Genomic DNA, 1,131,688 nt, shown 5'->3' with positions numbered 1-1,131,688 from the left:
CCAGTGCTTTCGTCAGTTTGTAGCTTGGCTGCACCATTCCTGCCTGAAAGTACACTTGTGCTACAGAATACACAACGGAAGTCTCTGTTAGGAATGGCACATCAGAGAGAAGCAGGCTTAACCCTCTCTATTACGAAGGAAGTAGATTCATAACAGGAGTGGTTGTTTTAATCTAAAAGCTGTTCTCCAAGCTGGAGAGGAACTGCACCCAGTTCTTATCCTTGCTCAGTGTCCTGCATAAAGGCTGAGGGCAGCTTTGCATTCCCCCATCCCTTCTACTTCATTTTTTTTAGCTCAAAACAACCCAGAGCAGTGTGACAGAGCCCACCCTCATGAAGTGGAATAGAACCAACTGCAAACATGCATCAACTTTTAGATTTCCATAGGGCTCAGTGTGCACTTGAAACTCAGCTGCTTTCAGTAGCCATGAAAGATCCACATCTAGCATAGCATGCAGGCTCATGCTTCCTTCCCACCCTCAAAAGTGAGGAAACAGGACAGAGAAAGGAAGAGGACAAAGCCCTTTTGCGTAGAAAATGCCTCTGTATTGTTACTGCTATTTAATCAAATGCACATCTGATGAGATAGAGCCCTAAGCACAGGCCATGAGGAGGCACAAATGCTTCTAAATATATAGACAGACTATCTTCTCTCCCCTTTCCCTGCTTTTTTTCTTTGTTCATTTATTCACATCAGAAGAACAACGCGTCCTCCTCCCCCAGCAACGCACTGCTGGAAGCGATGCCTTTCCACTGAGACAGTAGCAGCAGGATCCGGGTCTTCTGTCTGCATTCGCAACATTAAAAGCTTTTGCAGGAACCTTTTGCTCAATGAAATATTTACTTCCTCCCGCCCAGCATGGAGGCAGGGATACTTGGTCAATGAGGACATATGGTGTAAAGGGCTATCCAGTATAAATTACCATGATTAGCAAAGCAAGAAGCAGAGCAGAGGAAGCCTGGTGCTCATCAAAAGTCATCTTTGGCTTATTGAGTTTGCTAACTAGTGCTGCTCTCTTAACCCTTTCACTGATGCAAGAAAACACAAGTCTCCTGGCAACTGCTGCTTTTAACCTGCAAGTGCTAGAACATGGATGACTACTACCTGAGAATGCTTTAAGTTGGCACCACTGTTGCCAAAAAACGTCATTTCTCCCAGTTGCTTATTCCTACCTCTGTGATACCACCTCCTTATACTGGATTAGATTAGCAGGGAAAATACAAAATTCATTTTAACCAAGATAAGCTCCTTGATCAGCACACAACTCCATGAAGAAAGGCACAATTAGAAGACAAGATGCCTCTTTTGGTAGTAGTACTGGTTCACAGCAGCCTGAGCCATCCTGTGCACAAACAATCCCAGGGCACAACTTCACATTCACTTCAAGCTGGCATAACCACAGGCTAACATGCACCCTCGTTACCAGTGTTTTTTGGACATCTGGCAGCTGCCTGACACGTGGAAACATCATCAGTCAGAGCAGCAGGCAGTTATGTGATGAGATCACCACATCTTGCACAGGAGACAAGGCTTGCGAAACTGAGCAGAGGAAGTAGCAGAATAGAGATCTCAATTTTGCTCTCCCAAGCTCTAAGCCCATTGCTCGCTCTCCAAGCAACCAAAACACAGGACTACACAGCCAACACAGGTCAAGACCATTGCATTGGTCTCCCTTAAGCAACTTGAGTTTGTCACATTTTAGTTTTTACTTTAGCCCCTTAGTTTTTCCATGAACTATTCTGCTTAGCATCCAGGAAATACTGCACTGGCTTACCACAAAGTCTCTCCTACCTGTTTGGAGTAGCCTCCATAGATGATTATGCTGCCCTCAGGAGTGGTTGCCATGTGACAGCCGGATCTTGGAGCAGGCCCAATCCCCGATGGAGCCAGCTTGTTCCAGGTGAAACAGTCCAAGTTGAAGGCATACACATCGTTGTAATAGATGTAATCTCTAGGGAGAGCAAATCAGCACACCACAGGTTTTTGTAATGGTCACCATTTAGGACAAGATAAAATACCACTTCAGGAACAGCACCAGGAACCCCTGAAGAGGCGCAATGCCTTATTTAACTCCCTGCATTTACGGCTTTTCTCCTGCCATAGCAATGTACAGAAGATTTACTCGGGTGAAGGTTACTTCTTCAGTGCAACAATTTGCATTTGACAAAGCTCATTTAAGCAAGGCCTCTCGGGATTCTTTTTTACCTGTCATTCCTTACTACAACTGAGGTTTGATCAACTCTATCCAGTTAACACGATCCAAGGTAACTTAAACCAGAACACAAAAGATCAAAACAGACTGGAGTTACGTCTGTCTCATGGGCTGGAAAGAAATATACAAATATCCCTGCTCTCGTTCTACTAGCCAACTCATATACTGCTAGTGGAAAATACTCTGCCCAGGTTAAAATCCCAAGGACACAACCAAATCTAGGGCGGGCTTTGCAACTTGCACTGTGCTCTCAGGGACCGTGGTTATGCTTCTTACTGTCTCTGAGACAATATGCAGCTCAGTTCGCTTCACAGTCCCCATGACAGTGTAGCTGTGACCTCATGTAATATGCGAGAGCCTACTGGAGAAGATGTTTCTAGGAAGACAAAGCTCTTTGACAAGATTCAGAGGCCATAAGTGATGTACTGAGCTTTAGCTACAAGGACGAGTAGCTACTTCAGTGATTAGCTAAGTGGTAGGATGGCTTCTCAAATACTTGAAGACGTTAAATCAAGAGGACTTGTCTTTCTAACATAAAAGTGTAGATGAGTAACAGTACTGCTGAGGATAATCCTTGTACTAAAGCCCAGCTTTCTGTTAGTGGTGGAATTCTGTTGTCTTTTTTACAGACGATTCAATACCACCCGCCATCCTTCAGTAACTCACCTTGCGCTCTCATGGAAACCTCCAAAGATGATCAGCTGTCTTTTGCAAGCAACCATTCGATGTCCGCTTCGTCCAGAGGGACCTCCTGATGCCCTGAAATGCAAAGAAATTCCACTTATCAGCAACACTCCCTTTCCTGTTAGTGTGTCAGTCCATTTTTATTGTGTCATTGGCAGCTGGGCTGGTTGAGTTCAGCTTCTGTCCTCCTGGAATGGGAAACCATGGGGAACTTTGTTGCCTTAATCCATATGTATGCTTTTCTCCAGAACAGTATGTGTGCTCTTCCTGTTAATTCTTGGTATTTGCAACACAGGCATTTTGCAGTAACAATTTTATGCCTAGTGATAAGCCATCTAGTCTTTAACAGCACCTAAAGTCTTGAAATCTTTTCTGCTATGACTCAAGAGCTAATTTTTCAGGAGAGTTTAATGAACAGCAGTCAACTCCCATAATCGCAAGAAAGGCACTCCAGACAGAGATGTTTTCTCCAAGTACCAAAGTAAGAGCCAGAGACTGGCTCTGACATCCACTCTCCTTCAATATCTTAGGAAATCACATACCCATTGTGTCTTCACTCATCCATCTGCAGTTAGGATATAACACCAAACTAGTGAGAAGACTTTGTAAATTACTTAGATTTCCTCAAGAACAAAGGCATTGCAGCAAAAGAAGTGATCATTATTATCTTACACATTAAAAAGCAGCTATGCATCACAGTTCTGCTCTTTCAATCCTTCCTGACCTTTCAGTTAAATGTGCCACTTCCATTTCCAGGAGCAAGCAACAACACCCCATCTGTCACATCCAAAAGCCTCATGCGAAGCCAGGCAGCTGGCAACGACATTCCTGAGAGGCAATGAAGATTCACCTTCCTTCATGTTCACCCACAGACTGAGCATTGTATGAGAGAGAACAAAAACAAGAACTCTCAAAACAAAGGCAACTTTAGGCCAAACTGCAGAGAAAACAGGGTTTTGCTTTGTCTGTTCTCTGCCCCCGTGGATTAATCTATCACATTTTCACTTTCACCAAGGAGTCTCCCAAAGTGCACACAGCACCACTGAACTCAGCAAGACTTCTCAAATAGGCAGTGTTAACATGTGTTAAGTGGTTGCAGAATCAGGGCCTAAATAAATGAGAAACCTGCTCACCGTTGAAAACAACAGCAAAACCTAAACCCACAACCCTACTGCTACTTTAACTGGCAGCAGGTAGCTCTAAAGTGCGGTGATAGATTTCTGTGGAGAGAGAAAATGAGGGCCCTTATTCACCATCAAAAATGACAATCTCACACCAGTCATAATTAAAAACTCCAAGCAGAACAGCAGCGTTTGGGTAAGAATGAATTAATATTGATTGCTTGGACTTTTTATTGTAACAGAGAGGGGGGTTTTCTAGGCATTTACTGGATTTTTAAGTATCACCCTGCAGAATAGCACCTCTAGTATTAATTTCATCAAGATCCGAAATCATTATTTTCTCTTCTGTAACAAAGCTCCCTTGTTACTATTCCAAAGGATGGCACCTTTTAAAATCTTTTTCTTTTTTTTTAAAGGAAAGAAGGAATTAAAAATCAACATTAACAACAAAATCCTTCTCTCAGAGAGTATCTTGCTTCTCTAACAGGTTTCCTCCAAGTCAAAAATCAATTCTGAGCAATAAAAAGTTTATTCATTGATGTGTGTGTTTTAATAAACAAGTTCCCACAAGTGTACAATTCACTCAAAGTCACTAAGGAAAACATCCAGTCTGGGGCCTGATCCGAATTCATAGAAGTCTCACTGGCACCAGCACCACTTGCTCTCAATCACAAGGCTGGTCTCTCCTTCCTTTAGACTAGCAATACAAGCTACAAGAAGAGATGCTGAAACACAGTTCCAGGAGGCCTTACTCTGCACAGTACTGTATCATCTCAGCTTCCTTGGCCTTTGTGTTACACATTGCAGGAATCAGCTACAAAGGAAAGTTTATAGCCTTTGATGTAAGGACATGCTCTCCTAAGCTTGCAACAACTGCTCTTAGAAAGTATTTTTACCTAGAGCTATTCATACAGCCAAGGTCCTTTGTCCCCAGTCTCCAAACACAACATGGAAAAACCAAATGGCATAGTCAAGCAGGACCGGCAGTAACGTATAACCATGCTGCCACTCCAGAAGGCGGCTGCTGCAAGCTTGAAGACTTGTTTCCCAAATGCAAACTGTCTCCTTTTACCTGTATCATTGCTCATGGTGCAAAACAAGCATTTTGGAAATGGTTTCACAGACTTTATGATTAATACTCTACTTCATGGGGTTGACACCAGAAAGCAGACATGTGGGAGGGAGCTGTAAATTCTCCAGACTTTTTTTAAAAATAGATTAAAAGATATGTCTGGATAAGGACTGGCTCTACACATGTACAGCATAAGTCTGATCAGAACTGCTCCATAAGGAATTTGCTTTTGCTTGTAGAGTTACTCTGGGACTTATAGTAACATAACAGACCTGAATTCAGCCCCCAGATTCAAGAATTAAAGACTTACATGTCACAGTGGCTACAGACTGCATAAGTTCATTCCTTCATCCAGAGGATGCTCCCATGAATCTCGGAACCTTTCCATAATAATAAGTGATGATGCATAGAACATCCCATCAAAGGGGCATTTCAGGACAAAGCACTTTCTTCTTCCAGTACTCAAGGCAGCTGAAGGCCAGGACTTCAGTGTTCAGTTTTACACCTTACACTTGTGAATGCAAACAAGCGTTCTGTTCAATGGCACACGCAGATAGTGTATCCATGTGTTTGTATACTCAGTTAGAAAGCACACAAGTGAATACGCAATTGCCACAACGCACAAAACCCTCAAATCAAATCCCTTGCAAAGTCCATCAATGGTTGTACATTTGGATCCTGATCTGCCAAAGAACAAGCTCACAAGGCTCACTTCTGGGCTGACAGAGGAAGTCTACTCAATGGTACGCCAAAATAGCCTTCTTTTCTTTAAGCATCAATGCACCTTTCTACCTTGTGTTGCAGGACCTGATCTTTCCGGTGACAGATAGCACATGAGCAAGAAAAGCTGTCCATCAGAAACAAACCTGTGCTGAAAGGCATCCTGCACTGCAGTGACTGCTCTAGTTCTCTCTGTAAACAGCGTTAAACATACGCTTGTGAAACGCTACCCTGAAATATTTATAGCACTGCATCTCACAAATCTGTTATGGGAAGTATCATTAACATTCCAGTATTAAAGGGAAGAGAGCTATACAGGCTCAAAAGCAAGACAGAGGAGGGATCTGCCAGTTCCCAAGCACAACCCCAAAGCATGATGCTCCCTGTCTCTCTTTGACAGAGTGCACTGGGCCACAGAGACCTGAATAAGAACATTCTCTCTAGGAAGGAATGAGACAATCAGGTTAAAATATTGCTTAGCTCTAAGGCAGAGTAACAAACAGTTCATGCACTGAGGCAACCTTATGCATCACACAAATGATAAGGTGGTTCCAATAAGACAAAGTCATTGCTGGCAGGTCTTCTAACAGGCTGAGATTTGTTGTGTTTGGACCATCTTTGTGCATGCAAAATGCAAGTAAATATAGCTAAATATTGCTAAATATAGCAGTTTTTAACTCTGTCAAGCAGACTGGCACCACTGTGCTCTGTGCTAGGAGATAATAGAGATCCACTTCCCCAGCAGCCTTTGCAGACACAGCACAGGGGTGTTATTCACAGGAATGAGTTACTCAAGGTTTTCTCTTCAAAAGCATTTTACAGTCAAGCCTCTTACAGCACCAAGATGGTCTGTGGCATGAACTGCAAGCCAGGAAGGACAACATAATTTTCTGGAATCTAAACTGTGGGGCTGGAATAACTAGATTTCCTAGAACTGCAAGTTCAGATCACACCAGCGTCATCTTAGCTATTTAATCCACACAAGCCAATACATTCAAACCCACCTGAAATGGGGCACATGTGATTCCTCCCACGTGGAACAGAAACAGAAACTTCTGCCTCTCTTGTCCAGACATTTGTTAATGAATAATTCTGTTACTCTATCTTGCATTAAAATGACGTCTTCTAAACCCAAGTGAGTTTACTCAATACCAGTCTGTACCCCAAATATCTATCACCAGGCACTTATTCAGGCAACACTGCTACCACTTTGGACACATGGAACCATTGCTTGGCCTGCTATGTGAAGGTTTTTGTACCAGGGCTGCTGCCCCACCATGACCCAACAAACCTACACAATCTGCCCCCTCCATTTAGTCTTTCCAAACATGTCCACTCTCCCAATACCACTAGCCCCCAAGTTGACCCCCACTGTCACCTGCCCCCCCCTGCTTGTTAACAGCAATCCAAAATAAGCAAGTGCTTGACTTCAGACAGACATGAGACACCTATGTGGAAAAAATCACAGCAGCAATGGGGTTCCTGGCAAGAAAAGCAAAATGCTGCACAAAAGGGAAATGCAGCACGTGTTATGATCATAGTTTTAAAAGAAGTAGGAAAAAAATCCCTCATACAACTCAACAATCATCTCTGCCCTTTCCTCTTCCCCTTTCCAAGCAGACTGTAATCAAGATGCCATATGGAAAAGCAAAGAGGCAGCAGAAACTTGATTTTCACACTCAGTCAGGTTAGCATTAAAACAAAGACATCCCCTCCCAGCCTCCTCCACCAGATGCCTCATTAATACAGCTCTTGGAGCTCTGCCCAAGGATGGGGAGGAGATGCACTTTGTTTTACTTGAACACTGGGACCAGGGCACAAGCGTTTTCAAAATTCCAGCAAGGCTGAAAGACAGACGTCCACCCAAACACATCAGGAAGCTCGAATGGAGTAGATCCTGCATGAGGCAGGGAAAGAGAAAATATCATCTTTCCAGGGCACTTTCACCCATATAATTTATGATGCTCCCTTAGAAAATGGCTATCCTTTTATCTACTAAGAAACAATTAAGTACCAATGTCTCCAAATGCATCCTCCCACTGTGGCATGGCAGCCAAGGTGACATGTGACAACCAATACCTGGGGATGAAGGGTAGCTCTGGGCGGCTTGAAGAGCATGGTACCTGGAACTTGCTCCCTAGGTGGAACTAGGAACTCATCTTCCCAATCTGGCTCCCTCCTCGCTAACTGTAACAACTCATCACAACAAAATCACTCGCCACAGTTTTAGTCCACTCGGGGCCTGGGACTGCTGGGGGCATCCTGCAACTCGCAGCACGTGCAAACTTCATGCTCAGCTCCAGGGAGGGAACAGGTGCTTTTGCAGTGTAAGTTACACTCAGCATCCCCGAGGCTGCTCTCCCACATGGGATAAGATGCAGGACGAGTAGAGCCTCATAACCATCTCATTTCCTCTTCCCAGGCAGGTCAGGTACTGCAGCATTTGTTTTGGGAGAGGAAAACCCTAAATCAGCTCTACAGCAACGCATCTGCAAACCCACGAGAGAACAATTTGCGCCATCAGTGGTGGAGCTAACGAAGCCTCATCTGGATTCTCCGATGGCTCACAAAAAACAATCGCCCGCCCTCGCTCTCCCTGCAGCTGGGTGTTAACACTGCTCTCCGGTGAGGATTTTTTCAACCAAGAGTTTGGCTGAAATGTCAACCTTTTCTCTCAGCAGGGACTCTACGGCGAGCATCACTTCCTCCCCGCTGCCCGCTTACATGAAACCGGTAGGGATGTAATGCATTTGAGTTCATCCCCTTTATTTGGCTGAGATTGAGCAAGGGATTCAGAAGTTATTTTGGGGGAGCTGGGAGGGGTACAGTCACAGTCATTACGTCAGCTTCTGCCTAACAACAATAGGCAGATCAGCCTGCACAATGACAGGTCTTTTTAATCCTTGCACCTCTTAAAGAGCCCTCCATCATTTTGGAGGGTTTCTCTCACCCCCACTTCCCAAAGACAAGCAGGGCTCACTGGAGTAAACCTGGCTTCTGGAACATGACAAATTACAGCTGTTATTAGATTAACACTACCAGGTCTGGAGCCAAGAACCACACTTATGGACAGGAACCAGCTGCTTACGAATCCAACAGTTTTTCCTCAGCCTCCCAGAGCTACTCAAAAGGACGATCCTTGGATTCTTACAGAGCAGTCGGCTGCCGGGATCCTGTGCTGTGAAGCGTCCTTCTAACCCAGCCTGTTTTGGGCTCCTTGGGATTTTTGCATTTTGGCTCTATGTGCCCCCCCCCCAACCCCTGCACCTTCCACACCAGAGTCCCTTCAGCACTACATTAACATTAGTAAAATTAAATTTTCAAACTTCCCCCTTGTCAGGCAATATCAATGCAACCATTTTCCAGGGAGGGGAGAAAAGGCAGACAGGTGCGATGACTCACTGTGTGGCCTCAGGCATGTGCCAAGGCAGAGCCAGGGTATCCATCTCTGCACAGCTCAGTCCTAAACCACCCTCTCAATTACTGTGCAAAAAGAGGCAGATACAGACAACAGGCACCCACACTCTGTAAGCAGGGCAAAAAGTGATCAACCTAGGCAGATTTAGAGCTTCCCACCTGCAGGAAGGACATGGAGCTCATAACCAGGAGCTCGACAGGTCAAACAGCAGATGAGCAAGTGTTCAAAAGCTGCTGCTTTCCCCAGTGCCACCTCGAGGGTCAGCTGCACGGGAGTTCAAGCCCACCCAAAGCTGTGCTCTGACTAATCCCACAGTCAAGACAATTCCAAAGTCCAAGAGAAAGTCTATGTCAAAGCCAGAACCAAAGCCACATCTCCAGCTTCTCAGTCCACTGGATGACCCACCAGACCTCTTCTTCTCTCATGCAAATATAAACATGAGCAGCAAAACCAAGAAGCCAAAGGTTAAGGAAACACTAGCAGAGGGCTTTAGGCTAGATCCCCCAAAGATATTTAGACATCTTAACTCCTGTCAAAAACTACCAGGGCTTTTGGCACCTATTTACTTCGATGGGTCTGAATTATTGGCTTGTTTATCCCAAGGAATCTTGAGGCAGCAAATGCCAGTTATCAGGAGTGAAGTTGGCTCTGTGGATAGATACAACCTGTTTTCTCAAGCAATGGTAAAATTGGGAGATCCTTGTACTGGTCTTGTACAGCCCAGGCAGGAGGAGCCCAGGCAGATGGAGCAACAGGTACTGTTTTGAAGTTGGACATCTACACCCACCATGGTTGGGAGGACAGAGTGCTGTTCACGATACTCTTTCCTTCAGTTAAGTAACACCCAAGCACACCCATGCTACAAAAATCACATAATAAATAAAATAGCTTTGTCCTCAATAGACTTGGAACACCTCTCTCATTTCCACTTCTTTCTGGAGGCTGTCCTCTCCACCCTTTCTAGGATGAGCACCTCTGCACTCAAGGGAGAGATGAGTAGACAGCTGGGAAATCACAGCACTATACCAGGAGTCAAACTCAGATCCTGCTGGCACAGTTCCTCACAGGGTCAACATCATCAACTTCAGAACACATCACAGAATACCAGGTTGGAAGGGACCTCAAGGATCATCTGGCCCAACCTTTCTTGGCAAAAGCACAGTCTAGACAAGATGGCCCATCACTTACTTGATCTGCTCCCAGGTCTTGGTAGCCAAATGCAGAACCCAGAGATCCTTGTAATGATAGAATTGTTCCCCGTTGGGAGATGCAAACTCCCCGCCAAATACCCACAACTGCCCGCCGGCTGTGGGCACCACTGCTGCCTGCCAGGAGAAGGAAGAGCTGGATCAGACAAGGGTTCAGAAACCAGAGACACGAGAGCTTTATCAATCAAATATACAGCTGTCTCCAAACACCAGCGAGCAGACAAGTGGCAGCGGCTGTGGCTGCCTTGCTTGGCAACAGCAGCTCTCTGGGACTGAAGGAAGGGGAATTTTAAATGCAAGTTACTCATTATTGAGCACACCTTCCCTACAGCAAAGGGAAGTTGGTCAAGGAGCTGGGGTCTTCCCACCTCCTAGCATCTTGAGTTCCAGTTCTACAAATTCAAAGTTTCCTGAGAAGCATCTTGAGATTTAGTTTAACAACAATTGTTCAAATCTCTCTGTTCACCAAAAGGAAACCTCTCCACAGCTAAGGCTCAGCAACATTCATGCATCCTTTAGTCACATAAATAGTATCCTGCAGAAGACATACTGGGGCTCATGAACCCTTAGCCATGGGAGGAACAGGGACACTTCCTGCCTCCAAGACATATCTAACATCCCAGCACTGGGCAGGCAGAGTAATGAGGGAAAAGTCTTTTGGAAAAGACCATTAACAGTGCACAATTGCCCTTTGCAGGTTTTGTAGATTATAAAACAATAAACAGTAAAGAAACCAATCTGCAGCACAAGTCCAAACCTGATGCTTCCCAAGACCTGAAAAGCATTACTGCTTCCTCTGAAGAAAAAAACCCAAACAAACAAACAAAAAACCAACCAAAAAAACCCCAAACACAGAAGGAAATGGGCAGCATTTGGACAACAGAAGACTGTTACTGCTCTGATTAGGGCAAGTAGCAGAGAGGAGAGTATCAAAGGGATTTGGGTTTGAGGTTTTTTTGCACAGAGCAGCACCAAAACACTGTTGCGATGCAAGCTGACAGTTAAAAGTAGAGAGAGAAGAGCAAGACTTTACTTCATTGAAATTATCTGTGTCAGGACTAAGGAAGAAGGAAGGAATCCCAAAAAGGAAACTTTGTGACTGTGCAAATTTCTTCCTTGACTGGGACATCTTGAGTTGTTCACACTATAAACAAATTCTTCCACATGTGTTTTTTCTAGGGTACCCATCACAGATCAACATTGGGATAATGATCTCTTTCTTCAGAAGGGCTTCATTACCTGCCTATCTTTCCCAGCAAACAGCAAAGTAGATTTTTAGCATCAGGCACATGACCATGCCCTGACATAAACCAGCCTATACATGCAATGATTAAACACATGAGAAAATATAGGGTGTGTTTGCAAGCAGGATTTGTGGGAACATGAAGTTACCTAAACAAAGGGGATACATGCCTGATTTTCATGAGTATCTAGAGCTTAAAAGCTTAAGGGGAAGGTACATATAACAGCCCGCTCATACTTGTGCATGACCTTTTGAAGAGCTGTCTCGAAATTCATTACCCAGCCAAGCTTTTTCCTTAAACAACTGACAACAGCCATCCATAGCTATTCTCACCTCAGCTCTGTTGAACTGATGTAATGAAGCCAGTGTAACTCAAACAGAGGATCATGTGTCAGAGACCACAGATGACAAATAAGGCTGAAAACGTGCACATACAGACCCATGGACACGCTTCTCTTTACCCTTGAGCTAATGCAGAATATGTGTTAGAAATAGTCACAAGGAAGACAACAAACCAGTCAACTAATGAGGCTGAACTGTCTCCTGTGCGACTATAACTAATTATGAGAGAAAACTTCTTGTTGAAGCAGGACTCCTCAGATAGGTTTCTCATTTTATTTTTGTCGTAATCCAGTTGCAGCTCCCTGATGCGCAGGCTGCCTGCTCAGTTCAGATTCAGCTGCTAGACAGCCACCTGCTGGCTACCAACACCCAAACAAGCACCTCTCAACTCCACACCCACAAAGCAACCTCCTTTTCACCTAGGGAAATGAGTGAATTTATGGTCTCCTTGTGGAATTTGGCCTCTGAAATCAAGTTCTATTTTAAGCACCACAAGGTAGCCCAAAAATCAAGTCAGAACCTTTCAATTCAAGAAAGAACACACAGCTCAGAGCAAGACTGGCATTTAGGCGTAGCATAACAAGGGTATATGAACCTATCCAGGGCATTAGATCTTACCAGGAAGCTCTAAAGAGCTTTGGCCACGGGTAGGAAAATAACACTCCCATCCTGTACGGCAGCTTTTGAAATGTACCAGTCACCCAGCCACTTGCTGCGACAGGTAAGATAATCTATCAGACAGCTGGTGAGGGCCAAAGACCTGCAAAAAATACAAGTCTTTGGTCCAGTTTCTAATGTGCAGGTGTTCACATAAAGTAAACAAACCCAAATTCTTCATCATCACAACCAGCCAGTGACCTTAATGACACAGGCACCAGAGAGGTGAATTCTAGGGGAGTGTCATGGTATCCCAGAGAAAATTTAGACAACTTTCTCCATTGCCTTTGCAGACAAAAGAAAAACAGCCCATCTGCCAAGGAAAAAAAAACACAACCCAAAGGCAGAACACACAGTCAGTGCCAGCAGTCTACTGTGTTGTACAGTTGGGACGCTTGGCAAAGCCCAACTGCTACATGCTCGTCGGATACCCCATAGTAATGGGTCTTTCACATTACTGGAGTGGCAGTATCTATAATGCCCATAGATGTAGGCCTGTGGGCATTAAGGAAATAATCATGCACAGCAACTCTGCCATTCGTAGCACTTTGGTCAAATTCAAAGTTATACCCTGACCAGCATTTTGAAAATTCAGTGCCATCCTGGGATTATGGATGGTTGACCTGGTCCCTGTATAATGCAGCAAAGGGAGTCCACCTTCAGAACATGTCTCCCCCATGAGTCCCGCTTGAGTCCTGCCAACCCAACAGATACAACCCCAAATCTTCATTCCACACTTAATATTTCCAGAGGCCACCCAGTGGTCAGAAAGCACAAGCACCTTGGACAGGCTTGTACAGGCCCCCTCAGCAGGAGAGATGAAGTGACACCATTGGCAGCCCATTACAAGGAGAATGAAAGGAAGCCAGAAACCCTCAGAGGAAAAAAAAAAGCAAACCAACTCCCATCCATCTTTAGCAAAGCATTAGAATAATTCCAACTGCTGCTCTGGCATGCAGTACTTTACCTGGTGAGCACATCGCCTTGGTGGTGGGTTGGGGATCTCTACTTTAGACCAGCTGTTCTTTCGGATGTTGTAAATATACAGTTCATTATACAGGTACGTCTGTTAAGAGAGGAAGAGAAAATACACATCACCACAGCTCTCCATTGGACAGGGTCATTTTGTCCAAGCACAGGCACCCCTGAGGGTTATCGGTGAGTTTGGAGGAGAAGGAGCACAGCACCAGCTTTGCAAAGCAACAGCTCACCTGCCTCATCAGGCAGGGAAGGAAGACAACAACCTCCTCCACTAGATTGGGAGTCAGCAACTTCCTCAGAGTGATCCACTGGACTGGGCTGTTCTTTCCCAAACCCTTGGTTAAGCCTGTGACAGCTTGAGATATGAGGACTTAAGAAGTTGGAGCTTAACACAGATGTGTAGGTTAAAGTTGCCCAAACTGCTGCTCAACTCCTGAGACAGGAACAGCTTAATGTAGTGAAGCAAGCAGAATTAGTTTTGCACATCCCATTGTGTTATCCTAAGGCGGCCAAATATCATTGGCAGACTTGAATTTTCAAGCTATAGTATGTACAGCTTCTTAGGGTCATAAAGACCAGTTTGTCTCCAGGAGCACAATAAACACTTGCAACTTGCAGAAATTCAGTAACAAGAGTGCCCACTTGCAAATATTTGCCACTGTACACATCTCCAAGGCAGGCAATGCCTTGCCAGCAGCAAAACTGCAGAAGTATCTTGTTTTGAAAGGTGGAAGATAGAGATTCTTCAACAGTTATCAAAAGTGAGGGGCAGATATGGCTACAATTAAGTCTGGAGAAATTATGAAGCCCTGAAATATTTATGCTGAGACAATCACTCTAACTCCTTAATGGGTTCTAGCATGTCTCCTTCCTGCCAACTGTTCAGGCATGAGACAGTATCACGGCAGAATTAAAAGGCTATTTTGCTCTCATTCAGGGACAAATACATATTTTATGACTGCTGCCTTGAATTTCGCCTCAAATGAGACTCATGCAAATTACAGTAAAAGCCAGGGAGAGGGTAGAATAAAGAAGAAATGGAAGTATACATTACTTTTTGGCCATTGAAATATTCACCTCCAAAAAGGATCAACTCATCTTTCTCAGGGTGAGCAGAGAGGGAGCCGTTCAGCCTGCAAAAGAAAGAGGGATGGCCAAAACAGTAGATGTGTAAGAGTCTTGTAAAACTCAGAAGCTTGCAGCCTTCAACTTAGCTAGCACTAGCACCTCTGCCCTCTAGCCACAAAGGTCTCTCCATCATCTGCCAAATTACTAGGCTATGATATTCACCCCAGGGCTAAAAACTTCTCAAAGAAATTAACTTCTTAAAACTTCCAGGAAGATTAATTTGACACTGTCTGAAATCTTCTCCTATTTTAGGAGCACACGTTACACTGTCATTTAACATGCCTTTTGACGTGAGCTCTTGAATTTTAATGCTGGTGTGTCAAGAACAAAAATTAGTTTTATGAAGGCACAGAACTATGGGTAGAACTGGGCTGTCTGGTATCAACTTATCTGCGTCATTATTCTGCAGACACCACTGGTCATTGCTCATCTACATACCACCAAAGTGTTTTGCACCATGCAGAGACAGATCCCTACCACTCCCAAGGAGGAACTAACTGACCACTGTAACAGCCCTGTGAGATTAACAGTAGTGTACCGACCTGTCCCACTACAGAGAGAGGAAAGCAGGTATCACAGAGAAAGGCATTTATTTAACAAGCCACAGGGAACAGAAATACAGAACCTGTAAGTATGTGGACAAGCATCTTCTATCTCATGACACATCCTTTTGCCTCTTAAGTCCTTTCAGCTTTCTAGTCCAAATCCAGAACTTCCTCTTAACTTTTATCATTCCTCAAAAGCCTACAATAGAACTCTGCTTTGCCTCCTTTGTGCTGATGGGATGATTAAAACGGGGATTTTAAGGCCAAAAAAAAGCTTTTGGTCCCTTTTTTAACCAAGGACTCAATATACCAGATATTTTGTAACTCCAGATATCAGCTATGCCAGATATCAAGCCTTACACGCTCGGGAAATAACTTTACATAAATAAATGTCACTAAAAGCACCACCAACTGCTGTATAAGTGATAGACAAAGCCTTGTACAATCTCTTACCTGGGCGAGGGGGGCGGACAGGACGACTCAATTACTTGGGTCTTTTTAGCATCTAAACTCTGGAATTCTGCTATCAGGGCTTCAAGATCCTCCTGCAAATAAAAAGCCAGACATAAGTTCCTTGACATGCACAGAGCCAGCTACCTGCACACCACATGAAACCAGTACTCACCCTCACGATTTCCCTTCTTTAAAAAAAATTGTCTGCTTGGGTTCCCTTCATTCAACTACAAGAAATGGATGCTGAGTACTTCCACACTTTAAAGTTTATGCTTTAAAGATTGGTCTCCCCTAAAACACTAACGAGTTGCTCAGAAGAGTCCTAAAAGGATGGTACGCAAAGAGCATTTGCTGCACACCTGCTATTCCTGCAGCAGAAACACCGCACAAATCGGCAAGTAAATGCAAATCGCTTAAGCCCTAAAAGTGATGAAAAACTATATGCCACAATCTAGCTAGTCCTCTTCTTTGTCTGCAATGGAAAAATGCCTAAATGGAACTGGAAACTCTTTTCTATTCCCAGCTTATACTTTAGCTGGCAAGAAACCTGCATGCATTTTTATTCCCTTTCAACTCCTGTCAACTAAAAAGAAAATCTGCCTCCAAAACTGCAGCTACACCAAGTTGCAAGGGCAGAAGCAGGATTGCAGCTATGGGGAGTTTCCGACTCTCGGTCTCTCCTACAACCCCCATTGCTCACCACCTCCTTTCAGTTAATCTTTCTGAAGTTGTGGTCAAAGCAGAGAATTCCACAATATGCGGATTTTGCCCCTGCAGCATGGCATCAGCTCTCCCTGCAACCAGTAGACATGTACGCTGGCACTTTCCATGTCTTAAGCTTTGTATTATGCTGGTAACACCACGTTTTGACCAGGTAAAGGCAGCTATTTTGAGGCCTAAATACAAGCACCCACTCTAGGAGTGAGATAAACAAACATTCTCATTTGCTTTTAAGCAAGAGGAAAGGGATGGGGGGGGAGATGGAAGGCAAGAAGGACCCTTAAACCACATTTTTTCTGTCCTCCTTTTACACCTGCTGCACCCAGCCTGTCAGCGATACAGCAAAATCCTTCCTGGCAGCAGTTTTCATCTCACGCTTTATCCCTTTTTCCGAGTGCCCTCGCACACAGGCGCTGATGGCTTCGCAGCGAAGAAGCGCCGAAACGCCCCAGGGGAGGCCCAAGCCCCGCGGGCCGAGGCTACCGAAACCCCCCCATTCCCGCCACTCACCTCCTCCTTCTTGGCTCTGCGGGACACCTTCCTCTCCATCTTCGCGGCGGTCTTCTCGGCCCCCTTCCCTTTCTTCTCCCGCTTTCCTTTCTTCCCCATGGCTGAAAGGCCGCGCTAGGCCGCGCGGGAAGCACCGCGCTCGCCGCACCGCCCTAGCCGCCCAGGGCGCACGGCGGGGCGGGCAGCGCAGTCCGCTTCGGCCCGGCACTTCCAGGCCGCGGCCCGCCTCCTGCCCGAGCGGCCGTAGCCGCGGGGTCCCTCTGCAGGTCGGGCGGACTCGTCGCGGCCGGTATCGGCCTGCTGCCTTCCCTCCCGTGGGGCTGAGGGAGTGCGGCGGACAGGGGCTACCCCGGCCGGGCCCTGTGATCCCCACCGGGCCGGGGAGAGGCTTTAACGCGGCTCCACACACCGCCTGTCACCCACCCTCAGAGTCTAGACCCCCATTTGACGCGTGTTGCTATTTATTCCTGCCCTGAGGAGACCGCTGAACCCGCAAAATGGCCCCCCACCTCACACAAAATGGCCCCTCCAGGAGAAGCAAAGGGCTTAGGGGTCACCCGAAGGTGTGAGCCAGGCCTGGGAGAGGTGCTGCGCAGAAATAAAAATGAACCACGGGCTGAATAACTGCCTCAGGGATTGGGGGGCTGTGCAAGTGTTTTCATTTTCAGCTGCAGAGTTTTGGAAAGGGGGTTTATCCGGGCCAGTCGCACAGACATGAGGTGGTGGAGAGCTGAAGGGAACGGCGGGTGCTGTGAGGCGATGGCAGACAGCTGCTTTTTTACCTTGGTAGTGGGGAAGGAATGATGATGATTTGGTTTTTTTAAGTGGAATTTCACGCAGCTGCTGAGCCCAGGTAAAATTTCTGGGAGAACGCCTACTTCGAACATCTAACCAGCATGTCCACTGTAAATATGAGTTCAAATACATCTCTGAGGTGTGAGTTTCCTTTCATCCCCCTGGGCTTCAAAATTGCCTTTGTGATTGTCTCTCACTCACAGGGATGGAGTGCAATCATTGTATTTTTCACCAAATTCCCACAAAACCCCACATTGCCTGGAAGCAGGGTGATTTTCATCACTGGCCAACCCACCGCCTAACCCCAAAACCAGCGAGGATACCCACTGAAGGTACAGTTCAACACTCACCAAGTTAACCCAAACATCCAGTACGTGCCCTGGAAATTGCAGGATGGATCCTATGCTTTGAACACCTGCCTACACTTGAACCTCTGATCCTGGAAACACAGCCCTGAAGCATGAAAGGAAGAGATGGGAAAATACTTTGAGGTTGCAGACAACGTACATCCCAACCAGCATTTTGCTTGCCTGGTTGTTCTGAAAACATCGCGGTTACAACTAAAGCTGCAGTGTGTCAATGTTTATGCGCAGGAAGCAAACAGAAAGCTACAGAGAGACCAGGTCAAGTGAATGGGGCAATTTCTCAGCCGACATAAGACGTGGGAGCTCTGCTGAGTTCCCTGGCGCTACTCACAGGCTAGGAAGTCTCCCTGCTGCTTCTTGGTCTTTAACCTCAAAAAGACACCAGTGTGTGAAAACACATCCCATCCTCTCCTTGATATCTACAGGAGTTTGGTCACTGGTTCCTCTCAGGCCAGATCTTCTTCTGTTTTTAGGGGGACTTTGAAATGAAAAAGGCTGCATCTTTGTGAAACCTGCTCTTGAAGTCTTCACCAGGCAGCAGTTTACTGGGGGTTTCACCTCCTGCACACCCTGCCCTACCTGTCCCCATTTGCATCGGCCTCTTCGGTGCTGCATCATTCACGGTTGTTTCCATAACCGAGTATGCAGAGACCCTTAGCTCTGTGAGCTCAAATTGCGTTCTCAAAACTTTATTTTCCATATTTCTGAGTGTAGTTTCAGATGTTCGGGGTCATTTGGAGCTAGCCGCCATGTGGGGAACTGCGTGGGGGTAGAACATTCTTGGTGTGAGTTCTCTGATCTCTTGAACTATATAGTCTAGTTTCTCATGGATTATGTGAAAAAAGAGGATAAAAGGACAAAGAAAACTTTGCACTGCACTTTGAAAATACAAAGCACAATATAAGCATGAAACAGGGCATGAACTTCTCAGGCATAAACGTACCCCTGCTCCACCATGGTGAGGAATCCTGCTGTAGCAATGACGGTAATTGTTAAGAGATGTGTCTTCCTTGAAGGGATCCGATGGACACCTTGACTGTATAGATGAGACTAAGGTTGGTGACATGAGAGCACCAATGCCCCAAAACATGAATTTAAGACTCCAGAACTGACTCGGGTGAGCTCTTTTCACAGGCTTCCCATCACCCTGAACAGGAGAGGCCACTCCACATTCCCACACGACGTGCACGGATGTACTCCGACATGTTCACGCAAACATCTTCACCCAGCTGGGAGACAGATGTGTGCTCCCAAACACGGCCGAATTCAGGCGCACACACACATGCTCCCACGCACAGATGTCCTCACACTCTCTTTTCTGTTACGTCTCAGTTTTTGTTTCCGCTTTGTTTTGAGGAACATAGCATAAGCTCAACTTTGCCTGTGTTTGCACATTTTATTCTACTGCTATGAAGTTGTCCTATGCTGTTATATCTGGCAGCCCATCTCCAGTTCTGACCTATACAAAGAGCACGTGGGTTTACTTTGTTATTTTTTTATAGTCTGGAATATGCTCATTCAACAGGATGGTAAATCCAGCTGTATCAGCAAAGTAAAGAATAACAGGCATGAAAGCTTCAGAAAAGACTCAAAAGCTTTTTCCCACAAGTCTTCTTTGTGCTCTGACTCTTGATTTATTTTTCCCTTGTTAATGCTTTCTGAAGCCAGTAGCAAGGAAGGAATTAATGACACAGATTAAGCGTGAGGACATGCTGACAGCACAGTAACTAAATCAACCAAAAATGCATTGCAATTGTAGGAAGAGCTGGTGTGTTAGTGTTCTGATGCTGTCTGTATAGAAAGATGAGAATGAAGATAAGCCCTGCAAACAGAGAGAACCGTGGGGCTGCTGACTGGGGACCGCTTCAACCATTCTGGTAGGATCCACTGCAATCAGATTTTGGTGTAGGCCTGTGGAGCAAGAGGAAAGCGCTGCAAGGGAACACAAAGTCATGCCAGTGTAATGCCCGGGAATGCCAGTGTGTTGGAAAAGATTTTGGAAGTTTGCTGGGAGGAGGGACAGCTGAATTTAGCAGGCTAAGGGCTCCCGAGTGCTGCATGTGCCCTGGGACACTTCAGGATGCCCAGGAAAAATTACTTTCTTTAAATGCTCTGTGGTGTGTAACTCATGCAGGAAAGCTTCATGTGACAAGTCAAAACCCAGGTGCCTCAGTCTCCTCCAGGCTCAGATTGCAATTTTGCTCCTCTGCTGGTGTAAAATAAGGAAGAGAAAATCACAAAAACTGCTCCCCTGAGCTCTGGTGACAGCGTTTCAAAGTCACTTATCTCCAAAGGCAAATACAGCTGAGGGTCAAGGAAAGCCATATGCATAGCCAAGGCTCGTTTGGGAAAAAGTCCCTCATAACAGAAAGTCTGGGGTTTTATGCTGGCCATGCTCATAGTCCAGCAGAGGCCTCTCAGCCCCAGCTTACGCATGTAGCACCTGAAACTGGATTCGGACCAAGCAGGCAGCTGCTGCAAGTCAGTGACAGTATTTTGCTCCGTTCAAGGCTCATTTATAACCAGAAGCTGATAATATCTCATGGCCATTCAATTGGCTTCCTGAATTTTCTGTTTTGAAACTGGTGCTTTAATATCTTGAAAACAGAGGAAGCAGAGGAAGGCAGAGGCTTCCCTGGAGGGAAGTACAAAGCGTGGCTTTATTCAGATACACATCCCAAGGGACATCAATCGAAATCCATCAGCAAATTGTCACACTTGAAGCCACAAATTCTCAGCAAATCTGTGAAAGCCCTTACTTTTGCCATTCCAGTGGGACTTCATTGGGGTTTTTGTGCCTTTGAAAAGAAAACTGCAGAGAGAGTATTAAAAAGCAAGACAGAGGAGAAGAGTGGTTTAGAAACTCACATTTCTGGTCATGAATAATGATGCATCAATTTTACATATTCTAGATGGGGATGTTATAGGACTCTGGTATTATAGCACTAATTATTAGCATCAGTACCAGTAATAAGGAAGATGGCAGCTACAGTTAACATAGAGAAAACACCTGGAGGAAAAAAACCACAGACACAGTAAAATAAATTCTCACCTGATTCCACCACTGATCTACAGCAAATAAGTAAGAATGTCTCCACCACTGAGCTGGAGGAAATGAGCATGCCTCTCCGCTCTCTGAGCTCTGGTTTTAAATGCAGATGCTTCCGTTTCAGCACCAAAATGAACAGCTAATGCCTAAAATAGTAAGTTTGGGTTTAACATCAAACTGAGCCCCTCCACACCATATTTCTGTACATGGGAAGCTTGCCCAGCCTGGCTGTGCTTGCTTTGTTTTTAATGAATTTACTCACAAAGTGCCAAGACAAGAAGCATAGATACAGAGCAGGAAGCATTAATATGTATTTCCTGCTGCAATGTTTCATTCATCAGCGTCATGCCAGGCTCATTTGTGGGAGATAGCTCTAGGTCTGAAAACAAGGTCGTTTTGCACAAGCACCAGTTCTAGCCTTGAAGATGAAATAGAGGAGCCTTGTCAGGGTAGCAAAATACTCAGCTCAGTGACAAGGCTGATCAGCATTTTAAGGGTGGTCATGCACTGGGAGAAATATATACTTGCTGATTTGTGTAAAACAGCTGAAACTGCCTACAAGGGTGACGAGTGAATGCTGATTGCTTTGTGCTGCCAAGGGATCCTGTTCATGGGGCACGCACCTTTTCTTCCAGCGAGCGGTGCAAGACTGCTGAATTATTTCAGCTGTTCACTGTGAACAGCTGCCACATGAGAAAGGTCTGCTCCCACTGTTTACTGAACATGTCTTTCCAATTTACCACCATGCTTATAAGCACCAGAATCCAGAATTTCTTTTCAAAGAAAGGTTTTGCTAACTTTATACAAGCACACGCGCATGTACACATATGTAAGTAAGCATAGGAGGACAGGACTCTTGGAGGAACTAATGTTTTCATGCTATTTGAGTCAGCCTCTGCAAACTTCCTCATAGAGCAGCCAAATTCTTCTGCGTGTGTCACTGCCTTCTTTTGCTTGTCCTTTTTCAGACATCATGGATTGCTGCAGGGACTGGTCTTTGCCTCCGTTGTTTCATCAGAGCAGCTTTGATGGTGGTATTTCAAGTGTGTAGGGTGTCCGCAGTGTCACTGCGCCATGGCAGTATTTACCAGCCCAGCCGTGAGTGAAGCTGCTCCTGATTAAAATGCTCCAGCAGCTGCACAGAAAATCTCTGTCCAGCTATTGTCACGTCTTTTTGTGACATTGGCCCCCACAATCTGTTTGAGTCAGTGTGCCAGTTCCCAGAACGGTGATGAGAAAGCAGAAATCTTGGACTGTCTTTATGTCTGTCCTGGATCTTCATTAATTAGGCTAGTGAACCATTAATTAGGCTACCTAAGCTTCTTTAGAGATGCTTAATCTTCACAGTGGACGGCAGTAGGGTTCACAATAACAGGGATGGAGTCTGGCTCATACCAGCTGAAACTCTTTTTCCTTATCTGTCATCAGGCTTGTTTTGCTCTATTTCCATTTTATTTATGAAGGTTTTGATATTTTTCCACTCATTTATGTACCAAGGTGACGCAGAGGCACTCCTCTTAAATGCCGATGTCATTGCACAGGTCTCTGACTCACCCCATCCTGAGGTCAGGGTTTTGTAGAGAGATTGGGTCCAGGTGCACAATTTGGGGCTTAGCCCCATTCACAGCACCCCAGGTATCTTTGAATCCACTTTGTCCTTTCTAAAGAAAAGTATAAATAATTGGGTGAACTGGGTAGAAAAGAAGTGAGTAAAAGGAAGACCCGGAAAGCCCGGGGTGAGAAGTGAGTTCTGGACAGAAAAGGTCATATTGCTCATAAGAGCAAAGCAGCCAGAAACACCTTAAAATCCCCAGCCCTTATGTACACGACCGTTTTTTTCCCCCCATTATTCAAATTCTAAGTCTGATGCAACCCAGACTGGAATGTAGTAAGACTTGTAATGGCTTTCGTGTCCCACCAGATGTCAGCTCCTCTGCAGAGAAGGGCCCTGAGCCGGCTCCCACCGCACCATGGTGCAAGAATTGCTGAGACGTTGCATCATCTGCGGAGGTGCAGAGCTCTTGCTCGTGGGAAATGGATAACCAAGCCCAGGGCCAGGCTTCAGGTTGCGAGGAGAAAAGCAGCACAACGTACTTAAGTGAATGGAGGTTGTTTAGGTGAAGAAATCCTCTGTATTTCAGTTTCTCCAGCTTTCACTGATTCAGGTAGTGCCTCCCTCTTCTTAAATCCTCAGGAATTAGGTGACAGAGAAAGTGGTTCCAGCAGGGACTCAGTATTAATCCAGTGTTTTTCTTGCCTAAGAACAAGTCCAAGCACATTTGTTTCACCTAAGGAGACTTATTCTGCCGTGAGGTGCCTGAGCAGCCCACGCTTGGTTATTGAGGTACACCATCTCCAGAGCCAGAGCGTGCAGTGGGGTTTGCAGGTGCTGCTCGCTCTTGGACACAAAGGACTGGCCATTGCATACAGTTATCAGTCCTGTTTCCCCTCAGTAGGCAGATACAAGTTCACTTAAAAATAACCAGTGCTCAATTAACACCTAGCCAACACTCAGTTCCCATTACAAACCCCTTCATCACAGGATCTCAGAATATTTTAGAGGAGAGGAGTGTTTCACTTTAATGGAGAAGGAAATACTGAGGGCAAATTATATCCCCAGCAATATGAAGGCAGGCTGTGGCAGAGCTGGGTTTAGTATCTCACCTGGTTTTTGTTGCAATCACCAGGCTAGATACAATACTCTCATTCAAGTGCTTTCAAGCACCAATTTTCCTCCATCAGTTCGTAAGAGAGCACGTCTGCCAGGTCTCGGTGGCTCCCCTGGCTTGCTTTCAAGGGGGGAGAACTTGTAGTCATCTCATGGCAGGTAGGGTGAGGAGGCTGGCTTATATATTAGCAGAGAAAGCTTTAATGTAGACGTTAGAGAAAACTTACTGACTGCCAGACAAGTGAGGCATGAGAAGAGACTGTCTGGGGTGGCTATGAAATGTCTAAGACCCTGTGAGGACAATGTCAGCCAAAGATGGTTGGAGCGAGTCAACCTGCCTTGCGGCAAGAGTGAACATGGGTCATTTCTCACTGTTCTCCCATGCCCAACTTTTACAGTTTTTTACAGCTGAGGAAGTAAAAGACAATGACTGACTCTTAGTGTTTGTTTGTCACCTACCTCAGTCCTGATAAAAGCGACATTGATGAAATTAATTCTGGTTTATCTTCACAAAAAGCCACCATCCTGATGGGTGAGTAGGTTTTTCCACAACTGATTAGCATGTACTTTTCCTGGTAGTGCTGTGACAGCTATTGGGATCAGATTATCTACTTACTGCCATACCTGCTGCTGTCACCTTGATTTGACAAGGCTTTACCAGCCTGAGCCATGCACTCTGGAGGAATTTGGTATGTTCTCCTGCTTAGTCAGGTTGAGTCTGGTTTTGTTAGCTCCTCAGTAAAGATAGCTCCATATGTCCCTTATCACACTAAACATTTACCCTCAGGAAATGATGACCCTGGCAAGATTCCTTGTGGTTTTGCAAAAGAAAAGAAAATATTTGTTCATTCTCAATGGCTTAAAAAGGTACACTTGGGTATATTAACCACTCTCGTGAGCAGAAATGTTCTCCTAAAGCATTAGCCTTTAGGAGCAGGAGCTGCTGCAGTGGGGTCTGCACTTTAGTTTGATTGTGTTGGTTGTGGTGGGTATGAGAAACCGTGCATGGAGCAGGAGACATGGGAGACACATGCTCCGTGGTTGCAATTATATTGAGTTGCCTCTTTCTCACTTTTCCTTGTGAACCCCCCAAAACATAGTGGACCCTCTGGGGATGGTTAGCAATTTAGGGACCATGAAATGTAGACAAAACTCTTTTTTCCTTCCAGCAGAAGACTGTGTTTCATCTACAAAGCCCACCACCTTATGACAATACTGTTCTCTTGAGTTGAGTGTTTGGATAGATTCAAACTCCAGCAATTAGTATGATTTAGTTTTTAAAAGATGACATCACATCCACTTCTGAACATGTTTCAGGATGTTTTTACAGACATGATGTAGTAGGTGATTGTCCCCTATCTGTCTATCTATCACTGACTCGTTTTTTAAAGAAAAGATTTAATTTTAACCTCAAGCTGCAATCCCAATGAAACTAATATCCATTAACAGTTTTTCTATCACTGTAACATGTACAGTTTTCTCTTGGAAATAACCATCTTGGTTTCCTGACCTATGATGTCATTTCTCTTACCAGAAAAGAAAGAGTCGCATAGGGAAGCAAAAAACAGATCTTGGTGATATGTCACAACAGGCTTTTTTCTGTGCTATTTGAATGGAAAGCACAGCTTTATTACAAAGATAACCATGTGAAAAACAATCTGACACACCACACATGATCCAGTCTGCTGGCGAAGCGGACGCAAATTAGGTCCCATTTGAAAACCAATATTTACTCTGATACCTGCTGCTTGCTCTGCAGCGCTCTCTGGCAAGGATCAGGAGCGTAAACTGGGTTTCTATGGTGGCTGTTGACACTCAGGCCAGCTTCACGCTTTCCCACAAGATAAACTGTCACATTACAGGACCGAGGTGAAAAGCAACCCAGCCGCACAAGGGAAGGAGTGGGATCGTGGCTGCGCGCCTGGGTCTGGTGGGCTGCAGGATGCCCATTCTGGTGCTATTCTTTTTGCCCAGACTGTCTGCTGACCAGCCAGCGGGAGCGGTGGGTTATACTCCCATGCAAAGGGCCAGCTCCGATTTAATACAATTGCTCTTCCCTGCTCTCCAGGTACAAAGTGAGAGAGCAGGACAGGCACCAGGAGGAAGAGCAGGACGCAGGGAATGTATTTGTGCAACATCAGCTGCAGAAGCTGCCCATTCCCCTCTGCTGCCTTCATGGACAGGCTCCTCCTGCTCACTTGTGGTGCTGGGGGATGCTGCTCCACTAAAAAGAGTACACTTATTTCAAGACACCATGAAATAAAGATGCTGCGCAGCCCACATAGGCAACGAGTCCCTCTGTAGGACACTGCTGTCGTGGGACATCCAGCAAAGAGGTCTGCCAGGAAGGTAATTTCTTCTGCACAGAGCTGTTAGCTCACATAAGCTGTATTACAGCTTTTTAGCAGTGGGAATTGGTATGTAGCAAAGCTATCTGGCGATGCTCTCAACTGCAAAGCAGCTACCAGGAGAGGCTAGCGGCTCTCCCCAGGCATAGACTTGCCTGGTGAAGGGCTGAGCTGGAGGCAGGCATGGGCTGGTGCTGGGGTTCCTTATTCCTACCAAATCCCTTACCTTTATCCACTGCACCTGGAGGCCATCGGGGTTTGAACAAGCCTGTGGTTATTTGTTGGGGAGAGGCAATGAGCCGAGCACTGCCTGCGCCTGAGGCCACAAGAGAAACCTCACCAAACCTAGTTGGGGAAAATCCTTTAGCTCTGGATGGTAACTCCATCAGTCTGAAAACATAGGGAACTTCACCCAAATGGTGCAGGGAGTTTGGGTTGGCCTTTGAGCAGCAGGATCCAGAGCCCTTCACTTTCCAAGGCGCTGCAATCCAAACTGAAAGGTTGTGGCCCAATTCCTCCTGCCGCCCCTTTGGAGTTATTTGTACAGGGGAGGGTTGCCAGCTCCTCTGCCTGCCCCACCACCAAACCATGTACCCGGCAGGGAAGCTCTTCCCGACGTGCCTTTTGCTCTTTGATCTAATGCAGGATCAAGATCCCTTTTTCATTCCAGGTCAATTTTCCTCTTTGTCTCCAATTCCCCATCTCTTCCCAAGCCCTGGTTCTGTCACACCCGGCTGGAGTTAACCAGACTTGAGATTAGTTTTTTCCTTTCATCTCTGCGCTCTTTTCTCAGAGATGGGTGGGAAAGGAGTTTCCCCCATGTCTGTGGTTTCTTTCCAACACAGGCCTCGAGAGGGTTTGAACGTGCAGCTGCTGCGGGTTGCTGGTTGCTGCTCCCTGTTCCAGTAGGATTTCGGGAGTGAGGATGCAGCAGGTCAACCCTCATGGCATTTGCGTTGATGCTTGGAGCAAACCACCCTGAAAATGTCATTGCTCGAAGCAAACCACCCCGAAACACCCAACGCAGCACTGTGATTTGCACCAGGACCAGGACTGGCGCCTGGGAGACCGTGGCACACAAAGCAAGGGTGTGCAGCTCCACAGAAAGGCTGGAATTCATTTAATAAGGGCAAGGAAAATCCAATGAAAGCATCCTTCCCCGCCTAACCCCCTACATGAATCAACAGAGCTGGCTTCAGCATCCAAAAGCTCTCAGACTGAAGCCTTTTTCCCAGCACACAGGCAGAGAACAGGCCACAACAAGCGGGTGGTTAAATCACCGATAGTTGCCATAAATTGCATTTCTGCCAGGGATCTTGTTCTGTAGCAAAACAGCCCATTTCTGAGACACCATTACAGCTCTGCACTGGGCAGCCTCGTGGCTGCTGGGTTGAGTATAAGGCCCTTTTCCTGCAAAAAAAGAGCCTCCTGTGAGGAAGGAAGCAGAGCCCGTGGTTTTGTGGGGAGACTGGGCAGGGCTGTGCTTCTGCGGGTGCTTTCCCACCCTCTAGGCTGCGAAATGGCTCCTGCTGTTTTCTTCTTACACAACAGCCTTCGGTAGGGTCTTGCATCAGACACTGAAGAGGCTGCAAGCCCATGGGCAGAATTAGGCGAGTGTACAAGTGGTTTTGCAGGCTTATTTTTCTGTGCTGAGGCCAGGGAAGAAATCCAGATGGTATTTGGTCCACACAGTGAGAAGAAAATCCCATTATTTTGCAAGATTTTGGGGTTTATCTCGTTTGACTTGGGTGCAGGAGGTTCTCTCAAATTTGGTTTAATGAATAAGAAGACAGACAAAACCTGTTTAACTTTTGCTCAGCAGTGATAGTACTGGCTCAGAAACTCCATGAGGTATTAGAAAAAAGACTAGTTTTGCTTAAGTTTTCTATGTTTTAATTTAAAGTATTAATTTTAATTAAATGTGGAAACTAAAGAAAAGCTAGAGAGGTTTGAGGCTTGCAGGCTTTCTAACTTGGTAATGCCAGGCTTCTGGCTTTTTCTGGAAAATATCAGAGGTATATAAAGAAAACAAACATGAACAAGTGACAAAAGGATTTTTCCATCCCCAAATGTTCCTTCTAAAGAAAAAATGTGACCAGCAATAGTAATTTTTGGTTACTCAGAGGGTCTTATCTACACTGGGATTATTGTGGCTTTAAATGGCTTTCCTCTAGGAACTGGCATTTTTATTTTGAAGCAATTATTTTCTCTACCTGAGGAAGGACTGTCCAATTAGCAGCTCATCAGCCCAGACCCTTCCATTTGGCTGCTTTCTCAGGTTCCTGCTCTCCCCCTGTGACCACGCTGTCTAGAGCCAATGCTGATTTCTGCAGTAATTGCACAACCCAACGTGTCATGTGAGAGCTTAAACTCTTTACATTGTGGAAAGCCAGCGCCTCTTTGAAAAGACTATTTCAAGCAACTTTGTCAATCAGGATTAATTTTTTTTTTCCTAATGCAAACACTATGTTGGCAAATAGCTGAATAGCAGGAGCAATGCTGCAGACGGACGGACTGGCAGCAATAGCAGCATTAGGAGCTTCTAACCAGTTAACAGCAGGGAGCTAGGCCTGGCATGAGCGTTCCCAGCCCTGCAATTCCTGCAGTTCATCGGAACATCTGGAAAATCTTTTAAAGATCTGAACAGCCAGCCGACTTCGAATGTGGAAGAAATAGTGAAACAGTGAAAAGGTGGTAATGCCCAGCACGTCGGGCAGCTTCTGGTCACCAAAGCATCTTCCCTTTGGGTCCCTGTGGCATATGGTGGCTTTTTCCTCGATCCAGCCAGCTCTCCCCCAGCAGTGCCCACATCCCAGTGACTTGCAGGCAGCTTTCACGGCTGTCGGTGCCTGGCAGAGGGGCAGGGCAGGGTGGACTGCCAAGTCTGGGCATCCTTTTCGGTCCTTGCAGTAATGTTGGCAAACTGAGCTCCTTCTTGCATGCCTTTGGCTGGCCAGATCTCCCCGTTGGCCACACAACGGCTTTCCCAACTGCTGTTGATACAATCCCAAGAAGTTCAGCTTGATTTTCTCAAGACTCAATGTAGAAAGATTACATGTACTGTTGTTTTTATTATCTATGTGCAGTTGGTCTGCTGACTTTTGTTTAATGAAAGCCAGGGCCAGCAGCAACCTCATTTCAAGTCCTTGCAGGTGCCAGTGTGTTTTGCATATTCTTTTTAACACAGAAACTTGCTGGGCTTTAGTCCCTATCGACTGAGCAGGAGCTTCACCACCCACCCTTCTCCTGGCAGAGGTAACACATCCCCTCCAGACATTGGGGTTTTTTTTCTTTTAACTGATCCTGTGTCTTTGCAGCAACGCTACTCTCAGATATAACATGCACTGGCACCTCCATGCAGCTCGTCACACCGCAAAACCTCCTGAATACCTGAGATGCCTGGACCTGATTTATGAGCTCTGTAAAGCCAAAGGCTCAGAGGGACGAGCTCTCCCGCCCTTGCAGCACGCAGTGGTTACACAAGGCGAGGAGCGGCATGGGGAAAGGGGGGAGCCCGTGCTTTTCCCAGGCAAGTTAGAGCAGAAATGACCTCACTGAAATGCAGAGCCAGGCTCCTGGAGACGTTGACCAAACCAGCCAGAAAACTGGTCCAAAGCGCAGAACACACTCATGTTCCCACCACGTAGTTAGGCTTTTAGGGCTCGTACAGGCATATTGCCACATCCTTAGGATTTATTTGCTTATGGCACTTAGCGTGCACAAAGCTCTGTGCCTTTTATTTTTATTACTCATTTTTGTGATAATACTGTTGACTGCTCTGGAGGCTACGAGATTCTTGATGCTGTTGCAGACAGTGCCTCATTTTCAGAAGTCTGGAGTGGTCTTTGATGATAGCCTGCTCAAAGCTTGCTTTGAATTGTGTGAAGAGCCTGGCACAATGCATAGACGGAGCACATATAAAGACCTTCTACTCGTCTGCTCGGGGGCAGCTACGGACAAATGCATTCCTACCCACCGAGGCTGCTTTGTAACCTGTACATGTCCCTGCCACTGCTGGCGATGTGGTCTAGCTCTGAAGGACACAGTGACAAGTGATGATAACCCATGCAGAGGAGCTGGGAGAGCAGGAGAGGATCCTCGAGCTGGATCATTTCAGTGCTTATTGCCCTGGCTGCAAAGGGGAGGCAGGGAATCAGTTCCAAAAGGAGGTGTTGAAAAGAGCTCTTACTACAGAAAAATAATTATTTTTCTTACATAATCTGTCATCCTGCTTGTTTCCGTTGTCTCAGGCACTGTCCCTCACCCCGGCATCCTTCCCCTGCTCAGTGCATTGCCAGCTCCATCCAAACTGGGCTGCCGCTCGGCTCTTTGCTGGCCAACACCGCTGCCACGGCTCCTGGTGCACACGGTGGGTAATTGGATTGTGCTGAAAGAGCTTTCAGCTAACCCAAATCCGGGGACAAGCTCCCCAAGGCATGTGTTTAACAAGACTAAGGCAACAGGTACATTTTCTGCTCCAGCAAACCTTGACTGCAAGCTGACTTTTGGAGACAGGGTGCTGGCAGAACTCTTCACGTGAACACGAGGTGCCTTGCACGGTGGCCCTAGAAGGACAGCGTCTGAAGGACAAGTTAGTTACTTTAGGAAAGAGAGGCTCAGGCAGGAGGAATTGTCATTTCTTACTTCCCTGGTCTCTTACTCAATATAGGGATTCAAACGTGGATTTATCTTTTGCATTATGCAGCTTGGATGAAGACCAGGGGAATTTCCAGCACTTATTGCCCCACCTGATTCAGGCAGAGCTTTTAATCTGTTCTTTTCAGGTGGGCAAGATCGTTCACAGCTGGGGAAACTGAGGCACAACCAGGCACAGTGGTGGTTGGCTGGAGGAGAGCCTGGACTCCCAGGTCCCCCCCCAACCGCAGCACCATCTCCTGTGCCATCTCTCCCCAGTGAGGGGGGTGGCAGTCCGAGATAGGCAAAAAACTTGTATATTCAGTAAATATGCAGGGGGAAAAAAACCTTATAGGTATCTGTAAAAAAATCCCTCTGTTATATTTCAAGGTCTGGTAATCAGGGGTTTGGAGGCATACTTTTGTTAAAGAACTACAGCACCCACTCTTCTACAAATCCAGTGTCGCTGAGTTCTGACACCTTAAGTAGGTCTCCAGCAAAACCAGGACAGACTGGCATGTTCTGAAGAGACACCTTTATTTTGTGGCTTTGGTACAACAGGTGAAATACTAGCAACTCCTTTCAAAAAAAAAAAGACTTTCAAGCAGAACTTGCATTGCTTCAATATGAGGGGGACAATTTTGTTGTCGGGTGTATTTTGCTGCAAGGAAGTTTGTCAGCATCAATTCTCCTTTTATTAACTTTCCTTATACCTGTATCTCGTTTTCGGTGTATTAATTTATCTGCCTCAGAGGATCCCTTTATTAGTTCTATCCACAATTCCTTGTCAGCTCCTTGCTTTCATTTATGTTTGCACCCTTGAAGCAGTTCCCAGCCCATGTCACACCCCACCCTTAGTGGCTTCTTCCCAACCCAAACATATTTAGTGCCTTTCATCCTTTGCACAAATCTTCAAATAAACAGCTGTTTTATTGCTTTTTGCTGGGCTTGCCTCCAGTTTGCAGAGGCATTTCTACCTGCTGCTTCAAGGGCTCACCCTTCTTTGGTGGCAGACCCCCGTGCCTCTCTCCACTCCACTCAAACACACAGGTGCTCCTGGGTTTGGGGAGAAAAATGTCATGGGTTTGGTTTGAGGGTGGAAAAACGTCAGTCTTGCTGCCTGGGTGTCCTCCAGAAGGGCTGCGTTCCCACGCCTGCCCCCTCCCAGCACCACCGCAACCTCCAGCCGTCAGGACAAAAGACCAGCAGCCACAAGACCGAAGCTGGGGAGATGGGTCTAGACGTCTCAGGGCTGCCTGGGGACCATGCTGGGTCCACATGTGGCTCCCATGCAGTGATTCCTTCCTGGGCAAAGCCCAGCACGAGGCTTCCTCTACCACAGTGGGGTTTCTTCTGCCACCGTTGATGAATTGATGTTCATCCTCCGGGCACGACAGCACGGCTGCTGCAGTGGCACCAAAGGAAAGGACAACTGGGGGAGAGCCAAGAGCCAACACATGGCCAAAGGACCACATCTCCAGCAGCCATCAGTAGTGATCTTTCAGAGAAAACTCACATGAAACATGAGGTCTGATCCCTTCCCGGGTTTGTCCTTCCAGCCTGGGACTCACAAAGACAGCGCTCGAGGCTGAGGCTGCACCAGGGCTGTTGCAGTTAGTAACAAACCCTTTTATCTGAGCTCTTTTTGAACTTTTATGCACACATAAAAGTTGTCTCAACAACATCCCCTGACACCGAGCACATGATTAACACTGCCGTGTGCGATAAAACACTTCCCACCTTTGTTTCGAGCTGCCCGCCTGAGCGCTCGCTCCCTGCAAGGAGATGCCTCGTTGCAATCAACTTTATATTTGATGGGCCTGAAAAAAGCTCGTTCTCCAGGAAACTTTGCCACCCCTGTCCGTCTCTTTTTCCAGATCGTATGTGCTGAACTGGCCTGAACCAAGATCCACTCGCAAGCTCTGCAGACAACCTCCCTCCACTATTAACTACATTTGCCAGTGTTTTCGCTCTCCCAAACAACTACCACTGAAATGAATTCCTTCTTTCAAACCCCGTGGGAAGCTCAGTGAGACCCTGAGCCTGCTGAAAACCCAAGGATGCAAAGCACTGGAAGCGCGGTGGTCTGCTGAGGACTGACCTCCCTGTACAAAAGCTGCATGTTTCTCCCCAGGATGCTCTTCTCTGTCTCTCCGCTCACTGTAACCTCTACAACAGCTTCTTGCAACTGGTCTGGACTACTCCTGGACCCTTTACCTGTACCGGCATCCTGTTTGCCAGCTCCGATACAGCAGGCATCACTGCTGCGTTGTGCAGGGGGTTGCACACGGCTGCTGGTAGCACTTAATCTGATCTGGGACCCTTTGCAGCTCTTGAAGGCCTCTGAATCCCACAGCTGGAGCTTTGCTCTGAAATGGGATGCTTTATCTGGCACCAAATCCTTGGGCTTGCTCCCTGTGAAGAAAGACTCCAGCACGGGAACTTCTCCAAGCAAGCCTGTAGCAAACACGGATGCAAATAACTCATTTTGTTCCTGTGCTACTGCCTTATCTGTCTGCTAAAGCACTTTGCAGCACAGCACGGGGCCCGCTGTGTCTCTGGCAGGCTTCCCACGGGCGTCACAGCCCTTCTCCTCCTCGGGCCGTCAGCGTCCTGCTTGTGAATGTAGTGTTGACTTGTCTTATTGAGGTTTTATATTTAATTTGCCAGAGTTTAGTCTCTCCTCTGTTTTCCTTCTTTGGCCACAACTGTCACTTTTTGAATGATCTCTTTTAAATCGCTAATGGCACAGGCTATTCTGCTGTTTAGCCATGCTGGCTTTTAGAGATGTTTTTCTTAGATTACTTTAATTCCTCCACTAAGAGTCTCTAATGCCATATTGGAGAGCCTCTGTGCCCCTTGTTGCACACATTTTTCCGTGTAACTGCATTCTCATTTCTGCACCTCTGACTTCTTCCTTTTTTTTTTTATATATATATATATATATATATATTTAGGGGTTTGGTCTTACAAGGATGTTGGGCTTAAGCATGTAACACTGCAGAGTCTCTCTTCCAGTGTTACTTTCTGAAACAGCCACAATGCTCGAGAGTAAATCAAGAATTGCCTCTTTCTTGGGAATTCCCTCATTGTTCAAGACATCAGTTGACTGTAGCACCTAGAATGCAGTATGAAATTTGTGTGTAACACCTCTTCAGCCTCTGTAGGCATCACTGAAGTCTCCCTTTACTATTGGGTTTTCTTTGCAGCCTTCCTTTCATGCCTGTTTCTTCCTCTTGGGGGGTGTGTGTGTTTGTCAACAGAATAGCCTGAACACCATCTTCTCCTTTAGGAAGGAAAACCGAGCTCTGCCATCTGCACACCCAGAAGTGCAAATCTTCCAGCAATCCCCACACCTCTGCCTTTCTGTACCCCTGAGCATCCCATCCCCTCCCTGCAGGGCCCCTGCAGACAGAGCATCTCTCCAGCCTGGAAGGACACAGGGAGGAGGGATTGCAGCAGAGGATCACTTTCCCCGCAGAAAGTTTGATACCTTCCTGCTGTTAAGACATTTTTTTTTTGGCTGCAGGCTTTTACCGGCAGCATCTGTCACATAACCATGCAGATACACCCTGGGAATTAGGACATCTGTTGTCTGCTCCCACCTCTTCCCAAACCTCACCCACTTTCCCATTCCCTTAGTTTTAACACATGCAAAACCAGAAACGGTAACTAGAATTTTTAAAAAGAGGATGGTGATAGAGGAATGGCTGCTGTTATTGCTCGGCTATGCTCCTAGACCCATCTGCAAGAAGAATGTTTGGAAACGCAGAGCTCAGGTGCTGCTGGATGTGGGATAAACAAGGCAACCTTTTGCAAAATAGAAGTTTTAGAGGCAAAGACCAACGACAAGAGAGTTGTAATTCAGCTTTCTTTGTTAAAAAAACAAAACAACCCAAAACATAGACCAACTCAAACATTTAACAGATTTGTTAACCACAGACATAAAAGAATCAAGAAATACTAGAAAAAATACATTGCAGGAGACATCTTGTTTTACAAGGCAATTTGATTAAGTTACTACTGGCTGACCAGCACTCAGTCGTGGAATAGCTGTGTTGACAGAACACAAACATTGTAAATAGACAGCGCTTACTGTAGAAGTATTAAGACTAAAAGATATTTACCCCTTCAAATAAATAGAATGTCATCTACAGCAACATTTAAATTAGTAAAATATTTTTAAAGCAACCAAATATAACAAAATTGTAAATCAGATCTAGAATTTCTTCTGTATGTTAAGATCCTTTTTTTATTGTGTTTTTTAAAAAAAACAACAAAAATACAAACTTTAGAAGAAAGGTATCTCTGAAAAGTCACATCATTCACTAGAAGTGAATTTCACCCTCCTTTTGTTCTGCCGGCCAGCGCAAGGTCTGGGTACCACTTAAATTTCTTCCTTTGCAAGGATTTAGGTGGGACATGAACCTCACCCCGTCCTCTGAACAAATAAGGATTTTTTTTTCCCTACATGTGAAATTCATCCCAGTGCAGGAGACGCAGCCAGACCCCGCAGCACCACGTCCCGCTGGCTGGGATGTGGGAGAGCATCCGAGCGCCTGCAGAGCCCCTGCGCCGAGATGAACGTCACCCAACGGGAATAATTTAGGTGTAGATATAAAGTCTCTTTTAGGCCATTTAAAAATTAATTCAATATTTAAAAAAATATTTTTTTTTCCTCATTAACACTTCAACAGCTGGAGGAAGCAACACCCCTTCTCACGCAAGGAACGGGGGGCTAAAAGCAAAGAAATAATCCTCTGGACATCAGTTCCTTAGGGTCGACCTAATCCAAGCCACATTTCCTACGTGCAGCTGAGTGGCACTTGGCTTTGACTCCCAGCAGCATCCCGCGCACACGCACCCCCCCCAACCCCAGCTGCTAGTTCCAGTTCGGACCATGTAAACTGGGAAGAAACTTCTCAAGTACGGGCAAAACCAGCGTAAGGCTGGCAGGCTTTAACTCCTCAAGAAGCCAGCAGAACCGAAGAGCCCCTTGAGCATCCCTCAACGCCTAGGTCTCATGGGATGCCCTGGCACGGGTAAGGTCCCCGGCGGAGGCGCGGGAGCAGATTCCCATCGCCGCAGGGAGCCGGCTGCCGCGCTCCCTGGTCGGCAGCCAAGCGCCGCCGGCTCCAGCCGCGCCGGCCCATCCCGCAGCCGGAGATGATCGCCGGGCTCCCGGGGCCGGCACAAGGCTGCAATTCAGTCCGTGGGGCTCTGCCGAGGTTGTGGCGCCGGCCGGCAGACCTCAGCAAGAGCCCTGGGGAAGGGGGGAACGGGAGCTGTCTCGCCCCTGGGCTGCCCTTTCCCAAGCTCCAGTAGGAAACTTTGTTCCAGCCCTTTCTCAATGGCCAACGTTGCCTTCCCCTTTGATGTCATTAGAAATGGAGTTGCGCAACCGGTTGATGGAAAAGCTGGCATCCCGCAAGAACAGCCGCAAACAGCCAGAGTGTTGCGTAATGACAGCATTTGACCGTTTCCTTCTATTTTTTATTTCTTTTTTTTTTAATTTTTATTTTTTATTAAAGCCCGAGAACACTGTAGCCTCGGCTGAAGGCACGGGTACCTTCCCAGACTGAGAGGAAACCTTCCCTGTGATTCCCCGCAGCCACACCGGGACTCTGCCACTGCAAACATCTCTCCACGGTTGGGAAGTCGCGGCCGTGGGGAAAAGCTCTGCCGCAACACCGCTGCCTCTCGAGGGCTCCGCTCTCAGGCAGACCCACAGTGGAGGAGCCCATGGAGGAGCCCAATTTATTCCCTTGCCTAAGATGCCCACAGGGAGAGGGCTCGGAGAAAAACAAAGCCGCTTCTTACGAGTTTCAATCCAGTTGAAGGGTCTTTAAAGTTTGTTCAACAGTGACAGAGTCCCTTTGAACTTAGTGTCCGCAGAGGGTGCTGTTAAAAACAAAAGCGTGTTTACCAGAACACAGTATCTGAGATGGAAAACACTACAAATACTGCAGGAAGTTTAAAAAAAAAAAAAAAAAAAAGAAAAAAAGAAATATCCACCCAGGATGACTTCAAGCCCCAGTTTTGGCTGGGAGCATTTTGCGGGGCTGGTTCCCCTCTCAGTCGGGAAGGAGGTTTCTCATTTAGAAAGAGGAACCCAATGGGTAAGAAAGCACTTGGCCACCCGCTCCTGCATGCCTCTGCCCTACATTTTAACAATCCCCGGGAGACGCTATTCTGTGAACACCCCTAACAACTGACCGCCTGGGAGTCTAAATACTTAAAAACAAGCTGAGAAAAGCAATAACTGAAAGGGGGAGTTTAGTAGAAGGACCAAGGGACTACTGAGGCACAGCCATCACTTGCAGAAATACGCAGCCACGGCTCCATGGTTGCACTCGATGATCTTAAAGGTCTTTTCCAACCTAAATGATTCTATGATTCTACAATTGCACTAACATGACCGCCCCAGCTGTACTTGCAGAATACTGTCCTATGAAGTAGATTCACGTGGTATCTCGTTTAACTGTAGCTACTGTTAAAAAGCAAACTCACGGTCACTGTGGTTGTACGTGTCCTTTGCGGGAAGGGTTTCTCTCCCTTGGTGGGTTGCAACAGGCATGACTGATCATGGGCTCGAAAGAGCACAAGCGAACAGAGAAACAACAGAAAAATCCCACATCCAGTGCTGGGAATGATGAGAAATTTTCTGTGAAGTCTCTGTTGCTCCCCTCACCCTCTGTGACATGTCATTCCACATTTGAGGAAAACAAGCAGCAAGGAGGTCTTTCACGGGGATGTATTCTCTCTTTTTCCGTACCAAAAATCCAGCTGAACACAGCAAGCCCCCGAGGGCAGCAGACACTCCTGGTTGCTGATCTGAGTTACAAGCTGTCGCACTGGACAGCAGATGCTGTTAGCAGCAGTTTCACCCATTGGAGAAATTACTTTCTTGTGTTTTCTTTATAAAATGAAATGCAGTTTCACCCCCTTCCTCATTATCTCCCTAACCTCCAGGAAAAAATAACCCACCCTCTTACAGCCATGTTACCAAGCTCTGGTGGAGGGGAACTGTCGGGGCCAATGAATTGGGGATAAAAGAAATAAGGTTTTTGCAAGGTAAACTTTGAGATGTGAGCTGTGGCTGACCAAATCCAACATTTTTGTCATTCTGTGCTGGTACCTGGTTCAGTTTCTTCCTATAGCTCTATTGCCAGGGAGATGCTGGCGAGATCACCATGAAACATATGGCAGCAATGCCAGAGCCAGCAGGTTAGTACAAGAGAAAGATCTTTAGCAGCAAGTGAAAAATCATGAAAATTCACAAAGAGCAAGCAAGCGAGTTAAGGATTTAATTGAGATCAGTTAGTTAATAAAAAAATATTTCTCAGTGTGACATCTCCTTTTTAAAACCAGTGTGAAAGGTTCACCACGAGGATATCATGTAGTGATGGTCTTCATCACTGATGAAAGTAATTTAAAGATGTGTCCAAACCAAGCAATGCCCATGCCTTTGGGAGATTTGGACCCATTTCTGAGCTCTCTGTGCGTTGGACTTGAGTGCTAATTTACATTGGATTGAGGTGGCTGAGAGTTAAAATCCCTTTCCTTTGCATCGCAAGTAATTCTGCTGGTATATATTAGCACTGAGAGCCCCTGCGCTGAACCCAGGCCCCGCAGGAAGCTGGCCCTGAGACCATTACAGCCAAAAAAACTGCAGACCAAGTGGAAGGTGACAGACTGAGGTTCTCTCTCCATGAAACAGGTCCAGCATAAGCAGTGATTTCCCATCACTACCCTGCCAAAACATCTCGGCCTTCAGCTGGAAGAGGATTCCAAAAACAGAGTTCAGGTTTTATGGTTCACGACCTTATTTATGCAAATGCCTCTCCACAGGCACTGGATCTGAGATGCTCCAATTCATTGCACATAGGTCCCTGAACAGCCAGGCATTGGCCATAAACTTTGGGTTCTTCTGCACTGTAGATATACCCAAACCAGCTGCAACCCTTCCACAGGTTAACTTAGCTCCAGGAAAGCTCAATGCTAATGCATGTAAAGCGGCACCTGAGCTGGCTTGGGTGTATCAGCACTGTGCTGCCATGGAATAAACAACCCGACAGCAAAGGTTTTCAGCGCGATGATTGTCTCACCTATTCCTCCTGCAGTGCCTCAAAGCAAAGACGCGTGGTTGGCGAAGCAATAGCAAAGAGCTGCACGTAGACGCTTGTTGACATAGCCACTGTCATTGTCACACACACTTGAACAGAAGCTGCCACCTGCTATAACACGCACTATTTTTGCTGAAGAGCTTCTTAAAAGGACAAAGCATGAGCTAGTACCATTGGGGTCCTTAATGCCTCTTCATCCAAAATAAGTCTATGCTACAAGGAGCATCCAATAGAAAGCATTAGCTCTTGGAGGATCCCGGCTTCCACACATCTTAGTTTACAAAAATATTGAGGAGAAAAAGTAGTTCAACAACCCATTTGCACAAAGCACAAGCACAAAGAAGATCTGTAACAGAGACTGAAGCAGCTCACTTGTGGGGAAAAGATGCTTTTGATTTCCAACTGACTATCACCTTAAGCGCAGAGGCATAGTGAGCAAATTGTTCAAGAACTGCAGTTTTGCTGAAAAGGTGATGCTATTGACCAAATAAAGCAACATGTTCCGAAGAGGACAGTTTTGACTACTGAGGAACTAGAGGAATTTGGGGTGGGCTCAGGGGATGGGACTGCACCACCCACAACAGCAAAACAAGATTTCACATGCGGGTCATGCTTTATGCTCAAAGAGCGCTCCCTGAACGGGAGGATGGTGGTGGGGGCATCTCACCAAGCCAAACCCGATGCTGCAGTTTTGCACGAAGAAGGACCAGACCCCTGGTCCCTGCTTCTTACAGCAAAAGAGACTGTCTACGGCAGACCGAGATTAAAGCCAGGCTCCAGCCATCCGGGGACATCTGCCCCTTTCTGCACCCCCAGACCCAGTTGGGCCCATCTCCACTGCATGTTCTAGAAGAGACACAGCATAACGAAGGGCACGGCGACAGGCAATCAGGGAACGAGCCAAGGGAATCCCACCCTGATTTTCTCTTTGCAAATGGTTTAGGGGCAAACATGAATCACACTGCGGGCAATGAACAGGGCCATTGGGAGAGCGTGATGTTGCTCTACCCATGCTGGATGATAGCCTATCTACAGAAAAACACGGAGTGAGCAAGCCAAGGGCTTGGCCTTCTGCTAATTGCAATTCCCTGGGTTTATCAGGAGGAACTCCACCCTCAGGCCTGCCCCAGTGCTAATTCACAGGGCCACGGGATGGGCATTCTGGTGAAGAGCATCCCGGAGGACCGGCTCAATAGCAGGGAGATGGCTTGGATCTGAGAGTTAAAAGCCAGACAGTGGCAGGGGACCCCGAGTGCTCTAGTCAGGAATGCAACAAAAGTCAGACAAGGCCTCCCCACATCGTTTCTCTGACACTAATTCTGCTCTGCCTTGTCTCACCTAAGTCACTGCCAGTGGACAGAGTCCAAAGCATCCAGCAGCACGGATTTTGGTATGAATTTGTGTGTGTGTGAGCGCGTGAGCCAACATCAGCCAACCTTTCCTTCCCAACCACCCCGCCTTGACCAGGTAAGGCAGGTGCCCCAGGCACGTTTGTACGGCTGGCAACACTCAAACCGGGCTCACGAGCAGAACCGCCAGCATCTGGGGGATCCCAGACCCAAACCGAATAAGCCTACACAGATCTGAAGTACAGCCCTCAGCATCACACACACACACACACACACACACACACACACACACAGAGATGCCGATCGGACTCGCTGCTGCCGGACAGGCAGGACCCCTTCGAAGCTGCCAGTGGGAATTCCTCCTCCTGGCCCATGTTCGTACCAAGAACTTCTCATTGCAGCGTTGCTCATCTGCCAGGCTAAAGGTCAGCGACGGAGGGGCTGGAGGAGGCAAGGCAGAGCCAGGAGCACGGTGTCAGACACGAAGCAGCTCTGACGGGGTGCTCCAGTGCCTAGGTTTTGTTTACGAGGGATCAGAAGCGTTTTCTCCTTGTGTCGTCTTAAAATAATATTGTGCGTTTCCTCGAGCTGAATGTCTCTGCTTTTCCTGCTTATGATTCTTGCGGAACCACTTCCATCAGTTTCTGGCACAGGACTGTGGCAGAGACTGTGGGGAAGAAAGCAAAGCACAGGTCAGAGATCGCACGCAGGGCCCCAACAGATATCTTGGTCTCGGTTCACGATACTCTGCCTCAAAAGGGCTGACCCATTTGCCTCCCCACCATGGTTCTGAGCAAGATTAGTCCAAATACAATTTAAGACTTGAAAGTAAATGAGCCGCGGGCTACTCTCTACTCATGTCCAGAACTTAAACGTGCAACACTGGGAGCTTTGCTCCTGCAGCTAGGATGCTGGAGTGCCCCGAGAGAGGCTCTGGTACTTCTTGACACCAGTTTCTAATTGCCTGGTGATTTGGTAACTACGTTTGGATGCCAGAACTGTGCGTAGCCAAAACTGAGTCAGGCACAATAGCAGGAATGGGCATCGCAAATAAGAGCCGATGCTTTTACTTCCAATTTTGCAAACCTCGGCCGTATGTGCACACAGCTTCTTTAAAGGCTCGAGTACCCAGGACAAAACCAGCTCAGCATACTGAACACAAGGCAGAGTCCGCTGCCTTGCACAGAGCAGGTGAAGAGCAAAGGAAGCATTTCAGCTGCAAGTTTGCACAGGAAAGGTGCTAAACTGAAGTAACTTTTATTTTTTCACCCATTAGTTGTGGTGGCTAGCATCCGAACACACCTGTGCTTTCTGTTGCTTCACTGTGTGTTTGGAGATCACAAGATAGTCTTGCCAGGTAAAGCTAACGCTAATTCTAAATGCACACAAAGTCAAACTTGAGTCAGTTGGAGGTGATCAAATTATCTGCAATATATGAATATACACATACGTTTAAAGTTCCTATGTTTCTAACTGGACATTTGCAGGATTATCATTCTGTGTTCCCAGAATATTTTCTATATTCTCCTTACAAGCCTTTGGTGGTAAAAACCAATTAATATGGTAATTTGCCACACAGGCACTGCAAAAATGGCTTTTCCAGGAATTGAGCCTAATTCTCAGAATAAAAAAGGGAGTGTGTGAGAGAGAGACAGGGACAGACAGGGGAAAAAAAAAAAAAGAATAACAAGTGCTGAGCACTGTTGAAAGCCTTTTTCTTCTTCATAAAAAGCATCCAGCTAAGGCTGGGCATTTCTACTTGTCTGCTTTTCTAGGTCAGCCTGTTGTATGAGACCTGGGAGGTAGATGGTAGAGTTTAGTTACTTGGACAACACGGATTGACTTTCTTGATTCAGTTGTTCAGACAGAGGTTGCATGTGCCAAGCACAGCCTCTCCATCCCTTCAAAACACACCGTGGTGTAGTGTCAGCTGTTGGAAAACCTTATACAAACATATCTTAAAAATAAACCTTGTAAGAGAAAACATCCAGGGGATATTCCCCTCCCTCTGCTCTGCTGCTGCATTTTGATGCCAAGGAGAACTTTGACTGGATCAGAAATGTTAGCACTGGCTAAGCGATGGATTGGGACTAATTACAAATTTTCAGCAGTCAGCTTGAGGCCAACTGTGCTCAGACTTTTATGCTGTTACTTCTTTTCCCTTCCTACACCACTAGAAAGGGATTCTCTGCTGACAAAAGGCCTGACCCTGGGCTTTTAGAGGAGGCAGAAGAAAGGCAGCAATGTGCTCGGCAAATTACGCTCCACTGCCTAACAATACCCTGTTTGCTGAGATAAAAAAAAAAAACCACGGTATTTGGCCCAAACTGCGCACTTATCACAAGCCAGGGTGCATTTTGGGTGCTTGGTAGATAATGTAATCATCAGGATGAAACTTGTTATCATTAAAGAAGAACCGATCAGAGCCAAGACACTAGAAGCCTCCACTACACGAAGGAGAGCCAGTGCTACTACATGTAGCATGCTCACTGGGAAGCTCCTATTTTTGGAGAAAAAGCCAAGTCTGCACCCTTGCTCTTCACTGGTAATACTTACAGATGCCTTGGAGAACCCACTTGGGCTTGTTTTGCCACCAGACCCCGAAGAAGTAAACAGGGATCCCACTGAAGATGATTGCAAAGCCAATCGCACATTCCTTTGGCGTCATCCAGAAGGAAACAGCAATGAGAAACAAGCACGCCAGGATGAAGAAAATGGGCAGGCAGATGTTCACCTAAACAAGGACCAAAAGAACACGTTAGAAGTTGTACCAGGGGAACAGGGTACGCTTTCCACTGAAGTTTATCTAGCTGTACAGCCCGGGGAGGGAAGGAGTTCATGTTCCACCCCCAAATGGACGGTGCTCCTGTCTGTCCCAGTGCTCTCAACAAGGGGACCACGATCTTGAACTGCCAGGGGGAAGGTATCAATTTAGGCAGTGCTTTTCATCAGTCCTGGAGAAAACAGATGTAGGCTAACACCTAACACGTACATTTAAAACCAGCAAAACAAAGCACAGAGATGTGGCTTGCCAAAGAGCCATGTGCCTTTCTCAGCACCCTTTTTTTGACCCCAGTTCCATCCTTGAATGATTCCTTATAAGAAGCACCTGTACCAACAGCACCAAATTCAGCAGCAAGCACAGTACAAGCCATAGCACCTTCACGGCAGCGTCTCAAGAGGACTCAGCTACACTGCTCTGAGCAGGGCACCCGCTGCGAACAGCCCAGCTTTTAGAAGAAAAAACAAAAAAACCAAAGGAAACACCCTGCAAAGAGTTACTTTGGGAAGGCACTGGTACAGGTCTGTGAGTTTGTTTCTCTCTGGCTGCCTGTTGCCTGGCAGAGACCTGAGCGTGCTGGGGGATGAGTGAGAAACATGCCTTTAAGGAAGGCAGACACGCTTGTGGCTGACATGATTTTGGCCTCCTCCCAGATGGGACGCAGTACTGCCAAGCTGGCCAAGGACAAAGAGAACAAAGTTCTCATCTCTGCAGGCGTGGGTTTGTCTGCTTTATTAAAAAACTATTTTAAGTGAATTCCACGGTGGTACAGAGTGTTTCACTGAGAACCACAGCCTCTGATTTGTCCTGGGGAATACGTTAGTCATTGAGAGCTTCCCACCGGGCTACCCCACCAGAATACCCTGCATCTCTGACACTCAGAGCCCCCTTCACCCTGATGTCCCCATGCCCATGGCAGTTCTTCATCCCCCCGCACCGATTCGCATTCGGCAGATTTCCATGCAGCAAGGACACCCGCATCAGCTACAACACGTTTCCCCTGCACACTTGCAATTCCAGTCCCTCTTCCATACAGAACAAGCAGCCGTACTTGCTGAACCTTCCCTGGTGCTGAGAAGGGACTCGGGGAGGACCCACCACGCAATGACCACACTGTTCTCACCTTGATGGGCCTTTCCAGCTCTGGCTTCTTGTAACGCAGCCACATCATGCCGATGATGGCCAGAGCCACGCACAGCCAGTTGAAGAAGCTGAAGAAGTTGATGACTGAGAAAATGTTGTTGGAGAAGGCATAGAGCAGGGTCATGACACACTGCGTCCAGAAAAAAAAAGAGCCATTAGCAAAGGGAGTATGCAAACCCACTTATGTTACAACACTACATACAGGTACTTTAGAAGAATTATCTGCCAGGAAAAGAATCATGTTGATTTTTACTTATTTAAGCTATTTACAACTGGTGCCTGGAGCAAGTTCAAACCAGAAGTGGAATGTGAGGATATGATGAGAAGGAGAAGGGTCTATCCTCTCCTGTAGGTGCACGCAGGAATGGCTGTGTCTGGACGTGGTACCCAAGTAGCCCCCCTCCAAGCACCCTGATGGGATCCTACCCCCGACCCGTTTCTCAACACCAGGTCGATGCTCATCACCACAGAGCCAGGTGCTTACCGTAAAGATGAGGGATGGCACGGGAGTGAGAAGCCTGGGGTGAATCATAGACAGGATTGAAGGCAAGTGTCCTTCTCGGGATCCCACGAAGAATAGCCTGAGGTGGGGGAGACAGAGCAGTTATCACCTCTGCAACCTTCAGCCCCGGGCTGGGGTTTGTCTTCAGCACAAAACAAGTGGGGACAGCCCAAGCCTAGACACTGCTGAGGCAGCAAGACTGAAACGTCCAGGCTCCACACAGGTTTTCCACCTTAGTGGTGCCTTGCACAACGCCAGCCGGACCCTTTTGCTAGTCACTGGTTCAGGAGTGGGGCCCTGCAGGATCAGACCCCAGCACGGGGTGTCCTGCACATACACAGTGGAAAGTCCCCGTCTCAGAAGGAAGGCTGGAGACGGACAAAGAGTGCGAGAAAAGATGTATCTATATCCTCCTTTCCAGAGAGAGCAATTAAGTGACTTTCCTAAGACAACCTGGGAGATGTGTGTCAGCGCTGGAAGCATCTCAGTCCCCATCCTGCCCCGTCCTTTCTGTCCTTTCTCCACTTTCTGGAGAGATTCTCAGCCCTGAAGTTTCATAACCTTCTGCTTTTCATTAAAGCCACTTTCTCAGGCAACATCCCTGAGCCCCAAGCCTGTGTTTGTTTATGTTCTAATAACTTCAGCAGGACTTTGCCTGAGGAGAAGAAGACTAAGACCACTGAAAGGGTTTCCTTTAAACTGAATATGGTTTTAAAGCCTGACTGGTGGTTTTTTTCCGCATTCCCCACATGGCCTCCAGACTCTTTAGACTTTGTGTCTACCCACAGCCACTCTTTGGAGGACAACTCCAAAGGAAGGGGCATTAAGCATGACTCGTAAACAAAAACCACAAAATTGAGCAAGAAACCTACCGGGAAGAAGTGAAGAGAGATCCATTAACGGATCCAAAGCACGATAAGCCCACAAAGACGGGTATGATCCAGGACATGACGCCAAGGTGATAGTTCCCAAAATCCTAAGTGGGGGGCAACAAGACAGACATTTCACACCCAGAACGTCCAAAAGAACTCACAGCTGCCTACAAAGACTTAATATTTGTAGAAATCTGAACAAATGACGTGGCTTAGTGCTGAAGCTGCTTTGGAGTTTCCCATACTGCCATTTGCTGCTCCTCCTTCCTGAAAAAGCATATTGTGGAATTGCAAAAAAATCAGCAGCGTGGCCCTCCCTCAGAGTCAGGATGCAACATTTATCAGAACGGCTATCCAAAAGTTCAAGACCAAATGGAAACTGCGAGGAGATTCAGACATGCAAATATTGCCGATGGCTGAATAAGGACCTGGGACTCAGCCCCTTAGAAACGCCATGACCCGGAGTTGTAGTTTTCTATCACAAACTGACGCCGCACTGCTTCCCTGCAGTTTTACGCCAATGCTGTTATATTGATTTCAAGACTTGCAAAGGCACACAACTACAGCAATGCAACACAGGCTGGCATCTTCGATAACTCAGCACTGCGTAGGTGCAGGCTGGAGCGGGGGCTTGGTACTAATCCAAAGGATGCAGCACTGTCACCTGAATGGCCCAGACCAACTTATCCTGGACCGGGAGATTCCCCTTGAAGCACTGAACAATCCTGGTCACGCTCAGTTTGCAAGGTCACACCATGCTGCTCACTTCTGAAGCGACCAGGATTTCTGACCGCAATGGCATTTTAATTAATAGAAGTATTATTTTTCTCTCTTAATTAAAACAAGGAAGATACAGAGAGAGAACAATCTAGTTCAGTATTGACTGAATGACCTTTTCCCATAAATATCACGCTCTGGTAACTGATGAGAAGTCATGAGGCCAGCAGCAACCTTGCATATTTAGGAATTAAGAGCAGCGCTAACTGATTGCCCACCCTTACTACTGTCTGTGATTAAACCCACTTGGTATCACGCTGTTCTTCCCTGCTCCCGTCACAGTTGCTCTTTATCTCCTGTCAAACATCAGCTTTTTTGTAAGCAGCCATGATCAGCCTGGAACAAACTAGGTGATGTATGCAGAGATTGTAAGTCTGATTTAACCAGCCCTGGAAAACAGATGAGTCACATCAGAAATGCACCTATCTTACCACAGCCACGGCTTCGGACGTCAGCATCTGGTCCGTCGACAGGGTTGTGAAGTAAGCCAAGTTTGTCAGCACGTAAACCAAAGTGACTACAGGTAGTGAGATGATGATCGCCAGAGGCAGGTTTCTAGGAAGAAAATATAAATTGTAACGGAGCGCTGCAGTTCAGAGAAGAGAGCTGTTGATGCCAGGGATCGGTGGCTCATGCTGAAGCCCTCCTGCACTCGCTTAAAGTTGGCTTCAGCCATTCTGTTCTTCTTTGGCTCTTCAGCATGTCCAGTTTCCCAGCCATAGGCTGTTCCCCAAAGAGAGGGGCAGATGCCCACACGGGAACAGCCCGGAGACTGACAGATGTAGAGTGAAGGATTATGGCAGAAGGGACTTTTTGCATGGAGAGACTCTGGCTGTCTGGGCAAGCATTAATGCAAGATCACTGCAAAGGCAATTAATTAAAAATAACCCCCCGTGTCTCTTGCTAGCCAGCGGCATTAGCACATGTGTTCTCTTCTGGGCAAAGAAGAAGCATTCGTGCTGGTGGGTTTCTTGTGGGAGATGGAAAGATGAGGGATTTAGTGGGCAGTTTTTAGGCTCTAACTCTGTGCAGCTCGCTGGACTGATGAAACTCAAAGAAAATGGGTTCAGACACAGTCTGAGTGAGTCTGTAAAGACGAGGCTGCGTTGGTATAATTTGCCTTTCCAAATAGTCTAACTTCATTTGCAAACGGAAACTGGAAAAAGAAACCCTGCTTGATGCCATGTATAATTGGTCTAGCGGAGCTCATAGCCACAGGAGGAGAGAGTCAAATACCATGACTGCATTCAGAAGACACGAAAATAATTGCAAACTGCAAAAACCTTTTTATAACTGTGTTTGTCAAGGAAAGGGCCTATCAAACTTTATGCTTCCCAGCAGGCACTAATCACTGCCAGGGTCAGCCAGGAATGGGTTCTTGCACAAGTGACCCTGAAGCTCGTATCGACAGTGCCTCATCCGCACCTTCCCTACGAGCAAAAATGATCTATCAGTGATGTCCTGCCTCGCTGTGGCCCACCCTCACCTCACCAGGTCCCCTGCGTAACCCTGTAAAAGGCGCGAGCAGTGCAGAAAGTGGCTATTGCTCAACAGAACAGGAAGAGCATGTGACAAACACATGTGCGCACAAATACTCTTGCGGGAGTTTATACAAGACAGTAATAAAGCCCTGAGTACTTCTTCCTCGTCTATAATTCAGAGAGGTGCCATGCCAAGGAAGCAGGACTTTCCAACAACACTGATAATATTAGCAGTCCAGGAAAGCAGTGTAAGCAACAGCCCTTCTCATACAGAGATTATTATTCCCCTTCCCCTGTTCCAGGGAGGAACAATGCCATTAATTTATCTCGTTTTGTATTTCCTCAGAAAAAGACCTTGGCTTCTGGGCTGATTAGCAACTCCTGTTACACACACAAAGAAGGGGCTTCCTGAGAACTAGAGGTTTTCCTCCCAGGGAAGTCATCACAGGACACACACCTACCTGTAAGGATTTATCATCTCTTCTGTAACAAAATTCAAGTAATTCCTGTAATGTGAAAAGAACAGTGGTTAATTCTGGTTACTCCATGGAATAAACGAAACCCTTCGCCTTACTCATCTGCAAGGGAATTTCAGGAGGGGTAGAGAGACTGACACCTGCGGTAAAACTTACGGCGGCTGATGTCTAGTTCGAGACCTACAGCACAAAACCTGCAAAGTGCAAGCCCTGGATGGTGCTGGTGGATCTAGCACACCATGCTGCCCGCTTCCTTGCAAGAGGAGGGGTGATTGCAGGTGAAGAGCTGGACCCACGAGCGACAGGGCCACCCCTCCAGGCAATAAGGATGGCTGCAACTGGCCTGTTTTCACAGCAAATTGAGCAGGCTCCTTGTGCTTGCAAGTGCTCGAAGGGGCTGATAAAGAAACCCTCCGGGAGCTTCGGTTTGGTGCTTAAAGTAATCTCTTGGCATGTAGCACACCTCTCTTCTGCTAGCCAAATCCACCCTGCTGCTTTCTCTTAACACCGCGTAGGAGCTGCACCAAGCATCATGGTGCATCATCATCCATCATCTGCCGCTGCTTCTAAATCCCACGATCACCTCCACTTCTCTGTGCTTCCACGTCTTAGCTGGAAATGAGGCATGAAGTATGACTATTAAGATCACTAGGCAAACCCAAAGCATCTGCCTCATTGCCCTGGTTACAAGAAAGATGGAAAGTCCTGGACCTCACTCTTCCTGCAAACACAATCTGGGGACAAAAGAAAGGGACTACAGTATTTAGCATTGAAAAAAAGATAGAGGGCTGCACCTTACCATCCTCCGTAGGCAAAGAGACCACTGTACAAAGCTAACACGATGTTCCCCACGCCTACTTTTGTGCCTTCGAAGGAGTGCTCAGGAGTCAGGTTTGTCACATCACCTGCAGAAAACAAAAACAAGAAAGGATCGATGCAGACGGGCTGTGAACCCCAAGGGCCTTTGTGGGTGCTGAAACAGAGAAACCTGGAGGCAAAAGCTGCTCTTAGGATACTTAATTATCACGCTGATGCACTTCAGGTTATGCTAGAGAGCACATGCACATATTTCTATTGGGCTGATTCCTCCAGTTTTACAGTGTGTAATTCAGCCGGAGTAATGCACCAAGTAATCAGTGCCAAACATACTTGTCTCAAGCGACTAGTCATCATTGAGCGCTCAGACTTTCTCACGCTACAACGTGCTATCGCCAAGGTAATCTCCCAGATATCGCCCTGTGAAGAAAACATTCTGGGGTCCTTCCTGCTGGAAGATGCTATGCAAACAGATATTGTCACATTGTCCTCTCAACTGAAAGCTGCTTTCATTCGATAAAAACCCCAGGATTTCCTCTGCTTCCACCAACCACCCAATAAAGCAGAAACCCAGGATTTCCTCTAGTCCCACCAGCCACCTGATAAAGCAGAGGGTTATGGCAATCCCTTTGATTGTGGGAAGTCAGGTTCTTTGGGGCTTGAATATCAAGAAGTTAGCTTCTTTAGGGCTTGAATATCAAAAGTTCCTGTTATGTACCTGCTTTTGAAAGAAAAAGCCATAAATAGATGACTTGATTGTACCTTTGGTAAGAACTGTCCCAGAGCAGCCTAGAGTTTATTTATTTTGCTTTAAAATGCTCTGCAGTTGTTTTGTTCCCTGCCTTTTGATGTGGAGCCTCTGTGCAGTCTGGGATGGCGGAGCCATGCTCCCCTTCCCGGACCCAGCGCTCCCCTCGGTGAGGATGGAAGGGGGGAACGAGGCAGGATTCGGGACGGCACGTTTGCATCCAGGGAGCCCTGTCGAAGCCCATGTGATTCCTCTTAGGGCATAGATCTTTACTAATCGCTGGAGCAACCGCATCACATGGCAGTCAGCAGGGCCTGGAGCTTAACCCTTCATCTCTTAGCACAAGGTACCCAGGACGTGCATTGGGGGTAAGGAGAGGGATGCTAATATACCAGGCGTTTTTCTTCTGGATGGCCTCTCTTCCCATATCACGTTGGAAAATTCACTCCCTCATGCCACCAAAAGCCACTTTTGCAGAGGCTGGATAACAAATACGGATGCACGGACCTTTTAACGCCTTGCACTCATCTTTTTAGTCATGGGGAAGGGGTACCTTTTATCAGTCTGCTGGTGCATCTTTCATTCATGGGGCTTTGCAAGGGACTGCTCCAAATCTGTGCCAGTGACACGGAGCTGTGCTGCGCACGTGGAAGAGCTACATCTTGTCTTTTTCCCTCACTACCTGACCCTCCAGCTCTATCCCCATCCTCTCCATCCTGGGCATTGCTCCCCTTCACCTCCTTTCTCTCTCCTGCTCCTGCTGAGTCCTAACCAGGGCAAAAAGATATTCCCTACCACGGCATCCAAAATGCTCTCTGCTCACAAAACTACCCAGAAAACCACCTCCCCTCTGCCTTCTTCCCTGCTCGGTTACTATCCCATTTGTAAGGGGATGCTGTGGGTGTGAGCTGCAAAGGCGCCAGGACCACAGCAGCAGCACATGCACTAGGCAATCAGATCTGGGAAATACCAGTTTTCCAAGGCTCTACTTGTCCAGATCCCACTGCAGATAACAGTTCTCCACTGGTGTGGCCTTGTCCTTCTCTCCCAGCAGCTTCCTTGCACTATGAAGGTCTCTTCTGAATCTGTCTTGGGATATGCTGGTTGTATTTAATGCCCCTTTAGCCAGTGAATCTCCTTAGCAAAATGCACCAATTGTTTTTAAAAAGCAAGGACAGAAAATGTACATTAGAGTGTAATAGGAAAGCCAGGAAATGCAAAAAGACTGATATGATGCTGTGAGTTTAACCTTAGTTCCTGGCTTATAGGTTCAGTCATATAATCTTAATTTAGCATTAATGCCCCGGCCTGGCTGTGAATAAAAAAGTTGAGCAGGAGGTGGGTGTGCCCGGTATCACATTCTGCTGGATCCCTCGGGCTCAGCTTTCCTGAGTTTATTTTCTGCCCCTCATGAATAATTACCAGTCTAGTTCTTTCCAGGTCTTTTGTTATGGGACTAAGATACGCTTTTTGTTAACTGTGACTGTAATTAGCTACTGGAATGGCACACGGATGGACTGGGAGAGCAGGAGAGCTCTCCAGGCGTTTCAAACACCCCTCGGGATGTCTCTTCTCAAAAGGTCTGCTCGTGCTCTGCCAGTAGCCCAGCTCCCACCGAGGCCGAGGGATCACCACCTTTACCACGTCAGGAGGATGCTCCGATCCGGGAGCAGCCAGGGCACAAGCAGCATCACACCGCAGGCTCACCCTCCCATTTCTTGTCCACAGCTGGACACCAGCTTCCACCAAAAGCCTCTTTTGGGCAAGAATCTCTCAGGCCAAATGTTCCTTTTTCCGAGGCATCTGCAGGTTTCGTTCTCTGCCTTCCCAAACCTCAGACAGAAACCGTGTGCTGAGCTGCCGCCCTCGCCCAGCTGGCCAGGAGAAGAGAAGAGCATCAGTGGTCCCCAGACTGAAACCACATGCCTTGGTTTCAAGATGTGCCACCCGCTTGAGAACCGCGGGCATCTTCAGCCTCTGGGCAAGGAAGGGTCCAAGCCCAATTCGGTGGCCCGCTGGGCTGTACGGACATTTTGGCTGTGTGTCAAGAGGAGCGCTGCCCTCCAGGACACACGAGCAAAGAGGAGGGAAAGGCAGCGTGGGACCGTACAGGAGCGGCACTGAAGCAAAGAAATAAAAACAAAGCTTGGTATTTCATTGCACTGTGGGTGGGCGGGGGTGGCGGATGGAAGGATGGATGGGTAGGACATAACTAATTACTCGCACACCTCTGCAGCACGCACCTAACCCAGCTCTTGGAAGCACTGAAATCCAGCTACCGGCAAAGGAGTGGCAAGTCAGCGTGGAGGCAGCCAGGAGAGAAGAGTAGGAAGGAAGGAAGGGGCTTTTTGTTCCTCCTCAACCCTTGAGGAGCTGACACCTCGTTGCCCTCTCCCTGCCTCACCTAGCGAGAGTTGTAGCTCTCCAAAAGTTTGCTGCAAGTTGCTAAACTTCACGTCTCTATGCTCCCACGGTAAAATGGATTTAGCAACATGTCAGAACACGATTAAATAACCAGAGGAGCTGAGATTTATCTCTTCCCACTGCAAGGGGGCAAGCTCGCATTCCCAGGTGTCCGCATGATGCTCCTTTGCCACGATGTTTGCTTCTTTCATGCTTTATCGCTTCCTGGTTGCATGAGAGGAGCCTGGGCTCCTTAACAAACACACCCCAAAGATCATGTCCCAGCACCTTAACAAACACACCCCGAAGATCCCATCCCAGCAGAGCAGCTGTCCTCTCCCGCCATCACCGCAACAAAGCTCTGTCCCACCCTGCCGGCCAGCAGATCACCAGAAAGATAATTTGTGCCCACCAGCGATGCCTTTACAGACGTAACTGGTGCCACATTATACGTCTTGGGGTCAAAAATGCCAAGCTCCAGCAGTGATGCCAGAAGGGTATCCCAGATATAGTGGGTGAGCTCTCACTGCACCCGTCTTGCCCTGATCTCGTTAGCAGCCCCACACACAATTAGACAGAGGTTCACATAGTTGTTAGACAGACCCTTGGAAGAGAAATCCATCACACAAAGATACCTCCTCTGGTGCAGAAGACCCAGAGGTGCAGTGGAGGCTCAGAAAATATCCAGAAAGCACCACGACCCCCCTGTTCTTACCCACTGATGCTATTGGCCCCAGCTGGAGACTGGGGATACTGGGTAGATGGTCCAGCATGGTCACTGTTACCTCCTGCCTCTAATACAAACGCTCGTTAGGACCTGCTGTTCAAAATGGAGGTACAAACCTCGGTTCCAGACACCCTGCATCTTCCAAGCCTCAACGTGCAACTCGAGCCTCCGGACTTCGGAGGCTTGAATTGCAGACTTTGGACCAAATCAAGGGTTGAGGCTGCCAAGCACGGCCTCGACTGCTCCCACGGAGCGAGACGTCCGTCAGCGAGAGCATCCCGGGCAAAGCCACGCTCTGCCCACCCTCCCGGCTCCCCCCCGTCCTCCCCAGCCCACGCGGCCACGGCTGCTCTCTAGGCAATGCCCTGCCTCTGCCCGGCACCCCGGTGATCTAAAACCTGGTTTGAACTGGCTGTTCGACTGCACTCTGCTCTACAATTAACCAAATTAAGGTAACAAGCTCTGACATAAACCCCATTTGCTGATCTTGCCAGCTGCCAAGACGCTGGTAATTGCGCCGGCAAGCGCTGGGTCACCTGGGGCTTTTCTGCGGGAGGGACCTATTTTGGGTCCGCACGCTGCATGTTCAGACCCTTTCTTTGAAAAATGTTCATTTGCTCCCCAGTCATGTCCATTCCAGTTTTAATAGCACGGCAATCTTCTCTTGCAGAAAGCATTTAATGATAATTAAATATTTTTAACTTGCCTAAACAGTGAGGAGAGGGAACACAGCCATCTAGAGAGCTCAGCAAGAGAAGGGGGGGCCCTCAGCGCGTCTCGCTCGTGGAAGAAACCGAGCCAGGGAGAAATGTGTTGTATATACAAAAAACCCCAGAGGAGAAGATCCACTCAGCTGTTGAGCCATTTCCTGAGAAAAGCAACAAGTTCAATCAACTGAGTCAGAAAACAAGACGGCAAGAAACACGCAGGGGCTGGGGTTAGGAGAGCATCTCTTCGGCAGCTCGGAGCTCCCTGGGAAACACACGCTCGGTAGCCACATCACCTCTTTGCTCCTCTCTTATTGCTGCCACTCTGCAGACAGCTTGGCATTGAGCAGTCTTGAACAGCAGCTATTAAACTTGGGTCCCGTAGCAGATGAGTTCATGGGTCTGAAAATTTCTTCTCCAGGGTGAAGCCACGGGTCTGGGCTCCTGGATTCACTCTACCCCACACATTACTTGAGCTTTGCAACTCCTCCTTTTGCAATGGTCCACCAGGACACTACTTGGGCATTTTGTTACCTTTCCCACCGCCTCTGCATCTGGCTGGCATCACCAAAAAACCTTGTACCCTCTTCCTCCTAAGCAAACACTTCTCGATTTTCAGAACCTTCCTGTCTGCTGGCATAACATTTGCTGATGAAAAATAAAGAGCCCTGGAGCGATGCACAGCATGCAAAACGCCGTGCCTCCTCCGGGAGCCAGAAAGCACAGAGGCAGCGCAGGGACCCTGAATGAACAGGTTCCCTTTGATCGTTAGCACAGCATGGAAAGGTGTTTCCTGAACGCCCCTTTGTCTATCCCGATCTGGACAGAATAACAGCAAGGAGCAAACCCTAAACAAACCACCCAGTGGGTTTCCAGCCACTTCCATAAACTTATTTTTTCCTTTTCGTATCTGCGCAACAGGTTCAATCCACACCCATAGAAACTTGTGATCGAGAATGACAAACAAGAATGAGCCACCTGACCAGGCTCTGGAGGGGCTAGCCAAAGCCAACCAGCTTGACGTGCAGGAAAGCCAAGAACATTTGGGGAGGGCAAATCCTCCTGCCTGTCACCCACACCTCTAGCACCACAGGCAAGGCCATTAATTTCAGCCCAGCAGTTGAAGGCTGTGGGAAAGGATCAATAAATTGCAAGCAAAAGCACATGTGTACACACACACACAACACAGAGCTATCGACTGCACTGAAACACCTTCGGCGTGAGCGACTGCTTCTGCTGCATCCAAAAACTTTAGAGAGACAGTGAGAGGAGATCCAGACAGAGATGCAAAGAAGCAAATACCAAAGCATTAGCTGCTCTCTAGTTAAATATGTCTGCATTGCTGGGATAGCTGCACTCGGAAAAATGAGAAGCCAACAGAGCCTCTCATGTCAGCTGCCTTAAAACCCACTCGGCCCACGGCAGCGGTGAGCAGGGTCCCCTTGGCACGTCCCAGATGCCCTCCTCAGCCTCCAATGCAAGGCACCTACCTTGATCCAGCTTAGCATTTGGCAGTTCATTCAGGATACCAAATATGAGCAACACGCTACAATCCACAGCTCCTTGGATAAAGCAGTTTTCAGATGTCAAGGCACATTTCCACCCTGAAGAGTTAACGCAGCTATGAGCCTCCAGACGCAATATTAAACAAACAACAGTTCACATCATCATTAAAGGCCAAGCTTCCAGCCTGTGCATACAGACGCACTCCAACTCACAGTGTTCGTAACAAGAAGCACAGGTCACTGACCGACTGCTTCTGTATTTTGGGGGTTTTTGTTGTTGTTGTTATTAAATGCATCCTATTTATTTTCGGACAGGCAACTTTGCACTTGTAAAATGCAAAAGCCCCAGCAGGCTGAACTCTATCCTTGAATCTATAATTGCCAAAAATTTTCTGGGCAGAGAGGGCAAGAAAAAAATTGTCTGAGCAGAAATGAACCGCTGCTCACTCCAAACCAGAGCAGGCAAAACTGCATAGCACGCCAACCTGACATGCCCACCTGGCCTCAGCATTTGCATCCACCTTTGGCTGGAAAAGAAATCAAAAGATCAGAGAGCAAGAGGCCCATAAAACATAATTGTGTTGTATCAACCCTCCAGCGTTAAGACGCCTGATTAATCTCCAACATGTGGCTGATATGATTTAGAGGTGCAGGATGCTGGCAGCTTTCCCAGCTTCCTTGTTCGTGTTCTCCTTCGGTACGGTCTTCCACCTTCCACAAGTTCCCTGAACGAGAAGGTGAGTAAGGGAAGCACAATAGCTTTCCTTCAAAGCTTACTGCTGGAAAATCATGTTATAGTGGCATTTCTGAATGCCAGTATAACAAGAAACAGCACGGGCAGCTGCAGGGCACGCTTTTCTCGCAATCTTTTGTGCACGAGCCTCAGCCCCAACTTGCAGGGACACACTCAAAGCTCGATGGACCTTTACTATCCATAGGCTTTGCCTCTTCTCTGCCAAAAAGGATCTACGGTGCGAGTTAGTCACGGGCTGGCTGGGCGAACACTCATCTAGTTTGGTTTTGGGCTCCAAACTCATCTCAGACACCTACAGCTCCACCATCAGTTGGTTCTTGTGTCCCAGGTTGCGTCCCAGAGCCAGTCCCTTGGGTGAGCTGGTCCCTCTGGGCACAGACACCCGTGCGACGGCTACCCTGCTGCGTACAACACCGCACCGTGTGTGCAAAGGTATTTCCGATCTACCCTCAGTTAGCAAAAAAGCAGGTCATGACTGACGTGACAGGAAACAGAAAAAAAAAAAAAGAATTGAAAACAAACACCTAAACACCGACCTGCCGATCAGGTTCACGCTATGGACATGAGAGATGAGACGGGGTCAAAGGAAAACTTGTGGCAGATTTCTTTAGCTATGCAAAGCGCTCATTCATCTCTGGATGGCCAAGCGTGATTAAATGGAGGTACAAACCCAAGAGAATTCAGACAATGACCACTCTTGTTTTCTCTTAGTATCTGTGTGCCATTGTGCTTTGAGACCTGAGGGAGCCTGAGATTTTAATTACCAGGCACGAAATCAAGTTTTTTTGCCCTGTCAGCAGGACCCCTCCAGAGCAGCCCTGCCCTCCCCAGGCTTACAGCTCTATCCTCGCCTTTGCTGCTTGCAGAGCTCATCCGCTCAGACCCCGGTCCCACTCCAGATCTGGCTCAAGGGGCTTTTTTGGGGACGTTCAGCTGATACACTGGCAGCAGAGAAGAAAATCTGGGAGGAAAGGAAGAGCGAGTAAACTTTCCCTCCCTCTCATCTTTCTTAATCACAGGATTTTTCAGAAAAAAGGGCAAAGAAAAAAGTTTGGACAGGGAATCAGCAAAATAACCCTCACAGAGAAAGATAGAGACCAAATGGTCAAAGGGATTCGATAAATGAAAGTAGTACCCAGATGTGTGCACACACCCACAGCTCCAAGATGTTGCCTCACAGCTGGAGAACTTTTTATAGTATTTTTAGGAGGCTTCACAGACATGCTAAGCATGCATTAATGACTGAAGGTTTGAATCTTCATTTCAGTACTTTCAGAAACTGACTGTCAAGGTTTAACCCCAGCCAGTAACATGTTGAGTTCAGAATTTGCCAGCCACAACTGCACCTCTAAATACCTTTTTACAAAGAGCAAATGACACTAGGGTGGAGGGTGCCAGTGCTGGCTGATACTGTACACATCTATTTAAAGAAAAAACAAGATGAAAACCAAAACTCCCTACCCAGTCTAAGCTCCCCATGGCAAATATCTGGAGCTAAACCTGCCTACTTTGTCCTTAATTCACCCCGTGCTTGTTCAGCACATGCAACTCTGCTGGTCTCTGACAAGCCCAATGAAGGGAGTTAGAATAATGCTGCTGCCATCAAACAGGCACTCGAGGCACCACAGATGAGAAATTTAAGATCAGAAATCAGGCATTAAGAGGGAAAAGGGACGATAAGTTCAATAAAAATAATTCAATAAAACGAGCGTTAAATTTGATTTCCCTAAGTCCCAAATGCCCAATTCTTTTTTTTAAGCAGAACTGCTGGTGAAGAATTGTGGCAAGGGCTGGAGCCCAGCACCGCAGCACTCTCGAACACACAGCAGCCAGGAACAGCACCTCGCTGCTTGAGTTGCCTAAGGGCAGATAAACATTTAAGAAACCCTAGGACATCAACAACAGAAAAGAATGTATCACCTGAAACATGTCTGTCATAAGGGTTTTTTTTAGAATTTTTTGACATTGAAACCTTTCCTGAATTTCCTCACATGTAAAAATCGTGAGCGTGTCCTTAAAAATTAGCACTTTTTTTTTACCATTTCATGCCTAGGTTAGTTTTTAAGGCAGCGTGAGGTGCAGGGTAATCGGGTACGAAGAGCACAGCTGCAGATCTAACCACAGACCTCTGTGTCACACCCAGTGCAGAAAACATCCCTTAAACCTGCCCAGCCACTGCACATCCAAACCAGCTGCACGATCTAGTTCCAGGCAGGTCAAGAATATGGCCAAAAAATACCCAGAGGTGGCTGGACAAAAGGTGATTTGTGAGAGCTGGTAAAACAGTAGAACCAAAAATAAGCCTTGTTTTTGTAACACTGGAGTGAAAAAATCCTGATCCTGTCTATGCTCTAAGTTATTTATACTATTTAAGTGCTGCAGGCTGGTGGGCTGTACAGTTGCGGGTCAATATGTAAGGTTTTACACACCCAGTCCAGGACACTGAACTTTTAAAGCAACACAACTCCAGCCCCACAAAGGCTTTTAAAAGTGTAACTTTTGTCTTAGTAAAATAATTGCATCCCAAGTGGGTCAGCCATACTGAGTCAACTTTCAAGTAGTTGAAAGGCTAAGTAGGAAACCAACTTCTACCCTCCTTTTGAAGTTGCATGAAAGAAGTGATGCAAAACAGCTGTCCACAGAAAGATCACAAGGAAACGCTATTTTCTGTGTGGTAATATTGCCACATATTTCTTTGTCTTGAGATGTTACTGCTTTTCTGAAAATAATGAAAATATCCAATGAAAGAATAAAAAGAAAAAAAAGCCAAAAGCCGAAGGTGGGAGGTCAATACAGAGAAGGACATACTTCTGTGAAGTCTCAGAAGTTTCCGCATTTGAGCAAGCAATTGTGGTGTTGGTCCTCTTCTCTGTTTATGGATACTGTAAACATAAACCAGCAACGGGACAGTAGCCACTAAAGCAAATTAATCAGCACTGCTCAAGCACTATCCGGAGTGTCATGGGAACGCACAACCCCTTCACCACTGAAACTGCAGCCCCAGACAAATCAACTTGGCATGTATTTCACCCCAATAATAGCTGCCGGCTTGGGACTGAATTTCTCCAGCTGGTAGCGGTAAGAGTCCTCTTTGTCCAAAGAGCATTTCAATAGGTATAACAGAAAAAAAGGGCACGCAGAGGAGCAGTAAAGGCAAGGCACTGTGGTTATGTATGGGACTCAGGATCACCCACCTACTCAGAGGTTAAACAGGCTTTTAGAAAAAAAGTTACCCATTTAGAAGCGTCAGCACTTTAAAAGACTGGGTCTGTAGTATTTCGCCTGGAGAAGGCCCAGCAGCTCCGTGCTGTACCACTAATGCACAGCGCAGCCTCAGAGAGCACAGACACGGCGGCTTCCAGGCGCACCGGGTTTGTCCCCCTGCTCCAAGGCAGGTTCGACTCAAACCATTCCCGAGAGATGTTTATTAACCTGTTCTTGTGAAACTCCAGTGAGACAGCCTCTCTGAACAATCTACTTGAGCTCTGTGTTACAGTTAAAAGTGTTTTTCTAATGGCTAATTTAAATTTCCCTTGTCTCACAGCTTGCACCCATTATTTCTTGTTCCAACAAAGACAGAGAACAGTGCAGCGCTTTCCCATTTTCTGTATGCTTTAAGTGATGCTACTGTGCTTTCCTTGAATTAAAAAGAAGAAAAAGGCAGTTTCTTGATGCATCCCTGCTACATAAAAGCATCCAGTTACGTGGAATGATTTAAAGAAAAGTTGAGGAAGTTGCAAAACATATGTGGAAGATAAGAAAGGGCCTATGAAAGGAGCTTGCACATTCTTAAGGACTTACCAGAGAGCTTCCAACTTCCATAAGGAGATTAATAAAATCCATGTCAGACCACAGGCAGAATCCCAGGCAGTATGTTGTAAAATAGGAACTCAGACAAGCAGTAGTGTGCCACTTCAGACAAGGCATACACGTGGGCTTTGGGAGGAGCATCCTCTGTAGATCCCAAGGTTCCCACTCTGAACCAGCTTGCTTTACGTTGAGCTTGGTGTGCACAGGCAGGAAGAAAAGGTCTTTGCCGTCAGATGTTATCATTTAACTATTGCTTTTGATCTTGTTACCGTTCACTCTGAAGTGGCCAGGTGGTTTAGCAAGAAACTAAATGTCACATGAAATGAGCTGTACTGCAAGATGAGCACAAGTCATAGTGGTATCTCTCCAGACCTACCGAAAACTTGAAACTGTAACAGGCTTTATAGGAGGTAAAAAGCTTCTGAGACAGAGGAGCACAGGATGTGGGGTTTTTGTACGGAAGACTGAAACCTCTTATTGGTATAAGATACAAGCCTATGGAAACACCATGTATTTATAGCTAAGGAACCAGGGCAGAAAGTGACTCACCCTCAACAAAAGAACAGTACAGAGGGAGGGAAGGTGATTCTGAAGATGCAAATTAAGATTATCACCTGCAAACAAAGAACAACTGTAAAGACCTTTTATTGCTAAAATGTTAAAGAACTAACAGAGATTTATGTTTTCTTATCCTTTTCCTTCTAAGAGAGAAAAAATGTTCAGCAAAGCAGCCTGGGGAGTTATGAAGAGGAAGGAGGTATATTTTATGATAAGCCCCAAACAATGTTCCTGTTGAGCATAGGCACTGAGCTGGAAGAAAATAAAACCTTTGATAAAGCAAGAAATTCTGCAAAGACAGCACTGGCTCCCATAGCTGAGACAGGAATTAGAAAGATGCATGTGCACACACAAACATACACACACACTTGCCAGTACAGAGACAGGCGGGACTATCTATAGTCTTTTATCCACATTTAACAAATAGGGCCTGTACTGTTCTCTAAGAAAAGTTTATTTTCACAAAACTTGCAGAAAAAAGCACACAGTAAAGCCTATCTGTGTGGATTAGTTAATCAGATGGGCTTGGAACAAAATATCTCCCTAGGTTTGAGAGGATTTGAAATGGGCATGAAGAAAACAAGCAAAAACACCAGAAAATTTGCTTCACCTTCCCATTTTTATCTTCTTTTTTAGATGCTAGTGGACAGACATGCATGCTGGTGTCAGCTGAGAGCCCTAATATCACCGTTCATCACACGGTTTCTGCAGCCTTGCCTTACCCAGGCGTCCCTGTGTGACCCCATGGACTCGATCAAGCTATTCCACACCTGAAGCAGGAAGAAGGGAAATGTACAGGGGCAGTTTGTGACAGAATGAAAATTGCCGGGGGCTGGTTTGCACATGCAGATACTTCTCTACCAGCAAATGGCCATGACCAGCCACCAGTTACAGAAAGACTTCCGAGAGCCATAGCACCAAAATTTTCATCCCCTGTAGACTTGGCAGCTCTGCAATCTCAAAGGGAGAGGCCACACAGCGACTGCGTTAAGTGGAAAAGACCTTGGGTGTTATACGCTGGGTTTTGGTAGCATGAAATCAAGTGCAACTTCAGCAAGGTAAATACAAAATCTCACAAATAAAATGCACAAAAGCACTCAGTCTTTTGCGAAGTGTGAGCTGAAGTATCACCCAAGCATGCAAGAGAACAAAAGACATTTGTAAAGCACTTCTGCTAGCTCTGAAATGCTTAGGTTAGGACTCTCGGGCTTTATCCCCAATTCCCAGATTCTGCTTTAACTGCACACCACCCTCAAAAGAAAAAGGAAATATACTCACCCTTTGCAAGCTGCACGAAGCCAAGAATGATGATCAGAGCCAGCGCCAGCAGTTTTGCCGCAGCAAAGGCATCCTGAACACGAGTAGCAGCTTTCACGCTGTAGCAGTTCACTGCGGTGAGGAGCACTAAGGGAAATGGACAAGAAGAGACACATCAGTTTTCCCGGAAACATTGAAAATGCAAAACAAATTATGACAACTTGGCCTTTGCTTTTTGCTAAAACTTAAGCAAACAGAAAGAGTCTCTTCCTAAAATAGAAATTTTTCAAAAGCAAGGCTCTGCAGCCACACACTTCTCTATTCTGTTTTTCATTTTGGCAACAGGTGGTTTGAATAGCACGTACGCTCCTTGGGACAAGGAACTGTCCTGCTGCACCGGGAAGTACACTTCTGAGGGCATATAAATAAAAGCGCTTCCTGCAACCATTAGCATCAAAGCCCTTGGCCGCAACCCCTGTTAAGTCGATCCAATTTAACGCTGCTGTTGTGTGAAAACACCATAGAAATGTCAGGACAAGCTTCCAGAGCTGATATATAGTTATTTGTATAGCAATAGCACCTAAAAGGCTACGGGGGCCATACCCTGGCTGCTCACTCCATAAACAGAAGGGAAGAGACGTCTCTGCCCTGACGCATTCGCCAAGCTATGAGACCAACAACACCCGCAGGTCAGCGGCACAGGCGGGATCTCGGGAAACCCTCATCCTCTGCTTGCCCCGCTCCACCGGTGGTGCCAGGGATGCTGGCGCAGGCTTTCGGAGATGCTCATTAGGGCTGCCCACCGCGGGGATGGAAGAGGGGGCTGCACAGAGCGGGTCAGCGCAACGGCTCAGATTCGCTCTGGGACTTGATCGTGCTGCCTCCCCGTGCAGCGTTTTGCTTGCCAGGAAGCTCCCGCTACCCACAAATTGCTTGGTGGTTAATGCAACGAACGAAGCCTTATTTCCTACCTTTTTTTTTGCCCTTGTTCCCCCATCATCCTCCTCTATTGCCCACTCCTGCCACTATTCAGTCTGGCACTCCTACCAGGCAAGGGACAGCACAAACCAGGGCTTGGCTAAAGCCCCAAAGCTGCTGACCGGCCGAATTTCACCTGCTTCAGAGAAAATAATGGCTAAAACCTTTATTGCTCTTCCAAGTCACTTACTATTTTTGTGCCCTGCTCGCTCCCCAGAGCCTGTTGCTTGTTATAGAGATGGGCAAATGTCATGCAGAGAATGACAGTGCCCCACATGCTGGATGCCCTCCCCTCCTCCTCCTCTCCCTTGCACCAGGTCACCCCTCACTGCTTCCACACCAGCTTGTCACCAGTGCCCGGAGCCGACCGGTCACCGAGCAGCTCGGGGAGGAGCAGATCTCAACCTTTCTTCTGCAGCTGGAGGCTTTTCCCTGCGGGATCCTTTCCAGGCTGGCCTCTGCCCTCATGGCAAAGGCTCTTTCCCACATCCTGCGGCTCGTTTTCACAGGACCAAGCTGCCTCAGCCAGAGCCAAACAGCTGCTCCCCAAAATATTCAGCTCAGATGCAGATCACCCTCTCCCAGGGTTACGGGCTATATCTACACTCACAGTTTAAAGCCCAGAGCATCTGAGGTAGATATTTCAGCCTTAACGAAACCCCCAGAGATAAGAGGGGGCTCAGCAGCACCTTCACCAGGTCACCCATCTCTCCAGGAGATTGCCAGTGGAGACTCTGGCCGCAAGCCTGACACGGGGCTGAGCTGCATGGGGCCAGAGGAAGGCGATGGATAAAGGTGGGAGGCAGAAATACCACTAGTCAGCTTGGTTACTGCCCAACAGGAGCACTCAGTGCCTTAAGACCCTCAACACATGCTGAGCATCACAGGGAAAACCACGACGCACCCCTATTCTGAAGCAAGGTTACCTCCCGACTATGGACCACTATCCAGCCAAGCGTACACGTGCACGTGAAGGACGCGGGCACCAGCACACCGTGTATTCACTACCTCACCTCCGACGTGAGACGGGTTGCACGGGACTGGCCGTGCAAATCGCCTTTGCTCTCCAGCTTGCAGCAGGACCACGCACCGGAGCTGCTCACGTCTCGTCAGCTCGGAGCAAAGGCACGTTCCCGCAGCCTCGTACCCTGCCTCCCAGCAATAACTGCAAACTAAGAAAACCGTGGGAGGAGGAAGGAATATTTGGGCGTTTAAAAGGGTCTTACTGGCTCGCTGCCACCCTGCATCCTGCCCTGCCTGTGGGAAAGCAACTGCATTAGTAAGAGTTCAGGGAATCGCACACAGAGCCCACACCAGAGCTGGGAATAGCCTTCCTGGAATATATGGCCACGGACAGGCTCAGACGTACCTACGGGCTGGGTTCAGAGAGCTCAGTCTTCAGGGACTGCGCTATCTGGGTCTGACAGCAACGATTAGACTTCACGTTCCCGCTCGAGCGAGCGCCGAGAGGGACAGGACTTCCCGGTGACTCAGAGCACACGCAGGCAAGAAGGGACACGAGTTGCATCGTTCATTCACGGGGGTCTGAGAGCCACAGCACAACGGCAATATGCTTCAGGCCGAGAGGATTTAAGCGGCCATATATATTGCACAGCTAAAGGCTGCTTGTAGGGGATCTTTAGGCAGGGAAGGGCAAAGCCAGTCCCGGTGCAGCAGACTGCACGTCCCAGAATACGATGCCTGCTTTCAGGATCATTGGCTCCCCCACCACCACCCCCAAACCCCTAGGATCTAGTGTCATCTCAATACAAGAGCATCTGAATTTTGGAGAAATGGAAGAGTTGGACGTCTTCGCAAAGAAAAGCACATAATCCGATACATCCTACGAGAACAAAAGCCAGAAGTAAAGAAGGAATTTCAGATTCACTTTTTTTGGTATCAAGCCCCTTTGGCACTTTGGGGGTGTCTGAGCATTTGGAGTGGGTGAGACTGAAATGACCCAGAGCTGTTTTCATTGGGAAGGACAGCCCCGCACAGGTCACAGGACAGCACGAGCTGGGCTTTTGGCTGACCTGCTTCGGCACACGGCCGAAAACAAGCAGCGAGGAGCCGTGCCGGCAAACCTGCCCCACCGCCTTCCCCAAATGTAACCCCCTGTTCAAGGGCCCCTCCACCCCATGCTGTTCAGGGGAGATAAGGTGCATCTAATTAGAAAGACACGGCATGCCCGGGCTTGGAGGCTTTTCAGCATCAAGCATCAAGTCCAGCCCTGTCCAGATATACAGGCAAGGAGAAAATAAAGGGTAGCAAGGTCAACTTACAGGATGTCTATGCTACAGGGGGGAGGTGAGGGGGAGAGAATAAAACACAGTGAAATATCACTAAGCACATATCACAATTCATCTGCTAAAAGCACCTCTAGCGAATCCCAATAGGGAGGATGGGGAGGGAACCGAGGATCCAGGATTCACTTCGACCAGCAATTATGCTAAAAATAAAACTCTCCTTGTTTACAGAGGGATATTTAAAGGATGAGCTAACGCATCTAAAAGCACACTTTTCCCGTTAGTGAAGACAGCCCTTAGAGGTGCGACAGTGACATTCCCTTCCCCATTTAGGCATGCTGTTTCTTTGACAATAGCTGCTTCAGCCTCCACATTAAATACTGACTTTCTCGGGGCTGTTTTTCATGTTCTGGTTCCGTACAGAGTCTGCTGGATGGACTGTGGGACGGTGGTGGTGTACATAAAAGGCAAAAGCTTTCTACACAGTCCAAAACTGAAAAGCAGCAGAAGCGACTGTATTCAGCCCTTAAAAACATATCAGTGCCAGACAAACGGGCTCAGTAAAAATAAGAAAACACTTGGGGTCAGACACTCTGAACCGGGCCGAGAGCTTCCTCCATGCCAGTCATGATTCAGAGCCCTCTGAGTCACAATCTCTCTGCTTTGCTTTTTCCCATCATGTAATAATATTTGTCTTTCCTAAAGGAGCGTGGTGGAGTTACTACACTTACATGCTTTCAACATAGGAAGGGCTAAAAAAAACCCCAGCCTCACCCACCAGAAAGAATCCTACAGACACCAAAACGAAAAGACAGACTGAGTACTATTTCAGTAAAACTCCAAGACAAATTCCAGTGGCTGCTCAACTTCTCAGGAGAGCGGAGGGCTAGGGTTTCTTAAAGCACAAAGTTTTATTCCTTTGATCCGAGATGCCACCCTGAGAAGCAGGGGCTGCGGGACTCCTCCTGGCACCGCTCTGTTCACCTCGGATGAACTGCTCCACAGGAACAACGGGGGAAAGCCGCACAGCCACAGCTTTGCTATGAATCAGGGCAAGGATACGATGCAGGGAAAGATCAGACTGCGCTGCCTTCATTTCTGCCAACACCTTTCCTAAGGCTACAGCCACCGGCTGTTGTCAGACGCCAGCTACGCAGCGAGGCAGACCTTTAGTGTGACCCATCGGAGCTGTTCTCGGGATTCATTCTAGGAATACGGATTTCAGCATGACCTGACACGACAGTCTGTCTGATCCAGCAGCCCCTCTCCAAAGGCTTTACATAATTGGGATAATAGGAGCTAGAAAGCTGCAATGATTGCAGATGTAAGAGGGGGTACTTTTATTTATTTATTTACTTATTACTCCTGGCAGATAGTAGGAAAGATACTGGTTTGTGACTGCTGTAGAGAGAACATGTTCGCAAGGTGCTGCTCACCCCTTCATTTCTTCTGGTGACTGCTCTCGCCTAGCTGAGGGCGAGCTTCATTTCAAGATACTCAGGCCACAGGGGAAGCCAGAGGCTTTGAAAGAGAAATTTGGCTTTCTAAAGACACCACCGGGTACAGCTTCAATTATTTACTCTGTCCTAGTAGTCCCAGCTGGCTTTAGGCATGTCACTTAACCTGCTCCGCTGGCACTCACCTGCACAGTCAGGTAATTCCCCCATTACTGATAGGAGCCAAGGACAAACTGACTAATACAACATAGGATCCAGAACCTTGCCCCTCCACAATTCACATTTTATGGCCATATTTGTCTGAACTCAAGTTCCAAGATCCCTCCCAAACATGATTTCTAGATGACAATAAGAATAAATCCTTACGAAGCAGGCACAGAAAGGGATCATGACAATCCCCACATAGAACGAGTCCATGACAAACACACTATGAGTTACAACAGCTCCTATGTCTACAAAGGAAAGCAGGATGTAGTAAAGCTGCCCTGCAGGCATGTGGTTCTGCCCAAAGAAAACAGTATGTGAATGGAGCCCTAATACAGGTAAACCAGGGCTTGGCATTTAAGGTGCAACAGTCTTGGCAACTGTCCGATAGAAAAAGGCAGGGCTGCAGCTTTCCCCGGGGTAAGGGAAGGTGGCCATGGATCGGAGATGGAGTAAAGACAGTGCTCAGGGAGACTTGTCTGGGGAAACAAAACAAAAAAAAAGGGAAACAAACAAGCAACCAATCCACAGCTCTGCGAACTTGTCCTCAATCACAGGGGAAAAAAGGATCCAATTCCAGCACTGTATGTAACTTGCTGATGGAGTGACAGGAGTTTGCTCAACCCAAGATCTTTAGCAGCTTTTCAGGTGAAACATTTCTGAAATGAGTGTAGGAATTCCTGAGGTACTGACACATAACCTCACATGTGGCATGAAGGCAGCTGTATCTTGGGAGCCTTGCACAATGTCACTTTTGTCCTTTATTTCATCTCCTACAGGTTTTCCCGGTCTTGACCTGTAATGCTTCCTATATAATTCAGTATACACCTCTATAACAAGGATAAATGTGTGTAAATAGCTTGCGTTAAAGAAGTAAACTCAACTAACTTGCTGCACTTTACCCATGGATTCCTATTCGTGGTATTATAGAACGAGAATGAAAATGCATAGTAGGGTAGGGAACTTGTGGAAAGAAAGGGGAAGAACAAAGGGAAATCCTCCACCTCAGCTTCCCCACCAGGAAAACAGGGATGGTAACACTGTCCACACACAGAGGATAAATCATGCAGTGATTCCTATCCGTAACTCACACGTTTCCAAAGCACCTAGCCTTGTAAGATGATGCTTCCATCTAGCATCTGCCGCTGGACCACATCGATTTTCTCTTCACAATTACTTTCAGAACAGTTCTCAGCTCCTTTCCATTTCCCCATCCTACAGCAAAGGCTGCTCCTTTCACTCATGAAGTGCAGGTGATAGACAAGCAGTTTTCTCTTCTACCAAAGATGGTACAAACAGGTTTCACACAGAGACAAGACAAACTGAGCCCATGGCCACCAAGAAACAAACCACAGAGATGACAGCAGTACCTGGCACGGACACAAAATGTCCACATGCTTTAAAGAGAACTGCTGCCTAAGCTCACAAGAGGTTAGACACACTGAAAATAAAGAGTTACTCCACACAGTACAAATAAGGAATTACGCTATATTGACTACACCGGTTTAAACGCATGGGAAAACTCAATGCCTTAACTATTCATTGAGGCCAAAAATTACCCACTTTATATTCAGGTGGCTGTGATGCCACAGCATCTTCCAATAGTCTCAGGTGTCTATTTCTAATAGCACAATCTAATATGAGACATACATATAAGGACATAAACAGAAAATGGTTAGGAAAATTTCAACTTGATAAGTATTGAGTGAAGACTTGTGCCCTGCAAGGTGGTAAAGACAAAAAGCAGAAGGAAAAACTTTGCAGATATTTCTTCAAGGACAAGTCCCTGGAGAAACTTAACAGCCAGGGCAATCAGTCTGTAGAAGGGAAACACTTAGTACCACATGAGCCTGTTGGAAAGGAGCACTTGGCCCCAGAGCAAATGTGTCTCTATTAAAATTAACTTATAACAATAAACATACCTGGCAACCATTTACAGTTTCCTTGTTATTTTTCTTCCCAAAACAGCAGTGCTGAGGAATCAGGGAACGGGGGCATCAACAAACGACAGGAAAGGGTGCCCTACCACTGGAGTGTAAGAAAAGGGATCGCCTCCAGACCCAGCCCCTAACCGAGACCACGAGCTCTGGACATCTCCAACAAACAGCCGTAGACACCCCGAACGTGCCGCAGCTCCGTCTCTCTTCCAATTCCAGGAAGCCCCTGTGCTGAAACAGGCTCCGAGCTGGGAGCCAGAGAAGTTAGTGCAAAGCGGGATGATGCTAGCATTTCATCATGGAACCCAGAAGTACCCACACCCTCAAGTTTCCAGAATTCTGCAAGAATATATTAACAAGCACTTACTTGCCATCTCTCTCTCAAAAGCTGTGCCAACCAGCGCGGCACAGGCAGGGCCAAAAGGCAGCACCAGGACTGCCTGGAGGAAGACCTCAGTGAAGAATTTCACGCTTTGCAGATACTGCAGAGGCTGGATCTCAAGCCTATATAAATGCACCCATCGCTTTGGCACCAAGGTTCTGTAGTGACAGTGATACAGATTACACTATTCAAATTGTGTGGTACATGAAAAACTATGAGGAATTTATTAAGGTTGGGGGAGCTAACTCCCAGCTAATGGTAGGAGTTACTGATTTGTCTCCTTAGAAAGATGCTTGTGTTTTTACTGTCAAAGTTGCTAGATGACATGATGCAGCAATTCCGCAAAACAGGTCATTCTACCACGGGAAGACAAACAAAATACAGACTTAGCAATAAGACAAAGAGGTGTATTTCTTCCATTCCCAGCAAATTAAAAGGACCCCATAACTATCACAAGCTAAACGTCTTGTCTACCATGCCCACCTCATATGAGATATCTTCCTAACAGCAAACAACACTAATATTTTATGCGCACATTAAGCCCCACAGACGTATCGCCACACTCGCCAAGCAGATGGTCAGCTACTGCACCTGCAAAACATGGCATCTTACCTGGCCCACAACGATGTTACACTTATACAGAAGCACCTTCCCATAGCTGTACTGAATTAGGTTCCACAAATCCACAGGAAGGTGGCTGAACTTCAGCATGCAGCGCTAAATCCTGGGTCATGAACTTAGTGAAAAATTCCAGGCAGGTTTTAGTCTGAATGATGCCACCTATGCCATGCAGAGGGTCAGAATTCAGCTCCGCATGCTGGCTGGCAAGAAACTGCTTTCTCATCCATTGCATTTGATCTACTGGCCACATCTGACACTGAAACAATGAGATTATCGGAATACTTGAAATACCTAGTGATGTTGCTTTGAATTAGACTGACCATGGAGAGAGTCTCTGAAAAAGCCTTCCCAATTTGTTCATGTCAGAAAAGAAAGACTCTGAAGGATCTCAGTTGTACTGTAAATCATTCAAATACAATAAAATTTAATGGGACATCTGTTGTGAGAGCCAAGAGAGAGATGCCAAGAAATGCAGTAGTTGCTTGCTGTGTTTCAAGAGTCCTCCAAACCTTCATCCATTTCAGGAGTCCTGCTAGTGTCAGAGACTGTTTTCATTAATGCTACTCTCTCTAATTAAATGCGGATTTAAAAAAGCAACCTCAGTCTTGCAACATTAGCCAGACAGCAGGGATTCTACGAAGACCCGTTCCTTCCACTCTGGTCAAACAACTGCATATTTACTGATACAGCTTAGTCATTTAATCTACCTTTCTGGAGGAGGAGAAAAAAAAAAAAAAGTCTTCAAAGCTTCACACCCTGCTTGTCCTGGCAGATTAATTCCAAGTAGCAATGCTGCAGAATAAACCCATCTTAAACAGACAAGCATAACATGTATTTTGTCTTTGCCTTGCTTACCGTCTAATACCTGATGAGTTGAAAATCTACCCATAGCTTCACTTTAAACAGCTGGTCAAACAGCCAAACTTGTCAGGTTTAAAGTAAAACCTTAATACCAAATAAAGACGTTCCTGCTTTCAACATATGTGATTTCTAGTTGAAATGCTGACACTGAATATTCACTTATGGACTACGGCTATAATTTGGCAAGCGTTCAAGGCATGTGTTCATACACTTTTGCCAAACCCTGGATTTGATGCCATTCTCCTCCTCTAACACACAATGTACTCAGGGGGGTGTCAGGCACTTACGCTTCTGTCTGACATGTGCTATTAGATATGACTCAACTCTGCACTGACTGCTACTAATTCGTCCACTATTAGGCTGTTCATAACAAAAGAGACAAATGGGAAATATGTGATCATTTTACTGGAATTCCGTGCTTGCAAGAGGAGTGCCCAAAATAATATTTCATAAGCAGCAATGGAAGGCTAAAGAAATTTTAAAGAAGATTAAAATACTGTAGCTTTGGAAGTAGCAGATATTGCTGCAGCATTATTGAGATTATTAGTGCCAGATTAGCATATATAATTAACAAGTGATAAAAGGCTTCAGAAGCTAACAATCAAACCACTGATTTGACATTGAAGATCAAGAGTAAAATTACACGCAACTGGCAGGGCTTCTCAAGCTTCTGTGGAGCAGCTTATATTGTCAAGAAATAAGTAAATTACAGAACAACCTGTTATGTAGCACACACGGGGTGTGTGGCAAGCTGCATATAAGAATGTGTATAGAAGGAACCGTTCAGGCACTTGTGAAACACCAAGCAGCGTTATCCCTTGTCCCCCTTATCTACAGGGAATTTACTGTACCACAATTCAAAGACCTCTCGCATGTAGGAAATCTGCAAATTAACAGGCGGAAATAAGGAATATGCACGTTATCTTTAACTGGGCAATTTGAAACTTTCCATCTTTGAGCCATCTCTAGAACATACACTGTGTATTAGGTTGTGCTCTGTGATTTTTTTCAATGATTTTTGTTAAGATTCATCAGTTCACATGTAAGAAATGTTAACACAAGTGGCAGCCAGCTGTAAAAAGAGAATCTGACCCATTTGCACTGTAAGACATCAGGGCTGCATTTCAACTGGATGCTGTTCCGTGTCACTTTTCAGGCTGCTACCTGGACACCACCTCTTCAATGGGAAAAAAAGACAGGATTGAACAGTTTTACATAATCCCGCTTCTGCTATGTGAAGGTGGTCCTGCAACATACACAAACAACAAGTTCTTTCAAAATTACACTTGCTACCTAAATATTTTTAATTCAAAGTCAAAATATATTGTAGAAAATCACAGAAAAAGATACAAGTATGTTGGAAGTGCAGTGCGAATGTACGTTCCACTGTAACGCTTCCTCAGAAAAAAAGAGGAGCCGACAACAAATAGCATGGATTCTCATTTATCTACATAGGTTCTAAATGTGCACCTGAGACACAGAGTACAGAATCCTTAGTAGTTTAAGCCTTTGCTATGTACAATACTGATAATGTAACACAGATGTATTCAAATATGCAAAGTCAGGACCTAGTAACTGTCCCTCCATCCTCTACAGAAGGGGTAAAATTGGTTTAGATGAGATCATACTTGGGGGAATTGAAATTATTGTTGGGTTTTCATGCATATGTACAAATCCTCAGTTTCATGAACTTCAACTTTTTCCTGTTCAAAAATGCTTGGATACCAGGTGGACTTTGTGTTTGTTATCCCTTAGCATTTGCTTTTATGATTTATCAGTTCTAAAAGTATCAGCCACCCAATCTTACAGGTAAAATAACACACTGTTTATGAGTTACCCAAGTAACCCACAGCCTGAAAAGAGTTAAGCCAAACCACCTGCAAATTCTTACAACAAGGGAGCACTGGCTGTTTCGCAGTGAACATAAAATAAGCCATGCTAACGATGAACAGCTTGACCCATCTTGCTACAGGAAGACTTCCCTGTAGTGAATTCCCACACTTTTATTTGGCAACCTTAATAAGCATTCGTGTTGCCTTACGGAAGAAGTAGTCTTGCATACTAACTGTCTGTAGATTACAATCTTGATAGCAGAAAATACCTATTTGTAGTTAAATTCTACTTACCACCCACCTTGTTTTCCTGAGCACTGTAAGAGGAACAAAATTCCCTATTCCAACTATTTTTTCTTTCTTTCGAGACTGTGATTTATTTAGATTATCTTAATGCCTAGGAATTCAATTTCTGTATTTCACAGCGGCAAATAGCGAACAACACATTATTTATTCAACTGTTCAACACCAGTAACACTCAAAGTAGAAACAAGTAACTTTTGTTATTTCTCCACTTGCTAGAAACCATGCAGTCAATTGCATTTTATGTTGAGATACGAATTCTGCAGAGAATACAGCTGGTACTGTTCTAGAGGGCTGGGTTTTGGCTACATAGTAAGTCAACCGTATTCCAGCCTGGGGCCCCAAATTCCCCTATTGCTTGCTAAACTGTTCTTCCCCTCTTTGAGATAACTCGTTCATGTATGCTCTGGAGCGTACGCACAAATAGGCCATTTTTCCTACCCTAGGGCTCTTGAAAAAAATAAGTATCTCACTAGGTAGGGGTATGTTTGGAACAACTATGTAACAAAGCTGCTTCTTAGTCCATAGAAGTTTTGTGTGACTCGGTAAGTCCTTGGTCCAGATTGACTTCATTTATTGTTCCTAGTTCATAATGTGGTTTTGGCACCAGACAGTCAAAAAACTAACTCCAAAAATCAAAGTTACAGAAAACTAACTTGCTGAAGGCAATGCATGATGAACTAACCTTTTGTAGCAAAGGAGACAAACAAAAATTTAACCCAAAGCATAAACAAAATAGTAGCCAGCGGTGTAGGAGGGGGAGTAGAGTTTAAAGAAGAAACACATGGAAATGACGCAGATTTGTAGAACTAGCAACTCTTTCCTTGGCATTTCAAGATAAAGGTTCAAGAACAAGTTCTGCTTCAGGAAAACTACTAATTGCTAGCAAAAGAAAGCTGGAGACACATTACTTACTGGAGAAGCATAAGAGGGAATGAGACCTGGCATCAAGAAATTTCATACTGCAATCCACCCTGTCACTAAACAGATCTCACCAGGGGCAAGTCTACTTCACCTCTGTATTTGTTTTCTGATCAGTAAAATGGGAACACGGACACCCCATCCTACCTGTTTTGGGAAAGGTCCTGCAGGCGAAAAGTTACTTATTACTAGAAACATGTTCTCAGAGGCTTTGCCAACTACAGTATGTTCTTGCACAGCAAAACTTTGACATGAAACAGTAAGAAAAGTCCATCTAATCAATGCTCTAATTCTGTTGGCTTCTCAGCAAAAAATGTGCATGCGTGCATGCATGCATGCCCCTTTTCTCTCTGTCACTGAAGAAACCATATTCCAGACTGGCAGGGAAGCTCTAAAACCAGATCTTTCACAAGACCCTACTTGAAGCAAGAAACCCATCAGCAGAACTATTTTCTAACCCTGCTACAGCTTTCTTAGTTGCATGACTGTATTTCCTTAATATATGCACTCCACTTTGTTAAAAACTTGGATGGAAAGTCCACATGGCTGTCTACTTGCCATTATGTTCTTAAAAATTTATCTGGGGAATGAATAAGTTTCAATCTTGCCCAAAGAAAAGTACAATTTGCTGCCTTGCCTGTGACATGTAGCGTATCTACCAAAAACTCTTGTCAGTTTGTGTATGAAGACATTTACAGACAATATATCTTCCCGTAACGACCATGTGCTGCAACTTTTGAATGCCTGCGATCCTCAGAGGGTGAAGGAATCTAACACAATCTCCCTTTGGACAGCGCGAACAAGCAGACTTCTCTTCACAACCTCAAAATGAAAAAATAAAAAGATCAACTGATTGTAACTTTGTACACCAAATAAATGCTTTATAAAGCCCTCACAAAAAATTATATCCTCTCCCAAGACACATCTTTACAATGGCACAAGAACAACCAGTGGAGTAGAACACAGATGGAATAGGCAATGAGGAGAGTAAGGCTGAAAATGGTCCTGTTATTAAAGAATGAGGAATTTGGAACGGGATGACTTTGCAATCACCGGAGCAATTGAAAACGGGGCTTCACTGGCAAAACCGCAAACCTCAAAATACCAGAGAGACGATAAAAACGACAGCAGAGAGAGCGATCTGTGGGCCACGGCAAACATCAGTAGCCCTAAATTCATCGCAGCCTGACTGAACTTCTCTGCAAGGCGACATCTCGTGAGATGTAATGTTTACTAGCAAAAAAACCCCACCCTCAAACCCCAGGTTTTGAGCGTGGTATGAGCGCACATACAGCTGAGAAACATCTCAAAACTGGTGCTGAAAACAGGCAGGCACTGCAGCACAGGCCACGTTCAGCACCAGCGAGCTGCTCGTGACGGATAACTTCCCAACTGCACGTTATCCTCACCGATGTCTGCACACGAACGCCCGTCCCATCCCAGCCACCGCAGCACCTCAGCACTGCAAGGCGGATCCTACCCTGCCCGAACACACTCCCGCAGGAGGGCACGACAAATCCCGCTCCGGCGCGCGGGCAAAATACATGTTACATCTATCGCACGCCGCTCGCTGTGTTGCCAGAAATGGGAGAGGCTTGCTAGCCCGTAACTGGCGTTTTGGGGTATTTTTTGCTCAATTTACTTGGGATGGGGCCACATTTCCTACTCACGCTGTTCAAAACAGCCTGAAAAACCCCAGTACGCAGCCAGCGTTGCCCAGGAGAGATGGTGCATCTCCGACAAAGCGACGGGCTGGAGGCAGCCAGCTGTTTGGGCAGACTTTTTGGGGGAAGGCGACGGCGAGCAGTCGGAGCCACGTGGGGGTAGCGGGACAGCAGGCACCCGCGGGTACTTACGGACACAGAGACAGGCCACCAGCTTGGCAGCTTCGTCGGGCACCGGGCAGGTGGGGAAGATGGGCTTGAGCAGGTAAGTGGCGAAGACCAGAGCCACGATGTACTGGGAGGAGGGCCGGATGATGAGCAGCTCTATCCAGAGCTTGAGGAAGGCGGGCAGGGAGCCGTACACCTCCAGCATGTAGGCGTAATCCCCGCCGGATTTGGTGATGGTGGTGCCCAGCTCAGCGTAACAGAGGGCCCCCACGATGGAGAAGGCCCCGCAGACGGCCCACACCACCAGCGACAACCCCGGCGAGCCGGCCTCCCGCAGCACGCCGGTCGGGGTGACGAAGATGCCGGAACCGATGATGGTGCCCACGATGATGGCCACGCCGTTGAGCAACGTGATGGAGCGTTGCAGGGTCACCCCCTCTCCCTCGGCGGAGGCGCAGGGCGAGGGCGAGCGGGGACAACCGTTCTCCTGCGCCCCGCCGCCCGCCAGCATCTTCTCCATCGCCTGCTTCTCCTCCTCCTGCGCCAGCGAGGAGGCCGAGCCCGCCGGGCTCCTCTTCTTCACTGCATTGCTGCTGCTGCTGCCGCCGTTGCCGCCGCCGCTGCCCGACATGGCGGCGCGGAGCGGGGCGCGGAACGGAGCGGAGCGGAACGGAGCGGGGCGGGCGCGGCCGGGCGCTCCGCCGCCACCACCATGCGGCCGCTCCTTTTGTTCCGCAGGCGGTGGGCGGCGTGCGGAGAGCGCCTCCCGCTTAGGCGGGGAGCGAGGGCCTGGCCTCCTTTCCGGGAGGAGGAGGAGGAGGAGGAGGAGGAAGGCGGGGTGTTGCAGTGCCCCCGGCAACCGGCGGGGCTCCTTCCAGGCGGGGGCGGCTGGCGCGCCGCACCCCCCGTCCCCGTCCCCGTCCCCGACCTTCCAGCAGACCCCCCCACCGCCTCTACCCCCGGCTCCGGGGTACGGGGGGGGGGGGGGTCCTCGGTGTCAGCTGCCGGGAGCGGGGGGGGGTGGTTGCCATTCATTCTGCTGCCCAGGCTGGGCTGGGTGTTCTCACGAAGGAGAATGGGTCGGTGTGTGCGTGCGTAAACCTAAAGTTTGGCGAAACCTGTGTCTCCCAGTTTCGCCCCAGCCGCACCTGATTTTAGTGCACTTACTGGATGTATTCGCACAAGCACAGGCCAAGGCCCCGTCGCTGCATCGCCTGCATTTCTGCAGAGGCGCTGCAGAAATCTGCCTGTCGTTTTGGATGCCAAGATCACCAAAAAAACTTGTCTGCAGAAAAAAAAAATTAAAAAAAATCGCCAATCTGGCAAAGCGTGCAGGCAAAATGAGCAACTTTCATCGCACTACCTCAACAAAGGCATAGGCTTCGCATCCAAGGGCACTTACTTGGATACTTGACAACAGTGCCTAAGGAGCCAATTCTTTAGCAAATTCAGACTCCCTCTTGCCCTTGCGGGATAGGGGATGCGTTCAGAAGCTAAAGCCTGGAACCTCTGATTCTCAACAACGATCCTTCCCGTTGAAAGGTGGAAGCGGTACCTTTGAGGAGCTGTTTCACAGCAGGTGATCAGTTGGTGTCACACAAGAAGTTGTGCCCAAGCTCTGAAACCCAAGGTCGGCATCCTTCCTCCCCAGACCGTCCTCGTCCTTGCAAGTTTCAGACATGCTTCGGTACAGGCAGTAGGGTGCGCCAGGAGGTTTTCTGCAAGATACCTATGAGAAACGGGAGATCTGCATTCTGGGGAAAGATGTAACATTTTAGCAACATTTTCATTTAGCATTTTCAGGTACCTCACGCTGGTAACTGGCATCATGACTACTTCCAACCATTCCAGGAAGCCTGAGCAGCCCCTTGAAGCACTTGTCAGAACCTGACACCTAGTGGCTAGTAGCCACAACAGCCCAGAGGCTTAAAACGGTGGTGGTTCTCGATTTACAGAAGCATCCCTATTTAAGAAGAAAGCTTAGAATAAAATTACCTTTGCACCGAGCACGTTTTCCTAGTTTTCAAAGAGAAATGGGATCCTGAAGAGATTGCAAAGACTATGGAAATTAATTACAAATAAACAGCAAAACATATTTATCACACAATTTTCCTGAAACCCCCAAAGCCTGTCTTTAGCTTAACAGCTTCACATCAGCCCCATTGCAGAGGCTATATGGGTGTAGTCTAAAATGATTATTTCTCAAAGTAAGATTTACCCAACATTTACTTGTTACTGTATTTAATACTTTATCCTAGGCAAAATGTTCACAGGACCATAAAACCAGAAAAAAACAGGTACCTACAACATATGGGATTGTCTCTGTGTTGGCCTCATTACATCAGAATCCAGCAGACAGGACTGGAATTGAAATAAGATGTATGCTTCAGATATTTTCAGATGAATGCTCAAAATCAGTTGTATAGTTGGGTGAACAAAATCATTCACTGATGGATTTACTTCACCAGTGCTCTAGACTAAGTTCTTACCTTAAGGCAAGTAAATTAACTGCTTGATGATCGGAGTTTTACACCTGGTATTAACCTAATTCACAGAAATTTCCATTAACTTTCACAAGAATGGGACTGAGTTATCTTTTTTCTCTCTGCATCCAATTCTTCCAAAAGGGAATTTCTTAACAGACTGACAGCTAAGAATTTGCAGACTTCGGTCTCACTTTTAACAGCATTTCCATTGGGAAATCCTGGGATCCAGTAGCAGTGGAGTAGCAGCCACCAAACTGCCATATTTAAAGTCAACCACATACTTGACTGTCTTGCAAATTAATCAGAGTTAATTCTTCAACTGTTTCTCCATCTGTATTACTGAGAAAATACCTGCTTTGCAGTCACGGTGTTAGGGTGTGTTCATATCGTGCTTTGTATCTTCAAAGCACTTCACAAATGCTAAGTATTATTATCAGTTCTGACCACGAACATTAACTCTCTTCAGGCCCCCAAGTTATTCTGCAGAATCTTTGAAGACTATTTGATTATACAATCAGTTCTCCATATGCTAATACTCAGGCACTTCAGGTTTGTCACATCAAAAAGAAAGACGGAAAGAATTATTTGTCAGAAAGACAAATAATTACCAGTATCAGAAGTAAATTGGCCATTTGTTAGAAGTAATGTGTATGTTCTTAACCATTTATCAGGAAAGCTGCCTTGATCAAAATAAGACAGCCTGCTGGAACCAAATAAGCCATTTCTTGAGCAGACACCCCAACTATACTAATACACGAGCTTATAAGCTTTTTTGTTGGGTAAATGGAAGTGGTGGTAGCTTCTAGAACTCTTAAATAGTAATAATAGTGGAGCTGGCCTCACTCTTAACCCATGACACTCTTTCTTCATACTGAAACAGCTTGCCTACCACAAAGGGTACCAAATAGCACGGTTTGGGAGGCCTTATATAAAAGTATTGTCTACAGTTATTTTACAGGGAATTCCTTAACCAGGAATGTAATCTCCTACTTTTCCTGTCAAAAGAAGCGGAAACTTGATTGGATGAATTCAGCTGAGCATAACACACCTGTATGATATCTAGACTCTAAACATGGCTAAGCAGTGAGACAGAGAAATTAAAGCTTACCTGAGTAGCCAATTTTTATCAATAAAAGTAATTTATTTTACTCAAAGTTTTTTTCGGGTAAGATTCTTGTAGCCACAACCACTAAATGTGAAACTCTTTGAGAGTTATACCATGCATCAGATCAACGCTCACTTTTATCAAGACCAATTACACAACCGAAAAAGGAGCTTAGTTGACAACTCGAGTTCAATGATCACCATCAAATGAAGTAGTTCAGCAAAGATCATCAAAATTTGGAATCCCGTTTTAGATGGTATGTTGCATCTAGCTGAATGCAACAAATAATTAGATATCCTTCCATCAGTACCGCGGCAACAGAGAAGTCATTGTTCTTTCATTCCAATTACAATACAGTTCCAGCAGAGTCTTTCATAGCTTTTAAGTACCACAGAACGTCTGACATCTGATTAGACTCCACTCACAATGAACTGGTTCATTCTCAAGGAGGAATTGTATTTTTTTTCTTGACAGAAAATCTACTTTTTAACTTGGAGAGCTTAATTACACAATGAGATACAGGCACAGGTTTCTCTGTGTTTCTTTATTGCATAGTCACACACTAATGTAACAGTTTAAAATCCAGCAGCTGGAACTTTCTTTACATCGGGTAAAAACTGAGGAAAAAGGCCTGTATCCTAGGAGCACAAAAGGCATTCCCTGTTACATATGTTGCCCGCAAAGACAATTATTTCAGTAACTTACGATTAGGCAGATAACATACATTACAATACACAACACAGTAACTGCCACGAAAACAAGATGCACAAATCAAAAAAGCAAGGATGTGCCAAGAAATACAAAGACATTCAAAATTAAGGCATTCAAATTTTAAAGCAAATACTATTGATTATGAAGTTGAGCAGAAAAAGGGACCCTTCCTCAAAAGTAAGCCATGTAGAATTCCAGTGCTCTAAAACCCAGTAGATTTTTGTGAGATCAAAGCAATCTCCATTTCTATAGCTTTCAAAGCCAGAAGATACACTCCTGTCAGACTTGCGGTAAAAATACCAATGCAAGCCATTTATGACAGAAGACTGGTCAGGTATACGTGGTGGCGTACACCTGAAGTGCACTGGTGGGAAAGTTCTGGAATGTAGGAATAAGGATCAAACATTCAAACACCAAATGAAGTCGTTCTAACTATGAAGTCACCAAGAATGAGACTTCTGATAAGAGTGACATTTAACAGAAATATTGAAAGGCAGTTGGAAGTCAGACCAACACAGATGCCTATCTATGCTCAAAAACCTTCTCCTCCCTTTTCAGTAAGCTGTCCTCAAGTTTACTTCTATTACAGCCTTTAATTCCTAGTACTTATTGCCACAGAAATGCCTTCCCAGTACAGTAAGTAAAGGAAGTGACTACTATGCAAGGACAAATACAAATGTGTGCTTTGACCCTTTCATATTCTACCATCTAAAAGAAGAGCCTGAAGATTCCCATGCAGACACCTTTCAAATAGAGTTTAACTTAGTTGTGCAAAATCATTACAAATATTAGCTCTAGTCCAACAATCAAATCGTTTTTCCCTGCATGCAACTGAGAGAATAAGGCAAAAGGATTATATCCCACCGCCTCTCTTACATACATGTGTGCAGGCACACAGAATTCTTTTTCTTGACATTAACTTTTGCAAGACCAATACAGTCATTGTAACATAAAAGTTAAAAAACCCCAAACAAACAAAACCCCAAAACCTTTCTGTTCATTTCCAGACTGCTAATTTCAACGACAATCTGCCCTGCAACTGAGATACTGCCTACCTTAACCAGAGATGCTAAAACACCAACACATAAATGCAAGACTCAAAACGCAGCAAAATAACTGTAACAGAAAATCCCATTAAAGCTTATTTTAGTAGCACAAAAGAGTTAATTTTTTCTGTGTTGACCCTGTTTCCAGATATTTAAAACTATCAGTGCTGAAATTGAAATTGATTAATTTTATGTCAGTATACTTAGATATGATTTTATCTAAATATATATGGAGTATAGCTTATTAACTGTATGACTGGGTAATACACCTGTTCTCTAACAAAACTTCCACGACAATACTTTAACAAAGCATGTAAATCTCTATGAGAATTTTAAATAAATCACTGGAAATAGAATATCCAACATCACCTTTGATGGATGCAAGGTGATGAGCATGTTAAAGATTTACACACCTAGGAAGAAAATTTGTTTCAGTGGAGCAAACCTAACCATTGAGAACTCAGCTGGGTATGAGCATACTAGAGCATTATGAAGCATCTGAAGATTAAACATTTACACCACAGCAGTTCCCTAAGAACAAAACATGTATTTTGTATTTGCATATGCTAGGAAAGCTGTATTAATTCAAAACAAGCTCAGTGGATCAGAGGTACACAAAAACTTCATGAAAATTACCAAGGCAACTAAAAAACTTTGAGCAATTGCATTAAGCTTTTTAAAAGACCCATTCATATATGACAGGGATATTGATGCAGGCTACCTATAGCTAGCTTAGTGCTGCTAAGTCACCTGTATTTTTAAATGTGAAGGCAACATTAAGATGTCTTTGTGTTACAGTTTTTCCTAACTGCTAATAATGAGTAGCAAAAAATCTCAAAGATAGACAAGATATATGCCAGTTCTGAATCACTGCCATCTTTCTATGGGGTCCTCCTCAGAAAAGCGTTTGCAAGAACAGCACTGAACTAAAACCTCAAGCTTAGCAATGACTAGATCATGTACACTCAGGCTGAAAGTACAAGAATTCTTTTCCTATTGCTAACTGTAGATATACCTTCCAAAATTATTTTGGAACCTGTCATTCTCTGGCAAAATCATCACTGATGTGATTCTGCAGACCAGCAACATCGTAAAAAGTCTGTCTGATGATGCCAAAAACTGTATAGTTCATCTGAGATAGTATAGTTCAACAAGTTGGTATAGATGGTATAGTTCTACAGAGTTCAACCACGACTGTAAGGTTCAACCAAGCAGTAAGGGCTTTGGAGAGGTAATGAAACCGAAGATATATACTGCCATGCTGAATATACTACACACTAAAAATAAGTATACTAGACTGAGACAGAAGAGAGATTTTCTTACATTTACTATGTAGAGTCACTCTAAGGTTAAGTGGCCACATTTCAAATTGCCACAGGAGAAAGGCACAACTGTTGCAACATAACAACAGCCTGAGGTAGTGCTATTAAGGAAGCAAAGACAGGACCCGGGCACTTAACTGGTTAAGCAAGAATATTCAAAAGCCTTCAAATCATCACGGTCACACTAAAAAGTGTTAAAGTGCTTTTAAACTGAACACTTGGACTTAAAAAAAAAGAGTATCGATTCTAAAGTACCGAATTCAGCATTGACAAGCTAGTGTCCTGGCTTCACTTGTGCTGAACCACATCAGCAACCAGTGACTTTGCTTACTGGCAGAATCAGACCAAGTAGCATCTGTTCTCCAAGAAGACTCATCAAATACAACCAATCAAGATCACATCATGAGTTTAGAGACAGACCTGTTCCTCATCTGAAAATCTGACCATACATTTGGTACGTGAATTTCATGCACAGGCACACTGTTAAATACAGTAAAGCATAAAAAACCAGTGAGAAAGGTGCTTGAGAGAAAATTATGGCTAATAGTAGTATGCTTCAGAGGTAGATAATACGCGTAGCAATTGGACCATAACTCTACGATAAGGCTCCACAGCTGGCAGCTTACACAACAATTTTGTCTGGTCCACAAATAAATTTCAACCACCACTTAACTTTGTTACCATAAGGTGCTATCAATGTAGCCTGGTCCCCAGTTGTCCTGAAGCTAGATAACTCTTTTTATAAGAAAAGTACATCTTAAGACAAAACTTTGAAGAGACTACACTGGCACTCTGTGAGTTACTGGAAAAAATCCTTCAAGTATCTGAATGCTGCATTTTGTCCGTACTCTCCTAGCACTGGATTAGGTTTCAGAAATTGTTTTGTTTTGTTTTCCCCAAATTCCATAGGGAGGGTCAGCTGGGGCTTATCTAATTTTGCTTTCCTTTGATGTGATCAGTTTCCTGGAATCAAATGGACATTTTTGCCTAATTTGCTGCTCTTGCCAATCTTGAGATACTGGTGAATTCTCTTCTGCTCTCTTCTCCGGGTACACTATTAATACAAAAAAGTAAAAGCTGCCAAAGCTAAAAGCTTCCACATTTGTTCTAACGTTTTAGAAAAAGTCTTCTGGCTTGTGGTATAGATAGAGTGGACATTCTGTGGCATCCATATCAAACATGGATCACACAGTCAGTAGAATGGAAAGAGTTAGATTCTATAAGTCTTTTTTTCCTTCTCCTCTTGTCATCCTAAGCACCAAGGAGAAGGGAAGAAGATAAAATGTTTCTGTATATGTGACTAGAGAAGCTAGTTCTCTTCCCAAACCTCTGAAACAATTCCACAAAAGGACCTGATCACTATTAATATTTTTCGCTTCTTCACACTTCCTGCCTGCTAACGTGTTTTTAGTTGGGATTATTAATTCATGCTAGTCACTCACAGAGATACAGAACAATTCAGAACAGACGCAGGGGAAGACATCTCATGCCCTTATTTTTCCTTTAACTGTCAAAATAATTCCTTATTGATCCTTGCTTTAAAGCAAGTCAATTTGTTAAGGGTTAACATTATTTACTTCTTAAAAAAAGCCAAAATAAAAAAACCCCACAGCTTCTCTACTGAAGGTCAAATGGCACTTAGCAGAACTGAAACTGGCTGGCTGTGAAACTGTATGGCATATACACACTGCAGAAAAAGGAAAAATAATTAAAAACTAACGTCAATTATATCCAGGTATTGCAGTCTGGACTGACATTTCCTGGGCCCTCTATGGCCTGATCTGCTCAGCGTGGTCCTTGGGCTGTACTTCAGTATTCAAAAGATGCCTGCTTTGGAAGGATGAACGGACGGTTCGGTTCATTAATGGCTGAAGAGGGCGAAAGTTGTCTACCATTCTCTTTTCTTCTTCACCATCTGAAGTAAAGAGCAGCATCCGAAATGCCTCCAGCTGAGAATGAGAAATGTCCAATTTTGTGACTTTACTAACTGGAGAATTATTGGAGTTCGCGACAAAACACAATCATTCATGCTTGGAAAATATATCAAAGGTACTATTACATTTGTTTTCTGAGAAATTTTAGCACAAACTTCTGGCACTTCTTTGTCACCTGCTGGCAAAGATTACGCCATCGTCCATATCAATGCAGAAGATGAATTGTCAGTCAACTGTCATCTTTAGGCAAACTAAATCTCAAATGTGGCATGTCTCAGATGGAACTGATTCCCATTCAAATACTGGAACATATGCCATCTTTAAATAAACCTCTCCAACCTTCTTAATTTACACCCTTCCTGGAGTTCTGTTACCTTATACAGGTGTGCATATGCTGGCACCCAGGAAAGAGGGAACCTCAACAAGCAACTATCTACATAGTTGTTCTCAGTGGTTTATAACTGGGGATCAAAATAAAGTATGCAGCAGATCAGCTTTTAATGCTCACAAGGGCATTACAATGTTAAGTAAACTATGAGCCTTTTTATGCCATAAAAGAATGAGAGTGAAGAAGAGCCAAGAAAAAAAAAAAAAGAAAAAGTTTCAATTTAAAAGAAGAATGGTACACCATGCATTCAGTTCTCTCTGCTCTGTTAACAATCTTCAGTTCTTCCTGTCCTGTTCCTTTATGTAAACTAAAACATTAAGATCACGTACATGCTTATTCTTCAGAATTACTGTTTGTTTGGAGCATGACTTTCTAGATGGACTAGCTCCGTGCAGAAGTTGTATTTAAAAAAAAAAAAAACAACCAATCAGTATTTTGCCTCATGTTGTTGGACTTATACTTCATTATTAACCAAAGCCTCAAAAAACAGGGACAATGTACAGATAACTTTCAGTGCCTCTTACACCACAAAAAAGTAGTAGATTTTGGGGGGTTGTTCATTTTTACTTGCTTTGCAACAAACTCCAAGACTTGTTCTATGCTGCAATGCCCCTCAAAGTACTCCACTTCTCTGAACAGACAAACAAATCCTGAAAACTTCCAACAAAAACCACAATTCTAGTACAATTCCAATGAGTCCTCCTTCTGACCATTTTCTACTTGTCCCTACATCTACTTCATACTAAGGAATAACATCACATTGAAACATGAAGTACTAATATTAAAAGCAGTAGAGGGCATACGGTGACAAGTTAGGGCTGGTCTCAGAACAGACTATTGACAGCGAACTCCTGCACTTGAAATAACTTCTGTAATACAAACAGTTGCTGAAACCTTTGTTTGTCTGTCCTTTTTAAAGGGGAAAAAAAAAAAAAGGAATTCAAGGACAGCACAGCCACATACAGAGCAAACATGCCTACAAAGGCAAAGGAGAAAACCCAATGGGGACTCAGTCTATCTCTTGCCATCAGAATGACATGTGAAGGACTCAGACCCACCCACAAACCCTTCTGTACCTTCAGAGTCCACCCAAGGGAGGAACAGAGGATTAGCCCTTGCAGACTCTGCAAGATTTCTGTGCAAATGCACATGACTATCAAGAACATGCACAAAAGGTCAGACTTTGGAATTTCAAAAAACGTGCCCTTTCTCCTCCCTCCCTACCACAAAAAGGGCTGCATCCTGGTAAGGAGAGCAAAATTATGCAGTGTTCCAATAAATAACCTTAGAAGATTTCAAGGGGCAGCTTCCAGCATAAGGCACTGTTTATCACAGATCAAGACAAAACTCTATGGGAGAGCTGGAGAAGCATCTTTAACTGCTTGCTGAAGAGGTCTTAAGTCTTTCAATATTAGCTGTTATTAATGTCAGCATTCCTCCCCAAACAAATACCAGGTGCGAATCAGCCACTGTTCCTTGTGTATTCACACAGAATTACTGGTACTGGTAAGCAACTACTTCTGTGCATCTTCCCCTCCATGGCAGCAGGCAGTCAAACAGGTATGGTATGATCTGAAATGTAAGCATGAGATTTACCTGATTCTCATCAACTTCTATTGGCTTCTTCTTAATAATCCATGTGACTGATTCAGTAAGTGGGGGAGTTGTCAAAGAGCCTGCATAGGTCCAATAATCAGGGCATGAAGGTATCAAACAGGAGGGATCAAAGACATCAAACTCGATAACAGCATCCTAAACCCCAGAAAAAATATATTTTTAGAAGTCATATTTTGAGAAAAAAAATGACAGAAGATTTGAAAAGATCTTAACGATGAGATTAAATACTGTACAAGTTATGTATGCCTATACAAAATTAGGTATTGTGAATATTAATAATGATCTACATAGAATAATAATTTAAAACCCCATAAACTTGTACAAAATTGGTAAGCTGGGTTTGAGGAATAAGAGGCAGCTAGTGAGTAGGCAAAATGTAAGTATTTCTGTTGTCCCCACAAGCCATTAGGAATTCAGTGCAGAAGAAACAAGGAGTGCGAAGGAGTAACTGACTACGTCTCTGTGGGAGCTAGAAGCAAACAGGAAAAAGAAAGAGTAAGTGGTGGAATAAGTTCAGGTAGTTCTGCCAGAAATAGACTGCAAACAATAGTGCTTTTACTTTTCACCATGTGATTTTAGGCAGTGGGGAGAGGGAAGAGGACTAAAGTTTTATTTAAATCATATCAGGTACTCATGTCTCCAGAATGTGCACTCCCACAAGTGAGATACCAGACAGCATGTAGGAAATCATGGGCTCTCAAGCTCCTACACAAACATTTTACTCATGGGGTATTTCCAGGATATACTGGCAATGCAGGAAAGGAAGATCCTGTTTTTCTTTAGATAGGCTTTATTGGTTCCCCACTGAGAATGAGGAATATTACAGTAAAGAATTTTTCAAAAATAGGGGGTTGGACAGAAGATTCTAGATGGGGGCTTTCACTCTTCATGTGAGAAGAAGATGCAAGGACATCAGAACGGGTATTATCTGACCTTCCTCCTCCTCCTCACCAGGGTGATGTTCCTCAGGGTTTGGTGCTTAAGTCAGTGATAACACTGGCAAGGCAACAAAGGTTTTCAAACGTTTTAAACCAAGTGCTGATGAGTTGCTGAGTGACCGACATCCTTTGGAAATGAGATCCCTTTCAGAGCAGTCCACATGTAGCTTGATGAGCCTAATGTTTGATAATACTTTTTTTTTTTTTAAAGATCTTGCCTTTATTTTCTTTCAAATTCATATGCTGTAAAATATTATATTCTCATAATGGATGTACCTTCACAGATTTTTGTAGGTCTTTTTGGCACTGAACTGACTTATTTGGCATTTATCTGGCAGAATTTTTTCTGCATTGCCGTAAGTATTTATTTGGATAAAAAAAGACTTTACTGTGATAAATAATGGCACAGCAACTTCAACTGGATGTGCTTACAAGCCACGGAATTCCTGATGTGTATTTTTTGTGTGTACTTTCAAAAAGGAACAGGCACCTGAAGGAGCATGAACTGCTTCTGAGCACTGTCAGAGACGCAGCACTCCCTCTCCTGGCAGAAGTCAGAAATCAGCTATGAAGAAAGAGAGCCATTCCCCTAGCAGAAAATGTACAGTGTTTTAAAAAAAAGCAAACAATAATCTCCTCCTCAAGGATCTGAAAGCCTTAATTCCACAAGAAATAACCTACCACTTTACACAGCACAGAAAGTTCCTTCCAGTTAAACAACATACGAAAACTAATCCAGTGGTATCTGTTTTCATAGAAGCAGAAGGGCAGGCTTCAGTGAGAGCAAGCGTTAAACATGTGCCTACCCTTCTAAGGGGATACAATCTCAAGAGCATCATTTCTTAAACCAAGAGGTTTGGAAAGCTTAAAGTATACAATTCCTCCTTAAAAATTAGCTTCCTCCCCACCTCCAGCATGACACCTCCGGTGAATTCTTGATTAATCAGGGCCCCTACTCACATTTAAGGAAGAAAGCATTTATTAGTATTTTGCTATTCTCAGAGTAATCTTTATGTTGAATGACTGCATTAGCTATGCTGAGTGATAACTGGTGGGACACTTCAAAATACTTACTTTGTGTTTAACTGCCGGCAAGGCATCAACCAGTGTCTGCAGCCCTTCATGATGTGCTCCTAGCTGCAGAAGACGGTCAGAGTTAGAGAATCATTAAGCTGACATTCTGCCTATCTACCTTAATCAATATTTTTTGAAAACAACAACAACAAAAATCTAGAGCTGTTTTGTCCCAAATAAGTTTTTACAAAATTAAAATAGAAAGGCATCATTACAGCTTATTACACAAAGTGAAATTACCTTTAAAAACACTCCAATAACAGCCAAGCCGTTACCTTCCATTACAGCTTCTTCAAAAGTTGGGTACACAACAGCATTCCAGTGTACTAAATGCAACTGAAATATAAATGAATGCGAAATCAACGCATGCACAGAGCACAGCAATGATATCAAGAAACTTCACTTTTGATCTTTGCTACATTTGGTCCTTGCCAATTTGAGACACTGCAGTGAGCTACCTCAGAAATCACACACACCACAAAAATGGGGACCAAAATGTTACTGGAAAATAATGGTAATTCCCTGCTTTTTTTTGCCTTTTTTTAAACAATAGCCAAAGACCCATAAACTGCATTTCACACATATGAAAGGGATTTTGCCTGTGGAAGACTGATTATAGGAATGCTAGTTAAAGGCACAAAAAAAGCTTAGTATACCTGGAACTGAAGGGCTCTTCCATCTCTTAACAGGAAGAACAGAGCATGCTATTCTGCTAAGGAACATTCTCCTGCACATAACATAAGCTTCCTCTGCATTCCTTACAGTCCAATACAAGCATTCCATTGAGGGGTTTTGTGTATTAAATAGATAGCCAGCACCAGCCCCAAAACTTAGTCATACAGTCTTGCTGTTAAGAAATATCTTGCCAAACTGACAGGCACCATTATGAACACATTAACAGGAGATAAACATCTTCTAAAAAATAAGCTATAATAATTTTTCAAATTCTCCATCTTTGGCATATAACTGTGTTTATACCTGTCATACTTTCCTCTCTGAGCAATTTAACCTATATTTTTCCCCACTGGCTCCATCCTTTTTATTGACTCTGCCTTAGTAGTTACTTAATCACAAAAGTTTTGCGGCTTTAATAACTGCTTAAGAGTTGAAAACAGAAAATAAAGTGATCATGATAACCACTATATTACCATAGAACTCTGCTATACATTATTCTAACGACTTAAGAAACGCACAAAAAATTGTTGGTAACTGGAATAAACATTCTAACATTAGCCAAGGCACTGGGGTCACAGACACAAGACAGTTATTATATACAAGGTAAGCAGGATTCTTGAGTTACAGGTACGGCTGTGAGAATTAAATAATCTTCCATTTTCTCTTTAAATATTTTTTTAAATAGTATTTAGTATGTGCTTTGTTTCTCTGCAAGCACTTAGTCAAAATAAACAAAGTTATTTTAAAGCAGTAAGGATTGGGAGATTTGGAGGTCCACTAGAGACATCAGCTGAGATGCAGTACATGTGCCATACTCCCAAGAAAACAGATCATACACCTCATGTGAACTCTTAGCTTGCTGTAGTTCAGAGGTAAAGCACTTAATTTTTTTTTCAATTGAGATCTGAGCTTGCACATTTACCTCAGTATTTGCTGTCCACCTGATCTGCACCACATTAGCTGGGACCTGGGAGTTCATTAAGACCTGATTATGCCCTCAGTCTGCTTTCTGTCTCATCCTTCCCCCCTTTAAAAGAAGGAAGGGCAAGCAGAGTTGTGCCACTCCATCCAGACAGAGCTGGAATACCAATGATACTTTGCTGCCTGCCATTGGCTTGTCTGGCAGCTACCCCTAGGAACATTCAGGGAGAAAAAAACATTACTGAAACTTTCACTAATGGGGCCAATGTTCAATTTTAAGACTGTGTTCTTCTCCAAAAACCACAGTGAATATGAACTTAACTAATAAAACAGCAGATGAGCTGTGGCACCTACCAGGTCTGATCCTTAACAGCAAACTGCAATGCTTCAAATTGGGAGTTTTCTAGCATGCAGTATAGTCACAGACAGCCTGAGACTTAGCCTCCAGTCCCCACAAGTATTTGCACTGTTCAGCATTTTATCTCATACCTCCGCAGGGTAAAATTTACTGTCAACTGTGTGCTCTGAACCCCACTCGTTTATAGCTCCCCAATGGAAGTGGAACTGCTTTAGCCTGTATTGGTTTTCCAAGGGACCTCCAATGATTACTAAAAAACAAAACAAGACACACATTAATAAACACGATTTCGAATTGTCCAGACAAATAACACAGCCAGATCCTCCTTGAAATAAATTTGCACGGGGGAAAAAAAAAAAAAATCAGGTGAAGCAACTATCTTAACTGAAACAGTCCCCTATTGCTGGGCTACTTTTACACTTCACTTTGCTATGACAAAATTGTTCAAGCAAACACATCATTGTTTTTCCCTGCAGTCTGAATCAACTATATCAAATTGAAGATACGCTAAATAGTCTCCTCATCCATCTCCCCTCAAGGGATTTTTTTTTTCCAAGTCACATCAAGTTTGGCAGAGTCACGGTGATTATGTGTTACATTCTATACTCCTTCTCTTTGAGCAGGCATATGAGAACAGCCTTACCAGAAGAAACATGTTATGATGACAATGCAATGAATACATCTATTAAATGACATCCCAACAAAGCCTCAATATCTATAAAAAATATTGATAGTTCCCATGAAAATACAAGACTTCAAAAATGCAATTTTGCCGGAAAAATCAGTACATTGTGTCAAATGCTCAATTCTACTCTTTTTCAAGTTACAAAAATCCAAACGTACTATTCTGCTTCAATGCAGCTTTCAGACTGCATAACCAATGTTAAAAGATTTCCTGCACAGCCAGAAATATGCTAATATTGTGCCTGCTGTAAACTGTTCAAGCTACACTCCACAAAGTATCTAAACACACAGTTTTCCTACGAGCAAGATTCTGAGCTTCTGGAAGCTTTAATGCACTTTTTAGCCATGAGTAAAGGTAAACATTCAGTCCGCTCTCCTGATTTCAGAAGGCCTCTCATCATCTTGGAAATACATAAATGAAAAAGTCAATGCCTAGTTTTCTGTGTACTGTTGGGGTTTACTCATTTCCTTTTAACTGAACCAGAAATATCCTGCAAGGTCTTCTTGCTAATTATTACATCACAGCATCTGACAAATGAGAGACCATAATTACTTCCAAAGGGCTAACAATAAATATGTAGCTGTAGAGACCCATTTGCTGATTTTTACTTAACTATATGTCATGGTTAAATTTTATAGAGAACCACTTTATAAAGTACATAATCCCAACACAACTTTTGAAAAGAAGTTAATCACTTTAATGCTAAGGAGAAAACAATGAGAGGCTTTAAGAGCTTTTCTTGTCTTTTTTTTTTTTTTCCTGAAAGCCAGCCAGCAGTTTTGAAATTCTAACTAGATAGGCCTGCTTGTGATAAAAGAGTAAGCTAAAACAAGCTATGCAAATTGACATTTAATTAATTTCATCCACTGCTGCTGAACTCTTAGCATAAATGCAATAATGACCATCTGTCCTGGTTTTGGCTGGGATAGAGTTAATTTTCTTCTTAGTAGCTGGTACAGTGTGCTTTGGATTTAGTGTGAGAATAATGTTGATAACGCAGTCGTGTTTTAGTTGTCACTAAGTAGCACTTATCCTATGTTAAGGATTTTTTCACTTCCCATGCTCTGTGAGCAAGCAGGTGTACAAGAAGCTGGAGGGGGGGGGGGAGCATGGCCAGGACAGCTGATCTGAACTAGCCAAAGCGATATTCCATACCACAGGACATCATGCTCAGTATATAAACCGGGGGAATTGGCTGAGAGGGGCAGATCACTGCTCAGGCATCAGTCAGTGGGTGGTGAGGAATTGCATTGTGCATCACTTGTCTTTTCTTGTTGTTTTGTTATTTATTTTTAATATTCATTTTCATTACAATTATTATTATATTTTTTATTGTCAGTATTACATTTTATTTTACTCTAGTTATTAAATCGTTCTTATCTCAACCCATGAGTTTAACTTTTTTTTCCCCAGTTCTCCCCATCCCACTGGGACAGTGGGGAGTGAGTGAGGAGCTGTGTGGTGCCTAGTTGCTGGCTGGGCTTAAACCACGACACCATCACTAAAAAAACAAATCATGATGGAGAAAGGTAACTTTCAGGGATGTGATGAAGATGTGGCCCACACTGCCAAGTGTTTCAGAATTAAAGTTTCTGTGCTCTAACACTATCCATTCCTGATTATGTGACGATACAAACCCACAAGTGACTACATTCATGTTAATAATCACATTCCCTTGAATGTTTGCCTCCTTAGTAAAGTTAGGCACAGGCACATGTTACATTGAAAAATCAGGTTCCTACAGTGGACACTAGAAAGTGGCAGGAAACACGTAGAAACTTACAGTCCCTTTACAAGCATTTCTGCCATTTCACTTCCTCTCACTTTACCATTCTTGATAATTTAAAAATGAAATAGAAATTTAAAGGAACTCTAATAACAATCAGGGGAAAGAATCATATTAGCTTTTTATTGTAACCATAGTTCTGTTTCAATTTCATTTCCTTGCAGCAGATGGCATTCATGTACACAGACAGGACCATGTTCTGTACATACCTTCCCCACACCCTCTTTCTTCTTCATCCTCCTGCTCTGCTCATAAGCAAACACCCCATGGCAGCACTACCTTCCTCTTTTGCCCAAGTCTTGTTTTGCCTCATCTCAGGAGTTGGGCATTTTTGTCTATCCTGGATGCACGTTTCATTTTGTCTTTTTCATCTTCTGTTTCAATTTTGCTGGTTTTTTGTTTGTTTGTTCATAAGCTTTCTTCTCTGGATTTCTATTATTGTTAGACAGAAGCTGGCAGAAAGAAAAATCAGAAATAGCAAGAGTAAAGAGAAAGGTGGAGGAGAGAGGCAGGCACTTGAAAACCTGGCCGTTTATACAGCAACATCCCGTGATCCGTTGTTTCTCGGTCTGTCATTTTGGAGTCCTGTTGCTGATAGTTTAATGCCACCCTCCACCAGCCGTCATCACCCTTCATTGACTTTAATTTGAGGATGATGATGATGAAGAAAAGGCAGCCACCCAGAAAGAGGCAGCAAGAATGCTCACACTTAAAGGTTTACCTCAAGTGTTCAGTCTTACAGGTGAAGTGGGTAAGATCTTTCAGAGCTGAATAGCCAGCCTCTGAAAGGCCAGCACCCCTCTAAATGGCAGTCCTGATGATTCCATGCTTGCTTCTATGTCACAAAAACTGTCCTCATCTATTTATTTAAGTGTTGCGCATTTCTTAACCTCCTGCAGGCAACTCCCCTCCATTACCTCAATTCTTGCAGGGAAAAAAATTACTTTGTTATCCTGAACTGCAAACCATTAAACTTTTCAGGAATGCATCCTCAACGGATAGTGGGGTATAGCTGTATAAAGTAAAAGACTGTTAAATTAAAAGCAAAACCAATCTAAAGTTAGTAAGTTAAAATCACTGATGAGCTAACAAGACATGTCTCCATCTTAGTCCATCCTCTAACCCCACCTCACTAACACAATAGCAGTTTGTACTGTAAAAACAGAAGGGCACTACTTGGTTTCTTCATTATGTATCATAGCGCTCCAATGAACAAGGGCAAGAATATTCCCTGGTTGAAAATTAATATTCTGGGTGAACAGTTATAAACAATAAAAACAAAAAAAAACCCAGACGTCACACAAGCCCCTGAAAGCTCCATGAGTTCCACCACTACAATTTTTGCTGCATTCTTTTATCAGCCTCTTTCCAAACATCAACCAAAAATACTGGTATTGCAGAAACAAAAGCATTTGTTTATTAGCATGCTGAAAGCTTCCTTCCCAAGAGCATTACTAAATCCCTTACCCAGTTCTAACATCTCTCATGGTAAAGAGTCACATTAAAAATAAATTACTCTAATCAAACAGGTTCAAACTTGCCCAGGGTCCTTCAATTTTTCCCTCCAGGAGAAACCAAGTAATCAATATGAACCATGTGCTTCACAAAATCCCTGACCAACTGCTACCAGTTCACCTGCCTTTACAGAATATCTTCTTTATACATACCAGCAATGTCCTTTAGTAAAGTCAACTTTTAAAAGGAACAATGGACATGAAATCTGGAATTTGGTATCAGTATCTTGATTTTAAGTCAATTGACTCTGTCAAGCATTTCAGAAACATTTAGCTGCTCGGATCAGTGCACTTATTCACAACAAATTGCTGGAACGCATAATTGGATTTTGCATGTGTGGGCTCCTGCTTATACTAAAACAACAGGAACACATGCACCTGCGGTAGCAGCTCAATATTATTTAATTCTCCAAAAGCTTGAGATAAGTATTTATGCTTTCCAACTGGAAGTCATTTTGCTCCTGATTATTTCAAATGCATTAAATTTATCTGTTAACACTGTAAAAGACATAAGTGGCAGATTATTGAAGTGTAATGGTGGAATCTCATTTAAAATACATATGACTGAAGATTGACTTAGGTAGACGAAGCTGTCACATTACAAGACCTAATCAAAAGGTGGACATTAAGGTTAGTGCAATAAGAATCAATTTCAACCTACACCAGAGGATTTGCGCACAATGTCCATGGTGATATATACATAGTAAAAGTGAGGCCTATGTAGAACTTCCGCATTACAATTCCCATCACTGTAAATTTGCATTTAGCTAAAGCATTCTTCTACTGTACATTCATTTTCAACATTTGTGTTGTTACTGAACCTGAGGTTTTACAACATGCAAATATTGCTCCTCTTAACCATTAATAATACATTACATAGATTTTTCTGAGTTTTGCTTACCTGATCTATCAGTAGAATCATCAAACTCAACCAGGAATGAATATCCATTGTTCCAGATGTGAAGACACGTTGTTGGGTCATAGCTGATTTTCAGAGGCTTCAGAACGGGGTCATAAACACTGTCTCTCCACTGGATATTGATAGGAGACTGTCGGGTGCCCCCAGGAATTGTAAGCGGACTCTGCCAAAGTGGATGCACTGGAAGATGATGAAGAGCGTCAGGCGCTAATGCATGATACAGAACTTCCAACTAAATATTTCAGAACTTTTTGGCAAGAGAAGATGCTTTGGCATATTGGCTCCAAAAGCTAATTCAAGTCAGCTGATGCACAGGAAAGTAAAATAATAACACATTCCAGTTGCATGACTCAGAGCTACACAGGGAAGCGCAGAAATTTGACTTAAACTTTGCTGATACCTCTCTGCATTTGCAAAATGCTCTTCAAAGAAATTCTGTCCCTTTATTTGTCAGAAAATTGTTTTCCTTTTATTGCAAATTGATTTTAAGGTGGCTTTTGTTTCACAAGTTCACCAGAGTCTTACCACACCGCTCCAGATTTCCTTACACCAGTCCCACCAACACATCAGATTGCACTAGACACAGGATAAGTCCCACTACAAAGCAAAAATATTCTCTTGACGGTGCCGGTCTTTCGCCTACGTGTGCTCAGGGGTTACACCACTGCTAAGGGTGTAGTGCTCCCGAAGCTCCCGTACCAGTATTGACCAAGACTACTTTATGCAGTGTGGACCTACAGCTGATCCCCCACACCTGTAAAATCCTAAACTACCAATTTTGGGGGCACCTCGGACATCTCAAACTGGCACCAGCAGGGCAGATACACGAATGTAGTTTCCACAGGATTTCGTTCTGCTTAAAAAAAAGAACTGAGATCTGTGTGGATGGAGAGCACTCGTTCACCTGCAATCCCCTGACACTGAGGACCCACAGAAAAAGGGTTTTTGTGCCCTGCCCATCCACTGAACCCAAAACAGTGAGGCTCTGAATCATCGTGTTACTTGCTGGCTACTTCAGTAGATACAACTCCTCCTGGTCTTTCGCAAGGGGAAAACAAAAAAATAAGTCTTTTAACAAACCACTCACAGGGGAGGTGGCTAAACAACCTTCCCCCCCCGGTGTCCTCAGCAAGGCGCAAACTTTATCGGCCTGCGCAAGGTCACCGCAGGCAGGTAAGGCAGAAGCGGGCGAGCAAAATATTCTCCAAAAGCGCCCCAGCTCTCTGTTATTGTTCCTGCCGCTTGCCGATGTTTCAGCGGAGGAACTGTCGCCGACAAAGCCAGGCTGAACTTGGCGTCCCTACCTCCTTCCACACAAACTTGCGAGGGACCGGCAGCCCCCTCAGCCCGGGGGGAAGGCGGGAAGGGACGGAGGGACATGGACCCCCTCAGCCGGACCCGGGGCAGGGCACAAGGCGGTGGGCAGCGGGGCTACCTCGGGTCGGGGGACGACGAACCGGGCGGGGAGAGCGAGGAGGGGGGTCGGGGCGGCAACCCGCTCTCCTCAGGCGGCGGGAGCTGCTCGCCTCAAGGGGTGAAGGTGTTCCCCCCCCCCCAACACCCACCCTGAGGGAAGCGGCTCCCCACCCTGAGGGAAGGGGCGCGGGAAGGCGGCGGCACTCACGGGCGTCTCGCAGGCGGTAGGAGCAGCAGGCTCCCAGGCTGCACCGTCGTGTCCCCCGCCGTGAGGCAGCGGCCACCCAAGCCCGGCGCAACAGCAGCGGCAACATCGCGGAGGAGAAGCGCGGAGTCGCCGGGCGCCACCGCCCAGCCCGGCCCGGCCCCTTCCGGCCCGGCCCCCCCGGCGCCATGGCTCCCTCAGGGGAGCGGGCGGTTTCTTTGCCTGAGGCGAGGCGGTAAGGGCGGCCGCTGCTTTCTTCAGGGCATAGCTTTTGCCAGCGTTTTGTCCCGCGTTAACGTTAAAGATGAGGTCACGGTTCCCTATGGGTGCGTGTTCGCCATTTCCCACGGTCAGGCTAACCCCCGTGCCTGACTCGGGCCAAAAATGTATTTCCTTTCAGGGTGATAATATCAGGGCTTGCTTACGCACTTACGGGGATTAGCGTTTATTCTTGTCTAGTTCGTTTTGCTCAAGGAGGAGGTTTTGGTTTCTCCCAGCTGAAGGTGGGCTGGAGCGTTATCCCTCTCCCACAGGGATACGGGTGGCCTTGGCGCAACAGGGTCCCTGCCCCAAACTGCACACAGAAAAGTTAGGAAAAAGGTAATGTTATGGCCACTTTACCCAACTGCATCTGTCCCAAAGGCTGGAGGCCAAAATAGGCCCACCCCGGGATGGTAAAAGGGGCCAATTCAACTAGCATTCGTCTGAGACTACTTGAGGCAGGCCTCAGTGAAACTCTGGTTTTTAAAACCTTGGTTACTCCTTGCACCTTTTCTGTGTTACAGCTGGCAGTGAGGAGCACAGAGCAAAAAGGGAAGTCTGTAGAAAAGTGACCGTGTCAGTGAAAGCGCAGAGATGAAGTAAGTGTCCTCATTTTTGCTGGGTCCATTGGGCAGCCAGGAGCATAACACCACACCTCAGCTCCTGGCCTTCATCTTCCCATCTGCTTTGGATCATATTTCTTAGTTACTCTCTTAAAATCATTTTGCAAATCTGTGTTTACATTTTGGGGATCTTTAAGCTTGTTAGGGTGAGTACTTTTCAATTTTCATGAGGAACCTGGCATAGCATTGAGAATGTTTTACTGAAATGGAGACAAGACTAGATACTCAACTAGAGTCAACCAAGAAGTGTTTGCTCTAGTTTGCAACATTGTGTAAGAAGTTTCCATTGCATTCACAGCATAACATATTTAAAGTCCTCCTCAGTTGAGTAAGAGAAGGTTGAAATCTGGCAAGTGATTTGCTTTGAGTGGCTACGTGATCAGAAAACAGGTCATCGGGAGATGTACTGTTAAACTGGGTTTAAATTTCATTTTAGTTCCTCCCTGACAAGATATGCCTTCTTTACAGCACAGTCTTTTTTTTTTTTTTTGTATAGTAGGATTCAATTGCAAACATAATGAATTCTTGGTTTGACTCTGAATGTTTTTCAGGATGGCTAATTTACTATCCTTAACATATGGCTTCCTGTAACTCAAAAAGAAGAGATATGTACTTGATGAAATTGAAAACAGTTACTGCCCATAAACATCATTATTCATTCAGGCTTAATCACAGTTTAATAGCCTATTGATCATGGTTAGGCAACTGTATTTAGCACAGGTCAGATGTGACTGTTGCTGAAGCTGCTTATAAGCAACAGGTAGCTCCTGGTCATGAGGACAGCCCATATGAGCTTCATGCTTAGTTGCAGCAGGCAGCTCAGACGTAGCTTCAGATGTTTTAATATTGAGCATAACCAAGAGATACTGGGTTATATTCTCATCTACTAACAAAACAATATTGTCATTTCTTCACTCTCCGTTCTTCTGTGACATGTCCTCTAAATACAATTGATATTCTCAGGCAGCTTAGAAGTCACATCTACCAAATTAACTAATGTATGTATGCCCTATATCATAGTGTAGATGCTTACTGTTGCAGAGCATAACCTGGTGTCATGGTTTAACCCCAGATAGCCACTAAGCACCACACAGCTGCTTGCTCACTCCCTGCCCTGGTTGGATGAGGGAGAGAATCAGAAGAGTAAAAGTAAGAAGACTTGTGGGTTGAGATAAAGACAGTTTAGTAAGTAAAGAAAAAGCTGCTCATGCAAGCAAAGCAAAACAGGGAATTAATTCACCACTTCCCATCAGTGGGCAGGTATTCAGCCATCTTCAGGAAAGCAGGGCTCCATCACATGTAATGGTTAACTTGGCAAGACAAACGCCATCACTCCAAACATCCCCCTATTCCTCCTCCTTCTACCCCCAGCTTTATATGCTGAGCATGACATCATACAATATGGAATATCCCTTTGATCAGTTGGGGTCAGCTGTCCCAGCTGTGTCCCATCCCAAATTCTTGTGCACCTCCAGCCTACTCACTGGTGGGGTGGGACGAGAAGCAGAAAAGGCCTTGACTCTGTGTAAGCACTGCTCAGCAGTAACAAAACCATCTCTGTATTATCAACACTGTTTTCAGCACAAATCCAAACCATAGCCCAATACTAGCTACTATGAAGAAAATAAACTCCATCCCAGCCAAACCAGCACACGTGATTTCTGTACAACTGTCACTTTTCTCTATGTTAAAAGCAGTTGAAAAAAAACCCCCTCAAGATCCACTGCTTTACACTGTGGCATTAAGATGAAGAAAGTTTGTGAAATTTTTTAGGGATTTGATCCTGCAAGGTTTTGCAAATGTAAAGTTTATTATAGAGCTACTAAGCTGAACAGAATGAGTCATTTCTTGTGGGTTGAACAGCATAACCAAAGGAAAGTTCTTATGGTGTAGGCTTTCGGAAATGATGGGCTGTTCAGGTGCAAAAATAAAGAGAAATAACTTTGACCTACAACACTTTTGTTTCCCTTCTGACTCATTCACAGAATCTGCATCCACTTTTTACACGCACATGCTGTTTTTTCTGAGCATGAATTTCAGTAAAACTTCAGCATTTAATGAAAAAAAACCTTTTCTTCTCTAGAGGGTTAAAGAAAACCCTTCAAAATATGAGCTCAGTGGCAGTGAGATGGTTTGTTTTGGAAACTGCAGACAGAAAGGCAAAAAGTACTTGTACAAAAGGAAACGTAAGCGCTAAACCTTGTTCCCAATACTTCGGGTGTGGCCAAAATATTATCTTTTCTGGACCATTCCAGAACCAGAAACAGGGTTTCTCCTTGGCCATTTGCCAGCTAGAGATGGTGGTTTATCACGCAGCAAGCTGGAGAGAACAGCAGCAGCCAGAATTACAATATCTCTGTCATTCTTGTGTTTTTCCAAAATTGTTATGTTTCTGGACTATCCGGGAGGTTTCAGCTATGTTCTGTCTTGTTCCTGAACTGAGAGTGGTTTCTATGTATAGGGAACACCCCAACCAGAAATCTGGCAATTGACCTACTGGATGAGTTAAAGTGACACAGAATCTGTGTGGAATGAGAGATAGAAACCTCATCTACTGTTTTCAAATGTGCAAAGTTAAAAAAGTGAGAATTAAGATAGCATGCAGTTTGCACCCTTTGCTTTATGCATGCCTCCTTTACGATTAGCTCACTGAGGAAGGGTCTAGTCTAATGTTTATCTTTGTTACATGCATATCTATGGTATTGTCAGAACAGTTGTATATATTGTAATATAACAAGCATGACCAAGATGTGAGTCACCCGTGAAGAGAGATCTGCCACAAATAGACCTAATCTGTGCTTGATTTATTTTTTAAAAAACTTCCAGACAGACATAGTGATGCCCCATTTAATTTTATAGTATTTGGAGGCTTCTTACATTTGCACTGTGTTTTTTTCCTGCCTTTCCCAGCTGAAGTAGATGCATAGAGCCATCCAAATAGTCCCAATCTTTTAATTATTTTCTATAATTAATTGCAGCTGTGGATGCTTTAACAGGTCTGTTTGGAGTAATTATTAGAAAGTTCATTTAGCATTGATATAAGGTTCAAAAGCTTTGGGGTGGGAGTCAAGATCCAGATGAAAATACAGGTTGTGTATATTACTGGATTATCATATTTTATAACACAATTTCCAAGGAAATATTTTGAAGGCCACAGTTCTGTGGTAAAAATCCAAAATAAATTCAGTTAAATGAAGGGATTTACTGCCAATTTACACTGTTGTAAACTTGATTTAAAGAGACAAAACATTTCAATGTTTCATTTTTAAATTCCTTTTAAGTATCCTGGGGAGGAGAGAGTTCTCACCTATGGATTACCAAATTAGAAGAAAGAGTACGAAAATTAATTCAGGTGGCTGTCAAGTAAGAATGAGGGATAAAATGACTCAGCTTCAGTGGATTTCAGTCTTCATAGTTTTGATCTTTAAAAAGAAAAAGACCTGTTGAATAAAGCACTTTTTGATTTGTTTACACAAGGGCTTTCAAACAAGCTTCACCCAGCTCTTAAGTAAAACAAGGAGGACAGCATGGTGGGAACAGTTGAGAAACTCCACCTACTTGAAGGAAGTATGTTTTTGTCCTAAGTTGAGCAGGGGTGCTTTCCATAGCAACACATTCTGAATTAGAAAAATAAAACCAAACATTACTGAAACTCAATAAAGAACCCTTTTAAACTTTAAAAGAGCATGGCTGTGCTTCAGCCACTTGGATTGAATATTACAGAGGAAATCCAAGATAGGTTGATTTCTTTGAAGCTTTTTAGTATGAATCAAGATTTTGGAGGATAACAGTGATGGTTGGCTGAGGTCCATAGTGACAAGGTGTTGAAAGTTCTGCTGAATTGATGTCAGATTTGGACTGTGATGTAGGCCAGTTTATTGATAAACAGACCAGTGCTTTTTATCAAACGGATGTAACTGACAGAGTACTCTAAGCTCAACAGGAAAGCAGCAGCAGATTGTGAAATGCTGAGCTTTTCTCTGCTTCCAGAATGTTTGGCTGAGATAGGAGCCTGGATGAGAAGGCAGTGGCTAAGGCTAAGTCCAGATAAGGAGGAGGTAATTCCAGTTGGCAAGGTAAAGCAAACAGAGGCTTTATCTTTTCTGTATAAAAACATTTGCTAAAATTATGCATGCAGGCTTAGTAACTCAGCATGGAAAGGACTTAGAAGATATCTCATGGACAATTTGTGTAGTTACTGCAATTGTATGCGCAGTCCTGGAGATGGCACACCTGGACTGTGTGTCATTGCTGTACTTACACAATTCTTAAAAAACCTCAAAGGATACTGCTTTTCTTGTAACTTCTTCTAAAAGGATAAGAAAGAAAAAAGCCATTCAGATCTGCTCTGGCAATAATTACTAGGGTGAGGGTATACTCCATAGACTTAAAATCCCTATAAAGAACATTTCCAGCAACTCCCTCTCTATTGTATTAAAAGGTGTCTGAAACCACTGCCTCCACGTATTGTTACAAGATACCACAGAGCTTAGTACAAACATCTGCTGCTGTAGTCCACATCACTAGGAATTTTTTACATATATGCCATGATTCTCAGCAATGTTTCTACAGTTCTTTTCCAGTGAAGTGCAGAAAAATACTTTTGTCCTTGTAGGGACACAAGGGGAATCCAGAAAAGGCACTGGGAAGTGTCAGCCTTTGAATTGTTTAACCTACGTCCTCAGAGCAAACGTCTGAGTTAACTGCCAAGTGAAAGCATCACCACCCAACTTGGTGAGAGACTACTTCTGTGTGTGGAAAGGGTGACGAAAGAAAGACAAGAGATGAAGTTCTGAAAAATGGTGAACTTTACATTGAGGATGCTACCTAAGAGCTCAATAGTCCAATTTTACCATTTCTTTGATCAAGTTTTTGTCACTGAAAGGGCTGTTTGTACTGTCAGCTGTGAATAGCAGAATTTAATTGAATGTGCTTTTTCCTTTGAATGCATATTGCGCACAGAATCTAGCCACCAGATGGAGGAACCCACAGGCTGGCTTATTGAGAGCTAGTGTCTATTCACTGGCAGCCGAAACCAGCCATTCCAAAGATAGTGTTTTCCTGAATCAGTTTGTTTTGGCATTTCCTGCATGAATGTCATGGATTAGAGAAAGATTTAAGTAATAAGTAGCATTGGTCTTAAAGTGAAAAGAGGAAGGTAAGTGAAAAGAGATAGATAGCAACTGTAGTTAATTTAATCTGCAATGGTCTTATGATGCAATAGCCTTGTATGATCTCTTCCTGGAATGTTTGTTACCATGAAGTGGGTTTTGGTTTCTCAGTACAGTTCCCCATGGACAAGTGTCCACAGCAAAAATTACGGCATCATTTAGCCACTTACTGGAAATTGATGGACCATGGGTAATCATAAAATCATTACTTTCTCCATCACATGTGGAGATGTAGAGATCTCAGCTTTTCTCCAGTATACCTTTTTACTCCACTGAACAATTTCAAACAATTTTCCTAGAGTCACACTTTCACTGATGAAACAGAAACATAACACTTAATTGTAATATGTTCCATTCCTGAAGTTTTTAATTTTATAGGCCATAAAGTTTTGTGGTATATTAATAGTGAACAAGCAGAAGAATTAGGAACTGTATAGAGGGATTCTTTCCTGCTGATTCATGGGTTTAATTACTTTTTTAATGAAGGATGTTAACTTATATTATCTGTGTGGCTTCTGAAATTGGAAGTCATTGGACTCGCAATGAATATTCACTTGCAATCTTAATTTATGTTTTCAAATATAAAAGTAATGAATAAATAATAAAAATACAGAATAATGACAGAACTTTTTAACCACAAGTACAGCGGATTCTCTGGATTTCCCCTCTGAAGCAGTAATTCATATCGCTGCACATGATGAGCAGTATTGTATGAGCACAGACATTACTCTTACTGGCACAGGTTTTGGGTTTAGCTATTGAATCTCCAACACTGAAACAGTTTACTGATAAATTGGAGATAAAGGAGTTATAGGAGATAGAGACATTGCTTGTGACTATTAGAATGTGTTCCCTCATATGCATACATCCTTGTGTGGAGTGGGTGTACAGTTGTACAGACTAATTAACACACCTAACTAAGATGATTAATTAGAAAAGCTACTATTACATGCACCTAATTAATATTAATTCTTAGAAAAAGCTACTATTTTATAAGGCTAAATCATTGTTTTTTTTCTAAACATTAGTGCTTTTCTTTGAATAGATGAACAATGTCTTTTTTTCCTTGTTTTAATGGAAAAAAAAATTAAGTTTCTGAGCATGCTTGTAAAGAAAAAACTAGCAGGGAAGGAAGTAAAAGTATAAGAGACTTCTGAGCTGTACTAAGAAAGCTCTACGCAGGTCAGAAAAGGGAAAAATACTGTTGTGGATGCATGTGTGATCATTTGAAATTTCCATTAGGAATTAGGCTCTTTCTTATGGTTGTTTCACTAGTAAAACAATTCAATGCTAATCTTGCTTCTAGAATTAGGCATCTTCTATAGATTTAAAAATGAGGGTGAAGTGCTGTATTAACAAGTTATGCTACTAGATTGAAGTACGCACTCTGTTTTAAGCTTTCAGAATACAACTCATTTTCTATTCTGAGTAGCAGAAGAAAAGGAGAAAATTTAGACTGAGAACTCTGAAAAACACTGCAAACACTGTGTAAGAACTGCTCTGAATTATTTCTGATATGCTGAGTGACAGGGAAGCTTGCATGCTATATATTACATAAAGCTTCCCTACCTAGGAATATTTACAACACAGCACACATTGAACTTGGCAGCTAATCTACCAGGTTTTTTGAAATGCTAGTCACTCAGTGGCAGAAGGTATTTTGGCATCATCTTCAAAAATGCATTTACAAGTGTAGAGCTATTAAACACTGATAGATACTGCGTATTTCTTCTAGCTTTCAATATAAACAAAGCCTTGTGCTTATCTCCATTCTGCTTTGTTTTATATCTGTCACAAAATCATCTATTTTCTCATCATTTAGGTAAATACAAAATTTGTCGTTTGATTAAATAGAAGGGAATCGCATCTTAGTATTCAAGGAGGGATCTGGCTGTTCTTTGGGAAAAGTTAGTAAGCTGAATACATTTTCAGAGAAAAAAGTAGGAAACAAAAGGATTTCCTAGATGTAAAAAATTACTGTTTACTATTGCTCCAGCTGACATTATCTGCACACCAGTGAGTAGACACGCAATCTCTGGCTGGCCTCATCTTATCAGTAGGTAAGCTAATCAGTATTTTAAATAACTAAATCTTTGACATCTTCCAGTAGTATCCTGCATCGTGGAAAGTGATTCATTGTAGTTCTCCTATACACCATATTTGGAGGGTTTTGTGGTTTGTGATTCTATTAGGCCTCATTTTCAAAATTAAACGTTGTAGTGTCTGTTAAATTCAAAGTCACTCAGAATCAATTTGCACTAAATGTGCTTTGAATTACACTTGTAACTACAGTTTTCATTGAAACCAGTCAAAACGTTGCAGGACAAAATTAAAAAGTAATTGTTGTATAGTCTGTTTCTTCATTGTAGTTACAAGTCACACAACCCAATAACATTGACACAGCAGAAATAACAAAGAACAATGTTTTAATCCTGCACCTGGAGATAAATTATGCAATTCAATAAGGTATTTCTATCTGTAGTTTCTCTTGTTCTATTCACTCTTTTTTCTTTAATCTTTCAGTCACATCCTCAGATTTCCCTTTTGGGTTAGCTAACAAATAAGAAAGAGCAACACTTAACTACATTTGTTGTCTTTGTACCTCTGCATCTCTCTTATGCAGGTATCCAGTACTATTTTGATAAAATGAGGTACACTTACATGCATCATTCCTCTTTTTATGAGTGCAGGTGGCCAGGCTGCAGAGTCGTGCTGGCACTGCTGGTGGACTCCAGGTAGTTTTCAGCTGCTTGTATAAATGCACCAGGGTATTTGCCTTCACACTCTTCATTGCTATCACTTTGGCTCTCAAAACCTTCAGTTCATCAAACAGCCAGAGGAGCTTTCCAGAGTCTAGCGACCTATTAACACAAACTAGAAGAAAAAAATCCTCTGGATGTACAGCTTCAAGATAACTTCAGGGTCTCCAGACCTATTTATAAAAAACTTTGAGCGCGCCCTTTCCTGGTGGGAGAGGTGGAGCTAACCAAGTAGTTAATTTTCAACTTGTCCCTAGACTGGCTTCTTCATTGGCTCTACATTTTGTTGGAGGGCTGGCTAGTTGATGATTATTCTACATGTTCTTTCAAGATTCTTTCTTGTCTGGCTCCAGGAACACCAAAGGGTTACAGAAACCACTCTTTTGTATGCAAGGAGAGGTTTCTTATCATTTCTTCATGCATACATGCTTTGAATTTGAATAGTTGTATATTTGAATAGTGATAGCTAAGAATTACTATCGTTAACAGCTGTAATTCTGAGGACTGGTGACTGCTCAAACTGAGGAATTCACAGAAATCTAGTAAATACACAAGGCTTGCCCATGAGAATAAGAAGGCAAGCAGCCCCCTGTAGAGGAGTATTCTAGCTCTGAGCATGTAGTACAGTATCATTGCAGCCTCAAGGTGAGGAATTTGTTCTTCTGCACTATCAGATGTCCCATAAGAGGGATAATTTTGTATAGACTAAAAATAGGAACAGACATAATGAACCATAATTACTCCTCCCACTCACACACCACTTTGACCCAGCCAAAGTGTTTTTTTTTTTCCAGTGGGGAGAACAGATTGAGATGTTTTCCTGACCTGTGCTTCTTAGAGATGAAAGCATGAAGAATGTTACTCTTGCTATTTCCACATGCAATTCCAATAATTTTGTTGGTTTATGTGAAAGATCTGTATAGAAAGCCCACCTTTTCATTTTTTTGGGGGATGTTTGCTCCTCTTCCTATACCTGCAATCAATATAAATGGCACAGATGCAAGTAGCTTCTGAGTTAGAGCTGTAGGTTCTCAGGCCAAACAAACAGAAACACAGGCAAGCAATTCATTCTCTAAAGACTTCTCATAACATTACAGATTATAATAGGCCAAATGGGGATGAAGATGGAGAGCTGTTAGGAAAGGGTCCCTGGGCACATCAGGGAGCAGCAAGGGCCAGCTACTCTCCAAGGACAGGGGAGTGGGGAGCCAGGGATGACCCCAGCACAGGCAGTGCCTGCACCAGCCCAGTGCCACCGCACAGAGGCAGAGCTGGCCACTGGTAAAAGGGTCCACTGAGTCCCAAACACTGCAAGTGACAAAACAGGTCCAAGGTCCAACCAGAGAGCCCAAACAGGAGCAAAAGGAGACAGAGCCAAAGACAAGCAACCACAAGGGTCCAAAGTCCTTCCCAGAGACAGGACCAGAGACAAACCTGAAGACGAGTACCCTAACAACAGAGCTTAAGGGGCCAGGCTTGGGCTTAAATGGGCTTCTGGCCCATGGGCAGGGCTATGGGTGGAGGCTGCAGGTGAGGCTTGTCAGGGTCATTAAGGCTTGTTAGTGGCCTCAGGGTCATGACAGCTCAAAAGTATATGTGGTCTTTAATAATTCTCATGTAAGTATTTGCAAAAACCATGTGATTATTTTCCTCCATTAGATACATAGGAGGGCATATTTGAAAGCTGCAGAATCTATCAGTAACAGAGCAAGCAGAAATGATAAAACTGTTAACATTCTGCCATTAAAAATCACTCCTTTCTTAATCCATATATTTACCCGTGAAATATTTTTAAATAGTTTTTTTTTACTTAACAAATTTTGGTGTTTTGAATTAGAAACGTTTTTGGCAATATTTTCATTAAACATATGCATGCCTGTCATCTCTTATCACACAGGGTGTAAGTGCGAGGCTCAGGCTCAGGGAATCCTCTTTAGTATCCTAAAGTGGCAAGCTTATCTATGCCATTTGCTATTCCAAAACCTACTATTTAGGAGACTCTTAATGCTTGTCATTTATTGCCTCAGCTGCCTGCTTGAGTAGCTAAGAGCAAGCCATTGTCAGCTAGGAGTTCTACCTGAAGAACTGCAAAATGAAACTTCTATTGTTGCTCATAACTGTGGGTAATTACATATGTGGAGTGTGACTGTATACAATGGAAATGTGCTTACTTTGTCTTCACAGAAATTAGAGACGTAAAAATCTAGAAATTTCTGCTGTCACTACCCATCTGACTTTTGCTGTAAGTGCCTCTGGACTAGACTGCGAAGATCAATATTTGTTTTCTTTCTGATGCTTACTAGATGGTTGCTAGCACTTACATTCTGGTTAATTTCAAATGAATGCTGTTACTTGCAGAGAGAAAATTACTTCCTTGATTTAGTGTCTCAAGAAATCTGATTCTCCTGGCATCAGGCTTGCAAGGGTGTTCCTGTCCTAATATAGTCTCAGTTGCAACATTGGCAAGTCAAACTCAACAATTCAGAAAAAACATAGTCTTACAGTTTTACTGTAATTAAAAAGATACAAGGAAAGTGTTTTCATAATTAACATTTTCCTCACCTATTTATTGTTGTATAACAGCTAACAGGATGATCAATCAAGTAGTGGGAAGCTGCCTGAGGTGGCATTCCTGCTGAGGAGTCCATGTGAAACCTTTGTGGAGTATCTAAAAATATCACCTAGAGCAGCTTCCACAAACCTGTCAGGTCATTACTGGGTGGGCTTTAACACTCATTTCTCTGTGGATTGGCTCACACTTCCCATGTTAGGTATCACTTCAGCCTAAGGGAAGCTTTTCTTTGATGTCCAAATTTTGCTAGGACACTTAGTAATGCGACGGAGCTCACCAGCCTGCTAACCACCTCTACTCCCTCCAGTTTTTCATTCTCTCCCTTGTATTAGGGGTTCCCAAACAGGACAGAGTATTCCAGATGTGTCCTCGCAGGTGCTGAGTAGTGGGGAATAGTCACTTGATGTGCCGGCCATGCTCATTCTAATATAGCCCACTACATCATTAACCTTCATCGCTCCAAGGGTGCGTTGCTGATGTGTGTCCAACTTGTCCTCCAGGATCTGCAGTGCTTTTCTCTGGAGCTTTTCACCCTAGCAGTCAGTCCCCAGGGAGTACTGAAGCATGGGATTATACCATCCCAAGTGCAGGACTTGGCATTTGCCTTTGTTGCACTTCGTGAGGTTCCAAGCTGACCTGGCTTGTCAGGACCGCTCCCAATGGTAGCCCTACTGTCCTGCGTACGACAAATGGGGTGTTACATGGAAACTTGCTGAGGGGACGTTCTGTCTCTCTGGCCACTGATGAAGATTTATGCTTAGTTTATTTTAACTCTCACACCTGAAAAAAATGGGGTAACATTGCAAATAATTTTGAACATGTGTCTAGACGGATGCAGGTCCAGAACTAGGAGACGGTCAAATTCCGCTTAGAATAATAGCATTAATGATACATTGATGCTATGTAACATTTTATATCTGGATTTCTGAAAAAAATATATGAAGGTAGGGACTACACACTGAATGAAAAAGCGGTTCTCATGCAACCCGCAGTCTGAAGAAAAGGATAGAATCCTCTAAAATCAGTGAGCGTGATGAGCTCCCCTTCAGGCTTTTGATAATCCCAGCGGATTAAAAAAGGCTGCTGATGATAATGGTACCTGACCAAGTAAACATGGTCTGTGGCAAGCCTGAACAAAGCTGGGCAAAATAGCAAATACTGGGCAAAGATATCAGCCATGTAACAGAGGTAAAAGGGCAGCAGAAACAGCTGTGAGCGTGATCCTGGGAAGATCACAGTTGGGCAAAGTGCAAACACAGGGCTTGTTAGAATGGCAGATTTCTGAGAAGGGGAATAGCCTCCTATCTTTTTTTTCCATGATGGATACAGGGAGATGGAACAGTATGTAAATAAGTAAGAGAACATTTTGATCATGCCTGACCCTTCTCACCTTATTTCTCAGACTGGCAAAAATTGACCTTACAAGACCATGAACTTTGACCAGCTAGATGACCAAATATGTAACAATGTTTTTCTCTCTGCTGTGGGAATTCAAGGCCTTTTCCTCCATCCTCATTCATGAATATTAGGAGTACCTTCATTAAATGAAATGTTTACTCGGCATAAACCAGAAGAAAGATCAGAGTTAGAACAGAAAATGTCTGTGTCTTGCCCTAAGTCACAGAACTAGCTGAAGTAGGTTCAGGAGCAAAACCCACTTGATCCTGACCTGTTTTCTGTAATGAAATCAAACAATTCTGAGAGAATTGAAAATGGACATGATGCCTGAAAAGTAAGTGACAAAGAAGTATGTACTTGGAGGAGGAAAACTGACAACAGATTTCAGAGAAGTTTTCTATTGATAAAAGGAGAAATGCTACAGCAAGTTTACAAATAGCATTAATATTACCTTTGTTTAAAAGTGTATTTTATATGACTTTTAATTAAGCATCACTATGTCACAAGATAGTGCATGCTGTGTTCACAAGGATGTGTTTGTGTCCCTCTCCAGTTGTGAGAGTTAGTATATAGAAAATGAATAAAGTAACTCAAACAGAAACTGAACAAACAGGGGAACTTCAAGTACTCTATTTGTTTTTAGTAGCATAGGATGTGATCACGGATTTCATCCATAGGAAAGAAAATTATTCCTACAGGGTTCTTACGGCAAATACTCTGGAGTTACTTCTGTGCCCAGATCACATCTTCTGTGTTCTTCATGCCTTTGTTTCTATACTCTCATGCTCAGCAGTGAGTATAATTATGAATGCCTGTCACTTGTTTAAACAAATGCTTTGTTTGGCAACCTTTGTTTTCCTGCTGCTGATGCAGCTGCAAAATTGTGTGCACAGTGTGTTAATTTTTTACCTTTGATGCTATGGTAAGTTTTTTTTCCTAACAAAAAAAAGGAAACCAATGAATGAGATACCAATCTCTCTTGATCCACACAAAACATGTGAAAGCAGCAACTTCCTTAGGAAACAATAGTAAATGAATGCTGATACAACGGTAAAATAAGCTAGATATTTCCTGGAACCAAATGATTCTTCGTAACATGACAGAGAAAAGTTAGCACATACATAAAATGCAAAAGAGAGAGAGAGAGACTAAAAAAAGAGGATGAAAAAGGTGAGGAAATAAAACAACAAAGAAATATCTTGTTATTTTATTTGAGACAACAGACTAACAGGGCAATGGGATGTATTTTCTTCTATAAAATTAAAAAATGAAATTGATATATTAGAACCCTGAAGTTCTTACTCATTTTTATAAGGGGGAAGGAAAATAAGAATGGATTTGACGTAGGCACTTGAGCAAGTTACCATGGTTTAAATCAGAATATAACTTACAGTGTATCAGCTTCTTCCTGGTGCTTGCTCATGGGCAGTCTCTTATCCCATGGTGAAGCCTTCATTCACTGGAGGGGTTCTTACACTGAATTTCATTACATTATTGCAGAAATATTCAGGTGAGCACATCTTTGGAAGCTCATAAAGCTTAGGAGATTGCCAAGCACAGGAAACAATTATACTTGGGTAAGTCATTCGTGTGTTGGTACTGTAAATTAAAGACTGAAAGCCAAATTTGGGCCTTCCGATATAAGCACAAAGGTTGTCTCCAACTGTTAGGTTGTGAACAGAAAGATCCTCTTTCTTCTGCTGTTTACCAATGTTTTCTGTCATTGAAGAGTATGTCATACCTGGCTGTGTCATTCTCAAGGGGAACAAGGGATAGGCTGTGATAGCGGGGTCTCTTTATGATTTATTGGTGTCATTCAAAATTTTAAAAGGAAACACCCCCTGCTTTGGAAGAAATGATAGGGGAAAAAAATCTAAAATAATATCTCTGGTAAAGAGGGGAAAAACCCTTACAAGAGGAAGGTTAATTATATATTCCAGATTGCTGTAATGATCAGAGCAGACTGACTCGCTATCAGAAGGTAGTGCTGCAGACTTTCTTAGACAAATTGCTATATTATTTTTTTATTATGTTGCTATCTCTGATCAAAGATGTAGATATCAGTTGGATCCTGCCAGTATTTCCTGTAGTTAGTTTGAAGACTATAGGTGAATAGTGTAATTGATTTATGACAATGGAGGTTTTTCTGTTTGTGGTGTTTTAGCTGAGAAATGATTTACTAACTATACAGAGAGGAGCGGGATCTCACATCCTCAGCAGAATGTGAGTTAATAATCTCTTGGAGGGAATGTACTGATGAGAAAACAGGACACCTTTTACATCGGATTTGGTTTGTGATGGCAAAGGCTTTTACTAGCCACTTTCCACAGCAGGTAGTACACTGATATTGATATCATTCTTTTTCTGGCTGGGACCTGGCAATTGCTTGAGTGCAGCAGAAACTGGCAAATCTGTTGCAGGGCAAATCTGTGCAGCAAAGCATGAAATAATCCTGTGTGAAAAGTCAGTTTATAAGTTTAACCTTTGAACTTCCTAATCTGCTTGTGAAGGAAGAGAACACAATAAATAAATCAACAGACTCAGCTGAACAGTTACAAATCTGGAAGCAGGAGCAAGGGTTTTCCTAACACACCGGTTGTTAATTCCCAGGCTCGTGATGACTTTTTAATACTGAAAACACCAGCTTGAGAAGTCACTACGACCACTTTCTAAGAAAGGCACGGTGCACGTGTCAGCGTAAGTTTCCCTGCCTGAAACACAAAACCCCTCAAGTGCTGTTCTCTGACTGTGTGAATTCCAGATAGATGAGCAGGAGGAATTGCTGGTCCCCTGGGGTCTGAAACGCTTTAGAAACTGGAGCTTTTGTGACATGCACTGTTTAATTTCATACAGGTACAGAAGTCCTGCGGTGGACACCTTGAGTTTGGACATGACAAAGCTACAGTGCCTGAGAACAGCATTTCAAACCACTAGCCCAAGAGCCACGGCAACAGCTCCATTTAGCCATAGGTCTGCAGATGTCAGGGTAGCCAATTACAGGTGAACCAGAGTGGATTCAATTGCACGTTGTGACACTGCAGTACTGAATTAAGCATCTCATTTAAGGAATATTTTTATGTGGAAGTCTGAAAGTCACCGCTAGCTCTGCTGAAGCTGAAAAATGAAGTGTGATGATGGTCTTGTTTGGGCAACACTGCGATATATAAGGATATAGTAAAGTAACCTAATCTCTGTCTTCTTTCAGAGCTACTTGCATACTTCCTCCATGCTTCCTTTTTGTGCTTTTGGATATTTTTATCATTCCTAGGAGGTTAACAGAAGGTTTTCCACCTTCGCCCAGTCATTCTGTTCTCACACCAAATGTAGGAACAAAGCAACAGAGGAATCAGTCTGATGAGCTAATTTAGCAAATTCCCACTTGCTGCCTGTTCTTCAGCTGTGTTCTGAGCACGGTGACGTTTTTCTCCTTAACATGACAGCTCACATTCAGATCATCCCATTTCAGCGATGCAAGCACTCAGGAGCCATTTGAGCAGAGAGAAATTTAATGGAAGGACCAGAGAAAGGAGTAGGAAAAGGGAACGTGTTGCTGCGTGAACGGCTTAGCGCAGGCGGCTCTCGAGGTGCAGATATACGTTTAATCTGCTTGCTGACAACTCCGCCGGCCAAATCCTGCGGCTGCGTCGCCGGGCAGGTCTGGAAACGCTTAATAAAAACGAGATGTGACACTGGAGTTTGCGGTAACCCCGAGACGCTGTCGGAGAAGGAATCGCAGAGCCATGCCCAGCAGGGCGCGACGGCAGGCTGCGGGACACGGCCGCGCAAAGCACATGGCTGCCTCGACCGAAACGCCGGCAAGGGTCCGTCACCCTCCTGGGGCGCAGGGCGAGACCCCGTTGTGGCCTCCCGGTCCGAGCAAGAGGGTTTCGCGGAACCCTCAGGGTTTGTGGCAGGGCGAAGAGGGGAGAGAGCGGGGGACACACACGGTGTGGATGCGTGCGGGTGCGCCGGCTGAGGTGCGGAGGGTGTCGTCTGCGGCGCCTATGGTACAGGACTACAATTCCCGGCATGCACCGCTCCGGCCGCGTGTACTACAGGTCCCGGCCTGCTCGGCGGGGGCGGCGACGAAGAACCGACGCGCTGCCCTCTGGGAATTGTAGTCTCTCCCGGCGGCGCGTCGGTGAAGGGCGGCCGCCGGGCCGAGTCCTCCGTGCGCCTGCGCGGGTTCTCGGGGCGGGCGGGGGCCGAGCGGGCGCAGCGGGGCGGCGCCTGCGCGCTGAGGAGAGGGAGATCTCTCGCGAGGAAGGACGCCATTATCGCAGCCGCTCGACAAACACCACGAGAATTCGGCACCGCACACGGTAACCGCGGCGCCCCGCGGCCGGACGGCTGGGGCTGAGCTCCCGTGGGGGGGCCTGACGCCTTGGGCGTATAGCCCCGGCCCTCACAGCTTTCCCGCTCCTCACAGCGTCTCCCGAGCACCCGGGCCGTGAGGCGGCGGCTCCGGGGAGGGGCCGAGGCGGGGGAGGAGGAGGAGGGGGGGCCGCGGGCCCCCGCCTCCTCACCCGGACCGGGCAGGGGGGCACGGGGGGGAGTGTGTGTGGATGTGGGGGGCGACCGGGGACTCGCCTCTTCCCGCCGCGGAGATGCCGGAGCTGGGCCCTCGGCGGGGGGCTGCTCTTCATCGCCTCGCTCCCCGCCTGCCTTCTCGGCGCTTGGGCCTGGGGAGGGGTGTCACCCCCCCCTCCCCTTACCCGGGGCTCCTCAGTGCCAGCCCCGTCTCTTTCGGGGGGACCGCTGGTCAGCCCTGCGGGGCGTGCGGCGTTTGAGGTGGAAGGTCTGGTCTGTGCCTCCCCCCCCCCCCCCCCCCCCCCCCCCGCCCCGGCAGTGCCCCCGAAGACAGTGCCCTCTCTTTCCCCTCACCTCCCCCAGGCTTGTGTTTTCCCGTTTTGAGCCTTCCCTTCCTCGGGTCGCGCACACGCGGCACTGCAGGCACGTTTTTGGGAAGGGGAATCGCTCAGCGCACTCCCTCCCTGTCGTAGGAGAGTGTAAATGACTGGTGACATTGGTACTGCCTCTTCTTTTTCTCTCTGCTGCTTGCAGGTAGCGGTAATGGAAAGGGGCTGCTTCTTTTCACCTGCCTGCTAGTCGGGGGGGGGGGGGGGGGGGAGGAAATAGTCTCCTCAGGTGCTGTTTTGCGTGTGTGGTCATTTAGGCATAGTCAGGGTTTTTCACATCCATATCGGGGTTGGTATTTTCTAGTCTCTTTATATTAGTGATCCGTTTGACAACACACTCGGTCCTCCCTTTTTCCTTATTGGCAATTCAAGTGTTGCTTTTTTTTACAATTACTCTTTTTTAAATCCTTGTACAGTGGGAAGTTGTGTACTTAACCAAATAGAGTAATTTTATCCTGCTATGGGACATACAGTTTATCTATCAGTTTATTTTTAGAGCTCTCAAGGGAAGATTATTTTTTTTTTTTTAAGTAAACAAGTTTGGAGGGGTATTAGCAACTGAGTGATTGCTGCAGTGGAAGCAGCTTTCAAATTGTAAAATGATAGCTTTGGAACGTTTTTTGCTACTTGTTTTGCCTTCTGTGTGAGGTTACCTTAGGTGTAGTACCCTGTTGATGTTAGACTTTCAAGGAGCAAACATAAAACTTGTAGAATTTTGAGTACTCCAGCAGGATCTTAAAACAACAAACAAAAAATGAAACAAAAAAATGCCTTCGTCTTAATTTCATAGCAGTGCCTCTTGAAACAATGGATTTTCTCTGTTAAAAAGTACTAATATACCTTTAAGATGGATGTCCATAGAAATTGACCAGAATAACGAAAATATGATTCTGAAACTGTATGAGCCTTATTCCATACATTAAATGACATCTTGGCAGTAGTTCAGTTTTCAATAATACATGAAAAGATGTTATGAAGAAAGACTAGTTAGTTCATTGAAGAGAGTGAAAAGATTGAGTTTGGGTTTGGGAAACATTCCATCTCCTTCAGAGGATGGAAATATTTTGTAACTTTTTTCTTTGTTTTGTAATTTATAACCTGTTTTACAATGACAATAACTGGCTTTAATGTCTTAATTATCCAGCCATGTTTAAGTTGTTGTCTGGTTATAGGACAAGTTTTCAGTTTTAAGGTTCTAAAGGAGTAATTGATTAATAACATTTGGAGTAATTGAATAATAACATTAAGAGTATGGTAGTAATATAGTGAGCCCTAATTATCAATGTTCACAGTTGAAAGGGTTCCATCAGCACATGTTCTGCTAAACATGTTTGGAAAGGGTTTTTCTCCTGCCTGTGCTGCTTTTAACACAGTACAACATACTTGTTCTATACTGTTTTGGACTGAGTAGGTGAAGAAGGATGAGCATATAGTCATAGCTCCATGTAACCAGAAGCACTGCTTAGGGTTTGCCTTGATTTTGCAAGGAGTAGTGCTGTGCTGTGGGATTCAGAGCCACGTTAATTACAGTAAAATGCTCACATTTGCAAGGACTTGAGGTTGTCTCTCTGGTCTTTTATCTTGAGCTTTTCCCTAAACTTGTAAAGCATCATTTGTGCAGGAAGAATACATGCCTTTATTTTGTCAGAACTTGAATGTCTTCGTATCTTTCATTGAAGAATGCCTTGAATTGAAATTGCTGTGATGCTCCTTAGAAAGTAAAGACTCTCTCAGTACATTCATTTTGAAAGGAAGAGATGGGTATTTCCCGTTGTGCGCAGAAGCTCTTGTCCCAGAGATCTACAGAAACTGTTTATGTGAATTGAGCAGAACAGCAAGAGCTACTTGTAGGAGGACACAATGCAAGTCTAATGATTAGAATTAGAACAACAAAATGTCTATGTATACTAAACTTTGCCAATAAAATTTTTTTCACAGATTTGATTTCCTTTAGTTTGAAACTTGATATTTAGTTGTTAACTATTGAAGTAATTTTGTTTTCTGTTTTTTACATAATCATTAAAGGGCTAAATCATAATCTTTTTTTTTTTTTTTTCAGGTAAAATAAAAAGAATAAAATGTCTTTGAAGTCATGTCAAACACTTGTTTCCTTGCAGTTCTAGGTTTTTAAAGCTACTGTTAAGTGCTTAGTTTTGCCTACCACGTGTTAGACTGCATGTTAAGATGTTAAGCAAAAGTGAACAAAAGGATTAACTTCGTAAAATCCTTTGCATTTGGGACTTCAAATAAAACAATTTGTAACGTTGTCTGTTGAACAAAATTATTTTATATTGCTTCCTGCTTGTAAAACCCTGACTTAGTCCACTTAAGGGAAAAATAACATTAAGTTCAAATTTTCCTCTGAAAATTGGAGCACCTGTATTTTATGATGAAAAAAGAATGCATCTCTTCTACCCGTGGAGTGAATTCATAGCAACTGTAAAGCTAAACACCCCTTCCTTCCCTGCTCCTTAGACACAAATGTGTCTGTTAACATGTACCAACTTATCTCGCTTTAATGTCCTATGAATATGTGTATATATAGTCTTGCAGGTTTAAAGCTGGAGTTACCTTTTTTTTTTTCCTAGAGGAGGGAGGGGGAATGGCAAAACAGGATCAGACTGTACTGATGTAAGTATTTCAGAATGTGAAGAACTACTCGTTCAACATTTTTCTACTGAAATGATGTTCTTCAGTTTATTTTCATAAGTATTTTTGGTAAGAATTTAAAAATACTAGTATTGTCCCTGTGTTTCAAAACAGTGCTAAAGTCTGTTTCACCAGCTTGAATGTTTCCTTTTTCTAGATAGCCACAGGAGGTAAATCTATTAGAAGACTTTTGAGTAAGCAGATGACTTGTTGTATATTTTATGTTGGCCATCATGCTTTTTGATAGTAGAAGCCTGTGCCAACATTGGGGTCTGTCCTTGCCCCCCTCCCGGAACTGCTAGATCAGACAGTTTTTCCAGCGTCTAGAAGATCAGCAGTGCACATACTAGGAAAAATATAAAATGATTAAAATTATATTATTCCCTTTTGTTGTCAGAGATTCTGTTTTAGGTAAGCCAAACACATAAGAACAAAGCATTTTGCACAAATTTCCCTGGAACTTGAGCCAGGTGTTTGTCATAGTGTATACTGGTCCTGGGGTGTGTGCTGAGTTTAGACTGAGCAACTTTCTGAGGCAAAGCCTCTAAGTGATAGAGCAAAGTCTCTTTCCTGCAAACAGGCAATTAAACTGGGAGGTTACAGTATTAGAAAGTCTTAATTCCTTCTGCCAATGAAAAACGTGCACTAAGCAAGGGTGTCTTACAAAGCACACTGAAGGAGGTCACGTTCGGGTATGTATGTCTTATTCCCACACCCTGCCTCCGTGTTTATTTTTTGTTTCTGTAGAAGAGCTAGTTTTAACATGGTGAAGGAATATGATGGTCAGAGGAAAACAGTTTCTGGCATGGTGTCTGTGCTCCGCTACACAGACCTGACAAATCGTAGATTGTGGGAGAGTGCCCCGTGATGTGCACACAATGTCTTGGAGCTGAGGAGAGTAGCAGCTTTGGAGATGGAACGGTTGAGCCACATGGAAGTGGCTCTCAGCAGTGCTGTTTTGTTGCAAACCAGCATGGGGCAAGACATGTTTTCCTCAGCAGTCTCTTCTGGTTGAAATTTCACTGATGGGGATTTTCATCACACAGTTCAAGTCTTAGCATAGCATGTTGTTGGTAATGCGATGGAGTTATGATGTTGGAGCTATGCTCGTATTTCTCAGGGGTTGTGTGGCTCAAGAGTATAGCTCCAAGATGCAGGGTTTAGTTAGTGTTGCTTTCATTATTATCTACACAGTAACAAGTCATTTCTGCAGTGTGTCAGCCTCCAGAAACACATCCAAGCCATTTTCTGCACTAACTAAAGTTTCTAAATGATCTTTTACTTGGCCTTAAGTAGGGAACTTTCCGATTCTTGATGATTGAAAAATATGGATGTTGTTAAACTTGGAGAGATCTGTGTCAGAGCCAGTTTTTAGTTTGATCGAAGATGTCATACTTACATCTGCCTACAGCTGTGATTTCAGTTTGAAATGTACTCTGGATTTAGTGATATCTTTAACTCTTTAGAGGAAATAATAGTCTTCAACCTAAATCTGGTATTTATGAAAGTGAATAATTAGATATCTTTTTAGTAATTAAAAAGTCCAGTTCTACCTACCATAACTTCAAGAATTATTTTTTTCCATTTGTAATGCTTTTTCCTCAGAAAGCATGAGATTGTTATGGTTTTTTTCCACATTTTGGATAATTTCTAATAAAGAAGAAACTCATTTAACACCCCTCAACCCCAATTATCATACACTTTTTAGCAACATATTTAAAAGTAATCATTTTCTGTTTACACTAAATTGCAGTGTTTGGTCTGTGAAGTGAAGTAATATTTGCTTTGGCAGAGTTAGTAATACAAGATGCCGCTTAGGAATTCAGTAGTTCAATCCTTCAGACAGAAGTCTTATGCAGGTAATTTTTTTTTTCTATATAGTATGGTTGCTAGCTTATTCTTCACTCAGCCTTTCTTCTAGGTCTGTTTATAAACTTGGAATAAATTTTGTTGGAAGGCTTGAAGAATCATGGGCTCTTCTGGTAATGTAACTGTTGGCATGTGGTCATTGATACCAAAATTGGTGGTAAGACTTCCTTTGGAGTCAGCAAGTCTCATGGCATATTGGTGTGCCTTTTCCCACTGAGGCAGAGCCCAACCCCACTGAAGCTTCATGATGGTGAGGGCTTCTGAGAGAGGGAATCTTCATGGAAAATTTAATCAACTCTCAAATTTTTTCTTTGGTAAATGTTTCTTATTAAATAATTGCATGGAGTTAATGGCCTTGCCATTTCAGTGGTCATTTAAAATTTAAAGTACAATCTGTGATACTATTCATTAAGCTGTTTTCTTGAATACAGAGAATTTTTTTTAATGGGGGGGGAAATTACTTTGTGATACTGAAGTGATTGGATAACATAATGAAAAACTGGGCTTTTAGATGTGTAAGTCAAACTATGCTAATTGCCTTAAAATCTCTTTATTTCCCATCTTTTCATCTTGACTGTATACTTTCAGTCTTGCAAAAGGGAAATCAACTTAATATTGCATAGATTTTCACAAATATCAAATGGTTGCATGGTAAAATAGAGATCATTAAAGTGTTAAGCAGGAAGGAAACCTTATGGGATAGCTACTTAATATTGAAATAGTTAATGAAGCAACGTTAGAGATGCGTGCAAATGCTTTTGTTAGGTATAAATTATTATGTAGGTGGTCAGTATTCAGAAGCTGTCATTTATTCAGCAAGTTTTAGCAAGTGTTTTCATATGAAAAAATTTTTTCACCTCCTTCTCTCTCCCGGTAGCATCTGATGTTTTTTTAGAACTGTTATTTTTAGTTGTAACCCTTTTGTTTTGCTGTTTATTTCCCACTTTCTGAAGGGGATTAACATATTGAATAAATAGCTGGTATCTAGATCTGTTATTCTTCTCATACATATATTCCTTAAAAAATCCTTTTGAGTTGAACCAGTAGTTGTACAGAAAGTATCTCTGAGAATTTCTGATCAACACACAGTATTGTTAGCTAGAAAACAGCTACAAACATCATGTAGTCTTAAAGAACTTTTCATCTTTTTGAAGCATCCACTTCAAATGGGAAATTAGAATTAAAATTTCTCAAAATTAATTATTTCAGTCTATGCAATTGAGATTTCAAAATGTTTTAATATCAGAACACCCACCCCACCCAAATGAAGTAATGAAACTCAAATTTGATAGAAATTGTATTCTCCAAAGTCTTCTTTCATATGCAAGTTTAGGGTCAAAGACCTGCTGATAAACCTTGTCCCAGTTTACACATCCTTGCTGGGGGAAAATGTGCTCCCTTGATCCTTCATGAAATAACTTATATTTCATGAGCATAATGCAGATCCCTCTGCTGCAAAGAAGCCTTGTCTGAAAGAGACTGCGTTCTGATGTCTGTAAAATGTGTTTGTACTGCTTGTGCCCTTCCTCCAAGTGTTTGATTCCTGGGACTGGAAGAACACTTCACAGCTCTCCTCTGTCAGCTTCTCAGCTACCTCTGCAGATCTGTTGAATTGCAGTGGTGAAGCTCATTTGCTGTGTTACTTTGTCCTGCTGCTTGGTAAGGTTACAGTGTGGTGCAATAACTTTGGGTGATGCCTGCTCTGAGTTAGTACTGAGTTGATTTCATAGCTGGTAATACTTTAGCTGCCAGTGTTTTCTGGAATATTGGCTTTCCAAAGAAAGTTCCCCTCTTCTTCCCCCCACTTAAGCTCTTAACTCACTTCTCAGGAAAGGCCCTATGAGGTTTAAAAATCACTGTTGTTTCCTCTCTGTTTCCCCTGCAGGAGGAATAATACCAACTCTTTTAAAATAACACCTTTTATTCATGAAGCAGGCAGATATTGCACCTTGGGGTTTTGGGGGAGGATTCCCCCCCCCCCCCCCCCCCAGCTGGGAAAATTGAATTCTGGATAGTGTGTGCAGTGATCCCTTGGTGGACCAGTAGCACACATCATACTAGACCTGTTGTTGCTGAAGTCTGTAGACCACTGTGGTTTCTTTCATGTTAAAAGAAGCATAACGTTTTAATGTCCTTTGAGTTTTGTGATGGAGAATAGGGAACAAAGCACTCAGAATTCAAATATTTAAGTACAATGTTTTGACTGCTGTATAATCCACTTATATTGCAGTATTAAACTTCAAGCAAAGTTTTGCTCTTTCTCATGTATGTAATGTTCTGGTAAGAGCTTTCTGCTTGTGTATAACATGACAATGAATTCGGATGCAGTTGTATTTTTGTTCCATTCATTTTTCCTGTTCGTTCGTGTTTCAGCTAGAAATAGCATTAGTGTAGTTCTTGGTTTTGATTTTACCTGTTTAGCAGGAATGTAATTTTGCTAGGAACATATGAAAGTACTCCTGAATAGGAAATTTACAGGACCAAACTTTCTCTTTCTGAGGATAGTTTCTGGTGTCAACAGGCCCAACGGTACAACTGTGTCTATGTAAAGACATAGGCACAAGTGGGTTAGGTGTGGTGTTTTAAGGTGTGCTTTGGATCTGACATTGTGGAGCTGCTGTCATTAATTGGAGTACACTCTGCAAGTGTTCAAGTCATGCTGATAATCTTACCAAAAATACATCCTTTCCCAACATCTGCAGGATGTTCTGGAGTTTGAGGCACAAAAGAAAAATACTTTTATCAGTGTTACAGTTCTTGTAAAGATCTAAGATCTGCCCCTAATAATTCTGATTGTGTTAGGCAGTGGTTTGAAATTCCTAAAGATATGAAGTATCACAGAAAAATAAATTGAGGTTATTAAAAAAAACCTGTAGTAACTTCTACCTTCAAATGAAGGTGCAGTTACCCAAAATTCAAAGGACATCTGGACTACCCATCTCAGAAAAAAAAATCTAATCATGGGTAGAAGTTCTTTGAGGCTGGGAGACAGTTTTATGTAAATAAGAAGAAACTAATTCTGGAAGTTTGTTGAATTTAAGTACTTGTAGGGTTTTTTTGGAGCTGTTATCAATAAAGATTCTCCATCTAGTGGATGAAAACAATAAAACATGACTACATCTGGTTTTGCATACTGCATTTGCTGTCTGGGCAGTACTTGTTTCCTATTTGATGGTTTTCAGCCATACATACAAATTGTGCCCAGCATTAATGACCTATGCCCTGAATAATTATACCATAATGCAGGAAACTAACCTCTGCCTTATGGCACTGAATCTGCAAACACTTATGTATATCTAGTCCAAATGGGTAGTCTCATTAGGTGCAATGGGTTTACTATATGTCTGTAACATTATATTCAGAGTTTTTTGCATGTCTAAGCACCTGAAAGTGTAGTTATAATAGGTGTTAACATATCCTGCCTAGCTCACTTTGATAATTATATCAAAGATGTGGCAGTGTGGGTGTTGGCACATGACAGCAGCAAGAGCGTTTTTACAGGGTCCACAGAGAATTTGTGCTTAAGTTGCTGGTGTATGTGGCCACACACTCAATGCTGTTGTTCTTGTGCCAGAATGTGTTAAGCTGGTGTGAGTACACTGGAAAGCAGGACAGTGGTATTTCTGTTTTAGTTTGTTGTACATTGTGTTAGGATTGTGGCCAATGGCAACGTATTAGAAGAGTTAGAAAAAGACATCCAAGCAAAACAGTGGCTTGTACCAGGTGGAATGAAAAAAAAAAGGGGGGGGAATAGTTCTAGAAGCAAAACAATAAAACAATAATAATAATGTGAGCTTTTGTAGCACTATTTGAGAATTTCTGTTTCCCTGCAAGATTTTGTACTCCAAAGAAGTTTCAAGTTCCTTTATTCTTGGAGCAGCTGTTTCCTTTTTCCTGTTGCTATCTGTATTTTAAGAATTTGTACTGGAGTCCATCAGCATAGCATCTCTGAGTGGTATTTATTTTATATATCTACAGAATGTTATGGCTGGTGGCCGTGCTTTCACAGATAAGGAATGTTTCTGTTACGTTTTGGGAGGATAGCTTTTTTTTCCTGATCTTTGGCTGATTTAAAGATGCCTGTATATTATTACACTAATTTTTTAATTGTTAAACTGAAATCCTTGTGTAGTTTTACTATGAAATTTACTTAAAACACAATGTTTTTACTTGCCTTCTCAGGTGGATTGAGAATAAGGATGAAAGCTAAACAGATGTTAAGAAAGATTACAATATTCTCTTTTGTAGTTTCTAGTAGTAATAAAGAAGTGTAAATTCTGATATCTCCCCGCCCCCCCCCCCCCCCCCCCCCCCCGAAAATGATTTTCAACTTCATTCTGATAGACTGCAGCTTCAGAGTTAGAGCATAAGGGAGGCTGGTAGCTCTTGTATTTACAGTGCATTTAACCCTGCATGCTGTTAAATTGTTGCTTTTTATTATGTTATTCCTCATCTGTTACAGTGCATTAACATTCGTACTGATGTGGCTTGTTGGGGAATTATTAATTAGTGTAGGAAGGCTCTGTTCCCGCTGCCAACTAAAGTGACTTTCTCTTACAGAAAAATCCAGGCTTGGGGATTATAAAAATGTTGCAAGTCACATAGCAAGACCTAAAAGAACACTGTCAGGTTCGAGCCTTGTAATACCTGTGAACAGCTTCATGTATTGCATTACGTGAACATTTCCCAGTTCTTTCCATGGGACTACTCATAGAGATTGTTTCTGTGAAGACAGGACAGACTTGTCAATGCAGGAGATCTGTTGCCAGGTTAGCCGGGGTTATAACCTGAGCATGCTGTTTTTTTGTCATTAAGACTATCATGTGAAAAATCTTATTTGGTACTTGGAGTGCCTTTTTGCTGGTTTTGCATAATTTGCTTCCAGAGTGGATTTAACTGAGCTGCACAAAGGCATTCTTGGCGTGGATTATTCTTTGCACAGAGACTTAAAGCTCAGTGGTCCTTGTGGGCTGTTTCCCTGAAGGGACAAGAACCCAGGGAAGTTGAACTGACTTAACTAAAGCAGTAGAGTTAATGAGTATTATGTCCTCTATGGATCTTCACTTTCAGAGGGTGGATGATCTTTATATTATAATCCCTTTACAGCATAAGGTCATTTTACTTCTGCACAAAATTGTCCTCACAGAGGATTAATGCACTTGCATGCATGTATCAGATACATTCTTATCATTAGGCTTGCCTTTGTAGTCTAGCTGGTTTGCTGTTTCGGAAAACTTCTATAAGTGTCAGCAAATCATAGCTCTTTGCAAGATAAGGACCTTTGTTTGTCCCATTCATGGTAGATATTAGGCTCAGAAAAATGGGCAGATTGGCTAATAGTGGTTGTATAAAGAAGAATATATATTTCCAACAGAAATGGCATATTTGAAAACTGGCCTTAATTGATTTAAAGGAAAGTGAAATGAAGGAGAAGAAAAACATTTGGGGCCTTTGGGTTGGTCAAAGTAAAATGGCACCCTTCAGGTTTTTTTACACAATCAGAAGTAAATTTTTGTCATACTGCAAGTTGAAGTATGAGGTAAGTTTTCTTTCATTTATCAATAGCACTGAGAAATATTAGCCGGGGGAGTGATTAGCTGCTCAAATAAGAGAAGTTCAATTAAACACTCTATGTAGACTAGAGCTTTGGAATTTTTTTTTAAAATATAGTGTTTACCCTTGCTAATTAGTATGAGAGAGAAGGTTTATGTTTTGTGCATGTTTTTATATGTTAACAAGACATTGGATGTTTTTGATTATACACTTTGGAATGATGCCCTGAGACTTTGTAAAGCCATCAGATATTTCAGTAAATAGGTTTGTTTACTAGGGACTGCTCAGAAGAATTATTCTGAATTAATGTTTTAAAATAGATTAATTAAATTGCATTAAACTTGTGTGTGGAAAAGCTAATCTGGAATTCAGGTGAATTTAATTTAGTTGCTTACAAATATTAATTTCCTTAATTAAACAAAGGCTACTTTAATTCTGTGCTAAATGTATCGATTCTGAGTAACAGTATTGGCAGAGATATTCAGTGCACTTTATCTAATCTGCTTTAAATTTATACTTTCAGTTGTCTCTGATTAGTTTTTCAGAGTGTTCCAGTACTAGAGCCACCTCCCAGTAAGTGGTTGTAGGAATGCTCTAGGCTTTTTGCTCCCCTTTTTGGCTTTGTTTCTGAATATGAGAAGCCAAGAATGGGCAGGAGTGTTCGTCTACTTTCAACTCATAATATGTAATAGGGAAATTAATATCTTTAAGTTTTGATGGGTGATGAAATAGACTGTATTCATTATTAGAAGATTTAGTTCTGTTACTCCATATTGATGCTTGTTCTGCCTTGGAATCAATCTTAGGACTGTTTTCTCAAATTTTGAAAACATATTTTTCCTTTGGGAGGTAAGAGGGAACTAATGCAGTATGTTTGCTATGTGTGATTATTTCCATTATTCACTGTGATTAAAAAGTGAGACAATTTTTAGTGTGTGCTACTTTATAAAACAGGAATGGGTTTCTGGTGGGTTTACTAGGCAAGGGTTACCAAAGTAGGGTCTGGCCTCGGGTGGGGAAAGGGTGGACAGTAAAAGAGCTGATCTGGGAATGGGTTACATGATGCAAGAGGTCTGAAGGGTTAGAAATGTTTGAGGTAACTGAGATTTGAAGGCACCCAGGGCTGAAGTGGGAATGGAGCTGGGAGGAAATTCCTCTGATACACACTGTAACCTGTTTTTCAGTCTTTGCATTGGGTAAGAGTTGAAGCAGTCTCTTCCAACCCTCCAAAAAGCCCTCTGGGAGAAGTGAGGAGTGCAACATAGATCCACCTAAATAAATGGCTCAGCTGGAGTCAGTTTGAGTTTGGCTGGCCAAGACCTCCTGTAGTGTATGTGTTAATGAGATATTTTCCATTGTCTGGTATAAGCTGTCTTCCCATATCTCTCCCCCAGATAATGGCAAATTGACTATAAAATATTACTCTGTTGATCAAACTTCCACATGCTGGCTGGGGGAGTAAAAGTGGGCACATTTTATGTCCCTGATGTAGTTTATCCTCAGCTTCCTGTTAATATTTCTTTCTTATAGCTTAGTATTTGTTCCAGGTAATATTTCAGCTTTGCCTTCTTAATGCCAATGTACATATACTTAATTTAGATTTAATGGGGACTAGGGTTTCAGCCAGAAGAAAGAAAGGAGAAGAAGGCTGTGAATGTATAGCAAACTTCAAGAAAAGAAGTGTTTTTTCTTGAGGAAATGCTGGTAAATACTTCACTGAGTAAAATAGGTGGAAACTACAATGGTGAAGTTATTCTGAATTTGTTGACTGAGGCTTTTTAAAGCTGATAAATTAACTCTAATCCTGTTAAATTTTATAATAAATTTTATAGGCATTTTAATCAAGTTGTGATAGCTGCTGTGGTTGTAGTACCCAATGTAGCTTACTTGGGCATTGCTTTCCTAATCCACACATCTAGTGTCAATAACAAATTTATTTGTTTTCCCCTTATGTTTTGATACAGGAGCTCACTGCATCTGGTGACAGCAGAAGTATATTTTGTTCTGCCTGTTGAGAAGGCAAAAATGTGTTCTGTCAGAGTGTTGGCTAATTGCCTATGAGCTGTTTCTGACTTACTGAAATTGTCATAAAATTTGTTTAAATGGAAATAAATACAAATGTTACGAAGACACATTGCTGTGTATGTGTAGTAGCTGTTCTGCCGATCACAGTTTGGTTGTTGTGCCCTTGTTTGAAGACTCTGTGATAGAATATTTTGGTGGTACTTTTCCGATGTGAGGTTGAATATTTTCAGACTATGACCCATGAGAGGTGGAGACCAGATGTCAGAAGTGTGAAATTATTTTTTGTTTGTGTTGAAGAAAGGTTTAATTTCAGTGATTTTTAATTTTTTTTTTTAAATAATGAATTTTGGAGGGCTAAATACGTGCATCACATGAAGTATTAAAGTGGATTTAAACAAAAGCATTGCAAATCCTTTGGAATGTTGTATAAAACATTGATGTATTTGTAGCTGTAACTGGTTTAAATGCAACATGTGAATTATCAGTGAAATCTTGAATCGTGTAAATAGTTTTAAAAGTTGGTTTTGTTCTAGTTTGTTCTTTTTTTAGTGTTTGGAGTGGCGGATGTCTTCCTTCAGGTTGAGGGCAGGGTTCTTAATATTACTAGCAGTATGTAATATTATGAAACAGTAACTGTAGCACAGCTGGTTTATTATGTTAAGCCTGGCTGGTTACCAGGATTTCTCAGAAATGGCAAATACAATTTGCCAAAATGGCATCCATATGCACTAATGTATTGCCAGTTTTTTTGGGCGTACTGCCACAGTCTGTGCTGTCCCAACAGTTTTTCGCTGTGATCAGAATTTCAAATGACTCAGTATTGGCAGTGCTGGTATTTTGAGTAAACAATTCTGATATGCGAGGAGTCCTCCTTTGGAGATGGGCTTTCACAGTGTGCAGTGGTTGCTCAGGCCAGTCTCAAAATTCTTCTGTAGGTTGTGTCGCTCTCTTCAGAAATTTTTACTCCACCTGTCTGGCTTAATGGCTTTCTTGTGCTCAAGTGGAAGAGGGAAAGAGGAAAATCTTTATGCATCATTGGATTTGATTTAGCGTTAGTGTTAAGGGATGAATTACCATTTCTATTGGTAAACCTCAAATCTCTCTAGTGTTTTTTGCTTCAGGTTATAAAGGAAAAAATTGCCTGATCTCTCAGTATTCATTGTCCATCTCTTTGTAAACTGAGGGAAAGCACAGATACGAATGGTTCCAGTGATTTTAATTCAATTTTACAGGCTGAAGGTTTCTCTTAAAACACTAATAAATAATCTTGACAGAGAATTCCAAGGGAGCAGGGCTGAGAAATATTTTGGCTTTACAGTCAGGACTATATTCTGAAAATAGGTCCATCAGAATTGAGCTGTAGAAAAACCAGGCAAGTTCAAGAAAAAAGGTGAAGTTTTGCTTCAAGTGTAGTTGTAATTAACTGTGAGGAAGCTCCCTGTTCTCACTGAATGTTTATAAAGATTTTAGAGGCCTGTTAAGATTCATACATGTAAGTGTCTTGTGTGCATGTAGATCTGTACAGAATGCAGTAATTGCAAATCTAATGTGGCTTGGGAGCTTCATATGTTTTTGCGACATCAAGACTAAATACTAAAGTCTGATCACTTCCAAGAGCTAAGTAATAATTTGTAAATTAAAACCCTGCAATTTAGGAGTGGTCTTGTATGCTCTTAAAACTTCTAAAACAAAAAATCAATTTAAAAGAAAACATTTTATTTTGTATTTTATACTGGTGAGCTACCAAATCTCTGAAACTAAATGTTCTCTTTATCCATTTGGAAAATGCAGAAAGGTGGATCAGCAAGGAAAGCTTGACCTCTTGTCTCAGTCCTAGTATAGAAAGATTTACTCGTAGAGGCGATGCAGGTAGTTTAGTCCTTTGCTCTTCGATGAGGCTACTGAATAAAGTAGCAGTTAATACCCACTGGATGATCGCTGGAAGTCGGTCACTTCTGTTAGGAACTGCATCTCCTTTTATAGAGGAAGAATGAAAAAACAAAGGTAGTATTGATATATCAAGTATATCTGTATTAACACTCTTCTTGCTGTTTTTCAGGATTGCATGACTTGTAAAATTACTTATTTGGGGACCTGAAGTAGTGTTTGACTGGATATTGCTGCCTGGTTCTGAATGATGTCAGAACAGGATTTGGCAGATGTTGTTCAGATTGCTGTTGAAGACTTGACTCCAGATAACCCAGGTACAGTAGAGGTGGTAGTGATGGTGTGAGAAAGCTCATTTATAGTATTGCCCATTAACAGGGTGGAAATCACTGTTGAGCTTTTCTTAAAAATATAAAGCAGTGCTGCTGATTTTTTTTTTCCTGAGGTGCCTCTTAAGACTACATACCAGGTTTTCAGTAGCTTAACTTGTATATCTTCAATATCCTTTAGATCAGATTTTTTTTTTATTCTACTTTTCTTTTAAAGGCTTTATTGCCTGGGGATTTTTTTGTGCAGGGGTAGACTAGTGCTGAAAACTTTGAATGAAATATGGCATCCTGCAATCTTTTGTTTTTCTCCAGACCAAATAGATGTTTTAGGCTTTCCCTCAAATGAGAGCTATCAGCCATCTATTATGAATTGTTTTACTTGTAAAATAGTTTCTCATACATTATTAAAATTCATATGTATAACAAAATTACAGTAAAAATGAAAACCACTTCTGAAAGCAAGTATTGTGATATCCCTTGCTTAGAACTTGACCTACTCAGTGAAAATGTGTTGAGATCAGCTATAGTCATAGATCCTATGCTGCCTTTACATGCAAGTAAGTGACTGAAAGAACAGTAACTACAGTTATGGAAAACAGAAACACATATCAAAAAACTTTTTTCTGATGCAAAACAAAACAGTTACTTCAGGAATGTTCCCAAAGAGTTGGAGAAGCTGGCACCTGCCTGTCCTAGGCTGGCTGGGAACTTGGTGTTCAGTTTTGTCAGCTGTGGGTGGTATGGTCAACCTTAAACAAGTCTTGCTTTGCTCAGTTTGGTAAAGGAACTTGAACCTTGTCCAATCTTAGGTGATGCTCTGACTGTGAGGCTGTTCAGGGCTCTATCTCTTGATTTTACCAGCCAGGCCTTCCAGTTCTAAATTCAGTTCTTCCTTTTTTTTGTTACTGATTTCTTCAAATTGTTTGCCTTTAGATGAAAGGCTATTAGAACCTCTAGGTCTGCATATCTAAGTAATTATTTTGGAAAGCTTGCAGGATTTTGTTCATCTATACTGGAGAAAAGTAACCCACTACTGCACCGAGTAGTGGGTGTAATTCTGTCTTTGTACAGAACTTCATTAGTACTTTTTATGGTTTTGTATACACATGAGGGTTCAGAAGCCTGTAGAATCTGTCAAAGCAGAGCAGCTAATGTGGCAACTCTGCTACCTCATGGTAAGTTCCTAATAAAAAAAAATCCAAGGTAATGCATGAGCGTTACATCCTCAGTGCATTTGCCACAAAGACTTAGATTTGGATAAATGTTTTTTGAAAAGCAGTAAACCGTTGTCATGTATTTAAGAGAAACCCCCAGTAAGTGTAAAAGAATACACATGTTAATTAAATGCCTTTTACATTTTTTTGTTTTATCCTTTTAATGTATTTTTAATTTGAGCCTTGTCCTCTTATATTCTAAACCGTGGCAATGCTTATTTTTTCTGTGCAGTTGTGTTGGAGAATCATGAAGTGACAGATGATGATGTAGAGCCTGTTCTGAAACGTCAGCGTATAGAAATTAACTGCCAGGATCCCTCTATTAAGGTTATGATAATGCCTTTTTCTGTTTTTATTTGTAATACCAATTAAGTTAGCTTTCTTAGGGAAACATACTAAAAGAAAAGAATGTAAAATAAACTGTTTATACATAATACTGGAATTATTCTTAGCCTTCTTGTAAATGTGTGTTCATTTTTGTGCATAAATTTTAAAATCTGGTTGATTGCCTAATTTTCCAGTGTAAAACCAGTAGCAAGAATTTTATATGCATTATGAAATGTCATCAGAGTTGATTCCAGTGACTCAAACATCACTATTAGTACATTTTTTGATAAAGTGAATAAAGTTGACCTAAAAGATAAACTTGAGCATGTATTTGTATTACAATTTGTTGATACTTTCAGCATGTTTTAAATTATTATTTTAAACTAACAACATTTCCTAATAGTCAAACTGTATTTGGTTCAGGCTCAGGCTTTTCTGTACTTGCAGAACTTCCCCTGCTGTTCTCACTAGTGTGCTTCAGGTTTTGTTTTTTTTTTTGTCTTGGAGCATAAGTATATGAGTAGTATTTTACTGCCGAACATGTTAAATAGTATGTAATTTCGTATTTTTGAAATGGTCATAGAAACTGAAGCTCTGTATTGAAAGAGCACCGGGGGAGGAGTGCTGTAAGCCAGCTTGATTAGGTGTGTAAATTGTAATAGAGGGCCACAAGATGGCATAGTTGCTGTTTGCAAAGGAGAATGTGTGTAATATTACCCTTTAATGGCCTATTTTTCCCAAGAGAAAGCAAGTAGAATATGCTTTCTTTTGAATAAAATTGCTTAGGAAAACAGATTTTTTTTATTTGTTTTTCTTGATTTGCTGCTCAGGAGAAAACTTAAGTAAGCAGCGTTAATTGTGTCTGAGGTTATTTGTGTTGATATAATTCCCACTGTAATCATCTGAATTATCTGTTTGGGCAGGAAAAAAATCTTACTTAACTTCATCCAGGAGGATGCATTCATAGATTTATAATCCTTTTGTTTTTACATGTATCAAATGAAAGGCTTTGGCATGTCATTTTAAATGATTTTGTGGTGTATGAAATCATACTAACAAAGTGCTTAGGTGAAAATGTGTTTGGCTCGGATGCTTTTGGCTTCTAAATAAAGATCTGGAAGAATTTGAGAATGCTAAAATGCTCCTGGATGTCATCAGTTCTGTACGTGGCTGAGTTCTGTGACTAGGCACACTGGTAGTTCCTTTAGAATTGTTTTCCAGTCACATTTATCTGGACCTTCCTTATGTGTATGTTGCTGAAGATAAATGCGTAGGTCTTTAAAATCAGTTTCTTTTGCATTCTCCCCTTTCTAGTCATTCCTGTATTCCATTAATCAGACAATATGCCTGCGGTTGGATAGCATCGAGGCAAAGTTGCTGGCACTAGAGGCTACCTGTAAATCATTGGAAGAGAAGTTGGATCTCGTCATGAACAAACAGCATAGCCCCATCCAAGTCCCCATGGTGGCAGGTTCTCCTCTTGGCGCTACACAGACGTGCAATAAAGTACGATGGTAAGAAAAGATTACTCATCAATGTGCTTTTTAAAATAACGTAAATCCATTTCTTTGGCATCAAGCTCTGCAGCTTTCTGTATAGCTGTCAAGAGCTTGGTATGCTGTTTATGGATGTAGAATTAATTTATCTTGAAGGTAATTTTTGTACCAGTTTCATGATGTTACTTAGAATGAGACAGTGGTCCATGGACAATTTGCAACTATTTCCACACTTCATTTTGACTTAAACCAGACTGATTCATCCATCCTCTGGAAAAGTCTCATCAGCTATTTTAGACAGGTTTTTTTAGACCTGCTTTACTTTTATTTATGTGGCTGTTTTGAGTTAATGAGTTCATCATCGTTCTAATTGCTTCTCATTTTACTTTTATTCACCAGAACTACAATGGAGTTTGTTTTATGTGCTTGTTTTGTAAAGACTCTTGCTAGAATAGTGTCTGGGCTTATTTTGGGGTTAGAAGCTGGAGATGGAAAATCTGTTAAATAATCTAATACACTTTGATGAAAGAGCAGGTTTGACCTACAGTACCTTTATGTATGAATTGCCCAATACGGTTTTAAATATCTAAATCCTGATGTGCCTGTCCTCTTACCATGGAGAGTATTCCAGCCAGAGAAATATGCTTATCAAAAGACTCTTTTGTCTAACAACTTCTTCCTCCTCATTCATATATTTATAGATAGAAAAAACTTAATATTTCTCTAAATAATTACTTTTAATTCTTCATTACAAAGGTGTATAGGCAACTTTCACATGTCATACCATTCTAGTCAAGCTACACTAACTTAATTCATCTTTTGTCAGTCTGTTTTTCCATCTTCTGATCTTTTTCATCACTGTCTCTGAACTTTCTCAATATTTGAAAATTACTTTGAATATATTTTGGTATATTATACACAGTGCAGTGTTTCAGGTGCACTACTCTAGACCTCTATAGAAAAAAATTAGTTCCTTGCTTTATGTTGTGGGACTCATCCAGGTGAGGTAAGGAGAAAAAAGAAAAAACACTACAAATATTACCCTTTTTCTACTAGGCCACTACTTGCTCCCTGCTGGTTTGTTTTTGTTTGTTTGTTTTTTACTTTCAATATTGCTATTTTTATAATAGGTATTTTAAGTTAAAAATTTATCTCAAAGTTGTAAGTGCATTTTATTATGATTCTTTCAGTTCATGCATTTATGAAACAGGATGGAATATAACCTTACTACCATAAGAGTTCAGGGTTGAAGATTTTTACATAAGAGGGATACACTCTGCTCACGTAGCTGTACCTGTTGCATAATGCGGTTTGCTACCTCACAGTTGTTCATTGAGTGTGATTACTTCTGATGAATGTAGTCTGATCTTTTTAAAAAATTCCTTATTTGTATTTAAAAATCTAAAATTATACAGAACCCAATGTGTTTTTTTGATCTCTGTTTTAAAAGTTCATATGTCCTTTTTATTTTCAGTGTAAATTTGAGTACTTTTTGCTGTAACAGTCACCTGTCCAGTTAGGAACAGTTGATGTCCTCAAGCTTTTCCAAAACATCTTTCCTTTTTAGATGTCCAAATACAATGTTTGGGCACCAGTTCAGAATTCCTTTTTTGGTCTTTGTTCTGGTGCTGGTGATGAACATCCTAACCATTGGACATCTTCCATTTCCCTTTTTTAATTGAATTTTTCTTTAAAATAGGTGCTGTGTCTACATTTACCCGTGCTTTTGAAGGCTTCCCAGTCATACATTGAAAAGGTCAATTATAGCTGTTCTATATCCAAAGAAATAAAGTACATGGAATAACTATTTGGATCATAGAGCAAGTAACTAGAATATTACACCAGTGTTTTTGCTAAATGCTCTTTATCAATAATTATTTCTCAAGGAACCTTCTTTAAGCCTGTTACTAATTTTTTTTGTCATTATATTAGAGATCTTCAAGTTCTTGTGCATAAGCTGAACTTCTTATTGTGGTTTGTGCACAAAAGACTTCAAAAATATTTCCAGAAATACATGGCCCCTTTGTGAATCTATTAATTCACGTTCAGTGAATGCTTTCCTCTAAATTGTACTATTTTGAGTTTCTTATGGGATTTGTCAGACCTGAGGTTAGTGTGTTGTGTTTTGTTTTGTTTTAAATCTCTGTAACCATCGGAAATCTGTCCTGTGTGTTAATGGTGAGCTTGGAGTTTAATCTTTTGTTTTGGGTGTAAAAACTTATGATGACGGCTTCTCAGTCTGAACATAATTTAGATAGAAGTCTTGAAGACTGTAAGATTCTCTGCCCCAAATATTTGTTAGTGTTGGTATGAAGTTGCTCATTATGAAATGCATCTTGCCAATAAAACACTAAGGGCTTTTTGTTCTTTTAGCAGTCTGTGGCCTATATGACTCAAAATAGTTAGGGGTGTATGTGTTTAACTTGGCATTAGAAACACTACAATTTCACAGTGATAAAATGCTTCACTGAATTCCCTGTCTCTCATTCATAAAAACTTTTATCACTTGTTGATTATTTCCAATTAAAGCCTGCATGGACTGTTCTGTTGTCTCAACTCTCTGTATCGTTCCCTCTTCCCCTTACATTGCAGATGGCAGTGGAGAGCTGCCAACCAGAGTTAGTATTTTAGATAGTGATTTTCAGGTTCTGCATCTGAATGAGATGCTTCAACCTCCTTCTCCTCCTTCTGCCACTACAATAATACTGGGTTTGCCGCCCTAACAAAAATGTAGTTAGCAAAAGCATGTCAGCCAGGTGGTGCTACACTGCCAGTAAAACAGACTGTCATTCTTTTTTTCGATAAATACCTTAGGGCTTGTGATCTTTTCTCTTCTGCTCTATAGTGAATTTTGTTTACAGTTTTTCTGGTAATTTAGTTACTTGCATTAATTTGGTGCAGATTTAACGTCATCCAAATTTGTTTTACAGCAGTGCACACAGTAAAATGCATGAACTGTGCATTATAAATTCACGCAGTTTGATTGCTTTGTGCTATTTATGCTTTTAAAATTAAATTAATTTCTTAAGACTTGTCAGTTTAAAATATGCTTAGGTCATCATGTGATGAAAGCAAGAACAACTTGGACAGTCGAGCTTTCTTCTGTGTCATCTTGTGGTGGAATTGTGTAGTTACAGCATACCAGATGAATTGACAGCTATGCGCTATGGCCTGCCTTGACTATGATGCGGAATTTTCTGCGTGTGCAGCATTGTACACTGCCCGCTTATAAGATGGAGTGATAAAGTCTAATCTGTCCATATAGCTGCATTAGGGAGGCAGGAGTCTCGCTTTGTAACGGTTGTCAGATTTATGTTCTATGATAAATTGTCTTTTCTAGTAAACTTAACCCATTGATTTATTGGGATAACTCGTACCATTTTGTGCCAAACTGTTGTTTCAAAAATTCTTATTAGGGAAATGAAGCAGAAGTTTTCAAGGAGATTTGCAATAAATTGGGAACCACCCCATGTTATTAGCTCCCAGGACAGAAATGCAGTACAGTTTAGAGTCTCATTCTGCTGTCTTTTTATTAAATACATGAGGAATGATATGTGTGGACATCTTCCAACATCCTTTTCTGGATATGTGATTTTTGAAGGCTTGTGGATGTTTTTTGGAAAACTACAAAATATTGAATTCGGAAATTACGATACTGTCTACTGCTCTTGGTATTTTGTGTAAGTATGTCTTCATGAAAGCTGGATTGTGTTCTCAGTTCTTTTGTTCATATTGTTTACTCTGATCTGCTGTTACGGTACTTCATTATATACAAGCTAATTGCAGTGCAGATAAGAAAGAAAATAAAGGGTACGTGGTGCTGTGTAATGAATAATTTGTACGAACAGTTGAGATATAGAGGAACAATAGGCTAACTTTTAGATCTCCAAGTAAGAAGTTCAAGCTACAGCAAAAACTAACAGGAGAAAACTTCTTTTGCAAGGAAATCATTCCGAATTTGTGAGATCTAAACTGTTTTGGGGGAAACAGCAATAGGGCATAAACAATATGGAAAGACTTGTAGCTGTTGTATTTCACTAAATCATCACATGAAAAGCAGAACTAAACAAGCGTAGTTTCGTATAGGTTTTTGTTCTGTATCCTCTACCTTTTCACTGGACAAGCCTTGTGTTTCCTGTATGGTCCATGTGGGATTTTGAAGTCTTCCATGCTATTCCCATGATAGTAGCATATGCAACTGCTGGAGCTAGCTGTTGTGGGGTAATGGATGAGACCTTTCTAGCTTTCTGTTAGTGGGGTGTAGCATTTGGGCTTGTCCTTATCCCAGCCTCAGATTTTAACAGGTGTTTCATATCTCTCAGACTTCTTTTTTTTGGTCAGATTTGGTTGTAAGAGTGCAAAGTATTAGCTGGGATTGGAGAAACAGCATGATGTTAAATCCTATTTTCTTTGAGGGGGGGGGGAAGAAGAGTTTTAGAAAGTATTTTCTCAGTGTTTAGTGGATGCTGCTTAAAAATATGTAGTTGTTAGGATTACCTACGAAGACACAGTGTTAATAGTTTTTTAAAAATTTCTTTCTTGGGAGAAAGGCTATCGGAAGGTTTCAGAACTTGTAGAATGGATGTCAAAAATCCTTAGACTGCACAGAGTTACATTGAACTATATGAAGCTTGAAAAGAGCCAAGAACAGTAGCAAAATCATGTAGTAAATTAGTAATGGGAATACGTGTATTGTCCTGGTGTTCTGAGCTTTGTCCGTCTTTGTGCAGCATTAGTACAGCCCTGCTTTTCCATCCAGGAAGTGATTGTCTCTATTCCTCTGTCTGCAACATTTCCTGGCAGTATGGCTATTAAAAACCTCTAATTTCTTTTCTTTATGAGGTACCATGCTGGTCAAAAATTCCAGTAGCTGCTGAAAGTTTCTTGGATAGGAGAACTGGTGCAATGCCTGATGGCCTGTCAGTATGGCAGCCTCAAATGATAAGTTTGAAATTTAGCATGTGCCCAGGTCTTGAGATTTATAAATTGTTGAACACGCAGTGTGACAGTGCGACTAAAATCTTTTATCCATGTTTTGAAGAAAATATTTCATCTGAAAGATTTCAGTCCAGAAACAGTGTTATTCTTGTCACCGTCCTTCCATTAATCATATTTCAGAGTGGGTAAACCCAAGTATAAATGGTTAAGGTTGATTGCTTCAGATAACATAGGAATTTGTTTTGGTTTCACAGAACCCTCCATCATTTGTTTTTATGGGTATTTTCTGCAAATACTACGTTGTGCAGTTCTGCTCTGTTATTTTGGAAATTTTTGTTGCGTACATAGGTGTAATTGAGAGCAGTTTTTAAAGTGTACTAATTTTGGAGAGGATTTAAATTTAAGATTGGTGTTTTCTTCATACTTAATAAAAGTGTTTCTGATGAAAAATAGAAATTCATAAGTAAATGGAGTTTTTCTTTTGTTCAGATATTTTCCTTGAGCCTTTGTTATGGTGAAGTTGAAATGCAGACCACATACATCTGGTCCTTTACCATATGCATTTGTGGCGAACCAATTAAGGATACTGATCGCTAAGTGTAGAGATAGAATTGCATATATTTTTGTCTTTAATGGGAACTGGAGAGTTAAATGGAATTGCAGACTTCAATGCACTCAGTTGCTGTGCAAAGACCTAATATGGTATCCTTGAACAAGGCTTGTTAGTGGATTGGACATTAGCTTATTAAAGTGGAGGTGCTTCAGATAGTCTTGTCTGCAGTTAATTGTGGTGTTGGTATGTTCAATGAGCTAGTTTTAGAAAATAACATTTGTCTTTTTTTGTCTTAAGATACAAACCAAGTTTTTTTTTCACAAAAGAGAAGGCTTGATGCAGTTGTGTACTAGATGGTATGTAGAAACTTGCTTTATTTTTGTAGATGTAGATTATTAATATGTTTGTTTTACTGTTAAGTTTAATCAACAGGATGTAATAGGTTTTGAGGAACAGGATTTGACCATCCACTTGTTTGCAGTGTGTCAGTTGGTAAGCCTTTTGGCTCCAGATTTTCTAAGTTCCAGATCTGTGTTTCTGGTGTGTGATTGTTTCTTTGTTTACAAGTGGTTTTGTAGTCAAATAATGCAAAATTGAAAACTAAGATGATTTTAAATGAAGTTGTAAAGCAGGGGGATGTAGGTGGAAAGACTTGTAGGATGACTGTTCTTCCAGATTTAGCATAACTATTGTTGTTCCTGCATAAAGCCTTTAGGATAAAAAAACAAACCAACCTAAAGAAATATAATCAAGGTATTGGTATAAAAACCAAAATAGCTAGAATTCTGTATTTTCAGATACATATTTTTTTCTGTGAGTTACAAATCCCTTGACCAACCTAATTTCATGTTATTAGGTATTGAATAGCTTTTTCATTTTTGTTGCATTTTTATCATAAGGATTTTTATAGATTATAATAAAGTATCCTACTATGCTAATCCAGGCTTTTAAAAAGAATAGTAGTTCTTCAGTTCTTATCGCTAAATAGCGGCTGTTGAGTCTCTGGTGTATACAGTTAACGTCCTTCCCACATTTGCTGCACTTGATACTATCATTAGGTGATGTAAACCACTATCCAAGTTTAATTTATGGCTATTTTTCCTTTCTTTTTTTTTTTTTTTTGTTTTTCATTCGGTGGTAAATGAATTAACATTTTAAACCTTCGGGGTTGTTACTGTCTTCAACTGAACTTAAGAGCTAACTGTCCCTTCCTGGAAACACATGCTCTTCAGGTCTGAAGACCCTCAATTTGCAGGAAGATTTTTTTTTTTTTAAAGTAGCCAGTTAGAAACAAAGCATGTATTGAGGAATATAGTATCCTGAAAGATGTATGGTGTATGGTTTATTTTCAAGTTGCAGGTACATTACTCTGCCTGCTGTGAGCCTGATCTCATGCACTGAACTCTAGGCCTGAAAAAATATTTCCCTGGAAGCAGATTCAGTCCTCAAGACAGCTCAGCAGGCAGCTCAGAAAAGATGTAAAATTAAGCCATGTTTTGGGGGGTGAGAGGGAATGGAGTGTTACAGATAATGTCTTGAAAACACAGCACTTTGGGGTGTTAATCATTAATCAGAATGTATTACAAAGGTTTTACTTGGAGAAGCTTTGGAGTTCATCAGGTTTTCAGAAATTCTTGTCACTTTCTATAAGCAAGCCAGGTTTATTTATCCTTCAGTATATCTTATGTTAGAGTCTCTTTCTGGAGCCTCATCTAGCAGTGTCTTTAGTGCAAACCTTTAAGTCTGGGAGTGGCTGACAAAAACACAGATGAACTTTTGTCATTGTTTTGGGCTGGACCCTGTGGTATCAATAAATTACCAAGCTTTCCCTGTCACTTTCTGTCATCAGTCAATGGTACTGTGTGCAAACATTTATTTTAAATTACCAGTTCAAGTGTCATGTCTGTAGCTTCAGCCAATAAGAGTTCTGTTTAAAATTAATGGGTTTGTTTCATGAAGAATTGAGGATGATTGTGCTGCCCTCATGTGAATAGCTCTTTCATGCAAGTCCAGTCTGTTTATGTCTGGGCATGGAAGGAGTTGAAGGAAAATGGCACAATTGTCTGTGATCTATATTCACCATGTTCATTTCAGGTACACTCACAATTAGGGAACAAAGTCAATATTAACAAAATGTAAAGATCATAATTAAAACTTCATGACTTTAGGTGATTTTACCCCTTTTTATGAATTTAAAAATTTTGTTTAGAATCTCAAGTTTTTTAAAAAGCACATAAATATAAGCAAAATTTTGATAAAAAATTTCTGGTAAAGTGGAAGTTTGAGTAAGGGAGTCAGAATTTTGATTAGATGTCAGCCCCTCTGTTTTATCTAGGGCTGCATAGTGTTAGTTTGTTTGCTGTATGAAAAAACCCAAAACTTGACATCTTTGATTCCCTGAAAAACATGACAATGCTTTCTAAAGTCTCCTAATTTGTCATAAGAACTTATCAGCCTCAATATCTTGAGATTGATTCTGGTCCTTCATAGCAGTAAGAATACCAATTTGCATGTTTCAATGCAGGTAAAATAAAAAGATGTATTTCATGTAGGAGTACATACTATAAATTAAGTGGACTTCTGCAATTCATTACATTTAGGATCAATACAATTGTATATTGAAAATAGCTTAAGAACTCTCATGACTGTGATTTTTATTGTTGTTTGCTGTATCCTGTAAGATCTACAGCAGCAGTGCTGCAAACAATGGCTATTCTTGCTTTGGACGTTTATACTGGAGACTTGGGTATTTTAAAATTAAGCTTACCCTGTTGGCTGTCTGTCTGGAGTTTTTGTTACAGACCATCAGCAAGTGAAGATTTTTTTGTTACAAACCATCAGTTTGTGAAGATTTTACATTTACTCCCTTCACTATTGGGAGTTAAAATTCACACAGGACTAAGGAGAAATGGCATCTTGGATTTAGGAAGCTTGTACAGCAGTGGTCTCATTGGAATTTCACATTCCATTATTGTTGCATGAAGATATTGAGGAGCCAAGTGTTTAGTAATTTGTTGTTGGGATTTGATAAATTCAGAAACAATGTATAACTTCCAGATAGCATTTAGGTTGAGAGTGCGGGGTCAGTTGTGGAATTAAAATAACAATTTAATACCAACATTTCATCTGTGTTTTGGAGAGTTCAATAATTCATGCATGTATGGGATGGAACTTAATCTATAAAACTTTCCAAACTGACCAAGGTTTGAACTGTGTTGATTCATTCTCCCAAGTCCAGTTTTTCTTAAGTTAATGGTTTCTGATGAAATATTGTTTATAATAGTCCAATGATTCAAATGAAAGCCTAGCAAGGAGCAGCTGATAACTTATGTCTGAGAAATGGATGCAAAAAGCGCGGCTTGGATCTTTTTAATTGTGGTGGTGGTGTTTAAAATGTGCATGTGAGGCTTAAAACACTAGAAATAATCTTTTAGAAAAATATAATTTTGAATTCTTAAATATAGTGCTAGCTAAGATTTTCAGGAATATACACTGAAAATAGTCTTAGGTAATAAACTTTCTTCAAGTTTTAGACAAAGGTTTCAGTCTTGTAGATGTGTTACAAGGCTTAATATTTTACTATTTTCCAGGTAATCATACAGTAAGTTTTCCTGGTCACTCTTAGCCCATGACAAGTATGAAATCCTTTAAATTAGGGGGTTTAAAGCATCGGAAGTAATTTGTGCTTGCTCTGAACCACATGTGGGTAAACAGTTTATTTATTCCCACTTAGCTAATAAACAGGAACTTTGTTCTGTGTCTCACACCCTAGTGAATCCTTTGATTTTAATTTTGTAAAGACAAACCTTATGTGAAGTTATGACACCAAAACCAGAAATGCAGTTGTGTGAAGTCCCTTGTGGTGCAGTATATTGCTATTCATAATAGTAAGCTAGGAAATAAGAGAACTGAATGCGCACAGAATTTGCCCCTTGTGCCAAGACATTTTAGAAATCAACATCCTTTAATTGTAAGGGTATCTGAGAATGAAAAAGAGAGGCGTATACGGGGATCAAAAAGGCTTTGAGTTTTATACACAGATTAGGGGGACATTTACTAGTGTAATTAGTGTCTAAGAACATTTAAAACCAATTATAGTAGTATTAAAACGTGGGTTAACCTACCCCCTTGCCAAATCCCATAAGGTCATATTAGATGAATTCTGGGGAAAGCAGAACATTTACTTTAATTCTATGGTTCCCTGAGCGTAGCCAGCTATTGCATTCAAGAAATAAATGTAAAGGGTGCATGACTTGAAATTCGGTTCAGGACAAATGCCTTCATCTGGCTCAAGCTTTTCCTTTTGCCTAAATAAACAATTGAAAAGAATTATTGTGTTTAATAAAAGTGGACAGTTTTTACCTCATGAATGTTGTAAAATGGATGAAAATGATTGGTAGGATTATATTTTAGTGAAACTCTAAAACTCTTAATATATTTGAAGCAGTGCACTGGATTGTGGAAGCATATGTTTTATACTATATATTTTAAGAAGTTATTTATCAAGCATATAATAAACAGAAGGGGGCAGAAAAGCCCTGTATATTCATTTGATTTCCAGTTTTGAGAATGTAAGTATTTTTAATGTTAGAGTCTCTGGAGATGCTTGGGATTTTGAAAATCCGGCAGCCGTAAGCACACCCCCTGGAAACTCTTCCTGTAAATTGGGGTATTTAATTCTGCAAGTACAACAAAATCAATGAAGAGGAGAACAGCTAATCAATTTGTGATTAAAAGGGGCAAGTTTTCATCTTCCTTTGGAAATGACAGAAATTTAGGTTGCATTTCAAAATAATTTGCATACCAGTTTACACCAGATTAAAGTACCAGTAATACTGTTTTTAAAAGTTGCAAAAACAATTGGTCTTGCTTCTTATGGAAAATAATACATAGTAGTATAGTTTTAAAAGAAATAATCTACAGTGGTTTTGGAGAGTCCTAGTTTACTTTAAGCAAGGTGGAAAAGAGCTATAGATGGATTCTGAGCTTAAGAAGGATGAAACAGCCTAACATCTAGCAAGGTCTCGGCAAGGTTGGTAAGATGGCAAAGAGCCAGTCTTCCATCTGCTTTATTTGGCAGCAGATGCTATTTAACTGATACATTTCCAAACGTAAAAAACACACTGTTTGGAATCTGAACGTCTTTCCAAACAGAATTTTTCCTTTTTGTGGAACTGTACATTTTTGCATATCTTTAGCTCAATCTCTTTGTTCCATATTGAAGGGTGGAGTATGAGACAGGAAATCTGCTCCTAATAACTTTTAAAATTGTATTCTTTGTAAAAAGCAGAGAGTGGTGTTTCTTTAATATCTCTTCGGGGTATATGGAAATTAAAGATTCAGTAGCAGCTCTCAAAGTAGCAGCATCCTTGGCCTTTCTATAAAAATGTGTGTGTGCTGGCAAGTGTACATAACTGGGTAATTATGAAAAGCAAGAAAAACAGAGATACATGATGGAAATTATTTACGAACCGGCACTGTACGAGCTGTGTGTTTGAGTTGTTTGCAGAAACTTAATTTTGCATTTATTTGCAGTTTGTTATCTGGTGACCATCAAGGCTTCAGTTACTGTAACTAGTGTCTTGAAAGCCAGTTTATAACGCTGCTTCCTTCACCCCCAAACTTTTAGTGCCACAAAAGTCAGACTTAAAGCTGATATTAGATATTAGAATTTGTAAGAAAATTTAGAAAATAAATCTAGAAGTAGCTAACTGTATAATAAAGGATTCAAAGTCTTTACGTTTGTTTCATACAGTGTTTTCTAAACATACAGCAATTTCTATTTTAGTACTAAGGCTGCAGTAGATAATTTCATTTATAGTAGCTGTGTTCAAGATCAGTCAAGCCTACATGTTTTGTTATGGAAAATGACTGTCCTTCCCTTATAGATCAGCCTTTCTCATTTCATGTTTAATGCAATCTCCAGTAGGCTGCAGTACTGCTACTTAGCTAGTTCAGGAAGTTAAGGCTCAAAGAAGGGTAACAACTGTAAATCTCTTCCTATGCTGTCTGGAAAAAAAAAAAATCTTTGCTGTTGTATTTTTATGAGTACATTTATCTTTAAAGAGGCTTGTATTAACCTGTTAATTGCAAGTCATGACGTGTCCTTTTCTTGTCCATAATCAAAAGTGGAAGACTAATAATTAATGCCATTTCTGTTACAGTATTTTTCAATCCTAGTTATGTTACTTGCACGTGGCCTGAATGTACTGGTTTTTGCTGCTTTTGTATGTCTGCTTAGGCAAAAGGTTCTTTGAAGACTGTGTTTCACTGTGCATTTAATTTTTACAGAGTTTCAGTTGTGTTAGTTGTGTTTGAAATTAGAGAAATTAAAAAAAAACAAACAACCAAAAACCACCAGGGTATGAAGCTGCTTGTGTACCCATACAGGTGCTGTATAGTCCCTGAAGTAACAAGCTTGACTTTTTAAGTGGCAGGTTCTTTTGGTCACTTGTAGTGTTATCTGGCTGTTGGTTAGTTGGTGAACTAGTTGGAAATGGGTGTTGTCATTTATAAATGATTACACTTGATTGTACAGGTGTGTTTAGCTTTTCTCAGAGTAGAATAATCCACAACAGATTTTAACAGCTTTTGAAAGTGGTTGATAAAATTGGTCTCAAAGCTAGTAATTCATATCTTTCTGATTGTCAGCCAATTCAGAGGCTCTGTACATAAGGCTGAGTACAATAAACTCTATATAGATGTGTTTTGTAACTTGGAAAATGTCTGGCTCTTACTTGAGCTGAAAATTTGATGTTAAATGTTCTTAAACTGCTAACAGTATGTTTTAATAAATGTGGCATTTGCTTTATCTTTATTATAAATCGATTACAGCTTTCTCAGTTTTCAGATCCATGAATCTATCTCCAGTGATGGCTGGTGTACTTTGGCTTGTCTTTTTACAGGACCTAATCATTAGTGCTGTCTTGATACTGTCTGCTTTTATGTGATGTTCCAGATGCAAAGAATCCAAAGATAATTTTTGATGACTGAACTCTTACTGAAAATGATGGATAACACTGCTGCTTTACTGGCAATTGGCTGTGACTAGGCGAATGCATGGTTTAGGGACATGAAAACTTTAACTGTACCAGTGCCCATACAGTTCTCTACCCTACAGAAGTGTCCCACTGGTCTTCATCTTGGTGAATGGTTTGGTTGTTGGCAGCTTGCTCTCTCCTGGGAGATGAGGAGCTGCATTCATTTTTTTGGCATAAATCTAATGTAATTTGTGTATGCTTTGCTGCTTTGTGGTTTTGTTCATGTATATCATAGTGTAAATTCCTAAGTCAGTTTTCTCATTCCTGTGTGAATAGGAAATCTTAACTGTATGTGCAGAAGGCAAAGGAAGCAGGTGGTCATCAAGAGGAAGGAGCATTTAACATTATCTTCCTAAATAGTGATGAAAAGATCCAAAGACTAGCTGTTCTTTCAGATGAACACAAGTGTTAGTGAAAGATAAAAAAGAAAAAATGTAAGAAAACACCACACTTCTAAAATGGTATTTTTCTATATAATTTGAAAAACATTTACATTTTTCCATGGTAGGACTAATTATAATGCTCCTTTGGAGCCCCCCCACATGCATGAGCTATACTTTTAAGTCTTCATGTTCGTCGCCAGCCATACACTTTAAAATAGTAGAGTTCAAGGTCTCTTTCCCAGACTTGCTTTCCTTAAGACTGTGTTTGGCTGAAGACCTTTAGTACAAGCAGTCTGCCAGCAGTAACTCTAACTCCTGCCTTCCTGATCTCCTCTCTTTCTGCATCTCCTTCTAATATGTACACTAGAGGAAGATGAGAATGATATCCTCAGGAGCCCTGCCTTCCAGATAAGCAGCACATGTGGGCGTTGTGGCGACCACAAAGTATTGTACAGATGGGAGACAGCCGTTCATGTAGGTGTGGCTAGCCGAATGTCTCTAAGCTGAGCTCTGTCTCCCAGCTCTTATTTACCTATTTGCAGATGTTTGCATGTGCAAAGGAGGCTCAGAAATGGTCTTAACAGAGGACTCTCTTCTTTTCTTTAACTGGTTGAGCACTGCTATAAATAATCCATTAACTGGTCTATATTAGTCTAGGAAAACAAGAATAACTTCTTGTCTGAAAATTTCAGTCCAAGTTTTTCCACAAGTAATTTTCATCCGTTTGGAGAAATGTTTTTGATCTTGTACCTTGTGGAAGATAGAAATGTCAGTTAGTTCCTTTTGCTTTATTTTTCTGTCTTTCTAAATGAAAACCTCATCTGGGAAGAGGAGGAGGTGATGGTCCTGGTATTGCCAAAAGTTCTTTTATGTCATTGGCTGCATTCTGTGTGATTGACAGGTTATTGGCAATGAAAAACCAACAGTTAAGACTAATGATCATATCTGTGACTCACATGTTTTCCATACAGAAAATTACCTTTGGCAGCAATTTTCTTATGCAAAATATAGAAAGTCCTTTTATATTTAAAAAAAACCTAGCAGAGGCTAAATATGCACACTTGAAAATCATTATCTGGTATGTTTATTTTTTTAGAAATATTTTCACTTGTAATTTAACAGATTATGGGGTAAACTGCATTTAAAAAAAATTCCCCAAATATAATAATATCTGTATGTTGCATGCATTTTGAATTTTTTACTAAGTTGTGTCCAAGAATAGGCAAATTGCAGAACCAGTCTCTCCAAGTTCTAATGCTTATGGGGAAAAGAATATGTGAACACAAATGGAAAGTACTGAAGGCTATGCAACAATACTGGGTTTCTGAAGCACTCCCCCTGACCCTTCTTAATACTTTCTTTCCATCTTCTCCATGAGTATAGTACTGGCAGCACTCATAGAAAGAATTGATTCATTTGGGATCTGAGTGAATATCAGAAGTTTTTCTTCTTCGTGATTTTTGTTTTCTGTATTTTAGTACATAAGTAATGATTAAAGTTGATTCATCTTCAGTATGAGATGTATAGACTGAAAAAAGAAATTTGAATAATCCACTATGGGATGCAGTAGGCTGTATAAAGTTTTAATGATTTCCTTGATAGATTTTTGTCAGGTTGGCCCAGTATTTTGACTTTACATAGAATTCCTTGTTTAATTTTGTGTATATTCAGCAGATTTCTTATTGTTGTCTCTTTAAAACAAATAAATAACTCTGAAAACAGAGAGTAGAACACCTCATGGGAAAGTTAATGGGAAGCACATTCTCATATCTGCAGGGAATCTTTTGGATACCTGTCTTTCCTGTGTACAAATTCGAGTCTAAGACAATCCTGTGAAACTCTTTTTTTCAAGCATAATGGCACCTTTTTGTATTGGTCCCAATTGTTATTTTCTTTTTCTTCCAGATAAGTAACACTCAAGTTTCACAGCATTAGCTCTGAAAAATTTCTGCCTCATGATGCCTCACTGTCAGAATTTGTTAGCAACTCTAATTATTCTAAAATTTGTTAGCAAATTCTGTAGCCGCCATTGTTCCATGTAAAACATGGACTAGAGCTGTAGTTTCATGGTTAACATTTATGATGTTTTGAATGGAAAGGTTACCTCATCCTCCTCATATAGACTGCTTTTGAAAGCATCATTCTTGAGGAGTTAAGCATTAAACATAAGAAATTCCTTCTCCTTTAAGACTAAAAAAGAAAAGAGTGAGTTTTACTGGAGTCTTTGTGTTAGTAGATAGAGAACGTAGAAATAATCTTTTATCCAACACTAAAGAAACTTCATTCAGTTATTTTGAAACTAGATGTAGAGTTCCTACTCAGGCAGGTAAATCACAGAGAAAGGTTAATTAGTGGTTGTAGATTTGTTGTGTACATGTGTTCAACATTTCCAACTGTTTATTTTAGCTGTTCTCTGCCACTATGCTTTCTGTGTGACTGTTTTCTCTCCATACTGCCTTATAGATTCTTTGAGTCCTTACAACTTGATAAGTTTATTTCCAAATGTAAAACATTTGACAATTTGGTGGTAGTTGTGGCTTGTTACAGAGGTTTTCCTTGTGTGTGTGGTGTATGTTTTTGCCTTTGTGCTGTATAGCCAGGAAAGTACTTGTCAGTAAAATGGTGTGTTTAGTTAGCAGCTCCTCCCCAAACAACTGTGAAGGTGGATTTTTCCTGTCAATAATCCACTCTATTAACTGGGAAAAGTTAATTCCTAGAGAGGAGCCAGTGTTTTCATGGGTGTTTGTTTAGGGATAAGTTTGGAAAAAATCGTTTATGCATTGAAGTAAGCAAGCTTGAACATTCATTCAGGCATTGAAGAGGGGCTAAATCTGTGCTGGTGGGTTGTATAAAAGTATTTCCTCATTCTAAATTTGCTTAAATTAGCTATATGCCATCCAGCTCACTCTCTAGGTTGTCTTCCTTAAAAATGAGTATTCCTTAGAAAAGAAAAAAATGGGGCAACCCCCCCCAACTTCTTCCTTATTTTATGCCAATTTTTAGTGCTAAGATTTTTTTTCAAATATAAACTTAATATGAGCAAAATCCTAAGCACTTTATAAATGTAATTTTATTGCATTTATCTCTACAGCTGAAATTAATTATTCAGTGTGTTCATTAAAAATAAGCTTTGGTAAGTGACATTTTAAACAAGCATTCAGAAGTGATTGCAAGAAAGATGGTAATACAGAGCAGTGTTGAAAAGGAAGTGTAAAATTCTTGAACATTTTAAGCTGGCCTGTAAAAACTTCAAATGTAGGTATTTGGACAATTTCAGAAATGTAAGGAGAACATGTATTGCTGCTAGACTGGGGGGACTGCCAGCATTGCCACGTATCGGTATTTTCTCAAGTGTTTTGTGTGGTGATTTTTAAAACGTTCAATGTTGGCATTGAGAAAATAGACAGAAGTTGCTTTTTTTATAAAAAATGTGCAGGGTTTTTCCCCTTGATAATGGAGAAAATTTTGGAAAGGTGACGCTGAAAGCATCATAAATCCCTATACTCCTAGATAGCAACTAAAAAAAAAAACCCCAAAAAACCAGAAACCCTCCATTTATTGCTTAATACAATTTGAACCTTGCATGCATGTGAAAAGCTATAGTAGAGTCTGTACTTGTCTATGACTAGACAAACATCTTCCAGACCTTCTCAAGGTGTGCAATCCAACAGATCAGTGGCAGTCAGTGAGGAATCTCATTTTTTGCTAGCAACAGATACAATTACTGTAAGAGGGAGGCAGGGCATTAGACCGTGGGGCTTTTTGTGTCCAAAACCCAGTGGTCAACCATTTTACCTGTGCCAAAGCTGAGATCCATTTATTGTTAGCTCTTATGACAGTTTCTTATCTTTTTGTTAGGTCTTAACGATGGATATTGTGGTGCTTAAAGTCTTATGTAGACACATGAATATTCAAGCAAGCAGGTGCTCTATTACAGCTGAAGTAAACGGAGTTGCTGTCATCAGATTTGTTTAATTTGTGTTTCAACAATTAGCCAAGGAATACAGTTAAGAGAAATAAATGACCATCAGTCATGTTTGAGATGTTGAACCAGTAAAAACAATAGTGGACTATTTACTGTGGGAGGCAAAAAGAAAGAAGAAAGCCTTCTCTGTCACTAAAACACAAATTTTAAGTACTCCCCTTAAGTTTACCATGAGCACAGTGGAAACAGTCTTAAATATCAAAACCGTGCCTTAGAATATTGAGTAATGATGTGGGAATAATGTTCATAATTTCTGAAATCAAATTAAATGATGAGCTGCATGCTAGAGACAATTATTTACTTCGTATTTACTTTTGTATTATAGTGTAGAGTTACTGCTTTTTTCTATGCAACACTTCTCTAGTTATTTCCTTCTACGTTGTCATTATGAGTGATAGAGAAGACTTTCTGGTTTCTCACACTCTAAATGCTTTTCTGTTATTTGTTTTAGGTTTTGGGTTGGGTTTTTTTTTTTGGTTTTTTTTTGGTATGTGAAATAGTTTAGTCTTGTCATTATTTAAAGTTATAGTCTGTCCCTGTTCTGCTCTGATGTCCCTAGTGCCACTCATCTCCCTGCCCTCCACAAGCCCGCAGCCCTGGAAGAAAATACATGCTTTTTAACTAAGCTCATCATCCAATTTTGCAATAAATACTTTTACTTTTTTTTTTCACTAGGAATTATCCTACTAAAAATGTTGCATTACCCTGTAAGTTGACTGTAGTATTTCTGAAAATGCTCACTCTCAGACTTTTCAAAACAAGAATTTGGTGGCTTCTTGGAGCTGTGACTTAGACTTCCTCCTCTGTATCTTGACTTGATGAATTCTTTATCACTTTGCCAGGGATCGTGGACTTTTGTATAATTCCATTGAAGCCATCCCTCCTCTGAAAAAAATTGAATACTTGAAATGGTACAGATGTCAAATTTGGTGGACTACCAGCTGTAGCATTTGATACATAACTGCGGTGCTGGGAGAAAGAGCAAGGCTAGAGGCAGTGTCTGTTTTTAAGTAGACTATTTAAACCGTAAGACTGTGTTAATGTATTATTTAAAAGGTTTGCTCCTTTACATTCCATTTTCCTCTCTGATTTTTGTCTTGTAGTGTTGTCCCTCAGACCACAGTAATACTGAACAACGACCGGCAGAATTCAATTGTAGCCAAGATGGTTGGGCAGGAAGAGCCATTGAGCAGAGCAGCGGATTCTCTGGAAAATATTCTTAGCAAGTTAGTAGCAGTTATGGGAATCCTCCTCCTTCGTTCCCTCCTTACAGATCAATATCAGTCTCTGCAGCAATTTGGAGTGCAAAATGAGGAATGTTCTAGGTTCTAGGGGGGGGGAGGCAAAACATTGAACCAGTACATGAATATTTTATCAGGCTGACAGTTCTGCCTAGGGAAACCTCGTATCAGCAGTAAAGGTGCAGAGCAATGCTTCACTCTTGATGGGAGAGAACATCTTGGAGAATCTGGGATTAGTTCAATGTTAGTTGACAGCTGACAGTTGAAAGAAAGAGTGCCCATAGCTATATATTTTTTACATGGATGCACGATCACTTGGGAGCGTGCCAAGATCCTGTATTTACCCAGCTGAAGGAGGAATATGCAGCAGCCCAGGAAGGCTTGTTAGAATTTGTACTATCTAAAGCAAATTTTAAATTAAATGGAACTGGAGATTCTGAGTAGAAGATGTTCTTAAATAATATGTTTTTATACATTATTTAAATATTTTTTTGTTTTGCACATTGGGCCTAGACTTTTCCATTGATGCAAATTTAGAAAGTGTGCATCTAAAATTTTTTTTATTTCTTCTGCTATTTTCGTTCCATTTTATTTTGCTGGATAGCTCTGAGTTATAAACAGGAGTAGGCTTGTTTAAAGGAGTATGCTTTTATAATATATTTAATTTTGTCAAGCAGTGTTTTTAATTCCCTTATAATGATGGTATTCCTGATGAAGGATTGTGTTTTCCCAAAGTTATGTACTTTTCTTTTCCATAGTGCTGTTCCTGGACGTAGGCAGAACACCATAGTGGTGAAAGTTCCAGGGCATGACGACAGTCACAATGAAGATGGAGAGAGTGGCTCTGAGGCCAGTGACTCAGTTTCCAACAGTGGACAATTAGGAAGCCAAAGTATTGGGAACAATGTCACGCTTATTACGCTGAACTCTGAAGGTATGCTGATCTAACTATAAGGCTACATGAGCAAAGTAAATGTGGTGGTGGAATGAACTAAGACTCAACTGGAAGCTTCAGAGATCGTACCATGGGTCCAACCTTGACTTGTTAGGCAGTACAGCAAGCATCAGATAAGACTGAATGACTCTGAATCGGTTGATTGGTTGGTTGTTTTGTTGTTGTGTTTTCATTTTCACTAGTTTTGCAGGCAGAACAGCTAATTAAAAAAACTCCTAAAATTTAAAAAGTATGCCCCACTATAGCAGTGTAGCTTTATATTTTAAACCCTTTAAATTAACACATGGAACCTGCAGGATTTCCTATCACCAAGTTGAAATACTGTTTCAAGAAAATAAATGCTTTCTCTGGGAAATAAAATCTACTAGTTCATCTCCTCCTGTAACTTATTATGACAGTCCACTTGTGTAATTCTTAAGAATGTAAAATAGTTATTTTAGCAACTATAAACAATTTTTATAAAGAAATTCATATTAAAAACAGTGTTAACCGGGTAGTGTGTAGCATCAGATTTTTCTGAAAATTCCTTTGGTCTTGGACACAGAAATCAAATGTAGTGAAATCTAAGAATTTTAGATTAGCCTTATAAGGATACTCTATTTTATGTGGTTGGATATATTAAAATGAATGTTGCAGTATTTTAGTCACAAACAAGATGATATAAGGGACACGGAGTTTTAGGTGAAAACAACAGATGATAAATTATGGTTTATGATTAGTTTGAAAATATCAGTGATTTTTTTAATATAGATGTAATATGAATCCTAGACTCAATTTAATAATTTTCCTAATTACTTTTTAAAACATATGTATTGAATATTTACTTAAGTGTTATTCTGGATGTGGTAGTTCATATTTACATTCACGTACCAGAGAAGAAAGTTATTTCAGGAAATTATTGCATCACAATGCACTTAGGAGGTGACTTTTGTACTGAAGAGGTAAATGTGTTGTCTTTTTGATCTCTAACATTGAAACAGAAGGACTCTCATTTAGGAGTAATTCAGTTACTTCTGCATGATATCCAGCCATTGGGAAAAGCGTGATGGGTGTGAACAGGTTAGGATGCAATAAATGCTAAGGATTAATTCAAGATAGCCTGAAACTGAGTATTTAAGAGCGCATTCAAAGATTTCAGAACTGACTAGCAATTCAATGAGATGCTTTAAAATTTTGATATTTAGAAAACTTCAGAAGTCAGTCTATTGAAAGTCTCATGCACTAAAGATTGGTTCTGAAAATGTTGTTCTAAGGCATCTGAACCTAGGATTCTTTGACTTATGGATATTCATACAACACATGCATACTATAAAGAGCTGTTAGGTTCTGTCCTGTTTGTAGGTTGTGAGACAGAGTTGCTTCTAAAGGGTATTTAATTTTGGGTCAATGGGGAATTAAAGGACACTGAGACTGTCTGAGGAGTTCCTCTCAAAAAAATGATTGCACTGCAGATAGTGCTGATATTTTGATGTGAAAATACATATAAAACATACTCTTTGTGGAGTTTTAATATTTCATACAGCTCTGAGTCAGCTATGCCAAGAACAAAGTTTCTAATATTAGGAGTGTATTTGTTGTATAATGCCCTTTTTGACTTGGTTGTTTGGCACAGATTTGCACAGACAACTGTGGTGTTGGCCTTTTATGCCATTGTCGTATATGTAAATTTTGAAGAAACAGCTAATCCATTAATGTCTTCAGATCTGATTTTCTTCAGACCTTTAGAACAGTCATCCATTAAAAATCCCTCTGAGATTGATGAATGCTTTGAGAATCAGATTAGTAATCCCCCACACCTACCTCTTCTTGCCCTCACAAAGACGAGAGGACCGCTTGCACAGAAGGAATGCTAAGCGAACTAGCCTGCAGGATGTCACAGAAATTAAATTATTAATAAAGTGATGAAGAATAATAGGTCTGTTGTGCAGACTTGTTTTCTTCAGCAGTGAAAGGCAAAAGTTACAGCACCCATCAGCTTGCTTTCATCATCTGTGAAAGAATTCTGAGTGACTTTGAGTTGCTCAGAGGAATCTCAGTTGATTGTAAAATATGAGGGGCTGAGAATGGTGTTCTTCACCCCTTATGGACTGAGACTAAATAACACGTTTTCAGTATGACTCCTATCTGTTGTCTTGTGTCTAGAAAGCAAAACTAAACCATGTTTATAGTTGGGCTTTAGCTGTCTTTGGATATGGCATTGACCTGTGGATATTTTCAGAAATAAGCTAATAGGTTTATATAAAGGCATTGTTTGCTCTCTGCTGGCTGTTTTCAAAGAGCGTTTAATCACGTATGATAGTTTAAAAAATACTGGTGTTACTGCTTTTCTGTTCCTGAAAAATAATTATACAGAAGCATGGAGGCCAGTTCCCGGTTCCAATAATGATCTAGATTAAGGTTTTTTTGTGCTGACTGAACACTGTGACTTTATTTGATCTTCAGTTGTATACTACTCTTCTTTTTGCATGTGCAGTAAGGTATGTTTTATCTATTTTCTTTGAGCAAGAGTTACTTTATTCTTTCTTTTGCTTTTCAGAAAACTAAAAATGCTCATCCATTTTACAGATGCAGTTAGTGGTCTGCAAAGTGTTGATTGTAAGACGTAGTATTTATGAACTGAAAGCACCTAGAGATACTGAATCTCTAATTTTTGTGAATTTTTTTGAATTTTTTCCAAACTTCACTTTGGAATAATTAATGTCTTTTCACGTGGGCATGACAGTAGAAATGTCAGCACCTGATGTATTGATTGGACCGCAGTTCTGAAAGTGGTGTTCATGAAGTAATCTTGCACAATTGAAGATAAAACCCAGCAAGAATAGAATTGTTCAGTATTGAATTACCAGTGTAAAATCAAATTAAAATAGGCTAGAACGCTTACTAGTGACTGATGTACTATTTTTATTAATGTCATATTTTTGGCACAGAAAATATCAAGCGTATCCTTATTCAGCCAACTAAGAAATAGCGTTTTTTCATTTAACTTGTAATTTTACCCCATAGATATTAATTACTGTCAAAAGTGATTAGCCTATTGTTGTTTTGAATGCATATGTTAGAGTGTGTCTTTTCTGCTCTAACTTTGTTGCAGCCCAAGTGGATCTTCTGGGGAAATTAGAGAAGAGCAGTTGGTACGGATGTATAAACAGTAGTGTAAGTTTATAACCACGTGCTTTAGAAGTAAAATTACTTTTCTACAACTGGGAGGGTAATTTAATGTTAAGATCAAAGCTCAAAACTCTGTTTTACCAAACTTCTCTTTTAAGAAGATGATCTTCCTCCAGAGACACTGTTTGAAAGAATTGAATGCCACTGATCCTCTCAGAGTTTAAATGGGGAAGGGACATCAACTTAAAACTGATTAACTTTGAATCTTTGATTTCTGGAGATCTGGACTGCAGCCTTTATTTAAATCCTAAGTAAAAAATACAAACTTTTTTTCCTGTACTGAAACAGGGTACTGAATGAAGAAGCCCAGGTGTGAGCCACTACTGAACTCAAATTTGAGTAGAAGTGAAAAAGCAGAAAGGTCTTAAAACAGCAAACATACAACCTCCCAAATAAAACTGTGTCTAAGCTACTCTAGTCTGGTAATTTAAACTGCTCAAGCAATTTAAACGTTAATTGTAAGCATTTTCTGTAAGGTCTAATTGACTTAATCATCGCCCATCTCTTTTTTCTCTTTATTTTTCTGATTTAGGAAAAAAAACCTTCCTTGTATTTTTAACACAATACATTAATGGTGTTCAAAAAGGTCCTCCCTTTAACCGAGAGTCATTGTTTCAAACCAGAGATCTTTTTGTTGTATAATTATCTGAGTTACAGTCTTAGCTAAGAAGTTCTGATTTGGAAGAGCTTTTGGAGAGCTCCTCTGACAGTTATGAAACTGTCTTTACCCACAGTGCACTTAACTAAATAAATGTCAAGTCTGGTTAACCTTTCTTTTCTCTTTCTCTGTCTTTTGAAACATCAAAGCTATATAGGTAACTTGTGTATTGTGGCAGAAATGCAGCTAAACAGTTTATATCAGGAGGTATACCTTTGTGTTTTCATATAAATGTTTTCTTTCTGAAGTGTGGCTTTTAGAAATTTTAAGTACCCAGCTGTTCCCATGTTTTTAGAAGTCTTTTGTGTAGTAGTTATTCTCTGAATACATGAACACGTCTGTTTTAGCAGAAATGTTTTCTGGAGGAAAGAAACCACCAAACATGACTTATGGCATGACCTGTCAAACTTATAAACAAACCATTTTACTGTGCCAGTATCTTAAGAATTTGGATAGAGGCTGGTTTTCTGAAAGGTTTTGGTAGATGAAAACAATGTAAATATTATGAAAATTAATGTTCTCCTGAGACACAGTATGTTTTTTCTTTAATCTGGAGGAAACCTGTGTTTAAAAATATAGGGAACTTTCTTGTTCGTTGTCCTCTTTTTTTTTTCTTTTCCTTAGCATAGATTACACATATTTCTCATTTAATGGAATAAGAAACAAACACTTATCACTGAGAAGTGTTTAAAGTAAATGTCAAAAATTGATAGATGTATTTTTCTCTTTTGAAAGTCCAGTTAATTTTGACATGAATGTGTTCTTACTGTAAGTTTTGGAGTACAGCATGTTCTCAGTTTAAACAAAGTTGTGCTTTTTTTTATCTTGAACTTTTAATTAGGCTTAAAAAGGATGAGCAATTGATTAATGAAGAACATTTTTAAAACATCATCATTTGGGTCTGGTGTCTATGTACGTGTTATTTTTGTAATGAACTGTCGTAGATCTTCAGGAACTGTTACAAAAGACCTTGTTTGTCCATTTGTGTTTGTGAGGATTTAGTTGCTATGTGTGTTAAATGGTTTATAATGCAGTGACTTTTATCCATCTGTTCCGCTGTGATTGGAATGGAGTTGATATTTCTCTCAGGTGTATTGAAGCTGTGCAGAACTGCATGACTTAAATGTCATGGGCACCCTCCAACTTTGTACAGTTCACTCTATGATGCAAAGCAAAGATAGCACAGGAAGAGATTTCATTAATTTCACTGATACGGTTTTGGACTGGGAGAGCCATTAAGTTTTATATACTAAACATGCTGATTTTTTTTTTAATAGTTACATGGGAGTTTGTGTGCTGTGATGGCACTATTCTATTTTCCTCTACAGCTTTCAGATATTGTACTATTTAAGCTTTCAGATTGGTAATAGAGGAAAAGTTTAGACTGTTATTTTGAGGAGTCTATTTTTCTGTGTTTTCCAGAATTCTTGTACATTTATAAAGGTCTGTAGGCTCTAAATTGGATTTCACCAACCTAAAATGCTACGGCTGATATTTAGTGTCCTTCTCGCCCAGAACTTACTTTATGAATTGATTCTTTAGGCTTTTGTATCTCTGCAGATACCGGTACTAGTTGATTATGTGGTAAGTAAGGCCTCATGTGTAGTCTCTGTTCACAAAAACATTGTTGCGTTCTTTTGGATTTTGCCTTCCACTGCAAAAAGTTATGCTGTGAAGAACATTAGATCCACACTAGTTTTAAATTACAGAGGTTTTAAACCTATGATATTAAATGCCTATATTGTTTTCTGGCTTTAATGAAATCTCTAGTACTGGTATGTGGCTGTAATCCTGTCAAGGGTTGGTTTTCAATTGACTAAGCTATAACCTGGCAACCGTATGCACTTTCACGCTCACCACAAATCTGTTAAAAAAATATTCTGACATTCTCAGATATATTTGTCTAAACTTTTTAACTGAAGAGATTTAGCATTAGACAAAGAAAAGCAAGTTAGAGTAACTATGAACAAATAAGTTCTGGTAAGAATGGTGAGTAGATTTTCAAATGATCAACACTTAAAAGGAACCTTTTATGTTCTTAATAGATAACATCTGAGATGCAAATAACATTCTCTTGTGGTTCCAGTTACTTCCCATCTTATTTACTGAAAGGACTCCTCTCTGGCCATATATTCAGAAAGCTGTTACAAATATGATTTTCCAAACTCATCATTTTAACCCCATCGTCGTCTCCTTGCATCCCTTTCCCTACCCCATGGCACCCTCGTTATGAAGGAAGACCTTGTGCTTTGACACCTCCCAGTCACTGTTTAGAATTGCTCTGACTTCCTCAGCCATAGATGACAGGTTTCCTTGCTTGTAATGTTCTCACAGAGACTTTTATGCTTTCTAATACTTCTGGGAGGAGATCCTCATAACTATATATACATCACTGTCCATAATACTCACAAAATTGTCTTTTCTCAGGGTGTTTACATAAAACTTAGCCATAGTTAAGATACCTTTCTTTTAAGATACCTTTTTTAAGATACTCCTTCCTTTGGTTATGCCCACCATCTCAGTGTGTGTTGTCACCTGCCTGCCTCTCTGTAATCTACCTATTGTCTCCTGCCTCATTCTTGGATTGTGAAATTGCTGGGTGTGGATGTTGTATTTGTTTTGTATTTACATAGTACCTTCTGCAACACTTGATTCTGATTTAAGAGTGTTACACTCTTGGATTTATAGGAAACAGTCAAAAAGTGTGGCTGTTGCTTACCTGTGATTTCTCATTTGTTGGGTAAACTGCTTGGAATTCATGTATAAAAGATCACACAAAGTTCATAAGGAACTCTTTCTGGTAAGTCTTGAGTTAGCACTAAATAGCTGTTTTAGAATTTTACATTAAGTATTATTTGCCAAGAAACATGCAAACAGCAGAAAGCAACAAATAGATAATACCCAAATATATTCACTAATTTTTTGGATAAATTAGTCTTGGTGTGATCAGGCAGTTTTTTGTTTCCTCTGAAGGTGTTGAATTTTATTTTGCAAAACTTCACAAGAACTTGCTTTTCAAAATTTCACATTAGAATATTGGTAAAAACAAATTGCTTTTTTTTTAATGCAGCTTATGTACAGAAAAAATACTAACTTAAGCAGCTGCTTCAGTTTAGCTCAACAAAGCTCAAATGTTGAATTGTTACTGTTCAACTAAAGAATAAGCTATCTAAAGGCACTGTGGTTGTACTTGCAGTCTTTTCTAGGAGATATGATGAAAGCATTATTTTGCTTGATATTAGATTGCTTTCAAGATACAAGGGGCTTCAAGATGTAGGGAATATTATAATAATACTCTTCTTACACGTATTCAGTATATGGTAACATTTAAAATATTCTGTGACTTACTGTACAAACAAGAGGAGCATCTGTTCCTAAAACATTAGTGCACATTGTTACCCTTTTAAATCTTTCACAATAGAGTTAGTGTCCTGTCTTTAATATGGAAGGGGGAAAAAAAAAAAGCAGGACCTCTCATCTTTGTGGTATAAGAATATCCCATTCAGCATTACTATGCTGCTTTAAAAGCAGATATTTTTAAAAATGTCTATGCTAAAGCCAAGACTTTGAAATTACTAAGAAAGAAACACACTGTCCTTAGTATCTCCCAAGTATGTGAAGTGCTCTTGGACAGAGCTCCATGAAAGCTGTTTTTAAGTGATATAAATAAAGTGGCAAGATCAATTGATTTAGAATTTGGTTTAGTAACTTCACACTTGATACACTGGCACATGATGTTTGGCACCATATATGATAGTTTTGTGTCATATCTGCTTTCTCTGTATTCCTTTTACTGCATTTAAGACTATCAAACCCACAGAATTAGAAATGTAAACGTGGTGGTTTTTTTTTTGGGGGGAATATAAAGGAAAACTGGTCTACAACCTGTGTTAATTAAAGGATGAATAATACTTTTCCAAAGAAAATTTAGTCACATATTGTCTCTCTAACTTTGCATCTGAAACAGTCATTTTACAATAGCAGTATTAAATAGTGCTCAGAATTTGCTTTCCAAATGTGAATCTAAGCAGCTATTTGTACATGGCCGACACTTATCTGTCCACAGGATTTTCCAGTTCACTGTAAGATCAAATATCACATGTTATATGATCATTTGCAGCACTTTGCTTTTCCTGCCAAGCTCCTTATGACTAGATACAGACAGTAAGAATGAACTTTTAAATAGCAAATTTAAATAGCAACTTTAAAACAATATATGTAGCTGATGTGAAGACACTGATGAGACTTCAAGAGCTTCGGGGACTTGTTGAAGCCAGAGGAAACTATAGGAATTGAATTGCTTTGATTGATTGATTTTTATTATTGGGAGCAAACAAATGAATAATGGTTTCTTCCAGCTATCTGTCACAGTGAAGTTTGGAATTAACAGTCTGGTCCACTGTGCAAAGTTAAATATAACAAAGAGGCAATAAAAAAGAAAGTGGTCAAAATCTAAATTAGAAATCTGATTTTCTGACATGAAACGTGTTCTAAGGGTTTTAAAAGCCCTGTAAGTCCATGGATTTTAACTTTCTCAATTTTATCTGGGTTTTTTTTTAGCTGTTTTAAATTACAGATGATCGCATAGTCCTAATTTTCTACTTCTGTTTAATAAATTCCCTGACCTTCCATGAGTCATAAAGTAAGTGAATCTTCTCTTTCTCTCATGGATTTAACCGTATACTAAAACTGAGGCCTTATTTTTAACAAACAAGTAATCTTGCTGATGTTATGCAGAGACTTCTATGCACACCATAGTATTTGCTGAGACAAGTATGCTCTGGTACTGCATACCCATATATATTCTTTTGTTCTGTGTGTTGTCTGTCAGACAACTGAAGAAACCATGAGCACAGGAGAGAGCAGGATATATTTTCAGAGTATCTCATACAGTGTACCGGTCCCCTAACTATAGAATCATAGAATCATTTAGGTTGGAAAAGACCTTCATAGGGGCTTAGAAGTTAACTGGCACTGTGTGTCTGTTAGCCAAATCCTTTGGGCTGTACGGAAGATTATACCTGGAGTATGAGATTCTTCTGGCTAGCTTTCTTTTATATTTACATGGAAATTAAACCTTTTTTCCCCCACGAGAATACTCAGGCAAAAAACTCCAGTTCTGTGTCTAGGGTTTCTGATGTTTGTGGATGTGTGCGTGTTCGCTTCCTTTTGCCAGAACTCCCAGTGTCTTAACTGCTTTTTGTGGTGGGAGGAGGTTTCGGTGAACACAGCTTTAAAGCTAGTTCTTTAACCTTTCTTTTAGCACAAGCTTTAAATCACATTGCTAGATTTGTAGGTTAACAGCCTGATTGTCACTCTGTTCCTTGTATTTAATGATTGTTAGTTAATAAAGCCAGTGCTCTGCAGTCTCCATCAGTTAATCACTACCCCTGTGAATTCTTGTAGGGACAAATGACTTGGGCTAGTTGACAGAAGTTTATTTAAAAAGATGATGTTGAATCTTCTACACATCAGCCAAAATATTATTTAATTTCGCTAGAAATGGGTGTTTATTTTTGTAGGTTAGGATTTTTTTAAAAGGTTATTTCATCTTTCTGCTTTTGTACTGCAGCTACCAGTCGTTTTTCTCTGCTGCAAATGCCAGATTTGTGCCCAGCCTCGTTAGTAAAATAAACACAACTACTCTGAATAATGGAACATGTCAATTCAAGTGTTTATGTGGGCAGGTGTTTCCTTTTGTTTTTCCTTGTTTTAAAGGAGTGACTGACAACACCTAGCAAGAGAGCAGAGCCTGGCTTTGCTTCTAGGCTTACTGCTAATGCTCACATATCAGACGAGGGGAGTATATCCCAACGGAAAGATGTGAGTAACAGTTAAGTGTCTGTCATCTCCACGGGCAGGAAAACACATAAACATACGGAGAGCGAGTCTGAAAGCCACAGCAACTCTTGTCTGGTTTTTGTTCTCTTGACATAGGTTTTCTCGGTACTAACCTTAAAGCTCGCTCGCCCCTGTTTCCATAGAAATGCTTGTTTGCGTAGCAGCCCCAGCCGCCTCTCGTCTTCTCGCACGTCCCTGCCGAAACAGAGGAATGGTCAGCTGTGTTGTGAGATAAAAGAAATGGACTTAATACAGTAAAAAAGATTTGAAAACAGCATTGAAAAGCGAACTAGTTGTGGATTCAGTAGAATGAAGATAAAGGCAAATTTTCTGACCTTAAAAAAACATTGAAGAGGAGCTAGAAATTAGACTGTCTGTCATTGAAATGAGCTTCTGAGTACAGAGAGGAAATCAGATAAAAATGTCAGGACTTTTAACACTGGAAGTAGAAATGATCAAGAACCACTTCTCTGATGATACAATATTTGGTGTAAAGAAATGCAAGGAAGTATCTTTCCACATAGCACTCAAAATGCATTCAAAATGCAGCAAGGCTATTAGAAAAATTAACAAAAGAAAAATACTTCAGGGCAAAATGAGAAGGGTGCGTGATTACAGTTACAGATGAGTGTGTGCACTTATGCTTCATTAGTTTTAAGAGAAGTCTGTTCTTTGACTGTATTCTTCCTCCCCAGCCCTTCACATGTTATTTATGGTTTGGTAGCCTTTAAGGAATAGAGGAAGCTATGTATGGTTGTACACTGCCTAGTGGAGTCCTGACTCAGTGTCTGGCTATCGCAATGTATGTACTAAATCACCTGACTCATCTAGATTCTATCTAGATATTACATATAATGCCTGATAATACATGTAAAGAACCATTTCAGTAAGCATAAAAGGATGTTTGAGTGCTAGGAACTTCAAAGGATGCAGCTTTAATCAATTGTATTTATGTACTTAATGGTTCAGAGACAACTTCCATCAAACTCCCAGTCTTTTTTTCCTCTTTCCTTATACAGCCCGTCTTCTCCCATACCACACCACTTGTTCAGAGCAGTTCTGCCTTCCTCATAACTGGCACTGTACTTCTCTTTTCACCATTTTTTTTTGTGTGCCAATCTCATCGTATTTGCTCTATGCAAAGTGCCAGATGTGTTGGCAGGCCAGTAGGAATTATTTTTATATGTGATAAGGAATAGTTTAGCTTTTGTGCCCTCAAGTAGCTGCAGTGAGACAGTAGAGTCTTGGTTAACTTTAGTCATGCAAGTTCCACTTAATGCAAAATGATTATAAAGCAAATCCCCTTTCTGTTGAAGCTTTTAAAGCAGGAGGAAAATGCAAGAGTTAATTTAATGTGGGGCTTGTGTTCATAGGTCAGAATAACAAGATAGTGTCTTTTTTCTAGGCTGCTAGCAATAAAAGAACAGTTGCATGTGGTAAAAACAGTATGTTCTGGACTCTGTGCCAGTAAAAAAAAAAAAAAGAAAAAAATTATTCTGCAAACTGAAAACATCTTTGGTTCACGTAGGTTGATAGCATTTGTTAAACAAGACTGCAGGTGAAAGGTGTTCTGTAAGTAGTAGTAACTCTTATATCTAATAGTAATTCTGTGAACTGGTAAGGAAGTAAGATTTTGATAGGATGTAGAATCATTTACTCAGACTTCCTATGATTTCTTTGAAAAACTTGCACATTTATCACATTTATCCAGAGATGTTTTTGCTTTGCCAGCTCTGCCCAAATTTTTACGAAACAGTCAATTTATCTTTAGGAACAGACTGTTGTTTTCCCTGATAATGTTAACCAGACTTGTGGTAAGGCCAGACACAGTGGCATTCAAAACAAGTCATAATTAATCTGAACCACCTTATTTTTCGGATGGCACCTGGTACTGTGAGCAGAAAACAGCTAGTGTGCCCCATTACATAGTTCAGGATAAAAAGTAAGGTTCAAATAAAAAAAAAAAGAATTGTGAGTGTATAAAAATGTATTCAGAACAGAGCATTAAGTTCTGATTTCAACAGAAAAAAGTTTGAGGGACTAGCTGCTAATACATCAGCTATAAATATTTTTCTTTACAAATTAATACAGTTGATAAACTGATGTTTATAGTGATATATCAGTATTGCATAATCTAATGTTTACTTCATACTGTCATTATTCATTGCAATAAACTTGTATCTGACATGTGGTATGACTCAATCCAAAGGTCATGTTGGAAAAGTGTTTTTTAGTGTTCGAGTTACTTTTATGTTATATTTTATTGCATGCTTTTGGCTTGTACTCTAGTAAAATGCAGGTTGCTTAACCTATGCCAGTACTTGGAAATAAAGATGCTGCTTACTCATGGGTCCTGTTCAATGTGAAAAGGGTATGCTCATCTGTCTGAAATCTGTCACACTATTTTGTGACTAGAAGCGTTATGGAAACCAGGAGTTTGTGACTTTGTATATACCATGAAACTCTAAAGGCATTTAATGAAAGATAAATCATGTAATTGAATGACTTGTTTGCATTTTTACCATTCTGAAGGATGTGAAGCAACAATGAAATACTGTAAAGCTCTAGTATGGAAGGGCTGAGTGACTCCTAAGTCGGGAAGCTTTATTTTACTCCACAAAGTTGAGCAAACAGAAATCAAATCCAAATGGTCTGTGTCAGTGAACTCTGAAATAGTACTGGAATGTTGTTCCATCCAGTTCCTATTAGCATTGTCAAGATTCGTACTGGAAATCTTGTTTTTATCTGGAATGAGAGTCTCATCCTAGGTCCTGTGTTGCATCCACCACTTGAGTAGGGATTGGTCATCCTTATAAGCTCTGTTCTAGTTTCTGGTTAGACTTGAATCTGCTAACTTTTGGCATTCTCCAAAAGATTAATTTCCAGTGAGGGCTTAGTATTCTTCCTAAAATGAATAGGGGTTTTTTTCCCCCACCGAACTGAGTGGCTGGGACAAAAAAAAAAACACCCAAAACCAAACCACTTCTTTATAAAATATGTGTGTGTATATACACAAGAGAAGGTACGTGTGCTTCTGGCAGTGGGTAACATTAAAATATATTCTCTTGCTAATGCCCTTATACTTGAATAGAAAGGAAGATGTACTTGGCAGATGATTAGCAATTACTTCATTATCTTTATGCTGGGCCTGTTCCTTGGTAAACTGTATGTTTAGGAAGTAGTGTAGACTACTGGCCAGTAAATTTGAAGGAAGACTGAAATTTTGATTGGGATCTCTGGCTACATTTTGAATGATTTTCACTGCTTGAAATATTCTTTTTAAGTGATTAAATAAGTTGCTGCTCACTATTGATTATAATTTCTTAAATTTATCTTGCTTAGACTCATTTAAATACGTTGGTTTGGGGGAAAAATGTTGTTCAAAGTTGTTAGCTTCTTGAAATTAGCTGTTGTTTAAGAATATTATGGGGTTGCAGTAATCTTCATTTTTAGGGGATGACTAACTTGATGAATGAGAACACTGTGAATATAGTGTGCTCTTTCAGCTGTGGCCTCTAGTATGAGTCACTTAAAGATATCTGAGAGTGAGTTAGACTAATTGCACCAGTTCCTTGTGTAGGCCAGAACATTAATGGCAATAACTTTTGGTCACCATTGATGTGGAGTTGAGAAAAACTTTTTATGTCTAGCAAATCTTGTGAGCCTATTTGTCATGCTAAATTTTAAAGTAGTTTATGGAAACTATGAAAAAAACTGAAAGAGCTCATGATAACTTAAGAAATGTTGCCTGTAACTTGAACCTGACTGTTTCATTCTGTGCCACAGTTAAAATTTCCACAATCTCTGTTTTTAGAGGATTACCCCAATGGGACATGGCTCGGAGACGAAAATAATCCTGAGATGCGGGTCCGTTGCCCCATCACCCCTGCTGACATGCTGCACATCAGCACGAACTGTCGCACAGCTGAGAAGATGGCACTGACGTTGCTTGATTATCTCTTCCATCGGGAAATTCAGGCCATTTCCAACCTTTCAGGCCAGGGGAAGCATGGGAAGAAGCAACTTGATCCTCTCATGATTTATGGAATTCGTTGTGAGTATTGTACTGAAACTTTTGGATTTATACTGTGCAGATAAGGCAGAAACTGTCTGCTATTTGCAGTTAAACTGTTTTGTAAGAATGAGGTAGGTATTGTTGTTGCCAGACAGATGTTTTGTTAGCTTTTCTTTATGAAGGAATTCTAATGGGCTGGTTTAATTTAGCTTGTTGTGGGTGATCACCAAAAATTCCTCAATCTTGAAATCTGAATTGAGATTTCTTTGCAACCACCAGCTGTGAGTGCACCACCTGTAGTAAATATCAGAGAAGTATTACTTTCTCAGATAATGGAACAAATAATAAAACAAATTACCCATATTTAAATATTGTTCAAGTGTTCAAAACAGTATGGTCTTGAATACTAGTTTTTTACTTGCCATTTATGTCTATTATTTCAAAAGACTTGCTGACATTGAGATGGAGGAAATTTGCAATCTCAGGAGAGATTAAGTATCAAAGTCTGTGGATTCATAACAGGAACGCACATGATGCTAATGTACTTCTGTCTGCTCCAGTGTGCATGAATCTTTTGGTTATTAAAGCTATTATGCAGTATAATGAGCAGATATTACTTACATTGAAGAAGCAATTTTTGGCAATTTAAAAGGTATCAAATGTGGTTTGCATATGGAATATAGTAGGCCTAGCCACTTGTTTTAAGTGAAAAGAAGAATCTGGACAAATGCATCTTGCTCTGATACAGTGGCTTCTAGTAGGGAATTACTCAGTGAATACGTTTAGGACAGCCAAGTTTGTTCCACGTGCTATGGTGTAAATATTTTCCAGCAAAGGAGGTAGGCGAAGGCCTTTCAAACAGCCAAGCATCTGACACAAGTGTACACCTTGTATGATACCTTTGCTATGCATGCAAAGAGGAAACAAATTTAAATATTAGTGTGGAGTTAAGAGGGAGTCTAAAAATGACCACCTTTACTAATTGAACTAGATTTTAATATACCAGTAGATCTCATTGTTAAAAGATTCTTTATAGTCACATCTTATGTAGGTCACCGATGGATTAGTAGAGTGGGAATAATTTGTCGTACTAGAGTGTTTTGTATGCAATTGCCAATTTGAAATGCCAATTAAGGCTTAAGAACATAGCCAGAGAGAGCTTATTTTGTATGGTGTTTGAAGAATTTGGTGTTTTATTTTTGTGCTTCTGTTAGGGCAATGTGTTTGATAGTTACATGGAAGAAAATGTGAAGAATATTCAATCATGAGACTGCTGTGCTTTCTTTACACAGTACTGAGCGGAGGAAATACAGTCCTATTGACCTGCTTTTGTTTCTAGTAATTTGCTTGCTATCATGGGGAAATTGATAGGCAAAACTAACCCATTCGGTTCGCTGCATTAGGCCAATTTTTGTCTCCTTACATACCTGAAGCAGAAGACTTCAGGCTTCTACGGCAAATATATTAAATATGTATTTTTAAGGGAGAATATGATTCAAAGTAATTTTGATCTCCTCAACCTTTTTATCTATTGATCTCAACAATGTAAATGACCTTGTTCCGTTGTGTTTTTAAAACTTAGAATTTTGTTGACAATAGTTTTTAGAAACATAAAGAAATGAATCTTGCTCCAATGTTACAGCAAGTCACTAGCAGCCCTTTTCCTCATCACTTAAATCTGTGAGCACAAATCAAACGAGTGAGTTTATAACTACTTGTGTACAAAGAACAGGGTTTTGAAAATGTGAACATAGGGAAGGAATGTGCTCCTGTGACTGAATCCTCAAGCTAGGGATTATGTCATTTATATAAGGCATTCTGACCATGAAGAATTTGGATTATAGAAGTGATCCCTGCAGTTGGCAAAGGTCTGCAATGCAGAAACGTAGCAGCAGTGGATCATAGGCAGCAGCATTCTGAATGATGAGCACAGAAACCACTGTCTGTGTCTTTGATGTCATAAGCACAGTTCAGAAGGTTTGGGATCCAGGTATCTGAAACATATCTTTATTTCTTTGTGTTGACTAGTGTGTTTCTTTCTTTTGGGAACCAGTCCATAGCAAACTAGGGATTGTGTATGACTTCTGGAAAAAATACAGCCTGTTTGAATCTGACCAGAGTTTACTTTTTTGGGTACCTAAATGTTAATGGTTGTTGAGATTTGCTATTGGCTATGGCAAAGAACCCTGTGGCAACAAATGAAGAAAATGCATGTAAACTTGATGAAGCAGCAAATTTAATAGCAACAACATTGGTCCAGAAATGATGATTTCATATAATAACCTAATATGTCATCACTGAAAATAATTAAGTTGAAATGAAATTTGATTTCACTACCCTGTTTATGAATTTGCTGTGATGTGAGTGAGCATATGGATGACTCATAACTTTCGAGGATGAGATTCTGGCCATGTTCAGTTCAGTGGCAGAACTCCTGTTGAGTTCAGCTGTGCCACGATTTCATCCTTAGTATTTGTCAGAGAGGTACTGGGAGGAGTCCTGCTATGCCATATTCACTTTGCTTTACCAGTCCACAGACCATCTGTTTTTTATTGGTGAAGTGTTGTTCCATAAAATCTACCAAAATCTGAGTGCAGCGCTAGCTTGGGAACTAAATTAGGTTGTTGTCCTAACAATGTGGTTTGCTTCTGCTCTGAGCAGTAATACTTTGATTCATTATTTTAAACTTAAATGAAAAATCTAATGTCATCAGCCTTGCATTTGCCAATCATAGCTAGAAAAGCTCAAGCCAATATAAAGGATTTTATTTTTCCTTCTGTTTCAAGTTTCTTGAAGTTTGTCAGTGGAAAGAGATTCCTTCCTTTCTTTTTCTAGAAGAAAAAGAAAACACTAACCCAATCTGTATTTAATATAATATTTTGTATAATATGCAGAAACTATAGAAAATGAAGAGATGTATGTTTATTAAAAGTTCTTGATGTACTGCATAAGGTTCACTGCAAGAGAGATGAAAGTTTATCTTTGGAAGTATAAATTATCACTTGTGGCATAAATTTGCTTGTGGTGTGGCAGTGGTATTGAAGAAAGCTTTGGGGCAAGAAACCAAAATGACTTAAACATACTATATGTCATTAAGTAGCTCATTACTTCATCCCTACTAAAAATGTAGATATTTTCTGGTGAAATATGATATAAGAACATCCGTAGTTGTAATTTTCTTTGTGTAACAGAAAATAGAGGTTTAGGTCTTTTGAGATTTTTATAGCAATCTCCACAAATGAGTTTGAAAAAACAGATTTCCAAATTCAGAATTTTGCACTTACAAGAAACTTTATAACACAAAGGATAATTTTACATGTTGTCTTGGAAAAAATTGAGAGGGGATTTCTGAAGTTCATAAAGGAAAATCCGTCAACAGTTTTTATTCTTTAAAATAATCTAAGTAATTAAATTAAAACAAAATAACATTAGTTATTTCCTGTTAACTGTGTAACTTTGTTAGTGTGTCATTTCTGTGAAAGGCTCTTGCATCTGCACATGTGTTTTTGCAGACTCTCACCAATCATTTTTTAACATATTTGTCAGTTTTAGCTAATTATGACAAGAGGATAGAAGATCAGTACCTACAAATTAAATGCAGAATGAGTGGTTGGGTGGGGGAGGGAGATACAAATTCACTAATTGCATTAAGGAGAACCTGTGCCCTTAGTTCAGTTGTATTATTGGACATCAGAAATCCTCTCTTGGCTCCATACAGTCGTCTGTTGCTCAGGGAACTATTTATGCATATTGAAATAACTGTCACATTAGGGACATGATTGTTGGTTAAAAAAACCAAACAAACAAGAACAACAAAAAAACCCCCACCAAAAAAACCCAGTACCCGCAGAAGGGAGGGTACCGTGGTGAAAGATGTATGAGTACTGTTATAGCCATTTAGTACTATTCTGTTGAATTTTCCCATCTGCTTCCAAGACTTCTTGGTAGAGTGAATTTTTGCTGATTTCCTGTCATGAGTTAACATTTATTTCAACCAGAATACATCCCTGTCATTTAAATAACATAGGAAAAAAGTGTTATCTGAAAATATCTTATGATAAAGTCTGATTTTTAACTATATGGTAAATGATGTATATTCTGTTTCAAATGGCACATAACTTTTTAAGATGCAATTAAAAATGTGGAATAGAAAGAAATTGGTAATCAAACCTTGGTATTTCTGTTGTGTCATAATATTGCTTCCAGTAAAGATGGGACTGCTTTTCTACTGTACTAGTTGAAAGAGATGTTAATACACTTTGATAGAAGAATGAAACATAGCTATGTCCTCTTCAGAGGGCTGCTTAGATAGAATTGAGCACTATACTGCTCTACAAAATTCATTGACACAATACTGCTTGAGAAGCAGACCACCCGCGTTTGTTTAATAGGAAACACATTTGACTCCTGCTTGATTGTGTAATGTATGTCAGTAAGATCAGTGTATGTATATAGGAGTATATATATTCATGCACATAACCCAAACATAATGCAGGTTGGGCCAGTTTAAGCAACTTGTGACTTGTGTCATGTAAAATCTGCGCATCACAGTAAGTTACTACTGTTTCAGCTTCTCATTTGCTTTTAATGAAGGTTTTGATCTTAATAGCAATGCAGGATAAACAACAAATATACCACACTTCTGTTCCATTTTTCTTGAGCATTACTATGCTTTTAAATACTGGAGGAAGGGTAGTAAGTTCCTTCTCATAGGCAAACTGTTAGCTCTCATGTTTCTCACGAGTAGATCTGTTTTATGAGAAACTGCAGACTGTTGCTATTATATAGAATGTTTTATATAAATAAACATTACAGTTACTGAAGATGTGCACTATAAATACAGAATGTATTTAGTATTTGCTGTTTTTCATTTTTCCACTTTAAAAAAGCCTTTTTTATTACTGTATTTTTATAAACTATACCCATTTTTCCTTTTATATCCTTTTTTCCTTCACAATCTTTGTATACTTTTTCTGCACTCTTTCTCTGTCTTACGTTCATTTCCTGTTTATAATTCGGGGCTTCACGTATCTCATTTCCGAATATCGTACTAGTCACTGATTGTCAGAGTGTATAGTGTATATACAGTGGTTTAAAACAGTGTTACACCTAGATGCAACAGAGATGGATGGCTCCAAGTCTTGGTTATCAGCAATTGTACACATGCATTTAGACCTTGGATTCCATCTGGAGACTGTTGGAGAACTTGGAAATTTTTCAAATTGGCATGTTGTCCAATCTCTTTAATATTTCATCAGCATGAGAAACTGATGAATTTCTGTAACTTGGATTGTTGTGATTACATTGCTAATTGTCATTTCAATCTGTCCCCCTTGACAGACCAGCTAACTTAAGAATCAGTCATGCTCTGGATACTCTGAAAGTTTTGGGGGAAGAGGAATGGGTTAGTGGCAGGATCCCTGATGTTTTCTGTTTAACCCATGCTTCTGTTTCTTCATTATATAGGACATTAACTAATCTTCCAAGCTATAGTAGTCTGAAATGAAGTTGTGTGGTTTGTATCTGCATGGATGAGCTAATCTTGTGGTCCTTGGAGATACTTGTTGCCAACATTTTCTTCTCCTAGTAATAAATACCATGGACTGTAGCTCTTTGGAAATAAAAATTTACTTCAGCCTGTTCCTTTGAGTACTGCAGTGTTATCAGATGCTGTAGTGCATTTCTCCTCAACTGCCAGATCATGGCTTAGAGGTGGGACAAACTTGATTTTACAGTTTGAAGGGTTGAGTATAAGCAGACAAGAATTCATCCAATTCTGCAGCATCATGCCTGTGGCAGATGGGGGAGTTAAAGCAGGTTCTCCTCAGCTGTGTGCTGTTCAAAACCTCCACTCTGAATCTTACCAAGTGGACCACCTGTGTCTGACAATTTCAGAAGAGCTGCGTTGTGGTTCATTCTGAAGTCCATAAGAGTGGTGACTGTCGTCAGGGGCAGAACTTGGGAAGATAGGAGGGAGAGTCTGCAGAGGTGTTGAACTGTCTCGTACTCAAGAAGAAAGTGAGAGCGAAGTCTGAGAGTTCAGCACATCTTTAAATGGAAAGAAGTGAAAGAAAGCATTTCTGTTGTGCTTTTCTCATATCCAAAAAAGCATTAATTTTTTTTGTACAGCACCCTCGGGAAAGGCCTTGTGATGCAGCAGTGCTGCTTTTTTCAAACATGTTGTCTTCCTCAGAGCTGCAAAAGTCTGGCTTCAGTTCCAAATAGCTGCTTCTTTGTGAATCAATTAAATGCTGCCACATGGAGGGAAGTGATAACCTCTTTTGAGGCTAGGCAAGAAGATAATATGAGAACCCATTGAGTTTATCTCAGCACCACAGTTCTCATAAATGGCATCAATGCTGGCACTTGCTTACTGACTTTATGTAAGCACTCTAATTTAATGCTGGCTGTTGTTTTCTTCTTTCCTGGGCACTTATGTTTATTTCAATTACTTTGCTGGCCAGTTACTGTTTATTAAAGTGAAATAAAGACAGCAATTTTGGGAAATAAATTGTTGGCAGTGTGTTTTCTCTCTCCCTCTCACACTTCTCTTGTTCTTGCATTATACAAGTGATGAATTTAATTTTCTATTCTTGAACGTAAGCAGCTGCTTAGCCTGTCAGTCGCAACTGTGATTGCATGTAACTTGATTGTGCATGATGTGCTGTCAAGCATTTGGAGTTTGTAGGCTCTACAGAAAGAAGAAAACTAATGCATTAGGTCACTTGGACCATCTCTTTCCAGCTGATGCACAGTTGTTCCATCCTGTCAATACTTTTCCGCTTTGGCCAGACTTCCTTAAAGTATGTGCTGAAGTGCACTGGTCCTCACTTCTTGAGAGGCAGCTAAAAAAATACAGATAAGTCTGTGAGCATAAAAGCAGTTTTCTCAGTGACTTTAAATGTTGCTTCAGGAGTGTATAATGAAAAAAGGGGCAGGTTGTTTAATTTTATAAGAAAGATGTGCTCATTGGGAAAATTACTGCTACAGCTACGATAACTTAGCTGAATGAGTGCTGTTTTTTTTTCTCATGAATATCAAGGGAGTCTTGCGTGGATTTCAGAAGTCATTACGTATTAATGAATTAACAAGCCCCAAAGCCTGATGTCAGCAAGAAGTATTGGACCTTTTGTAATCAGTGTTGAGCCTGATGTCCAAGGATCATCTTCATCAATACCAAAGGTCGACCTGAGCTATGAAGTTACAAGTAAAATAGAGGACTCTTTGTATCATGGTTGTACTAGTCACTCTTTTCTTTGGGCTGATTCCTCCATACATGGAACTTCTCCAGTGTTGTGACTGTTTGCAGGGTAGTTACTCCAGTGTGCAGCGGTGGTATCCCTTTAGGACCTAATTCAGAAGGATGCAGAGCATGCTTTACTCTCACCATCTGTAGAGGAGGCTGGTGGTTACCCAGTATCACTCAGGCTCAGTCCCTGCATAAATAAAATATCCTAATGAACTTTTGATGGACTCCAGACAAGAAATATTTTCTTTACTATCGAAGGCCTGTAAGTGACAAAATTGAACTTTTATGGTGTGGTTTTAGAACACATGAAGAATCTAAGAAAGTATTTGATCCCTGACATTTTGAGAGGAAAAGCAGCTCAGCCACCAAACACAGATTGATCAGTGCAAAAATAATGTACATTCATCTGGAAAACGCATTGCTGTAGGCAAGGAGAGCTGTGATTTCACAGAATGTCATAAACGGAATTCCAGAAAGTTGCATAGCTTTTCCTTTCCTGGCTTTGAACTTTCTTTTCTCCATTTCACAAGGGTTAAAAAGTGAAGTGAGGAGATGCCTCAAGCTGACTGCAAGTAAAATGTAAATAAATTCCCGCAGCGTTCGGGCTTCTGTCGTGCCAGTCGTTTCCAAACCCACAAGCTCCTTCGGAAGGGGAGAAATTTTCGTTGTTGATTCATAAGTGAGTTTTTCTTGGCGGCACGTGTGGTGGCGTTTGCCATCCAGATGGGCTCCCGAGGCACTGCGGTGAGGGCTTATGTAACGGGATGTCTCGGGAAGGGGGTGGTTAAAGCAACAACCCTCCTTTTTCCATCGGTTCTGCTGCCGGTTCTGTCAGATCGCATCGTGCTGCTGTGTAAAAGACTAACAGCTGTTTAATCAACTTCTCTGTAAAATCGCGGCTATCAAAAATGACCTGAAGTGTGGTTATTGGCAGTGGCTTCTTAAAATCAGAAACATTTTTTTTGATCGAGCATTACTGCTTCAATTTAGGTGATTCCATTTGTTTTGAGCATCAGACTTTGATTTCAAACAGCAAGTTGATCCTTTGGCAATAAACACATCATATACTTAGGTATATTCCATTCCAAACCAGAATGATGTCTGATAAACCTTGTGGGATTGTTTTTCCCAGTGAGTAAAAGAAATAGCAAGATCTTTGCTTGCTGTGATCATAAGTGAATGCTCTGACATTTTGAATGTGCAAAACTAAAAGGTAGATTTAACTGAATACTTAAAAGCATGATATCCTGTAAATGCATTTCTATTATGCAAAAAGAAGGTAATAGTTATGATGAGCGCATTAGGTATTTTATTTGGAAGGAGGTTGTTAGTGGCCGGGTAAGTCAAACAAGTATTGGAGTCTTTAGGTCCTAATCTTCATGAAAAGCCATTTCAGATGAAAATGCTTGTGCAGTCTATATGGAATGCTGTCACTGCAATTTTTTTAGCTGTACAGCTATAGCTGTACAAAGTATGCAGTTTTGCTTTCATACTGAGACCCAAATGTTGCATGAATATATATATATATTTTGGGAGGAAATGAAAAAGATCTTCTTTTTTCAAGGTATCTTGTTTTATTTGCTGTGTTTTTAGATTCTTGAAAGATGGTTTTTAGAGCAAGCAATGTGTTTTCTTTTAAAAATGGAGGAAACAATAGAAGCAAATCTATGTCATTTGTCCAGTATCATTGTAGTGGAGTACCTCTCATGTAACTTGTGAGCTGTAGCAAGTAGTAGATGACATGAAGGCTTTTCTGTTTTCAGATTATAAAACGTCTGGTTTGGTCTAGAATTATTTTCTTGTGGGGTTGATTGATTCAATTTAATGAGTCAGACACTTCAAGATTTTGATAATTTTCGATAATTATACTCTGGTTATTAAACAGTTACATTTATGCAGCTGTTGATATTCTGTCACCATAGGAGAAATGTGATCAAAAGATCCCTACAGGAATGCCTTATGGCCACCACTGTAACACGCTGTGTGGAACTCACTTCAATCAAAGTGTGCAACCAGGAACATCAAAAATACTCTATTTCTGTAGTGATTAATTCGCTCGCTTCCATTTCACAGCATATCTCTGGTTCTGCAGTTCTGCTAACCTTTTGTAGCACTTGGCATGTGCTGCAAGGGAGTCAGAGATTTGAGCAAACATACACATGCACGGATAAAAATGCTGTTGTTTCTTGCCGGAATGGTAAATTTGATGCTCCACTGGATGGCATTATTTGCATGCTTATGGCTGTCTCTCAATGAGTCAAAATAAAATAGGTAAAATACATAAACATAGTCTGGCTGGTTTTCCAGAAAGGTGGTAAGGTGTGTCTGAATGTAGGAGCTCTTCTGTTTTAGAAGAGGGTACATTGGTGGAATTTGGAGTTTCTAGATGCTAATATAATTTTATTTTTGTTTTTGAAACTTCTGGTAGGGTTCTGCAGACCCACATGGGTCCTTTTAATTTGTAGAACAAGGGCATTTAAAATAATTTTTAATTTCATGTTTCCTCTGGTTCTGGGATTTGCTAAAAATTATTCAGGCAAATAGTCTATATAAATATTAATAATAATGAAATATTTGGACAAATTAACTTTTAATAAAATACAATTAGATATTAAATATTCTGGTAATTGGAAGCTAGTTATTATTTCTTTTGAGGAACAGTACACTGGCAGAATAAAATCTGAACCAAATCTGCATGTAAGCACCAAGAAGGTGCTTACTTTTCTCGTGTAACATTTGGTTTCAAAATGCTCGGTTTTACAGAGGGCAAGAACAGAGAAAGAGAAACCTCATGCCTTTTGGGTTGTACTGCTTTCTCATAACTTAAAAAGAAACAAAAAACTATCTGGATGTTGGAGACTATGTATTTTACCTGAAGCAGAAAGACTTCTAGCAATCAATTCTAAAAGGTGAATGGTCTCTTGCAGTAGGCCTTTGATCTGGTATGCTTGAGACAAATGTGAAAACTAAATGTGGTTCCAGTCATCTGTCTGCATCCACCAAATCATCGGATCTGCAGCTTCAGATTGACAGAGAAAGTTGTAATGATGGAAGCAGTGAATCTTTCACTTTAATCTGTTATATGTGACAAAAGCCTGTATGTGCAAACACTTTTTGTGATGTTTGGTAGATACTTAAAACAACTTAACTTCTGAAATGTTTCCTCAATCTGATAGAGTAATTTGACATTATTGAGGGAAACTTTCTTGCCTGTTCTTCCAAGTGGTTTGGTGTTCTATTTGCATAGAATTGTAATCAGCAGATTGTCTAAACAGTGTAATGAGCATTTTATAAATAGTTTAATACTTCTTCTGGCTTTCATTGATGCTGGTATGTCAAAATGCACCCTTTTAATCCCAGAAAGTATTCCTACCAGACAGATACTTTATTTGAATTTGCTTTGGTTTAGGAGTTGATATGAGAAAACATTATTTTAAATCATTGATTTTCTTGAAATAGCTAAAACATGCTGCTTTCCTATATATTAGAAAGGAGATTTTCATTCTAAAAGGGAACCAATGAGTGATAGTATGTTACCTCAACCCATCCCGTTCTTGAATGTGGGGAATTTGTAGTAGCCATGGTTTGGGACAGATGGTGTCTTGGTAATTGTAAGACCTGTATTGCTGGGATTTTGGGGAGTGGGAATGGGATGCTGATAGGCTGATGTCAGTTCAGTCTGCAGAAATTGACATCCACAGTCTCACTTCTATTCCAGTTATCTTGTACAAGGTATGAAAATACAATGTCTAGAGTTTGGTTCCTTAATGTGGTGATGTGTGTATTTATATAACACCCGCATCATGATGGCATCTGGAAGCCAGGAGAATTATGCAATATAAACAATACACTCCTTGGAAAAAACATTTTTTGGTGTCCCTAAAGTTAGTCCTTATTCCCTAAATTGTCTAATCACATGCTCGCACTTAAGACCACTGACTTCACTGACGTTTTTCACATCTGGAGTGTTTCCTTGAACATGTCTGGCTTTTTCAATTGTATTCTTAGTGCTATTTATGAATTTCTTTACTCTCTTGTCGTGACATTTAATTTTCTTAGTACAGGTAAACAATTTCTAGGTATTTGTTGTAAAGCAGTTGTTGTAAAATTAGCAATTACATGTTTTGTTATAAAGTTACCTAAGACTCCTCATGATCTCTAGAATAAAGTTGAGTTACTACTGTCCAAGTAGAAAGGGATTTGATTAACATGGAATTTTGAGGTTTATGTATTATTATAACTTAGTTGAAGAGTATAATAAAATAATCTGTTTTCTATGGAATCTTATTTGCAGAAATCCTCTTTAATCATATCTTCTGTACCTAGGAAAAAAGGGCATTTTTTTCTTTAAAAGCTGACACTTGAAAATTTCCTGAAAAAGTTCAGCTTTTGTGAACGATTTATAATGTTTGATTTTTATATTTCACTGTTGAAAATATTCTGGTTACTGACACAGGTTTAATAAATCCTTATTAAGGTACGTGCAGTAGAATAGGATTTCAGTTGTATTTGAGGCTGTAAGTACCCCCTGAATATAGCTTGTACTGTAACATGTGCTCACTGTAGTCTCTAGTAGTCTATAAATTTATGGCTGTTTGAAAGGTATGAATGTAATAGTTAAACAAAGAAACTGTAGAAATAAAATGGAAAACAGAGTAATTGCTTGGTAGCTGAATTTTCCTTCCCTCCTCCATCTCTCCAAGTTTTTAACAGCTCCCCCCCATCTCTTTTTGGATGTTGTTTAGCCTGTGGACGAGAGCAATGTTATGGAAAGTGATTATCTGGTGATGTGATTGACGTTCACAAGCATGTGATGTTGGAGAAGCTGCCAGGGTTCTGCCATCCCACTGACTGTAACGGGGCGAGTTTTCCTTGAATGAGGATGATGTTGCTCTCCCCTCCTGCATCCCTTTGCCCAACCCTAAACACTTCTGAGTTTTGGAGGCGGAAACTGCCTCCCAGCTGTGCAGATCCTACCCCCCCCCCCCCCCCAGCTGACAAATGAGTAAACAATTACTCTCTTCAAAATTGTTTCAATATGGTCAATGCATGACCATAATTATGTTTGAAGAATTGAAGCCTGAAGGCGCGAGAAGTAACTTCAGAGGTGCTTAATTTTTTCCTCTGCTGTTCCAATATTTAGTACAGCAGATTTTGTTGTCATATGCTATTCGTTTAATAAAAAGAACTCCAAATGCATGACCCTTATGTGAAAAAATGCGTTTTGTTAGCCAAACCCCCAAATAATCGCCCCTCTTCATGATTCTGAGCAGTCAGAATCTGAAGCCCTTGTTTTTCATAATATCCATCATATTCTTGTCAATTAAAAAAAGATTCTGTTCATCAGTTTAGTCATTTGAATTTTGAATGACATCCTGTTGCTTTTTCTCTAGACTTTAAAAATTATGTTGAATTTGAAAATGGAAGGAACAGTTAACCAAATCTGTTTGGATTACACATTTAATGTAAATATGTCTTTATTTTATACATGTGGCTGTTAGATTCTCTGGTGGTAATACTTTCCCTAATCTTTCAAAATGTAACAATAACAGAGGGAAAGTCCGTGCCATCTCAGTATAAAGGGCAGCAAAGGGAACTCTGCCAGGTCCATGAAAATAATGATTTACCTTTTCATTTGCTAAAGAAATCTGGTATTCATGGAGAGTGGATGCAGCACAACCTAGCAATATCCAAATGCAAGCTATTGACATGAAGTTTGTTTTTTAGGAGGCTGATTTTGAATGTGGTATCAAGATGGAGTATTTCATGTCTGGTTTTGATATTAGAAATGTCTTCTCTTCCTCCTCAATTTGTTCTTAATTAAATTTCTTTACAATTTAATGTTTTATGTGGATTGTTTTGTCTGCTGACTGACTTCTGACCTTTAAGAAAGAGAGGATTACTTTCTCAGGAACATTGTTTTCATGGGGTTTTCTTTTTTTTCCTAATTGGCCCAGTTTTTAAAAAAACCCAACACTTTCTCCCCCTATTTTGTACATTAGATGCCCCCAAAGTTTGGGACTGTATAGTCATTTCAGACATAATTTCTGATGTTCTTTGTGTTTGTACCAGATCATCTTCACTGCATTTCCAAACTTTTTTTGCTTTGAACCACAGAAAGATTTATTTTGCAGTGCACAAGAAGCATTCTAGAACTTGTTGTGCCAGTCATCTTTTTAGTTTTATAAGAACTTTGACAAAAATGTCCTATATGTTTCATCTGGGATGTGGAAGGCAAAACTTAGTATGATGCACCTGTTGGCTTTTAAAGCTGACTTCTTGATAGTTTCACTGAGGCACACATGCCTTCCTCCTAAGCTTTTGTTTGATAAGATTTGAACATTGATTCTTGCAAACCAAAGCGATTTCCTTTTTGTGCACTTCAGAATAGCGTGTGTCTCTGAATTCTTTGTGCAGACCTTTTTGTCTCCCAAGCTGCTGCTAGTATGTATCTGGTCTATAGAAATCAAGCTCTTGTAATTTATTAAATAACTGAACTATTTTCAGTCTCTGGTGTGTTTTCATAGAAAGCTTTCTTTAGGAAATGAGGTTCCCAAAGAAAGCAAACTTTGGACCCTTAGTGTTTAAAAACAAGCACATCCTTTGTTTTGAATGTTACCGGCAACTATCCATTGTCCTAAATAAAAGGATCGCTAAAAACACAGTCAGCCATCCTTAGATGATCTAAATCTTTTACTTCACTCTTCTTGTATAAGTGCATCTGTCTTCCAAAATACTGTTGTCTTTTTGCCAAAGTGCTGAATTATATTGCTGAATGTATTTTTTTATGTGTTTTTAGCAGAGTTATGTGCCTCATAGATACTGTGCTGCTTACAAATTACAGTGCTTCTTGCTGCTTTTGACTAGCAAATGTTCCAAAAAAGTCAAATCCCTTCTCGCTGAAGTATTTCTGTCTTTTCTAATATGGACTTACCCAAGTAAAATGTCTTACTTGCAGTATCTTGCTTTAGTACTGCCTTTCTATCTTTTTTTGCTATTTGACATACTCAGAATGACACAGCTGAAAGCTCTCTTGCATGTGATCATTTATGGATAGAGAACAGAAAGTCAGCACGCTTCAGTTTTCTAATATTGTTTGCACATGTTTTCGGGATGTATCTCTCTGCTACAGGTAAATCATATTTCTAATGTTATGGTAAACTTTTTATCTGCTTAAAAAATACTCCACTGTTGTTAGCATTAGATTTTTCTTCAGTCATCAGTGGACCGTTATGAAATGTGGTTGCTAAAGACCTATCCGTAGAATAACATTTTAGATTGTAACACCAACTGGGTAGATTTATACATCTGAAATTCATTTAACCTTCATATCAACTATCTATGTATTTAAGGGCTAATTTTTCATGCCTAATTTGCACATGCAGTTACTGTGACTGAGTATGCAGTTATGGTAAAAATCTGTGCAAACAGTAGGTGTTTCATCTATAGCAGTTTTACACCTTCGATCACTGTAACAGCTAAGTAGGAATTTCATGAATAAGGGAAAAGAAATAAGCACGCCTGGCTTTAAAAATCTGTGCCTGATGTCTTAGGTCTCTCTATCCTAAAACCTTCTTCTCTGACTCTACCCTGTTTAGCTTGTTACCTATTTTCCATGCTTTTCTTTGTAGTCATCTTCTCTCCATGAAGGTAGTGGGGTCTCTATCCAGTATTTCATGGCCATTCCTTATCACATTGATTAAATGATAGCTTTTGTGACCAGTAAGTAGAAGGTCTTTCCCTGTCTTTCCTCAATAGAGCAATTTCTGGGACATTTTATGTCGCAGCTCTGGCACTAAGCATCTTTCTCAAGCTCTTATCCTACATGCTTGGGTCCCCTAGTATGAACAGTTCACTGCACCTGAGACTACCTTGTCCCAAATAATTTATACTGCTTTTGATTTCTCTTTGAATTAAGTGGCATCCTGGAATATCCTATGGATTACACTGTAATAGTTAAAACCCCTAGCTAGACTGCTTTTCTGTGAGAGTTTTCTCTGACCTACAATTGATTCAGTCACTTCTCTAAACAGAGCAGCGTACAACGTGAAAGTCATTAAAATCTATTTATGAATGAAATATGGAGATTTTTCCAAAGTAACCACAGAGCATATGACTGTGTTTTATGTAGGACTACACAAGTATTTTTGTACGTTCTGACAGCTGAGGTTGTATAAAGAGTTAAAGCACAACTGTTTTTATTGGATTTTACTGCAAACATTTATAAAGCCATTTCTCTGTGTAGTGCATATTAGTAATAGATTAAACTGAGAAATGTGGTCTCAGTATTTACAATACAGAATGTGCTTTCCTTTTGCTGACACCTATGGAAAGGAAACTGCTGCACAGCAGCAGATGATAATAATTTCAGTCGATTTTCTTCCTTTCCTACTCCCACCCTCTTTTTGGAGACATAATGTAGGGGTTGTAAAGCAATCTCTAACGTGCTTGCTGTCACTTGCCAGTGAGAAATCTTGAGACCTTGAAAAAATGCTTTTGAATTAGCTTTTTTGTGCCAGTGTCTTCCTCCTGTTTGTTCTCTACTTTATTTCAAATTGATTTTTGAACAGATCTATAAGAAAATTTAGAGCATTGGAAAATAAATGTGTTTAAAAAATATTGAGGACTTAAGAGATACAGTACTTGACTATGTTAGATCAGTTACCTGCAGATTTCACTTTCTGAGGATGCTGGGCTCATTCATAATACACAGAAAGTACAAAGCTCTTGGTTTGTGCAAACCTGGAATTTCACAGCTGTAGGCTTCAAATAATGTGTTTTACAGGAACAGACCATATCCTGTTCGTAGGACTATGCAATAGCTTAAGCAAGTACTTCTTGAGTACTGCGCTCAGCTCTGGGGCCCCCTAATTAAGAAGGACATGGACCTGATGGAGCGGGTCCAGAGGAGGGCCACGAAGATGATCAGAGGGCTGGAGCACCTCTCCTGTGAAGACAGGCTGAGAGAGTTGGGGTTGTTCAGCCTGGAGAAGAGAAGGGAGACCGTAGAGCATCCTTCCAGTACCTAAAGGGAGCCTACAGGAAAGGTGGGGAGGGATTCTTTATCAGGGAGTGTAGTGATAGGATGAGGGGTAATGGTTTTAAACTGAAAGAGGATGGATTTAGATTAGATACTAGGAAAAAATTCTTCACTGTGAGGGTGGTGAGGCACTGGAACAGGTTGCCCAGGGAAGCTGTGGATGCTCCATCCCTGGCAGTGTTCAAGGCCAGGTTGGATGGGGCTTTGAGCAACCTGGTCTGGTGGAAGGTGTCCCTGCCCATGGCAGGGGGGTTGGAACTAGGTGATCTTTAGGGTCCCTTCCAACCTAAACCATTCTGTGATTCACAGGATCAGGATCCTGTTTGAGAGTGACATTGAAAAACCAGTAGGTTGAAAGGATGATTTTACTTTGCAGAGTATGGAGAGCAACTGATACCAAAAGGAAAATAAGAATCTTAGAGATCCTTCAAGCATAGTCATGTTAAGTAAAAGCATATATTACAGCTTTGGATTGTTTTTTAACTGCAGCATTGCACATCTAAATCTGGAAAGTTTAGAAGTATTGACGTTTTAGCAAATGTTAAATGTTCAGATCTTTCCATTCACGGGTTTTGAACCTTTGAGCGTACTTTTTCAAGTGTTTTTTCTGCAGCCATGAGTATTATAAATTTCTGTTAACATACAGTCAAATGTTCTCAACTGTTGATGCTTTAAGCAAAATATAAACCACTCTGAAACTTACAATGAAATGATAAAAGTATGTAGCAATATCAGGAGAACCTTGAAACAGCTGACAATGCACAACATGTTTCCTTCCAATTTTAAAGCCATTTGTCCAGATGTTGAAACAAGCATTTCTTGTTGTACCTGAAATAGTCTTTTTGCTCCCTCTGTTTCTTGTATAACTAGGCTTCCCCTTTGGGTACAGAGGTTGCACATGATAATGAACCTGTTTTGAGTTGGCAGCAGGACTCAAACTGTATGAGCTTTGTTTCAAAATAGTCAGTTCAACTCACGAGTCAATGTTGTGTTTATATAACAGTTTGGCAACTTAGCACCAAATGCTGGAAAGTGCATAATATGGTTCTTCAAATGACTTAATACTAGTAGTAACATTTTCAGAAGATTCTAACTTTGTATTGCTTTTTTATTGGATTCTGATGAATTTTGAACTGAGTTTTAAAAGAGGTTTTTTTTATAGGGAGCTTTATACGGCTTCCTACTTATCAGACTTAGGCATATTGTGGGGCCCTATCAATGAGAAATAAAGATTTATCCAGTTTTGGCTTTGGAGTGCTGGATCCTTCTGTTGGTTAGTGTTGCACAGCTTGAATGTAATAGTGCAGCTTCCATGGATAGAAGTGTAGATTAGAAAATTTCGTAGACCGCTGACATTTTTAAATATGTAACTGTGCATATGTATGATGACTTAATTTTGTGAATAGTTGTTGAAATCTCATCACTGTGTATGACTTTGGTGGTTTTTGTAGTGTCATTGTATTCTTTTAGGCAGTGTCAAGCATGAGGGTAGTTCTAAAATTTTCAGAGTTGCTTTGTTCACCTTGTGTGTGTGACAGTGTGTGTCATCTGTGCATTTTCCTGAACATAGGGGTTTATGCTGATTTTCACCCCTTTGTGTTTCTCTCTAATTACAGGTCACCTATTTTACAAATTTGGAATCACAGAATCTGACTGGTATCGAATCAAGCAAAGCATAGATTCCAAATGCCGAACAGCTTGGAGGCGGAAACAGCGAGGGCAGAGTCTTGCTGTGAAAAGCTTTTCAAGGCGAACACCTTCATCATCGTCTTACAGTGGTTCAGGTAAAAAACCAAACAACCCATTGGTGGCTCATGGCTTAGACAAGCGTACTCTTTGCTGGGTAAAAAACTGGCTGGATGGACGAGCCCAGAGGGTTGTGGTGAATGGGGTGAAATCCAGTTGGCGGCGGGTCACAAGTGGTGTTCCCTAGGGCTCAGTATTGGGGCAGTTCTGTTTAATATCTTTATTAATGATCTGGATGAGGGGATCGAGTGCACCCTCAGTAAGTTTACAGATGACACCAAGTTGGGAGGGAGGGTTGATCTGCTTGAGGGTTGGAAGATTCTACAGAGGGATCTGGACAGGCTGGATCAATGGGCCAATGCTAATTGTAGGAGGTTCAACAAGGCCAAGTGCTGGGTGGTCCTGCACTGGGGTCCCAGCAACCCCATGCAGCGCTACAGGCTTGGGGAAGAGTGGCTGGAAAGCTGCCCGGCAGAGAAAGACCTGGGGGTGCTGGTTGACGGCCGGCTGAATATGAGCCAACAGTGTGCCCAGGTGGCCAAGAAGGCCAACGGCATCCTGGCCTGTATCAGAAATAGTGTGGCCAGCAGGAGCAGGGCAGGGACTGTCCCCCTTTGCTCAGCACTGGTGAGGCCGCACCTCAAATACCGTGTTCAGTTTTGGGCCCCTCACTACAGGAAAGACATTGGAGCATGTCCAGAGAAGGGCAACGAAGCTGGTGAAGGGCCTGGAGAGCAAGGAGAAGGGTCTAGAGAACTCGTGAGGAGCAGCTGAGGGAACTGGGGTTGTTCAGCCTGGAGAAAAGGAGGCTGAGGGGAGACCTGATCGCTCTCTACAACTGCCTGAAAGGGGGTTGTAGTGAGGTGGGTGCTGGTCTCTTCCGTCAGGTGGCTGGAGGTAGGATGAGAGGAAATGGGCTCAAGTTACAGCAAGGGAGATTTACGTTGGATATTAGGAAAAATTTCTTTACTGAAAGGGTTGTCATGCGTTGGAACAGGCTGCCCAGGGAAGTGGTGGAGTCACCATCCCTGGAGGTATTAAAAAAGCGCGTAGACAAGGCACTTCAGGACATGGTTTAGGGGGCATGGTTGATGGTTGGATTCTATGATCTTAAAGGTCTTTTCCAACCTAAATGATTCTATGATTCTATAACCCCCCCCAAAACCCAAACAAACCCCCACAGAAATGGAAACTTACAGTAATAATGCCATTTGTTTTTCAATATACCTGAAAATTATATTGATCTTAAGTTGTAAATACAACAGGTGCATGTAGGACCCACAAATGTGAATATTTTTGTGTAACAAAGAGAAATGGAGAAACCCACATTTCTCACAATTGAATTTTTGGAGTGGATTTTATATTATTGCATTTTTTTTGGAAGTACTATTTATCCTTGGCAAAGAGGCCTCTCTTAACAGTGTATGTATGTCTACAGTGCTCCTCAAGGAATGTATCCATGTACTAAGTGAAGCTAACCATTTGTAGTTAAATCATCATGGGTCTTCAGTGCAAGCAAACCACCTCCTGGTACATTCGGAGTCCTTCGCAGCCTCATGGGGCTTGTATCAAAGTAGATCCCTGGTAGGATGAGCTTCCAATCCTGTTACATCTACAGATTGCAGTCATGCTCCTGGTTGCAGTGCATTAATGATCCTTGAAAGGAAGCGAGATGTGTGTGTGTGTGTTCACAAAGAAAAGAGGGAGAAGGGAGTCTGTCTCTGAAACAGTAGTAAAATACAGATTTGCCAGAAATGAAAGTGTAGTATATTCCAGTGTGTGAGAGAGATTGGCTTGGTTGATTTGTACGTTATCTGAATGCCTGACTTCACTGAGATGCTTGAGAATGTCCATGCGCGTGTGTTAACTGAAAAAATTTAGTGCATGCAGCTTTGTGCTATCATATGGTTTGTTTGGTTGGTTTTTTTACCATGGTCATTTTTTTCAGTGGAAGGTCAAAATGTTTCTGCAACTGTTGTTCATAAGAGGAGTCAAGTGAATAAATCTTTCTCAGTGTGTTCACACCATTTAGTAGGACGTGCTAAATTTTGTTCCTGAAGTATTTTTCTCTGAAGAAATTAAATATGTTGTAGGTGATTCTATATTTCCATATAGGTATGTAAGCATGAATAATAATAACAAATGAAAAATACTGACCTAAGAAGTGTTCTCATAGGACATTTCTGGCTCATTCTTTTAATATAAAGCAGTGTTATGGGACATTTGTACATCATATATTAAAACCAGTGTTTTGGAAGTGAGCCCAAAGAAAAGGAAGTAAGTTTATTTGCCTGCATAAAATTTTTGGTTGCATGTTAACACTAACCACTGTATCTCATGCAAAGAATGCCAAAATCTGCTTTCAATGGAAAATTTTATGTGCTGGAACTAGGAATCATATCCAAAATTCTCAAATTAAAACAACTAATCAACATAATGATAACCATAAGCCATATATGTTGATGGGATTTTTATTTGCAGTCTCTTAGCAATCAGTATTTTAGAATAAAAAATGCAGTAGTAAGTGGATATTATGGGCCTGTGCTCATTAGACCATATTCCTTGACTGTTGTGGAGATTTATTATTAAAAAATATTAATCTTTAATCTCCTGGTTTGGAGATTTGGGGAGACCAGTGTAGAGATGTAGAACACAGACTCGGGCTCAGTGAATTCTGTCTTCAGAAGGCCACAAGATAGTAAGTTTTGGTGGTTTTGGGTTTGTTTTTTTTGGTTTTTTTTGTGGTTAAGCTGAAAACTAATTTTTTTTCCCCCCAATTCCACTAACCTGATTTGTGAGTAAATTGTTCCATGGCTACAAAGACACCTGAATTAACTCTTGGGATTTCAGCAGCGTGCTATCTGAGCAGGTGGGAGTGGTGTGGTACAGACATTCAAGAGCTGGTTCTGCAAGAGCCACCTCAGTATTTTGGGTTGTGTGGCCAGGCTAGCTCATTTAGCTGGCGCTGAGCTGGCTGCCTTTGGTACATCAACTTCTAGGATTTCTCCAGGAGTTTTTATGCCGCCTGGGTCTCCCGCTGTACAGGCTATCTCATCTCCCAAGTCCCCTAGACAGCAAAGAGGTGGCTGCATGTCCTTATAAAGATGTCTTTGGTCCTGAAGATGATGAAGGTCAGCTGAGGCATCTTGGCATGTCACTGGCAGGACTGTATAGACTACGTAGCCAGAAGTAGAGTACCGGCAATAACATTGACGGCTGCCTTTGGTAATGGTATGTGCAAATGTTCCCATGGATTCAAATTATTTTGTTAATTTTCTTTAAAATATTACTTTTACTCAGAATGTCACTGGCGTCATTTTCTGGGAGGCTGTAAAGATGTTGGATGAATTCACCACTACATTTGCACCCACTGTGAAAAAGCTCTTAGAAAAACAGACCACTTTTCAGAATCAGGTGGTCCTTTGAAAAACTAATATGCATTTGAAAATCAGGTGGGAGTGGTATTTCACCTGAAGAAAGAGGAAGAGGTATAATAAAAAACAGGAGAGCAGTATATAGGGAAGGCTGAGTGAGTATATAGGGAAAAGAAAGAGAAGGAAAGATGCAAGGAAATTATGTAGATTCATATATGTTTAAAAGGGTAACTTTTGCATGACAGGGCTGTAATTCCACTGCTCTGTTCAGGTAACTTCATGAACCGCTCAGACTTTGCCTTTGTGGTTTGACATCCCTGGAACCCCTCAATGGAATTACAGCATCATAATTCACAGGCATCTGTTCCTTATTATACACACTGTATAGTGGATATAGCAGAATTCCTGCTGCCAGCTAGCAGGAAAGAGAAGTAATATTTCACAGCTCTGCAGTAAAGGAGGTCTGTATTTCACAGTTATGACAACATAGCTGTCAAATATGGCTTTTTAAAGTGTTACATATGAACCCAGACAGTTTTTATGGTAGCATTTGTTTCACGGGGCAACTTAAGGTGAGCCTTGAATGGTCTGAAATTCAGCTACTTGAGAAACTGTCTTTCCCACTATTGTTAGTTATAGCTATTAAGATCAGCTTCTAGGTGCTTTATGTCAGGTCTCCACCCAGCTGTGGTTGCTGCTGTCTGCAGAAGAATACATGTGTTTGGTTTCACTGAGTAGTATGTTGCTCCATGTCAGTTCACATATAACAGGCATTTGAGTTGTTTATCTGTTGGGTGGAGTATAGTAGCTGCTTCTCACAAAAGATATAATGGGGAAAAAAAAAGGCTTTTAAAAGATGGTGAATGGCTACTGTGTCATGTTTACCCTGTGAAGGATGCAGGGATATGCAGCGTAGTTTCTGTTCTGTCCTCTGAGCTGTTCTGAGAAGCTCTGGCTTTGGCTCCACTCACTTGGCATAAGGCTATATAACTTCTATTCAGAGAAGCTATAATTATTTAGTTTGAGCAGGAAATTTAGTAGAGCGTGGTTCTGTGACTAGTCAGGTTAGGTCACTGAGCACCTTAAGGTAAGTGTGTCAGGTTCTCTGATAGTTTAGATACAACAGTGACGTTGCACACGTTCAGTAGGAAAGCACTTTCACATCTTGTAAACAAGCATTTCAGGTTATGCCACGTGGGGGAAAAGCGTACACACACACTCACCCCTTTTATTGGGTTAAATATAATAAACCTAAGCTATTTGTCGAAGTACTTAAACCCAATGATTCTTCGCTAAATGATGATAATTTCCTAGGGAAGTTTTAGGGCTTACCCTAGAATATATTCCTGAAGTCTTCAGAAAGCACTTCTTTTTGAGATGCACTATTGCCATCAACAGATGCCTTGAATAGATGCATAGTATCATGGTTTCTGCCATGCAGCTGAGCTGTTCTGAAAACATCATTAAGAGATTTAACTATGATTTCAATGTCCTGAGTGTGAATGAATGAACACCACGTGCCCTGTATGAACTTATTCCAGAGTTTGGTAAGGTTTTTCCACTTCTGAACTTGTGATTGTAGTATTTCGTCTTAAAATTGTGACCAAGAGGTGCAACAAAAAAAAGGCTCAAATCCAAAACTGTTGTGTTTGATTGGCTTGAAGTACTATTTTTCATCAGCTATCTCTAGGGGCTGGTAATAGCAAGATAGTTTTCTGTTGAATTGTAGTATAATAATACATGTTTCAATCAGCAGAAATTTATTGGCACTTTCTTCAAGTGTTACAAAAGGAGCACCATTCTCTTATGCGTTACAGAGTATTTTCTTAAATGCTGGTCTGCTAAAAGTCTAGAATAACTTAGTATTTTCTGTTTGGCAGTGAAAATTGTTGAACATCTCTGCATATCATTAAAAATAATGTTTTTGGTAGTCCTGAAATAGTCTCAAATCAGCATGGTCATTGCCCTGCTGGACGTCCTCCCTTATGAATTAGGCGACTTGATTTTTCCAGAGCTGTGCTTTAGCAGTAATTAATTTGCCTCATTTAAAAAAAAAAAAAAAAAAAAAATAGCAGCCTGAAACTCACCTCCCTGTGATGTGACTGATTTCAGTGGCTCTGAGGAATCTTGAGGGTGGTTGAGCACAGTAACAGGTTGCCCAGAGAAGCTACAGAAACACTTCCCCTGGAGACAGTCAAAATCCACCTGGATGCAGTCTGAAGCAACTGGTTCTGGTTGCTCATGCTTTCAGGAAGGGCATTGGATTAGATGATCTCCAGAAGTCACTTCCAACCTCATCTGTTCTGTGATTTTGTGATTTTTATGAGTTATTGGCCACATAATGAATAATTCTGAATTATTTACATCTAAAGAGGATTGCTATTCTTGAGCTGCAGTCTTATGTACTTGTTTGACATGTCAAAACTTTTAGGCTTTTTCTACTTGTTGTGTATAAAAGTTTATGTAGCACATGGCTTTGATTTGAGTCGTGCAGTTAAAAATTATAACAGATTTCGTCTCTGCTCTGTTTATCATATGGAAAAATTAGCTGCGCAAATGACCTAGAAATGCAGGAGGCTGAGCCCATAGTTCTTACGTAGCCTTTCAAGTTGTAGGCGTTGTAATTCTGTGATAGTGTTTAAGTGTTAAGAGCTCAAGAGGAACTGATCTACAGACAAAAACATGTCTAAGGAAGCTGTTAGGAAAATATGAATGAGTATCACTTCTCTGTCCTTCACCCCAAAGATATTAATTGAGATTGTTCTAAATTTAATTGACTATGTAGCTTTACAGTAGCCATAAGATATATGGGTTGCATAAAGTTGTTGTGGCAGACTGTTATATTTAGGCAGAAGTTGATTTTCCTTATTTTATCTGGCTCTTCTGTTTGAAGCTGTTGCCTTTTGTTGGAATTGGGGTATTAATTGCAGTGGTTTCCTCTGCTCTTCTTGGAGCCAGCACTTTGGTCCTTAATGTGTGTTTTTCTCTTGTTTTTTTTTTCTTGACAAGAGTTGTACACATGGCTGCCATGATAATTTAGCTAGATATTCTTTTTAAAAATGTTAGCAGTCTGTGGAGGGAAGGCAGTAGGAAATGAGGTTTTGGGGAGGAGGATTAATTGAAGAGTGCCTTCTCCCTTTCTTTTAATTTCTCTTAAGATTGTTAAAGCTGTTATCACAGTTTTCCATGTTGGAATTTTTAATTAGTTCTATGACTTTGGGATTTATACGTAGATTTAGGCTGAAGTGCTCAGCCTATGCTGAGTTGTCACATATAAAAACAGATGTGCAGTCAAATCTTCAAAGCTGTTCTGCAAAAATTGGAGGTATTTAGAACTGGATGAGTCAGGTTGAGATAATGGTTTACAGTATACAGTTTTATTTCTATTAATTGTTCAGTAATGGTGTTTTTCCCGCTTTTGTTTTTGAGGACTGCTTTGCTACATCTGGCCATTAACCTTTCCTTGCTAGGACTACACATCAAGGAAGCAAGAAAAATACATCCTAGTTTGTAAGCAGAAGTGTGAGGCTGGGAGGCCTGTGCACTAGGAAAACAAATTTGAATAACACCACATAAGGAGACTAAGCATGAATCCCCTCTGCTACAGAATCTGTACCTCCTACATTTCCCTCCAAAATGAGAAGCCAGATTGCTCAACTGATAAATATGAAGTAGAATAGGAAAGAATTAGAAAATGCCAAAGGTTTTGCCTTTGAAGTGAGGAATTTTAAAACTGATCTTAGTTGGGAATTAAACACACACATTCTTGGAACAGTTACAAATTACATTTGTCTGACAAATCTAATCTTGCTCAGCAATGTCTGAGGACGATAAGCTTTGAGAAATGTGACAGAAGTAACTGCTTCAGTGAGGGTGATTTTGCCAACTCTTGAACATTTGTCTAAGAAGACAGACTCACTTAGGCTAAATTTTCTTTGACTCATAAGCACATGCAGTAAATGGAAAATGTAAAAGGTCCAATTTCAACTTGGGAGGAAGGAATATTTCAGCAGTTCTTTCCCCCCCACCCCTCCCCACCCCGTATCACTACTTAATCACTTAATCACCTGGTCAGTGCAGCATCTTTCGTTCTGTGGGTGGCTCCAAAGCTATTCCATCTAGTGGAAGGTGCTTTGGGTATGCCACGGATAACGTGCTCAGTAGTAGTACATAAGCTGTTCAGTTCACGTCAAAGTACTCCTTCGTAACTAGTGCAGTGGAAAATTTCAAAGCAAGAGCTCAGCTGTATAGCTTCTCGGTGCCAGGGATTCTCTAATACTTCAAAGTTGTAAATGTGAGGCTAGATAGTTTACATGATGGTGATTTGTGACTGTTGACATATCCTCTCTTCAAGCTGTGTGCTATTCATGTTTGTGTTTGTTTTTAAAGGGGAATGTTTAAAAATGGATAAATATTACTTTTGTCTGGTCAGAGATTTAGAGGGGAAAAACAATACTTATAAAGGATGTTTTGTTTTTCGACACTGTTGAATCCTCTCTCTTCTTTCTTCCTAATAAGAAAAAACCCCACCAAAATCCAACAGAAAAAGAAAGAAAACCCAACTGTGGTGGTTGCAGTGAAGCCAAACTGAAATCTATAAGTGACCATGGGAGATGTACAGTATGATTGCATTCAGTCTGTGTCTCCTGTTACCACCTCTGAAAAGCATAATAATTTCTGGCATCTGTGAAGCAAAAGATGGTTTACAAATAAAGGCTTTTGGACTTTACAGTTAAAAATATATTTCAATATGTGCATATAATATATATGTAAATACATAATTTTATCTGCTGCAGCTCTTATTTTTTGATACTCTTCTATTACATAACTTTCTTAATCAGAAAATAAATACTCGTTATAAATACATCTTTGTGTTTTCTCAGAAGTACAGTGTTGCAGTTTGTGTAATGGTAAGCTACAGGAAAAGTACTGCTAGAAGGTTATTAAACCTGCAAGTGAAACATGTCTTACCTCACTTGTGTCCCAAGTCTAGTTTTGCTATTTGTGTATGTGTATTTACATTTACATTACATATGTTTGAGCGTATGAAGTTATGTATGTATGCATATGTGTGTATACACACACACATCTAAATGAAGGATTATGTATTTGGACACTGTGGTTTGACTAGAAGTTGAGTTTTAACTCAACTCAGCTGTTAAATTACATAGTGGGGGACTGGGAAACATGATGGAGAGACAAAATCGCAACGGAATGGACTAGTGGTAGCCTATAAGAAGCAAGATGAATAAGAGTGGGCTTTCTTAGCCATTTGGCATCCTAACAAAATGCTATTTGTAAAATAAAAAAAAATACAGAAAATTAATTGCATAAAATATTATTAAGATGGAAGTAATGAAAATGAGAGAAAAGTGGAAGACAAAGAGGCTTATGTAAATTATCTTTCTAGAATATCTGTTACTTTCAGTGACCATGACAAAGCCACTGGCAGTGAAAAGCATGGTATAGTATGAGAATTTGAATAAATCATGTTTTTATTTTGTTGACGGTGCAGTTTCTCATACTAGGTACAGGACTTTTCTGCCAATTGTGATTTGTTAATCCCATCTGGAATTCTTTACAGCAAACTTCCATTGTACAGCAGTGTAGGAAATACTGGAATTGCACAGTAAGCAACAGGACTATATTTAAGAAATTCTGCAGTTACCCACTAGTCAAATGAAAGGTATGAAAGACGTATGTTCAATAGACAGCGAAAACATGTACTTGTTATGTTTTGCTTAGTTACTGCATTAAGTGTTCTGGTTGTAGTTACGTATTTGCAGATTGTTAGCATAATTAGAGCTGTCTAGTTGAATTGTTAAGCAACTAAACTTTTCAACAAATAAGTAAATACTAGCTTGGTGGTTTTGAGTAAGTTTCCAGTTCCCGTGCTTAGAGTTAAACCTCAAAATTATCTTCTTCCACAAACATTTGCAGACAGGATGAAAAAAAAAAACCCCAAACAAATGGGTGATTTTATTAAAGCACATTTCTATTAAAATCTTTGTATGAGTGGATAAAGCTCATTCTTGCAAAACTTAATATTCTCTTTTCAGTACAAATCTTAGAGTATTAAGTAGAGGTATTAAAATTTTATGAAACATGGCTTCCTGCTGTGTTGGTTCAAAAAACCAAACCATCCTTTCAAAAATCAAAGTGTATCAGCCTTCCATCATCTCTGAGCAGGATGAGGCCTATCTAGTGTTTATTTAAGCAATACATAAAATCTAGTAAGGAAATTATCTACAGTGGAAGTAGCATGACACTGTTTTCTTAAATATTTTCACTATAGTTTCTGGTACTTGGGCAGCTTGAAAGCCGTGTAGTATTGAATGTTACTACAAGTTAGATATTAATGTGTTTTATGTTACCTTGTAGCAGAAGTGTCATTGTCAGAGTAATAAATAATTTAGAAAAATTGTGAAACACCTAATGCTTCAGAGATTTTTTTTCTATGTATTTTAGTGGCATAGCAAAATAAAAATGTTAGAATTGTTTACAGGAATACTGTACGTAAAAAGTATTTCTTCAAAAGCATTATTCTAAAAGCTTTTTATCACAGTCCCGTTCTCTGAGATGTCTCAAATACAAAAAGGGAAGAAAACTAGGACTGATGCTGAATCTTAGTATGATACTAGTATGATATCAGGACATTTTAAGGTTTTTCCTTGCAGTGTGTACTTGAACTTGTCACAGGTGCTGCAAAAGTGTCACTGATCAATAGCCCCAGTTTTTTTCCTGATTCCTAAAAGCATATATGATATCTAGTGATACATTTACCTGCTAGTGGTATCTTAATCTGTAGGAAGACCCATACATAGCATTAGTCTCTGGTATTCCACTTTACCCTTTCAGTACAGAATTATTGACATTTTGAGTCTCTCAGTATCACTGACACCAAATGGATAAAAAGAAGTCCTGTTTCAAAAAAAAAAAAAGAGCATTTGAGTGCTTTTATTGCTTTTATGCTTAAAAAAAAAAAAATTAGTTCTTTTTACTTGCCTTTGCCTCTTACATTTATAAAAATCCTTTCCCTGTGGCTGAAAAACTTGGAAATGAATCTGTGATACGTCTAGTTCTAATGCAAGTTGTTATCCTCTTGAAATCACGCAATGTTTTTCCTGGTGGCTGTCACTGTTACCCAAAGATAACACCCAGGTGCCTTCTTTTTTCTGGGGGTGTTTTGAGAAGGCCTTGCTTTGCAGTGTGAGGTAGTGTTTAAATTCATCCAAGTCAAGAAATCAACCTGCCATTTTGAGGTTAAAAAAAAAATAATTCCAGGCTCATGTGTGTCAGTATGAATTATAGATGATAGATCTGACAAACAATGGAGAGGTATCCTTTATTTATATGATAACTTCAGTTTACAGGATGGGTTTTCAAATGTATTCTTGTTGTGGTGGTGGCAGTCATAGTTCTCAGCTACACAGGTGCATGAAAGAAAGCGTTGAACTACTTAGGAAATGTATGTGGTTTTGCCGCGATATGACTTCTACAGTTGCAGAATCTTTAATCTAGATTCAAAAGATGCTTTTTAAACATGTGCTTTCTCAGAGACAAAGCAGCCTTTGGAACTCCTCTGGAATTTGTAGCAAATCTACAGGTGAGCAATGAACATGCATAAGAATATTAATGTGTAAATGATCTGCACCTACTTACTGACTGCATTTGTTTTCCACAGTTTTTAAGTATGCATTTTTGAAAGGCCACTGGTATGAGATACACACACATAATAAAGCTGGATTTTTGTCTCTTTTCCAGAGGGTTCGCAGAATTCAGTTTCAGCTTCTAATGAGATCCAGCAGAACCAGCCACAGGCACTACACTATGCACTAGCCAATGCTCAGCAGGTTCAGATCCACCAAATAGGAGAAGATGGACAAGTCCAAGTAGTATGTACTCAACTTTTTCTAAATTATTCCATTTAAACAATCTAGATTATTGCAAACTTTGCTTCAGTTGAAATTTAATTTTTTATTTTCAAAAAGTGATGTATCACCACTTCTTAAGCATGATTTTCAGAAAGTAAACATTGAAGGCTTATGAAAAAATTTCTAATTTAGCAAAAATCTTCATGCAGGATTTGCTCACGCAGTTGTTACAAATAAATGCACATTCTTTACTGTATATAGAACTGATTAGTCTCTACCTGGCTGTTTGCTTGCACTTGCCATTATAATAATAGCAGACCTGCTAAGCATATGATTTATACTTCAGGGGTAGTTCTAACTATGACTTTCTAAACAAGAATGCATTTGTTTGTTTATTTTCACTTAAACCTCCCGCTTTCTCAGGCATTTTTGAACATCTGTTAGCTGAATCCTTTACATGTGTATTCATTTAGATACATGTATATAAGTAAAAGTTATAAATATTGACATTTTTTAAGCCTGAGACCCATACCATAACTTAGGCCATGATTATTTTTATATGTGGTTTTAGTGTACTCTGAAAAACCTCACCTTGGCTGTACTTCCTGTGTGCCACAGTTTGATTGTAAGGATTGTTTTAAATTCAAATTTCACAAAAAAGTAGAAGAAAATAATGAAATAATGGGTTGTGTGGTATTTCTGATGTGCGGCATTCAGAAATAGTGAACTGTATCTGCACACTCATTCTTTTGTGGTAGAAACCTGAGAATTTGATGTGTGAAATCTGTCTGCCATTAGTTTTCAAAAACTTCAGGCTTTGCAGGTTTTGAAGGTACCAAGAAGTTTGAGTATGGGCCAGCACTCAACTGTGCCAGGCAATGTCCAAGCACAGAATGGAAAGAAACGTGCACAGACATGTATGTACCCATTCTGCATGATGATCCCATAAGCCCACTTTCCTTAGAAACCAGGCTAAAGAAACAGGTAGAAATGGGCAAATAAACAAGAATTCTTGAGAGATATTAGTCAACAATATAAACTGTAGTACCCAGTGTTCTGGCTTTTGCAAAGGATTTAGTCAACGCCATTACAAAGAAGAGTCTGAAGTAGGATAATGAAGCATCTTTGGTAGATATTTATAGTATTCTCTCCCCAGGTAAGAGAGGCAGTGCATGAGAGAAGGAGCAAATGTGCCCAACTGAATAATTTGCACATGAAGAATGAAAACACAGGGAATACTCAAGTCTGGTCGGTGTGGAAATGGTGAAGTTGCTCAGAAATATAATGAAGAAAAAAGGCTATAAAGGACAGATGCTTTTGGAATGTTATCAAAAAAGACATGTCTGTAAGACCTGGTGAAGGTTTACCGCAGTACCAGTAGAAGAATTAGAGGAGAAAAGCGTCATGGAAATGGCAGGGGGGGAAATTTAAAGATGTGCGGCACAGTGTTGAAGACAACTGGCAGAGCTGTAAGCATTGCTTAAAAGGAGGACTTAAATATTAGCCAGAATATTTTTTAAGGAGTGCATGGTGGTGGAAGGGATTTGAGATGAAAATGATTGAGAGGACCTCCAGACAACAGCTGTAAGAGTTGTGGAGAGGAAATTGCAGTAGAGAGCACATTCTTCCAAAGTGAAAAAGGTTGCTTATAAAGTAAGAGAGAAGAAAGAGCTGGAGCATGGCCGTAAGGGATGCTAGGAACCATTAGCTGTGAGATTCAGATAGGGTCGGAAAGTCTGGGCCACCCCTTTTGTTTTCCCAAAGGCCTTGGCCTTTCCTATTACGTACCTGGATACCATATGACTTAAATAGAAGTTGAGGTGGTAATCCTGGAGAGTGATTGCTTAATGGAACTAGATCCTAAATGCTTTGAGTTACTATCCTCAAACATGGACGAGGACTAAAGAGAAGTGCAATAAATAAACCTGCAAACTTTTTTTCCCTCCTGTCAGTTGAGAGCATCCTCATTGAAATAATGCTCCTTCTGCAGAAACGGGGTGCAAAGGTTCCATTTCGCCTTCACTTTTGCCATAACCTTATAGTATCGTTGTGTGAATTTTTTTGTCTCTTGGTTTCCCTATATATTTTCAAGAGCATATCTTCTTAACTGCTGTATGGATCTTTTTATGAGATTTAATTGACGACTGAAAAGTATTTTTCAAGTCTTGAAAGACAAGGTAGAAGGGAGAATTATATGAAATACATGGCTATAACATGAGATGTAAGTGATGAAACTTTGCCTCATTAAAAGATCTGAACCTGTCAACTATCCTTTAAATTGATTGTGGAATCCAGGAAAAATCCACTGTGACCCACAACCACTCTCTAAATGTTGTCATAATTTATCAAACATGTAGAGGGGTTCTAGGTTGAAACAGATGAAGATGATATTGCTTTTTCAGTTCTAGGGAATGATACATGTAGATCAGGCTAAGAGTCATTAGTAAGGTAGTAGTTATTCATACTATATATGTTTTAAAAAAATCAGTATTGAGTTAAATTTGTGAACAAACTAAAAGGACTGTCCTTAAAGGCCAGCTATGTATCTGCAAAAGATGAGTGAGCAGTTCTTTTTTGGAATGCTGCATGATACAAAGGTGAATAATGTCACCTTCTCCCCCCTCCCTTTAGTCAGAAAGGATTGCTTATATTTGAAACGCTATAAATGGATCTTTTAAATGTTCAATGCTTTTTCCTGGGAGCCCTGAGAGCTTGATGTTAAGGAGGGAAAGTGATTCTAATCTCAACATGGACTGGGCTGTGCTCTAATTTTATATACAGTCCCCATTGTCAGAGTGATACTTTCAGTATGTTTTTTCTCCCTATAAATAGACAGTTTCCTTCCAAAGGAAATGAAACTGTTTGAAATAGAGGGATCTGTGTTTCTTTGAAAATCACATGCAATTGTTCTTGTGTTATAAAATAAGAAGAGCCTTTGACAGAATTCCAAATAATTATCTTTAATCTCTGTCTCATGCAGGCATATTAAAATGAACACAAAGCCTTATAAACCTTGAAGTAGGTTATTTAGAATCCAATCTCCCTTCAGGTAAATCACAGTAGCAAAGACTTTGCTGGGCTAGTCAGGATGCACAAGGAATTCCGTCCACTCTGTTATCCATGTTTTGATCAAATGGTAGGCTTGATACCATTCTGAAGTAGTGGGTATGGTCAGCAATACAAAGTATTAACATTATTAAAACTGTTAGGGCACATTCTCCACTAACATAAAGCAGTGTAACTGCATTCAAATTATTGACTTCGTGCCAATTTATAGCAGCTTGAGAGATAGTCTTTAGCATGGTACTGTACTTCTCCATAACTATGCGAATGTACAAAGATACATGGATACTTAGAGATACCTTTTAAAACCTCACTCTCAGTGAGTAGTTAGTCTTGGTGTATCAGTTTTAAGAACTGAGTTTCCAAGGTCTTTAAATGGGATTAATGTTTCAGGCACAATGCTCATCTACCAAAGCAAGTTAGTCCCATGCTTTGTGTATCAGTCAAAAATGCAGATACTTTGTCTATAGAGAAATGCACTACATAAATGTTTTTTATTATGATGCCTATTTTCCTTCCTCTTATGTGAAAATGAACCATTCTTTCTTCAAAGTCACTCTGCTTATACTTTGCATAAAAAGATGGGGAAATAAGGTTGCACTTTTTTTTTTTTAAAGTTATCTTTGGTGGTTTTCATTGAATAAGCATTTTGCTTCCATATGTTAAGCTGTATTGAATCCAGGGTAATAGCTTCTTCCTCTAGTTATGATTTTCTTCTGATGCTCCTTGGTGTTTTCTTTTGTTGCGGATCCCACAGGGCCATCTCCACATAGCCCAGGTTCCTCAAGGCGAGCAAGTCCAAATCACACAGGACAGTGAGGTAAGTCAAAAGTTTGGGTGCCCGTGGAGCAGGCGTTGGTCAGAACTTAGGGCCCTGATTCTAAAACCACACCTCTGAGATCTGTTACAATACACTACGGAGACCAGCGGGGGTAGAAGCGAGAGCATGTTGTGGAACTGGGATGAAACGTGCTTTATGGCCATTTCTTTTTGTTTGGTTGGTTTTGGGTTTTTTGTTTGTTTTTTTTTCCCCTTGACCAGCCAAGACAGCGCGCTCTGTGTGTTACAATAGTGATTGTTGTATATGGCTGATGGTCTTTGCTGGAAATTTAGTACTTACAGAGTATTATAGGAAACCGGCTTAGGTGCTTGCACTGCCGTTGAGAAAGGAAATTATTTTAGTTAGGTTTATGAACTAAACGTGTTCAGAATACTCAGTGTGGGAACTGTTGAACAGGAGTTGGAGAAACCTCCAGACGCCATCTAGTAAAGATATGAGGATGAGGGGTAATGGCTTTAAACTGAAAGAGGGTAGGTTTAGATTAGATACTAGGAAAAAATTCTTCACTGTGAGGGTGATGAGGCACTGGAACAGGTTGCCCAGGGAAGCTGTGGATGCCCCATCCCTGGCAGTGTTCAAGGCCAGGTTGGATGGGGCTTTGAGCAACCTGGTCTAGTGGAAGGTGTCCCTGCCCTTGGCAGGGGGGTTGGAACTAGGTGATCTTTAGGGTCCCTTCTAGCCCAATCCATTCTATGATATATTGCAGAATGAAGTGAACTTACCTTCGTTACTGATCAAGTAATCTGGCACTGCAGTATTTACACTTTGTAATTTTTTCTATGAAAATAGTATATTAGAATGGAAATGAATATGGATAAATCCAGTACTGAACCCTTCATTTTTGACTTTTTTTTTTTACCCCCACTCAGGTAAAACAGCTGTTAAAGCCAGCTGAATTTACCTGGGAGAGAATGCTATTGTTATTTAAGAATGTATAGAGGCTTCTGACTGCCAAGACTGCTGTTAGATTTCTTGTGCACTTAGTTTATTTACATGAAGAAGCAATAGCAAAATAGAGGTTAAACATAAATGCAGACTACAATTTTAATCTGTATGATTTCCCCGTAGAGGTTTTTTTTACTCAACATTAAGCATATCTGCCTGTGAGATAGTTTAATCCGTTTCCAAAGTACCCTAAATCACATCTCATAAAACCACTTTTGGTGTGGAGGACTACTGTTAACACAGGGAGCTATTGTAGAATAAATATTATCATAAATATTATATAAATATTATCATTAAAGGCAGTGTCCTTTGAAGAGCTTGTCAGACCTAAAGAGAAATAAGAAAGGATCAAAATGGTGTGGGTCTAAAGGAAAGCATAGTGTGCTACAATAAAACTGAAACGGTTCTTGGGTAAAGAGCCACTGGAAAAATTATGATTCAGCACATGCTAGTTGTAATTGATCCTGAGGTTCAAGCACACCCCGGTGTCCATTGGCTTCATCTGAAGTTCCCGTATGTAAGACTTTTAAGGACTGCATTTGTCCGTGACAGATGAAAACATCTGTTTTTAAATTTATTACAATGTACACAGCTTCAAATAAAGGGAAGTGCTGCCAGTAAAAGAAAATGCAGAAAACACGCAAATTAAAGAATTGGTATTTTTTCCTCAAAGAAATGTGCTATTTCACTGCAAGTCTCTGTGTTTGGGAAGCTGTTTTTTCTTAATCTAAGTGTACTTTTGAAAAGACACCTTTGAGCATATGAATAAAAGTTTCATTTTGTAAAGATACTGCTTTCCTTTCTAGACTTTGTAGGTACAGTTTCCTTTAAAATAGTTTGCATTATTGAGATTTTTTTGTAATAGATGTAATTCCTGTAATAGAACTATGTTTGTCTTTGGAATTGAATTTTGATAAAATAAAAAAATGTGTTAGCACAGGCGGTAACATTATAACAACAAATAGTAAATAGCACTCATACATGTAAAAGTGTTACACTGCTAATTCTAGTTTAGTAAGGGTTTGACTTAAATTTGCAGTTTTATATAAATAAGGAAAAACAAAAATCTTACCTCAAAAGCAATACAAACAAACTTTGCATAAAATACTGTACATTCTAGAGTAACTTTCAAAAAGCAGAACATGCTGGTGCTGAAAAACCTTCTTGCTTTTTAGTCTTTTTATCCTCTGTGGTTAAAGTGCTGACCATTGAATTGTAGCTGGATTGCCAAAATAACCCTCAGCAGAATTTCCTAAATTAATACATTTCCTTAATATTGAAGTTGTTTAATAATGAGATGAGAAAGAGGCCTTTTTCAGGACAGAGCAACTTTTTAAATTCCAAAGTTGTGTTTATTGTCAATGCTCTTATTTTACAGGGAAACCTGCAGATACATCAAGTTCACGTGGGTCAAGATGGGCAGGTAGGAACAGAACTGAGTTTTAAGCAGTATTTTACTTTGGTCTTTAAAATTAATGTTGCAATTGGAATGATCTCACATTATTAGTGGCTGTTTTAAAGAGCGAAATCTGTTCTGGTTTTTCTGTTTAAATAAACAACTTGCAGAATGATAAAACATAAGCTAAGTATTTTGTCTGTGGACTGAAAGAATTTGACTAAGCTTATTTCATTACTTGTGCAACATACTTTATCCTTGTGTTTTATACTTTCTTGTCTTTGGCCTCTTCACTTTTACATTTACTAACTGGATTGATTACATTGTGTGCAATATGTTCATTTCTGTTATCAACTGTCACTATGGCCAGATGTGGACTGCAGTCTGTGCAAACCGAAGAACATTTATTGCTGAGGTTTAAGCAGCTATTTTTTCATTATATGGCTGTCTTGGGAGAAACAGATCTTTCACATCTGCTTTTGTTCTTTTTGATAAGATGGCTTTATTAGGTGCTTATGCATACATGAGGTAAGAAAAAGAAGCTTTTACTTTGAGTGATGAGTCAATAAGTGATTAAATTAGCAGAATTTCCATGTCAGGTGTCAGCAAAATTGCTAACATTTGATCTCAGACACACTTTACTAAATGTTGAGCTATATAGAAATATCCACAGCACAAAAATATTCCTGTAAGAAGCTTTCTAGCCAGGCCACTTGAATAAATGTGTTATGAATTTTTTTGCTCCTGTTGAATATTAATAAGTTGAGACATATGGCTAGAACTTGAATGCTGCCCTGAATTGAAAAGGCTCACATCCTGAAGGTGTTTGAACACAAAGGCCTTGAGAAACTACCAATACTCTGAACTTTTGACCACATACAGTATTTGTGTGGGGAAGCAATCTAACTTGTATTTAAATAACAAAAATAACCCCCCCACAGACTTTAAGTGTTCTTTACTGAGACTTAAATCAGAAATACTTCTGCAGAAGTGAGATTAGTAAAGGTGATTTTTTGGAGACGTGTCAGAACCTTTGTTGTAGTACTTACTGTTCTTTTTTTTCCTTCTTTGTGAAATGCTGCTGTCCAAATTGCATCTTTTTAAAAGACTGATGTTGGGTTGTGTTATGTCTCTCAGAGTGGCATGTAGACTAAGTTAGTTTGGTTTTGTGTTTGGGGGTTTTTTTTAATTATAACTCAGTCCCATTATTTTTCCCCTTTAAATATGTACTCATAACAAGTATTCTACAAATTGCTTCTCTCTTTCTTAAATAGAACCAAGGAATGTAGTTTAAAATGTTGTTGTGAGTTCATGCTGTTTTTAAGGGAAATGCTTGTATGACCGTATTTTCCTGACCCCCCATGTTAGGCAGGGAGAGGTGAGTCCTTTCATACAACAGTAGCATTCAGTTGTGTCTCATGCTAAAATAGTCACAGAGTAAAAAACCGTAAACTCTGTAGAGTAGTAAAAAACTTTGAAACTCTAAGTGCCCGTAAGTGGAGTCTTGCTGATCTTCTGAGCAGTTGCATTAGTAATATGCAGAATAAGGCTACACTGGAAGAAAGGTATTCTAAAAGTATGTGTTTGTAAATGTGTGCATACATGTGTCTGTGCATATATGTGGATATGTGACATATGTTTGTTGAAGTGTGTGAGAGCACACACAAGATAGGGAAGAAAAGCATGATTTAATCTTTGTTGTTGTTGAAATTAACATCAGCTTATCCATATAAATGCATCTGTACTATTACATCGTATATCACGTTTGGGATAATCTTGTTTCTGCCTAAGTGGTTGTGTCTGTACATGTCTATGTAGGAAATCAGTTTAGCATCCAATTTTGGGGTTTTTAACTAACTGTACTCTGGGCCCTGCTTTTAAACTTTCCTTGAACACAAATGGTGAAGTGCTGGGGTTTTTTTTTCTTCATGTATTCAGCTGCATTTTGGTACAAAAGAGTAACTGCTGTCTCTTGAGCATCAACAGCCAGGCGTTGTCACACTTCAGCGGCTATCTGTGCAAATTCACAGGAACCCTGAAGCTCCTCTGAAAGTATTTGCTGCTTAACTTTTTTCCAGTGGACCAAAAAATAGGAGCAAGCAAATATTTAGGGGATTTTTATCTCCATTCTGTGTTAGATATTGAAACCTTCATCAGCAGTTTAAGCCATATGGGCCTGTTTTGCACTCAAGTGGATGAGTAGCACTCACATGATTTCTTGCAACAGCTCCGTGTGTGTTATGCGAGGGGGTAGAGGGGAGGTCTGTGGCTCCACTGGCTTCTGCTCATCAGCTGATCTGTGTTAAGTGACCATTTTTTGAACTATTAGCTCATAAAAATTGCAAAGGAAAATGAGTTAAACTAAACTGCGTTTGTGGTTTAAGAATGGAAGTTGAAACTAATACATTTTCCTTGGCACTTGTAGTGGGATAAGAGCACAAAAACCTGTCATATGATATGGTTCAGTGGTAATATAAGTCATAACAATCCAGTAGCTTGCAATCATCTGTACATGACCTGTGATCAAAGAGACTTCTGTAGTTTTCCCACCTGTCCATTACTTTTCAGGAGAGTGGCTTTTTCTTCCATGTTTTGAACTCTAATGCCTGTTGCCAAGGGACACTGAAGAATATTGATAAGGAAAGTGAATGATGTGGCATTTCTGTTATCGAATATTTTTAGCTGGCTAATATATACTTACTAATGGTACTAGATACTAGATCTTAGCTTGCCTACTAAATATTCCCTTTGAAAATTCATCTCATGCTGCTGTTTTCCACATCTTATTGTACACTTAACAGATGTCAGGTATTCTCTCAATTCAGGTGAGGTTTAGTACTGCCACCTGATGCAGGCTTTCGCTCTGAATCACGAGTAAAAGGTATACAAGAAGCTGGGACTGTAATGCATAAAGTTGTTAGCTTCATATGAACTAAAGCATAAAATGGCATAAGTCTACTACTTATCAGTATTTTATCAGTAAAATTTCCAAGGTGATACATATGTTTTAAGCTTTGTAATACCAGTAATAAATACTAGCTTCTCTGCAGAATGCTGCCAGTTGTTTATTTTAACTTTTCCCCCCCCCTCTTGAATTGTCTGTCCTGGTAGTTGCACTGAATTTAGATCTTGTTTTTCTGGCACCATTGTTCGTGGAACTAATGAAATCATGCCAAAAAGAATGCTGTCTACCTACACATGTGTTCTATTAGCTGAAAGTTTCATATTTCAGTGCACGTTTAATAAAAATACCAAACTGCAAAAATAATTAGACTTCATATTAACTAACACTTGAAGCCTTGGACCAGTGGGAATCTTTTTGGACTTTGCATTTTATACTTTTGAATTACCAGAAGTTTTCTAACTTGTTTCTCTCTTTCCTCTGATTACCTGCTCTCCTTTCTCCCTAACTCCATCCTTTTCTTCCTTTGAGCTTCAGTGTTCTGCATCCCAGGAGGTGTTCAGTGTGTGTCCTGCACAAGCTGATGCAGTGCCAGTGTTCAGAAATATATATGTGATGTAAAGAGCGAGAACAAGAGAATTTCAGTAGTTTGCCATTCCTTGATTCTGCATTTTAGACACCCCATTTTGTACACCCTCACAGCCAGTTTCTCCAATTTAGAAATTAATTAAAATGACACCAGGCAAATGGTCTTCAACTAATAGCCTTAGTTCTTAAATTAAAAAGTTAATGCACTTTAAAATCTAAAGTATGATCATATGTATTCCTGGAGAGCTGACAATTTGTTCTGCTCAATGAATGAAAAATTAATAAGAGTAGCAGCATTTAATTCACTTAGTATCAGTATCTGTAGGTAAGTTAGAAGCAGCTGGAGAATCCAGAACAAACAGCGTGTATGATAGTTTTAGCAGAAAAAAGGCTAGTCAGTGTAAATTGCTTCTGTAGTATCAGTCGTCTTACTGTGTGCATATGAAATAAACATGCAGAACTGCTTCTGCTACATTACATTTTTCAAAAAAACCCCAAACTTGGCATCTTATATAGTTGTAGACACAGTCTCTTCCAGATAAATTTGTAATCAAAGTGGTGTGCTGGGACCCATCCATAACTGTTGAGTTACATATACGTAGAGAGAGAGGGGATCACATTGATAGCACATTTTTCTGCTGCTTAATGAGGTATTTGTATGGAGCGGTGATTGCATTATCTTTTTCTGAACTTTTACTCTGACCTTGCTGCTATGAGCTTTATGGCAGCTCTGAGGTCTAGGGGAGTTCAGATACCGGGCTGTGGAGGTAGCTCACCCAGTGAGCTTTAGAAAAGCATCCTCATATGTGTAATGATCGTATGAGAGTACACGAATCCGTGATCAGAAAAGATACGCTTGGAAAATTGCTGTAGTGATGGAGAAAATACAGCAGACTTCAGTGCTGCGAAGTAGCAGCTAGCTGCTGTTGGGTCTGAAAGGTTAGAATATAGACATGTATGAGAAATAGATCAGTGAGTTTGTCTTTAATGTCCTCAGGAGGAGTATGAATCTGATGTCTCGTTCAGATCTGTTTTCAATACACATAGTACACCCTGTAATACAGCTCAGAAGGAGATATGACCTCATCACCTATGTTTGAAACATCTGTCTGATTTCTGTACTCTGCTGTAGTCTGAAGTAAAGGGCAAGCTGTTAAATCTTAGAGGAATGGAAAAGGGGGAGAAATGCTTCCAAATGTTCAGGGGAAAACCCCCCCTATTCTAGTAATCCTACATAATATCCAGTGAATCTTTCTGTGACTGGATCAAACTAAAATGAAAATAGGTTGGTTTTAGAGGAAACTATTTACAAACCTATGGGACAGTCTTAAACCAACTCTTCTAACATCTGGTTTTTGTATCTCTGTTTACCTCCCTGATCGTTATTGAGATATTCACACCTTGCTTTTCAGTGAGGGCACCACGCTTTTTTAAGGTCGTATTTAATCCACAACTCGAGCATGATTTTCAGTTATACAAACAAAAAATGTGTTGACATATTAACTTGGGCTTCTGCTCGCTTTTATCCATTTTGCAGATGTTGTTTTATTGGGAAACTGTTTAATATATTTTTCTGAATATGCATTTTAATTGCCTTTACTCTAAGCCTCTGGAACAGATACTTCAGTTTCTATCAATCTTAACAACTTCAATAATAACATATTATCCAAAACAGAGGAAAGTACCATCTTCCACCATTCTTAATTTTCATATAGTGCATCTAATTGAAAAGTTCTAGATTTAAAAATACTAAAATTCTTTATTCAAGTTCCTCAGTCAAGAATTAATACAAGGAGTTTTTTTCCTGTCCCTAATTTTTAAGCAGTAGAGGGCAGTAGTATTAAGATGATTGTCAGTTACTTTCTCAGCGAAAGCTTGAAGAAATGAGGAGGAAATTTGAAGTGCAAGAAATGTGCTGCTCCGACATCAACCTTGTAAACTGTCGTACCGTGGGGACAGAGACACATTCACAGCGTGAGTCTTTCTGCATGCATTGCTGACATAGGGTCTGTGTGTGCACGCGTGTGTGCTTGTGTGCAAATGAGAGGAAGGAAGACAACCTTAACTTCTGCCCCAGCTGCTGTAGTAGATTGAAAAGGCTTTCTCTTGTTTCAGCATATCTGCTTTGAATAATATGCACAGAGAAACAAACAGGATTGTTAGAAGAAAAACAGCAAAATTAAAACCCCAATATAGTTCAGCTGGAACTTAAAAACTGCTCATATCGTTTAAAAAAAAAAAAGATTATTTCAAACTGATACTTCCTCAATAATAGGTTGTACTAAAGTCTTGCAGGTCTGCTCTATTTTTAGGAGCAAAAATGAAGAGAATAGTTTTGAAACAAAATGTGCTTTATGCAGATTTCACATAGAAGCACAAAGTATTTATGGATAAAGTAAGATTGCTTAAAATACTTAAGTGTGAGCATTTTAATTACAAGGTGTTTGTTTTTTTTTTTTTGGTTGAAGGTAGTCCTTTGTGCACATACACTCTTTAATTTGGCATTCCACAGAAGAGGTGTTCTCCGCTTTGAGTGCTCCTCAAAGTAGATCATCAAAACCACTCACCATGCTTTTTAGTTTTGAAAACTTAGTTTGCTAGAGGAATTAGTATTTTAACAAATTAAAATTGAGAAATTTAATTTTAAAGCAGTTAAGTGTATTAAAACTTAAAAATGTGTATGGATTAAAAAAAAGGCTTGGGGAAAAAACCCTACTACTTAGGTGATCAGTAACATACAAAATATCTCTAGAAAAATGAATACTATAAGAAAAAGAGTAACATATTTGTGTTAAGTGTGGGTAACTAAAAAAGTAGCTGTAATAAACGGTGTTAGGTGTAGTTTAACTGCAGAATTTAAAATCCTTTTGTAGGTTTGCACCTACTCTGTAATTGTAAACAGGGTAAGACGCTGTCCAGTAAGATAGCAACTGATCTCCAGTGGTCCTTGTTGTCATCGTTCTGTATAACGTTCCTGAAACAAATCTGTGCAAATTGTTTACTCCAGGTTATTATATTTGATGATAGAACAACAGAATTCTTCTACCCCAACATGGGGAGACAGTACTCGGGGAAAATACAGTCCTTCAATGGCAGCCAACAAAACATAACAAAATAAGAAAAAAAACCCACAGAAGGGGAACTGCTGCTTAAGAGGTATTGATGGGAAAACGCATTCTCTGTATTTACAGAATGCAAAACTAATTCTGATATTTAATTGCAAATGCCATATTTTTTTTACTACGTAACATAATTTATCCACTTTTGGGGAGAATGATGAGTGATTTGGAAGCTCATTGAAAGTCAGCAGGCCTTGCTCTATAAATGAGTTAACATTTTTGAAAAACACCTATGTTGCAAATTCAGGGATTCTGTATTGTTTTGTTAAGACTTAAATACTAATGTAGTTATGGTGATGGGGCCATTTCTTTCCACGTCTGTGCCGCTGAGTTGTGAGATCCTTCTGCCTTTCCGCTGTCTTGGAGAGGCTGAAAGTGAATGTACTTTTTTAAAACAATGAGAATATGTACTGGTTCTTTGTGTCTAATTTTACTTCTGTCCCTATCAATAATGTAAAATTTCAGAGATGAGTTTTTGGATGACGAAGTTCACTAATCAGTACAGAAAGCTGTAGCAGATATTGAAAAGTCACCATGACTGGAGAGTAGCTTCAATTTCTCTCCTTATGGTTTTAAATTTCAAAATGTGTAAAATGTTTTCTTTGTTTTCTTTAAAGACTGGAAAACCTGAATATTTTGCTAGGACATTTAAAAATCTTCTGTTACTTAACAAGTGATTAATAGTTTGGGGTTTTTTAAATTGTTTTTATATTTAAGGTGAAGAAAAAAGTCCTGAGTCTTTTAATTTTTTTTATTTATTTTGGTGAGAGTTTCGCTGCATTAACCTGACCACTTCCAGTAATTTCTGTCAGTTTTTTTTTTATTGCTTAAAGATTTATTGTAACTCTTTTCTTAAACTAAAATTTGTTTAAAAAGGGGTGGGAAGAGCGACCCTGGCAAATTTTGAGCAGTGTTCAAAAAGGATACCTAGTTGCTGCTATTTATACAAGTCTTCTCCTTCACCTGATTGAGATTTAAGTTGGTTTTTTTTCCATTGTGCTGTCTCCATCTTTTTACTCATTTACAGTGCATGCTGCTGGGAAGGCAGTAAAAAAATCTTTTGTACCAGAGAGTCAGCGGTATCAGATCCCTGCAGACGTTATGGGGTCATAAGTTTCATTTACAAACTGGCTGCATTTAGTTTTTTCTGCACTATTTTGTGCCAGAAGATACTGCTTTGTTTTATGGAGAAAACCAGCTATGTCCATGTCTGATACATCACCAAGAACAGTGTGCTGAACTGGGTCAAGAGGAAAAACTTTTTTCCAGCAGCATGGCCCATTCTCAAATGGAGTAATTGTTACACCTGACTGCCATCAGTACTTCAACATTTTCCACTCTAAGACATGTTTATGACTGTATTTTCTATTCCAAGATGTAGCAGGTATACATTGGCGCTCCCTTGAAGTAGTTTAGTGCTCTTGAAATTGGACTTTGTTTCATTCATCATGATGGATGAATATTTCCCCGTTTTCAGAGTGCTTAGCAGGCACTTCTAGAGCCTGTTTTCCATATGTTATTTAAGTTTACATGACATCAGTTGAAGAACAGACAAGACAAAATGGGTCCTTGCCCTGGTGTATGCAGAAAATGTACAGCTCTTTAGGGGTTTTTGTTTGGTTGTATCAAGTAGTAGTGGCACCATTTCCCAGCCTTTTCAATACTTAACTAAAATTAGCTATCTAAATGCCATGCTGCTAAGAAAAAATAATAGCTTAGATGAATTTACTTTCTTTAGGATATTTCCAGCTATTGAAAAGAACCTTTCACGGGCCGGTTGCTGATCCTGAATGCTGGGTTAACGTGGTTTCTTTTAATCAACCTTGAGTAGGGACTGATTAAAAGACTCTTTGCAAAATTAGCAAATATTTTTGCATTTTCTTCTCTCAACTTTAAAGCAGCCTTTATATGGTGATGAAATAGAAGGCAACATCTTTGTGTAAGTGTGGGATGGCACAAGCAGTAACTATTAGACATTTGTTCGCTTAATGCACAAAAGAACTGATCTGCTGTGTGGTGAAGTTTTCATCTAAATGTAATGGAGGGTGGAAAGAGTACTTTATGGTGCTTTTCAGATAAATGTATCCAAATAAATTTTACACGTGGGAAAGGAAGGAAACAAAGAAGAAAGAAACAGGCTTAACGAAGTTTATCAGGAGTGGAAGAAAGGAATTGCTGCTTTGGAGATAAAGCAAGTATTAAGTTGTTTTAGTGTACTTAAGGTTTGGTGTGTAGATATTTATATGTTGTAGACTATCAAAGGTCATTCATTGTTGTTAATCTGCGGTTCAGCACCAGGTTTAAAATGTGAGCTTAAGAAATCATGGGCACGTCTGCCCTCTGCTCTCTGTCTCTCCGCTAAAGTTCATTAGCGCTCATCAGGTGCATAGCACTGGTCTGAGACTTACAAAGCCATTTCTGTTTTACCATTTGGTAGATGGACAAGCATCTTCATTCCATAGTGCTTCTTGAAAAATGCTGAGCTTTCCTTCGAATTCCTCATCAACCACTTCGTGATTGTTATTTGCTGACATCTGCTCTGCTTTTTTTATGTGAAGTCCTTGATCTTGTCTTGTGGGCAGCTGTAATTGTGATGCCTTTCATTTTATTGTGATAATACTTTGTCTCATCCAGGATCTTAGTATAGCACCTAAGAGATAACATATAAGAAAGTTTGCAGTTGCCCTTTCAAGTCAGCTTGTTTAAGAAGTTTTTCCCTATCTACTAATGATCATTAGTTACCATATATCAAAACCCACAAAGTGTTTTGTCTTTTTTTTTTTTGTCTTTTCCAATTTGGGACCCAACCTACCTTTATGTGCTGGGGAAAAAAAAAAAAAATCTCTGCTGAAGGCAAAGTAAACAAAGTCTCCAGCAGCAAAATCTCATATTTAGGGCATTTTTTTGTCACTTCAGCTTTTGGCAAAGTGTGACAATAAAGAAGTAGCTTCCCATTAATAACAGAGGATTCAAATTTGACCCTGCTTTCATGCTTCATTTCAGTGACGCAGGTAAAGATTTGTTTTGGGAGCAAACAGTAAATTCCAGCAGATACTTGGCTGTAAGCACATAATATAATGTCTGTGTTTTAAACATAGAGTTTTTCCCTAGCGCTTCTCAAGATTTAGACATTATGTCACGCAACTATTTTTGTCTTCTGTTCAGAAGTCCCAGCTCCCAATACAATGTGTCTCTTAATGACCCGTGGAGCCTTGCACTGTTACCTTTCTCACATCACGAGCTTGGTTGTTTTTCTTTGGCTTGCTGATCAAAAGTAGTAAAATGTACAGAGATATGTTAAAATCAGCTATTATTTTAATACTGGTATGTATTAGGATTTTTTTTTTCCAAATTACTTGTTTCCATTTGTAAAAATGTTCTGAGTGGTGGAAAGAATTAATAAAGGTGATTTGTTCATCTCTTATAGGTACTTTCTTTGATACAGTCCCTGAGTGACAGAGTCCATAGAGTGATCTGTGGTGGTTGTAAAGCAAGACTGTTTAATGAAGGTTTTGGAAAAGGATAATATTTTCTGTCATCCTTTTTTATTTTTCTCCTAAGAGGGTGGGTTGTTCCATTAAAATTCCATTCAAGCAGACAGGAGCATTTATAATGCTCCAAAGAATATGTTCTCTATTTTGGAGTATATTATGTTCTTTATTCACCCAAATCTTGTTTTAATATTGCTGTAAACTTAATAAGAAGAGATGAGATATGAAGTGATAATCTTTTAAATATAAGGAAAAATAATTTTCTCCACCTTCATAGAAGGCATAGGTCTAAGCTGTCTCTTATTAGAGATTTTGGTAATAAAAATCTCTGCTTGTAGAATGGCAGTCATCACAAAGCTATCTTGCTGTGCTAATCTAGAGAAATCATTTCTTTTTTGTTTTGTTTATTTTTTTTAGTGCTCTTCATTTATGATTTTTCTCATCATGTGATATGAGCCCTGTCTTTATGCTGCAGATTTGCCCTTATCCCATCACTGTTCCACTTTCTATGCTCTAATAGTTCTATGCTCAGTTATTTTAAATATTAGGGGTGCCTCTAGCATCATGCGTGTGTTCAGAAATCACTGTCCCACATTCCAAATTCCAACCCAAGAAGGATTTTGGGAATGGCTGGTACAATTGGACTGTCAGTGCCTGTGATGGGTTGATACTGGATACATTATAATGCTAATATCCTTGGCTGGATACCAATTACTTGCTTGCTGCTGGCAGACCCTGATGATTGCTTAGCTGTTCAATGTGGAGAGATCTTGTTTCATCCTGATGAAAAACAAAATAAGTGTGTGCATGTGTACGTGTTGTCAGGTTACTAAATGGCAAGTACAGAGTTCAGGCCATTAACATAATTAATCTTTCCACTGTGTTAAGCACAACAGTAAATCTTGATGACTTAAATCTGTTTCCAGATATCTGTATTGTCTGCCTATGTTAAATGATCAATGCGATTTTGTGGTATTTCATGAACAGTGGTCGTGATTTTGGAAATCTTTTGTGATCAATTTAAGTATGTGGGTATGGGAAACGGCTCCTCTTTTTTGTCTCCTCTCCGTTAAACAATTGCTTTTTGCCAAGTTTGGTCACAAAAGCTATCCCTTTTTGAAAATTAAACCACAGTGGCTCGATTGCGAATGAAGAATGAGCCTATCTTTTTTTAGTAGAAAACCTGTATGATTTACACAGTTTTTTCAGGGTTTTAACAAGATCATGTTAAACACAGTGAGATTTGACCAGTTGATTGAATTGTATGTCTGTTGTTCATGTATTTAATCCTTTCCATAGTTCAAATAAATTTTTAGTCCAATTTTCCAGAATCCTTAAAACATTTCAATCTTTCTGAGCGGATATGTAATAAACTGAAGAAGGATGATCAAAGAGCCTCATTTTGTGAGTTGTATGCTGATTGAAAGAAACCATATAGGATGCCATATAGTTCAGTGTATTTTTTAATAGTTAATATGTGTTTCTATTTCAAGTGAATACATTAAAAAAACTACAAGATGACCACTTTGTTGCTTATTTTAGGCATTGAAATCCCATATCAACAGCATGGTTTTAATTTCTGATCTCAGATGCTATTTTAATTAGGTGCAATATATTTACTTTAGTTGAAGTACATCTATGTATTACTGTGAGTAACATTTGGAAAGTATGTTTGGAAAATCATCCACTGTAGCTTGCCTTAGCCATTTCTTTAGCGTTCTGTGAACAAAATTCTTCTTTGTGGAATAAGTACTTTAAATTATAAACTTGCTCATTTTATTTGATCCAGTCTGCTGGGATTAATTGTTGTATACTGGCTCCATCAATTATTCAGTTAGAGCTATCAGTTTCTGACTGATCTGGAAGCAAAAAGCAGTACTGCTTAACACGCAGATATTCTTTTTTCTTTGATAGAAACTTCGGGCTCCAACAAGGGTTGAGCTATGAATGACTCTGTTTTATAAATTGCTTCCTTTTTTTACAACTATTTTTATTCCTGAAATATGTCATTCCATGCTTCTGGAATGTTGCTAAGTATTTGTGTTAAACAGCAGAAGTGTTACAGAGTTCACCAGGAGGAAGTGTTCGAATTAAGTTATTTATCATGGTAGTGTGATTGTGTAGTTAACTGTTTTGTTATAGGTGGCTCGTGATGCCACTGAAAATGAGGTATCTCAGTCCCACACTAATGACACAGAAGTACCACCGTCTTCAGATCCAGCCCGTCTTACACTTATCTTGTGTATGATTTCCAAGACTCGCTCTGTTTTGCTTCTGAGTTGGTACTACGGTGTTGACTCCACAACTAAGTCAGTTCATGGGTTTCACTGACAAAGACGCTGAGTGTTGCAGAAGTTGCTGTAATGCATCAAATTCAGTCAGAGGCAAAATGTCAGTGGTGCCAGTAAATGAATAGATGTAACAGCTAGCAATGAAAAAAATACTGAACAGTACTTCTCAATTCCAGAACTGTGTTGTGAGATTTTTGGGTTTTGAGTTTTTCTTTTAGCAGAAGGCAGGTATTACAGCATTTTGCATAAATAACAGTAGAGACACAATAGCGAGCAGTTAGAGGATAGGACATGTGCTGTACTGTAAGAATGAACAAAGGAGATGTCCACATAGAGAGGAGAAAGCTGTAAGAAAGACTGAAGCAGAGGCCGTGCTCTGAGAAATGAATGACGTTTTTTAAACAATGGCACAGTGACTTTTGTTGTTGACTTTGCTGGCATCGTGTTTTCCTTCAAGGTGTGTTTTATAATAGGTCAATACATAAAAAAGACCTTGTCAGGGGGTAGAAATGGGTTGTAAGTGTACAGAAGAGAGAACGTGTCCTAGTGTTGTGTACAGAGGTATGTCCAAAATCAATAGTGAAGGTAAAAATTTTGCCTATGATATTCACTCTGTGTGTCTCACCCAGCCATGTGCTAATGGACTGCATTTTGGTGTGAACCCTGATTTTAAGTCTCCTCAGGGAATGACTACTCTGTCTGTATATCTGTGCGCTACCAGAGAACAGGATGCTGATCTTCAAAGGTGTATGGTAAAATACCAAATGATTTTACTTTTTGGTGTGTATTTTTCATATCTGAAACCTGAAGAAAGGAGTGATCAGTGTATCATTTATTGTGAATTAAAGGAAATAAGACTTAGACTTGCGCAATGGGAATAGAACTGTCAAAAACATGTTTTTGGCCTAATTCTTTTCCAAGTGGTGCTAACAGTTTTACCATTATTTGGAGTCCATTTAGTCCAACACTGAACTCTTAACAGCAACAAAAAAATCACTCATAAGTTTCATGATTGTATTGCATGACCATTTATGTCAGTATATACTTAAAAGCCCCAAACACAGGGAACAGATGCTCCTTCTTCCATGGAGATTTTCCAAATTAAGATGATTTTCATTTGTGTCCACGTACAATATCTGAAGTAGATAAGTAGTAGTTGAGGAAATCCAGGATTCTGAATTATTGACCTAGAAATGGGTAGATAAAACTATTCAGGGGGCACTTTCTTCTGTTCTTTTATAGCATTATATAAGAACATTTGCTAGGTTCATCAGTTGTAAATGTCTTCATTAGAAATGCTCCTTTCCTTTGGGAAAATTTAATTTAGATCACTTGCTTTGAAGAATACAAGTCTTGGCATACTAATATCTGGGTCTTTCTGGAGGTATTTTATTGAAGATACACAGATGCTTTAGTTTTCCATGTGTTGAATAGTGTCTTTTTCATTATTATGGGAAGATAGTGGAATATATTTGGAGACTGCTGTCAAACTTGATTTTTTAAAAAAATCTGTCACTGACCTTTAAAAGAGCAGAATTTTGTCTCGCTGATGATAGTGTAGATCGAGACTGACTTGGTTAATGAAAAAGGAATGACACCCTTACAAAGTCAGAACCTCTGAAGTCGGAATTGGGCCCTCTTTTTCTGTGAACATATCTTTTTTTTAATAGTAAGACAACACATTTAATGGCTTGCAACACTGCTAGAAGCTACAGTTAAGTATCACTAAATTTTAACTGTCCTTCTCACCGTACAGTAATTTCGTATCACTTGATTTTCTGGAAAGCTCCGGTGAAAACTTGCAGCAAAGCTAACAGAGTCAGAGGAATAAAAGAATTCCTAGAATGTTGCAAAATAGCTGACCGAATGGACGATATTACTGCTCTTGATCTCCTTGCCAGCAGCAGCAGCACTAGTGCGTTAATATCAGTCTCTCGCTTCCTGTAGCACTTTTCAATGTGCAATCACGCTATAGCAACTCGTTAGCGAAGTCAGTGCTTTATTAGCTTTGGTCAAGGCTGATGACTTCTGTGGTGTGTTGGAAACCGGCACCTTCCAGAGAGAAGTACTGACATTCCATGTTTTTAACAGTTTTAATCTTATTTCCTGTTCCATTACATCAGACTAAGCCAGATTGTTTCATAAGCATTTATTGTTCGTTTTATAATTTTTTCCCTGCCTGAAGTATTGGGTAGAAAAGCTTTTCCTTTCAGCCTCTATCTAAAAGCTATATAAATTGTCAAATTATAACAGTGCAATCCTACTTCTCGGACTTTGTCAATACTGTCTGGGAGAGATTTTGACCTTCCTCATTGTTTCTCTCCTTAAGTAATTGACATTTCCAGACAAATCTGTATTTTTTTTTTTCTCTTCAGAATTTCCTGTAATGAAAAACTCGCATCCTTTTAACTGTGGACTAATGCATAATTGTAAAAAAAGGAAGTATAGTTCATAAAAAAAAAAATAAACAATGCTATTTAAATTATCCCCTGAAAGTGAATAGTATCTCTTTAAATCTGTTTTGCTTAGACCAGGAAAACACAACTGACAAGTTGGTGGTTTTCCCCAGCTCCAATTCTGTAATGGCACATGGCATCCAGCAGCTCTTATTCCAAGTATTTGCAAACACTAATGATCAAGAAAAGAACTTAAAAGTCACAGACTTCAGCCATTGTGGTTAATTGGTTTGTTTTTTATTAGTCAGACCTTGATGTCAGTACAAGAACTGACATTTATTTTGAATTTTTTCTAAATTCATACAAATGCCATATTAATTCCAAATGTTGAATTTGTTGAGAATTGCGTTTTCCATTTCAAGTAAAACATTTTATTAAAATGATAAATTGATTTGTCATCTGTTTGCATTTTTACTGTAATTATTATTAAAGCAGAAATTGGTGCAAAATGTTTGAATGAAATAAAAATCCTTGCATTTTTCAATCCAACTTAGTGCGAAAATCAAAAGCTAAAAAATCCCTAGACTTCCTCTTTCTTGATTTGGAAAGTTCTTTCTGTATTTGCTTCAGTGAGAAAAACTGCAATATAATAAGCAGTAAAAACAGGGAAATATGGGAGTAAAAACACACACACATACACACACACACACTCTCTACTTAATTTTGTGGTAGTCGAACCAAAATATGTCAAAATGAAATGTTTTTGTGAGGGGAAAGATAAAAGTATAAATTGTTTTCAGTGTTAAAAAACAATAAAAAAAATCCAGTCTGCTTTAGAGTCATCTTTTTAAAGAGTATGAACTTGCACAGTAATAATAATGATAGCTGCCTCCTGTGAGGCTATGATGTATTTAGTTTTATGGTCCATTAAGTTTTATGGTTCATATGACACTATCTGCTTTGTTGTTGATAGAATCTCACTGGAAGGAATGGGTCGTGCCAGGCTATATAAGCAGCAAGAGCTCATGTTTAAAAAGCGTTGTCTGTGTTAAATTTTACTAACATATGTGGTCCTTACTCCTGTGAAATTAAGAATAGGTGCAAATGCAGGTTTCCTCACACGTGTAGCCTACGTAGCTTTGTTGCAGGTGCTATGGAAGTTGAATTACCCCCCCCCCAGAAGCCAGCAGCAGTGACTTCTGAGTTGTGACCATGCTCAGCATGATGCTGTGGCATTGTGATGCATTCTTAGACAAAATTACTTTAAAATTATGCTTTTTCCTTCATATCTGTAATTGTTATGGACAGTGCAAAGACTTACGTCTGTAGCTAAGAGGAGAATTATTTTGAGAATAGCTACTTTAAAAAGGAAAAAAAATTGGAGGAACAGTTCCCATATGCCTCTCTGAGTGAAGCCTGCTATTGAAATACTGTTGGGGAATGATGGTGTCGCAGCCAGCGCAGTAGTTACAAAATACAAACAAACTTAACGTTATTTTCTCTGACCAATAGATGCTGTCAGGAATTAAAAGAACAGTTTAAAGGCATAATTTGGTAGCTGTGGGCTTTCTCAGAAAGACTGTATGTGCTGTAAAGGAAATCTACTGCGGAACAAAAATTTCTTGTTTCAGTGAACAAAGTTTTACAATCTAGTAATAAAAATAGAGCTATAGGGCAAGGTTAACAACAGAGTGGGATTCTGGAGCATCTTGAGACATTTGCATTCCTCAGCAGCATAGATGATTCTGGCTGGGATATTTTTGCAAACACATAAGCCATGCTTCCTAAGCTTTGTTGTGAAACCTTCATCTGAAGTGTGAATGCATCGTAGTTGAGACCAGCCCTTATTACTGATCAAAGAAAATTATGCTTCCTCCATTAGAAAATATATAGGAAATATGTAACACTTAAATATATGCGTATAAGAGAATTTGGTTATATGAATTGCACCTATGTCATCTTGATAGCAAAGAAGTTTGTTGTCATGTAGAAGTTTGCAGCGTTGATGGGTTTGTTTTGATGCTAAACATGGCCAGCACTTCAGTTATGGAGACTTTTCAGTGTTAATTATTTCCTTCATCTTCGTATATATTGGTGGGCACTAGGCAACATTTCTTCTAAAATTTCTGTTCTAAACGATGGAAGAGATGTAAGTCTTTTAAACTATAATGTTTTCCATTGTAGCCTCAAAAATATGAGAGTTGAATGGAGAACTCAATGAAACGGAAGACCCAGATGCCTTTTTAAATGAGATTGGATTAGGTACATCCCCGTAAAAAAAGCACAGGCCTTATTTTTGTATTTTGGAATCAGTGTTGATAGGTAGCAGGGAACCTTTCTTTTTGAAAGCGTGGGCTTGACAGACGCCAGCTCTTTGACTTCCACAGTTTTTGCGCAGTCTTTTCTGGTACTAGAATATTGTATTTTGTGTAAGCTGTAAATTTAAAGTTGCTTTAGAATTATTTTGACTCTGGAGGTTTTTTTTCTGTGGAAAAACTGGCATGGATCTTCTGTTCTCAGGATAATATAGCACTATCTTAAGAATTAGCTTAAATAAAATCTTCAATTTTTTTGTCCTGTTCTTTGAAGCCTCTTTGAGCTGCTCGTTGTAGGTCAAAAAGTAGACTTTCTCTAGTCTCCTACATTTTATTTACAATAGTCATCTATATGTCTAATCAGGGGCATGTTTCTCCCTCAGGATAATCTTTGGCATCTTTTTTCTTTAGTTGCTCCAGGAAAAGTTTGGCTCCTTAAGAATCCTCTTATTTTGGCTGTGCTTTGGTTTCCCCTGGCCTCTGTTCTCATAGCGCCATCAAAGGCTGCCTTCCTGGCTCCTGGCTGTTCTGACATTCCTTCTTGGTTGTGCTTTTTGCTGAAACTTCATGAATATACTGCGCTAGTGCCTTTGAAGTATGCTCATGCCACTTTTGTGTAACTGGTTTCAAAGACCTAACAGCCTTTCTCCAGTTCAGAGTGATTTGGGCAACTTAGTCCCTTGGGTTCCGCAGTGACTGCCAGGTAAAACTTCAGCAGCTTCATCGCTGTCAGGCTTCCAGCTCTTTTATCCCAGTGTGGGCAGGAGCACAAAGGTTCTGGCACAACACCATAAATGTGATCTCAAATTATGACTTCATGTAAAAATCACAACATTTGAGTGTGAGTGGTAATTGAGATCAGAAAATACAAGGGAGTGCCACTTTTTTTTCCTTCTCATTTTCTGCGTGGTTTGATATTCCTGTGTTAGTGTCATTTCAGTTGAGTTGCTTGAGACTGCTTTCCTCATCAATATTGTATTTTTCGTTATAAATCAGTCCTGTCAATGTTATGTTATAGAGTCAATCCTTCCTCCACAGCCTTTCATGGTAGCAACGTGAGAGGTCTCAAACTTATTTCAGGAAAAAACTTAATTGTGCCAGGTCATCATACTCTCACTAGCAAGGTGCAGTGTTAGGGACAGCTCCTTTAAAAGCTGAGTTTTTGAGACAAAGTACATGTAGAGGGTTGTGAAGGTTATGTAGTTATTTTGCATAGCCAACTTGGAACAGAATATATAATTAAAAAAAACCAACACGAAAGCGCACATGCAGTCTTTCAAAAATCTCATGTGATTGCTGAAATCCATGTGGTACAAGGCATAAAAAGAAAATAGAAGATGTCCTCAGTGGGAGTATGGAGGAATTAAAACATGCATCGGAGTTGAAATTTGCTAGGCATACAGGGAAGTTTAAATAAGAATGGGCTGAACACAAAAAGGAATATGGTTGGACAGTAACAGCTGGTTTTGAGACACTTAACAATTTTCTTTTAACTCTGAAAGAGAAAGGTAACTATTAAATTGAATCAAAAAATTGGAACAGTGCTGCATTCCAGTAAGATTTGAAATACAGGGGAGGGATGTGTTTTTGCCTTCTAAGACGGAAGGTGCTAAAAGTGGTTAAAATCATAGAAAACCCTGTGGCTAATCAAAGTCTCAAGAACCATTTTTTCAATTTTGAAGGATTTTTTTTTTATTGTTTCTGTGATAAGAGATCAGATTGTGATAGCAATGTGATGGAAGAGCCTCAGAAGCAAAATGCTTTTTAAAGCAGTAGAATTTGTCCATCAAAGCAAGCCACTCAGTTTGTGGTAAAAACTATGGATAGAGCTGTGCTGCTCTGGGTATGAGGAAGAATACAAAATACTGCAGGAGAAGAGACCTGCAGCTACAAACCATGTGGATCATAGAGCTGGAGTCCAGCAGAAATATGTGTTAAATATTTCATATTGTTTAATCCAGCAGCTCTGCCTCCTCACGAGGACAGGAGGGTCATAACAACAGCCCATAAAAAGCATAATTGTATTTTTATTTGCATTTTAATCTTTTTGAAAGAGATAGTTTTCTTAGATTATCATTTGAGTTCAGTTCAACACCAGAGATGCTCCGTTGAAAATTACAGCATGGTTTTGATAGCACAGAGCAGTGATGGCCAATGGACAGCCCAAGGGGACAATTTGGCCTGCCAGAAGTATTTATTGACTGGATGCATGGTCATTGCAGCAGTCTCGTCTGTATTCATATGCTAGAAAAATCTCTTCTGAGTCTCAGCAGCACTGTCACTATATTTGGATATGTACTCAGCTGGGAGGCAAGGCGATAAATAATATGCTGGAGTTAGTCCGACTTACGGTCAGTAGAGCTTGTATACTGGAAAGGGCCCCACGGAGGAGGCAGAAGATGGCTTTAAGCAAAGATGTTCAGGTTGTGGGTCGGTTTGTGCACTGGGGGAGGATTGGGAGCAGAAGAGGAAAGGGTAACGTCTCGAGGTAGGGTGGCTCCGGGGACAGAAGGAAGAGTTGAGGGCAGGGAGGAGGAACGAAGGAGCACTGCTCTTCTGTGGTTACTCGGCGTGCAGCTTCTGGTGGGTTGGACAGATCCAGGGCTAGAACGTGTGGGAGGAGAGGAGCTGCATCTGGGTGTCTGGAGTAGTGGATTTCAGAAGAGGTGGTATAGCTGAGTTTAAAGTTTAAAAAAGAGAGGAGAGAGACATCTCAATGTAGAGTGTCAAGTCCACGCAATGTCGGTAAGGCATTCGGAGAAGCACAAGAGGGTGTGCAGAAGGGTCACACTGAAGGGGTAGCTATTGCTACTGTGCTGTCCTACGTAGGCTAGAAGAGATGCAGAAATGATTCTTATATGAGAAATTGAATCAGTAGCCTAAGAATACTGATGGGTAAAGATAACTTATGGACTTGATTGTAAATCCGCAAATTCTGCACCCCGCTCCCCCCGCCACCCCCAAACCAACAAAACATAGGAAGCCCCAGGACTGCGACAGGACCAAAATGACTTAAGCTTTCTCACTTTATACCCTTCTTTTACCTCCGTGTAATCAGAACCAAAGCTCAGGAACTGGTATGTGTAGTTGCTAAAAAAAAAAATTATGTACTGGTAGAGTCAAAAAAGAGGAGGAGGTTTTGGCTTTCATACAGCTATGCTAAAAGTTTACATGATTCTTCTTTGAGAGGCCAGCTGACCATCAGCCACTAACTGGTATTGCCAAATAGAGCAAATGGGTGATATCCCACTAGAATATAAAGATTGCTCTTTTGACTGCAGATATATGATTAGCCAATGAAATACAAAACTATTAGACATTTTATGTTTGCAGACGTTGTTTCTAGAGCTTTTGCCAAAAGCACAGTGGAACAAAGACCAGAGTTAAATTTAGTACATGTCAACCTGATCAAAACCAACTATACACAAACAAAGCCTGTCCAGATTCAGACACAATGTGGCCTGCAGTTGCCAGAGCTACCACAGAGGATGGGATCTTTCAGAAAATACTTAAAACTTTACAGCAGGAGCCTTGAGGCAGCATATCTCCAGTGTCAGTTTGTGAATTCAGTAGGCCTGGTAATGACTAGAGGAGATTTTAAGGTAGCAAACTAAGATTTTCATTATTTTGTTCAAAGCAAGTGTTTAAAAAGATACACTATGACTGTTCAATCTTTGTTATTTCTTTTAATCCAAAAGTTTACAGTAGCCTCAGATCCATTTAAACTCTTGCAAACCAATCTGTACTGTATACTGCTAAATTGCAGAATAGCAGCAACGATGCATTTGAGTATTACCTTTGGACATTTTGTCCAATGGAAGAATGAAAACAAGAATGCCTATACTGCATAGAAAGTGGTGTCTGAAAGACTCAGACTGAAAGATCTCATGAGACTAAGATATTAATAACGGTTTTGGTTTTGTCTTAGGAAGATGACAGTATGTGGGTCTGCAATGGGAAAGAATGGCTACAAGGAGCTGGGATGTCTCATGAGCTTGTCCTGTGGTTGTGTGTTTGATAGGCACAGTATACAGTAGCGGAAGATAGATGCACAAATTCCAGGAGGAAAGAAGGTGATTTTGTCAAAAACATTTCAAGCAGGCAGGCTCTATAAGATGAGACCATGAATGCCAAGACATGGAATCAGTGAGCAAGCCCCATTACCTTAGCAGTACGAGGACTTCAAGGGAGCCCAGAAGGTTCAAGCAGTGGCACAGAGAGCATTTTCCGAACCAAACAATAAATAACTTAACCACAAGGTTGACTGTAAATATTTCATGTTATGTTAGTGTTGGTCTTTAAATCTTTTAATGTGTCTCTGAGTTCTGACTTGGAAAGAGGATGGGACGTTAGGGACTTTTAACAGCTGAGCTTCCCTGTCCTGGAGTCTGGGCAAGGTGTTGTGAAATGCTTTCTGCCTGTACGCAGCCAGTTGGAAAGAAAGGCACAGCGAAGCCATGCTCCAGCAAGTGTTTGAGCACTGAGTGAGCACAAAACCACCACGCAAGGCCAGATTGTTCCAGCTCCTTAAATTTTCCTCTTGAGCTGATCTTTTAATTTAGGAGAAATAAACTCTTCCAGCTGTGCAGAACAACCTGTGTTATCTTGTCACCTTTACCTTTGAGTACTGCCTGTCTGTATCTCATCAGCAGGAGAAAATGATGATTATTGAGTCCTTGCAGCTTTCATTTCTTCCTTCTGAAGAGATAAATCTGTTGATAAGTGTTTTCACTTGTTTTGTGTCAATTAATACTATGAGATTGCTCTTAGAGTAACTTCAGACAGCTTCTTATCTTTTGTATCTTTAGGGTAGTGTTTGTGTATCAATGTTTACAGGGAATTGTCTTCACAACAGTCTGTGTATTATCTCTAAAGCAGATTTTATTCATTAAGCCTTTTTCAGCCACAGACCTGATCAGAATATGAAGTATTTCACAACAGAGTAAACAAAGGCAAGTTTGTGGTCACAAGTATCCGACATGTTCTCCCAGAGAGGCTGGGAAGTATTGGTTTCACGTTCTTGTCATTGCTGTGGCTTTTAATTCCCATTGCTTGCAGGCTCATTGGAGCAGGCAGGGTGAGGATGGAAGATACCATGAATTTCTCAGCATTTAAGCTTGGGAAGTGTGAATCATTTCTTTCTTGGAATAACTTTAATAGAAAACTAGAATCCAACCTGATGAGAAAAACGTGCAAAACCTTTTTTCCTTTTTTTTTCCTGTTTTAAATGTTTTTTTTCCAGACTATTTTTATCATGAATGCATGAGCCCTTTGAGAAACCTAAGCAACTTTGAGTTGTAACACTTAACAGAATTAGAGCACTGTACAGTATTTTGTTAGGAGGTTTGGTTGTTTTTTTTTTTTTTTTTTTTTTTTTTAAGGAGCAGTAGAGTTCTAGCCAATTAGAAAAGAAAATTATTTGTGTCTGGAATAGTTTGCATTAGATTTTAAACAATTTCTGCAGTTTATGGAAGGTTAGAAATTGGTTGGATTTCCTTCTGAAGAGATGTAACATCATTTCCAATATATTTTACAGCAACATCAGATGTCAAAAGCGTAAGAGAGCTTATATCTCAGAGGCAATGCCAAAAGTATAGCGATGTGTTCAGTAATTCCCTGGTTTTACAAGAAGTAGTGGATTATATTCACTTGAATCTTACTCAGTTACTGTGTCATTCTTTGGACGTTTTATCTTGATGATTTCAAAATACTGAACAAGTGAGAAACACGACCAGCTCAGTGAAGATCAATTTAGTGACTCCCATTCCTAAAAGAAATATTGACATACTTTGTTGTTTTAGGACTTGAATTTATGGTTCTTGGGGATGTAGTCCATTCCTTAATGTCATATAATCTATTGAGTGCTGAACAGAAAGCCAAAACTACTACTTCTCAAATCCTGTGCCTGCCATGGCTAAGTGTAACTTTAGAAAAAGTATCTTCACTATTGGTATGAAGGAGTGCAGCCACTAATAAAGTTTACGAAAAAAGTGAGGTTATTACTGTATTACGAAGCTTCTTAATATGTAGTATTTTATTGTCATAAGAACTGAGCCAGTCCAAAAACTTTACATACAAAACATGAAATTGTACAAAGCGCAGTCTGTCCAAGCACAGAGCGAGGGTTCATGTTAACCTGCACTCTTTGCATAGCTGGAGATCGAAAGTTTCCCATCCTGTTGCTCCTCCGTTGTGCGTGAAAAGGAGGTAACAAAGAGGTACCTTGAATCTGGCTTAATGGTTCTGGAACTGTAGTCTTATAAATGATTACTATGTTCTTAATAGAACTTGAATTCATTTTGCCAGGTGGGATTCATTCTAACAAGGTTGAAGGACCTGGGGGCAAACCTGTTCATTTCTAAAAACTTGATAGCATTTCTAACTGAGTGTAAATGACCCTGATGCTGCTCTACCCCAGTCTCTGGGCTTCCTTGGTACTTCTGACTTCGGTGAATTGACAGATTGACAGCTGATAATCAGGAAATTGTTCATCTGAATGCCACTTCTTTTTGAGTGCATTTTTTATCATCTCTTTAATTGTCCAGCACCACTTTTTAACTCTGCAGGTTTATCCAGTGGTTTTGATGTAGTAGTGAAAAGGTAGTTCGTTAGTTTATCTAATGCCAGCTTAGTCTGCACAAAGGAAGCGCGACTGTGATTATGGTCATTCACGCTATTATTGTGGGTATTACTTGTGGTATGTAGCTCTCACATTTACTGTAATTTTGTTTGGCATCTCAAGTTGCCCAATACAGAAGCCACTGTTATAATGCAGCTTGGCATAAGGAAACTTTAAATGTGTCCTCCCTGCACCATTCCGTTTTTGGGGCACCTTGAGCTGAGTAGAAAAAGCTGGAAAATGTTTTATGTGGGAATTAATGAAGACCAAAGAAAATGGAGCAAAAGCTCTGTTTGATTTACAGATTTACAATGACTTTACATGATCTTTTACTCCTCAGTGACAGACACTTGAGACAAAATCTCATCTTCATTGATGAGACTTGGATAAACGGCAGTTGGAAAACTTTTGTGTTTATCCATTGAGGAAGTAGCTTTTAAAAACTTTTGTGAAGGAATTTATTTTTAAATAAGTATTTTCTTTAAAGTAAATTAATATGTTTACAGAGCCACGCTCCAGTTGTTATAACGTCTTTGACTTCTGTAGGTGCTCTGCTTCTTATTTAAGCTCCTTTAAGATCTTTAGCAATTAGGCTATACTGATAAAGCTATGTGTTCTTATCTTGTCTCTTCTCTTAGCTTAGAGGAAATAATTTGTGCATTATATCAGGGATAAGAGCTAGAAAGTGTGAAATCTGATCCCAGTTCTGCCACTTGGTGACCCATAGGAAATTGGTTCACCACATCGTTTCAGTTTTCTTGTCTGTGTGATAGGTAAATGCTAGCCTCATCTGTCTTCCAAGGTATTCTGCAGCCCTTTAAGTATTTAAAAACAATACCAGACCTTTTAATAAGCTCCTCTATGTATGATTTTTATGGAAGTAAAATAAAAATTAGGTTATCTGGAGCTTACAATAACTGTGAATTTCAGATTAACTGTGAAATCTTTCTGCTTGAAATCAGTGTATCCCACTTGCTTGGAAAGATTTTCTATTCCATTATTCATTACAGGGGCCTTAAAATTATACTCCAGTGACAAAGCTTCTATTTATTTTTAGACAATTGGCATCCACTTCTGGCTGACCTAGAATGTTTCTTTGATGACAATGTCTGTGATCCAGCTGGGTTTGCTGAATGGTTGAATAAACAAAGACAGATAGTAAAATGTGGGAAAGAAAAGGCTATTTTTATTATATTAGAGAATCTGTCCAGCCAACTCCAGGCCTGATTCTAAATGTCATATCTGTAACAGTACACTTCGGTTAAGTGCCCTTGTGGTCTCCATAATATCTCTGGAATTTTATCATTATTGGATTTCAAGGTTATGAGAAGGCTAAGATCAAAAAGTTCAGAAGGGAGGTGATTCACAAAAAAAGGCAATCAATTTGTTATTTGGCCTCTTCCTTCCTGAAGTATGTAGGTTAAATACGTGGAAGTAAGAGGATGAGTCTAAGCTTGTTGTTTTCTCTCGTACCATTTTTTCAGTGTTGTTTCGTTTGCTGGCCATTTATATTTTATTGCAACAGCTTCAAAGTCAACTTAATTTTTGGATAATAGTGATGCCTGTAGGCAAAGAACTCCAGGTAGCAGAATAAACAGAAATCTCGTTTTGACTAAAATCAAAAGGGCATTTCACTACACAGCATCATGATCCGAATTTCTCTCTCTTGTTCAAAAAGAGGAGACTAAACCAGTTACTGGTTACCATGCAAGAAGATGTCAGAGGGAAATATTTGGCCATGATTCAAGTTTCACTGTGAATTTAAGGGAAGTTTATCCATTACGTGAGATTTAAGACCAAGTGGCAAATAACCTTCTTGCATGTACTTAAATTTAGTTTCCACTGAAAATAACATCCTGATATTCTAGTTCTGACATCTCAATTGTCAGTTATAGCCTTTGCACTAAATGCAGCTCACAGCAACTTCAAATTCTCGCTAGAGCTGCCAGCAGAGAAGGAGACCCAGCAAGCCCCATCATTCTATGGGGTGTAGTAACAGCTTGGGCCAATAAAAACCATTACTTCCACTGTAAAAAGTAATGGCACAGCTCAAGAGTTCCAGCATGAATATTGTCAAAATATTTTAACAGGAAAAATAGTTGGTTTCACAATTTTTTTTAGTGGTCATTGCATGTCTGAGCAAGGAGCCATTTTTAGTATGTGTAAAATAACCAGATGTGCTCTAGCTTTTAACTACAGCTGCTGTCCTATCAGTAGAGGGGTTATTTCTACCACATGAAACAATTAAACTACCCGACAAATGCTCTGCAGGAGCATTCTACAATCATAATCATCATGTTTGTCTTGGATTAGGAGCTTTAAAGGATTTATTTAGAAGCCTTTCTGTTTATCTGTTTCCAGAATGTAAAAAATGGCCTTTCACATATAATATGCTAAGCTTGATGGCTTCAGTGTAATTTTCCATGGTTCATACTTTCTGCAGTAATAAACAAAATGTAATAAGAATAAATTATAAATATTTATAAGACTATTTTTGTCTTTTATTAGGTTCTTATGATTTAGAATTTAATATTCCAGCCAAAGCTTCAGTCAGAGTTCTTCTCTTTAACATCAAAATGACTGCTCAGAATTTTACAGTTGAAGACTGATCTAGTTGACTGCAAAAATCCTCACCTGTATCAATGCCAAGGAAAGCATCCGGTGAGATAGACCAAACAAAGTCAGCAAATCTTAGACATCCAGATTGGGGTTAGGAAGTTCATATGACCCAAGCACATTCCAGCTCCCATCCTTGTGCCCCTCTCTCTCGATTAGTCACTCTTACGGACTTGGTTGTGTGCCAGGTGTACCAGATACGTTTTCTGAAAAATATTAAAAGGAAAAAAAAAATCGAAAAAAGAAAAAAAAATTTAGGGTTCTAGAAGAGTTGCTTTTTATAAATGAGTAACTTTCTATGATTAAATTTGTATCAAATAATTCTAGATGATTTACTTTAGCAAATATTTTCTAAATGTTTTTCCTGTAAAATTTGGACTTAATTTATATGGAAAAGAATGTGGTTGATGGTGCTAGAAAAGAAATAAACACAGTTGTCTTTTAGTTTCTAAAAAATATTTAGTTCCTCTTATTTTGTGCCCAGGCTTGAAGTTGAAATATCTCCTTAATTTGGCTTATGCTGATGTACAGCAGTTTTGTTTTTCATTTCCTTTGTAAAACATGTTGTTCTCAATGTCATGAAAATCCATCCTATGTACGTTCCTCTGTGGTCGTTCATATACCTCATACTCCCGAACTGGGAGTTGTATTTTGTATCAGTTCTGTCATTTCGTGTGCCTCATACTGAGGGCTTAAAGGGCAATGTCTGCTTCTTTTCACCCCTCGTATGAAGATATAGCATACTGAGATTTTTCTGCTGTTTGCATCACTGTTTGATTTAGGTACTTTTATATATCAGGGCAATGAAATTAGGTTTTTCAGTTGTCACTGACAGCCTCTAAGATTCTTTTAAAGCTGGGAAAAAAAATTTCTTGTGCCCACAACAGCTTCCCTGTTGTTTCATGGATCCAGATTACTGCTTTGAACATGAAAAAGCCAAGCAATAGATGAAAGGCTGTGAGTACCTTTACTTATCTGGAGAGAACCTTGTATCCCAGGAAGGCCTGTATCTGCAGATATTTCACTGGACAAACCTGCAGTGACAGGATCGTAGACTAGCAAATCTCTCTCTTGAAGTTGATGATGCTAACTTCAAACCCCCAAAGACTCTGAGAAACCCAAGAACTCTTAGTGCCTTTCCTTCACGCGGTTCTTCAGCACTAAACGAGGAAACGCTGTTCAATGAGACTAAGCATGCTCAAGAGGTAGATTTGCTTTTCCTTCCACCCGCATAGTCCTCTTCCTCTTATTAAATATTGTCAGGGTTGCAGTAACAGCAGCAAAACACTGAGTCAGGAAACTGATGCATAGAAGACTGCAAAACCCATCTGCTTTCTCCTATGCTTTTATTCATCCCTTGCCAGTTCGAGAGCACCGGTGTTATTCTGCTCTAATCAGTCATCCTTGACCATATAATGATGGTAGAGCAGAGTAAAGCAACGGAGAATTTGCAACAGGCTTACAGAACCTTCGGGTTTATACTGTGCGAACCTGGTTGGCCATGGTTGCTGAAAGCCCTGAAATCTCAACATCTTTGGAAAAGTTTCCCAATCAATCCTGCTGTTGGCATTGTTTGTTACTACCAGTGGTTATATTGTGTTTGCTGTTACCTGCCTCTTCATCGGTGAATGTCTTCTGATAATGTTTAGACTATTGCATGGGTCCTTGGGTTTCTTCTCGGTTGTTTTTCCAAGGCAAAAACAATTTCACCCCAAGGAGACACTTGGATACAAGCTACACTTCCAGCGTGTTCTGCCACTTGGGATTGTGTTGGCCTTGGATCTTAGTAACAGTTGTAACGACGAAGCTGGATTGTAAAACATGAGAGCAATTCAGTGACAGTGTCTGTTCCAAGACTGCTAGCAGCCCTCAGCAGGTTGTGCTTGGTGACTGTCCCAGTACAAGCCCAAGATTCATTATATGCAGCTGTACAGATAAAGAAATATTCAGATATATTTACCTTCTCTCTTTTTTTCCCCAACGAGTTGGAGGAAGCAGGAGCTGCTCTGCACATCCCAGAGCTGTCAGGGTTCCAAGATATTCCGCAGGAGCAAAGTATGGATAGTTTGCATTTGTCCTCTTGACTTGAATTGAAGGACTTGGTCCTTGCAGCTCTTCTCTTGAACAAGTTGACTACACTAACTTCAAACCCAGAAGACTGGATTAATTAGGTAATAAGCATATGATTTTGCGCCAGTGGTTGAAGGTAAATAATGGCCAAGCCCTTTGTTAAGATATGTAGCAGACTTGCAAGCAGCTCATTTTCTTTGTAGGCAAATTAATCCCCGATGATGGGGAGGAGCTGTTTTGCTGCTGTTCTTAGGTCAGTTTGCATGTTGGCCTATATGCGTTTGCTGTGGTGGTCACATCGCGGTCAGTCCGGCTGCTTGCGTCAAGCTTTTCCAGCAAAAAATAAGTGCTGTGAACCTCCTGGCTGAGGTATCCAGCTCTAGAGCTGCCCCACTGTGGTTTGTAACCTAGAAGGCCTTTAGGTGACTCTTGTTGGCAAGACTGTTTATGGTCTGGTGAAGTCGTTTAGTGACTTTCTAAAGTAATCTCTTAATTAACAATGGGCTTTTCTGTCAGCTCAAAGCATCTGCGTTGCTGTAAAGCTCATCCAACTCAACACGTGTACAGCTGTATTCAGTAAATTAGAGCTAGAAGTAAATTTTTTTTTTTAAATTCCAAGAACTGAAGTCCAAATGTCACTAATGTTGACAGCACTTGCACCATTACTGCAGAGAAAGAACTTACTTTGCAATAATTAGGCTGGCTTGGGATACATTGCTGGTGTGCATATTCCATAGCCTGTGCTCTTCAGAAGCTGGCCTGCCCGGAGATTTGGGGGATGACGAAACTCTCCACCGGTCAGTGCTCTCTGCCTCTCCCCAGTGACGTGGTGCAGGTGGAGCAATAAAACCTGCATGTACCTTGCAGGGCGCTCATGCAGCGTTAGATGCACGTAAGGTGCAATACGTTGAAGATCCACCGTTGCAGGGAAGAGTCTTCTGTTTCAGAAGTATTCTGGCAAAAGGTATCACTGGCATTTAGTATGTAATTGAATACAAAATCTAAGAAGTTTATTTTTGCATGTTAACTATCCATCATGTTGGGGGAAAAAAGTACCCTACAGCCTAAGTGGAAGGAGGGAACACTTGGTAATACCTTTGTGAAAGCTGATTTTTGCAAAGCTTTAGCACGTTCCTGCCAAAGAAAAGAACAGGTTGGACGCTTTTTGTTTTGTTAAGAAATGGTAGTATGACAAATGTTTTTCTGATCCCTTAAGTAATTTATTCCCTGGGCAACATTCTTCATTGATAACATACATTTTTATTTTGAAGAATGATCCAAAAACTGGCCAGAAGATAATGGATTAAAGGAAATATTGCAAAATACCCTACTGAATATATGCTTTCTGTTAGTATTTTGCTATTTATTAATATCCTGTGTAAAAATTTTTAAACCCATATGGGTGGAGGTAGGATTTTACTGTACTGGTAGAATACATGGGCTTACATAAAAATACTCTCTAATTTACTACCACTGTTTTTACTGCTATGTCTAGGCTGAAGGATTTTAAAGAAATTTTGTTTTGTTGATGTCAAACAGATGTGTAAAAAAAAAATATTTTGTTTTTTATTATTTTCTGCAGATTTTACTGATAAAAGGGGAATTTGTTTCATGGACTGCCTTGGTGATTTTATCTGATATTGATGTTTGTAGAATATGCAGGTTGTGAGGTTTTGAAAAAGTATTATTTGGATGTTTGTGTAAAAATTCATAATATATAGGAAGAATAAGATAAGGGTATTTTTAATTAAAGATGAAAGTTTTCTAAACTTTCTTTTTTAGAGTGTGATTAGAAAATAACATTTTCTCCTATACCTGTTTGGCCAGGAGAGCCCTATTATCTTAAGAACTTTGCATGCTAGAAGTTTGAGTATATAATGTCTTTGTTTTCTTTGAGCTGCATTTCCAGCTGTGTCTGTTTTATTTCAGTTGACAATGTTTAACTCTGTTCAGCAAAGTAGTAAGAAATATGTATTTGGAATGAACATCCTGAAGATTTTAGCTAGCAGATAGTGAATTGCTGTAAAGAGGGTGCTCACATTTCAGGAGGAATGTTAAAGATGAGCCATTTTAGAGTGAGGAATTCTTCCTGACACTTCGTTTAGATTCTGCATCATACCCTGAGATAGTGAAGAGCACGAAATTGGTAAGAACTTGCATACTTTTCTAATATCTAATGATTGTCTTTTAGTCTCTTAGTTTTCCCAATTGTTTTCTGTTGAGGATGGAGTAAATTTATCTGGCAGGCTGTGGAATCTATGTTAGCAGTTTTTAATAAAGTTTCAGTATTGACCAAAATTAATAAATATTGTTGTTAGTCACTTCAGCTGTCATTATAGATCCATTTGTGAAAGATATGCGGTGCTCTGCAGTATCAGTTTTAGTAGTTTTGTCACATATAAATATAACTTTAAGTTACAGCACTTAGCTGTGGTTTTCAATTCTATGATGAAGTCTTTCATTTAAAAGAAAAAACTTCCTGCTGCTCAAATTCAGTTTGGAATTTTTCTTAATTTGCAACAGCAATGAAGAAAATAAGTTGCCTGTTTCGGAAGCCTTTTCTATTCATTTCAAATATGGCTTCATTTAAAGAATGTTCCACTCTTTTTATCCAAATTACATTTTTTGCCTTAGCACTCTTGTCCTCTTTATCCTCAGCTCACCCTCCTGTGCTTAGGTGTTACAGCAGCGGTTTCTAGTGCTGTTTGCGTAGCGAGAGGACTTCAGCAACATGTCCGCGTAGTAGCATGAGCTAAAGAGCACAAGAGATGTGCTTAAGTACGCATTGTGCGACTCGGAACGGTTGAAGTTAATCTTTGGTAACTGGAACTGATGTTATTGGATACGTAGCATGTGTGCTACAAGAGGTGAAATAACTGTCAATTTGCATTTGGACACTACTTAAAATGCTGCAAACAAGCAAAGCTGAAGAGCATCTCATGATGCTGAACTAAACCAGTAGTGAAAGGAGATATTTTTATTCATTGCCACAGTGCAGCGAATACAGCCCTATTGCGCCTATTTGTCTTAGTAATCTTTAAACTTTCCAACCCCCCTTCCACATGAAAGAACTTTTAGGTCTCCAATACATTTTACTATTTTTCTCTGGGCCACTTTCTCTATTTTCTTTCTGGTTTGTTTCTAAGATGGAGAAGCTAAAATTGAATGCATACTTAAAGGCATAGCACTAAGTGCTGTTTTCCAAAATGACATAACATTTTTAATTTCCTTGTTTCCCGTGCCTTTCACATCTGTTTAGCTTGACATTACAGCCTCTGTCTAACTGTGTTTCTTTTTCGTTAATGTACGTAGTTAATTTGTAAGTCTATGTGGCATTAACTTGCACTTGTTGGGAATGAATTTCACCTGCTGCTATGCTGCTTTTATGTGTTGCTGAGTTGGCTTGGATTCTCTTGCAGAAGTTTCTGATACATGTTATCCTGTTGTCATCAGAATGATTCAGTATCTCCCAGGATGTACACATTGCTCTGTCATCCACCTTGCTGAATGTTAAGGTTAAAAAAAAATCCTGACAATTGAAAAATTCCATAGTGTTTCTCCTAATATTAGGAAATTGATAGCAGAGTTCTTGGCTAAAGTTTTGCCCTTTCACAGGTAAGCTGACTAGCTACCATTCTCAACAGAAGTTGTGTTTGTGCTGTTAGTAAGGTACCTTTAAGAAGAAGAGCATTCTGTAAGCAGTGTATTTTGAGTAAAAGTATTGTGAACTACTTCAACATATTCTTTTTTCACTAGTAAATATGACTACAGCTGAAACAGGACTGTTTTCCCCCCTTTTTAAGTTGCTTACAGATATGGTCTGTTACTGCTAAGTTGTATGTAAGTTTTAGATTTCTGGCATTTTTCTCTTTTGAGGGGGGAGAAGTCATTCAAAACACTCATGAGGAATTAAATTCATTTTGTAAAATCACTTGAGGGGAATTAGATACATCTGCTTAGATAGTTCAGTCTTTCTAAATTGTATTAAATGTTCTTAAACAAGCAACACTCAATATCCAGCTGCTTCGGGCAGGATGCGGAAGGTAAAGCTGTGTGTTTTTAAGCAGACACCCAAGGTCTCTGTAGATTTGAGTAGTAACGTTTTGTGCCGCAACTTAATTTACCAGCAGTGCATAGCAGCTTTGTGCTCAGATCTTCATTTTTATGCTAAATATGTTATCTCAGACCTCGGGCAGACAACAACGAGCTTGTGAGCAAGCCTGTGGATAGCCAAACTTGCATTTACGAACTGGGGGTAGATTTTGACCGAAAGAGGGCTCAGGCTGTAAGCTTCCCTCCTCCTATATTCACGTACACAAGAAAAGAAAAAGCAGTCATTGTTTTAAATGAGGAGATGCTTGTTCTGTGTGGTGGTGTGTACTTTTGTAGCACTAGCTGCGAGGTTTTGGAGGAAGGAAGAGAATTGTTTTTGTAAGTGTCATTTATCTCTCTGCAGATAGAAATAGGTTATCAACACATTTTCAATTCTGTGTGGATAGTAATGTGTGCAATTATGTACAAATGATGTACAAGCTAATAACTGAAGACACAGAATTCGAAGTAAGAAGACACAAGTTCAGCTTGTGTCTGTAATTATTCCTGTACTCTTACTAAAACAGGAATAAAAAAATACAGACACTATTTGCCTAATCCAGTTTATATAAAACATAGAGTTGAAGCAAAATCCAATTTCTTGAGCCACAGCTGAACCCAAAGGATTTGTTGATACGGAACTAGGACTGAATCCCTTCAAAATACTTTGCATTGCTAGTCCAAAATAATGAGCCTGCTAACAAAATATATCTCTTTAGCCTTTGCACAAGACATCCTTTGAGGTGCAGGACTATTTTCACCTGGTGGGTCTATAGAGCACTAGCATGCTGTTGCTTGTCCCTCCCTTTGTCCCTGTGAGTCCTTGCTCCTGCCTTGTGGCACTGTACAAGCTGCAAATGCTAGTACGTTTGGGTTTTTTTCTAACACAAGAATTTGATCAGCGATTACCGTGGGCTCTAGTCTGCTCTGAGGGAGGGATTCTTGTCTCCAGTGCAGGCAGTACTCCCTGGGCTTTCCCCTAGCAATCGCACTTTTAAATCTTGCTACATATGCATTTCTGAGCAGCTGGTCTGTGTGCACGAGTGTGCGTCTGTGCTGTATGTGCGTGGTCTTGGATTTACAGGTGGCAGAAGAGAGTTCAGACCATTTCTTTAACCTATCCTTGTTTCCTTAAGAACAACACTTGGGTCATTTCTCTAATTCCTAGACCCCTCAAGCTGTACTTGAGCTCTGACAAGAGGGGAGGATTTGGGGAGTTAAAGTTTCCCTTTGGCTAAAGCCCCGCCCTGTGAGTCCTTCCCTTTTAAAACTTTGCATTTTCAATGCAAGACAATTTCAACTTAAATGCAGTTACTTACCAATTAAATCACTGTTTGCCTGAAACATCGCTGCAGAAATGCAATGAAGACTGATCCAAAAATGCAGTAGTTTCACGTCCAAATTTTAAGGCCTAATTAACTAATGTCTCCAGGGGTTTTAAGATTCTTTGTTTGCAGCTGGATTTAGAAGGGCAAAATAACAGTAGCAGGGTGCTAAAGAACTGCTAAAGAATTTTTTTGGTGTTGTGTGTCTATTCTACTGAATTGACAGTTCAAAACTTGGCATTAAATGAAAAGATGAGCTTTGGACCATATCCAGAGTCACCAAAGTCACTGGGCTCAGACTTTGAAGAAGCTTGAATCCAAGTGTCTCCTCAAAGGTACTTGTTAAAAAGGACCACATAGGAGCTAAAGGGACTTGAATTTATCTGTGGCAGAATTTTTTTTTAATTTTCTGTTTTCAGAATTGTTGAGTATTTTTTTTTATGTATAGACTTGTATACTGTTATCTCTGGTTTCAGTTTGTGTCTTTTTATGGAAAAAATCACATATGTAAAGCTTTTTCCCGTGAAAACACTTGCCAAGCAAATCTTTATTACAGTTATCCAAACGAAAGACCATTTTTACAGAGAGACCTCTCCATATATGTTTTCAGACAACTCACAAACAGCCAGCCAACAATAGCAGTGGCATCTTTGAACTTTAACCTTGTGTTCTTTAAAACTTGTTTAACAAAAAAAAAGAAATTCTAAGAACTTCCATCTTTTCCATGAAGTGATTCTTTTGAAAACTCGGATAACAAAGGGCTAGAAGTGCGAATGTTCAACCTTTCTGTTTTGTATGCATGAAAAAAATCCTACAGCAACAATATTTTGTGTAGCAACTTCCAGAAGTATTTGACTATCAGTTTGCCATACAAAGCAGAATACCAACTCAACGTACAGGGTAACGTGTTACTTCTCTTGTAATGACAGTGTTCCTTTCAGGCAAAAATGTTCTTGTCTTGCATGCTAAAACAGAAACAGAAATCTTGGAGAGCCTAGGTAGCACAGGGAATTAATCCCTGATGGGAAACCCATCCCTACCAGAATTAGTGGAAAATAAAATTTAAGCCATAATGAGTCAAGAAAATGGGTTTGGTGTTTACTAGTTCCAAGAAACACCCTAGTAAAGTCTCAAAAACAACTGTACATCAGTTGTGAGTCTGGCAAAGGTGAAGCTGGCCAAAAGAGGCCCAGGACAGCAAGAGCAGGACAAATATCCTCTTTCAGAACGGTCACAGCAGGCGATTGTGCTTTGTCTGTCCTGCCTTTTTCTGAGTACTGGCCGTGGAATTTTTTTCATCACTTTTGCACTCATAATCCTTCAATATTTAAAATTACGTTAATATCTCTCCCATAAAAACTATTAGTGACCACATTGAAAGTTTTGTTTAAAAGGTGAAAGTTAACTCCAGTTTTGAGATTGTGCCTGGAAAGGCAAACGACCTTGTCGCAGCTACAGTGCAAGTGCTCACGAGAGAGCAAGGTGAACAAGAGAGCCTCGGCTCTCAGTCCAGTGGTTCGAGGGGCTTGGCTTTACCTTTTTGTAAATTCAGTGGAGATCCCTAAGACACAGCTATCAAAGTAAGCACAAGTATCAGCAATATATAACTTGTTCCTATTTTTTTACCCATGTGACTCTAATTGGTGTCTGTTTGTGTAGATTGATGCATTAAAATTGTAGCAGGTTTTGTTCAAATTTCTGTGTAACAGAGTGTTGGAATGAAACCATAATGTATTTGAATGAAGCTTTTTTTTGTGAAGATTTCTCGTGGAGTTATTTCTTGCTGCCATTAGCGACAAGTATTTGAAACTAGAAACAGAGCCCAGGAATCTCCTAGAAAATAACTCTTCATCAGGGACAGGCATCAACTTCCTCAGAGAAAAGGAAACCTTAAACATGTAATGACTCTATTAATAAAATTTTCAGTAATTTCTCAGACTGTTGAAAATGTGTAGATGTGCGTGATGGATATGTTAGGATATTCACTGCAGGAGGCTTCTAGGCAAGTGAGAGGTTTTTTAGATTTTGCTTTGGCAGCATTTCAAAAGGGATTGTAGATAGATAAATGGAGAATGCGAGTAGCACCCACAAAATGCACATATAGGTTACACTCGTACACAAGATGTAAGTGCTCTTGGCTTTCTTTGCTTTTAACACATGAAAAGCTGTATTGTGCTTTAGATGACAGTAATGAAGTAATAGATTGGCGATCTGTGTGCTAATATTAGATTACTGTATATTGTCATGCAAGTAAGAATTTGTGTGCTTCTGTCATATGATGATTTATAGAGCAGCGGGCTGTTTATTTGTGGCTTAGTAACGACGCAGGATGTGGCCAAAACTCTACAGTAATTGAAGGGTATCATCAAGACTGTAAGTTATCGTTTGACTGTTAATCTTTCCAGAATGCCTTGGGACTTTCCCTTCTCTCTTTTATTGAATCTCTCGTGTTGGAGGTGTGAAAGATGGAGGAAGAAAGCAGCACGTCCCCTGCAGGTTCTGGGGATCATACACCTGCAGTATGATCTCAGGAGCATTTTCAATCTATTTCTCATAAAGCAGAGGGTGCTGGTTCTCACTCCAGACCTGGACTTGGCTTTGGCATCAGTTCCCACATTCCAGGAACATTTGCGTCCCAGGGCGAGGGGAATACCCAGAGATTTATTTGGGTGGAGGTAATACACAGTACTAATAGAGTTATAGCTGCAACTGGCTGGCCTCCAAAATATCAAAGCATAACATGGTCCAGGCATTATTACAAAAGGTTGGTGATGTGAGGGAGCCCTTTTCTATGGCAATCTCAGAGGCAGACAGAGTGAAAGTAGAGGATTGTAGTCAATGCGCATGGAGTTACTTTTTACAGTAAATAAAGCTTTCTAATAAAAAGGGGAATAAAATTGCTTTACAGAGAAAAATGTCTGTTGTGGACACTGGTTAGAATAATCTTTAAGATGATGTTCTAGGAGGTCAGATTCATTACTAAAAAAAAAAAGTGCATTTCCCATGTAATTTTTACGAACGTTGGCACTCCTTTGCTGACTTGGAAGACTGAACAATAACGGGGCAAGCGTAAGATTCATTGCATTCAATGAAGACTGCTTGGATGGATGTTACATCCAGGGGTGCCTGCAACGAACATTTAATAAACGTTGCCAGCAGTAAGCACAGAGCTATAGCAGGTGATTGCTGTGTGCACCAATCTGCATTAAAGATGTGAACAGATTAATTTTTATATTATGTTCTAAAAACATAATCAAAAAATTGTAGATTGGTGTATGAGAATACCTTTGATAATACTACTGAACTCATCCTTTAGAGAGAACCTGTATTCTTTTGGGCTTCTCTGTACAAGAATACTTCAAAAAGCTTATCTAAATTAACCAAAGATATACATTTAGTGGATTATTTTAAACCATAATAAACCCCTGTGTGGACACTATTTTACAGAATTCAAGTGGATTTAATTCATATATCTCAATTCACTTTTGAGTCTAATTAGATTGAATTTAATGAAAGTCACTTGAATTACGAATGAGAGTGCTGAGGGGTTTAATGTAGTTTAGCTTAGCTGCTTCAAATTTTTTTTTCTGTGTCCTGTTACAGATAGGCACTCTTAAATGTTTACTTTTACATGTAACAGGACAGTCTACTCTGTGTGGTAAGAATAGGATTTTTTGAACCATGACTGTGTAAGTCCAACTGATGGGAACTACCACACAATTTTCTTAGTGTGCTTAGTCAATGTAAGAGCAACAAAATATTCAATATATACTCACTATTTGCACGATGTGTCATGCTGCAGTTTGAAAAGGAAAGATCCAAGATTTTGTGTGTGTATGTGTGCGCACACTTGTACATATATTTTATCTCAACTCATCTGTGGCTATAGCTTTCCTAATAAAGTTACCGGAGACGGGGAATCGGGAGGCAGAGTGGAGGTATTACAGGAGAAGTATCTAGTTACGCACTTGCAGGAAAAGCTATTCTGGCCTTGGACAGGATACAGCTTTCTGTGTTTACTTTAATTCTAGAGGTTACATCATGCTACCATAACTTTTGGGAGGGCATCTTGGGTTTCCCTAGCTTATTTCAAGTGTCGCAGCTCATGTGTCTGCTACTCGTATTCTCAGCTGAATTGTTTTTTCTGAGTGACTATCAGTTATTTATATTCTCCATGCTTTTGTTTCATGCTGTTCCCTTTCAAGCTATAGGGAATTTTGCCATTGATTTGACACAACCTGGATCAGACCTTGAAGTTTTCAGCTCCAGCTACGGAAGTCTCATTATTTTAGTTTCTTGATATTTTCTACTTTGTAGGCTGAGGATTCGTTAATAGTAGAATCCAGCATTTGGTTACTGCTTGTTATTGTGTGATATGGCAGCTCAGGGTTGCATTTTACAAAGATACGTATTATTATGTTGTGTTTCAGTGAAACTTATGTACTGCACTTGGAGCAACACAAATCTTACTTAGATGAGATTGGAAGTGGATTACCTCTTTCTGTTCTCCTCTACAGTTGACAACATCCTGCAGTCACGCTCCTGGCTGTGTTCTTTCTGCCTTATCAGCTCAAAGTTTAAGCATTCCCAAATATTCTGTGAAAACCCTTTTACAGTCCCTTGTATGTTCTCTCAGGATTCAGAGTCCAGGAATGAAATATGTGTGAAGTGCACCCTGGGTTTTGGGAGGAGGTAGAAATTGGTTCAAATTGGCAAAATGTGCATGTCTGACAATGTGAGGACTTAATTTTTTAATTTTTTTTTTAAAGAGAAATTAAGATCATATTGAACCACTTCTTATAATTGACCAAGCTAGTGAAATATGTATGTATGCATACATATACATATGCCATATAAAAACCCCTGAGTATTGGAAATATTTTCACTCTGTGACAAATGTAACCATTTGTTACTAATTTTTCATAGGTTGGGGCTATGCTAAACACTGCTCTCCAGGCTGGGAGAGTCAAGGGGCAGGGGAGAGGAGTGGGTTTTACTGTCACGAAAAGATCATCTCTGGCTGGATTTTTGCTATTTGTTATTCTTGCAAGTCACCTGTGAAGAGGAAAATAATATCCACGAGGTAAATCAAGCAGAAGATAAAACCCTTTTATTCTTACAAGGGTTTTTTTATGCATAATGCTGTAGAACACATAAAAACAGGGTGTTGGCTGGAACACATGCTTTATAAGCCTTGGCATATTTACTCTCAGAGAGATGTTGTGGAAAAAAGTTATGAAGACTGACTAACTATGGGAAACGGTTTAGAAAAAAAAAAAAAAAGGTGAGAGAAAAAGAGTTGGTACAGACCAGGTGGTGTAAGCAGAGCAGTGAGGATAAAAAATTAAGGTTTAGACCAGAAGATATGCTAAATTAAGCAAAGAATCCTCAAACAAAACTGATCTTTTGACTTTAAAAACATGGATTTTTATTTTGGACTTAATTACATAAAGGTAAAAATTATGTGCTTTTCTAGAAATTTTCTAGAAGTAACATTTCAAAAATATCGCCGCATGTGTGTACACTGATGTACCACATAATATTCAACAAATATCGTGAATATCAGAAAGAGCATCTGAAACAGTAGAAGAGCTGCTGGTTTGTATACATGTGCATGTGTGTCAGCTTTTTGTTGTTCAGTCTGCACAGATTTTGTTGATTTGTTTTTTCATTACAGTTGCAAATTAAATGCTGTCCAAATCATCATAATTAACACATTGGAATTTGCCTGCCTTCAGCTGAATAGAGCATTTACTTTCCATGGTACCTGCAAAATTTTCCTCTTTAATAGGATAACAAATAATGTTTGAGATACAGTGTAAGGAATATGATATTGCCAATTTTGAAGCAGAACTATTTTTGCCTGATGATGCATGATTTAAAATCCATAAATTCACAATTAGACAGTAATTGCAGTGTATCCCATTAATGATATTTTGTGGTGCTTCACCTTTTGCATTTTAAAAGACCTCAGGAAGAATCTCGAGGGATTGATCACAGATATTCTGCATTATTACAAGGTCCTAATGTTGTAATAATTTCAGAAGTGCATCAATTTAATGAGGACGTTGTCTTTGAATTAAAGTTCCTTCCACATGCAGTTCTTTGACTGTCAATATGTCTCTTTAATGGCAGCCATAGCTACTGTACAAAAAGATAACCAAATTTGTGTGCACCTACTATTAGTAGTGAAGTTTTGACTGCTGAAGTACAGGTTAGCTGCATGGTTAATAGCAAACAAAAATCCCAGGCAGTGATTGTGTGAATATTTCCAACAATGGAAAAAGCATATAGCCACAGACAAATTTCAGCTGAAGCTCAGATTCATAGGATCCTGTAAAAATTGAGAGAAACAAAGGGCAGAGGAAATTCCGAGACATAAAAACTCATCCTGTATAAAATTTCATATTCTAATTGGTTGCCTACTTCCAGAGGGGGATAGAGATTTGTTTCCCGTTTTAAATCTGTTTTTAAGTGCAGCTCTGACAGAGAAGTGACTTGTTTATTCTACATTTTGTGTACATATATATATATACACACACATGCACATCAAAGAAACAAAAATAAGAAACAAGGATTGAAAGGTTAGGAAGTTCCAATTTCCTACTTCTCTCTGTTAATACAGAGTTGCCCTGGCAGGCTGCATACCAGCAACGGGCTGTGTAGGATCAGCGTGGCTGAGGAGCAGGGTTGCAGACCGTTCATCCCACGGAACCCCTGTCTCTTTCTTTTAATAGAATGACCATCCATGAGGGCAGCATTTAAATTTGCACTAGCGATGGTAAATTTGGCACTCTACGATTTCTGCGTGCTTGATTTACAATCCGAATAATCTGCTGTTTATGTTGTCACGTACCATTTATTATATGGGCTTTCAATATTGGCTTTTGATGTGCATATTCCTTAAAAAAAAGATTCTAGCTAAGGTCCGTATGCCTGTACAGTGAATTTGAGCCTCCTTGAGAAAAACTTGTTCGTAATCAACTAAAGTCCCAAGACTGTAGAAGTACTTCATAGATTTTTTTGCATCCCTTCTGAAGTATTAACCGAATATTAGCACAAATAGCCTGAGGTCAGCTATTGGTGTCTTTTAATGAGTTTGTTTTTAATCTTAATATCCGAACTAGAAGTATTTGTTTCTTGTTAGGTAGCTGCAGAATGTTTCATTCATCTAGCAGTTGCCTACAGCTGCATATAAAAAAAGTAAAGGAACTTAGAGGCATTTGTTTTCAGCTAAAATAAATACTTGCTTTCAAAATGTTTTTGTTAAAAAATATCCGTGACAGCTTTGGAATATCTTTGTCCTTGTTTTTTATTCACTCTTTCACATCATTATTTTACAAGCTAATGAAAAGGTTATGATCACAATAAAACAACACGGAGCAATAGATTACTAAGTCTGTAAAAATACTTGGCAGTATTTAGTCCGATACTAGGTGAGATAACATTGTATTCTGCTCTGAAAAAAGGGTGTAAGAACAGGGGACCCTCCTGGAGTTTAACCTTCAGGTCCCCAAAAGTCTGTGTTAAGCTAGTCTGCATGTCCAGGTTAAGTAAATTCAGATTACTAGATCTGGGTGAAACAGAGCTTGTCGCTTCTTGACTGTAAAGTGCACCTCAGTGCTTTGCAAGTGGAAGGTACAGCTTAGTGATGTGTTAGATTTCCTGTTAATGCAAGGAATAATAGTTTTTTTCTTCAGTTGTAAAGGTAAATGCTGGCAACGCCCGTTACTATAGCTGGGGATGTTGTGTAAAACAGAAGTGTTTAATACATAATTTTAATTTTGAAGATTTTCCCTGTTTATAGAGGCAAAAGTGACTCGTTCTGTCTTCACTTTTGCCTTTAAAGGCAACTGGGACCACTGGGAGTGGGGTTCAGTGGTCTGTCCTTCAGAATATCTGGTCAGGGCTCTTATACTGACCTCTCATTGGCTTAGCATTTTTCGTTATTGTTGTGGCTGTAATGCTTTCCCAGTTTAACACAAAATTCTTTACTTTGGAAACACTCTATTTAGGTATCTATTTAGGAAGCACACCATTTAGGTATCTCTTTAAATTTAAACTGCGATGTGTTTTACATAGAAAATTCAGGTGGTTTTATTATATAATAAATCTTTCATAGCCTTTGAACATTCCTTCAGTTCAGCCTGTCCCCTAGGAGTCCTTCCACAAGTCCTTCCTCTGCATCGTGTTTCCAAAAACACGCGGCTCGTCTTGAGCCAGTTTCCACAGTCTTGGACACTTAGCTGAGAACATTCTGTATCTGGGCAGTTCCTATTTACCTGGGATACCAGTGACTTAAGTCATTGAGTTACTTGACAATTATTCACTCATTAGCCAGATATTTCAAAATCCTTAAGTTGTTCAAAGAAATGTTTGGTCATAGTGCTGCCCCGTAAATCAAAATAGTAACATCATAGATGTTAAATAAACCCCCATAAATATTCTTCATTTGAAATTCTTGGCTTTTTGTAAAAATAGACAATAATGCTGTTGTAGAAATTGAAAGCAGAACATTCAAAGTCAGGAAAATTTGTCTAATCCCCCAAAACTGTTAATCTGATACTTTTAGCAGTGTTAGTCATAGGTGACCAATAGAAACTATATCCTATTAAAGAAATTTTGGGACCCATTCACTTTTGTTACCGTTGAGTGAGTAAAAACTTGGAAATGTGTAGGAGATTAGCAGCTTATTACTCATTTTTGTTTGTGCTTTTGAGGTCTACGATAGATTTTAGCTAATTAAATTTTGAAGCAAAATCATCCTCTCATTTTCTTTTTAAATATACTCAGTCATCGTGATATTAAAACTGGTTTAGCTTTCCAAGTTGCCTGGCGTGTTTAGTAAATCAACTTTATGAAGGTTTTACCGCACTTTTTTTAAAAAACAGTGCACGCTTTTTTCTTTTTCTTGGTCTTTTCCGTCCCGGTCTGCGTGGCAGGTGTGCCTAAGGATTTGAAAAACATGCGTGTTATCCCAGGGATGATGATGGTTACAACTTTATGTGCTTGTCTAAAAGTGAACTGCTGAAGAGAGATGGTGGGTGTGTGTGTGTGTGATGGGTGGAAGGGGGATGACAGAAGACCTGGAGCACTGCATCTACGCTACATTTCTGGGCCTGGCTATGCTAGCTCGGGGGCCAAAATCTGCTAGTACTTCAGTATGAAGCAGCTGCGCCCAGAGAAAGATCGAGGCCAGAAACATTTAGAATATTGGATAAGCGTGAGAAATTTTTGGTCTGTAAAGCTCAGAGCTGTCTCTTTATTAGCACGTAATTTAACATGATTTGTATCCTTAATATCACACAGACTGAATCCTCTCTCACCCTTTGGTTTGTTAGGTCGGGTTCATTACTTTATTTTCCTTGGATGGAAACTTTCCCCAGTTATCAACCAGTGAACAAACATATTTAGACATAAGACTGAGTATTGTTTGTCCTTTCCTTTCAATCTGAAATCTAATTTCCAGCCACAGTAAAAACAATAAAACTGATGTTTGCTTTTTCCCCTTTTTTTTCTCCAGTGATAAATATGATGTATTTTGAATTTTATCTGTAGATCTAAAATATTCCGTTGGAAGCTTTTGAAAGATAGCATAGCTTTTACTGCACAACTGGCTCCTGGTCAAGTGGTTTAAGCTGTATGCATGGATAGAAACTTTTGTTGTTTATAGTAAGTACATCCATTGCTCATGTACTTTGTAACTTACGTTTAGAACTAAGTATAATTTCTCAGGTTTTAACTGTTTCAGACTGGTTCTCAATACAGAACTTTCCCCCCTCTCTTTTAAGTTTTCAATGAATCTGGCACAACAAAAACTAAAACTGCAATTCTACCTACTGCTAAATTATCTTAGAATCTAATATTTCATCAACATAATGTCTACAAATTTTCTCAGCTATTTATTAAGATATAAAGCCTATCCACAGTGTCCTATGTTTGTCTTAACATACACAAATACATTTTTACCCTGTGTTTTGTGTAACTACAGTAACAGCAGTGCTTGGCAGCAGGGTGTTTGGGTTTGGTTTGGGTTTTTTTTTTTTTCCTTGAGTGCCATCAATATTCCACCATAATTTTTATCCTGAAGGTAGTCTGTTGAAAGTCAAATAGATGGGAGTGCTTTGAACTTTCCATTTTTTCTCTTAATCCTTCTAATGGAATTTTTGTTTCTCCTTGCATCGTCCTTACTCTCAGATTCTTTAGATAGATATTTAAAATGTGTATTAGCAGTGAGATGTACTTTTCCTGCATGACGTGTAAACATTTTCAGATTCATTCTTGTGTCATTATTACAGTTTTGTTCAGATGGAGTATTTTCACATGCACCTTCACCCCCTTCAGTACAGACCTGTTTTGTTGTTTGCAGTGTCTAAATACTTGGAGACTTTCCTCATTAGTAACATGTTAAGAAATTTCACACAGGTTTTTCCAATGTCAACTGAATTTTTTAATTTCATCTTTGCCTTCATGAAGACCAGCAGTTGTTACTTGTCTGAAGTAGTGGTGTTCATCAGTAGCAATGTTGTTAAGCTCTCTAATACATAGTTTTGCTCATTATTGAAAAATACGAAGGGGTGCACAACCTCAGGTGTAGCTTTATTCCTTCACAACACAGCATCATGTACTGCACAAGCAAAGTGACAGTGCTGCTCTGTTTCTGTACGTAGCTGCTATGTTCTGGTCTCTTACTCGTTAGAGACCCTGAAAAGTCCAAAGGGAACTGTATAACGTAACCATTTCCCTGTGCCCTAATGCATGAGAAATTCATTTATGAATGTCAGCGACTGTAGCTATGTTTTATGTAATGAGATCTGCAATGGTTTAAAGACACGCATCAATCTATATGGAGCTGGCTCGTACTCTCAAAGGAGCTCTTTGTAAATAAAGCTGTAATAGGTCTAGGACTGGCCTGTGTGGGTCTCTGAAAAGACTGCGGTAAATGTCACCAGCAGTTTGGTTCAAAATGACGGTACGTTTTTACAGCGGTAGGAATTAGCACTGTAACAATTTTCGAACCAAATGAAGAAATATCAAAGGTTGTCAAAGGTTCAAATTGTAGTATTTCAATTGTAAACGTTACTTATGACTAACCTAATCTGACCAAAAAGAAGTTGAGTTTTTTTCCTTGAGTTGCCACTTGACATTTTGGATCATGTTAATACAATATTCAGCAAAAAATCTGGTGTGAACCCAGCAATCCAGCAGGTCATTAGCCAGAACAATGCTGGTATTTACCCCTGCTTTTCAGAAGATGCACAGGATTTCAAAAGGGAAGACCAGTTGAAAAATCTGCAAATCAGCTGCAGTTTGAAGGGGCAAACCAGGAGTGTGTTTGTTTTGAAGTGACAAACACCACAGCTGAATTCACCATTCATTTCGGCTCTGCTCCCCAGTAGTGTAGAGAAGCAAGGTGTTGGATCGTTGAACCCTAATAATAAAAATTTGGGGATTGCAGGCAGAGGAGGATCATCCCTGGACCATGCAAAAGTTTGCTTCTCCGAAACTACTGGCGAGACAGACTCGAGCGTGATCTGCACACAGCAAATGTGCAGGCACAAGCTGCTGCGCATTCGCCGTACATAGCTCACGCACTCAAGGAGGGTGGGACAAGATTTCATAGTCTTCTTCACCTCATTATTTCCATCTGTGTATCTGGACACTCAGGCAATTAAATTAACCCCCAATCACTCGCATATAGGATGATGTTATGAAAATGGTTAGAAATTTTCATTTCCATGTATTTTGAAGATTAAATTTTTCGCAAAGCATACACTCTCAAGCTATTAGAAAAGTTTACCTGTTCACTGCTTGCCTGCTAGATTCTGTCTACTATCATTTAAACTTTAAAGTCCAGTTATTAACTATTACCGCTTTTTTTATAACACTGGCTAATCATGCTCTGTGATGTACAGTCATTTATTATTTATCTCAAATGCTAGGATGGATAATTACTAAAGATTTTTTTTATCTGACTTGTTAAAAGGGAAAGAAATTTTTAAATCAATCTTTTCCATTGCCATTTTGTTACTTATCTCCTCTGTGGCTTATTTACTACACAATGGGTTTCTTTGTGCTTTGTGTGATCTAATTTCTAAGTCACATATGCGGGGAAGAAGCAGTACACACATCGGTAGGAAAATAAAAGCAAAGTATCAGAGGGAATACTTGGTAAGATATAAATCTCCTGCACTGTTGGGGAGTCTGTTTTACCCCTTTCTTCTTTCTTGTGCTTTTGTCTTCTTGCTATGGCAAATGCTTAAGTACCACTAACTACCTCCTTCTCCTTAAATCCCATTTCCCCCCTTCTCCCCAAAACGCATCAGCAAGTGTGAAACTTGGGTTTAAAGGAGGCTGTGAAATAACTTTTGTAGTATGCAGTTTGGGGTCCTTGCACTTCGACTGTTGTGATTACAGCAAGATAGAACCAAAGATTTTTCTAGAGGTAAGTGTTGGTACCAGGAGGAGAATGGGTTTCTGAGGACACCTTGGTGTTTGGAAAGAAATGATAAATATAAGAGGAAATATTTCCAGAATTCCCGTATTAACTGTGAATTCAGGGCCCAAGTCTGCCAGTGTTACTCAGCTGGAGTAATTTAGTAAGTGTAAGTAGTCTCACTGATTGGTACACTGCAGCAAGGTCATTCAGGGTGCCTGTGTTAATGATCTTGTTTTGCTGAAGTCTAACATGTTGAATTTTTCAGAAAAAAAGTAGCATGTTCTATATTAGATATGAAAAAAATGCTTTTTATGAGCATATGCTATATGGAATCTTTATATTAATAGCATCTTGGCATTTTACATTCCCAAGGCAGTCTCAGAAACCATGCGAGGGCTGCAAATCTGGTTTATAAGTGCTGTAATTTGTATCAGGACCAGATTTGATCAAGTCCAAATGTGTTGGGTTTTTTTCTAAAATGCTGAATCCATTTTAAGCCTTTATGCATCTCTATAAGAATGGCCAGCCATATAGAGTTAGACTCAGACTGTAGAATGTAAAGTTATTGTGTGAATAAAAATGTAAGTCAGAATAATTCATGCATTAATGGGCTGGAAGGAGGAATAACTTTTACTGACACTTCTTTAAACTGCTTTAGTAACATTTTACGAATTGCTTTCAAACTGAGCTCACTGTGGTCCTTCCTTCATGCTTACCTCTTAGCAGCCTTCAGGATAACATTATCAGGTTGTCACTTTTATTGCTGCATGACTTTTGATTTATGGTTTGGCCATCAAAGTTGCCAAAAGATGATGATTTTATATACAAGAGTATTCTGTGGATTCAGCTTTCTTTGTTCAGCAATTTCCTCTATGCACTCCAATAGCCTTAGTTTCCTAAGAATTAAAAATTTTGTTACCAGACATTTGTACTTCCCACGGACTAGAAAGAAGAAAGTTTCAAGTTGGTCAGGGAAAAGATTGTGAGCAGCCTGGGGAACATTCCTGCAACATGCTAGTGTTAGACGCTTTGATAATTCCTTTCTGATGTTGTGAGAAAACCACATTTTAAATGTCTTTGCTTTCAAAACTTGTGTTTTGATTGTAAAAATAAGTAATTTTAACCTTCTAAAAGCAAGATTTTATGCCGCTCTGGTGAGCTTTAGTTCTAGTTTCTAATTGTGTGGCCACACACATACACAGTGCCTGGTTTGGGGTGTGATTTTTTTTTCTCTCTTTTTTTTTTTACCCCCCCTCTTCTTCCCCCTTCATTGATACAAACTTTTCAGTGTGTGGGTAGAACATTAGTCAAGTTGAACTTAATGCATACAAGTATTACTGAACAAAAATATGTGCTTCTAGCATTTATTTTAGGTTATATGCTAGTTTTACATTATCCCAGCTGGGTATTAAACTGAGTTACAGAACTGGCAGTATGTTGGGGAAAACCAGATGTGTACTCTAAGAAAACAATAGTTTTGGGTCCAGAGTTTTCATTGAAGTCTGCTTCAAATTCACACTCCATATTCCTCTCCCTTTTCTCACAAAAAAAAATTGAGAGTTGTTCAAAAATGCATTTTAAAAAATCCAAATGATGATCGGAAAGTTTAACATGTATGCAAATGCTATCTGGATATGGCTTCAGAAAGTAAAGACCTTTGGCTGGCCTGGAGGCTCAGCTGGTAGCAAAATGTATTGCCGTATGGGAGACCCTGATTTAAGTTCAACCACAGGCCATTAATGTCTGGAAGCTCCACATAGGTGAAACTTTCAGCTCTACAGCAAAGTAGCAGAGGATTCGGAGACTGTCTTACTGATGGATGGCTCCTGTAATTACATCCCAAAGTTATCGTCTGCCATGGATTTCACCGAAATGGAAAATGAACACAAATGGTAAACGAATGGGCGAAGAAATGACAGCGCGGGCTAAGTGCACAAAACCTTGGAGAACCACTGAGGCTGGTGCTCGTGAAGGGTAAAATTGCCCTGACAATAGACATATGGTTGAAGTTTAATTCACAGGGGAGAACAGGCACTCAACTACTGTGCCAATTGTTTTCCACCCCCAAAGCAAAGAGATTTTAATGATTTATAGCAGAACAGGGTGTATGTGTTACCTAATGTGTTTAGAATGACTTGATACAGTTTTCTAAGCAATGCAGGAAGCGAAGGGGATAAACAACCACTTCTTCTTCTTTGTTCAGAATTTAAACAGCAGAGTTTTGGTTATCTTCTGTAATATTAGTTTCTCTGAAAATGCTTTCCCATGCAGAACTTCATGCTGTAGGCCAATACATGCAAGCAAAAAATAGATTTTGAAAATCACTACCAGAAAAATGATTTTACTTGTGTTCTCAAAGTGGAATGTAACTGGCAATTCACATTTTTGAGAATTTGTATATTTCTTAAATGTCAGGTTACTGGCTTCAACTTGAGAAAAATAAATAAGGGAGGAAACTAATTCAGTAACCAGGAATTCATTTGCAAAATTGGGAAAGTATCATCTGCAGTACCATAACATGTAGTACACGACTTAGTCAAACAAACTGACACTCTGTTAGGATTCATTTTCATTTTATGACTTTAAATTAGAAAAAGCATGTTTGCATCATTGCAAAGGCTGGTGTGAAAGAAGCACCAATTCCCAAGTTCTTCTCCAGGGTATTGGAAACATTTGTCCACTTAGTGCCTTGACTAAAGAGAAAGCACATGTGTAAGTTACATTACTGAGCAGGCTTCTGATGGAGAAGCTAAGTAGAAACGATACGGCTTCACATGGAGAGAAGTATATATAACTGATGTCTTATCTGTGAACTTTGATGGAAATCAGAAGATGATGATTTGTGTTAGCCTAACGTTATTAAATTTGTCAAAAAGATTATAGTTTTAAAAATGACAGTGGGTATATGTAAGAACATCTACTTTAATGAAAGAAATCAATCATTTTTCCTAATTGCTTTTGTTTGAGAACTATTGTCTGAAAATGTTTTTGACATGAAACACAAGATTTTCTGAGGTGGAGCATGATATATAGCTTATAATATACATCTGCTTTTAGTTTTGGTCATCATTGGAACACACTGAGCAGTTTACAGTGACGCTATCTTTTTCAGTGTGAATAATTTAAATGAAGTAGATAAAGCTTCTATTATTTTGGATTCTTTTTACATGAACTTTACTACTAGATAAAAGCCAAGATTAGAGATACAGTTGGGTATTTTAATTCTCTTCCTACCGATATCCTGTAACCTTTTGTATGGGTATTTTGAGAAGCCCAGGTGTTCTTGTCATATGTTTTTCATTCTAAACCCCAGCCATTTCATATGTTTCTTTCTACACTAAATTCTGGAGTACATATTCCCTTTACAAACATATATACCTGACTATAATACGAATTGAACTCCTCGTGTTTGCGTACCTTACAGCTATCTGTCATTTCTGTCTATCTTGAGGTTTGGGTAGAAAAGCAAAACCAAAGACAACAGGCACTTGGAAGTTCTGAATTCCTTTCCTGTCTATGCAAATCAGAGAGCATCTTCCCTTAGGTCATGGGTTTGTTAAGGGGAAAACCCTGAGTGTTTGAATCTGCTCTTTAACTTCTGTCCAGTTTACACTTTTTCTTATCCTTCCTGGGATTTTTTTCTTGAATTATGCCCTCAGTGTTATTTTTTGTACGAGAAAGAAACTTATTAATGTAATTCAGGTAATTCTCAGGAGTACTGCTTTCTTATTTAAGTATGTTTTAATTGACAAGTACTGGCTTATAACTTTCTCCAACTTCTGATTTATAGTTCAGGCACAGTTACAGTTAACTCCTCACTGTGGTTGTTCCTACCATTCTTCTGCTTTTCTTTTGAAGCCATTATGTCCTTCTGATACTGATTGATATAAATTGAGCTGATGACATCATTTCATAATTAAAGTGCAGGAGGTAGTATATTCATTTTCTTTTCCTTGGGACTTTTCCTGAACGCTGCAATACTAGAACTCTTCTGTTCCTCTGTGTATAAAAGGCTCATGCCGTCGTCGCATGTGCTTTTTTTTCCCATCCATATTTCTCCGACTTAATAGGATCCTGCAGTGTACAGTAGGAGCAATGTTTTGTTACCCTAGCAACAAGAGCCAAACTTTCAGATGTTATTTTGCTAGTATTTAAAAAAAAAAGTCACTGCCAGTTATGATGTAAACATTTGCAGTTCCCCCCAAATGTCTTTTCTTTTCAGAATCAAAGTAAAGTCACCGTTCCGAGGGGAAACTGATAAATTGTTTTAGACGTTTTTAAGCAAAATAACAGATGTGTGTGATTCTGGTAGATCCTCAGTGATCTGGTCTTACTATTTTTAAGTGGCATATTTACTGCTAGCCTCATTGGAGGAGATGTACCCTCTCATCAGCACTAAGAGTCCAAATTCTAGTTTTAAGTTATTTATGAAAAGATTGAATACTACTTCTGCTGAAATTGCCTGAAGACTTTAGCAGAATTTCATAGTAATTTCATATCTTGACCTTTTGTTTTAAGCACAACTAATCCCATCAGGAATTTGAGACTGGAGGATGAGACCAGCAGGGTGACATTTAAAGCCATGTTTGCGTTTATTAGACTAGCAGGGACTTGTCACATAAAAATGTAAAGGAAGACAGTCCTTTAGGACTGACTTATCCTCTCCCTCTTGGCTAGGTTATGTCACAACAAAAAATTTCCCACCAGCCAGATGCTGTGTGAGTCACCATTTGTTATTCACTTGAATAACCTTTATCAGTGCTGGTCAGTCGAAGGGAGTCTGGGTCACTCATGTATGACTTGTTTCTTGAGCTTTTGCACTCAGCAGCTACAGCTTAGTAAGATTTCTTTGACACTGTAGTATTTTTCTCTCAACTATCCAGCCATTTCTTAATAGCACTCAGTTGTACATTGAATAAAACCCAAAAATAACATTCTGTTGGAAAAAAAACATTTAAGCCAAAGGCTTCTTTAGTATTACTCAAAATAGTGAATTATCGTAGAGAGATTTAATTGTCCAGTCTTGAAAAATCTTTCTTGTGGAAGTAGTGCCATCAATTTTACCATACTTACTGCTAACAATAAGCCATTTCATCACAAAATGTTGCAATTGTGTAGATTTGAATAATATTTACTGTTCTTAGATTGAATTAACTCAAAAGACTTTGCAAGCTATAACAAAATGTCAAAGCCTGAGCTGAGCTGAAATGCTTAGTTATGTATTTCTGTCTTCTTTTCTTTCTTGCCAAAAGGTGATTGGGACATACGAAATAACTTTTGATGGGTTGATTACCTGGCAGTCACAACTCCATATGCGTGCATATAGCTTGTATGACGTAAAACGTTGGCTCACCAGAAAAGAGATTCAGAAAAGAGAGTGATTAACCAGAGCCTTCCCTTTAGAGAAGGTGGGCATGAAATACTGAAACTACCTAATTTAGGGAACTCTGGCAGGTGCAGGTACATCAAACTACCTTTTGTTTAACAACTGAAATTAAATTGTAGGTTGCTGTTTGGGAAGTGCCACATCTGAAAAGAGCTGTCAGTTAACCACAAAGTTGTTTTGAGAAGTTTCCCTTGGTGGGCGATTTACTAAGAGTATCTTCATACAAAAGATGAGTCAGATGTACGATAGAGATTTCCTTACAAGCCTCATACTTCCAAATAGCCTCTTTAATTTGATACAGTGAATTTAGATGAAGTAACTCTTCTTTCCGTGACCAAGTAATTTTTACTGAAATTACATCTGCAGTTGAACTGCCAATAAATTATAATTAAGTTTTGCACATGTGCTAGTTTAAACTGTGTTTTCAGTGGAAGTCTGTGTTTTGTTTTGGTGGATTTTACATCATTTTATAGGGCCTGAGCCCATCTCTACTTGAAGTCAAAGGAAGGACCCCACTTGGCTTCCATGGGATGTGACCCCAAAGCATCTTGAGACAATACCTCTTTCGTGGCTTTGCTGGTAGATACATTACTGTCCATCTGCTTGCGATACTGAGTTAAAATAAAATACTGCTGATGTAAATGTGGACTACTTACATATAGGATTTCATATAATCTCATTAGTAATTAATTTTGCATCCCTTTCAACCAGCGTAATAGTTTTAATTACACTGATTACCCTTTTGTGCTCAATACCAACCACTCCTGAAAGGGACCCCCAGCTTGCCATGTAAGAGTACGTGTGTTGACGCAGTGAAAGTGTGAGATACTTTTAACAGCTGCACCTTTGTCCTTAGGTGTTCACTTCAATTTAGGCAGGATGCATTTAACCCGGAGGGAGATTGTGAGCCTCATGGGTTTTTCGTACATTATGTGTTTTTAAATACTGTATGCAGAAAAAAAATGGGTCAGATTGCTTATTTTAGTTGGACTGTGCTTAGGAAAGGGTCAGAGAGACAGTGGTGGTGAGAGCAGGTGCTTTTTTAACAAAAAAAGACAACATGAACTGTATTAATTTTCTGTGCCGTATGTTTCCACCATCTATTTACCAAATTAGATGTGAACACTTTTCAAAATGCCAGAATATTTTTTTGTAAATTTATTTATTGATTTACTATTAATACCCCCAAAACCCAAACAAAAACAAACAAACAAACAAAAGCTTGTACAGGGAATGTTAATAAAAATCATGGACCTCCACCACGCTTTCCCCTTCAAAACTTCACGCAGTTCTGTGCATCTCATTTTTCTTTGCACAGGGCCTATAACAGCATTCCACTGGTGGCTGCTGCTCTCCATAAACCCATCGTGCTGGAAAGTCTTGGTGGCTTTACTGAATAGTTAGTCTTCAGAGGCAGAGGCTTGCTCCTGGGGCTCGCTGAGCCTTGCTCTCCTTGGGGATCACTGAAATGGAGATCTTAGGAAGCAAGGTGGTGTGTTGAGAGAGGGCTTTTGAAGATGCAGATGGTTTAAATACGCTGAGCCACGATTTGCCGTCACTTATCTAGCTCAATCCAACCGCAGTAGCCAGAAAGACAGACATTTTTGTGAAGTTTGTTTAAGTAACCACAATAACTGCAGTTTGTGTTGATGCATTTCTCCAGGTTTTGTACAGGCGCGCTAGGGGAATCTCAGAGTAGACATTACTGAGTAGGTCTGTGCTGTGGTATATACTAAAAGTAAAAGCAGATGAGATGGTTTATTATTTGTTATGCAAGGAAATAATACTGCTGATAAAAACGTACTCTGGAATTATTCTTTTCATTTTTCCACGCTCGCTAGAGCTGAAATCAGTTTCACTTTTCATGCCTTTTAGTTTGGGGAATTTAAAGGAGGTGCTCTCAGTTATATGACTCTGTAGGGGTGTTAGTTAATGAAGTTTTGACAGATTTAAGGTCACATTTTGCATGGTTCAATTCAGCACACTTAGAAATACACAGCAGGGAGAGTTCCTCTCTCTGTGAACTGCTATATGTTAGACTTTTATATATGCTGAATTTATTTTTGTATTGGCACATTTTATGTAGGAAATAAATAGCAAATTTAGGTACAGGTTGTTGTTGGAGTAAGGAACGACTCTAAGTAAAGCTTTATGAACTAGATCATTAACTTCAGAATGATAACCTAATCTTTAAGAGCAGTGGATCCTTTTTATATTGTTTCCAGTTACCTTAGATCAAACATACTTTTATTTTAAAAGAAACATATTGGGACATTAATGGGAATATATTACCTTAACATTACCATAGCTCTTGCAGCGTAATTTTCTCCAAAACCCTCATCATACAACAGTGCTATATTTGAGGGCAGGTGAGTGGAGCAATTTGATTTGGGGTGATGCAGACTGCCAACAGGATACATGATTTGAGGACTCTGACTTTGCTAGTTGCTTTGTTACCGCTGGGTGTCTCAGATTGCCCCCCCACCTCTCTTTTCTTCTCTGTATAGCCCAGTCCATACCTGGCATCTTGCTCAAGTGGAAAGGAGACATCCTAGCCGAGTCTTTTCTTTGGCATCAGTTGTCTAGGCACAGACATTGAGGAGTGTGTTTTTAATTCAATAAATATGCCCAGTTTAGAGGAAGTGTTTAGAAGGTAATTAGTAAAGAATTAACACATTAGCGTACTTAATGTGACTCAGCATTATTTTATTAAAAATGGGCTTGTTTTTGTCAGCTTGATTGACAGTATACTTATTTGCTTTATATTTCCAACATGCTGTTCTGATCATTTAAAAATGTAGCCCTCTAGCAAATGATTGAAGCCAGTATTAAATTTATTCAGAAGAATTTAGTTGATATATTGCAAAAAGTAATTTTAAGCCTTCCAATTTGTATTTTCTGGTGTTTTCCCACAAATATATTTGACTAATGCTATTCAGTATTTTAATCAAAGATATGAAAGAAAATGAATAATTAGTGATATGTAAATGGCAGTGTAATGAAAGTAACAAGTCATTTTTACACTCTGACCTAGATTACTAGATATGATTGACTCAACCTGCCTTTTAATAAAGCTAGATGCAGAATAATGTATTTTTCTAAGAACAAATATTCCAGAATTATTTTTTTATACTGATGACCATTTGGTGGCCTGCCTGATAGGATAAAATATTGTCTTTCACCTCCCGAACCTTTTCCTGCAGGGACTAATGAGAAGACATAGAAGATGGTACGGTATGTTAGATGGTCCATGCTATTCTGTCAATTGAAATATTTAAAATAAAGATGGGATGGCCTCTAACAGATGTTGTACTTCAAAAAGTACATGGTTTTCATGGAGATTGCTTTGCGTGAGGGTCTTTAATTTATGCTATGTAAGACAAACTAGACAATGATCAGCCCTTCGTAACAGTAAAATAGAAAAACCTGTGAATTTCTGGAAACTCTATGGTGGCTGGATATGAAACATGTTATTGGAGTATTTGTTATGGCCTAGAGGCTTTTTTTTCTCTTGTGGTGATGCTGGTAATAATGAAATGATAATCAGAACAAGTTCAGCTTGAAAAATAAGAAATTAATATATGTAATTATTTTGGAAAAAATGTGAGTGGTATATATTTTGGCTTTTTCCTTTACTTTAGTGTGATCTTAGTAGTTTGGAGTCAGACATAGAGCAGCCATAAAAATGCACCTTAAAAAGAAGAGTGGCCTCATATTTTGGAGGCTTCTGCTTAAAAAAGCATTGCCAATAAATGATCTAAAGGGTGGGTTACATCTTCCATGTGTTTACTTGCACCTCTATATGCTTCTCATCACTAGTTACTGAGAGAGAAAAGCTGCAGATATTCTCTGGAACACTGTGAGCCATCTGTCTTCCTTATCTTTTTGGAGGAGGAACTTCCAGTCTTTTATTGCTGTTAATATTTTGAAAAGTTTGGAAGATAAAACTTAGTCCTTAAAACTGTCTTGTAATTCTATCAAAATACTTACTGCTTAATTTTAAATACAGCGTAGAAAGTATGCAGCAGTATGTAGGGATCCTTGGTCCATATTGTCTGCTGTGTATTTGTTCTGGAGAATTACAAATTGAATGTGAATTTATTTCTCCGGAAAGATAACACATCATCAGGCTATATGCATTCTTACTTTATATACATATGGGACAGATAAGTACAGCACAAGGATTACAGTGGTTTTCAATGAGTACTGCTTAATCTTAGCATGAAGAGGACTGCTGCTTTGAGAACAGTTAGGTCAGTCTGTCCTTCACTGCCACTCCTTTTTGTCACGTTAATACTTCAGTTTTATTGGAACTGGATTGTAAAATCACCAAAATAACTTTGTAACAGCCACCATCAGATACGAGCTTTTCACTACACTTGACCTTGGTTAAATTGAACCGATGGCTTAAAGAGGAAGGAGTGTGTAAAGTAGATCATGTTACTGATTTTCCTTTATACTTTAGTATCCTCCATACTGGACTTATTTCCTACTGTTGGGTCTTGCTCTGCTTCATCAAGTGAAATTAAGAACTACAAAAGACAATCTTATGGAAGAAGATCATGGTTGGGTTTTTTTTTCCTACAGCTCCATTCTTTTGGCATTCTGCATTGCCTGTTCCAGATTCCGTAGTAAATGCCAAGGTGATGGAGACCTCGATTAGTCTAAGCCTCTGATGTTTTCAAGGAACTCATTAATTTCTGATACCAAGAAGTTTTGAGTTCTGCACCTACATATATAGTCTAGTTGCCCCAGGTAAACTGATCTGTAAGCCTGTAAATCCACTAAATAAATTTTTTGTTGGCATGAAACACAGTGGATGTTTTTAGTCTTAAGACTCCATGAAGAAAACGTAAAGACTGAAAGGAATCAGCTAGAAGATAGTTATCTTTTTTAAGTGAACATGTTTGTCAGCAGAGCTTCTTACCATTTGAAGGAGCCGTGTTTGCTGTCTGAATGTATTCATGCAATTTTGCCATCAATGATGAATGACAGTGTAGGAAGGTGATAGGCAGGTATTTTCTTAAGTTTTTGGATTGTAGGAATCATCTAAACTCATGACCATACTTCCACTTTCGGGCCCAAACTGTCCTTTTTGTCAATGTTTTAGCTAGAGCGTGTCACTGAAATTTTTTCCTTTTTCCTGTGCACAACTCATTTCTTCTGTGCAACATTTGCTGAAATGGTTACTTGCTGGCTATAAGTGTTACAGGATTTTCAGATGTGAACCTTCTATAAACAACCACTCTTTCAGTGATTCAAAACCTCATTTTTTTAAAGAAACGTCATCTTTTATTGCATTCCTGCAGTAGAAATGGGAAGAAATGATGGAAAAAAGACACCAAAATCCCAGTGTGTCTTGGTTTTGAGCTTTTTATAGGTAGGCAAACATATGTGCTTGCCTAGATTAATAAAAAAAGCTCACAACAACAGTAGCAAGAATGTGTTTTAGAAGGCTCAATCTGGCAAGGACCAGACTGAGGAATTGGCTTTTTTGGTAAACAAACTTCAGCTGTCCCAAAACAGTTACCTATTTTTGAAGGTTGGGGTCTAGAGAAAAGTTTTAAGTTACGGGCTTCTAGAAGAATAATTCTCTGTGATAAGTAAAATCAGCAGATGATGTGATATGAATTGAACCATGGTTGGAAACTATGCTTGAATAATTTTGGAAGAAACTGAAGGAAAACCTATTACATTTTAATTTTTTTTTATTTTATTTTATTTCCTGCCCTGGCAGTTGAATGTTAAATGGGAACTATTAGTTATGGGCTAAAATGGTGTTTAAATGGAAAGGAAGGGAGCAGAGAAAGTAGCTGGTTTTCATTATTAATTCTAATTTTATTATTACGTTTCCTATGGCAAGCATCTCACTGAAGAAGGGATGAAAAATAGAAATCCATGACCTTCAGGCTTAATAGCTTGCACATCCCAAATCATCAAGATTTTGAAGAGAGAACGATAAGAGGAAAAAAGGTGGAGATGGGAGGGAAAAAACCCAAAGAGAAAGGGAAGGATTCAGGTCGGTGGGATAGCACTGCAAGGGTCTGTGCTTCTGCTACAATTCTGATCAGAAAGCCTGGGTTTGTGTTAATATTACTATAAGGAGGGACAGAGAATGTACGTACGGGCATAATATGCTTTGAGTGGGTAGGAGGGAGCTGTCTGTCCCTTCACTCATTTTATCAAATCCGTCAGCTCTTGTATCTCTCACTGAAAGCTTAAAGAGCTTTAAGGAAAGTAAATGTTTGGTCAAAGAGACTGTGGTTCTGTATTCATGAACAATGCCAAGAGTTCACACTTCATTTTAAAAATCTGAACAAAATACTTTTCCTTCTGGTATTTCTAGGACCATTTAAAATCAAAACTAATAGAAATGCATTTATATATCTGTCTGAAAGTGTTAGGGAACATTTTCTTATTCTGAAACGTGACGGGAATAGTGAGAGAAGGGGCTCTTTCATGCTTGCTTTTTAATTTAGGCAAGTTGTCTTCACCAGGGTCACCATGCAATGTGATAATCTTGGAGGCAGCAAGGTTTGGGACGTGGAGGCTTGCAAAGATCGGGCCAGATCACAAAATGTGCTTGAGAGCATTGGTAGCTTCAAAGCATTCTCAAAGACATACATCTCAAAGATATTCTCAAATATCTTACAGACATTTCCTAAAGTATTCTGATTTTTTCTTGATACACATTTTTCACTAGGTTTTCTATTTGAGGAAAGCATGTATCTGTGGTTGTAACTGCAAGCTGAAAGAACAGAAGAATTTAGCGAGCTGCTCTGTTCCAGCTGTGCAATTGCTTATGCTTGCAGTGGAAATAATTGTGCAATGTAAAGAGTGGGCTCTGGCTCTGCGAGAGCTAAAGATCCTGTCACTGTCAAGACAACTTTTTACTGCTGACAGCAAGCAGTAATAGATGACCAAATGTACTTTTCCTAAATACTCCACTGAATTATTTAAAAAAAAAAAAAAAACACAACATTTTTTGGTCTGCTTGTTAATTTTGAAGGCACTCTTTTTTTTGGATTGTTTTCAGTCTTGACTTGAACTCTCACTAGCCTGAGTTAGCTTGAGCGATGTTCCATGTTAGATACTTCTGTGCTTTTGTGCCTAAGTGAAAGGGAAAGGTGACTTCGAGCGTCTTGTTCTGTGTGTGTTAATAGCATGAATTAATCCCTTTTGTTAGAGTGAAGTTTATTATTTTTCAGTTTAACCATATTCTGTTACCTGTTTTGGACCAGTAAAGCAGGATGTTAGAGAAGCCCAGTGGAATTAGGAAGAGAAGTTCATTTTCAGGGTGGATTGTTTATTTTTTTGGTACAATTCCTCTACTTTAAGGTCAAGGGCAGGTAAGAATTACAAAGTTAAAGTGTTGGTTTGGAAGTCAAGTGAGCAGCCAAAGAAAAGCCATATATTTGCACCTGCCCCATTTGCGAAAGGCTCTGCTACCCAGCTCTTCCATAAATCCCATGTTACGTAAAGCTGTTGATCCCTTCGTGTCTTTAATTTTTGCAGCCTTGCTATAGTTTCATATAAAACTTGTGACACTTAACAAACAGAACAGAACTATTAGGTGAGGCTGGTTGAAATTATAGGGCTGAAGTTAAATCCTGTTTTTATCTGGGGAAGCATGGTCATACTGATTAGAAAGTCTGTTTAAGCCACTTGAATCCACTCTATGGACTCTATCCTTTATTATGTTTGTTTGTATCTGTCTTTCTATCAACATGTATTTTGAGAAAATTTCTTCCCCTGCGACCTTTCTCCCCTATGTTAAAGGAAATGGGGATATCTGGTTTTTTATAAGAGACTGTGAATACTGTGGAAGAAAAAGATTTTGCAAATGCAAGCAAAAGCCAAGGACCATAATCAAACTTGCCACTCTATTTGCCCGAGTTGGGCTCTTTCTGAACAAAATATTTATCAATAATGCTGTTTGTCAGAAGTAGAAAGGGTGACATCAGTCATAGTTCTTCAGTTAGCACATTTTTAAGCTAAGACAGAAATATAATAAATTTATCAGTCTTCAGTAGTGCCTGAGGAAATGTAATTTATTACTGTTTTTTAATGTCAGTTCAGTTGGATTTTCCTATCTGGATACACCTGAGATTCATGATAAATTGTGTTATCTTATGAATAACATGTGATTAGTTAAGTGATATCTTTAGTAAGCTGCAGTAAGTAAGTAGCTGTCTTTGGCTCAGCAGATTAAACACAAGGTACTATGCCATTGAGTCTACAGAAACAGCTTTATTTCCAAATCCTTTAATAAATAAAAAAAAAAGGGTGGGTGGGTGGTAAAGATAAAGATGGCAATTCTCCCCTTCTACTCTCATCCATTTGTATCTTAATTTCAGAAGCTGTACAGTAATTCAAATAGAAACTGCAAAATAATAATTTTGTTCAGGGTAAACCCTGCAGATATTAAGAAGAGCTTGTTGCTCATTCCTTCATTTAAAGTTCAGTCAGATGGTTTAATTTAAGACTGGGATCTTTTCCCTGTTCTTGCTTTTATTCTCATTTCTTCAGTGACTGATTATATAGCTAGTTGTGCCACAATAACAAGCTAGGCAATATTTAATGAAATCTAAGATGGTTATTAATGTTAGCATGTATTAAGTGGAAAATATGAAAAAGTCTTTTTTAGCATTAGATTGTTCTTTTAGTTTTCAAAGTCCAGACAGATTTTTTTTTTAAAGTGATTTTAAACATGTATTAAGTAGACTGTGCATGAGGGACGAATGGATAAAGAGAAGCCTAAAGAAGCAAAATGGTTCTTAGTTTTGAGAAATGGCCTTTTCCTGGCTTCCAAGCATCCTAACATGTTTTCTAGCTATAGGGAAAAATATAAAGGCAGTAATTGGTAGCAAGTAAACATACCAGTGCGACATTCAGTTTAGAGCCAATCACCTGGTTTGCAAAACCCAAACAGTTTGGCATAATGCTAGTGGAAATGAATCTGCCTTTAATAATCTTCCATTATTGAATACTGAAGCCTGGAGTCCTTGGGATCTGCACAAACAGGACGTGACAAAGAGGAAAACCCATTCTAACTGCGATTTTTATAATGTTTGATGTCTTATCAATCTGATTTTTTCAAACTATGCAACTGGAAACCAAGTGCAGTGTATGTAGCTATCACTGCTGTAGTCGTGAATTGGGATTGGAGTATTTTTAAGCTTAACTGAGTTGGTTTTAATCTGGCTAGTTGCGGGGAATGGAGCAGCAGCAGTCAATCTGTGACCTTGTCAATGGAAATTCAGAAATACCTGGGTTTGTCAGCCCCTGCTGATGTCGGCGTGTTGTCTGTTTTACCTCTGTGAAAACTAGCTCAGCTTCTTCATTACATCCTATAAAAATGCTTCCCACTTCTTTGTGAATGAAAGCTTAATTATAAATAGTTTATCAAGTAGGAAGAGACAATAGGAAAAGTACATAACCATTCGCATGAAACCAATAGGGAAGTGTAAAAAGCAAAAAGTATTTTATGCAAGTATTGCCTTGGTGTGGTTTTGTTTTTTGGGTTTTTTTGGGTTTTTTTTTTGGTAGGCAGTATAGTAAAGGCAGATTATCACTAGGAATCTAAAGGTTTGGTATAAGATAACATATACCAGAGTTATTTGGTTTTCTCCAGAGTGTCTACTATAAAAGGGAGTTCTTTTGAAGTGCACTGGAAGGCGTGCAGTTGAGAACATACAATGAAACAGGGAAGCCGGTACTGTTCTAAGTTTTAGGCTTTGTTGTAAAACAGCTTGTATGTGAGAATGATAGGCTTGTTCAGGTGCTCGCAGTCGTTCTGAAGTTTGTTGTTCTGAAATAAATGAGAAAAAAATACATTTAAGACCTGCAGGTAATCAACAGGACAGGCTGTGATGTGGTTCTGACAGTATGGATTGTATAGTTCCAAAACAAATACCGTAGGACAAGAGAATTTTGCTTACTCCTGTAAAAACAAAATGTAGCATCCTTCTGCAGTTTGATGCTGACTGTATCTCAGAACACCCAAGATCCCTATAAAATCCTGACAACACCCCTGAAGGTCATTTATGGAGGTCACCTCTTTTTACCTCCCACACTCCCTAGAGAAATTCTGGTCTACCCACTCCTTCATGGCCACCCACCCGCAGATCAGCTGAGAAATCATACTTTGTTAAGAAAAACCTTTGTTAAGAATGTTATTTTTGTTCTTTGTTCTCTTTTCTTCGTTTGAAAGATGTCTTTTGTTCGCTGCGGTTCAAATACCATAGTTTAAAAATACATCATTTGCGGAATATAGAAATTAAAACTGAATATGTATATTTTAGCTGAATTTAAAAAATGAGACTGGGGACTTGTCATTGTTTACATACATGTATTTTATTCTGATTTGTGTTTCAAGAAGTAAATGAAAATTAGACTAATCACAGGAACATTTTTATGCCAGCACTTTTAGATGGATCAACTGTTCTTTGGTTTTTGAAGCCTATAGGGGACTTAGAGTCTTCCCCAGTCAAATGCAGATGTGTTTAGAGTAAGCATTGATTAGCAGTGATTCTTAAATCTACACCTTCATATACAATAGGAATATAACCATTACAGTAATAAATTGTCAAAAGTTGAATGCCTTTGGCTGTGAGAGAGAGTATCTTGGATCTGTGTCTGTTTATATAACAGTGAAAGCATTACTCAGTGATACCGTTGTGTGCTATTGATGTTATCACACTCTTAGTGTAACCTGCGCAGTCTGTCCCACTTAGTCTTTGCAATAATCATTAACAGAATTATGAATCTCATAAGGCAAAACACGGCGAGCATCTAGTATGGGAATCTTTCCATATGCATACCATGCTTTCTCGGAAACACAACTGTTACTGATAGACAAGTTTTCTTGTGTTTCTTTTTAATGGCCTTTGGTTTTGCATCTGTTTTGAGTTAGATGGTTCATAATGCATTTCTGATTGTGGTTGTTTACAAGCTGCTTTCTCCATTGCTTTCCCTGCAGGTGTTGCAGGGTGCTCAGCTGATAGCTGTTGCTTCTGCTGAGCCTGCGTCAGGGGGTGTTGATGGATCCCCGCTCCAAGGGAGTGATATCCAAGTCCAATATGTGCAGCTGACACCAGTGACAGACCACTCTGCGACTAATCAAGTATGTATATATATCTTTTTGCCATTTGAATGTACTTAACTTGATTGAAACATCTGTCAGATGAACTGTATATCTGTCCACAAATACTGCAGTCCCAATGAGTTTATGATCCTGTTTCCAAACTGTAAAAAAAAAAAAAAAAAAAAAAAAAATCAGCTATAATAAGAAACATAATTTTGTTAAAGGTATAAATGGTCTCTGACTATTCCTGCTTCTATGTTCTTGCTCAGTGTCTCTAGAGAATAGTTATTTTGGTCATCATTGTTCTTCTGCATCCTTGAAGGCTGAGAGCCATGTTAAAGGACAGGGCAAAAAACTTGCTTGGAATCTATCCAAAAAGTATTTTTCAGACTGAGGTTTCTCTTAAAAATGTTAGTGCCTTTCTGACAGCAGTTTTCCAGTTATTTTGATCAACAGCCTGGATTTCCCACAGGAGTCGCGATGTTAGCAATTGCAAGTAAACACTTGATCCTGTCAGTTACGATGGAGGCATTATCTTTTTTTTTTTTTTTCCTTTTTAAATCAGTTTGAACTGTCATGTACCTGGGTCTAGGAAAGGTTTCTCATCAGCTTGAAGCTGTGACTGGTGACAACACAAGAACGTTGACTTAAAACCTTTGTCAGAAGTTTTTCTGAAGATGGTTACATATTTTTCCATGAACCCCACTGTAGTGGGCTGCTTTTCTAGAGAATGCCAAGTGGTTGTGAAAAATAAGCTGTTGCTTGCTAGCCAAAATAGAATGGTGTCCTTAGTAGCCAATATTAGAGTGGAGTTTTGTCTGATACATACCCAGTTTTGTAGAGAATTCTGATCTGGTTACAAACATTTGGATATTGGATCTCTTGAGACAAAAAAAGTATTGCATAAGAAATCAAGGGAATAATCTTGTCCAAACTTAGCATGCGTAAAACTCAAATGCTTAGTGCTTCTTCCGTGGGCAAGGCAATTTGCAGATCAGTTTGATATATGAAGTTAGAGCACATTAGTTATCCCAGTGGCAAAGAGGGCCTTGGGCAAAAGATGGAGCTGCATCGCATATCGCCAAAGCGCGATCTGCGCTGGCTGGTGCTGGCAGGGAGACCAGAGCTCTAAACTCTTAGTTGCCCCAGTCCATGCTGGCTCCCCACCTGGATGCTACAAAGTGCTTTTCAGAAAAATTACGTTCCCTGCCAAAAAAGGTCAGACTGCCTGGCGTGCGAGTGTGCTGTGCTGTAAGATTGCATTCTCTTTTCTGTACACTGATCTTCCTGTGTAGATGAGCCCTTAATAGTTGTTTTTCCCTCTTTGCTAGATTTATCTCTGCACTAACCTTCTCAGTATTTTATTCATAGTCACTTGTAATAGTACACTGGACAATAAGAGTGTTGCTACAGGGATCGTGCCTTATTTCTTATAAATCTTCAAGTACTGCTGGTCCCATGCAATTAATAAAGCATATAGGCATCAGGTAGTGAGAGGTGTTTCTCAGGCTGCTGTCCTCACTCTGAGCCTAGGAAATTCTCAAATCTACCTCCCCCAGGCTTCCTTTTAGGTCTGTTCCTCGTGCCTGTCCTCCCTTCTCAGCTAGCACTGATGGGCAGGAGGTTCTGCAGTTCAGCTATAAACATCAGCATCCATCTCCCACACGACTGGCAGCCACCAGAGGAGTTGCTTTTCTCTTCAGGGACACTTTGCACCGTGTTAGGTTTTAATATTGTGGTTAACCACAGAGATTTATACAAAGCTGAAGAGAAGCAGAAAAGGAATGTGAAATAAGAAGAGTATGAAAGGAAAAACAGACAAGACTAAAAATAAGTTTGCCATAAATATTTCCTCAGTTTACACAAACTAAAAACTAAGGATCTGTTAATGAATTGGAGAAACCAGCTTGGTATTTGCATTTCTCTGAGTTATATGGATAGTTCAGGAGCTTTTTTTGGCTAAAATTATGGAATAGTCCTGCATCATCTTAGAAAGATCTCTTTTCCGAAGGGAAAAGTCTTATCAGAAGGGAAAACCCTCTCAGTGAGGCTGTAGTGACACTTTCACCTGTTTTCATATGGTTCTTTGTCAAGGTACTGAGATGTTCTCAACAATTTTGTGTCTATTTATCAATCAAAGCTTATAAAAGTGGAGTTTATTATTGACCTGGCTTGGATGCTATGCCCTAGACAAATTCTGTGCTTGAAACACCGCAAGTGTGAATTTATTTAATGTCTGAAAACAGGATACCGGTTTTCTGACCTCTTTTCTTGAAAGCCATGCCTTTGGAAGCAATCACACATGCAAAGCTGAAGGTAGGAGTGAGGCTATGTGAAATGAACCCATTCTCTGGCTTCAGCTGAAGCAGACAGCAATATGCACTTCAGCTTAGTATTTTCAATGTATTCATGCACGATTTTCTATTTGCAAATTAGCTGTAGGCAGAAGTGTTAATAGCTAGGATTCTGACAGTTGTGTAGTGACCCTAAACCACATATGTAAACACAAACTATTAATATATGAACAGCGTTTTGCTGGTGTAAAATTCCAAATGCATGTACAGAGGGAGGCATGGTTTGAAATCAGATGCATTTGGGGGATTTAGGTTTAGTTGGCTTATTTTTGTGTCTCGATAGCATTCTTCCTTACAGCAGCTTGCAAAATTTAGGAATACAGACTGTGATGATGACGAATATTTGGATTAATTCTATGCTCAAATTCATATGCTGGTGGTAAATTTTGTTAGATTTGGAAAAAAACATGATTCCAAATCTAAAGGGTGCTTCTAATCCCTTTGGGCAGTTGTCGTCTTCTGGTCTGAATGTTGGATAAATATTCAGTATTGCTGTTGTCGCTATTATTTGAGAATTATATTACTTCAATACAGTTTTCCTCTAATGGGAAAGAAAACTTTGATGATGATTTGGAAACTTACCTTCTATCAAATTTAGCAATCTGATGGCATTATTCACCACTTTGGCACTAATTTATTGAACAATTAAGTAAACACCAAATTAACTATAAAGTTGAACAGGAAAAAATCTTGTAGCTGTGTGCAGTTACTGGCAATAAAGCAGAGAGATGAAGAGAAACCATTTGACAACAAAACCTTAATTTAGGAGGAATGTTTTATAATTTTGAACCTCCAGTATTTTCATTTGAATAAATAAGTTGCAACTATAGTAAGACCTAAAGGATGGGAAATCTAGTTGAGTTTCCACCCTTGTGTCTTTGGATCATATTGCAGATATTAGGCTGAGAACGTAAAGCAGGGCTTCAAGTACAACTTTTTCATAACAGAAGTACGGTCACAGAAATAATTCTATATCCAGGGTGTTACATAAAGTGTCTATTAGATGCATTTATGGAGGGAAAAATCCGTCAAGGGCAGATTTCTGGAATCTGTGGGAGTGTACAGGAAAATATCATTAAATGCTTGCCCTTTTCTTGTAGTTTATCTATGCTTGTGATACTGGCTGCTGTCAGGGGAAGGTTTATGGGGTGTGATGGACTTTATCCAAGTCGATACAGCTGTTCTTAAATGCTATTCATCTTACAGCTCTAAAGATGGAGCTTGTTTCATAATCTAGTTCTCCTTACTCCAACGAACTTGCCTAAAAGGACAGTTTGTTACAGGATCATCCTTTCACAGCATTGTCAGACTACTGGTAGGCAGTAATTTAATTTTTAAGGAAACTTCCTTTGAAAGCTGAAGTCAATTGTGTTTACTTTAAATTCTTTCACAGAGGACTGTTTTTGCTTGGAAAGCGAGTAGAATCAGGCCTGTAGGAAGAATTTTATTTGAGAAAAAAATTCACTATAGTAGCACTAGTCTTATTTTACACAAAATAGAAGAAGACTGCAGTGGGTGAGGTCAGCAGTTTTAGACTGTATCCTGCACCAGCTGGGGAAATTCCAAGCACAGGGCAAACCGGTTATTTTGTTCTCCTTAATCTACAATAGTTCTGTCACTCCCAGACTTTGTACTGTCTTTTCTATGATCACCCGTGGTGGACTTTCCTTCTATAGCACTTGCACCCCCGAGCTGTCAGTACGTACAGCATGCTGGGACAAGTCCTTCCACAGCTTCGGCACATGTTCTGCCAGACACGGGTTTTATTTTGTTTCTTTTTAGAGCTGGTTCTTTTTGGGGGAGAGAGAGGAAATAATTGTTTTCTATTTGCTCTCTTCATGCCACTCGTGATTTTATAGATCCTTATCATGATTTCATTATTTTAGCCTTCTCCTTCCAGCGTGAAGAGCATTAGTCTACTTAGACTTCATGTGAACTCCTTATGTTATTTTTGGTGCCTTTGTAAATGTATTCCCATTTCAACTCTCTCACAGGGCTGATAGCCGTGCAGATTTTGGATTGGTACATACAAGAACTTTATATTAGTATAATATGTTCACATTCCCTTGGCTACACCAATGGAAGGCACTTTTGTATTGATTTACTGATTTCATGTTTCCTTTTGCAGGGCACTGACGCCCTTCAATCAGCTATCCAGCCAGAAATGCAGATAGAACACGGAGCAATCCAAATTCAGTAAGAGAATTATGAAAAGCTGTGTCAACTGAGATGTCAGCGAACCACAGTCAGAAGTTAAGTGCTGTAGTCTTCGTGCAACAACAGGAGAATGGAAATGCCTATTAGACCAATGGTCACACCTCGAACATCTCCTGCAAATAGCAGAGTTTGATGATCTGGTTGTCCTCACCTGGAATAAATCAGACCCATTTACTTAAATTGGAGCTACATCACTGCATCAATTGAGTATCTGGCCTTCAGAAAAAATAAATGGCCAGCCCTTAGGTACACTTAAAGAGGAAAAAAAATCTTTCAGAAAGAGGGAAAGAAATCTAATGAATCAAAACCATGAGACTAAATTAATGTTTCATCCCGTTCATTTCTTCTGTGAAATACGCCATTTGAATGTCTGCAGATATCTTAGGAAGTGTATTGCTGCTTTGCAATACTTGCTTTACCACATATAGAAGATCAAGAGCTCAAATATTTTTCACTGTTTAAACTGCTTTTTTTATTTGCTATGGTGTTTATAACAAAAATGGAAAATATTTAAAAAAAGAAAAATCCCATAACTGCAAGTATTAGCCTTTTGCTGGTGTTTTCTGTTCAGTGTAATGAAAACTGTATTTGCAGAAGACTAACAATTTTGTTTGTACTGTTGCTTATCTACTTTTCTAGGGGAAAATGCTTTTAAATGCTGTAATTATGCATTTCTAATGAAAAATAAATGTGTATTTATGAATAGTGCAGCTCTAAGTTGCTCTCTGCCTTAGGAATGAATACGGTTTGACTGGACTGTGCTGTAAGAGTGTAGTTCTGGAGTTTTTGAAGACAGATGCTATCTGGCAAGCCCTGCTGTCAAACTGAGAAGTAAGATAAGTCTGTAAGGAAGATATAAATCTTAGATCATGTTGTTATCTAAATTTCCAGTGCAAGAAAAATGTGATAGTTAAGCTTTTGAGTCTGCGAATCCTATTTTATACAATGAATTTATGAAGTAATTTTTTAAAAATATGAACAATTCTTCTGAGCACTTTCCCTTTTAGTTCCTCCTACCTCCTTTGTGGCAATACCTCAATTTGGGATTCATCCATAAAAAGCTGGGCTGCAAAAATCTGACGCCTATGTTGTTATCCAACCTGCAACAGCAATGTGAAATCCTCTTTCCACTGAAACTTATGGGAAATTTGATAACGATTTCTAGAAAGCTACATTCTCATATTTGCTAAGCTTGAGTGGAAATGATACGTTTGCTGTAAACCTGATGATTTTAATGGTGCATGTTTTAGAAAGAGTTTCTTGCTATATGTTTATTGTCAATATCTGGCTCATAATGCATTTAATGTATTAATGAATGGGGCATAGGCACAAATTCTACATGGTTGAATTCAGGATAACTTTTTTAATGAAAGGAAGAGTTAAGCACACCCAATTTCTGGGAATGTTGTCCCTGGTAAGTATTACACTTTATGTAAATTCCTACTTCTCTTTAGGATATTTCTTGACGCACAAGTACAATGCAAACTGAACCACAGCTTATTGAATACAATGTTTGCAACAGGCCAAGAATTTGGCTACTCTTCAGTTTCTTTTTTTAATAGTGTTTCTCAGACTGGGTGATGTTTGAAGAGCTTGGCATCCAAATAGAAGCCTAAAAATAAAGCAAGGCCTGTACATTTTAGCATGGCTGTTTAATAATAATTTATCGCTTGGAAATGACAGTGAGAAAGCTGGGATGGCAAAGCCACTGCATGCTACCACATACCACTCTCTTGCTATATTCATATTGGCCACGGCGGCTTTCCTGTTGTGTTAGAAAGTTTTACTCTTACCCAGCTTTCTTTCTGCGTCCTAGGCGTCTTCTGCTTTTAATGGGACCACACGTGCATTTAAACTGTAGGTATCTGTCTTTGTTTCATGGTGCAATTAAGAATTCTGTTCTCTTTGCATTTTTCAGCTCAGGTACAAGATGAAATTGAGTTCAGGAGAGGTTTCCTTTAGCCACTAGACTGCTGCATGCTCAAGTCCCTTCTGCTAAAAGTGATTGTAAAGGCATATCAAGCAGTGAAGTAGCATTCACTAGATTTCAAGAGAATGAAATCTACTTCACCAGTGTGGAATGGAGAGTGTACAAATCAATTGAAACAGGTCAGGAGAGCAGCGTAGTAAGATCCTCCAGTGCATTCAGATGTTAAGACTGTGTGTTCCTCAAGATGTGAATTTTTCTCAGTGTTATGTCAATGCTTACATGAGTCTAAGCTGTGTCACGCTATGTTTATACTTCAAAGAAAAGAGACTTCAACATTGAGCCAGGTATTTCTATGAGTAATCCCTGTCCCTGTTCCCTTTCTGTAGATTTTACGTCATTGGAAGATTTATGTCCCTGTCCAGGGAGGAAATGTCTTCTCTTCAGGAATGCTTTATTTGTTTTCTAGATGTCACAGGGTGTGTCATGTACAAATAAGTCATTCCCTAGAAGAGTAATTCAGGAATGAATTCCTTTCTAGGAAATGCTTGTGACTGTGAAGAGTCTGTGAGGTTCTGTGCAAGTGTGAAGAGTATGTTCATACAGAGGTTATCGTAAGAATAACATATCAACGTAACAGTAAGAAATCCTAAAAGTATTATAAGATAACTCAAGGAATGAAAATCTTGCAGGGGTACTGAGGGTTTTGCCTGGCACTCTGTTCAGGTAGGTTAATGTTGTTTCATCATGGATGCAGTTCTGCCCTTGAAGACTGTTTGACCGTTTTCAGTAGGTCACCTAGAAATGAGTTCTCATTATATCTCCTTCTGTTATTCACAGCCTCTGCCTTCTGTAATAATAAGGTTCTTTTCCCTCAGCAAACCTTCTAACATCCTCATTTTTAACTGTTCTTTTTCTCCTTGTGCTGCTTTTGTCCAAGAGTCAGAGATTGAGAACACATGACCGAGAGTCTTCAGGGGGATGTTTCTTGTAAGGTTAGACTAGGATCAGATGCATATTTTATTTGTAATTAATCTTGTGAGCTGCAGAATACTGTTTTCATGGCTTTGATTTTATTTTGTGTAATAATGTTTAGGCATGCAGGCTTTGGGGAAGGAGAGCCTCTGGTTCCCCTACCTGGCCCTATCGGTTATTTTCGGTATTAAGTTCACTATAGCCGGGACCTCACTATTTATCTTGATGTTGTACTAAAGCTCTTGACATGTAGTTATGGCTGCACAGGCAGTATGGTACCATTATAATGACCTTTTGGATCATTTAATTTTGAATCCCACCTGAAAGAGCATCCATCTCATGAATTCTTAAGGGCTTCTGTGGTCCTGATGTAAAAACTAATCAAAATGTTATGGTTTGATGGATTGTACAACTAGAAGTTGGTCTAAAAAAAGTGAAGGATGTGGGTTATTTCTTTTCTGTTTTTCTTTCTTTCATTCCTTTTTTAAGGAAAACTCCAGTTTTACATATTTCGTCTTGCAAAACAAAACTATAAAAATGAGCACCCTTCTGTGACCCAAATATGGAATGCCTTCATTAGCTGCATTTTTAGGTTTTTCAGTATTGACAGTTTGCCTGTAAAGCAATGAATGCTGGCCAGAATGTTGCTCTAGTACCCGTCTCCTTCATGGAGATCCTGGCATGCGTACGGGTATGGTCTGATGGCCCTGTACTTTATTATCCACTTCACAGAATTGCTATGGAGTTTCATGTTAGAAAATACAGTGAGAAAACCAGTATCTATAACCTCCCCCCCGGCCCCCCCATATCACTGTAGGATCTCACTCTGGGCAAACTTCTGTTGGCAATTAGTGTTCCTTCTGAATTCATAATTATCTAAGTACTGAAAATTTAGAGCCATAACGATAATTCAACAAAAACTGTTTCCCATTATCAGAAGTAAGAATGCTCCTTTCATTCACTGCAATCCCAAAGCACTTCTATAAGCTCTGCTGATTTAGATGAGTACTCGACAGTCAAACCTCATTTCCTTGAATGAAGCCGGGAATAAGAAAGTCATTCAGTTAGAGTGGTGTTTGTGGTAAACTGAGATTGCTTTTTTAATGCGCTGGTACAAACAGACATGCTTCGTTTTTCTGCTAAACAAGGGTTGACATATTTAGAGGTTGTTTTATACCCCTCAAAAATAGGAGTAACTAACTGTGCAGCAAGTGGAGGCAAGAGGAGTTGTGCAGAGCTGAAGTTAGAGCTGAAGTACATGGGACGCGATTGCCCACGTGGGGTTTGGCCAGGGCAAGGGGTTAACACTCCTCCTCTTTCAAAAGGTGCCAGGGGATTTTTAATCAAGTCTTGTTCTTTAGAGTGATAAATTGGATTGAACTGGATGAAAACCTATTTTTCCTCATCTACAACTTCACATGCAGAGTTCAATTCAAGAGCAAATGTCTCCTTTGTTTGACTTTTTTGCCTTTTTTTAAACTTATGTGAATTCTACTTTTGAAAGCTTTCTCATGTTTGTTTCCTATTCAATTTTTTAAAGTATACATTGTGCAATGGAAAAATGTCCTTTAATGATATTTAATAAAAATCTTATATTTTGGGCAGAATTCTTAGGATTTTGGTCAGCAGCAGGGATATTTTTAATTGACCGGTACACTGGGAGAAGTTCTGTTCTTCCAGTCCCTCAGGTTAATCTGTGTTTTTGAATGTTGAAGTAAACTGTCCAGTTTCATCTCTGTCCATCAGCTTGGGTTAAGCATGAGTTAATATGTGTTATATAATCTTCCAGTAAATATTTTATTTCAGATTTTTTCATACTAGTTAAAGGAAACTTAATCTGGTTGTGAAACAGATCAACAAAAGCCTGGATGAAAAGCTGAGTTTAGCCTGACATCTCTCCATGCTACACTGTGATGCCAGCCAGCTGTAAGAACAGACTGTTCATTGTCCCTCACTATGCCACGATCTGGACATTTATGGTATTTGATTTGAAAATAATAGTTATCCCCATTTTCCACACTGTTTTTCTTAAAGAGTCTTTGGGATTTCTGTTTCCAAGATGCACTGGGGTTGGTTTGTCAAACTGTTGAGTGCATCATATAAGGATCTGAGAATTGAAGCAAGTACACTGAAATCAAAGGGACTCTACGCTTTTGTTATTACCACAGGGAAAGCAAATCTCCTATATATATATTTAAAATAATTCAATTTTTAATGGATTAACTATATATTAAATTTACCATTGGCTTTCTGGGTAAAGCAGAAAAAAACCTGGGAGCTGGCCAGCAGCATTTGACTAGCTGAAAGGTGCACGTCAGCGTGCTTGGTGTGTGTCTGTGTGTGTGTGTGTATAGAGATATATATATTTATATATGGCTGTCTTGTTGCTTGAGTTTGCATGGGGTTGACTTACCTCCTCCTACTTTGGTCCTAGAGGTCATCTCTCCCCTCTTCTCGCTTCCTTTTGATACATTTTTTACTCTCCTATTTCTATAGCATTTATTTTTAATCTTGTGAGAAACATAGATCCATTTTGCTGCTTTGATCTTACCAGAGGAGCTGGGCTGGCCACCTCTGACTAAAAAGAAATAAATAAGAAGCCTTTGGTCTGCTGGATTCTGAATTGCATTTAACAGGAAAAAAAACCCAGTGCACGGGGAAGAAGCTCTCTTACTTGGCTTATTTAATAGTTATAAAAATTGCCACAGTTAGAAATTATGTGTCTGCCATTAATTAGTAACATTTTCAATTTAGTAACCAGATTTTCCTCTGCTGTTCCCATGTGGTAGCAAAAATTAAACCTTCTTTTGCAAGCACCCAGAATGCATGAGTAGGTGGTACTGTGAATTGCACTGAGAATTCTGCTAACTCCCAGTCTAGGTTAAACAGCAGCTAAACTTGTCCTTTGATGACTTTCCTCCCCAAAATGCCTGCTTCTGCCTCCCTGGTGTCATAACCCTCTTAGGGTGGCCCTTCTCTAATAATCACAAATTGGTATGATTTAATCAGACACAAATGATGTGCTCTTTCTAAAGGAGAGTGGGCTCAGTTCTGCTTCCCATCCCAGCGTGTGTGAAACGCTGTGCTCTCTCGTTGGGGCCATCTGCCTTGCATAATTGCTGTTATTTAACAGCAATTTTATTACTCAATCCTACTTCAACTCTCTTAATCCCCCTGCTCTAATGGGCTCCGTGCTCTCTTCAGCAAAACCAGAGAAGAAATAAAAAACCCAAAATGTTCATAAAAGAGGAGGCGTGAGAAATCAAGGAAAAGATGAGAAACAGTTTGTTGATTTGTTTTGAATCCCTTCCTCCCTTTTCATTCATTCAGGTTGCCTTTCGCTACTTTCTGCAGTTAAATGTGCAGCCCAGGGAGGTGGTTCGCACTGAGAAGTTCTTCATTTTCTGAAATAAAATAGTGACAAAATTATCCTACTTTTATCCAAGGAACAGCAGCTTTGGAGGTAGGCAGGGGCAAGGTGGAGGGTAGAAGTTTGGGGTTTTCTTTTGATTTTTTTTTTTAAATTTTGTTTATACCTTACTATGTTTTTAAACAGTTTGTAAGCATCTGGGGGGAATTACATCTGGTTTGGGTTCTGCCTGAAATTCCTTTGCGTTCTGTTAAATTGACCATTATAATGAAACCAGGAGCTTCTCTGGTGTGTTCTGTCTCAGAATTAACAAAAAAAAAAAAAAAAGTGCATTTCCTTGCTTTCCACCTCTGACATTTTCCTACATTTTCATGGAATTTTTTTTGCGTGGCAAAAGGCTGAATGCACCTCAGGGTATAATTTATATTATATATAATAATGTAACTTATATAATATTTATATATAAAAGTATATAATATACACTATACATAATTGGCGTATAGAATTTTTTCTTTTTGTTTTACTTTTTATAAAAGGTGGAAAGTGTTAATCTTTTCTGCCAGAAAATCAACTTTTGTAGGAATATTCCCATAAGAAACTGTGATCTCTGTGAATGTCTTTGCATGGATTGACATAGTTTTCCACGCCGATTTCTTTCTTTGGGTAAATGCAACACACTTGGCACTGATAAAGCTGCAGAGATAGTAAATGGTTGAGGATTTTGAAGAAGGTTTTTTGTGTGTGGTTTTGCTTTTATTTTGTCTTTACCTGTGTCTGATTCATGGTGTGGAGCTCTCTGTACTGAACAGAAATAAGCTTGACAGTGAAGTGTGTGCTTGGATTTGAGCTCCCTCCAGGCTTTTGGCTCTGAGTCCCTCTACATCTTTGCTGCTTTAATCAATGTGCAGACTTTGGCAAACGGAGGGTAAGATTTAAAAGCCCTTGATTGGAGTGTTGCTCTTGGGAAGAAAACACTGACTAGTGAAGAGCTCTTCAGTTTGGGAAGGGAAAGAATTGCAAGAACCATAAGCCAGTCAAATTCAGGTGGGAAATGAGGCAGAGTGTTTGACAATGTGTGTGAAGGAAGATTAATAACTGAACAAACTGTCGAGAGAGGTGGACTCCTCATCCTTAGGTACTTTCTGCTCTTGTTTGGCTGTCACTGGCAGGACTATCACCAAATGCAGCCCCACAATTTGTGATAGTAACAGGAGTGTGCCTTGATCTACGGCAGCCTGGCACTCTGTGATAAGCGTGCAAGGGTTATCCTGTGGTTCCCACAGTCTGCGGTTTCACCGGTGTCACAACAGTATATCCACGCAGGAAAGCCCATAGTCATTAAATCCATTCTCTGGACTCTCTCGGAGGATATTGCCTCTGTTCTCTCCTTATGCAGCACATGCTGTAAAGCACAACTCAATAATGTATGAAATATCCTAAATTCAAAAGCCATAAAATTAAAACGTACAAATAAAAAGTATAAAAGATTGAGGGCTTTGCTGATGTCCTGGTTTCCTGCAGTGGCAGTCTCCCATGACATCAGAAATTCTTTTTGAGCCTTTCAGGTAACCAGCAGGACCCTGAGCCTTGAGATTCACGTGGTACTGATGGGGCACAACAGACAGTCAGCAAGTGGGTGAGCAGTTTCTCCCGTTTTTATTCAGTGCCAAGTAACTGCACAGACTAAACCCTCATGACACCAGCAGAGGTTGGCGTTTTTGTTATGTCATGCAGTCCATAATTCATGAAGGTACCAATTTCTACCTTGAAACAATTTTTCTCATGGCCATCACTGGCCCTCTTGGAAGCTCATTCTTCTCTGATGAGAATTTTTTCTTTTTCTCTGTTGATTAGAAATGTCATGGTATAGGTCTTGGGTGCTTATTTCTGTAGTTTATGGGTCTTTTCCCAGTCTTGTACTCTATGGTTTCAGCTTTAATCAACTGACAATCCATTCCGTATCTCAAGCCCTTTTCCTACTTTCAGATTGCAGCTATGTGAAAGTGAGATTGGCACTAAAGCATCCAGAAACACTATACCCATCACTAGTTTGTTACCCTTGATCTGGATTTACTAAAAAGGCTCAGCTGCCAATAGAATAAATTCCTAAATAAAGTTTGTCAACATCCTGAAAAAAAGCCCAGAGCTACCTCTTGTCAAACTGATAAACAACTGACTGCACTGGGGGCAGAGATAAAATGCAAGCAACAACTTACTGATGTACGAAGTGCAATTTCTGTCTGCATTACCACAGGTAGCCCCGGCAGGCACAGCTGAGATCCCCTAGCAAAACAGGTTGGCCAAGGAGTGTCTGCTGCCACTCAAGGATATTCCTTCACCCTAGGTATTTGAAATCCCATTAGTACTTGGAAGCAGCACTGAAAACAGATACCTACGTGGAAATACCAAATGTACATAGCGATGCATGCCAATGACTGACACCATTGTCTGTCACTTGCTTAGATGTTGTGAGGAAGGTTGAGAAGGAAACTTCATGTTGCGTAAGTTAATATTTATTCTATCTAGAGTAATCTGTCTTCCTTATCTTAATAGCTGCATACCAGAGTTTTCATGTGTCTGAGAGACACAAGGCAGGTGTCTTCACTATTACTGATGGGGAAATTCTGGAGTCGTTCGTAGCCATGCAACGAACATGCATTTTTCGATGGCAATAGCTCCCACTGCGCCAGTGGAGCCCAAAGTGACCAAAGTATGTGTTGGCTCCAGCAGCACCCGCCGGCTGCCTTTCTGCAGCTGCTGGGTCTAAGTTACCAACGGCCCACATTTCATCCCAGGCAGAGTATATAGCTTTTTAGTTTCCATTCCCAGCTTGTGTCCTTTACTTTGTCCAGAGAAATACACGATGGCAGTGGAGTCTGTGATGCATCAGAGGTGCTGGCTCTGGTGAGTAAATGGAAGCTATAGCGTGCAAGTTTTTACTGTAATGGCTGTGCTTATCTACGTGTGCCAGGTTTGTTCAAAACCTTCAGAGCAGTCTGAGCTCTGCTGTAGGGTGCTGTTTCTCTTTCGGTTGATCTGCACAGGTCTGAGCAAGACGATGGAGAATGGGTAGTGGCAGGCATGCCTGGCTGTGTGACAGGACTGTCACATAGGAAGTCTTTGGCTCAGAAATAAGGTGACAGTGGCAGCTATTTCACCCTGCACAGCTGTCCCTGGAGGGGGTAGCACACGTTCTCGTCCGCTTTGCAGTTCTCAATGTATGAGGGTTGAGTCAGGCTAGCAGTGCATTTTACCGAGTTGCGACCAGTGAAACATAAAAGCCATAGGTTCTTGTGCACAGATGCTTGTTTGTAGCCGACAACAAAAGTCTTACTAATGAACAACGCTTCTGTCCGTAGGTGGTCTGGGAACCGAGGGAGGAGGGGTGGGTTGATAAAGATCATAAGAAAAAGAATTCAAGACAAACACAATTAAAAAAAAAGAAAGAAATGAAATCCCTAATCCTTTGGGACTGGTTTCTAAGGGTCCATAGTTAAAAACATCATAATTGAAAAGAGCTTTCTTATAGCACAGAGTTAATGAGGAGGGGGCATCTAAGAAAATATTTCTTTTTCTCTTAAAATGCTGCCTTCCCACTTCCTGCTTCTCTGCAGTCTTTTGTACCTAAGAGTTGTTTGTGGGTGTTTTCTAGACACTTCCAGCAGAAGGAGGGTTAAGTACATGAGAAGGGGGTGGAGAGGGAATCCCAGCTTGGAACTTGAGACTTTCCAGCTGAGAAAGAAAGATTCAGAGATGCAGACGTAATCATACAGCACTGCAATCAACTCCTGTGTCAAAAGAAGTCAGGAAAAGCACATAAATAACTCCACAGCCACACTTAATGTAGTGCAGGACATATATCAATAATGCCACCACTTCCTCCAGGGTGAGTATAGAAAAGCTTCCTGTCTAAACGCTTGCAAAATGGTTTATATACTTTGAAATGGCTTGGTGTAAACCTCAGAAATTGAGGTAGCTTTGAATTAAAATTATTTGGTACCAGATCAAATAGATACTCTTTTATCTTAATGCAAGTTTCAGATTTCCTTGCAAATAGTCTCAAGAAATAAACTGTGTTTGTCTGAAGCATAATCTGTATTGTTTCCTGCTGTAAATTCAAAAGTCCAAATGAGCTGCCAAGGACTGGAAAGCACACTCATTTAGCGGGAATGCAAATTTGTCTGTATTCTTTAATATACAAATTTGAACGTTTCTCTTTTAATGGCTTAACTCCTTCCAGCTAATTGCTTGAGTTGCTCTAGTTAGCTGCCTGCTTCAGTGTAATGAGCTGAACTTTTCCAGGTAATCCACGTGTTTAGGATGGGCTTTCCTGAAGCTGTCACTTTGAAGTGGCTATGAAGCGTCCTCAGTAAATCTGATGTAGTTCTACGTTTTCTTTGCTGCCTGTGTAATGTACAACAGCTTCTGTGAGGACTGTGGGGTGTTTGTGGTCAGTCTGCTGGTCTGAAGGATTCAAAGTCTTTTGATTGATACAGACAAACTGAAGGATGGAAGAGGAAAGAGATGCTGCTGCCTTGCTTCTCAGTGGAGTGCTTTCTCCCCTGCTAGGTGGATGGTGATGTGATGTTACAGATGGTGTGTGATTTATTGCATTATTAATATTATTGTTACCGGTCTTTATGGAATGGTTCTTGGTTAATGCGCTCGAGTTCATAAACTGTTTCATGCTGGGCTTTGTGTGTATGTGTTTGTGAAATGCCTGTTTTCCATTACAAAACTGGGAGATAAACGAAGACGACGGTCACATTTTCCTAACATAAATTTCTCCCTTTCCAGTCCTCCTTGGAAACCATAAATTTCAGCAGTGTGTCTGTGTGCTCCAGACATCAAAAAGCCACATTCAGGCAGGCAGATTTACAAGCCTTCTGTTTTCCTTGGTCAGGTCCTTTACAGAAGAAAAGATAGACATCCAGATGATAACAGAAAGCTGGGAAGGGAAGCAGAGCTAAAGGAGGAAGCTGTACAATGTAGGAGGGGAAGGAAAGTCTCCTGGGAGGACTTGTCTCAGCTGATGCAGTTCAGGTGGTGGATAGAGATTTTCCCTCTATTTCTGGCCAATAAACATCTTCTCATTTTCCTGTTCCTGTATTAAGTGTTTTCAGCCATAAGTATTCAACCTTTTCTTCCTCACAGCTAAAACTCTTGTCCAAGTTATTATCACATCACGTCTTGATTAATGCAACATCCTTTTCTCTTGGCCTTGATGAACACCGACTTTTGCCCAAATCATATCCATTCAGAAACTTCCTCTCATTTGGCTTTTGCTTCTCTATCATATCACATACTTGTCTGTACTTCTGCGGTCCTTCTTGGCCTCATCTTATATCCTGTTTCTCATTTAAGATCTGTTCCCTCTCCCATGCTGCCCCTTGCACTTGACAGGAACAAAATTTCACACGCAAACAACCTTTACTTCTTGCCCTTTAGTCCCTTCCTGTGGTGTGGTGTTTTCTGTGCCTATCATGAAAATCTCGACTGTTTCAGTTGCTAGCATGCTAAGACTACTTCCTACTAGGCCTAAATATTATGTTAATATTACTCCTAAATATTATGTTATTTTCCTGCCCTTTATTCCCTGTCTTTATGGGCTTTCTGTCTCTTTGAGGCTTGGACCGTCCTTTCTTTCTTGTGCAGCACCTAGCACCTATTTGTAGGATACTTATAGTAATTCATTCACGAGTTTCACTTGTCACCAGTTCAGCAGCTTTGGTCATTAATGCATAAGCAGTGTTATTTGTCTTTTTTATGCTTATTATAACTATGCTAAGATTAAGCATAATTAGCTTGGAGTTAGCACACATTAATAAAACCAAGACTCAATGTTGCAGATTAGAAACCTTGTTCTGGTTTTTAGTCCGCTTTAAAAACTTTACCATGCCCTGCAGAGCAGGTCAAACTTGCTGATCTGTTGAAATCAAACCTTTCTTGCAACTTCAGTTTGCTGAGTCCTTATCAACAAAATATTTGGGAGGCCGCAAAGGCCACGGATCCATCACCATAATTACCTCCCTGGCCAGCAGGGTCTCTGCACATTTCCTGGCAGGGGTGTGTCAGGGAGGAAAGGAGACTTCAGCTCCGCTCTCCCTCCCTCTGCTTTGGGACTTCTGGCCAGCTGATAGCTAGATCCAAGTAGACTTTCAGACCTCTTCTGAGTCCTTTGGACGTGCGCGTACTTTTTTTCAAATGCAGAGTGTGTGCCTATAGGTTGGCTGTATCCTTGACGTGACAGACTTGCTGTGCCCGTTCTGCACAGGACGTGTGCTTGTCATTTTATCATCTGGGATTTCCCCGGCAGGGATGTAGGAGCTGTGTGTGCATGTTTTCATGTCACACCATCCAGCTGTGGCCATGACACTCCCCACCAACACACACACATTGGCATTGGGCTGAATCTTCCACAATTTCTCTTCCTACCAGGTCGTTCCCAGGGATGATGTTTTCTAGCCTCTTGCTTTAAGAAGCTCCGGCAGAATCAGGAGCTGAGCTGTTCAGTAATGACTTCGAGCCACGACTTTTAGGAGAGACCTGTTTTGTTCAGGGCTTCCTTCTGTGTGGTTGTAACATGAGCGTCTGGGCAGCACCGCAGCCACGTCCAACTGCTGCTTGAAAATGCCTCTGAAAGGTGTCCCTGCTCACATTCTCCTTCGCTCGCCAAACATAACAATAGTAGTTACAAAATATAAACATTTAAATGAGAGTCTGACTCTGTAGCTTTTTCTAGTAGGTCCTTCACTGTTTTGGCATTTTACACCAACCCGTTACACTGGTGATAATAGGAGCAAGTCAGAAAGGAAACTCCGGATCCTGATTTTACTACAGATGGCTAAGCCTATCAACAAGGACTATTATTTCAGGTGCCATACTTAGTAAAAATCAGCTCGGTCTTGTTAGCTGCCATATCTTCTTGCGAGCTGTATCATGGAAAGAGATTTAATAATCCAAATCACCCACTGTTTTTGTAATGAAAATATACCTGCATTGTTCTGGGGAAAAGTTTTTTAGACCACCGATTTTTGTCATCCTGTTTGACTGGTTTTGCCATATGTGACAATCCTGAGCTACTACTTCCATGTGATTGTTTATTTCAGCTAGCATAAAACATTTCTCACTGTTATGCTAGTGCTTTTAAACAAGATCCCATCGCCAACCCAAAAGATGCTATTGAGATTAGAGATGTGTTAGGACTGTACTAGCTTGATCCAGTGTCAGTGCCTACCTGTGAGGTCTTGTCTTCTACAATAGATCTGGCATTTGCAATCTGTGGGTTTTTTCCAAGAATATATACAGACTGGTTTGTGGTGTTTTGTAAATATTTGGGCTGTGAGGCTTATCCAGATGATTTTGACAAATTTTCTAGAGCAGGAGATCCTCAAATGCGGTGGGTCTGTTTCTGGTAATGTGGGTGCTGGGTGGGCAGGTTCTTCTGGGGATGAGCTGGGGCAGGGTGTTGCTCCGGGGTCCTACCTGGGGCAGGAGGAGATAGCAATCCATCTCTTCAATCAGCAGGTCTCTGGGCACACGGCATGGTGGTGGTGCTGCTAAAGCGATAGGTAAAGCTGCTGTTGGCATCACCAGAGCAATAAATGAGGGAGTGTAGAGTATGTCTCTGCAACCACCAGACATATTTGTCTGCTTTGCAAATCGTGTGTTCATAGTTGAAACAGAACTGTGTTCTCAAGGACTGTCTTGTCAGCATCTTTTTCCAGCGGTGCTGGTCATGTTCATGGATCCTGATCACGTTCGTGGTTTGTGGTTGATCGCAGATAACACTGTCTTCCTCAAGGAGGGACGTCTGCTTTTAAACACATAACCACCAGCTGTGGCCAAAATCTCCATCCCTTCTGAGCGTACTAGTTCTATGAACGCCAAGGTATGCACGGCACAGGTCTTGATTTTGGTCATGCTGGTGACGGAGACTGTGACAATATCCTTTCTGGATGTATATCACAGCATCTAAGGACTGAAGCCTTGCTGCCTCAGTTCCCACATGTACTCTGTTAAGATCAGCATCCTTTGTTCCCCGGGACAGTTTTTTTTACAGTAGCGCTCTCAGGTTGCTAATTTGAGCAGCTGAAGTAGGGCAGCTTTGTTTGCACATCGTCATTCCAGGAAATCCTTGAATCTCCTCGTCTGTTGTGGCAGCCGGGTACATCTTGCCAAACTCTTCTCTGCCTGATATCTTTCCTTTATTTCCAGTACGTGGAATAGCAGCTCCAGCTCTTTCCAAAGTGAGTTGGAGCTCTCTGTCGTGCCTTTTCTGCAGATTTTCCCCAGATGTAAGCATCAGCTCTGTAGACTTTGGAACCCTCCTGGATACACCAACAAAAATATGTTGTATTTTCCAGTGAAACACCTCTGGTGCTGAATTCAACCCAAGTGACAGGCTGAGGAAAGTGTCTCTCAAAGAGAGTGCTGAATGCCCACAAACATGCATTTATTTTTCTAAGGGCACCTGCCAGAACACTGCTGATGCATCAAGCACAGAAATATATTTGGCATTAGACATCTCTCCAAAACTGTCTCTCTCTGTAGGTAATGGAAAATGTTTCTTTTTAATGTATTCTTATAAATATTTTGTCTGTGCAGAATTTTTTCTTGCTGTAACCTGTGAGTATAACAAATCTGTTTATTCTTTTCCTTTCTCTGTCGTTCATACTAATTGCATCTTTTCCAACTTTAGGTGCCATTAGTAAGACCAAGCTTTCTGCACCAAACCCTGAGTTTTACCTCGTTATTTTATGCTCAGTGCTCCTGTTGCTGGCTCCATACTGCTTTGTGCACCTCTGCTTTAAAATCTGCTTCCATTGCAGCACCGACTCTTGCTTCTATGAAGCCTTCCCTGAAGTAATGTTATTGTCCTCTATTTTTGTCAGCTTTGCTTTTGGTTCATTTCTAGTGGATTTCAGCTCTGGCAACGCTTTTTGCTACTCTCTTTTCCTCAGGGTAGCCTTTTACTCTTGGCAAAGTAGTTTCTCAGAGCCAAGAAACTAAAAAAAAAAAAAATAAAAATTCCAGAACCAAAGATGGTTCAAAGCTACCAAGGCCATGAGGCACTGTCTTGCATTCACAGCACTTGTGGTTAGTGCTCCTATAAATCTGCTTCCAGCTCCTCAGAGCTGTTGAGCATAAGGCCTCCTTCTAGCACACCAACTTGTTCCAAATAGTCCGCTCATGACCTTCGTAAAGCATGGCTTATGCAGAGAGCAGCTGTAGACAGCTGCTGGTCTTTGCTTGGGATCACAGTCACCCCAGGAATCCCATGTATTTTTGTAGGGAAAGCCCAGAGCTCCTTTAGCTGCATTTTATGAAGTTTAGTTTTATGGATAATGAGTCCCTTTGCAAGCAGGCTGTAGCCGAGGGGTTCCTTGCGAGCTCAGGAAGTGTCTCCATGCTTGGCTCGTTTTTGGTGTGCAATAGCAGCTGTCTTTTCTTTCCATCACTGATGTTTTCTTGGATCCGGGGAAGAATGAATCCTCTAGGTAAGTCAGCTGCAGTCCCACACGGACTAAAGGAACCTGGAAGTAGCAGACTGTCGCTGTATTGATTGTGGAAGGGACACAAGTCTTGGGTTAAAAGGCAATGATAGATGTCAGTGCCCAAGAAAGCTTGCGTGGGAGAAGCCTCGACGCAGACTAGTGTGAACACCGTCACTGGGCAACAAGTCAACCTGTCCTGGCTTTCATCTTTGCCTGGGTTATTAATTCTGTTGGGCTCCACTTCAAGCAGAGTCTGCTCCTGTGACAGATGAACTGTCAATTTATACAGCTGTGTGATTCCTGGGAGAGGGAACAGGCAATCCTCAGTAACCAGCACCCCGTTGTACTGTACGGAATAAAGAATCCTGTAGTATGTAAACATGCCTAGCTTTTCCCTTTTTTCTATTGTTTTAGTTCTTAACATTTGCCATAAATAAGGTCAGTGTCTTAGTAGCAGTAGTAGTAATAATAATACCTGATGGTAGTTTTACGTTGTGGGGTGATGTCTGTCCAGTTAGTCTGAGCTCTTGTCCTCATGTGTCTGGAAAATTTCTATTTGCATACATGTACAGAGGCTTTTTCCAGTTTCAAGGTGGGGATTTGCTGAAGGCCTAATCTGGGTCGTAATGAAAACTGCTGGGATAGACTGACTCATTCTCCTCCTATAAACAGCTAATGTACATAAACTTTCTATTTCTTTTGCACTTGTTGCTACCTCTTTTTATCCCATGTCTTAAATTCACTTGTTTTTATGGCAAGGAGATGATGCCAAGACCAACTATACTTATTCAACTCCTCCCAGTATTTTAAGCTCGGTCCTTTAGCTACTTGAAGCAATATCTCACCATGTGCACTCTTCAACAGGACAAGGGACTAAATGCAGACCCAGCCTAATTCACTTAGGTGATTTCACTTCACTGTCCAGCAGCTTCATTATATGATTATTGTGTCTCTTCTCATCATTAATAGATCATCTAAGCCCATCTAGGTCTGATCTAGTTCATTCTCTTTTTAGTATAGAGTTGCTTCCTGCAATCCACTTTCAAATTTCTTTGTGTTTGGTTTAGTTTCATGTGTTCCCAGAAATGATTCTTTCACTTGAAGCTGTGAAAGCTTCCACTCAATTAAGCTAGCTGAATTCAGCTGAATTCCCTTTTTGTCTTTATTCCATGATCCTGTTTTGTTCATTAATAAAATAGAAAGTATTTCAGATATATATTGTTGTAATTCATCAACACCACACTTTGGATTTCAACTACTGCTGAAGATCCTTCTCCATCGTGAGGGCCAGCACGCCTTTGGCAGGACATCAAACACACGCAGCTGTCCTCTGGAGACAAGTCCTTCCAGAGCTCACAGCGCTCATGTCTGCGTTCCTCACCTTCTCAAAGCACAGAATTCCCCCCGGCTCTGCCCTGTCGCATGCGACATCACCAAAAGCATCGTCCCTTCCGCATGCAATGGGGTTCCCAGAACTTCTGTTGTCTTTCTCCTCTCCACCATGTGTGCTGTACCTATTAAGGCACTTGGCCATGTGAAGGTGTGATGTTTACAGACACATGAATGTTGGCATCCTCAGGTGTCAGTCTTCTGTCATCACTTCCAGTTCAGGCTTGGCTGTCGTCAGAGAAGAGACAGTGATGGAGGGACCAAATTTGGGATCTCCTTTCTCCCACTGGGATAGCTCTTACCTTGGCTGATAGGTAGAACAACTGAATCACGGGTGTGGATAGGTAATGTCCGCAACTGCTGTGCAGACCCAGACCGTGAACCCTGGAGATGTAATGGATCCCTTTCCTGTCCTGTGCAGCCTGGGCACAGACCAGTGTCACACTAGTCCATCACAGGAGTACTTCGCAGTGCAGGGTTTTTGAAACAAGTTGGGTTTTTTTGTTTGTTTGGGTTTTTTCTCCTAGAAAAGCTGAAATTCAGACAAGCCAAAAGGGACTGTACCAAGGTTATCTCATTCACAAACCATAAAGGACCAGTAGGCAGTGTGGGACTTGGGAGATAAGCTGCAGGAGGTGGTGGTGAGGTCCTCGGATGTGTAGGCGACTGCCGCTTCATCACAGAGAGCTTGGAAGGAGCTGGATCTGCCAGTGACAGCTTTTTCTTTTCCTAAAAGAAACCTAACTGCTCCTGCAGGATTCATGCCAGGCCGAGACCAAAGCAGAAAGCCCCGGGGCAGGGGGAGCTGGTTTCTTTTAGTTTTTGGAACTTTGTTTGGGAGTCCTGGAGAGGAGGGAAGTGCTTTTGGGTAAAAGTAACCTTCAGTAGAGAAGCAGGGTGGCCTGGCAGCCTGGAGTGTGACCATCTGCTTCCATTTTAGGGACCAGGTTGGAGCTGTTCTTCACCCATTCCACTGCAGCTGACTGGAAACAAACCTGTACTGGTCTAGCAAGTGCTCGCTCTCCACAACAGGGAAAGGGGCTCATGCTGTGCGACATGGCACTGATTGCAAGTCATATACTGTGACACAAGTTTTTAACTATTAAGTAACTGGTGCTAGTGAATTGCTAGAGATAAAACCAACTTCTGCCATAAAAAAAAAAAAAAAAAAATCACTGATCTGCAGCTGGCTAAGCATATGGTACTTCCTTTCTTCTCCCAAGCCGGAGTCCTCCCCCTTCCCTCCCCTGGTGTTGCTTTATGGTATATTTACCTTCGGAAACTACTAAAGCAATTCTGAGCCAGGGGATTTGCTGCTGCTACTGTAGCTGGGCTTTAACTGATGGGTAGTTCTTGCATGAACACTGACTTGCCTGAGATCACACAGGTTATGAAGGTCACCAGATCTGTCCAACAGCAACAGAGAGAAGCTTTCTGCATTGTCTATGTTACAATTTCAGATCTGTTGCTCCATAAATTTGGTTGCTGGACTCGCACTCGCTTGTTTACGAGCCCACACATGTACGTGGTGTGGGCAGGCATCTCAAAAGGAGAAGGCATCTGGTAGGGCTTGTAGGGGAGGCTGTCACCTGTAGAATATAGCAAAGAAGAATGGAGGAAAATACATGTTTGTTTCTGTATTGCACATATTGGGATGCACATGGGAGGGTTGCTGAGTCTCTTAAACCTGCACCACAGGCATGCCTGGCAGAAATTTGATGTTGTTAGATGTGAGTGAATTACTAGGCAGGGTAAGCAGCAGGTCTTAAATGCTTTTAGCCGCCTGAGAAGCTGCAGGTTCACACCACAGCAGGCCCTTTGTACAAAGGTATACAGTCATACTGGCCGCCAAACGTCTTGGAGCGTGGCTCCTTCCAGGTCAAACCTAACTTTAGGGTTTGCACCCATGATGTTTGCCAAATGGTTCTGAAGTACACCCTGTCTTCTAGTGTATCTGGTAAAGATTGTGGGGTGTAAAAGCACTAGCTCTAAATTCCCTCTTTCCTGTCCCGCTCTCTTACTAACTGCAGCGTGTCGTCCTGTTGGTCAGTCGATGGCTGGCCTCTGCCACTGTGGTGGCTGTATTTCACAGCTGCAGCGTTGTATGGAAAATGGTTGTGATCCATTTTGGGATAAAACACTCTGGAAACTGTAAAGGGCTCCCAGCAATGATGGCTGAACCTCACCTTCCACAGAAGGATCTGGGGCAGGTTATTCTTAATTCAGAAACTTCTTTCTTGCCCATGAGCTATTTTATTTGGTTTCTTCTCTAAAACTCTGTGGAACAGCTGAGTTCCTCTTCACCCTCGCAGCATGGATGCTTTGATGATGACTTGCTTCTGCACAGAAACCAGATATAAAATCCCCTCTTTTTCTCAGTTACCTATTTTTTGATTTATTCATCAATGTGCACCTTCCCTTGTTGCTCTGCATCTGATACCCATATGGGAGAGATGTCTGCTCTGTTGTACTCAGACTATGACTCAGGGTTCCCATGTCTTGTTTATGCTGTGATGTTCAGTAGTGATCTTACAGAGGCTGAATTGTGACCTTGCTTAAGGAACTGTCTGGTTTTTCTGTCTGCCAAGTACTGCAGAGCAAGTCTTGCTGCAGAAGGCATATGTATCATGGTAGTGTCTGACCTTTGCAGCTTGCTGTTGAGGAGAGGGAGACAAAAAGGCAAGAAATAAAGCAAAGCAAACAAAACAAGGCACAGCTCTTGAAGTGCCAGAAGCAAAAGTCATTTGAGATAGCAAATTTTTTTCTTCTATTTTTAATCCACTAACTTTCATTTTTCTCTGGAACTCATGGAAAGAATAAGCTTCTGGATAAGGAAAAGAGACTGAACTTGTGCTTAGACATAAATAATCTTGTTAATCAGCAATGCAAGGAAAGGAGACACAAAACTATGTGACAATTGAGCTGAAGTTTGGTCAAATCCCTCTTTGTTTGAGACGTTTTGCTTGATTTTGCAGAGAGCTGTCTCCAAACCAGAATCCAATGTAAGTTCAGTGTTATTAAAATAATTCATCTTTTAAACCTCAGCAGAATTTTTTTGGATTGTTAATTTCCTCAAGGCCTCAGGCCCCTGTATATGTTGAAGTAGATAAAATTCATGGGTTAGCACACAAGGTATCCAATTGCACGGTCTTTCGGGGGTAGGAAATCACTTTACAAGCATGCCTAATAGTCCTAGTGCGTAGAAATTATTATTGGTGATTACACAGTGAAAGTATAAATGATCAAAGCGGATACCACACAGTGATGCGTGTGCTGAAAGAAAAGGAAAATGGATGGGAGAGTCAGGAGATAGACCAGTTTTGCCATTTTTTTCTCCCCGTTTGTCCCTGGATATAGTCACATCAGTGGCTAAATAACATTTCTTTTAGTAAAGGTTGTTACGAGTAACAGCTTGCAGTTATCAGAATGGAGGAGTCATATGTGCTTTTTATCCAGTTCTACTCCAGCTTTCTGCGACCCTCAGTAAGATGGAAACCAGTTCATTTTTAACTCGCACTGGTGTACTTCAGAGTGAGCCCTCAGGTCCCGACCTTGATTTCTTAAACAAAAGGGGCTATGGAAGTGGCAGGTACTGTCCTTTTTGTCCGTACCCTCCAAACACTAGATGTGGTGACACTGCTGCTCATCTGTCCCTGAGGTCATGGCAAGGGGGCTTCGCCAGGCTGTACTTTGTGCCAAAAGTTGTGTGTGTGTTAATATGCGTGAATACACAGCAAGAGCAAGAAGTAACCTGGGTTAACTCTCTGACCTCCACACCTTTCTGCAGACTCTGTTTTTTGTAATCTTTATAAGCATGGAAAAGAAAGGAAAATACTTCTTTGGCTACTAAATGATGCTTATTTTTCTCCTAGTGGTCTCCTGCAGTTCCAGCCCTGGCTTTTCCTGGCTTCTCTCTCAGTGCCCCCCAGCAGAGCTTTCTGTTTTCCCAAAGTGCACCTTAATTGCACTGTATGTTTTGCTTTGTATAGCTTTTGTTGCGAAGGCTGCGTTTGGCAGCAGATCGTCCCCCACGTCGTCTGCCAGCTCCCCGGGTCGCGGTGCTGTGACAGCCGAGGGTTTTGCCCTCTGGCTGGGGGGTCTCCGCTGCTGCCCTCGAGACCCTCTGAGCTGGGCTGCAGGCTGGGCTTCTTGCCTTTTCCCTCTCTCTTACCTTACCAAAGTCATAATCATCCTGGTAAATAAACACCTTACTCTTTTCCAGCTGCTTTGGTGGCCTCAGGCCAGAAAGCAAGGCTGTGAGAGTCACTCCGTTTTAGCGTTTTGTGCTGTCACTGTGGTCTGTCTCGGGACCGCATGAAGTTTGCTCCCCCCGTGCCCCTGCCTCAAAAGGTTTGCAGGTGAGAAAGGCAAGTGGCACGTGAGAGGAGAAGGAGAGTGGGGTGGTGAGCTTAGGGGAATTCATCGTTTCCTCCTCCCTCGGAAATTTTAGTAATCGTTATTTCCAGACGACACAGGGACCTTACACTTTGCTGTTGGCTGGACACAGAGCAAATCCTTCCCTTTATTCCCTACAGAAACAGAGGAAAGCCACACAGCATCCTTTTCCAGACAGCAGCAAAGTGCCTGCGGTCATTTTTGCTCTACTGAGAGGGTGACTAGATTTTATAAGTAAAGTAGAAGGTGTGAGTCTGCGAATAACCTTGGTGTCGAAGCGTTTGTGGAGGAACATGTTTCTTGTTACAACCCGGGGGCTGGGTATGGTCCCAGAGTCTTGGCTCAAGAGGGGAAATCAAGGAAAATCACACATCCAAAGCAAAATACTACCCTTGAAGAATTGTTGGGGACTGTTGCGACAGTTCCTGTGTTCTGATCTGTCCCCTGTCCCCATCAACTTGGGGACGTTTTGCCTTAGTCCTAACACCACCCATGTGCTTCCTCTGACATGGATATCCCAGTTGAAACTGAGACAGGGAGCAATGAATCCTCTCTCTGTTATTCTCACTGTGCTCCTGTTAGGCTTCTCACAGGGTTAAAATTACCCATTAGTTTTAGGGTTTTTTTTCATGACAAACTGACGCACGGAGAGAAGTAGCTGACTTTTGTCCCTTTTTAGATAGGCTTCCTTTGCAGGCTTAGCTAGAAACATCTATAAAGTGTTAGTGCAAACAGAGCTGGTAAGTGCCACAATAAATGCCTGTCTGGATGTTTTCCGTGGGCTGTCTTTAAAACACCCCAAAACCTGTTTCAGTTTGAACATAAAAGCTGATAGAAGTGACTTAAACCTGTTTTTTTTAGCCACCCTGCCTGTTCTAGGTGGTTCAGCACCTTTTCCTCATCTGTTAACAGGCTTTTACTAATCTCATCTTTTCCAGGCAAGTAAAAGCCATGTTTGAATTGTTTCCTTTCCCTGTCCATCCTCTGCCTTTCTGTGACTGCCCCAGCTGGATGGTTGGATGTGATGAATTTGTTTTCAAATGCAGCTGACTGTGGTACACCAGGCTGAAGGTTTCCTATTGCTGGCATACACTTCTGCAGCCATTTTCCTAACCCGGAGTGCTCCTACATTTATGCCCCAAAGTGCCTAGGATAGAAAGTGGCTCTTCACTCAGATGAGATGTCAGTGGTAGATTAGAAAAAGGACTGTATGGGAAATATTTTCTTTCTTTCTTTCTTTCTTTCTTTTTTAATAAGTGTGGCTTCTGCTTTAGAGTATAGATTTCTTTCCACCAGGTTTTATAGTTTTCTATAGGGTTTTAGACAAACTGAATATAAGCCCAAAATCACCAGCTATAGCATCTTAGTCTGCAAATGTTCCAAGACAGGAAAACTCTGGGGAAGAAAGGGCTATACCTTTCTGCCTTATACAGAGTGATTTTCCTTAAGAATTTAACCTGAGGTTTCAGAGAAACGCCAAATACCTGCATAGACATGTACACAGAGTCTTCCCCGTTACTCCCCTGGATGACCCAGAGGCTGCTTAAACACATCCACGAGAGCATGAAGTTTGCATCCTCTCATGCTCCATGTCCTGGGGAGACCTGATGCTCATGTAGGTTTTCTGTATATAGCTGTAGATCTGCCTGCCAGCAGCGGACTTCCATGTTTTTGCGGGTTACTGTCACAGGGTCCGTGAAAGTAACTGAGAAAAGCAACGTCTCGTGCTCTGCAGCAATCCATAGATGGGACATTTCTAAAAGGAATGGCATCTTCCCTGGAAAAACTTTCTTGTTTTGACAAATGCAAAAAGATGAAAAACAATCGTGTGTAGATGATAGAGAGTTTGCACGTGTCATTTATTAAAGGATTTTTGTGTGCTCACCAAACTCGGGGCACCTGCATGTCCCATCTCATAAGATCGGACATGTCTTGAAAACAACGGCACAGGAAAAATCCTGTAGAATTTAATAGAAATCAACTGTTCCAATTGTTTCTTAACCCCCTTTGTTTATTTTATTTTCATGTCTGAGGTGGAGCTATGTCCCAGAAAAAGCATGTTAACACATAAACTGATGCTGATCCTTCTCACCAGGCAGTTTTGTTCTTCCACTGGAAAAAAGGTTTCCTTCAGGAATGAGAGATCTGCAGAGTGACTTGTGCTCACAGCCCACAGTAGTTCAAGGTTAGTTGTTTTTATGTCACATCCTTTTAAAAAACATTGGAACTGCAACAACATATGAAATAACCTGTTGGAGAATAAATATAACCTGCCTGTAAGTGTTCGTAGGGATATGCAGAGGTGTCTCAAAAAACCCAAGGTAAGCAGATGAATCTCTTTTTGCCTTATTTACTATCTCTCTACCATTCTGGATGGAAGATGAGCGTTTGTTTGTTTGCATCTTGCAAGATAAGTAATTGGTGCTTTACAAATGGTTGTTGTAATTTGCATGAGTTGGCCATATCATAAAGAAAAGGGTGAAACAAACACCAGTGAAAGCATGCAAGGAGCTGGGTGTTAATTATTCTCCTGCTAAAGTTTGGCATTAGGTTTCTTGTGTTTAATGATGCTGCATCTAATAATGACAGGTTTCTGCTTTAACAGGAATGAGTTAATTTGCTCAGTCTCTTCATAGTGCTCAGTTTTCCTTACGCTCAATGACCATATTCAGATAACAAGAGCTTGGATTTTCTCTTCTATTTTATGGAAAATATTTTATAAAATGTGCAAATAAAAGTTGTAATTCATGCAAAAGCAAATTGGGGGGGGCAGTGAATCCAAACCCTTTTGCTGTGGCTCTGGGAACTCCCACTGTTTCCCTCCCCAGTGTGTGTGGACAAGAAAGTGAAAAAACAAGCAGAAATGGAAAATGCGAGTTAGCTGTCAGTGGCAGGGAAGCCACTTGAAGGTATGTTCCCCACCTTGTGTGGAGACTCCTTCCCATCGTATGCCCCTTCCATCCCTCCAGTCTTTTGCAACTTCTCACATTCCAGGATAGGAAAAGCATAAGAGGCCAGGAAATGGTGAGAACAGAATTAGATTTTAATTTGCTTTCACCATTTTTTAATAATGCCTGATGCTGTTAATAATACAGGAGTTATATTCCTCTGAAGAATAGAACTAATAAACTTCCTTTTTTTTAAAGTAATGCTTGTTCTGAGGGTTAAACCTTCTCCCAGGTGCTATTCCAAAAAATAGCAGTGATTTAAACTCCAGTAATTTTAGTCTGCAGGACAAAGACTTATTTGAAGCTTGTATAGGTCTGTTTTTTCAGTGTGTACAGCCTCCCTCCCCCTTCTAAAATAACACTTCAGCCATTTTGAAGGAAACCTTGGGCCAGGTTTTACAACTAACCGCATGTAAAAATGCTTATGCGATTGCCGTGTTAAAAATGAGCTAAAATTTCATGCAAAAATGACAGTTGCGTGAGACACGTAATGAGTGAATGAGGTTATCAGACTGGTCTTGTGATGTGGTGGATGCTGGAGCTGGCACGTTTATGGGCTTCACGTCTTGGACTCATGGTTCATGAAGGTGGCAAGAGGGAGCAGCAGCTCCTGTTGCAGATGCCCACCATCCCTTACCGACTTATGGGAAACTCTGCTGCGGTTTTAGCAAAGTAACGTCAAACTGGTGGCAAAGTTGGTCTGATGCTGTTTGCCGGAGGATGGTGATGCGAATGTGTGCTCGCCAGCTGGCTCCTGTGCAATGGATGTCAGAAGAGAAGAGGGGTCTTGGCTTATTATGTCACCCTTTGAGGTTTCCTTATGGAGGTTTTAAATCCTAGGTGCCTTGTAGCATCCCTGAGTCTGTTATCAGCTGGACAAATTACAGCTTTGGAGAGGCAAATCTTTGGTTTGTTTAGTTTGGGGTTTTTTGTTGTTTTGCTTGCAACTGCGGGCTCTGTCGTGGGATGTAGGGGTGAAGATTTGGGATTTACCCCTTGTGATGTTCCTGCAGTATTGTTTTCTCTATCTCTTTGAATGTTGTTTATGGTTGGGCAGAAGAAAATGTAAGGAGCTGCCCCTCCTAGAATTACTGTCTGGAGGTTAAAACAACGCCATTAAAAAAAAAAAAAAATAAAAAAATTAAAGCCTTCTCTTCCAGCTGGTTACATCTGTGTGGTCTGCTCCGCTGGGGAATTACTGCTTTGGAAGATCTCCATGGCTCTCAGAGGGCTGAGGAAGATGTGTTGGAGGGGTTAATCACCAGCTTCTCTCTTCTGGAGACCTTTGTTAAAATTTGGCCTGAGCCGCAGAGGTCTTGGTGGCCTCATGGCTTTTTGACGTGTCCTTGCCCACGTAGCTGGGCAGCCCGGGACCCCAGAGCCAGGGGGAAGGGTGAGCCGGGCCAGCTCTGCAGTGCTTTGCCGGCTCAGATTTGGAGCATCAGGACGGGTACGTTGGGTGTCTGACCAGAGCACGGAAGCGGCAGCAGTGGCAATGCCGTGTCTGAGCTCCGGCGGAGCCTCTGAGTCGAACCACGAAGCACGTACAGTTGCCCAAACGCCAGCCATAAAACTCCCTGTTGAGTCCCCCTCCCCGTCCATCTTCTCCTGTGTTGCGCGCACGGGGATTGCCGTGGGGCAATCTGGCGCGTGTCTTCTCGTGGGGCAGAGGTCCCCCCCCAGAGAGGGACCATCGGGGACCGTCACCGATTGCGACAGCTTCTCCGTGGTGCCGCAGAGGAGGGAGCCCGTGCCACGCTGCGGTGGTGGAGAGCTGGTTTGTCTGCTAGGGAGGGCTGGTGAGAGGCATGTTCGGTGCTGCAGAGAGTCACCGTGTTCACCCGTTCACTGAAAAACAAAGACTCAACACAAAAAGTAAAAGCAGAGGACTAGGGTTGATGTTTTGGCTTTGACCCAGTCTAATGGATATTCAGCTCTGGCCCAGAGACTCTGAGATTAGCAGATACTTGTTTTCCTCGGGGATTGAGGAAATCTCCAGATTGGCTTTTACAAAGGCTGGTTTTTCCCCTGTCTTGTGACAGGGGTTCATCCTGTGGACACACGTTAGCAAGAAGCAGATGATAAATTAATCGTCTCCTGAGATTTTTACTTTTTTTCCTCTTCTTTTTTCTTTTTTCTTTTTTCTCCTTCACACAATGGCACCAAGGCCTTCCAAAGGGAGTTTATAGTTGGCTGTGGGCTTCCAAACGAAAATGACTCCGCGATGCAGAGTTAATCAGAGACAGCTGTTACCCACAGCACTGCCGGCCTCACCTCTTTAGCATCAGATTAAAAATCATTAATAACAATCAGCGAGAAGCCACGGAGCCCGCTGGCGAGCTCCTGCCTTGTGGTAACCGTGCTCACCAAGAGCCGTGATGGCCCGGGGTGGGCACGAGCTCTCCGCGATGGCCGGGGCAGGCGAGCGGCAGCCAGCGGTGAGTCAGGATGACTCCGATGGGTGGGTGTGAGCACATGCGGATCTTGCAGCTTTCGGGCACGGTAATGCAAGTGATCTTTTGGAAAAATGCAAATGAGGATGTGAGCGCGGAGCTCCGCGCAGGGATGGTCTTGGCTTTGGATTTTGTTTTCTTACCGAGAGCGAGTTGGAGTTGAACAACGCAACTGGCAGGCGAGTGAGCCTTCTCCCTCCGTTTCAGTTCTTTGTGCTTTTTATATCAACCTCCCTCAGCTGGGTCCAAGTAGAACAAAAGGGGTTTTATTAATTTTGTTTTTCCCCTTTTTAAGTCACTTGCTCTCGGTTGCACAGACTCAGAGGTTCCTCTGTAGTTGCCCCCGTTCATGTACGAAAGCCCTTGCCAGTTGGCAGACCAGGTTACGTGAACGAGTCAAGGGAAGCAGGCAGCTCCTTCACTGCATCCAGTTAGCATTTCTTTATCCCTCTTTGGTGCTGTCTGGGAAACCGTTTGCTCAGTGTCAGTGGAAATGTGGGTGAGATTTATTTGATAAAATGGGGTGCGCTGGGACACCCAACAGATGGATTCAGTTTGCGCAACAGCCTCGTGTTTCGTGCATGCTCCTCTTCTGTGTAAGGCAGAACAGTTGCCTGGGAAAGGACCGGGGCTCAGAAGACAAGGGGTCGAATCCAGTCTCTGATGTAAACCTCATTTTCGTGAGTCATTCAGGCCAGTTTCTTAAAAGTATCCATGTGCTGACCCCTCATAGCAGTCTTTCTGCTCCCTGCTGCAAGTGCTGGGTCATGCCCACGCTGTGCGTGGCTCTGTTCCCCCCGGTGCAAGCCCCACACTGAGGATGGCGACTCGCTCCCCATCCTTACAGTGACAGCACAGTGGGGCTTGGAGCCTGGGTGCAACACTGAGGCATTGGTGTATGGAAAAACCATTGCATTTCTGCGCTGGACTTCTCGACATCCAGAGACGGACCTCTGCGGATGTTGCAGCACTCGGTGAAGGACTGCTGAGCAGACACCTATGCGATGCTGATGTAATCAGTAAAGCTCAGCAAGCTTTCTCCAACTGCTGAGGCTCTGCACTTCAATTTAATTAGCTCCAGAGATCCAGCAGCACCCCGTTGTATTTCTCGAGCTCCCAGAGGCATGGAGAATGAAGGGTTTCTTTCAACACCCCAGAAAAAACATGAAAACCAGTCTCCAAAACATCTAGAGCCCACTCTGGCTTTCACTCTTGGTTACTGCCTCTACGTGTAAGCCAACGGTCTGCCAGGAATCTCCTAGAGGAAAAAAAAACCAGGGCTGCTGAGCAGGGTTTGCATGAGTTTGGGATGGATGAATCATTCATCTTTGGCTCCTTCGGGGGCTGCAGGTTCAGAGACGAGCCTGGCCACAGCGGTGACAGCTGCCAGTCATGTCATACCTTACCATAGCCCGCCCTGCTCTCCGAAAAGAGCATTAACCATTAGTTGCCTTGATGCTGATTAGTCTGCTTGATATATGGGCTGTGTCATGGCAGTAGTGTTGAGTACGGGGAGGGCAGGAACAAGAGGGGGCTCAGGCTGCTCTACAGCCCTGTGGGTTTTGCCTTGGGCTGCAGGGATGTGCCTTAGCTTTGTCTCCTTCCCACTTTTGGTGCAAAGTGCTGCTTCACTGCTGTGGGTTCTACTTTTGTCCCGTTAATTCCTGGCAAAACAAACCCCAACCAACTCCAAAAAGAGCTAGATAGCAAGTGACAGCATGTGCTAGCCTTTCTTGTTTGCTGCTCCTGCCATCTGGAGCAGCATCTGCCTTTATTCCCCTATCTCCTTCCAGATCTCAGCTGAAAGCATGCCTGTTCTTCTTTGCCCACACCTCTTAATTTCTTTCTGCTTCTGCTACTATTTATGACTTAACTCTGTTCCTGTAATAACTCTGGCATACCCAGATGCCCTATATCTACAGAAGTGGTGGCTAAAATGAAGCCAGGTTAGTATTCCCTCATTGAAATGTGGATGGAGAGTCCCTCCAACTCTGTGGCGGCATTGCTAAGGCTTTTATGTGCCTTCATTATTTTTAGTATGTTCTTGGTTTTGAGATGTACTGCTTTTGCCCTTGTTGCCCAGAACACATAAATGTGTTGATGGCGTGAGTTGTGGAAGTGGTTCGTTGATTGTACACTAAGGCATGGAGAGCTGATGTGATCTCCTCCATCGCCTCTTCCTCCACCTTTGTGGCAGTGGCACTGAGATGCTAAGGGAGAGTTTCAGACCCACCAGCATCCTCCCCAGCCCCTTCCAGCATCGAACACCTCCCAGGGATTTGCTCCCAATGGATTCTATTCGAGCATTTTCCCTGATTTTAAAACAACAAAATACCCTAGAGTCATTCAATCTCAGACACCCCAAATCTGAGGTTATTCAACCCATAGTTTCTCTGTTAGTGCCATATCTAGCACCTCTCCTGAGCAAATAGTGAGTGAAAGTCAGTGCTGTCTTGCACAGGTCTGTAAAGCACAAAGGTAACAACCATAAGAAGTGCTCATGTTGGTGGGAAGGATAGTTTTCAATGCATAAAGGTTGTGTGCTAAAGCCTGAACATTTTCCCCTGTCTCTGTTGGGAACGCTTCATTCACAGTGGATGAATTATTTGTTTGTAGTCAAATTAAGAACCAAGCTGGTCCTTTGGCTTTGCCTGTCCATTCAGCAGCGTTTTGTTTGTGTCTGGCCAGAAAGTGACTCAGTCTAACCATGACTGAGGGGCACGAACATTTCTAAAGCAAGGCAGTGAGAGGAATTAATCCTTCAACAAATAGTTAGAAGCTGATATCTTGATTCAGTACCAAGCCTATGAAGTAGAGGAAACCACAGGCAGTGAGATTTGAATCAAGAGACGATCCATGTGGAGAAAATGGTTAGAAAAGGACAGGCTGTGCTGATACAACACCCAGGATAAGGACTTGACTAGGGTCCAGTACTCCCTTTGAGAGCTCCATGAGCTACCAGACAGTTTTTCAGCTGGGTAGGATCCAGATGGAGAAGCCAATGGGAGCCAAACTAGTGCGTGGGTTGCTGAGGATGTCTTTCCATTCCTATGACCCCATCTTGAATCACAGTAATAGTTTTTGTATTGTAGTAAACCGCATTAATTCTTCACTTTCGCAGTAGCACAGGTCTGGTGTTGAGTCATTTTGGGGATCTATAACAAACCTGAGGCAGCTGAGGGACTGACTGGTAATGCATGATGCGAAAGCATCCCCAGCCAGGTGGCAATGGGGTATATTAAATTGGCCAGTGTGGGAGGGACGGATGCCGCATGTCTGCGTGGGAGAGCAGGCTCCCTGCTGCAAGCCTTTTTGAGTAAAAGAAGCAGGAAAATGGGGACAGCATCTGCGCTGAGCAGAGACTTCTGCAAGGTCCCCTGGAGGATCCCAGCACCGTGACTCAAAACTTAAAGGGCCTTGTAGGAAATCTGCTTTACTCAGCTGTCCATAGCAACAGCTTCCAAGAACCCCCACCCTTTCTCCTACTCGCAATAGCTTGGGGTGCATAAAACAATTTCTCATTAACTATAAAACACCCAAACCTCAGCAGAATTACAAACAGATGGATAAACAACCCAAAATTTCAAACAACATGAGAAAAGCCCTTAAAAAGCAAAAGCGAGGCAGAGTCCTGCCCAGTCCTCAGGGAGGCAGTCCCCACTCCTCAGCCTTGGCATCCCTTTGTCAGAGCCCAGGTGGTGGAAAGTTTTGCGCAGACACCTCAGTTGTCTTTGTATGAGGGCTAACTACGCCTCTAAGAGGTTGGAAACGGTTTGTTGCAGGATTAGGCTCGGTCTGAGCTGGTAATTCAAGTGCTGGGTGCAATGAGGTATCCATGATGATGCTGACCCAAAGAGAAGACATAGTTTTATTCCTTTGCTCCAGGCATTAAGGTCTTGGGGAAATGTTGTCTTCTGTTCCTTCTTGGGGCCCGCCGAGTTGTTGGGAAGTGGCTGCCGAGAGCATACACGGGAGGGAGGAAGGCTGAGATCTGCTGCAACAAATAAATGTCCCCCAGTGCCCTAAATACGGGCACTGCCAGGGCAGCAGCACTGGAGCTGCCACCGTCTGATGAATCCAGCCCTGAGCACCGGGGGGGGATGTAGGTAAGCCCTGGCAAGCAGACGCCGCGGGATGGCGCGACACAAGGAGTATTGTGGAAATGGGCTGAAGTTGCTGATGATGCTGTTGAGGTCAGTGATTAGACTTTGAATAGGGGTTATTTTTTTTTTAAGATAAAGATTTTGGGGGGTAATTTTATGCAAAGCAATACTTGCTTTTGTTCAGATCGGTAGGGCAGACTCAGATTGTGCTTGCTTTGACGATCATACATTTGCAGAAATCTTTGTAAGAAATAGGAAAAGGTCTAAAGTGTCACTTCACTTTTTTTACCTCCAGCACACTTGAAAAAATACTAGAGAACAGTGAGTGGGAAGCACTGCATGTTCCGTACCTGTAGAGAATCTGTATCCCTCTCGGCTTTGCCGTTCCTGAGCAATACCACGGTCCCAACCCACACCCCTGTGTCTCTTCTCCAACCCTGTGATGATTTTTCTCTCTATTCTTCCCTGTCCCTTTATGTAAAGAGGGCCTTTGTTCCTTAGAAACGTGCATCATCATTTCCTGCTGCTCTAGTGGATGGAGATTTTGCCATGAAAGGATGTGGGTTTTGTTCCCATCAGCAGTGGGAATTTCTGAAAAATAGCATTAAAATTGATGGCAGCTCCACATGAAGCACAGCAGGGTTCCTATTCTCAGGATCATTCAAGAAATCTATAGCCTGCATTTGGCTCGGCCAGCAAGTTATGATCACAGCTCCTTTACTCGGAGCCACTGCACATCCTGGCAAACCTTCTCCCTCAGCTTTCCTCGTTAATGCTGGGCAAATGCCTGCCAGGGATGCGGCTGGCAGCAGGGGCTAACTCCGATGCCCCCCCATTTTCGATCTGATGGGAAATAGCAGCGCCTGCCCACGTAACTTTGTAATCAACCCGGCTTTTTGCAAGATCGGGGAGGGGACCACTGGTTCTTTGGGGATCCCTGCCCCGCAGCCACAAGCCCCGTCCTCTGTGTAGCTGCAGTCAGCATCAATCATTTTCTGCCTGAGATAGTTCCTTTTTTTACTTAGGCTTCTGCAATAATGGATGGCAACTGCAGCCTTTTGTATAGAGTTGTTTTGTCTTGTTCAGCTTTTATTTCAGGGAAGCAGATAATTTCTTCCCTCTGTGCAGATCTGCCTATGGAAGCCCCTACAGAAGTCAGACTGCTGGCTGGCTTGAAGGAATTTTCATGGGGTTGAAGTCAGGGGCTGGAACGTGACCCATTGCTGTGAAAGTTGTTTGAGGTTCAGGGGCAGGTGGGGTGGGAAGAGCTTGCAGTGAACACAAGCGAGCTAAGCTCGTTGGTGCTGGTGGAGCCCTTGGCTTCTTGGTACAATGGTGCCAAAGGGACCAAATAACAGAAGACGACTGTGGGATCAGGGAGAGGAACAGAGACCAGAAGAGCTGGAGTCTAGTCTTGGCTCTGTGATGGACTCAGTGCGTTGCACTGGGCATGTCATTTAAGGTCACCTCCTTAAAAGAAACAGCTTCTAATTTGGGGAGTTAAATCAGGCTCTAACAGTGTGATTTTCAGAGGTGGTGAACACCCACTGCTTGGAGTTGTCTACTTGGAAACGTTTTAAAGGGCAGTCCCTCAAGCTGTGACTTCAGCTGCCCCTACACTAGAAGCTGCTCGTGGATAATTTTTGTATCGCGGCTTTAAGGTGAAAAATGTGGTTAGTGATGGTTGCCTTCAAAGGATGGTGGAGAATGAACCCGTAATCCTGATTGCTTGAAGTTCTCTACGGAGGTTGGACTCTTTGGAGCATTACCAAGACTTGAGCTTGGCAGGAGGTACGCAGTAACTCACAACAGGGAGGAATAGCATCTACCAGCAATCTCTTACCAGTGACAGCTGGGATTTTCCATGGAGCTTGAGCTGTTGGTGCACTTAACTCCCACAGCAATTTATGAGCTTTTGATACCTGCTCCTTTTCAGGTCTTTGGAAAACTGCTGCCAAAATCCACCAACCGAATTTTCTGTGAGCAAAGCACGTGTGCCACTTGAAATGCAGCCAGTGTACCATGATGAGCACGTTAAGAAAAACCCCATGGAGCGAACTGATCTCTTGGATCAGTTCTGCACATGTTCATTTAATTGCAGAGAAAAAGAAAAAGTTTCTCCGTTAGGCAGGGAGCAGCTCTCTGGCTGCAAGGCACCATGGATGACTGGATTTGGAGGCTGAACTCAGCCAAAGGCAGAAGCGCGTTGGTGCTGCTGGGCTACATGTGCCAAATCTCCAAAGTGCCTCTCCAGGCTTGATGCGGGCAGATCTGGCTGGTGGGGCAGGCGGTCCATGTCGCTGCACCTGCCGTTGGGATAACCCAGCCCCGGGCTCCTCCACTGCTCAGCTGGCTCTGTTCAACGTGAAATAATATGCTTGGAAACTTCTCCTGAGGGGCTTTTTGCAACCACAGCAGCCTTCTCGGTTGTTTCCTTGCGAATGGGTTTCACCACCTCCTAGGACCTGTTTTGCACAGCGCTGGCTGGGCTGCTCCGCTCCGTGTCTTGGCCTCTGCAGAGTCTGTTTGGCCATTTGATCTCAGTATGATGGGTCACTTCTGGAGCATAGTCCGTGATGAGTATGTCAGCTCGAGGGAACCATAAAGAAGGAACTAAGAGTTCAAGCAAACAAAACCTGGAAGCTTTGATAGAGTAAGGTCAGTGGAGACACCCTCTCCATGGCAGGACACTGTGTTTTTTGAGACTGGGCTGCTTTGCCTGGCTGGAGATCTCTGGCACATCACAGAGTTTGCAGTGGACTCCTTTGTTGAGCTGGGTGTTGAGTCTTTTCATGCTGCAGGAAGCAGCTTAGACTCTGGGTAAACCACGAAGACGTATTTAATGCAAACACAGTTGTTAACCAATGCACAGTGCACAGGGAGCACATCAGATGTCTCTTATCTTTCTAGACCAATGCTTCCTCCCTCTCTGCTCAGAATCCAGTCTGTGCAGGGCATGAGAGGATGGAGGGTTTCCTAGAGAAATGGGCCTAGTCTGCAGAACCAGGATCTCCATCTTGGGCAGAGAATTTGCTTTGATTCACTTGCTGTCCCTGGAGCAGCTGCCACACTTATTCCGCACATGGGGAGGCTTCAGCTCTTTCTGAATCCTGACTTGTGTTGCACTGTCCCAGCTGATAGATGTATCTAGACCTTTTGGTGCCCAGCGTGGGATTTGTTTGCTTCCCTCATTGCTCAGTTTGGGACTGATTGTGGCAGCCTAGAGTTGCCAGAAACCTAGTGGAAACGCCATTTCCAAAACCCCTCTTCTCTTTCAGTGCACAGCAGGCCTGAGTCTTTAGGGACCTGCTCCACCATTCCGGTGGCATTTCCCCATCTTGAGCAGGGCATTGTAGGGCAGAGGATCCCGTCCAGAGCAGCCCACTTTACCAGGCCAAAATGGGCTGCGAACCATTTCTTGACCCGTGAAGCAGGGGCAAACGGCCTTTCATCTCCTTCCTAAAACCCCGCGAGACCTGCCGGCACGCAACGCTACTGCGAGCGAACCCCTGCTGTTAACGTTTAGCATGTCCAAATATTATTTCATCCCTGTACTGCAGCCCAGCCGGCACGGGAGCCAACAGAAACGTGGCTACGGGACAGCCACAGCGGCGCGGGGAGGGCGGGGGGCTGCGGGACGGGGCAGGCTCGCAGCTCCCGTCTCGCAAACGTCATTTTTTGCAGCCCCCGAGGTCTGCGCTCCGTGTGTATGGCTTGGCCCTGCTTAGTCTCCCGCAAGCGCCAACGGGTTGAATGGTCTCGGTGCACCACGTGCAAAGGGACAAACTGGAAACAAATGCTAATCTCTAAGACTTCACCCCCGAAATGCGCCAGCTCAAACAATCCAGGCCCTCCTGGGTCTCGTGGCCTTTTAATTTGTCTTCTTGCTCTCAAACCAAGTTGATTTCTGTCAGAGAAGATAAATGTTGTCTACAAAGCTCAGATAAGAATGATGAAATCTGTCCTTTTCCGAGGGCTTTGCAGAGGTTTTGAGAGATGCAGATGGAAAGTTGGGACTAGACTTGCCAAGAATACGGAGACTGATCAAGTACACATTAAAGGGGGTTGTATTGGTTGGGGAAAATGGATGTGAAACCCTTTATTTCTAGGTCATTTGCTTATTTCCATCCCGGTTTGATTGTGGTTGAGGAGTGTTTCTGTGTGATCGGTTAAATGCAGGCTGTGCCGATATACTCTGGTGAGACAGGTCTTTGAAATGCGAGGGCAGGTCCTGCAAAGGTCTTTCCCTGGCTAACGGGAAGCTGAGTGTGCTGGCCTCCATCCAGTTCAGGCAGGGCTAGCGTCCATCTCAGGGAACCCCACCAAACCCATCAGCTCTAACACCCACCCTCCCCAAAAGTCTCAGCAAAGAGGCCAAGGTATGTCCGAGTGATAGAGTCTGACCCAAGCCCTCACCAGGAGCACGGTTTTCCCCAGAAACAGGGTTTAGAGTAGGGATGGACAGAGGAACACATGCAGAGTCAACACTGGGATTTTACTCCAAGTAGGGGAACATGTCTTGCTTTTGCCAGTGCTGTATCTTGTCTGAAGACATGGACCTTCGATCTCCTGACCTGTTAGGATGCAGGAGGAGAAGTACCACGTTGCCTTACCTCTTAGCTGTCCCACATCGGGAGCGTGCTCAGTGTCAAGTGGGGTGGAGGCTGCGGCAGCTCTGCACCCCAATCTAGCCTGGATGCACCCTGTTTACCAGCAGTACATTTGTTTAAAACTCCTAGGGAGCCCTGCTTAGTGAGTGTAGGTGGTGCGAAACATGAAATTGCCCCAAAAAAGCTGCAAAATGCTGTGTGGCAGCCCCAGTTCCCCTAGTTTCTTTAATAGCACAGCTCCTTATTTATCTGCTGGAAAGCTTCTGAAAGATGCTGTTTGAAGTCTGTCCCTTTTTATGTATTATGCAGGAATTTGGCTACAGGAAGTCTTAGTTCTTTCACGTATTTTGTATCAAAATCCCTTTGTAGACCAAATAATTACTTTTCCGTGGTAGAGAGACTATGACCCATACGCAGCAAGACAGATTGCTCCAACCTGTTCATGCTACTGAAAGGAACTGAAAAGACAAGCCTGTAGCTTTTCTGCTAAATTCCCAGGCTTCTACTGTTTTTCAGGGACATTTTTCAGAGAAGAGGAGGCAGCTCTTAGCAAAGCTTTCTGCTTGTTGCCTAGCACGCTGGCTTTGTCCATCCCAGAGCATCACCAAGGTGTTCAGCGGTCAGAGCATTGAGTTGATGGCCCAGTAGTCCCTTTCGTTGGCACTTAAGTAAAAGACTTGCAAAAAATTCCTGTGGTTTCTGAGCTCTTGGGCTCTCAGGGAGTTTTCCACCTGCAGCGAGTCTGTTTACTCCATGCTTAAAAGCAGACCTCGCATCAACAGTGGTTAAATCCACCTTTCAGAGCCAGCAGCTGCTGATGTTCCTATTCCACCCGAGTCAGGCTGATAACCAGCTCGGTGAGTGCGTTATCATCACACCCCCTGACATCGAAGCGATGGCGATGAATGCTCTGGCTGCTGGAAGGAGCGAGGAAAAGGGGGAGAGAGCCTCTTGTCCTCTGCCTGGTACACACGGGCTTGATTAGGGATGTGCTCGCTGGGGTGTTGCAGCTTGAGGAACGTGACGTGCCCCGTGCAGACAAGTGCAAGCTGCAGACGCTGCCCTCCCTGCAGCTACCGAGGTGCCAAAAGGAGCGAGGGCAAAGGTAATTGGTTGCAGGGAGACGGGATGACAAGGGGTTGGAAGATAATGATACAGTTTTCATTTCAACATCACATTAAATGGAAGGAGAAATGTTCCCGTCCCGGCAGCTTGTTCGCAGTTCTGCGTCGTGCCGTTGCCGTCAGGTTTTGCAGAGGCCAGCAGGGACCCAGATGTCTCTGGGAGTGAAATCCCAGAGCAGCTCTGTCTCTTTGAGGGATCGCAAATCCCAGCTGGCTTTGTCTCCCGGGTCTGCAGGGTCATTTATGCTGAGTGGAAAGGATGAGAAGTGACAGTGTGGCTTTGCAAGGCTGGAAAGTTGGGAGAAGGCAAGTTCCTGACTGCCTGTTACAGGGACAGCTTGGCTCTTTCAACGTCCGACTTTGAGAGGCTGTGAGTTTGCTGGCCCATGGGCTCTGGTGTGAGAGTGGGAAGCTGCTGTTTCAAAGGGAGTAAACAAATAAAACACACTGTGATGACATTTAGTTAAGTGGCAAGGAACGCACCACAGACATCTCTCTGCATCAGCCTTGCTCTGGGTTTCCCGTGGGTTTTCCTTGCCTGTGTCCCTCGGGAGACACACAGCTTGTGGGGTGGGGGAACAGTATTTCCAGATTGCCAGGCTGGAGCGAGCTGGTTATCCCTGGATCTTGTAGCCTCTGCCCAGCCACGGTCGCTTGCAAGGCTTTGCAAGTGAAAGCGTTACATCCGTTTAATCCTTTGCCCGTTTCCACAGGGGCATCTGCCCAATAGTGTGGTTAAGCGTGTAACCTCAGATGCCGAAGAGGAAAATCCCTCTAAGGCCGGCCTTCGGTGTGCCAGGTCTGGTTTGCAGAATTAAGCATCTGTCTCTTCTGCTGCAGACAGCTTGCAGCTTTTCAAATCAGAGCCCTGCCTACGAGGATTTTGAACGTGCACCTGGAAAAACTGCAGAAGCATTATCCCATACCGAAAGAAGTCATTGCGTCGTCTCTGAATCTGGCAATTACTTTTTCCACCCTTCAAATCTATCATGCTTGATATCTGATTGCGAGCAATCAAGGCGCTGCAGGCTAACAAGTTACTGCCTGTCAGCTGGGTTGCAGACCACTTGCATGCTGCTGCACGGTGCTTCTTTCCGCTTACAGTGGCTCAGGAGGATGTGTCCAGCCTGTTACCGCAGCTCAGCTGATGGATGAGAACTGATGAAATCATAGTCCCAGGACACTGGTAATCCGTGCATCTCCTGAGACAGATTTCAGAAACTGCTGGACAGACTTGCCACCCTGTTTCCATTAGAGACGAAAGGCTTTAGACTCCATAAGGACTCAATTTTTTATTTTGCAAACAGTACAAGATTTATCCCCTTGACCAATGTTTGTAATTACCAGGGCCTGATGCAGGGAGCCAGGTTCAGTTTTGCTTGAACTGTCAGTGCTCTTGGAAAGCCAGGGCTTTCAGCGTGCGCCTCTATCTGCTGACCTTCATCATGCGCTAACATGTGCTGAGCAGATCCGTAGCCTCACCCGCACAAAGTGCATCGTGACCTCAGTTAAGAAAACACTTGCTGTAATCGCCTCCAGATCTGCCGCTGTCTTTGATCAGTTTAAATATCGGTTTATCTTATGATATAAATATGTAAAACATCCATTTGTTTTCGTGCAGGATGCAAATAAATCATTGCGTAAGTTTATACATGAGCTAGGAAGTGTGGGGGGGTGCAGCGATGGGTTCATAACTCATAAGTCTCCACCTCTTTGAAGGTCATTACTTCATGAACATGCCGTTTTTCTTTTCAGCAAGCCCCTATTTACATTATTCAAATGGTCCTTGTCATCCACGGCCAGCTCTGCCGTGCCGTGCAGGATTTGTTCCCAGCGGAGCGGTGACGCCCGCGTGTCCCTGGTGCCAGTGCTCTCTTGGGGGTACGGTGCCCATTCCGCCTGCCCCGCTCCCAGCCAGCTCTCCCCAGTGCTTCAGAAAAAACCTTCAAACTCCTCCTGAGACCACACGGAGAGACCCGGCAGGTCTGGTGGTCACCTCCCAGCCCTGCCACAGCCCCGTCGGCTCACCCACGTTCAGCTCATTCCCACCCCTTTACTTGTGTCCACATGTGTGCACCGGGAATAATTAATTAGACTGCAGCCTCAGCACCGCAAAGGATTTTTATTATTCTCTTGATCCTACGGCTGTTTTCCAGTGTTTCCCTGCAGCGTATGCCCACCCTGGACCCTAATCTCCATCTCTCAAGTGCCGCGATCCCGGTGGGGTGTAGTTCTCCGTCAGCGCTGCTCCGCCGTAACTCGCAGCCGCTGCTCACGGGCTTCGCACGGAGTTGTGACCCCGCAGCACGGATCCCCTTCCCCAGGGACGGCCACATGCGATGCTGCTCTTCAGCTGGAGGATACAGCGAAGCTCCTCCGAAAGCAACAATGCCTGTGTAGTGTAAGATCAGCTTTCCGGCGGGGAAGTCGTTTAAAGCATCGTTAGCGGGATGGCGTTACGGAGATGAAGCTGAGTCCGGAGCTCAGCGTCTCCTCCTTCGTTTCAGGCTTTGTGTAACACTAAGCTGGCGTCAGCCAGGCTTCTGCCGCTGGATTAAGCCCTGCTGCCGATGGCCATTTGGTGGGAAATAGGAATTTGGGATTTCTTCTGAGACTCCTAAAAATCAGCTTTATCTGCTTGTTCCCGACCCAGGCATAAACACAGCCTATATTTAACATGCTGGAGAACGGACTCTTACGCCAAGAGATTCAGTAAAAACTGTAAGAGCACGTAATAGTTGATGATTGGGGAAATCTTGTGTTCGGAGCCATAAAATATGCAAATGAACGCTCCCATTTCTTCCGTATCTAACGAAGAATCAGGGTCTCACACCAGTCGTGTTCTCCAAAGGTCTGTTAGCACTTTCCCAAGAGAGAAGGGATTTTGTGTAGTTCTTCTGTCTTAATTCCTGCTTGTGCCCTGATATTCCACCCTCCTTGAGGCCTTAAAATTTTCCTCATTGTTAGAGGATTTTCCATTTCTCATCCTAAATGCTTTGCTGGTGGGCAGATTCCACCCAGCAAGTGGCTGCACTTTGGGACAAAGTAATGCCTGTGTTCACATCTTCCTAAGTAATAAAGCAATTTCACTGAAGAACATCAGTATGTAATAATATTAATCAATATTTTACTGCTGTCACTTCTGCTCACAGATGGTCTGTAGAAGAGAGTATAGGGAGCAATCCAAAGATAAGATATGGTGCATAAAATAGTGCAACATGATTAATGAACCTTTTGTCCTGGTGAGCGAGATAAAATATCTAGTGCTACTGCCCCATGCTAACAGCATTTATATCACATTTTAAATATTTTTTTCTTATTTCAGAGGTATTTCACTATCTGTCTTTGTTCAAGGGCAGATGAGAAAGGAATGATGCAAACACTGAAATGTGAAATCTTCCCCAGCTTAATTTTATTCTTAGATCACAGAGATCCTTTCTTTGCTGCTTGTTTGTTTGTTCTGTTTTCTCACCTTTGCAGACTCCAGAGTTGGAAGAGATCCACATCAATTATTGACACCCCCCCCCTCCCCAGTTTCTCCACCTCACCAAACCTCCCGCATCTCAAGCGCTGCAGCTTATCTCCTGGCTGCCACTGCTGACGGGTCTGGAGGCTGTCCCTGAGGCCACAGGCAGCACCGGGAGGGAGAGGTGGACCCGTGCCAGAGTTTTATAACGCCACAAAGCAAATTTCAGCTGCAAAGCAGAGGGGAATGAGGCAGAGCGCCCGGGGCGTTTCTTGGGTCATTTAAACTGGTGATGGGGTGGGTGAGTGGGAGAAGATGCTGGGCTGTAGATGGACAGAGCTTGTGAAACTCCCCTGGGCTGGTGACTGAAAAAGGCTTTTCTCCTCCTCCTCCAGTTCAACTGTCTCTTCTCGTCCTTTCCTTTCAATTTTACCGCAGCTCATCCAAGGGAAACCCTTGCAAGTATGCAAGACCAGGCTGATGCTGGGATTGCTGCTTCTGGGACAAGAAATCCCCAGGGGAGACAGCGGGCGCAGGGCTGGGAGGCTTAGGGCACCTCTTAAAAGTTATGAGAGCCCCAAAGTTGCTGCCCGTGGGGGCTGAGAACTGCCTGGGCTTCGGTGGGGGATCCCTGCGGCTGAGGGTCTCCCGAAGTGAGCGTGGTGACGAGGACGGATAGGACAGAGGTGCGCGATGGTTAGTGGGCAGCATCGTCTCCTGGGAGTAGCATCTCCACCTCCAGCGGCCATAGGAGAGATGAAGCTTTCTGGGAGACGCTTTCTCCTCTTTTAATATAGAGAGGCTTGTATTTTTGTAGAAATTTGGGTTACGCTGCTGCTGTCTGGAAAGCCTGCCTGCACTGCGGGAGCCGTGCTGAGCAGCCTCACCACGCAGCAGTTGCCTGTGCAGGGGCTTGGACCAACCTGATTTCCACTGCCGGCTGCAAAACTGTGGTGTAAGAAAAATCCGATGACACCAGCATTATGTTCCTCCCATAAAGACTGGCTTGCACCATGTCCAAAATGAAATGAAATACAGTGCTGCAGTGGCACTGTTTGACCTTTCCCATTTTCTGGGTATTGAGTTTTATTTGAATTTCAACCTTTCCCCCGCCGTTTCTTGGCTCTCTCCTCGGCAAGCTGACAGATATTTGCTCTGCATGGAAATCCATCCCACGTCAGGTGCCGTTGAACAGAACAGAAGCTGCTGCCTTCGCTTCGCATCTGTTCTTGATACCACCCAGCAGATGAGGGTCTTGCGGAGGGTGGCATCCCGCCCGTTCGGAGGAGTTTTGGATGCTGCAAACCTCCCTGCTAGTGACTTTTTCACATGGAATTCACATTGAATTCTTGTCACGTGATTAGCGCAAATCTGTGGCACTCTCCCTGCAAGATGAAGCTGTTCGCCTATCAGAGACAAAAATGTTATATTTCCTGTGTCTGAAGCGTTTTCTCCAGACTGTACTGTTGTAGAGCAAGTTGTGTTTTTTAACTACACCAACCGATTTTCCTAATAGACAATCAGACCTAGCTGGTTGACTGCAAATGCCGTTTCCTTCGGTTTTGGCAGATTTTACAAAGTCAAGTCAGCCTCCAAGCACATAAGTGATGAACTTAGCTTCTCTGTAAGGTTAAGACTGAAACTGGGACAATTTATAGCAACGTTTCTTGCTGGGGAGAGTGGCGCTACTTTTACACCCATTCAATGCTTCTTGGACTTCAGGGAGTTTACTCCCAATTTATTCCATGCTATGTGAGGTCAGAGTCAGGCCGTGAAAAGGAGATAAATATCTTTAAAAATGTTTGCTGCCTGCTTTGATGAAAGGAATGTAATGGCTAAAAATAAATCTGAAGTGGAAAAAATAAGACTATTTTTGGAGAGGTGGGAATGACACAACAAAGCCAAGGACCAAGTCATTGTCTGCCAGCAAAGGAAAGCAAGGTGCAGAGATAGTGATGTCTGTGGTGAAAAAAACAGTGATCTGACAGAGGAAAAGCAGGAATTTGCGGTTGCCCGTGGTTTGTGGAGTAGGTTCATTCTCAGATTCCCAGGGTTTCTGGCTGAAAGTTGCCCATTGCTGATCTTTGCCAGGGGCTGACTTCTCCTAATAATCTCCAATGTGCTGTGCCTGGGGATTTGCCTGGCGTGTGTGTAGCTGATTTTGGAACCATTCATCCATCCATCATCTCACTTGAGGGTAACTACGATCAGCATCCTGCAGTCTTTTGGCCCCGGCCTCTCTCCTGTTACCGCTTTCCATTAAGTGGATGGCAAATCCTTATTTTAGGTGGCTAATTAAAACGCACTGATTTATAGCCAACGCTGCTGATGTGCAAACCTAGACAGGGAAAATATTTTTAGCCAGTGCTTGCCAGGCTGGCTGGGGTCTCCAACTCGTGGGTGACCTGATGTACAGCTCGGGGACACGCAGCAGCCCCACGTTCTCAACAGGGTTCCTACAATTGTAGCTCAGCTGCATTGCTGCCGTACTAGTCTGGGACACTATAGCTGCCTCTCCTCGGTGTCCACTTTCCCATGAAATATTTGTATTTAGTGATGGTTTTAGCACTCACCAAGTGGTGGCCTGCTTCTCCTGAGTCGGAATTATTTTGGGATAGCTGGGATCGTCTTGCCATTGCTGCTTTTATCACCTGGGGGGAGTCCATAGCTTGCATCTGCTTCCTTCTCCCCAGACTATGTGGCTATGGACAGTGCAAAAATACTGCCTACGTGGGCAAAAGTAGAGGGAAATCCTCTCCAACAGTTAAAACGTTGGGTTGGGTGTTAGCACTGAAGTTTATGCTCATAAAAGGCACAGTCTTCAAAAATACCTGGAAAAGAAGTGCAGCATGAAAGATCCCCCTCTGCATGGGAGAGGCATAACAGATTTCTTAGGCTGGGATAGCATGACTCATGAGCCAGTAATTCATGTCACAGTAGGTAGAAAAGACCATTGCATTACCAGCTTTCCTGTATGAATGCAAAACCGTCATCTTTTTCACAAGAAAAATGGCTGGGGACCCTGTTTGCTATCTCCGAGCGGAGAAAAGGAAGACAAAATGCCACGCTGATTCCCCAAACCATCATTTTAAAGTGTCTAAAGAGTGAGGAACGTGGTATTCTACCAACCTGCAGGAATTTGTGCTCCCAGATCCCCTGAGGGGGGATGAAAATCTGCTCTCCTCAACGACTGAGCCTGAAATGGTTGGGAAATTCAATTAATACTTGCACAGATAGCTGTTCCTAAGTATTTACACAGTACACCTATCTCAGTGGTATGTAAACACTCTGCAGGGTTTAGCAGCGTGATTACAGTTGACCTGCCAAGGGCAGTCATTCCCTTTACTATTTTCCTATAGGTTGAGTCCAGGTTATTGAATCCGAGCCCATTTTCTGCGAGATTTCATTTGAAATTCAGAGTACTGTCCTGCTCTGCATGACCAGATAGGTAGGTGTAGGACAAAATTTCAGGAGTAGAACCTGTGGAAATGTGACCCAATAATAATTTTTTTTTGTTTTTAAGTATATGTTTTTAAATTTACTATTGGGCAGTGCTTTGTGCTGAGAATTAATTTTTATTATAGCTGATTTATAACCCCATGAAAATGGGCTTTGGTCTCGGAAAAAAATGCATACACTGCAAATACCAGAGGTGTGCTATCCAGTTTCCATACAGCCCTCCAGCATTCATATACAGCATATTTGTAGGGGTGTCACAGCTGGCTTTCTCTTGGCCATATTTTGCTGGGGAACTAGGAATCTTGGCAATTCTGAATTTTGTTGCTCTTCCAAAAGCAGAGTCAACACCATTACTGTGTGGTGAAAGGTTTCTCCATAGGAACTACATCTCATAAGTTAGTCTGCAAGTGCAAGGCTGGAGAAGAGCTGTCGTTCTCTGCCTTCCAGAAATAGCATTTCCCCGTGTGATTGCTCAGGGTCCTTCTTCTGCCTTTTCCACGTGTCCACGGAATCGTTGAGGTCAGCACAGCACGCGAGGTTCAGGAAAAGCACGGTCTTAACGGAGGTGGTCAGGAGAGCAGGCTGGTCCTTGCAGGGACGCTTTGCAAGGAGACTTCTTGCAAGGGAATTAAGTGTTAAAGCCAAACTGAGCCATCTCTCGGAGTCCTGTAGATGTATAAAACCTCCTTAAATATAAATATATGGACCGGCTCACCTCTGGGTCACAGGAAAGTTCGTTTCAAAAGTAATAGATGCAGCTATAGCGGCCGTGTGTCTTTTAAGCAAGACTGTGATTCTTGTAAGGCCTCCGGGCACTGATGCGATTCGATGAGTAATTGTGGTGACTTGGGGGCAGCAAGGCAGGAGCAGGGGGTACCCCAAACTCCATAGCTGCCCCCACCCTGCAGTTTTTCCATGAGGTCGCGGGAGATGGTTGTCCAGGCACCTCTTGGATTTCACTTTGCTAGGGAGTAGAGGACTAGAGAAGCAAGCCCAGCTCAAAGGCTGTGTTTGGGACAAGATGAAGGCAGCCGCGTTCGATAATTTCCATCCTCTGCTATCAGGGCCTGAGCTTCAGCGCTGCAATGTACTCAGTTGGCCACGCTCACCCGTTTGCACAGGCAACGCTCACCTCTCCGGGACATGGAATACAGGCAGCTATTTTTACACTTATCCCGAGAGAAGATGAAGAAGCCTAGGTGGAAGAAGGTAGAGGAAAAATGTGCCTATTCCCCGTGCAGGAGTTTGGCAGAGAAAGGACGCGCTTCGGCTGCAGAGGCAGTGCACTCCCAGCTGCTGATCATAAAGGATTTTACAACTGATAAGCAGTGAAATTGCTCGTTGCCCATGGAGTGGAGCATGTTTGCACTGAGGCACGGGGTAGATCCGCATGGTAACAGCTGCAGAAGGAGCTGCAGAAGGCGGCTTTATAGCGTGAGGCTGTGCTCCATCTGCGGGATAAACCCAGGCAATTTCACGAGTTAGCGGTTCAGGAGGTGGGTAACAGTGCTTGTCCTTTCGCTGCAGAAAAGCAGTGGCTGAACTCCTCCGGCACCAATCCGTTGCTGATGGGAAATGCTTCAGATACAACTCTCTTGTCTCCCACAACTATCAGGCCCTCTTTTTCCCCTGCCTTTGGAGATTAAAAAAACAAAACAAAACCAGAAAACTGGAAAATTTCGGTTTGCAGAAGCCCCAGCCTGGCTCCGTGGGAGATGCTGTTTGCAAGCCTGATCTCCTGTGCAGGCTGGGCTTAGCGCTGAGGCAGGATCAGCATGTCCCTTGAGCAAGGTTTTAACCAGCACCCTTGTTCGGTTAAAAAAAAAAAAAAGTGGCTTATTTAAGCTGCAGGCAGATGGAGCTTTTGATCATTGGAAATCATTTAGACTCGCCTCCGTGGTCTCTGTGTACAGATAGGGGTATGCGTCTGGCCTCACCTTTACATAAAAATTAAAGAAGTGAAGGATTTAACCCAACCACATCCAGTAGCTCAGTACATTTCACATTCTGGACCGTGTGTTATTTGCTCACAGTCACAGTATTGCTGGCCCTTGCTTTTAATAAGTTGTGACCTGGCTTCCAACCTTACAAGGCTGGTTTCAAAATTATGAGGCCTCATATGTCTAATAAATTTAGGGTTCTTTTCCTCTACCTCCTCCTGTTTGTTTTTTTTTTTTTTAGTTTAAGAAACACTTTGCTGTCATTTTGAAGTTCTCTCTGCAACCCTATACATGAAAAACTTAAGTCCTGGATTTTAAGCAGTAACCGCTAGAAGTTAATTATTGTGTATGCCTATGATTCAAATCCCTTGAATTTAGGGAGAAGCACTGATAGCACGGGATACGCAGTAACGCAGTGAGAGCTGCCAGCGCTGCCTTTCTATACATTCCGGTGTCTGAGCTTTCCTCTCCTTTTTTCCAGTGGAAACTTAGCCTTCAGCTTCTCAACTCTGCAGACACTGCCACATTCTTGAAAGTCTGTGCTCTCCTTCCCCCCTCCATCCCCCCCCATCAGCCCCTGGTTGATGGCAGATTAACACAGGTGATGGTGGTAAAGGTGGGATTAGGATCAGATTTTTTCTTTCTCTGTTGGGCAACTTCTTGCACTGTCCCGAGGCACTGATGCTTGCTGTAATTTTGGCTGGATTCAAAGGTGCTGGCTCTGTCTTGCTTTCCTTTAGCCCACAACTGAAAAGCCAAGCATAGCTCCGTACTTCTTGTGTCCTGCTGTGTTGCTGGGGTCAGTATATGAATGCACGCGCTCCCACGGCACGCTCTGGGAGGGCTGTCGTAGATTTTTAGCAGCGCGTGTGATGAAGACACCCACCCCTCTTAGCCAGGTTTTGCAGAAGCGTTTGCAAGAGCCCCTTGCACCTTGCTTGCGTGGTACGCGGGGGGCTCCGGGAGCTGCTCTGACGTTGCTTAGGCTGCCAGAGCAAAGCAGATACGACGGGGGAGGAAATCATCCGTGTAAAGGAGAGACAAGGAGCGCTGCTGAAAAACAAGTCCTGAAATGACTCTTAGGAGTAGGTGGCCACAGGCGTGAGAGCAGCCGGGCTCAGCAGCGCTTTGCAGGAGGTACCAGCCCTTGCTTGGGTGCTGCCCACCGAGAATAAAGCTGCTCCCCCGGCTGCAGGGTGGCCTGGAGCTCCCCAGGTGGGGCAGTCAGTGATTGTGGGCAGCTGAAAGAGATTAATGGGATGGGAGAGCCCAGCCTAGCCCAGCCCGGCTTCCCCACCTGGCAGTAGGCTTGAAACTACCCAGAAGTGGTAGTTCTCTCTGGGGCTGGGGTGAATTTCTGGGGAAGGAATTGGGGTTTTCTTTCTCATTTAATAGCTTGCTAGGGACAGTAAGGGAATTGGGGGACAAGTGGTGAACCTTCCCTGCCTGGGGGGGGCTGCACAGGTCTTCCTGATCTCCTGGATTTTGGGTTGCAAGGTGCTGATGCTCACCTTGGAAATTTTGCCATCTCTTCTGGGACCTGGCCGGAGCCCTGGGTATATCCTCCAGCATTGTCCTTTTTTTCCTGAGCAGTAGCTGCCTCTGAGCTCAGCAGGTTAGTGAGGTGCCTCTCTCCTCTGTGTCCCTGAATTGCCTTTATTTGATTTTAATGGTTTGTGATTTACTGGGGTGTGTGTGGGTGGGTGGGAGGCTGAGCTGTGGTTTGGTTTAGCTCCCTCTTGGTTCAGTTAAGCTACTGTGCTGCCTGCTCCGAGTTAGGAGAGATTATAGCTGTCTTGGATGCAAAGCTCATCTTGCTCCTTCCCCATCTTGTTTTGAGCAATATTTGGTGCCAGTCTTTCAGCCCTGGGGCTGTGAAGTCTCAGAATATAGAAACCGTTCTGGTTTCAGAGGGACATTCCCTAGTAGCAAAGTGGCTCTCAGTTTTCCTCTCCCTTTTTCCCAAAGCCTCATCCCTCTTCGTCCTGTGCTCTTCAGTGTCATCAAAAGGTATGTCTGTATGTTATATCTTACAAGCCCCTTTTTTATACCTTTCAAATGTTGGTAGGTGGATGTACCACATGTCTCGCTTTTATTGTGCTGAACGTTGCTGTTATCCTCTTCTGTTCCTCCCCTTGTGAACCTGTAAGCATGACTGAGGGCAATGCCCCCCTGTAATCTTGAATAATTATGTGATGTCTCTGGTATGCACCACGGTACCTTCTGCTTCTCCGCTCTACCTTAGAGAGCACCAACTTTCTTCCACTAAAAAGGGTCTTTTGTGTGTTACAATAAGAAAACAAGTGCAAACCCTTGCTGCTCGTTGTGGAAAGGATGAGTTTTGTTTGACGTCTCCCCTCCACACTGCTGTATCTTTTGTGGGGAGCTGGAGTGACCCCGTCCCAGGCTCTGCCACTGTGACCTGCTCCGCATCAGCTTTCTCTGTTCCTCGGTCTCCACATCTGGAAAATGGGAACAGAAAGGCTTTTTGTTCTCTGTCTAGTAAAGTCATTGTGAACCGTGGATGAAAAGCAGCTTCTGGGTCTGATCCAACATCTTTGGAAGCTGTCTGAAAGGCTTCCATGGATTTAATGGTCTTTGGAGTAGATGCTGTGATGTTTGCCTCGCTTTTGTTTAAAAGTCTCTCTTGCCTTCCCTACCCAGCTGAGCGTCTTCTCGTTGCAGCTGCAATCATTTGAGACCATCACCACCAAACACCTCATAGACAATTGAGTAATGAACTCCCTTGGGCTGTGTGCTAAACAGATGCCTTCACCTTTTTGGTCTAATGAAAGAAAAAATTGCCATATGCCTTTTCAGATGGGATTGTTACCAGAATGTCCTGAATCTTGACTTTCTGTTCCAAAGTGAATCTTTACAGCGCTTTGTAAAAAGAAGAGAAAAAGGGGGGGGGGGGGGGCAGACATGGATGGACACCAAACCCCAAAATCATGCTTGTCTATGAATTTATGTATGTCTATGTTTGATCCTTGACAAAAGAGTGTGGGGCTCTGCAGCTGTGTGAAACCCAGGTCCTGATTCACTGGGTATCTCTTATAAAGTACTGATCATTATGACTTGATTAAGTCTGGAAATAGGTGTTGAGTTGCAGAGTTCTCCCAACTAAAATTCATCCTGTCTGACTGGAAGCAGAGTACTTGATACCTGGAAATCTTTAAAGTTGCTTTAAGTGTCCGTAGGGCCTAAATGTTTCTAGGATTAGATAGCAGCTGAACTGTGATTTTTGAGAGCCTCTCTGGAGATTTAGTTGCAGGGCTTGCCTTCACCTGTTAGGTATTTGAAGAGCTTTGAAAGCATGATTTAGGGTTCCTGGCATTTATGGTTGCACTCTTGAACCTCTGCAGCAAGTGCTTACATCCATACTTGTGTATATTTGTCTAGAAAAAAGCTATTTCCTCAGGAGTTACTTTCCATTAAGCACCAAGCACCTGCAGAAGTTGTTTCCTGTCCCTTCAGGGGTTGCTTCTGAGAGTAGGAGGCAGGCAGGCTCTGGCTTTGGGGATTAGCAGTTGGACAGTACTAAAACTGCAGAAATCGGTAACAGGGAGTTGCTGGTTTTCATGGGAGCTGTGGGAAGGGGAAGCATGAACTCTGCTGCAACCCGTGTGTGCATTTGAGCTCTCTCTGGTACGCTTGTCCTCTGAAAGTGCTTTTTGAAGACACGAATGACTGGTTTGGTTTTGTTTTTAACTGGAAAATTTTGCTGAACCTATTCTACTTTATCTACAGGGTACGTGTTTCCTCCACAACAGTACTGGCTAAAAATAAAACAATCTTTCAGGAAAAAAATAAATCCTATCTTTGACTGAGGAATTGCTGCTGGCACTGGAGCGTGGATAGGCTTGGCTAGTGAGTGTGGCTGGATGCAGAAACATCTTGGTACCCATCCTGCCTCTGAGGGAATGGTAGGACTCATAGTAACGTTACTAGTGCTGATTTCATCCCTCGATTCAGTGTTATGGAGTGAAACATTACTGTAATCCAGGCTTTAGTATTATCCTTGTCTGTGAAGTGGCTGTGATGGTACATACGTCGTGCACTGGCACCTAAGAACTTAATTTATTAACAGTTGAAGTGCTTGGAGATCTCCAAGTGAAAAATAGAAGTGCACTTCAACAGCTGCAAAAGAAAATAGGATGGATCAGGGGACCAGGCTGTAGCAGCGTGTCCGATCCTGTGTGGCGCAAAGTCCTTGCAGCCTCTAAAAATGGATGTTGAGATCCATTTCTCCATGCTGAAATCAAAGTCCCCATAGGATGTGCAGGAGCATTCACCAAAAAGTCTGGGCTGTCCCTCTGGGGCGGATGGGAGAGTGTGAGCACTTTCCAGGCTTCCCACCAAGGGATGCGGGAGCAGCGTGCATCTGCAGCACATCTGCCATCTCAGCATCCTGCGCTTGTGGGGGGGACTTGGTTAAAGCTATTGGGGTGGAAGGAAATGTGCTGTCTACTTCTGAATTAGATTGCAGCACAGTCCTAGTAAATTAGCATCCCATTTTAAGTAAATAGAGGAACACAGTCTCGACAGGAGATAGATGGAGGTATCAGTATATCTCTTTAATGGACTTGTACTGAGAAATACTATGATTCTGTTGAAATGTGATTTTAATAGTTTCTCTATTTTCCCTGATTCTCCCTGCAAAGCCTTTTCAGCTGTGAAGGATGCAGTGGATAGTTTGAATACTGATTCTTTGTGGGCAGCCTAGTTAAAATATAATTATACAGTTTATCATTCAGTAAAAGCCTGTCTCTGAGAGGAGTTCTTTTAGGAAAGGAGAGGGTTTTTTTTTCTATTTGTTAGAGAGTAAAAATGAAATGGAACATTTGATACCGTAAGCGGTGCTCTATTCGCCCGTCTTCTGCCATGCTAACAAAAAAAGAAAAGAAAGAGGGAGGACTTCATGTTTCCTCTAATGCCAAGAGCTACAAAGAAGGTCATTTTAAGTTTTACTGGCTTGTTAATTCAAGCTGTTAACTTAAAGTGCATCTTTCCCATGCAATGGCACAGCCTAAAAATGTTCTTTATTTGGATTTGGAGATAAACAGCTCATACAGTGAGATTGCAGACTCTGGAGAAGATAGTGGGTCAGAAGAATGAAGGAGATATGTCCATGTTGCTGGTTTTATTACATATAAAACTGATGCAAATGGAAAAACCATGCCCTTTGCTAAACACGGGATGGGAAGTCAGATGCAGCCACTTCATCATTGCTTTTGGTGGGCAGAGAGTGGCTGGTTGGGGGGATGTTACCCCTTTGAGACTTTTTTTTCTCGCTCATATATAAGGTAGCGGATCATAAGTGGTTGTGACTCTACCTACTGGTCTCCTGAGGCTGACAGTGCCTGAAGTAGCACCTGTATCCCTCAATAGGAACCTGAGCAATGTCAGGCATCTGTGGAGACAGTGCGACCAGTTTTATTATACAATTTTGTTATTTTATTTTCTTAAACGGCTGTAATTAGAAGTGCATAATTGAGGTGATGCTGTTTGCAATTCTTTCCTTTCTCCCTGGTGAGCACTCCCATCTCAGTGCTGTGCAGATAGGCAACGCGCTGGGAGTGTTTCTTTCTGAAATAGGAGCTGGGTTTAACAGAGCCCCAGCGGATCCCATCTGTTTGGTCTGGGCAATGGTGTGCATTGGAAATGTATTTTAGCTGTTGCTTGGCATGTGACAAAGCAAGCGTTGACCAAGGAAACCCCTGGAAGTTGTTGGCATTGCCTAAGCAGAATCAAATTACAGATTTGAAGGGCACGTTCCACAGGGCAGCATGGGAGGATGGCTCCGTTCAGGCTTGGGAAGGCAGAATTGGCACCCAAATAGCACACCCAGCTGCTGTAAAATTGCTAAAATTGGGTATTAGTGTCATTCTTTTCCTCTCTCATCCCCATTTTCTTGCCTTTCTCTGACTCAGGTCTTGCAGCTGCCGTGCTATGGTACATGCAGGAGCTCAGCTAGGGTCAAAACCTGCATCTTGCAGGGCTGAAAAGTTTTGGGGCTGGATTTGGGGGAGAGGGAGGAAGGTGGAAAGCTTGGATGGGATGGAGCTGGATCCTGGTTTTGAAAGGCAAGTCTCTGGGGAGAGAGAAAAGGTTAGCCTTCAATTTTTTTTCTCTTGATAGAGGCCCAAAAAAATTCAGGAGTTGTCTTTATAGTCAGAGCTTTTTCTGGCTTTGTGGAAATAAGGTAACTCATCTGGCTGGAGGGCCAGCGAGTAAAAACCTTCCTGGCTTTGGGCTCCCTTGCCGTGGCTTCCAGGTTGCTGGGGACTCCCCTCGGTGTCCTGTCCTGCGGCATCACCTGCGCTTCAGCAGTGGGAGCTGATGGTGGAGTGAAAGTTATAAATGACCAGGAAACAAAAATCTGCTTTGTACAAACATAGAGGTTTAAAACGTGGTTGAGTTCCACAAAGGAATGAAAACAAGACCTTTTAGTACGAGGGTGTTTTCTTTTTTTTTTTTCTTTTTTTTTTTCCTTCTGAATGGAATGGAGACAAAACATTTGGTTTTGGATAGAAAAGGCTCCCCTCCCACCAGTTTGCCTCCCTCCATCTCTCTGGAGGCAGCAAATGGCTCATGCTGGACCTCGGATTCTTTTCCACCAAATATTGTCAGAACTAATACATGTCTCTGTGGACTGCTTGAGCAGAAAATGTTAAGTTCCTTCGATGCAGCCAAGAGGAACCATGTCCTGAGTCCTAGTCCCAAAGAACTAGGATTAGAAACTTCATTTCCAGCCAGCAAAGATGGTCCCGCTTGAATCAAGCGCCACAGAAAACTTCCTGTGACTGGTTCCCATTTTAAATAGTTACCGTGCAAACTTAGGATTACGGCGGAGATGGGAGTCCCGCTCCAGTGGCTGCGCTCCTGGATCTGCAGCTACTTACTGTGGGACCTTCAGCAAACGGATTGTCATCACCTGCAAGGAGAGGACACCTCTCTTGTTGGAAGTGCTGTGTCGGAGTTGCTGTTACCAATGTATAGCGTAATCTTTTCTTTCCTTTTTTTTTTTTTTCCTTTTAACAAGGGCAAAGACAGCCTTGTTTTTCCAACGAGCTTAAAAGCACTTTTTGAGCGTAACTTTTGGCTCTTTGAGCCTTTGAGAGAGTATTGAGTTGCAAAAGGTGGTGGCTGCCAGTTCCTATATAAAAACACTGCATTAGTCAAAAACCCCTTTGGAAGCGCCACTGATTAATATATCAGTTCCTATGAGAGCACGCTGACCTAGATTTTGCTTTAGCTGTTTAGGTGGAGACTCGACTACAATGTGGCTTTTATCTATTCGCAGAATGGATTTAGAGGATGTGGAGTCTACAGAGAGCTTTTATTTCCTTTTAAAACCATTGTGTTCAAACGTGCTACCATATGTTTTGTTTTTTTAATCTCGCTCACTGATCGTTTGGGGGTTTTAGAAGGTCAGTGGTGTTAAGCTTATCAGCCACCTCAGAATGGTTGGGGAATCCATTAATTTGCACGTATTTCATGGCATAACTTGATTATCGGACACCTGAAAGGCACTGGAGGTAGGGGCTGTAGCAAATATTTGCTGGGATGAGCAGTTTTTCTCTTTGGTCTCTTTGAAGTTCAAATGTGTTAAAAGTATGATCATAACACTTACAGGCAGGCATTTCTTATCTGGCTTATTTTTGCTGGGGGAATATAATGCAATGTGAAAGGCGTTTGTATGGAATTTCTGGAATAGCATTTTACAGGGTGGGAAAAACAGGATGTCTGCGAAGGACTCCAGCCTGTGAATTTGCAGCAAAGGCTCACTGCAAAGGAGCTGAGACTCGGTGCTGCGTCGCCGTTGTCAGTCCCGCGCTGCAGAATCTCGAAGTACTTTCGGAGCGTTAGAGGGGTTCGCTTCCTAATGCCGCTGGCCTTCCTATCCTGAAACTGAGATTAAAAATCAGGCATGGAAGCTATTGAGATCTCATGGGTTTGAACCATCCCAGGGCCAAGAGGGGGATCTCCGATTGCTGAACGCGGGAGGATTTCCTCGGCTCGACTCCTGTAATCTCTGGGGTTGTCATCTCACCTTCCCCAAAGGGCTCTCCTCTGTCTGCATCTCGGGCAGCATCCAAACCAGGGGAAATGGAGTTGAGATGAATGCTCCGCTCCCTGGGATTAGCTACAGTTTGGGTGTTCATCTGTGCGTGTGTGCGCCGATGATAACAGCACACCTCGTCGCTGCTGGCCAAGTGATGTTAAGGGGGAGGAGATGGTTAGCCTGGTTGGTTTAGTATTTCTCGCTGCAGCTCAATTAAAAGATTCTGCCTTTGATCGACCACGTGTGCTCTCTCTGCCATTGAGACAACGTATAAATTGTTTCTTTGAATAGCAATATTTACAATGAAGTCTTACTCATTTTGGGTAAAGGACAGTCCGAGCACATGTCTGAAGTCTTGATTTCATTAGCACAGGGCTGCAGTTCATCAAACCCCATAAATATTTATCTTTTCAACATTCTTTGTATGATTTCAAAACACTGGCTGTATTTTAATGGGACGCTTCATGTTGTTTATTGTGCAATAGCTTTGCCATAGATACGCTGACAAAGAAATCTCTGATGGCCATAATGAATGGGGAGGCACGTTCTTTTCCAGACGTGTTTATGAACCTGGTAAAAGCCGCCTTTGCATCAGCACTCCCCGGGTGGGTGGGGAGCGAAGGCCAGTTGGGGATTCCCCCGCGAATGCTATGAGTCAAAAGGATTTGCAGCTCTGCCAACCCTGCACACTTAGAAATCAGGAGTCGGTTGCTAAAAATCATGAGATTTAGAATAAATAAATGTAGGGGTATTTCAGCTTGCTTTCTGACAGCTGTGGTTCTGGGTAGAATCTATACTTATGTTCTGGATTTCTCTGCAACCCCGGTGGTTTGGGATTTATTCTTTAATTTTAATGTCATAGCAGAAATTTTTTGCTGATTTGAGACTTTTAAAAGATGCATCAAGTGTTTGGAGACTTTTGTGGATTAAAATAATACAAGCTGGCAGCATGGGCTTCAGGGAGAAGCGATGGGGTAAGCATGCCTTGTCCTGGTGATGACTAGCTCTTCCCCAGCGACTGGAGACTCTCTCTTGTGTCTGCTCACTTTAGAGGCAAGAAAAGAGAGTCTCGTCTCAAATGAATAAGGACCTTGCTTGGCTTTTAGCGGCATTTGGATTTTGAACCTTGTTCTTGCTGCTCTAACGAAACCGGTTGGTTGTTAAGCCACTCAACACTTATGGAGGACGCTGTTAATGGCAGTCACAACCCTGCCCGTGAAGTTTTAGGTGTTTAAATGCTTGATTTTTTTTTTTTTTTAAAATGCTGAAATGATTCAAACAAAATAAAAAGAAGTGGTCTTTCATGAAGGTTTTTGCAAAGTTCTGTGGAGTGAATGGGATGTGTGATCGTTGCTAAAGTTTATACTACCAAGAAATTGCCTGATAGGCTTCATGAAGGCACCAGCTGCTGCAGAAGCCTGTTCCTGAAACTTTTGCATTATAGGATCTTTTAAAGACTATTTCGGATTTTTTTTCCAAGCATTTTATTTGTTAGAACAAAATATTTTTGGAGAATAAAAGAAGGCTGAGTAATTAATATTATAAACGTTAGTAACTGTTCCTTTATAGGACAGAAAAAAAGTTCATGGTGTAAAGAATAAACAAACAGGAGGTCTCTACTTCTTAATGAATAAGTGTGCTTAAGTGTTGAAAGTTTTAACAAGTTAGATGATCTTTATTTTGTTTAATTATGGAAGCCCGTTATTTTAAATTCTGAAAAAGCATTAATTACTTTTTCCTCTATTTCCAGGCAGGATTACTGATTCAACACGCTGATTCTGTCCTGTGTGAATTCATCTCCTGAACACCTGCACCAGGTACTACTTTTCCTTCATTGCATGTTTGTGCTGTCTGTGCTATCTTTCCATTTAACGCCACTTCAGAAAGGTCTTTATGCTCTGTGTTTGGATTTTAATCTTGCTTTCAGGAGACTGGGCTCTGTATTTTGCCCCCCTCTTGCGGGCGTCCCGAATTTTTTTTAATTGCAAGAAGATGCTTCTGCTCATGGAAACTGGGGGGTGGTGGGGCCCTTGGAAATGTTGTTGTTCAGAGTGAATCGAATGGTATGTGGAGGCCTTGCAAAAACCAGAATATTTATTTCCAATAGCTCAAGGAGCACGTGATTAGGGCTGGATAAAGGACCTCGGTGTCCCTGCTGATTTCGGTTGCACTCTCACAACTGGGAGTACTGTGCCTGTGAAAAGCAATCGCCTTCCCAGCTGTTTCTTATCACAGATGTAGCATGTCAGGAGGAAAAAGCCCCATGTGTGACCTGAGACATCCCACTTCTCTGAAGTGTCTGAAATACTTAATATTTTTGTCAAACTGATCCCCAATCTCTTTTCATCGCATTGAAGTTATGGCATGCTCTGATGACCGCAGAGCCCAAGGCAATGCTGAGTTCTGGCTATACGATTAAACTGCGTGAAGTGCTTCACGCATTTACGTGATAGTTTTCATATGTTTTCTTGTTGGTATTTACTACTCTGTTACCTCTGTTTCCGCTTATAAATGAGTGTGTGGCTGCAAAAGTAGAGAGGGGAGAAGAAAGCAAGCCAGATTTGCCCTCTTGCCCTACATAGGGAAAATGATGTAGTGCATAGGCACCAAGCCATTCCTCGTCACACGGTCAGGATCATCCTCCGTGAATATTTTTCCATCTAGAATTTGCTGATCTGCTTTGCTGGTATTTTTTGACCACACTTCTTTGTTTATTCCCCAACCACTTAGGATGAGCAAAAATTGCGCTGGCAAGAACATTTGTGGGAAAGCAGCATCACGTTGCATACTTGTGCGAATAAATATTCACAAGAGAATCCACGTCGAGCGCTCGCACGGCCGCTTGCGAATTCTCTTCTGATTACTCACCAAAGAGGCTTGTTGAATGTTTATAGCTGTTTGGTGGGCAACTGGCAGTGAGATTGGGAAGACTTGTAATTTGTCTAAGCCTTTGATTGTCAAGTCTGGGATAGAAATGAAAGCATCTGGCCTGGATTGACTAATTGAGTGGCACTGGTAGCCCAGACTCATAGCAACTCATTTCGGTCTGTAGCAACTCCAGTTTGTCTGTTCAGGCTATTCATCAGAACTAAAGGCTGCAGAAATTTGGGAAGAATCACACTGTGTTTATAGATTGTTATGACTTAAAGAGCTGGATTTGCTGGATAAATGAACAGAGCATTATTTGACCAGCATTAGGGAAATGGGAAGACCCTATTTACCTTTCGGTTTTAAGTGTTCTTGAAGCAATTACCAGTAATGCCTGTGCCTCTGGAGAGCTGTTACTGAATGATGGTTATTTCTTGGGACTCCCAAATTCTCTGCTCCGAGTGCCCTGCACTGATGGAAACTTCTGTCTGGTGTTCTGCTTCTCCCCTTGCAAAGTACTGGGAAAAGCAGCGGTTACCTTTGATACTTGGGTAGATTGGGCTTCACAACTGAGTAAACTATGACTGCTTGATTGCTTCCTCTATTGCCCCGTGAGTTTTCCTGTAGTGGAGAAGAAAGCGCTAATAAACTGTTCCAGTTGCGGTTCTGTAGACAAATGTGGTTTTTGGTGGACGCTTTTTAAATGGAGGTCAACTGTCAAACCGAAGTTGCCTCATTCTTTAAGGATTTGGTTGACATAGGTAGCTGAAATAAAGTTGGATGTTCTTCTGAAGTGTTGGATGTGTATCTGAAGAAAGCAATTAGCATTTTGCAGCATAAAGCGCGCACACCAAATGGATTAAGAATTGGCTGATACATCTGAAAAAACAGTCATCATAAGGGAGCCCTCTTGAAAGAAGACGCTGCTTGTCGGTCTTCGTGGAGTTTGGCGCACTGTTAATTCCATCGTCTCATCAGCGACCTAAAGTCATGATAAAATTACTGCTGATGAAGCTTTTGTACAGCTCACACTTTGGCTGGGAAGTGCATAGTGGTGACTAAAGAAGTAATGCCGTGTAGTCTGGAAGGCTTGGTAAGCTCAGCCCACGGAAATAAAACATGCTTTGATGCAGATGTAGCTCTGCATCTGGGAACAAGGCAGGCAAGCGGTACCGATGGCACTGCCGGCTGTGCCGCAGAAATAAATGCCTTTGTGAAGGGCAGAATGAGCTCCCAGTGTACCAGGCTGGCAAAAAAAGGCCAGTGTGATGCTGGGATGTGTATGCAGGAGAACTGTGTTTTACCCCACTGAACCGTGTGGGTTTGGTCTTTTTTTTTTTTCTCTCTTTCTTTTTCAAAAGGATGTCAACAAATAGAAGTCAATGTGGAAAAGGGCTAGAAAAATGATTTGAGAGCTGGGGAAAACAAGATATTTAAAAGCTCTTAATCCACTGAATCTATAAAAAAAAAAAAGTGACTTTATACTTATGCACTGGAATCATTTTGAGAGAGGAAAATTTTGGAAACAAAAGGAAAAGATATAGCGAGAATTTTAGCTGGAAGCTAAAACTGAACACATTCAAACTTAGATACAAAGCACGTGTTTCTGAGTAGAAATGCTACAGAGGATTTACTGTCTCTTGATGCTTGTCAAATCAAGCCTGTGTGCACGGGAGGGGTGCTTTTGCCAGGACCCAAATGAAGCTTTAATTGTAGGGCTTTAGTTCTTGGGCTTTACACAGCCGGGTGAGTGGGTGAAATGTAATGGTTGGGGTGACGCAGGAGGTCAGAACAGATGATATCATGGTCCCTTCAGGACTCAAAGCTTTATGAATAAATGCATTTGAAAATTGTGTTATATTCCAGTGCAAAGGACTGGCGTTCCTTGAGATTAAAAGGAGAGATTGAGAATTGCAACCACGATAACGTCCCTGTTGGCTGGAGTGTTGCACCAGGCAGTGTTGGCTCAGCTCACCTTGTCTCCCGTCTCCCTACTACGTTCATCAAAGGAGCTGAAGCGTTTGGGGCTAGTGCTCGTTACCAGCTACGTGGCTTTGGAGTTTTCTTTTGTTAGAGATCACAGAAAATAAGACTTACGTGAAAGACTGGTCAAGTAAAATAGTTGGTTATTAAATACCATTAGGTATCTGTACAGAATGAATTGTTGAAATCCAGGGCAGTTTTATGTCTTGCTCCAGGAGCTCTGGAACACAAGCAAACTGGTTTGTTGAAGCAAGGAAAACTCAGGGTATATTATTCCTTCCTTTCCTATCTGTCTGACATCTCTGTAGGTACCATTCTGTCATGTTTCCAGTGTTCTATCAGAAGAGATGGTTCTGATGAGGCAGAGGGTGATAATAAATCCCCTACCCACCAAGCCCATTTACTCACTTACCAAAAGAAATACTTTGTTTTGGGAAAGCAAATATTTTAGGCTTTGTGTAGCAAGAAGAGGAAAAAATATTTTCGGGTCAGATATGTGACTTGTGATGATTTCTAGTTCTAATCCAGTGTCACACTATATTGTGATGAAGCTGGGGGATTGATCCCAGTGATGTTCTGCTCCCTGGAGTCCCTGAAAATAACAGAACGTTTTCTTTTGTAGGCTGCAATGTGCCCATCTTGCCTTCCAGTCAAATTCCGTTTTCCTTCTATTATAGAATTGAGTAAGCAAGTTTAATTATCTCTATTGTGTTAAATGGTTTCCAGATCGGAGGTAAGTGCCTCTAAGCAATAGGTAAAATAATGTTATCCATCTGCATCCCTTTGGAATATGGATGAAGGATGCTGTGTATTTGTTGCTGCGCTGTTATTACCTCTGTAGCTCGTGTGGCCCGGAGACAGCGGGCTCAGAGTCCGTGACTCGTGATTAGGGGTTTTGGTGGTGTTCTCTTTTTTTTGTTGTTGTTTGGCTGCAGCTGGAGAGGAAATACCTTACTGTTGTCAGCTGAAATGTAAACAGAATGTCCATCGTCAATCAGGAGTCATTGAGGTTCATCTGCTCTCGCGTTCTCTCATAACCATGGGAGAAGCAGATTAACGTGAAAAATACTGGTGCGTGCATGTGGTTTTGTGCATTTAAAGCTAACCAGATGTTTGAAACGTCTTTCTGAAATACAGATGATGATATAATGACTCCATAGTAATACAGAGCATTGGCAAGGGAGACATGAATATCCCTCGGTGTGGCATGTAGAGATGAACTCCTGATTCGTAGGCTTGGATGAGTTCAGGAAGTTCGCAGGCTACCTAAGGACAAAAGATTTGTGTTCCAGGCATGCACTCTGTCCTTGGTAACACACAACACTGCTGGACCGAGAACATCTTCAGGTTATTTAATTTAAGAAAAAAACCTCCGCTTGACGATCGACTTGGCGCTCGCGGGATGCCTCTAATCCAGAGGCTTTACACAACACTGACTCCGCTGGGAAGTCCCTTTGGTGGTAGGTGGGTCGGAGGAACGTGCCGAGCTGGCTGCGGTCACCGGGACGGCAGCGGCAGGCGGTGCCCCTGCCGCGGCGGGCAGCCCTGGGGTTGGGGTGTCTGACTCCAAACGCATCGCTCTTCGTACGTCGTGGTGCTCGATCGATCCTCTAGCAGAGAAAGAGGAAAAAGCACGCGGAAACCAGACACGATGACTAGACTGATATGGTTTTGGCCACTTACCTATAAGATTTTGAAAGCTAGAAATGTGAATGGGAGGGAAATAAAATGCTCTGGGGTGCAGGGAATCTGATACGGAGGCATTGGTCTCCGTTCCTCGGTAGGAACATTATTGTCTTCAGAGAAGCTGTGCATACGTTTCTTTTTATACCAAACGAACAGATAGCAATTTCCTGCCTCGCTTAGGTTTCAAGGCCGTAGTCTGCCTCTGTCTTTCCCCGTTGCACAAATTCGTGGCAGCGTGAGGAATGCGGACATCTGTCAACACGTGCTGCGAGAGAAATACAGAAGCCAAAAACCGGGGCTTGACGGGAGGTGGATGACTGTGTTTTAAATAATAAAATACTCTTTCCTGTTAATTTTGTGGGGGTGAGTTGCAGGAGGAGGGGAGGAAGGCTATAATGAATGCCGTGATTTTGTGCTCGGAGGGCAGAGAACGTGTCAGAAACGCAGCAGGTACCGAAAGGGTGTCAGTCTGGGGACGAAAGCAAAACATGGCCCATGTGGTCTGTGGCAAGGTCAATCTGGAATGATTTTGCTAAAATGAACAAACTTCAGCAGCGTTTAGTCTGGAGCGACTACAGCTCCGTGTGCTTTCTAACCTTCGTTACACCTGCTTGCTGGTTTGCTTTTTTGGCTAGAACCCTGCTTCTGTCCCTTCGCTTTCTTCTGGATCCACTTAGTAGTTGACCGAGATACCTGAAATGTTGGCGCCTGTTTTCTGCCTGATGTACGAGTTGGAGGCACTATAGTGTCACTTCCATTTCTAACCGATTGCTTTACCGTTGGATTTAATCGAAGTTTTTGGATCCGTTTGTTTAAACCTTAAATACTCGGCTAAATTTGAATGGTTTAGCCAGCCTGGGTTGGACCTGCGGGTCTTCTGAAGGTCTCTAAGCCTTCTCTAGTCTCTGTCACCCCTGGTTTCTCCAGTACAGACACCCGTGGCAAAAAGCCGTCGTCCTGTGTGGAGTCAGCTCCAGTCTTGTAACGCCTGAAAAACGATAACATTGATAGTTGTGGTAAGATAAATGGCTTGATTTTCTGCATTTTCTGCAAAAAAATGGATAATGCTGGTCACTGAAGTGAAGGATCACCTAAGGTGTTTGAAGATGCTGATTTAATTGGCAAGTTTGCTTCTAGCTACACAGTTAATTCTCCAGAGAAGGTCTAATTGCTTGGCGCTAGCACAACAATTTTCATCTGCAGCACATGATTAATTTGTGCTGCTTTTTATCCCCTGAGCCTACAGAACAGTGCCCTCTCGTGTGCAGCACCGAGATGAGCTGGAAATGATAAATCTTTTTCCAAACTAGACATAATTTTTGGAATGTCAGTAAGAAATTAAGACTGACCTGTCACCACATGTTGCTTTGCTTTTTTTTTTTTCTTCTAGTGTTTTATGTGGCATGATGGCTGTAAACCATCATATGTAAATGAATGAGCACTTTTTTTATACTTCATACGTTCAATACACTGAATTAACTTCTTTATTCTTGTAGGGGGAAAAAAGCCTAAAGCTTTCACCTATTTTCCTGACTTTCATGCTGTAGCTAGCATAGATTCTAGTGATTTGCATGCAGATGGCAGCAGCTGTGCTCATGTGCCAGAAACCAGAGATTAAGTTGTAGAACACAAATTGAGAATAGTCCCAAAAGAAGAGATTCAACATTAATATGTGTATTACACATTGCTGGTTTGGGGTTTTGGGTTTTCGGTTTTTGGGGTTTTTTTTGTTTTGGTTTGGTTTGGTTTTTTTCATGGTGGCTTGTCACTGTAGTGGGACTGCTTCAAGTGCATAGTGAAGTTGAAGACCTTAGTTTGCCATAGGCTCTACAAATGAGAGAAACCTGTGTGTTCTCTCCTGTGCTGCTCTTTTAGCATGATCTCCCTTCCAGTCCTGGCCTGTTGCTATGTAAAAACCCAATCATTTTGCTGGTTGGGCTGTGTATAATAAATTGCAATCTCCATATGTTGGCAATGGTCCTTGCGTTCTTCTGTCTCATCTATTGTCATGTTTTACTCTAAGCTACTCTTTCAATAAGCTAACAGTTTGTCTTTTTTTTTTCTACAGGGACTTATCTGAGTAAAGTTATCCAGCCTATAGCTCTTAGGTGCTTTATAGGAGATGTTCTTTTTATATATGGCTAGATACGAGCCAATAAACTTAATTACAGACCAGTATGTATAATGCTGGCATATGGATTAGAAATGCTGTAGTACTTTTTGATTAGTGCTATAATAAAGGCACCTCCAAATTAATGCTCTTTGGACGTGAATTGGAGATGACTGCGTGTGGTTACATCCCGCTGCAATGGGCAGAGTGCCATTGTAGGAGAACCTGCGCTGGGAATCAACTTGGGTTGGGGGTACTTGCTTTCTGAACATATTCAGAAATAATTAATCTAGGGGTAAGACTTAAAACCTTTTATGAGGCTTATAATCCTGCTTCTCTGGTGCCTCCAAACTTTGTTGCTGTGGAAGGAGAGAGTAGAGTCTGTCTTTTTTTAACTGCGTTATGGGCGTGTTTGTTTAGCTAGATGTATTTAATCTCTTACAAGTTGGAGGAATGCATGTTAAATAAACATTAAGTTTGGGCACTTTCTAGAACTGGGTGTGTTTGCCTGATTTTTAGGAAGGGTGATGTGTTTGGATGAAGGATTTATATTTTGCAGTCAGGTTCCCATTGCGCTTACTCCAACGGCTGAGATCCGACGTTCGGATCCAGGATGCTGCGTTCAGCCAAGGGAAGTCATAAGGGGAGTGGAATTGTATGAGCCAGAGATGTCGTCCACGTGGGTGAGCCTCTGGAACACAGGGTCCCGTTCAGCAGGGCTGCGTGTGAGGTGCAGAATCTGCCCTTTAGGATCTCGCTGTCAAGCTGTGAGCTGCAGCTGATGGCGTTTCCCCATGCTTGGTCCCCTTTTGCTTCCAGCAGACTTCTTGCATCAGTCACCGCTTATGAGGATGCAGCTTCCAGACTGGTCCTTCTGATCAGTCGTTGGTGGTTGGTAGCTCCTCTGTTCATAGCGAGAGGAACGCCTGCCACCTCTGGCACCAGCTTGGTGGGAGAAACAATCAAACTTTTTTTGGCCAAGATAACTGGAACAATAGAAAGCACCGCTCAAAGCACTGGCCTTGCAGAAAGCCTGAATCCGAACTGACTCGGGGTAATCGGAAGAGTTTTCCCAGAGTGTGGCTGTGAGTACAGGGCTGGAACCCCGACTGGCTTGTGGGTGTGCGAGTCTATATGTGTCAGAAGTGGCAAATGGGCCAGGAAAAATCCACGGAAGTGATGGTGCCGTGCCCCAAGAAGATGCCAAGAGAATGAGAGGTTTCTCAGGCAGAGTGTTGGCTACGAAGGTAGGCTTGGAAATGTCTGCGAGGAAATTCTCCTTCTGTTCCTACTCAAGTCAGGGAAAAATGACTTTGTGTGCAGATTTTTTAGTTAAACAGGAAGCTACTTGACTCTTTCTCTTGGAAACCAGGCAAGAAGATCCTGGGTGTTAGCTAACCACGCGGGTTGAAAGGGCCAAGACTGCACCTCTGATTCTTCTGCCCGTTACTTGACTACCAGAGCCTTTGCTCTCACCTTGCCACTGAATCCAAAACAGAAGGGTGGCACTAATCCCACGGTTCAGACCAAGGGTCCATGTATGTTGGAAGCGGTGCAGAGATCTTCGGATGGAACCAGTAGAGCCGAATGATGCCCCGGTGTCCTTGGTGGGAGGCCAGGCTCATGCCACTGAGTGCAGGACCGGTCCATGCTGGGCTGGGCTGGCAGCGTGCAGGCTGCTGCTGAGGGCTCAGAGCTCTAAATTTCCTGCCTGCGATGGATGTAACACCAAAATTGTCTCCCCTAACATTGTGTTTGCACGCGAAGGCTGTAACAGCAATTCCATGTTCTTATAATCCTTCTGCTTGGATAAAAATCAGATCTTAACAAATGTGAGCACATGAGGACTAAAGACTTTTATTACAATATCTTTTTAATTATCAAGGTGGGGAATCGCGTTTTACAAACTACAATAAATTGAATTTTATTATGGTTTGTGTGAGGACTTATTTAATAGTAGATTACACTAGACACTAACAAAATTCTTTTTCTTTCTCTAAGGTTTATTTGTCGCTTGTTGAACTCTAGAAAAATGAGCTGTGAGTTGAACCAGAGGGTTACAGATATAATCCAAATGATGGTTCCTATTTATGGTTTAGATTAGCCTAGTTTAATTCCAGATTGCAAACACTTTTAACATCTGTGAAATCCAAACCAGGCAGTTACGCTTTATTAAGATCTAGCTTCTACTATTTTCAATAGGTAATGTGTGAAGTCTCAAATACTGAATTATGGCTGTTTGTTTTGGAAGGAGCTTCACTTACTTTTTTTTCTCTTGTCTGTACTCATTGGTAATCCTGGTGTTATGTTAATTCAGGGCTTCTGTGGAGCCTGCTGCCATAAGCAGATAGGGAGAGAGGATGGTTTTGGTAATGAGGAGCATCCACCCTAAACCAGTAACCACTGGGTCATTTCACCTCCCACTCAGAGCTTGGCTTATTTCTTATCTTTGTCACATTCTCCTGAGGAGTGGCAACTCTATTCTCTTCCCTCTTCTCTCTTATGCTTTGTCCTTTGTCATGGAGACCGTGGATCCAGTGAGTGACCCATGAAAAGCCTATTTTCAAGTTCATAGGTTTTTCCTACTGCTTTGAGGATTATTTTTGTATGTGGAAGCCTCTGAAGAACTTCCGAAGTCTCTCTTTCCCAGTGTGAAAGATGCCTTGCACTGGTGTGCTTGGGCTGAGATGTGGCAGCGTTGTATAGTTCAGAAGTTAGAGAGGACCCGTCTTCTCTGGTGAAAGGAATGGAGACTACGTGATGCTTAACAGAAGATGGCAATTTTTTATGTAGAGCTCTCATGAGACCTTAGTATGGCCTAAAAGAAAAGACCATCATCTCTTAAAAGAAGTGGGGACAGAACCAAGTAGAAGTTTGGGACAGGGGTTAAGGGAGATGCTCAGAGGTTGTATTTGCATAAACAAATGCATCAGAAGATGCATGAAAGAAGGTGATGAAAGAGGATGGAGTCAGGCTATGGTAGGGCTGGGTAACTGGACCAGAGCAGCCCCTTTGTGTGAAGCAGCCAGAGGACTTTGCATTCTTTTTGAATAACACTGAGGTTTGTAAAAGCTTTTGTTCATTCAGGTCTCGGTGATGAAGAGTCGCCGTCTCGGATTTTGGTGTGGTGGTGTCTTGCAAATCACTGATTTATTTCCTGATTCTTAACAGTTTACAGTCACTGTGATGGTCAGTTTGTACAAAAAAAGATGCTTGCAATTCTGGATGCTGCTGTTGCAGACAAAATTTGCAAGCAAGTGTATACTGGATATCAATTTTTGTCTGTTGAGAAGATGCTGGTATTGAGGAGGGGGTCAATGTGCAATTCCCCCAACTTGCTCTGTGTGTTTTGAAATGCAGAAGACGACAAAACTGAGCCCCGTGTGAAATAAATAGGAAGGCATAGGTTAAACAACCTTGCAGATACAGTGGAGTGCCAATATGATCAGGTTTATACTTCCATTTTAATTCAGTTCCCTAGGAAAACTTTGGAAAAGAAATCCAATAAAACTATAAAGAATGGCAGACATTTTCTGGCCCAATGGCTGTAGCAAGCATACATGTTTAAGAGATTATTTTCATATGCATGTAGTCATCTTAGAGTTCTGGAAGGGAACAGTTTGTCTGTGATTTATAATAAATTATTCATCCTTTTTATTACCATAATAATCGCTTTTTATGGTTACCCAAGTGAATGCTATTATGAAAGCACAGAAAAATCTATTAATTATTTTCCAGGATTTTATAGTATTTAGTTTTTTCCTAGTTTTCCCCTTCTGTAGATTTTTGATGTTATCAGAAAGCAAAGCATTTATTCTTTTCAAAGATAAAAGTCTCTAAGCACACTTATTTTGTGTATTGTGCAACAGCCTTGCTATTTGCAGAGCTTAGAAGAACATGAGAACAACTCGGCTAGGGAAAGTGCCAGTCTCTGCAACAAGCGCTGGATGCTTCTTCCCCGCCTTTTGGTCCCAAAAGCAGTATGCATTCTGGGTGTGTTTCCATTAGCCTCGTGTAGGTACGTAAGAGATTTAGATAAATATCTCAAACGAGGGTTGTGTTCTTAAAAATACAAAACACTGACTTGTGCCAGGAACAAATGGAAGTCGACTGGAACGGAGGATTTTTCCCCTTCCTAAGGGGAGGTTCTAGTGCTGTTTAGTAGGAGTCCCCAGGGCCCAAACTCGTGCAAACTTTAATGCGGAGGCTGTGTTAAACTTATAAAATCCCCTTCACAACCTGGTTATCTGGGGTACTGAAGGACTGGACCCATCACTGGACCTGTATCATGTTTGTTTTTTCAAAATAAGTAATTATTTAGTAGATCAGCAACTCGTAGTGCCATTTCTTGCCATATCTTCGGGAAGTTACTCTGCCTTCACAGCATGGAGAGTGTGGTCTAGGTTATTGCACTGGGGTATGTAATAGTTCTGGATTTGGAGTTAAAAGCCTTATGAAGTGTCATTGGACTGGCATATAGCTGCTGGTGTTAGAGGCTAAGTGAGTATGAAAAGGATGCATAAATCTTTCTTTTTGACTCTGTCTTGGTTTTGATGGGCTGAATCTCGTTTAATGCAATCTTCACTGTTGCATGTAATGCTAATTTGGTCTATATCTAATGTTCAGTCTATGGAGCACTGACCTTTGCAATGAAGTGGGTCTGAATACAGGGGTATCTCTGCATAATCAAGTAATAACAACCTTGTACCTCTTTCATGCCTACAAGTCGGATAGCATAAATCTTCTGGAGCTGGCTGCTTCTCTTCTATGTGGAAACAGTGCTTAAGAAATCAGTTGCTTGTTTTGCACTTTTGGGTCTCCTTAAAGTGAGCCCACTGGATGTATGCGTGCAGTTCTTGTATGACACCATACAGTGATGAGATGTTAAAGTGTAAAACAATAATAAACGCCCAGCACAGCTGGGAGGTTGGATCTTGGTTCATCCTGTATGTCTCTGATTCACTGGTCTCCCCTGCTCCAAGCATGGATTTTGACCCAATGTAAATCCAAGAGGTCACAGTTCAGCAGTGTAGCTAAGCACATTCCTAGGTGAAGGCATGGGACTAACCTTGTTGTGTCCCGTGAGACTAGTCTCATGCTGAAATAACATGCTGAACTGCAGCCTAAATACCTAAGAAAAAAATATTCTCCGAGAAACCTTTCCTTCAGAGCTTGTTTTATACTGTACATCTATTTGGCCTCTAAGTGCCGTAAGGGTTGGGAACATGTCATCTTCTGGGGGTTGTGCAGAGCCAGATCACTGCTTAACACAGCCATAATCCTGTCATCTCTAGTTTACATCATGAGCATTTCAGAGAGGGAGCTCCTCTTTCTTTTCTGTATTAGCAGAGCACCAAGAGCCCTGTCAATGCTCAGTAAATCCAACAGCCTCTTGGGAGTTGGCCTTTCTATTAAAGTGCTTTTCTGCTTTATGAATGATGGAAGAACTGCAGTTTATAGTAAAAAGGAAAAGTGTGCAAGAACAATAAGGTATCTTTTTATGTTAGGTAGCATGTGGTGCAAGGAAATAGCACAGAAGAGCAATTCAAAGGCTTTGCTTGGGTGAGGTTTGAAAGAGACTTTCTGGCAAGCTTTGAAGACGTGACTAACCAGTCAGGTGAAGAGACCTAAAATTCCTTTTGACTTGGAGGAGGTGTAGTGGAGGAATCTCTTTTGCCAGGAGAGAGGATTGCAACGGGGGGGGGGGAAGAACTTTAGGCTGGATGTAGGGCAAAAAGAGGGAAGGATAGCCAAGACAGTAATGGTGGAACGTGTCTGGAGAGACTTGAAGAGAAATCATCCAAGAATAATGGAGGAAACATGACCATCCTACCCATGTTTCTCAGCTGCAAGATGCAATATTTCCACTTGTGATTGGCACACAGTGGGGCAGCAAGTAGCATCCTGGCATGAAGGTGACACGTCTTTCAGTAGAAGCTCTGGGAGTTTTGTGAACTGCCAGTAAGTGACATGTTGAAATCTTGACGTACAGAGTGCTTATGATCTCGGCTAATTATTGGCTTTGTGCCAGTTTGTATGTGTGTCCTTCCAAGAAATAATGTCATTCACATTGGCACTGAAATGAGAGCTGCAGCCTTTAACAGGCTTTCGAGAGAAAAACACAAGTGCAATATTAAACTGTATATCTAAGAATGGTCTAGCCACACAGCTTAGTTTGGATGGAGCAGTCTTGGCAATTGCATTTACCTCTGGAAATTATTCTACCGTTTTCAGGCATAGGTAAATGTGATTACCGAGACATTAGTATCTGTAGTACGCCAACAGAGGCAAGAGCCGTACATGGCACATCCCAAGTCAAATAGCTTTTCTTTTTCCTAAACCAGGCCACTGGGGACATCATATGCCAGAGTTTTAAAATGTTAATTCTAAATAATAATCAATGCTTGTTAAGAAATCAGTGGGCTTCTGGCTAAAATTGAAGGAAACTTTTCAGTAATGTAGCTCATAGATTGGAAGATACGGCTTTGTTAAGGCAAACCTGTCTGTATTTGTAGAAATCTACTGGTGTTACACAACGCGTGCAAATACACAATTTCTGCCTTTCTCGATGCTCCTCTCTGTATAAATGATGGAGCGCTACCTTTTCTCCTGGTGTGCTCTAACTTTACGAAGGTTGACACTCCTGTCTGTGATTTGAACCTGGATTTCCATTAGCCGATTAAATGGCCTCCTTATGAGCTGGTCTGGAGTGGTCAGGTTTTTGATTTCATGGCAATTCTTGAAAGATCTCGAGTTCCTCCTTATGAGGAAGGGACGATTTCAAAATGGTTCTAGTACATTTGCATTCACAACATATTGCTGGTGAACATGCTGACTTGTCCAAGGCTTCACTTCTAGAAAACTGATAATGTAAAAGTACTGCGTGCACGCAGAGTCTCCTTCCCATGGTGTTTACACCCTTCTTCTTTCACACCCAGCAAATCCTGCATAAGTGCACTATATGCTATTTTATGATGCTTCTAACTGGGCCATTCATTTTCTTCTTGGTCCTGTCTCCATCAGTAGACCCGCAGGAGTGGAAGATGCAGTAGCCTCTTGGCCATCTGGTTTCAGCGTTGGCTTTGGTTTGACGTGGCACTGGAAGTGAGCAGTGCTTGGGTGCTAGGAGGAAGCCGAAAGAAGCTAATAAGAGATGAATTCTTTACTGACAAATGCCAAGTAAGCCACAGTAGAAGAAATAATTGGAGCTGCTTCTACAATTTTTCTGTTCTAAGTTTATTATATTAATCGGGATGGAGTACTTAAACTTCTTTGTGGTTGCTCAATGTAGCCTTTGGCACAATACACAACAGTGGTCAAAAAAAGCAAACAGAAGTGTTAAGAGGCATACAAAACACATGGAAAATATCTTGCCATTATATAAATCGGCTGAATGCCTGTGCCTGAAACGTTGTCTTCCATTCTAGTAAATTCATCTCATAAAGTAGGCAGCAAAATAAGAAGGAATTCAGAGGCAGGAGAAATGAAAAGGGTTAGCATTTTAATATTTTGGAGCTGTTTCCCCATAGTGAATTTTGAAGTCATTGGAAGGAGTATAAAGCAAGGAGATAAGTTGACTTAAATGTTCTTCCTGAGAATATGCAACAAAAGAGATGCTCAGTTAAACTGAAAAATCAGCAAACTGGATTGTTGGAAGATGTTGTGTACCTCACAGAATCACACTGTGACCATGAGCTCCACGGGTTACAACTGAGACAAGAGTTAAACAAGACTCAAAAAACCCCCAAAACCAAACCACACACCCCCTGCCCCAAACTCTGCAACTAAACAAATACCCAGCTATCTAAGAGTAAAAGTACTAAGGCAATTAGAATCTAACAAATCAAGATGAGCAAAGGGATTTATAAATGAGCATATGTGGTTTGAGGTTTTTTTGTTTACTCTCACAATTTGGAGGAATTTCTTCCTCTTCACGTGATGAACGGAGGCAGAGATGCTTGTTGTGTGTAGGTGAAGTCAGTACAAGAGAGATGGTGGTAACTCCTTAGCATATCCTAGCAGTTTCAGGAAAAGATATTTTTACCTTTGCTATTTCTTCTGTGAACCAGGGTTTTGAGTGCAGGGCAGACTGACGGCTTTTGGGGGTGAAGAATCCTGTAAGCCGTGGGCTCTCGATGCAACCTTCTCTCTCCACCCTCCAAGGAACATGCTGCCTCTTATCTGTCCCCTCTTAGCCATTCTTCTACTTCCATCATCTTTCATCTGCCCTTAATTAACTTTTCCCATTCTGCTGAATGTACGTACTCCTGAGATTAACGTAAGAGGGAGTGCAAAGTTTCAAGAGAATTGAAAATCAATTTCTCTGTCTTCATGTACCTGTCAAGGATTGAGTGCCAAGGCTGGAATTTGTCCTCCGATAGCTGATGGTATCACCTCCACCTAAATCACCTTTCTAGCACTGCTTAAGATATATTATTAGCCTTAGCACCCTGGTTGCAATCCAGTTCAAGTACAAAGCATTTGGTGAAATAGGGAAGCAGCGTCTGTCTGTGAGAGCAGAGGGGCTGAAATCAATGCCGACTCCTCCACGTCTGGCAAAAACGCGGTCGTGGAGCGAGAGGAAACAATGAATGGTGACAACTCCTGGGTCCTCATCTCTGACAAAAGCTAAGCCCTGGTGTTCCTAAAAAGGATTGAGAATCAGGGCCCTTGAGTTAGACTTAATCTGCTGCTGATCTATGTGATCTATGGGAACGCGGAGGGGGGATGTCTGTTTCTACATCTAATCATTTGCAGGCATGTGATTACAACATTTAATGATCATGGACTAGGTCAGTTTTTAATTAGCTGAGCCACATGATAGGCTTTCGCAGTGCCAGCAAACTCTTTCCTTATTGATGTCTAGTCTGATGTTACAAAATAGCAGCTGTGCCAGTGAAATCATAGGTTTATGGGTTAAATCACATTGTGTAGCAGATTGTATTTCCCAATCCCAAGCTGTTTTGCTCTGAACTGCATGGGACATGGTGGGTCTAAATTTCAGCATGCAGTAAGTCTCTTTTTGTTCAGTGTGTTGTGTAGCATGCAATAAATAAGAAAAATAATGCTCCAAAATGCTTGGGAAGTTAGAAAGGGGGAACCATGGCTGTTAGGAGGACTCACATGATACTGTGGTCTGGTGGAATCAAATGCTGTTACTGATTGAATCACATGTTTTTGTACTAGTAACAACCAATAACACCCCTTTCCTCCCCAGAAGGACTAAATATAGTCCTGAGAAACTCCAACCGGTGAGGATTGGCACCAGATTGTGACTTTTCCACAAGCCCTGTGTAGTGGCCAGTATACGGTTGTGCTGTTCCAGGAGCAGATGGCAGAGCAGGCTGCATGGTTCTGAGTCAGTCAACTTCCCTTTTTCCCTTCCCTGCAAGGAGGGATGTATCCTGTGCTGGCTTTATGCATCGCTTCGCATCCATCATCTTGCCGTGGAAAGGGCAAATGTATGACTTTGGTTTTCCTGGCCCACACGTGGAAGGTAACAGTCCCCCGTTGTCCTCCCTGCTATGTGATGGGGGTGGAGGAGATGGTCCCCCGGTGATTAGATGGGCCACGACCCTTCCAACTTAAATGCACAAATTTATTTTCCTAAATGTACATCTTGACACTCATGCACTGTACACATGCTCTGCCCTTGACCCCCGTTGCATGCTAACTATAAAAGTTTTCCATTTATTTCTTGGAGGTCTGGCGATTTCAAACAATGCTGTCCCTTTGAGCCATCCAGGTCTGGAGTGTATTTAAGTGCCGAAGTATAGCCAAGTTTGAACACTGAGATCTCCCAAAAATGTGCACGTGAGCAAATCTTTCCTTATCGTACTCTTCTACTGAGCCAAGGAAGAAGTCCCTGGTGATGCTGATTTTCAAGCCGGGGCACATTCAGGGGAGGGTGTAATTTCCCATGAAAGTCTGGTGTTGATCACTTGTGAAGTCAGGGCTTCCAACCTGTTGTGCTGTTGATGGTTCATAAATTCATCAAATTTTGGGCTCGGAGACCACTAGTACAATTTTTTTAATGTTTCCCTGTAACGTAGGCTGTTGAATTATAGTTCTTCAGTTGTTACAATTTATATGCTTTTTTTTCCCTGACTTTTGTAATTGGGTTTAGCCTACTTTGTTTATGCCTTACTTCCTGCCAGCCTGGAAGCTCATCTGGTGAAAACTGACTTGGAGCCAGGGCCTCACTGTCCGACCCTGAACTTGGGCACTTTCCTGCCCTAAAGAGGAAGGGAGGAATCTAGTGCAGACCATTTACCCACCGCTATGGCCAGTTACTGACATTCACTGTTACTGTTTCAAAGGAGAGGTGCTAAATGAGAAAGCTCTGCATTGCTCTTTTCAGTTGATTAGCTAACCTGCAACTTTGAGCTTCTTGGGACCCAAGATCTACAGTAAGAAAAAGTGCTCGGATATGGAAGTTTGTCCCCTATCGCTGTTAATTTAATGCTTGGGGATTTTTCCACGGAAGTTTTGTTTTATGGAAAACTGAGTTACACTGCCTAAGACTTGGTAGCTGACTCAAGGATTAAAGTTGTGTTTTATGATCCTGAAGTTGAGCAAGGTTTTGTCCTCTGAGCCTGATCTGGAACTGACATTCTTAAGGAAGCTGTTGGAGGGAAGAAAGAGATGGGGACTGTAGGTTTGACTCACAGTTTTCCTATGTTATCTCCCACTTGCTGTCACCTGAGAGGTGCTATGCAAGGATAAAAGCTAGCTCAGTGATGTAGCTGGGTACCAGAAACAGTTTGGCTGTATCAGCTGTACTGATTAGCAGAGCTCATTAGCTGGTACGGAGTTCTGCGTTAATGCAACCTGCTGCCTCCAGTTTGCTCCGATCTAGTCCAGGTGTGTGTTCCTTGTGCTAGGTGCCTTCGCCGCCTCGGCGGCACCGAAGGAGAGCTGAGGAAGGGCTGCTTCGTTGTGAAGTCCTTTCTTCTCACTGTTTGCTTCCTGAACATTTGAAGCCCCAAGTCCGCCCTTGCCCTTTCAGTTGTGCTCCTGGGTAGGAGGAACCTGCTTATCAGCCTGCTTTGGGAATATGTTTTTGCAGAAACATTATACGTGGTTCTGTGCAAGGCAGAGTTTGGTGTGTGCAAACTCTGCGGGTGACTGTTCTCTGTCCAGGATAATAAAATGTCACTTCCATCCCATTTAGCTTCAGACCCTCTGCAGTCAATTAGAAGAGATGGACATCTCCAGATCTTGATTTCAGCCCAAGATATGAATTTATTTTTTTAGATGTCTATGAAAAAGAGTTACACAAGATCTCTAAGAGCAACTGGACTTCTCACTTAGATACTGCTGTGGGTTATGTTTGTAGACCTTTTCCTTATTTTGGAGGTCCATTCATCTGTTTTACTGAGCCTGGAGTTTTGGAGCATGGTGTGATAGTGGATAGGAGTCTATAGCTGCAGATGTTTTCCCAAAGGCAGTTTTTCAGCAGTTATTTTTTTGAAAAGCACAGTGTATGTGTGTGCGTGTACATTGGTATGTTGCTGGTGATTATACAGACTGTGTGGCAGCCGGGGGATAAATAACAAAAGATGTGTGGTCAAATAGCTGGTTGCATGCCCATGCAGTTTAATTTTTAGAAAGCCATCTATTCTGAGTTTACCTCCCAGTGACATTGGCACTGTCACTTGCAGAAATCATCAGCTTATTGCTTAAGCTTGTCTGAGCAGGGGCTGATAGGATGGTCTGATTCTTGCTGCAACTTTCCTAGGGCATAGCAACCTTGTTGGATCATGTTATGGAAGTCTGTAGGCAGATACCTGCTCCTACTGGGTTGCCCATAGGTCTGGTGGAGTCTCCGTTGCAGAAGGATCTGAGCTGAAGTCAGCTCATGGTGCTTACCAGGGAGGGGTGGCTTATTTTCTTGGAAAGTGGGGTTTGTGATATGTGGAATCTGAATACCCAAGGCTTGTGCTTGTCCTTAGTAACTGTTTGAATTACAGGAGTAACAATGGGCTAAGGCAAGGCCTCCTTTCAGGGTGCTCTGCATACTCAGGGTAGGAGATGTTCTTGCTTTCCTCTTAGCAGATGGGAAACTAGAACAACACAAAAATCTGATGCAAAACTAGGAAGTGAACCTAGATTATCTGAGTTTTGCTCTGTTGCTTTGGCATTTTCTGTTTAATGGGCTGGCACAAGCTTGGCTCTTAAAATTACTCTGGATTCCTGTAAAGACTGGGAGTTTGTGGTTATGGAAGGCACTGATGGACGTCAGAGTTGTTTCTTAGCACGTGTAGTGCAGGTTGTTTTATCAAAGCAACAGTAACATGCTCGTGAGACAGGGAACTGAGGTATTAGTATGACTTGTTGACTTTCCTCATCTTTCCATGTAACGTGGCTGACTGGTAGGTAGCCAGCTAGCCCCGCGCCTCCTCTGCTCAGCAGTTTTGGACACTATTGCCTTTACTTTTGAGACACAGCGATGCTATAAGTACTGCTAATGGCTTCAATAGGACAACCGCTTGTCAGGCTGAGTGTGAAAATAACAATTTCATGCCGGTAATTTGACGTGGGAGATTCTTGGCTGATAAGAGTAGCATAAGCATAACAAAGGTCCTACAGGAGGAAATACTGTAAAACCAATTGTAAAACTACTGTTGATGAAATGCAGCCACCAGCATTCTCCTCCTCGCGTTTTTGTGCAATCAAAGTATATTCGGTTTTGCCTGTGGTGACGAATGAAGAGCAGAATTTGGGAGGAATTATGGTGATGTTTTGTGTTGTTTTTTTTCCAGGACACTCAGGGTTAGCCTTTGATGTTAATGGTTATTCTGCCATAGAGCTCAGTGCTTCTGCAAATTGATTTCAGTGAAGCGTTAAATTCAGATATATCTATGAAACAGGATATAGTTCTCACAGGGAGGTTTTCTTGTTTCTGGACAATGCCAGTGCCTTTCATGAGAATATCTTCTTTTCGCCACCCTACCTTCCTTTTCTTACCACTGCTGGCTTTGCATGTGAACTCCCAACAACAGGAGAAGGCTTGGGAGCTCTGATCCCAGTTATATCTATTCCAAATGTTTTTGAACATGCCAGTCAAGAAGGCACTGTAGCATAGCATAATATGAAATATTTTGAGTGTCCTGCTGTAGGTCTTGCCTTTATAAACAAAAGCCATTCCAGCAGTTTTGCAAGGATTGATAGGATCAGGATGTATTTATTAGCAGGGCAGATTGGCTGAGATATAACAGTTGTAACTCACCCTCAATGTGAAGTGGGAAGTTGAATCTGCTGTTTTGTGTGTGTGGCTGTGAGGGAAGAAGGGCCTAAAAATGAGGAGAGACTTCTTGATTTGAGATGTGTTTTCAGAATACAGTGTTATGTGTCACAGAAGCGATCTGGGATGTTCTAATGGTGTTGCTACCTTGATTTTAGTCTTAAATAACAGAACGTACCCAACTCTTACATGTTCAAGCACATATGTGGGGGGTAAAGTGAAGTGGAACATTTCAGTTGACCTGAAATGAAGTTTTCTGCCTGCCCGCCCTGCCCTCCCCCCTGGACTTTGCTGCTACTTTGCAGAAAGCTCAAGATTCTCAGTATGTTTTTTCCTGATCTGGAATAATACCATGGCTCAAAATCTGAACATCTTCTGAGATGGACCTTACCTTCTCTGCAGTGCTGAACTTCTGCTTGGATTCAGCTCCAGCCGGGCAGCCCACAGCTGGCCGTCGCTGGCACCGATGGGAAGTTTACGAGGGTTTGCAGCTGCACCCATTCAGTCGGCTGCACTGAGTCCGTTCCAGAAGTCTCTGGGTTTGGCTCCAGGGGTGGACGCTACAAATTACGAGTAGCTTTTGTGTTATGGTTACACCAAGGAACGCCGATCATGAACTCGGCTCCTTCGGCGGTGGGTATGCTGTAGGTATGCGTCTCGGCATCCAGGGCCTTAGGACCCCTTTGGGTGCCTAGCCTAGTTGGAGAAAGCAAGAGTCCAAGCACGATCGGGTATGTCCACTCACACCATACCTTAACAGGCTTGGTTGAAATGACGTTGCTGGGCAGATATTGGAAGAGCTTCATCCCAGGGCATCTTTCCATTGCCCTCATTGGGATCAGACCCCGAGACATTGCACGGATGAGAGCGGCTCGCCCGCTTTATGCAACTGAAATCCCGCTCTGGTTTTTTGGCGTAATGTCGACACACCCTTTTTTATTAATGTGAGACCCTTGGGGAAAGAAAAAGTTGATGGGGTGGGGACCCCTTGGTTTAGCTACGCCAGTTCCACACCCACTCTTCAGCTGGTCTGCTTGCGATCATCGTTCTGGGGAGCAGCGGACCAGGTCAATTACTCCATAACAGCTCCATCTATGACTCTTCAGTCATGCAGCTGTATCAGAATTACAACAAAAACAACCTCAGTTATCCTAGTTGGATGTGAAAGCAGACGCGTGTTCCATGAGAAGCGGTGATGCCAGAACGTGGAGGTCAATGTTGTTCAGTGTTTTTTGGCAAAAGAAAAACCTATCGTATGGAAGCCGGTGCCTGGGGAATCTACATGGAGCGGTGAGATGAGTGCTGTGCACGACTGGAGATAATGGTGCTTGGGGAGGTGATTGAGCCAGGGAATATTGGAGAGCGGCTCTGCGCGGCTGCCAGCAATCCCCCCCAAGCCCAGTGGTCACCCTTCTTCGTGATGAAGTCATTGGAAGCAACAAAACCATTTATCCAAGAAGCCAACCTGCCTCCAGAAGGCCTGAAGGCAGTGGTGAGTTTCTGGTACCTCTTGGGTCGCGTTATAAGTAGGTATTTGTATTCTCGGCCATCTGTGAATACGGGTGCTGGTGATGCTGCCTCGTTCCCCCTCCAATCAGCTCAAAGTTGCCAAGTTTCTTTTCTCTTTTTTTTCCAGCAAAAGGCTTTCAGCTCTTCTTTCCTGGAGAATGAGGTGCTTAGTACTGTCAGCAACACATGAGCCATCCCTACAGTAACAGACCTGCGTCCAAGGGGATGTAGGCAATGTGTTAGTACATGTGGAAAAATCCCCCGGAGCTTCCAATTCACACTGGAATTATTAAAAACAAAAAGTAGAGAAAGTTTTGTTCATGAAACTATGGAAAACACCACTGATAATATCTTTTCAGGGCTATTTCCAACCTCCCACATTAAAAGATGATCTCAAAGTACCAAGTTTTGGGTCTGGGTTTGCAGTTTTCCAGACTTTTGGGACTCAGAGCAGCAGAGGGATGTGGGCTTGAAATAATCTTTTGGCTTCTGTTACACAGAGACTAGCGTGGTAAGAGTGACCAAACCTTCAGCAGCAGGAGGGACCTGGGAGCTGATGGAGATGACACCAGCACGGCAAGTCAGAGCCGGTCCTCTTCTGGAGAAGAATGAAGCTGAGTGTCCAGGCAACAGTCGGAGCCCCATCGTAACAGTCTGTAATGTGGTTTTGATGAGGTTTGCCTTTTGCTCTGAAGAAATCTGTAGCTTTTCATCGTCACTCCCAAGAACTGGATCCATTCTGAAGAGCAACAATACATGGAAAATGGAATATTTTGCTTATTAAAGTAACTTGGAGTTCCAGCTCTGAGGTTGGCAACCAAACCTCGGAGAGGCTAAGGAGCTGGAGAGCGCGCCGCTCCCCCCTTCCAAGAGAAACCTCAGTGTGTGCCAGCACTTTTATTTATAATGTTAAAATAAGTTGAGTACATTAAAAGGTATTATTGAGGGAGCAGGACTTAAAATATATCATTTTTATGTTATTAGGCTGCTCTAAGTGAGGTGTCCTACTGCAAGCAGATAATCTGTCCCTCTGCCTAGATTCCACGCTGGAACTTACTGGAAGCTTTTCACCACAAGAATCTGAGCAAACTGATTATTTTCAAGAAAAGAAAAGAGAGATTGAGGAAAATAATATTGAAAGACATAACCTCAAACCACGGTGGAGAAATTTCCTGACGGCAGTTCGATGTCTCATGACCACCTGATCGCTCCTGCTTATGTTAGGAGTTTTAGCAGATGCCCATAGGGGAGCTCAGCTGGCTGGGAAGGGTTTGGGGTGGGCTGCACCTGGAGCTGGGGCCGGCTGCCTCCCTTCCTTCATTCCACCCTCTCTTCTTTTTTTTGTAGCAAGACTAAAAACAAGGGAAATCCTGAAGGAATCCAGACGTTTTGAGAGCGTCAAGTAATCGTGTTGACCTTTGCAAACCATTCCATCACGTTAATGTCCTGTGGTCTGAGCTGTGACACGAGGAAGCGCTGCTGTCTGGGAAAGGACTCTGGGGTAAAAAAGGTGTTGCAACGAAAGCCAGAATAAGCAGCCAGATCCTCGGAGGAGGAGAGAGGGAAGATGTACTTACCACATCCTGTCCGCGGGAGCGCTGAGCGTCGGGCTCGCAGAATATTTCATGTCAGAGAAAGATCTCTGTGTCCAGCTGAATCCCCATGCAGTGAGGAATTTCCAAAGGCTAATTTTTCACTGTGAGGTGCATATGTTTATTCCATAAGCACCAGGGTTGCGCGTGTGCACGTGCCCAGTTTGACAGCTCCGCTCTCCTGTATGCAAAGGTGACATACGTTAGATGTTTGCGCAATGCAAATACGCATGTGCGTGGATGTGAATATGCATGTGCGTGCTGTTACCCTGCTGTAATACCAAGGAACTCCTCTCCTCTGGCAGCTCCAGTTGGAAAGATGGCCCGGGGCTGTGGCACTTACCAGGTGTGGGAAAGGAGATGTTTCCCTCAGGGTTGGAGGGGAGGACTGCAGGCCATACGCTGGATTAATCCTTGTGTATTTGCCTATGCCCACGCTCGTCTCTGCAGGTGGGTGCAGAAGCCTGAATATAGCCATGGTCAGAACTACCACGATAGCTGGCTGAATTTGGCAGGAATAGCTGCAAAACAGTAGGAAGAGAGAACTTGGATCGTACCTAATTTGGTCGGAAAGGAGTTAAGCTACAGACTAAATGGAGCCCACAAAGCTATAGAGATGAGCAAAACGAGATGCAAATTTGTCTAGTCCAAGGGTGATTAGAACGTCCATTTCATTTGCCCGAGTTTTTGGGAGGAGGGCTGGGGCAGGGGGAGAAGCGTCGGAGGTAGCGAGCAGGGGGTCTGGGGAGGTGGTTCTGGTTTTGATCTGCTTCTGGTGCAGGCTTGTCCAACTTTCTCCAGACTTTCCACAGATCCGTATCCCTTATGAGCTAAGAATAAGCTCGAAGGTTTTTAGCCAAAAAGGGCTTTCCATGTGAACGTTAGAAGCTTAAGAAGAAAACTGTCTTTCATCTTTAACTTTGAATCTCGGTAAGACGCTTTCAGGGAACTCCGGTACTGTACAAGTTAGATACTGGAGGGGAAAAGTGCTTAGGAGATGGAGTGCTAAAACTTCCTATGAAGGCTCTTTCGATGATCTCTGTGTTATTAAAAGCGTTATTTAGTGCTATCACGGAAGCGCCTGGAGGCCATGGCTGGGATCTGTCATGCCGAGTGTGGTGCCTAGGCAGAACAAGAAACAGAGTGTAAGCAGAGGAAAGTGCAAACGAGGTAAAGGAAAGCTATGGCCTGGGAAGGAGAAGGGAGGAGAGGGCAAAATCACAGAAGCAAGCACTGCATGGTTCAGGGTATCCAACACCATGTTTCTCTAGTTTCCAGGATTTTTTCTTATAGCTCTGATGTCCCGCAACTGCTGCAGCTGTAGAAAGGACACATCCTTATGGCTAGTCTCCACTCAGTCCTGTCTGGTGTCTGTAGTTGCCAATCTCAAATATTCCCAACAAATGTTTCAGTCTTAGGCAATATCAAACCAAAACATTGCTAGCAATGCTCTGACATTTAAAGTGAGGTAGGAAGTGGTGGTTAGCAGCTGTAACTAAATGGCTTGGGGAAATTTTCAGACCACTTACGTACATGGAGCTCAAGGGAAGTCATGAACATAAACTAAGGAGCAAAGGGGAATCTAACCATTAAAACCTGTTTGCCTACGAGGGGCCTGTGTTCCTGCAGAAAGGATTCGTTGAGCTTTTTCTCCTCTCAAACCACATCACGCTTGTTTTGATGCTTTCAGCTGCTGCCGTTTGCCTACAGCACCCAACAGCTATGAAAAGGATGCTGCAGGCAGGCAAACCCACCAGCTGCAAACGGACTGGGGGCTCTGCCCCAGGGCGAGCAGACCCCAGAAAGGGGATTTAGCTACTCATTGGAGGAGCCATGTCTATGGCTGGGTTTTCCAGGTGTGCAGGTGGCTGCTGTCGGCTCAGAGAGGGGGAACGTCATGCTGGATCTGGTTGGTGTGCCAGGAGGACGTGGCCGCTTGGCACATGCCCTCGCTCCTTGGCAGCGTTGGAGGGAGCTGTGGTGGCTCTCTGGGCAGCGCTGCTTGGGTAGTCCTGGAGCTCGAGTCAGCCGAGCAAACGGAGAAAACGGCCAGCTTCTCCTTCAGGATCCCCTGAGTTGGAGCAAGCATTGCTAGGGAGGCGGGTGAATTAGGATGGGTGACTTCTCAAAAGCAACGGCTTGCAGAGCTGCTAGAAGTGAGATGGTGGCCTTTACGTAGAGGCTGGGATCATATCTGATGCTTTATCCATCCTACAGAATTAAATTGCCACGGCTGCTGGTGATGCTTGGGAGCAGAGCTGGCCTAGCTCAGCTGCAAAAGGTTTGTGCAGGCTCTTCGATGCGCTTGCTAAAGCTTCTTCTGTGGTGGGCTTGTGGAGGGCCATTTGACCCACCTGCAACAGGGGTATGGCACCCAGGGGAGCTCAGAGGTCCCCCCTGTCAGGCTCGGCACCCTGCAGGGAGCCCCTGGGAGCTGGGGGGGGGGGGGGCGGAGGTTCCCCCAGTGCTCACCAGCATCCAGCCCAATTGCTCAAGCTAGTGCTGTGTCCAGAGCTTTGGCTTGAACTATTTCCCATAACATAGTAGAGTGGAAAAAAAGATTTATTTTTTTTTTTTCTTTTTTCTGTCAAGACCAAAAATTCCCTTTGGGAGGTGAGGATCCTTCTGTGCCTCCAGCGCCTGCCATCAGCAGCAGTAACAGTCCCCGTGGTCAGACCCAGCGTGATAGCCAGTGCTGAGGCACACACCAGCCTGGATCCCGGCTCGCTGCGTGGGTCAGTCCATGCAAAGGGTGATAGGAATGAGGGCTGTGTTTCAGGAAAGCAGGCCAGCACTTGTTCATCTGTATTACTCTGCAACATTTTTGTATACAAACTAATTTTTTTAATTTTTTTTTTGCTTTTATTCTCCCCTCCCGCCCTCTGAAATCAGCGCTAGTAGCACCAGAACAAACAAGCAAGCTGTGCTGGAACTGCCTCTGACAGCTCTGATAACGCTGGGGCTCGGCGCGCAGGGCTGCAAGTCACGGGGGTTGCTGCAGTATAAATACTTCACAATTAGCTTGCAGTGTGGATTTTATTTTTTAAAAACGATTTTACAGCTCTGAAATTGTTTGACCGATTTTTTTGGCAGGGAGGAAACATGCAAGGAATTCAGGAGGACAAATTGCCTTTGGTACTAAGGCGAGTGTTTAAACAGGGTACATGCAGATGGATGCTCGCTGCAGGAGTGGCGGTGGGTGTTTTTTAAGATGCCAGTGTCCCCGGCTGGTTGGTGGCAGGTTACTGTTCCCTGAGCTGAGCTGGGGGTGCAAATTAGCTCTAAGCACCTCCGATGAGGATTAAGCCGCTCTAGCTGAGTCAGCACTGCAGCTGGTGAGCGGTGTTTGTGGATCTGCTAATGGGACTCAGCTGGGGAGATGGTAACACGCAGCTGGAGGTGAAACCACCATCTACCATGGCAGCTACCTCAGCAAAAGGCTGGCCCAGTGTGCAAGGCTGTGTTGCTTGGGGTGAGGACCGGGCTCCCCTGAGAAAGCTGTTGGAGCTCTTCTTGCTCTAGCAAAACTATTTTGCCTGGACCTGAGGCTATTTTCCAGCGACTTCTCAGAGCAGGCAGCGCGGACCGGCTGCTGCCCCGGCGTAAGTTGTTTGGAGTTGCTTGGCTGTGCTGTGGGGTTTTGAGCAATGTCCATTTGTGAAAGGGGTTTTGCAGAAGCCCTTCTCTGGATTGAGCTCTCCGTAGCGCCCTGCGGGGAAGGCTGGTGCTTTCCAGTAGGTCTCTGCCCTCCGCCAGCCCTGCCTTGCTGTAGTGGTGGTCTTCTCCAGTGCCGAATACCACTGCGAGCTGGTGGGGCCCCTCCGGTGGGTAACGGGGAATGCTGGCAAAAATGCCGTGCCTCGTAGCTGTTTGTGATCCAAACCAGCCTTTCGATTGCTGAGGGGCAGCCTTGGTTTTGGCTTTAGCTATCTCCACCTATTGTGCCCGGGGAGGCTGTCCCTAAGAGCTGCTGTTTCGCAAGTTTGCTGGGGCGGCTGATTCTCGGTGGTTTTGGAAGAAATCTGCCTGTCCCTTCTCCTTGGTGACCCAGCACCTTATTGTGTCCTCCAGGTGAGTCCTCTCAAAGATTTCAGCTGGGGATGCGACACTTCTCCTCTTATTCCCTTCTCTAGGACATTCTGGGAGACTCTGATCTCTACTGGGAGTTTAGTTCCTATTCTGGTACTGCAGCTCCAGCTGATTGCTCCTTAGGCATGCCTCTCCCCTTTGCAAACAATAGCTAAATAAACGTTTTTCCACACAATCCTGCAAGGGCAGAAGATTTGCTGAGGACAGCAGGCTCGGCTGCTGGCCAGCCTGCGCTTTGTCACTAGCAGGACCGTGGCTTACCCTAAATCATCACGGGGCTCAGGGCAGCCTGCCCAGGGGCTGCCTGGGAGAAAACATCACACGTGCTTTTTCTTTCTGTAGAGAACAACGTAGTTGGTTTTCTTGAAGTTTTATAGACTTCTGATATACCTTAGTGGCTACCCTCTCCTTTCTGCAGGGAGCGGCAGACCACCCTATTGCATTTTTGTTTTCCCTTCAAGGGTTTTCTTAAAAGGTGAGGTTTCGTTGCAGCCTGGCTGTCCTTGCCATCCCTACATCCGTCTCCTCCTGCCTTACTCTTGCTTGGTTTTGGCTTCAGCAGTGGTGAGGTCCCTAGACCTCCTGGGAAGGCTTCACGCGAGCTGAGTTGGAGTGTACGCTGAGGACCGCAGCCCTACTGATGGGCCATGGGCAGAAAACTGAGATAGGCTTCGAATTTGGTACATCTTGTATGGCCAGTCCTGAACAAATAGTTAAATAAGGAAAGACTAAAGGAAAATAAGCTTGCTTTCTCTGTTTCTATTTTTATTTCTCTTTTACTGTGTGGTCTGCTCATTTTGAAATTACAGTGTTTTCTTTCCCTCTTACCCTGATTTAGGGGAAAGGTTTGAGCTCCCCCCTCCTCCTTGCCCCTTTGGATTGGCTCAGATCGTCGATGGGAAAAATGAGGAGGTTTCTTAGGAATACTGTGTTCCCTCCTAATTTCCTGCCAGTTGGCATCTTTGCAACATCTCCACTGCTGCATACTTTGGGGATGCAGTGAGATTTCTCCTGTTCTTTGAGGTTTGCTGCTATTTGCTTAAATTTCAGCGAGCTCCTCTGTGCAAACACACACGCGGATTTAATTGTGAAAAGCTAATACTGAGATGAACTGTCTCTGGTTCTGTTTTCTTGGTCTACTCTGTGTTTGCTTGGGAAGGCACGGCCTCTGCTTTGGGTTTGTCACGATCCTTTCAGATAAGGTTAGACGTGTTTTGTCTCTGAATTGTAGCAAACAAAATTATTTCCATTTTTATTTGCATTCTGCAAATCGAGCCTGATGGAGTGCTCCAGTGTGGCATTTTGATCCCCACCCCTCCACCCCCTGAATTTCCTGATCCAGCTGTTTTTCGTTGGTTTGTTCCTGGTGGCTGGGCTTCCAGATGTGCTCGGCAGCGTGGGAGCAGCTGGGTCCAGGACGGGTCGTGTCTGCGCGGTGCTCGTCTGGAGCGCCCCAAGGAGAGGTGCCTGATGGCAAATGCTTGAGTAGCCTCCTTCTCCGGAGCGCAGGTGTCGCCAAAAAATGACCACGGTGCAAATGTCGTCTTTGCTGAAACACCTCCCGTTCTCTCGGGTGGTCTTGCAGCTAGTGAGTTCCCTCGTTGCGGCGGCCAAAAAAGGCTGAGGAGGGATGCCAGCGTTGGTGGCCCTTTCCTGGGATGGGTACCTGCCAAACATGCTGCCCGAAGGCTCTCCAGCTCATTTCTCGTAACCCCTCAGAACGTAGCCTCTTTGGGCTCTATTGATGTGGGTTGGGTTTGAACAGGCTATTAGCTCCGTATACCATTACCAGTTCCCAGAGCCTGGAAAAACACCAAATTCTTTCAATGGTGAGTCACCTTGCAAAGGGGTGCTACCTCGAGCCCAGGGCTTGCTCTGCATTGACGCTCGCCTTAGGGCAAGTCATTTTAATACTCCTGTACTTGCTTCCTCAAATTAATTTGAGGATGCTTCTGATAGAGGCACAGCACAGGCTCCAGGAAATTAAACACTAGTGACAAATGCCACACGGTACATGTCTTCAAAGACTTCACCATCCTATTCCAGCCTCTCGAACCATCCAGACCAGCTGTAATCAGAAAAAGGTGGAGGGAAGGAAGAAACACGTTTCCTTAAGGAAGTTGACTGTCAAATCCAGAGCATATTGGAGCATGGATCCAGCTCTAGAAGAATACATTCTGTGGGATAGGTTGTTAGGAAGCCTTGAGGATTAATTTAGATTTTGACTTTGGATTTGAGCTCTTTCTTAGGTTCCTTGCCTGGAAAATACTCGTTTGGTGATTCATCACCACTTCATGAGGATTGTGAGGACTAGCAAAATGGTACCTGAATGCAAAAAAGATCATAATAATGCTTTGTATTTGAATAGGAAATTAGCTTATTTCCTTTCTTTGACCTGTCTGTGATACATGGCTACTCTGGGTTTTCCCCTGTAACATTCAATGTGTCTAACTGATGGAAAGCAGGAGGTGGAATGACATCATCCTGCCCTGCCTTCCCACTGTGGAAATTTAATCTGACTTTACAGAAGTAAACCTTTCCTTTTTTCTTTTTTTTTTTTTCTTCTTCTGTTTGCACAGAATCCCTGTCCTTTTTCAGAGTGGGCAAAGTGTGAAAACAGATTGGAAAGTGATAAAAGAAGTAGGGCACTGTCACTTATTCTTCTTCAGCTCTTTTTCCTCTTGGTTCAGCTGCATCCTTTCCAAATTGCATCCTTTTCCCTCTCTATCTTTGATTAGAAACAGGACCTTTTCCAAATCACATTTATTGTTTTTAATAATGCTGAATGCATCCTCTGAGCATAAAAAAAAAATTCCTTGTAAAGAAGATCCTAGGTGAGTCCATGGTTCTTGTGAGCCAGATATTCTGTAGTGTTGGCTCATAATTGGATGATGACTGCAAATAGCTGAAAAACAAAATTCTTTTCCTTGGAAAGTTCCTGTATCTTATGAAAAAGGGCCCTATCTGGGGTGAATAACAGTGCACTTGAGGAAACTTATGTGGAGTGCTGTCTATCAAGAATATCACTGAAAAAGGGACAATTTTTAATTTTGATGATGTCAGAAATTTAAATACTAAATTTTGACTGTAGAGTAAGTAACTAATAATTATGCAAAGAAAGGGTGCAACAAAACACTACGAGCTGCTGTGAAATTTCTCCAATGAACTTTTAATTAATACCGACATGTCTCCACAAGGGGAAAATAAAAACCAAACCCCGCAGCTTTTCAATGGAAATCTCTGTTTAAAAGCTTTTGGTTTGCTTCAGCTAAGGGTGTCCATAAACCTTTCTAGTAAAATGTTATCAAGTCTAATACATGGTCTAGGAAAAGTTCTCCTTCCCGTTATTGGTCCTTCATTTCTTCAGTTGTTTCTTCATCTGGTCTACAACCTGGATGCTGTCAGCTATGTGGGTTTGGGTTTTTTTCTTAATACTTTGGTTCATTGGTGATGTGAAGATAAGAATTCAAGTTGTAGGTTGAGCTGACTAAATTTGGAAGCAGGCTTGTGTTTTGTCTTATTTAGCAAGTTCCCCACCAAGAGTGGATTCGATCACGGACAGAGGGATCTGGTTTCTTTACATAGCATCTTGAAAACTTGCCAGCGTAAGCACCTCACAGTTTGGGTCAATGGTATTTATAGGCTACATAAGAATATCTTTTTCTTGCAGACTTTCCTGAGATCTCTTTCCTACTCTGAAGTCAACTGCCTGAACAACAGCAAGGCTATAAAATGTCTGCTACTATAACCCCACGGTAGACCTCCATGGCTTGTAAGAGGACCTTTTCATACAATAATTCAAATTTAGAAGACTTGTGGTCACAGTTGTTTTTGCCCATAGGACACATGAACTGTTATTTAAAGGTAAAAAGGGGTGATCATGGTAAATTGTGCTATACTTTCCTATGCTTTTGCTTAATCCTTTGCACAGGCAGGGCTCTGTCTTTTCTCAAGGCTTCTTGTAAAGCTTTATGCCGCTGAACCTTCTGTGGTTGCGACCATGTGTGTAAGTACTAACGGCTCGAAGACGAATTCAAAGGGAGCGCTGGACCAGTCCTTCAGAAAACACAAAGCTATTGAGCAGATCCACGAAACCTCTCAGACGCCCGTCGGGTAAGAGCTAGCGCTCTCGAAGCAGACCTCCAGCGCTTTGCTGATGTTTACTTCCATGTCCTCGTAAAACTTAAATCTAAAAGTTTACATCTGTGCTGCTTTATATTGACATTTATACTGCGCCGCATGTGTGAACACCCCATCTCTGAAGTGCTTTCAGATGGCAGCTCTTGCTTTTTGCAACGTGACCCCGTTGGTTTTGTGTGCCTGTGGATGTGCGTGTGTGCGCACACAAAAATAGACCTGGAGCAGAGTGCTGGGGACTGGGGTTTTTCCAACCCTGCAGCCTGTCAGGGAGCAAAAGACCAGGGATGACTTGGGCTGGAGTCAGGGTCGATGTTATGAATGTCCCGAGCCCAGGGAACGCCTGTGTCCCAAATCTGTGCAACGTGGGGAGCCTCTTTGTATTTCCAGACTGGATAATACTCCCCAGAAAACCTCTTTCTTAGAGTATTTTCTAATTTCCTGGATTCCCAGAGAGGGGTAGAAGTTTACAAGCTCCAAAGTAAAATGGGTTTTCTAACCTCAGAAAAATGTCTGTCTTCAGTTGAAATGCTGGCGATAAAAGATTTTCAGGGCGTGGGCCACGTCTTATTTTTCTGAACTGTCTGCTCATCCTAACAAGCTGTGTCCAAATAAAAATGTGTAGTTTTGAGCAATAAAAAAAAAAAGTGTATCTTGTGAAGAACCAAGCAGGGAGATGCGTTGCTCTTCTCTTCTTCCAGCTAATATGTTTGTGCCGAGTTCCCAAGTATTTCTAAAGAATAACAACCCAGCAGCTGTTGTGAATAGCTCAGCATTTGAACAAATGAGTCTTTGATCTTCGTAGCTTTAATAACACTGTGCCCAGTTCAGTGGCACCTCAGAAACGCATTTGTGGGCACAGAAATGCGTTTTTTCCAAGTTGCCCAAAATCCCAGACAAAAACGCCACTAAGAAAAGTTGCAATAGTGCCCAGTTTGGTGTTTGAGCTGCAAGGCTGAGCATGGTGGACCAAACCGTGTAGCCCTGTGCCTACATATAGCTTGAAGTCTCTCTGCTTCCTCCCGTTATGGACAGACTCCCTACAAAGAGATCTTGGGAGTAGGTTGTTCAGTGTAGAACAGAAAGAATTAGGAAGAAAAATTAATCTGTCCTTTGTACTCAAGTTTGGTTTAATCATACAGTAAATGAAGCCTGCGCCACAAATTATTTCTTTTTATATCTGTAGTGAACCATTGCAAGCAAAATATGAACTTCTGAACTCAACTGTGTGAGCGTTATTAGGACTCTTGCGTAACAAAAACATACTGGGTACCAAATAATACGGTATACTGTTATCAGTCAATGTGTAACGTAAATCACTCTTATGTGTCACTTACAGGGATGCTTTCAGATTTGCTTTGGATGAGGGGTTTTTTTCCACTGGAATTAGTTGGAAAATATGTTTTCACAGGTGCCAGTCATCTCTTTTGTTCCTAAGTGTCTTTTTTAAGGATAATTCAGTATTTTTTGAAAACGTCGTGGCACTTTGAGTGGAGAATGAATGGTATGTAGGTGGGAGAATAAAAAAGTGCCTGGGCTTTCATCTCTCTTTATATTTGTCTTTGCTTGAAACTGAAAATAAAGCATAGGTTTATAACTTTTCTGTAGCGGTCCTCGGCTGTTGGTACAAAGGCTGGTGATAATATTGGGAGAGCATAGGGAGATGAACCTGCCAGGACTGGGCTCTGGCTCCCACATTAAATTTTACAGCAAAGGATCTTATGATCGCAGTCGCTTCTCAGAGGCACAGGTCATGAATGACATCAGTCCTGTGAGAGCAGTGCCTGAACAAATTAGTGTCTTAATCTGGATTTGAGGCGATACCTGAAATGAGAGCGCTCCTCTACTGCAAATCTTCTCTTTTTAGCACATCTTTACAGTACTCCCAAACTCAGATGTTCCCCTTCTCTTCTGCCAAATTTCCAGCTGGTGTAAATGAGCATATAAGTTCCTCTGAGCTTGTTGTCAGAGCAAACATCTGGCCCTATTATAATATAGATTTGGATTAAATTCATTGTACTGTTAATGTCTTTAACGCATTTATGCTGTGGTGGACGCATGTTAAATTAAACTAAATTTATGCTGAATGCCTTGCAGGATTACAGCTATCCTTGTTAAAGTGAAAAAGAAAAATCCCTTTAGTCAAGCTTTCAAACTTTAACTCACGCAAGGGGCAAGTAAAGTTTTGACCCGGGGATTCGGTGCGTCTGAGAATCGTACTGAAGCTTCCAATTTCCTGCTCTTTATTGCTCAGAGAACATTAAGCCTAATTTGAATTGGTAGGGGAAAAGGTAGAGTTAAGATGATGACGATGATATGGCTAGGATTACAGCTTTTCTGTGAACAGAGGAGTCTTCTGCTCGCTTGTGAAAATGAGGTATTTCCTGGTGTCTTCTGGGCTGTCATCAAATTCTAATAGCTGAGCAATGCAGAGTGAACTGCGATGTAATGAGTCGGGATAAAACCTGAGATCCCTCCTCCTTGCTGTGTGAGCTTTCCTTACCTTTATGCATGTGCAGGGAGGAGTGGAAGGGGAAATTGCATCAGGAAGAAAAATCCTCTTCTGATTACAGCCAAAAGGTGGAAATTGAACCTACGGGCTCTGTTTTTTCAGTCCTGCTGTGTGGCCCTGCGCATGTTGCTCACTTTTCCCGTGCTGCTTTCCCTCCCGCAAAATGCAGGCGATAACTCTTGGATTTTGGGTGCAGAGTGCATCCCCGCTGTTACCCTTGAGCAGCAGAGAGGGAGAGCCCAAGGTGGGGGCTTCTTGCTGGCAGGATGGGGTGTGGGACATGCTGGCAAGCAGGGACTGCCCCCAGTAACAAATACTGGTGTGTGCAAAAAAAAAAAAAAAAAAAAAAAAAAAAAGAAAGAAAGAAAAAGAGAAAAAACCACCTGCCTTCTTTTAACCAGCTCTGATTTAATTGTCTTTCATCAGAACATCCTGCTCAGCAGCTGAGCCCTCTCCTGAGAGTGCTTTCCACACCCCCTCTCCTTCCTGCAAGGAGAATACTGTCTTTGCAGATGGCAATTGTTTGCTTTGCGGTTACTGATCTATGGAGCAATTTAGAGGGGGGGGGGGAACAAAAATCCCCAACCTTTCCTTTTTTAGGTTTAGTGGGAGTAATCGCTCTGTCTATTCATCTTGTGTGTTCACCAAAGGCGTTGCAACCTGTGCTGGGCTGCAATGAGATGGATTAGGATGCACCTCTGAGCATCCAGGTGTGGGGAAGGGATCTGGGCACGCAGAGAGGAATTTGGAAATACCGTCAAGTTACGGAGATGAGACTGGGGCTGATCTCAAAGGGAGACTGAGGCTTGCCTTCTCGCCGTCTTCCTCAGCAGGGAGGAATTGCTCTCCATGTCCCTCCCTGTGCAGCTCCGCCGGGCTGGCCGTGTCCCCTCTTGTGCTGGTGGTACAGCCTGCTGCCTGCAAGGATAATGCTTTCGATTAGGCTTTTTAGGATGGGGAAGGGTAAGCTAACCCAGGTGGTGGTGTGTAGGCTCCTAGCCTCTAACCGGAGTATCTGTTTCATGACAAATGACTGGTGTAAAGCATTGTATCAAAGCTCCTATTGGTGTCTATTTATTGACCCATATTTTGATTTGACGTTAAGGTAACACAGCCGCACGGCTGGCCTGGTGTTGCTGTCAGAACAGCATCGAGCATCCCGCAGGCTCAGTGCTAGAAGAGCTCAGAAGAGGAGCAGCAAGCTGCGGTAGCCTGGGTTGCCTTTCCTTCTCTCTTCTCCTTCTTCTCCAGGAGCGGAAGGGGATGCGGACCGCATCTCTCCATGCTGCGGTCTTCCTTTGCAGACTTTGGGAATGTACTTAACACAGGAAAGGACTCAACCGCCAGGGAGTGTTTGTACGATGACACAGTTAATGACTGCACTACAGATTTTATAGATGCTAAAGTTCAAGATGGTCTACGCCGCGCACTGGAGCGGGCTTGCTTGGGGTGGAAAGTGGGGGAGTGGAGATGTTGTCGGCAGCGTTGGGCTCCCTGTGAGGACCACACAGAAATGATGTATCTTCCGGCAGATGTGGCTGGAGGTCCCCGCTCTTGCCAGTGGCCGCAGCCACTTCTCCGCAGCAAGGATGAGTAGGCAGGACGGAGCGATCCCAGGGGCTGGAGTTGGCTTCCGGATCACCCACCGCTTGCGTCAACTGGCTGCATAGACATTGTTTGGTGAATAAGTGGGGAACCAGCAACAGGGATGCCGTAATAAATAGCGAATGTAGCCTAGACACCGCCTTGGGATCTACAGCTGAAAGCAAAGGTGCGTCACTGCCGTGTTCGTGGAGAGGAATCTGGGAAAGAGAACCACAAGAATCCCATGGGATCCCATCACCTGGAGGCAAATGCAAGGAAACGTGGAGGCACTGACCTTCAAGTGAGGGTCTTCCAGAGCTTTGCTGCAGACCACCAAGCCCTACCACCCACGTGGCAGCTGGAAATCCCCCCCCGTGCTCGGGACCGCAGCCTGAGGAGGAAGGTCGGAGCGAGCCCCGTGCTCTTGGGATGGTTCACCACGGGGTTTGCCCTGGGGCGACCCGGGCTGCGTCTCTGCCCCGTCCTGTGCTCTCCCCATCCCACCTACTCCTCCCGAATGGACGGGAGGGAGAGCTCGCCGGGGCTTGGCCCTCTTCCTATCAGCCAGCAGGATCTGTGAGCTTGTTCCTGAAGGGAACAGGCAGTGAGGGGGAGTTTGGATGGTTTTGGCAGTTTTCTGGCTGGGTGGTTTGGTTGTTTTTTTTTTTTCCTTCATTTTAGGGGTTTGTTTGTTTGTTTGGTCTTAACAGTTTTTTCTCTGTTTCCAGCTGGAGCCTTGCCCAGAGGTCTGGCGGGGTGTTTGTGTTTTGGGGGAGCTGTGGAATCAAAGGACTTTTGTGCTCATCACCCTTGCTGTGAAATGCAAACGTGTGCATGCTTTGCAAGTCTAGCTGAGACATAAAAAAAAAAAAAAAAGCCCCCAATTTGCTGGTTTATTTCTTTAGAAATATCTTTTTGCTGCTGTAACAAAGTGTACTCTGATTAGATATATAGTTATTGTTCAGTATGGGGGGAAAAAAAAAAGGCAGACTTCTGGAAGTGCTTTAAAACAGATCAAGACACTAAATTATGTGTGTCTTTCCCTCTCAGAATCATTACAGCATTTTCCTCCTTAGTTTCTTCCTGTGTCCCACTATGTAAAGTAAGTATCTTACCCTGGATTGCATCTCACAGACTGAGCGGTAATCTCTGAGTCTTTGAAGATGAAATCTGTGGGATTCTGCATGTGCTTTACTACAGAATGCCTACTTTGTTAGTAAGGTTTTCTGCACCCAATGAGTCTACTCAAAATCCTTGGTTGTTTTTGTTGTTGTTTTGTTTTGGTTTTACTAATCATTCCATTTTTTATGTGCCTTATATTTTCTGGTATCACATGGCTGCATGCTTCAAAGATGTCTGTAGCAGAGGTAAACGCATGTGCAATATCAGTATTGCTGTAATGAGCATTAAGGTTCATTATGGCTTAGGGAAAACAAGAGCTGGATTTTGTTCTCTGATATATTATTGCGCCTATCTTGGCTTTAAAACATAATAGTAGGGAAAACGTAATAAACCCTGTAAATCTGGTGAAATATTTTAGTCTAGTTTATTTTGTAGCCCAGGTGATTGCAGCCCAGCATGGTTATAAGGCAGGGCAGGAACTCTAATTCACCAAGTGATCAGCTTGCAAGACTCTACCTCTGTGCAAGTCACTTGGCCTCCTTGTGCTCTAACGCTGCCTCTAAACTGGAGACAACTGTGACGTTTACTTAGAAGTACTGGCTGGAACTGGGAAATGGGGAGTTACAACCAGGGTTAAAAAACAAAGCAAACTGGTAGGGAATGGATTAATGTGGGGTGAGCGATGGAAAGCTCGGCTGCGGTTCAAGAAACACCAGCGTGTCCCGGGTGGTACTTGTGGGATGCTGAGAAGCAGTCAGATGCAGTAAAGATGCGACTCTGCTGAATCCCTTAGAGACACATTCATATTTTCCCAATTTCACAAGCCATGTTTCCCTGCTATCCCTGACAAGAGGGGCCATTGGAAGTGATAAATGCCATATATCTTGCTAACGGATGTTGTGTCTGAAGACAGTGACTCTGAGTTAAGAGGTTTTAAACCAAGTTGTTGTTTTCCCACGGTGATTTTTTTTTTTTTTTTTTTTTTTTTTTGGGTCTAGCTGTTGCTAGTAGCTCAGAAGAAGTTAGCTGGATTAGCAACAAATCAGATAAAATCTGGATGGGTTGGAGTAAGTCTGAGGGATTCTCTCTCTTTGGGAAAAGGTCTGGCTCGGATTAAGTTGCTATTTATATTTCTAATGCAAAGGTACTTGCGGTCCAACTAAAACTGTGAAAACTTTTCACATTCTTTACATCCCAGTGAAAGTAATTTGTACAAAATAGCACTGGTTTTAATGGCGTTTTTCTTAAACGGCAATTCTTCCACCATAAAATACCGCAAAAAGCTGTCGGTGTTCGCATGAAACATTCTGTCCTGTTCGTAGTCGTAGACTCTGGTGGGAAATGGTTAAATGAGAGCTGCTGACCTTGTGATGGCAAGTGATTTACTGCCCACCTGGATGGAGAGGAAATGGGAAGGGTCTTTAGAGAGATGATTGTAGCATGTGGGATGAGCAGTTTTGAGGGAGGATCCCTACAAGCACCCATGGCTGGAAGTGGGTTGGAGTTGAATTTATCTTCTTTTAACTTTGCTTATTAATCAAAACACCCCACCCCTCTCCCCTAGGACATGTTGTTCTAAGAAAGGATGAGAAAAGCATCTACTTTTTGCTATGTCTAGTGCTTAAATGCTTGTTCTACGTGTGGAGGAGCAGAGCTGAGAGACAGGTCTTCTCCGTGTTTGGAAGGAAACTTGGAGACCCTTTGCTCAGGGAGATGCTGTGGTGTGCTGTCTGCTCTTGGAGTAATTAGTCACCACATACCGCAGAGCATCCCAAGGACTGCACGTGTTTGCTTTGAGATTCACGTTATATCTGAGTTACAGCTATAAGTTGTAGCAGATGGTTTTATCTTTGTTGAATCATAGAGCACTGTTGCAATAAACACAACGAGTAATTTGTGCATGTGGAACGTCCCAAGGGTCCTACTAAAGCCCTTAATCGTTGTCTGGGTCTTACTCTACCTCTATGCTAATCTGACTTGCTGTTTGGGATAGTTTCTCTTTTCCCTGGATATATCTCCTCTGAAAGGATGGAGACTGCATGGTTTAACTCGAGCATTTCTGACTTAAAATGAGAGAGAGTTGGGTTTTGGGGCTGGGGAGCAAGTGTTTCTTCTGCTCCAAAAAGTTTCTCAGGAGTCTGAACGGGATTTTTCTCAGCAAATGTGTCTTTCTTCAGGGGTGAAATTAGGTGACCTATATTCCATCGAAGGGATGCATGATAGATAGGGCTTCCACAGAGGAAGGAATTTCACTCCTGGTGAATAATAATCAAATCCAAAAGAAGGAAACCACATATAACTCTTGATCCTTTTGGACTCTGACCGTTCCCAGAAGCGAGCGTGACTAATAGGTTTGCTCCAGGGCAAGCTGAATATTTTGCTGAAGTAAAAATAAAATCCAGAAGCCCAGACTGATGTGTGTGACATGAGTCATCTTCAGAATTCTGTAACTCCGTCCTGCTCTGTGGGATCAGACAGCAGATCCCTGCTGAGCTTTGCTGCAAGGGGCACAGTAGGGCATGGAAAGTCCTGCTGCAAAATAACTGTGGGGTGAGTCAACCTTGCTTGGATATGCTTTGACTCGCTGGTTGGAGTATCAGGGTGTATTATCGAGATATTGGCACAGAGTACAGAGGACTGGTCCGCCTCTTTGTGATTTCAAGTGTTGGTTTTTGCAGCTCGGATCACCGCCTCGCATAGCCACGGGCAACACGTGGCTTCCCACCTTTTCAGGAGATGCGAGCCACCGGAACGGCCAAAGCAAACGGTGACAACAAAAGCGTGATGGTTTTGCAGGGAATTGTGCAATGGGCCAGTGAGGCTTGAACTCCGCTGGGCAGTAACGGGAATGTTAAGTGGTAGGGCAGGAATGCTGTGCCTGCTCGATGCGATGCGATGCTCTCCGTGAGTAGCAGTGGCTTTCATCGAGACACAAAGAGGCACCTCTGAGACCTTTGGTCATTTTTCAGTGGTGCCCAGACTGTGTGCTGCTTGTAGCTTGAGAAGGGATTTCACCCAAACAGAACAAATACAGGTCTAAATGGAGCATGACCCATCCTGAGTTGGTGCTTTGAAGGAGCTCAGGTCATTTCACGCTGGCGAGTGGGAACCATGTGAAAGGCCAAAGAAGGGAAAATGTCATATGATTTCCACCAAAAACTAGGCAGAAATTGATGCCTTGGACTGCGTTATGTTTGAGTCATTGAGTTTGGTTCCAAGAGAAATTAGTTGGAATTGCAATTGATGCAAACCAAAACTGGACAAAGGTACTAGGCAAATGCCAAAAATTGGAGAACGAGCCAAGCTATGAAGAGCGTGGGCTAAATTTCTTCTGCGAAGTAACTTGTCTCCATAAGGGACTTGGGACAGTGACCTTGAGGGGGCTGATCTGTAGTGACACAATTTAATGTACTTAGTGAATATGATTATCCGTTTTATTCTTTTAAGAAAAACCAGAATAAGAACCTTCCAATAACTCTGCTTGTGAAACGTGTCTCAGGGTAGATAAAAATGAAGTAAAAAATTTCCAGTAGTTTTGGTTGTATAACACTGAACGTATCACTTATTTCTTGCCAAAACCCCTGATAAGACCTCTATATGTTTTTTCTTTTAATTAAAACTATGATTTTTATGTACAAACAAAATGTTTGTGCTATATTTTTCTTTTATGGAATATTATGTCACTTCAGAATTTGTTCCCCATTCAGACGCTAAATTCCCTGTGGGAGGGAAGTAAATCTTTTAAAGTGCATTCTCCAGTCATTCCCTCCAATATTCCCTTCAGATATTAAGAGGCCCAATGCCTGATCATAAATATTTCTGGGTTTCTAAAATGCTGTGAGGATCCTGGATGCCTCTGCTGGTTTAGTTGCTTGTATTAATAATTGCAAGAGAAACATAAATTTGATCTCTGCTGTACATACATAAATGAAAGGGCTTTATACCTTTAAAAATGTTTTTCTTTGCAATAAAAGTAGCAGGATTATTTATAGGCAGTTACTAGAGTTTCTTGTGCTTTAAAGCAAGGCTACTCAATTTTTAATTTTTTTTTGTATTGATGCCTGCTGGGTCATTTCACCCAGGTCTGTGTACCAACACGACCCCGGCCAGGGCTGCTCGCAGCTTTCTTGGTGGCACACACGTTTGCTCTCCAGGAAAGGAGAAGAATAGCAAGAAACGTGGGAACGTGCGGGACTTCGCCTGGGCAACGCTTGGACGTAGGCTGGGTCCGGAGCAGAGCCTGGGAGCGAGGCAGGACGAACACGGTGCTGCGTCGTGTGGGGAAACCGATGGCAGGTTCTGTGATGAGCAGTTTCTTCTCGGTGTGTTTCCCCAGGGGAGGGAAAAGAGAGAAAACGACTGGACATCGGTGAGAAATCTGTGTTTCTTTGGAAATTATAGGCAGGAAAACGGAGGTAAAAGAACAGGATGCTTTTGAAAGTTGAAACGATGCTTGCTGGCTTGTTTATTGCGTCTGATTCTGGAAAACCTTTGCATATGCTTTTAAACGATCAGAAATGGCTGTTTTGGACAGCAATCCGTACCTAGCCTGACTGTTGATTCAGTTGGGGATTTACTGGGAGCAGAGGAGTGAGGAAGGCAGGGGGATGCAAGTCTCTCTGCAGCGGCTGCTGACCATGCCAATGTTATACGTCCTGCCATATGACGGGGAAGAGACCAGACCAATTTTGCCTTTCCCATTGGATTTTTTTTAACCTCTATTTCTATTTTCATTTTCTCCATGCCTGCTTTGGGACAGATGTTGGGAAGTGCCTTTCCAGGGCATGGCAGCCACAAACTGCTGCTTCTTTCTTAATACAGCTGAGCCCCTAGTTTGGAGAGCACTGCGATGGCACAGTTTTAATGTATCGAGGCCTCTGGTGACTTTCTCGGCTTTGCCTGTGGTTGAGCCAATCTTGAATTAAAGGGAGCTTCGTGACTCGGTCTTGGGGACTTTGAAGTGGTTATTGTCTGGTTAAAGATCGCTCATCCCTTAGGGTGAAATCATCCACCTTGCCAGGGAGGGAGAGCAGAAAGCGCTATGAGTTTGTGAATGTGCATCTTGCAGATTTATAGAAAAAGCTTAATATTGAAGAGTGTGTTAGTTCTTGCTGAAGCCTGTGCTTTTGAACCTTGTGGAGTTCCCCCTGAACCATGAATTTATTGCATTAATAGAATTTATGTTACGAAGACATCCTGCTGCAAGCTGCGCCTTGTGAGAAGCGTGGTGTTGCCTGTTGCTGGAAGACTCGCATACATCTAAACTAGAACACACTGCAAAATGTTAAAATTACTAAACCAGGCATTCCTGTGCGTTAATTCCAGCCAATTTGCTGAGAAATTATGTCATTTGTAGAGCTGCCATGATGAGAGGTCTCCTGACTTGCAATCATAAACCACTTTCCACCTGCCTTTCCATATTGGCTGCACATGGTAGGAAGGAAAATCCAGTGTTTAACATCCACCTCGACGCTTCAGGGTCTCGGTTTCCCTCCCAGGGAAGGTGAACTTGGAGGTGAGTGTGTTTCGCACGTTGTTTGCAGGGCGCCTTTGAATGCGGCCACCGCGATGCTGCTGGCAGGGCTCTGAAATCCTGATGCAGATGAGCTGCTGCAGGTCCCCACGCTCTCCCTCTCCGGCCCCCACCGCCCTTTCTGCACGAGCTTTTTCCTGGGGAAAAAGTGATAAAACACTAACTCCTTCTTCCCTGTTACTTTGGTCCTCTCAGTCCCCCCTGGCTCTCTCCCCAGAACACACGTTATTCTATTTCATTGCAAATGCTTTGTTTGCCTCCCTTAAGCCCCCCCTGAGTTTCCATATGGTCTCTCGCCCTTTCTGTACCTCCAAGCTCACTGAAGATGCTGTTTACTGCTGCTGCTTGGGTTTCCTCTCCACTGATTCCTTTTCTAGACTCTACTTCACTCAGCTACTCTTGCATGCAGCTGTAAATTGTGCTTATTTGGGGCTCTGTCCCCGGCCTCCAGGACTCTGTTTGCTGTGGCCGTGCTTTTCTTCTGGCAACTTTGTCCTTCATCAATGTCTGTGTGTCACCATCCTCTGTCTCCTGTTGCTCCTCCAGCCTTTCTCAGGGCTTCTTCCTTCTTTGGAGATTTTCTTTATTCCTTTCTGGCTTTTTTTTAGCTTTTCCTGTTGCAGCCTCTCAAGCTTGGGGCAAAATTTCTGCAAATACTTTTGAAGCCATTTCACCTTCCTTGTTCTGATTGCTAGGCTGCAACCAGGTTTAGGGCAGCGCCAAGCAAACTGCCCGGTACTGTTTCGTAGCTTCCTTTAGTCCTCCGAGTCCTATATTGTTTCTTCATTTAATTAGCAAACTTAAAGCACCGGGCACAACAACTCTGGCTCCAAGAGCAGCTTCCCAACTCCTTCAATACCGACGGTTGTACAACCTTTGTGTGGAAGGTATAACTGCGACCGACAGCCATGGGCACGAGTCCAGCGAAACCTTCCAAGGCGTAGCTTGGGAAGTGCTCGGCTCGATCATCGTTCAAGGTGAAGGATGTGTTGGAAACGTGAGACTGTGACACTGCAAATGCACTTTGGTTTCCCTTTTCTTTGACCTTTCAGAACTGCTCTGCTGTGAGCAAACCAGGTGAAGCTTTGCTTCTGTGCTCTGCTGTGGCTGGCCCAAACCTTAAAACAAATTGTATATATACATGTGTGTATATAGAACAATTAAACAGAAGAGTGTCTGGAATAGATGGTGGTTGATGGAATGTTGTCAGCATGATGCCTCCATAATAATCATCTTATGCTCATCAAAGAGGCCTCAGGCAGACACGTGTGTGCTGTTGGAAGAGAATTTGAGCTCGCTGTTCACTTACAGGTTTGCAGGTGTAACCCGGCTGCTTCATTTCAACTCCTGTTCTGCAGACTGAAACATTTGGCAGGGTTAATGGGATAAATTCCTTCATTGCAAACCTAATGGCTTCAAATACTAAGCTTGCTTATTATGAGGCATGAAAAAGGATTGATGGACAAATCATCAGAGAGCGCTTGCATTGGTAAGAGTCTGCCGCTGGTTACTTAGAGCTTACACAAATATCAGCCTCTCACGCTTGGGAGTTTTTGGGTGGGTTTTACGGATCAGCCACAGTTGTTGACTTCGGATCCAAACCTGAACATGCCCATGTGACAAAAACCTGTCAGGTTTCCAAATCTTAGTTTGGTCTGTGGCCTGTCTCAACTGCATCTGAAGAATAGCTCTCTCTGTTTACCCACTTGGTGATGGTTGGGATTGGACTATTTGCTATGTAAAAGTATCTCTGTTCCAAAATTGGGCTTGATGTGGGCATATGCTGTTTGCAAATTGAGAGAGATTAACCCTGGATAGCTGTATGGAACTGATTCCAAGCCTCTGGGTCCTAGTCCAGATCCTTAGCAACGTCGTTGATTTTCTTCAGACGTTAAATCTCTAACATATTGGCTTGGATGCCTGCAGCAGACAGACCTAGATGCTAAAGTACTTCCAGTTTTAGAGGTGTTGGAAGGTGGAGTTTCTGCTTTTCCCGCAAGAGGAAAGATGGACAAGTCTGAAGCTTAAATTATTTGGTTTGGATTTCATATCCACTTTAAGGATATTTGGATCGGATCCTCTGGTTTAGACCCATCTCCCTTGGAAATGTCAGTGCAGTTTGGTGATAGCCTAGAGGCATGCAGTGTTTGGGAGAACGGCCAGGCAAATCTCTGGAGGACCACTGTGAAGCAAGCTTTGGGAATCTGTCTCTGCAAACCTCCTTAGAAAGCCCTGAGCATCTCTAATTTCAACAACCCCTGTTGTCAGAATGTCAGGCAATGGGTTTCCGATGAGATTGGTAAACGTTTAAGTCGGAGTCGGAAATTGAGACGACTTGGCTGCTGTTTGGTGCTGGTTTATATAAAACAGACTAACACAGGATTCCTTGAAGATAGTCTTTCTCCATCTCCCACTGCCTGAAAAGCCACATTAACACACTCAGAAGAAACAACTTCTGAAAAGCCTGATGTTCTGTGGCTGTGTTTACACTGCAGAGAGCTGGGTCTGCGCCAGCAGCTTATGCAAACAACCAGTATCTCAGTTCTAACAGACAGGAAGATGACAAAGCTCTAAAAGTGGTGGGGTTTGGGGTTTGTGTTTTTTTAGTGGCAAAATTCCCAACAACAGCAGTCCTCGTGGTGTTTTGTTCTGACAACCGGAGCATTGCCAGACTTGCCAGTTCAGGTCACATCCATAGGCCTGTCAGGCTTTTTATTGGTTTTGAAAAGCTGTTGACTAGGGAAGAGATTTTTTTTTTATTATTTTTTTTTTTGGCTGCTTAACACAATGGCTTGGGCTCGGTTCTGTTTGCTGGATGCATGTTTGTCTCTGGATAGAACCAGTTCCCAGGAGTATCTTTATGACATTTATGGAGCCAGCTTGCAAAGCTACCTATAGGATTTGGATTTGATGGTTTAGTAATATTGGGGCATCCAGATGCTCAAGGCAATGCTTGAAAGAAGAGCCATGCAACCTTAAAAATAGGGAGAATTCAGCTGTAGATGGAAACTAATTTGGCCTACCACACCCACTTGGATAGCAGATTTCCTTCTCTCTTTAACTTTTCAGTTGGGTTTTCTATCGTGTTGTCTAACACCAAAAAAAGTATGCGTAGGACTAAGAGATGTAGCTGGAAGGGGTCTTGGGGCATGCCTGCCTCACGTGGGCATCGAGCTGAGGTTCCCCGGGGCACTTGGAGCAGTATTTTGGTGCATGGTGGCTGTTGTGCAGTACGTAGAAATGCTGGACTGGGTGTTAAAAGCCCGGTTAGATGCTTTAGTCCCGGTTCCAGAGGTAGCTCTTACCTCTCTTCCCATCAGGGCACTGCAGGGTATGAGCATACCCCGCTTTTCTTTGCAGTATGCTGGAAGCAGGAGTCATCGACAGTCCTGGAAAGCATCTTGAGAGCTTGGGTGCATGGTAGGGCTTTTCTCCGAGGAAGGAAGACCAGGGCGCTTCTTTCCCACGCTGACAGAAAGCGTTTGTTTTCAAGCAAAATCTAGAGGTTCCCTCTCAGCTCCGTGTTTATCAGAATATAATGTTCTGACCATCAGCTCAACAAATGCGTCAAGACTCTTGTGATGGCTTGTGGATTTCCAACTTATGAGTCAGTTAATGGGGAGCAAACGTTTTTGCACTGACACAGCACTGTGGCAGATTGGCCGCTTGTGTGCGTGCCTGGACGGGCGAGCTGCCGAGAAGGGGGGGTCAGCTGCGATTTCTGCTTGGTTTCTCATGATTTTTTGACATAGTTTCTCATTTTTGTGGTGGTTTTGAGGCTTGGGTGGAGAGGTATTAAAGCATGAAAGCATTGCAACTGGCTTGAGAAGTCTCTTTAGCACATGCCGGACCCCCCACGCCAAGACTTTTGAGACTCCAGGGATGGTGCTGGGAGCACTCAGTATTTCCCCATGGACTGAAATCATCTCGAATCTGTTCTTGGCCGTATCTGCCAAGGATGGATGATGGGACAGGGAAGGGGTGAGAGGACCCTACTCAGACCTCTCCCACCTAAGACCAGTAAAACATGAAAATTAAAACCAAGTATAAACTGCTTAACCCTGTAGCCATTCGCATAATGCAGGAATCCTCTGACTTTAAAGGTCAGATTTATAAAGGTTTATAGATACTTCACCGTACCTGAGGATTCACAGGATGGGTTTTCCAGCCTTGTGAAAAAGATTAGGGAAGTGATTGATTGGTAAATTATTTATATTTCACTGAAAATAGCTCTGCTGTTTTGTGGATTTTTTTTTTTTTTTTTTGGTAGTGGTGCTGCTGGTAGTTAGGATGGAGAAATTCTGAAATGCTCTGTATATCTATAATTTGAATATGGCTTCTATTAGAGGAATTGAAGAAAAAACAAACTTTTCTTAATGTAACTTAATCTTCCTGGGGAATTTCATTATAAAATTTAGCTCAAAATGCCAAAACACCATTATTTTCTGACTACATGGATTTGACAACTTGCAAATAAATGAGATTCAGCTGGCTGGCTGGCAGAGATCCTTTGACCTCTGATGTACCAATGTCCAAAGGAGAGCTTGAAGACCAAGATCTCTCCCTTATCTAGGCACTTTTTCTCTTGATTCATCCACTTTTCTGTTGAGCTTGTGTCTATGTGGTTAGTGGCTGGAGTATTCAGCTAGGACTTTGGTACTCTGCCTGTATTTTTCTTCAGTCCTTCTACCTGTATTTTTTTTTTTTTCCCAGTAGAGGTGGTTTAATTTAAGGTTGATCTGCTTCATATCTGTCTAGAGTTGCCTTCAGGATCAAGCCCAACTGCCCTCTGCAGTTCACTTTCCAACTATGCCTTGACGCAGCAGTTAAAGCAACTCTACCTTCCTCTGTCTCACCAGCAGCTGTACCTAAGCATGTTTTTTTAATATTTTAAGCTCCTCAAGGCAGAGATTTTTGTGGTTCAGGTAGTATGTTTTACACGCTGTAAAACGTCGTATGCGTTTATTTTATGGTACGGAAATAGTAATGAACAGGCATTGCTTCACCTGTCTCTGCCCTTGGTGACTGCCCGTGGATGGAGAGTCTGGGTCATGCAATAACGGACACCAACACCTTGCGAATGCTGATAAAAAGGCAAACTTTGGTGTTATTTGCACGCGCTTTTTCACCAGTATTGAAACCTGGAGGTGTTTGCAATGCCACTGTATTAATGTGTGGATGTGTTGTTCAGTTAGCAAATGCCTTTTCTCGTATGGTTATTTTGCAAGATAAATGCCAGTATAAATGATAGCATTCTAGTAACTTCTGTGGGAATCTCTGCAAAACACCATTAAGGCATAGTTCTTTGTGCTAATAACTTCATTATTAATTTGTGTGTTTAGGACTAGGTTTCTGAAGTATTATAGCTCAAAAAACCCGCAGGTAGGCCCCTCATAGAATGCCAAAGAGCACACGGATGCCTAAGAATAGGAATCTCCTAAGTATCTTTCCAGATCCTACATGGTGTCTGGTGTAGAGCCCAGTGTCATCAGTGGATACATTCCCAGTAACTCATCGTGCTTTGGACCCAGCCTGCAGCACCAGTCCTGTTCTCAGAGAGATTTAATGGGTTTTCACCGCTTGCAGCGTTGGGTCCCAAGTGTCGCATCCCCAAAAATGCCGGTTGGCTTGGTGGAGCCCACCATAACTTAGTTCCCCTAGACAGCTGTGTGCTTGGAGACTTTTTCGGCTAGGAACTTGTCCATAAATGTCCTTTACACATGCAAATTGCTTTTCTTTCCTGGACTGCTTGGTGTTGGCCAAGCGCTGGCCTCCTGGAGCACTCTCGAAGCAGTTTACATGATGTAAGGGACAGGCCAATTACCTTTATGGGCATTTTACACAGAAGTGACACCATTTTAACAGTCTGTAACTTATTTTATGCATCTATCATGCTGAAATAGGTTTTTTAGGCACGCACAGAAAACATCTACGTTTTAAGGCAATATTTAGGAGTTGTCTTAGTGCTTCAGAGAAGACCTGCATTGAGCAATTTCCTTCTCCATATGAAAGAAATTCACATGAATTGTCAAGGTGCTGATATGACCCCAAGGCTAGCGAGAAGCTGGAGGGCAAGGGAGAGTCTGCAGGTTTTGGGATTAGTATCAGGCAGTTCAAGTGGAAGGGGAAAGGGGAAAAAGAGAACAACTCCACAGTGAAACATGTGGTTGCTCTTTTGCCTCATTTGCATTGTCAGCCTAGTGATTTACGCTGGATGAAATTCATTCCAGATCATGACAGCAGATTAATAAATATGGTTTTTTGGACCTGATTGAAAAGATACTAGTCTCTAATATGTTTCCCTAAAGGTGTGGCACGCCTATGTTTCGCTGATCAACCACTTTCCATGAGTAACACGCTCTCACCCTGACACTGATTTGTGGCATCAGCAATACATAAGGCAGGTTCAGAGGCAAATAAAACATTTTGTTTCTTGCTTTATCCTGTTCAATTCAGAGTCTATTTTTTAACCTAAAGTATGTTCTTTGCCCAGCCGGGAAGGCCAACCAACTTTTCTTTTTACGATCCTTTATTTGCCAAAGGTATTAAAATATATACATATATATATGTATATATTCCTACAAGCAAGTTGCCAAACAAAACTGTCCTTACTGTGTGTCTGCTCCCGGGTAGCTCTGCCAAAGAGCAGTTCTGGAAGCTCCCCTCCGGTCTAGGTTTCCTCCTAACTTTAGCCTCAATCTGTGACAGAAGCATGGGAATAGGAGAAAAAAAACCCCAAAGTCTTCCCAGATTGCTGCGAAGACACAACTCACATCTTCACCTCTCATCTCGAGGCAGGTTGGCAGAGCGCTGCAAGCGCGGAGGTCGGTGTTCCTGTGCACCGCGCTCAGGGTCTTGCAACACCGCTTAATTCTCCAGCGTTCCCCATGCATCTGCGCTAAACTCTCGCCGAAACATTTTTAGTGGCCAATGTCTTAAAACAGCCCTCTGGACCGGCTTGATCCAGGAATGAGCGTATGGAGATCTGCAAGTTTGCCTCGGGCGGGTGAGTCACTATCCCTCTGAGTCAGTTCCCCCGACAGCTCCGCGAGCATGACTTCATTGCTGTAGGTTTAGACTAACTGATGGCTGAAACTTTCCCAAGAAGAAAGATTAATGACAGTGGAAGTCAAAAGAGTGGGAGTTGTATGTTTATGGTGAGTCAAGTGAAACGAGGAGCTGGACAAGAGGTGCACGTATTGGGATGTATGCGCTAGTTTATGTCATTGTGTTGACAATGTGTATTGGAAAGAAAAGCACCAATATGCAATCAAGATGCACTGGGTTCCTGGAAACTCCAAGAAGGATTTATTAGCCCGTATTCAGTGATGCTGAATGGGACTTTGCATCTGCCTTTCTGTCCGTTATCCTAAGTTTTAGATCTCTGGTTTTAACTGCTGGCTAGTCTGAAAAGCGCGTGGCTTTTTCGTGCAGGCTCCAATATATGTAAGTGTCCCTATGGAAGGAAGTCTAAGAACTAACAGTAACATAATCCGCTCATCAGCAGCCTGCTGAACTCCCCGAGCTTTTCACTGAGCCTTCCAACTTCCTTCACCGGACAGCGCTTCCCTTTGCCTGCAGACAATTAACGACGGCTTTGGAAGGACGGCTGTTTAATTGCGTTGCGGGGCTGGCTTCCACCGCTCGGCTGCTGTAAGGAGACCGTGGTGCCTCCTTACCTTTGGCTTGGCTATTTCTCCTGGCAAAACCTTGAGACAAGCAAAGCGGTGCGCTCCAGTCTGATGCATTTTGCAGCTAGGATTTCCAAAACCCAGACCGTAAAATCCCCTAACTCTGCACCTGCTATCTGTCCTGGAAAAGGTCTGTATCGGCTAGAATATTCATTCGGGGGGAGATGGTAACCTAACGGTAAAAACACAAGCGTCGGCAGAAAGAACAGAGGGTTTCTGTGCAGTTACCGCACAGGATCTGAGTGTTTCTCCGCATTGTGAATAAGTCTGAGCAGCGCGGTGTATCGCCCTCGCTCGAGAGTCAGGGACTGAATTTAGATATGAGATATCGGTGGTTTCTTAACAGCACCTGCCCGAAGGAAAGGGCTGGAACCTGGTATTGCCCTTGTCCTCGTTCTGTGGGCGATTTCAAAACTGCAACTTAGGCTCTCTGTCCCAAGACCCTGTACTGGCCTCTAAAGCAGAAAAGCAATAACATAAAGAAAAGTAATTAAGGTTTGGGAAACTGTTCTATGGAGAGCTTTCTGGTTTGTGTCAGAAATGTAGATCTGGACTCGGGGGTCTGGTTTAAATACGATGCAATCAGAAACATACCCAGAAAAATGACTGTTTAATTAAAGAACGGTTTTTAGTGCAAACCAAATAGAACACAACAGCTGAAACCGAGGGGCTGCGGTGAGGATCCTGAGAGGGAGATAAATGCAGAGGAAGATGTGGGTGCTCCGTATCCTCATGCACAGCATCGACAGAAAGTATAAAGTAAAGCCAGATGTTGGCTGGGCTGGGCTGGCTCGGCTCCAGGTGTGTGCTCGTCCCTTTCTGCCTACCTGGGACTGTGCTGGAGCTGGCTCTGCTCCTTGCTCCGGTCCTTAAAGCCGGCGTGACACCCCCGCGATGGGATTTAAGGTTTGTGGCCAGAGAGGGAGATTGCCAGGGTCGTCGGGGTTGAAGTGCGCAGCTTTGGGCCAGCCGGGCTTGCCAGCTGCTGTTCCTTAAAGATGGATGAGAGGAAGGAATTCCTGCCCAGTTTGGTTCTGCTCTTTTCACTTGGGTGACTTTTTTATATTACGAACCTGCAGCAGGCTGGTGGAGCTGAGGTTTTCCACCCAGCACCTCTAGAGCCCTAATCCTGCTCTCGGCCATCAGCCCCCCTAGCCAGCGCTATCTCTGGGACCACCTGCCCCCAGGGAAGCAGTGTGTGGGGGGGGTGGGGGTGGTAACCTGCTGACCCAAGGATTTGGGGTTGACTCTTGGTAGTTAAATTTTACCAAAAGCTCTGGAGCAAGAGGGGCTGTACAACTCTTTCAAACCCCAGGGTTGGGGTTTTTTTTTTCAATATTTCATATCGGAACTCCCAGTATTCTTGCTTTACGTATTTATATGTAATCCTTTTGAATCCCACTATCTCTTGGCCTCTGCGAGATCCTGTGGCAGTGAGGTCTGTAGGTTGCTTGCTTTTGCTTTTTTTTTTTTTATTGGTTAGATGGGTGGGAGAAGTACTTTGAATTCTCCTGTTCTTGGGCTCTGTGGGGGCTTTTTTTGCTTTTAAGTGTCCCCTTGCAAGTGTCATCTAAAACAAATCTGACTTTAATAGAAATGCCATAGTAATGCAATCTATTTGGTGAATGTATGTTTTTCTGTCTTTTAAGTTGTCAGGATAATTGATTAACAAAAGTTATCTGTACATCACTGTCTATTATACAGTTCCCAAGTAATTTGATTAGAAATTACAGGGGCATTTTGTGGCATAGACAAGGTGCATAATCTCACCTGGCATATTTTCCTGTTTTTCTGATACCTGATTAAACAGTGATAATCAGGCAGCAGAAGAAATGCTCGCAGCAGCTGGTGTGCCACTGTCCTCAGCAGCATGCCAAGGGGAGGCAGAGCCAGTTCCAGTCGCTGATGCTGCTCAGGCCAAGATTGGAGCTGGAGGTGCAAGCAGGGATTTGTCTCTGGTTGCCTGCTATTTCGGTGGTGGGGGCAGCAATGCGGCTGCTTCCCGGACTCCTGAACCTGTATCTGGCAGTTAAAAAAAACCAAAATAAATTTAAAAAAATCCCTGTTTTCCCTGCAGTAAGGAGGGGATGGACTGGCTTTCCGCAGGAATTTTTGTGTGTATTAATTCCCACCAGCATCAGTTTTATGCAGCTGTAGAAGGCCCCGTTTGTGACTGAGATGGACTAAGTGGGAGCGAGTCTTTCTTTGCTCTTGGCCAAAGGTGAAGACACTTGAGACTATGAGACTTTCCAAGAATCTCTTACTAAGATGTATTTTAGCCATGCTTAATGGCTGCACTTACCTCCTATTTCCAGACGTAAAGAGCGTGCAAGCTATTCTCAACCTGACCTTTTAAACTGAATGTACTTAAACAAACTGGGCCAAATTCCCCTCGCAACCACGGTGCTGAAGCTCCCTGCCAGCACCCGGGGGTGTCACTGAGCCTCCCCGAGCCGGAGAGCGCTGCTGGGGTGCAGCGAGAGCTGACACGTGCTGAGAGGTGGTCATTAGCGTCGCTAATCCCACCACGCAAAAAAGATAACGGCTAACGTCAGCAATTGTCCCATGCTGCTGCTGCGAGGTTTCTTTCAAAGGTAACAGATGCTTCAACGCTAAATGTGAAATTAATGGCTTTGCACAAGGAGTTGCTAACTTTAAATGCGTTAAGCTCCAGCGTGCCGCCCATGTGGGGATGCTCGTGGCTCCGATGCTGTTTGGTCCTTCATGCTCAGGATAAGATGCAAACTGCCTGCGCTGCTTGGAAGCCTCTGCCTGCTGCCAGATTTCTGTCAGATGAAGTTTTCAGGTCAGGCTTTCCCTGGGGCGGTGCGTTAGAGCTCCCTTTTCTCTCCTGCGTGGGGAGGGGTCCACTTGTAGCATCTGTCAGCCTCTACAGAGGTCTGGAAAAGCCAGGCAGGCTGAAACCACCCCTGTGGTAAGCCCCCCCTCCCAAAATCTCATTATCTTGCTTATGAGAGAGGCTTGTGTATTTTCTAGATAGTCAGTAGTGTATCGTGAAGTGAAAATCCTGGTCTAATCACACTCACACAAAACTTTTCCTTGGAAATGGCTAAATCCATATATGCTGCTGGTAAATGAGAATCTGTACTTTAAAGCTGGTACACTTACAGGAAAAGAAGCTTTTGTTTTGCTTGTAACTTCCTGAGATAAGACCAGTTTCGCTTAGCTCAGTGGAGATTTTGCAACTGCTTTTCATAGCTCTGTCTCAAATACTGACCAACTGGCAGGTTTCTAATCTGAGCTTTTTCTTTCAACGTTTGGCTTTTCAGAAGCCCAAACCCGAATGCTCTTAGTTATCGGGGTTTCAGATTCTCAAAGGGTCTAAATCTGAAGCAGACAATTTTTTGAGATGTTATATTAAGAGGAGGAGGTGGCAGTCTTTCATTTAAAAATAAACTTTCCAGTTAGCAAATACTGAAGTTCTCTTAAGCGACACAAGTTTGTGACCTGGGGAGTCCTTTCCCAAAGGAGCCGATGGCCCCATGGGTGATGCCTGGCTCCACCCGGGAAGGTGGCAGAATGGGAAGCAGAGCACGGTGTTGCACCCGCTGCCTCAGACTTGCAAAAGCTTTGTGAATGGAGAGAATCAGGATTGTCCGACATACTTGTCTGACAGAGGTAAATTAGAGTTTTGAATGTTGTCATATCACTGATTTTCAAAAGCATTCTTAGTATTTGGAGATGCCGATGTGCACCTACCGTGATTTTAAAAAAAAAAAATAAAATTATTGGGGTAAACGTCTGAGTCCCAGAAAAATCCGCTGGGTTGGTTGCTAGGAGCTGCCCTGCATCTTACTGTGCCTAAAGCCTTTGAAAGTCTGGTCTAGCAAGGGTGACCAGTTACTGTCCGTCACTTGCTTGTTGGTGACTGTCCAGCTTTGCTCATGGCGAACACAAGAAGTCTGGAGCCGCTTAAACCTCGTTTAATGCTCGTTCCATTTACTTCCCTTTCACAAAGGGCTGACAGTGCAAGGACGGGCAGTTGTTGCAGAGCAGCCTTGGGCTTGTTCCTGCAGTAACTCCCTCTCCTTTGAATCCCAAGGCTCATGGCGCTGCCGATCTTGATCGCTTTGGGAGTTGGATTGAAGCTCCCGTGGTCCTTACGAGCTCTCCTGGGCTTTGGTTACCCCCGTGGCCTCACCGTGGGGTGTCGCTGGAAAGCTATCCCCAGCTCGTACGCCATTTAGTTTGGCCAAGATACGCTCGATGCTAAGTTTTATCTAAGCTTGAGGTTGCATTTCCTCCCTTCTTCATTTTCAATCCCTGACTCCGAAGCTTTTGCAATGCCCTCCCCGAAAGCACGAACCTCCGCAGAGCGTGAAATGATGGGAGTCCTGAGAGGCTTTGGTTAAACCCGCGCAGAGCTGCAGCGAAGCAGCAGCCAGAGCACAGCGGGTACCGGGACACCGACTGCCAGTTCCCAGCTATAAAAACACACCGCTCGCACGGTTCACACAACCGGCGCAGATGCAGCACGAGCAGCTGCCAGGGAGAAGGGGAGGAGGATGAAAAAGACCATTTGGATGTGAAAGCAGAGGAGTTGTGCATGTCTTCCCAAAACAAAAATAGTAGCTCAAAATGCACTTAAGAGTTCTTCTGGCAATAATAACCAATGGATGGGAAGCACATTAGGATATTTTCCTGGTTTGGAGCAAGCAGATGTTATCGTGTCCACTGGAATCATGGCAATGAACGTAAAGCACAACTTCCCTGCTGCCCTGGCATGAATTTTGATTTCTCTCTAGTGTAAATCAGGACAGACTCCATGGAGGGCAATGCTGTTACACTGTTGTACGCCAGAATTGGCCTTGCTTTTGCAAGTCCCAAGGGTGGTATTTTGATATCTAGAAAATTAATGCTTGAGATGGATCTGACCCAAAACCCTGGATTTGAACTCTTTGCAAGTTCAGATCCGGATGCAAACTTCACAGCTGCACCCTATTGTCTCTGAGCCCAATAAAACCCTCTCTCTGAACCACCCACAAGCTTAATGAAAATGTAGATTGAGATCAGATCATTATGGCCTCGAGCCAGTGCTGTGAAGCACGCACAGTGAATGGCCCGACTCTTCTCGTGCTCGTGGTGATGTAAACTGTGAGCAACTCCAAGGAAATCGGCTGGATTTCCCCAGCGTGGAGCCAGTTGTAAATGTGAACAGAATAAGACCCTAGGTATCTTTTTTTTTTTTTTTTTTTTTCATTTTTGTTTTGAGGAGCAAGTGAACTCCCATCTCATGCTGACCTAGTCTGAGAGGTCATCTTCTTCCAAGAGGAGCTTTGCCAGGAGCTGAGACTGGATTTGTCCTGATTACCAAGACACATTGTTGGGGAATGTGATGTCAAATGATGGCTATTTTTGTTCCAACCTCAGTCCTCTTAGTTTGTTGGGAAAGTTGATGTTAGTGATGAAGAGTAGGAAAGTCTTGGGGGGGGGAAGGGGAAGAAAAAAGGATACAGAGGAGGTCTAAACAGCTTGGGCAGTGCAGCGTGGGGATCCCTCCTTAGGGACAAGACTTTGTTTGTAAAGCAAACAGCAGCATTAGACTCTTGAGAACTTTTCACTGGAGGTCTGGGGCACTGACAAAATAGAAGTCTTATCTTCTGCTATCTTTCAGTCCTCTCTACAGAGATGTACACAAATGATTTAGCTCAGATGACTAGACTAGGTTAAATGGAAGATTTGTATGGTTGTTCAAATAGAGAGTGGTTCTTGCTTCTTCAGTCATGAGCTGGCTGTATATGTGATTTAAGTTTCACTGTGCAGATTTTCCTATCTGGAACAGTAATATTTAGTCTAGTTTCCTTGCTAGACAGAAGACCTAACCCTCAGGTATAAACTTTTTCAGCTCCTGTTTAATCATTAGTTTTTCAAACCTTAGGGGTTTTGGGTGAGTACTCTGTTTCTTGTGTTTCTTCTGGGCTGTATTTCATAAAAAAACCTTGCTGGATCTGCACAGGTCAAGTCTATCTTTGGGTGGCATGAACTTAGTTGTGCTGCTTCTGCTGTCTTTAATTTTTGGTTGTTATTCCTCGTGAAACATCAAGATGATTTCCTTTTATTGCTGATGTCTACATGTGTCATCTCTTGAGATCTGCCTTCGCGTAGAAGCAGGTCTTTGCCAGGTATGGATGCCTGTGTTTATTTTGCTACGTAGTAAGTGAATTTTGGGTGCTGGTTCCTCTCTTCTTGGACTCTGCTGGAGCAGAAGTGGTGCTGGGAACAGAGGAAAGGTCTTGACTTGCAGGGAGCTGAGATGCCTGGTTTGGAGGATTTTAATTGGCAGGGTCATGGGTTTGCTCTTTTATTAGAGGCCATTTGCTGTTTTCCCAGAAGATGAAAGGATTTTTCTGTCGGTTAAAAAACCCATAACAAACCAAACCCAAGTGGGACTACAGTTCTGCCATTAGCATCTACTGGGGCTCGTTTCTCTGAAGCCACCACTATAAAAAATCCCTCAATTCTTTCCACTACGAAAGCCCACAAAATGGGGTGGCAAAGCGGAGGACAATACAGAAATATTAACAGCCAGGTAATGGGGTCATGCATTTTCAGAACAGGTATCTCTGCTTACATGGATCATTTAACCTGTTTAAGTGCCTGGTATGGGTGCCTGGCAAAATTCCCATCTCCCACCCCCTTTTTTTTCCTGAATTAAGGAGCAAAATGCCATTACTTCGCTTGTTTTTCTCCTAAGAACAAAACTTTGCACCAACAAATCACTTTGATAAAAGTTCTTAAAAATGTTTCCACGTAATGGCTTGGGAACGTTCGGAGAGGATCCAAGTCGTTAACATGGTTGCGGTGATGGAGATTTGCTCCGAGCTCAAATAGTGGAGCACTTTGTTTTTGGAGTCTGCATAGATCTGGGCAACCTTTTTCAGGATGAATAGTTTATTTGCCGAGAAATGCAATTTTGGGGTTGACTGAAACTATTTACTGAACTGGCACTAGTAGCTGATCTTTTTGTAAAGGGCAGCTATGTTTTGTTTCAACATTTTGGGAACTAAATATTCATGTACTTCCATTTTGGAGTAACATTTCGTTTCATAACTTGCCTGCATTGTAATCCTTTTTCCAAAAGGGAAAAATTATCCAGACTACCAAACCAAAACGAAGGGATTGGTCATGCGTTTTGGTTGACCTGAACTTACAGGATTATTTTTGGTTTTCCTTTGCTAAAGGGGGAAAACAAATCAAAAGCTTTTTACTCCTAATGGAATTATAACCTTCTTCCACTCCTTGAATGAGCCAGTGAATCTCATTTGCCTGATTGTGAGCCACAGTGCCAATCTCCACATCATGGGTGCTTTCTCAGACATAGTTTCTCATCATGAGAATGAATTAGTATTTAATTAATGCTTTGATCTTGGGAAGTGGCACTTCCCGGATGCTCGTTCCCTTGAGCTTGTTCTCAAGAGCAGTTGCCCCCAGAGAAGACCCCATCCTTTGCTAATTGAGGTCCACGGTTGCTTTGCTCTTGACTTGAATGTACACAGGTTAGATGCTCTTAAAATGCAAGAAGTGCAGATTTGGATCTCAATTAACTGCGGTGCAAGCCAGCAGTGAGTATATTAAGGTCAGGATGTGCTTTTGTGAACCGTACAACTCACTGCGCTTTAGGACAACAGTTTAAGCTGTTTGAGTGCATCCACAAGATTTCCTTGTTTTCCAAGATAAAGTATTTCTTGTGGTTGAAGAGGATCCCTGCTGTGGTTTGGGCAGCGTGGTTAGGACGCAAGGGCTCTTGCTGCGTGACACTGATCCTAATTGTATGTGCTGGTCTGGAATTGAAAGCATAAGGCTCAGCTGTGGTCTCACCAGTGCTAGGGAAAACTGTTAAATGAAGGTTTCACGATTTTGGTGGGTTGCTGCATTGTTGATTAATGCTACTATCCAAGACTTGAGAGAATCTGTGGAAAATAAGCACGGCCAAGTAAATGGCCCTGTAGCTAACCAGCGTCCAAGTTGCAGTGCAGTTCGCAGCACCCATCGTAGAAGCCTGCCTCCGCGCATCCACCACGCGTGCTGTCCCACAGCCTGGGCAGCTCCAGGCACCGCGTGTTATTCCATCTGCCCATGGTAAACAGAATGGCACGTTGGGTTTGGCTTTTAAATATAGCTTCTCTTGAAACGGAGTTCTTGAAATGCCAGGGACGTTGCTCTGTGTGATACCGTACTTGTTTTCCATGTCTTGAGCAGCAGGGCAGAAAAATCAGAGCTAGGCACTGGGGTGTCTCGGGGGTGATGTTAAAGCATAGAACTGAAGATAAAAGAGGTTAAATACAAGTCTCGGTTGTGCTGTCTACTTAATAAAGTAAAAAGAGAATGACGTTAAAACTAACGTTCAGCCCTGTGGAGGGTGCCCTGCTAATTACTCTGAGGTGCACCTACCCCTTGCAATATCACATCCCAGGACCGTGGAGCTTAAGCAGGATTATTCTTGCAACCCCAGGTCTATTCTTGCAACTCCCCCACCATCCCAGTGCCGGGGAAACTGTGGGACAGGGAAAGATGGGGTGGCCCATGTGTTGCCTTAGAAGCAGAGGTCGACAGCTCTGGAGAAACAGCAAAGCTGTACGGTTGGCTTTGCGTCTTGGTTTTGTCTGTTTGCTCCTGTTGCTTGAAGAAGTTTCTGCAGGGAGGAGGGAATGACGTGGCCCAAGTGGGTGCCAGTAACGGACTGAACTGCGATGCTAGCTTTACCCCGACGCAGAGAGAACGCGGGCAAACCCATCCTTCCCAGAGCGTGCGGGTGCAAGGTGCGGCGGGGCACACAAAACTCTGTCATTTCTGCTTGTCTGCGAGCGCTTGCAGAGCTGATGTCACTTGAGAAGCTACTAAAGGTCCCTCCAGTGCCTGTCACCCAAGGACTTGGTGTTCTTGGGTGGAACAGTGCTCTGACAACGAAGAATAATGAGTGGTTGCTTAATTTCTGTCAGCGCCTCCCAACCCAGCCAGCGCGCTGCCTTCTGGCACACAGCGCGCAGGAATGCACATCCTTGGCCATGGTTGGGGATGAGCTGGGATCTGAGCCGCAGAGCCGTGTTGTTTGTGTTACAGCTAGGGAGTTGCATCAGGGCTGTGCTGTGAAGTGATGACTGGGTTGAAGGTGCTGACAGACTCCGGGGGAGCTCCTGGTGCCAGGTTCTGTCCCTGGATGTATGGAAAGCCAGAACACTCATATCTTCTCCATCTTCTAGCTCTTTCCCTGCCACTATTCATTTTATTACCCATTGCTCGCCGTTTAGAAAGTCCCTTTGGGGGCTGTATCTCCCTGTGCTTCCTTCTGCTCATCCTCGTGCTGTTGAATCCAACTTGCTTCTCCAGCCTTTGCCGTCTGGAGCAGTTTGTCCGTGATTTTCCATCTTTATTAACAGCACATCCGTTGTCCTGTTCTGGTGTCTCTTTCTTGCCATGTACCTCCAATACTCTTGCTGCAGTTGTATTTCCTAGCTTTGCACGTTGTTTTATGCAGGTTGGGAGCAGAGGGAGGTTGGGGTCACAGCAATGTTAACGCGTAGAAGCGATGCCACCAGCCTGTGTGGCAAATTTGGAGCCATCCAGTGTTCTGCCTCTTGTCAAGTCCATACAAAGCAAGATGAACAGGCCCTGTCCTGCCATACGTGCAAGGCCTGGGTACGTGCAAACCTCACTTAAACAAAAAGAAAGGACTTTTCCTGTGTACGTATGTGCTGACTCAAGTCTCACCCACGTGCAGAAACCAAATGCTAAAAATGTACCTGAGCGCAAATTCCTCGTGCAATGCCACCAAAGGCTTTAAGGTAACTCATTGGTGTCTTTTTACATAATTGCATTTATTTCTTTATTTCTGAAAAAATACTCCTAAAACCACCTGCGGGTAATCTCCCTGTTCCTAGTGACTGCGGAGATAGATGGCTGTCTCTGAACCATGGACGCGTATGCTGTAGATTTGTAGTCATGAATCTGCCTTTGTGGATGCACTTTTTTACTCAAATGCCCCAACATCCGGATACGTCTGTAGAAGGGAGACTATGCAAACATTAAATGTGCGTTCATATTCCCCTTTCAGGCCCGCTTTGACTTTCCTTGAATGTAGTGAAAACAAACAGATGTTCTCAGAAAGCCAGGGTGACCTGGAAACTATTAATTAGGTAGTGAGTGAAAGAGGAGATTGCAGTGTTTGGATTTCCTTTAAGGAGAATTATTTTTAGCCTTCGCTGATGTAGCCCAGGACAAGCTAACAGCAACCTGCTCCCGGGCCAGTGGAGGAAAGCTAGAAAAAAAGATTGCTGCACTTTCTGAGATAGACAGTAGCTGAAATGCTGTGATTACCTGGCATTAGTTTAATCAAAGTCTAGATATATTAATTTGGAAAAAAAATATGTATGCGTGTCCCTAGTCGTCTTCCTGGAAAAGAACCCAGAAAAAAACTCTCTTTCTGGGTCAGTTAATTTTTCTGTCTCTACCTTTTGCTTTTTCGTGTTCCTGCACTGGAGATGTTCAGATCTCTCACAAAGCTCTATGTGGCTTTCACGGTGCCATTAACTTTGGATAGGATACCTGAGAGGTGTTTGTCTCTTAAATCTCTTCACCCAGTTGATTTTCTGGTGCCCATTAAAAGAATAGAAATAGCTAGGCTGACTTGTGTTTGGGGAAGCTCCATCCCTAACTACTACCTAATTGCAAAGGGCAACGGGGCTCTTGGAGGAGCTTATCCTGCTGGACCAAGGGAAAAACTATTCCAAAGGTCCATGTGAAGGAGCTGCCGGGGATATACTGCAGCAGGGATCGTTCATGTGTGTTTTTAAGAGTCATTTTAGTTCCAACAATATTTTGCCCTTTTCTCCTCAGGTGTTTGAGTGGGAATGGATTGATTGATGTAGGCAAAGATACTGTTGATGAACGTGGATATTTTCTGTGTTTGCGAGTGAGCTCTGTACTCTGAAATGGTGAAATGTGTCACCCAGCTTGGGGGCAGGAGCAGTGGCACGTACCCACGTTTGGTCAGCTGTAGTCCAGGGAAAGCAGAAAGCTCCCGATGTAGCTACCTTAGATAACGCCTGCTGTGCTCTTTGTTCAAGACCTGATGCTTAATACTGATGTAAAGGCAGGTCACGAGTATGTGGTTTGCACCTCATCTCCACCTGGCTCTCGTGTAATGTGCTCTTGCTTGATTCAACACCTTATCCTTTCTCTTTTTCTCTGCAAACATCTCTCCAGAAGCCTTTGCAGCAGCCTCCATTTAGTGTCCCGGCAGCCAAACCTACAAATACAACTAGGTTTTTAGTTTGCAATTTAATACCAGATGAATCTCTTTCCCCAGAGAAAAACATGCTGCCAGGACAGGCAGCTCAATTTGCTGAGCCATTGAGAACAGCAGGGAAAACCTCGTGTACACAACAAGGAGGCTGTGGCTGGGCTCCAAACATCAGGAAAGCCTCAGATTGGACGTACGGTATTAACGACAGCAGAGTCCGATTACAGACCAAAAAAAATACCCAGAGCAGGCTATATACGTGTCTACCCTCTGCCCTGCCCAGGGTAGGACTTGTGTTTCTTCCTGCCAACTCATGAGCCAAGCTAATAATTTGTTCCTTGTATGCATGCAGCGTCTTTCATCTCTGTTATCTCTGTTCCTCAGATGAGACGGAGCACTTTGTTGACTAAGGATGCACAGCAGATCTTTGGCCGCGTAGAAAACAGGACCTTAGTTAGCGACTTTGTCCCTGGCTCTAACCTCTGGCTGCAGGAGCTGGCTTTCGAAGCCCACGCCACCAGGCTTTCCACATCTCTATCTCCCTTCCCAGAGCTTCCTTGTGGAGCCGGGAAGAGGCGTTAACCCCCGTGTACCTTCCCTGCAGCTGCGTTCCCCAAGCTCAGCTGAAGTGGGAGGCTCACGGGCTTGACGTTCAATGACCCTAGCTTGGTTTCTCCTGTCCTCCTCGGCCCTTCCAGGCTAAAGGCCACACGAGCTGTTTTAGCTGCATCCTGAGCTTCCAAGCATCTGGGGCCAGTTCTTAGAAACCTTAGACTTGTGGAAGCGGTGGATGGAAGTGGCCAGGCTGGAAGGGCTGGGCTCGACTGGCCTCCGGAGAGCGCGTGGGAGTCCTGGTGTCATGTTCAGTTATGGAACTTCACCAGCTTCATCCTCAGAGAGGGATTTGTGCTTTCAGCACTGCTGTCGGGGAGAACCAGCCAAGAAGGAGCAAGATAAGAACAACACGTAGCAGAGGATGCAGAGCAAGCTCTGTGCCGCGGCGCCGGGAACGGCAGGGATCGCCATCTCCCACCGTCCCCTTCTTGGGCATAACTTGGCGCTCCGGTCTTGATGTTCTCTTTGCTGTCTGTGGAGCTTTTCCAGTGATCTCTGCCTGAGGATGCAGGCATTAGGCATGGGTGCAGTTTTGTGTGTGTTTTTTTCCGCTCCGCTTTTTGGAGATGTACAATTGCCTGGGCTCATCTGTCATGTTGCCGTGATGTGTACTTAGCTGCGAGCAGTGCAGGTCAGGACCTACTTAATTACCTTACCACTGAGGAGCCCGTGTTCAGTAGCTCATTACCACCACAGTTATCACACCGAGACAGAGCCGTATATGTTGCAGTTTCCTGGTAAGGAGGAAGACTTAAATACCTGTGTTTTACTTCTATTAAGCAAGCATCGCATTCCTAACTCTACTGGTAATCAATCATCCCTATGTCAGAAATTATCCCCTCCCCCAGACAAGGCTTTCAAGTTCATAGTGTCTAATGGAATTTAATAATATTTATTATGTTTCCAGCATGTTTATGGGGAGCAAGACTTGACTTGCTGCTTTGGGCTTTCTCTGGAAGACAATGATGGACGGGGCTTGCTTTTATGCCATCATGGAAGCGCTGTAGGTTCACACAGATTTAAACATCGCAGAGACAAAGAATTTCTTTCTGTAGCTTAATCCATGATTAGTCTTAAATTTCAGCCTTGGCAGGAGGAGAGGGACTCTCCCCTCTGTCGTAGGTAAGAAGTTGGAAGTAGTGTTTTCCCTTGGAAAGGCTCCTGCTTGTATGTGTGTATTGCACTTAAAAGGTGTTTAATCTTATAAACTTCCTGCTGCCATTTCCGCGTAACGCTGCCATAATCCTGTCCCCAGATCATCATCGCTAATGCGATGGTTGTTTCAGAATTCTAAATTATACAGGTGCGGCCTGCGGCGGTGTGGCAAGGTCCTCTCATGCGCCTGTTCTTCTTAATAACCTTGTGCAGCCAACAAAAACATCAGGGGATGATCGGTTTGCGTAGCCGAGGGGGAAAGGAGAACCATATCTTCTAGCGCATCCTTCACCTGCTTCAGACCCCGATCCAGTTGTATGGTTGTTTTGTGGGATTGTATCTTCCAACCAGCTAGGACAAACTTAGTTTCGGGCTCTGGGTTGCTTATATTTCTTGGCAACAAACTGGCAGGTACTCAGAAGCAAGACACCCCTCTCCAGGTGAAAGACGTGCTGCAGCAGGTCGCATCTTCTGTCCAGGTTGCTTGTAATTCTGTGGCACGGATTTGTTGGGAGAGGCATGCAATTTTCTGTGTCGTCCCTTGTGAGTGAGGAAAGCTTACGGCATAGTCACATATTCTGAGCATGAATTGTATTATTCTGCTATAGGTTCTCTCTTTTTTTTTTTTTTAATAAAAAATGGGTTGGCTGAATAATGTGAACAATTTGAGCATTTGCTATAGGACTAACGGCAAATGGAAGCGATGTTTACTTAACCTACAGTGACAGACCCAAACTTTATGGGTTTTAATTTTAATACATATTTTACATAGGTGAGATGACAATGTTATTAAAAATGAAGAGATTTGTTGATGTAAAGTATAAATAGACATCAGCAGTAAAGCCTCTGAAGTGGCTTTTTCTTCCCCTGGTCTAAGGCAGCCGATGGGATGAGCCTTAGCAGAACCCACTGCTCCTGCACTGTGCGCAGGAGCCAAAAGCCAATGTGGGAAATTATCCTTAGGATGGGGGGGGAAAAAAAAAAAAAGATGATTTAGTGTATCGGTTACCTTTTTCCTTGATGTTTGCTGTTGCTGTGGGGGTGAGTCAGGCTGAGTTTCATACGTCACGTTGTGTGAACGTGGGGTTGTGCAAGCGCTGCAGGAGGTGGAGTCCACCCGCACGTGGGAATGGACGTGTGGGGCTGAGCCCCCCCAGCAGCGGCTCGAGGCAGGAGTGGTTTGCAAAGTGGGACGACGGCAGCTCTTGATGAGTTTTGGGGCAAATGAAAAGGTAACAACAGGTGGAGGTGGTGCGCAGTGAGAGCTCGCGTGGATCTTGGGTTTTCGGCAGTGCTTTTTGATTTATGTTTGCCTTTAAACAGACTCTGCAGAACTCTGGGTTCAGTGCCATATTTTTGAATTGTGTACATCATCCAATAAATAAATCAAGTCCCCATCAATTTTGCCTCTGAGCAACATCCAGCTGCAGTCGAGCAGAAGCACAAACAAGCTGTTGCTGCTTTCTTCAGATCTCCTTCGTTTGTATGCGTGCTTTGTCGTTTGCTGGCGAAGAGCTCAAGGAGTCACCCAGCGAAGGGACACGGGAAAGTGATTCCTGAGTCTGCTCGTGACCCTGTTCACTGCAAGTCACGTTACTTTTTGTCTGTGCCCTGTTTTTCTCACCATCTCCCTGTCCTGTTGCTTCTGTCTGAGGATAATCCATGCTCGTGCTGGAGGAATGCTTTAGGAGCGAGTCTGGTTTGGGTTTTTTAAGGTATGACCCGTTTGTGGTTCTTCCTGACTTGGTGGTGATGGAGATTCGCAGCACGTCAGAAAACTGGCTCAGTAGTCAAGACCTTTAAAGGAATTTGAACTACATGGGGTGAGGCAGTAAGGCCTGGGAGGAGATGCTGGCTAGACAACCACAGGCAGCAGCAGCCAGGACGTACTTGTTCTCCTGGCAAAGTCATCACCTCTTCCATAGCTTCTTGCAACATTTTAGGCTGCTTATGCTAAGAGACCCCATGGGATGGATCTGGCACGGGTTGGAAGGTGCAAGTCCTGGTGTTCCCACTTCTGGGATTTTGCTGTGGTGGCCAGAAGCAGCTAAATTTTGGGGATCTGATGAGGGGTTCTACATCTGAATGGCTTCCTAGTGCAGCCTGGCATATCTGCTTTCTCCGTGGTCCTCCAGTATGAGCCGAGCCAGGTGCCACATTGCGCATGATGGCAGGGTGTGACAGAGCACACAGCCCTTAAAACACCTTAAAAAAAGCAACTGGCCCCATGGCAAAGTTATGTACGAATGCTGAGAATCGGCCCAGAGGTTTCTAGCAGACAGATTCGAAAAGACTTTCCCACCTGTGAGGAGGAGGAGGAGTGTCTGGTGAGGATGCTTTGAAAGGGGCAGGCGCTGAGCAGAGGCTCTTCTCCAACGGGAGCAGGGGCACCACCAGCTCCTGTCAAGGAGGACTGGACTATTTTTGTGCTGCTGATAATTGACTTGTAGTGTAAATCAAAGATTAAGAAATTGGGCTCTAAAACTCACTGTCCTGGCTGCTAGAAGGCTCAGCTGTCCTGTGCAGGACACTGGCTGCTCCTCTGTTAGCACAGCTCAAGGTGAGCCCCGTGTCAATTCTGCTGAGCATCTGTTGCAGAAAGTAGGGATGCAGAGATGCCGTTGGCTTTGGAAGGACAGCCTGGGGTAGGGAGGAGAGTATGGGTGTTCAGCATAGGGGTGAATTTATCCTCACCCTGCGGTAGGCGAGGACTGGGTTGGGATTGCAACCCTGGGCATGGATGGAAGGGATCGGAGGCTGTTTGCAGGCAGCAGAGCCCTGGTAGAAAGTATTCTCGTGTCCCGGGGGTGAGTGCTCAGCTCTGCACTGCTCTCTGTCCCCATCAGATGGGGAGATTTTCTCTCTCCTGGTAGCTTCCATGAGATGTCCCTCTGAACCACGCCACAGGCAGGGTCCCGTGCTCGGAGCAGGCGAAGGGAAGTTTTAGCAGCTGGTGCTAACGCAGAGCATCAGGGCAGATGTGACCAAAGAGGCGGCCCTCGCCTTCAGCTTTGGGAGTGTTCGGAGGCTGCAGTTCACGTCCAGCTGAACTGTGTGTTATTTGTGCTTCCAAAGAATAAAGAAAAAATGAAGTAAATCAGTTGCCTAGATTTCACTTTTACTGGAATAAAAGCAGAACATAGCCTCTTCCTGTAATTAATATTCTCCTTTTGACTTTCTTTGGATAATCACACAAAGAATGTTTCGTTTTAAGCATCTCGGTTGCGTTGCGTGCGTGCAATAAATCTTAGGAGCCCTGTGAGCATTCTTGCCAAATCTCTGGGGGATTTCTGATTGCCTCCCATCCAAACAGCATAACCGCTTGGAAAAATGCCTTGTGGACCTCTGCCCTGCCCTCACTGAAAGTCTGGGTGATTACATAGCTGTAAGTATCCGTAGGGCATACGATGAATGCCAAGGCTCCTCCTGTATTGCAAACGCTCTGGTACCTGATGCTATTGCGGTTCTGTGTCGAGGGTTCTCGGCTCGTAATTCGGCTGTTCCTGGGCTCTGACCGCGGCATCGCTCTCATCCGCTTTGTACGTGTCAGCGGCACCTCGGGGCCTCTCTGCGTGGAGGACGAAAGCGATCGCGGTCTGAATAAGAAGGCAGACAGCGTGGAAGAGAGCAGGCGGGGGGAAGCAGCTCGTCTCGTCTCGGAGCGGAGCCAGGGAGAGGTAACGGCACTCCCAGCTCTCACCGGCCGTGAGTGATGGAAGTGGCTCCGTTTTGGCAGTATCTGAGCACCGTCAGAGGTTTTAGAGCCGTTTCCACTGGCTTGTTCTTCCTTCCTTCACCGGGGCGCGTGTTTCCCCCATTCCTGGGGTTTGAAGCGCGGAGGAGCTGGTGCACCAGTTTCAGAAGGCCCTTGGAAGTGCAGCCAGACAACTAATGGATTTTCGAAAACCCCTTGCTGCATTGAAACGCCTTAATTGTCTGACTTCCCCTGGCACGTGGAAAGCACGCAATAGAGCTGAGACCCCAGGTTGGGTTTCTGGGGTGCTCCTGTCCTGGCTGACAGCAGATGACAGCTTTAAATGCACCCTCCGTTCTGTACCCGCTGGTGTTGGGCATCAACGGAGCTGGCGTATCTTCAACTGGTGACGGTTCGGGGGTCACCGCTCATTCTCCCTATCTTTCAGAAGAAAGGCAAGAGTCATTTGGATGTTACAGGAGGATCTTCCACATGCTGGTCCTTCCAGGGGTGCGGCTGCCTTTGAAATGGATCCCGCACTAAATGTTTGATGGCTCCCCTGGTCTTTTTAGTAGAGAAATGTTTCTAGGCTGTAACAGCACTGGCAAAAATGCTATAAAACTGCTGTCGTTCTTCTATATGCTAGCAGTTAAGTATTGTTATCTGTTTTCCAGTATTCTAAATAATAGTAAAGGGAAGGAAAATTATCTCTCTGTGTAGGTTCCTTTGATTCTACTCTAGACGAGTCTCTGCCTATAAAAATATGGTGACTATGAGTGCATTCCTCCCCTATCAGCAAGGCATAGGTTTGTCCTATAAATACATTTGGTCTCTGGGCCTTCTAGATTCATTTTTCCAACCTTACCTTCCTTTCTGGTGTTGGGATGTACAATGCTTCCTACACAGGCTTGTAGCTGATCATAAGATTTTTTTGGTTTTTTTTCTTTCAAGTTAACTATTTCCATCACCTGGCCTGGTAAAACTTGGCTGGCTTTTTTTCTTTTTTTTTTTTTAATTGAGTGTTGAGTCATTGGGATGTCAGTTGTGACTAGACTTGTATGTCTCAGCTGTTTCTGGATTCCAGTGATAACTGATTTAGGGGGAGGGGCTGCTCAGCTTTCCTAAAGACTCAGTTCCTCTGGTATTCTCAAAAAAGCAACTTTGGCCAAATCCTGAAGTCTCCATTCAGGCAAAAACTTGTATCTTCTCACAGGCATCCGGATTTGTTCAATGGTAGATAAGTATGTTTGAAATATAGCCCTGTCTTGCTCTTTCATTTTTTCATTGCTGCTGCTCTGAAGCCTCCATGAGATGGATCTGGAGAGGATGTGAACCTTCAGAGGAGAAGGGAAATTACCATTTGTTGGTGTTTCTGAAGTGGTCACGTTGCTTTTTAGATTCAAGTTTTGTACCATCCAGTTTCCCCTTAATGGTTCTGAATAAAGTGGAAAGATAAATTGAGGTCCAAAGTGTTGGGCACTTTGCTGCTTCACAGATCAGGTGATGCAAAATTGCTGATTAACGGATTTTTTTTTTATTTTATTTTTAGTGATTTTTTTAAGTGATGAAAAGAAAGTATCTTGGGTAAAACAGCTGTTTGTTTGGATTATGGGTAGAAGATACAGGCCTAGCATTTTGCACACACTCCAAAAGCTATGTCTTGGAGGGTTATCCCTTCCAAATATTTTTGAAGTCCTGGAGGGGTTTCCATAGCCTGGAGACGAAGGCCATCAAGCTGTGGGATCACGGAGCCGTTTCTGAGCTCATCGTTTTTGCAACAAGGCAACATTTGCATGGCGCAGATCCAAACACAGTCGTCCCCCCCCTGCTACCTACTGAAAAAAAAACCTGTGGACAAATTAAGGCATCTCTGCCAGAATTGCCACCGAACCTACGAGTCTGAACCCCTGACCTGGGACTGCATCAGCGGTGATGAACTGTAGCTGATGGTGACAGCTAGAAACGAGGAGCTCTGCCCCAGGGCTCTTCAGCTGCCCGGACAGGTTTGCAGCTTATTTGGCGCTTACTTTAAAGCATCGCTTCTCGGAGCAGGACGACAAGAGGATCCTCCTTCCAGGCACGCTATCTGGCTCCTGTTTCACGCTGCCGATGGCCTCGGGAGGGAGGACTGGGGCGATGGGAAACCGCAGGACTGGCAGCAGCTCACCCCCTGCTCTCCCAAACTCTTTGCTTGTCTCTTCTGGTTCTTTTTTTAGTCTAATTTGTAGTGCCTGAATATGTGACTGCTCGCATAGCCCCTGTGTACCTGGGTGTTAACAAGTTGGCCAGTTGTTAGAGAGTTATGACGGGATTTTTACTGTAGGAAGGCAGGCTGTAGCCTCGTTAAGCACCCGCCTGCTTAAATTACAAGGGAGGGAAATCCTGCTGACAAACGCCCTCGGTTGTCCCAGCAGCTTTGCGTGCGGAGAAGCTTGTCCGAAGGACTTGGCTGCTGATAGGGAATTCGCAGGCTCCCCTGGGGCTGTGGGCTTTACACAACACCCTCCTCCCCTGCCACAGAACGCTGCGCTTGGCTGGGTTGTAAGAGGGAAAAAATAGTAAAGCCGGCGAGGAGAGGGGTTTTGTGTACGTGCTGTGGCGTGTCCCTAATCCTGGGTGGTGTCGGAGGGGAGGACGTTACGGAGCGCCACGTCCCATCCAGTCCATGTGGCACCTCCAAACATCCACACCTGATGTTTTCTTGATCCCGTAGCTTGTACCAGAAGTGCTGCTGGGAGGAAAACTCAGAGCCCGGTATCCTCATCGGTGCATGAGCAGAGTGATGCTGCCCCGTGCCGGCTCGGGGAGCGGAGGCGGTGGATCGTGGTGGGGAGCTCCAGGTAGTCCGTCTCGTAAATCAACCGATGCTGGGCTCTGCTGCCACGGCCGGCAGCAGGGACACGCATCTAGATAGACCTGTCCTCCTCGCCCCATCCATCGGGACACGGCCGAGTTTAGCAGAGTCACTGCCACGGGGCCAGCGCTGGGTGGGAGAAGGTGGAAAGTTCTCCCGGGGTACCTGGCAGTCACTGAAACTACACGTTATGTCGCGCACAGGGTTTGTTCTTAAGGTGGGTCTGTCGTCATGAGGTTAAGAGAAAATGTTTGTGGGAGCGCTCAGGGAAAATTGGTGATTTAAAAAAAAAATAATTCAGCTTTATGCTGCTGATTGTTAGATTTGTTATGATCCCTCTAACTTAATAGAGCACAATTTAGTGATGGCATATGCAGATGATGCTGTGCTGGAGGTAAAAGAAAAAGGGGTTTGCCCAAGGGAAAACTTGGACTTTTCTTCTGGAGAGAACAAAATGCGATGGAGCAAAATCTAGACAAATTTATTCCCAAATTTTTGATGAATGGTTGATATCTTCTGGGGAAATGGATCACTTAAAAGAATTAATCAAAACTTAATTTGTCATCAAAATGCAGCCCTGACATTTGTTAGGGGGCTTTTGATCAGCTCTCACACCTGACTTGCGTGCAGGAGTTAGATTTGCAAATGTACACATCTGTTTGCTTTAACTTGCAAACCGGTGCCAAGAGATTAGAAGGTACTGCCAGGAAAAACTCAAGTTGACGAATGGGAATTACCCTTCCTAGGATGGCTGTGAATGTTTTCAGGAAATAAAATCTCTTGCCGGTCTCTAGCAAGTCATTTGTATTATAGGCAGGATCAGTCAGTCATCTACCATTTTATTTTATTTTAGTACAACAACCTCAGATCTGTGTTCCCCTCGAGCAGGCGAGTGGGAAGAGTGTCCTGTACACGGCAGCTGGACTCGGTGCTGATGCTGGGAGGTGGTGGGCAAGGAGGAAATTGCCACTTTCCATCACATGTCTCGGAGCATGCACGCTGTGCATAGCAACGTTTAATTACTGTTTCTTCATTTAGGCTGCCCTCCCAACCCCTAAATCCTCCCTTTCCATCTCTGCGTAAGCATGACAAGTCCCTGGAAGTGCTCTCTGGTTTTATTTGGAATGTCACCCTTCAGTGTCACCTTCAGATGACCAAATTTGACAAAACAGCCACGGCTCATCGTCTCCATTTTCTGGAGACGTGGTAGGGGCAAAGGTGCCAAGGGTGGTGTCTCCACGTAGAGCTACATGGAAGGGGCAAGTGAAGACCCTCGTGGTCTGCAGTGAAGTCGTGGGGGGCTCTGCCTGGCCCAGGGAGCATGGCAGATGCGAGGATACAGGGTTCCCACGCTCTCCTGTCCTCAAAAGCAAGTGTCTGATGCTACTGACTTTCAGGGGTCTGCTTCTCCTTTCTTTTACCTTGCTCCCCATCGCCTTCACAGCAGATGAGTTGTCAGTCTGCTTATCAGAGGCAGGCCCTGGATTTTCACATCTGTTACTGTCAAGAAGTAGTGAACAAATTTTTTTTTCCTTTAAGGATATCCTGGGAACCGACCATCTATAGGAGTAAAGCATCCATAAATTGTGCCTTTTCCTTTTCTTTCTCTGTTGACATCACGGAGTATCCCTGTGTGTGTTCACGGGTGCAAATTTGCTCGAGGAGCCTTCACAAAGGCTCCACGTTGGGTGCCCTGCGGAGCAGCGGCAATGTTACCAGTTGTGTTGCAACACTCATGGAAAAGAAACCCCAAAACACTGAGAATGGTCAAAGACGAAATTGGGCTTGGGAGGAATGACTGTTGACAGGGTCAAGGCACTGGTGACCGCTGGGGTGTGTGTGTGTGGAGAGCCATACCCCAGCTTGCATACCACGGGCTACAGAGATACCACCACTGCACAGTATTTTCCATGCTTTCTTCTGCCAGAGCCTTGCCAAACAACAAACTTGACGTGTTTAATTGCTGGTGATGGTAGCTGGCCTTCATAAAGGAAATTATCCCTTGTTTTAGCAGAGTGGCTTTTTAGATTTAGGGGGATCCAAGTCCATTTTCTGTTTTGGCCCGTGTTTCCCTAGCGACTTTCCTCCTTTTCCTCTGCCCCTGCTGTGAAATGGAGACACCAGCTCTGCCCTCCCTCCTACAGCTGAATGCATTCAAGGTTGTGAAGCTGTCAAATGCTTTGCCAGTGGGGCTATAAAAAACATATGAGGAGGAGGGAAATAAAATGACCTGCCAGAGGTGCACTCACAGGTCTAATTACATGCAGGCGGTCAGCAGAGGCGGTCAGCTTCCTACCAAATCCTGCTGATGGATTAAGGATGTGGAAACCCTTTGGGGGAGCTGTCGCCCCATATACCACCTTTGAGTCCAGCCCCCAACTCACTGTTCTTCACCCAAAACCCACCCTCAGGAGAGACCAAAGGGTGCTGAGTGCTGCTCTCCGGATGGTCCAGTTATGCCCTTTGCAGAGGGGGACGGGGTGGTGGGATGTGGCAGGAAGGATGGAAGAGGTTTTCTGCAAAGCTCGGTCTCTGGCTGATGGTTGGCACAGAGCAGGAGACATATTGGACGTTGCTCAGGGCGGAATGGGTGGCAATGCTGGTCCCTCACGTCCTTGCAGAAATCCAGGCTTGCTGCAAGTTCTCCGACTGTCTGGTATTTTTCAAACCAAGCTAAAAGAAAGCAGGTCCGGTTCACTAGTCTCCTCCTTCACTCTGCTCATCTCAGGTCGTGGTAGGCTTTTCTGAGCACTTTGTGGGTTTGTAAAACATATTAAATATCACTAATCCCTCATTTATACTGTGGGCAGGGGGAAGCGTAGCTTCCTCAGCAGTACCTGAAACGTGATGTTTCTTGGATGCTTGCCACCGCCGAGGCAGCAGACGCACGAAGGACGATGCAAATACCTCACCCCGCGGTGACGATGTTCAGCTCGCAGAGGTGCTGCAGCTCCTCCTCGGCAGGGGACCGGCTCGCCGGCTCTCCCGGACGGCAATTCCTGTGCCCTGGCATAGCCGCGGGCTTATGTGACGGGGCAGGTCACTGGAGACGCGAGGCTAGCATCCACCTCCAAAAGTGCTTAATATTTCCTTCTGTTCTGAGCGAACGATCCAACGGCGTGAGCTTGTGTGTGTGTTTGTGTGGGCCGGCGAGGGAGCTTCCTCTCCATATCCCAGCTCGAGACCTCCAGTGTGTTCCCAGTAGTGGCATGTTTGTTTTCTCTTCTCCTCAAGTTTGAAATGGAGCATGTGCTTGCCAGTGTCCAAATAGCATTTGGAAGTTACTGTCTTTAAAGCTCAGTTCCACTGAGTTGGTTTTTTTTTCTCTTTTCTTTGGACTTGCAATTAGCCTCCTAGCCCAACAGCAATAAGGCATGTTTTGGATGGAAGCTCACCATGGCCAAGTTCTCAATATAGCTTCTCCAGAAATGTATTTGTCCTACCACCTACATTTTGGAGGACTCTGTTCCCAAAGGAAACTGTTACCTGGATGCTTTTCTGCTTTTCTCTCTTTTTCTTTCTTTTTTTTTTAATTCCTTTTCTTTTTTTTGAAAGAAGAAAAAAGCCTCTTTCATCCTTCAGAGGCAATTGAATTACAGGCACCCTCTAAGCGTCCATCTGTCCCACAGAAGGTGCCAGAGGCAATTACATCTTGGAAACAGCTTTTCACTCAAAGGCTTGCAGCCGGCACCCTCCTCACGGCCAGGAAGACACATTGCAGATGGGTTTGACACCATCTCCTGCTCTGTGCTTTTGTTGCTTCACCCGACGCGCACCTCCCAGGCACAAGGCACTGGGTGCAGCCACTGCGTCTCCACCAGCGCAGCTGGTTTTCCTCTCCTTCCTTCCTTTTCTGATTTTCATTTGTTTTTGCCAGACCTATAAGCTAGTCCTGTTCCTTGGTGGGGATAAGAGCACGTTGGTTTAGGTTTCACCCCAAGGGTACCGTTACGGTCCTTGCTCTGAGATGTCAGTGTGCTTCTGTAGGTCTCCTTCCATGGGTAGGACTGGGCCCAAGAGGAACTGAGTGTTCCTCTAATCCTATACATCTCTTTCTGGCAATGTGGAAAACCTGCATAGGTAGTAAAGCAGTTCCCCAAAAGCCTTCAGTCTGAAGAGCCTAAGGAAGATGATGCATGAAGTCCACAGAGGGCTGCACAATGGGCATCTCATTTCCTTTTCCTCTGTTTTCCTTCTTTGTATTTATCTTTCTAGTGCTGATAACAAAGGCTAAGGTTCTCTGTTTGCACATATGCCTGTAGGTTGGTTGGTTGGTTGTTTTTTTTGGCTGTGAGCGAACTCTGGGATCTTAGCTGACCCAGCATCCCATGAAATACCATTGTGGAGCACCAGCGTGTTCCTGGTCGGATGCAAATCTGGCCGTTCCCTGCTGCTGGATCCTGCGGGCTGCAGGGTGACATTTGAGGACATGGCAAACTATTGCACTAAAAAGCAATTGTATCTTCATGTAAATCTTTTCTCTCAATGCACCCGTGTAAAGCCGTGAGTCTTGGGCAGTCGGTGGCTGTAAGTGGGCTCTCGCTGTGCAGTTTATCAAATCTGTGATTAAACCAGGAAATGTCTCTGTTATTGCTCGTAGCTGCAGGCCATGCTTCTGTGAGCTTTGTGAGGCGTGGTGGAGTTGAATCAGAAAGGCTCGTTGCAGGCATCAAGCGAGAAAGGTGGAACAAGGAGTGGAAAAAAAAAATGGGAAGTTTTTGGGGGAACAGTTTCTACCTGTTTTTACAGCCAGGCAAAAGGAGTTTATGCTTTGAAAGACTCCTCTCAAGACCTATATCTCTGTGGGAGGGATGGAGTGAAACTGTATGCAAGAAGGAAGGTGGGAAGCAAAGGCAGGAGCAGGCTGCCTTCCCTGGCCCCGGAGCAGGCAGGGAGAGCTGGAATCCTGCGGGCAGTGCGGGATGTGTGACGGCAGTGTCCCGCTCCCAGGGGGAGCACAGCGGGATGGAGGGCTGGGGAGGGACATGTTCCCTCCAGCTGGTTTTCTGGAAACGTCACTGTGTTTACAAAGGTTTTGAAAACAGGCGTGTGCCCGTGACTTTGTAAAAAAAGCTGGATTTGAGTGCATCGTTGAAAGATGAATTACACGGGACACGCGGCATCAGTAGGGTAATTCAGCATTTTGCAATGTTTAGGAAATCTATCAGGATGTCTCTTTCCTTGGGCCAGTAATCCAAAATGTCCATGGTGCTGGTCCTGCTCCTCTCAGCTGTCTGCCTGCTTCCATGAAAAGAAATAAATCCTGGCGTTTGCAAGCCGCTGCACTCTTCCCTGCTATTTTTACTTTGGATTAGGATTGTTTGCTTCAGAGGGAAGAGGTTTTGCATAAGGAACTCAGAATGTTCCCAGTCATCGTCTTGCTTTGGAGCTCTTCTCTTACTCCATAGCCACGAGGAGAGCAGTACCACAAGGACAGGACAGAAAAGGACTGAGGACCATCTCTGATTTGCAGTGTAGGCGAGCAGTGGGGTTGTATTAGGTACTTCAGCATTCAAAACCTCTGCTAGGAGGTTTGATACTGTGTTTTATTACAAGGAGATTTTTTCTTAAGGTCTAACATAGCCTCCCCAACAGAGCAGCAGGCATTCTCCTACTCCAGCCACTGAAAACTGTATTTGATACTTCACTGTGAACATACCTGCACTTGTAACAATTAAAAATAAGGCAATCTTTTCTATCTCAAAGTCCTTTGTTGCCTTTATCCTCATCTTTAATGTCATTTAATCCAGCGATGGGAGGCTGCAGAAAGTTGGAGGTAGGTGCATACGGCACCTGAGCCTGACACCACGATCCTGCTCCAAACCCTGCCGCTGAGGGCTGCGGGCGGGTGGGCAGCTGAAGGCAACAGCCTATTTCAGCTCTAAGTTCATCTCCACGTCCCGTGTTTGTCGCTGAATTAAGGAGGAAAATGAGCGTTCGACTCTACCCTAGGATTTTGGTGCGGTCCTCTTTCTAGATGGAAAATGCTGCAGAAAAATCTGGGCAGCGTGTCATTCTATCAATAGTCGGGGAGGACCTCTCCAGCGTGCATGACCAGTGGGGTCTGGACTGCTGGCATGCTCCTCCTGCTAACGTAAGACCCTGCTTTTACATATATGTGAGATACGTAAATAAGAATCTGTCTCTCTTCACTACATCTAGCAAAACAGCCAACGAAAAGAAAACTGAAAAGAAAACAGCACTCAGCAGCGTGGGCTGGAGCCCAGTCGGTTGTCAGACGTTCTCCCTGCCAGAAAGATTTGGAGATCTCTGTACAAGAAAATAGTCTTTTAATTTTACACCAATATCTGCAGAGTACAGGATGTGGAATTACGATTTCTGGTTCAGATGGTGTTACTAAAATAACAGCAATGTGGAAAGTGGGCTAATAAACTTCAAAAAGAGCATGAATGAATGCTGGTATTTGCATATCAGCAGAGGAGCAGTAGCCATAAGGATGGATGAAATTTGTCTCTGTGGCATACTTTGCTCCTAGAGCCGGGAAATAAATAGGCACGAATAGCCAAAGAAATGCATGCTTTCCTCTCGTGTGATTTTTAAAGCATATGCTACTGGAAGATGTGTAAAAAGGCTTACTCTAGCTGGAACTTCTCGCATGGCTGTTTAGGGCCCTGAAATATTCTTGTCTGGAAATGGAAAAGTTTTTTGGTTTTTTTTTCTTTTATTTTCTTGAAGGTTTAATTAAAAGTCAAAAGGTTCCCCCCCTCCCTCCTTCAGTCCTGTTGCAGCTGGCTTCTCTGATGCTTTGCCTTATGACATCCCCCTCTGACTTTTCCTGACTTATTCCTGGTACTCCGGGTCTCTTAGTCTGCCTACGTTTTCTGCATGTTTCAGAACCATAAACATGATTGATCACTTTTTTTAGCAAGCTGTTGAATTATTTATGGATCTGCTGGGATGCTTGAACTGCCAGCTACAGGCACGCAGCCAGCAGGGAAAGGGGCCAAATTGTGAAAGGGAAAGCCTTTGCGCACACTGAAATGAACTCTGAGAACGTCGGATGTGTGGTACTTGGGTTAACATCCTCCAAAATGTCTCGAGCATCCCTCAAGAGCAGCGTCCCGCTCAGAAGCGATCCCGTAATGCCGTGGAAATGCCAGCGGTGGAAGGGTCTGGCCTTGCATCGTGGCGAAATGCCGTGCACCGTGCAATAAGATGGATTTAGTTCCTGACCTTTTAAATTCTAGAAAACGGTTTGTTGTCTGGGCTGAAGTGTTTTACAGCTGTTCTTTGTCCGCGGGGTGCCACGGGCCAAGGCTGAGATGTCTGCTTAGGAGCCGAAACTTCAAATGTCAGGGTGACACGCGGAGGAGCACGCGTTGGGCTGGAGGACGGCTGGGTCGGGGCTTGGGTGGATGGGGGTAACGGGGGGCTGGAGGAAAACCACACGTGGCCGGGTGGCTGGATGTGGGAGGTCTGAGCTTTGCCGAGAATCGGGCAACGTGGCTGGGAGCCTCCCGGCTGGAGGAGCAAGAGGATGATGATGGATCTGGAGACGTTGCTCTGGTGGGGGACACCTGGCAGAGCAGCTGCTCCGCCGCAGCCCCCCTCTCCCTTGCGCGGTCAGCTCGCTGCTTTAAGTGCACCAGCTTCACGTGCAGGGAAATGAAAGGAGAGGAGTAGTCATGAAAGCTGGTAGCGATTAGCGTAGTCGGTGGCCTGGCTTTTGGAGCTGTTAAAAAGCCTTTAATTGTCCCTTTTTTACTTCTGTTCCTCTTAAGGACTCTCTAGCCTGGGGTGAAATTGCATTAAAAAATAAAAGCTGTTCGTAAAATGAGAGGGAAATGGCTGTATAATCTTAGCCTTGAATGTGCAAGAAGAGGAGGATGGCTAAGGGGAAATGCCGGTGTGCTTTAGGGGGAGCAGACCGGTTGATTGCTGGTGAGGCTTTTTGCTTGGTTTCCCTCCCTCTGAATGAAAGATGCTCGGGTGGGTTTGAAGCTTCTGGATCTCCTACCCTAATTAAGATCCATTAAGAGCAATTACAAAGATTAGGGCTGTCACTGGCCAGGATGCTTGAATAAAACAGAAAATGTTTTACTTGAAAATTGTTTCTGGTTTTCAAAAAAAACCCACTTCGAAGCATGTAAAAAATGTCTTGTTACTGGAGCTGAGTGTGGGGTTTGGGGGGTTTTTTGGTTTGGTTTGGTTTTTTGCCTGGACTGAAGCACTGTTCCCAGGGTAGGCACCTTAACAAAAAGGGAAAAAATCTCCCAGCAGCGATCCCTGCCTCGGTGGGAGCGGTGGATAATCGCTGTTGCTTACTTGTTTTTGCATCATTGCCCTGAATCAAGACGCGGTGTCTGCACTCTCCTTTAGTTTCACCTGCTGTCTTAGGTTTCCCAGGCTTAACCTTTCAGCTAAGACTGGACATGTCTGTAGTTTATGGGGAGACTTATTTGGAACATGTGTCTATGTTTTCATCATGACAGCGGGACAAATTGGCCGGCGTGAATCAACCACTGCCCTCTGCTGCCGTCAGCTAGCTCTGCCTCCGCCGGCTCCGAAAGCTCGGGGCTGCAGCAGCCTAAAAGGGTTTCTGGAGCAGAACAGCATTGCTTCCTAATTTAATAGCAGAGCAAATCCGAAGTGCCCTTTGCATGCAGCGAAATGGCAGCAGGGAGAGGCGAGGTGTTCACAACTTAGCGTGGCTCTGCCCATGGAAGTCAGTGCTGTTGCCTTCCGAATGGGTCATGCATTTAGTAAGTGACAGTAGCCATCGCGCCGGACCGAGGATGGACAGATTCCCACCGTGGTGGAATCTGGAAACATGTGGCACCATTAGCAGGCTGCTAATATGGTTTCTTTAATGTGACTACTGATGGAGAGCATGGTAACTTACAGTTCTTGCGTGCTTCATCATGTGAACTGCAGCAGTAAATGGTCTGCTCTTACGTGGTTAAACATATGATGGAGGTGTTATGGGAATTATCCCATTTTTCCCCACACAGTTGTACCTTTAGTTATTCTGCTGCCGTTATCCACTTCGGAGTAGCTGCGTAGCTGTTAATGCTTTATTTTATTGCAGATATGCCCAGGAGTTCTGGTTGAGCATCAGTATGTTAGATATTGAACCAGAGAAAAGGGGGAGGGAGGGTGATGGAGTCTCGAGAATGGAACATGTTCGGGTGCACATTGCCCAGCCAGGAGTAAGTGTGAGGCTCCAATAGCCACAACCTTTCCTGCTGCGGTTTGGTGCCTCCTTGGCACCGTCTCCTACACACGGACCTTTGCCATCCTTTAGGAAGGGACCCAGCTATGCTGGTGGTACTTTGGAGCTTCTGCTCGGGCTCCATGGTGTGGAGAGAGACCACCATCCCCTCGCAAGGGAGAGCACAAAGCGTGGGTAAGCGGGCACGGGACGATGTCCCTTCTCAGATGACTGTGATCCCTCGGAGAAGCAGCAACTCCAGACCCTTTCCAATGTCTTTCTCCGTTTTTTCTGTCATAATTATTTTACTCTGGGAAGCGAGGGTTGTGCTCTGTCTGCAGTAGACGTTTCTTGCAAGGGTGGGAGTTTGCGACAGGGTCCACAGGCTGCCGTGGGTCGGTGGAGAACTGCGGAGGTGGGCGGTTAATGTGTGACCTGTCTTATGGGGGTTCAGTAAAATAGGTGCAGGTACAGGAAAAGAAAATAAAGGCTTATGGCAGATGAGCAGGTTACAGCATGACAAGTTCAGGAATATGATGCAGTTTGTTCCTCAAGACAAACAAAGCTGGAAGATTTCATAAGATGGAAAGCAGAGATAACTTATGCGGCTTATTTACATTTTGTAACTTCCATGTAGCTAATAAATGGAGGCCAGTTTTTCAAAAGCCTAACAGCAGATGTGTTTTCTAATCCTGAACCTCTGGGACTTGTCAGTTCTGCTTATAGGTGTGTAAGTTTGGTATTATAGGACTGATAAATATTACGCGCGTTTCTGAAAGAGTTGCAGCAGCAGGTTTGGATTTTGAGAGCTTTGCGCACGGTTAGAATGATGTATTGTGCTGTCGCGAGGAATCTGACGGAAAAAGGATCATTATCTTCGGAAAAAAAAACCCTTAAGCATTGAGGCATGGTCCTACAAACGCTAAGCAGATGTTTAATGAGGCCTAACCTGACTAATACTAAACTCATCAGGCTACTTTTGCAAGCGTGGTTATGCTGTGCCTCGAAGCTACGCGCGGTTATGGAATTTGGAAGCCCAGCAGAGAACTTGCCCCATAGGGACCTTGGCAGGAGCATGAGCCAAGGGCTAATAACTACAAAGACAGAGTACCTGGCATGGTGCGTCTCGGTGATGCAAAAAAGCTGGAGGCCGATAGAGTATAATGGGGGAGTATCGCTTTATGCTTCTGTTTTTTATGCTCTTCCCATGGCTCTCCGCCACTGTTGGAAACAAATCCTGTGTTGGATGGGTCTTGGGTCCTGGTATGACCACTCTGGTGCTCAGTCCGCAGAGCTTGCATCACCCTTCTGCTTGTCTGCAGTGCTGCGGGAGAGCGTTTCAGAGTCCCCAGCGTCCCTCTTAGAAGGGAGGAGAGGCTTTTGATGCTGAAAAAGAAATTTTTTTTCCCATTCTCCTCTCTTGTTTAAGGCAGCCTGACTGTCTTTGAGGGGGCTGAGTTTCCAGCTCTCTGCATGTCCCTGGCCAGCGGAGCCCTGCTTTGGTAGGACTGGATGAAGCGGTTTGAGACTTGGCCCACCGTTTTCCCTGGGAATTCTGCCTGAGCAGTTTGTGAGTAAGGATGTAGGCATTTGTCCACAGGATGGCTGTAACCAACCAAGCAAACATCTTTTAAAAGTTAAAGGAAAATTCGGAGGTGACGTGCAAGGAGCAATTATTCTTACTTCCCCCCCCTTCATTTTATGATGTAGGAAGGGTGGCTCTTTTCTTTTTGGGTTGTTTTTTGTTGGTTTTTTTTTTCATAGCAGAAACACCACCATTGGTTGTTGTTTTTGTTGGAGTTCTCCTTGAAAAACTAGTAATTTTTTAGGGCGAGCAGCTTTTTTCAGCTCAGGTGGAAGTCAGTAGACGTTTTGGAGTGTGCTCCCAGATACGCTTTAAGGGATGGTGCCGAATGGGTGTTGAGAGAGTTATAAAACTCCTGCCTGTGCTGAACTCTTGCAGTGAGCTGACCGAGTCTGTAGTCATTCGCAGAGTTTCAGGTTAGACCAAACCTGAGTAAAATGAGAATACGCAGAGGTGCGATTAGGCTCTAATATAGCGCAAAGACGCGAAGGGTGGGCACAAGTGTGGTTTGCAAGGGTAATTTTCAAGCAAAGCTTGGAGCCAGGAGCAAATGGACTCTGAGAATAGCCTTAAAAAATGAGTCTGAGAATGAAATCTTTAGGTATGGCTGCATTCCGGATATATTACAACGATAAAAGTGCATTTTTTAGCTAAGCACGGAAGCTGCCAACTGACACGATGCCAGTTCTAGATGCCTGCCATTAACCTTAAAACAGTCTCACATTGTTGGATTAATGAGTCACCCTTGTATCAACATAGAGACAAGCCAAGCATATTATTTCTTCTGAGGGAAATTACTGGAAAAGACAATTCCTTCTTTTTTAAATTCCCACTTTACCTCCAGGTTTGGCATCCAGTAGCCAGCTTTGACTTTCCTCTGCAGCAAGTTGTGGGGTTGGGCTGGGGTTGTGCGAGGGAAAGGGAATGAGACCAAACCTGGGTTGGGGACAAATTTGCCTTCCTAAAATATCCTCTGATGTCACGGCTCCTGGGTGTGGAGCACGATCGTTTTTTTGGAAGAGGAAGAGGACAGACTGGGACTTCTGCTGGGAAGAAAATAAACAGAGAAGAGAAGTCTTCCATTGATTGGGTCTCCCGAGGAATTAGAAAGGAATTTGCTTCATGTCCCTGCATATTTTTCTCCTTACCTCTAATAAGGTTGAGTTAGGAATTTTAAGCCTCTGGTTGCTTACCAAAAATCAGCCCTTTTTTGAGAAGCACAAGGACTAACTGGACTGAGGGTGGGAGTCCTAACAGGCAATTGCCTATTGGAAACTCTGGGCAGCTTTATAGTGTGAGGATGGGTTTGAAAAATTAATAAATAAATAAATAAATAAATAAACCCCAGTGCTAGTCAGGGGTTGGTGGTGGTGGTAGCAGGGTAGGAGAACATTGCATGTGGCCTGATTCACCTCTGCAACAGGACCAACTGCTGGTCCTGAGAGCCATAACGCCGCCTTCTCACCCAAGGAACCATCTAAGGGATGTCTTTTTGCTGGGGGAAGGACAACAGCCCTGTAGGAAGGATGAAGCTTGCTCGCTGGGAGCATGGCGCAAAGGGAGAGTTGTGGGATATTTGGATAAATCTGCTCTTTCTCCTTTCCTTCCACCGCGTTAAGTTAGTTTGTGTTCAACCCGGTCTCTGCAACTCCAGGCATCTTGTTCCTAGAGGGTGTAATTGCCTCCGTGCAATTCCAGGCATCCCCCTGTGCGGTCCCACCGGTGCCTCTGGGTCTGCCTGCTCCTGGATGCTTTAGGGGAACACGGAGACCCTCCAGAACGCACCGACTTGTACAGCTGTATCCTATGGGACACATTCCTTCCTGCCCGCAGCTGGTGCATCTGTACGCTGCGCGCAAGCGTCATCTTGATCTAATATTTGTTTGGAAAATGTGTGTGTTTCTCTGTACTTCCAATAATGAACTCAGAGTGACTTCCCTCATGCATTCACCTTCGAAATATGTTCTCATCTTGAGTGCACACTTCCCACCCATGTCTCCACTGCAAAGCAAACGTGACGCTTTGCCCGTGAAACAAATGCAAATGGAAACCCCTTTCCCACGTGTCCGGAGCTGCCTGTGAAGACTCCAGCATTAAGGCGCGCATTGCGAGGATTGCAGCTTCCTCCCCCTCATTTTGGAAGGAAGGATCGCAGCGTGTCCACAGGAGGGTCGCAGAGGTTTCAGTGGGGAGATGGGCGCAGCCGGGATGCAGGTTATGCCCCTCTGGGGGTTGGGGAGCAGATTTAGAGGCTGTCAGTGCTAAGGTGACACCTTCACCATTCGAACCCACGTCGCTGCTCCAGGTCCAGAAACGCCCCGGCCGAGCGCGCCTGCCCGGCGGGTCTCCTTAGGGTGCTCGCTGTGCTCTGGAGCACGCAGCAATCTTGGCTCCGACTCGCGTACAGGGGGCATCCACGTAGCAAAAACCACCAGTCCTACTGGGAAACATCATCAGACGGTGCCAAAAGGGCTGACGACTCATTTCTCGGCCAAGGGTGGCCCCACAAAACCAGGGTGAGGAGGGTGCTGGCAGGGTGCCGTCTGCTTTGGCAGCATCCCTGCCCGAGGAGCATCTGTCCTGTGGGTTAGGAGACTGTCCTCTTCAGGGACGTGAGCTGAGGGCTCAAACACAAGCTGTCCTGTCCGGGAAAGAAAACAGAGGAGGAGGTTTCAGGGAAGCTGCCTCCTTGCTGGCACCGAGCTGGCTTGCCTGGCGTTCAGGCTGGTGGGTGTCTGAGCTAGGAGGGAAGCCGGGCTCAGCTGCTCATCTGCGTGCCAAGGGCGGGCGGGGAGCTGTACTGTATGTTAAAGCTATGTTAGTATTAGGAAGTTCCATAACAAATCATATTTTCTCTTGACCTTTCAGTTTCTGGAAATGTAGACACAATAAACAAACGTGGAAGGGATGAGCTTATGCTGAAATATGAGGATATAGCAGAATGGAAAGTATAAAGCAAACAAGGAAGCAATTAAGTGCACAATGAAGGGGATTAACCAATATGCAATCCATTACATATTTATTTATACTCAGAGGCATAACTAATAATAAACATAGGATTTCCACGAAGAAAATAGTCTCTGTTCCCTATTTTAAACAACCTTATGGTGTTGTGATGGTTATAGATGGAGAAATTCCTTCTATCACGTTCTCCATTTCCCGGTTTTTCCCTGCAGCACGGTTTTTATAGCTTTTGTCTGGGTTTACAGAGCACCTGGGAAGTCTCTGATGTAGCTCCTGTAGCATCTCAGAGCAGAGGCAGTTATTTCCTTCAAAGAGTTTTTTTTGCACAGAGCGTAGCAGGATGGAGTCCTGCTCCACGCTGGAGCTTCTGGGTACCACCATACTATAAATATTAAATAATCATCCTTGTGATCGTTGGCTTCGAGACAGGCAGACGGGGGGATTGATCTGGCTTTTGCCAAACCTCGTGGATGAGGTTTCAGTTTAGCAAAGAGCAGCTCGCAGCTTGTTTTGGACCCTATGGACCTGACTTCGTGGAGAGAGTCTGGGGAGAAGAGAGAGTTTTTCTCCGGGTTATCTGTAAGTGGCTGATTTGAAATACAGCACACGAGTCAGAGCCGCCTCAGTGGATCTACTCAAGTGCTTCAATGCTTGTCATGTGTTTGCTGAGTTGGGCCTTTGGAGATAGGTAAGTGATTTTTGGAGGCGGTGAGTACCTGCAATGACTTTACCAAAAATTTTGGCCGTTCAGCAGCAACTCTGAAAATAAAGGCACTTTTGAAGCGCATGAAAATGCGCATGGAGATCCAGCTGGGCTTACCTACTTGTAGGAACTATCATCATAGATAAGATAACATAGACCCTTGCAAGTGCATGAACCCTTGGCGTGCGTGCTCCTGACACGAGCCAGAGTCCCTCTGGGCAAGCTCTGAAAGCCGAGCGTGCCTGCGGGAAGGGTATCCGTCTCCCTGTAAAAGTTGCTGCGTGTGTGCCTCTGCTTGGAAACCTTCCCAAGTCCTTATTTTGCTACCTCTGGGGTCACATAAAGTGGGTTCGAGGCGCTTTTCCTCCCGTTCGTTGCTGCCATTTTGGCTGGCGTAGGACCATTTGTGGGCTCAGCCTATATCCATGCTGCAAGGATGCCCGGCAGGATGCTCCCCGGCAGAGCGGTGCCGTCGGCATGGTGCCAGAGCAGGCAGCGGGTTAGTGTTTCTGCACGGAGCGCGGCATCCGCGCATCCGAGCCGCTACAGCCGGCCCTGCGCAGGATGCTAATGCGGTGCAGAATTTCCCTCTTACGGTCGGGTCTGGATATTATTATACAAAGCAAAATAAATTGCGATCCCTAATCTCGGTTTATTTATGGATCCGGCTTTAGCTGTTAAAACCCCTATTTCAGATGCGATTAGAGTTCCCTTTTGTCATGAGGGGGCATTGGCACCGGTCTGTCTCTTTGGATGATTCTCTTATGGCCCTGGTGCTCCTGGCTGCTTTGATATACATGGGTGTGCAGAGCTTTGAGTCTTCTCCCTGATGGGCTGCCATCTTCTCCAGGGGAAAGGGGACAGACTGGGGTGACAAATGGTTTGCAAGGTTATTCCTTATGCTTCAGGATTGCCAGCGATCCTTTTGGAGTCATGCATCGTGCGACATTTATGTTGCTTGTGGGAATAATTAATTTGCATAAAACTTGGGAGATGTAAAATGTTACGGAAGTGCTCATTAGTGCTAGATGCTGTTATTAATTCTTTAATATGTAAATTGTCATTGTTTTGTCTTCTTTCTCAATCTAAGGACAGGACTGCGATTGCCAGCTATGCACAGCGATCTTGCGAGGAATGCGGTTAACGCAGCGTTGTGGTTGGAACCGTAAACACTTGATAGACTCATGAACATATGGGGGAAAGTATGGTGGAGTTTTTTTCGACTCATTTGCCAATTAGTAAAATGGCTCAGTAGATGTTGCTGGAATGTTTATGGGGTTTTTTCCCTCTGAGTTTAGACAAAGTATGGGAAACATCACGGTCCAGTTGCTTTTGAGCCATTATAAGGAAATGGAAATGAAGGGGGATAAAAAGATCAAGTATGCGGAGTGCTACTTATTCTAACATCTTCAGCTCTTCATGTGATGAGCTGCGGCTGCTGCAGTGCACAAGTATCCAGGCACTTCAGTCTCTTTTATTTATTTACCTTCGTGACACTCTTCTCAGGCTGGGAAACGCTGCCATTTTGTGGACAGAGAGCGGAGATGTGGCAAAGAAAAAAAGAGTGTTGCTTAGCAAGTTGGTAACGGAGGAGGGATTCCAAGTCCCAGGTCAAATTCTTACCTCTCCGGACCTCTTCAACCCCTGGTGAACTCCTAGGGTTCCCCTTGGCCATGGAGGTACCCAGCATGTGTCTCATGTCTCTGTCCTACGTGAAGATTTTGGCGCGTGGCTCACTGGGTGAGGTCCCCTGCTTGCTCCAGGCAGATATGATACTTCCTAGAGATGGACCAGCAACTACTTTGATCCACACATCTCTGAACTTGAGAGAAACTGAAGGCCAGACTTCACTGCTGAACCAAAAACTTGGATCCTCGTACCCCTGAACTTTGGGAAAGTTTGGATTTGGAGCTGAATGTTGTGGTTTGGGCATATCTTGAATATTTACCTTCCAAGCCGCTGAAAACAAAAACAGCATTTGACTTTCAAAGCAGTGGAGAGCTCCAATTAATTTTCTAGTTCTCTTCTTTCCTGCGTATAATGCCACACAGCTTTCCCTGTGGTCAGTGGAAGTTGTGTCTGTAGCAAAGAGAGCAGAGACTCCTACCTCTAAATTATGCATTGCCAGCAGGATGTTAGGATGCTTTGATTGCAAATGTTGAATTGATAATGAGAACACGTAGCCAAGGTTTTGGTCCATCAAGGCACGTAACTTACCCTGTGTGCACTTTGCCCCCCGCTGTAGAGCACCAGAGAGCGCGTTAGTGAATGTCCCTGTGACTGAACGCATGCTATATTCCATGTCCATTCTGCATTTTTATTTCCTAACTTTAAAATCATGGTGTGTCGTTTATCTGAGCACAAGTGTAGTGGCATGCAATAGAATTGTCCGTGTCTCAGGAACCTCCAACGAGAGGTGACGGCGCAGTAACACAGAGGCGATGCCGGCGGGGGCTCGGGGGGAGATGCTGTTCTCTGCGTCCCTCTGGAGCTGCCTCCAAAAAGTCACAGCTTTATCTGCTCCCCCCTTGTTTGGTTACGTATGGGGCTGTTACAGCTCCGCTGGGCTCCTCTGAGAGCACCACAAACCACAAAATGATGTAGAGGAGAGAAGTTAATACCCGCGTTTGGGGAACGTGGAGCAGCTCGGGAGGTTAGTAATGCGCTATATGGAGTCCTTGGCGGTTAGCATCCAGCCCATGACCCAATTGCCCTGACGGCTGATGAGGGTTTGGTAACTTATGGAAACCAGGGTGGTGGATCTCAGTTGCCGACATGGCAGAAAAGACGCCCACGCGGCAAAACCTGCCATCATGAGCAGCGTAACTGGTAAACATGCTGGTAACCTCAACAGAAAGACTGAAACCCAACCCGCGTTTCTGAAGGGGTTTCTCCAGGAAAAAGGGTTGGGGAGGAAGCATGTAATGCCCGTGTGGATCTGGAGATTTGCTTCAGTTATTAAATGACTTTACTGCTGGATTTTCAACATGCTTTATTTCAAAACTTTAAAAAGAAAGCCGTCGTCTCCACCCGATCTCATTCAACCAGATGACGAGCGTGCTTTGACGAGAGGTCACGGCTCGTGTTCCTCGATGCATTGGCGCTGAAGATTTTCCTTGAGAAGCTGCAGCAAGCTCTTACCTGGCAAGAGAAAACTGGGAGAACGTGTGATATAAACATAGCAGAAGTTGGAGCGATTATTTAGCAGCTGGAAATGAAGAGGAGCCAATAGCAGGTGTTTCGTGCAGACAGCTCCAGACTTTTTGGAGAAAGTGCTCCTCTCTTGGAGAAAGTGCTGCTCCTCAGCGCGTGCTGATGGTGCACGTTTGCGGTGCTTCCCCGTGGTGATTAAACCAGGAGTAGGTCTCCTTTGGAGATTTTCTGGAGCCCCAGTGGAAGCTGCCGAAATGCCGTGGCAGCGAAGCGTTGCCATCGCCGCAGGGTGGGTGACGGCGCTGCAAAGCGGCACGCTTCGGAGGCGCGAGGGCTGCCAGCGTGGCTGTTGCAATGGTCTGTATCTTTTCAGTGGCGGAGGCAAAGCGTGTGTCGCATTTGCACCTTTGGGCCTCGCCTGTCAGCAGCTGCTCTGCATTGCTTTTCCCCCCCGCGATCGGTTATTGTCTTCCTGATTTAAAGCAGACCATATTAAACATCTAGCCTGTCCTCTGTAGGCATATGAGGTAAACGTATCGCCCGTTTGTTTTTGTGGCAATTATACTTTTTCTTTTTCTTTTTTTTTTTTTTTACATAATTATTTTTGATTGTCATTTTTTGACAGTTTCTTGGCCGGGGTGTGCTGCAGCTGCCCTCATTAGGGGCTGTGCCAAACGCAATCTTTTTGATATTGAATATTACTCGGTGGCTGCAGCCCCAGATGGCATGTGTAGTAGCAATTGAATCCAATTACATCTGTGTAATGCTTTTTAAATTGAAAGCCCGGTAGGAGAGAGATGCTGAGCTCCTCGCCATTTAAGTGACTCGACTAGGCTTTCTCCTAGGACTCGACATATCAGGAATTAGAAAGAAGGGGCTGTCCTCCATGTGGGTTAAACTGAAAACAGAGTAACACTGCGTGGTTTTTATGTCATATTTCTCCACGCATAACACCCACATCCCCATGCGTTGCATAGGTGTGCAGTAGCATTGTGCCCGTTTTGCAGGTGAGGAGAGGTGTGGCAGAGAGCAGTGAATAAGCTTGACCGAAATCGTCACCTAAGAGGCCAGCAGCAGAGCTGATGGCTCAATGTCCCTGTTGAGTGACAGCTCACTGGCACCAGGCTGACTCCGGCGTCTACCCCTCATTGGACTCAATCAGTTTGGGCTGTGAATAAACACCAAATAATCTCCAGCTAACGAATAAAACAATTATAGCTAAAAAGCCCCTGAGGGTGCTGAGAAGCTTTGGTGAGATGTGTTGGCCCTGGGTGATGGGGAAACGAGCACGCTTCGCTTGGTTTTACTTTGTTGTTGTCCAAACTGTGCGTTTCTTGAGACTTTTCAGGAATGTGACGTTGTCTGCAAAGCATGATTCATTGTTTAGGCTGTGGTGGTGAATATCTTCAAGCATGTCTTGTCATCTGCTTGGTGGATGTGGAGCATATTTTATTCCTTTCCTCCTTGCCACAGATCCGAAGACTGCTATTGCATCTTTCTTCAGCTGTCATCTTTTCCTTCTGGCAAAAGCAACCTTAGTCCTTCCAGTCTTCCTTTGTCGGCCACATCCTTGCCCTCTGCTTCACATATTTTAAGGCTAGAAAAGTCTAAGAGGGTGATTTATTGTCTTGTACAGACAGAATCGCATCTCGTTACCTCCCGTTTGGAAGTGTGATTTTTCCACTTGTCCTCAAGCTATTGCACAACCACCATAAGCCGATGCTGCTGACAAACCTGCGGCACTGGGGCAGGAGCGGGGCGCACTGGGGCGGGAGTGTGGGATGCACTGGGATCCACTGCGATGGGCAGCCTTTGGACAGCCCGCGGGGGTGCCTGCCAAGGACTAGAGATGGGTATTGGGGAAAACCAGAGGAAAACGGGGCTGAGGGATTAGCCTGGGTTATTTCTGTACCGTGAGGATTTTGGAGAGGAGCTGTGGGTTTGCTGACACCGTGTGCCCGTGTAATGGCAAGTGTCCTTTGGGAGCAGAGGAGTGGGAAACCAGGGGAAAGGAGGCACCAGGCTATTTGAGGGGGTGGGGGGGCATTGCTATTCCAGTCAAGCTAAGCCTTATCCTAGCAGCAGCAATGCCTTTTTCCGCAGTCCCCTCCACAGGCTGGCGTCACAGTTACCGACTGGGACTGTCAGAAATGATTTATGAGCTCGGCCCAAACACTTGCAGGAACAAAAAATGCAAAGGGAACCGGTACAGCTGCAGGCAAAAGGCAGGAAAGATGCTACGCGTCTGGCAAGTCCTGCTGCTTATTTGCTCCTGCTTTGCATTAAGTTGTTTGCTGCGACTTAAAAAAAACCAAACAAACAACTCTTCCTGCTGAGGCAAACAGAAAAGAGGTCGTTGGAAGGGGGTTTGTGTCTCGGAGCCAGTGCCTGCCCTCAGGGAGCTGAGCGTCTTGGGATCTGTAGTCCGTCTTGGGCATGGGGCAGCTCAGTTTTGGGGTCACCAGCTCCACCATGGCAAAGCTGAGCTGTTGCAACGTGGTTCGTGTTAAATGTTCTTTTCATCCCGCGCAGGAGACATGGATGTGTATGAAGTTGATTGCGTGTACATGCTGGGTTTGTTTCTTTTTTTCATTTATATCACATTTTTTAGATGTTAAGGTTTGGGGATTTTGTAAGGGAGGCATTCTTATGGTGGTTGAAGCCACTTCTTCATTGGAAATTCTCCTAAATCTTACTCAAAAATGTATATGAGAGAATCTAATAGTTGAAAGCAAAGCAAACCATTTTTAGCGATCCAAGATGCATTTATAACATTTTTTTAATTAGCTGAAAATTTTGAGGGAAATGATTTCCAGTCACTGGACATTTTTGAGTGTATGATTTCAAGAGGTTGTCAACAAATTGCAGCTCTTCTCTTGGTACAGCAGTTGCATCGGGGATTTCCAGTCCCAAAGGTTTCAGATGCAATTCAGTCAAAGCTCTGAATTTCTGATGCTTTTTCTGAAGTGTCTAATGTGAGGAGTTTCTGAAGCTCCACAATTGTTCTCCTATTAGCTATGAAAGCCAGCGTGCTCTCTGGAACAACCGAAATAGAGGATGTGGAATCATCCTGGGTGTACGGTGGTGCTGGCTGTCGGCAGCGAGGAGCGGTGCGAGCCCAGGTCGAATTGAGTTTGTTCCCACCTTGCATGGTATTGCCAGGGGTCTGCAAGCCAAGGACTGAGTCAGAAGAGGTTTCACATGAACAGTTGACCCTGTTTTGTTGGATGTCACGGGGAAAACTACCTTGTCCAAAGCTCTTTGGAATGGTTGAACTCGGGTACTTGCAAGACAAACCTTCACGGGGGGAAGACCCACACGGGTGAGTCTTGGGGCAGTAAGCTGTGCCCTGTGGGGTGGTGTTGCTCCCCAGAAGCTCCCCGGTTGGTTTTTTGGTGTCTCACCAGTGGGTGGGTGGGAGCTGTGCTTTGAGAAACGGGGAGTGTTTGCAGCCATCAGCTCCCTTCCCAGTGCTGTTCTCTGGGACAAACTCAACCTCATAAATCTCCTACTCAGCAGGGAGCATTTGTGCTATAAACTAATTAGGCAAGTGGTCAAATACCACAAACACCTTTGCCCTCATTAGAGACCAATAACGATCCTGAGTAGGTGCTGAAATGCCTCATTAACAATGAGCAGGGCCTCCTCTCTGGGATATGGGCTACAAAAACAAGCCAGCAGCCCAAGGGTGCAGGAGGCCCTGACGCTAATTCGGTGCATCGCTAATGATTTAAATGTCAATTAGCTAGCCCGATGCTATGTGGAAGTCCTGGGCTTATGGGCCACAAAGCCAAGGCACGGAGGTGGCAGGATATATTTGTATTTGCCACAGAAATGAGGAATTTGGCAAGTTTGTGGGATGAAGAGCTTCTTTCCCTCTTCTTCTCGTTGTTGATCCTGCTGCTGCGTTGACTCGGTGCCGCTCTCCTCTCTTTTGCAAGATCCTCTTCCCATCACTCTTTTTGGTTACGCGCTCTTCCACATACACCACGGTGTTCTCAAAGGCCTCGGTGCTGCAGCCTTGGGTTGTTTTAAAGGATTTGGGTGGAAACCAGAGTCAGGGCAGGCACTCTCCTCCAGTCACTTCTGTTCTTTCTGCTGTCGTTTGGGGGAAAAAAAGGAGTTTTTCATGGCCGGTGGTATCTGGAGGTGCCTCGTGAACGTGGGTCTGCATAGAAGTAAACTGGGAAATATCTCCCAAACAAATTACCCTTTTCTATATTGCTAAAGCAGAACTGAAACTGGTAATTTTTTTTCTGCCCTTGCTCAGGCGATACTGGCTGGGAGATGAGAAACACCAGTTCTGGACCCAGTTGCGCCTCCTGCGTTGCCTGTATTCAGACTTCAGGAATAATTCAGACAGACATCCTTCAGATATGCCGTGATATACAGTTCACTGTAGCTTGAGGCAGGGGACCAGATCTGTCTTTCTCAAACTTTTTATTTGAAGGACTGTTACACCATTAAAAAAAAAATCTAAGCTTTCTTTATTTGTCTAGTAGCAGTTGCCAGAAGACAGTGCCCATGCAAGTGGCTGCTTTTTAGAATCACCAAAACTGAAGCTAAATTTTGAATGTTCATTTGGTATTCAATTTAATTTTTTTTCCTATACTGTGTTTGCTCTGTTGGCAGGAGCAGGACTGCGACTGTATATGTATTTCTCTTTCAGCTGTTTTCCATGATACTGGTGGTACATGGACCACCAGCCAGGAGCTGCTAGGCTGTGTAATTTTTTTTCCTGATCCTTTCATGCTCAATTTTTATAGAATATAAAAAAAAAAAAACCAAAAAAACCCCACCCAAAAACCAGTGGGTACTGAAGTGAGTTGGAGGTGCATCCCATGAGAGTGTCTGTTTCCCACCACAGATTAGAGTCTTGTATTTGTGAGACACAATGAAGATGTTGCAACTAGTCTGGAGTTTAGATTTCTGGTATGTTAGTATGTGGCCAAGATGTGCAAGAAAGATAACACAAAATAGTGTCAAGCCAGTGAAAGGGAGACATAGTAAGGGGAAAAAAAAAAAAAAAATCTTGGAGTGTTGAATTTTCTATAATGGTTCCCAAGAGTGGTAAAGAAAACTAACTTTGCTTAAGCCAGGCAGAAATTCCTGATTCAGAAATTAGGCTAAGGCGGGTCCTCTAGGCCAATTCTTCTGCCCAGACATGTCCTGCTGAATACACTCACCAATTTCTCCAGTGGAGCAGAAAACTCTAGCAGCATTCCTTGGATGCCATCCAGGGAGGGATGTGCGAAAGGGTCATTACTTTGTGCATGAGATTCTGTGTTTGCCCAGGTTTCCTGTCACTGGGAACAATGCAGAGCAAATGGCAATTTCCTTATAAAAGTGGTTTTGTGGAGGGGTAAAATGTACAGCTGCAGCCACTTCCAGATGTATGATGACGAAGGACTTACCTCCTCCACCGTCCCTCCTAGTTGAATGCCTTTAAATACCATTCTCCAGCTCTAAGGTTCACCCCAAAAGGCCCGTTAACACTTCCACACAGATGTGTTTGGGTGCTGATGGGTCCCTGATTCGTTTGCTTTAAAAGCAAAAACTTGCTTGCAGCTGGTTGAAAAATCAAGGGAGACATTTTGTAGAGGTAATAATAATGTTCAATGAAGAGATCCCTTGTGGATTTTCTCAACTTTCGCTGCTTAATGAACCAACTGATTCAGCCTGTAGTGTTGAAATAATCCTTCCAAGGACGTTAGAGCAGTCCCATTAAGTCAGAGGAAAGACTTTACTGCAAAACTTTTGTTAATGAATCAAGATTTTGTTGTCAAAGGAAGAAATGGGGCTTTCTCTGACATGGCTTTTAGGTGCAGGTGAATTCATTTAGATTTCTTTCCCTGCGTTTTAGGCTGACACCTAATCATAAATACAGTTTGCAATGTTTCTTTCTCCCCTTTTGTTATTAACCAAGGGACAATGGAGAGGTTTGTAGAAGGGAAATCCCCAGAGTCCTGTTTAATACAAAGACAACACCTCCTTCAGCTCAGGAAGTCCCTGAGCTGCACTTTTTTTGAGGCTAGGAGAATATTCTAGGGAAAAAAAACAATCACAGCATGTTTATTGTATTCTTAAACCCTTCCCTAGGTATCTGCTTTTGGCCACTTTCAGTGACAAAATATTGTGCTAGATGGACGTTGGAAAGCCATTATTTTGCTTGGTGTCATCGGGTTGTTCCTGTGACTTTTAATTAGTGTTATAGAAGTGCTGAGGGACAATTGCACAGAGGGTTTTTTGGTCGTTTTCTTCATCCTGCTTTTCTTCTCACCCTTCCTCTGACAACCTCTTTGCTTGCAGCTGACTTTTCCTCTGATTGTGGTACCACTAGCCTCTCTGAAGAGGTCGGTCTTGGATGGGCTAAAGCTGTGCACAGCCGCTTTCGTGGGGTTTTCTCTCCCACCCTCCAGAGCGCTCCTGAGGATGCTCAAGCCTCCAATGTTTGAGTGCTTTCCTCTTGGGTACCACTGCTGCCAGAGCAGTGGCAGCTCCATCATGGAGCACTGCAAATCATCTTCTCCGCATTTCCAGACGAAGGGTTTCCTATCTACATGCCCTTTAATGTTGATGCTTCTCTCCTAAATCCAAGAAAAGGGACTTCAGTGAATAACAGTTATGTGTGGAAGGAAGTGACTCCTATCAGGAACCCCATTGATTTGAATGGCAAAGCTGAGATCTGAATGGGGGCAAAGCGCTGGAGGTGTATGTGTTCAGGACCTTCACTGCAAATTCAAAAGCTCTGGGTCCGCACAGGACCTTCAGAATACACGCAGATTTAGTTCACTATTCACCAGAGATCCCCTCTCCAAATACAAATAGGGATCCTCGTTGAAAATCCTTCTCTTGTTGAAGCCAAAGCCAAAATTCCCCTTCCCTTAGGTAGGACCAGGATTTCCAGCCCTGCAAAACAAAAATGTTTGACCTCTTCCTACCTTAGAGCAGCCAGGAGGTGAAGAAAGCTGGTCCATAGTGAACCCAAGAAGCTGTAGGTGAAGCCTGTTAGCAGAGAGGCACTCAGAAGGAGACAGCGTTATCCTCTTTCCCATCAAAGCCATCTGGCTCTCAGTTGCCAAACCAGTGCCAAGCCCCAGTGACCTTTCAGACTCATCACTGTGCTTAGAAGATTTACAGTGGAAAAAAGCTACTTCTTGCGAGGAAACTCTTGCTCCTTCCTCCCAGGAGAGCATCTAGCCGCAATGACTCATACGTTCATCATCCTGGCTTCCCGTAACTGTCCGACAGTGGCTACAACGCACAGGCCTGGGGAGATTCCGTGCTTGCTTGCCTCTGAGATGGGGTGATGTAAGCTCCTGCTCTGGCTTCTCCCGGCTTTCCAGACTGCTCAAAGTTCAAAGCTTTAGTCTCATCGCTCCGTCACCCAGCAGGCCAGCCCTGGCTCAAGCACCGACTTGCCTCTCCTGAAGTGATGATGTTTTAAAAGGGCTTTGGAATGACAAAGGTCCCGGAGGAAATGGAGGTGAAGCTCACTGACAGGCAGGACCCAAGTTTCCAGAAGATCTGCCTAAGTCACTGTCTGCCTGTTTTCAGGCAGAGCTGCAAACCACATTTAGCATTTGCACTGGAGCTGCCGTGGAGATTTTCGTTTCAAGTTGGCAAGATGTTCTCTACAAGGTACTGGTACCCCGCAGGGTAACCCTTGGAGAAGCAGTTCTGTTGTTCTGGGATAAATGGAAAAACAAGTACATTGATGTCGGGAGGGAGGCTACTGCTTCTCAAGTGAAAGAAGAGCTGAAAAATGAACTGGAGAGATGCGTCCAAGCCCTGAAGTAGCATTCGGTTCAGATTTCAAACACCTCAAAAATCCAGAAGTGGATTTGTGCATGAGCCCCATTAAAAAGTTCAAGGTCTCTCAGAAAACTGGGGGTTGGGTTTGGATTTTGAAGTTTCCTGCCTCCACCAGATTTAGACGTTCTCTGATCCGGGGCTTTGTTCAGGCCTGTCTCCGATTATAGAGTTGTGAACGAATAGGTCTGTTGAGAGAGCCGCGTTGGCTGGTCTGCGTGAGCCACTGCCTTCCTTCAAATAGATCAAGACTCTCAACAAGAGTCTTGTGCTGGGGAACATGAGAGCAGCACCGAGGCATTTGACATGAGGTTGTTTGAATGTTAGTGGTTTTTGTCTGTAGGACTCTTTGTGTCCTCCTCTTTCAAAATTCTCGACTGTTCCTCTGAATCCAAACCACATGGATTTTTTCCGGATGTCAGGTAGATGCAGTCAAATTCCTCCATCTGCCAAGTGCAAGGTGAGATCCCAACAAGTATGTGGCAGGCTGTTTTGGAAAAGGGCTCCATCATCTCCAGAGCTCCCAAGGAAAAATTAGTTGCCCATAAATTCCCACAGCAGGCAAAACAGACTCAAACCAAAAGCCTTGATGTAAATCTAAACCATGATGTTCACTGGGGTAAAAACTGTCCTTTTATGCGAAGCAGCCTGGATCTGAGAAGTGTATGAAAGCCAAATCTGAAGTCAGTCTTAATGAAAACTTGCTGTGCTCTTGGATTGCTTCTTGGCCTTTCCCTCTCCCTTGAACCTCTGCTGGGATACTCACAAGCTATAATCCTCCCTCTGATATTTCTAGGAGACCTGGGGCTACGAGGAGAAGACAATTCTCTCCCTTGGGTCAGTTCTTCATCTCTTAGTCCTCAGCGGATGCCAGCAGCATCAGGAGGCTGCGAGCATTTGTGGGATGAGGAATGTTGTCCATAAAGTGCCTGAATTCATCTTCTTGCTCCTTCACAAGGCAAGCACGCAGCACAGGCTACCTAGAAAAGATGAATGGAAAATAAACAGACATTGTGGAATAGGTTTTTTTCCCTGTGGGATGGGTGGCTGCCAGGCAGAGCTCCATTCTGCAGGACTGAGGACCGATCTATGCCCTTTTTGTTCCCACCGTTTTCAAAAGGTTTCCATTTAGGCTTTCAAGTGAATGGATGCGCTCCCGGGAGCGTGGCTCACATGCCGAGCCAGCTGCACGAGGAACGCTTCTCTGGGGTGAGGACACTGCAGTTTCAGGCTGGGTTGCGTGTGGTGCAGCCCTGTTTATTTGTCTGTCGCCCGCCAGGCAAGAGGTCAGGCAGGCAAAAAGAGACCCCAAAGGGAGAAAAAAAAAAAAAAGTGGAGGGGGGGCAAAATTTCCCTTGCCCCCATGCCAAGTTTAAGACACCGAGCAATGGAAAGGGAGAACCGAGCGCAGCTTTCCAAAGCGGCCGACTGATGTTGGGGGGATTTCAGGGGCTGAGTTTACTTGGGGAGAATTGATTTTTGCATCTCTGCCGACGGCTGCCGCAGACTTCCAGCTGTCCATTGCAGGGTCATTCTGCTGCCTTCGCCGTCGGTAGGAGCCCGAGGGGTCCAGCTGGGGACCGGGGCATTGGGAGTCAGGGAGGTGTTGGCAGGAGGTGGTGATTATCTCCAGTTACTCCATCCCAGCTGAAGTTCTGGGGCCTTTGGGATGGAAAGCTGTACCACCAGAGCACATGGGAACAGAGCAGGGCTTTTCTTTCCCACCAAATCTCTTCTTGATTTATTATGCGCCTGCTCAGCAAGGAGGAATGCAAGGATTGCGTTATCTGGGTTGTGCTGTTAATGAGGCCATCATGTTGATTAAGCGTCAGCCTGGAACATTAGCTCGGAGAGGTCCCTCTCTCCCTCTGTAATGACTGACACTTCTCCCTGAATAGGCAGACCAGAGAAAGTCCCCAAGACTCGTCGTTTGGGATTAAAATAAATAGCAGTCGAGGTGGAGCAGGACTGGTGGCAGATGTGTGTGAAAGATTGCACAACTCCTCACCACTGAGGACGGAGCTGCCCGATTAAAACCAGCTACAGATGAGGAGAGGGGTGGATGCATGATGAGCATTCGTTAGGGATAATAAATAATTAGGTGTGAAATGCCTAGGAATGGCTCAAGTCGAGGGGATGCAGAGGGAGTAGGGGAATGAATGGAGGAGTGGAGGAGGGAATCCCGTTTAGCACAAGTTAAATCTGCAGGCTGTACTTTTCGGCATGAAGCTGGCAGCACTGGCATAAAGAAGACAGGTGACTTGGGAAATTGTTTGATTTCCTTTCCTTCCCCTCCAGCTTTTTCCCCAGCGGCGATGATCTGCCAATTCAGCTCTGAGTAAAAGTGACACATCTGGCAGTTTTACCCAGGAACTCCAGCCCAAATCTCTTTGCTTTGCTAACAACTCAATATTTTGTCATATTCTGGGCCACCCGTGAACCTCAGAGAAGTTAGAAATGCCAGCAAATCTGCCTATCTAGCTCCGCCGGCGGGATCTGGCAGCAACGAAGGTGGTCACGCGCTGCAGCTTGTGACGGTCCCCACCGCTTCCAGCTGACGGGCACGTGCTCCGTGGGATCCTTGCTGGCGGTCGTAACCGCCGCGAAGTGTAAGGTCACGATGTTGAAGATGGCTTCTGGGAAGGATAGAGGCAGGCTTGCAGGGATCAGGTTTGCACGGCTTTTAGCTGCTCTGGGGAGGCCGTGGTGGGGCGGAGGAAGGGCGCAGTCTGTGTTAGCATCTCTGCAGGTTCCCATCGTAGCTGCCCGGGAATTGTCCCTTCAAGTTCCCCCTGCTCCAAGTGTCGTAAGAGCAACTAAGCTTTCCTGGCAGGCCCTGCCGCCCGTGCATGCCGACGGCATGCCTCTCCCTGCGGGAAGCGACGAGCGTGGTTTCATCTGCCGAGGGGACGGGGCAGGGCAGGCTTTTTTCTAACAGAGAGTTTTAGACCCAGCATGTCAACCTCTGGATCCCGGCCGTGACCTTCTCTGGCTGCCCCGGAGAAGAATTTAATCTGACTCACTACATGCTACTAGTTTTGGTGATAATTGTGGTATGCAAACTGTCCAGAAATGTATCTCTTAGTCACATGGGTGTGCATGCATTTAGAAGGGAAATCAGCATGTTGGTCCCATAAAGTGGCTTGCAGAAATAAGTCTCCTAAGCTGTCCATATTGCGTTCAAAGGATTTCCACTTGGTTGGTTGACGGTAGGGTAGGCTGCTCCGTGGGACCAGCCTCAGGGGATGGTGAAGTCAGGAAGGGAGCACATTTGCTGCCCAGGTTTTTTGCTGGGTAGGGGTGGGCATAAGGAAGCCACGCTGAGGGTGCCTGTTTGGGGCTGAGGATGGGTCAGCAACTTGTGCCAAAGCTGTCAGTGAGTCACTTGCTCTGCCTGAACCCAACAGCTTGGAAACCCTCCCCAAACTTTATCTCCTTGAAAGTACCAGAGGTTGAACCCAGGCTGAGATTCCCAGGGCAAAAGAAACGTGCTGTACGCAAAGACTTGCTAAACGCCAGCACCATGAAATGTAGGAATGCCAGCAGGGAAAGCAAACCTGCACTTCATGGAGCGGTAATACTCATGAGGCACAGGAGATAGAGATGCGAAGACCGCTCGGTTTTCAGACTGCTGCTTCTTAAATCAGCTGGAGCAGATGCCTTCAGCATCCAGGAAGGGATGCTGCTGCTTCATGTGGCTTCTTCCATCTGAGCCTCTGTCAGCTGCAAGTTAAAGGGGGGAAACCGAGTGGAAGAGGTTCAGGTGCTGGCAGTGTGTCCTGTGCTTGCAGATGTACAGCTGACATCTGCAGCTAACTCTCCGATCCTCCTAAAAATCAACACCACCACCACCCCCAAACAGAACAAACCCCTGAAATGCCTCCTCATTTGAAATGTTCCCAATCCCTGAACTATTTTCCTTGCCTGCACTCACCAGTGGACAACTAGAGGAATCAAAGAGGTTTTATGTTTTGCTGTTGTTTTTGAGTTTTTTGTTTTGTTTTGTTTTGTTTTTCTCTAAAACCTATAAAGTCCCAAGGCAGCTTGTGTGTTAGGAATTGCTGAACGAGGTAATTGCTTAGTGCAGTTCCTTGGAGGGACTCTTTTTTAAGTGGAAAGAGAAGTGTGTTGATTTGGTCATGTGCCAACCAGGAAATACCAAAAAGCTGAAGATGGACCCGTTACAAACAGGCTAACCAGCCTCAGATGTCTCTTCAATATTGGAATATGGAAGGTAATAGAGAGCACATGGGTCCTGTAAATAATGAGATTATTAACAAATACACAGAAATAAAGCCATTTGGCTGCCTCGGTGAAACACTGAAGCCACTGGTTTCAGCTGAAATCTCTTAATTGCCCCCGATTGCCCTGTAATGGGTGTTTTTCACTGCAGCCTGTCCAAGATCTGAGGTTCTGCGTTGGGTTTTGCATCTTGTGTGCGCCACGGTTTAATCCTACACTTTCCTCCCGCGGAAGGGCCGGAGGAGTGGCTGGGGCAGAACAGAGATGCTGATGCTCTGGGGCATGAGATGTGCTGCTGTCACTTCATTGCTTGGGCCTAAAAGCCTGGGGAGGAGGGAAGGAAGCGAGTTGGAGTCGGAAGGACCTTTGGGAAAACTCACAGCCCTCAAAGCAGGGAGCCCGGAGTCGGGTTTTCAATCCCTCCTTTGGCAACCCTGCAAGTGCCGACCCCGATGAAGGAGGTGGCTGCCGGGAGCTGCAGGTGCTCACGCGGGTTGTAAAGCAGTCAGGTTGGTTGTGCCAAAAGATGGATCGAGGTCCCCCACACTAGGCATCTAGCCTTGAAAATACCGTCCCAGTTTTTTATTCTTGTGTCTAGGCTTCTTTTCCTGGGGCTGGGACAAGGGCGTAGGCAGACATCAGTGCGGCACGCGTGTGTGCGTACGTTTTCCCTTTAGGGGAAGGAGGAGGGAGAACTGTGTCCAAAGCAAGGTGCCTTCGCAGCCGTGAGGATGAGGAAGGGTCTCTTATCACCTTGCATGGGACAGAGGCAACGTGAGCAGCGGCTCAGTGCGGGATGGGAAGGATGGTGCCGGCGTGGCATTTTGGAGAAGTCAGGGATGAGGGAGGCTGGTTGGACTTCGTGTCCCCTGTCCCATAGCTTGGTGCCGAGAGGGTGGGTTGGCGTTAACTGGGGGCTAGAGGGGAGTCCTCCAGCCTCCTGCGTTTTGGGAAGGTCGACCCTCAAGCCGGAGTCGCAGGCAGTGCTCCCGGGCTTGGAGTGTGGAGCAGGAGCACTGCATTCCCTGAGCCTGGAAGGGAGCAGCGGGCTGTGCGGTAGATGGTTTTCAAACCCTTCGTTCTGGTGCTTCAGCATCACTGTTTGACCCTGAGCGTTTGAGCTGGGAAGTTTTAAGCCATTTTTAGCTGCCTGGCTGCAAAGGGGAAGGGAGGGAGGAGGGAGAGAGAAATACCACGCGGTTAGTATTACATCCCCGACACAATAGGAACTTTTATTAGCAATTTTCCATTGTGTTGCAAATGGCAAAGATCACGGTTATATTTGCATGTTTCAGACTGTCCTGGAGAATTAGCTTTCCTCTGCGATTGGGTAATAGTTTTCATACTGCATTAGCTTCAGCGTTTGGAGTGAGATACAAAAGCTGCGGCTGAAGAGTGCTAATTCTCCTGCGGGTAGAGACCTTCATTCTTACCTGGTAGTTCAATGTGGGAAAAAACAGGTTGTAAGAAGCTTGATCTCTTTGTGGGATAGAGAAAGAGGAGGTGGTAGGTGGGCAGTACCTTTGCTCTGAGGGTATTGATTGCACTTCTCAGGCCAATAAAAATGCATGCATTCCTGGCTAGAATAACAATAAGGACATTTCTTTGCTCTAGGATAAGTCAGGATTTGACTAGATTTATGCTTGGCTCTGCGGAGGACATGCAGCTATTGACAGCCTGAAAGAAATTAGGCCAAGAAAACAAAACAGAAACGACTGGGAATCGTTGCAGCTTTCAGTCTGCAGTATTGCTTCCAGGACCGTAGGACCCAAGCGCTTTGACTCGGGGCCATGGCCCTGTTGGTTTTTGGGTTGGTTTTTTATTTGTCTTTGAGATTTCGCACAGTGTTTTCCGCGCGGGGGAGTTCTGCTTTGCGGTCTGGATGAAGCTGCGATGTGCGTCTTCCTCGTTGTGGGACCTGGAGCAGGGTCACCAAACCACTGGCTGATGGCAGGATGGAGGCTCAGAGAGCTCTGCCTCTCCTTGTCTTCTCCTGCATGGCCAGGTGTGGCTTAAGTACGACTGTAGTGTCAAAGGTAAATGGTAAAAGTCACCGCAGCACTGTTCCCTAGATCACTGATCCTCCTCTCGCAGCTCTTCACAAGCTCTCTAGTCTCTGTGCAACACCACGATAACAGAAATGCCCAGTTAAAGCATCTTGCTAAAGGGTGGGAAGCTGTTGCTGCTGAAGGCAACCTGCTCCACTGAGCCTTGGTGCTTCTTCCCAAGAGAGACAAATGGATGAGAATTTTGTGTGTGTGCTTTTTAGAAACAAGCAAGTTAACCCAGAGAAATATCATTAAACTGATGTTGATCCCAGCCTTTAGTCTATTTTCTCTTCTTCCCCCAGCAGACCTTCTTCTGTTTTTAGAGACTACTCTTGAGCCACTTTAGGGTTGTGCCAAACATTGGAAATGAAACCCTCTGTGCTGCAGGCAGGGTTTTCATCCCAAGGTTGAACTTTGCACCAGGAATTTATGAAGGCGCTTGAGCTATAGGGTGAGCTTCACTGAGTTTGGTGCAATACAAGACCAGGTGCGTTACGAACAAGATGCCCTCCCCACGCTCTGCTTTGCTAGTCCCAAACTCCATCGCTGATGCATAAACCCAAGAGAAAAAGCATATGTGTACTGTACAACGTGAAGGTCAGAATGACATTAGGGCTGCAGAGCGTCTGTTTGTCCATTCTGCTCACAGAAAAGGCCTTCATATTTTGTTACCATCTGGACAGCAAATGTGCCCTCCTACGGGAACTTAGTTTTGACCTTTGCTCATTTTGTTTAAGAATGAATATAAGGCAAACGTGTAACATTTGCACTAGGGATCTCCTGTCAGCACCGCAGATAGGTCGGGAGAGCTGACTTGGCTTTCTTGCTTGTGTCATGTATTTATGATACGTGTATATAAATGCATATATTTGAGTTTATTCTTTGCATTTGGCTGAAGCTGGGGAAGACAGAACCTCTATTTGAAGCAAGGCTATTCCTAATGTTATCATTTTAGATCTGTGATTATTAGTTTTAATGTGAACACCAAGTCCCACCATATGCCGAGAGCTCCGCACAATGTGCTCCTTCATGGCGGTGGCACGGTCGTCGTCGGGCGGCGAGCGTATCTGCTGCGGGTCCTTTGATGCATGGCGCCTATTGCATGGATCACGACCATCGGTTAATCTGATCTCCTGCAGACCGTGAACACGCTGTTGCTTGTTTGATCAGTCGTTAGCACAGACGAGTTGTATTGTTCAGTGGTCTCTGATATTTGGGCTGTTCTGCTGGTGGGCTGGTGACTGTCGCTCTTGTGTAGCTCAAGCCTGATGGGGCAAGCTAGGATGAGTCCCTCTCCATAGCCATCAGCTGGATTTGGCTAACTGGAGCTGGAGCATGCCCAAGACCCCTGCCTGCAGGCCTTTCTTCTTCTTTCCTTTTTGGAAGTCCAAACATCCAGCAAAACCCCAGCATAACCTGTAAGCAAAGACCTTGAGCTCTTTGTCGGAGGGGAAGGAAAGGTCAGCCTTCCATTTATCAAGTGACCTGGTAGCTTGCCACCAAAACAGATTGGGGAAGCAGAGTTGAGTGCCCTAACTCAAAATGAAGATGCTTAGTTGGTTAAGCATCTATCGAAGATGGGAGCTGTTGCTGTCGGTGCTGGGGCACCCCCGCTGCGTTCACCCAGCTTTGTACGAGCTCACGGCAGCCCCGACTCCATCCAGTGCCCTTCGGCTCCCTGCAACATCCCCATGAGATGCTGCTGCTCACTTTATAGTGTTTAAATGGGTCTTGCCAATATTAAATTGGAAAATAAACCCCCATGGCTCAGGCTTGAGTTGTTGAGATTATGAAGACTGATCAAATAGCACAATTAAATGTATTTATTAAATAAATGGGTTGTTTATCTTTCTGTCGCCTTGTACCCACGGGGCTGATGCTGAGCTGCCTCTTGCTGGCTTTAAATGAGTCCCACCGCGTGAACGCTAGCACAGGCGAGGACTGAATCGAGCCTTTGCTTCGGACTATTGAGCTAGACCAGCCAGTTTCGCTTTTTTGGGTTGGTACATGGTTTCGTTTGCCCGTTTTCTTGTGCCGGCTGAAAAGCTGCCCAGCATGGGTTCTTCCAGACAGGCCTGGGGGTGTTTCCATTTGTGCCAAGAAAATTGGGCTTTGACAGTCAAAACAAAACAAAACAACTTTGTCCTTCCATCTCATGTCCCTCCCAGTAAGTTAAAAAGCATGTCTCTTTTTTTTGTTTGTTTGTAACATGACTTTGTTTTAAAATGCAAAGCCCGGTCTGCATTCCGCCCGCTCTAGCACTGTCCCTTTAAAATCTGATTTTGGCAGCAGGTCCGGTGGCTGCGGCTCCTGTCCCGAGCAGATGGCTTTAGTTAGGCCAGATTTGGTGGCAGGTCCCTGGGATGCCGAATCTCTGCCTCGTTTGCTCCCTTCTTCTGTCATCAATAAAACCATTGAGAGAATCTTTAATAAATAAACAAAAAAGCATTTTTCAACAGACAGTGGGATGGAAAATGACTCATAGGAAAACAGGGTATAAAGTACACTCTAGTATTAGGTATTACATGTGTCGAGTTTCTGTTTGGGGTCCAAGAATGCTGTGGTTTTTCTCTAAGGATTATGCCATTGTGGAATAATGTCGTTGTGGAGTATTTGGTCAAGATGAGCTGATTGAGTCTGGTGGTTACTTACAAATACATATCTCTATTTTTCAGCATTTGGAAAATCTGTGACAAGCAGTTTTAGGGAGGCTACGGGCAATTATTGCCATCACTGTTTCCAGCCCTGCTGAATGCCATGAAAACTGCTAGAGTCATACTTTCTCTCTTCCTTGCCTTTTCTTCATTCATGTAGGACCTACTTTTTTTTTTGGGATTGGGTGCAAACAAACTGGGCAGGATCCTTTGCGCTGGCTTAGACCGACCAAAGGACTGATCCAGTCCTGGAGAGAGTCTGGGAGGAGCGTGTGCGATATTAATGTGAATGAAAAGCAAAGTCCTTAAGGGATGGAGGAAAAGGAGTGAGAAATATTCTGCGCAGAAACCACAGCGTTAAAGTTGGGGACACCCAGCAGTGCCAGTGGGACTTGGGCGGTGCTCAGGGCGGTGCTCACCAAAAAAGCTTTTGGAGGAGAAACTTTAATCCACTAACCCTTGCTCCTTCTCTGTGAACGTTAACGGGCGCACTGGGAAAAGGGACATTTGAGCTCCACTTGCACTTGTTCCAGCAAGTCATCTGCAGAGTTAAGGAGACGTCTGAGGAGGGCTGATGCCCAGTTTCTCTCTCCTTGTGTCCTGTGATCCTCGTTTTCAACACAGTAGTCCCTAGAAACACTGTCGTATCTGTTTTTGGTAGGAGGTGATAGGATATCATGCTTTCTTCCCATTATTCAAGTGAGCTGATGATTAGAAAAGCAGGAAAAAAACCCTCTTTTACAGCTTGGTTTCCAGCCTCTCTGCAGAAAAAAAACCATGCATCGTGATGATTCTAACTCTAGAAATTACAATTACGTGATCCCGTTGGCTGTTGTCATCACTTCTACCTCCCTGGTCTGCGCCGCGCAGAGGTTTGACAGCTCGGGGTCAGCCCCAGGCAGCTCCTTGTTGAGCATCGTTGAAGAGCATGAAGGAAGTGTCGAAGGATGAACTCGAAGGAAAGGGCTCGCGCTGTGGGCTCAATGAAATATTTATAGAGCACTATATACACAACTGCGGGCAGCCTTTAAACATGGGAAGCACTTGAAGCAAAACGAGGCCGTTTGGATACAGAAGGCCTCATTTTCTAGCGTTTCCTAGCCAAAAAAAAAAAAGAAAAAGCACATATACAAAGAGCCATTTCTAGTTTTGCCCATCTGTTGTAATCCTTCTGGTTCACGTGCGCTGCCTTCTTTTTTTGGTTTGTTTTCAGCAGTTTTTGTTAGTAAGGGACAGGGGGTATCGTGGGAGGGCGTACGTGCGTGTGTACCTTGGTGGAGAATACTGCCCAGTGGCCAAAAGGAAAGCGGAGGTGGCCTAGCAGGAGATGGTTTTGTCCAGCAGCTCATTTTTGGGAAGGGTTGGTGTATGTTTGTGCCAAAAATTGCCCCTGAAGCATTTATGAGCCTGCCTGGAACCAGGTATGTGTGAATGCTGAAAAAGCGCGCAATTATCAGTTTTATTTTTCTTACCATTGCAATCTCTATCTACCTACTACATAGTTGAGACGCCTGCGTTAATACTAGCCTAATGCAAAACATAAATAAATATAAATACGTAGAGTGTGTTTATAAACATTATAATGTATACTATGTTAATGCATAAATGCATATTGGTGGAAGGAGGAGTTGAAGGGTCACCAGTTGAGCACATCTCTGGGAGCTTCTAGTGCCTGGATGAGGTCCTGGCATTTCCAGGATGGAGCAGCATCCAGGTGGTTCAGGAAGAATGTGGCCCAGGAGCCAGCATCAGCTGGGGAAAGCCCTTCCAGCCGCATCACATCACGGCAATGGCATGTGCCATTCCTTCGATGCAATTAGTCTTCATAGGCTCGCTGACCTGAAACTAAACTCTTGGGAAAGCCGAGATTCGAGGCAGCCTTTGTCTGTCCGACTCCAAACAGGGAGAGATGGGGCTCCGGGGGAAGGGGCAGACATATGGGGGAAGCCAGCTTGCCATTCCTGTGGATGTTTTTAGGGGATTAAGAAGGGAACGATTGCTCTCCAGGCCTGTCTCAAGGTTTAAGAATTACCTGGAGGGCCCGCTGGAATCCATTTTTGGATGACTGGAGATTTTTTCCTATCCGCAGTGACAGAAAGCGAGTCCAGCGGTCTGGAAACACCCCCCGAGCTGTCAGAAGAATGATGGTTGCTCTCTGCGGCTCGGTGGAAAAGTTGACCCATGGCAGGCTGCCACTGGAGCCGGGGAGGGGGGGAGCAGCTCGGCCCCTCTGCCCATCGTTGTGGGCAGCTCTGCCACGGGGGACGTTGGGGACACCCTGCCACCGGCAGAGCATCATGCTGGTCGCTGGTTGCTCCACCACTTGGGTTTGAAGAGGAGGAAAGCAGGGGGACAAGTCCGGTCTTTCCCTGAGGTTTATTGTTGCCTCTTCTGATCTCCTGGAAATAGCCAAATTTAGCAGTGGGAAGATGGTGTTGGAGAGGAGCAGTTTGGGTGCCCACCACTTCATCGCCCCAAGCCTGGAGGAACCGCTTCTCCCAGGGGGCTGGCTGGTACCTAGAAAGACTGGGAGGTGTTTGGGGAAAGAACTAAAGTTTTGGGGGCTACAAGGGGCCCTAACTCCATCCACAGCATCGCCCCAGCTGGAGGAAGATGCGCAGCTTGATGGAAAGTCCTTCCCAGCCCCGTACCTGCAGGGCAGACGTTAGCACCAGTGTCACGAGTGATGTTTGCTCTGCCTTTCAGCTTTTTCTTCTAAAATTTCTTAGGTGCCTTGCCTAGTTGCTGCTTTTATTGCTAACACCCCTGGATCAAGCGATTGGTGAGAAAACAGAGGAGCAGTAACACAGACCTTTCTGTTTGCTAACAAAATCTCTTAATGGTCTTTTTTTTTTTTTTTTTTTAATTTTCCTGAAGGTGTCTGGCAGCTGGTGAGGGGCTGGGACTGCAGCAGGAGAGGGAGCACAGCTTAACGCCAAGGCTGTCCTAGACACTGCTGCTGCCCGCTGGAGTGTGGACCCGCTCAAGCAACGGTAAGGACATAGCCTCTTATTTCTCCTGAATTGGTAAATCACCAAATGCGGTGCAGAATGTTTTCTCTGCTGTGGTCTCATGTCCAGGGACTAGGGGCAGGGCTTTTCTTATGAGGTTTGGTTTGCTTGAAGACACCCCAGACACCTCTGGCTGCTGCCTGATTCCTGCAGCCATGGAGGTTGCGCCATCCCTTCCCTATTTACGTACTTATATGTTCTTACGACATGCTGCTACTTACAGGGTGAGTCACAATTATACCGCACCTTCCAAAATAATTCCTCTGTACAAACCCAAGTGTTCAGCCCGTGAAAGCTAGCACTTGAATCCCACATTTGGGAAGTGGGGAATACCACAGGCAGCATGGAGATCTTGGCCATCGAGGTTGTGTGTGTGTGTATAACGCTGTGCTTAGTTTCCATGTTTTCCTGAATGCTCCAGGAGAGCACAGAGCTCGAGGTCCCACGTGCGTGGGACAGGCTCTCTGCCCTCTCTCCCTTTGCCTTCGGTGGTGGCAAGATGCTGTTGTAGCCCAAAATCTGACCTAATTTTTTTCTTACGGTGCGTCTTTGCAAAACCAGCGCCGCAGGCTGTGATGGCTTGGTTTCCAAATTCAGGACTTTACAGCAGTTCTCTCCTGCAGGAAAAAAAAGAAAACGGGGGGGGGGAGAATCACTCTAGAAGCTCAACAACACTGAGTAGCCTTCCAGTAAGGGGTGCTCCTAAGCAACCCTACAATAACAAAGAAGAGATGCCCACAGCCTGTTAACGGAGGACTAGCATGTGCTGTGCAAAGGTTTTCATTGACTCTCTTGTATATGAGCAGGTCTTGTGGGCAACCCCCCAAAAACCCCATAAAATCAGTATGCAGTTGGGAACAGGGTAAAAAGAATGTCGTAGAAGAGAAACGTATTTCACTTCTCAGCTTCTAGGGAGTTGAAAATAATGTGGAAAAAGATGTTGTTAGTTAATACTGATGAATGATCCTCTGGCAGCACCATTAATCAAAGCTAATCATCGAAATGTTTTTGGGAGCGGAAATTTGTATGCACTGGTTTTGATTCCTGTATAGAATAAATGGCTTTATCGCTTTCTTCTATGGAGTTTGACAAGCATCCAGTGGCCTGCTGTTTTCTTGACCGTCTAATGACTCAGGAAAATCTAGAGGGCCCAGCAGAGGTTTTGCTGGCATTAAGAGCTCAAGTTAATACTTCTAAAAGCAGCTACAGGAGTCAGATGCCCATCCCTGTTGACTCTTGGGGTGATTTTACCTGCGATTTTTTAGCTCTGATTTTTATTTATTTACTTTTGCTGAGCGTGCGCGTTTGCAGTCTAGGTATCCTTTGGTATAGACTTGAGATTCAGGGAGGATGATTTATTCCCTTGCATTTCCGAGTGATCGCTCCACAAACTATCCTTCCTACAGGGGCTTTGCAGCAATCATGCATCCCCCCCACCCCCAACCACTGTGTTTGGATGTGTAAAGGGCCCTTGCTTATTCATATCAGGAAAATTACTCTTCTGCTTACCATCTTTGCAAACATGTTTCTGTAGTGCAGGTGTGACAGAAAAAATTGGCTCAAGTGCTTTATTCAGCACGTGTCCTATTAAGACCAGTGAAACTCCCCATCCAGGAGGTTGAAGAGTGATTCAAGGTCAAAAACTCCAGATGACTCACTGGCCAATTCTGATTTTATGGGTCCCACAAGTTTCTCGGACACTTTTGCATGCAGAGGACTGCCAGGTGAGTGCTGCAAATAACAGCCACCACCATCAAGCCCAGCGTGAGGATCCCTCTGTGCAGATGCTCGCAGCTGGTTTCCAGGACGTTGGATTTATGCGGAAGCTGAAAAGTTGTGTGTGCTTTTTGTACGGATTTTCTTGCAATGGCAAAATGAACGTGAAATTCATTAGTGAGAACTGAACCCTGGATCATCTGTTTAAAAAATGCGGGCTCTTGCCAAGCTGATAGAAAGGAAAACTGGAGGAGTAGTATAAAAATTTATATCCCATTTTATACCGCAGAGTTGCAAATGGTTGATGAGGACGCCCGTGCGCCCAAGCCACCGCGTTTTGCAATTAGGGAAACTAATTGCAATAATGGGAGATGAAATGCAAGGGTCAGCCAGCAGCCGAGGAGCAGCCCATGGCCATCAATAGTTATACCAACCACAGTCAACATTAAAACTTTTTACGGTGGTGTTGGGACTACAGTGCAGAAGAATAAGAAATCAGAGAAGGCAAATGCATATAAAGTGCCTTGGAAATCCCCCTGCCATTGCAGCGTTACCTTCCTAACCGGCTCCTAACCCCTGCCCACATCCTTCTGAAAGAGCCATTATGTACATTATGTGTCAGCAAAGACTCGTATTTGTTTTTTTCTCTTTGTCTCAGTGCTTCAGATAACTTTTTGCCTTGTGATTCCCGATGTTTATTTTTTGTCCCTAAGAGCTGATAGCTAAATATATTCCCGATCTCAACACTTTGACTTTTGCTGTTTGTTTAATGACCTTCACTCACTTCAGCATGATTAAGTTCATCTGTGTCTGGGTGTTTTGGTTAGCGTTAAATTCCCTTTATTTTGGGAAGTTCATTTCCACACCATGCTTTCTCCCAGTTGCCTTCCTGTAAGTGAGGAGGGTGGTTTTTGATCCAGGTCTCCCCTCCTCCCCACTCCTGTTTTGCAATTTTTCCTTCCTGGCTTGCGACCGGCTTTCCAGTTCTGCCTCTCAGAGCATGAAAATCCACCCTGGAACAAAACGCTTTCTCCAGCAAAACTGAAACTTTCCGCTGCCGGGGGGCAGCCAACGGTGCCGCGGGGAAGGTGCTCGAGACCTGCATCGCTTCGGCACATCACCTGCGTGGGACATCCCCAAAATCCAGTCCTTTGCAGAGCATCCTTGCTGCCACCGTCGAGAGCTGGTGGTGGTGGGTCTCGTTGCACGTTCACCAAGGCAGGGCTTGGTCCCTTGCACCGAGGCGGGGGGACCGCTTGGCCGATGTCCGTCTGTCTTAGCAAACGGTGACTCCAAGCGTGCGGCGGCATTTGGGATTTCTGCGTGGGTGGGTTTGCGGGGTTTTTTCTCCCCCTTTTGCGGCGTGGTGTCCAGTTGAGGTCCCACGGCGGACGGCCGCGAAGCTGGGAGGGAGAGCGGGGCTCAGCCCTGCAACAGCAACCGAAACGCTCCACCTGGAGGTGAAAGCAAATTATAACCGGGGGCTCGGTGGCCAGCTGGGATTTGTAGATCAGCAGCTGAACCAAAAAAAAAAAGAGCAAAGGATGTAGATATTTACCTTGTGTCACCTGAAACCAAGGTTACATTGGGGAAAAGAATCCATGATTTAAAAGAAAAGTGACGTGGAAGCGTGCAAAGCCCTTCTGCGTGATGGAAAGGCAGGGCGCGGGAGGAGATGCTCCTACGCCAGGCTGCAATTCTCCCAGCATCTGTCTCCAACCCTGCTGCCTCTGTCATGGGGAGACCGCTAAGCTTTTCGGGGCCAGGAGCGAGGATTTGAATTAAGGGATCCCCCCTCCTGGGGCACAGGTTTGTTTTGAGCTTGGCAGCTGAAGCTTTTTTGCTCCTGCCGCTGCATCTCCAGGCAAGCCTCTTCTTTCCTGGGCACGGAGCGTCTGCCTCCTCATCAAATTTTACTCATTTCGAGCATATATCTTAAATATCCCCCTGAACTCCTAATATTCACCATTCAACCTGCTCACCAACAACTTGCAGTTTACAGAAACAGCATTTTTCAGTTATGAGCAATTTACTGAAATGAAGTCACTCAGACTAATTAGAATTACAATTCTGAGAGCTCGGGACCTTGGGGAAAGTTGGGACTGTGTTTGAGGCAGTATCTATGTATTTTGGAATAACAGCTCTCTGCTAGCTCTGATGAACACTGAATTGAACGAGCCGGTGATCTGATCCACCGGGCATTTCCACTTTTCCCGCAAACAAAAAAACCTCTCCTGTCTCTGGGGATATTTTGCACATAAATATTGCTCCGAGGGAAACGAGTGCTGAATATATGTGGAAAATAACCAAAAAATATAGTCATATATCTTGCAAGACTTACAGGAAATTAGCGCAAGTGAATTACCCTAAACAAAATTACCCTGCCACAGAGCACATGTGTTCCAAGGAAGAATTTGAAAATCATTTGAGAAGGCTTTTCTTCTTTGCAAAGCTAATGGATCTCATAATTTTGTACAGCCCTATTGGAAATAGGAAAGAACCTGCCTTGTCCAATTAAGAATTAGAAGTAGAGCAGCAACAGGGAGAAAGATTTCTATTTTAAAAAAAAAAAAACCAAGAAAAAATTTTGTTCTCCGGCTCCATGAAATCCTGCTGAATTGGGAATTCTCTCCAACACAGCGATATTTGCTGGTACCGGAAAATTGCCAGTAACTTGTTGCCAAGACTTCACTTAAAAATACACCGTGCCGGGGTGAGGACTGAGGGCGGGCTGGGAGGGGTGCTGCGGGCGACAGGCAGCACGGGGCGGCTCTTGCAGAAACCAGGGACCCGTCCTCCAAAATACGAGTAAAAGCACAGTGGCTCATTTAGCATATTTAAGTATTTACTGCTGTCTCAGGAAGCAGGAAATTCCTACCGCTGTGGGGGAAGCACAAAGTTCAGTCGGACAAATGGGGAGGATAAAAGATGCTGGGAAAACGCACTTGACGCTGATGGGATTCAGCAGCCTCTAGTTAGATGATTATTTGTCACCGCAAGGGCACGGCACACTTCTGGAGCAGAGACATTGGATGGCTCGAAGCAAACTGGTCCAGCTGGTGGGTTTGGAGGTGTAAAAGGCAATTCTGCCCGGTGCTGTCGGAGGAAGCGAGGGGCTTCTGCCCCCAGCCCCGGCTGCGCTTTTCTCAAACGACGCTTTGGGTTATCATAAAAATCGAGGAACTGGCTTCAGATAGGCTCAGGCTTTCAAGTTTATTAGCTGTGTTTTCAAGCTGGGCTCCAATTCCTTCTGCTGGAGCGCGCCGCCGCCGTCGGGCTTTATTCTCCTTGCCATCTCCTGCTGACCATAATGAGCTGTCGGAGGGGAGGGAAGGAAAGGTCAAACTCCTTCGGCATCAGGTGCGAATGGGGACACGTGGAAAACAGATCCCTGTTATCGTAGCAACCGAAGCGCTGCCCTTGGGCCGGAGAACAGCCCCGAAACAGCAGCGCGGGCGATGCAAACAGGGCAGGTTGCTGTGGCAATGGCAGGGCTGGGGGGGCCAGGGAGCGTTGGAGCCGTCTTGTCCCCCCACACGTGGGACTAAGCGTTTCTAGCAGTTCAGAGCTTGCTCTCCAGTGCAGGGCAGCCTTTCGGTGCTGAAATCGTTTGCTTTGCGCTTCTTGCCGTAGAAACTATGATAGAGCTGCCTTTTTTTAAATTATTTTTTTGGAGAGCGCTCGGAGATGTTAGCAGGCTCGTGCGCCTTTGCTTTGGGATAGGTGAGTTGCAGCGAGCGAGGAGCAGGCACCAGGAGGTCGAATGTATTTATGTTTGTTGAGATCCAGGTCCGTCCATCCGGGGAGCCAGATAGGGCAGCTCTGACCTCGTTATTTTAGTCATCCTAGGGCTTGTTCTAGCAAGAGAAGATGCCACCGTAAGAGCAAGTCAGTAGGGAATACTGGACAATAATGACCACAGGTTTTACGGTCTGGAAGGGAAAAGGTGCTGTTTGTTTTAAAGGCAGCTGACTCGCCCTGCCCGGAGCTCGGCTGCTGCTCAGCGGAATAAAGGACCCACACGTCCCCTTTTGTGGCGTTGGGCTTCCCAAAGGCTGGGGCAACGGAGTGCCTTGCAAAGCCCCTTTTTGCATCCAAAGGCTGCAGAGCACACACTGTTGACATCCCAGAGCGTTTCTGCTGGTGTGTCAGCCCTTCTCCCACTGCCGTTTGTCGGCGAGGCTTGCTATGGGTATCTTGGGACTTAACCAGGGGTCCCTGAGTCGGCCGAGTGAGGTGTTTCAGAAGGGACTTTTGCAAAAGCTGAAGCCCTGGTTCACATGCTGCAAGTAAGCTCAAGCTCTCCACTTCACCACTGTACCATGGCGTTTTCTGTCCTAGAGACAGAGTGGTGGGAGACTATAAGGGCGAGCTGGGAAACGTACTTGGGCTTTGTCAGAATCTGGACACAAAACTGCTGATAAGGGAGGGAGATTTTAAAAATTCAAATAACTATTAAGTGAGAGCCACCTCTGTTCCACACGGGCCTTTTCCCTTCCCTGGGCCCAGTTCCCAGCACGGTCCGTGTTGTTCTCTGTTCCTGGATGGGAAACAGCATAACAAAACGTCGATGTTTGTAATTTTCTGCCTGGGATTTGCCATATGCTGCTGGACGTTTGTTCTCAAGGCCTGCTGTTGCAAAGCCGAACGCCACAGCGATGGGGCGAGCGGCGGCTGTCTCCGAGCTCTCCACCCAAGGAGGGAGGAGATGTGGGTCCTAGGGGGGTCCCTGCTGCAAGGCTGGGCTGTCAGCTGCAGGCTGAGATCTCGGGTAACACGCTTTTACCCAAGTGGCAGACGGTAATCGACAGTCCATCTAAATTAAGGAGTTTTTTTAAGCCTACGAGGAGCCTTGTCCGTGAATTCTGCGCGTCAGCACGATGGCAGCGGTGGCCTTGGTGTTAAATAGCATCAAGTTGGGGACCGTCTTGGCTGCCGGCAAATTCTGGCTGGAAAAAGGGGTGCTCGTGACCTGCACCCCAATGCATACTAGCATTTGGGACTGTTGCTTTGCAGAATCCCCGCTCCTTTTTGGCGTAGCTCTCCTCTACCTGGGAGCCCTCCATCCTCCCATCCCGGGGGACCCGGTGCCGATGCTGGTAGCTTCTCCCTTCAAACCCAGCCCGGCTGGGGAGAGGAAAGTGCTTCAGTCCCCGGGACAGCCCTGTGCCCGCCGTCAGGTGAGATCTGTCAGCTTCGCCGTCGCAGGTAATGGCGGTGACGGGTGAGGTAGCAGCTACTCCTAACTGACGGGTTGTTTTTTCTCCCCATGCAGTTCACTGGGAGGTCAATGCACTCGCGGGGCTTTTTTCTTTTTTGCTGTCATAGCGGGGAGTTTTCTGGCTCAGCCTGTCTTTGCTCCCGAGCGGTAACTCCTTAGCAAGTGAAGCATGGATTCACCTGCCTTACCTTAGGCATCTAAAGCTCAGACGCCTAAGCCTGTTCTAATTACCCCCTTAATAGCCATAGAAAGGCACGTGGCATGTCCTAAAACAGGTGTCTATGCGGAGTTGCGTCAGCAGCCCGCTGAGGATGAGGTTTTACGACTCCCAAGTCCTCACCCTCTGCCTCAAATTACCCCGAGCACATCTTGAGCTTTGCTCCGCTGTGGCTACCACGGCTGATGCTCGGCTGAGGATTTAACGCAACCTGAATCCCACGCCAGGGGATGGCGGGTGCTCGCCTGGGTGCCCCTGCGGCCGCTTTCTGTCCTCGCTGGGACAGGGTCAAGACTTTGCAGCTCCGTGGGGCTAGAGGGGAAGGTCGGAGCTTGCTGCAGACAGGGAGGCCGAGCCAGGCAATCTCCCGGCATGGGAGATCTGAAAGGTCACCACGGGAAAGCTACATACTCCGGTTTTCACGTGTTTGCCTTTATAGGTGTATCACCTCCCTTGGAAGCAGAGGCCAAAGGTTTGCATATACTCCAGCACCTTTTAAAAAGAGACCTTTGCGTAACCTGAATCCTTCTAAGCGGCAACGGGTGTTTTCTTGATGTGCAACAGCCGTCCAGAAAGCACACATCGCTGCTTTAAAACGCCCAGGTGCCTGCGCTGGTTTATGGAAGCCCTGCTGCAATACCGTCAGGCTCCCAGTTAAGCTCCCAGTGACTAGGAATCAGCTGCCAAAAGCCGGCAGAGGTTTTCATGTCGCTGCCGGTCGGGATCTCTGAGTACCTGGGGGATGACTGGCTGCGCTGACGTCCCGGCGGTGACACCCGCGTGCAGCAGCTGCGCGGCTCAGCTCTAATTTCTCGGACGTGAGGTGAGATGACATCTCATCCCGCTTTCCTGCTCTTTCCCAGGACACGTTGCCTCTTCCCCAGCGCCGGTCCTCTCTTGCAATGCAAATGCTCAGCCTCCAGCTGATCCTCTGCGCCCGTCCCAGTCCCCGTTGGACCCGAACGGGGCTGTCGTGCGTGTGAGCTGTGTGTGCACGATGAACCCGGCACATCCCTGCTGCCAGCTCTGCTATACATCTGCTGAACCAAAGGGTGGTGGGGTTTATATAAAACAAGGAAAACTGGCTAGACCAACCCAGGGCATGTCCCTTCTCAGGGACCTTATCTAGACTGGGAGTTCTCTGGCACCAAAATGCGATGGTTGGATATGAGAAATTTTTGGCGTCAGTAGAATTATGTGACTGTTGGATTGGGTGTAAGATGGACTATTATTCCCCTCACTCCTGCTCCAGTCTTCTCCCCTCTTCCCTAAAGAAAACCCTCTCCCAAACAAAGAGCTTTGTTATGTCTCATTGTCTTCTCTGGCACTTGGAAATGCAAGTTTTTCCCATCTATCTTTTTGGCATCTGTTCACGCTCTCTGGGACTTTGTTGGTTTTGCACTGATTCTTGCTCTGAGACTTGACTTCAGGACCATGGGAAAGACTTTATGGCTGCGATGGGCCAGCGCTATGTCTGAGTAGAGACACCGCTCACCCTGCAGACCCTGGGCTACGTGAGGTCCACGTGGGCGGTGAAGCCCATGTTGTCGCCTGTGGTGGGCTGCACCACGCAAGAGCCTGATCCAGGCTGCCGGGAGCCGAGGGAGGAGCGGGGAGGGAAGCCAAGGCATTTTATTTCTCTTTTTATTCTTCAGACGCACCAATCCATACTTTGGCGTCGTACGTGGCCATGAGTCACACGTGTCCTTCTCGTGGGAGAAGTCGGGGCAAAACCCTGGCTGGTTCTGGGCTGGAGCTTGGTTGTATCTGTGAAAAGGACTGATGTAGTTTTCAGCATTAGCAGATGATGCAGGAGGCCCCTGTCAAATGTACACAAAGCATCTCCAGTCTAGGAACTGCAGTGGGTAAAAAACGTCCCAAAGCAGAGCCCCAGCTGTGAACGAGTTGCACGGGTGACGTTTTACATGGCTGCAAGGAGGCAACGCAGCATCTCCTTCAGGAGAGGCAAACTGGGCAAAATATCCTGCTCCTTGCAGCCTTTCTTTCCAGCCAGAAATCCTTTCCTTAAGCTAAAGAGAAGGTAAGAGTTCCCACGAAGAGAGCAATATCCACACACAGAGCGCAGAGTGATGCTCAGTGCCCGTCCTGCCGTGCCCCGCTCCTGGTCGATGGCATCTGTAGGGCTACAAAGCGGCAGCATTCGTTGCCACGCAAGCCTTGACAAAACGAGTGTTTCTACTTGACTCTGCCAGTTCACTGTTGAGATTATTACCAATCCGGTACATTTTTTAAAGCAAATGAGGTTTCAAAACGCCTGTTGATAAGATCTTTCTTGCCCTCAGTGGAGTCATTAATTCAATATGCTGAAATACCATTTTAATTAGTTTGCACGACGGTCCCAAGAGCAATGAAATAATGCTCTTTATTGTGTGAGTATGTAGTGTGCTGTGCGTAATCCTGTTCTTTATCTCTTGTCTTCTGTTCTGTCTCACTGGCAAATATTAGTGCATCCTGTCTCCCAGTCATACCCTTGTGCGAGCATGCCAGCAATCTCAAGTTAAATACTCGACGTTACATTAAAACAACATCGTACTTATTACTTGACTGCCAGAAAAATCAGAGTTAAAGGCTGCCTTTGATTGCTTATGTTGTAGCCAGGTATTACAACGGTCCCCAAATTGTGCGTAGCATCGCTTAACCCCCATCTTCCTCCTCTCAGCTCTGCTAGTTGTTGCTGTGCTGTAGTAGGACCAGGAGTTGCCCAAGGAGAGCAGAGCCATGGCTACGAGCATCTGGTCCGTGGCAGACTCAGCTCCAAGAATGGAAATGGATTACAGGATTCACCCGAGTGACCTCGGGTGCTCTGCAGCGAGCACAGAGTCTGTGCAGCGTGATCAGAGCACATACTGTCCCAGTGCCAGCTTTGCCTTGGAGGAGACCAGCGATTCCAAAGAAACCCCGGCATTTTATTTTAGCTAACCCAAGATACACATAGGTTTAGACAAAATAATAAATGCCCAAGTATGTTTTCCTGCTTCTTTTTCTTTAATGCTTCCTGAAAGGCCTTTGAACACAAGTCCAAGCCCTCTAAATAATCTCATATCCTCCCTCCTCCTGCTTTGATGCACCTGAGCTCTCCTCCAGCACACAGAGCCCTTCTTGCTTTTGCGGCTGGTTTCCAAAAACGACCGCTGAGAGATCTTCTCTTTCATAATCTTCCCATCCTTTTCCAGATGATTCTTGCTCAGCCCCAGCATATGATCCAGGCATCTCACCAGGTCTGTTGCTTCGTTATTTCAGCCCTGGAATTCAGATTTAAAAAACAATTTGCCTAAACAGTACCTGTGTTTCTAGCTGCTGAGCTTCTGGAGGCTCATTGGTGGAAAAAGGGAATGGGAAAAGCAGATAAGCCACACATTCAAGAAGTTTTCGGTCATAAAATGCCCTCAGTGACCAAACAGAATTTGCAGGCGATGTATAGGCTCCCAAAACCATCACCAGGTCATCACATTTCTTGTAAGCTAATCACATTTTTCATGGAGTACTGTAATAAGCTTGACAATTTGTTGTACGAAAGCAAAGACGGAAGAAAATCTTTAGTCTTAAAAATTGGTTGAGGGTTGAAAACCAATCTCATCTGTGCTCCGCTTGTGGTTGTCTCCTATTTGTAGCTGAGAGACCTTTCCTAGTATCCCATTGCTCACAGGCGATGACTTCCCATTGCAGATGGAAAGATCCTGGCTGAGGTGGGAGACTCACCTTCAAATCTTGTAGACTTGTGTACTCTCCTTACAGATTGTAGAAAAGCCTTGAAAGTTATATTGCCTCTGGAATACCTCCAAATCGGGGAGGAGCTGCGAAAGCTGGTCCGGTTTTCTGTCTGTTGAAACAAATAATTTCAAAAGAGAACAAACCCTTAATGGCTGGTTGAACACGCCAGCTTCTTTCTCGTAGAGTGTAATTTGCAAACCATAAGGAGGTTGGTTGTGACTAAAGAAATGCAGTCCATCGGATAACGTCCCGTAAGTTCAAAAAATGGAAACCTCCGAGTCCATTGCAGGGAAGAAGAGGAGGAAGGACCAGAGCGTGATGGTGAGAAGGATGCGTACTATAGCGTACGAGCGGGTCCCTAGCTCACAAGGAGCAGGGTACCTCAGGTACCTCTAGGCTTTGCCTGGAGAGATCCCGTTGTTCCAGTAACTCCCAGTGCAAGCTTGCGCGACGTGCCGTGGATGCTGAACCAGCGAGCGAGCTTTGCTGCTTCCGTGCATCGCACGGTGCAGGCTTGTCCCGGTCAGATGACAGGATTTATCTGTAGGCAAGCCCTCACCCTAATACCGGCAATGTGCCTTACATTAAGACTGAAATGTATATTAGTTGTTTTCATCCTCCCTCAAACCAATACAGATGGTTTTGCTTTCTGTTCCAATTGTCTGGAAAAGGCAGGCGTGCCCATCACTGGGACACGTGGAGGATGCAGATGCCGACCAGCCGGGCTCTGCGGGACGAGGGGACACAAGGCCGGTTGGAAGAGAAATGCACCCCAGCGTTCGGTCCACTCAATTTGGAGTGACCTCAAGGAAGGGTCTCCTCCTCACTGCCATCTCCTCCCCAGAAGAATTTATCTGAGCGGGTTTTGTCTCAGTGTCCCTACGGGTAATCTCACTCACCCCATTGCAGATTACCCTGATTTATTTTTTTTTTCCTTTTTTTTCCTCCGGCACACAGGATGTTCATAGCTTTAATTCCTAAATTGTATAGGAAGAGCCATAGACTCAGGACATCCTTTTTTAATAATACCCGATATCTTTTAAGGCATTACCTGCAAGCTTGGGCAGACAGGCATTTTATTACCTACTTGCAAAATGATTACGGTTATTAGCTTTACGGTGTATTGTAAAAATGAATAGTGGAATCTAACCCAATTGTGATAATATGGAGCAGCAAAGAAATCCAGTTATGTAACGTGGCCTGTTCCTAACCGCGGAGGGGGAACCCTCTGAAATGTTATTTTTCCAATAGGATGGCTGCTTTCTAATTAAGTTTATTAAGTAATATCAAAAGCATATGGAAGTGGAAATGCCATTGGTTCATCATGAAGCGATTAAGTTTGTTAGAAAGTGAAGAGCACAGACAGACATTTCTCGTAGCTAGTGCTGAAAAGATAATATCTACCCCAGTTTATCTGCAAATCTATCTAATGCGTGGCTTCAGCCAGCCCATTTGCTTGGCTTATACCTTCAAAGCCTTTCTGCCATTATCCTAGGGATTATTTTTCTGCCAAAACGAGAAGTAATCCCAATATTCCCTTGACTGAATCTGGGAAGTTATTAGGAATTTGCCTGCGTGTGTTACATTTTTACACTCTATTATCCTATGCAGATCTTTCCTTTAAGGATTTTGCTGCTTGAACAGTTTTGTTCATCTTGAACCTAATCCATCTATAGTACTTGCTCTAATCTAAATAATGCTTCGTATTTAAAACCTCTTCCTCCTTTCTGCTTAAGCAGGCTTTGATACCGCTTCTCATCACGAGCTTTGACTCTGGTTTTCCGTAACGCACCTGAAACAGGGCTTATCTTTAAGCAAGTGGCCGGTTCCAGCAGCGTCGGCCGCGGTGGGAGCCGGCAGCCCCCGGCCACGGCAATTCCTCGCGCAAGAGCCAGGTCCTGGCGACTGACGCAGCCAAGGGCTTCCTCCCACCCCAGCTCCCCATCAGCCTCCTGAGGACCCGCTGAGGGTTGTCCCTGAGTTTTTGGCTTCCCGGGTGCACGATGGGAGCTCTCGGTGAAACCTCTCACCTTTCTGTCATACCGCAGCCTCCTGCTCTGCTGAAATATCCTCTTTTTCCCCATTTTTTTTCCCAGCAACAGCAAATGCCTGAGCACATTCGAAGGGTTCCTCCGTACGTGGTGATTGCAGAGGGTTTCCATAGTCCCAGGAGAGCTGGAGGTCAGGTCTGAGTCTTCAAGATGGCCCAAGCCAGAACAACATAAAGAAAAACAGATAGCACCTAATTATTTCTGGCCTAAGCAAGCTTTGCGTATGTGTGCGTTAATGAGCTGTTTCCACGCAGCTAATTTAAGGAGGAGGAAGCGTGTGCCAGAAGGGAAAGCGTAGGGAATTGCCTGCTGTACTGTGATTAAGGGTGTTGTCCAATTAAACCAGAGCAGCTACTAATTGCAGCTGCGCTAACGAGATATTCATAACGCGCCGCAGCCCGTGCCGCTCACGGCTCTTCCCTTCCTTCCACGCCGTCAGGTTATTTGCTTTCATCATTGTCGCGGCTTCGTTTATTTGCTGTCTATCTGATGACAGCCTTTTAATTAAAAGGACCGCGTGCCGAGGCCGTGCCGCGTCTCCCGGCGGCGGGGGCTCGCAAGGCACGGAGCGATCGCTGGCCGCAGAAAGGCTCCGGGTCTCGGCGCAGAAGCGGCTCCCGTGAATATCTGCCTTTGCGATCAGGCGCCGGGTTTATTTATTTGTCGTAAGCAACGTCTCGCAGTCCAGCAGACTCTCGTTTCGCGGTCACCATTTGTCTTAATTGCTTCGTATTTCCACACCTCCGCGTTGCTGGCAGCGAGCGCGTTTTCTCCAGAGCCTTCCTGCCTCTCAACATCTTTCGAGGGAAGCTTCTGCCTTTTCTCTCGCACGGGCCCCGCTGCCTCTGTGCGAGCTTTCATGGGGGTGGTTTCAAGCCTGTGAATCCTTCACCTTGTGCACAAACGCGTATTCCTGTCCCCCTGTTTCGCACCCTCGGCTCCAGGGAGGAAAGTGGGCAAGGAAGACACATATCTACCTGCAGTTACCTTAGGCGATAAGAGCGTGCAAACCTACTAATGCGTTTATTTCTGGACAAGTTTTGTTCAAGTATCATTTACGGTTGGTTGGTGGCTGCTAGCGAAGGATGGGTTATGGATTCAGGGTGCTGAGCTTTGGACCTTGGCCACGTGTGCCATGCCCAAAATCTGCTCATGGCCGCTGCTTGCCCAAACCGCCCAGCCAGGGAAGTTTCCGTCCCACCCAGAAACTGCCCCGCACCTTCCCCAGCCATCGAGCCCCCCCTGCAACTCCCCCATGTCCGTGAAGTCGGCACGATGACTCATGTGATGAGTTTACATATTTAAGGATAGGAGTGAGCTTAAGCATCTGCTTAACTTCAGATAAGCACTCAAGTATTCTCCTGGGTAAGGGTTTAGGTTATGAATCCCGAGGCTGCTGAAACTAAAAGTCTATTTTCTAACCTTCGATCTGGTGTGCCTGCCTTTCTTTCCTATTTCTGCATTGCTTTAGTTCCAGGAAAGCTTTCTAACTGAAGTCTCAGCTGGTGTTGCAGAGCAATACGTGGGGTCCTTGCCGTGAGGATTTTTGTGCTCGTCTCAAAAGAAGAGGCGGCAGGGAGTGGGAAATGGGAATAAAATGCAAATCAGATGATGCAAGTCTATAACCTGACCTGGGACGTCACCGCACAGACTATTTACTTCAAAGATTCACCCTTTACCATGGCAACTCGGGGCCGAAGGCACATGCTGTACGAAGGAAAGTGCCCTGCAAAAGCAATTCACGTAGCCGGCGAGGTCTGGTTACAGCCCCTCGTTGGGCTGCTGCGTGCGCCCGGGCAGCGGGAGCCTTTCCAGCCCCTCGGCACTATACATCTTTCCATAGGAAACTTTCCTCCAGGGCCCAGCGTTCGCTCTGAGTTTTATGCGATTGCACAATCCAGGGCCTGCTCCTCAGTTATGAGAAAGGAAAAATTTTTTTATTATTATTATTATTTTATTTTTTTCCCCCCTTTTAAACAAACCGCTCTAGTTCAACACCGCGGTCGTCACCAAGCTGGCTGTGCTATGGGGCTGCCTCTCCGTCCGTAGCCCACCACGATGGCTCTTCTTCGCGAGGAAGATGCTGCTGGGACCCAGCGCGAGCATCTTGCTGGGGGGACAAGGGGATGGAGGGGGGAGCATCGCTTTCAGAATGGGGTGGCTTGTGCACGGTGCTGCCCCTGGGACCTGCAGGGAGCTGGCACCCAGGAAAGGAGCAAAAGCAGATGTGAATGCGGGTGAGGAGAGCTGGAGGGTAAAATAGGGAGGACGGGCAGTGCCCCCACTGTCGTGTGCTGCCAGGCTCGTCCCTCGATTCCTTTCCTTAGGGGGGGATCCCCATGGGGAACACGTGCGATGCACCCACCATCCCTTTCCAGATCCCTTTCCAGGCAGCTGCGAGGGCTCAGCCCGATGTTTGCGAGGGGTTAGTCTTGCCCTAGGAGAGGCAAGGCGATATTATTGCTATTATTATATTGTTTAAAGTCTGCTTTGGACCTGCTGACCTGTGAAAAATCAGCAATTTTTGCACCCTCCTCTTACCTCGGCGGCCGAGCCAAGCACGGTGCCTCGTGCGAAGCGATCGGTCGGTGTGGGAAACGTGTGCGGTGCACGAGATGCTGATGTCTCAGCGCTGCCTGCGGCTGGAGAAGCGGGTAGCAAGTATCGGCGTCCAGCGGGACCACGCTGATGATTAATGAGCTTGTAACGAGGAGTTTCCCCTTCCTTCGGCACGCTCCTGCCAGAAGCGGGCTTCGGATCACGGCTCGTAGCATCCCGTCCCCAAACAGCACTTGGGGGCAGCTCGGGCAAACTGTGCAGGCAGAGCGGGCAGCTGCCTGCTCCCGGGCACGGGGAGGGGGGGGACACACATTCATCCCTGATCTCATCCATGCTTATGGGCACAGACCCCCAAACCATGTGGCAATAATACATCCCATAAAGGCAAAACTTCGCAAGGTCGAGCCCGTCAGGTAGGACTTGTGCTTCCGACGCTACATTTTGTATAAAAAAGCCAATCTTTCTCAAATCTTTTTTTTGTTTTAGTTAATAAAAAAAAAAAAAAAAAAAAAAAGACACTTGGCGGCAGCTGAATCGCTGTTACTCATTTAGCTAAACAAAGCATGTGGCTGTTTGTGTAGATATTATTTCTCTGGAAACACTGGTTTTAGTTAATCACTCTGTGACTTCTATTGGATTCTGTGTTTATGTATTCGCCAAAGCCTCTTTCTGGGCCCTTATGACATAATTCTGAAGTGTTGAAAAATCAGCTTATTCTCTGCCTGCACGGGCTGATAGTTTGGAGAATGTTTTTTCCCCCGTGAAGAAAATCCTCATAAACCACCTCATTCTTCAAGCGAAAGAACAGCTGAAAACAAAAGAGAAAGAAAGGGAGCTTTTCTTGGCTGGGGAACCAAGTGGTAACATCCACCTCATTTGATAAGCCAGAGGGAAAAGCGAATAAACCGGTGCCTGGTTTCCATTAGAGCTGTTTAGAAATGATGTGCCCAAAAACGCCGCTACACGTTGCTTGGTGATTCGAGCTCCTCATGATGGGCAGGGTGGATACCTTGACTTCTTGCTGGCGTTATTTTAGTCCGCGTAAGGAAAATATTCCCTGAAATGCTGTTGCCCGTACCCAAAGTGAGCGCCTGCTCGCTGAGGCTCGCGGGACCCAGCAGCGATGGGTAGCTGGATTTTTCTGCCAGCCCGAAGCATCGCGGTCAGGGCTTGGGTCAGGCCAGCCCTGCAGACCAACAGCAAACGGAATTAGAGAGGTGCATCTGTCGGCACAGCTTAAGCCTGAAGTTTAGATTTTTTTGTAGTTCAAAGGCTTTAGGAGAGCTAATAGGAAATCGAAATGTTTCCATTACTGCTTCATTTCCATTAAAATAGGTTTTGAAAGTCCATAGGCAGCTTTAGGGACATGCACACAGCGGCTTTGGGCTGGCGTGCCAGAAAAAGAGAGTGAAAATGATGATTAGAATAGGTCAGCTATGAGAAAAACGTAGAGAAAAGCTTTTTACCATTTTGGAGTGTTTTCTGCTTTGTAGGATTTAAAATGCTTTTCCTTCTGTTGGGTGAAATTTGCTTTTAAGGGCGATTTTTGACATTTCCCCCCCCCCCGCCTTTTGCCCTTTTTTGCAGTAGCAGGGGGGCTGGCAGGAGCATTCGAGGAACCTCCTTGCTTCCACAAGGTTTTCATATTTTGTTTTTTCCATTATGTAACCTTTTAAAAATTCTTCTAACATTAGAAATATTACGATGTTTCATATTTCCTTGGCCAATCTGGACCCTTTCTGGTGTTCAAGCTGTTTCTTTGAAGCCACAAAAGGCTAAAATGAAACATAAAGAATTTGCTACCAGAAAGGGTGGAAAACTCCCCCTCCGCTGGGATGTTTGCCGTCAGATTCAGTGGCAAAAAAAGGGGAGGAAAATAAAAATGGAGAATAACTCTACATTTGGATCCCAATAAAAACATAGAACATTAAGGCAAAAGGAAAAATTAGAAGAGGTTTACGAGTGTTTTAAGAAAGGTCAGTCTTTACTGGGTTTCCTCCCAAGAAGGTCTGAATTTTAAAGGGTTGACCAAGAATAAGCAGGCAGAGAAAATGGTTTCTGTCTGGTTTTGCTGAGCAAAAAGCAAAAGGTGAAAGCTGTGGCATAGAAGTGGTGACAAATACTATGCATCTTTAATTTCCTGCAATTTTATTATTTTTATCTGTTATTGTCTGGAGATGCAAGCTGAAGCGAACACTTTGCTCAGATACACAGTGGAGATGTTGGGATGTGGCTACGGCTGAGTCTCTTTACACCATGATAGGGACCATCTCAAGGCATCAATAAATAATTTGAATTACTAATAAAATACATGGCCAGGTAAAGTTCAGCCCAGTTGGGGTTTAATTTATTTGTTGGAGAGAAAGAGTGGGGCATTTCTGTTTCCTATCGCCCCACCATATATTTTGCCTATGTTTTTATATAAAAGCTGAATAGTTGTAGAGACTTGGAAAATGGAAAGAGAGCGTGAGCCAACGCCAAGAAACATTTCTTATGTGGGTCTGGGGCAGTTTTGGGGTGTCAGACCGCCTCTGAGAGACGGGATGCCAAAATTTTAGAGGACAAGTAAAGGGGCCTGTTGGAAGTATCCTCTTTGCAATGCGTCATTTTCCCTAGGAGAGGGGCGTGCGGTGCCCCTGGGAATTGGCATCCGCATCCATTATTATCTGTGTGTGTGTCAATAATTACCTCCGTACGCGGCCCCGCTCTTTCTGCCACCTCTTCTTCCTCTTCTGTTTCTCTGATTTACACATCCCGGCCCAGCAGCGCTTTCTCTGGTATTTTGTTACTCCTCTTTGCAGCCCTATGGTTGCCCGTTGGCCCGGCCGGGCTTTTGGGGTACCGCTCCGTCCATCTCCACGGGGATGCAGTCACTGGGATGCTGCCGGGATGCAGTCACCAGCAGGACAAATTTGGTCCCACCTGGGGCCACCGCAACCTCCGCAGGGATCTGCTTGCTGAGCAGGCTGGCACATCCCACAGACGGGGCTCAAAAACACCGGCAAAACCCATGCGGGGGAATGAAGGGGCTAAGAAGCCATTTACTCATCACAAATCGGGGGAGACGAGCTGCTGAATGACCCAGGCTGCTTGGAGGGATGCGGATGAGACGAGGATGGTGGCTGGAGGCAGCTCCTCCTTTCTGGATGTCTTGTACCAGTGCATAGGAAAGATGTTTTCCATGCATTTGAGATGCCTCACAGCATAAATATAGATTTTCTTCCATCCGGTTGTCTTAGTTTTTGGAAAACCCCGGGTAGGGAGCCCTCACAAAGCACCAGCGTGGGGCTGCAGTTTCTGTCCCCATCCTTCTGGGTCAGCGGCTCCTCGTTTTCTGCCCCTTGATGGTGCTTTCCTTGAGTCCTGTCCTGCAGCTTCAGTTTTTGCTGCCTCCCCTTTGAGGGAAGCTTTGCTAAACTTTTCAGGAAAGGAACATTTTTCTGTTTCCATTGCTTAACATTTTTCTGTTTCCATTGCTTAAATGAAAAACAGGAACAAACGTGAGGGTCACCAAAAAGCCAGTAGTGCCCCAGAGCGGTCCCGAGGTTGCTCCGGCTCACAGCCCATTCCTGCAGAAGAGATTTCTGCCACCTGTCCCTCTTCTAATATATCAGAATATTTTGTAGTTTGAGAAGCTCTGGCATCTGTAAGAGGTATAAAACTATGGTCCGGCAGCTCTGTCCCAGACCCTCGCCGCAGCATCGCTTTCTCCCCAATAGCAGCGCACTGGTGTGACTTGTTCCTCCCAGTCCAGCCCAGCTCCCCACCAGCAGAAAGCCAGGTTTCCCTTCAGCTGGAGCTCGGTTAAAAACACACAGAGTGGTTCCGGCAGGGAGAAAAACGAATGATCCTTTGTGAGTGACATCCCCTCCTCTCTCTGACACCTCGTAAATCCAGCGCCTGCCTCTGAAGGCTGGTTGTGAGATGTTGGGGATGTCAGATGCGGCAGCTCCATCACACCCAGTTGGGAGTTATTGATACTTTCCCCATCCTCAGGCAGAGGCACTCGCCAGTACATTCGTGGCATTCTGGACACGTAACGATATTGCCTTGGATGGTGGTTTAATTAGTTTCCAAAATGTTTTGTATACAAAAAGTGCTAAAGGCCAAATCTGCTCTTAATTACCTTGTTTTGATTTTCCTGGAGCTCGCTTAGGCTGTGACTTGCGGAGCTGAAGGAAGCTGGCACTCTGCGCTGCTGAGTTTATTGCACATATCTAAGAGCGTACGGACATTTTGACACGCACGCAAATACACACAACCTTCCTGGGGCCATCAGGACCCGCAAGGCTGATGTGCCCTGGCCATGTCGTGGTGTGCCCAGGCCACGCTTTGCTTTTATTCTTCTCTAAGATCCTGAGGTGGGTCCTGAAAATAATTTCTTTGCTTTTCTCTTTGGCTTCCCGGGTCTTTTCCAGTACCAGCTCCTCAGGTTCAGTGTTGATGTGATGGATGGAAAAAAAAAGAACTATCAGTTTAGGAACCGGATCCGCAACACTGCTTTGCCCAAAACAGTCCTGATGGGGTTTCGTTCCTACTTTTATCTGAATTCTCAGCCAGCCTTGTCCATTCTGTTCCTCCCCAGCCTGTGTGTATCCACACATGCTGACACCCTGCAGATGCTTTCAGGAGATAAGCTGGCATTTTTGGCGACTTGTGGATGGGGGGTATTTGTGGAATGCCTTCACGTTTCAGGGTGGAACTGATACTGCTTGAAAACAGCTCTGGAAAATAGCTGCAATCTCAGCTTGGGACCCGATTTCAGTTTCACCGCTCCTTCAAACCACAGAAATCCACCCGGCATCTTCATTTTACATCAGCGGGGACTCCGCCGCTGTGGAGCGTGCACGCCTGTGCTCCTTCGTGGCTATCGGCACGCCGAGGGACGGCAGGGCTGGGAGGCAGCCGCCACGCTCCGGCGATCCCCTTCATCCTCCCGCTGGGGCTCCAGCATCCCTAGTGCTCCCTACCCCAAATAACCCGTCCGTCTGGGGTACCAGCTGCCTCCCGAAGCAAACTGGGAGCGCTGGGGACAGGGGAGGCTGGGGGGGAGTCCGCGACTGGGACGCGCACAGGCGAGAGCGGGCTTGCTGCAGGGGGAGGGAGGGGGGCCGGCAGAAAAAGCAGGTATGGAAATGCAAAGACACAAAGAGGCTTTTTGAGGTTGCCCAGGAAACGGTAAATCTGGAATTTCCTAACTTTGCTTTTGCAACTTCAATGTTCCTTTAATAACGTCGGCGGCGCGTTCGCGTGGGTCTCTGCAGTCAATGGTTTGTAAAGCAGCATCAATCTCCCGAGCTTTGGGATTGTCAGAGGGTAGGAAGCCCTGAATAAATGCGAGCAGCGATGTAGCGTTTGCTGCTTTCAGATTTTTTCATGCAGAAACCTAGAAGCCAGAGGATTGAACCTATAAGCACTTTAAATGAACAGTTTATGGGTGGAAATCCTGCCTCCTGAGGCTACCGTTGCTTTTTAAAGGGGGTCAGTTTAGAGATTATTGTGTCTTCAAAAGAAAAAAAAAAAAGAATCTGATTCAACTTGTTCTTGATCCCCCCGAATCAAATCACATAAACCCAGGTCATATCTCCCTTCTGTCCCATGTCGCTGGGGCAGACCGTGATGACCCCATCGCGCTGATGCCTGGCACGATGCGTCCTGTACGGAGCTCAGGGAGCCCTTTTGGGCAAAATACGGCACAGGGCAATAGAGGAGAGGGGGTTCTTGGCTGCTAAAAATGTTTTCTGGGAGGCAAATCCTGCACGGGGCTGAGCCGGACCCTTTTGGTGACACCGTCCCGGTTTGTCTGCGCTTTGCCGTTGCAGCAGGTCCTGCCAAAGGCTGAGCTGGAGGTCATGCGCTTTCTGCTTTGCTTCTCGCTGGCGTGCACGTTCTGTTCTTTTTATGTTTTTTATTGTGAGCAATCATGATTTGCACGTTAATATAATATCATGATGATAATCTGGCAGCGGGCAAAGCTGGATGCAGTATAGGAAAGTTCCTTCGTCTCCTGTTTCCATTTTTCTTGGAAGGGAGGGCAGCGCGAGAGGAGGCGGCGGCCGAGGCACAACGGGCTCGAACCCACCGGCCAGATTTCTGGCCGAAGCGCCGGATCCAGCAGCTGAAAGCAGGGAAAGGGATTTATTCCCGACTGTAGGCTTTGGCACGGAGGCTGCGGTTGCGATAGGTGCTGGCTGGACCGCTCCGGAGGAGGATTCCCCTCCGGCCGCAGGTACAGCATCGGAGCGGCAGCGCCGAGCGCCGCGGTTCATCCCCACCGGCGGCCGGATCCAGACTCAGGATGGGGAGAGGGACAGAGCAGAGGAATGAGCGCAGAAAGCAGCCCCCCCAGCAAAAACGCAGCTCCCCCAGCCTTGACGGTGGTACCCCGAATCCTGCGATACTCGCCGGGGGCCTTGAAGCCCCAGCTGCCGGAGGCAGGGGATTCACGGAGGTTCGCAGGTTCATTTAGAATAAAAACAATGTAACTGGAAACCCAAAACCAATGTTGTAAGAGTGAGTATAGAGATTAGAATAGAAAATCAAGTGCTTTTTTTCAGTCTAATTATTTTTAAGTCAGTATCGCTTTGCCTTTCGAAATCTGACTCAGGACTTTTGCATACTTGAGGCTGGCAAGGCTGGCTGAGGTACAAAAATGTGTGCCTCCAAGAAAGCCTGGCAGAACATGTGACTTCCAAAAAAACCCAAACAAAAAATCAAGCTAATCCTTTTATATTTTCTGTAGCTTTTACTGATCTACTCCCACACGATCTGTCTCGCTTCTTTGTATTGCCCGTCTAGGTACGTTACGGATCTGAATTGCCTCCTAGCAATTAAGCTGAGTTAAAATTCCTTCCTGACCTTGGGTTTATCAAGCTCCTTTCTCAGGTTTGGCATGTGTCAGGCTGCTAAAAAAAAAAAAAAAATCCCACATGCCGCAACTCGTTGCCGAAGCCTTCGGGGCGGCGGGGAAGCTGGAGCAGGTGGGACTGGAAACAATGGTCGAGGCAGAAGATGCTCACGTGAAACCGCGGAGCCGCGGGCAGTTAGAAAATTCAGCGGTAGCAGACTAAAAAGGAGGGGTTTGGCAGCCAGCCACCGCTGACAGACGCTCCGCCAGCTCCGTGAAGGTACCTGCCCTTTCTGCTCAGGCTTTTCAGTTTTTCACCCGCCTGCTGATGAAGAACCGACGTTGGCTTTCCAGGCTGCGCGCCTGGAGCATGCTCTGCCTCTCCGCTCCATCCTAGGAAGCGCAGAAGCCCTCGCCTGGTCCACAGATGGGGCAGGCATGTGTCCTAGCAGACAAATATTTTTTTCCAAATATTTCCCAGGTGGTATTTCTGGTGGCGACTGGGATTGTTTTGCCCCTGGGGAAGGGGGGCATGGGATTTTCCAGCTGCCTGCGGAGATGTGGCCGACGGCACCAGCGCCCCAAACAAGATGACGATCCGGCAGCGGTTGGATGCTGGGGCGGGATGCACGTCTCGTCTTTGCATGGTTCAAATCATCTCTAGATCTGGAAAAAATAAAGCAAATTGGGGCAGTGCCCTGGGATTTGGCTGCTGCCTTGTAAGACTGAGGAATCGCTTTAGGTCTGTGTGTCCCTGAGCCCAGCCAGGTCCTTATGGCATGTGGCTTCTTGCAAGGGAGGAGGGCTTGGGAAGGGGGCGATATTTATTAGGAATAAAATAACTGAGCAGCAGAGGATGCAAAATTGGCCTCAGCTTCCAAGGGGACCCGGAGCCCATCCGTCTAAACCTGACATTTTTTATAGGGACTTGGCCCTGCGTGGTCAGAGGTGTCCTCGTTTCACGCGAGGGAACGGACCCCCATCTCCCACCCCACAAAAGCCGACGGGGCTTTCCCTTGAGGCCAGGTTAGGTGGGATTTGTAAGTGAAAACACCTCATTTGACCAAACTTTAAACCTTCATTTCCTTTGTAAAATTGGAAAATAACTACGTTTTTATTAGAAATCAAATGTTCTGACCTAGCACTGTTCTCAAGCAGCGAGTTTTCCCTCGGCGGTGTTGCTGTTGTATGTGTCAAAAAGGAGCAAAAATTCCAAACCAAACCTCTAAAAAATATCCCAGAAATGGCTTTTTTTGGCTGTCTTTCTCCCGTGAGCCTGGTCCAAGCTGTCAGGAAGGCAGGGAGGATCTGCTTGAGAAGTATGGATGTGGGCGAGTGCCGGAGCAAGAAGACCTGGAAAGTTTGGGTATGCTTGGAGGAGAGCAGCTTTTTGGGGTCATGTGTGGAGGGAAAAGTGACTTCTGCGCAGGGTCCAAATGAATCTGAAGACTCCTAAACTTAATGGGCCAAGATGCCACTTAAGAAATCCATCAAATTCCTTTTGCCTTCGTGGTTAATAAGCCAATAAATAAACCCCTCTCCCTGCTAGGGTCAGCAAGCGAAGACACATGTCTTCGAAAAACGCATTTTCTCCTCTTTCTGCTGGAAGATTTCTATTTTACAGCTTGGGCCAGCCACAAAAAATGCTTCCCCCCCCCCCCCCCCTTCCCCCTCCTTTCGTTTCTGTTGCTTTGGAGGGCTACAATAGGCGAAGGCTTTTAAATGAAATTATACCACCAGCGGGAGAAGATCCAAGCGGATTGTGCCAAGCTCTGTACAAACAGCCCAGCAGACTTGAACTACTCCAGGCTGCATAATGGAAATCACCCATGTTGGCCGATAATCTGTGCATGATTCACGCTCTGGCAAAACGTGTTGTAACTGTAGGTGTCAGTTAAAGTCAGGCCCTTAAAGCTATTTTAACACACTCCTTTTTAATATAATTTCCTTTGTTTTTAACGGGAGTATTCATTAAAAAGCTGCCAGAAAAAGAGGAAGGGGAGGGCTAGCACAGCTCTTGGGTTTTGAAAATGCTCGGAGGTGGCTTTTCTCCAAGGCCTGAGCCCATCCAGGGTCTATCAGACGGCGATGCGATGCGGGAATGATGCCTTGGCCAGAGCCGGCTCCGCAGCACCTGCCTGGATGGTGGCATTTTCCACCTGGCGAGGACAGCTTATTTCCCAGGGCATCGCGCTTATAAAGAGTTACAATGGTTGTTAATGCTGTGCAGGTCTTTGCTGGGACGTAGGAGCCAGAAGAGGTGGCTTTTCCCAAAGTATCGATGCTGGAGCCTTGCTCCGGCGCCCACAGTGCTTTAAGCCCATTGCTGGTCCTGGTGACGCCGGGAGGCAATTTGCACCCGTTTAGTGTTATCGTTGGGCTTAAGTGCTTTGCAAAGCTGGGTCTGTGTGGCATCAGGGTCCTTTTTACTTCAAAAAAAATGGATCTTAGAGGCCAAAGATGAAAATCGAAGTGCTTTCTATGTTATTGTTTTAAGATCACGTCTCTTCGGCTGCCTGGAGTGTATTATTGCACCCGAACCCCAGGAGCTACGACAGGGGAGAAAGCCGATGGAGAAATCCCTGGGAAACAAAACAAAGGGAAAGACGAGAGTCCTGAGAAATCCAGCCTGTCCCTTAACAAAGCAGTGCAAATGGGAAGGGAAATTTTGAGCAAAACAGTTTCTGTAAAAGGGAAGGACACGGCAGCGGGCTGCTGCACGGATCCTGCCCCGCTTCCCTGTGCCGCTTACCTTGGACTGAAGGGAAATGCATCCTAAAACACCTGGAACATTTCAAAACATTTTAAATTCCTATCTGGGAATGGATGCACCCTCGGTTTCCTTTGAAAAGGCCAAAATGCCACAATAATTGAGGCGGATTTGGTCTGGATGAGGTACTGTGCTCACCCTGAAACAGCTTTTTCCCACAGCTTTTCAGCTCATCAAGCCTCAAGTTTTTTTTCTCTGAGCTAACCTCAGAGTGCTTCCCCCCTCCAGGTTCACTGGAATTTGCAATGAACCAAAAAAATCAGTTATTTTTCCAGCCCCTACCTGAGACTGGGATGATTTACTGGGTGTTGGGGTTAGCGAAGTGCCGAGTGGTGGTTCTTGTGCTGGAAAAGTCACCTTTCTCCTTGGGAATGGGGCTTCTCAGCAGGTATTCGCGTGAGCAGCAAATCTCTGTTGGTTTATTAGTTTGTGCTGGTTTTGCCTGGGGATCAGCATCTCCCCAGCTGCTCCTGGGGCTTGTGCTGGGTCCCAGAGCTGCTCTTGCCATGCCAGGCTCCTGCATCACCCCTCAAAGCTGGTATTTTCTTGATAAAGACATTCATAAGTGTGATACAGGTTTGGGTAAGCAGGACAGGAGAGGGGATCGTGTCTGCTTTGCTGGGTGAGAAATAATCTGGCTGCAGGTGTTTGCAAACTCTCTTCGTTCCTGTCCGAGACCACAAAAAAAATAGTTGCTGTATTGCTCCTCACTGCCCCACTGCAAATCATCAAAAATATCACTCCAGCAAAACAAAAAATAGAAAAAAACCCACCCCAACCCCAAATACGTAACTATATTGTGCAAAACAAAATACAGAACTTTTCCAAGCGTTCCCCCATCGCAGACTGGTGAACTTCCAGCCAGCCTTCAGCAGCAGCCCTACAGCAACGAGCTGCTGTCTTAGGTGATGGAGGAAAACAAACCCTGGCAGGGGAAGGGGGAAAAAAGGGTTTTCCAGCTTCCAAAGGGTGATGAATATCTGAAGAATATTGTTCTGTGACTGCTGAAATAAGTGCATGTTGCGGGGGCTGGGAAAGGTGACTCAATCTGGCCGGTTCTCGGTTCAGTTGCTTTCCTTTCTCGGCCCCCAGTGAGGCATTTGGAGATGCTGGGGGCAGCGGCAGCATTATGAGAAGGGGCTGGATTCGGCCCTTCGTGAGGCTTGTTTACTTTCGTCTCGAGCGAAGCGCTGCCTCTTCGCTTCTGAAGCAGTTTGGAAGCGTTTCCCATCGTGTCCTTTGCTTGCGCGGCTGCTGTCTATGGCATCTGCATTTTTCCTGGTGACCCTCTGTACTGTCTCGGTGGCCTCAGCTCACTCACTTGTCCCTCTCCCCTTGGCAGAAACGGTGTCAACAAAACTTTGCTCCCAAGAATGCAGCTTGACAGTTTTCTGCCCAATTGGGGGGGCCGTTTCTTCCCCCCCTGCTGTCCTGAGTTGCTGGATGTATGGATCTAGTCTTTGATGTTGACGGTTTTTCTGGCTCGTGCCTGCATTATAGCTGGAGACACATGCTGGCTATCCAGCGTTTCACAGGGAGGCTTGTTTTGGAAGCACAGTGGGGCTGCCTGGGAGACCCACTGCTCGGCGGATCACACTGATGTGAAGCTGGGGTCAGCAACTGGGGCTGCACCCCCTTATCAGGGCTCTGTCGCGTATGGCGAGAAAGGGAGTTGCTGCCAGAAATGTTCCTCGAGAAGGTCTCTCTAGAGACGGGGAGGAGGAGGCTGGACGGGAGGACTGTGCATCCGAGGTCGGGCCTGGCCTCTGGAGCTCCTGTCTTTGGGACGGAGGTCCTGGGGTACGTGGGAGCACGTGGTGTGACGCTCCAACCCACTCTTCTCCAGCCGCACCACGATGCTGGAGGAGCCCGTCCCTGCTTAGATGAGTGTTTGAACTCTTGGGGCATTTCAGCAGGGGTTTTCTTGCAGAAGCAAAGCTCAGCGTCTCAGTAACGGGCCTCCTGTCCATGTTGAAGGCTCTGGCTCCATCTGCACAAATCGCTGTGGCTGCCACAACCACGTTCTTGAAGGCAGCTCTGTGTTGCAAGAGCTCACCATGGCATCGCGTAGGAGGATCTTGCCCTCGCTCAAGGCGTAGGAAGAACAGACGAGGGGTGGAGGCAGCAGAGCCAGACTGTTTCTGCTCTGGAATGACAGCATCACTTGGTGGGGTTGAGAGGATGAGAACTGGGATGAACTTTCTACAAGAGGGTGGAGGAAAAGCTCTGGGGATGGTGGCAAGGATGGCTTTCTCCAAACAGCTGGGAGTCAGCGAGCTCTTACACATGCCGTATTATCCCTGCTGGGCAAGTTCCAACTTTTTGTTCCGATTTAATTTCTGGCCTCAGAACGTTATTGTCAGAATGCTTTTGTCTGACTCAGGCCACTTCAATACCATCCCAAAGCATTTCCCCACAACACAGAGGCCACTGAATGCCTCCTCCTCGCTACAGAAGCCATGTGCACAGTGGCTGTCGGGTTTCTAGGAAGCCCGTTGCTTCCACGTCCCTTCTCCTTTGGCTTTTCGTCACCGTTCTGCCTTTGGTGCAGGCTGGAGCCCGTCCACAGGATCTTGCCTCGTCTATTGTTCGGCAGCTTCATAAGCAGGTTTCAAAGGAGTTGCCTGGTGCTTTTGGGGCTGGCTCGGAGAGGGCTGTTCTCTTGGTGAGCACCGAGAAGGCATTCGGAGAATCCCAAGAAATCAGCACAACGTGGCTGTTGAAAGCGTTAGAGCCCATTAACGATGCCAGGCATGCCGTTTCTGCTCCTCTTGCTGTTGCGTACCTCCATCTCCCTTGCCATTTGACTCACTCTGGGTTTGGGGGTTTTTTTCCATGAATGCTCAAGACTTTAAATAGCAAAGCCTGAATCGATGCAGTGCCAGCCAGCAGCTGGCGAGGAGCTTACCACCGATAACCGAGCCCGTCTCGTGGCTGCACGCTCTGTGGGTGTCCCTGGCCCCTTGCCACCAGCAGCGCTTAGGAAGGGCAGAGCTGCTAGAGAGCCAACAAGGAGCCACACAAAGCCTGTCAAGCCTTCCAGCTATATGTTTTATAGCTGGTAAAGACCTGGTGGGGTGGGGAAGGCTTGATAGTCACCAAGCATCCACACTTGACCTTTGCAGAGGCTGTAGGAGAAGCACAACTATTAGTGGGTTCTTCTAGAGAAGGAGTAGAATATTTGGGTCATGCATGACGCTAAGCGAGACAACTGGGGAAGCCTGACACCAAAACTCTCCCCAGAAGCTTGCAGCAGCATGAGTAATGCCGCAGAAAAGAAAGCTGTAGGAATGACTAGACCATAAAGTCATTACAAGTGGCGAGTGGCTGCAGAGGAATTTGTTTACTCGTGCTCTCCTGTGCCTGCCCCTCTCCTTCTGCTTGCTTTGGAGAGAGGGCACTGGTCTTGCTGGGACAGAGGTTGTGTCCAGGAGGGACCCAGGAGCCTTCATTTCCCAGGTTTGGGCATGGAGCTTTGGGAGTTTTGGGAGCTCTAAGCCTGGGCTCGTAGCTCCTCTGCAGCCAACTGTTTCGAACCTATGGTCTTCAGGATCTGAAAGGAGACAGAAGGAAACCAAGCTGTGCAATGTCTCCTGCATCCCGGCAGGATTTATTCCGTAAATTTTTATGTGGCACGAGCCTCTCTTAATTGCTGGTGCTGGCACCATTGCAGAGCTCCGGGGCAGACGGGGGTATGCAGAAGCAGAGACGAGACCGAGCAGACCCCTCTGCAAGGTGGGCTCACCTCGCGGGGGGACCCGGGGAAACAGTTGTCATTAAAACAAGGCAGCATCCCTGAGGAAGGACAACTGAGGTTTGTTACTGGAAGGGATGGACACGCACCAAGACCCTGGTAGGGATGAAAAGGATTTCAGCCCCTGCAGACGTCCCCTGCTGCCCTGCTTGAGCTCACGCGTCTGCGAGGGAACAACCAGGCACTACAGAAACCCTTCACCCTCCCAGGTGTCTACTTGCTGGTTTGTGGAGCTATTTGCCCCAAATTGAGAGGCTGGTTTTTCACCCGTGCCCTCTTTGGAGGGGTGATGCTCCCAGGTGGGAGGCCCCAAAGCTTTTAACTTCCCCACGGCGGTTTGCAAGCACAACTGGGAGGTTGTGGACACACAAAATTAGAGGCCAGTATCAAACATCTGGGTCTCATATCTCTGTTTACCGCAGACTTATTTAGAGCGACGTTCATGGCATGTTAAGTCATCTGGCATCCTCCGTTAGCACAGAAGATGCTTTCCTGCAGAAGAAAGTGTCTCGCTTTGATTTGCAGTGCTTGCATAGTGCGCGCCCCGCATCTCGCTTGGTCTTTGCATCTCCTTGGCTGCAAGGAGACATTAAAAAAAGCAAGCTGTGTTGATTTCAGCATTGTGTGAAAGTATTTTCCCATCGTTCTCTGTTGAAAAGCATGATTTAATTAACATTTTTATATGTTTATTATTTAAGAAAGCATGTGCTGCTGCTGCTTTTTTTTTTTTCCCTTGATTTTACCCAACTTGTGTTTGTTATGAAATAGTTGAGTCGTATTCCATGGTATAGCCGGGAGAGAAAGGGAGGGATGGACAGAGAGCACCGACCGATCCCAACCTGCCTGATCTGGAGACCTGGTGGGGCATCAGCTTTGTGTGATTGGTGTCCCTGCATGGAACAATTCAGGAATAGCTGCTGGGCTTTAAATTCACTCTCTGCTAGTCCACATTAGCTCTCAAAGAAACTCCAGACCTGCAAATTTTTTTGTGGTTACACTACTGGTGCACGCTGGATGCGTGCATGGGCTTTCTCCCCCTGGTTATAATCTGACACTGCTGGTTTAAGCAGCATCGCTTGGGGTTTTTGGCTTTTAAATCGCTGTTTCTTGACTGTAGGAAAAGGAATTGTTGGGAGCTATGTGCTTTCAAAGGAAGGCCACCCAAATCCATGAGAGAAATCAAGGTTATGGTGAAGATATGCCTGACGTGATGACCTCAGCAGAGCCCTCGCTGCTGCGAGAGGGGGATATTTATGGGTTTGCAAGCTGGAAGGGAGACTGCCAGCATGGTCCCTGATGGGATGGTCCCATCTGTAGCAAAAGCTGGTGAACAAATGCCCTCCCATCCGCCCTGGTGGGATGAAATAAGGTGTCACCAGGGGCCATTTGCTGCTTGGCAGTAGAAGAGAATCTCAGGATGCTGCGAAACATGTCCTAGCTCCTTAATCTCTTCTGAGTACAGCTTGATGTGATTTTCGGGATCCGGCAAACCCTGTTCAGGTTCCTGACTTGGTTCTCCTGGAGACCTCTTGGTCTGTGAGAAGGTCGGTGTACTTAGGCAATTTGTGCCAGTGCCTGGCCAAAAAGGCACAAAGCTGGGCACTGATTCTGGATACCGAGTAATGTCTTCAGGTGACAGGTTGCAGGTCTGAATCGGGGCCATTTAGGGCCAGCTATAAAGCCCATTTCTCTCTCCAAGGCTCTGCCCAAGGAGGGGAGTGGTGGTTGCAGGGAGCAACCCTCTTGTTTATGTGCATTACTCTCATGTAACAGTCCCAGGGATGGGTTTCTTGCTGCATTGTAGTCTTGCTTAAAAAAAAAAAAAAAAGTAAAGCAATTTTTAGTCCAAGCCCTTTAAGCACATGCTTAACCTCACACCAGCGCTGGAGGCTCCCCCACACCAGTGCTGGAGACTTTACTCATCACAAAAGTAAACATGTGCTTTAGGGCTCTGAAAACAGATTAAAAAAAATCCTGCCCTGAAGGAGAAGGATAAACATTGCCAAAATGTTATCGTTTGTGCAACTGCGCTCTGGGTGCTGGGTACGGCCACGACCGCAAGAGTTTGTTCCACGGCACGGGAAAGTGCCTGGGAGTTTTGGTGGGACCAGCTGGAGCAGGGAACAGATTTGTTTAGCATCCTCTGTCCCTAACAGCATAAACAGAGCCCCCATCTTCTGGGGGGGCCACGATGACCGGACAAAGACCGGCCCCCATCTTGGGGGCTATTGCAGGATGGGTGCTGGTGGCTCCTTGCTCCCATCAACCCGTGTATCCCCATCAGCGAGATGGTTTTGGAAATCCCCCCCCTCTCCCAATGCCCTGACCCTCTGCAGCTGACCCCATTTCCAGCGGGTCCCAGCATGGGTTGCAATGGGCTCTGGCTGGGTGGGCACCCAGTGGGTGCATCCCGGGGAGACCCTCGGGCTCCTAGAGCCCGTGCGGGACTTCTTCTGCTTAGTGCATCAAACCCGCGCTTGGAGCTCGTCCCGCTCTCCTCCAAGAGACGCCGTGGAAAGCAGGGGAAGGTATATATATAATCATAAAAAATCATAGCCCTCTGAAGCCTGGACCTTACGACTTTTGCAGAGGGGCCCTCGGCCTTTGCGCGTCTCTCTCTGGGGCTAAAGATAGCCGTGTCTGCAGCTGAGCTGTGAATCAGGAGTAAAAAATGTGGGTCACCTCCTGTGCGAAGAAATGAATGTTCGGAGACTCATCTGCTCCTGACCTCATTTTGCTGGGTATGAATCAGGCCTCCAGCCCGACGGACCCCACAGCTGCTTCTGCTACGGCAGCTTCGGACGCGGTTCCCAAACCCCACAGCAGGCCTTTATTAAAGGCTTTTGGGGGCCAGTTTTCTCGGTTATAAGGAAAGGGTGTTAATTGGGCAAAGAGTGCAGGCATGGCTTTTTTTCCTGGAAATAGTGCTGGTGCTCAGAGCAGGCACCCAAACAGTTAAACCCCGTGTTCCCACCCGGCGTGTGTGTGCACACACACGTGTGCGCGACTGCGCGCCGGCACGGCCGGGCATCCTTCGCCGTGGCACCTATGTGTGCCGGGACACAGCGCCCGCCCGCACCGGCACTGCACAGGGTGAAGATGGGCACCGAAACACCGTCACCCGCGATCGTGGGTACAATGCACGGGTACGTGCAACCAGCTGCACGACCAGGGAAAACAGGGCATACGCTTAATGCGGTCTCTCTTTCTTTTTTTTTTTTTTTTATTTTTTTTTTTTCCTATCCCACTGTTGCAAAATCCACTCCTGTTTTTTCTTTGTTAAAGTAAAACCTGACATGGACTCCAAACCAGCTAGAAACCCTCAGGAGAAAGCACGAGGCTGGCACCCTCAGCAGAGTCCTCGCCCCTGCCACACGCTCCAGGTGTGCTCTCAGCGGAGTTGCTTTATTTTTTCCTTGCTTTCCCCTTTTCTAAACCCGGGGGTTACGCAGCTTTTCTTCCCCTCCGAAAGTCAGCTCTGCTCCCACAGCACGTGAGCGAGAAGGCGAAGGCAGCAGCGGCACTTCTGGAGGGTGGCATCGCCTGGGACCCGCCTGGGTCTCGCCTCCCCGTCTTGAAGGGACGCTTGACCTGGTGCCGTAGGTTAATAAGCGCACGAACTTGCTTCACGCTCTGCCTGAGCTGTCTTTAAATAAAACGATTACCTGGGGGAAATCCCATCCCCAAAGGTGGAAGGGCGCTTTCCTCTCTGCATCCGCCTGCGCTAAAAAGTCCGGCACAGCAGAGGAGCGTTTCGCCCTCGTTAAGTAGATAAAACTGGAACGCGCTCGGAGCCGTGACCTGCAAACCCCAACAGCACGAATTGCTCGTGGATGGAGGCTGGGGCCGCTGCACGCCGCGGCTCGCGTTTCTGCTCCCGGTCGGGTTTTGTCACCCCGTGGAGCTTCGTCTTTCCAAACCCCGGAGTCAGGAAATAGTTAAATGCTACAGTATTTTGATTAGCAGAGCCTTAAAGTCAGTAAAAAAGACGGTCAGAGAGAACTATCAGGAGCATGCTAATGAAGTGAAGTCATCAGCAGACACCAGAGAAGTATTCATGCCTGCTCCATGCCGGACGGGGTATCGCTGGATCCCAACAAGGCGCGTGCAGGTGGAGCGGGGCTCGCAGGGACCCGGGGCTCGGCCGTTCCCGCTGGCTTCGCTCCCCTCCCTTTGGATATTGCAACGCTTTCCCTGGGATTTTTTTTTTTTTTTTTTTTTTTTTTTTGCTTTGCTTCACTGGAGCTTAATGATATTTCCAGCTCCGCGGGAGCTGCGGGAAGACTGGAGATAGTGCAGTGAGAGACTAGAAAGACAGCAAAGGGCAGCTCCCGGCTCCGCGGGAAAGGTGAGGGCATTCTCTTGGAAAAATCCCGTGGGTTTCTCTGTATTGCCGGCGGTCGGGTTGTGGAAATGCTGGGGGTGGGGTAAAGGGGGATGTTTCTGGAAACACGGCGGGTGTTTCGTGCTCGCTCCGCAGCTGGAAAGTTTGCGGAGCGGGGGCCGGGGACAGCGATGCCCCGGCGAGCCCTGGCCGTCCCCCGCGCCCAGGTACGGACCTCCCGGGAGAGCAGGGCAGGAAAGCCGCCCTCGGGAACAGCGAGTAAAGCGGAACCCAGCTGCCTTTGGTCCTCAGCCTCTGGTCCCCCTTTGAAAAATACGTGGGCAGCTTTAATAGCATTAAAAAATATCGTTCTCCTCTCCTGTGGTTTTGCAAAGAAACTGTGTCAAGGTTTTATCACCCTTGCTCTTAGAGCCTCTGCACGTTAGCATCGGTGGCTCATAGGCTCGGGTCCTGCCTTTTCTGTAAAAAATGGCTTTTTTGGAATAATTTAGAAACTTAGGACAGAGCAAAGTTTTAGTTAAGCAGTTGCCTTAAGGCTAAACCCAGTAACTCTTATGCAGACAAGTCCACTCCAGAGCTGATGACTCGGCAGTGCTGTTTAATTTACAAAAAGTCACACCATGAAAACATGCATTTTTGTTTATCGTAAATGAAAGAAAAATATGCAGAAGAGGTTTTGCTCCTAACCAGATGCGATTAAGCCGTTCAAGATGACGAGTTCCTGGGACTGTTGCTGGGATAAGATGAGCGTATATCACTTTACAGTGGTTAGAAATGAGCTGACAACTCAACTACTGCATCGAGCTTAGCGCTCGTACAGATCCTCAGCCTGTCTTCAGGTCTGTCCCCAAATTTTGCATTTTCTGCCTCACCGTAGTTTTAATTTTCCTGTCGCAGAAGCATCCAAGCTTGTGACACTGAGAGTGTATTTCGAGGAAGACAGACACCCAGCTTCTGGGTTTATGTGAACTCCTGTAATACCCCGCTCGTCATTGCAAATAATACCTCCTTAAAAAAAATAAATCCCTTGATTTTATCCATATGGAAGTTAACATTATATCGACATTAACTGAATTTTGGGGGCCTAGGGACTCCCAGCGACTTTGGCGACACGATTCCCTTTTTAATCCTACATCAGAAGCATCTTGTTTCCTCGTATCCCATTATAGCTAGAAAATCTTAATGAGAGTTACTCTAAAAGCAACATCGCTCTGTTCAGCTGCACCCCAGCCCAAAGCAGACCCCCAAAAACCCCCATCCCTGGGCAGTGGAGGGGCACAGGTAGATGTCCCCGCCACCCCGCCATGCCCACGGGACCGCCGTCCTGGGAGTTTTTTCCCTTTGCAGGAGCAATCTGCGCTGGGAAATGCACCTTCGTCCATGTGCATCGCACGCTGGGGTGGCATCTCAGCGAGCTCCTCGCGATGGACCCAGCTCTGCATCCCTGCTGCGCCCGGCGACATCGCACCGGCTCCTTGTTTTCCGATGCAAGTGCAGCTTTAATGAAATAAGAGAAAATTCAAGGAGATTTGCCTCCTTTCTTAACTCCCTTGCCCAGCTCCCCGTCCCCAGCACCTTGTGTCCTGCCCACAGTGGGTGGCAAGCAGAGGACCCGCAGAAGGACCTTGGCTGTGGGCAGAGGTGGGCGAGCCCAGGTGACCCTTGGCAAGTTCTCCTGGGGGCTGCAACCTGCTTCTGCACAGCCTCCCCGGCCCGACTTGCCGCTCCGAGCTCTCGGGGTGACTTTTCCTTAATACACCCCAAATCATTTAAAACGGGGAGACAGAGATTCACCTTGTGCGCCCTCCCAGCTGGCTGCCAGCAGGGCTTGTGGCTGTACCAAGCCGCCCAAGAAAAAAAAGCTAAAATTGCCAATTCCTCTTTTTTTTTTTTTTTTTTTTTTTTTTGTGGGTAGGATTTGAGCTCCGCACTCAGCACCAGGTCCAGATGCAGCCATGCCAGCTGCGGGTGGCAAAGCCTGGCCGTCAGGCTGGCTCCAGCTGCCTTCAAAGGGAGACGGGAGTGTGTTTCTGAACCTGGAACGCACCTCATCCCACCAAGGACGTGGATTTTGTCAATCTCCCAAGCCCCGAATCAGCTCGAGTCGCACCGTAACCGGCTGGTTGTGCATCCGATGCAAATGTGCTAGTAACTAGTTGTGCTGTTCTGATTTTTGCTGCAGATTTTGGGGGGACCGTAGCACTCAGGGAACCAAAAGTCAGCCTGCAGGAGCTGCCCGCAGGTCCCATGGGCTTTAAACACCCTTGGATCCTCCACCATCCACTTTGGCTGGCTCTCCTTGGAGGAGAAAGGTGTTAAAGGGCCAGTGGCCCACTACTAAGCAACAGTTACCAACAACCTTAAGCAAATAAAATATGTGAGATTATGAAAACAGGGGAACTGCAGCTGATTCCCAGCATCTCTGCTGTGTGAGTCAGTAGTGCATGTCTGCTGCTCCCCGCTCGTTCCTAGATGACAGCATCCACACATCAAATCTGCCGGCCCTTGGAGATTAGACATCCCCGAATATTTATGACCATTTCAAATAAAGTGTATTTCTCTGGCTGCTAGATAGCCTGAGCGAGAAGCTGAGATTTACGGGTTTCTGTCCTTAAGACTGGGGGGGGGGTTTAATGCTTAGTTGCGGGGCATTTCCGATGTCGTGTGCTATTTCTTTGTGCATTTTGGGCCGCAGCTTTCACCCCAGTGCAGTTCATTGCAGGTCAGGTCCTCAAGCCTTGACCACGCGCCAGCTAAGAGAGAGGGAAATTCAGCTGATGAAGGGAGGGTGTTATCCCAGCGGTGTTTGAGATTGGGTTTTTATGCAGATCCTCAAGATCTGGATTGCACAGGGAATATTTCAGGGAAGGTGCCCCGCAGGAGCTGGCTGAGTGGTCCCGGGGAGATGCCCGGGCTCCATCCAAAGGTGGGAGACTAGGAATCACTTTCGGAGGTGCCCATCCCACTGCTAAGGTTCAAGGGAATACCGAGTGAGCACAAAGCTAACATTTACTCTGCAAACCTCTGAAAAAAAAGTGGGTTTATCCAGTGCACTGTTTCCAAGGCAGCTTTCCCGGGATGGCCGTGCTGCTGGTGGAAGGGCTGGAAGCCATCGCTCGAGCGAAGGCATTTTACACGTGCAGGTAGATTTGTTTCGGCTCTGAGCTGTCGCTGTCTGGCACTATATAAATAACTGTACAGGCAGCCCGTCTCCATGGGCAGACGTCCGTCTGTCCGAGCTCGTCTGCAGAGGCGTTCCCCGGCTCTCTTGGCAAGTTGCGCTCCCATAATCTGTCCGGGTTTGGGGACGGTAAGGCTTGCTGCAAGGAAAAGCGCATGCGTTTGAGCCAGGCAGTCATTGCTAGGGCTGGTTTGCCGTCCCGTGGGCTGTGTTGCAGACTCTGACTTTTCAGTGATGCTGGTCGTTGTGGAAAGGTGGGATTTGGGGTTGGTAGAGGGGAGCCGTCTCCTGAGCTCTGCAGCGGTTTGGTTGTGACCTTAGATGACTCCTGTCCCCCCTGCAAGATGGGTCTTTTGGGCTGTATGTTGTGGGTTAGCCAGCAAAATACAGGTCCTTGCAAGACAGGCACTGAAGACAGGCAGAAAGTCAGGGAAAGATAATCCTTCTAAGAAGAGAAATGCAGCTGCTTTTCCCAACCTGCTTTTAAACACATCCTACAGCACAGAGCCCATCTCGCCTCGCCCTGGGAATTGCTTTCTTCACCTGCAAATGACCATCATTTTTCACCTTGCCGCTCTTCACCATGCCTGTGGATGCTCCCTCACGTTTCCAGCCTCCACCGCCCCAAGACCTGCTGAGGATCCCCTTGAATTTGTGGCCATCACCTCCATAGCACACTCACCTGTTTTTTTGCACCGGCAGCACTTGTTAAGAGGATGGAGGCCTTCATCCTGGTACTGTCTGGAACCCTTCTACCCTTGCTTTCTATCATCTGACATCGCCGGTGAAACGCAAGCCCGGCTGGTTGCGGTGCTGAGAGCCGCAAGGGCTTTGCTAAGAAAAGGCATCGGTCTGTGGGAACGTGGCACTACTCTGCGACTTGCTCACCGTGTCCCTGCGTGGGCACCTCCTGCCCAGCGGCGTGGTGACGGCAAGGCTCGGAGGAGCTTTTCCCTGAGCTTCCACCTTTCCTTTCAAAGGACAAGTGTCAGAGACAGGCTCCAGCGCAGGGACAGGGACTCTGTTCAGAGAAGGACTCCAGTGACTTCAGATTTGCTTCTCTGGAAGAGCAGGATGAAGCGATGCAAAGCCCTCGGAAGCTTCTGCTTTCATGGAGGTGTTAGGCGGCATTGCTCCAGCTGCTCTGGAGGGCAAGCGGCCAGGGGCATGGGGCAAGCGGTGACCACGGGCTGCTGTGCCAGCATCTGCCCCAGCACTGCCACAGCCCTGGTCCCTTCTGTGCCCCTGGTCCCTGTGCCGCATCCCTCGGGGACACGCACGAAGCGATCCCTGCGTGCGCAGCATCCAGCACGCCGCAGGCGCTTGGTTCCCTCCGAGATGAAGAATTCCTCCGGTGAGGCACCGTCTTGCCGGTCTCGTGCGAGACCCCGGACCGCTGGCTCTGGAGGGCTGTAAACAGCAGGTACAAGCAAGATAACCCCAAGCAAGATATCTGGCCCCGGTTATCTTCCCCGCTGCTCCAGTGCCTTGGGTGCACGCGGGTCCCCGCAGACTCCATGCTCCAACCCAGGCAGTGCAGGTACCTGCTGTGGATGGAAGTCATTTGACAGGGCGGATCTCTGCTTTGCTGCAGGAATTTTTCCTTCTGCTTGAGACGTACCTTTGCGATGTCGCAGGTCCGTGCATCTGAACTGCAGCTCCTGTGCCTGCGGCCACGGGATGATGCACCTTCCCCAACGCATCCTCTCCGCTCCCCTCGCAAGTCTAACTTTCTTCTTCGCTTCAAAGCTCGAGGGAAAAATGTGCTTGCAAAGGATGGACTTTTTATCCCTTGCCTTGATTAAAAAGGAATGGAAAGAGAGGCTTTGGCTTGCGTTTATTATAATTAAAGTGAAGGAGAAAACTTGAGTTCATCAGGGCACCTCTCTTGTTGCCTCCTGGGGGGCACACGGGCCGGGGAGACTCCCAGCACGGATTTCTGACAGCAGCCGGCTTTTTGGGGCTGGAAGCTGAAGTCCTGGAGTACAACATCGCCACCTGTTTGCCACAGGCGAACATACAGCAGGATAAATCCCGGCAGGATAAAGCCCACCAGGATGCACCCCAGCAGGATGCACCCCATTGGGATGCACCCCAGCAGGATACGTCCCATCGGGATGCAACCCATTGGGATGCACCCCCATCGGGCAGCCCCCCACCGGGATACACCCCACCGGGATACACCCCACCGGGATGCACCCCACCGGGATACACCCCACCGGGATGCACCCCACCGGGATGCACCCATCAGGCAGCCCTGCAGCAGTGCTCCCAGCTGCAGCATGCAGAGGCTGCGTAGCCAAAGCCAGGACAAGGAGGGGATGGAGAGAGAGGAGTAAGTGCTGGTTTTCTGCTGGAACAGAGGAGCTCCCCAGCCCCTGGGACAGCACGGAGTGTGCTGCTGTGCCGGTACCACCTTTGCCGCTCCGGACTGTTGGATCTCCTGCTTTTACGTGCACCCATGTGCACTTCCCTGGAGACCTTCACTGCCAGGCTCTTAATGTGGTTTTTTCCCCTATCCACATCAAGAGGTTTAAATAGGACTCTGGAACCTGACATGGGCAAGGCTGAGTCAGCGAGACCAGGAATTGCAGAGCTGCATGTGACTGGGGTGGCCTGAAAGCCATGGGGAGCTGAGCATATCCATGCATTGCCTTGCGGCCGGTGTAGCTGCTGCATCCCCCTGGGAGGCTGTTGGAAGATCTGCTCTGCGATGGCAACTGGAAAATGCAGAGAGCTGGAGCAAGCGAGGCTGAGCTGCTGTTGAGGGGTTTCCTCTGCTCCTCGCTCTCACTTGAGCAAAACCCCTTTGAGGGCTTCATCTTTCCAAAATCCCCACCAGGGACTGGCTGTTGAATTAAGCCGAGGTGTACTCTGCATCGCATCGGAGTCAGTCTGCTGTGAAACGCGGGGTCTGCTCCCCAAACCCGGTTGCTTCTGCTGGAAAAGTCTCTGTTCGGAAAGATGCCTCGGAGAAGAGCAGGCTGAGGGGTTGGGCTGGCTGGAGCAAGAGCTAGGGCTGAGCATCAGGGCACTGCGCTCACACGTCTCACTGCACCGGGTTTGGAGGATTTCATTGATTTTCGGTGGATATTTAGGATATCTGGCAATAGATTGAGGATTCGTCACACGTTGGGTTTATCCTCCTTCGCCTCGATGCTAAAAGCTATGTCGTGCCTGTACAATGCATAGGGGCTATTCAAATCCTTTTCGTGCCTGTACAATGCATAAGGGCCATTCATATACTTTGGACAAATGCTCCTGCGCTCCCCCCATTTCCATGAATAGCATGCATGGATTAAGTGTCAGGCTTTTGTTTGAAAGAAGCCTTCTAGGAAATGACTCAACAAGACATTTGTATGTTTAAATTTGTCGGGATTTGAAATATTTAGATTCTGTTTATGAATATTGGCATTTAATGGGAAGATGTTGAATTGAAAGCCCTGGCTGCTGTTGCAGGAGGGAGATGTGTGCGTAGACTCACACGCATGTGCGCGCACACAAACCTCTTCTCATTTGGAAAGTGCTAATGGGAACAAGCCAACGTAGATTGTTCCATTAATGGGGATTTATAGCACAAATCTGCTACTGTTTTGTCAAGACAAACAGAAATAAGTGGGCTTTTAGTGCTGGGAAAGCTGGCCCTGGGGCTGTGGGCTGTTTACTAGCAAAGGGCAGCTGCTCAGAAAGGGCTGCAGGGGAGCAGAGGGAATAAATGGCAAAAGATGGAGACAAGAAGAACCAGGATTTGGTGAAGGAAGAAATGAGATCAGGAACGTGGACCCCAGTCCCTTACCTACGCTCTGTTGAGTACATTTTCCCTGCAAGTTTTGGTTGGTGAACTCACTGCTCGTTTTCCCCCCTTTGCTGTGTATTTCGAAAGCTGCCTTCTGTTCCAAAAGATGTGTCAGTGTTTATCAAAATGTAAATAACGCTCTGTGCCTTGGCTGCCCTCAGCGGAGACCTAACGTCGCCGGGGGTCCAGCTGGTGAATGATGGAGGTCCTTCTCCTTGAGGACGTGGGGAGGTGCTGGACTATCTGCTCCTCTTCAGAAATATGTGTAAAAAGGGTCTCAGCCTCTGGGGCTGGTCCAGGATAACCCAGGCTGGGTGCCACAATGGTGGAAGACATGAGCAGGTTGGGCTTGTGCAAGGGCATGGACATGGTGAGATGTTTGGGGAGAGATGCCCAAAAGTGGGGTCTGGTGCGTTGTGGGGCTGCAGGGTCTCCACCTTCAGCTTCCCGAGTGGTTTTTGTGTGGCTGAAACAACCTTGTCTTCATTCGTTTGATGTGACTTAGATTTGTTCTCCGTGGTTTTGAAACCTCTCAGGAGTGTTGGCCAAAGTCACGCTCTGGATGGCTCTCCCTATATTTCTGCTAGGCTTCGTCTGTGTGCCAGCAGAAATCGGGCATTTCGGGGCAAAGCTGCCGTACTCCTGCCATAACAAAGATGAGACACCTTTCTCCTCTTCCCAGAGGATACCTTCTTTCTTTCCCCAACCCCCTTGCTGCTTTACAATACATATTTATAATTATTATATATATGTATTTCTGCATCCTGCATCTCCCAGCCTCGTGAAGCATCTCGGGGGGCATCTGCCCCCAAACGTGGACACAACACAACACTGTTGCCCTTCTGCCCTCCACGGGAGACGGGTGGCCTCGAGCGCATGTGCTGGCACTGCGGGTGACGGTTGGGGACAAGCCGGTGCCTGACCCGTGGCTGGGCTGGAGTCAGAGGTGTGAGGTTATTGGAAGGTGCTTGTTTGTGTTGAGCATGAATACGGAATTGTTCTCCCCGCGCCGGTCGTTATTATGCAAAGCCAAGTCCTAAAAAAATATTGAATTTCCTCTCCCATAATTTTGAGGAAAAACACTTATCCGGCATTAAGCAGCAATTGTGAGGTGTCCTTTCATCTCGACATGCAGGGGAGCTGCCGGCGCACCTCGGGGTGAGACTGCAGCCCTCTGTGTCGAGCTGAGGGAGGACCCGGTGCTGGCAGTCGTGGCTGCAGACCAGGGCAGCAACCTTGTCCCCCTCCTCATCTTTTTATTATTTTTTTTTAACACGCATGCGGCTTGAAACTCTGTGAAAAGATTCTTTTTATTCATACGCTCGAGCAAAATCCAGGCTGAACCGCTGCGTCTACAATAAGAGTTTAAAGAGGGTCTGTGCCGCTTGGTGTGAAGGGGAACCGGGATGGAGAGGGGTGCAGGGGGAAAGCCTAAAAGGCGTTAGGAGAAATTTGGGAAAACTTATGGCTGCGGTGACATTAGAGGATGCAGCGGGACTAGACATGGTGCCCCGATGCCAGGATCGGTCCCGTGTCCCCAGTGCATCGCCGGTGCCAGCTCTCCACTGGCCGTGGCAGGGCTCAAGCAGGCGCGTGTCCATCCGGACACGGCACGGTAACTCTGGGATGATGCCTGCGGGACTGGGGGATGTCCGGGTCAAAGACGGGTAGAAGAAGAAGGTGGTGTTCCCTCCTTCATTGTTCTTGTTCAATTTGAAATGCAAAAAAAGACAAGAAAAAGGATTAAAGTCCAGCCGGGTCTGTGGCCAGTTGGGAGGCAGGAACAGGCTTGGTGGTTCTCCTGCCTTTGCAGGTAACACCCAGAAGTTTCATTTTGAAATGATGAAACTGGAAAATCCAAGACTAATTTGGTTGATGGCAAATGGAAAATGAAAATTAGTCGGTCCTGTTGCAGTGTCGAGCACAGTCCATGAAAGATCAGGAACTGGGAGAGGCAGATGTGGTGACACCCTCTGGGCAGGTGACCAGCAGTGGTGGCAGGAGCTGGATGCCAGGGTCCGGGACATCCCGCGGCTGTGCCCCGAGGAGGGTGCTGCCCGACTCCTGGATCAATCCCAGCTCTTCTTTTCAGAGGACGCCCTGAAACCGAGGTCCACCTCAGGAATCCCATTGCACAGATGGAAATGCCGTGGCAGGGACAGCTCTGCCCTGGCCGCCGTCGATGCTAAACCCACAAGAAACGCAGATCCTCCTCCTGCCGATGCCAGCAACCACCCCTGCACCCACCCAGGCTCTCACAGCCCTTCATCCCAAGGGCATGGCTTACAGCTCTGCTTTCCGCGCCGCTCACCTTGCCCAGAGCCACAGCCCTCTGCCTCCCTGCTCTTTGCCGGGGTGACGCCGGCAGCGGCGGTGCTCCTGCCACGGTGCCGGAGGCAGATAGCCCACGTCCTACCTCTGGCACGGGATCCCGCATCCCAGCAGCCTCTCGTGATGTGCACAAGAGCCGATGCTGGTGGGACGGGGAAGGGAGCGGGGAGCCTGGGTCTGGCTAAGCTCCATCCCAGCTGGACGCTCCGCAGCCTCCGTTCAACCCAAAAGGTACAGGAAAGGGTTTAGCAACGTGCAGCCGCCTCTGAGATGCCTATTTTGGCATAATCACAATCTTTCTGCGTCTAAATAGCCAGAAAATTGAGCCCTTGAGTTTCACATCTGCGAGGTCAAAAGAGCGCTGGAGCCTGGGATAAGCGGTGTGTTTATGCGGGGAAGGGGGTGGCAGCCCTGGAACTGGGAACGGGAGGACGCGCCGGCCGCCTCGGCTGCTCCCCAGGCACCGTGCTGGCACTTGCCTCCCAGATTGCATCGGCGAGGGAACATCGCGCTACTAGCAGGCATCGCACGTCTTCCCAAATCAAATACGAGCCTGTCCGCGGCTCGGCGCTGGGGGGGAGCGGGGGGCAGCCCTGGGGCAGAGCTGCAAAGCTGGCAGCAGGGAGGCAGAGCTGCAGGACCTGTGCCAGCCTGGTGCCAGCCTGCAGCGGTCCCCTCCGGCTCAGCCGGTGCCACCAATTCCTCGGGGCGACTTTTCGCTCCTGTCCCTTGCCAGGTTTCGCTCGGTTTCTCGCCCCTGGGCACAAGGTTGCAGTTTTTTGGCTCAGCGGGAGAAAAGGCAAGGCGAGCTTTGGTTGTTTTTATTAGAGTTTAAAAGGAAGCTTTAAAGCAGGCGTTCCTACGCGTCCCGAGCCTAGTCCGCACGTCGCAGCCGTGCCAGCACAGCCAAGGGGCAAAATCCTCACGTTGGCCGATCAGCTCCCAGCTGCAGAGCCGGTGTCACCCCGCGGCCAAATCCCAGCCCCGTGCCGAAGCCGGTGGGGCATTGGCAGCGCCGGGTCTTCTGCGGCCCGAAGGGCATCTCCCCCCAGCCCAGCCAAAGGCACCGCGGCAGCTCTGGGTGCAAATACACTTTTGTTAGCAGAAATAGAAGAAATAAAGGTCCAAGGCTGACCTTGCGTTGTTCCTGTAGGGTAAAGAGCAATGTGAGCTCTGAGCCAAGACCCCATGTAATGCTTCTGGGTTGAGCCTGTGACACTTCAAGCTGATCTAACCTCGGGGTTCTCCCTTTGCCTTCACCAGCTTTTTTGGGGACATCACCCATCTGGGCTACAAAACTGTTGTTCTGGCCTGAGGGCTGTCCTGGGTTGGTGCCTTCAGTCACCGCAAGCTGCTCCAAACGTCCGGTGAATTGGAAGGAGCAGCAGGAATACACCCCTATTTAATCTGGCTCTTGCTTTTGGAAGCTACGTCCCCCTATACCTTCCTCATCCCGCGCTTCCACGCGCTGGGCTGAGCTTATGCTCACGGCCATCGGAACAGAGCCGGTTCGTGTACCCCAACCCTGCACCCAGGCAGGGTGATATCAGCCCTGTCCCAGGTGCAGGGGAGATTTTGATGGATGTTGTTGGTCAACAGAGGTATTCTGGATCCGGCTTTCAACAATCCGGCACTTTTTTGCAGCGCAAATGTGCCTGTTTGCAGGGCAAAAGGGGGATGCGAAGCCTGGCGCAGGGACGACGCGTGCCTCCTGTCCACATCTGGCCCCCTGGAAGCAATAACGCGCCGCTGAGATGAGTGTTTTGTATGTGGGAGCTGCAGATGTTTAGCAGGGAGAAATGTCTGAGATGCTTTGAGATAAGGAGCCAGAAATGCATGTGACGGGGTGACGGCGTGGGGAGGGTGCCGAGCGCGGCCAGGAGAGCTGCCATGGGGCAAAGCCACATCCCTGCAGACCCTCTCCTCCCTGGAAAAATGCCGCCGTGTTCCTCGTGAGCGTCCTTTGCCGTTCAAAAGCTGACAAAACTCAAGGGGTGGGCTTGCACAAAGCTTCCTGAAAGCCACGCCAGCGAGGGGACATGGCCCGATGGCCACAGCATGCGGGGAAGCACGGGGGAGGCTCTGCAGTTTGCCACGCAGCGTGGCAGGACACTGGCCACCGGCCCCAGCTCCTTGCTGGCCACGGACCGACTCCCCTTTCCTCTCCCTGCCTCAGTTTCCCTGCTCCCACCCCGTTTTGCTGATACCTGATCACCCGCCGCAGCAATGGTGCGGAAAAAAAAAATAAAATAGTTGAGCAATAAAACTGGGGGATTTCTGCTCATCTCCTGCAGCCCGGTGGTGGGCTTGAGGTGGAAGATGAAGGCTTGGTTTGGGATTCCTCGCCCTGTTCCTGCAACCGCTCCATCACCAACCCCCTGCGCCGGTGCCTGCAGTTTCGCTGACCTTCCAGGGAGCACGGTGGTGGCAGGGGGACAGACGGACAGAGCAAAGCTGCAGCACAAACACAGGCCATTAATCCAAATTCATTTATCCAGAGTTGGCCCATGGGTCCAGGGAGTCAGCGCTGGGTTAGGTACCGGCGCAGCATCCCTTCTCCCTCCTGCAGCCAAACGCACGTGGCTCTTGGGAGACTCGTGCCTCAGTTTCCCCATCTGTAAAGCGGGGGTGGGAGTGCTGGGGTGCATACCCAGGATGGCTGGCACGTCCCTGGCCGCGCTACTCAACCCAGGGCTGACAGTGACCTATTTACCTACGGCAGAACTTTCTGCTCCACTTATTTGACCCCACACCTTTGTGTTTGCTTAAAGCCGGCAACGTTTCCTTTCGACCAAGCCGGGCGCGCACGCAGGTATGTTTGCCCGAGAGACAGACCGCTGGTCTGTGCATCCCCGCCTCTCCGCCTCGGAGGAATTCGGACCCTTTCGCTGCGATACCATTGCAAAATTCGCCCTGAAAAGCTTCCACGTTTTTCTTTGCCCCCTTCTCCCCATCCCTCTCAAGCTGCACGGTCGTCATCTGAGGGACAGGCAGCGCCGGGGAGTAGAAAGGTGACATTGTTCTGCCCTGGAAGGCCGTCAGCATCCCAACTCCCCGGCTCTGTAGCTGCCTCAGTCATGCATGTTTGCATATGTTAAAAATATTTAGTCCACTGCTAAAAAAAATATTATGCCCGAGATCTGGGGCCAGCTAAATATAATGCCATCTATGTGTCCGTGGTGCTGCGTGCCGGAGGCACAGAGGGGTACTATTTGCCTTCGAGCGGTCCTCGGCTGTGAGCAGGGATGCTGGGAGCGATCCCGATATTGATGTCTGCCAGGAATGCTTTTCTCCCCTTTGGAGAGGGATTTGGGGCAAGGAAAGCTCTTTGCTGGAGCGTGGGATGTTGCGGTGCAGCGTGCTGCTCGTGCCGGGGTGCTTGCCTGTGCCCGGGCAGCCTCGGCGGCTGCGGACAGGGATGCACAGGGCAGGAGAAAAAAAGGTTGAAAAAAGGTGTTGGCTCTAAGAAAAAGTCATAAAAATAAAAGAGTGGACTGGGCTAATTCCTGGATTCACAGATGGCAGGATGGGTGCAGGATGAGCCAGGGACGGCCCTGCTGCCCAAACCCTCCGGCGCACGGGATGGTTTCGTGGTGTGGATACGGGCCACGTTGGAGAGGACTGAGACCTCCCCAACTCATTTCATGCATGCCACAGATCATATTGAGAGCAGGTTACGGCTACTACCAACCTCACCCAGGCTTTCGCCCGTGGCCTGGAGGTACCCAGCACTGCTCAGGCTGGGGAGAAGCTTCCAGATAAGTTTCATATAAATAATTTCAAGCCAGCAGAGGGTTTGAGAGGGAAAACATTTCCCTGTAGTAATCTCCCTCGACGAGGGGCAGGAGAAAAGAGTTTGTTCTGGCCACAGGAGGAAGACAACAGGGAGCGAGGCCGCAGGATTTTTGTGCAGAAGCATTAAGGAATCATTTCCTCTGCTTTTTTTCCTTATATATTTATTTTTGGAGCGGGAAAAGGGGCTGGAGGAGGGTGGGGAGGTGAAATAATCCCAGGCAGAGTGTGTGAAGGAATCTTTATACCCCGTCCTTTTTCTTTTTTGTCTTTTTTTTTCCCCCTCTGCAAGTGTTTAGAGAGGCAGGGGAGCAAGCGGCTCTGTACACTGCGGCCATTCATGGCTCAGCTGGGGGCGTGCGGGGCGCGTGGCTGGGTGGGAGCGCGCCACGCCGGAGAGGAGAATAATTTGTTCACAATATAGAGCAGGGTAAAATAGGCTGGTTGTCTGAGCGTGGATGTAGCATAATGTATAGAAGTGCAAGCATCAATAAGTCTATTTATTAGCGGAGCCTTTTGCTGAGCAGGGCTGTGAATAAACTATACAGCTCGTACAAAAATGTAAATGTTAGTGATCCCTTAGAGACATAATTACAGGAAAAAATAAGGACAGCTTTTCAGCGTTTGGGAAGCCGGCCTCCTTCGTCCCCTTTCTAACTGCTGATGCACAGATTATTTTCCCCCCGTGGGGTGTCTGCATCCAGCACGGCGCGTCCCCCCTCTTGCAGCTCCTCCATCGTCCTCCCGGCCCGCTAATTAAAGGAAAGCTGTGTCTCCACGTCCCACGAAACGTCTTCGCCGCCTGCTTTGGTGTGCAGAGCTCTTGAATTCCTCAAGCCTGTGTGCCACTGGCTCCTCTGGACCACAGTGAAAGGTTTCATTCATCCCTCCTCTGCTGCCTTCTAGAGTTACCACACCCTGGGCCTCTGCTCCGCAGCTCCTCTCTGTTTTCCTTTCATTAGCAGGATTCCCAGATTGAATGGCTGCGAAGGGCTGGGAAGAGATGCTACAACCCCATTAGCATAAGGGCTGTGCAAATACCTGCCCCGCGCACGCTCCTGCCGTTTGCCGTGAGGTCTGCAGAGCAAGAAAGCCAACATCTTTGGGGTTTGTTTTTTTTTTTTTCTAAAGTGCTGCTATAAAAGCAACTCTGAGTGCTGCCCCGACTGCCCTGTGCCTCAGTTTCCCTGAGCAGACCCTGGTTCCACCCACCACAGCGATGAGTTTGCAGCACTTTCTGCAAGCTGGCAGGGGAGCTGCAGGCAGGGCAGGCACTGCCCACCCTGGGAACCCCTCGGAAGATGCTTTGGGATCTTCTCATGCTTATTTGGCTGCGTCCAAGCCATGGCAGCGCTCCAGGGGTGCACATCAGGACTGCGGCATAGCATACATATGTGTCTTAAGTACCATAGCTGAAGCCATATAGTCTTGGCTGCCCTTGCCCTCCATGCCTGCGCGATGAGCAGGGGATGTTGACCCCCGCCTCAGCAGCCAGTTCAAATCTTTTATAAAAGGGAGATGGACAGAAGAACTCCATCGCAGACGTGGGATGGACAGGAGCGGGTCTGCCTAGGCAGAGAGCGGTTTTGGTTATGTCAGCTTTTCTTTTGGGAGTCAAGCTATTCAGCAAGCCTTTACCAGAGCAAGATTAGAGGAGAGCGAGAAAATGAGTTTCTAGGAAATCCGTGCTGGGACGCGGAGGGTCACAGAAGGGTTACGATGAGGGAATTTGCTTTGGGAAGGAAGAGCAAGGCACCGCGGAGCAGCCGCAGCTTTCGCCGCCCCCTCTGCCACCCTCCAGATGAGATCAGCCCACAGCCCTGGCCCAGCTCTCTTACTGAGCTGCCACTTTTATGGATGAGCTGGTGAAGGAAATTAACTTTTGGCAAGTTTTTCAATGGGAAAGTGATGGGCTTTTCAACAGAAATTTATAGCAAAATGTTAGCTTCGCGTTGACCGTCTATTGTCCACAACGATGTTGAACCTTATTTGGGTTTTGGCCCTTTGCAAGTATTCTGTTAGTAGTGGAGACTCATCTGCGGTGAATTTAAATTTTGCTGATTCAGTTGCCATTCTTGGAGGCTTCACAAGTAGCTCAGGGTCCTGGATGATTCCTCTTTGTTTGATGGAAGCCCTTTGAGGCCAGCCAGGCTCTTCAGGAGTGCCATCCCCATGTCTCACGGTGCTGCTGCCATTGCATCACTCCTTCCCTTTACCTAATGCTGGTGGTTGTCCTCGCTCCACGGAAGGGTGCAAATTTGAAGGGTTGTGGTGGAGACCCCAGGTGATGAGCACCCAGGTAGAAAAGGGGCTTGGAGATCCATCTCTTTGCTAGCGGTGGTGACCCCTTCTGGTGCTCAGGACCCCATAGATGTTCCCCATGGCTTGGCTTGTCTCCTGCAAACCCAGATGTGGTAGGAACGGTGTTGGGTCCTTCTGTTCTATAGACAGTGCGTCCCCACAAACATGCTTGTAACAATGACGGTAACGGCTATGGGTTTGACATCTGCCTTGCCAACCCCATTGGACTTGAAATCATGCTCAGCTACTCAACCTCCTCTAACCATTGAGCAGCCCGTGTCCTTCAACTGCTACCTGGCTGGATTGCCCAGTCCGGAGCCACCGTTCAAAAGCGTCCCGTGAGACCTCTTAGCCGGTTCTGCAGCGTGGTTTTGCATTGGCGCTCCCAATGAGGTTGGCGTAGAAACAATCTCCCTTACCTTGGTCTCTGATTTCTAGCCTGTAGTCAATTGGATTGTGGTTTTGAGGAGCCTGAAATAAAGAACGAGCAGACGGCAAAGATGAACGAAGCTGCCTGCAGCGTTCCTGGCCATGAATCGGCTTCTGGCTTGTCTCTGAGGTTGGGTCCTCAGCACCTTCCTTGGCACCATCTCACGCAAGTGCTTGGCCAGCCCGCGCACTCCAAAGCTCTGCAGATTGGAGTTGTGGATTCGGATCAGGATCAGACACCCTTGATGCGTGCTTCGGTCAGACCAAAGTCTGTTTTCACCCCATCACTTGTGCAAATCCAGGGTATGCGCTTGCAAGGAGGCTGGCGTGGTAAGGAGTGCCCTGATGGAGCGGAGGAGCTGCGGGGCCGGATCCTGACCCGGCTCATTGCAGCAGGTCAGGGCAGCGGTCCTGCAAATTGCCTGGCCTGCAGCAGGAGGATGCTGAAAGCCTTTGGCTAAAAGGGAGCAAAGCGAGGGAAAAATCTTCTACATCCACTAACACTGCAGTATATAAATAATGTATAATTAATATATACTTATAATCTGCTACCATTAAAAATAAGCATGAGGCCAGCTGTACTTGGATGAAAACATCATTTTCTTGCGTATAAGTTGAGAACAGTTTTGAGCCCACCTGATTTCTAGGAAATTTGGTAGATGTCACGGAAGAAATCTAGTGTGAGGAAGAACAGGGCACTTTGATCCTGATGTCTAATGCATCAAATGCTGATGGGGTCATCACCACCTGGGCGAAAAACCACTATTCCTGGGTCCAAAAGGGAATTCTGAGGCCTCCAAATGATGGGCTGGGTTTTATTTTAATGCAGTCTTATATGTATTTTAAGCAGCGTTTCATGCAGTAAGATGCACCTGGGTTTGATTTATGTTACATGAGAAACGTCTTGGCCAAGGCAAAAAGCACAGAACAGGGGAGGGGGGGGGACGAAATGAAATCTTTCTTTTATCGTGCATAATGGGATGTTTGCTCTGTGACAATTATATAAGTGGTTTCATGTTAGTGGGTTCAAAACAGATCTATGAATGCAGCATGTATTTTAAAATTCATTGTTTTGCCCTGTGAATGGGTCTTCTAAAAAAGTCCCGGACTGGGATCCAGAGCCAGCTCGCGGGTAGATGGGGCTCAGTCCGTAGTAGCTCCCTTGGCTTTGGGGAAGTTCCTCTGGACTTACCTCATTAGCTAAACGGGCCTTTTCTCCTCCTTCATCCCTCCTCCTGGATGCGCGCGCCGTATTGGGGACCGCGTGTGATGTTTCGTGGTGATATTTGCCAAACGGATGCTAAAGGCTGGCGCGCTGGTACCCTTCTTGCTGGAATAAAGCCCGCTGCAGCTGCACGGAAGTGACCTCCTATACAGAGGATGGTTTGGGGTGTTTTCCCCAAGGAAAGATCTGCTGCCAAAAGCCACGCATACGCTTCAAAAAGCAAAAGCCGAGCCCGTGCCGAAGCCTTGGCAGCGCTGGGAGGGTGATGGGGGGAGCCGGGACGCTGGGCACGAGCTGGCAGCATCGGGCAGCACCGTCAGCCTGGACCAGTTCACCCACACTGAGCTGGGGTCCGGCTCGGTGGGACAGGCTGGAGGCAAGCTGGGCAAAAGCAACATTTTTCAGCCCCTTAGTTCTGGTTTTCATCAAAATAGGCCTTCGCTGAAATTGCACAGGCCTTTGGAGAGCTTTTGATCCAAACTGGTGTGTATTATTATATACCATGTTTCCATAGGGTATTGGAGGCCATGAGAGCAAAACCATGGATGGGAGGTTGTCCGTGCTGCGCAAAACAGCGGCGCGGGGCACAGCTGTAACCCAGCGATGCCAAGAAATGTTTGCTTGCTTCTGGGGCGGAAATAAACCAAAAAAAAAAAAAAAAAGAGAGAAAGAAAAAGATGTTAAATATGAGTAATTCAAAACCGCGCGAGCTTTATTGCAAACAACGTCAAAAGTTGGTGTAGCCCCACTATTGCAGTCCGCAAAAGCCAGATTTTCAAAGGCAGTTTGCAGTCGTTGCTCTAAATAAGGATGTGCTCTTCCAGGGGCTGCTCCGTTCGGAGCTGCTTGGATGGCATCCAGTCCAGGGGTTTTATTGCAATTCCACTTGATTGCCGAGATTAGATGAGGACTCATTCTCTACGCTTACGGAGCTCCGGGAATAATCGTCGCAACGTGAAAAATGTCAGTCGGTCTCGTGCTATGGAAAGTCGTATTGACCTCAGAGCGGGGTTTCAAATATTACACCCGCTGCTGTCAAAGGAGAGCAAAGCAGATAATCCTCCTGGCCTTTTATCCTTACAAATTGGGAGAATGCTGCTTTTGCTTTTTTTTTTTTTTTTTTTTTTTACCATGAGACACGAGCAGACCTGATCACAGATTGGGGGAAAAAGAGGCCAAATTCTCCTTCCACCGGCGGTGCTGCAGGCAGGAGCAGCCCAGCAGTTTGCCAGGGCAGGGCCTGATCCTGCTCTGCTGCAAATCAGCCCCAGCTGCCTCGAAGGCAGCGAGGTGGCTCTGGATTTACTCCGGTGTAACTGGGAGCCGGCTGCTGGTGCGGAGGATGTGTGCCTTTGATATTGTAACCTAAAACTGGCAGCTTTCCCTGCTCTGGCAGGAGTTTAGAAACATTGCCATATGAGCTGGTTTTCCAGAGAGGCCTGAAAATGCAATCCATTATCTGATATTTTGTAGCAGCTTTTTTAATTAAGGCTTTGGCTGAAGGGCTGATTAAAGAGGTGTGTGGTTTTTTTGTCCTTAGGGACTTGGCACATCCTCACGTCTGTCACCCTTCTGCAACTACAAGACTCACTTTTCCTCCCGTGTCATATTTGGAGCGAAGCTTTTTTTTTTTTCCCCCCCCTTTCTATCCTTTTTTTTTTTTTTTTCCCCTACCAGAGGTGCAGATAAATCATTATAGTCTCCGCTCAGCTTGTCTCCTTCTCCCGTAGCCCAACTTCTGTGTGCTACTGGCTGGTGCGGCGCGGAGGGGGCGTGAGCAGCGCAGCTCCGTGCCTGTGGTCAGTAATGAAGACTTCTCTTTTTATACACAGATTACGGAGGAACTGCACACAGGGCCAGACGGCAGCTCTTAATTTCCCGACTTTTTAATTTTTCAGCCCTCACCGAGGAGAATGCAGCCTTCGCCTCCGGCCGACTTATAATGAGGTGAGTAAACACCCTTTTGTCATTTAAGGCTTGCTGCCTGATGTCATGTAAATATTATTTTTGTTTGGTAGAAGGACGAGGGGGGGAAAGGAGAATGTGCTGTTTGCCACATGTCAGTGTCGGGGGTTTAATACCTCCGCTCCAGTGATTTCCTCGGGTTTTATTCGCCTCAGGAATCCGCCTTGCTGAAGGCTCCTGCTTTTTCGCTCTGCAAAGTCCCTTTAACACAACTTTTCTCCCCCCCCCGCTTCCCCTTTCTTGCTCATTCAATGACTCAACGAGGTTTGTCAGAGTTTTAAAAAAAAAAAAAATGATGCTCCTTTGCTGCAAAGTATTTGGGCTATTTGTGTCCTCCCGGAACTTTAAAAGAAAAATCAGTGCCATCCCATTTCTCCCCCAACCCCAAAGCAAAAGGTGCCCCCGGTTTGCAGCTGGGGGCTGCTCCCGGGAACCGGGTTCCGCTTTTCTCCTGTCATCGGCTGTCACGATCCCACCTCTCCCGGGAAAGTGTCGCCTCTGCCCCGGCGGGGTGACCCCCCCCCGGGGGATAAAGAGTTAATCCCCCACCCCCCGACTTCAGCTGCAAAAAATATGAAGTGAGGACAGATCTGCTCATCTGCTGAGCAGAGAAGTTGCCTTTGATGTCGGTCCTTCCTTTCCTCCTCCTTTTTTTTTTTTTTAATTTTTTTTTTTCTCCCCCCCCCTTAACCCTTCTGCCGGCGCATGCTGGCTCCCGGGTGGATTTACGGGCACACCCCCCCCCTTCCCCTCCCCGGGAGTATCGTGAGCGTGGCAGAGGGTCGCCGACATGCAGGGACATCATGGGGTGCTGGCATCTCCCCACCCATTTGCTTCCCCCCCAAAAAAAAGAAACTCCCGGGATGTGCATCCCCCCAGCAGCGCTCCCCCTGGTCCCGGGGCAAGGGGGGGGACACTGGCGACCAGAGGAGCGGGGTGGCGAGCGAGCTGTCACCTGGGGTGGCCCGAGCCTTTTTTTGGTGGTGTTGGTGGTTTTTTTTTTTTGGGGGGGGGGGGGTTAACCCCTTTTCTTCGCCGCCGAAGAAAAGCACTGCTGTCGCTTTAAGGCAGAAGTCCCTTTAAGTGACTTTCCATTTGCTGCTTTGGAGAGCTGAGAATTTGGTTTCCCAGCTTTCCTCTGAATTGTGTGCAGTAGTCAGAGGGAGTTAAAAAAAAAAAAAAAGAAAAATTTAAAAATAAAAACAAAAAATCATGTACACTCGGGAAAGCTGCAGCAGCAGCAAGCCAAGGGAAAAAGGGGAAAAAAACACCCTGAGGTTTAGGGAAAAAAATGAGATTTAGGGAAAAAAACTAAGATTTAGGGAAAAAAACCTAAGATTTAGGGGGAAAAAGTCATCTGCTACCGTTTCCCTTTGCCTTCCTGCTCCCGTTCCGTTCTCCCTGCATGGGGAGCAGAGGAGTGGGGCAGTGGCCAATGGTGAAACCTCCCCACGGGACATGGAGGGGGACACCGGGAGGATGCTGCACCCCCCAGGGGGTAGCAGGGTGTCTGCACCCAGGCACCGATGGGGTTAATAGCCCTCCTCAGCTGGGGAGCATCATAAATTGCAACCGTGCCCCACCAAATTAATTTGCACTTTCTTTTCCTAATGTTTGCTCTGAGAACAACAACAAAAAAAAAAAAAAAGAGAGGAAAAAAGAGGAGAAAAAAAATAAAAGCCCCTAAATAAATAAGCAGCCTGGAAGGGGGCTGGGGGAAGGCTGTTTCCTCAATTAGCTGGGACTTGCCTTCTCTTGACGAACGGAAGGCAGCGCGTTTTAGCCTCTGGATTTGTGGAGCTTTCTCAAAGTGCCAAGTCTGGTTATACGGGGACTTTGGAGGGTTAGGTGGAGGAATCTGAGTCGTGCTCTGCTCCATTAACTCCTTCGGGGCTAAGCGGCTTTGGGAACCCCGGCCTGGCAACGCGAAACGAACCGGCAACCCCATAAGGAGGGAGATTTTTGGCACCCGAGCGCTTGGGAGAGGCGATTCCTCCAGCCGGGACCTCGCCGGGGTGGGGGTTCACCTGCGCAAGGTGCGCCGATGGAGAGATGCCGTGGGGACGGACGGACCTCGGGACGGGATGAGCATATTGGTCATAGCTGGTAGTGGGTGACTCGCGGGAACCACGGTCAAAAAGCAGTTTTTGGGGGGCTGTGCAGAAGGTCAGGGTGTATCGGCGGTCCTCGCGCCTGGGAGGAGAGGTTGAGGATGCGGTTAGCTTGCGGCGAGGTGCCGGCATCGCGGCACATCACACCCCTGCTGTACCGTCCCGTACCCTACCGCACCGCCCTTGAGGTCAGCAAACATTGTACAAGCGGTAATGGCAGGAATTGCTTTTGGCACCGTAAAAATGCAGTTATATTTGGGGATTAATACGAGAACTGGCTGCGCACCACCACCAGCCAACAGCTTTGGAGAGAGACATCCTAACCAGGCTGGTGCAGGGAAAATGCTCCCTGGCAGAATAGAGTTGCCTGTGTTGCAACTCGGCCAGGCTACGTGGGGAAGTACCTTCACCTATATGGAGAGAAAATCTGGGAATTGAAAATTCACATCCCGGTCTGTCCCATCCTTGGAAAAGAGGCCTTGGCCGCGCATGGTCGTGGGATGGATGTCTTGATGTGGTTCCTTGCTGACTTGCCGTGCCTTTGCCCAGAGACCCGCTGTCCCCGGGAAGGCGGCCCACATCCCACCCCGCGCCGGCACGGCTGGAGCTGGCACCCCGTAAAGCCGCCGAGCCTGCTTTATGGGCAAGTGCAGGCAGCACAGGAGGGGCTCTCACCTGCCTGCGCCTGGCAGGGAAGCCTGCCCGCCTCGCAGTCACACTAAGGCTCCTTTACCCCTCACTGGAAGCATAAAGGGGCCTTAAAAAGGAAGCAAAAGGAACTTAAATTTAATTTACACTCACTTAGAGACCTCTTTACATGGCTAGAGGAGCATAAAGGGGCCTTAATGTAGCTGGGAATCAACCCCTGAAGGTATCTGCGCCTGACTGCTGGGCATTCATTTTGCAGAAGCTCACCTCAGGCTGCAATCCAGCTTTTAATTCCTCAACCCAGATCTGCCGACGTACGGGGAGCAACAGCATCGGCCCTGGTGGGGTTAGGTCTCATTTACACGTGCGTAAGCGAAATCAGAGTTGGGCTTCCACGGAATAACTTGAAGGGAGCGTGGTCTTGGCTTGCCAACACATTTGTGCCAGCCTCGGGTCTCTCCATCGTCCGCTTGGGATCGAGCGAAAGGATTTCCCAGTTTAAATTCCCGCTCCGGCGTGGAAGGGGACTCTCTTCTCCCTCCTGCCGAAGGGCAGAGGACCGGGGAAGAGAAGCTGGATGACTCACAGAGGGGATGGCCGATGGTGTTCCTCGTCGCTTAACACCCACTCATGTGGATGTGGCTTCCCGGGAAGACTGAGCCTGCCCTCGCCTCTCCGTTATTGCAAAAAAAGCGAAGATTGACGGCGCCGTGCGCTGTGCGGAGGAAACCGCATCGTGGCCGTGTGCCCCGGGAGACACCACGGAGTTGTTTGGGGTTTGCCTGGTCCCCTACAAATCCCAACTCCTGGCTGGCCGGAGCCCCTGTGGCAATCATTGCCGAGGTGCTGCTTGTTTTAAAGCACCCACACCGCAGCCCAGCAAAGGGCAAGGGTCTGCCAGATGTTTAGCAGCATCCCCTGTGCCACCAGGAATCCCTGTGCCAGCCCTGTCACGGGCTCACTGCATTCCGGAGGAGCTGGAAGAAGTGACATCCAACCCCAGGTTTGATGAACTTGAGCCAGGATTCAGGGAAAGCTGGCCCATGTGGGATGGTGGGACGGCTGGGAGGGAAGATTTGGGTCTCATGCGGACTGTCCCTCTGCACCCCGGGCGGCCGGGGCACTCCTGCCTGCCTGCACGTGGCCTGAGTTTTCCAGGATAACACCCATCAGGCGTGCGAGAGCCAGGGTCTCCCTTTGGAGCATCACCGGAGGGTACTGGGATCCAGCGTCTCTGCTTATTTATAGCCCTCAAAGACCTTGGAGGAAAGAGCCTGTGGACGAGGCCACTGGTGGAAAAGGCTGAAACCAAGAACTTGAGGTATCTCAGAAAAGGACAAGGTGTTTATATCTAAGAAAACCATCCAGGTTTATCACAACTCTGGTTCAGAAGGGAATATTCAATCCAGAGCTTTAGAGCTGTGTTTAATGATGACCAGGGCCAGCATTCCCATGGGCAGAGTTCCTCTTGAGGCTGTCCCCCCATCCTTCACGATGGGATGTTCTCAGAGACACGGGGACAGACAAAACGGCTGGAGGTCTGACCCTTTCTCATCGTTCCCATGCTCGCAGAGTCGCTGGCATCAGCCCTCTCCACTGTGCAGCAGGATTCAGGAGCGTGCATTTTGCTCTGCGAGGACGCACATCCCTCCTTCCTCCGGGGTCCTGCAAACGTAGGAATGAAATCCAGCAGGGAAGGACCAGTGTTTGTGCTGTCCCCTGTGTTTTCTTTTGGTTTTTAATCTGGTTTTTTTAGTCGTTGGTTTGAAACATGTTTAACGGTCACCTGTTCCTGACCTGGCGGGCAGCGGGGTCGGGAGCGTGGCACATGAGTGCCAGGCGCTGGCAGGGCGGCAGGCAGGTATTTGCACTGCGTTTTGGCCTCCTTGCAAGCCCGGCTTCCCCCGTGCCAACCCTCGCTGCCTGCCCACCCGCCTTCCAGGCAGCGCTCTGAAATCCGCCTGGCACCGACTCCTTCCCTTCTCGTGGCTTTGCCCGCCGGCAAGGTCTTTTCCATCCCTGCATTACCCACCAGCTCTGCCCCGGTGCCCCCCCCCGTGCTTTGGGACGGGCTGCTGGAGCCCACGGGAAGGAGCTGGGCACGGTCGAGTTCCCCGGGTGCAATGCACGGTGAACTGCAGGACCCAAACCAGCTCGTGCATCGATAGAGATCTCCTTCGGAAGGCATGTGAAAAATGCAGCCGCAGGCGACCATCAGTGTCCCCTTCAAAAAAAAAAAAAGAGCCTGATCTATTTTTGGTTTTGATCTGCTGCTTTTTAATTAAGGGGAACCGCCTGCCCCCTCCCTGTGGCCGCACAGAGCTGCCCGGACAAACGGGGTGGCAGGAATTATTTAACGCCCCTTCCTGTCAAGCTGTCATGTTTAATTAGCACCCTCCCGCCCCAGCCCAGGTTAAAACCAGGCTGCAATAACACCGGGTGCTGGCCCGGGGCTTCCCACTCAGCAGCACCTCCAAAATACCTCCCTGGGAGGGACGTGTAAGGGGACCCCCACGTTTCTCCGGGCGTTGCACCGGGCGTTAATGTTTCTTCTTAGCTGGACCGCGCCGTTGCGGTCGGGACTCCCCGGGTGAAGGACTGGCTGCAGCCTCAGGGTTGGAGACCCTCGGTAGCCCTGCAAGGGGGAAAGGCTGCTCTGCGGTCCCGTACAGCCGCGGGGGGATGATAAGCGAAAAACAGCTTCGTGGCTCTGCCCGACGCATCTGAAACTGCGCAGCCAAGAGATGCAAACTGCTCCCGTAGACGTCTCCTGCCAGCCCGGAGGCGTTCGGGCAATGCTACCGGGTTCTTTTGGCACCGGCTGGCTGGCATTGCCCCTCTGGGCAGGTCTAGGATCTCCCTGGACTGGGCATCGCCTGCCCCCGAAAGCACCGACCCTGAAAAGCCTGGGATCTTCAGAGGAAGAGGAGCAAGCTGGGAGCAGGGATGCACATGGGGGGTTCAGAGCAACCTCCCCTCCCACCCGTGGTGGGCCCGTGGTGGCCGCTGCCAGGGCATCACCGTTGGCGTTGCCTTCAGCCGAGTCCCCTGCCCACCCCACCTAGCCTGGGGGAATGATCTTCAAACGCCAACGCTGGGCTGCAGAGGATGGGAAGGAGCCCTGTGCTCTCCTGGTACTTATCAGCGGCCAGGAAACAAATTTTTCTAATTGACAGCGACCCACAGCATTTACAGAGGTGAGAGAAGGCCGGCGGTCTATCGGGCGTGCTGTGAAACCGGAGCGGGACAACATCCAGCCCTGATGGATAGAGCGGAGCTGACCTGCCTTGGCCGGCTCCGGTCCAATAACTCGCTTGTGTTTGCATTTAATTACAAACGTAAAAAAGCCCTTTCTTTTCACAACAACAAAGCCTTGAACCACACTTCAAAGTTGGGTTTCTGGGACAGTTGCATACCTTTTAAAAATAGCCCTCTGAGCGGTGCCAAGTGCTAAATGGATTGCAGAGGGCAGGTCCCCCACGTGGGGCTTCAAACAGCCCAGGCAGCGCCGCTGCCTGCGACTGCTGCCGCTCCCCCGAGACCCTCCCAAAGAGGGTCCGTGTGTCGCATGAAGCTGCAGCTCTGCTTTTTCCTTCCCTTGGGCTTTACTTCTTGGGCATTGCAAATCGGGAGATGGCGAGGCTGAAGCTGCCAGGCAAAGCCCTTGGAGGGTGTTCGGGAACGGCGTGGAAGTGCCCACTTGAGCTGACGTCCTCCTGGCCTTAAGTGCCATTCGGGAGGCAGCGGTTTATCATCTGGGAAGTTGTAACTGGAATATCCATGGCAGGGAAAAGGCTGGAGGGGAAACTGAGGCAGCGCCGGTTCAGATCCAGGTGTCCTCCCACCCCATCCCAGTCTCTGCTGGGACTCGTCTGGCTTCTGAGGAGTGTCCTGGCCCTTCAGCCCCACCTTGGTCCTGCTTGTGGTCAAGTGTCCTCAGACCTGATGGTTTGGGGTCTTTTGACTCTAAAACAAGGAGTTTTGCCCCCCTGAGTGTTTTTCTAAGCGTCGACTGAGTTTATTTTCTCCTTTGCCTGTTGGCGACACAGAAATCATAATATACAGAGTGGGAAAGAGGAGGTCTGTAGCAAAGAGAGCCCAGTTCTCACGGCGATTAACTGAGATAAACACAAATCTACCCAGCAGCACTGACGTGCCCTGGCTCGGAGCATCCTCGTCCCTGCCCCGACCTCCCTCAGCAGCAGCACGGGCAGGACCCTTCCCGTGGGACCGCTGCTGCCAGGGATTTAGGCAGGGGCTGCCTCCCCGGAGCCAGCCCCGAGAGGGCAGGTTGTCCAAAGTCAAGGGAAGTTTTAAAGAAGGTGTTTCTTACCGCAATGAAGTAGAAACCATGTCTCTGAGGAGCCAGGACCTGGGGCCAGGAGATGAGGATTTGCTTCAAGCAAATTCGTTGCATTTTTCTGGGGTAGCATCTCTTCGCCTGCGATGCCTCATGGGCATGTGGGAGCCTGAAAGCTGTTGACGAAGATGAGGGAGTTTGACCTGTGCCGTGAAACAAGGCATCAGATCTCTTCCCCGTTCGGCTTTCCCAGACGCAAAGTCAGGGTGGGTGAGATCTGGTGAGATGTCAGCATCCCGCAGCATCCTCCGGTGCTTCGGGATCGGCGTGACTGATGTCCCCAAGACCCACAGGACCACGCCAGCACCGTTCAGATGCTCCCACCGCGGGCTGTGTCCCTGATCGCCGTTCCCATCACCGCGGAGGGTGCTGCTCCTTTCCTCCACGGAGAGATGCTGCCTGGGCTGGGGCTCTTCCATAAAGCCCTGCAAACCCAGCAGAAGCAAATTGCTACCTACTGGAGACGAAACCCGGCTCCCAGGGCAAAGGAGACTGCATGTAACTCCGGGAAAAGCTATTCGTGTCGGAAGCGTGCTTTTCTTGGACTGCTCCGCTGTATTTATGCAGGCTGGTATGTGGGGAATAATTAGAACCTCATCCCAAGTACTTGACGAGCATGTTTTCCATTCTAGATGTTGACAGGTCAGGCTATCCGGCCATCCCTCTGTGCCTAAAAATGTTGACATTTTATCTTTGCTGAAACCAAAACAAGGTCCCAGGAAGTTCTTGGACCGGAGAGAGCGATGCTGTTTATTGACAGCCTGCCGGTCACACGCGTGGTGCTTCACATGCATGTGAAAACGCCGGGCTCCCTGTGCCCACACCTAACCCCGCCGGGGTGATGGGAGTGGGGGGCAATGGGAGAAGCCGGTGCAGGCATCCATGCGGAGGGGCTGGGGCTGTCACGGCTGGCGAGGGGCATGGGGAAAGGATGCTGAATGGAGCAGAGCGAGCAGGGCTGGGAGGCTTTTGCCTGGATGAGGCTGGATGGGTGCAAGGGCAAGCTGCTCCCATCCAGAGTGGGGATTTGGGCACCTTGGAGCAGCCGCTGGAGAGTCTGTGCTGCTGCAAGAGTGGAAACAGGGAGAGGTGGGTGCTTCAAACCTCCAGACTGTGGTTTTCACTAAAAACCTGGTGTCTAACCTGGCAGGAGAGAGAGACGTGAGGATGCACTCGCTCTTATCTCTCTAAAAGACCTTGTAAAGCCTGCAGGAAATACCCAGGAGGCAGCCTGGGCTGGAAAAGCTTACGAAGCTGTTGGAGGAGGTTTCGGGGAGTTCACACAGCCCTGAGCAGCCGAACTAAACCGACCTCATTTCAGGGGATTCATGAGATGAAAGGGAAGCCCGTCGGGAACCATCTCCTCTGCCCTTGCCCGCCACGGTCCCAGCGTCCCAGCCCACGCCTCGGATCTCCCTTTCCACCCCTCCGAAGCTGGAAAAGGCCCTGGAGGACACACCAGAAGGGCTGGGTTAATTGCCTGGTTGTGGGATGCCTGTTCTTCAGCAAACGGATTAATAACGGGGAGGGGAAGGAGCACGCTGGGGTGGGAGCACCCTCAAACCCTGCCTGTGCATCCCAGCAACCTGGGGGACGGGATGCTGGAGGGAGAGGATGGACTGGAAGGAGCTGGACTGGCTGCAGGCGAGACCGACAGCCGTGGCATCGCTCCCATCCCGCCGATCCCCACGTTTCGCAGCAGCCCTGCTCCCGTTTTGGGTCATGGCTCGCTGCCGGAGCATCGTGTCGGGGAAGGAGGTTTATTTTCCTTCTCCACGTTTGCCTTCCATGCAAACCAGCCCTACCGTGTAATGTTTCTCATTTCCTCTATACATTAATGAAGGCTCGAAGTGAAAAGCTGCACACTTAGGCTGACCTAACCCCGAGCTAAGCCGGCAGCCGGAGGGACACAATGAGCCGGCTGTTTGGACCTGGCTGGCACCGGCTCCTTGTCTGCTCCCAACACAATGGTGTTTTCCTTGGCCGGCGTTCAGAGGCGCGGGAGGGAGACGGTGACAGGGAGGATTCCCACAGTCCCCCCAGCGAAACTGCCCAACACCGTGGCATCGTGCCGCCGGGACGTGCCACGGAGCCGAGCCCATCCTCGGTGGTGTGGCCCCGCGGTGCTGGCTCTCTCCGGAGGGTGCAGGGAGCGGCGTGGGATGGGCAGCGCAGCCGAGCGTGGCGTGAGATGCTACCGGCAGAGGAACCAGCACCAGTATCTGTGTGTGCAGGGTCTCTGTTTCATCCATCCCATTGGCATCCTCTTGGAAATTAAAAAAAAAAAACCTAAATTTAGCGGTGGAGCATTGCTCTTGAAATGGAAAATTTGGGCTTTTTTTGTCCACCTTCTCAGCTGACACTAATCATGGATAGCTCTGGCAGCTCACACCTGCGTTTTGGGGTAATAAACCCTTTTTCCATAATATTCTCCCCGCAGCTTTAGCAAGTGGTGTGCTTCCCAATAGCATTTCCACTAAGACCAGTGTTCTATTTCATATAAAGTCCTCCTGAACGTGTTTCGGTGGCCTCTTCTCCCTCCAGACCAAGGAAGCATTTCATTGCCATTTACCGTGCCACAGCGGAGGAGAGGGGCCGGCAGCAGGGCAGCGCAGTGGGTGCGTGTACAGTGCCTGGCAGATCTCGTACGTGTTGCTTTTCCACCAGCTCGGCACACGATGGGGGCACGGGCATAACGAGAGGCAGCAACCCATCATGGCCTTGCGGAGCTCACACGGCGTTGCGCATCTGGTGTATTATTTATAGAAATTCAAGCCCTATTTCACCTGCATACACTGCAGCTGGCGAATCTCCTCCCAGGGAGGTAAAGTTTTTAATGAAAACCTGCTCTAGCTATCCCTGTGAGCGTTGGGGTTAAGCACTGGCTTTTCGTTGCCTTGATATCTGCTCAGGGCGAGAGCAGGTGAGCTGTGATCCCGACCTCGCGTTCTCCGGCTGCTCCAGCAGCGATGCTGCATGCCGGGGAGCGATGCCAGGTCCCTGCCCGACGCTGCGCAAGAGGCACTGCTTCTCGCCCCAATGCTTCGTCACCCTCTGGCTGGAAGTCCGAAACCCCTTTCCTGCCATCCTCCACCTGCCTCCGCCTCAATTGCTAGCAAGGAATTGCAAGCAAGGAATTGCAAGCAAGGCAATCGCAAGCAAGGAATTGCAATTAAGGCAATTGCAAGCAAGGAATTGCAAGCAAGGCAATTGCAAGCAAGGAATTATGAGCGAGGAATTGCAAGCAAGGCAAATTGCAAGCAAGGAATTGCGAGCAAGGCAAATTGTGAGCAAGGAACTGCAAGCGAGGCAAATCGCAAGCAAGGAATTGCAAGCAAGGCAACCGCAAGCAAGGAATTGCGAGCAAGGTGGGTGTTTCCCAGAGCATCCTGGTGGGATCCCTTTCTTCAGCTCGCTGCTTTTCACTCCTCAGGATTATTTTTTTTAATTTGGAAGCAGCATAAAGCAGTGCTGCAGGTGCCTGCGGATGCTATCCAGGTTGGCGCAGCAGTAACCCACAGCAAATCTCCAACAGTGAAGCACCCAGGTTGCACGTGAGCCGGAGCAATGAGCCCAGGGCTTGTCATGGGAGCAGGGCGCGATGCTGCCGAGAGCTTAGGGTTAAGCTTTAAGTCCAGTATTAGTGCAAAAAATATGAGAATCCGGTTCTATGTACCGTCCCGGCCAGAAGGTACCTGGTGGCAGAGGCTCTCCCATCGCACACGCTGCGGCATCGCTGGCTCCGCTGCCGAAGCTGCAAGCTGAGCAATTCAAGCGGGAAGGTTTTGAGTAGCGGGGATAATTAATTTTGGAAGAGATTACGAAAGCTGTGGTGAATTCTCTGTCACTTCGAGAGCCCAAAGCAGACTCTGGACGCTGGTGTAAAATATCTGCTTTCATTCAACCGCAAGCTCTCGGGGCGAGGCCAGAATCCCTCGGTGAGACTTTTCTGGCCAGCGCTGTGCTGGAAACCAGTGACTGGCTGATCAGAGGGAAGAGTAGTAATCTTAATTTATCACATACTTTTCATCCCAAAGCACTTCCACAGTCCGAGCGATCTTCGCTGCCAACTGTTTGCAGCAATCCTTTCAACTACCCGAGCTGAAAAGTTTCCTGGGCTGTGACGGCAGCGAGGGCTGTCGGGAGGCAGAGACAGGTTGCTCTGAAAAATCTCTTTTTCCAGTAGGGACAAATCCTTCCAGAGAGATGCACAAGCTGGACAGACGGAGCTCCCCGGATGGGAATGTCGGCTGGGGAGAGTTTCACAACCCCGAGTTCATGGCAAGGTCCTTGGGATGACTACAGGGCTTGCACGGCGTGGATCCGGTCTGCATCCCGACGGATTTTGCAATATAACATCCCTCCCACAGCTGTCAGGGTGTTGCTGCCGGCAGCCCTGGCTTGCAGGAGGAGCGAGCTGGGAAATTTTGTGGCATCAAAGGCCATCACGCTTTGCACGAGCAGCCCCGAGACGGTGGCACCGGCCACGCGAGGGCTTGGCTTGCAGAGAATATTTCGATGCAGCCCTGCATCCCGGCCAGGATGGCTTCTCGGTGGGGCTGGATAAAACCTCGAGGCCAGGAACGGCACACCTGAGCATTACTCAGCATTGGAAATCGAGGTCTTAGCCCTGTTTGCCCGTGACAGGTCTAAACTGGGATTTTCTCTCCGCAGCTCCGGGGTTAAATGGGAGCTGCACACCCCGATGCGTGCTGCAGATGTGGGAGCTGCACACCCCGATGGGTACGGTCCTCTGGCCGGGCAGGCTGGAGATCATCTCCGTGCTGCTTCTCCCAGCCCCAGTCCCACCTCGCCACGGCCTCGGCCACATCCAGCAGCAGCCTCCTGACTTTGCAGCTTTCGAAGCGATTCCCTGGGCAGCCGCCCCCCGCTTCCTTCCAGGCCTCGCCGGGGACTTACATGAAAAGGTCATTTATAAAACCTGACGTTTTATTTCATTGCAAATGCCCCGGCGAGGGCCGGGCTTGAACTCCGCTTTTATTCCACATGGCTCCTATTTATTTCTCGGATGGATTAGTAAATCACAGCTGTCACTAAACATTAGCCCGGCTGTTTCATCAGCTCTCCCTCTGCAAGCTGACAGTTCATTAGAGCGCGGTACCCGTCAGGATGCTGCCACCGCCTCGCCCTCTGAGCAAGGCTTTTCTTCCAGGCTCGGCCGTGCCCCGCGCCATCCCAACCCGCTGTAGAAATGCAAGCAGCGATGAGTTAAAACTAACAAAAATAAAAGGCTTCCCAGGTAACAGCTCCTTATGCAGTTATCATTTCTGGAAAAGCCAACGGAAAGCGTGAGTAACGCGAAAGGGGATGATTATCGGCATTTTTCAGGCTCCATGGTACAGGGCGGCGGGAGGGTTGGTACAATTTGGTGTTTGTGCGTTGGGGGGAGCTGCACGGTAGCCCCGTTTGAAAGGTTTCGTGCCCTCTCTCAATTCCTAAGTAAACCTCTCGTCCCCCTGTCAGCTTTGATTTGTAACCGTACTCGTGGCATCTGGTTTTCATATGAAGGGTGGAATACAGGGGATGCTGTCTGCTCGCTTCTGCCCAGAGCTATTCATCTGGGGCCGGCTCGCCAAAAAAAAAAAAAAAAAAAAAAAAACCAAACCCGTTCCTGAAAGGCACTAATCATTGCGGAGGTGGAGAGCAGAGAAAGGATCTGCTGTCCCCGCGTGCTGTGGGATGCGAAATGAGGGGCAGGAGGGCGAGGAGGAGCTCTAGCCCACCCGGGTCCGGGCTCTGCTGCAGCCCCTGCCTGCGCTCGGGATGGGGATCTGGCAAACGCATCCCAGAATATTAAGGCAGAGGAAAGGATGGGTTTGCAGGAGGGATTTCAGCAATGATTGATGGTATGCGCGCATGGCACGTGCTGTCGTGGTACATCTGCCCCCCGGATTTGTCCTCGGTACCCTTTCTCCCTGCTCTTGGCAGCGTCGGGTGGCACAGGGTGGCTCTGAGCATCCCAAACGCCTCCGGAGTTGCACGTGGTTGTTGGTGCCAGGGGGTCTGCTCCATCGGGGCGGTGCAAAGCCCACCCGCACGGCACAGGGCTCGGGGCATTCGCAGGCTTTTGCAGGGTCTTTGGGGTTTTGCTGGAGGGGTGAAATGGGATTGTTTCAAGGTGGTGTGGTTAGAGCCGGCTTTATGAAACGGGCGGTCTGCTTTTACCCTGACTCTCAGCGATGGCATTTGCAAAGCCAGGAGGAAAACCTCTGCCCGTGGTCAACTCAGGGCACCAGCACCGCCCGCAGCTTCTTCTTGTGTTGGTTGACTTTGACTTTTTATTGCACGTGGCCATTTTGCTGATATTTCTTGGGGCTTTGAGATTCCCAGTGGGCCGAGACGGTCACTGTCCTGCAAAATTCATTCGGAAATGCCAGGCTGGCCACGTGAGAACTACAGAGGAGGCAACACCATGCCCCTTTCCCTCAGCAGCCATGCAGGACCAAGTGCTTTTGGAGGAGCTGTGGGCAGAGTTCCCATGCTGCGTCGTCCGGGCGAGCAGGGACAAGGACATCCCGGGGTGACAACTTGTTCTCCATCCACATGTGGCGATGGCTTTCAGGCATCCCCCAGCCCGGAGAGCCCAGCCTCGTGCGGTGCCCTGGGCGAAAAACTCCCAGCTGGGTGAGGTTTGCTCGCTCTCACCTTATTATCGGGGCTGGAGGATGAGATGAGGCTGTTCTCCGGGGTGGCTTCCAGCAAAGTCCAGATCCCAGCGCCGGCATACCAGAGCGCCGATATCAAACCCAGCAGGGACCAGCCAACTGGGAACACTTAAAAGCAGGGAGGATTGCAAAGCCCACGGCCTGTAGCTGGCACAGAAGCAGCCTTAAAAAGAGGAATATCTGCCTCCAGCTGCCGAGAGGCACCGAGGGGCATGGGATGCTCCCAAACCCCAGACCTGCCAGGGACATCCCGTGCTGGGTCATGGGTCCCCGTGCATGGCTGAGTGCCCCTCTGTCCCCAGCTGCCTGCTCCATCCCGGGCTGTCCTTGCAGCCTTCCCCTTCGCTCCTGTCCCTTTCGGGATGGGAGAAACCGGGAGCCACATACCCGCACAAGCCTGAGCTGGATGTACCCTGATGTGCAAGACTGGGTTCAAACAGCACCGGAGAACTGCTGCCACCCCTTCCCTCTGCAAACCACTTTCAAACCCTGTAAAGCCGTTAGAGAAGCACTCTTCAGCATCATCTATAATTTTAACACGATGGTCTAATTTTCCTAAACCAGCAGCTGATTTTCAGCGGCGAGGAATGCTCTAGAGGAAGCAATTTTATTTTTCCTTCCCTTGCTGGACTTCCTAGAACGCAGCCTTTGATCCAGAGTCCTGATGTTATCAAGTAGGAAGCTGCAGCTCTTTGAAGTGGGCTTCACATCACGCTTTAAACTTCTGGGGATTTTAAACCTTCAGCACCGGGTGCAGCTTTGGTATGGATCACCCCCACTTCAGATCCGAGGACTGTGGCCACCGAGGGATGTCCAAGGGCTCAGCTGGGACCACTCGCACCCTGGGCTGGGAGCTTGTAGAAGAAACGAGAACATAGCTCGCAGCTGCCTGGGGAGATTTAATGCTTCAGGGAGCCCAGGACTGTGGCCTGAGTAAGATTTGGGTGCTCTGCTGCTGTTTTGAACATCTGGCCTTGCCGCTGTGACCTGGGGCGGTGGAAACGGGTCACATCCTGATTCCAAAGGAGCTGCATGGGATGATGTTTTCAGGCTTGCGCTCGTCTGGGTCATTGTAAAGCCCCTTTCTGCTTTGCTCCTGTGGCTGCCTTCCCAAAATTTCACCCCAAAAAGGCACCCTTACATCTTGTTTCGGAGGTGCTGTGGATCCAGCTGGAAGCAACAGCACAAAGCTTTCCCAAAGCAGCAGCAAAAGGCTCCGGGATGGGAGCGGCCTCGAGCAGCCGGTGCTGGGAGCTCTGCTCACCTGTAGTGGATTAACAGGGACGTGGATGGGCTCAGCTGGGTTTGCAAACGAGTCCCACGGTGCTAACGAGCAGCATCCATAAGCTGTGGGTCATGCAGCCACCTCCTGGGATGTAGAGATGAATCAAGCTTGATTTGTGCAATGCCTTAAGCTGGGCTTAAAGTGTAACTGTTACTGCTTGTTTATTCACTTCTATTTTTTGACGGTCCAGGGCATGTCATTCTGGGATGCTGCACAGGCACAGAGCAGGACGGGGGTCTCTGTGCCCCAGAACAACCTGAATATTCGCTGAAATAATGCAGGTTTGGAGAGCAGGGACGAGGGATTTGAAGGTGCTTGCAAGCAGCTCTTCCCCCAGCACGGGGCGAGGAGGGTGCTGGGTGTTGGGCTGCAGGCAGGTATCCCAAAGCGTGGCCAGAGGCCCTGTGCCAGCCTGGTGAGCATCCCTGGGGGAGGTGATGGGCTGGAGAGGAGGACTTGAAGTCTGGTACCGGCAGCAGCAGAGACAGCAGTGGCCCCTGTGGATCTGTCTTGAGCCTTTTTGTCCTCATTCCTCATCACTCAACTGAAAAAGCAGGATAAAAAAATAGAGCTAGGAGCAGGGAGAAGGGGGCCTGCATCCCTCGGCACGCGGCACCTCTCGGGTTTTGGCAGCCAGAGCACCCAGCTTGGCAGAGCCTGGCAGCACCAGCAGCGAGGCAGGCAGACTGCAGGCAGGAGGGATGGCAGCACGCGTGGGTGCTCGCTTTCCCCTTGCCGTCCCCTCAGGGGTGCTGGCTTCAGCAGGGGCAGCACCGCGGAGCTTTGGTGGGACCCCCCCCCGCGAACCCTGCCGCAGCATCCTCCTCTCAGCCGGGCTGGGGGGCTCTTCCAGAATCCCTGCGCTGGCTTTCCAGAACAGCTTCTCCATCAGAGCTTCTTCCAAAGGAGCTCCCATACTTTGGACTCGGTACCCCGGGGTGGCAGGATGATGTCCCTGCGGCGGTGACTTGGAGCCCATCTCCAGCATCCCCATGCGGTCGTTCCCCGCTGAGCCGGGTTGCTCCCTTCTCCCACAGATCCAGCACCCGGTAAGCAGCCTGCTGCCTTCGAGTGGCACGGGACAAGCAGGAGCGCAGGAGAAACTGCCTGGGACAAGCGGGAATGGCCTCTCCAGCTCTTGGAATTTGCCACACCAGGGAGCTCCGCACGTCTGGAGCTCGAGAGGAGCCCAAGTAGGACAGAGGAGTCCTCAGGTCCCAGGTAGGTGATGGGGACACGGCCACCCTCTTTGGGCAGGAGACACAAAACGGGTGCCCAGAGCATGCCCACGGCTCGGCGCCGGCTCCAGGTGCTGATGGAGGACACGCACAGCCTTGGGCTGAGGTGTGTGGGGGCCGACATGCCGTAGCAGCCCTTCGTTTGCTTCCCGTCAGCCCCATCAAGGGACACACTAACGAGGAGCTCGGAGGAGGGGTGGCCGAGCAGCGGGCTCTGCCCTAATCGATGTCCTGCTGAAGGAAGGGTCCGCGCCGAAGGATCAGCCCAACACCCGCCGCTTCGTGCCGAGGTTGATCTCCCATGCCGAGGGTGGGTGATCCCGGTGCCACTGCCTCGCTCACTGGGAAAATTCCCTCTGGTTTTCTGATGGTGTAAGGATGCTGGACATGTGCATGAGCCTACGCTGCTTATTTTTGCTTCTTAGCACCAAGTCTAAAGCCTTGTGCGGTTTTTCAGGCCAGAAAAATCATCATTTTTCTCCTTCTCACAACCAGCGTCGTCGGCTTTGCAGCAAAGTCTGGGGCTGAACTTTTGTCCTGCAGACAGAGATGGCTTTAATTGTGTCCCCATAAAGCAGCTCAAGCTCTTCCCTTGAGGAAGGTTCACAAGGAAGATGGAAAATAGGCCCTTAATGCCCTAAGAATTTTCCTCTCTTCCCCCACCCCATCTTCCCTTCCATCAACTTTTAAGCTCTTCCAAAAACTGCAGCCCTCTGCTTCTATACATTGATGGCAGGACAGGGATGCTGCAGCTTTGCCAGCAGCGCAGGATTTCCATTGAGTTATAAGTGGAAGCAAATGGTTTAAAAGGAAATTAAATTTACAGCTCTATAAAAAAATGCATTTTATTGCTTTGCCTGTCATTCGGTAGAGGCAGGGAGATAAAGGAATGCTTTGCATTTGTCTCTTGCCTCGGAGGCCAGAGGCGAAGAGGAGCAAACCCACCAATCACGCAATGGCCGGGCAGCCAGATTCAGCCCCAGCTCCATGGAAGTCAGTGGCAAAATCCCGGGAGAGGGATGGTTGGAGGGGATGCTCGCGGGGGGCTGTGAAGCAGGATGCTTCATGCTTTTAAATGTTGACTGGACGAGGCCCCGAGTCTGGCTTGGAGGGCATGTTCTGCCCTAAGAGATTGAACCGGATTCTTCCTGAAATCCTAGCTAATCGTGGCGCTTTGCAAACATGTGCAACACCTAAGGGTTTATTTATGGGGAAACGTATAGCTCCTCTCTACGGTTTATTAAGTAATCTCTTTCCCGTGTCGTTACAGCACTGAGTGGGGAGCTTAGAATAAATGGCAATAGAATGGCTGCACTGGACATCTGCTAAAGCCAGCGCAGTAAATTCTTCAACAGAAACTGAAGGGAGAGGAGGGTTCGGTGACTTCATGTTCAAAGTAGAGTGACACTGGGCTGGCCGAGGAGCTGGCTGAGCCGGTGGGCACACGCCGGCTTGGCCACTGGACCCGTCTGTGCCGGCATCGTGCCGTGTCCGACTGAGCCGGGAAGATGCTGCGGGGAAGGGGAAGGCGAAGGCCAGTGGGTCATTCGTGCAGAAAGCTCAGCACGGCACCCAGTGCAAATCCCCTGGGGTCATAGGAGCATCCCTGGCTTGGACGGGGACGGGTGTAGCAAGAGCGATCGGTGGCTTGGCTGGACTCGGTTTGCACAGCATGGCACCCACAGCTGCAGCTTTGGGGTTGCACATCACCGTCATCCCAGGAACGGTCCTTCCCGGGGCTCCCAGATATAATAGGACCCACCAGGAGCTGCTGGGGTCACGTCTTTCCCCGTTGCCACCTCGTTCGGGATCCCAGCACAGGCTGAGGGATGCTCTGCCTGCGCCCAGCGAGCCTGTGTGAGGTGGGCGAAGGAGCTTTGCCTCTTCCAGCATCGCCTGAGCTACAAAGTGAGTGTGCGGAGGCTCTTGGCCCTCTGGAGGAGGAACCTCCCCCAGCTCCAGCCCTCCCAGCTGTGTCAATAGAGGAGGAAGAAACAAAAGTGCTCTTTCTTCGCCTGTTGTTTTTGCAGAGGAGGACAAGCCGATGGCCGTTGCACTGTGACACTGGCTGCTGGGGACAGGCGTGTGTTGGGCTTGGCCAAGCTCTCCGCACCCTTCTGGGAAACATTCAACAGCAGGGTGCAATGAAGGGAAACCCAGACAGTCTGCTTTTATATATATATATATATATATATTTCGTTTTGCCCATGACTTTACTGAGAGCGGATTGTTAAAGGTCGGAAGGGAAGAGGTTCTCTGGCCTTTCTCCGGAGCCAATTTTTTTCCCTGAGCAGCATCCTTGCTGCCACAGGGCCCGGGGTGGTTGCACATCCCTGGGACATCTCTCCCTTCGTGGCCGTCCATGCAGCTCTCGCCGCGTCCACGCTGCCGGCTGCACCCAGGCTCCCCGCCGCGTACTCTCCATCCCCATCTCCGAGTAACCTCCCTCGCAGGCTGTGCGTGCAACGCAGCCCGGGGAAAGGAGGACTGAGGACATCACGGCGATGAGACCAGGGTCTAGCCGGTCCTCTGTGCTCCTCCAGTGTCTTCCAGCGAGCGATAGTGCAGGCAGCTTCTGAAGTGCTTTGCAAAACATCGGTGGCTCTCCATGTTGGTATCTTGCTAGAGCATCACCCAGCAATGCTGCCGTTCCTCCCGAGCACGCAGAGCTCGGCAAGGACTTCGGAGCGGCAGCTTATCCCTGGAAAGCGTCCTCTGCATCCCGCCGTGCCGCAGATCCAGGAGCCTCCCCATCGGCGCGCGTCGGAGACGAGCCCAGGTGCAGGCAGCGACGGCCACAGCTGCCAGCCGACCCTCTGCCGCGTTTCCTCGCCAGCGTAGCTCCGCGGCAGCCTCTCCAGACCTGACATCAGCTGTGAAAACAAAAGAAGCTGCCTTCCTGCACGGTGCAGGAGATGCGTCCGGCTCCTCCGGCAAAGCCCCTGCCACCGCCGCGGAGAGGACTCGCAGCGTTGTTGGGTGTCTCAGTCTTTGCGACGGGAGGCTGCCCGGCCCCGTTTGCCAACTGCTAAACATTATACATGCTTCTAGGATTGAAACGATAAAATGTGAACTTAAGTCACCGTGCCTGTTCATTTTAAAGGGCCTTGCCTGAGGACAGCTGGGGAGAGGCTTGGAGGAGACCCTAGCCCTGGTGGGAACACAAAGCTCTCTCCATCTTTCTCCCCAGACCTGCTCCCACTTTCAGAATGCTTTAAACCTGATATTTGAGTATTATCATCCCTCCTTTCAGCAGCGCTCTAAACCTAGAGCCGTCCTGCAGAAGATGCCAGGTCCTGCTCGTGTTTTCCACCTCTGTCTGGGTCGCGTAGCCCCGACCAGGCTGCCGACACCGGGGATGTGCTCCGGATCTCCCCGCACATCCCTCCTCCTGGTGCCGCAGCTGGATAAATCCGTGGAAGCTTCTTGCAGCCTTGGGGCTGGTGAGCCTCTCGGGGGGCTTTGCTCCAGCTTAAACTTCGGGGATGTGACAACATCTGCAGGCAAGAGCAGGGGACCCGAGTCGGCTCTGCCCAAACCAGTGTGCACCTGCCTGTGTCAGACTGGGAACAACTGGGTTTTTCCTCTTGGATCCTCATTTTCTTCATATACAACAAAGGAGTTGGCGGTGGCACCGTTCCTGCCGGGCACTGTGAAATCCCCGATGCAAAGCCAGTCCGTTGGTCGTGTACATCCGTCACTTTTCCGTAGGAAACCCAACTTGACGCTCCGAGGATGAGTCATGCAGCGAGGAGATAAAGCGAAGTTGAGCTGAACTATTCCGATTCACGCTTTGCCTTGAAAAGCAGCAGATTTATGCACAGTGTTTGCAGGGGCAACGCGATATAAATCAGCTGCTCTCCCATGTTGTCTCCATTGCTGCTGCTGGTTCCCACGCATATATCCATTTAAATCTCCAGGCTGACAGGGAGAAATCATTCCTGGCTGCTCCCGAGGCCAGCCCATGTGCCTTGGGCAGGAGAAGGGGAGTCCCAGAGAGAGGGGAACGACGTCTGTTGCTGGAAGAAAGCATCTTTCATCAAGCAGATATGTATTTTGGTGGCTCCTTCCCCGCTTGGATGCTCCAGCCAGGTCTGCCTGCTGCTCTTGACCCAACGCGGCTGTACATCTGTGATGGGTCCCCTTTTGGGGTGCCAAGCCGGTTGTCCCCAGAGCCGTCTGGCCACGTGCATCACCACGGCAGCGATGCTCAGAGGATGCACGAGAGGGGAGCACCGGGGAGCCGGCGTGCCTGGGTTTGCAATGTGGCTCCTGATGCTCAGCTGGTTGTTGGCGACTGGAGCCAGGGAGAAGAAAACAATACGCGATTGCACTGCAATTAAACAGCCTCCTAATTGTAGCGCTACATACGGCTCTTCCGCTGCTTTCTAAGTTTGGTGGCATAATTACAGCAGCGGGGTAAAGGCAGCATCTGTGTTCCCACCGCGCCAAGCCCTGCCTTCCAGGGATTTTGGATTTGACCGTATAAATCCTGGGCTGAAACCTGGCATCCGATGAAAGGGAAAAGTAACCCCCAAGCTGTGCCTGGGCTTGGCCCTGGTGAGGCACGACAGGCAAAGTCCTCGCATCCCCTGCAGCCCCCACCGTGCTTGCTGGCCCTATCCTGGGGCAGAGGCAGGCAGCGCATTTTCCTCTTTAGAATGTGTTTTTGCAAAGCAGCTTCAAAAAAAAAAACAACAAACCAAAGCCTTGCTCTGGTCGATCATTGTAACTCTCAGTTTAGAAACACGCGGCGAGGAAGATTAAAGGGTGGCTCGGGGGACGGCAGGCTGGGTGTCAGGATGCTGGGATGTACCGGGAGCAGACGCGGGCGCGAGGGAGTTGTCTTCTCGCCGTGTCTCCGTCTCCCCAGCTCCGCTCTTTTTTGGGAGGACCTGGGACAGTGAACCCGTTTCCCTCTGGCTGATCTCAGCGCTGGCTTGTTATTGTAGGGTTGCTTGCACGGGGTGGTTTGTTTTGGGAGCATCCCTCCAGCATCCCCAGGCACACGAGGGGCACCGACAGCCCCGGGGGGGCAAATGCGTTGCAGGCAGCGCTGCCTGCCCCGAGGAGATGGGCAGCGGGGCGCAGGCAGACTCCTAGATCTATATGTAATTTTTTTTATATATATATATATTTTTTTATACTGTGGGTTTGAGGAATCCCGAGATAAATGCCACTTTCTGTGTTAAAAGGAGGACGTCTTGGAAGGCAGGGGAGGGAAGCTGAATCGCAGCCTGTGTTTTCGGTTGGAAACGTGTCTCGGGTCCCGAATGTTTTCCATCACACAGGCGGGTTTGTGTGGGTTCACCTGGGCAGGAAGCGGTGGGGTAAAGCGATACCCCGCGGGGTGCGGGCGGCCCTTCTCCAACACCCCCTTTTCCTAAACCCGATAGCAGCCGGCGGCTGTTAATGAAATAAGCAGCCACTTTACGGCAGCTCTCACACCATGTGTGAAAATTATTAGTTGCAACGTTTTGCTGGAAAACAGAGGAAAAAGGAGTGGGGCAGATGAGAGATGCATGAAGTTATTTGGTCCGCAGCCCCATCCCCATGCCGGCATGAATATCCCACCCGGCTTTTCCCTGCAAATATCTCCTGCCCGCTCCCAGCAGCATTAAATCTCCAGGTGAAGTTAAAAAAAAAACTCTTTGTCTGTGAATTCACTGTAAAAGTATGCGGGGTTTAGTAATATTGCATTAGCACTGGTTTGGTCGTTGCTAAATAGCTGAGGGAAATAAATAGTTTCCGGTGTCCACAGCATTAGGTATTGTCTGGGATGCTTTCTGCAGGGAGGAAAAGTAATCCCGGGATAAGCATGGCCTGTCAGACGGAGAGTGATGCCCCGACCCCCTGCCCTCTGCTACCCGCATCTGCCTGTCACTGGGGTCTGGAGAGAAACCAGTAATGAGTGGGCTTCACCCGTTTTTCAGAAGCAAGATTTATTTTTTTTTTTAATTGTCACTGTTTGGAAGAATTTGGTTTTCCAGCCAGGATATAAAAATACACATTTTTTTCCAGACTCCCAGAGGGTTGGGGGCAGGGGAGGTCGTTCTTTTTCATTCCTCCTTCAGTGGCCGAAGATGAGGAAAGGGATGAGACGCACGGGAAAGCACGGAGCCCGGTCCGTGGCGATGCTGCCCGCCCTGGGCCGGGGGCAATGGCCAGATCCCCAGCCCATTTCTGTGCTTTCCAGCCACTTTCTGCTTGCAGCATCACCTCACGGCTGGGATTCAGCCCCGGGAGTGGCTGCATCTGCATTTTCCCTGTGGGAAGGGCAGCAGCATCCTTTCCTCAGACCTGGTCTCCCTGAGACAACATCTTAAAATCGCCCTGCTCTGCCTGAAAACCATATCCTGAAGCAGAAGGGAAATTCCCAGTCCTCGCTTTGCATCTTGCAAGCACATGCTAAGGAGGGATGTTGTCCCAGACCGGTACCCAGACCGACACAGCAGGGATGGGCTTGGACCCCGAGTGCTTTTCCACCTCATGCAGCACCAGCAAAAGGAAAATATTTGCAGGATGCAATTCTTCAACCCTCTGAAATATCCTCTGCTAATTTTTTTTGACTGATGAAAGAAAAATACACCGGTGTGAGGAAGGGGATTTTGTCGCTCAGCGTGTCTCTGGAGAAAACGTGCCTCCCGAGCAAACAGAGCCCGGGCTTGTCTGGGCGATGAATATTGGCATTATTCGACCGCGCTTGCTCATGGATGGTGCCTGGTGAAAAAGAAAAGAAAAAAAAGCAGAAGAAATAGCACGGAGCCTCTGGGTGGATTTTCTCCACCTTGGTATCGCCTGGCTCATGCCCTCTCCTGCCACGGCTGGGGCACAGGGATGTGTCCCCACATCTGCCACCCAGCAGCTGGACCAGCAGGAAGGGCTGCGTGTGCCTGGAAACCCATCGGCAAAATGCTTTTCATTACTCGCCCTTTGAAGTTTCAGGCATGTGCCGGACTCGTGTTTGGCACCTGCAAACAAACCTGACCCGAGTGGCCGCCCAGCTTTGATTTTTCACGGCACGGGAGGATCTCTGCAGCCACGGGCTGCCGTCACCCTCCAGGAGAGACGACGGAAAACGCGGATGGATTTTGGTCCAGCTCCTCCTCACCTCGCAAACCAGGGATGCAGCAGCAAGGCGTGCACATCCATCCCGCTTTTATATCGCTGGTGTTTGACACGTCCGCATCACGTTGGCAGGCAGAGGAGGACCAAGCTGCTCGCTGTTCCCGCTGCTGCCCGAGGCTGGCAGCTGTCCGCTGCTCCCCGGCTGCGGCTGCCGGGACCGTGTAACCCTCCCGACCGCCACCGGCATCTTTACGAAGCGGCCGATTGAAGTTCGCCATGAATGTCCTTCTGTTCACCAGCCTTTTTATAGCTCCGCGCGTTTTTCTTGGCCCTGAGCGTTTCTGCTCCTGTTGAGAACAGAGAGCATCTCTCAGCGCCGGCGTCCGCAGCCAGCCGGGACGGGAGGGGGCTGCATCAGGGCAGCTTATTTTTCGGGGTCCCACTGCCTGAAATGCAATGATCCCCCCATGCCTATGCCACTGGGGTAGCCAGTGTGTTTTGTAGCTCAGACAAGACAGAGCTCAGGGACTGTCCTGGCGAGGAGCTGCGGTGATGTTGGAGTCTGAGGATCGAGCCCTTTCCTAAATGCCCGACCTCAAGCTGCGGTTTCCCGGGTGGCACATCCCTCCTGCTTCCCACGGGCCACGAATCCCAGGGAAACACCTTGTAAGGTGCTGAAGGCGATGGCAAGCTTGGCTTCAGGCAGCAGCCCCAGCCGGAGGAAGCCAAACCGGGTCATTCTCCACCAAAATCACAACAGCCCCGCTCCCACCTCCCATGGGTGCAGCTCCCCATGGTGACACGGTACTCACGGGTGCATCCCAGCCCCGTAGGTGGGAGAGGGAGCCTCAAGGAGGGGAAACCCCAAAATTCCCAAGCTGCCTCCCCTGCTCTCTGGGATGTGATTCCCTCGTCGCAGGTGCTCCTCTTTCCCCGGCCCATGAGCCGTCTGCTTCCCCTTTGGCACGGGGAGGATGGCACGGTGCTGACGCGTGCCGCTGGCTGAGCAGTGGGGAAATGTTCTGGAGAGGCCGTAAACCAAGGGCTGGGCAGCAAGGATCTGCTCCCGGTTGGTTTTTCTGTGGCCAAGCAGAGGACATTACTTACAGAAAGGAGTAAATATAGGCAGTAAATTAAATGGTATTAAAGTCCCCTCTTCTGCAGGCGCTGGTGGGGTCCCTGCTCTCCGGCAGCGATGGGGAGGGATGCGGCCGTGAGGGTTTTGCAGCAGGATCTGTGCCGTAGCTGCAGGTCACAGGCAGCCGAGGATGGCTGCACGACGCCGGCTGCGAGCACCGGGGCTCCCGCGGGAGGGGACGGAGCCGGCATCGCTCCTGAGAGCGGCAGGGATTTTGCAGGGATGTCACAGATGATGCAAGCCAGTGGTGCCAGCTCGTGGGGGCTGGATGAGGGGGAATACCCACGGCATTGCAGTCGGAGGTCCCAGTGCTCCGGAACGGCATGTTTGGGTTGGCAGAGGGAAGGTGTGCTGGGAGATGGGCAATGCACACCGTGCTTGCAGAGGTCGGGCTGCAAGCCCCCTGTGATCCCATTTGATCTGTGATGTGCCTCTCACCCAGGCATCTGGGCACGGGTACGTGATCCCAGCTTGCTGCTCAAAGCCCTCCAAGGCATCAAGTGCCTTGGGTCCTCAGGGCGGGTGGCACCCAAAGCACGTCCACGTAGCCCAGAGCATCCCATCACCAGCGGAGTTCTGTATGCCAGGGGACACAGACAGCACCCATGGGTCACCCCGGCCACAACTTGACCAGGGACCCACCAAATCTGCCTGTCCCGGTGAGAGACGTGTCGGTACGAGTCATGTCCTGGCTACCCTTTGCATTTAGCTCGACATCTTGTTTGTTTTCTACTAGCCAAGCCAAGCAGCGGGGCTTTTGCAGGGAGAGTCTGGGGTTAAAGCAAACCTTGCAGTGGACGTGGTCTCGGGGTCTTGTGCACTCTGCAGGGTGTTTTCCAGCAAAGTCCTGCATGGGGCTGCTCCCCCCTGTGCCCTGGGTGTAATCAGATCCGTCCCCCACCAAGCAAGCATTTGTATTTGGAGCATTTTCTGAATGTTTTGCATTTGGGAGACTCACGAGGAATGTCTGCTGGGGAGGGCAAACAGCCTGTGAACCGGCGAGGCGCTGGTGCCTGGCCCGGGCTGCGTTTTGGCGACCTGAGCCCCTTCTCCAGGGCTGTCCCTGCTTGGGTCCCCCATCAAATCCCACAGATTCCCTGGTGCAGAAAGGCATTTTTTTCGGTGAAAAGAGAAATCACCATTTTTACCGACACCTTCCCACTACGTGAGCCGACAGGGATTGGTGTTCCGTGGAGCATCTCCTACCACAAGCCCTGAAATCGCAGCCAAAGATTATTTGGGAGAAGGTGGCTGCTGGAACAGCATCGCTGGGTCTCACCATCGCCAGCCTTCTCCTCCCTGAACCCCCTGTCCAAAGTTGGCACCGCGCTGGGCGGCTGCTTGCAGACACCTTTGCTTCCCTCTGCAGGAAATCTCCATAAATTGCAAGTCAGCCTCTGTGCATCGCGTTATCCCAAGAGCTGGACCCCACCAGGAATATTGCTGCTGTGGTGGGGGGGGGGACAAGCCAAGTTCGCGTCTGCACGGCGTGGCCTGCCAGAGCCACTGGCTACTTTTATCTCCATCACTTGACTATTATACTTAATCAGGAAGGGGGGATATTATAATATTTTTTTTTAAATCCACTTTTCTTTTATATAGAGCAAATTATAATCACTTTTAATTGAAAAAAAAAAAGCTGATAATATTCTGAACCAAATTTCTGGAAGAGAATAATTAACAGTGCAATAAATCCCCAAAGGAAATGCTCATTAATCTTGTCTTTCAGAAGCAAATTTCAGAAGAGAGCTTATTTAAAACATTGCTAATAATTATAGGAAAGTTGACAGCTTAAAAGCCCCCAAATCTAGCAGCAGTCTCCTCCTATCAGATCCTCCGGTAACTAGTTCAGGCTGGACGGGAGCATCCCTGCTCTCCGGGCTGGGGTGACCGCTGCGGCCGTCGGGTACCACCAGGATGGGTGGGATTCCCCGGGATGATGCCGGGGGTGGGTTGGAAGGGATGAGGGGTCTGTGTCACCAGGGATGGCCTTGGAAGGGCTCCCGCGGCGGGTCATCTCTCCGGCCTGAGCTCGGGGAGGGGTGACAAGATCATCCGAACCGGCTTGGTCGGTGCGCTCAGAGCATCGCTGCTGGCCGGTGCCGTGATGCTCCTCGTGCTGCTCGTGGTCCTTGTGCTGCCTTTGGTCCGTCTAAGCCCCGGCGTGAAACGCCGCTCTCTCCATCTGCTAAACCCGGCTCTGCGTGGGGCTCAGCAAGACCAGGGTCGCTGGGGATCGCTGTCAGCAGCAGGATGAGACCTGCAGGAAAGCGGCTTTCCTGGGTCAGTGATGGGGGCTCACAGCACCCCGATGGGTGAGGGCTGGATTCGTGCGCTCGCTGACAGGCATCCAGCTGACCCCAATTGAAGTCTGTGACTGCGTTAATTGCGATGAGCCAATTAATTTCACTCGGCGATACGTGTGTGCGTGCGTGTGCCTGCCCAAAGGCAGAACTGGCCAAATGAACGTGGGGCAGATTCTGATCTGCAGCCGTGCCGCCGAGCGGAGGGGAGGAGAAGGATGCCAAAAGGATAACGAGCTAAATGAGGCTTGGGTGAAAATACCGGTGATGTGCTCATTGCTCTCGGGTTTCCTGTCCCCGTTTGACCAGGGCTGGGAGCGGGAGCGGAGGGGAAGGCAGCTTGGAGCAGACCCAGGCTCTGCCGGGAGGAAGGAAACGTGATATTGGCCTGGGAATGGTGTCATTGCCTTTGCTTTTTTGCTTTTTTCTTCCTTTTTGGGGGGTCACGGAAGGCTAGGAGGGAAATGCGGAGCGGGACCCTATCCCGGGAAAGTGGGGTGAGGGGGATACGGTGGTGTGGGACACCAACGTGCCGTACCCTGGCGATGCCCGAGGGGGTCAGCCAGGGCTGGAGATGGTCAAGGTGTTGCCGCTGGGCTGCTCTTCCCCAAAATCCATCCTTTATCTGCATCTTCAGCAGCGCACAGAATCATTTCTCCCCTTCTTCCACCAGCTCCCCTTCAGCATCCCGTGCACAGGGGTGTCAGTGGACAAATTTTTGTTAAATTTAAAACAAAAGCGAGCAAGGGAGAGGAAAATCCTCCTTTTTGGCTTATGCAAATTCACTCCGCTTTGATAACAAATCTGCCTGGGTCACGCAGACCTGGGGAGATGGCGAGATTTCATCGCAGCAAGATTTAATACCTTTCCAAGGCCCCAGTGAAAGAGAGCACTTAATCCCATGCTTAATTTCCTTTCTGTGCCTTAAAATACTGAGTGATGCACTCATCTCGAAGTGAGGGCCTGGGCCTACTCAGGCATGCCGCGGTTCTCCAAATAAGCCGGACAGCGGCCAAATTTCAGCAAAAAACTTGAGCACGTGCTTTGGTGCATCCCACTCTGTCTGTTTGCACCCTGGCAGGATGCGGGCTCGTTCCCAGGGCACCCACAGGGTGATGTGGGATGTGCTGGTACCCAGAGCCCTTTGCCTCCCCCAGCACCCGGTGGGACACTGATCCTTCCGATCTTCTGCTTTTATCGCTCAAAACGGTGTCTGAGGAGTTAATTTTGATTTTTTACATTTTTTTGCCGTGATCCTCTGCCCGTGTACCACCCTGGCCCAGGCAGGTCCTGCTGTGTCGGGGACCCCAGGGGTTCCTGCGGTCCCCTCCCGCCTGCTCTTTGTCATCCGGAGCCATCATTTTCATTAGGCAGCTGCTCTGTACCTCGCACGCCTTTTATCTGCGTTCTGTTAAATGATCTCAAATATGTGATATGATAAAGACAAACAAACACCCGTTCAATTTAGTTCACCCTAATGCCAGACTCTACTTTTACCAAAGTAATTAAGATTAATGCAGTTGATAATTTAGGAAGTATTCTTAAATGTACCCTTCTGGCAGCATCTAACATGTAATTTTACCTTAGAAGATTTATCGGAGCACTTAGGTAACAGATAGTTCCTTAGCAAACAGGAGCATTTAGAAGGAAAATGAAAGATTAATATTTCTTAAATAAATGTCAAAATAAGTCATTCTTTATTTCAACCGTACAAAGATGTTGCTGTCAGGCCAAGCCCCTCTGCTGATTACCAGGGGAGATTAAACCCGCCACAGTCTCGGGGCTCGGTGAGCGGGAGGGAAGGAGGTCTCAGATGTCCGACGCCTCTGGTTTTTTAGGGAAGCAGATGCTTTGAAGGGCTCCGCTCGCTCATGCCAAAGCACATCAGAACCAGGCCAGCCCCTTGCTTTGGGGAGGGGGGGAATTTTGGGAGCTGACCCTGACCTTGCCAGCAGCCCCTGGGGTAGCTCCAGCCTGGCAGGTCCCGGCCCCGCTCGGCACATCCCGGCTGCTTTTCCCGCTCCGCGACGGGCGAGAAGAAGCTGAGTTAAACGTCGGCAGAGCCTCGCCGCTCTCTATCACCAGCCATCTTATTTCCTTTGGAAAAGACTCAGATGCTGTTGGCCACGGCCGGGGATGGGACCGGAGCGAGCGTCCGTAGCTGACTGACACCCAGCTCCCGCGACCGCCCAGCCAGGGAATTACGGGATTTGCTTTGCCGGGTCACCCTGATCCCTCCGTCCCTTTTCACGCAGACATCGGGCTGGGGCGACCTCCAGGCGGGGCTGAGCCGTATCTCACGTCTTCTCCTCTCCCCCCCACCCCAGCCACCTCCTCTGTGCCGCGTCCCATGGGGCATCCCCTCTGCCAGATGTGCAACCTCCTCTCGCAGCGCCTCCAGCTCGGGCGGCACGAAATTTCGGGAGGGAACCCAGGCACGGTGCCGAGACACCGGCTCGCAACACCCCCACATCTCGCGGGGAGCCCGGGGAGCTGCCAGGCTCGGCCGTGCCCGCCCAGGGACCTGCCCTCCTCCACTATTTCTGCGTTATAAGCCGAGGAAGGGTTAGGACTGTTTGCAAAATCTGGATCCTGAGCGAAAGCTGGATTCTCACCAGCTTGGAAATTCAAAGCTGTTTGGATCCAGAAAATCAATTTGGACCATCATGAGCAAGAAACAAACTTTCTGAATAACCTTCCAACTTCTCCTCGGGCCAGAAAAATCTGCTGGAAACAACCTCTTGCCCAACACAGCCAGACCAGACCATCCAGGACCGTTTGTGTGTGTGTGTGTGCACGTGCACACCCTCAGCATCTTTCCCAGCCCCTCTTACAAGGTTCTTTTCAAGCTGCCAGCACCAGGGCTCAGCTCCTTCCCTCTGCAGTTTCTGCCCAAGGGATGCTCCAGCCTTTTCCCAGCCTTTCTCAGAAAGAGCCTCTGTCCATCCCCAGACCTGTCCCTTTGGTCCTGGGCAGTGCCCGGGCATGGGGCCAGCCCCGGTCCCTGGTCCCAGCCTCCCTCCTTGGGGACAAGCAGGGACCAGGGCTGGTAAGGGAGATGTCACATCCCTCCTGGTGAGATACTCCCACCCGCTGCATCATGCCCAGGCAAGAGCCAGACCCCTCATCCTGCTTTTCTCTTTATTTGACCGGGAAATAGGGTAATGTCAGGATGAGTCTGGATATGACCCACGTGCTCTTGGGGAGCAACGAATGTGGTTTAACTCCAGGCTGGACCTGAGGCTGGCAAGGAGGTAACAGCAATCCCTTAAAATTCCTGCCTTTTCCCAAACCTGGGAAAAAGCACCCCTTTCCCAGCTCACTCCCAAGGTGTAATGTAGGCGAGTGCTGTTTCGGGAGCATGGCCTGATCCGGCGCGGTACGGGACGGAGATGGACGGGAGGTGGGCTGCTCCTCTACCGCCTACCCACCTGGGGCTGAGCATCGCGGGGACCGGCACGTCACTGCCCAACCGGGGGGCACTGAGGGTTGGGGATGGCACGGAGCTGGAGGGGGACGTGGGCTCATTGCTGGGTGCAGGATCAGGCCTGGCTGGCAGCAGGTTGGCAGCTGCCCCGCGGCTTCTCTCAGCACCTGCCAGAGGCAGGTGCTGTGGTTTGGGCTTTGGCCGTCCTCAGTCTCCCCTTCCTCTTCCTCCTCCTCCTCACACCGGCGAGGCCGTTTGCTGCCTCTTGGGGCCGTATCCTGACCGCAGTTACAATGAGCCCCTGCAAGGTGTCGCGTCTGCAGGACCCCAACGGGTGGAGGCGGTGGCAGGGGATGGAGCTGGGATGCAGGAGAGGGGGAGGTGGGACCCCATCTCCATCCCTGCCTCAGTTTCCTCACTCCCACAGCACCCTATGTCTACGCGCCTGGCCAAAGCCACCCACTCGCCGGGACCCAGCTAGGGGTGGCCGTGACGGGGCATTTTGGGGTGGAAACCCCTCCTTTTGGCGGCCGAGCGCTCCCCGCGCGCCGCGGTGCAGGCAGCCAAGCCAAACACAGATTCCTGACATATTTTTTCTCTTTCCTTTGCAGCCAAGAAATTCATATTTCATGGGAGGTGAAAGTGAGTCCCGGCAGTAGCTGAGCGGCGGAGGGTGCCAAGGTACGGGCCAGCTGACAGCGCAGGGTCGGATGCTATTTTTGGGAGCCAGATGCTCTCCTCATCCCGGACGGGCTCTGGGGATGGCCCCGGCCTCCCCACGTCCCGGCTGCAGGGATGCTCGGGGACCTCCCCGGCTGCTTGTCTGACCCCACGGCAGCCCGGCTGTGAGAGGCAGAAAGTTTAAAGAGGCGCTGGGCTTTGAGAAGGGGCTGCCTCACAACGGGAAGGGATTTTTCACAGCCCCAGCCAAAGCTGTGCTGGGTAGGATCGACCTACCTGGGTAGGACTTAAATCCTTTCGGCAGTGGTTAAGCGCCCCTTTTTGCGGACAAAAGCCCAAAGTGTGTTCAGGGTCACCCCTGCGTCTCGTGGAGCCGGTGAAAGCCCGTAGAACCGGGGGGTTTCTTTGTGGGATCCCCTCATGCCCCCTGCCCATCTCCCTCCCACCAACTGCAGCAAAGGGTGTTTGCCTGGGTGATGCCACCCAGCCGGTATTTTGATTTTTTTTTTTTTTTTTCCTTCCACCCACTCCCACACCCGTCCCTGAGCTGCCGTTGCCGAAACCGCAGTGCCTCCGGCCACGATACCCACCCAGATAAGAGCAGCCCCATCCCGGGATGGTTGTTTATTCACCTTGCAGGAGCAACCTGTGCCAAACCCTGACCGGAGCCACGGCCCCGGGACCCCCACCCCGACCAGACCCCCTTACCCCCATCCCTCCACGTCTCCCAGCCCCATCAGGGCTTCGCTGGACCGGACACTGTACATACAAATAGCAAGAACAGTCCCTGCCTTGCTAATCTCAATAGACGATACAAAGAGCAGATAGGCGAGGGGAAGCATTATCGGGCCTGATTTACAGATGGAGGGCTGAGTCACCGTGATTAACTGACTTACCCAAGGTCATGCAAGGGAGAGGCCGAGCCGAACGCTGAACCCGGCTCTCCCGAGTCCCCCAGCGAGGCCATCCCTCCGCTCCCTGCCAAGGGGAAGGATTTTTCCCTTCCACCCGGAGCGATGCCCAGCTGAGCCGTTTCAGCCCCCTTTTCCTCCTTTGCTTCAGCAGCCGGTGGGGTTTTCTTGCTGGGTGTTGGGTTTGGCTTTTTTTTTTTTTTTTTTTTGCTATTCAACAACCGTTTTGTTTCTGCCGGAGCAGGGTTGAGCCCCAGGGAGATGCTTCACCTGCTGCTGCCCTGCCCACGGTGGGGACATGGTGGTCCCCTCGGTCTTTGTGGTGTGGTCCCCATACAATATCCCAGCCAAGATGCAAAGCTCCAGCATCCCGCTGGTGGGATTCACAGCTCTTCTCTCTTGGGAAGGAGATGCTATCAGGGCTGGGGGTGATGTGCGTGCCGGGCCAGCCCTGAAGGAATAAGTGCTAAAGGGATTGGGAAGTGCTAAGGGGCTCAGGGAGCACGGGCAGCCCAAGGGGACCCTCGGCTCTGCCCCCGGAGCGTAGCTGGCTCTCGGGGTGTGAAGAGTCGAGCCCCTTGGCTCCGGGTGCCGGAGAGCCGGGGCGGTGAATCACAACCTGTCTGGCGTGTCGGGGCTGCTGGCAGGATGGGACCTGCCCCACGGAGCGGCAAGCTGGGCTCTGCCTTGCCAGCCAGGCTCCTGCCATCGCTGCTCGGCTCGTCCCCGTGTCCCCAAACCACACCAGGGCTGCAGGAGGCTGTGGGTGGCCCCGTGTCGGCCCCCAGCGTGGGAGGATGCTCCAGGGATGGGCGAAAGGGCTGAGCACCCGGCAGGGCACGCAATTGCAGGTGGGGATCGCTCTCCCTGCAGCCAAGCAGCCTGGTAATAAATATCACATGCTTTTTTTTTAAAGCATAAGCTTCCTTTGCCCCTGTCCCATCCCTTTCCATCTCCTTTTCCAGGAGCTGAAATGTAAAAACACAAGAAGCAATGCCAGCGGTAATCCAAAGAGGAGCCTGGTTCTGGGGGCAGGCTGAGTGGGCTGAGAGCCTGTAAAAAAAAAAAAAAAAAAAAAAAATTAAATGGTCCCTATTTTCATCTTATTCTGGGTTTCCCATCCCGCAACGGGTGAACTATGTTTGGGCTGGATCCGTAAACCCTCCGGTGATGGATGCAGGCAGCTGCCGGGGGAATATTGCTTTAAATCAACACGCCCAGCCCTCCTTATCGAACGCCCCATCGGGAGCAGCACTGGCTGAGCCTCACCGAGAGGCCCCAGATTTCTGCGCCGTGCTGCTCCCAAGGCTGCCGTGCCATCGAGCCCCACTCCTGGGTTTGCAGACGGTGGCCGCAGCCAGCGGGAGGGACCCCCACGCAGGGATACGGGACCCCCAAACCCCGGCGCAGGGACAAGCATCAGGGTTTTGGGGAATGAAGCCGGTTTGGGGGAACGAAGCCCTCATTTACACCTTGCCCTTATCCCCATGTGCTACCTATCATTTGCATGGGATAAATTTGTGGCCATCTCCTGCCCAGGCTCTGCCACCATCACCGAGCATCCCGTCACGGCACACGGATCCCCTTCATCAGCGGGACAGTCCTGTGTGCCACCGGCTCTGCTTCCCCCGTCTCCATCACTCTGCCAGCACAGGGAGCGCGGTGTTTGTTTCTCCTGGCGCTCAGCACTAATGCACCAGCAAACCCCAGACCTTGCCATGCAAATCCTGCAGCTTTACGGATACGCAAACGAGCCTTTCCTTCAAAAAAAAAAAAAAAAAAAAAAAAAAAAAAAGGGCTCCTTTATGTGGCTGAAAGAGCACGACTGTGATAATGTAGCGAGCGCGCTGGCCTTGGGTATTTTATCTTGGCAAGGAGCCTTTGCAAATTTAAACAGCAGCAAACAGGCTTCACAGTTGTGGCTGGAAGCGGCATAAGTGGCGCATTGTTTTGCAAGCAAAACCCTTGCGTGCCAAAGGGCCGCGTGTGAGCTTTGGCCAGCGCGTGGGGAGCGAGCACGATAGGGTCCGGCCGTATCAGCCCGGCATTCATTTCACTTAGCGGGGTGTGAAATTGTGGAGGAATTTGAGCCCAGCAGCTCGAATCAGAGAGGGGACCCCGGGGAGCCCCCCCAGGCTCTCCCCGCTGCATTGCCTTCCTCTCCCTGCAAGGTCTTGCCGTGTCTTTGCAGAAGGAGCGGCGGGGATGCAGCCGTGCCTCTGCTATCTCTATATATACACGATAATACTATTAATGCATATGTGCCGTAGCAGCATCGCGGAGCGCTGGGCACTCACCCTGGCTGCTGCGCGTACGCAAAGCATCAAACGTGAACTGAGAGATGACCCGTGCGTGCTCCAGAGACCCCGAATAGATGCAGGGCGCTCCCCTTTTCTTGCAGAAATTCTCATTTTCTGCTCAGATCGCTGTTGGGCTGGGATGGTGAGGCTGTGCAGCACGGGGTGGACCCCGAATGGGGCTGAGGAGCTGCAAGAATTACACCCAGGAGAAGACTAATAAGCTGACTTTCATACTGCTTTGCAGCCAGGTCGCCCCCTCCCCAGCTCCCAGCAGTATCAAGCCTTTGCCCCCTGCAGCAGACAGTAAAGAGCCTCCCTAGTGAGGGAGGAGAGGGAAACCCTTTCTGTTTCCAGTAGACTTTTTAAAAGACACTCTCTAAAACAGGGATTTACTCTTCTTTTTAATGTAACCTGTGTCTAGGGCTAAAATCCTGGTGGTACCTTTTAAAAGGCTGTGCTTGACTTGTGCTTCATGTCTAACGCCCTGAGGTCTTGTATTGTAAAATCGGCTGGTAAATTCAGGGCTTAGCTTTTATGCTTTCACCTACTTAACAGTGTCTAAAATTGCGAGGGCAATTTGCGGGTGGTGTTAAAGTTAAGGCAGAGGCGGCAGAAGCTCAAATCCTTTCTCCGGTGGTTTCAGAGCAATGGTTTGGTGGAGGCGCGGTGAGGTCGGAGGGATGCGCTGGAGGTGGGGGGGAATGAAGGTGGAGCAAAAGCCTTTTGCCGCACACCCCAACCTCAACGTCCCTCCGGCCGTGGGAGCCAGGACACGGGGACATGGGGACATGGGGACAGAAAGCCCTTCCCAGGACGCCTCTCCCAGCCTGGCCCGACAGCCCTTCCCGCTAATCCGTAGGTGGAGCTCTTCTGTCATCTTTTTCTGCTTATGTCGCTAAGAAGTAACCCAGAAATAGCTTCCCTGGGAGGAAAAAAGTGCCTCCCTCAGCAGCTTTTGCCAAAGGTGAAACGCTCCGAGCATCCTTTGAAGAGCCAAAAGCTGGAGGGCTTCACCCCGGGGCTGCTTGGGGTGGGTGGGGGGGTTGCACTGCCCCTTCCTCCATCCCCCTCCCCACCGCAGCGCCAAAATATCTCTCCTCCCCGGCTGACAGCCACCTTTTCTCTCTTCTCTCCTCTTTTTCAGGTCTGAAACGATGCAGCAGAGCCCCGCCGGCGCTCGGGACCCCGCGCCGCCCCGGCCCCGGGGAGCCGCTGCCCCTCTCACCGCCGCGGTGCCCATCGGCGGAGGACCATGCCCGTGACGGAGGGACGGCAGCTCGCAGCGGGACGGGAAAACGGGGCTTTCTAGCCTTTCCCCCCTCCTCGGTATCATGACTGGAGAGACCCAGCATGTTTACACCATCGGCGATACTGAGGCCGGCCCCAAAGACCCCGACAAGGAGTTCGGCTTTGAAGGCTGCGGGGAGAAGGACGGGAAGGTGCTCGGCGGGGAGGGCACGTCCCCCTTCCCCGGCCCCAAGGACAAGGAGCCCCACAGCCAGCGGGAAGCCGTGATCCGGCCGCAGCAAGCGGGGAAGATCGACTTCAAATCCCTCCACCGCAAACCCAAGTTCGGCAACGACGGCGCCTGGGGAGAGCTCGAGGGCGGCCCCCAGTCCCCCCCGGGGAAGGGGCGAGCCCGCGAGCGTAGCCGGCGCTCAGGGAAGGGCGAGCGGGGCCACCATCAGCTCTACCGGCTCAGCATCGCCGGCGCCCGGCCGAACCCCACCATCGGCATCGCCTATCCCCAACAGAAGGTTACCCCCCCGAAGAAGCCGGAGGCCAATCGCGGCCCCGTGGCCGGCAGCTACCGCTTCCACGTGCCCAGCATCCCCCAGCGTGAGGCCGAGCTCCGGCAAGAAGACCTCGGCTTCGGCCGCCGCTTCCCCGATGCCGCCGCCGGCCGTACCTCCGCCAACTATACCTCACAGCCCGCTCCCCCCCACGGCCCCAAAGGGCAGCCCCCCGCCGCCGGCATCCCCCTCAAGAGCTCCGGCACCAATGGGCAGCTACATTATTTAGAGTTTCAGGCGAACAGGACCGACTCCTGGCCTTCTCCGGAAAAAAGCTTTGCCGGCGCTAGCTATGGGATCTCGGTGCAGAAGCCCAGCTCTTTCCCCGAGGGCGGCAAAGCCAGCGCCCACGGTCTGGGGGCTTTGCCGTGCCAGTACCCCTTCCAGCTGCTGCACGACGCCGGGAAGGAGCCGTACCGCAGCGATGCGGGGAGCCAGGAGTACCTGGACGTAGGGATCGCCGCCGGCCAGCTGGCTCACGGCACCTTCGCCTTCCACTCGTCCTCCAGAGAGTGGCAGGAGGAGACGCTGAGCGGCGGCTCCTACGAGACCGTGTCCCCCGAGGGAAGGCTGTACGGCTTGCCCGCGCCGCCGCAGCCGCCGCCGCCGCCGTTCCTGCACCCGCCGCCGCCGCCGGCCCCGCACCACGGCCCGCTGCCGTGCTGCAAGGGCAGGAGCGAGCATCCCGCCGACCCCAATGGTGCTCTCTCGTCGTCTGGTGCTATCGACCAAAACCCAAGCACTTTCCAAGAAAACCAAGCTGTTTTTCCGTCTAGTTTACACTCGCCTAGTATGCCAAAGCCAGTCGGTAAGAGGCAAGCCTCAGCGAAAGACAGTGTCCCCGGCCCGCGGCTGCTGGTCCAGAGCAGCCCTCTGAGAAGGAACATGCCACCAAACTCTCTCTCCCAAGTGCACTTTCAGAGCAAAGCCTATTGCAGTTCCCCCGCGGGCAGCGCCAGCGCAGGATCCGTGCCTTTCGAGACAAGCATTCCCACTACGGCACCCACCCACCCCAGGCTTGTGCAAGCTTGGGAAGGTGCCACTAAGGCGTTTTCTCCCATGGACCAGAATTCCGCACCTTATTCAAACCCTGTTGGAAACCAGTTCTCATTCGAGTGCCAATCTGGCCCCGAGCAGAGGCAGCACAGGCAGAAAAATGCCAGGATGCCTTGGCAGCAAATACACCTCACTTCTGCAATGCCCGGTCAAAACAGGCTAGAGCTGTCGAGACAGATCACCAGCCAGAAGCTCCCCTTCCCCCTGGGCACGTCGGAGTGGCAGGGGAGCGGGAAAGCCCAGAAAGGGCCCCCCGTAAGTAACTCTCCGGGGTACCATGGCAAAAAGCTCTTGTCGGGAGAGAGCCTCGGGGTCCAGAGGGGAGACCCCAACTCAACGGGCGCCTTCTCTTTCGAAAGTGGGAAGGAGCCGGGGTCTCCTGCCTGTGACTCAAGAAGCAAAGCCCTCTTCTACAGCATGGGTCAAGCAGGTCCTCTTCCTCCTCCTCCTCCTCCCTCCAGGAGCTCGTCGGGCTCAGCGCTGGTCCTGCCGCCGTCAGCCTTGGTGGCTGCCTCCCCTTGCGAGTCCCCGCTGCCGTCCCCTGTCCCCAACCCCACCTGCGGCAGTACCTGCTCGTCGCTCTCCCCCGTGTCCAGCAGCCCGCTCAACCCCGGCTTCGAAGACAGCCAGATGTCCGGAGCACTGACCCCCTCTCCCTTCTTCCAGCACCCCTGCCATCCCAAGGACGGCAACAAAACCTTCCACCCCTCCGACGTCCTGAGCTCCAGCTCGCTTCATTACCACCCCCCGGACTCCGTCAAGACCTTCCACTTCCCTCCCGATGCCCTGAAAGACGACAACCTCCTGAAATGTGCCCCGGCGAGCCCGTTCCACAAACCCAGCGTGGAGGTGGCCAAAGGATGCTCAGATGGGCTGGACGGGGAGCAGCCTCCGCCGCCGTACTCCTCCCATCACTTGCTGGCCAGTTCGCTCAGCAGTGCCAGCCTGGACCAGCTGGACGTGCTCCTGACCTGCAAGCAGTGCGACCAGAACTACAGCAACCTCTCCTCCTTCCTGCAGCACCGCCAGTTCTGTGCCTCCCATCCCGCTCCCCAGGGAGAGGGCAAGGATGCTCCCCGGGCAGCCGAGGGGCGGAAAGCGCTCCCCCCAGAGCTACCCAAGCCCCCCAGCCTGGGGCTCTCTCCGGACCCCCAGGCGCATTTGTTGGCGTTAAACAAGAGCGATGACTTCTTGCTGGATGGGGAAAGCAAAAGCGAGGGCAAGGAAGATGCTCTGAAGGGCGGCCTCTTCAACGGCCTCGCCGCCAGCTCCCTGCCGCTCACCGCCTCGGACCTGGACATCGACGACGCCAAGCTGGACAGCCTGATCACCGAAGCCCTCAACGGCCTGGGGTACCAGTCAGATAACCCAGAGATCGACAGCAGCTTCATAGACGTGTTTGCCGACGAGGAGCTGACGGGCATGAAGGCGGCCGGCGGTGGGATGTCCCACAAGGCGAAGGAAGCCCTGGCCTCGGAAAGCAAATCAAAGCAGGCGGCAGCGGAGGAGAAGGCAGCGGGCCAGCCCAAGGCTGGCTATTTTTATGAAGATAGCCACCCGGGCGGGGAGCAGGCAAAGAGAGGAGCAGGGAAGCAGCACCTTCACAAGGGGAGGGCGGCGCGGAGGTTGGCAGCGCAGGAGCCGGATCCCGGGGCGGTGGGAGCGCAGAGGACAGCGAGGCTGCGGGCAGGCAGGAAGAACAGCATCCCACCGGCCAACACCTCCTCCAAGTCCACCTCCAGCCAAAAGCATCCCAGGAAGCTCAGCCAGGAGCCTCCAACGAAGAGTGAGGTGGGGCCGGGCATTGCCACCAAGAGCTCCAAGCCACCCCGATTCTCCATGAAGGAGATGAAGAAGCGGAAGCCCCGAAGCGGGACGTGGAGCAAGGAGCTCATTCACAAGATCGTGCAGCAGAAGAACAAGCTCCACAAACTGCAGGTGAAGAGCAGCAAGCAGGCGCAGTTCCCCCAGGTCACCGAGAGGCTGATGCCAGCCGCCAAGGAGGGCAGGTTTCGGGAGTACGACTACGTCTCCGATTCGGATGATGACGGGGCAGAGTGCAGCAAGGTCCGGGGAAGAAAGAAGCGTGGCACGGGATTCATTGGGAGGACCAAATACAGCTTTAGCAAGAAACGCCCGGGAAGAAGTGAGGCTGTCAAAGAGAAAGACCCAGCCTGGAGCTACAGACGGAAAAGGGATGGTCAGAAAAGGGAGGCACAGGAGCACGGCGGGGTCCCGAGCCAGAAGGATGCCGAGAAAGAGGATTGTGCCGCCAGAGTCCGAAGACGGAGCAGCCAGTCGTCTACCAGCAGCAACCACAGCGGCAGCGTGCCCAGCGAGATGGGCACCAGCCCACCCCACGCTGATGGGGCTGGCTCGGGCAGGGAGAAGGGAAGCACGCGGAGGAGGAGGCGGTCAGGCAGCCCGGCTCGTACACCAAGGACTCCGCTCAGCCTTCCTGAGGACAGGAGCCCAAAGAAGAGCCAGAAGAGCAAAGAGAACTTTCCCAGGGGGAGCAGGCGGTTTGGCTCAGCCAAACCTTTGCTAGCAGGCTCCAGGACATGTCCGAGTACGGAACCAGACGTTGCTGCGACAGACCGTGCAAAGGAGGAGCTATTAGCGCAGCCCCAGGAAAGGCAGGTCCCCAGCACGGCCGCCTCGGGCAGGAGCCCCGTCGGGATCTCCTGTAAGGAGGGTGCAGAAGAGCCCAAAGGAGCAGCAAAGCACAGAGGTGAGGCAGGAGAACCCACCCTGGAGGCTCAGGACTCGCCCGAACTGACCGTGGTCAACCAGAGGCATCAGTTTGCCCCTTTCACGAGCGACGGGCTGAAGTACCGTCCAGAAGAGTTAGTTGCTCCATCCCACGGCGGTAACAAAGCTGGTCCTGGCAATGTGAGTGCTGCCTACTCAGAAGCGGGCATCAAATATTTGAAGGCAAACGAGCTCTGTGACGGTCAGAAGGACTATCCCGCGCCGGTTGCCCCGTATGGGGGGGATGCAGTGGGGATGATGCTCGCTGCCAAGGCACCCGATCCGTACGTCAGCAGCGACAACACGTTTTTCGATCCCAAAGGCCTTCCCAGTCACTACGATGAGAACCTCTTCTCAAAGCCCCCAGCCTTGGGCTCCTCGCACATGGATGACATGTACTTATGCCGGGATGACATCAATGCCAGGTCCTTTGAGCAGAAGCACGCCACCATCTCCCCTTATGCCACAGAAACGCCACAGGGCAAGGTCTCCTCCCCTCTCGGCTTCGATTCCTCTTCAATATTTGGGGAGCTTCCTGTCACTGAGTTTGATCCGCCACTGTATGACAGCGTTTCTGCGAGCAAGGATGGTTACGTGACAACGTTCACCTGTCCCGGCAATCCCCCCAGCAAGCCGCTGCAGTTCGAGCAACCGTACCCACCGTTCATGCCAGAGAAAGACTGGTCCCTCATGGAGGAGGTGGCTCCGATGCTGCCAGAAGACATGACTGAGTTCCACAGTCTTTCAGTGGAGAAGCCACTAGCCAAGAAATTCCCCGAGGAAGGACCTGTCCCCACCAGCCAACTCTCCCTGCCGCTGTCGGACAGGATAACGGATTACAATGTGACTTTTATGAACAACATATCAGACGATGAGCTGGAGATCAAGCGATTAGTCACAGAGCTGGAAAGTCAACTGCAAACCAGCAAACTGGGTAACGAGGCATCTGTCGCCCTTCAGAAACCCGAGCAACACGTCGCTGCCCATCTGCGAGGACAGGCGGCCGAGCAGTTCCCACCACTGCCAGCTGAGCAAGAGACGGGCCATGGGAAAGGACTGTTTTTGACAGACGAGCTGGGCAGTTCAAGCCTCTGCGTCGGGGAGAGGCTGGGAGGCGAGAAGCCGGCCGTCACAGGTGCCCGTGGGGATTACGAGAGACCCAGGGAGCCCTGGCCGTGCCCGGTGGGGCTGGGCTCGCTAGACACAGGGATGTGCACGCCAGCCCCCCTCGCCGTGGACCCTTTCTGCTCCAAAGACAGTGGCGAGCAGCTCCAGGAAGCTGCGACTGCCAAGGAAAGAGACCCTGGAAAGATGGAAGATGGGTCTTCCTCCAAAAGTCTACCTGGCTTACGCGTGCCAGACCAAACAGAGGCTCCTGTCTACCCAGACCCCGTGACAAAAAGCCCTCCTGTTGTCACCGACTCCATGTCGGCCAAGAGCCTGGAGGCAGCTGAAGCGACCAAAGATCCCCTGCCATCCCAGCGCGGTGCCAAGAGCTTCCCTGTTCCCGGGAAAGCAGATGAAAGCCTCGCTGATGCCGCAGAACTGGAGAAGTTTGATGCGCATCTTCCAAACTGTAAACCTGAATTTGGCTTTCAGCAAGGTCCCACCCCAGCCTTGGATCTCGCCTTTTCGCCTCACATCAAAGAGGTCCCAGATACAGAAGAAAGACCCTTAAGCAAGCCCGAGTCACCCAAAATGGCGAAAAGCGCCATGGACTTCAAAGGGGATGGTGGTGGGTCTGCATTGATGGAAGAAACGGAGGAGAGGAAGAATCCCACCACCTATCCAGCCCCCGGACCCGGCGACAAAGCCAGCAAGCAAAAAGTGCTACTGTTTGATATGCTGAGTCTGCCCAAGGAGAGCGACTGCGGCTCCCGACAGACGCTGGCTTCCCAGGAGACGGCTGCCAACCCTCTGCAGCAGCTACAGCTCTTCGTTGCCCGAACGGTGAAGAGCAATGAGGAGGAGCTGTTGATGCCGTGCTTCCCCATGCTGCTTGCTCCCAGTCACCCCTCTGCCACCACCCGCATCCAGCTGGAGCAGAAAGAGGAGAGCGGCAGTGCCTTGGAAGGGGAAAATCGGACATACTGCCCTGCCCAAGGGGAGGGGAATGTCCCCATTGGAGGCAACGCGGAAAGTCTTGCTGCCCCAGCGAAAGAGACTGTGCTTTTCTCCGGTGGATGTGAGCAGCTGGAGTCATTTGGCGCAATGGGCTCTTACCGTGCAAAACAATCCACATTTGTGAAGCCAGAGCTGCAAAATAATGTAACGGAGCTGCAGCACTTAGCAAATGAACACGCGGAGCCAAATGACATTAATATCCGTGCAGATGGTGTTTCCCAAGAGCGTAATGACCTCTCGCCACTCAAAAACACAGCGGTGACCCCACTGCCAGGGCAAGGAAAGAAAGCTGATCAGCTCATGGAAGAGCAGGAGCAAGATAAAAACAAAGCGACCTTGGCATTTAAAAAACATGAGCAATCCCATTTAAGCCATAGTTTGCTCAACAAAGAAACACTGGGCAGTGCAGTAGCGGAGAGGCTGGAAAAGAATCAGGCGGGGCAGGGGGCACAGCCCCCGCACAGTGCTTCCACGAGTCCCACCAGCCCCCCTGCTCCCTCCGAGGAGGATCTCCACCAGGATCAACGCTTGGCGCCAGAGACAAAAGCCGGCGCAGTCAGTGCAAAGGTTCCCAGAGAAGGAAATGGCAAGAAGAAGTCTCCCAATGGCTGTCATTACACGGGCGAATCTCTGGCCAGCCTGCCCTTGCCGACCAATTTTTCTCCCCCCAGATGCTTGCAAAGCAGTGGGGCTGAGGGAGGAGAGGTCCCCGGCTTCGGTACTCAGCTCTCGGATGAGAAGAAATACAGCGCATCCCCGCTTAACACGTCAAGTTCATTCGTCGTAAAGAGGTGTCCTCCCGAGGCCAACAGCCATCGCATCCATCACCCCACCGTCAGCCCGGTAGACCAAGGGACATGGAAAAGGGCACCCACCTTTCCCCTCTCGCTTCATCACTGCGGTGCTGTGCCAATGGAAGCGGTCGAGGACGGTCACCGTCACCTCCCCGATGGCATTTTGGGTAACTACGGACCACCTGAAAGAGAAGGGATGGTGATACCATGCGCTCTGCTGCACACTGATGGTCTGGTGGGCTCTGCCTTGGAGGTGGATGGTCCCCAGAAACCACACGGGAAGGACTGCTCTCTTCCCTGCTCGCCACCTTTCAACCAAAAGGGTGTGGGGAAGGAGGTACCTGAAAGCACCAGTGCTGTGCTGTCAAGTTCCCATTTTAAAGAAAGCCAAGCGTGCACCATCACAGATACGGTCATTAACTCCATTCCTCCGGACACCCAAGATTACCCAACCCAGCCCACGATGGATCTTCTGCCGATCAGAGAAAGAGAGGTAAACCTGAATCAAGAGACCAAGCTTGAAAGCTGCTCTGATGATGGAAATAAGCATCAAAGTGAACCAGAGGCTTTGTCCAACGGTTTTGCTGTTCAGCAGGTGCCAGCTGCTGTCAGCAGAGGTCTTACAAGGATTGGAGACCTTGGTCCTGCCGAATTAAATGGCCACGAGTTTTCAGAGGCAGCAGAGGTGAGACTTGGTCTTTCCAAAACCACAGAGAGTGGAGGAAAGAGCTTAAAAGGGGAGAAATCCAAAAGCCATGGGGCTGGAGAAGCTGGGATTTGTGTGTTAAACAGTATGGGCCAAGGAGAGGGCAACACGCCTAACAGTACTCCAAACCCTTCCCAAAACGAACTTCACAAAGAAAAGAAGCCAAATGGGCTCCCAGTGACCTGCGACATTTGTTCAGCCACTTTCCGGTCCAAGCCTGGCCTGACGAGGCACAAAGCTGTCAAGCACCAGGTGAAGAACGGTGGCGTAACACAGCCCAGCAAGACTCCCAGGTCCGCTTTGATTCCTGCAGACAAGACATCAAAAGCAGCCCAAAAGGTGCCCAGGAGGAGCCTGAAGACTTCGGTCAAAGACAAAACCTGCAGCTCACAGATGCCAACCACCAACGTTGACCACGTCCCCAAGAAAATATGCCCAGACCTGGAGAAAGAGCCCAGCGCGCAGATGCAAGAAGTGGTCAGCAGAGTGCTCAGCGATCTCAGCGTGATCTCCTTCGAGATGTCCCAGGAGCTGCACCGCACACGTGTTCTGCAGAGGGAGATGAAGGCAAAGGGACCGCGCTTGGAGACGAGGGGAGCAAGCGAGGCGGCCGCTGGGAAGCTGGACTCGGGACGGCAAGCCAGGAAGGGAGAAAAGGGCAGAAGGAGCCAAAGCAAAAATCCCGGAGAGGTGAACGGCAGTTCTGAGAAGAAGCTAAACAGGAAAGTGAGACGAAGGAAAGCAAAGGTATTTCCCAGCAGAAATGAGCCCAACGGTCCATGTGAGCTGGAGAATGCAGGTCCTCCCGCTGCTGTCCTCAGCTCCAGTGTGCCGAGGATCATGGAGGGCTTGCATGAGCCAGGTGGTTGCATCTCCACAGAGGAGCAAAATAGGTCCAACTCAACCCAGCACTCTAAAAAAGCTCAAGAGTCCCCTTGTGCAGCTGAGCTTGCAGAGGACCTGGGCGACAGGATGGTGTCTTCAAAGGAGATGGTCAGCGAGGAGTCAGTAACGGGCACAGTAGCCTGTCCCGGGGAGGTGGAAGATCCAAATGGAGTGGAAGGCACGCAGGCTTGCAAAAAATGGGTTAGCGGGTTTGTGAAGCAAGTGGAGAAAGGATTGGGCAAGGTAGGCAAAGAGCCGCATCGTGGTGCTGATGGCGCAGAGGAGATGGATGCTGAGACAGGAGACAGTCCTGCGGCAGGCAGCGGCACTGGGAATCAGAGTGGTGCCCCACAGGGTCCCACGGCTCCTGCCGAAGGGGGTCTGCCGCTGGAGACGTGTGATTCGGAAACCACCCAAAAGGCTCCCGGGCAAGGCAGCGTGCAGCCCCCGCCGGGGACCAGCCCTCCTCCTGCAGAGCCAAAGCAATGGGCGAAGGCAGACATGCCACCGGGCAGAGAGCATTGCGTGGAGAGCGCAGCCGTCTCGGACCTCCAGAGCTTGTTTGATGATGACTCCACATTCTCCCAGCTGTTCCCCCGGGACGACCAGTTTGTCCGGAGAAAGTGCTCGCGGGTGTATGGGAAGCGCAGCAAGAAACCCAAGCCCGTCCCTGAGGTGAACCTCCAGCCAGCAGGTGCCATCGACCTCTTCACAATCCGATTAGCTTCTGACCTCAGCGAAACCAGCTCTTTCTGCGTCACCAGGGAGGACCCTTGCGAATATGAAACCATCTCTGTTGACGATGCCTTAATGCTAAACATGTGTCACGGCAAGGCGAAGAGCGGAGATGCTGCTCCCAGCGGATCTAAAAGCATTGCGCCAAGGTTGGACCGCGAGAAGACCAACCAAGGGAAGGAGGACATTGACCTGGAAGACAACATGCTAACCTTCTTGTGCCAAAACAGCCAAGTGGACAACGTCCCCAGCTTGAACCTCTGGGGGAGTCTGGAGAAGGAGGGAGAAAGCCTCTCTGCCGAGGACATGTTTGAGCCTCTGATGGACCTTGAGGATGAGCACTCGCTCAGAGAAGCAAGCTCTGAGCCCCCCGACCTGGCAGAGGAGCCCTATGATGGGAAGGCTAATGAAGATTCAGACTCTCCCGAATTTCATACCATCGACATTGAGATGCTGAACGCAAAGCTGAAAATGAGAGACATGTGCTTCTTCGGCCCTTGCGAAGATCTTCCTGGGCATGGGGAGGACAGCGCTGTGAGTTTCAAGCCAAAGCTGGGCCAGCACAGCAAGCACAGAAGTAAGCTAGAAGATGGGAAACTGGGGAAAAACCGCAGTGAGATAACCATCAAGACCAAAGACAAGCAGTACAAATGCAAAGTCTGCTTCCAGTGGTTCCTGACGTTAGGGGAGCTGGACTTCCACAAGCTCTCCCATAACCCTTCCCCTCCGCCTACCTGCTACATGTGTGTCCAGCGCAAATTCAGCTCCCGGGAGCAGCTGAGGGACCATCTGAAGGAGAAGCATGCCAAAAACAAAGCCGGCCTGTGGGCTTGCGGGATGTGCCTGAAGGAGATCTCCGACGTCTGGATGTACAACGAGCATCTCCGGGAGCACGCCACCCAGTTCGCTCGCAAGGGGCAAGCCCAGAAGTCCGTGATGGGTCTGCCAGCCTGCTTCGGTGAGGACAACGCTGCTGTCACCCACTTCCTCAACACCATCATGTATCGGAAGCCCAGCAGGTCCTCCCGGCACGCCGACCCCAGCAGCAAGTACGCAGTTAGCAGAGAGACCAAGAGCCCCAAGGAGCTGCCCCTCGAGCAGGAGGCCAAGGCGATGAAAGACCCCTTGGAAAGCAACGTTAAGGTGAAGCCACCTGCTCCCAGCTCGTCTAAAGCATCCGCCAGTCCGTCTCCAGAGCACATGGCAAAAAGCGAAGGCACCCCAAAATCTGTCCCCATGCACCCAGACTGCAAGGATCCTTCCAGGGACTGTCATCACTGTGGCAAACAGTTTCCCAAACCCTTCAAGCTCCAGCGGCACTTAGTCGTGCACAGTTTACAGAAGATTTACTTGTGCCACAAGTGTCCGATGTTCTACCAGGAGACCAAAGAGCTTCGAAACCACCTCAGCCAGGAGCACGGCATAGTGGAGGAGCAGGAGATCAAGCACACCACCCTGTACGCCTGTGAGCTCTGCGCAGACGTCATGCACGTTATCAAGAAGTCCTTCATCTGCAGCATGTGCAACTACACCTTCTCCAAGAAAGAGCAATACGACCGGCACATGGAGAAGCACCTGGCGGGAAGCAACAAGACTTTCAAATTCAGAGGGGTCATGAGGCCTGGCGTTGCCTCCAGGGAGGGCAGGGAGAAGGTGAAAGAGGACGGCTCTCTCCGGGAGGGCATGCCGCCGAGCAAGAAGAGGAAGGTTGCTCACCGCGGCAGCTCGCTCCCGCGCAGCTCGCCGGTCCACCTGGACCACGCTAGTGACCTTCAGCTGGTAGAGGCTGCAAGCCCCAGCCTGCAGGCTCCCGCTGACTCCTTCCCTACGGCACCTGCTGAGCCGGGGGCACCCCAACCCTCTGTGAAAACAGAAGACCTGGTGGGTGACTTCTCCGACTTCCTGGCGGAAATGGAGAAATCCCAGTTCGACACCCTGCCTCCACCACCCTGCCTCTCCCCGTCTTTGCCGCAGGCTGCGGCAAGCAGCCCGGAGCTTGGCCATATCGCTGCCCTGTCTATCGAGGAGCTGGAGAAAGGAGCGTTTGATGGGAAACCACTTCCTTTCTTGGACTCGCCCGAGTTTACCATTGACCTTGCTGGGTTGGCTTGTAACCAGGCCACAGACCAGAAACTCTCTCCTCCACACCTGACTGAGAAACGTGGCTACGCCGATGCCCATAAAAGAACAAGCGTAGGCAACAAAGATGAATATATAGCGGGTGCCCCGGAAAATCCCAGTGCAGCCACTGACGCTGTGGATGGGATCTCATTTCTCCAGCTTGCCAAGAAGGTCTCGGAGCTTCCTTCCCCGCAGGCAGAGGCTCCACCAGCCAAGGAGAGCCACAGGTGGGGCAACCCCAGTGCCAGCGATGCCTCTTGGGAAGGTGCACCTAAGGCCACGTCTCCAGAAGCTGCCCACTACCCCCTGCCCCTGAAGGACAAGACGGCATCGCCCACGCTGAACAGAGCTGCCAAAGATTCGGTCCCGCAGAAGAAGACCGCGGGTGGCCAGCCCGGCGGCGAGGCTGCTCCCAGCGTGGACAGCCCCGGCGGCAGCACCGAGGAGGGTCAGCAACCCATCTCAGGGAGGGAGAAAGCCGCGCCTGAGGCTAAGGACAGTAGCGCTAACACCAAAGACCAAGGCAGCAACCCAAGCAAATCCACCGGCCACCAGCCCAGAGGTGAGGCGGCCAGCAACGCCGTGAGACATGGCCACGTGGAGCCGAGCAAAGCCACCGGCAAGCTTCACCCCAAGAGGAGGAAAGAACACAAGTCCTTGAGCCACCGGAGCAGCTCTGGCTCCCGGGAGAACATGGAGGGAGACGGGAAAAAGAAAAAGACCCGGACCCCGTGCCCGGGGAGGAGCGAGAGCACGGGCGAGCTCAAACGCGCCGACTGGAGCAACGCCGAAGCTTCTGCCCTCTCCCCTGGGAGGAGGGAGACGCACTGCAACAAACTGGTACCCAAGCCCAAAACGGGCACCCAACTGAAGAAGATGGTCCTGGACACTTACAACCAGAAGAAGGGCGAGCTCCGTCACGCCAACGGGGATGTGAAACGCAGGAAGGCCATTCTGGGGAAGAGCCTCCACCAAGTGTTGGCCAAGGGGCCGGCGCCGTCCCCGCGCGGCTCCTTGCACAGCCCGCGGGCCGCCCGGGGTGCCAAGCCGGCCGGCTCGGCCAGCTACCGCACCGCCGAGTCCCAGAACAACCTGCTAAGCCAACTCTTTGGGCAAAAATTAACTAGCTTTAAAATTCCTTTAAGAAGAGATACTTCAGAGTAATTTATGGAAGTGACTTATGGTGATCCTCAGCTGCTTTCATGGGGTTTGCAAGGGAAAAATTATCAAAGCATTAAATTCGTTTGTGTAGCATGATTTCTCTGTCTAGCTTAAATGAACTTGCACTGCAGCCTCTGTGAAATAGTTTGCTTTGTGTCTACTAATCTACTTTAATTCACCTGATTTATCATGCAAATGCTAGAACTTTGATGTTGCTGATGATTTTCATGAACTGAAATTGTAATCGCTTTGGGCAGACTGAATCGTCGAGAGCAATTGCTTTATTGCAGAAGTGCTGAGGTTATAAGGATACTTGCAAATCTCAGACCCTTTTGAGTCTGTGTCTGTGTTATCTTTGTACAAAGTACTTGAAGAGATGAACTTCATTCCGTAGACGTCTTATTCATAAGGTGCAGTACACTGTAGAAAGCAAATTTTTTTTTGAAGATTTTGCACAAATAATCCCGTACAATTCATTTAATTGGGAGCTGGCCTAAGAGATGATACAATTAAAAAAAAAAAATTAAATTAAGAATCGAGTGTCCTATATTTTGACAGCCATCCCTATGAATTTGTTTCTACATCGTCAAGAGAATAATGAACCGGCGCTGGGGCTGCCGGGGCTGTCGGAGCCCTTCAGAGGATGCTGCCACTCTTTGACCACTGTAGACGATGTAACCGGAGGAGAGCCGCCACCGCGAGCAAACTGCACCTTGACACTTGTGACAAACTCTGATTTTTTAGGGGTTTTGTGTGTGTGTTTGTGTGTATTCTTTTTGTTTGGGGGGGGGGGGGGGGGGTGTTTTGCGCAACGACAAAACTGTGCCAATTTACCGCACCGAACCAGTACTGTCCGAGTGCCCTCAACGGTATCACTTCTAAACTATCTTACTGTATTGAGTTAGTGGCTATATAGGTATCCGCTTTTTACTATGCAGTTACTGGTGCTATTCTTTTTTTGTAATGTGAATACAGACTTCCTTGATTGAAAAATAAAAGGGAACCGTTAGGAAGTAGCCGTTACCTGTAAAAGAAAACGAAGCAGGAAAAAAATATTAAAAAATCCAACTTTAGGGAAAAAAATCCTGTATGCTGGTACTCCATAGTGTCAAAAAGGTTACGTTACGTTAAACGAGCATGTTATACAACCGAACTTTTGAATCCAGAAAGAAATCTCAGGTGCAAATGAGGACATGGAAGATAATTAAAAATACTATTGAAATACTCCCAAGTCAAGGAGGTGAAGTAATGCACTGATGTGATATGAACAGTCAGAGTACTTTGCGTCTGTCCTGCAATTATTTTTTTGTTTTGTTTTAGATTTAAAAGGAAAAAAAAGAGGCTTTATTCTGTTAATATGTATCTTTACAATTCTTTGTATTGTATAAAAATATTGTAGGTAATTTACCTTGGGTGCAATGTGTTCTGTCAAAAGTTTTTATTTTGATATTTTGTCAGAGAAGCAGAGAGAGAGCAGGAAACGCCGTTTTATGATGTTGTATGTGTGCTTTTAAAGTGCCTCTTTAATATTGTTAAATAAAGTATGAGATGAAAATATGGGGTGGTACTGTAAAATCATACATGATTAATCTTTTCAAATATATTCCAATATTTTCACAGAAATTCCCTGTCTGCGTGATGATTGTGGGATGTTCCTCCCTGGTTGTGTCCCATACCCTCCTCCCGCGCACATCTCTAACCAAATGATTGTATTTCTAATTGACAGTTGGATGCCCTGTACGTCTTCGTGGTGTCCTCTGTGAAGTCGCTGCGGCAGGACGTTGGTGCCACTGCCATCACCTTGCAATCATTTGCAAGCCACCGGAGCTTCTCAATGGTGAAGGTGCTCACGCATCTCCTCTTCCCCATTGCATCTTCCCTGGGCCCTACTCACGGCATGAGTGCCTTGTCCCCAGGGGGAAAAAAAGCCCAACATAATGGTGATGGCGGTGGTGATGACCAAATTGGGTCATCACCAGTTAGTGATGGTGATAGTGATGGTGATGGCCCAGTTTGGCCACCAGCAGTTGGTGATGGTGATGGTGATGGTGATAACCCAGTTTGTTTATCACCAGTTGGTGACGGTGATAGCCCAGTTTGGTCATCACCAATTGCTGATGGTGATGGCCCAGTTTGGTCATCACCAATTGCTGATGGTCATGGCCTACTTTGGTCATCATCAAGTGATGATGGCGATGGCCCAGTCTGGTCATCACCAGTTGGTGATGGTGATGGCCCAGTTTGGTCATCACCAATTGCTGATGGTCATGGCCTACTTTGGTCATCATCAAGTGATGATGGCGATGGCCCAGTCTGGTCATCACCAGTTGGTGATGGTGATGGCCCAGTTTGGTCATCACCATTTGGTGATGGTCATGGCCTGGTTTGGTCATCATCAAGTGGTGATGGTGATGGCCCAGTCTGGTCATCACCAGTTGGTGATGGTGATGGCCCAGTTTGGTCATCATTAATTGATGATGGTGATGGTGATGGCCCAGCTTGGTCATCACCAGTTGGATTGATGGTGATGGCCCAGTTTGGTCATCATCAACTGGTGATGGTGATGGTGATGGCCCAGTTTGGTCATCACCAATTTGTCCTCAAGCTGACCTCTGCCTGTACAGCGCTGAGGTCTGAAGGTAGGAGGCTGACACAAAGCCGGGCATATTATATTCTCTAATTACTGTTGCAATCGTAACATTTAAACGCTGTCAATGAGAGATAGCTCCTAACCGCAGGCTAGAATCCTTGCCACTTGGGGCTTGTAACTAAAACTGCAGGATTAATTTGATTAATTGATAGAATTATTTTCCAAACTACTCTTTTGTTTATGGAAGCTTAAAATGCTTGCCGCCTGCACCCTCCTGGTGTGTTGCAGAGTGGAGATAAAGTGGCTGAAAATAATTAGTATGCCTTAATTTAGGGAAAAAAATAACCTCAGAAGAATTTTGCAGAAAATTTAAGGCAGCACATTTTACTTTGTTTTGGCAGGAAATATTATGGAGCTGGAAATGGGACTTTTATGTTTTCCCTCCACTGTATTTCACCAGGGCAGCAAACCTACGGGGCAGAGGAGTATTTCATGCCTGGTTGTTACTGTAGCTCTCTCGCACCTCCAGATTCATAACCCGGGCACCTCAAAATGAAGTTCCCTGGCAGCCACAGGTTTGCTGCAGGGGCTGGGACCCGTCCCCAGGACCCTGGGCAGGGTGCAGGGGCACGGTCCTAAAGCAGCACCCACCTTCTCGCAGCAGACCCCATGAGCGATGCTCGCCTCGGGTACCGCTCCCTCCCGAACGCCGCTCCCCGGGTTGATGCTAGCATCGTCCCTGCAGGCTGAAATATTTAATTCTTCCCTTTTCCCTCTAAAAGATGGGTGTCCCCCATTCTCTCCTGCCTGCTCTCACCTGCGTCCCCCTCCCACGGTCTCAGTGCCTGCTGAGTGGGCAGCCCCCCCCCCGCCATCCATCAGCTCCCTAAAGCCCTCGGGTTTGCTGAGTCCTGCATTATCCGGCAGCGCTTGTCACTTGGAAGATTGCAGGCCCCCGTCAACGTAATTCCAGCGAGGAAGGCAAAACCGGGCGGCTTCTCCCGGCTGCGGATTAACTCGCTGCTCAGCGGGTGCCAGCGGCACAGGGGAGGGGGCACCCAGGGGACCCGGCACGTCCGTGGGTCCCAGGGCTGCACCGCACCGGGATGCACGGCAGCTCTGCACCATCCTCAGCCCCAATCCACATCCTTCATGGATGGGGACGACCCTGCACCCAGCCCCGGGGGGGGTTGCAGGGTGGCTGGGTCTGAACAGAGGGTGCCTGGCCTTGCACGGAGCCCCTTAGGGGACTTCTTGGCTTCTTGCCACCACCCCAAATTTTCCTGGAGCTGCTGTTTGCTCTTCAAGCCCCCCCCCCCAAATCCAGCCGGCCTTTCTTCTCTGCTGCACACCCAAGTTTCTGACTGGAGGTGCTTTAAGCTTCTCCGTAAAGCCTGGAGGATAACGGGATCCACCATGGTTGTCACGCTGCTAGCAGAGGCTAAAGATTTTATTTTTTTTTTCCTTGCTCTTGAGTCAAATCTGGCCGTTCCTTGCACAGCAGGAATTTAAACCCCAGCTCCCACGTCCCCCCGGCTGTATGTATGGGACGGGGACCACGCGCACCTGCAGGCTCCTGCATCCCTGATGCTGAATTGCCTTCGGGTGGGGGAAACCCCGAGGCCGGGTGGCTGCAGGGTGCGGGGATGGCAGCTTTGGGGGAGCTGGGGAGATAATGCAGGAGCGATGCACCCACCCGGAGGCTGCCATCCTGCCAGCAGCGATGCCCCTCGAGCTGCAGCCCAGTTTCGCTGCTCAACACCCAGGGACATGGGGATCGGTCGTGTTGTGACTTAGAGCATCATCCCTATAGCAGGAAAACAGTAGGGCGGCGGGGGGCAAAAAAAATAAGCACTGAGAAATCCCAGCCTTGAATTTCGGGCAGGGGGGGGAACAGCATCCAGCATCATTTTGCATCATTTCTTTTAATCCAAAACCCTTTGTGCTGCCACCACAGCTCCCCAGGACCCCCGAATCCCGCAGCAGCATCTCTGCACAGGACATGCCCAAGCCATGACCAAGCCATGACCAAGCTGTGACCAAGCCGTGACCAAGCCGTGACCAAGCCATGTCCAAGCCGAAGATGGCCTCGGGGTTGCCGGCAGCTGCCAGGGCCAGGTTCTCTTGCCAGTAGATGGCAGGACCCCTCCGCAGCGCACCCAGCACCCACCCCCACAGGCAGGGGCACTGAGATGCCATTTGTCCCTCTTGGGATAAAAGAAAAAAAATAACACCCAACCCTAAACCATGACTTTTTGGCAGCTGGAAAGAGCTGTTTCTGCAGCCCCGGCGGAGCCGTGCCAGCGGAACGTGGCACCGGCTGGGGCAGCCCCGTGGTGCGGTGGGCACCCAGATCCCCTCGGGGTGCTCAGCGCAGCACCCAGCATCGCCACCACCCGCCCCTCGCCCGTGAAATATGGCCGAGGCAGCGCCTTAGCTTTTCCCATTTACATTCCTCGGCCGACACCTCCTCTCCCTGCGTCTCTAATAATATCACCCCAGATTAATTGGCACTAATACAAATGTACACAGCTCCATAAAAAGATGTCACCTCGCTCACAATGGGGGAAACGGCTGCTCGCACATTATCTCTGCTCTGCAGGCGTGTAATTCACTCCTCGGGAACACACGCTATTTATTCTGTTACCCTATAACAATCTCTCTGCAAACACAACGGGATCGGGGAGGGGGGGTGGAAATAAACACCCGGCCATGCCACTGTCACCAGCACCGTGTCGGTTGTCCCCATGCAGGGGCACCCATGGGTCCCCCCCGCACGGCAGGGTGGGATGCATGGGGTGATGGGGCAGGGAGATGCGGGGCTCGGGGATGTCCCTACACCCGGGATCCAGCCCTTGGCCCGGCGTTGTTTGATGTGACTTCAAATTCTCAGGCCTGGGGGGATCTAAGAGGCTTTGGGATGGTGCCAAAAAGCTAATTAAAAGGACACTGGCAAGGAATGTGCAAGGGGAAGGACTGCAACCTGTTTCTTCCCCGTAACTGGGCTCCCCTCCCCGGGGCAGGGCTGCGTGCCGGTGTTTGGCACCCAGCGGCTCGGTTGAGGCTTTTTCGGCTCCTTACGGCAGGGATGAGATGCTCCCCGAGGGTGTGACAGCGACCGGGGTCTGTCCCCACGGCCCCTCGAGGAATGCTGTCGCCGCTTCTTCTAGCACAAAGAGCCGGGAATAGCCAACACGTGTCGGGTAAATACCACGGGTGCCGTGAGCGGCGTCGGCGGGCGATGCCGTGGATGTGCCGGAGGAACCGGCTGCGTCTGCAGCATCGCGCTGGCCTCCAACTCCAAAATGCCCGTGGCCGTGCCGGGGTTGCGGGGAGGATGGAGACCTCGGCTCCCCGTCCCCCAGGCCCTGATGGAGTCAGCACCCATCACGGCTGATGCAAAGCAGAGGCCACTCAAGGCTCCTCGGGCCGGACCCTGCAAAGCCACCGCGCTTGATTTCATCACGCACGGGAGTCGCGGCGGGGAAGGGAAAGGCTCTGGAAGCAGAGCTGCCTGCCCTGGGGTGTGATGGTCTCCAGGAAGGCTGCGAATCGGGGCCAAACGAGGTGAAAAACGCCGTCAGGATCATTTTGGGGGGCAGTCGGCCAAGGGGAGGGAGAGCAAAGCCTTGTCCTCAGCAGCATCTCCCTCCCTCGATGGTTTTTTTTTTTTCTCCCCTGGAACTCTTCTTAATTCCTAACTTAATTTCTTTTGACATCCTCATTGCCGGCTTGACCTCTTTACTGGAATCATGTGCTGCTTAAAACTCATTATCCCACCATTGGAACAGGAAGTTAATTAAAAACCCTTTAAAAAAAGAAAAAGAGAGGGGAAAAAAAAAAAGCACACCCCATGTCCAAGGATAGATGGAGAGGGGACACGGCCAAGCCGCTGTGCCGTGCAGTGCCGGGCTGTGCCGTGCCATGTCCCCACAGCCCACCAGTCCCCTGCTTGCCCACTGGTCCAAAAATTGCATCACTAATTGGGGAGCACCCGCCATCGCCACTGGTAACCCCGCCCAAGATGAGATCGGCCACGGCCAAGGGCTGGGTTTGGCAGAAATGGTTATTTTTCACAGAGGAATATTCCCATCGCAGGCCCAAAAATATAAGCGGCTCCTGTTTACCCCACAATTAGTCCCAAAATCGCCGCCTGGCTGCATGCTCGCGGCGAGGACGGGTTTGTGCGGCTGGGATGATGTCAAGGGGGACCCCAGCACCCCTCTGCAGTCCCCAGTGCACCCTGGGGTGTCCCCCCCACCCCGAGCCAGGGTCACGCTCACCCTGGAAGTTGCAAGTGGGACTTTTTGGACTGTCCATCTACAAATGAACAGGATTTTAAGAGGGGTTTGGGATCCCCAAGAGGCCCTGGGGACCCCGTGGAAGGGCTTGGGGGTCCCCCCGGAGGCTTTGAGGACCTCCAAAGGGTGGGTTGGCACCCCACTGAGGGGGGGACTGAGGTCCCAGAAGGGGGGATTGGTGGCCCTGTGGGAGTTTAGGACCTTCCCGAAGGGGCATGAGGGTGCAAAGGGCGATTAGGACCCCAAAGGGGGGAGTTGGGGACACCAAAGGAGCGGTTGGGGTCCCAAAGGAGGGCGTTAGGAACCCTGAAGTGGGGTCGGGGTCCCAAGGGAGGGGCTTGGGGACCCCAAAGGAGGCTTTGGGGACCCCGAAGGGGGAGTTGGGGACACCAAAGGAGCGGTTGGGGTCCCAAAGGAGGGCGTTAGGAACCCTGAAGTGGGGTTGGGGTCCCAAGGGAGGGGCTTGGCGACCCCAAAGGAGGCTTTGGGGACCCCGAAGGGGGAGTTGGGGACACCAAAGGAGCGGTTGGGGTCCCAAAGGAGGGCGTTAGGAACCCTGAAGTGGGGTTGGGGTCCCAAGGGAGGGGCTTGGGGACCCCAAGGGGGGGGTTGGAGTCCCAAAGGAGCGGGTTGGGGACCCCAAAGGAGGCTCTGGGGACCCCGAAGGGGGAGTTGGGGACATGCAGGAGGGGTTGGGGACCCCGAGCGGGGTGTAGGACCCCCAAAGGGGAGGGGGTCAGGGCGCCAAGGCAGGGGGCTGGAGGCCTCGGGGGGGGGCACAGCGTCCCCAAAGTGGGGCTGGGGACACGCGGGAGGCTTTGGGGACCGTCCCCCCGCCCGGATCGGGCCCCGCCCTCAATGGGTCCCCGCCCCCTTCCCCGCCCCCGTCGTCCTCCTCGCCCCGCCCCCTGGCCGCCCCGCCCCTCGCCGCGGCGGTAGCCGGCTACGCCATCCGGTGGGCGGGGCCGTCGGGAGGCGGAGGGGGGTGGGGTGGGTGGGCGGTGGCCTATGGGCGGCCGCGGCGGTGCGCGGCGGAGGCAGGCCCCGCCCCCGTGGAACGTTCCGCGGGTTTGATCCGCCGCGGCGCCCCATTGAGAAAATCCCGCGGCGGCGGCGGCGGCGGCTCCGCTCCGCCGCGTACGGCCCCGGCCCCGGCCCCGGCAACGCTGGGCGGGGGGGGCGGGCATGCGAGCAGCCGGGGGCCCGCCCGCCGCCACCCACCTGCCGCCCGCCCAGCCGCCAGCCGGGGCGCCGGGCTCGCCCCCCGCCGAGCGATGTCCAGGAGGAAACAGAGCAACCCCCGGCAGATTAAACGTGAGTCCACGGTACCGGTACCCCCCCCGTATACCCCCCCCCCGAGCTGCCCCCTTCTCTTCTCGACTGCCTTCCCTCCCCCCCCTTTATTTTTTTGCACCACCCCCTCGGCGGCAGCGCCCCCGCCCCCCCCCCCAACTCCCCCGGTACTTCCTCACCCCCCCCCCCGGTACCCAGCCGGGACGGCCGCCGTGGGTGCCCGTTCCCGCTACCGGTCGCCCGTTGTAGTCTCCGTCCCCGCCGCCGTCCCGTGTCCCCCCCCACCAGCGCGGTGGCTCCGGTACCGGCTCCCGATGGGGGCCCCGATAAGGCTTTAAAATATTCCGTTCTGCAAGTCCCGTCCTGATAACATCGCTCTGTCGGGACGGCCTGAAATTGTGATCTTATCTCCCCTGCCTGCCTCCCATCCAGCGCCGGGAGCCGGGGTGAGGGGCTCCCCAAACCTTCCCCCCCCCCCCCCGCCCCGGGGTACCCCAGCCCTGCCAGCAGCTCCTCACCCCGGGTACGGCACCCTCACCCCGCTCCCCTTTCCGCACGGGGACCCCCACGGTTCGCCATCGATGCCGCCGGACGCGCCGTGCCATCGTCCCCGCTGACCGCGCTGGCCTCGACCTTTCGCCCTGACCGGTGGTCCCCTCCCCGGTTCCCGCTTCGCACCCCCCAACCCAGGGCAAGGGATGGGGTGATAACACCCCGGGCCGCCAGCGGGAAGGACCACCATGGCGGTCCCACGGGATTCGGGCCATGGTCCGTGTCTCCCCGTCTCCGGAGGGTCGCGCTCCCCGCGATCCAACCCATCGGCCGGGATCCGGTTTCGGTCCGGCGGGGATGTACCGGCCACGCTGGGAAATTCTGCAAAGTGCTGGAAGTTTGTCGGTGACGGGCTTAGCTCGGCTTTTCTCCCTTCCTCTCTGGTGTGTGTGTGTGTGTTTCTTTTCTTTCCCCCTTGAGTCGATGGAAGCTGGCGATAAGAGGGAGATGGGAGGATAGGGAAGGCTGGCCACCATGTGATAATCTAGCTTTATCTTTCTCTTGAAATAATTGCAAGGCTGAGTTGCACCTACCTGTTTCCCTGCCTGGGGTGATTGCTCTGGTGATAAAGCTCAGCTAGACTTTTACCCGGGTAGAGTTAAAAATAGTCCCAGCTGCCTCCTGTATTTTTTTTTTTTTTGGTGATAATTTTCTCCTTTAGCTTTATCCAACTTCTGCGGCTTTATTTCGGCAAAAAGCCCGGCTGCCCGGCAATCCCTCCCCTAGTAACTCCAGCTCATTAAACCAGGAGTGTTAAGAGCGAAGCGAGCGGTAGCGTCGCAGCCACCGAAATAACGACGCCGATGTGGGCGATAGCCGCTCGCGTGGGGGACGCGCCGATGGCAGGGTGCCCGCTCGGTCCCGGCACCCACCGGCGTGGACCTCGGTGGGGGCAAAAAAAATGGGGCTGGATGAGGCCGTGGCAGCTTGGCCGGGCGAAGGCGGCTCGTATCTCCTTCCTCTGCTGCTTTTCTGCAGAGATGTGAAGAAATGATAAAGTGGGAGGCTGATCTCAGGCCGCCGGCGATGGCCAAAACTGATTAAAAGCTGAAAGCTTGGAACCCTTCCTGTATGTGTCAACATGAAAACAGTCATTAGAGGCGGCGAGAGCGCGGCGAGAGCGCCTTGCCGCTGCCTCCGACGGCTCTCCGCGCCGAGGGAAGGTATGCATGAATCAGGGCTCCGGTAACCAGACTCCTCTCATGTACAGACCGGACCTGTTTCCACAAAGTCTATCCTTTTTATCATCTCGGCTGGAGAATTAAAAACCTCCTCCAGATTGGTATCTGCTGATTTTATTTTCCTGGGTGACGCTATGTTCTCGCTCTGGCTTCATCTCTTCTGGGGTTTGGTTTGGGTTTTTTCTTTTTTTTTTCTTTTTTTTTTTTGGTTTTTTTTTTAAAACTCGATGCGATGCGCAGATAGGCTCGCAGGGGAGATCGCCGGGAGAGCGGGCGATTGCCAAGAGTGATAAGACAAAGATCAGACACCGGACTATATTTAACCAGTTGCTTTAACCTCCTTCTTCACTTTTTGGGCTGGAGCGATGCAGCGATGGAGGGGGACGGGGGTACCAGCAACGTGGGGTCCCTCCGAGCCCCCCCGGGAGCACCTGCTCTGCCCCATGGCACGTGGTGGTGAGGCTTTGAAAGCCGATTGCGCCTAGCTGGTGGCTTCCGATAGCGGAGAAAACACGCAGAGCATTTATTGATTTGATTTTGCAGGGTACCTGCCTGGGGGGGACAGTTGCTTTTTGCCCCCCCTCTCCATCCGTGGCTGTAAAACCAGCAACCTCCCTGCAGCTGCTGCTGCTTTATAGGGTTGGGTGGTTTTTTTTTTTTTTCCTCTTTATTTATTTTTTTTTTCTGTCTTTTGTTCTGCTGGTAGATAGATGTGAGGGGCTGATAGAGAGCAGGAGCTGATCTCCAACCCAGATAGCCTGTTATATTTATTAACTTCAAACATGGGAGCGCGGGCACACAGCTGATGAGCGAGGCTGCTGGCAGCTGCCTGTGCGTGCACTCGCAGCGCCGGGTCTTCTGATGGGGGAAGCTGATAAGCGGGAGATTGATCTCATCTTGCTGATGTGCCTCTCCCTCTGTTGTTGTTCTAATATATATTATTCTTTTTTTTTTTTTTTTCCGAAATCAACTGGAAACGAACATTTTTGTAGTAGTTGCAGGGGCCTGCTTGTGGATTTTTTTTGTTTTTTTTTTTTCCTTTTCCCTTTCTATTCTGCTTTCAGCTACAGTAGATCTGAGCTCCCGATAAGCGCCGAGGCGCGATCTCCATCCTGATAGAGATTGCCAGGGGAGATAAGGACCACTTATCTCTCCCCACCAGACCGGAGCAGGATTCGCTACAACAACAAACACAGCAAAGAGGGGCAAAAGGGCTCCAACAGTTTGTTCCATTGCAAACGTGATTAACGCAGGCGTTTTAATTATCTGATGGGGGGCAGCTGCATATGTGTTTGTATTTCTCAAGGTGTTTTTTCTTCCTCCACCCCGTGTGCTCTGTGAAACAAGCTGGGTAGAGAAGCCGAGCTCTCCCCAGTGCCTGTTATCAGCTGCAGATGTTGCATTAGTTTGATGAGAGCTTTGACTTTCTTTTTCGATCATTATCTCGCATTCTGCTCTGCAGAGCAAACGCATGGGCTGGGGCAGGGGGGTGGCGAAAGCACCGTCATATTTTTGCGTGTGGATTTTCTTTAATTGCTATTAGATGGTGTTAGATAGCGAGTGCGATCTGCGCTGTTGAACCTGGCTGCCTCTTGATGGGTTGGTTTGGGTTGGGTACTTTGGGGGTTTTTTGTTTTTTGGGGTTTTTTTCCTTTCCTCTTTTGCAAGCTTGGCTGCTCCCCGGTCCCGTGTGGGCTCTGCCGTGGTGCCGGGCAGGGGGGTCGCGGTGCCAACCGGACCGTGGGAGCCATCGGCCTTCCCAGGAGCTTGGAAAATTGCATTTCTTGCAAAGATGACAGCGGCCAACCTGGTATCTATTTTTAGCGGCGGCGTGGTGAGCTGGTGGCGTGGGATGCTCCCGGCACGCCTCCTGCCCGCTCCTCTCCCGCTCCCTTTGCTCGCTGAGTCGCTCCTTTCCTTTCGGTCCGTGCAAGTGACTAACTGCCTCCGCTTGCGTTTTTACTTCTTTGGTTTTTTTGTTCCCCCCCCCCGCCCCCCGGCTCTGATGCTGCTGCACTTTTCCATCACCGCCAGCCTCCTCCGTGCCTCAGTTTCCCCATCTGCGCCTGCCAGGGAAGGGATGCTCTGGGCCGGGGTGGGCAGTGGGGTGTCTGGGGAGGCACATTACCCAGACCCGCTCTGCAGGGTGGGGAAGGTTTGCTGCTGGTGTCCCCCAGCTCTGCTCCCCAAACCGGTATTTTCTACACCTCCCCGGGGGCTGCCTCAGCATTGCAGCCCCCCCGTGCCCCACTCCTGGCATCCCGAGGGTGGCATCCCCGCGTCCCACATGTTTGCTACACCCACGGGTGCTGCCTGCTTGCCTGCCAACCCCTCCCCTCTTGTGCAAACACCCCGTCCCCCGTCCCCCGAGGCGTTTGCCAGCCCTGACTCAGTGGCATCCCGGAATGACGGCTCCTCGGTGCAGGCAGGAAAGCCCCATGGCACATCCACCCCCGCAGCAGCTCTGCCCTTCCCAGCTGCTGCCGGTGCCTTGGGATGCGCCATCGAAGGCGAGGATCCGTCGTGGTCCCCACGGGTGGGATGGGGCTGGCGATAGTGGGATGCGTCCGGTAGAGCCCGCAACCCGCCATGGTAAGCTCTCCCAGCCATCGCCGGCCGTTTCCTGACGGTAACTCGGGAATGCCACGGGAAAGCTGTGCTCCTGCTCGGTGTGGGGTTTGGATCAGCCGCGGGTGATGCTTAAAGAAGTTTCTCTCCTCTTCCGTGGCCAGTGGTCCAGGCGCGAGCATCCCTGCGGGCCTGGGAGAGGGGTCGGCACCGTGCTCGGCGGCTGGTGGCCGAGGGGACAGCTCGCCTCGGCCTCTCTCCGGAGCAATATATCCATTTACGGGGCTCTGGGCCACCCCGTGCCACCAGCCCCGTGCTCTGCCGGCCACGGGACACGTCACGGCTGTCCCACGCGGGTGCTTCCCTCGGTGCCTACGAGCCCGTTTTGGGACCCACTCGGGCTTTATCCCCAGGATGGTTCTTCCCAACCATCTCCGCATCGGGTAGGAAGGATGCGTGCGGGATGCTCGGAGGCCAAGTGCCGGATCCAGGCTTGCCACGGCCGTGCGTGGGGCACCCGGCAGCGCGGCAAAACCTGTTCTGCCGAGAGCCCCGGCGCACGTCCCTGCTGGCGGCCGGCGGGCGTGAAGGCGGCGCTGGCAGCCGCGCCGGCGAGGGAGGTTGCGGCGGCTTTGGCAGGCGGCCGCTTCCAGGGCCCGTGGGCGCTGGGGTTGGGTTGGTTCGCGTCTGCCGCCGCTCTTCCACCTCCCGCACCGCCGGGGACACCCCCGCGCCGCCCGCTTCTCGGGCACCCTGAGCGGGCACGGAGCCGCAGCGATGCCCGCGCCGCGGGAACCATCCCCGGCATCCCACGCCGGAGCGGGAAAACCACCTCCGGCTGGGATTTACGGCCCTGGACCCGAACGCGCGCGGTTGGGCAAGGTCTTATTTTCCATCGTGAATCACGAGGCCACCTAGCAAGCTGCAAGGTTGCCCTTTCGCCAAGTTGTGAGCCGGCCAGTTCGGCAATCGGGGCTTGGGAAGAAAGCGATCCTTTCCCCATGGGAATCGCAGCAGGTTGCGCAAGGAGATAGTGCCACGGTGCAGGTGGTCCGCGATTCCCGGAGAGGGGCAGCCCCCGTCCCTCCCTGGGGACCCATCGGAGCCACCCGGCGATGGCAGCATCCCAAAGACAACGTGGCATCGAGTCACTGGAGAGCCGAGTCCTCCGGCATCACCGCAGCATCCCTGGGGCACCCTGCGCTGTGCGATGCTCCCAGCCCTGTGCCGGCTGTGGGGCCGACGCTACCCACATCCCTGGGAAGGGACGGGACAACGCTGCCCGAACCGGGAGCAGCAGGGCTGGCATAGCCTGGGGACGGAGCTGCTGTGCCCTGCTTGGCGCTGGTGGATTTGGGGTCGAATACACCCGTTCTGGGGAAGGGAAGAGGATGTTTTCCACGCATGCTGTCCATCCTACTGCAAAAAAAACCCATGATGTGCCTTGGAAAATGCTGACTGGGGCGATGCTGTGGAGAGAAAACCAGCCCAGACCTTCCACGGCAGCTGGGACCCGAGGCTGCCCAGCGAGGGGGATGTGAGCGGCCCCCAGCACCAGTCGGAGCAACTGGGGGGGGACGGCAGGAACGGAGAAACCTTGGGCTTTTAAGATCTCTTTATCTAACAAAAAAAAGTGGAAAACGCCTCTCTGCCAGCCCTGCATCATGCTCCAGCTCTGCGAGTCCTATGGCTGCGCCAGGGGCATGGATTTTTCTTCCTGGGGGGAGAAGAAATCAGCTCCCCCCCTCCGTTGGAGAAGAGCAGGAATGGGAGCAGGAAGCCAATTTTTTTTTTTTTTTTTTTTCTGCGACACATCCCATGACTGTTTTTGTTGCCTGACTCAGGGCTTTTGGACGCTCCGGCTTGGCCAGGCTGCTGTCCTGCTGCTTATTTTATCAGGAAAGTTCAAGTGTTTCAGGGGTAATACAGTTCCCTCTTCCGATGGCTGCCCGGCAAAGGCTCCGCATTGTTCCCGCAGCAACATGTTTTTTTGGAAGGGATGAAATGCCGAAAGGAATGTAACTGCTGACCTTGGGCTGCAGTGGGGTTAAGGAGTGTGTGCCTATGAGTCACTCCAGATAAGAGCCTTCCACGGCTTTTTTCCTCCAAAATAATTCTTTATCTCCTCTTTCTCACATCAACATATTTTCTTGACATCTCCCATTTGATAGCGCGTGGAGGAAATGTGCTCCTCTAATTTGTTCATCTGATGAAATATAGATGCATTGTTTTCTCTCGTCCTTGGTGAGCCGGGGGTCGGTGCCCGAGGCTTTGGGGATGCTCAGTGGGATTGGTACCCAAGGCGTGCAGGGCTTCGGGGCTGCGCCTCGGGGTCGGTACCCGGAACGCGCGGGAGGATGCCGGAGTAGGAGAGCATCACCCCACGCGTCGCCAGCTCGGGGGACTGTGGGGAGGAAAAGCTGCTTTTTGCTTTTCCCCCCTGCTTCGCCGGGAAGTTTGGCCGCTCGCTCGCTTCTCCGTCTCCCAGCCGAGGCCTCTCATGCTACTTCCAGCTCCTATGATAATGCGGAAAGTTGAACTGGCCCCATTACTGCGCTGCGATGGTTGCCTTGATAATGCCCCGATAATGGCAGCGATAGCGGCAGCTCGGTAGCCAATGGCTCTGCCGCTCCTCCCATTAACATTCCCCACCACGGACCGGCTCGGAGCTGCCTATCTGCTCTCCATTTCCACTCCTCCGCTAGATAAGAATGGAAATACTGACTTCATAGCTCACTGATTAAAGTGTCTGGATTTCTTGATAATACACAGATAAATTATGTTTTTCAAAAAGAAGGTAGGGAAGGGAGTGCGAGGGGAGGGAAAAACCTTCAGTCCATTTTTATTATTATTTTTTTTCTTTCCCTTCCCTCTTTCTGGCCGTGCCCTGTGGGTTGGGGTTTTTCAGCTCCAAAATGCCCTCCCCAGCCTGTGCCCGGGGTTGGCAGCGGGAGGGCAGGGCCCTGCGCGGTGCCCTCGGTGACGGGGTTTCGTGATGGGCGAAGGATTTTTGGGAGCCACGTGACGGGCTGTAGAGCACCCCGCATCGGGATGGAGCTGCTGTCCTCGGATGCCAGGGATCCGCTCCCGTCGCGGGGTTGTTTGGCTTCGCCAGCTGCAGCGATGCCGCGGGGCTGCGGCACGTGGCTGGGATCCCGGTGCCGGCTGTGGCATCTTGGGTGGGCTCCGGTGGTCCCCACGGACCGGCAGCTGGGGCCCAGGGATGCTCGGGAAGCGTCTGCCTTTCTATACCCATCCCTAGCCTGAGCCTTACTGGTTCTGCTGTGGGATACCGCCTGGTCCAGCGGGATGCTGCCCAGTCCAGGATGCTTTGGGACCGGCCTCATCCCCCGGCCCATCTGGGCTTAAAAATTATACTTGAGTTTCCTCACTCGTCCCCGCTGGAGCAAATAGGGCTTCCAGACTTTTTGGTTCCTTGCACTGGAAAAGGTATCGACCGCAAGAATCTAAGTTTGTTTCATCTAAATATAAAACTAAAGAGCAAACAGTATAAAGTTCATTTTTTAATGTGCTGCCCCATTCCAGTTGGGCTGCTCTCTTTATTTTTTTTAAAGGAACTGTGATAAAAAGCAGTGATAAAGCCAGGACTGTTTTGTGTAGGAGTCAGTATCTGCGTTATCTATCTCCCTTTTTCACTCTCTGAGCAGCTCTGTTGTTTTTTACTCTTATCTCGCTCCACCAAAATGCCAAGAACAGGAAAAAAAAAAAAAATTAAAAAAAAAAAAAAAGAGGCAGCGCAGGCACGCGCGTTTGCACGGAGGCAAACTTGGCGTCCGCGGAGCCGGGCATGAACAGCCACGCTGCTTGGAGTTGGAGGAAGAGGAGGGTTGGGGGTGCTGGGTGAAGGTGCTGGTGATGGAAGGACTGTGCTGCTGTGGATGCTTGTGCTGGTCCAGCGAAGGCTGCTGGGGGGGGGGGCCTGTGGCCGTAGGGTTTTTGGGGACAACCCTGTCCCAGTGGCCCCTGGTGACCTTCATCTGCCAGGCTCAGTGCCAGCAGCCCACTCGTCCTCTTGCAGATGCCCACCCAACCATGTTGTACCTTCTTAGGGTCCTTTTCTGCTCCTGGACCCCCCCCCCAGCCCCTGCTCGTTGCTGCAGCGTTGGCTGGAGACCCCAAAAGTGGTCCAGGATGGCACTGGGAGCTGGTGCTGGGCATGCTGGGGGGGGCTGGGAGCAGCAGGGACACCCCAGCCAGAGCATCTTCAATGATGGGTCTGGTGGGCTTCTGGGCAATGTCCCCCATCATCTTTGTCCCTGTCCCCCATCATCCTTGTCCCTGTCCCTCCATCCTTGTCCCTGTCCCCCCATCCTTGTCCTCACCTGGTGCCATCATGGACTGAATGTCTTGGACCAGAGGCTGAAATCTGTCCCCGTTCCCTTCCCAGCAGCTTTTGGCAGCGGGATGGACCTGGCAGGACCCGAAACCACTTCCCACAGGGAGGGGGATGGCTCCGGCGCGGCATCTCCGGGGTAATTTGTCGCTAGATTAGCAAAGAGCTTGACCTCTGGCCTCGCCGTCACCTGGTATTGATGGGCTCCGGGGGGGCCACGCCGGCGGGTGAGCATCACCGCCTGCCCCCGGCCATTCCCAGCCGGAACGGCTTTATTCCAGGTGGGAGAAAAAGTACCAGAATTGAGGGGTTTTCACCCAGAAAAACTCCCTTTGGCCAGCAGCACTGCAGGCACCCGGTGCAGGAGCAGCGGTGGCAGTGAGCCTTGCACGCCCGTGCCGCCTTGCACGCTTATGCCGCCTTGCACGCTCGTGCACATTTGGAGCCTGATTTTCAGGGATGGAGTTTCCTTCCAAATTATCGGGGTATCCAGCCGCTCCCCAGCCTCGCACCAGGCTGCCCAAACCCTGCCTGCATCGATGTGGGGTTAAACATCTCAAACTGCTCTTGGATAGGGATTGAGATGAAGGACACCCCCGGGTCCCCCCCGGTAAGGATCAGTCCCTCTCTGCCAGCTGCAGAGGGGCCCCCCCAGCTGCCTCAGTTTCCCTCCCGTGCTTTGAACATCGTCTCCTGGCCCCAGCTCCCTCGCCAGCCGGGAAGGCAGGACCGCGTTAAGCATCGCATCCCCTTCTCACGGAGCAATCTGCTCCCATCCATCTGATGTGCCGGGGACGGGGACGGCTCTATTAGACTCTCTCCTCTCTTAAAAATCTATCAGGGCGTTATCGACCCCATCTGAAACGTAAAGTCACTTCATTGTCATTGTCCCTGTATTTTCTTTCTCATTATTTTCCCGTGCCCGCCGCGGCCCGTTCCTTCCCACCCCCCCCCCTCCCCAGCTGCTGTTTGATATGATGCGGGCTCTCTCGCTATTAGTATTAGTAATCGCGGCCCCTGAAGTGAAACAATCTCCTGTAATCTATCAGCGGTTTATCGGCCCTATCTGAGCGCCGGGAATGGCTGGGCTCGGCGATGGCGCCATGCTCGGCCGCTGATAAAGTTACAGAGTTCAGGCGGTGATGAATGTTAAGTAACTGCACCCCGCGCAGATAGGATATGGACTTGGCAGGGGGAGCAGCTCCGGCTGAAACCAATCTCTCCCCTATCAGCAGGGCTGCTTTTTCTCAGGCTCTGCTTCTCCCCGGCTCTTTTCTTCCCCGACGGTTACAATCAGGGGCTCCCCCCGGAGCGGAGCTGCTCCGGATCAGGAAGGGATGCTCGGGGTGCTGCACCCCGCAGGTGGATGGATGGGGTGTTTCGCATCGCCGGGACGGGGATGCTAGCCCGGGTGGTTTTTGCGGTGGTCGGGATGCTGCGGGGTCCAGACGTGAGCATCTCCCCCCTGTCAGTAATCGCAGCATCCCCCTGTGAGCACTCGCAGCGGCATCCTCCCGCACCGTGAGAAATCACAGCACCCACCATCACCTTCATTCCCCCACTATCCTTCATTCCCCTCCTAGATAAATCAGGCCTCAATACATTATAAATTTAATAATAAATTATTATAATACCCCCCATCAGCAATCGCAGCATCCCCCGCTGCCTCTATTCCCCCACTATCCTTTCTTCCCCTTCTGGAAAAATTAGGCCTAAATACTTCATAAATTTAATAATAAATTCTTACAAATACCCCCCATAAGCAATCACAGCATCCCCCACTATCCTTCATTCCCCTCCTGGATAAATCAGGTCTAAATACTTCATAAATTTAATTATAAATTATTATAAACTCCCCCCAAGCAATCACAGCATCTCCTCCTGCAAGCAATTGCAGCGTCCCACCAGCAATCATAGCATCCCCCACTATCCTTCATTCCCCTCCTGGATAAATTAGGCATAATTTAATAATAAATTATTACAAATACATTATAAACCCCCTCCTACCAGCTCCCCAGATATCTTTTTTTTTTTTTTCCTTGCCCTTTTAACACAGGGCACCGCAGGAAGGGTCAGGGTGAGTTTTATCTGGGGGTGATGGAGAAGGGCCCCAAATTAGAGATAGGTACCGCTGGGGCGGGGGCTGGCCCCAAGTGGTATCGGCTCCATGCACAGGGCTGATATTAAATGTGCCGATATCCGCGGGGGGAGCCTGGCCCTGCGATGCTGCAGCCGGGCTGATAGGGGAAAGGGTTGATTTGTGCTCAAAAAGGTCTGTTTTACTCCAAAACGGGGGTCCGAGGCGGGGGGTCTCGCCCGCCTCGGACCTCCGTTCTTGGAGAGCATCGCAATTTAATGCTGGATCCCAGCAGCATCAACCAAGGGGAGGGGAAAAAATAACCCACTGGTTAACGTGACCTCTGAGCACCAGCATCATTTCCCAGCCACCAAAACCTCATTTGGCCTCGGCCGTGGCGCTTGGCATCCCCAATCCCCAGGGAACGGGCTCGAGGGCATCCGAGGTCGTCGGTAAAAGCAAACATTAATACATACCGGGGGAAAAACTGGGTGAGAAGAGGCAGGCTGGTGTCCCATCAGATACCGGTGGTTTTTGGATTTGCAGCCCAGCTCGCTCTTTGGGTGTTACTTGCTGCAGGGCACAACCCTGCTACGAGACCCTGGGGAATCCCCGGGCTGTGCCCGTCCCTACCGAATCACGGGAGATGGTTTTGCAGCTGGTGCAAGGAAGGATCAGGAGTGGCTGCAACCCTCTCCGAGGGCATCTTTCCCTGGGGAATACCAGCCCCCCCCCCCCGCCCCGTGCCCGCTCCTGCAGCCCTTTGCTTGTGGCTGCAAAATCTGGGGGAAAATAAGGCGGTTTAGGGGCAGCATAAAGGAGGCGATGCCTGAGCTGGATTCTGCCTGAGCTGGATTCCCCGCATCTCGATCGCGAGGTGATGGGTGAGCATCATGGCAGCGCTGGTGGGGAGCCTCACCCGGCTGCTTTGGGGTTGACTGGTTTATTGCTGTTATTTTTCTGGTTTCTTTTTAATTGGAAGATGGATTGAGGGCCAGCATGGGGATGAGGAGGAGCTGGAAAGATGAAGAAAGGAGCCTCCATCGTCCTGCCCGTGTGGTCCCGCCGACCCCGGTGGAGCTGGGGATGTCCCCCGGGTCCCCCCCGGAGCCGAGCACCCCGGGGACTCGAGCATCGAGGTGTCTGTAGACGGGTTTTGGGGTATGAAGCTCTCGCCCTCACTCCCCGGCTCCCGGAGCCTCCCCTTGGGCTCACCACCTGCCCGGCCTCTTTATTTTGAAAAATAATAAGTTTTTTTGGAGTTGGGTGTGTGCCAATGAACGCCAGACAGCGAAGGCAGGTTGCCCCCAGCCTGCACGTGTTTTCGATCCAGGACCCGCTCTCCACCACGGGGACTCCTCCTCCTCCTTTTCCTCCTCCTCTTCCTCCTCCTCCTCCTCCTCCTCCTCCTCCTCCCTGCTCCAGAGCCGGTGGGAAAGTCTGGGGCTGTTGCTATTTTCTATCTGTTATCGAGGCCTCTTATCGCTTTGCTCTTGTCTGTGTGCCGGCTTTCGGAGCGTCCAGGGTCTCGCTCTTGGCAGCCTGGAGAAGTCCCTGCTCCTTTTTTACTTTCTGTATTATTTTTTCCTTTTATTTAATTTATCGGCTAAGCGCAAAGAATCAAGAAAAGGTTTATTGTTCCTATGCTGGGAGAACCTTAATTTGAGTGAAATGATCAAATCATTACCTGGGTAACAATGGGTTTTCCTACCACTGGCAAAGCCCCGGGAATACCGACCCTCGCGCCCGCCCGGACCCATGTCCCCAACCTGCACACGGGTGACATGGGCACATTGCCTTCGCATCCTGCAAGTTTCTACTATCACTGTAATTTTTTTAAAAAAAAGGGGGGGGGGAGAAAAAAAAAAAAGAAATGCTTCCTTGTTATCAAAAAAAAAAAAAAAAGGGAGAAGTAGGGAGGGAGCAGAGTTAATCGTCGAAGCGGAGTATCTTGGAAGGGAGCATTTTTTGGCTCTTCCCCTCTCTGTAAAGCCAGCCTCAGTAATTCAGTTTTAAAGCATGAAAAAAGGGAGTTGATGAAATTCCACTATCAGCACTGAACCAATATGCAAAATATCTCGCCAAAAATCAAATAGCTATTATGTTTTCATTTCCATTTCAGCGTATTTGCTTAATGAAGAATAGACAGATCAGGCAAGCCGAGGGAGGCTGTGTGCGGTGATAACTGTGCAGGGCTTCCAGCAATCCCGGAGAAGTGACGCTCCGCTCCCTGCTCCACGCTCCCTCTCCCTCGCTTTTTTTTTTCTTTTTTTCCCTTTTTTTTTTTTTTTTTTTTTAAGCTATCCAGTAGTTCATTTCACCCACACAGCCGGCAGCGCCAGGGCCAGAGCATCCCCTGGGGACAGGCAGGCGCGCTGGGAGCGGGATGCTGCAATGGGACGGGCTGGGTGCAGGGATGCATCCAGGGACCGCGGTGACATGGTGCTGGGATGCTGCCGGCCACCCGTCATCCCTGTAGGCATTCGGTGACGCCGCGATACCCAAACGCCAGCTTTTATACAATTTTTATACACTTATGCAGGGCATCCCCATCTCCCTCCTGGCCAGGGCTTGGTGTTTTGGGGTAGGATGCGGGTGGTCTGGGCACCCCTGGGTGGGTGCCACGTGCGGTCCCAGCCCCGTCCATCCCTCCCCGGCTCTGTCCATCCCTCCCCGGCTCTGTCCATCCCTCCCCGGCTCTGTCCATCCCTCCCCGGCTCTGTCCATCCCTCCCCGGCCAGGCTGGAGGTGCCAAGCCACGGAGCAGGCGAGAGTCGGGTTAACTTTATCAGAAGCCCAAGAGCCGTGAAGGCGTGAAAGAAGAAATTAGCCTAACAATGTTTCATTTACAGCGAGAGAAACGATTTGTTAGCTGGCGATTGTTTCTGAATATTATCAGAGCCTTTTTAATTGTGCTGGAACTGAAATTAGCAGAATTAGAATAAATTGCCTTCCCTTCTCCCGCAGCCTCTTTATTCACGCTCATTGTTGTCTGCTTTGTATAGATTATGGGCTCTTTGTTCTCCTGCTGTAAATATACATGCCTGGAGTCACAGAGAGCAGCTGAGGTCTGCAGACGGTTTGTCACCGCGCCGTTCCCCCTGCCCGCGTGCCGGATGGGACACCGGGCAGCCCCCGGCGCGGCTTCGTGCGGCGCGAGCCGCGTGCACCGCTCTTCCTTTCTTTCGTGATTTTTGGCGCGGATGGGGATGCTGCGTTGCCATGGGAATGGCAGCGTGGGCCCGCAGGGCTGGGTTTTTTTGGGGGGGGCTGCTGGGGTGTCCCCCCACATGCACCCTGCTTGCACCCGGCGTCCCCACCGCAGCATCCCCCTTTGTCCGGGGCTGTGGGTATGGTGGGGGGGCTGTGTTATGGGTCCCCCGGTCAGACAAAGGGTGCTGGGAACTGGGGGGGACACACACAGTCCCTGGGCGTCCCATTCGGGGCAGGTGCTGGGGCGTCGGGGGGGGAGATTTGGGTGGGAAGAGCGGTGCGGCAGGCTGGGCACCTCGCCGTGCCGCAGCCGTGTGCCCCTGATACGTGGGGACCCCACTCGATTCCCGGGCAGGTGTGGGGTTCATTCCCCACAATGTCTCAGGGGGGAACCGGGCAACCCGTGGGGGACACCCCGGAGCAAGGCGGGTGGCTCTGTAAAACCCCCTCCGGCTCTGCAAGGGGACGAGGGACCCCAGGGAGATGTGGGGAGGGGGTTTCCCTTCCTGTGGGGTGCAGAGCTGCAGGGCATCTCCTCCGGACCCCATGCCCACGGCGGGTCAGGGAAAGGACCCTTTGCCAGCCCCCGAGGCACCAGCATCCTACATTTCCCAACTGGGAAAACCCACTGGGTTTTGGGGTTTTTTTCCCCTCCGGTTCACCCCCGCTAACCACCCCCTCCGTGTTTCGGCAGGTTCCCTGGCAGCGATGGAGGAAGGCGAGGACGGCCCGGCGGGGGACAAGAGCCCCTCGGAGAGGGAAGGGGCCGCCTCGGACTGCGAGGGCTCTGCCGAGCGCGACAGCTCCAGCCCCCCCGGCAGCGAAGGTGAGCCTCGCCGCGATGTCGGGGGGCTGCCCGCGGTGTCCCCTCGCCACGGGGACGGGCTCTGCCACCGGAGCAACCTGCCGGGCACGCCGGCATCCTGAGCATCGTCTCCGCTGTTGGTGCGTGGCGTTAATTAGCAAAACGAAGCATCCTGCGCGCCCGTCGAGGGTTGGGCTGTTGGTTAAGTGAGACCCCCCCCCCAGTCTTCCTGGGGTGCTCCATCCCTCCGGGCACCCTCTGGCCGGTGGTGGGACCCACTGGTGGCAGCCCAGTCCCGGGGTGACGGCGAGCAACGGGCCAGGAGCGAGGATGCTCCCCGGCACAGAGGGGATCCCCACGGCCGGCACGGGCAGGAGCAATCTCGGCTTGGCCGGGGGGCAACGGCGTGCCGGGGGGGCTGCTGGAAACCGGAGGCGGGTTGCTTGCCGCGAGGGCTGCTAATGAGCACCGTCACCCTGTATCCGTTTCAGCACCTTTCACCTGCTGTAGCGCTGAGCCACCGGTGACAGCGGAGGGATGTGGGGGTGCAAAGTGACCCCCCGGGATGCAGAGTGACTCCCCCCAGGATGCACAGTGACCCCTTGGGGTGCACAGTGATCCCCTCCCTGGGATGCAAAGTGACCCCTTGGGGTGCAAAGTGACTCACCCCAGGGTGCAAAGTGACTCCCCCCGGGGTGCAAAGTGACTCCCCCCGGGATGCAAAGTGACTCCCCCCGGGATGCCAAGTGACCCCTTGGGGTGCAAAGTGACTCCCCCCAGGATGCAAAGTGACCCCTTGGGGTGCAAAGTGACCCCCCCCCAGGATGCAAAGTGACCCCTTGGGGTGCAAAGTGACCCCTTGGGGTGCAAAGTGACTCCCCCCGGGATGCAAAGTGACTCCCCCCTTAGGGTGCAAAGTGACCCCCCCTTAGGGTGCAAAGTGACCCCTTGGGGTGCAAAGTGACTCCCCCCTTGGGGTGCAAAGTGACTCCCCCCGGGGTGCAAAGTGACCCCTTGGGGTGCAAAGTGACTCCCCCCAGGATGCAAAGTGACCCCTTGGGGTGCAAAGTGACTCCCCCCAGGATGCAAAGTGACCCCTTGGGGTGCAAAGCAGCCACCGAGGCCGCAAGCGCTGGCACCGGCAGCGCCACGGATGGGAGTAAGGGGACGTGGCCGTTGCTGCGTGCCGCACAGCGCCGTGCCGTGCCGTGCCGTGCCATGCCCCACCCCAGAGGCGGCTGCGTTTCAGGGCTGGGCTGAAACAGTCCCCAGATATCCTTTGAGTTCCTTCCTGTGGAGGTGGGGGCAAATCCTAATCAGTTAATGTTTGCAGTGCCCTTCGAGATAACCGCAGCGGGGCAAGGCTGCGCCGGCTAATGGAGCCGGCCAGTCCCCGGGAAGCAACGCGTTCCCCCAAAACCACGGGAGCCAACCCGTGATGCACCAGGAAAGCGGGGCGGGGGGGGGGGGATCCACGCCAGCACCCCGATAGCCGGGGCAGGGAGGGCTCGCCGGCAAACTTTGCTCGGCAGCAGGGAGAAGCGAGCGGCTCTTATCTGATGGGGGAGCCGGGCTGGGGGCGAGGGAGCCGGGAGCCCGGGCGCGGAGCTGCACCTGGCACTAGCCTGCCTCGATAAAAAGGTGATAGCAGAGATAACGCCGAGCAGCAATAACGGCCACTAAAGCTTTCAGCACGATGGATAAAAATCGATATGCCAGGCACTTTGATTTATAGCCAAAAATAATAGGACTTTTATACCCGGTGATTGATTTATTTGATGTTAATCATTCTGCTTATCACCTGTATTAATAATCTCCAATGCCGGTGACGTCACCCCTGGGTGTTCGCTCTGGCGCCGATCGATTGGGCTCCGCGCTGGTTATCCGCCCGGGACGCCAAGGCAAACATGTACTTTGGGCGCTAATCTTCCACACTGTCATATGCAGATAGGCTTTATCAGCTGCATCTCCAGCAGCAGTTAATGGAGAAAATAATTGTTATCAAGTTGCTATGAATACGCCACAAATAGAGCCGTGACGGGAGGGGGCCGAACCGGGTGACGTGGGGGCCCGTGGTGGGATGGGAGAGGTCCAGGGGGTTTTGGGGGTGGGAGGTGGGTGCCCACCCAGGGATGGCTCGGGAAATCCCTGGGGAGGGTGAGTGGGTGGGCTTGGCTGTCCTTACGGGTCATCCCGTGGGGCGCAGGGGACCCTACGGCTGGGCAGTGGGATTTTGAGGGACACAGGGATTTTGGGGGGAACCCCCCGCCCCTGCCCATCCTCAAGAGTGAATCCCCTTCCCGCGCACATCCTGGCCCCAGGGTGTCACCGGTCCACTGGTCCTGACCCCCGTGGGATGCTGCCTCTGAAATTCCCTGCACGTGACCTGCTGCCTTCCCTCTCCTGCTGCAGAGTCCAGAGACGCCCCGGAGAGTCCGAAGGAGCCGGAGAAGCCGGATCCTGGAGAAAACCCGCAGGAGCTGGACACCTGGAACGGGCCAGGTGAGTCCCCGATGTGCGGCTGGTCATCCCACTCCGTCCTGGCTGGACCGTGGGCTGGAGCAGCCGGAGCAGCCCCCAGGCATTCGCCACCTCTTGCAAAAACCAGTATGAGGAGGACTGGGAGCACTGGGAGCTGGGCAGGCTGCAAATGCCAGCACTTCTGCTGAGAGAGGAGATACGCGATGATGGTTGTGGTCCCCCACGTCCCCAGCGTTTTCACCTCGGTGGTAAAAACCGAGCCGGGAGCGGCGGGGATGCCGGCACCATGGCTGGCATCGCGCTCCCCGGCGCAGGGCAGGTTTGGACCCCATCCTGCATCACCCCGTGCTCGCGAGGGCCCTTTGCAAACATCCTGGCAACCACAAGAGCGACGCTCGAGCGGTTTCGCGATGGTTATCAAAACCCCAAGGAGCAAATACAGCTGTCTATCTCCCCCTCGGCATCTCCGCGCCGGGGCCGCCAGCGCCCTGGCAGCCCGGCGGGGCCAGGCGTGCCGTGTGGGTACCCCGCGCCCTATCGCCCTGCTATCTCCAAACCGACCCGCCGATGGGGTTACGGTCGGGGTTCCGCCGCCCAGATTGGGTTTGCGGGTGCCCGTCCGCTGGGGACGGCACCCGGCGAATGGACGGAGACGGGTCCGGGATGGGGAACTGAGACCCCCCCAAGGGTGGATGTGCCGTATTTCGGGCCCCCTTCGTGCTGCCAGCCCCCCACCCTGTTCCCAGGGGACCTCCCGGCTAGGCGATGCCGGTGGATTCGGTTTCGGAGCAGCGCGCGATGGGAAGGGGTGACCGTGATGCGGGACAGCGATCGCCCTTCTGTGATGGACGCAACGAGGGGATCCCCGCGTTTCCCCAAAGCCGCCAGCCTCCCGCGTGGGCTGGGCGATGGAGAAGCCCTGAGAAACGCCGGCCGGCAGCGCACGTGCTCCCGCAGCTGCCAAAATCCCCACGGTGCGGCGGGGAGCCGTGGCTCCGCTCTCCCTTCCCGCCCCATCCGAGGGGAAGCTCTCGCCAGCCCCGCTGATATCCCGGCCCTTCCTGCGTGCCGGCCAGGAAGGAGCTGCGAGGCCACCCCCGGCTCCTCCTTATCTGCTCCCCAGCCCTTTGCCCCCGGCTCTTGGGCTGGCATCCCGGTGTAGGGCGGGAGGGGGCTGCGATGCCAAACCCACGGGCGTCCCAGTATCCCGGGGGTCACGGCACCGCGGAGCCCCGTATCCCAGCAGGACCGTCGACCACGGGCTCCCCAAAAGGGACCACGAAGCCTCGGCTCTGGCCATGCCTCCCCTTCACCCCCCCCCACCTTCCCTCGGCGGAGCGGGTTATTTGCATTCTTTATGTAAAAGAGATTTTATTATCGCCTTCTCCCAGCCCATCTCTATTCTGGTAATTGGAGTGGTATTAATTTCTGTGTGGCTGGGAGTTGATGGCGGTCCGGCGATGCTGCAGCGATAGGGTGTTCCTTTCGCACCAACCGCCGCGATAGCCCGTCTATCAGGCGCTCTGCAGGCTCTGCACTTATCAGGGATGGAGCTGGCGAAAAGGGAAACTCTGAGCAGCCTGAATTTTCTTTTTTATCTGGCAGGATCCGCCGTATGTCAGCAATGGCAGCCGCGAAGATGCGGCACGGGATGGGGGGGGGCAAGCGGACGGCTCCGGGCGCCTTTGTTTGTGCCCTGGGGGCTTCTCACCTTCCCCTGGCCCTTTTTGGGGGGCTACGGGGCTAAGCCCCCCCTCTATGGCTTTACCCTCTGGGTCTCCAAAATTGCTGCCGTGCCGGAGGCTTGGTAGCGTGGGGACGCGGCGTGCCGGGACCTCACCTTGGGGCTCCTCGGCCCCGCGTGCCGGCGAGGGAGAAGGAGTATTTTGTTTTATCTTTGAAATGACCTTGTTTGCTGGAGGGGGCTGCCGCTCGCCCAGCTGATGTGCAAATCCCTGGGAGCTGGAGGCTGTAGTCCTTGACTTGGGAGCCTTTACAGATGTGCTGCCCCTTCGGCCGGGGTGCTGAGACACCCCGACTCGGTTCTGCTTCCCGATGGGATCCCGGGATGGAGCGTGGCCGTGCTTCGTGCCCACTCGTGCCAACCGCTTCATCCGCTAGCGAGTCCGGAGGGGGGATGCACATCCTCCCCAATTCCCCCAAACCACCCCAAATTCCCTCAAACCTTTCCCCACAACCCCGCCAGCAGCTCTCTGCCATGCCCCAGGTTTCCATCTTTCCTATTCATTTTTGTTTGCTCTGGAGCGGGGCCAGTAGTGGAGACTTTTGGGAGCACCCACAGCCTCCAGCTCCCCTCCCAGGGCTGTCCCCTCCTGCCCCATTGCTGCCCAGCCACCCTCACCAAGTCTGGCCAATTTTCCCAGAGGTGTAAGGTGAAAAGCTCCAACAAATATCACGAAAGCGGTGTTGGGACTGAGAAATGGAGGAGAGCAGAGCCCTGCTGAGGGACGAGCTGCTCAACCGCAGTACGAGACACTAGAGAATCCCCGCGGGGAGCTGCCCGGAGGCTGCAGCCCCTGGGAAGCCCGGCTGGTGCTTGCCTTTCTACAAGGTAGGATGAAGCTTTTTGCTTTTGTCCCTGTGGGGACACTGCCAGGCCACCGATAGGCAAGGGATGGAGCAGATGGAGCCAAACCCAGGGCGGCTTTTGCCTTGTCCCCCGCAGCCATGTCCCCCCACCCTCCCCAAAAGAGCGGCGGTCACTCCCGGGGGGTTCCTCACCCCCTTTCCTACTTCAGCTTCGCCGTTTAGGTCCCCACCAAGATTTCCACCTCGCTGAGCCCCCAACCCCCCGCTGCCGGCTCATCTGTTCAGGGTTTATTTAATTGCTCCCAGGTGGTAACGATGGCTCTGGGTTAATTACAGAGCATGGCACAGGTCCACCTCTCCCAAGACCAGCCATGAACCCCAAATCCATCCTCACCACCACTCCTGCATGCGGGGTATCAGGATGGGACAGAGCAACTTCTTATATTTTTGGTGCATCTAATTAAAACTGCAAACTTTTTTTATTTTGCTTTTCCCCCGGCCGCCTCCCCCTTCCCCTTTGCCTCCCGCTCGCCTTCGGTTGTGTTTATCTGCGCCGTGACTCCTGCCTGAATAATCTCCGGCTGCCCGGGGTTTGTCTGCAAACCTCAAGGTTTATTATCGGGGCGAGCAGGACACGATGAGGAGGGACGGATGGCTGGCCCCTCGCCGCATCGCTCCCCCTTCCCCTCCGCCCTGGTATGTGTGGGTGGGAAAAATTATTCCAGCTATTTCTTTTTATCACTGGGAGCCGGGCTGAGGGGCAGATAGTTTTGTATGTGTTAGATTGCTGGGGGTTGGGGAGAAGTTGGGGTTCAGGGAAGTAGCACCCCCAACAGTTGGGGGGTCCCCTGAAACCCCCTGCCTGGCTTGTGTCCGGCAAAGCCGCGTGCCGGCACCAAAGGCAGCGGGATGTTTGGCATCAGGATGGGGAAGGTCCCAGCAGAGGTGGTGGCATCTGTCCTGGATTGGGGATTTCAAAGGGGACCCCATCCCTGCTGGGGTCTGTACCAGCAGGTCCCTGCTATCTGTTCGGCCTCTGTCTGGGGACACTGCGGGGTGGAGGGATGCTCAGGACAGTTTTGGGGACCTTGATGGGCTGAAGGGATGCTCAGACCGGTTTGGGGACCTTGATGGGCTGAAGGGATGCTCAGACCGGTTTGGGGACCTTGATGGGCTGAAGGGATGCTCAGACCGGTTTGGGGACATTGCTGAGTGGAAGGATGCTCTGACTAGTTTGGGGACACTGCTGGGGTGGAGGGATGCTCAGGCTGGTTTGGGGACAGTGCTGAGGTGGGGGGACACCCTGACCAGTCTTTCCCACAGCCTGGCAGGGACACCCCTGCGTCAGGCAGCACCGGGAGAATGTTGAGACGTGCAGGCAGCATCCCCCGCCTCTATCCCCATCCTCCCTTCCATTTTCCCTTGGGAAGGAGAAAAACATCTTGCGCACTTGGGGTGAGAGCCCTGAGGGCGATGCTGCCAGGCTTGTGGTGACTGACAGCTGTCAATCACTGCTGCCTTGCCGCTCTGCCCTGGGCTGGATCTGAGAACCGGTGGGTTTTGGGGGGTTTGGTGCAAAGCTGAGCTCCCCCCCCCCTCCATCTGGGTGCTGCCCCCCCGGGGGCCCTCCCTCCCCCTCCCTGCAGGCAGGCTCTGCGGCAGTGCCCCCCCCATGCGGTCCCCTCCTCTTTTTCCGGAGGGGATATCTACCCTCTGCATCGGCTCCGGGGGCCCCTTTTCTCCCCTTCCTCCCCCCTCCCCTGTCTGGTTTCCTGCCCCCCCTCCAGTGCACCCCTGCCCGCTGCCTGGCACCAGCCTGGGCAGAGCCAGGGGGTCCCAGCAGCCCCACGAGTGGGGACAGAACAGGGACACGGGGGTCCCTGGCCCAGGGGTCCGGCCACCCCCTGACAGCCTGGGGAGAGCCGGGAAGTTTTCCTCCTTCCCATCCCTCGCTGAGCGCTTTCTGATGTTATTCCCAGTGTTTATTCCTGTCCCTATCCCTGTGGGCGCAGCTCCCATTTATTTCCTTGGACGGGGACCCCAGCCTTGGGCTGGGGACCCCTTGGGGACAGGGACCCCCCCCCTCAGGGCCACATCCCAGTAAGGTGCGGCAACACCCCGCATGCAAATGTCCCGGGGAGGCTTATCGGGACGCATCCTGCTGGGGCAGGGCACCCCGGCTTACGTGGGGCGTCGGGAAGGGCGATTCCCTGGGCAATGCGTGGCACGGCCGGTGGCCACCCCGCTGCCAGCGCCTGCCAGCTGTGCAGCACAGCTGGCGAGCGGGCTTCCCGGCCCTTTTGGGGTGCAGCACCTCCTGGGTGCCAATGCTCCCCTCCCCAACCCCCCCTCTGCATGCCGGGAAGTGCCGGTTTTGCTCTCCCGGGGTAGGTCACAGCTCCTCCATTAACCGGGGGCAGGGTTCAGCCCGATAAAGATTTGCTTTTGTACTCTGTCAAAAAAAAAAAAAAAAAAAAAAAGAAAAAAATCAATAAATTGCAAACGATGGGCAGGAGCGATAAGGGCAGAAATCTCCCCTCAGCTCCCGTCCTGCCGGGGCAGCGGGGTTCCCCGCTGCACCCCAAAGCCGGGGAGGCAGAACCAGCAGCAGCCCGGTTCTCCCACGACCGTCCCCGCTCGGTCTGCGGCAGCTCGGCCAGAGCAGCCCCAGGCTGAGCCCAAGCAGGCGCAGCCCAGCAAGGCTCGAATTTAAACCCTCCTCGCTCCTTTGTCGTCCCCAAGGCTGCCCTGATTACTCGAGCACCCGGGACGGCAAAGCCGGGATAATCTCCTTAGCCCCTTTGGAGAGATTTCCCTTTGTGAGCGGAGGTGAAGAGTGGAGATGCTGCGTGTTCACAGCTTAAGACTCTTCCCAATCGGCTCCCTCCATCTTATCGGAGCGGTGCCATCACATCATTTCACTAGTTGAGTTGTCAGGATTTATTCCTTCCGCCGTGCACTCGCCGCTTCTAAAAACAGCAGCTGGGGCGTGCGGCGGGACCGGGGCTGCCGGGGGAGTCGGGGCTTCTCCAGCTTGGCTTTGCCCGGGCGGGAGCGGGAGAGCCATGGGAGCTTGAGTACCGATGGATGGATGGATGGATGGATGGATGGATGGATGGATGGATCCATCCATCCTCCCTCCTTCCTGGGGGTTCCTGTGCCACGGGGACATTGCGCACGTGCTGGGATGGGAACAGAGACCACCAGTTCAGCCCCTTTCTCCCAGGCTCTGCATCACCAGGGCTCATGCGGGTGCCGTACCCGGTGTCGTGGCCCCCCAGGGCTGGCAGCCCCCTGGGCCGGGCATAAAGCGCTATATTAATAGGAGTGGCATGCGGTGCGGCTGATGCTGGGATGCGGTCCCGTGACACCCCGATAGCGGTATTTATCCAGATAGTATCCAGGCAGCTGCAAACACTGCGGGGACCTCCGAGCCCGGATCCCCACGGAGGGGCAGAGCGGGTTCATTCGGATTTGATTAAAGTCACACAGATGCGGTTGGGGCAAGGGGATGCTATTTATTTCCCCGGCCGTAAGGATGCTGTGGGTCGCATTGCAGATGGGCTCTTGCAGAAGTTCATCTTTATCGCATCCCAGTCCTGCGTTCACCCCGTGCCGGAGGAAAATGCAGCCGTGTTGCGCGGTGGTGCCTCACTGGCACTGTGCATCCCCGCAGGCTTCATCCTTGCCCATACGCCCACCCGGGACCCCCAGCGACTCAGGTACCAGCCGTGCCTTCTCAGCCATTGATTGCCCGATACGTGGCCGCAGTGTGATGAGAGGATTAATCTTGGCTCTCCGGCACAGCTCAGCCTATTTCTTTGAAATCTCTCGATGGGGAGATAAGCGGAGGCGCAGCACGGGGCGAGCAGGCGCTGTCAGTCCTGGGGGGCAGGGAGCAGCCCCGGCACCCCGTATTTTGGCAGCGGGCAGAGGACCGGGGTCCCTGCCGCGCCGAGCAGGTGCACCCAGCTCGCCGGGGGCTTTTTCCTCTCCTGCCTTTCTTTGCGACCCAAAGCAAACAGTCGGGTCCCTGCCCAATTTGGTTAATGATCTGGGAGATAAACCCTCCCGCGATAACGGCGGGGCACCGCCTGGCCAGGGACCGATGGCCAGATGAGATACCCAGGGTGGTGTTCACCTGCCGGGGGGGATCCCATGGGAAGGGGACCCGCGCCCGTGGACTTCGCTCCTCGCCGCTCGCCGGGGAGGCTGCTGGGGGGGTCACCCGGGACACCCCACGGGCTGGTGTCGGCTTTTCCCAACCTCCCTAGGTTGCAGGCGGAGCGATGTGGCCGAATCCGGCGCCGTCAGAGCGCAGGGATGGGGCTCGCTCCCCGCTGCGTGGTTGTCCCCGCGTGGGGACACGGCTTGCTCGCTCGCTTTGGGCTTTGTTCCCAAAGCCCAGACAAGGTGAACGCGCAGCATCTCCCAGTTTGCCCCATCCCAGCTCGGCACCGTTTCCCCCGTGCCAGGGAAGCAGCGCAGCGATGCCATGTGTTTAATTTGGAAATCACCATTTTCCTCCTCTTTTTTCTGGCCGTATCGACGTGGGGGCAGGCGGGTACCGCAGGGGCTCCGGCAGCATCCCTGGCCGGGCACAGGGACACCCATCCAGCCGGAGAACCGCTCAGCGCCGGGGGTTCACCGCCGCCCCGTTTTTGGGGTGACACTGGTGGCTTGGGTCACCGGCCGGTGCCGTGGCCATCAGGCGCTGACGGGGAGCGGGGCCAGCTCCGGCAACACTATTTTTGTCCCCCTGTCTGGAACGGTTTTCTCTTTATCAGCGCCTGCGTGTTTTCTCTGCTGGGGATTGATACACAGAAGATGAAGTGCTCTGACATGGGAAGTGTCAGGCGAACGCTCTTATCTCAGAGACATGGTCTCCTGACCCAAACGCCGCTGATTACCAGTGAGACGGGGGGAAGGGGGGGGCAAAAAAGGGGGGGGGCATGGGGTGGGGGGAGGAGGCGGTTGGGCTCCGTTCCCCAAAAGCAGCCAGGCTATACGGGATGGCAAAGCTAGAGGGGAGCCACCACTGCTGGGGCTCTCCTGGGGATTTGGGGGTTTACTGTCCCCTCCCCAGAGCCGGAGGGATGAGGACCGGTGACCTGGGGATGGTGGGACCGCGATGGAGGGGCTGGAGGGAGCACGGCGCCCTGGCAGCATGTCGGGAGTCAGCCAGGAGCCGAGTGTTGGAAATGTGGAGAGATGTGCACCGTGCAAGGGTTCCGCTCAGCCCCGAGGCCACGCTGATGGCCGCATCCTGCCCGGTGGCTCTGCTCCCTGCCTGCCCCCTGGGGTTTTCATGGGAGGGACCAGCCGGGCGAGGGGCTGCTGCTGCCCCTCCTTGGCATCGGTTTGTGCCAGGGAATAAATCCCATCGGCTCCTCAAAGACCCCAGCCTTCTGCCCTCCTCCTCCCTGTCCTGAGATGGAACCAGCAGGGGCACGGGCAGGAGGATGCCGGCACCGTGCTCACTCCCGAAAACCGCTTTGCTGGGGATGAAATCCCAGCTAGAAACACAAAGCCAGGATCCCCACGGCCGGGGTGGCTTTCCGAGGGTGCTGGCTCCAAGCCAGCGCCGAGGGCTCCCGGGTCAAAGGCACCGCGGGCAGGAGGTGCTGCCAGAAAGGGGAAGGCAGGCAGCCCTGCCTGCACCCCGGCAGGGCAGAGGAGCCTGCGGGCAGAGCACATCTCTCCGTTGGCCGGCACGTGCTGGAGGCTGGGGACCAGCCTGGTGACCCCAAAGATCTCGGGGACCTTCGGCGCCTTCACAGACCTTTTTCTCCAGCCCACCTCCCGGCTGGTTTTGCCGAGGGACACCGGCTGCTGCCCCGGGGACGTGCTCGGAGCCACGGTCCCGGCGGCACGGGGCTTCCTCGGTGGATGGAGGGGACCCACGGGTGACGGTGGGATGCGGGCGATCGCGGGTGCCGCCAATCCCATGCTCACCACCCAGGGCTTCCAGTCGCTCACCTTAACTTACCCCAGTGCCGAGAGGATCCAGATGTCAGCCCGGCTAATAAACACATCAGATTTCAATCTCCGCAGCCATGGGATCGCTTTATCCTCCCCGCGCTCCCAGCTCTGAAAGCAATTTTGCCTTCGAACGAGGGCAGCCTCCTCCCCGCCCACGGGACCCGGGCACCGGCTGCCTCTGCCACGGTGCCCTCGAAGGATGGGGCTCCAGGCACGTGGCTTTAGGGGGGCTCTTTTCCCTGGCATGGGGGTAGGGGGAACCCCACTTCTGCCCTGGAGCACCCTGGGGTGCTAGGAGCCTTCCCGGCTGCAGACGGGTGCTCCGGGCACCCCGCCTCGCTGGCTAGCTGGTGTTTGGCTCGCTGTCCTCTGAGAGCATCTGGTTTTTCGGGGTGCAGGGTCTAGCCCCTTCCCGCCACGTGGCGAGGGGCAGCCAACGCACATCCATCTGCGTATTGGTTACCTGCCATCTTATCTGCGCTCCGAAAGACAAAGGCACAGTTAAAACATTTTAGAGCAGCCTTCATAGCGTATTAACATGTTATCTAACCCATTAAACCAGAGGCTTATCAGATAATCAAAGCCATTAAGCCCTGAAGCTGCTGTGACTTTGGGTGCGGGGATGGGAAACGCTCCTTCCGCTCTCCCGCCGTGCCCGGACCCCCCGTGCCGTGCCCGCACCCCTCCGGCAAGCGGCCGGATCCCACCCACCCACTCACCATGGACACGCAGCCCCGGGGGACCCCTCGGCAGCTCTCGGCTCCCAGTGGGTGCCCACGTCCCCAGGGACCCGGGGCTGCCATGGGCCAGGGGTCCGGCTGGGAGGGCATGGTGCTGATGCTGTGCCTGTCTCTCCCTGCAGGTGAGCTGGATCTGGCCGTGCAGGACGGGGAGAGGCGGGTGCGAACCCGCAGGAGCCTCCCCGAGGGCTTCTCCTGGGGACCCTTCCAGGGCAGCATCCACAGCGAACCGGCATCGCCGGGGCACGGCGAGACGGTAAGGAGCAACGCTGCCGCGGGCTGCTGGGGAGACTGGTGGGGAAAGTCTCGAAGAACCAAGTTGTCTGGGGAGAGGAGTCGGTTCGGGAGGGATTTTTCCCTACCAGAGCCCCCGACCCCTTGGGAATCGCCTGGTTTGGGTGCGCGGGAGGTTTCCCTGCCGTACGCTGCCCACCGCCCCGAGATCAGAGCATCGCAGGGGGACAGGACGCTGGCCGTCCCCTCCCGCCCATGGCTGCAGGCAAGCAGGCTGCTCGGTGGCACGTCCGTCCTCGCAGAGGAGATGGGATCTGGGTTCCCCATCCCAAATTTGCTCCCAGGGGATTCCGGTTGCGCCTGGAAAGCGCCCGGGCTCTGCAGCCCACGGTGAAGGAGCACGCCGTCGGCCGCACGCTGGGTGTGCGTGAGTGGGTGTGGGTGTGCATGCGGCGGGGCTGTGTGCGTGTGGGGGGGTGTGCACGTGGGGGGTTGTAGGCGCTGGATCCTCGCATCCCGGCCACGTCCTTCCCCCACCGCATCCCCTCCGAGTCGCACATGGGCAGCTCCAGCCCAGGATCTTTGAGGCCAGAGAATCTCGCCCAGGCTCCATCCCCACCTCCTCCTCCTCCTCCTCCTCTCTCCCTCGCTTTTTTCTTCTTTTTTTTTTAGCTCAGGCCCGTTTATCTTTGCCGAATTAAATCCTTGATTAACCCTTATCTGCCCAGTTTGGCTCCCTATCTCCCGGTTGGCGCCGTGTGTCCAGACACCCGGTACAGGATGATTGATTTCTTAAAGATATGCGCGGCTTTTTTCTGATACTTCATTTATTGTCTAAATATTTTTGCTCCCATTTCAGCAGCTCCCTTATCGAGCCCGGCTGATGATTCCCAGCCCTGCTCTCCTCTACCGCTCGCCTCCCTCCCTATCTCTGCTCAGGGAAGCGAGGAAGGAATCGCAGCCCCATCCCTGATATGGGCTGTCGCCCTCAGGTCCCTTCGTCTTTGTTGCTGGCGGCGGGGGGGGTGCAGGGGGTCTCCCCCAAATCCTGCCTGGCTCTGCTCTCCATCTCCATGTCGGAGATCTTCCCATCCTGGGGTTTTAGTGGGAAATGGGAACAGTGGGTGGCTTTAACGCTTCTGTGGCATGGAGCATCGCGTGTGCCCATCGCTGCCCTGATGGAGGAGAAGGAGAAGGTGCACTGATGGAGGAGGAGAAGGAGGAGGAGGAGGATGCCTGTCTGCCCCCAGCTGGTCCCATGGGGTTCCCCCAAAACCAGCCTTGCTCGGGAGGGTGTGCAAACCCACCGGCAGCACCAGCCCGGGGGTGCCAAGGGCCAGTGGAGCCCCATGTGCCGGCTCGCCCTGGGGCTGTCCCCACCACTCCATCCCTGCCCCGCATCCCCCCCCCAGCCGCCCAGCCCTGGGGCGATGCCCACGGCGGGGGACAGCGAGGGCATGGGGCCGTCCCGATAACACCGTCCCGGCGGATGCGGAGCAGATAGGGTTTCCGATGGTTATCGGGCCGGTGCAGAGCGGAGACACTGACCTCTTTGTTCCAGGGAGAACAAGGAAGGGCTCGGCGCAGAGGCTGGGGCCACCGAGGGGAGCCAGGGCGGGCACCCTGGGGTGCTGGGACCGCCTTTGGGGTGCTGGGAGCACCCAGAGGTGCCCCCATGCATGGAGCAAATCTGCCAAAGCTCTGCCAGAGACCCTCCTCTTCCTCCCAGCCGCCGCACGGGACGTGGAGGGGCCACCACGGTCCCCAAGGGAGCTCAGCCCATGTGCCACCAGCAGCACCCATCCCTGCATCCGATCCAGGGGGGGTCCCTAAGCCCCCAGCCCCATTTCCCACCCGCTTGCAGCAGGGGCAGGTGGGTTTTCCTGCAGCAGCAGCAGCAGCAGCAGCAGCGTGCGGGCTCTGCCTGTGCACCCCCCGGGGCGTGCACACGCGTGTGCGAGCGCCTGCACGCGCGTGCGCGTGGGGTTTATCACGCTGCCGGCACTCGGCTCCTGGCGGTGATAAGGCCTCAACCGGCTGCGACTGTCAGGCTGAGTTGGAGGGTTTAGAAATATTGGGACGAATAATTAGATTTCATATCGTTACCGCAGCAGCCATCAGAGGATCAGGCAGATTAATTTCCACCCCCCCCCCTCCCTTCTGCTCATTAATATTCATTAGAGATGCGGGAAGGCAGAGCCGGGCGCGGGCTGAGCGGGGAGAACCGCGACCCCGCCACCGCCAGCCCCCCCACCCTGACCCCAGCCCCGTTTTGGGGAGCGGTGCTCACCCCCCTCTCCCTGCCCTCTGACAGAGCCCACCCGTGACGCTGGTGCTGGGGGACGAGAGCTGCTGGCTGTCCCGGCTGCCCCTCGTGCCCGGAGATTCCGACGCCAACGCCGTGATCTACAGGAAGGGTCGGTACCGGTGCCACGCGTCCCCGCGTCCGAGGAGGGGTCTCGGGGTGGTGGGGGGGGCAGCCGGGGATGGCCGCCTCGGCGCTTGGGTGAAGGAAGGGGTGCTGCCGCCGAGGAACGGGTCCCTGTCCCCCAACCGTCCCAGCACCATCCGTGCCCCCAGCCCGCCGCCGTGGGTCCCTGTCCCCCAACCGTCCCAGCACCCCCGTGGGCCCCCCACGTCTGCTGGGGCAGCGTCTGCTCCTCCACCTCCTCCGTGAGCCGCCGCTGGCCGTCCCTGGGGCTTGTCCCCTGTCCCAGCCCTCCCCGGCTGGGTGGCTTGCTGGGGGCGGGGGGGGGGGATAGAAGGAGGGTCCCAGCGCGCAGACCCTGGCGCAAACGTTGGCGCAAGCGTTGGCGCATCGCTTGCGTGCGATTAGGGCGAGACGCGGCGCGAGCCTCCACGCGGGCATCGGTGCGAGACTGGGCACCAGCCACCGGTGCGAGCGTTGCCGCACGGGCGCGAGCGTCGCGGCGCGTATCGGTGCAAGGCTCCGTGCGAGCATTAGTGCGAGCGTGGGTGCAAGCATCGGAGCAGCAGCCTCCTGGGCAGGCAGGGCTGTGCCAGGCAGCGCTCCGGCACGGGCAGACACCGCCATCTCCAGGCAGGCTGGGGCTCAGCCATGGCCAGGAGCAAACCCTGGGTGCTGCCAGGGGAGAAGGGGGACGAGGGCAGAAAGGGGGAACGGCAGGACCCAAAACCAAGCTGGCAGCAGCACGATGGGGGGGTCCAAGGCGGGGGGGTCACGGCGCTGACCGCTGTGTGTCCCCCCCCCGCCCCGCTCCCCGCCACCTCCAGATGAAGCCCTGTGGTGCCGGACGACGCGCGCCCTGCGGGAGGACGAGGCCGTGTGCGCCTTCGTGGTGGCAGAGCCGCCGGCCATCCCCAACCACCACGGGGTGAAAGCGGAGCCCGGCGAGTCGCCGTACCCGGCCGCGCTGCGCTCGGATATTCAGCTGCTGCCGCAGCAAGCCGGCATGGCCGCCATCCTGGCCACCGCCGTGGTGAACAGTGAGTCCTCGGGGACGGGCAGCGTGGGGAGGGGGGGGGGACACACGCACGCGGCGCGACCCGCGGGGCCGGGACCGTGCCGGGGGTCCCCAGCCCGTCACGCAAGCGATGCGCGTCCCTTCCTCTCCGCAGAGGACGTCTTTCCGTGCAAGGACTGCGGGATCTGGTACCGGAGCGAGCGCAACCTGCAAGCCCACCTGATGTATTACTGTGCCAGCCGGCAGAGCGCCGGCTCGCCCGCCCTGGAGGAGAAGCCCAAGGAGACGTACCCCAACGAGCGCGTCTGCCCCTTCCCCCAGTGCAAGAAGAGCTGCCCCAGCGCCAGCTCCTTGGAGATCCACATGCGGAGCCACAGCGGTACGGCACGGCACGCTGCTGCAGCCCGGGGACACGTGCGAGGACCCCAGGAGCCGGCTGGGTGGAGGGGCAATGGGTCTGTGGGGCTGCAGCATGGTGACCAGTTAGATGAGGTTCTCTCCCAGTTGGGTTGCTGGTTTGGGGCCGCTCGCTTGTAGGTCTTCCCCCGTCTCAGCCCTGTAAAGATGGGAGGGGGCATCCTGCTTCCCGCAGCCGGCACCCTCCTGGCCAGCACGGCCCCGTGGGGTGTCCCCGCGGTCCCCGACCCCCCTTCCCTTAGCACTGAGGCGTCCGTCCGTCCGTCCGTCCTGCAGGAGAGCGGCCATTCGTCTGCCTGATCTGCCTGTCCGCCTTCACCACGAAAGCCAACTGCGAGCGTCACCTGAAGGTACACACGGACACCCTGAACGGTGAGTCAGCCCTGCCCGGCGTCCCCGCGGGGACAGCCCTGTCCCATTCCCCTCCAGCGCAGCCTGAGGACGGCGACCCCCCTCCCTCCCCGTGGGTCTCCCCCCCCTGCCCCGCTGGCTGCCATCCTGCCTGCTCAGCCCCACGCCGCCTTCCCCGCAGGCGTCTGCCACAGCTGCGGCTTCATCTCCACCACGAGGGACATCCTCTACAGCCACTTGGTCACCAACCACATGATATGCCAGCCAGGCTCCAAGGGAGAGGTCTTCTCGCCGGGACCAGCCCTACCCGCCGCCAAACCCCTCGCCCCCGGTGGGTACCGTGGGGCCACGGTGGGACGCGCGCCGCGGAGCCTGGCGTCGCCACCGAGGGCTACGGCCCCAAACGGCTCCGGCCGCGAGGAGGGAGGCGGGAGAACGGGGCGAGCATCCCTGTGCCGGGGATGTCGGGGTAACGCCGGTGCCTCTCTTCCCCTCGGCAGGGCTGAGCCAGACGAACAACGCGCCCCTTCGGAAGTGCAGCCTGCCGGCGTTCCTGCCCGAGGCGTTGCCGGCGCTGCCGCAGCACGTGGTGCTGCACGGTCCCCTGCCCGCCCCACCGCCCGGTTCCGACGCCGTTCCCCCCCCGGCACAGCCCGCCTCACCCCCCGACGCCAGGGCTGGCAAGCTGTCGCCACCGGCCCCGCCGCAGAACGGCGAAGGGCCGTCGTCATCCTCTTCCTCCTCCTCTTCCTCCTCTTCTTCCTCCTCCTCCTCCTCCTCCTCCTCCGGCGAAGCTGTCCGCATCAAGGAGGAGCCCGCCGGCAGCCCGGTGAGCGAGGTGGAGGCACCAAAAAGCGGCGGCCCCGGCGAGGGGGGCGGCAGCCCCGACGCCTGCTCCCGGACCTCGTCCCCCCGCAGCCTGCCCTCGGCGAAGGTGAAGTCGGAGCTCGCCAGCCCCACGCCGGGCTCCAGCCCGGTGCCCAGCGAGCCGGGGACGGGCACGGCCGGCGGCACCGTCTTCCTACCCCAGTACGTGTTCAGCCACGAAGCCGCGGTGGTGCCGCAGGCGTCGGAGATCCTGGCGAAGATGTCGGAGCTGGTGCACAGCCGGCTGAAGCAGGGCCACGGCGGCGCGGTGCCGCCCGCCGTCTACGCCGGCGCGCCGGCGCCCAAGGGTGCCACGTGCTTCGAGTGCGAGATCACCTTCAACAACATCAACAACTACTACGTGCACAAGCGCCTCTACTGCTCCAGCCGGCACCTTGCTGAGGACGGCCCCCCGGGGGCGCGCAAGCTCAAAGCCCCCCCCGGGGCACCCAAGGGTCCTCCCGCCCCGGGGCCGCTGCTGTCCCCCCCGGCGGGCGACGGGCAGGGGACGCCGGCGGGGGACGGGGACGCCGGCCGGGATGCCGCGCCGCCGGCCGGCGCGCCGGAGGCGAAGGCGGAGGAGGGGAGCGGCAAAGCGGGGTCCCCTGAGGCGGAGGGGGGGTCGGGGCGGTGCAGCGAGGACAGCCAGAGCCCCGGCAGCTCGGCGGGGGACGAGGGGGACGAGGACCCCAGCAAGACGCTGTGCGAGGCGTGCAACATCCGCTTCAGCCGCCACGAGACCTACGTGGTCCACAAGCGTTTCTACTGCGCCTCCCGCCACGACCCCCCCCTCCGCCGCCCCAGCGCCCCCAAAATCCCCTTCCTGCCCCAACCCCTCCGCACCCGCAAACGCCGCAAGCTCTACGAGATCCACGGGGCCGCTCGGCGCCCCGCCGAACCCCCGCCGGCGCCCGACCCGTCGCCGGCCCCCGACCCGCCGGGGGCTGCCCCCTCGCCCCGCTCCAGCCCGGACGCCGACGGTCCCATCGACCTGAGCAAGAAGCCGCGGCGGCAGGGCGAACCCGCGCCGGCACCGCTGCTGCCCTTGGCCGACTACCACGAATGCACCGCTTGCCGCATCAGCTTCCACAGCCTCGACAGCTACCTGGCCCACAAGAAGTACCAGTGCCCGGCCACCCCGCTGCAGCCCCGCACCCTCGAGCACCTCCAGAAGATGAAGGGGGCCGTGCCAGCCCCCCTCAAGGGCCGACGCAGCCCCGGCAGCCCCGGCGAGGGGGACCCCGAAGGCGCGCGGGCGAGGGCGGCTCCGGCGGCGGGGAGCCCCGGCGTCCCTTACCCCGGCGCGTCCGGGGCGGACACGCTGCAGCGTCACCCCAAGGGTCCCCTGCCGCCCCTGGGGGCGAAGGGACCCCTCTCCGCCTGTCCCTACTGTCCCCTCAACGGGGCCGTCAAGGGCGACCTCCTCGAGCACTTCCGTAACGCCCACGGGCTTTTCGTGGCCAAACCGGCGGTGACCGGGCAGGGGGTCCCCGACGTCCCGGTGCCCGGTGCCGGCAGGACGCCCGAAGCCCCGCTGCCCGCGGCGTCGCCCCCCCGCCCGCCAGCCCCCCGTCTCCGCCAGGACAGCTTCAATAGCAAGGAGGGGCGGGATGGCGGCGGCGGCAGCCCCCGGCCCCCCGCCTCGCCCCGGCCCCCCGCTTCACCCGGAGCCCCCGAGGGACTGCGGGAAGCCGCCCGCAAGCCCCCTACCCCCCCCGCCTACACGGACAGGGGGGTGCAGACCCCCCCGGCCAAGGCTGTGCCCGGCCCCGTGCCCAACGGCAACCACAGGTACTGTCGCCTCTGCAACATCAAGTTCAGCAGCCTCTCCACCTTCATCGCCCACAAGAAGTATTATTGTTCCTCCCACGCTGCTGAGCACGTCAAGTAAAGCCCCCCCTCCCCACTGCCCCCCCCCCACCGCTCGGGTTGGGGGAAGGGGGGCTGCAGGGGCTGGGGGACCCAGAACCGATGGCCAGCACAACCCCCTTGCAGGGGTCGGGGTGATGGAGGACCCCCGGGGCGGCTTCAGCATCCAGAGGTCCCTCCGGTATCACCGAACTTCGCCCCGGGTTGGGGGTCCCGTCCGTCCCGGGCCAAGGACGCTGCGGGGTGTGGGGGGGGTGGGAGCGTGGTGCTGGCGGGGGGGCCGGCCCCCCCCAGGCCCATGGTGCATGGAGAGCCCCTACCTCTGCCCCTGCCGCAGCCAGGGCCGATGCCGCGGGGAAACTGAGGCAGGGGGAAGGTGCATGGCCCTGCCCCAGCCGGGGGGGGCTCTGCCCCCCCCCCAGGTAGACACTACAGGGATGGGGAGGGGGCACGGCACAGCTGGGCTTGGCCCCAGGCACCCTACGAAGCGTGTGGGTGCCCCCCACCGCAGACCGGACCCTGCAAGGAGACGGCACTGAAGAAGGCGAGGACGAAACCACCCTGGGAACCGTGTGTATAAGCGTGTACAGAAATAAATAATGTCTAATAAAGCCAGGCTGCCGCCTGCGTGCGGGTGGGGGGGTGCTGCGGGAGCCGGCGGGACCACCGTCACCCTGTGGGGTCGGGGGTATCGGGCTGGGGACGGGGACATGGGGTATGTATAGCCCCAGGGTGGCAGGGGCAGCCTGCGATAGCGGGGCAGAGCGTGGCATCCCCAGCACCCGCCTCACCCCAGGTGTCACGCGTTTGTCTGTTAATTATCTGGCTAATGAAGCCTCCACAGCCACAGGTGGGCTGTGCTGCCCCGAGCCCAGCTCTGGGCTTTGCCACGGTAGCTGTTCCCATGCTGGAGCCCCAGACCCCTGCGGTGGGGTCCCCAGGTGAGCGTGGCTCAGGTCCCCTGTCCCCTGCAAGTGCATCACCGGGGGGGGGGGAATCCCCCTAAACACGGCTTCTCACCTGCCCACAGCTCGCCCCAGTGCTTCCCAGTACCGTTCAGGGTGGGCAGCGTGGGTCATTCCCCTCCCTCCCAGCTTGCCCACCCTGGCTGGCAGGGCTTGCGCTTGAAGGACCCAGTCTGGGCTCCCCATCTCCCATGGGGGGGGGGACAGTCCCCCCCAGTGCCAGGTCAGTATAACCCAGTGTCAGCCCAGGCTCTGGGTCGTTTCCCAGTCTGGTAGCCCTGGAGCTGTGGGGAGGTTGCTGTCCCGCAGCGTTGGGCAAGGCTGGGGTTGCAGCAGCTCCCCCCTGCGTGGGGCTGCCAAGATTGGGGGGGTTGGGGACCCCAGGGACAAAAACACCCACCCACAAGGCTCCGTGCCAGCCCTGCTCTGGGTGCCAATGGCGCAGTGGGGGTCCCGAGCAGCAGGACCACTGCCGGCACAGGGGAGAGGTGGCTTTCATCCCTTTAAAGGGAGCAAGAACAGGTTTGGGGGCAGCTGCCACAGGCAAGTAGGTTCGGGGTGAAGAAGCCTCTCAGCACCATCCCCTCCTCCAGGCTTGCCTGCGGTGCTGGGGGGGGGGGGGGTCCCGGCTCTGTTCCAGGGCACTGGGGTGGTGGGGAGGAGGATGAAGGCAGCAGCTCCCTTGGGGAAGGCTTGCGACAGGTCCCCTCCTTGCACGCTCTTGCACCACTGCCCAGCACAGCCCCAGAGCGCCAAGTAGAGCAAGGGGTTGAACCTCCTCGCTCACCCCCACCCCAGCAAAGATGAGATGAACCGTAGCTGAAAGCAGCAGAGCTTTACTTAAATAAATATATTTACAGAGCAGCAGATCTTACAGAGAAGAGCTGGCCATGCTTAGCCAGCGGGGTGCAAGGAGAGGCTGTCCCAGGCACCGTGGCAGCCTCTCCCCAGGCATTGACCTAGTGGGGTGCTGGGACCCCCAGGGATGGGGTGGGAGTGACGGGGGGGGGGGACACGACGGGACAGGGCACCCAACCCTCACTGCAGCGTCTTCCTGCGGGGCAGGGGTGGGAGGCTGCAGGGCAGGGGGCTTCGCAGCGCTGGGCTGCTCTCAGTCTCCTTCGGTTCCTCCGTGGCATCCAGGAGCTGCTGCATGTAGCAAGAGGTGCCGAGCAGGACGTGGCCGGTGGCCTGCATGGTGAAGAGCATCCAGCGCAGGGCTTCCCTGGGCAGGGAAGAAGCAGGTGAGCATCCCTCCCTGCACCCCACTGAGGGTATGGACAGCGGGGCTGGTCCCCCACTGCAGCATCCCCAACTGCCGGAGTCATCTCCAGCCCACCCCAGCACTCACTTCATCAGCCGCTTGGCCCCGTAGCAGCGCAGGTCGTAGGACATGCTGTAGGTGCCGTAGAGCGTGGCTTTGACGTTGAGGCAGCCCAGGTCCCGCGGGCTGGTCTTGTAGAGGTCGAAGGTGACGCAGGCGACGTCGATCCTCCGAGGGGGCTTGCGGGACAGGCTCAGCTGGTAGCCAGGCGTCTAGGGGACAGCGGGACCAGGGTTACCCGGTAGCACCCCCCCCCCGCCCTCCCAGTCCCACCTCACCCAGCATCCCAGGTACCTCCCAGCAAGCATCACATCATCTCCCCACCGATCCCAGCGTGGGATGCAGATGGGACGAACCAGGGTCCCGTCCCCCCCAGGGATGCACTCACCTTGGAGGGAGCCCACGTCTGCCCCTTGCTCAGGGCCATCAGCACCGTCCCCTCCTCCAGCGTCCGAAAGAAAGCCTCCGTCTCCACCGCGGTGCCATCCTCATCCAGCACCAGCGAGACGGGACCCGGGGCGAGCAGGGCGCTCTGAGCCTGTGAGGGTGCTGGGGGTGAGTGGGGTTGGGGGACAGCCAGCCCACCACCCACCTAGGTAGATGGACAGTCCCCAGGGCAGACAGACAGACAGCCAGCCTCCGGCTCACCTGGCGCAGCAGCTCGGCGAGGCTCTGTGCCATGATGCCCTTGCGCAGGCTGCGGTCCCAGTTGCAGACGCGGTAGGGTCGGGGTCGCGGGGCCGGGCTCGACAGTAGCTGCTGGGTCATGGAGGCACTTGCCGAGACACATCTGGGGAAGGATGGAGGGATGGGGGTGTCCTGAGACCCACCGCCAGCCCCAGGCAGTGCTAGCCACCCCCAAATCTCAGTGGGGAGCAGCACATCCACTCGGGGAGCCAAAGCAGGGAGGGTTCCGATGTCCCCCACCCCGGGGACGATGGCTCCCCAGCACTTACTTTGAGACGGGGGCAGCCAGGCGCAGGCTCAGGGACTTGGCATAATCCATCTTTGCAAGGAGCACGGTCCAGCCTGCCGGGAAAGAAGGATTCAGCCCTGGGCAGGGGTGGTCTTGTCCAGCTCCTCTTCGCTCCAGGTGACCCCTTCCCACCAGCACCTCCCAGGTTTGGCTCCGGCACAGCGGTGAGCCAGCGCCCCGGCACGGCTGCCTTTACGCAAGGGCTGCGCCTGCCCTTTGGCCGGGACCAGGATGGTGGCAGCCGCCCGGGCAGAGTCTGCCTGCCAGCGCGGCTCTTGCGCAAAGCGGCACGTGGGGCCCTGAGTCAGCGCTGGAGCAAAGGCGAGATACAGGCACAGGGCTGCACCCTCACCCCGGCCCCTCAGGGTTGGGGGGAGGGGGGGGGGCAAGAAAGGCTTTGGGGAATTAGGGGCACCCATGGTGGCAACGCCAACCCTGTTGCTGTAGGGATACCTTCAGCTAGGAACCGACTGGGTGGGGTCCTGTGGAGCATCCCCATCCCCATCCCCATCCCCATCCCCATCCCCATCCCCATCCCCATCCCCATCCCCATCCCCATCCCCATCCCCATCCCCATCCCCATCCCCATCCCCATCCCCATCCCCATCCCCATCCCCATCCCCACCCCCACTCACCACCAGCACCTCTCCACTGAATCGCTCCTACCAGCCCTCCCTCGCCTTATATACCTGTCACCCAAAGACTCCGCCCACCCAGCCCCACCCCTCCTGCCTGAGCCAATCACCTCCTGGCCTGCTGGAACAAGGGGTGGGGCCAATGCGGGGGGGCGGGGCCAGCCTGGCACTGCTGCAGCCGGTGATGAAGGAGCATCCCTGGGGCTGACCCGAAGGAGCGTCTTCCAGCCCAGACCCACCAGCATCCCATGGGCTGACCCCAGCAAGCTCCCTCCCAATGGCCCCCCAGTAAGCCTGCTCCCAGTGCCCCCAGTAAGCTCCCTCCCAATGCCCCCCAGCAAGCCTATTCCCAGTGCCCCCAGCAAGCCTATTCCCAGTGCCCCCAGTAAGCCCACTCCCCGTGCCCCCCAGTAAGCCCACTCCCCGTGCCCCCCAGTAAGCTCCCTCCTGGGCACTTTGCATCTCTGGGACATCTCCCCTGCACCTCCCGGGGCTGAATTTGGCCCTGGGTTGGGGAGCTGGGAAGGGCGAGGGGGGGAGCTGGGAAGGGCGATGGGCCCGCGGGGCTGTTGCGACAGTCAGGGCAAGGGGTACGGCGTTGGGTGCCCTGGGCTTGCCAAAGCGCGGTTGGAGCCCGGCCGGCCGGAGGGGAAGGAGCGGCCGTGGCTCCCAGGCGAGCTGCAGCAGAAGGGGCTGCCATGGGGCACCTGGGGGGGGCCGGTGACCCGCAACCTTGGGGCTTGGGCAAAGGCAGCCGGGCCACACAGGGTGCTGAGCAGCCCTGGGCTTTGGGGCCGCATCCTGGGCTGCGGGCATCGGGATCCTAGAAAACCGGCAGCCCTGGGGTAGACCGGGTGGAAGACCAGGAGAGTAGGCATGGCTAAAGCCCTGCGGGCACGCACCCAGCGTGGGCACAAAACCCCACGGGGAGGGAGAAGTCCAGGCAGCTTGGCAGCTGGGAGCACTGACAAGGGGAGCTCATTAGTGCTCTGGTTAATGAGGAGGGCCGGGGCGCTGAGCAGGCTGGCAGGGACCCGCAACCACGCTCTGGCCGCTGGCGTTTGCTCCCGTTGGCATCGGGGAGAGCCGGGGCAGCGCCCGCGGCACCATCCAGGCTGGGTTGGGGATGTGGAAGCGGGGTACGGGGCTGCACCCCGCGGCCACGAGCCATCGCCTCCGGCATGTTCGCGTGCACGTGTGAGTGTGCACATATATATTCCTCCATGCGTGCAGGCGTAGCTCTACGTGTGCGTGTGTCTGTCTCCATGCGTGTCCCTATCCAGAAGTACATCTGCATGTACCTGCACCTCTGTGTGTGCCTACGTACGTACATTTATGTGTACAACCGTGTGTCTTCATACATTTCAGCACGCGCATATGCATGGAGGCACGTGTTAACGTGAGCGCGTGCACGCGTGCACACCTCCGCGGGGCTGCGCGCAGGCCCGGCTCGCCGCGCGTTCACGCATGCGGCTCCGTGAGCGTGCCCCCACGTAGGCGTAGCTCCGCGGGTGGGCAGGCGTGTCTGTCCCCGGGGTCACGCGTACACGCGTGTACCCCTCCGCGTGCACGTATGCGCCCCCACGCGCGCAGGCGTTCGTGCACCAGCCTGTGCACGCCTATCCCCTTGTGCACGCACGTTCTACCCCCGCGCGGGCACGCAGCTGCGCTCGCTCCAGGTGCGCCTTCTTCCACGGGCACACGCGCGTTCAGGTACACGCAGCTCGCCGTGCTTGCACGCCTATCCGCACGCGCGCGCGTGTGCACGCACACGCGTGTGCACGCCGCCCCGCGCGTCCCCTTTAAGGCGCGGCCGGGGCGGCGGCGCACGCGCGGGAAGGGGCGGGGCGTCCGCCTTCCTTTGGCCCCGCCCCTCCCGTCCCGTCCCCTCTCCTCTCTCCCCCCCCCCCTCCCGTCCCGTCCCCTCTCCTCTCTCCCCCCCCCCCTTCCAGGCGCGAGGCCCGTCGCGCCTGGATGACGTCACGCCATGGCCGCCCTGCGCCGCCGCGAGTAGAGGCCCCGTCCCGTCCCGCGCCGCAGCTTCGCCGCACCCCCCCTCCCCTTCCCCTTCCCTCCTGCCGTTCCGTGTCTTCCCTCTCCCCTCCCCGCTCCGTCCCACCCGCCTCCCCGGTCCGGCTCGGCCCGGTCCGGTGCGGCCCGCCCCTTCAGGTGAGCTGCTGCCCCCACGGCCGCTCTCGGCGGGCGCCGGCTGCGGCCTAGCGCCGGGAACGGGGCGGGGGGGGAGGCGGGCCCAGGCAGCGGCTCCGGCGGCGGAACCGGGAAGGGGGCAGCGGCCTCAGGTTGGGGGGGCAGCCCCGGTGGGGGATGCTAGGGAAAGGGGGGTACATCCCCCTCCCCCCCCACGGGGGGTGGGCAGCCCACGGTGGGGGTGGTGGGAAGGGAGAGGCCGTTCTGGCTGGGAACGGGGGGGGGAGGTTGGGAAGGGGGATCTGGGGAGGGAAGCGCCGGTTGGAGGCGAGGGGAGGGTGGCAGCCCCGGTTTGGAGGTGGGGGGGAGTTGTGGAGGGCACCCCCGGGGGGTGTCGGGATGGGGATGGGGAGTACTTGGGGTGGGGGAGGCCTTAGTTTGTGGGGGGATTTGGGGAGGGCCGCTTCATTTGGTGAGGGGATTTGGGGGTGCAGCCTTATTTTGGGGGGGATATTGGGGGGGAAGCCCCAGCTAGATGAGAGGATGCTGGGGAAGGGAAAGGGGGAGCCTTAATTTTGGGGGGGGTGTTATGGAAGGGGGTAGTCTCAACTGGGGGTGCTGGGAGGGGGGAGCTTGCCTTCTGCAGGCAGCACGGGGGGTGGTTGGACCGCAGGGGTGCAGGCAGGTCTGACTGTCCTTCCTCCCCGGGCAGGTGGGAACAGGGAGAGGTCCAGTAGCCTTGGCCCGGGGGGCACAGCAGAAGGACCTCAGCCTGGCAGGAGGCCCTGTGAGGTAAGGGGAGGCACAGGGGGAGCTGAGGGCTGGGGCAGGGAGAAGGGCTGGGAACCCACAGAGGCCCCAGCTGCACGTGGGGGTCTGTTCTGCTATGGGCAAGTGGGTACAGCGCACGTGGGGGTCCGTTCTGTGACGGGTGGGTGGGTACAGCACCCGTGGGGGTCCGTTCTGTGATGGGTGGGTGGGTACAGCACCCGTGTAATGCTGGTTTATGTTGTCTACCCAGCGCAGCAGGAGCCATGAGGCACACGCTGCTCAGAGCTGCCGTTGTCTTTGCAAATGCTACAACACGTAGCTGCTGCAGGTGGTTTAAATTCCCTCCGTGAGCCCTCTTAGCAGGGTTGTCTTTTCTCAGAGGTGTCCTTTCAGCATCCATGCTAATAATATTTTTTTGTACTGCTGTCAGTAGCTCAGCTCTTCTGAAATAACTGTTAACGGTGCTGCTTTGGCTGTAGCAAGAGCAGCACCTCCAAGGTGTGAATTCTTTCTCCTGGCCTTCCTAAGGTTTACCTAGGTTAAGGAAAAGGATCGCAGTCTAATCAAGGCAACTCTTTGCAAGACTTCTGATCCAGTGTTCTGAGCAAAGTTAGACTCTTGAGCGTAATTATTCACAAATCCTACAGAATACAGGAACAATTGTACTTGGTTTCTGTCTTGGGAGCGAGGCGCTGGTAATTCAAAATTAGCATTTGCCAGCAGAGAGCTGCAGGAAGAGCCGTGTGTGCTCCAGCAATAGGAAAATCAGTTACACTGTGAAAACAAACTCCAGCTGCCTACAGCACTGCTTCTCTTCAGGTTTCGGTCCCAAAGTCTGCCTGACGGAAAGCAGTGGTTAACATTCTGAATCGGGGCTCTCTGAGCTCTTCTTTAAAAATCAGCTCGCTGAAAATGGCTGTCACCAAGCAGTTCTCTTTAATTAATACCGAAAGGCAGCTCTATTTTCTGTGTTAAAAGCTTTCCTGACAGCTGCTAGGTAATTGAAGTTTGCTATGCATCTTCAAAGTCAGTGCTTCTCTAAGGATGGCAGATAAGTGTCTGTTTTGGTTAATTAACCATGTTAACGACCATAGTTTCATTCAAAGCAAAGGACTGGGTGATTTGCTTTTGTTCTACACCTCTTTTGCGTGATGCTCCTTTCCTGGATCACGAGGCATTTTATTTCCTTTTCCTCGTGTTGTTGCTACTCTTCCATATTTTTTCCCCATTGTCGTTCCTGGCCTTCGTTTCTGTTTTGCTTCTGTTTTCCAGTTTTTTGTTCCCTAAACCTTTTTGTGCTGTGTTTCTCTTCTTACCTGTCCTGTCAGCACTATTTCCCATTCATTCTTCTCAACTCACTCATCGTTCTTCACCCATCCTTGTGGCTGGACTTTGACTGTGCTCCAGAACTTTTCTGTTCTGCATTAACCCCTGGTTTTCATGTGTCTGATTAATGGCAACATTTTGATTTTGCATCAAGCTGTTTGGCTGTTAGAAAGTGTTTTTTCTCCTTTCTGTCACAAAGATTTCTGCCCGAAGCAAAGAGATTCCTGGCTCCTTTCCTTTGCGTCTGTCCCGTGACCACCCCAGGAGCTGTGAGGTCTCTGCTGGGGGGGGTACAGATGTTGGGTATGTGCTTGGTTCTTGCCATCCGACTGATGATTTGTAGGATTTCATGATGGAAGCTGATGGCTCTGTCAAGCTCCAGTTTTCTATAGGGTACTCTGTGCCTTCCTGCTACTGGAGGTGCTGGAACCATCTGAGCCGTTGGTTCCCATACTATATCCAAGGTGCCTTCCTTGTTCACTTGGAAAAAGCTTTTTGTGGCACCTTATAAAGGCTCAGCCTTGGAGGGAGGAATTTAATGAATGGAAATAATGCTTGCCAGGAGTATTTTTTTCCTTGGTGGCTGTTTCAAATCCCATTTTAACTCACAGCTTTATCCTATCAGCAGGTTAGAGTAAGCCGCCATCCTTTCCATACTAGTTCCAGTTCATCTGCTGCCAAGACCTACCTGCAGCAGCAAGTCAGTTAGTTGTGCACAAAGCTTAACTTTGTTGGCTTAATTGAAGATGCTGCTCAAACTTTTCATGAGTTCTAATTGAAAACAGCACAGCGTAGAGCAATAAAAAACAGAACTTGAGCCTCCTGCCAACAATAGGCCCTGTCAGGAGCCATGGATCCAGATTGCGTGTCAGTGAAACACTGCACTGCCTTAGAGTAGTGTCCAAGGTACACGTGTGACCACAGACTAAAACATGGTTGGCATTTCTTCCTTCTAGTTTTGTACCTTTTGATGCTGCTCATTTAACAGAGAATAGAAGTTGGTCTTGATCTTGAAGACAGACCTGCTGCTAAGAATTCCAGTGCTCTGACTCATCTACCTCTTGCCTTGGGCAAGTCACCTAACAAAATTGTGAGGTTAAAAATACTATTTAAAATGTATCCTGGGATTACCTGGTGATATTGAAGTTGAGTTTTAAAAAGCAACTTAAGTAGCAAAGTGCTTTTCTCTTACTGTGTTTAGCGCTATGTCAAGGCTTCTTAATCTCAATGCTGTATTTTAAGTTAAAAAAAAGTCTTGGCTGTCATTAAGCTTTGGAAAAAAATGTATTATAATGTTGCTGAAGCAGATGAATTTAAATTTCCCTAACACCTCCTTAAGGTACAGTGCCTTTTTACCTGTGTGAGAGGGGTGGGGGAGGGAATGTGTGTAATTTTAAATGTTTTCCGGTAAGGCTATGAGACTTAAGTGGGAACAAGATGCGGCCCTTCATTGTTGCATCCAAGTCCTTACAGGTGAGGATGGCCACACGAATGCCTGGCTTAGAAGGCGCATCTCTGTTCCACGGTATGCAAGCCATGAAACACTGACAAAGTTAAGGAGTAGTTAACGCTTCATTCCCTAATCTGAAAAATTCTGGAGCTCAGTCTATGAAACTTCAGCGCTGCCTCCTGTTGCACATGTATTGTGTAACTAAAAGGTGCTCTTTTCTGCCAGACCTGACTCAGTGTGCGAACGGGCCGCCTTGGAGGCAAGTCAGGGCTGTGTGCTGAACGAGCGTGCTGTCTGTGCCTTTTCCAGCAGCCTGTGCGTGTACAGGGAGAGAGGTGAGGGGCTGCAGGGAGAGAAGGCAGGTTTGTGCTGAAGAAAGCTGCAGGTCGTTGCAGCTAGATGTCCCTTAGGACACCAGGCTGTTCTAGCCTTTTTCGTCCTGCTCCTAGATGATGCTAGGCATGTCTCTGAAGAGTGTTTTCTGTCCTTTCCAGATACCTGGTGACCAAATGGCCAAACTTAGGTTTGCAAAAACTGCCAGGTGTTCTCAGTTGTAGCTGAGTGCAGTGGGGTTTTGCTTGGGCTGCTGAGCATGATGCAAAGATACTGCTACTGAAAACAAGATGGTAAAGCCCTGGGCCTCTTATTTAGGGGATTTCTTCACTTTGTGCTTTTGGGAGACTGTCTCTGATACTGCTGGCTCACAGCACTGGCAGGGACGTTGCAAGCCAACAGGGACTGGCTGGGGGCATGAGAATCCAGAAGGAACAACTGAAGGGAAAGTCTTGCTTGACCTGACTGATACCTGTGGGGACAGCAAGTGCCATCTGGCTCGCACCTGGGAGGATAGCGTGTACTTACTGCAGGTGGGATGGCTGGAACTTTTATCTGCCAAATCCTCAGTTTCTTCACTGAGAACGTGCGAGCTGCTTTTAAGGGGCTTTCCACTCAATGAGGCATGCACAAGTGATTCTAGAGACAGTAAAAGACGCACTTTTGGCTGAAAGTACACCCTACAATTGCATTTGCTCCAAAGCCTCTCGATGGAAGGGCTGTACCAATTTCTTTAGCCTGGCAAAGTGAGGGTTTTGTAAGCCTTGTCTGAAACACTTAGTGACCTGTTCTGAACTAGTCTGCTTCAGACATGCAGAAAATGAAAATTTGACACACTTTGAGCAAATTAAGTCAGTTTTGTAATAGAAGGGGTTGTGTAGCTTTGACCAAAGGCGGCTTTGCCTGAACTGCCTGTAATTTGAAAGATAGCTCTGAAGATAAAACACTGCTAAGCGAGAAGTATTATTATATACCTGGCTCTTGCCCCATCATCCTAAGCTACAAGTCAAACAATCTTATCTGTAGGTTAGAAGTTAATTTTTTGCTTTTATAACTGGTTTTGAAGACAGTAAGAAACTGACTGGGTTTTAAGGCACAAAAATTCCAAGCTCATGATGAGGGATGAAACCTGTGATTTCTGCTCTACCACTTATGTCAGTGTTGCTCAATCTGAAATACTTCCATGTCATCATTTTTCTTAGGTTTTTCTGGCATTTATCTGTATATGTAACTAAAGGAGAGTGGAAAGCAAAAAAAATCCTAAATAAACAAAAAAACCCAGACCATGCCCCCAGAAAAACCTTGCAGGATTCCAGAGATTTGGGATAAACCGTGATTTGCAGATTATTCTGAGGCAGCGCTTGAGACGTGCACTTTAAGCTGGAGTTAAACTTGCCACCGTGCAAAGAATAAATCCATTGGAGCTTGAAAGGAAGTTTGAGTGGCTAGAGCAAGTACTGTATCACTTCACAAAATTCTTACTATGCTACTCTTGCTTTTCATAACTTTCAGTTATTTCTTGTTTCTACAAATGAGTGACTACAAGTAATACCGACTAGCTCAGTGATGAGGCATTCTCCCATCTCAGATCACACTTCTGCGGCGTTGCTGTTGCCCCTAAGGTGCTTGTTGGAATGCTGCACCTTCTTCCTTCGCTGTCCTCCTGGGTTCAAAGCCTTGGGGCTGCACAGAGCTAAGGAATGGCTGGAGGACACTTTTTCATCTTGATCTTGCCTGTTGCAGGAGGAGTTGCTGTGGCAGTGAGTGAGAGGCTAGTCTAACTTTTGGATGGCTGCTGGAACAGTGTCTTGCCATCATGCAGCAAAAATGCTGTCTAGTCCTGTTCCATCATTAGTCTGACAGTTTTCTTTTCATTTCCATCTTCCTGGGTTTTTTTCCTGCTTCTGATTTTCCCTTTGCATATCATGGGTTTGCTTTGGGGCATTTGCATGCAGTTGCACATAAGATTGAAGCAAAAATCTGATTCATTGGGTTTGGGGTATCTTTTCTATGCCTACTGGTGAACTCGGAGCAGCAGCCCTTGGAGACTGGCTGAACTGTGGCTCTCACCAAAATAATTCGGCATAAGAGGTGGTGGAGGAACTATGCCTTGTGTGCATTGCATCACTGCCTGCGCAGAGAGAGGCACCGGGGAGGATGTAAGGCCTGTTGCTGAAGGGAAACTTGCTGTTACTTGTATCCAGGGAAATACGCACCAAAAACGGGCTACCTGGATTTTGTGACTCCTTTTCAATTGGGCGGTCACTTATTGTGTTTCTTATCATTTCTGCCGATGGAAATTAACGGGAAATTATTGCAACTGATGGATGCACTGGATTTTTATAATAGCTTTAATACCTGCCAGTGGAGGTGAATGTTTTATACTTATCACCTTAGCTGGTGGTGAGAACGCGTTCGTATTTGTTTTCCCCCATCCCTCTGAAGATCTTGATGTCGAATGCAGCAAGGCATCTAGTTCACTTTAACGCTTTTTCTTTGGTGCTGCTTATTTGCAAGAAATCGGAAAACAAATTTCCTGAATACGTCTGCCCTTGACAGCTTTTATATTTCTACTGGCCTCTTAAGGCTGACCTTTCAGATGTAATACGCTATGTTGTTCTACGTGCATGCGAAGTGTAACTTCTCAGGCACTTAGGCAATTAAAATCACTGCCATAAACTTGCTCTTAAAGCCAGTAACAATTTGTGCAAGCATTTATGAACTCAGCATCAACCTTTATATATTTAGTAAGAGTATAATTTGTTTCAGATTACATCCTGTTTAACTGCCCAGAGCTGCTCTCACCAGGAGGCAATTGCTGTCTTTTAATTTGGCTTTTAACTTTTCAGTAAAATCAAAACTTTGGTTGTGAGCAAGAGCCAGCTTCTTCAAATGTGTGGAGAAACAAAGAGTAGCCAGCAGGAAGCTCAAAATGTGACTCTTCTGCTGCTTGGGGCCCCGTCAAATGTTTGGATCATCCTCACGTTTATTAGTTAGCCAATACCTGTGCAGGGCTTTGAAGACTTGAAGTAGAGCCTATTTGTTAGGTACTAACATATAGACTTGTACGGCTTCTGGGAGTGTTTTTAAATTTTATTATTTTTTTTTTTAGCTCCTTCTCTGCAGACCTCCCATAGTATAACAAGCAGCATTTTCTCGAGCGTGACTTTTGCCTTGAGAGTTTGCTGCAAATACCAGCTAATAATATCTTCACTAGGGTGAAGGCAAGAGATGTTATCTCAGTGAGGACAGTGCATCTGTCTGTGTGCAAGACAAAAATACAACAACCCTGGTCCTGGAAAGTTTATGAAGAAGCAGATGAGTAGCACGGGTAACAAAGTTGTCATGCCTTCCCGATTTCCAGGCGTGGGCTTGTAATACGCAGAAGAGCATGTTCTCTGTGCTTACCCTTCTTCCGTATTTCAGCACTGAGATTGGCAATTCTGTCATTGCCAAAATGTTTGGGGTTTCAGGTGCTGTGAAGGCTTGGATTTGCTTTTGTTGTGTTTACAGCATGTGGCAGTCTGTGACTTAGTGTGCCTTCTGCCTGTCTGTTCTTGCTCTTTGATGGTAAATAACAACCTTTACTATGCAGAACCAGTCGAAGGACCGTAGCAGAGAAAAGCGATGGAGTAGGTCAGGAAAAGGTTAAGTAGTGCAGAGCTGCCTGGTGTTAATAACTTTTATTTCAGGAAGGATTGCTGGATGCGTTTGAAGGAGCTACCAGAGTCTTGTTCTTGTAGCATTTCTGCTCCAAAGGTCTTAAAAATAGCAGGTAAAAATCTGGTAATTTATGCTGTCTTTCTGTTGTACCAGCAGTAAATGTGCTTGCAGGGAGGTTGTAGGTAGGAGCAGCTGAAGTAAAACATGGTACATATTAAGATGAAGAAGTCCTGTTGATTTGTAATGCCATGGCTTTTTCTTTAGCCCTAAATATGCTTCTGTAAGCCTTGGGTTTGTCTTTAGCTTTTCATTTCTGTCTGATGGCTGCACAAGCTTGTTCCTGTACAGACTTTTGGGTTTGGAGGAGGAGGTGGCATATACTGAAACAGTGAATTTAGTCCCCTGGTAAGGTGCCACCTTGAGAGGAGCCGATGCCTCTGTTGAACTGTTCCACTGGTACAACCAGATAACTGCAGTGGGTGCTTTTATCTCTCTGAGCGTTGGCTGCCTTGGTGCTGGAAAACCTGCGGAGACACCTTTCTCAGCTTGGGCTTTTCTGAGGCAGCCCAGCACTGTCGGTCATTTCTGAGGGGGTGTCGTGGTTTAACCCCAGCTAGCAAGTAAGCACCACACAGCCACTCACTTCCCCCCCACCCAGTGGGATGGGGAGGAGAATCAGGGAAAAAAAGTAAAACTCTTGGGTTGAGATAAGAACAGTTAATAGAACAGAAAAGGAAGAAAATAATAATGTTAATAATAAAATGACAATAATAATAAAAGGATTGGAATATATAAAACAAGTGATGCACAATGCAGTTGCTCACCACTCGCTGACCGATGCCCAGTTAGTTCCCGAGCAGTGATCTGCTCCCCACCCCTGGCCAACTCCCCCCAGTTTATATACTGGGCCTGATGTCACCTGGTATGGAATACCCCTTTGGCCTGTTTGGGTCAGCTGTCCTGGCTGTGTCCCCCCCCAGCTTCTTGTGCCCCTCTAGCCTTCTTGCTGGCTGGGCATGAGAAGCTGAAAAATCCTTGACTTAGTCTAAACACTACTTAGCAACAGCTGAAAACATCAGTGTGTTACCAACATTCTTCTCATACTAAATCCAAAACACAACACTATACCAGGTACTAGGAAGAAGATTAACTCTATGCCAGCCAAAACCAGGACAGGGGGTTGAGGAAGGAGTTGCCATCATTGTTTATAGGGCTAAGGATGTGCTGCAGCAAGAGACCACAGCCAAAGGGTAAGAGTTTTCAATCACAAAGAGCTTTTGTCTAGATGTGAATCAGTAATCTTCCTAGTAAGAGACAACTCAACCAGCTCCTATGGCCAGACAGTTCTTCTATAATTCCCAGGGGTTTTGTTTTCTGGAGTAAAATAGATAGATGTATGTGTCGGGGTTTTTTCCTGATTTACATCTTGTCCCTTTCTGTTGTGTTTATTATGCTTATTCTAAGCAAACATCTAATTTTTAACTTATTCATACCAAGCACATGTTCATACTGAGCTTTTAGCAAAAGTACATGATGCAGACAGTTATGAAGTTGATCTGCTGCTTTGAAGGAATTTTGAATCTTTACTGTATAAAGTGGGTAGAGATTAGATGGCAATTGATGCACTGTCTAAATTAAACCTGATTAAAAATCCAAGAGTTTTCAGGAATGCATGCTGTCCTTGCTTTCGTATTTATTCTGGATGCAGTGTAACAAGTACTGTAAATATATAGGCTGTTTTTCCAGAATCACTGTAAGTTGTGCTCCCGTGCCTCTTCAGGAATCCATGCAATTTGTGGTGCCATGTGCTTATAGTTGTAAAATACACCTGAAAACCTGGCCCTATGTTCTGAAGCTCGCTCGTTTACGGAAGAAATGCCACTGCTGATTGTGCCTGGGCTGAGGCCTACCTTGGGATCTCTAATGGTGATTTGGTGGGAGTGCTCGTGCAGCCTCACCTATTAGAGCTTGTAGATGAAATTCCAACCTCGAGCTCCATTGTTGTATGTGAAGGGTAGCACACTCTTATCTAGTCTGGGACAATATTGGAATCAGTTCTTTGTGCGGTTTAAACTCCATATTTTCTTTTTGAAGGTACTGTGATAAGCCATGTTCATGAATTCAAGCAGCCTTTTCATCTTTAGGAGGTAAAATAGAAGAGTACAAATTCTGCAAGGTGAGCCTTTCTTCATTTCCCAGCTTGTTTCTCCATAACAAGTGTTGTTTTCTACCCTCTGCAGACTATTGGGTACTGATGGACGTTTCCGACAGCCCTGAGCGAAACCCCTGCTCTCCTGATGAAGAGGACCAGCACCTTTCCGATGACGAAGTCCTGAAGGAAAGTGGTTCAGACCGGGACCTTGATGGAGAGGGTGGGCAAGGCAGCGTCCTGGGAGAGGAAGAGGAGGATGCAGCCAGGGGACTGAGTCATGGTGAAGAAGAGAACCACTCGGATGAAGAGGATCGCTTAAGCGAAACCAAGTCTCAGGAGTCTGACAACAACGAGCAGAGTGGGGAGCTGAAGAGCCCTCCGCCTCGCAAAGGAGAGGAGGAAGACCGGACAAATGACCTTGGTGATGAAGCATCCTCTGTCACCCGCGAACTAGATGAGCACGAGTTGGACTATGATGAGGAAGTTCCTGAGGAACCAAGTGCTGCTGCTGCAGAGGAGGATGGTGAGAAAGCTGCTGGTGAGGATGATGAGGAAGAGGAGAAAGGAGATGATGCCCATGAAGATGAGAAAAAATCCAGCAGTAAAAGTGACGATGAAAAGGATGGCCAGGATCCACTCAAGGAGAAGAAGAAAGAAGAAGATGATGGAGAAATTGATGATGGAGAAATTGATGTAAGTAGGAGCTGGTCCAAGGTGGGCAGAGTCCTGCAGGGAGAGACCTATCCTCATATTTCAGAACTGTTTGGCTCTTAGACTGCCATGCCTTCCTCCTCCTTTGATGTAAATATGTTAGCTGTGTCCCCACTGTGCAAGTAACACACTTTTTTCTTTGGGGGTAAGACCATACTATGTACCAAGTCCTAAACTCAGTGGGTAAGATGTCTAGTGCCACGTGCTGTGGAAAAGCTTTGTGTCAAGTATTATTAAGAGCCATCACAAATAAGCTTTTTCCCCACTGAATATGGAAGGGCTCCAGTGCTTTAAGAAAGTATTCTGCCTCAGCTCTCAGAGGACTTTTGAATGATGCTGACAGTAAATTATTTAGCCATGGATTAGGCTGTCTCATCAGTGTAGGTTGAGAGGCTGTTGCTGTAGAGTGGCTGCCATGTGCTTGAGGCATCAGGCATGTGCGGGAAGCCCTGAGCTGTTTGTTGGGCTCTAGCAGCATCTGGGTGCATGGAAGAGGAAAAGAAGGTGCTGGGCTTTCTGAAAAGTGCCTAACCAGGCAGCCCCTGCACATCGTTTGGGTGATGTGTTCAGGGATGTGCAGTCCCAGTAGCTACTGTTTCACAGCTGGGAACAAATGCAGCTATTTAGAAAAAACGAAAACTGGTTTTAATTGCATTAGTGATTAGGGCAAATAGCACTCTCTATCCATGTTTGTCTTTAGGTAGGAAGTGCTCCAGTACAGCAGTTGTATTTAATACAGCTTAATACCAGTTTCTCTCTTGCAGGCAGAAGAAAACGGGACAAAGCGATTCTAGCAGTAGAGTAGAAACCCTCCTGTGGGTTCCTGGTCTGGTGGACACCTTACTTGAATCCAAATAGTGGGTGTGCAAAGTACTGCAAAGAGAAGTCACCAGTCCAGAGTACCTGGCTGGCTCTGCTCCTCACTGTCCGTGGCAAAAAGTGCTCCTGCACAGCTAGACTAGGTTGGGGCAGTGTTGTGAGAATGTCCTGGTGACTAGCCAAGGAAGCAATGGACTGTGGATGGGGTCACTGGTGGGGCTTCTCAGCCAAGGAGGGGAGGGTTCAGACTTGGGAGGTGGTGTTGCCTTCCAGCGCCCATTGCTATGTAGCTGACATGGCCACATGCTCGGGAAGCTCGCAGAGCCTTGCTGGAGAGACCCTCCTCCCTTTTTATTGAAGAGTGGTATATTGTGTGTTTTTTACTGTAGTGGTTTTTTATTCTAATGGTGCTTTGGCAACTTCTGTTGCTTAAAAAAAGGTGATGTTATTTTTCTTCTTCATGCCCATTCTGGCAGGTGATTTTGTTAAACACATATTTTCCAAAAGTTTTGTGTATTTCTGATTCAGTTAGAAGGAATTTCAGCGTGTTGTGGGAGAGTCCAGGCAGGGGGAAAAAAATTCCTAGAGTCCTGACTCTGTGCCTGCTTCTTGATTAAAATATGAATGCTTTCCTTAAGAGTCTAAGACATTCTTGGGAGCACTCTCCTTACAAAGCACAAGATGAATCTGTACTCTGGTTTTCATACATTAACTCATAACAGGATTCCCAGCTGCCTGATTCCAAGGAGACCTCACAGAAATAAATACTTTCCCTTTTGTTCAAGTACAGCATTTGCAAAGACTTCACACAGTTCTTTTGAAAGAAGCAGACTTGAGCTGGTTATACCATTCACACGTCATTGAATGCCATCCCCAGCTTTGGGGGAAACTGTTAAATCTCTCCATTTTATTCTGCTTTCAGAGTTCTGTCTTGGGGGGGGGGGGAATATTAATGCAAATTTTAGTTTGAATATATGTGTAGTCTTCAAAATCCGCTCTTGCTCAGGAGAGCTCTCCTTGTATTGCCTTCAGAGGAATGCAGCAGAAGAGGCTGTTAACCCATCTCTCTGTACATCCTTTGTTTGTCTACAGCTGAGTGATGGTTTTTCCTCCTTTCCAGCTGCTAAACTGATCAAAGTACATAACTTTCTTAATCTTTTCCATGTAGACAACTGCTGTCGCTGCCACAGGGTTGCTGTGATTGCCACGCAAAGGGAAGGCCTCCACCAGATGCTCCCTCTTCAGATGCGTTTCATATGCTGAAAACTTCTGTGGTGGTGAAACGGAGGCAGACCGAGGGAAGGCCAGAGTGCCTTTTAGGATAAATAACTGATTTCCTTGTCAGATACCTTTGACAGCTCTCTGCTCACGTATGCCTTTGCCTTCTGCATTGCCAGCTCTTTTTAGCTCCTTTTGACTTTTCAGGTGCAGCCTAATGAAGCCGGGAAAGGGTTTGTTTTTTTTCCTTGGAGAACAAAGGCAAAGGCTGGTACTTTAAAGTTTCAACAGCTTTCTTCTGGGGGTGTTTCATGACTGTTATTTCACGTTCATTCCCTGTGGTTCATAATCTTTGAAGCAACCTCCATCTCCCAGAATTTCTTCCTGGGGCTGCTGTGCCTGGAGATGAAGTAGAGTTTTGTTTGAGCTGATTCACAACTCCTGTGTGGAGCTGAGGAGTAGAAGGGAAGGTGTCAAGTTGTTGCCAGAGAGGACTGGAAAAAATATGTATGACTTTTTTCCTGAAAAGCTTGTGTGAGAGAGTGTTGCTCAGCGTTGTCGGGAAGCATTTTGTAATGAGTTATTGTAATAGCAGTCGTCCTTCAGAACTTGATGTATAGATGTGTGATGTCTGTGTTGGGTTATTGCATTAACACAGGAATACCGCTATGTATTTTAAATCAGTGAACAGAAGGAATTGGCTTGAGCTAAATAGAGATGACATGAGTGCTGAGTGGGGGACAGGCCAGTTTAAAGGCTCTGAAGGCTAGTGAGTGGTATTATCCATGCCAGCGGAGCTGTGGTAGCTGCCAGTGTGCGTGTTGTTAGCCTGCGGGATGGAAAGGTAACGTGATAGAGCTCATTTGCCTCAAAAGAGCGTGAAGCTGCTTCGAACTGCCTTGCATGTACTGCCAGCTAAAAGTGCATAGCCACCCTAGTTCAGCTGAGGTATAAGATCTTAATCCACTGGACTGTCGATTTTGAGCCTTTGAGCATATATTGGGTAAAATGATGCAGCTTGAAACCTTGCTCTGTGGTGTTGGCACCAAGATGTCTGTAACACCTGAAGGGTTTTGCAGTCGCCTTTGAAACACTGAAGTTGATGCAGCTTCCTGTTTGTAGCAGCATGTTGCAAAGATGCTACAGGGTATTTATTGTAACTTTATATTGCTTTTCTCTTGTGTTTTGCTCCAGGGTGTGTTTTCAGTGACTGATATTTGACCATATTGTGAAATGTCAAGTCGCTGCAGAAAATGCACCACGTGAAATGTCAGCTTGTCTGTCTGTTCCAGGATGATGACTTGGAAGAAGGAGAAGTTAAAGACCCCAGTGACAGAAAAGTGAGGCCACGTCCCACCTGCCGATTTTTCATGAAAGGTAATGACACACTGTAATGATGGAAGAAAACCGAAGATGCTGTAATTTTTCTTGTTTGGTTTTGTACCCGTTAAGCTGCTGTCTACATGATAAACTGTGCCTCAGGCGTCCTCAGTATCACCTTTCTGTTCCTTGGTGGCCAGATGCTGAGTTTACATAGAGCCAGTATGCAAAAATTGCTTTGTACTAAGTATGGTGAGCCCAGTAGAAGCAAATAAAGGAAAACTTGCTAGTGTTTTTAAAACAGCATGGAATAAAACTGCTTGGGCTGATTTAACAACTATTGCTTAGAGGTTATTTTGTGGAAAACAAAAATTGCAAATACTTGCATACAAAACGTAGTTATTTCTTGCAATCCCATATCCATCTCGCTTCCCCAGTTATTAAAAGACATTTGATGAAATTCTAAAATCAAAAATAGGGCTAGAAATACAGTTTCCTGGTAAGAAGTGTTGATGCGACATCGTGTTGACATCCACCAAGCTGCTGCAGCCTCTGCAAATGCATCTGTTGACCAGGTTCCTGCGTTGCCTGCATAGTGGTGTCAGGTGTTGGCAGCTCACGTATAGCTGTTTTCACAAGCAACCCAGAAACCCCAGCGACACGGCACGCTCAAGGGGTGACGTTGGACCTGACAGGGTGAAATGTGCCAGTGGCCAGTACTTCCACTGGGCTGAGGAAATAGTCAGCTGGAATAAAAAATAATTCTCATGTAAATAGAAGCTTTTTCCTCAAGCCGGAAGATAGCTCCACGCTCTATCAGATACCACATTTCTGAAATATGATTGGGATTGTCAGCCTCAATTGGAAGGAATGGGGGTAGGAAATTGTTAAAATGTATTTCTTAACTGCTAATGAGACCTAAGACTTGAAACTTTTAAATCTAACCAGTTGTATTTTTTTTTTTTAATTCTCCTTAATAGGACATTCCCCAAAGTTTGTGCAGCTGCACAATAGCTATCTTAGACTATCCTGCATTTTTTTTTTTTAGTGTAGAGGGTAGATTTTATAGAAGTTTTCTTATTTAAACTGATTATAGCTCTTTTCCACTTGCTTCAGCTTCATTTCACTTAATGTTTGCTCATTTACTTGGTTTTATTTACAATCACCCTTGAAACAATTTATGAAAATCTGAAATTAAAAGAAGGGTGGAGAACCGGGTGGAGTCTCTTACTCCTTGCGTCAGTGGCGTATGCAATGTAGGGAACTACTTAGGGGGTTTCCAGAGACGTGACCATCAGATATCACATACTTGGCTTCCTGAATGTCTTCCGCTATCGAATTTTCTGCCTGTGCTGAGACACGAACGTGTTGGTGATGATGGTGGAACAGGGAAGTCCCTCAGCAAAGAGAGGTGTTTGTTCCTGAATCCTTAGTGTGACGTACGCCTCTGTGCAGCATGGAACTATTTGCCAAAGTCAAAGTTCAGACTGCAGGATCTCCTGCCGCAGTTGTTTTTCTTTGATTTGGCGTGGGTTCAGATAACATTGACATCCACTCTTGCTCACCCCTTAAAGGTTTTATTGCCACCAGGGAGATCAGGCACGACTCGCATGGGACCTTGGAGAGACTCGGTTTTTTGTCCTTGCTCTGTCTGAGGAGCACTCAGGTGGCTGCATCTGTCCAGTGGCATGAATGTCTAGCTTGCAAAGCCTTCCAGTGAAGTAGCTTGCTGTGTAGCCGCCTTGACATATATAGCAGGGCCCCTACTTGTCAGGATAGTCACTGCCCTTGACACCTCAGTAGGAATAGTATTTGTGTAGGTGTCTGGCAGCCCCTACACCCAGTGCTCAGGCATTGAGGAAGGATGCGTTGCTCCATGAGCCGCTGTGCAAAGGGATTTGTGCTCTTATTACATTTGACAGTACAAAAGCATCCATCCAGTGTTACCTCTGACTGTGAACACCAGCTTGTGGTTAATATGGGACCGATGAGGAGCATTTCCCGGGACCCAGGTGCGGTGTGAATTTCTGACATGTTGCCCAGCCAGCCGAGATCAGGGATTCCTCCTGATGCCACAGCATCATTAACTCTTCCATTGTCTCTAAGGTCAAGGTGCTAATGCCTGAGCTAGCACAGAATTAGTGATGACTTTGTGATGCAGGTATCTGCTGGGAAATCTGCAAAATGTCTGTTGACTGATGTTGAGTGGAGTGCCAGAAGAAAAAAAAGAGAAGGGTTTTGTTTCTATGGCAAGCTAAATTTAAGTTGGGAGTTAGCTTTGTATCCTGTTAGAGACCTCTGAGTGTTACCATCTCTTTGGGGATGGTACCTGACGCTAATGAGCAGCTTCAGATTTGTCTGCTGCCCTCTGTAGCGATGTCTCCTTTCCTGCTTTGTGCTGGCAAGTCTGTGGAGACGGTTGGAGAGAAAAGCTTTGATGTACTTTGTGCCTCGCCAGAACACACTGTGATACTTCTGTTGCTGTCAGTTTATATTCATTGTTTTCTGTAAAAGGTAGAGCTCCTAACTTGAGGTCTTTGTCATTAATAAGACTTGAAGAGCTCACAGGCTTATTACTGCATTTGCTTAATGGTGTGTATGCATCCATCCCTCCCTTCTCTCCATAATAAGGGTCTTGTACTTTCATCCATCTGTGACTATGAATCTGTTTGTCCTCTCTGGGAAGGTGGGGTATGGTGGGTGTTTTTCCATGTGTATGAAAACAGGTAAACGGCAACAAAGTTAAAGAGAGGAACTCATACGTCTCAAACAGCATTATTCCTTGATGGGTTTTAAATGGTTGTGGGGCTGAACAAATGCTTGCTCTAGGCATACAGGGATCTAACAGAACTGTATTTCCACAGGTCACTGTACTTGGGGCATGAACTGTCGATTTATTCACCCTGGCGTGAATGACAAAGGAAACTACTCCTTGATCTCCAAGCCTGAGCCCTTCTCCCCAAATGGTGCTCCTCCTATCGGCCCCCACCCACTGATGCCAGCCAACCCTTGGGTATGGACATCTTTTCTGTGAATTTATGGCTTCTGCACATAGCTTTTGTCTCCTGCTCTAGGAGAAGTGAAGATTTTTTTTTTTGAGGTAGTACTTCAGCAAAATTGAATATATCAATTGGATGTATGATTTTTAAAAGGTGGTCTTGAAGTTGCTAGTAGAGGGGAATAATTTTCCATGGGTGTCCCAGCTTATGTCCTGCTGATACATCTCTGGAGTATCTGACGGTACTCTGGGGTAACTGTTTACAAAGCATGAGTTTGCTACTTAAAACTGATGTCAAGTTTCTGTCTCCTTCCTCTTCTCACCTTTCTAACAGGGAGGGCCAGTTGTTGATGAAATCTTACCTCCACCCCCTCCAGACCCTCCAACAGAAAGTGCCTGGGAGAGAGGACTCCGGCATGCTAAAGAGGTAAATGCCATCCTCGGAAAGTGTGCTGACCGTCTCCAAAATCTGCTGGCCTGTTTTATTGGGAGCAGGATGCCAGAATAGCTCTTCTTGGAACATGTAGTGTCTTGTTCTTTCTAAGGGGCCTTCCTTTTGCATTTTAACCTATTAACTGTGTCTTGTTGTGTTATCACAGTTGTTATACAGTCAAGAGGAGCTGACATCCAGGTTTGATTTTTTTATATTAACATGAGCTAGAGGGAGTTTGTGGCCCTGAAGTCAAGCCCTCTGAAAAGCAAAACTTTTAAAGCTGATCCAATTTCCCTTCAGTACCTGTTTCTCTAGCACATATAGGATCCATGTGTCTGATCATTGCAGAAAATGGGGTCAGCATGTGTGAAACTTCTATCGCCTGTCTGCTGCTGTTCTGCACTGATGGAATAGTGAATTACACTTTCTATGTCAGGAAAAGTCCAGTGTCCTGCACATTCATGAGACTTGGGCAGAAGAAGGGTGCTTTAGTTGAAGGGCAGGTTTCTCCCAAGTGAGGGGGTTTTAATACTGCAATTGCTCTGTGCCTCAGAAATGGTCTCTCTTTACAATGTTTTTACATTATGGCAGGTATTAAAAAAGGCAACTATGAGAAAAGAACAGGAGCCTGACTTTGAGGAGAAGAGATTCACTGTGACTATTGGAGAAGACGAGCGTGAATTTGACAAAGAAAACGAGTTTTTCCGCGACTGGAATTACCGCATCACCAGAGACGTCAGAGATCCAGCGTAAGATGCAGTCTTGGTTTTGCTACATGGAATAGATGGGTGGGAAATGTAGTGCTACTAGTATGGCAGTCTTCAGTTAACTTGTTCCTCCAAACTGGAGGAATGCCCACCTCAGAAAATGGAAACGGCTTCCATTAAGCAGTATGTACACCGGTTAGAAACTTGAGCTGCTTCCGCTCACTTGAGTTCAACACTACCTTCCTATACAGTCATCTTTAAACCTTTCTGCCTTCAGTGTTGTTGGCCTGCTGGTCCCTTGAGGACACTCTTTAGTTGTCCATTGCTTATCTCACACCTGCATTCTTCCGACTTTTTTTCCTCTTGCTTTTCTTATTCCAACCCATGAGAGTTTTAAAATGCTAAAGGTGGGGCTGCAAAGTTGGGAGTATGCTCAATGTGCAAGAGCTTCAGGGCAGCAGTTGTAGTATCTCAATCAGCTGGGTGTTTGTTTGCAAGGGCATTGGCACAGCAGCTGGTCTTAAACATCTTGACTGGTCCCAGATAAACAGTTTGGTAACACACTGGTCAGAAAGCAAACCTCTTAGCTGCCAGGGCGCAGCCTGGGCCAAAACAAACACCCTAAACTTAAGCATTTAGGTGATTGGTATTTTTTAAGGAGGTAAAACAAAATGTTGGCAATCTCAGACACACTCCTGTCATCACTGAGAGCAGGCAGAAGAAGGTGCAGGGATGAATCAGTCAGCTCTGGGAAACTTGTGTAGTAGTTCTCGAGCCAAGAAATGGAATGGAAAAAGAATTTTTGAGAGAGGAGCTTGTATCCTGCAGGAGTACAGGTGAATCTCTGTTTCTCTCTTGCTCATACATCCTCTGTTCTTCCTACATGTACAGATTATTGATTATTTCTACTTGCTCACTGAGAAAGTGTTTACAACACTTGGTTCTGTATATTTTAGAGTGAATGAATTGCAAAAAAACCCTCTGAAAACGAGTAAGGAGTAGGTGAAGTTTTTATTCAATAATCTTTGGTTTCCTCTGGAATGCAATTTCTTTCCCCACTTTAAAAAAGAAGCTATGTACTCAGTTCTGCAGACTGTAACAAAACAGTTGCCCCATATTAATTTTTTCCTGTGTCGAAATTGGTCTGTATCTTAGTCTTCTCTTCCCCTGAGAAGGCTTTCACTTGCCCTTGGGTCATATTATCACCAGTGCTCTGTGGGTTGACCATATAGTACCTTTATTTTATGATTGTATATGAAAACTAGCATCAGCGTTCTCGTCATTTTATGCCACTGCCTCGCTCACATAAGAATTGTTGTTAGGTACAGGACTTTCTGGTTTTTCATGTAGTCAAGGAAAAAATGTATTGCATCTAGCCAGTGTTAAATAGAAGCCAAACAAATGGAATTCCTGAAAATTCAAGCACCTTGATGTATAACCAGACTGTGGCATTAAAATATCTTCATTGTGTGTAAAGGCAAAAGTTATGAAGCTGCTGCTGCTGTAAACTCTAGAAAATGGTGATTTTGCTTACAAACACAGACTTATTGCACAGATTGACACCTTGCAGCAAACTAACCACTGGTGGTGCAGCTGTGATGTTAATAAATGCTTTCAGGACTGTCTTGTGACATATGAAGATGTCTAAATAGTTCATGAATCCCTTTTTCTTTTTTGAAAAACTATAGGGAGGTGGACATCAAAGAAAACATTAACTATGGGTAAGCAGGTCTTTGATTCCAGTACTGTTGCAACTGTAAGAAAATACTCCCTTTCCTTTCTCCATTGCACTTTTTAAAACTTCCTAGGCCACAGACCGCTGTCCCATCAGGTGTGGTGGGCAATTTATTAACTGAATGGATGTATTTGATTTTTTTGTAATACCAATTATTCACCTAAGGATTTAAGCACTGCATTATCTAAATGCACAGCAGTGAAATGAATAAAAAGTCCACAAATGTTATAGGAAGGGAATGGGGAGATTTGGACTTGAGGCTGGATTAAAAAGTAAAGCATTTCCTTTTTTGCTGTAGCTTGAGATTTTTTGTGTCTCTTTGAACACCTGATGTCACTGAATCCAGACTGTTGTCTGGTTGGCATCAGGAGTTTGTTGCTGAATTAAGCATCTGTAGTCAAGATTTCCTGGTACTCTTTCCCTTGGTGTATTGTTTCAGACAAAAAGAGAAATCTTAAACCATTTAAAAGCACTGAAAGAAATACAGGTAGCCACTTGACTTGCAGGGCAGCACTTAAATCTTAGCCTGTTTTAGATTATATGGCACTTTTTAAAATGCAAAAGTGGGCCCTTTATTCCCCTTACATACAAGTCGGTCTCATTACAGATAATCTGGAATTTGGGAGCACTTGCTTTATAATCTTAGTCCTGCCACTGACTCCTCTGTGGCCCTGGAAGTTTGTTGTTTTCCTGTACCCACTTCCCCATCTTTACAATGGATCTGATATTTTCACTTCAGGTGGCTGGCAGGGATTGGATATTGTTGAGTATGTGAATTAAAAACAGCAAATAATGTTAATAGAAATCATCAAATGGAGGAAACATTGCAGATTCAAGGAGGGTTGGTTTTAAATCCTTTTCCTCCCCAAAAGTAACTACAGTTTTGCAGTTGCACAGGGTGCACCACACGCTTGCCAGGTCACTTGTATGCTGGGGGGGGCCAGCACCTGTTTTCCACTGGAGAATATCAGCTGCAGATGCGGTTACCTTCATTGCATGGAGTAATTCCAGGCGTAGGGGCAGAGCGTTGCTGGCCTGCCCCCCAAGCTTAGCTTCTCCCAGTGGAAAGCTCAGCAACAGCTCATGTCCTGTGCTGGCAGCACTGGTATGCACCCATCACCTCTGGTGGCAGGGGCGTAGATCACCATCCATTCCACTTCTGATGGGAGGGTGCTTAAGATTAGCTCTGTGTGCATGGACAGAAAATGCAGCTCTAAATCAATGAGGCAAAACATGTTCTGTTACATTTGCATACATTTGAAGTGACTATAAAAAGCAATTGGTGTTTCTGCATTTTTACCGCATTGATTTGAAGGCTGAATTTGGTTCATAGTGTTCTTTTTTTGTGTTTATCAAGAAAGGTTTGTGCTTTTCTCTGATAAGCTTCACTTAAAAAAGACTGTCTGTTTGGGATATGTAGAAAATAAACCACTTTGTATGGTCATACGCCGTTGAACATGTTTTTTCTTGTCAGTGCAGAGTGACTAAGACCTGACCTAGAATAAGTAGTGTTTCTGTATGGCGACAAGGTGATATTTCCCTTTCTAACCTTCCCTGTTTTTCATTGTAGGCTTGATCCCTATACAGATCCCTATTATGACTATGAAATAGAACGGTTCTGGCGTGGTGGGCAGTATGAGAATTTCAGGGTTCAGTATACAGACCCAGATCCATACCGTAACTACAGAGTAAGTAAGGTAATAACCCCTTTCTGCACTTTTACTTTCAACTTTCTTCCAGGTACTTCTGGTGCTTGTCATGTTTCCAGTGCAGTGGTTGAAACAGGGCTTTTCATGTATGTTCAAGATGCTTAATCTTACAAATAGTTAAATCTTGACTTAATTATTACACAGAACACACTGTAGGTGCAAGGATGGGAGGATATTCTGTTTCAGCATGATGAAGGCAAAAGCATGTCTGAGATGGGAAGATGGTTCTTTTCCATGTGCACTGACTGCTCCTCTGCATACCAGGCAGTTGTGCAGCGCTTACGGCTGCATCTGCAGCCATTCTTGGAAGTGTTGGAGAGGGAGGGAGTTTCCAGGAAATAATCTGACTGAGGAACGGTTTGCTTGTTAATTAGTGGGGCAGACTGAAAGGATTAGATCTGGACAGGCGTGCTTTGTGTACAGACAGAGGCCCCAGCGTGACTGTCTGCCGCTGGTGGAGTTGCGTATTAGTTGAGTCAGATGAGGAAAGCGCCCAGCCAGTTGCTAACATCCCAGATGCAGTTTGTTGGTGTTGCACTGCTATAAGGTGTAGAGCTCAATGAAGATAAGGCTATGAACAGTTTCCCTCTGCTTTCTTTTGCCCTCATGCAAACTGTTGTGCCTCGAGAGTAGTGGCAAAAATAATAAATCCTGCTCAGTGGGGAGCTTTTCAGTGGTATTTGTCACATCCTTTAAAAAGTGGCTTTCCTTTTGCTGTAAGACTGTACTGTTCTACAGCAGCAGTGCACAAACAGGAGCCTGTCCTCGCTACTGCTGTGCATGATGCACCATCAGTTGTTTTCATGGTGCTTATTTGTAAAGTTAATTAGCTCATTATAAACATGATTAGCAATGAGAGTAAATACTTGTAAACATCAATACATTTATTTAATAAGCATAATAAGCCAAATTAATCTTTGACTGTTGCCTTTGAAAACGACAACTGTGATGACTATGATGTGGTGGTTTGTTCCCTTCCACTTTCTGCTCAGCAAACAGTGATGGCCAGCAAGCTCCAGATTATTTATCTCAATACTTTGCTCTAACATGGCAGGATGTATGTAACTGCTTGCAGTCCAAGACTTTGAAACCTTGCTGCCTCCTTTGTTAGGAGATGTTACCGCAGTGTCACGATGATTTCTCTTTTCTTTTTAAAGGAAAGAGAGCGAGAACGGGAAAGGGAAAGAGAGAACAGACAACGAGAAAGGGAACGCGAGAGGGAGCGAGAACGTGAGCGAGAGCGGCGCCAGCGGGAGCGAGAACGAGAAAGGGAACGGGAGCGTGACAAGGAGCGCCAGCGGCGGAAAGAAGAGTGGGAACGTGAGAGAGAACGAGTGAAGAGAGATGAAAAAGACAGGCAGCACAGGGACCGGGACAGGGACCGAGACCGGGACAGGGACCGGGAACGTGAAAAGGAGAAAGAAAAACCAAAGCCCCGGTCCCCGCTGCTACCAAGGTAAGTGTTTGCTGGAATTCAGACTTGACATTTTAGTTGATGTTTTAGCTGTGGATCACGAACCAGGCTCACACTGATCAGACTAGAGAACATCACTATTGTCCACAACTCTTGAGTAAAGCAGTAGTTGCAAGAGGAAGGTGGCGACGCTTTAAATGAGCCTTGCTGACCACTAAGTGGAGCTAAAACATCAGTAAGAACCGAGTGTGCATAGCCTGACTGTGAAAGGAGAGTGTCTGTCCTCTGGCCTGTAGGTGTGGAGATATTCAGCTTGTCCCTGTTCCCTTGAGGCTAGAGTATGCCTTGGGAGGCTGGCTGAGTCCCCAGTGCCGAGAGGGTCCTGCAGATGGTGGTGACTCCCATTGTGGCCTTGACAAATGTCCTTTGACAAGAATCAGGGCTGGTTTGGGAGTTTATGGATAGTAAAAGTATCTGGAGATACTAAAAGAGGCTAGAAAAGGTAAAGGGATTGTATGCCTTGAAATAAGTCTTTGCTAGGTGTTAACGGTGGAATTGCAGTGTGGAGTCAGGTTTCTTGCCTCTGCCCAGTTTTTCTGAAAATCCTGGTTCTGACCTTTGTGAAGGAGAAAATTGAACCAGATGGACTAAAAGTCTAGGAATTTCAAAAGTGAATCCTATTTTGTTTCTCTGACAATTATTTCATTATCGTGGCCTACCAGCATACTGTGTATTAGGCATATTTGTAAAGCACTGTATAAATATCACAGCTGAATATAGAACTTGTCTTAAGGGAAGTTCTAATGTCACGACGTCTTTTGGTTCAGAATCAGAGAAAAGTATCAAATTTCCATGCTGAAGGACATGTCCAGGAAAACTGATTAGCAGTGTCAGTGTCTTGGAAACTAGTGGCAGATGGAGTCTTCGACAGTGTGTCAAGAAACATGTGGATGCACAAGTGTGTGTATGTGCATGTTGGGGCAAAGAGTGGCGCAGGGAAGCTGTGTTTCCCGAGACATATTGGAGCTGCTTCTTCTGGTTGATGTCTGTGGTGTTTCTTGAGTGATAGAGGAAGGTGTGAAACATCGTAAGAATGAGGAAAAGTGTATTTTAATTAAGAACAGAGCTAAGAAGGCCTGGAACAAGGTGCCATGTGGAATTGTGTGGTTTCAGGTGGGAGCAGGGTTTAGTCTTGAATCTGACCCAGAATTTTTGATTTGCATTACTAGAAGGAAAGCTGATTTTTGATGATGACCCTTTTTTTTCAGAGGAAGTCACAGTTTCAGAACAGTTTGAAGGTGTCTTGTGAGCGCCTTGGTGCAGTAGCAGTGTCAAAGTGGTTATAGGAATACATTTAATTATATGCTACATTTAATTATAATCTTCACTTACAACCATAATTTGTGCACCTTAATTACCACATTTGCTGTTGGTTTGTGCTCTTGTTGGGTTAGTGATGGAAGAGATCTTGCAGTCCAGAACCATGTGATGAAGATGATGACGATGATGAAAGTGACATCAGCTGATTGGCAACTCAGGTTGTTAGTCATTAACAGTCACCATGACCAGGATCATTGTGTGCAAGGCTGAGGCTGCTCCTTCCCTTGACACTTATGCTCGGTCATGGGGCAGGGCTTTGCAAGAGAGCTTTCGCTATTAGTACCGCCCAAGGTTTGCTGGGTAGGAGCAGTAGCTGTGTTTGCCAATCTTAGATCCATCTTGCCCGATGTAACCATCTGTGTGAGCCGAGAGATAGGATTTACAGTGTTCTTGACGTTATATGCTTTGTGGATACAAGTTCCCTGCTTCCCTCCCATGCCCCCGCTCTGACATAGCACTGCTTAAGGGAGCTGTGGATGCCTCTTGGATCTCCAGGCTTCTTAAGGCAAGTCTTGGTAAATTAAAAGGAGTCCTTGATATGCCTCTTTGCTATTTTTGTTTTAAGTCCACTATTCTTTCTAGAAGCAGATCGCAGGGAATCTACTGTTCGAAGTGTCCTCAGCCTTGTCCTGTAATGCAAGCGCTGATGACTGCAGGGCCAGGCAGAGAGCTGGGAGAGAGGGACAGCAAGCAGGGCTTGCTCTTGGCTTCATTTGTGCGGGCCTTTAAAAGCTGGTGGCAAGAAGCGTTTGCAATTTTTGTGTTGAATAGGGAGTTAGTACTGAGTGGAAAGCTTTAAAAACTCAAAAAAAAAGAAAAAGAAAAAACTTAGGTCAGTGCCTACACACAGTATCTCCTCTTAGAGGAGAGTGGAATTAATGGGAGTACTTACCAGTAAACCCAAAAGCCCTACGTTGTTGAAGGCAGCTCTCCAAGTACTCTTAATGGGACTTCAGTGCCTGCTGTTGAAACCCATGTCAACATGAACACTCTTACTATAGCATTTACAGGTGTATGGATGTTTGCAGAGAAAATAAAACTGCAGAAATAAGTTTCGAAAAAACTTTTTAACAAAATGAAAGCATAATTCAATTTCTTTTCCCTTGGAGAAGACATCCCTCCTCCAGCAGCTTGTGTTTCCCCTATGCTGCATTCCCCAGAAGCCTCCGTCACGCTTACGGTGTGACTTGGCTCTGGGCAGTGCCATTTTGTCCCACATAACCTTTTTGACAGGCTCCAGACTTCCTTGTGGCAGTGTGGCAGTTTGAGCCGTCTCACCTTTTCTCCAAATACCTTTGTGCCATGCTGCAAAAGGTCAGGTTTGGCACCTTGGGATTAAACAGCTCCCAAGTTTGTTTAATGTGTAAAGTGCTTGCGATTGCTTTGCGCTTCCTGGGCAACAGGATGCACAATAGTGGTGTAGCACTCACCTGCTGGTCTATTTATAGACTCTGGGCTTTCCCTAATTGCTAGATCCCAGCTTTTGGTAAGTCCGGCCTTTCCAGGCATCATGCGGCTATGGGGGCTGGCTCGCACCGGGCTGCAGGCAGCTGCCCGTTAACATTCCTGCACCAAAGGCAGTGCCGCTTCCAGCCGGAGCCCACGCGGCCCTGCTCTTCCCTTACTAATGAGCTAGGGAGATTGGAAAACTGCTCCACAGAGGTTGTGCAACCGACAATGAGCTTTGCCAAAGGCAGAGCTGAGGATGTCTGTAATTACAGGTAGATGCCGGTCTGTCCATCAGCATACAAGCTCCCTCAGGTAGAGGCTGGAGGAAGGAGCGAACTGTCATACAGAATGCAGAGTTGAAAGGGATGAAAGAAAACTCGAAAAGCTAATAGCGGGAACATGAAAACAAATTCCCTTTCCATTATATTGAAAGCAGGAAGGTTTAATCTGATCTCTAAACAACAGCAGAGCAGTTAAGGCTAATAACACAGAGAAGCCAGAGGACTTCCTGGCATCATTGCTTGCTACAGATGAGGATTAGAATTTAACAACAAACAAAGATTGTAAACCCTAATGGACTCAGTGGCAAGTGTTTCTCCTTGAACCTTTTAAAAGAAGAGGCTGCAGTGTTTGGGCTTCAAGTAGGATTGTCACATGTGGATTGGACTTTTTTTGAAGGAGTGTGCAATGGCTGCTTTATGCTTTGGGTTGTTTTTTTTTCCCAAGCTTAAGATGAGCACTCCAAGAAGTCTATAATCTGAGATTGCAGTGCTAGTAAAATTGTTCCTCCTCCTCCCTCCTCAGGCATCGAACACTTAAACAAGCCAGGACACTTTATGATCAATTAGAGGGATAACTTGGCTGTCTGTCCTTGTGCTCCCCATCTCCAGAACGAGTTCTGATGCCCCAGGCTGTGACTGATTTTGCTGAGTGCAAAATTCTGCTTTATATCTCTGTCTTGCCAGTGTAGCTCACTGTTGTGCAAAGCATTTCAGGGATAAAGAAGTGGCATGAAATATGTTATGTGAAGAAACTTAGAGCAATGCAAGATGTTCTCACTTGGGCTGCTGGCCTTTAGCTGTAAGCAAAGGCCCTACACACAGTAATAATAATTTGCTTTAATCCTTCTGTTGTTGCACAGGCCTTTATTCCCATCAGCTGAGCGAATGTGATTGTTTCAGGAGCACATTAAGCAGCTCAGTTAGCGTTGTGGGACCTGTTAGCAGTTGTATTTCCAAAGCACAGAGGGACATTGATGAGTTGGACCCACTGGCAAGGGCAGCACGCTCACTATTGCTGCCCTGTTGGCTGGGGTAGCGCTAGGTGGTTGCCCACCAAGAGGGGAGGAAGAAGAGGAAGCAATCCCGTACTGCAAGTCCGTGAGATGGGCATTGGTTCCTTTCCCACCTGAGTTTCCTCTGCGGGGAATGTTGTGGGCTCTGTTGAGAAGCAGTATGGCAAAATAAACCTTTGGATGAGAAACTTGTCATCTCCAGTTCTCAAGGAAGTTTGTTCTGCAGTCTGACCTGAAAGCTATTTCCATGCAGATAAGTTTGGTCAGGGGCCATGATACGGACCCCAAAATCTGTGAGGTGCCGGTGCCAAGTAGGGTGAGGAGGCGGCTGTTATCCTCAGAGATGTCCCAGAGTCCAGACAGGAGGTGACAGCAGCTCGAAAGCTGCCAGGAAGGAGCAGTGTCCTCGTGAACCGTCCTGTGATTATCGCACACACAACAGTTTTTTGGAAGGAAGTTTTCTTCAGCTGGGCTAAAGACTATTGATGGAGTGCACTTATGCAGCCATTAAAAAATATAAATAACGCCTGCAAGTAGGGACACTGTAAAATTTAAAGCAATGTCAGAAAGGGCAGCTATTCTGTAGCAAATCATAAATCCTCTGTAAAACCCTTCCAGTAAGGAGTGTTGTACTTCTTTCCAGCTTCTGTTGAGGTAGCAGTAGCCCTCCATTGTGAGATGCTGTATAATGCTGCAGACCCTGGGACAAAAGGTTATGTGTTCCCTCAACAGAGCTCACCCTTGCATTATTTTTTTAAGCTAGTTCAAGTTGACTTTGTAATAGGTTGTTGTTGATCTCTGGGTTGAGCACATTAATGAACAGGATAACCTGGAGTCTAAAATCAATGAATGCAGGTTACCCAGGGCTTGCAAGTTAGAAAGTGTTGGAATTATGTTGATTAGATAAAGGAGTGGCAAAAGTAAGGGAATGCAAATGGAGTGATTCATGATTGTGTGTGTGTGTATGATCACAAACCAACTGAACTTGTTTTTCGGAAGAATCTGTAATTCTAAGTGTTCCTGGGTTGTCGTCATCTTTCCCAACAGCTTCTGGTGGTCTCCCCAAGCCGCTGGCTGGATCTGCTCCCTATTTTTTGAGTGTAGGGGCTCTGTACAAAAGCAGCTGCTGTTCAAATAGAGCTAGGTGTTTTGGTGGGCTTAGGGAGAGCATCTCACCCTGTTGTATAAAGATAGTGTGGTAGGCTGGTTGATTTTTGTCTTTTAGTTTTCCCTGTGGAAAACTCAGCTGTTTATTGAAAGAAATCCTTCGTTTGTTCCTGTTTGTCCTGCCACAGGAGGAAGAGCAGGCAGGATAGCTTTGTTTCGAGTCAGGCATTGGTAAGACCCTGGAGTGCTCTAAATTAGTCTTACATCCATGAGAAGTTACTGAAGAGGAAAAGCAGCCTCTGTCAGGAGGCATAGATTTGCTCTCCAGGTGTCTGCACCTTCCCTGGGTGGCTTCTTGGAGTGCAGCGAGTTAAGAGAAGCAAATGGCCCCAGGCCATTGGGCTTCCCAGGCTGAAACAAGGTTTATTGGCTCCAGATGGAGCTGGACTTGTGTTCCTCCTGCACACACCAGGACTGCCATGCCGCTTTCAGTGCTACACCATGCAGCACTGCTCAGGAGAGGATTTCCCTTCTCCCCACATACAGAACATGCCCTGTGCTGCCCTGCGGCGCTTCAGACTCAGTCGGGTGCCCTGTATGGGAACAGTGCGGTGATAAACATTATAATAACTTGTTTACATCCCGATTTTTTTGTGGTGCCGCTTCCAGCTGGAGCAATGGAACCTGGTTAGGCGGCTTTGCTTTCATTTATGTTCCCAGTTCATTTGGGAAGTTAGCAATAATAAAATCCCTCCACGAACCAAACCAGCAAAGCTTTTCAAAGTTCTCCAGAAAGCATTTCTGTTGACTGGAGCATTCGTTAGTCTTCATGGTTCTTGAGGTTCTGCCTCCGCTTCCACAGTAAAAGGCAAAGGGTTTCGTAACTGTAAATCAAGATGAAGGGCATCGAGTGACTCAGATGTGGATCTCAAGGAATGTGTTTTTCTTTGGCATTTCAGAGATGGCATTACTGGAGAGATCTCCCACACTGGATTTTATTAAAACATTGCAAAGGCTGGGGCAGAATCACTGCACACGGGTACCTCTCATTTAGAGGAGGCTCTCAAAGCGTCAAATGCTCAGCCCTTAGGGTAGATCACATCTCAGATATGTTTATCTGCCTGCTGTGATGATTTCATACTGTAGGTTCAGATTGTATCTCCACTATTTAATTTCAAAGCCTCTCCCCATCAGGCTTTGAAGAAATCTTTTTTTTTTTTTTTTCCTCCAAGTGACTGATAACTCTGCTTTAGATTGAAATGTCTTGACAAAAGCATATCCTTTGCTAATATTTCACCAAGATCAATTAGCACTGGCTCCAAGGTTCAGCATTTCCCATCGTAGCCGCACATAGGTGGCTTTCGGGATCTGTTGTCCCCCTCCAGCCACACAAGTGACTTTATTGTGCTGAGACAGGAAAAAATTTCCAGTGTGCATGCACGCTGCTGGAGTTTATTTTGCAGCAACTGCAGGTCCCTTCACAACTGCCTTGGCACATGGCTCCAGTCGTTCCTCGAGTCCGCTTCCTCTGGAAAATTCCACTGACACTGAAGGAAAACTCGCGCCGGTGCTGCTGACGCAATGCTTGCTTTCCTGCAAGAAACGAAAAGGCTTTTAAATCATCAGTGGACTTTCCTCCTTCAGAAAATTGAGCTGTAACTGCCGGCCAAAACAGTAGCCCTGGAGCCAGGCTGACGTCACCGGTGACTGTGGGTGATAAGGTTTGCGTTACCTGTGGGAGCCGTGTCCCACGGGGAGGGGGAAGGAAGGAAGCATTTTCCCCGGCAAGATTATTTTCCCCTCTAAGATTAGAAATGCTTTGGCATCAATTGCATAATACGTGAGGAGGAAAACTTGAGCCGTGCGGCTCCGCTTTTCCCCCTCCAAATTCTTGTCGAATTCAGTGACGTGCTTCAAACGGGGTTTATTTGGGAGCCGGAGCGCGTGCGGTTGGGAGCTGGCTGACCTACGCTGTGGTTTGTGTTGCCAGCTGGAGCTGCCTTTGTTCCTCCTCTCATTGCCAAAGCCACGTTCAGCTTCAGTTCTCCGCTTGATTGCTGTAATTAAATTCCAGCCAAATATGCATTAATGTGTTCGTTCTGGAAAATAAAGCATTTAGTTATTTTAAGGTTAAAATGGGCTTTGGAAATAGCTAAGCTCTGCAGACCTTGCTCGTGCCCTGGTGACGCAGGATGCTGCTCCTCGGGGTTCTGGAAGGAAATTAAGCTGCTTTTGATCAGTCTGTCTTGTCAGTCCCTTTTACTCCCTCTAATTTTTTTTTTTTTTTAAAAACTCGTGGCATAGGCTTACCTAATTAGGGAGTTAATTCTTAAATATTTGAGATGTTTCCTAAAAATTGGAATTTGGTGAAAAAGTAGACCAGGATTCACACGTGTCCTTTGGTAGCATATGACTTTTTTTTGCTAGCTGTTCTCTGTGCCGAAGTGCGTTAGGTTTGCCTGTAGCGTTGGACTGCACCAGCCTGGGTAACTGTGCTGGGCTGAGGATGAACTCGTACAAAGTGCCGCAAGTTGGTCTCATGGCTCACCGCCCCAAAGCAGCCAGGCTTCTTCTCTCCTTCCCTCCTCTGTTTGCCGGGGGTCAGCTCCCGCAGTTCAAACCCTGCCATGGGCTGGCTGGACTTGCTGACCCAGCAGCAAACTACTACTTTTTCTTTTTTTTCTTTTTTTTTTTCTTTTTTTTTCTTTTTTTTTTTTCCTTCCCCCTCCCTTGAATGAAGGAGATCCAGCACAAGACAGGAAGGGAAAATTTACCCAGTTGTAAGAGTGAAAGTGAAGAGAAAGCCTTCCCCTTCTCAGGGTCAAGTACATCGCTCAACCCACCCAGCAGTGCAGCACCAGGAGCAGCTCTCGTATTCGGCGTAGCTCTGGGCAGCCTTCCTGCCTGATCTGGGCTGGGAGCCACAGGCTGGTTGCCTCCTGCCTCTTCTCAGCAGGCTTTCCGCTGCGAGCTTTACAGCTTCCTCCACTTCCATCCCAGCAACTGCACGGTATCAGTATGCAGGAGTAAATTTGATTGAAGCGCCGACTGTTTCGTGGGCTGTTAGCCTCTAGTAGTCTCTTCGGTGAAATTCGTACAGACTGTAATTGAGATGTTAGTCTAAGGCTGATGGTGAGGATCTTGGCAGTTGCTCTGACTTACTTTCAATTCTGACTCCTGAATTCCACTGGAGGAGACGAGCCAAGTGGCATCAGATACCAGTCCCTCGTATTAAGTTGAACAAGTTTATTTGGTGATGCTACATGTTGGGCATGCAGGTAGCTCTTGAGGAAAGACTTTGAAAATGTCCTGACATGAGCATCATCTTTCTTTCTTGGCTATAGTCTGGTAACATATTTACTGCTGAGTCAAAAAGCCAAAGCATATCCAGAAATGAGGCTTTCTGTTGTGGTTTTCCTGGGGAAAAAACCTTTCCTCCAGAAAGTGACTTCATCGAGAGAGAATTGCATCTAACCAGGTAATAGATGCAAGTAATGAGATTTGCCTTCATAGTCATCTTTGCTCCAAGCTCGCACCCAAGTTGTGGAGTTCAGCGTAAGTTGTTCCCACGTGGGGTTGGAGCTGAGGTCCCGCTCCCAGGTTGTGCTGCTGTTCGACGTGAATGTGGGCAAGTTGTTTTTTTGAGAGAGAGACACAGAATAAATTCTGTAGGAGGCTTTTCTTGCTAAAAACTATTGCAGGAGAGAATTGAGCCTAGAGAGGGGCAAGGTCATTCATTAGTTATTGGCTTTCACATTTGTCACCTTGGATGCTGCAGTGGAGAGCTGTTCAGCACGCTTTATCCACGTCTTGAGATGGATACTGCCTCTCTGCTCACCTGCGCCAGCAGAATATTCCCCCTGTGTCTCCCAAAGCATGCAGACTGCGGTCACTCAGAAAGGGACATCAGAGCGGGACGTAGTCTAGCATTATTCACGAGCATCCTTGCATGGTGTTCTCTTTTCTGCTACTGTTTAGCCTGCTGCTTGATGCCAGGTGTTTAGGCTTTTCCCAACCTTCTTTTTCCTTCTGCTTTGCACTTAGTTGCTTTGAAGATACTCCAGAGGTCAAGATGGCTTCAAAATGACCCCAGCTACAACTACGTGTTATCAGTGTATAAATAACAGGTCCAGTCTATCTCAACCCCATAGTCAGAGTCATGGTTGTCCTGGTTTCAGCTGGGATGGAGTTAATTGTCTTCCTAGTAGCTGGTGTAGTGCTATGTTTTTTGAGCTAGGTATGAGAAGAATGTTGATAACACTGGTGTTTTCAGTTGTTGCTAAGTAATGTTTAGTCTAAAGTCAAGGATTTTTCAGCTCCTGATGCCCAGCCAGCAAGAAGGCTGGAGAGGCACAAGAATTTGGGAGGGGACACAGCCAGGACAGCTGACCCAAACTGGCCAACGGGATATTCCATACCACGTGATGTCATGCCCCGTATATAAACTGGGGGGAGTAGAGGTGGGGGGATCGCCGCTCGGGGATTAACTGGGCATCGATCAGCGGGTGGTGAGCAATTGCACTGTGCATCGTTTGTATATTCCGATCCTTTTATTATTACTGTTGTCATTTTATTAGTGTTACCATTATCATTATTAGTTTCTTCTTTTCTATTCTATTAAACTGTTCTTATCTCAACCCATGAGTTTTACTTCTTTTCCCGATTGTCTCTCCCATCCCACTGTGTTGGGGGGGAAGTGTGTGAGCAGCTGCGCGATGCTTAGTTGCTGGCTGGGGTTAAACCATGACAATGGTCTCTCTTCATGATTAGATACTCAGATATAGTTGTGGCTATAACATGGGAAACTAGACCAACCCACTGCAAATAACATGTGCTGTGTTAAATAGCATGTGTTAGAGCAGCACTGGAAAGGGTGATGATGCTAAATGAAGATGCTGGTGAATAATGCTGAGCCATAACCCTGCTTGGGACTCTCTTACTAGGCAGTCAGCAATTTTCTGTGCTAATACGTAAGCGTCCTCTTCTGAAGCTGGAATGAGATTTGTGGGAGAGGTGAATGTGAAAGAAGAGTTTCTCCTCCCATAAAATTCTGTATATACCAAGACAGATGTGGGACAAATTGTAAAATTGATGTAGTTATACCAGCAAAGATAGGGAAAGAGTAGGATGCTGCACTAGACTTTAAAATCAGCGTATACAAGTTCTGGAGTCAGGGAAGAGGTGAGAGGCTGTAGGAGTTTCAACTGTGTCAAGACTGTGTTTTAATACTGCCAAGCAAGGAGGTGATGAGACTTCTTAGTGACTAGTGGAGTCTTCAAAGGGCAGAACAGGCTGCTAACGAAGAGCTTTAATTATCCTGTTGTTGTCTGTTGAAAAAGTGTTGTGGCAAGAAATGCAGTCCATAGAATTATTAGAAAACTTGAGGTTGCTTTTTTTATCTCAAAAGGTAGAGGAGGTTGCATGGGGAGTGGTTGCTTCAGTCGTGTGACTAATGGGGTGGTACTGGCTGAATCCAGCGATGGAAGGTGCCTTTCCTCCCCCAAATTCTCAGAGCGAGAGGGTTCCTTATTTTGAGAAAAGGAATAAAGACATCGTTGTAGTGGTAACTTGATGAGTGCAACAGACTTCATAAACCTTTAGGCAAGCACGAACTTTGCCTAAAACCTGAGGGAGAAGCTTATAAGCAGGTAATTGAACAGTCGTTTGCAGGTTAGAGTAAGGGCAAGGAAAAATCCCAAGTTAAATCACCCATAGATAAGAGAGGTAATAAAGTCTAGGCCTGAAGAAACTCATCCTGGAGTATTTAAGGAACTGTCTGGTGCAGATGCTGAAAAGTTAGCCCTGAATTATTTTCAGAGGGTTGTAGAGGAGAACAGAAGCCCAGAGAACCAAAGAAAAAGGGGAAACGCAAGTAGAGCCCTTAAAAGGGAAGGGAGGAGATGGAGGGTATCTAGCCTGACTCAACACATCTTCCTGGTTATCAACAACAGGAGAGCACATGTTCGATGGTGTTTGTAAGCACCTAGAGAGTAATATGGTAATAAAACAGCCATTACGAACTGCTTTATGCTCAGCTGATGAGGTAACCGTCCCCTTTGTAAGGGTAAAAACAGATCCATCTGTCTTGGCTGTGGTAAGGCTTGTGACGCAGTCCCACGTGATGTTCTGATAAGGGAACTGTAGGAGAGTAATTCAGGCTGAATCTCTTAGTACTTGCTGGTTACTTCCAGCAGTTTGCTGTATTGAGACGGCATTTCAGATGCACGCTCAAAGTCTGTCCTTAGCCTAGCTCTGTTCAGTATTTTCATTGCACTGGGGGCTGCCTACTTGGTTTGGGTTGCTGCAGCTCTAGCTACTAGGCATAGGCATAGGAAGAACCAAGTTTCCCATTCCCTTCCCTCTTAAGTGTGCTTGTGTCCGCTCCTTGGAGGCCAAAAGCCAAAGCTGAAATCAGCTGGCAGGTCACTGCTTGGTCAGTGCCACAAAGTAGTTCACAAAACTTGCAGGTACTGCTATTTTCAAGGGCTTGCAGTCACTGATTTACAAAATGATAGCTGTTCTGACCCTTCATCACCCCAAAATGATGCTGAATATCCTGCAGTGGAGGTTAAGAGCTAGTACTGGCATGAAGGATGAATTTCTGAGATCTTTTCCTGGCCCTGTGTTTCTGTTAGCCTTACTATATAAAAAATGTCCCAGCTGCTTAACTCCTCTGTTTTCCAGCCGTCAGCCTGAGCCACCAAAGAAGGAGAAGGAGGCAACCACAATTACCACCACTCAGTCGAAGAGAGCAGATGAATGGAAGGACCCCTGGCGCCGATCCAAGTCCCCCAAAAAGAAACTTGGTGTGTCTGTCTCTCCCAGCCGTGCGCGTAGGCGCCGAAAAACCTCTGCTTCTTCAGCGTCTGCTTCTGGCTCTTCAAGGTGAGTGAAGGCGAAGAGTGTGTCACATCTGAGCCTCGTTAGTCTGTCAGGGAATGTGACATGACTTTTTCTTGTCAGTGGAAGATGTTGAGATGTTTGGGAAAGCAGTTCAAGGCTTGCTGCTCAGTAACAGCTAAGGATGCAGGCATATAGGTAGTGAGGTGGAAGCTAAAGGGCACACATAACTGTGGGTGCTGTGATGTGATCTGCTGAAAACTAAGCAAAGACAGGTCCTCGGAAAAGTCACTATTCAGGGAAATTAGACTTGGAAGCAGTCCAGATATTAGTAGCTCACCTAGATGAAAACTGACCTTAATAGGAGCAGAAGGAGCTAGAAGCTGTAAAAATTGGAGCCTCTTCACTCCAGGAGTGCTGGGGGGATGAGGCAAGCCCACTCCAGGAAGAGCATGCTGATGCTACTGGGGAAAAACTGCAGTTGTGGAGGCTTGACAGAGCCTTAGAGGGCTGCAGTGGAGCTTGAAAACCAATGGGTGCGAGATAAAGACTTTTCAGAACGAAGCACGCTGAATCTAGGAGAGTTGAGGCATGAGCTGGATCCGTTTTCTTTAAATGTTTGAACTTGAAGCTCCTGAAAAGAGGGGGAGAAAGTATCAGAGAGGAATGAGGAACACACTGAATTGAAGATATGGATCTAAAAACCAAAGCCCTCCTGAAGTAGATAGCGTTTCTTGCTGGGATCACTGCACCTGAGATTTTTCTGTTTTCTCATACCTGTGTGACCCAGCCTGTCAGGGGGTTGTCTGGTGAAAAGGCATAAAATTGTGTGGAAGGAGTTCTCAAAAGGGGATGGAAAGTCACTAGCTAAAGGAGGGAGGCCTGTTCAAGGGCGCAAAGTGGGTAGCAACGATGGGATCCTCTCTAAAAGAAAAGGGGGGACCGAGGAGAGGCTGTACTCCTGCCAGACCACTGAGGAGAAGGCAGGTAATTTTTGGAGCAGTGTTTGAGAACTTGGGAAGAGTGTACTGGAAACAAGACCTTGGTCTCAGAGAACTTCTTGGGAGGCACTGAATTTTAATGTTTTTCTTTCAGGTCCTCTTCTCGTTCATCCACCTATTCTGGTTCAGGTTCCTCGCGATCTCGTTCCAGATCATCTTCTTACAGCTCTTACTCTAGTCGCTCTTCAAGACACAGCTCTTTCTCAGGCAGCAGGTCCAGGTAATGGCTCCTTGGATTTGAAAATAACGATGTACTGTTTTCCAAACATTTGCTAACAGCTACTTTTGCTGCTACATAAAAGCAAATAGCCAACTCTTGAAATAAAACATTCAAACCGCTTTCCTGAGTGAGGGAAGTACGATAGACTGCAAGGCAGCCTGCTGGTTTGGTTGCTGAATGAAGTAGGTATGTCAGCCACCCCCTCCTCTCCCCAGTACCCCCACCCATGAGTACTCTGCTGTTGTGGCTGGGCTGTTTCCCATGCCTGTGGTAGCTGAGCAGTTGTAGGAGCCTAGCTGAGATTAATGTTGCTGTCATTTGCATTTTATGATTGGAAGAAGTTACTGGCATCTCTTTTCTGTTGCACTGGAATTTCTATTTAAAGAGGCACATCACGTTTCTTTAATAAAACAATCCATGCAGTTGTGTCTTGTGATAGTCCTGACACTTCAAAGTAGCAATTCAGTGTCCCATGCTGATTAAACAGAGGCATGTTTATTACTCTGCCACTTCCTGGCCCCTGCAGACAGTTTCCCAAGTCTGGAATATGCATAGTAGGAAAACTGGCTCCCTACATAGGCACTTCTTCAGAGCTGAAATCAAACAGATACCCAGTGTGGATCACGCAGTTGATGGGAGTGCACGCTGTCATTTCAGAGATGGTTTCTCCTAGAAAAGACTTAGGCGGGAGTTGATCTTGATGCAAGCACATACGTGTTTCTGGGGAGCAGGCTGACTTTCCCCCATCCACCCCATTTCAGGCTCTGTTCCTGGCAGGACAATGTCAGGCATAGGTGACGTACTTCAATTAGCGTGCCTCTCTCTGAAGATAGGAGGGTGAGGAGCACCCAAGTGCCTAAGTGTTCTTCAGAAAGCCGGTCACCGAGGTGTCTGCCTTTCTGAAGTACTAGGCTGCAACAAGGGTACTTCCAATCTTGGCAGCAGGGTGAATCACCTGAACGCCAGCATCTGGTGTGCTGTGTAAGTGGCTTGCCTCTTTGGTCAGTCCCAATCTTAGGAAACAGCTCTTGCCCTTTGATCTGTTGGCTTTGATATTCTCTGCTTGATTTTTCTCCTTGTGTTCCAGAAATTACAGATACCCAGTTAGATGTGTTTTTCGTGTCTTTCTCCCAAGGGTTTTTTTTGCTGCTCTTTAAAGGATAAACTGCACTAGGAATTACTGGAATATAAAGCAGGTTGAAACAAATCATGCTGAACTTGCAAGTCAAAATCCCACTTACTTTCCTGTAGGCATATTCTCTGTAAGGAGAGAATACAGAGAGTATGGAGAAAGCTTCAGGTGTTGGTGTGGAATATGTGAGAGTGCCTCTCTTGCAGCTAACCCTATTTTTTCCTTTTGTTTTCTACTTTTACCACTGGTCTGGTGATAGAACTTAGTTTTGTTGAAGAGAGTCCAAATATAAAACTAGGGTAAGCTCAGACCCATGGGGACTAGTTCCTGGGATGCAGTCGTTAGCCAAAGGAGGGAGTGATAGCTAAATGCACCAAAAGCCAGGAAAGCCTTCTGCAGTCCCAGAGACTGAGCTGAATGATATGTCCTTCCTTCCTAGATCACGGTCCTTCTCATCTTCACCCTCTCCTTCTCCAACACCGTCTCCACATAAGCCGCTTGCGAAAGCTAAAGGGGAGTTATTACCACCTGCTGGTAAAGGGTAAGGCTTCATCTCTGTTTTGATAATGCAGTGCAGAAGAGGCTCCAAACAGTAGCCTAATCCCTGAGTCAGACCCTTGTGACCTGATTGACAGTTTAAGGAAGAAATGGAAGATGCAAAATATGACCCACATAGAATAATGTTTAGCTTTGCATATTTAATTAAATGATGACACTTTCACTTATTAAAACCAACAGGTATCCTTAAGTATTTTATAGAGTCATAGAATCATTTAGGTTGGAAAAGATCCTTAAGATCAAGTCCAACCATTAATCTAACACTACCAAGTCCACCACTAAACCATGTCCCTAAGCGTCACATCGAGGCCCCTGTCATGTATACATGAGTGTTTAAACACACTCATGATTTACACTTTAAACATTCTGTGTGTGCAGATATGTTTACACGGGAGCTCTAGGAAAGTTTCATTCATTTCTCTACTGTAGTTTGAGTTAATGCATAGCCTTAGAATAAAGAAATGTTCAGCCTTATCTACTTTTAACATTGGAGAGAAATTAGAACAGTATTATAGCTATGAAACTGGTTTTGGCAGATTATGCCAGCGCGCCTGCTCTTTTAAATACTTGAAGTTGCTATTTCATAAACTCCTGTAATACATAGTAAATTATGGATACATTAGAGGGGGACATACCACCATAGTGATGTCACCTTGTTTAAGGTGACCTGCAAATAAATTACACAATGGGAATCCCCCTGAATTCTCCAGAATATGGGACAATCCCCTTTGCCACACTTCTTGTGCCTTATTGACCTGCTTTTTTTTTTTTTTTTTTTCTTCTCAGCTCAGAGGGTTCAACCCTTCAAGGACACGCTCTCCACCTACAGCGTTGTCTTTACACCCTTCTAGTGCATATTGCAGTGCTGGTTTGGTAACACGTGACACCAGCCAGCAGCCTGTACTAGCATGGGGATTGTTTTCGCCACGTAACATTCCATGTATTTAATCCTGTGTTCTGCAGGGGATGAATGCAGATATTCTTAAGCACAAGAGAAGGAATTAACAGTCTCTATTTTTGTATGCAGACAGCTGCCTCCTCCCCAGTTAATAGTAGGTGTGACATCAGTGCTGGGGATGTTGAGCAGTAACCAGCTATTAGAGCAGAGGTTGGACTGCTCTGAGCCCAGAAGTGAGCAGCACTGAAGAGCCAAAGCGATTCCCATCTCACATAGTGGGTGCTAGATAAAGTCACAAAAACGTTGCATAGCGGTCCTCTGCAATGGTGTTACCTGTTAAATGTTCTGCAGGGTAACGCGAGCCAAGGGACGGGTCCAGGCAACATTTGCACATGTGGGCTGTTTTGCACCCTGCTGATCTGTGTGAGGGAAAAGAGCATTTTTGCATAAACTGTGTGCCTTTGATTCTGGAGCCTAACTGGCAGATTTTAAGTAGATGTATGAATTTTGGATGAAAATGCACAGAATCAAATGGATAAGAAACAGCGATTCCACACAATCTACTTCATTAGTTAATTTGCAAGTTGAACGTCTCCAGAATTGGCTGTTGTATAGTAACTTGCCTCTGAAAAGGTGACTTGATTTAGAACATGGGAAACATCCCTTTAGGGGAATCTGTATTCTTTGAGAGTGTTTTGGTGAAATAGCCATGTGTCTGTAGCTACAGTAATCATATCTATCTAATATTTGGTCAACAACAAACTTGAATGCATTTCATCGCTTTTGAGAATGTCTGTATCTACTGAGTTTGACCAAGCACATGATAATTTTAATTTTTGTAGTGAAAAATCTGTGAAGAAATTAGCTGCCCTTCCAGTCCCTCAGCCACTCACTAAAATTACAACAGCTGCACCAGAGCCAGCCAAACCAGGGGATAATCGAGAGGCAAGAAGGAAGGAACGTCAGACAAGGACTCCACCCAGGAGGTAAGAAAGCTGTGGGGTGGAGTGAGGCTTGATCTCCTGGAAGATAGAGCAAATCCTGGGTTTCTCTTGGGAGTACCGACTACAAGGGCTCTTTGGTATTAAAGGAGAAATCTGTTTCCTGGGGCAGGAAGGGAACGGGAAGAGGGGGAAGGAGTCAGGGGTGAATCCTAGTGACTTGCCACAGCAAGTGGCTCCTGTCTTTGAAGGCTGGTTGGAGGATGAAGTAGGTGGAATACATGAAATGTGCCAAAAGGCAGGGTCTGCAGTACAAAAAAAGGCATGTTTGAGAGCTGCTGGTTGTGGAGGCTTCACAGCAAGGAAGCAAAGGTGTGTTTGGTCCTGAGAGCAGATCTGATGTGTTGGAGAGTCATTTGTGGTGATGGGTTTGGGCCCTCTTTACTCTAAACATGTGCCAGTATGCAGGGAGTATTTCTTCTGTGTGGTCCCAGGAGCTGGTTCGTCAGCATCCAGCAGTACCCCTGGAGGAGGGGAGGAAAAACTCCCCAGTACACAGCTTGCTGGCTCCCCTGCTCCACTTTCTCTTCCTGGCTTCATCCTGTGTGACTAGTCTGAATGTTTCAAGTGTTTTCTGTCTGTCCTCTAATTGTTTCTGTTGTCTTTTTCTCTTTCTTGGCATTTGAAATGAGAGAGGCTTCTGCTGGTTTTCAAACAAGGAGCATTTGTCTGTATTTAAATATGTTTATCAGGCTTAATCCATTGTACTGTATTTAAAAATGTTACAGGATAAATGCAGGGAGCATTACCTGTTCTTGGAGGGACACAAAGTCAGCTAAGCACAGCTCAAATTCATCCTGCATCCTTTTTACGTTAGAAGTTTTGAAATAGTATGACACCTGTGTGCCTAGTTTATGGAAGCAATAGCTTGGTGTGTTAGAAATGTACTTAATATAAATGTCTATCTTATGAGCACTGAGAATGTTTTATCCCTGCAGTAAGTCATATACAGTTTTCTTGGATCACTGGATGATGCTTTTATTAGTGTGTTTTGAAGATGGCTGTAATGTGTTTTGAAGATGGCTGTAAGTCTGTTTTCCATTCAGGTTTTCAGAAGCATCCTGAGTCAGTTCTTAATTTTGCATCGGATTACATTGCATGTTTCTTCCCAGTAGTTGAAGAAAATGCCTGGGCTGAGCAGTTATGTCTCCACAAGTGAAAACTTATCACGACAGTTTCTTTTCCCTAGAAACTCCATCAGTTCTAGTTTCCATTTCACTTACTTTAACTAGTTAATAATAGTCTTGGATGTCTTTAGTCACCTTCCCTTATTCTTTATTCCAGCCTTGGGTTTTTTTCATGCTTACACCCACAGAAACCCCACTGCCCTGCACTCTCCCTGCAGTGCAAATGACAAAACAGCTCTATTTATTTTAGTACTGGTGTGTTAGTCACAAAAAATGTGTATGATTATTGGTATAGCCTGAAATACAAGGTAGTCCCACTGTGTTACGCAGTTAGCAATTTTTGTTTGTAGGAAGCATTTGCTCCTGGTATCAGTACAGGATTAAGGTACTCTAGCTCATTCTTTCGTTTGGCTCTCATTAACATTATTCAGTCTTGCATAAAACTTCCACTGTCCAGAAAACAGAAGCTTCCTCAGGACTGGGAAAACAAGGTTGAGAAGAACATCTGAAACAATTACTTTTGCAAAGCACCAGTCTTGTATACAATACAGGACAACAGCATCATGCTCAAACTGTCCCTAAAAAAGCGGAGCGCAGCAAAGTGAGGATGTCGTTTGCTGTCTTGCAGGCGGACTATCAGCGGCAGCATCAGTGGCAGTGCCAGCAGCTACAGTGGTTCCAGTTCCCGATCTAGGTCCTTGTCTCGGTCTCTCTCCAGATCTCATTCCAGATCATCATCTGCCTCAGTCTCCCACTCCCCGTCTGGGTCCAGGAAATCCAGGTACAGCCTCGACCCTTCATAACCTTTGTTGAAGTAGGAGGAGATTATAACCTTTCTTAACTGTTGTGGTTTCTTGCAGCTAAAACTCTCTAGCTTCAAGTATCAGAAGCTGTAGGTAACTAGGACATGAAACAAGATTGATTCTTTGTGTGGTGTTAAGAATCCCGAGTCCTGAATCATGACAGTAGTACAGTGTTGGTAGTGCCCTTGTGGCTTATTCAAGGAAGTAATCTGTCATGTGTACTGAGCTGCCCGTTTTTACCTAAATTATGACCAAAACATCTCCTTATGGCCAGGCTGATCACACATCCAAATTTATTTACAAGTTAACAGTTTCAGGCTACGGAGCTTTGCTCTTTTAAACCTCTACTACCTCTGGTTACCGAATGTCCTGAGGGAAGATGCTTGGCCTGTCAGAAGAGGTAGGTCAGAAAATACCTACAAGGCCCAGCTAATGATATTTTTACTTTGCTGGCAAAGTTGCATGGCCAGTTCCCTTTGTGTTTAGCTCCAAGTTAATAGTTATATGGCTGTTAGTCTGTGGGATTTGTAAACAGCTGAATCCCTCCAGTAGAGTCATGAAATAAACCTCTTTCCAAGTCCTTCGTTTGGGTTTTTTGCATCTGTTCACACATAGGAATCCCTGAAACCTCACAGGCAGCCTTGAAACACAACGCTTCCCTGTGATACAGATTTAAAAGCAGACAAGTAGTGTAAAACTAGTGGATTAAGTAGGACTTAGCTCTGACCAGCAGTAATTCCCATATCTGAACTCTGTGAAACTCCAAGGTTCAACTTCCGCGTTATTTTACGGAAATACAAACTTGTTTACTGCATGCTCGTCGCCTTCATCAGATCAGGCAGGGGTGATGCAAGAGGCTCAGAGCACTTGGACACGCTGGCTCTGCGCTGCCCTGCTGTACAGGGCTTGAGAGGAGAAGATGGGAAAAACTTAATGCAGGTGTTGCTTTTGTGGCACTGGGGCTGTGCTTGCTGCTTTTACAGGTGTGTGGGAAAGAGGAAACATAGGAAATATGGTGTGTGCCCAAACCAGATTTGCTGTCACAACCTCATAGCCAGGAGTTTTCCTGGAGAAGTTGTTCCTGGCTCATCCAGTCACCATTGCAGCAGTCCATGCAACCTCTCAAAAGTCATCTCTGTCAGGATGCCAGCGGGTAGAGACTTCGCTGCTTGTTCCAGGGCTAGTCTGTGCTGAAGCTGCTGCATCCTGTGCAGTCGTACGCATGCCAGCTTCCAGCAAGTGAGCTTGGACCTTGCTGGCAGGTCAGTCATTGGAGTGCAGAAGTCAGCGTGGCCTGCAGAATCTGCTGGAGAGGCTGCCTAAATATTCATGTAGTTAGCGTACACCTGGCCGCACGTGGCGGTGGGTGCGATGCCAGCCAGCTGCCAGCTAGCTGGGATTTTTGCAGCTGCTTCGCTGCACCAAGGAAGTCTGGTGCATAGCCCTGTATTTTTGACTGATACATTTTTAAGTAGAAAGTCTTCCTTAAATGAATATAATGATTGTCTGACGTTTTTAGTGTTGTGAATCCATTAGGAGATAGCCATCTTAAGGCACTATTAGAAGATAGCCATCTTATAGGCATCTTCCCTGTCATCAGTCGTGACATTATGTGCATCCTCAAAACAGGCGGCTGGGCTCTCCTGTACCCTGGCGAGCTGGGCAGGAGCTGTGGGCTGTAGGACTCCAGGGTTTTTAAAGCCTCAGTGAATCAATGTGTGCCATGCAACAAAAACATTGCCAAGGAACCCTTGACCTGAGCCTTAACACTGACCTGTACGTGATAGTGCACACCCTGCTTTCACTTTTTGTTTACCTGGGGAAACAGTGACCTTAATCTTGTTTATAAATGAACAGTACTTTCTAGACTTGCATCTAACATGTTTGGGATTTTTCGTATTGTGTGTGCCCCAGGAGGCACAGCCTTTGTCTCTTCCTCGTTATTTGCCTGCCTTAGCAGCCTTCTGACATCCCAGCCATGCAGGGGAATTGAAACAAAGGTGTCTGTCTCATCGCTGCCTGGTTCTTGTTGCATTTGTGACTGTAACGGGCTGTTGGCTCTTTCCAGGTCCCTGAGCGTGAGCAGCGTTTCTTCTGTCTCTAGTGCCTCCTCTAGCAGCAGCTCTGTACGCAGCGCAGACTCCGAAGACATGTATGCAGACTTGGCCAGTCCTGTTTCCTCAGCCAGCTCCCGATCCCCAACCCCAGCGCAGCAGAAGAAAGGTAGAGGTACCTGGTTTGTTTTTTTTCTTCTCCAAGGGGTCCTGGGAAAAGAAGCGGGGAGCAGAGATCTGCATACAGCTTGCTTGGTGGTACTATGGGCTCCAGGAAAATTGTTGAACAGAGGCTGACACTTGTGCCTGGCGTGACCTAGGGGAGCCCAGAGGCTTCACCTGAGGAGGGTGAGACCATGGAGAAGGGAGGCTGTGGAGTAAATACACATTCGCATCCTTCTGTCCATGTGTCTCTGGCTGTAAAGATGCCTTTTCCTGCATGGGAATTCTGCCTGATGCCCCCTCTCTTACCTTGTTCTCTTTCACCCTTGCGAGGTGATGCTAAATCTTCTGGACAACTCCAGTATCGTATTGCTCTTCCTCTGTTCTTTTTAGACTGTAGCAGAGTTGGCAGCAAGAGCCTTTTGTTCTTTGTCTTTTATGTTAAGTGTCCTCTCTGCGGAAATTCTGGTTTCCTGAATCTTTTAACCTTGGGGCCATGTGCTGTGCTAACTGGTGTGGGCTTTTTCAGTCCCTGGAGCAGCATCCTCTTGCCCTGCCCTTGAAAGGGAGGGCAATTGAAAGGAATCAGTTGCAAGTCACTACGTTGCACTCTGGTTTCAACAGGAAAGTCAAAAAAAGAAGATAGCGCTAAAGAGGAGAAGCGGAAACGGGATGTGCCTGCTCAGCTCCTGAAATCAGCCAAGCCCACCCAGGGGAGCAAATCGCAGCAGCTCCTCCAGACCCAGCAGCCCTCAGCCCCCCAGTCTCAGCAAGGGGGCTTCAGCGCTCACAAAGAGATCAAACTGACGCTTTTGAATAAGGTGAGAGGTAGGGTGGGTGCAGTTCCTCCACGCTGGGGGTCCGAGGAGCAAATGGGATGGATACTGAGGCTCAGGGCTGGCGGAAGGGGAGCCCCAGGCTCCGTGCCGTCGGGATGAGCTCAGCCGGGTAGGTCCGCAGCTGGGGATTGAAGGGCGGCAGACAGAACCAGTCTGGCAGCACACACCCTGTGGTGGCTTGAGTTTGGGACTGTGTTGGCGGCTCCCCTGGGGCACATTCCTGCTGCAGCTTCAAGGGCTCTTCCCCGCTTTCTCGAAGGCTGCAGCCGGAGCACCGAGGCGAAGGCGTGCGCGGTGCGGTCCCGCATGCGCTGGAGCTTTGCCCACTGAAAGCATGCTCCCCGCATGCTTCCAAGCAAGCTCTCCTCCCACTGCCCGCTCTGGAGCGAACCGCTGACAAGTCACTAACTGAGTCAGGAGGTAAAAGTGGCGATTGCCTCGTCTCTCTGGGGTGCCTGCCACTAGCCGCGCTTTCCACGGGGAGCCTGGCTCTTTCCTCTTTACGACTGAGCCCGACGCCCCGCTTTGGTGCCTTCGGCTGAGATTGCAATCCAGATCATGTGGGAGAGTTCAGCCTTGCCGGGTTTTGTGCCGGAGCAGGGTGTTGGCCCCAGTCACGTGGGTAGGTTCCTGTTTTTGAAGCGTTAATGTGTTTTTTTTTCTGACAGTCCAAATTCCCCGTTGCAGTCTGAGGCTGCAGTTTTCTCTACTTCCCTGTGCTATGACGTGAGGCGCCTTTATCGAGTCTGTGAAGCATGCTCCGTGGGGAGGAGTGTGCAATTACACATAACTACCAGCTGGCATGGTCAGATCCTGGAAGAAGGCATGGCTCCACATGCCTCCTTGACATTTGCTATCCTTGGTGCTGCTGAAAAAAAACTCCACAAAATGCTGCTATGTTTTTCCATTTCTGACAATTATGAAAGTAGCGCAACATTAGCCCCAGTGCCAGAGGAGGTTGCTGTTTGCTTACGGTGGTAGGGGAATTACATGGTGCCAGTGATGATTGGGACTGGTATGCACAAAGAGTTTAATAGGAGATGTGCTTGCGTGAGCCAGCCAGCATATCATGAGCACCCGTCACAGGAAATATCTCTGCCTGCTTCCCTCCCCAGAGGGAAGTGGCTGCTCAGCTCTGTTGTCTGTTTTAATTCCATTTCAGGCAGCTGACAAAGGAAGCAGGAAGAGATACGAGCCAGCAGACAAAGACAGGCCGACCTCTCCTCCAGCCAAACGGGCGAACCTGTCGCCTGACAGAGGTGAGATATCAGCCATCCCAGGGACTCCTGGCCTGGCTGGGTTCCTTCTCTGTCGCTCGAGGCGGTGCTCCAGTGACAAATGTCCCGTGAAAGTCTCTGCTGCAAAAGTCCACTCGCTAGAGAGGTTAATTGCAGGCATGTGTCCTTCCAAAACCTCAGAGTGTGCAATTGCCACCAGATAACGCAGGCGTTTTAGCCGTCCGGCTGCAAATACACGGTGGAGGTGAGACGCTCTGGTTTGTGAAGTAAGCGAGGTGAGGTCAGCCCTGGGCAGGCCAAACCCGGCCTTGCCTAGCTGTTTTGTGGCACACATTGCGAGTACCTTGGCTCCACTATGTCTGTGTAACTCCACTAAAAAAAAAAAAACCAACCAACCCTCTCTTTGAAGACACAGCGTGCTCATCTCTGCTGCAGGTACATATTCATCACGCAGCAGCCTCCTGTTCTCTAGTAACGTCGTTGGATGTGGCTGTGGAAGTCATAGGGTTTTCCCTTACTGTATCGTGGGGTCTTCTCTGCCTTGTATTTCAGTGCATCGCAATGGATCTTAGTCCTCCCGATAGAAAGGCTTGTGGCGGTGCTTAGAAAGGGATCATGGGCTGCCAAGGCTCCAGGATGGATGCAATAATTGGCTAGATCACCCGTCCTGCGAAATGAGATGATTTCCCCACTTGTGTGTGACACAATCTGATCTGCCCCATATGTTTAGAAAGACGCAGGCTTTCCAAGTGTTCTCCTGTGTCTGAATCCGCAGCAGCAGTACAAGCACCTCAGAAAACCTAGCTAGCACGCTGCATCAAGAGGGACCTAAATGCCACACTCCAGCCTCTGCTGTCGCTGCCGAAAAACAAAGGGGGGGAGTCATCAGTCAGAGGTGCCTGGTTTTGACGTACAAGCCAACATTGACACGTGATGTTGTTTTCCCTGTTGTCTCAGCTGTAGGTGTATCTTGTTGACTCTGGGTGCCAGCCAGAAAAAATTTCTGTGCTAATAGCCTGGTTGCATTCAACTCCTGCAAAGGGAGCGTGGAAGGGACTGGGTGAGGTTGAAGTTCACTGGGATCTAGTTCACAACTACTGCTGAGCTGCAGACAAATGAATGGGCCGACATAGCACACTGTGCTGACTTTATAGATACATAGATGTAGATGTAATTATATACTTTATTTGTTGTCTATACGTTATAAAGCATTTTTAAGCAGTAGCAAATGGGACACAAGCCCTGAAGGCAACTCAGCCTCACCTCCCAGTGGCAAGCATACCCTTGACTGAATTGGGACTGAGCAAGAGGCACCCTCCGGCAGGCAGCCTGCATTCCAGTGTCCCAGCACAAAGCTGGTCGGTGTTTGTGCCCTGAGTCTCGCTTCCCTGTACTATAACCTTGCTGTGATCAGATCCGCAGCTATAGTTGCCCCTCTGCGCTGGGATAGCAGCGGCTGGGAAACCCACTGCAGCAAAGCTGGATAGTGCTGCTGCAGGACCCCAGCGGGCTTCCCATCACCTGCAAGTCCCCACAGCAGCTCTGTTCAGGCAGGGCACAAAAACATGGGGGTGATGCTGCCTGTGGATTGGCCCCAGCTGGCTCCAAAAGCAGCAGAGCTGCACTTGCCCAGCACTCTTTTAAGCCAATACACCCTGTTACCTGGCCAGCGCAGAGCCAGCTCAGATGCCGCTGTGCCCATTGCTCACAAACTGGATGATTTGCCGAGGGATACTGGAGCACTGACTCAGTCCGTGAGGGCCAGCCTTGCCCCGCAGGTTTGCAAGCAAAGCACAGCCTAAAAGCGCAGTGGAGGAGCCTTGTTCCAGCAGCCGGAGGGTGAGGAGAGGGCCGGTGCGGCTCCCCGCAGGTGACGTTTTGTACAGCTGACCATGAGGCACAGCCTTGACTAGCTTTTCTGCTCCCTGTGAAGACAGGGTGCACAACAGTAGGTTCCTTTTCTAGCTGCTGCTGGACTTGGCCTTTTGTTGGCATGATCTGGTCGGTCTCAAGAGAGCATCCATATGCTGCTGAGACGGTACAGTAGGTAGGGTAGCGACCTGTACCTTCGCAATGAGCAAGAACGTCTCACCTTTTTGTCTTCCGTTAGGCTCTCGTGACAGGAAGGCAACCGGGAGACTCTCTTCACCCAAGCAAGAGCGACAGAGAGGCCAGAACCCAAAACCTTCTCCTGCACAGACAGACAGGTCAGTGCCCGCTTGTTCTCCTGGGTCTCTTGTGGGCCAGGCTGGGGCTCACACTTGTCCAGCGGTTCACTCCCTCCTCTCGGGGCAGCTCTGATGCTCTCTGGCTGTAGTTTCCAGTTGCCATGGAGGCACAGCAAGAGGAAGGACGCGGAGCTCCCTGGGCAGGAGCCAGAGGTGCTCAGGGGCTCACACGCCACCAGCTAAGCTGTTCCAGCTCAGAAATGAGCAGGAGCCTGGGGGTTTTCTTGAGGTCAGTCCCAGCAAGAGGAGCCAACTGGGTTAGGTGCAAGCTCATTCATGCTAGTGCCTCTGCCTGTCGCTAGCGCTGTGTAGTGCTAATGAGAAAGAAAGTACAACCCCTTCACCCTCCTGCCGAGCTCCTCGTGGCAACTGGCTCGGGTGCCCGATGCCATTCTTTCATACTCTGGTATACCTTCAGCTGCTCACTTTGCTGCTGTGAGATGGTAAAATGTGGCCCCTGAATGGTGACTAGCCCTGGCTTTGCACCTTTCCATCCCCTCTGGTGACAGATGACCAGCTCACATCCGATTTCTTGGCAGTCTGCACTCGCTCCTGTGCTGGAAATACCTGCTGGAAATACCCCATTGCGGAACTGGACGTGTGGCTCCAGGGGCCTTGGGCTGTGCTCCGCTCAGAGCCCTTTGGTGAAGGGTTGTGGAGCACCTTCTGCAGCACACCTAAAGCTCCCTCGGTCCTCCTTGCCTGCAGCCAGCTGGCATCGCTTTGCATTTCTCTAGTGTCATCTCTCCGAGGATCTCTGTGAGCAAACAGACGCAGCCCTGTCCTGCACCCCTGCTTTCCTTGGCCAGCAGGACTCGTGTCATCCCCTCTCCCCAGCCTGGGGCATGAGCGAGCCTCAATTTCTGTGTGTCAGAGTCCTCCCAAACCAAAACCTAGCCCCGGCTGCTGCAGCCCTGTCCTTCTTCAGGCCCTGAGGTCCTGTTTTCTAGCAGTGAAGAGGAACTTCAGCCTTCTCAGACTGGTCGTGTTGGCCGCATCCTTGGTTCTTGACCCTCTTCTTCCTACTGCTGTTTGGGTTGGCAGTGTTGCGTGGTGGGTTCAATGTGCCCTGTGCCCAGGCACGGGGGTGGTTAAGGACACACTGGGTTTCTCTAGGGCAGCTGAAGGGTAGTTCTGTGTCGTGTTTTGAACTCCTTGGGGTCATTTGGGTCATGCTTGCACAGCCCCGCTTCTCTTCAACATAGTACGAAAGGGTGCAAGTGGCATTAACAGAGGAGATGGTGACTCCCACCGCTGACATCTGCCAGCAGGCTGGCAGCAGCAGTGGCAGCAGGCTTTCCCAAATGGTCCAAGTCATCAGAAAGAGCCAGCCGAGGTTCAGACTGCACCTTCGGTGCATTAGCGAGCTAGCAGCACTGCAGGCTCATGATGCCGCTCTACTTCCCAGTCTTCTGCCGTAAGGGGAAGTGGTGGCCTGCGGCAGCAAGAGCCACAGGCTGCTTGCCTCCAGCCCCGGTCACAGCCTGATCCAGGAAAACCTGCTTCTGCTAGTGATGGGGACCGGTGGCCCGCAGTCCTCCCCATGCGGGGCCAGCCAGGCTCCCCGTGTGCAGGAGAGGGAGAGTTCCCCCAGCTTTGCTTTGCTCTCAGGGCAACAGCTTCGGACTGCAGCAAAGCGGCATCGGAGCAGAACTGGAGTGTTTGTGAGCTGCGTCGCAGGGCAGGGGCTGTCAGGATCTGAGACCGTGGGAGTTCTCCAGGGCTGCCCTGTGACTCTCCCCCCTCTTTGCTCCCTTGCACATGTCCATCCCCCAGCAAGCTGCTCACAACAGCCAGCACAGCCCTTGGGGGTTACCATCATGGTGGCCGTGGTGCTGGGTTTAAATTTCAGGATCCCCCCCCCAGAGCAGCTGATCTTCTACTGTTTCAGCTAGTTTTCCAGCCCCAGGCCTTGCGTGTTGAACCCATTTTCTTCCACCAGCGCTTAGAGTGATGCTTTCTGCCGAATCAGACACTGACGGGGTTTGTTTCCAGCGCGGCGTGCTGTTGCCGAGCAGCCTCTCACCACCCTCTGCTTTCTCTCCCCGCCAGGAAACGCCAGCTCTCTCCTCAGTCCAAGAGCTCCAGCAAAGTCACGAGCGTACCGGGCAAAGCGTCCGAGCCAGGCCCCACGGGTGCCAAGGCGGGCAAGTCCAGCACCCTGTCGCGACGGGAGGAGCTCCTGAAGCAGCTTAAGGCGGTGGAAGATGCCATCGCTCGCAAGCGGGCCAAAATCCCGGGGAAAGTATAGTGGGCCGTGCGCGGAGCGCCGCTCTGCCCTTTAGTGACTGTTCATGTTTTTATAAATAGTGTAAAAGCGGCCACTTTGGGATTTTGCAGTTCTGTCTTATTTTGGCTGCGATTCTTTTTAAAAAAAAAAACCACACAAAAAAAAAAAATAACTGAAGTTTTGTCAGCTGAGATGCCCGTGACGACTCGCTCCGGCTCCCGAAGGGCGAGCGGGGCCAGCCCCTGGCTCTGCCGGCGCCGGTTCCATGTAAATTATGCACAGAGGACTCCAGCCCTGTCGGATGCTCTCACTATTCCTCTCTTTCTCTCTGCCCTCTCCTCTTTGCTAGCCTTGAGTTGTATTCTCCTAGTTAGCCCTGCTGTGTGTTGAGTGTCTTCAGCAATGCAGTTCTATATACTGTGTAACGAGAGAGCCGAAAACTGCTGTGAACTGCTGGCAAAATGACCTTCTCCCCCTGCCCTCCCACCCCAGGAACAAAAATATATATATATTCTTGACTAAAGTCTGATTGGGAAAATGACCTGTCTTTTATTTTAAGCATCGGATTGTTTTAGTTGATTTAAAAGGAGCCCTGAAGGTGGTGTGGGGATGTCTGTTTAACAAGGAGGGTCCTTTTTCCTTTTTTTTTTTTCCTTTTTTTCTTTTTTTTCTTTTTTTTTTTTTTTTTGAGGGATCTCCCTGAAATAAAGTATTTTGATAACCAGTTCTTCCTTTCTCTACTCTTCTCTCCATCCCCTGTCCTCCCTCTCCCTTGCCTTGGGGGGCCTGTCTTCCCCCCCCATCTTTGGGGTGTGTAGTTTATTTTTCCTGTTCTCCTGATGATCCTGTGGCCGCACCGACTGCTGCCGGCACAAGCAGCCTTGTGGAGCCGGAAGAGCTGCTGCATCTCTTGTGGGGAGCACCGTGTCCCCTTGCCCCTGATCCTGTCACCCCCCAGGGCTGTGGGACTGCTCCTTGCACCCAGTTACTAAACCAGTATCCCACTGGTGGTAGCAGAGGGCTCTGCAGCCTGTGCCGTAGCTGGCTTCACCCGCCATAATCTGGGGGGGCCTCTGGGCTCATTCAGGCCTTTGGGAGATCATGTATGGGATCCCTGCACCCCCAACCTGCATGCGGGAGGCTCTGCTTGGGGGATATGGCACCCCATAAAGTCACTGCCAAAATGGGGTGCAAATCCCATCTCTCCAGTAAAAGACCAAAGCTGTGGCTGTGCCTGGTCCTGCAGCCGTGCAAAGGTGCTTTCCCACATGCTTCCCCCCACCGCCACCAGTACTGTGTTTCCCGCTATACTGGGACCACTGGATATGGGGATAGTTGGCACCCTGGCCCCGAATCCTTTCCCTGCACACCAAAGGCGTTGAGCCCACGGTGCAGCACGGCACATACGGTACCGTGGTCCAGGTGAACCCAAGCTGGGTTCTGCAGCAGGATGGGGTGCAAGGGGGGGCTCCTTGAAGGACCTTCATCCCTGAACCAGCTCCTCTGGTCCCACCGCATCCTCCCTTCTCAGCTCAGCACCGTCATCTTGGCTTTGTGCCTCCACCGTCACCGGGACATCCCTCGCTGCTGGACCGGAGAACAGCAGAAGAGGGTGGACACAGCCTTTTCCAGAGTTGCCCAATTTGGGATTTCTGTTCTGGCAGACCCAGGAATGTGACGGTGATATCACCGCCGGGCTTACGCAACGGGGCCAGGGCTGGGGCTACGGGATCCTGTCCCCACGGGTCGCGGGAGGGCTGGGGTGCCGGCGGACGGGTACCCAGGGCATCCCGTGCCCGCCATCGGCGGGCACGGGATGCCCTGGGTACCCGTCCGCCGGCACCCCAGCCCTCCCGCGACCCCAAACCACCCATCCCCACGATGCTCTATCCCCATCACCGCAACAGCCAAACTGGTGGACACCCTTTTCCCTACCGGTCTGTGCACGTCCCTCCCCAATTTTGGGGGCGTCGGGAGCCAATTTCCGGGCTGAAACGACGCTTGAGTCGAGAAGGAAGTACGACGGCCCGCGGGGAGGAGGAAGGCAGCCAGAGCTGGAGTTTCCAGGTGTGTGTACATCACCTGCCCAAGCCCTATATAAAGGCGGCGGCGGCGGTTGCGCTGCCACTCGGCCGCCCGCATCCCCGGGGTAGCAGTTCGGAAGGACCCCCCCCCCCAACATCACCCATCACCCCTCGGCGTCCTCCCGTACCCCCCTAATGGTAATACTGGGCCTTGAGGGGGGGGGAGTGGGTGCTGCGGGGGTACGGGCGTGCGAGTGGGGTGGGAATGCTGGCGGCTGGGATGGGGGTGAGAGCGTGTGTGGATGGCGGGGGGGGGTGTGCGTGCAGACACGTGGGTGCGTGCACACGTGTGTGTGTGTGCACAAAGGGGGGGTCCCCAGCTAGAGGGGGTGGGAACGTGAAGGCTGGTGGGTGCTGCTGGGTGTGGAGATGCACACGTGCTGGCGATGCGTGTGTCAGGCTGGCCGTGGATGTGTGCGTGCTGGTGGTTTTGCACATGTAGCTACATGCGTGCTGGTATGTGGGGGGGGAGTATAGTCTTCTATATGTATAAGGGCTGGGCAGTAGCGTATGTGCATGTGTGCACGGCTCTGTGCACATATGCTGGTGATATATGTGTGTTTCTGGCTGGGGTGTGCGTGTGGAAGGGTGGATCAGGTGTAGGCATGTGTGCCGGTAATATATGTGTGTGTATGTGTGCACAAATGTCCATGTGCGTGTAAGCATATGTGCTGTCACCTCTGTGTGGGTGTGTAGATGCACACAGGCTGATACTGCTCTGTGTATGTGCATGGAAGGGCAGTATGGGACATATGTGTGTATATATGTGCTTGTACATAGGCACCTGTGCACACACACTGGTACTGATGTGTGTGTGTGTGTTACACACATGTACTGGTATCTTGACATGCGCTGGCGCTCCAGGTGCCCGCGCTGATATTGAATGTATGTTTGTGCAGAGCTACATGCGTGCGGGCTGTCCGTGTGTACGTACAGGTATTCTCTGAGTGTGTGTAGAGCTGGCTGTACGTGTGGGTGTATGTACAGGTAGCCTCTGCATATATACATGTGCTGGTACCGTGTGCATACACGTATGCATGCACATAGGTGTACTGCTGCGTTAGGAGGTGGGGGTGTGCATATATCTGTGCTGGTACTCTGTGTGCCCATGTAAACACGTGTGTGCATACATGTGCGGGTGCCAGCTCACGCTTTTGGGGACGGGTGTGCAAGCACACACGCGCTGCTGCTCTGCGTGTCAAAGCCCCCTGAGGTTGGGGGGGGGGGGGGGGAAACCCTTGGTGGGCTCTGTTCCAGGCTGCATCCCCAGGAGGGCAGGGGGTGGGTGCCGGGGCAGGGTGCGAGATTTTGGGTCCCCCCCCGCTCTGACCCGGGCTCTCACACAGGGCTGGCTGGGTGCCCTGGTGCTGCTGGGCACCCTGATGCTGTGCCGCGGTCTGCGCCGCCCCGGCAGCCCCCCGCACCATCCCCACGTCCACTGCTACAGCGTGGGCGAGCTGCGGGACGGCGAAGCCCCCGCGCATCTCTTGGGTCGCAGCCTGCGCTGGGACCACTACGTGCCGGTGCAGCTGGTGCCGCAGCTGGAACGCTTGCAGGAGGCCACCGCCGGCCACCGCCGACACCGTCGCCATCGCGAGCGGGCCTGCCCCACGCTGCAGCTCCGCGCCGGCCTTCGCAGCGAGCCCAACGAGCGCTCCATCTCCCCGTGGCGCTACCGGTGAGTGGCCCCCCCACCCGCGACACCCCCACACATATCCCATGCTGGCTGCTGCGGCGTGCCTCAGTTTCCCCAAGCGTCCTTCACTTGCCGCTTCCCGCGGGCATCCCTGTTGATGCTAGCAGGGGGGTGACTTGGGGGGGGCACAGGGGAAGGGGTTCACTCACCATGTTTTCCCCCCACACCCCTCGGCCGCAGCATCGATGAGGATGAGAACCGCTACCCGCGCAAGCTGGCCTTCGCCGAGTGCCTCTGCAGCGGCTGCGTGGACGTCAAGACGGGTCGGGAGACGACGTCGCTCAACTCGGTGGCCATCTACCAGACCATGATGGTCCTGCGGCGCAAGCCCTGCCCGCGTCCCGCCGGCCCCGGCCTCGTCACCTTCGAGGTGGACTATATTAGGGTGCCGGTGGGCTGTACCTGCGTCCTGCCCCGCACCGGGCGCTGAGCCCCCCCCCACCCCGGCTCCCGTGGAGCCCCATAGCGTGACCGTGTCACTGCACCCACCCCCACCCGTGCTTGTTTTAGAGCACCCACCCGGCCCCCCACACACACACAGAGCTGGGTGTCTCCCCCCCCCCCAACCCATCACCTCATTATTTATGAGTTATTTATGAGCCTTGCTGCTGGGGGATTTTTTTTTTTTAACCCGTATTTATTGCTGACCCCCCCACCAAGGCTGCGACTCCGGGTCCAGCATGACCCCACGGTGCCCAAGACCCCACAAGTGCTTCCCAGGGGCTGGCTGGTTATTTATTCCCCCCCTGCAAAGCTATTTATTGTCTCCTCTATATGTGCTATTTAATACCGGCAGCGTGCAGCCTGCAAATAAAGGCCGACTCCCCGGGCACGGTCCTTGCTCTGTTCCCAGCCAGCGTCGTGGGGAGATTGGCGTAGGGGGGGGCAAATGGGGATGGGGTACATCCCTGGGTACCCCGTGGGGCAATGCTCGGCTGTGGGGCATCTCGCAGCCCCAGCGTGGTGGGCAAAGCACCAGTGCACCCAGTGCAGCAAGGCAGGATGAACTGGGAGGCAATAGAGAAGGTGATGGGGCAGGGGGGTGCCCCACCACCCCACCCCCCCCAGCCCCAGGATGGGGGGGATCAGCCCCAGCACTCGCAGCATCCCACCACCCACACCTTTCCCACGGTTCTGCCCCCGGGCACCCACGTCCCACGGGCCCAGCGCCACCTGCTGGGGCCACCCCACGTGCCCTGCCAGCACCCACGGGTGCCCTGGGGTGTCTGCACCCCCCCCCACCAGACCAGGTGTTACTTGGGGGGCGGGGGGGCAGGTAGAGGGGAGCCTGGAGCCACTACTGATGCCCAACGAGATCAATACCACCAAGCAGCACATGGTCCCACATCACACCCAGGCACCCACGAGTGGGAGTGGGGAGGGAAATGCCCCCCACACACACACACACACACAATTTTCCCTGCTGGGGGGGGTCACACCAGGCTTTGGGGGCTCCTCTGGGACACACTGTGCAGCTGCGGTGCAGGTCCACGTGCCACCGCATCTGTCCCCCCAACTTCACCCCACCTTTAGCTCCACGGAAGATTTGAGCACAGCACAGCGGCATGGCCCCCCCTCCCCAGCATAGGTCCCCTGAGGACATCTCCCCATTCCCCCCTCCCCACAGCAGGAGGGACAAAGCCCTGCAGCAGCCGCATTCTGCACACCCCCACCCCGGCTTCAGCTGTATTTGCCCCTAATTGGGCTGTTTGTCCTTAAAACCCCCCCAAATCCAGCCCCAGAAGCTGCAGCCCCCCCACCCAGGGGAGCAGGAGGCAGTGGGAGCCGGCGCTTTTCCCACCTTTTATTGCAACAGCAACCGCAGAAGTGACAAAAAACAGCGAGAGAGGGTGCAGGGAGCAGAGCTGCCTGATCCCCCCCCATCCCCGTGGGGCTGCGGGGCCAGGGGACCCCTCGGGAAGCTGGGAATTCCCCAGAGAACTGAGGTTCCCCAGGGATTTGGGGACCCCCCCAGGGATTTGGGGATCCCCCCAGGGAACTGGGGGCTGCTTGGAAAGCTGGGGCCCCTTCAGGGAACTGAGCATCCTTAGGGATTCAGGGATCCCCAGGAGCTGGGGATCCCTTGGGAAGCTGGGAACCTCTCAGGGAGCTGAGCATCCTCAGGGATTTGGGGACACCCAGGAGCTGGGGACCCCCCCCCAGAGAGCTGAGCATCCTTGGGGATCCAGCAGGAGCTAGGGAGCCCCTGGGAGCTGAGGACCACTCCAGGAGCTGAGCACCCCTGGGGATTTGGGGATCCCCAGGAGCCAGCCACCCCAGTTTCCCACCGAGGAGCCGGGGTGCAGTTGGGAAGCGGGAACACGAGCAGCGCAGCAGCGGCAGGAGAGCTCCCCCCCACCCCGAGTTACTCAGCCTCGACGGGGATGGGGTTCACCTGCCCCCCCACCTCCGCTGGCTGCTTCTTGCGGGTATCGGTGGGGGGCCGGGGTGGGGGGTTGCTGGGCGGCTGCTTGATGGTGTCCCCCACGTGCGGCCGCTCCCGGGGCTTCTGCTCGATGGGTCTCCACTCCTCCCCACGCACCGCCGCCTGCGAAGCCATGGGGGCTGTCAGCGGGGGACCCCTTTCCTCCGGCAGGGTCCCCAGCCCCCCCAAAAATCCCCCCCAAAGCTACTCTGCACTCACCAGCAGGTAGATGCCGCTGGCGATGCCCAGGCAGACAGTGCCCAGGATGGTGGAGAGGAGGAAACCAGCGGGGACGGCCAGGCTGTGTGAGAGACTAGGGGTTATGGGGGGGCTGGGGGGGGGCTGCACCCCAACCCCAACCCCGCACACCCCACTTACGCGGCGTGCAGGATAGCTCGGATGTAGTAATTCCTCGTGAGGGGCCCAAACACCTTCACCACTGCCGTCAAGTACTTCTGGCCACTGCAAAGCAACACCCGGGGGGGTCAGAGCGGCCAGCCCCCCGCCTCGTGGGGGACACCCAGCCCCGAGGGACCCCCATATCCACGCTGTCCCTGCATGGGGCACCCCAGGGAACCCACCCGTGGGATCCAGCCCTGCTCCCATCCCACCGCTCCCGACCCTGGTGCTATGTCTGTTTCTGGGGGGGGTACCAGGACCCCCCATCACAGGGGTGAGGGGCAAGGGGGGGACACACCACTTACTTACCATCTCTCCATGGTAGAACCCTTTTTCCTCTTGCTCCTGGGGTACTCGAGCAGGCAGACCAAGACGCCTGCCACGCTGCGGGGGGGTGTCAAGGAAAGGGGTGCTCGGGGCCAGGATTAATCCCTAGACACAACCCTCACCCCAAAAAAGGGCTGTTTGGGGCAGGGAAGGAGTGATTTGAGCCCAGACTGGGGAGGAGGAGGAGGAGGATGTCTCCCCCCCCACCATCCATGCCTCCCACCCTAACTGGGGCAGGGTTTTTTCCCCCAAAACCAGTCCCGGGCATCCTCTCCACAAGGATACATGGCGTACGCTGCGAAGTACCAGCCCTTGAACTGCCCCGCCACGGCCACGATCCCACCCGTCAGCATGACTGGGGGGGGGAAGGACAGAGAGGGGCTGGAGGGGTCCCTGCCTGAGGATACACCGTCCTCCCCCCGCCCCGAACCCGGGATACAAACCCTCAAACCGGGATAAAGCCGGGATATGGCCCCGGGGAGATGCTGTGTGCGGGACCCCCGGGATTCAGGGATGGGAACTGGGGAGTGGGGGGGGAACTCCAGGCTGGGGGGGGGGGGCTCTGGGGGGAGGTTTGCCCCACTCTGGCTGCCCGGCGTGGCCAGGAAACCTGGGGACGAGGAAGAGGAGGAAGAAGAGGAGGAGGAAGAGGAGGCTCTAGCTTCTTCCCGGCCGTCCCCGGCGCTTCCCGCTTGCGCTACCCCGGAAGCCCCCAGTTCCCCCCGGTCGGTGGCCCCCCCTGGGGACACCCACGACCCTTTGGGGGGGGCACACAGGGGGTCCCTGCGTGGGGCGGGGGAGCTCAGACCCCTCTGCAGCACTCGGGTCCCCATCACCCAACCAGCCCCTGCACCCCCCCCTCCCCCAGACCCTCAATCCTCACCCCCAGGACCCCCCCCCCCTCCCAAACTCACTGAGCCCGGCGGCCAGCGCCTGCTCGTTAGCCCACATGGCCCACTCGATCTGCCCCATGGCTCGGCCCGAGTCCGTTCGGCTCCGTTCGGCTCGGCTCGGCTCGGCTCGGCCCGATTCGGCTCGACCCGGAAGGCGGATGCGACGCTACGATGTAACCAGGCGCTAGCCCCGCCCCGCTTCGCCCTCGGCCACGCCTCCTCACCTCCTAAACCACGCCCCGACCCCACAGGCCACGCCCCCGTGGGGGACCCGCTCCTGCCGCAAAGGGACACAGCACCGGGGCTGTACGGGGGCCGTGCGGGGACAGGACCACCCCCACGAGGGACACGAGGGGACAGGGGACATGTCGGGGTGACGAGGGGACTGGGGGGAGCCAGGATCAGCCACGTAAGGGACATGATGGGGGGGGACAGGGGCCATGTGGGGTGACAAGGGGGTCGCAGGGGGACAGGATCAGCCCCGCAAGCGACACGGGGGGGACAGGATCAGTCCCAGCAGGGCCAGGCACAGCCGTGAGGAGGAACCCCCCCCCATCTCCCACCCTGCAGCCGGCGATGTGTGTCCCCCTCCAAAGCGCCCACAGAGCCCGTACACCCCAAAACAGCGCTGCAGCCAGAAAAACTCTTATTTCCGTACAAAAGAGTAAAAACCAGCCCCAGGAGTCACGTCCCACCCCAGGGCTGGGGACGGCTTTGCACCAGGTCGGACTCAGCACCCTGAGCCCCCCCGTCCCGGTGCATCACGGCCGTCGCTGGCGGTGTCACCGGCAGTGTCACCGGGGCTCAGGCACGGCGGCGGGGCAGCCCGTCCGCTCCCAGGAGGTGCTGGCTGGGGTCATCCACAAGCTGGGGGCCAGGGCCAGGCTGTGGGGCAAAAGATGGGTTAGGGGCAGCGGGGGCCAGATCCTGGCACCGGGGAGCCCCGCTGCCTGCAGGGACCCCCCCCCCCACTTCGGGGCTGTGGGGTAGTTCTGGGCCCCATGGACCCCAAAAAGCCACCCCCTTGGTCACGCCAGTGGGAACGTGTCTAGGGACGGGGTCCTGCGCACCCCTGGGGACAGGGATGGGGTCCCACACCCCCCCACAGAGGCCTGGCAGACGGGTCCCCCTGCCCCACGCTTACCCCCCCCCCAGCCCCGTACCTTGGTGTGCAGGATGTACCGGACAGCCCCCGGCACCGGCTCTGTCACCACGGCCGCGAGCAGCTCCTCCGGCAGCGAGGCCGAGCCGACCGGCAGCCCCCGCACGAACCTGCAGCACGGCGGAGTGCTCAGTCCCGAGCCCCCCCGCCATCCCGCTCCTTCCCCCCCAGTAAGAGATGGGATTGGCCTTACTGGTCCCCGTTGGCGGCAGGGGGGAAGCTGCGTCTCACCACCTCCACGAACTCGGCCACGGTGTCGGCCAGCGTGAAGATGACGGCGTTGGGGCCGGCGTCGAAGGTGTAGGCTACCTGCGGCGGGATGAGGAGGGGGACACGGTGACGGTGACGGACGGCGGCACCACAGCAAACGAGAAGCCCCGCGGGGCCAGCGGCGCCAGCCGGTACCTTGGTGCGTCCGTGGTGGGCGTTGAAGCGGTGTGCCAGGGCGATGATGTGCCGCGAAAGGTCGTTGAGGTAGAAGATGGGGGGGAAGGTGTCGAGGCAGGTGGCGTGGAACTGGTTGCTGTCCCGCATGGCGAGCTGCCCGAAGCCCTCGAAGTCCCGCTCACGGATGTGCCGCATCATCAGGGCCAGGCGTTCCGGCACCACCGCCTCTGCCCGGTGCTGCCGCGGCAGGTGGGTCGCGGTCACCCCAATTCAGTGACACCCACCTTTGGGCTTCACTCAGGTAGTACCACAGGAGCAACCTCCCCCCCCCCCATGCCCTCCAGCGCAGAGAAATGCCCCCCTCCGAGGGAAACGGGACCCCAAACCCTGCCTGCAGGCAGGAGGCAGGCAGCTTCCCCAGGGCAGGATCAGGCCCGTTGCCCCGTACCTTCAGCAAGGGGCTGGTGTCCACGCTGGTCTGCATCCCCGCCGTGCTGCCCACCTGCTTCTTCTCCCCACTGACCTGGGGGGGGGACACACGGACAGCGGGACGTGAACCCCCCTGAGCCCCCACACCCACCAAGGGGGTTCCCCTGAGCCCCGGGGTCTGCACCCACACGGGGTTGGGGTGCTCCCACCACCCTCCCCCCCTCAAATCCCATCCAGCCAGGGGGGTGGTGGGTACAGCCGTGCCCCCCCCACACTCCGCCAGTCCCTCACCACCAGGACGAGGACCCTGAGCTCCGGCCAGTGCGTCTCAGGGGCCACTTGGTGGGCGAGGCTGTCCCTGCCGTCCGGCCGCTCGCCCCGCTGCCACTGCACGAAGCCCCCCAACATGCTGCGGCAGGCGCTGCCCGAGCCGCGCCGCGCCACCTCCGACAGCTCGCCCTCCACGCCGTACAGCCGCGCCAGCGCCGACACTGCGGGGAGGGGATGGGGTCAGCGGGGAGGAAACACCCCTGCCACCCCGCTCCGGGTCCCCACGTCCCCGCTCACCCACCCAGGCAGGCGTAGCCGGCGGCGGAGGATGCCAAGCCGGCGGCGGTGGGGAAGTTGTTCTCGGTGGCGACGTGGATTTTGTAGGAGAGGCTGAGCGGGGCTGCGTCCTCGTCGCTGCCGCCCCGGCGCTTACGGGCCAGGCGCCGCACTGCGAGGGGACAAGAGCCAGGTGAGGGGGGGGTCGGTATGGGGGACACCCTGCCCGGCTCCCCGGGATGACCGGGGTGGGGGGACACTCACCCTCCCGCAGGCAGGCCTGCAGCCGGGGGTGTCCCACGTCGGCCTCCTCCCCGTTCAGCCACAGCCGGTCTTCTGCAAAGTCCCGGCTGGCGGCGGCCGTGGTGGTGGTCTTCAGCTGCCGGGGAGAGGGGGGGGTGAGCGCAGCGGGGCTCAGCAGCCCCCCACGCACAGGGTAGGGGGGGGACAAAGGGGCTTGACCCTGACCTGGACCCCACACCGACCTGGTCCTGGTGCAGCGTCACGCTCAGGGAGGAGTTGATGGGCAGGATCAGGTCATTGTCCCGCTTGCCCCCTGCAAGAGATGGCACGGCGTGGCACGGCGCGGCTCAGCATCAGCGTGTCATGGGTTGGCTCGGCACGGCTCGGCACGGCACAGAGCGGCATGGCAGAGCTTGTCGTGGGTTGGCTTGGCACACTGCACCGTGGCATGGCATGGCACGGCGTGGCACAGCATGGCACGGTGTGGCATGGCACGGCACGGCCCGGCACGGCATTTTTGCTCACTCCCACCCCCGGGCAGGTGCCAAACTCGTCCCCGTCCCCGCCACCGGCCCGCCCCGCACCCGGGGGGGCTGTCGGCTGTCTCCGTCCCGCCTGGTTCCCCCCCTCCCCGGACCGAGGAGGGGTCCCGGCCGCAGGGACAGGCCCCAGCCGCCCGTTACTCACAGTACTTGATGACGGCGATGTTGACGGGGGCCGTGCAGGTGACCATGGCGAGACCCCGCTCCTCCGCCATCTCGCCGCCGTCACCGCCGCCGCCGCCGCTCCCGGCAAAGGTGCGGGCGGCCTCAAGCCCCGCCCCCGCACCACCCAGGTGACCGTCGCCCGTGGCGGATTCCCGCCCCGCTATTGGCCGGCGCCGTAGCGCCCGGCTCCCGACGCCCAATGGCAGCGATCGGACCACGGAGCGGCCCCACCCCTCCCCGCCCCCTTGCTGGCACGGGTATGCGGGGGCCGCCATCTTGGAGTCGGGAAGGAGCTTGCGCATGCGCCGTTGGGGACGGGCGGGGGCGGGGCCGAGCCGGTGCTCCCAGTGCCCCCCCAGTGTTCCCAGTGCCCCCCCAGTGCTCCCGGTGCTCCCCAACCAACACCCCTCTGCCCCCAGCACCCCAGTGCTCCGGTGTTACCCCAGTGCTCCCCGTGCCCTCAGTACCCCCAGTGCAACGCTTCTCCCAGTTACCCCAGCGCTGCCCCAGTGGTCCCAAACCCCCCGTACCCCCCCCACCCCAGTGCTCCCAATATCCCTGGGACCCCCCCAGTGCTCCCAGAGCCTTCAGGGCCCCCAGTATCCCAGTGCCTCCAGTGCTCCCAGTGCCTTTGCCAGCAGCCAGTGCTCCCAGCATGCCCAGTACCCCAATATCCCAGTGCCCCTCCAGTGCTCCCAGTGCCCTCGGCATCCCTGCAGTGCTCCCAGTATGCCCAGTACCCCAATATCCCAGTGCCCCTCCAGTGCTCCCAGTGTCCTCGGCATCCCTGCAGTGCTCCCAGCATGCCCAGTACCCCAATATCCCAGCGCCCCTCCAGTGCTCCCAGTGCCCTCGGCATCCCTGTGGTGCTCCCAGTCACCTTGCGGTGCTCACAGTGATCCCAGCAGCCCCAGACCCTCCAGTGCTCCCAGCTCCCCCCACCCCAGTGCTCCCAATATCCCTGGGACTCCCCCAGTGCTCCCAGAGCCTTCAGGGCCCCCAGTATCCCAGTGCCTCCAGTGCTCCCAGTGCCTTTGCCAGCAGCCAGTGCTCCCAGCATGCCCAGTACCCCAATATCCCAGCGCCCCTCCAGTGCTCCCAGTGTCCTCGGCATCCCTGCGGTGCTCCCAGTATGCCCAGTACCCCAATATCCCAGCGCCCCTCCAGTGCTCCCAGTGTCCTCGGCATCCCTGCGGTGCTCCCAGTATGCCCAGTACCCCAATATCCCAGCGCCCCTCCAGTGCTCCCAGTGCCCTCGGCATCCCTGCGGTGCTCCCAGTATGCCCAGTACCCCAATATCCCAGCGCCCCTCCAGTGCTCCCAGTGCCCTCGGCATCCCTGCGGTGCTCCCAGTATGCCCAGTACCCCAATATCCCAGCGCCCCTCCAGTGCTCCCAGTGCCCTCGGCATCCCTGCGGTGCTCCCAGTATGCCCAGTACCCCAATATCCCAGCGCCCCTCCAGTGCTCCCAGTGCCCTCGGCATCCCTGCGGTGCTCCCAGTATGCCCAGTACCCCAATATCCCAGCGCCCCTCCAGTGCTCCCAGTGCCCTCGGCATCCCTGCGGTGCTCCCAGTATGCCCAGTACCCCAATATCCCAGCGCCCCTCCAGTGCTCCCAGTGCCCTCGGCATCCCTGCGGTGCTCCCAGTCACCTTGCGGTGCTCACAGTGACCCCAGCAGCCCCAGACCCTCCAGTGCTCCCAGCTCCCCCTCCCAGTACTCCCAGTTCCCCCCTCCCAGTGCTCCCAGTGCCCCCAGCACACCAGAGGCTGGAAGCCACCCACACCCCACCCCACCCCGAGTGGCCCCATCCCACCCCCACAGGCAACCCCAGCCAGGCCCTGCCACATGTGCGTGTCCCCCCCCCCGGGGGGTATTTTTATCCCCTGGTCGCTCACTTGCAGTGGAAAACATCCCACAAATCCGGGTGGCGGGGGGGACACACGCCGGGCACGTGGGTGACACCGAGGTGCTGGTGGGCACAGCCCCGCTCCCACGGGGTCACCGCCGGTGAGGGGGTGCGGATCCCATCCCACCCTGAATAAATACCCACGGGGATGAGGGGAGCAGCAGCATCCCCCCCCACCACCACCACCGCCCCTCACCAGAGTAGGGACCTTTGGGGACCCCTCGGTGGCGGGGTGGGGGGGTCCCTGGCTGTGCCCCCCCCGGGGTATTTATAAGCATTTTCCATGGGCGGGAGGGGAGGGGCCGGCACGCGGCTATTTTGGGGTGTGGGATTCTTTCCCCCCGCCGGCGGCACAGGTGCGGGGCCCGATTTAGCCGGGCAGAGCTGCAAATAGCACGGGGGGCAGGCGGCGGCTTCCTCCGGCACCCACCCAAACCGTCCGTCCCTGTCCCCCCCCGCCATGCACCCAGCGCCTGGGGTGACACCGGCGGGGCCGGGGCTGTCCCCACCACCACGGGGCCGTGGGGAGGGCGACGGGATCCCCACGGCGAGGACGGTCACCCTGAGTCTCACCGCGCCGCAGGGACATCAAGGGTCACTGGTGGGGTGTCCTTGTCCCCATCGTCTCTGCCGTCCCAGTCCTGGCCAGGCTAGATCCCAGTACGGCACTGGGGCCATGCAGCCCTGAGTCCCAAAAGGCCACCGGGTCCCTTTTTTGGGGCACGAGGCCGGCCAGGACCCCTGCTCCATCCCTCAGCCGTGCTGTCCCCAGGCAGGGAGCTGCGGGGATGCAGGAGAGGGAGGAGGATGCTCTACACGACGCACGGAGGGGCTGGCAGCCGGACTCCGGCCGGATCCTGTGCCGGGGCTGGTGGGACACGATGCTGGCCGAGCAGGGACAGCCCCGGCAGCACTAAAGGACACTTTCTTCGCTGACGCCTGCGGTGCTCAGCTCCGCTTTTAATGGCTCTTGCGATGTAAGGGGTAAGAATCCTCCCCGGTGCCCAAAAGCGGTGGGGGACCGGGCCAGGCACCGCGTCCCCCAGAACCACCGGGGAGCAGCCGCGGGGCTTCGGTGACCCGCTGCCAAAGCCCAGGTAGTCCTGTCCGATGCTCTCGCGTCCCTCCTTGGGGCGTTGCACCGGCACGGCACGGCACGGCGCAGCATGGCGTCGCGTGGCACGGCATGGCACGGCACGGCATGGCGCAGTATGATGCGGTGCAGCGCAGCACAGCACGGCACAGCGCGGTGCAGCGTGGGGCTCGCTGCCCTCTCCGGGGCGGCTGTGCGTGGCGGGGGGGCTCAGGACGTACCGCAACACCCCCCCTCCTCGTGCCGGGCCAGCAGCGACATGCGGGAGAAGGTCCTGGCGCAGGCACGGCACCAGTACTTCTTGACGTCCGAGTGGGTCTGGAGGTGGGCGCGGAGGTTGGAGCGGTCGGCGAAAGCCCGGCTGCAGTGGGGGCAGGCGTAGGGCTTCTCCCCTGCGGGACACGTGTCAGGGCACCCCCGTACCCGAGGTCACCCTGACCCCCCCATCCCCATCCCCACCTGCATCGCTCTCACCGCCTTTCCCTGTGCCTCCCCCAAGTGCTTCCCAGGAATCCCCCAAACCCATCGGTGCCCTCCCGGTGGGCAATGTTAGAGTGGGACCTGCCAGGGGGGTCTCCCACGGGACTCACGGTGCATGCTGCCACGCCAGCCCCCCCCCCAGCACCGGGATACCCAGCCGTACCCACCCCAGGCAGGTCCCTCCTAGAGACCAAGCCATGCCGAACCCTGACGGACGGCGATTTTGCACCCATCAACCCCAAAAAGCAGAGGTGCCGGCAGGACCAGCAGCAGCCGGTGGGGGGGTCCCATCCTTACCTGTGTGGGTGCGGATGTGGCCCTGGAGCAGCCAGGGCCGGGAGAAGGCTTTGCCGCAGAGGCGGCATTGGCAGGGCAAGGTGTGGGTTCGGATGTGCATCTTCAGGGCGCCCAAGCTGGCGTACGCCCGGGCGCAGTGCCGGCAGCTGAAGCTTCGCCGGCGCGGCCCCCGCCGCAGGGGTAGGTTGAGGGTCTGGATGTCCTTCAGGGGGGTGCCCGGGCTGTGGGTGCCCGTCGGGATGGGGGAAGCCTTGGTATCGGGGGGCAGCAGGAGGGGGAAGCGGGAGAGAAGGCGGCCACGGTCCTGCAGGCAGGGAGGAGCGGGGGGCGCGGGGGGCTGGCGGTGGCCGGGGGGGAGCAGACGCCCGCAGTCACACAAGCCGTCGGGCTCTGCGGGAATGGGGAGGGGGTTAAGGGATGAGGGATGGCAGCTGGGCTGCCCACCCGGTCCCCGGAGCCCCCCCTTGGGGGTCACGCACTCGGCAGGGGTTCATCTGCACCAGGTCACCCCTCTGCTCCCACTCCTGGGCACGGCAGAACCGAGGCACCCACCGCAAAACAGAGCAAAACCAGTCCTTTCGCCCCAAAAGGGGAGTCACAGACACCCCCGCTGCCTGCTGGAGCCCAGCTTGTGCCTGGGTGCCAGCTCGCCTGGGGCTGGACGCACCCCAAAATCTGGGCATCCCCTGGGGCAGCATGGCTGGGGGGGGCAGGTACCACTCTGGCAAGCACCCACTGACTTGCTCCCGTCCCCCCCCCGCCTCCCAGCAGCACAGGGACCCCCATATGGGTGGGAGGATGGGGGTATGTTGGAGGGGGGGGTCCCGCATGCCAAGCCTTGGGAAGCCCCCAGGTGACCCCAATTCTCCCCCACTTCCCCCCACCCCCCCAAAACCAGCATCTCTGCCCAGCTGGCCGAGCCACCCGGGATGGGGCTGACGGCGTGGGGGCACGGAGCCAGGGAAGTCCCCCGGCATCTCGGCACAGGGCATCACCCCAAGCTCAGCTGCGGATTCCGTGCCCAGCGCCGGGGTGGCAGCGGCAACTGAGGGTCCCAGGGGGGGTCCCGGGATCCCCCGGTGCAGGTGGAACCGTGCAGCCTTACCGCGAGCGCCGGTGTCGAGCTGGCCGTAGTTGGGGATGCGGGTGCTGGAAGGTTTCTTCACCAGGAAGGAGCGGGGCATGGCCGGACAGGCAGGGTTGTGTCCCCGTGCCCGTGTCCCCACACCGTGTCCCCGTGTCGTGTGTCCCCGTGTCGTGTCCCGACGGGTGACAGCAGATAAGGCCCTGGGACTCATTAGCATGGGCAGCCCCCGGGGAGCCCCCGGGCCAACCGCTGCCCGAGGGTTGGCCTTGGCTGCCAGCAGCACAAGGGACGGCATTGGGGACAGCCCCGTCCCCCGGCACTGTCACCCCACTCGCCCCGCAGACGGGGCTCCCACTGCCCACGGCATCCCCCTGCCCACGGCATCCCCCTGCCCAGGCTGGCTCACACCCGGCATAACACCCCCCCTCCCGACACCCGGCTGGGGTAGGATGGAGCAGGCACCCCGGCTCACGGGGACCCCCGACACCCCTTCTCCCCGCAGGGACGGGTAGCCCCACATGCCCGTCGCCTCCACCGTGGTGCCCTCCTGGCCCCAGAAAGGCTCGCAGGGGCTGTTTGGGGGGGACCGGGGAGCAGATAAGGCAGTTCCTCAACGCGATCAGCCCTGGCCATCGTAGCCCCAAGACTTTTTCACTGCCCCTGGGGACAGGAGCCATGCTATGGCCAGCGCCAGGACAAGAGCGAACCCCTGTACCCCTCCAAGGGGACACCAGTGGCTGGTCCCAGGATTGGTCCCCCAGGGAGGGGGACGCAGGTTCAGCCCGTGCCCAGGCGGGAGGGATCGGCTGCGCAGAGCCAGCCCGTGTCCCTGGGGAACCCCGATAGCCCCGTGGGGGCTCGGAGCCAGGACACCTCCCAGGGACATCCGCAGAAGGCCAGCGAGGCTTTGGGGACAGCACACAGTGCCAAGTGTCCTCCCCCGTGTCCTCCCTCCGGAGGGGGCATGGCTGTCAGCAGCAATGCACACAGCTGGGGGGGTGCCAGGAGGGGTGCGGGGGGGATCCCCGATGCCCCCAGCAGCAACGCCAGCCCCTGGCAGGTTTGGCAACAGCCGGCAGTGGGAGAGCGGGTTGTGAAGTGCTTGGTCAGCGGGAGATAAGGGCTGGGGGAGCGTGGGGGGGGGGGAGCCTAGGGCAGGGGTGATGAAACAGCATTGCCAAACCTTCTGCGGCGGCACCGCTGCCATGCACCGCTGCCATTAACGGGAGGAGTTGACAAATCGGGGACAAAGCTGTAAAGACGAGCTCTTCGTCTGGGGAAGGAGCAGCCCAGATAAGCCAGGGTGGGGGGCACCCACCCCCAGCCACGTCCCGCACCCCAGAGCCACAGCAGAGACCACACAGGGAGGCCACCTGTGGATGAAACTGCCTTTATTGAGAAAAATGGTTTGCTACAAATACGTCATTGATTTTATTCTTCTTCAAAAAACAGTACGTCTCGTTAAAAGTTCTAGTTATGCAAAAAGTCGCAGGTAACACACTAACGAGCACGGCCGGTGGCACGGCGGGAGCCCCGGCACAGCCCGGCTGGCGGCAGGCAGAGCCAGACCTGACCCTGCACAAAGTGGGGAGAGGCAGGAGCTGCCTGTGCAGTGCAGCGCCTGCCTGCACCCTCACAGCCTGGGCCCTTAAAGTGCTTTACAAAAGCAGCCGTTGCTGCCCCTGCTCTGGTGTCGCAGGGCAAAAAGGAGGAGGAGGAGGAAGGAGACAGAGAGGTTAATAGTGCTGCCCCAGAGGCAGGGAGCTCCCTGCAACTGAGCGCTCTGATGGAGGCTGCTCTGGGACCTGAGGGTCCCAGCTGAGGATGGGAAAGGGAAACCCTCCTGGTTCCCTTTTGGGAGATGCAAGTGCTCTCCATCCCACCAGGGATGGCCCCCAGGCTGGGCAGGTGCCAGCAATGCCGTGCTGGTAAGAGAAGACCCCGTCCCTCCTCGCTAGCAGGCTTGAGGGAAGGGAGCGGAGCAGCTCCAGCCCTTTCCCTGCCCTCTGCCAGGGGAGCGGATGGTCTCTGCATGCTCCTGGTAGGGCTGCCGGTGGCACGGGGGAGCTCACAGCCCCCAAAAAACACCCAGTACTATTTAAATCAAAAGTAAAAAACAAGACGGTATTGCTAGAGCAGAGCTGGAGCTGGAGCCAGGTCTCGGATAAACCACGAAAGGGCACTTCTCCAAGCAGGGACATGCAGAGGGATTGTTCTCCCACACCTCCTCCTCTGCAAACCCCTGCGGGAACGCCGCACGGCTGGTGCTGTGGGATTAGTGCTGAACTAGCAGGTCTGCAGGTATCACACATCACTGCCTCCCCACGGTTCCTCCACTGAGAGCCTTGGGCTGATCCCGTCGCTGGTGTGACCCCAAAGGGTGTCAGGGTCCCTGCAGGCAGCTCTGCAAAGGGGGGCCACGCTCAGGCTGGCAGCAGCCCATCCAAGGCCTGGCAGAGGAGATCTCCCTGCCACCCTCTCCCAGCCCAGCGGAGCAGAGAGGAAGGGGACCTGGGGCGGGGGGGGAGGGCGACAGGTCACCGGGATGCTATGGAGCATCTCTCAGATCAACATCTGCCCAGGTGTGCCCTATACCCAGGGAGAGACCTGGGAGAGGGAAACGCAATCCCCTATTTCAGTGGGACAAGGTGCTCAGCGTTGGGGTCTTGCATGGGCAGACGTCCCTCCCACACACCCATCGCCCAGACACAACCCAGCTGCTCCGCACCGAGTGCCAGCGTGCCACAACTAACCTGCCTGCTCCCTCGCTGCCCACTCGCAGAGACAAAACCATCGCTCCAGATTACGCCCTGCCCGCGGCCACATCCAGCACTGCCACAGGAGCTCTGCCTGCAAGGGTTAAGCCATCCCAAGCCTGACCACTCATCCTGGAGAGGGTTAGCGGCTCAGAGAGCACAGCTGGCCAAGCGGCTCTTGGAGAATGGAAGTGGTGCTGCTGCTCCTCAAAAAGGCAGCCCAGCGAGCCGCTTGGCAGCCGTTCCTCCAGCTGACAAGGTGCTGCTCTGACCTGGCCTCTCCTGCATCACCACCCGCCTGCAGAGAAACACGACGACAAGGGAAGGGAACGGCCCCAAAACAACTGAAGAGGACGCCCGCGATCTTCCCATGGCCCCCGCAGAGTCCCACCTGCCGGCCCAGGGTCCGGCTCCTGCTTCCTGCCTGATTTCAAATCCACAGCATGTTCATTTGTTTGGGTTTTGTTTTTTTTAAAAATATACTTTCTTAATAATGTTCCATAAAAATACTCTTGTCCCCGGTGACGGATATTGCAGTGTGAAGAGTAACAGCTTCTGTTCCCGCTCTATAAAACGTGGAAAAGGCATCACGCCGATTAATGTAGAAAAATGCAAGAACTCAGTATCACAAGAGCCGGTACAAAACGAGGAAGGTGAGAGTTTCACTGAATGCCGGACACCGTCCCCATGGACTCCTCCAAACCCGCTGCCATCACAGGGCACACGAGGGCAACCGTCTCGCCCTGGGATTCAGCCTGGCCTGGGCAGTAGCAGGCAAAGGAGGCAGCTCCTGCCTGCAGCATGGGGGACGGGACACACCGACGTCTCTGGTAATAGCCTTGCAGAGTTTAAAAAAAGATGCTCCGTGCCGTTTTCTTCCTTTTCAAAAAGGATGTGGATGATGGCAGTTTCAAAGTAGGGCATTTCTGCATAAAATGCATCATAGTTTTACGTACCTATTCAATTGCAACACAGAGCATGAAGACAAATGGTGCCAAAAAGCATCTAATAATAAATAGATCTGGATACAGGTATATACTCCGTATACGGATATGAAATGCCTAACCGAGGAACGATCCCAGCCCTTCGGCGCCGACTCCTCTCTCATCCCAGCAGCGGACGTCTCTGCTCACTCACCGGTTCAGTGCGATGCTAAAGAGACTCCACCTTCTTAAACGAGGTGGGATTTGCCCAGGGAAGAGAGGTGGCAGCGAGTCTCCAGGCGTGCCGGGGGTTGACAAGCTCTGTGCCTCCCCGGCAGGAAGGCCGAGTGTGCAAAAGGAGACGGGGTGATGAGGGGGGTCTGAACCGATGCTCCACAGTCACCCTCAGTTCTCAGAGAGTGACAGTGCCAGGGCAGCTTGCAATGCTGCCTCCTCATCAATGTTATAGTCCTAAAAAAAAAAAACCAAAAAGAGAGGGGCAGTCAGAAGAGTTAGCATGGCCAGGCCACACAGTCTCCATCAAGCAGTGGGGGTAGCCCGGGCAAGGAGCCCTTCCTGCTCCTTATCTTGCTACTGAGGTTGCGAGCATCCATCTCCTCTGGCACACAGGTCCCAGGAACGTCGTGCTCTTTGGGATGTCCTTTGTGCCCACGGTCCCTCTCCTGCCTGGAATCTGCCAGCGTCAGCCCTGCTCTTAGACTCGGCAGTGAGCAGGGACGAAACATGCCCACGCAAGAAGCTGTGGCCAAAGCACAAAGCTTTCTAGCAAGGCCACGGGCTTCTCCAGTGCTCCGGTTCGGGTTTATGCAACACGGCGATCACTCCCTAAGTGGGGATATTTCTCTGTAAATATTTGGAGGTTCCTTTCCCTGACATCTAACGGCCCTGCAATAAAAGCAGGATGCTAACAAAACCTCCCCTCGGTCCCAAGACTGGGCGATCACACCCTAACCCCCACACAAGAGGGGTCAGCAACCCTCTGAGAGTGGGGCCACGGACACCCCCCACACGCAGCCGTCAGGACCACCCCCAAGCCCTGAGGCTGGGCTGCTCCCCTCCCACTACTTTTGAAGCCTCAAAGAAAAGGGCTTTTGTGCTACAGTTCCTCAGGGGAAGAGTTTAATGGAGCACGCAGAGGAAACAATCCATCTTCACAGAGAGCAGTAACATTTCCCTCTCCTCCTTCAGAGACTTCTTGGTGCATCTGATGATGTGCTCAAGCACACCCTGGGGCAGGCGGGGAGCCCAGCCCCACACCCATGGGGGTCTCCCGAGTGGGGCTACGTGTGCACCAGGTGCCTCCCGCAAAGCCCCAAGGAGGATCCATCCCCTTCCCATCCTGAGGGGCTGCACAGCGGGACAGGCTGGTCCTGGCACGGGAAGGGAAGGGCTGGTTTCATCTCCCAGCCGCTCAGCAAGGGACATGGGGAAGATGATCCCATTTCAGCTCAGAGCTGTACTCACCACAAAGGTGTCGTAGGAGAACTTGTGCCTGTGGAGGAGGTGCTGGAGGAAGTTGGCACTCTTGTAGCTGGGGTCCCCCCAGGGCATGGCTGAGCAGACTGGGCACACCTGCAGCAAGCAGGGACAACAGGGAGCCATGACTCACGGGCACAGACCCCTCTGCCTCTATCTCGGAGAGGTGAGTAGTGGTCCCCCCCTTTTCTGATAGAGGGTGATATGCAGAGGATGTGCTAAATAGGGGGTCCCTCAACCCCCGGAGCAGATCCCACGGTGCACAGAGCCTCTGACATGTGGCCCAGGCTGCTTTCAGCTCACTGACAAATTACACCCGCACATAAGCCGAGCTGCAAGTTCCCCACCCGGTCAACCCAGCAGGGATGGGGAGAGGAAATCCAGCACCATCCAGGCTGTAGGCACAGGAGGATGGAGGCAGCTTATTCCAGAGAGCCTCTAGCAAAGCAAACAGAGGCAGGTCCCCACCGCCCATCAAAGGCATTTAAAACAAACTAAATGAACTGGAAATACAGTTGTACTTTATGAACAGCAGCAGCTCTGCACGCCAGTGGCCTCAGCTGCAGCATCAGCTACAGCGTATTTGGATTTCCAGGAGTTACCCCGCACAGAACCAGCCCATCCCAGCACCCCAGCATCACTCACCACTTTGTTGGGGTCGTTGCGGTGGTTCTCCATGCAGTGCTTCACCAGCTCCTGCTGGTCCAGGTTCCGGGCCCCGCAGTACGGGCACACGAACGTCGAGCGATTGGGAATATTGCTAAAGAGAGCAAGGACAAGCTCACATCCCCCAGGAAGGGCTAGATTGACTCCTTCCGAGCAAACCCAGCCACCCCCTGCTCAGCTTTGTGATACCGACCCATAGCAGAAATCAGACCAGCCCGTTCCCACCCCAGCCGTGGGCTGAACCACCCTGGTTTGGTCAGTCCTTCCTCTGGCACCACGATATGAAACACAGGGCAGCGCAGGGGCTGCAGATGCCAGGAGGGAGAAGGTGCTGACCTTTCTTGCTGTGAATACCCAAGAGAAAGTAAAACACGTGCTTGGATTTTAGGGTTTGTAATGAAGATGGAGGGGAACATTGGTGCAGTTTGCAAGGAAGGACAAGTTTCCCTACCCGACGCGTGGCAGTACCTGGGAATAGGTTGGGACGTGGGGACAACTGGAACGAACTTGGGGCAGTTGGCCATCTGCTCCTGCACCTTCGCACAGGATGAGACGTGAGAGCGCATTTTGGCAAGGGTCACCTGGAGAACAAGGAGAGAAGAAACGTTCCTGCAGGCTGCAACACCTTCCAGATGCAGCGCTGGAGCCTCCGCTACAGCTTGGGAGAGCAGTTTTGGTCCACCAATGTCAAAGCAAACACTGGTCTGTGCAGGATGACCCGCACCAGCATGGAAACGCTACACCAGCCGGTCCTTCCTTACAGGACTGGGATTTGGGGTTGCATGCTCGCTACACACGTCCCCAGAGGTCACACACAAGCCATCCAGGCTGCATTATTGTAGCACTAGCTCCATTTTCCTCTGCAAAAGAGGAACTGCTGACAGGCAGAAACCCCAAATGGCTTTGACACCGTCCAGGATCGCTCCTGGGCCACAGCCAGGGAGTTACAAGAAGATCCCCAAAATTAACGGAAGCCAGAAAACACATCAGCGGAGACGCACTGTGAATCACAGCTTTACAGCCGGTCCCAGAAGCGTCCCAGATCAGACTGCCCCAGGCTGGGCCAGGCCATGCTGCTGGTTCAGCTTCCCCATGGCTATTGGGATCGCTGCACCTTAAGCGAGAGCTAAATCCTTACCCTCGTTAGGAGCAGCAGCAGAGCTGGTTTGTCTCAGCCTCTCCCGTGTTGTAGGAAAGACCTCAGCCTGCTTTTGAAGGTCCCCACTGTCTAATAATAGCTCTAGTCTGCTGACAAAGGCAGCTAAGAGAGAGTGCCTCCATCTCTGCACCTGGCTCACGGCAGCAGCCGTGACACGCAGGGGACACCACACCTCGCAGGCGCAGTTTGGGGACCCACCAAACAGGGAACTCCGCGAACCCAACCGCAGACAGCAAGCGACCTCCCTCCTCCGGCAGCCTGGCTGCGGGATCAGCAGTGGGACGGGGACAGGCAGCCTTCCCTCACCAGCTTTACCTTCTTGCTGCAGCCTCTGCAGGGAGCCTTGTAGGACGAAAGCTGTTTCTCCACGCTGGAAGCCTTTTCCACCTTCTTGGGGTCGAAGGGCATGCGGCAAAGCGGGCAGAGCGGGGATGGCACTTGCAGGCAGGGTTGCAGGCACTCCCCGCAAAACCTGAGGGCACAGAGAGCAGCGTCGAGTGGCCCAGCAGCGTCCTGGCCCAGGAGGAGGAGGAGGGCAGAGGGGTGAGCAAGGCGCCAGCCCCAGGGCACACTCATTCTTGGGGACTCCTGCACACCCCAGGCTGCAGGGCAGCCCCAAAACCCAGGGATCGGCATCCACACTGGGAGGAACTGGACAGAACTGGGAGCCTGGGAGAGGGCATGGGGAGGCCAGGCACAGCCCAAGCCCCAAAGGAGCTCCCTGGACATAAAACTGGGGCGCATACAACCCCACTGCTCTGAGACCTGCATCCGGGAGTGGATTTGAAGGGAGCCAAATAAAACCCGGTGCCGAGCATCCCGGACAGACAGGAATAAAGCGAGCGAGCGCGTCAGAGTCACGGCTCACCTCCTTTCAAGGTCCCTTATGCCTGCAGGAACGCAGATGAGAAATCAAAGCAGCGGAGAGGAAGCGCGAGGGAGGCAGCCCCGGGCAGGAGGCAAAGCAGCTCGGTCCCCACAAAGTCAATTGTCACACGGGTCCCCCGTCCCCTCCGCCTGCCCACCCAGCTCACATCACCCAGAATGGCGGGGGGGGGGGGAACGACACGTTGCTAAGCCTCTGCTGCTGCTCGGGGGCAGAGGGGCAAAGTCATGGTGCTCCTTGCTCCGGCATGAAGTGCCCCCAGCCCCAAAAGAGCTAGGGGGAGTGGAGGGGGACCAAGCAAAGCTACAGTCTCCACGGGAGACCAAGGTGTCCCAAAAACAGGCTGTGAAAGGGGGGACAAGGAGATGTCACCGAAATGCTGGGGTGATGAGTGGACCCCAGCTCCCCGCAGCAGCACCCACGGGTGGCCTCTTCGCGGGAGCCAGGGCACAGCACCCGTGGGCGGCCCAAATTGAGGGGGGGAGGTTGGGTCAGGATTCCCACCTAGGTGAGACCCCCAGCCAGCACTAGGGGAGATCCTGGGGGCAGAAACCAAGTCTGGGTGCTGAGAGAGAAGGGGGCTGGGGTCGTGGGGAAGGACCCCTGGGTGCACCCCACAGAGGGTCCGGGCTGGGGGGGCAGAATAATAGGGGGGGGGTACCGGGACAGAGCAGGACCCAGCTCCCCGGGAAGGGGATTCGGGCTGGGGGGGCAAGGAGCCCGGTGGTGGTGGAGCAGCTGGGGGTGGGAGTGGGGGGTCCCGGGGCCGAGCAGCGGGACCCAGGTGTCAGTTGAAGGGTGGGCTGGGGGTCCCGGTACCGGCTGGGGGTCCCGGTACCGGCTGGGGGTCCCGGTACCGGCTGGAGTCACAGGGCAGAAGGCCCGGAGGGGGTCCCGGTGCAAGGAGAAGCGCCCAGCAAAAGCGATAGCTCCGACCCCGGAGGGGGAATTGGGACAGACCGGGGATGGGGGGGGGGGGGTCCCCTCCACCGCCCCCGGGCCCCCCACCCCGGCTCACGTGTGTCCGCAGCCCGCGATACCGACGGCTCGGTGAAAAACCTCCAGGCAGATGGGACAGCTGAACTGCGCTTCCAGCGCCTCGGCGGCGGGACCGGAGGAGGAGGAAGAGGAGGAGGAAGAAGACGAGGGGGGTGTGTGGGGAGGGGGCGGCCGGGGGGACCCACCCGGGGCCTGAGGCCGCTGCGCCGCCGCCACCAGCAGGTTCCGCAACATGGCGGCGGCGGCGGCAGGGGGGAAGGAGGGGCGGTGCCCTGACGTCAGCGCGCACGGCTGCGTCATCGCCGTGCGCCGGGGGAGCGGAGCGGGGCGGAAGGGAGCGGGGGCCGCCATGTGCGAGGCGGCGGATGATGGAGGGTGCGGGCAGGACGCGGCACCGGCACGGCGCCGACGACGAGCCCCGGGAGACAGGTGGGAAGATCGGTCCGGGGAGCTCGGGCTGGGGCCCCCCGCCTCCCCCGTTATCCCTCCGGTAGCCGCCCCGTGCGGCTCGGTCCGGTGCTACCCCCGGGTGGGTGGGTGTGGGACCGGTGCCCCCGGTGGTGGCCGGTGACCGTCCGTGTCCCCGCAGCCACCCGCGGACCTGCGTGAAGTGCGGGCAGGGATCTGCCGCCCTCGTCATCCGCGTCGGGGACGCCTTCTGCCGGTGAGGGAAACGGGACGGGGGCGGCGGGGCTTGGGGACATCGGGGCTTGGCGACATTGGGTCTGTGGGACATTGGGGCTTGGGGACACAGAGCTTGGGGTCGTTGGGTCTCTGGGATGTCAAGGCTGGGGGACGTCGGGGCTTGGAGACGTTGGGTCTTGGGGACACAGGGCTTGGGCACGTTGGGTCTCGCAGACATCGGGGCTTGGGGACATCAGGACTTGGGGACATTGGGTCTCTGGGATGTCAAGGCTGAGGGACGTCGGGGCTTGGAGACGTTGGGTCTCTCGGACATCGGGACTTGGGGACATTGGGTCTTGGGGACACAGGGCTTGGGCACATTGGGTCTCTGGGATGTCAAGGCTTGGGGACATCGGGTCTCTGGGACATCGGAGCTTGGAGACATCGGGTCTCTGGGACATTGGGGCTCGGGGACATTGAGGCTCGGGGACACGGGGCTTGGGAATATTGGGTCTCTGGGACGTCAAGGCTTGGGGACATCGGGTCTCTGGGACATTGAGGCTCGGGGACATGGGGCTTGGGAATATTGGGTCTCTGGGACGTCAAGGCTGGGGGACATTGGGTCCTGGGGACATTGGGTCTTGGGGACATTGGGGCTTGGGCACATTGGGTCTCTGGGACATTGGGGCTTGGGCACATTTGGTCTCTGGGACATTAAAGCTTGGGGACATCGGGGTTTGGAGACATTGGGTCTCTGGGAGATTGGGGCTTGGGGTCATGGGGCTTGGGGACATCAAGGCTTGGAGATATTGGGTCTCTGGGACATTGGGTCTCTGGGACGTCAAGGCTTGGGGACATCAGGGTTTGGGGACATTGGGTCTCTGGGATGTCGGGGCTTGGGGACACGGAGCTTGGGGACATTGGGTCTCAGGGACATCAAGGCTTGGGGATAGCAGGGCTTGGAGACAAGGGGCTTGGGGACAGCAGGGCACAAGAATATTGTGGCTTGGGGACATTAGGTCTCGGGGACATTGGGTCTCTGGGACATCAAGGCTTGGAGGGAGGGGGCTCAAGGACTTGCGTCCTGGGGACACGGGGGCTGGGTGCCATAGAACATGCCATGGCTCAGGGCCGTGTCCCCGCAGCGGCTGCTTCCGCGAGTACTTCGTGCATAAGTTCCGTGCAATGCTGGGCAAGAACCGCGTCATCTTCCCGGGAGACAAGGTACTGGGGGGGTGAGACACAGAGGTGGGGGGGGACGGACCTGGATGGTGGCACCAGGGCTGGTGACCGTCCTTCATGTCCCTGCAGGTGCTGCTGGCGCTGTCGGGGGGACCAGCATCCAGTGCCATGCTCCGGCAGGTCCAAGAGGTGAGAGTGGGGGTGATGGGGGGACTGGGGGGGTACAACTCACACCCCCCCCTCACCTTGCACCTCTGCCAGGGGCTCAGCCGGGAGACAGCCAAGAGACTCCGCTTCATCCCCGGCCTCATCTATGTTGACGGTAAGGATTAACCCCACTGCCCATTTGCTGCCTGCTCCTTGCCCCACTGCCTGCTCCCAGCGCCATGCCCAGGGTTGGGGGCTGCCGCTAAGCCCAGGGAGGCTGTGGCATCCTGGGGTGTCCCCCTCGCCCCGGGGATGGGGTGAGTGCCCCTTCCTCACCGTGGCGGCGGCCCCGGTGCTGCCCACCTGCCTTGCAGAGGGAGCGGTGCGCGGGCAGAGCCCGGCACAGCGGGAGGAGAGCCTGGCTCGCATGGAGACCCTGCTGCAGGCGACCGGCTTCCCCTACCACCTGGCCCACCTGGAGCAGGTATGGGGACGAAGTGGGGGGGGACACGCCGGGCAGGGACACACACCTGGCTGCCCCCAGCCCCACACTGGTACCCATCTCTGCCTCACAGGCGTTGGAGCTGCCCGCGTCCATCCTGCGGCCGGGGCCGGGGGGTTCTGGCGAGCCCGGCCCTTCCTACAAGGAGGCTGTGGAGGGCTTCATCCAGCAGCAGCGGCAGGAGGGGGACGGGGATGGTGGCACCTCGCTGCCCAGCCCCGGCACCCAGGTGGGGGATCGGGCTGCCCCCCGCCTGCCCGCCGCTGCCCGTACCCAGGAGCTGCTGCGGCTCTTCGAGGCCGTGGAGACGCCAACAGCGAGAGAGGAGCTGCTGCAGATGCTGCGGTGAGGGGCCGATCCTGCCCGGCGTTGGCACCACGCGTGGCGCGGTGGCTCTGAGCTGGTGTCGCCTTGTCCCCCAGGATCCACCTCATCCTGCAGACAGCCCGGACCAGGGGCTATGCCAAAGTGATGACGGGTGAGAGCTGCACCCGGGTGGCCATCAAGCTCCTCACCAACCTGGCGCTGGGTCGCGGCGCCTTCCTCGCCGTTGACACGGTGAGCAGCCTGCCGGCACCCTGTCCCCAAGCTGGGGACGGCGATCCTCACCTGGAGGGGTGACGCGATGCCGTGGAGGGAGGTGGGGGGGATGATCTGCGGCTTGGTGGTGGCACGGTCCCTCGGCAACCATGCACCCGCAGGGCTTCGTGGACGACCGCCACGGCGACGTGATGGTGGTGCGTCCCATGCGGGAGTACATGGCCAAGGAGATCGCCTTCTACAACCACTTCTTCGACGTCCCCACCGTCATCGCGCCGCCCCTCCCCACCAAGGTAAGGACATCCCCCGTCCCCTGGTGGGGGGGATCCTGAGCTCTGCATCCCCATGGCAGGAACAGGACCCCCCCCCCATCCTGCCCCTGCCCTCTCTGCTTGCTCCCCCAGCGCCAGGAGAAGCCCAGCATCCACCGCCTGATGGAACGCTTCCTCCTGGGGCTGCAGGAAGATTTCCCCTCCACCATCAGCACCGTCTACCGGTACGGTGTCCCCTGCACGGGGACACCCTGGGGTGAGGGGGGGTGGTTTTTGGTTTGGGGGTGAACGGGGGGTGCACATGTTTACCCCCCCCATGTTGGCTGCAGGACGGGTGAGAAGCTGAGCCCGGCTCCGGCCAAGGCGAGCAGCGAGTCCCAGCGCTGCCTGCTCTGCCTGTGCGCCCTGGACATCGCTGGGGGTGAGTGGGGGGGGGTAATAGGGGACTGGGGGGGGGCGCAGCCATGCACCCCTCTAGTCATACCCCTGCCCTCTGGCTCTTGCAGAGGAGGAGTTGGCCCTGGAGCCCACGCTGATCACGGAGGAGCCGGAGTGGAACGGGTGCTGCCAGGACACGGCGGCAGCAGGGTAAGCATTTGGGCAGGGGGGGGATGCCGTGCCGGCACCGGGGCCAACCGTGCCGTCACCGCTGAGGGTCCCTGTCCCCACAGGGCTGAGAGCAGAGCTGCCTTCATCCCGCTGCTGTGCTACAGCTGCCGCCTCACCTTCAAGGAGCTGGTAAGGCTTTTGGGGGACGGGGGGGGCGGCTGTCCTTGGGAACTGGGGGTCCCCGTGCCCACGGCCCCTCTCTTGCAGGGTCCCCTTGCCACGCTGCCACCCTACGTGCGTGCTGAGGCCCAGCGCAGGATCCGCAGGTAGGGGGGTTGGGGTGTGGGGGGGTGTCCCCTCCCCGCCGGCTCAGCCCCCCGCTGCCACGTTCATCCACCCGCACCGTGTCCGTCCTTTGCAGAGCAGAGATGGAGCAGCAGAGCCAGGAGGTCCCGCTGGAGGATGAGGAGCCCGGCGAGAGCTGAAGGGGCTAAGGACAGCGGGGGATACAGACCTTCATCCCTCGGGGGTACCGGTGGGGCAGGGTGCCACCCCCCCTACCTGGGATGCCCCAATAGGATGGTGGGGAACCAGAGCTCCTGGGGAACGCTGGCACCCAGGCTAGCTGCTTTTACACCCCATTTTGGTTACCCCCATTCAGTGGGAGCCAGGGGTGCTGGTACCCCCTGGGGGCAGCAGGTCTCCAGTCCCACCCAGCACCCCCCCTCTCCCCACCCCAGCTGCACATCAGCCAGGGAGGCCTCAGCTTTGTTTTATTAGATATCTGTATAAATAAACCATTTGAATTAATAAAAAAAAAAACAACAACCCAAAGTCACAAGTGTCTAGAGTCCAGCTGGGGCTGCCAGCCCCCACCCCTGGTTGGGGGGGGTCATGACCCAGGGCCCCCCCGTCCTGGGGCTGGGGGGCTATTGCTTTTGAGTTCAACCTGGTTCTGGAGCAGGGCTGGGGAGAGCGGGGAGGGGGCACAGGCTGGCTCCTGACCAACCCCCCCTCCACCCGGCAGCCAGGGGTGCCCAGCAGGTGGGGGTGGGGGGGCCAGCTCCTGTCCCCCACCCCGGGAAGGCACGACGTGGTCTCCGCAGGTCGGACGGCAAGAAAAACATCCTCCCTAAAAGCGAGCGCCGAGCACCCTGCGTCCCACTGCCTCCCCCAGCAGGATACGGCCCCAGCTTGTTGCGGGGGGGGACGGGACGGGACTGGTTAAGGCATTGGCGGTGATGTCCCCGGGAGGGGGGGGGCCTGGAGCCCCTTCCCCTTACTCCTTCTCCCGCGTCCACTTGATCATGGTCTCGGGGGAGCGGTAGAGGAAGATGAGCTTGGCGTAGAGCTCTTCCTCCAGCTCCAGCTCGCCCGTTTCCCGCACCAGGAAGATGTCCTGGCACAGCTTCAGGATGCGGTCCACGCAGGGCAGCTCCTCGAACATGATGGAGTGCGAGATCTCGCTGAAGAAACCCCGCACGAACTTCCCGATCACCAGCACGATGGAGACGTACAGCCCCATGATCCTGCAAGGGCGGGGGGGGGGGAGGATTGCATCCTGTATCCCACACCCCCAGACTCGCATCCCTTTTGGGGTACAGCCTGGTGGTCGTCCCCCCTCTCCCTGCGTACCTCCTCCACTTACCCGTAGCCAGCCAAGAAGCCCAGGCTGGGGGGGCTGACTTTATCGTTGAAGATGATCATGGGGAGGATGTTGCCGTCGCTGGGGGTGGCCTCCTTCAGCCGTATCACCCACCACTCCAAGAAGCTGTCGCCCCCTCGGCCGGCACCCGCACGCTCCCGTTTCAGCTGCACCTCCACGTCCAGGTAGCTGTCCTCCCCGTCTGTCGAGGCGGGGGGGACACACACACACAGTGTCAGGGCACAGTACGGCTGCTGGTGTACCCCCAACGCTGATTTCTTTTTTTTTGGGGGGGGGTGGGGACACATGGTGGGACTCACCCGGCAGCAGCTGCTTGACGGGGTTGGCTTCGGGACCGTTGGGCGCCCGGATGTATTTGGGGAAGAGTTTGGGCACTTGCCTGCAAGAGAGCGGGGTGAGCGATGCGGAGGCGGGGGGGGGCACCATCCCAATGACTATGGAGTTGCGGGGGGGGGGGGGGTCCAGCCCCTTGTCCCTTCCCTGGGGACACTCACACGGGGGCATCACGGGTGCCCTGCAGCAGCTGGGCCAGCTCCATGCGCTGGGGCGCGCCGGGCTGCAGGTTGGTGGTGTGCTTGTCGAAGGTGTGCTCCACCGTCCCCCCTTTGCCCAGGTCCCTGCGGGCAGAGCAGAGGTGGAGGGTGTGTTGGGGGGGGGTGCAGGCAGGGCTGCCCCCCTCCCTCCTCCTCCTCCTCCTCGCCACCGTGCCAGCGGTACCTCTGGAAGGTCCAGGTGAGGCGGAGGGTGATGTCGGAGGAGCCGTTCTGCAGCTCTCGTCGCATCTGTTCCCGGCTGGGGGGGCTGATGCTCCAGAGCGAGCCCGAGCTGCCCTCGATGCGAGCCCTCACGATGTCCTCGTAGCCGTACAGCGTGATGAACTGCATGGCCACCTAGTGCAAGGGGGGGGGGGACGATGACCAGGTCAACCCCCACCCAAGGACACCCCTACCCCGGGGCACCCCCCGACTCTGCCGGCCCCCCAGGAGGATGGAGCGGGGCGGGGGGGGAGGATTTACCGGCTGCCTCTCAAATTGGTTGGTGAGGGCTTCGTAGTCCTGGGGGGTGAAGGGCTGGATGGATTGCTGCTGGGCGCTCATGGTGAACAGCGGCTGCAGGGGAGGGGGTGCCATCAGCCAGGCAGGGGACCCCAGCATCTGGGCTGGGCACCCCAGCACCCACCCCCTGCATCCTCACCTCATACCCCCCCAGCTTGAGGGTGACGGTGACGTCAATGGGGTGGTTCACGACGCCCACCACGGAGCGCACCAGCGACATAAAGAGCAGCGGGAACCAGATGATGGCCACGAGGAAGAGGATGATGAGGCCCCCCATGCCATACTTCACGATCTTCTTCTTCTTCTGCCCCTTGGGCTGGGGGTATTTCTAGGTGGAGGCGGGGGGAGACAGCACACGGTGTCAGGTGGGCTCGGGGGGACCCCAAGGAACAAGGGGCTTACTGGGGGGCCCTTCCCAGCACGGCGGGGCTGTACCTTCTCCGTCTCGCGGCTGCACTTGATGATGAAGATGTTGGCGTAGATGTCCTCCACGCACATCCAGTTGGAGAGGGACAGCGTGGTGTCCGTCCAGACCCAGTCCATGACGGCCCGCAGCTCCACCAGGAAGGGCACGAGGCGAAACCTGAGGGGGGGAACACAGGGAGAGGGGGCTGGTACGGCACCCTCCGGGCGCTCGGGGGTCCGCGCGGCCCCGTGCCGTACCCCTGGAAGAGGAAGAGGTTGAGGTGGTTGTATTTCTTGGTGAGGAAGTTGCCCAGGATGCGGGTAGGGTAGCCGCAGCGGATCTGGTAGGCGGACAGCGAGAAGTAGATGCACTTCACGAAGTACCACAGCTGGGCCACCGTGTTGAGGCTGAACAACCTGCGGGAGGGTGGGTGTCACCCCTCCGGCCACCTCCCCGGCCAGGGTGGGCCACCACGTGGCCTTGGGGACACAAAGGTGCCACCCTAGGCCCTTGGGGACATCCTCGGGGCACGCATGGTACCTTTCGGTGACGGCCGGCAGGATGAAGAACATCCAGAGGTGGATGCTGAAGACCAAGATGACCTGGAAGATGAGCTTGCCCAGCACGGTCTTGCGGAGGTAGAGCGCGCGGTCGATGACCATGGTGGTGAACTGGATGAGCAGCATGACCAAGAAGGCCTCTGGCACTTGGTCATCCGACAGCGAGGAGGTGATGTCGGCGGCCGCCGAGTGTTTCTGGGGATGCAGGAGAGGTCAGGATACGGCCCGGCCTGACCCCGCGGTGGGAGCCGGTCGGTGCCCTGCGGGAACCCCCTGCTCACCCCGAAAGCCCAGAAGCCGAAGATGATGATGATGAAGTCGACCACGTCGGCCAGGAACATGAAGGCGTAGACGTCGGTGGCCGCCCGGTGCTGGGTGTGCAGGATGTCCCAGAAGAACCCGCGCACCGGCCGGTACATGTTCTGCGCCCTGGAGGGGGACAGAAGGGACGGGTGACCGGGGGCTGCACCCCGCACCCCCCACCCCAACCAATGCTGCGGGGCACTCACATGGTGAGGAAGAAGAGCTTGACCTGCAGCCCAAACGCCTTCAGTTTCTTCTGAGCGTGGCTCTGTTTTGCCTCTTCCTCCTCCTCCTCCTCCTCCTCCCCATCCCCTGCGAGTGAGGCACAGCGTGGGCGACAGCCGGGGTCCTGCAGGGCTGCATCCTGCCCGGCCCCAGCATCCCTCCACCCTGGGGGATGCCAGCCTTGCCCCTCGCCGGGGCGCGAGGTCCAGGAACGGGCGCTCACCTTCCTCCGGAGCCGCCTCCGGTTGCTTCCTCCCCCATCGCCTCTTCCTCCTGAAGCGGAGCTGCGTCGCCCCGGCCCCCTTCTCCTGCCCCACGGCATCACCCTCCGGCTCCGGCCCCGCGGCCGCGCCCGGTGTCCCCGGCTCTGCCGGCACCTCCGTCCCTTCCTCACCCGCGGGGGACGCTGCTTCCTCCCGCCTCTCCTCTTCTTCCTCATCCTCCACCCGCTCCGCCTCTGCCTTCTTCTTGGGGAAGGAGTCCTCCTCGTGGTCCCACAGCCCGTAGGACTGAGGAGGAGCACGGTCAGGGGGAGACAGGGTTCCTGATGCCCCCCCCCATCCCGCAGCGTCGGCTCCCGTTGCACCAGCAACGGGTGCCTTGGGTGGAAACCAAGGCAGAGCCACCAAGCACCCACTGGGTGCTCTCCAGAGCCCCCCTCACCCCCAGAAGCACCTCCAGCTCCCGGAGAATCCCACCCAGGCGATGCCCACGGCAGCGCCCGTGCCCTGGGGCTCACCAGCAGCAGGGAGCGATGGAAGAAGAGGGCCAGGAGCTGCACGAGGTCATACTTGATGTAGCGGTCAGTCTTCTCCAAGCCCAGGATGCGGGGTGGGAAGAAGGGCTTGCCCTCGTTGCGCACCAGCATGGTGTAGCCGTTCCAGGGGAAGAACCCGAACTGGAAGAGGTATTTCACCACCACCATCACCTGTGGGGGACGTCGGGGTCAGCGGGTGGCAGCCGGGGGCCGGGTGGCATCGTCCCCTCCCCGGCCACCCCCTGCCCACCTCGGTGAAGATGATGGCGGTCATCCAGAAGCGCTTGCTGGGCCGGGGGATGGAGAGCATGGCCCAGAGGAAGACGAGGATGGGCAGGAAGAGGGAGATGACGGAGGCAGTCACCATGTTGTTGAGGATGATGATGAAGTAGCAGAGCAGCTCGGAGTGGGCGGCCACGCAGCGGTACCCGGCCAGCAGCAGCTTCAGGAACCGGTTGTGGGACCGATAAAACCGCTCCGACTCTTCCAGCTCGGGGAAGTACAGCCGCCTGCGGGGTGCAGCGGGGGGGTGAGCTGGTCCCGACACCCCCCGTCCCCATCCCCACCATCCCCACGTCCCCGTACCTGCTCAGGAGGAGCTCGCTGGCCGTCCGGCTCCGGTTCTGGGGCAAGGCCAGGAGCTCCTGAGACCCAGCCACGTCCTCCTGGCTTTCCAAAATTGTCACCCGCTCCTGGCTGCCGGTGGGCAGCGGGCATCCCACCGGGCCGGCGGTGGCTCCTCGGTGCCCGCTGGGGACGGCACGGGGACAGGGGTGAGCCCCCCCGCTCGCCGACCCCTGCCCGCGGCGCTGCCCGCTGCCCCCTCGGGGGGGGTATCTATGCACCTGCCTGGAAGCGACGCCGTTTTGGGGGTCCGCACCCCCGGCCCCCCGTGGGTTCAGCTCCTCAGCTGGGGGCTCCTCCGGCGGCAGCAGGTAGAGCTCGTCCAGGACCCCGCGGTGCATGTCCTCTCCCTGCAGCGGGCAGCAGGTCGGTGCCACCGCGGGGCTGTCACCAACCCCCCCGCCCCCCCGTCGTGTCCCGATGTCCCCCCCCAGGGCTCACCGTGGCCAGCCGGCGCGTGAGGACGTATCTCTCGAGGCACAGGACGGTGGACATGTCGGCGTGCTCCCGAGTGCAGGCGTCCAGCCACTGGGTCAACCCGTCCACCATGGCCCGGCACAGCACCCACAGGAACCGCAGGGTGTTCAGCACTCGCTGCACCACGTTGCCCCGCTCTGCTGGGGTGGGGGGGACGAGGGGTGTCACTTCACACCCTCTCGGATCCCCCCAACGCCCCCCCACCCCGAGCTGCGGTCCTGCTGCCCACCTACCGGAGCCTTCCTCCTCCTCCTCCTCCTCTTCCTCCTGACCTTCAGCCTCTTCAAGCGCTTCCAACTCCTCCTCCCTCCCTCCGCTGTCCCCTACAAGGGTCAGACCCCCCCGGGAAGGGCTCAGCAGAGGACGGACATCATTTCTAGCCCCCGTTGGGGCTCTCCCGCTCATCACCCCACCCCCTGTGTCCCCCCCCCCCCGGCTTAAAAACCAGCACGGCCACCAAAGGCGAGTTGCACGGATTATGCCCAACCCTATTGTAGACACTGGAGAGTCCACACACACACTGGGAACCACCTTGAGGCGATGCCCCAGTACGGGATGCCGACTACTCCCAAGGCAAACAGCGGGGAACGGGGCAGGGCTGCGTCCCCTCCCACCCCCCCCCCCCCAACCCCATTTTGGGGTAAGCCGGACCCACCTGCAGCGACCTCGGCACCGGCTGCCTCCGGCTGCTCCTGCTGCCGCAGCGCCGTCCTGGTGTTGGTCACCCAGGCCTGGTAGGCGAGCTGGCAGGGGGAAAGGAGCCGTGAGTGCCCTGTGGGCACCACCAGCCCCCCCCCCAGGCCCCCCCAGCCACGCTCACCTGGAAGGCGCTCTGCCTGCCCGGCTGCGGCTCCTCCGGCACCGCTGCCTCCTCCTCCTCCTCGCTGTCCGACTCAAAGAGGAAGTATTCCCCCGAATGCAGCACTGCCGGGGCGGCACGGGGTGTCACGGCACGGCCGGTGCCACGGCACGGGGTGTCACGGCACGGCCGGTGCCCCACCGGCGGCAAGGCACGGGGTGGGGGTCACGGCAGGGCTGCCGTCTCCCCGAGGCTCTCTGGCCAACGCGGCGATGCTGGCACGGCGCCGAGGACACCCGTGGGGATCTCCGTTGGGGACGAAAACTCAACTCCCGCGTCCCCAAAGTGGGGTCCCTCCGGTGCCGGCACTGGGAGGCGACCGATGCCGGTAACCCCAAACCCAGCCCGGTACCCCCAGCCCGACACCCTGTTAGTGCTGGGAAGTGGAGAAGTCCTAGTTAGTGCCCTGCGGCCGAGCGTGGGGACGGGGAACATGCAGGGCGTCACCTTGCCGAAAGCACCGTCACCACCGCTCCCCGCGGGTGTTAGCGGTCCCCGGCGGAGGGACCTCACCGAGGGGCTGCGCCCCGTTACGGCCCCGTGCCGGGCCAGTACCTGCGGCGTGGTCTAACCATGGCCGCCACCACCGCTCCCTCTGCCGGGAAGGGTCCGCCGGGCTGCCGGGCGCTGTGGAATGGCAGACGGGGGGGGGGGGGCTGAGAACGGCCACGCTCGGTGCACCCACCCCCGGCACCGAGCCAGGAGGGCAGGGAGGGGAGTTCACCACGATGCTCCGCGGGGCTCCGCCGGGACAGGCGTCGGCGATGGGTCGCGGTCACCCTGCTGTGCCCAGAGAAGGGGTGGGGGGACGGGGGGACGGACCCCCCAGCTCTCACCTGGCCTGGCCTCATCCTGCCCCTCGCCGGTGCCGCGGGGCAGCCGCTCCTGGTGGTACTTCTCCTGCTTGGCTCGGATCCGCTCCATCCTGCCAGGCAGAGGCTGCTGCGGAGCCCGCTCCCCCAAAACCCCCCCCGGGAGCACCCCCATCCACCCCACCCGCACAGGGGTGCCCCAAGGTGCTGTAGTGCTGGGGCAGGGGGGGAGAGCGGTCCCAGGTGCCCCCCCAAAACCCACTCACTGCCGCTTCAGCTGGGCCAGCGACTTCTTCTCGGCTTGCCGGTGGGAGTGCATGCTCTTCAGGGTGCTGGCCTTGAACAGCGCGACGCCCCTGCGGGGACAGGGATGGCGGGAGGGTGAGGGGGGGGTACTGGCACCCCGGCACCCACGGGGACCCTCCGGGACCCCAGCCCCACCTAGAAGCCTGCAGGGCAGAGGCCTGGAGGTCCAGCATGACGTGCAAGTAGTAGTAGCTGAGGAAGACGCGGCGCTGGAGCAGGAGGAAGAAGAAGCAGATGCTGTCCCAGATGATGCCCGCCTCCTCCACGGGCAGCGAGCAGTCCTGGTCCTTGCCCATCTCCTTGGCTGGCAGGCAGAGGTGCAGGCAGGTCAGGCAGCAGCCCAAACCTACACCCCCAACCCCACCAGCTCAGGCAGGGCAGACCCCAGACCCCCCCCCCCGCCCCCATCCCCAGGCCAGCAACTCACGGTCGTAGTAGCCCTTGACGGTGCAGACCAGGCTGAAGAGCTGGATCACCCAGCAGAAGTTGCTCTGCATCTGCTGCACGAAGACGCAGGAGAGGAGCTGCGGGGAGAGAGGGCAGAGCGCGGGGTTTTACCCGGGGACAGCATCGGCACCCGTCCCCTCCCCGGGGGATGTCCGCGGGGTGGGCGACCCCCGAGGAGCAGCCCAGGGGCCGTTGCATGGCTGGGGACCGGCAGCCCTCACCGACAGCATGTTTTTGGAGATGATGACGGTGATGTTGTAGAGGATGAGGCAGTCCCAGAGCACGAGGCGAGCCCGGGCCGGCTTGCGCAGCATGGCGGTGCCGAAGAGGAGGAGGTAGAAGCAGGCCAGCAGGTAGCCGAGGCCGAAGAGGCTGATGCGGGTGGCTCCGGTGATGAAGACCACCACCAGGACGAACCAGAAGAGGTAGCGGAAGACCACCACCTTCACCATGTCCAGGTATGACCTGTGGGATGGGGTGCTCAGAGCAGGGTCCCCGTCCCCTGCCAGCACCCATGCTTGCCACCACCCGGGTTTGGGGTGCAGCGAGGTGCCACCCCACAGCCCAGCCAAACCAGCACGGTCCCAGTCCCCGCATCAGCCCTCTTTTGGGGAACAAAGCGCCTTGTCCCAGTCTATGGGGTCCCAATGCCCGGGGGGGTCCTGCACAATCACCAGGGGTGTCCTGGAGCACGGCACCTCCTTCCAGCACAGCCTTAGGGTGCTCCTGTCCCAGCCTGGGGGTCCCATCCCAGTGACAGGGGGTCCTGCTCCAGCCGTGGCGGGGGGTCCCGTCCCAGCCCGGCGTCAGCGGGAGGGCTTCCCTGGCCCAAAGGGGTCCCAGCCCCATCCTAGGGGATCCCAGCAGGTCCCACTGCCTGGGGGTCCCATCCCAGGAGGGGAGCGGGTCCCATCCCCACGGTCCCCCGTGCCCCAGCCCACCCCAGCCCCGGGTTGCGGTGCCGCGTCACGCGGCGGCGGGCGCCCACCGGCAGTGGATGAAGTTGGGCGTGGGGTTGTGGGGGTCCCGCGCCAGGTCGAGCCGGTCGGTGTTCTCGCCGGCCGCCCGCAGCCATTCCTCGGTGCGCTCGGCCTCGAAGACCCGCCACTGCTGGGCCGCGCACAGCAGCAGCGCGAAGTCGTCTGCGGGCACATGGCTCAGACTGGGCGGGGCGGGCGGGGCTCTGGTAGACCACACCCCCTCCCTAGAATGGGGCGTGGCACCCACCAAGCCCCTCCCCAAGGGGTGGGGCACCCCAGGGCGCTCATCCATTGGGATGTGAGTTTCATTAAGCTCCTCCCCCAATGGGGGTGTGGTTCTCCACAGGCCCCTCCTCCTGGGGGGTGTGGCTCTCCTCAGGCCCCTCCTTCTCCCCAAAGGGGGTGGGACTTCAGCCAAACTCCTCCCACAGGGGGGCAAGGCTCTTCCACAGCTCCTCCTCCAAAAGGGCGTGGGCACAGGTCAAGCTCCACCCCAAAGGGGTGTGGCTTCTCCAGCTCCTCCCACCTCCCCATCTGCTCACCTCCCTGGGGGCAGGACTGGACAAACACCCCCCCAAAAATCCATGGCTGGGCTTGGGGGTGCCCCATGGGCAAGGGGGTGCCAGGGGCTGGAGTAGGGGGGACAGGGCACCCCGTGGGCAGGGGGCTGCCAGGGGTTGGTGGTGGGTTGCCGGGGGCGGGGGGGGGGGATACTCACTGATGAGGTTGGTGGATTTGGGGGCCACGAAGAAGTCGGGCAGGTAGAGCCACTTGATGAGCGCCGAGTTGAAGGGGAGGGCTCGGGTCCAGCGCCACGGATAGTCTGGGGGGGACGGTGGGCACGCTCGATGCCAGCCCCCCCCCCCCCACGCCAGCCCCTTACCCAGGGCAGGCAGCGTGCCCACGCACGGACCTCTGCCTCCGTGACCCGTGCAAAGGACGGGTGTCCCCCCCCCAGCCCCTGCCCCTTACCCACGCAGAGGGCGGGCGGCATGCCCACGCACAGCAAGTACTGGTAGAGGAGGAAGACGACGAGGAAGAGGCAGTACTTGGGCCAGAGGCGGGCGATGGCCGCCCGCCGGCGCCGCGTCAGGATGACGACCAGCCAGCAACCGTGCAGGATCACCATGAAGTTCATCCGTTGCCCGATCACGTTCACCGTCATCAGGAAGCAGATCTGGGACGGGGAAGCGGGGGGAGATGCAGAGGCTCAGCCCCGGGGCGCCGCGAGCGGTGGGATCCCCCCCACGCGGCACCCGCTCCCCACCTCCAAGCCAAACTTGTAGTAGAAGTAGTTGAGGAAGTATTTGGCACAGCTGCCGAGGCCGTGGTCGAGATGCTCGCGGGAGATGTCCTCGAAGACGGTCTCGGTGACGGGGGCCACCAGCTGGTGCTGCTTGCGGTAATACTCCTGGCGCCGGTACACCACCGCCTCGAACACCAGCAGCAGCAGCACCAGGAGGTGGTTCTGGTTGGGGGGAGGACGAAGGGATGCTCAGGACCGTGGTACGCCACCGAGCATCCCCCCCGCCACGTGCTCCCCGCAGACGGGGCGTCCCCGTGCCCACCTGGATGTAGCCCAGGTTGGGGTAACCCTTGCGGATGCCGAACCAGTTGGCAGGGTCCACGGGGCCGCGGTACAGCGTGGAGTTACCCAGCTCCTCCGGGCTCAGGTTGGTGCCGTTGAGCTGGGGCTGCAAAAGAGGAGCACCACCGGGTGTCAGGACCCCTCGCCCCTGCCACCTCCAGCCAGGGACCCCCCCCCGTGCCACCACAAGCACCCCAAGAACCGGGCATCCCCCCGGCACGGCCGCCTTGGGCACCTGGGTGCAGTTGCTGGAGTACTCGCTGGGGTCGACGATCTTGAGCTGGTAGAGCATCTTGCAGACGATGATGATGCAGGTCCAGACGGTGGAGAGGCAGGAGGCCATGTGGCGGAAACGGCAGTAGGGCATGGCGAAGGCCCACAGCAGCACCAGCAAGAAGTTCATCAGCGATACCTGCGGCAGCGGCGGCTGCGTCAGCGCCCCAGGGTGCCCGGCGGAGCCTGTTCCCCCCCCCCACCCCAGCACCCCGGGGCTGGTACCTCCTGCAGGGCCACCCAGACGGTGTAGAGAGCCACCAGCTTGAGGATGTGGAGCTCCAACAGGCGCCCCACGAAGACCTGCCCGCGGGTCAACGTGTCCGAGAAGGTCCAGCCCAGCACGATCAGGCGTTCCAGCACCAGTCCCCATTTGGTGGGCGCTGCGGGGACATGGAGCGTCACGGACACCCCCACAGCCACCCTGGCTCAGGGGACACCCCAACCCATCCCTGTATCCTCCCATGCTTGGAGGACACCCCAATCCGTTCCCACAACCTCCCACACTTGGAGGACGCTCCAATCCATCTCCATACCCTCCCAGGCTTGGAGGACACCCCAATCCATCCCCGCACCCTCCCAGCCCCTTCCTGGCTTGGAGGATGCTCCAATCTATCCCTGCTCCCCCCTTGCCCCATCCTGGCTTGAAGGACACCCCAATCCATCCCTGTATCCTCCCAGCCCCTTCCTGGCTGAGAGGACACCCCAATGCATCCTCATACCCTCCCAGACTTGAAGGACACCCCAATCCATCCCTGCACCTCGCCAGCCCATTCCTGGCTTGGAGGATGCTCCAACCCATCCCCGTACCCTCCACACTTGGGAGGGTCACCCCAAATCTATCTCCCTACCCTCCCAACCCCTTGCTGGATTGCAGGACACCCCAATCCATCCGTGTACCCTCCCACACTTGGAGGTCACCCCAAATCTATCTCCCTACCCTCCCAACCCCTTGCTGGATTGGAGGACACCCCAATCCATCCGTGTACCCTCCCACACTTGGAGGTCACCCCAAATCCATCTCCCTACCCTCCCAGCCCCTTACTGGCTCGGAGGATGCTCCAATCCATTCCTGCATCCCTCCCAGCCCCTTCCTGGCTTGGGGGGACACCCCATCCCACCCCGTCCCCCTGTCCCTGCCCGGTACCCTGTGACGCGGTGTCGGAGTCACCCGTCCCGGCATTTTCGGCAGCAGCCGCATCCCGCAGCAGCCGGCTCCCGTGCAGCTCCTCAGGCCTGCGGGGAGGAGGGCTCAGAGCCGGGATGGGGGTCTCAGGGTGCAGAGGGGGGGGTCACCCTGGTGCGGGGCCCTACCTGGGGATGTGGCAGGGTGGCGGGGTGGCAGCAGGGATGTGCTCCAGGTCGGTGATGTGCATGAAGGGGCGGTGGAAGTAATGGAGCTGGAGGATGCAGGCCAGGAGGAAGAAGCCCGGGATGAGGGTGCTGGAGAAGAGCTCGGAGACGCTGAACTGCTCCAGACCCAGGTCGCCCAGCCTGGGCAGGGAGGAGGAAAGTCAACACGGGGCCGCATCCATCCCACCCTGCACAGGCATCAAGCTGCCACACCAGGGCTCAACCCCAACTGCCCGCCCCCCGTGCCTCAGTTTCCCCACGTGCAACGCATCCCTTGGCCGTGCCCTGGTGCCACCACGGGGGCTGGCGGCAGCAGGGACCCCACGGTGTGTCAGGGACACTCACTGCTCGTCGGTGAGGCCCGTCAGGTTCCTCCAGTACATGGGGAAATCCTCAAACTGGAAGGTGTAGACGGCGATGAGCACCAGCATGGTGTACGCCACCACCAGCCACCAGAAGCCCTTCAGCACCTTGCGCCACAGGCTGTAGTACACCTGTGGGGACGGGGACATCAGCGGGACCACGCCGGGGACGGGGACGGGGTCAGGGATGGGGATGGATGGGGATGGGGAGGGGTCCCCAGCCCCCCCTACCTGGAAGAGGGTGAGGCAGAGGAGGAAAAGGAACATGTAGACGATCTTGTAGACGACGAGGCGCCCGGCGAAGCTCACCACGATGAACATGCCGGCGCAGACGCAGATCCAGTATTTGGCATAGAAATCCCGCACCAGGACCCCCAGCGCCTTCAGCACGTCCCGCTGCCGGCTGGGCTCTGCGAGGCAAGGAAGGGGCTGCAGGCAGCCGCCCGGGGGGGGGCACGCGTGTCGTGTCCCCCCCTCTCCGGCAGCTGCCCACCTCCGGGCACTCGCATCCCGGGGGATGCTCAGCCCGGGACAGGGTCCCTGGGGGTGGGTGACGCCGGGAGCCCTCACCCGTGTCCGAGACGGTCACCTCCAGGAGCGGGGTGGCCGGGCACCTCCTCGTTAGCAGCTTCTCCTTAACGAACTGCCGCAGCAGCAGCCAGAAGGTGAGGGTGAGCAGGAGCTGCGGGGACAGGCGGTGAGTGGGGACAGCCGGGTACCAGAGGGGACAGGGATGGGGACACCGGGCTTACCTTGGCCCCCAGGTCCAAGCAGGGATATTTGGGGTGCACCAGCCCCAACTGTTCGAGGCTCATGAAGCCGACGCGGGTGGGCAGCTCGGGGGCCAGATCCATACCCCAGACGTACTGCAGGCTGCAGAGAGCGATGCCGTAGAGGAGGAGGAAAGGCGAGCAGAGCATGGCGAAGTGATGCCGGCTCCGCACCGTCCAGATGAGGCATGCCCAGAGCAGCAGCACGAAGGTCAGCCAGCTGTGGTAGGTGATGCTCCACACCTGCGGGCGGGCAGGAATGCGGCCCCTCGCCCGGGCTCAGCCCGGGAGGTGCCCCCCCATCATCTTCATCCCCCCCCCCAGCCCCTTACCATCATGGCGATGAGGGCGCAGACGTAGCTCTGGTTCATGACGACGTGGCCCAGGGCGTGCAGGGGCAGCCGCTCCGCCGGACGCCTCCTGCCTGGCCACGGGGAGGGGGACCGTGAGCCACCCCCCGGGCCACGGGTAGCCCTTGGGGAGGGGGAGGCGGCGGGGACGGGCTTACCCGGCTGCGGTGAGTTGCCCATGACGTGGACGGTGCAGTTCTCGGCACCGCTGCCCGGCTTCCCGGTGCTGGGGGATAGCATGGGCTGGGGGGGCAGAGAGGGCTCAGAGCCCACCCCGGCACCCCCAGAGCATCCCGCACCCATTCCCCCTCCAGCTCCAGCAAAGCCCCCCCTACCCCAAACCCACCTTGGTGTCCTCGGCCACGCCGTCGGTGTCCTTGGGCCAGCTCTCCAGCTCCACCAGCTCCCTCGCCGGGCACCTTGCCGGCGGCTGTGCCGGCACCGCGGTTCTCTGTGAGGGGCAGGAGCCAGCTCAGAGCACCCCGCTGCAGCCACCGGGGGAGCAGAATCATGCCCGGTGCCCCTGCCGAGGCACCCCTCCACCGGGCACCCCGCTGTCCCCCACCACCCCCAGTGCCATGGTTGGGGCGGTCAGAGCGGCGGGGCGCGCCGGGCATCGGCACGGGGTCCGGCTTGGCCCCGCAGCCCCTCACCCTGGCATCCAGCCGGCGCAGCTTCACCAGGGTGGCCACGGTGTAGTAGAGCAGGAGCAGGATGCCGGGGTTGGCGTAGACGGGCCAGGGGTGGCCGGTGTTGAGCACCAGGGCGTTGGGCCGGGAGCAGTTGCGGTACAGGACGACGTCCTTGAAGCCGAACAGCCTGCGGATGGGCAGAGCGGATGGAGTTATCGCCCGCCCGAGCCAGGACCCCCGCCGCCAGCCACGGTCCCATCCCGGTGCTGGCACGGCATACGGCTTCACCGGGGACCCGCCGCAGCTGGCAGCGGGATGGGGGCACCCACTTAACCGGGGTGGCACGGGAACCCCCGGCACGGCTCCCTCCCCGGGGACTCACCGTGCCCAGATGGTGGGGGGCGGGAAGACCCCCTGGACGAAGGGCGTCTGGTAGGCATAGAGGCAGAGGAGGTGGCCGCCGGCGTAGACGCCGACGAGGAAGCAGAGGGTGTCGAAGGCCAGGCGGCTGGTGGGGAGGTGGCAAGCCCACCACGTGCACAGCCCCACAAAGAGCAGGTAGTAGACGCTGGAGGAGGCGGAGGGCAGGGTGATCCCTGGGGAGCAGCGCCCCGTGGGCGGTCAGTGCGCGGCCGAGCATCCCCCCCCGCCGGATCGAGCATCCCTCCCTGGACCGAGCATCCCCCCCGGCAGCACGGCCACCAAGACCCCCCCCACCCCAGCTCACCGCACACCCCCCCACGTCCCGTACCCACCGGCCAAGGCCAGCAGCAGGACGGCCAGACCCTTCCCGGCCGCCCAGAGCAGCCAGTGAGCCGTCACCCGCAGCCTGGTGCTCAGCGGCGTGTCCCCATCGGCCGTGCCGCCGTGCCGCTCCACGTCCTCCTCTTCCCCCTGCCAGGTGAGGAGAACGCGGCGTGAACCCCGCGGTCCGACCCCGGGCAGCCCACCAGCTCCAGGCTGCTCCTCCTGGCCGTGCCTCAGTTTCCCCACTTGGGGGAGAGCACGGGTGGACAGCCGGGGCACCCTGCCCGGCGCTGTGCGGGCGCGCAGCCCGGCACCTGGCCGTGTTTATCTCATTAACCGCTTGGAAAGTGCCTCCGAAAGGCGGCTGTTTTTCTTGGCGCTGGCGCCCAGGTTCCCAGCACTGAGCTTTTTTCCAGGCTGCCTCCCGCGCTGGCCCCGCGCTCACGGCAAAGGCATTCGCATCGGCCGGCGCTCCGGTTACAGCCCGGCCACGGCCAGAGCCGGGCAAGCGAGCACCCGCCGCGACAACCCGGACCAGCGGAGAGCACCCCAAAACGGGGCTGAGCCCCCAGGGGTGTTTGCTGAGCTGGGGGATGCCATCAGCTTGGGGTTGCGTCTGCCTGGGTGACCCCAGTGGCACGAGCGCAGCATCCCGGTGCCCCGCTGGCACCGCCAGGCAGGGCTGGCGTAGCACGGCATGGCGCGGCACGGCACCCAGCCGGCGAGCTCAAGCTGGGTGCCAGCATCCCATGATTGCCCCCCCCCCAACACTGCCCTTCCCGAGCCCAGGGGTTTTGGGGTGGCGGTGCCAGCCGGACCCCGGGGGGTGCAGGCACCGCATTCCCCCCTCCGCCGGTGGGAACCATAGGGCCGGGCTGTTTGCCGGGATTCCTACGGCAACGCGGGAGCAAACACGAGCACTCCTCTGCGGCTGAGTCACCCCAGCCCGTGTGAGATGCCGTGACGATGTCCCAGTCCTCCAGCGAAACTGCTCCCACCCGGGTCCCCAGCCACCCACCCACGCCAAGCCCCTGTGTCCCAGTCTGCCGTCCCCAGGGAGGGGACGGGGGACCGGCCGCCGTGCCCCGGGAATTCTGGCGGGGGCTCGGCAGGACACGGCGGGTGGGATGCTGCCGACGGTGCCGGGGTCGGCTCTCACCCGCTCAAGGGGGTCCCCGGACTCCGGCCTCCGGCCGCGGGCGGCAGCGCCGGCCTTGGGGACGAGACGGCGGCACAGGCACAGGCAGAGGGATGAGGCCAGCAGGATGCCAACGTCGGGTGCCACGAGACGCACCGAATTGGGGATGTCGCTCAAGTCCAGCCTGGGCGGGGGGGGAAAGCGGGGCAGGGGAGGGTTTGGGGGTGCAACCCCCCCACCGCCGCCGCCAGCCCCCAGCCCCACACCACCAGGGTACCCTTACCTGGTGACCCCGATGTGCCGGGCGAGGACCTCCCAGGTGCTGCCTGCGGGGAAGCGGGGAGGTGCTGAGTTTGGCAGACCCCGCGTGGGCAGGCTCCCAGCCCACCCGGAGCAGGCGGCTTCCCCGTGGGGAGAACACCCCACATCCGTGGGGACCCAGGATGGGGTCTGTGCCCAGCGCAGCGTCCACCGAGCAGGCACCCTGGCATGGCATGGCGCAGCACACCCCCGGTGCTGGGCACGCAGCTGGGACCCCGCAGAGCTTCAGCAGCCCCCCGGCACCCAGACGGATGGGATCCCCGCACCCACGTATTACCATGTTGGGGGTCCAGCCCCAGGGCACTGCGGGGAGGGGGTGAAGCGGGGGAGAGCAGAGGTGCAGGAGGGCGAGGGCAGGCTGCCCTGGCACCCCGTACTCACAGCTGGGCCCCAGCAGCTGGTCCAGGATGGGCAGCGTGTATAGGCATATTTGGAAAACGAAGTGGGCGAGGAGGAAGAGGATGCTGGTCCCCAGAAGAGCTTTGAGGAGGCGGCTGGTGTGACCTGCGAGATACGGGCACCCCATTACCCACCGCCCAAGGTGGCCCCAGGGAGTGCCAGCATCCCCCGTGGGGACCCAGCACGCCTGGGAAGAGCTGGGAAGGGATGCGCTGTGGCTGTGCCCAGAGATGCCAGGGGTCTGCCCCAGGGACATGGTCCCACCAGGACCTTGCATGTCTCACCGTGCACCCAGCACAGCTTAAGAGCATCCTTTCTGCTGCATTACTGGGGAAACTGAGGCACGGGGCAATGCAGGAACCCAGGACCACCCTCCCTCCCCTTGAACCTGCAGCACCCTCCAACCTCGCTGGCACCGGGCGCTTCCCGGGCCCACTGCACGGGGACCGGCATCGGGATGCAGCTCACCATCCCCACCCCAATCCCTGGTGGAACATCCTGGGGGGGGGGGGTCTGTGGGTGGGCGCCAGGGGTTCCCCCGCACCGCCAGCCCCGTTACACCTTCCACCAGCTGCAGCCGTGCCCAAATCCCACCCGGCTCCCCGGGCCACGCGCCCGTTTTCCTGGCCATGGGACAGGCAGCGAGCCCACCGCAGCTGCGTGCTGGCTGGGGGGGGGGGGCGGCCCCTGGCCAAAATCTTTCCCTCCGCTTGTTTTTTCCTGTAAATCCCTGCGAAGGCTCTCGGCAGCGCCCGGGCTCCGGGGCCGTGCAAGCCCATGAAATATTCAGAGGGCAAAGCTTTTAGCCGCGGCCGTGCCAGGCGCTGCCGGGTTGTGTTACAGCATGGCTCAGCCTGGCACAGAGGGCAGGGAGACAGGAGGGCTACGGGCACCCGGTGCCCACCCTGAAGGGACATGTCCCGTGCACCCACCGTGGGCGATGCACCTCCTGCACCCCCCCCACCCACGCATGCCCACCGTGGGGAACGTGCCCGGGCAGGGCGGAGGGGCTGCTGGTGGTACATCCCTGCCCACCCAGCGGGCAGAGCTCAGCCCTGAGGTTTCTGGTTAATAAGGCTAGGGCTCAAAACCGGCCATTTCGGAGCAGGAGGCCTATTAATAGCCGCGCCGGGCTATAATTAACAGAGCGAGGCTGCCATGCGGAGCCACGCTGCCCGGCCGGGGGGGAAACCGCAGGAGAAGGAGGGCAGGTACCTGCCGGAGAGCGGCTGGCAGCCCCCGCGCTGCCCAGTTCCCCCAAGCCAGAGCTGCCTGTGTGCTGCCCACCCTGCTGCCCGCCGTCCTCTGCCCGCTCCCCCCCACCCCAGGCTGAGCCCCTTACCTCCGGCGGAGTGCTGGGTGGGCCCCGGGAACCAGGGCAGGAGCAGCAGGAAAAGCAGGTACACCAAGGAGAGGACGTTGAATCGGAAAAGGCAGGCTGGGGGCAGAGGGACAGGCAGGGTTAGTACCGGGGATGAGGCACGGGGAAGGGGCTGGAGCCCACCGGGCTCCTGGCTGCATCGCCCCCCCCCCCCACCCACCCACCCTGGGGATCCCCAAGGATGGCACCCTGACCTGCACGGTGAGGGATGCCCGAGCAGGAGGAGGGGGATACCCCGAAATAAGAGGCGCCCCAAAGTGATGGGCAGTTCCGGATGGGGGCTCAAGCCCCCCCCCCCCGAAAAGCCGGTGGGAAGAGAGGGCAGGAGCCCAGGCTGGGTCAGTCCTGGGGACCTGCACGGGTCGCATGGGGGGCACCAGAGGTCCCAGACATGTGGGGTGACAGGGCGACGAGAGCCAGGAGCAAAATCCGCTGCATTTCCACGTCATTCCTGCAAGACCACGCCAAGGTTTGCAGGGACCCCACGGCTGGGCTGGGACCCCCACCCGTGGCCACCCCGGGGCTGGCACAGCCCCTCACTGCACCCAGCCCCGCTCCAGGCGTGCCACCAGCTCACCACCTTCCCCCTCGCTTATTTTTAGACCTAAATTACAGCTTGTTTGCAGGCGTGAAACCGTCGGAGGAGCTGGGCAGGGAGCGGGACTGAGCCAGCGTCCCGCGGAGCTGCCACCGGCGGGGACGGGGACAGGGACGGGAACGGGAACCGCACGGCAGGGACATCCCAGGGCAGCTGCCACCGTGGCTGGGGACGCGGCGTTCCCGTCGGCCGCGTGCACACGCCAGGCGAGCGGTGACAGACACCGCCATATGCACCGGTTCGAGCTGGGACCAGCCGCGGGGCAGCCCTGCGGCCGCCCAGCCATGAGGCCACGGTGACGGGCACGGCCGCTGCAAGACACCCCCCCCAAAATCAGTGCCTGGCCGGAGAGGAAGGGAGTCACGGAGGGGGGGGGCTGCGCAGCGTGGTGGCTTCGCTTTTTAACTGTGCCCTCGCTCCAGGCAGTCCCGGGGCATCCCTCCGTCCCCTCCCCTGCAAACCAGGGGGACGTGTCCTCGCATACACCCCCCCGCAGGCTGGGGGGACCCGACTCTGGGTAGGGGGGGACCCCTCTGGGGCAGCCCGGGGAGGGGACAACCACAGCAAACTGGTCTCAGGGACCCCGGCTCTGCGTGGCCAGGGCAGGGACCTGCTCCCCTTGGCACCCCACTTGGGAAAGGGGAGAGGGAGAGGGGGCCAAGCGGGCAGCCCCCGGCCCCACGGGGCTGGCGGGGGGACGACAAGGTGGGGGGCAGGCTGGGTGCCAGGGAACGTGCTCAGCACCAGCAGCGCGGCACGGCCCTTCCCATGTTTACGAGGTTTCAACGGGACGGCACATCCTGGGGCGAGGGACGGCACAGCCCAGGGGGGACACGGTGCGGCCCCCCCACGAGCAATTGCCCCTCCGCGGACCAACGTCCCGCCAGTCGCCTCTCCACGGTGACCCCGGGACGCGTCACCTCCCCACACGCCGCTGAGGGTTGCTGGCTACGTTTCGGCAAACCATGATCTCATGGAGCAAATATTCCCCTTCCCGCGCCAACGGCGATGGGGCCGAGAGGAGCCTTCCCGGTGCGGGGGCGAGCCGCCGCTCCACTTACGTGGGAGCCAGCCAGCCCCCCCCAGTCGCCACCAGCACCCCCCGTCCTGGCACAGACTCCACTGCCCACCCCTGTGCCATCGGGTGCCAGGGGCAAACCAGTCCCAGCATGAGCCCCCGTCCCAGCCGCGGTCACCCTGTGGGTGCCGGTGGTACGGAGGGGACCGGCTGTGCCGGAGCCCTGTTGGCATCGCCTGGGCTGGGGTCTGCCCGAGAGCTGCGGGGAGGAGGGGGATTGTGGGCACGGTGGAGAGACCCACGGGCATCGCTGGGCACCAGGGTATGCCCTTGCTGCGGGGACCACCCGTACCCGGAGCAACAGAGTGACCCAGGTATTTTATGCCACCAGCGCCAGCCCCCCAGGACAAGGGACATCACTCCTGGACCAGTACAGAGCAGGCATCCCAGTGGCAGCGGCTCGGGGTCACCTAAGGCATTGGGAAGGGCTGGCAGCAGCTGCCTGCAAATGCAGAGCACCCCACTGCACCCCAGAGCCGAGCCAGCACCCACGGGACCCTCTGGCAGGGTGGTCAGCAATCGCCGCAGCCCTGGCTTCAAGTTTTAAAGGGTCAAGGACGAAAAAGGGGGGGAAAAAAAAAATGATGCTACGGGGAGCAGTCCGCCGGCACGACGCAGCCCAGTTTGGAAGCACACCGAGGTGTGCCATGCCGGCGCTGCGTGGGTGCCCCGTCCCGGAGTCGGCGGAAACCGGTTCCCCGCCATGCTGACAGCAGGGGAAGCACCAGTACGAGGAGAAAAACCAGTTTGGCATGTGGAGAGAGCAGTCCCGCGGTGAAACCCGCCCTCCCGCACCCCATCATCCCGAGCCGGGTGGGTGGGTGCAGTGCCGTGGCACCCACCGTCCCCCTCCCCACGCAAAGCAGCACCCATCGCCCACGATGCCCTGCGGTCTCGCCTCTGCTGCGAGCACGGGGCAGGATCTGGCCCGCGCTGAGCATCCCCCTTGTACCCCCAGCAAAGATATCCTGGATCCGCACCCCAAATCCCCCCTTCCCCAGCCCGGTGACCCCGGGGAGTCGGGAGCAGCCGGCCCAGCTCCCACGCTGCCGGCGAATTCACCGCCGCCGCTGGCAGCCAGCAGCATTTGAAATATTAACGATGTTAATGTGCCGGGAGGAGGATAAATCGCAGCGCTGGGGAGCTGGGTGAGGTGTGCCGGGTTTCCTTCACGCCAGCCTTTCATCTCTCCTTGAGATCTCCCCGCGGGAGGGGAAGGGGGTCATCGGGGACCCCAGGGGAAGGCAGGGACCCGGCGGCGAGGGTGGGGGTGGCTGGGGAGAGTCGACACCGGGGTCTCTCCCATCGCAATCGGGCCAGGGAAGCGTGGGAAGGGCGGCTGCGGGAGAGGGTTGGGGTCTGGTGCGGCCCCCTCCCTGCAAACCGGACACCATCCCGTGCCCAGCCAGCTGCCAGGGACGGATCCATACCCAATTCCATGGGGAAAGGGGGCTCCCCGGACCCCGCCGGCGACGGGGGAGCCCCACGCACCGGCCCCGCAGCACCATCCACCCTGTGCCCACGCACAGCCCATACACCGATTGGCACCGGCACAGCCGCTGGCTCTGCGGGGACCTGCGGCCGCTCAGGATTAATTAGCAGAGCTCTTTAATTCCCTGCCTGCCCTGCTATTTTCACATGGGCCCGTTACCTGCTGCCGGAGCCAGGCAGCTCTGCCAAGCTGCTTCCACGCAGCTGGGTCCTGTCTCCCGGCTAACTGGTCCCAACTGGGGTCCCCACGGCCGGGGGAACCCAGACAGGGTCCCCGGGGTGTCACTTTGCACCCAGGACCCTGCGCTCTGCGCCCACTGGCTACCAACCAGAGGCCGGCTAACGAACCCTGGCCACGGCAGCTCTCCCCACGGGATTTCTCCCCATCCCCAAAAAATCCGGACGGCCCCAAAGCAGCGAGCCCCAGGGCTGGCCACGCTGGGAGAGCCAGCCACCAGTACATTCCCAGCCCCAGCCCCGGCTCCTCTTTCCGGGAAGAGGGAGCAGCCCCACCGGTTCACCCGCTGTATCCTGTTTTTGTGGAAAACTAATCCCACTCCTGCCAGTGCCGAGACAGCAGCCGGCCCCGCTCCCCAGGGGATGCCGCGGGAGCTGCCCCGGGAGGGCACCGGGCTGGATGCCACGGCTGCCAGCCTGGTAAATGCCAGCGGCTGATGCAACGGGACAGGGAACGCAGAGGCTTTGGGGATGGGTGCTCGCTGCCACCCCAGTGCCGGGGGGACACCCAGCACCCACAGCCCTGGGGCTGCAGCCCCTACGCCGGGCACACGCCGGGATGGCACAGCCCACGCCAGGAGGCCGGAGCAGCCCTCAGAATCCCAAGAGCCACGGACTCGGCACCGGGATGCCCATGCACATCTCCCACTTGCGCACGAAGACCCACGTTCCCATCGCGCGGTGACGTTCCCAGGTCCGCCGTAATATTTCCCACGCGTGGCTCAGGGCCGTGACGGCATCTGCCGTATGGCAGCACCAGTGTCCAAACGCATCCCCCCGCCTCGATGGGCACCCCAAGACTCCGCTGCAACCGGGGTGCAGAGGAGGCAAAGGGTTAAACCCCACCGTGCCAAGGCTTTGCCAACCGGAGCCATAAAGCCCCTGCAAACCCAGCCTGCAGCAACCCCCCCCCCAGCTAGCAAGGCGAGCCTCGGGGGCAGCGTGGGGACCCACTGCACCCCCGGGGAGACCCCACAGCCTCACCCACCTCAACGGGGCCGTGCGGGGGCTTTGCAAAAGGCTCAGTCCCGGGGAGATGGGCACCCTGACCCGGGCAGTGTCCAGGCAGGCTGCAGGCAGCCAGCCCTGCGCTTCCCATCCCCCTGTGCGCCTGGGGAGGAAACAGCAGTATTGCTCTTGGAGACAGCGGTGGCTTTTTTTTTTTTTTTAAATTTTTTTTTTTTTTCCCCTTCTCTTTTTTATTTCCCTTCATTTTATAAAAAGCACCTGACCGCAGGAGGCAGCTGGCTGCAGCCCACGCACCTTGCCAGCACCCGGCTGGGTACCGGCCCCCTGTGGCACCCAGGACCCCACCCCAGGGACGCCCCCAGCACCCCAGCACCTCCTGGCCAAGCAGGGGGGGGTCAGCCAGGAGGGGCCGTGTCCTCACCTCACCCCAGGTCAGTCCCCCCTGGTTTGGGGAGCACCGGAGCCCCAGGGAATGGGGGGCTGCCGTCCCCCCCATCGCTCCTGCCCCAGCACCACAGAGCCATGCTGGAGCTGGGACCCGGCGCAGCCACAACCATCAACCAGCCTGGGGGTCCCGGCTGCCTGGTCCCCCCACCCCGATCACCCCACGGGTGGGATATGCACTGGTGGGAAGGCTCCCTGCACCCCACCATTCCCGCCAGACAGGCTAGAGCCGAGGCATCTCCCTGTGCCGGGTGAGGATACGGCCCGTGGCACGGCTGGGAGCTGCCCCGTAGGGGTTCACGCCTGTGCCAGCCCGTGGGAAGCAAGGGTGGGGGGGCTGCTCCGAGCCGTGCCGGGGGGGGGGGCCCAGCTCCTGTGCCTCCACCCGCTCCGAGCTGGCCGGGAGCCACGAGCAAACATCCTCCGGACGTTTGGGAAGAGCCTAATTGCCGGGGAAGGAAAGGCCGCAGGCGGGTCGTGCTCTGGGGCTCTTCCTCCACCACCACCACCACCCCCCCCAGGTGCAGCAGGACGAGCCACATTCCCCCGTGCCTCAGTTTCCCCTTGCGAGACCCCAGGTCCCCCCCGGACACCGCTGAGTCACCCGTACGGCTATTTTGACAAGCGGCCGGAGCAAGAGGGACTGCTCTCCCAGGATCAGCCCCCGCCCAAGCGGGGTCCCAAATTTAAACAAGCCACCTACGAGCTGACCGTGGCGGGCAACGCCACCGGCATCACCGGCCACGGGAGACGGCGGGTCCCCGGCACGACGTCCCGCGCCAGAGCGGGGCAAGCAAGCCCGGCACGATTTGGGGCCAAACGGGCATAATTGGGGCGCGAGGGCCCCAGGCGCGATGCCGCGCCCAGAGGCCACGTGTCACCCCGCGCACCCATGGGATGCAGCCGGCAGCTCCCGCGTCCCGGAGCGGCAGCCGTCACCCCGCCGGCCGGGGGAGGCCTTGTGCAAGCGGCCACCGTCCCTTCCCAGCCCCGTTCATAGGCAGGGTTATAATTAACCTCCTCACATCCTGCGCGATGCACTGAGTCACTCCTCGAGCAAACCGGAGCAAATAAAGCGAAGCTTTTTCAACAGTCGACCGACTTCCTCTGCCAGCGAGGCTCGCCCCGTGCCGGCGGCACGGCTAGTGCCACGCACCCCAGCCCGGGTTTCCCAAAAACGCAAGCTGGGACAGGGACCGCTCGGCTGGACGTGGCTCCGGCCGGGTACACGTCCCTCTCTCTGGGTGACGCTACCCCAAAAGTCACGCCACCGCTTCCCCGGGGGTGCACGGGCGGCGTGAGCCCGACGGCGGCGGCCGGACCCTGCCGGGGGCACAAGGAGCCCGTTGAACAATCCTGTTTACGGAGAGGTTTTTCCTTTGCGTCTCCGTCAAGGTAAACGGAGAATCCCCGAACGGGCTCCCCCCGAGGAACCGGGGTTCAAAGAGCCGATTCTTGTTCCGCGCGTCCCAGGACACGGGTATTTTCCAGGCCGGTAGCCAGACGGTTGCCTCGGTGGGTGGTGCATTTGCCTTCCAAGGCCAGCGTTGCTTAAAACGAACTGGGAGCAGTTTGGGGAGCCACGGCCCTGCAGAGGTTGCGGTGGCCGAGGTGGGTGCCCCGCTCCCGACCGTGGCACCGGGACGGTACCCGGGCTGGGTGCCAGCGGTCCCCCCCCTCCCCGAGCATCCCCCATCCCAGCTGCATCCCCCCTGATCATCGCATCGGGGTGTCCCGGCACCCTCCTTCGCCCCCCCCCCCACCTTACCAGCAGCAGGGTGACACGGCTGTGTCCAAACCGGGACGCTTTCAGTCCCAACCGGTCCCCCGGTGCTGGGGGTGCGGGGGTCCGCTCGCCATGCCCGGAGGGGGGGGGGACACACGGACACCCCACACGCTGCCCCCACCCCCAGCCCGGAGAAGTTGCAGCGTTTCTCCGAGAGCGGCCTCGGTCCCGCGTGGGGCTGGGAGGGGGGGGCTATGCAGGGTGCTCCCCCCCACCCATAAGGCTGGGACCCCCCCCACCCACCCGCCTCCCCCCCGGGGGGCCACCGGCGGCTTCCCCCGGGGGGGGGAAACACCGTGCCCCGGCTCACAGATAGCGGAGGGGGGGGAAACACCCCAAGACACCCCCCCGCCCGCCCCCCCCACCCCACTCACCGGCGAGCAGGGCGAGCGGCAGCAGCAGCCAGTACAGCCCCGCACACAGCGCCCGCCGCTCCATCCCTTCAGGGGGGGGCCTGGGGGGGGTGGGGGGCCCGGCCCATGCCCCACCGAACCCCACCGTGCCGTTCCGCCCCGCCGGGGCTGGGCAGGCCCCGCTGGCCGGTCCCGGAGCGCAGCCGAACGGACGCGCTTCTTTTCCCCCGCCCCGTTCTAGTCGCCTTTATAAAGCGGAGCCGCCCGCCCGCCCCCCCCCAAAAAACACACCCCACTCTCCCCCCCCCCCCCCGCCCGCCCGCCTCGGCGGGCTGGTCCGGTATGGCACGGCACGGCACGGCTCCGCTTTGCTCGGCACGGCCCGCCCCGCCTAGTGCCGCCCGCCGGCACTGCAGCCCCGCCACTGCTGCCACGAGTTGGCCGGTCTCAGCCCAAAACGGCACCGGGGGCGGGGCCCCGGCACCGGGGACGATGGAGGGGGGGGGAGAAGCCGGACCCCGCACTACCACCCCACCCCGGTTCCTGCCACTGGCAGCGAGGGTGGCAGGGGAGGGGAAAAAAAAAAAAAAACCTAGCTAAAAAAATAATTAAAAAAAAAAAAAAGCCGATGTGTTTCCTGTTTGCTTCATAAAAACAACAAAGAAAAAAAAAAAAACAACAAAAAAAGGTCAGAGCTAATTGAGGCTGAGTGCTGCGCTCCGGCCCCGGGGCTCGGTAATGCCTGCGCGGAGCCCTGCAACCGGGGCGGCAATGCGGCACGGGGCAGAGAGCCGCTGCGGGCAGCCGGCGCGCTGCACGGGAGCGGGGTGCTCGGGCGTGCTCCCCCGAGAGCAGCCGCGCACCCCTGGGAGCTGGGTCCTGTGCCGACGGAGCTGGGTGCGCACCGCAGACCCTAGGGAAGCCGAATACGTGGCCACGCACCCGTGGAGTTGGGTGCCCAGATGAGGGGAGCTGGGTGCCATGCTCACCGCCGGTAGCCCAAGCTCAGCCCCTGGCTAGGAAGGTGCCGGGCACAGCCGGCGGCGAGGGCAGCATCGCCGGCGAGGGCAGCGGGCAGCACACCGGGCAGTGCCGGTCATTGCCGGCCCCTAACCAGGAAGCATCGGTCCATGAAATTCTCCGCATTCTTTAGCTTCCCCGTGCTTGTTTTTCGAACATACTTAATAAACTGGCACCCAGCTGGCACGCTGCCGGCCCGCTCCCCACCTTGGCGGGCTCCGCTCTCTTCCCTCGGCTCCCTCCGGCACTCTCGGGGCTCTTCCCCCCACCCAGGCCCGGACCCCAGATGTGCCGCAGAAGCCGCAGCCATCCGGACACCGCTGCCCATGCCATAGCACCTGAACAGTGGGCAGGATAGGCCCGAGAACCCCCAAACACGGGTGTCCAGATGAGTTTTGTTGGGCACAGCCCCTCGTGGGAGCTGGGATGGGCTGTGGGTACCCAAACCACCTCTGAGCATCCTCAGAGGAGGGACTCGGCCCCTCTGCCCGGCCGCATCGACCCTCATCGCTGGGACCCGGAGGGATTCACTCATGTAAATGAAAACGCTCGTCAGCGCCGAGCCACGAGGCTCTGCATTAACACCACGTCCGCGAGACCCGGGTATGGAAATTACCGCTGCAGAAGCCCAGGGCTGCATCTCCCCCACCCAGAATGGATCCAGGAAAGGGTGGTCCATGGCACCCACACCGGCGTCTCGCTCCCAGCCCTGGCCCCGAGCTGGGAACGGAGGCTGTGGAAGTAAATGGGCACAGGGAACGGCACCCCAGAGCCCTGCCTCACGCGGCCGAATCCGGCCCTGAGTGGTCCCGCTCCAATTTGCCGGCCTCGCTCAGCCTTTAAGAGAGATGCTGGAGAACGGCGCGGTCCCGTAATGTGCTGCGGGTACGGCCTGAGTGCCCGGCGAGGCGTTTTATGGGCGAGCAAGCTTTTCCCACGTCCGGGCAGTGCCATTAGCAGACGGCCACGCCGCGGGGCAGGGGGATACTGGGGTAGTGGGTGCTGCTGGTGCCCCTTGTTCCCATGGCTGTCCCTAGCCGGAGGGACGGCCACTGCCTGGACCCGTGGATGCGGGGGAAGGCAGCAGCGGCAGCGTCCCTCGAAGGACCCCACGGCCACCGCAGAGCTCTGGCAGGGAACTGGGCAGGGCTTGGCCCCGGGCACGCCGGGGAGGGCAGGTAAGAGGGGTGACCCCCAACCCAGCGCCATTTCAGACGCCATTTGCCCCGCTCAGGATCCCCCAGCGCCAGCCAAGGGCCGGGAAGCCTCTGTCCCCGCAGTGGGCACACGGTCCCCTGAACCAGGCGCTACGGCACCGGGCAAGGTCGGAGCCCCCCACCCCGGACCGGCTCTGAACCCCCGCAACCGAACAACCCCCTCCCGACCCCCACGTGGAGCACGGCTCTAGGGAGGCACGGCGCCTTTAAGAACCCCGTGGCGCCAATTCCGCACCACGTGACTCCTCCCGGCACCACCACCCCGGCGGTGGGCGGTGCTGCGGCCGCGCGGGTTCCCGCCAAGCGCGGAGGCTTTGGCGCGCCCGGTAGCGCGGGTGCGCGTGTCGGCGCGCCGGGAACGGGACCGGGAACGGGACCGGGAACGGGACCGGGACCGGGATCGGGATCGTTACCGGGACCGGGACCGGGACCGCCATGGCCCAGCGCCGCCTCACTGACTTCTTCAGCCGCACGAAGGCGGTTACCGGAGCCCCGGTTAAGCGCGGCGGCCGCCGGCTCAAGGCCGCCCTTGCCGGTCCCCCGGTACACCGGGAGGTGAAGGAGGAGGAGGAGGAGGATGGTGCCCCGGTGGGTCTCAGCACCCACCCGCCGCCGCTGCCCGGCTCGCCGCGTACCCCGGTCCGCGGCGGCGGTTCCCCGGTGGTGCGGGGGCTGGCGGGTAGGAAACGGAGCCGGCGGGAGATGGAAACGGAACCGTCGGTCGGGGCCCGGCCCGGGGAGCCGAGCGGGAAGTCGGCGCGGAAGAGGCTGGAACTGCACCGGGATGCGGAACCGGGACCGCCGGCCGCGGTAGGGGACTGCTGGGGTCGGGGGTGGGCCGCTCCCCCGCGGCTGCGGCCCTAAACCGGGGGGGGGGGGGGCGTAAAACGGGGGCAGCGTCTCCGGAGCAGCCTCCCCAAGGGCTTGATTCCCCCCCCCCAGGGCTTGCCCTCCTTCTCCTGATGCAGACACCCCCCGGGGCTTGCCCCCTGCCCCTAGTGCAGACCCCCCCCATGGCTCCATGCTCCCCCCCCCAGTGTAAGGCCGTGGTGGGGGGACACACCGGGGAGGGGGTCCTGGTGGGTGGGATCCCTGCACATCTAACGTTCCTCCGCACTCTTGCAGGCCACCAGCCCCTCGCCTCCGGCCACTGCTCGTCCCCTGATGCCACCCTCGCTGGACCTGGCAGCGGACCCCCTGGCCAGCACCACCCAATCCCCTGACCAGGGACAGGATGGGGGGACACAGCCCGACACAGCCCCCCCAGGGACGACCAGGCGTCTGCAGCAGGTACGGGACAAGCCTGGCTTTCTGCTCTGTTTTTTTGTGTTTCTTGCTGATGTGCGAGCCCCGCTCTGACCGTGTGCCCCTTCCCCACCCAGGAGGACCTGGCCGGGCTGCGGTGCCGCCTGCGGAGGGTGAAGACGCTGGCCCAGCTGGCCCAGCTGCCACCCATCCCCGCCGGGGCCAGCGCCGACCTGCGGAGCCGTCTGGAGCGAGTGCGGCAACTGGAGCTGCGGATCCGTGAGAAGAAAGCGGGAAGTGGAGCCACGCCGGGAGCGCAGCCATCCGGGGACACCGGGGTGGCAGCTCCGGTGGCAGAGGCCGGGTGAGGAGTGGCTTTGGGGATGCAGCCCCAGATTTGAGGGGAAATTGGGGTGTCCCGGTGACTGCTGCAGCCCTCTTCGGCTGCTCAGCCTCAGCGATTTTGCAGGGGTCTTCCCAACGCCATGAGGGGGGTGTGGGAGCTCTGTGGGTGCGCTGGCAGGCTGCGCTGCATGCAAAGGGCTTCTCTGAGGGTAGTCCAAGCCACCCTGACTCTGCCATAAGCATTGGGGCATCGATGTCCCCAGGATGGGTGATGCGACCCAGGTACTGGCACACGTTGCTCGGAGAAGGGTTTGGGGATGGGGGGGGTGGAGAGGGGTCTGGGGTGGGCACGCGGCTCCTGGGCTCTGAGGTCAGCCCTGTTGGCAGTGGGACCCCCGTTCTGGCTGGTCTCTGTCCCCGGCTGCATCCTCGGTGCCGTCCCAGGACCGTGTTCGCCATGCCCGGTGGCTGTTGTGTGCCGGAGACCCTGACCCCTCTCCTTTCCCAGCAGCGAGAAGGCCCCCGCGTACCAGCGGTTCCACACCCTCGCGCAGGACCAGCCCCCGGGGCTCACGCTGCCCTACAAGTTCAAGGTGCTGGCGGAGATGTTCCGCAGCGTGGACACCATCGCCGGGATGCTCTTCAACCGTGCCGAGACCATCACCTTTGCGAAGGTCAAGCAGGGGGTGCAGGACATGATGCGCAAGTAAGTCGGCAGCAGCGGGCAGCCCATTTTGGGGTCCCAGCTGAAGCTGTCGGGCCTGGTGCCCCAGTGTCAGCCCTTGGGGTTCCTGACATCTGGGTGCTGTTGCAGGCAGTTTGAGGAGCGGCACGTGGGGCAGATCAAGGCGGTATACCCCACCTCGTACAGGCTGCGCCAGGAGAAGAACATCCCCACCTTCGGCAACAGCGTCAAGAAGTCTGACTACCAGCTCACGCTGGAGCCGGTGCTGGGGGAAGGTACGTATGGCCTTGAGGGGGAGCCCCCAAGAGCTGGGGTGCGCTCGGTCCTGGCTGGGATCCCTGAATCCCCAGGGATGCTCTCCGCTCAGTTCATTAGATAATCATCTGACGCAGAAGGGCCTGAGTGTGTTGGAAGGGGAAAACACTTTTGGGACAAGTGGGAGGATGATGGGGGGGTGATTCTGGCAGCGCCTCAGCCCCACGGTGGGGCTCGGATCCTGTCCTTCCCAAGGCTCTCGAGGTTTGGGCCCCGTCGCGGTGCTGCCGCGCTTTGCCTTGATGCCGCAGGTGATGCTCGTGTCTCTTTCCTTACAGAGGAGAAAGTGGACGGCCGCCCGCACTTGTCGGCGTCGCGCTTGCTGGAGCGCAGGAAGGAGTTCAACCGCAACCTGGTGAACATTGTCAAGCAGCACCACAAGGTGAGGGCACCCTCGGCTTTTGGGGTCTGGTGTTGCTCTGGTCGCTATCTAGAGAATCAGTGGAAAGAGCAGGCTGGGATCCAGGCTGAAGGACATCACTGGTTCCTGTGGGATGCTCTTGGCAGGCAGGTGTGGGTGGGGAGGATGGCAAATGGAATCTTTCCTGGCTCTGAATTTCCTCCAGGCCAGCTGCCATGTGTTGCCAAGCCGTGTTGGGAGCGCGGGGCAGTGGCCGGCTCCCCCGTACCTGGCCCGCAGGTGCTGTGACGCAGCTCTCGCCCCTCTCCAGGCATTCCTGGCTGCCCTCAGCCCTCCCATGGTGGTGCCGGAGGAGAAACTGACCCGCTGGCATCCCCGCTTCAAAGTGGACGAGGTGCCGGACATCAGCCCGGCGGAGCTGCCACGGCCGCCCCAGGAGGACAGGCTTACCACGGCTCAGGAGGTGCTGAGCACGGCACGGGGCATGCTGACCCCCAAGGTGAGTCAGGACCAGGGTCTGGCTCCGTCTGCAGCTGGCAGATGTCAAACCAGCCGGCTCTGTGGGAAGATGTTACCGGATAGGGCTCGGGAAGGATCGTTTCAGAGCCACAGGACTCAGAGCACCGTAAGATGTAGGCAGGTGGGAACGCAAGCCTGGCCGTTACTGCTGCAGGTTGTGGTGTAGGGCTAGAGGAGCCGTCAGGAGTGACTTTGGGGCTGGGAGAGGAGATGAAGCACCCCAAAACTGTCCTCTGCGCAGGCAGGGATGGGTCAGACGTACTGGGCTGCAGGGTGGTGGTGGGGGCGGTGGAGGGGAAATTTCTCCTTCCTCCAGCACAAGCGGCTCCCAGCTGTAACCCAACTCCTCCTCCCTCTTCCACATGAGCAGATGGAAAAAGCTCTTGCCAACCTGGCCTTGAGAACCGCTGAAGCCGGTGCGGGGGAACCGGTGGTTTCCAAAGCACCGTCCCCTGCCAGCACCTCCAGTGCTCTGAAAGGGGTGTCCCAGGCTCTGCTCGAGAGGGTGAGTAATTCGGTCCTGGCCGTAACGCCGGTGCCGGGGGGGGATGACAACCTGCCTATCTCACCCCATCTTCTCTGCTCCCCAAGATCCGGGCGAAGGAGGCGCAGAAGCTACAGGCGCTGATGACACGGGACCCGCAGCAGGAGGAGCGGCTCGCCATGCTGGGGCGGCTGCCGGCCATGGCCCGCATCTTGCGCAACGTCTTCGTGGCCGAGAAGAAGCAGGCGCTGACCATGGAGGTGGCTTGTGCCCGCATGGCTGACAGCTACGATGCACAGATGCCTCCCGGTAGGAAAGCGGGGAGGGGGGAATCTCACCGGCGTGGAAGGGTCTTTGCAGGAGGAAGGGGCTGGGGGGGAGCTGAGCTCTGACCCGGCGGCTTGTCGCTCCTTTTCGCAGGTGAGATGGAGAAACACTTGCGCCTCTTCGCAGAGCTGCTGCCCGACTGGGTGGGGATCCACGCCATCAGGACGGATACCTACATCAAACTGGACAAAGGGAAGGACCTCGGCCTCATCACGGAGAGGCTCACCAAGGCAGCAAAGGAGGCAGAAGCCCTCTGAGCCCCCCAAGGGTCGAGGCTTCCCCCGTGTAATCTCCTCTAAATGTAGCAAATCCCGACCGCGCTCTGCAATTTGGTGTGGGCTGATGGGAGGCTCATCCTCAGGGATGTCTGAGGAAGAGCAAAATGCCTTAATTTAACCGTAGCTCCCTTAACCCTTGAGCTGAAGGCAGGCAGTCCTGTGTCCTGGGGTGAGGATGCCAGCAGTGAAGAGGAGCTAGTAACCTCTTCTCGGCTTTGCTGCGTTCTCCTGGTTTGATACAGGAGGTTTCTTCCATTAACTGGGTCCTGGTGGGGTGGAGGCAGGACTGGGCAGGGTGAGAGGGTGACAGGCAGGAAGGACTGAGAGAAGAAGTCACAAATTGATGTTTTTGGAGCTCTGGGCCTCGTTCTGTTTTTAAGGGAGGGAAATTGCATCTCCAGTGCTCGCTGGAAACAACTACAGGACTTGTCAAAACATATTTGTATTAAATGTTTTAAATATAGCTGACTTGTGTTAACACAGTGCTCTTCCTCCATGAGCTGCCTGTCTGTGCCGCGTTAGCACCGCGGTTCTCCATGGCAATTGGCGTCGGCCGGCACACGTGGGGAAGGGCTGGGTCGTCATCCAGCTCCTGGAGAAAGACTTACTGGAAAAAGTGAGCGTGGGTTTGCAGGGAACTGAATGCAGCTTTTGTAAATAGGGACTGCAGAGCAGCTCCCACGGGGACAGGAGCAGGCAGGGCTGGGGGTGGGCGTGGGGGGGCTTTTTCCCAGGGGAAAGCCCGGGTCACTTGGCTGAAGTGGCTCGGGAAGAGGGACAAAGAGGGTGCCGATTGCTGCGGAGGTGCTGGCCTGGCCCAGCGCCCAGGTCAGGTCAGCTCTTGCTGCAGGACGGGCAGCGTGGGTGCAAGGGAGGAGGTGGGAGCTGCCCCTGCCCGGTGTCACGTCGGGCATGCCTTGCATCGCTTTCCGAGCCAGACTCGGCTGGTTTTAGCATGGGGCATCGAGGACTTGCACAGAAAGGGGACTGCCCTTCATCCACGCTGGTCCAGGGAAGCTTCCGCACCTAAAGCGTCACTCGGAGGCTGGCAGCACTGGAGATCCCTGTAGTGCTGCCCTAAGGAGCAGGCAGGCTCTCCTCCTCTTCCTCCTCCAGGACCCTGCTTGCCATCCTGCAGGCCAGCTGGCCGGCACTGCTGGCCGGAGGTAATCCTTTTTTCCAGGGAGGAAGGTTTAAAGGCTGGAGAGAGGCACAGGGCTGGGGTTCAAGGCTGGGCTCTGGGTGCAGGCTGGGCTATCGGCCACGCTCAACGGTGCAGCGGAGAGGAGCCGGTTTCGGCAGCCTGGCAAGCACACGCGTGCCCCGGGAGAGCTTGCAGCGAGCTCCTGTTCTGCTGCTTGGGACAAAAACCTTCCTCCTGCCTGGAAGCCACCCCTGCACAGCCTTGTCTCTACAAGCAAATTACATCAACGGTTGCTTGCAGCCCGGCCGACGTGAAGGCACCGTCCCCTGGTTCCCTGATGTCACCCTTTGGCCCCGCACGCAGCCAGCTCTGGCACTGGCAGGGCTTTACGCTCGCTTCCACAGCATGCAGCTGCTTTCCACGGCTCTTTGGGGTGGAACTAATTTTTCCCTTCTCTACCTCGCAGCAGGGACCCTCTCCTCGTGCCAAGTATGTGTGCGAGGCGCTGCCTCCCTTGGCTCTGCGCAGGGGCTGGCTGTGAAAACAAGTGCCCTGGGGTAGGTTTCTCCCGGGGGAATGGTGTTTCTCAGCACAAACCGAGCAGCCACTGAAGTGGCTTTTCAGGAAATGGTGATAAAAATAGCTGTAATAGCCCTTAAAAGTGTAAGGGCAGGGCCTGTGGCATCCCTACGCGCTGGCTGGGGAAGGTGAGCTGAGCTGTGGGGGCTTGATCGATGCTCCCACCAGCACTGGGCATTTCTACTGCAATCCAGCAGGACCAGCCTGAGTAACTCTCCCCAGCTAGAGGTTGGTGCCAGGCACAAAGAAAAGATACCTGAATTGCTCAGTCCTGGCAAGCGATTCCTTCCAAGCATTTGGGATGACAAGGGGAGCTCATGCCACAGCCTTGCTCTCCACTGACAGCCTGGGTTTGGAGGAAGAACTCACAAGGGTAATTAATGGCTTCAGCTACTGCAAGAACAGCTCTGAGACAGTTTAGAAAAAATAAAAGTAAGTCAACATTTATTTTACCAGTGAGTTTAGCCCCTGCTACGCCAGGGACACAGTCCCTAATGTTTGCAGGCATGTGAAAGTTTTGGCACATGAGGTTTTAGCTGCTCCTGTGACCAAACTGAACCATGCTATAGGGAGCATCTCCAAAGCCCACGTCATCCATCACACAACCTGAGTGAGACTGCCAGAGCTCGGCTGCAAGCCTTAACACCTTTTCTTTCTTTCTTGTGGCCTTATCTGACACCAAACATACCAAGAAGAATGGGCTCCAAACTGGCATTGTCCTTTCAACGTCCTGATGCCCCAAGAACACAGCAGGGAGGAGTCACATTGCAGTAAGTGGGGAATTTGTGCTAAACAAAAGCTGCCAGCTGTGGCTGGACTGCAGGCTTTGGTAGGTGCTAGTGCTGCTGGAGAGAAGGCAGGTAAACAGCCCTGAGCATGTGCATGGGCCCCCTTCCTCACTGCCTGTTGCCCAGCTGTGTACTACTTCTCGTGATGTAGATTGCTCCTAGTTTTCTAAAGTCCACTGCTAAGAACTACCCTGCACCAAGGGAAGGCAGACGGCTTCCTACAACAGAGACCTTCAGCCTCTCGCAGTCTCAAGGGAAGGAGACCACGAGCCAAGCTGCAAGCTGACATGGTGCTCGAGCTCATCTAGACCAGCAACCTCCATTGCATTGGCAGTGGCTGCCTCCTGATTTCAGGATACAGGGCTGGGCAGGCACTTAATTCTCCTTAACAAGCACTACCTTATTGTAAGAGCAACCTGTTCTGGTTTGAGCAACAGCAGAGAGCAACCCGACCATCCTCTGACGTCAAATACAGAGGGATTTATCCCTTAGATGAATAATCACTTTTTGCTCATCTTCCATGTTTCTTTGGCAAACTGCTAATGGGTTCCTGGGAGGCTGACTGGGCACAGCTCAACCGAAAGGGAATGCTGGGCCCACTAAGCTATCAGACCTCTCCTGCCTCAGCAGCAGTATTTTCACTTTGGTCTCCTAAAAGAAAAATACTCAGTGAAGCTGCATCTTGGTCTCCATCCCCCAAACCAATCCGGCTGTTCTTTCTTCCCAAAAGGATGAACTCCAAAAAGGATCCTTACACTCAACACACCTTAATCTGTGGCTTGGAAAATAAATAGGACTTACGATTGTATAGCATCTGGCCAGGATCAAAATTTTAGATTCCCCGCCCCTGCCCACCCCCCTGTGACAACAAGAGTCACTGAATAAAGCCCCAAACTTGTGCACAGCTCAGGGCGTGCATTTCCTTCTCCCTCCTCCTCCTCAGTCATACTGCAGCAGAGAGTAGAAAGGGATGGATTTGAGCTTTTCTGACCCTTTCAGGAATTTTAACTCTATGACCACCAGGCACTCCAGGACTTCAGCCTTCAGCCTCTTCATCAGCTCACAGGCTGCACGCATGGTACCTGCAGGACACAGAGGTTGAGCAGAAACATTGTCACTCGAGGAGCAGTGCCAAGGTAAGCTTCAAACCCTACAGCTGTGCCGCCTGCTGCTACCAACGCATGCATACGTGGGTTACACATGCTCTAACGCCATCTGCTTCTCTCACCTCCAGTTGCAAGCAAGTCATCTACAATAACTACTTTTTGTCCCGGTTCCACAGCATCACTCTGGATTTCAAGTTCAGCCTGCAGGGTGGAAAGAGTAGCTTCATTTCAGTCTTGTCTTACAGAGAAACACTTCACATGGTGGAATGCAGACAAGTCTTCAGCGAGACCAACCTTAACACTCAGCACCTAAAACCCCCCAAAACCACATACTCCAGCTATAGGGGAGTGCCATGGAAATATATAGTGGGTTAGGTGATTGCTGGGCCAACCCTCTGGCACATCAGGATCCTGAACATTCATCAAGTGAGTTATGGTCCCACTGTGAAACCATATCCCAAAGCAGTTCTCCAGTGAGGAAAATCTCCTGTAATGCACTGGGCTGGAGCGCTCTGCCTTGACAGCACCTCCAAGCCTGATCCAAACTGTCACAGGCACGTCCTGTGTCAGATGAACTTGTCTCACGCAAGGGTTGGCCCAAACAATCCTCATAAATAATGCCTAGGTTTGGTGTTTCTGCTGCCAGTCCCTGGCTGCTGTTAGTTACCAGCGGTAGCATGTTATTAGGCTTATACCTCTGCTCTTTAATCAGAGAGGCTGCGGTGTTACGAGGCAAGTGCTTGTGTTTTGAAGCTGTGCAATAAAGGCATTTACTTATAGCACTTACTGAAAGAGTGGGAAACACACTCCATGTCCATGCCCCTGAATTCAAGCCAAAGAAAGCAATTTAGCGCCAAGTCTTATCATTCCCCCCCCCCCCGCCAAAAATCACAGCGCAGATCGCCAACACAAACCGCATGTCTGTGGCTTGGGGAGGGAGCCGCCATGCCGGGGCACGGCGAAGCTTAGTGCTGCTTCTGAAGCTTGTGCGATGCCAGACTGCCCGTGGCATCAGCACTGGCTGTGAAACCCAGGTTGGGGACCCCTCCGCTGGTTTTATCACCCCGTCTCCTCACTGAAACCCCCCAGCCCTGCATCAAGAAGGCTGGAAACCCTCTTCTCCTCCCTGGGCATTACCTTGCCATACTCAAGGTCATAGGAGACAGACTCGGTCGGACCGGGAAGCTTCCCCTTTTTCCGTACCAGCACGAAGCCGATCCCCAGTCTCTGAGCCAGAGAGGGACCTATGAGGAAGCCACGGGAGTCCAGGCCTGGGGGGAACAGAGCAGCACGAATACTCAGAAAGAGCCATTCGACTGGGGGTATCTTTGCACAATACCCCAGGTCTATCCTCCTGTGTTTGGGGGGGGGGGGGGGGAGTGTGGTGTGTGTCTCTGGAAGCAATTTGCTCTTATAATCATTTCTGTGGGTTGAAAACACACACCACACTCCTCCGCTGCCTGTGCTCACCAAGATGTGCTGCTGACGGGCTTCGGGGCACCGCATCGATCCCCCCATCTGCCCGTTTTGCCTCCCCTCTAGCTCTTGTTCTTAAGAGATAAGCTCAGCAAAGCCCCGCTATCAGTTTGGCCACACAACCAGGGACTTTGTACCGCTGGGGGACAGACTTCAGTTATCATGAGGCGCTTGGACCGGGTTTGGTCTAGACTCCTTGACCTTTGGGCTATCGTCCAGCCCAAGCACTGCCTTCCTAAGCACTTTCATTCTCAGCCTCTTTCATAGGTGTGCTGCGACACGTTATCGCCACAAACGCTGTTTCTCTTGGCTTGAAAAGGCCCCTTGAGAAGGAAAACGTGCTGGAACAGGGTCTGCCTGCCGTGGGGACCGCACGAGACCTTACCCGCACGGCAGGCTTTCTGTACTCCCCGACTCGTTTTTTAACGATGAAAGCGATGAATTACGAAATTGGCACCGAAGTGTCGTCAGGTGGTGCTTGCCAGATCCAAACCCAGTTTTTTGGGAAACTACAGGAGTAGGTTAAGGGTATAACCTGTCCCGCCGTTGGCCAATATTCGAGCGATTACAGTGACCAAGGGGTACAGGGTTTGCTGCCCCATTAGCAGAGGAGTCTCCCCACGTCTCCTGCCCGGGCATCCTGAGGACACACACGGTGCTCTGCGCTCAGAGACCTTTCAACCAACACTCACCTGCGATAAAGTCGATTTGGGGGAAAGACGCCCTCAGATGATCTTCCAGAAGATCGAGCAAAGCCCTGAAAGCTGCGGGATCCTTCAGCAAAGGGCTGATATCGCTGCAAAGAGAGGGAGAACAGTTAGCACCTTGCTTCTAAGCCCAGGGGAAGCGGGTTCTGCCCGGAGCAGGCAAGGGGAAGGATGGGGAGCGGGGGGGGGGTGGTGGTGGCAGCAAACCCCCCCGTCCCCCCCCCCGGTCTCCGCTCCATCCCCGTCCCGGCCCCATCCCGGTCCGTACCGGAAAACCACGCCGGGCACCGGGAAATCCGGGAAGGAGCGCAACCGCTGGCGGACGAGCCGCAGCCGTTCCTGGGTCATGGCGGCCCCGGCTTTGCGCATCCCGGCAGCGCCGCGCACGGCCGGGCGAGGCGGGGCGAGGGCGGCTCCAGGCCGGCGGCAACGGCCGCACGGAGCCACGGTACCGCGGGGCGGGGGGGGAGCTCTGGGGCTTCGGGCTGCGGGGACCCGAGCCCCGGTGCGTGGAGCTCTGGGACCCCGGGGCACAGAGCCCCGATCCCCCAGGGCACAGAGCCCCAGTTTCCCCCAGTGCACGGAGCTCTGGTACCCCGGGGCACAGAGCCCCAGTCCACCCCAGTGCATGGAGCTCCGAGCCCCCAGTACACAGAGCCCCGATCCCCCCAGTGCGTGGAGCTCTGGTACCCTGGGGCACAGAGCCCCAATCCCCCAGTGCACAGAGCCCCAGTTTCCCCCAGTGCATAGAGCTCTGGTACCCTTGGGTACAGAGCCCCAGTTTCCCCCAGTGCATAGAGCTCTGGTACCCTTGGGTACAGAGCCCCAGTTTCCCCCAGTGCATAGAGCTCTGGTACCCTTGGGTACAGAGCCCCAGTCCCCCCAGTGCATGGAGCTCTGGTACCCTGGGACACAAGAGCCCCAGTCCCCCCAGTGCATGGAGCTCCGATCCCCCAGTACACAGAGCCCCGATCCCCCTAGTGCATGGATCTCTGATACTCCAGGGCAGAGCCCTGATCCCATAGCACGCAGAGCCCCAGTCCACCCCAGTGCATGGAGCCCCGATCCCCCAGTGCACGGAGCCTCAGTTTCCCCCAGTGCATGGAGCTCTGGTACCCCGAGGCACAGAGCCCCGATCCCCCAGTACACAGAGCCCCAGTCCCCTCCAGTGCATGGAGCCCCGATCCCCCAGTGCACAGAGCCCCAGTTTCCCCCAGTGCATGGAACTCTGGCCCCCTGGGGCACAGAGCCCCAATCCCCCCCGGTGCACGAAGCCCTGCTACCCCAGAGCACGGAGCTCTGGCATCCTGGTGCAGGGAGCCCATGTATCCCAGCACACAGCACCCCGGTACCTCGGTGCACAGTGCTCTGAACCCTGCTGCAGAGAGCCTGGGTGACCCCGCTGTGTGGAGCCCCGGTACCCCAGTGTATGGAGCCCCAGTTTCCCCTCTGAAGAGTGTTCTGTTACCTGCAGCGTGTGGAGCCGTATTTCTCCCACTGTATGAAGCCCTGGGACCCTGCCTTGCCCCAGCCAGCTTGGGAAAGGGGTCCCATGCCCAGGGGTTACACTTTCACCCCCCTTGACCCCTGGCCTGCACCTCGCATAGGTAGCAAGCTTGTTAGGACTAAACTATTTCCTACTTTTCTGTCCCTCGTCACCTCTTATGAACCCCTGAAATCGCATTTTGTTTGTTAAAACCGTTGGTTTGGATTACACTCATGGGGGATGATAACACAGCCGGTCTGAGTGCCCTCGGTCCTGGACTAACAGCTCAGCAGCTATTGGTGTCACTCATTCGTACGGCAGGTCAAGGCACTCTCGCACAGCTCCTATCTCCCATCGCCCGATGGGTGAATATCCGTTTGCCCATACAAAACCCATTGCGGGCAGGAGGCGTACTGCTGAATGAGTACAGATCTCCTCTTACATTAGCAAATACGACTTGGATCTGGTCCAAATGCATCTGGGTACAACCCGCCGCAGGAAGCAAAGGCAGTTCTAGCGTGCAACAACACCCCTGGCCGAGCTCAGTGCTTGCTGCCGATAGCTGTGATGGGAACGGTTTCAGCTTCGCACCCTCCGGACAGCTGTTAGGACCGGTCTTCGAGGCGTGCGACGACGTGCCAGCAGCTATCCAGGTATTTTGCGGTGATTTGCTGTGGAACCCGTGGGTTGAGTGCCGAGGGCTGCAGCAGCCTGGTAACGAACGCAGAGCTGCTTTCTCCTACTCTTGCTGGACCAGTCACTCCCAACAGGCCTGGGGGTCCTCCCCTGCTACGAGAGGTGCCTCTCGCACAGGAGGAGCAGCCGACAGGAGGGGAAGCTGGTCTCCCCTCCAACTTAGCCGTGATGGGCTCATATGCACAGCACGGCTCGCGAGACACCCGATTCTGCCCGCATCCCAGTATCCGACACGTCCTGTGCTGTTACACAGTTGCCAGTATTTGGTGCAAACCCTCAGGAATTATTTGCTGTACACCGAATCCTCCACTGCTCTATTTTCTTCCTAATTCTTCTATAGACAGCAAAAGACACCTGCTTAATGGATGTCTGCCTGATGTGCAAAGAGAGACAAGCTGAAGGCCAGTGCAAAGGTTGCTCCCTTTCTTGTTAAGCTCTCTATTGCCAGAGACAGCCTGCACAGGAGGTCAGCGTGCCTCCTTCCACAACCATTCCCTTACAGACTAAGATTTTCCCTGAAGTCAGATTATCTCTTTGGCACCAGAAAAATCCTCTCTAGCAGCTGTTTCAGTGAAGCAAACACGGACGAAGCACGTAGCCTTCCACTGGAACGGCAGCTTTGCAACACCCTCACTCCCTCGGATGAGCTGGAAGGGTTTCTCTTGTAACCTTACCAACCACGATACCGGACAATGAGCTATTCCAGCAACTCCTCTTCTTCCTGGCGGATGGAAGTGATGGAATTTATCTGCCTACCCATGGAAATAAGCAGGATCTGGGAAAGGGCTCTTTTGCCTGCAATGCAAACACCAGGCAACCCTGCCTTCTGCCTCTCACTAATGGAGGAGCCGTAAGCTGGGGTCTTCATCGCACTTTTCTTGTTTGTGACCCTCCTACACAATCACCACCGTTACTAGCAGAAGACACCACCACATTTTTCTTCAGGCTAAGCAAGGTTCCCAGGGCCCTCATGCCAATCGACCCCGGGCAAACCAGCAGCTCTCACCAGGACGAACTGCCGAGGGCTCCCACCGGTCCCTTCGCGTCCAGCAGCCGGGTGAAGAAGCAGCTGGGGGGATCTTTCCTCCTCTGATGCAGGATCAGGCCTCTCAAACACCATCAGTTCTGCCAGGAAAAACATAAAGGTTATACCAAATTGGACTTCCAATGATTCAGCTGCCAGAAATAATGCCACATGCCAGCTCAGGTTTAAAAACAACATTTCTCAAATCTCTGTCAGAACTTCACCTCACTAATCCTCCCTTTCAAAGGATATGAATTGCACCTACCAGCACAGACTGGTTTTTAACGTCCAAAGTAAATTAACTTTCCCTGTAATTGTTCAATCTTTCAAACAACAGTGCTGACTCCTGCTGCAATTTCCATCGGAAAAGAACTTTCCTAGGACCAATTTCCAAATGTGATGTCAAAGGACTTCGGCTCTGGAATATCGCTGGGGAGGTGTCTCAACATCCGCTTGCAGCTCGGAGAGGTTTAGGGTTGTTCTGTGCCTGGCAGAGGAACTACCGCCTGTACTGTAGCAGGGGGACACCGGCTTTGCCTCTCTTTTGGACACAGAGGTGATCAGTGATTTAAAAGTGCTTTGAGATCCTGATAGGAGAGACGTTATTAGCCGGTGAACATAGAAACTGGGGGTATAAAAGCTTGAGAGCTAACTCTAATCAGCTTAAGCAGGCAATTAGAAGAGCTGTGCCAAGCATGGAAGTTTCTGTTCCGTTAAGGAGTTTAAAACTTCAGTGTGAAGTGGAACAAAATGCCCAAAATTTCAACACACCCCACAAGGGGAAATGAGAACTAAAATTTCCTTTCAAATCTGCTGGAACATTTCGTTTCAATTTCGGCTTTAGAAACGCATGCACTTTAAAACCATTTTTTTAAAAAAACAAATTTGAAATATCTTATTTCAACAGCAGAAGAATGCAGTTCCCCGGCCAGCTCCCTGGGCTCGGGACCGAAGCATCCGTACTGAATAACGAGCTAGCGTTGTCCCCCCTAAAAGAGGCGAAAGCACGGTGAACCAGCTCTGCCCTTCCACAGCATCCTTGTTTGCACGGAGCCGAACCCAGCACCTCCTGCCTGCTGCAGCAGGTTGGATCAGGCCCTTGGAGAAGACACAAACCCCCTCTCTCTTTCTCTCCTCTGGCCAGCTTGGCCGAGCCGGGAGGGGATTTTGAGCCCGATCCAGAACTAATGGATTTGGCACGCATTCCTCACTGCTGGCGAAGGGGCTGGCGGGTTTTTCAGCCCCTATCCCTTTCAGATGGGAATCGTGCTACCAACCTACGTATCGCCCAGAAGGGTATTAAGTGACTTCAGGAGGGACAAAGGTGTAGAGAGCTGCCAGATTGGCTCTCTCTCGAAGTTGGATGGCAGAGGTTTTTTTTCACTCCTAAAAGACAACAGCCTTTTGGCTAGGGATCCACCTTTATTTAGGATTTATATAATCCGAACTAGACTTCGAGCAACAACAAAACTATAAACGGTGGAAGGGGATATAAAGAAAACAGGCAAATGGACTCTTTTCTCGGTGTTTAAAATAGCTATTTTCCAAAGGAAGAAAGAACCTAAAATGGGATTTCAGTTCTTCCCTTACAACTGTTTTTAAAAACTAACAGTTTAATTCAAGAGGCACTGCCGTGTTGCTTTCTGATAACATATGAAAAACTCACATCAAATACTACCAGAAAACAAAAGCAAAAGTCTATTTCCAAGTATTGTAACTGTGAAGAAAAATGGAAAACAAGCCACTTTAACTGCAGAACAGTTATTTGGATACTGAACAAGCACTCAAGAGTAACTCTTGGAGAGTGCATGTAGTTTGTAAAGTTTCCCAGTGGTGAGGACAACAGCAAGATCCCTGGGGAGAGATTTCTCATCTAGCTGTGCTGAAGAGGCTGCTGGCAACTCTGCAGACAATAAACTGCCTCCCAGTACTGCCTTCCCCCCAAAGCCCCAATTCAAACCATTCTCACCTTCAAAAGGTCTTTCTTCAGCTGATGAAATTATTTTGCATGGTGACTGCAAGAATGTCCTCGCTGGAATAAAGAGTATTCACCCACCTTCGGGAGATCCTCATCTTGTCTGCTTCGCTTTATGTGAAACCAGGAGGCTTCTGGAAGCTGTCCACCACGTTCGGGAAAGGCTCGACTCAGCAGGTACCGAGAACTGCCAGCTTCCACGTGGCAGCAAGTGTCCCAAGTTCAACAGGCTCCTTCTCGGCGATATTAGTTTCCGTTCCTTTAGTAAAAGCCCACTGTCATCCTCACCACTCGCCTGAAAACTCAGTCCCCAGACACCACATAACGTTTTATTAGCAAATACGCGGGTATTGCTCGCTCTCATTCTGTTCCAAACGTGCCCATTTTCACATTTTATACTGTGTTCCTCGGCTTGCCATTTAAAATGCAGAGGCATGTTATCTTCCATCATTGCACTCAATACAGTTTGCAGGGCATTAACCTTGGCTCTAAGTGTTTGGAATTGATCTTCTGGTTTCCAATTCCAGTGTTCAGATCCCCAAATTGTTGGTCCTCAGAGACTAATTTGCCACCGAAATAATCCATTTGTCGCTGCAGGATTTTAAATCAAGGCTCCATTTTTGCAGCCGTAGACTGTAAATGCAGTAGGACTTTTTCCACGATTATTAGCTACATCAATTTCAGAAGCTTCTCTGCATGGAGGGTTGGATGATAACACAGCCTCAGGGGCAGAGCAGGGGGACTCGAGAGGCTCAGCTAATTGGAAATTAAAGGCAAGAAAGAAATTCCTCGGACTCTTAGCCCAAGCAGATATTAAGCTTTTAGCATTTAGCAGATGTATTTAAATATAAAGAAAGGAACATCACATAGAAGCAGTCTTAGAAAGACATCATCTTTCCTTTAGCTCTTATGTCTTGCAGCTTGAGAAAAGAAGCTACCAACAAGCCCGTTTCACTGCTGCAGGTCCCTCACTGGCGGCCAGTAAACCCCACCAGACCCACTCCTCTGTTGCACACACAACCCCAGGCAGGTCCCACAGGCAGCTCCTGCAAAGCCAACACCTGCCCCAGTACGGGCAGTTCCCAGAACTGGGCAACTATCACACAGACCAACTTCAGATCAGAGGCTCCAGATAATGATTAAGGGCAGACGTGGCAATGCATGGTGGCTGCTTTGTGATCCATGGCGCGTATCGGTGTTTTTGAGCTGCCCCACACATCCCTGCGGCTGTGCTGGTGGATGCAGCCTCAGGCCACGTATGCCCCTGGTCCCCACACCAGCCTCTGAATTGTACTTGGGCAGCTGCGTGGGCTGGGAAATTGATCCACGTTAAAAATAATACAGGGAAAACAAAACAAGCTATTTTTAACCCAAGCCAGTCCCATGATCTGGAAGGCGTATCTGTGAGACTGTCCCAAAGCAAGGTGTTATTTAGTTGTTTTACAGGTGCGCACAGACAAATCATATAATGCATTTCTGATAGTTTATTTTTTCTTCATTATTTCTTCATCTCGCAACTTTAAAACCTGTACATCTTTGGGAAAGGCATTGATTTAAAATTCTTCCTAGCTATCCAGCTGTACAACTACTATTCTTATTTAAATTTAGAGCAGTAGCTTCTTCACATTAAGCTTTGATCTTTTACAATAAATGGACATGAAGCAAATAATAAACAGATGTCAAGTCAATTCACTTATAGCAGCCAGCTTTCTAGTGCAAAGTTTACATCCAGTATCTATGCACGGAGAGGTTATTTCAATGAGGAATGAGGACTTTGTGTGCTGGGTAACCAGACAAACACCGTGCATGCTGAGAACAGGATGGCTTGTCCAAGCAAGTTACACAGGCAGGGGAAAAGCAGTATCTTCAAAACTGCAAGCTGTGAAAGAGTAAAGAACAAAGTGGCAGCCAGACAGGTAGGGGACGCAGGGTAGCAGGCACCCAGTACGCTCACGATGTGCATACTGCAAATGCTAAGAACTGAGAAACATGTCTGGGCTAGTGCTCAGACGGTGAGCTGCGATCCTGTGATGCAATCTCTTAATAAGCAGCACGTAGGAAGACAAAGCACTGTTACAATTGCAGCAGATACGTTCATAACTATTTGAGGGCTGACAGGGATTTTCAGGGAGTTGCAGTGACAGACTCCCTCCTCTGGTGGTACCTTCATCTGCTGATAATAATGAACTGCAGGGTCCTGAACACTTTGGGGTGACACAAGCGCTAAAGCGCTACAGCAGATGTGGACAGCCCCCAGAAAATGGGAAGTTACTGGGTTTGTCTGGTCTGCTGTGCTGCCAGATGCACACGACTGCTGCAAGTCATCCTACTAGTCCTTCTCATACAGCATCACTGAAGAATAGGCTTATCAGAATCTCCCAAGACTTGAGCTATCCGCACTATGTCAAAACAAGGAAAAACGTTATGGATGAACTGGAAATGCCTTGATACACTTGAAGGACAACTGGGAACATCATAAGGCAATTAAGAAATTTGGACTATAAACAAATGCCATTTGTAGATGCACAGAGATTCAGAGGCTCTGCCAGCTGATGAAATGTTGGCTGTGATTTCTGATAGGTGGAACAGTAAGAGCCGACTCAAGTGCTGTTCTTATTACAATCTTATAGGATTATCCAGCTTCATGAGATATACAGTAGGAAATACTGTGGAGGGGATTACAGGTAGCATAAACCATGGGAACGGAGAGAATGAGAGCATTTGGGATTACAGGGAGGGTAAGAACAAGCAGCTCAGAAGCCCGTAGCAGGCAGTAGCACAGCAGTTCCCAGAAAAGCAGAGCTCTCAACCCATCTCAAGCCAGCTCCAAGCTTTGCTTGGGAAGCAAGTAGGGTTGTTTACAGGTACAGAGCACCTCAATTTTTCCCAAGGCAGCACAACGCCATACGGAGAGGGCATGTATATTGTGCAAAACACTAGAGGGGTGGAAGTGGAGCTGTCAGTGGTGCAAACAGCATGTTCAAGGTTGCTTCTAACTACTCCCCCGAAGCCCCAGAGTAACCTTGTGCAGTTTTGTTCGAGACACGTTTAATTAGCAATAGCGAAGGGTGTGAAACAGGCTCAAAAGCAGATGAGAAATCTGCAATGTGGAATTTGTGCAAAGGACCAGCATTTACCATGAACTCTGTTTAGAGAAGTGCTACACCCAGGCTGTGGAAAGTTTGCACAAGGAGAATTCCTCAGAGAGCGTACACTGGAAACAGGGTCAAGAGTTAACATCTGATGTAAATGGGCATTTCTGAGCCTGCAGTTGGCTGGACCCAGATCATGAGACTAGAAGCGTGACTTAAACCATATTTGGACCCAAATTTTTGGAAACAAAGAAAACCCCTGAAATGAACAACTGACCCCCAGCTCCACAAGAACATCCTGCCCACCATCAATAAGGCAATACTTACATGAACACCATCTTCAAATTTCTTTATACCGTTACCTAGGGAATGTTTGCAGCTACAGATGGAAGGCAGGCAGGGTGTTCTCCCTGGAGCCAACCCCTTAGTCGGGAACGGGAGGGAGCAGTTGTTTGCACCCAGCGATGCACAGCAGCAGTCTGGGCTGTACGGCTGCACCCAGTACTCACAAGTTTAGAGAGAAAGGAAAAACAAGTTGGTGTCCAGAGTTCACAATGGAAATCAAATGTTAAACCAACAAGTTACAGGCAAACAAAACAAGGGCAGTTTGGGCAGGGTTTTCGGGCAGTTTTAAGTTTCCTGAACAGTCCCTCATGGCTGCTGTAGGGGCATCCAAACGAAAAATGATTTGAGAGAGCAGGTTGGGTGGAAGAAGCAAGAGGAAAGGTGCATCCATGGCATTTCTGAGGTGATGGCAGAGTTGTGGCTGTCCAGAGAGCTTTTACAGTTGAAACAGTCTTCACTGAAAAGTTACCATTTACGGAAACAACCAGAACAACACAAGAGTACAGGCTAAACCCTGAGCACTAGCAATATAAACACTGGCCCTTTTGGAAGAGCAAATGATGATATCATACATACATCACACCCTTCCTGTGTAAACAGGAGTGCCAACGTGAAAAGACATGCTTTGTAAACTGTATGTCCAGCTGGTTATAGCTTTTCTGTGTAGCTCTTGAGGGCTGCAGAGAAGATCAATGAGGCCAAAAACACTTCTTAGGATCAGACTTGGGCGGTTTCAGGCACTTCCCTAGCTTCTCACAGCCTGGAGGAGACCAATTCTGTTAAAAACAAACAAAAAGTATACAGAAAGATGATTCATACCAAGTATCTGCTAAGCCCTGTACCCTAACCAACCCTTTTTGGTTCTCACAAAGACGCTCTTATGTCCTGCTTGAAAAAATGAAACTCCTCTTACAGCTGATGCTCCTGGGCTCATCAACTTCCCAACTCCAAACACTATTCAAAAAAAGCTTTAGGAAAGACTACAAATCCTTCTGCAGCAGATGATTCCCTCTTCTGGGATACAGTGGTCTCTCCTGTACAAATGCAGTCTGCTGGGACTCTGGTGACCTTCCTCTCTTTCCTGTAGTAGCGTGGAGCAAGCAGACCATGAGGTGAAACCCCCAATTTTCCTGGGATCCACAAACGAGTTCTTGTTCTTAGCATTAAGATATCTATGCATTTTCTTGTGGAGACAAGCAAAAAGCAACAGAAGGCCAAGGGTGTGAGAGAGATAAGAATGCCTGTATTTTAATGAGCATTTTGACGGATGAATTCATGAACAGATGGAGTAGGAGGCATTTATGAGACAACTACTCCAGTGCATGCAGACCAAAACTATTTGTGTACCTTGTTTCCATGTTTCTCGAACTACCTTTCCCCAGCACACGTACAACAGAGAAAACGACGTCAGCAAGGAAGCCCACTGCAAACCTCAGCTTCCAAAGGGATTAACGGAGGAAGGAATTTGGACAAAAACTTTTTCAGTTTCATGGGGCTTTGCCATTTAAAATTTGGGACTGTGGTAATGTGAATGGCAGGTTACAATTCCCATTCTGCCTTCAGAAATCTTTTGCCTTCATTCTCTGTCCCTCCCTCTCTCAAGGTCTATCCATCCATGGGAGATTCCTGCTGTCGCCTATTAAAGGTTAGTTCAGCTCTGACCGATTGCCTTTCATTTTATTTATTTTTATCCTTCAAGTCATTTACATTTTCTTGGAATTAAATTCCTACAGAGTAAAAGAAAAGCTTAAGCCCGGAGAAAATACCAGAGCAGGTTTCTATTCCATCCAGCTGACAACAGATGGCAGTGAGACACCAGCTATCCCTGCAGAAGGAGCAGACCATGGAGGGGAGCTTTGGCGGAAGGCACCTCACTGCACGAAGGGCTCCAGACGGTTTAAGAACAATTAACGCTGTTTTCTAAATCCGTTTCTCAATTTTAAAATGCACAACCACCGCTGGAAATTTCAGACGCCTGACCACTCTGTAGAAGCAATAGAGATCCAAAGAAACAAATGAAATGTTTGTTCTTTTGAAAAAACCACATCGTATCTGCTTCAGTCCCGAAATCCAAGTTGGCTTTCCTGGATCCGTGCTGGAAGTGCAGAGAGCCCTGAGGACACCATGTGTGCTGCAGGTCAAACACGCAGTCAAGCCAGCACGGCTCCACTCCATGGAGCAATCTCTCCTACACTTCCACAGGAGGAAAACACAGCAGAACTGGCTCCGCAGGAGCTTCGTCTACACTGCTGGTGGGATACACCACAGATGGGCCAGCAAACACTTCTCCTGCTCAGGAGGGCTGCTGCTGCTACGCTTACATCAATCCCAAGACTGCAGTAGCTACAAAATGATCCATCTGCTTTGCTCATGGATAAGTAAAGACAATTCTTCTCTGTCCCAGAAAGGATATCAAATATCCATGTCAAATAAATGGGTGACAGAATTTAGAAAGTGTTGGGCATAGTATTAGTAGGTGATTCTCCCAGCATCCCCCAAAGACAGATCTAGGGCCCAATCAACCCCAGCAATACTATCACTCCAAAAAGATTTGGGTATCTTCATTTCTGGCCTCAAAAGGCAATAATTCGGTGCCTGTTTATTTCAGTTTCGTGACCGTGTAATTAGCCTATATAGGAAGCTACTATTAGCTACTCTATGTAGGAGTTTACATAGAATAGAATGGAAAACTCATAATATTTCCTGCTGGGATTTGAACATTTCTCCTGGGATTAGATTACCTCCCAGCCCGCCAAGGAGGACTTTCTGCCTCAGAGAGCCTGAATGATCTGGTTTGAGCTCGGCCAAGCATTGGAGCAGTCATTAGCTCTCTCTGCTTATAGACTAGGCAGGCATAACTGGGTTTGGCCAAGCCCTGGACACTGCCATAGCCAAAGCAGAAGTGGCAGCCCATGGTCTGCAAAACTTCTACCCAACTGAGATAGAACAAGGCATGCTCGGGGAGAAGACTGACTCTCAGTAGCCCCAAAGAGAGGGCTGGGTTACAGGACCAAGTATGGGACCTCCAGTGCAGCACTTTTTCCATTATGCAATCCAAAGACACTGTTTGTTGACAAACAGGGATACCAGATGTTTTCACAGCACCTAAACACACTGCCCCAGGGTAGCTGCAGAACAGCGGAGTATGCCTACACTTTATGAACCAGTTTAGGAGTTGGAGTTAGCACAGAAGAAATGCCTTTCCAGTGAAGGTCTCTGGCAGCAGCCAGACACTGGGGAGAGTGCCTGAACCCAAAAGGTCCCAGAGGAGCACAGAATAGTGTTTATTAAGGGAAAAGTTGAATAATGAAAGAAAACAACACAGAAACAATGGTCCTTCAAATCTTTTTCCTACTTAACATCCAAAAATAAAAAGATGTGACAAAGCTAAAAAAGATCTTTGCCTTCTCACTAAGGAGACACAGCTCCATATTTTATACTTTTCTGTCTGTCTGGAGCCAGACCCTAAGCAGCAGGTACTGACTGTTTGTTTCAGAAGATTATTTCAGCGTCAGAAAGATTTTGCCTATTACTATTTTGTGTCAGTCTACAGGCACATCCCCTTAGACTCCACACACTCTTGTCATCTGACAACTTTACCTCCTACAAACCATGCAGTTTCTCAACAAACCAAGCAGCATTTGACAGGAAAGCCAAACTGTAACTTCCCAACATACAATTTGAAGCAGAAAACAGAATTGTAAATGTTTGTCATGTTTCAAGCCATAAAGACTTTGGAAAAGTCAGGCACAGATAGAATTGGAGGAGACCAAGCAAGACCAAAGATACTCACACACATCACTGAAAAAGAGCCACTGTCCCAGTCCCACCACTCAAAACACAGAGGACTTTTGAGATTTGCAGAAGGGGATTAGAAAGGAGAAGAAGGCCCTACAGCTGTAGATAGTGCCATATCTCTAAGGAAGGAAGCCACAGTTTATCACAGCATGTTGGTAGACCTTCCAGACCTAACCCCACTCTGTATGAGCCTTCCTATACTGCTGCGTTCCACAGGTAACAAACATCCCTCTCCTCCATGGAACTGCCAGACAGCCCTTCAAACAACTGAGCATGCATCTCTTCTCCATCCCTTCCCAGCATCATGTGGCATTTTATAAAGCCTTTACAAAATATATTTTAAGCTAAGGATTCTCAGATGTATTTATGGTTTAACCACTCACCATGACGGCCTTGTCACAGACGTTAAGCTGTGGCTCCCCTGGCACCATGGTCGCTTTGTGCTGCTGGACAACGACAGATATTCGCTCCATAGCCCTTTGGTATTCATCGCTGGGAAAACTAGGACATGAAAAAAATACAGACGTTATTAGTGAGGCTTCGTACATGGTATCATTACAGTGTCCACATCACTAAGCTAGGTCAGAAGACTTTTCCTGGGCCATAGTGAAGGAGAAGAGTACGTAAACATGCAGTCGACACTAACTGCTCATAGGACCTAACAGGTCCATAGGGCAATGAAGCATCTGGGCTGAGAAAGTCCAGCCTGGCCGGGCCTGGGGGCTGCGGGTCTGAGATGCTTTGCTTAGGGCAGCAAGGACGGCAGATGGCTTGTCCTCCCCAGCAAAGAAGCACATGGCTCCTGGCAGATCATCTCTCAGTACGGGGCTTCAGCTTTCCAAACTGCTAGTCCCAGCGGCCCCAAGCGTGTCGCTTCGTAGTCAAGCAGATAGGCTGCGAGCTCGTGTTGATTCCCAAAGGGGATCTTGTTGGCAAAGGTGGCATGTACAGAGAAGGGTGCTTCTGGGGTTTTCCTCAAGCTGCGCCTTAAGCGAATGTCAAGGGAGACTTCCTAGACACAGGACAAACACCTTGCCAGCCACGCTAGTACATAAAGAAGTTTGCTGAGGCAATCCTTCTGGTGTGTCACCCAAAAGGTCACCCAGCTCTCTGCGCATACATCCTCCACTCTTTCAAGTACTTTTCCGTAACATGTGCATCACTCAGAGCCATTTATTGTAGGGAAACAAAGGTAATGTCAATACTCTGTTTTTCAAGGCTGTTCTCAAGCTAAGGGCTTCAAACACGACCATTGGCTAGTAAAACTTCACAATCACCAAGTAAGATGAACTAATATTATGCAAACAGGAAGATGAAGAAGAATAGAAGTGACTTGTCCAAGACAAGAATACCTCCTCCATTTCGCAACATCCACCCCAGGGTTCTGCCCCATCCACGTTCTTCCATTACAGCTTTATTATTCCAAGCTGAGACCCATCTGTCATGCTCCAAGCCCTCTTACAGGGTTATAAATTACCAGATTTTTATCCACCCAATTACTCCAGTAGGTACTTGTTTAAGTAGTTCAGGGTGTACTTCACTAATACTTCAAGTATTTCTAAAATGGAGGATTACTACCCAATGATCTCATTTTGTCCATCACATGAAGAGTCACTTAAAAAACAGAGAGCGGCAAATTGCTTCTGAAGATAAAAGAAACAATGCAGCTTGGTCCTGACCTCAGGCTCCCTTTGCTTACAGTCCAAGCTGGCCACCAGCCCCACACTCCAGCTAATTTCCTTCTTTGAAAAACAATCACATTTTGAAGCCCAGTAATGTGCCAACAGTTTCCAGTAAACCCTATAAATATCACATCTCGGCAGCCATCCAGAGAGAAGCTGATTGTGGGGATGGGCCTGAGCTTTGCTGATAGAGAACCGGAAGGGAATTTGAAATGACAAGCTTGAGCAAACTAATCTGTTGCTCTCACACCCAGCTAGCTGTATCCTGGTGGAGAGGCTATCACCGGGACCGGCTGTGTGACCTGCACGGACCACCCTGAAATTCAGACTGTTCTTGCGAAGCTCCCAAATTTGCTCGCTCCTCTCCCCACACATCCCGCCTTAGCTGTCGCAGCAGCCAGCTGCCCCAAAGACCGCTGAAAACAGAGGGGTGGGCAGAAGTTTGGGAGCTGCCAAAGACCATCTCTGACTCACGCCCAGACGAGGACACTCAAGGCAGCAATCACTTGGCTCAGCCAGTGTTGCATCCCGGTGGCACAATGGCCTTTCAGTTTGGCGAGATTTTATCTGGAAGCCCTCTGGTCGCATTTCAAGCACGCAGGATTGCCAGCCCGGCAGCACGCTTGAAAAAAATCAAAACAGATTTTTAAAAGAGGCAGAGAGGGTTTAAAGCTAACCTGTGTTGACACGCAGAGAACAGCAAACACGGGAGAGCCTGCACATGGAGAGAAAAGGCTGCAGAAACAAACGCACCGAGGGAGTCTGCCTAAAACCGCAGGCAAGTACCAGGGATGCACACAGCATGTTGGACATCTGAGCTGGAGACTGGATGAAACGGGGCAGCCAGAAACATTTTAAAGCCTATGTACTCTAGTGATAGAAACGGAGAAGAAATGCTGTTTAGGGAGACACGTGTATTTCAGTGTTTTAGATTCCTACTGCTCCTATTGTGCCAGGATTTGAAAGCTCTTCCAAACCCAAGCTAATCACACTTTATTAAGATCCTTGTATTAAGGATTAATATGAATTAATACATATTTTAATCAGTTGTTAGAGTCTAACAGATACTCCAGATATCAAATAATTTAATACCTCCTACTCTGCTCTTGTAACTATCTAATGTGTTTATTTCTGTCACATACTTGTGTCATCTCTCCAGCATTTATGATCTTCTTTTGGAAGTGGACCCATAAGATAAAATGTTGCTGCTAACTAATTAAGCTCCACAGCATCTTTGCAAATATTTAAGTGCTAAAGAGATAGCCCAATTTCATCCATCGAAACGGCTTTTCATACATAGGATTCCAAATTAGCTATAATCTGGACAGACCAGTGGAAAACACAGCTGTGCTCTGGATGAAAGATAAACAATATGTTGTCACGACTGCTGCTTTTTGCTCCAAATATGCCAGTCCTGTTGAAGTGAAAAAAATCTTTTTTGCTATAATCTTAACTACTGCATTTATCCACGGTATTGTTGCTCATTAGCAACCTAAGACACATGAATGCTGCAGTATAACAAAATGGCTCGAGTCATTTGAATCATCTCCTTGCTTTAATTCCCATGTTCAGGACACTCCTGGTTTTTTCAGCTAGCTCAGCAGTGACAGGAAATCTTGGCCTAACTTCAGCTCCTGGTGTTTTTGAACAGCTCTCCCCTGCAGCTTCTACACTTTTAGATTATTTCAGCATTTAGCACAGGCTGAATGACTTCCCCAAAGCATGATAGAAACAGCTTGGCACATATAAAAGACTCGCACTTCTCACATAAGTACAAAGCTGGCTAAAGCTAAAGAACATGTATAGATTATGCTCCAAGTCATACCGCTAACCTATAAACCTTGTCTCAGTAGGGCTTAACATGCTCTTAAGCTGGCTAAACCTGTTGACACTAGCTTAAAACATATCCGATTGTGTTGAAGCACACGACAGTGATGGACCCCGAGTGCTGTAAGGTGTCATTCAATACTGGAAGATCGTCACTGATCGTCTTCAGATGCCTCAAACACATGAACTATCTTCCTCACCCAGACGTGTATCAAGTCTCCAGGCATAGCAGGGGACTGCCATGCCTGCAGGACGGCACCAGCCCCGGGGCTGGCATTGACGTGCAACTGGAGTCACACAGGGACAAAGCCATGCTGGCAGTGAGGGTTGGTTTTCCTGTCTTGGCCCCATGGAGATCCCCATTCCTCACTCCAGTGAGCTCAGGTTTTGCTCAGACAGACCTGTTTTGCTCCACCATGTGCACCAATATCCAATATCCACGCAGGGATTTGTAAAGTATTTACTGACTGCATACAGGGAGGTTAAAACTGTCTCCAGCCTTACGCAAGAAGTGCATTTTGAGAGAAAATCTGCAAGAGAAAAGTGCCTTTAATCTGTACGTAAGATGAGGATAATTACTTCATGGTAATCAGTCTGAGTTGTTAATGGAGCTGGGAACCTCTCTTACTCTTACATGGAGTCCCCTCATTTCCCTGAATGCGTATGCAGGACTGGGCTGCAAGGGCAGGGTTTGCAACATTCTCTGTTCCAAAAAAAGATGATATTATCTATACAGGTGTTTGGGCATTATTGTCTGCATGAAGATCCAGACCTCACTGCCTCCGGGGCATGCTGCATTTTGTATTCTAGTTCAACAATCCTGCAGAAGGAGAGCTGGGAATAACACTGGAAGAATGAGAGGGTGAGCAGGTGGTGTTGTGAGGAGTTTGCTAAAAGAGATCCCCCAGCGTACACAAAATTATTCCACGCTCAGAATGAGCGAACGGAGTGGACAAAGTCCAGGGTCATTACACTAATTGACACTTTACCTCCGGGAAGTCTCTGGAGATCCAATCAGGGCTGGATTGCGAGCGCAGGGTCCCAGGCACAGGTGTGGCCTGTGCTTCCTTCATTTAGAGTAATTGTGCCTTGGCAATCTGTTCCCATCTCCTCCCTAGCCAAACAACTCCAGTGTAACCTGCTCTGCCATTAACCCTGCCATGCCCTACGCTGAAATTCAGGTTTGGGAGAAGGAGGGTTTGTCTCACACGCTGCTTTCGGTGTTAGAGCTCTGGTTTAATCTTGCAGTCGTCGGTCTGTCACCTTCAGGTCTGCTAGCATCCTCAGCTGTAAGGAGAGGGTGATTCTCTACCATCATAAATACACCCTCAAATAGATCAGAACCGGAGCAAATTAAAGAGCATTTTCAGCATTTTTTTAGATCTAGATCTTGATGTTTTATACCTCATCCTGATGATTCATATATGGGCACAGCACAGTATGTCTATCCTGGCAGTGACAGGACCATGTTATTATTGAGAGGAATGTAACAAAATGGGTATTATATAGCACGCTTCACACAAACCTTACAGTGGGCTCTTAATAGTAGCTTTCAGATTTATAGCATGTTATACCAGATGCACATGAATTTATGGGAAGAGCATAAAACTTGGCTAAAGATTTGTATATTTTACTTCCTTCTCCACTGGAATTATTTTAATTAAAAACATTATTTTTAATTGTGAAATACACCCAGATTCAGGTAATTCGATTTTATCTGTTATCAGTGCTTTGAGGCTGCTCAGCACTGTAGTATCCAAGTCTTGATCTTGTCCTATTATTCAGTCTTCCTCAGTTCCTCTATTCTATCATCAAGTTTATTTGCAATTTAAAGTCTGCACAATACAGGAGGCAGACAACAGGTTTGGGGCTCTGCTTCTGAAAACATGGCAACTTGCAATTACTGGGGAAACTCACAGAGCCAAAGGAAAACAAACAAGGAATCAAAGAGAAGACGGAAGGGTGGCCTGTACCCCAATTCTCCTCTCTCGTCCAGCAGCATCTGTGGGTCCCAGAGGCAAATGCCCCTGGAGGCGTGTGGGGCATGTGGCCAGTTAGCCACATGAATATTTGCGAGTATTGATGATGCCTCTCACCTGTCTGGATTCTCTAAAGGTGTCCACAGCCTTCCTTGCAGTGAGGAGATGTGATCGTGCCGATTCTCTACCTGGTCATCTATTTTCCTGGGAGCTGTAACTCCCCAACTCCGACAATCCTGCCTTTCCACCACATTGTGAGCAACCACAGCATTTAAATGGCAGAGGGGATAAAGGCAGACTGACTACGTAAAGCCTTAGTCTCTGCATGAACAGGCGACAGAAAATAATGACTATCTGATCCTCCCGCTAGTTGCTTCAGTGGTATTTCTGAATCATAATTTATGCAATGGGCTCTTCAGGCTACTCTCTGAGGCTGTAGCACTGCCTGGACCTGTTTCTGAAGAAGATAATGTCCATTTCAAACAGCATTTTGCATTTTTGAAACTGGTTCATATGGCTTTTTACTTCAATATTCCTTTTTATACAGCATCATTCTAGTCTAGACAGTTACTCATCAAAATACCTGCAGGCTGTTGGTCTGCCACGATTAAGCACAAGTTACAGGTTGATCAGATGGTGTGCTGCAACGCAGAGCACTGATCCCGGACTGGGTAAAGAGCAGCTATCGATCGAGACAAGTTTGTCTCCATTCTTAGTCCCCAGGCTAGTGACTCTCCTCTGCAGGTGTATTTTTCTTCAACCCTCTTCCCACCAGAGCTGGCTGTGTACCGGCTGTCACGCCTGCCTTGCATACTTCTGACAACCTTTCTGGGTCCAGCCCCTGCATGGTTGATGCTTGGTGTTTTTCACTGGCATGGCTGAGGCTCTTTATCCATAGCTCTCCACAGTTTCCACTGTTTTAGTGTTCCTCAGTGCCACCTCTCCTGTGGCAGCAGCTAATTCGCCCCTGCAATGCAGCTGGTACCATTTCCTTCTTTTTCAAGAAGATGAGGAGTCAGCATCTTCCCTGGGCAAGGTTCTGGCTCTTTGTTATACATGGTTTTCTCCCCATTTTGCGCCTTCTGTCTTTTCCCCACAGCGAGGTTTCTGCCCTGATCAGTAAGGTGAGACTGGCAACTTCTCTATCAGATCCTTTCCCCTTTAGCTTCCCTTCAGGAGCTTCTTCCCTTCTTTTCTGGCTCCATAAGCAGTGCAATTACCTCTCTGATGATTTCCTGGATTTTCCATCTGCTCAAAATAGGCACTTGTGAGCTCTCTTGTTAATTAATGTGTTCTAAAATCATTATGTTCATCAACCAAGCCTTATCACTTCAATTTTTTTCCATAATAGTAAAATCTATTGCCCTAAGTAAAACAGAGGTAGGTATTTTGATGTTCAAAATTTAGTAAACTCCGTTTTGAACAGAGGCTAATCACTCAAAGCAGAAGTCGCTACTAACCTGGAGTATCAACAAGGGGTGAGCATGCTGTACTTAACATGTTATTAAGGCTTTGCACCTCTGGCTCAAACTGACAGAATTTCAGAGATTTCTGTTATAAATTATTTTTGCAGCTTTGGAGTCTGACTCAAAACACTCTACTTCAGTCTGCATTAGGTATTTTGCTAACTGTATTTTAAGCTGTGCCAGCTTTTGCTATATATTGTTACTTGTGCTCTTCCTGACTGGCAATGAAGTATTTTAGTAAAGGCGTGTATAAACAGTAATCTGTGACTTGGGTAATAAAACTGACAACTGGTTGTGAAGATGTTACTAACAGATATTTTTACTCTATTTGTCACATATGGTTTGAATGGAGAAACAAGTTCCCTATGTGGTACTTAGCAGACACACAATATCCCAAACATAACAGAATTTAGTAAAGAAAAAGACCTATCAGATCTTTTAGTTCTGCATTCTGATTAATTTGGTAACAAGGGCATCCCACGGTTTGAGTGTTGTTTTACGAAGCAACAACCCCTAGTAATTGCCTCTAGGGAGGAAACAAAATACTGCTTAGGCTTAGGGAAATGCTTCTGTTTTGTGTGTTGCCTAACACACAATCTTATTTATATTTTAAAGTTGAGAGCTATAAAAAAAGAAAGATCTTCTACCCCCAGCCTACACAGATCTAGTTAATCTCTTGGATGACAAAAGACACAAACAGTTCACTTCTCATTACACAAGGACCAGATAACAAGGTAACTCTTACTTATGTAAGTGCAGTTACATTACCATTTTTGGCAACCGAGCAAAAGATTATTTACCAGTAACCACACTTCTTTGAAATATATTGCCCATATATACCCTGCCATTGCAGGTGTTCTTATTACAAGCACCTCTCCAGATGCCAGTTTTGCCTCGTCAGTACCTGCAGGCATGTTCATGCCCTACCTCATCCTGCAGTCACAGAAATGTTGAGCTTGTCCTATGATGCCAAGCTTCTCTCAATGTCAGGACCTCAGAGTCCTGCAGTTCTCAGGAGAGTCCTCCTCTTTCCAGGAGAGAAAGGGATAAGAGCTTGGCAGTGAATACATCTGATGTTAGTGCTGTGCATGTCAAGTCCTGAAGGTCAACTACAGGACAGGGATCTTGCTCCATTCAGTCAGTTGCTGTGATGATGTAAATGTGCCATCACCTGGGCAAGCTCAGGCAGTGTGAGAACTCATACCATGCATTTGGCACTGCTATGAATCCCAGCTAACAAAATGCAAAGTCTGTGAAGCTGTTGGATTGCTGGGGTGAAGTTCCAGTCCGGACTGAGAAACATCAGTAATTATCTTTCAAGAAGAAGGGGTAAACACAACTGTATCCCTTGGCAGAAGCTGGGGTGCAGGAGGCAGTCCGGCCAAAGAGATGGGCAATAGTAAGAAGAAACAGTCATGACCCTGTTGGGAGGGTCTGTTCCTAGAGTCAGACGTGGGTAGGGATGGATGCACAGCCTTACATGAAGGGGAACATAAGTGCAGGGTGCCATGTGGCCCAGAACTGCCAGATGTGTCCGCAACATGATGACAGGACCTGCCTGTAATTGCCTGACCAGTTTTTCCACTGCATGAAAAGTGCTCCTGTGGGAGACAAGCTTTTGCTGATATTGTTTCCAGGCAGGCTCCAGGAAATCCAGTGAACTGAGTCAGGAGGAGGAAGGACTTGTCCTGCTTCACCATGAAACCCAGGGAACTGAAAACTTTACGTGTTGTCTCTAGATTTTGAAGGACTTGCATCTTCAGTGATCCCTTTAGCAACCAGGCTAATCCCCATGCTATGAGATGAACTGAAATTGTAGCCTTGAAAAAGTCTCTTAGCATCATGCAGTATCTTGTGTGCACAGTGTCACGACCCAAAGACATTTCAGATGAGACTGCCTGAGCACAAGCACTCTGCAAGTCAAGAGTGTTGCCACAGTTGACTGAGCTGACTGATTTCTAGGATGCCCTGGCTCTGAGATCCCCTAGGATCCTAGAGGGAGCCCAAATATATAAGCAATAAATCTCTCTGGAGGTGCGGGTGATGCCTGGCCTTCACGCACAGCAATGAGACCTCTTACCGGTGGATTTGCATGTGGCCCCACTCCAAACTAATGCAAATCAAGAGATATGACAGATTATTAAAATCATTTTAGGGAGAAGAAAAGGCTGCACTAAAATAAGGAATAAATGAAATAAAAAATGAGCAAAAGCAGGCAGGGAGAACAGGGCATCGGTACGCCATGCTGCTCCTTCACAGCAGCAGAAAATCTAGTAAAATCCAGTATAGATTTAACAAAGCAAAGTGGTAAAAGTAAATTAGATAAAAGAGGGAAAGGTACCAATAAATCAGGGGTGCAATGCAAATTTTTCTAAACGCTTTGGCAACATAACGACGCACCAGAGGAGCCAAGCTGGTAAAAGAGCTATATGATACACCCTGTTCCTCCAGGGCTGCAGGAGGGTGAACAGAGGAGCGTGGCCAACATGGACTGCGAACACGCACAAACCTCGGGCTGGAGCAGAAGCAATACGAGCACACCCAGCATGTACAGACAGACAGATGCACGCTTGGAGGAGAATGCTGGATTCCCTTCTGAGAAACATTAGTGTCGGGACTCCCAACAGGCTGTCTGCCAAGGGGGATAATTAAGCTAAATAAAAATACACAACAGTAACAGCTCCACAAATGAGGGTAATTTAATTACCACATTCGATATAGGAGACCCACTTCCCATGAGTTTTCCATTGTGACCAGAGAGGAGACAATAGCAACAGAACGTGCTGCAGAAAGGAAGATTCATTTACTAAAAAGAGGCTTTCTATTAGGGTCTGCATATTAAACAACATCACAGCTTTCCATAATCATGTCATAATCTTGCCATAAAATTCAATCAAAGCAACAGCTTGTGAATGTCCAAAAATCAATGGAACTGTATGAGGAATGATTGCAGATGTAACACTGGAATTTATTTCAATGCTCAATCCATGGTGGTGGTAAGGAACATCTAAATAACAGGGAAGCAGGTGTCCTGCAAACACCTCTTAGGCAAGAGCTCCTCTCCCTCAAATTCAGAGGAAACACAAAGAGTAGGCAAACTACAGTTCACTTGATACTACCCGTTTGTTTGACTTTTGGAAAAACAGGCAATTTCTATCCACTCATCTTCCTAAAATAAAATAGTTGTTAAACCAAACAGGGCATAGTCTCATCTGGAATCCCAACCCAGTAGCGTAGTTTCACTGAGCTGAATTTAAAATACAGGAGCTTCAGATTTGCTTTATTCATTAGTGCTGAAATGCAATAGAAAGCGAGAGCTAACATGCTGGGCTTCTGAAGAGCTTTATACACTGTGTAATGCACCTCCAGGGTGCTCGTCTGTTAAGCGAGAGAGAAGTGAAAATATTTTTCCTCCCCTTCTCTCTCTAGTGAAAACACTTAGTGGACAGCACAGGCTCGGTTCTTTTGAAAGTAATGGAGCGAGTGTATCCACTCAATTATTTAAAACAGTTGAGTAATTGCAGTCCTGTCAGCTCAGAAAACATCTCTCTGTTAAAGCTGCTGCACAAAATCATTTCTGTGCAGGCGGTCACAGTAGCACTAGTTTTCTCTTTATTTATTTCCACATTCTCTGAGCTGGAGCCACTGGCAAGGGATGAGGCTGCATGCCCCTGTTTGCAGCTACTTTTGCCACAGGGTAAAACACAGTCAGTAGAAGGAAGGAGGGAGGGAGGTGGGGACACCTTGGGAGCTTTTTGGAGGTGGCATGTTTATATGTGATGGCTGATGACTACATAAATCCTTACAGAAATCTCTCAGGGCATGGTGTGTGCCAGAGATAAGTATTATAATAGTAGGCTTATAGGAAAATGGATTCAGACAGCCAGGAGAGTCCAAGGATGGAACAGGATTGGGCAGAAAGTCCTCTTGCTAAGACCCTCTGGAGAAGCTCCTTTAGCAGGGGCTAGGAGATTGGAAGGTTACCACATTTGCCTTCCACAGATTCCAGGGCACAGAGGAAAAACACTGCAGGGTATGCAAAGATCACTAGACATTTCTTCCCTAGCCCCAAAACACACAGAGAATCACAGCTCCAATGCCTATGCTCACCAGCACCACTGCTTTATTCCACAGCTGCCCTGCTGTGTCCTCTCCCGTCCAACAGTGTGTGTTTTGCCTCCTTCATCAGGGGTTGTAGAACACAGAGCAAGAACGATCGGACTGATGAGTCGAGCCGTTGACATGTGCACATCCATCTAACCTGACCATTTGAGAATGAAGGTTTGTTCCTTTCTTTTCACTACTCTTACCAGTAATGGCTTTCTGGGATAGTTTTCAAGCACATTGCAAGAAACAGCTACCAAGGCAAATGAATTATATAAAGCATACGCTGACAGTGCTGAGAGTTTTCACACCTTCGTTAACTGGCTCACCTTAATGGGTACTTCTCTCCAGGGTCCATCCCCAGGTGGAAAAGCAGCGGCAGGGTAGTGTGCTCCTCCAGTGTATGTGTTGTCACTCCAGAGACATTCTGCCCAGGACAGAAATCAATGCCCTACAGTGAAGAGGAGAGAGGTCATCAAGGGTGCAGCAGGGGAGGGAGCAAAATTTTAGCTGATGCCACTTTCTTCAGCACCTTGTTCCAATATACCCACAAACCTCAGAATTATTTTAAACCGCGAGTCCATGTCAGTCTGCAAAATGGATTCTGATCTGACAGGGTAAAATAAGGTGACAATGTTGGCATTGCACTCACATAAAAGCTGAAGCAGCCTTATATTCTTGCCTTATAAAAAAGTAATCTCTATAAAATATTCATTAAAATGAAATGGCAAAACAAAAGACAAAGAGGTGAAACCATTTAATCATAAAAATTCTGCACGTGGAAAGTATCTTCTTTGTTTGGTTTCTATGGCTTTGAAACTCACAGAGGGGATCAGATCACTTGGCAGTTCTGATCAAAAAGCAACAGTCCCGGGGGACACATCCAGCCAAACCAAGGGGCATCACCCTGCGAGGCAATGCGCACCTGCTAGCCTCCCTGAAAACTCGGCTTGCTAGCACCTGACACCAGACCTGAAGGACCTGTTTCACTGAAGAACAGAACAAATCCAGTTAATTTCAAAGAAATGGGTGCGTTTGTTGATCTGATTCATAGCAAGCCGGTACTGAGGCACTCACCTGGGAATGACAGTGGGGCTGAAAGAACTGTATTAAGTCTGGAGACGTTCCTTTCACTAACATTCAAGTCTACGGGGTCAGAAGTTGGGATTTTCCCAGCAGTGGCAGTGGGTATGAAGGACACAAGCACTGGGACTCTCCCTTTGCTAGCAGCAACGGGTTAAAGTGCTCACTGGCCACCGAGGGACAGAGCGAGCCGCCTGCTCGCAAATCCAGAGCGGTGAGCTCTCTGCATCTGCCCTTGCACGCCTTGCCAGGCTGCGTCTCCCCAAGCCCTGCCAGTTATTAGCCAGGTGTCGAGCTCCCTAATCACCTAGAGCCTGGCCAGCAGTCTAGAGGGCTAACAGAACCCATTTAAGCCCTGGGAATAGCAAAAAATGCAAAGCACTAATTTCACTGAACAGCAAATAAAGCAGGGGGCCCCACAGACCAGCAAGGACTAGCACCAAATGGACTTGTTAAAGCTCAGTTTTACAATTCCAGCTAACATGCTGCGCTCCTTACAATACCTCAGAATGCCCCGAGACACGGACAGAGACATGGAGAGAAGGTAAATGGGAATATTTCAATGGAGGTGGGAAAGCAGCTGTAGCATTTGCTTATAAAACAAACAAACTGAAAAGGCTCTCTACAGATGTTGGTAGGATTTGATTGGCAAACAATTTTCTAAAAATATCCTCTGTTTTTAATGGACAGCTGGTCAGTGGAGCAGTTAATATTCTGCTTTTCAATAAAGCAAGAAGTTTAGAAGCCCATGAAATCCCATTTATCTGCACAGAGCTATAGATTCCTGAATCACTGACTGGAAAAATAAGAGAGTTGCTTGATAGGTTGTAGTGGCCTACCAATAATGGACTTTAAATGGATACAAAAATGATTGACCTTTCCACCTTGTGACGCCACAGGCCTCTGAAACACACAGTGAAAAATAGATTATTTTTTTTTTCCCTCAAAAGGAACAGTTAATGAAAAGGTATCAAAGCCTACATAACACCCAAATTATAATTTGGATGCAAATCAAACAAGCAATTTAATTAAGAGCCTGCTAATTGGTACAATGCTCTTCGGCTGCAAATGCTTTGGTTTGAAAGAAGATTTTAGTCTCTTGGGTATTTGTTTATACATTGCTTTGTTTACATTTTATCTTTTGTTTCTTATAAAATCCTTGTAGCTGAGACTCTAGAACACAGCCCAGGCTACATCCCAAAGACTCCCAGGAAAGAAAGTGCTGTGACAACTTGCCTGACGCCACTAGCCAAAAGCTATCTGTCTTTCTAATCTAAGCACTCAATGCCCTCTTCAAAAGTAGTCTATTGGGAAAAAAATCAAATAAATACAAAAAATAAAATCAAACATACCATTTTATGACATTGATAAATAACGCTCTTAAAATATGGCTGAAACCACCCTTTAAAGTTCTAAACCCTTTCAACTTTATCTCCACAAATAAAATTGACTATTAGTATTTTTATGTACTGTGTGACTGCCAATATTCAACCTACAGAGAGAGCTTAAAATATTTTCTACCTGCTCATCAACAAATGAGCAAAAAATAAGTAGTAAAATTTTATCCTCACACCCCTGATCAAGGCATTCTTCCGCACCAGAGTACGTGATACACTACGGATATAGCCAGAGCAGCATAGTCTTCTGTCCCTCTGACAGAAAAGAATATTTAACTTACGATCCACAACTCTATCTCATTCTGGTTTGTAAGTCAAAGCATTTTCAGTTCGCAGGATGGAAAGAGAAAAATCAGCTATACCAGTGAACTGAAAGTCTGGGATCCCAAGTCTGGCTTGCTTTTCTTTTCTGGAGCAAAACCAGTATAAATTAAATCTGCTTGAGATTTGAGAAGTATTTAAAGACAAGACAATCCACTCTCTGGAGCATCTGGACAACGCCTCTGGTTGCTTGGAAAGTGTGCAAATTTGGTCACGTGTGGTACTGGGAGCTGGGGCGGAGGGACATGCCAAAACTCCTTGTGCACATCTTGGATGGGAGAGAAGGAGCTGCCCTCCAGCTCTGCTACACCAAGCAGGCTGCAGGACAACAGGCCTGGTGAGGAAGGGGACTCTGTTCTAGATGATGATTTTAAATCATGTCAACATTTTGGATCATTTCTTGCCCTTCATTCAACAAAACTTTTTTTTTTTCCTTGTAAAAGCCCAAGCTGACAACATGCTTGATGGACCCCGAGAACACCGCAGGCTTTAACAATAAATGCAAATGTGCCAGGTTCTCAGCTGGAGCAAAAGCCACATCGTTCCATGGGCTGCAGAGGAACTCTCCCCATTTATGCTGACAAGGGACTGGCTTCAGCTCTCTGGCACTGCCAACAGAACGGCAACTTCACCCAAAAATAAAGCTATGTTCTGTCTGAGAAGAGCAAAGAGGTAGCTACGCCTGCCCTATCCACCAGGATAACAAAATCCAAATCAACTACCACTTCATCTGCTGTTGTTTCCTTTAAGCTATTTATTTGGCAGGCTGTTAATAACAATATGCAGGGGATCAATAGCCAGTTAAGGTACGTGCCTAATATTTTACTCTGCACACTATCCAAGGTAATTTGCATGTTTACAGGTAACACTGATCAAACAAAGTAGAAAGGTTACTCCCAGTGTTTAAGCAAATTCTTGGAGCTTTCCTCCTCAATTATAAAAGCATGAAAACCACCAGAAGATCAGCTCCCTGCCTGCTAAGGGAGCCCATAAAAGAGCATCAGATGGCAACCAGAAATAGCTCAGCTCCTGCACCCAGTCTCTTGCACAGGCACAGTGTTTTGCACCACTGCACAGACCTGTTTGCTGTAGGAGAAATTCCAGCAATGCTTTTTTTTTTAAAAAAAAGAAGAATGAAAACCACAACATTTCCTGCACATCAGGTAAACCTTTCAGTGAGCACGTCTTTCTGCCCTTCTCCCCAGCAATCGTGAAACCTGGATTGTTTTTCCGTTCATAAGATCTAGTGGCTATTGGTTGCACAGCTTATGCTTTAATTTCCAGAGCAAATGGACCACAGATGCTATGTCAATATAGACATGAGACAAATACAGCCGGTTGCCAGTTTGGGCTCTCCGCCAAGTGATGGAATCACCACTTGTGTTAACGTAAGCCCTCTGGCAATTCGTCACCCTGGCGCTATCCCAGATCCCTCCGACTTGACAAGCGGCTGCAGATTTTGATAGTGGCGCAGCAAATCTGGGGTCTGTCCCCTGGTCAGGTCTCCTCATTCCGCCACACAAAACCCAGAGCAGCAAAACTGTATTAATATTGGAAGGAGAAAAGAACAGCAGTTAATTAAAGCCAGGAATGTTGTTTCTTGCTGTTTGCCACAGCACGGGTAAGTGGCTGTTCTCGCTCTCCTGGCGATTCCCAGCAAAAGCCTCCCAAACTGGAGCTCTGAGCGACCAGACGCCTAAAAGTATGACTGCCAAGCTTCAACCCTGTTGAACAAAAATTGCTTCTAATGTGTTAACTGTCTGGAAGAGACCCCAGAAGATGGGCAGATCAGCAAGCCTCCAGCGGCTCTCAAGCAGAAGCGATCAATGGCTAGCTCATATGCTCAGAGGACCACAATCAAATGTCATTATTTGTGAGGTTCTACTTGACTTCACATCCCCCTTGCAGAAAAGGCTTTATCGATCCCTTCACGTTGAGGAGAAGGGCAATCAGACAGACTCCAGCAGGAATAACCCCTTTGGCATTTTACATTAAAACAATAGGGTCTTCTGGCAGGCACCTACACCAATCATTTAAAGACACAGGAGCTCTCATGAAAAATCACTGAAGACTACTAACAAGATACTAAGCTGACAGCAGAAAGGTTGATGTTATCAGCCACTCTCCAATGAACCAAAGGGCGTTTTCCACATTTTTTCTTAATTGTTTTTTCCCCTTCTTGCATCACTGCTCTTGGAAGGCACAAGAACTATTCTCTGCTGGGTAGTCTCTGTGGCAGGCAAAGAGAAGGGAATTTCCTTTCTCCTGCTAGCTCATACTGCTACTTCCTCTACATAGCATTAAATTAGGCAATTCCTGAAGGACTTGCTGGCTACTTAGATAAATCCATAGAGAATACCCATTTTTTCCCCTTTCAGACCTCTCCTTCCAAACAAGAATGATGAAATGTACCTCTCCCATCCAGTGGACAAAATCACTCATAACAATGCAGACTCTGAGGGTTTGTATTTTAAGAATGGGAAACTATGCACCCAGCATCATGGCTGTGGGCACCAGTAGCAATAAAACAGAAACGCCAAGTTAGTGTGCATTATTTGTCATGCACTTTGCAATCTAGTTCAAATTTGGTACTGAACAAGCATGACTTACAGGCTAAAAGGATGGATGATGACAGCAACAAAAACAAGGAAACTCCCCGTAGAAGTCCTGTGTGTCTTATGCCATACAAGAGAGGGAGCTCCCCAGGTTTATCCTTAGTTCTTACTTCTGCTCCAACACACAACACATGTGGCTGTTTTCATCACTGCTGATTTTTGCTACAAAAAGAAAGGTGGTCAGTGATGGTGGAAGAGCTTATGCGCTGACATCCACCAGTCCTACAGCAACAGGGACTCGGGTATTGTGCAGGGTGAAGATTTCTCTCCCTCTGCCAAACTATTTAAAAAGCTTTTACCATTTAAAAATAAACGCTATTTTTCAAGTAAAGTTTCCTTTCATCTGCTCTGTCCTATTTATCACCTTTTGAGTACCAGAGATGTCAAATTATATATAACATGAGCCACCTATATGAAAGGAGATGGAAGCCAGGTAAACAGACCCAAACAAGCACGCTATGCAATCCACAGGGAAAATGTCCCACAGAGAGCTTACTCTCACTTGCTTCTGTTGAGTGATCCTTCCCTTTATGCTTTCAAGAGACTAACCATTCAAGAAGGCAAGTTACCTAAGTAATCAAGTTAAGCCAGCAGAAAAGACAGCATCAAGGTATCCTCCAGCACTGAGAAAGACTACAGGAGTTTATGAGAGGAGTCAGACTAGAAAAAAATTGCTTGGGGGTTAAAAAACAAATAAACAAACAAAAAACAGGAAGAACAGAACAGCACACTTCATCTTTGTGAAAGATGACAAATTTTAATCCCAGGCCATAAGGCAGAGGATGCAGACCAGTAAGGGCACGTTAATGTCATGGGAGTCTAAGATGACTGTAAACCTGTGTACTGCTTGCATGGGATCTTTCCAGTGTAAATATTCCAAGTGCCATATGGAGAGAAGCATTCATAACCCTGTTCTGCTTTCCTAGGCTTTGCTTTCTGTAAGCTGCGTCTCTCTGGTACATTTTTATTTGTATATACATACTTTATTACTTAACTAACTTATACCACATTCACACACATAGCCTTCCAGGTTAGAGGCCACAATTGCACACAATCTTTCTAGATAATCCTGAAAGACATGGTAGTCCTAAACAGACCCAGGACGTGCACCAATTCCACATTTTCCAGGGTCAACATGGAAATGTGGTTCTGGCTGCTTTAATGGTATAATCTCATCTAAAAGTCAAACAAAAATGCATAAAGTGTGGATTAAAAACAGTGCAAGTTTTCTGAATCAATGATTTCCCACACTGTCAATTAACAAGGGAATTCTGAAAGTAAAAGGAGGTTTGGCTAAAACGCACCATGTATCTGTCAAAATCATGAGATACTCAACTACCCATAAAACAAACCTCTTAAAAATTTGCAGACAGCTGTTTTGACACACCTGGCCAACTTCAGACCTCTTTCAAATGGATGACATGCCAACCAGATACATTTGTTTATTCCAGGTCTGAATCTGGACCTTCAGACACAGAGAGTTTCATATTTGAAAGTTTAATAAATCATCACATTGTATTCACAATAAGGTAAGAAGCCATGCTAAAGATCATACAATTAACAAGGCCTCATTAGCTGAAGTTCTACTGGGATGGCAAATCAAACTTATTGAACAGCAAACCTGCCGACAGTCAGAATTCCTAATGCCACAGATGTGCATGTATTTAAATACATTTTTCAAATGAAATTGGCAAACAAATTGGCCTTTTTGATTCCAGCAGCATAACTGTAGTCCAATATCAATACAGCTGAGAACACCAGTCACTGAAAGAGGTAACTGTATCATAAGGTGAGATTACAAAACTACTAAAACAGGACTCAGAACTGTGGAACTGTTCTGCATTCTGATTTATTTCTATTTTTAAACTTGCAAGACTTGTAATTAATGGCTTGAGAACATGAGTAGAATTGGAACAAATTTCAGCCTCAGCTTCCTCTGCATGTTGTTAATGGCTAGTCTGTCCACTAATGTGCTCCAATTTTACCCACATCAACCACATGTGACACAAACTGCAGGAAAGCAAGTGAATTTTTAATCATCTCTCTGATGTACAGTACAATTGCTGACTTTTATCAGACAGTAGTTAAACAAAGACTTAGAAAGAAATAAATATTCCTTAATTGCACAACTGCCATTGCTCACAGTAGGAAAGCCTTTGAAATGAGTAACTGGTCCCCATTATCATGGCTACACACATACTCAGACATGTACAAATAAGTTTAGATCAACGTAGACGTTTATTTATTTCCCAGCTAGGTATGTAAGTGTGTGTATGGGCTTATATTACAATGGAGAGCAATTATTCACGTGTGAGACTATCTTCCATGCACATGGGAAAAGCATGCCTCTGAGCACATTCGTATACCCATACACATGTACATACAAGCTCTCAGTGTCTCTCACACAGGGAAAATCCTCCACGCTGTGCCATGTGCGATATATGGGTTTTACTCACATACTAACCTAGACAAATACATTATCTCATTTTAGCTGTGTAGAATTAGCACTAAGGGAGAGCGTGCAACGCATTTTTGGATCCAACTTTCCTTTTCTTACTCCATGTAAAACAGAAACTTTGACTCCTGGAGCATTACAGTCTTAAAAAGACAAATGCACATATTTACAGCCCTGAATGTAAATGACTCCCTTGGAGCTGACGTTTCCTTCTACCCCCAGGACATCCCGATGAAAGAAACCGCGCACTTTTATATCCACAAATGTCATCAGCACTTATTTCTGCACCTGTGATGCCTTGAGGACCCACCATAAGTTAAAAAAAAAAAAAAGACATAAAAAAAAAATCATACAAACAATCCCTCCCCAATACCAACCTGCTGTCAAAATTGCTGAGAGCTGTGCCATAATGCATTTAGTTCATATCTAAAGGTATAATCAGCAAGGCACATGTGTGAACCTGCCATTCAAGAAATGCCCCAGAGTTTAGTACCCAAGTCTGAGGCAAGAAAGATACAAAAGAAGAAAAATAATAGTGCTTAACATCCAATTGTGAGAAGATCAGCCAGGAAATTACAAAAGCTGTGCCGATTTGGCAAATAAAACGTACAACATCTTATAGTGTGATATGGGCTCGCAAAAGTGCTGATAATAGATTAAACACATGTACTCTACTGTTTTCAACAACTGCTGTTCTTTCCACTGTGCAGTTCCTACGGCTTTCCTTTTCCCTTTCAAGAAAAAAAGAAAACAAACCAACCCATCCCTATTCCATTTAGGGCACCAGGTCTTTTGTACTAGAAATTGTGAGATACATGATCAATTTAGCATCGGACTCCAAACTTTGTAAGGGTACGCATGAAAGCTCAGAATTCAGCAGGGAAAGAAGCTTAATATTAAGGGGCATTAAGTGCTGATTAAAGGGAACACCCCTCAGAACAACTCAGACTTTGCTCATTTTCCTCTGCTTGTCTCCAGCTTCAGTAGAGGGGTGCTGTGACACCAGTCCTCTCCGATTTTGCAGCAGATCTGGTAGCTCTTAAGTGGCTGCGAATAAAAGCCTGGCTTGCAAGTGCACAGCGACATTCCCCAATTTAAAGCTCTGCTTTAAAGGATTATTTGTCCCCAGGAGAACCAGTGAGACCAGGGTGCAGGTCGGTGTCCTGTTACCTTGCTGTATTCCTCCCAGGAGTTGCTCCAGGTCCAGTAGTGAGCCTTGTAAAGCCCGACTCTCACCGCCATCATCTCGTTGCCACGATAATAGAATATGGGCCTGAGAAGGAGAGCAGAGATGCATGAGAAACGCCAACGTGCCAGGCCTGGGCAGCCACCGCCGCAGCAGCCTCGCTGATAAGGGAGACAAACACTTTAATGGCGTCTGACTTCCGATTCGGCTATCAGTCAGAAACAGGCTGCCTCCTAATAGTCTCCACTGCAAGGTTTTCAATTAACATTTTTTAAAGTGTTCATCAAGTTGAGAGCTCACAGGGCACAAGAATGAAACATTATACAGCTTGGCTGCCAGTGATTGTTAATCCTTGAACTATCAGACCCTGTTATTTCCTACAGAGCATGCCGATTTAAACACCAAATGTCTCAGAAGTGGCGCGCGTGTGCGTGCGCGAGAGAGAGAAACGGGGATTCACAGAACATGTGATGCTTAGCCTTCTCTTTAGGGCAGCACCAAGCTATGTGCCGTTAGCGTTGCATGGACAGGGTGGCTGGGGAGGACACCAGATGCTGGCCTGTTCTGGATGACATCTCAGAAAAACTCCATATGGAAAAACCTGGCAGCCAGACGTGCTTTATTTTTAACTCCTGTCCATTTTCTTTCCCCAAATCTCCCTTTGCATCATCTAAACATACCACTGAAAACTGCAGTTTTTTTCCCGGAGGTTTTCCTAATTAAAAATACATTTGAGAAATGCACCTCACTTGGAGCATTTGGTCTGCACCTGTGTACATACACTTCCCTTTCCCTGGGCATCCCAGCGATGTCCATGTCGGTTTCCCCAATAACACGCTCTTGTTTTTTGAGGGAACAGTACAAAATTTTACTGAAACAGACTATCTGCAGGAGAGAGGCTTGATTTCTTGGTGCGGCTCATCACACAAGGACATCAGACTTAGTCAGCTCTTCTCTCCAGTTGTTTCAGGCTGCTGACAGGGCGAGATGGTGAAGCTGTTTATCACTGTCAGGAGGGTACATACATCTTTGTCTCTCATTCAGAGATGCCACTCGGCAAAAACTACTCACTCCAGTGATGCCACCTTGAAAAAACAGTTCCTAATTGCAAGATAAGATTAAAATCTCCACATCTGAATGTCAGGAGTGGCCTTAGATCTCTTCTATTTTAAAATTGTAGCCTCCCCTGCAGGTTCCTTGCACAAACAATGAGCTTTTCCCCTTTGTCACTAGGAACTGCCCGTGAACAAAGGGGAAACGCTGCTGCCAGCAGAGCCCACTCCTGCATCCTTAACGCACCTGCAATGCCGGTGAAATAAAGACAGCTTGAGAGATCTGCCAAAGTGCAGAATCTGATCTAAACCAGTCCCATTAACAAAAGCCCAAACAAATACGCCACAAAGTACACCAGTCTCCTTTTTCCTTGCCATAAACTCTCACTATTTGACAAGCTATTATGTGTCCCTTTGATTGAAGGTGTGGGGGTTAGGTTTTTGCTTTTTTTAAAAAAAACTATTTTCCACCTTTGAAAGAGGATTACAGCTTGTACTCAGAATTCCGCTATTACCAATTTCTTTTTTCCCCCCATTCACCTTTTCCTTTTTAAGCTTAAAAGAACACAACTGCATCTCCTGGAAAGTTTTTGGGGGCTGTGGAAACTGTGACCTGGTCAGGTCTGGAGGAAAAAAAAAAAAAAGAAGGAAAAAAAAAAAAAAGAAGAAAAAAAAAAAAAGAAGGAAAAAAAAAAAGAAGGAAAAAAAAAAGAAGAAAAAAAAAAGAAGGGAAAAAAGGCAGGGGGAAAAAAGGCAGGGGGAAAAAAGGCAGGGGGAAAAAAGGCAGGGGGAAAAAAGGCAGGGGGAAAAAAGGCAGGGGGAAAAAAGGCAGGGGGAAAAAAGGCAGGGGGAAAAAAGGCAGGGGGAAAAAAGGCAGGGGGAAAAAAGGCAGGGGGAAAAAAGGCAGGGGGAAAAAAGGCAGGGGGAAAAAAAAGGCGGAAAAAAAAAGGCGGAAAAAAAAAAGGCGGAAAAAAAAAGGCGGAAAAAAAAAGGCGGAAAAAAAAAAGGCGGAAAAAAAAAAGGCGGAAAAAAAAAAGGCGGAAAAAAAAGGCGGAAAAAAGGCGGAAAAAAAGAAGGAAAAAAAAGAAGGAAAAAAAAAGAAGGAAAAAAAAGAAGGAAAAAAAAAGAAGGAAAAAAAAAGAAGGAAAAAAAAGAAGGAAAAAAAAGAAGGAAAAAAAGAAGGAAAAAAAAAGAAGGAAAAAAAAAGAAGGAAAAAAAAAGAAGGAAAAAAAAAGAAGGAAAAAAAAAGAAGGGAAAAAAAAGGAAGGAAAAAAAAAAGAAGGAAAAAAAAAAAAGAAGGAAAAAGCCATTATGTGCCTTGAGCAACTGCTATTGTAACACAAACAGCACCAGTTCCAAGAAGCTGGTGACTGCAGTGAAATTCTCTTTTAAAACAACAAAGAGGCTTTACAAACTTACAGAAGTAAAGATGGGATAGGCTGTGTTTGAGGAACCTGCAATGCCTCAAGTCAGCCACTGGCTGAGCTCTCAGGTAATACTGTATGCGTGCTTCTTGCATTAACGGGCACAAAAGCAGTTTTATGAAACAAAGCCTTATGTCCAACACAGAAAAGAAGTCAAGTATGTTTTCCAAGCATATGTTTCCTCACTGTCTCACAGAGAAAGAATATGCTTGTATTCAGATTTCCCGGGCTGCCGAATTCCTCATCAAAATCGCAACTACGAGACCTCTCTTGACCTCCAATCCTTCCAACAAGAGAGCCAAGGATATTTGCTGGCAGATCTCAGTGCCTGTACCAAAGAGCTGACAGCGCTCCTCCATGCCCATGAAGATCTCAGGTCTTTAACCCAAATCTATTCTTGCAAAAGCATCTGCAGAAACAGGACCTTGGGAGGAGGTGGGCTTCCAGTTCACACGCGGCAGCCCAGCCTTTACCTCCAACCCCTCTCAAGCTGGGGCTATAACGACCTAGCAGGCTCTTGGATGTTTTTCCAGTAATAAATAATGTATTCTCCCCTACCCAGGCTACAGTTCTCAGGCTTTTATCTCCCCTATTGCCATATGTTGTTCCAGGGATCCCTGCTAACCCCCTGACATTTTCATCTGTCCCCAGACTCCACTGTATGGCAACATGCCACATGTCAGGAAATCCCACCGCTGCTTGCTCCACCAGAGAACTAGCACATAGCAAAAAGCTCTGGTGCTACCCCACCTCACTAACCAGGAGCAAAGATGCATCAATTCAGTTTATAAAATATTTCTGTAAACTTGATTTAAGAAATAACCCCAAATTTGGCATCACTTCAGTTCGGAGGCAAGGGTTGGAGCTCTGGGCTCATAACTAACCTGTCAATTAGCTTGCCCTGCAAGATGGCAGGTAAAAGGTCGATGCCGTCAATCTGCCTGTCACTGGGAGGCTGCAGTCCCGCCAGGGAGAGGCTGGTGGTGAAGAGATCCATCACACTGCCCAGCTGATGACTGACCTGAAAAATCAACAGAAACATATTTGCAAAAAGACCTTCGGTAAAAGCCAAAATGAAACAGGCTGGTTTCCACCAAAGCAGAAGTATTGCTTCCTGAACCTCCTTCTCCGTCAAGCATCTTTTGAGATTATCTCCCTTTACAGTGCTGCAGTCACCAGCAAACCTCCTATTAAAATAATAAAGGAAAGGAGATGATCCATATTTCTCCACTGCTAGGGAGCATTTGCATTTTGATTCATTTTTTCATTTTCCCCTCTTTCTTCTCACTTTTCTCTCTGTATCCACTTTACAGGAGCATGTTTTCACAGAGATCAACTTAATTTAGCAAAGTCCAAGTCATTTATGGATTGAAAAAATTAGCACTTAAACCAAGAAAAAGAAAGTCCTTGATTTGTTCCTTCTCCAGGTCATCTCTGGAGTCCAGAATAACCTGAGAGAGTCCCCAGAAAGCACAGGGATAGATGGATAATAACAAAAAGAGCCTGATGACTTCATCTGCAAACCATTTCCAACAATTCAAAAACTGTAAAGTCGTGGTATTTTTAGTATATATTTTAATAAGGGAGAAAAACATCTGGTTTTGGCTCCAATGGAGATGTGCAAGCATTTCCACCACCCCCCCTTGCTTTTTTTTTTTTTTTTTTTTTTTTTTGCCTTCCGTAATTGGAAGCCATACTTATCTCTCTGGTCTTAATTATTTATATTTTTAAAACCTAAAAAGTCTGTTCTGACTGATTCTTTCTGGATCTTTGCTCCCACCCTGCTTGTGGTATGCTACAGTTATCTGCTGTAGGACGTTTAACTAGCCAGCAACACACTAAATTGAAGCAGATGCATTCAAATCAAGAGCAAAACTGTTTTGCACCAGGATGCACCAGCACAAGATGCGACATGAAAAGAGCCTTTTCAGCCATACCACTTGTTCGGAAACAAGCAGCCATCTGATACAAGTCCACATCTGTAAGTACAGAAGCACTTTCTGACTGAAATCCAAGTCCTAGCAGCAGCCTTGCGAATGTCAGTGTGAACATTACGATGCTGGGACTATCAAAGACTTTTTATCTCTGAATCCTCTTTCTACTCACAAACAGACCCCCAGCCTGTAAGCTGACACTAATTATTTAAGTATGACAACAAATGATAACATGATAAATGAATTTTTGTGAGATGCTGGCTCTAGAGAGAAAAACTAAAGGGAAAATGCTATTTTTGCTGGAACACTAAGCCTTTTATTAAGACACCAGGCTGAAAAAAGTGAACACAAAGGAAGAACAAACAAGTTTTTTTTAAAAAAAGAAACTGGAGAAAGCAACATGCAGGGGACTAATTACAAGTCTAAAATTACAGTATCGCATTACTTGATTACAGTAATTTCAAATTTTAATGGCTTTCATTCATCAAAAGGTGTTGCCAGGAACACATGATATTAAAGTTGCGTGCAAGAATACTTCCACAACTCTTAAGAAGAAATCAAAGTGCAAAGCTCTAAGCCCAAGAGGAAGCCTGACCATGGAAACCCTTGCCCAGGAAAGCAGTTGGATCAGTTAACCAGGATCAATAGGTCTTGCAGAAGGTCTCAGGCATTTGAGGTTAAGCCTTATTCACGGACATTGCTGCAGCAGGCAGCCTGAAAGAGGTCGTGCTCAGCCTGTCCTTGTAGAAAGTGACAATTAGACATGAGCCCACAAATCCCTCACAAAAAGCAGATGTATACACGAAGTTCCCTCTCTGCATGGAGAAAAGGATGGGGATCTTCTGGCACACAGCTGTGGAGAAGGAAACAGAACTGAGCCCTCCGATGGGATAACCTGGCTTCTTGCTCTCCCCGGGGCCATTTGGCAAGCGTGGACCGCCGAGGAGAACCAAAGCTGGCTGTGTCGTCCTCGAGATTAACTGCGGCAGACAGTGCTGTGTGCCCCTTGGACCGTCCCCTCACACAGGCTCTTCTCTGGTCTCAGGTGTGCACCCAGAAAGGACTGACACCTTAAAAAAAATGGTGCACCAAACCAAAAAAACCCCAAACATCAGGTCACTCCTTACAGAGCTGGACAGCTTCATCAGCCACTGGGGTTAGGAACGCTGCGCTCCCTCTGAAGTCAAAGGGGATTACACGCGCTCAGCATCTCAGCAAAGATGCTCAGTCCCTCATAGGCTCATCTGCTGGCTAATTTACCCTGAGCATGCCTTAGGAGAGCTGCGGGGTCAGCAGAACACCATATGCAGAGCTCGGAATCTAATAAAGAGGAGATCTGGCACACGCCTGCTCCCTGACAACTGCTACGTCAGGAGCAGGCGGGCAGGCTGGCGGCTGAGACTTTTTGTAATTAGACCTCTCACAATTTAGAAGGCACATCCAAAAGTCACTTTTCTTGTCGCTCCATTCCCTCGCCTCAATCTTTTGATAACAGGCAGCAAGAGGCAACCGCTGACCTGAGACTCGTGCCTCTAATATCACCTAATTTATACATCGCGTTGTGACAATCCGGTGGGGCCACCATGGTCTTCTTGTACTGGCCCTTATTAACCATAACCAGATGTAGATGACTCTCTTTAATCATCCAATTACGTTTCTGGTCTCAGACAACATTTTTCCGTGAAGCAGAGAAAACTTCTTACGGAAATTAAATGCCCATGCCACAGCCACTTGGATTTATCTGTGCTCTGCAGCACCACATTGAAGAAAGGGGAAAAAAAAAAAGGTTAATATTTCTATAAAACTTTGAAGTATTTTCAGAGAAAAATAAAAAAATTACCATTTTCTCCTGTCAACAGTGCTCTTTCATTCTAGTTGCTTTTCCCATTTTTTTTTTATTTTTTTTTAAGAAAAGAAAAAGAAAAATCCAGAGAGGGCAACAGCCCAGAGAAAATAAATAATATATAAAAAAGAGTGAGATCAGATATTGCTCGTATCAGTGAGAAACAGCCGGTATTACGCACGTAAGAACGGATTTTTCCCCCCTCCTTCCCCCCCTTCTTTTTAATAAACTCTCAGTATACACATAACGTCTTTAAGAAAATGAAATCCTTTTGCTGTGGGCCACGTCGCTAGAAGAAATAGTCACCACTGCTGTTATCAGTGCTTTCAAGCTTTAACTCTGAATCAAAGGCGACAATTAATAAAGTCGCCCCCGCCAGGAATGGAAAGGAGGAAAGCTAAATATTTGAAACTGGGTGAACAAATGTCAGGGTGTTTTTAAATAAAATCCTTTTACAGTTATCACAGCGAGCAGACCTGATATCCCTGTCTAATTCAATTTCAATTTGCGCCCCATGGGAGATAGTGAAGAAAAGGTTGCAATGCTGTCTTTGGGTTGATATGTTCTTTTCTCCTTCAGGAAGCAGGCACGAGAGAGGAAGGGGAGGAGGGTGAGGGAAGAGAGGAGGAGGATTCAAATACCAACAGAATATGATTCTTTTTTTCTGTCTTTTTTTTTTTTTTTCCAGCTGGATCCTTCCAGAAGGCAGATGTGATGTGGGGAATGTTGAAATGCTGATTTGTTGTGAATTCACCTGGAAAACGTAGCTGAGGAGGAAACTGCAGAAAGGCTGTTTGTGTACAAATAAATATTCCTGATGGGGGACCAGAATTAACTGAATGTTGATGCCAAGAGCAACATGCACTCCCGAGGCATCCCTCTCCCCGCAAAACCTGCAAATCAGCCAACTGCACCAATTATCCTAACCTGTATCAATATCCTGTCAAGTGTTCACAATCCTGTCACCTAACTTCTTTTGTTTAAATAAAAAGGTACTCCTTTATTTCAGCAAACACATGTACCCTTTAATAGAAACAAAAAAACCCCACCCTATATATCAATAAGATTATTAATAAACTGCCAGATCCCATCAGCGGAATGAGCCTTCCACCCAATAACTGGATTTCACTGGCCAGAGACACAGGTCCTCTTTTTTCTGGCTGCAGTTGTGCCAACTGAAACAGTTGCTGGCCCTCCGCCTGCTCCTCAAAACGTCCACGGCTGGAAAGGAACAACCATTACACTGGGAGCAACACCAGCCCAGGAAGGAGGAGTTGACCCTTCAGCTTTGTGCTTGGCACTCCTGAGAAGCTTTTTGCTTCCACCCTGGTTCAGGGCTCCCAAGCCTTTGTTTCCTTCAATTCTTTTGAAAAGAAAGAGCAATGAGAGACTTTGAAGCAGTTTTCCCATGTTTTACAGATTCTTGGACTACACGGGGCTTAAGCTGACTAGTTTAAACTTGCAATCAAGAAGATGTTGAAGCCACAGACTCCATAAGATACAGAAAAGAAGCCAAAAACATACGAGCAAACATGTCTCTTCACTTACTGTCAGTGAAAGAGGCAATTATGAAGCAGTAACTAGAGGTGCCCTACAGGCCAACGTAGCGTGAGCTGTATTACGCAGAAGCAATGCCAAACCTCTCACCTGCGGTCAGTGCTGCTGTGGGTACCAGTGCTGGAGCCTCGATGGCAAGAATACAAGCAGAAAAGACATATAAGTAGCTATCACGTATTTACTTATCAGTAGCATCATACGGGGGCCTAACTCACAGCAAAGCAGCACATCCTGGGGACAGAGTTCAGAAGAGGCTTCTTGAGGTACCAAGTGGAGTCCTAGAGGACATTTGGGAGTGTAACGTGCAGATATGTGGCAGGCAGCATCGTGAATTGGAGCCCAGGATAGGAAGGATTTAAAGTTAAGCACGTGCTTAAGTGCCAAGGATGGTATCAGCAGCGGTGGAGGAGGGGATTTTCAGGCACGTACCTGCCCTAATAAGCCTTAAGCACACTCTCCAGCTCGCTAAGCATGCATGGGCTTATGATAGTATGGCGTTGGTCAGTCCACCCACCTATGCAAACACGTTAACTCTGCACAGAAATGACTGTTCACAGGAATTCAAACAGCAGCTTCAACTATGGCCTCAAGCAGAAAGCCATGCCTCACACCAGGCTACAGAGAACATTTTGCATTACATAAAGCTTTACTGCTGCACTACATGCAAAAGACTACCTGTGAGAAGGGTACCAGCCAGTTACAGTTAGAAAATAAGCAGGCACAATGATTTCTTTACTCATGTTCTTAATTATCCTGAGAGTTACTACAATGGAAAGAATTTTTAAATTTGGTATTTACTTGTTCCCATTTATAATGCATGTTTACTTTTAGCACATTATTTAGTTTGGACATGGAAAACAAAACAGTCAGCTTCAGTTTCATGTTCTTGTATGCTAGCCCAAGGCTGTTGTACTTGGCTTGTAAAGGCTTTATGGAAATGTTTAAATTTAAACAAAAAGACTGTTTTCATTTCAAATTAAAAAAATAATAAAACATCCCTAGTAGGTTTTGTGAACTCTTTAAAAATGATGAAACCAAACTACCCTCCTGCCCTCAGCTGCAGATCTAAGCTGATGGCTTCCTCCTAAATGTAAACGATAAATTATCATTATCCTGACTCAATTAAGCCACCAAAGAGGAATGCAACTTAGAAAAATGTTTTATTTATGAATAGTTTGCAGTCTTAAGCACAGTGCCCAGTTAATGAAGTATCACTTTCTTCAGGGATAAGAGATGCTCACAAAGGGGAGGGAATCTGTATTATTTACTGTGAACCCTGCCTGCAGAAGAATTGATTGCATCCTTCTTTAATGAGAACTGGGACAAGTGAGGCTGGTAGTGCCACTGGAGGATTATTTTGAAGTGATCATATCTGAATTGGTGTACAGGCAGGAAAGAGGAATAGTCTGGTATCTAGGCCTCCCTGAGTGGAACTTTTATCAAACACCAAAGTGAGAGCTGTGAGGGTCAAATCACTTGATACTCCAGGGCACAGAGAGTGTGTGTGGGCAACACACTCCTGCTCCAGACTGGGACACACATTAGCAATGTGTCTTTATACTCCAATTTGTTCAAACGCGTAACCCACGAAAAATACTGTTGTCCAAAAGAGTAAAGGGTTTAGACAGAGCAGGAAGACAAAAAGACCAGACGGCTCAGTGCTCACAAAAGTGTTGATCATAGACACTCTAGATGTAAATTTGCAATAATGAACAGGAATGACATCATTCTCTAGGGGCAGTGTTCAGCTCCTTATTTAGACAAGCATCTGGACTGATGCATTGGGCATGTTAAAAGTCTCATCCAAAGCCCACTGAATCCAGCAAGAACCACTCCATCCACTTGAGTCCACTGAAGACCGATCAGAATTGTTCAAAGCAGATACTCACCCCTCCTGCAGGTATATGTCCGGGCCACCAAGCAATAGCCGGCTCTCTCATGCCACCTTCAAAGGTTGTTTGTTTACCACACAGAAAACGACCATTGCTTCCTCCTAGAGAGAGAAAAGAAGCCATAAAAAACACGATATGCCAATATCACACTTCAAAGGGACACCATCAACTAGGAAATTTTTAGGCTCGTTTTAAATGAATTTTCCTTTCTGCATGAATGCTTCTTCAAATAACATGTCCAGAGTTGTTTTGGGGTGGGCCTTTTTCATTGTTGGTTTGTTTGTTGGGTTGGGTTTTTTTAAATATCCATTTGTGATGAAATTTTAGAAGTGTCTTTTCAGCACAGGGAGAAAGTGACAGTTAAACACAACTTTCTATCAACCAAACAAAGAAAATAAAACCCAAACCCAAACAAACAGAAAATACTTCGCTGGCATTTTCCTTCCCTTTAAGGATGTTAACTGCTGTTTGGAACTAAAGGAAATATGACACTTTTAAGGAGAAATAGTATTTTTTTCATAATCCTTTTAAAGCACCAGAACAGTATTAGATGCAGATACAAGAGAGAAAAATAATCATGCATTCCCTGAACGTTCACTCTCAGACATAGCAAGTGCTTTGGAGGAATGTCTGGGTTTTTAACCCAACCTTGTAGCTAAGCTTGCTGAGGAACAAAAAAGGAGGTCTTGTGACTGATTCCAGGTCACACAAAGTCAAACACAGTGGTTCAGCTGAAATCAGAACTCAGGATACTCCCTGCTCTGTGGTCCAATAACCACGAGACAGCCTGCCTCTAAATAGAAGAGAGTGGGTTCTAAAATCAATTTGCAATGACTCTGAGAAACAATCATTTAAACAAAGGAAAACTTGTAAAGTAACAACAATACTTTTTCTTCTTGCTATTTTTCATGAGAGCTAAAGAAGAAGGGGCTCTTCAACTCTCTGTAATTACTCAGAAAGCTCAAATATGCATTTGGCAGATGGAGAGTAAAAACCCTGCTAAGTTACTGTGCCTGGTCCTAAATAAATTTAAAAAAAAAAAAAAAAAATCACCCCCTGACAGTGGAGCACAAAGTGGAAATGCACATAGGTGAAGAGCCACACTGGGTTAGGCCAAAAGTCCATTTAGCCAAGGATACCTCCTTCAACAGTGAGCAGAAGTAATGAACATAAGCTAACTCTAAACATAAATGCTCTGCATTTTCAGGCTTCTCCTAACTGCATAAAGGAAAACCCCAGGTACAAGTGTGTCTACCCCTCAGACACAGAGATTTAAGCCTTGATTTCACAGCCGCAGACCAGGTTTGTTCCTCTGAGACTCACCTTGTTTAGGAGCTGAAACGAGAGCAGCCCCATTATCAGAAGTGAAAAACACAAAAGTCTTCTCGCTGATACCCAGCTTCTGAAGATGTTTTAGGATTTTTCCAATGCTATCATCAATTTCTCGCACAGCATCCCCATATCTGAGGCAAAAGTAGATGCAAAACATTAAAGGCAGCAAAGGAGGAAAAGTGTCACACAGCATAATGCAATCAGCCACAATGCTTTCAGTGCACGTAAGTTATACCTGTGCTGCAGAAATACTGCTCTTATGCATCAGGTACTGTAATAAAGTTTTCCACTGTCACTGCAAACCCCGCGTCTCTTGCCTGCAGAGAGCAACCTCTCTTGGATATCAAGAGTCAGAATTGTTCAGGTGTGAGCCACACTTGGACAGAAACCAGCAACTGATACAAATTTAGCTACAAAGTTCTCAAATATAGGCACAGCCACTTTGCTATAGACTTGAAACTAATAACATGGATTTGCTTATTGATGCCGGTTTGAAACTGTGCTCTCAGAAGCAGGGCTCGCAGTATCCACAGAGCTTTTTGCCTCCTGTAAGTTGTGTTTTTCATGCATGCTTTTCTACTTGCTGGTCTGATTTATAGGCTTTTAAAACAGGCATTGATCATACAAAAGCCTTCCAAAAAATCATCTGTGCCACATACAGCACTTCATTACTCACACAACTGGCAAAGGAGCTTAGACTCCCCCTTCACCCCCATTTTAGTCACATGATCTTCATTTCAGATTATGGCAAAATTATTAAAGAACAATCCAAGCAAAGTCCTCACTAACTAGTGTATTTCAGCACACACATACATTTTTGAGAAACGATCTATATACTTGGTTTTAATAAACATTACTTAGGTTTTCTGTTTCTGCAGCATGAGGTATTAATTAAAAAAAAAAATAACAACAAAACCAACACCCACAAAACCAAGACTTACAGTCCTCTCTGACTAGTGCCCAGGAACTGTTTGGAGGCATAAACAGGAGCATGGGTAGCATCAATTGCCCAGTATAAAAAGAATGGCTGCTGGCTGCCCTGCTGCTTGCTAATAAAATCGAGAGCTTCCTGTAAACAACAATAAAAATGAATTTAACGGAATCATTCTCTGCCATCTAAATCTGCATAAAAGTCACTGCAGCTTAGAAACCAGTATTAAAATAGACAGTACCTGCAGGTAGATCTGAGTCAAGTTGGCTTCACCTGTCTTCCGATCAATTTTGAAATCTTCATAATACCTTAAGATAAAATGAATCAGAGAGAAAAAAAAAAAAATCAATCCTAAGGAATATACAACATAAAAAGGCCTTTCTTCCCTTACTGTGTAAGCAGGTGACAAACAGGTCACAGTTGCTACTCAGCAAACTCTCTTCAGATATTAAAAAGAATGTCACCATATTTTTTCTTACAGAAGAAAGCAGTGAAACAGCTAGATCCAAATTAATGACAACTGCAAGTTTTGGAAAGACCCGAACCACCAACCTTTCACTGTTAAGCTATTAGACTAGGGGTAGTATGCTTAAAGATCTCATGCTGCTACTCTTTCAACAGAGAGCTGTTTGAAAGAAGAGTAAAATTTTCAGAAGTACACAACAACTTCCAGTGAGATAGAGCAATTCTGGAATCAGAACTTGGGCTGTTTTGAAAACTTTATGTTAGAAGTATCTTTGGACACTAATTAAGCAGAGAAGGGCAGAGGGCAGTCCTCAGGTGAATAACAGCAAGTGAAATAAGATGATAACAGACTCAAAAGTGAATGGACAAGAATGGCACAGACTGCAGAGCTGGAGCATAGAATGGTGTTACGCAAACAGACAAAAGGTTATTACAAACAGGAAGAGAAAGAATAAAGAGGTCTTTCAGTACAGAATGGAATCAGCTTCCAAGAGAAGTAGTGGAGTGAAATCATCACAGGAAGCCTTTAGGGTGCAATGGGATAAGCAAACATCTCTGAGGGAGGCACTCTAGAGCAGTCACACCCCTAGATGGTCCACATGCAACTTGCAGGTTGGCCTTGGTACTCAGAGCTTTATTAATCCTCAGAATCAAACATCTAGCTTCATATTTAATGAGCTTCAACTTCAAATTTAGATGCTAAGGTAGAGATGAAGACAACAGGATTCCTGCAAAAAGTGGTTTAGGAGTTTAGAATAAAGTTTAGTAGTCAGCTACCATGCTTAGTCTCTGAGGGGCATCAATACCATAGAAGTAGGTCTGTATTGTCTCAGCTTTAAGTGGAAAAGTCAGAGTGCCACAATCACAGCTGAGAAGCGCCAGGCACTGCCCACACAACCGTGCTTGAGTACCCTTTGCTGCCAGCATTGCCTTCAAAATCTCTTCTTCCCCCAGGAAGGACTATCCTTGCTTCCTCTCCTAGATGTGAAATTCACATACCTCTTGATGGTTAATCTATACCTTCCTGTTTCTGCCTGTCTTGTGTGTTTTCCCACAGGGCCTCCCTTTCAGTCTGTCTTAGCTCCAATGGAAACCACCACCCAGGCCTTGTAAGGCTGGATATTGGCCATCACCAGACTAGAGGGAAAGTCCTGTTCAAAAGTAAAAGGGCAAAGCAAGAGATGAGATCCTGGCACAGGATGTTGTAGAGTCCAGAAATACAAATGGGTTTAGAAAAGAGACAGTTCATGGCAGTTAAGTCAGTGGCTATTAAGATCTGGACACAACCTTCAGTTTCAGAAGGTGGACAACCATACAAGAGAAGGACCATTCCACCTATCTGTTTTCTTATACCCTTTCTGTAGGCATTCACTACCAGTGGTCATCGCACAGTATAATGGATTTAAATGGGCCTTGGTCCTGATCCAGAAGGGCTGTTCATGTGTTTCGTGACCTCTTACAAGCACCTTTCCTGCACTGGCTTACTGCTGAACTGCAGGATATTCAGGGCACTCTGAATAAGTGAGCATCTCAGATCATAAGAGAGTCAGGATATTCCCAATGCTTGACATCCTACAAAAGTCCTCTGCATAGGGTAAAGCACTTGTAGATCACTGCCCATCCACCTGAGTCTGTAACTCTGATTCTGAAGCAGCTGCTGTTTTTGCCAACCCCTTTTCATTGAAATGGGTTTGCTACACTAGCACTTATCTTCCAGCACTGTAATGTCAGCAGGGAAAGCAAAGAAAATAACATTACCAAGCAAGTAGCTGAATTACCTGCCAATCATTTCCCAGTCCCTATACACAGGGATATTGGGGAGCGCTCTGTTATCAAAAGGTCCAAAATGGCAGTTTGGGGACCCGAACCATTCATCAAACCCATGCTTCAGGGGGTGGAACTGGGGCCTGTGACCCAGATGCCTAGGAACAAAAGCAACAGAGGAATTAAAATTCTACTGCAAAGAAGCAAATAATAATCTCATCAGAATGGCATGCAAGAAAACAATCTTTGCCTAAGAAGAAAAACTTCAAGCATTTTAATCAAATAAATGATTGCAGACCACTGTCTTGATCTTCCTCATACTTGTTGCAAACACATCCATGCAGACTCACTCCAGTGCTTACATATATCCCATTTTAGTCTACTGTCCAATCTTTGTTTTCCATTATTTTATTCTATTGGTGTCTTTTCTCATGCTGTCTCGATGATGTGTACTGATGGACTACACTGCCCAAAGCCATTGTGAAGATGCACGTAATGTTTTACTTAAGGATTCTGATCTATGACAAGTCACTTTTATACCACTAAGCTGTAAAAACACAAGGTAAAGCTCATGAAATGTACCATTATATGTGCATTCCCTTTATGGAGTATTCATGCTGCCAAAATGGTACAGAGACACCTGAATGTAAGTGAGAATGAGTTCTTTATGTGCACATGTGAACACAAAACACATTTAGCTACTCCTGATGACAGTTCCATTCTACTACACAGCTTGAAAAATCTCCATTCTTAACTTCAAGATGAAGCTCCTCTCTAATCTCCAGCTTCTGTACTGCAAATTCTACATTTTCTTCTTTTATACTATCTTGAAGATACAGAATGTCCATCCTCTCCCGGTCTCTAAAGGAGACCTTTGTAGCTCAATGTTTATTTAATCATTCCAGTTTCTACTCACAAGCCTGTACCTGCAACCTGTCCATTTTGTGCCATCAGCCTCTGCACACTTTCTGAACATAAGGGGCATAAAATGCATTACCTGAAGTAAAATGATCCATGGTGTTATTCTGAGCTATTCCAAAATGAGTTATAACAGAAAATAATCATCATTCCAGCTATGATCATATCTCAGTGATATAACTAAAATTGCAAGTCTGACCTGAAGGATGCTACCCTTTCCTCATTTATATACATGATAAAACAAAGCTATTCCCAGCTGTTCCTACAACAGGGGACATGAAAAAATATTTTATTCTAAGAAAGCCCTAAGAGAACTTACAGAGGAAGAGACCTGAAAAAGTTATCAAATAATTACTGAGATGCACATTATTCTCTCCCTCTCACAACACAAAAGATAAAGAGATATTTAATAAAATGCAACAAGTTCTACAACGGTCATGGAAAATACTTGACTTGCAAACATATAATTAAACTGTGGAACTTACTGTCACAGGACACCCTGCAAAGTCTTTAGAAGGGATGTTGAAAGGATATAAAAATCTTCTTCTGGAAAACTTAAAAATCTTTAAAAGCCTTAAAATTCTGTGCGTGGCTAGGATGACACTCCAATTTAACTACTGTACTGTGTATTTCTTTACACCTTTCTAGGAAGCAGGTGGTGTGCACAAATGACAGGACTGCTGCTGTACAGTATCACTGCCTAGTCCTGTCCAGGATAACAGTTCTTGGGCACACAATGATAGTGCACTGCACATTCATATTTAGTCTCCTTGCTAACAGCTGCAGGTCCTTCCAGATTTGCTGTTTTCCAAATAACTGCCTGGAACCAATCTGTATTTGCGTTGTTTATTTCTTTTCCCTGGGTGTATGAATTTACATTTATTAGCACTGAACTGCATCTTATTGCATTCAGCTCACTGATCCGATTCTTTACGGCCACTCTGCTGTTTGGATTTGTGGTAATAAATAATTCACTGTCTTAGGTTAGTTTGCTTTCTTTCCAATTTCAGCAGCACCGGTGAATCCAATCACAATTCAAACTCACTTTTCTCTAACTTGTTAACAAAACTGTTAAATAAATTGTAACCCATTACTTTCCTAAATAATATTCCCCTCATACTACTCCTGTCCGAAGTCTCTTCATTAACAATTACTCTGCTAACCAAGCAGTACTCCTCTGGTGTCTGTGTAGTTTTGAAGTTGCTATTTATGCATTTATTTATTACAGCATTGTTACAAACTGCGAATCAACTGTTCAGAGATCCCCAGGCCCCATGGGATTCCACAACAGCCCACAAGTGCATTTGAAATTCGAATGTTACAAATGCACCAGTTTCAACTATTACACTGGTAATTCCACTGTGTTTGTTTGATCTGCATATCTTTCAGGCTTTTCCCTTCCGATTCTTTGCAGACATCACAAAACATTGGGTTTTAGTTCTTCTGTATCCTCTGCAAAGATTATACAGTACTCCCATGAAAGTCCATCAAGTCAAAGGACAACATTCACAGAGTATTGGATCAGCCTTCTAGGTCTTTTAAAACACCTGGTATCAACCATCCCGATCAAGCCTATTCCTATCCACCCTGACCTTCTACATTCAATGAACAATCTTCAATGTAGCCCTGGAGATGTCTGCATCTCTATTTCTACACCACACACTTCTACTCCCCCCAAAAGAAGCTTTCACAATTGAGTCTACTCTATTAACAAAAAACCCCAACATATAGCAGGGGCCAAAGATAAAAAGCACATAGGTGCTCAAGGCAAGTTCCAATAGAACATCTTGGTGTTATTTGACTAAATCAAGCAGTGTGATACATGGATGAAAGCACAAAGAGTTGAAGGGCTTATAAATATACATACAAAAAAATCCCTTCAACTCTTTGCATGAAGATACATGTATGCACTTGTAATGGTAACACTCAATTCAGAAATTGATCACAGCAGGGGGGAAGATCCACCACATATTTAAAAAGTTGGACATCTGAGCTCCATGACAGTTTTTTTTCCTGCAGTTCTGCTTGTTCTGCTGCCCTCTCACAATACATACACACACATACTGAAATCTCAAAGCAAGAGATCTTAAAATAATTTTACCATTTGCCAATGATCTTATTGATGTAGCCAGCTTTCTTCAGCAACTCTGGAAGCAGTAATTCAGAATCTGCAATTCCTCCTACTATATCCTGTGGTGTGTATGCTGCATAAAACAAACAAACAACCAAAAATCTTTCCAGCTCTTACAAATATTAGAGCAAACAGCTCATGGCTACCCATCATTAGAAGCACTGTTACTGGATCAGAAATAGCAATAAGCTTGAATTCCCAGCAATATCACTCCTTGGGAGTCCTCCCAGGCCATGAGATGAAGAGAACAAATTGATTCAGAGAGATCAAAGGAAGATCTCCACCCACTTGCACACCACTGCCAATAATAGAGAGGGCTGCCATCACAGAATGAAGGCAAGACCCTTGAAAGGGGGGGGTCATAAAAAGAGCAAGCGCTTTAGGTGTGCATTGGAGTTGCCTTCACTCTTGGAAATTTGCTGTATATTTTCTAAAATGAAGGCATTTTTTTCCTAAATCAAATGATCGAGAAACTTGCTTAGACTGCAAGACCTGAAAAAACAATATGTCTCCCATAGTCCACAGCTCTCTGGCCCTTGAGAATCTAAGGTGTGACTTTGGTTAGGACAGAGATAGCCAAGCACGCTTGCTGATACACAGTGTGAATCAGTACATAGCTGCTGACTCTTGCCCAAGCATGCCCAGGCACATGGCATCTTTCACACTGGAACTAATCACAGGAATCAAAATCAACCCAGGTTTGTTATGAACTGGTAACCTTCCCTAGAAGCACCACTGGCACAACAGTGCTTTAAAACTTCCAAGGCTGAAATGGTTAGAAAACTGGCTGCTGAATAAAACTGTTAGCAGCTTGTTCTTTACTCTGGGTGTTAACATACACCCCACGTGACTTTCTTTCACCAGACACCAATCAGTCTGCCCAGAGGAAACACTTCTCAGCCAGCAGAAGCAAATGGATCAACCAGCCTTGTTTATCTCTCTTAATTTGAGGAGGTTTTCTGCTTGATGAGGAGGAAGCAATAAATTTCACGCTTATTACCAGCAGTTAACATGGTAATCTTTTTGTGCCATTCTGGAAGATCCATAGGGGAAGATCACCGAGCCAAGCCTTTGTTCAAAGCAAGACTTCCTACAAAGCACAGAGGGAAATCAAGAGAGGAAGGCAAATCAGGAATGAAGTCCATACCGTTTCTGGCATGTGCATTTGTGGTGTAAAAACCATTCCTCACTGGGAGACGGCCTGTCAACAGTGCTGCCCTTGCTGCAAACAACAAAAAACATTTTATTTTACATGCATTCTTTGCTTAATATTAACATTAAGGCTGAGGACAGCGCTCTGACTGAAGGATGTCAGTGTCCTTTTGCCACAGCCAGCTACTAAGATCACTCACATTGGAACAGGCAGCAACTCCTGTCTCCAGTGAGCCATGGAGAGAGCCAGGTTCTGATATGACACCATTTGAGTTATTCCAAGACAAACCCGACTGAAATTTGGCTCCTCTATTAAATTATCCACTGCTGAAGAATAATTACTTTCAATAGTCAACATAGCAGCCCTTCTAACTCAGTAATTATAAAAGGAATACCTGACATATACATTTAAGAGGAAATCATAACACAAACTGATTACACGCTTAAGGCTAAGTTTTCAAGCTTGCCTGAACAAAAGTCACGTAATAGCGAATAAAGAGCTGTCCAGCTTTGACAATACAAGTCAGGTCCTGACTGCAGGGAACATTTAAACAGATGTTTAACTTTAAGCATATGCAGTACCACCACTGGAGTTAGGACTTCAGCATATTTCAAATGCCTTTTCAGAGCAAGGACGTCATCAGCACACTGACAACTTATATCCTAAATGAAAGCCCAAATAAAAAGCCCCTGTTCCTCATTGTTGTTTCAGTTCGTGGCTGCCAATCGAGTTAGAGGAAAAAAAGAAAGAAAAAAAACAACACCCCCCAGAAAAAACAGTAAGGATAAAAATATCTGTGTCTCCCAGACCCAAACGTTTCTTTTATCTCTTGTCCCTTCCCCAAGAATCTTGCAAGCCACCAGGGTCAACAACAGGACACAACGTGCTGCCATTCCTTGCATGAAAGTCTCACCACAGCCAATAGAATCAGACAAACTACATACAAACTATGTTCAGCAACAATTTAGATACTGCTTTGTCTGTTTGTCCCAAAATAAGAAAGATGAAAAAATGCAATGACTGAGGCTAGAATACTAAACCATAATGTAAAAAAATCCTTTAGCTAGACTGATTTGATCACTAAAACAGTGCTTTGTATGAACTGAAGATTGTAGGTTTTCCAATCAAAACATAAATAAAAAGGGAGCAAAATGCAAGATCAAAGCACCAAATCCAAACTCTGCCCTGAGGGTAATCACTGGTTTGGTTGCTAGTTCATGTTAGATGCTGGCAAACATCCCAATCTTCTCAGAAGGTGGCATGCTTATATGCTAGTTTAAAACTCAAGTTTACTTACACGGAGAACAGAGGGGGTTGGCAGTATAAAAATCTAGGAAAAGCATCCCTTCTGAAGCCATCTGGTCTAAGTTAGGAGTTTCCTTAGAAGGCTCTCCAAAAGCTCCCAAATCACCCCAACCCATCTGTAAAAAGAACACACCAAAAGATGTAAAAGTACTTTCACTCTTCCACAATGACAATGCTTCTGGGCCCACATAATGTTCATGTTCAGTTTTGGGCCCCTCACTACAGGAAAGACACTGAGGTGCTGGAGCGTGTCCAGAGAAGGGCAACGAGGCTGGTGAGGGGCCTGGAGCACAAGTCTTATGAGGAGCAGCTGAGGGAACTGGGGTTGTTTAGCCTGGAGAAAAGGAGGCTGAGGGGAGACCTTATTGCTCTCTACAACTACCTGAAAGGGGGTTGTAGCGGGGTGGGTGCTGGTCTCTTCTGTCAAGTAACTAGTGATAGGACGAGAGGAAATGGCCTCAAGTTGCACCAGAGGAGGTTTAGATTGGATATTAAGAAAAATTTCTTCACCAAAAGGGTTGTCAGGCATTGGAACAGTCTGCCCAGGGAAGTGGTTGAGTCACCATCCCTGGAGGTATTCAAAAAGCATGTAGACAAGGCACTTCAGGTTGGACTTGATGGTCTTAAAGGTCCTTTCCCACCTAAATGATTCTATGATTCTATAACACTTTTATTGTATCCCTTCATTTCTGTATCTTTATAGTGCTCATCTCCCTACTTAGGGAGTACCTCACAAATGGGATAAAAATGAACTTCCCCAACCCTGTGAAGCAGGGAACTATGACAGTTTTCACTGGTGAATGGGAAACCGAGGCACACATGAGATTAAATAACTTGCTAACAGGCATTAAAACACTTGTAGCAGAACTGGGTAAGAGCCCCAATGCCTTCACTCTTACTCACATGCCTGAAGACTGGCAAGCACACACATAACAGAGAGGAAAAGGAAGTTACACATCATATGCTCTGTGTTGTACAGCTGCAAAGCCTGACCGTTCAGTCCCTGGCTATGTGTCTTTGTGTTGGACGATTGACCGCAGGACTCCATCTAAGCCTGCTGCATCTATCTATCCATCTGTGTACATGTAACTAGAAATGCAAGGAAAAGGTCTAAACTCAAAAGCAGTGGTACAGGAAAAGAAAGTGTTTATTTTAAAAGCAAGCTCTGGAGAGAAACCTGCCGGAGGCATCATGTGTCACTCTGCTTATTTGCAAGACAGTGGTTTCACCCCACGTCCTCCTCCTAATTCAGAGGGGTCACAGAGTCAGGAGAACCATAAAATTACCATCACGTTATCTACGTTCATTGCTGACAACTATTATTGGTAATAATACAAATAAAAGTAAGTGACTTAAAACAGAAGGTTCTAGAAGGGAACAACTTAATGAGCAATTAGGCACCATGGTTGCTGGAGATTATATTATGCTTTAAAAAAGGCAATAGCTTTCTTTAATACAGATGCGTATCAGGTAAGCAACTGATATGGAGGGCATAACGTATCAAGATCTTTAGAAAACCATCTGTCTGGTCCTATTTGAGAGTCTAATATTTACACTGCAGTGGTGCAGTTTGGAAAAGAAAACTGTTGGAGAGCTGCAGAGCCGGCTGTTGAGGTTTGAGAGAAGAGCAATTAAATGGTACCACCTAACACTAGGATGTGGAATTAAAAAGGATTCAACACGATCACCCCTGAGTTCTCAATTCTTCAGTATCTTTATCATCAAGGAAGAAAGAAAAAAAGAATATCATGTTGCTCTAATTCACACACAGTGACAGTCACAGAAGTTATGGAAGGATCAAAGGAAAAAGACCATGGAGATGTATTTTTAATGAACAGCCTGTTAAATAAATAAATACATAGTTCACAGAAGCTCCAGTCAGGATCTGTGCCTCATCATGTCTCATGCTGTACCAACACTTCTAGAGTGGGATAATCACTGTCCCAAGGAGCTTTCATCTTGAAAATTACAAATGCCAGCTTGGGGGGAAATATTCCTGAATGGAAAATTGAGATGGACTGCCGGAGGCTCAAGTGGCCAGAAAAACTAAGCTTACAATGTAATTATCTTGTACAGGAGTGTAGAAACACTATGAAAACAACAGTCATGTTGAATTGGCAGAACAGAGCCAAACAAGCAATAAGAGCTTGCCCACCCTTCGAGTCACATACCTATCCTCATTAGCTTTTCAAGTAGCTTAAAACAGCACACAATGCATTTCTACTACAAACATACCTGAAAGATGAGATGAAAATATTAGAAGAGAAGCAAAACAGGAAGATGGCAGCAACTTGAACATGTTGGAAATTAATATATTTCTGTAGCCATGTGGCTAAGACCACTACAGGGTGCAAAAGTGAAAAGACTTTTAGTTGGAAACAAATCTGTGATTATTTCTGCTCCTTAATGATTTCTTGCCTCCACCACCCCCCAGTTCAGGGAGCAAAAATTAGCAGAATTAGCTTTCTTCTTGTTTAGTTTTTCAGCAGGCAAGTTTGGGTTTCTAAAACACTTCCTGAAATGTATTGGAGTTTCTTTGTCTACACTTGTAGATGCACCTTATTCAGTGCTACCACAACTACATCCATCACTGGTATTAGAAGATATTGCCAGGATTATTTTTGTAGGCTGCAAAATCAAGCCTTAACTTCCGAATGATTCTATCAAGGTTTGAAAATCACCAAGACACCCTGTTTTTCAACATTTACCAGCTGGTGGAATCATTTGCCAAGGACTGTGGAGTTAATTGCTCGGTCATTATGAATGGACTGATAGATAAGACGATTAGACTTCTAGATAAGGTATGTAGGTTTGTAAGCACCAATTCTAAAAGACTTGCACATGGGCTTGACTTTCTAGATCTGAGAAGTCTCATTTGTTTTCAGCAGGACACCCACGCATGAGGAATAATGAGAGGTTTATGTGCAGTGTCTCTAGTGCAGGTTCCCTAGGGCAGCTCTGCCCTGAAGGAGGGGCAGGGCAGAGATAAGCCAGGCCTGGGCCTTCCTTTCAATTCTTCACTGCTTTTTACACAAAATCTGGAAAGGACTGGAGAAAGAAAGCAACTGAGCACGACAGCTTTTGGAGTAAGTGCTTATTCAAATGTTCCTGCTTATTTCAAACTTTTCCAGATCATCACATCGACCCATGAGCTGTGCCTGAATCACTGTGCTGAAGACCTCTGACCATGAATCACGGTACAGACCCTGTTCACATGCTATCCCACAGGCGCTGGCCTACCGACAAAGGGAACAGATGTAGCACACAGCTGAACACAGAGGCCATGCCACCTGGAAGGGATGATGTGTGAACCTGGAAACTGCGACCTAGGAGGGATTGTGCACATCAGGGAGAGCTCTGCTCAGCAGGAGTCAATGAGACAGAGCCCTAAGGAGCACAAAGCAGCAAATAAATGCTCAAGACACGCTCTCAAATCATAAGTCTTGCCAGGCCCAGAAATGGCCCTTGATGCACACTTAGGAGGATGTCTAGAAAAAAAGACTAGTTTCCAGGATAAGGCTCATGGGGAGCCAACTTGATGAAACCTCTATTTAAAGGCCTCTGCCTCGGTACCAATACAGTTTTGGACCCAGCCTGCGCACCACGATGCTCCTGCAAGCTCATGGACCACCACGACAGCATCTTCGATGTGCTGTACACGCACCGCGAACAAATTTCCCAGGCACCAGCAAAACGTTTTTGACAGCGGCCCTGCCCGCAAGGCGCTGGTGCTCAAACCATGCCCCACCGAGCACCCATTGCCAGAGCCTGGGAGAGGGTGGGCCACCACGGGAGCCCCTCCACCAGCCCTGGGACCCCACCTCACCACGAGGGCCCTTCTCTCACCCCGATGGCAAGGCCCCCCACAGCCCACACCTCGTGACAAGCATTCTATGGAGCCCAGGCCCCAATTTCCCTCAGCCACAGTGACCCCCTTCCCAGGAACCCAAGCCCCGCTCTGCAGAGAGACACCCAGCCCCCTTAGTCACAAACAGAGCCCCCTCCCCGGTGACCACCGTCCCCTCCCTCCACCCTACCACGCACCTCAGTGTGTGTCCCCCTCCCCAAAATGACTGTCTTCCAGTGACACGGGCCCCTGCCCCCCAGTGACAAGTGTCCCGTCCCCCGGGACACCCCCCCCGGCCCCACTCACGTCGTCCATGAGGAGGAAGAGGAGGTTTGGGGGCGCGGAGGCCGCGGCGGGGCCCAAGGCCCAGCACAGGCAGAGGGGCACCAGCACCCTCCTCGCCATGGCAACCGCCGCCCCCCGCGCGTCACGTGAGCGCCCCTCCGCGCTCGCGTCACGTGAGCGCCGCCCGCGCTCGCCTCACGTGACGCGCGGGAGGGGCGGGGCGGGGCGGGGCGGGGCGGGGCGGAGGGGACGGCGGAGGTGGGGACAAGATGGCGGTCTGCATCGCCGTGATCGCGAAGGAGGTGGGGCGGGAGTGAGGGACAGCGGGGGTGGGCCTCGAGTTGTGGGGCCTGAGGGGGGACAAGGGCGGCAGGTGGAGCTGTGGGGCCTGAGGAGGGGTGAGGGGAGGGGGACAGGGGGGGCAGGTGGAGCTGTGGGGCCTGAGGAGGGGTGAGGGGAGTGGGGCTGGGTCTCAGGTTGTGGGGCTTGAGGGGGGACAAGGGGGTCAAGTGGAGCTGTGGGGCCTGAGGAGGGGTGAGGGGAGTGGGGCTGGGTCTCAGGTTGTGGAGCCTGAGGAAGGGTGAGGGGAGAAGGGCTGGGTTTCAGACTGTGGGCCCTGAGCAGGGCGGTGGGGCCAGGTGAGGTTGTGGGGTAGGAGTGAGGGGATCAGGGCAGGGTCTCAGCTTGTGGGGCCTGAACGGGGGTGAGGGGAGTGGGCCAGAGCCTTGGCAGATACCGGGCGAGCGGGGCAGACACTGGAGGTTGAAGTGGGCTGAGCAGGCTGGGACCAGGGCAGAGGGAGCTGGGGCAGCGAGCGCAGGGACAGTGTGAGGGTGGTCTATGGTGTCCTGCTGCCAGGAGAGGAGAAGGGTTTTCCTCAGAAAGAGCTGAGGACAGGCTCTGTGGGGCAAGGGGACAGGTCAAGCAGTGGAGAGACCTGAGCCTTGTGCAGTGCCTGTGCAATGATTCTCCTGCCACTGGTGTATGGAGACTGATCTGCTCCACCAGCGCTGCAAGGTGTAAAGCTGTGACAGCTGTGAACATTAAATGGTTAAAATAGCTTACTTTGACAGCAGCAATTCTTTGGGTGAAAGCACTGTTATGGCATCAGCAGTCACTTACACAGCAGAGTGGCCAGTCCTAGTTAGCATAATTTTTTCTCCTCCTCAGAACTACCCCCTCTACATCCGGAGCGTTCCAACTGAAAATGAGCTGAAGTTCCACTACACTGTGCACACTTCCCTCGATGTTGTGGATGAGAAGATCTCTGCGATGGGCAAAGCCCTTGTAGATCAGAGGGAACTGTACCTAGGGCTCCTCTACCCCACTGAAGACTACAAGGTGTATCTTTCTAATGCCTTTTGCCATGCCATTATGTGTTTTTAGGCTCTTTCTTGTGAGGGGCTCCACGTGGGAAACCTCTCTTCCTACTTGATGCCATGTTAAAGACATCAGCAGAAAATATACAGACTTGTTCACTGAGCAGTTTGTCACGTAAAGGTTCAGGTTTGGTGCCTTGGCCAGTTCAGCAGCTGACTGTGACTAGAACAAAGGTTAGACCCTTTAATAACACCAGTGAAAGTAGCAGGAGTATGAAGGTGTCTCTGGTCAAGTACCTAAATCCCAGGCGTGTGGTCTGATTTCTCTAAAATCTGTAGTCCATGGCCACAGCATCTCCAATGTTTTTAAGTCACAGAGTTGATCTTTTGAACTTTCTTTGGCTTTTTCTCCGAATCCCACAGATGGAAATTATCAGCATACCTGATTTCTGGGTTTTCATAAACCGGTTGTTAATTTTTAAAGTCTCGTGTCAGTCACGCTGGCTGATATTAGAAGAACTCCAGCCCTCTGATTGCGGCCACCCAAACAAGAATAAATAAAGTGGCTGTGTCATTAAAATGGTTCTTAAGAAGACAGAAACCCTCACCAAAACAGCTAGTGGGAGGCTGCTTCTGAAACTGCAAGGCATGCCTTACTGGCCACCATAGGAGCGAGCTTGACATGGAGTTATCAGAGGTGGCAGAAGTCAGGGAGAAAGGGGATACAGTGCCTGCAATCTGGTGTCTTGCTTACCTCATCTAGTCCTAGTTATGTGCTGGGCACAGCAAGAACGTCATGTTTCCTTTCAGCTTGTTTCTTTGAGTGTATTCCAGCCTTGTTTCAGTTGCTTTGCCAGGCTCTGGTGTGTCAGAAGCACATGCCTTAACAGCTGCACAGATATGGCTACGTGACAAATTCGAAGGTGAAGTTTGTTATGGTGGTGGATTCTTCAAACACAGCACTTCGAGACAATGAGATCCGCAGTGTAAGTGCAGGAAATCAGAGCACAACTTGCCACATCAGTGTTTTTGCTACTTCCGCTTATTCATAAAGTGCTGAGAAGCAAAAAAAATTAATTAAATTACAATCCCTTTTCAGATGTTCCGAAAGCTGCATAATTCATATACGGACATAATGTGTAACCCTTTTTATAACCCTGGAGACCGTATCCATTCCAGGTAAGTGGGCTGACCATACTGATCTTTGTCATCTTTCTGGAACTTGCAGTGTACCTATGATGTAACAGGACCAAGAGCGTAACCTCTGTGGTTGACCAGTTCAAATGTGCATGCTCTAACTGCCTAAATGGAGAACAGCTGTGTTGTCTTTGGGCCATTACTGCATAACAGAAAACTGATACTCTCATGAGAAGTTACACTGAACTCACTCCCACCTCAGAACTGGCGTTGGAAACATTGACTCAAGAAAATTAATTTCTTGGGGAGAAAAAATTGCCTGTTTCATAGATAAATAGGAAAAGAAACATAGGTAAGTAGAGCAAGTTAAAGAGTGAACAACTGCTCTTGTCCAGGGCTTATCCTGGGGTAAGGACAGATGGGCATTCAGCACATGTAATTCCTCACATGTGAGGGCCAGTGCCCCCCATTTCTCATCTGTAATGTCACAGGGAACTTTAATAACGTTGGGAGTTTCTATTGCCTAGGCAAGAACAACTTCTTTTACACTTCACTGCGGCAGGTCTACAACCAGGATAAGACCTGCCGTTACTTCAGCTTAGTTAAAAGTCATTATTTACACAATGCTCTAGTTAAAGAGTATGCTATAGTTAAAAGAGTAAAACCATGTATTCTGCTTAGGGAAAGCTAGCTTGTTAACCAGTAAGAGGCATTGTTAGCCATTGGTTTTGTTACAAGGGATTTGCTGTGCAGAACTAGCTGCTTCCTTTAATATTCTGTGTTCATTTCCTTCTCTAGGGCTTTTGATAATATGGTGAACTCCATGATGATGCAGGTGTGCTGAAGCTCTGCCCCTTCTCATGTGAGTGTTGAGAACATTCCCCATGTACAGGAGTGTGCCTACAAAGTGATGTATATATTGTCTTCGTTCTGTGTAATATTTTAAATTTATTCTATGTAAAATAAACTTGACACCTGCAAGGTTTGCATGGATTTCTACTCTAGCAAACCTGAGTATAGCACAGAAGTCACTGTTCAGCTTCATGCCTTCAGGTAACATGTGAGAGCCAGCTCTTCCTTCAGGAAGGTCAGCTGTGTCAGATAGGAGATTTGTTCCCTACAGAAATGTATGCAGCTGTGCCTCTGTGCAACTCACATGTTGCTGTAGAAATTGGGTTTTGTGTAAAAACAGCAGTTCCTGCTGTGCTTGTGATTAGAGCAAGCACAGCTGCACAAGAGACAGCTAAGAGATTATTATTAGGGTCAACCTAGATTTCTGTCAGCTGAGATGCAGAGAGAGTGACACTGTTCCTCTGAAGTACTGGTGCTTCAGAGCAGTTCCTCTGAAGCAGAAGGAGCAGATCAGCAACAGCACTCCTTTTGCTCTGTGCCAGCCCACTTCACTGCTGCTCAGGACTGTTCATTCTGACAGGAACATCACAAGCAATGCTTAATTCAAACATACTTGGGCTCCTTGTCCTGTTTTTCCTTAGCTGGGAGTGCTCAGATCTGTATGTACTTACTCCATTAGTTCTTGGAAAGAGAGAGTTCTGCAAGTCAGCTGAAGGCTCCAGGTTTCTCTATAACCCCAGCCACTGTTTATGTACTTGAGAAAGCTCTGGCAGACAGCAAACAGCTGGTCTCAAAGCACCACCTTGAACCTGATTAAGCCCTACACTGATCTTGCCTTCCTGGGAAAGATCTTTGGGTGACTCACATTTGACAGTATTTGCTGTTATCACTTTGCACCTCATTCAGACAGGCCAGGCAGACTTAACAGTTATTTCTAGCCCAGGTCAGGAGCACAGGTAGTGCAGCTGGGATAAATCCACACCAAGAGATTAAGACATCAGGATTGCACAGCTGCCTGGCTCATCCCAAACTAATCTCTATTAGCATCTCCTCCCCCTGCAGCTCCCTGCTGTTGTAATTAAAGACTACTAAATCAATAGCAGGTATTTATATAGAAAAAAATACAAACTAGACTAGAAGAGCATCCCAGCTTCTTAATCGCTTGTGCAGTATGCTCACACTATGCAGCTACAGCAAGTTCAGCAGAGGTAATGCAGGCAGGCATAGGCACTGAGCAGCTACTCAGTGCTTTTCGCACACCTCTACTCCCAAGTCTTTCCTGCCCCACAGGCAGCAGTCTGTGCTTCAAGCACCTAATCAGTTAAAAAATACATAAAACATAGCTAAAAAAAAGAAAAAAAAAGCTGCACAGCTCCAAAGGATACAAGAAGCCTGGAGAAAGCCAGGTCAGCATAGAGTATCAGTTCACAGCCAGCACAGTCTTGCTGCAGATGAAGTTCACACAGCAGGATCATTTATTTTAAAAATAAGTGACATTTACAATACCTTCTCAAACAGAACTTAAATACATTTAATCAACAACAAACTGTCAAATAATGGGAGATTGAAGTGTTCAAGCCTCTCCCACCATCTAAACAAGGCACAGCTGTACACTGCTATTCCAAAACATCCATATAAAAGTCTTCACTCTTTTCACTCAGAGATATGGAGCTCAGCATTTCCCCTTCCACAAGAGTCCAAACACCCCAAAGTAGTTTCTGTTAAAAATTAAGTCTCAAAGATTTACAAAGCTACTAAATGGAAAGTTTAAAGCCCTAGAAAAAGCCTGTTTTATAGTCTAAGCCTAAGGGTAGCTCAGATCAAGGCCAGTCTCAGCAGCATAGTGCACACTGGGCAAAGTGCAAAATCAACACACCATGAAGAGTTAAGGCCCCAAGCTTTAAAAAAAATCTTGAGATCTTAAAGGAAAAAAAAAAAAAAAAGAGTGGGATTTTTAGCCTGGCAATGCCGCCTGAGCTGTGAAAAGCTGCTTTAGGAGTCAGTTGCATCTGTTGCATCTGGGTTAGAGGAATCCTAACCAAGGATCCCGAAAGATTAGCGTGAGAATTACATAATAAAACTGATTTCAATGCAGAACTTCACACAGTAACACTGTCTGCTGGTGTTTGCAGCCTGCCTCTTTGAACACAAAGTTTTTCCTTTAAAAACAAGTGGTTTCAGAGCTCATAAATGCAAGATCAGCAGGAAGGGGAAGTGTCAGGCAGCGGTTGTTTCCCAGTACCCAGCTCCTGTGGTGCACTTCAGTCCTGACCCTCTAGTTCAGCTGGGCTCACACCATTCCCAAACAGGGATCTGGAGCAAGAATGGTGACAGGAGTAAAGAGGAAGATCAGACCAAATTTGCAACAGTGGATGATTTTGTAGTACTGCTACTGCCAGAAATAAAGTAAAATGATGAGTTGGCAGCGCCCTTTGATCCCTGTAGCTTTGGAATGAAAGCAGGAGGGGGTAAGAGGGGGTTTGTTGACTTCTGAAATAAAAAAGGGGAAGGATTTTGTGACACCCAGGTCTTGTTTAACCACCACAGAGATACAGAGGCTTCCCGAGAAACAGCAAGGGATGCTTTTTCCCCTCTCCTAGTTGTTACATGTACAACAGCAGCAGCAAGCTAAAAACCAGACCCAAAACACATCATTAGGCTCCATCCTCTTCTGAAGAGCAAGGTCAGAAATCCACAAGGCTGATGAAGGAAAAGCTCCCCAGCAGTCAGATCTACGGCTGCAACCCAAGACTTTCTGCACCGATTTGGAAAAGAAAGTGGTCTTTGGAAAGGTCTTTAGCATCTTCTTACGGGCAAGAGAAAGCAGCATCCAGCTCTTTTAGAAATATCTGGCAAAGCTGAGGGTGCTTCACATTCTGAGCAGGACAGCTCTGCCCTCGCGGTGGGGCAGAGGGCATTTGGACACCTGGAAGCCAAACCAAATCCTCCGGTATGGCCCTTCTCTATGGAATGAGGATGAGACTGATGGTCTGGGAAAACTCTTCCCTTCCCAGGCCAGGGTGTTCTCTGAAATGAGACTGTTCTTGATGACAGTGCAATCCCCTAAGCAAAGCTAAGGTGAGCCCCTCCTGGGATGCTGGCAGGGATCCGGCCGATGTGCGGGTGGAGCGGATCCAGTCTTCCCTCCTGCAGCCTGGCACACAGCTGCCTCACCGGTAATCCTCACGGCCAGGCAGATGGCATTTTTAAAATTAATCTTTTTTGGCTTGGGTAGGCATATTTTTAAATCTCTCCAATCCCATCTCATTTCAGTCCAATCGGCATCACCAGGGCAGTCCAGTCCTTTCTAGTACGGAAAATACCAAGGCAGCAGCCTTGCCCGACCCCTAAACAATAACAAAAATAGCATTCTAAAGCACCGGGGCATTGCTCAGCTGAGAGGTCAGCTGTGCCAAAAAGCACAGCTACCTGCTCCTTCACCCCTCCAAGAGCTGGGACTCACCCTTCTGCCCCAGCTAACCTAGACTGAACACCCAAAAGATGGGGGACCCCCAAAGCCAGGCACAGCTCTGGGACTGGTCAGGCCGGGAGTACGTTGCCCACTCACCACCCCCCAAAAATCCCTGCAGGGATGGGGGAGACAGCAGCACATTTCCAGGTGTTTCTTCCACCCTCAAAGCTCTTCTCTGCTTCCTCCTGCAGTGCCAAAGGGGCCAGGGCATCATTGAAGCTAATCCGCAGCGAGCTCATGGATGCACGAGCAGCAGGAGGTGTGCCGGAGAATAGCTCCAGGCCTGCACTGGGGATGCGAGGGATGCTGGGACAGCAGCGGGGATGGGTCTGCCGTGACATCGGTGACTGCTCACTTCAGTCCTTCTCCCTCTCGGCAGCCCACAGTCCCTGCCGAGGTGCCCATGTCCCAGCTGGACCAGCTGCCAGGCTCCTGTCAGACACCGGGGTGATGCTAACAGCATATGATGGGCAGGAGACATTTCTAGCACAGGTCTCCACGAGGATACTCCTGCCGGAGCCCTCCTCCATCCTCCTGTCCATGCCAGGGTGGGAGGTATGAAGCTAAGCACGGCCAGAGTGAGGGACAGCTATCCCCACCCTGGGGACACCCTGCTCCACAGGGATCCTGACCCAAATATGCAAGAAACTGCCCTGCCCGGCTGCTCACCTGTATGTCCTCCCTCGCACCCTCGGGTGCTGCCCTCCGTAGTAGCCTCTCCGCCGGGCTAGCCCTCCCCGGGCTTGGAAGCGGCCCCGGTAGCCCCCACGGTCAGTGGTGCTGATGCCCGGCATGTTGGTCCTCTTGGGCAGCACCTGGAAGGCAGCGGGTGGCACTGGGGTTTGGCACAGCACATGGGGCTGGGAGGGATGGATGCACCACCTCGGGGCCTCATCTGGCTCTTACCTTAATGACACGGCCTCTGAACACACTCTCGTCCAGCTCCACTGCAGCCTTCACTGAGCTCTTCTCCTCAAACTCAATGTAGGCATACCTGCAAGGGGACGGGGTGAGCAGAGCCCCAGAGACACCCCACTGCTCCCAAAGGCTGGGGAGCACAAGGGAGCACCCTCAAGATCCCGATCCCAGCCCCTGCAGACAGTACTGACCCTTTGGGATGCCCTGAGAACTTGTCGCAGAGGATGGTCACTCGGTTGATCTGCCCGCAGCTGTTGAAGTGAGACTCCAGCTCTTCCGCCGTGCCCCCGTAATCAACCTGCAACAACAGTCCCAGCCCCTCCAGTACCACCAGCCAGTCCCCCCCCGGCTCGTGGGTCTGCATTCACACACCATCGTGGGAGGCAAAGGGCCCGGCTGACCCCACTCACACCTTGCCACCACAGCTTCATCATCTCCTCAGGTTCAGGAGACCCTTCCAGCTGAATGCTCCAGCCTGGAAACCCAAATCCAAGAGACAGCCCCCTCCCTTTGAGGGAACAAACAACACTGCATGACCCACAGCTTCCAGCGGGGTATTTTGGGGAGCTGACACTTGCAACAGATTATCTGCAAGTGACTGAGGATCATGGGCAGATGCTGACCCACATTCCCAGTCTGGGCTGGGCAGAGGAGAAGCATTTGGGATGGGACCAGCCAGCCTTCGGTGTGGGGGCAGGTGGACCCCCATGCTAGGGATCTCGGACATACGTCCAGCTGGGCAAGGAGCAGTGAGGTGGGCTTTGCTCCAGGGTCTCCAACTTACGTTGCCCACGTAGATGGATCGCTGGTCGACCTCCATCTTCTCCTGAGTCATGTTTGGGAAGAGACCTGCAGAGACAAGGGGTTGTGTCGGAGCCGCAGGAGCCCTCGACCAGAGGCACGTCTGTCCGTGCAAGGTCTGCTCCCAGCACGGCCACCACCGAGCTGACACACTGCAAAGCTCCTCGGGTGCCCGGTCATGTCTGGGCATACCCAAATCCCCACACTGCTGCCTCCTCCTCCTCCATCCCCTTGCCCCCTCCCTCTTCACAAAAGAGACCCACAGGGTGACTGCTCTACTGGGGCTGTTGGTGCTAAACTCAGTTACTTAACGGAATTAAATTTAATTAAATTAATTTACTGCATCTTGGCCTACAAAGGTAGGAGGTAAGAGTGGATATAACCTGCATTAGCATCACACCACGCCTGGGACCCTGTCCCTCACCCACCTTACATGTGCAGTCCCAGGCTACCAGGAGAGGCAGAGCCACATGCTCTGGCTCCAGTTGCCACCCTGTGCCCCAGAGGTGTCCCTGGGGGGACAGCAGCACCCAGGGACAGCCCGTACCTGCCACCGAGCTCATGATGAGGCGGCTCTCAGCTTCCAGCTGCAACTCCTTCAGCCTCTCATCCTCCTTCTCCATCTCCCGCACTCTGGCTTTGATGGCCTCCAGCTCCTGAAACCCAAACCAAGACTTGCATGAGCAGCACACAGAGCAGGGACACCCCCACCCTGCTCCCCACCCCGGGCTGGGACATTGCAGTGCTGCACAGCATGCACCTCCACCAGCAGTGCCCTTCCAGACTGGGGACAAGGGTGGACTGGGTGCTGGGGACAACAGCCTGTCCCACAAACGGAGAGTTCAGCTCCCAGCTTCACTGGGAAGAAAAAACAGGTAAATATTTCCTTTCCCACGCTTGCTTGCAAAGCAGCATGTGCTGCAGCAGAGGTGTACCAGCAGCACCAGAGCTGCCGGAGGGAACCGGGGATTTAAGCTGGTGACGAACAGGAGCCATTTACTCTCACTCAGCCAGGCAGACATCTCAGCAGTGAAAGCTAAACAGCAGGAGAGTAACAATTCCATTTCCAGCTTCTCAGCTCAGGGGTTTTAACATCAGGGGCCCAAGATTATTCTTATTCTTTATTTTTGGAAGCGCTTGAAGAAAGGTGTAGAAAGTTTCCCATTTCCTTAGAGAAACAGGGAAAATTGATTCCACACTCAGCCAGGCACTCACTGGGTCCTGCACAGCCAGCTCCTCTGCACTGTCTCCCTCCAGGTGGCTCAGGTCCGAGTCACCATCTGCAGCCTTCCGCAGAGCTGCCATCTCTGCCACATCCCAGGATGCCTCCACTGCTGCCAGGGACGGCGGGTCCTGCCACCAGATCCCTGAAGTGTCCAGGAAGAGAGGACTGGGCGGGAACAGGGGCAAAAAGCCATTTAACAAACAAACAGCCATTTAACATAGAACCTAAAGCAGAACGCCAGCCGGGCAAAAGCTTTAAGGTTGCTTCCAGCAGAAGGCTGAACAGGTGCCACCAAAGCAGTTTGCTCTTGGTGCTGTAGGCAGGCTTGCAGCAAGACCCCAGAACTGCAGGAGTGAGGGCTACTGAAAGGTCTCCAGTCCATACCGAGCCACCTCCCAACTCAGGGGGGCTGCAGAGAGAACCTGGAAGCAGCTTCCCTTGGGTGAAAAAAAAACCAAAAACCAGGCACAAACATCACAGTCTGCTGGCAGGGAAGAGGACGAGGAGCAGAGCTCACAGGCTGCACAGAGGGAGCAGCAGGAAACCCTGCCTCACCCAAGCAAAGGCAAACCCGCACTCTTCCACCCCTGGGCTCTTTGTTTGAGCCCACAGAGGGACAAACTCACCCACCCATGAGCAGGAACCAGAGCCCGCTGCAGCCCGGGGAGCCCCAGGCCTCCCACCGCCCCGGACCCACCTCACCCGGCCCCCAAACATGCTGCGCTGCCTTCGCGGAGCCGGCGGGAACCAGCGGAGCGGCAACACGTGCGGACCTCCCGCCACCACGTGCGCCTCTCCCGCCGGCGCGCCACTTTCATACATCAGGGGCCAATCAGGGCAGAGCGCGCCGCCAGGCCCCGCCCCGTGCCGGTAGCGCGGGGGGGAGGCGGCCCTGCCCAGCCGTGATTCTGGGGCCGAGGGTTCGAGCCCCGGGGACGGCAGCGGGCACGCGTGTGCACCCGGGGACACGCGTGGCCAGGCGGGGGCACGGCCCCCCCGGGTTTGGGGACCTTCCGTGTCCACCGATCCCGCTGGTGGTGCTGGGGACCGCGGCCAGCTCCTGGCGGCTGCCCCTGGCACAGGGGGGAGCAGCGGGACACCCCGAGGGGGTGCAGCATCTACAGCCAGGAGGGGACATCCCTTTGGGTTCCCTGGGGACAATCCGCCGTGGACAGCCCTCCTCAGAGCCGGACACGGGGCAGCGACCGACCCCAGGTTTATAATGAACCCCACCAGGGTCGGGGGCACGGGGTGCAAGGCGCTGCCGGGAGAGTGGGGCGAGGGCACCCAGCACAAGCCCAGGCTACGGAGCCTCTGGTTGATATTAAATTGTCTTTATTACACAGATACAGAGTTAAGAACAGACAGAACCTGAATCATAAAGTTTACATCTTTCACAGGTCAAACATACAGTACACTTAGAGAAAGCGGGAAACAGCAAGGGGGGGGGGACAGCATGCCGAAGGAAAGTCCTAACACGTCATCTCTCTGGACTGGCCCCCAAAACCCACGCAACAGGGCAGGGCAGGCTGCCGCCATGCCCACCCGGCCCTGGTGGGGGGCTCTGGTTTCCAGTTCCCCCCGAAGACCCCCATGCCCCGGCGTCCCCGTCCCCAGGGCTGGCAGGGTGACGCGGGCAGGGCTCAGCCCCCCACGGGACCGGGGAACCGGTGCTGCCCGTGCAGCCGTGAGCGAGTGGGGACGGTGGCACGACACCCCCCGCCCGGGGCCGTGGCTTTGGGTTGGCATCGGAGGAGCCCCCGGGGCTGGCACCGTGGCGGGGACACCCCAGCACGGTGCCTAGGACCTGGGAATAAGGTGGCATCTTGTTCCCGACCTCAAACCCGCTGGGATCTAGGGGGGCACCCCGAGGAGAAGGGGGGACCCCAGCAGGCCCCAGAGGAGGAGGGCAAGAAGAGGCTGTGGGGGGCTCCGACAGTGATGGAGCAAAGCCCAGGCAGGTGTGGGACCCCCGCTCCGGGGTGCCCTGCCTCGCTGGGATGCGGCACTTTGGTTTCAGCTGGGATTTTGGGTTGGGAACGTGAGAAAGGAGCTGGGGATGGGGCCCCGGTGCCACGCTCAGTGCCGGAGGAGAGCCACGTCTCTCCTGCCACCTCCTCCAGCCTGGTGCCGCAACCAGCACCCAGCACTCAGCACCCTGGGCTCTGCCTCCTCCCCGGGGACCGGGACCTCAGGCAGGCTGTCCCCACGCCGCCAACACCGTCCCCCATCCCCAGCCGCGATTGAGGGGGAGAAAACCCAAGAAGGGGAGCTGTGGGCGGCCACGGGGACCCAATCCTGCAGAGGACTGTGCCTGGGCACCCCAGTGTCCCCAAACGGCCCCACAGCCACTGGCGTGTCCCTCACCGGCACCACGAGGCTCATCCGTCTGCCATCTCCCAGATGCCACAAAGCCACCAAAGGACGCGGCATGGGACACGCGTCCCCTGGCCCCCCACACGCTCCAATGCCATTTTGGAGCAAAACCCCACGGAAGCGCCCACTGCTCTGGCCAGAGCCTCCCCGGCCGCCACGGCCCCCTCTGCACCCGCATCACTCCGGCCCCGCGGCCGCACCGCCGCTGCCGTCCTCCCCGCATCACTAATTTTTTTTGGGAAATATTACACTTTAAAGCTGTCGTTCTGGTTTGGACGTCTGCTAGTGCCGCGCCGCCTGTCCCGTCCCTCCCTCGGCTTTTGGTTTCAATACAAGGTTCTGTAGGGTATTTTTATTATTATTTAAAAAAAAAAAAAAAAAAAGACGAAAATAATAATTAAAAAAAAGCAAAACAGAAGGGAGTGGAAACGAGAGCAGTCTCTGTGGAAATGCTCTCGTCCGCGGTTTCCCGGCGAGGCGGAGGTAGAGAGGCAGAGCCCCAGCGCGGAGCGGGGCCGGGGACACGCGGGGACACGCGCGGTGGGAAGGGCAGGGACGGGACGGACACCCAGGAGAGCAGGCGGCCCCGCAGCAGGTGCATCTGCAATACTCTTATATATTACCTCTTCTCAGGAAACGTAAGAAAAATAGACAATATTACATATGTCACACCATAAATAAAGTGAACAGTCACTTGAGGGGCACCCAGCAAAGCTCCCAGCCTCGGGGTGCACAGAACCACCCCCCGGGGGGATGCACCGAAGACTTGGGGTGCACGGACCCCCCCCCCCGGGGAGATGCACCAAGGTCTCAGGGTGCACAGACCCCCCCCTGGGGGGGATGCACCGAGACCTTGGGGTGCACAGAAACCTGCAGCAGGGCTCGGTGCTGGTGGCATGGGGCCGGTAACGTTGCCTCGGGGGTCCCCCATGCACCGAGCTCTGCTGCAGCGTGGCACGGCACGGCACGGCACGGCACGGCACGGCTGCCGCAGGAGGCAGCCGCGGCTGGGCCCCTGGGTGACCGGCAACACAACCGACCCGGCCCCAAGCCCTTCCCTCCTCTTCCTCCCCTACAAAAAACACACAGGATGGTTTTTGCAAATGCGGAAAAACTACAGCTCCTATCGAGCACACGACTTCTGTTCGCCTCCGGCCAGCCTCGCTCCCCCACGCCACAGCCTCCAGCGGGTTCTCATCATCTTTTATTTGGCAAATGTCTCTTATTATTATCACTATCATTATTATTATTAATTTTTGGACCTCTGCAAAACACTATTTACATTCACATTAGCGTACAGCACTCCTGCCCCGCGCGGGGCTTCCCTCCTCTCGGAGCCGGGGGACTTTCCGTATTGCACTCCCGTCCTCTGCGCTTTGTACAATGATGCGAGAAATACAAAATAATCGACATCGTCCTTGGCTGCCTCCTCGGCCAGGAAGGAGGTGGCGCTCGCTTTCCTTTCCTTTCCTTCTTCCTCTTAAAAATCCTTGCAAAATAAATCCGACATGGGGTGTGAGAGCAGCCCGGCAGCGAGGGGCTGGGGGGGATCCGGCCGCAGGCGGCCCCCGACGACTTCGGGAAAGGAGAAAACCAAAATCTGTCTTTTAATCTCTTTTCTTATTCTCTTTTTCCAGGGCGGCGGCGGGCAGAGGTAGAGAGGTGCCAGCTCCAGCTGCGCCCACCCGGGCGGTTCTCAGCCACCATTCTCCCCCTCCCATGCCTCGGAGGCTTGCTTTTTTTAAAAAAAAACACCTTTTTTTTTGCTTTATTTTAATAGAAACTCTTTAAAGCCCCAGGGGCACGTCCGTCCATCCTTACGGGGGAGGGGAAGGAAGCGACAACAGAACGAAACGAACTTTGGCAGTGGAGAGACGTTTGGATCTTCCTTGGTTTTGGATTTCCTTTGGAGCAGAGGTGAGTCTGGTCTGTTCTTGGCTAGCTAGCAAGGTAGTTACAGGTGAGCGTCCGTCACGCGGCTTGACTTGGCGTCGTCTGGTTTTTGGATTTTTCTTTTTTTTTTTCTTTTTTTTTTCCTTTTTTACAATTTCTTACTTAAAGCCAAAGAGTCCGACGTTTTCTTTTTTATTTTCTTTATTTTTTTTTACAAAAAAAAAAAAAAAAAGAAAAAACAAGGAAGAGAGAGACGAAGAAAAGAAGTTTCTTTCCTCCTGCAAGCGAGCCCCTCGGCAGCGCCAATGCGGGCCGAGGCTGGGCTGACCTCTCCCCACGTCACTGCGTGGTGAGGCTACAGCCAAATCCCTCATCTGGAAAGAAAAAAAGAAAAAAAAAAACCAACCAAACAAACAAAAAAAAACCAACAAAAAAAACAAAACCAAACCCGAACCGCAATCCCCCAACAGATAGAAAACCAACCAAAAAAAGCCAAAACAAAGACCAAAGAGAGAACAGAGAAGACCGGTATTTGCCTTAACTCCACTTAAAGCCCAGTTTGAGGATCCGTGAGGATTATTTGTGAGAGCTAGAGAGGTCGTTTCGGAGGTCACACGAGTCAGGTAGCTGAGGAAATTGCATCGAGTGCAGTCCGTGTCTTTTGGAGAGCGGTGGTAGCAGCGGCGGCGGCGGCGGTCCGAGGGCGGCTCAGCGGGACGCGCTCTCCAGCGGAGCCGGGGTGGCCGGCGTGCCGGCGCGGGAAGCGGCCGCCGAGCCCGTCTCGCTGGGGCTGCTGGCGATGGTGGCCACCCCGTCGGGCTGGCCCGGACCCGGCGGCAGCCCCACGCCGGCGGCGGGGGCGGCGGGGGCCGGCAGCCCTTGCAGAGTCTGCCCGCAGACGTGGTGATGCTTCTCCCAATCCTTGTGCTGGCAGAAGGAGCCGCAGTAGCGAGCGGTGTTGCAGCCGCTGCAGGTCTCGCTCGCTTTGCGTCCGCAGTTCCAGCAGCTCTGCGGGGATGCAAAAGCCGAGCCTCAGCTCCGGATCGTGCGCCCCCATCCCAGACCGTGCGCCCCCATCCCAGACCGTGCACCCCCGTCCTTGACCGTTGCTCTCCATCATCCCGGACTGTGCTCCCCCATCCTGGCCCGTACTCCCCCATCCTGGACGATGCACATCATCCCAGACCACGTAGAGCATTCCGGTCCGTGCCTCTCCATCCTGGACCGTGCACCTTGTTCCAGACCGTGCACCCCCATCCTGGACCGTGCACCTTGTTCCAGACCGTGCACCCCCATCCTGGACCACGCACATCAACCTGGACCACGCACCTTGTCCCGGACCATGCACCCGCATGCTGGACCGTGCGCTCCATCCCCAGCTCGCTGCAAGAAATCCCCTTTTCTTCCCACCCCGTGGTGTTGCCGCAGCCCCCCCGCTACCCACGCTTGCAAGCACAGACATTGAAAAATTGATTGCAAAAGGAGCAGGTCCCAAACCTGCCCTTGCTGCCACCGACCCTGTCCCCCCCCCGGCCCCCACCTCGCTCGAGTCCTCCTGCTGATTGATGACGGTCAGGGCGTCCTCCGAAGCCTGGCGCTTGGCCTCGGCCAGGGCTCGCTCCATCTTGGCTCGCTCCGTCGTGATCAGCTCGTGGGCTTTCCGCTCGGCATCCGACACGGCCTTCTGCAGCTCGGACATGGCCTGACGCTTTACCTCGTTCACAGCTTCTTCTGGAAGGAAGGCGGCCGAGCGTGGCACGGGGTGTGCCGGCACCCCAGCCCCGGCTCTGCGCGTCCCCCTCCGCGGCAGCGCCGTGGGACGGCTGCCAGCATCCCACCCTGCGCGCCAAACCCACCCTGACCCCCTTCTCCAGCCCCGCCGGCGCCCCGACACGGAGTGGGGAAGGGGACGGGGCAGAGACCCTGCGAACTCAGCGCACCGATGGGCGCCGGTACCCGCCCCGCACTCACCAGCCTTCCTCCAGATCTCCTCCGGCATGTACCCGGAGAGGGGCCGCGGCGCGAACTCCCGGTGAGCGTCTGCGACAGGAGAGGGGGCGACGCCGTTAGGAGACGCCGTCCTCTTCGAACCCACCCGCCGGCAGCGCCGGACCCCCGGGGGAACGGCACGGGCGCCCCGGAGAGGAGCGCAGCCCCCCCCCGAACGCACCCCGCGGCCCCGGGGGTCAATACCTAACTGGGGTGCCTCTGAGGCGGAGGAGCTGTTGTGGGGGCGGGCGGAGGGGGGGCTGCCTTTCTTCATGTCTTCGGCATCGCTGTAGCGCCGGATCCAGTGGTTGAGCTCCTCGCGGTCGGCCTCCTGGCACCGCCGCAGCACCGTCAGCGACCGGCGCGTCTTCTCCACCATGTCCATGATGCAGTTCAGCAGCTGGGGGGGGGGAGGCAACGTCAAGGTCGGGCTGGGGGGGGCTTTGCTGCGAGCAGTTGGGGGGGCTGGTGCTAGAACGGGGGGGATTTGGGTTATGCCGGGCTGTGCCGGGGCTGGTGTGCCATTCTGGCTGCGGGGAGCAAAGGATGCTCGGGAGACAAGCCCTGGGGGGGACACACAGTGGGGATGGAGGGCAAAGCCAGGGGAAAGCACTCACGCCAGCCCCACGGGATGGCTTTGGGGGGAGGGAGGGGGGCATTACTTACGTTGTTGAGGTGTTTCCACTCCTCCGCCCATTCCCGGTCGGTGAGCCGGTGGTCGATCACCTCCTCCTGCCGCGTCCCGTGCACCGCTGCAAGGCAAGCGCGGGGCGGGGGTCAGCCCCCCTCTCCCTGGGGCAGCGTGTGTGTGTTCCCCAGTCCCCCCCCCAGCCCCGGCGCCCGGGGGATGCCACCACTCACCGGCGGGTCGCTGGCGCTCGCGGAGCTCCCGGGGGTCGGGGTGACGGTAGGCGTCGCGGTAATGGTGCGCCATGGCCATGTCCTCCAGGCGGTAGTGCTGGGGGAGAGGGGGAGCGGCGGGGGGGGGGTGTCCCAGCCCGTTGGGGGGGTGATTCAGCCCGTTGCTGGGGCTGTAGCGCTGCGCCGGGCTCATGGTGCACGGCCGCTTGCTGAGGTGCTCGGGGTGCAGAGGGTCTCGGTCCAAACCGTTCTCTTTGGTCCTGGGTGGAGGAGAGGAGGTCGGTCCCCCGAGGAGGGGGTGGAAGGGATGCGTCCGTGTCTCCCCCCCCAAAAAAAATACCCCACGCGCCCGTCCCGGCTCGCACCTGTCTGGCGTCCTCCTCTTGCCGCTCTCGCCCACCTCCAGGAGCAGCTCGGAGGAGTCGATGGGAGAAGACGCGTTGGCGTCCAGCAGCAGCTGCTCGTGCTGCGCCAGGTACTGGGCCGGCGTCTGCTTGGCCATGCGGGCGCAGTGCAGCAGCTCCCGCTGCAGCAGCGGCAGGTTGGCCTGCGAGAGGGGGGACGCAGTCCAGTCCACGGTCCCGCAGATCCCCCCGCTCCCCCAGCCCGGCACCCTGTAGAGCCCTCTGTAGAACCGCAGCCCCCCCGGCTTTGCCCCCGACCTGCCGCAGGCTGGAGGTGCCGGGCAGGCAGCAGCCTTCCCTTTGGGGTCCTGCTCGCCTTCCCCAGGGGGACATCCTTGGGACCCCACTCGCTGCAGCGTGCCCGGGCTAGCTGGGCTGCCGGGATGGGGGGGGGACACACACACGCGGCACCCCGCAGGGTTCGGCCACGTGCTGGCGTGGGCACAGCTTCAACCGAGCCCTCCTGCATCCTGGCAGGGGTTGCAAAGCATCATCCCCCGGCCAGCTCGGCCACCTCTGCCACCCTGTCCCCGCAGTACTCGCCTTGGGGACCCAAATCTCCAGGCTGGAGAGCCCCCAGCCCATCTGGCACCTGTGGGGCATCCACCCACCCACCCACCCACCGTGTCCCCCTCCCCAAGCCCGGCACCGCAGCCCCTAGGATCACGCAGAGCAGCAGGAACGAAGGAGCAGAGACCCCTCTCTGCCCAGGCGCTCCGGCTGCCAGCTCTGGTTTTCTCTTTAGGGAGCTGATCCGCAGCCAACCGCCCATCTGTCGGACACGTTAGCGCCCGAGCCGGAGATGCGCGCCGCGGCGAGTGGGGCCGGACCCTCCCCTTCCCCAGCCGGGGCGGTGGGGGGGGGTGGTGGTGGAACAACCCCACAAAAACAAGCAAGCCCCCGAGTCTGGGAAGCATGCCGAGCCCGGCTGGTTGCAGTTAGGATAATGAGAAACATCTGGAGCCCACGGTGGGAACAGCTGGGAGCAGGGTGCCAGGGCGGCCGGCGGGGCCGCCGCGAACTTGGCAGTGGGACAGCGGGGACGGCTCCCGGCCGCGGGGCCACCAGCACCCGCCGGGACACCGTGAGCCGCACCGCCGGGGGTGCACCGTCCCCCTGCTCCCCCAGACCCCGCGTTGCCCTCCAAACCCGGGCGGGAGGGCTCTGCCGTCGTCGTCGTCCCCCCCCGCCCCGGCTCGGTTTGGCCGTATTTCGGTTCTGCCTTTCCCCTGCCAGGAGCAAACCGCTCCGGCAGCTTTGCAGGCAGATTCCTGCGGTGAGTGTGGACCTCCGCTCCAGGGGGCCGGGGATGCAGAGGTGGAAAAGGGGCTTTTTTTGCACTTTTTTGTTATTCCTCTGCTAACGAGGGGCAGGCGACGCCGGGGTTGAACATCTGCCGGCAGCGGCGGTGCTGCCAGGCGTGCCAGCGGTCAGTGAATCCCTCCGGAGCGGGGTGACAGTGTGGAGTCAGCGCGAAATTAAAAGGCAAATAAAAAGAAGGGGATTTTTAATGAATTGCAAATGGTTACCAGCTGGGCCAAAGCCCTCGCTTTATTGCAAACAGCCCCGGCCTCGTGTGACTCCACACGTGCGAGGAGCTGGGTGTGCAGGGGGGACACACGTGCCTGGGGGGTGATGCAGGCAGCCCCGACCCCAAAGCCACCCCCCCAAATTCCCCTTTGCCGACAATACGGACGCTAACCCCGACATCCCCGCGGTCCCCGGGCTGCGGCACCCACCTTGAGGAAGGGGATGACGAAGGGTCGCAGCGGGAAGTTGGTGGCCTCCTGGAGCTTGGCGTGAAACTCCTCGATGGTGAGCGTGGAGTTCTGCGGGGACAGCCCGGGCTCAGCGCCGCTGGCCGTGGCCCCCGCCTGCCCCGCACCCCCCAGGAGGATGCTTTGCTGTTTCTCCCCCATTTCTGCTCCTCTGCCAGCTCTGCCACGCTCAAGGGAAAGCCACACTCGAGGGAAAACCACGCTCAAGGCTTTGCTGGCAATGCCAGCACCCGGGACCCAACCTTGCACCGCGCTGTGCAGATCCCAGGAGACGCCGGAAAAACAGCCCCCATTTTTCCAGGATTTAGGTCAATCCAGCACCAACAGGACCCTCTTTTTTCCCCATTTAGCAGCACCTCCGTAAGGGAGAACACAGGATCCCCAGATACGGCATCGCCCCGCCAGCCGCCCGCACCCGGCAGACGTACCACGAGCCCCAGGACGAGGGTTCGCACCCGCTCCCCGATCTCGGGGGAGATGTCATTGCCGAACTGCTGCAGCGTGGTGAGGAACCGCTTGAGCTTGGAGAGCTGGCGGGCGCCGCAGGCCGGCGGGAGCTGGTGGGTGGAGAGGGAGGCGGTGGAGGAGGTGGCCGGCCCGTTGCTGAATCCGTTTGGGGTGGACGGAGCCCCATTGATGGCGGTCGGCGAGTGGCTGCTCCCGTTCATCACTGCGGGGAGAGAGGGGACGGGAGGTCAGAGTGGGTGGCCGTGCCCTGGCACCGCGGGGACAAGACTGGGCTGGGGGCACCGGAGCATCCTGCCGGGTACCGCGGGGCCGGCACCCTCCGGGAGGCTTCGGGATGCTGCTGCATCCCTGGGGCCGCATCCTGGACCAGTCCCTGATGCTGTGGGGGGGCTGGAGGGAGGGATGGGATGCAGTGCATGCCCCAGCACAGCGAGGGCCTGATCCTGCTCTTCGACGTTCAAGGCAGCCAAGAGAAGGGGCTCCATCCTGCCCCTCTGGGAGCTGCTCAGCACCCCCCGGGGAGAAGCCACGAGCCATTTCCCACGGAGCCCAGCCTGGCTTGCAGCACGCCGGTGCCTCTGGCCCCACTGCCCAGGCGGGAGAGGACAGGAGCTGCCCAGAGCACCCCACGCCAGGAGACCGGGAAGGGGACATCTGAGGGTGCCAGCCCGCAGGGCGGCGAGCCCCTCGCTCCCGCGCCAGCCCTCCGCACAGACCGCGCGAGCGCAGGGACCTTTCCACGGCCGGCACGGGTGATGGCACGCGTCACCCCATCTCCCAACCGCGCGCCGTTCCGCGGCACCCGGGCATGCACCGCGCCTTTCCCCGCGGCGCGCCGGGCACCCGGCTCCTGGGATCGCACTAACCTTGCGGTGCCTGTGCCGCCCTGCCTGCCCTGCCTGCTTTGGCAGGCTCCCGCTCGCTCTACGGCCGGGCAGTATCAGCCGCCCGCTAAAGAGGTGCCGAAAATAACCCGGTGGCCACAACTGCTTTTATTCCCGCGACAGGTGCGTTACTAAGTTAGACGCCGCACATGTCCCTCGGCCGGGACGGGGACGGGGTTCGCATCCCCGTGACCCGCCGGAGCAGGGCGAGGGGCTGGCACGGGGGAGCGTATCCTGCCCAAGCCCCCCGCGGTGGCACCGTGCCCCCCACGGGACCCTGTGCCTGCCGGGGTGGGGGGCTGCGGCTGCGGCTCGGGTCTCTCATGAGAGCGGATGCTTCATTTTACTTACAAAGACAGACCATCGACCATTTCAAGCAACCATGAAAACGGCCGCGAGGCAGAAACGTCGGAGGGCCAGCGTCTCGATCTGCAAGCAAAATAAAACACGCTATGATGAGAGAGCAGAGGGGGCAGCTCTCGGGCGGGGGGGGTCCCGGCTTGGGCACGACCCGCTCCTCCTGCAGGCGACGCTCCTCGCCAGCGGGCACGGCAGGGGCACGCGTGCCGTGGGCTAAGCCACGCGGACCCAGGCGTGCCAGGGATGGAGCCGGGTCCCTGCATCCCACTGCGGCCGTCGGGAGGGTTCAAGGGATGCTCGGCTGCCTAACGTGGTCCCCGCATTTCGGGACCACCCCTGCGAAGCCCCAGCGCAGGGGGGTGGCTTGCGACATTTTCCCGAGACCAAGAACAACCGAAACACCGTCGCGCTGCGGGCCGAGCCACGGCAAGAGAGGCTACCTGCACCCCCGGCCCCGCATCCCGCGCCGAGCCGAACCCACGACGCCGCATCTGCCGCAGGGCTCGGATTAAAAAGCAAAACCCCTCAGAGCGCAGCCGAGCACAAGCTGATTTCTAATTAGAGAGCATCTGGCCGGGAGGGCGGCAGGGCCGCGGCGGGGAGCACTGCCGGGGCGCGGCGGCTGTTGGGGGGGCTGCGGCTCGGGGGGTTGTTTTAGGGGTGTTTTCTTCCCCCACGGGGTTTCTAAGCAAGAAGCAGCTACGAGCAAAATGCCTGCGTGCACGGGATACGTCTCGACGGAGCTGGAGCAACCCTCGCTGCGGCCACCGTCGCTCCTGCTGGGGGGGGACCAGCCTCAGCCCCTGCCCCCCCCCGGATCCTGCCCTGCGTGTGCCTTGTCTTGCCATGTGCCGGGGCGGTGACACCGGCACAGGGACCGATCCCCGGTGCAAGCCCCGCAGGTGTGTAACGAGCCCACGTGCCACCAGCGCAACCAGCGCATCGGGGCTTGCCCAGCTCAACGATGCTACAGACACTAAGGACTCGGACCGCGAGTCCCCACCGAGTCCCCTGATCCCACCACGCCGTGATCTGGGCAGGGCAAGGAGGTCCCTGCCGCCGCGGCTGGCCGTGACACCAACCTGCCGCCACCGCGTGCCACGTGCGGATGGGCAGGCAGGACCCCCCATGGTCAGACCCCCCCCGACAGGGCCAGCTCGGACCCGCGGGGACTCCCCCAGCCCGCAGCATCCTCCGGCCGGCTCTCTGCAGGCGAGAGCACCGGGGGCCACGCACCGCTCTGTGCCACCGTTCGGTGATGGCATGGCAGGAGACCAGGACATCCCCGTCCCCAAGCGCATCGCAGGGCGCTGCTGGTGACGGGCAGTGCGGCGGTGGTCCCCGCAGGCACGTGCGTGAGCTTGGGGTGTGCAGCCCAAAGCCCTTCTCCGGTGCAAGAACGAGTAATGCCACCCCACGGCACGGCCAGCACCGCGCAGGGGGTCTGAGGATGCCGCTGGTCCCGGGTGCAGCATGTGACCCAGAGACAAAGGGAGCTGGGCAGCCCCCCATCCCGGCATCCCGTCCCCATCCCGGCATCCCGTCCCCATCCCCGGTACTCACTGGTGTTTGGTGTGAAGGAGGGGTGGCGAGTGGCTCCCTGCGTGACGGCCGGCGGCGGCGGAGGCATGCTGGGCGGCGTGGACCTGGACTGCGTCTTCACGTCGGCCGGCGAGTCGGGCATGGTGGCGGTCTGTGTCTCCGCGTTATCTGCGGGGAGAGGGCACGGGGCGGTGAGCGGGGTGTGCCGGGCAGCGCCGCGTTTTGCCCTCTGAACGGGGCTCAGGTCAGGGGCAGAGGGGACCCACGGGGACCTCGGGCTGGGCTGGGCATCTCTGCTCCCTGGTGCAGGATGGCAGCAGCCCTCACCCTGGGCAGAGCTGGGGCAGCGGGGACGGTGCCTGGTGTCCTGTGTGCCTGCAGGACGGTGGGGATGGTGACCGAATTCCCGTGCATCCGCACAATGGTGGGGACGGTGCCCTGTGCCCGGCGTGGATGCAGGGTGGTGGGGACAAGGCAGGGCACCGCTCTGCCCCACACACGGGGCACAGCCCGGTCCAGCACACAAAAGGCGCGTGCGTCCCCGCAAAGCCATCGCTGTCGCATCCCGGCACCCTCCTGCCAGCGGTTACCTGCCCACATCTCGGGAATCCCCGGCTGCCCGCTAACCCCTCGCCGTCCCCGGCAGCTACGCGCGGGGCTGCCGTAATCCCAGGCGGGGATTACGGACAGGCAGTAAATCGTGGGTTCGTTACAGCCAGGCGCTCGGTGGCGGTGGCAGGACCCACGCACCCACCAGCGGCTGTCCTCCCGCAGCCCCGAGGACCCCCACGAGGCACCAGATCCTGCAAACCAGGGAGCACGGCACCGCTGCCTCCCTCCCACTGCCCTGCGCCTGCAACCCCAAATAACACCCGGCAGCGGCATCCCCGGGGAGAGCGTGCCAGCACCATCCAGTCCGGATGGCGGCGGCGGCGGCGGCACGGCCCCGGTGCAAGGTTTCGGCCCCGCGGCTGCTGCCCCGGGCGGTGACGGGTGACCGCAAGTGCGGGCAGCTGCGGCGATCTGTCAGCGTGCCCGCGCCCGCGCCGTCGCCGGCCCCAGCCAAAGAAGGAAGCGGCCGCCGCGGCTGCCCCCCAGCCCCGCACCCGGCCGGGGTCCCCGCTGCGCCCCGGCACGCTCCCCGCCAGGCAAGGCTGATAAACACTAATCTAATATGCATGCTTAATCCGCTGCAACTGTTGCGAGATTAATTGAACCCTGCAAGAGCGCGTCGTCTGGGCTAAATAAAACCGGGGCCTCATCCCGAGCGAGATGCTCTCGGGGCTTGTGCCGCAGCCGATGCTGTGCGGGGAGGACCGGGAGGTGGGAGAGCTGGTGGCAAGGGCCAAAATTTCGGGCAGTCACCATCGTGGTCCCACAGTATCGTCCCAGATTGCTCCGGCACCGTGGGAGCATCCCTCCCCACCGGCGGCACACCGTAATCCTGCAGACGCCTGGATGTGCATGCTCCAGTTTCCCTTTCCTTGCTCCCTTCTCCCACTCCAGCCACAGGAGACACCCCAAGACCAAGCAGCATCCCTCCCCCTAAAACAACAGTTTGTTGACAGGACCTGCCAAAATAGATGGTGTGTTTTGAAAAACACCTTTTATTTTCCTTTCCGTGGAAATGCCCATCTCTAGCCAAGGCTTCTCCAGACTTCCAGGCTTCCCCCGTCAACCAGCGGAGCAGGATCCAGCCCCGACGGCAGAGGACGAGCCGCGAGCGTGCACAGAGCGTGACCTGGAGTGCCTGCATCCACGCGGCCACGGTGCCTTAATCCGCCGGGTGCCCACACGATCCTTCCTGGGCTCAGCATCCCCCGGCCATCGCCCTCCGCCCAGCTTGGCAAAGCACGACCTGCATCGCCTCTGCTTGCTGGCTCCTGCCCGCAACGGGCAGGGCCAGCACCTCCCCGTGACGCAGAGCTCTGCGTGGGCACCGCTGCCATCCCCTCGCCCTTCTCGCCCCCTCCGAGCCCGGGGTTTGCACCGCGGGGCGCTGGCTGGCGTTGCACACCGAGCGCGGCGCAGCGAGGCATCGCGACGCGTTCTTCACGTCGGCAACGCCGCAGCCGCCCACGTGCTCGGCCCCAGCCCTCCACGCAACAGCCGCCGGGCGTGGGGACGAGCCGCAGCAGCTTGGGGACAGCGTGGCAGCTTGCCCAGGTAAGTGCACCTGCACCAGTTGCTTGCGTGGCTCCCAGCACGGTGGGGCTGCGACGGCGCGTTTGGCTTTGCCATTGCTTGCAGGGAGGGAGGAGGCTGCGAGATGCTCGCCCCAGCCTGCATCCCTGTCTGCATCCCCATGCCTGCCTGCATCCCTGGCACCGTCCCTATGTGCATCCCTGCTCCCGTCTGCCTCCCTGGCAGCATCCCTGCCTGCATCCCCAGCACAGTCCCTGCCTGTATCCCCATGCCTGCCTGCATCCCCATCCCTGTCCCTGCCTGTATCCCCGTGCCTGCCTGCATCCCCATGCCTGTCCCCGTCCTCCTTGCTGTCTTGACTCCGTACGCACGTTCACGCCGAGGGGAAAACAAGGATACGCTCATTCTGGCACCGACACAGCTTTTCCACAGCTTCCCATTGGGAGGAAAGTTTCCACGAAGCTGAGCAAGCACCCAGGGAAACAGGGCCTGGCTGTGGTTTTTTGTGTTTTTTTTCTTTTTCTTCTCTAAGTCATAAATTTTCCCCAAGGTGTTCGCAACCCAAACAATGCCATGCGGGCACAGGGATAAGGGACGGCCCCAAACCTGAAGGGATTTCTCTGTGCCCAAGCCCAGAGAAAAGCCCATAGGAAACAGAGCCCAGAATGTCCACAGGATCCGGCCATGGCCATGGCACCAACCCAGGTCCTTTACAGGATGGGACAAGCTCCATGGAGGGCAAAGGGGGTTTCAGGGGGGCACACTGCAGCCTCCTGGCAGTGCCTCCAAACAATAATTCCCCAACATGACTCAAAGTCCGCTGGAATTTTTTTTTTTTCTTTCTCTGGGTTTTTTTTTTCTTTCTTTCTTTGGGGTAATTTGTCCCAGCCGCTCGGGGCTGTGTCTGTTTTCCTCCATCTGGTTTCCATTAGGCCTGTACAGCCCAGATGAATAAGTAATAATATAAAAATAAAAGGATTAGTATTTTCTCCTTGGCTGGCGGGAGCGGGCGTCCCCCACCCTGCCTCCCGGGGCCAGCAAATGCCGGACCCCGCACACCCCCGCACGACCCCGAGCCCCCCATTTGTCACACCGGAGGGTTTAACCCCCGGCACACTGGCCCGGGCACGGTCCCCGCTGGGGTGACACATCAGCGTGGCCGCTAACCGGCTGATAAAGCCCGGCTCGGCCCCAGCTTGCTCGCGGTGCCTGGCCCCGTGCCGCGCCGGCAGCACCGCAGGGGTCGGGTTTTGTGACCCCGCTGGGCGCCAGCAACCCCCGAATCGCTCGCTCCAGCTTGTGCATCGCTTTTCCCGGGTGGAAGCCGCAGGAGAGCCTGTTAGCTGGTCCCCTGCCTCCCACCGGAGCTGGGGCCGGGGGTCTGCTCGGCTGCGTGCTCCTCAGCGGGCAGCGCTGGATGCTGGAAAGCACCAACGCATGGCACCGTGCGGCTGCGCGTGCCATTAGGCGCCAACGCACGGCACGGTGCAACGGTGCGTGCTGGCGGGCACCAACACATGGCGCTGCGCAGCTGTGCGCACCGGCGGGCACCACGGCACAGCATCACACAGCCGCGCACACCAGCGAGCACCGACGCGCAGCCGAGCACGCCAGCGGGCACCAACACATGGCACCCTGCAGCCGTGCATGCCAGCGGGCACCTATGCATGGCACCCTGCAGCCTGGCGCATATGAGGGATGGTGCCCAGCAGCCGGCCCAGCCCAGCGTCTGCTGTTTCCCCATGGCTGTGGGGATCCCATCCTGCTGCCGCAGGCTCTGCCCCAGCCCGGGGTACCCGTCCTCCCCGGGCAGCGAGCGGTCCCTGCTCTCTGCAGCCTTCGGCAGGGCCACGGAGCAGCTGGGGATGGGAATAGGGGTGCGCCAGCCCCGGGGGTGAGCCTGATGACTGCGGAGCACCCAGGCCGGCTGCTCGCCTCTCCACCTCCCCGGGGATGGGGATGGAGAGGGCAGGGAGCTGCCCCGACCGCGGCCGTCGGAAAGCTCCGGCTTCCTGCAGCCCTCCCAGGCCAGGCGAAGCTTCCTGGCGAGGAAGGGGTTAAAAGGGAATTAAAAGACCAGCATCCTTCATGCTCTCCAAATGGCCACAAATGAAATCCAGATGCTGGAGGCGACGTCTCCTGAAGCCAGGCTGCCTCCGAAACAAAGGCAAAGCATTCCTGCTCCTCAGCTGCCGCTGCCACGGGGGCCAAGAACAACTCCCCGATAAGATGGTGAGGGACCGAGCCGTCCCAGCTGGAGCACGTCAGGGAAGCGCGCAGCGCCGGCGGCCAGGCAGCAGCGCCGGCCACGTGCGCGAGCCCGGCAGAGGCGGTGGGAGCTGCAGGGCACCGTCGTCTCCCTCCTCCCCTGCACCCATCCTGCTCCCCTCCCCGGGGACAGGGCGACGATGGGGGTAGGTGACAGCAGGCAGCTCGGAGGTGGCTCATCCCCAGTCGCACGCGGAGGACCGGGACGGCGCCTGCGGGATGCGGCGGGGATGCTGCCCACCGCCGGCAGTTATCCCATCGCCAACGTGTCCCGTGTGCCCGTTTTGGGGAGCCGGGCTAGCAGGGAGCGATCCAAACCCCAGCACTCGTCAGCACAAATGAAGCCTTTTAAAAGGAAATTCAATTAATTAAACCCTCTGCACAACATGTAAATGAACCTGGATTCGGCTGACTCCAGGCCCGGGGAGGCGCTTGCAGGCGCGGGGAGCTCTCCCCGCAAGTAATGGCTGCCGCGAGGACGACGGGACGCAGATGTGCCCGGCAGTGCCAGGGGAGCGCTGGCAGCGGTGCCCAGCGCTGCCGGGTACCTGGGCCCTGCCTGCGCTCCTGCCTGCAGGCAGGGATCCCCACAAGGATGCTCATGCCCTGAGCGGTGCAAGCCTTGCTGTGCCCTGCTGCTCCAGCCGGGGCGATGCCGGCAGCCTGGCCCAGGATGGGTGACAGCGCCGCGCCAACCAACCCACGAATTTGGGCATCGCCCCTGCGGTTTAGTTCGGCCGCTCGGCGGGGCGGGACACGCCATCCTCGCACCACCGCGGTAGCCCTTTGCACCGGTCGGCGAGCCAGCCTTTGTCCCTGCCGTCGTCGCCTTGCCCATGAGTGTCCTGGGACGGGTCCCACGCCGCTGGGACGCTCCCTACCCACCCGATGCCAGGCGTAAAGCAGATTTCACCGCGCGCAGACGCACCCCGATTTGCTTTGCTTTCCCCATAGCCCCATCGCATGAGCAGCCTGCGACCGCGCTGCCTGCACCAGCGGTGCCAGCATCCCGGGGAGGTCCGGTGCTGCCTGGGGGATGCGCCACAGGCAATGCTCCCCACTTGGGGCCAGGGCAGCGGTGCCAGCGGAGACCCCGCCGCCTGCTCCCCTTCCACCTCCCCCAGCGTGGCAGCGCCAGCACGGCTCTGCGTGGGACACCAGTACCTGGGGCCAGGCTCCCCCAGGTACCCCGAGCCCAACAAACTTCCCTTTTTCAAGCCACAACCAGCCGCCCAGACACCCAAACCCGCTGCCTCGGCGCCGCACGGGCAGTGCCAGCCGGCTCCCGCTCCCCCCGCGCCGGCGTGGCCAGGCAGGAGGGAGGTGGGTTTGATTTTCCTCAAAACAACAACAACAAAAAGGCCCCCAAAAAAAAGCATCCTCTCTGTTTTACAAGCCTTCATTTGCTATTGTTTATGTAAACAGGTAAATTGTTTCGTATCTCAATTAAAAACATCTGCCACATAAATGAATACCAATTAACTCATCCTGTTTTTAATTACTCTGTTAATTACACACAGGCAGCAAAAAGGATGGCAGGGGAATAGGGAAAGCATGCTTACAACCCCCCCTTCCCACCTTGCTCTTGGCAAGGATCCGAAATGTGCCCAGATAATGATGGATTAAGGTGGCTGGTGAAAACCGTGGCTCGTGGCCAGCTCCGGCGTGGCGGCTCCCTCCCGGCCCCGATGGGCGCTGCCGGGGTGCCTCACGGGGGTATTTCCCGGCACCCTCCAGAGAGGTGCCGTGCCACCCCGTTTCAGAAACCCCGGGTCCCGCGGGACGTGCCAACGCCGCCTGCGTCATCCCCTGTGCCGACGGTGGCCGCGGCACAGCCCGGCTGGCTTTCCCGGTGCCAGCCCCACATTTGCTCTCAAAATGTATCCCGGGGGAGAGAAACCTCGGGATGCCGAAGCGTGCGGGAAGGGCGGGAGGATGGAGGAGGCTTCACGTGGGCAGCATCCTCATGGACCGAGCGCATCCTTGAGGCGCCCGTGCCACCCCCGGGAGCCCTCCTGCTGCCAATTGGCAACACCTCTGCGTGGGCACAGCAGCACGGGGTGGATGCCCTCCTTGAGCTGGGCCGGTGGTGATTGCCGAGGGACCCCAGGCGCCGTCAGCCCCTCATCCGTGTCCCCCCCCCCGCCCCCGGCTGCGGGAAGCTTTCCAAGCGAGCAGATGGGGCAGGGGAGCGGCGGCAGCGAGGAGGAGAGCAGAAAAGGCTATTTTCTCACGCTACATATTTTACAAGTTGAACATTTTGTGCATTTCAGCCTTGCCTGTAAAAGCATCTCGGGCTCAGCCTTGGGACTCGACGTCGGAGCCTGTGAGTCAACAGCGGCTGGCGGCGACGTGGCCGGCCGGCACGGAGAGGGGCCGGGAACCAGGATCCCCCCACGCAGAAGGTCAGGCTGGGGGGTCCCCCTGATCCACTGGCTCCGGAGGAGCGGCAGGATGGCCAACGATACCCCTCGAGTCCCCCAGCCGGGGCACAGCATCTGCCACAGACGCTGCCCGTCTGGCCTGTCCTGCCAGCAGCTCCTGGGGCAGCGAGGGGAGATGGGCACCCACGTGCCCTCACTGCTCCTCAGCTGCCTTACTCTTCTGGAAATTAAATATACTGGCTAAACACCAGGAGTAAACAGAGTGCCGTGGCCAGCCCTGCACACCTGGAGGCACGTGGGCACTGGCAGCATCGGCCGGAGCTGCCCTCCGCCCGGGAAACACCCACGTCTTCTTGGCTGCAAACCACCTCCTCGGCGCAAGGGCTGCGGGTGCATCACCGCGGTGGCCGCACTAGAAGGGCAATTGCTCCACCAACATGCTGCCAAAGGGGAACCCCAAAACCAGCCCGATGCCCTAGCTACAAAGCCGGTTGCTCTTCAAGGGCAGGGAGATGTTCAGGCTACGATGCCCCTAATCTGCAATTTTTGCAGCCACCCAGCCACGCATGTGCACAGGGACGCTCCTGCCCAAAGGTGGCCTTGACGGCTGGAACGGGGACAAGTGGCACAAGCAGCCAGGGGACTCGGGACATTCTGGAGGCAGAGAGCGGTTGGGGAAGGGAAAACATCCCCCTCCACATGCCAGCGCCGGCGGGGAGCTCCCTGCAAGGTCCCTGCAGCGTGGGAACGCCAAGACACCGCTGGGTCCCCAGGGACCCGGGGCCGGATCCTGCCCCGCAGACGCCAGGATGGTAACAGCTCCGAGGGGGTGCCGAATCCAGCCGTGCATCCCCACAGCCTCTGGGCTGCTGCGTTACTGACTCTTTGTCTATTTTTTCACCACGGGCTCCATTTCAAGGCGATTTTGCCCATGCGAGATTGAATCAAACAACACAGGAAAAAATATTAATGAGAATTTTGCAAAATAAACAGGAAATCCCTTGGATGTTTTCTGGAAACATTGGTCAGCATCTTCCAAAGGAAAGCTGCGGGCTTGTCAAGGTGGGGTTGCCCCTGGGGAGCCTGAGCGCACTGGGAGGGACGGCAGAAAACAAGCTGCAGGAAATCTAAAAATAAACCCCGAACCGGGCAATGGCACTAACGCCAGCGGTGCCTGGGCAGGGGGGTTCTCCTCTGTGTCACCGGCCTGGTCTTGCCCCACGCCGGCCATCACGAAGCTCGCAAGGACTGGCCACAGCCTGGGGACTCCCCCCTGGCCCCAGCCTGGTGGGGCAGCTTAATCCAGCTCCCACCCGTGGTCCAGCTTGGAAAGCATAAGCCAGGGCTGCAGCATCCGACCCACATCCCCTCGACCCCAGCAGCAGCTTTTAAGCCCAGCTTTGCATCGAGCTCAGCGCTGCAACCCGTGGGCTTGCCCCCCAGCTCCCTCCCAGGGCCCAAGCAGCCCCGTTTGCAGGATCAGGCCCTGATTTGCCCAAAACCTTGTGCACGCTGTGCCGGTCTGGCTGGGGGCAGAAGCAGCGGCGGTCCCGGTGATGGGGGCTGGTGTGTCCCCCCTGGGGGCCCGGCTGCCTGCCCCACTGCCAGCGCTCCCGCATGCGTCACCGGCAGCCCTGTGCTCCCTGGCCAGCTCACCAGCAATCAACTGACCCCCCCCCCCCATTAAGAGACTTAATAATAGATATTTACAGGGTGCCTCTCCTCCCCCGGGGTCTCACGGCGCCCCGTGGCACCCCGCACCCCTTCCCCGGGTACCCGCAGGCAGAGAGCCAAACTGCCTCTAGACCATGCCGGGGATTTAAGCCGGCTGCCGGCAGCGAGCGCAGCCGAGACCCCATTTTCATGGCAAAGCCAGACACCGTGCAGCCCAGATCCTGCGCGGGGTTTTCCACCCCTGCAAACAACCGTGGGTCAGAAGCAGAAATCCAGGGAAGCGACGCAGGGGATGTCGGCAGAGACCCACCAGCCCCCAGCCCCAGGTTCCCCACGGGACCTGCCAGAGCCCCCTTCCCGGCACGCTGGCTGCAGGCAGCCCACCCCAGCCGTGCCCATGGGGCTGCCCCCGAGCCCGGTGGTGCTGAGCGTGCCACAGCCACAGGCAGAGGCTGGGGAGCTGCTCAACCCTCCCAACCCGAAGCAGGGCTGAGCACCAGAGTATTTTTCCATCCTGCATCCTGGAAGTTCCCAATGTAAAAGGCAAATCCTGCACCCACACGAGGCCTCGCTGCTAACCTGCCCGAGCCCAGCACCCAACCCGCGCCAGCACCCAGCGCCACGGGAGAACAGCCTCTCCCCGCTACACATCTCAGCTTTTCCTCCCCACAAGCCAACATCTGCAGCCACACGTTTTTCAAACAAAACACACCCGACATCTGGCCGTCCCTGGGTAAAACCTTACCTGCCAACGCAGACACCAGCCGGGCCTGTTGGGAGGCAGCAGGCAGGGAAAAACCCCTTTGCACAGCCAAATTCATCTCCGCTTGCCTCCCCAACCACGGCAAAAGCAACGCTCAAAACTTCTCCCCGCGTGGAAACGCACTGCGCAGGGACCTGCCTTATCCACCTCCGGAGACCCAGGCAGCTCAGCCCCAAGGGGCTCCTCACCCCAGGACCGCGGGCGCCGGGGCTGTCAGCATCCTCCCCGGCTGCTGCTCTGCGTTTGCAGTGGGATTTTGGGACGGTTCCCCCATATCTCCGTGCCCCGTACCATAGCAGAGCTCACCCCGCCGCAGCGCTGAGCAGACGGATGTTTGCAGAGTGTCTTCAAGTCGCTCGACAAAGGAGCGGAAAATTAATATTCCTTTTAATTAAAGGCAGAAAAATCTCTTTGTTCCTGAACAGACAGAAAACAACAGAGGGAAGAGCTCAAAAGCTCTTTCTAAGCGAGAGACGGGACCATCGCTTAGATTCAAAGACACTGTCAATGTGCACGTGACCTCAAATTAAAAAAACAAAATGAAACCCAGCAGCGGCAGCAGCTCCTCTCCAAAAGCGAAGGAAAGTTGCAAAGTTTTTCTTGGCTAATAGGGGAAAAAAAAGAAAAAAAATATCCAACAAAAGGTGTGTTTAACCAGAGAAACGCTCTGCAGTATCCGAAGGCACCATCCAGTGGCGAGGGCTGTGTGGGGGAGTGATGGGGAGAGCTGGCCGTGCCCCGGCCCAGCGTCACGGAGGAGCCACGGAGGAGCCACAGAGGAGCGTGGTGCCAGCCCCGCTCCATCGCTACGCCGAGAGCATCCCCTTAGCAAAACCAGGCCGCCGCCGCCGCCAGAGAAGGAGCCGGACGGTGATTAATGGCTGCGAGGATCAGAAGCTGGGCAGCGCCGAGGCAAAGAGCTGGAGGCTCCCCAAGCCAGCCTTCCTTCCCAAATCTGCATCCAACAAAACCGTCCCACGGCACACGCGAGGACACGGCACGTGTCCGCAACACAGACCCGTGTCCCCAACACGGACCCGTGTCCTCGTGCGTAAACACAGAATTATGCTGCCGTAGCTGTAAACTTCCCAAACCAGCTCTGGGATTCCTCCCACAAACTCTCCCCGAGTGGATCAGCTCCTCCTCGCCACTAAACGCGGCTCCGTCGGTGACCGGAGCGGGATGCGGAGCCGGTTGGCGTTCCGAGGACGAGGGACGCGGGGGATGAAAACCGCTTCTCCCACCGGGCAGAAAGTCGGGAGCCACGACCGTGGAGGGATTACTCCGGGGGGGGGGGGGGGGGGGAAGGTAGAGGGCACAAACTCGCGTGGGTTCCCGGGGATGCGGGGTCGCCCCACGCCACCCCGGCTCTCGGAAAGCAGCCGCCGGGTACGGGGAGGGGAGCGCAGGCAAAGCCCCGGCCCCGCCGCCGTGGCGGGGGAGAGGGGTCGGCATCCCACCGCCCCGGCGTGAGCGGGGCCCACGGTCACGGCAGACGGCTCCTGCCCGGCCTCCCCGCTGGAGGAACGGCTCCGAGCCCTGCCCGCTGCACGGACGGCGGCTCCGGGGACCGCTCGCCCCGGTTCGCCCTGCTCCGTTCCGTCGCCGCGGCGCGTCCCGGGGGCGGCCGGGCACGGGGCCGGAGGGAGAGACGGCGGCGGCGGGGACCGCGCTGGCTCGGGCACCGGCAGCATCCCCTTCCCCTGCCCACCGGCAGCTTCCCCGACACCGGGAGCATCCCTCGGGGAACCGGGAGCCTCCCCGTCTCCTGCGCACCGGGAGCCTCCTCCGAGCACCGGCAGCGTCCCGGACTCCTGCGCACCGGCGAGCATCCCCCGGGCACCGGGAGCCTCCGACTCCCCTGCGCACCGGGAGCATCCCCCGAGTACCGGGAGCCTCCGACTCCCCTGCGCACCGGGGAGCATCCCCCGAGCACCGGGAGCATCCTCCGGGCACCGGGAGCCTCCGACTCCCCTGCGCACCGGGGAGCATCCCCCGGGCACCGGGAGCATCCCCAGCCCCTCTTCCCCGGGAGCATCCCCCGAGCACCGGGAGCCTCCCCGTCCCCGTTCCCGGGCGCGGACGGCACTTACCGTCCTGAGGTGTGGCGGAGGCGTGAGGTAAGTCCCAAAGCAGGGGCCGGTAGGAGCGGGCAGAGCCGGCAGCGGCCCCCGGCGGCGGCGGCGGCGGCCCCGGCCCCGTTAAGGCCGGCGCGGGCGGAACGCGGCCCCGCGGCGGCGGTTGCCCCCGGCACCTGCCCGCCGCCGCTCGCCGCGCCCGGGACCACCGAGGGCCGCCAGCCCGGGGGTCGGGGCGCTTCCCCCCCCCACCCCCCCCCGAAAGGGGGGGCACCGGAGAAGCGAGAGAAGGCGGGAACGGAGGAAAAAAAAAAAAAAAAAAACAAAAAAAAAAAACAACCCCAAAACCAAAACGGTAAATCCGCGGGGCCGGTTCACCTCCTACGCGCTGACCGGCGGCGCATCCTCCGGCACCGCGTCGCGGCCATGGGGCGCCCGCGGCCGCGCTCCGTGCCGGGCCGGGCCGCCCGCAGCGCCCGCCGCCGCCGCCGCCGCCCGCCCGCCCCGGAGTGAGCGCCGCCCGCCCGCGCCCCTGCCTTAGACGGCGTCTGCACCGGGCCCGGCAGGGGGCGCCCCGCCGCCGCCGCCGCTACCGGAGCGGGGCCCCCGGGGTGCGCGGCTGGGGCGGGGGGGGGGGGGAATGGGATGTGCGGGGATACGGGGGCTGCGCGGCACCGGGGGGATGCGCGGGGATACGGGGGTTGCACGGCACCGGGGGGGCTGCGCGGCACCGGGGGGATGCGCGGGGATACGGGGGTTGTACGGCACCGGGGGGGTTCACGGGCATACGGGATGCTCATAGGGATTGGGGACCGACCGCACTGGGGGGACCGGAGGCGGCCGTGCAGGGGTTGGACGGGGTTTGGGGTGGGGGGCTGCAGGGGCCTGGGGTTTTGCAAAAGGTTGAGGGTTTGCAAGGGGTTGGGGGTGATGAAGACTGAGGGTTGTAAAGCTGGGGGGGGTGGGAGGCTGCATGGGGGGGGCTGCATGTGGTTTAGGGGGCTGCAAGGGGCCGGGAGTTGTTTGCGTGGGGTGGGGGAAATGCGAGCGGATGGGGCCAGGGCCTGTCTGGGGTCCTGGGAACAGCCAAGGGGCTGGGGCTTGCAGGGCGGGGGTGTGTGCAAGGGGCTGGGGGGCCGGGGGGGGCTGGAGTTGTGGTTGCTCTGCTTCCCCCTCCGGAAGCCCGAGGGCCAGGGTTGCAATAGGAGCAGTCACACGCGCAGCCACAACATCAGTGCACAGCAAGCCCCGTGGGCACAGCCTCCATCTCTCCATCTGCACCCCATCGTCCACATGCTGGTCCCAGCCTGGCCTTTGGGTGCCCCCCACCCGGCTCGGCCTCGGCAGGGCTCCCTAAGGTGGCTGCGTGGCACCGGCACCACAGAAATGCCAGCGGGGCCCTTCCTTTACAGCGGTGCACAGCAGCGGTGCACTCATTTGCGGCGCTGCCTGCCCACGCCAGGTCCCCAGCGTGCCCTTCCCACACGCCCCGTGCCAGCTGGGGGGGGGAACATTAAAAATTCCACACACCCCCAAGTCCTACTACGATGTTGTTGCTTGCTTGTGCGCCGGGTAATGCAAGCCCTGCTAATTTCCCTGCAAGCCGAAGCCCTGCCTCTTTGCGTAATTACTCTGCTTGGCAGCTGCCTTCTCTCTGCGAGTTGCTGTGCGGAGCCTTTGCCGCCCGTACGGTTGTTGCGTTGCTCATCCTCGCCCGCTTCCCAGGGCTCAGGCGCTGGGAACCACGGCAGCTCTGCCCGACGGTGAGTAACCGCTGCCGGAGTGTCGGGTGGCACCACCGCTGCAGAACCATGCGCGGCCAGTGCACGGCCCTGGCGTGACCGACGCATCGCCACTGCGTGGTCACTGCATTGGCACCGCACGGCCATCGCACGGCCACGACATACCTGCCGCATGGCCACCGCGTGACATTTGCATGTCCAGTAAGTGACCATTGCATGGCCACTGTGTGACCATGGCCACTAAATGGCCACTGCGTGGTCGCTGTACAGCCAAGCTGCCCCCCATGTCACCCCACCGACAGGGTTGTAGTGGGATGGTGCTGCAGCACCCCGACCCAGCCCCCTCCATCCCGACCTCCAGCTCTGGTTTTGCCCCCCCTTGTTCCCCCCAAGAGCTGATGCGTTCTTCCCTGCTGTTCTCACGGGGGCTCGGCCCGACAGCGGGGGGGCTCAGAGCGTTTCCCTGCTTTGGTGGGATGAGCAGGTCTGTGCTCACCCCAGAAGTTTTTGTACCTCCACCGGTTGGCACGGTGTGCGCACGCTGGGCAGCATCACACACCCTGCTACTGAGCACCCTGCCCGCCCTGCCTGCATTTCCCAGCCTGAAGCACTGGGGTTGTCCCCGTTCCTGCCCCTCTCTGCGCTGCCCTCATTCCCCAAGGGGCCTTTCTCGAGGAGCCTCTTGCGGGTGAGTGTCACGGCCCCACCGGCAAGGGCCCACGAGCAGCGGAGGAAAATCCGCCCCCGCGCACAGCTGCGTGCCCGTCCCGCCGCCCCCCCGGCTTTGCATAGGCAGCACCGGCTGGCACATGCAAATGCCGGCGGTGCATGTGCGTTTGGACACGTGGTGCACGGCACGGTCCCCACCGGCGCACACGTCGAGGCGTCGCAGAACATCAGCCACCACCGAGGCAGTCCGAGAGCGCTCCCAACGCAGAACCCTGGTATTCTGGGGTGCGAGCACAGGGCTCCTTTGGGCTCTGGCCCCTCACTGGGAGAGCCCGGACCTGACCACGGGGGTGACCATGCTTTTGGCCGGATGGGCTGTCCCACACATCCACCCCAACGCAGCGCAAGCCATTGAAATGATTGCAAACCCCATGGACCTGCCGACACCCTGCCTGTGGGCACCATGCGGGGACCTGCCGGGAAAAGCCGCAACCTCTCCGGCTCTCCGGCTCTTGCTTAATTTGGGGTGTAGATGAAGGATGCCGTCAAATACCTGGCATCAGCCAAGGGGGTCGAGCTGAGGCTGAGCCGGGTGGCTGTGAGCCCACCGGGTCGTTGCAGCGAAGGCGGACGGAGCCCGGCAGAGCCGCCCTGCCGGGACCACCGCGCAGGCAAGAGCTGCCCGTCCACCGGCGGCATGGGCAGGCAGCGGCACTGCCGCACGCGCGGGACAGCGTGGGCAGGAGGGAGCCACGCCGCGCCCTCCCCGGCAGCGTTTGGGTGGCAGGGTCTGCTTCGTTTCTATTCCGCGTGCGCAGCCTGTAATTTTGGTCTATTGAAGTCATAATTCACTACTGTGAAAATAAACATTTGTGTTAGCTCGCTTTATTCGGCGGGCCTCGTCTGAATGTTAATAATTCCCTGCTGGCACGCTCGCACGTGGCCTCGGCCGCTGGGACAAAGCCCAGGCGCCCATGGCCGTGGCCGTGGCCACCTCCTCGCACGCTTTGGGTAGGATCTCAGCATCCTTCACACGCCGTCCCGGGGATCCCTGGATCCCGACAGAGGAGAGATGGGAAGAGAAGTGCCACTTAGAACTAAGCTGGCGATGACGAGGGAGCTGCCGCAAGATAGGGGTAATGTAAAGGTAATATTTAGAGTAAAGCAGATTGAGTCCAGCACCTGCTCTGGACCCTTCCGTGCCCGTGCCTGTCCCTGCTTTTATTTGCTTGTGCTCTTTTCTGGGTGCTCCCACCTGCAGCTGGGATGCCCCAGCACCCACCCTGTGCTGTAGCCAAGCAGGAGCAGGCAGGAGGACGCCTGGGCCACCTCTGGCTGTCCCCATCCCTGTCCCCATCCCTGTCCCCGCTCAGCCACCAGCCGGGACAGGACTGGCCCCAGGGCTCCCCGGGTTTCTCCCTGCTGGGTGGTGGTGGGGGGGCTGGTGCTTCCCCTCCCCATTTGCATCTTCCCAGCCTTTATCTTTCTCCCAGTCCTGGTATTGCTGCAATTACAGACACTTTAAAACACAATGATCTGGCTGTTAGCGTGATGGATGACAGAACCTTTCTGTCTGGTTTAAATCATTGCCGAGAGTGAGCAAACTTCCCTGGTTAACCCTTTCGTGGTCCCCCCCCCCCAAACCCACTCCCTGCCCAGCCTGGGCTGGTGGCTGCTGGCTGGTGCTGCCACATGGCCCCACGGCCACGCATCCGCTCTCACGCGTGGGTCCCATGGATGGGGATGGAGGGGGGGGGATCTGGCATCCCTGGGGTGGGGAAATATCCCCCATCCCTCAGCTCCCTGGAGACACGGGACAGATGCGGCGCAGCGGGGCAGATGGTGGGACCAGCCCCACTTCGTCAGAGCCGACGGCCCCGCTTCGCTGCGGTGGGAAAGCAACGGCCGGGCCGGGAGATAAGCGCCTGCCAGGGCCCGATAGCCTGCCTGGATCCGTCCCAGCCCAGGGCCTGGCAATCCATCCCCCAGCAAATCTGGAGCTGGGGCAGGATGAGGCCCTGCCGGGTTCCCACCCAGCAGAGAGGGTGGAAACTCCTGTAATGACTCGGTGTCGGTCACACCGGCGCGTGATTGATGGCGCAGCGTGCAACAGCCCGGCGCGGGGATTAACTGCACATGTTATGGCAATTCACGCTCCCTTTGTTTTCAGGAGCCGGCATCTCCTGCCGCCGTACATCCTACCCTGCGCCCGCCGCTGCCTGTCCTCCCCACTCCCACCAGCGCAGCCCCCACGGGTGTCTTGGTCCCACGGGAGGATGCTGGTACTGTCACCCATCATTCCCACTCACGGGACCCATGTCCTCCATCCCTGCTGGGTGTGCGTGGGGAGAGACTGCAAGCGGGGCGGCTCGGGGAGCAACTAAGGACCTGCCCCAGGCAAAGGGGCTCCCCAAGGCACCGGGGCCTGGCACGGCGCGCTCCAGCAGATAAGATGCTCACTGGGGTCAGATGAGAGCAACCGGCACCAACCCTCGTGGGAAATGGTCACCACCACGCGCCATCCGGGCCCCGTATCTGCCCGTACACATGACCCCCCGCCCGCTATCGGGGCCGCGCACGCGGGCTGGGGGCAACGCGGTGGGTGCCGCCGGCTCACGCTGCCGCCGGCGTGGCCCCAACCCTGTGCCCCACTCGTGCTTTTGCAGCCGCCACGGTGTTGGGGTCCCTTCTCACACCCTGTGGGCGCCCAACCGTCATCTTGACCCACGGCTTCTCCCCCTGTAGCTCTCGCTCAGCCCCTCACCCCGCATCCCACCAGCACCGTGTCGTCCCCCTTCTCCCCAGCTCTCCCTGAGCTCTCTCAACCCGGGCTCTTGCTCAGCGCTGTCTCTTCCCAGTGTGCCTGTAAGAGCTGATTGCTATTCAGGCCGCGTCCCCCCCCACTTCGCAAGCCTTTTTAAAAAAGCCCACGGTGTTGGTTTATCACACCTTCCCCCTCACCGCGCTGGTGAGTCATCCCCTCGCCGGCACGCCACGCAGCCAGGAGCCGCGCAGACCTGCCCCGCCGCGGGCAGCACCCGTGGGCACCCGCAGTCCCCCTGCCGCGCCGTGCCGGGGGTCCCGCCACAGCCTGGCTCGAGCGGGAGGCTCGTCTGGAGGCGAAGGCAGCGAGCCGTGCCGGTGCTCAGCCCCTGGCGTGCCACAGGTTTCCTGTGTCACCCCAAGCGAGTCTGTCTGTCCGTCTGGGTTTCTCGATCTCTATCCGCTCCCTCTTGGGGAGCGGAGCATCCCTGGGTGCCTCTCTGCGGTCCTCCCTAGACGAGGCTGTGCCAACGGTGCCTGCCTGGCACAGCGCCGAGCAGAACTTGGGGACAGCATGGGGCCGGGTTCTCACGAGCAGCCGCAGCGATGCAAAGCTCCACGCCGCTGGTGGCGTCCCCATTTTGCTGGGGACCCGTTTGCTTAGAGCATCCCAGCGGGAATGCCGCGCTCGAGGAAGGGAGCTGCCGGGCTGGGAAGGGTCAGCGTGACCGCGGATGGTCCCATCACCCTGGCTGCGTGCGTGGACACGGTGGCTTGAATCTCGGTGCCGAAAACCAGCCCAGAGGAGCTCCAGGAGTCGGGCTGTAGCCCCCCGGTGTTCTTCCCTTGGCATTTTGTTGCAGCAGGGACCCGGGCTGGCGTTGCCTTTCCCTGCGCATTAATTCATCAGGGAATGCGCAGGGGAGATAAGGGGCTGGTGGGGAGCCAGCAACCGGGGAAGACGGCTCACCCGCCCGCCGGCTATCGCCCGCCGCAGCTGCATCCGCCGTGGTGACATCTGCTCGGCAGGAAGCGTCGCTCACCGGTCTTTCTGAAGAAAGAGGGTTCGTTTGCGCCCGGCTTCCCTCTGCGCCCACTCGTGGGGGTCCCTGGACTTGGGGCCACCCACCCCGCAGCTGCCCCGGCCATTCGCTTCCTTGGCTGAGGGCTGGAAGGAGCAGTTCCCCAGGCCATCGCTGCCGGGAAGCAGACCCGGAGGTTTTGCGGCTTTCACACAACTTCCATAAAGAAAAGAAAAAAAATGCATCTTCCATTAAAAGGAAAAAAAAAAAAAATCCTGTTTTCCTGGCTGACAGATTCGTTCCTGCTTCGTGGCATTCAAAGGGAAACCGGCCCCTACTGCTTATCATCCCTGCTTGCCCTGCACCACAGGCTCCAAAAAATCACCAGATTGGCTTAAACACCGGGAGACTTTGGGATATGGCATCATTCTTCTGGGGGCTTTAAGGTTTTGGGGCTGCTGGAGCCCAAGTTTCCAGCCTTTCTTTGCCACAGAGAGTCTGGAAAGTGTTTTAATTGCCTAGTGTTGATGGCCACGTACTGCCCTGCCTCCAGGAGCTGGTGCTTTGGGGTGCACGAAGACACTGCCGGCCACCCCCGTGGGAGCAGCGCCTGGCAGCGGCACCGGCGGCAAGTCCTGCCAGCCTCGTCCTTGGCCAGCAGGAATTCTCTGGGAGATGCCGAACAAAATCCCCTGAGCTGCCCCAGCAAGCACAGCACGCTGGGAGAGCCACGCACCCTGCCGCAGTGCAGAGGGTCCCTCTGGCTCCTCTGGGCCCTCACCCAGGGAGCTCCCCTCTCCATGGCACTGCTCCCCTTTGCCGGGAACGGCGGTGCTGAGCCTCCATAAGAGCCATGTCCTCAACGCCTGGTCCCTACCACTGCCTGGGGCACGCGAGACCTCCATGCAATGGCATCTCTTGGCCCTGCCGCAGCACCGGGCAGCCCCCGTGGAGTTAATAGCGGGTTCACACCCCCGTTCTCCCCTCCGAACCAGGGGTACCTGTCTGCTTGCCAGCCTTCCCCATCCCACAGGCTGCAACTGCCTGCACAGGGTTCTTTAACGATGGGAATTTAATTAGTTTGCATTGCACTTCCAACACCTCGCATCCCTGCAAAAATCAGTCGGAGCTAGTGGGAGGTGGCGCGGCGCAGCCTGCCTTCGCTCCGGCACATGGCTCGGCCCGGCAGCAAAGACCTGGGGCTGCTTTCAGAACCCCCCCCCCGGGGCCAAAATGCCCCGGTACTGAGCTCTGGCCGTGTGGAGGTCGGCGCTGGTCTGTGCCGTGCCGTGCCGTGCCATGGGGAGCTGCAGCCTCGCAGCAGGGAGGTCTGGGATTCGTTACGAGGTCCAGATGCGCCACGGCAGCAGGGGATGTTGCGGCTGTCTCTGGCCACCTGCATCGTTTCCAAGTTCCCAGGCTAAAAGCAGGGCTTGTTATCAAGAGCAAAAAATGTGCCACCTCTGTTGTATTTCATTTCCCTTTCTCCACCTCTTCCCTGCCCGCTGCGCATCGGAGATAACAGCTCTCTGCACCGAAGCCGGAGTGCAGGGCAGGCAACGGCCTCGCCAGCCCTATCGCTGCCTCGCCGGCCGCAAGGAAATCAGGAAGTTTGCAGAGATATTCGACCAACAAAATAAACAATTCTCCTGCCAAGCTCCTAACCGGCAGCTCGGCGAGCCTGCAGCAATCTGCACGGCTCCTCTCGCTGCATCATTCTGGTCAACGGTGCCCACCGAGCCGCCGCGGCGGCACCGCGCCCACCCGGTCCCCGGTGCCTTATCGGCGGGTGCCCCTCACCCGGAATGCACCGAACGTTGCTGCGGGTGGCAGATCTGGGGGACAGGGACCCCAGCGCAGCTCTCACCCGTGGCGAACCGGCACGGCACGATGGGTGCAGCACCCAGGGTGCACCCCAAACCTTGCCCTCGAGCCCGTCCTCGCCACGGGGTGGGTGCCAGGACTGGGCAGCGGGGCAGGGGGCTGCGTCCGAAGAGCGGTGCCGGTGGGGAGGGGGGTGTGCAAGGGGAAGCGAGGCAGAGGGCCAGTATTGTTCATTCGGGGCAAACAAACGCCGGTGACTCAGCCGGCAGCCGCTTTCCTGCCTGCGCCGGGCACGGGCCCAGCAGGACCCCCCCGGGCCCTTCCAGAGCTGCCGCAGCCCCTTGGCCGAGGGTGGGCTGTGGGGTGCCCCTCGCCCCGTGCGTGGCTGTGCCACTGCCGGGGGGATGCTCCGGCACAGGGCCACGGGATGCCCCGGCCCCACGGAGGCTCGACGTTGCCACGCTGCAAGGAAACAGCAGCACCTGGAGAGCCCGTGGGGTCGGATCCTGACCCCGGTGGCACAAACCTGCTGCAGGCAGGATTCGGCCGCTGCCAGGGAGCAAGCATGGCAACGTGTTCCCGAGCTGCACGCAAGCTGCTGACCCGAGAATGAACGAAAAAACCCAGTGAACAGCGGATCGAAACCCTGTAAATAAAACATAATCGTGGCTGATTATTATGGAAAGGTTAATTGCGGAGCAGGCTCCGAACGGGTCCCCGTGACGGTGAGCCCATGGTAGCCCACGGTGCCGGTGCCATGGGCTCGGCCATGCCCTGGGTTCCCACTCCTTCTTGCCGGTCCCCACTGGGATGTGCCGATGGGCACCGGCTGCGTGCCACCCTCGGGGTGCACGTGCCCACCCAAGGCTGCGTTTGACATCGGGGTGTCACCTGCGCTACGGCACGGCACACGGCGCGGCCACGGCCACCCGCCGCCTTCCCCCCGCCGCTACCTCGGCCTTACCTTGGCCGGTCCTGCCCGCCGCCCTGGCCCAGGAGGGTTGGCCATCCAGTTTGGGGGTTCCCCCGGGCATCCCGTGGGGTGGGTGTCAGCACCCCAGTGCCGCGAGCCTCACAGCAACCGGCACAGCCAGCCCGCTCACACGTGTCGGTGCAGGAGCCGTGCCGGGGAGGGAGATGCTGAGCACCGGCGGGGCGCGGGGCGTCCTGCCCGCTCGGTGCTTGCCCTGCCGCGAGGGCCGTTCATGCGATGGCCGGGGCCGGGGTGGCAGCAGAGCCGTGTCCCATGGCGAGGGGGAAGGTGAACAGCTGCCGGGCAGTGATAATGCGGCGGGTGCGGGGAGTCTGGGCAGCTGCGCCCGCGTCCTTCCCCAACAGGAACCATCTGCGACCAAGCCCAGCTCTGCCTTGCCTATCAGCCATTCCGGTCTGACTTTCCAACAACTTCCCCTTCACGCCGGCTTCACTTCCTCACTGCGAGGCGCTGGCGCGGTGCGGCTTGGCGCAGGCAGCGCCATGCAGCACGGCACGGCAAGGACCGGCACGGTGCCGCGTGGCGTGGCACGGCCGTCATGGTGCACCTCAGCACGGGCAGTATGGTGCGGGACGGCACGGCAGGACCAGCACGGTGCCGCGTGGCACAGCTCTCAAGGGTGCAGCTCAGCACAGGCAGCACCATGCAGCATGGCACGGCACGGCACGGCACGGCACGGCACGGCTGTCGAGTTGCAGCATTGCACTGGAAAACCGGTGTGGCACAGCCAGCGTGGCGTGGCCAGCATGATGCAACGCAGCATGGTGCAGGACAGCCTGGGAAGCTCAGCGCAGTATGGCGCAACCGGCACAGCACGGCCCGTGCAACACGGGGATAGCCGCGGCGCAGCGTGGTGCAGCCTGGCACGACACGGTGCAGCCCGGCACAACCAGCATGCTGCAACACCGAGGGCTCGTCCCTTTTCCTGCAGCCCTGCAACCCGCTCTTTGCCCGGGGACAGCCACGGGGGCGAGGATGTCCCCTGAACCGCAGCCTCAGCTTCAGCACGAACCAGTCAGGCTCCCTGCACCAGCCTGGGTCCCGGCATCGCCCTGGCCTGCTCGGTGCTTGGGATAACCCCCCCGCCGGGTACGGACCCCCGCTTCGCACCCCCAGGCCAGCCCTCCCTGCGCCGGGGCCTGGGCTCCCTGACAGCCGCCAACGAGAGAAACAACTTGTTAGAAAACCGAAAGGCGGCTCCGGGCTGCAGGTGGGAGGGAGGAAACATGTCCTAAAAATACAGCAGCGCCTGCACGGTCCCCGAAGGTGGCTGAGCAGATGGCGTGTCTCGGTGGCCACCTGGGCTCCTACAGATGGTACCCGGGGCTCCCCGCTTCGTGCCCCCAGCCCAGGGCTCCGGGGGGGGGGCAGGAAAGGGACGGTGGGGTGTAAGTGGGAAGGAGGGTCCCAGAGCACGGGGGTGCAGGTGTGCTGTGCTTTGGGGCACAGGCTGTGGGACGGAACGGGGCAAAGTGGGGTGTCACCGGGAGGGTTTGCAGCATCTCTGTCCTCCGGGTGCAGCCCGGGACCCTGGGGGACAGCGAGCGTGGTCTGGGTGTTGGAGGGAGACGAGGGGAAGCCCCGGCACATGGCCGATGCGCCGGGGGAAAGGTCCACACAGCTACAAACCACAGCCGCAACCCAGCCGGGACGGCGTGCGCCAAGCCAGGGCCGTGCACTCGAGGCGGGGATGCTGCAGCTGCCCCCAGCAAACCTCTGCCCTGGACCCGCATCCTGCACCCCAGCAATGCCGGGGGGTCCCAGCTCCATCCTACCTGCCCTGGAGATGCCCATGCCCCACCGGCGAGGGCTGAGCAGCCCGGACGCGGGGACCGAGGGCTGGCAGAGGTTTTGGCTGCGTGTGGGGGCCGTGGGGTCCCAGCTGCCCGTCCTGCTGAGCAGGAGGGTTTCCATCCGTCTTTCGTGCTCTCGCCTCTTCCCCTTTTATTTCTGGCAGGACAGGCAGCCGCAGGCCCAGGTGGGCTCGGCGTCGTCGGCTCGGGTTTTTGCCAAGCTGCCCTGCGGCGAGGGTCAGGCTCGACTGCAACGAGAGACAGAAAGTGCATGGGGGATTAAATGGCAGCGGCTGCTCCCGGGGAGTGTCCCGGGGCAGCGAGTCAAAACCAGAGGGTTTCAGGGCCAGCCAGGAAAATCCCACCCAGCTGCGGCCCCGTGTCCCCCACGTCACCTGCGGCGGGAGGGTTTTCTCCGCAGGCAAACAGGCGAGCACCTGCGTGGGGCAGCTGCAGGCACCGTGCATCGGCGGCACGGGGCCGCCGGGGGCCGGGGAATGCCCCGGCGTGGGGGGAACCCCTGGGTGCACGAGGTCTGCCCCGGCGTGGAGGGAACCCCTGGGGTCCCAGGGTCTGGCTCAGTGTGGGAGGAACCCCTGGGGGTGCAGGGTCCAACCTGGTGTGGGGGGAACCCCCGGGGACGTGGGGTCTGCCCCCGGTGCAGGTGAGTCCCCCGTCCCCATCGGCTCGGTTTCTCTCTGAGTCAGAACCGCACGCTCGCTGCCCAGCAGAAACTTCCCCCTCCGGTTAAAGGAGAAGCGGGACGGGCTCCCACCACCCCCACGCTCAGAGCAGGAGGGCAGTAGGAAAGTAGAAACCCTCGGGGGGGCAGCCACGGCACCCGCCACCCACCTTCGCACTTACCGGGGCCGTGTCAGCCCCGTGCTTGGCACCGCACGCTTCCCCGGCGCTCGGGAATGCTCCGGTGGGTGCCGCGTGCTGCCCGTGCCCACGCGCCCCGCCGCCTGCAGCACCCCCGCTGCCTTCCCCTTTCGATTTGAGAGCGATGCGGCCGCCCCAGGTGGGGGGAAACCCGAGGTGAAAGGAAGCGGCAGCAATAACCCGTGAGCAAAACACCACCGGCAGCTGCCTGAACCAAAAAAGAGACCATTGCCTCCCAGAGCGGGTGCTGCCTGTTGGGCTGGAGGTGGGGTGGACGGCCCTGGCTGCCTGCGTGCATGCAGCTGGGATGGGGGTTTGTATACCGATGCCCAAAACTGGCTCTTCCACCCCAGGGAAATGTGGATGCGGGAGCAAAGGCAGGAGTTGGGGATGAGAAGGAGAGCGGCAGCCGAGCCGGGGAGACGGGAGCCGCCGAGAGTTCACATGAAACACAAAGATGAATTCTTTAAGAAAAAAAAAAAGGAAAAAAAAAAAAAAAAGAAATCAAAGGGATGTGGAGAGGGAGATAAGAGGGAAGACAGAGCAGGGAGACGGAGGGAGCGGAGAGGATGCGGGCAGAGGGAGGCAGGAGGCGCGGGCGGAGGCGAAGCCGGGGAGCCGGGGGAGCTGTCTGGCGCGGTCCCTATCGGCTCTCTCCATCACGGTAGCCTAACCTCAAGTAGTTTTTCACTGAGATTGGAGTGATCAGGTAGGGCTGCCCTCGCAGGCAGCTGCAGGGCTGTGAATAAGCACCTGCTTATCTCTGCCCAACGGCTGTGCGAGGCTGCAGATTGCGGGAGGACGGGGAGCTGCCTGCCGGCTGCGATTTCCATATCAGCGCCCTGCAGCCGCCTGCACCAAATAAACACAACAGCCCCATGGACAAAAGGTTAATTATCAATTTTCAGAAAGGGAGAGAGAGGGGAGGGGGTGAGAGAAGCAGAACGGCCGTCACCAGTCGCAGGGGCGCGCAGCCGTCCCCAGACAGGGTGCTGGGCTCTGCGCCCTGGGTGCAGCGTTCCCGAGCATCCCCGGGGCTGTGCCGGCACTTCTGGGGCTTCAGGGTGGGAGAACGGGGATGGGGACAGGGATGGGGATGGGGATGGGGATGGGAATGGAGATGAGGATGGAGATGGAGATGGGGATGGGGATGGGGATGGAGATGGAGATGGGGATGGGGATGGAGATGGAGATGGGGATGGGGATGGGGATGGGGATGGGGATGGGGATGGGGATGGGGATGGGGATGAAGATGGGGATGGGAATGGGGATGAGGGTGGGGATGGGGATGGGAATGGGTCTGTAAGGGCACAGAGGCAGTGGGATTGGGGGACATGCAGGGGGAAAGGGCCCCTTGTAGCTCCCCAGCTCAGCCCTGGCTGGGCAGAGGCAGAGCTGGAAGAAGGCACATCCTCCTCCTCATGGGCATGCAAGTTTCTGCCAGCTCCTCTCCCTGCAGCCACGTTTCTGCATTCAACGCCTTCCTCCTCTCGTCGGAGGGGCTGCAGGCTCCCAGCTTGGCCAGGCCACAGGGCTCAGGGCGAGATGGGGAGGGAAGAGGTGTCCTGATCACTCCAGCCCTGCAGAAAGGGAGAGGCAGGCGGTGGCATCCCCCTGCTTGTAAGTTAGACCAGGTGAAGCCACCGGCGACCCTCATCGGCTCTTAATCCCTGTGCTTGGGGTCAAGGCTTGCCCCTCGCTCCTGCTGCTCTGCAGCGAGATGATAAATGGGGCTGGGGGTGCCCATGCTGCCCCGCTGTCGCCCACCCTGCACCCCACACTCGCTCAGGCAAGGGTTGGTGCCATGGGGCTGGGAAACTCCTCTCCCGCTGCAGCCATCCCTGCATTGGGATGCTTTTCCCATCCTGCAGTGTGGTCCTATGCTGAGTGCACCCCGGCCGGGGACCACGGCCCCACGTGCACTCGCAATGCTCCCGGCTCACACAGGGAGATGTGAAGCCCAAAAGCGCCGCACGGGGTGGCAGCCGCCACGTTGCCGGGAAGCCTCGAGCCCACATGGCACCAGATTTAGCCACCGACAAGCTCCTAAAAATAGCCAGGAGCCAGGAGGCTGGTGAGCTGCTTCTGCTGGCACGGGGAGCGGACAGGGAGCTCCGGCTTTCATCCTGTGGGGCCGGGGTTCTCAGGGCTGGGGTGCTTGGCGCTGGGGTGCACAGAGCTGGCCCCAGCACCATTCAGCTGCAGGAGTGCTTGGAGTCACTGGCACGGGAGGATGCAGCCATCCCCGTGCCAGCCTGGGGACAGGACACCAGGACGGACAAGAGATGCTCTCAGGGTTGGGACGCTCCTAATCCACCAGGGAATTAGACGTGCGGCTAAGAACATTGGGGGTTAACAATGTTTAGCACTTAGGCAGGGCTTTTGTGCACGCAGGGCTTTGCAGCTCTCGCCTGATGGATGCTCGCAGGACCCCGGAGGGGCGAGGAGCTGGGTTTCTCTGGGGGATTTGGGGTGAGAAGCGGGGTGCAGAGCTGGGGCTCGGAGAACTGTCGTGCCTGGCAGGGATCGCTGTGGTCTTCGGTGTAGCCCTGATCTGCCCCACACCCTGAGAGGGGTCTGGCAAAACATGCTAAAAATACCAGGCTAAGTATACGGGGGAATGCAGGCAGGGTGTAAGTGTCCCGGGCTGGAGCAGCCAGCCCCCCCCCCCAGGCTTTTCCCCAGCCCCCCCAAGCTAACCCCAGCCCAAAATACTAACCCGGGGCCCATCTGGTGTCCAACTGATGAGCACAGATGTGTTTGGGATTTCCGAGCCGGCTGGCAGCCGTTCAGACCTGTCGCAAGCTGCACCTGCTGCAGGATATTTTCCCTTCTGGATTTAATCCCCCCCTCCCCAGCAGCCCCAGGCACTCCCCAGGGCTGGACAGGCAGCGGGAGACCCCCCCCCCCCCAAGTGACGACCCTCCTGCCCTGCACCCGTCCCTGCCATAAAAATGGATGTGGAAGCAAGAGAGGACTGAATTAAATGCACAAGCAGGGAGGCTGGCATGGGGGAGAGAGGCCATGCGGTGCCCAAATCTCAGCCCCCCCCAAGGAAATGCCTGGGGGAGCGGCGGGGGTCACAACTGCCCTCCCCCAGGATGGATTTCACCACCTCTGGGCTGTTTTAGGAAAGTCTAAGGGGGGATCTCGGTGAGCAGCCCTGGCTGGCCACTGCTGCAGAGACCAGAGAATTTCGTTGCAGGCAACGAGCCCAAGTGATGCTCTTGGGCTTGGAAACTCGCCAGTGCATTACCCAGCCCCCCCCAATCTCGCCCCCCCAAATTAACGTGCCGTTATTATTTTTTAACAAGGCTCTCCCAGATCAGATGTTGACCCCTGTAATGATCGCGCAGCCTGCGGAGGGAATAAACAGCAAATCCCCTTTTAAATGAAGGCCTTGCGAAGGGATTAGGAGCGAAGGGGTGGCCTCTCCTCCCCCCCCCCCCCCCATCCGGGGGCTGCCTGTGCAGATATGCGGGGCAGGAGGAGGCCTTGTCTGTCCGTCTGGCCCATCTGAAGTGGTCCTGTGCGATAGGGAGTGATTAGGATTAGACACATCCAGGATGAGAGTTTTTTCACCAGATAGAGATGATAATGGGACCCATGGGGAGGATTACGGTCCCCGTCTCTCCAAGAGAGCTGCCATCTGCGTATCCGTCTCCTGACGTGTCTGCTCCCCGACAAGCCCAGCCGGACTCTTCCTCATCCGTGCAGGGTCCCGGGATGGCAACGCCGACCCGCTGCACCCGGCGGGGCTGGACCTCACGCCCCATCCCCACGAGGGGCATGTGGGAGCAAGGGCTCGTGGCCATCTGGGGTGGGAGATGTGCTGTGCTGCACATGAGCCCAGCACCCATCATCCCTGCACATCACTGGGGTGCTCAGCATCCTTGCATCTCCCTGGGGTGCTCAGGCATCCCCCTGCATCCCCGAGGCACCCAACATCACAGCATCCCTGGGGCACTCAGCATCCCTGCGTGTCTCCGGGGTGCTCAGGCATCCTCCTGCATCCCCAGGGCACTGAGCATCCCTGGTGTGCTCAGGCATCTCCCTGCATCCCCGGGGCACCCTGCATCCCCAGGGTATTGAGCATCCCTGCACCCCTGGGGTGCTCAAGCACCCTCCCATATCTCCAGGGCATGCAGCATCCTCCTGCATCCCCAGGGCACCCAGCATCCCTGCACATCCCTGGGGCACTCAGCATTCTCCTGCATCCCCAGGCCACCTCTGGAGCTGCGCTGTGGCCATTGCCTCTCCGAGGATCAGGCAGAGGTTCCCAGCTCCTGCCCTAAAAACATCCCAGGGTTCAGAGCGCTGCAAATCAAAGGTGGTGGCACTGATAGGGGGGGCTGGGGGAGCGACATCTCACAGCCTTGGGGCTGCAAAGGGTGGCACGTGGGAAAGCCAGGCTGGGAGCTGGGAGGAAGACAGGGCAAAAACCCAGCCAATGTTTTATCAGGTCAATAAAATGAGAAAAAAGGGTTTATGAAAGTTGTGGTTTATAGGTATTTAGGGACTAAGCCATGCAGTCACCGTTTTCCTTTCTAAAATGAACGTGGCTCTCTTGTTTCTGCTCAGAGACATGAGGACGGGCTGTTCTGCGCAGACGGGGCTGGAGGCATCGCCTGCCCACCGAGCAGCGCCCGTCTGGAGCTGTGCCTGGGGACACCGTCCCTATGGCCATGCCAGCACCAGTGGCACGGTGCCCAGCAGGGTGGCAGGGGTTTGCTGCCCGCAGCACCCTCCCGCGGGCACCGAGGCGGGCTCAGGGTGCTCAGCCAGCGCTGCTGCCCTCTCTCAGGGTGACACCGGGGACACGTCTGGGTTCAGGGCCACCTCCACGCACCGGGGGATGCTGGCCGGGGGACAGGGTGACATACCCCCGTGACAGCACGGCGTGAGGCTCGCCAGCCCCTGGCCTTTCCCATCATCGGAGCGAGACGAGCGCTGCCGTCCCGGCCGCCGTGGGGGAGAGAGCGGTGAGAACTGGCCCGTTCCCATCGCTCGGCACCGCCGGCTCCCCGCCGGCAGCATATTTCCCTGCTGAAGTCAGAGCCACCCGGCAAAACACCCGGTTCCTGCCAAGCACCGATTGCACAAACATTTCCTATTTGGGATGTACGCGCCAGCCGCGCCGAGCGTTGCATCCTCGGCCGCGACGCTGTCCCCGGGGCGGCACGGGCTGAGGGCACACGCGTGTGCACGGCCGGCGGCGCGGGTGAACGCGCACGCGTGTGCGGGGCTGGAGGAGCCCCGGTGAAGGTTGGAGCCGCTGCGCCTGCTGTAATTACGGAGAGAGAGAGTGGCATTTTGAAGTTTGGATAAAACCTTAATTGAAGTCTTGGCTGCTGTTAATTATATTAAAGGCAGAGTGAGCGATGGGCTTTTTATTAGTTAATGAGGATTTTCATTTTCCAGCAGAGGAGCCCTTTGATGTTTCCAGGACTAATGGCTGTTAAATTCAACTTGTTTGCTTTGCTGGTGGTGGAGGGTGATGGGGGAGCAGGAGCTGCTCCGGCCACGGTGCCCACGGCAGCCGTAAACGGTGCCCGCGGCCAGGCGGGAGCCACGGGCCACCACAGCGAGAGGACAAGGATGGACACAGCAGGAGCCAAAGCTTGTCCTGCTCCCGACGTGGCTTTTTACAGACTATCTTTTAAAACCTGTGGCAGGCTGCAAACCTCCTCCTGCAATTAGCATTTATTATGATTATTTCGCATTCATTACCAGCGGAGCCGAGAGCCAGCGCTATACCCCATCTGAAATAATTTGCAAATTTCTTTGCATCATTTTTCCCACTCTTGGAGGAGAAGGGCTGTACAAACAGTTTGCTGTGAATATTCAGAGCCCGGGATCGGGGAGGCGATGCCATCCGTGCCGGTCCCGCGCCCCAGCCACGTGGCCGCGCGGCTGCTCCCCAGCTGGATGATTTGTAGCACTAATCAAGGCAGAGTGTACTTTGAATTTCAAATGCTGGCAGGGAAGAGCCAGGCAGGAATCTGGGCTTTGGGGAATATTCAGGAAGAAAATGGGTTTGTCCTCAGCCTCTGCCGCAGCCCAAGCCATCCCGTGTGGGGTGCCAGCGTGGGACCCCTCTGCCCCGTGGCACTCCAGTGGGCTCTCCCCCCGTGGCACAGCCCCAGGAAACCCAGCACCTATTTAAGCACTTTTTGGGGTGCCGGCGTGCCCGGTGCCGCCCCGCGGCGTGGCTGGGGCTGTGCCAATGGGACAGGATGGGGTGGGGTGGGGGGGTCGGTCCTGGGTGCTCAGGGACATGGGTGGCAGCGGGGACGGGACCTCTGCAGCAGCACCACGACAGCAGTGAGAGATGCTCGTGGGGCTGGGGGGCAGCAGGTACTGGGGGGGGGATGGACTGGGTGCTGAGCCATCCCCCCAAGGCTGGGAGCCAAGGGGGAAGAGAACATGGGGCAGCAGCGGTTGCCCCCCCCCCAGGCTCCCCAAACGGCAGCTCGTCTTCTCCCGGGGGGCCACGCTGCGTGCGGCTGCTGCGGGGCAGGAGGGGTGGGCAGGGGGGGGCACGTCTTCAGTAATTACCCCTCGTCCTTCCCCGTCACGCTGCGTGGGGGGAGCCGAGGGGGGGGGACAGTTTAAGCTATCAATGGTCCTGCCTTGATGGGAATAAAATATGCACTGAAAGACATGAAAATGGAGTAAATAAAAGAGATAAAAATGGAACGATCAAGCCAGCAACTTCTCCTCCTCTGATTAAAAAGAGGGAGCGGGGGGGGGGGAGAGGGGATGCGCTGAGCCCTTGAAGAGGCAGCTGCTGCCGCAGCCGCAGCCCTGATAAAGGGGCTGAGGCAGCCTGTTTGGGAGAGATAAAGTGAAGTCCCAGCGTTTACTGTCCTCAATCTAAGCCTTACCATCAATATTAATACAGCCTGACAAACTGGCGTTTAAGATAGAATAAATATAGACTGGTTCTGCTATTACCTAGACCTTATTAATCTGCTTGGAGGCATTTAAATGCCGTTAAAAATATGGAGTTTACTTGCCGGCACTTCAATAGCTTTACAATCCATCAGCGTTTTGTTTTCCATCCTCCTCCTTCCCTTCCCAAGGCGTTGTCTGTGGGTCCCCACTAACCCACGCCCCTCCGGGCAGGGACCAGGGACCACGGTGGGGAGCACCCAGGCGGGAGCTTTGCTGCAGGATGATGGCAATGGCCGGGAGATCAGCCAGGGGCATCAGGGCATGGAGGCACAAAGCCCTCAGAGCCGGTGAGCGGAGCATCGCGGGCCTGGAGATCCAGGACCTGTGTGCCCGGGTGATGGAAAATTCACCTGTGTGCTCCTCAGTAGGAGAAACTCACGGCTCCCGCACCCCGAGTGATGCTGGTTTCCCAGATGCAGCAGCCAAAGCCCCAAAACAGGGGAGCAGCCCTAATTAGCCAGGGCCTCATCAGTGAGACAGAGAGGTGTTGAGCAAGCGCAGCCCTGCCTCCTCTTCTCTGCTCCCGGTCCTGCGGCACGGGTGCTGGGCTGCCACGTGCCGTGGCACCCACGTGCTCCTCCCTTGCCAGCCCCGTGCCAGAGACACTGCTTGGTGACCCCGCAGCATTTTCAGACAAGGTCTCCGGAGTGCTTGGTGGGTCCCTGGTACCCTTCCCCAGGCCACCCTGCTGTAGCAGAGCCCCAGCACCCACAGGGGCAGCCCAGCGCAGGACAGGATCTGCGGGTGCCACGCACGTAGCTGGGGCGTCCTGGTATGTGGTGGAACTCATGGGTGCCACGGGTGTGGTGGAGGCACCCCAGTATAGGGCAGGATCCATGGGTGCCATGGGCATGGCAGGGGAACCCTGGAATGGGGCAGAACCCATGGGTGCCATGGACATGGCAGGGGAACCCTGGAATGGGGCAGAACCCATGGGTGCCATGGACATGGCAGGGGAACCCTGGAATGGGGCAGAACCCATGGGTGCCATGGACATGGCAGGGGAACCCTGGAATAGGGCAGAACCCATGGGTGCCAGGTGCATGGCAGGGGAACCCTGGAATGGGGCAGAACCCATGGGTGCCATGGACATGGCAGGGGAACCCTGGAATGGGGCAGAACCCATGGGTGCCAGGTGCATGGCAGGGGAACCCTGGAATGGGGCAGAACCCATGGGTGCCAGGTGCATGGCAGGGGAACCCTGGAATAGGGCAGAACCCATGGGTGCCAGGTGCATGGCAGGGGAACCCTGGAATGGGGCAGAACCCATGGGTGCCATGGACATGGCAGGGGAACCCTGGAATGGGGCAGAACCCATGGGTGCCAGGTGCATGGCAGGGGAACCCTGGAATGGGGCAGAACCCATGGGTGCCAGGTGCATGGCAGGGGAACCCTGGAATAGGGCAGAACCCATGGGTGCCAGGTGCATGGCAGGGGAACCCTGGAATGGGGCAGAACCCATGGGTGCCATGGACATGGCAGGGGAACCCTGGAATGGGGCAGAACCCATGGGTGCCAGGCGCATGGCAGGGGAACCCTGGAATGGGGCAGGACCTGTGGGCGCCAGGTGTATGGCAGGGGAACCCTGGAATGGGGCAGAACCCATGGGTGCCATGGACATGGCAGGGGAACCCTGGAATGGAGTAGAACCCATGGGTGCCATGGACATGGCAGGGGAACCCTGGAATGGGGCAGGACCTGTGGGTGCCAGGTGCATGGCAGGGGAACCCTGGAATGGGGCAGAACTGATGGGTGCCATGTGTGTGGCAGGGGAACCCTGGAATGGGGCAGAACCCATGGGTGACATGGGCATGGCAGGGAAACCCTGGAATGGGGCAGGACCTGTGGATGCCAGGGGCATGTCAGGGGCACCTTGGTATGGAGCAGGACCCGTGGGTGCAGGGCACATGTCAGGGAAACCCTGGTGCGGGACCCCGTGCAAGGCGTCGGGCACAGATGGAGCGAGCGGGCGCGCGTGCGGGGCAGCGCGCTGAGCGAGCGGGCGGCTGGGAGCGGCGCTCATTAGACGTGTATTATTCATCGGCAGCTTCTGTCGCCTGCCATCTGTTCCCGGCTGCGAGTCGGGCGGGCGGCAGCAGCCTAACGGGGCTGACGCGGCCCCACTCCTGCTGTCACACCTGGGCTGCCGCGAAAGCCGGCACCGTGCCGGGACGGCACCCGTGTGCTGGCTGGGTAGGGCGCGGGATGTCCCCGCTGCCCCCCGGGGTGATGCTCCGTGGGGCGGGTGGGAGCCTCGTGCCGTGCCATGGGGCGCCCTGCGGGAAGGGGTCCCACTGCAGCGGCTAGCCCCCCGTTCCTCCACAGCCTTCCTCATTGGAGACCGGTTCCCTGCCTGTTCTTGGTGCTGGAGCAGGATTAGGCCCCTGCCACCCCCCTCAGAGTTCATGCACGACCCCAAAGGGCAACCCCCAGCCCCAAGGTTTGATCCTGCTCCCCGGCTCGCTGCAGGCTGAGTCGGAGCGGAGCCCCGGTACTGCCGTTCACTTTGGTTTTCATAGCTGTAATTAATTGTAGGAGCTGGGGGCTCAGCTCCGACCCCCCTGGGATGGGGAATGGGCTTCCCAGCCGTGCCGTGCCACTGGGCAGCTCTGGCAGCAGCAGAACCCTGGCAGCAGGGAGGCAAGGAGAGGGAAAAGGGATTGCACCCCCTTGGTCATTCCATCGATGCCATGGCCCATGGTACGCTTGGCGCTCAGCCCTGGGCATGATGGGGCCCCTCCCCATCATAGAGGCAGCTCCAAGCTGCTGCCTGAACGCAGGGTTGGGCCGTGTATCCGTGCCCAGAGCAGGACGGAGGATTTTCCTCTTTGGAGCGCAGCAGCCGAACTCACCCTGCACCCCGAGCAGGACCTTCATCCCCACGCCTTTTAATTAAAACACTTGATGAACTATGTAATGAGAGCGCAGCATCCCTGCGGGCTCTCCAGCGAGCGGCCAGGGCTGAAGGTGAGGTCCCAGCACGGGGGACATGCATCATCCCCCCGTCCCCTCCCAGGTGCCTGCCCTGTTTCTGCCCCTCAACTGCATCCCGCAGCTCCCGTGGGAGGACCGGAGCACTCGCCAGGCCAGGAGCTTGCTGCTCTAAATTGATAATTGCCAGGTTTTAATTACTCGGCAGCCAAATGACCTTTTGCATCTGCCAGCGAGGCCATGAAACATCTCCCTGAGTGGGAGCAGACGTGCAGTGGGAGACAGGAGGGGGCTGCCACGGCCATCAGCTTCGCCTGGACCCTCAGGTGATGGGGACAAGGCGGGGGGGGCAGCATGCTGGAGGCTGAGCACAGGGACCCCCGGACATCCCACGTCCCCAGCGCTCCCCTCCTGCTGCAGGCAGGACACCGAGGAGCGAAGGGCCAGATTCCGAGCCTGATGTACAGTGTGGGAGAGTGTGGCTGGAGATGCCAGGATGAAAACAGGACCAAGGTCTCCAGGGGCAGGGGCTCTTCACCATCGCCTCCAGCATGGTCTGGTCTTGCCCTGGGAGGGAGCATCCTTGGGGCAGAGTCGGTGCCTGGAGCCCCGGCATGGTGCAGCATCCCTGGGGCAGAGTTGGTCTTTGGAGCCCCGGCATGGTGCAGCATCCCTGGGGCAGAGTCAGTTCCTGGAGCCCTGGCATGGTGCAGCATCCCTGGGGCAGAGTCAGTTCCTGGAGCCCTGGCATGGTGCAGCATCCCTGGGGCAGATTTGGTGCCTGGAGCCCTGGCATGGTGCAGCATCCCTGGGGCAGATTTGGTGCCTGGAGCCCTGGCATGGTGCAGCATCCCTGGGGCAGAGTCAGTTCCTGGAGCCCTGGCATGGTGCAGCATCCCTGGGGCAGATTTGGTGCCTGGAGCCCTGGCATGGTGCAGCATCCCTGGGGCAGAATCAGTTCCTGGAGCCCTGGCATGGTGCAGAATCCCTGGGACAGATTTGGTGCCTGGAGCCCCGGCATGGTGCAGCATCCCTGGGGCAGAGCCGACACTCTGGACTCCAGCCTGGCACAGGGCGCAGCGGGTTGCCTTGCACATGTAGGGTCCCTGCTGCCCCTTTGCTCTCCTGAGCTTCCACCAGAGCAGCCTCATCCCTCCTCTTTCCCTTTTCTCCTGGAAATAAAACCAGCCTTTAAGAAGGCAAATCCTCCACTGCTGCTGGCAGCTCTCCACGCCGTGGCTCGGTAGAGGCCAGGACCAGCCGCGGCTCTGAGAGCAGCCCCCAAACCGGGCACAGCCCCTGCCCACACCACGCTGCCTGCACCTCGCTCCGCGTGCTCCTGCCCGCTGCCAGCCTTCGCCTCTCCCTCCCGCGGAAAGGAACCCTTCTCCTGACGATAATTACTGAAAAGTTCAGTGCCGAGAGAGACGGGGGGGAGGGATGTATTAAAATGCATGTGCACAGCTTGGGCCTTGCAGCAGATGTTGGCATAATTAGAGAGGAAAAAATTATGAAATTAATTTGTGGTTCAATGTAAATTTTGGCGTTGGGGGGAAAGCGCGGTCCTGCTCGCCTCCCGCACGCTGCCGCCGGCGCACGCTCCCTCGCTCGTGCACCAGCACACACCGGCTGCTGTTGGGACCGTGCCGTGCACGGTCTGGGGGAGCACCAGACCCAGCGAGGGGGACAAGGTGATGGGTAATGCCTGGCCTTAGGGGCGACGGGGTTTGGCAGCGCTGCCTCCGGGCTCCATTGCGTCGGGGGCGCGGAGAGGTGGGTCATCACCCTGGGGAGATGGACCGCCAGCCTGGGGAGAAGGGCCACCAGCTCAGGGAGATGGGCGACCACTCCCTGTAAATAAGGATGTAAAACCAGGTGATTTGGGGAGAAAAAGTAAAAAGTGGAGTCCAGCAATGTCCATGGGTTGGTATTTCTGTTGGCTTCCACAAATATGCATCTGCTAATACACTCCTTGTCCTGACCGGCTTGGGGGACCCTTCCCCTTAGCGGGGACAGGGCTGAGCTGTACGAGGACTGTCCTCATACATGCGATGGTGGCATTCCCAGAGCCACGCTAGAGCAGCCAGACAAAGCTTTGCTTTTCCCCCCTTGGCTTTTCTCATCTCCTCCTCCTTTGGGAGCTGGAGAGGAATTAATATCCACCGCCTCCCCCCATCCACCCCCAGCCCCCAGGGAGGGGGCGCGGGCTCAGGTTAATGCACCCATTGATCGGCAGCATCCTCCGGTTACGGTTGCTCTGCGCCGCGATGCACCGTTGCCTGTTTTGCCGTTCCCAGTTTATGATGGATGGTCTGTCTCAGGGTGGGCGCGACCCTGCCACCGCCGCCTGGGAAATGGGGGTCAGCCCTGGGGGCCGCGGCTGCGCTTTTTGGGTGGCTCGGGGAGACGGGGGGGGCTTTGTGCTGGATGTTGCATCCTCACTGTTTGCAGTTTGCGTTTATTTGCAGAAGTTATGCTTCTGAAGAAGTGGGGGAGCTGCAGGCGGCGGCTCCCAACGGTGGGGACAAGCCAGCCCTGGGGCTGGGGGAAGCTGCTGCCCAACCAAGAACCCCCAAAAGCTCCGTGTGCCCCCAAAGCACGTCCCCAAGCCGGAGCGGAGAGCAGGGGCAAGCTGCAGACCCCAGCATGGCCCCAAGGACCACCGGGGAGCCCGGTGCTTGCACCCCCCTCCCTCGCTGGCTCTGCGATGCCGGTTTCCCTGAGCAGCCCAAAGCACTGGGACTGCGAGGAAGGGCGCAGGCAGCCCCCACTGGTGTCAGGCCCTGGCTGTGGCCACCCTGTCTCTTCCCTCCTCTTCCTCAGCTGCTTCGCCACGGGCGAAGTCATTCCCGTGTCCCAGTTAATCAGTGCAACGAGTGGAGGTGCATCGTTAACGACTTAACCGAGCAACACTGTTGGTGTTGACAGGCTGGGCACCGCGGGGCTGAGCGAAGGGAGGGTCTCCACGGCCCCCGCACTGGGAGCACTGGGCAGCGTGGGGATGCTCCGGGCATCACTGATGGGGAGAAATGGGGTGGGGAGAGCCCAGCAACGACCCCCTGCATCCCCGCATCCTCCTCCTGCAGAGCTGAGCTGAGTGGGCACGCCAGCCAGGCATGGGCACCGTGGGCACGGGCTCGTCCTGGTGCCCGCATGCTCCTGGTGTGATTCCATCTGGCCCCATCTGCTCCCACCCGGGCTCGGCGGGACCAAATGTGGGTCGTGGCGAGCACGGGTGACACACCGCGGTGCGGCCGGGGAGCAGCTGATCCCCCCCGGGCTGTGCGGGGCCACGCTGTCGGCCGGGATTACCCAGCTGCTGCCGAGCTGGCACAGGGACCGTCTCCTCCGAAAGGTTCCCTTCCAGGGGATTACGGATAATGCATCTGGAGCAGCACTCGCTCATCCAGGTTTGTGATTTATCTGAAAATCAAATTCCAGTAATCTCGCCTGCCATCTGGCCCCCGCGGACACACTGGCCCAGGGTGGGAGGCAGCCAGGAGGGTCAGGGTGCAGGGCTCCGCGTCCCTCCCCGAGCATCGTCCTGGAGCTGCTGTGGGGAGGGCACAGCGGGCTGCGGGGTCCGTGGGAATGGCCTGGGGCACCCTGGGCAGAAGATGCCCAAGGGAGCCTTATTGGGATGGTGAGGGGTGCACACGTACCGGGATGCGGGCAGGACCCGGAGAGCTCAGCCCCTTGCAGGGACATGGGCAGGAGGAGGTGATGGGGAGGAGGTGGGGACCCCTGCCCTGCCCGGGGGACGTGCTGGCAGCAGGGATGTCCCAGGCCCCAGCGGGGAAGGCAGAAGGAGGCAGGATCCGTCCTTTCCCCTGGTAGGGAGGCTGCAGGCTGCAGAGCAGCCCGGGGGGCCGGGGTCCCCAGCGCTCCCCTCCCCACCCCTCGTTCCCAGCTCATTAAGGCTCTCCCATTATTCTGACATTTGTGCGCGTCACGTACCGGGAAGAAGTAATTTACTTAGAAGAAATTAAAAGTTCATTTTAATTGAGCGCACACTGCAGTATGCAAATGTGGGGCGCATTATGTACACTGATGCAGAGACAAAGGCTGTAATCAACTGTTAACCCTCTGCGAGCCGGCCCCACGTGCCGCAGCAGCACCGGCACGGCTCCGGCCATGCCGGAGACCCCATACCCACATGCGGGGTGTCCCCTGGCCACGCGGTTCTGCGACCTGGCAGCGTGCACGGGCACAGGATAAACCCCGTGTGCATCTCTCCGTGCCAGCGTGGATGCAGGAGCCAGACCGGGATGCCAGCGATGGAGGCTGTCCCCCAGATCGCTGTGACGTGCTGGGATGGCTCCAAGCCAGCACGACAGGGTGGACGGTTGGGGCAGGGGCTCTACAGGGGTGATTAAGCCCTTTAGGGGAGCCCAGATAAGATGGTGAGGGAGGTGCAAAGCCCAGATGAGATGAGGATACAGGTCCAAAGGCCAAATTATGGCTCGTCGCATCTGTGACCGTCCTCAAATCCAGGTACCACTGGATTTGAGGGTGGTCACAGATGCGATGAGCCCACAATATTTGCAGCATCCTATTGCCCAGGAGTTCCTCAGCTGGGCTGTTTTTCTTTTTTTTAGGCTTTTCTCCTTCTTTAAAAAATTTTTTTTACTACCTGTCAAACCTGAGATTTTTTAATGGCAGTGCAAATGGAACTGGTTCGCAGATGCAAGATGACAGCCCACTGCAGGAGACAGACAAATTACCTCCAACCTCGGCTCAAGACACCCACAGACTCCCAAACAAAGGGAGATGGCGATGGGGGGGGTGTAGCAAGTTGTCAGTGCTCAGCGAGGCTGCCCACACTGGACCATGGGTGCTCCGTGGGTGCATCATGTCTGCTGGCATCCTGTGCACACCAATGCCAATGAGCCACCCCGTTGCAAAGGGCTGTTGGGGATGGCACATGTGAGCACCCGACATCATATTATCGGTGGGTGATGCTAAAAGCAAGGGGGTTGTGGGGACAGAGCTGTCCCCTTAGAGGGGACACACCGAGGGTGACAGGGTGCTCTTTGCACGGTCCCAGCCACCCTTCGTAGGAGGGGAGATGCTGTTGGGCATCCCTGCGGCTGGCACCGCACCAGCTTTGCCAAGGATAGTAGGGACAGACCCAGGATGGGACCCTGACACCCTGGGGGGGGTGACGATGGCACTTTTCACCCCAGGGCCACATGGGGAGGAGGGCTGGGGTGCACCTTGGAGCTTGCACCTCCGCCTCGGTTCGCCTGGCCTGTGCTCTCAGGAGCTGCAGCCCCAGTGGCCCCAGTTGGCTCCCAGTAGCATAGGCAACCAGGGTGGTCCGGACGGCGGCAGCATCACGGAGAGGATTTAATTGCTGCCGTGTAACCTTTGTGCCCCGTCCCACGTGCCGGCCAGGCGCCCGGCTCTGCAGCTCCAGATGGCACCCGGGAAAGAGTTAAGTCCGCTGTGATCAACAGCAAGAAGCAAGTGGTAAACAGTTTTTCTCTCCCTCTGCTAAATTAATATGCAAATTCCCCCCCCCACCCCCCCCAGCTCTTGCTTCGAAATTAGCGAGGTAGAATGCTTGGGCTAATTATGCATTCAAACGAGCAGGCTTCGTTAATGTGGCACTAAGAGGAGCCTGAAAATGATTGTGAGACGATGAAATTGAAATTGGAGCACGGCACTTCTAATGCATCTGGAGTCACTCTTGCGTGCCCCGGCAGATGTAACCTGGCAGTGACCGGCAGCCCCTGCCGTCCTGCCCGCACCCGGGCACCCGTGGCCGCAGCACCCACGGCACCCGCGGCACCCCACGGCACCCTTCTCCCACTTCTCACCTCCCGCTCCAAAACCAACCAGGTTACAAGATTTCCCAGCCCAGGGACGGAGAGGTGGGATGGCCCCGTGCTGCGGAGCCAAGCCCTGCGCACCCAGAGCTCCCAGTTTGGGGTGGGGATGGGGTAACCACCCCGGAGCATCCCCGGGATGCAGGATAGCGGGGTCAGGGTTAGGACTGATGGTGCCCTGGGCGAGCAGAGCAGCTCCCGGCGCAGTCCTCGGTGGGTCCATGCAGGTCCCGCTGGGTGATGCCTCCGTCAGCCTCCCGTGCTCCCACGGCCCGGAGCATGGCTGGGAGCATGGTTCTCCTCCCCAGGCCCAATTCTGGCCTCCGAGGCAGCCGGCAGGGCCTGAGCATGTTTGGTAAAGCTCCACATGTACTGGTGTTCGGATGGATAAGCCTCTGGGTGGATAAACCTCTTCCTTCTCCTGGGGATGCTGAAACCCGATGGCTGCAGGGGGGTCATGGGGCGGGGGGTCCCATCCCCGTCGCCACATCCCAGCAGGTTCCGTGCCCGGCAGTCCTTGGCGCATCCCAGCAAGGACCAGACTGGCGGCACATCCACATCCATCCCATCGCGCAGCCCACAGCACAGGGCTGGGTGGCACGGTGGCATCCAGGGCCAGGCTGAGGGTTTCTCCGTCCAGCGTAGCCTTGTTCCCTGAGGAAGGCGGCACCCACGGGGCTGGGGATCTGCAGAGGTAAAAGTGGGAGAAAATGTTGAGGGCGACAAGACAGATAGGGAGATGTTTAACACTGGGGATGAGCGGCCGTGGACTGTGACAGACACATGGGATGACAAGGGATTCACGGGGAAAATGGCTCGGGATGTCACCAGCCCCAATCTCCGCTGGGGTAACTGCTCACTGCTGTCTGCACGGGCTCGGGCTCAGCCACGCAAAGGCTAAACCCAGTTTCTCGTGAGAGCCGGCAGCACCGTGGCCGCAGCCGGCTCTGCAGCCCTGGCCCGGCAGCCGCAGCAGGACCAGCCAAACCGACCCCCCCCTCCCTGCGTCGGGCAGCAGAGACGGATGTTGGTGTTAAATATTCATCAGAGGCGTGGATTTTACTGGAACCGTCCATTAAGAGGTAATGCACAATCTGCAGCATGCGCCCGGTAGCTGGGGCACGCCGTGGCGAGCGGCCGGGCGGAAGGCGGCGGGGAAAGAAGACGGATGCTCCGGAGGAGGCTGCAGAGCCATGAGCCAGATGCACTGTTAGTAATCAATGAGGAACTACAGACTTTAGGCGCTCAACCGCCAGGAATAAATAGAAGAAATAAATAGACAAGGAGATGAATAGCCCCCCAGAAAGGAGGGGAAGGAATAGGGGAGCAGCAGGGATGCAGACCCTGAGGAGACAGTCCCTTGGAGCAGGGTGGGATGCAATGGCATGGCTTGGTCCAGAGGGGTGCTGAGCACCCTGGAGCGATGGCGAGCATCCCAAAGGGATGCCGAGCACTCCCAAGGACACACCTTCGCAGAGGAGGCCGTCGGGCTCAGAGCAAACGGCCTCCCCCACCGTGCGCCCTGGCAAGGCCGGGGCGAGGGCAGCCCACCGGCACCGGGACCTGCCGTGGCCGGCTCCGCTCCGCAGCGTGCCCCAGGGTCTGGACTGGCACGCGGAGGGGGTTGTTTTCCCCCCTCTCTCCGGTAATTTTTCCCTCTGACTATGATGCATAGCGGTGCTAATTCGGCACGTTGCCATTAATTCCAGCACAGCTGCCGCTCTCTCCCTCAAGGCATTTCGCTAATACTCAGCTTCAGAGCCTCTCAGCAAATTAACATCATTTGTTCTGCAGAACATGTTTTATTTCTACACTACATGCATAGCTTATTACTCCGCCAGCAACTCGGGGTGCGCGGGGAGGCAGCGCCGGCGGGTACGGCCCTCCAGAGCAAGCCCTGCTCCCCGCTTCACCATGCCCATCCCCAGGCAGGCGCAGGGACGGTGCGGCACAGTCGTCCCCCCCCCGTGCCACCTCACGCTGCTGTCCCTGACCCGAGCTGGAGCTGCAGGTATTTTCTGCCGGTATCAGGATGCTCTGGTGCTGTCGGTGCAGCCCAGGCTGGTGATGCGAGGTGGGATGGTGGCAGCGTGCTGGACCAGTCGCTGGCTGGCATCTCCTGCATCCCCCGCCCAGGGCTGACGCCACACCTTGGTGCAGAGGGATGCTCCCACATTTATGGACACATACAGGACAGTGGTGACAAGAGGTTCCTGGGTGGCAGAACCAGAGGGTCAGGCGCTCAGCACCCAGAGCTGGGAGCCCCAGAGGTGGCTGTGGCAGAGACGTGTTCCCCTGTCCCCAACCGGCACAGCCAACCTGCACCTCAGCACCCTCCTGCTGCCCCCCCCACGGCCACCCCCCACCCACCCTTCCCTCCTCGGGTTATTACTCTGCCTGATTAATGCCTCTGGAGTTTCAGTTAATGATCTTTGGGTGAGGGGCAGGAGGAGGCAGGCGTGCTGGGGCCCCACAGGCTCGCTAAGCGGGTGGCTGCGGGCACAGGGACCCCGACCCCCAGCCCCCCCGCCGGCTACGGGACCAGGCTGGGGCTTACAGGATGTGACACCGAAGGGCACCAGCACCTCCTGCACTGGCAGCGCCAGCGGGACGGCTCAGACCCTCTGGCAGCAACGCCGGGCTGGAGCAAAGCATCTCCCACACGGCTCTCGGTGCTGAGCCCCCCCCAAGAGATGTCGGGGCCGGCGGCGGCTGGTGCGAGCCAGGCAGGGTGTCCCGAGCTGGGCAGGGTGTGCTGCCCCCCACCCAACAAACCACAGCCTCCACCGGTGATAATTTCAGGTCTTTTGCTTTGATTAAGGTTATTTAAGCTTTTTACCGAAACATAAAACCTGATTGTTTGCATAAACAACCTAATTGGATTATAGTGCACAGCATCGCTAATGCTGCGGGCTGGCTGGGAGCCGGCGGCAGCACGGGGGCCGTGCCGGCAGACGAGGCCTCCGCCTCTGCCGCGCCAGGGGTGGTTTGGGCAGGGGTTGGGTGAGATGCCTCCGTGCCCCACGCCGGGGTGTCCACCCACCCGCCGGCCGTGGACGGACCCTGCCTCGGGGTGGGCGACGGCCGCGTGGGGACACCGGCGTCCCCGGCACGTCGGCCCTGGCTGCACCCTCGGCGATGCGACGGCCGCAAGGCGAGGTGGGACGAAGCCCCCGCGCCGGCACTGCCTGCGGGAGGAGGAAGAGGAAGGAGGAGCGGCGTGAAGGTGCCGAGCGGCGAGCGGGGGGTCAGGAGCCCCGGGCGGGTGGCTTTGCAGGAATGCTGCCTCGCACAGCGTTTCCATGGCTGGGAGCTGCAGAAGGCTTTCATGGCAAAAGGCGGAGAGGCTCCATGAATATTTCATTAGGGAAGCAATGTGGTGTGCTGCAGAGAACATCTGGCTGGAGTCCCTGGAGACCCCTGCCTTGTGCAGGAAGCAGGAACTGTGAAATATGGAGGAAAACGAGGGAGAGGGGGAGACGGGGGGGAAGCGTCCCACAACACAGGGAGCGTTCCTGCCCCCCCCGGCTCCAAGGTGGGCAGCATGGGGCAGGCGTGGGGCTTCGTCCTCCCACGAACGGTGGTGCCGGGAGGTTTGCGTGAGGTGGGGAGGCTGCGGCGGTGCTGTCCGGCTGCTGGAGGGACCTTTTCTGACCCTTGTCCATGGAACGTTTTGGGGACTCGGCTGCAGCACGGTCTGCCCCTCGCAAGCAGGGTGCTGTGTTTAATCCCAACATCCGATGCAGGAACGGGCAGAGCTGCTCGTCCAGCTTGAAGTCACGATGCACGGGTTGGCTGTGGGGTGGCCAGATGCGGACAAGCCTGGCCAGCGATGCCTGAGAATGGGATGGGATGGGACGGGAAGGGATGGGATGGGATGAGATGGGACGGGATGGGATGGGACGGGACGGCTCCTCTTGCTTCGCTCCACATCCCTCCCAGGGAGATGCTGATGCCCTTGAAGGTGGATGCTGGGGGCCCTGCCCTGGCTCCTGCAGGCGATGGGTACTGGGGTCAGGGACCCCGAGGGAGGTTTTTCCTGGTGGTGCTTGTGCAGAGAGAACATCCCCAGGCACAGGGGTGCTGCTGGGCACAGCCCGGGTCCTTCAGAGGTGCAGAGCAGCAGGCGAGAGTCGGGGTGGTGTGGGGGCTCGGCATTGCCAACATCTCTGTTTCCCGTCAGTGCCGGCTCCTTCCCCTGGTGCCGGCCAGGTTTGGCACTGGGGGACCCAGCCAGAGCCCTTTGCCTTCGCGTGGGTGCCGGTGGAGCTGCGAAGCCACGGCGTTCCCAGCACACTGCTGCTGGCTCCGACGTTGCTCCTGCACCACGGGGCAGGCAACACGTTCACCGACCCGGACCAGCACGCGGCAGCATCGGTGCTGCCGGACCGAGGCTCTGCCCCTCCACCCCTCGGCCCCTTCCCCGAGGCTCCCGACACGCATTCACACCCCCGACCCTGACCCCTGCGCCCAGCACCCCGCGACCGCGACCCCTGCACCGGCGCGGCTCGTGGCCACGGGACCACGAGCATCCCGGCACCTCTCCCCGGCGCCCTGCAATCCTCCCCTTCCCTCCTCCTCCTCCCCAGCGCGGCGGTGGGTGCAGAGGGCTCTCTCCGCCCACCCTCTCCTTCTCCCTCATCCCCACGCTCGCCTCCGCGGCAGCCCCAGTTTGGGAGCAGGGGACCGTTCCCGCGTGCTGCCGGCAGGACTTCGGCTCACGCCCTCCCCGCTCCGCCGCAAACCGCGCGGCTCCCGGCACCGCCGCCGCCGGCAGACAAAGCCCAACCAGACAAAGCCGCGACCTCCCTCGCCGGCCCCCGGCGTGCGTGGCCGAGGGGACGGCAAATCCCCCTTTTTGCAGCCGCCGGCCGAACCCGACCCGCACCCGCAGCCCTCGCCAGCCCGCGCCGGGCAGCGGCGGCGGGCGGCGAAGGGCTGGCAGCGCCGCGGGGCAGGCCGCAGGCGGGAGAGCGGCGGGGCGGACGGGGAGGCCGCGGGCAGCCTGCGCGGGGCTGAGCCCGCCGGGGTGCGCAGCCCCGGCAGCGGACGCGTGCACGGGCAGCCTTGAAAACGAAGGCAAATACCTCTCTCCTCTCCGGCTCCGTCGTCCGCTACCCGTCCCGCCTCGGCCACGCCGTTGCCTCCGCTGTGCTGCCCGTTCTCCACGTGTCCCACGCCGGGATGGGCTGCCAGACCCTCCTCTCTGCCGCCGGCGGGTTTTGGCCCCGCGCTGCCTGCTGGCGTTTTGGCAGCGGCAGCCTCGCCGCTCCAGCGATGGCATGTGTCCATTTTTTTTTTTTTTTTTTTTTTCTCCCCTCTCTCTCCTCTCTCCCTTTCACAATCCGTCCTCCCCAGCCTTCTCCGCCGGTGCCTCCGGAGCCGCCTGCGGTGCCAGCTCGCAGGGAAATTGGCAGCGAACGCGGCGCAGGGATCCTCCCGCAGCTGACGGAGCCCCGCCAGGCGCAGGCAGCCCTTCTGCCAGCCACCAGCCTTGGCACGGGGGGCCGGGGGGCCGCGGGGGGCTGCCGACGCTTGGCAGCCCTTCCCCAGCACCGCGCGCCCCAGCCGCCGCCGCGGTTCGGCTGCCAAAAGCCAAATGAGGGGGGAGGAAAAGGGGAAAATGGCAGAGAGAAGAGCTGGCTTCGCCGTGCCCGGTGGCGGGGGACCCGCTGGGGGCCCCCTTCCCTTCGCCGCGGCCGGCTGGGCGACGTCCTCGTCCTTCGGCGGAGGGCATGGGAGCCTGGCTGCGGTGCTGGCGTCGCACGGAGAGGCTCAGCTCCGTCTGTCTCCACTCGTGCCCCCAGCCCAGCCGGGAGAACCCATCCCGGGGATGGCAAGCGCCGACGCAGCCCGGCTCGGCGATGCTGCGTGGCGAGCACGGCTCCCGCAGACACACCTCTTACCCAGCATCCGTCTGCCGCGTAGGGGGGCCCGGGAAATTGGGAAGGGGAGAGCGGAGGAGGGACTTCTGGCGATGGGTGGGTGGTTTTGGGGTGCCCTCCGGCCGTGCGTTGCTCTACACGGCCACCTCAGCCTCGTGCGACGCGGCATCCCCACCCCGTGCCGAAATCCCGGCCCCAGCGGCGCAGTCGTGCCATGGCTCCATCCTGGCCAGCCATCGGCACCGCAGCAATGCCCGCCTCTCCGGCTTTTCTTCCCCGCATTCCTGGTCTTGGCGTCTTTTTTAGAGGGAGAAGCGGGAGCGTGGCTTGAGCATCCACCGTAGCCCAGGTGCTCCCGGCACCGATGCCCCGGGAGAGTCCCGGAGGCCGAGGGACACCGGTGGGGACGGCCGAGCGGGAGGCAGGGGACGGGCTGCCGGCCCAGAGCCGGCCCAGCACCCTGCTCAGCTTCACCCAAAATAAGTCGTTTACCGAGAGCCGCATTTATTGGGAGCTGCAGGGGTGCTGGGGCTGCCCCGCTGCCCTCTCCCCAGCCCCACGGCACAGAGCACCGGGAGCGCCGGTCAAGGCACCAGCACACAGAGACCTGCCCGCCATCACTGTTTAACAGGTCTACCCCCTAATTGGGAATGCCTTTAATGGGCTTCGTAGGAGACACCAGGAGCCTTCCACAGGGCAGGTCGGGGCCGTGCGTGGCTCACACCGGCCCCAGCCCGGACTCCTGCCATGCAGCACCCAGTGTCCCTATGCATATGTCCCTATGGGTGGCACATCCCAGCCCAAGAGCCAGCGGCCGGGGATGCAGCAGCTCCCGGGATGGCGGTGACGATCCATGCCATAGGAAGAGCCCCAGGAACCATCCCGGCGTGCCCTTCTGCCCGCGCCCCCCGGTCCCCCGGCGGCTGTACCCCGGCCTGCCCGTGTCACACGTGCGCCTGCCATTTCCTCAAATAAGCAGCTAATCTCCATCAATCATAATTTCGCGCAATTATCATAATAGGGCCATTTTGCACTTATCCTCGCCACGTGACGCAGGAGGCACTTACGGCTCCACTTCACGCCGAGCGTCTCCGAGCTGCTCCCGTCCCCGGGGAGTCCCGACGGCAATCGCGTCCCCCACAAGCTCCAGGGGACAGACCCGTCCCCTGCCACCCCGAGCGGATGCTCGTGCCGGGTGGGATGCGGGCACGGGGGGGATGGTAGCGGGACCGTGTCCCCCGGCTCGTGCCCTCCCACCACTGCAGCAGCAGCACAGGGGTTAAACCCCGAAATGGGGACAGTTAATCCGGTTTCTCCCACCATATGGCCCTGCCGGCCAGGCTCCCCGCACCACGGCAGCCCCTCGGTTGCGCCGATGCCACGCGGCGTGTGCGCGGCCAGCAGCCCCGGCGCTGACCCTCTGCTGGCTGGCGGGGAGCAGATTAGGAGGGGCTGGGAGGCGACGAGGCACGAGGGCTGCCGGTGGGAGATTAGGCACTGGCAGATGGATGGAGATCAAACGTTTCGCTCCACCTTGTTTACTACTCCCTCTTCGGTAGCAGCTGGGGACCCCGGCACAGGCTCCGGCTCTGTCCCACCTTGGGCTGGGAAAGGATAGGGCTGGGGACACGGTGCCCGCGGCCTTGGGGTGTCCCAGCGGGGATGGACGGGCTCCCCCCTTGCCGTGCTCCGTCCTTACCCCAAGCAGCATCACGGCGGCAGCCCCCTGTGCCCCCATCCCATCCCACCATGGAGCACCGGGTTGGAGCCACCGGCAGCCGTGGCACTCACCCTAAGCTCCCCGTCACCCAGCGGTGTTTGCGGTGTTTGCACCACCGTAGTAATTACTTTCCTTTCTTTTTTTTTTTTTTTTTAATAAATACGGATGTTGCCACAAGTAAACCCTAATGTAATAAAAGCTTTCTGCTGGATCCATAATTAATCAGCAAGCTGCGTAAAGTGGGAGGGTAGCAAGCGGAAAACCCTCACGCCAACGTGGGCCGCAGGGCTCGCACCCGGCTGGGAGGGAGGTGACAAACCACGGTGGCAGCCTGGGGACATCCCAGTGCCCCGGGGACCACTGCAGCAGCCCTGTGAGCCCAGGGTTGGGGGGTCCGTGGGTGGGCAGGGCTGCAGTACACCCGGGGCTCTGCTTTTGCGGTGCCCGGCTGCTCCACGGCAGCCGCAGGCACTGGGTATTTTGCTCCCAGCTGTGACGGCACATCTGGACTGACCCCTTCCCCGATGCGTTGTCCCCGCCACCCCGATACGGAGAACGGGGCCGGGCACCGCGCGTCTCTCCCCGTGCAGCCAAACGCTGGCACAGGGTGAGCCGGCATTGCCGCTGCTGAATAAACCACAACCCGCTCCCCCAGCACCGGCAATGGCCGGGGCTGGCTTGGCACCGCTGCGGAGCAGCTCTCTCCCTCCTGGCCCCGGGGAAGCGAATTGCGGCCCCGGCAGCCCCCCAGGACGGACGGCAGTGGCCGGGCGCTGCTCGGGGCCAGGGCTGAGCGTCGTCTCCGGGGATGTGGCCGACTCCAGATGGCCAGTGGCCACCAGGTGCCGGGGGACGGAGCAGCAGAGGGTGGCTCGGGGTGGACATCTGCTGCGCACGCGGCCAGCTGGCCCGGCAGCCTGCCACGGTCGCGGGGGGAGCACGGCCCCGTCACCCCCCCGCCCCGGGGATGGGGGTCCCTCTGCAACCTGGAGGGGCCACGTAGTCGCAGAGGAGGATGCTGCGGGGCGCACGCATCTGCGGCGACGGCCACAGGCCTGTCCCCACACCACGCACCCTGTCCCCTCCAGCCCCGGGACCACCGCAGGGATGATGGCACCCCACTCTCGTCACCCTGCTCCCCCTCGGTGGGGTGGGGGGGGTTAATCCCCGCAGCCTGCGGGGACCAGGGGAGGCCGGTGACAGATGGCGAGTGTGAAAAAGGAGAATGAAAGCGGCGGTGGCAGGGTGGTGGTGGGAGCCGGGCACATCTGCAGGGCAGCACGTGGGCACGGGGCACGCTGAACCCTCCCTGGTGGGTTCCAGGAGGGGTCCCTCCTGCAGCAGCTCCGCACAGGGGAGCCGCGCGATGGGAAGCCGTGCAACGGGGAGCGAGCCGTGCAACGGGGAGCGAGCCGTGCAACAGCCGTGCATTGGGGAGCCGTGCAACAGGGAGCCGTGCAACAGACATGCAATGGGGAATTGAGCGGTGGTGAGGGTACTGTACAACAGGGAAGGAGCCGTGCAATGGGGGAGCTCTGCAATGCGGAGGAAGCCGTGCAACTGGGAGGGAGCCTTGCAGTGGGGAACCGTGCAGCGTAGGAGGGAGCCATGCAGTGGAGAGCCGTGCAACAGGGAGCTGCGCAACACGGAGGGAGCCCTGCCACGGGGAGCCATGCAACGGGGAGGCGTGAAATGGGGAGCTGCGCATCAGGAAGGCGTGCAACGGGAGGGAGCCGTGCAATGGGGGACTGTGCAATGGGGAGGCGTGCGATGGGGAGGCGTGCAACGGGAGGGAGCCGTGCAACGGGAGGGAGCCGTGCAATGCGGAGCCATGCAACAGGGAGGCGTGCAACGGGGAGGCGTGCAACGGGAGGGAGCCGTGCAATGCGGAGCCATGCAACGGGGAGGCGTGCAACGGGGAGGCGTGCAACGGGGTGCCATGCAGCACGGCTGGCGCGGGGCTGGCGGGTGCAGGTCCCATCATGGCGGGGCTCTGCCCAAGGCTGGGCTCCCGTCCTCGTTTCCGCTCCCAGCCCCGCTGCGCCTCGCTGGGCTGCCGGCCGCCGGCCCCGGGGTGGAAACACACCTGAGGGAGGTGGGTGGGGGGTCACCCCGGCCGCCCCGCTTCACGCGCCGCCGCGCACAGCCGGAAAAACAAGGCTCCAGCAGAGGAGCGGGCTGCGGGAGGGGGACGGCGCCGGGACACGTGCCGCCGGAGAAGGGCCGGCGCGCGGCGGCTTGCGCGGCACAAGGGCCACGTGCCTCCGTGCGAGGGGCTGCCCCGCTGCCCGCGCCACGGCCGGGCCGGCAGCGTCCCGTCGCCGGGGGTGCGGCGGGGCTGTGCGGGGAGTCCTGCCCCATCCCACCATGGCTGGACCCCTGTGCCCGTCACCCACGGGTGCCCCCAGCCACGTGCCACGTCTTGCCGGCGACTTGCCGGGAGAGGGTCCGGCTGTCCCCGTGCCCCCCGCCGTCGCATCCCGCATGTTCCCTGTTGCTGCAGAGGCGAACGCAAATCTGCAGCGGGACCGGCCAAAAATAATAAAGCGGGCTGGGATTCCGCTCGGCACCGTGGGGGTCGGTGCTGCCCGGCTGTCCCGTGCCGAGGTCCCTTGCCGGCTCCCGCCGAGCCCCCACCCGAGCTTTGCTCCAGCCCGGCTGGGAGGTGCTGGATGCGGCCACGGGGCCGGAGCGGGGGGAGAACGTGGTGCTGCCGCCGGCGTGGAGCTCCAGCTCGGCCGCCATGTGCCACCGTGGTGGCCTTTGCGTGTCCCTGGGGGTGTCTGTGTGTCCCCCCCCCCCCCTCAGGAGGTGCCGTGGGTCCAGGCTCCGCAAAGCGGGGGTCCCGGGCCGTTCCTCAGCCTTCCCGAAACCCAGCTGATCCCGGGCGGGGCTGCAGCTCCACGACGTCACGGATGCCCGCCGTGACGTCAGAGGACGCCACGGTGACACCGCAGGGGGCTGCGGTGACGTCAGAGGCACGCCGCGGCACCAGCGGAGGACGCCGACTCCCCGTGCACGACAAGCCCCACCCCCTACGTGGGCGGTTTGGGGCCAAATCCCCATAAAACGGGTGTGGGGCCTTGGGGGGGGGACACGTTTAGGGCGCGGAACGCGGGGGGCCGCGGGGCCGCGTTTCCGCCGGAGCCCGTTCGCGGGCGGACCGGTCCCCCGGTGCGCGGTGCCGCCGCCAGGTGAGGCCCCGCCGGGGCTGCGGGAGGAGGCGGAGGGGGGGGGCCGGGGGCCCGGACCCCTGAAGCGGGCCCGGACCCCTGAAGCGGGCCCGGACCCCTGAAGCGGGCCCGGACCCCTGAAGCGGGCCCGGTCTTGTCCCGTTAAACCGGGCCTGAACCTTGAGCCGGTGCTTTTAGGCCCGGCTGTCCTCCCCTGCGGGACCCGCTGGCCTGTGGCGGGTCTCGGCCGTGGCTCCGGGCCGGCCCCGGTCCCTGCGGGGGGGGGGGGGTCACACCGGCCCTTCGTTCCCTTGACACGGTGGGACGCTGGTGTGTGGCAGCGCTGAGCCTGGTGAGGCCAATTTTCATCCTCCGTAGCTTGGAAATAATGGGGCGAGGGGGTTTTTCCTGCTGCTGCTGCGAGATGTGATGTGGGTAGGGTGAAGGGCAGAGAGTTGGGGTGAAAGAAGAATAAAGCCCGTCCTTCTTGGGAGATATGTGGGGTCTGCGAGGGCTCAGCCTCACGCCTTCCAGCTCCGTGGCACTTTGCAGTGGGTTTTGCCATGCCGGGAGCTGGTGTGAGCTCCCCAGCTGCTTTCGTTTCTTCCTTTAGCCATAGGAAGGTGGGGGCTGAGCCTTCTCTTTCAAGGCAGCAAACACTCGTCTGCTGCACTGCCACGATCTTCTGCCCAAGGCCCCCGGTGACAAACTTCGTATTCCGGTATGCTCTGCCAAAGTTTGTGTTACCAGCTATCCCTGAGCAACGTGTGAGGTGAAGGAAACAGCCCCCGGCGTTACTTCTGCCCGTCCCGAGTGTCTGCAAGTCAGCGCACGCACAGTCAACGCTAGTTCTCTGAAGTCCATAAATGCACAGGCCTGGCTAAAGGTGCTGCTGTTTATTGTTCCATTAAATCTGGACTGGCGCTGTGGTGAAAAGGGAATAATGTAATTTTTGGAAGGCGCTGCTCTGAAGCAGCAGCTAACACCTGCTCTGGAGCCGTATGAGGAAGAGTGAGTACGCCAAGTGCACTTAGCTGCGCTGGGCTGGAGCATGGCGTGATCCTGGCAAACGGCTGCTTCCAATTAATGCCCTTCTTAATGTCTGGGGCATTAACATCTCGCCAGTGAGCTGGCCTTGGGCGTGGGTTAGGAGGAGGTGGTTTGGTTTAGGTTACAAATGGTATTGGCTCTTTATATTTTAGTCTCTGCAGAGAAATGGAAAGATGTCATGCAAGCTTTTTCATGACCTGTTTTGGTTTTTTTCCATGCTGATGGTATATGTCATGAGTGCACATGGTTATTACGCTCTGGGTTAAAGCCTCTCCCCCTCCCAGATGTTTCCGCACTAAATCACAAGTTTCTTTTGCAGAAGCAGAAATTGAGGTCAATATGCAAAAGAAAATATGTGCAAAACCAATGTCTGGTGGGAAAAATGCTCTGAAGGTGGATGGGAGAAACTGTGGGGTTCACAGCTATGTCTAGGCAAAAATAAACACGCGCTGCTGTCAGCAGGTGCTGCCCGTGGACATGTCTGAGCAGCCTGAGCTGGGTTAAGCCGTGTTCAGCTTGTCCCTGAGTAGCTGCCAGTTCTCTGGATCTTTTTAGTTTCAGCTCCTCCCCATGGTGGGAAGCTGAGCTAGGAGGCTATTTGAGTTGAGCCACACCACTAATAGGTATTTATAAGAAAATTTGTAAAAAATCAAGTCATTATTGCCAGCGTTGAGGAAGTGTCGCGTACACTCTTACAGAGTGAGAAGTTGTCGTCCTTTGGCTGTCTCCTCTTGTCATAGTATCTCTCTGGGGATGCTTCGTGGTGGTGTTTAATAGCAGCCGTTAGATAGGCCATGCAGTAAAGCCCTTTCTCTTCTGCCACAGCCCTGTTCTTTCCTCTCTGCTCCCCTGTTGGTGTCGGTGAAGGTCTCTGTGTGGAGAGGGTGCTTGCTTTTGCTGAGCTTCCAGCCAGAGCTCCAGGCTCTGTGCAAAGGGGCGTTAGGATTCTTCTGAAGCATCTCCTCAGTCCTTTCAATTTATTGCTTCTTCCTCTTGTCTTTGGTGTACCAGTCGTCTCCCCTGCAAAGTGTTCCTGTAGTCCCCAAGGCTTCCTTCTCCCTGTTATATTCTTATGGGTTTCGCACTGTGCATTAACTTTTTTCCCTGATGTTTCTGTGAGATGATCCAGGTAGAGTCCAATACTATTACACAAACTTTTCCCTTTGAAAAAGAGGGGATGATGAAAAGAGGGGTAAAGTGCAAACTTCTGGTACTTCTCGCCAGTTACCGCAAAAGCTTTTTTGGTAACTTCTCCTGTGAGCAGATAGGTTGATATCATCATGCTGTCTAAGCACAAAGGCAGAATGCGTGCCGTTTGTGCCAGCCCGTGATCTTCCTGTAAAGCCTTTAATGGTGCTGGTATGCCTCCCCATTTCTTTCTGGAGACTTTCTCTTAATGCCTCTGTGCATCGTGTCATCGCTGTGGCGGAGTGGCTGGGCCAGGCTGATGGTTGGGCTGGGCTCAGATCAAGCTCTGGCTGCCCAGGTGGAGCCTGGTGCCATGGCGGAGCTTGTCCCCATGCTCTGCCTGGCTCCGGGTGCTGCCAGGTTGGTACTTTCAGAAGTGCCGTACCAAACCCACAGGTCAGCGTGTGTGCGGCTGCGGTTCCCTGCTGCTGTTTGCTGGGAAAACCAGCTGCTCGGCGTGGGGAGGGCTCCTGCTGCCTGCGGCTGTTCCGGAGCTGTTAACCACTTGGTCCGTCACGTAAGAGCTTTTGAGCTGAAGCAGTGTTTGTGATGGATGACCCGTCAGGTGGGAGGGTTTGGGCACTTCCCTGTATTTAGATGTGCTATTGCTTGAAAGAAAGATCACACAGGAAACAATCTTCCACTGGGCTAAACCTTAGGAGGCTTGGATTTCATGTCTAGCTCCATGCTGCCTAACTGGAAGCACAGAGCAAGGCAATAGTTTACCAAAGCAGTGGGAACTGCAAATTGAGAGCTAGGTACTGTTGTAATTATTTAATTTCTTTAAATGCTGGTCCCGCTGAGTTAGAGTGGCACCTCAAGTAGCCACTACTTAGTGGCCTAATATTACTGATCGATGAAAACTATTTCATAATTTAACTTAGACTGTTTTTTAGGGACATGGAGGCTGTATAGGGAAGGGTCTCTGTCTCCTGTTCCATCTGGGCAGGGCCTAGCGCACTGGGGATGCAGCAGTCTGAAGCATAAACATTAATAATACAGTGGGTATTATTCAAATGAAGGCTGCCACTTTTCCTTTGTGGGAATAAACCCCTGGGTAATTGCTGCACATACTTATCTGTTCCTATAATTGCTTTCTGCAGAATCACTTCAAAACAAGCGGTGCTGGCAGGATGCTGGTCTCCCTGCTCTTCCCCCAAGTGAGCCGGCCGCTTCGATGCCTCGTCCAGGACTTGCACCGTTGCAGGTGGGGGTTGCGTGGGCAGAACAGGGCTGGCTGTCCTCGCAGGGGTCTGCAGACTGTGCGGGCAACCTACAGCAGTGACGTTACCCCTGTCTTCACTAGGGCTTTGGCTTTTGGTGATAAAATCGCCATTGTTGACCAAAACGGTGAGCACACTTACAGGGACCTTCTCAGCCGGAGTCTATGCTTGTGCCAAGAGATCTGTAGAGCTCTGGAGTGCTCCAGCAGGGACTTGAAGGAAGAGAGGATCTCATTTTTGTGTCCCAATGATGCCTCATATGTGGTGGCCCAGTGGGCTTCCTGGATGAGTGGGGGCATAGCAGTGCCCCTTTACAAGAAACACCCTGTGCAGGAACTGGAGTATGTGATTCAGGATTCGCAGAGCGCTCTAGTCATCGCAGCAGAGGAATATGTGGGGAAAATAGCCCCTAGTGCTGAGAAGCTGGGAGTCCCGGTTCTGCCGCTTCTTAGGTCTCGTAGTGATGAATCTGCAAGTCATGCGGCAGTGGAAGAGGGTCCCTTGACAACCTGCTCCTCATGGAAGGACAGAGGAGCCATGATCATCTACACTAGTGGGACAACGGGAAGACCGAAAGGTGTCCTCAGCACCCATGAGAACGTACAAGCTGTGGTGAGTGCCGCTTTCCCTCTGCAAAGCTCGTGCCAAGTTACAGAGGTCTTGGCCTTCAGAGCTGATTTGGGGTTGCAAACCTCAAAGCACGACACACCTTACCACAACCGAGTTCCTGCGCAGAGCTGTGGGATTGTATCTCAAAAGTCCTCAACCCTTTTGAAGTGAACACACAGGGGCGTGTTTGAGGCTCTAAACCTTGTCCTTTTGGTGTTGTGCTGCAACTGCAGCCAGGAGCAGATGGACTCTTCTCCCTGCTTTCCTGGAAAGCAGAAGGGATGAGACCTGTTGTAAAAAGACTGCTTTCTTTACAGTTTGCTTTTCTTTACTGTGACTAGGAAAAAATCTGTGCCCCTAATTGGAATATAACTTAGCCCAGCCCTGTACAGTACTGTGTGAAGTCTGTGCATTATTCAGCTATATATCCCCAAGGCAAAAAATCCATTAGCTCTCTGAGCCAAAAGGAATTAAAAGTTTGAATGAGCCTGCTGACTACCTCACCAGTTGGTTATCACTGCCTGCAACTGATAGACTCATGCCATTAGGGAAAAAGGGCAGGGAATACATCGTGCCTTACGGATGCCTCTGAGAGCTTACGTTGTTCTGGGTGCTCAGATACTGCAATGTCGGGAGTGGTATGAAAGCCTTGATGGATAGAGCCAGGGCTTGGCTATATTGGGCAAAGAATCTGTTCCCTTACAAATATGCTGATCATTTGGGAGGTGGCCTGAGCAGTCACCATCTTTTGTGCCGTCTTACAGAAAGCCTAAAACCTTCTCCCTGCCCTGTGGAACAGGGTTGTGAATGACATGACTAAATTCCACTGTTCAAATGCTTTTTTATTTTTAGATGGCTGGAAATAAGCTTTCCAGTTGCTAACGCTGTGCTCTGAAGGTTATTGTTCACCCAGAAGCCTGAGGTCTAACGCTTCAGACGATTATCCCTTCATAGCAGAGTATTTTATAAGCTTGATATACTAATTTTTTTTAATAACATGAAGCCTACTATATCTGCCAGCTCTGCATGTGCAGTAGCAGGCTAATAATTTTGTAGGCCCTGCTTAAAATAATTGTTGACTATTTCCCAGAAATGAGGAAGAGTTTTGCTGATGTATACGAAGACACGTACTGATGAGACGCAGGAGGAATTCCTCTTGTATTCAACTGTTGTGGCGGAAATTTTGCTTGTGCTGACCCTAAAGGAAAGATTTTTGTGCCCAAGTGTTGTTCCAGGAGGACTGGGATTTCTGCTGCCAGCTGTGCCCAGGGGATCTGGGGCCCTGGATACCTTGGGCTTTTCAAGCAGTGGGAGTCTTTCCTCCTGCCCTAACACTGGGTTATATGTTTTCTTCTGCAGACCACGGGGCTGGTTGAAAAATGGGAGTGGAAGAAGGAGGATGTTATCCTGCATGTGCTGCCTTTACATCATGTCCACGGGGTGATCAATAAGCTCCTCTGTCCTCTCTGGGTGGGAGCGACATGCATCATGTTACCTGAATTCAATGCACAGATGGTAAGCCTGGAGGGATTGCGCGTTGTCTTTGAAATTCAGCAGCAAGACCCCATGCATTGTAATTAGAGCAACTTTGGAAATAAGTTCTTAAAGAATTCCAGCCTCTTCAGCCACTGGCTGCATGCCATTCACAAAGTGTCTGTTAAAAACCACTCTTGGTTGGACACTCAGTCTGGGGTAAATGTGCTCTTCTGGAGGCTACAACTTGTTTAAGTGTGACGTATGTAATAGTACGCTACACTGCCCCTCCTCATGATGTTGAGGGTCTCTGACTGGAAGTGGGCCCTTCTATGTACCCACTTAAGAGCATCTGCACCCAGAATGAGGGTTGTTAATTTTCCAGTACCAGGAAAGGTGGAAATACTGGATTTTTCTCTTGCATGTTAGCGGTGTGCTGCTTGAAGCTATGCTGCTTGTTGGCATTTTTAGTAGCTTGCATTTTTCCCTTCCAATCCTACGTCCTCAGTGCTTTGTATTACATTACATGACAGAACACAGGCTTTAGAGTTTCTTGCAGCCCAGGTAAGAGAAATACTGGTACTCATCACTTGCATGGAAACACTGCTCTTCCTCTGTGGAGAAATGAACGTCAACAGATCTCTTGGTTTAGACTCAGCGATATGACAGAGTTTGCAAATTGAGACCTTCTTGCAGCCTTGCAGGAAAGGTGGCAGGAGGGAGACCTTACCTGAATGCAGTAGAGACATGCTTATAATGTTGTTTTCTAGTTGAGACAGGAAACACCAGTCCCAGTGCTCTGCTTCTCTTGTTCCTTGCTGCAGTGGCAGGCTGCTGACCTAAAGAGAGGAAGAAAAGGGACTAGAAACAGGGCAACCAACAGTAAGGTTTGAACAGAACAGTTTCTACAATTACTGGCCCCTGGGATCCAGCACCGTTCATCTACGTCTCCCAGTGTTGTGGGTGGTGTGAGAGATGTTGGAGTGTCACTGTTAAGGGAGCAACTGGATTTTCAGGTGCTGCTGCCACCTCATAGCAGAAAGAAAACAAGGGTTGTTGTACAGAACACCCTGGGAAAGTGCAAAGAGTCTGTTAAGCCTGTGCTTTGTAACTAAACAGGCTGCTTTACCTGTTTATTCATATGCTGGGTGGCCTTGTCACACTGAAAAGACAAAGTGCAAAGGTGTGGGATACACCCAGAAGCCTTTGACTGTGCTGTTGTCAGGCGAGGGTGAGCCTGGGCTCTGATACGAGCGGCTGCAGGACCATGTGATTCTTCGTTGCTTATTTCTGCTTCTCAGAGAAGCAACCACAGAAAATGCACGCTTCCTTTCTTATTTCAAGATGGCCCTGACACCTGAACATCCAGTTGCTGCCCGCGCACTGACGCTTTGGCGGGGAAACAGCCCCAGAATCCTGGAGGGGTAGCTCTGCATTTGCATTTCCAAGGTAAATAGGTAGGATGCTATGGTAGAAGAAGGCAGGAAGGTCCCTTGGCAGCTGTAGCCAGGGCGCTCTCCTCGATGGTCGCTGCCAAAGTGTCTTCCCCTGTCTTTAGGTTGTCACCCCAAAAGCTCAGGGTGCAGTAGGGACATGTGCCCCACCAAAGCTGGAGCTCAGAGCGTGGCCAGCCCTGGTGATGCTGGTGAGGTGGCAGAAGAGCATGCTGGTAGCCTGGAAGCAAAGCCAAGCCCTCTGGAGGGCGCGTTTCTCCACGTCCTGTGCCACCGGTGATTGATTGTCCCTTATACCCTTGTGTTTTTCTCTGCTCTCTCCCGACATCTGCAAATCAATGAGCTGACGTTGAAGGATGGGTTCAGGTGCGGGGGAGCGGGACACCCCGCCTGCCTTCTCTGATCAAAGCTCTCCCCCAGACTTGACAACCAAGGGCAAGCGGGGACAGTGCTGGAGGGTGTCTGCTTGACCCTGGAGGTTGAACTTGGGCAGGGAGGTCGGCGTGGCAAGCGTGCCTGCCGCCGCGAGTGCCGTTCCGAGGGCTCTCAGGTGCATTCGGGCTCTGAAGGACGTCATTTGCTTTTTCTGGGTTTTTTTTATTCCCTTTATTTTTCCGAGGGCCTCCCCTGGGAGCTGAAAGTGGTTTGATCGACACTACAAAGAAAGCACATGAGGGTAAATAAGGCTTTCTTGTGGAGTTTAATGCAAGCTGCCTTTCAGTTCCAGTCTATTTTCACCAGCTGTTTACAAAATGCCCTTTGCTACTGAAATCAGCTTTCAGAAAAGCAGCGGAGTTTCAGTGGAGGATTTTGCAAAAGGAGCCCGAGTTTTGCTATGTGCTTTTTTCCTTCGCTGCACCTTGAGAAAGCAGCCAATTATAGTGTGATATAAAGAAACTCGAATGGCAGCTAAAACACTTGACAGGCTGATCAAAACAAGGCTAGGAACTTACTCTCAACCTGCTGCAGACATATTTAGCCTTGAGTGATACTGGCAAGGGTTCAAGAGAAACCGCAGCAGCATGCCCAATGTGTGTTTGGTTTCTAATCACTAACACTTCATTATACAAAATAAATACTTTATTATTACAGTGTTTATTAAATTACATAATTTGCGGCGTGCCTTATAGTCGTGGATACAGATGCCAGTCTGGTTTCGGTAGTGGTAATAATGTTCTTTTCTTTTTTTCTTAGTTAGAAGACGTTTCAAGCCCCAGACCAAGGCTTGCTTGTCGTTCCCTGCAGTGCAGTGTTAGGAGGTGGCATCTTTCAGACCCTTCTGTCTGTTTTTGGTAACTGTCCAAGGAAAGGTTAAAAATCAAGACTGTGGAGTAACCCCAGTGTCCTGACCAACATCCACTCTCTTACTAAAACAGCATCTGATGTCTGTGGCTGCACGCAAGCTATTGCTGAGGCCACAAGGGCTCATTAAAGTGTATTGAGATGCCTCAAGCGTGAAAGTTGCTGCATAAAATCAGATTCTTTTTATTAAATGAGGACATCCATTACTTTGCACTAGCTACTGTACATGTTATAATTCACTTTATAGCACCATCTGTTAAGACTGTCTTGCTTAAGCTTTTTGTAGCATCTTTTTATTGTAAGTTATTAAAAAATATGGCTGCATCTATTAATCACTTATTAATAAAGGGTTTATAAATGGGCCCTTAATTTCCAGCGTTACAGTCCACTTGTACATGATGTGCTAAGTCCTCTGGTGCGCGTACTCCTTGGGGTGCAGTGTGTCTCCATGGGCAGCCCTTCTCGGGCCGCTGCCTGCGCTCCTGCCTGCAGACCACGGACTGGCACCCAGTGCTCCTGCCCATGCTTCTGGTGCTTGGGATCAACAGCGCTGACTGCGGGGGGAGAAATTTCAGTGCTGCTATGAGCATGTGGACTTGGAGCGGGCAGGAGAACAGCAGTGAGCCTTAAAGTGCATTCCTCCCAGCAGCTGTGTGGGGCAAGAGTGTTGTTGTGATGTTGTTGGGTTTTTTGTTTTTTGGTTTTTTTTTTGGTTGGTTGGTTTTGGGTTTGTTTTTTTTTTTTTTTTTCCAAGGGTGAGGACTGGGAGGGCAGAAACCTCCTTTGGAGCCAGAGCAAGCTGCAGCCTAAACATCCCTATATGATCCTTCCATCATAACTTGCTTCCAAGCTAAGTTTACTTCTCCAGCTGCACTGTTCCTGTTTGCAGGCAGCCAGCATTTCTCAGCTGCTTCTGAGCCTAGTTGAAATGCCTGCCTTTTTTTTCTTACGCAGGAGCAGAAATTTTAAAGATGCTGGATTTGTACAGTTTTTCTGTAAATTGGTGGCCAGAGGAGAAGAGATTAATGCCTCTGCTTAAGGAAGGAGTGCAAGGTGAGCCTTATCCTTACTGGGCATTGGAGAAAGCCCATGACCAAGTGCTTTTTGAAGGCCTCTAGAGCATCGGGCTTTGCGCCAAACAGACACTAGAGCATCCGTTCCCCAAAGACTCCCTCTCTCCATCTCCCTTCCCCGCATCGATTCAGTGACGGCTGCGAAGGCTGAGCACACCCTGTGGTGTGACTGTTACTCAATGGAAATGTCAGCGAGTCTGGAGAGAGAGACCCAGGGGAAGTCATGCGTCCTCTGTGCCGGTGCTCTTGCCGTGACAGTCACACGTTGATGATCCTGTTCTGGACTGGGACCCGGCTGCGCTGGGCACCCTGCGGACAGGAGTCTTTCGGAGCGAGTTGTGAGGTCAGTGTCTGCTTTGCAGGATCCTATGCTGAGGCTTTTGGCCAAAGTGGATCCACCCTGAGTTTGAACAACAGCTTGTTTTTGCCTTGGACCACCTCTGATCTCTCCTTAAAGGAAAGATGTTCTAATAGCAAAAGGCTCCCTGTCAGCTCTTCACATTGATAAATGTGAGATTGGATCCCAGGAGGTCTTTCAGCCTTAAGTACGGAGTGGGAAGGTGGGGAAGTATTCAAAAACATGAAGGAAAAAACCTTGCTCTGAGTGATGGGGGAAGCTTATAGAAATCTCAACTTGGTGTGACCTAGTTGTGGCGTGCACTGCCCGCTTGCCTCTGCTAGGCAGGTTTCGAGCTGTGGTGTGCTGCCTGCAGAATGACAATGCTGTCTGTACCCTGCAACTGCTTCCATGATAAATATGCCAAGATGCAGATTTAGTGCCCTTAAGTTCCAAAAGGAGCTGTTGTTTTGGTGCCTGTGTTACTGCACGTCTGACTTAAGGTGCCTCCGAGGATCAAGCCCTCTAAAAATCATACCCGGTTTTACAATGTCACACGCAAAGCCATCAAAATCATTAATTTTATTTGGACCCTTCTTTCTAGGCGTTTGGCCTGATGGGAATGATGAGTGCCCAAAGCTAGTGTGTGATTCGGGACTAATTCCCCCGACATGCTGTGAGCGTGCTGTCACCCATGGCAGCTTTTTCCCGTGGTGGGAGGCTGCCGCAGACCTGATGCTTGTCGAGCTTGCATGTGAGGTGTTGCTCGGGGGTCACTGCTGCATCGTATGGTTGTACCCCTGACTTCCTCGTGAAGACCAGCAGCCTGTGCTACATCTGCAAGCAAACTGTTTGTCCTTGCTGCTGCTGTTATCTGTGTGGACCAGGCTGGGCTGAGGCTGGGCGCTGATGCTTTATACCTTCACTGGGCTGTGCGGGGAGATCTATGGCTCGGCAGTCACGGTTGCCTCCGGGAAGGAGAAGTGTGCACCGCAGTGAGCCTCTCCCCTTGATATGTCAATTCTGCAAACATCACTCTGGGCAGCTCTTTTAGTTTATTTAAAAAAAAAAAAGGCAAATCCAAGCAGAGGAGTCTGATCTCCAATAACCAAGCATGGCTAAGACGCTGCTCATAGCATGCTGGGGATTGTGTCTCCCATCCAGTTTCAGCTGGAGAAAGGCAATTGTCTTTTCATCCGTTAATGGGAGGCTTCAGAGGAGTAATTTTATTTCAGACTCAAAGAGGAGTCGGTGGAGGGAGGAGCAGGTCACTAGTGAATGGATTATGTTTGATCACTTCTCACAGACCTGGCTTTAAAAAGTTAGAGTTTTTCTTCCCGTCTCCCCAGATCTGCCGTCTGTCCTCAGCATCTGTTACGGAGTAATGTCTTTTGATGTGTGTGGGGAAATATAAAAAATGGAACCAGAGCCTGTCATATTTACTTATATTACCAGGTCCCAGGGAAAGCACTTGCTCCTTTCAGTATGCCTAAAGCATAGGAAGGGTTTAAAAGCTTCAGCCTGGAATGCAGAGGGGCCATCAGACTGCACTGATGAATAAATGATTAAAACCAGAGTCATGCAGAGCGCAAACAGTTTGGGGTTATAACAAACATGAGACGAAGCCACCAAGGGCCCAATTTCCCTTTGAAGAGAAGAATGTTTCTCTCTCTGCATATTGCTACGAACCATCATGGCTCGGTCCTTAGCAGAGCGCAGAGCTCTCCTTGATCCTCTCCCATCTCATGTTGTGCCCGTCTGCCTTTGTTGGGGATAAACCGGTGTCAGACATGGGTGCGTGGTCCTGCCATCCCTTTGGTGATACTGGAGAGTTCTGGGAGCTTTCTGTCCTTGGTGTTAGGCACAGGGTCTTGTCAAACGAGGATCAGGCTTGGCTGCAGCCACGTTGCTGCCTGTTGCTCTTGCAGATGCTCCGAAAATTGCGGGCGCCCTTTTCCTCCCCGGCAGTGCTGCCTGCATGGCAGTGATCGGTGCAAAACACAAGCCCATCTGCCCAATCAAAAGGCAAGTAAAGGGATGATTTAGCCTTGCATTAGGGGTATTGTTACTTTTGAAAAGGTTTAAAAAAAATTCAATAACAACTGAAAATGATACAATAATTTTATAGAAGAGAGGAGCTGTAGTATCTGTCAATACAGGCAGCAGCAAGGGATGTCTATTATCCGTTTGCGATCTGATGGGAAAATCCATGCTGATATTCACTTCCTTTTCAGCTTTTAGGCATTTTTGCCTGCAGCTCTTCTGGCTGTTTTTGGCAGTCCTGTATCAGGCAAAGTCTTGCAAGATTCAGCATACAAATGGTTGTTGCCACCTTCTTTTCTTTTTTTGCATTAGAAGATGCCCAGATGTTGGTAGATATGGTGTTTTCTGTCTAGTTTATGGCATTGTGCATCTCCCTCTGAAGGTGAGGCCTCTGTAAAGGAAAAAAAAGTTACTGCCTTTTCTCCTCTGTGCTTGTATCTCTTGCTTCGGGTGATCTTAGCAGATATGGAGGCTGGTTGGGAAGGCTGCTGTATGGAATGACCATCTCTTGGAGCAGCTTGCATGTTCCTCTGTCCTCATTCACCATCATGCCATCTGTGTGCTGGAAGAAATATGTGGGAAAAATCTTACAGCTGTGTCTGTTGTTTTGTATGTCCTGGTGTAATTTTTTCCTTTTTTTTTTTTTTTTTCCATTTACTGATGGCAAAATCCCACTGGCCTGCCCATGGAATTGTCCAGATATGATTTTGTGCAGTGGGAGGGGAAGAAAATCAGGAATGTCAGGCTGACGGGAAGTCTGTTGGGAACAGAAGGTCTCCCACTTCTTTGCTGGCTCAGGCAGCCCTCTCCTGTAAGCCTGCCCTGGGCTTTCACTGCTGTTATGGCTGGTAGGAAGCTGTTCCCACTCTTGCTGTCTTGCAGTTAGAAAGTTTTTGTTTCTAGCCCTCGTTTATCTTAAAAGGAATCTTGGTCCATCTCCTGAACGTATTCCATCAGAAGACTGCTGCTTCCCTTGTGTCCGGTGAGCGCTCGGTGCAAAGTCCGGCAGCCCTGGCACAGTGTCATGTTTGCCTCTGGAATCCGTGGCTTTTTAAAAGCACTTGGAGTCCTGAGGTATCAGGTGAGCAAAATAAAATGAAGTGATGGGCTGCCAATACCCTGTCCACAGGTGATTGATGTGGTGATGGTGACACATGGGATAACAGAAGAGGAGATTGATTGTGCTGCTCTAAGCCTGACGGTGTGGGAGGATGCCGTGCGCTGGAAGGGCAAAGCTGGCCTCTTGCTATGAGCCTGTCCAAGCCCCGGGATTGATTGATTAGTCCCAGGTAACGAGACTTTCCCAGATCCTTCTCTCAAACCGTGAAGTTATAGTTATAAAACAGAAATAGCTGTTACAGCTGGCTGGGCAGTGACAAGCTCTCCGGACAGCTCGGGGTCTGCGGAGGGCTTGGGGCTGCCAGCTTTGTACCAAGGCTCAGCGCTTAGTACCATTAAAACACATGGGTAGGATCCAGATTTGGCTGAGCAGGAGCAGAGCAGGTGGAGAGGTTTGGCTGTCAGCAGATCACCCCGGCAGCTGGTGGCACAAATCCAAAGGCAGCTGCTTATCTTCAGGAAGGGGCTGTTGCTGGGGCGAGTTGGACTGACACCGAAAAAGCTGCTCCTGTGGCTGGAGTGGTGCTAGGGAGGATTTTGTCTAGGGCAGGAGTGGAACAGGCGTGCGAGGAAAGGGGACTCTGGGGTGCAAGAGAGATCTGCTGTGTTTTGGAGCAATGGTTTGTTGTTTTTTTTTTTTTTTTTTCAAATCCAAATCCGTGTGAAAATAACTGTGCTGCGTGGCCGGACTAGAAGTCTGCCTGTGTTCCCCACAGCTGCTCTGGACTTGTGAAAGCAAAAAAAAAATCGAAAAGCAAGGATCTAACAGCCCCAAGCATCTGTCTCCCTTCAATTCTTTTGGCACAGTCCTGATCCCTGCTTTTTATCACGCTTCTCTCCCTGCCCAAGGAAATGGTTCTTGGGAGCACCAGGCTGAGGAGAGCAGGTCCGTGCATTCAGCCCCTGGCTTTGGAGAGGTCCTTCTCCATCCTGGTGCCTCCAATGAGAAAGATATTGGGGGGTTGAAGAGAAAAAGAACTTTGGGGAAAGAGGCTGGGAGGAATATGGCAGGGGTTAGATCCTTTTAAATGCAATTTTGTCTATTCCAGCTTGCTTTAGGGGATCGTGCTGGTAGGTGGGGTTTCTGCAAGGAAGTGTGATGTTCCCTCTCTGGGCATGTCACCCGTCGGTCTGGGCAAGTCATGTTCCTCCTCTGCTTTCCCTGATGCTGAGGGGATCTTGCGGTGCTCATGTCCCGGCTCCGAAGGTGTCCGGGGGGCTTCCACCTTGTGCATTTGTCTCGCCCCGTCGAGGACCATCTCTGGGCTGGGAGGCAGCATGAAATCCCTTCTGTTTGGTGGGACGGTGCCTTTGTTGGATGTGTCCGGCTCGATTAAGAATAACAACATGGTGGCGGTGGGGTTTTTTTTTTTAGGAGCTGATTGTTCTGAAGCAGTGGAGTGAGAGATGTGGGGGGAGGCGGTGCCGGCGCAGCGAAGTAGAAAGTAATGAAATGGAGCCTGAGCGAGCGGGACGGAGGGGAAGGGGGCAGAGTGACAGCATGAAGGAGAATCACTTGTTCACCTTCAATCAATTCCTGCTTTTTCTCGCCGTCGCACGCGCCTGTGTGCAGCTGAGCGTGCGCGGGCAGGGAGGGGAGAGGCGGCGCGCGTTGTCAGGAGCTGTTAGGAAATACATTTGTCAACAACGGGGCAGGGACCGGAGCGAAAGGAAAGAGGCGGCCGTCACCGTAGCCTTTAATTTATTGATGACTTTGGATCGTTCCTGTCTTGGGAAGAGCTTATCTAGGGGGAAGAGTGGCGAGGTGTGGAAGGAATGGGCCCAATTGCAATATTTATGGCTCCTTCCCGTTGCTAGCTGCTCCCAGGAGGGGCTGCTCAGGCAGGGCAGCAGCCAGGGGTCGCTTAGTCTTCATCCCCGCCCCCAGCAGAGCTGGCTCCTGGAATTTGCCCCCATTTGTAGTTGCCACATGTTAGCAGGAGTCGCAGCTGAAGAACATCCATCCCAGAGGGATGGTTCCTCTCGGGAAGAGCGGGGTTGGTGTAGTGGCCCTCCTGGCTACAGCTGTTTTACCTGTGGTTTCTGATGGCTGATCTGAGCTCTCTGGTGGCCCGTGTCTTTGCGCCTGCTCACCAGAAGATGACCATTTCCATTGCAGTGGAGTTTCACTCTCAGTTAAAGTGTGTGATATCTCTCTTCCCAGCCCTGCCAACCATCTTAAAAGCATTTCTCCCTTCAAGGCTCAAGTCTGTGGGCTCCTACCTGTGTATCACGTTCTTTGCGTGTGGCTTAGTGTCTTTGCAAAGAAGAGCTCCCATGCTCTGAAAAGCTGGTGGCTTTGTGTAGCCTCTGAAGAGTTGTACGTGATAAGGGAATTAATTGATTCTGCCACAAGCTTACGTCTTCATGAGCAAATTCTTGGCTGTAACATGATGGTACTAAAAATGCTATTTCCATCATCTTGTGCTTATTGAGAGTGAAAGCAGGTGGGTGATCCACTGGTAGAATGAGGAGGTTGAATATTGTGCTTTGGGCAAGAAGGGCATGATGAGGGTTGGGAGCTGTTGTTCTGGACGTGGATGAGGTGCACACACCAGGCTTCCAGTTGTTTGTACTTTCCAGAAGTCTTAGATAGCAGAGGTTTGACTGTTTGTGACCAGCCCAGGGTGGCTTTGTTTTGGACAAGCCTGTCACCCTCCGGTACCTCAGTTGCCCCTTGCAGTGTACGAAGGAGCAGTGGTGGGGCTCACTGCCCTGTGAGGCGTTTGCAGACCCCTCACTTGTGAACCTCTTCAAAGATGTTGAGAAGTTAGCATGGACAGCGCTGACAATCACTTCCCTCTACAATTTACATTGAGGTGTATTTTTATACATGTGTGTTCCCTTCCTTTCTAGGTTTGGAAGAAGTTCCTAAGCTCCCAGGCTCCCCGTATCAGTGTCTTCATGGCAGTGCCCACTATCTATGCCAAGCTGATAGAGTATTATGACAAGCATTTCTCTCAACCGCAAGTCCAGGATTTCGTGCGTGCGTTTTGCCAGGAGAACATCAGGTAGGTGAGCGATGCCCCTCTGGGCAGGGGCTGCTGGTGGCTAGCTGTCCCCACAGTGGATCTGCCGAGATTTCTTTTTAGGATCACCTCTTTGCAGTGCTGATTGTTGTGCTTTAGTGTCTGTTTGACAAGAACCAGGGTGACATTACTTAGTCATGAGCCACTCTTGCATGGTAAGGCCAGAAGGGGTCTGCATGCTCATTATATGTGTCACCCTACATAACACAAGACTAAGGACTTTGTCCTGCAACCCAAGTTTGTAGTACAGTATCTCTTTTAGGAGGCTGTCCCATCTTAATTTAAAACCCATATCAGACAGAGAATCTTCTACATGTGAGGAACATCCTTGGTTGCAGTTAAAAGGCTTTGAGGACTTCTGGCTTAAGGTTTTGCGTAGGAGCAGCCTTTATGTAACCCTGTGTCAGACTGCAAATTCCCTGGAGCAAAGGCGATCTTGGATACTTTCTTAAATGGGGTTTCCTTGTGCAGGTTAATGGTATCAGGCTCAGCAGCCCTGCCTGTGCCTGTCCTGGAGAAGTGGAAGAGCATCACTGGGCACACATTGCTGGAGAGGTATGGGATGACTGAGATTGGGATGGCGCTTTCTAACCCTTTGCATGGAGTCCGTGTCCCAGGTAGGAGTCTCTAGAGGGTGCACACTGTTTGGAGGCATTTGACTGTGAAGTGTTCTTGGGTTTTCTCATCCCAGAGAATATACATCTAATTGCCATTTGTCATGCTTGAGGAGCAGGCTGTGGTAGGAACAATGATGCTGGCAGGGGAATTGGCCTTGGGAAGCCAGGAGTGGACGTGGGCATGTGGAAAGCGGCTGGTGGGTTTCTCTGGGATCGCTGGCCATGGTGGATTGGCAAAGCTGTGTGTGCAGAGCTCACAGTGGTGCACGCTGACCTGACCAGCTAGGCTGGTTCTGTCCAGGAGGCAGAGTCCATATCGATGCTTTATTATGTCCAAAGTCTTAATTCAAGCGCTGTGATGGGACTGCGTCTTCAGCTCCTGCTCTGTGAAATTGTATTCGTGTGTGGTGTTGACACAGGATTCCCCACGCAGCAGTTCACGTCCAACCGATCGGTACCGAACATTTAAAATAGGATATCTGCTTACTCTTATTTTAGTGCAAGTTTCTTGACTCCTCAGGAATTAAAATTGTCACACCTCGTTGTACACTCCGTTTCTGTTCTCTCCTTGTCTTCCCTCACTTCTCTTAGGTACACTTTGTGACTCCTCTCAATATCTGTACTTTATGTAACCTAGAAATAAATTGATCTGAAACATGAAAAATATAAAATGCCCCCACCCTCCCTTTGGCTAAAAACATGGCCATCTGTCTGCTGAGCAACCCAGCCCACCACTACGCCACCTTCTCCTCCCCACATGCTGTCTGTGCATGCGTGGCACCATATGCATCATCTTGGTCTCCGGTGTCTTGGGGGACTGATGTTACCCAGGGGGACTCTCCTGGGCATTGTGGCTTCCCACAGCACTCCAGTCCCATGGGATGCAGTAGCTGTGCCCCTGCAGGGATTGCACAGGGAGAGGAGAAGCCGCAGCTCCCCTGCAGTGGCTCCTCCGCCTGAGGACAGCTCAGGGACAGTGTGAAATACAAACTCTAGTTTACTTTTGCAGAGTAACTGTCGTTCCTCCACCCCAGCCCAGCCAGCCTTCCCTTCCTCCAGAAGCCCCATCCCTGCAGGCAGGAGAGGGAAGCAGGCAGGGAAACAAGATTCCCACCTGCTCGAGCTGTCTGTGAGCCCCACGCCGTAGGGTGATGGTGCAGAGATCATTTGACTGTCCCTGTGGCCTGGTTGTGTTTGCTTTTCATTCATCTTCAGGAGGGGAAATGAGCAGAGGCTCTAGAAATTTCCCAGGAGACAAAAGGAGAACGGAAATAAGACTGGAAGTAACATGGGCAAGACAGACGTTGGCACCCAGAAGGGCAGCTCCTACCCCAGATCTGGGTGACCGTGCTCCTGAACAGAGCTGGGGTAGCATCCCTGAGGGTACTGGGGTCTGCAGGGGAGCTGGGGACAAATCCTCTCGTGCAGCTACAAGCAGAGGGGCTGGGGAGCTCCAGCCACTGTCCAGGGGCTCGCCGCAGCCCCAAGAGGGGAGAGAAGCATCTCACAAAGATGTGGATCAGTGAGAGACCTTACAGAAAGAAGGCTATAATTGAATAGGCTTGATTAATTTATTTCAGGAAGTGTCAGTTGGGAAGCAGATGGGTGAAGCTGAGGCATAATTTACTGGAGCTATGAAAAAGCTTTTGATATAGTACCCCATTAGAGGCTGGGATGTAAGGTCACCAGGTACCACAGGGCATCCAGTGCGAGAGAATCAACTGAGTCAAATGCAATGGTGGGCTGGGAACAGAGGCTGGGCAGGAGGAGGAGTGAAGTATCCAGAGAAAAGACCTCAGACGGCTCTGGTGTACAGGTATACTGGTGTTAGAAGTACGGGCAGTGGTGACCACAGACTTGCGTGCTGGCCAAAGCGATTACTAGCTTTATTTTGAAAAAAGAGCGCTGCAAGCGTGACACTTTACCCCATGGGTAGGTCCAGGGATCCTCACACTTACCAGGGGATTTCTCCTGGAGTGAAAGCAGCACACGTCCTTCTCTACGGCTTCATGAGCCTCTGAGGAGAGGTCCTGGGGCTTCCCTTCCCCACTTCCACCCGCTTGGTGTGGCTGGGGAAGGGTCGAGTCCTCGGAGCCTGCCTGTCCTGCCCGTGTCGCCACCGGTGTCTCTGGCAGTGTGACACGGCTCTCCACCCACAGCACAGGTCTGAAGGGGAAGGGGAGGGGGCTTTAATTTCCAGAAGAAGAAAAGATGAAAGATTTGAAAGATAAATGTTTGCTTGTATATGGTTAAAACCCTGCTTAAAATGCCTCTGTTTTCACCAGCTCTCATTCTAATCCCCCCCGGTGCTGTTACTGTGAAGGGAGATGAATAATTCATGGACGGAGAATGCCTCACTGGGCCTAATCACCACTTTAATTGGAGGTTTAGATCAGAGGCGGCTAATAGCTCCTACAGCGGGGACTCCGTGTATTGTTGACAGTGAGATCGTTGAGTGCCTTATCGTTGGCCTGTTTCAATTCTCCCAGGACACCACCGCACATAACAGCATCGAGGTCCCCAGATACCGAAGGACACAGACCGCAGGGCCAATTAAATTTATCTGGGAAGAGCTGACAACTTTTTTAAACAGAGGAGAACTGGTGAAAGAATAATAGTGTCACTCCTTCCTGACTGCAGCCTGGCTGATGCCGGCTGAGCTGACACCGCGGGCACGTTGCCAGCATTTCTTAACATTCAGGAGCCTGCAAATTGGAGAGAGCTGGGAGGGAACGAGAGGGGAAGGAGCAGGGATTTGTCCCCAGTTTCCCCTCGGGGTTCTGGCTGGGGACAAAAAGAAGCCAGTGCGGAGTGTCGACCCCTTTCTGATCACCCTCAATTGTGGTCTTGGTGAAGCCAGGACCTCCGGTGCCGTTCCTTTGGGAAGGGGCTCAACCTTCTGCTGACCTGTTGGAGTCAGCACAGTGTGTATCTTGACGCAGCAGATGGGCCTGAGAAGCTCTAGTCATTGGTTTTGCACAAATTTTATTAATACTGTCAGGTTCGTGTAGCTCTAATCAACATTACGAGCATTTTCAGCCTTTACAGATGTTGATTTCCAAGTTTGTGATTTTTCCTAAATACCAGAAAGCCTTTTCCAGACTGAATATAAGGAAACAGCTCTCCACGAGGGACTTATTTTACACATTGGTTTTACTTTAGCCAAGTAGGAAATAAATTGATGGAGTTGTATTTGTGACTGGATCTGAAACACTGTATGGGGGACACACTGCCTTCTCTGTGTCTTCGGATTTGTTTTGACAACGCTGTGCTGATCTTTGGTATTTTATTCTCAAGGACCGAGACTAGAAGTGAGCACTAATCATTGAGTCCTGCTGCCCCTGAATCAATTACATTTCTGCATTGAGGTCAGGAGCTTGCATACAGGGAAGAAGCATCTTCCAGGAAGACATCCATCTGATCTTGACTTGAAAGCTTCCAGAGATGGCAAGCCTGTGAGAGCCTGTAGCAGTTCATTGTACTGGTTACTGTTCCCTGGGATGAGCTTTGCAAGACTGACTTCACAGTGTCTGCCCGCTGGCCCTTGCCAGGTCTCACGGGCAGGTTGGCGACTGTCCGCACAAGGCATTTTTCACACTGGAGAAAATGTTCCCATAGAAGTCTAGAAGTTGGCTTCAGCAAGCTTGGCATGCAAACGTTTAGGGTGTTTTCCATGACTTGTTACTTGCTTTGAGTCCTCCTGGAGTCTACCATGGCAAGTACCAGACTGTTTAAAATACATTAATACCTCTACATGGCACCTCCAGGCACTTCTCCTGGCACACGCTTCTCCGTCCTTACTGCAGTCCTCTGCCTCTGACTCCTGGCAGCGTCTGGCCATGAGATGAGAGCAGCCCAAGCGATGCTTGCGGTAAGAGAAGGACCTGGCTGCGTGTTGGCTGACCTGAATGCCGAAGGCAATTTCAAGCCGAACAGACACACATCACAGAACTGCCACGTCGCTTTCTGTTTATTTGTTGCCAGATTTGCTAATTGTTCGGGTAGTTTCGCTGCAATAAAATCTCACTCCCTCATAGCCCATCTGCTCTTAGCTGATCCTGCAGGGATGCCATAAATCTGGGCTACGACGACATATCTATTTCCATGGCAACTGACCAATGTAGCAAACAAAATCATGATGTCACAGATACCAGATCTCCAGGGCTTGAACAGGAGAATGAGACCAGGATAGGAAAAATGCCACTCAACCCAAATGCCTGAAATTTAGATGACAAGGGGAAGGCAGCGCTGAGCCCCAGGTCCTGCACACCCTGCTCTAAGGACTTTCCAATGTCAAGCTGATCATAGCAGAGCTAGAAAGCATCAACAACTGGAAGGTCTCCAGGGGAAAAATTGATCATCTCTTAAAATAAAGAGTACACTTACTGATTTAAGCTCAGACCTGTCCAGTTCCTGAGCCACAGGTTGCTCTGTGCTGACGTCCCTCTTCCCACCCACAGGGAATGAAAGTCACAGGCATCGTCTTGCAACGAAAGCCGTCTCGTGCCGTTGAGATGCAGAGCGAAACCTGCTGAGCCAGCAGATGCCCACGACTCCTGGTTGCTGCTGAGCCTGGAGCCCCCCTTCAGACAGAGGTCGCAGGAACAAAGCTGCCCTTTCCTCTGTGCTTTCAGATGCTCACCAAGAAGAGCATGGACTAAACCAAGGGGTGGGAATGCTGCAGGTTGGGGAGCTCTGGGTCGCAGAACCATCTCGGAGCTTAATAGCAGTCATTCGTGACACTGTGTCAGATTCCCTGGCTTTGAAAATTGAAACCTGTGGAAGAATGGTGTGGTTTTGATCTCTGCTTTTCTCCTGTGATGTTTTATATACAGTGTATTGATGTCTCATAAAACTGAGATAATCCCTTGCAATTCTGACACTGTTAAGCCTTTGCCTTCTCTGTCAGGTCCAGGCTATAGAGAACCAGTGAGCCACTGTAGTAATCATTGTGCTCTTTCTTTTCACATCTTTGTGTAGGTTTCATGGTGCCTTTTTTTTTTTTTTTTTTTTTTTCTTAAAGACAGCTTCATTACTGAGCTGCGAAGCTGTGCTGATGTCTTCAAAGACTGGCCAAGAGAGACTGTTCAGGGCTGGAGACACATTTGTTTTCCTAGGCATTTCCAACACTGCCTGCTCAGCAAACAACAGTGTATTGCACCGCAGTGACATTTGCATGCAGACATACGATGTGATCGAAGCCTTCCTGAAGGGTAACCCCCTGCTAGGAAGTTCTTTAGTGCCAGCACAGTCTGCAGATGCCATTGATAGATGAGCAGCTGCTCTTCTGCATCCTTGATTTTGTTGTTTCCCAGAGGCTGTCCACTGTTTCAGCCTTTTTTTCTGTTGTAGGTTCTGTGGGCACCCCGCTTCCAGGGGTGGAAGTGCGCATTGCCACTGAGACCTTGAAGAACGGTGGTCGTTCCTACACCATCCATGCTCAGGGAGATGAAGACAAGACACAGGTAGTGCTCAGCCATGTTCTCTGCTGCTTCACTTTGTCTCATGAAAAGTTCTCTCCTCCCCAGCCCTTTGAAGCCCCAAGGACGGAGGCTTGTACTGCTGTTATTCCCAGGAACTCGGTGATGCTATTTAGAGTTTTCTCTTTCTTGTGTTCTTTTTATGGGTTACTATAGCCGTGGTACTTTATGGACTGCACAAGTGTCGTCCTTGCTGCACAGATGAACAACATCTGAGCGAGAACACGCCCTGTGTGGGAGTGGGAGGTGAAGGCTGTGGTATGAGGGCTATGGGCTGTGGTGTAAGAAGATGATACTGTGTCTGCTGAGGCTGTTGATGCCCCAGAGGACGGTGAGGAGTTAAGCAGTGCCTGGCCTTTGAAAGCCAGGACAAAAAGTTGAAGTCTACTGCAGAAGGTAAGAACAAGGAATAGAAGGGAATTCAGGTAGACCCTGCTCTGATCTAAAGAGTCACTAAATATCTGCGGTCTAGAGGAGAGGATGAGTGATTTCTCACCCTAGAAATAGGGTCTGTGTTTATTTCACTGGATTGATCAGGGGTGTAGCAGTGAGAACTGGAACTGGTGACCTTGGGGCTTGCATTCACTTCAAAATAGTGCAGGAGGAAACCTGTCAGATTTCCATGAAAATCCAGCTCCACGCCAAGCTCCAACCACCAAGTGATATCTGCACCAGCAGTTCTGGTGTCTCAGAAGTCAGATATCCTTGATGGTGAAGCGGTTCGGCCCCTTTCCCCATGAGCTGCCCCTGTGTTAGTATGCTGTGTGTTCCCCGCTGCAGAAGCAGCCCCCAGCCCAAGGTGCAGGGTGTCCTGCTGCCTCAGCCCCTTTCTCTCCCCACAGAAACGGCTGAACAGGGTCTGCATTCCTGCCACATCTCCTTTGCGCCCTCATTGCGGGTGCAGGTCGTGTTGCCTCCGGCAGATCAATAGCCAGGTGATGTACAGGCTCGGCTGAGTAGATAGATGCTGTATGCGCGAGAGAAATTACGCCGGCAGTCGTGTGCGTCGTGTGGGTGGGAGACAGGCAGGCATGAGATTCAACCTGAAATACGTGGCTTCACTCATTCCTCTGGGGAAATAGCTTCTCATCTAGCCACGTACATGCCAAGGGTTCGAGAGGAGCTTCCCAGTCTGTGACAGGCTATGCTAGAGACGCTGCTGATGTAAGTAGTGGTGAAAGGCTCGAGAAAGCCTTTTTTTTTTTTCTCTAGATTATCTGTGCTGGCAGCTGGAGGAGCCGGCAGGACCACGGGCAGCCGTGTGTGTGGGTTGTGGTCAAGCTGCAGCAGGTTTCATTCTGATGCCGTAACGGAGCACTGGATCTCACCCCAGATGTGCAAAACAAGCACAGGGGAGAGCTGAGAGGGACCACTCTGGCCAGGGATTGTGGCTTTTATTTAAAAAAAAAAAAAAAAAAAAAAAGGTTTGCTGCTCTTTACTCTGTGTCACTGCCGTGGCGTGTTTGAGCAGTGGGCAAAGCAGGAGACCTGGAGCAGCCTCCCCGGTGCAGCACTCAACACGTAGGAAGCTGCGTCCCGTTTTTATCACTTCACTGGGTGAGTGTTTTGTTTCACGGTTTTGTCCCCTCATCCTGGAGTTAGATCTTGGCCTTTTTTTCTCACTGGTGTGGAACAGAGACATGAAATACGTGTCCATTTTAATAATGATCCTATAATGCTTTTTGTACCCTAAGGGATCCCTAGGCGCTTTACAAATTAGGTCTCAGACACAAGAATCCCCAAAGTGCCGCTACTTCCGGCATGAAATGTGGACGTTGTTCTTCTGAATTATGAGAGGAAAAAATATGTAATTTTTTTTTCTGCTCAATACTCCTTCCCCTTCCTTCTAGTTGTATTGAGTGACTGGAGAAGAAGGGGAGCCCAGAGGACCTGTGTCTGGTGCTGGAAGCCCACCACCCCCCAGGTCTTCAGAGAGCTGAGACTCACATAACTCTTCTCCTTTCTCTGGCTTCAGGCTGCTTGAGTTTATATTTGAGGCAGAGGAATTGCCCTTTTATCCCAGCCGTTTCTCACGTACACCCTTCAGCCCCCAGCGCAGGTGGCTGAGGTCCACACCGACATCTCACAGTGCTCCCAGGAGCTCCCACCAGCGCTGGCGTTGGCCCCACACCCCTTGCTGATGGCTGGTTTTCAGTCATGCTCTCCCTTGGGTTTTTTTGAATATTCTGGTGAATTCTCAAGACATCAGCTGGGGAGGGTGTGAGGAGGTGGTAGTTTGCCTCTGGGTGTTGGCCGATGGGTTGGTCCCTCTCTGAAGGGCTGTCCCCATCTCACCCACCTTGCCCCAGCTTAACTGGGAGTTTCTTCAGGCTGAAGGGAGATAAATGGTCCCATCTGCTTCGGGCCACCCTAGGAGACAGTGCCTGGATGGGTACCTCCAGGACATCCACAGCATTTCCAGGGGCAGAGCAGAGCCGGCTGCCTCTGTCCCTGGGACTGTCAGAAGGGCTGTGGCAAGGTGGGAAAAACGGTCCCCACTCTCAGTGTGTCTTGGCACAGACGGACGCGTGGAGATGCCAGGAGTTTGGTTTTTATATGGCCTGGGTATGGAGTGTGACTTTCTATCGCATGGCCACGCTGGCGGGCAGGTGGCAGCCGTGGTGGCACGCTTCTTCTCCCAGTGACGGTGTAATTTAACTGCTTCACACCTGCAGTCGCAGGCAGAAAGCCTCACCTGCTGCCTGTTCCTGCCCTGGATGCTGCTGCTGGCACACTGTGTGCATCATGCTTGGTTAATAATTTATGTCAGAAGAGAGTACGTCAGTGGAATTTATTTAAAACAAGGAGGATCTGACAGTCTGAGTGCTCATCATGCTCCACCAGTCAAAGAAAGGTCTGGCTTTGTTTAAAATCTGCTCCCCCACGGTGGAGGGGCTGTCCCTGGGATGAGAAGACCTGGTCGGTGTCACCCTCCCTGCCTGTGCCACCCGACAACCCTGGCGTGGCCTTTTCCTTGCCTCTTATGAGAAGGGATAAACAAATACTTCCTCACCTCCCTCGCAGGAGGGCTCTGAGGCTTCCAGCGTGTTGGTTGAGGGCTGGAAGGTCTGTGGTGTGGACGTCCCAAAGGCAGAGGGGTTCTGGTGGAAGGACGGTGGTGGTGGGACCAGTGGCAGGAGGCACGCAGCCCTCCCAGCGCCCACTCTGCTCTGGTTTGATATGAGCATCCCCAGTCCCATCCCTGCTCCGGGCATTTCTCTCTAGTTTGGCATTGATACTATGAAAAATTACCAAATGTTGTGAAATGGATTGCTGGAAATAAACACTTCGTGGCAGCCGGGCCGGCACAGGGAGCGCCTGCCGTCTGCTTCAGTTATATGACTTTCAGGGCAGGGACCTCTCTCTGTATACAGAAAGCGCAGCGCACATCTGTGCGGCTGCACAGATAATAATGAAACTGCCAAGCCGGAGCCGGCCCTGGCCGCAGCGAGGACACGGGGCCGTGGCGTGGGGCAGCCGTGCTGTGGGGCGGCCGTGTCCGGCAGCACGGAGGGCTAAGGACGAGCACGGTGGGGCAGATCGAGTGGGATGCTGAGCGCCCCGGTAGGAGCTGGGCTCCGAGCCATCTCTTCTCACCAGCCTCTCGGCTCCTGCGAGCAGGTGATCTTCGTGCCGGGGGTTAGGCGCATTGTCAGGGCAATCTGCAAGGCGTTCACACCTCGGCTCCGCTGTGCAGAAACCCTCCTGACTGTGAGCAGAAAGAGCGCCTGCCTTTGCCAAGGAAATTATTTGCTTAGCTGTACGGAGCCTCACAAGGTCACCGCCTTCCCCACTCGCGTCGGGCTGAGGTTTCTGCCTTCTGCCCCCTCTTGACAACAGAAGACAACAGACTTTCTCCGAACTGTTTCTTCCCCACTAACACTGTCTCTCCCGTTAGATGCTGGGGCGCCGCGCTGTTTCCTTTCACATCATCACCCTTTGGACATGTTTGTGCATCCTGCCGCAGTGAGATGCAAACAGGAGCTCGGCGGCATCGTGGCGGTGGCAGAGGAAGGCGTGTGGGTGGCAGGAGCGGGGAGGTGGGGAGAGTTTCTGCTTTGCCATCCGGTAAGTGCCTGAGCTTGCAGCAGGGGACTGCTGTAATTTGCAAAGCTGGTTTCTGGCACACCCTGAAGATCAATAATCTACTTAGCTGAAAGTTTGCTGGATCTCTGTTCTTCCCTTCATTTTCTCCCTTCCCTTGATGAGAGTGCTGGATTCCTTTCACGCACGTGCTCCAGCCCTCCGATCTCCTTGCAGCTCTCATGAGCTTTGTGCTCCGTTGCATCCAGTTTGCTCAGGTTTTCTAGCTGGCTGTCATGCCGCTTCCTTGCTAATTGTTGCTGCACCTTGGGCTGCGAGCTGGTTTCCTGAGCTGACATGGAGCCGTGTGTGATCGGGCCGTGCCCTGCCTGAAGCTGCATCGTCACTGCCAACACCGAAACAAGGCGCTCCAGCCTGACGAGATCCCCCAGCCTGATGAGATCCCATCACTGCAGGGTCCGTTCCCAGCCGAGGATGCTTTGCAACCTGGTGTGAGACGAGACCTGCACCCTGACACGGTGTCCCCCACCTCCTCCCTGCGCAGGACCGTGGTGATGCAGAGCGTGGTCCCCTGGAGAGATGCTGTCCTTCGAGCGCTCGGAGAAGTCCTTCTCCTCCCGTACATCCCTGGGGAGCGGAGGTGTGGCAGTGGATGTCGGGACAGCAGCAGCTTTGCCTGCTTTGAGCCATCCCAGCTATTCCTCCTGTAGCCACTCACGTCTGAAGCAGTTCCTAAACTTTTAAGCTACCTTAAGCAGCTGCCTGTTGAGCCCATCTGACACGCTGGAGGGAATGGGTGTCATCCAGAGGGACCTTGACAGGCTTGAGAAGTGGGCCCGTACAAACCTCATGAAGTTCAACAAGGCCAAGTGCAAGGTCCTGCACATGGGTCGGGGCAATCCCAAGCACAAATACAGACTGGGTGATGAGTGGATTGAGAGCAGCCCTGCGGAGAAGGACATGAGCTTCTCGTCAGCCAACACCCCCAACATGACCTGGCAATGTGTGTTTGCAGCCCAGAAAGCCAGCCGTATCCTGGGCTGCATCCAAATCAGCATGACCAGCAGGTCGAGGGAGGGGATTCTGCCCCTCTACTCTGGGGAGACCCCACCTGCAGTACTGCAGCCAGCTCTGGGGCCCCCAGCAGAAGAAGGACATGGACCTGTTGGAGCGAGCCCAGAGGAGGGCCACAAAGATGATCGGAGGAATGGAACACCTCTCCTATGAGGAAAGGCTGAGAGAGTTGGGGTTGTTGAGCCTGGAGAAGAGAAGGCTCCGGGGAGACCTTAGAGCAGCCTTCCAGTACTTAAAGGGGGCTTATAAGAAAGATGGGGACAGACTTTTTAGTAGGTCCTGTAGTGATACGACAAGCGGTAATGGCTTTAAACTGAATAAGAGTAGAGTTAGATTAGATGTGAGGAAGTTCTTCACTGTGAGGGTGGTGAGGCAGTGGAACAGGTTGCCCAGGGAAGCTGTGGATGCCCCATCCCTGGCAGTGTTCAAGGCCAGGTTGGACGGGGCTTTGAGCAACCTGGTCTAGTGGAAGGTGTCCCTGCCCATGGCAGGGGGTTGGAACTAGGTGATCTTTAAGGTCCCTTCCAACCCAAACCATTCTGTGATTCTATATGGGCAGGCTCAGTAATCCTTATCCATGGCCCCGGATGCTTTTTCTCTTGGTCTTTTTTCCTCTTAATTTTTTGGCAGCCTGGGGATCTTGCTCTCCCCATGGCTGGCTCCAGCGCACAGGAAAGGGTTACAGCTCTCCAGCGCTGAACGTTTCAGTTTGCTTTGTTCAGTGCGATGCATATTTCATACGCTTAGCTTCCCAGCTGGCAGAGGCCTGGAAACCCTGCAAGCTGTCGGGTATTGTCTCTCTCCTTCTTTATTTGTTTGTTTGTTGGTTGATACGTTTTTTGGGTTGTCATTTTTGTTGGATTTTTTTTTTTTTCCTTTTCCAAATTGCTCGCTCATACGAAAGCCAAACCCCAGTCCCTGACAATAGGGGTCTATCAATAGATAAATGGTTTCACAGCTGTATCTAATGCAGTGCTCTAGCCAGGGCTTTTATGGCGAGTAATTTTCTCGTGATGAGGCTGCGAAGGGAGCCGTGCGGGACGTATGGGTTGCAGGAGCTGGCAGCAGGAGGACACTGCAGCCATGGGCTTTTCTCCCCCCCTCAAAGGTTGTAATTATCTCGTTGTTTATCCATATGCAAGCTGTCGTCCTGGACGGGAACCGGCTCGGCTGTGGCCATCCCTTCCGAAAGCCACCAGCATCTCCTGGCCCCTCCTCTCCCCGTGCCCCCCGCATCTCTGCCATCTGCTAGCAGCTTGCCGCTGCTTGCCAGCACCTCCGCGGGGCTGCGGGCGTTGGGGGGCAGCTGGCACTGTCACCCTTTGTTATGACCCGAGGTCTTGGCCGTTGATGCCCCTGTGGAGGGGATCAAAAGTGGCTTTACCTCGCTCACGTTCATCCCAGATCTCCAGAGAACCGGTGGGGAGGTGCTCGGTCGTCACTGAGCTGCCAGGGTTGTCTTGGAGCCTTCCTCCAAGGTCTGGGCACCCCCATGGCTGCTGCCCATGGGTGGGGGGTGGGTGCTGTGGACTTGGGTATTTGGCACCTCTCTGGGCCAGGTCCTGCGTGGAGTTGCTGTTGCACAGGTACCTCTTGCGTGGCATCTCCTCTGTCTCACCCATCCAGGTATTTTGAAACGGCTGGTGCACATGTACCCGGCTCTTCTCCTGCGTGTAGCTCCTGAGGCTAGAGATAGGCACGTGCCAGCCGTGACTGGCATTCCTGAAAATGAACAGGTATGGACGTGCTGGTGGGGATGTGACCACCTGGCCCAGGGAGTCCTGTCTCTGGCTGTCCCAGGCAGCCACCCTCGTTTGTTCCTTTCCTATCCTGATCAGACCTCAGCCTAAACCAGTTTGTTCTTTGACTTCAGTGCTCCTACACTTCCAGAACATCTCTCCTCCCAGTGGTACAATTTTTCATCTGTTTTCTTGTCCCTGCTGCATCCCATCCTTGTGTCCTGGTACCTCCCACAGGTCTGTTGATGGTTAACCTCACCTCCAGCATCCCAGTTCCACCTCCCATCAGCAGCTCACTGCTGTAGGTGCAGGATATGCCATAGGGTGCTGAAGCCTCGTAGGATGCCTTCCTCAGGACAGCAGGTCGCTGAGATTCAGGGTCAAACTGTTCCTTGGGACTTGGGGGAAATTCAAGTTGATCTACAGAGAGCCAAAGGCTAGCTGACGAGGCTGGCTGGCTACCACAGTGGCTCGTGGGATGCTTTGGGCTTCGTCTCCTCCACCTGGGTCTTTGCCCACCTCACGAATCTTGCCCTCAGCCCCGTGATCTCTCCTGTCAGTAGGCACCTCCCAGGCAGGCAGTGTGGGGAATATGTTCTTGAAGGCAGCCTGGATTAGATCTGCTGCTTTTCTTCTATCTGGAACTTCAGTCCTCAGGTTTTCTGGCACAATCCACCTTTGGTAAGCTCATGCTGCATTTTTTCCCATTTTCCATTTGCCTCTGCTTCTTCCAAAAATTCCTTCCAGAGCCCTCGCAGCGTTGGACACTGCAGTTGTGTATATTCCAGTTACGATTTCTGTTTCACCATGTTCCTCTCCTCAGTATCCTGTTTTGTGTCCTGCCCAAGTAATTAAAATTTCTCCAGTTTGTTGCCCAGGCTGCTTTCATTACTGTATAAACATTTTAGCTGCTTCTCATTGGTCACATCCAGTTCCTTAGTCAACTCAGTCAGTAGTTGAATTCTCATATGTATTTATATCTCCTCCTTTCTTTCTGTCTGTCCTCTGATTTTTTTTTTTATTTGTGGCCATAGCTGTATTTTATTTCTTCCTGCTAGTAAAAGTGGAGGCAGAGATCATGTTAGCATCATGTCCCCTTGTTTCTCAGCTGAAAACTTTTCTTATCACAGGAGCAGCCTTGATCCCAGAAGACTATTTCCTTGCACATTGAAATTGAATCCATCTGTCAAGAAGAACCCTCTTTCCACAAGTGTTTGCTTTGAGCTAACCTTTGTCATAGCACCCTCAAGATCTCTGTTAATCTCTTTATTATTGTTTTATGCTTTCATTCTTCCTTGCAGCAGGGGGAAGACTTGGGATATGTGTCCTTGGTCCCCTTCACCAGGCTGGCAGTCTTGATTCTCCCAGCGTGAAGGACAAGGGGTGGGTGGATTCCTCTCTGGTCCCATCATGGCTGGTTTTGGTCTTCAGCCCTTTTCTGTATCCTTGCCTGTGCCAGGAGAGCCTGGGGTGTTCATGTTTGGTGTTGTGAGGCATGGGATGAAAGCGGGTCTCCTGCCAGCGCAGTCGCTGGCGCTTGTTCCTCTTCGATTTTTGCAACTTCACGCCCGAGTCCTTCTGACCTGTGGGTTCAACCCCCATGCTTACAACCCGCCTCCTCCCGTGATAAGCTCGTTGGACTTCTGTCGGGTCGTGGAAGCTGTTGCTGCTGTAGCATTTCTTGGAGGTGTTGGCCAAAGAGCCCTGGATGTGGTGGGGGAGATGCTGAAGCACAGAGGCCAGAAGAAAAAGGGACAGTCTCTGCCCTTCCAGGCAAAGGGAGGAGGCACCGGCCGTGACGGGACGGCTTAGCACAAGGAAGCAATTAGAGGTTCTCGGGCAGCGTGATCGTCTGTAGTCACAGCACATCACAGCCTCGCTGACCTCGACTTTTAAGTGAGGCTTATGAAAAACGAACTGAAGGTGGGCCACTAATTGAATCCTTGCCTGGTCCTCTGCCTCCCCCGAGCACAAAATCAGAGCGGGCGTTGCGAGGGCACGTCAGGAGCCTTTCTCTAATGAAGAGAGCTGAGGGAGTGGGAAGATGTGCTGACATCTCGCCTCGTTTATTATCTTCTGAAGCCTGCAAACAAGAGGGATGAGAACAGCAGCGTGGAGAGCTGTTGGCGTTTCTGGAATAGTGTTACACGTCTAATTTATGGTGTTAATATAGATCAAGAAGTTTTGGGTCTGTGGAACAACGGCAGGGAGGACTGACCTTTCCCAAACTTGGGTTGTTTTCTGTGGTTCTTTTGGGATCATCTGGAGTTAATCAGTCTGGTAACTTTCAAAAATCAGTATTGCCTAAAAATATATACAATCACTTTTGTTTTCAGTGGAGCAACGTTTGCTGTAAGTAGAGGGTTGGGTTTTTTGAAAATAAGTTTCAGTGTTCCAGCTCCACTGTGCACTAGCCTTGCTTTTAAATTTATAACCCTCCAAAATGAAAAGTAAATTGATTGTGTTATTCCCAGCCCTTTTATAAAAGTTAACATTGCAAAAACAGATGTGAAATGTGGCCTCGTAGATTACAGTCTGGGCTTGGGGTTTTTTGGTTGGGTTTTTTTTTCTTTCTCTCTCTGTGCTGTGTCCCCGAGGAGCAGAAATCTGCCTTTTTGCAGCAGGAGGAAAATTGTTCTGTGTCTAAATTGCCTCCTGCTAGCCTTCTGCAGGATGCTGCAGGACACGAAGCTCAGAGGAACGATAATGCTTTTACAAAACCACGCAACTTAGCAAGGAATTTTTAATTATGAATGTGCATGAGAGTTCAGATTGCCTGGGAATTTGGTAATGCTCTAGCAAGCCTCACACCTCTAGGACATCCATTCAAATATGGCCCAGGGAGACAGTGATTAAAAGGCACTGTCAAGTGGATTATTGGTCTCCAGCTTCCTTTTAGGAGGCAGGTGAGCACTCACCTCCCTCGTCACCCACCACAGCAGTCCTGGATGTGGCGTGATCCCCTGGTCTGGAAAAGCAAGGTCTGGGCAAAGCCTGGAGCTCCTGTGCTTTCTCCAGGTTGGTGGGGGCTGAGCTGTTGGATGCCATGTTGAGGCAAGGCTTTGCTGTATCGCAGCGCTTTCTGGGCCACCGAAATCTTGAAAGGGTGAGTGAGTGGTCTCGTGAGGGACTGGGAACGTGTCTGGAAGCGCTGGTGGGAGGTAAGCTGCAGCAGCAGTGTGGTGGTGAGCGTGGCAGGGCATCCGTGCTCTGCAGCTCAACCCTGGGGTGCGGGGGGGGGAGGTTGGGGCAGTTCTTCAGGCTTCATTATATTATTTTCCATGCTCCGGTATGTTTAAAAAAAACAACCAAACTCCCCCCCGCCCCCCAAAGTTACTACTCTGCGAGAACTGCTAAAAGGGCTCCATCACTTCCATAAACCTCACACATATAAATTATTGTCTTCTATTAGTCACTTAAAAGGCTAGGTTGCTTAATTATTTTCATCACAGTAATCACTTATTTACAAGGTGGGGAAAAGTGCCAAGCACTTCCAAGCTGAGCAGCACAGTAGGGCTGTGGCAGAGGAGGCAGGGCTGCAGAAACATTTCCTTCCTCCCCACAAATGTAAATGCATTTGCTTTTCTTGGTTGCATCGGTGATGGTGCCCAGCCCGTGCACGCCCCGGGCTGTTCTCTCCTACTCTGAGAACAGTGGTGTGAAGGAAGCTGGGCTGCTCGGAGACCAGGGTGGTGGGAGCTGCAGGAGTGGGCTTGGTGCGGGGAACTGGTTCTTCACGGAGCAAGGACTGCGGAGGAGTCGGAAAGCAGGCTGTGGCTGGGTAGGAGGGTGGAACAAGGAGTGGGGACCCAAGGATAGAAGTGTAAGTAGGGAAGAGTGAAAGGAAAATGATATGAGATCTGTAGGGCCAGAAGAGCCCCTTGCACTGCCCTCCTCCCTGTTCCGCTTCACCCCATCCAGGCAAACCGCTCTCCTGCAAATGTACTGCCTCGCACTTCTGCAGTACAAGAGTTGCAAGGTCCCTTTTAAGGTCCCTCCTGCGAGAAGATGCTCTGGTCCACAGCCTTTGGTACTCGCCCAGGAAAGAGGTTCGGAAGATTATTTTGGGGGGGGCAGGGGGAAGGAAGGGTCTGGTAGAAGTTAAATGTGTCCCCCTGAAACCTGCTGTTTGCAACCTGAAGAAGGTGTTTGGTTTTTTTGCTAAAAGCTTGTCTGCCTTCCTCCCGATCCTATCAGCCCAATAACAAGTTATTACCTCCCCTTACAAGCCTCGCCTTCCAGCTTTCACTCTGTGTTTTCCACATGTTTCTGCTTAGGAATCTGCAGTGCCTCCCCTGCTTCCCAGTGAAAGACACGCTGCTCTGAGCCTACCTCCATAAAGGCCCCTAATTCCATTAAAGGCCATTACAAGCTCCTCTCCCGCAGTTCCCGGAGGAGCGCGGGGCAGCGTATATCAGAGACCGCAAGAAAACAAATGGCCACTTTGAACAAATCCCAGGGCCGCTTGCCAAGCGGGGATTCCCAGCTATTTACAAACCGCCCTCGCTTCCTTCTAATAAAGAGGTAAAATGGAAGCAGGGAAAATATGCATTTTATAATCACCCAGATTTAGTCCTTCAAAGGATTTATTACAACCTTTTATTTTCATGCGTGGAAAATGTAATCTTATCTAGTATGCCGGCTGGCCCAGCTCAACTCACCGAATCGGTTTTACAGCAGAAAGCTATCAAACAGCAACCTTCGGGGGCACGCTGCGCCTGGGTGTTAAAGTTGCTCGAATGCATTAAAGCAGTTGAAACGTGCATTAAAATATGACACTAGGAGAGGAGGATATCTGCGCAATTAGCAATCTGATGTTTCAGCAGCTGCTTACAACGTCGATCCGGCGTATCAACAACGGGTGCCGCTGAGATTTGACGGGGAAAGGAAACAAACACACTAGCCATGCTGCTGCCACCAAAATCCCGCTTCCAAAGTGGGTTAGCAGCCCGCTAGCTTGGGGTACGTGGGGTTTTAACAGGGATCAGATGCAAGAGGTTGTAGGAGATAAATGCCTTGAACCTTGAATTTTAATTTATGCTGTTTGCAAGCAGCAGAAGCTGCTGGCGCTGGGGTGGTTTGCATCCCCTCTGCTACGCTGGGGAGCAGTGCCAGTGACATTCGGAGTTCAGCAAGCAAAATCCTATTAAGATAACGTCATGGCCTTTCTGTTTTACTGTTTGCAAGCCAGCCATAACATCATTAAATTACACAACAGGGAGGTGCCTGCTGCCAAGGAGCTCTGCTCGAGATAAGATGTGGGTTGAGCCGCTGCCAAAATTTGAGTTGATATGACAAGAAATTTGGAGCTGGTTCAAGGCTTGATTCGCACAAGACGTTGCAGCGTGCAGGTAAACACCGTGCAGGATTGGTCCCTGGGGCAGCTCTGCTGCTCTGATCCGGGGCACGGCGCCGGCCGTGCAGGTGGGGCAGTAATCCGGCACTGCCGGCTGGCACCGTGCAATGCCTGCGCAGGGTAGGGCTCAGCCGGGCAGCCTGGGGCTGAAGGCTTTTGGAGTAGCCAAATTTACACCCGTTCTTGCATTCAGTGCCGACAAGCAGAAGACAAAATCTGGCAGGGTCTGTAGATGAAGCTCAGGCAGCTGTTCGCAGGTCCTCGCTGTCCTTACCTCCACCACCTCCTCCCCGGCCCTTTCAAGGGAGTCAGAAGCAGCCCGACAGCTAAAGAGGTTGACTTTGGAGGCTCGCAGTAGTAATTAAAATGCGAAATGTGAGGGAAATTTCGATAGCCAGTTATCTCTAGCTGAGAGGGGGTGGATGGGCTCCAGTGGGGTTTGCAGGGAGGTGACAAGGGTGGAGTTGTCCCCCTGCGAAGGAAGAGGTGTCCCTGGCAAGGTCGTAAGGGCTGGGTTACCTGATGGGCAAAACTGGAACCGAGAACACCAGGGACACTGGGTTGCTCAAGGAAGCTGCTTGTTTTGTGATGCCATGGCTGGACCAGCAGGAAAAGGGAGTGAGAAGAGTGAGCTGCATCATAAAACGACACGCAGCCTCTGTAAGAGCACTGAAACCCTGCCTTGCCGGTCCCTCTGCATCACCCAGCACGTCCCTGCCATGCTTGCCCATGCAGGTTTTGTCCCTCTTGGCCTTTTGCTGCTGCAAAAGGTTTGGTCCCGGGCTCTCCTGGACCACAGGTTTCTCTGTGCTGTCCTGCTTGTGGATAGTCTGGTCTGCAGGTTCCCTCTTTCAGATCCTCTGGGGAGAACTCACCAGCACCATCCTCACCTTGCCGTTGTTCAGCTAAACTCCTGTCATCAGCATTAACGACCTTTTTCTCCTGCAGTGCAGCATCTTCCAGGCAGTGGAGATGATGCACAGCCAGAGCTCTGGGGGCTCAGCCCAGCCCATGACACACGGGGGCATTTAGGCAATTCTGTAGAAGTGCCTGGGCTGTATGTGCAGAGATCCTCATGTCACCCCATCCTCCAAGACAGGCCATGAGGAAGAAATTACTTAAAACAAATATTGTGCCTTAAAAGCAGCTTTCTAAGTATTTTCCGCTAGAGAAGCTTTGTTTCCATCAACGGCTGCACAGAGACACAAAGCCTGCCCTGCCCTGGGATTCTGCCTGGCGCTCCAGTTCTGCTATTACTGCTTTCCCTCGCGGCTGCGTTTCTGGCATTGCTGACTTTCGGGGTCCCAGATGTATCTCGTCCGTGTTGCAGCAGCTCAAGTACAAAGTGGCTCGGAGTTCCCGTTACTGGGATGTTCTCTGCAAAGGGATGGAGCAATGTGTACAAGCACATCTCGCAGTAATCTTCCATCCCGGCAGTGGCTTTGCACATCTTCCCTGCAAAGGACTTTAGGTTAATACAGTCCCACGAGCGGTGTGACATTCGTGCCTCTCTAGTGCCTCTTCTCTTAGCCTGCCTGCATCCTTATAATTGTGAAGCGATGTATGTGCAGGGGAGATGAGATACCGTGCCATGTCAGGCAAGTCTGTGACCTTCCTGCGATTCTCCAGTTTCCATAACAGCAGGATATTTGTTTTGTTGCCATAGAAAACCTGCCCGTGCAGGTTTGCAGGGTACCGAGTTGTCACTACAACCGTTGCCTTCCAGTGAGCCTGAGAGGAGCCGCGTGTCCCCGAGAATAAATCAGATGGTGTTTCCTGCCACCTCCTCAGGAAAAAAAAAAGTGTTAGATTGACAGTTTTGGAAAGCGAAGTTTTCTATCTATCAACAGAGCAGACAGCAGCATGGCACAGTTACAGGAGCGCATCGTCCCCTGCCTCCCCCAGCCTGGCAGCGGCTGCCCACGGGCTGCATTGCCCGGCTGCGGTGGGCAGAAGGATGGTTCTCATCCCCGAGGACACTGCAAATCTAGTACGTCTAGGGTGAGTGGTGGTGATGCCTTCAACATCAGGCCAGGATCCGATCTCCCAGTTGCTGTGGGACACTGGTCCGTGCTTCCCTTCCCCAGGGAGGGCAGGGCTTCGCCGCTGCCAGCCCAGCGATGGGTTGCTGCAAGTGCCAAGCGGTGCAGCTGGTGGCCGGTGTTCCTTGCGGCCGCTTTTTCCCTAGCTGAGCCACCTATTCACCCTTTCAGCACACTGGGGACGGGACACGGAGTTGTCAGGGATGCGTGGGTCTTCCAGGACGCGGCCTCCGTGACCTGCTTTCATCTATCCCCCAAGAGCCTCCATCGCGGAGAAGGAAAATCTTGCCAAAGAGAGATGGGAGACGGGCTCCCTGAGCGAGTGGGTGCCCTGGTCGAGGTGCTTGGAGATTGCAAAGCACAGCACACTGTCTCTGCTGATGCCCCCCCAGCATCCCACTCCCTGAACCGTGCTGAGGCTCCGGGGGCAGTAAATGGGGATGGGGGGGGTTCCTGAATGATTTCCTAGGGGACAACCTGACTTTGGCAGAGGCTGACGGGTGCTGCAGTGGGAGCAGGGTGCAGAGAGCTCTTGTGAAGCCGGTCTGCCATCAGGCCATCCAGGGGTCAGAAAGGACCATCCCATTCCCAAGAGTATTTCCCAACCTCTCTGGTCTCCTCTACCAGCAGCTGGAAGGCGTCAGCCTGCCTGGATTGCAGTTCCAGGATGGCAGTTCTCGTTTTCATAGAACACAAATGTATGTTTTCAGTGCTTTTGAATATCAAAGACACTTAAGGGAGCCCTTCCACCTGAGGAGAGAGGTCCTGCAGGTCGGCAGGTAAAGGTAAAGAGGTTGGTAAAGGCTGGGAGGACACGTGGCGTGCGTCCTGCTTGTCCCCCCACCGCGCTGCTTGGCAAGCCGTGGTGCTGGGGGACGGGCGGTGGAGGGGATGCGGCCGCGGGGACGACTGCTCGCTGCCGCTCCCCGGGATGCATTCCCTGTGTGCTTGTCCTAGGTGACACCGGGTCTCGAAGGCCAAGAAGGGGAGCTGCTCGTGAAGGGACCCTCCGTCTTCCGCGAGTACTGGAACAGACCCAGAGAAACAGCAGATGCCTTCACGCCCGACGGCTGGTTCAAAACAGGTACCACGACGGTTTCCCCGCAGCGTCCGGCAGCGAGGGGAGGGGGGTGAGCAGCAGCTCCGGTTCGTCCCCCGGGGTTCCCCGGCTGCTGGGGGGTGTTTGGAGATGGGGGGGTCACAGTCTGGCTGGGGGTGCACGCTGGGCGCGCTTCCGAAAGCCGGGCTCGGGGAGGGGCTTTGCTTGCGTTGGCCATAATTAGTCAGCCAAGTAATGGGGTATGTTTGGCGTTTCTTGGTTGTGAGCGTAATATACTGATGCTTAATGTTTTCTGGGGCCTTTAACTTTGCAAACGGGTGGGATTTAGCTTAACTTAGATGGGGACCATGTCAGTGGAAAACCCGCACTAAGCTCGGAGGCGCTGGATCCATCCTGCCTCCCCTCGCACCGCTGGCGTGGTGTCTGCGGGGCGGTTTGCCCTCCTGGTCGTGGCTGACTATTTAAAGACAAGGTGTGTAGGGTCGAAGCCATGAGCACGGGCAGCGCGGCTGCGTGGGGTGGGCTGGGGTCGTGGGCTTGGCCACCGGCGTCGCAAGGGACCTTTTCAAGGAACCGTCATTTTTCAGTCAGAAAGTACTAATGATGGAAAGCTGAACTTTCTGGGGAAAAATCACAGCGGGTGTCTTCAGTGTGGGAGCGGGTCAGGAAGGGATTTTGAAATTGCCAGAACATTTTTTTAAAGTGTAAAGTCTGAGTCTTCCAAATAAAGAGACCTTTTAATTTGAAAGCAAGACTCATTTTATTTTTACATGATACATTAAGGAAATGCAAAGGAAATGTTTCTTCTTCTATGTTTTTTCAGCATTTGCCTTTCCCTTTCAACTAAGAGAAATGTTTCTGAAACATAAAATGTTTCCAGGGGTGGGAACACCTCTGGTATTTGCTTCTTTCAAATCAAATTTCACCAGAAGGTAATACCCTAATTATAATAATACCTATTGCAGGTAGGTCCTGTGTGCACCTTGGTAGGTTTTATCAAATATTTGCAAACAGAAGAAAGATCCTATTATCCTGTGATAGCAGCAGATGCCATCAGGACTGTCCCTACCTGAAGCCGCTGTGGCTAGGACGGCAAGTTCTTGGAGGAGAACTCTTTACGGCTAATCCTGCCCATCATGTGGGATAACAAATTCAAGAGGATACCAGGCTGAAGACTTTTCCCAAATGGAATAGCTGTGACAGGCCGTGAATAAGTTATGTGCTTCAAATTACGCCTCCCGCTCTGCGCGTGGCATGGCGAGCGGTCAGAGACCTCCTTGGCCAGAGGTTCCTGTCCCCCAGCACCATTCTGCAATTTAGATTAAATACTAAACCAGCCGCAGGACAGGCTGGCAGGCTCTGGCCCTGGCTGCCGGTTGGTATTTCGGCGTGCCCACCTTCCTGCCGCCCCTGCCGCCGGCTGGGAGCCGGTTGGGCAGCGGGGTAAATACAGGCAGCACATTTGTCTGCCTGCACCGAGCCAAACCGCCGATTAATCTTGCGAGTGCAAAAGGGTGAAAGGGCTTATTTCTGCCTAATAACACATACTCAGCTCCGACTTTCCCGTTCCCCTCTTTCGCTGTGTGTTAGCAGTGCCATCAAGTCAGGAGTCAGGCTGGATTTCTGATGCCTTCTGTGTAATCTTATTTATTTATGGTTCTTGAAGAAGCTGTGATTTATTATTATTGTTATCCCGAAGCAGACGCGGAGCTGCCTTGCCGGCAGTGTCACCGCGGGTCCCCATCCCAGGCGGGTACCGTGGGCTGGGACTGGAGCATCATCAGGCGATGCCGGGTGCAGGGCAATCAGCTCTAAAAATTTTTTAGTCAACACTCCTGATGAATATTTCAGATGCAAAGGAATAGCGTGCATTAATTATTGCAAAGAGATGTCTTTAGGAGAAAATGATTTTGAAATTCAGTTTAATTTCATTGTAATGCGCTGCAAACAGGAAGGGAGTATGTGTGTTTAATTGGCTCTCGGGGGTAAGGCCGGGAAGATGGCATGCCTTTGTCACAGGCCATTAGTGATACAGACTGCATAATGAGAGAGTACAATCAGCTCACAGCTGCCGGCTCCTACGGGGAGAGAATGATATTAAATAGAAATCAGTATAAATTAAACTTAACCCTTTCACTAGCTGAGCAAAGCTCAGAGCTAGAAATAAGGGGGGGAGTGGAGACAGGCATGGGGGGGTTCAGGCCAGGTCGGGTGGTGCCTGGCTGACCCCCCCCCAGCAGCAGAGCCCCGGCCAGGCTGCCTCTCCGATGTCCCCCGCAGCTGCCTAGGGAGGACAGCAGGCTTTTAACTCTCTTCTCCATCCCGTTGCCCCACTCTTTGCCTTTCTTTCCTTTCGTTCCTCTCCTGACTGCTTGCTTCATCTCTCGTGGGTGTCGGGTCGATGGGGCTATTTTTTTCCCAAGCCTCATTTAGCCAGCGGTGCCGTGAGCAAGCCCCATCACCCCTTGCCCGCCCCCGCCACGGTGACAGCCTTTGGAGATCACCTGGAGATGGCGAATGTCCCTGTGGTGGTAAAAAACCACTTCAGGGCACCGAGGAGGTTGTGTCCCGTCATAGTGACTGGGACCTGGAGGGTGAATTATTCCCATTAAGCAGCAGTGGCTAACTTTGGAGTGGAGATTGTACGGGCAGAATCCGAAAGAGGCAAAGCCTGGCCACTGCCAGTCTATAATCTGCTATATCTGCCATTTGCAGGTCATACAGGTCAGTGTTTTAAAGGTGAGGCCGCATGCATGTGCACGGTGCTTCTGAAACCCAGGCGATGGTATTTCTGACTCCGTGCTAGCATTCCTCTCGCTGCCAGACCCTTGTGTGGGTCCCCACCAAGTGACCTGCAGGTCACCAAAAGCAGACGACGGTGTGATTGCAGGCAGTGGCTGGGTCCCCCACGTCCCCCAAGGACACGGGGAATGCGCACTCAGCTGTGGCAGGGATGAGGTTTGGAGCGGGTAAATTTGGAGACAGTGCGGGTCACTCCTCGGCTGTCATTGGTGATCTGAAAAACCAGCGGGTCAGCAAAGGAAAAATAATTATTGCAAGGGGAAACCTGGCGTGTTGCTCACGCTGCACCTCATTGGGAATCCATCCCTGGAAGGGCACTGCTCTCAGGTGGCATCGCACGGAGCCAGGGCACACGGGAAGGGGTGTCCCACGGTTGGCACTCGCCCTACTATTAAACAGAAGGCAGCGTGATGTCTCCACATGCCGAGCACCGAACGCAGGCTTTGCGCGTACCCTCCCCGTGCGTTGCTGCCGTCTCACGAGGTCGCATGTCCTACTGGCTTTGCTAAGTATGATCAGTTTGGGGGGGGGGGGTCTACCTGGGTGTCCATCCTCAGAGTTTGCACACACCAAGCCAAGAGCCACCGGAGCTCGTTCCCTTCTTTGGTTTTGTGATCGGAGTTAAGCTGGAACCGCTGCACGGGTCCCACGTGGTCTGAGTGCCGGTTCCCTTCCATCCCTGCCCCCAGGGTGAGGGATGGCGCCCAAACCTTGCAAGGTGCCTGCTGAAATGTTCCATCGGGTGCTTTTCTGGGCTGCTTCCCGCAATGCAGGGCTCACAAAGGAATCTTGAATTTTTAAGTCTTCTGGCTGCAGGTCATTTATTTCCCCAGTACCTTCCTCAGGCCAATTCTCTGTTTCTGGTTGCTGTTCCTGTAAATTGAGTTATCGTGGGTTTTTTTTTCAGAAAAGTATAGGAACCAAAAAAAGAGTCAACACTTAATGGCAGCAGCCATTTTCCTTTCTGATTGACAGCTCCTTTATCAAAATCCCCTTTTCTCCCATGAAACCATCTTCCCCAAGAAAACAACCTCATGTTGAGCATTGGGGATGGTCATTCCCTCCATGACGGGAGACAAAAAATAGCGCTGCAGACTCTGGCCACCAGCACTATCTCCACAGTGTGCTCCTGCAGCTCCCTGCTCGGTTTCTAGGGAAATCTCGGAAAGACCAGGCATTTAGTGCAACAATTGCAAACCTGTGTTTCCTCCCCCGGGGGCGAGAGGCAAACACCGTGTGTGTTCCATGCGGGAAGCCTGTGCAGGCATCCCTCTGCAAACATGCTGGTTTTGTGCCTCCAGTTAGAGAAGGAACGAGTATGTGTGTGTGTGTGTGTTATGGGAAAAAAAACGCAGACAAAAAGGCGTGATGCTGCAGTGACTTTTTGATGCATTCAAGATCGTGGCTCTTTTGAGAAGCATGTGAACTTGTGGTGTTGCGTAGGTGATTTACTGTTGCTCCCGTCCTCTTTATTCCCTCTGATTTGCACCGTTGTCTGCCTATCTCTCCATCTCTCTCATTTCCATCTGAGTGAATTTGATTATTTTTATTGTACTAACGCTGTTGACAGAGCTGCTTAGATCAAAGTCCCCTCCAGCCATTTCCAGGGAGACTGCTGGGTATCCACCTGCTGTCATACATCCAAGCGGCACCGAGCCCTCGGAGACCAAGACAAACCCAAAGGAAAAATGCCTACGGCCGTCTCTCTCCTGTCGCTGCGATACCTTCCCAGCTGTCCTGCGCCCTGCGAGGTGAGAGGCAATCTCCGAGCACGCTCACGTGCCGCTGAGCAGGAAGAAGGAAAGAAAGAAATAAGGAAGGAAGAAATTTTTTATGCTGGGGGTGGTGAAACGCTGGCACAGGTTGCCCAGAGAGGTGGTGGATGCCCCATCCCTGGAAACATTCAAGGTCAGGTTGGACGGGGCTCTGAGCAACCTGGTCTCCTTGAAGATGTCCCTGCTCGTTGCAGGGGGGTTGGACTAGATGACCTTTAAATGTCCCTTCCAACCCAAACTATTCTATGATTCTATGAGCAATCGCTGAGCAAACCCTGGGAGCCGGAGGAAAGCAGCAGGCAAACACCAGCTTCCCTCGTCATCCCGCTCCCTGATCTTTATTCATCCGTCCCAGCCTTGCGATGCTCGTGTCGCTCAGGCTCTGGCACTGTCAGATTGCGTTATCTCTGCCCAGGAGGCAGCGATCGTCAGGCAGCGAGCGGCTTCGGAGGCGTGAGGAAGGGGACAGAGGGTTTGGGAGCGTTGTGGAGTTGCACAGCGCAGTGCCAAGGCGCTACCCCTTTGCCCGCGTGTTCTCCTGCCTGCGCAGGGCCAGGCAGGGTTCTTTCTCTGGAGGAATCTGGCAATACAGTGGTGTGCACAGGGGGAGTGATAGGATCAGAAAGCAGACTTCTCCCTGAGGGAAGGCCGGCTTCCATTCACATTTGCCCATACATCCAGAAAATTAGAATCTGGTGTATTCGGGGAGATTTATTTTCAATTACAGGTTAAGGCTGAGACATGAAATAGCACCAGGTTTGAAAGTAGTGCATAAATCCTGCAACAAATCCATGTATCTCAGCTCCATATAATAAGATTTTATTGATTGCTATATTGTATCTGTCAGAATAAAACTCTCTTAATGCATGCATCAGGATGGAGAAGATAGAAAGCTTGTTGGTAGTAGAATCTGATTCAAGAATCAATGCACTTTGATTAATATGTCGTTAAGAAAGTAAGAGTTATTTAACTTGTTTGATGCACATTTCAGAATGATGACTCATATCTTTTAAGTTTCTTTCCTTAAGCTGCATTTAAAAAAACAACCTTATAGCTGTTTTTCACATTGCTATGTCCTAGTTTATCACTGAAGTTTTGCTAGATCCTTTTATGCAGGTCACAGACCCCCCAGACTCTCACGAACAATAATTCCTATGGCCCAAAAGACTTCCCATATGCCATTATTGAAGGCCTTAGAAGAGAAGGAGAACAGGGTGGACCTGCTCTCTCTTTATTGCTTCTCGATGTTCTGCAGTGAAAGAGGGAGCTCCAGGGGAAGAAAAAAAAAAAAAAGAGGTAGTTTATCGGGAAGAAGACATCATCAGGAGAAATGAGAAGCACCCATCAGTTCTGGCAGGCTTTCAGATGCTGCCAAGCTTGGGCAGTCGGCAGCATGCTGTGCATCTGTCTGTGCTTGCCGAACACGCCATCCTCTCAGCTCAGGCCTTTCCACCGTGATCTACAAACTCGGGCACCGAGGACAAGCCTTGGCTTCGCTGGGAGCATCCTACTCAGCACTGCAGTTCCCAGGTCGCTCCAGAAATGGGACCTACTCTTGCTGCAGCTGTGAATCCCCAGTGAAGGGAAGAAGCCCAGTGATTCTCTCAGACCGGTTTCAGGGACCTCTCTGGTGTCCGTCTGTCCTCTCCAGCCTGAGCTCTCCAGTCCATAGCTGGGTAGGTCTGCTGGCACCAGCTGCAGATCCTTGCCATTCCCAGCCCCAGATCCTTGCCATTCCCAGCCCCGGCTCTTTGGAGATTTCCACCCCACCGCTTCTGACGGAAAAGGCAAAGCTGCCTGCAGTTTTCCAGCGCAGAGAAATCTGGTGTTTGTAGGAAGCGCCCTGGGCAGGTCATCCTTGGCCGAACACAACCCATTCCTCCTCTCGGGCCGCTCTCCAAGGAGAAGGGGCAGGAGAAGTAGCAAGCGAGGTACACCCCGTCCCTCCAGCACAGGCTTTTCCCCTGGCACTTGCCTGTCCCCAGAGACAAGCAGGTGTTTCCCTGCCAGGGGAATTGCTTACATTCGTGGGTGTAGCACTGACACCTGAAACAGAAAATACTTTAGCCTGATCAAGGCAGATTATAAATAGAAGTGCATCTAATTAGCATCCTAATCTGCAGGTTTTCTGTTTGTTTGCAGTGTCTTTCCTAGTCACAAATCTAGTTAATGCAAATTCTATTTTTAAAGAAATGATTCCTTAATTATAATGCGCTGCAGATGATGTGACTTACCGGTTTGGTAAGCCCACCGGATGAAGCGTTGGCTCCCTCCGAGGCTGGGCTGAAGGAGCTTCTTCTTGAGTCTGGTGTAGCTTAAACTCACGAGTCAGGCAGGGTGGCAGTGCTCACCTGCCTCCTCTGCCAGCGGCTTAGAACTTGGACCCACGTTCCCACAAATGAAAGGACATGAAAGGACACCCCAAAAAACCACCAAGCATGCCCCAAACACAGCTCCGTGTGCTGCTTTGGGAAGGATATCCCACTGGATCTTCATGGGGCAGGAGCAGAGGCTGCAGGCACCTACCGGGCAGCCTCTCCGGTGAAGCCAGACCACCCGTGCGCTGGGCTCACGTTTCCAGCCCAGCCCTCTTTTAAGAGGTGTTTCTAGAAGTAAAAACATAAAGATGGCATGGTGTAAAGATTCCATTATAATCTCAAAATGTTCCTTATATACACACACTTCTAACACCGTGGAGAGAGAATTCACTTTTTCTGCTTCCTGCCTCAGTATTTATTCTTTCTCTTCGGGGAGACAATATTGCCAGGTTTGCCCAATGGCTGGAAGTCTTAGGGTTGTCAGGACACAGCAAAATGAAATCCTATGTTTCCTTGACTGCTTGCGAGGCTGATGTTTTCAGCAGTTCAGAGAGTGACTTGGGATTTTGGTAGCTGTAAATGAGAGGAGCTTTTGGCACAGGATTTGTTTACTCTCTACAAAGCTCTGCTCTAGTTGTATCAAACATCTTGGATGCCAATCCTATACTTGTTTGAGAACCTCTGCTACACAGAGTCCAATTTTCAGAGGCGTGGAGCAATTGCACCCCAGCTGAGAGTTGGTGGGAACAGCAGGCACCCACATCTCCAAAATCCAGGCTGTTCCCTTGCAGCCTCTATTTGCTTTTACCTTTCAAGCTGTGCTAGGGCAGAGCTGCTTTTGCAGCTGGAAGGGAGAAGGGCTCGTTCAGGTTCTGACCGCTGGCAGTGACTCTTCCCTTCCCATCCCAGGGATTAGTGCAAGGAGTCCTGGCCGGAGCTCCGGCTGGTCTATGTTGTAGAGACGTCAAGCTGGGCTCTGCAAGCCTGTCAGAAGATCTAGCAGGAGAATTGCAAGCCGGCGAGTGGGTTAAGAGGGGAAGTGGAGGATTGAGCGCAGTATGTGGTAAAGAAATGGGCTGAACAATCATCTTTCTCATGGTACTTGGCAGAGCCCGTTGGATCATTGGCAAGGCTTTCTTTCAAGTGGCTACTTACTGCTATATAAATAGCATGTCTCCTCCAGTGCAAAATTAAAAACGCCGTAGGGAAAGGTCAGTATCAAATCAGCTGAGTGAGATCCGTGAGCAGTCGTGCAGAGGACAGGACCATGGTCCTATCGCAGGCACTGTCAAAACATGTATTGTCTTGAGTATGGCTGGAACGGGGCCCCAGGGCTTTTCACTGGTCCGTGCTCATGGCCTGGGCACTGTGAAGACTAGTGTTTGTAGTGTCTTTACTGTCGCTGATCGCCCCATGACCACAGGGCTTTGGAAATCCTCTTCAGCAGGAAGGATAAATGCTGCAGAGGGTTGTCTACAGCAGTGACCGAGGGGGTGGATTTACCGTACCCCAGAAGAGAGCATCAGGGTACGAAAGGTAACGATTAAGACTGAATGTTGAAGCGATCACCCAAAATCCAAACAGCATTCAGCTTTGCAGATGCCAGACTGGCAACTCACTGCTCCAAACGAGAGTTGTGATCTATGTACAGACCGTTTGTGCTTCGCTCTTCGGTTCCTTGCCAAGCCAAGCCTGCTGCTGCCTGGCCTCATCCTGTTCAAGCTACCATGCCCAGCTCTTGGGATGGAGGTTTCACTCTGGCAACAGTCTGGCAGGAGTTAAACCTGCTAGTTTGCTCACTCAGAGCTTCCATAGCAGCTTCACCTTGTAGAGGCTGAAGGAGGTTGGGGCAGAGAGCCGGAGCTGCTCGGCAGGGATGCTCAAGCAGTTGTGCTGCGGTTTTTGCGTTTGATGGTCCTGTGGGTCCATTTCCCAGCTGCCGCACACACTCGTCATGTCCTGGTGGGCTTCTTTGCATGGCATCTCGCACCAGGAGCTTCCCCTAAAGCAGCACACGGGTGCGAAAGGCTGCTTCGCTGGCCATGGGGACGCCTGTTCTTCAAGCTTGGGGTGGTGATGGGGGTTATCTTCAGTCCTGACACTTGCCTGTCACCAGAGATGCCCAGCTCAAGAGGAAATTTGTTGAAAATAGGCCTTCCTTCCACCTTTGGCCATCTATCATTTTTCTGCCTTATTTTGTGTCCTCAACTTTCCCTTCCTCCTCGTTTGCTGGGTTTCCCATTGCTTGAGGCACTCTGCTGGTGCCCGCACAATCTGTTTAGCTTGCTGAACGGTTTTTGGCATTTGATTTACATAACCCGGCACAGCCGAAAGTGGAGCAGGGTCGGGGAATTGCTCAAATTGATTACGGCTCGTAGGACGAGCCGGGTAACCAGTGGCCTGATTTCCTTCCTTCCTCAGCACAGGAAAGCGAGGGATCACTTTTAACAGGCATGCTCCAAGGCCAGGCATCATTAAGTGGTGAGGTTTGTGTTGGGTATTTTGTTGGGCTGGTAATAGCACTTGAAGACGAGCTGAACATCTCTGGCTTTGAGAGGCTCTTTACTTTTGACAAGAGTCCTCCCTCTGGGTTTTGCTCAAGACAATTGAGAGCATATTTACTTACAACTAATGTTATTATGCTGTAAGCAAAAGTATAGGCTTCTGTATATTTAAGCAAACAATTTAAGGCAGATATCTTTCCTCCTATCCCACCACTGCCTCTCTTAGTCAACATCCTCCCCTCAGTATCTCTGTTTTATTTAATAATTTGTCTCAGCAGAGACTGGGACAGGTCACAGCATGGAAAAGAAGAAGTAGTGCTCTCTTTAGCTAAGGTGTAATTGATCCCTCAGCTGTTCTGCAGAGGGCAGAAGCCAAAGCAGAGGTGTTTAGTCTTAATGTTTTTATTATTACAATTATTATTTTTAGCTGTGCACGCATGGTTACCGCGCTGTTCAAAGTTTCGCCAGCTGAGTGGCAGCCACGTTCAGCTGGGCTGCCACACCTTGGAGCACTTACTTATTTATTAGTCTTTGAGTTTTCTTTTTCATCTCTTTGTCTGCAGGGATTTCTATAAATATTTAAATGCTAATGTGAAAAAAAAACGTTTTTCATTTTTACTTACCCATTTTCTTTTCTGGCTTGTCCTCTGGGCAAACCCATCTGCAGTAATTCTGGCTGTAGGCAGCGGGGGGGCTCCCTCCGCCCAGCCTACTTGTGTCATATCAGTCACCCATGAGTTCCTGCTAATGACGAGCGAACCTACAAAGTCTTGGCCGCCTGGCTTGCAGAAACGTTCAAAGGCTCGGCTGGTTTATCTGCTATTTTCCATTAGAGGAGTATGGCACCCTTGGAGCAGGGGGTGCAGCCTGGGGAGTCTTCGTCTGCCGCTCGTCCTTCGGGTCTGCGATGTGCTTGGAGAGGCTCCTGGTCATGCTGAGCTACATGTGCGGAGCGTACCCAGAACCGAGGTACAGCACCTCTGCCAAGGGCAGGCAGGACCCAGGGTGCTGCCGGTCGTTGCCAAAGTCTGAGTTTTCTGTTAATCCATTTGGTGCTGGCCTCTCCTGGCTGAAAGCTGGTGCCCGGGACACTGCTGGCATATGTCGTCTGAGGGGTTCTGATGCCAACCCAAGCCAAGGCTGGAGCAGGGACCATATGCAGCAATCCCCGAGGCCCCAAAACAATAGGATGGAGATGGGCCTTTGTATTTGCTAGCCAAAACCTGCTGGCCATTTGGGCATGCTGGGAAGCTCATCTCGCAGGGGGTGGGAGAGGGTTTGGGATTTGGAGGGGATGCAGTGGACGATGCTTTCCGAGCTCCCCTAATGTGTCTGCAGGTGAAGCTGAAGCTGCTAGCTCTGTTCATCTGTGGATTTCAGAGAGCTGGCAGCACCCCTGCCAGCCTTAAACCAGCCCTTTGCACCCTTGGGGTGAATCCTGCGTGAAGGCATGGTGCAGCAGGACAAAGTGACACAAGGGCTTCGTCTGCCCTTGCCTAAATACTGCCTTGCCTTCCCTCCTGTGCTCAGCAAAGCTCTGATTGAGCAAGGTCCCCAGGAGAGAAGTCCTCTTGCGAGCAGAGGCAGGTCTGCGTGGTGGCCTGAGCCCACTCACAGCAGCCGGGTCGGGGTTGCAGAGCAGAGCGTGGAGGGGGAGATTTGCACCGAACAGGCTTCGGGATGGCGAAGGGAATACGATGTGCAAGCAGCCACGAGGGCAGACCCGGGTGCAGCACGGGGTCAGCAAGCATCATCCTGGCTTCTCACCCAGCTGCCTGAGAGGTACAATAAACTCAAAGGAACCTTTAAAAAAACACAAGTGGGAGGGGAAGGTCTCACTGATTTATCAGCTAAGACAAGGGGTAGCTGCATTCCTCGTCTGTCCGGCAGCAAGTCCCTGACTCCCCCTGTCCCCTCGCTGGAAGCAGAGTGGGGGAGAGCACGGCTCAGGATTACTGGGTTGAAATCAGACTTGTCTTATCTGCAGCTTTCCCCTCCCAGGTACCTGGAGATGCTGCCAATGTTCCCGGCACCGCTCCATCTCCCGCTCCACCGATGTAGCCACACAGCGTGGGGAGGAGTGCCTTGTTAGCACAGCTCTTTGTGAGATGCCCTTGAGTGATTTTTTTTTTTTTTTTCCAGGTGTAAATGCCAGGGGAAGCTGTACCAGTGCTTCACATTCTTTCATCTCGGCAGGGTTTTGCCCTTTCTCCCAGCGTGGCTCTGACAGCAGGCTCAGCGCTGCTGCCTGTGGAATACAAACAAACTTCCCTGTTGCAGAGCATGACAGGAATTCATTCCAGACTGGGTTTTTTTTTTCTGCTTTTCTTTTTCCCTTGTGCTGGATGCTTCAGGGGTCTCTGGAGAAGTTTTGAGAGTGGGGAGTCAGTTACTTAACCCCCTCTCTTCCAGGAGCGGGCGGCTCGCAGCAGACCCGACAGCTCTCGCAGATGGGGAGGACTGCAAAGCAGCTTGAAGCTGCGGTGCAATTCCCATCCCCTGGCTGAGTCAGAGGAGAGGAACCGACACATTGAGATGTCTGCATCCCTCCATCTCTTAGTACCAGCCATTAGGGCAGTCGGAGGGTCTGTTCCCCGCTTGCTGAGCACACAGCGCCTGCCATTAGTGCTAATGGGAGTTAGGCACGCGCACGGAAAGGCAAGGATGCCCCTGAGCTACAAATCTACTTGGCAATTTTATTATGTAAATAAATGGTGCTTGCACATACACCTGCTGCTGCTGCTGCTCGTGGTGATGTTCATGGCAAGATACGTAAACAAACAGCGATTCCGTTCTAATAGATTTATTTCCTTTCTCGTGAGCCATTAAATTACCTCCAGGTTTCACGCAGGTAGAAATCTGTAACAGCTTCGAAATCTCGCTCTGCCTCAGTGGACGGTGGCCCGCAAAGCGTGACAGCCACCTATTACTCTCAGATATCGTTTTGGGGGGGAGGCGTGGGAGCAACCGGTATCATCCTCGTTATATCGGTGTCTTTGGATGTCCGCACCTCCCGCCGGGGCTCCCACCACCTCCCCGTGCTGGGCTGAGCTCGGTGGCTGTGCAGCCCATGTCTGGAGGGCGAGAGGCCTCATCCAGACCCCTCGGGGCAGCTCCTTCATCTGACCAGAGGGTGAAGGGCTCTTCCCAAGAGCTTGCTCTGGACCTTGAGGAGGCTTTGGGCTGGGGTTTGCTAGGAAACCCATCACCCCCGACCCGGCAGAGCATCGGCACCGGGGCTCGCCAGGCTCTCTGGCACCGTGCACCGGTTGACGAGACCTGCAAGGAGAGCAGCCGGCTCCTTTCCGAGCTGACCTGCCTCTTCGCAACCACGGGAACCCATCTCTGCAGCTGCCGAGCCGTTCTCCTCTCTTCTGCTCCCGGGCTCCGCTGAAGGGTTTTGACAGCAAGATGGGTAGCAGATAGGTAGGGCTGCTGCCAGCGAGAGCGTTGAGGCGCTGCGCCGGCGCTGCCGGTGCCGGGATAGCTGCTGGTTCGAGAAGTGCGGTGCCGGCACTTCTCCCAGCGGAGAGCTGGTGCCGGTGGCTCGGCTGGGTCGCTGGGAAAGGCTTTTGCACTGCACCCAGGCAGCACCCGAGCAAACAGGAGCCCTGGTAGATGCTGGGGAGGGGAGATGGTTTCCTCATGAATAATTGGTGCATTATGAATATGCATGGGGTTTTTTTGAAGAAGTTTCAAACTCTCCCCCTCAGGAGCCTTTGATGCTTTATTAATGATTGCGGCACACACCAGCCCCTCGGTACACCGCCTCGGAGCAGCCCCATGCCCCTGCAGAAGCAGCCCATTTCTTTTTGGTCGTCTTTCATGAGCCCAGGGAAGGCATTTTGCTGGTCCAAGCGACCAGGCGAGGGTAGATGGACTTGAGTAGCCCCGAAGAGCCGCTCCACTGCTGTGACAGGCTCCGAAGGCAGCAGCAAGCTGGACTTTGGGAGCTCGGCAGGACTCACCATTGCGGTCTGCGCAGGGTGGAAAAGGTCTGCAAAAGCAGAAGTCCAAGATTTCAACTTTATGCCCTGGATCAGGATTAATAGGAACTTCCTCGGGTCCTCTTGTAACTCAAAAGAGGATCCAAGAGCCTGCAGAAAGGATGAGATCAGGGGTTGGCTCTGCTTAACTTTGATGCCGAGAGGCTGCCAGAGGAGCCCAGGGTTTTCCCCCCACGTTTCCCTGCTGAAGCGGTCGGGGATGTGAGGCAGCAGCAGGGGAGCAGAGGAGGAATGGAGCAAGCCTGGGAAAGCAGCCTGGTTTCAGAGAACGTGTGGGCTGAGGGGCTGGGGTGGCTGGGGGGTGAGCGGGGAGAGGTGACGAGCCTTTGGCAGCCCCGGCAGGCGACCTGTGTGAGCTGGGACACGCACTGCTGCACAACCGGCCTCTGCAAAGGAGCCAAAATCCAGAATTTCAGAAGTGCTAATTACTGTTAATTAGCTACAATTTGTGCTCGTAACCTCTGTTCTTAGCCAAGATGGCTGACAGCAGTGACAAACATTATTCATTTCCACGCAATAAATCAAGCTAAAGTTGCTTCTGTTATTTAGCCTATCATTTAGCATTTCATTAAATAGATATGTACACATACATCATCGTTGCTGAGGCTGTGTCAATCCCCTTCAGGAGCAAGGCTGCCTCTAATCAATCCCAGCAGCGCACCGTGCCATGGAGAGGCTCCGGATTACCGTGTGCCAGGTTAGCATCTTGCTCAGCATCCATCAGCATTGGTAACTCATCAGCCGGTCGCACGGCCAATATTCAACCAGAGAGTTACTAGCAGCAAGGGTGCCATTGCTCCTAAATGGAGATGTGGCTTGGAGAGACGAGGTCTCTCTTGGGTGGATGAGGTCAGATTCCTGAGTTGGGGGCTGACCTGCAGCCGTCTGCAAGGTTCCTGATGGAGGAAGCCTGCTTCTGCCAGGCTTTCCATCAGCTCCGGCATGGAAAAAGCAGCAGCTGAGGGGCTGAGAGTACCGAGCTTGGGCTCGTTGCTGCTCTGCATCACCTTCCCTGAACCGCTTAATCCTTGCACCGCTGACAGAGGGGCGATAGCGACAGGTTGTGGGAGCATTGCTGCCCCGTGCAATAGCACTAAGGTTGTAAGGGTGAAGTGCCCCGCACGATAGGACGTGGTGGTGGTGGAGGGCGAGTAGCAGCGCTGTGGTTGCACTGTGTATTGGAAAGGTCCCCTCTGTTTGCTGCTGGCCTCTGCTGAGCGGGAGAACGTGTTCACTTTCACGGTGGTAAAGGAGAAGGTGTGGCATTAAAATGAGCCTGGGGCTACAAAGAGTAGCAAGATCCTGGCACTAGAGTAAGTATTTCTGGGCACACCGGTTCTCATAGCACTGAGGAACCCGTGCAGCAGCGCAGAACAGCAGCTACTGCTCTTGTGCAGCCACAGCAGCGCTGGGCTCTCCTCTCTGTGCCGAACCTGGGGGTGCTGAGCAGGGCAGAGGTGGGAGCTTTCTGCCAGATCTCTGCCGATCCATCTGAGCGGTCCAGCCTGGAGCGGGAGCTTCCTTGCACAGGACCCCGGGGTCCTGCATCTGGACCTGGGCACCTTGGGGTTCAGCCTGGACCCTGCTTTGCTGCGGCATCTTCTTACCACGGCAGCAGTCCCATGGCACGCTCAGAGGAGGACTTTGCCTCTTGCTGCTCCAGGGCTTTTCTGGTTGGGCTGCCCAGTCCAAGGGGCTAATGAGAGCAGGTCCGATTTGCCCATGCGGCACCACGCGTTTGGTGCCCTCCCTCTCCTAGCGCCCCATAAATAAATTCCCCTAGTCCATTCTAGCACACTGTATCAATCTTGTTTAATAGACTGGAAAGCTTATTGCATGGCGGCAGGTCGCAAGGAGTGTCGAGGTGATGGATTGCGCCTTCCCGGAGTTGAGCATCGTTGATATATAATGAAATATTTATGATTTATTCCAGCTAATAAACTGGAGTGAAGTGTGTGATGTATGTGAGCAGATGGGGGATCTATTGATGCAGTTTTCATTGCGTGGGGGGAGGGAAAGGTTTATGTCCATAATGGAGACTTATCGCACAGCCTCCCGTCCCTCTGCCCGTCAAGGTACGCACTTGGCCGCAGAGAGGACGGATTATCTAATTCCTATAGACAGCCTTTAGCTCTCGCCTCCTAATCTTTTGTCCACCCCACATCTCCACCTGTGGCTTTTCTCAACCACAAGAGCCGCTGGCAGGGGGAAGAAACTGTTTCTCTGAGCATTGGGCTTGGGGCTGGGAGCCATGCGGGGAGCTTGTGCCCAGAGGGATGGGAAGACAGGCAGAGCGGCCACAGGAATGTCACTGCCATGCCACGCTCTGCGGCTTCTCCGTCCCACTGTGTCTGCGTTACCTACAAAAAAATAACTTCTGTGGATTTAGGAGACCAGCGAGACACTGAACTGCCCTGGAAAGAGCGAGGAAAACTTGAAAGCCCTGAAAAGAAGTGCTTGTCCATGTGAGGCGTGATGGGCTCGTGGAGCTTATCGCTTCAGGAGGCTTCCAAAGCCGAAAGCTTGGTGTTCAGACCGGGAAGGAGCATTTCTGTGTTCTGCTGCTGGACTGTGTGTAACAGCCCGGGACGGACCTAATCTGCAGGCAGGAACCCGCTTCTGCCCAGCTTCTCTGGAAAAGCTGTGCCCAAAGGCAGGAGGACATGCCTGCCAGCCGTGGTCCCACAGCTGCCTTTGAGTGGGCAGGGTGGCCGTCCCCTACATGCCCCCGTTCAGCTGTGGGTGCTGGTGAAGTCTGGCCCGGGGACTTAGACTCGCTCCCGCAATGCCCCGTTCAGGCAAAGGGGGTTTGAACCCCCAGATTTTTGCTCTGCTGTCCGAACCAGCATGAGGATCAGGATCAGGGCTCAGGTTCTTCAGGCTGTTGGACCAACCCCGCCTGGAAAATAAATCATCGTCCTCATCACCGATGTGTGTCTCTTTGCCAGAGGGTGAGCTCTGCCTCAGCCTGGGATGGACCAGGAGCATCAACAATGATTTTAGGGAAGCGGGAGACAGGTAAGAGTTAATCCTAGGGTAGAGCAGAGATGGATGCCCAACCTCCTGCCCACTGCTCTGTGGTGTGAGCAGCAAAGAGGCCGCTTCCCATCTTCCTATCCTGCGCTGTCCTGCCAGCTGTTCCCATTTCTGCCTAATTAGCCTCCAGATCAGCGTGCTTGGAGATCCTCAGCTGAAAGGCACCGGAGAAGGGCAAAGACTGATTATTCCGACTGCCTCCCTGCAAGCTTCCCGGGGGTCTGCCAGCTGGGAACCTGCCAGTCCCCCCGACACGGCTTGTTTGGCGAGAGCAGCGATTCTCCAGGTACAGGCAGTGCAGAGGAACGCAGGGAGGCGAGCACATCGCTCCATCTCTGATCTCTGGAAATGAGGGATTGTCATGCCAGGAGAGCAGCTGACAGCAAGGGATTCCTCCTGGAGTTTGGGAAAAAAAAAACCACAACAAAACAACTTAAAGGCTCCCGAAAGAGCAGGTGTCAAGCCCCGGCAGGAGCGGAGCATCAGCAGTGTCGCAGCAGGGCTGGTCCTGAGCCGGGCTGGGGGCACGGCCGCGGGCCAGGATCCGTGCTGCGGCAGGGGAGCGGGACCGATCACAACGCTTTCCCAGGGACCATCCAGGATGGACCGTCAACGGAGACCCTCTGGATCTGAGGGAGGTCTGCTGGCTGTCCCCTGCCATCCTGCCCCATCCACGGGCAGCATGGGGGGGTCACTATCCCCAGGTGGGGAGCCACACGGGTCTCCTGCATCCCTGCGGGTCAGTGTCTCCTGGAAAAGTGGCTGCAAGACATCCCCGCTCTCCAGCCCAGCTCTCTGAGGAACGCTGGGCTGGGCTCTGCATCAAGCCAAGACTTTGCAAAATCTGGAGTGATTCATTAGCAGCAAAATGTCTAATTAATATTAGAAAGTGCTCAAACCACGTTCTGCTGCTGGCAAGGAAGAGCCCACCAGCATCCCCCACACTGCTGTGGCCCTGGAGACCCAGCTTGCCTCTCCGGGCTCCTCGCCTTCACGTTTTTCCACAGGCACTTCAGAAACCTGGAAAAGCCACTCCAGCAGCCAAGAAACTGTTCAGACGAGCAGCTCCAGCCTGCTGGGTCAGCAAGCACTTTCCACCAGGAGCAAATCACTTAGCTGGTACCGTGGGAGCCCAGCCTTGCCTGAGAGCACCATTTACCGGGGCGAAGGCTGTGCCCCACGCAAGGGGATGGTTTGCAGCGTTTGATCAAGACTCTGGCGGTCCCAATGAGAGCATTAGCTGCCACCATAGCAGGAGGGTAAAATAATCCACTTTAACAGATTCCCTTTCAAAGGGGTGCTTTGCTGTTTCTCGGTATTTTCTGCTGTAAGGCACTTGGTCTGCAAAAGCACCATGTAATTGTGAATGGGAGGTGGCAGGGATGTTCGCAGACCCTTCTGCCATGCTGTGCCCTGGGGAGACAGAGTCCTGAGTGTCCCCGCTCTCCTGTCCTTCAGGGACCAGGTCCTCAAGCTGGACTAGGTGTGATAATACACAAAGCAGGGCTGAGGCTTTCTCTTCTGACACCACAGCTGTGCACGATGCTTCTCCTAATGCCTCCTGTGTGCTTCCAGCAAAGCGTTCGTACACTGTCTGCTTCTATCTTCATCTTTTGCAAGTACCCTTGTGAAGGCTGGACCTGGCCTGAGCCCAGGCTGTCCTCTCCACGCTGCCAGTGCCTGAGCGGGACCAAGGGAAAGGTTGTGTTTGAGGCTAGACTCAAGTCCAGGGCACTGGCAGCCCTTTCCTGCTGCTTTTCCCCACTGCTGACATGCACGAATGCTGCTGTGCCAAGCATTACCAGTGCTGGATCTGCCCAGCTTCAATCCTGCCCAGCAATGCAGCCAGGGAGGTCCTGAGCGAGTCTTTCATATCGCAGCTGCAAACAGCAAAATCTGCTCTGATGCTCCCGGGCCAGGCTGCGTTCGTGACATTGGTAGACTGCGTGGCTTTGGTTTGCAAACTTTGCAGTGTGTGTCCTCGGGTGTCCTGCCTCCCATCTGCTGGGACGGCGTGGCGAGACGCTTGGGAAACACCTGGCACGTCCCTTCTGGGGAGCTTTGAACACAAAGGAATAGGTGTATAAATAATGTGGGGATGGTGAAAAACCTCCCAGAAGCCGGGAAAGGCTGTGTGACAATTTGCAAGACAGCGTGGTGCCGCGTCGCTCTCGTGTCGTCTCGGCGTGCCGGTTTTCGGCTCACAGAGCCGCAGCTGAAGCTCATGTCGCAGCGCAACCGGCACTGTCGTTGCCGCCAAGCTGGCGACACGTGTTACCAAACAATCTTTCGTCTCACCGTTCTTCCAGGCATCCGAGTAACATCTGTCCCCGGTGAGCAGGGATGTCATGTCGGCAGCGGCTGTGCCGAGGGTGGGCTCCTCCCGGGGTGCAGCTCCCGTGTGCCAACCTCTCCTCAGCACCCCTTTGCAGGGCTGAGGTCTTCACTTAATGAAGCCCGGTGGGTTAGACCCATTATGAGGGCAACACTATCACCATTCGTTGGGTTTTTCCAGCAGATCCTAAGACAGTCTGCATCTAGACTGGGCTGAAGTCACCATTCTTCATCATTTACCTGAAAAGTCTCATTTTTTCCTGCATACTTCTGCTATCTCAGAGCTTCTCTAAGCAGCTCAGCATTTCATTTCTCCAGCCAAAGTGTTCTCTTGGTCAATAGTTTGTTCAAATGTTTGCTCGTGACACCTTTGATGTAGAAACATTACCATGTTTGCCAGGAACAAGCTGACCCATGGGCGAGGGTGTTGGCACAGGAGCTCCAGGGCAGCTTTGCTCCTGGAGCTCTGCTCTTGGGAGCAAAGAGGCTCTTGTTCAGCACGTCCTGGGAAAGCAGCTCTGGCACCGCGTTAGTCGCTGGGAGATCTTGCCGCTCGGCGAAGGAGGGGCACAAACTGAAGCCGTAGTGGCAGAATCACAAGGGCTCTTTCATCTTTGCAGCAAGTATTTTGCAACTTGAAGGACCTCATTGCAGAAGTCTCTAGGGTTTGAGTTTGGAAATAGGGTTTCCATTGCAGCGTGTCTGCTTCTTAGAGTTCATTTGGGCAAGGCATGCATCTACAGTCCTGCGGCCATTGCCAAGTAACTATCTATAGACAACCCTTCCCTCTAAATAGATCCTACCCAAAAGCCTCATTTTTAAAACAAAGGTAGCCTGGAAATGGTCTTTTATGCCTTTAACTCAGTGGTGTGGTTCATGCCAGCCTGTTGCCTCCAAGGGCTGAGCCACGGGTCAGCATGGCATGGTGCCGGCTGAGCCAGCAGGACGATGGAGATGGCCACAGCTTGCTTTAGGGTACTGAACGGGCAGCCCTTGGCACAGCTTGATGGGGAGGCCTGGCCTGGCCACATTCCCCCCCCTCGCTGCTCAGAGCTGTGCCGCTTGAGCCAGACTGCTGCCTGTTATATATATACACACACACATATATATATATATAAAAAGCAGGTCAGGTTGAATGAGGCTTTGGGCAACCTGGTCTAGTGGAAGGTGTCCCTGCCCATGGCAGGGGAGTTGGAACTAGATGATATATCTTTAAGGTCCCTTCCAACCCAAACCATTCTGTGATTCTACATATATAGATATACAAAATTGTCTAAAACTCTGGCAAAGTGCAGCCCACCCCCAGCTCAACCGGCACAGGAGCCTGTTCAGTATGCAGCTCAGCAGAGCCTTTAACATTTTGCGGAACAGATGCCCACTGAGCGTCTTGAAACAAATCCAAAGGTAGCGGTGACGGCTGCTGTCAGGGAAACAATAATCCCATGGCCTCGCCAGCATCAGCTGCGCCGCAGCACCGGAGCTGAGCCACGTGCGACGGAGGCTTCTGCCGCTGGCTGCTTTGTCTGATGAAAGGAGCTCGGTCGGAGGTGGCCCGGGCAAGCAGAGGCGGAGATGTGGTGTCAGAGACTGTAATCTTCTCATCAGCCAAAATCCCCTTCCCTGCACAGCTGGCTGCGAGGAAGGAAATACCGTTTCTGGCTCCGTGCTGCGGGAAGCATCTGAGCACGGGCACGGCTGTCCTGACCCTGCTGTTGCGTGCTGCTGGGGTGATTCCTGTGCCGAAGGGAGGAGGAAGGGAAAGGCTCTGGGAGCGAGGATGGAGAAGTGATGGGGTGCTATGGGGGCTCACCATTCCCAAGCTGAGATTGTCTCACTGCTCACGTCAGTCCTCCTGAAACCAGAGTAGGAGCGGGCAGCTCCGGAGGCAGAATGGGCGCGAGGCTGGCGTAGCAGGAGGACGAGGCGTATCTCGGGGCTGGCTGGGCTCCTCTCCGGCCGCAGCAGCCCTGGGACTCCCAGCCAGGCTGGACACGTGGGAGCCCTGGCCTGAGGTGTCTAAAAGGCTTGCACAGGGAGGAGAGACAGCCAGGCGACAGTAAGGGCAGTTGTCCCTGTTTCATGCAAGATGAGGTGGTGGTTTGGGAGCAGAATCACGCAGGTGTTGAACCCACTGTTTGCTGAACCGCTTCCACCGCATCCCTCCTGTCCCCGCACTGAGGCACCGGGTGCTCCCTGGGAGCAGCCGGGAGCCACGGGCACAGCCAGCTGGAAAGGAGGGTCGGCAAAAAAGTGGTTTGGAAGGTGATGTCATCTCATGGGGGGCAGAGCTCTGTTCCCCACCGAGAAATCTGCCCCCCATCACCTCTGTTGCCCCTGCCTGCCGGGGAGGAGGTCCCCACACTGGGAAAGCGTTCAGGGGCTGCTGGGTGAGGAGCACCGTGGTCTGCAGCCCGCTGGAGGTGGCTGCCCGCATCACGGAGCAGAAAAAGCCTGGGAAGCCGGCGGGGACGGAGCATGACATCGGCGGCAGCGCTGCCTGCAGGGACTGGGTGGGCTTATGCACCACTGGACACAGGGACCCGCATAGGGAGCCCCGGGGAGATGGGCACAACCCTCGCCACGGGCCCTCGGTGCAGGGCCAGGTTTGGAAATGATGCTCTTTTAGCACTGTTTAACAGCAGCATGCGGGGGAGAGTCATTAAGCAAACGACAGCATCCTTTTAACTAGTCTCCCTGGCCCAGGAAATCCCCGCTGGCCTGGGAGGCAGCGAGCACTTTGCTGTGCTGGATGTGCCGGTGCACACGCCGTCTTGATGTGCTCGGCTGGTAGCAGATGGCACAGGGCAGAGGGTAATGTGGCTGTCCTCGGCGGACGGCGGTCCCCCGGAGCGCGCTCTGTCCTGTCAGCGCGGGAAGTGACAGCGAGACCCTGATGCTCGGCTTATGGGAGAGAGGAGACGGGAAGAAAGAGACAGGGGGAAATTACAGAGCTCGTCCCAGAAGCTCACAATAATCGCAATAATAATGCCGCCCGACCGCCACGCCGTGCCGCTGACAGGGCTGGAGGGATCCGCGTGAGAAGCAGCGACGGCGTTTGTGGGGAGCACAGGGATGGAAGGTGAGCGGCGAGGAGGGGGTGTCCCCTGCCTCTCCATCCCCAATCTGAAATGACCCTTCCTCCCGGCCCTGGCTGCGTGGGGAACGTCTGGGAGGGTGACAGCTTGGGGAGCGCGTCTCCTTCAAAAAGCACATTTCGCAGTTGGCAGTGGCACTTCTCTGAGTGCGAGTGCACGTCTCCACGGGCAGGAGTGAGCAGACCCTGCCAGAGCCGGGAAGGCAGGGGATGGCCATGCAGGGATGCTGGTGATGGCCAGGCAGGGGTGATGGCTGTGCAGGGATGCTGGTGACAGCCATGCACGGGTGATGGCCGTGCAGGGATGCTGGTGATGGCCATGCAGGGATGCTGGTGACAGCCATGCATGGGTGATGGCCATGCAGGGATGCTGGCAATGGCCATGCAGGGATGCTCAGGTGGGCTAGCCCTCATCCAGCCTGGTTCCAGCTGCCACCCAGCTGAGCCAGCCGGGCACAGTGCCCAGCCTAACAAGCCTGCTCCAGCACAGCACCCACATCTCCTCGGCACAGCTTGCGGGGCCGGGCTGGATACTCCACACAGTCCTGGGAGCTCAGGCTGCTGCCAGCTCAGGTATTTTGTTATAGTGCAGACATGCCCTGAAATCCCGCTGCCGCAAGCGAAGCGCTGAGGCTTCCCTCGCTGGAAGTGGGATGCCGAGGTCAGGCAACGCTGGGGCTTGCGTGTGCCGCTCTGCCCCGTGCCCCGTGTACGGGGGGACGGGAGTGGGCAGAGACGAGACTCCGGTGACAGGCTCTGCCCTCCAGTTTGCTTTGCAAACAGGCTCCAGCGAAATCAGCCGTGGCTGACACCTCCCCAACAAACTCAAGGGCACGCAGGGATGTAAATTCAGTCCTTGCTCATTGTAAGGAGAGATAAGGGGAGCGAGTCGTCCGGCAGGCATGGAGCTTTTCAGCTTTCACATTGGGAGACCTTGGTGCAGAGAAATGTCCTGCCCCCACCCAGGTCTGTCTCATGGACCCAACCGTCCCCGGACCTGTCCCTGGGACTGTTCTCCCCATCGCAGAGCAGGGGAAAATACAACTGTGGTAGCTTTTGTGTGTTTAAATCGTGAAGAACAACATGGGAACTGTGTGTCATTGAACCAGGTCTGAATTCCCTCTCCTCTCCCTGTCTTCTCTGTATGAATAAGCAGCTCCTGATCTCCCTGCTGAAAGCTCGTGGCTCTTGGGTCCCCCAGTGCCACGTTTTAATTAATGTTCACTCTCTGGTCCTGTGTCAGTCACACATGCCACAGTGATACCAGGCGCAGAAGGTAGTTTATCACAGCAGTCATGAATTCCTTTCAACCCCGAGCAGCCAAACACCCAGAGAGCCCGAGTTTAAAACTCTCCCACAACTTTAAAATATTCCAGACAGCCTTCAACATCCAGGAGAGAGCCAAGAGCCAGGCAGGCAAATACAGGAACAATTAATCATTCCCTGGCTGAACTGAGCAAGATGAGCTGCTCAGGATTTTGGCATGTGCCAGCTGAGCAGGGACACAGCTCTTTTGGGGAGCAGCCCAAATTTCAGAACTGATTCTGATATTTCATTGCTCTGACACCGTAAATCTCTGGGCGTTCGCTGCCTTCGCACACACCATGTGCAAACTCCACAGCGAGCTGGAAACGGGGTTTTGTAAAGCTGCATAGCTGGTGGACACGTCTTATGGTACCTGGGCTGTGGAGCGTGCCGGGAGCACTGCAAAACAGCACTGGGTGGGGGGGGCAGAAGGACCACTGGAAAGGAGGGGAGCGAGGCAGAGGTGGGATTCAGCGACGTGGATGGTGGGGTGTGCTCATCTCTGCTGGGGTGACACTGTGAGTCCCCCGGAGGAGAGAGGACCTCGTCTCTGAAGGAGAGGACTGGGGTCCCCGCGGCCCCTGGCAGTGGGGAGGCTCTTCCCTGGGCCACCCAACAAAGTCCCCGGGTCTTGACACTACCAGAGCCCTCAGAGCGCACTTGGCATGCTTCTTGCACAGCTTTCCCCCAAACCAGAGGTTTAGCAGGTCCTCCTGGCTCAGCGGGCTCCCAGCCGCAGGGATGCTGGGGTCCAGGACCCCGGGCTGTCCTCGTTCCCCAGATTTGGGACACACGCCTGGATGGAGGACAAGGCAAGCGAGCGTGGGAACTCCTGCAGCCCCAGCGGTGCCGGTTCACCCCGCTTTGTTGGAAGCTGCTTTTTCCCACTGCCAATCTCCGTGTCATCTCCGCGTTTGAGCTTTCCAGCCGGCAGGGAAATGAGGTCTGCGAGCGAAGCCGCAGCGGGGAGCGGGCCGGGTGTGTGGACACAATGGCAGCGCGTATCATTAAGGAGAGGATGGAGGCTGACACACAGGGGGGAGAGCTAAGGGCCCCCCTGGTGCTCCCATCAAGGCTCTGAAATGGAAATGCGAGGTCCTCAGCCCCCCCTCGCCCACCGGTTGGCAAAGGCTCTATTAGCAGGATGTGAGTAATCATCTTAAGTAGCTATCAAAGTGCACCAGCTTGTTAAGCATTTAGCCAGGTTGTGCTGACATGACCTCTCTCCTCAATCTTCCCAGCCTCAGCGCGAGCGGCTAATTACCGGATCACACCTGCCACACGCCTTCTCCCCCTGCAGAAAGGACAGGTCGGATCCAACGTGTTGCTTGGGACAGTCTCGTCTTCCCGACGTCGTCCCCCATCTTTTTTTATTAATAGTAGCCATGCAGGAGAGGGGGAAAGCCCCCCACCAGGAGCAGTGGTGTTGCCAGCTGGAAGTCCCCGGAGCCAAGGCTGCTCCCAGGGGTGGCACAGGGGCTGGTGGCTGCGGTCAGGGCACACATACGGTGCTGGAGCTGCTAGGAAAGACCCGCCGTGGCTTTTGCAGGCTGCTGGAGGCAGGCGTCTCATCGCTGGCATGGGTGAGCGGGTGGGAGGAAGAAGAGGCTGGGGACTACGCGATGGGGGCTGAGCAGCCCCGGTGATGGCAGAGGTCCAGGAGGAGTCATGTCCTACCGGGGTGGGACAACTGAGGTCTTTGTGACTGGTGATTGCCAGGAATTCGAGGAAGGGGCTGAGCTGGAACCTGCTTGTCTTGTGGTCTGTGTCGAGAGTGCGCTGGGGAACATGTCCACCTGCAGCAATGGCTCCTGTTTTCATTGCTTCCATATTAAAGGACTTCTGGATCCATAGCCTTATTCTTCCCTTTCCCTCCACAGAAAAGCAATGGCTGTCTCCTCTCCGCATGGCCCCAGGAGCAGGCTGTCACATGGGGAAGGCTGACACGCCATCCCTGGGGTCTCTGCAGAGATGCTCATGAACGTCATGCTGAGCGTGGCTCTCCCCACGTGCCAGTTCAGGGAGCCGGGCTCAGCGCCTGCCCTGGGCATCGCCCGAGCATCACATCCACACGGCAGGAAAAGCAGAGGAGAAGCAAGGGGACGGCCTCTGATGGAGCCCGCTTTGCTTTTCAGGAGACACGGCAGCGTACAAAGACGGCGTTTACTGGATCAAGGGCCGCACCTCGGTGGACATCATCAAAAACGGGGGTTTCAAAATCAGCGCTTTGGAGGTGGAGCGTCATCTGCTCGCACACCCGCACATCACAGGTACGCTGCTCTTCCCTGGTCCCCGTGCCGTGCCGAGAAGGGACGGACGCTGCGTGGGAGCCTGGCTCGAGCGACAGCCGTGGCTCGGCGGGTGCAGACGGGAGGCTGCCCGAGGGCTCTTGCCTGGAGGCTCTTTCCCAGCCTTCCCATTAGCGAGGCTGGGTCCGAGTAAAGAGCAGGCTGCATTTAAAGCCCGCTGTTACTCGTCTCCTGGGGCTGAAGCTGTGAAGCCTGTGGCGGGGTGCCAAGTCAGCAGCAGCTCTCATCTGATTTTGGAAATGAGACTATAATTAAATCTGTCCTGCCCTTGTGCATGACCCTGTACGAGGGGATGGAAGCGGCGCCCCCGGCTCCACACCACTCCGTACATCATATTCCTCCCCGTTGACTCTAAATCACTCAAACCATGGGGCTTCCTGCCTTTTCCTTGGTGAAAAGTTCTGTTCCTGGAAATCGCGTCAGCACAAAAGTCCTGGTCTTTTCCTGTACTACCATCCCACGGCATCCTCCTCCATATGCTGCTCTTCCCTGCCCACCACTGCTGCTGGCACCTACCAGCGGTGCTGAACCCCTTTTCTACCCCACCCCGACCCCAGAAATCGCTCAGGTTTCTTCAGGCAGAGGAGTCCTCTGCTCTCTCTGCAGATGTAGCTGTGATCGGGCCTCCGGACATGGTCTGGGGCCAGCGGGTCAGTGCCGTCGTGCAGCTGCGCAAGGGTAAGATGCTCTCCGTGAAGGACCTGAAGGACTGGGCCAGGTAAGATGCCACGGCACGGCACGGGAAAAGCAGGCTCAAAGCCTGCAGCATCCTCATTAGGGACACGTCGGGGGGGGGTGACTGGCAGCAACGTAGCACCTCAGGCTCTGGGGATGGAGAAAAGACCACAGCTCCAACCAGGAGGTCACCGAGCACACAAGACAATGGAAATAAATGGGCCTCTCACCCCAAAAGTGCCTTTGATAAATGACCTGCACGGTACGGCCATGTGGCTCTTGCCCCACAGCCCAGCCACTGGCAGAAAGCACAGAGCAAGCACCAGAGCAGGGGAAGCTTCATGTTTTCTCAGCAGCAAGAATATTTGCTCAGCTTTTCCCTGGTGCTGCTGCAATCGCTCCTTGCTTGCCTTCCTACCTGCTGGAAGCTGGCCCAGCCCAGTCCCCAGTTAATCCCAGAGACCTCTCCCATGGGGTCTGGAGAGGGGGGAGACCCCAGAGCTCACAGACCTTGCTTGGAGTCATCGCAGTACCAATGAGCATGGCACAAAGCAGCTGCTTGCCATCCTGCAAGGTTTCGGCATGAAAACCTGCACCTCCTCGCTCAAATCGGTCAGAGAGCGGCCGAGGTTTCGGGCATCAGCCATGGGAGCGTAAGCAGGCAAGAGCCAGGAAGAAGAATTGCTGGGTTTATCGCTAATATTCCATTAGCAAAATATTTAATAGCAGATTCTTTCTTTTCCTGGCAACTCCCTCCTTCAGGCTGCGGATATTTTTGGCAAGGCTGGCGCTATTTTGTAAGCGGCAGGAGCACTTGTTTCATCAGGGGCTGCGCAGCAGCCAATTAAAGATTTCCCCTGGATTTGCAAAAATCACAGTTGGGGGACTGCGATTTAGCAAATGCAAGGAAGATGCTAGCTGGCCGGCTGCTGCTCTGATTAAACAGTTACGTAGTGGGGGAAGAGAAGCAAAGAACCCAAACCCACAGGGGTGGCTGCTGGGGCAGAGGGACCAAGACCCTGCCAGGGCATCCCTCCTGCCGCCACCTCTGCGCTGTGCACCCACGTTAACCCTCTGGCTGCTGGTCATCTGGGACTCCTGCTCCTCCCAGGGCAGCTCCACGGCCACCAGCAGCTTTTGCTTGTTTTTACTGATGCCCTTTCTTGCAAGCTGAGGTGCCCTTTCTCGGCCAGGCTCAGCCTGTCCTGGTCGGTACGGGGTCTGGTGGTCTGGGCTTCTCCATCCAGGACCCTCCCTGGCCTCAGCACGGGGCAGGAGCGATGGAGAGCAGGGAAGGGAGACCTTCACCGTGCGGTGTGATGGCTGCTCATCCCTAAGCCTCCTGGCAGGGATGTTGGTGACCCCAGCAGATCCCTTCGTCCGCCCCGCACGGCTGCGCTTTGCGCGTCGCCCGGGCGTTGCTCTGGGGTCCCTGTTGCAGGGCAGGGGGCTGCGCTCGGCCCCCCCACATGCTCCCCTGCCTGGACCCCTCCCAGGGTGCTCCCCCTTCTCCCTGCACATCTCTTCCCATCGCCGTCCCCAGCTCCGTGGGCAGACACGATGCTGTTCTGCCCGTGCAGAGCAAGGGCAGGAGCCCTTGAAACAAAAGCCCACGGAGGGGTCAGCCGCCCACCCGGGCTCCTCCGGGGCTGCTGCTCCCTGCCCAGCGCTTGCTCTGGGCATCGCTCCAACTCCCCCCCCCCGCCTGCCTCTCCCTCTCACCCTGTCTCTCCCCTTTATTTTTTATGTCACTTACATTCGTTTGGCCCTTTTTCTCGCACTCCCTGGCAGGAGACACATGTCCCTCTTCAGAGTGATTCATTTTGCGGCTTTCGCCTCCAATCGTGCTTCCCGGCGACAGGCGCCATCCCGAGTTAGAGGCATCCATATGGCAGGGGGTGCTGGTGGCGGGTGGGGAGGGGGAGGAGGAGGAGGGCCAGGGGATGGTTGAAGGGCTCAGCAGACTTGGCATCTCGCATTAGAGTCAGTGCCAGGACGCTGCCGGAGCTGGGCACGGCCCCAGGTTGGTGACACACAGGCAGCAGAAGGCAGGAGAGCCCCCCCTCCGCGCTCTGCAAAGGGCACGGGGACGATGCTCGGTGCTCGGACTCCCTCCCGCAGCGGGAAGAGCCCCCGTGGGCCGGAGCGCATGGCTGCGAGTCCCTGCCAAGTCACTCCTATCTCTAGTCCACGAGCAGCCCAAAACGCAGCAAGCGATGAGCCAGGTCCAGGGCGCAACCAGGGAGCACAGGCAGGACCGAAACGGGGCCAGAGATGAGCTATGGTGTGGGGCCAAAGTCCTCCCAGGAGAGAGGGGCAAGGACAGGGCTGGAGGCAAGCTCCGCACCTCCGAGCTGTCCCTCCACGGATGAGCACAGCTCCCTGCAAAGACAGGCTGGGAGCAGGCACCCCACAGCACAGCTCAGGATGGGGCTGGGGTCCAGGGCTGAGCCTAAATGGGCTCCTGGGGCACGGGTGGGGGGGCACAGGTATTGCTGCTCAGGGCGGTGGGTGCTCCCAGGGCAGCTCAGCCTGTTAGAGGGGCTGCTCTCCAGCCCCCCTCTTCCGCAGCACAGAAGTGCGTGACCAGCGAACGGTGCGACCACTCAGCCCCGCAGCTCTCCCGGGGTCTGCGCCGAGCCCTTAGGAGAGAGCCAGGGCATGGCCAACATTCGGCCAAAGCCACTCGCTCGCAACCAAACCCCTGCTGCCTGGAGAGCGGTGGCTGGGGCGGCTCGGCTGTACCCCACGTCAGGCTGCAGGACGCAGGGTCCCGGAGCAGATCCCCCCCAAGATCTGGTGGTGTTCGTGAGGTCTCAAGATGGGCTCTGTGGGATGGAGGGGCTGGAAGCGCTGGTCTGTCAGCCGTAACGGACTGTGCTCCTGCGACGCAGGGAGACCATGGCACCGTACACCATCCCGACCGAGCTGATCGTGGTGGAGGAGATCCCACGCAATCAGATGGGAAAAGTCAACAAGAAGGAGCTTCTGCAGCGCTTTTACTCAGCCTAGAGCACGGCTTCAGGCCAGGACCGGGGAGCCCAGGGCACGTTTGGTCCTCCACCACATCTGCTCTCCCTCTACAACACCACTGACGAGGTACCTGCGGTGATCAGCAGTGGCAAGTCTGGGCTCACTACAGTCTGGTCCATGAATAAAGTCCAGAAAAAGCAGGATTCATCCAGTGTGGTCTCCTCTTTGGCTGAACTGAGCCGGAGCTGCAGGGCCACCTTCCTTGTGCAGGAGCCATTAGCAGGAGGCTCGGGGCAGCCCTGGGTCTCAAAGCGAAGTGTGGGGTGAAAGCTGGAGGGTCCTGGGCCAGAACGACCCACCGGGCAGCAGGTATACGCTGGCCAGAGTTGCTCTATTTAGCCCCATGTAGGGAGCGGGAGGCAGGTGAAAAGCCGACACCACAAACACCTCGGCATCCACCCCGAGCTGGTCCCAGCAGCAGCTGCTCGGGGTCAGATAAGCCCCACTGGCCCTCGGTGGGTCTCAGCCCCGTGATGCCAACCCACCGGAGCCGCTCTGTCCGGGTGGGAAGGGCTGGCCGGGCAGCCTGGCTCCCTCGCCTTGCCTTCGTCTGCCTCTCTGGATGCTCGTTCCCATTATAGCTCTGCCTCAGGCCGCGTGCAACTCATCGCCAGATGAAATTACTCTGTAGATTAAACTCCTGTCTTCAGCCAGCTGCGGCGACGCCTGGTAATTTTGCATCCTCTCTGCCCTTTCCCACGGAATCAGTGACTTTCCCCATAGTTCGGTTTATAGAGAGGGAGAGCCCCAGAGAGCGAGTGGATCCTCTCACCGGTGGGATCCTGCTCTCCATGGGATGCCCCATAACCTGCTGTGAATGGGTTCCATCCACCTCCCTGCTCCACCAAGCGCCACCTCCCATTTCCCTGCAGAAGTGAAGAATAAATAAAAATCACAAATAAATACCAGCGGCGCTTACCAACCCAGTGCAATTCCCCCACCCAGGTGCTCCCACGCCAGCCAGGCCTCGGCACGGAGCCGTGGCAGGGATGCCGGCACCACCGGGACAGAGCCCTGCCGCGATAACGGAGGGAGAAAGACGAGGGGAGGAAGGGGCAGGGATGGCTGCCAGGGGCTTGCAGTGACCTCAGTGTGATCGGAGAGCCGTGAAGCCTTGAATAATGTGCAGCGAGCCCAGGGAGATGGGGAGGAATGGTGTGGCCAGGCAGGAGCTGGGCTCAGTTTTTGGCCGTGGCCGCGGCGTGGCAAGAGGTGCGAGCCGCGGTGGGCACAGGGTCCGGCGTGGGGTGGGGGGAGAGCCGAGCAGGGTGTTGGAGGCACCGGGGAGCAGATGCGGCGTGAATTATACTGCATATGCACGCCTGTGCCTTTGTGTGTGTGTGTGTGCACACGCTGACACCGGTGCCCACGTCTGAAGGTCATCGATTTCCTGGAGGACAGGCGGTATTGATAAACCTTACCTTTATAAACGGATTTTTGTCCCTGTTTGACTTCATGCGTGAGCTGCCGGCCACGCAGCAGTGGGCGATGGGGATGGATAATGCCACAGGGGGAGGGGATGGCGGCCGTGCCCCGCAGCTCCCTGACCGGTGAGGTCCATCCCAGTGTGGGAACAGTGCACTGGGAAGGCAGCGGGATGCTGGTCCGGTCCTGCCTAGTGCCAAGGGGGTGACAGGGAGCCCCAGATTTCCCTGCCAGCCGATGGGACCCCGGGAGCACCAGGGAGGGCAAGAGGAATCAGGAGCACAAGTAATTACATCGAATACCTTTGTTAGGGTCAGTGGAGCCCCGAACATTTGGGGGGACAATTAGTGAAGGTGGAGAGGACATGGGGGGGACAGCTGGCAGACACGTGGCACTGGGCAGAGGGAGCAGGGATGGGACCGGGACAAGAGAGGGGATGGGAAATAGGGGAAGGGGGTATGGATGGGGACAGGCTTCCTCCGCTGCAGCCCCTCCATCCCACCTCACCGTCCCCACACGGGCAAGTCCAGCCATGCACCCGCTCTGTCCATCCTGCACCCTGCCCATGGCAGCATCTCCCAGGGCAGTGCCAGCACCTGGATTTCGGTACTTCAGGCTCAGAAGGCATTGGGACAGGGCTCCCCAGGGACACACAGAGCTCACACAGCCACCTCTCACCATCCCGCGCCCGGCGGGCACAACGCTCCGGCACGCAGATGCACCGGCACGGCGCCCGGCTTGCCCCCTCGCTGCAGCGTGCAGAGCTGAGCACCGGCGGCTCTCACCGGTCTGCAGGAGGGACCGAGCGGATCCTTTGTTAAAACATCAACGATGCAGTAAATTTTTTAACTTACCAAATAGATCAATATCAAATTATCATGTCTCACATTCATAACTCTTAAGCAAGCAACAATGGAGAGAGACAAGGTCACTGGAGAATAAATAGCAGCAAAAGCTCTTAATGATCTATCATTCTCGACAACCTCAGGCACCCAGCACCAGCCCGGTGACAAGATCATTAATAAAACTCTGCAGGAACGCTATCGATCGCTTTGATGGATGATCACAGGTAGCAAATACTGTAAAACACCTGGTTGTCACACACAAAAATGAGTAGTTTGACTCACACCTCGGCGCGGGGACCCGGCTGCGACTCTGCCGGCTTTCCTCCTCGGTGGTGGCTGTCGCAGGGAGGGTGGTCAGCGGCGCAGCCTTGGGGTGCCGACGGCCACGGCTGCAGCCCCCAGTTTGGGGCTGCCATCCATGCTGGACCCCCATGCCTCCCACCTCTGCTCCCCCCCCACTATTCATCCCTATAGATGGGACCTGTTAATTAAAAGCCTCGTTAAAGCACCTGGTTATGATGCTCCAGAGCCCAGGCTGGGAGCTGAGCCGGCTGAAGATGGGTTTTGGTGACCTGGTGCCACTGGATGAACCTGGAGACCTGCTCCATTCCCTTACCGCCGGATGCAGCCCTGGCCACCAGCACAGCCCAGACCTCGGGGATGGAGGGGTGTCCCCAAGGCCATGGGCTCTGCTCCCCCCACGCTGCATCCATCAGGGGCGTGGGGGGGGGGGGCTGTTTGCATCCCCCCCCCCCCCCCCCGGCTCCAGGCACTTCGCTTGCAAGCCACGTCCGCATTGACGGTCTGATCATATGTACACAACCATTCAATTACCCCGTAATGGCTACAGGCTATTAAGCCATCAATCTCCTTCATTAAGGCCTGCCAGGCCCGTCCCCAGCATCGCGCAATAAAACCATTAAAACAACAACAACAACCCAAAGTAGCATCTTTAACGCCGCGGCCGTAACACCGGCCCCAGTGCCGATGCCGCCGGCCCGCAGCATCTCCCGCCTCGCTGCAGCGTCCCCCTGCCCGCAGCCCACCCGGGCACCTTCTCGCCCCGAGCAAGGTATCGCCTCGCTGGGGTGTCCCCAGGGAGCTGGGGGCTGCCCACACCTCTGTGCCCCCCCCCCAGCTGCTCCCAGCAACTCGCCCCTGTCCCGGGCTCGGCGGGTGGCTCGGCACGCCGGGACCTGCTCTCATGCTTTATGGCTGACATTATCTTTTATTGCCATATAAAAACCGAAGCTCCAGTGGCTTTATGGCTGCTGCGCCGGCGTTTGGCACCTCGCTGCTCGGCTCTGCGCTCCTGGCTGCTCGCTCTCCCTGTCACCGGGCATGGCGGGGACAGGGCACTGCCCAGACCCCCCAGTGCCTGCACTGGGGCCACGACTGCTCCCACTGCACCCTCATTAGGGACGTGACTGGTCCCGACACCCACGGTGGGGGCACGACTGGTCCCAACACCTGCAGCTCTCACACTGGCTTGGGGAGATCAGAGGATGTCAGCTGGGAGGGGGGGACCCTCTAAAATAGGGTGACCCCTTCTCCGACCCGGCACAGCAAGGAGGGGGGTCGTAGGCCTGGGCTGGCACTGTTCGGACCCAGAATCTGTGGGACCCCACATCCCTGCACCCCAGTGGGAGCCCCTGTTTGCAGGAGGAGAGGGGCAGGGGGTGGCAGTGCAGGGCCAGAGGTCGGGGGAGTGGGCGTCCTGCTGCTGTGCCGCAGCCAGAGCCGTGCCACGGGCACCGGGCAGCTCCCGTGGCCGGCAGCACCGGCACCATGAGCCGGGACTGGCGCCTTGTCAGAGCCTGTCACGTCTGTCCCCCCCCCGCGCCCCCCACGCCGTGGTGCCGGTGGCAGGGAACATCTGCTCGGCCGCCCCGCTGCCACGGCGCGTTAGGGTCAGGGGCAGCCGCCAGGACCCCCGGCCAGCGCCGCCCGGGCAGCTCCTCGCCGTGACATTGATGCGGGGTGACAGGGTGAGTGGGGCGGACGGATGGGATCGGACAGACAGACGGGCAAGTGAGCGCCGCTGCCCACGCCAGGGCCCAGCCGCGCCACGGGTCACCGGTGCCCGACGCTCACCCACTCGTGTCGTGGCTCCACGTCCGTGGGGACACCGAGACCCCTGCCACCACCGCTCAGCTGCTGGGGACGGACAGAAGACATCCTGCACCCCGTGTCCTGCACCCCGTGTCCCTTTTCCCATGCCTCGTGGCGTTACCCCCCCCACCGTGTCAGCGCCCCACGCCACGCGCCCCCCTCCGAACGATGCCCCGCGCCGGGGTGGCACCAAGGGCACTTATTGCCAAGAAGGGGAGGGATGCTGGCCGGGCAGGGGTGCCCACGGCAGGGACGTGGTGATGCCACCAGTGTCACCGAAACGCCGCACCTTCCCTTCCCAGGCCCAGGGCTCGCTTCCCCGGGGAGGATGAGGAAGATCCCCGGCCCCCCCTCCGCCCTGCCCTGGGGGGGGGCGCGGCTCGGCCAGCCCTACCGCAGCCGGGACCCCCGGGACCCCGCGCCGGAGGGCGCTCCCCGCTGCGGTACCCCCGGGCGGGGGTTGGGGGGGGGGAACCGCCGGTGTCGGGGCCGGTGGCCGGGACGATGCTGCCACCTGGTGCCGCGGCCTCGCGGCGCCGCCGGGACCGGGACCGGCACCGGGGGTCGGGGGGGGGGCACCGGGGGTCGGGGGCAGCACCGGGACCGGCTCCGGGGGTCGGCAGGGGGGCACCGGAGGTCGAGGGCAGCACCAGGACCGGCACCGGGGGTCGGGGGCAGCACCGGGACCGGCTCAGAGGGTCAGTGTCAGCACCGGGACAGGCTCCGGGGGTCGGGGGGGGGCACTGGAGGTCGAGGATAGCACCGGGACCGGCGCCGGGGGTCAGGGTCAGCACCGGGACCGGCACCGGGGGTCGGGGGCAGCACCGGGACCGGCTCCAAGGGTCAGTGTCAGCACCAGGGCCGGCTCCGGTGGTCGGCGGGGGGGCACCGGAGGTCGAGGCCAGCACCGGGACCGGCACCGGGGGTCGGGGGCAGCGCCAGAGCCGGCACCAAGGACCGGGAGAGGCACCGTGGGGTCAGGGGGCAGCGGGGCCGGGGGTCTTGCCGGGGCTCCGGGACCAACCCGGGGCTACTCCGCCCCGTGGAAACCCGCCGGGACCGGGACACGGCGGGACGCTGCCGCTCCTCTCCCGGGGGGGGGAGTGGGACCGGGGTGGGCTCGCCTCGACGGGGGGGCGCGGCGGAGCGGGGCGGGCAGAACCCGTTCCGTTCCCTGTCCCGGTGCCGGTGCCGGCCCATCCGCGGCGGGGGTAGCGGGGACCGGGTCTCTCCCTCCCGCCCGCCCCGTCGCGGCATCCCCGCGGCGCACCCGGCGACAGCTGCCGCCTCCCGCCCCGGGGGCCAAGCACCCCCCCGGACCCCCCCCCACGACCCGGCCAGAGGGGACACCCCCCCCCGAGCCCCTCCGCATCCCCCTCCGAGCCCCCCGGTGCCCGGTTCTCCTCCCCGCCGCCCCCGCCGGGCAGGGGGTGCAGAATCCCGGCCCGGGGAGAGGGGAGGGGGGGGGCGGAGGGGACAGCTGCCCGGCCCGGGGGGGGGCCCGGCCCGCTCGGTAGCACATGTGCTGTCACTCAGCCAGCCCCGCGGTTATTTTAGCTCGGGGCCGGTGAAAGGCTCGGGGCTGGGCGGCCGGATTGCGCCCCGCTTCGCCATGGGCCCCCCGCTTCTCCTCGCCTGCCTGCTCGCCCCCCTCTGCGCTCGGGTAAGGGGTACGGGGAGATGGGGGTGGGCTGGGGATGGGGACCCCCCCCCCCCCCGCACCCACTCCGTGCCCTGGGAGGGCCGGCCGGGATGGGGAGCCTGGATGCGGTGCTGGGGGGGGATGGCCGGACCCCAGACCCCACGGAGGCACGTCCTTGGGGGGCAGCGGGGATGGGGATGGGGGCGATGGGGGCTTGGTGCCCCACTTGAGGCATTTCCCACCCCACAGATGGCGGTGGCCGGGGGGAGCCTGCGGCTCCGGCATACCGCCTGCGTTTGTGAACCGGGAGATGGGATTTGGTGGAGGGTTAGGCATTCAGAAACACCCTGCTCCCCCCTCAGCTGTGGTCCTAGACCCCCCTGCACCCCCCTGTCCATGCACGTCCCCCCAGAGCCCCTCACCGCGGTCTCAGGCCTGAGAGACATGGGGCTGTTGGGGTCCTGGCCTGGACCTCATGGCTGGGTGCTCAAGGCAGGGGAAGAAAAGAGGGCCTGCAGGGCAGCCCCCCCCCCAGCAGCAGGGCCCCCATCGACCCCCACCACCCTCCCCATCCGCCGAGCTCCGTCAGCCTCCTGGGGAAGGGGGGGGGTCTCTCTCCTGGGGAGGGCAGAGGGACAGCTGGAGGCCGCGGGGCAGCTCCCGTCACAGCCTCAAAATGAGCCCCTTGTCCTGCCCATCCCACAGGACTGGCATGCAGACCCCCCCCCCCCCCCAAGCCCTGCACAGCTCCACACCATCCCCAGGGACCCCCCGGCACAGCCATCCCCACCGGCCCACTCCCCTGCCGCGGGCAGGGTGCCCATGCAGGGCACCCCAGCACCCAGCGGTGCAGCCAGGATGGGTGCAGATGGGGGTGGGTGCAGATGGGGGTGGGTGCAGATGGGGGTACAAGGCCTGGTGCTGCCCAGATGTGCTCCCTCCCCGGGGAGGGGACAGGACATGTCCCCAGGGCCCAGGACAAGGGTGAGCCCTGACAAATGTGGCGTGGAGCTTGGCGGGGGGGTAGGCTGCATGCACAGCTCCCTAACCCCCCCAACCCCCATCTCCCAGCCCCCACATTTGCTCCCCACAGCTCCAGACCCCCCCCCCCCAATTCCCTGACCCTCCAGCCCAGTCTCTCGTGGCCCCTAAACCCGTCCTAGCCCCTACAGCTCCCTGACGCCCATTGCAGCCCCCCCAATAACTCCTGCTCCCCCAGTCCCTGTTCCTAATCTTCCACACCAACATCCCCCCCCCGAGCTCCACCCCAGCTCCCTATCCCCCCCCAAGCTCTGTACCCCAGCCGGGCCACCCTTACAGCCTAAACCGATCCCTGACCCTTCCGCCCTCGCTGCCACATCCACGCGTGACAGTGACGTGGGCTGGGGCCACGCCAGGCGCTGCCAGCCCAGGGTAACCCCTTCGTCCCCACTGCTGAGGGTCCCGTGGGGCACCCCTTCCTGGCGAGCCCGGCGGGATGCCTGTCACCGTCACATCAGGATGTCAGGGGACCACCGACACGAAGCTCCCGGGGGAGCTGGGTGGCCTCTCCATTCCCCCAACCCCATCAGGGGGTGCCAGTGCTGTGCACCCCAGCACCACGCACCCCAGCACCGTGCATCCCAGCACGGTGTACCCCCACACCGCGCATCCCGGCACCATGCACCCAGCCCAAGTTCAACGCCGTGCCCGCTGCCCCGGCATTGCACCCCACTCTGGAGGTTTTGGGGTCACCGGCAGCACCGTGTCCCTCCCACAGGGTGCCAGCCCAGCCCAGCCGGGTGCCGCAGCCCCGGGCAGCCCCCAGGCCTGGCGGCAGCACGAGGGTCCGCGGCGGGTGAAGAGGGCCTGGGTGATCCCCCCCATCAGCGTCTCGGAGAACCACAAGCGCATCCCCCACCTCCTGGTGCAGGTAGGCAGGGTGTCCCCCCACCCTTTCTTCCAGGCAGTGGGGTGGGGGGTACCCCGGGCAGGAGGATTGCATGGGGGCACCCCAGGAGGGGGCACATGGTATGGGGGGAGACTTAGGGCACAGGGGGACCCCAGGTGGGGGACAGACCCTCCCCCCAGCCCCGGGACCACCAGCTCTGCTTTCCCCGGCGCAGATCAAGTCGGACAAGCAGCAGCCCGGGGGGGTGATCTACAGCATCAAGGGGCCGGGGGTGGACGAGGAGCCCCTGGGCATCTTCTCCATTGACAAGTTCAGCGGGAAGGTCTTCCTCAACGCCATGCTGGACCGGGAGGAGAACGACCGCTTCCGGGTAAGGATGCTGCCTGGCCGCCCGCAGCCCCCTCCTCAGCCCCCCCCCAGCCGGGCCGAAACCCACCTGCTCTGCGCCCACAGCTGAAAGCCTTCGCGCTGGACCTGGGCGGCGTGACGCTGGAGGACCCCACCGACCTGGAGATCATCGTGGTGGACCAGAACGACAACCGGCCGCTCTTCCAGCAGGACATCTTCACGGGGCGCGTGGTGGAGGGGGCTGAACCAGGTGGGTCCAGCCGGGGAGCCGGGGCTGGGAAGCAGGGGGGGGTGAGCCAGCCCCCACGCCGTCACCCACCGGGGCGCTCCTGCGGCCACAGGGACCTGCGTAATGACGGTGGATGCCACCGACGCCGACGACCCCGACACGGATAACGCGGCGCTGCGGTACTCCATCCTGGAGCAGGGCGCTGGCGGCATGTTCAGCATCAACGCCACCACCGGCCAGATCTGCACCGCGCGGCCCGGCCTTGACCGCGAGGTAGCGGGCGTGGGGGGCACGGGTGGCACCGGGGTGACAGCGGGACTGGGGGCAGCCAGAGACCCCCAGCTGGTGAAACCACAGCTCCAAGCCATGAGCAGACCCAGGCGTGGGGAGATGGTGGGTGGCCTGCAGCTGGGGGACCTCTGGGCTCCTGGGGGGGCTGGAGGGGCTCAGCACTGGACCCCCTCCTTCCCCGCAGACCGTGGGGGTGTACAACCTGACGGTGCAGGCAGCCGACATGTCCGGGGATGGGCTTACCACCACCGCCACAGCCGTCGTCTACCTGGAGGACATCAACGACAACCCTCCCGAGTTCACCAAGGAGGAGGTAGTGGCTGGGATGGGGTGGGGAGACATGCAGGGGTCAGGGGGGTGGGACCTGCCCCCCCCCCCCCCGGGAGCAGCAGCATCCCACGCTGGTGTCTCCCCCAGTTCTCCATGGAGGTGGAGGAGCAGGCAACTGGCGTGGACGTGGGCAAGGTCTTCGTGCACGACAAGGACCTGGCCGGCTCGCCCAACTGGCTGGCCAAATTCACCATCCTGGAGGGCGACCCCGAGGGTGCCTTCGCCATCCGCACCGACCCCTACACCAACGATGGCGTGCTCTCCGTGGCCAAGGTGGGCGCTGGGCAGCCGAGGGGCTGGGGGGGGGGGGTCTCCCGTGGCTCGGCTGACCCGTAACCCCTCTCGGTAGCCACTGGACCACGAGGTGCGGGACCGCTTCGAGCTGACGATGTCAGTGCAGAATGAGCAGCCGCTGGAGCCCACGGCCCCCGCCAGCCCCCGGGCGCTGGCCACCGTGCGGGTGCGGGTGCGGGATGTGAACGAGGCACCCATCTTCCGCGAGAACCCGCGGCGGGTCAGCGTGCTGGAGGGGGCCCCCCCAGGCACCCCCGTCACCACGTACACTGCCAGCGACCCCGACACCCGCCAGCTCCAGACCCTCACGTGAGTCCCAGGCTGTGGGTTTTGGCACCCGGTCCCCTTGCATCACCTCCCGGCACCCGCTGCGGTCGGGTTCCCGCGTTCGCAGCCTGTGCTAGGTGTTTTGGGGGGGGGTGATGGCATGACCCCCCCTCTGCACCCACAGCTATGCATTGCTCTACGACCCGGCGGACTGGCTGCAGCTGGACCCCCACGTTGGCACCGTCCGCACCAAGCGGGAGCTGCTGCACCCCTCCGCCTTCCTGCAGGGGGGCTGGTACATCGCCCTGGTCCTTGCCCGCGATGACGGTGAGCGGCCCCCCCACCCCTGCTGTGTCCCCCCGCTCCCACCACCACCCTCCTGACCCCCCCCCCCCCCGCTCTGTACCCCCAGCCGAGCCCCCGCTCTCCGCCACCGGCACCCTCTCCATCGAGATCCTGGAGGTGAACGACCACGCGCCCCTGCTGCAGCCGCCGGCCGGGGTGGTCTGCGGGCGCCCGGGACGAGGGGGGACCCTGCTCCTGGGGGCCACGGATGACGACCGGCCCCCCCACGCTGCCCCCTTCCACTTCCAGCTCAGCCCCCAGCACCCCCAGCTCGCCCGCAACTGGAGCATCACCCGTTTCAATGGTGAGGGCTGGCTGGGGCGAGGGGGGGGGGGGCTGCTGCATAGGGGGGCCCCCCGCTCACCCCCTGCCCACGGCCCTCCTGCAGTGACCCACGCGGTGCTGGCCGTGCTGGTGGAGCTGCCCGAGGGGCCCTACTCGCTCCCGCTACTGCTCCGGGACTCGGGGACCCCCCCCCAGGAGCGGCAGCAGCTGCTGAACATCTCGGTGTGCCGCTGCGGCCGGGACGGCACCTGCGAGGACGGTGTCCTGGCCGCCGCCACCGCCGGGGCCGGCATCACCCTCGGCGCCCTCATGATCATCCTCGGCAGCAGCATCCTCCTCCTTGGTGAGTGAGACCCCCCCCATCCTCACGCCCACCCCTCCCAGCCCCGCCGTCCTCCTCCCATCCAGCACCCCAGCCCCGTGCTCTACCACGCGGTGCTGGTCCTGGCCACCCATCCCGAACCCCACCAGCACTCTCTGGCACCTTGTCCCCCCCTCCCCCCATCACTCCATCCTGGCCACCCCATCCAGTCCCTACTCACGTCCCCCATCACCCCATCCTGGTCCCGGACGCCCCAACCTCTCCCTACCTACGTCCCCCATTACCCCATCCTGGTCCTGGCCGCTCCATCCAGTCCCCACCCACGACCCTCAACACCCCCACCACCCCAGCAACCCCTTCTGATCCTGACCACGACCCCCCCCCCCCGCTCAGCATCCCCCACCCCAAATCCCTACCTGCATCCCCATCCCACTCTCCCGGCCCCACCAACGGCATCCCAGCCCAACCAGCAGCCCCATCGCCCCACGTCCCCCCGTGCCCAGCCACCCCGTCCCCACGTGTCCCACGTCCCCGGTACCCCACCCCGTGCCCACCCGCCCTCTGCCCGCAGTGCTGGCGGGGCTGGGGGCGGCACGGGCGCGCGGGCGCCGGCGGGCTCTGCGCAAGGGGCTGCTGCAGCGCTCGGGGGACGACATGCGGGACAACATCCTCAACTACGACGAGCAAGGCGGGGGCGAGGAGGACCAGGTGAGCGGGATCTGAGGAGGTGGGGGGGTCCCAGTGGTGGTGGGGGGGGGGGGGGTCTGTCCCAACCGCACACCCCTGACCCCCGCCACCGTCCCGTCCCCGCAGGACGCCTACGACATCAACCAGCTCCGGCACCCCGAGCTCTTCTCGCCGCGGGCCAAACCGCCGGTGCGCAGGGACGCCCCGCTCAGCTCCGCCACCCCCCCGGCCCCCCGCAAACTGCCCAACAGCCCCTCCGACATCGAGGACTTCATCAACGAGGTGGGGATGGGGTCCGGGGCTCCCCTTGCCCTCAGTCCCCCCCCATCCCCGTTGGGGCTGACGGTAGCCCCCCCCCCCCGTCCCCACAGGGGCTGGAGGCGGCCGACAACGACCCCAGCGTGCCCCCCTACGACACGGCCCTCATCTACGACTACGAGGGCTCGGGCTCCGTCGCCAGCCCCCTCAGCTCCATCGTCTCCAGCCTGACGGACGAGGACCAGGACTACGACTACTTGAGCGAGTGGGGGCCACGGTTCCGGCGCCTGGCCGATCTCTACGGGCAGTAGCGGGGACTGGGGGGGGGGGTCGGGAGGGGGGTACCCCGCCGCCCACGGAGGGGCTGGGGTAGGGAACGGGCAGCGCTGGGGGGGGGCCCGCACATGCACGTGATGCCCAGATGCAGCGGCTTTGCATATGGGCATGCACAAGACGCCCGGCTGCAGGGGCTTTGCACACGCGTGTGCACCAAGGATACAGATGCAGGGGCTTTGCACACGCGTGTGCACCAAGGATACAGATGCAGGGGCTTTGCACACGCGTGTGCACCAAGAGAGGCCTCAGCGCAGGGGTTTGCACGCCTGCGCACACTCACAGATACGCCCCCCCCCCCCCCAGCAAACCCCAGGAAGGCAGAGGCCGAGGGCACGGGCAGCCCTGGGGGGGGGGGACACCCCAGGGAAAGGCCCCACAGAGCTGGGGAGGGTGGGCAAGGAGACCCCCCCAGTCCCCCCAAAATAAAGATCCCAGAGAAGGGGGCCAGGGGCAGGGGCACCGCGCGGGGCCCCCAGCCACGCCAGCCGCCTGTAGAAACAAGGCACTTTTATTGGCAGCCCGCGAGCACCCGCCGCAAACACCCTGGGGGGCTTCACCCCCACCCCAGGACTCCCAGCACAGCTCCTCCTGGGGCAGGATCCGGCCCCGCCGTGGGGTGGGTGCGCTGCTCCCCCAGCCCAGCCACTGCACGTGTCCTGGTGCACCCCGCCGTCCCCACGGATGGGGGTCCCGGTGCTCCACGGGGGGATGGGATGGGGGTCCCAGCACCATGCTCAGCGCCCCCCCCCCAGCAGCAGGGAGAGCCTGGGGTGGGCCACGGCTATATCTCACGGTGGGGCGGCCGGGGAGCCCAGCATCCTCTTGGCGGTGAGGTGGGAGTAGTCGTGGGGGATGCCGTGGGGGGCAAGCAGGGGTAGGTGGTCCTCACGGGGGGGCCGGCGGAAGAGGGGTGGCCGGCGCTGGCTCTCGCCATCCTGCAAAGACTGAGGCAGGCTGCGGCCCTGGCTCTCCGGCAGCAGCATGATGCTGAGGACGGCGAGGATGGCGAAGGAGGCGAACACCACGTGGTGCAGGAAGAAGCCCCGGCTGTTGGGGATGGCGGTGATGGGGGCGGCCGCCTTGCCCACGAAGCTGGCCCCCACGACGAGACCCAGCCCGGCACCCCTGCGGGGGGGAAACGTGCTCAGAGGGGGTCCGGGGGGGACCCTGCCTGGGTGCTCCCCCACCCCCGGGTAGCACCGGGAGGGTGGCAGCTCCCCCCCCCCCTTACCTGACCACGGTGGGGAGCACCTCGCTGGCAAAGAAGATGCTGAGCATGGTGACGGCGTGGGAGGCGGTGATGCCCACAACGGACAGGGTCAGGACAATGAGGTCCAGCAGGTCTAGGAAAGCACCATCAGGGGTCAAATCCTGCACACACACACCCCCCCACCACCCCTCAAGCACCCTGTTCCCACCCCCAGCCCCCCAGCTGGGGGCTGCACCCCACCGCAGGGAGGGTGGGGGTCTCCCCGTGCATCCTTACACTGGGTGAGGGCCAGCAGCAGGAGAGAGGAGATGCCGGTGAGGACGGTGCAGAGCAGGAGGACGGCGCGGCGCCCGAAGCGCTCGGCCGTCAGGCAGACGAAGAGGCAGGCGGCCGCCTCGGTGCCCACCACCACGTAGTACGAGGAGAAGAAGTGGGGCAGGTGGGGGGCCAGGTTGCGGGTGAAGCAGTGGCGGATGCCGGAGCCGATGAACCTGCGGGAGAGCGGGGTCAGGGGGCCACGAGCGGGACCCCTCCCCACACACATACACACACGCCGCCGCCCCCCCCTCCGCCTGCTCACGCCGCGAAGCCGAGGATGACGCCGTTCTTCCAGATGACCCTGGTGCCGAAAATCTCGCAGACGGCGTGGTACCGGGGCTGCGGGGACCCCTCAGACAGGGACTCCAGCTCTGCCGGGACAGGGGGACTCGAATTAGAGCCGGCACCGTCCCACCGCCCCGGCACCGTGGCTTTGGGGAGGGGGCCCAGCGGCCGCATCGCGGCCAGGAGCTCCGGGGTCACATACCCTCGAGAAGACTCTCCTGGTGGCAGGAGCTGTCGTCGGAGCCGGGGCCGCTGTTTTCGGCCAGTGCCTGCAGGGTCTTCCTGGCCTTCTCCAGCTGCCGCGTGGCCAGCAGCCAGCGCGGTGACTCCGGCAGCAGCGCCGGGCACCTGGGGCACAAGTGTTGGCATCACGGGGTTCTCCAGGGGGCTGGTCCCCCCTCCAGCGCTGACCCCCCCCCCCCCTTTCCTGGCTTCAAAGCGATGCTGCCCAGAAACCCTCAACTTCAAACCTGAGCAAACATTTACCCAGGGCGGGGGGGTCCCTGCGCTCCACCTGGAGAGCCCTGGGCACCCTTTGATCCCCACCGCGGTCCTGGGCAGGGTGTGCTGGGCTGGGGCGCTGCGTGGGCACGGCTCTGTACCAGCCCTGAGGGGTCTGCTCAGCCCCACCGCAGGCAGCGGCCCCCTTCCCGTACACGCAGCCCCCAGGCCCAGGGGGGGGGTCCTTACCACCAGCAGGCAGCCAGCAGAGCCAGGACCATGGTGACGGCACCCTGCAGCACCCGCCAGTCCCGGCAAAGCACGGCCAGCCCCGGCAGCAGCAGCTCCCCGGCGATCCAGAAGAAGCCGGCCACCATCGTCACCGCCAGCCGGTGCGGGGGGTCGCACAGCTCCAACCCTGGCAGGGGGGACACACGAGGGGTGCGCGGTGGGCGCCACGGCTGCGGGGCATCCCACACCCCCATAGCATCCCGCGCCCCGGAGCATCCCGCGCCCCGGAACGTCCTCGGTCCCCACGCCGCCACCGCGGGGACCCCCGCCGTCCCACTCACGTGCCACGTAGAGGGAGAGGAAGGCGCCCGCCAGCGCCGCCCCGAAGAGCAGCCGTGCGACCAGCACCATGACGAAATCCACGGCCAGCGCCACGCCGAGGCCCAGGGGCACCGCCAGCACCAGGGACGCCACGAAAGCGGGACGGCGGCCGAACCTGCCGGGGGATGGGACCTCTGAGCGGGGCTGGGCACGGTGTCACCCCCGCCCGGGGACCCCCGCTTACCTGTCGCAGGCCAGTCCGGCAGCGACGCTGCCCAGCGTCCAGCCCAGCAAGTGCGTGGTCTGCTCCAGGGGCACCTTCCAGCGCGAGGCGCACACCAGGTCCCACTGCGGGCGAGGGGGGAAAACGTCAGTATTGGGGTCCCGGCGGACTCCCTCGCGGCCCGCAGGGGTGGGACGGATGGGGTCACCATCCCCATGAGTCGCCTGGGGGGGCTTCTAGCCAGCCCCCACCCCACGAGCAAAAAATGTTGGGCTGGATGTGGCGGGACAGCGTTGATGGCCCTTACTGCCCTGTCCCCTGTCGTTGTCGTCCCCCAGCAGCCCAGGGCTCCCCTCAGCCACCCCCAAAGCCCCTCCACGGGGGTGTCCCCCCCCGAGGACCCCTCTCCCTTCCCCAGGGTCCCTGCCCTCTCCCAAGCAAACTCCCTCTCCCGCCACCCCCAGCGCACCCCCAGGGCTTTCCTGTGTGACCCTTATGGGGTCCCCAGCTTGTTCTCCCCCCCACCCCACACACCCCTTAACCCCTCCTGTAGCCCGGAGACCCCCCCAACCCCCCTCCAGAACCACAGACACCCCCCCAGAACCACAGACACCCCCCACCCCTCTCTAGAACCGCAGACACCCCCCACCCCCCCTCCAGAACAACAGACATCCCCCAATCCACCTCCAGAACCACAGACACCCCTGAACCCCCCTCCAGAACCACAGACCACTCCCTGACCCCCCTCAAGAACCACAGGGACCCCCCCAATCCCCCTTCAGAACCACAGACAGCCCTGAACCCCCTCTAGAACCACAGACAGCCCCCTGAACCCCCTCCAGAACAACAGACGCCCCCCTACCCCCCTCTAGAACCACAGACATCCCCCATCCTGCCTCCAGAACCAGACACCCCCGAACCCCTCTCCAGAACCACAGACCCCCCCTGACCCTTCTCCAGAACCACAGAGACCCCCCCAACCCCCCTCCAGAACCACAGAGACGCCCGAACCCCCTCCAGGACCACAGAGACCCCCCTCAATCCCCCTCCAGAACCACAGACACCCCCCCCAAACCCCCTCCAGAACCAGAGAGACCCCCTGAACCCCCTCCAGAACCACAGACACCCGTGAACCCGTCTCTAGAACCAGAGACCCCCCCAATCCCCCTCCAGAACCACAGAGACCCCTGAACCCCCCTCCAGAACCAGAGACCCCCCCAATGCCCCTCCAGAACCACAGAGACCTCCGAACCCCCTCCAAAACCACAGACACCCTCCAATCCCCCTCTAGAACCACAGAGACCCCCCTCAATCCCCCTCCAGAACCACAGACACCCCCCAAACCCCCGTCCAGAACCACAAACATCCCTGAACCCCTCTCTAGAACCACAGACACCTCCCGAACCCCCCTCCAGAACCAGACACCCCCCCAATCCCCCTCCAGAACCACAGAGACCCGCCCAAACCCCCGTCCAGAACCACAAACATCCCTGAACCCCCCTCCAGACACAGACAGCCCTGACCCCCCCTCCAGAAGAAGACACCCCCCCAAACCCCCTCCAGAACCACAGACACCCCCCGACCCCCCTCCAGAACCACAGAGACCCCCTGAACTCCCTCCAGAACCAGAGACCCCCCAAACCCCCGTCCAGAATCACAGACACCCCTGAACCCGTCTCTAGAACCAGAGACCCCCCCAATCCCCCTCCAGAACCACAGAGACGCCCCCCAAACCCCCGTCCAGAACCACAAACATCCCTGAACCCCTCTCTAGAACCACAGACACCCCCCGACCCCCCTCCAGAACCACAGACACCCCCCCAATCCCCTCCAGAACCACAGAGACCTCCGAACCCCCCCTCCAGGACCACAGAGACCCCCCTCAATCCCCCTCCAGAACCACAGAGACCCCCCAAACCCCCGTCCAGAATCACAGACACCCCTGAACCTGTCTCTAGAACCAGAGACCCCCCCCAATCCCCCTCCAGAACCACAGAGACCCCCCCCAAACCCCCGTCCAGAACCACAAACATCCCCGAACCCCCTCCAGAACCACAGAGACCCCCCTCAATCCCCCTCCAGAACCACAGAGACCCCCCTCAATCCCCCTCCAGAACCACAGAGACCCCCCAAACCCCCGTCCAGAATCACAGACACCCCTGAGCCCGTCTCTAGAACCAGAGACCCCCCAATCCCCCTCCAGAACCACAGAGACCCCTGAACCCCCCTCCAGAACCAGAGACCCCCCCAATCCCCCTCCAGAACCACAGACAGCCCCCCAATCCCCTCCAGAACCACAGAGACCTCCGAACCCCCCCTCCAGGACCACAGAGACCCCCCTCAATCCCCCTCCAGAACCACAGAGACCCCCCCCAAACCCCCCTCCAGAACCACAGACCCCCCGACCCCCCTCCAGAACCACAGACCCCCCCTCCCCGTCCTCCCCCCCCCCCCCTCAACCTGCGTGACGAGGTTGGAGCGGAGGCCGGCGGCGGGCAGGGCGTAGTGCCAGCCTCGCGTGCAGGGCCCGGTGCCGTTGGGCCGGGCGGTGCCGGTGCCGGTGCCGGCGGTCCGGTAGCGGTAGAGCTGGCAGGGGCTCCAGCCGGCGCGGAGCTGCGGGACGGCGGCGCGGAGCAGCGCGGGCCCCGCCAGGCGGCGCAGCGGCGGCGGCAGGAGCGCGGCGTCGGGCCGGCAGCGGTGGGGGGGCTCCGCGCCCAGCGCCCACCCCAGCGCCCACCCCAGCGCCAGCGCCAAGCACGGAGCCCACCCCCCCGCCGCCCGACGGCAACGGGGGCCGCGCCAGCGGGCGCCCCCCCCCCCCTCCGCCGCTGCCGCCGACATCGAGCCGCCGCCGCCGCCGCCGGGGATCGCTCGGGGGGGGCCCTGTCGGGATCCCGGGAGGGCAGGGGGTTGGGGGGGGGGGGGGCGGTACCGGCGCGGATCGGCCTCCGTGGGGACCGCCCCGACCCCGCCCCGTCCCCGGGCTCTCACCTCCGGGAGCTCCGGGTTCCCCGCACACCGGTTCAGCCCCCCCCAGCCCGGTTCGGCTCCCCCCAAACCCCGTTCTTCCCCCCCCCAGCCCGGTTCGGCCCCCCCCAAACCCCGTTCTCCACCCCACCGCCCGGTTCGGCCCCCCCAAACCCCGTTCTTCCCCCCCCCCAGCCCGGTTCGGCCCCCCCAAACCCCGTTCTTCCCCCCCCCCCCCAGCCCGGTTCGGACCCCCCCAAACCCCGTTCTCCACCCCACCGCCCGGTTCAGCCCCCCCAAACCCCGTTCTTCCCCCCCCCTCAGCCCAGTTCGGCCCCCCCCAAACCCTGTTCTTCCCCCCACCACCTGGTTCAGCTCCCCCCAAGCCCAGTTCAGCCCCGTCCAAGCCCAGTCCAGCCCCCCCCAGGCCGGTTCGGCTCCCCCCAAGCCCCGTTCTCCACGCCACCGCCCAGTTCAGCCCCCCTCAAACCCTGTTCTCCCACCCACTACCTGGTTCGGCTCCCCCCAAGCCTAGTTCGCACCCCCAAGCCCAGTCCAGCCCCCCCCGAGCCCTGTTCAGCCCCCCAGCCCCATTTGCCCCCCCCATGCCCGGTTCATCCTCCCAAGCCCAGTCCAGCCCCCAAGCCCGGCTCGTTCCCCCAAAGCCCGGTTCAGCCCCCCCAAGCCTGGCTTGCCCCCCTTCTCCACAGTGCTCCAGGCCAAGGCACCCACTTGGCACTGAGGGACCCCCCCAGCTGGGGGTCCCGGGGTGCAGCCGGGGGTGCCAGGCCCTGGCCGTGACCCACAAATGCACCCGGGCTCCCCCTCAACCTCAAAGGGGGCTGTTGGGGTCTGCCCCCCCCGGGAAGGGAACTGGTCAGAGCCCCCCGCTTGCACCCAGCACCGCAGCGAGCCCCTGGGAAGAGCCAACGAAGCAGCCGAGTTGCAAAAAAGTTTTGGGGTTTTTTCTCCTCCTTTTTAAAATTTATTTACAAACGTTCTCTCCGAGGGACAACAGCATCGCTCGGGCGCTCGGCTCTGCCCACGCAACGGTAGAAACATCCCATCTGCAAAATCCCACCCGCGTTCGCTTTTTACCTCCCTCCGCGGGAAGTCGTACAGCCGAAAGGCCGAGGGTGCCGCGGCGGAGCAGGACCCTCGGTGCCCGGCACCGCGTCCGCAATAAACGACGGCGTAAAAAAACCCGACATCGGCGCGTTGCAGACCAGGCGGCCTCGCCGCTGCTCGGCCCATGCGCCACCGCTGGAGTCCGACCAGCGCCAAGAAGAGAAAGGTGGGACCTGGGACGGATCTGCACCTACGTCCGTGGCCGGGAGGAGCGGCACCGGGAGGAAAACTTACCCCTGGGGACTCCCGAACCTCCCAGCACTGAGGTCAGAACAGAGTACGGGACTTTTCTTGCTTTACCCGGCTGATGAAAGGTCTCTCCGTGCTCACAATGATTTAATTTATGGTTATTTAACACAAGAAAAGAGCAGGGATGGAAATTAGTTAATCAGCGTTACTTGTGGCTGCTTTCTTGTGTTGTCAAATGACACCCCCGAAGCAGAAGCAGCCCCCCCCAGCCCTGGCGCTTGCACCGGTCGCCCACCCCAACCCCAGGCAAGGATGGGAGGGGGAAAAATCCACCCTGGCTGCCGCCAGGGCATGGCCGCTGCGAGAAACTGCCCGTCCTGCTCTGCCTGCGGTGAGCACCGGTCACCGCTGCGGCTGCTGGTCCGGCAACAGGCTCGTGGAGCCGAGGCAGGAGCTGGGGGTCGGGCAGGGGAAGGCAGGACACCCCCCCGCTGCCCCGGCTCTTACAAAGCCGCTACGACTTGGTGGAGTGAAACCCTCGAGGTCCCCGGCGTGAGGATCGTGGAAAATTCCTCAACCGGCTGCAAAGGTGGTGGCAGCGAGGGGGGGGAGCCGGGTGCGGAGGCGTCCCAGCGGGGTGGGTGTTCTTCTGCTGGGGACCTGCGTGGCTGCCCAGATGCCGGCAGCGTGAGCCTGTGCTCCACCGAGGCCACCGTGGCTGCAGAGCATTGCATGCGTGGGGCTGCCCGGGCCGAGCAAGAGCCCGCGCTGCCAAAAGAGGCGAATGGGGCTGAAAAGGGGTCGTGAATTCAGCGGGTCGCCTCCGGTCCCCCCAGCCAAGCGGCGCCAGCAGAGGAAGAGGAGCCAAATCGCATTTATAACCTCTCCGCTTCCAAAAGCGGCAGCTGAGACATTCAACCAGCATGTGCACCTGGCAAAACCAAGCAGAAAATGCAGGAAAACCAGGCACCGACAGCAAGCGTCCACAGGGACCAGCCCCTTGCGCCGGCTGTGCCAGCCAGGAAAGGTTGGGCAGCCGGTACAAGGAAGGCACAGAGGTCTTAGAAGAGGCACTTGAATCTCTCTCCACCCACGTCCCTGCGAGCTTGTGCTTGAGGATCGACTTTGCCAACTTCATTAAGCCTGGGCTGGGTTACGGCTCCAACAAGAGCTGCACGTCCAACGCAATCCCCCCGCAGAAGAGGCCACGGTGCTGGCACGCAGCGGCAGGACGGTGGCAGGAAGAGCTGGCACCCAACCCAAAACCAAGTCGGGCATCGCCAAACCGGTGGCTCCTTCCCACCACAGAGCAGCCCCGGCAGAGACTCCCAGCCAGGCGCAGGACTGGCACAGCCGGGAGCACCACGTGCTGCACGGCACCGTCCTCACCAGCCCCAGGAGCGAGGGTGAATTCAGCCCACGGGGTAGCAGCGATCCACACGACCAATTTCTGAGGTTCAGTATTAAAAAGAAGGAAAGAAGAAAAAGGAGGCGGCTGGGAGCACAGCACCCCAGGGGCCCGTCTAGGCACCCATCCCCAAGGACATGGGGCAACAGGACACCAGCACGAAGCACCGCTGGCCGCAAGCCCTGCCGCAGGCTCCTGGGCTCCAGCTCACGCTGGCAGCGCCGTCCCAGCTGCCAAGAAGCCATTCCCCTGCCTGCCCGACCAGCAACCGGCCTCTTGATCCAGAAAGCACCGAGTACCGATGCCCCAGCACGACGACCTGCAACCCCAGGGCAGCGCTGGGCTCCACCCGTCCTTGTCCAAACTTCGCAACCCCAAAACATCAGCTCCTCGATTCGCAGCCCCTACGGGGTCCATCAAACTCACCAGCCCGAGCCCAAACATCGTTCTTCGCGTCACTCTGTGCCCCCAGTTGGCACGTGGCACAGGGGGGCTTCCCCTCTCCCCACAGTCCCCCCCCATCACAACCGGCTGCAGGGTTGGCACAGCTGCAGGGTCAGCACCGCCAGGTTTCCAATTCCACCGAACACAAAGGGGCAGGGAAAAGAGGAGAAAAACAACGTGGTGTTAAAAATCAGGTCACCATCCAGAGAACCCCGCAGTACAGACTGTGGGTCAGACTCCCCTTGCGTACCTGAGTGCGTCAGACGGGCTTCCAAGTAACGCTGCACACCGTCCTGGCTCTTATTTTTTCCTTGACAGGGAAAGTGCTGCCTAGGGTGAACTATACATACAAAGATAATTTTAATTAATTTATTTATTTCTTTACACATAACTGAAAGTGATGTTACAGTACATAAGTTATTTACAACTGTGCAGTAATGTGTTGCAAAATAAATTATCTAGAAGGCAGCAAAAGTACATTGTTAATGTATATAAAAACTGTACAGCATTTATGGGATACAATTTTTCTTTATATGAGTATTGGCTCTGTAGTGTTTTCAAGTTATGTTCTCAGAAAGAGAAACGAAATGCCCAAGATTAAAGGAAAAAAATATATAAACCACATGGATTTTACTCCATTAAAAACACAGTTGGCAAAGTCCTTTCTCTGCGTCACCATTTCCCCGCCCGCCGCTGGCCGTGCCGCCCCGGCGCACGGTGCGCAGGCGGCTCCTCTGCTCTCCCGAAACGGTGGCGAGCGGCTGCTGCGGGGCGCTGCGGGCGCACCCCACCTCCGCAGCCCGGAGCCGTCCACACCTTCAGAGCCGTGTCTGCCCAAGTTGGACGCTGTCTTTTTTGTTTCTAATTGTTTTTGTTTGTGGTTTTTTTTGTTGGTTTTTTTTTTTGTTTTTTTGTTGGTTTTTTTTTTTTTTTAGACATACCCAGGATGGAACGAGAAACTCAAACACCCCCCCCTCCCCCCATGGTTTCCTACTGCAGCTTCTCCGAGAGGAGATCCGCGACCGGTGGAAAACAGAGAGCTGGAAATCACGGTGTTCACAAGTACATGAATCACGTGGTTGCTGGCCCCGCTCAGCAGCTTCTGCAACACACAAATGGTGTCCTTGGCCTCCTCCCTCCACGCCTCTGCCAGTCTCTTGGCCGGTGAGTGCTCGCTGCCCGCGCAGACCGGCTGCCTCCCTGCCGCAGCAGCCGGTTGGAAAGGAGATGCGCCCCGGCCCGCTGCCCGGCCGAGCTGCCGTCAGTCCGGAAGCGAGGGACGCGTTGTGAAGAAAGTGCAATTATTTTTCTTATTGTTTTGTTTTCTGCCGATAGCTGCTTCCTCCTCCTCTGACCAGGGATTCATCAGCAAGCGGTAAGGGTGAATGTGAGCTCGACCGCCCGACCTCGGAGGGCTCCCGTCCTTGCCAGTTTTCAGTGATGTCTCCTGGTTTTGAACTGTCATGCCGGCAAGAGCACAAAGTCATCGTTCACGTCGACCATTGGCACATAGAACGAGGGCACCTCGTTCACGCAGAGGGATTTGTGCCCCGCGGGGTCCAACTCCTGCACTTTCAGCTGCCACTCCATCCTTTGCACTGCGTTCAAGGCGGCAGCTTCGTGTTGCTGTCGCATGAGCAGGCACGTCTGGATCGGGGGAAAATAAAAACAAGCAGAGATGAGGGGTGAGCGGGAGAGGGCAGGAACGGCTCCTGCTGCCCGTCCCACCTAGCCAAGGCAGGGGACCTGCAGCCATCGCAGCGGGCAGAGCGGCAAATGGAGCGAGGGATGCCGCACGCATCCTTGCAGGAAGAAACATAGACTTGGGACGTCTGCTGAGCCCAATTCCAGGAGGAGCAGGGGCAAAGCCAAAAGGGCCTCATGGGGCAGCTTTTAAAGGCTTGTAAGCACTCAAGAGCACTGATCCCACTGGTGACAGCCTCGGCAGACAGTCCCCATCGGCCCCCACAGTGGCCCTTGGCTGCCCGAGAGCAGGGCCCTGGCTCCCTTCGTCGGAGCTGCCAACTCCCTCCGTGTCACCAGCTGAAAGCGCCATCGTCCCCGCTCCCTACTGTGCCAGTTTGCCACCCAGAGCTCTGCACAGCACTCTGGAAAATCATTGCACGGGCTCCTGCCACCTTGAAGTTTGCCATAGGTTTTGAGCTTGCTGCGGCATGTGTTGCTGGCGAAGAGTAGGCCCCGAGGGTTTAACTGACCGAGAAAGCTCCAGACCATATGGCACGAAGCAGAGTAACAGCCAGCCAGACAACCCGAAGCAGAACGTGTCTCCCTTCCCCCTTTTTGGAACCAGGAGAGGCAACTGCGCTCCCGTACTCCCCGCAGAGGCTCCCACCTCTCCGCCGTGCCACGCACAGAAGCGTCCCCCATCGCGTAACGCTGCCCAGACTACCTCAGGACATCTGCTCCCACCAGATTTTTGGGAACCACAAAGGCAGCTTCCAGGCTACAGCAACAGCCGGGACCCCTCTTGGGGAAACCCTCCCGGCAGCAGGCAGAGCAGCAGGACCTGCTGCTGCCCACGTGCTGCAGCGGCAGCCCGGAGCACCGGGGCTCCCACGCCTCTCACCTTCATTCGATCATACTTGTCATCCACGTCTTGCAACCAGGAAATGAACTGTCGCGCGTTGAAGCGGTCTCTGACCGATTTGTTTTCGTCTCCCTATGCAAAAGACAGCAAAAGAGAATTACATGGTAACTTTTTTTTTTTTACTTTAAGCAGTCACAGGTCTAACAGGCCATATTCAAACCCCTCTTAGGGTACACACTCATCAGAAACAAGAAAGGTGTCTGCAGGGAGGGAGAATAGAGCACGCTGCTCCCTGCTGCTCTTGCAGCCCTTTGCCAGGGGCTTCAGCCTCAGACAGAGATGCATGCATGCACGCACTCCCCATTTTTGCTTTGCGCCTCTCTGTCTCCTTCAGCTCATGCCCAAGATCATGACGCCTTCGCTGTAGAAGCACAGACACTTGGCTGGGAAATGCCGAGGGATAAATCAAGGCTCCTGGATCAATACACCAGGTCATTAATAAATTCCAGGATCCCATCTTCTGCACAGGATCCCTCCCGCAATGCAGCAGCACGCTTCCTCGAGCAAGCTGGGCTGGTGGCAGCTGCAGGGCGCGGGCTGCAGAGGGTGCTGGTGGGATGGCTCAGGACCAGCGCAGCCGCACGGCCACCAGCTGCAGAAACCGGACACGATTCCCCTTTCTCCAGCACAGAACGACGTGAAATCGAAGGAAGAAATGACCATTTTTTGTGGGCTGTGAGACAGAGTCTGTCTCTTTCAAAGCCACTATTCAGACACAAATCAATTTAATGGCTCTCTCCCCTTCCTTCAACAGGAAAAGATATCCCAGAGTGTAGTAAAATAAACCTTTCAAGTGTGCAGATGATCCTGATCAAGAAGAAATGCAGAGGATCCTGAGACTCACTGATAAATGTGAGTCATCTCTGCTCCTAAAGAGACACGATGTTCCCTGTGTCCCTGTGTTCCTGGATGCATTTCCTTTCCCGGCACGCACGTGGGGTATCCCAGAACGTGCGACACCAGAAACTGAGTCAGATTAGGCAACCTGGGGACGTGCTGGGGAGGGCTCCTGCAGTATGTCCTGCATCTGCGTGCTGCGGTGGGTGACAGGCACCTGAGCAGGGAGAGCATTAGTAACTCCTGCCTACAACCCTCCCTCCCTCCCTCTGTCCAGAAAAGCACCGTCTCCCTCGGGGTCTTGCACAGCACCTCTGAGACACTTCTTCACCACCAAGACAGGCACTGACCTGATTTTCTAGAGGCATATTATAGACCTCGGAGTCCAGCAGCATGGTGCAGGCACTGAAGGGCACAGCCTGGTTGGCAATAGTCCTTGCTGCCCGACAATGAACTCTCAAAATCTCCTGCTCACAGGAGACGATGAGCTTCTCCTGAGGAAGAGCAAACGAAGCAGTGAGCGTGGCAGCCTCAGTCTCCCCAGCGGAGGAAATTCGGGACCTCTTCCCCAGCAGGACTTTCCCCGGAGTGCTCCCTTACCCGCTCTATGCTGTGCTGGAGCCGCAGCTTTCCCCGGACGGCTTCCTGCTGCTTGAAGAGCTCCTTCAGAGGCTCCGCGAGCGATGGCGGTGGGGCGATCTGCGGGCACACGACGGCGGAGGGTTAAAGCCAGCAACGCTGTGGGTGCACAGCCCGCGGGGGCCGCCTGCTCCCCCCACCACGCAGGGCCCTGCCTGCGGCACGGCCACATAGCCGAAATGCACCTTGGCCCAGGGCTCGGAGAGGGAGTCGGTGCCACCCTGCGGGGTGCCGTACGGAGCTCACCGGAGGAGAAAATCTGCCTATTTCCTCAGGAGGCAAAGGACAACGTCCTGCCAGTGCTCAGACCACAGCGAGGGGTGAGACAACAGGGCAAGAGATGTCCAGTGCCGAGAGACGAGCTCAGCCTGCAGAACCGGAGCCTAAATCACCCCACGGGCTGCGAGGGCAGTTGGTAAAGGGGCCTGAGCGGGTCTGACAAAGGGGATGATACTGTTGGAGAAATACTGCCGGGAGCAGGCCAGTCTGCGCACCAGGAAGGGTGCCTGTGTCCTGATCTGTCCTGCGCTTTCCTGGGGAGCAAGGCGCTCCTCGAGCACAGCCCAAGTTGCAGAACAGAGGAGCAGGCGGCTCTGGGTTAGTCTAGGAAGGAACAAGCAGATGAGAACACAGGCTACAACCACTGCGGTGCTGGGGCAGGCAAAGCATGTATTAACTCATGCAAACAGTAACTCACGCATGGACTACGCTGCAACAGAAATACCCGCAGACCGGGGTACGTCACCCTGCCTGCAGCAGGGAACGAAGCCTGACGTGGCCGGTCGTATCGACCCTCCTCCTCCAGGCTGGATCCCGGAGTTACTGCCTGCAGCATTAAGTTTATTGATGCATCTGTATTAGCAAGTCCATTCATGCAGCACAGCAGTGAAATGCAGATCCCACTGCCAAGGAGTGTGTGTGCTATCGGCAAGTCAAGTATCGGTGCTTGGGAAAATGAAGGCAGGAGTTAAGAGCCATCTTTTTCCTACGGTCTTCCAGGTTCATTATCCATTACTATACTGCTTGTACAAAGCAGTTTTGCCTTCTAGCCTCAAATCCCGTGAATTCACACAAACTTGCTCTAAAGCCTGAACAAATCTCAGGTTCCTAAGCACAGCCCAAGGTCTTCTCTGCAAAAATACAGCATCTCAGAGGATGCATTTATCACGCAGCCATGCACTTACCAAGGCTTAGATTCGTCGTCATGAGCACGTTCTAAAAGCTGGCTAAAGCCATGGCTGGGGTGCTGCTGGCATTGCAAGGGCGCTCACGATGCATAAGGGGATAATCTGGGCTGTGCTTGTAGCAGCAAGGGAGGGGACAGTCCCTGATGCTGTGGTTTAAAGAGAGAAGGTGACTCACCACTGGAATATGGAGCTTGCTTAGAGGCTTGCCATCCAACAGGTAGGAGCCTGTATAGGTGACATATTCAGCGTAGCACTGCGGAGCTTGGGGAGTAATATAGCAGAGGATTTTCCGCTTCTCTTCAATCTTTTTCCTGATCTGGAGGTACTCGAAGTAGGGGTTGGACCTGTCACTGTGATAAGGTTCAATGTCGTCCAGTTTTATAGCATCTACGATAGCTGCCAGTGTTTGCTGTATCATCTCCCTCGTCTGCTGGGTGGACGTGTTGATCTGCTGCTGCAGCTGCTGGTTGGAGCGCTGGAACCGGCGCTTGCGCGGGTGCTGAGCCTGGGAATCGTCCTCCTCTGTAATGCGGCCTTTGGCACGTGTGGCGGGCGCAGAAACGGGAGGAAATTCCTTCTCAGAAGAGGCGGCGTTCTGCTTGTTTTGGTTGGCGAGCATCTGAGCCCGGTTCCTTGTAATCCGCTGAGGAATCTCTTCTATTTTGGGAGGTTTGGGAGCTTCTGCTACTGGTTTTTGTACTGGTTCAACGATTTCTGCTTGAGCATTGCCCGGAGGTGCGTCTGCCTGGGAGGAAGGGACTTGGCTCCCACTGCGTGCCGCAGCACCCTCCTGTGAAACGCTGCCCTCGGCGGTGGCCGCGGGTGGGGGACCGGCCTGGGAGCCGCTCTCTGCCACCCCACCAGAAGACGACAGGTCTTCGTGCACGGCCTCCACCTCTTTGCTCTCCGCCTGAGCAGATTCGGATGGGGTCTGCTGGAAAATCTGTGCTTCTGAGTCCTCCGCTCCTTTTTCCTCAGCTACGTTCAGCGCTTCTGAGGTGGCTTCTTGTGCAACCACTTCTGGTTTCTGCTCCTCTGCTTGTGGCTCCGTCTCCACGGGCAGGACGGCCGTTGCCTGGATGGCCGGCGGCTCCTCCGGCTCACCAGACGCTATTACGGATGCGCTCGCTTTAACGATCCCAGCGCTTGTTTCTGAAGCTGCTGCTGGGCTTTCTTCTACGGCTTCTGCCTCGGTCATCTCTGTCTCTGCAACATCCTTAGGTTGGAGCGGCAGCTCTGGCAGCGAGAAGGGGCCAAGGTCCAAGTCATCTTCTGTATTGGTGAAGGGATCAGGCCACGTTACCGCCTCCTCTGTATTTGCAGGTGCAGCGTTGTTGTTTTCCAAATAGTTGTTTTCTGGTGTGCTAACAACTTCTGCCTGAGGTTCTGCTGGCATACAGGGAGGCTCTGGAGGTATCTCAGGTGCTTCTTCCGGAAGAGGCTTGCAGTTATTGAAGAATGTGTCTAACCTAGTAGGGGACATGTACGGAGCTTGCTCTTCGGCATTCGCTATTTCTCCTGGAACTGCTTCCTCAGCATCCTCCTTGACTTCATCGAGCCCTGGTTCAGACACTGACAGAGGGTAAGATATGGGAGAAACGGGGTAGGAAGTATCTGTGGGAATGAAGGCTACCGGTGTAGGATGAATCGGCTCTAGGGAACAGAGCGGAGGTTTAGGGGACTCAGAAAACCTTTGGGGAGATTTCATCAGAAGCTCTGAGCCCATGGACCAGCTGACAGAGTGCTCTGCCGGGTTACCCATCAGGGTGGGAGGAATGGCGGCGTCAGGGTTTCTGGAAGGAGGGTTATCCCAGTCTATATTGTTTTGTTCTGGCATACCTGAACTAAAATGGTTTTCTTCAATTGGTGGTAAGTAGGTAGATTCTGGTGGCATAATGGAGGCAGTAGCTTGCTGCTCTTCCGTGGTATCCAAGGGCATGCCGAGGTCGGGGGGAAGAGCACTTTCTACCGAAGGAGCCAGCAATTCATCTCTGTGCGAAGGGGAGGATTTTGCTTGCAAACCAGAAAAGACACTTTCAGGCGACTGGGCGACTCCGCTGACAGCTCCTGGCGCGCAGTGCAAAGCTTCCACTTTTGGTGATGAAACCCCATAATCTGGTGAGTAATACCCAGGAGATAAACACTGGAACTTCTCAGCGGGAACAGAAGGAAGGGGAGCTTTCTCCTCCATTAAATGCTGCACTGGAGAGTCATAATTTGATGTTGCTGGGACACTTTGCTGTCTGAAAAATTTATCTCCGACACTGAATTCTTCTTCAGGTGCCCTTCTGATATCAACTGAGATGGAACGATAAAGGTTCGTGGAGGGTATGGTACGAGTCGGGGTCTGACTTGGATTTTCGGGGAGCCCACTGGAAACATTCGCGTATCGGTCGAAGAAAGATGGAGAACAGGCGTTCATGGACATCGTGGATATGGGCAGCGAGTGCTGTGAGTCCGCGCACTCAAACATCAGGTCTGTGTAGTCTTCGTTGCTGCACGAAGGAGTCCTGGGCGTCTGCATCACCTCCTCGTAGCTTGGACAAGAGACGACGGATGCCGGGGTTGGGACTCCTGTCGGGCGGTTCTGATCCGGCCTGGGAGACGCCGGGAGGATTTCCTTCAGCTGAGGACCCGTTATCCAGTCCTTAGAGTCTGTGCCAACAGCAGGCTGTGCCTTGTTTTCAGGTGACAGTATAGGAGTCAGTGGACCCAACTCCTTAAGTTTCTTGTCCTTGAGCTGAGTATCCAACGATAACGGCTTCTTTGTTGCCAGATCCAGACTCCTCTTGCGCACATCTTCTGAGCTTTTAAGTTTGTCCTTCAGTTTGGGGTCTCCGGACCTGTGCCTCATTTTCTCCATTTGCTTCATTCTCTCTTTGTGCCTTTTGTGGCGCTCCTCGATTTCCAGGTCTTTCTGGCTCAGCATCCTCTCAAAGCTGGTCATCATCAAATCACCGTCTCCCAGAAGTTTCTCCCTTGGCCTGGCATCTTTCTTGCCGCTGTCTTTGGAAAGGGTTATTTTTTCATTCCCGTTGCTTATTTTTATTGATTCCGATTTGTCTTTCTCTTGGTTCTCCTTCAGCTTCTCCTTCAGTTTGGTTTCGCCGAATTTGAGGTTGTCCTCCTTTGATTTATCTTTAAAGGTGGTAACTTGAGGATTGTCCTTGTCTTTAAGCGTTGACTTTGGCTCGTCTTTGTGATGTTTAAAGAAACCATCTGCATGTTTGTCTCTATGCTTTTCCTTTTCCTCCTTCCATTTTTCCTTGTGTTTATCTCGCTTCTTTTTCTCTTTAACTGTGCTGATGGTGCTGGAACCGTAAGTCTTTTCTTTTTCCGCCTTCTTTGACAGCTCTCTTTCAGAATCATTTTTATCTTTCTTTTCAGAAAATAAGTAATCAATGCTTTTCTCTGGTTCCTCATCAGGCTCTGCCTTCATGTTGTAGGAACTGCTAAAAGCCTCCCCATCCACAGAGAAATCTTTTTCATAATGAGTGGAATCCTTTCTGCTGCTGGAGTCTTTGAATTCTTCTGTTTTCTCCTTTTTCTCAGTCTTCTCCTTCTTTGCTTTTTCCTTCTCGTGACTTTTCTTTGACGAAGATGAAGAATGTCTGTGTCTCTCCTTCTCCTTGAGTTTGTCCTGCAAGCAGGGTAAAGGGAGAGAGTCCTTAAACTTTTCTTCAGCAGCGTCAGTAAGAGAAAGGTTAGAAGACTCAAAGAGGCTGGTCAGTCCTGGATCTTGTCCTCGATCTGTGAAGCTGTCAGAAGAGATCTCACTGATTTTGTCATTGGAGTCATCTCTATAGTCATTCAGAGCCTCCTCCTCCAATTTCTCCAGCAGGCTCTTCTCTGACTCCCCTCCTTTCGAAGACTTTTTCTCTTTGGAATGCTCTTTATCCGGCTTCTCCTTATGCTTGCTTTTCACCTTGTCGTCATTGGCATGTTTCTTTTCAGCCTTCTCTGGGAGCTTTTGCTTGTTTTTCTTCTCTTGAGTGGAATCTATGGACGTTCTGTCTTTCCTGTCCTTGTACTTCTCGGTAGAGTCTTTATCTTTCTTCTCTTTGTGTTTTTCAAAGGAACTCTTCTCCTTCTTCTCTTTTCCCCCTTCCGATGTTCCTTTGTCCTTCTTCTTCTCCTTGGAGTCCTTATCTTTCTGTTTCTCTCCTGAATGTTGCCGGTCGGAGGAGTACTTGCGGTGCTTGTCGGGGTACAGCTCCTTCTCAGCAGCTGCACCATCATCCTTCTCCTGCAGACTGTCCAGACGATGCATTTCGCTCCCAGCAGAGTCGCTGACTTTGAACCCAGTCAAGCTGTAATCATCCCTCTCGTCTTCGCTTTCATCTGTGAAGATGTCTGCAATGCTGTACCAGCTTTTCTCCTTGCCTTTCTTCTCATCCTTTTTCTCGGAGAAGTCCTCCCGATCTGTGGAGAAGTTTTTCTCTTTCTTCTCTTTAACCTGGTCAAAAGAACTCTTCCTTTCTTTGTCTTTGCTGTGCAGGTCTTTGTACTTCTCTTTAGTTTCTTTTTTCTCTTTGAAACTCTTGTCTAGTTCTTTGTCTTTCAGGATTTTCTCAGGAGCAACTTTTTCATTTTTCTCCTTGTCGCCTTCTTTGGATTTTTCCTTGTATTTTTCTGGCTTCACTTTTTCTTTTTTTTCTTTATCAGGAGCATCTTTCTTCTCCTTTTCCTTTCCAGAATGGTGCCTCTCCCAACTCTCCAGAGTTTTACCACTGAATTCGGGGTCAGACTTATCCTTGAAGAACGTTTCGCAGCCATATTCTTTAAAGTCATCTCGATAGGGCTCCTCCTGCTTCGTTTTGGTATCTTTTCGATCTTTAGAGCCATCAGAGGAATCTTTTCTGTCCTTGTTGGTTTCACCTGTATCTTTTTCCTTCCTCTCCTTGACACTCTCTGCAGAATCCTTCCTCTTCTTATCCTTTTCAGGCAAATAACTAGGAGTAACTTTGTGTCTGTCTGTTTGGTCCTTTTTCTTCTCGGAGCTTTTGTCCACATAGTCCCTGTCTTTCTTCTTTAAGAAAGTGTCCTTTTCATTACGTTTCTCGTTGTATTCCTTCTTCTCTTTTGTTTTATTCTCCTTTTTCTTGTCTTTAATTTCCTCTTTCATGGGTTCTATGATTAGTTTTGCCACGGTGTCATTTTTAATCTCCCTGAAATCTGTTACTGGAGAATCCCAGCTATCTTCACCTTTGAAATCGAAGGATGAATCAGAAGACAAGTCTGAAAACCACCTCTCTTGCTGATCATCCGAAAGGCTGAACTTCGTGTCCTCACTTTCGGGAAATTGGTTTTTGTTATTAAACTCATCAAACCCAGACTCTTCCCTGTAAAGTTTTTCTTTTTTGCATTTTTCTTTCTCTTCCTTGAAGGATTTTTCTTTCTCTAATTTAGAAACCTTCTCCTCCTTCAGCTCATTCTTCTTTTCAGATTTTGACTGCTTGTCCTTTGACTTCTTCTTTCTCTCCTCCTTGTGTATTCTCGGCTTCTCCTCTTTGGGAGACTTCTCTTTTACAGGTTTCTCTTTTTCTGATTTACTCAATCCTTCTCTGAAGGATTTGCTCATGTCTTTACTACCATCTTTGACTTTTCTTAAAGATTTCTCCTCTTTTGAGGATTTTCCAGTCTCATCTTTAAACAACCATTCCTTCTCCTCCACTTTACCTTTGGGGAGTTTTTCCTCCTTCTTACTGTGTTCTCGCTCATGCTTTAACACTTTCAACTTGTTTTCGACTGGATTTTCTGTCTCTACTATCAAGCCTTTCTCAGGCTTTTGTTTAGAGTCCTCAAACTCAAAAGAAAATGTTTTGATTATTTTAATGTCTTGGCTGATGGGACACTGCCCCTTCTCCTTGTTTTTATGTTTGTGTTTTGTTTTATGCTTTTTAACAACCTTCCCCTCCTTGTCCAGCTTTGGAATTGCTCCATCCACATTGCTATGGAATGAATTCTTTTTCTCAGAAACAGTGTTGTGTGGGGTGTTTTTCTTTTTGTGCTCTGGTTTCTTCCTGACTGGCTTTAGTGACTCTAAGCTCGAGTCCTCGGACGAGTAGTCTGACTCGCTCGTCAGTCTCGTCCTGGTGGAGTCCGATAAGGAACTGACATCTGACCAAGCTGGAGAAGATATGGTTTTCCAATTGTCCGTCCTCCAGTGCTTGGAGTGCTGTTCTGTAAGATTAGGATTATGTTTCTGGGATGCTAAACTCCCATGAGAAGAGGTCGATGAGGCAGACAGAGAGTTAAACAAGGAGGATTCCTTTAGCACTAGCCTGGAGTCCTTTACACAGCTAGAGCTCTGAAGAGAGTCTCTATCATCCTCCTCACTCTCCACGTTTTCACTCTCTGATTCAGAGGAACAAAATTTGTCATTTTTTTTGCCAAACCGAACCTCTTTGCTTTTCGTCTCCTTCTTCCGCTTCTTTTTTACTTTGCTTTTCTCCTTCTGCGGCTTTGTGCTGGCGGGCTCCCGAATCTTGCTGCTGGGCAATATCGAGTGGGTCGAAAGTCGGAGCTTCTCCCCCGTCCCCACAGCAACGCTGGTCTCCTCCTCGTCCGAGCTGTCCGACAGGATGCGGTGGGCAGCTTTCTTTGGTGTAATTGTGTTATTTTTAGTATAAGTTTTCACTTCCATTTTGGGTATGGAAATGAAACTGTTTGCTTTAGTCTCTTTTCTGTAATCCTTTTTCAGCAAATGTTTGTCATCGACTGGCGGGACCCGGTCCTGCTCATCGTCCTCATCAAATTCATACTCATCCTTCACCGGCGTGATGGTTTTGGGGGGCTCCTGGGCCTTGGGCTTGTGCTTCAAACCCTTCTCAAACTCTGAGTCTGTGTTATTGCCATCAACAGAGCTGGAGGGAGCGAAGGAAGGGGCATCCTCCTCTTCTGAGGTCTCTGCAGAGAGAGAAGAACAACGTGTTAAGGGCTGCGAGGGGTTTCAGGGAGGGAACATCATCAGTCTGCTGCAAACGTGAACCCCTGAGAACGGCCCTGCTGCCCTCTTGCCTCACCCAGCCTTTGCTAAGTTTGCAGCTGAAAGCTCAAAATGCCAGGCTGGGAGAGCTTTTAGAAAGGAATAGCTATCCAATCTCAAACCTGCATAGGGCATTCCTCCAAACAACATCCTGGGTGTATCAAGAGAAGAACTTTTTAACAGGGTTATGACTGCACACTCATACACAGCATAGGTCAAGACTCCCCATAAGACTGGAACTCTAATTAGCACTAATTAAAACCTGCAGCGTTTCCCACCTGGCACAGCCACAATAGTGTCACTCATGGGACAGGCTGAGGGACAGCCCGGGAGCACAACCTGAAACGTCAGCACTGGTACAGCCGAGCGCTGTGCCCTCCAACTGGGGAGGGACGGGAATACACGACGTGCACGCAAACCTCCTCCTCTCTATGCACGAGCTGGAATATTACCCACATTTTAAAGGCAAGACATCCATTTACCTGCAATTGGCTTCCAATCCTACATCTCGATTGCACCAGGCAAGTGATCTCAACGTAGGCTTCCAGGGCAAACAGCTAGAGCTCCCGGAGCTAAAGGCTGGTAGTTATGTTGTCTGAATTTGGGTTACAGCTACAGATGGACTCCTGACCGTGGCAGCAGCGTGCAGATATTCTGACAAGAGTTTAACTTCACTGTCCTCTTAACGTCTCTGTATTAACAGATAGCTGCAGGCCACAAACATCACTCCCATGTTCACATAAAGTTCAATCTCACCTGTTGAGCTTTCTTCGCTGGAGGGGTATGTAGTCTTTCCCAGGAGCAGATTCACCATGGTGGGAGAATTAGCTACTTTTAAAGGTGTCTCGCCCTTCCTGTTGCTTTGATGAGGATTCCCTCCATAATGTAACAACAATTTCACCACCTGAAAACAGAAATTGAGACTTGAAGATGTTCATGATGTTTCAACTCCAGGGTTTTTGTACAACTTTCATATGTAACTAAAAGGGGAATGTCCTCAAGTAGTCTATCCTCAGGACACGCCTTATGGCACTAACAGTCATCAATAAGAAAGGAGACAAAAACCAGCAACAGGAACCAACGTGGGCAGGAAAGAAGGGAGAAGAACAAGACACAAAGCCATGCTCCCTCCCCGACTCCAGAAGAAGAAGAAGAATGAACTATCCCCTGCACAGGGGAAAACCAAGTAAAACACTCAACAGCACTGGAGCAGGAAAATTCTTGCCACCTACATGGCTATCAGCAACAAATAATAATAAAATAACCAAAATCTCTGTATTTGCACAGTCGGCTGCTTGAAGCACGAAGGAAAAAAAGTCATTAAAAACACAGCTACGAAATCCAGCAAAAACCAACCTTGAAGTGCCCGTTATTCGCTGCATCATGCAGCGGGGTGTCGTCATCCAACCCCTTTGTGTTGACTTCGGCACCCGCAGCAAGCAACTGCTTTGCAACGTCGTAATAACCCCGGTTGCATGCCTCATGCAACGCCGTCCAGCCTGCAAGCAAAGGGACACTTAGAACACGGATATCACCTTCATGGAGAAAGTCAGAGACAGTGACAAGTAACCTCCATCCACAGACGCTGCAGGTGCCGCTGTGTCGAGGGGTCTGTGGCTCTGACAGCCAAGAAGATGGTCTCGTTTGCCCAGCTCCCCATGGCACAGCAGGAAGAAACCTGTAGCTCTGCTTTGCTACTCCAACCAGGCAGTAGTTGAATCAATCCCACTTTTCCCTCTGGTCATGGAACATGCTACAGACAGATCATGTGCCAGAACGGACAGAGCCCCAGGAAACGGAAAGGCAAAGTTTTGTGTAGGAAATTAAGAGAATTGCTGATGCCGTGTGGAAGTCAGTTCTCAAATCTTTTCTCATTCCAACTCCTCTGTAAGGGAAACACTGCTGCCCAGATCAGGACTGAGCTCTGAACTGCAGACATCGCTCTGAAACATCCCCCACACAGACCTCACAAATATTTTTTGTGTGCTCTCCAAAGCAAGCAGCCATGCCACTGCAAAACAGGCCCCTGGCTCGGGGAGAAACCAAACAGCAGGTCTCCACAGTAACAGTGGCTCTAGTTCTCAAACAAACTTCCGAAGAACACAGAATGAAATATTTTATCATGTTCAAACAGACTATTTTTAAGCAGAAACTGTTTTGAAGTTTCCCAGCAAATGCGCGTGGCTCTTTCGGTATTTTGCTGATAGTGTCGTGGGAGCTCATTCTGTTACCTTCACTTGCAGCATTAAAAAGGGGCACCTGGGACCAGAATTAATCACAACTGATAGTTCAGTCTAGCACTGATATTAATCATACAGGCAGAGGAACATGCATATCTATTTATAGTCCTAAAATCGTGCAAAGAGAAGAGCAAAGAGCAAAGTCAAGCTCTTGGACGTGCTGGAAGGCAGGCTGCCTCACGCTAATTTAGCCCCATCGTTGGTACGAGCGTGCATGAACAGCACTGTTCATCATCTCACGGCTGCCTTCTCGCTGCAGGACTCGGGGTCGTTCCCATCCCAGGCTCGTTTGCGGCCACAGCCCCACACCCAGGCTCCTTTCCCCACTCCCACCACCAGAAGCAGGAGCTTGGCAGTGCTGCCGAGGAGGAGGAGGTGGTGATGCTACTTCTCAACTGAGGCTCAGGACAGTCAGTGTTTCCTCTAATTCGGGTGCCCGGCTGGCGCAGCTGGGAGCCTGACCTCGCCCGTCACATTTGCACTGCTCCTCGTCAGCGGCACCCCCACGTTCGGTACTTAAAAACAAACCCCAGAACGCTGCAGGCATCAGCCATTCAACTCTGGAGTAAAGATTTTACAAACCCACTCTTTTCAGTATTTTTGTGCACATAATTTCTTACATTTTAAGTAAAAAAAGAGCTAAAACAGCCCACCTCCCTTTGCAAATCCCCCTCCAGACTTCCAAGACAGCACCCATGTGAAAGGGCTTAAGAAAACACACCAGAGGGTCCCAGCTGCAGTTTCAGAGCGTGGAGCCACGGCAGCCCCAGGGATCGCTACGGATCAAGCCCAGCCTAGCATCACTGTCCTGAGCAGGAGCATGTTCAGAGCAGACAGGACAGTCTGGTAATTTAGCTCCCAAACTCCAACAAGGAAAACTGATGCTTTTCCGGGATTTATTGTTTTGGCAGATCCGTAGTAGGTTGGTTTTGTTTTGTTTGTTGTTTTTTTTTTTAAAAGGACTTTTTTCTGCCCAAAGGGCAAAATCATTATTTTTGGTTAATCCCCTCTTTACAAGTAGCAAATCCATGTTATAAAGAAACTATTTTCTCTGGTGGGAGCCATTCTTGGAGGTGGAACATGCAACGAGGTTGGAAAAGGTTTGGATCCGTGGGCTGCCCTGCCGGTACTGCCAGCGGGCTGGTTACCTGCAAAGTCCTTCACATTGACATCTGCACCCTCGATAATGAGCTCCTTGATGCGCCGGGCATCTCCTCGGATGGCAGCTCGATGCAGCCGAGTCTCTCCTCGCTCGTTTCTCTTATTTACTTTATCTTTGGTTTTGGAGGCAGAGTTAGGAGTTCCCTTCTGACAAACTGTAGACTGAGAGGGATGCTTTGGTGTTGTGTCAACTGCACGGAGGAGAGAAACAGTCAAGAACCGCAATTCAAAGGAAGCCCTACACCCTTAGAGGGAGCTCTTGCAACACGTTTCATCTCGCGTCTCCCCCAAAACGCTCACCACAAGGCACCGAGAGACAACTGAATCTCTTGAAGTTGATGTGAAGACAGAGGAAAGCCTCTGTGTGTATAATGCAGATACTAATTGCAGGCTGCCAAAGCCCACTGGAGAGAACTGCAGTCCTTGCAAAGACTGTAGGCGATCCCATGATTTAGGAGCAGACAATGCAGCTCCTTACCCTAAAACCTCATTTCCTAAGGGAAATGGCCTTTTACCAAGTACATGTGAGGTCTGACAGCCTTGGGAGGAGACTGCGCATTTCCTGGGAGAGCATCTGAACGCTCCGAAGACTACACAGCTCTTTGCCTTTTTTCCCCCCTAAGTAATAGCAACATAAGCAGCTAGATTGGTGTTAAGAACAACAAAATATATGGCTAAAGGCCGCAACGTTTGTGTGTAGGATGCAGATGTGCGCATACAGATAGCACAGTGCCTCTAAAAACCCTGGGGGTCATGTATGCAACAGATAAAAATTACTAAAATACAAAATCCATGGCAAACACATTCCAGCTGCTCTGCATCTCAAGTTACAGTTCCAGTGGTTACATGTCTTATCCCACTCCACAAGAAGAAACATTAAAAAACCCAGAGAGGGATGATACTTTTAACTTTTATTCACAATGCTCCTTTACTGAGTTAGCCTGAGACGCCAGTGGAAAACACAAAGCTCAGATGTGCAGGAAGCTCCCATGGAACCAAAGCTCTAGTTAAGCAGCCAGGGCAGGCTCAGTGGTGGCCTGGATTTGGCCCGTGGGACATCTCCTGCTACCGCCTTATACTGGAAGAAGGAAGGGCAGCCGCAGCCACCTGCGAACCCCAGCAGCAGCCCGTGCCTGGAGTCACTGGCAAAGCCCCAGGAGAACGGGTGTCCCGCTGCCCCGCTCCAGCATCCCACCTACGGTGCTGAGAGGGGGGGAGACCCCACGGAGCAGCGTACCAGCCCCCTGCACCACTCATCTCTGCTGCTGGCGAGGAGCTACTTGAACCGCCTGGTGACCCCGGGGACGGGCACTGAGAAGCCCAGATATTCACGAGCTTCTCGCTGCGAGCTCATACCCATCTGCCCACAGTTCTGAGCAAAACCACCCTCCGGATCTCACCTGGGCTGTTTGCAGACTCTTCTGCTGTCATCTGCATAAGGAGAGCGACTTGCTGGCGCTCGGAGAGCGGGTAGCCTGCCCGGATCCCCGAAAGGCCCATTCCGAAAAGCAAGCCAGGCTTTCTGGTGGCGGGCTCCTTTTTAATCCTCTTCCGCTCTGGACCCTGCTTTTCTGTGGTGCAAGGAGACACAGAAACACAAGCTGTGAACGTCGCTGTAACAGAAACCACGTTCATTTCTGAGCAAAGTGCTAAGAGCTCTCTAACTCCGTTTCCGTTATCTTGCAAATGGAAAAGCCTATGGTGAAGGACGTATCCCTGCAGTGAGAGCACCAGTACATGGGGCAGCCGCCTGGGCTCACGCGGCTGCGGTTGCAGCCGGGACACGCACCGCTCCTGCTGCCCACCGGCTTCTCCGACAGTCTCTCCTGGCACAGGCTTCTACCAGTTCTCCCCCCACCATCAAAGAGCAGCACAAGAGGGAGGGAGCGGGTCCTTCGTGGGGCCACTGCCAGTACTGTACCTTCCATCTTGCTTCTAGGAGCCTCCATTTCATGCCATGGTGCTTCGAGGAGCGTACGCAGCCTTACACCACCACAGCATGGACTGAACTGGAGGCATCTAAAAGCATCAACAAAGAATGCTAACGAGATACAGGCCGACAGCTCGGAAACGTTGCCATCTCACCCCCTCATCATCATCAAACCAAGGACCCTGCAGCCAAACGGGTGCGCTGCCCTGGGGAGCACCGGGCTGGCCCTCTCCTCCCAAAGAGGTTGCTTCCAGCCTAGCACAGGGCACCCACCTGCGGTCAGGCTGACGACTGCTTAGCCACATCTACTCCTGCATCCCTCTAAAAAAAATCCCAAACAAACAGGAGGGGAGGAAGAAACTCCCTGTGCCCGGCTTGTCATCCCCCAAATCCCAGCCTGACACTCGGTCTCCTAAATCATCCAGCTACAAAGGCAGCTCCTGCTGAGGGACTGAGCACAACCGCCTCTAAAGCCAGTATTTGCTGCTGGCATGCCATGTGCACAAGAACGAGACAAAACCCCAGCCTCTCCCTGCACCTCCAGCCTCGCTCCCAGCGACCCGCACAGCAGCCTGCTGCAAGCTGGTGAGAACTGGACCCTGCCGAGCATTGTGCAACTTGCTGCCTCCCGCCCCGCTGCCCAGTTCAGCCCAGCTCGCACACCTAACCTCTGTGAGAAGCCTGACTCTACAGCTTTTCTTAACTATTTTTCCAGTTTTCTTTACGCAAGTATTGATCCTTTTCCCATGCAAGGGGAGTTAGCAGCCCTTCCTTTGCGCTTCTGGTTTGCTTGCTTGTTGATGCTGTCCGGCGAAAGCACAAATCCAGCTGCGTGCTCTCCAGTGGGTCCGCAGAGCCGCAGCCACGCCAGAGACCCACTGTAGGGATGCATTTGGTGAACAAAGTTTCAAGGTGCCAGTTCAGGAAACAAAAATTAAGTTTTCTTCCACGGAGCCAGCCAAGCAAGGGAGACAGAACATCTATGTGCAGAGCAGCATGGCAATTCCTTGCCAACAGCCAAGCTGCATCCCTCCTACCAGGCAACTGTCCTAAACCCACAAAGAAGCATAAGGAAGATACGGTGCGTGTGAGTGGAAAATCCAACTTTGCTCACATCTATTTCTAAGCACCGATATAGTTTGTTTATAACAAGGCTAGCTACAGGGCTCCCACTGCGTGCAGAGGGCCGGTAACGACGTTCTTACCAGCCACAGCTATAAAAGTTATCAAATGCAGGTGAGCAGCTCCTTGCCCTCTTATCGCATGCTTGAACACCAGTTTGAATCAAGGCCCGTTCGATGCTGCTCAAGAAACCTGAGCAGTAAAACACCTCGCTGCATCCCTGACGTAATGAAAGGACTGCATCCAGACGAGCTCTTCAAAACCTCCCGCATACACAGAAACTCTGTTCTCAAGCTGATTGCACTTGCTTTTCAAGTGAGCAAATCCCACCTGTGACTTTGAAGCACAAAGTAAAAATCTTTTTAATGAAAAGGAGTTTGGACTCGCATAGCTGCCAGCCCCTGGGTCCTGCCGGGCTCAGCCCCAGCAGGGACTGGTACTCGCCAGGATGCTGTCAGAAGACGCAAACGAATCAATGGGGTTATTAATCACAGCAAGCCTACAAGTACCTGCTGCCCCGAAGAGGAACGCTGTAACCTGGAGCACTTTCACACGGGCTGACTACGCTGCTGATATTGGTACGCCAAATCTTCCAGCGAAGCAGCATAGGCAAGGGCTCTCTTCTAGTCAAACATTTGACTCTAAACATGCTTGCTATTTTGCTAAAGATATTTTGAGAATCCCAGAAAGCATTAGAGGGTTGATACAAGGAGATTTGCAACCAAGTACATGTCTGGTAACGCTCTCCAAGAAACAGGGCTTCAACTCCCAGCAGCCAGGGAGGGGAAACCCCACCAAATAACCATCCAGTGTCTGCCCAGTCCCCAGCTCCAGCACCCTGAAACCAGGAGTCAAGTGTGGGAAGATGCAGAGGTCCAAGAGGATTTGCAACGGCTCACATAAACGCAAGCTTAATTGACTAGCTGCATCCAGTCTCTTCCCTACCACCATCCCTGTGCCAGGGCAGGGTCCGGCAGCCCAGGGAAAGGCAAATCCTGCAATCTGCAACCTCTAACCCAGCTCTGCTCATCCAGTCATATTTGTCATTTTGTCAAATTCAGTGTGGGTCACCGGCACGCAGCCACCAGCAAGACAGAGCCTGCTTTGCCTCTGCACAAAGTCCAGCAGGTCAGGAGAAACCGTCAACAGACGGGTTTAAACTCAACTGCCGGACTTTGTGCCGAAGCACAGGTTTCCTCATTCATTCACCAAACTGCCAGCAGAGTAAAAGTCTCTGGCAGACGAGGGCAGCAGCGTGTGGGGACGTCTCCACTGCTCCAGCTCAATTCATGCTGCTGCTATCTCCCGTACTCCCTTGGCTGATGAGCAGGCAGCTCCAAAACCCCTTCCCTTCACCATGCACAAAGGTGCCATCCTCTGCTGCTCTCCTCCTGCGAAGGTATCATCCAGAGCAGATGATTTCCACTGACCCCCTGCAACTGGGATCTTGTACATTTAAGAAATAACAACTCTGTGCCAGGGAATCTCTCCAACCAGACAGCACAGGCCACCCCTCTTCAAATACAAGGCCTGGAAACACATCTGTGCATTGAAGGAGAATCCCGGTCTAATTCTCTGAAGCCACATTTCAGTCACCCTGGCAGCCCTAACAGAGCTAGAAGATGAAATCAGATCACAGGAAAGTAGATAGTTTTTTAATGGCTTGAAATAAAATTAAACTCAACGTGCTTATGGTAAAAAAAAACAATTCAGCCTGGGCAGTTCCAGGAGCCATGCTGCTGAGCAGCGTGTCCCGTCAGGCACGCTCGCCCCGAGCACAGGGAGACCCAATCTGCCTACGTAGCACCTTCCTGCTGCTCATTAGGCTCCGGAGCTGCTGTTCAAAGCAGGCTTGTTAAATCCCACTCGGCCAGGCCTGGCTTCTCCGCATGCCTCGGCTCAACAGGCAGCTCCTGGCCGCATCCAACCACGCCGCAAAGCGAGGCACAAAGATGCTCAAGGGGGTCACACCTCGGCCAGTGCTACTGGGCAGCGTCTTTGAAGTACAAACGATGCACAAGAGTTGTTTGTCGTGGAGGGCTGCTCCGTGTGTACGTGCAGAAGGAGCCACAATTAGAATGGGAACATTTTCATTAATATTACTCGGCTGCTGCAGGTTGTCAGCATGAGCCTGTGATTTGCAAAAATTGATTACCAAGTTCAACCAAAAACCCCTAAACTCCTGTTAATTCTGCAGTTGCAGAAATCTCCTCCTCCACAGAACATTTAACATTAAAAAGCATGCGATCAACAAGATAAAAATAAATTGGAAAGCGACTGCCGCGTTCTTGCTCGCTGTGGTGAGGCAGCGAGGGCTGGCGGAGGCAGCCGAGGACTCGGGCTCGCGCATGCTTCCCTGGGGGAAAGCGGCATCACCGGGCGCTGCACGGGTCCCCGGTGCTGGAGGATCGCATCCAGTCCTGCTCACGTGCTGCGTGACCACTGCGCTTCGCTCCTCGGTACCTTCTTCTACCCAGCAGTAAAGAGATTTCTCCCTCTGGGTGCCCGTGCCTCACTCACCCGTTCCCCCGAGGCCTCCCCGCTGGAAGGCAGCAGAGAAACGCCGTACTATCCCCTTTGCAATTAGATGTTTGTCTGCTGGCTGCCGCAGCGCAGAGGTTAATCCGACTTCTTTAAGCATTTGAGGGGGGAAGTAGGTCGCTGGCTGTGCTCCCTGCACCGGTTGCATAAGGAGCAAGGCAGGGCTGAGCTGCACCCAGCATCCGATGGCTCCCAGTACCGGCAACCCCAGTCTCCCTGCGTGCCACGATGCTCAGGCAATGCGGAGAGGCCGCAGAAACAAGGTCTGAAACGTGAGCAGGAAGGATGGAGAAGGAGCTGCTCCATGCTGCCGGCAGCTCCGCTTCCCATCCTCAGCCTCAGCAGAAGCGCCCGGCAGGCTCCTGCTCAGCCTTGCGTGAGTGAAGCACTGGCAAAGCTCTGGGCTGGCTTCCCCGGCCCTGGCCGGTCCCAGGCGAACAGAGCTGCAAAAGTCTTTTATTTCAATTCAGAAGACTTTACTCAGAATCTGGTTTTCAGCAGATTTAAAAGGTGCACCTGCACGAAGCCTTCTGCTCAATGGCACTGAGTGCCACTGGTTCCTGCAGGCTGCTCCTTTTCCTCTAATTAAATGCTTTTCTGTAACACCTTGCAGCAACATGGAGCAAATTAAGAGAAACACTCACAGTGTGTAAATACCTCAGCAAACAGGAATAAAGGTTATTTTACACTAAAACCCCATTAGCAAGGCTGTACACATGCCAGTCCCTGCATGGAAGCACAAAAACCAGAGGTACAAGGGGGTGCGCAGGCAAGGAGCCCCCCTGCCACGGTTATCTCACTGCTGATCATCAGAGACCGTGGCTGGACCATGCACGCCGATCCCGACCCAGGGATGCGCTCTGTGCCCGACTGGGGATGAGCCACACCTCCATTTAGCTATTTTTAAAGCAGCTCGTTTGCTGCTTGCTTCAGCCTTCTGCAAACCTACAGAGCAAAGCTTCAGCCTGGTGCTGCCGTGGTTTAATTTGGGGATCCTGCTCGGCTCTTCCCTCACGCTGACGCTAGCAGGAACGGCGTGCACAAGCTTAAAGGGGAAAGCAGGATCTGAGCAGAGCTGCGGCTGCCAAACACAGCCGGGAAACTGCTTCTCCTTCCTTTCATCACACTAAACCCGAGAGGCTCGCGAAAGGCAGAACGGGAGCAGGTTCCCAGGACAAAGGGGTCTAAGCATTAGCCCGCTGGTGGTTCTCGTGCACAAATTAGACTCCAGGTCATGCGATGCTCGTGCTGCTGCAACGGGGAACACAAATCCGGGGCTGCTGGAAGCCCGTCGGTGGCTCCACGGAGGTCCCAGGGCAGGCGCTGCTTCGCACAGACATTCAAGTGCTGTTGGGCTGGCTCTGCATGCCGGGCAGCACCACGCAGGCTGAACCTCCGGCTCTAGCCGAAATGGGAGAGAGAAGAGAAGCAGGGAAGGAAAGAGAAAAGGGCGGTGATGGAAAATCTTTCAGAGATTTCTCGAACACGCACTGCGAGATGCTGGCAGGTTATGAGGACAGGAGCTCCAACCCAGAGCTGTGGCTGAGCAGCACAGCTCCTCGCTCCCCACAAATGCGTCGTACCCTGTAACGCAAAAAGCATCCATTTAAACTGCTCTGACATGACGACACACGCATATAAGGTGGTACCCTGAGGAAAAATACCATTTCCAAATAAGCAGCTCACGCTGAACATCCCAGCGCTGCACGGAGAAACCGACTGTTGGCTTGCCGATGAGTCGAGATTTTCAACAGTTTATTTGCCGAGCAAGCACACAAACAAAAGATCAATAAGAATAAATTAGAACAGCACAGACAGCAATAGAGACTGCATTGCACCCCCAAGAGACCACACAAGCCTCTGCTTTCCCCATCCACAGCATGCGTAAGAGTGACTCATTTTTACTGCAGAAGTTGTAGGGCATAAAACATTTTGGAGCATGTCAGCTAAAACCAGGGGAAAAGCAGGTTTAACCTGAGCGCGGGCAGCCCGCAGCCCCAGCGCGCGGATGCTTACACATGCTCGCAGGGCATCTGTAGATGTGGACTAACACGTGCTAAAGAAGACGTATCACGAGTCAAAAGGTTTCCAGCAGCACGATACAACCACGTCCCAAGGCTCCGCAGGCACCCCAGAATTTAAGGACAAGCACACAGGATGGTGCCAAGGGGAACAGCAGCGGCAGGTTAAGCGCAGCAGCGGCGTGAAATGGGAAGCAGCACAACGACACGGGCAGATAAACAAGAGAGGGCAGCAGGGGAGCAGGACAGAAGCCAGGCAAACGGGAGGCTGCAAAGAGCGCAGCGAGAAGGGCAAACAGGGCTGGCATGGCTGCGTGGAGACCACCATAAAGCAGAGGAATAGGGCACGCAGGCTGGAGAGCTGCACCTGAGGGCCAATGCAGGGAGGAGAAATGCTTGGCACCGGGAGTTCATGGACATGCTGCAGAGCCCGCAGTACAAACGGGCTGGGGGGCAGAGAGAGGGGATGATGTCTGGCTAATCAGCCAAATAAAAGCAGATGCCAAAAAGGAAACCGAGAGGAAAAGCTGTAGCAGGGTCTGCTTCGGCACAACGGCAAGGAAGGTGCCCTGAGTCGCTCCCGTACAGCAGTGAGAGTTTCCTAGTCTGAAGGATGGAGAGGGTGCAGAGCCAGAGACTCAGCCTGCACAGCTAAGCTGAAAGGATGGCAGAGGTGTTGGATTCAAGTCAGGAGCAGTGGAGAGGTGCTGGCGGGAGGAAGAAGCCCTTTTACAACCACATCAGGTCACTGTGCGTGTAGCTGAGCCCACTGTCCTCACCGCTCACCTGAGGTCCCAGGGACAGAGGATCCGCAGGCCCTGACCCCAGTGGTTGCAGTATTTTTAAAAGCATAATTCGGCTAGAGAGGTTTAGTGCTGTGTGATAGCCTGCAATCTAAATACAGGCGTTTTCCCTAGACTTGTAGGATAGACAACACAGTTGTGCAGAAACGTGTTAATGCATCTTCTCACCAGAGCAGCCACTGGCTAACAAACTGCTGCGAGAGGAACCGAGAGGCTTCTATCAGAAACAACAATCTCCATGTTAAACACGAACAATTCCGAGAGAGACCAATTTTTAGGTCCAGACCTTTCATTTCCCACAAAACAGAAAGAGCCGGAGGAGGGAGGACAGGGGAGGAAGGCTCCGCACAGCCGCCCAGCCAGCCCTCCCCTCCTGGGAGCTGGGGGCAGGACACCCTGCAGACAGCGCTGATAAAAGCTCTTGTATTAAGGAAAAAGCCATCATTGATAGATTTTTGGTTCACAGAGACACAGCACACTGCAACCTCTCACTCTGCATGTTAAGGAGGTGATGCGGGGGGAGGAGGGAGATTTATGGCAGCTCCCATCATAAAACGACCTGCTTTTCCGCACAGCACTTCCCAGATGGCTGATGCACACGGGGAGTTTCTAAGGGTGATCTGAAGGCTGGTGTTTGCCAGTCTATCCACACTGTACCAGCATTATGGAGCCCAGCTAGAAACGGAGAAGCTCTGACATTCACTCTCTCCCTGGTTGCTAGGTGAGAACAGTTTCTTGACTATTTTAGTAAAAGGACTGAAATTATACAACCAAAGAAAGACCCAATGCAGCACAGCCCATTAGAGTCCCCCAGCTGCACACATCAGACCTAAGCCAGCGACAGAAAACGTGCACAAATAACAGTTTCGTACACAGATGCATTTTCTAATAAGCCAGCAATTTGCTTCTCACGGATTCCCTCGCCAGCCTCGCAACTTGTGACTAACGAGCCCGTTCCCATGCAGTGTCGCTCAAAACACTCGCAGGCATTAGGCAACCCAACAGCCGGCTCCAGGAGAGGATGATGGTTTAGGTCATCTGATTCATCAAGCGTTTTCTAACCTAGTAATTAGCGTCACATAACATACTTGGGGGATTAGCACGAAGGAGCCTGCGAAGCAGCAGAAGTTTTAAGCTCTGAGGCCAGCTCCTGCTGACCGTACTCACACTAAGCCCGGTCCACCAGCAGCATCTCCCCAGGCGGCTACGAGCCCCTGGGCTTGGCCCTGGGCTCCCAGTTAAGCCCTCCGAAGCCAGGGAAAGGTCGGTCTGCACAGATCAGCTCAGAGGGCTGGCTGGGGTTTTGTCTCCCTGCTCTTCCCAAGAAAAAGCAAAACCCTCCCATGCCAAGGTGGAGGCTCTGGGACAGAGCTCAGGTGCTCTGCAGAGGGGCAGGGGCACCCACGGCACCTTCAGCGGTAGCTGTTCCAGGGGTACAGCTGCTTCTTAAGTAAAATCTATCACGGGGTCTAAAGAAATCGTGGGGTCAGCAACACAAAACCTCAGAAACCTGCTGCGTGGTCAGGAAGGGAGCTCAGGGTGGGGGAAAAGAAGCTGCCAGACATCCCAAGTCGGGGAGTTGGATGGACAGACACTGCTCTGGCCCCACTTACACCTACTTTATTATTTGAGAACTTAAAAGCCTGATATTGCTTTTATTTTTTTTATTTTTTTTAAGCAGGAGACAGAAACAGCTGAAGGACTTTCACATTTCAGCTGCATGGCCACATTTTCCAATTTTCCTCCCCAGCCACCTCTCCCCCCCCACCCCCCGAGTTGAGATGACCATCAAAATACCATGAGACCACAACAGACGCAGATGATGCCGTTGTTATTTCTGACAGCATGGGAAGCTGCCATTCTCCATCTCCAGAACAGGAGCCTCCTCTTGCTCTGTGTGCCCTACACCACGGTGGGTCCCCCCGGCACGCACGGCATCGGCATCACCACCGCTGCCTGCCCCGCCGTTTGGTTCAACTCAAACAACTGTAGCAACAACAACAACAAAAAATATCAAGCGATGCTGAGAAATCCCATGACCCGAAGCCACAATGGCTGCTAAACCACATGCCCATCACCCCTCCCATCCCAGCCAGGCTCTGGAAGTGGCCATGCTCGGGTCAGAGGCAGTGCCGCTGGGGGAGAACCAGGCTCCTGCTTGGTCACCAGCCGCTGCCAGGCTGATGGAGGAGGAGGCAGCTTGCCATCGCTGCTGGACCCGAGGGCTCCAGCTTTCAGGTTACCACCCACCGGGTTTAAATGGCATCCAACCCACCGAAAATCCTCTCTGCGGCACGGCTGTAGGGAGAGTTCAGGTTTGCAGAACACCCGGCTCAAGAGCTGCTAGAGACACAAAAGTCTCTGCAACAAAACACTTAAAAAAACAGGATTTCTCTGGTGTTTGGGGAACTTTACACAAGTGAGGCATTTGGTTGTGGACTAAACGTGCCGAGGCACGGGCTGGGCACCCCATCTGCAGCTCTCGCCAACACTGTGCTAGCTCTATATGGCCAGGGCAGTGAGAAGCACAGCACGCCTCCAGTGCCTCTGCTTCTAAGCATTTATTTAAGCCTGGGTATTATTTAGCAACGGCAGGGTTTGGACATGACCTGGACAAAACTGAGCTTTTCTCTTATGTGTACTGATTTTGCCACCAAACACACACAAAACCAGTCCTTGAGATTTTGCAAAAGCCTGAGAAGTGGCAGTGGAAGTTGAGGGGCTGGAGGCACAAAAACCAGCAGCAACCCTGCAAAGGCAAAATAAACTCAAGCATATTCCTCCTCGCTTCTCCCAAGTGAATCCTCAGAGGAGACAGACCTTCTGCACCCAGGGAGGTAACAGGGCACCCAGCACTGCTGCAGACCCGCAGTTCTGACCCAGCCTCGCTCGGGCCTTGAGAGGTCCCAGGGAGAGCTCTCAGAAGCCAGAATTAACTCACAGTGCTCGGAGATTTGTATTAAGTCCTAACTCTCCCTGACGATGACTAAAGGCCTGGAAACCACAGCTCCACCTCGAGCCAAGGGACTCAAGCGACAGCCTGACATCCAGCTAAAGAAACTGTCCGCAGTACAAGTGGATATAATGAATTTTGCACTCGGGACTGTGCATTTCACAGCTGACCTTCGAGCGGCATTACCTGATCCGGTATGCACGACGCGGAGCAGTCAAAAACCCACCCGTACGAAACCGCCGCGCTGCCGTCCGCTCTGCAGCCTGCGCGGGAGGCGGGGAGCTCCCAGCTCCGTGGTGTCGGCAGTCTGGTGCCGTTGAGTCAGCCCATGACTCAGCCGCGGCTCAGCGCCGCAGGCACCAGCGCCGGGAGGAGTGCCGCTGCGACCCGCTCTGCGCCAGCCGCCCGTGCCCACCTCTCCCGCAGGTGGCTTCCCAGCAGGACTGTCCCCTTCTCCCTGCCGTCTCTGCAGGACGCTCCTCTGCGTGCTTCTTAGTATTACAATTGCCTAATATTTCTTTTTTTAAATGCCTAACCTCCTTTCAGCGTGGCACACAAACGAGGAGCTGCACGAAGCCTCACAAGCTGCTGAAATTGCTGGGAAAAAAGCTGGCTTTACTCGTTCGGCGGCTGCCAGGCAGCACGTAGGCTCTCGGCAACGTCTGTGGATGTGGGGAGATGCTGCACGAGTGAAAGGAGAAGGAAGGAGAAGTCTCAGGCAGAGAGATGCTGCTCCCACAGTGCTGGATCTGTAACATGCACAGTCTGGAGGCTCACAGCTTTATGCAATTTTTTTTTCCTAAAGACAGTTTATTTAGTTAACTCTGAGGAACCCGAGAGCCAGAATTGTTGCTCTAGAAACCATTTTGAAGGGGATATCTTAAAAGATTTAGCACTGAACCTACTGTACCCAAACCATACACTTCAAACCAGTACTGGCCAGCAGCACCTCCACACCAAGCCCATCTCCGTAGGGGAACAAACCCCATGCGGCGCTGGGAGCGCTTGCTCAGGATCAGGGCACAGTGAAGGCACGCTGCGCTGGGGGCGGGCTGCTGCAAATAAAAACAGATCAAGAATGAAATCGCTTACTTGCTCGCTTTCTGAACACATCAGCACTCTGGCAGCAGCACACACCCCTAAGCCAACTCAAGGAGTGGGCTGCAAGAGCAGGGTTAAAGGAAGGGCAGGGTGAGCTGCCCCCCTCCAGCATGAGCAAAGGACCCGGGGCAGACCTCTGCCCCCAAACACACACCTCTCCCCTGGGAACACCTGGGTGCAAATGGAAAAGCCATCCAGGGAGGCACTGTGAGCAGGCAGGAGATGTAGATTAATGTTTGCAACCTGCCGGCGAGGGGACGGTGCCACCCGCGCACCGAGGAGGCAAACAGAGGCAATAACACACGTGGGTTTTCACCGGCTGTCCCGGCGCAGGCTGGCACACCAACAGCCCACACCCTCCGCTCGCAGCACGTCTTGCAAACACGGGAAGGCCTCCGACAGGCAACCGCGCTGCGGCACCCGGCTGCTGCCGAACACCCGGCCAGGGTGGGCTTCACTGCCCTTTGATGGCAAGGCAAACCCATCAGAGATGCTTTCTTGCACCACGTGCGGTGTACATACGTCAAAGCTGAGCCGGAGCTAGTTGGGAAAAAAGGCAACAGATACGCTGTGCTAAGGAAAAGGAGTCACTGCAACAATCAGGACAAGGATTCATGCTACTGTTTAAAGAAGGGAACAGATATCCCACTACAGGCAGAGAGAGAGCTCTCCTAGGTCCCAGCTCCCACATCCTTCCAGCTAAATTCCATGTGGCTGTGGAATACCCTAGCAAAACTACCCTCAAACACCCGTGACAGCCTGTGTACAGCAGCCCAGGAAGCACGACTGCGTTATATAAACCATCTAAGGTCAACTCTGCAACTGGCACGGCAAACACCTATGTTGCAATCCCACTTCTCACAAGAGCTGAACGCAAAGTTTAGGAACAGAACAAGAAAAAGCAGCCTCCCCTCCTCCGGGGACGCGGGCAAGCGGTGTTTCTGCCCAGGCAGCGGGGAGGTAGCGGGGGCTGTGGGGTGGGTGCACTGCAGCCCCTTTGTTCAAGACAAAAGCTCGTCCTCCGGCGGCCTGCTAGCCACGCACGCTTGAGCATGCACGGCCAGAGGTGTGTCGTTAGACGAGTGCCATGCTGATTACACGTGCACGAGCTCGGGGGCAACCCTCCGCCCCCGTATGACGTGGGCAACTTTTGTGCACCTACAAACACGCCTCTACCTGCTAGAAGAAAGCCGGCCTCGAGCCAGGCCAAGGAACAGAAGAGCTTGAAACGCCCCACGGTTGCAACAGGGTGGTGCAAGAGGGGAGCAAGGTGCCAGTAAGTCTTTTTCCATCTCAAGCATCTGATTCCTGGAGTAAAAGATCTCAGAGAAGAGAAACAGGCTCCTGCTAAGTATCAGTCTGACTCTGCGTGTTTATCTGCAGCTCCCTGCTGCTATCTCCTCCCCAGCGGCTGAGTCACTTCCTCTCTTTAGTCTCCACCAAATAGGTTGCTGGAGACTCGCCTACCCCTTTCCAGCGTTTGTCGAGCCCAGTTTGTCTCTAAATGTGTCTTTGAGCGCAATGACCACCTCCGGGTCTCCGGATGTCCCGTGTGCAGGCAGGGAACCGGGGGGCTGCCGACCCTCGGCTCAGCCCTGCCGCTTGCACACCCGCTTCCCCGGGAAGGACGAGCTCCGAAGAGGAAGAGGAAGACGTGTCCGAAGATGGAGAGTCACACGCCTGCTGAAAGCAGAGGGGTAACGCGGGAGCCGATGGGCAGGGGTGTCTGATGGGCTGTGCTGCTGCTCCTCTGCACCCTGCAGCAGCCACAGCCTCTCCCCAGCAGCACTCTGCTCTCCCTACCCTGCTGTTCTCTTTTTAATTTGGTTTCCTTCTCACTGCCGCCAGCAGAAATGTTTCTAACATCTCTCACAGCCAGAGAGAGACCAGAGCCCTCTGAAAAACAGATAACTGCTGCTGGAGGACACGGAAAGCGAGCTGGTGGAGCCCTACCATGACATTTTAGCTGTCACGAGGGTCAGACAGCCCTGAAGCGAGTTTGGGTTTAAATTCTCAACAAAGTATTGAACGTGGCAGAAACACCCTTGACAAAAAGCAGAAGCTATGGTTCTGGCTAATCAGCTTTGCCTTGCCCCGGCCACCCTCCCTCCAAAGGTGACAGCCCTTAATTTATTCAAGTGAGACAATACAGCACCACGAACCATGCCAAAGCACTCCGCACCCCGCCTGCATGGGGAGCGAGTAAAGATCACCCATGTCGGGCTGTAACCCCATCTGCTCCCTGGCGTCTGGGGGCCACCCCTTCTCCCACAGCTGCAAACCCTCATTTATTCATTCTGCAATGCACTCGCCCATCTGCATGCCACGAACACAAAAATGACACTTCATCCCTGCAAACGGCCATCAGTATGAGCTGTCGTTTAACGAAATGAATTAATGTTTTGAAATTTTCTCTCCGGACAGGGAGTTCAGCAACTGCGAAAATTACTATTTGGCACACAGAAACCCACAGAAATGCCGGGCCAGCCCCAGGACACGCCACCGCACGTCCTCGCCTGCGAAACAGCCCTCACCACCGCGGCGGCTGCGTGACCCAGGCGGCACTCGTGACCTTTTAAAATCTGCCCTCCCAAGTTCTGAACCAGAGGAGACCGGCCGACAGCTCACGTAGGCTGACGCACCGCGTCCCATGTCAGACCACCTCACACGCTCACTGGAGGGTAACAGCAAATACGTCTTTTTTTACCATTTTTAAGCATATTCCCAGCTTCCCAGTCCATTTTGTCTCTTTGCACAATTATTGATCCTTGCCTGACCAGAACTCTTCCAAATGCAGATTTCCTAGAAATATACAGATAGGACCGACGCAAACCTCTGCCCATAAAGCATAGCTAAGCCCCTTACAACCAAACAGCATTATTTTCTCCATGTCTAAGCTTTGCAACAGCTCTTCCCAATGGCTTACAAATCAAACAGCCCATTCAACATCTCTGTAGCAATGTGGGGCTGCAGTGGGCAAGAGCCACGTGTACCAGCCGCTCTTCTGCCACGAGACGTGGCCTGCCAACCACGACCCAGCCAGGCTACGATACCCACAGCAGCACCAACGCTTCCCAGAAACCCGGCGTGTATTGAGGACGCACTGCTCAGTCATGTTACAACCATCGAAGCAACCTTGGCAGTCCCAAGAACAGGGGCAAATGGGTCACCTTGATGTCCTTATGGTCCTAATGACAACCCGCACCAGCCCCAAAGAGCCAACCTAAACGCTCAAACAGGCCCAGATGGTCACATCGCCAAAGTCACACCTCCAGCCCGTCAGTATGACCTCCAGACAGTTTTACACGTGTTTGACAACGCCTGTGCACACACCAATTGGAAATAATTTTTCAGCTTTAAGATAGTGAAGTGCTAAAAGTTTAAAGCCCCAAACCAACAAAACATGACTGGAGAGGTATACATATATTTACACAGATATACACATATATATCAAGTTTACTTTAGGCAGATGCATGCAAGCTCATTTTTTTTACTGCTTGTTGTTTTTTACTCGGCTTTATTCTCCTACTTTCCAAGTTCTTAGTAGTAGGCCCAGCACTGCTTCTTGGCTCTTCTCAGCCTGGACTACTTAGAAACGGAGGAGAACGGACCACCAGCCAAAGTAAGAGGTGCCTCCTCACAGAGCCATCCCTTGGTCCAGTTAATTATATTACTAAGAACATAAGGACCTTAATCCACTCAGGTCCAGATGTGTATGTGCATACCACAGTAGTTACCTCTTGTCCACATGCCTCTTCCTTCAATTAAAAGATATAGGAAATTTTGACACAACACTTCAGTATAGATTGCCTGTATATTGTATACTGTGCACTCCCCACGAGCCCCAACACCCATGTTTTGAGGGTGGAATATGTCATTTCTGTACCTGTATCCGAGTCTTTTTGATCTCCATTTGTTCCAACAGTGAAAGGCAACTTCCGCTTGGTCGCTCGCTCTTTCACCTCTTTGCCGCCATCGCTCCGGTCCAACTTTGGAGTCTTGGTTAGAGAAACTTTATCTTTATCCTAGAAAGAAAAGAGACCAGATTAACAAGAGCCTTCCCCAAACTGCATTCACCTAACCCCCCAAAGTCCTGCACCAGACTCACGCAGCACTTGTCCTCTCCTTTCTACTGTGGGTTTCCAGCATCAGGGTTTAGCGTCTTGCAGAAAGGAGCCTCCACCAAGCTAAAATATCACTCAAGAAGCGCAAGGCCAACCAAAGCTGCTGCATGGTGCTAAACCTGCAACCAATTCACGTGAAAACTGGAGCCAATGCCTTGCACATGGCTGGGGATGTGCCCGGCTGCGAGCACAGGGGGAAGGCGGACTGGGGTGGGGGAACCCAAGGATTTCCACACGCAACCACCCCCATCATTTGGGAGTGGTTTCCTGATCCCAAGCAGAAGCGGAATGCAGGGGAGCGCACAGAGCATGCCTGGGGGACACACAAAAAAAAGTCAGCATTAAAGCCCTTGGTTCAACGTGGAGAGCTGAGGGCTTCTCCTTGGGGCCTGCGGTATTTCTAGTGCAAGAATACAGCATTACTATTTCAGCCTACATGCTAACATGCTATTCTGGAGAATATTCTGGCAGCCAGTAAGTCTGCTAACATTACTGACCATTTACAGGATCAGCACTGCAGCCAAATGCACTTAGAAGGTCTGCATTGTACAGTCAGCGTAAAGATTTGTACCAGAAAGGCCAGTACAGCTCTGCCTGTATCCACAGGCAGCACTCTCCATCCAACAGCAAAAATCTCGATCTGTTCCCAGCTCTGCCTGCGCTCCCGCAATTGCCTCCATCACAGGGCAACGGGTCCAACAGCAGCAACGTCCAGCAGCGAAGCAGCAGTTCCAGCAGCCCCAGCAAATCTCGCTCTCCCCCAGATCTGGGTTTTGGGGTTGATCAACTTTAAGTCCCAACTATGTGCAAACACCAGCCAAGGCATTCCCAGTGACTGAACATTTAAGTGTCCCTCTCACTTGCAGGTTTCTACTGGGATTTTAAGAGGAGACACTACCTTGAGAACAAACCTACCAGTACTGCATAAAAGCATGGAAAGCAATGCAGATGCTGGCTCAGCATTCACTGCTTTCTCAGAGAGGCAGACCTATGCCTGCTTTGTACCAGTCTCATTTATTCAGGTTGGTTTGGATTTTAACGTGCAGTGAGGTGAAGCAGGCGACGCTGGGGACTGCTCAGTACGAGCAGCAGGAAGAAATTTTGAAGAAACATCGCGAGCAAGACAAAGTTACCAAGTATTGAGACATGCAAGATTTTTCACATGACCAGCAAGAGCTGGTACATAACTCAAACTTCAGGAGTTGAGTATGCTGAGAATATATACAGACTGAAGTCATGCACTTGTGTTTTTTGTATATGAGAAACAGTATTATTTTAAGCAAGCGCTTCTGGATGGAAAACTGTGCCACTGCTCTAAAAACAAGGCCAGAACTAGAAGCTTTGTGATAAACCTGATTTCAATAACCTAGCAAAACCTAGACCCTAAGCTTTAGATATAAAGTTAGATTAAATAAAAGAATCTCAATACATTAAATCATGCAAGACCATCGCTGGAAACTCAGACAAGCAAATCTAACAGAAATTCCCTTGTTTAGAGAAGCCCAGTCATGCTGTCTGCATCAGACTCAGCACCCTGGCAGGTGGCTCCTGTGCCAGCAGTCACAAGACCGTGTCGTCACTGTGTACACTGCTCCTTCCTCTTTCCGAGTCTCTGTCTGGCAACCAGACCTCACCCGCAGATTAAAGAGAAACCGTTTACCCAGACCCCTGGGTTCTGTTTGCATGTCCCCTTCACGATGGGCAGCGTGACAGCCCTGCGGCTGCACACCCAGTACTCGGCCCCTCTCACCCGCGCTCCGGCAAGGACTGAAAAAATGGGTGGGGGAATCCCTTTTTTGGTAAAGCAAGCTAAACAAACCTATCTGACAGTGGCTCTTGTGGTTGGAGGGAGCCAAGGCACGTTCAGAGCCCGAAGAAGGGCAGCCCTGCTTGAGAGCAGCTGCTGACAGCTCTTCCTCAGCACAGGAGTCAGTGGAGCAACGGGACAAAGTCACAACAGCCAAAATAAACACTCCAGCATTTCGTTTAAATGCTCTGGATTTAAATCCTTTTGTCTTGTTTTTTTTTTCTGATGTGAACAAAACCAGTTTGTAGTACCAAACGATGCCACTTCTATTGCCAGCTGCCGTTCTAACAGCTCAGATGTGTAAGTAAGGCCAGGGACCACTCATCATCTCCCAGGAATATCTTGTTGCAAGCAGGTACGTTGGTCTGTCCTCTCCCTCCCCAGTTTAACACAAGCTCGAACAGCAATGCTACGCTCAAACCCCACTAACCCTGCATCAGTGCCGAGTGTCCAAGAGGCTGTGTCCATGAGGGGTAAAGCACCGTCTTCCCCGGGTATAACGACTGCAGAGACGTGGCCCCAGCGTTCCCCTCAAAAACTTCAACTGCGCTTCAAGACAACAATCAGCCCAACGAATTTTACCCTTGAAAGTCAGGACCTGGGACAAGAGCATAAAACCAGAGAAGACCATGCGCATGTCTCTTCCTCCGCTGCCCATGCTTAAGGGCACACCTGCACACGTTGCATCCAAGCTGCTCCACCGTCAGGGAGCTACGGGATCAGGTGCAAAGCACCGGTGAAATCCAGCACCAATTCCTGCTCTGAAAGTGCATTTGCACCTCTCCTGCCCCGACACCTGCGGCTCAGGTTTGCCGGCACTGAGTGGTGGCAGTCATCGGTAAGAAAGATACTTCTAGAAGACTCCAAGGTGGATCAGTCATAGCTGACACTTCAAAAATGACACTTCCCTGCACATTAGGCGCCATACTCACTGTCTGTACTGCAATTTCCTCGCCCGGACCCTCCGAGCAGCAGGCTGTTCCACCCAGTATTTCAGTACTAGGATACTCTTTGCCTGCTCTCGCAGCAGCAGCGCAGGATGCGGCTGAGCCCCCGGCACCCCGCAGTGGGATTTCCTACACTCCCAGCATTTCTTCCAGACACCAGTTTCATGATGAGAGCTCCAACAAGAGGTCAATTGTGCTCAAGGCAAAAAATACAATTTTTTCATTGTTTGTTACCTTAACATAGATTTCAGCTGGAGCAAAACCATCATGTCACGTCCTCTGCTACCCAAAAAGCACTCTGCCTCACAGGCAACCCAGCTCCGGGCATCAGCTGGCAGCGCCACTGCTCTTGCACCCCACTTAAAAGCGAACGATGATAGGTGACAGCTTGTTTAAAACCTACCTTCTCTAAAATTCCCTTAATCTTTGGACTTGGCTGCTGTGGTGCGATAGGCTGAACCTGCAGGCGCAGGGGGGCTGTGGTGCCTGCAAGTCAGGTCAGTCGTCTGTTGTATTAATGCCAGTACGGGATGTCTGCACGCTCAGGAGTAAGAAAAAGTGCTGGACAGGTAAAAATGCAACTTATTCTAGGAAGTCGTTGCAATGTTGTTAAAAGGTCCGTATTGGAGGAGAGACAGAGGAATTGGGCAAAAAACCTTCCCAGACAAGACGGTGAGCCCAGCATGGAAATGGAAATAGCTGCGTGAACCCCAGCGTCGGGCACGCTCGGGCAACGCTTCTCGTTTGCATTCGCCCTAACGCTCAGAGCTGCTAATCCAGTAAGTTCAGCAAAATTAAATACCAAGGAACGAAGGAAGTGGCGGCAATCCCGGCACTGCTCTGAAGATTAATTTGTATAGTAGCACAACGATAACCTTTTACACTAATTGGAGCACGGAAGATCCAAACTTTACTCCCCCCTGGAAAGCAGCGACCTGCTGAGGATGCCTGCAGCAGTTGGCAGTGAAACCACCGCAGAGAAATTAAGCCAGCTTGGAGAGTCATATTCCTGAAAGTAACGTGCATTTTCATTTTCTTATTTTAAGCTTTACTTCCCTAATTATTTCCAATTTTGTAATGAAGAATGTTGTCGTTTTCTCGAGTAAAAGCTGTTTGCATTTTTAGTTTTTCTCATGTTTAAAGTAAGCTCAGACTCATCTGAATCAGGTTTCACAAAAGGAACAAATCCACATTAATCGACACTGCAGAGAAACTTGTATGAACATCTGTAAGACAGGCTTGGGGCTCTTGAAGGCTGGGACAGCTCTTGCCGAGGGTAAGAGAGGGAGTTTGGGGAATGGGCGTACTGTTGAGAGCTCAGCAACAGAAACAAGTTCCCCTTTGTAGGTGTTAATAAAAGCTGCTTCGGCAAAGGGGAGATGGCAGACCATGACTTCAGGAAAAATCCCCTACTGCCACGTTATGTTCTTAGTAAGATTTACTATGTGAATAACTGAACCCACCCCGAGTTACGCTTGCTACAGTTAAAAGATGCATCACAAGTTGCTATCACCCCTCATGGTTTGGAGCACAAACCGATCATGAACCAGCCCCCAGCAGCTGCCTGACACGAGATGCTACGTCGATATAAGCCACGCATGCAGCGTATGGATTGGAAGTGCTTAACTGCATCTGTGATGACTTCTTTTCATGATAAAGATCTCTAATCAGCAAGAGAGACCCTGATATCAGTCTGCTCAGGTCATTTATGACATACACAGATAAAAGCCACTTTTCACCTTCACGCAGAACTCCAGCTAGGCCAGCTTACTATCCAGATGTCAGTTCTCAGAGCAAAATCAAACACGTAGTTCTTTTCGATGCAAAATCCTGCAAGGCAGAACCACTTACAAACCCATGCAAAGAAATCTGTATTTCCAGCAGAGGAGCTGAGCGAGTCTCTAGCTTGCTTTACAGGATGGGCCGTGCTTCTGCAGCCTCCTCCTCCTCTCTGTCCGACGAGCTGCACACAGCAGGGCTGTGCTATCAGTGCCCACACACAAACTCTGAACTACTGCCTCCGACCGCCCGCCGAGAGCTGCGCCCGAGCCGTGCCTTCACTTCAGCACCAACAAAACCTGCCGCTTATGCAAAGACTTGCATTACCAGCGATGGAAATCCCCAAAGCCCTTTGTTCTCCAAAATGAGTTGAAAGTATTTCAGGTTGCAATGCTAGCAAAAAGTAAGCAGCAACGAACAAAACCGGCACCAGTAGCTTGGGAGGAGAAGCCCAGAAGGACCAAGGGCTCCAACACCCATGCCTCCGGGCGATGCCCCATGCCAAGCTGGCACACCAAACTCCTGCCGTGGGCAAAACAACCCACGCTGCAAAAAGGACAAGCTGTGAGAGCGGGAGTTTCCCTGCACTAGTACAGACAGCAATGTGTCGTTTCCTGAACAGGTCTCTGCTGGGAGAGGCGGAAGAGAAGGGGCAGGAGAAGCGTTTGTACCCTGCATTGCAAAAAAGGATGGACAGAATTTTACCCAGAGAGCACATGGGAAGTGGTGGAAACCAAACCCCAGTATTCCCTAAATCTGGGTCCCTTATAGCCTTTCCAAAGCCAGAGTACAATGCATACACATGCACACAAAGTTTCAAAAAGTCTGAATTTGTGTCATTATCAGTGCTGCAATAAAACATTTGAAGCATGGAGACAACTGGAACTGAAGCCCCATTCCTGCGTGCCTCAGGCGTTGAGGTTTGTAAGAAATACTACCCTGCAATGACTGTGGGCTGCTTATCTTCACTGAAACATCAACTCTTCAGTATCTAAGTCACCCAGTGCTTCTGCATGTTTCACGCCCCGGCAAATGGCTCTGCGCTGGATGCACAGCCCAGCACTCGTTCGTATGATGCAGGAAAGCCTTAACAGTCCAACAAGCTTCAAGAAGAACTGAGAAATAAGGACTATGCTCCCTCTCCTGAAATTGGGGAGAAGAGGGAGGAGAAAAAGCAAAAGCTTTTTTTTCACCTCTGCTAGCTCCTACGAGCAAAAACTGGGAGTCAAGTGCGTTTTGCTTGGTGGTCAGTTCAACCACTGCAGCAAAAATGCAATTTAGACTATGCAAGTGGGAGCATTTCCCCATAAAGCGACAAATCCTCTGCTGCAGCCTCTGAGCACAGGCTGTAACCACGCAGCATGCGGTCCCGGGCACATCAGGAAATGGTTTCGACAACTGATACAATTCTTGCTGCGGTGCTCTGCTCAGCCTAAGTCATGAGTAATCTGCTTCTGGTGTGGGGATCTGTGGATCTACAGCAGAAAGGAGAATTATTCATATATGGCATGCATATTTTTGCAAAACCCTTCAGACTGAACTCAACCAGGAGCCTCCGGGGCTGCTGAGCACCCTCCCCGGGCAGGCTGTGCGCAGCCATATAAGGCTGGCAGGGCCCGACCATCCGCCCCGCTGCCTCTGCTAACCCCGGGAGAAACAGCTCCTCGCTCAACAGCAGCAAAGCAGATGAAGCATCTAATGCTGTCGGCCACGGAGGGCAACAGAGACATAGTCCTTAAAGCACTTTGCTCTCGTGGCTGCGCCAGCTCAAGTGACATCTCGCTAGTTAATACGTCCCTCCTGTGGAAGGGCAGGGAGCAGAGAGCTAGGAGTTCCCTCTTATAATTAGCTCCACAACTGAAAGGCAGCAGCTCACATCTTCTTCCACAAAGCACGAGCCCTCTGCAGAAAGGGCAGCCTCCCAGAGAGCCCGGTTGTAACGTGTTCAAGTGCAGAACTCACACGTTTCCTGCAGCTCTCAGCCCACCGCAACACCAGGACCGCCGAGCATCCTGCACCGTTACTCGCCTCCAGTGCTAGAGCTTCGGAGCCCAAACATGTAAAGCCTGTTTAATGCTAACACAACTATTGACATTAAGGTCACACCGAGAGGAAGACACTTCAGTGGCAACGCAGCTATCGCTTCGCCATGCTCGCCCTATGCACGCACCGTGGCAGGCAGCCCCAGTGGGTGCGGGTCCCTCCGTGCGGCACGGCTCGGGCTCTGCCGCAGCCGCTCTCTGCCTTCCCTAGCAAGTCTCCGCCAGCAAGCGTGTGCCAAGTCGCAGGCTCAGGCCTTTGAAAGTGTTGACAAAGGCGAGATAAATTAAAAGCAGTGGCTTGCTTGACAGGCAGGTACAACAGCGTCTGGAAGGAGGAGGTCTAACGACCAAGTGCTTTTACCCTGAGTCACTGCTCCAGCTCACGCTCCAGAGTTAACTAGGAACAGGGCAATTTGCTGCACGATGTCCTTCGGCCACTTAGGCTGGATCTCAGCTCAGACCCGGAGGACAAGAGCCTGCAAGTTTCTTCTCCGCTGACAAGACCAGAATTAAGTGAGCAGAAAGGCTCTTCCCCATCCTTACTCAATACCACTCTCCGCAGGTCTGCGCTGATGCCTCTGAATGGGAAGCATAAAATTATTTGTGTCCTAGTTATTTAGCCAGCGGGAGATAACTCCAGTTCCCGGCGTCCCTAGCGCCGCTCAACAAACCTGCTCTGTAAATAACATGCAGCCTTTAAGCAGCCGCAAGTGGATGAAATAAAATGGGCGCTGATTCATATTATAACTGATCCTCTCCCTCCCGAAGCACCTGCGCCAACATTAAGCTTCTTACACAGCGCAGACAAAACCCCGTATTTACATATCCTGTGCTGCTGGGCTCAGCCTCATTTGCCAGGGTAAATGCTGGTATCTTCCCAATGCAACAGGGCAGCTGTTTCACCTCCAGCACCCCTGCTCCCAGTTTTTGCCCCCCTCCTAGCAGTCCCACGCTGTGTCCCGGCAAAGCACCTGTGCAGAGGCAATGCTCTGGCTCTCGGCACGGCTCCTGAACCAGACCTGTGCATGTATGGTGACACAGAAAGGGGAACGGGGCAGATGCTACCAGCATGCTTGATAACCGAATTTCTGCCTGGGATTTTCGCATTGGTTATTTGTCATTTTCCTCATTTTGTCAATAATATGATCTCAGTCGTAAGAGGAATTACTATCATCAACACGGGTGGGATTGCAGGGGAAGTGACAGAACAAGAGACACAGCATCACTGGTGCTTGCAAAGCTCAGCTTCAGCTCCTGGGGCCTGGCAGAAACTCCTGGGGGAATGCTGAGAAACTGGAGCAAGGAGATGAAAGGGAAGTGGATGATATTTGTTTCCTTAGCAGAATACAGTGGATGTAGGCTTTAATTTTTATTTAAAGGTAACATTTGTACACAGCTTCCTGCACAACTGTTTACTGCAAACTACCGATACTGAGAAGGATGAAAAAAAGCTGAATGAGAGGAGGCAGAGCTGAAGTCTGGAGCAAAACAAGAATCTGGGAATGAAGAGGAGAAACATGAACTTATATATCCTTAAACTCAGGTTTCATCTCAATAACATCACCTCAAGCCCAGTCAAAACCTAAACGCCTCAAATAAAGCCCCAGAAGCAGCAATTTCAGCAGAGCAGCCCACACGCTGAGTCCCGGTCAGGCCACACTCAGAGCCCAGACTTCTGCGTGAAGCAAGACCAGCCGAGTCCGACACAGACGCGGCATTTACAGCCAGAGGAGGAGGAGGAGGAGAAACTCCTCCCTCACACAGCACGCGCTTGCGAGATCACCACATTACTTGGTCCTTCCATTGCTTACTGCAGAACATCTTACAAACGCACAGTACTTGCAGAAGACAATCTTCCAAAGCATCCCCCCATTGCCCGGCCGACTCAGGTCTATGCGGCCGCAGCACTTCCCGGGAAGTATTACAGCCACTGAGAAATAAAGTGGACCCCATCAGCTGGCAGAGTGCAATAAACAAATTTGATTCCAGTGATAACAGCCCACAGCAACCTCCTGCCACATGCAGTACTGCCACGGCTTGAAGACATCAGGCACAAGGGGCAGCATCCCTAAAGCAAGGCAAATGAACCAAACACGCTACCTTTTTCCCCGTTTGTTTCTCCACCATGTCGTTGCTGAGAGAGAAATCTTCTGGCTGTGGTGTTTTAGAACACCCACCCTTGGGCATCGTTCTGCCTTCCTTACTTGATCTTCATTTATGCTGCCATCGCCTCATCATCAACCGTCTGTTTAGAAAGAGGAAAAGAGAAGTTAGACATCTCAAAAGGATCTTTCCACTTGGGGGGAAAAAAGGCAAGACACTTCCCATGGGTATAAACCCACACCGAACTCTTCAACAGCAACACCAGGATGGCCGAGCACCTCCAAATGCCACACATGCAGATCAGAGCGGGCAAAACCACTGCTGGCTTCTGCCACCTTTCGCATGGGAAGCAAGCTAGGACCTGCAGCTGCGAACAGGACTTGTTCCATGTGCAAGGGATAGCCTAAAATGGATCATGCCCAAACGGAGAGCAATATCCCTCCTGTTCTTCACCTACAGCATCACTGCAAGCCTACATAAAGCTTCTTGCAGCTACAGCTCCGTCCAGAGAGCAGGGACATGGGGATGGACCCTCTGGGTACATGTCTGGGGCAAGGACAGCCCTGCTCCCCTAGTTTGCCACACTGAATTCCCAGACACTTGCAGGACCAACACACACATCACTAAATTACAAAACCTACTTATAAAACGCACTTTTTGAACACGTTGTCATTATGAGATTAGACCAGAAACCGCCAATGGGTCACAGCGTTCCCGGAGCGGTTTGCCACGAGCTCCTCACCGCCCGGCACTGCCACCGTGCCTTGGCCTAGGTGAGACGATTTGGAGAATAACAAAGCACTCCCTGCTCCTGCCATGTGTTGCCTGGTTACAGGACTGAAAAGACAACTGACATCTGAAATACAGCGAAGCATGAGCTGCAACAGGGATCAGAAATACCGTCTGAAGCCAAAGCAGGCGAGGCCTTTTTAGGTGAACAAAAATATCTCCTCTCCTGAGACCAGAGGCTAAAAAGCATCCGTGCAACAGTATATCTCCGAGAAGTGACCCACATCAATCCCTACAGCAAAGGTCTCGTTGTACTTACGCTGAAACGGCATAAACAGGCACCATTTGAAAACTCTTTCCCCAGCTAATTGCCACCTGACAACACTACACATTGCACCCATTAACTTCTTATAATAGCGGCTGGGTTTCTGCAGAGCTACAATTGCAGGAAATTGTCCAGGAACAAAGTCATGCAGCGCTCCATCACAAGATGGGAATTCTGTGGGCGGGGAGAGAGAAAGAAAACAGAGGGGAGGAGAGGAGCCAAACCCTCCCGACTGCTCAGGGCCAGGCGATGAAGCAGTGTGGACCTTGAACCGCGTCCTGGGCAGCACCAGGAGAGCCCAGCACCATCTTGCCTGGGTGGCTGGGGCAGGACAGGAGGTTAAGGGCTGGAGGAACACTTAGTCCGGTGCTTTCATCAGCCTTGTATTTTAGAAGTTCCCTGGAAATCCCTTCATAATATAATGTTTCATTTATGCTTCAGAAGCTTTTGGGCCCTTTGGGTTGGTTTGTGGTTTTGGGGTTTTTTGAAAGAAGAAAAAAAAAAAAAAAAAAAAGGGGATTCAGAGGCCCCAGCCCAGCCCTGCAGCAGCAAAAATTCCCAGACCAAAGCACCAGCCTCAGACAGTGCTAGGACACCCCGGCGCTGGCATTTTCAGCAGGAGACTGTGCTTTCCAATGCAGCTTAATCCTTTGCCCTAACTCCTTCGCCTGGGCTACAGGAGGACGGTTACCTGTGTTTAGGGACAGAGGCTTCAGGAATGGAGGCCTCTTCATGTCCCCTTGCTTGATGTGGTGACCAAGTGCCGTGCTGAGTTTTGGGACCCCCAGCCAGAAGCCCCCAGCCCTTTCCTTTTGGATGTGAGAGCAGGAAAGGACCTGAACTGGCAAAGACACAAGCAGGCTGATTAGCCCTCCTCATCGCTGCAGCTGGGAAGTAAAAACAGGGGGAAGCACAGAAAATTCAGTATACCAACCTAGCATGTCCATAAAGAGAAAATGGAAAAAGAACATCTTCTGTTAGAGCAAGGGAACGACTGCAGAAATCTGTGTCTCCAAATTTCTGCTCTTCATCATTTGAAGGGCCTGCAGCCCAGCCCAAGTGCCAAAGTTCAAGCACCACAAGGGCTGACTGAAAATAGCACCTTAAAAAGGCAGCTCAGCCGTCCTCGGGCACGCTCGGCACCAGCAGAGAGAGGCTGGAGCTTGCAAAAACCCGAACCCAAGAGCGAGTGGCTCTGGCCTCGGCGTTCCCACACACCCAGCCAGGGGTTCACCGGCTATCAAGATGTCACGTTTCACAGCAGCGTGGCTCTCCTGGCGCTGGTGATGCTCCACAGCAGGCATTGCTCCAGAGCCCGAGGTGTCCCCTCGATGTTGCACATCGACAGGGTCCCAGGTGCTGCAATTGCTTCCTCTAGAAGCAGCTTCAGCCATTTACAGCCTCAAGAACCTAATTCTCTCAGCCTTCGGTAACCAATTCATAAAGTTTTAAGAATTTTTTCCCCTCAGTTTCACCTACTGGTGCTCATTAAGGTGCAGATACAGGAGAAATGAGCAAGTGCCTGAGCATGTGCCTGGGAGGAGGCAGGAGCCGGCAGGAGCACTGGGTCAGTGCGGGGGACACAGAGTCGGCCACCTGAACAGATTCACTTCAATATTCACTGCAAATCTAAGAAGTGGAAATTCAGATGATGTGCTGGGCGATGGAAATTTATTTGCACTTTGCAAAGGATATTAAAAACAAGCAGCTTCACTTATGCTGGTCACGAGCGCAGAGACCTGCATGGCTGGGACCAGGGCATGCTCTGCTCCCAACCATGAACAGCCAAGAATTAAAAACACATCGTTTCCAGTGCCTTGCTAAAACTGTTTCATGGCCTGCACACTGTCAATTTATTCTCAAAAAAATTCTGCCCACTCCCGATGTCTTTGTGGCTGTTTGTAACCGGGGTAGGTACCTATTCACGTGGAGCTTCGAAAACCTGTTTAACTGAGAAAAGGCCAGACGGATGCCAGATTAATTCTGCGCCCCTTCTGTTCATCTAGCTGACTCATTACACTTGGAAAGCTGGCTGCCTCTCCATGTAAACAGAGCACTGGCCTGTTTAACAGCTTGGAGGGAGTATTACATTTGCACAACAATTACCAACAACGCTCGCAGTCTTCGTTTCATTTTTAAGCACGTTTAATAAGAGTCAGAAGGGAGGTACAAATTCCCGGTTTGGAAGAGCTAGCTATCCCCAGCTCGTGGGAGCGACGGGCGAGCATTTCAAAGCCATGAATCTAGGGCTGCAGAATTACAATTTGGCTTCAATCCCTCCTAATCTGGGAGCTGGACAAGCCACCCCCTTTCCACGACACCCCTCTCAACCTCACCTCCCTACCAGGAGACAAGCATCACCCTTCCTATTTTGTAAACAATTAACTAAGCTCCTTGAACTAGATGATTACATGTCTGCCGCACAATAAGAAGTGGGAGACCGAGTGAGCTCAACAGAATATAATCCCTCGTACTTCTCCGGGAAAACAAAGGAGCTGTTTACCTCTGGCCAGCGGCCAGCCCTGGCTGCGCGCGCCGCCTTCCCCGAACACGCCAGCCCCTCGGCCTGGCCAGCAGCACCCCTCTGCAGCTGGCAAGGCACGGGTCCCATGCCTCTCCCTTGGGAAAGAAGCTATGGAGAGGGGGAGTCTGCCCCGGGACTCGGCCAGCCTGGACACGGCAGCTCCCGCCAGTTTGGGACGGCTGACTCCAGCCAGCAGCCCCAGGTGCCGGCAGGGAAGGCTGCGGTGGTCCCAGCCCCCGGAGTATCGCACACATGACTTTGGCTGCAGGGAAAAAGCTGGAAAAGCGGACACGACACGCAGCCCGGTCACCCTGTGCGGCAGGGAGAAGGGCAGCCCTGCGGCCGTTCCTGCTCCCACCTGGGCTGGGGACCCTCCTGGTCGCTGCCTCCCCCCATGGCAGGGGCTGGCAGATGGGGGGGTGTCAGGGTCCCCATGGAGCACCCAGAGCACCCTCCTGGAGGGTGGAGAAGGAGGACTCTTGGGAGCTCGACCAGATCCTCTCCTCTCTCCTTGCCGGGGCGAGGAACCAGTGAAAAATGGTTTGGTTTTTGTTGTTTTTCTTTTTTTTTTTTTTATTTCGCCCAGGGCATGTCAAGCCAAAGCCACACACTGAGACCAAACATTTCTGTGGAGGACCTCAAAAGGCAATGATCCCAAAAGGGACGGGAAGGGAAACTGGGGGGGGGGGGTCATCTGTCCCTCTGAGCTGCAGAAGGAGGAGGAGGAGGACAGTGCTGCTAGGTCCATGCCTGGCCCCGCTGGGATGGCTGAGAGGCAGTGCGGGACCAGTTGCACCCGTTAGCCAGGACGGGGCTCCCGGCAAAGGGCAAATCAGGACGGGCACAGATGTACACAGCCGGAGCCCGCTCTCAGCCCCAGCCAGCCAACGCCAAGACCATGCCTGACAGGAGAGGAGAATCCTCATTAACAAACCCAACGGACCCTGGCATACGTTTAAACTCCCTGTCCCTACCCCTCCTGCCTTCACGGGCACAGCGAGCAACATCCGTATCTGTGACAAGTAAGAGAAAACGCAAACAACGCTGAAGTCCTCAAACGCTTTCAGATGTATGCACACCCAAGGCGGAGCGACAGCTTTCCCTGGCTCTGCCTGCACCGCGGGCTGCCCGTCCCATCCCTCCAACCCTGCCCTCCTGCAGCTCCCCGCACGGGCGCTTGCACAGCCTCTCTCGCCCTGCTGCGAGCAGACCGGCCAGGCTCCTGCCATCTCTATCTGAAACCACAACAAATTAGCTCATGCCCGAGTTCTGTGCATTGGAGCCTGCCTATACCCTGCCAGCTTGGGAGTAAAAAAGATTGTGCAGACTTCTTTAAATGCCAGACAATAAGAAGAAAGCTGGCTGGAGGCTCTTACCCATTACAAAAAAACTCCAATGCAAGGACGGCAATTAGAGGCGCAGACGTTATTTGCACAAATCCAACACATTTGTTTGGTCTGAAAAGGTTGGAATATGAACAAGCCCCATCGAAACATGAAAATTTTAAAACCTCAGGCTCCTTTTGAGGACTCTGTCCCAGAAAAACAGGTGTCCTCAAATCTTAGAAAATTGCCTTAAAGTAAGAACTCACATAGATCACGTCCAAAATTTGATCCCTCACCCCTAGCGCTGGAAAGCGTGGGGAGAAAAACAGAAGTTGAGGTCTTCCAACATGCTGAACTGTGCCCTTCTCCATCACCCTGCTGATACCTTCACTGAGATGTTTCTCACCCCAGTGAAGACCACCTCTGAGCTGTGCGGTACGGTGGCACCTGCTGAGTCTGCACTAAAATGACAGTGTACGTCACTAACAGGCTGCATGTTCAAAAAAGCCACCGTCACACCTTCAACCCAGCACTGCCCATGTGCATCCTGTTTAGTGCTGTTTCACCGACATGCTCCCAGCATCAAAGACTTGCTCTTCGCCAGCTTTTTCTTCACCTGTTAGGCCTACACAACTCACGACTAGTACCTAAAATTGCAAGCACTGGCAGGACACGCACTTTGGGGAACAAGGAACAATTGTTCTTTGTGCTTCAGCTCAGCTCCAGAAGAGTAAAGTCCATCTTTTTCCACCATTGGTACATAAGCCCACGAGCAGCAGGAGGCCTGCAAGCCAGCAATGCAAACACAGGTGCGTTTCATTCAGCAGCCTTCCAATGGGTAATCACAAAGATTAGCTATTAATAAAGATAGTGCAGCACAAGGTGCTAATTCTTACAGCATTACCCAAAACAAGGGAAATTGAGAGATCGCTGCGTTTCCCTGCTCTGAACGCAGCCGATGGAAAGCATGCTTGCCTGCTGTCACATCTGGGGCTACCCCAGTTTCACAGCTCCGTCATGCCCTCACCTTCAACTCAACAACTTCTTTCTTTACCCTGGGGAACTTGCTATCTTTTTGTTCCCGGCTTTTGAAGGGGGATGTCGCTCCTTATCAGGAGTTCTTACAGATGAAACATCTTTCTTCACCTCTTTGCACGGCTTCTCCTCTCCTGTTCTCAAAATCAGTACCTGGTCCCCACAATAACCGTCCTTTCTTCCACCTTTCTCAAATATTTATTTCGCCTTAACCCACAGACCTTCTGATATGCCTGTAACTACTCACATCTGGATGTATTTGCATGGGGCTCAGGCAAGGCTTGCTTGGTTTCTCAAATACACACCAGCCAAGTAGACTCAGTAACATGAATTAAAGCAGCTATTAGTATTTCGATCATTTGTGAAACGGATGCCCCTTCCTGGTGTTTATTAGGACCTGCAGAAAATAATGCAACGGAGAAGCTCAGCCTGCCAAGCAGTTTGTGCAGGTGGGTTTGTGCACCCACGTCTCCAAGGACCACAGTAAATATGATGCTCAAGACCTCGCTGGGCACCATGAAAGTCCAACTCCTCAACGGTTCTCCAGCGATGACTCACTACACAAAACCATCCTTGCTAACGGGTTAAACTTAAACCACAAGCCCTACACATGTAACCTGCGACTGTCATTTCCTGCCCCAGCATCAGAAGACTGGGCAATGGTCTCAAATTATGACAACTCTTAAGTTTTTCTATTACTACACTAAGTGTTGTTATTTAACAAGATTATATTTGGAAATTTCTGCCCAACTATCCTGTGATTCAGAATACTCCAGCTGGGACTGTTCTTGGGATACACCAAGTCTGAAATAAAAGCGAGCCCTGACAGTACCCTGCAACCACGAGCAACCACTCCGCCTGTGTGGTTTCTCCGGGAGCAGTTTTTCCCACAAACCCTTCCCTCAATTATCTATATGCAGCTGCCTCTTGATATTGCTACATTTCTGGATGCTGCTGATTATCTGGTTTCTGGCCAAGGTTACAAAACTGTTGTTTCAGTCAGTTCTCCGAGCTGCGGTCTGGGAGTGGGATCAGCTGCGATGAGGAAACCTTTGGAGCAGCCGGCGCGTTACGGGAAGGCTAGAGCAGCGTACAGCCCTGCCACACCACCATTAGTCAGAGTGGAAGAGCGGATTATGACACTGTTGTCCTCTCGGTGTGATTGTGGGATGGCTCCAGATCACCAGCTTGGACCAAAAACTTCCGAGAGGGAGGACTCCACGCTTCACCCATCTCCTCTCCACTTCGCACAGAAAACCATCAGGCTTCAACCAGGGAAGAGCTGTAACCACATCTGCCAACGCAATCATCTACCGGAGTTTTTGCACATCAACCACTTAAAACAGTGATGAACCCACTCGGATATCCCCGCTGCTGCTGCATATGGGGGGGGGTGGGGGAATATTTCCCTAATAAAGTACATCCCAAGGACTGATACAAAGCAATACTGTGCACTTACAGAGTGATCCTCAAAGCTAACTTTAAGCAGACTGCACACTGTATTGCACGTCACATGCATTTAAGAGGAAAAAACTGAAGCCCAAACTATCCTGCACACAGAAAACAGGAAAGAAATACATGAGCCGAGAGATATGAGGAGTGCAAAGCCTTTGCTCGCAGCTCACCATGACGCAAGTGGACGAGCCTCCACGGCACACATGGTCCACGCAACGTGCTGAGAGCCTGTCCTGGAGGTCCCACCGGCGGGGAAAGACGAGGATTCCCTGGGGCTGCTTTATTCTGGTAAAACTTAACAAACAACACAAATCTGCATGATCCGCTCTGCTCCCAGGACGGTTTGGGGAGCCAGGCTCTGGCCCCCCTCCATGCCCGGCAGGGAGCTACGGTTGCGGCTCACTGCGGTTTGCTCTGTTGAAGTGCAGCTCAAGGGGTTCACGAGCATCAGCCAAGCCCCAAAAACGAGCCGGGCCCGATTTTCAAGACAGAGAAACATGCTAGCACAGACAATTCCTGACCACCGCTGTCACTGATTTGATGCCGACTAAATCGCAGTGAACGAAAGGGTAACAGATGAAGCAGCAGCGACTGACGGTGCCCTGGCAGCGAGCTGCGTCACCTACCCCACCGTCCCGGTGGCAGCCCGGGGACCCAGGCGCAAGAGGCTGGCAGGGTCTGCTGGCACGCTCCGCTCCATCCTCGGCCGGGCTGAGGCTCCTCCGTGCTCCCCACCTGCGCCCTTTCCATCTTCCCATTCCTGGCACTAGTGACTTGTCCCAAGGGGAGGCTGCGGGGTGAACACCATTCCTACAGAAAGCTCGTGTCAGCTCCTGCAAGCCCCATCTGCTGCTTAGCTTCAGAAAGGGAAAGCTCAGGAAAGTAACAGAAAGCAGAATGCATTTGTGCTTATTTTCGGCCGTCTAAATTAGCACAGGCGTCTCCGTTACGTGGCTAAATCACCAATAACTTTGTGCCTTGTTCGCCTCCGGGAACTCGGTATCTGCGCTGACGTAACGCAGCTGGGCTGAGGCTCAGCAGGAAGATTTTACCAGCGAACTGAGAGCCGGCCCTGTAAGTTTGGGCTGCTTAAATTAAATATATACTACATATTCCTAGTGTGTATCTCTGTATATACATATGTACATGCACACACATGCATTGACAAACGCACACACATATATAACGTACATACATGCTGCATTAAAACCCCAAATGAGACTTTTGCTCCAGTCCTGCCCAATTTTCTCCACTGCATGCTTCATTATGTAAAAGTCTAAGACAAAGACCAGCTTTTACTACAAAGGAACCTACATGACTTAAACAAGCCCTTAAACCCAAGAGAGGAGATGACGACCAAGCACGTTAAACACATGAGAAAGAACAAACCAAAAATATTTTGCAAAAGGTGCCATGGCCATTGCAACAGGATGCTTCAAGTTGAGGAGACCCTCAGCTTGGAGGTCTGCTACGACCAGCCTCACGCAGCATGGGCTCTGCGGACGCCAGCTACAGCCTAATGAAAGCCCCGCTCCGAGCCTTGGCGGATTTGAACAAATGCTTCGGGATCTCTATATTTAAACTTGTGTTCAGTCCACGATGTCGCAACAGCCAAGCAACATCTTCTCCCAGCTGCGAGCATGAAAGACCATGGTAAACTTAGCAAAACATTTCTCTTCCTCCCCGTTCTTGCACAATTCTTCCCAGGTTCCCTCTCCCCGACTCAGCATCCGTGTGCCCACTGCAAACATGCAAAGCTTGCTCCAAGCATGGGAACCTCAGGAGTATTTTGGTGAGTTTAGGAGCAAGGACTAGGCAACAGAACAAATCTCACAAAACCCCACTTTTCAGGCAGGGGCCCTGAAGGCATCAGGCTTTGGGGAAAAAGTAAACACAGAACTTCACTGATTTACTCTCATTTGGGGTCTGCAAACCCGGGAGTTTTGTTTTGGGACATCTGGCTCTTCCTCCTTTTCAACTGAGGCCAGTGGGTTTGAGATGTTTTATCCATATACAAAACACTTTGCAGCAAAACTGGTATTTGTTTGCCATACTACTGGCAGCTTTTAAATGACAGGGCAAGAACTGAATACAGATGCCCAGAACCAGGAAAACCCAGAACCTTTAAGTATCATTCTGTTAGAGAAGGGAAGACAGCGAAAACTTGGATGCTCTGATTTTCCAGACTAACTTGAAGACTTCAGTTACACAGGGCTTACATAAGAAGTGCCACATAAGCCTCCCAAACCTTCTATTCGCTCCAAGTTTTATTCACCCCCCAATACTGGAAACACACAGGAAGGATAATAACCCCCGACTTAGTGTTGGCAAGAACCTGCCTTCGAGCAGAGAGGTGGAGCAGGCAACCCGGAGGTCCTCTCCAACTGACATTGCCAGGACACGGCACAAGCTTCACGCACGGCACTTCTGACACCGGGCTTTGGAAAACTGGCCTCCTAAACCCCCAAACACCACAGTAGGAGATGCACATCCTGAGAATATCCAAGGCACCTAAACTAGCTTCTGCTCTGAAGGAGTTTCCTTCTCCTCTAACAAACCCACGGCCATAAGCAGACAGACCTCCCACCTTCAGCACTCGCAGGCGTCACTGTCCACCACGAGGTACAGCAGCCAAATCCACCGCCACCAAAAAAAACCAGTGTAGGACAATGCATCAAAGCTGCAAACCCATTGCACTCCCAGCAAAACACCAAACTCATGTGACATTCTCCCTCAAGATATGGAAAAGACTGATTCATCGCTCACATTAAACTAGGAAGTCCGTAAGCATGAAAGGAACTTGGAGGGGGGAGAAGTCTAGGCCATGTCAAGTTCCAGTTTTCTGCCAGCCAGGGCAGCACTCAGGCAGGGAAGCCTTTCTCAAGAACGCATCACGGAGCAAGCACGGCACGAAGCCAACGTCGGGCAACAACCGGGCTACGGAGGGGGAAAAGCTTCTGCCGGTTTCAAAGGTCTGTGCTGCGGCGCAGGCAGGGAGGGAAGGGGGAGTGGAAGGTCTGCTGCGCAGATTTCTGGGCTGCAGGGCAGCCACACACACGGTGCTGCTCTCGGAGCTGGATCCACGCACAGTTTTGAACTGCTAATGCTTCCTCCCAGCCACTGCCGCTCCCCCTCTCAGCAAAACTGTCACCACACTTTTTGTACTACTTAAAAAGACGCCACGGCTCCCCGAGTCCCAACACGCTGATAAGAACAGTGGATTTCCCAGATTATTTCAGCCTGAGCTGGAAGCAGAGCTCCGTCTGGAGCTGTGCGTCTGCTGACGACAGACCACCACCACGCTGCTATTTAACAAGCTGTACAACAGGAAAAAAGCTTGCTGTGGCTTCTGTGGGGCTCCGCGTGCTGCAGCCAACGCAGAAAAAAACCGAAGCATGAGTTTCTCCAGGCAAACCACATGCCCTCTGCTGCTGGCTGCCAGGCGTACGGGGAGAAGCACCTTGCCGGTTACCTTTGTCACTTCTGCTCATCTTGCTTCAGAAGCCAAATTCCCCGTCCAGTTTTCCCATTCCTGGTCCAGCAAACAGTGCCTCCACTGCCACGGGCGCCGGCAGGGTCCCTGCCCACAGCCGTGCCGATGCCAGGATGCTCTCGCCTGGCCCAGCACACTGCCAAGGACCCTGGCTGTAAACACGTAAAAACAAAGTGGCCATCCTCTTCCAGGGGATGGCAGGAAAGGTTCGGGCACAACACAACCCTGCTGCTGGTTTGCAAAGAATCAAATCAAGGTTAATTCTCCACAAATCCGCAGGTCTCCTCTCTTCTTCCTCCATCTCTCAAATTACAGTGCTTTTGAAAGTGATCTATTGTATATAAAGACATAGGAATGCATTTACCAAAAGGGGTATGTTCTTGTATAGGGGAAATTCAATTTTCTCTACGAAGCTATTGTTGAATGTGTCATCAGAGCAGGAGTGATGGAAAGCTATAAAAATGGGCCTGCTCTAACAGATCGTTTCCATAAGGACACGGGCCCCTACCCTTCAAAAAAAATTGAGAGCCTCTCCTGACTTTGAGCCTAATTAAGTTAAACGTACACGAGGCCTCTTGTAAGACAATTTGTTATAAAGCTACTGCTTAAACTGCTCGCCAAAAACCGAGCCAAGTAAGAATATCTGGAGCTGTGTTTCAGCAGCTGACCAAACACGTGCCGTGTTGGGAAGCATGAAGCTCTGCAGATGCCCCTGTCCCACGGCACATCCCCACCGTGGCTCACCCAGGAGCCTGAGCATCTTCAAAAAGGCAATATTCAGACAAAACATGCATGTGGCAAGTTAAGGGAAAAAACCCCAGATTCTCTGCTGCCTCCTTGTCTTCCTTAAAAAAGAAAGGTCTGTCTCCCAGCTGCGTGCTGGATTCGCCTGCCTCCCCCAGGCTGGGGAGCCCAATGTGACAACATGGAGCTCAGTAGCAAAATTTGGAGAAGGGAGGGATCAAAGTCAGGCTTATTGACCCCAGGGGAGAAAAACAGAAGCCACAAGTGAAAGGTAGTCTCTGCCCCAAGAGCAGCCCAAAGCCAGTCTGCAGACAGATCAAAATAACACATTAAGGGACCTGTAGGGCTAAGCCTTGGAGCATAAATCATTAGGATACAGGTAGGAATGGTACAACCGGAGTGGTGCTATTTATACCTGGTCCCCCAGGTCTGCACCAGGCTGACGTGGCTGGCACCTGGCAGACCACACATGTGCTCTCATCAGGATCACAGCAGGCAAAGGAGACATTTTCGGTCATCCCAGTAACACTACACCAAGCACCACACCACCTGCGAACGACAGCCTCGAGAGGTGAGCACAACCAGCTTCTGTCTCTGTGATCCGAGGACTAAACCTTCTCACAAGCCGGGACGCAACCCCCGGGCTGCACGGCGGTACCCAGCCCGGCACGGGGCCATGCCGAGCCTGCTCCCACCCGCACCGGGAGGCAGATGCCCGCTGGGGTGCCGGCGGAGAGCTCGGCCCCGGGGGGGCCTTGAGAGCACAACCGGAGCGTCGGGCTTTGACAGTCTCGGTGCTTTGTGCTCCCGGCTCAGTCCTTTACCGCACGTACCTGTGCGGTGAATTAGGGCGCAGCAAATGGCTCAACCAGGTCTATGCCTGCAAACTGCTTTTACCCCCCAGCCAAGCACAATGGCACGGGAGACGGAAAACACCGAGAGCTGCAGTTCCCACCCTCTGCACGGTGAAGCCCTGCCACCTCCCCAGAGCTTCCCGTGGACCCCGCAGCCTTACCGGCAAGCTCCTAACCGAAAACAGCCCAACCAGCTCTGAGGACCACTGCCCAGCGCTCCCAGAAAACACCGTGGTTTGCGTACCACAAACTTCAAGCTGGAGAACATGGGACTCATTACTTAAAGACAAGGGTATAATATGACATCTGAATTCACCAGTGGGCTCCGTGGCTGCCCGAGCGGCGGTACCGTGAGCTCCACAACCTGCAGGAGCAACGCTGGAATTTCAGGGCTTCGTTTGGCTGTTTACTTGCTTAACTGATTGGCATCAGCAGAGTTAAACGCTCTGGGAGAGGGGTTTTACATCCTGCACGCTCCGTGCTGGCTTGGGAGAGAGCATTTCTCATGGCTGGGTACATCCCATCTACCCTCCGAGCTCTGTTTACCCACGATAGCAGCGCGCTGCCCCGGCTGTGCAAACACCGGCCCTGGGAGCCGCCGGCACCCGCGCAGTATCGTGGCAACGTGGCTGAAGCCAGCTTTGCAAACTCACAAAGTGTGCAAATTAATTTCATTATCCGCTCTTGCACATCATGAGGAGGGAAAACAAATAACCTGCCTGAAAGTACATTCTAGTAATTATTAACACGGCATAAGTTAACCCCAGGGGAGTGGGAGGAAAGACCGGCCAGAGAGGAGAGCCTGGCACTTGCCTGTTTGCTAGAGCATACAGCACGTCAGTACCTTTTAAATATAAAATCCAGCCTTATGCTGCATTTTATTCCCTTTAGCCCAAGGACTCTTCATTTGCTTGGCTGAACCTACACATTCTCCTAAACATTTACCAAGTAAAACTGACCATTCAAATATTTCACCAGCAAAGCTCTTCCCTTCCGTTTGCTTTTGCTTTGACGTCTCTCTTCCCCACACACCCCAAAGGCTCTGGAGGCACCCACCCCTTCGGCAGAGCTGTCAGGATTGTACATGAAACCTTCTTTAGCGATGACTAAAGCCCAGGTATGCACTGAGCATTCTGGTTGCTATTTTACTTTAGATTAAAAACATCCTTCAGTTTAGCAGCAATACTGGTCTGTACCAGTAATTCCCCCCCCCCTCCCCCCATACACAGGAGAGCAAAAACTGAGATTTAACACCCTGCAGCACACAATAATTTAATCCAGCGCTGTATGTCTGGATTACATGACCCCTTCCCCAATACCGACAGGCACGAAACCGAAGTCATAGCAAAATATGCATTTACGAAGCTGGAGTTTTTGCCTGTAGAATTCATGCAATTACCTTAATTCTTAGAAATCCTAGTAGCTCCGATGTCACCCATGACAAAATGGCTATAGATGATAATGAACCTACAGCTCTACCACAACAGAAAGTACTCCTGAACACCGCACCATGCCAGGAGCCAAGGAGATCCCTCCCTGCCTGTTCCAGCTGTCTCCACGCAACAGGGCACTTGGAAAACACCTTCCGAGATGCCCAGTTTGGGGGGGATTTAGCTTCATCGTGGAAAACCGAGGGGATCTCAGCTTGGAGGAGAGCATAGTAGACCACTACGAAACTACAGCAGGGCTGTGGCAGAGCTCCAGCAAATCTTAAAGCATTATTAGTAAGCCATTAAGAGGCACTGTCAAGACAGATAGGCTTTAAGATTACTTTACAAGGCAGTTGTCAGGGATTTCAGGATGCACTGGTTGCTGCAGCAGCTCAATTTTCACTTTAAAAAGACTGTTGTGTGAGCATTGTTTTATAAGGGACCTCACAGTAATAAGCCGAGATGTTTTTCAAGGCAGCTAACATAGCCAGATTTTAAAACCCTGCCTGGCATCAGCACGAAGTGCCTGCATGCACGCACCGGGGTTCAAACTGAATTAGTCAGAGCCCGGTTTGGACGCGGTTCCTGTACAAACCTGCTCCTGCGGAAGCGTTCAGCTCCCTGCAGACACAGCCTCGGGACGGAGCAGCCCGACCCAGGAGCGCAGACACACACCGCGGCCGTAAGCCCAAGACGGGCTCTTCTACCCCACACCCCGGCACAGCCGCCCTCCCTGCCAGGCTGTTCGGTGCTGCCGGAGAGGCAGTTCACCAAAGCACATCAGTCATATGCTCTGGTCCTCCCTGTCCTTGTCTTGTTTTCGGAAGGAGAGTGCAGGCTGCATATCTACAATACTTGAAATGAACTCCCCAGCGGTTCCAAAAGCTTTTTACTCGCCACGTTTTTGAGAGTATCAATATAAACAGATCCACACAGAAATTCTTTTATGTTCTAATGGCTAACAGCCTTGGTGTGCTGCTCTGCAAGTCAGATTACCCTGAAGAGCTTGGGAGCGCAGTGACTTTCAAAGCCTTCCCCAGCCTTCCCTCTCCTGCCCCACCAGAGACCACTAACAAGCAAGGAGAAGCAGCGGCTCAACATGGGACCTATATGCTCCATTCATATCACATCACCGTATCACTGCCTGTCTATATAGGTAGAGGTCTCCACTGACTGAATCCAAAGGTATTTTCATGCCTCTCTCTATTTCCAAGCTGTTTCTATATGACCCACACACCGTCACAACCTACTTTCACTAAGTTAAATAAAAGTGCAAGGATTTGAAGACAAGTCACCCATTCCTTTGGCACTAGCTTTCTGGGTTTGTGTTTTACTTTCTCCTTTCTCCGCCTCCCCTCAGACCTCCCGAAACAGATTTCCCATTACTGCTCTGTACCTCCCCACCCCGCTGGACCCGTAAGTGGCCACATGGTTTTACAAGAACAGCTTTAACCAGCACGTTTAATCCAGCTTGCCTTTTTTTTTTTTTTAAATCAGCAGTACGGTTTTCTATACTCTAAGTCAATGTGGAATCAAAGATCATCCACAATATCATTTCCACTCTCTTCCATTTCAAAGGCAAACTAAACATTTCACAGAGCGCAGAGCCAAGACCCTTATGCCATGAAGAGAGCAATTTTCTGACTTTCTAATGTTACAAAGCACCTGTTTCCAGTTCTGATGGGCCATCCTTATTCTTTTGCATCTTTAACATGTGACTCAAGTCTTAGGCCGAGTTTTGTCCTCATTTTAGTGCAAGTTAAACACTCTGCTGCTGCCATCAGCCTAAAGGTGTGAGTCACAACCAAGCCTGCATATGAAGCAATTTATTTAAAATTCAAGGGAACATGTTAACACCTCAGTACTGTATGGGTAAAGTCTATCTCTACCCCATCGCACCGAACTGCTGTGCTGCAGCAGCTAATCCGCTGGGGTTGGCGTGCTCTGGGAAACATCTCCAGCCCTCCCCATTCCCAGCAGCTCCCACAGCCTGGCCTGCAGCACACAGGGGAGTTTCATTGACTGGTGTTCCCTCCAAACCCACCTTCTATGCAACGATAGCAAGGGAAACGCTTGCACGAAGTCCAAGAGACAATGGCAAGGAAAACTCTAGGGGCAATTACCCTACAACATGCTCTGAAATGCAGTTCCTTCTCAAGTGGGCAGGGCAGGCTCAGGTTCGGAAGGACAGCTGAACGTAGCCCCTATGTAGAAATTATACTTGGCAATGTTTTATAAAAAGTGGTATTATTTATTCGTTTTAGCAAACCCTGAAACTCCTTGCTACTCTGAAATTTTCCAGTTTTGAGTTCCATAGGCTTTACATTTTTCAGTGCTAAATTCTCCCATAAAATAAAAGGCCAAAACCAATTGAAATGTTGTCATGCTTTCTCTACTACTCACCTCTGATGGCTACCCTGTAAACCTATGTCCATTAAGAAGCCTTAAAAACTTTAAAAAGATAATCTTACTGCAGAGTTCAGTTTGCTGATCACGGTGAATGGGCCATTACACAAGAGCACAGGCTGCAAACAGTATCATGACACCTAGTAAAGGTCAGACCCACATCATTTACTTATTTGTTTCAGGTGAGGACATGACCCAAGCCACCTCTCATTCATCTGCTTTAAACTGCACATGCCTCCTCCAGCCTGATCTGTGCTTCTACCAGAGTCCCTGCCCGGGGACCTGACTGTGATATTCAATTCCTGCAGCAACACTGCGAGTTTTCAATACGCTTTTCAGCCTTTCTAATGACTTCCTATACTATTTTCTTAACAATTATCTGCTTTCCAGTGAAATAGTGGTTTACACTGTTTTTCAGGAAACATCGCTATGGCTTCTTCCAGCTTTCCATCAGCAATTCCAACATAACTGCTCACTACCAAGTAAATCAAGGAATTTATGTGGCTTGAAAACATTTTTGCCATTTTTTATGTCCAGTTCTGCTGCCAGCCCGGTATCCGTCTGACATGCCTGCACACCACGGCGCAGCAGGCAGCAACGAGGGGCAGCTGCCTTTGGCACAGCCAGAACAAAAAGCCACTGCCAACGTCCAGCAGCAGTTCCCTAAACCGCGTCCTGAATTAACACCAGATCAATAGGCATGTGGGTGACCGAAATCGCCATTACCGCCACCCGCCGCCGATCGACTCAGCCCTGTGCCGCAGCGGGCACTCACAGCTTTGCTTGCCGAGTGTTGCTTTTGTCAGAACTACTGGCTGAAGCCACCATGAATGCCATGTCATTCCATCAAGTGCAATCATTTTCTGGGCCATCCCCCGAGCTGAATCGTGGAGCCCGTCTGGGTTGAAAATCCCTCTGCAGTGGAGTTCCTCTGAACTGTATCAGCTCCTGGACTTATTTTTCTTGGCAGCTGGAGAGGCAGGATGGCGACAGCATGCTCCAGCACCACCTCGACACAGCTCCGAGACCCTCTTGTACTCCCAGGCTTGGTGCATGGACACCATCAAGGTATTGATGCTTACAAGAGCTGCAGCTCAGGAAGGTAGCTCAGTGTGGTGGGACTCGAGGGCCAGGTCTCCAACCCACACTGCCCGGCTAATTTGTCACTTGACAGAGGTCAAACAAGCCTTCACAGAAAATAGCATGGGTGACAAGCCTCCTTAAGGCCAGACATCAGCTACAACTGGCTTAAATGCCACTCGCTAACAAAACCATCCAGTGGTACTCCACCGCTGGCTGCTGCACTATACCAGGAGCCACCAGAGATGGATTTCTGGAGCCTCCTGTCCCAGCCACGGGACTCGTTGTGTTTCAGACCTTACCCAGGGCCATCCGGGCACGTCGTCTCACACGGGCCAGCTATTCCAGGACTACATCACTCGGTGGCCGCCTCCCGGTGCCGAAGGGGACGGGCCCGATTCATTTCGGTCTCTATAAACCCCTTCACCTTAGAGCCTCGTGGCTGAGATTGAGAGAGATTAAAAATGGCTTTTGCAACACAAAGCATAACTGTTCACTTTGGGTACCAACCAGAGGGTGTAACGACAAACCGTGTGTTTCTCAATCTTGGTATTTTTTTGCAAGCAATGGTACATCTCAGCCGCCTCTGGCACCCCTCACTTCACGCCCCCGGCCCTCTCCAGCAGATCCTCTGAGCACCACCAGGTCATTCCCTCAACCTCCACGCTTTTCTGGGCCCGGAGGTTCACTAATGCCACCGGCTCCCAGCTCTTCACAGCCAGATTATCCAAGCTGAGATTATCCACGGCGCAGAGACGAGCCAGCTCGGGGCTGTTAGCCAGGGTGCGGCGCTGCACCAGTGCAGCTGTGCCGCTCCAGGGCCGGTTTTGACACAGAAACAGGAGAGCTGTTTCAACGTAGCGCCCGGCCTCAACTAATACGTCCCGCAGGACCGGAGCTGCTGCACGTGGCGGCCACGTGCCTGCCCTGCGGGAGCCGGCACCACGGCCGATGGGCAACCCAGCAGCTCTGGCAGTAGAGGGACATTGCACGACATACGAGTGCCACGCTGCAGTGCCGGGTGCCACACTGTGCCGCGACGCACCGGGGCTGCGCATGAACTGACCCCAATAAGAGGGGCAGTGCTTCGCCACCGCTCTAAGCCCGTGCAGGATGCCTAGGCTGTGCCTACGCCACGCACCCAGCACATCCCACGGTATCGGGATATACAAGATATTTGGTATTGGAGTTATAGCAAAACGTGGCTACGTTGGCCCTCCGCTAGGATGAATGAGAGTGAATTAAATGAATTTGGTATCCTCCCCCGGATTGCAGGCTTAACCTTTGGACGAACAAACCAATTCTGCCTGGCTAGAGCCACGCAGAAGACGCTCCCCCATTAGCCTTTTTTCCTTATTTCTGCAAGGATTTATCTGAGTCTCTGTTTCCCATCTTGTGATGGATTAATTTACTCCGGCATTAGATCAAAAGGTGTTATCAAAGGAACAAATGGAGAACCATACACTGCTTTCATAAAAGATACAGATATTACCCAGCGCATCAGAGCTTTGTTCCAGTCTCTCAATGATGACACTTTGCAAAAGTTGCTATAAATTCTGGGATTTTACGCTTACTTCACGCACAGCCTCTACTTACACCTCCTCTGGTACAAGCTTCTGCAAATTCCTCTAATGCACAATGTTGTCCTGCTACAGCAATGCAGAAACACCAGCCAAAACACTCTCTCAAGGCCTGGCTATCATTGAACAGCAAGAATTTGTTACACAGGCAGGTTTGCGGGCTGGCTTTGGGCGATGAGAGCACCATGGCACTCAGAAAACTGGAAGCACGCATGCAGATGCCGAAGGATCCTGACCTTTCTCCTTCTCCCTGAGCTGCTTCAGTCCGGACCTTTGGATGATTCCCTTTCCTCAACCATCACCACCAAACAGCTGCAGATCCTCTCCCAGGCTTTCCCCTGCTCAGGCTCAATTACTTCGTTGGTTATAGACTAGGAAAGTTAAAGTTTCAGCCTGCTGGATATGTGCAGGTCAGTCCAAAGACTCCTGATTTTCTTACATTTTAAATTGCACAACTATATCGCCAGAAGTGCATTTAAAAGCCATTCTTAACTTCAGGCTAGGACAAAACAGCACCGTTATCACTCCATCAAACAAAACATCTGCTGTGTAGCTGCTAAGATGTTTGTGACTGTCAGTAACAAGGGACCACATGCATGGACTAAAAGAATATATGCAAAAATAATCTGCTGCAGGTTAATGCTTACCTGCAGCTCTTGGGAAGATGAGCAATATTGCATATAAAGACACCGGTACTGTGCAGTGCTGGGGTGGTGAGCTGGCCTTGTCTCAGGGGAGCGCCTTTTGCTCTCCCCATCCGCCAGCATTGCGCTGTCCCTCTGCTCCAGCAGTCCACACAGATGTAGGAGGCAAGGACCAACCGTTATTTGTAGTGGTTTTTACTTCAAAAAGAACAGGCAAAAATAGCTGCGGACATCACATAGAGCTGGTCTCCATCTACCACGATTTTTGCAGATGCTCCACTCTTGCTAAGATGTGAACTGGGTATTTTTTCTTGCTTTCTAAAAACTGATTCAGGAACACATTTATTTTAGCACTGAAATGTGCAGGACGGTCTGGCTGTGCAGAAGGAACAACTCAGCACTTTGCAGGAGTGGTACACGCAGTGCACAGACACTGAGCAAAACGCATTGATTAGGATGGGGCTTTGCATACTAATTTACATTATAACTGTTCCACCCCCATTGTATCAGGGCCCGTGAATGGAGGCATTGTCTCAGGGCAGAGCATTCTTCATACCAAGCCCCTGCAAATGGGAGCCCTGGTGCTACGTAATAACAAAAACAAAATCTCAGCAGAAGTCCATTAGCATCCAAAGGGCAGGAGCTTGAATGCATCAGAAGAATTCTTTGAAAAGTAAGAGTGAAACGAATGTAATAAAATGCTACTATTAAGTGATACTCATTCTCCAAATTAAACCATCAGAAGCAAGGACCTTGACTCTCAAAACATATTCAGCACAGCACATGCTGCAGAGCCCGGGAACAAGGCTATTAAGAATTTTAAGCCCTGGACTTGTCCCAAGTATGGATTACTTGATTTCTTCATGAGCACTTGATCACATGGAACTATATTTGGATTCCCAGAATAAAAGCTCAAATCTTCAGGAGGGTGTGCACGGCTATGCACCCCACACACGTGCAAATCCCCACTTGCACCCACGCCACAGAAGATGCATGCCAATAGGCCAGGAACTGCAGGAGTTATTAAATGCCCCAACATGGGAGCAGGTTTAAGATGATGACAGACGAGAGCCCAGCACTCTTCAAAGAGGCCAGGCTGAAAGCAAGACAAAAGACTTTTCTAGAAATTGCAAAACAAGTGCAACCTTTCCCTCTTTCTGTAGATGTCAGGAACACAACTGGCACAGCAGCACTGATAAGGGCAGACCTTTCCGTTCAAGGAATGCCCGTGCTCCTTCCAAAGCAGGGGAGAAACCACAGATTTCTCTGCTACAGCAGAACGTGCAATGCCATTTGGGAGTTATGAGTTGGCTTGCTGGTTCATTTATTTAAGGTACAGTTCCTAAAACTCTTACGTACTAAGATAAAACCTCAGCTATTTGTTGCTTCTTTAGCTTTTCTATGGCCACCACTGATCAACAGCCTCCAGGAGCATCCGTGAAGTGCCCCTGAACTCCGCCAGCCAGACGAGCGAGGAGCCCACCCTGGAAGCTGCTCTCGCAGCCCTGCCGCAGCCCGCCGCCCTCACCGGGGGTCCTGCGCTCCCAAGCAGCTGAACCAAACCAAAGGGACAGGACAGTGCTTCCCCTGCCCAGGCCCCTTGCTCCCAAAGCCAGCCCACAGAACTCACCTCCTGGGTTTCAAAACCTACTCGGCTCTATGTCTGCAACCTACTGCCCAGGTGCCATCTCTTTTTCCCAGAGGATTCAGCAGTAAATTCACATGCTATGTGTACCTGGGACTCTTCCCGACCCACCTTCCAGCCTCTCATTGCTTCAATCCTCTTTTTAAACCTTTGCTCATCACTGAGCCCAGGACTGCTACAGGTACAAAACACAACATGCTCCGATGTACCTGCAGAGGCAACACTAAGAGGAGCAGCAGGCAGGTCAGCTACTCATGTTACACTAACACATCTCAATGCGTCATTTGAAGGAAAAAAAAAAAAAAGCTCTTTTTCAATTTTACTGAGCCTCCAAGCTCTTGCCTTCGGTGTCAGCCCATGGCTGGCAGGCAGCCCCAGCAGCACCCGTCCACAGGCACGCAGCTGCAAGAGCAGCTTAGGTGGATGGAGGGCACGGATGCTCTGCCTGTCCTCCCAGCAAGCCGGCTGCCGTGTCGTTGCAAGGTTTCTCAAGCACTTTGTTAGCAGGGACTCATTGTGCGAGGAAACAAGAACATCAAAGTAGCAAACTCCAAGCGAGTAACTCGCTGAGAGCAGATGGGCCGGCCCGACCAAGCCCACCAACTTTCCTTCTGGTTTAGAGCACTTTTTCCTCTGGAGAGTTACGAGATGAGCTCCAGCTCCTGCAGCTCACACCAAATTTTGGTCTAGAGAGCATTTTCCTGCAGTATACTGTACACACACTGCCATTCCTATATCACAACGAGCATTATCGGACCAGCAGGTCACAAACAGGTACTCATCCGAGCTGCTCAATACAGGCAGCCCCTTGGAAAGCCACTTGCTCTGCCAGAAGCTGAGAGGTGTGCAGAAGGAGCTGGGTGCACTCGAACGATGCTGTGCTGTTCTCAAGAGAGGGCAAAGCACGAGCATCTTGTTTAAAAGGCATTGGATAATGACCAATCCTCCGGCTGCTTCTGTGCACATTAGCCTGGCCCCAGGACAGCAGAACGAAAGTCACCCAAACATCACTTCCAAATTCTTAATGGCATTCTTGCAAAAAGAGAGCCTGGCAAAAAAAAATCCACTTGAAATGAACCCCAGAAAATTAGAAGGTTGGGAAAGCGTGAAAATTTTCTATAAACAGGGCAATTTAGTAGTCAAGGCCTCCTGGAAATACGGTTGTATTAGAAAATTGCTACATCACCGCAGCATTTCCCGTACCACGCTCCAGCACAGAATATTTCACTTAGTTTCTTTTCTTTATCGCTTCATGAACCCTACATGTGGACATTTCAAAACAATGCCGCCACGGTGCCCCGACACATAGGATCTGCATATCAATGTCCTCCCGGCCCCTTCAACTCTGCAGAGAAAGGCCGTAATCTGGGTTTTGTTCCTGGCCTCTCAGCCCCATGGAGCGGGAGCTGGGTTATGCAACTTCTATTCACCCTCCCCAAGCCCTGGGAACATCTTTGTAGCCCAGGACAGGAAAGCTGGGGGAGGAGGAGGAGCAGGGAAGGGGCCCAAAGACAGTTTGGGAGCCAGGCTCAGTGGAAGGATGATGAGCTTCATCAACCTATTTGCTCTCCTTCTTCATTAGAAACCTCTGAGGGGATCGGTACGGACCCTGCACGTGGGAATCTACGCAGTGAGACTGCAACCATCCCCAGCCAATTCATCCAAAACAAGCCACTTCTTGGAAGGAAAAAAAAAAAAAAAAAAAGCGATGCCAGAAATCACGGGAGCGAGTGCATTCAAGGAGGAAGGGGAACATTTAATGGGCTGTGCATGGACCAGCTCGGGCAGGCAATGGGGGACCCCCTCCAGGGAAGGTCCCCCCGCTGTCCCCGGCACACAGCAGCACCCTGCGAGCGGCCGGCAGCCTGGGCAAGAGCGAAGGGGTGCCAGCGTGCAGCCGTACGGCCAATGCGACAGACCGCGGTTCACCCTGCAAACGGACAAACACGTTTCGGGTGATGCAAGTGCCTTTGCACACCCCTGAACCAAGTGTTTCTCTCACAGTCAGTAATTAACACAATTTATATTTTATACTAAAATTAGCTAGCCCAGGGATGTGCTTCCCACGGCGGTGCCGGCACACCCGTTCCATCAACCAAACCTCGTCGTTCAGGTTGGGGACAGGAGCTGTAAATGAGGTTTTACTTCTGTAGACGAACACCTCCCCTGCCACTGACCAAGTCCAACCTCCGCCTGCAGCCGGAGTGAGCCCCTGACAGAGTGACCAGGGAAGGGAATGAGCAAAACCCTGTTTTCAGCCCTGGTCCTTGCAAAACCACACAATGCACTGCTACTCACACACAGTTGTTTGCTGTGTGTGGCTATTTTTGCACAGCCTATAGAACAAAAATATAGGTAGCTATGTTAGGTGAACATTTGCACTGTTTCATGGTGTGATGACAGCCAAACTAGGTCAAGCCTTAGTCAGTATCCTTTAAAAAAAGGGAAAGAAAAAAAATAAGCAGTGGGACAACAGTGGGCTCCCAGGGAAGAAAATGTTTGTTATCATTTAAGATACTTAGTGTGTACTAGATAACTGGGGAAAAAAATACATATACATATCCACATCTTTTCACAGTTTAAATGGTAGATTATTTTTTTTTTATTTTAATTTAAAGGACACTGAAGTACCTTGGATTGGAAAGAAGATATTTCATACACATTTCACGCACCGACTTAAACCAAAAAGGAGTTTTCACCTATAACGCTCTTAAAATGTAATCTCGTAGCCCGTTCTTGTTGCAGGTTGTGGGCAACTTTATTGTATTTCGTGGCTTCTCTGCCATGAATAAAAGCTATTCTTCTACTGCACTGAAAGCAGGAGTCTGGCAGGTAACAGGATCCCAGCCCTGCCGGTAAAGGCAACTTGATACCGTTCTCTAAAAGGGGAGAGGAAGGTAAATTACTTTGTATGAGAGAGGATAGACTCCCACTAGAAATAGGGTCCTTCTGTTGGAGCACATCGCTCCTTGCAAGCTGGATGCCTGAAACTGAAAACGTGGAAATTGAGGTGGCAGACAACCATCTCCTCGCAGGAGGGATTTCTGTTCAGCCGAAAAGGAAGCGGCAAGACGTACGGTCTTGTGCGTCTTGGTCACTGTGATGGTCTCGGGACAGTTCCCAGTTTAATGTGAGCAGGTGACCACTGAACAGGAGACTGGGCAACTCTTTGGCTGCAAAGGAACCACACTTGGGCTGCAGTCCGTGGTTTTGCTCTGCGTGCTCAGCAAGTTTTACCGAGCGATGGGACAGACATTAGCCATCTATGAGACAGCAGTCCTGCCCCTGGATTGCCACCTTCTGCCTCCCGAGCCGGCAGGCAGAGGAAACCCTGAATGCACTAACACTGCGCAGGCTCATGGAAATTAGGAACCGGGTAATTTTAAATGCTTTCTCAGTGAAAAATGTTCTCAGACTTAGTTAAACATGCCAGATAAAGCCTCTGTTCCTGTAAAACCTGGTGCATGATTATCAGTCAAGGCCAACGTATTTACCCTAAAATTGGGTAATATTGTTTTATGGCTCTTAATAGTTCAAACCGACAATGCACTGCTCTGAACAGACGCTGCCGAGCAGTTTCTCAGCCTTTCATCAGGACTGCGTAGGCGTTGAATTCTGGAGCTAATCACCTTAGCAACGGCTCTAAACATATGTGCAGTGACATCAGCTGATTTCTGAAAGCTGTAAATAGAGGATAATAGCACGAAAAAATTCTGGATTAAAGCCAAGACCTAAAAAACATACTATTAAAACACCGCCTGTAATTCAATGTATGCAAACTTGTTTGCATCCCCGCTCCCCAAAACCTGTGTAATTACACACCTACCAGCACAACTGGTGATTGTCCCACTGCAGGCTACTCTCCGTTTCAGGAATTTCCCAGAAATGAGGATTTAATAGAAAACCTTCTTCAAATTTAATTTTAAAAAACCTGGAGAAAAATCTGCGCATAACCCCCCCACCAGCATGAAGTAAGGCTAAAGGAGACCCACTCCAACCTACAACCCTGTGTTTAAAGCCAATGAGTAATAACCTCAACTTAGGAGAATTATTTGTAAAGAAGAAAATAAACAATGTGCTCATGGGCTTTATCACTGACTCATGCAGGAACTGTGAACAGGAACTGTGGCAAACTCCGCTTCAAGGACATGCTGCCAGGCCCATGCCCTTGGTAAAGAAGAGTTAAAGCAGCATCAGGCACGAACACACAGGAGGAACCCATTTCTGGAAGGCCGTGCTGGCAAGCAGACAGCATGAAAGGGGCATATTCTGAATTACCTCATGTTTGGTACCTCATTAAGATCTTAAACTGTCCGGTTAGGGAGTCCCTCAATCAGCCATCAGCGTAAGACGCGAGGACAATATACTTTTTGTTTTCCTCATTTCGTTGTGACCCATATTTCTGAGGTCTGTTGTGCAGGATGTGACCCGGCCGGCTAAAGAAACCTTTGCAGTTCCTCCATGTTAAGCTGGCACGCTGGGAGGGAGGGAGAGGAGAGGGGAGAAACGGGCTTAATAGGATTTTCAAATGTCAAAAAATATCTTTAGCAGGCCCATTTACGCAGAGTCTTAGCACTCGCTGAACTTGAAAGCAAAATTTGCTGTGCAAAGAACACAGCTTGCATGCTAAGCGGACCTGAGGAACGCTGCTCCTGCAGCACAAAGCCACCCGTCTCCTTCGCCCTTGCCTCCGGACGATTAAGAGAAGCGAAGCGCAGACTGCCTTCCACATCAAGGCGAGGAAGGTGCTGGGGAGGTTTGGGGTGCCGGGGGGGTGCTCAGCGCTGGCGCTCACCACGTGCCGTCCCTGTCTGCCACGCAGTCGGCGAGGTCCCTTGGGTGCAGCACGGGCAGTGCTTCAGGCCAGCTCCGCGGATACCAGCCCACGAGGCACCCTGCCCGCGGCACGCTTGCCTGCAAAGGTACCAGCAAATCAAGCTCGTCTTATTTTCTTATTTGTGAAGCGCCCTGCATTAAAAAATAAAAAATAATAAGGCTAGGGAAACGGAAAATGCAAACTTGACAGCTGCATCAGAAGAAGGACGCAGCACAGAGCCAGAAGCAAGAAATTCCCCCTCCTTTCTTCTGTATAGGGTTGGGTTGGGTTTTTTTCTCTGTCAATTAGAGTTGCAAGGAAATTCAGTGAATTGAGATCAGCAGTGTTAATCGTTATTACATTTGAATTTAATTAGCATTATTTTTTAACTACAGGTAATTTACAGTGCCTCACCTAAATGTGGAAGTCGGGTAGTGCCTTCTGTTCGCTAGAAAACCACGCCAAAGATAATCCTGCTCTTTGCTTTATGCCTTTAATTTCTGTAATCCATGGTTACCAGTTTCAGCGAGACTGCCATGGTTACTCCCCTGCTCCTTTTATCAAAGGCTCCTGTGTGCGTCTCACTGGAGCGGCAGCACTTCTGCTGAGATGCTAAGAATAGCAAAGCCCCTTTCCCGAGCACTCGGTAAGGTGAGATGCAGGGGAAGGATGAAGTTTCTGAGAACCACGGGGGGAGAAGGGGACCGTGCCGGCAGGGGTCAGCCAGCCCGGGACCCCGCTGATGGATGTCCCACACAAGGAGGTGCAGCAGCATCTCCTACTTTCTGCCTTTCTTCTGCTTGCACGAGCAGAGGCTTAGGCTAGCAGTCTGCCCTCAGCAGATCTCTAGGATGTCTGTTTGGCATCTTCATTACCAGTTTCATTTTTTTGGAAGTCCCTCTCCGTAGCTTGTATCACAGCCTGCATAACTCAGAGCTTTCAGAGTCAAATCTTCAGAGAGACGCTAAAATTCTGGATCGCTATTTCAGCATGAGAACCGCCGTCCCCCAGGTACAGCCAGCACATCTGCGGGGCGGGCTCCTGTCTGGCCACAAAGTGACCTGTCACCATCACCCAAGAAAATCATCAATTCAAACAGCCACATTGTTATGAAAGAGACATGCTGAACAGTATCTCGCACAGGCTGAGCTGGTTTCCCATACAAGCATCACGTCTCCGATCAGCCAGCTCTCCAAACTGGAGCTGGCCAAAATCTTAAAGCATTTTGCATGCTTTTGCTAAGCTATACATCTGCAAGATATAAAGGAGACACTGCTGAGCTGGGGGAAGGTAAGACAGAGTTCTCGGGGTGGGAAGAAGCAAGCCCAGCATCGCTGAATCACTGGTCTTGGGACTCAGGACCTCACAGCAGCGATGCGCCGGATGGATGGCTGCCTTAGCAGGGACCGACCCACCACAGAGCTGCCAGGTAGTCAGATCACCCTGGAACCCAACCATCTGGCAGGACCAACAGACAGTTTAAAATATTTTATACATTACTGCCCTATAAAAGCTTTCCTATGTCCAGACTGCTTGCAAATCTAAGCCAATAACACCTCAAACCTCTGCAGGGATGTACACGCTCCACAGCTGGAGGCAACAAGCATCACCTTGTCATCTGAAGCCTTTTGCCCGATAACCACAAGGTCCTGTCAGAAGCACGTGCAACGCTGAGATGCTGATGCAGCTCAGCACCCCTGGAAAACACCTTCCTTCCCTATGGCCTGTCCTGCCGCTCACTAGCTTTCACTGCAGGGCAGCTTGTGGGTGCTGCACTCGCTCTTACAGTATCAGCGGGAGGTGGACAAGAGACTGGCTGTCTCACTTCAAGAAGGGCACAAAAACACTGGTGCCAGCATCCTTGCAGCCCGTGGCCTCGTGCCAGAGGAGCCCAGGACCCTCCCTGGGAAAAGCAAGCCACCTCGCCTCCGAGCAGGAGCTGCGGCTGCTGCCTGCCCCGGGCAGTCCCGCTCCCCTGCAGCAGCACAGCTGCCTGCCCAATTCGGTGACGCACACCTGGACGCTTCTGGAAAGAGCTACGGTTTAACCGTAGGGCAAACTTGACATTCAAGGATAGCTAAGAAACATCAGAAAACTGTACAAAGAGCACATACATTCACCCTCTTTTCAAAGACCTATGCCTTTAAAAGCAAATGCTCAAACGCCCTATGGAAACTGGTGCACACGTGCCCGGAGATAAACAACATCATGGGACAGGTAAGCTAGTTACTCATGATTTATCACACCATCTCCCCATCTAATTGCATAGCTAAATGGTCAGTCATTTTAATCCACCATAAGCAGCTTATGCTTTCTTATGTAGCTCTGCAACATTGCTCACTTCCTGATTTGGAAATAATAATTCTTTAAGTCTTGCTCTAGAAGGGGTGAAAGTCACCATTTTCACAACAACCCTGCACACATTTTGAGACTTGTAAGATGCACACATAGGACAGATGCGGCCTGGAATAGGGTCCCAGACACCTACTTCATACTCAAGTGTTGAGCAGAGCAGAGGATTTTTTGTGAGGGATCACAGAAGAATTTATATCCAGATGCAAGCCCTTGGTCCTAGTGCTCTATAATGTCAAAACATGGTTCGAATCTTACCTTGAATCATACCCTTAACCAAAATCTGTTTCTTATCTTCTTTCAACAAATTAAGCCGCCTCCTACGATACCATTCCGGCATTTTATTTCTCCTATAAACAAGGCTGGTTGTACTTAAATTACCATGTCCGAGAGCCCGCCTGCCAGCACAGCTCCTGGGAGCACTGTCCGGCCGGCGGCCCTCTTCCCTGCCCACCTACTGTTTTGCTGCATGACACTGAACGCCCCTGTATGTTGTGTTTCGCTGTACTCGCTCCTGCAAATGGATCAGCACCCACCTCAGCAATGCTGGATGTGAACACGACCCAGCCAAGCCCACCCTCCCATCACACACAGCACCTTTGGCCACACACCGTGTCCCACCGGCTGAAGTTGCATCATCCTCAGCGCCTGCTCCTCAGCATCTTTCACCTTTGTGTCCTGCTGCTGCCAGCCTGCTCCGGTCACACACTACAGGTCCTTGGTCCGCCCTTCTCCATAATCTCACTCATTTCTTCCCTACTAACAGCTGATTGCTCTCCAGTTTGGTTTCTCCATTTACTTGCCACCAACTTAACAGGAATGGAGTACCACAATCTGTCCAATTTCTGGACAGTTTTTGATGCTTGCATATTCTAGTGTAGCAGTTATATGATTTTTTTAAAAATCGTATTTTCAAAATCCTTGGAGGCCCACACAAATAAGCATAAAAAGCTGCAAGCGTCCACCAAAAAGTGTCCCCACATGCACAGAGACCCCCCTGTCCCTCCCCATCCCCAGAGCCTGGAATAGTCAAAGTGCATTTTAACTTTTCCACACAAATGTGTGGATAAGCAAAGGTTACAGAGCTTATCTGAAGACCTAGGGGAAAGAAATCAGGTTTTGGGTTACATCAAGATTTTTTCACTGCTTAAAAACTACAGCCGTTGAAAGTGAAAGCTCCCGCTCTGCGGGACCGAAGAGCTCATGCATGCCGCTCGCACGCCTTCCGCTCACGGAAACGGCCACAGCCAAGGGGATTTTTCTGACTTGCAACACCAGAGAACTTTACCCCCTGAAACCACCCATGAACTTAGGCCAATGACCCCAAGTCAAGCTTCAAAATCATTCCAGATACCGAGCCAGATCAAAAGTCACTAGCTGGAACTGGCTGCCTCTGATACCCTAAACCCCTCTTACCGATATTGGGCGAGATGGTGGGGCTAAACTCCTCCTGCGAGAAATTTTTTTTAGCTTGATACAAAATTTATTTTACCATATGTAAAATTCATTTGTGTAGTTGCACACCCTAGTAGGCTTGAATGGGGCGAAGGAGTATTTCAACTCCCAGTGCAATTTATTATTTAAAAGCAGTAAAATTACATTGCTGATAGGAGAGCCCAGGCTGAGAGCAGCGGTGATGTAATGGGTAATGCAGCTCCGCTCGCTGTATGAACCGCGCTGTACATTAGCGTGCTGGCGAGGGTGGTTGCTCCTATCAATTATTTATAGTCTTCTGGCACGCAGCCTGGAGAGGGTCACGTCGCTGAAAGCTAACTTTATCTGCATTGTTCCCAGCCTCCTGCCCAGCTGTCACTCTGCTCGCTAATTTAATACACCCAGAGCAGTGTAAAAGGATGCAGGGCTGTTGGTTGGGTTTGTCCCTCCCCAAGCTGGAACAGGAAGGTGGGCTCTCACTGCGAGCTGCTGGGGTCTCAATAATCTTTGTTAAGGTGCTGACTTGGCTTTTGAAAATCTGTGTTTGAGACTCCCCCAGTCGCTGGGATGACTGAAACACAGAGCGTTTTAGGGCAGGTGTGCTCCAGGGGGGTGAAAGGTGGGACGTCAGTGGTGTGACAGGGTTCTCCATCTCTGTTACCATGCCACACGAAGGGCAGGCTGCATTGCATATTTTCCTAAGTATTACAGCAAAAGATATTCAATAATGTATGTAAATATGAGGGGGGAAGGAGAAAGCGCACTTCAGCTCTCCAGAAAAAAAAAAGACAATAAAAAAATTAAACTAAACAAAAACAAAACAAACAAACAAAAAAAACACCAAAAAAACCCCCAAAAAAGGAAAAATCTCTCATAGGTTTTTGTTTCGGCTACAAACTGAAAGCGTACAGCCAAGGTCTGATTCACCTGTATTTTACCACCAAGGAAGGGATGGCATCCCGTCACACTGGCCCACCAGGCAGGAAAGCGGCTCTCAAGGCTTTGCCCCTACAACCCACCTCTTCCGCTATTTGCCCGCAAAGTTAAATCTACCATGACCACTTTTCAAACCTTTGAAATGCGCTTTTAAACATGCCGTTCATTTGGCCCAAGATCTGTATTGAGGTGATTCAATTTTAACTTCAGCTACTTCAGGGTCACCTGCAAGAGACCCTTTCTAGGAAATCGCTCTGGCAAAAATCAGGTACAGGAAGATGAGCTGCGGCTTTTGCAGCTCCTGTGCTTGGTCCCATCCCGCTGACCAACGGGATTCACATAACCTATATACTGCATCAAATATCCTGTCCCATGCCTCAAACTAAAGTCAATTCCAGCTTAAATAATAAGGCTTTTTTCAAGTCTTGCAAAGCCAGGAAAACCACCTGAATTTTCCTGTGATTAGGACTGTCTGTCTTATTTCAAGCAACAAGAAGTGCCCAGGTTTGGTTTAGACATACAAAACAATTCTGATGATCACGCCTGAAAACAACACACGCCAATTTCATGAAAAACACAACATTTGCACAAAAAGGAAGTTGTTGAAAAAGAAAACACAGGCCCAGAGGAAGCAGGTTCGTTGTTCTGAGGCACAAACAGGGGCCCAGGAGAGGCTCCTGCTGCGGCACGGCCAGGCCTGGCACCATCCGGCACGGCAGGCACAGCACCTCTGGTGGCACCCAGAGCTCCAGGAGCAGAGCAGGGGAAATTCCCCTAAATTCGGCACAGACATCTGGCACAGAGGCTCAGGTAAGGCAACGGCAACAGCCAAACCCTTTCACATTAGCATGATTCAGGCAAATGTGAAATAGAAATCCATAATTAACCTTCAACCAGTGGAAACTAGCAGTGAGTGCTTTCTGCAACTTTTCTGCACTATGAAAATCAGGAGAATTCTGCCCAAAACTCCAAAACGGGGGACCGGGGCAGCCACAGGAGCAGGGAGCTAGTTCCCGTCCTAGAGCCGGCACCACCGCGGGAAACCAAGTTTTGTCCAGGAGCTGAGCCCAGAGCGTGCACACCACGGTGCTGCTGCCACCACACCAGCGTCTTCGGGGCTTTTACATCCTCTCCGAATCCAGGATTATTTCCATGGCAACTATCTGGAGAACTTATTAAGTAAAAAAACCAAGAACAGTTTGAACACACAGAACCTACATTCCTAACGTACTAACTGACTAAATTAGCAGCGCTAAGATTTTTAGTAATCAAAATAGATCATGTTCTAGCAACTCAATCTTCTCTTTGCCACAGCTAAAAAGAAAAATCTGATAGTAGTATCAATGCGGGGGGAGAAGGAATTATAGGTTTTCTAAGACCACAGCCCTCTATCAAGCCAAGTCTTATCCCATTCAAGTGGTTCAAGAGACATTATCTTAGTATCTGACAGTTCAAGTACTGTCAAATAAGGCTGAGTTTCCAAGAGATGATAAACTCTGTTGCAAGGCACCTACTACAGAATCAAAAAGATGACTATCACGTGACACAAAGCAGTTACCTAGTACAAAAATTCATTGAATCGCCTCAAATAAAAGCGCAATTTGCAACCCTGCCCTTCCAAGCTTTGTGTAGCACTGGGTACCGCTTGCCTGGCCACCGCCAGCCCAAAGCAGGGCTCGCACAAACACCGTCCCGCGTGTGCTGGCTAATTCGGCAGACTCAACAGCCTGCTCATGCCTGATCCCGACCAGACCTGTAGTGCCGAGAGACCCAACAGTGCCAGCGTGGAAAGCTGCTGGAGCTGGCTGCATTCTTGTGCTCATTTAGAACCTAATCATCTTCCTCACTTCACTCAAGCACTGGTTTAAACAGAAGAGGAAAAAACAGTGGTCCTTTATCATATTTAGCTTTAAAGATTCGTGAGTTTGGAATATTTGCTCTGAGAAAGGACAATTCACTTATTAAAGCTATTTTCAAATAAGTTAGAAATTTGCAAAGCCTGTTACTGCAACACTCAAAAGGATTCATCTTTCTCGATTCGATTATTCTGTAACTGAATTCCTGTTTCCTTTCAGGATCAGTCTGCAAAACAGCAGAGGAGGCACAACAGAGCACTCAAGAACGGTCATAAACAAAGTAATGTGTTTCTGCCTCCAGCAAGGAGCATGCTCCCAGCTACGCACATTGACTGGAAGAAGGCAAGGGGGGGACGGGAACACGCCAAGCGTCGGACTCACACAGCACCAGTGAGGACGCAGGACCCAGAGGTGGGGTTTGAGCAGCCTGTCTGAGAGCGGAGACGCGTGCAAGCCAAGCAGCATCCTCTCCTCCCAAACTTGGAAGAATTCAGCGGCTACCTCAGTACCGACGTGAGGTTCACCATTGCAGCAGTGACTACGGTTCCTCCTAAGCACGAGGATGAATAAATTACCAAAGTTTTGGCAGCACTCAAAAACAAATGCTGCCCGAGAATTTCACAACAGGAATTCAGAGTGAGGAGTAAATCTCAACAGGAATGATTCTGAAAGTGCTTTAAAAAAAAAAGCGGTTAAATGAACTGTTGGCTCGGTCACTAAGTCCAGCTAGGGAGATTATATGCATTATTGATTTACCTTAGAACAACTTGGGAACTCATTTCCAATGGTTTCTAATGGAACCTGGATTTTCTCAGTCCTAATCTGCCTCGTGAGGTTGAGCCTCCTGCAAGGAAATACAATACCACAGCATTAAAATGGCAGCTGTCAGATGTACAACAGCCCCATTCATTTAATGAAGACAGTGTAACGGTGATAGGGATTTTTAAAGGCTACTCCAAAAGGCTCCTTTGCAATTAAATAGAGTGGTGAGAACATCATGGTGAGAACGGCCTTGCGAGTGCCCACAGATAATGGGGCAGACCTGCAAGTCTGGGGATTTACAGAAACCAAAGGGAGGTTATGAAAAGTTTATTTTTGTAATATCAGCTTGCACACACTATCTATAGTCCTTTCAGAAGCAATGCTGATTAGTGGTTTGAGCAGAGAAGTGGCAGTTTTGAACCTCAGCTCCATTGCCTACTCAGCCACAAACGTACAAACATTTGGGCAAGTCAGTTTTTCAACAGCCACAGCTGTAAGATGCGCAGAGTAATGCTTTGGTTTCTATTCTTAGCAAAGCACGGGACAGAGACAGCATAGCATATGTACAGCCAGTAAACAATTCTTCCGTATGATAATCAAAGCCATTTTAAAACAGTAAACTCCCATCTGAACAGATTAAGATCTTTATGAGGGTACACGAGCATCAGCCCCCATTTGCAGACACGACACGCTCAGAGCGCCTGAGAAAAGGAAGCCGGTTTGTGGCAATCTCGGCACAGAAACGGGCCATCTCGTAAACAACCAGGCGCCGTAGCCTTCCTCCCCATCTCAGACCACGCCGTGGGACTCGTGGCGTGCTGCGTCAGGCCACGTCCCGTGCACCAAGCCCACCCGTCTCTGGAGCAGGATGGCCCCCGTATCTCTGCAGTGCAATGCCAGCAACGCACCCCACTCCCAAAACCCACGTGCTGGGTGGTAAGGGATGGAAGCAGGGAGCAAGGGAGTCCTCGCCCCCCCAAAAAGCCAGGGAATGGGATTTTGACCAGGACGGCACACCGTCAACCCTTAACCTCTGCTTCAGCAGCAAAAGCTTCCCCACTTAGTGAAATGTTTTTTCCTCAACAAAATGCACTGTAGCAGGCTCAGCCTTCTGAAACACTGGTCTATTTTTTTAGCAGGTTAAAAGAGTATTATTCCTTTATGTACCTAAAGCTAAAAGGAAAACATTGTTCTCAACCCTTACAGAAAAAGATTCCTTTAATACAAAACCAAGTAGGGAATATTGTAGCCTGAAAGGAGACTTCCAGAAAGGTGTGAGCATAGAAAACAGAAGCTCATAGCAGGAAGGAAATTGTAACATTAGCTACAGACTTTGAACACACACGCAGATCTGCATCACCGAACACGAACAGTGAGCAAAATATTCAGTGCCAAAGAACAAAAAACAACATTTGATCCTCAGCTATTTTCAAAATTCATCTGCAAACGCATCCTGCCTTAAGACAAATGAAAACCAAGGCACGATGGATATATGGCCATTAACTGCAACCGTTATTTTTATTATTTGTAGTGTCTTGCGAGAAAACAAGTGCTGCCCTTAGCTCTGAGACATCCTGTGGAAGCAGCCGGCCGCTTGCAAAAATCACTGAGCATTATATTCTGCCCCTTTCTCCGGTTTAATGTCTTACCCCGCAGCTTCAGAAGCTCCTGGCTCTGTCCTTCCCCCTCCCTTCCCGTCCTCCTCCAGCTCCTTCCCCTCCAGCCAGCGTTTCCACCTCCCTCCCCTCCTGGCAGCGGTGCCGGTAGCGTGCCAGATGTCAGCCTGACCCCGCAGCCGCCGTTTCGGGTCAGCTATCAGGGTTACGGTGGATGGGGAGCGGTGAGCTCCGGCGGTGCTTCCCACCTCACCAGGCAGAGATGGGACGGCTCCACCGCACTGGAGATAGGGTCTGGAAACTGCTGGCAAATTTAGTTCCAGGCTTTTTTTTTTTTTTCCCTGCTAATGAACTGCCAGCAGCAGAGCCGGCAGGAAGTTTGAAAGACCGTTCACACACGCCGCAATGAAAGCCTTAGGCACCAAGAGCTGGGTAAGGTGACCCTTGACTATGTTAAGCATCAGTCATTTGTAGAAGTGTCACTTGCTGCACGAGGGGAATGGATGACCTGAATGTCTCCTGCAAGAATAATTGTACATTGAAGGCAAGGGCTAAAGTTTCTGGAGAAGGGATGCTGCTGTTTGCTGGGAGGGCATTGCCACGGCACTCCAAGGAGCACCATTCGAAAGATGTGGGGCTGCTGCAAGGAGGTAGCAGAGACAGCCATTGGGGAACTTGATATATATTTAAAATGAAACCAGACCTGTATTCTTGACCAAACTAAGCTCCTTGAAGGATGTGCCCCCGATGAAGGAACGGCTACAAGGCAATGGTATGCAGTTTGCTGGAAGGAAAGGGGAAAGCTTCAATCCTGACATAAGCCAGGGCTCGGATTCCTCTATCGTACCGAGGCTGCACCGCAGATAAGGCTGCGTCAACTTTTCCATTTGAGCGCTCTCCCCTCTAAGGTTTACAGTCAGAGCGAAAATGTTTTGGCCAGGTAGAAACTTAACATACACGCTCCCAAAGCGGGGAGCTGCCCATGTATATAAAACATTACAATGTCACACACACCCAGACTTGGTTTCCCTCCATTGGGAAAGGAAAAATCTCATCTTCCTCCCCGTGAAATTCTTCACATTCCTCCGCAGCAGATAAGCCGTACCCCTCCAACGGGCTGCTCACCTACAGTCGAGAGCCATACAAAGTGCCCCATAATATCAAACAACCTGAGGTACCGAAACACAAATAGGTTAAACATTAACCTAGGAGCTAAGAGGAGGGCATGCAACCGCAGCGCTGCGAACCTGACCCAGCGCCGAGAGCCTGGCTCTGGCACACTGCCTCTGGCACGGCTCCTGCCAAACGCCACCAGCCATGACCCAACCGCTCCCGCAAGCAGGAGGTGCTGGCACCCACCTTTTAGAGAGGAAGGGAGGTTTTGGACAACAAGGGTGTTTCTCATCTATAGAGTCCATCTGCCTGCAGGAAGGGGGACAAGGAAAACAAGGGGGAAGCCGGCTCCTGGGCCCCCCCATCACTGTGCCCAAAAGCGGGGTGCCCGCAGGTAGGACGCTGCTTTCCCCATACGTGCCACAGGCTCCTCCAGACGCATTTTCCTGGTTTTGCATTACGGCAGAGCGAGAGGCAGCAAACCCAGCGAGCAGGCTGCCAGCTTGCACCCGTTTGGCGTCTTATTTTTGCGTGTGTCGAACTATGAAGATGCTCCATTTTCAAGGAAAGTGCCGGAGGAGCCCGACTCCCCCGCAGTTCCCCAGGCCAGGGGCTGCAGACACCGTTTCCCATTCCTGCTCCTGCTCCGCAGGCGGGTGCAGGACCCAGCACCCAGCCCCGTGTGCCGGGGAAGTTTCGGGGCCTGTTGACGTGCGTGGGGGATGGGGAGGTATTTCGGTACCAGCGAGCGGCACAGCCCTCCCCACCCCCCCGCATGCTTCACTGCAGTTATCCCTGAAGACAGAAAAATTTGTGCTTGTTTTTCTGCTGCTGCCGAGCAGCTACGAAATGTCTCCCACCACGGAGAGCCTGAATAAATCCCGGCTCCTGAAGCAGCATCTGAAATCAGCTTCTCTCCAATCTCCATCACAATTTCAAGCCTTTAATTTACTGAGGCTCGAGTGAAAGCAACATTTGTGTTTGTTTACCAGCCACAGAGGAGCTCTGAGCACTCGCAGTTTATCACATTTACCCAACAGATATATTCTAGGGAGCTTCTTGGACTGGCCGTGACTTATCACAAATCACTGGTCACAAACTTTTCCTCCCTGTCCCCACAAGAACCCAGGGACCCATCCCTGCACGGCTGGGCAAGCTGCCCGCACACACGGTGCTTCCAGCAGCCTTTCGGGAGCACTTGAAACGAGCCTGGGTTTCTCCGCTTCCAAGTTCAAATAAAAAAAAAAACAAAAAACAACCAAAAACATAAAGGAGGAAAACAGCCTGATTTTATTCTTATTCCTCTGTTAAATCTTGGACTGCTGGACCAAGACACAGCAGTTTTCGCCCAGGGAAGCAGCCTCACAGGCTCTGCGGAGGGGTGGAGGCCATGTGGGATCTGGAAAACTTTCCCCTGTTACCTTCAGTGAATTTAAGATTTGCTGCTGTATGTCAGTGAAGCAACTTTGTTCTTTCTGGAGGGAACGGACAGATTGCAGGAGAAAACTATATCCCAATTGCTGCCAAATTCCACAGATTTAGTTATTAGTAGGCAATTAGGAACCATTATTAACACTTCCTACTACGTTAAGCTCCATTTGCACCGCGTCTCTGCGCCAGCCTGGACGTTTCCGACAGAGCAGCATTCCGGCTCCAACGCGCACGTGGCATCACGTACCAAAAACTGTGTCTTCCTGCTTGCTGCCTCCTGGGCCCCTTCTCCGCAGATGTATTTAATGCAGTTGTCTTACAAAATAAAATTGCAAGTAAAAATACAGAGATTAAAAAATGAGATGGGGGGGAGGTAAATAAAAGCACGGCTGCACAAAGGGAAAACAATTTCGCTCTTGTTTTTTAACTCAAAATCAACATCTGAGCTATTCAGGAAACTGGTGCACTGCCCTCCAACCAACTTCAATTAGGGAATTCAAAAGCAGTCAGACAAAAGAATGCCTGGGAGTTACTGCACCGCACAGAGATATTTTTAGCAAGAGCTGGGAGGCTGTTTGTGGGACACTGCTTTACTTCTATTGCATTTCAGCGTTCGTATTTACATTTGCAGGACAGTAAGACTTACTAGGTCAGAGGGAAAAGGAGAAGCAACGTAAACGATGCAAATCATTTTGCTTTCTGGTACTCTTCGAAGGTATTTCAGCAAAAGCTGACGGAGACCAGAGTGAAACAGAATAAGATTTGCCTCCATCTGCTTCGAAAATCATCTTTCAGCAGAAATCTCAAGTCTCTCCTTTTAAAAGGGTGATGTAAACTCGCAAACACAGCCCCTGGAAAGGTCCATACCCCCCACATGCCCCGGCAGAGAGCAAGGCTGCCTTTGCCCACAGCAAAGCTGCAGCCGAATCCGTCCGGTGACCTCTCCCCACCCCCTGGTCACCAGATGGGATTCACAAACGGCACGGCGGTGACGCCAACGCCGGGGCGGGCTATCGGTATTGTCGCACGAAGGCACCCATCCCAAACCCACAGCCACAAACGCCGTTCAGCTCTTCGGTCCGGAGCGCAGAAGTGCACGACCAAGCCCCCAGCGAGCCGCTTCTGTTTTTCAGAAGCCATTTCCTAAAAATGACGATCTGCAGCCGCCCTCCCCTCCGCGGGCTCGCCAGCGCCGCCGGGAAGGTGCCCGCAGAGAGCTGGGAGGTGAAGCCCAAAGCCCTGACCCCGGCGTTGAGCGCAGCGGTGGCGGCACAGGGCCGGTTTTGGGGAGGTGGCGGGCGCCCCGCCACCCGCGCTATCGGCATCGCTCCTCCAGCGCAGCCCCCTCTTCCGCTCCCTCCCACCACTGCGGCAGCGCAGATGGCAGCAGTGTGACCTCGCTGTTCCTGCCTCCTTGTTTTGATCCTGCAGTCTTGATTGTTCAGGCTAATCCCACACTCCCAGCCTTGGCTGCCAGCCAGGACTGTTATTAATGGCACAAAAGCTTCTCATTCCAGCTACTTCTACATCCGCTAACGCTGTTGTTCCCTTCTCTCACTCCCCCTCTCACCACATTACAAACTGGAGCTGGAATATATTTTACCAGGGAAAAAAAATAAACCCTCTCTGATCATCCTTGCACACCAAAGGCTCCACCAGAACCTTACAGGAAAGGCTCATCAGCTCCAGCAATAATTACTGATGCCAAAGCAGTAAGACCACCCTGCTCATCCAGCGATCGGCTCCAAAGCAATAAACAGCACACGGATGTGGGGAGTTTCCAGCAATCCCGTAAGGAAACCCAGGATCCCAGGCAGAAGTATGCACGGCTGCCCGCAGGGCCCGAAGGGAAGGGCTCTGCCATCCAGGGCAGGAGAAATACCAATGCTGACCAGAGGGGCCGAGAACCTGAGGACGGGCAGCACCGTGTCCGCAGTGGCCCAGCACCCATCTGCTCTTCAGGTGGCACCGGGGCCTCGGCTGCCTCGCTGGGGAACTGCCTGCTTTCCTGCCCCTGCTCTATGCAACAAATACTAGATCCAAATAACTCTAAAGCACTCATTAAAGCACACACTGAAAGAAGGCTTCAAACTATTTGCAGTTTCACCCCTCATGTGCCAGTCTTTTATGGCAGGTCTTCTCTCCCTCTGCGAGGAACCCAAAGTCCCCCCGTGCGCGGCTTAAGAGCCGTATTCAGGTACGTCCTCTCCGCCTGGTTGAACGCTTTGCACAGACAGCCCACCACAGCGACTGCTCAGCTATACCTCATCCTCCCTCTTCTTCAAAACACTCTCCCCAGTGAGAGGTTCGCAGGGCTGAAGCCCTGTGGCAGGGATGGTTAGTTGGCCTCACCGACCGGGGGCTGCCGGCACAATACTGGGGTGCAGGTCCCACGTCAGCTCGAGCTGCTTGAACCCAGGGCTGGTTTGGGAGGGGAAGTGACAAGGATATTCATCAGGGCCTTCTGATCTACCAGAGACCGGCCAGCCATGCCCACCACGCACGAACTCCTCGGCAGCTGCTGGCACACAGCTTGCAGCGACTGCGGCTGCAACTGCTCACCCAAAAAGTTTGGTCATAAGTCAGCCAAGGAGAGCAGGTCCTCAGCACCGCGCTCACCACACTGAGGGCCACCGAGCTGAAGGTTAAGGAGGTTTAGAGTTGCTTTAAACCACAAACCCAGCACGAGGTATGTGTCCATGGGAGCAACCCCACCTTCCCATGCTGCAGAGCGGCCAGCGTCGCAGGTGCTGGGCATGGGCTGTGCAGGGAGCATCACGTTGGTGCAGTGTCTGAAGAAACCTGCCCAGTTTTGAGCCCAAGCTGTCGTCCTGGTGAGATGATTCACCATTCTGCCCTCACTACTTGTCGAAATGCGTGAAAGGAGAAAAGCAGCTACGGGAACATTTCTTCTGATTAGGAAGGTCAGTACATCTTTAATAAAGGGCTCTTTAAAGATAATCTCATTTCAGTATTTACACATGTTAAAGAGGTTACAGAGATCAAGACATAACGAAGTCAAGAAGGAGAGGGCAATAAAAGCGTGGCTGGGATGTTACAGTGAGTGGTATCTCTGGCCAGTTGGTTTGGACTACAGGAGGGCTAAAGCAGCAGGGCACAGACCCCAGCAGAGGAGGAGATTCAGGCACCAGGAATAACTGGCTGGTGCTCACTCACGAAAAATCAGCAGCAGATTTCTGAATGCAACCGGTATCTCCAGCTTCTCCTTGTCCTTACATATAGCACATCACCCCGTCCCGACGGGGAGCCCCCAGCATCTGCCCGCTCCTCCCGGGGCAGACCGCTGGCACGCTCAGTCTGACAGGCTTGTGCAAGCACTTGTGCTCTCCCCACGAGCGAACGCATGTCACCTCCCACCCCATCCGACACAAACATCTTCAAACGCTGCAGCAGCTTCTACTATAGGCAGAGCCCTTGTTTACCAGCACACAGGCCCAATTTAAACTCCTGAAGTCATCTCCAGCCTTTCGCTATAGCAACCCCAGTGAATCTTCCCACTGTAATATGTGCAAGAGCAGCTTTGCATCAGAGCTATACATTGGCTGAGGTTAAATCTGACATCAGTAAAAAATATCTGCCAGCAGCTCCCAGTGTCAGCAGTACAGTTTCATAAAAACTCTGCTCTGAAGCAGAGCTCCAGCGTGGCTCTTCATGTGCCACAGATTAACCCCGAGGAATTAAAAATTCTCCTGAAATGCTACACTCCCACTCCTCGGGGTATTTGAGGAAACCTGTTCTCATTCTCCTCTGCTCTACGTGCACTGGGTTTCTGTAACATGCACAATACGCTGTTGGCTTTACGACAATTCAGTGCAATGGTTTGGGGACGGGGAGACGCACGCCAGGTCTGTGTCCAATGACTGACATCACTGGGAAGAGAAAGTTTATGTCAAGTTTGGAATTATTTCTCTACTGCGCTACAGAAAATTTTGGTACCTGTTCAAAGTTACTGTGCTTTGTTGCAGAGGGTGAAGAGGCTAAAAATAATCTTTATTTAAAACTACTTAACAGTCGCAAGAACAAGCGGAACAAAAGGAAAAATATTTTCTGAGGGAAATATGACTTCTAGAGCTCAAACGGCACTTGAAGTCCCCCTCCAATAACTTTCAACTGAGGCTGCACAGAACCAGCAGGAAGCTGGGAAACCAGCACAGATTACCAGATCACTGGGAGGGGGAAGCAAAGGTATCCGGAACTGCAGGTATTTAGCACAGCTGCAACAGTAATAGGTAAGCTGGAGCGTCCTTGTGAAGCAACTCGTTTTTAAGAAGTAGTTAGTGGAGCAGGCAGGAGAATCACAGACTTAAGTGAAGCAAGAACAGCAAAAATATGAACATAGTTGAAATTAATAAGATTCATTGTTTTCAAAGCCAAAAAGACTTGCAGCAGTCATCTCAGCAAACAGCCCAACAGCCAACAGAACTTCCCTTGAGGTAATTCTCCTTGCATTTTCTACAGATATGGACCAACTACAGCAGATACTTTAAAACCAAGACAGTATTTAAAGGAAAGCCTAATACCCTAATATTTAAGGGATGCAAAGTCTGCTACAGCCACAAACTAAGCTGTTCTCATACTAGCAACCCTCCTAATAAACCTGGTGCTTTATTTTTCAGCTTAATTTCTTTAGCTTCAACTTCCAGCAGGCAGGGACTCTTCCTCTATTTTTAAAAAGTATCCCAGAACAAAGCAAGTGGGATGGGTGTCAGGCAAGGTCGGCCCGAAACCTGAGGGCAGCAGATGTTTAGAAGGCGAATATACTCCCCAGCACCCTGCCCAGGCTCTGGCAGTCAATAACGGACAGGCTTCCAACCCACCAGATGCTCTCAACTTTCTCCTTGCTAAGCTAAATAGCTTGTGTTTCCAACTCCTAACGCATGAAATGAGTCTTCTGAGTCCCATTCAACCAACCAGCCTCTGCTTTTCTTTTTTAAGTGAATACTATGTTAATCTCATTAGCTATGCTATTGCAAAGCCAGTCTGCGAATTGGTCCCACCTACTACCCAAATAATCTTCAGCGGCTCCCATAACACAGGGAGCACTCTATCCCCAGGGGTACTGGGGAACAAGAAATATTACTGCTTTTAGGATAAACCTAACGTTATGGTGCCAGGCCAACAAAACCAGCAGTGGCCCAGGGACCCAGAGCATCCCTTCCATCATACCCCAACACTATGGAACATCGTTTCCAGGCGATCAGTGCCTGTCACTGGCCTTACCCAGCCCTTGGCACCAGTTGCTGGTCCTCCCTGGCTCCAGCACACCCACACCTCAAGAATTTCCCCACGCCACACCTACACGTACTTGCCAACATGCACCACAGCCTCCAGCCATCTCCAGCCCCACACGAGTCTCCCCTGCACGCGAGTAGCAGCAAATAACAGCCGATGGCCACTTTTGCTGAGCTCTCCTATTCCTGTAAAATTACAGGGCTCAACTAACAAAATACTGAGGGTCTCGAGTGTGCTTGGACATCATTTGGAAACCACTGCCTTGATGCTTGCTTGTAACATGACTAGTACTTGGGACATCTTCTGGTGAGAACCCAAACCAGAAATGCCAACCAGTGTGGTCTTTAGTTCAGCCCCATCTTACGTTCAGCTACAACAGAGAATAACAGAAACACATTCTGTGACCCCAAACAAGTTCACGTGGGAAAACATTGTGTTTAAAATGCAAGGAGTCACATGATGGCAACACACCTACACAAAATGCTCAGGCCTGCACCTGGGGAAAGAATTTAATCACCAGTTTCTGCTTCCCCAAGGAAGCCAAGGCACCACCTGTGTCCAAAGCACAGGGTCACCTCGCCTCTTCTCCAACGCTTTAGACCTGGCATGGGAGGCTCTGGAGATGAAGAGAAGCTGTGCCAGCTGCCCTGGAGAATGACAGTACCAGTAATGCACCAGGGACATGGGGACGAGGGGGGGCGAGGATGGGGAAGGTGACAAAGCCCCCTCCGAGAGCAGGAGCACCCATATCTATGCACGCACAGCCTCTTCAGAAGAGAGGCAGTGGCATCAGGGAGGTCCACAACGGCCAGGAGGGATGCTCCGGTGGGGCCATGCTTCCAGCAACAGTTTTCTGGTAGGTGTGAGGAGCCTCATGGAGAAGGTCTCCCCACCACGAGGGGCAGCCAGGGTCCCCCAGGAGGAAGCACCTTCACCGATGTCCCCGGCGGGTCCATGGACAGGGCACGGATGTGTAAGCAGAAACCAGGGCGAGTATTGCACATGTCTGCAGGCAGGGTGGCGAGAGGGGAAGCGGGGCTGTTCGCTGACCATTCCAGATCTCGTTTTAAAAAAAATCACCCTCGTCCAGATCACTGACATTAATTCTTGTGAGCTTATTTGGTAGTTTAGAGCTCACAAAACAGACCAGGTGAGAACAAGCGAGATTCCCGCTTCCCAATACGTACAATCAAAGGGCACAAACACAGCAGAGGAAAAAATCTGCATGCTGCCCTTCACAACGAGGCAGCAGCACTGACCAGATGGGTCTTTAAATGGGATTAAGAGGAAGACGGCTCTACTACATCCAGCCCTTTACTCCAGGGCTGGAAATTCGCCCTCCTTACAACCGCAATGGGGAACTAGCCTTGTGCTTTTACCCTCTTTGTTCTTCCAAGCCACTTCCTCCCTCATGTTTACCTTACTGACCTGCCATCTCCCTCTGGCTCTCAATTCCTCCTTCTTTGGAAAGTCTTTGAGATGCACATTATACAAGATACACAAAAATAAATTGTTTTTAATCCTCCAGATTCTACTGCTCCCAAACAAGGATCTTAAAGAGCTTTACAAACAATGGATTAAGCCTTAAGACTCCCTGTGAGGTAAGAAAGTGCCTCTCACAGAAGCAGAGGAAGGTGAGCGAGGCTGAAGGCTGTACAACGCGACTTTATCATCACTGCAGAAGTGACCTGTTTCTATACACACAAACACAAGCGAGTCTATCACTGATCCATCATCAGTCTAGTGACACCTTTGCCATTTCGCTCCAGATTCTGAAGCAGCTTCGAAAACACCATACATCTTTCAAATGCCAAACGCTTTCTTTCCCACCGTGACGTACCAGGAGTGCTACTCAAAACGCTCGGCCCTAGACAAACCACCCCAAGGATGGCAGCACCACTGGGTCCTGACGCTGCGGGCGCAAGGCTTCTCCTGGAGGACTATTAAGATCTCATGACAACTAAGTTTCATTAGCAGGCGCACAGGAAGCTTTCTCGGCGTGTATTTCGAGCACCTCACCGGATGCAACCCCGCGGAGAAAGGCACCTTCTTGGTTTGCTCCTCAACGTTAAAATGACTTTGGGTCACATGCTCTGTAGCCTCAGACTGCAACCGATATTGACATGACATCACGTATTCTTAGTGCATCCTGAGCTGTAAAGCCCTTATACTTCTTCCCAAATATATTTTGCATACATCTTGTAAACAAGCTTTACATCCTTTTGATCAGCGCTCTGCACGGAGCCCGGGGAGGGGGAGGAGACTTCCTGTTCCACTATTGCAATCGCTCTCAGCAACGTGCTGTGCTCAGCTCTTGCCGCCCCGTGAGCAATGATGAAATTTTCTATTTTGGTGGCTTTTTCTTCATATATCTGTAGCGAGCGGGCTGCGCTCTAGTCCAGCATTGCTGTTGATCCGAATGTATTTTTTTAATACATTTTAAAGTGGCAGAGCAATTTGTTGCAGCATCTCCTTTTCATGCCAAGATGGCCAACTAAGAACCTTGTTCTCTAGCCAAACGTTTTCACACTACCTGGCTTCTCAGTTTCCTTGCCAGTTGTCTGAAAGCAGACATTTTTGCAAAAGAACTTGTTTACGGCAAAAATAGACTCCTGTATGCAGTAAAGCACACAGTCGTGTTTTCTTGCTATTGCTTATCTGCTGAAGATAAATCCGGTTTCTGCTTGCCCACAGGCAATCAGCCAAATGCTCACCAGCTGATACCTCCCTGTACCTCGTGGCGACTTCACGTGTCTGAACCCTCGCTTCTCTTATGACCGACCGCCTCCGAGAGGTACAGCCATACCACGCCGCCAACGTGAGCGCTGATACAAAAATACCCCGTCCTGGTTCCAGTGACACGACACCAGTTGAAGCTGTGGAAGGTTGCTATCTTCCTCCCTTTGGAAAGAGCAAACACCCACAAACTCCAGCGGCCACTGGAAGCCTAGGTACTGTATAAACAGTTAAATGCAATCGCTTGTGCTCTCTTGTGACTCCAGCTCACCACTTCCATGCCCTCCCTTTGCCAGCTCATGAGGAGCTTATAAAATCAGCATGCTGTAGGCAGCCTAGCTGCAACACAGGAATGTTATGTAGTCGGTTACTAATACAGTGTTTTGCATATTGTGTTTCAAACACTACATGCTTCTACATGTTCAATGTCAACAAGGGGAAAAAATTGTCAGACCAAAATGAAGTCTTCCTAATATGAGTTATTAGCTATACAGCAGGCTACCAGGTGCACTGCAAAGACCCCGCAGGGATACTCCTGCATTCGTTTCAACCCTTCCCTTTTGAGAACAATCTCAGTTCCTTTTCTAATTATTTTCCTCTAGCTGAAATCAGTGTGCTTCTCAGCTTTCCCCATCGCAGTCCAGCACGGGATCCTATGCGATCCGCAACCGGGACAGGTATCATTTGGACAGAAATGCCTTACGTTTGTCCGTGAGACAAACAGCGAGGACCTGGCAGATTTAGGATACTAAGCAGGGAGGAAAAATAAACGCAGCATAGATTCTTCTGGGTTAAACCACTTCCAAATTCAAGGGAAAGCATTTTTTTTCAACAAATAGAACATCTTACATGAAACTGTGGGTGTGCTACTCTTACAGATGCTCTATGTGAACCAAAATTTGCTGAAATCATTACAGAAACATTCCACCATCTCCCAAAATAAGCATCTTTGTGTATCTTTGCCTGGCTAAATTATGAAAAAACCTGCATAGTGGAGCACAGTTTCCATTTCCTCGCACACTCCTACCAGGGCTGTGCTTACAAGTAAACGCACGGACCTCTTCTCAAAGAAATCAGTGTTTGCTGTTCCTTATAAATTTGCAGAATTTTGGCTCATTTCCATTTCACCCACTTTTGAATACGACGCTCCCCACCCCCACACAACTGTTCCTTTCTGAGGGATGACAGGCTATCCAAAAAAATAACAGGAGCGCTCGAGCTCCTCGTTCCCTCCCTGGATAGCATCGCTCCGACGACAGACAAAGGAGCACTGGGAATTTCGGACCAACCTGTTGCGGGAAGCACCTCACCTTAGTTCAGGGTACCAATTTCTCCTGACCTCCGATAATGACATTTTTCCAGCAGTCCCCTCACCCTAGATTTTCTATATAATCATTTGTGGCACATTTTAGTTCTTTATCACTTTCCTATCAAAACTTAGACCTCAAATCCCTTACAAAAGGCACCACAGTTACTAGAAGGATCGCCCCGCAACCTTGCTCTGTTTTTCCGTCACTGCTGATGTGGTACACAAAGAATGAGATTTTTCAATTTGTTTTGTCCGTGAGCCAAAAATTCCTTTTAATGGACTGAATATGGTGCCTGTGCTAGTCTCTCACCGCTCCAGCTCAACTCTCACTTACAACAGTCACTGCCTACAACGCGGAGTTGGCCTCCTTTTGCAGGAAAATAAGGCCAAACCAGCTTGAAAGCATGTTTGGAATCTGGAGATTAATTCCATGTAAACTAATGCATTCAAACCTCTTTGTACAGCTTCAGAAAGAGCTGTCTGATCCCGGCGAGAAGTAGGGCAGCGCATACCCATGCCATACGATGGGGAGGCAGGCAGAGCTGCCTCCATTTTGAAACTCTTCACTAAAGCTCGCAACCATTAATAAAGAAGCATCCTGCCCCGGCGAGCCGGCCACGCCGCCACTCGGCCACCTGCCCGCATCGTGGACCGTCGCACCCACTGCCAACCGCTCGCAGGCAGGGAGGACAAGGCGAGGGGGAGCGCGCTGAAAAGGCCTGCGGAAAAAACAAAGAGGTGCTGGAGCCGGCGGGAGGGCAGGGCGACGGGTCAGGAGGCGGGAGGGCTCCCACGGGAGCCTCTGCCCGGGACCCGGAGCTTTTGTTCGGCAGAAAATGCCGGGAGCAACAAAGCCCCGCGAGGCCGTGGGGCTGCGATGCAGGGCACGCCGCTCCTGGGGGTGAGCCCACCGCGGGCAGCAGGACCCCGTCCCCCATCCTGCGCTGCCCGCTCCTGCCTGCTGCTGCCTGTGCTGCAGCACTCCTCTCGCCAAGGGCTCCCCGCTTCTCTCCACCACCTCTCTCTCTCTCTCTCTCTGGGAGATAAATTATTCAGAATGAAACCATTTTAAACTCTGTTGGGATGCTGAGCAAAGCTAAGATGGGTGGTGCTGCAGAGGAAGCTGTCAGGGACATGACCAGAAAGCAGGTCTTCCTCACACAGAAGGTTACCAGTGCAATTACAGCCGATGCCACCTCGAACCCAATGCCACGAAACACTCTGAAATAACCGATCACAAAGCTCTGGGGGTGCCCCATCACACCCAGAGACACAACATCAACTTGAGGGCAAGACCCAGGGACCTGCCATGCCAAGTCCATTCATGGGAGCCTCCCACAAAGCCACCCCATCAGTGACGTTGGAGCACTACCTGTCCTTGTTGCTGTATTTTCTTCCTGCTGGCACGATATAAAGCAGCAGAAATAAGGACTGCTGAGCAGACTATGGTTTGCACGGTGACCTTCACATGTCAGGGAAGCAATACGGCGGCCTCACAGCCATCACACATCCAGATGTGCTTCATGGACGCCCTCACAGACCCACCTCTGCAGCTGTGCTCTCCCGTGGGGATGGGAGATGAAAGCAGAGATGGCACATGGGAGTCTGCTGCCAAATTCCTCCTGGCTGACCGGGCACACCCAGGCTCCCAATGCTGTGGGCTGCTGCCACAGTTAAGTGGGGGGAGAGATGGCTTCCATCAGAGAAACACAGGGCTGAGGCTGTGGCGGTGTCCCAAAGCCAACATCCCCCTACGCTGCTGGGAGGACTGGGCCACCCTGCAAAAAGAACCGGGCAGCACAGCAGCGCTGTGGAGGACAGGAGCCCTCCTGCCACTCTCCTGCAGCGGGATGGGTCCCCAGAGCGGTCCCTCGACCACCCATTGGGACTTGAGACCCACCACTGAGCTCCTTTCCCCAAGGACTACCCAAGCAGGACCCTCTGCGACGGGCTGTCTCAAATGCAGCACGTGGCCAGCAGCCGTTTGCAGCACGTATGCTCCTTAGACACGAGCACTGGTGAGGTACTTGACACGGGGCCTCACCGTGCAGATGTATTCAGGTCAAAAAGGAGAACATCAACAAAAAGATAGTTCAGAGAAGAGCGGGGTTTTGTGTTGTTTTGTTTTTAAATGAGGAGACAAAATAATTAAATGGCCTAGAAACTATTCTACATTAAAAGTCACTATAGCACTAAAAATCTAGCTCTGACAGTTATGGGTGAAGCCCTTTAAAAGTTACCATGGTAGTTGATGCAGCTATTCGCCCACTCGTTCTTCAATAATGCTGGATTTTTTTTTTTAATGCGATTCAACCACAAACAAGAAAATGTTGCTGAAGCAAGAAGTACTTTCTCACACCATAAAAACCCCTCCATCCTTTATCTCTGCCACAAGTGCACAGCTAAGGACGAGACAGCAGGTAACAGGGAGCCAAACCAAACACGCAACACTGAACTTCGCTCTCTCCCTCTCCAGGGAGAGAGGAAATTTAAGAAGCAGATTCAGGATTTCAGCATCCATTTCACTTTCCCTCCCCCCTCCTGAACTATCGCTCCCTGGGCCCCAAACGGCTATTCAGATGCTATGTCAGCTGAACGCTACGTTCGCTTCCTCTCTCAAACACCAGCTCAGCAAGCCTCGCAACGCGCTAGATGTCAGACGAGAAAGCCAAGTATTTTTGGAATACATCTTTCCTCCTTTTAATTAAGCGCCCAGGTAGAGAGCAGCTCGCACAGAAGCATTCACTCTGCAAAGCTGCATCCAGCAAGGCTGACAGAGGCAAGTCGGAGCAAGACGAGACCCAAACAAAGGAAAGCAAACACGGGCTGTAAGGGAGGAGCAGGATACAACTGCATTGACCTGCCCAGCTATTATTTTCGCAATCAAACCCAGGCCTAGAAACTCCTACGGCCAAAGGGAAGGCTTCGCCCGCCTGAGAACGCCTCCCAGCAGCCTCCCCAGCAGCACGGTCCTCGCCTCGCGTGCAGATGGAAAATGAAAACCTCTCAAACCCCAGCTCAGATAACTGGTGGAGGCTGAGGACCCGCGTCCCCATCTGCCAGATAAACCCCTCTCCTTCCCTGGGGACCTTCCTGCACGCCCCCCCGGCCCCAGGGTCACCCCAGGAACAGGGGCTGCCGTAGCTCAGCCCCCACAAACGCGCAGCTCCGAGCGGGGTGAGGCAGATGGGGAGAGGGAATAAGCAGCTTCCATCACTAAGCCGGGGAAGGCAAGACTGAGCCTGTGTGCCGCACATGCCGGGGGCACGCGGTGCAGGGTTCAGCCGGCCGGGGGGCCACGCCGTGGGCCAGCCTCCTCGCTTGGTGCTAGCCTAAGCAACACGTACTGCTGGCTCTAGAAAAATAATATTCCTCATTCTTAATCCAGTATAAATTATTTGTTACAATAAATACTTGCGCTGAAAGCCTTAAGGCTTTACTAACAAAGCTGGGTTTGCACGCAGGCTGCCAGGTTTTGAGAACTGGTTTAATCAGCTGGAGAAGCTGTTAGCGTGCTTAGGGAGCACGTTCAGGCTTCGCAAGACACAATTTAAGTGAATAGAGCCGCTGTCGGTGGCAGCTCTTCTTTCCCACAGTCCCCTCGCCTCCAACTCTCACCAACCCAAAACAACTCAAACCGGGAAGCGTTTTGCCACGGTATGAACTGGGAGAAAACAACCATCACCGTGGCCCTTGAACGGGGGTCCATCCACTTAGAGATTCATGTATTCGGCGAGGGGCAGTTTCTGTGCCGAAGCGTGTTTCCAGCCAGCGCCCTGGCGAGCAGCAAGCCAACAACTTTCAAGATGAATTAAGGCCACCGCTTCCGTGGAGTTACGCTGGTGGAAGGCGGCTTTGTTAAACTGAAATGAAAGCTAAAAACGTGCTACGTTCACCCCATTGTTCCTTCGCCTTTTCTAATAGCTGTTTTCTCTCCTCCATCACTCTCAGGCTTCGCACGCTCAGCTGTGACTCTTTGTGCCTCCCTTTCGCTGCCTTCTGCTTCTGTTTGTCCTTTTGATCTCCACTTCTCAGCTTGTGTTTTCTGCTGCGTCCCCATCCCCCACGCCTGATTTCCACTTTTATTAGGGTGCGAGGCAGAACGGCTCAAAGGATGAACAATGCGTTTTAGCTGAAAAGGCTTTGAAGCTGAATTGTGTTGTTTACCGATAGATTCCCCAATCTCCTACTGAAATAAAATAGTATTTTACCTCCACCAAAGCGCTTGCTGTTTATTTTCAGTTGGAAGCAGTTATAAAAAGCTGATGGCACGTTAAATGCATAAAAACAGGATCAGGAGCACAGGAGTATGATCACTTTAAAAAAAAAAAAAAAAGAAACAAACAAACAAAAAACCCAAAACCAAACCAACAAAAAAAAAACCAGACAACCACACCTCCCAACAGCCCACAGTTTCTAGGAGAAATTATTTTGGAGTCCAATTGGAAAGCTTCTGCTGCTGCAAGGACAGGTTAAAGTTTCAACCAGCTCCTAAAAGCCCCTGTAAGGCAGCCCATCCGTTTGTTTTTTCTATACAAGCGTGCTTTCCTTCAACACTGAACAAATAGCTGTGTACCAAATAGCTGCTTTCCCATCTGAGCTCCTTTAACTCCAAAGCATTACTTCAATTAACACATGCTCTTTCAAGTTTAAATATTGAAACTCTTCAAGCTGGGCAACTTACAGGCAAGTGACAAAGTACAACCACACAGCTCCTGCCCCCATCATCGCTTCCCAGTGCAGGCAGAGCAGGCAGGCTTCCCTGCCCACCCCGAAAGCCAGGCACCACTCGCATCCAGTCTCAAAGCCAGATCCCTGTTGCAAGACTCCCCAGCAGCAGCATCTTCCAGAGACAATCCCTGGGCTGGGTACTACTATCTACAAATTAAGAGGCAGGACATGAGATAAAAAGCAAAATACCATGAGCTGTGGAGATAAGACTTTAGTTCTTTGGTCTGCTCAGCGCAGCGTTTCGTTACCACCCAGAATTACACCCCACCGCGGCAGTACGAGCATGGCTCAGCCGGACAAGGGGCAGAGCGGGTCCTGGGAGCACCCCGAGCCCCGGCTCTGCCTCTCAGCCAGGGTGCCTACTGCCACGGGTGAAAGGAAGAAGCAAAACACACCAAAAACATCAGCTGTGTTAGTCAGCAGCAGCCACCTCCATCAGCTGGGATGCCCAACGCTACCTGGGCAGGAGAACACATTAAACCAGCGGAAAGGAAAAGGCCAGGACGGGCCTGTGAGGTCTGCATCTCAAAAAAAAATCTCATAATCATCAGACTTGAGCAGAAATAAAAAGACTAATCCCCAGGAGAAGAGCAGCACCTTAAGGCCCATGAGTATCCCCAGCACCCAGCAAATGGGCAGACAAAGGACCTGCAACTGCCCCCCGCCAACTGCTCGGTGCAAGAACAGACTTCTGCATGGTTAACAGTGAATTAAAATAAATTAAACCTCAGCTCATGCAAAGTGAACAATTATTTTTTTCATCACAGACAGGTAAATTTTCAAGCTGACTGACCAAACAAAGAAAGCATAAAATAGTTCAGGCTAAATTATGCCACTCTGACTACAAGCTGTAATCTCTGTTATTCAAAATTCAAGATTTGCAGGCTATAGAGTAGGTTTGGCAGCTGTTAATCAATGACTGAAATGAAAGATAATGCTTTACATGATGCACAGAGCTTCCTCAGAGGGAAGAGAGATTAACTCTCTGTAGATCACAGTCCTCAACCATACAAGTTTACTTCCTTAACATCACTATACGTTAAATAACTTAAGGCAATACTAAACCAGTAACAGAGCACAATTTTAAGCAAAGAGCTTTTATTTTTGTGGAATAATTAAAAAAAAAAAATCTACCTGCAAACACTGCAGCTGGAGACAGCCTACTTTAAAGAAAGAACATGGGCACTGGGAAATGACAGTGCCTAGAAGCTCCCTAGGCAAAAGCCTGAACTGCCTGGCCCAGGCTGGGTGACTTAGGCCTCATTTAGTTAAGAGACAGGGAGAAAGTCAAGCAAAAATCATGTTATTTAAGTGCTTCGAAAAAATCTCAGAGTCTAGCTCTGTAGATCAGGCATTTGCCAAATTTTGTCAGTTAAAAAAAAGCAGTCTTAAAAACCTGAAAAGCACCCGTCGACACACCACCAACAGACCAGCAGCTGGGTTTCATACCCCTGCTCTCCTTCCCCAGAGTTTACAGCTGAAGACCCAGAGGACATTAGACTAATGACCAGTTTGGACTTTGTTCACATAACCACAGTATTTCATCTAAATTCTTAAAGAAAAGGTGGAAAGCAGTCCCTCCTCCAACACCACGCATTTTAAGCACACAAGTGCATCGGACCAGCGTGCAGAGAGGCATGGAAATGTTCCCTAACAGATATCTGAACCGGCCTCACCAGCATTCAGAAATGCTAACTCCACCTTACAGGATCCAGCAGCACTCAATTACAGGGAGCCTTGAAGTGAAAAGCACAAAAGGATGAAATCCAAAATCTGCAGGTGTCCCAAGCAGTGCATACTTCTTACTCCTACTTACTCCTCCTTCAGCCCGTCTGCATCTCTGAAGACTCCCAAGTTACTAGACAGTCTCATTTATCCTCTACTGAGTAAATACTTCAAACAGTTTTTTTATGATAAAAATATGATGGCATTTGAAGAAGCAGATTTCAGAAACAGTAGGTTAGCATTTGCAAATTAAAGCACATGAATGTGCACTGTGCATATATGTTAAAAACACAAAATTTCCAGCAGAGCAATAATTACATAAGGTATGTTGCTAATTGTTTTGAATTCCCCAAAAAAGAAAATTACACACTTCATACCAAGTAATTTGAAAACAAAATTGTTGATAACTTGAAAATATTTTTCCAGTTACTACAACGAAACTGCTTCAATGTATCTTCTACTTTAAACAGAAGTGAAGAGAATTCCCAGATTACAGTAGTGAGGTTTGCTGCCAGTTTTCAAGCTCTGCTGGCGGCCCCCTTTGAAAGCTCATGCTGGCCCAAAACACGTGGAGCTGTGCTCAAGTGCCCGGGATGGTTTTGTTCCCCTACTCCTTATGCAGGTGCAAACCTCCTCAGGCTTAATTTTGCAAACAGGGTAGGTTTGTATTACCCTCTGCCTTCCAGAAAGTTTCAATGGAGAAGCAACTTCAATATTACTTAAGTTGCAGACACACATCTACTAAGCTAGTTCATAGTTTCTAAAACTAAAAATTCTGTCAACTCAAACTCCTCGTGGTAAGATGCAAAAAGAGCTAAGGCTGTTGAATGAAGTCTGCCTAAAGCACCAATGTGTTGCATGGCATTGGACCAGCAGTGGGGCTGGGCACGGCTCTCCTGCTGTCCCTCCGCTGGGAGGACGGATGCCTCCGGAGGTGCCGTGCTCAGGAGGTCTGGGAACAGCACAAGGAGGAGCTCGCCCGGGCTCACCAGATCCTGAAGCTGCATTCGAGGTGTTTCTCATGAGAAGGATTAGGAATTACTGGCTGCAAACGGAAGGAACATCTGCTGGGTAGCAGGCAGCCATCCGGGCTCACCGGTGGCACGGGAAGAGAAATCCTCTGCAGACTTTCAATGGTGTGCAGAGCAAGCTCCCATCAGTGAGCTAGCGCTGATCGCAGACTGACATCAAAGCAGAAAACATCCACGGCATTTTTTTTGTGTGTAAATTATTCTTCCTGGCACATGTGAGACACCGGCTGAATCCCTGATGAGACGGCAAAGGCGGTTTTAGTGTGGGTTTGGGGCAGGGAGCAGTGGTGGCAGCCCTGGCCGGGAATGGAGCTCAGTCCACGGGGCCATGCTACACCATGAGCACTCCCGCTGAGCCTGCCTTATTTAACAGTTCTGCAACGCCCTTTGGAGCCCCAGTAATGTGATTTTTTAGAAAAGGATGTAAAACATTCAGTGTTCAGTATCAGTCACACAGGTGAGCAGATGCAAGCGCACCACTAAATTTTCAACGCAATTTTGCAAGGCTGCTTCGTTTTCTTTCTGTGTCTACAAAGAGAGCATTCCTGCCTTCATTAGGTATCTCCCTGTTTTCAGTAGCTTAAACACTGAAAAAAGCAAGACTAAAAAAAGAAATCACGACACTGGAAACAGCCATCTTCATAAAAACTGTTTTTAAACACCTACTCAGTCAAAACTGCGCAATAGGGGAGCAAGACACGGTTTGCACACGCATTCAGGTGATCCACCTTTTCCCTAAATGCCAAAAAAAAGCTCCAAATAAAACCTCCAGCTGCAGGGTACGGCCTTCACAGAGACGCCTTTGGCTTAACTCAAAGATTGTTTCCCATTTTATTAAGACGGGGCTACCAAGCAGCAGCGATTCTTTCATTAAACCGTGGTTTGCAGAAAGCCACCAGCACAAAGGCATTTCCCAAACCCCCAGGCTGAAGCCGGCAGGGCTGTCACGGCAAGGCCGTCACGACCGTGCGGTGCCGGAGGAAGGAGGGGATGAGGACGGCTCTGCAGCCGTAACGTACCATGTGTGTGTCCTCCAGCAGACCCTGTCTGGAGGGAGGGCGGGCGTGCTGGAGCCGCTCGGGGAAGCCAGATGCAAGGCCTGGCACTGACGCCAGCAGCCGAGCTATTTTTACTAACCAATGGGTTGCGGTGCCGGAGCAGGAGCTGCTTCGCCTCTCCGAGCCCGGCTCACCGCGCTCAGCCGGGTTAGAGGGATCCAGGCGGCTCTCGGGGCCGAGGTGGGAGCCCAGCACCCGCTGCTGCCATCCGGGAAGGAGTTCAGGTGCTGTCTGCAGAGCATGGGGCTTCTCTGCCCACACACAGACAAGCACCAACTCCAAAAGTGATTTTTTTTTTTGGCAGGGAGGCTTTCCCATCAGAACCCACAGAAAAATCCATTAAATCACTTAGCACAGAGAAGCCTAAACAGGTGATCATTCCTCCTAGCCACAATGACATCTACCTGCACCCTAAGCCCTTCCCAAGGTCAGCTCCCTCCTCCCCGGACAAGTCAACAGCACGCACCAAATCCTGCTTGAAAAAAACGTCAAGACAATAAAAGTTTAACTCAAATAAACATATTCAAATTACGCAGTGCACGTCGCCAGTTTTCACCGGGCTTTGAAATGCTTTGCAGCTTCTTGAAGCTGAATGCCAGGAATACCTGCTGAAATTATCAGAGCAACGCCGGCCTTCCTAGTGCTCTCTCCATTTGCTCAGGCTTCCTTCCTGGCTTCCTTCCAGTATTCCCATCTCTTACAGAAGATCCTGTTTTCCTTCATCGTCTCGGTTGTCTCCTCCTCTTCCTTCTCCTTGCCACCCACTCGTTTTTTCATCTTTCCCAATATTGTATTTGCTACATCCTCTCTCGCTGCAGCCCTCTGCCCCAGTGCCGCCCAGCAAACCACCCGCGGGCGCCGACTCCGCGCTCAGCCCCACACCGCTCGCTTCAGAGCGGGTCTATGAGATGTTGTTGCACATGCTAGCACCCAGGATAACATCCAGCTCAGAAGCTTTTTCCTAGCCTGCAACCTGACTGTTGTCGAGCACAAGGACATGGGGCTTCTCCCTTGAGCATCTCCATGTTTACGAAATTCCCCGACGCAACCTCAGCAGCCAGTCCTTACAGACCCACCTCTGCCCGGAAGCCCAGGAAACCAAGTTTGCTGAGAAGAGCAAAACAAGCAGCAAGTCGAGCCTTCTCTTTTTCCTCCTTCCCTTCCTCTAGCCCAGATCAAGAAAGCCACATACAACTGAGAGCTCCTGCCAGCCTCCTCCACACCGGTCCCACAGCCGAGCAGATCCATATCCCCCTCAGCCTGACACTACCTCCTCTAAAAATTTACATGTCAGGCAGTGCATTAAGCAGAATAATCCCAATTCTAAAAAGTACCAAATACATCACTAAAAAAATAGCCATGTAGTCAGCCCGAAACTTCCTTTGACTAGAAGAGGCCGCCTGACTTCCACAGCAGGAGTGAAAGAGCCGCAGTTTCTGTGGCCCAGTGAGTTCCCCACGCTAGAAATAGCAGGTCCCATGAAGCTCAGCTCTGCAGAGGCCTGAGCACAGGGCAGGCTCGGGGTTTTTTTTAATCACCAGACTATGTAGGCAATCACTTGACAAAACACATTAAACTTAAGCCACCATGGTCACCACCAGGAGCAGTTTCACACCCTCCATCGCTCCTGTGCAACAAACCAAGCCAAAAACTAAGAGGTAGAAAACAACTATTCTTGCCTCTTTTGGGGAGGTAGGATAGTTTTCTCCTTTTCTGGCATTCAGACTACATCCTCCGACACAAAACTGAGCCTGGCCTATCCTGCAGCCTCCGTTAGTGCTATTGCACATCCAGGCAAGCTGCAGAGCTGTTTTTACCCTCTGCAAAGCAATGATGCCCAATTTCTGTGGGTTTCAGTGCGCTGGAACCAGCTCAGTGCCACCTCGTCACCACCCACCCAGTCCCCATGTTCACTCAATACCATAAAGACTGAAGAGTCCTGTCAGCATCACAGCATCTACAAGTTCTTCAGAAGGACACAGACCATTTGACAAGCAATTGGGTTGTTTTCCACACATCCACATCTTTGTAGCATCACTCATAGCAGCATCCCAGCACTTGCCCCTTGGCTTTGAGAGAGGGGCACTGCTCCCCTCGGTATGGCCACAGGCACAGACAAGCAACTTCTGCCAAAGTTTTGTTCGTGAATTAACAACACTCATCCAGAGGAAATCCCAAAGCAACCAAGCAATGTGTGTTTTTCAGCCTTTCTACAAGAAATCCTGAATCGTTTGTGGTCAGCGATCTGTGCAAAACTTCAGCTGGGTGAGTACAAGTGAAAAGCAGTGCCTCACCCAGGTGTTCCCGTAAACCACCAACACCCACTTTCCTTCACCCAAGACGTACAAAGACTGTCAATTCATCTTAGTACTTGGGCAGAATCTGCTGATCGATGTTTTGATTAAAGCCTCAAGCACATGCTGAAGACAGGCAAGACGACATCTAAGCAGGAAAGCTGCACTGAGATAGTAAAACTTTGGTAAAAGTACCAAACTCATAAAGCGCTTGGGCAGTCTGGGTGGCAGGCATGGGAGGAGGACGAGGGCAGAAAAGAAGTCCAAGGAAGATGCAGGAAGGAGAAGCAAGTGTGCAATGGGAAGGTGCCCGGAGGCAGTGGGGCAGGGAGGGGGCCAAGCACACACCCAGCTTGACCTGATGGAAAGTAGAAGCTTACACAGCCTGGCAGAAAAAAAAAACCACAGTGCCTATGCAAAGGAATGAAAACATATATAGAGCAGAGAGTACTGCGTAGGGCTGGAAAGGACTCCAAGAGGACCATGCGCTCCCTCAAGGCGAGCAGAGCACTCGTACGTGCCTACGCCAGCCCACAGCACCAGTGTTTACAGATCCTTCCTCAGGTCAACGCTTTGCTTAAGACCAATTTGAAGGGAATGGTCTGTCTCAAAGAGAGACTGCGCACAAACCAAAACCAACATGAAGGTTTGACATGGCACCGCATGTGGCTCATGAGCTGCTAGAATGAACTTCTACGTACTGCAAATAAAAAGCTTTGCTTACATTTAAAAGCATTTACATTTCTTCTAATAAACTAGACAGAGCTGTGAGGAGAATCAGAGGTTTCCTTAAAAATCCTGTAAACTGAGGCCTTCTCTGACCTCCTTTTGTACTGATTTTCGTGCTCAACCTGAAGCTTGTAATATCTTACACTGAACTTCTTGCTCCACAGATCCCTTCTTGCCCTATTTTCAACATGCATGGCCCTGCTATTTATTGCCAGGGTTTGCCATTTATGAGACACCAAAGCAGAGCGCTCCCTCAGCCAGTGCAGGGCATCCGACGCTTACCCTCTTTACAAGTCTCAAGGCCTCCTTCAAATAACTGGAGCTGCAGAGACAGCAGTGCTCCAGCTGCCAGCCATGGTAAGAGCACCTCCAGACCAACCACTGGTTGCTCTCACGGTCATTAAAGCTAGATGCTTCTTGCACAGTGCCTGCACACACTTTGTGTTTGTTACCAGTGCTAGCAATGGCTTGGGCATGGACAAGTTCTCTCCAGCTTTCAAGGAAGATGCAGTCTGAGTCGGGAGACATCACTCCATAGCACACAGGCAGATGTGGAAGAGCACAAGCAGGACCAGGGCAGATGTTCCCTGAATGGCAGCATCTCCCAGCTCCCGGTGGCTGAACACAACAGGAGCCCTGCCTGGCACAGAAGCAAGATACCATCGATGAGCTGTCAAGCATCATATTTCCTCTTCGAAAGGCACTACCCAATGACACATTTTAACCTCTACCATTTTTCAAAAACCACCAAGCCTACAACCACAGTGTTGACAGATATCTGCATGACCTCAACATCATCATCTTTCAGTGGAGACCACCACTCAAGGCTTTTGCTCAACTCTCTTCACTAGAAGACTATACCAGTCAATGAAAAACCAACTAGACATTCAGGACATCTGCCCTGGAGCACTGCCTATGACTCCTCTGTCATCCACACTGCTTCCCCCCATGTGACCAGAATAGCTGTTAGTTCAATACAATAATTAATTTGTTAGGTAACTTACCTGGCCGAATACTTATGTGGCCAAAACGTTGGGTTTTAACCACACAGTTTGGAACTGCATCACAGCCAACCTGTCAGAGGAGCAGAGACAGCGAGAAGGAGGTGGCACCACAGGGAACAGGGGGTTCCCTGGCCCCTCACACAATCACATCTGCAACGAAGATTGTCATTTCTCTCTACTATTTAAACCCACAAACGAGGGTTCACTCAACTTGGTGCAGGACACACTATTTAGACTTGGTGACAGCTTTCTCATAACACAGGGGACATGCAGGAACAGGGGAACGTAAAAGGGAGACTAAGCAATTCAGCTGCATTATCTTTATCAGGTCCTTTTGGAGACCCATGCCCAGCGAACGCGGCGGCCGGGAGGCTCACCGTACGGAGCACAATGGCCCTCTGTGGTGAGCAGCCACCGGACCCGAAGCAGGAGATTTTCATCTGAGGCTTCCTGCAGCAGCATGGAGCCACTGAAACTACCACACACGCCCTTACAGGCCACGCTGCACGCAGCAGGACTTTGCTGGGTGTTTGGTTTTGGGCAGTGGCTGGCAGCTCAGAACACAGCACTGGTAGCAGGTCGGTGACCGTGGATCCCCGTCCTCAGCAACAGCCTATGAGAGGCACTTTACGGCACAGCTACTGTCACAGAGCCCTTGTCAGAAACCCTCATCGCTCTGCTTCCCCATCTTCTCATGGTGGCAAAGCTGTTTCAGATGCATCACTCTCGAACTCCGCTTCAGGAGCCCAACCCTGAGCTCAGCAAAAAGCCAACCATGGGCAACAGCTGACAAAAAGACCAACTCACCCCTGCAGGAACCAGGCAGGGGACTCTCCCCTCACCCATTTTAACAATACAAGAAACCTTGAAGTAAACACATATAATAAGCAAGCAACGCTTTGGTAACTACATTACCCTCACTGGTTTGGGCTTCCAAGGCCGGTGTCACTCAGTGGGCCGGAGGAGGACGGGGGTTGTTGGCTCGCCATTTGGAAATGTGCTGCAGAAGCTCTTTCCCTACAACCTTGCAACCCACCCCTTGCAATTTCTCCCTTCGCTGCCCATCCTTTGCTGCGCTAGCAACTCAACCTCCACTCTTCCTGGGCACAGTTGCTGGCTCGGAGGCTCGTGTCCCCTCATTCACCTCCTGCCACCACCCAGGCAGGGACGCGGGACGGGAATGGAGAGTGCCAGCACGCTGCTCCCGTGCTGCGCTTCCAGGGGTTGCCAGCAATAAATGCGATCATCTGCTGTGCTGATGCTGCAGTTGCCACTAATGAAATATTATAATGCAGCCCTTAAAGTGACACCATGTTGAGCACGCTGTAAGGCTGGGAATTAACTCACAAAGCGCAACCAAGAAAATGGAAATACTTCTGTTTCACCTCTTTCCTAACAGGGCAGCCGACTGAACTCTGTTTCTTCCATTACCTAGAACAAGCTAGAAACAGCAAGATCTCCCATCTCATGAAAAGTTTTAAAATTTTACTGGAATTTTAATTATTGGGTCTGCAACATTTGCGAACACATGCAACAAGAACTGCAGATCAGCTCTCGCTCTCTGAGCATAACTGAGAACAAACAGCAAGCTTCACAAACCACTTAGATATAGCAGCAATATCACAATTTTCCCAATTAAAACATTCTTCTTGATCACGTTATAACTACTCAAAACTTGCAAGTTTCTGCTACGTGATGTTAAGCTTTTTATTTTATGAGCTTTGAAACAGCTTATGAGAATACCTGTGCTTTACAAAGGTACAGACAATTCAGGTCTTGTATTACCTCCACTGAACTTTAACTCCTACATTTATTTAAAATCCTGAACTGTATTTCTATTTAAGTATCAGAAGAAGAAAGTTACTGTCATATTGCTGTGTCTTCTTTAAGATACACCTACCCAACATGGAAAAAATACTGTATTCTCCTACAGTCGAACATTTTCCAGGCACACACACAACACAAAGCTATTCTTAAAAGACCAGTCACATGCAAGGCTTCATGATATTTACAGGCGTAAGAGATCCTTGTGAGAAGACTACTATGCAGAAACTTTCCCCAGAAAAGAAATTCTTGAACAAGAACCTACTTATTTCTGCAAATGTGACCAGAGAGTTCCTCGGCACTAGCAGAGATCTTTATGCATCCTCCGCGTTAGACCTTTTCAAGGCCCGTTTTTAAGTACCATCAGAACACCAACAGCCGATCTCCAGGAGGCAGCACGCCAACGGAGCCTTAGAAGCGCTCTAAAAGCTCTTTTCTTTACCCGTGTTTTCTTCACCCACATTCATACCCTTTTATATTTAACCTAGATAAGGAAGACGGGAATGACAACCAGGCTGCTAACGCAGCTCAAGCAGGATCGCTGCTCCTGACTGTGTGAAACAACGGTCTGGAAGCAATTTGTTTTCCCATCTCATTTCACATGGGAAGCCCATCCGCCAGCGGGGCCGTGCCCCAGCCACGACCGCCCGTCCCCTCCCTGCTGGGAGCCCGGCACACAAGAGGACATTGTCCCCCCTGAATGACAAACAGTTTTGTGACGCTGAGGCTGTAAAGTGCATCAGACAGGTGCAAGGAAGCTTACCAAATTGGTGCGTACACGTCTCCGCGATTCGGGGGACAAGTTAATTCCTAGGGAGAATATACACGAAACGCCAACAATAGTCTGAGAGGAAGCGAGCAGGCTGGGGGAGGCGGGGGGTGCTCCATGCTCGGCCCCTTCGCCTGCGGCTCCTCTTTCCCAGCCCTCCCACCACACACGCACAGGCTCCATCTCCATCGGGACAGATCGCTTCTGCCGACAAACCTGGGTTTCCTGAGCTGCAACACTACCCTGGCTTGTCTGAGGAACAGTAGAACAGGGGCATGCCTTCAGAATCTGAAACTCATCTGAAGAAAGAAACCCCGCTGCCCAAACAGGATAACAGAATTTGAAAAGTATTTGTAGGAAGGGGGGGAGAATCCCTTTAAACTGAATGCAGAGATGTCTTGTGCTTGCCAGCAAGTTCACAATAAAAACGTTTGCTATTTCTGTCACTGCATCTCCAGAAGCTCAGACTCGATTTGATTCATTTTCCCTATAAGGTATTTTTAAGTATAGAAGAAAAAGCCCAACTAATTGCCAGAACGTGTCCCTGCAGATTGTACGGCAGCAGCCATGCATGCATAAACCATTACACAGCTGGCAAGCAGACAGGCACATCAGCCAGCCGAGGGAGCGAGTTTCAGACAGGTTACCCCACCAGAGGCACGACGAAAACCAGGACAACCAGGTGATCTTCAGTACCTTCACACGCACTGATTTATTCAAGCATCTTAAGGTTTTTAGCTTTGTTTTTCAATATGCACTAAGTGGATCATTCAACAGAAAGCACACAGCCAAGACCTTGGCAAACCACAGCTGGCATTTAATAACTGCACCACCTTTAAAGACCCCTTTTAATCAAGTTTTAACTCCTTGTCACATAGTGCCAGCGTGCCTCAGCACACCCAAGGTTTCACTCAAAAGCACTACCATGTCAAATTATTCCACCCTCTTCACCAACCTGCCATGCTTGCAAATCAGACCCAGGAACTAATTCAGCTAGAAACAAACACAGCTAGACAAAAAAAGTTCCTTTTCTTAAAAAAACAAAAATAAAACTTGCTATCTTTAAGCCAATTCCAACAAGCCCACAAGCAGCTGTGCCAGCACAGCTCATGAGAAGCTTTTAAGCCTGCAAAGTAGCAGAAAGACCCCACATGGAATATGATTTTTAATAGGTTTAGAGAAAACTAATAGCAGAAATTACAATATACAGAAAAGGTCTTCATTTCCTTCACCCCAATAAATGTATTTCTATACTCAACATTTAAGCAGGAGCCAGATCAAAAACCAGATTAAAATGGAGCCTTTTTCTTGAAAGCCATAGGGCAACACCACTGTCTGATCACTGCAGCAACCCCACAGAAAAGCACCGGACTCCGCTGCTGCCCAGCACTAGAAACTTGTTGAAACAGATGAAATGACTCACGAAGCAGAGACACGCATAGCTACAGCTGTGCTGCCAAGAGGAGGGGAAAGCCGCCCCGACTGCTGCGTGTTTAGGGAAGGACTGCAATCCACCCAGCGCTGTTAGTCAGGCCCTCAGCACATCACGCAACACTACGGTAGGTAGAACTGAGTCGGCTCCTCTTGAATAAAAATCACTGAAAAGCTGTTCTGCCTATTAAAAAAAAAAAAAAAAAAAGCATTGCTACTGCCAGATGTGAAAAATTCCTCCGGTCTGGTTTCCTGGCGGGAGCAGGAAGGGAGGCTGCGACCACCTCGCCCCATGCATGCCTGGGTCGGTCCTGCTCCGCACGAGAAGGTGAGACAGCCTTCAGCTCAAACATTAACTCTCCCCAGGAAACACACCTCTCCCGGGTCTCCTGCAGCCCGGCCAGGACAGCTGAGATGCATCAAAAACATGAAGTTAAATGGCATTACATCCACGTTAAGAAAAGACGCAAGCACTCCTGCACCCGGAGAAGAGGAGCAGTTCTCGCCATGCCCGGCTCAGCCGACGTGCTCCGGCACAGAGCAGACGCGCGAGCTGGCAAGCTGCCCCGCTCATGTGCCTTTCTTGGAGCCTCTTCCAGCTCCTCCTCAAGGAGCCTGCCGGGACCGTGCCTTCCAGCGAGGAGAGGCTCCGGCGAGCAAAGGCAGCCGCCTCCTCACTGGCACTTTCTGCAGGCGAGCAGCCTGCTGAGAGAGGAACCCCAAATCTGGGGGGGGTTGAGCCAGTAACTGCCTCCCCGGAGCTAGAGGGCAGTAGGGCGTGAAAGGTGCTTCAAGACACACGTAGCAACTCATGTGGAATTGAAAAGTTGACTCAAATCACGTCCACCTTAAGCTGCGTGGAGGATCACACCGTGCAGAAGTCATATCAAACGCAGAAATGCCCCACTGTGCTTCCGCACTCTAAAGCTGTAGTTACACGACTATGCTTCCCAAGTAATTCTGCTACAGTACACAATGGTATTTCCCAAGCAGTTATTCTACAACACCTCTGCAATGTCTGGTGACCATTTTGGATTTCTACACAATTTTCACAACTATAATGATCCAACACTTACAGACAACTCTTTAGAAAGTTACCTTTAGAAGTTGTTTCCTTTTGAGCTATCGGTACCTTGCCCCTCCAGCAGTCACATACTTTCAATGCAGTCTGAGAAACCAAGTGGTTTGGGGAGGTTTCTTTAATAGCTTGTAAGTTTGCACAGAGTTACTGAAAGCTAAAGCAATACGGAGCCACAGCAGAGCAAACACGATGCTCACCAAGTACAGCTTCTGTAAACAAGTGAACAGCATTCGGTGTTAGAAGATGCACCACATCAAGGCTAGAAAACAGCACAGTTTTTAAAAATACATAGAAGCAAAAGCCATACACTAATTTGGTGCCTTTGCCACGGCAACTCTGAAACTAAGCTTTATAGGAAGAGTTTGGGTTTTTTAAACAAAATCTGTTCCTACAAATGGAGCAGAGGATGGGAGCACAGGAGTTTTAATTTGCACAGGTCCAAGACAGAGAGCCCCACTCTCCGCTCCCGCATAGCTGGGATCCAGCTGCCTCGACCAAAGTGTTACGTTATGCAGAGCCCTTCAGCTGACACAGACACAACTCCGTGCACTCAAATCCATGACCCTTCAGTCGCTCCCAGGATTAACGTGCTGCGGAAGCAAGCAGAAGGGTCTCCACTGCAGACAAGTTTTATAGCTCAAATGCAGAAAACTAATTCTGACTAAACATCGCATGTTTTCACAAAGTTTTCCGCATCCCGCCTCTCGTCAGTCTAAATTTACCACCCAGCGCTGCCTGTGGACCACATAGTGCAGAGTCCTGAAATCCACCATCATGCTTTTAGGTTTTAGAGTCCTTCAAACTCTCCCCTTTAAGATAGAGAAGCTGCCTCTCAGAATAAAGGCACTTGCTATTAAACTGCAAGAACGGAACACTCCTCATCCATAAGAAAATGTATGGTGGGTATTTTTCCTGGCATTACTCCCAAAGACCAGACAGTTCAGAAACAAGCCATCAGAAAAATTAACTCTCTTTCTCAAAGAAATAGTCCATTTGTGAACAATTCTCTGAACAGTTTTGAAGCTGCCCTCCTCACTGGGTGTGTTAAGAGTATCTTTTGGCTAAAAAGCAAGCTTTCATCTGTAAAAGGTTAACCACATTTACACCTTAAATACCATACTTAAAAGCATCTAGACCAACAAGCTCCTTAGCAATTCCTCCCAAGGAGGTGGGACAACTGAACTGGTTGGTCTGGTTACTATATAAAGTCTCAAGTATGTAGTTTTCTACATTTTCATTAAAGATTAAGTCAGCTAAGTTCTGCTGAGGCTTAGGAAAAATACTGAAAGTCACCAGACCTAATGATTACTCAGACTGTCAGTAGGAACTGAGTATTTTTTCTAGTATGGGACTAATATGCACAGAAATTCCCAGTCCGACAAGTATTCCCGTGGGATGTAACAACGGAGGCATTTTGCACAGAGAACACACTTCCACGGCTGCTTTCACAAAGATGCTTCAACAGCCACGTCGGGACGTGCGGGCAGGATCTTTGCAAAGTGCCAAACGGCACCTTTGAAGGCAGCTCCTTCTCTTGCCTACAGTTTCGGCAGAATTCAACACTGAGAGTAGATGCAAGCTTCACCTGTTGTGGTAGGGGTCAGCCTGGTGAGTTATCCAAAATCTCAGCTCCTACATCAAGAGACACTTGTAAATGCCAAGTCAGCAACAGGTTTGGAGAGAGCAGAGCAGGGGAAGGCTAGAGTTACGGGTTTTAGACCAAGGTTCAAAGCATGCTGGCGTTACTGGTAGCACCAGTTCCCCTAACATGGTGGTAGGATCCATTCCACCAAGTGACAGGAATGATTTCTGGATTTTTCTTAGAAACTGTATTTTAAAAAAATAAAGCTGAACTTCAGAAAAATTTTCCGTGCTTGTCATGTTATGACCCCGTGTAACACTGGCTGGCTTTACTGCAAAGAGACACAGTGTCAAAGAAGTCAGCAAATAATCCACTTAATTACAAGACATTTATTATAATGTGTAGGAGAAAATTTTTTAAAAAACAAAGGACATGACTTGGTGATTCTTTAGCAGCTGGGAACTGAAAATAGGGAGAGGAGGAGAAGACAGCAGAGTCTCCCAAACAGCACCAGGAATGGGGATTTCTCTGCTGCAAAGGTGCTGAGATGAGACCAGTGCTCCCGTACCTGCTGTGCAAACAGGTCTAGTTACACAGATGGGCTCTACAGCCAAGAGTGCTTTCATTCATCCATTATTTGAGGCATTTTTGAAGTCTCACTTGCAAAACGTCAGTATTTCCACAGAGGCTTTGAAGTTGTTCCTGGCGATGAACAGAAGCAGCAACACACGCTTCCACGGCCATGGACACATTCAGGAGACCAATAAATTCAGGCCTTGCCCTCTTCAAACACTTGAACCATTCTTTGTTTGTTTGTTTTTTAAGTCCAACACACCAACTATGTTTCTGTTCAATAAAGGCTCAGAGAGAAAAATGGTCAGGTTTGCAGCTAGAGCTACAAACCAGATTAAATTAATATTCTACTCCCTCCCTACCACAAAGCAGCTTTGAAGACAAACACTGGTCTAACAAGAGTGGCCTCTTCTTTAGAGAAACTTGATGATGATAGCAAAAATATTTTAAATTTGCTTGCTGAATCAACTGACCACTGTATTTGTTTCCCGTAAGAATGTTTATTGCACCAACCAGTAATGAAACTGGCCCATATTGACAACACTACTGATATAACACTGAATTTGACCCATTTTGAGAACAGAGATGCATGACATCTGCATTTCAATACTGACATAGCTTGACGCTTACTCAGACCACACCATGCATTAGAAAGCTGGGGGAGAAGCATTTAAAACAGTACTTACTCCCCATTTTCAGATGAAAACTGGACATTGTTGAAAATGTTAACACTTTAATAGATCGTCACGAGTTTTAAGTACTGAACACCATGCCACGTTGGATCACTACCAGCGCTCAGAGATACCAACTGCCTACCAACAGGCGCTGGGGTCTGTACCAGTGCCTCGCGCCGGTCCTGCGCTCCGTTTGTTCGACACCTCTGTACAGAGAGGATGACTCTTGCACACACGTCTGCCTTCCAGAGCTCGTTTTCACACTCCTTGACTACATCCTCTCCTACATGACTTTGTTCTGAGATGGGCAGAAGGAAAAACTTTCTTGCTTTTCAACTCCCACGAGGTTTCCCGATTTTGAACAAAGTGGTGTAACAAGTGAAACAGTTATGTGCACCTACTGGCTAGGCTGAAACTAAGAGTGCTTAAGGCAAGATTGTTTTGTGCAGAAACAGTTGACATTTGGAAGAGTTTAAATATCAAAATTTACTCCTCTGTAGAAACTGAAAATAATACATACTTAACACATGACATATCACTGGCATTTATACAGCTTAAATCAATCTCCAGTTAGGAGGTACTCTCTTCAAAACCCTCTAATTTAAAAAGATGCATCTAGACTCAAAAAATTTGGTAAGTGCCTATTGCTTCAACATTTGAAGTGTATTATTACATTCTATGCTGAGATCTAAAGTCTATCCTCCTTTTCAAATAATGCTGAGCTTAAATACATTTTTAAAATAATTTTAAATTATTTTAATTATATTAAATATACCATTTATACATATCAGCAAAGCTAGTTTTACTTCCTGTACAAAAATACAACGGTGCTTAATTAATAAACTAATTTCAGCATCAAATATTAAGGATCTTTGATCAGACTAGGAGCCAAAGACCCTAAAGCAACATAGCCTCTATGTTGCCCAGTTTTTCAGAGATTTTATCTCTCACAATCATTTATTTTTCTAATTCTGGTTTAGGATATATACCATAGTAAATATTAAAAAAAAAAAACAACAAAACAACACAGGAGTTTCTTATGCCAGTAAAGTCAAACATTTGCTTTTGAAAGGAACATCCGTAAGTACAATCACTGTTTTATACAGTTAGATTTTTATTTTACTATGCTGCTGTATCGCTTTCTTAAGACGCATCTGCCAAGGAAGAAACATTCTGTTTCTAATTACCAAAGTCCTTCTTTAAAAATAAAAAAAAAATTGTCTAGTTAAATATTCAATTTATTTCAAAAGAATTATTTCTAGAGGTGCCTCAAGTAAAAAATTGTTTAACATGTGTTTTACAGCCTTTCCAAACTCTTTTTATGGTCCTGGACCCTGTCCACATTTGTGGAAAAAATGTAATGTTTCAGCTTCAATTTGTCTATTATTTCAGTGTGATGTTTTAAAGCTCTTTAGAAGAAGAGAACACATCCATATTTCAAGTCACTTTTTCAATTAATATTTGAAAGAAATCAATCTATTTTTTTAAATGGGAACTTTTTTAATAGCCACGGAAGTCAACTTTCTTCATGCAAATCTCTTGACTGAGATCAGTTTCCACTGACACATTTCATTTCACACCTTTACATGATCCCAGTTTAGGTTTCTAGTCATGGTATTGCAGACCCTCGGCATGGAAGCACTTCTTCCCCCTGCAGTAACACCCCAAAGCGACGAAGGACGAGGGCAGGGATCAGCAGACAGTGGCTCCCAAGGCTGTGCCCCCATTTAAGACCCCTACTTCTTCATTGCATACAACCACTTCAGAATTTTGTTTAAAGAAAAAAGATTGTACCTAAAGACTTGGGGACTCCTTCCCTGGTCAGGCTATGCTAAGCAGCTAGAAGAGACAAAATAAAGTACTAGAATACAAATTTTGCCAGATGGGCTACTGTTTCTCCCCATGTGAAGGGCCTCCAGCATTCCACCCATGGGCGGCCGCTGCAGAGGGATCACGAAACTTCTGCCCAGCCCAGGGACACCACAGCAGCATGCCAGGAACCCAAGGGCTATACAGCCCAAATTTATTGAAATGGACTATTTTAAGAATTTAAGTGCATGTAAATGTGATTGCCAGACACTAGACAGACTTGAAATCCTTTATTCCATTCCAAGCATCTGCAGGCACTGGAGCAGAGCACCAGGGACGAGGAGAGGGAGATGCTCCTGCGAGGATGCTTCGCATCATCCTCCTCCCTGCGTTCACCTCCATGAACAGAACAGGGCTGAACCTTCTCATGTTACCAAACCGCCGCAGAGGTGAAATGCTCTAAGTGCAAGTAATAATACACCTAACACCCCTGTGCAGCTTTGTTTCCACAAAATAGACAGGTGAATATTAAACACTGTACCCACACATGCAGGCAAAGTGTGGCAGAGCCCAACTGCACCCCAGCCTTCCACAGCCACAAGTAATTTTCTACCTGTGATGCTTAAATCAAAGAATATTCCACCGCCAGCAAGACATGAGAAAGTGTGTAATTTTCATTAAAAGATAAGCTCTTAATGGCCTCTATGTCCACTCTTCTGACTCCAATTGCAGATTTATTTTCTCCATAGTGAGCTCCTGTTGATTTGGATGTTCTGCTATCACCAAAAAGGAAACTAAAATTTGGAGTAAGGATTTGGAGAGGAGTTGTTTTTAAGAGACAGACTTGTAAACGGTACAGTTACAGTGAAAGGAATGTAGAGAATGAGAAACAGCCAGCGAGTGCCTACGTTTAACACAAGCCTTCAGGGATGTGCATAACTCAGGGACAAGCTGAACACAAGCTGCTTAGGACCAACGATGTGCAACATTTCCCATAGCATTTCTCGTGTATTTTTAGCCTGGTTTCCTGAGGAAATGAGGCCCACAGCTGCAGCTTGCCCACCTCTCCCCAACACACAGCTCAGCCTGAAGGAAGAGAGGGGCTCAGGCAGCCGAGCAGGAGACGCTTGCCCCAGCTGGAAGGCAAGAGCCCGGCCACTACCCATCCTTCCCAGCTGGCCACCAGCACTTCACACACCCCTCACCAGCCAGCCTGGGGGCTGCACCGGGTCCTGCCAAACGTGAGAGGCTTTTGGGAAGAGGGAAGGAGAAGTACTGCAAGGGCGGGGGCTCAATTTTATAGAATGACGATTGCATTTGCTCTGAAACCAAGCTACCCAAACCGCTGTGGGCTAAACTGTCAGGCGCACTCGACCAGATGCACACTCCCTATGGTGAAACCACTTCTCCAGCTTCTTGCTCTTTCCCATCCAGAAGTCTCTGTGTACTCACAACCTGCAGACATCTGTACAGGCTCTGGGTGACAAGACACCCGCGCCAAGACCACATTTACTCAGACACGGCGTTACCAAAATCTGTAGAAGTGGGTGGCTGTAGGCAGCCAGCCGTGAGCACCTGGGCCAGGGCTTACCAGGCTCTTCTGCATAACTCCCATCGACTGCACTGCGACCATCATACCCTGGGACACCGCAGCTGGAGATGGTAACAAGTAATTTACTGTCACTTTAAAGCTTACTGCAATCACAAGCCAGTAGGCCAGGTCTACAATGTGGTAAGTCAATGTTTTCTTTTTAATAACTGCACATCACTTCCTTAGGGAACTGTAAAAACTGAAGTGCTCTCTACACAAAACCCTAAAAGCAAGAAATCACAACACACAGCAAGATCTCAAATAACTTGTCACTCCCTGCCCTGTAAAGGAATGGATGGGAGAAAGTTGGAAAAATTCAAGAAACAAAAATGGACAAAGAAACAGATCAGGAAAGTCCCTGAACCAGAAAACTTGCTGCTGTGTGCGCCAAAAGGGTTACCTTCACTGGAGCTCAAGACATGTTATTTGAGATAAAACAAAGCAGTGAAACACTATTTAAAAACAATAAAACACAGGCTAGGAAGAAAACATAAGCCGAGACTGGAGGTTACTTCTGGAAACACAGTGGGTTCTCCTGCCGTCCCTGGCAGGGTGTGCAGGCAGGGAGGGACAAGAGCACCCACCGCCCAGCAAGCTCCTCCTCCACCCATTGCTCACTTATAATTAGCTGAAGAAAACAGTATTAAAAATTCTTCTGCCATACCTGAAAATATAAGTCCTTCTGAAAAGGTTTTCTTACCACAAGATTCACATAAAGTACTATGATAACAACATTAATTAAATAAGCAGATGTCTATTCAGTTACTGCCAGGAAGGAAACATGCTGCAAGAAACCGTGATACCTCAGGTGCACATTAGCTCCTTTTGGGGCTACCTCGTCTACTGGTTTAGAGGAAAAAAACTCACAGTCTTAGAAGAAACCCAAACTTCAGCTCTTCACTCTGAAAGTTACTTACAAACAAGTATTTTAATAATCAGAGAAACGGCCTCACATTTCTAGCTCTGGCTCTGGCCAGTCTTTTCAGATAAACTCCATCTCAAACTGTTAGAGTGATATTTTCCATCTTCCTCCATCTCCCTCTTCTGCTGTCTGCTTCCATGCCCAACAAACCCTCACATGTGCCATCTCCCAGTTTTCTGAGCACTACCAGAGCTTGCTTATAATCCCTGCTTCTTGCCCAAGCTGAAATATGAATGCGACTTTCACCACAACCTGTGGTTCTCCTGCTACTGCAGCCCTGCTCATCAACTTAAAAAAAAAAAAAAAAAAATTAAATGCCAAATCAGATGCAAAATTAAGTGGACAAAGCCACAAAAAACAGAAACCAACCATCTAATATAAAAAAAACCTGGAAAACAGTATCAATACCGCACTTCAAAAAAAATTCCACAGCCTTCTGTGGGAAGGAGGAATCGCCACTACCAGTCCAAGGAAGAGATGAGAAACTCACTGCCCCCAGCCTGGGAGGGGAAGGGGGACAGTATCTGAACATGACTTCAGTGAGTACTCCTGGTTAGGAACTGATAGAGACTTGGCCTTTGCAAAAAGAAATTCAGTTAACCAGTAAAAGGGAAGGGCTGCTGTGCCTGTCTTGGTATCTGTGTTCAAATGAAAACACACTTTTGTTAACCCAATGTATCAATCATTTGCTGAACGGGCACCCAAGTGCCACTATCTGTCCTGCCAATGCTGAACTGACGGGGCAGAGCTCTAATGCACTCCCTGGAAGGGGGTTGGGTTTTTTCTTTTAGCAACCCTGAAAAATACTTGGAAAGCGAATCCAAAATATAAGGCAGAGAACACATCCTGTTTTTCTGAAACTATACAGTTTCTCAAGTGTTATAAAAATGATTTGCCAGTAAGTGAGCCAAATGTATTGGAAAGATACAAGCAGTGCCTGGGGTGGAAAGAAGGTGTTTTTAGCACGCTCGGGCCAATTAAGATTTCGAAGGTTTCCAAGCACACCACTCCTCTTAACCCAACAGAAGGAAACTGAGTTTAGCAACTTATTTAGGGTTTCATTTGCTAATTTGCAAAAACAAGGAGAAATCTTCCTCTGCTCTCCAGCATCTTGTTGGGAAAGCTCTTGCCAACACGCGGGTGTCGCTGCCAACAGCTCAACCCAGCGTGACCCAAAGTTCTCCCTCCTGGTGCCGGCGTGCTACTGCAGCGATGTGGGGAGGGAGCGAGACACGCTCCGCGTTTGTGCGGAGACGGCTGAGAAGGGTTTTATTATAATCCTGATATCGCATATGCTGTTAAAATGAACCCAGTAAAAACCCACAATACGCTATGTGATAAGCCAAGTTTAAAGCAGTATAGGCTCAGGTAACAGAAAAGTTACCCCATGGTTCAAGTCCAAAAGAAAAAAGTTGCGCATGGGCTACAAAACTGTAGCAGGTGAAACATTTAAGAGAAGTAAGGTAGCCTATTTTCCTCCTTCCCCTCAACACAACTAAAAATGCTACTTTAAGATGACTGTTCTCAGTTTTAGCACTGATGATAGCTAGGTCAGAAGCCAGCCTTGGAAAGTTTTACTCAGCAGCAGCTTTAGAAACCATAAATTATCTTTAGACTAAGTCTGCACACTCCCCCCTCTAACGGCGTGACTGCCAGCTCCCTTTCTCAAAGCTTCTCTTTAGACACCACAGACAATTCTCCAAAGCCCAGGCAGAATCTTCACCTAGGCATGGCAGGGCTAAGGCAGACAATTTCAGGATTGCTTTCGCTAAGACGAGAAGCAGACTAGGTCTGAATTCAGGACTGAGGTCTAGTACTTTCGACACAAGGCAGAGCTCACAGCCAGGTAGGAAAGGCCAAGGCAATGAAGCCTGCAGGGGAGCACAAGCCTCTCGAGCTACTTTGCCAGTAGCTTCACTTCCATCGCAATGGAAAAAAATCAAGCACAAATCAAGCAAAGCTGGGTCTCTTTGTAGGCTAAGCCTGGAAAGTTTAAAATTAAGATGACTGGTTTTGAAAACTTAATTTTGAACTCTTCATACAAACCTAAACCCCCAAAAGGTAATCAAAATGTTTTATTAGCTGAAGGGTTTCTCCTCCCCCCTCGGGTCTATAGCAGAGACTTGGCAGAATTTAAGTTACAAAACCTGAGAATAAAACCAGCAGACGCATTCCCCTAGACTGCCTGAGTCCACACTGGGATGTGTTTGCAGTTTGCAGTATACAGAGCCCTGATCCAGGCCTACGGCTTCACATCCTTGTAGTCATAGAACAGACTAACGTGTTGCTCAAAAACATAAGCAACAGGAGAAATGCTCAGCATTTTCATGCACTTACACAGAGGGAAGTGGGACACTGCTTTGAGGCAATCCTCACCGACGCATAATGACAGCAATTTTTCCATGTACACAGGGGCAAATCTACCCAACCCAAACACACCTCCAGAGTGGATAGTCAAAGCACTGCTGGTTTAGGTCTAACACAGAGGTATCCACACGGGTCAGCTGCGATGCCAAGAACGAGTTAGTCTCCATGGAAAGCAGAGATGTCCTCGCCCGATGCCATCCAGGTACTCGAGGCGAGCGGAGGAAGGAGTCGTGGTGCCACGGGTTCACTCCTCCCTGGGTCACCGCCTGCCTTCACTGCGCAGCGATGCTGATGGCAGCTGCCTCTGTTTCCAACAACACACCAAACACAGGGTTATCTGGCTTCAACAAGTTTTAGACAAGCTTTCGAGCATGGTAGCGTTTGGGGACAATTCCAGCAGAAAGGCAGATGTTTGGTTCAGTAGCTGTCATTCATAGGCTAAAGTGAGAACATCTGCCACTTTCCTGAAAGCTCAAAGCAAGCAACTCACATGAAGAAAATCCTGAATCTGAAACCAAATTTCTCAAATAATTTCTCCAGGGCCACAAGGGAATAACACTTTGACACAGTCCACTGCATTAAGTTTTGGGGGATGGCTGAAGAGAAGAGGTGAGCAGCACACATGAGTGCTTCGGGAACACTTACAGATACTTAAAACTGTCCCGATGCTTTAACCCAAAGTCAGATAGGAAGGCCTGTGATGTACTTTAAGCTGAATACAAACCCTCAAATGATGTCAGGCCATGGTAGGGATCAGAAATTAATGTAAGGTAAGGCAAAATCTTCCAGACAGGGATTAGCTGAGAAACCCCTGCTGGGAACTAGAGTGAGTGCCAAATGGTGACAAGAGAGACTAATACTTTCAGAGGCATTACCACTACAAAACATCTTAAGAAAGAATGTTTTTCTAGAATTTTTCCTCTTTTGGAGTTAACAGTAGTTATCTGTCACATGCATGCGGAGGAAGATATAACTGCAGAGAGACTTTTGCCCAGGTATTTTTAATGTGCATTCCAACAAAGGGCAACAGATTTCTCCTATGCATCATATATCATTGCTAGGCAAAAATTAAGATATCCTAGAGGTAATTTTACGGGCATTTTTTACAAGCAGTCATTAATGCAAGAAAATTAATTTCTAGAATGTTCCAGAAGTTTCTCTAACTGGTCTTCTATGTACATTGATAATGCCCTTAATGCAGCAGAGATACCGCTCAATTTACAAGCTCCAACAAGTCCCCTTCAGGCAGGGGTTTCGACAAACACTAAGTAGGATCCGTAAACTTTATAATCAAAGGAAAATGCCTGAAAAAAAAACTTAGAACATTCTTTGTGCCCATTGTCAGAAAATTCAAGCCCTTGGCCACATACCGCGTTTTCATTTTCTTGCACACTCTTTCATATCTGGTTTTGGCACTGCCCCTAAGAGGGTTTTGACTCGGGATCTGTCCACACATTGCAGCAATAAATGACACTAACTGGAGTCATTCTTTAAAATATCTGTCAAATATAATTCTTTCACTGTTTCGATTCTCACTGCCTTACCCCCACAGTGCTGGGATGAAGTCATAAATTATATGCCCTGCCACTCAATTTTCTCTGATTGTTTGGTAGAGCCTCTCCACTAATAACCAGTGATCATCAGCCACCTCGTGGCTTAAGTGGTTTCCAATCATGAAAGATTTATCCACTGTGACTTCCAGTCAATCACGGAGACACTGAAATGGCTATCAGGCACTCTCATCTTGAGACCACAAGATGAGCAGACAGACTCCAGAGACGAGGGAAAGCAGATGAGAGCGCTGACTCCAGACACCCAAAAATCAGAAAAAAGCTGCAACAGCTGCCTGCATATAAACCCCCCTGTTTATCTTTGTGAGGAAGTCAAAAGCCCAGGACCAGAGCACAAAGAAACTCGCCTGGGTCACAGCACGTGCAGGGAACCCTCCAGAAGACCAGGGAAGAACTGTTTGCTGGGATGATACGCGGATAAGCACATTCCCTACCTAAGGCAGGACGGCACATCCATGAGCCCACAGCAGCCTTCCAATTCCCCACTGGAGAACTACCCTGCATGTTAAGTGTCAGCTACCACTCCAAGTCAACAGGACTCTCAGCCATCAGGGGAAGAGAAGCGGAGCTGTCTTTGAGAGAACATATTCCTCCCAAAGATCAGGCTGCTGAAAGACAGGCTCTCAAGGAACAGTATTTATCCTCCAAGGGAAGGGAAGGAAAGGATCTGACCTGTGCAGCTGGCACCACATTAAAAATAAAGTTGAGAGAAAAGAGAGGTAATAGGTGCTAACTACAAGGGTACTCAGATCCAGGCTGCAGATACACCCACGAGCATGAGTTAAAATCAACTGCATTCTTGTCAGGCTCTTTCCTCCCCAAATCCAGCCAAGAGTACCAGGAGTGCCACAAGGAAACCCACATGCCTGAAATCTCACACCTGCAGCCTCCAGAAGTAAACTTGGAGCATCAGTGCAGTGCCCGCTGTTAACTGACACACTGAAACCGATCCATTCATCATGGAAAATTCAGATGCAGAAAAGGCTATTTTAAAGAGAGAACTGATGTTTGCACTGTACTTTTGTCTCTAGCTCACGTATATTAAACAGATTAAAATTCACTAAAACTAAGCAGCTACTGTTATAAGTATAAAAAATTACTGGGGTGGAATAGATTGTCGACACCAAATACCGACCGCAGTCAGAGCGCGGAGACAAGAGGACAAGAGGAGACACCAGTGCCAGCTGGGCAAGTCAGGGCAGTGCCATTACGCTTACACAACACTCTCCTTCGCACAGCTATTTAAAAGCAGCGTAACATTGCAGCTTCACACAGACAACAAGCATGCCTGAATCACGGGAGAGAGCTATGGGGAATTAATTGCTCCAGAACGAAAACTAGAAGAGTAAGCACAATTTATTTTGCCACATTCTTAAAATGAAATAAGAAAACATTTAAACACTACTGCTTATTTAGATAATACACACTGGAAGACATCTTTTACTGCTGGCAGCTTGAAAGAAAAGAACATAATTACAATTCCAAGCATGAAATGAGCTCTCTTCCACACATGCCTGAACCAAGTCTAACTGTTTCACCAGCTGTAGTGAATCAAAGCAGGCAGAATTAAACAGAAAGGACCTAGAAGCAGCAGCTCTTGATGCCTTTAACCTAGTAATTGCATGGCACCTGGATCCGGAAGGACTGCGGAGGATTTAGCAGTTGCAGATGTGCAGCTGATGTGGTGCACGGAGCATTTGATCTCCCTGGAATGCAGGACCCCAAACAATGCATCTGTGTGCTGGCCCACCACACACCCGAGTGTGGGCCCGGGGGATATATAAAAGCTAACATTATACTGCAATTCAAAAGAAAAAAGCCACAGCATGAGCTTGACTGTTGTTTAACTAAGAGAAAAACAATAGCAGCTTTGGTCTTAAGTATCTGCCAGAATGACCACTAGCCACTTCCAGATACATTCTTTGTTCAAGTACTTCAATACTACGTTGCTTCATCAGCCGCCTAAAATCACAAAGGTACAAAGGGGGCTACTAAACGTAAACCCACAGTGACACCTGTATCTCCAACTTGTCAGAGAAATTGTTAAACCAGCTCTAAACTAGAGTTATCAGCATTATGCCCCATAGTGAAACCAAGTACTGACTCTTCCCATTTTTTCAAGTGTGACGCAGAAATCGACTCATCTCACACTTCACATCGGTTTCACATCTGCTTTCTTCGAAGGGTACAAGTCCTCACAATGCACCATTAAAAAAGGAATCCCAGCTAAGACCCTTCTGCAAATCCAAGCCAAGCTTCACACGTGGACCCCAGGAAAGCCCCCAGACTCAGGTGCTGTGGCCTTGCCTCCTGCACCGCAGCCCGAAGGAGCCGAGCTCCAGCTCTGCTGCTTCCCGGGAGCAGCCAGGAACGTCGGCTTGTCCGCGGGCACCATACGTACACAGCAACACAGCTGTCCCTCCAGCCAGAGCAGTTACATCATCCACACGGCAAAACAAAGCTGAATAAAAGAATAAAAATAAACTACATAGGAGATAACATTGTTAGACTAAGAGTAACTCTAAGCTTGATCCAGCATTTGAATAGAGATTTCCACAAGAAGTTAATTCTTTTGAGATGAGTAGCTGGGAAAGCTGCTGTCCATGTTTCTGCTTGGGAATGAGGGGAAGCCCAACCTGTAAGGTTTATGAATTAATTCTGACCTCTGGTATTGGCCAGGCAGTAATCTTGCCAGTACAAAAGCATCAGCGCTGCCGTTGGAGAAGTATTCTTAACGTGTCCAGGAAAAAGAGAAGATGATAACTCTCTCAGCTTAGAGAAGTGGACATTTCCCCTTTCAGTGTGTATATACGCATGTATATATTTCCTTAATCTTGCTTGGTTTTGAAACAAAAGCAGAAGTACCAGCACAGTCACCTAGAGCGGTGCCACAGAACATCTTGTGTTGCTGCACAAGGCTATTTGCACCTTCGCAGCATTTTTCAGGCTGGCACTAACAGACCACCAACGCGCTCGCCAGCCTGCAAACACAACACAACATCCCCCCGAGCAGAGCCTGGCCTGCGCTGGCAGGTACTGGGGCTGTAAGCTAGACAGGATGAGTATCACTATATGCCCAGCTGTTCAATTATTTCCCATAAATGAACATGAATTAAGAGGTATGCATTAATGCCCCAGGACCAGAGATAGAGCAAGCCGACAACAATTCAGAGCTCAAACATACAAAGCCGGTAAGGTTTCCCTATTTCAGAAGAGCTGCTCCCCGCTACCCACAGACTACACAGCCAAGACAGCCAGGCCTGACTGTGCCCTCTCCTCCTCTAATCGGTATTTCCACAGCAAAGGCTTCACCTGAGAATAGCCTGGCACACGGATTGCTGGCTTAAGCCTATGACCCCAAGAGAGGACACGAGCAGCTTGAAAGGGACGGGTGTAGTCTTCTGCTATGCACTCAGAAGGAAAAAGAAAAGCAGTTCATATTAAAAAGATAGTTTAAGGTCACTCTTGTATCATTTTAGCTGAATTCAAATGTAGTATTTAAATTTCAGTGATTTCAATTACTGCAATTTTAGCTAGTGCCTTAAACTTCATATAAAGTGTTTGAAAATAGGATTGGCTACAATAAGCTAAACATAAGCAAACCTGACAAAAACAAAAATGAGTAACATTGTATATAAAAATGACACAAACCTTAGTGTATGTTGATATATATGTATATAAATATATATATATATATGCATATTGACTTATTCTGCTTTAAATCACCTCTTCTACAGCGATCTTTCCTTCCCCACTTTTCAACCCCAAAAGAATTACCATTTCTTTCCAGACAAGAACTTCTGCCAATATTCTGGAGGGCTGAAGTCCAAACCACACATAGTTCAACAACAGCAGAGTTAACAAAAAGGAAAACTATAGCTTTTTTTTTTTTTAATTATACCTTGTGAAAGTATGGCTGAGCAGGGGAAAAAAAGAAGTCAAAGTCATTGAATAATTCCAGAGTAATGAAGAAGGTTTATAGCACACTGGAATAAATATTCTACTAAGTTTATCAGATTTATCACCATCCTTTAATGTCTAAACTCAAGGTGGCTCTACAGAAAAACATACACTACTCTGCAACTCCAATACTAAGATGGCTTAGAGTCCACAAATTAATACTTTTACAGGCAAGGGTTTCATAACTAGGTCAAAGCAGGGGGGTGAAGTTTTAAATTCCTACTCACCCAGCAGAAAAAGCCAGGATCAACCTCCTTTCCCAGGGATCCCCAAGGTTTTAACAGGGAAAAAAATTCCAACTTTGCAAAACTGCAAAATACAGCCCTCTTTCAACACCTTTTAATTGAAGCCTCTCCAGGACCATGTCTTGAATTATGACCAAACTTTCTCCTAAGCTACAGACCACAGCTCTTTACTGTCATCATCAGAAATGCAAGGTTTTCAGTAATAAAATAAAATAAAAAAAAAACTAAATCTGTATCAAGAAGTAAACCTACAAAGAATCACAGCAGAAAAGGAACTGGAAAAGTGCAAGTGGTAACCAGAACTACTCTAAGGTATCTGATGGACTTCACCAGTTTTTACCTTCAAATGTTAAAGCCATGAACACTTACGGTTTTAACAAAAAATGTCTCACTACTTTGCCCAGTACACTCTGTCCTCCTTGTTTATATCCAAGAGTCGTTCCAAAGAAATTTAATAAGGACTACACAAAAAAAAAAGTCCAGTACTTTCTTCATTCCTCCAAGCTACTGTAAATTAAATATGAATATAGAAACTATTTCTGTGAGCAAAGGAAAACTCTGCATGAGGAAGACTTTTCTTTTTTTTTTTAACTGAAGTTTCACTAACAAAAGCATTCACTCTAAAGTGACACTTAACCTTAAAGCCAGCACCTTCTCTGGGGCAGAAGTATTAGTGGCATCACGGCATTCTGAAAGAAGCTAGACTTGCCTGCATCCCTGGTCACAAGTATACAATTTATATGTTAGCAGTACAGAAAATCCCTATACTTGCAATTTAATTTGAATCCTTCACCCACCCCCTCTTAATTTAGCATTACAAACCAGTAAGTCTACAGCAGCCTCTTGGAGGTATCCAAATTGCAGACTGTCAGCTTGAAGTACTACGAAGACACCACCAATAGGTGATCAAACCGGCAGTTAATCACATCACTGACAACTATTGTGGTGTGCAAAACCATCAAAGTTGAGCTTTTTTGTTCACATAATTTGCTTACTAAATTTTGCTACAGTGCCCAGAGGCATTTGGGCATGCAACGCTGAGAAATAATTACGCTTCAGCCAAAGCATGCATGTTGCACAGCACTTTGCAAACACGTCATTGGAATTCCAAGCTACTATTATGCACAACTCATTGCTCTAGTTATCTGTCTTGAAGATCTAATTAATCCTCTTGCTCATCATCACCTAAGCTTACACAGGAGTGTCTCAAAGCTTGGTGCCGTTTCGCAAGTATGAAAAAAATAGATTAAACAGCTCTGAAGACTACTGTGGGAAGAGAGACTGTCAATCCGCATTCTTTTCATCCAGGCAGGTACAAAGCACCACGCGGGACTCGAATGAAAACCTCCCCTTTGGTCCCCATCCTGCACTCCTTTCAGACCGTGGGAATTAGCCTCAATAACATGTATCTTGCTACAGGAAATCTAATCTGCACTTCAACTTTAATTGTGGATGACCTTGAAATAGGGGACATTTAAAAATACATATGCATGTACACATACAGCTGCATATGTATACCCAGAGCTATAGGTATTTTAAACGCTTTCCTACTTTCAGCAAGATTGAGGTCAAGGGAATGAGGAAAGTTTCTGTATCTTTAACCAAACATTCAAGTATATAATTCATATATTCAGGTAGTCCTTACTTTAAAGCATTAAATAACCAAGAAACTGCAGGGGAAAAGAAAGGAAAAATTTAGCCGTGTGATACCTCACTGAATGCGAAGCCCAGAGGAACTGCTATGTCCCTGCTACCAGTTCATTTAGACAGAGATCTCCTTTTAGACTGTTGTGAAAGCATCATTAAAAACTAGAGGAAAAAAGAATTCTGAACTGGCCAGCTGCTACATCCAGATGCAGTCCTAACTGTAGACAGGAAAAGAATACATGGCGCTTTTTTTCATAATTTGTTTTCATGTTTTTATTTTGTCAAATTATTTACTACCTGTTGTCATTTGATTGTGACTTCATGTACCTTTTGCATAGCGTTAAATTTGTGCCATTACGTTAATTAACATCACTTACAATACAATAACAAATAGACTTACTATCAGTCTCTGAGGTTAGTTGCTCAAGATAACTCAGGAGCAGCAGACTTGGTTTATTCCTTTACTATTACCCAAGAGCAAAGAAAGCTTTCATTAAACCTCTCAGAAGTTAAAGTTCCAAAATGAAGCTCTCCAATGAATGCTTTTCCACTAACTTAAAATAAATTTCTGTGAATATTTATTTCCTACATTATCTTCAACCAAAATGTGCCTTTCTATTACAACAGTTAATTCCAATTAAGAAAATGTTGAAAGGCTTCCTGCAAAACACAAATACAGGATATTGGCAAGACTACAAGAATGAGGTAAAAACTACTGAAGACAACAAAATAATTTTCTTCTGACTGCGAACATAAAAAGGAAGTATATTTCTTATACGACACTAGCAATAAGTCTAGGTCCAACAGAGAATAACCAGAGCTGTTCAACGTTGACCTTTGAATCCTTATACCATCAGTTTAAACAGCTGAAAAATTATATAAAATGACAAAAATGACCAAAATCAAAGAACTCCTCCTGCCATGCCTACCCACATCCATCTGACTGACAAGCTCCTCTCATTTTTGCAGTTCCTCCATGTATCCCCCCCCCCCCCCCCCCCCATTAGTTTGCTGTCAGCGTCTGGCCAACTGCTCGAGCTCAGCTACGCCGGACTGCGAGTCAGCCTTGGGGAGAAGCTCGAGGTGCCCAAGTACTATAAACACATCCAGTCCTCACACTGCTATCCTGCCTTTCACCAAACTTGGAAACAAACTGAGTGTCAAGGCTCCCAAGAAATTCAGAATTAAGGTTAAATGTTATCATCTGAAGCCAAGAGAAGTCACAGATAATGTACTCTTAAAAAAAACACCTGAGCTCTGCCCCACAGAGTCCAAGCCTCCCTGCAAGGTGCAGGACAACTTTTAGACTAACAGCTTTTCCAAAAATCCTCTGAAGTCTGGAAGTATTAAAATTTTCTAAGGGTACAAAAGGAACTGATACTGGCGTGCCAGGTCCTTCTTTATGGCAACTACAGCCGCCAGGAACAACAGATGCACCATTCTGGGCTTCCTTCTCAAGCCTTAGAGACTACTCCCATCTTGCAAATCCTCCAGACCATTAATTACAGCAAGGACTAAGTCCTCCAAGACCTTCCCCGTTTCTTCATCATGTGAGGGTTGTTCTCCTGCCGTAACAGCGAGGCACAGGACCTGCTCTCACCCAAGCACTGCTCCCAGCCGTCCCCAGCCATGCACAGTGCTCAGGTATTTCCAACAAAGCCCACCGAGATACAAAAGGCAGTGCCATGCGCCTGACCCGAGAACAGAGCTGGTCTCTGCTGCTTGTATATTACTGCAAGATAATAATGTATATTTACATTATTGTATCATAGGATGAGTCCAGACACACACATTGCACTGAAATGCCATCAAAATCCAACAGTTGTTCTTTTAGATCAGACAAAACCCTACTCTTGACACCAGTGGCAAGCATGTAGGTGGTATAAAGCTGGGAAAACTGGACATCACCTCGACAGAAACCTCAGGCATACACTCTGTAGTGTAGGTAACCACCAAAATAAACATTTGGAAAACTGAACTCCAGTGACACAGTAAGGAAGAGAATAAAAACTCTGAAGAACATCTGGCCTCAGGCTGCAAAGTCCTTCTGTATTAAAAAAGTGTCATCACTACCCTCCATGTGACAGCACTGAAGACAACCCCAGTAACTGGGATTTCACGTCCCAAAACACTAACACCATTATTTGATGTCAACCCATTTAGATTCTGCAGTTTAAATGTAGGAGTGAAATCCCAGCCCCGGATAACTCGGGGTACAATACGCAGTAGTCTGTCTGTCTGTCCTACAATCGATGCTGTTTTCCATGTTCCCACAACTCCCACACAACAACCATCAGAGCTGCCTCCAGACCACCTCTCTCTCAGTGACCTTAACTACCACCACCAGCAACTTAACATTAGCTCTACCAAAGTCAGCGCACTTGGATTATTAATTCACTAGGGCAAAATTAAATAAATAAAAAAAAACAAGAATCCATGGCAAGTTTTACTTGCAAAAGCAAACACAGCATCCATTTACAGTGGCGATTTCCTAAAATAAATTGTACACATGCCTACCATCTCCTTTCCTCTTTGGAGTGGTTAACCCAGAAAGGTGGAAGTTACACAAGCACATTCCTGTTTGATAAGGGAGACCCACGCACTGACTTCACCAGGAATAGCTACTGTGCTCCGAAGTAACCCCTAATATTGGTAACTATTTGAATTTAAATTTTGAATAAATTTAGATGAAAGATTAAAGAAAGAATGTCGTTCTGCCTTTCCAGCACTGTGGAGATGCTTGCCTTTTATAATGAGGGAGCCAATAAAAATAACAAGGGAGAAGATTTACACCCAAGCTCCTCAGAAAAAATAAAGAATGAATTACTGATTTTTGCAGCTACTTAGTGGTAGGAACAGATGGTTACAGGCAATAGTATTGACAACTTAACAAGCTACCACCCCCAAAGGTGAGCTTCTAAGACTGGTCCAAATTCAAGAGTTAAAAACATTACAGCTGAGACCGCTGCTCTCGAGGGGAAAGGGAGAGTTTTAGCCAGTCCCACAGTGCTTCAGGAATCTGCTTTACTCACTGCTGCATTCAGCCACAGCCCTCACCAAAGGGCTGTGATTTCCCAAAATGCCCCAACGTGGTTGCCTGCAGCCATCTGCCCGCACCCGGAGTGAGCCTGGGCAGTGGTGAAGGCAGGCAATGCAGATTAAACAGTTCTGAGTAAAAGCAGAGCTTTCAGTATTTGCCTACCAAACCAAAGCCACTTCTGAGGGCAGAACAGCCAGGCATGCCAGCTTCCCAAAATGACCAGGCACAGAGAGCGGTTCCGAGAATTCAAGCCCCTTGAAGCTTCTGCCACGGTAAGCACAGGCGACAGCCCGCACCCCTCACTCACTCAAATGTCCACAAGAAGACGCAAGTTCCTGCAAAACACCCAAGAAATCCCCTCTCCCAGCTCCTGTACTTCTACAGCAATTGGAAGCTCAAGATCAAAATACTAATTAAAACATTAACTTGTTAAATATGATTCAGTGAAGTTATCTTTGAATTTCTGGAGAAGTCCAGCAAACTACTATAAAACAGGGATAACATGCAGCATTGCCAAAACTGTCAGAATACCTGAGTTCTCAAGCATCTAATTAAGCCAGTAATGAATTAGACTGAGCCTGCAAATCTCAGCCCTTGTTGTCCTGTTCTTCTAAAATTAAAGCTCTGCCAAGAATTTAACCAAGGGAACAGAAATAATGATAACGCCTAGTCTCCATCTTCACACTTGACATTTAAGACTTACTTTTCAGAAGCTTCTCCCATTTTTATCAGAAGTCCCCTCCCAAATAATATCAATAAAACATATCCATCAATTTTGCATTTGCTTGCAATAATAACAATGCCCCCCTTTCACATGTACCTATTAAAGAAAGAGGCTGCACCTGGCTGTTACACTGTTAGACACTTCGGTGGTTCAGCCAAACCACCTATCATGCAAGTTTTCCATAAAATTCACACTCCGGGTTTTCTGCCACTTGACACCACCAAGCAACGACTCCCACCTCAGGGGGTGTCAGGCAGCTGACCTGTACCTGTCGGACACCGACTGTCCCACCTGTAGCTCCACTACAGATGCCCAAGTCACTGACACACACATCTCCCTCAGTATTCGTGCAACAGAAACACATTCCCCCAAACACAAAAAACTACTTCCTCCCCCTTAAAGAACTCAGGGGTTTGAACGTCAAAATCACCAGGCTCACAATTATCTATACAATTATTTAAAAGAGCAAAAGATAAAGGAACAAGACCATCCTAAACCATTATTCTTTCAAGAAGTACAATGGTGAGTCTGGTCTTATCAGCAGGCCTTTGGTCTGCAAGCTCCTTAGGGTAGGAACAGATTGCACACCTCTTGCTGCCAAATGCATCATCCGCACTTAATCATAGCATGATGGATATCTTCTGAAAACAAGCGATTTCAGCCATATTTTGTGTAATCCTGCCATTCCACTCCAAAGCCTGTCATCTCGCACCCAGAGTGTCACTTCCTCAGGGTGGAGACCGTCACTTCAGTCCCTTTCAAGAATAAATACACTTTGGTGCTACACAAAACACTCATAAATAAATAAAACCATCACTCCAAACACTGCACCTCGCTCACCACACCAGAACCTGCCTGAAAACACTTTTACTTTCAGAAGAGGTCGCACCCAGGAACGCTGTTGCACAACAATGGAAGCCGTAACTGGCCCCTTGCATGCCAAATAACCTACACATTCCCTTCCCGAAACCTTGTCTCCATGTGTCACCCAGGCGGTATGTCTCATAGGAATCTTCTCCTGTGAAATAACACACTCTGCCAGTTACTGGAAATTATGATCCTGTGCACCGTCTACGTTACAAGCTTGTTTTAACAACTTGTTCCTAAACACAACTGTGATTTTTAAGTGTCGAGTACATTCACTGATATAAATCTACTAAATCCTAACTCAAAAGTATACTTTTTTTTAAAAAATGAGGATTTTTGCAGTCATAATGTAGCCCCTTCTGAGAACAAAATTATTCAAAAACAAGTAGAGTTGGGGAAAAAAAAAAACAACCAACTATTTCCCTTCTTTTTAGGTAACTGTTGCCATGGCTTTGTCTAGCTGTAATCAGAACCCGAGAGGAAGGACAAGAGTTGTATCTGGTAGCAGGCTGCTCTTACCAAGAACTCCCTTCCATGCCATGGTGAACACACAGCTCTGAATTACACCCAAAGAACAAGTCAAGCAAGACATTTTTCAAAGAAGCTTCTGCTTAGCTCAGATCTGTTCATTAAAGGTGCTGTATTGTGCACATGGGCCAGGTTAGCTTTTTAGCAGTGGAAAGGTTAGTGAAAGTGAATTAATGTAAGTGCTCCACTCTCTAACATCTGACATGCAAGAAAGGAGCCTCCCTACCTACACTTCTCCTAAAAGGTACGTTCAAATTGAGGGCATGTAGGTGGCATCTGCCAAAAGTGGCATGTGAATAACATTGGCAATTTAACAAATTCTGATAAAATACAACGAACTGTAAAAGCAGCAATTCAAACACTCAAATCAAATGCTTATGCTGAGATTATATTTGAGAATTCAGCTTTTTCACTGGGACGGGGGAAGGATTTTAAAGCTCCCTTCTGCAGGTATCAGCAGTGTTTTGTGTCCAAAAACTCAAGCCCCATTTGACTCGCAAAGAAGTCTAGGCTCACAATAAAACCGCCTCTGCTTAACCTCTGCTGATAGTGAAGATAGGGCTTTAAAAATTAAATTTAGATTGTATAACTTCAGTGCTGTCCATTGCAGAGCACAAAATGGACAAACAGAAGTTTACCGCTCCTAAGGGCCGTGGAAACCCACCTCACATACACGTAGGTACAACAGCATACGAGCACCGTGCCAGAACAGCACTGGGAAGGAAATGCTCTCTAACAACCCATCTCCCATCCACACTGGCTGCAGCCTTTCCCAGGCTGAGCCATGTACCAGCACAAACCCAGAGTACTTCGTTTGAAACACTCCAGGCAAACCCATACCTGAAAAGCCACCCAGCTGGTTTATGGCGCTTCCAAAATCTGAATTTTTCTGAGAGAGAGAGGCCTCCACCATTTCAGGGGTGGAGTGAGGACCACAGCAGAAGTCAGTCAAATCCACAAGCCACACAGCTCCACTTCTTTACTGTTACACGAGACTGTTAATTCCACTTGCACATGGCTTCCCCTCCCTGTTCCAGGCCCTGGTTCATAACACATCAGCTTCTCGCCCCAAAAGCCAACGTTTCCATACCATACCCCAGGACCACAGGGAAAGCCTCACTGCTCAGGTCGGCTGTGACCAACATGCTAAAGAAAAAACGTACACTGTGCTGCTTCTATCACGTTATCTTCCAACCCCTCTAATTTGCAAGGGATAAGAATTGAAACACGTGGAAAAAAAGCCCAAAAACTCAGAATACTTCTATGCAAAGAAATATCTTCTTTGTGGAATACTAAGTCTATTTCCCCCAAAGCAGTAAAAATTGAAAACCGTATATGAACACGTTTAAGAACATTAATAGAAAAATACCAAGCAGTTAAGTAACACCGCATTCCACCTAAACAACACTACCATTATTGCAGCATCTGACTTTCAGAGGACAATTCAATCCTGGAAGCATGTATTGTAATTGCTTTTCCACTACGGACCTCAGCTATACAATTGTATCCTTCTCGGGAGGTCAGAACAAGGCACGGCTGCAGCTCTGAAAAGCAATTCTGTTTAGCAGCGCTACCTTATTCATTCTTTTAATCTTACACCTACATATTCATTATGAACTCCGTAAAATACCACTGCCAAAACCACCATCAAAAGCCGCTGCAATCTCTGCTGCTCGGAGAAAGCCTTGACCCCTCTGCTTCCCTAATGAAGATGTCGGGAAAGCACGAATCATACCAGCTGCCAGCTCCGGGGACCATCAAGTCACTGAACCCCAGAACAAGCCCAGCACGATGCAGCCGTTTCTCGCTGTCAACAAGCGAAAAGAAGCTACCATGATGAACCTGGCTTGTTTTGAGAAAATTGTTCAAAACAGTTCATTGAGAAAATACCTCTCCTACTCATTGCAGCGTGAGAGCTGCCGCGTTGCAGCCGTTGAGGCTATGTGAAGCCAGCATCTCATACAGTTGACTGAACTCCCTGTTTCTCCACCCATTTTGACAGGACCTTTGCTGTTATTACTATGGCAAGCTGGGGAAAGAAAAAAAAAAAACACAAAACAAAACAAAACAACAAAACACAAAAAAAACCATGTCCTTTTTGGAGAACTGAGGGTAGCAATGTTTGTAGCAACTCCTGCATTTCGCAATAAAGGAGTCATCTACTGAAATGGAGAAATCTCAGACTTTCCTAACACTTCCTGCGGTGGAACAGGCCCTCTGCTCCCTCCCCACAACGTACCACAGCATTTCTGGTCCTCCAGAAGCTGCACCAATGCAACTACTTCTGGGTCAGCAGACTGTGCCACAAACAATCCACATAAACCTCTAAATATTTATATTTTATTTAAATGCAGAATATCTTGGTGATCAGGTTAACAGCACACCATCACAAACAGTGGTACTGGCACATGTGGAACAAGCCACCTCCCAGGGACAGAAACACCCTGCATCAGGTTTGCAACCAAAGGGAACAGCACAGTGGACACCCTCTAAGTCCCTTTCCAGCACCAAAGCTTTATTTGCATTAGCCAAGCTATGAAATGTGGAACAGCATTATCAGAATAGAGCAAATACTGCAGGATCTTACTACAAAGGTAAGCCTGGTCCTGAAGATCACGCTCCTCAGCCTCTTTCAACAGGGAACCCAGGCAGCATCCCTTACAGCAAGTCACATGCACAAGTGGCTTGGCCAGGGGAGAAAAAAAAAACAACAAAAAAACTGAAACAACTTGGTTTGTGTCCCAGTGCGTTCTCACTCACAGGTTTACAGCAAAGGCAACCTCATTCTCGTGGTCACAAATGGACAAGTGACAAAAGCTGAGCACTTTCACGAAACACCACCTTCTCCTCAGGCAAGACAGAAGGTAGCACATCATCACTCTGCTAGTTTGGCACACAAGCACCAAGGCACCCCGTGGTTTTACCCATGCACAGCATAAGGACTTAAAGACAACAATGACTTTTTAGAATGACTGACTTTTAGGATGAGAGGTTTTTACTCAAGCTTGGGCCAGACGTTAATTCTGTTCAATCCTTGGGCTACTCAGAGGATGGCACAAACAGCACATCAGTGCACTGGCTGGTAGCTGCATGATAAACTGCAGTGACTGTGTATGCTGTAGCCTCCCCACCAGCACAAAGCCTAAGAATTCACCTCTACAGTTTCAGAACATGCCAGATTTGGGTAATTTTTTCAGCCAACACTGGAGGATTCTGATCTTCTCCCCTTGTTCTCTTCTCCCCAACATCTCCATACTGCAGTAGCCTAGGAACGGAGCTATTAGACCCCAAACCAATATGCTTTTTAAGTAATGCAATAGTCTGTCTTTGCAGAGCAGTGGATAAAAACTTATTTTACTGGAAAAGGTCACTTAACTATCATCTCCCAAGGCTCACAAAACCCACAAAGCAAAATCACTGTTTTTTTGTTTGTTTGTTTCAGAAGTCAAAGAAACATCTGACTTCATAGTAATTATTTCTCTCTACGCAGTGTGAATGTTTTTTCACATCACACATCCTCAACCTTCATCTGTCAAGTTTTTCCATCCACAGTTTCAGCTAGACCCATAATCAACATAGCATGGCTTTATATAAACAAAATACAAAACATTCAGAGAGAAAAGGGCTAAAGACAGAGAAAAGCCTAATGTGGCAAACTTTTCTAAAGGGCAGCTACCATAGTGATGCAGCGCATAATTTAAGCTCTCAGTAATAATCCTAAAAGATATTAGTGGCCAAAAGGCAGGTGATGTAGCCAAAAGGCCCTGGACAGATGCAGTCTGCCATAATGCTCTATAATCTGTCAGGAAGCAAGTCATTTTGCCCAGTGGGCAAGTATACTATGCAAATACATTTGAATGTTCAGTAAGTTTTCATTTAAGTGAAAGGTCCTGTAATGAATACTATCCTGTTTTTAAAAGTATTGTTTGCATTCAAAAAAGCAAAACACCATTTACTTCAAAACTCAGAATGAAAAATCTTCGTACTGAACTCTGAAACGTAATAGGTAGTAACCAATCTGTTTTATAATTGATGTTAGGATTCAGCTCAGTTTTTCAGGGAACTGCAGAGCGCCCATTAAGGAAAGAGTTACTGCATACTACAGCAAAAGGTCTCACACTTGATACACTTTAATTACTTAGCTGCAGCAGGGGAGAGTTACTGATGCCTAGTCTGTTTTGTTTCACTGTGAAAGCCTTCTACTGCTATTAATATTCACCAAGGGAAACCGAAATAACGTCTTGCCTCCCTCTGAATACCTTGGAATTATTATGGACAAACTAAATACAAAGATTTTTTTTCCCCTCAAAATCCAGGACAAAGGAAACCTACCAGCTTGCAAAGCCACCTGATAGAGCAGATCTGTATTTCTACATAGAGTAACTCTCCTTCAGTAATGGCCTTTATCATAATGACAACTTCAACACCAATAATCCCATTGCAGCATAAACCAAGAGGTCAGCCAAGTACCCAAAGCCCCACAGCAGAAGCAACACACTAAGTTATCCATTGAGAGCCCTCTCCATAGCGTTTCTGGGCATGCTGAGGATGACCTTGAACTCTGCACCGCTGAGCTTCCCCTCCGTAACGCTGCCATGACACACACTGCAAAGCCGAGCTCACGGAGAGCAGCGAACAACGGCTTTTAATCAGCTTGCAACACACCAAACTGCCAGTACTGCGGAAAAAAAACCCAGCAAGAACAACTCCTTCCTACCAGCTACATCTATATAATTTTGCTTTCCAGAAGACAGCACCGACCTCCCTCATCCTCTCTCAAAATACTGAGGGAAAAATCTCTTCCCCCCCCCCGCCCCCCTAAATTCCACTCTAAGATAGCCTATTATTTCTGCATCTGCTAACGCTACCAAAAAGTTGAATCCTAACACTGAATCAAACTGTAGTCTCAGCATATTGGGAGGTTTCTCTGCCCAAAATGAAACATAGGTGCCATCTGTTTCAATTATACTAATCACAAGGAGACATAACATTGTAAAACTGGCACTTTTTAATAGCCTTTGTGTTGTGGGGTTTTTTTAAAGACATTTTGAAAGTGAAGAGAAAGAAAGAGGACCGTGATAGACTAGAGGTAGAAGACTATTTAACACTCAGCAGTCTACAGCACCAACAAGCTACACAGTCTGCTGGACAAACCAATGCTGGAACTGCCCCCACAGGAAAGTTAACTTTTGCTTTCACTCAAGTCAGGGAAAAAACTTGCTACATTTGAAACAATACGAAAGTGAAAGGGCATCTTAGAACTAAAGACATTTCCTAAGATATTCTTGGTTAGTACCTTTAAGTTATTTCATGGAAGTTTGCAATTTTTACCTTCAAATTTCAGAAAATAAAGAAAAATTAAAAAAAAAACAAAAAAAAAAACCACCAAAACAACAAAACCAAACCACAACCAAACCCAAAACAATCAAACACATCAGCATGGACACAATCATTTGTTAGGTAATAAAACAGAAAATTTGGACAGAAGCAAGGTAAATATTTACCGATTCCATAGTTGAAAGCTGTTGTTAGCAGGACATATATTAAAATCCAACAGAGGTGTGTCCCAAAAACACTGTGTAATCTGAAAAACATAGGAATTAGTTCATTAGAAAATTATAACACAGAGTTTAATTTTATTTACAATGAGTATGCTATATTTGAGTACATGAAGGCTGCTAAATACAAATCCTTGCCTGATCCAGAAATAAACTTTCTGATAACAAGTCTACACAAACAGAGGAATAAAAGAAATTGTGGAAAGCTTAGCAGAGCATCAACCAAGTTCCATAACCTTCCGATAATAGATTAAAAAAAAAAAATTACTTGTCTCAATGTTTCTGTAACCATCTGTGTGGTTTTACAGTAATTTCATTTACGAAAAAAGGTATGTGCCCCCCCCGCCCCAACTGTGAGCAACTCATGAACCAACAGCCTACACAGGGAAAGAGTGAACTGCCCACAGCTTGCTACCAGGTGCACTGTGCCCGTAATTCACTCTCTTGAACAACTTACGTCAAATTACCTGTGACACAAGCACTTTCTTTTTAAGAATACCTTTGGATCCTTGCTCTGAATAGCAGTTAATTTATTACAAAGCTCTAACTTTTTCTTCATTTTTCAAACAGCTCTCACTGCACCTTTCAAGGATATTTTTCCAGGTACAGATTCCCAAAGTGAAATTTCCAATGCCGGGCAGGAACCAGCAGGAGCTCTCAGCACCCAAGGCAAAGGCAAATTACATTCATTAACTGGGCAACTAAACTGGTACATGAAAGGGTTGGCAGACGATCCTGAGCCCAAAACCCAGTACCTGAACTCTTCACCACTTCTCACGACAGAGGAACACCCAGCTGCGTGGTGCTGAGCAGTCGCAGGTGACTGTCATGTCAGCACTGGCAGAAACCCGACTTGCCCGACAAGCCTGAGGGCTGCAACTAAACCCAGCCTATCTCGTGACTCACCCAGCTCTGCCCGCACGCCTGACGAGCACATTTGCTCCGAAATAAATTTCTCTCCCAGCCAGAGCAAACTAGTCTGTTCCAGGTGAGATCTCCACTGAAGTCACTATCGTTCTGCAGGTGATCTGGCCTGCTCCCCAACTGCAGAGGGGACAAGTTTCGGACAGCACAGCTCGGTAGGAGCCCGCGCAAGTCCTATGAGCATGGGCAAGCCTGAACTACTAATAAGCAGGTTTGAGTTTGCAACGTGCAAGACCAGAGAGCTTGGGCAGAGCCACGTGTCAAACACTGTCTTATCCCAGATTTTTTATGTTCATGATGAACCACAACACCTCCTGATATCTGTTCAGCATTAGCAGGTTCTTACTTCCACCTTTAAGGGACCTGTAAATATGGAAAGAGTCAACATATGCTCTAAGCAAAACCGCAAAGTTTTTTCAAAACATGCGTTAGACACGTAATAGCAATAGCTGAGCTTCTGCTACACTTCCACAGAGAAGCGGCTCAATAAAGGAACTTTGTAAAAAGAAATAAGCTGATGGTGTACTGCAGACTACAGCTGCTAAAGCTCAGCCGTGCTGGGCAAGCAGCAGTAACCTGAAGCGCAGGCACTGGGCCTTCCCCAGTCCAACTGAAGGTATTCTGGTCTGCACAAACAGGTTAAAGGGTTAATTGCCAACTCCACGTGCTGCTCATTGCTGAACTCCGCACTCAAAATCCCATGTCCCATCTGATCTCTAGACTCTCTAAACCACACCAAGGAACACAATGACCAACCCCTGTTCCAGCTGACAATGGAAAATTTGGATTTCTTCCAAATTACATTTTCTTCTAAAAGGAAAAGTTCTAAAAAAACAATTTTATACTCAAAACCTCACATACATAAAGTTACAAGTTGGGAACTAAAAAGTTCAAGATGTGTTCTTTTCAGCAAAGCTACTACTTTTTATTTGCTTGCTCCATTTCCAGTTGCCCCTTATGAAGTGCTAAAGATTCCCCAACTCATACAGACCACCTTAACTCCTAGAACCTTCACATACTGGTCTTCCTCCTCCTAATTACACTCTGCTTCTTGTGTTCTTTTTCTAAAACCTCTCACACTGATGCTTTTACTGTGGAGGTCCTTTGGGGCAGCCAACCACTACTTTGTTTTAATCCATTATTATTCTCCCAAATTCTGCCTCCACAACTTCAAGGCTCAGCTCCCTTGTACCATGTTCCAGAGTGCAATGCTTCTTCCAACAGCAACAGATTTAGTTTCCTGTAATGTTTTCACAATTTAGCAGTCAACAAGACTGGCCTATGTAGAGCTCATGACATGCAGTTCAACTTTATACTTTATTGCTGCTCACCACCTTACAAACCGCTTCTCTGATTTAGCTGGATTTGGACACCTGCCTTCCAACGGGATGGTCTTCAAAGAACCATCCAGGAAAGACCCTGAGGCTACCTGGGACAGATACACAGTGGAGGAGATTGGGAACCCTGGGAAAGCCTTGTTTGTTTTGAGAAACTTCCAGTCCCTGATGAAAAGTCAAAGGGAAGATGTCCAGATAAGCAACACAGCTGTGTCCACGGTAGAGCTGCTACCAACTAAGCTAAGGAAAGTCTCAGGAACCACAGTGAAAAGGAACAGGCCAACATAAAACCAAAAACCCCAAAGGAACATGTAAGGGTGCACAGTCCTGACTCGAAAGGAAATCCTGCAGCAGGCAAACATTTCCAAATGAATGAAAGGGAAACAAATGAAAGTTTTCTGACCTTTTTCTTTCAGAAGAGCAAGGGAGATAAAGACATACAGCTACCTCATGGTTTTTTCCAAGGCAAGTGAGTCCTGGGGCACTAAAGGATCCCCTGATCGGGAACTGCAGTCCTATGGAGTATGATGACCATACTTGCACAGCATCTTTTGCAGCATGATTCCCTTACCCCTTTTGTACTCTTCTCCTCCACAATAAAAGTCACAACTCTAATTAGAGCTATCCACTTAAACAGAGATAAAAGATTAACTGGGGAAAAAAAAGCTGAACTTCCAATTACATTATCTGGAAAGTCAGTAGTGCTACTTGCTGACAATAGTGACTATGACCAATTCTGAACAAAATTATCATAAAAGTCTACAGAAATCCTGTCCCATGACATACTGATATACAATTTTATAGACCTATTTATATCTACTTCCTGGCCTACATACAGCAATTTTATTCATTACTTAGCTCACTCATAAAATATACATTAAGTATTGTAACACTAAAATAGTGGACACATATGAGCCAAGTAACTTTCACAACGAACGGTGTACCATTTTCTTATGAAATGGTTATCAAATTACTCATGAAGTGCAGCAAACACTTCAACAGAAGATGCCCAATGCACAGATCATGGGCAAAACCGGACTGGTAATATGTATTTGGGTCACTTGCACAATGTGCCTGCTGTGCAGAATCCAAGATTTCAATTTAAAACTAACTTCACTTCCAAAAGCCTAAAATTATAATATTAAACACATTTATCCATCCAATTTTCTTAGCTTTTGTCTGATGAAAATGTATCACTTCACAAACTAACATTACTATCCTTGTTTTCCCTTCTATGAACTTACAATGCTGACCATTGGACAACGCTCAGATGCATGCCAAGCTAGCTGCAACTACACAGAAACCATTTTGCAATGCAAAATGGCAGACATTCATTTTTCCTTTGCATTGAAATGGTAGTATAAATACCAAATAACTGTGTGTTCAAGGTGACCAGATTCTTGTTTAAAGCAGGCTCAAGTCTTTCAAGACCTGTGATGCTTTATTTTATATTAACATGAAGCAATTTGGAAACTCTGGGTAAGCAGACAGTTCCATTAAAAAAAAAAAAAAAAAAAAAAGTGTTTCAACCTCTTAAGTTCTCCCACCAACTTCTGTTCTTTAACACACAGTCCTCAGCAGTTCCCCACTGATTACTTATTGATTCCTCCTGCTGCACTCCCACACAGATCAGTAAACTTCAGATTCAGAGCGCATGGTGCATTTTGCTAGCATACTTTTGCTAGCATTCATTGAAAAAAAAAAATCAGGAATTAAGTAATTCAAACTTCTTTAATCAAAGGCTATCTTGTAACTTTACAGAAATCTGTATTTGAAGATGGAAAATGCTTTACAATCACAAGATGTGACCTGGAAAAAACAGTATATTTGCATTGAGTTTAACTATAGACTATTTACATCAAAGCAGCTCGGGCAGGCAGTTGAGATGTGGCAGGGGAACACTAACTGGTTCCAGTACTGAGGCAGGAGGTGGCTTCATAGACTGATGTCAGCCATGAAATAATAAAACTGGACCAGTTCTGTACAGATGCAGAGTCACTTAGAAGGGTCTCTATGAAAAATGTGTTCAAGATGCAACAATTTTATACATCCAGATACTTCTAAATTTGATCAACTGAATGCAGAAAGGGTTCTACTTAAATCTCCATTTTACAGGGCATAGGAAAGAAGCCATCCGCTGAAGTCTCACTTCAAGCAATCAAGAGGCCAACCTCCCCACAAGCAAGTACATTTTTTCTTATTAGTGGTTCTTTGAAGCAAAAAGTTGTATTTTGATTTAAAGACAGACTTGCGCCAATGCAGATTTTATGGTGATCCGGAACTAAGAAGCATAACAGGGTATCAGTATGAGATTTAGATTCTGGTTTAGATCAACTTCTGAACAGAAAAAACCTCTAGGGAGTAGGACAGCCTTTTTCCACAGGACTCATCTGCTTCCCTCGAAATAATTTCAGGAAGAGACAGAATTTCAATGAGGCATCTCTCTGAGGGCTTCAGTAAAAATATACACTGGGGAACACACAAGACACCAATGAGCTTACGCTTTCAGATAAGCTCCATTACCTCAGATGCAGAATTCAAGGAGGTAAGAGTACAACAAATTCGGAGGGAGGGGAAATCTAGAAATGTTTTCCAATGCATTCCCATAGGCATGCTCAGAACAACTTGGCAAGACTGCCTGTACATCTTTACACAGCACCCTGTATACAGACACTGATCCTTCACCCTGCCAAAATGATGAAAAAGACTCATTCTCAGAAACTGTAAAATCACATTACAATTCCAGAATCTGTGAAAAGGGGGGGGGGGGGGGGGGGGGAGGAATCCCATAAACAGACAACACTACAAACCTCATGTACTTATTATCAATTACATGTCTTCCAGGAATATTTGTAAGTACCTTCTGCAACAACAGGGATTCTATCCCCGCCTGGTTACAGCACCCAAGTCAGTTAAGAATCCAAATGACAAGTGCTGGAGTTCAGGGAAGAAATCGAAGGGCCACATATAAAGAAACAGTACAGAAATTACTGCCTCCGCTCCTTTCTGTAGGTTTTGATCACACCCCCTTGAAAGCCAAGGACAGTCCTGCCCACCACAGCAGTGAAAGCTTTCCTCTGGCCTCGAGGGGACATACAACTAATAAAGATCATCAGATTTGTGGCAGTTACACTCAAGAGACTGGAAAAGCGCACCCAGACCACTCTATGCAGCTCAGGACTATCTAGAAAGAGGAAGAAAAAGGAGACATGTTGCACTGGAGATCTGAAGGGGAGGGGGAAACAAGTTGTTTCCAAGAAACACACAGAAATTAGAGATAAATAACATGCCTTTAACTGAAATGCCCTGCATCCTATCAGTAGCTTACAGACCAACCATCTCCAAATACACCCATGCTGAGCAAACTTATGTTCAGTGGGACCAGTCACACTCGCTCACGCGTGCAGCTGCTCCTACAATTTAAGGAGAAATTTCCAGCAGTGGTGCGAACTACAGAAACTGCCTTTCACTAAAATTTACAAAGAAGCAAATATTACTGCAGCAATCATGATAGCCGACCATACTTATACAGTACCAATTACTGAAGTGAAAAACCAAAGTGCAGAGAGAATTCCACTAGTGCTTAAAAAAAAAGAAAAAAAAACCTTTCAGTATGTTTGATTGTGACAAAACTATAGCATCAAGTAAAATTTAATTTGATAGCTTTCAGAAAGTAAGTAGGTAATATATTCTTGGTCTCAAAGTTCCTTTATTTTGCCCTGCAGATAATATGTATGCTGAGATCCACATTTTTTAAAGCTCCTGTCATCTTTGCCACTTGATAAAAATACAAAATAACCTGATACTGTCCTCAAAAACACAGATCAAGATACTTATATGTGGGCTGAAGAGCCTAAGGCTCAATTTATCCCACCAAAACAAGCATGAAGGAAAGGAAAGATGTGGTTCCTGTGGAACCAAACTGTCCTTTAAGTGCTTTAATTGAAAGTCTGACATGGACAACAAAATCCACAAGAAACTGGAACGACTAAGCTGTTTAGAGACCTCCAGTGAATGAAAAAAATCCAGGATCTGTGATGTCAAGTGACTGGGTTTCAATGTGTTTCAGGTATTCCTCCAGATTTGTGCTTTTTTCAGTTCAGTAAATGACACTAGTTACAGTATTTACATACTGATGTAACCATAGGACTCAGCTTCCATCACCAATATTCTTGGCTGACCCTGAGTAATTACTGCACACTATTGTTGCCTACTTTATAAACACTCCAAAAATCAGGCTTGCAAGGAGAATGGGAAATGATGCTTGTGTACGGTACATTTCTATATCTCCTTTTATAGAAATGATACTTGAGAAGTTCAAATAAAAATTATATAGTTCATTTCAGTAGGTCAAAAGATAGAATAAAAATGTTTAACTACTTTTATGTTCGAATTGCATTAAACTAAAAAATTATCAGCAGAAGCCTAATGTTTCACTGAGTTTAACCCCTGCAAACACACAACAGGCAGCTGAGCAATAAACTCTGAAATTACTGGACATGCCATCTTTATTATTGGTTTATCTGGTTTCTTCATATCAGACATGTAAAGTTTTCTACCCTCATGAATATCTCTAAATCGCTAACCTTTAAAATTACCTATCATTTCTCCTGGAAAGATCCATGAAAGCAGCCTGAAAGGTACTTGGCAGGGTAAAAAAACTGGGGCTGTCAGAAGAGTCCCAGCTCAACCTGAAAGCTTAAATCACTGAACTCCCTCCTTTTTTTTCTTGGCATGAAGCAGCAGAAGAGCAAAGCAAGCCTGAACAGTTTCCACTGAACCAGATTTTTCAATTCTGTGTGCACAATTAAGAGTTCTGGAAATACACAAGCATATTCCCTCATCTCTCCTCTTTCACCCTTACCACCTTCTGTGGCTTCTCTGCTGAGTGGAAAGTATTAAGTCAAAATACAGCTTCTGCAATTTCCTTAACCAACCTTGGACTGAAGCTCAAGGCTACAGCTTGCCCTTCTGTACTAGCAAGCAGAGACAAGACTGTTGGCCAGTGTAGAGGACACACTGTTTTCCATGCTATGATTTAGTCTACTTAAGTTAAATAAAAAAAAAAAAAAAAAAAAACAAAACCAAACCTCCCCTAGTTTTAAAAAATGTTAATACCTTAAAAATTATGCACTTTTCTCAGCAAATGGGTAAAGAAGTCTTAACTATATTAGCAACACTTGCTTTACAACAACATTAACTTACATCAAGTAGCCATCTCTGTCACAGACAGAAATAAAAAAAAATTGTTAGGCACCCAAAAATGGTTGTCTGCTGTCACTTCAGCAGCCTGCAGCCCAGGGAGCTACAGGCATCCTTGTTTGTCAGCCCCAATGCTTCCAAATAATCCTCCAGACCCTTACCATTTTTCTTTTTTAGAGCTCCAATATGAAATGTGATTACCTAAGACTGCTGGGTCTTTCCAGCCTGGTTGAATCTCTTCCAAAAAGCAAAAAGATGCATCATCAGGCTCAATTTTTTATTAAATGATCTGCACGTGCAAAGCAAAGATCCACTGTCTTGCTTTGGAAGAACACGTTGTTATTACTGGTACACAGCAAAAACAAACATACACATTAAGCACGTGGCAACGCGTTTCCGAGAAAACCAGCACAGAACAACAGCATCATATCTGCTTTCAAATAACCTGAACTGGTTAGCTATCCAGCCATAAAATTCAACAAGAAGATGTACAGAACCCTCAAGCTGTTTATGTTACTGTATAGAAAGCCGTTAATTCCTAAGCCATTTGGAAGAAACACAAGACACACAATGGTGTGGATTTTCAAAGCAGAACTGTTCCATGATTATTTTTAGTTCACACGAAATGAGAAGAAATTGTAACCTCCGTATCCTAAACATTTGCTGAGCCCCATCTGAAAAGCAGTAAATTTCCAATCCAATTAATACAAAGGCAGTATAAAGAGCACTTTTTTAAAAGCTTAAGTACAGCAGCATACCTGTAGACATGTAAAATGAAGGGCATCATATAGCAGAAAATCAAACATTTTAGAAAGCATTATCCAGGAAAAGACTTTCAGGTCAATACAGAAACCACCACACAGTAAGTTCAAGTAAAAGGTAGGAGGCAAAGACAACAAATGCTCTTCTTGGGCACAGCAACAAGAAGTAATAAAGGAAAACTAGCACTACTGGAGTCAACAGCATGAGCTGTAATATTCCCAGAAATTGACAATTAGAAAGGTTTATGGGAAAACTAAAAGAAATTAATCAAGTACTAGAAAACTTAGTGTATATTCAAAAGCTACAGATTCATCTGGCAAAAGACTGAGCTGCCAGTTTTCTAGCTTCCATTTCTCATAGCCATCCTAAAGACTTACCACCTGCACTTAAAAACAAAAATAACCCCCAGTGACCTAGGGGAATTTCTACCATCTGAGATCTAGAAGATGCATGATAAAGAATATGCTGATACACCATCAAAAGGGACACTCAAAGGTGAATTCTGAAGATAGATAAAAGTACTGCCATCTTTGAGGACTCAAAAAACCCCACCATACTGAACAGAATGAAGCCAAGCTAAAAAATCTTGAATCTTCAACTTGTCCTAATTAAGCTCCAAGATGCTGGTCTTCAACAACCCAATGAAGACAAGAAGCATGTTCCCTGGAATTAAACCAGTAATTTGAAGTTAGATCACAGCTGCTGTCATGTTTCAGGTACCTTCTCCTTTTCATTCCTCCTAAATACAAGTCTGAAGTGGGACAAAGACATACTTCCCATCATCAGACTGAATACCTTCCCTGTAACTTCACTGAGAGCCCTTTACTCATCCATTCCACTCAAATTCCCTTTGTAAGTTCTTCTAAGGAAAGGAAGGAGGGGGAACAATGCTACTAGGCTATGGAGAGCACCACTTTATTTAAAAATATGAGTCTGCAATTTCTTACTCCATGCTCAATTTTGACACATTGAGAAAACACAGACCATTCTTCAGAACAAAAAAAGAATGACAGACAGACACACTTGTCACCTTTACAGTCTCAGATATTTGCAACCATGCAATTCAGTGGCAAATTGGATACAGGTTACTATTAATAACTGAACTATTTCCTTTCTGAAAGCTGATTTGTGAAAAGGATGCAAGCATCCCGTTTTAAAACACACTAATCAGCCAAGGAGGAGTCAAAGACATCACCGTTCAGCCTTCAAGAACATACACATAGTCCCTCTCAAACAGGAAAAAAGCAGAGCAAACTTAGCCAAAGAGTGCATGATCAACTGCTCCAAGCAGTAGTATACAACCTCCTCAGCCAAGAAAATTCTGTCACACAAACATTACAACCAGACACTTCAACAACTCAGATGCAGGTTCCTTCCTTAAGAATATGTAGGTCTCACTCAAAGGCTCACAACCAGATACATACAGCCATCACCAGGATTAGCTGACAACGCTATTACCTGCCATAGCAGCAGACCTGGCTTGATGACCCAGGAGGCCCTCAGAAAGCAATGTGAAAAATGCAATTGTTAAAATGTGCCCAAGTCTTCAGTTTCCAGAGTTATGAGTGCCTTACAATCACCTCAAATTACATAGCAAGGAGAAATGGTAAAGGAAGCGCCTCCTTGATTTACTCACGGCATCTATCCCCTATTGTCTAGGTCCTGGCAAGTTAAGGTCAGAACAAAAAGAGATGCTTTAAAACTGCCACATAAATTGAAAGCACCTACAGCTTCCACTGATTATTTGCCCCCCCCTCCTATTATAAGCCCTGAACAGGTTTAAGTAGCAGTTGCCATCATTAAAGAAGTTGCTCCCCTCCCATTTTCCATTCTCCACGCAGCACCAGGTAACGGCGATGAAGCAGCAGGCTGCTGCAGTCTCACTTAGCTACAGACAGCAGGTCTGGAACATGGTAAGAGGAGGGCACAGACCACCTCAGCCAAGACACTCACCAGAGAGCATTAGTAAATAATAGAATGAGGAAGTCAAATGTCTGTCTGTGTACGTTAGTGGTACCCCAGCTCCTCGGGGGGGGGGGGGGGGGGCGGGGCTGGAGGGCTGCGGGTGAAGTAACAGGAGATGCTGCATCCCCTGCTCCGCTGCTGGATCCCCTGCTTCTCCCTTGGGCCACTTCTGGAGCTTGTCCATCAATCAGCTTAACATGCCAGCCCAGCAGAAAACCTCCTCATCTTCCTCTGCCTACTGGTCTCCCACCTCAGAAGGGGCAGAATCGGCTCTGGGAAGAGGCAGCGCTGGCCAGGAAGGGTGGGTGACCCTCACACACACACACCCCCAGCAGCAGCCATGAACCAGCTCCGGCCATGCCATGAAACCACACCCCGAGAAAAATCTACAAACACCTAGTGAAAGGGCATATCCCTTCCTTCAAACACATCGTCGTCCAAATAAACAGCACAGAGGGTGGCAAGGAAAACGCTCAGAGGACAAAAGGACAGAGAGTTCGGATTAAACCCAGTCCCTTGATCCCCGGCCAAATGGCCTACCCATAAGCCCACGCAACTTCCACAGCCAATTTAAAATCCTGAGTGTGCTATACTTTAGGTTATAAAATCATATTTAGACACACATTTGAATTGTTCTTTGCTCTGCTGGTGGCTAAAAACAATTCCTTTGTCATCAAATCTTGCTTCAGCAAGCTGACATGACAGTTTTAACTCAGGAAATAAGATAATTATGGTTTCAAGGTAAACAACTACAACTGTGCATCATAAACAGTTTCTAATTTTAAGCCTGAGTCCCTCTAATGCCATCCATATTTTCAAGAAAGTTTCCTTACAAATGGTTTAAGTTGTCTAAGCAGCTTGTGACTGAGCCCTGTTGCTGATTAGCATCAACAGCAAGTCTTGGGAAAACACGTGCAGGTGTAGCAGATAAAAGTCTAGCACATGCAGCAGGTGAGCTCCTGTATGAAAATGAGCCTAGGTAAGCCAAACATGAAAGGAGAAAGATATATTCTGAGTCTTAAATAGCTTGAGAGGTAAAAACTGCCTTCTCTTAAGAACACACAGAGAACAGTAAGCGCCGAGACCAAAGCTACACATACTTACGCAACGTTTGCTGCAAGTCATTTTATATCCCAGGCCTCAAACGCCCCACTGCAGCTTCCCCAGTGGCACAAACAGCAAGAATTCAAGTTATAACTCGCTGCAAGAACATCAGCTACCAAGTTGTTCAACACAAGGCAGTAAACTCACCTACAGCTATCTACGCTGTGTCTAAACTAGCCCTCGGTGCTACTGCTACCATCAAATATTCTCCAAAGTTACCTAGAAACAAAGCCTTACAATAAACATAAGCATCACCACTGAGACTTCATAAGCCAGAAATGCTGAAGCACAACATCTGAATTTGTCTGGAACTACAATGAGGTATTGAGGGCAGCAAGCTGCCTGCCTCCAAGATGAATCATTACACAGAGAGGTAGCAATAACTCGAAGTACTGCTTATAGGTGTTAGCCTGGTAGGCTTTCATGCTTCCTCATCCGAAGAAAAAGAAGTGCTAAATTACAACCAAATGAACACAGCTGAATGAGAGAACATAGTAGAGCAAACAAGATCCAATACAGATACAGCATTCTTAAACAGTTGTGCTCAGACGAGACAGAAGTGGTCAAAACTATTCAAAGAGCCAGTTGCAAGAACACTGCCGTTTCTGCAGAAGACTAAACAGTAAAGAGGAATCACGTGGTGAAGCCTGTGCAGCTTGGGAGAGCTTGCTCCTCCAAAACTTTTCATCATTAAACATTTTCAAACAACCCCACCCCATTTCTGCTATTGTTGTGAGAGAGGGAATTCCAACTAGAACAATTATTTCCACCACATTTTTCTGTTGGAAGAAGAAAAATGGTAATACTGCACAGCAAAAATACGATTCACGCAGTAGTTCATCCAGTAACACAAGTCTCCTTCTTAAAAGGAAAAGATTAACATGCCTGGAGTCCATTGTGCAGCAGCATGAATGTATTTTTAGATACAAACATTTGAAGGCAGCAGTATGGTGGAAGTTTCCCAGGTTGAAGTTAGCAGTGGGAGGTTAATCTCTCTACACCCTGGAGAGGGCAGTTCATTAAGAGGCTGTTCAGAGCAGAAGGAAACAATTTGCCCACTCCCTGAAGAAATCCCTCTTCCCACGACTGCACACAAGGCAGCTCCTCTGAACTCTCCACCGTCCCACATCTCATCCCAATTTCCACCATTTTCTTGGTAACAGCACCATGTCCAGGCTGTGTTAGAAAGCACTCTTCCCTTCCAAATCTCTAGCACAATTAATGGAGCTAAATTCAATGCTGTCTTCAAGGCACGACATGGAATACAAAGTGGCTCAAAGTCAACCCAAGTGTCCAAGAAAAGGAGGTAGCAGAACAACAGTTCGGCTTTATAATTTTTATCTGCAATTAACACTTTCTCATGACTTCTGATAAGGTGACGTATTAGCTGTCAGACCAAACCGAAGTGCAAATAAGTGAACCTTAAGATATTCTCAAAGAGAAGCTTTCAAGAGAGTCAAATACTCTCCCTGGCACTGAAGCCACTCTGCTCTTGTCATGCTAACAGATGACTGTTTAACCCAATTATCAGGTTAAGGAGTCTACTCAATGAGTCCACAAAAGGTAACGTAGTCACCACATGCATTAGTTTATACCTACAACTGCGCTCACATTGTGATTCATCAAGTAGCCCTTCAGGACTGCACCTTTGGAAAAAAAACACCTCAAAGGTTTGCTGAGATAGCTGCCTCAGACCTGGGAAGAAGTCAAAAAACGTAAGCTGTCTCCAAGTTAGCCATCATACACACCCATTTGTATACAGACTACAGGGTCATGTGGGTTTTTTGGTTGGTTGTTCATTTTAAACAAGTTAAGCAGACTGCCCAGTTATGCTCTATCAATATAATGACATCCCCTGGACTTGAGCCACGGGCTAAACAGCCATCATACACCTCTACCTTCATTCCCATATTAGGCTGTTCCTATGATATTGGAAATATCCACTCAACACTAGCTCAGAAAATTGCTTCCTAATATTTTCTTACGCTATTACATATTTTAATACTTAACTCTCAAATAAAATACTTCCAAATTATCAAGTATTTGGTGTGGAACACTTAATTTTCAGGTAGCTGAAGTTAAGCAAAAATAGAATAAAATTCAGATAAACCTGTGAATTACAGAGAGTAAGTGTTCATTATTTCATAAATTGCCAGCAAGTCTGACTGTCCCATCTGATATCTTAGAGATGCTGGCATTGTCAGAACATATTACCTCCCCTCTTTGAGAAGGTACATTTAAGTATCCCAAGCGTGTCACTGAAGAACAAAAACTGATGGTCAATTCTGAGCATTTATGTGACAACAGGTAGGAAAAAAAAGGGGGAAAATGCAAAAAGTCTACACGAGACCCAAAAGCCCTGACTACAGCCAAGCCATTTTTCAGACTTTTATTAAAATTAGATTGGCCTTTGACTATGAATCACACCTGCCTCTTGTAAACAGCAAAAGAGCACCAACATCATGCAGTGAAAGACACAGAAATACACAAAGGGGAACAGAGGTGATAACATCTATTAACAAGGCTACTCCATACCCACAGCACACATACCACACTGTGCTTATACACCTCAAAAAATAGTTCATTTATAACAACTCACAGCTTTCATGGAAGGCAAGCAAAACTGTACCAAAATATGGTGTGTAGGTATAAGAAAAATAAAGCTTGATTCAGCCCTGCCTCCCCTCCGTAGCCCTACCTCCTCCAGGCGCTTTAAATAGGATGTTATCACTACTTGTTTATATGCCATTACAGGAAAAAAATGCTTGGTTTCTTAATACTGCATTACAGAACAAAATGTTACTCAATTCTTTCTGTAAAGTACCAAGAAATAACTGTGAGACCATATGCATCTGAAAGCATCGACGTGCTGGAGTAATCCGGACTTATGTAACCGACAATTGGCATCTAACCACGAAGAGCAGGAAAGAAAGGACCAACATATAAATTTTCTTTCAAGATCTAAAACCTAACTAAAAATTAATTTTGAGGAGTCTGGTTCAGGAGGCAAGTGAAATTCACATCTCTATGTTACAATTTAAGGTTTCTGCCATGAAAGTACACAGACAAAAGAGAATCCCATGTGGCTGATTTTGCTTCCTTTAGCTCATCCCATTAAGCAAAAATGAATCATTTGCTAATTGACAAGTTCAGTTTGAACCGATGCCACCATGACTCTTATCTCAGTAGTTGGAAGGCAGGTCCTTCCAAGGTTTCAACAAGCCATGGACAAAGGCAGAGATCAGCATCCTTCTATTTTCTCAGTGCATCCTAAAGTGCCAGGCATCTGAGCACAGATACTCCTGGAGATCATGTTATACTTTACCCTTGGAGTCACAGTAAAGAAAAGAAAGCACCCACTCTACATGCTCACAAGATCCACTACAGCCCCCAGCCCCCTTCAGATGAGGGCAAAGCCCACCACCATGCTATGGCATGTACTGTAACACAGGGGTGATATCTAAAGCCCTAAATCACCTCTGGCTTGGGATGGCCCCACTATCTTCAGCTGCAAAATCAGCTTCCTATCGCCAGCTGCAGTGGACATATATAACATAACGCTCGCATCTGCATTTTCTGAGCCTGGGGGTTCCTCAGTGGAAGTAAATCAAAGGGAAACACGGGCACAGTTCAGAAGAACAGCAGCCGCGGCATGAGGCAGACATGGACAAGACTGCCAAAACCGAGAGGTGCAAAATAGACCCCAAATCCACAGACAGGCAACAAATATGACTAAAATACATCTTCACCCCCTTTCTACCTGCTCTTAGCCAAAAAGAAACTTTTTCTTCCTGGAAGCATGATTAAGTGCTTTGGTATCACTCTGTTAGACAAAGCTCACTGTTGTTAGATGCCAGGCTTGGGGTGGAAGAAAAGGTGTTTGCCTGGCTGCAACCACCACCATAAAGACACAGACACATTATTATGAAAAGCAAATCAACTTTTTATGCACTTATAAGGATAACAAATGTGTCATTGCTGTGTTTTGAACATCTAAGATCTTAAGCCGAACCGTAGGAAGGAGTGTTACTAGTTAGGCTATTACAGCAAATGAAATGAAAATTGAAAATGAAGTCTAACTGACATTAAATTTAAGTAAATATATATCAATTGCACAATCATCATAATACATAGACAGTTCTTACAACAAAACTTCTGCAGAACAGAAAAGCACCCTTGATAACTCTGAATATTAAGCTGAGGTACCACAGGCATCTTACAGTTTATGTAAATAAAGTGCCTCCTGCAAATAATCATGGTTCCTTCAGTGAAAACTGCAGCATGATTAACAGAGGTCCATTATAAAGGCAATGCATAACCTAGCTCCTGTGAGTAGTCACTGCCACATCGGACTGCGTTTCTATGGCAACCAGGGAGGAAAATATAAAGCAAATTACAGTTAAGTGAAAATTATTCTCCATGACAATATATGTTAATGCAGGAACATTTGCAAGGCCATTCTGGATAAAATGTTTACATTCACACATGTGTTTACAAAAATAAATAAAAGGCAGTCTATAACAGCTAATGGATCATCCAAAGATAAAGATCCTAGTTTGTTGGGTTTTTTTCAAGTTTTAATGTATTCAGAATAAAATTCTTCAAGCTAATAGAATGGAAAAAAAACCACCGTAACAAAGGTGTTTGCACATTTAGATATAGTATACATTCTTTAAGAAACAGTTTTTCAGAAGATCTAACACGTACGTTTTTGAATGTTGTGATCCTTTAATCTTCCTGGCTGCAAACAAAGAGCACATTTATACCTCCCTCATCCCAGGAGAAAATGTTTTAAACGAGAGGCTAAGTCACTCAGAATATTTATAGAGATCTGACTGAAACTGGAATAGTGACTTATTTTAATCAGCTATAACTTACTGAAAACTGAAAAGTGTTTTATAGCTCAGAATTTGCAGCATTGACTACAGCTAGGAGAGTCTTATACCTCACCATGGTTTAAAAGTAGCACAGGTCAACGAGAACCCATTGTCAGATACTTTTAGAAAAGCCCACAATTAAGGCTTTAGAAGGTTATCCTACTCTCCCACCATGATCACTTAGCCTAAACAGTCCGGTTTTTAGGGAATATATCACAGTTTTTAAGTATCTTCTGAAGCATGAGTGAAGTTAATTGGAATGAGGCTCGTTCAAGAGGCAGCCACTTATTTATTTTTTTAACTCACTTGGCTCGTACCCCAAAGAAAAGCCCAAAGAAAGAAAGTAGGTTATAAACTGACTTACAGTCTCTTTTCCACTCTGAAGCGCCACGTTTTAAGAACGGTTTAAAATACTGCCTTGGAAAAAAGCACCCCTCTCAGCCGCGTTTCACGGTTCCCCCTGCCAAGTTCCTTTCCCATGGAAATGGTCTGCCTGTTCCGCGAGTAACACAGGTGCAGGTTTCTTAGGAAGACCCAGAAAGAGCACAAGGCACTTTTTGAACCCGTTTCAGTGAGCTGGGAACACAGAAGACGGCATTCACTGCGCTGGCACATCTGAACTTACTCCGTACACGCTCCCACTGACCTCTGCATCTGTCTCTTGCCTCCACCTACAGAACAATACTTGAATCATGACGATCATAACTTTTTATGACAGTGGGAAAACTGCAATATTCTCCACAAGTTCACTCCACCCCGCACATAAAACTGCTCATAGGTTCAACCATAAAGCAAACTATCTTCTTTGAAGTTCGACTTAAAGCCCTGCACATGTTATAAAGCTGATCTGAAAAAATGCAGCGTATTAACATTTTACATAACCACACTCATGGAAAGCATCATTCGTTAATCATTTGGTGCGACTGTTGACAAAAGCAAGTTAGGTCAGAAAGTATCTGGGTAACAAAACTCTTTACAGGTGAGCTCAGGTTACCCACAAACACCAAATTCACATACCACCAAATATATTCCAGTCATGCTCCACTTTCCCTGAGGATCGTTTGCTGCAGAGCCCACAGTAGCATTACCATTATCATTTCAACTAATTTAGTCACTGATCCACAACTCCCTCCACCTTTCTCTCTACAGCAACATGCAGACTATCTCCACAAAATGCAAAGAAAGCAGCTACAAACCTTAGACTAAAAAAAAACATAAAATAAAAATCTGCAAATTGAACTACAGTGGCAGTTGCTAGGTGCCTTTTAAAACCTTCACTAATTGCCAGGACTGGGTTTCTACTGAAGATCCTTGCTGCAGTGGTAGAGGGGTTCAATCTTGTTTTCACAAGAGAACTTCTAAAACCACAGGCTGCGTGTCTGCAACAGCAAGTATTTGTATTCTGTGCACAAATCAGATTATGCGTACACACACCATCCTCACTAGTCTTCAAGCAGATGAATCCCACCAGGCCATGCTACCTTTCCAAATGCCAGAGCTATCGGGTCAGGTACCCTGCTTTCTGCTGGTGTGCACCACATCCTTTTGAGGAGAACTGGTTTACTGTGTCAAAAGGCACCCGCATTAGAAAAGTGTTTTTCTCTGTAAATGAAAGCAAATGTATGCTAACATGAAGCAAAATTCTAGAGAAAACCATGCAGTTTGCAGCTTTCACGCCCTAGCAAACGGCAGGAGGTTCAGGGGGAAGCCAGGCTGCTAGGCAATACTAAGCATGCAACATTGCCAGCAGACCTCCCATGCACCCTTCTCTATTGCAAGCTGCATCAAGTGAATTAGCACCAGATGGACAAGATAACAGCTCTGAAGAGACCATCAGAAGGATTCTTGTGGATTTCAATTACCTGCACTGCCCCATAAAGAGTAAATTCTGCTTACAACTATTGCTGGTAATGTCATGGAAAAGAGCCCCACCATTCAAACACAGGACGGATCCTTACAACAAAGATTCAAAGAGCTGATCTAACCAGAGACCATAAGTGGTGACGGTGATGCAGAAGAGGTAATGAGCCATTAGTGGTAAGCACAACAGGCATACAACAGCAGACCCAAGCTGCCAGCACCCCAAATTCTCATCCCTGGCAGAAGTCTCCATGCCCTCAGATCCTTCACCTCCCAATGCTACTGCAGCTTCACTCCGTTTTCAAGTGCTTTCCTCCCACCATGCAAAAACAAGGCCCAGATCTGGAGAGAGAGATGAAGATGCAGGATGATCTCAGAGATAACAAGAAAGGCAGGAACAGACGGGAGGGAACATCAAAAGGCAGACAGGCTAAAATTAGAGACAAGAATCCTGGATGAGGAGGACCAAGGCGAGAGCAGAGAGTCGAACAGAACCTCCATCAGATGAGGCTCCTGGGAAGGGGGAGGGACAGACAGAAGGGAGAAGAAATATTATGGTGGGTGAAGTAGGGGAAGCTAGCAGACAGAACAGACTGCAGAAGTAAAGTCAGCATTTCAAGACTACAACCTGTAGCTTTCTAACTAAGGAGCACTACTCAGCACACCAGGAAAAAGCCACAAAGTTGACTTCTCATCTGATCTCCCCTGGATGCAGGCTAACTCAAAGGCAATTCAACCCTCACCACAGAACAAGTTTAACACCCCGGTACCAGTGCTGATCACAGGGGAAGGCAATTTAATTTGCCACCGTCACCCACAACAGAGAGCAGCTCCGAGTAACGCGGGGCACCTCAGATCCTGGTCAGAAAGCCAGAAGCCTTCTGGGCTGCTGGCAAAATGAAGAGCATCAAACAGATCAGAGACCAGGACAGTCATTGCACGGTACCCCAACGCGTGCCAAGAGACAGGCTACAGCAAGGAAGGAAACTAGAAAAGATACAGCAGTTATCAGCTATCCCGACTGTCAAAACTAGCATATTCTCACATGTTCTTTCTGAGTTGGTAGGACAAGAAACCGCACAAGTTGGAATAAAAAGGTCAACGTTCAAGGAGAACAAGCTTTCGTCTCGAAACCTGGCTAGTGCATTCAACTCTTGGCCTGCTCTGAAAGGTAAAGTTTGACACACAAAAATACCCAGGGTTGCTCATTACAGACGTACGATCTAGTTCGGATAAATGTATCTGCCCGTGCCTAGCTGCAAGATGAAACCAAGGAGACAGCTAACTATGGGAAGCAGCCAAACCCTGTAACTAGAACACCAGCTCACCCAGTGGTATTTAAACAACCATAGCACAACCATGAGCAGGATGTTTGTTTCCACACACACACACCCTTCCACGCATCTACCTATATCTCTTCCCAGCATCGGCACAGCTAATCTCATCCATCTATCTAAAGATATAACTATAGCAGTACTTTATAAATAGGCTTACATATTCGGTCCATCCAAGACCTGACGCAACAGCAGAACAACAGTCGGTGCAGCAAGCGGTGTGTGTTGTTACGACAACACTGACATTTCACAGTCTGCAACAGCCATCATCCTGCATAACATGGAAAACACCAGACTGAAAGTGTAAAGTCTACCCAAAAGATTACTGCTTTTCTCAGGATACGGTCACTGCCCCAGTCAGCAGGATATCAGATCTGTTACCTCCTCCCTGTAGAAGGCAGCTATCAGGAGACCATTCCCAACAGAGAACTTCTTGGAAATGTATCTTGGCTCCTCCTGGACCTAACCAGTCTGCAGAAAACCCAGCTACTTACTAGTAATTTGGAGCTCCTGGTACAACTTGTTTACACAGAGCAGGTCATAGGATAGGCTGGAAGGTGTAAGCAGGATATAGTTTTTATGGCTCTGAACTCCTGCCCAGATAAGCTGATAATGCTCTGTGCTCAGGGGGAGGGGGAGCACTTTCATATGTGCTTTATTTAAAATGAAGACGCACCATGACCTGCAGTTAAACATTTTATACTTAATAATGAATTTTCCATTCACCTTATTTTCCTTTAAAGCTATTTAATGTTTTGGGGTTTTTTTAGGAGTTCCTTATTACACACACTTTCATTTCATACCGAGATATTCAGAGCAGCACAGTACTTTCAAAACCTAGCTCTTCAGCCTCTTGCTGCACAAGCTGTCAAGCCCTCAGGGACAGGCTGCCTCTGGATTGTGGTGAATTTTTTAGAGGGGAACATCTCCCTTCTTTGCCATGCCTGTGATACAATTTTAGCAGCTTTATGCTGCTCTAAAGGTAAATTATTTTAGACCTTTTCTATACTGCAAAGCTGTCAGTCTCTAAAAAAAAATAGAGCCAGCTTCCTTCCGTGTTTCTCCCTCCCCTGATTACCCACAGCCATTTAACCACCCCACCGTGACACCACCCCCCCCCCCCCCCCCCCCGCAGACGCTGATGTCCTCAGCTGAGGACCTGAAGCCTACCACTCAAACAAGAACCACCTTAACATTTTTCTCAGAGCAAATCCAATACAATTCAAGAGAAAAGCAGGTGCTTTCTCGCTGTTCCCAAGTGAGAAAAACATCAGTTCCCTCAGTACAAAGCTGAGACAAAGCTTCTTTTACACATACTAAAAAGTTTTCTACCCCTTCGATTTTCAAAGTCTGTAAATTTTGTTGCTAAAGAAGGAACAGGCATGCATTTTAGTCACATATGAACCCAGCGCCAGCATGAACACTCTTGCACCTAACAGCAGAATTAATATTTCAATGTTTCCACGAAATACCAAATGTTGTAACCTCTGGTTTACTAATTCAAACGCAATATACAATCAATAGCTTGCTCCTGCCACTGCAATAATTTACAGTGGAAGATTTATTTTAAAAATACTCATCGGATAAGTTTGGTTTTCTTGGAGACAGGGGAAGAAAGGCTGCCTACAGATTTTTAGAGGATAAATAATTCAATGCATGAATGCCAAGGGCAGTACTGCACACATCCATATGGCAGGGACAATGCAGACAGTAATATATGCTTCACATCACCACCCTGACAGTGCCTTCAACCCTGACCTAGAAAAAAACATCACTTTCTTCTGGCTACAACAGCTAATTCACTCTCCGTCATTGCTACCCCACAACACTAAGGACTACTGGACGCTTTTTGTTTACTTTGGGGTAGCGTCTCCCAACTCCTCGGCCTTCGTAGACTGCAATTTCGCCTCTGTTCACAGCAGCTACACTGCAACGAGTAGAACAACTTATTCTCATGATGAACTTAAGAAAATGAAAATTAACCAGACGAGACACAGGTTTCAGAAGTCCTCTTTAGGAGCTCACACCTTTTCACTACCAAAACTGAAATGGGCAGGAAAACTCAGGACAGTTTCTCATACGTGAGGTCTGGCAAGACGCCGGCGGTGCCCCGAAAAGAGCAGGCACAGAGGGAGAGGGCAGGCTGTTCCCACCGATGACCAGCACCCATCGTCCACCCGAGCTACTGCACGGGGTGCTGCTGAGCTACGGGGCTCCCGCACCGCGCTCGATGGATGCCGGACCACGTAGATCGTGCCAAGTGCCAAAGCCTGCGACAATGCAGAAGAGGGAAGGGGCTGCTCGCCGTGGAAGCCTCCCCTCCTCTCCTCCACAACCCTCATGGCCAGCAAGCCTGCAGCTGCACTGGTTTCATGCTGCCAAAATTAACTGTACAGACACCACCCTATTTTGGTGGCGACTGGATAGTTTCTCTACATCCTACAGTTTGGGGAAAACATTAAAGAACCAAGAGGAAGAATTCTAGAGCCCAAAATACCTGATATAATTAACTGCACCTTCTAACAGGATTATTTCCTTTCCCGACCCCAATTACTCCTTCAGTTTATTAAAAGAGAACTCATATACGCAGAAATGTTAACACCTTAAAGAGTCACATAAACAGAAAAAAAGTCTGAGGGCACCATTATAAACAGAGTTAATGGAACTCAGTGATTGGAAATGGATCTTGAAAGCTGTCAGATCAAAGCAAGATCTTTCTCGTGTAAGGACTGCATTACCCTTGGAGCCACAGAGCTAATACCATCTATAAAAATATTTTCCTCAAATAAGTTAAGAACAGCAGCGTTTCATCTGTCAAAAGGTGCGAGGCTTTTATGGGATTAGCCATTCCACATACAGCATAAAAATTAGAACAGATTTTTAAAAGCCCTCAGCTCAGCTGACGGAGACTACACAGACCAACGTGTGTGCCTGCTTTCTTCACACACGCTACACGCTGAACAGATTTTTCACTGCTATTAGCATTTAAGCTTCTTTTTATTTTTTTTTATACACTTGTAAAGGATTACAAATTGGCATCACCTATAACTAGCCACAGATGAAGCTAGCACCACCACCCAGACTCAGACAAATTAAGGTTTTTAAATACCCAACAGCTGCATGAGAAAATACACCAGAAAACACCAGTTCTCACACAAGAACGTTTGAGAATTCCAGGTACAGTCGAATACACTCAAAACCAGCCCCCAGATCACGGGCACTGACAGCTTCCTACCCCCCTTCGCAGCAGGATACCAAAGACAGCATTTTGCCCCAGCATACTTTATTAAGGCTCTAGCTGCACAAACCCATACCGTTCAGGATGCTTGTGATGTCAAATAATTGACTACACAAGCTTTCCTTCAACATTTATGCGAGTATTTTTTTATGACCGTGCATCAGTGGCATACAAATTACATAACACTTGGCTGAGAATCCCGGTGCTCTGCACCCTCAGAAAAAGCAGCTCTGTGCCGCTAATCTCTCTTGCAGCAAAAAGAAAATATTTAAAAGCTGCATACAAATCATTCCTGTAAAGTGTCATGCAGACTGTTTTAAATTAGATGGGGTAAAAATATATGCAAGTTTATCACGAAACACTAAAATCTTTGCTTTGGAGACACCAGTTTCTCTCCACAGCCTTTTACAACTGAAATACATACAATTCTCACTCGCGATGGAGATAGCAGACAAGCCACCTTTACTAGAGCCTCATCAAGGAAATACGATTAGAAAAACAACCACCATGTAAATATTTCCAAGTATTATTTGCTTTGCTGTACTGAAAAGCAGTAGTACCTGTCACTGCTTGCTATGTACCTACCACCATTAAATCTTAATACCAAAGAAGAATTTCAATCCATAAGGCAGACTGTCAAGCCTGAAATTCAGGTACTCTGCACAGAGGGAGGAAGAGGGGCTACCCTCATAAGAAAGCCGTCGCTGGGTAATTTTACAAAATGTAATTAACCAGCTCCGGTCCTGGGCATTTCCTTCCCTCGGAGAAGGATTTCTTCACCAAGTAATTAGACCATCCCAGCTAAGACTCAAGTCACCACAGAACATATTTTCCCCAAAACAAAGCCATATGCATGCTTATAGAAGATTCAAACACTATTTCAAAAAACACACTGCCATTTCCTCACAGTAACTTAAAGCTCTTCCTAGTTTTTGCCTTCATCACTGCATGGTTCTAAAGCTAACTGAAACCAATACGCCACTGTGGGAGCCCCCAAAATCCTGGTTCTGTTCCCGTACTTGAGACACTTCACTATTACAGAGTATGGCCTTCTTTTAATGTCTAGAAAAGCAGGAGGTAAAAAAATCTTAGTACTTCAAACACATGTCCAAAAGCCACAACATAAAGACAAAGAGTACAGATTAAACGCTGTAAAGATATACTTGTCAGGAACCTTCCTTTGAAGTATCTGCAGGAAACACTGTCATCATGCAGCCATGTTACAATTACACAGTTAAAATAATCACCACCAGTTGTAAGTAGTCCATCTGGTTTACTGAAAAGGGAACACTGCTGGTACAGTATTGATTAACATGACTAGTCTTCACTGACCCCAGAGAAATACATTTGTCTGCTCTACTGAACAGCAGAAGAACGCTGCACGACACTGTGATACACTTCATTTTGTTTAGCAGCGCTTTTGGGGAGTTAGTCAATTAAAACATAAGTAGAAAATAAAATAATCTTAAGAGGTTGTCCACCACACACGAAAGAAGAAATGAAGCCCAGCGCTTTTCTGGAGAGTTTTTTGGTTTTGGTTTTTTTTGCGTTTTCTTCCCCCATCCAAAACCAACAGTCATATTGGACAATCTGTATGTTTAAGTCTGAGAAAACGCTATTACAACATCATGAAAACAAAAAGCAGCACATGAAAAAAATCAATTCACCCCAAGCCACTTTTTTTATGAAATGGAGATATAGACAAGAGTTCATTTTTAAAAGCAGAAGCAGAACTTAACAGTAAAACCAATTGTGAAACACTAAACGTAACATCTCCAGTTTCCAGCCTGTCAAAGCAGCTAATGCTTACATGACCAGGACTCCTATAATCACTATTTAGAACAGAAACAAGCGAAAAAACTAGTTGGAAACTGATCGAGTTGGAGGGCAGAAACTGAAGGGCTCCTATGTGCTCCAAACTCAATGTGTTGCTCGCTGTATGGGCAACTCAGCCTGCTGTGAATTTCGCAAACCAAACCCTTACCGCTTACTCAGACAAGTCTGGAGGTGATGCAAGCCCCAGCTAGCCTAACAATACAGGTTCACAGCAAACTCCACTGAAGCCCAGACCGCCCTTTTCCAGGGAGGACACAGACAAGATGTGCCCCGGCAAGTTTTATACCTTCCTGCGCTACCTCCTTTAGGACTGACAAGCTCTCCTAGAACCAAAGAGACCTGGAGCATCTCTGCATAAAAGAAAAGCTGAGCTCCACAAGCCCCAGACACACCTAAGCAAGAGCAGACACCAGGACAGACACAGTATCGCAGACAAGGCTCTGCTTTGGGGACAGACGCACAAAGGCCGCGAGGGTAACTGTGCTTTAGGAGCAGCTCAACCACGCACCCACGCAGGCACGGACCACCCCTCAGAGCGAGATCTTTCCACCACCGGAGCGCTTCGCACAGAAAGAAAACAGGTCACGCAGCTTCAGGGCGACGTTTCGCAGGCGTAACGAAATGAGGTGCCTAAGAGTTTCCCTGCCGAGACAGAGAAGTCAATGTAGGTCTCGCTCCACATCGCATTTTAAACCCTTCTACCGCACGCCACCGCAACCATTTAAAAGTGCTCCAATACACACCTTTAATCTGCCAGTAAATCGATTTTGTAAAAACACCAACTTTTTAAGTTAATCAAGCCAAATGTTTAGTTCCTGGTAGAGCACACACAAAAGAATGTACCGATGCCACTTGAAAACATGAGAGAGTTAATCTCCTTTTCGCTCTCCATGACTCCATGGAGTGTTTTCTTCCCCCAGAAAAAGGAAACAATTGGAGTGGTTATATAAAAACGTTCCATTTTCTGAACAAACCAGAAAAAAAGGAAAAATACATTTAACTCCAAGTTCCTTAAATTTAGACAAATTTCAGCGTTTCAGTAAAGCACACAGCCACTACAAAGCATTACATTCACAAGATGTTTTCAGCTAAATATCTTTGCCTACACAGGGGAAAAAAAAAAAAAAATGTTCTATACCCAATTTCAGAAGCCATCTCAGGAGGGAATTTTGCTTCAAGAGCTGCCTGGAATGTGTTCTCTGCCTATAGGGCCATGTCCCCAGTGGTAAGAGAGTACTTTGTGTACAAAACCAGGAGGGGGGAGGAACCCTTTCCTGCAACTGGATATCAAAACAGATCTCCAAGCTTAAGAGTAGAAGCCAATCCATACACACACCGACTCTTGTGCCTCAATGAAGAGGCCGATTTTCAACCCGCACGCACACCCCCCTCGCAGGACAGCTGCTCCCTCTGGGAAAGGGCAGAGGGCATCAAGGGCTCAGCTCATCCCGGCTCCTTTCGAGGCGAGGGGTGGGGGAAGAGCGGCGATTTGCCTTTCTAAACATGCAATCAATCTACCGGACTGGGGGAGGTTAATTCTGGACTGCAGAAGTGCAGCTGTTTTGGGTTGGGATTCTTTTTTTTTTTTCCCTTCCTCTTCCCCCCCCCCCCCCCTTTGCTAAGGGGCAAAGGTGTCGAGCAGCCCCTCCACGGCACACAAAGGCTTCTCCGAGAAGAAAAATACCAACCAATTTAAAGATTAAACTAGAAAATAAATAAATAAGCGCGGATCAGCCAGGCTGGCTGGCAGCAGCTCGGTTCAGCTCCATCCTCTGCGCACACACACGCAGGGCTAACGCCTACCCGGGGATGATGAAATGGGAAACGGAAATTACCATTTCAGACAACTTTTGGTATTGTTCCTCCCAGCGCAGCGCTCACCCCAAAATGCGTGCTCCCCTCCCGCCTCCCCCGCCGCACCTCTGCACGCTGCCGTGTGCCCCCCCCAAAAAAAAAAACAACGGGGGGGGGGGGGGGGCGACCCACTCCGCGGCCTCGACCCAGACCCCCGCATTCCTCCCACCCCGCAGTGCGCCCCATAAGCCCCCGCACCCCTAAATATTCACCACCCCCCGAGCTCTCTCTGCAGCTCGCCCCCCCAAACCCTCCTCACCTCAGCCAGCCCCCTCCACCCCCTGCCCCCTACCACCTCTCCCCTTCCAGCGACCCCCCACACACGGTTCTCCCCTCTCCTCCTCCCCAAGAGCCCCCCCCCCCCAAAAAAAAAAACAACAACCGTACATCCTCTTCTCAACCCCGGTAAGTCGCCTTCTCCCCTCAGCCCGACCCCGTACTGCCCTCTCCCCCCCTCCACTCCCGGTACCCCCTCTCTCAGCCCCTCTACCCTCACACACACACACACCCCCGCCCCTTACCGGCGCTCCGGGCTCAGCGGGCCGAAGGCAGCCTCGCGGGGGAGCGAGGCCTGCGGCTCCGCCGCATAGAGGAGGCGGCGGGGGGGAGAGGGAGGGAGGAAGGGGAAGGGGGGGAAGGGGCTGCTGCTGGCGGCGGTGGTGGTGGTGGTGGTCGTGCGGCGGAGGGGGGGCGGCGGAGCGGGACTAGCGGAGGGGGCGCGGGCAGTGGCGGCGGCGCCTCCCGGCCGCGCGCTCCATGGCCCCGCCGCGCTCGGCCTCGGCCTTCGGCTCGCAGCGCTACCGCCCGCCCGCCCGATCGATCGGCCACCGCTGAGACGTTGCCGTTCATTGGCCCGCCGCGTCGGCTCGCCCCATTGGTTGGAGCGAGCGGTACGCGCCGCCGTGACGTCAGCGCGCCGCCGCCGGTGAGGGGAGAGGCGGGGAGGAAGGGGGGTGGGTGGTGCTGCGGAGACGCGTTGTCCCCTCCCTCGCAGCGCGCGAGGGCTGACGGGAGCGGGGAGGCGGGGCCGAGAGGGGAGGCGGTTGCCATTGGCCGGCGTATCCGGAGGCGCGGCGGTTTATTGGTGGGTTTTCTAGAGGTCGTGAGCGGCCCGGCGTTTCCGGGGCGGGGCCTGCACTTGTAGCACCGAGCACTGGGGCGGAGCGGTCCCGGTCCCGGTCCCGGTCCCGTTGGCCCCCGGAGGTATGTGTGGGGCGCGTTGAGCCGCCACTCCGCCTGGTGGGTCGAGGGACGGAGCGGTTGTGCTCACCTACTGCGGGGGCTGCCCCGTCTTTGCGCCAGACACCGCGAACGAGGACACACACACACACGCCCCTCCCCCGGTTCTCCGTGATGGCGGAGGGAGTGGGGGGCGGGGGGGTGTTCGGTGCCCCGGGTGTTGGCGCGGTGAGGCGCTGAGGGGCAAAACGCCACCTTGGTAGGTGCTGGGTGGGCGTTTGCTCCCGCTGCCGGGGCAGTGGCGGGGGGTCACACGTTATTGCACTTTTTCCTTCGGAGATAACGGGCATTTATTCTCTATTTTCATCCCATCTTCACCCGCTGCATCCGTGCTGGCCGGGCACCGCGCTCGGAAGAGACACTGCGCTGCAAACCGCTTTGTGTTTTGGGGCTGAACTCCTTCCCGAGGTTCTCGTTAAACGTTCTGGGTGCCAAAGGTTTGTTTTTGCTTTCAGGAGAGGCCGTGTTAACGAGGAACTCCTCTTGAACTTATTTATGTAAAGCGTTGTTCCTGTGCAGCTGCTGCAGCAGATGAAGAAGGAGGGATCACACAGGTGAAGTTCTAGATTGGTGTACCCCCCCCCCCCCCCCAAATGCCCTGGTTGGAGCTGGGGGTGCCGGGGACCAGCTGCGGTGTGGGGGCTAGCTCAGCTCTCCTGCCATCCCTAGGGAAAGGCTGCCAAGTGTGGCTTCTCCGCCAGGCCCCAGCGATCTCCCTGGTACATCAAAATGGGCTGTGCTCCCTCTTGGCCCTGGGAGGGCTCACTTGCTCCTGACCGGGCTGTGTTGGTTGTGCCTGGGTTTTGGTTTGGTTATTTTTTTCCCCATGATCCATTCAAGTGCTGATTGCATAATACGAGAGGCTTTTGTGCTGGTTTTATTTACAGGGTCTCTTCTAAACAGCCAAACCCTTGGCTCTCTGAACAAGGATGGTCGTTCTTGCTGGATGAGCCTCCTGCCTTTGTCCTGCTGGGCTTATGGAAGCGGCAGAAGTAAGTGCGGGCGTGCTTAAGTGTGCTGCCCAGGCGAGCAGCTGTGTGAGGCTCAGTTCCTGTACTCGAGACAGCGCTGCTGCTGCCTGTCCTCCTCCCTGGGTGCCTCGAGCCCTGGCAAGGCTGCAGGATCTCCTCCTGACAGTCACTGTGTTACATTTGTGCTCTCCAGCACCAAGGTAACTCCAAAAGTGCTGGTCCATCCTGTTACTCAAACACAGTTCCCCATGCCTGAGCTCAGTACAACCCTTCTGCAGAATAGGAATGCTTGTTGTGTGTCTATTTCATACCACACATCTAGTGCCAGAGCCCCTTCATGTCATCAAGGTAAACCAAAACCTGTGGGATCCCCCGGGGAAGAATCCTGTTTACAAAGCAGGTCTTCACAGCAAGTACAAAGTGGGGACACGTGCAGCTCCCCGCCCAGACCGGGTGGCTCGGGTGCCCTGGTGTGGGTGGCAGCTGCCTGCACAGCTGCGTCACTGCAGTTTGTTTTGGTTGCTGAGGATGGGGAACCCTTGAGCCAGCAGCTCTACTGGTGACCTCATCAGTAATTGTTCTGGTTTTTTTAACACACACCCCCTTCTTCCAGGAGTGTGGCCCATAACTGTGATTGCTTTTTTGGCATTTGCAATTCCACTTGGAGTTGCACATTTGGCAGCCTTAAGGATTGTTCTCATGTGCTGAGGATGCCAGTAGTCCCCCAGGAAGAAAAATCTCTTTGCTGGGCTCAGTAGTGATGAAGGAGCGGCTCAGGAGCACGTGTCCAACTTCACTGTTAAATAACAGCATGAGAGAGATTTATTCTGAGCCTGTTAAGCTGGTCCTGTGTTCTACTTAGGCTTAGTCTTTTTATCTCTACCCATCTTTCTCTTCCATAAGACCTACTAAACCAGTCAAAAGAAAGGTTGTTGGGGGTTTTTTTTGTCCTCCCTTCCATTAAGCTTCTCATCATACTTCACTGAAAACACTGCAGATACATGTTTGCCCCTCTGGTGCCTCTGAGTGAGTAGATGAGAGGGGAAATATGTTTTTTCATTTCCTAATTATAGTTGGCTATACCTGCTTCCTTGTCAGCCTTGAATGTCATCCAGGTCACAGATCCAGTGCTGGGGAGGAAGTTAAATCCTTTCTGTGTCATCCTGACCTTTTTCTATTTGAACACAATAGTGTGGACTATCAACCTATTTCAGGGAGAGACATTAAAAGCACTTGGTGAAAGAAAGTTAATGGTGGGAGTGGGGGTGGGGGGAGATGATTTCAGCTGGGGCTTGTTCTGCTGTTTTTCTGGGTGAGACTCCTGTGATGAGGATGTTTAACCTGCTTGGTTTTGTTACCCTGGGATGGCTTTTGCTCCTCACAACTTAATTGCAATGCTTAAGAGGAAAAGAAAACAACAAACTATCATTAATTGTTGAGTACTTTTATCCTTCACTAAAGGTTGTGAGCTCTCAAATCCTAAAATAAAACAAATATTCTGGTGCTGAGGAGGAAAGAGAACATTGCATGAGGGCAGAGAAATTAGGCCACTTGGGGAATGTGTTTTCAGGCCTATTTCTGTCTGTCATGGCAAACTAAAAGGACACTGACTTTGGGGAAAAGAGCTCTGTGACCCTTTGGTCCTTGCTCTGTTACTCTTTCCCTGTCAAACTCTGGAGCTGGCATCTGTGTCAGCTGCTCACCTGCTTTTGCAACCTATGGGGGAACCATATTCATCCCACTACTTCAGCTGAGCTGCCTTGCAGCTCTATAGCAACTGTCTCGTGATGGAAGGAACCATTATGTCAACCGTAAGGTCAAAAATACCTGGTCTGTGTTAATGTGGGTGCAGTTCTCTGCTGATTCAGCTCCTATCAGGATGTAAAGATAGGAATCTATTTTTAATAATTAGACAATGTGTGATTTATGACTACTACAGTCACACATCAGGGTAAATCCTCTGCCACCAGTCAAGTGCCAACATCAGAGGCCAGGAGAATGAAACTTTAGAAGAACTTTGATTAGAAGACCTTTACTTTAAGCCTGGCTCATGTTTTAATTAATGTCATCTATTAACATTTTGAAAAGAGATGGTTTTGGCAAACTAGAAAGGCAGCCATTTGGAAAGCCAGCAAGGAGTACAGCTGATGCTCTTGGTACTGCAGCAGCAACCTCCCTAACTCTGCACACAATCATGTTTTTCTTAAATAAAACTACTTTCAAGCCATCCTTGGTTTTGGGTTTTTATTGTTGTTGTTGTTAAAGGACAACTCCAACTTAAAATAAGCCCTTCTGCCTGTGATACCATTAAGAAATAAAAAAACTGGGCTTTCACCTGCTTTACAATGAGGTGGTTGCTCACAGCTCTATGAGATGCGGTTAAATAATAACGCTAAACTAATGCAACAGTTCACTCGTACCAAAATCAGCATTTTTCTGAGGGCTTAACTCCTTGATGCAGCCCACTGTGTAATCAGCTGACTCCCAGCAAAGCACCAGGACTGCACACTGGGGCCCAGGACAGGCAGAGCCGGCAAACCAGGAGCTGATTTAGCTCCTGTGCTACACCATGCCCTTGGCCTGCACAGGCAGCAGTATTTTTTGACCCCTGAAAGCTTTGAGCTGCTCTTGTGGATAGTAAGTTTATTTACATGGTTCCCTGCAGGACCTTATGCCTATGTGAATAGTAAATCCACAGAGCTTTAGGCCTCCTGCATCCCTAAGAGAAGGATGCTTTCCGATGGTAGTGGTCCCCTGCTGCTGGGTAAATGCCTCGTATTGATGTTCTAGGCGTGAACTCGTGACTGTCCTGTTCTAATTACTGTTTTTATGATTCCTAATGACAGGCTTTAGGTTCCTAGTCTGCTTACGGATTTCAGGGGTGTAGAGTGACAGTTGCTCGCCCGGAGCTTACTGACCTCCCCCAGTCTGCGGGGTTTGGAGATGACTTCAGCCACCTCCCCTACGCAGATGGATTCCTGGGCTTCTCCTGAGCTCTGCACGCTTCAGCAGCTCTCCAGGGAGCGCACTCCCATGGAGCAATCTGCTCATTCGTGGCCTTTGAGTCACAAACAAGCTATTTCCTTCTTCCAGCTCTACCCCTGCAAGCTAAGCTGAGAGGTACCCGTGTCACTCTGTCAGAGCGTTGCTCCTTCTTGCCTGCATTTACTTTGCTTTTCTAGCGATCCGTAAGCTGTGACTGGCAGACGGTTCAGCCGCTGCTGCTGTATGGCTGATTCCCTGTGATCCCCTGCCTATAGCCATCTGTCACCTACCTATCTTAAAGTTAAACTCCCCTATCTTTAGAGGTGACTCAAAGATAAAAGTTTGTACCCCAGCACTGTGTCCCAGTTATGCTTTAAGCCCATCAGCTGCCTCACTGTGGGGCTGGGGTGCCCTCCTTGCCCCCAGGGAGGACCAGTTTAAGTGCCATGCTGCCCTCTGCACAGGAGCAGGTTGGGAAGTGGGTCTGGCAACGGCAGCAGGAAGCACTGGAACTTGCAGTGATCCCAAGCTGTTCCTGGAGGAATAGGTGTGATGGTTTTGGACTGGCTCATATAAAAAGGCTATCTGCTGAACAGATCTTTCCCTGGTGAGGAGTTTCACTGTGCTTGAGGGACAGACGTGTGGTCTTTTAAGCATGTCCTTTGTTCCTGAGCCTAAGGCTTTCCTCGATACTTGGCCTTGCTGTGCTGAAGGGGATCATCTATCCCTTGACCTTGACTTGTCATCTGCAAAGAAGTCATCTGAAAAAAAAAAAATCTGGTACGTGACAGAGATGCACACTGCTGAAGGGTGCTGGAACGCTCTGGGGCCTCCTAGCCAGCGCCAAGCTGTGCATTTTTGTCCTGCCACAGGGAAGTCCTGGCTTGCACTGCTAGGTAGCTAACAGCAATTTTTCAACTTTTAAATAGAAGTCTGAATTTACCTTCTAGCAGCTTCGGCTCTACATTTAATCCTTTGATTCATTATTGATGTGAAGTCTGTTGGTGGCGCGGTGGCCACCTGACTCCAGGTATCCATTCACTCAGTTTGCAGACTGCCGTGTTGAAATGAGTCTGAGCGAAGCTGGGGGGGGACTGGTGGCACCCTGCAAGGAGCTTCCTGAGACTCAGGGGGCAAAAGCAAGGGTGGCAAGCCTGTCTTACAAGGAGCATGAAAACAGGAGATGCAAGTTCTCAGACACAGCAGAGCTGAGGGCTGTGTTGGCTGTGGAAACTGATTTCTCTTGTCCTGAAAAATACAAGATGGGGCTGCTAATGCTGCTTTCCTGTTCCTAACCTGCTCAGGAGATAAACCAGGGATTTCAGACTCCAATCCAGCACCTTTCCCCAGTAGTAAATACACGTGGCATTACTGAGTGATGTCATGGCTGGAGCACATCCCAGCGAGGCCAAGCCTGGATCAGGTTATATCTGTCTTCTCAGAATATTGGCTTACTCCCAAAGGAGCATATTGCCAGTCCAAGGGCAGTGACTGAGGCCACCTTCCCCAAGGTCATCTCTCGCACACACAGAGAGGACAGCACTCGCTTCCGCGTATGCAGCGCAGCCTGAGCCACCCACGCAAAAGTCACAGTGCAGCCATGGCGGTTGCTGGCTGCATGTAGGGCAAAACCTCTTGACTCTCCTTTCTGGCATCACTTTGTGTTGGCACCAGCGAGGCAAGGACCCCCAGCCCTCCTTCCTGGTGCTTCATCATCCGGTTGCCTTTGAGGCACAGCATGAGAGGAGGAATAGGAATCACGTCAACTCCAGCTATGTGGTGCGTCTGTAAATAACTAGTCCTCATAGTCAGTAAGGTTTTGTCACATCGAGGCTTACATCTTCTGGCTGGGAGCATTGCAGCAAGAGCCCAGCTGCCCTACAGACCTGAAATGCTGCTTGTTTCAGTCAGTGAGCCCACCCAGACTCAGCTGGGTGGTCTTTTGTGCTGGAGTTTGGACCCACTCAGCTTTCATTGCCCTCCGTCGTTAAATGGGTGCAAGTTTGTCTTCACTGAAGCTGGAGTGAAGCTGTAAGGCAGGCATAATGAAACCCATTTGGCTCGCTCTCAGGTCAGCCTGGCATAAGTCGGTGAAGTCCTGTCTAAGCAAACTGCGCCGCTTCACTTCTAATCGGGCTGTAATTCTATTTAAATGATGCAACTCTTTAAAAATAGATCAGGCCTAATCAGAAAATGGATGGAAGCATGGTCTGACGTGCCTTGAGTGAAGCAGAGGTAGGGATGTGCATGGTTCTGGTACCCTGCAGTGGTTGGGGGCACTGGGGGACCCCACAGCCCCCTGGTTCCTGGCACACTTTGCCGTGGTTGCTGTATCCCGTGGGACCCTCCCCCATCAGTCAGCATTCCAGTTTTCTCCTCCAAATACAGCTGGAGTGTAAATAACCCCCCGCCATGGATCCCTCTGCAGGGTGGGTGAAGACGTGACATTCGGCTCTGTGGCAGCCACCCGGCCAAGCAGGATGTCATCCATGGGCTGGCACGGAACAGAGGGCTTGTGCTCTGCCCGTGTTTGTGCTGAGCGGGAGCTTTTTCTGCTGTCCTTCCCCAGCCTAGTCACTTAGGGCCACCGCATCTCTGCAGCACCCATCTCACCTCTACCTTTGTGTGTGTCTGTGTCAGAACTGGGCTCCTTGCAGCCTCGAAAGGGCCAGCCTTGGGTTTCGCAGCCTCCTGTCTTGGCCAGGACAAGGGACAGAGATTCTTCTCCAGGCACAGTAGGTGCAGATGACCCTCTCTTTACAGACAGTGAGCATGCCAAGAGAAGAGCCCACATGGCCAGCATGGAGCAGAGGTGAGTAGCAATGTGGGCTACACAGCATCTCCCTGGGCATCTCGGCCTGGTCAGCCATGCCGGGTGGAATCTGTGGGGTAGAGGAGCTGCTGGTGTCTCTGCAGCCGGCTGTCACATCCCCACTGTGACACTGCAAGCTATGACCAGCCAATATGGATTAATTGCAACCAGTTTAATTTTGTGTCTGTAAATTAAGCTGTTTGACGATTAAGCCAGTGATACAAAGAGACTTCCAGGAGTGAGGGGGACATTAACATGCTAATAGACCTTGCTGGTAGAAGGTTTACTTAGACACATCCCAGGGGGCAGATGACAATTAACATCCTAAGAGACTCTTCTAGAAAGAGGATGCTAATTCAGACCTGCTGGGAAGGGAGATAATTATTTATTATTATTTTATGTAGCCCTGCAACCTCCCATTCAAGAATGCCCAAGATACTTTAGGACAGGTAAGTTAGGAGAACTAACAACAGCGATGATACCTAAAAGTTGTCCTGGAGCCACCTGAGGGGAGAAACACAAACAGGAAGGAGGGAGAAAAAGCTGCAGAAACTGTCCTGGTTAGCAAGACAGGAGAGGAGAAAGAAACATGACTTCTTGAAGGCACATTAAAGGAAGCGGGCAGGAGAGATCAGAGCTGCAGGCCTGGTGAGCAGAATATTCATTTCAGTAGAGCAAGAAGGGTGTAACTGTGGCAGGAGGGAGGTGATGTTTGCTCTGAAATGCCTTCCCGCCCCAAAGAAATACCCAGCAGAGGACATGGAGCCCTCCCACGCTGCTGTGCACAACTAGTGCAAAATAGGAAGAGATTACACAAGATTTAGGATCAGGGACTTAAAATACAATGACCTTTGTGATATCTGTACATAGGGAACTTAACGCTACTCATAACCTTGACACGCTCTGGTGTAATGCTTGAGGCGGGGTTTCCACCACTATTAGAACCCCGCACGTGAACCAACAGAACTATTTTAAATGCAGACTATCAGTCGGCTGTAGCTTGGCTACTGTGAGTTGTCAAACACATTGTAACAGCTTTTCCACAGAAGATAGATCACAGGAGCCAGCTAACCTGCCTGACAGAGCAAACATAAAAATGTATGTATATTTGTTCACTCATTTTATTTCTGAGCATACTTGTTAATCCATCAAGCTCAGCTGCAGGTACTAAATGCTGTTTTCTGTCAGAGCTAATTCATACCTTGAGCTATCAGAAGGGGAGTCTTCCTCAGCAACAGCTGCAAAGGGAAGGAGCTGGTCTCTTTGCTCTCCATCGAATCTAAGATTGCAGAGTTTGTTTCTCTCTTCTTTTCCCAGACATTACAATTATGTGGGACATGATGTTAAGAATTATAAACATCCCGGAGCGGGGCTAGTTGTGTACTCACACCACCAGACTCTGCACCGCCTGCTTCCCTAGTGCCAGGTCTCCCTGCCAGCCATGCCTCCACAGCGATGGCGGGTGGCCACAGCCTCTCTCCTGTGCCTGCCGGAACCTGCTTGCTCCTCCCAGGCGTTTCTTCTCCTCCTGCCTAAATCTGCTTGGGGGACCTGCCCATGGCTGGGTAGGGGGAACTGCCTGCACTGCGGGATCTGGACAAGGCCCAGTTGTGGGAACCCGTCTGGGTTGTGGGAACCGTCTGTCTGCTCCAGGGGCCTCGGCCAAGCAGACCTTCGCCTGAGGCTGGTCTGCAGAGGGCTGCCTGCCTTGGGGGGCCGGCCGGGTTGGGCTGTGGGAGGGCCTGGCCAAGGTCAGGCCGCAGGATCCTGGCCGGGCCGGGCTGGGCCCTGGCCAAGGCAGAGCCGAGGGACGTGCGTGCCGGAGGCCGGGCCGCGGGGATCTTGGCTGGGCGGGCCCTGGGCCTGCCGGAGGCCGGGCTGCGGGGGCCCTGGCTGGGCCGGGGCTTGGCCGAGGCCGGCGGCGGGGCCGGGCCGGGCCTCAGGAAAGGGCCGGCGGGCGCCGAGCGGCGGGATTCCCCGTTGCCGCGGTAACAGCGCGGGCCGGCCCGGCAGCCCCCGCGCGGCTGCAGCCGGGGGCGGGGCCAACGGCCGCCCTCAGCCCCGCCCCGCCGCCGCCGGTTGCGGCTGCCATCTTGAGGCATGGCAGCCCCGCCGCTGTCGGCCCCTTTCCAAGATGGCCGCTCGCTCTTCACCGAGCACTTCCGTCCCCGCTGAGGCCTCCGGCTCGCGGCGCGGCGGCGAGCGTAGCGGCCCGCTGGCGCGGTTCTCTCCTCAGCGGTCCCTCGCCGTTCGTTAGCTGCCGCCACCGCCCCTCGGAGCGGGACGGCCGGCGTGTCATGGCGCTGCTGCGGCTGCTGCTGCTCCGGGGCCGCTGCGGCTGCTGGCGGCGGCCTGCTCCGCCGCCCGACCCGGCCTGGGCCCGGGCTCGCCCGCGGCCCGGCGGCGGTCCCCTCGGCGCGGGACGCGGCCTGCAGGTAACGGGGCGGCGGGGCCCGCGGAGCGGGGTGGGCCGGCCCCGGGGCGGAGCCTCGCCTCCCCCGTGCTCGGCCGGGAGTGCAGCGCCGAGCACCGGGAGGGAGCGGCGAGGGGGGCCGGCAGCGTCCCCCCGGGAGAGGCCGGCCCGGCGGGGCGCCCGGCCCCCAGGCTGCAGCGGAGAAGGCGAAGGGAGGGGAGCTGGGTCAGCCTTCAGGGCTTCGTGTTTAAATGGGCTCTTGCTTCGAGAGAGGCCTTTCCTCAGAAGAGCGCTTGGGTTAAAGCATCCCAAAGGTCCACCGTTTCAGTACTATATGACGGGAACTTGGGCGAAGGAGAACACTTTGGCTGTCATAAGCAAGAAAATGTTGTTCCCTAACTTTATTTGCGCCGGCTCTTTGTATCTCCTGTGACAGAAGCGCCCGCCGCATTGGTGTGCGCCACAGATGTGATTTTCCCCATTTTGCAGTGCTGCTGATATTGCAGGGCTCCCCAACACAACCCTTAATGCAGAAGGCGAGGTTCTGGTTTCAGCTAGGTCTCCAGCGTGATTTAAGACTGTTCTGTGGTTTCTTCAGTGCAGTGAAGAAGCACTGGCAGTCCAAGTAGGCGATGGAGGAAGAACAATTGTGGGACTGCTTTGTGAATCATGCCAGGTTTTTCTGTGGTCAATTTAAACTAGTCTAAGCTGTTCTGTTCTAGAAAGTATTGATCCCAAGAGGTTACCCTCTCCAGCCAGCACAAGCAGTTGTGTTGCTGCCGAGCAAACCCGGAAGAAAGGGTGAGGGATTTCGGCCTAGTCAGTGTCCCTGTCTGGTTTGCTGCACAAAAGTTTGTGCCTGTACAGTACTGGGGTGGTGAGACGGGGAATCGCACATCAGAGAAGGGGCAAGACTTGTGTTCAGTGAGAGTATTAGTAAATGTTAGTTCAAATGTGGTGAAGTTGCCTTTAAACATGAATGTCAGCAGCAGGATTACGAGGGAATAGCTGTGTTGGCCTTACTGCTGTGCAGCAGGGTTACAAAGTAGTAATCCTTAAGATTTCCTTTTGTGGGAGGGTATCTTTACATTTTAAGAACTGACTTCCAACATATGTTTAGAATGAAGAACAGAGGTACAAGGAGGAAAAAGATAAAATGTTCAAGTGTTTTGAGTATATGTTTCTATTTATACACGTGCTTTCTTCAAACTGGGTTATAAACATCTTCAAAGTCACATGGCAAGTCCACAGCACAACCAGGAATAATATTCAGGTGTCCCAGCTGCTGGTCCTGCAACTTACCCCACTCTTTTTTCATGTTTAGAAATCTTAGTCTCACAGCATAGAGGAAGGTTAAGCAGTCACAGTACTCTTCCAATAGCTGTCTTTTTTTTCTTTATCTTCTTCCTCAGAGCCTTCTGTCACAAACACTTTCACCTCCACATCAAAGTCTCAGTGGAGCCCTGGTGAAACAACACATAATTCGAGATCCAGTCAGGCTTTGGAATCTCTTAGGTGAGTCCTGAAGAGCCAGTGTACAGGCGGAGGAGGGGAAGAGGTCTTATTTAGTAAGAGTATTGACTTTTCCTTACCTTCACTGCCTACGTTCCTGAAATGGAAATAAAGCTGTTCTATTTTTGGCTTTGGGAGATGCTTGTGTGTTGCAGGGGTTCTAGGCTTTTGTTTGGTGACAGGGATGAACAATGGCACCTTTCCACAAGGAGCTCAGCGTGATTAAGTAAGCACTTGAGTCATTAGCCCTAAAAGCTAATTTAAAAACTGCAGACTTCAGAGTAGAGAATCTTCCTCTGCCTCATTAGCAAAGCCTAAGACAAAAATGTCATTCACCTTTGTCAGAAGTCACATCGTATGACCTTGCTGAAAGCGTTGCATTGGAACAAGTTAAAAGTGTATGTTAGAAAATGTTATCTGAATGCTTAGAGCAAAAGCACAGAAACGTAAAACAAAGGCAGTTGTTCTTCTTGCTACCCTCTTCAAGTTGGGAAGATGTTTGCTGATGCCTTTGAGATTTGAACAAAACTGGTCATGGCTATTCTGGCCCATGTGGGTCTGGTGAGGTTGGACTGCTTTACCTTTGAGAGGTGTTTGGGTTTCTTTTAAGTTAAAATAAAAATACATGCATAATCTTTCAAATGGCAGTGAATCTTGTAGTAGAACTAGCAGGGGACAAGCAATGTAGTTTCTGGGCTTACTCTTCTTTCTGGAGCCTTCACGAAAGACCATGGGAAATAGAAGCTGTGGTCCTTGAGGCAGTTTTCCTTCTGAACTTTTTGCATTTTCCTGGTGAAGAAGTCTTTGCTTATTGTTTTGTAGCAGCAGCTGGGAGTCTTACTGTTTGTAGCCTTACTTTCTTGGCTTTTACTAGAGTATCCTAACAGCATTTACTGAGAAACCTGCATTTAACTCCAGCACATGCATTTCTTTCCATAAGCATTTACAGTTCCTTGTGTGAGGCTGTTCTCAACTGACCGTGCCAGTGTTAACTATGGCCTTATGCCTCAGGAAATGTGTGCATGTTTCAAGACTGAAGAATTTTCTCCAGATTATTTTCTTTGCCACATTAATGTGATCTCTGAACAAAGCCATATTTTGACTGGATTGTCAAAAAATATATAAGGAAACTCAAGGAGTCTGTCCTTCCCATTACTCCCTCTGGTGAGGCTGTCCCGTTTGCTTTGCACACGAAGCAAGCTGTGCGCTTGGGTGGATGTGGAGCTTAGCTTTTTTTGCATTTGGAGCTCACGTATATTTCTGCCATCCTCAGTATAGCTCTCTCACTCTCTCCTGAGGTCTTCTGGTAGTAACTACTTCATTCTGCTTGCCTGCAGGTAGCACTTACTGGTTTGCTACTTCAAGCTCTCGGGGGAATAACCAGAAGAATGGAGGATTCAAAAAGAAATCTCCACAGGAGGATGAGGGTATGTATGTGCCAAAAAGATATTTAATGAAACAAACTGTATGCGTGTGAGGGGTAAGGGTGGACAGCATGGAAGATCCACTTTAATGCTTCTGCCTCCGGGTATTGTAAACCTGTACCTGTAACTTACCACCTCTACAAACCTATGGCGAAGAGCAAGTTTGAAGGGCTGTATTTTTGGCTTAGATGATGGAATACTAAGATTTAAGACAGATGATGAAACTGGTTCTCTTTCTGTGCTGCTTTGCATCCTATGCAAATAACTTCATTGATGTTTGTCTTAGTTTGGCTGCTTTACAAAGGGGAACAGTAGTATGAACTGAGTTTTGGGTTGGAGGTTTTGTTATAGAGCATTTTGACTTTATAAACTTGTATTAACTAAATTTCTTGAAGCTGAGTTCTGTTGTTTTTCTTATATTTCATTTACCTTCCCTGTAGATGTGTCTCTACTTCTAGTGATGCACAGAGCTCAAAGTTAAAAATAGATTCCTTAAAAAGTTCTTAGCTGTGTAACTAATGGCACTTGCTCAGAATTTTTCTTTTTTTTTTTTTTTTTTTAAATCAGTCTTCCTAGATACTGTTTTTTGTATTCTTACACTGCCTAAGCCCCAGGCATCCTGTGATACAGGACTTTTTGAAAATTAGTTTTATCTCGCTAAAGGTGTTCTGGAACCTAGGGATCTATGTGGTGTGCCAGATTATGTTGAGAAGTAGAGGAGTGCCCTGTCTGTACCTCAAGGTTAAGAGGGTGAGGAATTTAATGACACTAATGTGGGGTGGGGGTGCAGGGGAGTAACTTTAGTGCACTAGACAAAAACCTCATGTAACTTCTGACAGACAGTGCTCTGATCCTTGTAGGAGCCACTATTATCTTCCACCAGTAGGGTTTCATCAAACATTTTTCAAATAGGAGCAGATTTGTGGGTGTCCCTTCAAGTCTTGGTATTGTTGTCAACTTTCTGCTATTTGTAGATTGACAACAGCTGCATTCCATTTAAAAAGTGTAATTTGACTCTTCCACTTCTGTAAGGAAAATTCTTTGCTTATTTGTGAGTACATGCCTCCCAAGAACTGAAGTGTGTGCAGAGATTTTCCAGGCTGTGGGTAAGGCATGTTTTCAGACTCTGTGGTGTAGATTTTTAGCTGTGAAGTCCCACAGCTGATGGCATGTGCTGTACCCACTGGCCTGGTGGGGCGGTTTAAGAAAGGTGTCAGAAGTGGGCCCAGGTGAAGGTCTCATTCTTCTGTCTTGTCAGTAATGCTTGCAGAAGCATAACAGACCTGAGCATTTTCTTCATTTGATGACATTAGTTGATGCTTGCAGAGGCTGGTGGTGTCTTGAGTGAGTTTATGGATGTCCACTGTGCTGCTTGTTTCCTGGACCTTTCACTGGGGGATAAACCTGTAGATGAAGGGCTCCACATCTTTATACTGTGAGTTGGAAGGCACTTAGCATCATGCTTAAGTCACACAGGTTGTAATATAATTTTATAAATTATATGATAAACTTTTACCTAGGTATCATCAAATAATGTAATAGCTTGGCTTTTCCTTTGTTGTGCTTAAACATAATGGCCAAATCCTCTTGGACTAACTAACTTTTGAAGTTAAAGCAGTCAGCTGCTGCTGACTTTTAGCCTGACTCGTGTCATTGCAGTCTCTTTAAGGTGAGAGCAGTGGCTTTGCCTGTTTGATCCATTTAACTGGGTTGAAGTCTTCAATGGGATGTGAGTGCAGGTATCGTGGAGTCCTTGTTAAGGAAGTCAGAGCTTGGAGCTTGGGACCCTTAGTGTTTGCAAGACCACACAGGGTGACTATGAGCATAGCGCCTTGAAGTATTGTAGCTTTTAAAATTAGTAAACAGTAACATGCCATGTTCAGTGGCCTCTTTTCTCCTGTGATTAATGGATAGCTTGACTTTGGGAGGTGGCATGCTAGCCCATGTCTCCAGGGGAATACTTGTCTCTGCAGTAATTATTAAAAAGTACTCTTCAAACTGTCACTGCAGCCCTTGCAAGATTTTAATCGGAGAGTTCAGATTTGGGGTTAATGGCAAATCATTGCTTCATGGAGGCTTTTTGAGACTAAAAAGCTGGAAGTATTCCCACAGCTGTTGCTTGCAAGTGTCACATCCAGTTACTGGTTCTCATTTACTGAATATTGTGGGGTAGTTTATGGTGCAGTATGAATGTTGTACTGTAAAGATAGTCACACTTTACATAAGCTTAGAAATAGATTGATTTTTGTCCTTAATTGAATGCAGAGTAGAGGAAAGCTTTGCGTTGCCTTCTAGCTTTCTAGAAATGGTGTTTTTTCCTGAAATTATTCAGCCGTAGGTTAAAGGTCCTAGACAAGTCTAATTCCTAGAAACTGGAGAAGTTGTTTGTGTCAAGGTATCTAATGGCTAGCTTTTACCCTGTGGTGATCTTGTGATCGTATCCTCAGTTATTGTGTGCTTTAGAACATATTATATGCATCTTCACTTTTCTGTATTAAATTTCAAAGTGCTTTAGTAATAGTTGACTCTGACATCTCTCAGGAATTTGCATAGCGATAGATGGACTTTCTTTCTGTTGTTACTCACTTTTCTAGAGTAGTTTCTTTTCTATAGAGAATCTTTTTATTTAGAACTTGTTCAGCTTTTCAGGATATTGCCCAGACTAAGGCCTCTATCATACTGTATTTTAATTTTCTTTAATAAGACTATAGTGGATGTCATCCTGCAGCTTAGTGATGAATTGCTTTGTTCTAATAAAGCTGGATCTAGCAGATAACACGGAAGTGAGGAGATGGCATCGAAGAACAAAGTGGATGGGCTGGTCGCAGTGTCTGAGCTTGTCACTGTCTTTTGAAATTATGACCTTATCTGAAAAGCTGCATTGTTTCTATTTAGGAGCAAGCCTTTCCTGTTAAATGTGGAGCAGAGCTAGGAAACGAGTGAAAAATGATGCTGCGTATCTGAAGGACAGAGTACTTTTTTTAGCATCTGACTGGGTCATATGTTTGTCCCTTGGTTTTGTTGCAGTGTGTGTAGGGTCTAATTGGTGGCTAGTGATAAATGCTAGTGTCAGAACATTTGTTATGAATTTGCAAATAAATCGAATCTGGGCTGCAGCAGGCAGAGGCACTAGCAGTCCAGTGGCGTAGAATTAATTTATTTCTGGGTGTAGAATAGTATTTATGTATGCCATGTTGCTGTTGATGTTAAATTGTATATCAAGAACAAGTGCTAAATTATATATTGAAAATGTCCACATAAAGCTGGGAAGAGGAGGAGATATTTGTTGTCATCTTAACTCAAACACTGGCTAGCAGTTGACATTGAACTGTACTGTGGCAGTCCTTTGCAGACCACAGAATTTTAAATTTGCCTATGCAGTGCAAAAAATGTTGTGAGTCTGAAAAAAAGGTATGGTGGCAAATACTTGAAGTAAACCATTCTTTTTTCTCATGTCAACACTTCAGTATGTCGCTAGTACAGTAAAGGTGGGGGAAAGCACGTCTAGCATGGGAATTTCTCTTTGATACAGAGCCTTAATGTGGACAAGTTATCAAGCCTTTTTAAACGTGAGGTTAGTTGTATAGCATGGGAGAAAATTTTGTTAAGCAATGAGATTGATTTGCAGTTATTTATATGCATAGGTAGGCTGCATATTGTGTCTCCTGTGCTATTTCAGATTTACTTCAAGTGCAGATTTTTCTTAGGTAGTAGAAATGTTGTTGGTCTTGTGATACAGCATGCCAGCAGATCAAGAGCTCACCAGGAAGCAATTACCTCTTATAATACTGTGCTATGTGATTTACCAATGACACTATGACTCCTAATATTTTCCGATGGATATGTTAGCAACAGCCTGAGGCCTAGGCAGTGTAGAAGCATGTTACATAAGAAGTGGGCTATAGTCATTAATGAGTCTGATTTTTAGCAACAAGGGTCCAGTGGCTTTATTTGGCCTATATCCATATTAGGCCAGGCAAGTGAGATAGTCTGTCACTTTAGAATAGGATGACATTTGGTGGGATCGTAAAGGGGCTAGTGGACTGTGACCACCTGAAGTCTCCCAGACCAGGATTAGACTGCCTTAAAACAGGAAATGCTGATCAGAGCTCTTCAAAATATGTCTGAGATTGCCGTCTGTCTTTGTACGCAATCAATAACTTCTGGAAGCGAGGGGCTTGCTTTGGCTTACTGATGCTTCAATTCTTCCTCTTGCTGAAGCAACAATTAAAGTGAAAAAGGTGACCCTCCATCATCTTCTCTGTGTACACAGTGCTTCACTGCATGGCTTTTGGGATATTGGGGAACAGCTGAATGTAGCCGCAGCAATGTGATGCAAGCAGATTTTTTGCTAGCAGGATGCAAAATTTGCCTCCTTCCAGGCAACTGTTAGGTTTACATCTGAATGCTTGCGCTTTCATAACCAGGCTTTTGACCTGGTGCTATTTCATGTGTACAGCTGGGGCCCTGTGGTCTGACAGTCTAGAAGCCAGAAAGGTCTGGGAAAGTAATGCAATCCAAAAAACTGACTCACTCGCATAACCTTAGGTAAGTCACACAACCTCCTTTGTGAGCCAAGCCAGAAAACTGCCCGTGCAATGCATGTTAGGTGCTGCTTCTGAGTCTAGTCCTTTAGGAGAAACCAAACATGCAACAAAAAAATGCCCAAAAGGTAGTGTTGTGTTAATCTGTCATTTAATCGGCCCTTCTTTGGGTCAGAAAGCTCCACAATTACATGCTCGTATCTTTTTTTTTCTCTATCTTTTTTTCTAAAGAGGATGAGAAACGCAGGAAAAGGGAAAATCAGATGCATCTTGAACGCTTACGGGCACTCCTCATCATAACTTTCATAGTGCTGATGTTTCGATTCACGGTCAGCGAGAACAGAGAAGGGACCAACATTTCCTGGAACTACTTTGTGAATGAGATGCTGGCAAAGGGGGAGGTCCAGAGAATCGAAGTGGTGCCAGAGAGTGATATTGTGGAAATTTATCTGCACCCAGGAGGAACTCCTCATGGACAAGTTGTGAGTGACTTTCTACAATTGGAATGAATGACCTTAGATTACACTGTTGAAAAGAATTGAATTACTGAATATATATGTTTGGTAAAACTCTAGCTGGTAAACTTGCTCTTTGTTAACTTTTCCCTTTCTTGTATTTGAAATTCAGGCGACTTTGTTACTCATATCAACCTGGAAACTAAGATTTTTAGTTGTAAAAATAATTAATAATGGCCTGGAAGAAAGTCTTACGTATATCTAAAAAGCTGGGAAAATTCAATAGTTTTTTCTACTGGCTCAGTCTGATATGTGAGAAGGTGTCTAGAAGATTGTAAACTCTTATTACTAGATCTTGTTTCAAAATTTTTCTCCTGTTTGGATTTTAGTTTTAAGTGTTTTGTCAAACTCCATCAGACTTCCTTCCTAAATCTTCCAAAATGGAAACAAAGCAAAGTTTGATCACATGCTTACTTCAAGGAGCTGCCACTAAGAATCATTACAAACTGGCTTGAGAGATTAAAATACTGTTCTTGGATACATCCCATTTTGTTTGGTGACTTACGATACATTTGCAAACTGCTGGATGAAATTAATTTCTGACAAAGATATAGAAACAAGGTCCAAGAAGTCCACGTGGAGCACAAGACACCTTCTTCCCAGTGATGTAGTTTTCCGTATATAGAACAAAATTTTCTCTGAGCCTAAGGTGTCAGTATAACTGGGTTCATAAGTTATAGGCTCAGCTTGCCTACAGAGTTGTTGCACCTCCTTGTTTCTAGAGAGCTGAGACTTAATTCTTGACTTTTATGCTTTCATAAGGTGCTGAAAAGACTAGAGGTGTTCCTAAGTTCATTTGGAGCCCTAGTGTCAGTTACCTGCTCATGAGTTCATTGATGCAGCATCAAAGGGTGTAACATAAGGCTAACTTTTATCTGACGTGTCCACGTTGTGCACTTCTGCTCATTGCTGTATCCTTACACTACAATACTTACATGCTGCTTTTGATTGCATGTCCCCAGAACGTTACCCTGTTATACACAATGCGGGTGGCAAACATTGACAAATTTGAAGAGAAGCTGAGAGCTGCGGAGGATGAGCTGAATATTGATGAGAGAGAGAGAATCCCTGTTTCCTACAAGCATCCTGGCTTCTATGGAAAGTATGATATAAATTTGTGTTGACTGTTGATCTTATATTGGTGGCAACATCCCTCACTTGGAGAGGAAAGTCACTTTCAACTAAATGTTATTATATAAATATAGAACAAAGTGGTCTCAGTTTTGGAGCACTTACCCTATCTTTCAGAAATAGGAATGGTGTAGATGTACCTTAATGTTTTCAAAAGCGAGGGTCCCAAGAAGGTCTCTGGAACTGCAGCATGCAGCAGACCAAAATGTTTCGGGTCAGTGTCAGCAAGTCTGAGAAAAGTCTGTGTTCTTGCATAGCTGAGCATTTTTTGTCCTTACAGTCAATTACTCAAGTGCAGAGTGTGATAGAAATCCTGACTCAACAAGTGATGTTACACCGTAGTCTGTGGAGAATGCTGGTGGTGCAGTAAGCCTTCCCTCGTTAAAATGCTTCGAGGAAGGCCTGTGGTGGTGGTTCAGTCTGTAAAAATAAACACCTAGTTTTGGCCTGCATCTCCAGCAGCTGTAGATCAGAGGACGGCCTGCACTGGTGCTCACTCCAGCTGTGAGCCACATACTGAGCAGAGCAGCTTTGATGCTGGTGTACAAAATCTCAATGAGAGGAGTACTTCTGTTAAACTTACAGCCCTCTTCTGTTACCTGAACCCAAGATCCTTTGCTTAAAAAAAAAAAAAATAATGCTCAAAGCTTTTAATTCTGAAATAAGTTATAATGAGTGAGAAGGGGGAAGATCTGTCAAAAGACTATAGAGCGTTGGCTAGGCTTTATTCTGTGCTTTCGTATGATGCACTAGTGTTTTGTGGTCATTTGCTGCTGAGGTGGCTTATTTGCCCTTCTGTTAAGACCAGTAGCTTGTTTTTCCAAAACAGGATTTATGGGGTCCAGAGTACAAAACAGACCTGTGAAGCTGGCTCACTGGGCTATTGAACAAGTCCAGCTCCATCACTGATGGCTGTTACACTGCTGTAGAAAGATGCTTTCCATAAGTGTGGGGAGAGACTCCAGCATTTGAAGAGCTCTCGACTAATTGCTTATTCTGAAGTACTAACAGAGAGTTGTAGTGTGGAAGTCCGGTGTGCTAAGTAAAGAAATCCTGATTCCTGACAACAGATAGCATCATGCTGCTATGGTTATCTGCCAAGATGACCTGGTCACCTACTTGTGTGCCATGCAGAGCGCATCATTTGCTTTTAGTAGTTCACAGTGTTTGGAGCGCACTGGCTTTCCCCCTGGAGGTAGTGATAGCCAGTGTGTGTGTAATTCTTCTTCCCCGGCACCTAACCAAAATATGAAACAAATGTCATGTTCGTATATGAATGGATACCTGGACTGGATTTTGTCTAGTTGCTTCTCCTCTGAACAACATTTGCACATTTTTAATACACGGTTTATATGAAGGTAAACTTTTTTAATTGATCATGCAGTATGAGACCTTTAGGTGAAATTCAAAACTTGCCAATTTTTTCAAACTTGTGTTTAACAGGAAGAGTAGACTGAACAGTTAGTCAGCCACCAACACAAGCTGCTTCTCCTGCCCCTGAAAAGAGATTATTTTTTTAAGAGATATTACAGAGTCTGAAGTCTCTCAGGAGACTTGATGAATGTCTGGAGAATTCAGAGTCTCAGTCTGGAGTTTGAACCTGTGAGGTGCAGAGCACCTGAAGCTTGGATTCAGTTTACTCTGAGATGTGGGCACTTCATGTGTTTCAGAATTAATCCTGTTTGCATAGTTAACAAACGGAAGGTGACTTTCAGTTTCCAGTGTTTCCTAGGATCTCTCACTGAGAAGAAACAAATGCAGCTGGGTACATAGCACATGCTGGTCCCCTTGCTTTGGTAAATCATGCCTCTGTGAGAGATGGAGCACGCATTCCTAGTTTAAAGATAAGACACAGAAGTGTGGTGAGACCAGATGATGTCACAGACATGTGAAGCAGAACAGGGTCCCACAAATCTCAACCTGTCATCTGACATATGATCATTTCTCCTCCTACTGAAAGCATCCTTTGTTTAGAGCTCACAGGATATTTGTCCTCAGCGTGTTTGTCTTGTAACTATATTAGACCTGCAGTGTCATCTCTGCTCCTCATCTCCCTCCTAATGCAATTGGTATTGCAAAGAACCCAGAAAATTAATTATATTGGTTGCCATAGCACTTCCTTCTGCTATAAAGGACTTCTGAGTGACTTGACCAGGGAGGGCTAACCAGACTAGGTAGAGCAGCCTCTTAATAGGAGATGCCCACTGGGATTTCTGCCAGGATTAGGGAAGTTCGAATCTTCCTAGTGTTGCCAGATGCAGGTCTTCTGCAGTGAGGTCCCTTTGAATGGACTGCACACCCCACTGGATTTTGCTCTGGGTGCGATTTGACTGCCTGAAGGTCCTGTTTGTTTTATAAGTAGAAATGCCTCTGAAGGGGATGGTGAGGTCGAATTTCTTCCACAGCTGTGAGCAGTATTTGCCAGTGTCCTCTGTTTAACTTTTTAGGTTATGTAATTGTTGGGGGTTTGGGGTTTTTATTTTTATATATATATATAAAAATAAAAACCTGTGAAGGTTCTGGTTTCTTAGTCATGTCTGCTCATTGCTGCACTTGCAGCCTAAATGTCAGGACCTTTAAAATACTGAAAATAGCTATGTTGAGTAAGATTTACCAAGTTGTGGCTGAACACTTCAATTTGTACCCGTCTTGCTTTTGTCCTTTTAGTGATGTCATTTCCCTGATAGTGACACTTGTGGCTGTGTCCATGTTGTGGAGCATCTTCCGCCTTATTAGGGTTGCAAGCCGGGTAGGAGGATTCAATGCCTTTGTAAGTATCCTGGATCTTGATGTTGTTTTGCAGCCTGTGAGTAGTCTTGTCTTCTGCTGGCCTAATCTCCCCTTTCCCCAGCAAAGTCAATGCAGAATGAGAATTAACTGGTGCCAAGGACTCTCCAGTCTTGACACATCTTGCATCTTTTCCTGTCCTGATCATCTGACTAGATTGTACAGTAACCGGCCTTAGCTGAGGCCCTTTCTTTCCCCAATGGCAGGAAGGGCTGAGCTCAGTGAATTTGCAGTCCAGTTTGCTCTGCTATTTTCAAAGCTTGTTAATGAGTTGCAGCTGCAGATGGTGTTTTTCACTGGGTCCTGCCAATATGCCTCCCATACAGCCAGAAGAGGAATTGCTGCTTTCTGCAAAATGAGTTCTCAATTTACAAAATATGTTCAGATTCTGGATTTCATTATGTGTTGGCCTGTTCCACTCATGCCACATGCCTCACTTGCAACATTAGTCAAATCTCCTCCTCCTCTCTTCCACCCTTGCCTTGATCAGCTGATGAACCTCTGCAGAAATCGGCCCAGGGTGCATTGCCATTGACCACAGGGTTTTGGGGATGCAAATATGGTGTGTTCAGTCCCTTGTTAGATTTCCCACTTGATCTCCTCTGCATTTCTCTTCTGGCTTTGGGATTCTCTTTATACAAAGGAGTGCAGCTGCGCAGAGGAGAAGAATATTTTAAAGAAGTGTTGAGAGCCTTGAGGACTAGGTTCTGTCCTTGCATAAGTGGGGACAGCTAGGCGCTGCATGTTTAACTCTTCATTTGGATAAGCTGGTGTTTCTGAGGCCTGAGAAGCTATAAACTTTCTTCTCAAAGAAAAAAAAAATTCCCAAGTAGCTGTATTCAGTAGAACATAATGAGCAGTTACAAGTAGGGCGTTTAACTAAATTCTTGTTTTGACTGTCACTGTGGCTTAACACATACCAGGAGACTGAAATGTGGTGTCTGTTCAATTTGAGAACCTATAGTTCTATCCTGGGCTGTGTTGCAGTAGAAACTAGTGGCAGCATCGGACAATGGTGCAAAGTGTCTGTTTACATGCACTTATAAGATGGTATTGGTAATTATTTACCACTGACAATTATTTATCATCAATACATACTCCTCAAAACTGTATCTATCCCACGTGTATTAAGGATCAGAGCATTTAGAAATCAGCGAGAAGATCCCAAATAAGGTTTTGGGCATTCTGCGTGTTTTTAATAAGTATCCCTGCCTGATTACATGGAGTTTGAGCTGGATTGTGTTGGGACTATTACTGCAGGTTTATTCTGTCTCTTTCCCACAACATGTGGATAAATGAAGTTTGAGTCAGCAATCTGGCTGTAAAGTGTTTCCAAAGCAAAAGTTAGTAAAACACTAGTGCATTGGTAGGCATTTTAGTGTTTTGTTAGGGATAGCTTATACCTGCTGTGCTGTCTCCCAAAGTATAGCAAACAGCCTTTCCAGACTGTTGCCTTGTCCAAAGTCAGAGCATGTATTCAGTACTTGTTCTACCTTCTACAGAACCAGTTGAAAATGGCTCGTTTCACCATTGTGGATGGGAAATCTGGAAAAGGGATTGGCTTCAAGGATGTAGCGGGAATGCATGAAGCGAAAATGGAAGTCAAAGAATTTGTGGACTATTTAAAGGTACATAAAAGTGGAACAAAATAAGTGCTTGCTACCCGTCTTCAGGGATAGATCACTGACCTGGGGAGGAGGGTATATTCTTCTCATCATCCTTCATGGTACTGAGCAGCCTCTTTAAATAATCTGACAGCTTTTTATGCTGTTATCAGTATGACTCAATCTCTGTATTTCCAGTTCTGTAACAGGAATGCAGATGTTTCTGCTCCCGTTAGCAGCTCAGAGTTGCTTAGGCTGAAAACAGGAATAGGAAATTCTGGGAGGCTGTATTCTTGTGCAGATGCTTCATGTGAGCTGTGGATCTGACAGGGTTGTGTTGTTCTTGCAGAGTCCTGATCGCTACCTTCAGCTTGGGGCTAAAGTGCCCAAGGGTGCCTTGTTACTGGGACCACCAGGCTGTGGCAAGACATTGCTGGCAAAGGCTGTAGCTACGGAAGCACAAGTGCCGTTTTTGGCCATGGCAGGCTCTGAGTTTGTGGAGGTGATAGGAGGTAAGCTTTTCGGGAGGAAAGGTGAAGAGGTTACTAGGTCTGTTGTGGAGTTGGAGGGTGCTGGCTGGGCCTCTTGCAAAGGACAGAGTTTTAGCCAGTCTTTGCATGGGGAGGATGAGTTGAATATTTCTAACAAAAAAATAAAAGGTTTTCAGTGGTAGAGAGTACTTAATTATGTAGGACCTAAAATGTATGCCCTCTGAATTGCTAGTTGTTTCTTTCTGACAGTGTGCAGCCATGGTTCTTCACCTGAAAGCATTATCTCTGACTTCCCTGTACCTATTATTAAAGCCACTGACTGAGGCTTCCTTTCTTATATGAGGATGCTGATGGATTTTCTGCTGCTCCCTGCTGATGGAGAAAGTATGGCCTCTTTGTGCCTTGGGATTTCCATCTTCCTCCTTTTCTTCCTTCCTCCTAGATCCCTTAAGACCTGACAAGGATCAGTGTGCAGGAACACGCTGAATATTTCAGCTTCTGACCTGTGGAAGGAACAGGAGTTCATGTTAGGAGCTGGGAGCAGAGCTGCTCTTACAGTAGCTGTAGGAGTTCCTGCAGTTTTGGGAGCTTAGTTAAAAGCCAGCATGCTCCAAGAGGAGTGGTACCAAAGACTAAGCATGTGAGTTCTGTGGCTATTTCTTTGTGCCAGCAGTGTTGAGAGAGGGACTGTCATATACTGAGGGTTTGCCTGGTGTCAGGTGTCCCATTGGGGGCTAGTAATCCTGTTCTCTGCTGTAGTAACAATTTTAGCTATGAGGCTTGCTTCTTTTTCCCTTCCCCTATAGGTCTTGGAGCTGCCCGAGTTCGGAGCCTCTTCAGAGAAGCCCAGGCTCGCGCACCTTGCATTGTGTACATCGATGAAATTGATGCTGTGGGCAAGAAGCGCTCGACCAATATATCTGGTTTTGCCAATGCTGAGGAGGAGCAGACCTTAAACCAGCTGCTGGTGGAAATGGATGGTCAGTATTTCTCTCTGCCTCTCAGCAGTTGGGCCCTTATCACCTTAGAGATCCAAGCTGTTGGCCTGTACATCTCTTTCCTGCTTGAACTTGCCATGCCTCTTTAGCGTTCTCTTATTGCTGAAGTAATTACCATTGCATTGAAACAAATCTCATTCCCCTCTTCCCTGGGACAAGGCTAGCTTGCACTTCACAGCCTGTTCAGGACTAAGCCCAGAACTACAGCTTGGTCATGTCCTTGCAAAAAGACTGCCTGTATGACAAGTGATAACTGTTTTGCACTGCTGCTTAGTGAAGGGGCTGTGGCCCTGAAAGTCGGGATGTTTTTTTCCTACGTGGACACCAGTGTGGCCTTGGCTGGCCTTGCTGTGGTTTCAGAGCTTATTGTATCACTCGGTTGAAGTGGGTCCCTTCTCTGTTCTTTCTCCCCTTCCCCAGCTGCTGCACTGAGTACAGAGGAAAAGCAGCAGCAGCTGCTCTGTTCAGCACAGGGTTTGTGGAAGCTGTGTGCCCAGTACTTGCTTTATGCTGAACCGGGCTTTCCTGAAGAACCCTTAGGAATCTCCTCGAGCACCAGACTGAACCCATGTAGCCCATCATTAGTCCCTGTTTCTGAAGGCACTGTAGGATATCACTCTTCATCTGTCCCTTAGTAAGGCAGGACTACTCCACAGCTGATGATGCCTAAGGAAGTAATTGGGCTCAGGACAGATCTCTTGAGTATGTGCTGTGACTAAGTTGTGGAGATAACCCTCTTGAAATCTAGACACTTATATAGGTTTTTAAGGGTTTGGGGCTAAATCTATTAAATTTTAAAACCTTGGAGCCAGTTGGTTTTGTGACTCTACTGAAGACCCTGAGTCAGAAGAGAGTGTAGTGTCACATCCAGAGTGAATTTGCACCAACAGCCACATGAGCATCCACCTGCTAATAAAATCAACAGAAAATGTGCATTAGAGATCATGGCTGGCAGAGGGCAGCAACCCCAAAGATTCTTACTGTAGTAAATGGCTTCAATTTGGGAGTATATTTTCCCACTGGCAATTGGAGAAGAATTATTTACAGTACTGGGGAACCAAAAGAAAATGAATTGGCAGCAAGGGCACTGCTGTCTGTAGAGGGTAATGTTTAGGTCCAGCTGGCCATTAAATGTTGTTGGATACTTGCTGTAGTCTAAGACGGGTAGTGGTTTAAAGCCTGTTAAGGTTTAAAGTTTAGTTGTCCCAGAGGGACATAAGCAACATAATACATCTATTCTCCCATCCTTTGACTTATTCTCATGTTGTCTGCCTGACTACAGGATCTCTATCTAAACTGAGAGAGATAAGCTTTGCAAGCAAGACCTGGTTTGATGCCGCACTTCTGGATGGCTTCTGGCTGTACTGTATCTGAAATCGGCCCTTTTCTCAGACACTTTCGCACAAGTGCCAAAAAGAATGATCCTTTGGCTATTCTTAGTCATAACTCTGTCAGAGCCTGCAGCACTGACCCAACTTGAAAAGTTTCTGTTGTTAAATCTTATTGTTGCAGAGCAGCGTAAGGAATAACTAACTACCTGCCTGTCAGAGAGCGTTTGTATCAGTCTACTGTTTTGTGGGACAAAGCCACCTTTTCCCTTGACTGTAACCATGACACTTGTTGTCTCATCACACTCTTCATTTGAAAAATTAAAAGCTGCCTTACACTAAAAGCACCCCCTTTCTCCAGACCTTGTTAAAGGGTTTAAAACTGCTTGCTTTTTTACTGAATGTTTGCAGTGAAATGGGGCTGCAGCCCTGCTGAAGTAGAGCACATCCTACAGTTGAGCAGCAAGGTTGTCTTCTGGAGATTGCTCTGGAGTCAACCCTCCCTTTTCAAGGAGAGAAGCTGAGACTTGTAAAAAAGCCTTCAGCAGAGGGTAGATGTTCCCCTGTACTGCACACAAGATGATCTATAATTCTGGATCTCTGCCCTTGTTGCAGAACGAGGAGAAATTGTAAGCAGGAGCACAGCATGTTACAGACAAGGTAGAGTGGTCCTGCTGTACAGAGACCTTCTAGGCCTCTCTCTGCTTCAGCACAGGTGCTGTGGAGTTTTTTCAAGGAGAGGAATGAGCTCTAAATAGGTCCTAAACAACCAGACAGAAATCTGGTTGTCAGAGGAACATGCTTGAAACACACAATGCTATGTAGATACCAGAAATCACCTTAAATATACATATACAGTTCCCTGGGACCTCGCATGTGCACTATCTTAGGCAACTTGGCCAAGCATGTAAATATACTTGGAGTGAATATAACTGTTTATAGCTGTATCTGTATAGTAGATGGTCTTGACAGACAAGGCCAGTAGTAACATGCAGAGCAGCAATCCTGGCTTGGATGAGGGTTTTTTCCTCCTGAAAGTTGTAGGGTGAGCTGGCAACAGGTTAACACTGAATTAAATGGAGGCCCATCTGTCTGTTCAGGAATATGTAGTCAGTACAATCCACATGTCTATACTAAAAACGAAAATGTCTGATTTCCTCTAGTCTGTAGAAATTAGGCATGGTTTCTAGGGTGTTTTCTTGGTGAGTCTCAATTCAGAAATTAGGGTACAACTCTATTGGAAAGTTAGTTTAGAAGGTAAATATTATCAATATGTACTTTAATAGTCCTTTGTTTGCTGTGTGCTGCCTAGTTTATTTTTAAATTCATATTGTCTCATCTTGTACAGACCATGTACTAAGTCCCTCCCCTCGTTTTGCTAAGTGCTTTATCAAACACACTAAAAAAATAGCCCAAGGAGTTTACAGTGTCAAATGGGAGACAGCTGGCAAGGACTGTCAGGCTAGTACAAGAAACGTGGACTTTCTGTAGGCTTGTACTCATCAGCAGCAATCTTGGCACATGTTGCTGAAATGTTATCTAACTGAGCATGTTACCTAAATGAACACTGAAGTGCTATGTGCATCATGGCAAAATAGTTTTCAGGATGATAGTGAATAAGGTTTTCTAGGAGGTTAACAGTTCTACCCAAGCACAAGCGGAGGAGTGGTGTGTGTTTGTAATGAGGAAGCCTTGAAATGGAAGGTTGAGAGCTGTTTTAGCTGTCTTTAGCTTAAATTGATGGTTGAAGTTCTGCAAGGCAACACCACTGAACCGAGTTAGCTATTAATTTGGAAAAAAAATTGTGCACAAAAGTAGATCTGTGAGTCATCAGCAGGGATTGTTGAATTTGTGTGTTCAAATGAGATTACTCAGAGGTAAGGTAGAGGAAGAAAAGGAGGGTCAGAGCTATATGGAACCTGCTCTGCAGGCTGGAGGAAGGATGAGGACACCAAGAAAAAAGCCATTATGCTAAGCTGTATGGGATGAATGTGCAGTTTGATACTCAGTAATTCTGGTACGCAGATTTTAGAGTAATTGTAGTGCTCTTCGTACAAGCGACCTTGGTTTCCTTCACTCTGACAGCTTGCTTCGTGTTCTGGAAGCACCAGGAGTCTGGTGGGAGAAGGGGAGGGACTGGAAGGAGCCTGTATGTACAAAAGCTGTTTTTAAAACCAGAGTGACACATGTACTCCAGTCTTTGTCAAAACAGGTGCCTGGTTTGAATAGTGAATCTTCCCTCACAAACTGCAAACAAGCGGAAGAGGAATGTGACCCACATATCTTCTCTGTTCTGAATGCATTTGAGAGGAGCTTGACAGTCCTGGGCTGATCTGTTCTGTGAATGAAAATGCAGGACCTCTTTTCATAGAATCACAGAATGGTTTGGGTTGGAAGGGACGTTAAAGATCACCTAGTTCCAACCCCCCCTGCCATGGGCAGGGACACCTTCCATTAGACTAGGTTGCTCAAAACCCCATCCAATATGGCCTTGAACACTGCCAGGGATGGGGCATCCACAACCTCTTGGTAGCAGCTCTTCACCTGAAGTCCTCAAAGAAGACCTCTCCCCTCGTCTGTGCTGTATGCACATTTCTGACCCCGAGGCTTCCCTCGTGAGGTGGCCCTGTTTCAGTGATACTGTTCACAGATGATGTCCAAAAGGCTTTTGAACACATGGCCAGAGAATTACACAGTGTAATAATGCAGATGAGATGCCCATCAAAGTAGTGTGCTGTGTCAGTGGGGAGCAGAGCACTTGCCAGTTCAAGTGGACCCTTTTCTCCTTTCCTTTTTGAAGTGGCTTCCTTTGTAAACATTGTACATATGAAGGCTCTCTTTAGGCTAAATTTTCAGAGCCGTTTTCATTTGTTTTTATGATTGAGGTGGTGTTTTTGTAGACTGTTCCTGTGACTGGTCTTTGCCTGTGGAAGTCCAAGCCTGTGACATGCCAGGGGATGTTGCATTGGGAATAGTAATATGAATCGGCAGCTACAGTGGTAGATTTCTTGGAGCAGTGTTTTGCCCCGCTAGGGTACAGGCTTGAGAGCAAGTGGGGCAGAAGCTGATGTGAGCAGGATGCTCTCGGTGGTTCTGGTTTTTTGTATTTGTTCTAATAGTCAGACCTATTTTAAGAGAGTCTTCCCAGCTGCAAAGCAGATAATGTACTGTACCATCTAATCCTGCTGTGTGAACGAAGCTCGCTATCCCCCAAGTGCCTGCCAGTCTCTGCTTATTTATCACACTCCAAAGTGCAGTGTAATACATGCCTGAAGAATGGCCGGCTTCATCCTTTCCAGGAGCTTATTTAGACAGCATCCTGCGGGGAGAAAGAACTGAGGTTTGCTATAGCACAAGCTGACAGAGCCAGTCCTCTGACTTACCTGTAACCTTAATCTCTCTGCTGAGCTCTTGTACGCTGACACATTTGGCAGCTCTTCTGGTGGAGCTGGAGAGAGCTGAAACTCACCCAGCTTACGTGCATAAAGCTGCCTCTCTGCAGCGTGTGACTTGGCAGCGAAGGAAGCACATGGGACTAACGCGTCCTTTCCCTGGGAAGGCTGCTGTATGCCAGGGCTGTTGAATCTGCTGTAAGCAGGTGACTCATACCCAGGGGCCTGTGGGCACCTGGTGGAATGTAATAAATAAGCAGTGTGGTTCAGTGATTCAACATGATCTCTGGCTCCCCACCCAAGCAGCACAACCGCCTGCCCCTTTCTGTCCTCCTCCAGCTGCTAGTGCTCTGGCTTCCCCAGGAAGACCTGTCTGCCTTTGCCTCCATACTGCAGGCTACTCTCGCGCAGCCTGTAAATCCTGATGCTCCTTTCATCTTTAAGACCTGGAGACAAAACCTTCTCTGACTGTGGCTTGAGCTACTGTACGCTAATCATCACTGCAAAGCTGTTTGGTTGCATTTTGTGTCTGCCTACATGTCTGTGGTGTAAGTTCTGCAGGGCTGGTCTTTGCACTGGTCTGCAGTATGCCTGGGTGCCTTCTGAGTGATAAAAGATGAGTGAGAAGACAAAGATCAAATCATGCTGTAACATGCCCCTTGCTGGGTGGCAAGGCTATGTCCTGTCTTTCTGCATTAACCTGAGCTAGTCAGAAGAAAGCCTGACCCTTCCCTGGTGATCCTGGTGGCCTATCTGACTGAAGGCTAAAAGTAAAGGAAAACTGAAAGGGCTTTCCACAGGAATATTTGGGAAGGAGAGACTGATTCAGCTAGCAAACATTGTCTGTACCTTTGGACCTAAAGGAGCAGGAATTAGCTTAAGCCTGGGGGTGAGAGGCATCTCCTAATTAATCAGAATAGAGAGATTCTGTTCTGGTTTCTAGTTGGAACAATTTCCAAATATGGCAAAAGGAAGGGGGAGGGGAAGGAGTTTTAAGGCAAGATTAAGTAAATGAAAAAGGAATTTCAGAGTATCCGTGATGACCAGAGACTGGCCTGGGTCACTTGGGAGGTTCCTTCCTGTCTTGTGCTCCTAGCTGAAGGGGACGCTTTCTCAGCCTCAGCTGCCCCAACGAATGCTGTAAACACGCTCTGGCTTTGTGATAAAGCTGTGTAAGACGTTCTCTGCATCCTGCCCTGCCCCATCCCTTTGTATGCTTGCAATGCAGTATCTGCAATGGTGAAAACCTTCACTTTTGTTTTTGCTTGTTTTTCTACAGGAATGGGGACCACAGATCATGTCATAGTGCTGGCTTCCACCAACCGTGCTGATGTCTTGGATAATGCTTTGATGAGACCTGGGAGGCTCGACAGGCACATTTTTATTGACCTTCCAACACTCCAGGTATGTTCCACCTACTGCCCTGTCCTCACCATAACACAATGACGAAGGTGTCGCAGTCCTTGCTGGTGATTCATCGGCCTGGCAAAGGCTGAGCTTGGAGAATATAAAGATGGTAAGCTTCTGTTTGCCTTCATTCTTATTTATGTGCTCTAAAGGAAGGATTTGACATGCTAATGCAGTTGCTCAGAATGACAACTCACCGTTTTTAAGTGTCTCTGCTCTGGTAGGAGCTTTGGCAGTGAATTCTTCTGTGAGGTTCTCTTTGCCATGCAGATGCAGAACTATGTTTGTGTCTTCGCTTCAGGAAATTGGGAACCACCTAATTGGCAAATTGACTTGTGTGAGAGCTTAAATTGTCATGTGCCTTGAGCACCATTTGTTCTGTAGGTTTATTGTCCTCACTATCCTTGTAAGGCTCCTCATTTTCCTTTAGGCAGCCTGTTAAGTGACTTTCTCCTTCTGAATGCTTTTAAAATCCATTTACTAGGAGTCTTCTATGTCCGCTGTGTTGACATTTGTAGCAGAGTTCTGGGAATAGGCTCAGCTGCAGTAAAGATATGTCTGCTCTGCCAGCACAGGCTCTTCTTCTCCCATCTGTGCTTTACTGTTGTCCTCAGAGTTTTCAGTTAAAATACCTTAAATGCCTGGTAGAATCTGGCACCGGAAGCATGAACTGTGCAGCTGCCCTGAAGGAGTAAGGGGAAAAACCCTGGCAATGGAGCCTGTTGTTTTAATCAGGATCTCCTGGACCAGCTGAATGAGTCACGCCTTGGCTACTTGCCAGCCGTCACCTCACCCCCACCTTTGTCTGGGAAATGGTCGCAGGCTAAGTAGCTAGTAGTTGGGGTTTTCAGTTTGCGGTGTGCGAGGGAGCAGGTAGAGGCAGTCGGAGCTCCTTCCTGCGAGTGCTTTTATGGTAAGAGAAAAGTTAAGACAGATCGGAGTGAAAGTTAGGAGGGGAGAGTGACCCCGAGAGAGAAAGCAGTGACTCACGGTAAGCCTTCATACATCTGTTCTGAATTTGAGAGCTGGGTGTTTATCAGGGCTCCTGTAGCACTAGAATGCTGTAAGACAGCCCTGCCCTCTGGTGGCAATGTCACCGTCCCCGCTGCCAGAGGTCTGCTCCTCCCCAGCTCCCTGCGATGGACGGCACTGAAGCTGCCACGTTGTGAAGGCTTGCTGGGCTCAGGTGTTCTGTATTCTTCACAGGAGAGAAGAGAGATCTTTGAGCAGCACCTGAAGGGTCTCAAACTGATCCAAGATGCCAGCTTCTACTCACAGCACCTTGCTGAACTGACTCCGGGCTTCAGCGGTATGACATGCTGTGTCCTTGTGGGGCTGCTCTGCCTGCTTCTACGCTAGTTCTGCAGTTCAAGCTGGAGCTTCTTGGTTGCTTGGTTTTAACAGGGTATTTTGGTCTAAAAGGCTTTTTTCTTCAAGCCTTCTCCATCTCTATGGAAATAGTGGGAACCTAACCAGCTCCCTGGTGAGCTCTGATGAGCAATTGTTCATGGCTATTTTCAATATTCTGAAACTTCTGGGACTAGCAGGGTGTGGGGGTAGGGAAAATGCACTTTTATAATGCTTGGGTTCCTAATTCCGAAGGGGAGGAACCACTGCTTATGCTCCTGTCCAAGCTGTTGTTGAGGATGAGATGTTGCACTTCAGAGGAAAGACTCTTAAGTTGATATATGTTACCAGGAAAGCGATAGGAGGAATGAATAGCAATTACTTTGTCGGTCAGAGTAGAAATTGGACAACTCTGCCTGGCTCCTGCATTGAGCCTTTTGCCAGTGTAGGTCCCTGGGAGTTTGAAACAGTGCTGAGCAAGGGGCTCCAGAGTTCCTGCTTGTGTGGAGTTCCTGGAATATCCTTTCTGGGTTTCCCCTCTAACAGGCCCCAGCACACTGCCTCTTCGTGACTTCTTTCAGCAGCCCCCCGCCACCATCACCCCCACGCACAAACTCAGAACAGATGTTCTTTCTCTTCTGCACAGAGGTTGTGTGGTTGCTGCATGAACAGTGCCGCAGCCCGTGCCAACCCAACTGCCCACGCCACTCCCCTGTTGCCTGTTAATTGATTGCTGAACTCTGTCCTCTGTGTGGCAACACAGCATTCGTTGCCAAGGCAGTTGTATTGTTCAAATCCAACATAAACACCGTGGACTAGGTTTGCTCTCTGTTCCCAAGGAACAAAAAAGTGCAGGCTATTTGACTTCCTTAGGTCCTTTGCCAGATTTGTTCTTGCTATTTCTGTCGTCTGAAATGTCTGTCACATAACACATCCAATGTAATTCTTGTAAACTCTTGTCTACAGGAGCTGACATCGCAAACATATGTAATGAAGCTGCTCTTCATGCCGCTAGAGAAGGTCACAAATCCATCGATACTTCCAACTTTGAGTATGCTGTGGAAAGAGTCATTGCAGGTAAGCGATCCAGCTATTTCTGTTGTTGTCTTACTGGTCTGTACTATGCTTCTTGAGAGAAGGCTCAAGGGAGTGGGTTACCTTTGAGGAAGACAGATGGGTCCTAACTGCTCTGTCCTGTAGAGCTGTCCTGAAGGTCTTAGATGCTACAGTCAACGGAAAGTTCTCCTAACAAGACCCCAGATGGATCTCTCTTCCTGAATCTGCAGGTAGCCTGAACCTGTAGCTCAGGGAAGATGGCCAGTAGCAAAACAGTAGAGAGGGGAATTCAAATCTGTATGGCTTTTTTAGTTTAAAAAGGTTTTCGTTTGTTTAAAAAAAAAAAAAAGTGGAAGTGTTTCTGGGGTTTTCTTGCTGCTCTGGACACCTGCTACATAAACATGAATAGCAAATAGGCTATGCATCCTCAACAGCAAGGAATTAGGGATTTTTCTTTTTGGCCTCAAAGCCCAGGCTTTGATGAATTGGCAGAATAAACTGAAAGACAGTAGAGTACTGTTCTCCTTCTGAGAACATCCTGTTGGTCTTTCCCTGTCGCTTGTGCGATTGCCAGCAGAGGAACCTCTGGAGATTACCCTGCAGCAGTATATTATAGGGAGGGGAAAAAGAGTTCCCAGAACTCTTGACTTCACCTGAGGGATTTGAATCTGGTGGGTTTCAGTCTGAACTGCTCTGTAGCCAAGCTGTGGTTTTCATAATCAGACACTTAACTGCTTCCAGGCTGCAGTGTCATTACCGGGGGGTGAGCCTGGGCAAACAGACTACATTCTGTGCTTTTCTTAGTAGAGCATGTGGAACAGGATGTTTGTACTGTGTCAGTTATTTCCTGATCCTGGAATTTAGTCCTGAGTGTTTGCTTTATCAGAAAATGCCTAAACAATTCCTCATTTAAGAGATTTTTTTTTTTTGAGAAAATTCTGGACAGTTTCACCTGCCTCTTAAAAACAAGTGGAGTGCTTTGGGTAGCTGTGGCCAGCCATGCTTGCACAAAGCCCAAACTATACTCAGCAGCTCCCAGGAGTGGACAGTGAGATGACTCCAGTTGTCACGCAGAAGTCTTCATCAGCCGGAGCAAATAAGTGCTTTACTTTCCCATCTGCAGGAGAAAAAAGCACCAAACTTGTAGGGATTCACTTGGCTGTTCTTTCTGAATTCCACCCTTGCCTTAGTTCCCCAGGCTTGGAAGAGAAGGCAAAAAGCAAGTAAGGCCACAGGGGATGTGTAGCAGAAAGGATATCTGGGATTAATGTGGTGGGGCATTGCAGGGCATGGGCTTTAGCAGTTTCACTGCTGACAAGCTGACTTGCTTCACTAAGGCTCTGTGGCATGTAGGAGGCCATAAAGTCTTTTTGTTGCTTCATAGGATTCTTTTGTATTAGCAGGACCTGGCTATTTTTTGCAGACTAACACTAGAAGACCCCAAACAACCCTCCAGGCCCATATATTAAATGTACCCTTGCCATGTAATAGGAACGCTTCTGGGTTTCACAATCCAGAGGGCATTTCAGTTGCTGTAAAAGCTTTTCTTGAAAGAAAGAAGATATTACTGTGCTTTCCATTATAAGCTTCTGGTTTTAATAAGAGTGGTGTGGAATCAAAAGAGAACTTTGCAAGTCCAGAGGCCCTGTCAGCCTTAAAGCTTTGTGTTGCTGTAAGGGAGGAGTAAGAACTTCTCTCTGTGGTAGTCCCCATTGTGTTTTTAGTTTGGGAACAGAAAGCAGTCAGTAAGTCAGGTCTCCTGGGAGTGAGAGAGGAAACCTGCTGAGTGCAGAGGCTTTTAGGGGTTGTCTTTAGAAGATGTAGTGGAGTCTCTTTTCTTGGTGGGGTTTGTGTATACTGGTAAGGCCAGCAAAGATGCACTAGAGTTGTTTCCTGGGTTGTCTGTCTCATAAATGTGGTAAGTACTGGCCTTCAGAGAACTTTCCTGCCTGGAGATTACTTTTTGTAGGAAAAGAAATAATCTTTGTAGGCACAGTGTGCTATGGTGAAGAGTACAGTCCCTCCCTCCTTGGTGGGCTGAGAGAGGAATGCTTCCAGAATTTTTTTAAGTGTGTGTGTGTATATATAGTGTGTATATATATACACATCTTCCTATGGAAAGAGACATACAGACACATGCGCATGCACTGCTGAAGGCAGCAGGGTAAGGGACTGACTGATGAAAATCAAGGCTGTTGCAATTAATCTGCTATTCCATCACCATCATGCCTTGCAGGGCACAGTGGTTTCCAGGGTCCCTAAGCAATAATTTTACAAGATCTGCCACACTAATTTTGCTGTTTCCTTGTTTAATAAAGCTCTTGACTTTGTTTAAAAATTAATGTTAATAGAATGTTGTTTTCCAAGACATCAAGCAAGCTTGGTGTAATGCTGCTGTTGACTCTGCCTGCTCTACCCCCTACAGCTCCTGGCACTGTGCGGAGACATGGGCTTTAAAGTACTGGTACCTTTTTGCATTCAACATGCAGAGCTATAATGAGTGCTTGATATGCGGTGTATTCTGTAGTTAACATATTTTCTACATGCTAGAAGTTTTACTTCCATTCAGCTTTCTTTAAAATCCTAAGTGGACTTAGTCTGCGTTATGGACTACTGGGTTGGAAAATAGACACTTTCAAAAATCACCTTTTTGGAGGAAGTACTAAGTGTGAGTTATGGCTTAATTTGGTGGTTCTCAGGAGCCTGGGAATAAGCTCATACAGAGCGTGCCATGTGTAATGAGACACGTTTCCAGGGTCTGGAGAAAGCTTTTCATATATACTGTTGGTCTTTTGCTGATTTGAACACTCTTAATACACAAGAATCTCAACTGGGACCCCTCTTACATATAATGCAACGTTTTGCTTCTCTTATGTTCTGCCTAAGGGACTGAAAGGCCATACAGCAAAATCAGTACGATATTCTAACTAGTCTCTGTTTTGGGTTTTGGTTTGTTGGGTATTTTTCCAAATGGTAGGCTGACTTGTTGCAGATCTGTCCCTGGGCAGAGATACAGTGTAACGTGTCTTTGGCAGAGCTGGGAACAGAACAGAGGTGTGCGTTCTAGAGCTGTGATCTAATCAAATGTTAAATTATTTGTCTAATGTTTAAGTCTGTTGTAAGGAGGAGAGGGGGTGGGAAGTTTCTGCCAGTGTTTTCAAGCAATCCAAGCATGGATTGCTTTCTACTGCAGGGACAGAGAGCACCTTCCACAGCATGCAATTGAAGGGCTTTTTACTGTCTCTCCCTAGACAGTGCAATATGAAGCTTGCTGACTGTTCAGCCACAGACTGTGCTAGCTTGTGCGCTTAGTTGTACAAGATTATGCCCTACTGGTTATGCCTATTGCCAGCTATCTTACCAAATCCTTGTCTGTGTTCCTATAGGCACTGCCAAAAGAAGTAAGATCTTGTCACCAGAAGAGAGGAGGGTTGTGGCGTTTCACGAATCGGGTCACGCGTTGGTTGGCTGGCTGCTGGAGCACACCGAGGCTGTGATGAAGGTAACTCCACTACCAGCTCTTGCGTAATGAAGCCTGTCACCAGCTGGGAAGAGAGTCCTCTGGGGTTCCCCTGTCCAAGATGCGTTGATTCCTTGTAGTACTTGTGTCGAATTCTGCTGTGTTACCCCGGCTTCCGTGAGTTTGGAGCTGTGAATACTGCAGCAAAATAAATGGCAAATCCAGAATCATAGGATCACTTAGGTTGGAAAGGACCTCTAAGATCATCGAGTCTAACTATTAACCTAACACTGCCAAGTCCACCACTAAACCGCGTCCCTAAAATATGCTGTGGAGAAATCCATCATTAGGCTCCATTGATGATAGTGATGGTGCAAAGCTGATAAATGAGCTATAGGAGAAGCCTTGCAGTTAAAAGCCAACTATAAAGCTGTTTGGAGCAACTGAGTCTACTGATGCTGCTGCTCAGTTCATGCACCTCCTCTGGATGCAAAGTGCTGCTCCGTGTGTGCATGCAGCATATGTTAAAGAAGCGCAGTTTGGTCCGGGCGTCTGGTGTTCGTCACTCCGCAGTTCAAACCCTAGGTTTCCTGAAGCAGTCTCAGGCATCGAATCTCATAAAAATAAATAACTTAATAGAGTGGTACAGCAGGAGGATCAGCTCAAGCTGGGTGCCTCCAGGGAGGGACCCCGAACAAAGAAATCCTTGGGCAATTATACTCTTACAGACTATGCATTCACCCCTCATGCGATCTCCACACGCCTTTCACGCACCCTTTGGTCCAATAGTGATTCTGGCCTGACATCTGACACCTTCTGCCTCCTTATTGGATTCCTTCACTGTCTGTAGACAAGCTGTTATCTTGTTGAGTTGCAGCTGCTGTTGATGGCTGTACCCTCCTTATCTTCTGGTTTGTGCTGGCTCTGAAGGCTTTGTTTGCTTGAATAGATACAAGTTCAGCAAATCTAGGTGAAAGTTTACAGCTTGCAGCCTCAGGCTTCAGCAAATCTAGCTACTCATGCTATGTAAGTGAACAGCATACTAAATCACGCAACATTACAAGTCTAAGCGACTCATTCTATTTACAACTTAAGCTGATCAACTAATATTTCTTAACACGTATATGAACTCTTTCCCTGCCATGGCTTGCCAGTGTGTTGCAGCCAGCGAAGCTACCATTGCAGGAACTGCTCTGATACTAATGGAAAGAGATGTGTTTTTCAGATTGGTATGCTTGGGAGTTTGCCTGCCTGAAGCCCTTCTCTGTAGGGAAAGGCCTCTCTTTGGCACCCCGGGGTGTGTTCTCTCCCATGCGCATCTTCTTGAAAAGCCTTGACGCTGTGGGGAAGTGGGGAGTGAAATGACAAGGGCGACAGCTCTTTGGCTCACCACCAGCAGCAAATTCACTCTGAATGACCTATTGTATAAGCTGAACTGTTGTTAATTACTTTCATTTAATGGGTGAGGGGGAAATGGCTCTATTTTTCTGAAGACATCCTATCTTTCTCCAGGTAGTCTCAGTGATTCTGGAACACAGTAAAGTGAACTCTGTTTGGCTTTTACTCTCCAAAGCAACTACTAAATATCGGGATTTCACTGACTGGCTGTTAAGGACAATTTCCTTTTAATTTCTTGAGCAGAAAGTGGCAGAACGTCTCTGCAGCTGTGAAGGCAGAGCCTTCAGTACAGGAATGGTGACATACTGCAGTCCTTGGCTGTGTCTCTGTAGGTCAGCCTGCCCCAAAGCTTTTGACAAATTTCTTTGGGAATGCAGGCCTGTTCCTCTTTTCCCTCTGCTGTTGTAGTTGGGAGCTCTTTTGTTCTCTGAACTGAGGGACCTGCTCTGTATTGCAGGTTTCCATAGCCCCTCGAACAAACGCAGCTCTTGGATTCGCTCAGATCCTTCCAAGAGAGCAGTATCTCTTCACCAAGGAACAGCTGCTGGAGAGGATGTGTATGGCGCTGGGGGGGAGAGTGTCCGAGGCCATCACCTTTAACAAAGTCACTACAGGTAAGGAGCCAGACCCTGGCACAGGCAGGCAGAGATTGTGCTAAGAGAGCCTGAACTTCTGCACTCGCTCTGTCCGAGGCTGATCTGAGCAGCAAAGACAGAAGTTTCCCACGCTGGGAAGGAGAAATGTCGAATTGCATGTTTTGATCTTGGGCTTGCATTTGTGAGCATGCAGGTGTCTCATTGGTTGCCACTGTGTTGTCTTAGACTTGTCCCAAAGGCTAAGGCCACAGATGCAATAATTTGGTGAGACTCTTGGCTCCTGGGAGGCCCTAGAGCTTTCTGTGCCATGTTTCCAACTAGTTATATCCAAATAGGATAACAGCAGGTAGTGGCAGGTAGGCACTCCACGTGAACTAGCTTACCAGTAGATACACTCACTGTTGTGCATGGGTTGTGCAGTACGAGTAGAAAGGTCCATCAGCAGGTGGAGTGTTCACATCCATGGGCTTCTGTGCGTCCTCTGGTCTCTCGACTAGTGGAAGGCATGTTTGTGCAGGATGTGTTCCCCTTACACTCAGCTTGGAGCTGGCAAGCATTGCGTCTGTCTCTCTCACCCAGGAGCACAGGATGACTTGAAGAAGGTGACCAAGATAGCCTACTCCATGGTGAAGCAGTATGGGATGGTGCCCAGCATTGGGCAGCTCTCCTTCCCAGACCTGGAGACTGCAGCTGGAATTGGTCGACGCCCTTTCAGCCAGGGACTTCAGCAAATGATGGATCATGTAAGGCCACCCCTGGTTACACATTCTGGTTTGTTATTTACTTTCTGCAGTTCAGTGAAAAAATGCGTGTAACTTGCACCCAAACAATTTGTATTTTTCTGTTAGCCATTAAGTAGTAAATTTCAACAAGTGAACACTTAGCTATTCTATTACAATATATTAGGACTATGCAGTGAGGCATTAAGAATAGGCAAAATCACATACAGCTGTGAGTTCAGCCCAGTGGCCCTGTGCTGCCTGAAGATGCAGCAAGTGGCTGTGAAATACACTGCAATGCGTAGAACTGACTGTGAAAGCTGCAGTCCTGGTTCCAGTGTGGCCAAGACCCTGGTGAGCTTCTGGGAGATGGGAGGTGCAAATGTGACGTTTGGGAAGAGGGAGAAATGCTTTGCGGAGGAAGAAGCAATAATTTGGGGAGACTGGGGGGTTGTGGAACTGTGGACAAATACCCAGCCAGGGAAAACCCAGGGAAAATTCTGTTGCATGAAGTCTCTCCAGGCCTTCAGGAGTCCCATGTATATCTTAAGCATGGCTATGGAATGCTTAGATTACAAGAAACCTGTGTCTTAAAGTCTCAGTTGCATAATTTGAATGTCTCTACTTCCTACATCAGAGAGGCTATCTAACCAAAACGATGGTTCAGACTGACTGAAAAATGTTAGCCTGTTTTGACAGGAAATTGGGCTTCATTGCTGCAAAAAACATTGCCTTAGTTGAAAAATCAAATAGCTGGAAACGAAAAAAACTCTGGTTCAGAAGTGCTATGGTTGTGCTTCCCTGGGATTTGTGCTGAGCTGCATCTTTTGCTACCAGACAGCCTCCTTAATTAGACTGCATTTCCCATCAGCTGGGACTCAACTGAAGAATTGTGCTCGTGCAGGCGTTTACTGTTCTTTATCATGAGTGCTACTTTGGCTTTTTTTCAAATGGTTTATCTGTATTTTCTATTGATGGGAACCACTTTCTGCCTGGCTCAGTCTGCAGATTTCCATCCCTCAGTGCTCTCCTTGTTTATCCACATGTTGTGTTTGTTGCCACCTATGCTTCAAATCTCTCTTCTTGTTACTGTCTTCTAGGAAGCAAAAGTTCTGGTGGCTCAGGCTTACAGGCGCACAGAAAAACTCTTATTGGAGAACCGGGACAAGCTGCAAACAGTAAGTTGGAGTTGTGGGGGGTTTTTGCTTGGTCTTTGGGTTTTTCTTCAAACTGGTCGTTTTTGCCTTGCCACTTCTGTGCTCTGTAGTTTGGCTGTTGCAGTGTCTCTGTGGTCCTAGAAAGTCTTGTAGTGGGAGTGCTGGGGCTCGTGTTTGTGAGCAAGTGACTCTACTGCGTATCCCCCAGATTAGGAGCAGGCACAGGGAGGACTGTGTGCCTTTTCCAGCAGTGAGTGGTCTGCCCCCTGACACCAGCTGGTATTTGCAGGGTAGAGGAGTAGGAGTGCTCTGTGGAAGTGATCAAAGCTAGAATTTGTCTCCCTCACCTGCACTTCTCTGCTAGCCTCTTGGCAGTGTAATTTCCTGGAGAGAAGACAGTGACTGTTTTTGTGAAGCCTGCAAAGGCAGAAAGAGCTCATCCTTCTGGGTCCTGTAGATGTACAGGAATCAGGTGGACAATTTCTGGCTTTGGTGAAAGAATATGGGACCTGTCACCTTGGCTGACTAATGCTGGTTCACGCTTTCTGGTGACTCCAGGCTGTTTTCACCTGCCAGCTCCCTGATACCTGATATACCAAGGAGTCCCCTTTGTGTCCTGACAGTCCCATAGCCAGTCACCCTGGCGTGTCCCCACCTCTCTGCCAGGACCTCTGTACCAATCGCTCTGGGCTGGGCCACACTTGGGTTGCAGCACCCTGTGTATCTACTTGATCTTTCCTTCAGAAGTCTGGTCCGTAACATCCAAAATGACCAGGAGTCAACTTAGTGTTGCATGTTTTACAAATAAAACAATCCCTTCTTTTTAAACAAACAACAACAACGAAAACCCTTTCAGCTACATAGCTGCAGGCCTGCTTCGCGTAGTAAGGTAGCCAGGGCTTGCTTGCTCGGACACCCTGCTGTTGGCCGTATCACAGCCCTGTCCCCGGGACAGGGCCCTGGGGGTGCTCTGAAGGCAGGTGTTGTTAGGGGGTCTCCTCTCTGCAGGTCTCCTCTGTTCTGATCCTTTCATTTAACAGCAGTCAGATCTTTGCTAGAGGTTTATCACAGGAAAACTTTTAAGTTAAGCCAAAGTGTCTACAGGGTAAATGTTTCAGTTGCCAGGGCAGTGTGTGCTGCATCTTGTCAGCAGAATTGAGCAGTTCTGTGTTTGACAGCCACCTGCTGCTCAAGTGTGGCCCTTCTGCTGGCAGAGGGGCCAGGGAATTCAACTTTTCTGGAGAGGAACTTCTGATGACCTTTAGCTTGTGTCTTCAGGAACAGAGCGCTCTTTGTTGTCCCTGTGCATACAGGGGAGGGGTGCAGGTCAGTCTGTGGTCTCATTTGCTGCTACTTTGGCATCTTAAGACAGGCAGGGCCACAGGTGCAGTGACAGTGGTAGGAAGGGCACTTCCGTAATTGTTCCTGGAGTTCTGAGTCGCCAAATCATTCCCTTAGAGCTTGCTTTATTGCCTCCAGTCATGCTGTGTATTCCTGGCCAAAAAAACACTCTTGTGAAAGGTGCTGGCAGCCTGGATGTAGTGGCTCCAGCAGGCTTTCGGGTCACCCCATCTGTGGGGTGGTAGCCAGGGGTCTGCTCCTCGTGAGCTGCAGCACGTGCTGTGTCCAGATGTTGAGATCTGAGTTGAGCTGGCAGGGAGAGTTCACATCAGTTCAGAGAGGCTGTTGTCGAACCCTTGTGCCTCATTATGCCTTATTTACTCTTTCTAGCTGTCTAATGCCCTCCTGGAGAAAGAAGTGATAAATTATGATGACATTGAAGCTTTGATTGGGCCTCCACCCTATGGGCCAAAGAAAATGATAGCTCCTCAGAGTTGGCTTCAAGCGGAGAGAGACAAGCAAGACACAAGAGATGAAGAAATGCCCCAGCAGCCACCAAACCATGAGGAGGAGGAGGAACCACGCCTGAGACCAGTATGAAGCCCACTCCTGATGTGGAACAGGAGGACTCCAGAGGCTTCTTTTGGACACAGACCCTTTCCTTTTTCAGCTCCAGAATCAAAGATACCGAGCAGGAAATCTCTGTGCTGCTATTACCCGAAAATTAAGGGATGGCTACGTTGGCTCTTTTAACGAGGTTTTTCCTGCAGGAGGGAGAACTCCTTAGCATTTTGAAATTGATTCTCAGCAGGGTAGTAGTGATGAGGAGCTGGGTAAGTCTAATCCGCTGGAAAGATTTCTTGTACACGGGAGCGGTGTACACATTCTTAAGGGTGGAAGATCCTGTGGAGTCCTTGTCAGACACCTCTCACTGTGCTGTTTGACATGGCAGGAGTGCAGGGCTGTCCCCTTCCGTGCCAGAATGGTCAGTGTAGTGAAACCTCTGCAAGACTCTGAGCCCACTGAGGTGCTCCAGTTCTTGTGTGACTCTGCTGTAACCTTTGGTCATCTCTGCTGCTGAACATAAAATAGAAACGGAAAAACAGACTTCACTAGAATAAACTGTTCATAATGTGCTGCTGTGTCTGTAGAATATGTCAAGATGCAGATATGTGTTTTGGCACATATAAAGCTTATTGTAGCTATTGAGTTGTACAGGAAAAGGGCTTTCTTCTCCCTGTCCAATAACTTACCTTCGGTTTTTATAGCAAGTTTCTCGCAAGCAGAGATTGAGGAAAATCTGTGTGCAGAAACCAACGTAACCCCGCTGTGTGATGTTAGAAACTAGTGTTGCAGAGAGTGGCTCCGAGTTACTTGTTGGAAGATTGTTTGGCGGCACTGCTGGTTCAGAGCAGGAGATATGTTCTCAGGAACTTGAGCAAAAGCAGGTGTGTCTGTTGGGAAGCCTCGGTAAAAAGCCGGCAGTTCCTCTGGCTCCATCCTTGTTGCTCTTGCAGAACAAGCTGTGATGACATGGTTGTCTGCCATTCATCAGGGAAAGCATTAAAATGATTGTTGGTGCCTGGTGTGCTCTGGCTGGATTAATCCTTTAGGAAAGATTAGTGACTTGAGTTATTCCGTGAGGATTGTCTGTGACTTGAAAGACCCCACCCCAAGCCCATCACCTCCCAGGCCTCAGTCACAATCCCCAGGCTGCTGCTCACTGAGTCAGGCTGGAGCCAAGAGCCTCTCCTTTCTCCTGATGATGGGGGGAGGATGGTTCTGCAAGGCATCCTCTCCCCTGTCCCAGCACCGATACACCTGCATACACAGAGCCTCGAGCCCTCCCTCGAGGGCTGGTTGTCATCCCTGTGGTGGGGACGATTTCCCTTGCTTTCACTGGCAGAAGTGGTTTTCTACATTTGGGATACTACTGCCTGGATTATATATTTTTTTTTTCCAAACCTGTTTGTTTCTTCACAAGGTCAATTCTTTGAATTCACTTTTCCAGCAGCAGATATTCTTTTATAATTTTTTTCTTTGTTTTTTTTAAAGTTGTGGCTGCGTTCTAAGCTGCCCGAATCAACCCTTTGCCGGGAGGATTCGGTTCTGCGGAGCCGAGGGGGACGCCCGTAGGGGTGCTACACTGGTGGGATGGTGCAGGGGCCTGGGTGACTTCCAGCATGGCTGTGCTGTCTAGCTGGCAAGATCCACTGGAGGATCTGGGCTTTGCCAAGGTGGGTGGTGGTCCCCTGACCCCCCCCCTCCTGCCACGCAGGAGATGCTGCTGCTCGCCCCAAACTGGGGGAGGTGGCAGAGCCCTACTGGGGGCCCCATGGTGGAGCAGGGTCTCCCTGCCTGTGCAGTGTGGAGGGGAACAGGGTCCCCCGCGGTCCTGCGGGAGCCCTTGGGGACGGTGTAACCCCCTGCCCCGTGTCCGTTCCCATCGCACTGGGCATCTGGGCCCCGGGGCTCCCTTCGCCTCGGTGTGCGCGGCCCCTTTAAGCTGCCGCCATCTTTACTAGGGGCGTGGTGAAGCTGCCGCCAGGCTCTTCCGCCGCCGTCGTTCCCATTGGGCCGTTCCCGCGGCGCTGCCCATTGGTCGCCGCTGCCGCACTTCCGGCGCTCTCGGGCGCCTCCGCTTCCTTTTCCGGTCGGCCATTTGCAGTGGCGGGAGGTGAGTCGGGGCGCTGCCGTGGCCGGGGGGGCTCAATCCGCCGCCATCCGCCCGCCGGGGGCTGTGTTTCGGACCGGGCTGTGCCCCGGGGCCGCTCGGAGACCTGCGCGGGGCTGCGGGTTGCGCGGAGGGCTGCGCCCGGGCCCGGAGGAGGGCGCTGACAGGCTCCCGGCCTGGGCATGGACATGGGCCTGGCCCGGCGGGCTCGGGAGCGTTCTGGGCCCGTCCTGGGTGGCACGGGGACCGGGGAAGGGTCTCTGGCGCGGTCGCCGGGGGATGCCCCGCGGCCCCGCTACCCTGGCGGGGCCGGCGGCCGCCTTTAGCCCTGCCCATGTCCGCAGGCCCCGGCAGCCATGGCGCCCAGCCGCAATGGCATGATCCTGAAGCCCCACTTCCACAAGGACTGGCAGAGGCGAGTGGCCACATGGTTCAACCAGCCCGCCCGCAAGATCCGCAGGTGAGTGCCCGCGGCCCGGCTTCCCCCGGCCCGCTCCTGTTGCTTTAGCTCGTATAGCGGGGGGGGAAGGTGTCTCTCGTCTTGTATCGGGCTGTTTAGGAAGCTGAAGTACTGTGTCTTTGTATTAAGTAGTTCCCCTAACCTTGTTAAAGGCTCTGGGATGGCAGCGGGGTGTGGGGTCTCTGGTCAGGGTCAGGCCGTTCTAGCTGCAGTCAAGTGATGAGAAATCTCCGGAATCGCTGTACCTCATTGATGATTCCCTCGAACCCTTTTTCATCTGATGACTGCGGCTGTTCTGTAGAAGCAGGCATCAGCCTGTCTGAGCTGCTAGGCCAGTGTTGTGTTTGCTTCTGAGAGATCCCCACGCTGCAGATGTTGCCCCGCAAGGGAGGTCGCCTGGCAGCGTAGGAGTGGCACATCTGGCAGAAATGCAGTGTTCCTCATCGCTCTCCTCTTCAACCTTCCAGGAGGAAGGCCCGCCAGGCGAAGGCTCGCCGCATCGCTCCCCGGCCTGTAGCTGGGCCCATCCGGCCTATAGTAAGGTGCCCTACTATCAGATACCACAAAAAAGTTCGTGCTGGCAGAGGCTTCAGCCTAGAAGAGCTTAAAGTAAGTACAGAGCACTGATCCCAACCCAATAAAACTAATTCCAAGTCTGAGCCCTGTTGTCTTGTCCTGTTCGTCTGCATGTAGGCAATGCGCAAGTGAATTGCCAAGGTGTTGGCATTGGCTGATGCTGGCTCACCCAGGGGAGGCATCTGGTGTTGCTGGCTCTACAGGAGCGTAGAAAACGCTGCTCTTGCCTTTTCTTTAGCTGTGGTGTGGGGGTGCAGTAGCGTATGTCAGAGTAAAAAGTTGCTTTGAAAAGTAAACACCCGTTTGTCTGGTCAGACTGTCACTTGAACAAAATTCCATTAAAATTGGGTTCTGGAAGAGCCTTAATTGAGTGTCCTAAACTTCTTTTGGGGGTGGGTGGGGAAAAAAACTAATAGTTTCTTCATTAAATTATTTAATTTCTTTTTGAGACATGTTTCTGCTAATCCTAAAAATTTGAGCCAATGTGAACCTGTTCGTATTGTGGACCAAGTAAGCCACCCTCAACTTATTTTTAAGAGAAGTAGGGGATGTTGTGTTAGGGAAGGGAACTGTTCAGCATAGCCTTGTAGAGTAGCTATGCCTGCTTCTCATGCAATAGCTACAAGCTGGTTTAGGAACACTTAGAAGTCTGTGGGAGGTGTTCAGTGCCCTCCCTTGCTTCAGGAAACTGTTCTCCATGACCTTCCCAGGCACGCAGAGCTGATGAGCTGTTAAAAGCTAGATTGTGGTGGTCTGCAGGAACCCTCACCCGCCTATCTCCACACAGTGGGCAGGAATAAACATCAGTGCTTGCTGGCAGCCGGCATCCATAGCCATCTCTTGTGCGTTGTTTAGTATCTAATTAAAACATTTATAACAGTGAAATTAGTGCATTGAAGCAGTAAAATTCTTCTTTCAGATGCCAAATGCTTCATTACTTCTTTTTTCTTTAATTTTTGGATAATGTTGGAATACAAAATGGTACGCAGATGTTTGTTTTTAAACAGAAAATGAGGTTCTTTATCATTTAGGATGGTTACAAAAAAATACTTCTTTAATGGAGTTTCTAGTATTCAGTGAACCAGAGTTCTCCGCTTGCAGACTTCGTACATTTTTGTCTTGTGTGTATCAAGAGTTTAAATGTCGCCCTCATAATTACTCAGGGGTTGCACTTTGCTCTCCTGAGCGGATGCATCTGCAAAAATTACAGTAAAGTCTGTGGAACATTTTAAGCATTAAAATAAAGACAGCAGGATGCCCTTTGCCTGCATCAGTCCCTCTTGCCAGACCCTCACACTGCCAATGGGCTGTTCGGTCAGATGCTAAACCTTTCTCCAGATTCTGTAGGCTGTGATGGCTGCGCTCAAACCCTTGTCTGGCTGATGACCGGAGCGGCTCCCAGCAGTATTGTGGTGGCATTGGGAGTTGTCAGATGCTGACACTGTCCACTCTCTCTTCAGCTCGCTGGCATTAACAAAAAGTTTGCCCGGACTATTGGAATCTCTGTGGATCCCCGGCGACGTAACAAGTCTACTGAGTCCCTGCAAGCCAACGTGCAGAGGCTGAAGGAGTACCGCTCCAAACTTATCCTCTTCCCAAGGAAGCCGGCTATGCCTAAGAAGGGAGACAGCTCTGTAAGTACTTGGCTGCTAGAAACACTTCACAGGGTCTGTTTCTGGTCATGTTTCTAGAGGTTTGGTCGTTGGTCCATCCTGGTGCTGTGGTGTGCAGTCAGGCGTTGCTCTTGAACACTTTTCATAATGTAAACCCCCCCAGTGGGGAGCAGCCCTTCTTTCAGGGACAGCGTGTTTCCTGTGCACGTCTGTAGGAATGACTGAGCCCAGCGCAAGGCCAGGCCTGATACGAGTCAATTTCCACGGGGATCTCTTGGGTTACAGTAATGCTTTGGGGAGATTTTTGGCCTAGGGACTGCTGTGCAGAGGGGCGCAGCTCAGGTTTGGGGCTGAGCTCCTCGGGTGGTCTGTTTGCTGGAGCTTTGGTCACTGACCAACTAATTGAATTTTAGTTTACGAAGCTAAATTGTCAGAATGGCTGAAAAGTCTGTCTGGAGTTGTGTTCTGCTGTGGTGACAGCTGTGTGGAAAGGGTGAGGAAGGCGAGGACAAACTTCAGTGGAGCAGTTCAGTGAAAGCTGTGCGTAAGGCAGTCTCAAGAAGGTTGTTGCTGTTGACATACAAAAATGCTTTTCATTAAAATCTCAGCAAGATCCAGAGTATAGCTGGCTTTTCTTGGCACTGCCTCTGGTAGATACATGCTTCCTATGGGGCGGTGCAAGTCATGAAACGAGGTGGCGTGCTCAAGCTATCCTCAGTCTTCTGGAGCATCTGTTGGCTCTGAGCCACTTAACCATAGTGGAGCCCACCATGCTCAGACTGCTTTTCAGAACAGCGGAGGAAGGGTCTCAAGCTTCTGTACCAGTAGGTACAGCTACTTGTGTCTGAAATACTGTTTCAGATTTGTTTACCGGAAATGAGCTATCTAAAATAAATAATTTTTGTGCAATGCCATACTCTTAGAAGAAGCTGGAGTTAGCCTTAGAAGGAATTGCTGAGGTATATGCTGGGTATCAAACTAAAAATGGCACAGTAGACGTCAATGTTTTTCTAGCTGGCAGAACTCCCGAAAGGCCGCTGCTCCTCTGGCCAGATCCGGGCTGATCGATAGCCAGGCAAAACGCGGGTTGTTGATGCGGCATGTCTGTGCCAAGTACTCCTATAGCTGCACGGCTGAAATGCTGAATTCGTTACCAATTGGCCTTAAATCTCCAGTCGGAATTGTTAACAACGTGTTTAAGCTGAGTACCTGCGTACAGGGCATGTTTTTAACTGAGGTACTAACCTCAGATGTTTTAAATACTGGGGGTTTTAATAATGTTTTTTTTGTCGTCTTGTTATGCAGGCTGAGGAACTCAAGATGGCGACTCAGCTGACTGGACCGGTTATGCCAATCAAGAATGTAAGTGTAACTAAATCACATTCTCTGTGTGACATGATTGAGACTTAAACTTCCCAGAGAGGATTTTCTTCTCGCTGTTCTACAGCTAAGGATTGCTGCCTCCAGGCACTTCCCATCCTGGATCAAAAAAAAAAAACAGGAACAGGCCAAGCTTGTCCTTGTCTTTTGCCAACATCTGTTTGGTTCCTCGGCATTGCAGAGTGGACTGTAAAGAACTAATTACTTGGAGCTCTGCTAAACTTCTTATCAACTGAGGGAGTCCTTGCATGATGAGCTGTGCTTGTGGGTGCAGAGGAGAGCTCCAGGCACCAGTGTCAGGGGCTCAGCTCAAGACATGTTGGTTGGGAATAATCATATGTAGGTGTTCCACTTCTACCCTGAATGGCCCATGGGAGAAGCAGAGCTCCGTATGCTCTCCAGAGGCCACGGAGGAACCTGCACAATAACCCCTCCAAATCACATGATTCCTGTGAAGGCACACATGAACCATCTGCCATGTGTGTTTGTGCTCAGTGCTGTGTCCTCCAGGTGGGCTTAAGGGTTGTTGGTCCACTTGTACCTTTGAGGGAGCTTGTAGCCCTGTGGAATTTGGGATGTGTTGGGGTGAGGGATGTGTGCTGGCAGCACAACAGCCTGGGCAGGTTGCGTCGTCACTATTTGCCTCAACCCTTGCTGCTTCCAAAAGGTGCCGTGGACAGCACGCCACAAACCTGACTCAGCTTTCACGTTGCGCTTTTTTTTTCCTGGTATGTTCTGGTCTTGCGCTGACGTGCACTGGCAAATTAGGAACCAGTTGAAATGAGGTGCCTGGTGGAGTGATGATAAGGGCAGGGCCTGTAGATGGCATAAATGCTCTATTCTTAACAGCGTCCTGGAGCTAGTGGTAAAAATGTAGCGAGGTTAATTGTATTAAGCCTTAAATACAGTCTTCTCTGGGAGCCTCTGATGTGCGGTCTGACTGTCTGGCGCTCTCTCCCACTAGGTTTTCAAACGGGAGAAGGCCCGCGTTATCTCAGAAGACGAGAAGAACTTCAAGGCCTTTGCCAGCCTGCGCATGGCCCGGGCCAACGCCCGTCTCTTTGGGATTCGTGCGAAACGCGCCAAAGAAGCGGCAGAGCAGGATGTGGAGAAGAAGAAATGAACTGTTCTCCCTAGAACTGTCAATAAAAAAAAATATAGAAATAGGAGTGTGCTGTCTTTTTAGGGCAAATGTACAGAACTGAGCTGCCCTGTTGCCTGCGTCCGCCCGCTCGACTGCAGTGTGTGTACAGCACGTGTGCCGGTGCAGATCGTGGGCCACTGTGCGTGGATGGATGCAGTCCGGGGGAGTTACTGTTTGGATTTGGGAAACCTCGTTTGCTGTGGTTAGAGACTCCAAACTTCCTTGAAAGCGAGTGAAACAAACACGTCGGCCTTGCACAGCTCCCTTCAGGGAGGCAGCCTGGGCTCCCTCCTGTGCTAGAGCCTGACCCTGTCTCACTGTCTATGGGGTGGTTGAAGCTGCCAGTCAAGGGTTTTTTGGGATACCCCCTCCCTGACAAGCTTTGTCTGCTTCCCACTTACCTGTCTGCTCTGCCAGTGTTGCAGATTTAATGATTTCCACCCGTCTGCCTGTGGTGCAGTGTCAGGCAGGCAGAGCTCTGCTGTAGAAGGTGGGGTGTCGTGGTGGGTGTCACCCGTGGGCTCTTTGCCCCGTGAGCCTCATGTGGGGGCCCACGGTGCTCACTGGGGCTGTGCCCTGCACTGTCTGTGTGTGGGATCCTCTGTGATTTTGGAGGGGCGTGGGGGGAGCGAGGTGATTAAGGAAATACCTTCGTGGCATCGGGGAGGAGCCTGGCTCCTCTGTGGGGAAGGGTCTGGGGGCTCTGGCCCATCCTGGTGGCTGTGTTGGGGGGTCCTGGGCTCTGCCTGCCCCAGGGCAGGGGGCTGATGTGGGGTCAGGCGCGATGGGTCATGGGGCAGCGTTGGTGGGGTCCGTCCCGCTCCGGGGAGCGCTCACCCAGTCCCTTCGCTGGCTAAGCAGTTCTGGGGCCGTTCTGCAGCCTGGCCACGCTGCGAATCGCCCCTGCCGGGATAATTGAATCATTTGTTTTCGTTAGCAGGTTGACAGAAACTTGGGGATCAGATACAATCGAGCACTCCGGCACAGGGGCTGGCGGGAGCCCCGGCACAGACGGATGAACCCAAAGTTGCTCAAACACTGGGGGCAAGACCTGCCCAGCGTGGGGCTGCCCGTGCCGCGGCAGGCTGCTAGCTCATCCTTCCCAGCCCCGCTGCCCGAGCCTGCGGTCGCATCCTGCGTCCCCCCCGTGGGTCGGCTGCCTCCTGCCCCACCGGGCTGTGCCGTGGGGCTGCAGGAGGAGCGGGGAAGGAGGGTGGCCTATTTCTGCCACGCAGGCTGGGGATTAGCTCCCAAAGCCCAGGGCCCTGCAGTGCCCTCCTGCTCATTAGCCCTATCTGCATTTTAATCCCTCCAAATATGGGCTAATTACATCATCTTTCATAAAGCTGAGCTGACAGCACCGCAGTGCTGGGGTGACGTGTGTGGGTGGGGGGTGCCAGGGCAGCCCCCCGGCCGGCGGACGGGGCGCCCGGGGTTCTGCGTGCGTGGAGCGTGGGTCCGGGTGCTCCGGCGTGTGGGGAGGACAGACGGCAGTTTTGGGGCACCCCGTCCTTGCGGTGGGGTGTTGGCTGAGAACGTGGCCAGGACCACGAGCGGGACAGGCCTAGGGCACCCCACGGGGGAGCGGCTGGGGAGGGCGAGGGGCCGTGGGGTGCTGGGAGCCAGGGCTGTGCCACAGGCGGCTCACCGGGAGCAGGAGCACTTGCCCTGGCACTGCCAGCGGTGCCGGGGACCCCGGGGACCCCAGGAACCCCGCTCAGCCCCGGTGCCCGCGGACGGGCTCTGCTCCGGTACCGGCAGCGAGGCAGTTAACGGAGCTTGTCGTCTCCCTCTTAGGGCTCCGTTCCCGAACTGCAGCTTGAGTCAGTTGTGTGGAGGTGGCAGCGGCGGCAGCTCCGGCTGGCACACCGGCTCCGGCTGGCACACCGGCTCCGGCTGGCACACCGACCCAAGCCCTCGGTCTGGCCGTGCGCGGAGCCCGGGCCACCGGCACCCAGGTGAGGGGGTTGACTGGGCAGGGTGGGAGCCGGTGCCCCCTCCGCTGAGGGATGCCAAGGGGTGCCCATCGATCTCAGGGAAGAGGACGATGCCCGATGGAGCTGGGGCACCACAGCCATGTGCCGGGGAGGACCGGGGCCACGCGTGACTTTGCCGAGAAACTTTGGCCGGGCTGGGCACGCTGGGGTGCGGGCAGGAGTGCTGCTCAGCCCGAGCTAGGCAGCCCCCGGGGGTTTGGCTGGGGGGGACAAGCCCCAGGCTGGGGCTGGCGGACCCCTTCGGTGACCCGTCACTGCAGCATCACCTGGCTGAGCATCACCAGCCTCCGGCTGGAGGGTGGTCCCCGTCCCCAGCATGGGGGGGTCACCCTGGGGTGCCACCAGCCCTGCCCGGTCCAGCGCGATATGGCCGGCACTGCCAGCGTCACCCGGCGGCACGGACAAGGACCTGGTGTCCCCGCTGCCCTTGCTGGCAAGCCCTGCCCGGACGGGGGGTGTGCTGCCTGCAGGGGCGGGAGGGGATTTTCTGCTCCCCGGTGCCGGGAAGGGCACCCCGGGGTGGGGGCCCAGGGCTGCCTGCGCGGCCCCCGCTCCTGCACAGCATCCCGGCCCCGCTCGGGTGCCCCTTCCCCGTGGGACGCATCCTGCCCCTGGGTGGGAAGGGGGGGGGGCAGAGGTGGACACAGCCCCACGGGACCCCTGGTCGGCCCAGGGGGCTGGTGGGTGAATGGGGGCACAGCAGCACCCGTGGGGCTGGGTGGCACTTGGGGGTACACGGGCAGCGTCACGAGGGGTGTCCCAGCTCCGGCTCACCCCGCTGTGCTTTGACGCCTTGCAGGGCCCTGCGGAGCTGTTGGGACTGGAACCGGCCACCCCATCTCGGAGGGGGTCCCTGCGGTCCCCTCCACCCACCAGAACATCCCACCCCATTCCCCACCAACACCCGCTGCCACCAGGGACCTGCCCGACCCCGCGGACCTGGGCTCCAGCCTCACGCCTGGGACTGCGGGGTGACGTGCCCCGGGCATGACGGGCACCTGCCCGGCTCCCTAACGAAGGCAGCGGCCGCCCTCGCCGCCCCACTCCCCCCACATGCCTTTCTCCCACGGGGCCGCCTGCCCCCCATCACGCCCGGCCACCCACCGCGCCACGGCCACCATGGGCGAGACCCCCGAGCCGTCCCCCCAGGCTCCGCTGGCCGTCCTCTCCAAGGTGGAGCTGCGGGTGAGCTGTAAGCACCTCCTGGACCGCGACACGCTCAACAAGTCGGACCCCTGCGTCCTGCTGCTGATGCAGTCCCAGGGCCAGTGGATGGAGGTAGGAGGGTGGGGGGCACCGCCGGCACCCACCGCAGCGAGGGCCGGCTGTCGTCGGGGCCGTGGCGGGGCTGGGTGCAGGGCGCTGGGGGCAGAGTTTGTGTCTCTGTGATAGTGACGGGAGCAGAGACAGCCCCAGGGTGGCTGCAACACCCGTGGGGCTGGAAATAGGGTAGGAGCCGCTGCGCAGGGTGCAGAGCAGGGTGTAAGGTGCAGGAGATGGTGCAGAGCAGGGTGCAGGGTGCACACAGAGGATGCTGGACACAAGGTGCAGAGCTCATGGTGCAGGGAGCAGGGTGCAAGGTGCAGGAGAAGGTGCAGAGCAGGGTGCAGGGTGCAGGAGATGGTGCAGAGCAGGGTGCAAGGTGCAGGAGAAGGTGCAGAGCAGGGTGCAGGGTGCAGGAGATGGTGCAGAGCAGGGTGCAAGGTGCAGGAGAAGGTGCAGAGCAGGGTGCAGGGTGCACGCAGAGGATGCTGGACGCGAGGTGCAGAGCTCACAGTGCAAGGGGCAGGGTGCAAGGTGCAGGAGATGGTGCGGAGCAGGGTGCAGGGTGCGCACAGAGGATGCTGGACACAAGGTGCAGAGCTCACGGTGCAGGGAGCAGGGTGTAAGGTGCAGGAGAAGGTGCAGAGCAGGGTGCAGGGTGCATGCAGAGGATGCTGGACGCAAGGTGCAGAGCTCACGGTGCAGGGAGCAGGGCGCAAGGTGTAGGGTACAGAGCGCAAGGCTCGTGGAGCGGGGCAGGGTGCTGTGGGACCCTCGGCAGCGCGTGGGGATAGTGCAGGCACCTTGGTTAGAGCGAGTCCTCGGGGGCTCCGGTAAAGCTGCGGAACAGGGTGCCCACGATGCCTGGCTCCAGCACGGCTCCGCTGCCCCGGGCCAGGGCCAAGGGACACCTTGGCCACCCCTGGGGGGGGATTAGGGCTTGTGGGCTGGCCTCATCCTGCTCGGGACAGCCAGCTCAGGGGGGGTCAGGGCCGGCACTGCGGCCGCGTGCCCCTCGCTGTGCCGTGCTGCGGGGCCGTGGTGCCCGCGCGAGCCGTGGCCGGCACTGGGGCTGGCACTGGGACTGGCACGGCTCCTTCCCATCGCTCCCGCACGGCTTAGCCCTGGGCTGGTGCCGGCAGCTCCGCGCTCACTAATCACCGCTGCTCAGCCAGCAGATTTAGCGCTAAATCCCTCTGCGTGTAATTGACTCCGCTCGCCGGAGCCAGAGCCGGAGCCAGGGCGGGCGGCGAGGGGCCCTGTGCCAGCTGCGGCTCCCCAGACTGTGCCGGGCCAAGCCAGTTGTACCCTGCTGTGCCACGGGGTGCCATCCCACGCTCTGTGTGCCGTGCCGTGCAAGGGCCAGATCCAAGAGGGCCCCTCCTGGGCCGCCTTTTGGTGGGACTCTGTGAGCTGTCCCCTCCGTGTCCCTGCCAGAACACGTCCCCCAGCCCAGCCGAGACGGTGGCTGAAGCCGGCTCAGCCGCTGCCCGCTGGGTCCGAGAGCCAAAACGGCCCGACACGCCGGCAGGGGCTGAGATGACCGAGACCCGGAGCGCCGGTGATGGGGCTGCGGGGCTGGCAGTGCCCACGCAGGAGACACGGTGCCGCACGGGGTGGCCCTGCCACCGCCGCAGCGGCGCGGGCTCGGCAGATGCTGCCGGACCAGGCAGGCGGTGGGCAGGGGCCGGCGGGCTGGCAGGGTGCCCTGGCCAGGATGCGTCCTGTTGAGTCAACGCTGGCAGGGACGGGGTGCGGGGGAGGCTCCTGGAAAGCCGCTCGGCACCCGCTGCCGGCGCGGCCGGGAGACGCTGAGCACCCACCCGCCTGCCAGGGCCACGGTGGCCGGTGGCCCTTGCCCTTGGCCAGCCTGGGGTGGGGAGCACAGGGGCTCATCCTGGGCACTAGCCCGTTGCTCCTGCTTGGGCAGAGCCACGGCAAACTATAGTCTGGAGTCAGAGCATCCCCTCGAACTGACCGCGGGGTTTGCCCCGAGCTCCGGAGGGAGCAGTGCCCCCGGGACCTGCGTGCGCCCTCGGGGGCACACGTCCCTGCCCGAGCCAGTGCCTCCAAATGCCGTTCGCCTGGGAACCGGCACGGGCAGGTAAACGCTTGCGCAGGGCTGGTCCTTCCCGGCAGCTGCCCGGCGTTTCCCATCCTGCATCCCCACATCCCTCTGCCCCTGGGTTCCTGCATCCCCGTGCCCGGCTCCGGGTGAGCTCCGGCATCCCGAGGTCCTATGCAGCTCCACTGGTCGCAGATCCAGCCCCGAGCTGGGCTCTGGCCCCGCTGTCCCCCCCCAAGCCGAGCTCCCGCCGTGCAGGTGGACCGCAGCGAGATCATCAAGAGCAACCTCAACCCCGTCTTCGCCAAGATCTTCACGGTGGACTACTACTTCGAGGAGGTGCAGAAGCTGCGGTTCGAGGTGTACGACAGCCACGGGCACGCCGGCGTGGGCACGCACGACGATGATTTCCTGGGGGGCATGGAGTGCACCGTGGGGCAGGTGAGCCCGCGCCCCTCGCCCCGGGGACACCCACCGGCGACGTCCCCTCCCCGACCCCTCGGCTTTTGCAGATCGTGGCGCAGAAGCGGGTGACGAAGCCGCTGTTCCTCAAGTACGGGAAATTCGCCGGCAAGTCCACCATCACGGTGAGCAGCCGAACCCGCGCCGGGAGCGGCACCGAGCTGGGACCCCGGGGTGGCACCAAGTTGGGGCACGTCGGTGGCACCGAGCTGGGGTGGGGGGCATTAAGCTGGGCCACATGGGGGGTTCCCCAGTGACCCTCCCCATGTTCTAGCTGCCATCCAGCTGCCCCCCAGGCTCTTGGGGGTGAGGAGGGCTCAGGGTCCCTGCTGGCAGGGAGGGCATGGGGACAAAGCTGTGCCGGGTGCTGAGCACCCCACAGCCGCCTGTCCTCGCAGGTCATCTCGGAGGAGATCTCGGGGAACAACGGCTACGTGGAGCTCGCCTTCCGGGCCAAGAAGCTGGATGACAAGGTGAGCCGGGTCCTGCGGGCAAGGGGAGCCGCGCAGGCAGGGTGGGCAGGGCGGGCAGGGCGGATGGTGCTCTGCCCCATCCTCCCGTCTCCAGGATCTCTTCAGCAAGTCGGATCCCTTCCTGGAGATCTACCGCATCGACGACGATCGCAGCGAGCAGCTGGTATACCGCACCGAGGTGAGGCCCCGGGCAGGATCCGTCCCTCGGCCGGCCCGTGGCCGCCCCGGCGGCTGCTCAGCCCCGCTGAGCCCCCCCTCAACCCCCGCAGGTGGTGAAGAACAACCTGAGCCCCATCTGGGAGCCCTTCAAGGTCTCCCTCAACTCGCTCTGCAGCTGCGAGGAGAAGAGGAAGCTGAGGGTGAGGAAGGGTGATGGGGACCCTCACCCCTACCCCGGGGGGGCACGTGTCTCCTGGCTTCCCCGTGGCCCCGCACGAGCGGCGAGCCGGGGACCCCAAGCCACCGGGGATGGTGCTGGGGCTCGGTGCAGTTTTGGGGGGCCGTGGGTGTGTGCCCGCCCCCCCCCAGCCGGGGCTGAGCCGTCCCCCACCGCAGTGCGTGGTGTGGGACTACGACTCGCGGGGCAAACACGACTTCATCGGGGAGTTCTTCACCACCTTCGAGGAGATGCAGAAGGCGATGGGGGAGAACAAGGTGGGCGTGGGGACGCGGGGACAGCCCGTGGGGTCACCCCTCCGTGCTGCCAGCAGATCCCATTCCAGGAGGCACCTCCCAGCTCCTCCTCTGGTTTCGGGGCCGTTCTCCCCTCGCTTGTCCCCCTCTTTGGGGAAGGGATGGTGGGTCTGGGCTCCTCTGGGGAAATTGGTCCTGGGCTGGCTGGAATCCGTGGTCTGGCCGGGAGCGGGGAAGGCGGCTGCAACCTGGGGCTGTGGGGCAGCGGGGTTGGGGGGCTGCAGGGTCGTAGAGCCATGGGGCTGGAGCGTTATGGGGCTGTGGGGCTGCAGGGTTATGGGGTTGTGGGGTCGCAGTGCTGCAGAGCCGTGGGGCTGGGGTACTGCGGGGTGCCGGGGGGGTGCCGGCGCACGGGGCCGCATCCCTGGGGCTGGGGGGCTGCAGGCAGCGCGGGTGCTGCGTGCCACAGGTGCAGTGGGATTGCATGAACCCCAAGTACAAAATCAAGAAGCGCAACTACAAGAACTCGGGGGTCGTGGTGCTGCTGGACCTGAAGGTGAGCATCCCTGTGCCGTGCCGTGCCGTGCCGTGCCCGGCTCCTGCGGGGCGGCACGGGGCAGGACCGGCTGATGCGGGTCCCTCTGGAAGATCCACAGGGTCTACTCCTTCCTGGACTACATCATGGGCGGCTGCCAGATCCACTTCACGGTGAGCGGCGTACCCCCACCCCGAAGCGCCGGCAGCCGGGCAGGGGCTCCGGCACTGGGCCAAGCGCCCGTCCCCAGGGCCAGGGGCCGTGGGTTTTGCATCCCGGCTGCCCCGAGCCTCAGCTGTGCCATGGTGCCGGCGCAGCCACCCGATCCGAGCAGGGACGTGCCGGTGGCCCTGCTCGCCATGGGGGGACCCTCACCGCTGCCCCCCCCCGCCAGGTGGCCATTGACTTCACGGCCTCCAACGGGGACCCCCGAAACAGCTGCTCCCTGCACTACATCAACCCCTACCAGCCCAACGAGTACCTCAAGGCACTGGTCGCGGTGGGTGAGATCTGCCAGGACTATGACAGGTCAGTGATGGCCACCCCAGGGCCAGGACACCCCGGTGATGGGCACCCTGGTGCTGGCAGTGCCGGTGCCGGGGCTCCTTATGCCTTTTCCCTTGCAGCGATAAGAAATTCTCAGCTCTGGGCTTTGGTGCGAGGATCCCCCCCAAGTACGAGGTAAGGGGGTGGTCAGGGCACCGGGGCCCCATGGAACGCCAGGGATACCCTCGTCCTTCCAGGCACCCTTGGCCGTGGTTCCTGTGGGGCTCGGCACGTGCCGGGGGCCGTGGCGGGTGGGTGAGCACCGGCTGCCCCCTCCCCTCTCGCCCTCCAGGTCTCCCACGATTTCGCCATCAACTTCAACCCTGACAACGATGAGTGCGAGGGTGAGTCCAGCTCCGATGGGGCTGGGGAGGCTGGTCCCACAGCCCCCCACTGTGCCAGAGCCTGGTGCTGCCCACCCCTCACCTCTCACATCCCCCCACAGGCATCCAGGGCGTCGTGGAGTCCTACCAGAGCTGCCTGCCCAAAATCCAGCTCTACGGCCCCACCAACGTGGCCCCCATCATCTCCAAGGTGGCTCGCGTGGCAGCCAACGAGGAGCGGACGAAGGAGGCTTCGGTAGGTACCCGCTGCCCCTGGCCGGTGGGCTACAGGCTGGGCTGAGACCTGGCACACTCGTGCCACTTGTGGCTGCTCCCGCATCGGAGCGGAGCCCTTGTCCGGCTCCCCCCGCTTGGGGACAGCAGTGGGGCCAGGCAGCCCCCCCCCCAAAGCATCCGTGTCCGTCCCCCCCCAGCAATACTTCATCCTGCTGATCCTGACGGACGGAGTGGTGACGGACATGGCGGACACGCGGGAGGCCATCGTCCGCGCCTCCTACCTGCCCATGTCCATCATCATCGTGGGGGTGGGCAACGCCGACTTCACCGACATGCAGATCCTGGATGGGGACGACGGCATCCTGCGCTCCCCCAAGGGCGAGCCCGTCCTCCGTGACATAGTCCAGTTCGTCCCTTTCCGGGAGTTCAAGAACGTGAGTGGGGTATCGGCGGTCCTCCCGTCCCCACGGCAGGACCGAGCATCGCGGCGCGGCACGCCGGTGCCCCCGCGGGTGCTGCTCCTCACACCGGGGCAGGCGGGTACCACCGTGCCCTGACTCACCCGTCCCCCCCGGTGTCCCCCGTCCCGCAGGCGTCACCGACGGCGCTGGCGAAGTGCGTGCTGGCGGAGGTGCCCAAGCAGGTGGTGGAGTACTACAGCTACAAGGCCTTCCCCCCCCGCTGCCCCCAGCCCGACACCCCCGACTCCAACCTCAGCTCGCCCCAGTGAGAGCCCCCCCACACTCCCCGCAGCGTGGCGTGGGGACGGACGGGGTCCCCGACGGGTCCCAACCCTGCCGCAGACCCCTCCTGGCCGGGCAGGGGGGGCACCGGGAGCCGGCAGCGCGATACGGGGACAGTCCCGGTGCTCCGGTGCAGGGCCCCCCTCCCTGCGCTGCCCAGGGGACTGGGGGTCCCCAGCGGGCATTGCCCGGTCCCAGTGGTCGGTGCCCCGTGGCCCGTTCCCACTCCGTCCCTGCTGTCCCCGTGGTCCCCCCGGTCCCCGCTTTTCTGTCGCTGTGACGTCGTTTGGAGGCTGCATGACGAAACCCCCTCCCCAGCGTGCGGGGGGGGGGGACCCCCCCCAATAAAGCAACCAGCCCCGTGCCGCGTGCTCTCTGGGCGCCAACACCAAACCTCCCTGCCGGGTGCTCAGCGGGGCGCGGGCAGAGGGACAGGCAGCTCTCGGGGTGCTGCCCGGCGCCCCTCGTGCCCCTCACCATCCCACCACGCTGCCCAGCCCTGGCCGGCAGCAAGCGAGAGCCGGACGTGTCCCCCAGCCCCGGCTGCCCGCACGGGCGCTGCCGCCGGGCGCTCCAGCTGCCCCTATATTTAGGGGGATTCGTGACTGGCAGCGTGCAGGAGAGCGCCGGCGCTTTGAAGCTGCGGTACTTTTGAGCAGCCACCGCTTTCAAGTTGTGCCGGAGCAGCCGACTGCCCTGCTGCGCCGCTGCCGGCTGCCGCGGCCCCAAAATCCAGGCCACGGGAGCGGGAGCGGAGGCAGCGCCGGCCCCCGCCTCCTGCCCCTGCCCGGCACATTGCCTGTGCCACGTGCCACGTGCCGTGTGCCATGTACCGTGTGCCATGTGCTGTGGGTTGCGTGCCACGCACTGCACGCCACGCGCTGTGCCGTGTGCTGTACGCTGCATGCTGTACACCGTGCCACGTGCCGTGTGGCACATACCGTGTGCCGTGTGCCACGTACCATGTGCCACGTACCGTGTGCCGTGTGCTATGTACTGTGCCACGTACCACGCGCCACAGACCGTGTGCCATCTGCTATGTACTGTGCCGTGTGCCGTATGCCATGCACCACGTGCCACGCGCTGTGTGCTGTATGCTGCACGCCATGCACTGTGCCATGTGCCATGCTGTGCCGCGTACTGCACGCCGGGCGCTGCGCCACGCCGCTGCCGTGTGCAGCGCGCTACTTGCTGCACCAAACGCCGGGTGCTGTTCTCCGTGTGCCAGCTGCCTACTGCCATGCGCTGTGCGACGCTGCGCCGCGTGTCCTTCACCCGCCGTGTGTTGCCGTCCCGGTGCCGGCAGATGCTCCTGGGGCGGTGATGTCCACCGGAGCGGGGTGTCACCCAAAGCCACCCCAGGGACTGAAACTGGGGTCCGGGGCAGCCGTCACGGGGCAGGGGCCACCCAAAACCCTGCCAGGCGGGTGCCACCGAGCCGGGCTGCGGGACCAGGGATGCCGCCGTCACCCTGGGTGCCAGCACAGGGGTGCCAGCCTCT

General features: G+C 49.5%; 28 protein-coding genes, 1 long non-coding RNA gene and 1 other non-coding gene across 94 annotated transcripts in view; 15 read left to right on the top strand and 15 right to left on the bottom strand.

Moving 5' to 3' along the window:
- Positions 1-18,103, bottom strand: part of KLHDC4 (kelch domain containing 4) — a 29,654-nt gene extending 11,551 nt beyond the window's left edge. The window contains exons 1-7 of one of the 3 annotated variants that reach the window (XM_075039876.1): positions 17,015-18,103; positions 15,785-15,876; positions 14,713-14,791; positions 13,645-13,743; positions 10,416-10,552; positions 2,879-2,971; positions 1,792-1,951 (exon numbers count right to left, since the gene is read on the bottom strand). In XM_075039876.1, coding sequence (XP_074895977.1) covers positions 1,792-1,951; positions 2,879-2,971; positions 10,416-10,552; positions 13,645-13,743; positions 14,713-14,791; positions 15,785-15,876; positions 17,015-17,113 — 759 coding nt within the window. In that variant the 5' untranslated portion in view covers positions 17,114-18,103. Of the gene's footprint in view, positions 1-1,791; positions 1,952-2,878; positions 2,972-10,415; positions 10,553-12,638; positions 12,712-13,644; positions 13,744-14,712; positions 14,795-15,784; positions 15,877-17,014 lie in introns of those variants that run through there. The other 2 variants (XM_075039878.1, XM_075039877.1) reach the window with 2 other exon arrangements.
- A 16,628-nt stretch (positions 18,104-34,731) lies between these two features.
- SLC7A5 (solute carrier family 7 member 5) lies at positions 34,732-75,983 on the bottom strand. Its single transcript, XM_075039870.1, has 10 exons — positions 75,266-75,983; positions 61,689-61,814; positions 49,182-49,287; positions 48,368-48,412; positions 46,857-46,980; positions 45,649-45,752; positions 44,759-44,855; positions 44,255-44,404; positions 42,906-43,083; positions 34,732-41,016 (listed from the first exon to the last, which is right to left on the bottom strand). Exons 1-10 carry the CDS (start codon positions 75,870-75,872, stop codon positions 40,961-40,963), a joined length of 1,593 nt encoding a protein of 530 aa, XP_074895971.1. The 5' UTR covers positions 75,873-75,983; the 3' UTR covers positions 34,732-40,960.
- Positions 61,723-96,570, bottom strand: CA5A (carbonic anhydrase 5A). Of its 6 annotated transcripts, XR_012652167.1 has the most exons (9): positions 96,345-96,570; positions 94,703-94,900; positions 89,948-90,066; positions 88,103-88,198; positions 87,863-87,925; positions 85,830-85,985; positions 83,632-83,860; positions 76,797-77,602; positions 61,775-61,814 (listed from the first exon to the last, which is right to left on the bottom strand). XR_012652167.1 is itself a non-coding variant. In XM_075039873.1 (8 exons), the coding sequence occupies exons 1-7, from the start codon at positions 96,529-96,531 to the stop codon at positions 83,681-83,683; spliced, it is 999 nt and encodes a 332-aa protein (XP_074895974.1). In that variant the 5' UTR covers positions 96,532-96,570; the 3' UTR covers positions 61,723-61,814; positions 83,632-83,680. The 6 variants fall into 6 exon arrangements, 5 of the variants coding, with proteins under 5 accessions (XP_074895974.1, XP_074895976.1, XP_074895975.1 ...); XM_075039873.1 differs by lacking the exon at positions 76,797-77,602 and having other exon boundaries at positions 61,723-61,814; XM_075039875.1 differs by lacking the exons at positions 61,775-61,814; positions 83,632-83,860 and having other exon boundaries at positions 76,264-76,995; positions 77,547-77,602.
- On the top strand, positions 96,487-113,117 carry LOC142036569 (uncharacterized). The gene is made up of 3 exons (XR_012652168.1): positions 96,487-96,576; positions 97,127-97,201; positions 111,979-113,117. It is a non-coding gene; the product is annotated as an uncharacterized LOC142036569 (long non-coding RNA).
- A 204-nt stretch (positions 113,118-113,321) lies between these two features.
- On the top strand, positions 113,322-272,038 carry BANP (BTG3 associated nuclear protein). Of its 5 annotated transcripts, none has more exons than XM_075039866.1 (13): positions 113,322-113,447; positions 128,200-128,344; positions 129,803-129,897; positions 131,212-131,411; positions 149,396-149,518; positions 150,292-150,467; positions 163,970-164,209; positions 182,076-182,243; positions 193,344-193,474; positions 197,274-197,336; positions 199,681-199,725; positions 262,329-262,472; positions 266,916-272,038. In XM_075039866.1, the coding sequence occupies exons 2-13, from the start codon at positions 128,275-128,277 to the stop codon at positions 266,985-266,987; spliced, it is 1,527 nt and encodes a 508-aa protein (XP_074895967.1). In that variant the 5' UTR covers positions 113,322-113,447; positions 128,200-128,274; the 3' UTR covers positions 266,988-272,038. The 5 variants fall into 5 exon arrangements, with proteins under 5 accessions (XP_074895967.1, XP_074895966.1, XP_074895968.1 ...); XM_075039865.1 differs by having other exon boundaries at positions 197,265-197,336; XM_075039867.1 differs by lacking the exons at positions 262,329-262,472; positions 266,916-272,038 and adding an exon at positions 202,267-202,950 and having other exon boundaries at positions 197,265-197,336.
- Positions 272,039-275,539: 3,501 nt separating this feature from the next.
- Positions 275,540-531,441, top strand: ZNF469 (zinc finger protein 469). Of its 4 annotated transcripts, XM_075039861.1 has the most exons (7): positions 275,540-275,777; positions 276,929-277,162; positions 322,479-322,545; positions 429,179-429,294; positions 481,412-481,526; positions 512,420-512,489; positions 516,845-531,441. In XM_075039861.1, exon 7 carries the CDS (start codon positions 517,032-517,034, stop codon positions 529,827-529,829), a length of 12,798 nt encoding a protein of 4,265 aa, XP_074895962.1. In that variant the 5' UTR covers positions 275,540-275,777; positions 276,929-277,162; positions 322,479-322,545; positions 429,179-429,294; positions 481,412-481,526; positions 512,420-512,489; positions 516,845-517,031; the 3' UTR covers positions 529,830-531,441. The 4 variants fall into 4 exon arrangements, with proteins under 4 accessions (XP_074895962.1, XP_074895961.1, XP_074895963.1 ...); XM_075039860.1 differs by having other exon boundaries at positions 275,540-277,162; positions 481,478-481,526; XM_075039862.1 differs by lacking the exons at positions 275,540-275,777; positions 276,929-277,162; positions 322,479-322,545 and adding an exon at positions 372,062-372,145.
- Positions 531,442-537,839: 6,398 nt separating this feature from the next.
- On the top strand, positions 537,840-572,297 carry ZFPM1 (zinc finger protein, FOG family member 1). Its single transcript, XM_075039858.1, has 10 exons — positions 537,840-538,031; positions 552,650-552,781; positions 555,173-555,262; positions 564,636-564,769; positions 567,062-567,164; positions 568,003-568,215; positions 568,348-568,572; positions 568,887-568,982; positions 569,143-569,292; positions 569,462-572,297. Exons 1-10 carry the CDS (start codon positions 537,992-537,994, stop codon positions 571,717-571,719), a joined length of 3,441 nt encoding a protein of 1,146 aa, XP_074895959.1. The 5' UTR covers positions 537,840-537,991; the 3' UTR covers positions 571,720-572,297.
- A 1,234-nt stretch (positions 572,298-573,531) lies between these two features.
- Positions 573,532-575,135, bottom strand: CIDEC (cell death inducing DFFA like effector c). Its single transcript, XM_075039859.1, has 5 exons — positions 574,943-575,135; positions 574,635-574,776; positions 574,375-574,524; positions 574,014-574,198; positions 573,532-573,887 (listed from the first exon to the last, which is right to left on the bottom strand). Exons 1-5 carry the CDS (start codon positions 574,990-574,992, stop codon positions 573,701-573,703), a joined length of 714 nt encoding a protein of 237 aa, XP_074895960.1. The 5' UTR covers positions 574,993-575,135; the 3' UTR covers positions 573,532-573,700.
- Positions 575,136-577,705: 2,570 nt separating this feature from the next.
- Positions 577,706-628,791, top strand: ZC3H18 (zinc finger CCCH-type containing 18). 7 transcript variants are annotated; one of them, XM_075039854.1, is made up of 20 exons: positions 577,706-577,766; positions 578,458-578,537; positions 587,529-588,133; positions 591,481-591,565; positions 594,373-594,521; positions 594,841-594,933; positions 595,531-595,688; positions 597,335-597,367; positions 598,952-599,069; positions 600,248-600,546; positions 612,419-612,619; positions 613,670-613,795; positions 615,367-615,468; positions 617,226-617,369; positions 619,140-619,292; positions 621,383-621,537; positions 622,155-622,351; positions 623,532-623,628; positions 625,718-625,814; positions 627,888-628,791. In XM_075039854.1, exons 3-20 carry the CDS (start codon positions 587,543-587,545, stop codon positions 628,084-628,086), a joined length of 2,997 nt encoding a protein of 998 aa, XP_074895955.1. In that variant the 5' UTR covers positions 577,706-577,766; positions 578,458-578,537; positions 587,529-587,542; the 3' UTR covers positions 628,087-628,791. The 7 variants fall into 7 exon arrangements, with proteins under 7 accessions (XP_074895955.1, XP_074895954.1, XP_074895957.1 ...); XM_075039853.1 differs by having other exon boundaries at positions 621,383-621,543; XM_075039856.1 differs by having other exon boundaries at positions 598,952-599,078; positions 621,419-621,543.
- Positions 628,792-630,054: 1,263 nt separating this feature from the next.
- IL17C (interleukin 17C) lies at positions 630,055-632,669 on the top strand. The gene is made up of 3 exons (XM_075039361.1): positions 630,055-630,132; positions 631,496-631,827; positions 632,026-632,669. The coding sequence occupies exons 2-3, from the start codon at positions 631,532-631,534 to the stop codon at positions 632,273-632,275; spliced, it is 546 nt and encodes a 181-aa protein (XP_074895462.1). The 5' UTR covers positions 630,055-630,132; positions 631,496-631,531; the 3' UTR covers positions 632,276-632,669.
- Positions 632,670-633,636: 967 nt separating this feature from the next.
- Positions 633,637-636,675, bottom strand: CYBA (cytochrome b-245 alpha chain). Its single transcript, XM_075039849.1, has 7 exons — positions 636,548-636,675; positions 635,911-636,055; positions 635,282-635,351; positions 634,979-635,053; positions 634,649-634,732; positions 634,490-634,571; positions 633,637-634,393 (listed from the first exon to the last, which is right to left on the bottom strand). Exons 2-7 carry the CDS (start codon positions 635,966-635,968, stop codon positions 634,211-634,213), a joined length of 552 nt encoding a protein of 183 aa, XP_074895950.1. The 5' UTR covers positions 635,969-636,055; positions 636,548-636,675; the 3' UTR covers positions 633,637-634,210.
- MVD (mevalonate diphosphate decarboxylase) lies at positions 636,519-639,498 on the bottom strand. Its single transcript, XM_075039848.1, has 10 exons — positions 639,344-639,498; positions 638,899-638,969; positions 638,678-638,792; positions 638,439-638,585; positions 638,159-638,358; positions 637,887-637,961; positions 637,457-637,675; positions 637,245-637,360; positions 637,053-637,161; positions 636,519-636,774 (listed from the first exon to the last, which is right to left on the bottom strand). The coding sequence occupies exons 1-10, from the start codon at positions 639,411-639,413 to the stop codon at positions 636,694-636,696; spliced, it is 1,203 nt and encodes a 400-aa protein (XP_074895949.1). The 5' UTR covers positions 639,414-639,498; the 3' UTR covers positions 636,519-636,693.
- A 2,031-nt stretch (positions 639,499-641,529) lies between these two features.
- Positions 641,530-644,382, bottom strand: SNAI3 (snail family transcriptional repressor 3). The gene is made up of 3 exons (XM_075039360.1): positions 644,249-644,382; positions 643,144-643,533; positions 641,530-642,758 (listed from the first exon to the last, which is right to left on the bottom strand). Exons 1-3 carry the CDS (start codon positions 644,325-644,327, stop codon positions 642,577-642,579), a joined length of 651 nt encoding a protein of 216 aa, XP_074895461.1. The 5' UTR covers positions 644,328-644,382; the 3' UTR covers positions 641,530-642,576.
- A 3,593-nt stretch (positions 644,383-647,975) lies between these two features.
- Positions 647,976-653,364, bottom strand: RNF166 (ring finger protein 166). 3 transcript variants are annotated; one of them, XM_075039845.1, is made up of 6 exons: positions 653,136-653,364; positions 651,547-651,703; positions 650,541-650,653; positions 650,052-650,166; positions 649,395-649,502; positions 647,976-648,380 (listed from the first exon to the last, which is right to left on the bottom strand). In XM_075039845.1, the coding sequence occupies exons 1-6, from the start codon at positions 653,348-653,350 to the stop codon at positions 648,315-648,317; spliced, it is 774 nt and encodes a 257-aa protein (XP_074895946.1). In that variant the 5' UTR covers positions 653,351-653,364; the 3' UTR covers positions 647,976-648,314. The 3 variants fall into 3 exon arrangements, with proteins under 3 accessions (XP_074895946.1, XP_074895948.1, XP_074895947.1); XM_075039847.1 differs by having other exon boundaries at positions 653,302-653,336; XM_075039846.1 differs by lacking the exon at positions 653,136-653,364 and adding an exon at positions 652,100-653,098.
- A 66-nt stretch (positions 653,365-653,430) lies between these two features.
- On the top strand, positions 653,431-657,618 carry CTU2 (cytosolic thiouridylase subunit 2). Its single transcript, XM_075039844.1, has 15 exons — positions 653,431-653,545; positions 653,706-653,780; positions 654,886-654,964; positions 655,052-655,111; positions 655,184-655,244; positions 655,444-655,553; positions 655,645-655,916; positions 655,994-656,129; positions 656,273-656,404; positions 656,516-656,607; positions 656,713-656,804; positions 656,890-656,971; positions 657,055-657,121; positions 657,200-657,258; positions 657,354-657,618. Exons 1-15 carry the CDS (start codon positions 653,466-653,468, stop codon positions 657,415-657,417), a joined length of 1,461 nt encoding a protein of 486 aa, XP_074895945.1. The 5' UTR covers positions 653,431-653,465; the 3' UTR covers positions 657,418-657,618.
- Positions 657,619-657,688: 70 nt separating this feature from the next.
- On the bottom strand, positions 657,689-682,919 carry PIEZO1 (piezo type mechanosensitive ion channel component 1 (Er blood group)). 5 transcript variants are annotated; one of them, XM_075039840.1, is made up of 51 exons: positions 682,701-682,919; positions 675,685-675,780; positions 674,325-674,447; positions 673,906-673,948; positions 673,644-673,806; positions 672,493-672,631; positions 672,120-672,333; positions 671,759-671,924; positions 671,452-671,590; positions 671,264-671,348; positions 671,088-671,175; positions 670,738-670,998; positions 670,556-670,667; positions 670,217-670,395; positions 669,969-670,117; positions 669,585-669,764; positions 669,418-669,506; positions 668,496-668,653; positions 668,233-668,409; positions 667,978-668,103; positions 667,677-667,877; positions 667,382-667,586; positions 667,128-667,232; positions 666,418-666,571; positions 665,651-665,894; positions 665,410-665,506; positions 665,118-665,286; positions 664,943-665,032; positions 664,701-664,789; positions 664,420-664,491; positions 663,826-663,929; positions 663,661-663,748; positions 663,239-663,328; positions 662,970-663,145; positions 662,754-662,878; positions 662,490-662,654; positions 662,155-662,413; positions 661,887-662,075; positions 661,371-661,656; positions 661,129-661,234; positions 660,901-661,048; positions 660,600-660,814; positions 660,317-660,475; positions 660,089-660,236; positions 659,793-659,981; positions 659,615-659,707; positions 659,316-659,488; positions 659,093-659,215; positions 658,898-658,977; positions 658,581-658,779; positions 657,689-658,461 (listed from the first exon to the last, which is right to left on the bottom strand). In XM_075039840.1, the coding sequence occupies exons 1-51, from the start codon at positions 682,762-682,764 to the stop codon at positions 658,212-658,214; spliced, it is 7,542 nt and encodes a 2,513-aa protein (XP_074895941.1). In that variant the 5' UTR covers positions 682,765-682,919; the 3' UTR covers positions 657,689-658,211. The 5 variants fall into 5 exon arrangements, with proteins under 5 accessions (XP_074895941.1, XP_074895942.1, XP_074895944.1 ...); XM_075039841.1 differs by having other exon boundaries at positions 662,970-663,142; XM_075039843.1 differs by having other exon boundaries at positions 662,970-663,142; positions 671,088-671,179; positions 671,452-671,556.
- A 2,391-nt stretch (positions 682,920-685,310) lies between these two features.
- Positions 685,311-690,011, top strand: CDT1 (chromatin licensing and DNA replication factor 1). Of its 2 annotated transcripts, none has more exons than XM_075039359.1 (10): positions 685,311-685,726; positions 686,042-686,206; positions 686,299-686,525; positions 687,018-687,212; positions 687,321-687,466; positions 687,785-687,888; positions 688,178-688,366; positions 688,757-688,891; positions 688,978-689,179; positions 689,291-690,011. In XM_075039359.1, the coding sequence occupies exons 1-10, from the start codon at positions 685,352-685,354 to the stop codon at positions 689,452-689,454; spliced, it is 1,902 nt and encodes a 633-aa protein (XP_074895460.1). In that variant the 5' UTR covers positions 685,311-685,351; the 3' UTR covers positions 689,455-690,011. The 2 variants fall into 2 exon arrangements, with proteins under 2 accessions (XP_074895460.1, XP_074895459.1); XM_075039358.1 differs by having other exon boundaries at positions 687,015-687,212; positions 689,291-690,007.
- Positions 690,012-691,627: 1,616 nt separating this feature from the next.
- Positions 691,628-695,757, bottom strand: APRT (adenine phosphoribosyltransferase). The gene is made up of 5 exons (XM_075039838.1): positions 695,544-695,757; positions 695,261-695,364; positions 694,230-694,363; positions 693,215-693,293; positions 691,628-693,068 (listed from the first exon to the last, which is right to left on the bottom strand). The coding sequence occupies exons 1-5, from the start codon at positions 695,642-695,644 to the stop codon at positions 692,926-692,928; spliced, it is 561 nt and encodes a 186-aa protein (XP_074895939.1). The 5' UTR covers positions 695,645-695,757; the 3' UTR covers positions 691,628-692,925.
- On the bottom strand, positions 695,261-751,794 carry GALNS (galactosamine (N-acetyl)-6-sulfatase). 10 transcript variants are annotated; one of them, XM_075039829.1, is made up of 16 exons: positions 751,661-751,794; positions 747,500-747,623; positions 746,197-746,271; positions 745,020-745,122; positions 742,015-742,158; positions 740,013-740,079; positions 739,782-739,909; positions 738,832-738,971; positions 737,506-737,609; positions 731,167-731,303; positions 727,791-727,893; positions 719,079-719,200; positions 708,075-708,192; positions 698,747-704,669; positions 698,464-698,582; positions 695,261-695,364 (listed from the first exon to the last, which is right to left on the bottom strand). In XM_075039829.1, exons 1-14 carry the CDS (start codon positions 751,757-751,759, stop codon positions 704,583-704,585), a joined length of 1,551 nt encoding a protein of 516 aa, XP_074895930.1. In that variant the 5' UTR covers positions 751,760-751,794; the 3' UTR covers positions 695,261-695,364; positions 698,464-698,582; positions 698,747-704,582. The 10 variants fall into 10 exon arrangements, with proteins under 10 accessions (XP_074895930.1, XP_074895931.1, XP_074895932.1 ...); XM_075039830.1 differs by having other exon boundaries at positions 698,464-699,068; positions 700,451-704,669; XM_075039831.1 differs by having other exon boundaries at positions 700,451-704,669.
- A 74-nt stretch (positions 751,795-751,868) lies between these two features.
- TRAPPC2L (trafficking protein particle complex subunit 2L) lies at positions 751,869-755,218 on the top strand. Its single transcript, XM_075039826.1, has 5 exons — positions 751,869-751,941; positions 752,810-752,982; positions 753,857-753,944; positions 754,058-754,137; positions 754,894-755,218. Exons 1-5 carry the CDS (start codon positions 751,909-751,911, stop codon positions 754,937-754,939), a joined length of 420 nt encoding a protein of 139 aa, XP_074895927.1. The 5' UTR covers positions 751,869-751,908; the 3' UTR covers positions 754,940-755,218.
- A 2,209-nt stretch (positions 755,219-757,427) lies between these two features.
- Positions 757,428-762,080, bottom strand: PABPN1L (PABPN1 like, cytoplasmic). Of its 2 annotated transcripts, XM_075039825.1 has the most exons (8): positions 762,061-762,080; positions 761,354-761,528; positions 760,686-760,794; positions 760,122-760,186; positions 759,529-759,635; positions 759,326-759,413; positions 759,089-759,234; positions 757,428-758,294 (listed from the first exon to the last, which is right to left on the bottom strand). In XM_075039825.1, exons 1-8 carry the CDS (start codon positions 762,078-762,080, stop codon positions 758,255-758,257), a joined length of 750 nt encoding a protein of 249 aa, XP_074895926.1. In that variant the 3' UTR covers positions 757,428-758,254. The 2 variants fall into 2 exon arrangements, with proteins under 2 accessions (XP_074895926.1, XP_074895925.1); XM_075039824.1 differs by lacking the exon at positions 762,061-762,080 and having other exon boundaries at positions 761,354-761,872.
- Positions 762,081-764,930: 2,850 nt separating this feature from the next.
- CBFA2T3 (CBFA2/RUNX1 partner transcriptional co-repressor 3) lies at positions 764,931-794,589 on the bottom strand. Of its 10 annotated transcripts, none has more exons than XM_075039816.1 (12): positions 794,215-794,589; positions 773,940-774,086; positions 772,368-772,445; positions 771,093-771,334; positions 770,626-770,715; positions 768,848-769,029; positions 768,483-768,742; positions 768,288-768,373; positions 767,826-768,021; positions 767,604-767,672; positions 767,173-767,363; positions 764,931-766,640 (listed from the first exon to the last, which is right to left on the bottom strand). In XM_075039816.1, exons 1-12 carry the CDS (start codon positions 794,282-794,284, stop codon positions 766,341-766,343), a joined length of 1,911 nt encoding a protein of 636 aa, XP_074895917.1. In that variant the 5' UTR covers positions 794,285-794,589; the 3' UTR covers positions 764,931-766,340. The 10 variants fall into 10 exon arrangements, with proteins under 10 accessions (XP_074895917.1, XP_074895923.1, XP_074895921.1 ...); XM_075039822.1 differs by lacking the exon at positions 794,215-794,589 and adding an exon at positions 785,609-785,712; XM_075039820.1 differs by lacking the exon at positions 794,215-794,589 and adding an exon at positions 785,571-785,693.
- Positions 794,590-823,347: 28,758 nt separating this feature from the next.
- Positions 823,348-890,573, top strand: ACSF3 (acyl-CoA synthetase family member 3). Of its 8 annotated transcripts, none has more exons than XM_075039812.1 (11): positions 823,348-823,437; positions 826,758-826,861; positions 826,961-827,489; positions 828,846-829,001; positions 839,144-839,298; positions 839,788-839,933; positions 845,286-845,398; positions 860,626-860,752; positions 886,039-886,173; positions 886,819-886,930; positions 889,782-890,570. In XM_075039812.1, exons 2-11 carry the CDS (start codon positions 826,788-826,790, stop codon positions 889,897-889,899), a joined length of 1,665 nt encoding a protein of 554 aa, XP_074895913.1. In that variant the 5' UTR covers positions 823,348-823,437; positions 826,758-826,787; the 3' UTR covers positions 889,900-890,570. The 8 variants fall into 8 exon arrangements, with proteins under 8 accessions (XP_074895913.1, XP_074895910.1, XP_074895911.1 ...); XM_075039811.1 differs by lacking the exon at positions 823,348-823,437 and adding an exon at positions 823,577-823,768 and having other exon boundaries at positions 889,782-890,569; XM_075039807.1 differs by lacking the exon at positions 823,348-823,437 and adding an exon at positions 824,514-826,171 and having other exon boundaries at positions 889,782-890,572.
- Positions 890,574-895,809: 5,236 nt separating this feature from the next.
- On the top strand, positions 895,810-902,313 carry CDH15 (cadherin 15). The gene is made up of 14 exons (XM_075039803.1): positions 895,810-895,965; positions 897,704-897,856; positions 898,050-898,205; positions 898,289-898,433; positions 898,525-898,685; positions 898,888-899,016; positions 899,121-899,306; positions 899,383-899,636; positions 899,779-899,921; positions 900,007-900,243; positions 900,328-900,567; positions 901,118-901,254; positions 901,360-901,515; positions 901,605-902,313. The coding sequence occupies exons 1-14, from the start codon at positions 895,915-895,917 to the stop codon at positions 901,800-901,802; spliced, it is 2,346 nt and encodes a 781-aa protein (XP_074895904.1). The 5' UTR covers positions 895,810-895,914; the 3' UTR covers positions 901,803-902,313.
- A 176-nt stretch (positions 902,314-902,489) lies between these two features.
- On the bottom strand, positions 902,490-907,772 carry SLC22A31 (solute carrier family 22 member 31). Its single transcript, XM_075039804.1, has 9 exons — positions 907,317-907,772; positions 904,878-904,981; positions 904,654-904,808; positions 904,331-904,499; positions 903,843-903,988; positions 903,618-903,726; positions 903,314-903,528; positions 903,059-903,170; positions 902,490-902,952 (listed from the first exon to the last, which is right to left on the bottom strand). Exons 1-9 carry the CDS (start codon positions 907,695-907,697, stop codon positions 902,616-902,618), a joined length of 1,728 nt encoding a protein of 575 aa, XP_074895905.1. The 5' UTR covers positions 907,698-907,772; the 3' UTR covers positions 902,490-902,615.
- Positions 907,773-911,347: 3,575 nt separating this feature from the next.
- Positions 911,348-1,071,249, bottom strand: ANKRD11 (ankyrin repeat domain containing 11). Of its 7 annotated transcripts, none has more exons than XM_075039789.1 (14): positions 1,070,958-1,071,249; positions 1,044,090-1,044,169; positions 985,345-985,432; positions 951,923-952,067; positions 943,010-943,148; positions 928,053-928,223; positions 926,640-926,843; positions 924,608-924,750; positions 924,008-924,155; positions 916,439-923,172; positions 915,038-915,136; positions 914,788-914,931; positions 913,580-913,672; positions 911,348-912,639 (listed from the first exon to the last, which is right to left on the bottom strand). In XM_075039789.1, exons 4-14 carry the CDS (start codon positions 952,007-952,009, stop codon positions 912,454-912,456), a joined length of 8,148 nt encoding a protein of 2,715 aa, XP_074895890.1. In that variant the 5' UTR covers positions 952,010-952,067; positions 985,345-985,432; positions 1,044,090-1,044,169; positions 1,070,958-1,071,249; the 3' UTR covers positions 911,348-912,453. The 7 variants fall into 7 exon arrangements, with proteins under 7 accessions (XP_074895890.1, XP_074895889.1, XP_074895891.1 ...); XM_075039788.1 differs by lacking the exon at positions 1,070,958-1,071,249 and adding an exon at positions 1,063,669-1,063,848; XM_075039790.1 differs by lacking the exon at positions 1,070,958-1,071,249 and adding an exon at positions 1,051,808-1,051,825.
- A 314-nt stretch (positions 1,071,250-1,071,563) lies between these two features.
- SPG7 (SPG7 matrix AAA peptidase subunit, paraplegin) lies at positions 1,071,564-1,114,644 on the top strand. Of its 6 annotated transcripts, none has more exons than XM_075039796.1 (19): positions 1,071,564-1,071,639; positions 1,072,131-1,072,229; positions 1,072,563-1,072,667; positions 1,082,269-1,082,371; positions 1,083,706-1,083,795; positions 1,088,568-1,088,818; positions 1,089,814-1,089,953; positions 1,092,650-1,092,752; positions 1,094,272-1,094,397; positions 1,094,723-1,094,885; positions 1,095,671-1,095,844; positions 1,101,862-1,101,986; positions 1,103,196-1,103,298; positions 1,104,303-1,104,413; positions 1,107,779-1,107,894; positions 1,109,708-1,109,864; positions 1,110,426-1,110,589; positions 1,111,666-1,111,743; positions 1,113,454-1,114,644. In XM_075039796.1, exons 3-19 carry the CDS (start codon positions 1,072,653-1,072,655, stop codon positions 1,113,661-1,113,663), a joined length of 2,229 nt encoding a protein of 742 aa, XP_074895897.1. In that variant the 5' UTR covers positions 1,071,564-1,071,639; positions 1,072,131-1,072,229; positions 1,072,563-1,072,652; the 3' UTR covers positions 1,113,664-1,114,644. The 6 variants fall into 6 exon arrangements, with proteins under 6 accessions (XP_074895897.1, XP_074895899.1, XP_074895900.1 ...); XM_075039798.1 differs by lacking the exon at positions 1,082,269-1,082,371 and adding an exon at positions 1,078,395-1,078,443; XM_075039797.1 differs by lacking the exon at positions 1,071,564-1,071,639 and adding an exon at positions 1,071,661-1,071,675.
- A 1,015-nt stretch (positions 1,114,645-1,115,659) lies between these two features.
- RPL13 (ribosomal protein L13) lies at positions 1,115,660-1,120,930 on the top strand. Its single transcript, XM_075039802.1, has 6 exons — positions 1,115,660-1,115,740; positions 1,116,082-1,116,197; positions 1,116,665-1,116,806; positions 1,118,234-1,118,407; positions 1,119,692-1,119,748; positions 1,120,731-1,120,930. Exons 2-6 carry the CDS (start codon positions 1,116,094-1,116,096, stop codon positions 1,120,887-1,120,889), a joined length of 636 nt encoding a protein of 211 aa, XP_074895903.1. The 5' UTR covers positions 1,115,660-1,115,740; positions 1,116,082-1,116,093; the 3' UTR covers positions 1,120,890-1,120,930.
- Positions 1,116,415-1,116,496, top strand: LOC142037490 (small nucleolar RNA MBII-202). The gene has a single exon (XR_012652397.1). It is a non-coding gene; the product is annotated as a small nucleolar RNA MBII-202 (small nucleolar RNA).
- A 3,030-nt stretch (positions 1,120,931-1,123,960) lies between the features above and the next one.
- Positions 1,123,961-1,130,255, top strand: CPNE7 (copine 7). Its single transcript, XM_075039357.1, has 15 exons — positions 1,123,961-1,124,185; positions 1,126,494-1,126,676; positions 1,126,748-1,126,822; positions 1,127,096-1,127,170; positions 1,127,265-1,127,348; positions 1,127,440-1,127,529; positions 1,127,726-1,127,824; positions 1,128,273-1,128,359; positions 1,128,452-1,128,511; positions 1,128,733-1,128,866; positions 1,128,965-1,129,019; positions 1,129,177-1,129,228; positions 1,129,330-1,129,463; positions 1,129,642-1,129,878; positions 1,130,037-1,130,255. The coding sequence occupies exons 1-15, from the start codon at positions 1,123,961-1,123,963 to the stop codon at positions 1,130,172-1,130,174; spliced, it is 1,728 nt and encodes a 575-aa protein (XP_074895458.1). The 3' UTR covers positions 1,130,175-1,130,255.
- The last annotated feature ends 1,433 nt before the right edge of the window (positions 1,130,256-1,131,688 follow it).

The sequence above is a fragment of the Buteo buteo genome, chromosome 11 (genome assembly GCF_964188355.1).
Source record: "Buteo buteo chromosome 11, bButBut1.hap1.1, whole genome shotgun sequence".
NCBI lineage: Eukaryota > Metazoa > Chordata > Aves > Accipitriformes > Accipitridae > Buteo > Buteo buteo.
Note: the sequence above shows the minus strand (reverse complement) of the source record. Positions and strands in the feature narration are given on the sequence as shown.

Coding starts and splice junctions, on each gene's coding strand:
- SLC7A5 (XM_075039870.1), bottom strand. CDS start 75,872: ATGTCGGGCAGCGGCGGCGGCAACGGCGGCAGCAGCAGCAGCAATGCA. Junction 44,856..45,648: donor TCTCTCTTCACTTCTTCCCG/GTAGGTTTCTTG, acceptor CCCCCACCTCAG/GCTATTCTTCGTGGGATCCC. Junction 41,017..42,905: donor GTGGGTTCTCCAAGGCATCT/GTAAGTATTACC, acceptor TCTTCCCCACAG/TCTCTGCCACAGTCCTGTGC.
- CA5A (XM_075039873.1), bottom strand. CDS start 96,531: ATGGCGCCGGGGGGGCCGGGCCGGAAGGGGCCGGGCCGGGCTGGGCGG. Junction 94,901..96,344: donor CTACCGCCTGCGAGACGCCC/GTGAGTGCCGCC, acceptor ATCATCTTCCAG/TGCATCCACTTTGGCAGAGT. Junction 83,861..85,829: donor TAGAAGTTGATGAGAATCAG/GTAAATCTCATG, acceptor TCTCATTCTCAG/CTGGAGGCATTTCGGATGCT.
- BANP (XM_075039865.1), top strand. CDS start 128,275: ATGATGTCAGAACAGGATTTGGCAGATGTTGTTCAGATTGCTGTTGAA. Junction 149,519..150,291: donor CTGGAAAATATTCTTAGCAA/GTTAGTAGCAGT, acceptor TCTTTTCCATAG/TGCTGTTCCTGGACGTAGGC. Junction 150,468..163,969: donor TATTACGCTGAACTCTGAAG/GTATGCTGATCT, acceptor CTCTGTTTTTAG/AGGATTACCCCAATGGGACA.
- ZNF469 (XM_075039861.1), top strand. CDS start 517,032: ATGACTGGAGAGACCCAGCATGTTTACACCATCGGCGATACTGAGGCC.
- ZFPM1 (XM_075039858.1), top strand. CDS start 537,992: ATGTCCAGGAGGAAACAGAGCAACCCCCGGCAGATTAAAC. Junction 552,782..555,172: donor CAGCCCCCCCGGCAGCGAAG/GTGAGCCTCGCC, acceptor CTCCTGCTGCAG/AGTCCAGAGACGCCCCGGAG. Junction 569,293..569,461: donor CGCCAAACCCCTCGCCCCCG/GTGGGTACCGTG, acceptor TCCCCTCGGCAG/GGCTGAGCCAGACGAACAAC.
- CIDEC (XM_075039859.1), bottom strand. CDS start 574,992: ATGGATTATGCCAAGTCCCTGAGCCTGCGCCTGGCTGCCCCCGTCTCA. Junction 574,199..574,374: donor AGACGTGGGCTCCCTCCAAG/GTGAGTGCATCC, acceptor GCTGTCCCCTAG/ACGCCTGGCTACCAGCTGAG. Junction 573,888..574,013: donor GGGGCCAAGCGGCTGATGAA/GTGAGTGCTGGG, acceptor TTCCCTGCCCAG/GGAAGCCCTGCGCTGGATGC.
- ZC3H18 (XM_075039851.1), top strand. CDS start 587,543: ATGGACGTTTCCGACAGCCCTGAGCGAAACCCCTGCTCTCCTGATGAA. Junction 619,293..621,382: donor TCTGGGTCCAGGAAATCCAG/GTACAGCCTCGA, acceptor GGCTCTTTCCAG/GTCCCTGAGCGTGAGCAGCG. Junction 621,544..622,154: donor GCAGCAGAAGAAAGGTAGAG/GTACCTGGTTTG, acceptor TGGTTTCAACAG/GAAAGTCAAAAAAAGAAGAT.
- IL17C (XM_075039361.1), top strand. CDS start 631,532: ATGCTGTGCCGCGGTCTGCGCCGCCCCGGCAGCCCCCCGCACCATCCC. Junction 631,828..632,025: donor ATCTCCCCGTGGCGCTACCG/GTGAGTGGCCCC, acceptor CCTCGGCCGCAG/CATCGATGAGGATGAGAACC.
- CYBA (XM_075039849.1), bottom strand. CDS start 635,968: ATGGGGCAGATCGAGTGGGCCATGTGGGCTAACGAGCAGGCGCTGGCC. Junction 634,733..634,978: donor GGTTCTACCATGGAGAGATG/GTAAGTAAGTGG, acceptor GTTGCTTTGCAG/TGGCCAGAAGTACTTGACGG. Junction 634,572..634,648: donor CGAGCTATCCTGCACGCCGC/GTAAGTGGGGTG, acceptor TCTCTCACACAG/CCTGGCCGTCCCCGCTGGTT.
- MVD (XM_075039848.1), bottom strand. CDS start 639,413: ATGGCGGAGGAGCGGGGTCTCGCCATGGTCACCTGCACGGCCCCCGTC. Junction 638,586..638,677: donor GCAGGCCTGCCTGCGGGAGG/GTGAGTGTCCCC, acceptor GTCCCCTCGCAG/TGCGGCGCCTGGCCCGTAAG. Junction 637,676..637,886: donor ACACCAGCCCCTTGCTGAAG/GTACGGGGCAAC, acceptor CTGCCGCGGCAG/CACCGGGCAGAGGCGGTGGT.
- SNAI3 (XM_075039360.1), bottom strand. CDS start 644,327: ATGCCCCGCTCCTTCCTGGTGAAGAAACCTTCCAGCACCCGCATCCCC. Junction 643,534..644,248: donor GCTCGACACCGGCGCTCGCG/GTAAGGCTGCAC, acceptor CCATTCCCGCAG/AGCCCGACGGCTTGTGTGAC. Junction 642,759..643,143: donor CCACATCCGCACCCACACAG/GTAAGGATGGGA, acceptor CGTGTCCCGCAG/GGGAGAAGCCCTACGCCTGC.
- RNF166 (XM_075039845.1), bottom strand. CDS start 653,350: ATGTTGCGGAACCTGCTGGTGGCGGCGGCGCAGCGGCCTCAGGCCCCG. Junction 650,654..651,546: donor GCAGAGGCTGCAGCAAGAAG/GTAAAGCTGGTG, acceptor CTTGTTCTCCAG/GTGACCCTTGCCAAAATGCG. Junction 648,381..649,394: donor TCTCCTACGACACCTTTGTG/GTGAGTACAGCT, acceptor TTTTTTTTTTAG/GACTATAACATTGATGAGGA.
- CTU2 (XM_075039844.1), top strand. CDS start 653,466: ATGTGCGAGGCGGCGGATGATGGAGGGTGCGGGCAGGACGCGGCACCG. Junction 654,965..655,051: donor TCATCTTCCCGGGAGACAAG/GTACTGGGGGGG, acceptor ATGTCCCTGCAG/GTGCTGCTGGCGCTGTCGGG. Junction 656,405..656,515: donor CGCCGCCCCTCCCCACCAAG/GTAAGGACATCC, acceptor TTGCTCCCCCAG/CGCCAGGAGAAGCCCAGCAT.
- PIEZO1 (XM_075039839.1), bottom strand. CDS start 682,764: ATGGAGCGGCGGGCGCTGTGTGCGGGGCTGTACTGGCTGCTGCTGCCG. Junction 666,572..667,127: donor CAAATCCACCAACCTCATCA/GTGAGTATCCCC, acceptor ATGTGCCCGCAG/ACGACTTCGCGCTGCTGCTG. Junction 664,492..664,700: donor GCAGGATGAGGCCAGGCCAG/GTGAGAGCTGGG, acceptor GCCATTCCACAG/CGCCCGGCAGCCCGGCGGAC.
- CDT1 (XM_075039358.1), top strand. CDS start 685,352: ATGGCCCAGCGCCGCCTCACTGACTTCTTCAGCCGCACGAAGGCGGTT. Junction 686,207..686,298: donor CGACCAGGCGTCTGCAGCAG/GTACGGGACAAG, acceptor TTCCCCACCCAG/GAGGACCTGGCCGGGCTGCG. Junction 688,367..688,756: donor GGGGCATGCTGACCCCCAAG/GTGAGTCAGGAC, acceptor CCACATGAGCAG/ATGGAAAAAGCTCTTGCCAA.
- APRT (XM_075039838.1), bottom strand. CDS start 695,644: ATGCGCAAAGCCGGGGCCGCCATGACCCAGGAACGGCTGCGGCTCGTC. Junction 694,364..695,260: donor CCAAATCGACTTTATCGCAG/GTGAGTGTTGGT, acceptor TGTTCCCCCCAG/GCCTGGACTCCCGTGGCTTC. Junction 693,069..693,214: donor TGACTTGCTTGCAACTGGAG/GTGAGAGAAGCA, acceptor TGTGTCCTGCAG/GTACCATGCGTGCAGCCTGT.
- GALNS (XM_075039827.1), bottom strand. CDS start 751,759: ATGGCGAGGAGGGTGCTGGTGCCCCTCTGCCTGTGCTGGGCCTTGGGC. Junction 746,272..747,499: donor CAACCCCCTCTGTTCTCCGT/GTAAGTAAACTT, acceptor TGTTGTTTGCAG/CAAGGGCAGCACTGTTGACA. Junction 740,080..742,014: donor GACTGGGAAATGATTGGCAG/GTAATTCAGCTA, acceptor TTTTATCTTAAG/GTATTATGAAGATTTCAAAA.
- TRAPPC2L (XM_075039826.1), top strand. CDS start 751,909: ATGGCGGTCTGCATCGCCGTGATCGCGAAGGAG. Junction 751,942..752,809: donor TCGCCGTGATCGCGAAGGAG/GTGGGGCGGGAG, acceptor TCTCCTCCTCAG/AACTACCCCCTCTACATCCG. Junction 752,983..753,856: donor CCCACTGAAGACTACAAGGT/GTATCTTTCTAA, acceptor ACAGCTGCACAG/ATATGGCTACGTGACAAATT.
- PABPN1L (XM_075039824.1), bottom strand. CDS start 761,575: ATGGCTGTTTGTTTGTTAAATGGCTTTTTGCCCCTGTTCCCGCCCAGT. Junction 759,414..759,528: donor TTCTCAGGGCATCCCAAAGG/GTCAGTACTGTC, acceptor GTCCCCTTGCAG/GTATGCCTACATTGAGTTTG. Junction 759,235..759,325: donor TCAGAGGCCGTGTCATTAAG/GTAAGAGCCAGA, acceptor GCTGCCTTCCAG/GTGCTGCCCAAGAGGACCAA.
- CBFA2T3 (XM_075039814.1), bottom strand. CDS start 783,210: ATGAATTTGGCTGTGCAAAGGGGTTTTTCCCTGCCTGCTGCCTCCCAA. Junction 767,673..767,825: donor CTCAGAGGCACCCCAGTTAG/GTATTGACCCCC, acceptor CTCCTGTCGCAG/ACGCTCACCGGGAGTTCGCG. Junction 767,364..767,603: donor GGAGATCTGGAGGAAGGCTG/GTGAGTGCGGGG, acceptor CCTTCCTTCCAG/AAGAAGCTGTGAACGAGGTA.
- ACSF3 (XM_075039805.1), top strand. CDS start 825,863: ATGCCTCTGTGCATCGTGTCATCGCTGTGGCGGAGTGGCTGGGCCAGG. Junction 839,299..839,787: donor TTTTGCCAGGAGAACATCAG/GTAGGTGAGCGA, acceptor TTCCTTGTGCAG/GTTAATGGTATCAGGCTCAG. Junction 845,399..860,625: donor GAGATGAAGACAAGACACAG/GTAGTGCTCAGC, acceptor TGCTTGTCCTAG/GTGACACCGGGTCTCGAAGG.
- CDH15 (XM_075039803.1), top strand. CDS start 895,915: ATGGGCCCCCCGCTTCTCCTCGCCTGCCTGCTCGCCCCCCTCTGCGCT. Junction 897,857..898,049: donor TCCCCCACCTCCTGGTGCAG/GTAGGCAGGGTG, acceptor TCCCCGGCGCAG/ATCAAGTCGGACAAGCAGCA. Junction 899,922..900,006: donor GGTCCTTGCCCGCGATGACG/GTGAGCGGCCCC, acceptor CTGTACCCCCAG/CCGAGCCCCCGCTCTCCGCC.
- SLC22A31 (XM_075039804.1), bottom strand. CDS start 907,697: ATGTCGGCGGCAGCGGCGGAGGGGGGGGGGGGCGCCCGCTGGCGCGGC. Junction 904,982..907,316: donor GCTCCAACCTCGTCACGCAG/GTTGAGGGGGGG, acceptor CCTCGCCCGCAG/TGGGACCTGGTGTGCGCCTC. Junction 903,171..903,313: donor GCTGCTGGCCCTCACCCAGT/GTAAGGATGCAC, acceptor GTGCTTTCCTAG/ACCTGCTGGACCTCATTGTC.
- ANKRD11 (XM_075039789.1), bottom strand. CDS start 952,009: ATGCCCAAGGGTGGGTGTTCTAAAACACCACAGCCAGAAGATTTCTCT. Junction 926,844..928,052: donor AGAGTCTGCAAACAGCCCAG/GTGAGATCCGGA, acceptor TCCTCCGTGCAG/TTGACACAACACCAAAGCAT. Junction 914,932..915,037: donor TCCAGCACAGCATAGAGCGG/GTAAGGGAGCAC, acceptor GCTCTTCCTCAG/GAGAAGCTCATCGTCTCCTG.
- SPG7 (XM_075039795.1), top strand. CDS start 1,080,741: ATGGCGCTGCTGCGGCTGCTGCTGCTCCGGGGCCGCTGCGGCTGCTGG. Junction 1,094,398..1,094,722: donor AATTTGTGGACTATTTAAAG/GTACATAAAAGT, acceptor TTGTTCTTGCAG/AGTCCTGATCGCTACCTTCA. Junction 1,107,895..1,109,707: donor ACACCGAGGCTGTGATGAAG/GTAACTCCACTA, acceptor TCTGTATTGCAG/GTTTCCATAGCCCCTCGAAC.
- RPL13 (XM_075039802.1), top strand. CDS start 1,116,094: ATGGCGCCCAGCCGCAATGGCATGATCCTGAAGCCCCACTTCCACAAG. Junction 1,116,198..1,116,664: donor CCCGCCCGCAAGATCCGCAG/GTGAGTGCCCGC, acceptor TCAACCTTCCAG/GAGGAAGGCCCGCCAGGCGA. Junction 1,119,749..1,120,730: donor CGGTTATGCCAATCAAGAAT/GTAAGTGTAACT, acceptor CTCTCCCACTAG/GTTTTCAAACGGGAGAAGGC.
- CPNE7 (XM_075039357.1), top strand. CDS start 1,123,961: ATGCCTTTCTCCCACGGGGCCGCCTGCCCCCCATCACGCCCGGCCACC. Junction 1,127,349..1,127,439: donor AGCTGGTATACCGCACCGAG/GTGAGGCCCCGG, acceptor CAACCCCCGCAG/GTGGTGAAGAACAACCTGAG. Junction 1,128,867..1,128,964: donor ATCTGCCAGGACTATGACAG/GTCAGTGATGGC, acceptor TTTCCCTTGCAG/CGATAAGAAATTCTCAGCTC.